Below are 1153433 nucleotides of genomic sequence, written 5' to 3'. Positions count from 1 at the left end.
GTTATTTTCTATTCTGCCCATCTAATAGGTGCTCAATAAATGTTTTTTTTAATTAATGAAGAATATTGTTGTCATAAAGGGGCATTATTATTAGAATGAAAGCCATATCTGAAAGAGAATAAATACCGGATTGTGGAGAAGAAAAGAATTTATTCACCATCTTGCAAGAAAGGGCGCTCTGCAGAAAAATGATGGCTGATGCCCCAAGCAACCAAAAGCAGCAGTATTTATTCCTTAAGCCCAGCACACAGCTCCCTCCCCTGTTTCTCTGCTGATTGGATACTCCAGAGGTTAGCCTATCCAGATAGTCTAACTAATTCAAATTTCCCACTGAAGGTTCCCACTTTTTATCATGTTTTACATTTCAGTGACTCTGGCCATTACTTATTTAAACTTGTTTCTACCTATTTGATACCAATTCTAGGCTTGCATCAGAAGCTTTCTCTTTCCCTACCTGCAAGACTGAGTTGTCCTGCAGCCCTTTCCTGTGCCATCTTGTGTGGAAGTTAAACTTAATTTTATTCTTACACTATGACCTTCTTTGGTAAGATTCCTTAGATCAGACGAACCAGATTTTGAATCCTAGCTCTGCCACTGTGTGACCTTGGTAGTTATAGAATCCTGCTGAACCTCTATCATTTGTTCTTTTTCATTAGAAAATGGAGGTAGTAATTCTTGCCTTATGGGGCTGTGAGGATTAGGACACAGAAATGCAAGGTGCTTTGTATAATCCCTACACAGAGGCAGTCTATAAATTGAAACTATTATTGCTATTTCTATACTTCAAAATTTGGCTTCGGGCAAGAATAAGTCCTGCAATAAGTCTCCTATTATTTTTTAATAAAAAAATTGATATTCTTATGGATCTTGTGAACCATAAGATACGACAATGTGGGCTTGGCTGTTGGCCAGAGAAAATATGTACCACATATAAATTCCTTTCAAAAGTGAATTATGAATCTAGCAATCTGGCCAACCTCCCCCACTGATTGCACTCCCACTCCCTTCCTAGAACAGAAACAGTGTTTTCACATTCTCCTTGAAAGTCTGGAAGAGCCAATCCGTAGGCCTAGTCGACCGCAACAGGGAAACAGTAACAGAGCACTAAAGAGCACCTGACCCATCTCAGTCCCCCGACTGGCTTTCTTCTCTGCACCGCCCTTCACAGACCCCTACAGAGGCCTCCAGGATTTTTAGAAGCCAAAGCACAACCCACCCCTATGATGCAAAAAGGATGCTGAGGTTTGAGACTTACCTCCCCTTCTAGCTCACACTTCAGATTTCTGTTTAACACCTGTGTGTCTCTTTCTCACCATCTAGTTCAAGGCTGTTATCTCTGCTCAGTGAAGACATGGGGTGAGGGGAATAACACACACTTCATGTTAACAGAGTGCCTAGGCTCTTCAATCTGTAGTCTTTAATCTCTGTTGCAAAGGTCTAGAATCCCAGTTCATTTATTTAAGGCCAGAGACAAGCTTCTTTGTATGTTCCTGAATCTTCTAGTTAACATCTCCTCCAATCAGAAACAACTTCTAGAAACTTCCTTTCCCAAAACTGTGTTGCGCTTACCCTTCCACAAACTGAAAGTGGTACGGGAGTAGTGCTAAGGTGAAGTACGTGAGAAAACTAGGCCCTAAACCAAATGAACCAAAGAATCCTTTCACAGAGAAACACTTGAGACCCCAATATAAGGCTTTGCATCTCTAGCCTCCTTTCAAAGGTTATTGTCTTGCCTATGATCTATATGGTGTCTTATATAAAATAAAGAAGCTTTTAAAACTCACTAACACCAAGGGTCTCTTACTTCAACCCAAATTGTCTTTGAAGTGGTTCACCCATAGAAAGTCAGGGCTACTACATAAGAACCAAACAGTTCTATCTTCTCTGGGTGAGCAGTGCTGGAGGAGGGGAATTCCCTCAGCAGCTCACATTTGCTGAGATGACCCTGGGTTAATTTGAGGGTTTTAGCTCTACGTAAGATCATTAATGATTTTTAGAGTGTTATGTATCTCCATTCAAACATCTAAATATCATCCCCTTAAACTGCATTTCAGGATTAAAGATATAAGCACCAAAGTGACTAATCACACTTGGCCATGAATATAATGAGCACAGAATTTATTCATTACATTCAACTAACCCTGATGGAGAATCTGACACATACCGCCTGAATGTGCTACAGTAAAAGCAAGAGACATTGGAGAACATGTGTTGAAGTCTATGCAAATGTAAGATATTATTCTTTTTATTTTTGTACCTCAGGGTATGAATTTACCTAGCTGCTATTCCTAACTGAAGTTTTTATGTTTAATAGGATTATATGTAGGATTATGGGTCATCAATTTTATGGAAACACCACAACGACCAGTAAGAATTTTTTTACAGTGACTTAATCAGGAAAATTGTTGAGGAATATACTGATTCCACCCACCTCCCTTCAGGAGGATTTTCCAAATCACAAAGTGACTTCATTCCATTTGGCATTAGCAACATTATAAGGTCATAAGAATGAGGACTTGCATCAGCATTTTACAAAGGAGACATCTAAATGTCAAGGAGTTTATGTGACTTACTGAAGGTCACATATGTAGATGATTCAGTAGAAAAGGCTAGATTCAAGCACAAGCCTTCTTGTCCCCCAAGCTCAATCTCTTTCCATCTCACCTCATAAAAACCAGGATGCTATTGGTGGCAAAGAGACATTAGTAGGTGATTCAGATAGATCATAATGCATAGAGTAACTAGTACACTTAGGTATCAACTAAAGACAACCTAAGAACAACTCTCATCTCTGAAATTCTATTATATCTGTCATGATATCAAATATTTTATATATATAATGCATAGGACACTGTATGGATATTAGGCAAAGTGCTTGAAATACAAGGAGATCAGTGTAGTATGAGAGGTGTCACTGAAAAGTAAAGTGATGTGGCTCATGATGAGTGCTATCATTTAAGATATAGTTCTAAATCTCTTTGCATATGGAAAGAACATAAGATTTAGAATTAGAAGACCTAGGGTTAATTTTCAGCTATACCATTCATTAGTGATGTCACCTTGAGTGAATCTTATGATGACTTTTTGGCATTCCAGTTGTTTTCATTTAGATAATGATCTGCCTTATAGATTATTATATTGAAAATTAAATGAGATAAGGTACATGAGAAAGCTGCATAAACTATGAAATACTATAAAAATGTTAAGCAGTAGTTGAGATAATAGGGGCTGTTAAAAAACATAAGAAAAGACCTGGAGCAAACATTAACAGTCTTCAACTATTTTAGGGTTTGTTATATTGAGGAGGTGGTAGATTTATTTTATCTCTGTTCACAGTTAAGAACAGGGGCCAATGTGTGGAATTGACTGTACAGAGGATTTCAGTTAAATCTAAGAAAGAACTTTCTAAAGTGTAATAAGTCCAGTACAGAAATTAACATTCCCACAATTTGTTGAAACCTTGTATAAGAAGTTTTCAAATAAGGGCTGTGTGTTTCAAGTAAGTCCTTCAAAAAGGACTTCTGCTTAGAAGCAAAGTTACTATATATTAGTTCTAAGATTATTCCTGAACCCAAGAAATGGATGAGTAATTTTTTGCAACTAGGCAGTTTCAGATTTATATGTAGCAATCTTTGTACTTTTTTCCTTCCTTTTTAGGGTTTTTACACAGAAATTATGTCCAATATAACAGAACTCAAGCCGAACCCAAAGGCTAGCCGGCCTTTGTGTCTTTGACTATCAGGTGATGAGCTTGCCCTTGTTTGGTACAAACACAAGAAAGTGTAGAGGAAACAAAGATCTCTGCCTCCATCACAAATTGTTCCTCCTACATGACAAGGGTAAAACCCTAATAAAATAAATGCCACCACCATCCACCTCATTGCTCATAACAAAAAAATCACAGAATTATAATTTCTCTCACATATTACATCCAATACATCAACAAATCTGGTTCTTCTAACATCAAACAACTTCTCAAGCCTCCATTATCAACACTTTAGTTCTAGCCACCACCACCTCCCCTCAAGATTGCTGAAGTAGCCTTCTTATTGGTCTTCCAACTCAGAGTCTTGATCTATATTGGGGATTGGAATCTTGCTCCCCACCAAAGGTATGTTCAGGTCCCAAACCCTGTTCCTGTGGGTTTGAACCCATTTGTAAAGAGGACCTTAAAGATATTATTAGTTAAGATGTGCCCAAACTGAATGAGGATGGGTCTTGATCCAACATGGCTGAAGTCCTTATAAGCAAAGAAAATGAGATATGGAAAGAAGCCATGGGGAGTAGCCAGAGGCTGGAAATTAGTGAGAAGATGCCACCATGTGCATTGCCATGTGATGGAAAAACCAAGGAACCCCAAAGATTGTCAGCCAGCCAGCCAGGGGATACCAACCTCCAGGAGAAAGCAAGCTTTCTAATCTCTGAAACCATGAGCCATAAATTCCTCTTGTTAAGCCAATATATTTTATGGTATTTGTTTTAGCAGCTGGGATACTAAAACAACACACCCTTGTATGTCCTCAATAAACAAGAGAATTCCTTTTACATTGAAAATTAGATCATATCACTTTCTGTTCTCAACCCTCCAATGACTTTCTATCACTCTTAGAATAAAATCTACATTCCATTCTAAGGCCTTTAAGGCTGTACCTTATCTGGCCCCTGGCAATGTCCCCAACTTCTTTTTCTATCAGTTTCTCTCCAGCTTACTCCATTACAGCACAATGGCCTCAAATGTACCAAACACTGTTTAGGTCTTAGGACTGCACTCATAATTTCTATGCTTGCTATACTCTACCCTAGACATCCATATGGCTTGCTTCCTCACCACTGGTCAAACAATCGACCTCCTCCACACTCTCTACCACCTTACCTTGCTTAATTTCTTTTCAGAGTGTTGCTGGACAAGACATGGGTAACCTGCCCAACACACTCAATGATTAATCATGAGGCACCAGGATTTCAAAAACAGAAAGAGCCTTTACTAGGATTGCACAAGGCGGGGAGAACAAGGGGTTAATACATCAGATCTGTCCTCACACACACACACACACACACACACACACACACACACACACCAGCCCTGAATTGGAGAGATCTGTGTGTGTGTGGTGGTGATGGGGGGTATGAAATTCAAATAAAGAGAAGTGGAAATAGTGATGTTGGGAGACATTGATTGATTGGTTCAGTTGGAAGTGTTTAAACCAGGGCACCGATGGGATAAGCATCAGGTTACAGTCAATTAACATAAGGTGATGAGTAAAGAGACTAAGCTAAAAAAACAGGCTATTAGAAACTGAAAAAGTCTGGCTGTGATAATACATATATATATGGTTATAGGTTACAGTAGAGTTGTAAATAGTTGAATGAATACACATAAGATAATAAATAAGGAGGCTAAGCTAAACTGTTGTAAATCACTTAACATGAGATAACAAACTAAGAGACTAAGCTAAACTAAACAGGCCATTTAGGGCTATTAAGAACTGACAAAGTCCTGCACCTCTGATAAAGTAAGGGCATATAAACAGGGCCAGTCTTGAATTAACTCCTGACTGTCCAATAACACAGTAAAGATTATGTGGGTAAAAAAACATAGTGTCAGGAGGGCCACTGTGGCTCAGCAGGCAGAGTTCTCACCTCTCAACTACATGCTGGAGACCCGGGTTCGATTCCCAATGCCTGTCTACACAAAAAATTAAATAAAAAGAACAAAAACCGAAGCGTCAGTATCAAAGAAACAAGTTGAGTAAGTTACAGTTGTTCATCTCTAGATACTTCAAAGGGCCAACATATATTGTCTGTCAGTTGTTTGTTAATTCTCAGTACTCATTTTCAATAGGACTTACCATCACATGAATTATAATATATTTATTTTCTTCTTTTTATTGCCTATTTACAATGCCTCTACTAAGATATAAGCTCTGCAAGGGACTTTATCACTGTATCTACAATGCTTATGAAGTTGTTAATCATGATAGACATTCAATAAACACTTGAATGAATAAATAAAAATACTATGTTTACTTTCAAATACTAGAATATGGGGATGACCCATTTAAGGAGATAGTAGTGACAGATTACTTTACAACACATACAGTATATGTCACCTAACCTAAAATTGAATGTTAGATATCACCACATCCTAAAAATCTGTCTCTATTACCTGTAAATCGTCAGTAAAATTTGTCTATCCACAGTAATTTGTGGTAGTGGTGCCTGGAGGGAAATAATGGTACCCCACGACAGGAGCCGAGACAGAAACCACTGCCGGAATCCAGCGTAGAGCCAGGAAGGCTGCTACAGTGTAGACTGCCCACGAGAATGAGAGTCTATCCTGAAATTCCCAGAAAATTTGGAGAAAAGACTGGGCTTCCCACAGAATGCGAGATGGAGGCTCATGTCATTCTTTTTTGAGAATTAGAAGAAAGCGTGACCCCGTAGAAATAAAGGATCCTCCAGGTGGGGCACATCTACATTGCCCTTTTCTCTGAAGATACACCCGCAGTAACTGCAGAGAAATGTCTCCCAGTGAAGGGGAAACTTAGGAAAAAGTTAGAAAATCAGCACTAAGGTATTGGTTCCCCATCTTCTGGGCGAATTCTAGGTAGCAGAATGCCATTTAGCTGTTTACATTTCCATAGCTGGTTGGTTTCCAGATGAATCCCAAAAGTCCCTGGCTGCCATCAATGGATTTACTGTTTCTGAACAGGGTTCGTTTATGAGCCTAAAGTCCCCAAGGAATGAGGTTCTCATTCCACCCGTATAGGATCATGTCAGTTCTACCTCTGAGTGATGACCCGACACTAAGAAAAGTAGGAAGAGCAAAAATGTATACCTATGAACACCAGAATTTGCCCAGACTCTTTTGAAAAATGTGGTCTAGTGTAGGGCCAGCACACTTCTTTAGACAAGGATCACGTAGTATCTGAGGCAAAACCCCTAAAGAAATCTTACACTCTGGCTTTGAGGGTCCAACCTTCTATCGTCAGCTCCCTTCTTTTGATGAGTGATTGTTTCGCATGAGTCACTGTCACATAATGACCACAGTAGAGTTCTTTTCCTGGTAAGCTGTGGTAAGTCAAACCTACTTCAGAGAATACAAAGTTACCGCTCTGGGGGGCTAAGGAAAGACATGGGTTTTGTGTGTTTTTAGTTGTTTGAAAAGTATAAAAGAAAGAAAACCTCAAACTACTGAACCAGATGTGGCCTTTTTTTTTGTTTTTCAGTGTTCTACTTGGGTTAGCATTTCAGAAAGGAACAATGGCAGATCCCATTTTCAATGAGTACATTCACAAATTTTGGATTTTTGACATTCCTTAAGTTCTTAATGAGGTAAAGGAAAATAACTCAAGGTTCCTATATAAGCGTTAACATCTGTTCTCTAGAATCAGTACTTAAAGCAACTATCTTATCTTTGGAAAATCCCAAGGGCATCCTACTACAGCCCAGACTTATCCCTCATGAAGGTGGCAATAGTATCACTAGCTGATGGCATTAGGTCATCTCAGGATTTCCAGCCCCATTCCCAATTCCCACTTCTTTGCTTAAGTACCACTCACCAGAGGATCCATTGACAAAAACTGGTCCAGCAAACTTCCTATGACCCTTGGATCTTACATACTTAATGGCTGGAGCCAAAGAGAAGGGAAAGGGGAAGGAGGATAAACCCATGAGGGCTGGGAATACAAGCCAGAAGAAAGTGGGGCTACTTCTTTGACTTTCTCCATGGAAACGGACCATTTGAAAGTGCTAAGTGCTAAGTGAAGATAAGGATTTGGGGAGCAGATGATACCCCCCCCAACCTGGAACTTTGGTTAATTTAATCAACAAATATTTATAAAGTACCTTCTAGATGACAGTTTTAGCTCTGGTTATACAGCAGTTTCCCTTGACCCTCCCCTGCCTAACTTCTGGTAATGTCAGGAACCAAATATATCTTTGTTTTCCAATGATATGAATCAACATATATTATTTCTTTTTCCAACTGTTTCCCTAAACTCACTTTGGATAATCTACTCAAAGCTGGATAAACACTAGTAATCACAAGGCAATACTAAGTAGATTCACTACTCTGAAAAACATACCCACATACCCAAAGCTGAGACACCTACCTTATAATCAAGTTTAATCACTCAACAAATATTTATTGAGCACCTAATATGTGCCAGGCACTGGGCTAGGTGCTGAGGAGGCAGTGATAAATAAGGAGGAAAAGGTCTTGCTTTTTGGAACTTTTCATTTTTTTAGATGGCCAAATAAATAAAATAATCACAACCGATGATAGCTACTAAAGAAAAAAATGAAGAGAAACAAAATAAAATGAGAAAGGGGAGTGAGGCTCTATCTACGATGATCAGAGGAGGTGACATGTAAATTAAGTCCTGAAAGATAAGAAGAAGCCAGCCACGCAAAAAACCTGGAGACTGTTCCAAGAAAAGGAAATGGAGCCCATGTGTGTGGAGACAACCTTCTCAGATGTACATCTCTACAGGGAAAATGAGAAATGCAAATATGACTGAGGAAGATGAGGGGTGAAGAAAGGTTATCTGTGTTGTTTGGGTTTGGCTTTTAATGAAAGGGAATACTTGAACATAAATATATACTGGTGGAAATCATTTCATGGATAGAAACAGTTTACAGATTCAGAAGAGTGAAGAAATTCCAAAAAGGGGCCCAGTATGGGAAAGACAGGGTGAGTCTACTGCACAAATGGAGAGGTCATCTTTTTCCTCCGTTGTTACCAGAATGGAAGAAAGAGATGATACAGAAATAAGTGGTGGGAAGTGAGATTATAGGGTGGGAGGAGGGGATGTGGTTAGTGTGAAAGGAAAAAAATATGATATAATTGCCTTCAAGACTGAAAAAACATTCTATGTAGGGAAGTGAAGAAAAGGTGCCAGGCAGTGTTCAATGCTCATTTGAGATCTGTGATCATTAATAAAAATGGTGGTTCTCAACCAGAGGTAATTTTGTTGGAGATATTTTAGGCCAGGGATGCTGCTGTTAAACATCCTACCATGCACAAGAAAACCCCCACAACAAAGAATTATCTAGCCCAAAATATCAACAGATCCAATATAATATCAAACGATGTCATATTTATGCATAGACCATCTCTGAAAGTCTACATAAGGAAAGAATGATCCTGTCTAGGGACAGAAACAGGTTCAGAAGACAGAGAAGGAAGAGGATTTATTTTCATCATATATCCTGTGTAACTTTTAAAATTTGAACTCGGTGCATGTATTAATTCAGATCATTCAAAAAACAGAAACAAATCAGTGATATATCAATAATTGGCTAGCTGATTATTAATATAAGATAAATAAAAAGAAAATGACAGTCATCATGTTTGTGTAATCTTTCTCCAGCAATGTCCAGCTACTTGAATGTCAACTTAAAAGAAATGAATTCTTAAAAGGTAAATACAATGGAGAAAATTGGTATTCTGGAATTGAGAGTCTTTCCAAGGTAGTAATTTTATGGAAAGATAATGGAATATAAACTGAACAGAGAGAAAGGTGAAAACAATGAAGGAGCTGACATATATGAGAAAATCAGTTTATTAATTAGCAGTCTCAATGTGGTAAAAAGAAAATTAAGAGAGAAAATGTAGGGGCAAATGCAAATTGGAATTATAGGAGAGGATGTGATGAAAATAAGATGTCACAAATCAGATTCCAAAGGAAAGATTGTATTTTCTAGTGATGATGAGTCTCAGGGGAAATCATCGTAGGGAGAAGTAAACGAAAAGAGTTAAAATGCAACAAACAATGCTAAGTTATTGATATTATACTAACAGATGCTTTACATATATATTAGTTCTTTTTTATACAAGAAAGGTCGAGAGACATATTCATAGATTGCATATTTAGTAAGAGATGGAACAAAGACTCAAATCCAGAATTTGTAAGTACAAAGTTTGTGCCCTTTGTACCATGCAAGGCTCTGCTTCTATAAAAGACAAATTGCCATCATATATATGGAAAATTGTGTGAGCTTAACACTAGTAATTGTATTTTGTATTGAAACTCTGGGTAATGGGAAATAGAGAGGCAAGAGGAGTCAGAGAGGGAAGGAGGGTATGGCAAAGATGAAAGATTTACTTTACAGTTCTTCCCATCCCAATAAATTCCTTTTAAAGTGGCCCTAAGTCACAATGTCTGAAGAAGCCATGGAAGAAACAAATAATATGGAAAACCCCAAATCTTAATGGTTTCCAGAAAGCACATTAATAATGTTTATCTGTATTCTACAATATAGTATTTATTACATGTACTTTTTTACTAAAAATGCATATAAATATTGTTTATATTACAGGGAAAACAATCAAAGACTTTTTAAGAGTATTAGAGTTGGCTGCCAAGAAACTTTAAAAATCTACCATCAAACACAACCATATTTTCCTAGAATGTTCTTCACAATTTCCAAATTCTCTCAATTTGTGTGACTCTTCTAGTAATACACACACACACATACACACACACACACACACGCACGCATACACACACATAGGACAAAAAGAATTAATTTTCCCTGGAATAATAAAGGGCAGCATATTACTATACCGACTTTTGGATATCGGATGCACATACGCACACACGCACCCCTGCAATTGCACTGGATATACCCATGCTGTTTAGGGAATGAACTGAGTTCCCAGAAGATCGCCTTTGCTTCTCTATTAACATCACCTGGTGGTTCAAGCAATACTTTTAGTCTCTTTATCTTCCAAGCCTCCTCCTTTTTTTCTATCCCTTACTCACTCATGTCACATTCACACATCTGAAAAACAGCCTTTCCTGAGGTAGTGAGTACATCCACTCCAAGAAGTGAGTTGAATGGTTTCCTTTTCAAAGTGCCAAAATGTTCATGGCAACTTTAGATGACTGTAGAATCACTCTGGTAGCTGCTCTTCCCTTCCTTGGCATCTTCACATAGCATCCCAGAGTTTTATATCCTCCTGTCATATTTCTCCTTCTTTCTGGATCATAGACTTTAGATGAGGTGAGGGACTGAAGACCTGCTGGACCCTGTGGTTTTAAGGTCCTCTTGGTTCATGTCTTCTCACTTGACTTCAAGTGGATTTAAAAAGACCTTCATTCAAGACAACATTTTCAGTGCCTGTAATAAGAAACCATAATGGAGAAAATCCCAAAGTGCTTTTCTTAGAGCTTATATAAGCCAAAAAATGTCTTAGATTCCTCGAAATTGACCAACGAGATCTCAGATACATTGACATATAAATGGTCAGCAGAGGTGAGATTGAACACCGCACCTAGGTAGCTGCTGCGGGCCCACATCTGGCTGGTAGTGCAGTAGTTCATCATCTTTTCCTCCATCAGCACCAAGTCCTGGCGATACTTAGAGTTTCTCATGTAGACCTTATGGCTCAGGGGCTTGTTGTTGCAGGACTGGCCCCTGAAATACACTTTGGAATACACAAAGTACAGCCCTGTGTCATTGATCATAAGGCCACCCTTCTTATACTTCACCCCAGAGACCAGGGCAATTCCATAGGTGTCTTCCCATTCCATAGGGATGGACCTGGAGTTGGGCTTGCCTGAAATCAAATAGAGAGGTGCTTTCAACCAGGGATGCTCACAAAGCCAAGAAACTAAGTTTCCAAAGCAAAACCAGGAGTCCTTCCTTACTCTTCATGACCCAAGGCTTGGCACGCCACAGATGCTCAAAGAAACGTCTATTGATCTAAACTGGAGCATTCAACAGCCTCCATCTAAATAATTCCAGGGATAGTAGCCCACCACTTTCTGTGGTGGCCCACGTGTTAATGGACTTTGCACTAGGAGTGCCTATGCCATATTGCCAGCAAATCATTTCACTCTCTAAGCTGTCACATATTGAAGTTTCACAAGGACCAGGATTGTTTGCCTTCTCACCTCCATTTCTACTGCTAGACAGAGCAGAGGGAAGCACTGATTAAAATAATTCATCATCCCCTCACCTTGCCAGTTCCCACCTCCAGGACCTAATCCCCTCAGGGTCTTTGAAATGATTGAAAAGAGTGAGCTCCCTGTGGGCAGGGCTCATGCTGTAATCAGCTCTGGCTCTCCAGAGTTTAGAACTGGGCCTTGCCCAGAGAGGGTGCTCCATATGTGTTAGAGAGGTTGACCTAATAGGAAGATGTCACTGCTCTTGGATTCCAAATATTGTTCCACAGTGCATGGGAATGAATTCTGCTTTCTGCCAAAGGCTTTCTCTCCCAAATCCCAGCTGCTTATGCTCTGTCATTCAGATACATACCTGTTAAATGAGCTACTTTCTTCAGCTCCCTCTTTTCAGCAGGTGGACTGGGGTGACCTGTATCATAGAAAAATGAAAGAGAGGTGTAAAAAATGGCATGTCAACTATTATTTGGTGTGTTTTTAAACAGAGTATTTAACTAAAGGAGATTTTAAAAGCATATATTGCAGCAGTCTAACATATATTAATCATGTAATTCCAGATAGGAGGACTTAACCAAGCCTGTATTTAGAAACAGAGAGACAAAAAATCAATCAAATTAAGACTGGCATAGGTAAAACTATGTATTATAATATTATAAAATGCAATTAATAGAAAGGTTATTTATAAAGAGCTGTCCTATGGGTACTGCCTTAAACTTCCCACGACCCTCTGAAGCAGGGAGTTTTGTCCCCACCTTATTGTTGGTGAAAAAAAAAAAGAGTTTAGAAGTTAGGTGACTGGTCCATAAAGACCCAGCTACTTAGTGTCAAAGACAGGGCTGATACTCAGGGCTCCTCATTCCACATCCACGTGTCTTTGCACCCTACATCTGCTGGCCCCAGGATACTGCAGGACAGAGGCTGCAGAAACCTGTTCATTCATTACTGGGCCACCAGATCTTCACCCAATGGCTTTTTTTTTTTCTTTCACGTGGGCAGGCACTGGGAATCAAACCCGGGTCTCCAGCATGGCCAGCAAGAACTCTTCCTGCTGAGCCACCATGGCCTGCCCTAAGACCACCCAAAGGCATTTTAAAATCTGTCCCAAATTGATTATCCTAAAGCACAGTTCTAATCATATAACTAAGGCCACAGACACTTTTAATGATTGTTGCCTGAAAATACAATTTTATACACGTTTCCCACCATCACCCGATCTCAGCCTGCCTGTCCAGCTTGTTGCTTCTATTCACTCACGCAAGCACTCCCATGCCACAAGAGTTCTCATTTGACCTGAACATATTCCAGCTTCTCTGCCTCTGGACTTTGTGCATATGGTTCCCTCTACCTGGAACTGCCTCCCAAGCAGATCTCTTTGCCAAATCCCTAACACTCCTTCAAGGACCATCTGAAATAGCACTTTTTTTCAGAAACCATCCCAGGTTTTTCTAATCAGATTTTTGCCTCCTTTGAAACCTGGAAGTACTCTAACTTCATCTCTCTTGGCAGCTCAGATTACTCTATTCTGTGGCAAATTTTTTTTGTCTTATTCCCACTCCCCCTCCCCCAAATAAATGGCAAGTTTCTTAATAGATTTTGAATCCACCCGTGTATTTAACCCAGTTTCTAACACAAGGCTTGTGGCCAGTGAATACTGGCCAAGTTGAATTGAAGTTAAAATACACAGTAGTTCCCAAATTAGGCAATATTTCTCTGACTTCAAATTCTCAACCAAGGTGTAGCTACCACTTAGTTAAAAAATTCAACTAACCAAGAAATTCAAGATTGATTCATAGAAAGGTGCTCATTCCTAGCCGGTTCATTGTGATTGACCTGTGAAACTCACAGATGATGTGAGAATGGCCCAATTAACTAAGAACATTTACTGAGCAATCATTACCTCTTTAGTGACACAAAATCACCCACCACAAATGAGGTGTTAATGAACAGGAAAGGCAAAACCAAGTTTCCTCTTCATTTCTATAGTGCAAATCATCTATGCAGCTGATCTGGCATTCAGTCATGTACTAACCCGAATTGGGTCAGAGGCCACACTTTGCCTATTTTTATATATCTCATAGTACAATGCTATTCTCATGGAAAGTACTCAACAAGAAATCTGCTGGATTTATATAAGAATAAATAATTTGGAAATAGATCCTAGGCTTTCCTGATAACTATTCTCTGCCCCAGGGTCTTTGCACATGCCATTTCCATTGTTGGAATGCTCACTCCGCCCCACCCCACACACGTACACACAATTCTTCACTTGACAAGCTCCCTATAGCTCAGGGGGCAGCATAAACAACATCACCTTAGAAGGAACTTTGCAGACCACTCTAACTTAGGTCACACCTACTTCAATTTGAAATTGTTATTTGTTTGTTTACTTGCTTTTGTTTAACTTGTTCACTATGCCAAAAGCTCCACAAGGGCAGGCCCCTGGTCTCTTGATATCGGGCATCATCCCAGCACCCAGCCTGGCACATAGGAGGCATGCCAAACACATTTGAGAATGAATAAATGATTTAATGAGTTAACTCTGGAAAAAAAAGGGAAATGCCAAAAAAAAGGGAAAAAGAAAGTTTAAATATCTATTATAGTACCTCCTACAAAAAAAAAATCACTATTATCAAGTCGAAATATAAATGCTTCTAGATCTTTTCTATAAACTTAAAAAAAATGCATATGTATTTATGGAGCTACTATTAAACTAAAATATTGTTTTATAACTTGCTTTTTTTTTTTCTAACAACACACATTGAACAATCCCCATGGTATTAAATGCTCTTCTAATACATGGTTTTTAGCTGCTATGTATTATACTCTCATCTGAATATACCTCAATGTATTTAACTAATTCCTTATTGTAAGACTTTTAAGTTTCTTTAGAATTGTTTATTATAAATAATCACATAAGGAAGCAATGAACATCTTTATTTGTAAATCTTTGGGCACATCTTTGATTATTTTCTGAAGATAAATTCTTAGTGATGGAATTTCAAAGCAAATTAACATTTTTAAACTTTTGAAATATATTTCCAAATTGCTCTTCAGGAAAATCATACATTCCCACTGTGTCAACTAATGTGTGAATAAGACCTTTCCTCTCACATTTCTGCTAATTTGTGTATTTTCAGGTTTTTTTTTTAATCTTTACCAATTTTGATGGGTGAAAACAGGTATCCCCTTGTTTTCATTTTCACTTCTATATCTTACTCACAAAGTTACTAACTTGATTTCCATGTGATAATTCACCAACTTCAGGTTCTTCTGGGTTGATCTAGAGAAGATCTAGTTTACCATGGCAGGTAGACCTGACTCATTTTTTTCATTTGACTTTTAATCACTGAAATGACTCCAGAGAGTGGGGTAGAAATTAGTTAGTAGTAAAGTAACTGTTTCACCAACCACATTCCATTGATTTTTAAAGTTATTTCTATTTAGAAGTCCTCCAAAGTCTTCATTTTTTCTAACAGATATTTCTACTCTGCTTGGGTACCTCTGTACTTTCTAACACTTAGGGCCTCTGACCCAGCACTGGGGACCAGAAGATCCTCATGTTGGCTCCTACAAGAGCTTACATTCTAGGGCAGCAAGATATCGGGGTCCCCTGCAGTAGGAAAATCCTGAGAAACCAGAACAGACTCCATTTAATGAATGGCTAGTACTGCCTTCTCTTTTCTTCCCAGTTTCTAAGGACGAGATTTGCCTATTGTCTTTGCAGAGGGATTCTACTTTTCATCTTTATTTCTCATTCCCTGGCTATCACAGAGAGACAGGAGTTTCCCTATTTCACAAGGCGTCTGTTCAATGGACTAGAAAGCTTGTAGGTGATCAGGCTTCCGGAGCCAGTTTCCTTCTAGTCCCAGTTCCGAAGAATGGTTTTGAGCATTGCACCTAATCTGTCCGGGATTTTGTTTCTCTTCTGAGAAATGTGATGGCTGGTTTGGATAAGCTCTATTCTCTTTTCCAACTCTAACCAAATTTAAAATTCAATGAATCTTAATTTAAGACAAATGGGTAATATCCAAAATCTATCTGTCCTCAGCTTCCAAAATTATGTCCTGACACCTCCGGTCCCTGTTCAGCATCTTCACCTCTATCCTGTCCAGGGTCTTATACAAAGGATTTTCCTTTATTAACAAAGGCAGCGCATGACTTTGAATAATGCCTATTCTTTGGCCAAACATTTTAGTGACTGCAAAAGAACCATCCTAATTGAGAAATTGATTGCCTACTTTTTAAAAGCTTACTTATATACTATTAAGTATTTTAAAAACAAAGCTTGGGGGGTGTAAGGGTAATTAAGTGGTAGAATTCTCGCCTGCCATGCGGGAGACCCAGGTTCGATTCCCAGTCCATGCACTTTCCAAAATACAAGCAAACAAATAAAAATTCAACAAATAATGCTGCAATAACTGGAGACTCACATGGAAAAATAATGAGATGTGACCCCACAATATAGGACACAAAAAATAAAACAAAGCTTGACTCTTGAATGATCTCTTTTACAGACAGGACAATTCCTAGAATCATTGCTCACTGCCTCCATGTCCATCTCTTTCCCTAAGATTTACAGCCACAACCTTATGCACCTGAACCAGAAATCCTGAGAACAAGAACAAGCCTGGAGCCAAATGCTAAGGGAACAAAGGGCCAAGGTTATGAGTGCCCATTTTAAGTCAAGTGGATACTATTTTGAGCTGTGTGTAGAGTTTAGCAACACTAATTTTGAACAATGAAATTCATTTGGCATTTTAAAGCAGCTTTCATAATGACCAGAGGTTTCGATTTAGCCAGAACCCCTGTCGTAGTATACATATACTCAAGAATGTCAACAAAATTCAAGGCTTTCCACCGACGTGGCTCAATGTTGAAGATTATCTCTGACAACTCAGTGTACATACATGAAAGGACTCACCTATTTGCTTCTCCAAAGATGATGTTATATACCTTTGGTTGGTAGACTGGAAAGAGGAAAAGAGAAAAGCATAATAAATGTAGAATCCTTTAAAAGGAGACAGGATTGTCAAATAAACCAAAGCCAAGAAAAAGAATCCAAATGCCTCAAAAATCTCTCCTAAAACCAGACTTTGGCCAAGCACTTGTGGCTGTCTGCACCTCAGTTCTGTGATTTGGAATATTTTTTAAGAATTTTCAAGATTTGGTTTGGCCATTTGCACAAATCCACTTTTAAGCAACACTCAAAGCTCTGTTTCTTTCTTGAATCACTAAGTGATCCAGCTGGCTGATTTGCCAATTAAGAAAGAAAGGAAGGACTATAATGCCAATCCTATTTTGGTGACGATACTTCACAAGAGAGAAAAAATTCCTTTCACTCTAATGTGTCTGCATTTCTCTACCTGCAGAAAGGAATGACTAGAACAACCCACTTCTAATATAGGAAAAGGGGTTGAAAAGCACTTTGCAAGACAGACTTGCTCCATGTAGACTGCACTAGCTCTCCCCGTCCCACCTCAGCAGAGCCGCCTTAGGCCCAGTGACTCCAGCACAAGGCAATCCACAGCCCAGCCTTACCTCTCGGAGTTCCGCCACCTCCTTCTGCAGGTGGAAGAGCTGAAACATCCCCAGACCCAATCCTACTAGGGCCGCAAACACCATGAAAAACATCACGAGGAGACATAGTCCTGTGTTGTGGTGCCTCTTCCTTGGAGGTGGCGGCGGTAGTGGAGGCAGCTGTGGAGGCGGCGGCAGCGGCGGCGGCGGCGGTGGCGGTGGCGGCGGCGGTGGCCTCCTGTGACCAGGCCTTGTGGGCACAGAGGATGGACAGGGGAGAACTGACCCTGGCGGGGTCCAGGGGGAGCTGGCACTGCTGTCCACCCAGTAGATTTGGGGATATGGATAATTTAAGGGCTGCTGCATAGCTGCCAGTGACCCAGGTCTGCCCCTAGGAAAAGGATTTCACTTTTTCTCAATCCCCTGGAGGCTATGGTGTCAGCAGTGGGTATTCCTGTTGCTGACTGCTCGAGAGAAGCAAAGCCAGAGCCCTCTTTATAGAGTTTCCACAGCCAAGGGAAACACCTCTCGCTCTCGTTCTCTTCTTTCGTTCTCTCTATATGCTTCTCAGAGAGACACCCACTCACATTGCCTCTGAACCTAAGAAGACTCAAGAGGCTCAAAGCGAACCCCTGAAAGTTTCCGCCCACAATTTTCTGATGAAAACCTTCAAAGCCCCAGTTGCTGTCGCTGGGAAACCTAAGATGCTGACACTTTAGGCTTCTCTTTTCAGGCGCTGCTAGAGAAGGTAAACATTGGGGGTCAGCCTGCAGGCATTACCCACTGCCTGACTTCAGGGAGAGGGGTCATGGGGCATGTTCAGGGGTATTGAGGGGTGAGACCCCTGAGTCGTGGCCAGAGGAATCACTTCCACATCTTCCCTTCTGCATAAGGAAGTCCTCCCCCAGCTGCCACCCCTTCCCCTAACCCAGGTTCTATTTACCCTGCTGTTTCAAAGCAACATAATTTTGACCTCAAAGGTTTGCAGGTTTAAAAGCCTGCTCCACCCACTCTCTAGAGAACAGGTCAGAAGTTGCAAACCAGTTTTTGGAACCTACAGATTTGTTTGTTGTTACCTCCTAATGTTTTTCTTTTAATTGGTTGTCCACTTTTCACATTGTGGATTCCTTAGATAGGGCATGGGTACTCCAGGTTGCCACACTCACCGGCCCCTACCATGCCTCACATACCACCCACCAGGGAAATGGCCTTCCCGATCCCTGCAGGAATTTCTGTTTGCAAACTCTGTTAGGTTTCCAGATAAAATACAGGACACCTGGTCAATTAAATTTCGGATAAATAATGTATCATTTTAAGTATAATTATGTTCCTGATATTGCATAGGACATTCTAGAAAGTTATTCATTGTTTATTTGAAATTCAAATGTAACAGAGTCCTATTTGCTACTGTTATTGTCATTTGTTTCATTGGTCGGTTAGTTGGTTTTAGCTAAAACTGACAACTTTATCTGAGCAAAGCTAACCATCAGGGACCTCACACTTGCATCTGATTTAAATAGTATTTGTATACCAATAACTTCCAAGAGCACAACTGCAGTCCCAGTCATTCTCCCAATCCATTGGAAGGCTCTGCTTTACAAATGTTGTTAGTTTTTATATTATGCTTTGGGATTTCTGTGACTATTGCTTGGTTGTCCCACCCGCACCAAGCCAACACCAAATATAATTTCCTTGCCACTTTCTGCCCTCCACTCCCCCCCATTCCAGTCCAACTTGTTTCTCCTGAGGCCACGTGGACAACATGAACTCCTCTCATTTCCTCTCCCCAACATTTAACTGCTCTCCCATGACTTTCGATTTGACCTGAGTCAAGTTTCTCACATAGGTGTCCCTATTTTTCCTTCAAATATTGCCCGCAGACTTGTATTATCTCTCATCTGACATATTGAAGTGGCAGTCTAACTGGTCCCCACCGCCACAACCTTTCACAAGCCCAGGTGGTCCTGCAAAATGCTGCAAGAGTGATGCTTCGAAACTCCAATTATCTTATTTCCCTGTAAAACCTGTTAAAAGGTTCGATTGCAGGAGTAATCCAAATCCCTGGAATTGACACACAAGACTCATAGTCAGACTTCAACCACTCTTACTGCCTCTTACTTCTGCCTGCATCCCAGTCTCAGTCATAAAACAATGCCATGATGAGACTGACTGGACTCACTTATGATGCTCTCACTCTCTTTTGGAGGCGGGCAGAGTCAGTGTGCTTTTAAGCTCACATGGTTTTGCTCATAGTCTTGAAAGACAATACGTCTAAAATTCATAAATAATAACCAATCACAGATTTTAATTTTTAGATTTCATCATGTGCACAAACAAAAAAAAAACCTTAAAATATCCTGGAATAACTATAGCAGGAGTTATATAAAACTGTATTTGAAAAACTAAAATAATTTCACTGAAAATGGCAAAGATACAAATGGAAAAATGTGGCACATCTTGTATGGGGAAGATAGAAAGATAGCACTGCATGACAGTTATGAATGTGGTTCAGAAATTAACATGCCTGGGTTCAAGCCCCAGCTCCACCATGCATTAGCTGTGTGAACTGGACATGTCAGTTTCCCTCCTCTGTGCCTGAGTTCCCTCACCTATAAAAGTGAGCATGATCATAATAGTACCCACCTCATAGGGTGCTGCAAGAATGAAATGAGTCAAAGCATTTTATATGCTTACAATAATCCCTGGCAACAAAGTAAGCATTCCTCAAACATTAGCTTTTGTTCTTGTCTTTGCAAATTTATCAAATTTCCCCCAAATTATTCATCTACAGACCTAATGTAATTGACCTTTCTAAAAGGTTCAATAAGGTGGGGATGGAGAGAGGAGCTGCAGGGAAAAGTGTCAAGTCAATGCTTGATATCCAATATCTCAAAATTTTACCTCTAGACTGATGGACCCCTCAGTCTCAGACTAGGATGCAATATTCCTTGCTCTCAAATTTCCAGTATTCTCCAGTAAGAATTATGCTATATGAAGATGCCCACTGACACCATAGTTATTCAATACTGTGCTGGAAGTTCTAGGTAGAGCAACGAGGCAACAAAAAGAAATAAAAGGCATCCAAATTGGAAAGGAAGAAGTAAAACTTTCACTGTTTGCAGATGACAGGACTTCAGTAGAAGTCCTAAAATGTCTATAGCAAATCTACTAGCGCTAATAAACAAGTTCAGCAAACTAGCAAGATAAGATAGAAGATCAACACGCAAAAATCATTAGTGTTTCTATACACTAGTAATGAGCAATCTGAGGAGGAAACCAAGGAAAAAATCCTGTTTACAATAGCAACCAAAGGAATCAAATATCTAGGAAGAAATTCAACCAAGAATGTAAGGGATAAAACTACAAAACACTGCTAACGATCAGCAATGTCATGAGCAAATTGTCAGTAACCTCCAAAATATATTTGTTTGCTTCTAATTTTAATAATTTAAAATCATGGCTTTTACTTAAAAAAAAAAAGCTGCTAAAAGAAGTCAAGGAAGATCTACGTAGATGGAAGGACATATGGTGTTCATGGATTTTAAGACCAAATATAGTTAAGATGTCAGTTCTACCCAAAATGATTTACAGAGTTAATGCAATACCAATCAAAACCCCAACAGCTTACTTCGCAGAAATAGAAAAACTAATAAGCAAATTTATTTGGAAGAACAAGATGTCCAAATAGCTAAAAACATCTTGAAAAGAAAAATAAAGTTGGAGATCTTTTACTTCTTGATTTTAAAGTATATTACAAAGCTACAGTGATCAAAACAGCATGGTACTCAGCTTAAATTCTACTTCCCAGCTGAATGTAATTTATTTCTCCCTCCTTGAAACATCCTGAGCCCTTCACGGGAGCCTGTCTTATGCTACAGCTCACGTTTTGCCTCTTTGGTTACGTTCATATTCATGTCTTATCTCCCCCATTGGATGGAAAGCTTCCTGAGGGTGGGGCCTGCATCCAACCAGCTTCATGTTCCCAGGCCCCCAGCACTATGCTTGGCAGAGCTGCACCAAAACACCACGAGTTCGGCAGCATCCAGTGCCCAGTCTGTGCCAGGCCCCATGCCAAGGACATTACAGGCATTGTTTCCTACTTGTATTTGCAATAAGCTGTTTTTCTCCCTAGTTTAAACATGAGGTAGCTGAGGCCCAGAGAGAGAAGGTCGTTTGACACTAGGCAAATGTAGCAGAAGCAGGATTTGAACCCAGGTCTGACTCCAAAAGACGCGCTTTAAGCCAGAGCTACTCAGTGTGCGATGCGAACAGTTCTGGGTGCCCTCTGATTGCTACCATTGGTGGTAAGATAAGTATAGAATTGGAAAATAAGTGTTTACAAACTTTGTAGCAATTGGGCAGAATAAATTTTATATCTGATGAATCTAATTTTTTATATTGGGCTTGAGTTTTATACATGTCTTTATTTCATTTTCCTAATTCATTCTTATTGTATTTTACAAAATGATCAGTTCATGATGGATTGAAAAATTTTTTAAATTTAAAAATCAGTGCTTCATCCCAGGTACTTTGAAGAGAACCACTTTACACCATGATTTAAAAAGTGGTGGGGTGGGCCAAGGTAGATCAGTGGCAGAGTTCCCTCTTGCCATGCCAGAGACCTGGGTTCATTTCCTGGTGCCTTGCCCATGTAAAAAAAAACAAACAAACAAACTGTGACTCAGCTAGAAGTACAAACCTAACATGGTGGAATTGTAACCCATGTCAAACTCTGAAATATGTTCTACAACTAATCGTGGTTCTGTGCTTTGAAATTTATTGCTTTTTTGTATATATGCTATTTTTTCACAAAAAAGAAAGAAAAAAATTCCATTGTGGTAATAAAAAAGTATTTAAGCTTTCTAACCTCCTATATTCTGAAGCAGCTAGAAAGAAAACTATGAAAGGATCAAATGGTAGCCCATGGCAAACCCTGGGATCTATCCTGTAACTATTTGTTCAAGGATGCTTTGAAAACTATTGCTTTTTTATTTCTTTGCTTTGTATAAATGTTATACTATACAATAAAAAAGTTTTAAAAAAATAAGAGCACACGCACACACAAAAAAAAACAACAACACGGTACTGGCATAAGGATATATACACCAACTAATGGAATTGAACCGAGAATTCAGAAATAGACCCTCTCATCTATCATCTACAGCTAATTGATTTTTTTTTTCCGCTAGTTGATTTTTGACAAGGCAGCCAAGGCACTCAACTGATGGTGCTTGGAGAACTGGATATCCATATCCAAAAGAATGAAAGAGACCTCCTATCTCACATCTTATACAAAAATTAACTCAAAATGGATCAAAGACGTAAACATTAGATCTAAGACCATAAAACTCTTAGAAGAAAGAGAAGGGAAATAGCTTCAATATTTTGTGGTAGGAGATGGTTTCCTAGACCTTATACCCAAAGTACAAGCAATGAGGGAAGAAATAGATAAATGGGATCTCCTTAAAACTGAATACTTTTGTGCCTCAAAAGACTTTGTCAAGAAAGTAAAAAGGAGCCTACTCAATGGGAGAAAATAGTCAGAAACCACATTTCTGATAAGGATTTAATAACCAGAATATATAAAGGAATACTACAACCTAACAGCAAAAAGACAAGCAACCCAATTTAAAGATGGGCAAAAGACATTGATAGGCACTTTTCCAAAGAGAAAATAGAAATGGCTAAAAAGTATATGAAAAGATTTTCAACTATACTGGCTATTAGGAAAATGCACATGAGATACTATTTCATACCTATTAGAATGACCATTATCAAAAAACAAACAAACAAAAAAACCCAGAAAACTACAAGTACTTGAGAGGATGTGGAGAAATAGGAACACTTATTCACCATTGGTGGGAATGTAGAATGGTGCAGCTGCTCTGGAAAACAGTTTGGCAGGAAATTAAGTAAAAAAGTTACCATATGACCCCCCAATCCCATTACTAGGTATATACTTGGAAGAACTGAAAGCAGGGGCACAAAAAGAAATTGACCCACTGATGTTTATAGAGGCATTATTTGTGATTGCCAATAGATAGAAACAGCCCAAATTTTCATAAAGTGATGAGTGGATAAACAAACTGTGGTATATACATAAGATGGAATATTATGCAGCTGTATGAGGGAATGATGTCATGATGCATGCAATAACATGGATGAAACTTGAGGACATTATGTTGAGTGAAATAAAAGGACAAATACTGTATAGTCTCACTAAGCTGAACTAACTATAATGAGCAAACTCTGAGACTTAAATTTGTGAGCATCAGTTATCAGGAGATAGAAAGAGGGTAGAGATTGGGCAATTGATGCTTAAGGAGTACAGAATGTTTAACAAGGTTAATTATAACTTTTCAGAAATGGATAGCACAATACTTGTGTGATGGTAAGTGAAATTAAAGCTGAGTGCAAGTACGGTTGAAAGAGGTATGTAAGACACTAGATAGAAAGATAAAGAATAAAAACTAGTACTGTATAACTTACGAATCCTAGAGTGAACAATGATGATGGTTAACTGTACAAATAAAAAAAAGTTCTTAGATAAATAAGAACAAATGTGCTTCACCATTACAAGGTGTGAATAATAAGATAGTGTCTTAGTTTCTTAAATACCGTCAGAATGCAGTATACAAGAATTGGAACAACTTTTATAAAGGGAGTTTAATAAGTTATAAGTTTACAGTTCTAAGCCTATAAAAATGTCCAAACTAAGGCATCCAGTAAAGGTACCTTAATTCAAGGAAGGCCAATGGGTCTGAAGCAGCTCTGTCAGCTGAGAAGTCACATGGCTGGTATTTGCTGGTGCCTGGCTCTTGGGCTCCATTGATTTCAGCTCCTGTTCCTGTGGGAGTCCCTCACTTTGCTTCTCCAGGGCTGGCTTTCATCTTTTAGCTTCCCTTGGCTCTTTCCAGGATCTGGCTTGCTCAACATCTCATGACAAAGTCTGCTGGGCTCCAAGCATCTCCAAACATCTGTGTCTCTGTTCTCCAAGTTCAGCATCTATGTCAGCTCTTCTCTGAAGTTTCTATTGGCTCTGTCAGTTCTGCCACTTCTGTTGTTTCTACAATGTATACTGCATTCTGGCAGCATTTGTCTTTAATTGTACAGGATCCAAGTAGCAGCTGTGAACCTTCACAATCTGGAGGAGAATTCCAAGGCTAGCTTCCAAGTAAACAGGAAAGCCAAACCTTCTGATTATCCCCAGAGGTAAGCAAAGGACCAGCACACTCCTAGCCAGAGCTATTCAACATCATTTACCCTACACACTTAATTACACCAAATACTTCCAGGCTGTTTGAGTGACTGAATCCATTGACACCACCACCAATTGCATGAGGACTACCTTATCCCATGTCTTCATCTCTACTTAATAATATCCACCTTTCTAATATTTGCCAAGTCTAAGGATGTAAAGTTGTACTTCATTGTCTATTATCTTCCTTTTTATGAATTCTTGTGAGATTGAACATCTTCTCATATACACTTTTGAATATTTCCTGTTGATACACCATGCTTATTTTTAAATTGGGCTTCCTGTCTCTTTCATGTTGATTTGTGGGATTTCCTTATATTTATGCCCCAGATGTTAAACACATGTTGCTTTTAGACATTGCAAATATCTTTTCCTATACAGTCAAAGATCTCATATTTAGGCTTTAATCCATCTGGACTTCACTATTTTTGTGACAGAAAATTGAGTTCACTTTTATTTTTCTCCACATATGAACCAGTTTCCCCAACACAATCCATCTTTTCCCTCACTAAATTTCAGTGGCATATTTATCAGGTATAAAGTTACCACGTATATTTGGGACTTTTTCTGGGCTTTTTTTCTGTTTCGTTGATCTATTTATCTATTCCGGTACCAGGGCTACAAGTTTTCATAGTTATGACTTTGTAGACTGTCTTAGAGTTGGTACAGCAACCTCCCCATGTTCTTTTTCAAAATTGACTTAGATATTTGGAAATATTTATCCTCCTATATAAATTTTAGAAAAAAATTTATCACGTTCCTAAAATGTTCTACCAGACTGCAGTAATTGCACTAATTTAGGGGAATTATCTTTACACTTTTTTTGCCCCATCCAAGAACATTTCATGTCTTCTTTATGACCTTTAATATTTTTCTACAAGATGATTTTATGCATTCTTTATTTTTTTGAATGCTGTATGGTGGGGATCAAATTTTGTCCTTTTTCCATGTGACTATCCTGTTATAGCAGTACCATTTGTCGAATTATTTTGGGGGGAGGAAGTGCATGGGCTGGGAATTAAAACTAGGTCTCCCACATGGCAGGCGATAATTCTACCACTGAACTAGCCTTGCACCTTTCTTTTTTCTAATATTTTTATTGAGGAATATCCACACATACAGTCCAAACATATTATACAATCAGTGGCTCTCAATATCATCACATAGTTGATATGTTTTACTACATTTGCATCAATCCAGTAAAAGAAATAAAAAGAAGAAAAAAGAGCTCATACATCCCATGCCCCTTAGCCTCCCTCTCATTGACCCACAGTATTCAATCTACCCAAATTTTACCCTTTATCTCCCCCTATTATTTATTTGTTTCCTTTTTTAAACTCATCTTTCCAAACCCTGGATAAAAGGTGCATCAGACACAAGATTTTCACAATCTCACAGTCACACTGTAAAAGCTATATAGTTATACAGTCTTCTTCAAGAATCAAAGGCATTGGAACACAGTTTAACAATTTCAGGTACTTCCCTCTAACCGCTCCAATATACCATAAACTAAAAGGGGATCTCTATATAATGGGTATGCCAGTTTGAAAGGATTATGTACCATAGAAAAATCATGTTTTAATCCTGATCCATTTTATGGAGGTAGCTGTTTATTTTAATCCCTATTCAGGACTGTAGGGAGGAAACTTGATTAGATTATCTCCACAGAGATGTGACATGCCCAATTGTGGGTATTAACCTTTGATTACAGGGAATTGTGACCCCACCTATTCCAGGTGGGTCTTGATTAGTTTACTGGAATCCTTTAAAAGAGGAAGTATTTTGGAGAGAGACAGAATGATGAGAGAGTCATGAGAACCAGGAGAGCCCATTCAGTCAGAGACCTTTGAAGATGAAAGAATATGCTCCCCAGAGAGCTTCACGAAACAAGACGCCTGGAGAGAAAGCTAACAGATGACACCATGTTCCCCAGGTGTCTTTCCAGTTGAGAGAACTTGAACTTCGTTGGCCTTTCTTGAGGGAAGGTAACCTCTTGTTGGTGCCTTAATTTGGACACTTCTATAGCCTTGCTTTAATTTGGACATTTTCAATCTTAGAACTGTAAACTAGAAACTTAATAAATTTTCCCCCTTTTAAAAGCCTTTCTGTTTCTGGTATCTCACATTTCGGCAGGTAATAAACTAGAACCCGCCCCCCCCCAAGTCAGGTCCCACATTGCCAGGGAAACTTACACCCCTCGGAGTCATGTCCCACATAGGGAAAAGGGCAGTGAGTTCACCTGCCAAGGTGGCTTAGAGAGAGAAAGAGGCCACATCTGAGCAACAAAAGAGGTTCTCTGCAGGTGACTCTTAGGCATGATTATAAATAGGCTTAGCTTCTCCTTTGCCAGAATAAGCTTCACAGGGGCAAGCCCAAGATGGAGGGCTCAGCCTATAATTGGTTGTCCCCACTGCTTGTGAGATTATCAGAAATTCCCAAGATGTGTAAGTTGAATATGTTCTCCTTTCCCCCCAGTCCACAGGACTTTACAGATACATTTTTATTCTCTGCCCACATTACTCTGGGATATATTGGGACATCACAAGATCTCATATCCTGTTCAAGATTCCACATAATTATGGTGTTCAAGTAAACTGACCATACAAGTTAAATTAGATAATGTGCTACCAAAAACATAAATTTTGCACCAAATAAATAAACACCTCTCCCTTTGGGCTTGCCCTGAGGTTGATGTTTGAAATTATGGGCCATCTCATCCTTTACCCAGTATTCTGAGTTACCTTTGTCCTATCCAGATCAGCTTCATTCATATCTCCGGAAGTCTGATCACTTTTGTTAAATGGGGTAATCCTGGCTTTCATAGCCTCAGTGCTCTAACTGTGAGTCTCAGGTGTCACATAAACTCACCCAAAGTTTCAGGGAACAACCAGGTTATATACAAACAGCTCAGTATCTCAGAATTTAGAAATATTACTTACAACTCCTAAATATATGTGATTGCTATAAGACTTACAGTCTAGGGACTTTACAATAGGTTACAACCTGATAACCCATGCTCTCAACTTCAATTCTCTGAGTTTGTATATTACAGTTAATCCATATGAATGAGGCATGATAATATTGGTCTTTTTGTTTCAGACATTTCATTCAACATACTGTCCTTAAGTTTCATTCACCTAGTTCCATGCCTCACAACTTCATTCTTTTTTACAGCCGCTCAGTAGTATGTTGTATGTATACACCATAGTTTCCCCTTCCATTCCTCAGTCATTGTACCCTTAGCTACATCCACCCAATATGGATTGTCAACACTGCTGCCATAAACAACAGTGTGCAAATGTCCATTCGTGTTCCCACTCTCAGTTCCTCTAGGTATATACCTAGCAGCAGGGTTGCAGGACCATATGGCAACCCTACCCCTAGCCTCCTGTAGAATCATCACACTGCCCTCTGGAGGAGCTGCTCCTCTCAGCTTCCCTACCAACAATGAATAGCTAAATCTCTTTCTCCACATTTTCTCTAGCACTTGTTTCTCTCTCTTCCTTTTTAAATGATTTTATTCACACATCATACAATCCAACCTAAGTAAATAGACACACCTTTGCCACCATAATCTATGTGAAAACATTTCCTTTTGTTCAGTTATGCATTATTTCTTAAATTAATAACTTGATACCCTGTAATTTTATGTGATTATAAATGGTATCTTATTTTCAGTTGTATTTTAGATACTAAAATCTCTAAGACGGCCCCAATAATCCCCAACTCTCGGTATTCACACTCTTGTATAATGCCCTTTCTTTCAGTGTGAGCTGAACTAATTAATTTGCATCTAGCTAATGGATATACCAGAAATGATGGGATATCACTGCTGAGATTTGATTACAAAGAGACTGTGGCCTCCCTCTTAGCCTCTCTCTTCCTCTAGGAGAAATAAGCATCAATGTTGTGAGTGTCCCTATGGAGAGTTCCACTTGGCAAGGAACTAACATCTCCAGCCAACTACTTATATGGACCTGGGACTTGCCAAAACCATGTGAGTGAACTTGGACGTGGATCCTTCCCCAATGGAGGCTCAAATTGACTGTCATCCCAACTGATACCTTGACAGAGATGCCAGGTCACCCAGCTAAGCCAAACCCATAATCCTGGCTCACAGGAACTGTGAGAAAATAAATATTTGTTATTTCTAGTCACCATATGGGGGTAATTTGTTATGCAACAATAGACATCTACTTCAGATGGTTTCAATGAATATTCTTGATTTAGTAAGGGAATCTTAAATTTTGCAAACTTACATGACTCTCTTTTTACTTCACATATTGTTCTAGTTTGCTAGCTGCCAGAATGTGATATACCAGAAACAGAATGGCTTTTATACAGGGGAATTTATTAAGTTGTAAGTTTACAGCTCTAAGGCCATGAAAATGTCCCAATTAGAGCAATTCTATAAAAATGTCCAAATTAAGGCACCGACAAGAGGTTACCTTCACTCAAGACAGGCCGATGAAGTGCAGGATTTCTCTCTCAACTGGAAAGGCACATGGTGAAAATGGTGACATCTGGCTTCCCCCCCTCTCCTCTTGCTTCATGAAGCTCCACCAGGGGCATTCTCTTCCATCTCCAAAGGTCACTAGATGGTGGACTTTGTAGTTCTCATGTCTCAGCTGCTGTCCTGATTCCAAATCTTTCTTCAAATTTCTTCCTCTTTTAAAGGATTCCAGTAAAGTAAACAAGACCCACCTAGAGTGGGTGGAGCCACATCTCCTGCTATTCAAAAGTTAATACCCACAATTGGGTGAATCACATCTCCATGGAGATAATCTAATCAAGTTTCCAACCTATAGTACTGAATAGGGATTACAAGAAATGGGTGTTCCCACAGATTGATTAGGATTAAAACAAGGCTTTTCTAGGGTACATAAATCCTTTCAAACTGGTACTGTACATATATGTCCATGATTATTTCATTTCATTTCATTCCTAGTTATACATGTTCCTTTTTGAGCCTTTGAATGGTTTTCATCTTGGTTTCTCTTTTATTTGATATTAAAATTGCTAACCCAAAATTATTTCATTCATTTTTGTATGATACATCTTTTCTTTTTTTTTTTATTTTCAAGGTTTCTATATTTAAGAACTTTTCTATAAACAACTGTGCCAGTCTGAAATGTTGTGTGCCCTGGAAAAGCCATGTCCTTTAATCCTCATTCAATATTGCTGGGTAGGATCTTTTTTATTGTTTCCATGGAGATGTGATCCACCCAATTGTGGGTGATAACTTTTGATCAGATGGTGTCCATGGAGAAGTGTCTCAGTCCGTTCAAGGTGAGGTTGCTTACTGGAGCCCTTTGAGAGGGAACCATTTTGGAAGAAGCTCTAGAGCCCACACAGCCAGAGACCTTTGGAGAAACAGAAAGAAAATTCCCCTGGGGAGCCCTATGAAATGAGGAGAGAAAGCTAGCAGATGTTGTCATGTGTTTTCCCAGCATAGAAAGGTGTCCAGAAGCCAAAGACCCCAGCAGACACCAGCCACGTGACTTCCCAGCTGACAGAGGAGTTCCAGATGGCATCAGCCTTTCTTGAGTGAAGGTAACCTCTTGTTGGTACCTTAATTTGGACATTTTCATAGACTTAGAACTAGAAACTTGCAAGTTAATAAATTCCCTTTTAAAAAGCCACTCCATTTCTGGCATGTTGCATTCCAGCAGCTTAAACAAACAAAAATAGCAACTTATTTATGAATTTTTAATTAATTTCTGAAAAGTTCTATCTTTTAATGGGGTAATTAAAGCAATTACATGAATTTAAATTACAGATATATTAGGACTTAACATACACCTTATTTTGTGCTGAAAAATCAAAATTTTTCCCTCCTCCTTTCCTTCCTTCCACAAGATAAATCAAATTTTCTTCTTCTGGTAAGAAACTTAAACTTCTTATTTTGTTTCTTCTGGTGATTACCCTAATTTATTAAGACCCATACTTATATTTACCTTTTCCTCTCAGTTCTTTAAATTGGTCTATATCCATTTATTCCCCTGAACAATATAAGTAGCTCGTATAGGCACTTCATTCCTATCAACACTTCCGTCATGTTGGTGTTGCCTAGAATTTTGATTCTGGACTGGGATCGATTCTTATGTTTCCTTTGCCCTCATCTTTAAATGATAGTTTAGCTAGATATACATTTCTAAATTTACATTCTTTTCTTTCTAACTTTTGCAAATATTTCTCTTTGTCTTCTTGGATCCAGAGCTGTTTTTAAGAAAGTCTATGGTCAGTCTGACTTCCAATTCCTTTCAGGCAATTTGCTCTCTCTCTCCAGAAGTTTTATAATATTCTCTTTGTGTGATTGAATTGCATTAAAATGAATGCAGGGTTTCCCCCTGCCCCTCAATCTAGCTAATGAGGTATGTTATAAACCCTTTCAGCCTAAGATCTTCTACTTTCTTAAATTCTTGGAAATTTTCAATATTCATTCACATATTTCTTCTTCTACAGATATTTATTTGCTTTCTTCTGAGACTCCAATTATAAGAATGATGACATTTCTGCTTCTTCTCTCCATACCTCTTCACTTTTCCTTAAATTTTCTGTCTTTTCCTCCTTTCTTGATCCTTTGCAGCTTTCAGGAATCTTCGAATTCAGTAATGTATTCTTTGGCTGTATTCTTTCTACTATTTAATGTGCCTATCAAGATGTTTATTCCAGCCATTATATTTTTTCAAACTCAATGTTTCCAATAGGTTCTTTAGAGTTCCTTGTTCTTTATTAATGTCATCCATATTCATCTTTATCTCTTCAAGGATATTTTTAATGTTTATTTGAAATTCTTATTTTCTCTAGTCTGTTCATTCTTCTATGCTTGGTATGGTTTGTTCAGTGTGATGTCTTTCTTTTAGAGCAGTTGCGTTTACAGATACCTCACCACTTTCCCTTGTGAGCTTATGCTCTCCTCAGAGTATTGGCCTTGGTGGATGATAACATATATTCATTTGGGGAGATGGGAAGAAAAAGGTGGAGCTGGCTAAAGTCTGGGACTCCAGGAGTGACTTCTGCCCTTCCCAGTAAATTTATAGAGTTAGAAGCAGGACACTCCTTAGGATGAAAGAGCCTCTGGCATTACAATCTGGGTTTAAACACTTCCCTGTTTGCCACCTACCTTGCCAAGTGAACCTTCTGATGTTCTGCCTGGCGTTGCTGTTTTCCAAGAGATTCTTCCTCGGTTGGAATCACCTATTTATACCTGTTGTTAATTCTTCCCACCTCGGCTTGTTTTCAGCACTGCCTTCATAGTTTCCCCCAAAGAACCCTGCTGGTGCTGAGCTGGCACTGCTGTTTATCTGCCTTAACAGTGCAACTGAGCAATGTGGGAAAGAAAAAAGTGCAGAACCAAAAAGGTCTGGTCCAATCTGTGACACCTGAGCTTCTTCCACTCTTAACTACAGTATACATATGCCCACACACACACACCAAGACCGAAACAACACTCTTTTCCCTCTCATAGCTTCAGAGATTTATTTCAGTTTCTCAGATCCATCAAGCTACCTCATCTCTGGGAGTTGATTCAGAGTGGGGATCAAAACCTCATGTTAGTATGCCACCTTATCAGCCCTGCTGCTTTCTTTACATCTGTTGTCTCTAGCATTACTGTGGGGACTAGTTCAATGAGTGCACTCTTGTGAAGCACTTAGAACAGTGTCTGGCATATAGTAAATGCTCAACAACTCTAATTATTATTTATCATCATTAGTAATATGCACAATAATTGTGCTAAATGAATAATATTCACTTCCTGGTTGAGTGATTGGACTCAGAGAAGTAAAGTAACCCTGGCAGGGCATGGAACCAGGATGCAGTCAAACCAAAGTCTGTCTGATTTCCAAAGCTTGTGCTCTTTCCATTACTCTTTTTTATATGGCCCTTCTCTACTCTTTTTTATTATTATTATTTTTTATTTTTTACATGGGCAGGCATGGGAATCGAACCCGGGTCCTCTGGCATGGCAGGCAACCCTTCTCTACTCTTATGTCACAAGATCTAGTTGGCTTAGGGAAATTTGCAAGGTTTTGGAGGTTGTTAGTCCCACTTTAGTAAGTAAATGGCCACAACTTGTTTTATGCATCACTTTGATCATATTAGTCTCCCATAGAAAAGGATTTTGTTTAGTCCTTTTCTAGTGTAAAAAGATGAGTTGGGAGATAAGCAGTCAGGTGCCTATTCCAGGCATACCTCTTGTTTCTCCAAATCACACCAGATTGAAGGAGGAATCAAGAGGCTATAGATGACAATAACAGGGACAAATATATCCTCCAGCTCTGATATCCTATGCAACAGTATTATTGGGATCTCTGGCCTACTCCCTTTTTCTCTCTGAGCCATGTATATCAGTCAGGGTCTGGTTAGGAAAACAGAAGCCAATGTAATTTTCTCAAGTCAGAAAAGGCTAAGCAAACAGGTCAAGAGGGACACTTTTAGAAAATTTTGAAGTGCAGGACTCATGCTACAGTCAATATCTTCAGCTGCCAGCAGCACTAAAGTCAATAATTGACAGGAGGACACCCAAAAGCTATGGGAGAAACCCCACTCTGCCTCTTCTGTCTCACACATGACTTTTGGGAGCTGCCATGAACAGTAACTTCTCCTTCTCTTCCACCTTCCATATCTCATGTAAATACTTCTCATTGGTAAAATCCAAATGGACTCACACTTCAATGGAGTCTAAGATTGTAACTTCTAGATTTTATGCTCCTGGGGTACAGAGAAGAGGGCAGAAGGACAAGAGTGCTACTGAGTGTTAACAAATATATGTGGCACACCTTGCCGCTCTCGTTCATCATCAATGGGTAAAAACTCAACAGGATATATGTTGGCCAAATTAATAAAGACAGGGGGATTCCAGGTCAGGAATAGGTCTCCTTGATGGGAATTAAGGTCCCTGTATGTCTCTCAGTGATGCTATGTGCTCCATCTCCTGACAACATTCTGCAGCCAGTATTGGTCCACTGCTGACGACCAAGAAACATGACAACATTGCTTTTCTGCCCACTGAGGTGGGTAGTGTCACGCCTCCAAATGCCACTGATGAAGATGTAAACAAATCATGGCATCTTCTGTTTAAAATACCACTTCAGTGGCTTCTCATTGCCTTCAGAATAAAATCCAATCTCTACCATGACTTCCAAAGCCCCTATGTTACCTGGTCTCATCCTAACTCTCTAATTTGTAGCATTCCACTCTTTCCTCATTCACCACACTATGGTCACACACAGTGACAGACCTGTCAGTCCATTGAATGCACAAAGCTCTTTTCCACTTCAGGGCCTTTGCATGATACGCTCTATTTGCCTGCAATGCTCTCCTACCCCACCCCCTGTCTTCCCCAGCCTCATCCCATTTTTATATGACCAGTTCTTAACAACCTTTGATCCTTCATAAATATCACTTCCTCAAAGAGGCATTTCCTGCTTACTCATCTAAATTAGATGATACCTACTAGTATTCCCTTTCATAACACCTTGGATTTTTTTTTTCCTCTTAGTGCTTACCACAATGTCTAAATGTATATTTATTTATATAATAGTTTTTATAAATATCTATCTTATGCACTTACTGTAAATTCCATAAGCACAGCAACTATGTATACCCAGTTCAGCACAGTGCCTGGCAAAGTAATATGAACTCAGTAGCTGTAGCTTAATGAAATAATTCTTAATAGTCTCCCCAAATCATGATTTTACAGCACCTTCAAGTTACAACTCATTTGGGCTCATTTTCTCTGTTTCTTATTGATTTTTGGTCCTTAAATCCTGAGACACTCAGAGACATTTAAGTAAAATTACATAGGCTTAGTCTCAAAGCATCCATTCCAGTTAAAAACCCGACTGGATCCCAAGGAAGCCTTTGATCTTTCTGGCCTTCAGTTAATCTCCATGTCACCCAAAACACATCCTAAGAAACCAGGAAAATGCTTTGTATTCCCTTCTTGTTCAAAAGGTTTAATACCTTTCCATGCTACATAGTTCTTCACTATTTCTCTCAGGAGGCTCATCAAGTTAAAATACTAGTGGCCAACCCTGATTTGATGAAATTTAGGCAATAGCTCTGCATCCTGTTTTTTTCCCCTCAGTCCTCTGCATGTAAGCATAATATACCGTGCACAGTTGAGAACACTGTTGGAAGTCCTGCATTGGTTACTGCTCTAGTTTGCTAGCTGCTGGAATGCAATATGCCAGAAACAGAATGGCTGTTAAATAGGAGAATTTAATCAGATGCTAGTTTACAGTTCCAAGGCTGAGAAAATGTCCCAATTAAAACAAGTCTATAGAAATGTCCAATCTAAGGCATCCAGGGAAAGGTACCTTGGTTCAAGAAGGCCGATGAAGTTCAGGGTTTCTCTCTCTCAAGTGAGAAGGCACATGGCGAACACAGTCAGAGTTTCTCTCTCATCTGGAAGGGCACATGGTGAACATGGCGTCATCTGCTAGCTTCTTCTCCTGGCTTCCTGTTTCATGAAGCTCCCCAGAGGCATTTTCCTTCTTCATCTCCAAAGGTTGCTGGCTGGTGGACTCTGCTTCTCCTGGCTATATTGTTCTGCTCTGCTCTCTGTGAATCTCTCTCATTCTCCAAAATGTTTCCTCTTTTATAGGACTTCAAAAACTAATCAAGACCCACCCAAATGGGTGGAGACATGTCATCACCTAATCCAGTTTAACAACCACTCTTGATTGGTTTACATCTCCAGGGAGATGATCTAATTACAGATTCAAACATACAGTATTGAATAGGGATTATTCTGCCTTTACAAAATGGGATTTTGATTAAAACATGGTTTTTCTAGGGGACATACCATCCTTTCAAACCAGCACATATCAAATCAGTGAGTGTGGTAGTTAGGTTCAGTTGTCAACTTGGCCAGGTGAACGTACCTAGTTCTGTTGCTGTGGACATGAGCCAACGGTACGTGAATCTCATCTGTTGCTCATTACATCTGCAGTTGGCTAAGAGGCGTGCCTGCTATAATGAATGATGTTTGATTTAATTGGCTGGTGCTTTTTTACTAAAAGCCAATCTGTCTCTGGTGTTGCATTCTGGCCGCCAGCAAACTAGAACAGTGAGTAACTGAATTTGTCAGAGAGAAATGACTAACCTGAATTCCAAATCTAGGATATTGCCTGGCATTAGAGGTGCTCAATATTTTTTGGTCAGATGAATACAGACGAAGAAATGGACACTCAAATAAATTGAGTGACTTTCCTAAGAGCACACCGCCTGTGGGTGTTGGAGCCAACATTCCAAACCAAAGAAGGAACAGTGTGAGAGTGATCATGAAAAGTTCAAGAACATCCTGTGAGCAGTGTCCCCAAGGGCATGGGACTGGGGGTTCACTGTCTGTGGGGCAATGAGGAGGTAGGATAGAGTGTGAGGTGCACTCCAAACAATATCTATAAAGACTGGAAATGCCTAGATTTTGTGGGCTTTTTTATGAGGCCCCTTTTGATGTTTGAAATGCTTCATTTCAAAAGTATGTGTCACAGTGAGTTTGTGGGGAAGCCAAATGCACCAAAAGCTGACTTAAATGTCAAAGCCGTTGCTTTTGTCACCCACTATTTCCTTTGAGTGTCTGGCAGATGTTGGTCAGTGGGGTGCAGCTGGATGCCTCGAGAGTTTTACATCCTCAGGGTCTCATGAGCAGCAGTTTTCGAGCCCCCGGCTGCCAAGTCTTCGATAGGCTGCAATGTGATTCACTGTCTGCCACAGACCTTAAGACAGAAAGAAAGAGATAGCTTCCATCCAGTAAGTGAAAAGATCCTGGGGTGGCTTGGAGTTACGTACACCAGGAAAAAAAAAATGTTCTTAATCTTAATCCATTTCTGTGGGGGTGAACCTATGTGGAAATAGGACCTTTGAAGATGTGAGCCCGTAGGTACATGTATGTACCATCTCTTAATGCAATACGGCTGAAGTCCTTACGAGCAAAGAAAATTGAACACAGAAAAGAAGCCACAGGGAGCAGCCAGGTGCAGGGAGTCAACAGAATCCAGAAGAGAAAGGAGAAGATGTCATCATGTGCATTGCCATGTGATTGAAAAGCCAAGACACCCCAAATACTGCTGGCCAGCAAGAACATAAAGACCCCTGGAGGAAGCAAGCTTTCTAGCCTGAAACTGTGAGCCACTAAATTCCTGTTATTAAGCCAGTGCATTGTATAGTGTTTGTTTTAACAGCTAGGAAACTAAAACAGAGCCTAGCTCTTGTTTTAGTTTATTATTTTATAAATGAGTCTCTCTCCCCAGAGCCGTATTTGCAAACCAGCTGTTGTACCATCTTAAGAACCTGAAGCCTTACAGAGCTCCATAATCTCCACACTGGAACAAATGGAGAGCTTCCTGCTCCATCCCTTAGTTTACAGACGTGGACACTGAGCCCCAGAGAGCTGTCACATAGCCAGTGCGTGGAAGAATATAGAAGAAAACCTGTCCTGTCTTTCAGTGCTACCCAGCCACACCTTAAATGACTGGAAATGAAAAACAAGTGTCTATTTCAGTTCAATTCCATCCACACATATCTTGAGAACCTAATATACACAAGGACACAACAATTGTCACAGTGTAATCCTTAAGGTAAGAAGCTCACAATTGGGTGGGTCATGTGCCTAGTGCTATTTTCACATATCCTCAAATTCACCAGCTTCATCTGTCCTTCCTAGTCAAAAAGCTAACCCATATTCTGTTGGGATAAGTGGGGCAGAAAGGGGGAAGGAAAGTAGCATTGATGTACCATCTCTTATATGCCAGGCACTGTACTAGTAACATTATATACATGAGCTTATTTGATTCTCAAGCAGTCTTTTTAAAATGAGTATTATTATCTCCATCTTATAGACATATAAAAAGATCTACAAAAGTTAAAGACTCATGAAGTAGCTGAGACTGGATCTGAAATCAGGTCTTTCTTTCTACCAGACCACATTGCCACTTCTTAGCTTTTTCTCCTTCTCAGTGGTATCTCTTCTCCCTGGAGATTCTCATCTGTCTTTAGAATGCCTTTGACAAATCAGTTGTCCCCCCCACCCTCCGCTCCACCATCCTTTCCAACACATATTGTCAAATTTCAACTTATTCTTCCAGGGAACATTGAGTTCAAAGTTAAATCTTTTCATCGTCCTTTTCAAAGCACACCCCCCCCCCCATCCCAGTTTTGATGAAGTTACACTCTCAGCCAGTAGCTGTGCTTATCCCCCTAATTTACTATATTCCTGGCGCTGAGCCTTGTCAGACACTGCTCCCTATCCCCCTGCTATGAGACAGGAAGCCCAGGCATTGTTGCCATCTCTATTTACAGAAGAGAAAAGTGGGCTCAGTGAGGCTGTGTCCTTTCATAGCAGGAAACCATGGACAAGCCCAAACCTAGACTCCAGAGTTCCTGCTGCCAGGCTTTTTTCCCACTGTACCATAGTAAGTGTTTGGTTCCCATACTGTGTTTTGTTTTTTTAATTTCCCAGGATCCCTTCATCATTCAAGTTCACTTCTTGGTTTCCACCCCTCACACACAGTTAATCCTATTCTATTTTGTTATAGCTCCCTGGTTGAGCCAAAGATGCCCAAACTATGCCTTGGAAATTCCTCTGCCTAAAAAGTCCCTACGTCTTTCTCATGAACGCTTCTTTTCAAAGTTAACTCAAGTAACCTCCCCTGCAAAGCCTTCTCCAAGCACAGCGACTCTCCCCTTCTTCTAGGTCAGTGTAGCCAGTTTATTATAGCATTTAACACATCATCAGAAACGTTTATCTCCTAAACTTCAGCATCTTAACTTCTGGGACAATTTTTTGCTCATTGTGGAATCTGTAATCTCTAACCTGGAGGCTGGCACTTAGAAAATGCTCAGTAAACTTTACTGAGCAGTGTTTGTCTATGTCAACCTTACAGGGTATAACTAGGACTGCATGATGGAAGGTTCAGCTCCACTGGACTCCAGAGGACAGAACCACATCTTTTTCACACAGGGATCAATGTCTTTCATCGTTGCATTCCCACCCTGTTAACAGTCAACACTCTGCAAACACAGAATGAGCTTCCCTGGGAGTTGTTTAAGCACCAACTAAATCAGCTTTGGCAGGGATGTAGGACAGGGGACTGGGGTAGCTGTCCCTAAGGTCTCTCTAGCCCCAGAGTCCGTGGTTCCACAGTGAGGGAGAATTTGGTAAAAGCATAAAAAAGACATACAGGAGAGTGGAGGACAGAGGACAGTGAAAGTGACCTAGATAAAAAATTTTTTAAAAAAGAGGAAAATAAAGAATACACTGAAGGGAGGCTGAAAACTGGAGAAAGAGAGGACTGGAGGGATTGCAAGGAGGAGAACAAAGTGAGAGAGTGGGGGCCCACTGACCATAGGGAAGTGCTCACCCACTGAAGACCCTCACACTCACTAGACCCTTCCTAGCTCATAGGTACAAAGAGAAAATTGAAGTTGAAATACTGAAAGCTGCTGCTACTGGGAGTCAGTCAGAAATAGACTTAATGCTCATCCCACCCAAACAGGAACTTAAATTTAAAGAAAACCAACTCTAAAACCAATTGTTAAAAAAAACAAGTTATCCTGGAATACACCTAAAGCCCTGACCACCCTACCCTGATGTGGCTTGTTTCTAATTCTTTAGTCTCATCCTCTTTATCCCTAACGAGACCTATCCTGGTTTTGACATGCTCTGAGACACCTAAATCCATGCCCAGGGCAGTAGCCAACAGCTGGGTAAATCAGCTTCTTTCCAGATTGCTAACTCAGGAATATCCTCAAACCTGCTGTGCACTTCATCCTCGCACTGTCTTACCTCTCTGCTATCAAAGTCAGTTGACTGAAAAGAGAAGAAGACCTCAATCCTGGGTCACTGGCACTCCCCTGGCTCTGATTCTTTAGGGGTAAGAATTTTAGCTGAGGGGCAAAGGTATTAGGATTGCTCTCACCTCCCCTCCTTGATTTATCCTAATCTCATGGTTCTGAGCTACTCCTACTCCTGCACAGAAGCCGCTTCTCTGGTGAGGATGTGCGTGTGTATGTGTGTGTGTGCACACGTGTGCATGTGTAACTTCCCATAAAGATGCCTGTACAATCTCCCTGTGCTCAGATTAAACAGCCCCACCTGTAGGGCAGAGGAGAAGACTGGAGAGGATGAAGGGAGAGAATAAACGTCCCAGTAAATGTCATCATGTTTCATCAGTTTCATTTCCCCAAGGAAGGCCTCTTGGGTCTGTTTAGATGCATCTCACCAGAGTGAGGCAGGGCCGCGGGGGGTGGGATACTGAGGAAGTGGTTAGAGGGGAGGCAGGATGCACTTCCTCTCACAGAAGACCTGGGTACAGGAGCTAAGCATCGTGGCCGCTCTCCTCAAAAATCTCTTCTTTCCCACATGCCCTTTCTCCAGGTCACAGACGTACAATTTTGCTCTGTGCTTTCCATTTTCTTTCACCTTGCCTCAACTACTTACAGATGGAGACCCCTGTATGCACAGTCTCAAGAGTCAGAGCAGGAAGTGATCTTAGCATTCAGTCATCTGCTTATTCCTTCATTAGTTCATCTACCTGTTCACTGCATGTCTACCATGGCTCCAGCACAGTGTAATCATCCAGTGAAACTTCCTGATCACTCATTTGGAAATCTGAGATGGAATGACTCTCCCAAACTGTACCCAGGGTCATAGCTGGCAGCATCTCATTTTCAGGAATGAAATCTCTCAGACAAAATGGGAAAAGATTAAATAGGTACAGGCATTGAGAATTTGTCATATTAACATGCAATGCTGGTGGCATAGGAGGAAAAAAGTGAGCAAAGGGGCACTATATAATCTGGAGGCTCCTGGAGAAAGAGAGCATATTGTTCAGAGGGCTCCTTATGCAGGGATGTCTCTCTCCTCCCCTGTTCACGTTCTTGGTGCTTCGGGCATTCACAGGGCATCAGCTCATGGTCGGTGAGCTTCTTCACATTAAGAAACTAAGTCTGGTACATATTGGAGCTGCAGATATTTACATCTAAGTGGCATCTCTTGTCTGGAAGGAAAGGTTGAATGTTATTGTCACTCCCATTCCTTTTCTTGAATCAAACGGAATACTTTTTTTTTTTAATTTAGCCCTTCCAATGCCGTAGCTTCTCCATCTGCAAACAGGATAAGGGGGCAGAGAATGCAACCAAAATTATTACAAATTTTGAGTGTCAGCTAAAAGTCAAACTTTTTAGAATGAGAAAGGACTGTACTAGAGAGAAAGCATCTAGTCCAAAACCCAACACTAAAGATGAGAAAACTGAGGCCCAGGAATAACGTGAATTACTAAGGCTCATCCAGGTTGAGAGAGACAGAGACAGAGCATAGCCTCAAGCCTCCCCACATCAATCATGGCCACGTATTCCCCACAGCAGGCCATAAACACTCTGATCACTCTGGAGACAGAGATCAAACCACGTAAAATTTTTATTCCATTCAGAAGAATCTATAATGTTCTTTTGTTCCAAGATAACTGATTTTAGAAGCATTATGGTCATACTCAACTGTGGAGCAGAAATTGTGCTTCTTGATTGTTTCCCTGGTCTGGAAAAAATGAAATGGTATTTGCCCTCTTGATGATTGTCCTCCACAGGAAAATACCCAATTTTTTAAAATATCACCTTTTATATGGAATGGAGATGATGAAGAGAGGGAAACCCAATTTTGGGAGCCTGGCTCTTAAAGCTTAGATGGAGAGAAATGGATGTTTCCATATGCACATTCTTGCACATAGGAAGAATGCAGAAATTCTTAATAAATGACTGTTCTTGCTCAATGAAATTTCCCTGTAACAATTGCCCCATTTTGGGTAACGACATTCTGATTTTCTTTAAGAAACCACTTGTCCTCCCTGCTCTGTCCATGTGTTGCAGTTGTACCTGACCCCACTGGACCCCACCCTGCTCCAGGGATGGGCAGGTACAGGACCCACACTTGGCCCATTGAAGCCACAAGTCTGAGTGACCACAGTGATTGTATTACGGATGGCCAGGCCCAAGCTGGACCCATACTGAACAGCTCTGGAATGATTTACTGGAGCTATTGAGGAGGAAGTTTTCTTGTCCTGCTAGGTTTATTAATAACATAAAAGGGAAGCCTGCAGCTGCTTGTCGAGTTATCCACATGGAAGTGTCTGAAGAGAGCAGAGCTAGGAGATGGGCAAAGTCATGTTTTTGGTGATATGTGAGTATCTGATTCTAGATGAGCCTTAATCTGGGAAATATAACCTTACATTTTATAAAGTATGGCAGTCATAATATTTTCTTTCTTTCTTTCTTTCTTTCTTTCTTTCTTTCTTTCTTTCTTTCTTTCTTTCTTTCTTTCTTTCTTTCTTTCTTTCTTTCTTTTTTCTTTCTCTCTCTCTCTCTCTCTATTTATTTCTTCTTTCTTTCTCTTTCTCTCTCTCTCTTTCTTTCTCTTTTTACACGTAAGCCTTTTTGAGATGGATTGCTGTCACTTGCAATCAAAAGAGACCTTAATATACCCACAACAAGGCTGCTGCATGGATGCTTAAGGAGAACAAGAATTCTGTGGAAGAACAATGACAATATTTTGGGCAACTGGTCTGTTCTGCCAGATCCTAAGACGAGGAAATATCCACCCCATGCAAGTGGTGGTTCTAGCCCTAGTTAGGGGCTCTAGCAACACCCTCAACAGGAGGAGAGAGGCCTTCTCAGACATCTTAGTCCCCCACCTACCTAACATTCCACTGAGTTTCACTGTGAGAATATAAAACTGCTTTTGACAAGGTTTCCCCTCCTGACTCCTACAATGTTTTCCAGGTCCCTAGAACACAATTTTGAATTTAGAGACACCCAAAGATACCTGAAATCAGGGTTCAACACCAGCCACATTTTCTATATTGCTAAAATTCAACTTTTCTCCATTTGCATTAGACGTCCTGATCTCAAAGTCCTCATTTCCATTTGACCGGTTTTTCCCCCATCCCCCCTCTCCCACCCCATATCCACCCAAACAAACTAGGTACAGCATTAGACCTTCTTGACTAACTGCGGCTTCTATATCTCAAGTAGATGCCTTAATTTCTTATGGCCTTAACTGGTTGATTTCCTGCTAACCATCAGCCTCTCCTCTCCATTTGGAGATAAAGTGAAGGGTGGCACAAATCAGACTCATGTGGAAAGAGCTCCTGCAAAGAGGTAGCCTAATCATTCATTACAACACTTAACTGAGTATCAGGTACTATGTACCATTGTGGGGGATATAATGGAATGCAAGAAAACCCTGTCCTCAAGAAATTTACATAGCAAACCATCAGTGGAGACCTTGTTTGTAGCTCTCAGAGTATGAAAGGACTATAAGAGCTATGGGCAATCAAAAGCCATCCTGACACATTCCTGAAGCTCATGCCGGACTGTGCTATTACCAACCAGACCCAATCTATTTGAGATACATTTTAGGAGTCTACTTGGTGATCCCCTTCCTAAGTGGCTGAGAATATGAACAATTCAGGTTGCCAGCCACCAGCACTGGACGAGGGAACAGTGTGAGTCTAGCATTCCTTAGTTCTACCACCGACTGTCGAGAACTTGTCTGATCAGCTCTATGTTTGCTGCCTACTTCAGGGAGGAGCAGGCCAGTTCTGGCACGCAGATTGTCCACTGTCAGAAAAGTAGCCCTGAGGCAGAGAAGTCCTCCTATATCAGTTACTACATTACAAGACCAGTGATAAATACTGAAGACTCAAAATTAGTATTAGGTTGAAGATGAGAGAAATTATATTGGACTGAACAGAGAGGAAAGGACACAACTGGGAGCTGAGAAAATATTTCATAGAAGAGTTCGAATTTTGGGTCCATTAATTTAAATAGATCATATTGGCAAGTAATCAATTTAAGAGAAATTTTAGATCTGTTATGTGAACTGCATCCAAACTGCTAAATTTTATCAGAACCCTCCAAGCGGTGCTGCCAAGCTGGTCAGCCTGCTCACTGTGCAGCAAGGTTAGCTGTCACTGCAACCCCAGAGCGCCTGCGGCACCATCAGCTCTCCACCCGCTAGGTAAGGTGCCCGTTGGTTGTCATTTCTCCACAGTTATCTTCCCGGAGCACATGATTCCCAGGCAGCTGCCTCTTGCCCAAGGCTACTTCTCAACTTTGGCTGGCTTCAAGCCTGGTCACTTTCTTTTGGAGCTGCTCTGACACAATTTGAAAGTCAGGGTTTCCAGAGTTGAGAAAGATCAGAGGCTGCTCTGCCCACAGCCCTCAGCGGTCTGAGCTCCAGAGCTCAAGTTTTCCAGAGAGCAGTGGAACAAGTGGGTGCTCCACTGAGAAACAGAAATTCAGCCGTCATCTTGTTCCATGGGGTGGCAACGCACAGAGCCCCGGTCCTGAGACTTCTAGAAAACCAAGCTGGCCTCCAAGCAAGCTTGCTGGGGTTCTCAGAACATTATACAAAGGAGGCTTAACTACAGGAAAATCAGGCAGAAGGCACCAGACAGAACCACAGCACACAGAAAGTCAGAGATGCCGGTCAAAGATAGGACTGTGGCAGAAGTAGCTTTTAGTGTTAGATGCTTGTCAATTGTAAATATGCATCCTGCCTAGTAGAACCGCCCATCGTTAAGTCCCAGGCTGCAGACACAGGGGACACATTTTTCATGTTCTTGTGTATGAGTGTGTGCATGATCATGCAAATAGAAGGAGTATATGGCATCCCACAGTCAGGTAAAGTTAGCTTGGGTTCCTTTGACTCACTGAGGGTATTAGACAATATTTCCCGCTCATTAATAACCTGCCCCCAAACTGAAGGCCATAAACAATGTCTTTTAACTTGGTTTTATAAATAACCACGTGCAGAGTTCTGTAGTATGACAACAGGGAAAAGAACTTTTCTTATTGGGAAAGGGAAAGAAGGAAACAGAGAGCAGGAGAATTCCTCTCCCACCTAGCTCCCTCACTGAAGATCCTCAGGATGGTCACAATGACGATATTCCTTCAATCAACAAAGATTTATAGAAACTTTAAGGAAATACCACAGTCCTCCATTTACTCCTATTCACCAGAGATTACTGAGAAGTAAATACAGACTTGCAAAACAGAGTTATAGCCAGATGGTCAGCCCAGTTACTGCAGAGGGGTTCTGGAGGCAAGGAAAGGGGTCTCCAACTTCACCCTGGCAGGATAGGAGGTGAGAGAGCACGTCTCAGAGGCCATGGCATTCAAGCTAAACCCCAAGCAATCGTAGGAGGCAGCTAAGCCCAGAGGAAGGGGACAGCATTCAAGGCAGACAGAAGGACATGATAAGAGAACAAAGCATGTTCCAGGGCCTGCCAAGCTGGGGCACATGCTGCTCTATTTATCTCCACTTAGCACCATCCAACATATTCCATATCTGTTGAATTATTTCTTTATTGCCTGTCCCTCCCAACTAGAAAATAAGCTCCGTGAGGACAAAGGACTTCCTTTGGTTTTCTGCTATATCCCCAGCACCTAGAACATTCCTGACACATAAAGGAAATCGATAAATAACTGCTGAATACATGAATATGAGAAAGACATAAACAAGAAGCCTGAGAGTATGGCAAGGAAGCCTCCGCAGACCAGGAGAGGCCTTGTGTGCTATGCTAACAAGTGTGCACGTTACCTTGGCGATCTAGAGCAGGGTTGACAAACAGGCAAATACTGTATCTAGGTGTTTGGCTTGACCCAAACCATGTTTTTAAAATTAGGTTATTTAATATAACCTAGATGTCTGGTTTCCTGTAAAAAAGAAAATCTGGGGATGCAGTAAGATAGGGTCTGCAGTCTCACAAGGGAAAGTCAGCTCATACAGAGTAGAAGGTGCCCCTTGAATGAGGCCTGGGTTTTCCACTTCATCAAGGCCCTCCCCTATCTCAGTTGTTTTGCATCAGGCTTTTCTTACTCACATCCCATTTGCCTGTTCCAGTTCCATGTAGGTACATGAGTTTGCAACCTCTATCTTAGGTTCAGAATGTCTTGGTTTGAAAACTCCACTGTGATAGAGAGACGTCCAAAGACACATGGCAGTGCCTCTTCATCTCTCCCTTCCCTTCTGGGTCCTGTTGATCTTCAGCTTCTTGCCACTACCTCTGACTTTCTTTCCGTCTATCTGAATTTCATTTGCTTATAAAAGACTTCAGCAATAGTATTGAGACCCATCCTGATTGAAGTGGGCTACAACTTCTTAACTGGAGTAACCTCATCAAAATTTCCACTTACAATGGGCTCACAACCACAAGAATGGATTAAGTTTAAGAAAATATTTTTCTGGGGTACCTACAGTTCCAAACCAAGACATTATTGTTTTTGATGTAATTGGTGAATTCTGTCTAGTGGGGAACATTTCAAATCAAGGTTACAGCAAAGAGAGTGGAGGCAGGGGCAGTACTGATGGAGAGAACAGGGCCAAGGAGCCTGTGTACAGAGAAGATAGTTCTCAGGATGATGTATGTGTCTCAAGGGAGACAACATACGGAGATAGAGCCAAGCCTGGGATGCCAGGCAATGGGCTACTTACTCTACTGGGTTGGTCTCTACTACAGTTTCTGGAAGCTGCTATCAAGTCACAATTGATTCATTCATTCAACATTCATTCAAAAATTTATTGATCTCTGACTATAAATGATCAGGCATTGTTTAGGTGCAGGGAACCTGATGAACAAAAGATCCTTGCTTTGTGGAGTTTTCATTCTAGTGGTAGGGAACATAAACCACACAAATAACTAAAGTATTTCATATGGCAAATGGTGATAAGTACTATGGAGAAAAATTAAGGAAAGAAGAATGATAAGGAGTATGGGATGGAAGAAAGAGGGTTATAATTATAAATAAGTAGGTCAGGGAAGTCTTCCTGAACTAGGTGGAATGTGAAAGAGATGTCCAGTGTGGAGAGAGACTACAAATTATATAGAGAGAGTGAAGAGGTGGGTGGTAAAGGATAGGTCAAGCCTACTTAAAATTAGGACTAAGAGTCACCTCCAAGAGAACCTCTTTTGTTGCTCAGATGTGGCCTCTCTCTCCAGCCAACACAACAAGCAAATTCACCACCCTCCCCCTGTCTACATGGGACATGACTACCAGGGGTGTGGACCTTCCTGGCAACGTGGGACAGAAATCCTAGAATGAGCTGAGACTCAGCATCAAGGGATTGAGAAAAACTCTAGAATGAGCTGAGACCCAGCATCAAGGGATTGAGAAAAACTCTAGAATGAGCTGAGACCCAGCATCAAGGGATTGAGAAAACCTTCTTGACCAAAAGGAGGAAGAGTGAAATGAGACAAAGTGTCAATGGCTGAGAGATTCCAAACAGAGTCGAGAGGTTATCCTGGAGGTTATTCTTATGCATTAAGTAGATATCACCTTGTTATCTAAGAGGAAACGGAGAGGCTGGAGGGAACTGCCTGAAAATGTATAGCTGTGTTCCAGTAGCCATGTTTCTTGGAGGTGATTGTATAATGATATAGCTTTCACAATGTGGCTGTGTGATTGTGAGAAAAAAAAAAAGAGGTGGGTGGTGGTTTGAAGCTGTATATACTGCAGAAAAACATGTTCTTAAATTTATTCCATTTTTGTGATTATAAACCCACTGCAAGTAGGGCCTTTTGATGAGCTTACTTCATTTAAGATGTGTTCCATCTCATTCAGGATGGGTCTTAATCCTATGACTCAGGTCCTTTATAAGAGAATAAAATTCGCACAAAGAGAGAGAAAGCCAAGGACACAAGAAGCTGAAAGCAACAAAATTCGAAACTGGGAAGTAAGGGAAAGACGAGATGCTCCCACGTGCCTTATCACGTAACAGAGGGGCAGGGACCCACATCTTGGGGAGAAAGCATCGCCTTGATAAGGCCTTCATTTGGATACCTTCTCAGCCTCAACACCATGAGTGAATAAATTCCCATTATTTAAGCCAAACCATGTCATGGAATTTGCTTTGAAGCAGCCTAGAAAACTAAAACAAGCTGGAATCTCATATTATTAATCCACTGATTATAAATCACACTGCTGGGTATATGTAATTGTTCCTCTCAACACTTCTGTAAGACAACTTTTACTATACATCATCCTTATTTTATTCAGTCACTTTTCTCTTCTATTTCTCTTTAAGCTACTTTATAAATACTTTTTGGAATAAGGCAAGACCATGTATCAGTCAGGGTAAGTTAGATTAAGCATAAACAATTCAAAAAGTCTCATTAGCTTAACACAAGGGATTAATTCCTGTTCACACAAAGTCCTTAGTGGGCAGGTAGGGTACACAGCTTGTCACTGACTTCACTCAGCCCTGGCCAGCTGAGATTCTACCATCTATGTTGCCAATCCCTGTAACAGGGAGACAGAATGATGGGAAATTGGCACAGCTCTTAAATACTTCTGCTGGAAGTAACACAAATCACATCTCATATTTCATTGGTCTTGTGTATGGTCATCCTAAAAGTTTAGAATAAAAGGAAATAGATATTGATGAATAATGTAATGTCTTCCTTGGGTGAGTAGATGGATATATGATAGATGATTAATTAAATAATTGGTTGACAGACAGACAGAAGAAAGGGAAACTGAGCCTTAGAAATGATAAATTGACCAAGTTGAGATAGTTTTTGAAAAGCAGGGTCAAGATCAGAATCCAGATCTATTTGAGTTCCGAATTAGACTTGGTGGCAGAGACCATAGAATCTATGGTGCTAAATAGAGTTCCTTGATATTGCTTAGATGTTAGCAATTGAATATAAATTTGTGGCCAATGTTAAGTTTATTTATGAACTTTTGTTTTCATGAAACACAGTTTGAAAATCTCTCCACTTTTTCCCCAGCAAATTCTAAAGACCATCACTATTCAACTACCATAAAACAGCTCAGTAAGCTCAGGAAACACTACTATATTCCAAAGGAACATAGTTTGAGAATCACTATGATAAAAGCCTCACCATTGTGACAGTTAGGTTCTGGTGTCACCTTGATCAGGTGATGGTGCCCAGTTTTCTGGTCAGGCAAGCACTGGCCTAATCATTACTGCAAGGATATTTTGTAGCTGGTTGATAAACTAGAAGGCTGGTTTATCAAATCATCAGTCATTTTATTGCCTCTATGGCTGATTACATCTACAATCAACTAAGTATGCATCTCCCACAAATGAGATAATCCACTCAGTTGGATTTGAACCAGTAAGTTGAAGACTTTTAAGAGAGAAGAGAGAATTTTCACTGCTTCTTCATCCTCTCCTGTGGAGTTCATCAAGATGCTTCATCAGAATTACCAACCTCGCAGTTTACCCTACGGATTTTGGATTCTTGCATACCAACGGCTGCATGAGACACTTTTATAAATCTTATAGAGAGAGATATCTTCTGTTGGTTCTGTTTCTCTAGAGAACCCTGACTAATCCATCTTGGTACCAGGAGTGGTTCTTGAAAAACAAAATCTTTTTTATTCTTTCAATTTTATTGTGATATATTCACACACCACACAAACCACCCAAAAAATACAATCAGTGGTTACAGTATTATCACATGGTTGTGCATACATCCTCATTATTAAATTTTTGTTTTGTTACATAGTTATATATTTATCATCATGATCATTTTTAGAACATTTGCATAACTCCAGAAAAAGAAAGAAAGTGTAAAAATTCAAACATACCATACTCCTTACCCCTCCCTCTCATTAACCACTGGTATTGCAATATACCCAATTTTTCTTGCCCTTTATCCCCTCATATTAATTATTTATTCTTTATCTTTATTTTACTCATCTGTCCATATCCTGAATAAAAGATGCATCAGATACAAGGTTTCCACAATCACCTGGTCACATTGTAAAAGCTATATAGTTATACAATTGTCTTCAAGAATCAGGGTTACTAGAATGCTGTTCAACAGTTTCAGGTACTTTCCACTAGCCATTCCAATACACCATAAACCAAAAAAAGATATCTATATAATGCATAAGAATAATCTCCTGGATAACCTCTCAACTCTGTTTAAAATCTCTCAGCCACTGAAACTTTACTTTGTCTTAAGTCTCTCTTTTCTCTTTTGGTCAGGAAAGCTTTCTTAATCCCATGGTGCCAGATCCTGGCTCATCCCTTGGAGTTATGTCCTGCATTGCCAGGGAGATTTACACTCCTAGAAATCATGTCACATGTAGTGCAGAGATCAGTGAGTGCACCTGCCAAGTTGGCTTAGAGAGAGAGGTCACATCAGAACAATAAAAGAGGTTCTGATGGTGACTCTTAGGTATAATTATAAGTAGGCTTAGCTTTTCCTTTGTAGGAATAAGGAGAAACAAAACCTTAAAAAGGGGGTTTTACAATTGGCTTTCTACTCTGATTAGACATGAAGACACTAATGAGTCTATTTCCAATAATCAAGATGGCATTGATAGACCGTGGCATGAGTTAGCAATTGAGATATGACAAATATCACCATTTGATTTTTCTAATTGTACACTTATATGAGGCAAGGCTCTAGATGAGAGTGTTTTTGACCCCTTAACAGACTTTTGTGGAGTTAGGAGGTATAATGATATTGACTGGTTGTTCTTAGATATGCTAGATACAGTTTTGAGTGATAAGGATGAGCTGAAGATTGCAACTAGAGGCCATATGAAAGATATAAACATTTCTATGTGTGCCCTGAAGGAAAATCTTATTTCCCATGGTTGCAAACTTGAGACCTCTAAAAACTTAGAGACCTAAAGATTTAATTCTCAACCTTATAAGGTGTCTGCTGTTAAAGTAAAGGCTTTTATTGGAAAAGAATGGGATCCTGAAACTTGGGATAGGGATATATGGGTTGATAATGATGGCAATGAGGACATGGAAACCCTGAATTCTTCTGAGTCTTGGCTAAATAGACCTGTAATGGTCTGTCCTGAGCAAATAGCCACCCCACCTCCAGCCTGCCCTGAAGTAACAGCTACTCAATCTGCAGCCTATCCTGAGGAAAGAGTTTCCCAATCCCTAGCCTGCCTTGAGGAAACAGCTTCCCATTTTCCAGTCTACTCCTGTGGAGTCTACCATCCAACCTTCAACTAAAGAAATTAACCCTTCAGTGCCTGCTAAACCTGTACTACCTCCCCTGAGAAACAGTCCTCACTCCTTTATCTGGAACAATTAATCTGTTCTCACCAGATGAAACTGCATTGGAATACCTTGAGTTAATTGGCTTGAAAGATACTTCTAATTCTTTTTATGACCCACCCCAAACATCCCTCCTTTCTTCAAGACCTACAACTAGTGTAAAGTCCCAACAGGCCTTGAAAGGAAGGTACAAAGTGTGACCCATTAGAAGGTATACTATATGCCAAAAGAACTCCATGAGTTTTCCAATTTATATAGAAAGAATTCTGAGGAATATGTGTGGGAATAGTTATTAAGGGTGTGGGAAAATGGTAGAAGGAATATAAATTTGGATTAAGCTGAATTTATTGATATGGGCCCACTAAGCAGAGATTCTATGCTACAGCTCAAGGAAATTAGAAAGAGCATTAACAATTTGTATGAGTAGTCGGCTAAAATATGGATCAAAAGATGACTGGCATTACCTGAGGTCAAAATGCCAGAACTGCCCTGGTATAATGTAGATGAGGGGATTCAAAGGTTTATAGAGATTGGAATCTTAGAGTGGAATTATCACAGAGAACCTGCTCACACACCCCAGGAATGTCCAGAGGACACACTTTTTACCAGGACTTCAAGAAATAAATTTGTGAGACTAGCTCCACTGTCCCAGAAGAGCTCTGTAGTCACTCTTCTCTGTAGGTCAGATAATACTGTGGGAACTGCTGTCACTGAGCTGGAATCCTTACACACAATAGGGATGATTGGATCCTGAGCTGGCAGAAGTCATGTGGCAACAGTTAATCACCATAGAAAAGGTGGGCATAGCCACCATAATGGATAGCAGACTCAAGGCAGCAGTCAAAATAATCTGACTTGCTGTGACTTATGGCATTGGCTAATAGATCATGGGGTACCTAAAAGTAAAATAGATGGGTAATCTACTAAATTCTTGTTTGAGCTGTATAAGTAGAAAAGTTCAAGGTCGAGCGAACAGAAGTCTAACTTGAATTACAAAAACAGAGAGCCACAGCCCCTTAATCAATTCCCAGACTTGAGACAGTTTACAGACCCAGAACCTCTTAATGAGGGGAAGGCCACATACCCTTGGAGAAGGTCCCTAATACACTGCCCAAAAGTTATACTGTTAATCTTCCTCCCAGCCTTTCCCAAGGAGACTTACAGCCTTGTTACCTTGTTACCTGGGGAAAAGGAAATGATCAGATATTTCAGGGATTATTAGACACTGGCTTAGAAGTGACATTAATTCTGGGAGACCCAAAATGTCACTCTGGACCACCAATCAGAGTACGGGCTTATGGAAGTCAGTTGATGGATGGAATTTTACCTCAGGACCATCTCACATTGGGTGCAAGGTCCCTGGACCCATTCTGTGGTTATTTCCCCAGTTCTGGAATGCATAATTGGACTCCACATACTCATCAATTGGCAGAGTCCCCAAATTGGTTCGCTGATTCATCAGTGAGGGCTATTATGGTAGGAAAGGCCAAGTGGAAGCCATTAGAACTGCCCCTACTTAGAAAAATGGTAAATCAGAAGCAATACTGGATTCCTGGTAGGGTTGCAGAGGTTAGTACCACTCTTAAGGGCTTGAAAGATACAAGGGTGGTGTATCCCACCACATCCCCATTCAACTTTCTTTTTTGACCTGTGTGGAAAACAGATGGGTCTTGGGGGATGTTGGTGGATTGTCGTAAACTTAAAAGTGGTGACTCCAATTGAAAGCTGTTGTTCCAGATGTGGTATCATTGCTTGAGCAAATCAACACATCCCCAAGTTGTATTGTATATAACACAATATCTGGTATGTAGCTATTGATCTGGCAAATGCTTTTTTCTCAATAGCTATTAGTAAGGACCATCAGAAACAGTTTGCTCTCAGCTTGGAAGGCCAGCAGTATACCCTCACTGTCCTCACTCAAGGGCATATCACTCTTTAGCCCCTATGTCATAATCTAGACTTCAGAGAACTTGATTGTTTCTCTGTCCCACAAGACTTCACACTGGGCCATTATACTGGTGATATTATGTTAATTGGACCTAATGAGCAAGAAGTAGCAACTACCCTAGACTTATTGGTAAGGCATGTCAGGGGATGGGAGATAAATTCAAATAAAATACAGAGTCTTCCAACTCAGTCAAATTTCTAGGTGTCCAGTGATGTGGGGCATGTGGAGATATCCCTTCTAAGGTGAAGGATAAGCTGTTGCATTTGGCCACTCTTATGACCAAAAAAGATGCACAATGCCTAGCTGGCATCTTTGGATTTTTGGGACAACATACTCCAGCCCAGTTACCAAGTGACCAGAAAAGTTGCTAGTTTTGAGTTGGGACCAGGACAAGAGAAGGCTCTGTGACAAGTCCAGGCTGCTGTGCAAGCTGCTCTGCCACTTGGGCCATATGATACAGCAGATCCGATTGTGCTGGAAGTGTCAGTGGCAAATAGTTATGCTGTCTGAAGCCTTTGGTAGGCCCCTATAAAAGAATCACAATGTAGACCCATAGGATTTTGGATTAAGGCCCTACCATCCACCGCAGATACTACTTTCCTTTCAAAAAACAGCTTTTGGCCTGCTACTGAACCTTAGTAGAGATAGAATACTTAACCATGGGCTATCACATTACCATGAGGCCTGAGTTGCTTATAATGAGCTGGATGTTGTCTGACCTACCAAGCCACAAAGTTTGGCATGCACAGCAGCACTTCATTATAAAATGGAAATGGTATATGAGTTAGGGTTCAAGCAGGTCCTGAAAGCACAAGTAAGTTTCATAAGGAAATAACCTAAATGCTCATAGCCCCTCTTCCTGCCACATTACCTTCTCTTTCCCACTCCAGAGCCATGGCCTCCTTGGAAGTCCTTTACAGTCAACTGACTAAGGAAGAGAAAACTCGGACCTAGTTTACAGATGGTTCTGCATGTTATGCTGTTACTATCTGGAAGTGGACAGCTGCAGCACTGCAGCCCCTTTCTGGGATATCCTTGAAGATGTTGAAGAACAGTGGTGAGGGGAAGTCCTCCCATTGGGTAGAACTTTGAGCAGTGCTCCCGGCTGTTCATTTTGTTTGGAAAGAGATCTGGCCAGAGGTGTGTTTGCATACTGACTCATGGGCTGTTGCTAATGGCTTGGCTGAATGGCCAAGGACTTGGAAAGAGCATGATTAGAAAATTGGTGACAAAGTGGTCTGGGGAAGAGGTAAGTGGATAGACTTTTCTGAGTGGGCAAAAAACATGATATTTGTGTCTCATGTGAATGATCACCAGAGGGTGATTTCAGCAGAGGAAGCTTTTAATAATCAAGTAGATAAGATAACTCATTCATGTTTACAAGTCATCCTCTTTCCCAAGCCACTCCTGTCATTGCCCAATGGGCTTATGAATAAAGTGGGCTTAGTGATAGGGATGGAAGTTATACATGGGTTCAGCAACATGGACTTCCACTTTACTGCTGAATGCCCAATTTGCCAGCAGCAGAGACCCACACTCAGTACCTGAGGTTATCAGCTTGCTACCTGGTGGCAGGTTGATGACACTGGACCACTTCTTTATGGAAGGGGCAGCAATTTATTCTAACTGGAATAGATACATACTCCGGATATGGGTTTGCTTTCCCTGCATGCAATGCTTCTGCCAGAACTATATCTGTGGACTTACAGGATGCCTTTCCACCGTCATGATATTGCACACAGCATTGCTTCTGATCAAGGAACCCACTTCCTTGTGGAGGAATGGGCACATGCTCATGTAATTCTCTTGTTTTACAATGTTTCCCATCATCCAGAGGCAGCTGGGTTGGCCTTTGGAATGGAAAAGCCTTTTGAAGACCCAATTACAGCACCAAGTAGGTGGTAATACCTTGCAGAGCTGGGGCAATGTTCTCCAGGAAACTGTGAATGCTGTGAATCAGCATCCATTCTATTGTTCTGTTTCTCCCATAGCTAGGATTCACATACCCAGGAATCAAGGGGTGGAAATGGGAGTGGCACCACTCACTATCACCCTTAGTGATTCACTAGAAACTTTTTTGCTTTCTGTCCCTGAAACCGTAAGCTCTGCTGGTCTACAGGTTTTATTTCCAAAAGGAGGAGTGCTCCTACCAGGAGACACAACAATGATTCCATTGAACTGGAAGTTAAAATTGCCACCTGGCCACTTTGGGCTTCTCATGCTTCTAAGTCAACAGGCAACAATTACTGTATTGTCTGAGGTGATTGATCCTGAATGTCAAGGAGATATAGGACTGCAACTACACAATGGAGGTAAAGAGTTTCCCTGGAATATAAGAGATCCCCTAGGGAGTGCTATCATGTCCTGTGATTATAGTCTATGGAATACTGCAACAACCCAATTCAGGTAGAATTACCACTGGCCCAGAAACTTCAGGAATGAAGCTTTGGGTCACCCCACCAGCAAAAGAACCATGGCCAGCTGAAGTGCTTGCTGAGGATAAAGGGAAAATGGAATGGGTAGTGGAAGAAGGTAGTGATATATGAACTATGACCACATGAGCAATTACAGAAACAAAGACTGTAATGGTACGACTACTTCCTCCTTGTTTTGAGTATGTTAGTATTTGTCTAGAAAGCAAATATCTTATTTTCTTCTTATCATATGACATAAGTTGTATTGTTCCTGTTATAGTATTTAAGTTATAGGATGTCAAGTTTAAGAGTGGACGCTTCCATAGGACCTGTATCCTATTCTGGAGAGATTTAGTGTGTTTCTGGTTGTACACAGGACAGCTGAGTATTGTTAGGCAAAACATATGCCTGTTATTGTGTTGTATTTAGAAATTAAGCTTGTTTCAGAGTGATGTGTATGGCTGCCAAGTTGACAAGGGGTGGACTGTGATGGTTAGGTTCTGGTGTTGACTTGGCCAGGTGATGGCGCCCAGTTGTCTGGTCAGGCAAGCACTGGCCTATCCATTACTGCAAGGATATTTCGTGGCTCACTGATAAACCAGAAGGCTAGTTTATTAAATCATCAGTCATTTGATTGCATCTGTGGCTGATTACATCTACGATCAATTAAGTGTGCATCTCCCACAAATGAGATAATCTATGCAGTTGGGTTTGATCCAATCCATTGAAGACTTTTAAGGGAGAAGAGAATTTTCACTACTTCTTTAGCCAGCAAGCCTCTCCTGTGGAGTTCATCAAGATCCTTCATTGGAGTTGCCAGCCTTGCAGCCTGCCCTATGGATTTTGGACTCTTGCATTTCCATAATTGCAAGAGATACTTTTATAAATCTTATATTTATAGATACCTCCTGTTGGTTCTGTTTCTCTAGAGAACCCTGACTAACACACTATATTCAGACTAACTTCATTGCAGAATACCCAAAACTTGAAGCTTTGAATGTGAAGACAATTAGTAATTTACAAGTAATGGAGACTGGAAGTGATAAATGTCTGAAAGAAACAAATGTTTTAACCTGAATATTTTAAAAATTGAACTTAGAACATGGCATTGAATATTTTTTTAATTGGGCTGATTCTGGAAATTGCTGAAAATGGTTATCAATTCTTGAAAAATTTCTAAAATTATTTTTGATAGTTTGTACATGGTTCCTGTAAAATATTTTATGTATTGTTGATTTGCAGAAACCCCTTTATAAAAAATACAGATCTGCAATCTCTCTCCCAAAAAGTTCTTGGAACTGGGAGTTTTTCATAACTCATATGGCAGCAAGACCTAAACTGAATTAATTTAGTGAGAATATATGACCTGAACTGCAATGAAGGTATTTAGAGTCTTTATTTTTCCCACTTGAAATGAATATTCATGTAGTTGTCAAAATATAAATTTGATCAAATATTACTTTGATAGCTGATCCTTATTGTTACACCATATACAAGACATATGTTATATTACCTAGTCTAAAATAAAAACATTTTTATATTCTGAAACATTTGGCCCCAAGAATTTTGAATCAGAAATTGCGACCTAGATTATCTTTCCTGCTAATAGAACTGAACAGGTAATTTGCCTAATGAACCAGTTTGAGAGGTATTATTCCACCCCTTTACGGATCTTTTTTTTATCTTCCCAGGATTAGATGGGACTTGGTCATTCTGCCTGCTCTCTGTCAACAGCATTCCTAATTTATCTACCTCTATCTATTTATCTACATCTATTGAAAAGAGATCCTTATAGTTATATGTCATGTTTTTGCAAGCCTTGCCTCCTGTTTTCCTCTCTCTCTTTTAGCCTTTCTCATAATAGTCATAACAGTCCTACTTGCTTGTTGCTCTTCTATGTTCATGCATAAAACCTCCCACTCCACAAATTCTGTTTGTATCTGAGATATACCCATTGTTTCAGTTCTTTAGATACTGCCTCCCTTTTTTCCTCATTTAACTAGTTTGTGATTTATTGCCAGAATTTTGAAAATAGCCATGTGAAATTAATTCTGCTGTGGTTTCTCTTCTGGCCTTCAGGTATATGTGATACAACACTGAGGGGAAGCTTTGCCATTTTTACCTCCCACCCACCCCTGCCCTAATAAACAAGAAAGCACTTAAAAGACATTATATTTAAACCTGTGTGGGGTAATAGAATCCTTTATGAATCTGATGAAAGCCAAGATCCCTAGAATAATAGGTACGAACTCAAAATTTTGCCTAGAATTTCTCGGTTCTTCGATATCCTCTGCCAAGCCCAGATTAAGAACTCCCAACCTAGACCTGTGATTCTCAAAGGCTGGGGGTCATGGATGGTCCCTCAGATCCTTGAGCAGGTAGGTTCAAACCCTGCTCCGTGCCCTCTGCCCATGCTGAGACACAAACCTTGCACTATCTTCAGAGAAACCTTTTGAATAATGAGAAATGGAGATCGGATGTGTCCACAGAGTCAAGTTACTCCAGTACAAAAATTCCCCCAGCTGGGTATTTCCTTGATCTGAAATCTTTTTCCTCTAGGGAAAAGTCATCATGGAAGAAGGAAATTGTCCTCAGAGAAATCCCTGTCAGGATTGATCTTGTCCTTTACGCAGACTTCTGAACTCGGTATCCCTTGTCATTTGTGTCTCTCATTTTGACCACATTAATTACTATTTAAAAACTAAGTTCTTTTCTTATATTTGTTTTTGGAATTTTTCTATGTCCTCCATGGAGAAAGGCAATGAAACGAGGAGCTGACTCTCTTCTCTTGACCCCAAGGGTAAAAACTACTTAAAGTTCCCATAGATTTTAGAAACAGAAGTTAATTAAGCTGATTAGCCCAGAATAGATCCCATAAGATTCCACAAGTTTCCCCTTCTAATGCCAAGGACGGCTCCCTAATGCCAGTAGCCATTCTCTCAAGAATAAGCCTGCAGTCACAGAGAGGACTAGAAAGTACTTTGGTGTCCTAACACCTACTAATTCCCATCAAAAGAGAAACTGCTAAAGGTGGTCAAGTAATGGCATCTTCGTATAGTAGAAAAAGCCAAGAAGTAATATATGTCTGATAACCTCCACCTGCAAAAGAAAGTGAAATTCATCTGATCAATGGACAACTGTGGCTATGAAGCTCATGGCACTTTGTGCCTCTAGACGTCACAGGTCTCTGGATATGCCCTCCCTGATGCCCACATCTAGCCCCTGCTCTTCCCCTGCAATGCCTGTTACCACTGCTTCTATTTCCTGGTAAACTCAGATTCATTCTTCAAGACACAGATAAAACATTAATTTCTTTGTGAAATCTGCCCTCCCTAGGCAGAATTATGCCATCCTTGTCCTACAGTTTGTGATCATATGACAAACAGTTAAATACTATATATTAATGGCTATTTGTTTGCATTTCTGTTTCTATTCCTCCTTACTGTATGATAAGATTCTGGAGGTTAGAGATTGTTTCATCCATGTAACATTACACTTAATTTGCATCTGCTCATGGGGAAGCTTCCTAACTGCCAAGTAAACCAAATGCAGAGGTCCTCATTAGGAATATGCTAGTTATAACTTTTAGCTGAACTTTCTATATCATTTGGCATTACTCTAGGACTTCACCTCTCAGGAACCTCACAGTTCTAGTGAGAAGGGGAAGATGTAGACATATAAGCAAATTGCTGCCATTATAACATTGTGAGTAAATGCCAGAATAGAGGGATGATGAGATGAAAATGGTAGAATACTTTTTTCTAAATGTGTATTTAGATGGTCTTTGTCTAAAAGTTATGATTTGCTTCTCCCCCCCCCCCCCCCCTTGCAAGGCACATATGCATGCACAAGCCCACGGGAACTTGTCCAAGTGGCAGGAGGGCCAAGCGGGCCTGACCTTCTCATCTTCTCTGTCCATACCTTGGTAGAAAACAGGATCAGGCTTGTCACAGACTAGCATCACTTAGATTGGGTCTGCTGGGAACCCTGCACGGGACTCTTTAAATTAGGAGAATGTCTTATTGGAAAGACTTTAAGGGCTGGGTTGAGCTATACAGGAAAAGTTTTGCAATGGGTAGGGCAATAAAAAATTTTTTCTCTTGGGCCCTTTTGAACTCATGGTAATAAATCAGTTGCTAATGGTTGGCAGTTACAGCATTCCACAGAAAAAGGGCCCTAGAGTCTGTAACACATATAGTGAAAGTCACCTGATTATAAATTTGAGGAAAATTAGCTCATGTAATTACTAATGCGGCTGTAATTCCTCACAAAGGAGCTATGAATGTATAAGAAATTGATGTTCCTCAGTGGAAATCTTGAGAATAATTATTTTCTTAAATTTCATTTAGTACCTTGTCTATTAGTCGTATTTCTCATCTTCCAAAAATATTGCCAAATGGGAATACAAACCCATGGTCACTTTTCAAAGATGGATTGATAAATTTTCAGAAATAAGTCTGTTAATCAGTTTTCAGAGTCACCATAGGAGTCACCAGGCTCAGACTCTCACCTCGGAACATACAAAGAGGCTTACTAAATTTTCACAATCAACATATGACACTGTAAGTTGATCTATACTATAGTAAGGAAAATAAGCACTCTAAAATTTCCACTTTCATTTATTTAATGTATCTGCAACTAAGCAAATAACAATGAGCCAGAGATAGTCTGGGATAGGCATATGGCCCTGTGGTAAATATTCCCATTACTTCTGAGCCATTTGATAAGCCCCGTTGCTCTAGGACACATCAAGACACACACACACACAAAGACTAGAGTTGCTGAAGCCCAGGTGGGGCTTGTGTGTACGTGTGGACAGCATTTGGGAGCTTTGTGGGGGGATCAGAGTAAAGCATCTTTGATCTGATGTATATCAGCATTTCATATCCCCCCAAATCAATATTTTTTTTCATGTGGGGATTTTGAGTCATATTTATACTTCCTCTTTTAAAGTTCCATTAATCCCAATAAATAAGAATCCCAATTTTCTCCTGTAGGCAGCAGACTTTTCTTTACCACTGAGATACTGTTTATTTCTCCTCTTTGATAACCGGTTCTTAGAATGTGACTGTGTCGATTTCTTGACCCCTTATGGTTAAGGGCTGTGGCAGTCCCTGCATAATCAGTGGTGTTCCTAAAAATTTATTTTATCTCATTGAACAAAATATCCCTTTTAAAGAAGGACTCATTTATTCTTATCTGGTGTCTACAGACGACACGTATTCTTGGCACATTTTTTTCTAAATTGAGCTTTTTCTCTTTAGAACGCACTTCAGGTTCTCAATTCCCCAGGCTAAATCCATTTTTTACAACAAGAAATTTGGTGCTTATGATCTGTTCAAAGATCACTATACTTTTTCCCAAAGTACTACTGGAAAATATAATTTTGGAGTTTTTCTGATAATTATTACTTTTTCAATAGCCAGAAAATAGTTAGGGCAGTATCCTGTTCCAAGTAGGTATCGAGAGTGTAAAATTAATGTGTTCCTGAATCTTAGATCTCACCAAGCTGTAACTACAAAATAATGATTCTGAAGAACAAGTCCCACTGGCCTAATTCCAGAAACATCTTTTTTTTTTTTTTTAATATTTTTATTGAGATGTAGTCACACACATACAGTCCATCCAAAGTATACAACCAATGGTTTACAATATCATCACATAGCTGTGTATTCATCACCATGATCATTTTTAGAATATCTGTATCTCTCCAGAAAAAAAAAATTGAAAGAAAAAAGAAAAAACTCATACATCCTTTACCCCTTCCCCTCCCTCTCGTGGACCACTAGTATTTCAATTTACCCAATATTTTTTACCCCTTATTCCACACTATTATTTGTTTATTTTTATCATTATTTTCTTACTCATCCGCCCATATCCTGGATAAAAGGTGTATCAGATACAAGGTTTCCACAGTCACAGGGTCACATTGTAAAAGCTATATAGTTCAACAATCATCTTCAAGAATCAAGGCTACTGGAATATAGTTCAACAGTTTCAGATACTTTCCTCTAGCCACTCCAATATGCCATAAACTAAAAAGATTTATCTATATAATGCATAAGAATAACTTCCAGGATAATCTCTGACCCTGAAGTATCGCAGCCACTGAAACTTTATTTTGTTTCATTTCTCTCTTCCCCCTTTTGGTCAAGAATACTTTCTCAATCCCATAATGCCAAGTCCCAGCTCATCCCAGGAATGCTGTCCCACACTGCCAAAGAGATTTACACCCCTGGGAGTCAGATTCCATGTAGGGAGGATGGCAGTGAATTCACTTGCCAAGTTGGCTTAGAGAGAGAGAGGCCACATCTGAGCAACAGAAAAGATTCTCTGGGTGTAATTCTTAGGCATAATCATAATTAGGCTTAGCTTCTTCTTTGCAGGAATAAGTTTCATAGGGGCAAAACCCAACATTGAGGGCTTGGCCTATTGAGTTGGTTGTACCCATTGCTTGCAGGAATATCAGGAATTCCCCAGGTAGGGAGGTTTAATATTTCCTCCGTTCTCCCCAGTCCCCCAAGGGGACTTTACAAATACTTTTTTATTCTCTGTCCAAATTACTCTAGGATGTATCGGGACATCACACCAACCTGTACAAACCAACAAGATCTCATGCCTTATTCTAGGCTCCATGTAATTATAGTGTTTGAATAAACTGACCATACAAGTCAAATTAGATAATGCACTTCCAAAAATATAAATTTTACACCGAATAAATATCTCTCCCTTTGGTCTCACATAGAAGTTGAAGTTTAAAATAGGGTTGATATCATCCTTTACCTTGTATTCTGATCTATTTTAGTCCTATCCAGCTTTATTCATATTTCTAGTAAAAGTCTGATCACTTTTTCAAATACTTGCTATAGGGATAATGCTGATTTTCATAGCTTCACTGCTCTAACTCTGTGTCTCAGGTGTCACATAAATACCCAAAGTTTCAAGGAATGACCAGGTTATTCACAAATAGCTCAATATCTCAGAATTTAGAAATAACAGTTACAATTCTGGAATAGATGTGACTGCTATAAGAGCTTATAATGTAGGACCCTTTATATTAGGCCCTGACCTCATAACCCATGCTCTCAACTTCAGCTGTCTGAGTTTGTTATATTATAGTTAATGCACGTTAGTACATGTACATGTAATGTACATGATGTTTACATGATGTTTGTCTTTTTGTTTTTGCCATATCATTCAACATACTGTAGCTAAGTTTCATTCACCAATTTGCATGCCTCACAACTTCATTCCTTCTTGCAGCCACTCAGTAGTCCATTGTATGTGTACTCCACAGTTCCCATTTCCATTCCTCAGTTATTGTACCCCTAGGCCGCCTCCATCCATTGCCAATCACTAACACTGCTGGCATAAACACCAGTGTGGAAATGTCCATTTGTGTCCCTACTCTCAGTTCCTCCAGGTATATACTGAGCAAAGGGGTTGCAGGATCATATGGCAACCTCACCCCATCCTCCTGTGGAACTACCACATTGCCCTCCAGAGGGACTGCACGTCTCAGCTTACCAAGAGTGAATAGGCACATCACTTTCTCCACATTTTCTCTAGCATTTGTTTCTCTGTTCATTTTTAAACAGTTTTATTCGCACATAATGCAATCCAGCCTAAGTAAATAGCCATGCCTTTGCCACCATAGTCTATATGAAGACATTTCCTTTGCTTCCACAAAGAATCTCATACCCCTCCCCCATGTCCTCCACTTGTTGACATGTTTTTGGCCTATTGCCTTTGTTACATTCAGTAGAAGCATATTACAATGTTACTGTTGACTATAATCCCAGGTTGCACTGACTGTACTTTTTCCTGTATCCCATCTCATTTTCAACCCCTTGCAATATTGAAATTTGTTCTCCCTCATGCAAAAATGTTTTTATATTTGTACATTTAATCACCTTCCTTGTCCATTCTAGGCATTCTTAAGTTTTCCCATCCCAGTCTTTAACCTCTATCTTTCCTTCTGGTGTCATACCCCCAGCCCTTCTTCTTCAACCATACTCACATTTAGCTTCATTCAGTGTGCTTATATTATTGTGCTACATTCAGGTACTATTGTGTTATCCACTTCTGAATTTCTACAATCAGTTCTGTTGCACATTCTGTATTTGTTTATCACCAAATCCCCAATCTCTACCTTCTTTCTGTCTCTCAATAACCTGTGTTCTTAACTTTAACTCTCAAAGTATACTCAATAATATTAGTTCATAGTGACACCAGAGAGTGTCTGTCCTTTCGTTTCTGGCTAATTTCACTCAGCATAATGTTCTCAGGGTTCATTCACGTTGTCACTTTATTCTGTCTTACAGTGCATTATCTTCCATCGTATGTACATGCCACAGCTTCTTTAGCCACTCATCTGTTGATGGACATTTGGGCTGTTTCCATCTCTTCACAACCATAAATAATGTTGTTATAAACATTGGTGTGTAAATATCCATTTGTGTCCTTCAATTCTTCTGAATATATACCTAGTAATGGGATTGTTGGATCATATGGCAGTTTTGTATTTAGCATCCTGAGGAACCACCAAACTGCCTTCCAGAGCAGTTGCACTATTTTACATTCCCACTAACAGTGGATAACTGTGCCTCTTTCTTCACATCCTCCCAGCACTTGTCATTTTCTGTTTGTTTGTTTTTTGATAATGACTATTGTTGTGGGTGTGAGATGATATAGTGGTTTTGCATTGATTTCCCTACTAGTCAGTGAAATTGAGCATCTTTTCATGTGCATTTTAGTCATTTGTGTTTCCTTTTCTGGAAAGTGTTGTTCATGACTTTTGCCCATTTTTCGATTGAGGTGTTTGTCTTTTTGTTGTTGAGCTGTAGAATCTCCTTATATGTTCTGGATATTAAACCCTTATCCAATATGTGGTTTCTAAATATTGTCTCCCATTGAGTATGCTGCCTTTTTACTTTCCCGACAAAGTTCCCTGATGTCCAAAAGTATTTAATTTTGAGAAGCTCCCATTTATCTATTTCTTTTTTCATTGCTCATGCTGTGGATGTAAGGTCTAGGAAACCACCTCCTACTACAAGATTCATAAGACATTTTCCTACATTTTCTTCTAAAAGTTTTATGGCTTTAACTCTAATGTTTATGTCTTTGATCCATTTTGAGTTAATTCTTGTATAGGGTGTGACATATGGATCCTCTTTCATTCTTTTTCATATGGATATCCAGTTCTCCTAACACCACTTATTGAGGAGGTTGCTCTGTTCCAGTTGGGTTGGCTTGACTGCCTTATCAGAAATCAATTGTCTATAATTGAGAGGATCTATTTCTAAACAAGTTGAGAGGATCTGTTTCTGAACACTCAATTCTATTCCCTTGGTCAGTATGTCCATCTTTATGCCAGTACAATGCTCTTTTGAGCATTCTAGCTTTGTAATATGCTTTAAAGTTAGGTAGCGTGAGACCTCCCACTTCATTTTTCTTTCTCAAAATAGTTTTAGCTATTCAGGGCACTCTGCCATTCCAAATAAACTTGATTATTGGTTTCTCTATTTCTGCAAAGTAAGTTGTTGGGATTTTACTTGATATTGCATTGAATCATAAATCAGTTTGATGTTGATCTTGTACCCTGACAGTTTGCTGTACTCATTTATTTACTCCAGAAGCTTTGCTGTAGAATTTTTGGGATTTTCAGCATATTGTATCATGTAATCTGCAACAGTGAGAGTTTTACTTCTTCCTTTCCAATTTTGATGCCTTATATTTCTTTTTCTTGTCTAATTGCTCTGGCTAGAACTTCCAGCACAATGTTGAATAACAAGGACAGTGAGCATCCTTGTCTTGTTTCTGATCTTAGAGGGAAAGCTTTCAGTCTTTCCTCATCGAGGATGATGTTAGCTGTCGGTTTTTCATATATTCCCTTTACCGTGTTGAGGAAGTTTCCTTCTATTCCTGCCTTTTAAAGTGTTTTCATCAAGAAAGGATGTTGAATTTTGTCAAATGCATTTTCTCCATCAATTGAGATGATCGTGGGTTTTTCCACTTTGACTTATTGATCTGGTGTATTACATTATTGATTTTCTTGTATTGAACCCACCTTGCATCCTGGAAAGCATCCCACTTGGTCGTAGTGTATAATTCTTTTAATGAGCTGCTGGATTATTTGAAAGTATTTTGTTGAGGATTTTTGTATTTATATTCATTAAAGAGATTGGTCTGTAATTTTCTTTTGTTGTAATATCTTTGTTTGGCTTTGGTATTAGGGTCATGTTGGCGTCATAGAATGAATTAGGTAGGTTTCTCTTCTCTTCAATTTTCTTTTTTAAGAATTTGAGCAGGATTGGCACTAAAACTTTCTCGAATGCTTGGTAGAATTCACATGTGAAACTATCTGGTCCTGGACTTTTCTTTTTGGGGAGCATCTTGATGATTGATTCAACCACTTGTCATTGGTTTGTTGAGGTTATCTTTTTTTTTTTTAATTGATGTTGGTTGTTCATGCCTTTCTAGGAAGTTATCCATTTCATTTACATTGTCTAGTTTACTCGCAAATAGTTGCTCATAGTATCCTCTCATTATCTACTGTATTTCTGTGGGGTCAGTGGTTATGACGACTCTTCCATTTCTGATTTATTTGTATTCTCCTCTTCTCTCCAATTCTCTTCTCTTATCTCTCTCTCTCTCTCTAGCTAAAGGTCTATCAATTTCATTGATTTTTTTCAAAGAAACATCTTCTGGTTTTGCTGATTTTTCTCTAATGTTTTCATATTCTCGACTTCATGTATTTCTGCTCTAATCTTCATTATTTCTTTTCTTTTGTTTGTTTGGGGGTTAGTTTCCTGTTCTTTCTCTAGTTCTTCCTGGTGAACAGTAAATTCCTTAATTTTTGCTCTTTCTTCTTTTTTAATATAGGCATTTAAGGCAATAAACTTCCCTCTCAGAACTGCCTTTGCTGCATCCCATAAATTTTTACATGTTGTGTTTTCATTTTCACTTGCCTCGAGATAGTTGCTGATTTCTCTTGCAATTTCTTCCTTAACCCACTGGTTGTTTAAGAGTTGTTTAGCCTCCATATATTTGTGAATTTTCTGGCCCTCTGCCTGTTATTGCTATCCAACTTCATTTCATTATGATCCAAGAAGAACTTTTTTTGTATAAATTCAATCTTTTTCAATTTATTGAGACTTGCTTTGTGACCCGAGCATATGGTCTACCCTTGAGAATGATCCATGAGCACTTAAGAAAAACGTGTATCATGCTCTTGTGGGTTGTAATATTCTGTAAATGTCTGTTAAGTCTGGTTCATTTATTGCATTATTCAAAATAAATCTGTTTCTTTATTGATCCACTAGATGTTCTGTCCACTGATGAAAGTGGGGAACTGAAGTCTCCAACTATTATAGTAGAGGTGTTTACTTCTCCTTTCAGTGTTGTCAGTATTTGCCTCGTGTTTTGGAACACTCTGGCTTGGTGCATAAATATTTATGATTGTTATGTCTCATTATTGAATTATTCCTTTAATTAATACACAGTGTCCTTCTTTGTCTCTTTTAATTGTTTTACATTTGATATCTAATTTCTCAGATATCTCAGTATAGCTTACTCCTGCTCTTTTCTAATTGTTGTTTGTGTGAAATATCTTTTTCCAAACCTTCACTTTCAACCTATTTTGGCCCTTGAGTCTAAAGTTAGTCTTCTGTAAATAGCATATACATGGGTCCTGTTTTTAAATCCATTCTGCCAGTCTATGTCTTTTGATTGGGAGTTTAATCCATTAATATTTAATGTTATTACTGTAAAGGCAGTACTTTCTTCTACCATTTTGTCTTTTGGATTTTATATGTCATATCTAATTTTTTCTTTTTGCCTTACTGATAGTCTTCATTTCTACATTTTCTCCAGATCTCCCTCCCTCTTGTCTTTTCCTATCTGTTTTTAGGGCTCCCTTTACTATTTCTTGTAGAGTTGGTCTCTTAGGCACAAGTTCTTCAATGACTGTTTGTCTGAAAGATGTTAATCTCTCCCTCATTTTTGTAGGACAGTTTTGCTGGGTATAATATAGAACTCTTGGTTGGCAGTTTTTCTTTTTTCAGAATCTTAAATATATCATAGCACTGCCTTCTTGCCTCCATGGTTTCTGCTGAGAAATCCACACGTAGTCTCAAGTTTCTCTTGTATGTGATGGATTGCTTTTCTCTTGTTTCTTTCAAAATTCTCTCTTTGTCTCTGACATTTGACAGTCTGATTAGTAAGTGTCTTGGAGGATGTCTATATGGATGTATTCTGTTTGGGATATGCTGCACTTCTAGGATCTGTAATTTTATGTCTTTCATAAGAGATGGGAAATTTTCAATGATTATTCTTCCATTAGGCTTTCTGCTCCTTTTCCCTTCCCTTCACATTCTGGGATACTCATAACATTTACATTCATACACTTCATATTGTCATTCAGTTCCCTGAGACCCTGATCACATTTTTCCATTCTCTTTCCTATATTTTCTTCTGTCTGTTGGATTACAGATGTCTTGTCCTCTAGTTCACTAATCCTTTCTTCTGCCTCTTCTAGTCTATTGTTGTAAATCTCCACATAAGAGAGATTTTTAAAAATCTCTTCTATTGTGCCTTTCATTCCCACAAGTTTTGCAATTTGCTTTTTCAAACTTTTAAGTTCTTCTTTTGTTTTCCCAGTGTTTTCTTTATATCCTCACTCAACTCGTTTTGATTTTTGATGAGATTTTCCATGTCTGTTTGCATATCTTGAATTAGTTGTTTAACTCCTGTGTCTTATTTGAAATGTTGGTTTGTTCCTTTGACTGGGCCATATCTTTAATTTTCCTAGGATGACTTGTTATTTTTTGATGGTGTCTAGGCATTTGCTTTCCTTAGTTTATTCTGGAGGTTGTTTTCACTCTTTTACCTAGGGTTTTCTTATTGGATGGCTTTGTTCTCTATCTGTTCTTTGGAATCCACTTCAACATATTCTATATCTCTAGCAGGTTCTGTTTAACTGATCAGAATTTTTCAGTTCTTGTTTTTCTGTTTCTGTTTCTTGCCCTGCCTATGTGGAGTTGTTGTTGTTGTTGTTGTTGTTGTTTTTGAGGAGGGTCTCCTCAGATATGATTTACCCAAGTCAGGATATACTGGACCAGACAGGCCCATGTCTCAGGAGGAGAGGGTAGTCATTATCAAGTTTCCCTGAGGATGAGACCCAGCAGGTTATCAAACTTTCCTTTAATGCCTCTAGATTCTGTACTCTTCCAATCTTGCCCAGCATGTAGCACTTGTCTGCCCACAGCTTCCCACCAACATAAAGTGATGCAGTACCTTTAATTTCAGCAGCCTCTGCCTGCCAGTAGTGTGGCTGAAACAGGGGCTGAGGTAGTAGGTGGACTTTGGTTGTTTCTGTTTTCTAGCCCCCCTGGGGCCTGAATTCCCTGAAGGAGGGTCTCCACCTGAGCTGGGCCTTACCCCTCTTTTCTTGGGGAAGATAGATCCTTTAGGGAATTTTCCCCATCCATCTGTCTATTTACTTTGTCTCTCAAACATGCCTTAATTCTGCCCTCGCCTGGGGCAGTGCTGGAGCTTGAGAGTGCTTCCAGTTCTATGTAATGAGCTGCTGAGAAGTTAAAACAAAACAAAAAAAAACTTTTCAGGGCCTAGCCCCCACTCCGAGTTTGCCAACCCAGAGCTGGAGTTGATACATGGCTCTATATGTCCCCAGGCTCTAGGTGCCCCCTTTTATTGAGGTCTGGCTCTTTTCCAGTATTTTGTGTCACTCAACTCAAAAAGCCTCTTTTTTTTGTTTGTTTATTTTGTTTGTTTTTTTCCATCAGCCCTGCCCCCTCTCTGCTGGGACAAAAACTCCTGGTTCCTTTAGTGCTTACTCCAGGTTTATCTGTACTCGGGTCCTGTTTTCAGTAGTCAAAATTTGTTAATTAATTCTGCAATTGGATCCTGGTTGAGCTAATGCCTTGCTACTAGTAAAGTCTGTTTCCTTTCCCCTCAAGGAACCAGGCTGCAGAACCCCTGGGGGAGGGGCACTGGCCTCTGCAACTTGGGAGACTTACAGTTTTGTGTGGGATCTCAGCCATTCCACATGTTCCAGACTAGTGTACGATGTATGTGCAGTCACTGATGACCCTTCCAGCAGTTGTTCTGTATAGTTCCTGGCTATTTACTAGCTCCTCTGGAGGACAAACTATATTCCATATTCTATTATGCTGCCATTTAGCCCCACCTCCAAAACATCTCTTTTTAAGTGTTCCTCAGATTTTGAATTCCTCAGTGGGTTGTACAGGCATGTTTTGGTAGGCGCCCCCAGATTCCACTAGGAGGCAGTACAACATGGTGGTTAAGAGCTTAGGCAAGGCTAGGTTTTGAATCCATGCTTTTCCACTTACTTTGTGTCTGTGTTTTTTACTCATCCTTAAACTGGGACAATAAAATCACTTATACATACAGGTTGTTAAGGACAATAAAAGCACTTATATATACAGGTTGTTAAATTAGATGATAACTGTAGAGTGCTTTAGCATAGTCTTGGCATATAACAAGTTCTGCTTCTATCAGATGGTAGGCTTTGGACTATAAGTAACAAAACCAACTGAGGATGAATTAACTACAAGTAGAATTTATTATTTCATTTAACAAAGAGTCTTAAATGGGGTAGCTCCAGGGTTGGCTGATTCAGTGATGTCATGAAACTTCTCTTTCTACTCTGCCATCCATGACAGCTTTTTCTCAAATGGGTCCCCATCATGTGTAAGAAATTTAGGTGTATCATCCAGAAAACAAATTACCCAGAGGAGAAAAAAAAGTCCATCTCTTACTATAACTTGCTTTTTCAAGAGCAATGAAACTTTTCTCAGTGACCCCTCTCAGCAAATGTCCATGTTCATGGGCATGTCCATGTCCATGCACATATCAATCACTGGCAAGGAGAGTAGGTTTACCATGACTGACTTAAATTAACCAAGATTTACCCCAGATCTAAGGATAAGATCATCTCCCCAGAGGATAGGTAACCCCTAAATTTGGGGGAAGAAGAAATACAATACACTAGAATCTGAATTCCACCTAGAAAATTTATAAGTTGAGAGACAGCTGACTAATAGTTTTGATTGTGTGAAATCCTTGCTACCATTTTGAGATTGGGCATTCTCAGAGTTTGTGGGCCAAGGATACTGGAGACAAAATATGAACCACACATAAGAGTGATGTAGCAGGGACTGTATTGGCTATTATATGATAGAATGCCTAGAGGAGCAATCAAGGTTCAACAGAAAGAAGGTAAAGGTATTGTTGGATTCTTAGGATCTAGGAAAGGAATAAGCGATGAGCCAGTCTAGTGTCTTATCACAGCAGATGAGAAGACCCCCAGTAAGGGAGTCTTCAAAAAAAAACCCTCAAGAATACCCATGGGGGGAAAAAGTCACTTTTAAATATCTACTAGACCTAGAGAATCTGAAGCCATCTTCTGACAGTACCAGACAAGAATTTTCCTGCTCTCTTTACCTCTTCTTTCCCTCACTTCAATCCTGAATACGTCTGAAACTTCTGTTAGTAAGAGGAGGGAGAAAAAGTAGAATTAAATTTCAATCCATTCAGGCTTCCAACCTGAATCAGGTCTGAGCTGGAGATAGGAGAGTAGTTCTAAATTGGAATGAAATGAGACGCTCTGAGGGTATTCTATGGGACTAGTACTCTAAATGCTAATTTAGAGTACTTCAAAACATTTGAAGATGTTTTGTAATTTACAGTGCCCAGAGTAATATAATAATGAGAGCTGCCTATTTTTTTAATCCAGCAACAAGGGAAAAACTAATCCCACTGAGTAGCTATACAAAACAAGTTGCTTTTATGATTATACTCTTTAGTCCTTCTTGCTTAATATACTACTTAAACATATTTACAGCTTTCATTAAAAATGGCAGCTCAGAATTTTTCTATAGGTCCAAACCTCTCTTCAGCTATCCTGAAAAGGCTGGCTCAGGCTCACCATTACTCCTAGAACTATCCTCTCATAAGGATTAAGACTGTAATTCTTTATGAGCTACACAGTAAGTGGCCTTTGACTGATAGTCCCAGATGCAGCAACTCCCAATTTTTCACTAAAATACCATTGATGTTTTATTCAAAAGTTTGCATGTGTATTAACTGAAAATGACAGATAACCTTGAGCCAAAATCCAGAATCCAGAAGTATTGGCACTACATAATATACCTTATAATGAATCCATGTTATGCCTTCAGACTCAGGAAAGTTTTATCTAATCAGAAGATAGGGCAGGCATCTTTATAACGCAGGTTACTTCATGATTTTACTTTCATTAGATAAAGCACCAACCAGAAAATAACTAGACGAAGCAGATGTTAATTGATGGTACTATGTTGCATGATTAATGTAGGTTAAGAGCAAGAGACAGAAAAATTCTACTATTAGTGTATAATGGAATCATACCTCATTGGTTCAGATTCCATTAACTTAGGCAGTGGGGTAAGGAAGGAGGAAATTACTAGGTATAAGATTGTTAGGAAAGTCTACAATCTGAGAGCTGAGCTAAGCTATATCTAAAAAAGGGGGTTTGATTTATCACAGGAATAGACAAAAACCTCAAAACAATATAAACACCCAAAATGGTGAAAATATTAGTTCTGAATATATACTAACTTTTAGAAGAATAAGTAAAATGGTGAAAGTATTAGTTCTGAATATATTCTACCTCTTAGAAGAATAAGTAGAGATATACCTAATACTCTCCAGAGAAAAGAGAAAGAAAAAGCACCATGAAGATACAGACACAAAATTTGCATTGGAAAATTACCTACTGCAAGACCCAGAACAGTATTTTAGGAAATCTCATGAAACAGATATTGACATCCATATAGAAATAATCGGCTGAGATAGAAAGACAGACAGGTGATAATAGGAAGATTTTAAAGAATTCGTAGCAGAGACAATGACATATGTTCATTGCATTGCCTCCTTTTCCTGGGCACATAGGAACACTACATTTCCGAACTTCCCTTGTAGTTGGGTTGGGACAATGGACTAATTTTAGTATTAGAATGTGAACCTAAATTATGTCATTTCATATTAGAGGAGGTAAAGAACATGTGTGCCTTCTCCATGACCTCTCTTCCCTTTTTGCATCAACCTTTGAGACTGTGTATTTCAGATGGCATAATCACCTAACTTGCATGAGATTTTACAAAAATGAAAAACATATTTTCATTGTGTTAATGTACTGAGATTTCAGCAGTTATTGAAACACAGAGTAACCTTAACTAACTAATACAGAACCAAAACCACAAGAGCAAATTCTAAAACCAAGTGGATTCTTTCAAGGAATGCATCAAGGATAGTTAAGAGCAGGCAATCTATTAATACAATAACTCATCACAGAAGATAGATGATGGGAAAACTGCTCACTTGATAAATGCTCAAAAAACCTTTGATAAAATACAGCATCTATTTCAAACTAAGTTAAAAAAAAAGCTTTCAGTAAAACAATTAAGAAAATATCTATCTTAAACTAGTAACAATTATGAACTAATAATGAGCTACTGTAATCTTTCCTATTATAGTCAAAAACAAGAAAAAGATCCCTACTTGCACCACTATTAGTTAACATTATTATGGAAGTTCTTGTAAATATAGAAAGAGAAGCAAGAGAACTTAAAACTAAAAGTATTTGAAAGGAGGAGATAAATTTACATCACATAATTTACCTGGAAAATCTAAAAGAATTAACTGAGAAAAAAATGAAAAGAATTTTGTAAGGTGGACTGTTACAACATATACTTAAATAATATCTCCGCCTTTTCTTGAAACTAGCAAAAACCCAATGGAAAATATATTGAGGAAAAATATATTGAATATATATATATATTCACAGTGGCAGCAACAAAAATCTGAGAAATAAATGTAACGCAAATTACATTATCTTTAAAAAGAGAATTATAAATCTTCAAAAAAGACTTGAATAAATGGAGACATACAGAATTCCTGGATAGAAAGACAATACTATAAAATCAACACTTCCCCACAAATAAATTCACGCATTTAATTAAACTATATACGAAAGTTTAAGAGGAAGTTCGTGGAATTTGACAAAGTAACTCAATGGAACAGGAAAACCTAAAATTGAAATATAAATATGGGAGTAATCAGCATAAGAAGTGGAAGAATATAGGGTAGAAATCCTAGGATTGAATCCTGGAACACGCCAACATTAAGAGGAAATGAAGAGATATGAGCAAGAATGTCCAAAAAGGAATAATCTTTTTTGTAGAAAGTAAACTGTGGTGTTCTGGAAGTCAAGTGATGAAAGGGTTGCTGCTGATGGATCAAAAGTAAGGTGAGAACTTACACTTGTTCATTGGTTTTAAAAACAAGAAATCACTGATGTCACTTACAAGGGAAGTGTTTCGATATAGTGTTAAGGTTAATAGCCTGACTGGAATAAGTTCAGGAAAGAATGGTGAGCAATTGAGGATAGGGGAGGTACTCAGGGTTCTCTAGGGAGGCAGAGACAATAGGGGATATCTGCAAATATTATGAGATATTTATAAAAATTGACTTGTGTAACTGTGGGGATGCACAAGCCCAAATTCCATAACGCAGGCTGCAAGCTTGGAACTCCATTGAAGGTTCTTGATGAAACCCCCAGAAGCTGGATTCAATCAGGAAAGCATAACTTTAATAAGTAAAGCATTAAAGCATGACCAAATTAGGTCACCCAGGACATCCAAAGCCATCAGGAGGAAAGAAATAGACTGAGGCTGGTAGGTGGGAACTTGTGAGATCTCTGATTATTCTATATTTTCTCAGTGAAATGAGAAACAAAATCATTGCTGAGAGTAAGAAGGTAGGCCTTCTGAGGAAGAAATCTGAAACACTTGAGGAAAGTGGGAGAGTCAATAAATAGATTAGGAAAATGTACCTACAGGGCCAATTGGGTGAGCAGTGTAAGAACACAGAAAATGATCTCTTGGGAAGGATGCAGGGAATTTCAATTAGAACAAGGAGGTGAAGGGAATTTGGGAGAAGTTAAAGATTTGGGAATTTTACAGATGATTGATTTCGAGTTCAGAGAACACAATGGAAGTGTTTTAGGAATTAACAACGGAAAGAATATGGGTCCATAAAGGAGGTACATATAGGGATCCATTTTCTTCTTGCAGTGATAAAATTATTAGGAATCAAAGCATATGAAATTCCCCTTAAAGATTTTGAGGAAGAAAGGTGTGGCAAGGTTTGATATTAGGGAATAGAAAGGGGTGGCAGGGTGTTTCAGGAGCCCTGCAAATTTCTGGGGTGGCCATTTGACTCTTGTGATGGAAGCGGTGAGGGGTAGTTTAAGCATACCAGCTCAAAGTCCCCTTTTATCCCTTGTCAGTGGTCGTGTAGACTGAAGCTAGAGATGATGTCTCCTTACACCAAGCAGTAATAGCTAACATTGAATGTGTACTATATGCAATAATTTTATGTGTATTTTATCCTCAGAACAAACTTTTGAAGTAGGTGCCATTATCCCTATTTACAGTTTAATGAGACTGATTTTGCCTAGTGTCAAACTTGGTAAGAGGCAAGTGGGGTATGAAATGAGGCAGTGTGACTCAAAACAACCAAATCTTAAATGAATGATACACCATCTCCCTGGGAACTGGCTATTTTAAACTATTAAAACTTGCTTTTTATCCCCTGTTCATTTGACTACAATCACAAATGCTTGTTTGCTTGAAAAAACTTAATTAACAAGTGGCATTTTTTAACAAAAGATAGCTGTTTGGGTTTTAATGTTCATGGATCTATTTATCTAAAAAAATTGGAACATAGATACGGCAATTAGTCTAGGATGTATGACCTCACAAATGTCAAATGATGGACTCAAATACTCTAAAGATTAATTTTAAAACTAGTATAAGTAGAGTATATTGTAGAGATTATGAATACATGTCCTAACAGGGTATTTTCTCTCTCTTTTTTAAGTCTTAATGTTATATAAATGAATGTTTGGGCTGGGATGAAATTTGGTGACTATCACATTATTCGAAACAGGCTTCTGGGCTCACTCTGGCAATCTATTAAGACTGAAACTGGAATGACTCAGAAAATTAGTATGGTCCTTGTGCAAGATGACAAGCAAAATCATGAAGGAGTACTTACAAAGATTCTAAAAAGAGAAAACAACCAAATGAACTTTGACTTGACTCAGGATCCAAGAAGTAAATATGTGGAATAGAATTGGAGAGATCTAAATATGAACTGTATTAGATATTACAGAATTTTTGTCAGTTTTCTTGGGTGTGATACTGGTAGTGTGGTCATATAGGTGAATGTCCTTACTGTTAGAAAACAAAATGTTAACTGGTGAATCTGGGAAAAGATGTGCTTTTCTGTGGATTTTTAGAAGTTAGGAAAATAGCTGTCTAGTGATGATCAAGACGCATATGAGGAGTTTTAATATTGTTCTATGAAATGTAGAGCTGAAAAGCAGCAATATTTGTAAAATGACATGTTATTTAACATACTATGATTTTAAAATATATTTGTTCAACTAGGTGAACAAATAAAAGTTTGTATCTATTTTATCTTCATGCCTACAAGTTTATATCTTCAAATTGGGGACATGTCTAAAACTGATAAAGTAGCAAGATTCACACAATAACTAGAGACAGAATTGAAAATGGTTGCCCCTGGAGAGTAAAAAATTATTGGTGGTAGTGGTGGTAGTGGTGAGTGCATGTGTGTGCATGTGTAAAGGAGTGAGGAATAGAGAATTGTTGTTTTATTTCTACAAGCCTTGAAAACTAACTCCTCATAATTTTTATATTTTAAAAATCTATCCATTTTATTTTGCATTCTTACCCTCAGTTTTCTCTTTCATCATGTTTTAGAGTTTTACTTTACATTAGAAGAAAAAATAAAGTTGACTATCAGGGAACACTTAGAGTCTACTATATATATGGGGAAGCGAGGGGAGAGAGAACTTTATTTCTTACCAGAAACAAATATATAATTGGTCCTTGTTTTAAATTTTGGATTTTTTCCTTTATGTACAGTTATAATTGAGAGAGGAAAAATGAGCCCAACATTATAAAATGTTAGGCTTTATTTAAATATAAAAGTTAAAAATTAATAATCTTAAAGATGCACGTAATAAGAGATAAGCTTGTAACATGAAAATCTTTTTAAAAAATCACATGAATCCTACTAAATAAAGTCAAACTTGTCATTTTAGTGTTTGAAAGGGTGAAGTTATGATTGTGTAAGGAATGAAATATTTATGTGAAAGTATGATCACAATTGGCTGAAATGCAATCAATTATTTAATGGGTTGCTGCTATATTAACTGTAAAAGTGGCAAAATCTTCAATCTAGGTTCAGGTTAGTGGTAAATTTGTTAAGTTCTCTTTCTAAGGACAGAAGAGCCAGTAATTAATAAAGACAAGTGTTCAGGTTTATTTGGAAATTCACAGTTTCTAATGGCACTACAGCCCCATAGTTACATAGTATAAGTCCTCTTTCCACAACACTGGATGCTGCACAGTGTAACTTCCCACTCTACCTATGCTCTCATCTGGACCCGTTTTCAATGGGCTTCTATGTAATCAGGCCCCCTTGCTCTGAATGGCTATGTGCAGAATGGAAAAAAAAGTAAAGTCATTTAAAACATACTGTTAACCTAACATGAAAATAGTAACTCAAACAAAGGCTTTAAATAAGTCACATTACAACAATAACCCAAGACAAGCTTAAAAAAACAAGTGCTCAATAAGTTATAACTTAAATCTTACAACACAAAAATGGTGAATTCTCTGCCTTTCAAAAAAGAAAACATATCCCACTACTTCCATTCACCTCCTAAAACTCGTTTCTTTCAAATACAGATGCTGCCAACTTTTTTTTAAAGGAAAAAAAAAGACAAAATGAAGACAGACACAATGACATCACAGATGTATACCTCTGCACATTTGTAGCCAATACAAAGCACACATCAAGGAATAATCCCTTTAGAATTAACCAATTAGACAAGGCTTGGCAAACTCACTAGCTGGTCCTGTGCATATGACATAGGCAGTGATTATATCATGAGACCTGGACTCATCTGCCAAATCTTCAGGTTTTATACTTGTAGTAATAGAAAACAATGATCTGAAAGTCTGGAGGATTACCGTTGATTGGGAATGTTTAAAATTTATGGCAGATAAAGAAAACCTTAACAAGTAGTTAAAAGGCAAACCTATCAAAAATTTGTTTGCAAATACGAGTCATTTGGAAGAAAAGATCTTTTCTCCCCCCTTCTTATCGAGTTAAACTAAGGACCTTTTTTCTCCCTTCTCATTGAATTAAACTAAGGAAAAAAAATCTGGTCAAATGAGTTTAAATGAAAAAATCATTAATAGCATCATCATCTACCTAAAAGAATATACTTCAAAATCCAGCACTGTTTTCTCCTGTGAGTTTGTTAAACAGAAATCCAGTTGGCAAATCTTTTGGGATCTTTATATTGTCTGACACACATTGCTGAGCTTCAGGAACACAGCATCTTAAAGTCTTGTAGTGTTTGCAGCTTCCAAAAAACTAGCAAGTTATAAAATAAATCAAATGACAGAAAAAATTCTCCCTCCTTTTCCAGTGGCATTATAAATAGACAAAAGGCACATAAATATGGGAAGGTGCAAGAAATAGGAACAAAGCTAAAGGAAAAAGTTTAGGCTTTCATTCCTATCCCACCCAAGGAACTGGGCTTCCAAATTACCTTTGTCCCAGTTATTAATCTGTGGAAAAAAAATTTATAAAATGTCTACCAATGTCCTTGTAGGAAGTGATCTGCCTTGTAAAGCTGCAGTTCATTAACCAAGATTGACACAATCCCATCTACTTTTTAAAAGGCAGAAATCATAATTTCTGAATACTTTTCCATTAGTATTTTCTCCCTCCCCCAACCCCTGCAAATACCACAAACTGTTCTTCAAAGAACAAAAAAGTCTCCAGTCTGAAAAGTTCAGTTAATTTTAGATATTTCCCGAGACCGCTGTAACACCAAATGTTCCCACGGTGATCTCTTTGTTTCCTTTGATTATGTCATGCAGGCTCGGCAATGATCCTGACTTAGTTTGTATAAGAGTTTTTATCAATTTTCCTTGGTCATGGATTTTAGATCGTCTTCGTTTTAAAGCCCTTTTCTCAGTTTTTGTCTTTTGAGACTGCCCATTGCACAGACTTGTGCAAGCTGAAATGCCACAAAAATATGACTCCTCTGACTGTGATGAAGTTTCTGAGCTTCCTTCAGATGGAGGACCCTTATAAGAAGAGTGATACACTTCTCCCATATTAGAAAAATCTCTCTGGTTCGTAAAGGGTTTCTTTCCTTTTATGTCTCCATTGGCTATAGGATGCAGTTGATCTGCTGGCTTTATGGTCTCAATTTTTTCAGTTTTGTACTTGCAGCGTTTCTTCTATATCGCACGTAAAAGAAAGGATAGGAATTAGAGCTCCAATAGTTACCTAATTAGACATCCTAAAAAGCTGAGCTGAACTAACAGAGGAAGTGCCACCTTCTGGTGAAAAGTATAATGGCATTATAAACAGCACTCTATACTGCCATGTTCTGTTTAGACACCATTACCATTCCATTTGTAAATAAATACCACTACTTAAGCAAAACTCTTTAAATTATTTATTTGCAACCTCAGAATATAGATATATAGAGAGGGTGATAGCTAACAAAGACTATCTACTAGATGCAAGGCTCAGAGTTCTGGTTCCTTGTCAAGTTACAAAGTAGTAAATGGCCAAGGTAGGACTGAATCCTAGGATGTTAGGCTCTAAAGTTCATGTACTCTCATCAAGAGAAATTAGTTCTAATCAAAGTGAGTGTAACATATCTGAAAGGCAAAATGGAAAGAGCGTGGAATTTGCAACCAAAAGGGCACAAGTACTATTCTGAGTTTTGCCACTTATTTGATGGGTCACTTAAAGATACAAGCTCTGAGTTTACAGTTTTCTCATCTGAATAACAGGGACAATACCATCTTTAGGCTGTTGGTGGAATTACAGGAATAATGCATGCACTGTGCCTGACATGCACTCAATAAATAATGTCTATCAACCAGGGATTAGGTTTTGCAGGTCATATACTTTATCCAATGCACATTCTTCATTTTATTTTACAACTCTTAAAAAATGTGAAAACCATGCTTAGCTGTAAGCATGTTAAGAAACAGGCCTAAAATTTGGCCTACAGGTCAGGTCATAATTTGCTGATCCCTGTAAACATTTATTTATACTATTATAATGACTGAAAATAAGCAGTAAGACTACTTAAAGGTTACATTAAACCTTTCAATCAAATATTTCTTCATCTACTACCACATATAAGCCAATATACCCTTGAAAAGAGATAAAATATTACCTTTTTTTCTGGAGAAAATTTGACAGGTTCTACGATGTACAAATCATTTGAGTCTACTACAAAAGAAATAAAGCAGAAATAAAATTAAAAGTGGATTATGCTATGACTAAACACTATAAAATATACAATATTAGTATAGAAATATAATATACACAATATAATATACAATGACATAATTAAAATAATACATCATCTCCCCATGATTATTTTCCTTATGGAACCAATGAATTTATATTTGATTACCTGTAATATTTATGCATTTTAAATTAGTAAGCCAAAATAAGCAGGTAGGAAATGGCACCATTCTTATTTTGGACTTGAGAGTTTACTATCAAATCTCTCTGCTTTCCTGTTAATTTTTAAGGATCCTTCTTTGGGCTCAGTACTACCCTGTTACCTGAGGCAAAAAATAACAATGCTAGCTAAGCTAAGACCAGACCCAAAGATCATATGAATATTTTCCTAAAAGAATAAACTTTACAACAGGTCACAAATGTGGGTGCAACAAGCAGGTGTCATCATGTACGGAAGCCAGTTATAGGAACATATACATAAAAATAGATCCAAGAATTTTTTTTTCTGTTTATTAATATGATCAAAACTATGAACTCTAAAGTGTAACTAGCTTAAGCACAGGCAAAAGATACGAGATCACCTTTATGTTAATAAATTTTAACATTTAGATGCAATGGAAGAATTCCTTGAACTTTATTAAAAGTGACAAAAAAACAAAAAGGTGGTTCCCAATAACCTGAATTAAAGACTAAAATTACAATGAAAATTCCAGATCTACACGACTCTACTGATTTAAGGAAGAAATAATTATAATCTTAAACTCTTATGAGAGCATTAAAAAAAGAGCAAGCATTGTCCATCTAATATTCTAAGTCTTACACATTAAAATGCAACAGTCTGAAAAATAAAAAACTACACATGAATCTCATTCTTGAATAACAGTTGCAAAATTCCTAAATAATTACCATAAAAATTATATAAAATTGAAAACAGGTATATACACAAAATATACATAATTAATTTGTGTTTACTAAAGATGGTATATTTAACATTAGAAAATCAATTACTATAATTCCTTTTGATAACATTAAAAATGATGCAGAAAAAAGCATTTTGAAAATAAAACATTCATGTGGGAGGGGATCTATTAGGATTAGAGGGTGAACTTCCCTAGATAAAGGGATCTACAAAACACATGTGGCAAGTATAATACTATTATTAATAAACACTGAAAGCTTTTCCTTTAAGATTAGGAACAAGAAAAAGGTTCTTGTCAGCCATTTCTATTCAATACTGCTGAAAATGTTCGACACTGCAGTTAGGCAAGCAAAAGAATTAAAAGCTACAAAGAGTGGAAAAGAAGTAGGAAAATTGCCTTTATTCTCAGATGTGCCTGTATTCACAAAAAATCCAAAGTAGCCTACAAATGAACTGTTTAAGTAAAACAAGGTTGTTCCATCTAAAGCCATCATACAAAACCCAATTGTAATTCTACATTATCAACAATAAACATACACATACAAGATACTACTTATAACAGTATCAAAAATATTCTAGGAATAAAACTAAATAAAATTTTAACTCTTTGGCGAAAACAGAGATATACTATGTTAGTCCCAAACTGATTTGTAGAATCAATATAATTTCAACAAGAAGCTTAACACTTTTGTTTTACCTAATACTTTTATTTTACAAGAAAGTTAGTACGTGATTCTAACTTTATACAGAAATGCAAAGAGTCAATAAAGGTCAACAAACTCTTGTAGAACAGCAACAGAGTTGGGTGGGCTTGTTTTACATATTGAGATTTACTGAAGGCTATAGTTATTAATGTAATGTGTTACTGACAAACAATACACATACACACACAAACAAACACACATAGAAAGAGATAAACATTTGATAATATGACAAGTGGCAATGTACAACAGTGGGGAAAGAATAACCTTTTCAATTTTTTCAATTTTTCAATTAACTAAGAAAACTGAATACCTATATAAAATTTTATACTGGAACCCCTACCTAACCCCAAATATGAAAAATCTATTCCAAGTGGATTAAAGGCCTAAAAATGAAAGGCAGAATAAACATTTAAAAGATAATATAAAAGAATACCTTTCAGGAACTTGAAACGGGAAATTCTTTTTAAACAAGAGAGCAAAAAGCACTAACCATAATGGTGGAATAAACTAATACAATTGATTACACTTAAATTAAGAGCTGTCTGATTTATTTAAGATTCCATGTAAACAGAATAAAAGTATAAAAAATTTTCACCATATTTAACCAATCAACAACTAGGCTTCAAATCTAAAAAGAATTAAAAACCAGTAAGAAAAACACAACCCTGTAGAAGAATGGGCAAAAAACTTAAAAAGACCCAAGATAGCTATATTGGTTTGAAAGTATTTTGTACCCCAGAAAAGCTATACTTTAATCCTGATCCCATTTTGTGGGAGCAGCCATTTCTTTTAATCCTGACTCAGGAGTGTAAATTGGAAATTTAATCTCCACAGAGATGTGGCACACACAACTGCTGGTATGACCTTTGATTAGACAGAAATGTAACCCCACCATTCCAGGTCAGTTTGATTAGTTTACTGGAATCCTTTAAAAGAGGAAACATTTTGGAGAGAATCAGAAACAACAGAAGCCAGAGCCAACAGAAACATCATAGCAGAGCTGACACAGATGTAGACACAAGAACAGGGACATGGATGTTTGGAGATGAGTGGAGCCCAACAGACATTGTCATGAGATGCTAAGCAGGCAAGAACCTGGAGGGAGCCAAGGGAAGCTAAGAGATGAAGGCCAGCCCTGGAGAAGTAAAGTGAGGAACCCCCACAGGAACTGAGGCTGAAAGCAACAGAGTCCAGGAGCAAGGGACCAACATTTGCTAGCCACATGACTACCCAGCTGACAGAACTGTTCCTAACGCATCAGCCTTTCTTAAGTGAAGGTAACCTCTTGTTGGTGCCTTAATTTGAACATTTTCACTTCCCTAGAATTGGAAACTTGCAACTTATTAAACTCCCCTTTATAAAGGCCATTCCACTCTAGTATATTGCATTCCAGCAGCTTGCAAACTAAAGGAATAGCCAAATGATACAACAGCTTTAAGTAAAGATGCTCCATGTCGTTTATAATTACGTAAATGCAAATTACAACTGCAATGAGATTAACAAAAATCTTTAAACTTAGAAATTTCAAGTGCTGAAAAGAACACAGAGTATCAGAAATAAACAGTGCTGTTGGGAGTATAAACTGACACAACAACTTGTAATTTGCAAATAAGCATAACCTATAACCCAGCAATTTTATATCTGGGTAACATTCCTAGAGAAATTCATGCAAATACAACAATGGTTATAGCAGCATTACTTGTAATAGTCCTAAACTGTAAAGAATGTTAAATACATGTAATTTAGTCAGTTACTGAAATATTATACAGTATTGAAACTGAACTATAGTAACAGACAAAAATGTAAACAATTCTTACAAATAGAATGCTGAATGAGAGAAGGCCAAGAAAGAATACATATGATTTCACTTATCAAAAGTTCAAATCCAGGCAAAAATCAAGCTGTATTGTTTAGGAATCAAACACTGATAGAAAGACCATTAAGAAAATAAAAAATATGATTATCCCTAAGTCAAGATAGTAGATACCTCTGGGATACAACTATTCACTTTAAAATTACTTCATAAATTACACATTTCAGCTTTGTATACTTTTGCATCTTTTATTTCACAATAAAAATGTGTTTCAAAAATCAAAACAATTTTGGTCTATTTGGGTGCTTAACAAAAGTGACAGGTACAAATCACAAACAACAACTTGTGTGTTCCTCATAAACTTGAGGAAAAAGGAGAAAACACTAAGAAAATAAAGCTTATAATGGATTAATTTAATTTAAAAACCGGATCATCTAAGCTCAGTTATTATACAACCTCAAATGTTTAATAGGTTAGACATTATATAATTTGCCTAATTCTATATTAATACATATCGAGTCTGTAAAACATAATAGACAATGTAAAAATAAATGGTCCCATCTCATAGAGCTTAGAAGCAAAAATAAGGCGAAAGTGCAGGATGGTTAAAATCAAAGCTATGATAAATGCCATAAGAAGAGATCACTCAAACAGCAGAAGAAATAAATGAATTCATAAACTAATAGCAGAATCAGGATTAAAGCCAATCTCCTGCCTAGTGCTTTCCAACTTATAAAGATGAGCCAAGATGACAGTTATTTAAAACAAGTTATCTATTACCAGATACAACAAGCTGTTTGGGGGATAAGAGTTATAGGTTGTTTTGGGTTTTCTCTTTGGTGTGGATGTGTCTATTTGCTTCTTTTCTCTTCAGAGCAATGAAAATTGTCTAAAATTGAGAATGACAATGATTGTACAACTAAATGAGGATTCTGTGAGACACTGTTTATTTTGGGTAGAATATAGACTTTGTGACTATATCTCAACAAAACCTGCAGATGCAAGATAAATAAACAGAAAGATTCAGTGCTAGAGAAAACGTAGAGAGTGAGGTATACCTATTCAACGTTAGGAGGGTAGCAGAATGGTACAGCCCTTCTGGATGGTAATGCAGCAGACCCACAGGAGGCTACATATAGGGTTAACAAATTATTAGGCAATTCCGTTAATAGGAATACACTTGCAAGAACTGAAAGCAGGGATTCAAATAGACATTTGTACACTGATGCTTATGGCAGCATTATTCACAATAGCCAATGGGTGGAGCAAAAGAGTATATCAGCTGAGAAGCAGAAGGGCAAACTACGGTGTATAAATATGAAGGAATATTGTGCTCTACAGAAAGGAATGAAGTTGCATGTAGGTACGCAATGAGGTCAATGAACCTTAAGAATATTATATTGAGCAAAATAAGCCAGAAACAAAAAGACAAGTATTGTGTGGTCTCTTTGAAAATACTTACAAGAAAACTGAACCAAGACTGTAAGATCTTACAGTAGGCAAATTTATTCCTGAGCTTTAAGTATTATTTCTAAAGTCTGAGATGCTGTATTCTGTGTGCATAATATGGTATTTCCCTGGATCACTGCGTACCTGTGTGACACCTAAGACTCAGAGAGTTCTACAGCTCTGAAAGTCAGCATTACTCCACACAGCAACTGTTAAGGAATTTGAAAAAGAGATCAGACTTTAAATACAGATAAGAAGTGAAGCTGATCTTGTTGGGACTAAAGTAAATCAGAATACAGGGTAAAGGATAATAACTATCTGTATTTCAGAATTTCACCTTCTGTGTGAGACCAAAGGAAGAGATGTTTATTTTGTTCAAAACTTAAATATCCTGTAGCACACAATCTAACAACCTGTCTGGCCAGTTCATTTACAAAACCTAAATACACAGAGCCCAGAATAAAGAATGAAATCCTGTAAGCTAAATGCAATACCCTGATACATTCCAGAGTATGCTGCACAGATAATTAAGAGTACTGGCAGAATCCCCTGAGGGACTGGAGAAATAACATGGAACTATTAAACTTCCCTACCTGGGAAATTCTTGATACTTTCTCAAGCATTAGGAATTCTCCAGTTAATAGGCCAAGCCCTCAAACTTGAGGTTTGCTTATTTTTGTAACAGGAAACTAAGCCTACCTATGACTACAACTAGGAGTCACCTCCAGACAACCTCTTTCGTTGATCAGATGTGGCCTCTCTCTCTAAGTCCAACTCTGCATTAAAACTCCCCCTACATGGGACATGACTTCCAAGCTCAGTCTCCCTGACAACGTGAGAAATGACTCCCAGTGATAAGCCTGGCCCTGGCATCACAGATCACAATACCTTCCTGACCAAGAGAGGGGAAAAGCAATGTTCAAAATACGGTATAAGTGACTAAGAGATTTCAGATAGAGTCAAAAGGCTATTCTGGAGGTTATTCTTATGCAAGCTTCAGCTACACATTGCAAATTGCCTCAACCAAGAGTATTCCTGAAAACGCTAAGGAATATACAAGGCCCATATGACATTCTATATAAGTTTCACTCATGAAGTTTACTTTTCAGAAACTTAACCACCACACTATTCCTATGGCAGATAAACCCTGAAACCAAGAGATACCAGTCTCTTCAAGAACATCAAGACTAGTTGCATTCCCCTTCTCCATAATGTTGAAACCTCTTTTCAATATGAAGAAGTTAGAATGGTCATTGTCCAAACATCCCCGAAGTTTGGGAGAAAGATCAAATGAGAGGGAGGAGTACTAATAGTGAAGATAGGATTTAATATGTTATCCTAACTCATGGATCACTGTACTGATATTTCTTGTTAGTTTCTAGTATATTAGAACAGCTAGAAGGAAATACCTGAAATTGTGGAACTATAACCCATACCATACTTTGGAATCTGCTCTATACCTACTTGTTAAACTGTACTTTGAAATTAATTACTTTTCTGTATATAGGCTATATTTCACAAAGAAAAAAAACCACACACACAAAAAAGTGAATCAGAGTATAAAGTTACCACTTTGGGAATTTCTGTGTCTAGTCTAGTGCCAGAACCTTTCTAGATGCAGTGAATTTCCATAAGAACTTTACAGGCAAATATTTTAATATCTGGATAAAGTGAGACCAATTTAATATAATAGAGGTACAGATGTCCCTACTGATATTTATCATCTCAAAAGAAGTCAGGGTTTACTACTAACAGGGTTACAGCAAAGAAAATTTGTAGTCTGAAAGCACTGTGTGTGGGTTGTATGGGAGAGAGAACATGGGAATTAGTTTCATAAAACCTGGTTTCAAATTCAGGTACAACTATTACCTATGGAACTTAATATTTCAAAGTATCCTTACTACTCATTTTCTTCTCTGTGAAATGGAGATAATACTTATATTGCATTGGTAAGGACTAAACACATTAAAACAAACAAAGGAGATGAATACATAATAGGAAAGTAATTTTTTTCCCTTTTAATCTGTTCTCCTATCCTCTGGGTTTCTTTCAAAACTGTTCACCTTAAGTTTAATTGTATAAAGTTTCCTAACTATCTGTATATTGTAATTCAGTTTTTGTAAGCAAGGTGAATAATTAAAATAAAAAAAGAAAAGCTAATCTATTTGGCTTTCAAGGGTTAAAGAAATAGTAAAATAACCCTGATTTCACTGCATTTAAAATGAGACTAGAAATGCTGTGAGGGAAAAACATCTCTAATACATTTCCGAACTGCATGAATACAGATCAAGTAAGGATGCATATATACCCACCAAACTGACTACAAGACCAGCAATACTAAATGTGGATGTGAAGCAATTAGGATTCTCAGCTGATAGGAGTGTAAATTCAGACAACCTTTCGGGAAACTATATGGCAATATTAACTAAACCCAACAGAAATGCATAGATGTGTTTACCAAAAGATATGTAATAGCCTCATACTGGAAATAATCCTAATGAGAATGAATAATGTATAGTATATCTATATAATGAACTACTATGCAGGAATGAGAATAAACAAACCACAACTACATTCAATGGCATGGTGAATCTCACAATCAATGGCTATTAAACAGAGGCTACCCTGGGAGAGGACAGAAAAGAACATGAAGTTTCTGGGGTATTGGATAATGCTCTGCTCCTTAATCTGTGTTTTGGATATATACCTGCATTCAGTTTGTGAAAATTCATTGAGCTTAGCATACAATAATTACACTTTTTTGTATGTCTGTAATACTTCAATTAAAACTTTTACTAATGAAAACACATCAACCAAAAGGAGAAAAAGAGAGAGAAAAAGGAAGGAGGTAGACCTTTACTAGCCCTAAATAGACACACATGTAAAGAGTTTAGTCTGTAAAGTTCTATGATAGCAAACCAGTGATGAAACTCAAGAATGATTACTTGAGTAAACTAACTGAAACATGCTGCTCAGTTACAAAAATCCTAAAGGGAGAAATACCAGTGATTACTATATACTCCTAATTAAAATATATATTTAATTTATCTATTTTAATATTGTTATGAAGATAAATTTCTAAGTCTCTTAATAAAAGCATTAATTATAAAGGTACCAAAATAGGAAAATAGTCGCTTAGCACATCCATTCACTTACATGTAAATATTTATTGAACATTATAAATGGAACTACAGACTCTGGGGCTACAAAAATAGAGAAAGGCCAATTTTCATTAAGAAAGTGCCTCACAGTCCTGAACTACAGACAAAAAGGGTCCTACCTGTATAGGAAGAGGAGGCAGATAAGCACAGGATGCTATGGGAGCACATTCAGGTTTTCCATATCTGTTGAGCTTTCTCAAACATCCCTTTCTAAAAAGAAATACTTCTAAACAGGAGCATGTTCAAGCAAAAGCTACTAATGTCTAATTAAATAAACTAAACCTCCCCCACCCCATTCTCTGGGCTTTCAGGAACAAAGATGGATATAAAGCGTGAAAATGATAAAGTGGCTTTGAAACAACAAAAACACAAATGTTACGTATAGTCATTGTTCTGTAAGAGATTTTCTGAACACTGCACTGATATTAAACTTACGCCAGAAGTAAGCCAGATCTGTGCTCACATATATTAGATAGCCACAAAATCTACCTTCTTTGCCAGTTAACTGAAGAGACTTGGACCTGATGAGTGGTAATGAAGTTCTTCTTTTCAAATTCATATCATCATAGGAAGAGAAACACCTAAGACATAAAAAAATATATTATGATTGGGCAATAATGAGTAAATTACATAAAATTTACTCTGTAGTTAAGGCTGGATGGCCCAGGCTATTAGAACTGTACAAACCACATAGGGCTCATCCCTAAATTAACACTCCAGTTATAGGTAATACATGTGAAAAAAAGGATTCTCTAAAAGGTACTATTAAAATACCTATTTTTCTTCCCTCTTTGAAATCTGTGTTTGGGCTTCTTTCTCAACCAAATGTATAGGGTTTTTATGTACTTACTAAATAGTCATCCAGGCTAGGACTATCTCACTATACCCAATGATGTTTTTAACCATTTTGGTTTCAAGATAATCATATGAGGTAAAGAATCACCCTCAATACACTTTTAATTGCTCAAAATTCCCCCCAAAATAAAAAGCTTAGTGAAAAAAGAAAATTGTGAGATACAATGCTGGTATTACCTTTTTGGGCTTGGATATTGATTACTTTTAGGAAGTTTTGAAATATAATCTCCATCAAATTGGGAGGAATTTCGACAACGCTGCATACAAAGCATCAGTGCCAAGACAATACAGAGAATCAAAGATATGACAAGATAGCTTTGTCGATCTGAAACCTGAGATGTGAAGAGGGTTAAATAATAACAACAATAATAAATCATACTATTCAATGGGCAAATCATTCTAAACTTATTTTCAATGTGCTTCAAAACCATAAATGCACAAACATACTCTTTGGAAATGTAGCATTAAAGTAATGTTTCTCTTTTTCTTCTTTTTTCTCCCAAGCTTTGTTTTGAAAAATTTCAAACCCATGGAAAAGTTTTGAAAATGGTATAACATATTCATGCCTTTCATCTAGATTTACCAATTAACATTCTGCCACATTTGCACTGCCTCCTCAGTAAAAAATAATTTTAATCCCGTCCTCACACAACCTTTCCCATTTTACAAAATTTTACCACCATTCACCCAGTTATTTAAGTCAAAAACCTAGAATCATCCTTAATCTCTCATTCCCCATGCAACCAATTCATGAGCAGTGACTGACTTCCTAACCTCTTAAATATATCCTGAATTAAACAGCATCACACTATTCTCCAATAATGAAATCCTAATCCAAGCCAACATCACCTCACCCAGGATACTGCAATTGTGCAACTATCTACTAGTTGGATTCCTTCTTCCTTCCATGCTTTCTCTTCCTCAACAAGTAAATTCTCTATAGGGTAGCTGGGGCCAGGGGAAGGTTTCTCAAAGTTTTAAATGTCAGTGAGATAATCCATGTAACCTCTTCATGCAATTATTTTCCAATGACTTACAATGATTATATTTCAAATTCTGTTTTACTTAAAAAGCCCTACCATGATCAAACCCCTGCCAATATCCCCGAACTCCTTTCCTAACCCTCACTTATCTCATTCATTCTGTTTCAGTTATACGAACTTTCTTTGTGCCCTCAAACATATCTCACTCCTTCTAATCTCTGGTCCTTTGTCCTAGCTCTGCCCTCATCTCATTCCAGCTTCTTGATGAGGTCCCACCACAGGCTCTAGGTGGCTGCTAACTCAGTTCTAATGCTACCTCTTCAGATAAGCCTTACAAGATCATCCTAGCTAAAGCAGCATCCCTTACCACCAGCCTCTTACACATACCCACATTTCGTTCTCTATCCCACTGTCGCAATTATCACATACACATTCACAGAAATACAAATTCTGTGAGGACAGAGATTATTCACTTAGGGCTATAGAGCCTCATATACTTTGGATCCTAAATAAATATTTGCCAAATCAATGAAATTTTTGCTTTTTAAAGCAAGTTAATGTCCTTCTGAAGCGAAAATGAAATATTTATTGCTACTATCAATGGCTTGTAAAAGGCCTACTAAAATGATTTTACATCTGTTTTTTTTTTTTTAAGATCTGAATTACAAATGCCATGTTTTACAAAAGATTATGATAATCAATATTATTACCCAAATATACAACTAGCACATTCTGGTGTTCTGAAAAAGTTCTCTACAAATGACAATTTTTGGGGGGTAAAGTTTTTAGTTACTATGCGCTTAACTGACCTGCCTTCACAACAACCTTCATATTTGCACTGTACTGTATACAAGACTAGCAGTAACAATTACCTCGCGCTTTAATTCTGCCACAGTTGTTGATAAGTTTGAAACAAGCTCTGTCATGTTGGTCAGTTGTGCCTGCAGCAACTGGATTGCTTCAGTTTGTCGGTGATCCTATGATAAATGAATAGCTGTTATTTCTTTTTGTGTTTCACCTGTATATTAGCATATTTTAAGTTCAAATAAAAGATCTGGGAAAAAAGTTTTCATGTAAAAATATTATATTAAATTAATATGGGCTTCACATGTATAAATCAGCTTATAACTAGCTATTTGCAAAACAGAATATCTTATGTGTGTTTTTAAAAGAAGGTACTTGGTACAAGGACATATTGAAACTTTTTAACTGGATATTTTAGATATAAAATGGGCTCAATAATAAGAAAGCCTATTTTATAGCTTATTAGAACGGAATGGAATGAAGCACACACTCACATACCTACAACTGGTCATCTAGTCAATGCTAGCATATCACTAGAAAAAGAATTTTATCAAAAACACCCATCTTTCCATTTTGTTCACAACTTTGAATTTTAGGAGCTTTTATAATAAAAAACACGTCTTTATTTAAGTATCATTTTACATGCATGATTTAGGGATTCTGAAGCATTTTCATGGTTAGAAACCTATACTACATTGAAGAGACTGAAAATTTCAATATATTAATGATTGGATGGGGAGCAGAAGAGAACAAGACAAACTCAAAGAAATCTAAACTCCAAACTTAGGACCCATTCAGAAATATTTATCAATTATTTATCATTCTAGACTCATGTCTATGAAATCTTAAAATAAGTTTTAAGTCTCATTTCTGTGGGGGTGGAATGGGGTAAAGTATAAAATGGTAATGTTTCACTTAACTTCTCTTATGAAGTGTGATCCACTGTGGTACTTTCTATCTTACCTCATGACTCACCACACTATCTCTTGAATTCAGACTCAATTTGAAAAACAACAGTTAATTCTTCTAATCAGGTTTTACTTCCAATAGTGTAATAATACACAAGGTTGTTGAAAAGTACTAAGACACAAGCATAAATGAAATATAAAAAAGCAAAGACAATGGTGAGGGGTGTAGAATTACAGTAATGAAATTTAGTAAAGACCTAAATAAATATAGTGTTGATGGATCAGAAAACTTGTCAATTCTTCTAATTGATCATAAATTCAACACGATCATATCTAAGCAGGCTTTTTTTTTCTTTGTAGAAAGTGACAAGCTGATTCTAAAATTCATAGGGAAATGCAAAAAAAAAAACACAAAATCTCAAACAGCCAAACAATTTTGGAAAAGAACAAAGTTTGATAACTTACACTTCCTGATTTCAACAGTGACTATAAAGCTGCAGTAATCATGACAGTGTGGTATTACCATAAAGACAAACAGATCAAAAGAACGAAAGTCCAGAAATAGATTCACAACTGATTCTTTAATAGAAGTAAAAAGGGCATTTAGGTGAAAAAGGATAGTTTTTTCAACAAATGCAAATGGATTACAATCCTAAATTTAAAACTAAAACTATAAAATTTCTAGAGGAAAACACAGGAAAAAAGCCTCTGTGATTTTGTCTTTTGTAAAGATTTTGTAGAGTACTATACATAAAAGAGAATATTGACATATGGACTTCAACAAAATTAAAAATATATGTTCTTAAGACATTGTTAAGAGAGTAAGAAAATAAATCACAGATTGAGGAAAAAATATTCATAGAGCAAATATCTGAGAAATGACTTGTATTCAGAATACATAAAGGACTCTCAAAACTGAGTAATAAATTTAAAAACAAAAAAAATTTTTAAAATGGATAAAAGGTGTGAATGGACACTTTACCAGAGAAGATAAACGGATGGGAAATAGGCCAGGAAAAGACAAACTCGACATCATTAGTCATGCATTTCTCAAATGCAAATTAAAACTCCAATTTGATACCATAACATACCTGTTAGAATGGCTAAAATTCAAAAACTGACTAGATCAAGGAGCAATCAGAACTCTCATATAGTGTTGGTGGGAATCTAAAATGGTACAGAATGGTATGGAACTTTGGAAAACAGATTGGCAGTCCCTTAAAAAGTTGAACATATATCTATATACGAACCAAGCTTTACACTCCCAAGTGCTTAATCATGAAAAATGAAAGCACATGTCTATGCAAAGACCTACACAAATATTCACAGTAGCTTTAGTTATAATAGTCCAAAACTGGAAACAAACCAACAGGTGAAAGTATCAACAAACTGTGATACTTAGAATATAACTCGGAATAAAAGCAAATGATACATGATACATTTACTGATACATGAAACACCATGCGGGAATCTCAAAATAATTAGGCTGAGTTTAAGAGCCAGACCAAAAAAAAGAAGAGGCGTAAAACTATTTAACTCCATTAATATAAAGCTGTAGAAAATGCAAATCAATGGATAGGAAAACATAGCAGTGGGTGCAAGGAAGCCTAGCTTTAGGGGAGACTATGTAGAAAGGAGGGATTACAAATGGGTGTGAGGAAATTTGGGGGGGTTATGGATGTATTAATTATCTTGACAATTTATTTTATGAGTGAATACATATGGTTTTAAGAGGTATAAAGATGGCAAAAAGTATCAAATTGTACACTCTAAATATGTGCTGTTTATGTAGTCAAGTTTTTGACTACTTTTAGTTTTTGACTACTTTTTACCTTAATAAAGAGAAAGTTATTACCAAAATATGAAGACCTTAGGTCAAAATGGACCACCGAATGTCAAACAGGACATAAGAAAAATCCACACCTATACACACTGTAGTAAAATTTAAGAATATGAGACAAAAAATTTTAAAACACCCAACCACATAATGATTACACAAGAAACTAAAAGCATAGGTCCATTTTATTTATAAATACAAATGGAAAACCTCTAAATAATAGATAATTGAAATCAGCAGTATATTAAAAGAATATATCACGAATGTACAGATTATTCAACATCAGCTAACGGGGTGAAAATGAGCCAATATTATCTGTCCTGACCAGTAAGGTCCTACAAAATTCAATGGAAATTTATACAAAAAGTAAAGAAGGCTTGAAGAAAACCAACCTGCTCTTCTGCTATTCTTGAAGTATTCTGAAGTTTGACTATTGTTTTATTGAAAGCCTTCTGCATTTCTTCCATTTGTTTTCTGTACCTGTGGATTAAGTATTGGTTTAAATTAGCTTTAATTTCTTATTTGTTCATTTAATAAAGGAAACACGCTTCTGATTTCAATATATGATAATCCAGTTTTCTCAAAATGACTCTTATGAGGAAGCCTGGCCAATAGAAGAACACTTGTAAAGATACAATAAAAAAGTCAAGACCCTCGAGGTATATAAGGTGTTTGCAACCTTGACACCAATTTATGCACCTTACTGCTATTTAAGATTCTGTGATTTCTGTGGTTCCTTTAAGGTGGGTATAAGGGTGGGAAAGAGGCAAGAGTAAGTAGGAGGTAGTTAAATGGGCATGCACACATCTTGCTAATAAATGATAGGCATGTATTAGGAGAAAAGCCCGTTAGGATATAAAGACTACCTTACTGGCATCTTGTTAGTAGCATTTCAATTTAAGAGGAGTAGGAAAAGTATTTCCTACTTTCCTACTCTTGGTATTTCAAGAACTCCAGATATTTGGTGACTAGTTAGTTGCAAAATGTTGTGGGAGAAGCCCTAAAGATACTGGACACTTAAGAAATTAAAAAAAAAAGGGGGGGGCGGGCAATGATGGTTCAGTGGCAGAGTTCTCACCTGCTGGGCCAGAGGCCTGGGTTCGGTTCCCAGTGCCTGCCCACGTAATCAAAAAAAATTATAAAAAAAAAAAAGAGGGATTAAAAACAATAGTACATAGGTTAAAAAGTGCAGAACTGTGCCTGAGGCTTAACAATGGCATGAACATCCCAGCATTGCCTCTGGCACTTATGAACACAAGAACATAAATTATTACAACTAAAACTAGGATTCTAGGACTTGTCTGAAAGTGCAAGAATACTGCCATATCATCCAGTTCAGTCCAAATCTAGTCTTCACCTGTCTATTCTTGCCTACTCTCTTATATAAAATATGGTCAATATTTATATACTATAATTTCCTCCATGAACCTCTCTGGGGATCAAACAGTAAAAGCAGCTAAAGTTAAGCAACAGAAGAAAGGAAAAAGTGACCACAGATATCTTAGACTTACCAGTCTAATAATAAAGGTGCTGCATCAACTGAGTAGTAAGGCTCAACTTCTAAAACTTTCTCCAGGTAAAATTATATTCACCATTACATCACGAGATAATTAAATCATCTTTTCGTATAGTCATTGATCATACTATGCTACTTAATTGCAAAGCAGGTTGTGCTAATTCATAATAAAACTCACCTTTGGCTAAGTTCCTCTAAATAGCGACCACTGAGAGACATGTTAACTTCTAAGGCCTTAATACGATTATTAAGTCTCATAAATACTGACTCCTTTTGGTTTGATCCATGTACAAGATTTCCATTAGCATATCCTAGATCTGTAGAATTTTGCAATTCAGCATAAAAATCTGTAGCTGTTCTTTGTAATCCACTTGATCCAGGAAGAGTCAATAGGGGATCTTCTGGAGACTGTTCTTCCTCTTTTACTTCAGGTAATGAGGAAGAATCCACAATAGGAGACAAAACCTGCTTTGGTGTGTCATCTATGATTATTTTGGCTTCCCCATCTTCATTCTCTGGCACAGTGGCTGTGATTATAGGTGGTACTATAGTTTCAGACAGTTTAGTGATCATTTGCATGGAATTTATGTCTTCTTTTACAATATTATCCATTACCTCATTGACTTTTTTAGTTTCATAAATCACAGGTGGTTTCTCTTCAGAACTCAAGCTCTCAGACTTTTCTGTTTCATTATCAACCTCAACAAAACTCTCTTGAAGAATCACCTGTGTTGGTGGTGTATGGCCTGCTTCATGTTTAATAGACTCTGATACTTCTATTTTAGGTAATGGATTGATTTCTGAAGTAACATCAAAGGGAAGAGTTTGAGGAGGGCTCGGTTCAAGTTCAAGTGCATCTACAGTGTGATTAACTAAATCACCTTGGTGCAAACCACTTAAGTCACCAAAAACAACAGTTTCAACCTCCCTTTCCATATTCTTACTATCTGATTCTCCACTGAGAGGTTGCAATATTGAAACATCTGCTGATTCTGCAGGACTTAGTAACGGTGGTGCTGACAAAAGACAGTCTTTTGCTTGACTCAAAGTAGTTCTGCTACGTTGCCTATAAAGAGCAACTGCAATGGAACACCATTTATATATGTATTCTGAAAAACTAGAAATACAACAAATTGTGGTCAGTTCACCGCAAAATATTTGCGTCTCTGTCTCAAACCAGGGTGATGATTCATCCTCCTGTTCACCACTGCCCAGAAGGGTCACTGTAGATGGACTTGTCTCCTCTTCTTCCTCTTGAACTAGTTGTACAATGGGACTCTCTTTTGTAGTATCTGATGTCAATGATTCCATGTCATGTGCATGTACTTCAGTGGTTACAAACCTAGAAATAAATATCATAATCACAAATCACTTTAATGAGAAAGCTAAAGTTAAAATTATGTTATAAGGAAAATAAATGTATCACATATAAGATAAAAGAAGAAACAATTTTGGGATGAATTTTTCCTCTTCAAAACACTGTAAATACAAATATTGTTCAGAAATGGGAGCAGAAAGACTATTTATTGAGTAACCAACCATATGTTTCAAACTATATATTTACCATATCAAATTTGCTTTTCTATAATTGCTGTTTTAAATATTCTTTGTATATGGCACAAAAGGAGCAATTTGAAAAGCTGAAGTTAACATAATACCAAAAAGAAATGGTTTCATACACAAATCTTCCTATTCTGAAAAATTACTGAGAATGCTAGGAAATGTCTTCAAATAAAGACCAACATTACATCAGCAAAGGGGAAGAAGGTTAAAAAAAAAAAAACATGTCTAAATGCTAGACTTTCATTTTGTTGGCAGTGAAATAGTACATGGACCAAAGCAAAACATCATAAGGCCATATGTCTCTAAATAGAACATATCATCTCTGATATAATTTCATACACAATCAGGTGTTATTTCCCTTATTATCTAAAAAAAAATAAATTATGTTAGTAAAAAGGAGCAATGCTGAAAGGGAGGGGGAAAAACTAAATTAATTTGGTAAAATTAATTAATATACAATCTATATATACTCTAATTAAAATGCACACACATACTTCTCAAACCTAGGAAAAGAAAAATAAATCAGCATTTCACAATAACTTTAATAGTGACACCCTAACGTGGCTTCTTTCATTTCTATCTATTTTCTTCAAAGAATGACTATATTATCATTATGAAGAATTTCAAGACAAACAGAAACATTAAGTAAAAACTATTTATGCAAAAATTTCACAAAAAACTAAACTCTAATATGGAAAACAGAAAACTGCTACATTAGCACAATATGACTATGTATTTCCATAAATAAGTATTCATATGTATGTACAAAATGAAGTTAGTTTCATTTAGTTTTGAAAAATAGGATAATTATTTTGAAGAAATCCAGTTAAAAAATCAGGAATAGCAGGCAGGCCATGGTGGCTCAGCAGGCAGAGTTCTCGCCTGCCATGCCGGAGACTCGGGTTCATTTCCCAGTGCCTGCCCAGGCAAAAATACATAAAAAATTAAAAATAAATAAATAAATAAAAATAAAAAATCAGGAATAGCAATCACAGTTCCGCATACTTAAATATTGGGGATAGAGATTTCTTAAGTCCTTTAAGGAATCACTAACATACAATGCTGTATTACCTCTCTAACCACCTACTAAATGTTTTCAGTTCCTTTCAGGATTAACATCAGAGAAGAATACAAGTTTGCCACTGTCCCCTTCAAAGCACAAAACCTCATGTCTGAATTCTATGGTACTTAGGAATTACAGATCTTATTACATACTACCTTGAACTAGGTATTGCATGTTCAAATATCTTCTCTTCAGAAGAGTTGACCTCAGTGAAAAGGACTTGCAAAATTTTACAATTTTATCTACTGAAATATAGATAACTATACCCAATTATGCTAATCATGAGCTTATCTAGTATAGATATAAGAAGGTACCAAAAAAAAATATCTACTTTTAATAATCTCTGGTAGAAAAGGGAAAAAAAAAATGAAGATATTTTGTTACCTATATAAATACATTCCTGCCTGAAGTACTCCACTGCAAACTAGGGAAAAACCTACATAATTCACTTTGAGAAATTCACTATGTGACAAATATGTAATTTAAGAACCAATGTTCTAAGTACTTCAGTTCCCTTTATAGCTTTGTAGGCATACCACAGATACCTAATCAATGTTTTTAAGTTTGAGCTTAATAATACATAATATCAAAACAACAAATGTTTGCTCTGGAATGACAAGGGGATACATTTACATAATCCAAATTTATATTCCTATTTATTTTTCCTTTAGATGAGTAAAATAACGTGTATTCCCAGCACATGTATACACAAATGGGAAGAAGCAACTCAATGATTCAAAGCTTTCTATGGACAGTAATTCATAAACAAATCTAAAACTATGCTTTTTTGCACGTGTATACTTAACTCTCCATTTTAATAGAACTCTATTTAACATCACAATATAACTTACTCAGGAGATGGAACAGGAGTTGAAACAGGAGTTAATTCAGGCATTTTAGGTGCAGCTGTCACAGTGGCATTCTCAGACATACTTTTATTTCCTATTTTAGGAAAGATACCCATGTTGAGTTCAATTTAAAAAGCTGTACCATGAAAATATTTCATTAGAACAAAGAACTTCAGTGTCTCAGGGGAGAAGAAATAAAATCAAATAGGGCAGCTAATGCAGACTTTATTTTATTATTCTTCTTATTAAATCAAAGTTCTTTCATAAAGAAATGAATATACAAGTTCACAACTATAAGTAATGTGCATTCTTTTTCAACTTCTCAGATAATTAAAGCAAGTCAGATAATTGAATTTTGTCTAATCTTACATGATTAATATGTCTTACAGACAAACGAAAGAGTATTAAAGAGATAAATGGGTCATTTGAAGTTTGTACTTAAAGTAAGTGTAACTAAACATTTTTTTTAAACAAAATGCAAGACTGTTTCTTCTTGCTAACAATATTCTTATTTGCTATCCCGTAAAGAAAAATAAAAAGCTATCAAAATCAGGTAGCTACTTGATACACAAAAGAAAACCAGATCAGATTTGAAGTATCACTAGGGCAACCAAATCTCAGTGAGGAGATGAGGGAGAAAAATCATTACTTTTATAGCAGGAAAGAGCCAGAAAACAAATTCATGAGTTTTATATAAGAGCCTTCTTCAAAAGAAAAGAACTTGTGAAATTCAAATAAATAAGCATATTTTGGATGCTTCTATATTTCTGAAATGATTACTCATATTGCTTGGTTTATTAATTGATTTGCCTAACTAGAATGACCCCTCCTTGGAGTATTAACTATTTAAAAGACCCATAAAATGATAAAGTACCTTCTGTCAAGTCTTCAGTTTTTGCTCCCAGAATATTAGCGGCAATATTCACCATATTTAGAATGGCATCTAAAGCAAAAGTCAATCAGAAAAAGAAAAACCAACACAGCTAATAAATTAATATCAAATAGTAAAAACCAAACAAAACACTTATAATGGTCTTTTCGTCTTTTTTTTTTTTTGAGAAATTACGTTTTTGGTCTCCTTAACTACCCAAATCCAACAAAAGCATACAAATAAATTTCAGCGCAAAAATGTAAAAGCATAAATCTGAATTTTTATATTCAGAAGATTTTTTAAATTTAAATATACTTTTTAAATAAAGCCTCCCCAAAACCTTTTACCAAAACACTGTTTTCAGCACAATTCAACATACAGCCTGTACTGGGACAAGGAAGAAATCAGATGACCAAAATAAATATTTTACAGAAAAAAGGATGTTTGTCTTTTAAAAGATTCTAAAGTTAAAAAAAAAAAAAAGCTTGAAGAAAGTTTTTCCTAACTGGGGGGTTATCATAGGCAAAAAGAAACAAAAAAGGAGATTACCCAAAAGAAACCAGAAAGATTGATACTTTTAATTATTAGCATATAATATCTATTAACAATATGGTTAAACCCAAGCCAATATTGTATAGAATAATTTCTTAGATAACTTTAAAAATCATTGGTCAGAATAGCAATATTTTGTGAATTATAAAGCAAAAAAAATTCTCTTGTGAATAACTGGGTGGAGTTGGTTATGGAGCATATTAATCAAACGTCAAAATCACAAAAATGCTAAGAGTTACAGACAGAGCAATCTGAATACTCGCTAGTCCTACCTCTCCTTCTCAAGGAGGATATTTGGATAATCAGTAAAAGTGGTACAAAAATCTCCAAAAGTACATGAGAACCTCAGACATAGCAGAACGCCATTAAAAGCAAGGGGGATTTCTTTCATTAATGTGATGTAATTTCAAGGGACATTAACTTCCATTTCAATTACTGAAATTCCACTAGAAGTTAATTCTTCAGTTATCAGGTATTTCTCCTACTAAAATGTTATGTTCTGGTGGGGATTACATACTAAGCCTCATTAGTTATTTACATCTTAATCTTCTTTTGTGAAAGAGAGCCACAGGGTCTTCGAATGGACCCATTCCTCTGAATGGAAACCAGATATATGAAAAGTAAAAAGGAACCTAAGGGAGGAAAAGGTAGCACATGAGGAAGGCTGGGAGCAGCAAGTTAAATACTGTCACATGGAGCTGGTACTGTAAATATTCTTTCAGGTAAGAGAAAGAAGTATAACTTTTTAGTCTGTTTTACAGCTTATAACTAGTAGACCATTAATACTTTCTGATCTTTATATAATTATGATTCTATAACCTAAAAAACACAGTAGTGACACCTTGTTTTCAATCATGAGTGTAACACACAAAAGTTTGCCATCTGTCATTTTTAAATGTAGTGAGAGAAATAGTCTTGGTCTTTAGACTAAAGAAATAATTCAGCAAGAGTCTGTGTAAAGAAATTAGTTTTAGATGCTGTATTTTAATACTAGCACCTACAATATGGAAGTTTTAAACTACACCCCTCCCTTTAAAAATACTATTTACCATTTTAGGGGGCCATTTAGTAACAAAAGGAAAACTTGGCAAGTTTCTACCTCCTCAGCCTACCTAACCTGTAAGAAATAATTTAGCTAGGTTTATAGAGCACTGACAAATAAAAAAGCCTGCTTTATTTTTCCTTTTAGAGAAAACACCATCTGAATGTTTATTCTGACTTTACTCAACTTCCAACCAAACACATGATGATCAATCACTATCATAACCTGTTCATTAAAAACCCTTCAGAATAGGCTGCAGTACTAACTTGCGAATACAATATCAAACTAGATAACTGCCCCTAATTTCTCCTGAATTAACCCAGTCCTACATCTTTGCATTGAGCAACTAGTCATCCTAGTTTGTTCCTTTACAACTGAAATTCTCCTAGATGTAGGGAACAATTTCTCCATGTTAATACTCAGTCTCCAGCACACCAATGACTCTTTTTCATAAAGAAAATATACTTCCATGATGTCCAGGAACTTATAAAGAATTTATAAGTATATTGCAAGAAAACAAAACCAAAAAAAATTATTTCCTCTGAAGCTTGCCCATCTCCATTTTTCTTTTTCCATCTAGGGCCTTTACGTACATACATACATACTTTTACATACATACATAGATTTTTTACATACATACTTACACAACATTACATACATACATAAATATTTATATACATATTTTAACTTAAAACAAAAACTGCATTTTGTCCTAAATATGTGGTTAGAAACCAAGCCTCTAGCAGATAGAGTGATTTTAACAAAATACAGATAATATCTAACAATAAAGGCAGAACTGCAAGAATATCATATTGTGCTCTAGAAAATTCACATGACAAAAAGCACAAGGAAAGGAGAGTGATATAAAAAAATTTTTATTGATATTAAAGATTTAAATTTTCTGATTTAAGAATGTAAACGAAAAAAATCAGGTAGAAGAGCTGCCAGAACTGGCATACACACTAAGTGAAGAATGCCATTCTTTTCCAGTACAAGTTTCTCCCTTTTTGACAGTTAAGTAAATTATGTAATAGCAAGAATGTCTAAATATGCATTATTCATGGTCTTTGACTATCAAATCCCATCAGAAGCCACATATATTAGTGATACACATTGCCTAAAATTACTAATTACTCAATACAAAAGGGAAAAGGAGTTTCTAAAGAAAAGATTAAAACCACAGAATTCTATTTTGAAGATATTATATAAATGTTAAAAATAAAGAAAAAATAAATTAGGTTCAAATAGGCAAATGAAAAGTTGACTTAGAAAGTGGTGAAGATGACAGTCAAACTTGAACATTGTAGTGCAAGAGACGAGCTCTTTCACCTGATTCCATTCTATTATTTACCCTTTGTTAAAGCTATACCAGTTGGATATAGCTGCTAGGTCAAGCTCAAAATAAAATCTTCAGAAAAGATAAAAAGGATACAGGTACAGAAGGCAGTTATGTTAGATTATATCTATAAACTTTATGATGGCAAAAGTCTCACTGGCCTCTCTTGCTTTAATAATTCAAGAGAGGAGATCCAAACAGCCTTCTGACTGCATGAGAATATGCTACTATTCTTTCCAATCTCCCTTTACATGTGAGGTTGGTATAACTGATGGAAGTTATCCCACTTAAAACAGAAGATTTTCAGACCAGGACATACAGTCCCCACGACCAGCACAACAGAAGTTTGTGTACTGGCCTCTTTTCTTGTCTGTAAGTGTGCAGGAAATTCGAAACTGCCATCTGGAGTAGGTTCCATCTCTTACATGTGTTATATCAAACGAAAGAAGCCCCCAGGCATGCCTAAATGTTGCTCTAAAAGCTGCCTTCCAGTCCTTACAAAAACTTTGCAGCATTAAATATGTTAACTTTTTAATTTTTGTACAGTTTCTAAGTGATTTTTGCTAGTAATGTTAAATTGAATTTATTTGTGGGGTGTGAGCACGTCCTCTATTTAAATAAATTGGTGGCTTTCCTTTTATTTTTTCAAAAGTGGAAACCCATTGTAGGCCTTTCGATTTAAGGGTTTCTGATTACATCATTCGTAAGACCAGCCCTGACCCTTCATATACAAAGATAAGTTTTCCTTATTTTATTATTACTGTTTCAGATGAAAATAAATCTTTTGTTTTGGTCTGGATCCAGTAACTACACTGGTACATAGACGCACTGAGAATATATAAACGACCCCCAAATATTTTTACATATCAAAGTTGATTACTTTTGAAATATTTGGATCTATAGTTTAGTGTTCTATATGTTTCCTGACATTACTTTGCATTAGTCAACAGCATAATGAATTCTTGGTGATGCAATGGTGAGTGTAAAAATGTAATGAGTAAAAACCTACCTGGAATAGCTCTTCTTTTTCTTCTTTCTCAGGAATCTGCTTTTTTATTATTATTATTACAATAAGGCATTACAGATTACCTGAAATCCCTTCCATTATAACTAGATTCTCCTTTCTCCCACATTTTATTGCTTAATCATTTGAATAAACAATTAGAAAAGAGTACTTTTAATTAAATGTGTGGCTTTAAAACTGAGCAAAAAGGAAAAAAAACATGAGAAGGTTTATGTAGGTCTGTAAGGTATGGCTGCAGAAATATATTGTAGTAGTTTTGACAATACTGTTAATACCTTGAAAATCATTCACCCAATAAAATATAAAACAAAACAAAAAAGATCTTTTTAAACTCAATTTTCCTGCTTAGATTCAGCAGGCACTTTTCCACCCACCTTGTCTTACTATACAAATTCTTTCAATACCTAGAACACTGGAAGGTAAGTGTACTTCCCTTCCAGATGTTCATAAAAAGAAAAATAAATAATGTGACATCAAGAAACATACCTTCAAGAAGATCCAAAAAGTAGGATCTAAACAAGATTCTAATCAAATAAAATAATACAAATAGGAGATATATCCTCCACTTAAATACAGCTATGTTTTTAAAGGTGTCTAGGAATTAATCCCTCAAGAAAATACAAACTGTAAATGCAGAACATCAATATGTATTCTCTTTGTCTAAAACTATGGCCAGGTATTACTTTCCTCTCCTTTTCAGTGCCACTAGAAACTGAAGATTTTTTGGTCTAGGACTGTTTTCTGACCCCAGAAAATAATGATATTTCCTCAGAGACAATTAAGTATTATTAAACTATAGAAGTGGCAGAATAGTAACTAGTAATATATAAAACTGTTAAACACAAATTTAAGGACAAAAATATTATTAATATACAGATAGATAAAATGGTATCATTTCTTTCCCAAAAAAACTACAACCCATTATAGTGAATGGGGCTCCTATTTTTATACCATGATAAGCTAGATGGCTAGGGATCCTATTTAAAAGTAGTAACTAGTATCTAAAAAGATGTCTAGCAATAAAGCAAAATAACATATGCTGATATGTAATGAAGTTAAATATTTCATAAAAGAATTCTCCATATGAAGGCGTTTTTGAAACTCTTCTTCCCATCCCTTAAATCATCCACTGAAATATACAGTCTCTGTGGAGAAGAGCAGAAGGAAAACAAAGATGGAAAGAAAGAGAGGCAACTCATAACTCTATATTCCATAGCCATAGTAGGAAAAATAAATGGCTAAGTACATGAACTTAGTCAAGGATCAAAAAAAAAAAGTACAAATTCACAGTTCACAGAGGGAATGGAATTCAAGAAATTCAACTTACTTAGAGCATCAAAGGAAACGCACAAATAACTAGCCTTCTATTTTACAAAACTTTTATTTATTTATTTTTGTATGCTGTATGGTGGGGTCACAAGTATCCAGTTACTGCAGCACCATTTGTTGAATTTTTGCTTGTTTTTCGATTGTCTGTTTTGCTTGTTTGTTTTTTGGGAAGTGCAGGGATTGGGACTTGAACCCCGGTCTCCCGTATGGTAGGTGAGAGGGGTAGGTAATTCTACCACTGAATTACCCTTGCACCCCCACAAATTTATTTTTATTAAGTTCAATGATTAATCTTCAAATAAAAAGAAAACCCCTAAAAGTCTTAAATTCTTCAAGGATAACCAAAAATAACACATTAAAATATACACATACTAAGAGTAAAAATAAAGTGTCAGTTTTGGTCTGGTCATGGTCTTTCCAGAAGTCTCCTTAACCAGCCTAGTACAAGTTTGGGCATACACTGGAACAACAACAAACTAAACCACTAGTATCCTAGACATTGTTTCTTTTATTTACAAAGATTTGATGATGATGATGATGACAACTGTTATTATTTTTTACTCACTATTATTATGGATGGAGTGACCTTTATTATTTTGGAACTTAAGAAGAAACTAACCATATCCATAGATTAACAAATCTTCATTCACTAAGATTTCATTGATACATACCATCTCTGAAACTAACATTCAAAATTTCTTTCCCATCCAGTAAGACTACCCACATGCTTCTGTATATATGATCCAGGACCTCTTTAATAATTTCTTTCCTGAGTCTATTCGTATTCCTTTCTTCACTGTTAAGACAGAATTTGTCTCAAAAAATGAGTGCTTAATGGGAGTAGAAAAACCACCTTTTTAATGCTTTGCATTTTTCCCTCTTCTCTTTCTTTTCATCTTCTCTTCCTATTTTTATTTGCATAGAAATAATTTTCAAAGGCCAGTATCTTTGATTTCAAATCCAAGTTCAATACTGCGAGTGAGAGAATCCTAAACTATGCCAACAAAATAAATAAAATAAAAAAGGTGAGAAACACTTCAATAGTAGATAGACTATCTAGTGCCAATTATAGGAAAACCCCAAAGTACTCACTTGTAGCAGAACCAAGAAGATTTTTTGAGGATTTATCCTCCCCAGTACTATAATCCAGTGGATAATCTATTTAAAGAGAGAAATGAAAGTAATTAATGCTGAGAGCTAGCTCCAACATCATATTTAAAAGGTCAAATTATGCCCTGTCAAGAGTCAACTGATACTTGTATTTTATAATATTAACTACACATCTAAAACGTTCACAGAAAGGAAATGAGATTCAGAAGCTACTTAACAGACAGGTGTAAATCAAGGAAAGGAATTCTGCTGCTTACCAAAATTTTTTTCTGCTGCTTACCAAAATTTTAACCATGTTTATGACCTTAGTCAAGCCTTCAATGTACATTAACAATTCTTAGTAAAAGTCTTCATCTCACTGTTGGGAAAACTAGGGTAGGAACAATTCAGATTGGCCAGAATTATAGTTCAAAATACCTTAAAATAAGAACTTGATAAAACAGAAAATAACATGTCATAAAACCTTTCCCAATTCCTTTAGTCTTACAGACTGTAACTGGGGTCCCCAGTTATAAGTAACTAATGGATAAACATAGAACAAAGCTCAATTTATGAAGGAGACAATCATAAAAGATTGTTTTAAGAAAAAAATTGGCACTACAGATAAAAAATAAGAACTAAATAAGGTCTAAAGGTAGCATTCATACTGGTTTTTTTTAAAATGACATGTACTTATCACTAGAAGAATGATTTCATAAAGTAAAAAGTTGATATAATAGTCACCTGTTTTAAAGTCACTTACCATAGTCCTCATCAAACAGTTCTTGACGTTCTGAATGATACTGGGAATCAGCAATCTCCTCATATTCTTCCACCATGCTAGTGCCAAATACCCTATTAACAATAATTCCATTTATACTTTTCCAAAACAAAGATGTGTTAGGGTTTAGCTTCTCTTTTACAATAAATGACAAAATACACCAACTTTGGTCATGCTCTGAGGAACATAACCTTTGGACTTCAAAATAATAACTGCTCCTATACTAAAGTCATCTACTGTTTCCATTAAAATATAAAATTAATCTATTTTAGGCACTTAATATAATGACGAAGTTTTTACAGCAGTTCAAAATATGTCCTTACATTATCATATTAGCAAAATAGCAAGTAAGGTAAACCAAACACATAACATGAAGGCTATTTTCTCTTGAGAGAAATTTTTAACATTTCTTTAAAATACGTTCAAGAGAATGGCTTGACATTTGTAAATTTCTATTTAAATATACTTTATATTTCTATGGTATTAACTTTATTATTAAATATAATTATTATTTCTTTTAACTACATTGGACTTCTGCATATTACATTTTTTAAAACCATTCAGTAAATACATTTTGTTCTGTATTACCTTATAAGGCTTAATGGACAAAAGTGTTCTGATCCAAAATGTGATACCAACTCCACCTAAAGAATACAAAGACATGAAATGCAAAGCCAACACAGTGCATCTAAGATTACTTGGCAATATATAGGTTTTTTATTATACCTTTTCTAAAAATAAAGTTCTCATTTCCCCAGAAAGCAGTACTTTTGTTAAAAATAGTTATGCTTTTTTTGCCATGCACTAATATGCCATGCCCTGCTAGTCAATATTGCAAAATAGAACATTGCTAACCTTTATGTATTTGATGAACATCTGAAGCAAGAGAAAGGAAAAGAAAAAGAAATCAGTCCAAAAGTCAGGAAAACATGCCATGAGCAACTTTAAACACTTGTAAACTATACTATGTAATTTAAGTACAGAAAGCAAAGTACCAGGATGGATAACATTGTAGTATTCCTCAGTCTTTGCAGAAATCAAAGTAATCATTTAAATTTTTACCTTCACAACTACAAAGTCCATCTCAATATCTGTATTGAAATAAATCAATCCATTTTTAAAACTAAGCTATTAAGTAGTTCATAGATTCGGTTTAGTTCTCTTAGAATAAGGAAAGCCCAGGCAAAAATATAAAATTTAGTACTATAAAATGTTTTTTGCTTTTAAGACTCAATTCTAGTAAAGAGGGCCTTTTATTACAAAATCAACTAGGACAAAAGCACACTATAGACTGCCCACCATGAATGAGACAAGGTAGGGAGTATTAATATCACATTTTTTTATGCCATCGGTAAAACATTCTTCCATTTTTAACAAAGTAAATGTTCCAAAGAATGATTTCAGCACAATTTGGCAACGTGAGTTGTTTTAATTGTAAAACTAAATACAACTGTATCACCTGGCACATAATTTTTAACATTTTTTCTTTCTCAGAGTAAAAACTGTAGTATAAAAAGGTCACTAAAAATTGTCTCAATACTCATTTGAAGGAAATGAAAATGTTACTTTATTTTTCTAACATTGTTGAATTATTAACTGAGAATATTACTATACCTTAAAAAAGAATTTAGCATTTTTATACTGAGACTAGGAATACTACAAGTTTATTCATTTATAGCAGCCAATTTAATACAAGCTTAAAAAAAGATAGAGAAGATCCTAGAAAACAATTAGGTAGCTACAGTTCTTACATTTGAAGAAGAAAAAGAATAGAGAAATCAGGAACTGCTGCCATTCCAAAAGGCCATATTAACAACAGTCTGGTACTTTAAGGTATGACTACTAATTTTAAGTGGAGGAAAAAAAAGAGTGAGGGGAAGAGTAGGAATTTCCCCTATTTTGTCTAAATCCAAAAAGCCAGAATTCTAACTGATTTGTTGGCGGAAGCAGAAGGAAATACTGAATACGAGTTTTTTAAAGTTAACTTTATTTGAAACTGGTATTTGGACATATATATTTCACGTGAACATATAAAACAAAGTTCAAAACCCCACTGATAAAAAGCCAAATAACTGGATATTAAAACTGAAATGGGGTGGTGCACTTATGGCTCAGTGGCAGAATTCTCGCCTGCTGTGCCGGAGACCCGGGTTTGATTCCCAGAGCCTGCCCATGTGGGAAAAAAAAAAAAACTGAAATGATCTAAGAATCAGATTCTAAAAAGTTAAGAAATCAGATCTGCTTTAAAGACTTCAGTTATTAACAATGACTTGGGTTTCAAAAATAGAGAGAAACATAATGGGATGATAATATTTCATGTAAAGACTCAAAAATTATTGAGTTATAATTCAGAATTTCATCAGAGCTACAAATATAAAACTGGTCTAGGCTTCCAGTTATACAAAAGGGAATGCATTAATATTTGTTTAATAAAACAATATAACTAAGAATTAAATAGTATACATAACACTAAATTTCCTCTTAATTGTTATGATTTGTGAACAGGTGAGGTGCAGTATTAAGTGTGAATGACAGGTAAGTGTTCTACATTTAGAACAGTCCTAATGTGTATAAATATTACCTTCACATATTTTGCATACATCTGTTCATCTAAAGGAAAACTCTGGACATTCCTCTCATCTCTACCATGGAAAGTACCCAGCTTAATCCATTTATTTGTGGGATATCTAGAAATATAAAATATATTGCCTTTTAAGAAATCGTAAGCCACATATTGAGAGGTTCCAAATTCAAAATATATACTATACATTTTTTCCCTCCAGGTCAAGACGATGATTTAATGTAGTTTAAATACGACAGGCCCTTGAATTAATAAATACATTTTCTTTTCCAACTAAACTGACAGGTTCCTTTTTATTGAGAGGAAAACCTTGAAAAATCATACCACTATCAAATAGTAGGAAGGAAAAAGATGAAAAAAAGAGGACCAGGACCACTTCTGGGGGTTTGGGGAGGGCATCCAAATGAACTGGAGGTTTTAAAACAAATATCCAAAGGACTGTTTTAGAAAAAGGGGGTGCAACTCAGCACACACTGACAAGTGTATGAGGGTATGAAGTGTAAACATATAGATGATGGAAAGTGAAAGAGGAGAAAAAAATTTTTTCTATCATATTTTAGTTTGACAGGTTTTGTAAAGCTGTCACCTTCAAAGAAAATCTAATATAAAAGCCAAAAACTATTATTTAGGGCAGCATTTAAAGAACTCAAAATGAGTTCTGTCTTAAACATTAAAAAAAAATACACCTGACTTATTGACACTGGATATGTCCATTTGACACATGGGAAAATTGCAGCATAAAGAAAAGGAAGTGATCTGAAAAGGCTGGTGGCAGAAAAAAGGATGAAATTCTCAAAGGGGTCTTAAGAATTAATTTTAAAAACTATATGCAATACTGAGTGGAGAAGGGTGAACCACAGAATAATAACAATAGAAGAACAGTTAAATAAATAATGGCTTCCTATATGGTATATATCAGGCACTCAAAGTATTTATGGAATGAATAAACACCTCCACTAAAGGAAAAATATTATGTACTCATTAAAAATGGTGTGTTTAAATGACTGTGCTGGGTTTGAATCTGTTATGTACCCCAGAAAAGCCCATGTTGTTTAAATCCAATCTTGTAGGGGCAGATCTATTTTGGGTGGGACTTTTTGAGTAGGTTGTTTCCATGGAGATGAGACCCTGCTCATTTAAGGTGGGTCTTAATCAGCTTGTTGGAGTCCTTTAAGAAAACACAGGCAGAGTAGAGAGAAGTCAAAAGAAAGAAAACACCTCAGAAAAGTCAGAAGACACACAGGAGATGAGAGAGCCATTATGAAACCAGCCCAGGAAAGAAGGGTCAGAAGATGTTGTCATGTGCCTTCCCAAGTGACAGAGAATCCTGGATACCAGCAGCCTTTCCTCTGAGAAGGTGGTGCGTTAATTTGGACACTGTCATGGTCTTAGAATTATAACTTGTAACTTAACAAATTTCCTTTGTAAAAGCCAACCCATTTCTGGTATATTGCATTCTGGCAGCTTTAGCAAACCGAAAGAATAACAATGGGACATTCTCAAAATGTAAGTAGTAAAACCTAAAATTTTTAATTTATTTAGAATTAGTAAATAATTAAACACACTATAAAGACTGGAAGGTATATATCCAAATGCTAACAATGACCTCTGGTTGATGGAACTGTGATTCTTTTTCAAGTTCTTTAAAATTTTATAACACCCCAACACACTCACCAAAAATACACTTTTTAAAATACACTTTACCAAATTATACCTCATGATATAAAATGAAGCACTTGTAACACATATGTTCTTAATGAATTTTAAATGAAATATGTGAAGCAATAGAATATAAGAATAAAAGAGCTTTGAAGTTAGGAAGCTCAGTCTATATTGTGACCCAGGTCTAAAATCAGATGACCTGGGTAAGCTACATAGCCTCTCCTTGTCCGTTTCTTCATCTTATAAGGGAATAATAGCAAATGGTTGTCATAGGCATTATTATCAGTTAATGAAAACCAACGGCTAAACAAGTGCCTATATACTACAGTAATATTACTATTACTATTAAAAAGTGATAAATTAATACAAGAAAATGGCTGATGCTAAAAAGAGTGATCTATTGCTTAATTTTTATTCTAGAGATTCAACATAGATCCTATAGAAACCAGGTTTAGAATTTACCTGTCACTGATAGAAACCAGAAAGTCTTTAGGAGTAGAAGAAAATAATTCATAATTTGCAATATCAAGTTGTTTTACTTGAATTGGTTCACAAAGTTCAATAACAAACCTTCAAAAGAACACAAGACATTATTTAGATAAACCACCCAAAATAACAATTCACATCAAACATGGCATTAATAATTTGCATAAACTAGACTTCTATTAAAAGTTACTCATTAAAATGGAAGGAAGGAAGATGAGTAGCCCGAGTTATCCAGAAGGGAATCCCTTTATGTATTTCCTAAGCATATAATTAATGGGGGAAAAAAGTAAAAATAAAACAAGATACTGATTCTGCCCAATCATAAGAATGACAAAGCTCATTCTTAGAGAATGAATGGCTTTGACAGAACAGCTAGTGATTGTATTAAATTGACTAGTTTAGAGGACATTCATTCTTTTATTCATTTTATTTAATTCTCACAACCAAACGGCAAAATATCTCCAGTTTAGAGAATCATTCAATCAACACTTATTACCTACCTCACATTCTTTCCTTCTTCATTTTAGTAACAGAACCCTTAAAGTTGTAGTTGAGCATATGGCCACCCACAAAGACTATATTTCCCAGTCTAAAAAAGTTTACTTAGTCTGGGTGGTGGGATATGAGCAAAAGTGCAGATTGCAACTTCTAGATCAAGTCCTTAAAAGGAACTGCCAACTCTCCATTTGCTTCTCCCACCTTACAGGCTGGAATGAAGAGGATGTGGTACAATACATTATCTCAGCAATGAAGGTAGGGACAATACCTTAGGGGATAGCAAAGAAATATCGCAAAGGTGTGTAGGTCCTTTGTTCTGTTTCCAGAGCAGCCTTTCACTCCAAACCACCTACCAAGTCTGGCTTTCATGTCAGAGAAAACTGAACTTTTATTATATTTAAGCTACTTAAAAGCAGCAGAATCAAAAGCCCTAATTAAGAGTCATTTAGCCAATAAGTAGTGAAGCTAATCTACACATGGTTCCAAAGTCTAAACACTTCCCATACCACTACAACACTCTGATGGCAGAAAGGGGGAGTTACAGAAAATCAGGACTTTGATTTTTATTTACAATGAAGAAAATAAATCTAAAAGAGAGCATTACCAGCATAAAAGGTCAATTCGCTAGGACTTTACAAGACAAACAATGAGCTGTAACGTAAACCATGGACGATAGTTAGTAGTACAACTATAATAATATTCTTTCATCAACTTAATAAATGTACTACACTAATGCATGGCATTAATGTGGGATGGGTATCAGGGAACTCGGTATTTTCTGCAAGATTATACTGTAATCTAGAACATCTCTAATAAAAATGTGAATGAAAAAAAAAGATAGCCTTGCCTTTAAGGAGAAAAAATAAATGGAGTCAATTCATCAGGAAGACGTACTAATTCTAACACTTGTATACACCTGATAAAGAGCCTCATAATCTATAAAACAGTCCACATTAAAGTTGATTTTAAAATGCTTTCTCATTATATCTTTATGCCTTTTCTCTCATGCTGTCTTAGAGAGAACATTATATGCAAATTAATAAGACTACATCTAGAAGTTGACAAATCCAATTTTAGTAAACTTTTCAATTTTTTATAGGTCAGGAATTTAAAAGATCAGTAAAGCATATAGATTTGAACACAGCATTAATTTGACTATTCAAAATATATGTACTAAACATGTAGGGAATTAAACTTTCTTCTCAAACATATTTTAGAAATCTAAAAATATGCTATAAAATAATCATGGCTCAAATAAGAAATCATAATGGATCAATATTTAAAACATAAAACATCATGAATCAAAACGTATAGGATACAAAGCAGAAAATTTATAACGTTACATAGAAAAGACTGAAAATTGAGTTAAGGCTCCAATTTAAGAACAAAACTTCTAAAAGTTCAATAAAGTAAACCTAAATAAAGTAGAAATATAATAAATAGGTAGAAATTCATGAAACAGAAAACAAAGATATAATAGAAGGAGTCAACAGAGCCAAAAATGATAAATTTCAGTGGAGATTATAGGAGGCATAAACAAAATAGTAAAAATATTTTTAAAAAACGACAGACAAAAAAGGTCTTTTAAAACAAATACTATAAACAACTTTATTCCAAAAACTTTGAAAGGGGATGAAAGCGAATTTCCTAGAAAAATACATGTTACCCAAAATTAACTTAAGAAACAGAATACTTAAATGAGTCTTAAAACTATTTCTTTTAAATGTAGTTTAAAAATCTTCCCATCTACTCACACAAGTGCAAAAACAGTACATATGCAATCTTATTTATAACAAATTTTGGCAAAAAATGTATAAGCAACCCAAATATCCATCAACAGAGAACTAGTTAAATCACAGTACAACTATAATCACGTGGAATCTTGAACAGGCAATGAGAGATCTTGTTGGTTCATACAGGTTAGTATGATGTCCCGATACATCCCAGAGTAATGTGGTCAGAGAATAAAAGAGTATTTGCAAAGTCCCCTTGATGGACTTCGGAGAAAGGAGGAAATATTGTACTTCCCAACTAGAGAATCCCTGATATTCCTGCAAGCCGTGGGGACAACCAATTCAATAGGCTGAGCCCTCAATCTTGGGGATGGCCCCAATTCCTACAAAGGAGAAGTTAAACCTACTTTAATTACTCCTAAGTGTCACCCCCAGAGAACATCTTTTGTTGTTCAGATGTGGCCTCTCTCTCTAATCCAACTTGGCAAGTGAATTCACTGTTATTCCCACTATGTAGGGCACAACTGCCAGGGTGTAAATTTCCCTGGCACTGTGGAACATAATTACCGGGGATAAGCCAGGACCTGATATCATGAGATTGAGAAAGCTTTCTTGACCAAAAGTAGGGAAAGAGAAATGAAACAAAATAAATTTGCAGTGGCTAATAGAGTTAAGAGGTTACCCAGAAAGTAATTTTTGTGCATTATATAGATATCTCTTTTTAGTTTATGGTGTATTGGAGTGGCTAGAGGGGAGTATCTGAAACTGTTGAACTCTATTCCAGTAGCCTTGATTCTTGAAGACAACTGTACAACTATATAGCTTTTACAATGTGACTATGCAATTGTGAAAACCTTGTGGCTGACGATCCCTTTATCTTGGCTATAGACAAATGAGAAACAAAATAAGGATAAAATATAAATAAATAATAGTGAGAGGATAAGGGATAAACAATTTTTTTTTTGATAGACTGCAATACTAGTGGTCAATGAGAGGGAGAGGTAAGAGGGTATGTATGGGATGTATGGGATTTAACAAATGAGTGTGACCGCTGGATCACTATATTAATATTCCTTCTAACCTTCAGTGTTTTGTAGCAGCTAGAAGGAAAAATCTGAAATAATGGAATGGTAACCCATAACAAACTCTGAAATCTGCCCTGTACCTAATGACTTTTTTTGGAAGTATACTTTGAAAATTGTTTTTTCTTTTTTTTTGTATATATATATTTCACACACACATAAAAAAATCACAGCACAACCATATAATAGAATTAAGCAGCTATCAGAAATAATGAAGTTATCTATGTATAAAATGGAAAGACGGACAAGCTATTTTAAGTTAAAAATAAATTCAAAATGAAGAATAGCATGTATAATAGGTCAACTTTTGTGAACAGCAGGAGATAAGATTCTCACATTAAATTCAATAACTTCTGACACTAACTGCAAATGCTATGGTCTCTTCAATCCCCAGCTACAATGCAATTCAATTCTGACTCCAACTACCCAGAATTAGGCTAGATCCGTATGTGAAAGACAATCCTCCACAGGACTGCCCCTGACACAGACACCAGTCCCAAGTTCAAGGCTTCCCAAGACCACACACAATTCTGACTAAATGGCTACAAATTCAGGGGTTCCTACAACCCCTCGGGTTCAAGAGCTAACTAGAATGACCCCAGAACTCATTAAAACTGACATGCTTAAGATTATAGTTTTATTACAGTGCAAGGACAGAAATCGGAAACCAAAAGAAGAGACGCACAGTGCAAGCTTTGCTATTCTCTCCATGTGGAATCAGAATTTATCACCCTTCTGGAACACTTATTTATATTATCCATCATTATCACCCTTCTGGAACACTTATTTATATTATCCATCATGGAAGCTCACCCAAGTTTCCAGTATCCAGAGTTTATACAGGGCTTCGTTATGTAGACATGACTAATGGAATTAATGCCCAGCAGGCTAAGGACATAGCTCAAAGCCCCAATTCCGCAAACCCTTCTAAAACTATAGGTGAAACTGGTCCTACCCTGAGTCACCTTGTTAGCATATGTATAACAAAAGACAGTCCTACCTATCAGGGAAATTTCAAAATATTTAGAGGTTACCTCCCAGGCACAGGGGACACAGCCTAGACAAGTTCTTATACTACAGATCTACATCTGTATTTGCCAAAGAAACAAAAAAGATATCTAAAACTTAATACTAGATAGGAAGATAATGGCAGGAATGGGAGGAAAATTTCTCACTTTAACCTCTCTCCTTTCTTTTAAATATATTTTTGGGTTTGAAGATTTTGAATATATTACTTATTTTTTAAAAGTAAACACCTGATTTAATTTAAATTAGTATTTTCCCACAGACTCACATGGTTTTATAGGTGAGCTGCAAACTTAGGACATTTATTTCTAATCTTACATAGATACTCACAAGAAAACAGAAAAAGGAGGCACATTCTGCAACTTACTATATAAGAATAGCATAAGCTAGATACAAAACAAAACCAAAAAGAAACAAAAAATGTACACAAAAAATAAAAGTTATGGGCCAACCTCATTACAGAGTCTAAAGAAAACCTGAACAAACCAAACAAAAATATCTCCACCAAGTCTGTGTTTATCCTAGGAATTCAAGAATGATTTATCTTTTGATACTCTATAAATGTAATACTTCACATTAATAAATTAAAATAAGGAAAAAGCAAATAATCAAGAGATGGGCACACACATAAACACAAACACAAAAGCACTTGATAAATTAAAAACAAAACAATACAAACCAGGAAAAGGAACAATATATTTAATGACGAAAGGTTAGAAGCACAGCTTTCCAAATGAGGAAAAAAATGAAACTGACAACTTATCACTGTTTCTATTTCACAATTTTCTCAAGAACGTAGCTTTCAAAGAAGTAAAAGAAAAAACAGTAAGTGAAAATTTTTAAAAAGAAATAATATGTAGGGAAGTTTAATTCTCTACATAGAAATCCCAAAAGAATCTACTTCCATATTATTAGAATTAACGAAAGAATGCAAATGTAAGATTCATATATAAAATCAACCACATCTCTCTATATGAGAAACACAAAATCTAATTTTTAAAAGATATAGTTTACACTAGTTACACAATTTTTAAAAAGCTGCCCAGGAATACATTTTTTTAATGAAGGATTTTTTTTTTTTAAATAATAGCTTTATTGAAAGATACTAAAGGCAACCTAAATGAATATCCTTATTGATGGATAAGCAAACAATATCTGGAAGTCATCTAAATATTCATATAATTCCAATCAAAATTCCAACATGATAGGTATTTTGGGAATTTAAAAGGATATAATGTCTGAAAATAAGAAAAAGCAAAGATAGAAGAATAGTCAAACCAGTTCTAAAAAAAAAAAAAAGTACGAAACTTGCTCTACCAGATATTAAGATTTATAAAGCTAAAGAAAGTGTGGTGTTACTGCAGATAATGATAAACTGACCAATGGACAGGAACAGAGAATATGGAAACAAATCCATGCATATGAGGAAACATGATAAAAGGTAGTCTGTAAATCAGTGTGGAAAGTGGGAAAATACGAACTATTGAGTAAACAACTATCTAAATAAATAAATAGTTGGGGAGAGGTTTCTTCTCTTACCACCTTAAAAAAAAAAAAAAAACCAATTCCAGAGGGATTAATGGGTTAATAACTTAAATGTGAAGTACAAAATTTTTAGATTTTAGAGAAAATGTAAGATAATATCTTATGGCCTCAGGGCAGGGAGAGATATTCTACATTAAAAAAGAAAAAGTTCCAACATTACAAGACAGACAAATTGAATTACATTAAAATTACAACAGTTTCTATTCATCAAAGACAAAGAAGTTGAGAGGACAATCCACAAACTGAATTTAAATTATTAAATGCCCCTGTCTTAACCAGAGTTGTACAAGATAAACTATCAAATTGTATCCAGTCTATAAGATAAACTGCTAAGTAATATGGTTTGAGTTCTACTAGATAATAAGAAAAAGACAAATATTTCAGTAGAAAACAAAGTAGAAGAATGGACAAGTAGTTCAGCAGAAAGGAAAACCTAAACAGCAAAGACATGAAAATACACTCAGTCTAATGAAATGCCCATACTCTCTCAGATATAAGTTCTACATACAGCAGCAGAAATATCTATCTTGTGAAGCAATAGCATTCCAGCACTAACAGCATCACATAATAGGTGCTTAATAAATATCAAATGAATGAATGAATAGATAGGGAGACAATATTCTAAAATATCAACTACCCTGAAATTCATTTTAAAGATTCAATATAATTTCAACAAAAAGGCAAGCATGATTTTTTATGGGACTTGACAGGATAATTCTACAATTAAATTTAAAAAAGAGAGACAAGAATAATCAGGACATTTCTGAAGTATATAACTTGTTTTGGCATACATTAAGACTTACGAAGCTTCAGTGAGACTTAGTGATCTCACTACACTTTAGGTCAACCTACTTTAACCAAGTGAAATAAGTTACAAGCATTCTGAGAATATTTAATTACGCTGAAAAATGTACACATCAATGAACAAAAATAAAACCTACAGTAAGCATATATACACAAATACATGCTGATGGCAGAAGCATGAAAACATAAATGACAGCTATGGCCACTTACACTGCAAACCAGAACAAAGCAAAATGATTCATTTCATATGATTTCATCCCAGCATGTCTTGCTTGAAATACTAAATTTTGGACCATGAAAACTCTGACTATACTGGCTTTTACAAAAATAAAAACATAAACTAAAAGGTAATATTTTGATTATAATCCCATAAATAATCAAATCCTCAAATTCAATTTACAGACCAAATGCCATAAACAAAAATTAAGTTTTAAAAAATTATTCCACAACACTCTTAAATAGCCTGATAGTATCATTTAAGTCAAACCTAAATGCATACATTTGCAAAAAGAGTGATGACCAGGAGTAGAAAAGAACAAATATTTTTTGACTTAAAGAATGTCTCTTACATAAAATTTTTCAAAAATGTATTTTAGTACATCAACATATGGCAATGGTTTACCTTACTGTTTCTAAATAGCTTCTTTTGAGCAACGAAATCAAGTAATTTAATAAAACTGCTGGCATATCACACATTATTCCCCATCCCCCCCAGAAGTCTGTTCCTTTTCCTATATTCTTAGTTAATGGCAAAAACACAGACCCAGTTGCTAAAGCCAAAATCCTAGATTTCCTAGATGCCTCCCTCTACTTCACATCTAATCACTAACCAATCACTTTACCTGCTATAAATATCTTTCAGATACTCCCTCTCCTCTATATTCTAATTGCTAATGCCTTAATTAAAGCCTTCATTTCTTATGTGAGCCCTGACAACAGGTTTCTGTTCAGTTTCACTGCTTCCTACTGTACTCCTTGGGGACAAGACTTCTTAAAATGTCAGTGAAATCATATCTTTCTTAAAACATATGTTTGGATGATTACATGGTATGTGAATACGTATCAGCTAAGAAAAATGCTTACCCTTATAGTCTAAAAGGTCAAAAATTTTAAAGGTGGCTATACATAGAAGCTGTTGTCCTACTTTATCAATAAACTAACTCTCCAGCTTCATTTTCTGCCACTATTCTAATTGTAATATTACTTCTGTTATGACTAAAAGAACTATGTGATTCTATTTATAGTTACTGGGGAGAATTATGTTCTTTTTAGTGCTGTCCTCTTATTCTTACAGTTCCTGAATATCTTCATTCCCCTCATTTACCATTTCTTATGAATCCTTCAAGATTCAGCTCAGGACTTATCTCTCATGGAGGTCCTCCCTCAGCCCCTCTTGTAGTTACATGCCATCTCTATTCCTGTAATAACTTCTCAACAGCACTTTATCAGATCTGTCAGTTTGTTTTTTATGATCTCCTTAAAAGAAAAGACATGTGGATCCCACAACCTAAGATAAGTATGAAAGCTATAGTATTGGCACCAACCATCATTAATGCTTATTAAATAACTATATAAATAAATCAATCTAACCTCAATATAAAAGTTCAACATAATATGTAAATATACAGAATATATTTAAAAATTTTATAATACTTACCAAATTTTAGTGCTGCAAGGGTTCAACATATAAAGATCCATGTTTTCTATAAGAATAGCAGATGTGCTCTATTTAAAAACGGGGGGAAAACAGGGAGGTAAATTAGTTAAGAAAAAATAAAATTTATTTTAACTATAAAGCATTCTAGGTTTCAGTATTTTTAGTTACTAAAATACACCTAAGACTCTCAATACTCATTTGGGAAAAAAAAAACAAAAAGTGGCTAAAATTCACCAGTTATGGCTAAAGCATTCAATTAGCCTTATAAAAAATTAAAAATTCAATTCTCTGTTAATATAAAGGAAAAATAATTTTCTATTAGTTATTTCTTTTTAAAAATTTCATACATTTTTAAAATTGAAAAAATATGGAGTAATATCTCAATAAAACTAATAAAGAATTCTGAAATAAAAATGTCTTTAAAAGCATAATCCCTCATTTATTAGTGAATTAGGAAAACAGCATATATTGAAATATAGCTCCCAGCAAACCACTGTCTATATTTAATGGTCATTAGTTTCCTATATGTGTTGAAGAATTTTAGACTTACGTACCTTGGCTTCCGGATTAGCTGCCAAAATTTTGGCACCACATTCTACTGAGGCATAATTATTCCGATTTTTTTGGACCTTCTTGGTGGCATGTTGACCCCCATTAGAAGACAGATGCATTGACTGACCTGCAGATAAAGCTTATTATAAACATTTTATATGGTGATTATCATGGAAAATACTCCAGCAACATAACGATCTCAAAAGCAATAGGCTGCCTTCTAGAGAACATGTTTTAACGCTTAAGAGAATATTTTTTAAATCCCTAAGAAATTCAAAATGTTTCACTTCAATATCTTTAACATACCCCAAATATTTAAACTACAAAATTCACACTACTTAATTTACGTTTAAGTGGTATAATTTACAAAATGAAGTTCGTCCACAAGAATGAAAGTTTTTTGGATATATACTTCATTAAGGATCAATGCTACCTTTCTATCTTTAACCCCAATATTAAGAATTCTGAACTCTTGAGATTATACAAAAATAAATGAAAAAAATATACTTTAGTCCAACTCTACAGATTTTAAGAGTAAGTGAGAGGTATGAAATCCAAGCCTAAAGCAACAGCTAAAAGAGTGGAGGTTATTCTGATTTATTAAAAGCATTATGACTCAGAACTTTCCATGCTTCAATTTTCTTTTTTTTAATTGAGATGAAAATCATTGATCTGCTGTCTTTATCTTATTTCATCCTCTATAATAATTTTCAAGAACACATTTTAATTCAGATTAAAACTAGGTATATAATGAAACATAATACCATACATAGATAACTATATGTATAACTATACAATTATATATAAAGTATATATATTTGTATAACTATACAATTATATATAGTGTGTATATATATATGTATAACTATACAATTATATATAAGTTACATATGGATGAGTAATGAACAGCAATTTAATGTTTCACCTTTAAAAATTTCATAAGTTTTATTTTATTGTACCAATTAAAAAAAGAAAAGTATATTTAAAACACTTCTTTAAATAAAAATTAAAAAACAAAATAATCAAAGAATCCAGTGCTTGCTCACTCTTTTCCTTTTCTACTTCCATAACTTTCTTCTTCCATTCATCAAATGTTGGAATATCTTCTGGATCTTTGGGACTTGTTACAGATGTTGGGTCAATTTCTCCTGGTTTTGAATAATCAGAACTCTGAAAGAAATGTCAAAATGAACAGATTTCAACTTTCAAACATAGATTAATAAATTACAAAAGTGAGTACAAATGCTTTTGTCAAATTAAAGCCTTAATTTTTGAACACATGATATATAACATTTTGGAGTGGAAAAATAAAAAGAGTTCATACCTTAACTTAAGTACTGTATTACAGGTGACATTACTCAGATGCTAGCAATATGAATGTGTTATAAAAGACTATATCCTTAGCCAACAATTACTCAAACTCAAAGTGTACAAATTAATAAATACCATAGTTGAACTGTAACCACTTTAAAACCTAAGTTAAAATAATGCACACATTAAAGGAAGTTTGATTGTAAACGTTGTATATCGTTTTCATAAACTCCTTAATGAGAAGTACCGTGTACAAAAAAATGTAGGTGGACTTAAACCTAAATGTGAAAATAAAAACTTTATAAGAAAATATATTTAAAAAAATCTTTATAACTAAGGGTAGAAAAGGATTTAACAAAATGCAATAAGTATAAATCATTAAAAAAAAACCCATCTTATATATTAGCTAGAATAGAATAAAGTAAATCAAATATATCAAAAGATCATAAGCAATATGAAACAATAGGCCACAAAGTTAGAGAAGTATCTATAATACATTCAACAAACAGAATTATTGTCAACTATAAACACCTCCTATAAATCAATAAGGGGGAGGGAACAAAGAACATGAACAACATATTCAGCAAAGAGAAAATAAAATGCTGTTAGTAATAATCAGGAAATGCAAATAAATCCACAGAGATACCATATAAATTATACCTGATGCAGGTATAAGTGTGGGTCTGTGGACAAGTGTGGCATGTTTGTTGAGCCATGGGAAATCGATCAGACTGATTAAGATAGTTTTAAATCTAGTTATATTAAGTGAAGATGCTTTATTTATTTTGACACAATAATCCCATCCCTACATATAAACGTCAGAGAAACTGCACGTGTCTAAGAAAACAGGTATAAAATGTTCACTGTAACACTTTTATAATAAAATATTAGCAACAACCTAAAATTCATTAATTGAAGAATGGATAAATTTTGGTAGTGTACAACATAAGAGAGCAATGCAAACAATGAATGGGTAAATCTCAAAAACAGCTGAGTAAATTAATAGCTAAGGCAGGAAAGATGCCATTTTATATTGTTTGAAAATATACCAGACATAGATCATTGTTTATAGTTATAAATATTTGGAAAAGTTTTAAAAGATGCTCGAAAAGGAAAAAAAACCCATCAAATTCAAGATTTTGGTTATGACAGATGAAACATAATAGGGGAAGAGTATACAATTCAACCTATAATTTTTTTCCCTACGTTAAATACACAAATATTCATTCTATTAGTCAATTATTTCTATATTCCTAAAACAACATATATTCATTAATAGTAACTTAAGAAGTATACAAAATCTATTTTGACAGCTAACTGATAAACAGTCCATGTCTCATTTAGTATACATTTTCTATTTGAAGGCATATATATCCATAACTTCTCGAAATATAATTTATTTTTTTCTTAAAAGGAAGTAGGACCATTTCCAAACCTCCCTTTTAAAATGTATTTATTTATTTTGATTTTGAAAAATAACTTAATACGAAACAGCAATAAATTCCAAAGCACACCACAACAATTAGTTGCAGAACAGATTTCAGAGTTTGGGATGGGTCACAATTCTACAACTTTAGTTTTTATTTCTAGCTGCTATAAGACACTTGAGATGAAAAGAAATATCAATATAATGTTCAGCGGTCATACTCTCATTTGTTAAATCCTATTTCTCTGTTATAAATGCCACCTTCTCCTTTGATCTTTCTCCCAATCTTTAGGGGTATATGGGCTATGCTCATTCTAATTTTCTCATGTTGGAAACGGCTGTTGATAATACGGGATAGGGTATGGAATTACCCTATTATGGAGAGGCTGGTCCCTCTGTGTTTCAGGACTATCTCTAGAGGTTGCAAGTTTCTGGAAAGTAATCATAAGGCATGGAATCTTTGTAAAATCTCAGATAGAGACCTCAGATAGGTGCTCTTTAGGGTTGGAAGGAATGGTTTTGTTTGAGGTTTGGCAAAAAATGATAAATAGCAATATCTAGCTGAAGCTTACATAAAAGCAGCCTCCACAGTAGCCTCTCAACTCTATTTGAATTCTCTCAGCCACTGATACCTTATTCTTTTCCTCTTTTTGGTCAGGAAGACATTGTCGATCTCATAGTGCCAGGGCCAGGTTCATCCCTAGGAGTTATATCCCACTTTGCCAGGGAGACTTTCAATCCTGGATATCATGTCCCATGTAAGGGGGACAGTAATTATTTTACTTGCAGAGTTAAGCTTAGAGAGAGAACACATCTGAGCAATAAAAGAGATCCTCTGGTAGTAACTCTTAGGTATAACTATAGGCTAAGATTCTCTGCTACATAAATAAGCTTCACAAGAGCAAGTCTCAAGATCAAGGGCTTGGCCTACTGACTTGAGAGTCCCTAACATTTGAGACAGTATCAGGGATTTCCCTAGTGGCAAAGTTTAACAATTCCATATTTTTCTTTCCATTTGTTCTAATTTGCTAGCCACCAGAATGCAATATACCAAAAACGAATGGGTTTTAAATAGAAAATTTAATAAGTTGCTAGTGTACAGTTCTAAGGTTGAGAAAAGGTCCCAATTAAACAAGTTTATAGAAATGTTCAATTACAGGCATCCAGAGAAAGATACCTTGATTTAAGAAGGCTAACGACATTCAGGGTTTCTCTCTCAAGTGGAAAGGTTTACAGAGAATATGGTCAGGGTCTCTCTCTCTTCTGGAAAGGGACATGGCGAGCACAGAGTCATCTGATAGCTTTTTCTCCTAGCTTCCTGTTTCATGAAGCTCCCTGGGAGGCATTTTTCTTCTTCATCTTCAAAGGTTGCTGGGTCACGGACGCTATGCTTCGTGGTGCTGCAGCATTCTCTGAATCTCTCATTCTCTAAAATGTTTCCTCTTTTATAGGACTCCAGTAAACCAATCAAGACCCACCCAAATGGGTGGTGACACATCTCCCCTAATCCAGCTTAATAACTATTCTTGATTAGGTTACATCTCCGGGGAGATGATCTAATTACATACAGTACTGAATAGGGATTATTCTGCCTCTACAAAATGGGATTTTGATTAAAACATGGCTTTTCTAGGGTACATACATCCTTTCAAACCAGCACACCATCACTCAAGGGAGTTTGCCAATACTTTTTACTTATCTGCTCAACATACTCTGGGATATACCTAGGCATTACATTAAACTATACAGAATTATAAGCCCTCATTTCCATTCTGGGCTCAATACGCTTGGGTTTTGTAATTGATCTATGCTGACAGGTTGAGTTAGATTAGATGTGATAGAAAATTTAGGTTTTAGACAAAATAAATCCCTCTTTCTTTGGTCTCATACGAGTAGGTGAAGTTCTAAAAAACAATGTCCTCCTTACCTCGAGTTCTGATTTACCTTAGTCCTGACCCAATCGGCTTCATTCTTTTCTTTAATTAAAACCTGATATCTTTTTCAATTTCCTTACCCCACCTCCCTTTAAGATTTTGTGGTCTCCACACAACTTACATTTAGGCATGTTATGTAGAACAGCAGCTTTGAAAGGTTATTAGTCAAGGTGTGCCCAAAGTAAATAAGAGTGGGCCTTAATCCGATATGGCTGAAGTCCTTATAAGAAAAGGAAACTGGACACAGGACGAGGAAGACACAAGGAGCAACCAAAACTGGAATTCAACAGAACTCACAAGAGAAAGGAGATGTCACCATGTATGTTGCTATGTAACAGAAAAGCTAAGGACCAACCATCACTTGACAGCCAGCCCAAGACACCAGTCTTCAGGAAGAAAGCATTGCCTTGCCTATGCTTTGAAGCTTTCCTTAGAACCTGTGAAATTGTTAGCCAATACACTTGTGTTGTTAAGCCAACCCACTGTATGGTATTTGTTTTAGCAGCTAGGAAACTAAAGCAAGATCCATATTAAAAAGAATAAATATGGGGTGATGCGATGTTGGCTCAACAGGCAGAATTCTTGCCTGTCATGCCACAGACCCAGGTTCAATTCTCAGAGTCTGCCCAGGTAAAAAACAAAGAATAAATATGGAGGAACTTCCAAGGGAAGCTGGAAGAGTAGAGGAGTTCATTCCTTCTCCAAGGTCAGCTACTGAGCAGTCAGAAACTACCTGAAACGACTGCTCTGGGGCTCTGAAAGCCAGATGAGCACTGTGCAACATCCATGGAAGAGCAGAACAAAGAGACTGAGAAACTGGTGAAAAACTGAGGATAACTTGCTCCACCATGGCTGCTGACACTCCCGCCCCGACTCTTGAGGCAAACAGCCTCAGGTCCAGGTCCCTAGCTGGCTGGTTCCTATGGATGGATAGGGAATGGAAGCCCACCTCCCCAAAAACTGGAATGGGAGGGGGGAGATTTATAGATTCTGGTCCACAAATTTAGACCACTGGATTCTATTGTTTTAGCCCACTCCAGACAAGGGCCACCATGCCACTGTTTGAATTCTACCTCTTATAGGGTCAGGCTGGCAGATGCCTAAAAACACTGCCTTCTTAGGGCTGCAGGGAATAGCTAGCCAAAGAATACCATCTGCTAGGCAGGCCAGGAAAGTGTAGTCTCAGAGAGCTGACAAAAAGGCTTTTCATTGTTATTTCCTTACCCCAGGACCCTTTGAAATTGGTCTGCGCCCCATCCATGGAGTCCTGGCAGGGAAACATTGACAAATCAAGTGTTGAAGAAAAGGCTTAAAATAAAGACAATCAACAATAAAATCCTACACAAGAGAAACTGACCTTCAGGGTAAACTCATCAAGATAATCAGATGCCCAGTTATCAAAAAAAATTACAGGTCACACTAAGAAACAGGAAGATAGAGTCCAGCAAAGAACAAATTAAAAAGTCAGAGGATACAGAATTTGAAACAACTCATCAAAGAACTTCAAACTAATCTCCTATATCAATTCAAAGAGGTGAAGGAAAACATGGATATCCAGCTAAAGGATAATAAGAAGACAATAAGTGAGCATAAAGAATATTTAAAAAGTTTAAAAGAAATATAACAGAAATTATGGGGATGAAAGGCACAATAATGGAGATTTTAAAATACCCTAGAAGTATACAACAGCAAATCTGAACAGCAGAAGAAATAATCTAGGACCTGAAAGACAGGACATTTGAAATTTCACAGACAGAACAAACAGCACAGAAAGAATGGAAGAAATTGAGCAGGGTAGTAGGGAATTGAATGACAGCATGAAGCATGCAAAGATACACATCATGGGAGTCCCAGAAGGAGAACAGAAGGGAAAAGGGGCAGAAAGAATATCTGAGGAAATAATGACTGAAAATTTTCAAACTCTCTTGGAAGATATCAATATACATGTCCAAGAAGCTCAATGTACTCCAAAGAGAACAAATTCTAAGAGGCCTACTCTGAGACACATACTAATCAGAATGTCAAATGCCAAAAAAAAGAGAGATTCCTGAAAGCAGTAAGAGGAAAGCAATTTGTCACATACAAGAGAACAACAATAGGATTCAGTGCCTATTTCTCAGCAGAAACCACGGAGGCGCAAAAGTAGTGGTATGATATATTTAAGGTACTGAAATAGAAAAACTACCAACCAAGAACTCTGTATGGCAAAACTATCCTTCAAAAATGAGGAAGATTTAAAATATTTACAGATAAACAGAAACTGAGAATTCGTCAACAGAAGGCCTGCCCTACAAGAAATATTAAAGGGGGTTTGGCAGGATGAAAGGAAAGGCAAAAGAAGCTTGAAGGAGAGTGTAAAAATGAAGATTACCAATAAGAGTAACTACAAGGTAAAAAGACAGACAAAAATAAGATATGTCATATATGATATATAAAATCCAAAGGATAATGTGGTTGAATTAAGTATTGCCTTTACAGTATTAACACTGAATGTTAATGGGTTAAACTCTCCAATCAAAACATACAAATTGGAAAATGGATATAAAACTATGATCCATCTATATGCTATCTACAAGTGATTTACCTTATACCCAAAGACGACAAATAGGGTAAAAGTGAAAGACTGGAAAAAGATATACCATGCAAACAGTAACCAAAAAGGAGCTGAGTTAACTATACTAACATATGACAAAATAGACTTCAAAACAAAACTGTTGTAAGGGACAAAGAACACTACATATTATTAAAAAGGGCAATGTGCCAGTAAGAAATAACAATCATAAATATTTATGCACATATTTAGGGTGCCCCAAAATACATGAAGGAAACACTGGCAGAGCTGAAGGGAGAAACAGATGTCTCCACAATAATGCTAGAGATTTCAGTACAGCATTCTCAACAATAGATAGAACATCTACACTGAGGATCCATTATGATTAGGAAACAGAGAACTTGAATGATATGATAAATGAACTAGACCTAACAGACACATACAGAACACTGCACCCCAAAACAGCAGGGTACACAATCTTCTCAAGTGCTTGCAGATCATTATATAGGATGGACCACATGTTAGGTCACAAAACAAGTCTCATCAAATTAAAAAAGACCAAAATTATACACAGCACTTTCTCTGACCATAATAGAATGAAACTGGAAATCTGTAAAAAGGCAGAAAACCGAAAAACTTAACAAATATATCTTAACAAACAACACAGTCTTAACAATCAGAGGGACAAAGAAGAAACTGCAAGAGAAATCAGTAAATATCTTGAGACAAATGAAAACAAGAACTCAACCAATCAAAACTTACAGAATGCAACAAAAGCAGTCCAGAGAGGGAAATTTATAGCCGTCAACGCCAAGATTAAAAAAAGAACTAATAAAATAGAAGACCTAAATGCACACATGGAGGAACTAGAAAAAGAACAGCAAACTAAACCCAATGCAAGTACAAAGAAAGAAATAAGAAAGATTGGAACAAAAATAAATGAAATTGAGAATTAAAAAACAATACAAAAAAAAAAACCAAAAACCCAACACAGAGAGTTAACAAAACCAAAAGTTGGTTCTTCGAGAAGATCAATAAAATTGCCAAACCCTGAGCTAGACTGGCAAAAAGAGAGAAGGTGCAAATAGACAAAATCAGAAATGAAAGGACATTACCCACTGTCAAACATGGCTAGAAGTTCTAGCTAGAGCAGTTAGGCCAAAAAAAAGAGAAAAGTAATAAAAGCTATCTATGCTGGTTTGAAAGGATGTACGGACCCTAGAAAAGTCATGTTTTAATCTAAATCCCATTTCGTAAAGGCAGAATAATCCCTATTCAATACTGTATGTTTGAAACTGCAATCAGATCATCTCCCTGGGGATGTGATTAAATCAAGAGAGGTTGTTAAACTAGATTAGGTGATGACATGTCTCTACCCATTTGGGTGGGTCTTGATAAGTTTCTGGAGTCCTATAAAAGAGGAAACATTTTGGAGAGAGCAGAGCAGAACGACATAGCCACAAGAAGCAGAGTCTACCAGCCAGTGACCTTTGGAGATGAAGAAGGAAAATGCCTCCCGGGGAGCTTCATGAAACAGGAAGTCAGGAGTAGAAGCTAGCAGATGATGCCATGTTCGCCACGTGCCTTTCCAGATGACAGAGAAACTCTGACTGTGTTCGCCATGTGCCCTTCCAGATAAAAGAGAAACCCTGAACTTTATCGGCCTTCCTGAACCAAGATATCTTTCCCTGGATGCCTTAGACTGAACATTTCTACAGACTTGTTTTAATTGGGACATTTTCTCAGCCTTAGAACCATAAACTAGCAACTCATTAAATTCCCCTTTTTAAAAGTCATTCCATTTCTGCCATATTGCATTCTGGCAGCTAGCAAACTAGAATAGCATCCAAATTGAAAAGTAAAACCTTTCCTATTGGCAGATGACATGATGCTATATATAGCAGCCCAAAAATATCTATAGCAAAGTGGCAGGATACAACATCAACACACAAAAATTATTAGTCTCTCTACACACTAATAATGAGCAATCTGAAGAGGAAATCAAGACAAAAATTCCATTTATAATAGCAGTAAAAGAACCAACTATCTAGGAAGGAATTTAACTAAGGATGTAAAACTACACAGAAAACTACAAAACACTGCAAAAGAAAATTTTTTAAAAGATTTTTAAAAGAAAATCAAAGATCTACATAAATGGAAAGACATTTCATTTCATATTTTGGAAGACTAAATATCAATATGCCAATTCTACCCAAGTTGATTTACAGATTCAAAGCAATCCTACTCAAAATTCCAACAGCCAATTTGCAGTAATGGAAAAGCCAATTACCAAATTTAATTGGAAGGGCCTTGAATAGCCAAAAACATCTTGAAAAGAAGAATGAGGTTGGAGGTCTCACATGTCCTCCATGTGATTTTGAAACACATAACAGAGCTACAGTGATCAAAACAGCATGGCACTGACATAAAGATAGATATATTGCCCAATGGAATTGAACTGAGAGTTCCATCTTCTGGTCAGCTGATTTTCAACAAGGCTACCAAATCCATTTGATTGGAATAGAATAGTCTCTTCAACAAATGGTGCTGGGAAAACTGGATATCAATATCCAAAAAAATGAAAGAGGACCCCTATCTCACACTTTATACAATAATTAACTCAAAATGGATGAAATAAAAGAGCCAGGACCATAGAATTTCTGGAAGAAAATGTACATATATATCTTCTAGATCTTGTACAAGTAGGCAATAGTTTCTTAGACTTTATATCCAAAGCACAAGCAACAAAAGAAAAAATAGATACACTGCTCCTCATCAAAACTGAAAACTTTTATGCACCAAAGGACTTTGTCAAGAAAGTGAAAAGGCACCCTAAACAATGGGAAAAAATATTTGGAAACCACATACCCAAAAAGGGTTCAATATCTAGAATATATAAAGAAATCCTACAACTCAACAATAAAAGGACAAACAACCCAATTAAAAAAAATGAGCAGAAGACTTGAACAGACATTTTTCTAAGGAGGAAAAACACAGGCTAAAAAAGCACATGATAAGATGGCCAACATCACTAGCTATTAGGGAAATGCAAATCAAAACCACAATAAGATATCATTTGACACCTACTAAAACGGCCACTACATATTAAAAAAAAAAAAAAAAGAAAGAAAAACTACAAGTGTTGAAGAGGATGTAGAGAAAAAAATAGGAACATTCATTCACTGCTGGTGGGAATGTGAAATGATGCCACTGCTGTGGAAGACAGTTTGGGAATTCCTCCAGAAGCTAAGTATAGAACTGCCATATGATCTGGCAATCCTGCAGTTAGCTATATACCCAGAAGAACTGAAAGCAGGAACATGAATAGACATTTGTGCACCAAAGTTCACAGCACCATTACTCACAAATGCCAAAAGATGGAAGAAACCCAAGTGTCCATCAACCGATGAATGGATACCCAAAATGTGGTATATACACACAATGGAATATTATGCAGCTGTTAGAAGAAATAAACTCCTGATGCCTAGGACAACATGGGTGAACCTGGAGGACATTATGTTGAATGAAATAATTAAGTCACAAAAGGATAAATACTGTCTGAGCGCACTAAAGTAAACTATTTATACTATGTAAACTCACAGACATGGAATCTAGAATATAGGTTACCAGGAGATAGAATGAGGCTAGAGAATGGGGAGGAGCTGCTTAATACGTGCAGAAATTTTATCTAGGCTAAATTTAAATGAGTGAAAATGGATAGAAGTGATGGTATCACAAGATTGTGACTATAATTAGCAGTTCTGAACTGTGTGTAAATGTGGTTGATAAGGAAAATTTAAAGTCATTCAGGCCACCAGAAGGAAAGCTAGGTTAAAACATGGGACTGTAAAAAATAAAATAAAATAAAATAAAAAAATAACCATGGGACTGTGTAACTCAGTAAATCTTGTGGTGGACAATGAATGAGATTAACGGTACAAATATAAAAAATGCCATCCAAGAACTAGAACAAATGTACAAAACTATTACAAGGAGTAAATAATAGACTGGTATATGGTAAAAAAAAAAAAAATGCACATATTACAAACTATGGACTATTGTTAACAGTAATATCTTTATATTCTTTCATTACAGTAACAAATGTACCACACCAATGCCAGGGATCAGTGATAATGGGGAATAAGGAGTATGGGATGTTTTAAATTCTCTTTTTTTTATTTCCCTGGAGTAATGAAAATGTTCGAAAATTAATTGTGGTGATAAATGTACAAGTGTGTGATGATAATGTGTGCCACTAATTGTATACTCTGGAGAGATTTTATGGTGTGTGAATATATCTAAAAAAAATGCATTTAAAAGAAAATGAAAACTACTGTATGATCTCAATAATACGAACTAATTAGAATAAGCAAACTCACAGAGTTAGAATCTAGAATATAGGTTACCAGGAGATAGAATGAGGGTAGAGAATGGGGAGCTGATGCTCAATTTGTACAGAATTTTTTATTAGGTTGATTGTAAATGTTTGGAATGATACGATGATAGATACGATGGTAGCAAATTATTACGAGTATAATTAACAGTGCTGAATTGTGTGTGAATGTGGTTGAAAAGATAAGTTTAGGGTCATGTAAGTCATTAGAAGGAAAGCTAAAGAATAAAACATGGATCAAACAGTGAACCCTGTTACAGACGATGACTTTGGTTAATAGTACAAATATAAGAATGCTCTTTCATGAACTATAACAAATGTATATCACTATTTGTTATAGTTTGCTAGCTTAGTTCAAGAAGGCCGATGATATTCAGGGTTTCTCTCCCATCTGGAAAGGCACATAGCGAACACAGTCAAAGTTTCTCTTTCGGCTGGAAGGGTATATGGCGAGCAAGGCATCATCTGCTACTTTTTCTCCTGGCTTCCTATTTCATGAAGCAAACCGGGAGGTGTTTTCCTTCTTCATCTCCAAAGGTTGCTGGCTTGTGGATTCTCTGCTTCGCGGTGCTACAGCATTCTCTGCTCTCTCCGAATCTCCTTCATTCTCCAAAATGTTTCCTCTTTTATAGGACTCCAGAAACTTATGAAGACCCACCCAAATGGGTGAAGATGTGTCGTCACCTAATCCAGCTTAACAACCACTCCTGATTAAATCACATCTCCAGGGAGATGATCTGATTACAGTTCCAAACATACAGTATTGAATAGGGATTATTCTACCTTTATGAAAAATGGGATTTTGATTAAAACATGGATTTTCTAGGGGACATATATCCTTTCAAACCAGCACACTATTATAAGCTATTAATAAAAAGGTGGTATATGGGAAAAAAAACTATCTAATGCAAACTACGGACTATAACTGTTCTTTCATTAACTGTAACAAGGGTATCATACCAATGCTAAGTGTCAACATTAGGTGGGTTATATGGGACAGGGGGTTTCATTTTGGAGTAATGAAAATGTTCTAAAACTGATTGTGGTGACGAATGCACAACTCTGTGATTACAGTGAAAGCCACTGATTGTATACTTTGGATGGACTGTACGGAGTGTGAATTTATTTCAATAAAATTGCTTAAAAAACAGAATGAAACATAAAAAAGAAACAAATGGGGATATGGTACTCATCACTTGGAACTACTATTTGAACCCATTTCTTTTGTTTTTGTTAAGTTCATTGAGTGGTTTCCATATCTTTTACTTATTTTTTTCCTGAAGGGAACCTCAGCTGCTATTATCAACACTTCAGGAAATTCTGTATCGGCCTCTACAGGAACGCAAAAAGAATTTAGAAGAAGAAAAGAAAGAAAAACTGCTATGTTGAGATAAGTGTTTATTGTAAGAACCACACTCTGAAATATAAGCTAATTCAGTTGTATTTTACATACAAGTAATGAAAGGTAAAATAATCCTTTAAATTAAGACTGCTTGAAAAGCCTAAATTTAATCACCTATTATTGAGTTAACTCATATTCTGAAGATTTTAAATTTAGTATTCATAACTTCCCCACAGCTCTCCAAGTAATTGCTTAAATAAGGACTAACTGGTATCTGGCATCAATAGTTGATGATGGCAGAAAAGCATTTAATTACAAAGGAGTTCTTACTTTAAACAACTCTATATACAGATATTAGAAACCACTTGTTCTCACAGAGCACAATTCATGTCAGTCCTCAAACATCATTAACTAATTAATCTCCCTGCTTTTATGGCAAATATGGTTAGCAAATTATCACAAAATTAGCTAATAACCAAAGGACATTGCATAAAAAGGTAGGAGATGGAGTATACATTATGTACATACCTCATTTTTTAAATTATCTGAAGCAGTCAATGCAGATTTCGTATCACCACCACCCTGTTTGCTTGCTGAAACTTTTGAATCAAATTCGGATTTTGTTATCTTTCCTTTGCCATGTGAAGATGACACATTCTCTATATGCTGGCCAACGAGGCTATTTGAAACCAAAAGAGATACTAAATAAACATATGTTTAGTTGGATAAATTTATAAAATCTAAATTGTTAGGTTATAATTATCATATATAAAGTAAACCAAGGAAGAAGCACAACAGAACCAGGTTTCTCTCAATCATCAAGGGGAATTAAGTATGCCTCAAACTACACTCCAACATGAGACTGTTGTTCCTAAAGAATCACATACAGGACAAACAGCACCCACACCCACCTTTCAGGTGGACTGACAAAAGAATGTTGTTCAACTGGAGCATTTACATCAAGGACTTCACCAACTTCACAATCAGTTTCAGACTGCTCAGTTTCACTTGGCTTAACTATGGGGATAGTACCAGGTTTTTCTATTTCACTAAAGAAAGAAACAAAAAAGACAATCTGGTGATTTAATTAATTTAATATAAAGTAAATTCAAATAGCCATTAGTGACTTCCAAAACATAATCTAAGCCAAAGAAAAAAGAATGCTTTATCAGTTGGGCAGAATGCTTTCAAGAATTCACTTATTTTAAATCATGTAAAGTCAACTGTGGACACATTATCTATTAGTGTTCTCAGCTTCTAAATAAGTAATTACCAAATTTTAAGACAAAATAATAGTTTATAATATTCACATCAAAAATAAGTTTATACTAAATGTACTTTCTGTAAAGTTTAATTTATGTCTGTTAGTATACATATACCAATTTTACTAGGTTAATATTGTGCCTATGGTATAAAAAATCATCCATTATCTAAAGATTTATAACAAAATTCTAAAGTGGTTATAGAATTTCATTAAAATATATATATATACCCTAACATTTTCCCATCTTACTTCCATTTCACTAAATAGTCATGTTTAAAATAATGGGAGAATAGGACATACCATTCAGATATATATTACCTCGCTTTATAGTCTTTCTGAAAGTATTTAATATTTAAAACTTTTAAATACATTTATTATTTCTAAACTTTCTTCTGTTCTCCTGCCCCTTTCAACCTACATTTTAGACAAGAATAAATGTTTAAAAAGTGCCTATAGCAAAAAAACAGTAGTAATAATAAGTGATATTAACCGAAACTTACATATTCTTACTATGTAACAGATAATATTTTCTGCAGTTTACATATTCACTCATTTGAAAAAGGAAATGCTTAATGTAGTATATTATAAGAAGGGCATTTTGTTTTATTCTTTCAAATGTGGCTGAATGGAGCTAAGAATAGATAACAGATTTTCTCAATTAAGGAAGCCTTAAGCTTAAACACTCTGAATGCTTATTAACAAGTTTGAAAAAGTTAGTTATTCAAACAAACACATAACTGAGTGGAATAAAACAGTGATACATAATGGAAACTAATAATGTGACATTTGAGTTTCTAATAATTATAGGGAAGATTATTTTAATAAGAATTGTTTCTTAAAGAGGTAGAACCTCACTTTACGGACACAATGTAGAGATTTCATGCTTAGAACTCATCAACTTCAATTAAGGTAGGCAGCTAAATAAATAGACTTGTTATATTATAATAAAACACAAAATACAGGCATTAAAACTTAGATATGCTACATAGCTTAAACTTCAAGCCTCTTTAACCTATCAAGAAATTTATATAGTTAATTGATGAGATTCTATTTTTTTTTTAAATGACTTACTCAAGCTTTGAGATTGGAGTGATCTCTGAGGTAGATGAGCTGGAAATGTTTTCAATGTTTTCACTGTCCACAACTACACTGGAAGAATCTTCATGTACCTCAACTGTAGGGAGTGTCTCAACCACAGGTGGGCTTAACTTTTTTGGCTCTGTTTTCTGTTAAAAAAAACAATTATATTAAATGTTGAGTTAAAAATCCTCTCTTTATCTGATCAGGATTTTATAGAATGTATTTCTCAAGAGTGACAACGTAAAGAATGTTCACTAAAGAAGTACATTTATACCTTTTCTTCCAACATTACCTCCCTAAGGAATTTGATTTACTTTACCTTAAAATACAGGCTCTACACATATTTCATGTCATTTCATAAACCAGGACAAAGAGCTTGTCTCTATTTCATTTGCTATGTCATATGAGGACTTACAAATACTTCCCTCTTACTATAATTAATGAATGCTTTTAGCAAGACAGAAATCCTATAGAGACATACAAAATAGTACAACACATAGTTCTTGTCTCTGAACAGCTCACTTTAGGAGATAATGTCTATCACAGAACAATATAAGACATATACAAATAACATCACAAAGCTGTAAACAATTTCCTCTGCTCGGGCATTGTATCCTGCCAAAACACCATCTGCAACCTACCTAGCACCTACTTATTCTTTTGAAAACTCTATCAACACTTCATCCCCCACAACCAAACCCATAAAATTAGCCATCTCTTCCTCCATGCTTCAACTGTTCCCTGTAGAGACTTCTGCTATAGCATCTAAAGCACCTCAATTATTTATGTCTCCTTCCCTTCATCAACTAAACTATGAATACCTTAAATAAGAACTATGTTTTACTGCTCTGTATTATGTTCCCAGTGTCTAGAATAGTATCTAACACATAGTACACATTTAAATGCTTACTAAATATCAAATGAAAGATTTTCATACTCCGTTTAAGGAAAAAGGAGATTATAGACTATTATGACTAGAATATCTAGGCTTCTGAAGTAAAGGAGGGTTTGGACCAGCATGGGAACAGAACAGAAAAAAAACAGGAGGCAAAGAGTCAGAATACAGATAATTTAAGGAATTATTTACATTAGAATGGAAAATTCACAAAATAAAGCAAATAGTAATATGCATTTTTATGGTGGAGGCCTTGAGAAAAGGACTATCACATAACTTAGGTCTGTTAATAGCACTATCTAGTAAACAAATAAGCGAGGCAAATTTTCCAGTAACCATATCAAAGGAAAAAAAAGACACCAGTGAAATTAATAAAATATTTTGTTTAGCACAATATATTCAAACTATTATTTCAACACATGAATATAAGAATTAATGAGATATTTCACGTTCTTTTTTTTTGTACTAATGCTCCAAAATCTGATACGTATTTTACAGTTAGAGCAAATCTCAATTTGGATTAGCCACCTAGTACCTAATGGCTAGTAAGGTTTTATAAGATACAATAAATGCCTCAAAGCATTTGAGCAATAGTTATCACATGGTAAAAAATAACTGAAAAAAATAACAGTTAGGACTTCTCAAGATAGTAATAACTGGGAGGGTTACAGAGATCATATAATCTGGTAACCTGCTTTTCTCTTGTTCTCAAACCTTTGAACAAAATCCAATAAAAACAACACTCACTGCAGTTTCTATTTTAACCCATTAAATTACAAAATAGCTCTGGCTGTGTTAAAAAAAACTCTCCCTCATTTTAGGCTAGACTTTGTTTTTGTTAATATTTGAGATATCTAATTTTTCCTTTCTCCAGAGGAAATGTCTCCAATAGTTTCAGATATGCCTCAGCATTTATTATCTTTCATACAATCTGGTGTACAAAATGGAAAATATTTAGGACTTAATAAGAGAAAGGGAAGATACATATTTCAACCTATTATTTATTAATTCATGTTCCACACAAAATGATAAATCATTAATTATCAAAAAACTCTATATTCTATACGTAAATACCTTCTTTTGTTGTAAGTGAAGCAGGTTAGAAAAATATTTTCCGAGCCAAAATGAAACAAAATCTTAACCTAATAAGTAATAAGGATTTACATCCAAATTTTATTACAACGATATCAGTCACATTTATTGTAAAATTTTTAATATTGCATTTTTCTCAAAACACACATTTCATGGCATTTCATAAACCAGGACAAAAAGCTTATTTCTATTTCATTTGCTCTTTCGTATGAGGACTTATAAATACTTCCCCCTTGCTATAATTAATGAATGCTTTTAGCAAGACAGAAATCCCATAGAGACATATAAAATAGTACAACACACAGTTCTTGTCCCTGAGCAGGAGATAATGTCTATCACAGAACAATGTAAGACATATACAAATAACATCACAAAGCTGTTAATAGGTGAATAGTGTTAAGGCTTGTTACTGTTATCAGGTGACTAGCCTTAAGGCTTGTTGCATGGGAGTTAAAAAAAAAAATGCAGAGTATGGTGACCAAACAGAGGTTTTCTATCTTGTAAAGTAGTTTGAATGGGTATATTATAAAAATCAAAGCAATATAGCTTACTTGTACATCCACAAGGTAGTCATCTTTTAATTTACGTTCTTCTGGAGGAATAGACACATCAGAACGCACTTTTTCCAACAATTCGGTAGGTCCCTCTCCTTCATCCTATATTACAATAAAGAAAAGAGACTGACAAAATTGTTTCGGCAAAAGCTTAAAACAATATGAAAGACCATCACTTTCTATACTTTACAACCAAAAAAAGTCTTCGAAGCATAACTTTTAGTTGCTTACATGTTTATGTCTATCTCCCTGCATCCTTCTACTTGCCCCTACACTTAAAATGTAAACTACATAAGTTCAAGAACCTCATTTGATTTAATAAGCACTATACTCCTACCATGCAGCACTATGTGTTAGGCACATAGTAAAATGTCAATAAATATATGATGAATGAATATACATACAGCACTTTGTCACAATTCTCTTGACACTGATTAATTTTCAAGTTAGCATTTCAGATACTCATCTCTTCAAATGTCTCTTGTAGAATATGTTTCATAAAAGCAAGATTTCTATTCACCTCTGTTTATTTAAGCCTATATAACAGATTTTAGGTATCTAAATATTTGCTGAAAGTTTTATCCCCATAATACTCTACTTAAATTCACTGCTACAACATTCAGTCTTCAAATTTCTCATCAAAGAGATTTATGTCTGAGTCTAATAGACTATAGTGAAAGCATAAAATGATAGTCTTTTTAAAGGGAGATGGAGCAACAATCGCTAAAATTTTAAATGCACCATCCCAGAAATATGGTCTATATGCCCTCCCCATTCCCCACCAAAACACCCAAGCAGATAAATCTAAGCAGATGTGTGTACACACACACACACACACACACACACAGAGAGAGAGAGAGAGAGAGAGAGAGACAGCTGTGAAACAATGCAAAATTTCATTAAAGAAATGGTTTGTAACTTATGATGTATACCCACAATGGAATAAAATACAGCCATTAACAATATAGTGGCATGGAAAAGTATCCATGAGATATCATTGGGGAAAGGAAGGAAATTTGTACAATATTTAAAACATTTTAATAGGAAAAAAATTACTTTTTTTTATATGTAATATAAGTATATACCCACAGAAAAATATCTGAAAGTTTACACAACAAACAGTAAACTACGGATCCTTTGGAGAAGGAATGAAATATACATAGGAATACTTTATAGTCAATATAAATTACTTCTGTCACTTAAATACATTGAATTGAGGGGGCATACAAATTTGGTCAATTTTTCATTTAAAATGATAAAATCATAAATGATTGAGACCACCAGGTTTTTTGGACTCCTTTATTCAACCCACCTGATTATATAAAATAAACTACACAGCAATTGATTGCAGACTCTCCCTTTAATCCTCATTTCAAATAGCTTTTCATCTATAAAGCCTGGATTTCCGTGGGAACCCCTTAACCATTTGGAGTATAAAAGAAGGAAGCCACTAACTAGCTTTCACTCTGAATAGGCACTAATTTTTTCTCTATTGTAGGACTCAAGACATTATGACAGTCTAAATATAAGCAACGAGAATAAATACACAAATACCTAGAGCTATCCAAATTTCAGTTACCTGAGTAACTCCTCAAATTATAACAAGGATACATATAAGTCTCCCACCAAAATTTATGACATAGTATTTCTGAAATTATTTTTCTTCAGAATGTTCTGCGACCATTTTTGAGAGATGACACACAAATTACAGTGCTAACTTTATTTAAGGTACCTTTTTCTGGAAATGTATGTCTTCATTTTCTAGGACACAACTGTGATCTTGAGAGTAATATGATGAAGCTGAAGAACTCTCTTTACAACATACACGCCAACTGGGAAGCCTGTAAAATACCCACCACCACCACCATGAAAAAAGGAAGAAGAAAGAAGGAAAAATATTGTTAAGTCAACATATTCCCTACCAGGACCCAGAATCTGAGGCAATTATACAGACACAGATGGTTCCTAACCTAAGGCCCTTAAGAACTTAATGTAATTATGAAGACAAATGTGCATAAGACAGAGTTGGTTTTTTTTTTTATTTAATGCCCAAAGAGAAACATAAACAGTGTTATCACCATTCCAAGCAAGGCATTATGAATTCCATGAAAATAAAATGGAAAAGATGTCACAGTAGCAGCTTTGGATAATTATCACAGATGAAACAGAGAAGTTGTTAAAAAGCAAACCTCCTCAGTAAGTACCAGGTGCCAGTGATACACAACATTATACCAAATATTGAACAAATAACTCTAAACCTACCTGAACTGTTTCAAAGCATATAAGTAAAGCTTCCAAATTATATTTATGCAGGGATATATAACCATAATACAAAAAGCTAACTGAAATAGCACATACTCAAATGAAAACTACAGAACAATAGTACTTATGAAATCAGATACAAAACTCCTAAAGAAAAACAATAAAAAAGAAAGACTCTAAGATCATCCCAAGGAATAATACACCACTGTAAGGTACAAGTAGAATTTAGCTATGATATTTTAAAATTTAAAATTCAATATAATAATATAATATTCAAAAACATTAAGGAAAAATAGCTTATAATTATCTCTATAGTCACTGAAAGGCACTGATTTCTCAAATCAATACTAAAATAGAAATAGATATTTAATATGGGAACATGCATACACATTTCTAAACATAACTAAAAGTACTCCTACATAGATGTGAAACAAGAATGCCCATTAATACTAGTATTAATACTATGAAAATAAAGGAGGTACAAAAGTGGGAAAAATGAAACAGTAAAATTATCATTAGTTGTAGATAATGAGATTATATAGGTAGAAAATTCCAAAAAATTCCCTTTTCAAAGAATTACTAGGTAGCAGGATGAAACATTAAGAGACAGAAATCAACAGACTCTATATTCAAAACATCACCACCGGTTATAAGGGATAATAGAAAAGTCCCCATTTACCACAGAAATTATAAAATACCAGGATATGAACATAGCAAAAATTGTTCTATAAAGTAAAACTATTTGAATTTGCCAATACTTGACTATTTTTTTTGAAGTAATTCAATTTCATATGATTTAAAGTAATATATAAGAAAACTACATTCTGAGAAGTTTTTTAACTTACTTTTTAATTAGGTAGGCTGACTCTAAACTTTAAATTAAAAAAAAAAAGCCAGAACAGCAAAGAAGATTCTGAAATGAGGGGACCAGACCTATGAAGTCACAATAATTACAACAATAGGGTATTGAGATGAAAGAAACAAAGGGAATCCCCAGGGTGTGTGTAAAGAGAAACCCCAGGATAATACCAGTACCCAAGGAAAAGAAAGTAACCAGGCCAGAAAGGAGGTGACCAGAAGCCCCCAAAGAGACTAAACAGGAGGATGAAACTGATAGAGCATTTGATGAATCTCTGAAAGCCTCAAGTAGAGAGTTACATAACTGGAAAGGATTTTGTATTAAAATAGGAAAATGAGCGAACTTAATAAACTAAATAAATTTCAGGAAAAAATGAAAAAAATAGGACAGAAAAGGAAAAGTAATTATATTTTACAACCTGGCTCAGCTATGAATAGCATTTTATAGAGTCATAATAATATAAAGACTGAATACTACTCTAATCCAAATTATAACAGAAGCATGCAGTTAAGAAAATGAATCTGATCATCTACTGTAGAAAGCCAGGATTAATACAGAAAACTGATATCACAGTAAATATTTCTGAGATAAATAGGTAAACAGTAAATTAATTAGCTATGAGATGAAAGCAGTTCCCTTAAGAGAAAAGAGGGAAAGGGGTAGGATAAAATGACTTTCTGCATAATAAATCTTTAGAACTAAGTGCTTTTTCAAAATATACATATTATTTTTGACAAAAAAAAATAAAAATAAGAAACAAAGAAGGAAACAAGCAAATATTTTATTGAATATGCTACCATGTAGGTAAGAGGGTTATTTGCTTGTATGTGCATAAATTTCTCTGGAAGAACTTAAATTTAGAAAGAAAAAGAAAAAAAAAGAACCTTGGTTGCCTCCAGGAAGGAAAATTAAGTGGCTAGATGATAAGGGGAACAGAAGGTTATTTCTCACTATACGTCTCTTGAATTTTGAACCATGGGCATATAATGTATTTCCAAAACTTGAAGGAAAATGTAAAACATAAGTAAAAATAATATTTAGTGAAGCTTTTTATTGAAAAACATTTATGTTACATATAAAAATTTACGTATACAACATGATCATAAACATATATATATTAGGACAACAAAAAATCTGGAAGGAAATATCTAAAGCAGCAGGTATGGGAATTTGGATGATTATGCCCCCTCCTTTTCTTTAATGCTTTCTATATTTTCTAAATTTCTACCTTAAGCATGTGCTAGTTTTATCATCAAGAAATGTATATGTATGTGTGTATGTACAAACTCTAATAGTCACATCAATGTAAAAAGATGGTCAACAGACATTAAACTCATGATCCCAATATTTTACTGTCATAATCAAACCCCATTACCCTAAATTCTGAATCTGGGGAATTGTATGTTTAAGGTTAATTACTTCTATTATTCCAGGTATTCAGAATATCTGGCCTGAACAAGATGATGTATATAAATTGATCTGCTCTGGCATTAATATTTAATACTTTCTTTACCTATCTACCCTGTTCCAATTACACCTTTATCAATGGTATCACTTAAATACCTCTAATGTATCAGTCTCTATTTAAGGACAGATATTAAAGTAGGCAGCCCAGTGAGTTTTTTAGTGGGCAGAAAAAATAGTCTCCACAGGAAATCCAAACGCTATAACAGATTTTTCCCTGAATGAACTTGCCATCTGAGCAAACAGAAGGTATGTGTTGGGGATTGAATCAAGATGCTCTGTAAAACATGTTCAAGTCTTAATCCATGTTCCTGTAGGTATGAACCCGTTGTAAACAGGACCTCAGAAGATGTTGTAACTAGTTAAGATAAGGACTCATTTGTGAACAGGATCTTTGAAGGTCCTTTTTAAATGAAGCCAAAGTGAAACAGGATAAGCCTTAATCCACATGACTAGAGATTTTATAAGACAAGGGACATTCAGACTATTGAGCAGAACAAGAAGCTAGAAAGAAAAACCATGTGACAGAGGCAGAGATGCAAGCCAAGGAACCCCGAGAATTGCAGCAAGCTGGCACCAAAACACTACAGTCTCCTGGGAAATGCACTGATTGTCAAGACCTTGATTTTGGTATTCTAGGCTCCAAAACTCTAAGACAATAAATAAATTCCCATCGTTTAAGTCAACCAATTGGTTGGTATTTCCCATAGCAGCATTGGCACTCTAAGACAGTATGTATGTACAAATTACCAGAGAATCAATCTGATAAGTGTCAGTCTAAGAAATATTAGAAGATGGAACTGTAATAGACGACCTTAACATTCCAAATAAGAAAAAGCCCAAAATAGATAAAAATTATCACCAATTAAAAAGAGCAAAGAAAAATTTAAAGCACCAAAGTAAAAGGAAATACTCCAAACTTATTCCACCTCTACTGATGAAGGATGACTCAATTTACCAGGGACCTTATTTTCAAAGTGAATCAGAACCAATGGATAACACTATATTAACTTGATGGTACTCTGCTGCATGACTAAACAGGTCTTACTTCATGCTATTTCAGCAACTCCCTAAAACTGTATTATGAAAACCACAGCCTTTTGAAATAAGTTCCTAGATCTGTAACAAACTCAATATAAAAACTCACATGAAGATTAAAGGTAATCTGTGAGTCCCTAACACACTTCCCTCACATCAAAATCACAAACAATCCTTATTTCACTGTTTGTAAATTGATTGTGTGAAGATATGTCTGTACATACACTTCAACTCCTCTCTACACTTTCATTCCTCTTCTATAACCATCACTACTACTCTCTCCAACTCCCTCTCTTCTCCAACATACACACACACAACTCAAAAAAGGATCTGGCAAATCCCTTTTAGTCAACCTCTCTTCACTAATGTGGCATGGATTCACTATTTATATAAAAAGGTTAACTTACAGAGTATCTATAATTAAATGTCTTGTAAAAAATCACATCTGAGTACCAATTTAGGAGGCCAAACTTAACACACTTTAGTGATGCAAGTGTATCATAAATGCTATTATTGTGCTTATTAAAAAGATCACTAATGAAAGTCTTGGTAATTACAAGTACTAAGCAGTTATAAAATACAACAAAGATTCTTCAATAAAAAAAACAGCCATTTGATGTCCTGAGCAAGAAAAAAATGTTTAAGGCATTAGACAGTTAATCTGTAAAAAAAATGAACCAAACTAGAATCTATATTGCTGAAAAATAGTCTTTAAAGATGTATTTGTGTTGAACAGATCTTAGAATTAAAATTTTTCTTTATACAAGGTAGAGTTAAAATGGAATTTTGGGGGTAACAATGTACTTATAACTTTATCAAGCCATAGTTATACAAATGTTCTGCCAATCAAATAATGATTTCTGTTTACATTCAGGAAAGGAATGCACATTTCTTTTACATTCTAGAATGTATACTCCTTTTATATTCTAGAAAGCCCAGAAAGCACATGGCAATTATTCACCAAATATCAAGTAAATTCTTCTTCCAAACTTATTAACAACCAGCTTTGACTTAAAAATATGTGTATGCATATGCTTATAAGTACTATACTTCAAAAGTAAAGTATTCATATGAAAAACAAAAACATTTTCTGGGTGGGCATTTCAGGGGTGAGGTGGCAGTGGCAGGGTTAAAACTATCACCACATCTAGCTTTGTGTTGTCTTTAACAGAGAACCAGAAAAAAAAAAAAGACACAGCTTCACTGACTTTCCAAGAAAAATGACAACAGTTTTATACAACTGATTAGTTTGTTTTCGTTTTTTCAATTTTGCAAACAGACAGGGAAATCCAGCTACAAGACATAAGTACTTTTTCTTAAAGTAGGAGGAAAAACCTGAAGCAACCATTACGTCCAATAACAAAATTTCATGAGGAGAAAATAAAAACAAAGATGACCAGGTCAAACATCAGTTAATATAAAACTGAAGTGATATAATTAAAAAAAAATTAATCTAAGAGGTGAAATTACCACATAACTTCCTCAAAGCCTTTATCATAATGATTTCAAAATCTCTGGCCTCCATCAAGTAATTATTAGGGTCTAATGTGAGATGGGAAGTAAAAAATAAAATAAAATTTAAGCCACAATAGCATTTCAAGAACAAGCCTAGTGTGAACACGGCTCTTTTTCACTGTTGCATCTTTCCTTCAAATGTTTACTAACCTCTATAAAAAATGCCCAAAATGCATACAAGGAAGTGAAGTACCACTGTATCGGTTACACTATAGTGTCAAATCATAATTACTACTATAGTTAATAGACAAGAAGTTTCAAGCTGTGTCCACTAGTGCAGCAGAATTTGGTATTCGAAATAACTGTTAATGGAGGAAAAAAGATAGAACTTTAGAAAAGGGATCTAGTAGGGAGGTCTTTTCACTCTATCATGAAGTCACAATACCAGAGGTATGGTAAGAACTTGCAAAAGTGAGTGATATTTCAAGATACAATCAACCATCTGACAATCTACTAATTGATTTAGGATTATGGTTAAAAGAATGAGTAATAGAGTCACAAAGTCTATATGATTTGGACAAGTACATTCAACAAGTATTTATTACTTCTCTGTGTCTGTTTCCTCATAATAAAATTACCTACTTCATGGAACTGTTTTGAGGATGCTATACAATAGCTTAAAGTGCTTAGAACTGTGGAGACCACACAGAAAACATTCAATATTAGTCAATCTAATGTCCATCAGAAAGAAAATACTTTTTAGATTCTAAGAGAAGGGATGAAAATAGGTGACGTTTTTACCTGAGGAAATTGTTCAGAAAGAATAACAAACTAATGGAGGCTGCTTCAAGTAAATTCTTTACTTTTGAGCTACCTCTAAGTGGTTCTTTCATCCTCTCACTCACTGCTGATCAGACAAAGTTATTATAAAACGGTTTCACACACAGACTTTTGTCCTTCTAATACTTCTACAACATTCAATAAATGGTTAAATAAAAAACCATATTTTGGAGATTTCTATTTGCACATGAGTTCTAGGTCAATTTACTTGATCATATCGTTAAATGTTGTGTTTGGGTTTTGACAGGAACAGAATTTTACTGAGGTATTTAAGTCAACTGGGTGGTTAGACCAGTATCTAGCTATGGAAATGCCATTATATAACTGCCTTCAAAAATGTGCTAAATGAGATTATAGAATGCCTTGGTTTTAAAATATTCCACCACCCCCCCGAAATTACTAAGCAAAGAGTTACATACAACATTATAAGCACGTTTTAATACAACAGCAAAAGCATGAAGCATGTATTACAACAATATTCTAAATTAAACCAAAGCTTATTCTTGAAAAATGTATCACGGTTATGTGAGATGTTAGCATTAGGTAAAGACTGATGAAGGAAACATGGGAACTCTTTGTACTATCTTAACAAATTGTAAATGTAAAGTTGAATTCCAAAATTAAATTTATTTTATAAATAAGCACAATCCCCTAAAAGAATTGAAACAGGTACACAAATATATATACAGGCATGATCACAGCAGCACTAGTCACCACAGCCAAAAGTAGAACCACCTGTGCTGGTATGAAAGTGTTATGCACCCCAGAAAAGCCATGTTCTTTTAATCCAATCTTGTGGAGGCAGGCCTGCTGCTGGGTGGGAACTTTTGATGAGGTTATGTCCATGGAGATGTGACTCCATCCATTCAAGAAGGGGAGGTCTAAATTCATTTACTGGAGCCCTTTAAAGGGAGACATTTTGGAGAAAGCCCAGATGCTTAAAGACAGAAAACACCCTGGGAAATGATAAGTTAAGAGAAACTCACACTTTGTCTCCAAGAAGCTAAGATAGGACCCACAGATGAGTAGAGAAACACCCTGGAGATGCTAAGAGAAGATCCACAGGACAAAGAAAGAAAGCAACTGGAATCAGAAACTGAAAGCAAGAAAAGGGAGCAAGGACCAGCAGACAATACCTATGTGCCTTCCCAACTGACAGAGGAGTTACAGATGGCAGTGGCCTTTCTTCAGAGCCCTACTGATGCTTTGATTTGAACATTTTCATGGTCTTACGCTGTTAACTTGTAAACTAATAAATTCCCTTTGTTAAAGCCAAACCATTTCTAGTATATTTCATTCCAGCAGCTTTAGGAAACTGAAACACAACCCAAATGTCCATCAACGGATGAGTGAACAAACAAATTTTGGTATGTGCATACAGTGAAGTATATTATTCAGCTATACGATGGAATGAAGTATTAATACTACATGGATGAATCTCAAAAAAAAAAAAAAAAAAAGCTAACTGAAAGAAGCCTGACAAACAGCCACATATTACATGATCCCATTTATATGAAATATTCAGAATATGTAAATCCACAGAGACAGAAAGCAGATTGGTGGTTGCCAGGGGCTAGAAGGGTGAGGGGATGGGAAGTTAACAGGTTAATGGGAAGAGAGTTTTCTTTTGGAGTGATGAAATGTTTGGGAACTAGATAAAGACGGTATTAAACAATATTTTGTTATATTAATCAAAGTACTCAATGCCAACAAATTGTTAACTTAAAATTGGTTATTTTATGTCATGTGAAATTTATCTCAATAAAAATCATATGTACAATCCATGAAGGAAAAACTGGATTTCATTAAAATTTTACATTTTTCATCTTCAAAATACACCAGGACAAGAATGAGAAAGCAAGCCACAGACTGGAAGGAAACATTTACAAAGCATGTATCTAACAGATTTGTTTCAGGAATAAAGAATTCTCAAAACTTAGTAAGAAACAATTCAATTGAAAAACTGAACAGGGGTGGTCGATGGTGGCAGAGTTCTCGCCTGCCATGCCAGAGACCCAGGTTTGATTCCTGGTGTCTGCCCATGCCAAAAAAAATAAAAAAACTGGACAAAATATTTTAACAGACATATCACCTAAAAAGACATACAGGTGGCAATGAGCACATGAAAAATGCTCAACATCATCAGTCACTAGGGAAACGCACTTTAAAACTATTATGATGTCATTATACATTTATCAGAAAGGCTAAAATTAAAAAGACTGACCATTCCAAGTGTTGGTGAGGATGTGGAAGAACTGTATGATGGTTAAGTTCATGTGTCAACATGGCCAGATTATGGTATCCAATTGTCTGGTTAAACAGGCACTAGCCTGATTGTTATTGTGAGGATATTTCATATACTCAAATCATCAGAAGTTCACTGCATCAAAAGCTGATTATGTCTATAATCAACTGAGGAAACTGCCCTCCACAATAAGAGGTCTCATCTAATCAACTGATGGCTTTGAAAGGAGAAGTGATTATTTTAGCAGTCAAGAGGGAATTTCCATCTCTACTTCAGCCAGCCAGTTTTTCCTGGGGAATTCATGTAAAACCTCCACTGGAGTTCTCAGCTTGAAGCCTGCCTTATGGAATCTGGACTTGGCCATTCCCACAGTCGCATGAAACAATTCTTATAAAAATCCTGTATTTTCGCTATATACACACATCATCTGTTTCCCTAGGGTACCTGACTAATACAGATTGGAACTCTAAAACACTGCTGTGTTTCTAAACATACTGTGTTTCTATTTCATTCCAAAATAATGAAACCACTTTGGGAAACAATTTGGCATTTCTTAAAAAGTAAAACATACACCTACCATATAATTCAACCATTCCAGTGCTAGACATTTATCCAAGAGAAAAGAAAATACAAAAATTCACATTAGCTTTGTATTTTGTATTTTAATAAACAAAAACTGGGGATAAAAACACATAAATGCTCATCAACAGGTAAAAGGACAATTTGTACATTCACACAATGGAATACCGCTCAGCAATAAAACCTACTGATATGCACAATAACAATTTTGCCTTCTGAACCTAGGCATTCATTCCTTTTGATAACATTTGTATACAGACATTCATTCCTTTGTACCTGTAATATTTTTAAAAAATCTAATAACCACTAAAACTATATGTAAAAATATTTTATGGAAATTCTAGGCAAATGACAGATATTTGTGATTAAAATAGATGAATATCACATAGTCTCTAGTAACATATGTTAAATACATTTCTTGTATTTGGAGAGTGCCTAAAAAAAAAAAATTTAAAGATAAAAAAAACACTTCAGGTATAGAAGGAATGAATGTCTGCATCCAAATATATGATAGTAAAGGCATGAATGTTCAAGAGCCATATACTAGGAACTTTAATCTTTTCTTAAACATGACTGATTTCATTTCAAAATTATATTTTTATATATTTTTCATGAAGGAAGGTTTTCAACACGGATGGATACTGGCTAAAGGTTTTCTTCCAGTGGCAACCTATGATCTATAATATTGCTAAGCATTTTGCTATTTTAAAGGGTGTGTTACAACTATGTATTTCAAAAAATAATAATAATAAGTTAAGACTTAAGTGTTAGTATATAAAGGGGATCAATCAGTTCCTACCAAAGGGAACAGGAGATAGACTCAAAAAAAATTTTTTAGAAGATCTAAAAATTCAGTCTTGAAGTGCCAAGGAGAATTTAATTAAGAAGTGAGAAAGCATCCTTTAATGTGAAAGTAACAAGGGAAAACACCATTTTTAAAGCCAATTTCTAAGAATGACAGCTTTTTACAACTATTTAATACAGAAATACTGAACTAGTAATCTTTTTTTTTTTTTTTTTTAGCATGGGCAGGCCCTGAGGATTAAAATTAAGCCCAGGTCTCGCACACGGCAGGTGAGAATTCTGCCACTGAGCCACCATCACACTGCCCTGAACTAATGATATTTTAACAATTATTTTAACAATAAGATTATTTTTATAATCTTATGAAAGAAATTCAACTGCAATAATAAATTTCTGAAGGATACATTAATATGCAATAAAGAATACAGTAATATGCAAATGAGCCAAGTCTAATAATTGGCCGGAGAGACAGAAGTCAAACTAAACAGGGGTCTACCAAACTTTCGAGTTAGATATATTTCCTCTGAGTTATACTGAAGTAACCAAACAAGAACTTAAGACTATCAGTAAGGCCAGATATAACTTTAGCTACATAAGGCCTGTTAGTAAATGTTAGGCATAATTTTCAAATCATTAAAAAATTGAGTAAAAATAGATTAGATTAATTAAATAATTAACAGATTACTAAGTAGACAAAACCTAAGGAAACATGAGAATTATATTATATATAAGAAACAAGCTCAGTCAAATATACTGAAGCAAATAGAAATTAAACATTCTTTTCAATTACACAAGCAGTATCTCTCAAATATCGACCATATACTAAAGTCTCAAAGGAGCCTCAAATTTCAGACTCAAAATTTAACAAACTATATTATCCAAATATATGAAACAAAATTTCAAACAGAAAGATAGCTAACAATATTCCAAAACTGGAAACAAGATATATATAACTAAATAACCCTTCAGTTAAATAGGAAATAATAAGTTCACACTATGAAGTATTAGATCTAAAGAGTAAGTAAGTATCAAAACTGGTGGAATATGGAAAGATAACAGCGGGAAAACTGTTTGCAAAATATTAGGAGAAAAAAACAAAAAAAAGAAAAAGAAAACATTAGGAGATAAAGACTGAAAAGGAAACAGCTAATCTTTCAACTTAAAAAAACAAAGACCATGGAAACTACTGAAAATCAAATGTTCTACACTTCAAAAAACTGTCAAAAAGGTGAAGAGGCAACCAACTCAATGGGAGAAAATATTTGGAAATCATATATCAGACAAAGGCTTGATTTCCTATATATACAAAGAAATCACACAACTCAAAAACAGAAAAATGAACAACCCAATTATAAAATGGGCTACAGATATGAATAGGTATTTTTCTGAAAAGCAAATACAGATGGCTCAAAAGCACATGAAGAGATGTTCATTTTCACTGGCTAAAAGGGAAACGCAAATCAAGACTACAATGAGATACCACCTCACACCTATGAGAATGGCTGCTATTAAACAAACGGGAAACTACAAATATTGGAGAGGATGTGGAGAAACCGGGACACTTATGCACTGCTGGTGGGAATGTATAATGATGCAGCCAATATGGAAGACTGTTTGGAGGTTCCTTAGGAAACTAAATATCGAGTTGCCCTATGACCCACCCAGCAATAGTACTACTTGGTATATACCCAGAAGAGCTGAAAGCAATGACACAAACAGACATCTGCACACCAATGTTCATAGAAACATTATTCATAATCACCAAATGATGGAAACAAACCAAATGCCCATCAATAGACGAGTGGATCAACAAAATGTGGTATATACATACCGGGAATTTTATGCAGCAGTAAGACAAAACGAGGTCCTGAAGCACATGACAGTCTTGAGGACATAATGCTAAGTGAAGTTAGCCAGATATTAAAGGATAGATATTGCATGAGTTCACTTTTATCATCAACATAAAGGTATAACCAGAGGCTTATAATACAGAAGACAGGGGACTTAGAGATACATAAAAGCTAGAGATGGGTGAACCGTTAGCTAATGAAGCTGAACTCCAATGTAAGGGAATAGATATGAGCGAAGGTGATTCTCTAGTGGGCCTAGAAGTAATATTATCATTTTGAAGATGAACGAGATTGAAAAGCATTGTATAGACCTATGTGTCCCACTGACTCACACTAGAGATGTGAATGAGTTCTTGCAAAAATTATTACAAAGATATGATTTTAGTATAGTGTTTAACTCCAGGGTATAGGGGGAAAACTGCTATTGCATGCTATGAGCTATGTTCAAAAGGAAACCATCAGCACTGCCACAGCAACAGCAGAGGTAAATAATGGGGTGAGGGACAAGAGTTAAGAGGAGGTTTAGATTTCTTATTTGGTGAGGGTGTGTTTATTGGTTTTCTGTTTCTTGGGAACAATGAAATTATCTAAAATTGAGAATGTTGATGGACTGTGGACTTTGGGCCTTCTACATGATGCCTGATGAATGCAAGTGGCTGAAGGATGCACTGACAGAGAAGTAGACTGGCGAATGATGGCACATACTCATCAATGAAAACTGTGCTGGCACAAAAAGGAACAATGTCACGAGGCATGCAACAACGTGAATGAACATGTGGGACATCTGGTGAGACAAATAAGGCAGAAACAAAAAAACAACAATGGTATGGTCACCTTCAGACAATGCTTATAAGAAAACAGGGGCCTAGACTGTAAGCTTTTAGAGCAGACACATTAAGTCCAGAATGGTGATTATTATTTCTGGATTTTGAGAGGCTGTTTCATATATATAACCTGATACTTACAGATAAGAATGAAGCCGAACAGGTTGGGGTTAAAGTAATTCAGAACATAGGGGTAAAGAAGAGAGCATCTATATTTTAGAACCACATATACTCTTTGAGACCAATGGAGGAAAGGTTTATTTGATCTGGAACTGTAATTTTCTATAGCGCATGATCTAATTCAACCTATCTGTATAGTTCATTTGAACAACTGAAACACAGGGAGCACAGAATAAGAAAGAGGTCCTTTAATCCTGTATAGATTATTGTAATGCCTGGAAACATCCTGAAGTATATTAAGTAGATAATCAGAAAGTACTGGTAGGTCTCTGGCGGCTTCTCCTTGCGCAGTCGGCCGTGCAACTACTAGGTGAACTGAAACAGTGCAGAACAGCTCCCGGGGCCACGGCAGGGAATGGACACACAGCGTACTCCAGTCTGGACTGGCTAGTCTGACTGCGAGACTCGGCTGCGGTGAGATCCCCAAGCGGTGTGCGATTTCCCGAGCAGCGGCCGCTGTGGCGGCCGGAGCTCCTCCCTCCCTCCTTCCTGGGCTGGCTGAGAGTCTCGGAGAGGCAAGTTTCCCAAGCTGAGGTGGCCGGCGCCCTTCTTTTGCGGGCGGCTTCCTGGTCCACCTACGAGTCTCGGATCAGAGGGCTACCCAAGCGGTGCTGGCCCTCCCCCGTGGGCGGCTTCCTGGTCCAATGGGGAATTCCTCAGGCCGCGGCGGCCGGGGACCCACGTCCCTCCCCCACGGGCGACTTCCTGGTCCGGTGGTGAATTCCCCGGGCCCGCTGTGGCCGGCAACCAGCCACAGGGTCCCATCAAGCCGCGGTGGCTGAGGCCCCCACCACGCGCGGCCCCCCAAACCAACTGAGAGAATTGGATCGGAAATCCCCAGGCCGCGGAGATCGGTGACCGGGGGGATCCCTTCCAAACACGTGAGACAAACGTGTGTCACGAGCGCCACCTACTGGGCAGGATAAGAAAAACAGAACCCAGAGATTTCACAGAAAAATCTTACAACCTTGTTGGGTCCGACACCCAGGGAAATCTGACTAAATGCCCAGACGCCAGCAGTAGAAGATAACGGTCCACACTCAGAAGATTTAGAATATGGCCCAGTGAAAGGAACAAGCCAATACTTCAAATGAGATACAAGAGCTGAGACAACTAATGCTGAATATACGAACAAAAATGGAAAACCTCTTCAAAAATGAAATCGATAAATTGAGGGAGGACATGAAGAAAACATGGGCTGAACATAAAGAAGAAATAGAAAAACTGAAAAAAACAAATCACAGAACTTATGGAAGTGAAGGATAAAGTAGAAAAGATGGAAAAAACAATGGATACCTACAATGATAGATTTAAAGAGACAGAAGATAGAATTAGTGATTTGGAGGATGGAACATCTGAATTCCAAAAAGAAACAGAAAATATCGGGAAAAGAATGGAAAAATTTGAACAGGGTATCAGGGAACTCAAGGACAATATGAACCTCACAAATATACATGTTGTGGGTGTCCCAGAAGGAGAAGAGAAGGGAAAAGGAGGAGAAAAACTAATGGAAGAAATTATCACTGAAAATTTCCCAACTCTTATGAAAGACCTAAAATTACAGATCCAAGAAGTGCAGCGCACCCCAAAGAGATTAGACCCAAATAGGCGTTCTCCAAGATACTTACTAGTTAGAATGTCAGAGGTCAAAGAGAAAGAGAGGATCTTGAAAGCAGCAAGAGAAAAACAATCCATCACATACAAGGGAAACCCAATAAGACTATGTGTAGATTTCTCAGAAGAAACCATGGAAGCTAGAAGACAGTGGGATGATATATTTAAATTACTAAAAGAGAAAAACTGCCAACCAAGACTCCTATATCCAGCAAAATTATTCTTCAAAAATGAGGGAGAAATTAAAACATTCTCAGACAAAAAGCCACTGAGAGAATTTGTGACCAAGAGACCAGCTCTGCAAGAAATACTAAAGGGAGCACTAGAGTCAGATACAAAAAGACAGAAGAGAGAGGTATGGAGAAGAGTGTAGAAAGAAGGAAAATCAGATATGATATATATAATACAAAAGGCAAAATGGCAGAGGAAAATATTATCCAAACAGTAATAACACTAAATGTTAATGGACTGAATTCCCCAATCAAAAGACATAGACTGGCAGAATGGATTAAAAAACAGGATCCTTCTATATGCTGTCTACAGGAAACACATCTTAGACCCAAAGATAAACATAGGTTGAAAGTGAAAGGTTGGGAAAAGATATTTCATGCAAATAACAACCAGAAAAGAGCAGGAGTAGCTATACTAATATCCAACAAATTAGACTTCAAATGTAAAACAGTTAAAAGAGACAAAGAAGGACACTATCTACTAATAAAAGGAACAATTAAACAAGAAGACATAACAATCATAAATATTTACGCACCGAACCAGAATGCCCCAAAATACGTGAGGAATACACTGCAAACACTGAAAAGGGAAATAAACTCATATACCATAATAGTTGGAGACTTCAATTCCCCACTCTCATCAATGGACAGAACATATAGACAGAGGATCAATAAAGAAATAGAGAATCTGAATTTTACTATAAATGAGCTAGACTTAACAGACATTTATAGGACATTACATCCCACAACAGCAGGATACACCTTTTTCTCAAGTGCTCATGGATCATTCTCAAAGATAGACCATATGCTGGGTCACAAAGCAAGTCTTAAAAAATTTAAAAAGATTGAAATCATACACAACACTTTCTCGGATCATAAAGGAATGAAGTTGGAAATCAATAATAGGCGGAGTGCCAGAAAATTCACAAATACGTGGAGGCTCAACAACACACTCCTAAACAACGAGTGGGTCAAAGAAGAAATTGCTAGAGAAATTAGCAAATACCTTGAGGCGAATGAAAATGAAAACACAACATATCAAAACTTATGGGACGCAGCAAAGGCAGTGCTAAGAGGGAAATTTATTGCCCTAAATGCCTATATCAGAAAAGAAGAAAAGGCAAAAATGCAGGAATTAACTGTCCACTTGGAAGAACTGGAGAAAGAACAGCAAACTAATCCCAAAGCAAGCAAAAGGAAAGAAATAACAAAGATTAGAGCAGAAATAAATGAAATTGAAAACATGAAAACAACAGAGAAAATCAATAAGGCCAGAAGTTGGTTCTATGAGAAAATCAATAAGATTGATGGGCCCTTAGCAAGACTGACAAAAAGAAGAAGAGAGAGGATGCAAATAAATAAGATCAGAAATGGAAGAGGAGACATAACTACTGACCTCACAGAAATAAAGGAGGTAATAACAGGATACTATGAACAACTTTACACTAATAAATACAACAATTTAGAGGAAATGGATGGGTTCCTGGAAAGACATGAACAACCAACTTTGACTCAAGAAGACATAGATGACCTCAACAAACCAATCACAAGTAAAGAAACTGAATTAGTCATTCAAAAGCTTCCTAAAAAGAAAAGTCCAGGACCAGACAGCTTCACATCTGAATTCTATCAAACATTCCAGAAAGAATTAGTACCAACTCTCCTCAAACTCTTCAAAAAAATCGAAGCGGAGGGAAAACTACCTAATTCATTCTATGAAGCCAACATCACCCTCATACCAAAACCAGGCAAAGATATTACAAAAAAAGAAAACTACAGGCCAATTCTCTAATGAATATAGATGCAAAAATCCTCAATAAAATTCTAGCAAATCGTATCCAACAACACATTAAAAGAATTATACATCATGACCAAGTAGGATTCATCCCAGGTATGCAAGGATGGTTCAACATAAGAAAATCAATTAATGTGATACACCATATCAACAAATCAAAGCAGAAAAATCACATGATCATCTCAATTGATGCAGAGAAGGCATTTGACAAGATTCAACATCCTTTCCTGTTGAAAACACTTCAAAGGATAGGAATACAAGGGAACTTCCTTAAAATGACAGAGGGAATATATGAAAAACCCACAGCTAATATCATCCTCAATGGGGAAAAATTGAAAACTTTCCCCCTAAGATCAGGAACAAGACAAGGATGTCCACTATCACCACTATTATTCAACATTGTGTTGGAGATTCTAGCTAGAGCAATTAGACAAGAAAAAGAAATACAAGGCATCAAAATAGGAAAGGAAGAAGTAAAACTATCACTGTTTGCAGACGATATGATACCATATGTCGAAAACCCGGAAAAATCCACAACAAAACTACTAGAGCTAATAAATGAGGACAGCAAAGTAGCAGGATACAAGATCAACATTCAAAAATCTGTAGCATTTCTATACACTAGCAATGAACAAGCGGAGGGGGAAATCAAGAAACAAATCCCATTTACAATTGCAACTAAAAGAATAAAATACCTAGGAATAAATTTAACTAAAGAGACAAAAAACCTATATAAAGAAAACTACAAAAAACTGCTAAAAGAAATCACAGAAGACCTAAATAGATGGAAGGGCATACCGTGTTCATGGATTGGAAGACTAAATATAGTTAAGATGTCAATCCTACCTAAATTGATTTACAGATTCAATGCAATACCAATCAAAATCCCAACAACTTATTTTTCAGAAATAGAAAAACCAATAAGCAAATTTATCTGGAAGGGCAGGGTGCCCCGAATTGCTAAAAACATCTTGAGGAAAAAAAACGAAGCTGGAGGTCTTGCACTGCCTGACTTTAAGGCATATTATGAAGCCACAGTGGTCAAAACAGCATGGTATTGGCATAAAGATAGATATATTGACCAATGGAATCGAATAGAGTGCTCAGATATAGACCCTCTCATCTATGGACATTTGATCTTTGATAAGGCAGTCAAGCCAACTCACCTGGGACAGAACAGTCTCTTCAATAAATGGTGCCTAGAGAACTGGATATCCATATGCAAAAGAATGAAAGAAGACCCATATCTCACACCCTACACAAAAGTTAACTCAAAATGGATCAAAGATCTAAACATTAGGTCTAAGACCATAAAACAGTTAGAGGAAAATGTAGGGAGATATCTTATGAATCTTACAATTGGAGGCAGTTTTATGGACCTTAAACCTCAAGGAAGAGCACTGGAGAAGGAAATAAATAAATGGGAACTCCTCAAAATTAAACACTTTTGTGCATCAAAGAACTTCATCAAGAAAGTAGAAAGACAGCCTACACAATAGGAGACAATATTTGGAAACGACATATCAGATAAAGGTCTAGTATCCAGAATTTATAAAGAGATTGTTCAACTCAACAACAAAAAGACAGCCAACCCAATTACAAAATGGGAAAAAGACTTGAATAGACACCTCTCAGAGGAGGAAATACAAATGGCCAAAAGGCACATAAAGAGATGCTCAATGTCCCTGGCCATTAGAGAAATGCAAATCAAAACCACAATGAGATATCATCTCACACCCACCAGAATGGCCATTATCAACAAAACAGAAAATGACAAGTGCTGGAGAGGATGCGGTGAAAGAGGCACACTTATCCACTGTTGGTGGCAATGTCAAATGATGCAACCACTGTGGAAGGCAGTTTGGCGGTTCCTCAAAAAGCTGAATATAGAATTGCCATACGACCCAGCAATACCGTTGCTGGGAATCTACTCAAAGGAATTAAGGGCAAAAACTCAAACGGACATTTGCACACAAATGTTTATAGCAGCGTTATTTACAATTGCAAAGAGATGGAAACAGCCAAAATGTCCATCAACAGACGAGTGGCTAAACAAACTGTGGTATATACATACGATGGAATATTATGCAGCTTTAAGACAGGATAAAATTATGAAGCATGTAATAACATGGATGGACCTAGAGAACATTATGCTGAGTGAGTCTAGCCAAAAACTAAAAGACAAATACTGTATGGTCCCAATGATGTGAATCGACACTCGAGAATAAACTTGGAATATGTCATTGGTAACAGAGTTCAGCAGGAGTTAGAAACAGGGTAAGAGAATGGGTAATTGGAGCTGATGGGATACAGACTGTGCAACAGGACTAGATACAAAAACTCAAAAATGGACAGCACAATAATACCTAATTGTAAAGTAATCATGTTAAAACACTGAATGAAGCTGCATCCGAGCTATAGGTTTTTGTTTTGTTTTGTTTTGTTTTGTTCTTACTATTATTACTTTTTTTTTTTTTCTCTATATTAACATTCTATATCTTTTTCGGTTGTGTTGCTAGTTCTTCTAAACCGATGCAAATGTACTAAGAAACGATGATCATACATCTATGTGATGATGTTAAGAATTACTGATTGCATATGTAGAATGGTATGATTTCTAAATGTTGGGTTAATTTCTTTTTTTCTGTTAATTAATAAAAATAAATAAATAAAAAATAAAAAAGTACTGGTAAAGTCCCCTGAGGGAGGGGAGAAAGACTATGGAACTATTAAACTTTACCATCAGGAAATCCCCTGATACTGTGTCAAACTTTAGGGATACCCAAATCAATACGCCATGCCCTCGATCATGAGGCTTACTCTTGTGAAGCTCATGTAAGTAGTGGAGAAGCCTAGACTACCTACAGGCATGCCTAAGAGTTACTTCTGGAGGACCTGTTGTTGCTCAGATGTGGCCTCAGTCTCTCTAAGCCCAACTCCGCAAGTGAAATCATTGCTCTCCCCCATACATGGGACATGACATCCAGGGGTGAAAGTCTCCCTAGCAACATGGGAGATGACTCCCAGGGATAAATCCAGACCTGACACCATGGGATCAACAATTTCATCCTGACCAAAAGTGGGGAAAGAAGTATAATTAATTAAGTAGCAGGGGCAGAGAGAATTCAAACAGAGTTGAGAGGCTGCTCTAGAGGTTGCTCTTACACAAGCTTCAGTTAGACCTTGTTACCTATCATAACCTACCAACCCCTAACCAGGACCATTCCAGTCAATCCTAAAGAACACCTAGGGCAATATATAAGATTCTACAAGGGTTCCAGGTGCTAGAGTAACTTTTCAGAAACCTACAAACTCCAGATGGGTCGCCAGTCCAAATAAGTCCTGAAACCCAGCCCAGCCTCTCCAGAACATCAGATAGTTCCATCTTCCTACTCCATATGAGAGACAAACCCTTCCAATATCAAAAATTAAGAATTGCATAGCCCAAACAACCCCAAAGAGAGGTACAGAAAGATCAAAGGGGATAGTGGAATTATACATAGAAGATAGGATTTAAATGAATATGAATGCTGAATCATTAAATTGTTATCTCTTTTAGTCTCCAGTATTCTAGAGCAGCTACAAGTAAAAATCTAAAATTGTGAAATTGTAACCCTTGTCAAAGTCTGAAATATGTTCTACAACTAATTGTGGTGCTGTGCTTTGAAATTCATAGCTTTTTTGTATATACGTTATTGTTTACAAAAAAAGAAGGAAAAAACTTTGTAATGATAAAAAATTAATTTAAGCCCTCTAGCCTCCTATATTCTAAAGCAGCTAGAAGGAAAAATATGAGAGGTTCTATGGTAGCCCGTGACAAACTCTGGGATCTGTCCTGTAACCACTTGTGGAAGAGTTCTTTGAAAACTATTGCTTTTTTATTTCTTTGCTTTGTATATATTTTATCCTATACAATAAAAGTTATTTTAAAAAACCTATTAGCTGTTTGGCCTTGGGTCAATTAAAAAAAAAAGCTGAACCCCTCTTCCTCAGGTGTCAAGATATTCCAAAAACAATTGAACCCAAAATTGAACACATTATCTTTGTCTCCCAAATCTGCTCCTCCATTATCTGATCTCACCTTTTAGAACTTCTATCTACCCAGTCCTCAAGTCAGAAGTCCGAAAAACATCTGTGACAACTCCCTTTTTTCCACCTCTCCCCATCATTTCCAATTTCTTTTACCTCAAAGTTCTCTAATCCACTACTCCAACTGTATTACCACTGCCTTAACTCAAGCCCTCATCTCTTACCTACTGCAATCTCCTAGATCTCCCTAATTTCTGTCTTGCTACTTCTGCAAATCAATCCATCATACCACCACCAAATTCCTAATACTAAATTATGAGACTGCCATTTCCCTGCTTAAGACCTTTCATGGACTTCATTAACTATATAACAAAAAATCAAGTGTCTGTGCATGATATAAAAGAATTTCTAAAATTCAGCTATTGCCTAGTCTTTGGCTTCATGTTTCCTGCCACTCAATGTTTCCCACCTCATGCTTCAGCAGAACAGAACTATCTGAAGTAGTCCCTTGAATACAAACGATGTTGTTTCATGCTTCCAAGATTTTGACTCATGCTGCTCCCTCTCCCAAGGATGCACTGCCCCTGCTTCTACACAGTGCTATCCAAAACCAGATGAAATCCTTGTCATTCTTTTTCCTAGGGAAAGTAACCATTAGGGACTAGGAGACTCCTGATTCTCGAAGGCTGGTATTTAACGACCCTCCTCTACAGCCTTGGGCATCTCAGCACTTAACACACTCTGAACTGAAATTCATCATTTATAGTTCTATTTCTCATACAACACTGAGCACCTCCAGGGCAGAGAAATTACCACTCCGTGCTGAGCAAAATGATCTACTGAGCTCTTACTTTGACTATGATTTGAAACAGCTTTTGATGAGAGCTTAGAAAAGGAAAAGCCCAGTAATAAGAAAATACTTCATGGTAAAAGAATTGAACTGGGCAATGAAGAATGGCTTCTTAAACATAAGTACAAATTTATCATCAAGCACAGAAACATAGTGCCAGCCATACAATTTGGGTAATATGGTTCAAGTAATGCCCTGCCTATGCTCCCTCCCCACCCCACCCCCAATAAAAAAAGGCATTCCAGGACGAAAACCTATATGAAAACATGGAGATGGGAAAACAGAACTTGTTTTTCAAGTGTCAGTTAGTGAAAATACTGTTTTTGAATGCTACTACCTGAAAATTTGGAGGGGTGGGTGGTGGTAGAGTCAATATGAAGTACTGAGAGGCCTGTAGGAAATGAGTAAATAACACAGAAGCCATGTTGGTCAAAAACTGGCAATAAAACAAGACCAAAAGATCCCTAGGCTTCCAGTGCCTTTGCTCAATAAGCACCCTATTTTCTTTCAGTCACAATGTATCAAAAGACAAACGTTCTTCTAAAGCAAGTTTCAGCTTTGGGCTTTTTTAAGTTGGTTCTCTTCTGTCTGTTCTATCTGCTGATAAATAAGAGGTCAGTCACACTGTGCTCCTTTCTCCTTGCAGTTTTTACTGTTTGACTTCAGCATTTCCCAGTCAAATCACAAAGAAACTGGAGAACTTGGATGAAGATAGCTTAAATGATCTAGTGCTTGTTTCTGATCAAACTTTTGAATTTCAGTAGTTCTCATCTTCAATCTTCATTTTGATGGTCCTGAATTCTCTTAATTTAAATATTCCACACATCAAATTCTATTGGAAAACTATTTCACTAAATTGGCCAATAATTTCACTGATACAGCAAGGGGAAGCATTTATCTAATGTGCTATTTTCCGTTTTTATATCTTAACCTACCATTAGAAATTCAGCCAGTACAATCTGTCCCCAAAGCTGCTGGAAATAATCATATAAGAAACTTATTTGATGGTAATATATTTTAAGAAATTGAGAAAGGTATATCTGGCCTATAAAACTCAAGTTACAGTATCCTGGTTACCTCATTTTCTATTCAAAACAACAAAGACTGTCTCCAAGTAAACTGCAACCATCTAACAGGCTAGCCATGCTACAATATGAAATTTAAGTACGGAATGGTGGTCAATAAAGTTGTAGAAGTACGTATGGGTCAAACTTCAGAAGGCTGCTTTCTTGGAGATTACAACAATTGAGAGAATAAATGCCATGGTCTAAAATTATGAATCTGTGAACGCTGAAAGAGTGAAAGAGTTTTTATTTGTTTGTTTGTTTTGTTTTGATGTTTCTGACTTGGACAACTAAAAGGAATGGCTGTGTTCAAAAAGAAATGGAAAAACTGTTCAAAATATTTGAAAGGTGGAGGAGCTCTTAGTTGGAGGTGAATGGAATATGGAAGTGGAGACATTATATAGGCATTTAAAAATGCAGACTTGAGTGCAGATAAGATTTGGGCTAGATTTATCCTTATTTTTGAAACAGAACATTTGACTGAACTTGCAGATACTTAGAAGTAAAGAAAGGTGCCAGGCAAAGTAAAGCTTTGAAAAGAATGAGGAAATTGATTTGGAAACCAAAGATGAAGAGCTTTAAGGAGGTCATTTGAATGGTCAGCATTATAAAATGTCTCAAATAAAGGCAGGAGAGCTTGAAAATAGAAAAGATCCTTGTTTTCAAAAAAAGGGAAGCAACTGATAATTTTGGGAATGAAAACAGAAGATGTTCCGAGAGTTGGTAGGCAGAGTTCTCACATGTTTGTTTGGCAGCCAAAAGAAATAAAAAGAATTGTTCACTAATGTTCAAACCCTCAGAGTTCATCTAATTCAGTAGGACTGGCTGGAATGCACAAAAGAATATACCAAACCTAATGAGACAGACTCTCCACATGTGAATTTTTTAAAAAGCTTCATGAATAAGTCTAATATCCATTCCTTACTATGCCAATCCAGGTGCCACTATTTTCAGATCTGCCTGTTGGCAGCATCAGACAGTGGTTAGGAACACAGGTTGAGAACTCAGCTTTCTTAAGGTTTTAATTTTGGCTCTAACAGTCACTAGCTATTAAGAACTTTAACTATTAAGAACAAAACTTCCTTTTGTTTCCCTTTTTTCATCTTTAAAATGGAGTATATCCCAAAAGAGCTGTAATAAGGATAGAATGAGTAAGAACTCAATAAATGCTCACTATTAATACTGCAAAGAAAGGGCACTAAAGCTCTCACTTAGTTTTATGCCCTTCACTAGTAACTGTATTTTGATAACCAGTTTGTATATTTCTGAGGGCAGAGCTCAAGTCTCATGGTTTCTCTTTATTTTTCACCATGCCAAATATAGTACTGGTACTCTGAGCAAGTTTATAGATTTCCATTTCTAAACTCAGACATTTTAGGCTATCCTACTTCTACTTAACAAACTATCAAAGTGCCCAGGGTGAATAAAATAATGAGAACTTACATAGTGCTTTTTATAAGTGAAGCATTGATCTAAGTACTATGTTCTCCCATTCGATTACCAATACTACATAACATTAGGTTAGTACTTATGAACCACATTAATGCTATAAAACATTTTCTAACATAAGAAATAATACTAATATGTAAAACATACAATAATTTTAACCATCAAGTCATTAAAAAATATATGCATTTCATAAACCAAAACAATTTTATCCCAAGAGATTAACATTGTTACACTGCAAGTACTCAGAAGCAACTTTCCTATTCCCATGCTTCATTTACAATTTTACTTTTCAAAACTACTTTAAAATATGGGCTTAAACAACAAAACAGATTAACAGTACTACTGGGACTTAAGAGCAACCATTTCTTTCCAGTTATGCATAAACTACTGAACAGATGTATTTCACACATATGTTTTCATCTGCAGATGGACCAAGAGAATAATAAAGCACTTAATTTCTTTAAAAATTTCTCTCTTCCCTTTCACTATAAGCGACAAAACGTTAGCTATATATATATAAAGAGAGAGAAACTCATTTTTCCATTCAGATTAAGAAAAGGGAAAAAATGATTACAAGTTCATGAACAACTGAAAATGAAATAACCAATGACCAAAGGTAGGTTACTAATAGTACTTTTTTTTTTTGGTATGCTGTATGGCAGGTTCACATTTCATTATTTTTCCACGTATCTTGTTATTGCAGCACCATTTGTTGAATTTTTGTTTGTTTAGCTTGTTTGTTTTTTGGAAAGTGCATGAACCGGAAATCGAACCCTCATGGCAGGTGAGAATTCTACCACTGAACTACCTCTGCACCCCAATAGTGCTGGGGCCTTTTTGTTTCTCCATTGCCCATTGCCTGTGAACCCTACTTCATAATTTGATTCCAAGATATTTTCAAATGTTTAACAACCTAAAGAGCTAACATGAAACACATCCATTTATTTCAAAAATAATTCAAAGGACAGAGATGTCATTATAGATAAAGAAAATATTTGCCATCATTTATTGGATACAAGAGTTCAAGTTTTACACAAAGATGTCACACCTTCCTTCACAGACCTTTTCTTATTTAAAGCAATCTGGCCTCATTTAACTTATCTGATGGGTTAATAACGACACAGCATCTCTTATAAGTACCAGCTGCTGTCTTTGGGATGTATATCCCAGAGCAAAGATAAACTTTTTTCCCCAAAGTCTTTTATATTAAGTTCCAAAGGAAAAAAAAAATTTAAGTCATCAAGTAATTTGGAGAAGAGGTGTTATTTCGTTATTTCTTCAGAAAAGAAATACATTAGGAATTTTAAGTTACAGAAACAGAAAACACAAAAAAGGAAGGAGAGGATTGGAATTTCAAGAATGTTTCTATCATTTAAAATAAAACTGCTTACGTATTTCTCTAGTTTCTTACTTTTCTGCTCACTTATGCATATTAATGGACAAGAAACCAAGAAAACTATCAGAGAAAAAGCATATTAAGGGTACAGAGCTATAATCATAAACCAGGAAATGTACCTCTTAAATTAATGAAAACTGGGCTGATAAACACAAAGAAAAAAAACGCTACCAAGGTCAAAAGGCCAACAAAACAGACCAACTTGATTTAGATATCAACTCTCTCCTAGTATGATCACCAATTAAGGGCCCTGCCTCCAAATTGTCCCTTTCAATTCACTCTATCCCCAGGTAATATAATTAAAAGATCAATATCTGACCTTACTCTCTGGATCTCAGTTTAAACTACTTCACTGGCTCCTCCTCTTCATCAGGTTAAAAACAGAGTTCATTCACACAACAAAGCCCCTTCACAGACTAGCTCTACTCTCTCTTTTCATCTCTCCCCCAACATACACTCTAAAACTCAGATAGTCCAACAACCGGAATATTTCCTCTGCCTAAAATACTATTCTCCTATCTTGAACTATTCATTCTGCAAACACACTTTAAGGAAAAGAACTGCCATTTTATGGAGAAGAAAGAACTGAGGCCTACAGAAATAACTTGCCCATGGACATATAGCTAGTGATAGAACCATAACTAGAATACAAATTCTTCCCCTGTTGTTCCTAAAGACCCCTATAAGTACCTCTCATATTTATCAAACATATGAGAACTGCTTAAAATCGAGCTCTTCCATTAGAGTCTAAATTTGAGCTTCTCCCAGATGATCCTTTTGGTGCAAGAAGAAATTAGTTGATTTTTTTAAAAAATCAAGATTTAGTAAGATTTATATAAATATTCATACTTGCTCTGATAGTCAGGTGATCACACATCAAAGCAGCAGGGACTTTATCCGCCAACCTGAAGAAAAAGTGGGAGTTCCACAAACAGTGGTGTTTACTTCCAGCACAACACAACTCACCATGGTTTCTGTGTGCCCAGTTAAGAAGATTTAGCAATTATATTATTTAGTCTTAACTAAACTGACTTTCACAACATGAAAATGTAGCTTTAAAAAATTCTTGCAAAGACCAAGGATAATAATAATGCAAGCACAAGTCAACAAGAAAATGATACCGCTGAGACTGTTAACTAGGACAGGCTATTCTTTATCCACATTATGATGTAAAATATTCCAACTGGACTGACATAGTTAATCATAGCTCTCAATAAAATATTACTATTTCAATAAAAGCAAAAAAGTACTGTTATCAGAAAGTATTTTCTCATCTTAAATAGCTGTATAATTATCATGTATAACAATTTATGATTAGTATACTAATATGCTAATATTATACTGACGCGAATATAATTTATAACATATAGGTACATATTGAAAGTTTATACTCATGGAGAGAGGGGCAAACTCAAAAAAATTTTGAATACGCACTGCTTGAGGGTATGGACCAACTTTTTTTTTTCACTATTTAAGGTGATGATGAATCATCTCAATTTGCCCTGAAGGGATGTGGTAGGCTGAATAACAACCCCTCAAAACTGTCCATCCTAATGCTTGGAACCTGTGAATAAGGTACCTTACAAATACAGATGCAATTCAACTAAGGATCTTGAGATGTGGAGAATATCCTGCATTATCAGGGTGGACCCAAATAAAAGGGAGGCAGAAGGATTATTATCATTAGTAGATGTGAGGACTGGAGCTTGAGGTTGGAGTGATGCAAGGAAGGGACAACAGAATACAGGCCTCTAGCAGCTTAAAAAATCAAAGAAATGGATTCTCCTTTCAAAAAGGTATCAGATCTAGCAAAAATTTGACTTTAGCCCCATTAGACTTATTTCAGACTTCTGACCGCAGACTGTAAGATAATAAATCTGTGTTGTGTTAAGCCACTAGATGCATGGTAATTTGTTACAGCTGCAGGAAACTAATACAAGGGGTCCCTGGGATGTGGGACTTTCAGTGCCAAAATCAGTCTTCCAACTTGAGATTTCAATGTTCATAACAATATCTGGTGAACACAAGATGGATGAGATTAATCTTTGTCGAATGATTTTATGATTAAAATACATAGGTAATATACCTTTACTGTTTTACAAAGATATCGTGTATTATCTCATTGTATCCTCCTAACGACCCTGTGTGAGGTATGAATGGATTAATATTCTCATCTTAAGGATGTAAGAACTAAGGATCAAAAAAGTTATATAACATGCCCAAGGACACAAATCTAGTACGTGACAGAACCATAATAGAACACAGGCGTTCTGACCTATAGTCGAAAGATCATGGAGGTCAGGAGCCTGTGCTATGAGTCAAGTTGCCTAGATTCAAATCCAGGCTCCAACATGTATTACTGGCTTAACCTCGGCCAAGTTATTTAACCTCTTTACTTCCCCCTCTGTAATACACAAAATGACAATAATAACACCTATCTAATAGTGTTATTGTGAAGATTAAATGCTCTAAACCGTGTAAACTACACATCATATACTGAGACAAATAGCTGACAAGAAATGTTAGGTATAATTAGTACTCCATGTTGCAACCAGAGTACATTTATACCTAGACTGCTCTGTATTAATTGATAATCAGATGAAATACGCAAAAGGGAAAAACAGCAAACAGAACGAGAATGTTTTTCTATGTAGCTAATAAGGTTAGAACTCTGGAAAGAAAAAAGCAGAAGTGAGACATAATCAAGAGCTATAAAATTACAACAGTATAAATAAGTTGATAACAAAACTTAGTAACATTGGTAAAATAAGTAGACAAACTTAGAAACTTGAGTATCATAGTATAAATCTACGAAATGGTATATCTTAAAATAGAAAAGGTTCACAAAATTTGGGGACAAATTTATGAATGACAAGGGGAAAAGGGGCTATTGAGAGGAGCTTGATCAACTTTTTCTTATAAACCTTTTGTCTAACTCACAATGTCTTTACGTCACCTTTTTGTTGAGGGGAAGGGAAATGTTGAAGGCCATCACAATGTAGTAAGAATGAGACCACCAGCTGAGTCAGTGCTTTTAATTTCAATGTTTCTATTTTCCAAGAGATGGGTCCCAAAAGACACAACGTCCTCTTTGCTAATCACCAGCACTCCAATGATCCCCTTCTCCAATTTTATGATACTTCCAAAAATCTTCAAGCCTAAATATCCCATTTTAATGCCTTTAAGGGCTCTGCTAAAGAGTAATTAAAATATCTCTAAATTGGCAATTCAAACAAATCTCAGAATACACTAACCCAACTGTTTCTTAAGCTAAAGGTGCTTAAACTTTTCACATTCTACCTAAACCCACAACAACCACTTTCCACTTTAAATGGCAACAAAGTTTATAGAACTCTGTGACTACTATTTTCAACACTAGGCTTACTGAGTTGTTCCTTACAGGGTCATGATCTCTCCACTACTACTAATGTATAGGGTTGAGAAAAACACACTGACCTTAGCTTAAGCAAAACATAGTCTGAAATTCCAAGAGAAGCATGACTAATTTAAATTCACAAATTATTTTTAGAACCACATTCTGATGTTGATTTTATCTCTACATTTCCACCCCCAAATTGAGGGAAAAAATTTCAGAGATACTGCTGCATTTTAAAACATGAATGTAAAATGTAACCTCTTCACCTTATTAGCCAGTCATTTAAAGTAGTGTTGATGAAGAGTAGCATGGTCAAAAGTAGGACAAAACCAAGAAGAAGAAAGAAAAGAAGATGAATCACCTACAAATAAGGCAACCCCCAGAAAGAAATGAATATGAACACAAAGTTTCAGCATTTCATTCACAAACTTAAATTTAAAATGGGGTTGAGTAGATTCCCTACAGGTATTTCTTGCTACCCAACATAAGATTAAAAGGTAGAAAGGCAAATGACATTTGGTCTTAAGAGTTTGAAATGGAAAACGTTAGACCAAATTTCTTGTTCTCTAAAACTTTGATCATCCTTCCTACCAAAATCCCTCAGTCAGGCCAATGTTTTCTTGCCCCCTACTTATTTTATGTGAGCAACAAATCTACAATTCCAGTCTCTCTGGTATCCATTAGACACCCATAAAGGTGGGTTGTTGGTTTGCAGAAATAAGCTAAATAGGAGACTTAGTTTATCTCATAAACTCCATAAAGTTTTAGGGACAGACCACTCTTCCTGCTTTCAACATACGGTTCGTACCCTCCCATTACTAAGGGACATTACTCAAGCCACACCACCAAAAATTACTTTAGCACACCTAAGACGCCCTCTCCTATAACACCAGTGGTTCCTTATTATCCACCTTCTCTGAAGAAAAAGTGCTTCATAAAGTCCCAAAAGTTTCCAAGAACAGCAGTCCAAACTGTACTACTCAAGGCCGAAGATTCTGTGAGTAAGGACCAGGAGAACTACTGCTCATATGTCACTCTTACCCTCAACTACGACTTACTTTTTAAAATCGCATGTCGGAGCCTATCACATCTGGCATACTTTATGCCTTTCCATATTATGAAAGTAAGTGCCTAGCAGTAAATCAGAACAACTTACCTATCATCTATCCAACAGTGCCCGAAACACTGTACCGTCTCCAAGGGTGACAGTAACTGAGTACAAAAGCGCTTGGTCGTTCCCTCTACCCAAGCACCTTTCTCTCCCACTTACGTTTCTGTATAAATTCCAAAATACACTATGAAAACGTCTGCAGAGTGCTGCCAGGCCAGTCTGCAGGAATGTCGCAGAGTAATCAGTATGTCACTTCGTGGGGGCCAAAGAGACCCGCACCCTAAATGCCAAGACGATTTGGGGGTGTGACCTGGCTTTTCCTTTTCTCCTTTTCCAAAACCTCAAGGGGTACTCCCGTGTATCGAGGCTACTCACCAGACCAAAGAGCACAGAGTGAGGCAGGACACCAGGGCCAAGGCCCGTCGGTACTTCTTCATCGTCTCCTCCTTCTTCCCTTTGCCAGAAGGCCGCACATCCTCCCGGCAGCCGCCACCGCCGAGGCCAAGATGGAGGAGCCGGTGCGGGAGCGCGAGGATGGGTCCGGGAGTCCTAAGGGCTGTGGCGACCGTGGAGAGGCTGCTCAGCGGCCCGAGTCTTGGCCGCCCTCTCCAAGGGGCCAAAAGAGGCGCAGACAGGGTCGCTTCACAGGACTCGGGGGACTGCCGCTGCTGCCGCTGAGGCCGCCGGCTCACCGGCGCCCGCCTCCTCCAGTCGCCACTGCCGCCCCATATCCCCTTCGCCCGCCCCGGCTCTGGCTCCGTGACGCCGGCGACCAACGGCCGCCGCGCATTCGCCTCTCAATAGCCAATCGCCGGCGGGACCAGGACACCTCACACAGCGCTGAGCTGGAAGGAGACGCGTCACCCACGTCCCGCGGCGCTCGCTCCCCACCAGCCTTCGCGCTGGGCACACCCCCTCCTACGTCTCAGGCAGAGCGACCGGAGGAAGGAGGTCGCCAAGCCGGAGGAGCCGGCGTTGCCGCCGCCCCGCCCACCTCAGGTCCCGCCCAATTATGGCTCACGTTCGGAAAGCTGAGCGGAACCACGTGACCCTCAGCCTCCTTCCTCACAGCGACCCCCGCGTCGCCCACAGTGATCCGAGGCCGCGCATGGCTCTTTGGGAGTCGTAGTTTGCCAGGCAAAACCGTCCTCTTCCTTTCCCTGCCCCGCCTACACTTTACCGTTGCCATGGAGAGGTCTGTAACTTCGCTTCTCACCGAGAGACTAACTTCGGAATTGTCACACTCAATTTTCCTCTTTGAAGCACAGTTCGTGCAATACCTAAAATGACGGAGAAGAAGGGAAAGCTGTACAAAGCAAATGTAAAAGGCGTTTTCCAGGTGTCGGTGGGCACAGCCATCGAGCTATCTAACCACGGTTGATAGGCGATGGGCGAGCAGGACTCTCTCTAACCTGATTTGTTAGAGTGGAAAGCCCTTCGCTTCTTCTCCGCCTCTCAGAGTTTCCCCACCAGCTTAGTTCCACCCCTGGGTTCCGCTCGATTGATTTTGGTTCTGTTGGTTTCGAGCTTTGGGGGCGCTGCCAGTGAGCCTGGAGGGAAAGTCTGTTAGACTCGGATGACCCTTCCCCAGAAATCAGCCAGACAAATGGGAAAACGGAAGCTCCAAATGTCTGTGCCGTGGAACATGGCAATAACAATGTTTAGTATGAAAAATATTTCAAACAAGTGCCATTAATTTTCCACGTGACCATAGGGGTAAAACTGGATAAGATGCCCATCTAAGGTCTAATTTTGAGCCATGTTATTGGTTACTTGTTTTCCCAGGAAACTGAATGATTGACCCCCTCCAAAATTCTTGTATATAAGTCAGCTGGAAGTTAAATAATTCTGCAAAGGATAATAGTTTTGGTTTTAGAGCTACTTTTTCTGGCAATAACAGTCCCAATTATCTGTTGATGCCACTTTTGGTTTAAAACAATTCTCCATAGCAGAAGGCTAGCTTGTAACTCTACCATCAAACCATTATTAAGAAGAAAGCAGGGAGGATAAAAGAATGGGAGTTAGTTAGCATTCTTTACCGTGTTGGGCACCCTTTTTCTTTCAGTCCAGATTGTTTAGGATAGGGAACAGCTGCCCAACTGTTGATCCTTGTAGATCACAACCAAGGAAACACTTTTAGAATACATGGTCATCTCAAGTCTGGTAAATTATCAATCAGATGCCTCTCATATCCTTCACATCTCAAACCCACAAGCCCACTCTCTTCTTTTCCACCAGTTCCTGTAGCTATACGCTAGTAGATGGAATTCTCTTCCTCTCTCTTGCTACCCCTCCTTACAGTTGGAACTTTATCATGTCCCTATGGGAGGGTGTACCATTCACCTAAATTTTTATTCAGTGATTAGGTTTTACTATTTCAATCAAATATTTATTGAGATTGCAATCCTTAAATAAAACACATTGTGATTTAATTTAAAATATTAGGTAATATTTTAACTTAAGAATCAAAAATAGTCCTTCCTTCAACTCTTAATCTGAAATTTTCAAAGGCCCATCAAACTTAACTGTATCCTCTTATAATAAATTGCATTGTTATTAAAACCTTTCAGTGCCTTCAGATTGTATTTAGAACAAAATTTTAAATTAGTTGGTATGTCACATAAAGCCCTAAAATATCTTCACTGCTTACCTCACCAGCCTTATCTGGCACCACTTTCTGAGTTTCTGGCTGCCACCACACGCCCTCTTTCTGTCCCCCAAAAAAGCCAAGTTCTTTCCTACCACTGAAACCTCAGGAATCATATAATCCCCTGCAATCAGTAACAACAAATTCACATTTAAATCCCCTCTTATCTCAGCTCCTACTCTTTTGACTTTTCTGTTTTTGCTAGCTTCATTTCCATGTCACTAACTTTAAATATGATTTCACATTAATAAATAATCTTCAGCCCTCTGAGCTTTGTTATTTTCCCTTGGATACTGCATAATTTCAATTCTTAGCTATGCTGTTGACTCCCTATGTCTGTATCTCAACCTCTTTTCAAGTGGTTGCTGGACATATCACTTAGATATCCTATTATCACTTCAAATTTTACCTGCATTACTGTTCTAGTTTGCTAGCTGCCAGAATGTAATATACCAGGAACAGAATGGCTTTCATAAATTTAGTAAATTGCTAGTTTACAGCCTTTTTGGTAGAGCCACATGACAGCCAGCAGATGCCACCATATTCACCATCTGCCCTTCCAGCTGAGAGAGAAACGTTGAACGTTGTTGGCCTTCTTGAACCAAGAAATGATCATGATGATGAATATACAACTATGTGATGATATTGTGAGTTACTGATTATATGTCAAGAATGGAATGATCATACGGTTATCTTCAATGTAATGAATATGATAGTCTGAGATCAAGATGGCTGAGGCAGACGCTCGAATCTTTCATCCCACAGCCCTTGATAAATGTAATTAAAGTGTCTGAATTGGATGGCAGAGAAAGGGGTGATACCCAGCCTGAAGCATTTGACAAGGTGCTAGTTGATGCTCCATGTTCAAATGACCGAAGTTGGTTGTTCTCTTCTGATTCTCAGAAGGCAGTTTGTAGGATAAGCCAAAGAAAGAAGTTGCCTGTTTTACAGCTAGAACTTTTAAGGTCTGCAATTAAAGCCTTACGTCCTGGAGGGTTGCTTGTTTACTCTACATGCACACTTTCCAAGGAAGAAAATCAGAGTGTCATCAGTGAAATTTTAAACTCTCACAGTAACATCATGCCTGTCGACATTAAGGGAATGGCAAGAACTTGTTCCCAAGACTTCACATTTGTGCCCACTGGTCAGGAATGGGAACTCTTAGTGGTTCCAGATAAGGGCAAAGCCTGGGGCCCAATGTATGTAGCCAAATTGAAAAAATCATGGACCACATAAAATGGATATCATGCATATTTGTAAATCATGTTAATGCATTGTTATATTTATTTTTATAGACTCTCTACATGTTACTGTTTAAATAATTATGCAATTACTTTCCCTGGGTCTGTTTGGAATCCTGTTTAGGCAATACTTCAGCATCTTATTATGTAGTCTTGAGAATTTTTCAGGTATGTATTTTTTCCTAGAAACATATCCATAACAATATGTGGTGTAGATGGTGTTTGTTCTGTACAATAAATCTACTGGCTTTGTTTGGTAAAAAAAAAAAAAAAAAAAAATTGCTAGTTTACAGTTCTAAAGCTGAGAAAATGTCCCAATTAAAACAAGTCTATAGAAATGTCCAATCAAAGGCATCCAGGGAAAGATGCCTTGGTTCAAGAAGGCTGATAAAGTTCAGGCTCTCTCTCTCTCTCAAGTGAGAAGGCACATGGTGAACACAGTCGGGGTTCCTCTCTCATCTGGAAGGGCACATGGCGAACACGGCATCATCTGCTAGCTTCTTCTCCTGGCTTCCTGTTCGTGAAGCTCCCTGGGAGGCATTTTCTTTCTTCATCTCCAAAGGTCGCTGGCTGGCGGACTCTGCTTCTCATGGCTTGGTTGTTCTGCTCTGCTCTCTCTGAATCGCTCTCATTCTCCAAAATGTTTCCTCTTTTATAAGACTTCAGAAACTAATCAAGACCCACCCAAATGGGTGGAGACACGCCTCCAGCTAATTCAGTTTAACAGCTGTTCTTGATTGAATCACATCTCCAGGGAGATGATCTAATTACAGTTTCAAACATTCAATACTAAATAGGAGTAGAAGAAACAGCTGCCTTTACAAAATGGGATTAGGATTAAAATATGGCTTTTCTAGGGGACATACATCCTTTCAAACCAGCACAATTACATAACATTTCTTTCCCATAAATTTGTTTCTTCATCTGACTTTCTATTTGTGTTCATTCTTCCTCTGTTCTAGGCCTTCAAGTAGTAAAAATAAGAAAAGCTCCATGAAGCTGACTTTTGAAAAACTAGTAGACTTCTTTCTGCATGGTTATTAAATATAGCAAGGGAGAAAAATAAGAAAAAATTGTGTTATAAATCAATAGGTAAATATAATAAAATGTTTAAGAATTATATAAATATAGTAGAGATAAATGCCACCATACTTAAAAATATAACCTATACAAGAAAATGCCATGGAAATTTTTTTTTTAATTTGAACATGTACATAATCTTTAAGACCCAGCCTAAGTCACCACATTCTACTACTTCTTTACCATAACACAGTTGTTCTCAACAAGGTACGCTTCCCCATCCCATCTGCACTTGGAACATTTGGCAATATCTGGAGACATTTTTGGTCATCATAACTGAGTGAGGAGTACAAATGACATCTAGTGGGTAATAAACATCCTACAATGCACAAGATCACCGCCCACAAAGAATTATTTGGCCCCATATGTCAAAAGTATCAGGGTTGAGAAACCCTGCAATAACAATGTCTCAATTCTTCAAAGTCTATAAAGCCCTAGCCACACAAATAGCAAGCTCATACGCCCTGCAGATCCTTGGATTATTCACGAAGTCATCAGGGACTAAGCTACATAATGTACATTAGCACTCCCATTTCTACATGATTGATTTCATAGAAACTCTGGACAGATTCTTTCCTGATAAATATCAGATACTCTGTTTGCTCATGATTAAAAAGAACATGCAGATCTCAGAGAAAGGGAGCCAACCATTTCTGGTCATCTCCCTTGAACTTTTCTTATATATAAATCATACATAAGAAGGTCCAGAGAAGAAATCTTTATGTAATTTAAATTTGTGATATTTGATGACCAAGCTTTGTCATGTTTGACATATTTTGAGTTACAGCAAAAATATCTGGTCACTTCAATATTATAAAATGCTGAGATACTGTCATGGTCAGGTTCATGTGTCAACTTGGCCAAGTGGTGGTACCTCTTTGTCTGGTTGGGCAAGTGCTGGCCTACCTGTTGCTATAAGGACATTTCATAGAATTAGATCATGAGCGTGTCAGTTTCATCCACAGCTGATTCTATTTGTAATCAGCCAAGGGGAGTGTCTTCTGCAATGAGTGATGCTTAATCTAATCACTTAATCTAATCCACCTTTTAAGGAGGATTCAAAAGAGAGAGGTTCTCTTCCTGCTTTAGCGGGTGAGCCTCTCCCTTCATGGTTGGAAGAATCACAAAGACAATGCTGGCTTGTTCGAGTTTTGTTTATACTATGAAAAACAAAAGGTAAGATGCCCCTTCAAAAAAGAATTATACTTGAAGATCTCAAATTTAACCTTCTATCACTACGTTAACGTATGTCAATTTTGAAGATACATGAATTTAGTAAGATAATAGAATCAACTGGAGGAGTGGTAAGATATGGGTGATGGAGTCAGAAATCAAAGGTCAGTTTCTAGAAAAATACGTGATCATTACATGAAAGGAAACTCAGGAATTGTAAGCTTTGTAGGGAAGAACATTAGCTTTGTTTGGGAGGCACAATATTGAGTTTGAGCTTGAGGTTCTATTGGAAGTATCTAGCAAGCATTTACAAATTCCAAATAGAGAAAGAAAAATAGCAACTAAAGACAACATGTTGGGTGTTCGAACTGCTATGACTTTCAGTACCTTCTGTATAATGCAGTCAGATGCCCTCGCTTTGAAGCAAAAATTTCCTATAAGTCTTAAATATTTGTTGAATACAGTTCTGCTTCCTTTGCCTGGAATTTAAAACCTCCCATAATCTAACCTAATTGATCATTCAAGTCTTATCCCCCACCATTTTCTTTCATGACTCAATATTCTCACCAAACCACACTACTTGCCATATCCTGAGATACATGTGACTTCATGATGCCATTTTTATTTAATATTCATGTGTTTATGTTTAAGCAATATTTAAATTTCTTATGCCAAGAGGTTGTATTAGTTAGGGTTCTCTAGGGAAACAGAACCAACAGGAGATATCTGAAATATGCGGTTTTATAAAGGTGCTTCACACTTGGGTATGCACAACTACAAATTCCATAGGGCAGGCTGCAAGCTGACAGCTTCAATGAAAGTCTTAATGAATCCCCCAGGAGAGGCTGTCTGGCTGAAGCAGAGAGAGAGAGACTCTGTCTTCTGACTTCTCATTTAAAGCCTTCAGCTGATTAAATTAAACATCACTAATTGCAGAAGACTCTACCTTTGGCCAGTTGTAGATGTAATCAACCATGGATGCAATCAACATGCTGATGATGTAATAAACCAACTTTCTGATTTATTGACCAGCCACAAAATGTTGCAGCAATGGTTAGGCCAGTACTTGCTTGACCAGGCAACTGGGTACCATCACCTGGCCAAGTTGACACATGAACCCAAACCATAACAGAGGTTATGTCTTGTGTGTCTTTTAATTCCCCACAATGTTTAACACAATGATTTTTTTATTATCCAGACACAAGGGATAAGTTCTTGAACTTTTTATTTGATTTGTCTAATCATACTGAATTACAATCTGCCCTATAATTTAAATCCCCAGAAAATGGCATGCCCCTAAGACGGGAGAGTTTATGCAACTGACTAGACTCCCTAACTAGTCATCTCTTCTACTACAAATTGCCCAATTAGCTTTTTAGCATAACACTGTTTGATTTGTGCATGTCTAGATTTTCCTGAGTTCCAGTCATCCCTGAGAACACATCCCGGAGAAATAATGTGTTCAACGAATATTTATTTAGTCTTTCTTGTATGAAAGGTGCTGAAGAAAATATGCCTCCGGGAAGCTTAACGTGCCCTATAAGTGATTCAAAACCTTTTCCCAACCTGCACCCCTTAGCAGTCTGGTGAAGCCTATGGGTCCCTCCTCAGAATGTTTTTAAAGGTATAAAATATACCTACTACAAAGGAAACCAATTATACAAAAATACAATCCTCAAAATATTACAAAGCAATTTGCAATGCAGTGATATATGTGGTTCTTTATTGATGTCTTAATAATTCCAAAATAGTGGTGAATATAAAAGATGTTTCAAGATAGCCACAATATATACAATGTGATATGAAAATATTTGTGATTTCTATTGATAACAGTATTATCAATACTGCAAGTATCACTATGGTTTGCTACCTACATTCATAATAAAAGTAAATACTAACTTTCAGTAAGATATTAAAGATAAAAAAGATGTCATTATTCTCCCATTCAAGGTCATGGTTCCTCTGAATTGTATACCTTGCATGAGGACAATGTTCTTTAAACTGTGGATTATGATTCATTAGGCAATCAAGAAATGAATTTGGAGGGAATACAGCTGTGCTTTTATAAAGGTAAAAGATAATTTAGAAAATACGAATTTTGTATTTTCTAAATTCGTCTCAGTAAGGGGAAGGATTTGGGGGAACACTCTCATTTTAGTATGCATGTGTATAAGTTTGTATATGTGTGTGTGTGTGTGTGTGTGTGTGTGTGTGTGTGTACTCACACACTTGTGCTTGTACTATTATGTGCATTAATGCATACTGGGTTGCAATGTAAAATATATATCTTAATGTGGGTTACAGTCAAAATAATGTGAAAGCCACTGCACTAGGGGAAATGAGATACAGAAGACAAATGGAATAAATTCCATGATTAATGTAAATAGTGAATGTTCAAAGATTTTGGAGGAAAAGGAAATTACTTTTCTTCTCTTTTAAGCAAATTATCAGGGAAGACTTACAGAAGGAGGTAGATTTGAGATGGGCATTGAAAGATGCATGGGATTTTCATAGATAGTGATGTAAGGAGAAGGTATTTCAGGCGAAGGGAGCAGTAAACCCTAGAACCTAGTTCAAAATAATTCTTAACAATCCTTATCATATGCTTCTCAGTTTTGTTTTGCCTTACAGTTACTCAATATTCTCTGGTTCAAATAAACAGTGGTTAAAAAAAAAGAAAAGAAAAAGAATAATAAAAAAAATAAACAGTGGTGGTGACCTCTAATCAAATCAAATAAACAGATATCTATTGAGCACTTTAAATAAAATACCTGACTTTAGGTCATGTGAATATTTTTTAGAGTAAGCATGAGAGATACTATTGTCTATGATACAAGACATTTAAGAACATTAAAATAATAATGTATGATATGAGCACAAGGTGATCAAAGTAAGCTCAAGATAATTTTTGAAAAGGCTTGGAACTTTGGGGGTAAATAGAATGTTTCATTGAACACACACAATTACCTTTAATTGAACCCAAAAAAATAGCAGAAAAAGGGATTTTTTTTTTTAATATGTAAGATGCAAGGATTGGGAAATCAAGTGAAGGAAAACATAGCAACAAAATTTGAAGCTGGAAAGCAGATAGGAAATTACTTCATAAGGTGACCATTTATGCTGGTTAGCCAAGGACAGTCCTGGTTTACTCCTATTCTGTACTATCCTGGGAAATTAATAATAGTGCCTATTTTTACTTTCAAATGCATTTTGGTTTGAACAATAAATATCATAGTTTTCCTTGACCCAAAAGAAATGAGCAATGGGTACTTGCAAACAATTGACCCAATGTGCAACAGAGAATCCCCCCAAAAATCTCAAGAAATGGCAGCATCAAGTATGGCAGATAAAAAAAAAGTACACATGTTAGGTGGTGATAGTTGAAGATGAGGGGGGTGGGGAGGAGATGCAAATTAAGAAACAATCAGATACTGTCCCCCCACTATAGCTACTCTATAGCTACAGTAAATACCCCTCCCTTTACAGAAAAGACTGTAGCTTTATTATCAGAGGAAGAAAAGCCTGGATTTGGCACCACCAAATGTAGTTTATGGCAGACCCAAAAAGCAAGAGTACTATTCAACAATTGTAGAAATTTGAATAAGGTCACTAGACGATGATATGAAATTATTATTTTTCTTTAGGCATGATAATGTCATTGTGGTTTTGTAGAAAAAATTCAGGAGATGTCTGCTTAAATATTTTTAAAATGACATGTCATAATAATTGCACCTTACTTTCAAATGGTTCAGAAAGAGAGAATAAATGTAACAAATGATTAATGATTGTGGCATCTAGATGAAGGGTACAAAGGTATCCATTGTACTCTTCTTTCAACTTCTCTGTGTGTTTGAAAATTTTACCATACAAGTTGGGGGAAGGAAAGGAATGAACATAAACTTATTGCTGAGATCCTGCCATCTTTCCACACTACCACCGAGGTTCTCATTCTCCAGGAAGAAGATTGGAAGATTTTTCTCTGGGAATCTGATCATTCCATGAGGAAAAACTTAAAAGACTCTGACATCTGAGTCTTCCTAACCAGTTCATCCTAAGAAAAGGTCACTGTCAAGTTCCAGCCATGTACTCAGAGCACTTGAACAGCTTTTTAGTACCCCACTATTAAAAATAAGAAATAAATAATTACCAGACAAAAGAAATAGTCCAACATGAAAATAAAGACTAAAATAAATGAGGTGGGGGGAGCAAGTAGGAGTAGGGAAAAAACAAAAACTAAAGAAAAACAAAAATACCATTGCTAGTATTGTCAGATATTGTCACCATAAAACAAGAGCAGAATACTCTACAAAAAGGAACCATCAAGAGCAACAACAACAAAAGAACTCTTGGAATGTATAAATATGAAAGCATAAACAAAAAACTCAATAGAACAATGAGATAAAGTTGAAGAAATTATCCAGAGTGTAGAACAAAAAGATAACTAACCCAGGAACCAATATACATGTAATAGGAATTCCAGAGAGAGAAGAGAGAAAATAGAGGTAGGTAAATAAACAACTTAAAAGACATTTTCCTAGAATTTAAAGATATTAGTTTTCAAATTGAAATTGCCCTAATCTAAGTGCTCAGTACAATGGATTAAGAAAAAAAAAAAGACACACACTAAGCATATCATTGTGAAATTTAAGAACATTGAAGACAAAAAGATCACAGAAGCTTTAGAGATGAGGGGGTGGGGATGGGATAAAACACACAGAAAGGATCAAGGTTCAGAATGATTTCAGACTTCTCACCATTTACATGGAAAGGTGAAAGATAATGGAGAATTTCAGAATACTGAGGAAGATTCTTCCAAGAGTTTTATGCCCAACCAAACTATCAGCCAGGTGTCAGGAAGAATAAAGACATTTTTAGACATGCAAGATCTCAAAATATTTACCTCCTCTGCATCCTTTCTCCCTTTCCAACCACAAGGGAGAAACACATAACATGATACAGGAAACAGTAAATCCAATATAGAGGAAGGAAACAAAGGAAATTTCCAGGGTGTTAGTGAAGGAAGAGCCCAGCATGGCAGCTAAGTACCAGTCAGAAGGCACCGGCAGAGATGTCTTCAAGACGTCTAAATTGATAAAATACTTACTGCGTCTGAGCATCTTGAGAGAAAATTTAGAAAATTGGGAAAGTTGAGTTCAATTTTGTAAAAAGCACTTAAGAAACTAAAAAGAAACGAAACAATTATTAACTGTGGAAAGCAGAGCTGTGCAGGAAAGATTCAACTGTGAATAACATTTCCACAATCTTAATAATATAAACATGGAATATTAATCTAAACAGATGTATGATATAATTGCCTTAAAAGGATGGAGGGGGCAGAAAGGATTATAAATCTCTGATGGGGGCTATTGAGGAGGGAAAATAAAAAAATAATAAAATCCTCAGCTTTCATAGCTTAAAATTTGAAAAAGAATAAAGAAACAAGAAATAACTATGCATGCTATTTAGGACATGTGGGTAAATATCAAAATAATTGGCTACAAGAGGTCAGAGTAATTACTTTCTGAACAGGGAGACAGAGGGGCAGGGTGATACGGAAACTGCTCTTTTTTGTAAATCTTTTTAGAACTATTTGAGTCTTTTGTGTGCATATAACCTTGATTTTTTAATTTTGAGATGTTATAGTTATATGTTGTTTGGGATTTGTGGCAAAAAATAAGTTCATATATTTAATTTTTAATTACTTTTTTCCTTTATCATTCATCTCTACCTCTATACTAAATGTATGGAGCTAAGGAAACTATCTACTATGATGTATAGATTTAGCAATTGTTCCATTTAGTCACTAGACATGAAAATCTGAAGCGAATGCAAAGAAAAGATAATATGCGACTTTTTGAAAAAGAGAGTTGGGGCAAGTGAACATTTTCCTAAGTATTAGTTTTCTGTCTTAGAACATGAAAATGTTACAAGAATTATAAAACTATCTATTTAAAGCTTAAAGTGTAATTATTTTCCTTGCTTGAAATTTCCTCCTTCCTTCTATTATTTATGTCTATTTTAAAACTCTCTCTCCAGTGGTTCTCGAAAGCAAAGCAATTACTTGGATAATTGAGGAAAACTAACTTCACCTCAGCTATTCAGTTATTATCCTGGTTTGAGGCCTGAAATGTGAAAATCATTATATGATCAGGTGATTTCTCCTTTTCATTCTGCACAGGGAGATAATGTGCTATTAAAGTGTGTCAGTCTGTAAATCTTTAGAAGATCTGTGTGAAATGATATTCAAGGTAAACCGGTATTGAAAAATCTCTGCAGTTCTCCTCCAGGATACGCCTTTCACTTTGTTACACCAAAATGACTCAATTTAATTGAACTCATTTGAAGAGTCTGTTCCATAGGAAAACATTGAACACTAATCACTTCACATTCCCAAATAAGTGATGAAGAGTAACAGTGTTGCTTGTTGGGAAGGTTAGTGACTGTTTAAAATAAAGCAATTTTGTAGACACTTTTTGTAGGTCTGCTCAAAAGCCACTTTCTCCATAAATTCTTTCCCTCTTGAAGAACACTCCTTTGCAATCCACTTTGTGAACTTCCATTGGATGGATGATCACATTCTGGCTTGCTCTATAGCTAGTACGCCCTTCCCTGGAAAAGACAGGAATATCTTACTTCTTCCCAGAATCTCCCCCAGCATTTAGAATTACCTCTGTCACAAAGGAGGCATTCAATCAAACTTGACTGTGAGAATGATGATGATGACTCTGGAAGCAGGATATTTAAATTTCTTGATTTTATACACGATGCTTTTGTGGGCATTCTTGCATCTAGAACTAAATCAAACAAACAAAAAACCTACAAGGAAGCAGTACAGTCCTCATTTTAAAGATTATGACACCTAAATTTAGCAAGTATTTTACCCAAATTCTCGTTAAGCAGTGAGCAATGGTAAGAAGTACGATTTAAGCCTAGTTCTCTCTGACTCCAGAAGCCCATGCTTTCTCCACCATGCAACAGACCCAGAACCAGAGATCCAGACCTAATGTATTACTTGTGAAATGATGCATCAAAGTCTCACATTTTAAAAACATTTGGCCTTTATTAGGGCTTTAAGTAGTTGTAGTCCCATTGTAAAAGTTACGATTAAAGAGAATACTCTAGGAAATTTGAAAGAAAAAATAAAGAGTGGAGATGGGAAGGGAAGGAATTTTTGATAACTATAAATACAGTTTTACTTTTGAATCCTTGATAAGTTTCAATCTAAAATAATTTTGGTTAATTTTAAACATTGCATGTTTTTATATTACCTTTCTTCAGCACCTACTTATAAGCTAAAAAACTGCATGTGCTCTAAATACCTACACAAAATTGCAATATACTGTATCTATGTTTCAGTCAGAGACTCATATTTACTGAAAATATCTTGATAAATGGCCATGATATTTTGGATTAATTTATTTTTTGCTCTATTTATCTGCATTGGTGCCAGTATAGATTCAGTTAATATATGAAAGGCACACGAAGTGTCAAATTAGCTATGCTCCTATTTTTCCTTCACTTGCACAATTTGTTCTTTGTGTTTTCACTCCCTCTTGGGTCAATTGCAATTTCTCCTAAGTCACAATTTCCCAAATTTTCCTTGTAACAGAATCCCCTGTAAAAGTATTGTTTCCTAAGCCTACCTTAGTACCACAGAATCAGAATCTCTACAAGGGTCCAGAATAAGCACTTTAATGAGTGACTTTTATTGTTATACAGGTTTGGGAACACTGTTCTAAAGCAGGCTTCCCTGGACACTTGAGCCATTGCGGGTTTTTTTTTTTTGTTTTTTTTTTTTTGAGCCATTATTTTTCAAGACTAAGTAAAACATCTGGTTATACTGTATTAAAAGTATAGACACAGAGAAACAGGGGGAACATTATTTCTAATCTATTTTAATCCATTGTCAAATTTGAACCACTACTCTGATTGACAACTCGCATCCCATTTTAGAGTGGAAAGGTGAAATATATCACGTATATCATTCTGCTGTGACTCTCCCCCAACATGTAAATTCTCTGAAGCAAGAGTTGCATTTTTTATTTCATATATGCTTTTCATGCTTTAAAACAGGTGCATAATATGTGTAAAATACATGTTGATTGAGTCAAATCAAATTGTGACTTATTGACAAAGCAGAAAGTTATTGTTACTTATGTTAGCACAACCTTTTTGTTATTATTGCTTGGAGAGCATTCTGCTTTATTTTTCCTCTACCAAGAGCTATTATTATTACCCATTGTTTCCATTTAGCAAAGATGAGAAGAAGGTACTAGAAAAGCTCTCCCCACCAATCCTCTCTTCTTATTTACTCCCTTCTCTCTCCGTATTCTTTTTCCATGCTTCCTCTTTTGAACCTACTTTGCCTTGCCACACCCAGGTAATGGCTTTTTACCTATATTTATAATATATAACCCAGAAACTAAACTTCAGAGAGGCAGGTTCATCTCAGCAGACCTTTCTAGTCTTGGGTAGAGCATTAATAAAATCATCAGAAGGTCCCAGGCCATAAAACGAACCATTTCAATGAGAAAGGTGGGACCTCTTCTTCTCTAACGGGAAAGTAATTTGCAGCGAATGCTTGGCATGACTGAACTAAGGAGCCTTTTCCTGCCACCTAAAGTAGGCCTGGACTTGAAAATCTGTGCCTTGTCTGGCCTTTTCAGCAATAATTGGGTGCAACTGATTTCATTGCAGTAGAATGAGAATAACTGGGGCAGATCCTACTTTCCAGTGATGGTCACAACAATATTTCCAGTTCCACGTGCTCTTCCAGAATCTTGTCACTCTTTCATCAAGAGGTGGAGTCTGTCTCCCCCCCTCCCCCTGAATGTGGGGCTGGGCTGATGGGAGTGGAGGGGAGGTAGGCTGGGGGCTAGCTTAGTGACTGCCTTGACAAATAGAATGTGGTGAAAGGGGTGGTGTGTTATTTCCAAAATTAAGTCATAAAAGGAGACATGGCTTCTGCCTAACTCTCTTTTCTTGGACACTCACCCTTAGAGTCCAGCCACTCTATTATAAGGAACCCAGTAACATGAAGAGGTCACATGGAGGTATTCTACCTGACAGGCTCAGCTTAGATTCCAGTTAACAGCCAGCATCGACCACCAGCTGTGTGAGTGAAGGAAACTTCAGATAAGTTCAGCCTCCAACTGTCAAGTGACCCCAAGCCTTTTAATCCTTCAGGTGTGGTCCCAGAAATTACAGAGCAAAGACAAACTGTCCTCATTTTGCCCTGTCCTTATACCTGATCCACAGAATCCATAAAGTTAATAAGTGATTATTTCAGGCAACTAAGTTTTGGGATAATTTGATTACACAGAAGATAACCAGAACAATGGCTAATTTGATTAATGGAACTCAGAGGCAACAGAACACAAAGGCCACCTAACTTTGAACAAATTATTAACCATGGATACTGCCCCCAAGTTTCTGTGAGAAAATAAAAATAATAATCTAAGCTTGAACTAAGAGAGAAATCGTATATCCTCATCAGAAGGTTTGTAAGCAAGACAGCAATAAAAAACGTTGATGCATGTTATTTGTTTTTTCAGAATTATTATTCTCACTTCTAAAAAGACTCTTGGTAGTGAACTTGGAAAATACAGACAAGTAATGAAAGAATCAACAATCCCATCTTTCAAAGTCAACAAAAGTTAATATTTTTCCATATTTTTTCCTTTTTCTAAGTATCTGTTCCTTTAAGCACCCTTGAGTTCGTATTATTGATACATTTTAATATACAGTCTTGAAACCACTGCTTAGCTTAGTTCCTTCCATCAGAAGGGACATGCATTTCTCCTTTCTACCCAGTTGAAGCAGCTCCTCCTCCAGGAAGCCTTCCCTGCCCACCCAACCCACAAAGATCTTTCTCAAACTTAGAGCACTAATTGCCAGCACCACTTATTTGATATGTAAACACATATGCATTTATTTTTTAACATCTGTAACATTATATAACCTTTTCCATGTTTATACATTATGTAGGTTAAAAGCTATTTCAGGACAGAAACCAAACTTTAAACCTTTTTATTCTCTGTAGCATCCAATATATGTCACAGCTACTAAATATTTGTTGAAAGAAAGGGAAAGATGAGAATGAAGGAAGGAACAAATGAAGAAATGAAAGAAAGTTATATCCACAATACTTTTCAATATTTATCTAAAAACTACATTAATTATTATCATAAATTTGACATGTATAAATATGAATATATAAAGATGAATATCTAATATTTTTCCTTAGAAAAACTATCCCAAAAATTTTCCTCAGAAAACTATCCCAAAGTCTATAATTTTTATAATTATGTTATCACAAACATGTCTTTATTACAGAAGTAAAATGTGGTATTCAAAAATTGCTTTTCGTGATTACATTTTATTACAAAGTACATCATTACTACATTCTAAAAGTGTGTATGTCATGGTTAGAAAATAAAGGTACTTGGGGTTTTGTTTTATGTGACAAAGACTTCAGTGTATGTACAAACTGCAGGATGAGATGAGGAAAGTCTGAAACTATTCTAATATGGTGACTTAAGAGCTTTTAGAAAAGGTTAGAGTGTAGAATGAAGATGAATATAAACTATTCAATTATTTGTTTTTATCAGGAGAATACAGAAGGAGACAAAAGCAACATCATTTATGAGGTTAAATGCAATTTAGTGAACCTTTTGGGTATAACATATAGAGATATAGAGATGTAGATGTAGACATAGATACAGGCATAAAGTGGGTTCTCCAAGTTGAAAAGATTTTTTTTTTTAAATATTGAATTGCCATTTGAGAAGTCTTAGTGAGAGTCTAGCATCTATAAGACTGACAGGTGTGGAACAAAAGCCATAGAGAGAGGGATAATTACCATCAGTGTGTGAGAGCACTAGTGAAAATGGAATTCTGTACCGTACACAATCAGTACTGTATGGTGACATCTTATTTTTATCACTTCCTAATTTTTCTCTTTGTATTCATCATCTTTTCCCCCTACCCTTTTAGCTTCACTACTGGCTGCCTTCAGGTTCTTCACCAAGAAACTCACACATAAACACAGAATCTGGTCAATTTTATCAATAGCATCATATCCTGTTTCAGCACAGTTATGTTTTTATAATGGAGATGACCTCTCGCCTGACATAAGGAAATGCTAAGTGGTAAGGGAGGGTTCCCAGGAAAAGTGCTGTAGGAGTTAGTGGAGAAAGGGAGGGATAGGACAATTTGAAGGGATAGATGGTCCTTGGACTGGGTCTGAAAGGATAGGCACATGACTGGCAGAGAGAGTATTTGAGCCTGTTTGTGTGCGTGTGCATGCATGATTGTGCTTTCCATGTAATGGGAAAGGCAGACAAGCCAGGGCATGGAAGTCTGTCCCATTTATTAAAGGAAAAGAAAGAAGTTCAGTTTACCTTGATGGAGTGCTATGCATGTGTTGGGTTTACAGCAGACAAGCTGGAAAGATAGTTTGGAGTAGTATTGGGAATTGAATCATGTACCCAAAAAACATGCTCATGTCTTAATCTGGCATAACCCCATTTGTTAATAGAACTTTTGAAGATTTTTATTATTAGTTAAGGTATGGGTTCATTTCTGAATAGGCTCTTTGAAGATCCTTTTTAGATGACATCAAATTGAATCAGATGGGACTTAATCTGTATTACTGGAGGTTTATACAGAGAAGAAATTCAGAGGCAGTCAGTCAGTGGGAGCCAGAAGTCAGACAAAGCCACAAGAGGAGACCAAGGAGACAGATGGCCACATGACAGAGGCAGAAACACAAGCCAAGGAACCCCAAGGATTGTGGGAAGCCAGCAGCAGAACGCTACAGACTCCTGGGAGAAGCATGGCCTTTCTCTCTCTTTGCAGAAGCCCAACTCTGCAAAGAAAATCATTACCCTCCCCCTACGTGGAACATGACATCCAGAGGTGAAAGTTTCCTTGACAACATGGAACGTGACTTCCAAGATTGAGCCTGGCCCTGGCCCTGTGGGATCGACAATGCCTTCTGGACCAAAAGGGGGAAAAGAAGTGTAATAAAAATAAGGTAGCAGTGGTGAGGAGATTTCAAATAGAGTCAAGAGGCTATTTTGGAGGCCACTCTTTTGCAAGCTTCAGTTAGATGTTGCTAATTGCCACGGTTTGCCAAACACCAACTGACATCATGCCTACTAACCCTGAAGAACACCTAGGACTCTAACTGAGACTATAAAAATTTCATACTCTAAGTTTACATTCTTGAAACCCTTTACCTGCATAGAGTTCTTAGGCCAGATAAACCCTGAAACCTAGAGGGGCCAGCCTCTCCAAGAATATAAACTAATTCTACCCCCCATCCTATATTATTGACACCCCTTTTCAACATGAAAAAATTAGAGAGGACGTAGCCCAAAGGTCCTTATAGAGCGGGAGAAGCATAAAAGGAGAAGGAAGAATTATAACAGAGAAGATAGGATTTAACAAATAAGTATGACTACTGAATCACTACACTGATATTTCTTTTAGCCTCCATTGTTCTGGAGCAGCTAGAAGTCAGAACTTCAAACTGTGGAATGGTAACCCATACCAAACTATGAAATCTGTTCTGTAGCTGCTTGTTAGGGTGTAATTTGAAAGTTAATGCTTTTTTTTTTCTTTTGTAGATATGTTATATTTCACAATTTAAAAAGTTAAAAAAAAAAAAAAAGCATGGCCTTGCCAACCTGTTGAATTTGGACATCTAGCCTTCAAAACCATAAGACAATATATGCCTGCTGTGTAAGCCAACCCATTGTGCCATATTTGCTTAGCAGCTCTGTCAAACTAAGAAGGCCAGAATGCATCTTAAAGCCCTCAGCTCAGCCCTTGTACTGCTCTCCTCTTGTTCACAAAGGGCACCTTAGACTGAGTTGTTTCTATTTCCTTCCAAGGATGAGCCAATATAGATTCTTGGCCTTAATCTTGCAAACAGTACTTAATGAAGCCCTTACCTCTCAAAGCCCAACAGATGTTGAACGTGCTGGCGGAGAGATAATTTGCCAGACAGAGGAATGGTTTACTTCCCAAGAAGGAATTAGCCATCACAGGACTAGGAAATCCAAAAGTACTTTCCTCTGAGGGACCGTCAGAATACTTAGTTATTATTTCTTGTATCTTAGCAATATCCTTATAACACTAAAAATCTGTCGAAGTGAAAGGAGAGAGAGAGGGAGAGTAGGACAGAGAGAGTCAGAGAAAGAGAATAAGGGATAGGGAGAGAAAAAAAAAGAGAAAAGATGGGAAGCTGAGGGAACTGGGAAGAGGGAGTGAATAAGAAATAAGACAAGTCCTCTAGCTTGGTGTTTAGTGTGGTGACCTTTAGGAAGCAATTTCTCTATCCTTCTATATGTTAAAAAAAAAATCTTTGTAGGATTGTTGTGATGGTTTGAAGTTATATATGCCCCAGAAAAGATCATGTTCAGAAAGGATCAGCTAATCCATTCCTGTGGGTATGGACCCATTGTAAGAAGGATCTTTGCTGAGAAGTTGAGATGTGACCCCTCACATTCAGGTTGGGTCTTAACACTCTTGCTGGAATCCTTTATAAGAGATTAAAAGACAGAAGACACAGACAAATAGCCCCAGAGAAGCTAAAAGAAACAAAGCTAAGAGAGAGAACACACAGAAAACAGAGAGGAAGCCACCGAAGTCAGAAGCTGAAAGCAATGAAACCCTGGGGAGAAGGGGAAGACCAGCAGATGTTACCAAGTGCTGGGCTATGCAACAGAGAAGCTGAGGACCCCTAGTAGCTGGTCTTCCAGGAGAAGGTATCATTCTGTTCATGCCTTCATTTGGATATTTTCATAGCCTTAGAACTGTAAAGTTGTGAGCTAATAAATCCCCATTGTTAAAAGCTGGTCCATTTCTGGTATATTGCAGTTAGTCAGCTTTAGCAAACTAATATAGTTGGCCTAAAGTGAGCCTACTTTTTCCTTTTTGTTGTTTTTCAGATAGCAACATATGGGTGGTTTGGGGTGGGCTTTTTTTTTTTTTTAAGAAATAAAGAAATATGTAAAAGATAGAAGCTAAATAGTAGTATGTGCAATGGGCTGATAAAAATAATGTATCATAGGAAGTCAGACCTGGTCTCATGTCTTCCTGTTGCAGTTGCTTAAGAAACTGAAAATGCATGGTCAGGAAGTGGCCCTTTTGCATCAGAAGTGACTGGGGAGAGCCAGGGCTAGAGAGAAATGGTTCTTCCTTAGCACACTTGCTTTGTTCTTAGAATGTTTGTTTGACCATCCAAACCATCTGGGAGTGCATTAAGGGACAGACACACGGTATACAATCATGCTGCTGACATCCACAGTCTTAAAAAATAAAACACAAGATAAGATCAGGCACTCCAGCTCTCACAAATGGTTATTTATCAAAAAAGAGACCATAAGAGATTACATGACGCACTCTAAAGATAGTGATGTCCCCAGGAGGGGAATATACAAAAGTTAAATTAGCTTATTTTTAGGGTGATATGTTTAGGGATGATTGATTTCTGTTGTTAAATAACTCATTTGATATTTCTATTTTAATTTTGGTAAAAATACCAGTGTATATTATATATATATAAATCCTATGTTTCCCTAAGAGAAACTTTGTGTTTTCCTAAAAGACATATAATGTGAAGTTGGCAAATAGTAAATTGCTTAGGGCAGGCTGTGCAGAAGGAGCCCTTATCTTCAGGTTCCACATGGCTGCATGACCCTCTGTTATCACCAGTGTGGCAGCTCTCCTTCCAAGACTTTGCACACATTTACATAGGTCATTGGGTGAGTAGTAAAAATTCCAGAGGGAGGTGGAGAGAGCCCACATCTGTACACTCTGTAACTCAAACCTGCTGTTTCACCTTTTACGCCTTTCTGCAACACAGCAAACTTGCTTACCTACAAAAAACAAACAGACACTCGTGTACACAGAGGCATGGGAAAGAACAGGTGGTTTTATATCAAGCCTCATGACTACTTAAATTACGGGTTGCTCTATTCTCTATTATTTCTGTGCAATTTGTCTAATTTTCTGCTCGTGAAATTTAAATTTGCAAAGAAAATATTTCTTCTCCCTGCCTGACCTCCCATTTCCATTGCCATCTAATATCTATGTATTGATCCTGCTCATTGACTCAAGTAAGGAGATAGCAAGGGTCAGTGGAAGGAACACAGGCCACTCATAGTGTCAGAAAAGCCCAGGACCAGAATCCCAGAACCCCAGCTCTCCGTTTGTGAGACCTTAGGTAAAGCTCTTAATTTCTCTAAGTCTCTAAAATGAGAATGGTGGGACTCCTTTGGAGATGAAATGAGAATCAAGTGAGATAATGGGAAAGTACCTAATGAAATGCTCAGCACAAAGTGGTCATTCAGTGAATGTTAGTTGAATGTGAATCTGAATTGGTAAGGTAAAAAGAGAACACAAATTTTGCAAAACACCCATTAGGATTATTTTTAGTCTTAGAAGCAGTTCTGCTAGTTGAGGAATACAGTAAAGTTCTCTTTTGTGAGTTTTTCTCAACAATGAAACTTTTTGATGTGTACACAATGCATTAGGCAGAAATAATCTTCCATGATTCTCTTCTTCTATGTAAACATATTTCCAACATATCTGTCTATAACAATAATGTCCCATGATTTATTTTACTTCTAAGCATTCAATCATTTTTTTGCAAATTCCTTTCATTAATGAGGAAAATATCCTTAAACTGTGTGAATAGGCTAAAGCCTCTAAAATATGCTACAGCATCTAGGTATCTACAGTCTTTCTCAGAGCTGGAGAAGTAGCAGATCCTCATTTTAAATCAACTGTGAAAGATGAACTAAGAGTCTCAGGCTTGTATTTGTTGACTAGGTGGGGCTGAGGTTTCCCGTTGCTGTGCTCACTCATTCTGACTCTGCAGGTGGGATCCACTCTGAGATCATCCTGAATAATCCAGCTGAAGACATGCCCATAGCAAGCAGAGTCTTGCTGGCCCAAATTAAATTTGTTCTGAGTGTTGGATATATCCAAGAATCCGAACCTGCAGTCACATACTATTCTTTCTTAAAAAAGAATCAAATCAGAGAGCAACAATGAATACAACTTACACCAATTCCCAGCTTTTCTCAAAAGAACTAGAATAATGTAATACTGAGATTGGTAAAAGTTCCGTATCTATCATCAGTTCTGACTCACGGAAACTATGAGTTAATGTTCTATTGCCTCTGTGCCTCATTTTCCCCTTCTGTAGAAGAAGTCATTACATGCATGTGATAGATTTTTATTATTGTTTCTGATCATCACCCTTTCCTTCTGGAAATAACATTTCGTTCTTTTTGAGAAACTGAACCCCCAGCTGGCACCTGGCCCTAAGTAGTCTGAATGGGAGCTGACCTCACCTTCCTAGCCAGTAATCAGCCCACATGTGGATATGAGACCCAGATTGGTACATTCTGAGTCTCTCCCTGTTTCACAAGGGAATTGGGGAGAAGTCTTCTTTTTCTTTCTGGTAGGGAAGGGATGGCGATTGAATACAGGACTACTTATAGCCTAGAGTAGGAGAGAAAGAAGCTAACAAGCAGAGAGAAGCAGAAATAAAGGAGAAAGGATCTTGTTGATATTCCAGGTTCCAATTTTCTCAAGTCTAGCTACATCCCTCTCCTTCCTGGGATTGGCTGTATGAGACAAAGCATTCCCCTTTTTGCCTAAGCTAGTTCAAGTTGGATTTCTGACCCTTGAAATCAAGAGCATTCTGAATACATGACCTACATATTCAAAAATAACTGGAGAATATAATTCCTCAGATGAAAGGAGTGACATAAATATTTTATATAATAACTATAATCAGTTTCTGGAAAATAATTAGAAGTGACAAGCAATGCTATTGTTGACTCTATAATAACTCATTGACAGGGTTCATAACTCATGTGAGTGATAACTGAATCTATTCATTAACAACTGACTTCCTCTCGGAAGTAAAAGTTTTAAAGCTGTTTCAAACAAAATTATTTTCTATTCATCAAAGCCAGCGATCATTTTCTTCTTTCTCTTATGTCTCAAATAAGTGAAATGTTTTTAATCAGAGCCTTTTCTCTCCCTAGGGAAATTTTACTGAATTTTATATGAATTCCAAGTCTCCATCAGTAAGAACTCATCTTTTTGTATCTTCAAACTTCAATTACCCCCTTCCCATCTGCTCACATGTATCTTTATATCTTCCCTGTTTAAATTTTAAAAAGTTCCCGTTGATACTATTCTTTTTGTGAGGTACAGATAACACAATTTCTTTCCTCTGAATCAAATAAACCTCTCAGAAGTGTGGGAGTCACAATAACCTAGGAGGCTAGATCTGAGTTTGAATCTAAGCTCTATTTGTTCCAGATTATCAGCAATGTAATGTAGTAAAACAACTTGCATATGTTACAGTTCAATCTTTTTCTCAATTTTCTCATCTGTAAAATGGGTTTAATTAATAGCACCTACTTAATAACCTTTATGTAAAGAGATAATGCATACCAAGTGTTTAGTGGAGTACTAGACACACAGCTAATCCTCTCCAATAAACATTAGCTATCCTAATCATCTGTAGTATTATAACTCTGTCTCCATTTCTTTACTGGCTGTTCTTTTTGGCTTAACATGTTCTCCATTTTTTCCTCTCTCAGTTTCCCCTGCTCACCAGTTCTAATTACTAAACCCAATTCTTCACAGTTGTTTAAAACCTTACTTCAGCATTTGAGATAGTGGGTCACTACCTCCTTTTGTGAGTCTCATTTCTCCCTTGGCTTTCCTAGTTCTCTTCCCAGCTCTCTAAGTCCTCTGCCTCTTGCCTGGCTCTCTTTCCTTCTGCCTCTGTAATGGAAGCTTTAGTGTAGTTGATTCATTGATTCTTTTCCTGAGTGGAGAGCAGGGCCACAGAGGAATTGGATCCACTATCCACATGTTCTGGTGTGTATTAGGCAAGGGGAGGTCTGGACCATAAGGTTCTCATCAAAGAAGACAAGTTTTGTTTTGTGCCCAAAGGTGCAGTGGAATATGGGGCAAAAAGGGGTTGTGGAAGAAGATCAAAGATAAGTCTCCATCACCCCAACATTACCAGACTGAGTCTTGGACCAAATCATAAGTAGTTGCTAAAAAGATTTAAACAAAATTTATTACACATTGACCTACAATTTGAGATGTGTCCAAATGTTAGCTTTTAAAAACCCTTTTTATTTATATTACCTTTACCACCAGCAATTAGCAATGTAATTGCTGCAGACTGGGTCTATGGCTTATTTCTTGAATAAAGGCCATGAACTGCTATCTCTCTTCCATTATAGAGTCCCCTGAAGCTGCCCATCCATTTCTGTTATTTTCCAGAGTTCCTTCTGTAATTTTATTTCTTCCCTAAGTCTTATTACAATCTTGATCATTCTCTCACTAAAGCACCATGAGACACTTCACATCTGAGAAAGTCAACGTATCTCCAAAGTAGGCAAGGAGCTCCATTATTCTGGGTGATCTGTTGGTTCACTCCATGGGGAATGAGCTCTGAGAGGTCTTGTCAAGTGATGAGAATAATTATACCACTTTGTTCAAACATCTCTTCTAATGTTTCTGAAGGAATCTTGATCCTAATACAATTAACTAACAGAACCAATAAAAATATCTGTTTGTACTTTAATCTTTATGGAGGTCAGTGCTGAAAAGGAGATCTGGGACCCAGTCGAGATGGGAAATTCAAATTCCCTGAAAATCAACAAGGGCATATTGAGTCAAACTATGTAGTCTGTTTCTTTTTTGTAGGAGGAATCTCCCCAAGGAAGAAGAAGGACAAGGAAGCAATTTCTTATTTGGCTTCCCAAAAAGGAAACTTAAAGAAGATACCACTTCTTTGGAGTATGTCCTCTACAAACGCGAATCATTGCTTGGGAGGTAAGGAGGACTCTAGGAGCCGGCAGATTCTAGCCTAGATTCTGCCACTATCAGGTGGCGTCCAGGGATGTGTCAGCAGCCTCTCCTCTTCAGGTTCTTCATTTCTAAAGTGAGAGACTGGACAAGAGAGAGGACTTGTAAAGCTCTAAGTTTGTTTTCCAGGTGCAGTATGACCAACAGAGAAATTGCTACAAACTTGTTCTGAACCCAGACCTGTTTTCCAACCAATCCCTGCCTGGCCAAGAAGCTTATCTCACACCATTTGTTTATTGTGCAGAAAAGGCTCGGGTATTCATCCGAGGCCCTGCCTCAGCAGAACATTAAACTCTGTTAATCCCTTTGTGGGAGTTCCTGAGAGTAAAATACAATTTATCTATGTCCATTTCTTCAGCGGGTGCTTGACGTGCTTATTCAGCTATCTCTCCTGTAAACTCAGCCCTGTCCAGTCATGTCTAATACAGCGATAGCCAAGTTACAAAGTACTTTCTTGCTGCTGCCCTTGAAGCATCTTTTTACTTCCAGCTTAACTGATCCTCTTTAAAGGGTACCCAGGGACAGGAAATATATACTGAGCTTATCAGGATTTCGTAAAACTGGCTGAAATAGCAATCACTGTCATTTATCCATTGATTCATCATGCACATTTATTAAGCACATACTAGCAGCTACTGCATACCAGGCCCTGTGCTAGACAGAGACTTACATTACAGAGATGGAAAGTGTCGTCCCATCTTCAAGCTGTGCATAGCCCAGTGGGAGGAGACGTGATGTATGGTGAAAATTACAGATTTATAGTCAGACAGACCTGTGTTTTAATCCTGATTCTGACACATATTAGCTGTAAATGTGAGTAAAGCTTCTCTAAGCTTTATTTTCCGCATCTGTAGAATGGAAATAACAGCTCAATTTCACAAATTGATGTGAGAAGACATGAAGTGTAGTACCTGGAACATAATAAGCACTCAATAGATGGCTTCTATGTTATCCTTATCAGCATTATCCTGGGAACAGCCAAGTGCATTAGCAGTTAGATTATCTCATGTGAAGTACGAGGATGGGGGTGCTCTTAAAAGAATATAGTCTGGGATAGTGATGAGCAAGAAGACTTACAGGAAGAGGGGAATTGACACCAAACTAAGCCCAGAATATAAGTAGCAGGAAATCAGGCATGGTAAGGGCAGTGCAGGAAGGCACAATAATTGCATGTACAAAAGCCAAGAGGCAGGAAAAGGTAGGCATTTTCAGGAAGTTGCAAGTAGCTCAATATTTCTGTATCTCGGGGTTATGTAGAGAGGGGAAGGGAGACCAAGTGAGGAAGGGATGGGCCATGCTGTCACCCTCACATTGCCACAATATTGTGTTCCCTGCACTGCTAATCTTTGCACTACTGCTCCCCCATCTAAATAACCAGCTGGTCCCATGGCCCTTAGGGACCATCTCACAAGGCTTTAGAGATATGGGCTGTTTCTTTCAGTTCTCCATTTCTTCCCATGCCAGTCACTGAGGTGTCATGAGGGAGGAATTGAGCTCTGATAAAATCTTGAGGCGTTTCCCTGAGAAGTGTGGCCTGCCCTCCAATCCCAGATCAGGCTCTTAGTTGATTCACCTTGCTTTAATGGGAAGGAGAAGGTCCCTATGTGCCAGAAGAGCTGGAAGAGGAAAGGAAGAAGCACCTAGACTTCCACTAGTGCAATTCAAAGGCAGAAGACATCAGTGGAATAATGGAATGAACTTTCATTAGGCTAGAGAGTCACTTTAATACTTCTACTCATGCAGAAACCTTTTCTATGCCAATTTCTCTTTTATTTCCTGATGGCTTTGACTTAGCTACATTTCAAAAAGGGAAGCTTTAAATTTGCTGCAATATCTTTTAGGCAGGTTCAGTCAAATCAAGACAACAGGTGCTAACTGAGCATCGTGTTTGGCCTTGTGCCTGGCACTGTGGAGAAAGACCAAAGCAGTATACTAAGACACAAAGAAGTTACCTAAAAGTCAAGTTCATGGTTACAGCTGGTAGACACAGCAGGAGAGTCAGCTTGGTAGAATTCCTGAGTCTAGGCTCTTTCCAACACATTGTGCTACCTCTCTTTGCATTAAGCACTGCCACCTTGGCTCAGGGACAGCTAGGGGATAAAGTACAAGCCATGGCCAATGATGATGTTATATATTTACACATCTTGTTAACCATAATAAGTCTTACACAAGAGAGGCCTGCATCTAATCTATAGGAGAAATATTGATTGGCCTTGCAAAGTAGGAGGAGGTGTGATATGACCAAGAGATTTTGGCAGCGACAAAGGGTTGGCTGCCATTCAACCCAGCTTTAGGCAAAGCAGAAGAAGCATAAACTGACCCTTGCATCCTCTCCCCTCAGAGTAATTTAAACGGTCTCCAAGGAGACCTTGGGCAGGAACTTCAGTTTGCTGTAGTAGAAGAACTAGAGACAATAGCCAGCCATTGAGTAGGCCTGTTGCCTTCACTAGATTTGATGATCAGGGTCTGGGATTATGCATCATGTCTTATTGGAACAGGGTCAAACAGTTTGAAAAGAGGAACTGGTAAAATTCAAAGGCAGAAGACATCAGTGGAATAGGAATGAACTTTCATTAGGCTAGAGATTCACTTTAAGACCCATTTGTCATTTGGCCCTGTTACCTTTAGACACAAAGATTTACTCTCAGGTGTTAGCAAGAAATATTTGTGTCATGATAAATATATATTTAAAACCAATCTATCTTGCCATCTATTTTACCAAGGGACATGGAAAAGCAGCTTTCAATCCAGCCACTTTTATTTGCCTGGAAGAGAAAAATAACTAGAGTTGCAGAGTATGGAAATTGGGAACAACCCACCACATACAAGATTGGCCCTAAAAAAAAAATTGCAGAAGTGGAGCGATTGCCCTTCAGATAAAGAATTCCTGTTGGGGGTGGGCCACAATGGCTCAGCAGGCAGTGTTCTCACCTGCCATGCTGGAGACCCGGGTTCGATTCCTGGTGCCTGTCCATGTTAAAAAAAAAAAGCCTGTTGGCTCACTATTTGGCTGTGGAATTAAGACACTTTCACTCCCTCTGTCTTGGTTTCAACATCTGTGTATGTTGATGATGATAGCTAGCTTCCCTGTATCTGCTTCACAGAGTTGTAGAGAAGGCAAATATGCAGCATTTCTAACATGTTTCAAGATTTTTGAAAGATGCCCTGTGTAAGTGCTGGGTATGTTTTATCATTACCATTATTACTGTATCACTTTATTGTTGCAGACAATCATGCTTGGAGAGGCTTCTTGGTCATTTTTATATTAGTTTATGGCCAAATGCCTCTTACTTCATTATATCTTTCTGTGTTTAAGGACATCAAGCCAACCTGACCATGATTTTCTGTCCATGTCACGCCCACTGCCTGCTCTTCCTCTCCCTCTTCATTTTTCTAAATCCTACCCTTTTCTGAAGGTCTAACTCAGGTTTCCCCTCCTGTGTGAAATGCCTCCCTCCTTTTCTGATTTCGCTCATTTCAGTCAACAAATATTTATTGAGTCCCTACAATACATTTAGGCAGTGCTCTGGGCACTGGGAATACAGCCCTGAAAAGGACACTGACCCTGCGTTCAAGAAGCTCATGGTCTAGTTCAAATAGCTTTCAAAGATTTGATGGTGAGCTAGTGAGGAATATATTTTATAGTGGAATCCATTACACACTAATATATTTGTGTGTGTATAACTGAAGCAAAAGTCTCACAATATACTACTAATTCTTTTTTTTATATACTAATTCTTACTATATGTGCTATGCCGTAATATCTTCTACTTCATTTTGAAATGGCACTGATTATGATCCACTGTTTTGATCTTACAACCATTTGATGAGTCTTGACTTAGTTGAAAAACACTGGTCCAGCTAGAGCAGAAAGGGCTACAAACATGTAAATAGGTCATAACAGTATAGCATTAGAATATAGTTCTTTTTGTTGTTCACCATTGTATCCGTGGGACTCCTGTTATCTACTCAGTGACAGGCTCCCTGAGGGTAGGGACCTTGCCTATAGCTCTTTGTACTCTTTCTCCATCCTTTAGTCCTGTGGTAAAAAAACCCTATGAGAACAGAAGCTTCTCCCCAGCTCACCAGAACAGGACTTCATAATGATCTGAACTTAAATGAACGTAAGGGATGTAGGTCTATAACTGCATTTTTAAAGTTGTGGTGATATTCATGCAACCCCCAAATTTCCCATTTTACCAATTGAATATGTACAGTGCATTGATATCAATTACATTTACAATATTATGCTATCAAAACCTTCAGCCATTACCAAAACTGTTTCAGCACCCTAAACAAAAACTCTGTTCCCATTAAGCAATAACTTCTTATTCCCATCATACCTGACCCTTCCTCCTGGTAACCTGTACTCCACCTTCTGTCTTGATGAATTTGCTTATTCTAGATATTTTATGTAAGTGAGATCATACAATATTTGTCCTGTTGTGTCCGGTTTATATAACTCATTGTGATGTCCTCAAGATTCATCCATCTTGTAGCATATATCATAAGTTCATTTATTTTTATGGCTAAATAATATTTTGTTGTATGTATATAGCACATTTTATTAATCCATTAATCTGTTTGATGAACTCCTGGGTTGCTTCTACCTTTTGGCTATTGTGAATAACTCTGTTATGAACACTGATATACAAATATCTGTTTGAGTCCCTGCTTTCAATTCTTTTGATTATATACCTAGAAGTGGAATTAGACCATTTGGTAATTCCATGTTTAAATTTCTGATGAATGGGAAAACTGCTTTTCATAGTGGCTGCACCATTTTACATTCTCACTAGTGATACTCAAGGGCTATTATATCTCCACATCCTGGACAACACTTGTTAATTTCTGTGTGTGCTTACTTTTTTAATAATAGCTTTCTTAGTGGGTGTAACGCAGTATCTCATTGTGATTTTTATTTACATGTCCCTAATGGCGAATGATATTGAGCATCTTCTCATGTGCCTACTGGTCATCTGTTTATCTTTGGAGAAATGCGTATTTAAGTCTTTTGCCCATTTTTTAATTGGGTGGTTTGTCTTTTTTTTTTTTTGAGTTATAGGATTTCTTTATATATTCTGTATATTAAATCCTTATCAGTTCTATCACTTGCTATTTTTTTTATATTTCATAGGTTATCTTTCTACTTTCTTGATAGTCTTTTTATGCACAAAAGTATTTTAATTTTTATGAAGTCTAATATATCCATTTTTTGTTGTTGTCCATGCTTTTGATGGCATATCTTAAAGAATTCATTGCTTAATACAAGGTCCTGAAGATTTTTACCTGTGTTTTCTTCTAAAAACGTTATGGTTTTAGCTCTTATATTTTCGGTCTTTAATCCATTTTGAATTAATTTTTACTTGTCTTATGATGTAGGTGGCTGATTTCATTCTTTTCCATGTGGATTTCATTCTTTTGCAGTTTTTCCAGTACCATTTGTAGAAGAGACTATTCTTTCCCCATTGAGTGAAGTTGGCACAGTTGTCAAAAGTAAATTGGTTATTGATGTGCAGGTTTATTTCTGAACTTTCAATTCTTTTCCACCCCTCTAGTTGTCTGTCCTTATGCTGATATCATACTGCTTTGATTACTGTAGCTTTGTAGTAACTTCCTAAATCAGGGATTTTGAGTCCTCCAACTTTGTTCTTCCTTTTCAAGACTGATTTGGAAATTTGAGACCTCTGGCCATTCCATATAATTTGATGACAGACTTTTCCATTTCTTCAAAAAGGGCTGCTATTATTTTGATCAGGATTCTGTTGACTCTGTTGACCACTTTGGGTAAAATTGACAAATGGACAATATAAGTCTTCCAACTCATGAATACAGGATGTCTTTCCATTTTTTAACTGCACTTTTAGACAAGGATTACCCATGGACTTCCATGGCTGGATTGCTTACAACTGTCCCAGTGTCATGACATTAGTACTCATTAGTAACTGTTAAAAGGAAAGCCAGTCAGGTTAAATCATGACTACCCTCAATGTTTGGCATCCTACTTAGCAAGCACTCAAAGCATAATCTCAACAACACTTACAACAGTTCCTTAAAAGAACTGACAAATATGTTCATTCTGTTAGACTGGGGAAAGAAGACTCATGCATGTTAGGTCGGGGGAACAGGAAGGGCACTGCAGCTGGAGCTGCGGAGGCTGAGTCGCCCCTCCTGACATGACTTCCGGAACCGCCCCTTTCGGACACTTGACTTCCGGAACTGATGAACCTCCCCTTCCGAACATCACCTGACCCGCTTGCTTAAAAACTGCCCACACCATCACCCAGGCGCTGACTCATCTCCCTCCATGTTGGATTTGGTGAGCTCAGCCCGGGAGCGCAGAAATAAACTCGCCCACTTTAAATTTCCTGTTTTGCCTTCTTTCTTTCTCACCCTTTGCCTCCTAAACCTTTCAATGCAAATTAGTACTTGCTAAGCCACTTAATCAAGTAATTGCCATACAGAAAGTTAGTGTCAGTGTAGCCCATGGGAAATTAGGGAATTGGGAACTGAATCTCTGAACTATTCCATGTTCATCTCTCTCAGGTGGGCTTCCCAGCCCAATCAAGTTGTCAACGGTTAAACTTTGTATCTGGGCATTTTGAAAATCATTAGTCATCTAATCTGTATACTTTTCATTTTCATTTGGATATAAGAATTACTTCCCCCTGCCTCTCTGTCTCTGTGGAAGCATCAGAACTAAACCTGCATGTACAGTGTACATACATCATCATGATAGTCATGAGGTGGCCTTGGAGACACCAAACTTCAGAGGGATGCTTGAACTTTTGGATGTACATAGTGACCACTGAGGAGTGGAGAGGGTGTCTGAACTACCTCTTCTTCCTGAAGATGGACAACACACTAATTCATTGGAACCCAAAAAGCCTGCAAGGACACATTTTAGTCCAGTCTGACTGAATCTCAATTTAGACTGGTGGAAAATAAAGCAGTATAACATCAGTGTGATAAAAGGCTCTATTCTATTCCTTCTCTCCTCAAAGCTAGTTTTACAGTTAATAGTTGTGGTCCACCACCACTAATTCTGTCCAAATATACACAGAATTCTATGAGACCCTTTCTGTATTGCACAGGCTGCAGCATGCAAGGTGATTCCCAAAAGACATGCTCCAGACACCTAAGCCTGAGCTAATTATCATCATGCTATCCTCTGGGAAAATTTATGTTTGGTTCTGGTTCCATGATTTGGGAATGCTTGCTTTGACTTTTCCTAAGTGCCAAAGAAGCTCTAGCACTTCATCACCTTACACTCTCCCTTTTTCCCTAGTCTTTGCTTATTTTTATTAAAGGTGCCCCACATCTGTCTGTCACATTTAGAGGAAACCTCCAGCAATTACCTGAAATATCTAAAAAAGGATCACTCAAAGTCCTTACCTAGGAGAGATGTAAAGGTGGTGGATGAGAATTACAGTTTGAGAAGCTGGTCCTCCAACTCTGCTCCATCTTTTAAAATCCTATTTTTCCTCCAAGATCCCAAAACTAAGTTGATTTTCCTCATCTCTGTATTCTCAATATTTTTTTAAATCTCTTATGAAAGTTACCAGATTTGTTCTACTACCAATAATAATTTAATATTTTATTGGTAATTAAGAAGCCAGGCATTAATATGTTGCTTTATACACAAAGCTTTGTGATACATGCTATTTTATTTGACTCTTTCCATACCTTGGACAAGTTCCTTAACCTCTGTGTGCTTCATTTTCTTCCTTTGTGAAAAAGGGAATGATATCATCCTTCTTAAATAGTGTCCCTTAAAAGAATTTGAAAATATGTCCATTGTCAGTCTGGGAAAAGAAGACTCATGCAAATTAAAATCTACTGAACGACTTAATCCAGTAATAGTTTTAGGGTCACTGTAAAGAGAAAAATACAGGAATAGTACAAGAGAAGCTCTAAAATGTCTACCTTTTGTGACAGTGTCATAAATAGAGACTTGCATCAACCATGAAAGGGAGAGAATTTAGAGGAGAAAATAAGTGGGGCTTTGTTCACGTTGTAACTGAAGGTCTGATAGGAGATCTATTGGCCTGGCCAGTCAGGAATTTGGGCTGGTGTTCAGAGGAATACATCGGTTCCATTATATGTGAGAGTCAGTGGCAAGTAGGTAATGTTGAAGAAAAGTGTTGGTAACACCATCAGGAAAGGGGGGTGCATGAGAAGTGGCCCAGGGTGCCACTTCGGAAAAGCCTATATATAAAGAGGGAGTATGTGGGAGGAACCAGCTGTGAGGAAGCTGGATTGAGAGAAAAACAAAAAGAAGGAAGAGATTTCAAGTCAGATGCTAGAAGTCAAATGAAATGAAAGGAGGCTTTGGATTGGCAGCCTAAGAGACCATTGACAACTTTGACGAGAGCAGTTTCAATGTTATAGTGGGTTGAGGAGTGAACATTGCATGAAATAATGGAGGCAATTAATGGAGTACATACACAGTAGGTTATCCTTTTGGGAAGTTTCGTGATGAAAGGAAATAGAGAAATTAGAGGTAGCTTTATAGATTTAGGAATAAATAGGATCAAGGATACAAAAGAAATATTAGCTGGCACTTGATGATTATACATTTTAATTACCAAACACTTACATAGTGCTGAAAATTCTTGTACTTTTCAAAAATTTATCGTTAAATCCTCATCACTACCCTATGAAATAAATATTATTAGCCACATTTTACATATGAGAAAACTGAGGTATAAAGTGGTTAAGTAAACTGACAAAGCAATCCCAGAGCATGGATTTAAACTGCAGACACTCTGACTCTAGAGTCTATGATCTCACGTACTTTAACTTTTTCCTCCAGAATGGTTTGGTAGTAGCTTGAACAGGAAGTACCAAGGTTTTTTTCTTTTTTTAATGGGGAAAGCATCAACTTATTTGGATGCTAAGAAAAGGGAGTCAGTACTTTAAAAGAATGAACAAGAATTTCTGGGTGTTGTAGAGAGCAAGAGAATATGAGTGTCAAGTATGGAAAAGAGTAGCTATAGCAATTAAGCTTGGACAAGAATTAGAAATAATCCTTCTCTTAGACAGAAAAAAGATGATAAAGATATGGTATGCCTGTTTGAAGCTGTTTGTGTAACCCAGAAAAGCCATGTTCTTTAATCCTGATTTAATGTTATTGGGTGGGATCTTTTAAATTAAGTTGTTTCCATGGAAATGTGACCCACCCAATTGTGGGTAAGATCTTTTGATTAAGTGCTTTCCATGGAGATGTGTCTCCATCCATTCAAGGTAGGGTTGCTTACTGGAGTCCTTTAAGAGGGAACCATTTTGGAAAAAGCTTGAGGGCTGACAGACAGAGACATTTGGAGATACAGAAGGAAAATGCCCCTGGGGAAGTCTTTGAAATGAGGAGCCAAGAGAGAAAGCTAGCAGACATTGCCATGTGCCTTCCCAGCTGACAGAGAAATGCCAGATGTTATCGGTCCTTTCTTGAATCAAGTTATCCTTCTCTGGATGCCTTAGTTTGGACATTTTTATGGCCTTAGAACTATAAACTTGTAACTTAATAAATTCCCTTTCTAAAGTCATTCAATTTCTGACATTCCAGCAGCAGTTAACAAACTAAAACACATGGAGTTAATGTTGAGGTGATAAGCAGAAAAGTTGAGTAAATTCCTATCAGATGGGCCCTTGTGGAATTTCTGCTAAGGGAGATTGGTGGAGTGGTTCAGGGATTGAGCAGAAGGAGCTGCAGCTTCCTGAAATGGAAGGGTAGCTATTACTAAATAACACCGAGGGCCCACAGCCCATCCCAGGGTGATTATCAGATGTCTACTGTATTCAAAGCCATATGATACCATCTTGTCCTTTGTGTGCCATGGCTTTTAATCAGATGAGAGTGACATAAAAGAAGCTGCTAGAGAATAAGATAAGGTCAAATACCAGTTGCATAGTTAATGTTTTTATGGAGCTCTGATAAGGGAGAAATCTGTGTACTTGGAAGTAGCTGGGAAAGGCTGTACTTCATTGTCATCTGAGTTGGGCCTTAAAGGTCAGGAGAATTTGGGGGATATTAGAGGAGGCACTATTTTGGGTGGTAGTGAAAGTGAGAGGAACAGAAGGACCGAAGGAAGAGAGGCAGGCATTAGGAAGAGCTCTTGGTAAAAGCTTAGGGGCTCAGAGTGAGTGGACCAGTGGTATTCAGACTCAAAGAACCCTAGCCAATGACCCACCCCTGCTTTGGGTCATCTTCAGCCTTACAATCAGCCTCCTTGGCTATTTCTCATTCCTGCTTTATTTTTCTTCATAACGGTTACTCTTCCTAATAGATCATATTTAAAATTGTTTCATTTCATTTTCATTTATTAGAAAGTAGACTCTGTGATGGAGGGATAACAGTCTGTCTGGTTCATTATTCTATCTCCAGGGCTAGATCAGGCCTCGTGCATAGAAGGTGCTCAGTAAAGATTTGCTGAATGAGTGAATGAATCAACAGTTTAGGGTTAACCTGGGGCCCTTCAGGATGCTAAGAAAAGGGAGCCAGTACTTTAAAAGAAAAAAAAAGTCATAAAAATTCCCAAGCTCACAGCCAAACTTTGAAGAAAAGCCTCAGAGGAGAGAGGAGCTCTCAAAAAGGGACTACTGGATGCCCAAGTAAAAAGAAAGCTCTGGAAAATTAAAGGCAGGAGTTCTGAGAGACTGGGGACTGGGTAAAATTTCTTACCCTTGAGGAGGTGGCTGGGGGTGGGATAGGTGTTTAAGAATAGGTGTTTTTTAGGCTAGTTGATCTAGAATGTTTCATAACTGGTGCTCTGATGGCATGGGTGCCATCTGAGCCCCATTCCAGGTTTGGATGTCTTGCCACTAAGAGAATTTAGACAGATGAGAGTGCCAGTAGAAGTAAGTAGAAAGTTTATTAAGGATAAAGAGAGAGTGTAAACGTTAAATAGGTTAATTTTCCCTGCCCAAGGAAGAGACATGCACTGAGAAGGAGTGGGTTAGCTTGCTTAATGGAAAGGTTTTGCTAGTGGCAGGTTTCCTTAGAAACTTTTGGCTACTAGGGACTTACATGGTTTGTATTAACCGAGTAATTGCAGGGCTAGCATTGTTCAAGAAGAGACAGCTATGAACACTTGTGGCCAGCATTTGTCATGTATCCAAAATTTGTCTTTGGTCGGAGTTTAACAATCTTTACAACTCCAGGCTTTATATTATTAACTAAGAGTTTGCTTCAGACCCATGATTTTACGAGCTTTTATGGTTTGGGGAAGTTTTGATGGTTTGGGAACTTTAGGGGAAATTTTTGTCCCATGAAGTTTGTAGCTAAAATTTGCATGTTTGCATTAATTTCTTTGGAGCTAGATAAGAAACCAGGGACTTGCAGTTGTCCTGTTCTATCCTGCTTCAATCTCAGGTAGCAGGACGGGGGTGCCTGGTGGGGCTTGATGACTTTGGGAAACCCCAGTGGCTAACAGGAACCCTTAGGTTTTATGAGTCTGTGCCCTCATCCCTAGCAAAGACCACTTTATTCCCGCATCCTCTCCTGAGTAGGAGACTTTCCTCAGCTCCTGGTGCAGGAAATAAGGGCCTTGGCAGTGGTGGTTGTTTTTAAGACTTTCCCAATGGAGAAAAAAAATTAATTCCCCTCCTATGCATTTGGGCTTCAGAAGAAGAAAGAAAGAGCACATTATTTCGAGGCCGAGAGTTCCTAGTGTGCGCATAGCATGGCCATCTGAGCTCATTCCATGTAAGTTTTTCTACAGTTCAGAAAGCTTGGACAGTAACCACGGCCACGGGTCCAGTGTCCACCCACCAGCTCCCAGTCCTGCAGACATTAGCAGGGTCCTGTAACCGAGTCAGCCTCTCTCTGAAGGGGTGATCCAATCTCCCTGTTCTGTAAAATGGGCTTGGGAGTCCTTACTTGTTCTCCAGATCCCTGCATCTGCAAAATGAAGGCGATCTGATCCCACCTATGGTGGGGGGAAACAAAACAAAACAAAAGCAGAGGCATTTTGCCTTCAATCAGTGACACTGCCGTTCTGAAAGTCTATCAGACACTTGTCAGGAGGGGTAAACTGGCAGTTTCCTGGGACCCTTGGTATGGGCCTGCAATCCCCAGGGGAGAGGCTGGCTGGCTTTCAGTCTTTCCCCAGAGAAGACCAGAAGTCAGTCCTTCCTTACTTAGAGTGCCCAGAAGGGAAGAATCACAGAAGGAAACCTGATTGCCTGCTGGAAAGGGTTGAGTGGGTGGGGAAAAGCCTGGTTATACCTGTCAATCTGGCTTCCTCAGCTGAAATGCCACTCAAGAAGTAAAACGCCCTTCCCTTGGGCAGGTTGTGCAGCTCAGTGCCCATTTCCACTTGAGGAGAAACACAGCCAATGTGTGAACCAGATTTCTTGTGGCCAGGACAGCTCAGCAAGAGCTGGGTCCCTTTTCTTTTTTAGTATTTTTATTGTCAAATTTTCACACACATTCATTCTATACATGGTGTGCAATCAATGGTTCACAATATAGTCACATAGTTGTGTATTCATCACCATAATCATTCCTTGCATCACTCCAGAAAAAGAAACAAAAAGAAAAAATTCATACATTCCATACCCTTACCCCACCCTTTCACTGACCACTAGTATTTCAATCTACCCAATTTTTACCCTTTATAACCCCCATCATTTATTTATTTTTTATCCATTTTTTTTTACTCATCTGTCCATACTCTAGATAAAAGGAGCATCAGACACAAGATTTTCACAATCACACAGTTACATTGTAAAAGTTATATCTTTATATAATCTTCTTCAAGAATCAAAGCTACTGGAACTCAGCTCAACAGTTTCAGGTCCTTCCCTCCAGCCACTCCAATACACCATAAACTATAAAAGGCTATCTATATAAGGCATAAGAATAACCTTCAGGATAACATCTTAACTCTATTTGAAATCTTGCAGCCACTGAAACTATTTTGCCTCATTTCTCTCTTCCCTCTTTTGGTCAAGAAGGCCTTTTTGATCCCATAATGCCAGATCCTGGCTCATCCTGGGAGTTCTGTCCCATGTTGCCAGGGAGATTTGCACCCCTAGGAGTCATTTCCCCTGCAGAGGGGAAGGAAGTGAGTTTACCTGCCAAGCTAGCTTAGAGAGAGAGGTCATATATGAGCAACAAACGAGGTTCTCTGGGGGTGACTCTTAGGCATAATTTTAAGTAGGCTTAGCTTCTCCTTTCCAGGAATAAGTTTCATAGGGGTGAACCCCAGCCTATTGATTTGGTTGTCCCCACTTGGTCCCTTCTTGAGCTCTGTCTTAGTCAGTGCTGGTATAACACGGGGCTGGGAGGGGGGTTGGACTTTGACACTTGTCTCAGGAGGCTCCCTGGAAAAGGACTCTTGTGTCAAACTTCAGTCCAGATGGCTGATGTGCTTTGTTTGGCTGAGGCAGTGTGGGGCAGTGAATTAACTCCAGGAGCAACTGAAAACTTGTGCTTCTGATCACATTTTCCTTCCAAATCTCCCTCTTTTCTTTCTCCCAAGCAGAGTACAGAAACTCCTAAAAGAAAAGAAAGAAAGAAAGGAAGAAAAGCAGGCCTGCATCACAGCACCTATTCTAAGAAACGTTGCCTGGTTTCCAACCCCAGCTCTACTGTGTAAGCTATTAGTCCTTAGACAAATTACTCAGCTTCTCTTTATCTCAATTGCCTTAAATCCATCTGTAATAGGAGAATGAAAATAATGATACCAACCCCAAGATTTATGAGGATTCAGTAGGTTAACACATGTGAAATGAATAGTGCTTGGTACAGGGTGTGTGCTCAATAAATGATAGCATTTAATAAAAACAACTGAAAACTTGCACCAGAGGACTGAGCCAGTTAGAAAGCATGAAGAATATTATGTTACTAAGGAAAGGTGAGCTCCCTCCCCTCTGCCACCCATGGACCAGCCCCTCCCCTTCCCTGGTTCTTGGGAAACTTGTGTTACTTTTGTAACTGCCTTTATGAAACCACTGAATTGTTCCCTAATGTAGATTTCTCACCTCCCCCGGCTGATACAACTACAGTGCCACTGGAGTTTGCCTTGGCTTTCTCTCTGCCCACCCCCACTATAATTTGAATTGGGGCCTCTTAGCAGTTGTGTAATTTGGGCCCAATTACATAACCTCTCTGTGCCCACATTCCTCGCAATCTTAAAATGCTAACATTTTCTGAGAGCTTACTATGTGCCAGGCACAGGTCTAACACATTTACTATTTATTTATTTTTTAACTCCTTATGAGACTATAAGGTAGGCACTATTCTTATCCCCAATTTACAGAGGAGGAAACTGAGGCACAGAGAGGGAGAAGGATATAGTAAATGCCACCTGGGATTATTGTGTGGATTAAATGAGATAACCCATGGTAAACTTTTGTTTGAGCATCTAAGGACGTTATGAACCTTTACTATGGAGCCCCAGACTTGAAGGCCCTCTCCCTACTGGTGAGACTTTTAAAGGATTTTCTAAGAAAGTGAACCATCACGCTTCCTTCTGGATCCTGTGAAAAGATCTGCAAACCCCATCCCCTGTCCTATCCCTCATTTAGGCCCTCTTTCAAGAGACCGGGCTCCCCTCCTGCAGACTTGGCATCTCCAGAGCTAGCACGGTTCTAAGGGCCCAGGGCAACCGTGGGTGGAGGAACGGGAGGGGGAGGCAGGCGAGGAGGAAGTCTGCATGAAAGCAAATGGTGTGCGTGCACTTGGTTAAGCTGGGAGGCCTGAATGAGACCTGACAGGGGCCCTGTGTGAGAGCTCAGACGGTTTCCAAGCTCACCAGAGCAAAAGAGGAGAGGAAGATTGGGGAGACAGATCACCCCCGCCCATGAGCTGCACCAGCACATTCCAGCGAGACTGACACTTGCTGGCGGCTTTTGTTTTTTCTACCAGAGCTGGAGGGTAGGTGTTAGAGACTGGGCCTCTGGTTTTCCTGACCTTGAGGATTTTAAGCTGTCTTTTCACAGATCAGGACTGAGAGCTTTCTGTAAATCTGGGCTGAATAGGAGTGCTAACTGGTATTTGATCGTTATCATTAAACCAGGTGGAAAGCTGATAATGAAACCTTCTGAACTTTCTAGCTATGCGCATTTTGAGGAACAAATGCCCTTCCTCAGGAATTTGCTTCTAACCCAAGCTGTCTCCCAACTCCTGGCAGTTACACTGGCTGTTGAACCTCCTGTTTGTCCCCACACCTTCCCTATCTTTGGATCAGACAATGCCACTCAATCCTTAGGATGTCATCTCGCCTAGATGGCTGCAGGATTCCGTCTCGCAGTTCCCACCCCTCACTGAGGCTAGATGAGGTGCCCGTCTCAGGTGCTCTGACAACTCCAGCTCTTATCAGGTTTCAGGATAACTTGTTTACTTGCCTGCCTCCTCCCTTAACGCAAAGCTTAAGCATCTGATTCATCTTTCTTTTCCCAGTGCAAGCACAGCACCAGGCGGGTAATAGGTAATCACCACATATTTACTGATTGGTACCTGTGCATGCCCACCCCGGCCTCACCATTCTGCTAAGTGCCGTGGGCCCTCCAGAGGCAGAGAACCTCAGTCCTGCAATCAAGGAGAATGATGAAAGGCAGGAAATGCTCTGCTTAGCCGTTCAGTTTGGTTAATGGTAAACGCTGGGGCGAAACATGTTTGATGCACTCCAGCTTAAACAGGGGTGAGTTGATTGAGCTGAACAGAAAAAGAGGTGCTTGTCCAGTGTGAACTCATCCAGGAGTGGACAGACGGATGAGAGGCATGGGCCTGGGCTGACGCAAAAGAACTCAGGCTTGCCCAGAAGCCCTCACTGGCCAGCTTGAGATACCTAGTTGCCCCCATGCTAACCATTCTTATGAGAAAAGAGGTTGCTCTGGAAGACCAGCCATAGAAAGGGCATTCATCATGCTGATGAGGGGGTTAGAGTGCTGCAGGCTGTTGAAGCAAAACTTTATAGGACTTGGTACCTTCTAGGGGTGCATTCTTCTGGCCTGGATCTGAGCCTTAGGGGTAGAGGTTGGATCCCTCTAGCAGACAAACCTCTGTACCCAGTTTTCAATGCTCATAATCATAGCCTTTCTCTTCTACTCCTGTCTCTATCTTCTCCAGATAGGTGCCCTTGGTCATAAGGGGAACTGGGCAAAAGAAAGTGTGTGGGTGTGGGGGGAGGTGTACATTTCTCCCCAACTAGCAGGTCAGTAGTGTCCTTTGTCTGTGGAGAAGGGCAATGGAGAGCCATTTAGGAAGACAGATTAGTCTGCCCCTGAGGGGTAGTATGTGGGCACCTGGTTCAGAAGGACTCTGTGACCTTAGTGCTGACCCTGCTGACCTACCCACAATCTGATCTGTTTTGTATTTGCCCTTCATTGCTTTTGTGCAAATATGGTCTTCTTAAGATGAGTATATGCTCCTTGAGAGCAGGGCACATATTCAGTTGGTTCCTTTGTATTCTAGTGGACTTGGAGGGGGAAAGGCAATACTTGTTGAAATGATTAAAAAAAATCAAGAAAGGCATTTAGTACAAAGCTCCAGGTCCTTTTATAGTCTTTCCAGTTCAAGAGCAGAGCCCTTAAATTTAGTCTCCTGGAGTCTATGCAAATCTCTGTGATAGGGAAACAAGATCCAACAAAAAATGAGTACAGCCTATTATGGAAGTTCATAAAACCTTTCTGAGGCTCCTAGGGAGCTCAGGTGTCCACTTGTCAAAGGCAGGCCCTCAAACTGCAAAGTTAAGGCCAGAGCCTCCTCCTCATTTTGGAGTGAAATCTGGCTTTCCCAGATGTCACACTTTACAGGGGAACATCCTGGGACCAGTTCTCTTCTTTCACAAACACTAAAATTAGCTTTGTTTTCCTCTAGCCCTTCTGAAATAGCAAAGTAGGTGAACTTTCTGGCATTCAAAAAGAAAATAGAATGGCCATCTTCAAATATTTGGAAACAAATTTTTTGGTACTGGAGAGGGGTGTGCTGGTTCTGTCTTACTATGGGGAATGGAACAAGTACCAAGGGCAGAAGCCACAGAGGGCTGATTTCAGGTCAACATGGAAACAACTTCCTACCCATCCCAGACAACCAAAATTGAGCCATCTGCTTTTTGAGATAGTGGGTTTCCTCTTTGGAAAGACATTTTGGAAATATTTAATTCCCTTTTCTGAATAGATAATACACATAATAGGATAAAAGTCTAAAGGGACAACTAATTATACTCTGACAAGTTAATATCCTTTCCACCTATTTTCCAGTCATTCAATTTTCTTCTGAAGATGTGGCCTGTATTGTCTGATATTTAGTCCAGGTTCAGACAGCTTTCTGAAAGGAATACTGTAAGGGGGCTTGGCTCTGGCATTGGACAAGATGATTTCTCTTGGATGACCCCCTTTTAAAATGGCAGGTCATGATGTGTATGGTTCTCTCACAAGAGGATGTTTCCATTCCCAAGAACTGGACTGAAGACTTGACTTGACAGTGGGAATATTGACCCAGCTCTAAGCAGCCCTGATGGCCAGAGCAGGATCATGGCCACAGCAGGATCCAACATGCTGCAAGAGAACTATCTGAGGGAAATAGAATGTATGTTCCCTGGCAAAGGTTGTAGGAGACTTCTTTGCCAAATGTGGTACACCTCTCTCCCCTCCCCCATTTGAAGTTTAAGACAAAAACAGAACTGCATAGTAGGGGGTAGTCACAGATTGGGGAACTAGGTACTGGGGGGAGGAGATGGAGTGGGGGATAGAGTAAAATGGAATGGTGACAATGCCAGTCAGGGACGGCTGAGGGTTCCTAACAGTGGTGACCCTGGGCCTTGTTTTCCCATGGAAAGCACCAGGTGCTTCCATTGGCCTTTATTTCTGGCCATCTCCTTTCTTCTCTAGATTTCCCAAATGCCTCTAAAGTCTGTATCAGAGATCCTAGAAAGCATAGTTTTGTCCCCTGACATACAAGACTACACATGACTGCATAAATGGAGTCTCGTTTCATGTACCTTGGAAAATTCAAAGGCATTTTTGACCTTGAAGATAAGCCCAAATCTCTGACAGATGAGTTCAGCTTGCAGCCTTTAAAGTCATCCAGACCTGGCAAATCCAAGTGGCATCTGTGGCATTTCAGAAGGTTGGTTATTTCCCCAGCATGAATGGAGGGAAGTGAAAAAAGGTTGTGCTCTCAGGCAGAAATCCGGACTGAACTTCAATAACAAGAGGGTTCAGAGGCCATCTTGCCTATCTCTGATTCAGCTTAAGGAAAATAAATAATAAAAGCCATTTCATTACCATTACTGTTACAATGGCCATTAGTCATATAAAATGCCAAGAAGTCAGTATTTATCAAATGTAAATTGAAATAAGTAGTATAAATTCTATGTATACTTTCATGTTGGCAATAATGACAAGGCATGCGGCAAGCAGAGTCAAAAAGTCACAGGGCATCTCACGGGACAGATTATTGCACAGTTCTATGCTTGGAGGTAGGTTTGGTATCAGTTTCCAGAACATCTCTTTGCATCTTAAGCACCTATTAACACTTGTTTAGGGGGCCTTGGCCGAGCTGAAACTGAGACTATAGACATCACCCAAGGCCACTTGAGGCAATGTTGCCAGCAGGGCAGCTCCATTTCTACTGATAATAATATCAAGGATAAAAGTAACATTAACAGGTGCCTACCACCAGAGATATTTGCTAGCAATTTGACATGCATGCTTCCATTTTCTCCTTACAACACTCATTAAGATAGGGACTCATAACAATCTTGTTCTTCAGAAATATTTTTCTTCCTCTTCCTCTCCTAACTAGCTCCTTGGGGGGATTTTCATGCCAAAGAAAGAAACAGAGGGTATTTCCCTTGGGTAACTTGGGACATTTGCTTTCCAGATTGCTGAGGACAGGTTCATAGGGAGTTCACAAATGCTAATCATCATTTGTTTATTTTTAAATCTGGTTCAAATACATGGTTTTCTCATTCACTTTGCCCACCCCCACCCTACTCTGGTTTAATTTCATAGCTCCGTGTCTAGAATAAAAAATGTAAAAGAGAAAGAGACTAATAAGATATATGACCCTAGTATCCCAGGGAGCTGAAGTCTGACCTCCTGGTTCTGCCACTGATCTGCTGTATGACATTGAGCTATCACTTTCAAAATCAGAGTGTAGAACGATGGGATTTCCAACCACAGGACGTTGTAAGGATAAGTATTTAGGATGCTTAGAAAAGTTAAAGGTGGCTGATTATTATTAATCCGATGCATGGATAAACTGGTAGACAGGCTCTGTATTATCCAGATTATAGAAACCTTGGATCTCTTACCGCTAAGAATAGTCATCAGCTTAACAGGACCTAAAACCGTGACTGCTCAGAATTTCCTGTTGAAAAGTCGGTGCTGTGATTGCTCACAGAAAATGGGGCAGGATCAGTTAACAGCCTCAGAGACTTTGGGTCTCCAGAGAATGCATTCCTGTCATTCTCTTAAGGGGTGCTTGGAAGGGAAAAATAATAAGGAAGCAAATCCCAGGCCCTTACATGTGAAGGTACAGGTGTGGGTTGAAAGGTGAGGGAATTGCGGATTTTCCTTTCTTTGGGGCTTCAGTTCTTTATCTTTGGTGATCCTTGTAGGATTGTGTTTTGGTTTGCTAAGGCTGCTGGAACGTAATATACTAGAAATCTTTTGGCTTTTGCAAAAGGGATTTATTAGGTTACATATCTACAGTCCTAAGGCCCTAAAAATGTCCAAACTAAGGCATCAATGAAGAAAGGTTGATGGCGTGTGGGGTTCCTTTATCACATGGGATGGTACATGGCAATATCTGCTGGCCCTTCTCTCCTGGCTTGGTTTCAGAATGAGTGTTTCAGCAAACGTGGGTCCTTCTGGCTTCTCCTCAGGTATTTTCTTTCTCTCTTAGCTTCTCTTAGCTCTGAGCTTTCTTCAAAATATCTCTCCTTTTTTAAAAGACCCCAGCAGGTGGATCAAGACCCATCTTGAATGGGTGGGGTCATAGCTCCATGAAAACAAACTAATCAAAATGGCCCACCTACAGTAGGTCTGCCTCCACAATATTGGATTAAAAGAACATGGCTTTTCTAGGGTACATGTCATTTTCAAACCAGCACAGTTACTTACAATTTTAAGCCCCTTCCAAAGATTCCAAGAATTGTCTTGAGTACCTACTTTGTGATACATGCTGGGGAGGTACATGGGAGAACTAGATGCATAATCCTTGGGAAAGAAAGAGGAGAAAATCTCAACAGAGTATGATAGGAAATGTGATTCAAGAGAATGTGGTAATATAAAAGCTTTTGAAAGGGGTCTCTAAGCCAAGCTGGTCAGGTTAAGGGACACTCTCTGAAGAGGAAATTTGTGGTTTAGCTTAGGAACAGATGGATGTTATCCAGGTGGATGAGTGGGGCAAGGGGATTTCAAGAAGAGGGAAGAGAAGGTATCCAGAGATGTAAGAGAACAAGGGACTTCAAAGAGATCTACTAACAGCTGGAGTTTAGGGTTTGAGAGGGAGGAGGGGCAGGGGACTAGTAAGCAGAGGTCAGCTCCAGAATGCCCCTAGACCATGCCAAAGAACTTTCAGTTCATCTGGGGAAAACAAGGAAATATTAAAGCATTTAAAGCAGGGGAATGGCTTGATTAGAACTGTGATTTAGAAAGTATTTTTTAAAAATAATAAGATTGGCTAACATTTATTGAGCACTTTTTATGTGCCTGGCCTGTTTTAAGCCCTTTTCTTAATATAATGCATTTCATTCTTACAGCAGTCTTGCCTGAAGCCCTGAGGTAGCGGTGTGGTATAGGACCAGGAGGCAAACCCAGGCAGGCTGCCATCAGCAACCCTGCTCTCAGTCACTGAACTGTAAACATATCTTACATTGTTATTTCTCAATAACAGATATTAATTCTCATTTCTTATCTTTTCCTTATTGGTTTTCAGTCAATTCATTCGTGGAAATTCTTATACAGAAATGATAGTCCTGACTTCGTGAAAAAAAAAGAAAAAAACAGATTTCAATTATCTTAATTAAGGTCAAAGGCATTCATAAATTGCAAATGCACTGAAAATTCCACGCTGAATATATGTATTTTTGCCTTTCTAATGGTTGCGTGGTCTTTCAGTAAAAGATGACTCCTCAAGGCATTTCTCTTGGTTTTAATCTTGAACTTTGGTTAGAATCCTCTGTCCCTAGAAAGGGGAAACCCTATCTTAGACTCTGTTTCTGGATTTCAGAATGAGTTGTTGCTCATCCTATAGAAGGAAGAAACACATTTTCTCTATTTCCCCTGGTAATGGCCAGATAACCGAGGACCACAACTTGGAAAAATCAAATCAGAGTTTAATGAGGAATAGTTTAAAAACAAAAGTACAAGCCAGGATTTCTTTCATCCTCAGAGGGCAAATGGGTTCAGATTGTGCATAGCTCCTGAAATCTAATATTGCGTTTATTCAACCAGTCAACTTCAAATTTACTGAGCACCTACTACAGCACATCTCCTCAGTGGCTCTTGCCACAGACATCCCTTGATTGGCATGGACTCCTGAGACTCTCCTTTCCCGCTCCTGTCCAGAGGGCTCTTGGCCTGGGCTGCCTGGACCAGCCAAATCACGGCCAATTCACCACTTCCTCTTACTTTTCCCCTTTGACTAACAAATGACAAGGCACATTCCAGCCTGGGTTGTTTTTCAAAGGCCTGTTTGGCATTAGACCCTGCCCATTTTTTAAAGGGGTAAGTGAAGAATTTCTATTTCAAACCATCTGGAAAGAATCACTACTACTTTAAGCATTGAAAACAAAAATACCTCTTAAAGAAACACCAGCCCTCTGGAGAATCTCTACAAAACCCAGTTATTTGGCTACCAGCCAACCCCTTCCCTCCCCAAACATACAAATTCTTCCTTAGGATGGTGTAATTTATAAAAGCCTAAAATGAAATGCTTGAGCATTAGTTGTCATGGAAATGAAGCCAAGGTGCGAGTAGCTCACTCAGCCTCTCACACTCCCTTTGCAACCAGGCACTGCTCTCAGGGAATGGCTGAGCTAGAGGGGGTAGCTTGATCAGAGAGTCCCAGAACAAGGAGCTTTGCCCCCTCAGTATTTTTCAGGTGAAGCCATGTTTCTCTCTCTTTAGTGGGGGAGGACTTGGGGAGCTATGAGGCAAGTAAATTATCTAGGGGCTGTTATCTCTTCTTCTCCTATCTTCTGTCATTCCTTTCTTTCTCTCCTTTTCTCCACCCACTCACCTTGTTTCCCACTTCAACCAGCTCTTCCCCAGTAGTGTCATACTGACCTCTTTTCGACGCTCCCAGTAGTAGACAAACCAGTTCTTCAATTGTCACCTTCACCTCCACAACCACCACTAACCCCAAGGGACAGATCAACCTTCTGAAGTGGAGAGACAGGATGTGCCTATTACAAAGAAAATGAGGGCAGCCTTCTCAAAGAAAGGTGCCAATCTCAGCTGCTCTTTCGAAATCCAGCACGTCATTCAGGCTTTCTGAGACATCATGGATACTATGCATGCGTAGCGGAGACGTTGAAGACCCTGATGGTCAGATTAAACAAGAACACCATCCGGTCCAAGTGGAGGGCAACTTAACCACATCGATCCAAGTGCCTTCTCCTGGATTTTTGGGCTTGGGACCACAAATGGCCAAAAGCTATAAGGCATAAAATTTGGAAGCTGCGCATAGTCAGGTTTCTCACATCCTGGAAATAGGCAGTCTGCGAAAGGAGAAGGAAAAAGGCAACACCCAGAGATGGCAAAGATGATGGAGAGAGAATCCTCATCTTATTAGGCCCTGGTCTAATGGCTTCTGGGGTTTGCTGCATCCCTGCCCTTCTTGAGGCTTGGTTGCTCTGAGAGACAGTCTGGGATCCTTCAAATGCACTTCCATCTTGTCTTAAACTAGTATGAATTTAGTGTCTGTTGTTCTCAACCAAAAGGATCCTGGTTGTTCCCTGGCATTTGGCAAGCACTTTGTAAATACTTGCTGACAGAGGAATGAGTGATTTTTTTCAGTGTCCAAATGCAGAGTATCATAAGGTTGAAAGATGTTGGAGAGGCCACTTGGTTTATTCCCAGTTCCAGGGGCATATGCACAGACATACCAGCCCAGGAGAAAGTGCTTTTGTTCTTAAAGCCCTCCTGGAAGGACAGTTTATAATTTTCTTTGGTTACTGAATAAAGTAGATGAGCGTGGATAGTCATGACACTGTGAATAACTCCTTCTTTTTGAAAGTTCTCCTGCTTTCCATTCCTAATCTTAATTTCCACTTTTTTCTTAACTTTTTGTTTTGAAATAATTCCAAAATTACAGGACAGTTGCATAAACAATACAAGCTCCATAAAGAGAATTCTAATATACCCCCTCATATACCCAAATACACCAATTTTAAAATTGTACCAGCTTAGCTGCATCATTCTATCTATCTATCTATCTATCTATCTATCTATCTATCTATCTATCTATCTATCTATCTATCTGTCTGTCTGTCTGTCTGTCTGTCTGTCTGTCTGTCTGTCTATCTATCTATCCTAATAATCTATTTTATGAACATTTGAGAGCAGGTTGCACACATCATATACCTCGAACACATAAAATTTCCATGAATACTTACTATGAACAAGGGTATTCACTTATGTGATCACCTTTAGTGCAGTTCAAGAAACTGAACACTGATATAAAGGTCATGTTCTGTATTCTAGTTTTTTTCTTATGTCCTAGAAATGTCCTTTTGAAACTTTTCCCCTTCATTAAATGCAATAATTGTCATAATTTTTAGCTTAATTTTCTTTCTTTTTTAATTGTGAAAACATATATACAACATAAATCTTCCCTTCCCAAACCCTCCCAAGCATACCATTCAGTGTGACTAATCACATTCATCACTGCAGCACTCTCACCAACATTCATTACTAGAACTTTCACTTTATCTCAAACAGAAATTCCGTGCACATTTCACATTGACTTCCCACTGCCCCTGTCCCTTAACCCTCGTAACCTGTATGCTACTTTCTGTTTCTATGAGTCTGCATAGATGTTTTACTTCGTGCTCACCACGGGGCTTAAATTTAACATCTTAAATCTGTAACAATCTCATCTGCTTTGTCATCAACTTAACTTCAATAGCAGACATAAACTTTGTCTCTATATCTATATATCTCTCCATTCCCCCACCCTTATGCAATTCTTGTCACAAATTATGTATATATACATTATGAGTCTAAAACCATTGATTTATCATTACATTAATGCATTTGCCTTTTAGATTCTAAAAGAAGTAAAAAATTGAGTTACAAACTAAAAATACCATAGTACTGGCATTGATATTTAACCATGTCATTATCCTCGCCAGAGATATTTATTTCTCCATGTGGCTACATTCAGTTGTCTACTGTTCTTTCCTTTCTATGTGTCAAACTCCCTTTAGCATTTTTTTGTAGGCCTGATCTAGTGGTGACAAAGTCCCTCAGTTATTTTTAAATCTAGGAATGTCTTAATCCCTCCTTCATTTTCAAAGGACGGTTTTGCCATATATGGAATTCTTAGTTGGCAAAATTTTGCTTTCAATACTACAAATATGTCATCTCAGTGCTTTCTTGCCTTATGATTTCTGATCAGAAAGCAGCACTTAATCTTATTGAGGTTCCCTTATATATAACAGGTTGCTTTTCTCTTGTGGCTTTCAGAATTTTCTCTTTATCTTTGGCATTTGACAGTTTGATTATAAAATTCTGTGGCATGAGTCTGTTTAGGTTTACCCTGTTCAGAGTTCACTAGCATCCTGGATGTGTATCTTCATGTCTTTTGTTAAATTTGGGAAGTTTTCAGCTACTATTTCTTTGAATATTCTCTCTTCCCCTTTCTCTCTTTCTTCTATGAAACTTCCACAATATGCATATTAGTATGCTTGATGGTGTCCCACAGATTCCTCAGGTTCTGTCTACTTTTTTTCATTCTTTTTTCTTTCTGCTCCTGAAATTGTATTATTTCAATTGTCTTATCATCAAATCCTCTAATTCTTTCTTCTGCCAGCTCCAATCAGCTGTTGAACCCCTCTAGGGTTCAATAGAAAATTCAACAGAAATTAAAAACTTCTGTTACTGTGGACTTCAGTTGTTTGGTTCCTTTTCATAGTTTCCATCTCTCTATTGATATTTTCTTTGTGCTCATCTATCAGTTTCCTGATTTCCCTTAGTTCTTTGTCCATATTTTTTCTTTACTCTTTGAGCATATTTAGAACGATTTTTAAAAAGTATTTTTCTGGTATGTCCCAGGCCTGGTCCTTCTCATTCAAGTTTCTAATGCTTAATCTCCTTTGCCTGGGTCACCACTTCCTGATTTTTTGTATGTTTTGTAACCTTTTGTTGAAACTTGAATATTTTGATATTTTAATGTGTTACGGCTAGAATTTAGACTCGGAGGAGTCTTGTTCCTTAAGCTTATAGTAATATGAAGGAGCTTTGCTTAAATGTCAGAAGCTAACAAAAGAAAAAAAAAAAAAAGGAGGGGGCGTTCCCCAGTTTTGCACATTGACCTGCAAAGACTCTCCAAGTGCTCTCCTTCAGAGCTTATCCATACCATGAATAGCTCTAAGCTAAAAGCATCAGGACCTCCCTGATCCTTCTTGTGTATGTTTATTTTAGGGAGTATGTGCATTTGGACCTGGGAATTCTCTCTAATTATTGGTTCCAAGTATCCCCGTTTCCCTAGGAAGCAGTTTCCTCACAGTCCCAGGCACTGAACTGCATGCCCTACAGCCAGAGATTCTTTGCCCCATGCAGCACATCTGGACTTCTGTCTGACAGCATTCTGTAAGAGAGCTCCATGAGCCACCTTCCACATGCAAAGAAAGTTCTAGGATGGTGAGCCCCTCTGATCACCACCAGGCAGATTGGGCCAGATAACATGCTACCAGTATGCACCCACGGGTTACTCTGCACCCTCTGGAACCAGAACCAGTGATACACACAGGGAGCAGGGGCTGGCTCTGCACTTAGCTGGTGAAGGGCTGGGGAAGAACCAACGAGGGCACCATGAGATCTTACTGCTTTTACCAGATGAGATTGGGCATGTTCAAGGCAGACTGGCCAAAAATCCTACCAGTTTTAAGTAGCCTTTTTCTAGATTCAGCACTCACCCTAATATTGTAGTCCTTTCACTGTTTTCCGGAGCTATGAGAAAGATGTGTCTGCTGGTCCTTGATGATTGTTCACAGCCTCTGTGGAGGGACAGAGCCCTGAAGCAGCTCACTCTGCCACGTTGATTGGGGCAGGGACTTAACATGCCCTCCAAAGCATTTTGCACTTATCATATGGTTTTGTGATGTTTTATTTCCAGGTCTGTCTCTTTCACTAGACTGTGAGCTCCCACAGGAAATATGTCTAAATCTTTGTAAGGCCGTCATTTACAATAGTGTCTTTTACATAATACAAGCTCAAATATTTAATGAATGAATGAATGACTGAGAGCAAATGTTGGATCCTGCTGAGATATCTTTTGTTAAAGATGAACTGCTTTTAAAACCATTTTTAATTTATTTGTCAGTTCCTTAAAAAATTACCCTAGTTGTCTCTTGTGTAATATTCTGCAAGTGAAGAGATCAAAACTTTAGATTAGCATGGGAAAAGGGAAATGTCTAACTATAGAAAGCATCCTAAATAAGGGTCCCCAAACACAATTTCAAATCCACAAGGTTTTATTTGCATTTAAAATTGCATGTTGCATTTAAAATTGATTAGTAATTTATCTGATTTAACCTTCACAGTAACCCTGTAAAGTAAGTGGTATATTCCCATCTCTATGTCATAAATGAGAAAACTGTACTTCAGAGAGACAAGTTTACACCATTCAGCTTGGAACTCAGCCAGCATGAGTATAATGCCTATACTTGTAACCTCTGTGGTTCACCACCCTTCAGAGGCTGCCCCATTATACAAGATCTGAAGCCAAGTGCTCTTTAAAAATTAAAAAAAATCAAAATTAAAATTACAAATTAAAAAGTTAACTCATGGTCAATTCTTCTAGGAAACCTGCCACCCCTACCCCTAGCCTAGGCTAGAAGCCCCTCCTACTACCCTTTGCATACTTCTGTCATTGCATCTCTAGCATTTTATTGTGATTTTCTGTTAGCCTACATCTACTGCTCAATTAGACTACAAAAGTCTCAGGGGAATGAAACTAGTATTCATCGATGTATCCACAGCACCAACATGATGCTTTCTGTTTAGTAAGTTTTCAGTGAATGCTTATTATTTGAAATAAACCAGTGGAGTAGAGCCCTGGGCTAACTAGTTGACCTTGGGGACCTCAAGACCGGCCCTCAGAAGTGCACTGCTTCTTATTTCCCTTCTGCTTTCTGGTTTCTCAGTATTAAACTGATGCCTCCTTTTGTTTAATGCAAATATTTCACTATTGAAAATCACTATTATGTAAAAGGCAACATATTTTCTCTCTTTTTTTGCATGGGCAGGCACCGGGAATCAAACCCGGTTCTCCAGCATGGCAGGTGAGCTCTCTATGTGCTGAGCCACCGTGGCCCACCCAAGACAGTATGCATTTTTAACTAGATTTCATCTTTTGCATATGCTCACCAGCTAAAAAGACCTTATTCAGATTTACATTCTTCATTTTGTTTTATGACTGCTACATGGATTTTTTGTTTTAATTTTATGTAGATATGTAAAATATGTTAACACAGAATGCAATTTCTGACTGTATACCCTTCCCTTATAGAACATTATGTGGTCCCACTGAGAGTACCATGGTTTCCCAGTTTTACCGTGTCCATACTCCCTTCCCTAGACAGATTCCAGCCCTTTGAACCTTGCCAATGGTAAGGTATCCAGACTTGCAGGTATCCAGACTTACAAGATGTTGAAATCCTACCCTTCCTACTTCCAAGTATCCTACTCACATCCCACTCACACCTCTCCACCTCTACTCCCCACTGGTGCATTCCTCCACTTTGTTTAGGAAGGAGAATGTAGGACATGCATGTAAAAGTTAAAAAATTTAGCAGCCTAGGTAAAGCTAACAGAACAGTGATTTTCATTAAAGGGACAAAAAGCTTTAGTTGGTGGCAAGTCAATGTGAGAGAATCAATGTGACACAGCTGCTAGGAAAACTAATGCCATTTTTTTTAAACTAGAGAAGCTGTATGCTTATAGAAAAAATAATGCAGACATTGCAATTTTAATTGTATTTCTGGAAGTAGGAGATCAAGAACAAGGGAGGTTGAAAAGTCCTACAGTCACACCTCGCCAAGTCACATCTGGAGCTGTAGACTCTGCCTCAGGTACCCCATTTTGGATGGAACTGGAGTGGGTCCAGATGAGGCAGGCTGGGCTATGTCATTCTGACTGGGCTATGTCATTCTGACCAAAGGACCTGGAATCTTAAGTTACAGAAAACGAAGGAGAACCTGGGCCATGCCATCAAATATTTCAAGGGCTATTATTTATGCAAAAGGGACTGGTCCAGTGTGGGCATCTCCATAAAAAGAACAAAAAAAAAAAAAAAAAGAAAAAGAAAAGAACAAAGGGCACTTGTTTCAATAAAAGGAAGAATTTTTTGAGCTACCCTAGGGAAGGACTGCATTTCTTAACTGAACAGCATTGTGTGAAACATTATTGCTTCTGTTTGATGATAGGGGAAAAGGATAAATAAGTGAAAGTGATTTGAGAAGTTTAAAATGCTGCATAAACATAAGGAATTTGTTACTATTTGCCAATCCTAGCATTTCAGTGGCAAAACTTCCAAGGACCAGTGATAACATTTATTCTTTGAGCTGGATCCTTGCCTGAATTATGTAATATTTAAGGACTGTGCTGTCAGAGTGTCAGGAAGACAAAGAGTAATGTTCACAGTTTATTAGGTTTCCAACTACAAAGCTAGATATCCCCTTGGCAACATAAAAAGGTTGTTTCATTTTGTTTTGGTTTTGAGTCAGTGAAACAGTTGGATGATTCAAAATTCAGAGAGTAAATGAGGGTACACTATGCAAAGCTCCCCTCCCCTGATAAATTCTGTCCCTCAGCCTCTCAATTCCACTCGTTAGAGCCAACTAATGTTGCCAACACCTCTTCCTAATTATATTATGTGCATCTTACTTTGTATGCCATTTTCTCAATGTGAGAGTCTAGGCAGTAAGGTTTCCTGGCTCTCTCTGGCATTTGACATCCCTACAGGGTGGTCACTGCCATACAGGATTGAGTTGAGTATATTTGCAAGAGATTTAGGAAGTTTTCCTTGCAACATCAAATATTGGCTGGTGCTTATTTTCACACTTTTGCAGGTGACTGCCCAGGCAGTTAGATATCTTGCCAAAGATTTTACAAAGAACAAGAGCTAACATCCTGTGTGGGTGAATGTGGGTATTTCTCCTCTGACCAACTTTCCTGACAGGGTCACACAATTGCATCTTTGTTCCTGTCCAAAGAGCTGGACGGTTGGGGTTATGGAGAATGTTATTGCTGTAATCACTGAACGGCTATTTATAGTAGAGAATAACTTGTGCTTGCTTGCATACTGGCCTGTGCTCAGCTCTTCATGTGTGTGTGTGTTTGTGTATTATTTCTCCAGTTTAAATAAGTTCTTCAAATATAGGGTCTTAACAGTTGAACCCTTTTGTATCCTCTTATCCTCAAATTCAGGAATCTTAGCTCAATCGTTTTCTCACATTACTTGACAAGCCTAGCCCACAAACAGACTTTTTTCATTCTAAGTATCTCTCAAACCTGTGTCTGGGTAGCTCTTGAAGGAGGATATGGTATCAGCATGAGGCATTAATTTTATGCCCATTAAATTTCACATTTTTCTAGAGAGACAAGAGTTACATGTGGGAAACAGGGACAGTATTTTAAAAAGTGTCAAATTGGAATGGGCTTGAGGGGGACATCATTGAAATAGGATTGATCATCCAGTTTTCCCTAGGGGGATATTTAAATTTTGTGTACTTCTACGATTTCCTAATTTAACCTTGATTCTTAAGGATTTAGTTTATAGAGAATATGATTTTCTAGGTTTTATTAATTTTTAAAATTTTTGTTATTAGAAACGAGGCCTGGGCTCTCCCCTCTTCTTGGGAATCTATGTTCTCCAAGGAATGCTCTCCTCACCCCTAAGACCTCACTATAGATAGGGCTTTCCTTAGAAGACCAGGTAGTTCTGCCAAACTTGTTTTACTTCTGCTACTTAGAGTTACATGGTTCTTGGACAGTCTCAGGATGATGGGTAGTTCCTACATTATTACACAATTGCCTCCTAAGGAACGAAAAGGACCTTTTTGATATTCACTTCCCCAAAACTGGGCACAGAGAATACATGATCATAAATACAATATTTGTAAGCCCTGAAGCCCAGAGTTTTCCTTTGTCTCCTTCACATGCATGACATATAGACTAGGACAGAACTGGAGGTGAAATAGCCTCAAAGCAAAATGTCTGAACTACAAAACATAATTACTTGTTATGGGTTTGACGGCGCAAAGATTAGCTGAACATTTGATACATGCAGGTCATCAAAGGGGGTGATGTGGGAAGGGCAAGACAAGGCACAGTTCTTGTCCTCAAGGGTTGCAACAATTAATCATTTTTGTCAGTTTCCAGTTATTGCATCACAGTATCCTCTGTCACCCAGCAGATTTAACTGACAGAGATAAGGACAGAAGGGTGACCTTCATTTTTCTTCTTCATTCTTAGTAGGCTGAATTCATGAGGGATGCATTGGGGCCTAAAAAAAAAGGGCTGAAATGTTTTAGAAACAGAAAGATGTTGTTGCCTATAATAACATAGATAAGAACATTTAACAAAATAGATACAATGCGTCATTGTAATCAATAAATCTTTTTAATCATGTAAATCAAACCATTTTGTCTTTTGGAGAAATGGGTGAGAAGGTAGTGACAAGAGGTAGAATACCAGCAATTCTTAGAAAGGTAAAACTGAGTCATCTTTTTAGAAATAGGAGGAAATTATGAGTAGAAGGCACCAGTGCCAGAGAAGGACTTGGCGAGGTAGTTTTCTCATTAGGAGTCTGAAAAGTGACAAGCTCCAGCCACTGACTGCCTCATTGTCTTGCTGACTAGCTCCTTTCTGGGGAAGGAAGAGAGTTGCAGTTGCGTCTGCTGCAGAGTTTTGTAGGTCTCTGAGAGAAGTCCGTGGAAGACAGATGTCCTGGGACCCAGAATGGGCAGTCTGTAGTGAACGCTCTCTAGAGGAGTGTAAGAAGGACAAGCTATGCTTAAATTCTATCCTTAAAGAAACTCAAAATAACTAAAGGCCATCAAAGACTTCTTCAATCTTATAAAAAGGACTCAAAATTCATGTAAGAATTCCTTTGAATACAGCCACTTTATCTCTAAAAACAACATTTATGTTTTAAAAATCTTGTCAAAGAGGCCAGAAAAAAAAGTACGTGGAAACAAAAAACTCAAGTATTAAGAGTTTGTAGTTCAATTAAAATGAAGATAAAACATGTCTGGAGTTGTAAGTTAATCAGAGGGAAAAAAGGATTCAATTCTCAGCAGACTTTTCTTGAAAAAACCACCACCACTGCCACCAAAATCTTACAAAAAGGCAGCAGTAGGGGGAAAGTACTTGCGTTTCAAAATGAACCTTCATTTTATGAAATAATTCATCTGAGGGCTCCTTAAAATCCTTACCATCCTGACCTCTTCTTAAAATCTAATTTTATTTACAAAAAGTTGGTTAATATTAAACTTTTCAGGAAGACACATTGTTTCAAGGAGAGTAAATCTGTGCATAAAATAACTTCTTTCCACTGGGAATCTTGGAATGACTAAGGGAATTGGAACCTGAATTCTCTGGCACAAGCTCCTCAGTCCAGCTGAATGAGAGATTTACAGACTCATACAAGCTCAGGATTCAGTTCAGTCTCATTGTGTAATGAAGAGGAAACAGAGGTCCAGTGCCACAGACATTGATGGACCTGGTAACAGAATACAGAGCTTGTGAATCTTCACCCTGTCCTCTTTGTACCATATCATGCCACTATGCCAGGTGGTAGGCCCAGGTCAGGTGGTTAGCATCTGTACCAATGTTCATTGGGTGTCATGGGACTCTTAGTATAATGCAAAGATATATGAGACCAGAAGGAATTCCCATTATTTGTACAGATAAACTATTTCCATTCACTTGGTTCTCATTAAGAATTATTGCTACTATATAAGGTTTAGGTGAATCCATAAAAATGCTAGAAATCACTATTGTGACCAATAGAGTGAGTCAGACAGTAATGTTTGTTGAGATGTCAGCTATGTGGTATTTACAGCATGTCCACAGAGAACACAGCACAGGTGGGTGGTGGCTTCGGTAATAAGCAATGCGTGCCGCAGTATGGACATGACTAAGCTGTGTCAACAAGTATGGCTGGGGCAGTGTCAGCAGTTTTTCTGGGCAGATCAAAAGTGAAGGCTACTTGTGCTGTCTGCTCTTGGTGGGGCAAAACACTGCTCCGGTTTTAGGGGTGGGAATATGGAAGCCCACAGAGTTTAAACAACTTGGCCAAGTCTGCACAGTGAGCTTAGATCTGAACCCAGGTCTCTGCTCTTTGGTAGTGCTTTTGTCATGACCTCTCAGAGAACATTCACAAAGCCAAGGCTCAGCTTGGAAAAATCCCAACTGGAGTTAGCAGGGATCTATCAAGCTTTAGCTCCCAGCTATTTCCACAACCACATCTATACAGTTTCACCTCCAAGATTGCTGTCCTAGGGTGGATTCTATAAGCAAGAAACAAGTCCATCCAAGAACATAATATGCTGATCCTGTGTATAACAAGTCTAGCTCCTATTGTAAATTGAGCTACACTTCTGGGGCTAACAAATTGGTTAAGGCATCTTGTTACATTGACTCTAGGACCAGAAAGTAAGCATTGATAATAATCGAAAATAAGCATATGGATGTGTGTGTGTGTGGTTCATCCTTTTTTGAGGTCAGGCCTTAAAAAGTACAGGTTCAAGGGAAAATTGGAGTGAATGTGTGGCTGGTATAGAGAACCATGAAACTAACTGCATGTATCTGTCACCCAGTGTTCTCTTGGCTTTAAAAGAATGAGATGGCAGCAGACCAGAGTGACAGGGGTGGTAGGGAGGTGGGTAGATTTCACTGAGTGGATGCTTTTAGTTCTAGAATTTTCTTTCTAATTTGGTAAATGAGAGCCCTGAACCAACCCATATTTTCAGATATCAGAAAGGATTCGTTTGGGTATTGTAGTCTTCCACTCCACTAAAATGATCTCTCCAAACCTTAGCTCTTACCTGAATCCCTAGTCCTCCCTTTTGGCACTCCCCACTCCCCAATATATCCTCTCCTCAAATTTCCTTTTTACATGTCTTCTCTGTTCACTTATGACTCTAGTTTACCTGCAATCTCCCAGGATAGAGCTTAGACTTTCCCATATGTACAAAAAGAAGAAAATGATCTTGGTTTTCCATATTGTGTTTATCAAATGAAAGAAAAACTTAGATGGCTTCAGGTTATATGGTAGCAAATGAGAAGATGGACAAAGTCTGTGCTGTGCTAAAGCCTTGAATTCTATCACTGTCAAGTGGCCCGCTCCCATCTTTAATCAGTCCAGTTTTGGCTGCTCTAAAGAATGAGACTTAGCTCAAGGTTGAAGCTGGCAACAGAGCCTCTATACTTTTTTCTATCAATAGCAAGTGAAGGTAAGAATAGCATTGGGTAGGTGCTGGGAGAAGGCAGGTATTTTAGGAAACCTGTGGGGTGGAAGGTTCAGGACCAATACGGCAATACCAGGGGCATGAAGATATAGTTTCCTTCCCATCTTTGTGCTACCATCAGGCTGGTCTGTGGAGGTACTTTTATCTAGTTTGTGCCATGTCTCTATGGAAATTTTTCAGCAAATGGATTATGGAATTCTCTAGAAGGAATGATGCAGAGCCATATAACCCTGGAGAAATCCTGAGCAGGAACATGGCATGGCTGAGGGCCTGGGAGGTCTGAAGAGGGGAGATATGGGACTCGGGTGAGGAGAGGGCTGGAAACCAGTCAAAACAGGTCAAAAAGCAATTTGAGAAAGAGAAAGGGATAGGAAATGGGGATTTGTTCAGAAAATTTAGAACTTATCTTAGGAATCCAGTTTTTCATTCCACTACCCTGGAATAGTATCTCTCAAACTACCAGTACTCCAAAACAAATCAAACCTGTTGGGATGTCATCAGGGGAAGATCTGGGTAGAGCTTGGGCTTTGGGGGGTTGGATGCTCATCATCCTGATTGGAAGAAGCAAGGAAACACATTAGTTAATTGGTTAGGGCTGGGCGGGAAGGAACAGGTCTTTATGCATATTAAAACCATTGCATCTAGTAGCTGTTAACCTTTTGCAGCTGTGTGAGATGAGAGGTCCTGAACACGACTTATCAAGCTGTTTTTACCTATGGTATTTTCATGGATTTCAAGAAAACCTTCATTTACAAACATCTTTTAGTCCACTGTCAGGACATATATGGTCTGAAAAGGGGAGGGATTAAGAAATGAATTCCTTAGTTTCCAGAGGAAAAAAAAGAAGCAACTCTTCCCAATCAATAATCTTCCCTTTAAGAGCAAAAACGAGAGGATATTTTGGCTATAACCTTGCAATTTTACAGAAAAATATCTTTACCACATCCTATTTCTCCTAATGTCCAAGATTGTGGAAGTGACTCTCAATCAATATATATGAGACCAAACTGTTTCCACATTTGTTTAAATTGCTTAGCTTCTAAAAACTGATAAGATCTATAAATGTTGATGAACTACTTAAGGCCCTACACTCGTTTCATTGTTTCTATTTCCATAAAAACATTCCACAACTATTTCGTTTTGTTCCAAAACACTTTAAGTTAAAGCTTTGGAATAATGGAAATGTTTTGGCAATGGATGGTGATGATGGTAGCACAACACTGTAAATGCAGTTAATAGTACTGTTTAAAAGAAGAATTAATTAAACGAACTAAAAAAATGGTCAGTGCAGACAGCTTATTTGATTCAATTACCATTGGAGCAGTCAGTGGTACTGGGAAAATAAGAGAAAACACCTTCAATTACCCATTTTGGGCAAGTAGGCAGATGATATTTGTGGGACTGAATAGTTTGAAATATCCATCTATCCATCCATCCATCTTTTCACTCCTTCCTCCTTCCATTACTTCTTTCCTTCCATTCAACAAATGTCATTGTCCTGCAATGGCCATAATTAAAGTCACGTTTTAAAGAAAAGCATTATTTCCGTGAGGACACTTCCACTTGCCTGTATATATAGTGAGACTTTAAAACTATGGTGACAGATTTTATGAGCTACAGACAGAATCAAACCATGAGTCTATAGTCACATAAGTCTCAAACAGATGTAGTATATTTTCCTTCCTGACACTGAAAAAAATAACCAATCTTAGGATACTTACGGTTGGTATTAACATTGATTTTAGGATTGGTTCAGCCCTTGGTCTTAGCTTTAAAGGGATAAGACCTATTCGTTTACAATAAAACCCACGAACGACTTTGGGATTTGGAAGTTTATTTAAATTACCAAACTAGCAAGATAAACAACACGGGGCAAAAAATTTCAAAAGTGTCTTTTATAGAAGAGTGAACTTCTCCTCAGAAAATCCTGATTTTAAATAGTTCAGTTAATCATGCAAAGTTCATAAAGAGTTATTAGAATTTTTTATTGTGGTCTTTAGATGTTTAGTAAGAGCTCTAAGATTATTATAGAGTCAGTGCAGGTAAATGCCATTAGTGCTAGAGGCTGTGCTGTCCAAATACCCATGTCCTGGGTATTTGCACCAGGCACCTGATACCTGGTTTCAATGCAACTGAGTCTACAGTTCAGCCTTGAAGAAATGGTCCTGAGGTCATAAAAGGAATGGGCATATCTATCACTGTGCAGCACAAGGTTATACAAAGGCCTATTTATTTCCTACATTATTGTTCTCTTTATGAGAAAAAATTTAAATATTGCCATTAGATCACACATAATTTCTTTGGTTGGTTATACATAAGGTTGACTGTGTGTCTCCTTCCTATAACCCTCTAGTGCAAGGCAAGTCCACCTACCTAAGTGTCTTATCCCGGGTGAGTACATGTTTTGAGTTTTTTAATAAAGTCAAAACTAGGTCCTTCTTTGCCATCTGATATTTAAATACAGAAAAAAACTTTGACTATTTGTTACCCTACTAATCAGAATTTTGACAGGAATTTATTTCCATTGCACTCAATCTTGATAAGAGAGCAGCAAATGACAACAAAAGAAACTGAAAACAGGGATTTAGTTATTTAAAATATCAGAGGATGTTTGGACTCAGGACAGATTATGTGTAATCTCCCATATCTTCCGAATTAGATATGTTATCTAAATGGAGAATTTGCATTTAGTTCTGCATGAGTTATCAAAGAGATCTCTATCCTATTCTGTACACTGTTGTGATGAAGGTGGAAAAGAAAATAAAACTTTCTACAGTAGCTTCAATAGTTGTTCAGGCAAAAGGCTAAAAAAGTTTTTTGTTGTTGTTTAACTGTAAATTAACCAGAAAAGGAAACCAGTCAAAGAGCCCACTCCCTTAGCATTCCTTATGCATTCTACATACTAGGTTTCTCAATCCACTGTCTTGCATTCCCAAACAAATATACTCAGAATTAAAGTAATATCTCAATTTATATTAGACTTACTTTTTTGCAATTTTATTCATATATATCCACATACCATTTAATCATCCAAAGTATACAATCAATGGTTCACAGTATCATCATATAGTTGTTCATTATCACTACAATAAATTTTTGAACATTTTCATTACTCCAAAAAAAAAGAATCAGAATAAAAATAAAAAAGAACATTCCAAACATCCCTTACCCCTTAACCCCCCATTATTTATTTATTTATTTATTTTTGTCTTTATTTTTGTACTCATCCGTCTATACACTGGATAAAGAGAGTGTCAGTCACAAAGTTTTCACAATCACATGGTCACACTGTAAAAGCTATGTAATTGTACCGTCATCTTCAAGAATCAAGACTGCTGGATCACAGTTCAACAGTTTCAGGCATTTCCCAATAGCTATTCTCATACACTAAAAATTAAAAGGGGATGTCTATATAATGCATGAATATAACCTCCAGAATGACTTCTCAACTCTATTTGAAATCTCTCAGCAAATGAATATTTTGTTTCATTTCTCTTCCCCCTTTTCTTCCCCAAGAAGGCTTTCTCAATCCCATGCTGCCAAGGAGATTTACACTCCTGGGAGTCATGTCCCACGTAGCAGGGAGGGCAGTGAGTTCACCTGCCAAGTTGGCTTAGAGAGGTCACATCTGAACAACAAAAGAGGGTTACTGGGGATGACCATTAGGCCTAATTTTAAGGAGGCTTAGCTTAACCTTTGCAGGAATAAGTTTCAAAGGGGTGAACCCTAGGATCGAGGGCTCAGCCTGTTGATTTGATTGTTTCCACTGCTTGGGAGAATATCTGTCTGACTTACTTTTCTTACTTTTCCTTTTTCTTTTTTTTTCTGGCACAGGCAGGCTTTGGGAATGTCTCACTTACTTTTGATTCATAAAACTCTCATAGGATAGTTTCAGATCATCTGGAATTATCACAGTTCTTGGTTGTACCTGAGGAAGAAAGTCTCATTTAGAGCATTGCCCAAAACTGTGTTCTGATTTAAGTAAATAATGTAACACCTTAGCAATTTCAGGTTGTGTTTAATACCACAGACAGTCATGCATCCTTTTTTTAAAACTTTTTATTTTCAAATAACCTCAAAGTTACAAAAAAAGTTGTAAGAATAATATAAAACATGCAAAAAAATACAAAAAATACAAAGAACTACAGTATGCCACTGTGGTAGTTAGATTCAGTGGTTAATTTGGCCAGATGAAAGGCCAAAGCACCTAGTTCTGTTGCTGCGGACATGAGTCAATGGTGCTTGAACCTCATCTGTTGCTGATTACATGTGCAGTCGGCTAGGAGGCGTGCCTACTGCAATGAATGATGTTTGACTTAATCGGCTGATGCTTAAATTAGAGAGGACAAGTAGCACAGCCCAAGCAGCCCGGCATACCTCATCGAAGCACTCGCAGCTCAGCCCAGGCCTTTGGAGATGCAGAAAGGAATCACCCTGGGGAAAGTTTTTGGAACCCAGAGGCCTGGAGAGAAGGCCAGCAGACATTACCCTGAGCCTTTCAACGTAAGAAGGAACCTCAGATGAAAGTTAGCTGCCTTTCCTCTGAAAAACTAATTAAATAAATCCCCTTTTATTAAAAGCCAATCCGTCTCCAGTGTGTTGCATTCTGGCAGCTAGCAAACTAGAACAACCACCTTACCCAGAAAACCAGATTTTACCAACTTTTAGCATTTTGTGACATTTATCTTTCCTCCTTTCCTTCCTCCTTACTTCCCCTCCTTCCCTCCCTCCCTTTCTTTCTTCCTATCTTCTATCTATCTATCTTTCTTTCTGCCTATCTGTCTATTATCTGATCATTTGAGAGTAGGTGGCATACATTATGCTCCTCTAACATTTAACACTTACAGGTACATTTCCTGAAAACAAGTACAGCTGTCAAGTTCAAGAAATTCAATCCTGATATAAAGCATCCAGTCCCTCTTCTAACTTTTTCAGTTGTCCCAATAATGTCCCCTTTTTTTTTCTGAGTTAGACTATTAAAAAAAAAATTTTAGCAAGATGTACATGTACACAGCCTAAAATTTCCCTCTTTAATAAAGATATGGAATTCACTACCATCCATTACCAAAACGTTTCCATTACTCCCAACAGAAATTCATATCACTTAAGTTTTAACTCCCCATTTCCTATCCTCAACACAGTCTCTTATAACCTGCATATTCTAGTTTCTGTGGACTTGCTTATTCTAATTTCTAATTATTTCATATTAGTGAGATCATAAGTAATTGTCATTTTACGTCTCTAGATATTAAACTTCTATTTGATATGTAATTTCCAATTATTTTCTCTTATTCTTTAGGATCCTTTTTATTTTCATAATGAATTCCTTTGATGCATAAAAATTTTTAATTTTGAAGTCCCCTTTATCTATTTTTTCTTGTATTGCATATACTCTTGGTATAACATTTAAGAAATCATTGCCTGAAACAGGGTCCTGAAGAAGCTCCCCTACATTTTCTTTTCGGAGTTTTATAGTCCTGGTTCTTATATTTAGGGCTTTGATCCATTTTGAATTAATTTTGGTATAAGATAGGGGTCCCCTTTCACTCTTTTGTATATGGACATTTGTACCACCACCATTTGTTTTAGAGATTTTTCTTCCCCAATAGGATTGACTTGGCACCCTTGTCAAAAAGCAATTGACACGGGCCTATTTCTGAACTTTCAATTCAATTCTATTGTCTATATATCTGTCCTTGTGCAGTACCATGCTGTTTTGACCACAGTAGCTTTGTAATAAGTTTTAAAATTAAGATGTATACTCTGACTTAGTTCTTTTTAAAAATGTTTTCGACTATTCAGGGCCCCCAATAAGTTTCATGACTGGCTTCTTCATTTCTGCAAAGAAGGGTGTGCGAATTTTATTGGGATTGCACTGAATCTGTAACTTGCTTTGGGTATTGTGCTGGTTTGAAAGGAAGTATGCCCCCTAAGAAAAGCCATGTTTTGATATAAATCCCATTTCATAAAGGTAAAATAATCCCTATTCAATACTGTATGTTTGAAACTGTAATCAGAGCATCTCCCTGGGTGATGTGACTTAGTCAAGAGTGTTTGTTAAACTGGATTAGGGGATGACATGTCTCCACCCATTTGGGTGGGTCTTGATTGGTTTATTGGAGTCCTATAAAAGGGGAATAAGAGATTCTGAGAATGCTGCAGCACCACGAAGCAGAGAGTCCACAAGCCAGCGACCCTTGGAGATGAAGAAGGAAAATGCCTCCTGGAGAGCTTCATGAAACAGGGAGCCAAGAGAGAAAGTAGCAGATGATGCCTTGCTTGCCATGTGCCCTTCCAGCCAAGAGAGAAACTGTGACTGTATTCACCATGTACCTTTCCAGATGAGAGAGAAACCCTGAACTTCATCGGCCTTCTTGAACCAAGGTATCTTTCCCTGGATGCCTTTGATTGGACATTTCTATAGACTTGTTTTAATTGGGACATTTTCTCGGCCTTAGAACTGTAAACTAGCAACTCATTAAATTCTCCTTTTTAAAAAGCCATTCCGTTTCTGGTATATTGCATTCTGGCAGCTAGCAAACTAGAACAGGTATAATTGACATCTTAACAATATTTAGTCTTCCAATCCTTGAGCATGGAATGTGCTTTCACTTATTTTGGTCTTCTTTTCTTTGTTTTAGCAATGTTTTGTAGTTTTTTGTTATATAAATCCTTTATATCTTTGGTTAAATTTATTCCTAGATATTTGATTCTTTTAGCTGCTATTGTAAATAGAATTTTTTGTCTTAATTTCTACTTCAGAATGTTCATTACTACTTGTGCTGGTTTGACAGGATTTGTGCATCCTAGAAAAGGCAGGCCTTAATCCTAATCCAATTTTATGGGAACAACCATTTCTCTTAAACCCTATTCAGTACTGTATATTGGGACTTGATTAGATCATATCCATAGAGATGTGACTTGCCCAATTGTGGGTACTAACTTTTGAATTGAGGGAGTTGTAGCTCCACTCATTCCATGTGGGTCTTGATTAGTGTACTGGAATCCTTTAATAGAGGAAGAATTTTGGAGAAAGTTTCAGAATGATGAGATTCTGAGAGAGCATGCCACGAAAGGGTGATGAGAATGATGACAGCCTGAGCTCATGCATCCATAAACCTTTGGAGATGAAGAAGGAATATGCCCCTGGGAGAGCTTCACGCAAAATGAAGTCTGGAGAGAAAACAAGGAGATGCTGCCATGTTCCCCACATGCCTTTCCAGTTGAGAGAGAAACCCTGAACTTCATTGGCCTTCTTGAATCAAGGTATCTCTTCTTCATGCCTTAGACTGGACATTTTTTAAGAACTTGCTGTAATTGGGACATTTTCTTGGCCTTAGAACTGTAAACTAGTGACATATTAAATTCTATCTTTGAAAAAAGCCATTCTGTTTCTGGTATATCGCATTCCGGCAGCTAGCAAACCAGAACACTAGTGTATATAAACACTACTGATTTTGGGGTGCTCATCTTGTACCACTTCATTTTGCTGAATTTGTTTATTAGCTCCAATAGCTTTGCTGTAGATTTTTTTCAGGACTTTCTATCTATAGGATCATGTCATCTACAAATATTATAAGTTTTATTTCTTCCTTTCCAATTTAGATACCTTTTACTTCTTTTTCTTGCCTACTTCTTTTCTTTCTAGCCTAACTGCTCTGGCTAGAACTTCCAGTACAATGTTGAATAACTGGTGACAGCAGGTGTTCTAGTTGGCTAGCTGCTGGAATGCAATATACCAGAAACAGAATGGCTTTTAAAAAGGGAAATTTAATAAGTTGCTAGTTTACAGTTCTAAGGCTGAGAAAATGTCCCAATTAAAGCAAGTCTATAGAAATATCCAATCAAAGGCATCCATCCAGGGAAAGATACCTTAGTTCAAGAAGGTTGATGAAGTTCAGGGTTTCTCTCCCAAGTGAGAAAGCACATAGCGAACATAGTCAGGGCTCCTCTCTCAGCTGGAAGGGCACATGGTGAACACGGCATCATCTGCTAACTTCTTCTCCTGGCTTCCTGTTTCATGAAACTCCCCAGGAGGCATTTTCCTTCTTTATTTCCAAAGATCACTGGCTGGTAGACTCTGCTTTTCGTGGCTATGTCATTCTGCTCTGCTCTCTCTGAATCTCCTTCATTCTCCAAAATGTTTTCTCTTTTATAGGACTCCAGAAACTTATCAGGACCCACCCAAATGGGTGGAGACATGTCATCACCTAATCCAGTTTAACAACCACTCTTGATCAAATCACATCTCCAGGGAGAAGATCTGATTACAGTTTCAAACATACAGTATTGAATGGGGATTATTCTGCCTATATGAAATGGGATATAGATTAAAACATGGCTTTTCTAGGGTACATACATCCTTTCAAACCAGCGCAGTGGGTATCCTTGTCTTGTTCCAGATCTTAGAGAGAAAGCTTTCAATCTTTCACCATTGAGTATGATGTTAGTGGTGCATTTTTCATATATGCCTTTTATCATGTTGAGGAAATTTCCCTCTATTCCTAGTTTTCTAAGTGTTTTTTTTTTAATCAAGAAGAGGTGCTGGATTTTGTCAAATACCTTTTCTGTATCAGTTGAGATAATCATGTTTTTTTTTTTCCTTTGTTCTGTTAATATGTTATATTATGTTAACTGGTTTTCTTATGCTGAACCATCTTTGCATACCTGGGATAAATCCCATTTGGTCATTGTTTTCTTTTCCTGGCTGCTAAAACCAATACCATGCAGTGGATAAGTTTAAAGAGTTGGAATTTATTGGTCCATGGTTTTGAAGCTAGGAAAAGTCCAAAATCAATGTGTCATCAAGGAGATGCTTTCTCCCAGAAGACTATGGTATTCTGGGGCTGACTGCTGATGATCCTTGGTCCTTGGCTTTTCTGTCACATAGTGTGCTGGTTTGAAAAGATTTATGTACTTGAGAAAAGCTATGTTTTTTTTAATTAATTTTTTTAAAAAATAACAACAAAAACATTCTTAACATATGATCATTCCATTCTACATATATAATCAGTAATTCACAATATCATCACATAGTTGCATATTCATCATGATCATTTCTTAGAACATTTGCATCAATTCAGAAAAAGAAATAAAAAGACAACAGAAAAAAATTCATTCATACCATACTCCTTACCCCTCCCTTTCATTGATTACTAGCATTTCAATCTACTAAATTTATTTTAACATTTGTTCCTCCTATTATTTATTTTTATCCATATTTTTTACTCATCTGTCCATAAGGTAGATAAAAGGAGCATCAGACACAAGGTTTTCACAATCACACAGTCACAGTATGAAAGCTATTATCATTATACAATCATCTTCAAAAACATGGCTACTGGAACACAGCTCTACATTTTCAGGCTGTTCCCTCCAGTATCTCCATTACATCTTGACTAACAGGGAGATATCTATTTAATGCATAATAACCTCCAGGATAACCTCTCGACTCTGGAATTTCTCAGCCATTGACACTTTATTTTGTCTCATTTCGCTCTTTCTCCTTTTGGTTACAAGGTTTTCTCAATCCCTTGATGCTGAGTCCCAGCTCATTCTAGGATTTCTGTCCCACGTTGCCAGGAAGGTCCACACCCCTGGAGTTATGTCCCACGTAGACAGAGGGAGGGTGGTGAGTTTGCTTGTTGTATTGGCTGGAGAGAGAGGCCACATCTAAGCAACAAAAGAGGTTCTTTTGGGGGTGACTCTTGGGCCTAATTTTAAGTAGGCTTGACCTATCTTTTGTGGGGTTAAGTTTCATATGAACAAACCCCGAGACTGGGGACTCAGCCTATTGCTTTGATTGTCCCCACTGCTTGTGAGAATATCAAGAATTCTCCACTTGGGGAATTTGAATTTTCCCTCTTTCTCACCATTCCCCCAAGGGGACTTTGCAAATACTTTTTTACTCACTGTTCAAATCATTCTGGGATTTATTGAGGCATCACTCTGGACAAACCTACAAAATCTCATGCCCTACTTGAGGTTCCATGTACTTATGGTGTTCAATTAAGCTGTCCACATAAGTTATATTAGGAAATGTACTAGTCAAAATATAAATATTGTACCAAATAAACATTTTTTGCTTTAGTCTCACATATAGTTAAAATTTTTAAATATTAAACACCATCTATTTTCAACGCCCTGCAGTAATGACATTCCTTTGTTCTTCCCATGCAAAAACATTTTAAAATTTGTACATTTAGTCACTATCATTATACACTCTAGGTAATCATAGATCATACCATTTCAGTCTTTATCATCTATTGAAAAGCTATGCTTTAATCTTGATCCAATCTTGTGGGAGCACCTGTTTCTCTTTATCCCTATTCAATAATGTAGGTTGGAAACTTGATTAGGTTACCTCCATGGAAATGCAATTCACCCAATTGTGGGCGAACTTTTGAATAGAGAGAGATGTGACTCCACCCATTCCAGGTTGGTCTTGATTAATTTACTGGAATCCTTTAAAAGAGGAATCATTTTGGAGAAAGCTTCAGAGTGAGGAGAGAACCTCAGAGACCACCAGGCAGCAACCTTTGGAGATAAAGAAAGAGAACACCCCCAGGAAACTTCATGAAGCAAGAGACCTGGAGAGGAAGCCAGCAGATGTCACCATATTCGCTATGTAACTTTCCAGGTGAGAGAGAAACCCTGAACTTCATTGGCCTTTCTTGAGTGATGGTAACCTTTTGTTGGTGCCTTAATCTGGACATTTTTGTAGTCTTTCTTTAATTTGGATATTCTCATGGCCTTAGAACTGTAAACTTGCAACTTATTAAATTTCCCTTTTTTAAAGGCCGTTCCATGTCTGGGATGTGGCATTCCAGCAGCTAACAAACTAGAACACACGGCAATGCAAATGGCAGTCTCTCCTGGCTTTTCCTTTCTCTTCCTCGTTCCACTGACTTTCAGCTTCTGGCTGGTCCCGCTGGCTTTCTCTCTCTGTGGCCTTCCCTTTAAGGCCTTCAGTAATATGATTAAGACGCATCCTGATTCTGTTGGGCCACACCTTAACTGAAGTAACCCCATCAAAAAGTTCTATTTACAAAGGTTCACACCCACAGGAATGGACTAAGTTGAAGGGCATGTTTTTCTGGGATACATGGCTCTGGGCTAGCACAATGGTAAATTTCTTTTAGTGTGCTATTGGATTCAGTTTACAGGTATTTTGTTGAGGATTTTTGCATTTATATTCATAAAGGCTATTGGCCTGTAATTTTCTTTTTTGTGGCATGTTTACCTGGCTTTGTTACTAGGATGTTGCTCACCTCATAGAATGAATTAGGTCCTGTGCCCTCTACTTCAGTTTTTTGGAAGAGTTTGAGCAGAAGTGGTGTTAATTCTTTGAATTTTTGTTAGAATTCACCTGTGAAGCCATCTGATCCTGGGCTTTTCTTTATTGGGCCAGACATCCTTCGGTGATATGAATGGAGTAGAGGGCATCAGCTTGCCCTCCAAGTCATAGCAAAGTCTTTATTCTTTCCAGTTATCAGATTTTGAAGTTAGATGCCTCGAGATTAGTAAACCTTCAAATTCTCTTTGCCTAGATCACCCCCTCTCCCCCACAGAAATTTTTTTTGTGTCCCCAGTTAACCATCACTTTCTCACAGAGACTACTGACTCCTGGACTATTGTTTGATAATCCTTTGCCCTAAGCTCCTATTCTCTGGGCTTCCCCTGTCAAACACTCATGACCTTTTATTATATTTATTGCTTAACATCTGGCTTCCCTATAGATTTTCAGCTTCACAAGGGCAGAGACCATGTCTCTATTTCTGTATTTCCAGGTCCTAACACAGTGCCTGTTTAGGAAATATTTATTGATTGAATTAGTGAACAAGTAAACTCACTTTGATGAAGATTTGATATTCTGTGTGCCCTTCATATAAGACTAAAATCAATTATACAGTTACACTATTCCTGGTTAAGAAGCACCAATTTCTTGAATTTATTCACATCTTTTACTAATATTAGATAGTGGCTTTCTTTTGGAGACCATGTGTTTACTCAGAAGCATTTTTTTTTTCAATATCCTTTCAAAATTTAGTGTAAAAATGAAAAGATAATCAGGTGTGCGGGAGACCTGGAATTCAACAAATAGTGCTACAATAGTGGGATAGCCACATGGAAAAAGAATGAATTGTGACCCCCACCACACAGCATACAAAATATATATATATATAATCAGGGAGATGTGGATGCAAAGCATTCAGCTGCGTCTCTTACTAGGCAAACTGTACTGTATGACTTATGATTTAAATTATGACTCAGTAAATTCAAATTACTATATGACAAGGACCTTTAGAGGTACTTAAAAATAGCAAAAAAAAAAGTGACTATGAAGTGTACACGAATGCCAAGCAGCTGGTGAATATAATCAGATTATTATCCTAATTCTTTAGCTGTGGGGAAGATGTGAAAGGGGAAGAAAGTGGAGGTCTGGTAACACGGAGCATCTGGGGGCAGTGGGGGCAGCAGAAGCTTTATTGTGAAGCTGAGAAGAGGTTTCTGAAGACATAAAAAGGTGGGGGAAATATGCCAGAAACTTTTTGTGTTCTCTAAATTGCATCTCAAGTTGGCTCTGTTTCAAGGAAAGATGGCGGAAACGTTCTACCTCCTCCTGAATAGCGTGACTTCCATTCTAAAGCCCCTTAATCCAGCTAGTACTATCGTTTCCCCCTACCTTACATGTGAGTGGAATATAGGGAATACCTCAGAAGAAGGTCACCGAAGATAGCACTTTGTCTCTGAAAAAAAGTATGTCACGTGATGAACTATTTGTCCTTGAAAATTCTGCAAGTGTTTTCCTTCCAAGAAGCTTTCCTTGATCTTTAACTACCCACCCTAACCCTCCTTCACGACTCATCAGGACTATTTCTGTTTCCGTTGATCACACTTTATTGTCAGTATTTGTTTATCAGTATTTGTTTATCTAGACTGTATTCTCTGTGGTGGGGGAGAGTCCTAGCACAGCCTGCTCCCTTTCTTCAGGATGCACAGATACATCCTGTGCTCAGGATCAGATGTGTCAGCCTGGCAAAATAAAACACAATCCCCTAGTAGATAGCACATTTCTTCCCCTACTGTCCCAAGCTGTGGTAGTTAGATTCAGTTGTCAACTTGGCCAGGTGAACGTACCTAGTTTTGTCGCTGTGAACATGAGCCAATGGTACGTGGCCCTCATCTGTTGCTAATTACATCTGCAGTCGGCTAGGAGGTGTGCCTGCTGCAATGAATGACTTCATTGGCTGGTGCTTAAATGAGAGAGCACAACATAGCACAGCCTAAGCAGCTCGGCATACCTCATCTCAACACTCAGCAGCCCAGGCCTTTGGAGATGCAGAAAGAAATCACCCAGGGAAAGTTGTTGGAACCCAGGAGCCTGGAGAGAAGGCCAGCAGAGACCATCCTGTGCCTTCCCACGTAAGAAAGAACCTCAGTGGAAAGTTAGCTGCCTTTCCTCTGAAGAACTAACAAAATAAATCCCCTTTTATTAAAAGCCAATCCATCTCTGGTGTATTGCATTCTGGCAGCTAGCAAACTAGAACACAAGCATATGTAAATATTCACTGGAGACAGTCTGATTAAGATGGGCATGTTTTATGGCATCAGGCTCAACTCTGATGTATATATGTTCCTGTCAGGGAGGGTACAGGTTCTTCCGCTATGGCATGCAAGAGAGAGGTGCTGCACATAGAACTTTTCCCTGTGTCAGCCACGTATTGAGGTCTGTTGGGTAAGGAAAATTAATGCCAACAAGTGAAGATGATTTTGTGCTATCTCTTCTCTATGTGAATAAAATGTTGTCGCATCCAGTGCTGTGTGATTTGTGCTTGGCAACCCAGCACCTTTATTCAGTGGATTGCTCTCCTTCTGACTGATGTTCTTGATTTATTTTCATTTTTATTTTTCAGTTGAGGCATTGCCCAAGTATCTGGCCCATGGTAGGCAATCAATAAACATTTGTTGAAATGAATGGAATTACGTAAACTTCTGGAACCAATTGATATATATATTAGAGGATGCCTAACTATGTTATGTCCAGCTTGACAACCCAACTTTTCAGGCACTTTGAAAGTGTTCATGAGAGACCAATGCAAATAATAGAAGGGCTACAAAATAAGTGTCTGAAGGGGAAGATAAGCTGTTTGAGGCACGTACATAAAAAAGACAGTTGAGGCAATAATCATGCAGAAAACCAAGGAAGCTATCTCTGGTGATTCACAACCATAATCATCCACAGATATTTCTTCCACACTTAATGGTTAAGGTCCCAGGTTAAGCAGGAATATGAGTAGTTATACATGCCAGATTCTACTGAGGAATTTTTTTTTTGAGATACATTCATTTTATGCTTTTATTTAAAAAATATGTTTCTAGTGCTGTCATGGTCAGGGACATGTGTCAACTTGGACAAGTTGTGGTACCTGTTTATCTGGTTGGGCAAGTGCTGGCTTGTCTGTTGCAATGAGAACATTTCATAGGATTAGATCATGATCATGTCAGCCACATCCACAGGTGATTCCATTTGTAATTAGCCAAAGGGGAGTGTCTTCTGCAATTAGTGATGCTTAATCTAATCACGGGAAGCCTTTTAAGGAGGATTCAGAGGAGACTGTTTCCATTCCTGCTTCAGCTGGTAAGCCTCTCCTGTGGAGTTCATCCAGACCCTCCATCAGAGTTGTCGGCTTCACAACCTGCCCTGCAGATTTTGGACTCTGCATTCCTGTGGTCATGTGAGACACTTTCATACATTTTATATTTGCAAGTGTTCCCTGTTGATTCTGTTTCTCTAGAGAACCCTAACTAATACAAGTGCTAACCTATTTTTATTGAGATGTAATTCACATACCATAAAATTCACTATTTTAAAAATGTAAAATACTGTGGTTCTTAGTATATTCATAAGGTTGTGCAATCATCACCTGAACATTTTTATCACCCTCGAAAGAAACTCCATGCCAATTAGCAGTCATTCCCCTTTCACCTCTCCCCCCAGTCCCTGGCAACCACTAATCTACTTTCTGTCTTTATGAATCTTCTGATTCAGAACATTTCACATAAATGGAATCAGTTCCATTTTGTATCTAGTTTCTTTCATGTAGCATAATGTTTTCAAGGTTTATCCACATTGTAGGATGTATTGTCAGTACTACATTCTTTTTTTAGTCACATAATATTCCATTGTATGGCTACCAAATTTTGTTTACCCATTCATAAAATGAAAGACATTTGGATTGTTTCCACTTTGGGGCTATTATGAATATTGCTACTATGAACATTCTTGTACAAGTTTTTGGATATGTTTTTGAATTCGCTTTGGGTATAAACTGAGGAGTGGAATTGCTGGGTCTTATGATGACTCTATGTTTAATTTTCTGAGGAATGTGAAACTGTTTTTCCACATAGTCAGACTGTTTTACATTCCCACCAGCAATGCATTGGGGTTCTAATTTCTCCATGTTCTCACCCTACACTTTTTATTGTCTATTTTTTTAATTACAGCCATCTTAGTAGGTGTAAAATAGTATCTCACTGCAGTTTTGATTGACATTTCTCTAATGACCAATGATGATGGAGCATCTTTTCATGTACTTATTAGACATTTGTACATCTTCTTTGGAGAAATGTTTATTAAATCTTTTGCCCATTTTAAAATTAGGTTCTTTGTCTTTTTATTGTTGAGTTGTAAGAGTTATATTCTGGTACCAGAATCATATGTCTGGTTACTCATCAGATATATGATTTGCGAGTATTTCTCCTATTCTGTGAGTTATATTTTGTAGCACAAGAGTTTTAGTTTTGATGAAGTCTGATTTACCTATTTTTTCCTTTATCTCTTGTGCTTTAGATGTCATATCTAAGAAACTTCCTAAACTAAGACAACAAAAATTTATGCTTATGTTTTCTTCTCTGCCAGCTTGAAAGTATTATGTACCCCCGAAGAGCCATGTTTTAATCCTAAATCAATCTTGTTGAGGCAGCCATTTCTTTTAATCCTGATTCAATACCTTTGGTTGGAAACATCTGGTTAGATTATCTCCATGGAGATGTGTTCTAGTTTGCTAGTTGCCGGAATGCAATATACTAGAAACAGAACAGCTTTTAAAAGGGGGAGTTTATTAAGTTGCAAGCCCACAGTTCTAAGTCTGTGAAAATGTCCCAATTAAAGCAAGGCTATAGAAATGTCCAATCTAAGGCATCCAGGTAAAGATACCTTGGTTCAAGGAGGCTGATGAGGTTCAGGTTTTCTCTCTCAGCTGGAAAGGCACATGGTGAACATAGTGGCATCTGCTAGCTTTCTCTCCTGGCTTCTTGTTTCTTGAAGCTCCCCTGGGGGTGTTTTCCTTCTTCATCCCCAAAGGTCTCTGGCTGGTGGACTCTGTGGTTCTTGTGACCTTGCTCTGTTGCTCTCCCATTGTTCTGAAGCTTTCTCCAAAATGCTTCCTTTTTAAAAGGATTCCAGTAAACTAATCAAGCCCACTTGAGAATGGATGGAGTCACAACTCCATGGAAGTCATCTAATCAAAAGTTACCACCCACAATCGGGTGGGTCACATCTCCATGGGAACAATAAAAAAGCTCCCACTCAGCAATACTGAATGAGGATTAAAGGACATGGCTTTTCTGGGGTCCACTACAGATTCAAACTGGCACACGATGTGACACGCCCAATTGTGGGTGTGACATTTTGATTAGAGAGAGATGTGACTCCACCCATTCCAGGTGCATCTTGATTAGTTTACTGGAATCCTTTAAGAGAGGAAACATTTTGGAGAGAGCCAGAAATGAGAAGCCCCAGAGCCAACAAAGAGAGCAGATGCAGATGACTGGGGAACAGAAACTTCAGAGAACAGAGACATGGTTGTTTGGATATGCTTGGAGTTCAACAGACATCACCATGAGATGCTGAGCAAGTCAGAATCTGGAGAAAGCCAAGGGAAGCCAAGAGATGAAAGCTATCCCCCAGAGAAGCAAAGTGAGGAACCCCCAAAGGGACAGAGGCTGACAGCAATAGAGCCCAGGAGCAAGGGAATAGCAGATGCCAGTCACATGACTTCCCAGCTGACAGAGGTGTTCCCGACCCACCAGCCTTCCTTGAACTGAGGTAGTTTTACCAGGATGCCTCATGTTGGACACTTTTATAGCCTTATAACTATAATCTTGTAACTTATTAAATTCCCCCTTTTAAAAGCTATTCCAGTTCTGGTATTTGGCATCTGGAAGCTTGCAAACTAACACATCTTCTACGAATTTTATGGTTTTAGTCCTTATGTTTAGATCTTTAACCCATTTTGAGTTAATTTTTGTGTGCAGTATGAAGGAGGGATCCAATTTCATTCTTTTTCATGCAGACATCCATTTGTCCCAATACCATTTGTTGAAGAGACTATTCTTTCCACATTGAATTGTCTTGGCTTCCTTGTCAAAAATCAATTGTCCATAAACGTAATGGTTCATTTCTGGTGTCTGAGGTCTATGCTATTGATCTATAAGTTGATCCTTGTGTCAGTACTGTACAGTATCTTTGCAAGAAGCTTTGAAATCAGGAAGGGTGAGCCCTCCAACTTTGTTCTTTTTCAAGATTGTTTTGGCTATTCTGAGTCTCTCATATTTCCATATGAATTTTAAGATCTGCTTGTCAATTGATGCACAATAGTCATCTGGGAGTTTGAGAAGGATTCTGCTGAATCGATGTATCAATTTGTGGAAAATTACCATCTTAAAAATATCATCTTCTGTATATTCCATAAACAAATGATCTTTTCCCATTTATTTGGGTCTCCTTTAATTTCTTTCAATGATGTTTTATAGGTTTTATTGTACAAATCTTTTTTTTAACTTTTTTATTGTATAGTATAACATATATACAAAGCAAGGAAATAAAAAAGGAATAGTTTTCAAAGCACTCTTTAACAAGTAGTTACAGGACAGATTCCAGAGTTTGTCATGGGCTACCATATGATCCTTTCATATTTTTCCTTCTCGCTGCTCTAGAATATAGGAGGCTAGAGGGCTTAAATATTTTTTTATCATCACAATTGACTTTCCTTCTTTTTTGGTGAAAAATAACATATATACAAAAAAGCTATAAATTTCAAAGTGCAGCATCACAATTGTTGTAGAACATATTTCAGACTTTGACATGTGTTACAATTCCACAATTTTAGGTTTCTACTTTTAGCTGTTCTAAAATACTGGAGACTAAAAGAGATATCAGTTTAATGATTCAGCATTCATATTCATTTATTAAGCCCTATCTTCTCTGTATAACTCCACCATTACCTTTGATCTTTCCATCTCTCTCTTTAGGGGTGTTTGGGCTATGGCAATTCTAAATTTTTCATATTGGAAGGGTCTGTCACTAATATGGGGTGGGAAGACGGAACTATCTGATGATCTGGAGAAGCTGGGCTAGGTTTCAGGACTTATCTGAACCAAGGACCCATTTGGAAGATGTAGGTTTCTGGAAAGTTACTCTAGTGCATGGAACACTTGTGGAATCTTATATATTGCCCTAGGAGTTCTTCAGGATTGGCTGGAATGGTCCTGGTTGGAGGTTGGTAGGTTATGATAGGTAGCAAGATCTAACTTATGCAAGAGCTTAAGTTAGCCTCTGGACCCTATTTGAACTCTCTCTGCCACTGATACTTTATTAGTTACACTTCTTTTTTCCCCTTTTGGTCAGGATAGAATTGTTGATCCCACAGTGTCAGGTCTGGATTCATCCCTGGGAGTCATCTCCCACATCACCAAGGAGACTATCACCCTGGATGCCATGTCTCATGTACGGGGGAGGGCAATGATTTCACTTGCAAAGTTGGGATTAAAAAGAGGCGACATCTGAGCAACAAAAGGGGTCCTCCAGAAGTAACTCTTAGGCATGCCTATAGGTATTCTAAGATTCTCTGCTACCTACATAAGCTTCACAAGAGTAAGTCTCAGGATCAAGAGCATGGCTTATTAATTTGGGTGTCCCTAAAGTTTGACACAGTATCAGGGAGTTCCTTGATGGTAAGGTTTAATACTGCCATATTCTTTCTCCCATCTCTCAGGGGACTTTGCCAATACTTTTTGATTATCTGCTTAATATACTCTAGGATGTATCCAGGCATTACAATAATCTATACAGGATTTAAGGACCTCTTTCTTATTCTGGGCTCCCTGTGTTTCAGTTGTTCAAATGAGCTATACAGATAAGTTGAATTAGATTATGCACTATAGAAAAAATCCGTCCTAGAGCAAATAAACCTTTCTTCAATTGATCTCAAAGAGTATGTGTGGTTCTAAAATATAGACACTGTCTTCCTTACTCCTATGTTCTGAATTACTTTAACCCCAACCTGTTCAACTTCGTTCGTGTCTCTAAGTATCATATACATACATTATATATATATAAATATAATTTTATAATTATAATATATATAATTATATAATATATATATAAAACAGCCTCTCAAAATCCAGAAATACTAATCACCACTCTAGATTTAATGTGTCTGCTCTAAAAGCTTACAATCTAGGCCCCTGTTTTCTTGAAAGCATTTTCTAAAGGTGATCATACCATTCTTGTTCTTTTGTTTCCGGCTTTTGTCTCACCCAATGTGATGTTCATTCACAGCATTGCATGCCTCAGAGCTTTGTTCCACTGCATGCAGCACAACCTTCGTTCATTAAGTATACACCATCATTTGCCAATCTACTTCTTTGTCAGTGGATCCTTCAGCCACCTGCATTCATCAGGCATCATATACAGGGCCCATAGTCCACAGTCCATCAACATTCTCAATTTTAGATAATTTCATTGTTCCCAAGAGAAAGGAAAACAATGAACACATCCTTGCCAAATAAGAAATCTAAACCTCTTTTTAATTAATTTAATTAATCAGAAATCTTAACTCTTGTCTTTCCCCCCATTATTTACCTCTGCTGTTTCTGTGGTAGTGCTAATGGTTTCCTTTTGAACATAGCTCATAGCATGTAATAGAATTTTCCCCCCAGTACCCTGGACTTAAACACTCTTTGTACAACAATATTTTGAAGTAATTCTTGTGAGAAATAGTTTATATTTCAGTGGGACATGTAGGTCTATACAACCCCTTTCAATCTTGTTCATCTTCAATATGGTAATATTACTTATAGACCCACTAGAGAACCACCTTCACTCCTATCTATTCCCTTACATTGGAGTTCAACCTCATTAGCTAATGGCCCACCCATCTCTAGCTTCTGCGTATCTCTACATCCCCTATATTCTGTAATATAAGCCTGTGATTATACCTTTATGCTGGTCATAAAAGTGGAATCATACAGTATCTATCCTTTTGTGTCTGGCACATTTCACTAAGCTTTATGTCCTCAAGGCTCATCCATTTTGTCATGTGCTTTAGGACATCATTTTGTCTTAGTACTGCATAATATTCCATTGTATGTATATACCACATTTTGTTGATCCACTCATCTACTGATGAGCATTTGGTTTGTTTCCATCATTTGCTGATTGTGAATAATGCTGCTATGAACATTGGTGTGCAAATGTCTGTGTCATTGCTTTCAGCTCTTCTAGGTATACACCAAGTAGTGCTATTGCTGGGTCATAAGGCAACTTGATATTTAGTTCCCTAAGAAACCTACAAACAGTCTTCCATTGTGTGTTTGCACCATTATACATTCCCACCAGCAGTGCATAAGTGTCCCGGTTTCTTCACATCCTCTCCAACATTTATAGTTTCCTGTTTGTTTAATAGCAGCCATTCTCATAGGTGTGAGGTGGTATCTCATTGTAGTCTTGATCTGCATTTCCCTTGTAGCCAATGAAAATGAACATCTCTTCATGTGCTTTTGAGCCATCTGTATTTACTTTTCAGAAAAATGCCTATTCATATCTGTAGCCCATTTTATAATTGGGTTGTTTGTTTTTCTGTTTTTGAGTTGTATGATTTCTTTGTATATACAAGAAATCAAACCTTTGTCTGATATGTGATTTCCAAATATTTTCTCCCATTGAGTTAGCTTTTTGACAGAGTGTTTTAAGGTATGGAACATTTGATTTTGAGGAATTCCCATTTATCTATTTTTTCTTTTGCTGCTTGTGCTTTGAGTATAAACTTTAGGAAGCTTCCTCCTATTATTAGGTCTTGATGAAGTTTCCCTACATTTTCTTCTAGAAGCTTTAAGTTCTTATATTTAGGTGTTTGATCCACACTGAGTCAATTTTTGTGTAGGGTGTAAGATAGTCTCCTTCCATTCTTTTGGCAATTAATACCCAGTTCTTCCATGCCCAATTATTGAAAAGACTATTTTGTCTCAGTTCAGAGAATATGGGGACCTTGTCAAAAACCAGTTGACTATAGATTTGGTGGTCTCTTTCTGCGCTCTCGATTCAATTCCATTGGTCAATGCTTCTATCTTTGTGCTGGTACAATGCTGTTTTAACCTTTGTGGGCTTTACAATAGGTTTTAAAGTCAGGGAGTGTTAATCCTCCCACTTCATTCTTCTTTTTTTTAGGATGCTTTTAGCTATTCAGGTCTCTTTCCCTTCCAGTGAATTTGGTTATTAGCTTTTCCAAGTCTTCAAAGCTGGTTGTTGGAATTTTGATTGGTACTGTGTTGAATCTGTAGATCAGTTTGGGAAGAATTGACATCTTAACCATATTTAGCCTTCCTATCCATGAGTAGGGAATGTCTTTCCACCTATTTAGATCTCCTTTGATTTCTTTTAGGAATGTTATGTAGTTTTCTGTGTACAAGTCCTTATGTCCCTAGTTAAGTTCATTCCTTAGTACTTGATTCTTTTAGTTGCCATTTTGAATGGAACTTTTTCATTAACTGACTCCTCAGCTAGGTCATTCCTTGTGTATAGCAATGTTACTGATTTATGCGCATTAATTTTATTTCCTGCCACCTTGCTGAATTTGTTTATTAGCTCAAGTAACTCTGCTGTATATTTCTAAGGATCTTCCATATCTAGTATCATATCATCTACAAATAATGAGAGTTTTACTTCTTCCTTTCCAAATTGGATGCCTTTTATTTCTTTGTCCTGCCTGATTTCTCTAGCTAGAACTTCTAGCACAATGTTGAATAACAGTGGTGACAATGGGCATCCATCCTGTTCCTGATCTTATGTAGAAAGCTTTCAGTCTCTATCCATTGAGTACGATGCTGGCTATCAGTTTTTCATATAGTCCCCTTATCATATTGACATAGTTACCTTTGAATCCCATCTTTTGGTATGTTTTTATCAGAAAAGGATGCTGAATTTCATCAAATGCTTTTTTAGCATCAATCGAGATGATTATGTGATTTTTCCCTTTCGATCTGTTAATGTACATTAATTGATTTTCTTGTGTTGAACCATCCTTGCATTTCTGGTATAAATCCCACTTGGTCATGATGTGTAATTCTTTTAATGTGTTGTTGGGTTCAATTTGCTAATATTTTATTGAGAATTTTTGCATCTATGTTCATTAGGGAGATTGGCCTGTAGTTTTCCTTTCTTATAGGGTTTTTACCTGGTTTTGATATTAAAATGACATGAGCTTCATAAAATGAGTTATGTAGAGTTCCTTTTTTCCTCATTTTTTGGAAAAAGTTTGAGCAGGATCAGTGTTAGCTCTTTTTATGAGATTTGATTAAATTCCCGGGTGAAGCCATCTGGCCCTGGGCTTTTCTTTGTAGGAAGATTTTTGATGACTGATTGACTCTCTTTATTTGTGATTGGTTTGTTGAGATCTTCTATTTCTTCCAGAGTCAGTGTAGCTTGTTTGCATGTCTGCAAGAATTTGTCCATTTCATCTAAGTTGTCTAGTTTGTTAGCGTGTAGTTGTTCATAGTATCTTCTTATGATTTGTTTTATTTCAGGGATTGTGGCAATGCACCCCTTCTCGTTTCTGATTTTGTTTATTTGCATCCTTTCTCTTTTTTTCTCTGTCAGTCTTTTGTTCTTCTTTGTTATTTCTCTCCTCCTATTTGCTTTGGGGTGAGTTTGCTGTTTTTTTTCAGGTTCCTTCGGGTATTCTGTTAAGTCCTCAATTTTTGCTCTTTCTTGTTTTTTAATATAGGCATTTAGGGCAATAAACTTCCCTCTCAGCATAGCCTTTGCCACATCCCATAAGTTCTGATAAGTTGTATTGTCATTTTCTTTCATCTCCAGATAGCTACTGATTTCTCTAGCAATTTCTTCTTTGACCCACTAGTTGTTTAAGAGTGTGGTATTTAACCTCCATATATTTGTGAATGTTCTCATTCTTTGGTGGTTATTAATATCCAGCTTCATCACATTGTGATCATAGAAAATGCTTTGAATAATTTCAGTGTTTTTAAATTTCTAAAGACCTATTTTGTGCCCCAGCATATGATCTATCCTGGAGAATGTTCCATTAGCACTAGAGAAGAATGTATATCCTTGTGCTTTGGGGTGCAATGAGCTATATATGTCTGTTAGGTCTAATTCACTTGTCAAGTTATTTAACTTCTCTATTTCCTTGTTGATCTTCCATCTGATTGGTCTATCTATAGAGGAGAGTTGTGTATTGAAGTCTCCTACTATTATTATTGAACCATCTATCACTCCCTTCAGTTTTGCCAATGTCTATCTCATGTACTTTGGAGTTCCTTGATTGGGAGCATAAACATTTATGATTGTTATATCTTCTTGATGAGTTGACCCTTTAATTAGTATATAGTGTCCTCTTATGATGTCTTTACATTTAAAGTCTATTTTGTCTGATATTAGTATAGCTACTCCTGATTTCTTTGGTTACAACTTGCATGGAAAATCTTTTTTCCATTCTTTCACTTTCAGTCTATTTGTATCCTTGTGTCTTAGATGAGTCTCTTGTAAGCAGCACATAGCTGGATTATGTGTCTTAATCCATTCTGCCATTCACTCCATTAACATTCAAAGTTATTACTGAAAAGGTGTTTCTTGAATACACCAGCTTATCTTTTTTATTTTATTTGTCAGATTTACATATTCTTTTCCCTCTTTCTCTTTGCATTCTTTAACTTACCCATGGTGGTACTCTTCAATTCTGTGCCCTCCTCCAGACCTTCCTCTTTTGTCTTTTTTTTTTTTCAGCCAGCAGAACTCTTTTTAGTATTTCTTGTAGGGCCAGTCTCTTGTTGACAAATTCTTTCGGAGTTCTTTGTCTGTGGAAACTTTAATCTCTCTCTCAGTTTTGAAGGACAATTTGGCCGGTACAGAATTCTTGGCTGGAAGTATTTCTCTTTCAGAATCTTGAATATATCATACCACTGCTTTCTCACCTCCAGGGTGCTAGTTGAGTAGCCTCAACTCAGTTTTATTTGGTTTCCCTTGTATGTAGTAGATTGCTTTTCTCTTGCCACTTTCAGGATTTTCTGCTTATCTTCAGCATTTGACAGACTGATTAGTATGTGTTTTGGGGAAGGCCTATTTGGATTTATTCTGTTGGAGATCTTTGGGATTCTTTGACTTGTGTATTTATGTCCTTTATGGGGGTTGGGAAGTTTTCTCCAATTATATCCTCAACTACTCTTCCTAGCCCTTTACTCCTCTCTTCTCCTTCTGGGACACCAATGATTCTTATATTTGCATGCTTTGTTTTGTCTATCATTTCCCCGAGATCCAATTCAAGTTTTTTCTTTCTCTTTTTTTTTTTTTTTTTTTTTTTTGCCATTTGCTGTTTTGAGTCTTCAAAGTCGGTTATGCTGTCCTCTACATCACTTATTCTTTCTTCTGTCTCTTCAGATCTGGTGTTGTGTGCCTCTAGTATGTTTTTTATTTGGTCAACAGAGTCTTTAATTTCTGTGATATCTGCTATTTTTCTATTTATTCTTTCAAATTCCTCTTTATGCTCTTCTACTGTCTTCTTGATCTCCTTTATATCATCTGCTATCCTACTTATTTTATTAAGTAGAGTTGTATGAACATCTTTGATTAATTGTTCCAATGTCTGTTTCTCCTCTGGTGTTTTAATTTGGTCATCAGGCAGGGCTATATCTGACTGCATTGTGATATGCTTAGTGATTTCTGCTGTCTTCGTGGCATGTAAATATCTTGATTGATTTATTTTGGGAGTTGGTTTCTTTCAGTAGTCTAAGGCCTTGTGTTTGTAGGATGGTTATACAGCAGGGAGCAGGGTATGGGGTGGTGTGCGTTGGTCTAAGTCTCAGGGCCCTTTGTGCACATGCGCAGAGCTGTGGCGTCAGATTGGCATTATACCTTTGCAGATTGGGGGCAGATGTGACCCAGTGGCTCAGGTCAGCACTTTCTCAGTGCTGGGCAGTGTGGCTGAGGGCCGTGCACATGCACAGTTCTAGGACTGCTGTAAATTGAGGTTCCCTGAGCTGAATGACATGATTGGGGGTCCATGCACATGCATGATTCTAGGAGTGCTGTAAACTGAAACACAGAGCTCAGGGTGAGGCACGGTGAGGCTGTGTGACACTGCGAGCAGGGGGGCAGGGATAGCCTGGGTATGGAGGTCAGTGCCCATAGTCATTTTGTGCTGGAAACAGCCTGCAGGGAACAGGGAGGGGGAGGCAGTGCTTGGGAGTGGTGCAGAAGAGATGGGTTGGGCTGCACTTGGGGTGGGGGGTGGGGTGGGCAGGTACATGCACTAGGGGCTGGTGGGGTAGTGGTGATGGAGTGCCAGGAATGGGAGTGGGTGACAGGGTTCAGGTGCATGGGGTGTGGGGTGAGTCACCAGTCTCAGGGCTACGCTGGTGAGAGTAGTGCACCCAAGGAATGCAGCCTGGCTTACTTCCTAGTCCCCAGCTTCCGTCCATGCACTCCTGCAGGCTCCACACCTCTGTGTCAGGGTCCAGTTTTCTGCCTCTCAGTTCCTCAGCCTCGGCAACCAGAGCTGTCCCATGTGCTGCAGAAGGCTCTCCCAGTTCAGCTGCACTCCTGAATCGCTGCCTCAGTCACCGTTCTGTCCCTTCTCTAACTTTTCCAGGGAGCAGAGCTAATCTTGAGCTACTCTATTTGGCAATCTTCCCAGAAGTCACCTGATGTACAAATCTTACACTTCTTTTGTTGAATTTATTTTATTTTTTTTGAAGCTATTGTAAATGAATTGTTTTATTAATTTCAGTTTTGGATTGTTCATTGCAAGTGTACAGAAGTAAATTAAATTTTGTATATTGATCTTGTATTCTGCAATCCTGCTGTCCTTGTTTATTAATTTTTAAATCGTTTTTTGTGGACTCTAGGATTTCCTATATATAAGATTATGCTATCTGTGAAAAGAGATAAATTTTACTTCTTCATTTCTAATCCAGATAGCTTTTATTTATTTTTCTTGCCTAACTGCCCCAGCTAGAATGTATCATATAATGTTGAACAGAAATGTTGAGAGTAGACATCCTTATCATTTTCCTGATCTTAAGGGGAATTCATCCAGTCTCTCACCATTAAGTATGAGGTTAGCTGTGTTTTTTTCATAAATTGCCCTTTATCAGTTTGAGGAAATTCCCTTCTTTTTCCAGGAGTCTTTCATATATTCCCCAGCATTTCTGTTCACCTTGCTGCTAAGAAAGGGGATGTCAGATCTGCAGTCCTTCCCCCTGGAAGGATATTGAGCTGTTACTGCATATAGTGAAGCAAAAGTATTTTTCTGTTGTTTTCTAACCTTATACAAGTTTTCCATAAGGCTCTGCATGCACTAGTACTGACAGAGTAGGGAAGGGGCTCTGGGAACTTGTGTTTTGGGAGGCTTTTCCTTTTGGAAGATGGTGGTGGTGGAGTTGTTATAGGGAGGGAGGGTGTCTACTGTTTGCTGTAGAGCCCAGCTGCAGCAAACATTAAAATTGCATTGTGTGGTTCCACTTCTGTCAGGGAAAAGGAAAGAAAAGAGGTCTTGAGAAAGAGGACAGCTGTTGAAATTCCAAGCAAGCCAGCTGGCCAAGGCCAGCTCAGGCCCAAAGTCAGCACATTCTAAATATGAATGCACATGATTCCAGGAATAAGATGACCAGAAGAAATCCAATCTAGATTCTTAGACTCTAGTCAATGCTTAAATTGAACACAGTGCTCCTAATTTTGTTGAAAATCGAAATTGATTGTAACATTCAGGTACACATTTGCCAGTGGCTTCAGTTAAATTTCCAATTCCCACACAAAAGCTCACAGAGCTACTGCTCTTTTCCATATCCAACTAGCTTGAGGCACTTTTGCCATGAACTCCTTGAAGGAGCCTTTTCTTAGGTCTCCTGGTTTTCTTTCATTCCTTGCCCTTCCTCTTATTGCACCTCTAATCTCACCCTCCTCCTCAAGTCAGAGGAGAATCTTAGGATCTCAGAGTTGAAGAGATCGTTCCCCAACCCCTACCCTAAACCTAACCATTTAACTAAATTAATCTTCAACCTGAGATCAATCCTTAACCCGACTAACAACCTTCATAATGCTAAACCTAATTCTGAAACTGACCCTAGTCCTAACTCTGACCCAGATGCAGCTTTCCTAGCAGACCTCTTTCTTCAGCAACTCTGACAGATGACAGAAGTTCATCCTTGTCCCCTCCACATTCCCCTTGATATCCTACATCAAGGAGATATCCAGGGAAGGTGCCATCTCCCGCTACCTAAAAACTACTATAGAACCTCTCCCTATCCTTTTTCCTGAGGTGCAGACTGAGTTAATGATGGACCAAAGATGAAGTGACTGGTTTGATGATTGTAATGGTGGAGAGAGTTATGTGTGTGTGTGTGTACGAATGTGTGTTATGTCGGGGAGATATAAACCCCTGGATCTCTATGAGGTTCATCCTAGGAGCCCAAAGCAAAGTGGCTCATCTCATCTCTCCCCTCTTGTCCACCTACCTTAGTTCACTTTTGCCCAGTTGATAATGGGAAAGTTTTAACAGATTGTGTCAGTTGATGGTACTCCCAGGGCCAACAGCTCTTAATGTGCAGCCTTCACCAAGGCCTTCCCCACAAGGGACCCCATCAATCTCTGTCCATGCCAGTCTCTGTCACCCCCTTGCCTACCATTTTTATTTCTCGACATGTGGAGCACAGCGCCTTGTTTCTGAGCAGCGCAGTATCACTCTGGCGCCTCCTGGCCTGAGGGGAAAGACAGACAGAGAGGTGAGTAAATGGTGGTATACCTGGGGCAGCAAAAAAATAGGAAAGGGGTGGAAGGGATAGAGAATAACAGTTATTCCTCCCGTCAAACAGATTTATGGGAGGATTAAGTCCCTCTCTGCTCTCAGCCTCATTCAGGGTGGATGCTCAGTCTGGGGCTGGATATAGCTGGTAGGTTCAGAAAGGTCTGGGACAGGCAGGAGTGAGCCGCAGAGTACGTGGTGGCCTCAGGGGTCCCTGGCTTCGGTGGTGAAGGTTATAAGGATGGCTGGCAGAGGAAGCTGGGAAGTGCTCAGCTTTCCTACCTGAGCACCATGAGCTGTGCCTGAGGGGCTGCATTGTCCCACATGGGGTACATTTGTTCCATTTCACATGAGGGCTCCCCCATACAGACTGAGGGCCTCTGATTGCCTAAGAAAGAATGAAGAAAAGACTCCTTTTCTGCAAACCTCCCTCCAGCCCTTCTCAGGCCTCTTTTATCATGTCTAATTCTGGCCTCATTTCAGCAATCTAGCATCCTTCTGCCAGCACTATGTGGTCCTTTTCCCCTGGGAGCTGCAAATTCCAGCAAAATTGGAGTTGGTTTAGAGGTCACAAGCCCCTTCCCTCCTCTGGGGAGCAGATGCTGCCCTGGCTTGGGCCAAGAAATGACCAGCACTCCACTGGGTGGAGAGCACCTTCTCTGCTCACTGTAACCACCACTTCTGACTTCACATCTGCAAAGGGTGAAAGAGAAGGCTTAGGGGTAATTCCATCTAGAAGGTGAGGGTTATTTTTTGTTTTGTTTTTCATCTCTGTTAAGAGGTTTGGTTAGGGAACCAATGAGAATTTGCAGCTAAAATTATGTTTGGGGATTCACTCTCACCCTTCCTTATTCACACTGATGTTGGTAATTGTGAGATAAGTTCCTAGAAAGTGTAAAATATGGCCAGGCATGGTGCCACAGTGACGAGCAGGTGAAGACTGTTCCACTGAAGACTTCTCCTTCCATTCGATCAACCTGTTGACCTATTGCTACGTGTCTGCACGCCTGTGCCCTGACTCATTCCTGGCGTGCTGGAGCCTTACTGTTTTGGGCAGTGTGGGGAAAGGAGGGCTTGGGGTATGCTCCCAAGGTGACCTTTGCAGGGAGACCTGCAAGTGGCTTCATCCCAAGAAAGACATACAGTGCTTGGGTGGGTCATTACTGGGCGTCTGAGGACTGAACACTATTGACAAAGATGGATTCTTTTGACAAATATTTAAAATGCATTACATTTTGATAGGGCGTTTACAAAAACAACACTTTATTACAATTGTTGTGGGTTATGTTACATCATGGGTGTGAATGACTGGATTGATTCATTCAAGAACAAAACTTGATTGTGGGGCTACCATGTGGAAGACTGATGGTGACACAAGCATGAGTAAGACAAAACTCTTGATTCTAAGGAAGACAGTGAAGAGTGTAAATTCATTGATTTGCTTTTTCAATTAGGAACTGGAGACTTTGGGGTGAAAAAGTCACAGCTTCTGTCCTCAAGCTCCTCATTATCCAGCAGACTGTGTACCAAGAGGTACCGTGATGCTGAAGGTGCTCTGACAGTAATATATTGAGGATACAGTGAAACTGAAAGGTGTTGTGAAGCTTACCCAGGTGGAGGGTGGGGCAGAGAGGGAAGAGTCTGAGAAGGGTTTACAGAGCAGGCAATGCTTGAGTAGGCATTTGTGGGGTAAATAAGAACACAGAAGAATAACCTAGCAAATCAGCTTCAGTTAACTGAGAAAAGTTTGAAATGGCTGAACTGTCCCAGCAGGGTAGGTGGGTGGGAGAGTGTAGGGAGAGGCTGGTATGGAAGTGTCCAAGTATGTTCAGCTTTCCACCACATCTTCCCTGATAGGCTGAGGACAGTCCAGGGCCCTGCCTCCTTCCCTCCCATCTCTCAGGCATGAGACTCAGATCCCTCTCTGAATCTGTGATTCAAGGTTGGATGCTGTCAATATCACAGAGGAGTCAATGATACCTATGGGCCTTCAGAAAAAAAAAAAAGAAAAAAAAAGAGAGAGTGACTACATCTGATGGGAGAAGTTGGGGAAGCCTTCCTGGAAGTGGTGTTCGCACTTGGTCTGGAAGGATGGGCAGGGCCCGGACAGGTGGAGGTGGGATGGGAAGCTCTTGGGGCTGGTTTGCTTTTAGGGGAGTGTGAAGCAGGTTCTTGTTTTCTTTCCCTTTTTCCAGACTTCTGCTTTCTGTATATGAATACTACCAGGACCTAATTAGAATCACAGGGTTCACTGCAAATGAAGCAGAGAATGTATTTGGGAGATCTTCAAGGTTCAAGGCAGAATCTTTTCAAGTTAACAGCAACTGTGACTCTAGAGTCCCAAAACCATGATGACCACAGTTGTCATCCCCGGGAACTGAAAGGTTTGAAAGATTTTATCTATTGCCCTGCCTAGCCTTGTTAACTCATCTTTTCAGACATGGGTTTTGTGTTACTCTCTCGGAAAATGTTTTTTCTGCCCCTCTTCCTTACCTGAGTTGGTTGCCTGCTTCTCTAATTCCTTCACAGCTTTGGTATGGCTGTCATTGCATTTTGTACTGCTATTCTTTTTTGTTGTTGTTGTTCAATTATTTTCTCCACCAGTCTGAGAGTGTCTAAGAGCAAGACTCACGTCTTATGCCTCTTTGAATTCTAAGAATCTATCGCAGAATCTGGCCACAGTAAACATTCACCAAATGCTGGCTGAAGAAATGAGCCATTGTATGTAGTTTAAATTATCCAGTTTAAATATGGACATAACCAACATACAAGTATGTCTATAAATACCTGGTACAAAAATACACGTGTGGGATGGGACACAGTGGCTCAGCAGGCAGAGTTCTCGCCTGCCATGCCAGAGACCCGGGTTCGATTCCCAGTGCCTGCCCATGCAAAAAAGAAAAAATATACACGTGTGTACAAAGATCGCTATTATAATGCTGTCTTCAGGGTAACATTACAGGACATCAGGACAGAGTGCAACAAATCACTGAGTCCAGAGACCTGCTCCAGACCAGGCTTTATCAGCCACGTGAGTGCTTTTAGTTAATCACATCAACCCTTTGAGCCTCCATATCCCTACCAATGGTGACCGACATGGCCGAAAAGAGAGGCTGTTATCCTGCCCACAATTCACATGTAGAGGTAAAAGCCAATCTTTGTTCAGTGGCTTCTGTCCTCTCTTCCAGAGATGCAGCAGAGACTGTACCACAGAATCACTTTCAGCTGAAGCCTGGCTCCAACAGCCATTCCATTCTGCTCAATTTGGAGAGGAGGGTGAGAGCATTGAGGGGTACTGTGATGGGTGAGTCCTGTCTGAAAGGTTTACAAAGAAGTTGATGCCAACAATTTGGAATTCCATGCTCTGTGGGTCTCGGCATCTTCCTGTCTCTCTTGCTTTCTTTCTCATCCCTGAAACCAAGGTCACTTTCTTCTGCAGCACTCCTTTCTCTCTCTCAGTTTCCTTAAGGCCAGCTCAGCAGCAGCAGTAGGAGAGTGAATCAGTGGTTCACGGCACAGGCCCCTCATTATATGATGTGCGGACTCAGTGCCACCAACGGGGGAGCCTCTGCAATGTTAACAAGGCTCTCGTTTCCAAAGCAGTTGTTCCCAGGATAGCAGGTGATATTTGGGACTGGTGAGTGAGAGCAACGAAAGATGCTTCTCTCTCTCCCTCTCCCCCTCTCTCTCTTTTACACACACACACCTGTCCACATAACAAAAACTGAAAACGGAAGCATCAGATGGTGATGTTAAAAATAGGTGCTAAGTCACATAGAGGCAGCGCGTCCTGGGTAAGCCACTCACGGCAGTGAGTTCGAACCTTATGCACATCCAGGCACAAGGACTCAAGTTCCCAGAGACCCAGGGCAAAGCACAAGCAGCTGAGGAGTGCCACATACAAAGGGGCCCCAAGGGGAAAAAATGAGAGACCACAGCAGAGTTGTTGGCAAGAGGGGTGCACACTCAATCCAGTCTCTGTTAGCTAGACCACCTAAATGCAAAAGGGGACCTTCAGGACTGACCCACCTTTCAGGATTTATCCCATCTGGGTCCCCAGGGCAGGATACCCTAATAGGGAAGAAACTGGAGGCAGAAAAACCTCACAAAACAGGGGAGGAGGTGCTGAAATGCTTTAAGACAGGATGGGTCCTAGAACTGAAAAATGTAAGGAAAAGGAGGCACTGGGTGAGGCAAAGAATTTAAACAAATCACAGGAGCAGGGGTGTATCAGTTTGAAAGTATTATGTACCCCAGAAAAGCCATGCTTTAATCCTGATTCAATTCGGTGGAGGCAGCTATTTCTTTTAATCCTGATTCAGTAATGTAGGTTGGAAACTTTTGATTAACTTATCTCCACAGAGATGTGACATGTCCAATTGCGGATGTGACCCTTTGATTAGATGGAGATGTGACTCCATCCATTCTCTCCATTCTAGGGGGTCTTGATTAGATGACTAGAGTCTTTAAAAGGGGAGACATCTTGGAGAAATGAAAGAAACCTCAGAGCTGACAAAGATAGAGCTGACAGAGAGAAAGCCGACACAGTGCAGGGCTGACACAGATGCCGACATTTGGAAAACAGAGACACAGATGTTTGGAGATGCTTGGAGCCCAGCAGATGTCACTGTGAAATGTTAAGCAAGCCAGAACCTGGAGGGAGCCAAGGGAAGCCAAGAGATGAAAGCCAGCCCCAGAGAAGCAAAGTGAGGAACCCCCACAAGAAAAGAGGCTGAAAGCAACGGAGCCCGGGAGTAAGTGACAAGCAGATGCCAGCACGTGACGTCCCAGCAGCTGACAGAGGTGCTTCTGACCCCTTGGCCTTTTTCAGTGAAAGTGACCTCTTATTGGTGCCTTAATTTGGACACTTTCATTTCCTTAGAACTGCAAACTTGTAACTTCCTAAATTCCCCCTTTTAAACGCTGTTCCAGTTCTGGTATTTCACATTCTGGCAGCTTGCAAACTAACACATGGGGAGAAAATTCTGCACAAAAATAGAGAACAGATAAAGATTTCTGGAGAAGGAACAAAAGAGACGGAGCTTTCTCCTGGAGGTGAAACAATTGCACAAAAGTGCAACTTAAAAATTGTACCACATATCCAGGGCAAGAGTCAGATGAAGAAGAGCTGAGAAAACCTGAACAGACTACTTTAAAGGTTCAGAATAAGTTGGACCAGGCATCAAAGAAAAGCCTTAACATAATTCCAATCAACAATGGACACCTAGACAAGAGGTCAAAACTGACCTTCAGAGTTAACACGCCAAAATAATCAGGTGCCCAGACATCATCAACAACAACAAAAAACAAGACATACCAAGAAACAGGGAGATACACCTTGGTCGAGGGAGCAAAGGGAAACTTCAGAGGAGACACAGAATTTGGAACAGCTAATGAGTCTTTGATTCAAAAAATCCCCTAAATCAATTCAAGGGGATGAAGGAAAATATGGATATAGAGCTAAAGGATATTAAGACAATGTGTGAGCATAAAGAAAAATATGAAAGTTTAAAAAGAAACATAACAGAAATTATGCAGATGAAAGACACAATAATAGAGATTAAAAATACCCTAGACCAATGGTTAACAGGAAGACATCAAAAGTACCACAGCACTACCCGGGTCAACTAACTGTGGGGGAGAGACAAGTGATAAGGGGTAGTTTTGATTTGCTATTTGGTGACGTTGTGTTTGTCGGTTTGTTGTAGCTATTGACCAGTGAAAACTGTCTAAAATTGAGAGTGCTGGTGATTGTACCACCAAGTGACGATACTGTAAGACATGGTGTGTTTATCACGGACATTATTTATGATGCCCAACAGATGGGAGGAGCTGAAAGGGACAATGACTGAGAAGCAGAACGGCAGACTGTGATACATTTACATGGTGGAATACGGTGTGGCTACAAAAAGGATGTTAAGAGACAAACTTTGGGGACAGTGTGTTGTGCAAAATGAGCCAGAAGCAAAAGAACAATTATGATAAGGTCTCTTTCAGAAAATACTTTTAAGAAAATTGGAGCCTAGATTGTGAGCCCTTACAGCAGCCATGCTTAGTCTGAAGTTGTGAGTGTATTTCTGAGACACTGAGCTATACGTGTATCAGCTGGGATTTCCCTGGAACTTCGAGTAGCTCTGCGACACCTAGGGCCCAGAAATGGAGTGCTACAGCCCTGAAAGTTAGTATAGCTATGTACAATAACAGTTAAAGTGACCCCAAAAGATATCAGGTCTCAATTAGAGATAAAAATGAAGCCAATCTGGCTGGGACTAAGGCAAATCAGGGTACAGGGTAAAAGATGACAGTGCACCTACTCTAGACCTTCACCCACCGCATGAGACCAAAGGCAGAGAGGTTTGCTAGGTCCAGAACCTAACTTTTCTGTTACACACAATCTGAATCAACCCGGCTGGAGAGCTCATTCAAACAACCCAAACTGCTGGAGTCCAGAATGCGAACAAGGCCTTGTAATTCTGTACAGCATATTGTAATACCCAGACACATCCCAGGGTATACTGAACAGACAATTAAAAAGTACCGATAGAGTCCCTTCAGGGGCTGTGGAGACAGGAATTAGAGAAGGCAGAGTGGCATTTCATAATTTATAATTCACACTCTTACTCCTACTAGTGGGCAAAGATGTTTTAGGGTCTCCAGCTACGGGTCTCCAGATCACCCCCCCCACATCTGCCTCCGCTGTGCTGTGGACCTCTGAGTAAGTCACCTCTTGGCTTCAATTATCCAACTATTATGACACACTTTCCTACTTTGCCACTACTCGAGGAGTTACAAGTCGATGCCTGTAAATGGTAGTGAAAGTTGTGCCTAAAAAAGAAGACTCAACATAGCAGAATTTAAATGGGGGAATATTTAGGTTTCATTTCTTTGTCTTCATTTAACGTTTTTCTTCTATGTTAGCTCTCCCTCTCCTTTTCTGTTTCCCTTTCTGTGTTTTTTGACCCCAACCTCTCTGTGCCTCCGTCCCCTGCTGTCTTGAGTTCTGTCTTCCTCTCCGTGTCTTTGTGGGGCTGAGCCTCTGTCTCTCTGTCTCTCTGTCCTTTAGGGAGTAGTGCCCCAGACACGCCTACACCCACACCTCCCCCAGGGCTGCCCCCTGGCAGGGGAGGATGCCACTTGGAATGTGGACGGTCAAAGTCCTGCCCTTTTGCCTGTGATGATGAAGAGGAAGGGAGCCAGGTGGCAGGACCTTTGCTCTCAAGGGCTCTAGCTGGCTGCAGGGCTGTTGGCAGCAGCCACCCGGCAGGGCTCTGGTTTAGAGGGTGAAGCAAGAGAGAGCGTCCACAGTGCAGCGCTCCTCGGAGACACAACTCGGTTTCTTTCCAGATTCTCGCCCGTGTGTGCGCACAGCATCTGTGTGCCTGCCTTCGTGCCCGCAGCAGGCTCTGGGCTAGAACCAGTTCTGAGGTCTGTGTGACGGCAAGGCACAAGACACCTGTCAGGTGTCACCAACAGAGCAAGGACCTGAGGTTCCCTACGTGCCTTTCCAATCTGTGAGGGCAACTTCTCTCACACGCCCAGGCGGAGGGTCAAAAACACGCGAGCTTTGCGCGGTGCTGAAGGTGCGGGTGAGGTGCCTGTGCCCTCCCCTCCCAGGAGCTTCTTCTCGCGGGCCTCCCTGAGATCCGCCTCCAGGAGCCCCGCGGTCGGCCGAGCAGCGGGAAGTCGCTGCTCTTGGCCGGCATCTAGCGGCCAGCGGGGAGCACTGCATCCATGCCCCGCTGAACCCCGCGGGCGGCCCCTCGCTTCCCGCGGCGGTCCTCACCGCAGCCCCCTCCCAGCCACCCGCCCGCCAGCTGTCACTAGCGTCCTGGTGCCCAGAGGGCCATGGCGCACGAGACCCATCACCAGCCTGGGACGAGGGAGTGCCTGGCCGCAGACGAGAGCCTGTCTAAATAGGCAATTCGGAGAGACTCGGTGCCGGGAAGGCCCCTTCCTGGTTCCGCAGCCGTTGCCAGGCGGATCCTGCCTGCACACATCCCCCTCAGGGCACACGGCCACACTCAGGTGGTAGCAGATGCTGCTTTCCTTCTAGAATCCCCCTCGCCCCATCCCTCCCCCAGCCTGGAGGTGACCTGTCCTTCTCTCCAGATCCGAGTACCTGTGAGTACTTTCTAGGAGACTCATTCGGCTGCTGCGTCCCCACCCCGGCGGCCCGCTCCTTCCTGCAGGCTGCAACCGCGACTCCCTCATCTCTGCGTCTGTACTACGGGAAATAGTAGAGTGGGTCCATGTGCCCCGTGTCACTCACTGCCTGCAACAGCCCTGGAGGGACCTGCGATTCGGTGGCTGAAGAAAGGGCTTCTATCCCTGAGGGTGGTCTCGCTTTGCCCCCTTGCAGAAGGGGGGGGGGTGCTGGCTGCGTTAGCACCACCAAGGCAGGGGAAACCTCTGTCGGGCACACGGGCACACGGCGTCACTGGGTGTCCCCAAACAGCCAGATGTGGTCGATTCTGTCAGGACCCTTCTGCGCATTCTGAGGTGGAGGGGGGATGAGGCATCTTAAAGTTTACGTCCCTTAGGCATGGTGGGTCATAGGTGGGGGACAAAAATGATTCATTTGGGGTTACTCCAGAAGCTCAGAAAGGTTTGGGCAGAGGCTGGAGAAGCAGACCCTGAAAGACTTGGGGGCAGATTCCTCAATAGCTAGTATTTTGCTTTTCCTTTTTATGATTCTAACCCTATGCCTTTATTCTTAGTTCTAGTGGACTGGGGCCCTGAGGCTCTTGAGACAGGGCAGCGGTGGGGGGGTGCTCATTCCTTTCCTTCTACAGGTGTTCACTGAACACTGACGAGGTGCCCGTAAGGCACAGTTCTGTTTTAAGGAAATGCCTTTGTATTCACATTCTATGTCATCCTACAACTGCTATTGTGTTATTTCCATTAAAAACAGAATTGGATACCTTAGATAATCCATCTGGAACTTGAAACAAAATTGGTACAGCCGTATTCTTCTTAGATGAAACCAGAAAAGTGGAAGAGGACTGAGGAGTTCTGAGTAAGCAAAAGAAGAGAGAGTTAGAGCCACTGACCCGTTTGAGGAGCCAGGTCAGTGGCTGTTTCAGAGAGAACAAAAAGTACACTCGTAGGGGTCCCCCTCCCCCGTGTTCCCATCAAGGAGTTCCTAAAAGATGGCTCTGCCCTACCCAATCCCTTTGGCATCTCTCCCTATTGATTGTCAGGGAGAGTGTATAAAGGACCAGAAAAGAGAGTTCATAAAAGCAGATATGTAATGGGTGAATGCACCCCAGATCGCCTTCTGAAAGGGCCTGCAAAGAAATGACCTCTCCTTATAAGTGCTTTCCTCTCAGGCCTGCCCTGCTTTCTCTGGGTACATGTCCCTGCATACTGAAACAATCCACCCATTTCGTCCATGGCATGTCTTTTTCTCCCTCCCTCCACCCGTTTCCTCTTGAAATAGTCTATCTTCTAGTCAGCTAGTGAGGGAATGACAACACTGGTTCTCTTCTCCGGGTGAATTGCCTATGGCCTGCCTTACTTGCTGTCACGAGGCACTTTATTGCAGGGTGAGGGACCACGGTACGAGGGCTTGGCGACCATAAAGCCCCTGCATGTGCAGCAATGGCCACGTCCAGCTCCCAAAAAATGGAAACTCGACCGCCAGCAGTTTTGCCAAAAACACTTCTCCTCTCCAGTGAGAAAAGATTTCATTGTCCGTTGCTCATTTCTAACAAAGGCTTGGGAACGGAGTTTGGTGTTTTATTTTCTCAACCACTTCCCTGGGCCCAGGAAGACGAGACAGAGGGAGATCTGACCTGCACTCCTTCACCGCCTTTGCCTTTGGTGTGGAAACAGGGTGCCAGGGACCTGCCACCCAAATGCTGACTAGGAGAGACCAGGAGGACAGTTTCGGACTGCTCCCACTAATAAGAACCTCAAACAAACAGGACCTCAGTGTGAGCCAGAGGTTGCTCTGGAGATTGGTGATGTGTGTGGCATCGGCATAGTCAGGCCAACCTGAGATAAGTGTTCTCAAAGGAGGTGGAGTTAAGAGCCAGCGAGTGTCAGTACCCGGCATTTACCAGCAGAGCTATGTCTTACCAACACCAGTCCTTGTAGGTGTGTGTTCTGCATGACGACTGGTTGCCCAAAGCTAAGTAATAGTCAAGGCACATTTAGAACTTTTTTTTCAAGGTCAGGGACTCAGAAAACGGTGCTGCTCAACATAAAAGAGCCTGGAACCCACAGCTTTGGCCAGATGAGAAGTTTCTAATCTATAAGAACTGCTGATACTTTAAAAAGCCATCTTTTCAAAGACTTTGTATTCCTATCTTGTCTTCCTGAAAGCTCAGGGCACCTCACAGGCACTGTCCAGTTTGTTTTCTTAGAATTTTTGTGAGGTTGGTAAGCTCCATTTCTCTTACCAAGGGTTGAGACAACTGTTCAAATTCTTGCCAGTGTGGAAATTAGTAGAGCTTCATTGCCCACCTTAGGTAACGTCTCATTCTGACTAACTCAAACTTGGCTGGCTGAAGAAAAAAATGACCCCCCTCCCTTCCCAGCTGGCTGTCTATGGACACTGACCCAGCTGGCACTCCATTACCTGGCTGTGAATATGAACAGGTGCTCAGGATGCCCAGTTGTGTTCTGGGCCTGCTTTCTCAGGCCATGCCCCCCTCCCTGCTTCCCTCACCTACGCCTTCACCGCAGGCTTATACAGAGAACCAGGGAGCTGGGGCAAGGTAGCTATGCACAGGGATGCTTTGTTCCTGGCTGGAGGGGCAGGTGTACTGGGCAAGGGGGTGGGAAAGGATGGTAAAATGTTACCCTGTTAGATGTTGTGCTGGTTTGAATCTGTCTTGTAATCCAGAAAAGCCATGTTCTTTAATCCCCATTCAATATCACTGGGTGGAATCTCTTTGATTGTTTCCATGGAGATATGACCCACTTAATTGTAGGTGGTATCTTTTGATTAGGTGGTTTTCATGGACATGTCTCCACCCATTGAAGGTGGGGTTGTTTACTAGAAACCTTGAAGAGGGAACCATTTTGGAAAAAGCTTTAGAGCCCACATAGACAGAGAAGTTTGAAGATGTAGAGGGAAAACGCCCTTGGGGAAGCCTTTTGAAATGAGGAGAGAAAGCTAGCAGACATCACCATGTGCCTTCCCAGCCGAGAGAGAAACTCTGAACTTCACTGGCATTCTTTGGAGTTAAGGTATCTTTCTTTGGACACCTTAGTTTGGACATTTCTATGGCCTCAAAAGTGTAACTTGCAACTTACTAGATTCCCTTTTTAAAAGCCATTCCATTTCTGATATATTGGATTCTGGCAGCTTCGGCAAACTAAAACAGATTCTGGTACTGGAGAAGTGGGGATGCTGCCATGGTTTGCAAACACCAAACATGTTGGAATGGCTTTTTAAATGGATAAGGGGAAGATTCTGGAAGAGTTGTGAGGAGCTTGATAGAGAAGGCCTAGAATGCTTTGACGAGACAAAGCATTCTAGAAATGTGGACTCCAAAGACACCTCTGATAAGGTCTTAGACACAAATAATACATGCATTATTGCAAACTGGAAGGATGTCTTAAAGGGGCAGAAAATTTAGCAAAATTGACTACTAGTTTTGGATGTAAGGCAGATTTTAAGAGCCATAAACTTGGATATTTAGCAGAAGAGATTTCCACACTAAATGTGGAAAGCATGGTCTGGTTTCTCCTTGCAGCTTACAGTGAAATGTAATAGGAAAGAGATTAGCTAAGAACCGAACTCTTGGGTACAAAGAAAGCAGAAATTGACAGTCTAGAAAATTCTGGCCTCCTAGAAAGGGAGACCCCTAAGAATAATGCTCCACATCAGGATTTAACCAAACATGCAACCAGTCAGCCATCCAGGCTTGGAGATGGGGTTATCCAGGAAAGATTTGTGGAAAGTCCTATTGTCTGATGGTTATGACCCCTGTCTACCATATAGGAAACCAACAAGAGTGTTGTAGGATTTGTATAACAGAGCCACTGCTAGCCTGGACTAAAAGCGACAGAAAAGGGACAAATTGAAGGAAAAATAACTTGAAAGGCAGAATCATGGAAGCTAAGGTATAAAGCCAAGAAACCTCAGGCCAGGAGGGCAGACTCACTCATGCACTTGGAGAGGGTGAGTTTGCCCCGGAGACAGAGGGCAGGAATTTCAGTGCTCTTTGGGGAATGGGAGAGCCTTGCTGCCACCACATTGTTCTGAGGGGGTTGAGTGTGGGCCCAGAGATGGCAGAGAGCCCGGGTGTTGCCCTGATGCTTGGAGAGGGTGGGGCAGAGAGAGAGGTGGTCTCCCAATGTCCTTCAAGGTTGCAATCATCACCCCAGCATTTGGAGAGAGCCGGGCTGCTGCATAGGCCCTTGGAAAGGGTAGGACTTCCACTTCCTAAAGCCCTGAGGACAAATGACTCTCAGACTTTGAGGTCTAATGGAGTTTACCCTGCAGGGTTTTGGAACTGTTTGGGTCTGGTGATCCCTGTGTTGCTTCCAATTTCTCCCTACAGAAATGGAAATTTGCATCCTATGACTGTTCCTCCTTTGTATCTTGGCAGCAGATAACCTATTCTGAGTTTAAAGGTCCACAACCAGAGGAGAATTTTACCTTAGGACAGACCACGCCTGTACTGACTTGGTTCAGATTTTGTACTATTTCTGATTTTGTATTTTATTTGTAATTTTACTGAAATCATTATGGCTTTGTGATATTATGATGGAATGTATGTATTTTGTATTTGGAAAGAAAAATGTCTTTTTGGAGTTCAAAGGGTAGAATATCCTGGCTTGAATCTATTCAAAAAGCCATGTTCTTTAATCCTCATTCAGTATTGCTGGGTGAGAGCTCTTTGATAGTTTCCATGGAGATGTGACCCATCCAGTTGTGGGTGGTAACTTTTGATTAGGTAGTTTCCATGGAGATGTGTCTCCAACCCATTCCAGGTGGGGTTGCTTACTAGAGTCCCTTAAGAGGGAACCATTTTGGAAAAAGCTTCAGAGCCCACACAGCCAGAGACCTTTGGAGATGCAGTAGGAAAACACTTCAGGGGAAGCCTTATGAAACAAGAAGTCACCATGTTCCTTACCAGCTGAGAGAAAACCTGAATTTCACCGCTCTTTCTTTGGAGTTAAGGTATTTTATCTGGATGCCTTAGTTTGGACACTTCTATGACCTTAGAACTGTAAACTTGCAACTTAATAAATTCCCATTTTAAAAGCCATTCCATTTCTGGTATATTGCATTCTGGCAGCTTTGGCAAACTAAAACAGATGTCAAAGACTGGCAATTTCACATAAAAATCCAGATTTCTGGTGGTGTTAGAAAAATCGACACTTCTGGCAATTGGACTTCTATGTCTTCGGGCAACATTGCCTGGGACTGAGTGCTGGCTGTCCTGTCTGTCAAGGAGGTGATCTCCCATTCACTGCAGTGCCCGTTCGGCCAGCTCTACTCATTTATGCCACCCACCTGTCTCTCACATTCTGTAAGTATCTGTCCCTCTCTCCCCCAACTAAAAGACGCTAAACTGTCCTTACTTATACTGCTCCTTGATGTGCTAACAACTCTTAATAAGAACTGCATCGCCTTGTGTTTTTATTTTATACACAAACTTCTGGGTTTTTTGAACATCTGACTGTCCACTTTATATTAAGGAGTTAGAGTTTAGAGTTTAGATACATTCAAAATTATTTAAAAGCGCACACACACGTACAGAACAGGACAACAAGCACTTGACAGGCACATGGAAAATACACAAAACAGTAACTGCTTACTGAACAGGTGGTTTTTAAAAAGATGCAGCAGACAAAGCAAAGGTATGTGTTTTTGAAGTGGAGACGCAGAGGGAGTGATGGAGCTTTCCTCAGGGAGTGTGACTTATCCAAGGGCAGGAGTACCTGACAGGGACTAATGGGAGGTAAGATTACTTTCAGAGAGCACAACCCATCTATCAAGCTACTCTGCATGCCACTAAGCCAAACCCTTTTCAGTCCGTGATATGCCTGTGAACTTGCCCCCTTCCTCCCTGGCCTACCCTTTCTCTAGCCTTCCCTGTTTTTTCCCAATTGCCCCCACATTATCTCACACCCATCCTTCTTTTCCTTTCCCCATCCAGAGCAGGAGTATGTTGCCACACCCAGAAACCATCTCATCAAAAATGGGTGGAGGGAGGGGAACAAGGACACAGTCTTTTCAAGTGGTAGCACTGAAACGCTCCGTACACACACATTTCTCCAATTTTGAAAAACAGAAATACATGTCCTATAGCAGTATGTTTGGGAGAGACTGATGAGATTGGAAGAGATGGTCTCAAGGTCAAATGCAGGGAGTTGCTATCTCTAAAGACTGGAATTCATGGCTAAAGACTTTCTATGGCTGAATTTTGAACATTTCAAACTAAGGCAGAAGAGAAAAGGCAAGGTGAGGAAAAGGAAGGATCCATGAGTAGAATTCTCCTATAGAGTTGAGCAGGGTGGTAGAAGGGCAGGTTATTTGGGATCTCATCTCCCCAAGCCAAGCCAGGTTCATAGTCAATGATCATTTTTGTCTGACAAAGCCAGGCCATTCTGTTTTTTTAGCACTTGACTTGGGTTTCTCAACTGATCAGATGATAATTAGCAGGGTGCTCCCCTGATAATAACCCCCCACCCCTTAAGAAATTATCCTCTGTGAGGACCAGCCTTTTTCACAGTGGTTGAGCTGTTACCTTTTGGGGAGGCTGAGCACTAATGGCTTGTTTATGAGGCTGGCCTCACTAAGCCAAGGAATCTTGCCAAATTTTGGAACAGAAACCTGGAGAGAAATGGAAAGAGATCATGTTGCAGAACTTGTCATATTTGACGGTTGCAAACATCATGAAGACCAAAGTAAGCTAAGAGCAGCCATGCTTTACATTCATATAGCACCCAACACTTTACAGAAAACGTTTATGTCATATTTGAACCTTAAACCCCCCTCATAAAGCATTCAAGGGAAAATACTATGGTCTCCATTTTACATAAAACAAAATCAAAGTTTAGAAAATGAGTGTTTTGCTGAGTCACACAGGTAGTAAGTGGATTCTGACCTTTGTATCCACTACATTTTCTGTCTCACTGTATCTTTTTCCTTTTTTATTACCTCAATCTCTTTATAAATCTTCTAATATTTCCATGAACTCGAAATATTAGAAACTACCTGTTTCAAGCCTCTGGCTATGTTTTCAGCCACAGGGTTCTCCACCCTCACCTGTTCTGGGTAGTAAAGTGAAAAGGGCCTAAGTTTGAGGCTATAGAGAACTGGGTATCAATCTCAGTTCATCCACATTCCAGCTGCTTGACCTCGAACAAATCACAACCTCTCTGAGCCTTCATCACGCTTTGAAACGGGGATGATATTGAAGGTCAGTACACTAGAAAGAAAGCTCCATGACAGCAGGAGTTTTGGTCTGTTTCGTTCACTGCTGTATCGTGAGCACTAATACAGTACTTATACTTGCAAATACTAAGTAAACATCTGTCTGTCGAATGAATGCATGGAGGCATGGAAGTCCCCAGCTGAGGGCCTGACCAATAGAAGCTCAATAAAAGTAGCCGTTAATTATCTTTCTTCTGCCAGCCCCGCCTCTGTCCCTGTTCCCTCTTGCCTTTCTCAGTCGTTCGATGACACAACTCCTTGGTATCGTGACTTGCTTTGTTAGGCTCGGAGCTAGCTTTCCGCTTTCGACAGGCTCCTGGGGAGTGCTCAGGGGGTCCCCCGAGCAGCCAGCAGGGGGCAGCAGCGCCCTCGCGGTAGCTTCCGGCGGAGGAAGAGCGCTCTTGCCTCGGCGATTGCGTGGACACGGAAGTGCTCGGCAGCTATCGCGACCCCGGCGCCCCGGATGGGGAAGGAGGCGGGCGGCCGCCTTCCCCAGGCAGCGCACCCCTAAGAAGTCGCGGGCAGGTGGGTTCCAAACCGGCGTAAGCATTTCCGGGCCCCCTTTCCTCCGCGATCCCCCGCAGGCCCAAGGCTGGGTGGCGGCGGGCGGGGGGAGGCCTGGGAGGGTGGATAGGGCGCCCCGGGGGACACCCTACCCTCGCCCTAGTTCTGTCCTCGACTCTGCGGATAGGGCGTTGCTCTTTTCGCGCCGCTTGTCCTCCAGCTGGGGCGGCGGTCGCGCGATGCTGGGGTTAGGGTCCCTGCTGCAGTGAGGGAGGCTCCCAGGGTATCTGGCTTGTGAAGCAAAACGTACCGTGGTCTCCATGGAATAAATAAAGGTCGGGCAATAAAAACTTTCTTCGCAGATATGCCGGATGACCCTGGTATTTCTGGTCCTCAGTTTTCCCGTTGTGAAATGGGGTGATGATCATCTTCGAGTTTTCGCGGTTATAAGTAGGATGTTATCTCTTTAAAGGATGTTGGCTCAGTTAATGGATTTAGAGCTTTTAGTGTCTTGTTTGGTTTTGACTTAATAAACTGTAAAGCTTTACCTTATTGTATTGTGCAATTTACTGTTGTCTTCAGATCGGGGCATTGTAATGTTTTTTAAAAATAACGAATGCCTTTGAGAACCCACTAAAAGCTATACATCCTATCCCTGGAAATAACCACACGTTGCAGATACAGGCAGACAGTTTTCAAGGATAGTTTTTGACCCTCTGAAGCTCATACCTATACCTCAGGAACATTTGAACAATTAAGCAGTTAAGACAGAGTTTAAACAGAGATATGTGAGGCACAGGTTTTATTATCAGGCTTTGGTTTGAATTCTGGCCCCCCTACTTACTACTTGTTACCTTGGACTAAAATTAATTAAGCAATTTTGAATCTCAGCTTTTCTTTTCTGTTAGTGGTGGGGCTAATACTAACCTCTAAGGTCGTGAAGATGAAAAGAATTTAAGACACCTAGCACATGAAAGGCGCTCAATGCGTGGTAGCTAACAGTAGTGCTGTCTATTATCATTCAAAGAATTATAACTTAAACATCTAAATGCATTTTCAGTGTCCATAATTATGACTACCACAGATATTTTGTTCAGAGTTCTAGTGGACTGAGTTGGTTCGAATTTAACTCAGTCTTGTCCTTGACCTGTAACAACTTTCATAGGTTCATAGTTTTTCTTTTTCTAGGAACTTGGCTGTATTGTCCTGCCTCAGAGAACAAACTCATCTATTGCGGGCCTAGCCTGGGTTGCTGCCTTTGAAAGCAAGGGAAGGTTGGTAGAATATCAGCCATAGCACAGCATGAAATTTCCAGAGAGGTCTTATTTCAAAACTTCATAAAGAAACAAACCACATGGATTTCTCCGAGGGAGATTGAACTGGCCTAAGTTTGAGCAGAAGGATAATGTGTGACCAACCAGTAACTAACATCAAGGAGGCCAGGTGGCAGAAGGTCTTGTATGAGCGACAACCCTTCCCTGATAACTACGTGGATCGGCGGTTTCTGGAAGAGCTGCGGAAAAACATCTATGCTCGGAAATACCAATATTGGGCTGTGGTGTTTGAGTCCAGTGTGGTGATACAGCAGCTGTGCAGTGTCTGTGTTTTTGTAGTTATCTGGTGGTATATGGATGAGGGTCTTCTGGCCCCCCACTGGCTTTTTGGGACTGGCCTGGCTTCTTCACTGATTGGCTATGTTTTGTTTGATCTCATTGATGGAGGTGAAGGGCGGAAGAAGAGTGGGCGGACCCGGTGGGCTGACCTGAAGAGTGCCCTAGTCTTCATTACTTTTACTTATGGTTTTTCACCAGTGCTAAAGACCCTGACAGAATCTGTCAGCACTGACACTATCTATGCCATGTCAGTCTTCATGCTGTTAGGCCACCTCATCTTCTTTGACTATGGTGCCAATGCTGCCATTGTATCTAGCACATTGTCCTTGAACATGGCTATCTTTGCCTCTGTCTGCCTGGCCTCACGGCTGCCCCGGTCCTTGCACGCCTTCATCATGGTGACGTTTGCCATCCAGATTTTTGCCCTGTGGCCCATGTTGCAGAAGAAACTGAAGGCACGTACTCCCCGCAGCTATGTGGGGGTCACACTTCTTTTTGCATTTTCAGCCTTGGGAGGCCTGTTGTCTATTAGTGGTGTGGGAGCCATACTCTTTGCCCTTCTGCTAGTTTCCATCTCATGTCTCTGCCCTTTCTACCTCATTCGCCTGCAGCTTTTTAAAGAAAACATTCATGGACCTTGGGATGAGGCTGAAATCAAAGAAGACTTGTCCAGGTTCCTCAGCTAAGGAACTTCCCGACTCCATAATTAAGGCAAGCTGATAGATTAGCCTCCCAACTAGAATAAGATCTGAAGGCAAAGTTCTATTCTGGAAGTAGCATGCTGATGCGGGTGGGAGAGCAGAGATCAAAGGAAAAAGTTAGCCAAAGTCTTGAGTGGTGAAGGTGCTTATCCTTGTTAATGACAGAGCTTTGTGGGGCCCTCTTGAATTATTGGCTCTTATTCACTGTAACAAATGAAGTGATGTGGTTTCTATTTATTAAAAAAATAACAACACATCAATTATGTTGTCTCATGATTTTTCTAAAAGCAGAAGATAGAAGGGGCATAAAAAGTAAAGAGATAGAATAAAAGTGTATATATATATATCACTTCTCTTTACCTTTTTTCAGCACCAATGCAAGTGCCATTATTTATTTAAAATTCAAGTCCTAAACCCTGGATACCATTTCCAGTTTATTTGCTCAAGATCATGTAGTTGATCACGTAAGTTTGACTTAGATCTTAGTTTTGTGTATATCTATAGATAAGTTTTAGCAAACATTTATTGGATATATAGATATACCAGCCATTAGGCTGAAGTGCTGATGTGGGGAAATACAAAGATGAACAAAATAGAGACACTATACTCAATTGCTTACAGTCTAGTGAGACTGAAGTATGTATATAATCCAGTACTAGGGAGAGTGGTATGTGTCATAATCAAAATGCTGTGAGAAAGGAGCTGGAATAATTTTAAATACTTGAGGTGGCATTTGAACTTAGTCTTGCAGGATAATTGGGTTTAGATAGGCAAAAGATGATGGTTTTAGGGCAAGGTGACAGGTACTTAGGGGCTGGGCTAGTAATAAGAGCAAGTGAAGCTAGCTGACTTTGTGACTAATAACACTGGAGAGAGCATGCCCTTTCTAATGACAACTGCTACTTTTGCTCCAGCTGATTGTTTCTGTTCAGAATTTGGTCCTAGCTTCAGATCTTTGGAATTCCAAATAAAATTCTAAATGAAATTCCAGTAGCTACAAATCTGTTTTTAATATGAAATCTGACTCAAACATTCCATCCCAAGTTTAAATAAAAGGTAGCCTTATGCAGGCCAAAACCCACATTTGCCTATCTGTTCTTAGCACAGGCACAGAGATGGGAAAAAGCATGCTAGGAGTACAGGATTATGACTAAGTTGGAATGGGAGGTTTGAGTAAAAATTATGAATACTCAAGAGTTTGTGCATTATACGTAGGTAATGGGGCACAATCCAGCTTGTCTAAGGATCTTGAACTCAGGTTTTTCATCTGCAAAGTCGGAATAATCTAACTCTAGGATTGATGATTAGAGGAGATAATATATACAAAGTGCTTTGAAGAATGGTTAGCTATTGTTATGTTGGTATGTAGGAAGACTTGAAGAGGGCAGAGACAAGGTATAAAATGGATCAGGTGCCTCCCAGAATATAGCTGTTCCCTCGTAATTTATTTGGGGCAGGTTCCTGTACTCCCTAGAAATTCATTTCAAATCAGAAATTTTATCAGGGCAGCAGTATGCCTAAGAAGTAATGTTTCAATTTCTGAACAGATTTTGTCTTGGACAAGGTTTTGAACTGGTATCTTCAGCTGCCATATCACTTTTTTTTTTCTTTCCCTGATTTGAATTTGGGCAGGTGAAATGTTATATTTCATGATACAAATGGCTGGTTTTCCCTAAGGTCGATTAGACTACTTTTGTATACTCAAGGACACAGACCAAGAGGGAAAGAAGGGTCTCAGAAACTGACGGGTGAAATCTACAGCATCCATCTACTGGCCTGTATTGGATTGGACTTTTCATGCCTTGCGAGTGGCCTGAACTGGCTTACATTTATTATAGTCTACTGGCTTAGATTTATTATAGGTCAGGTGCTGGTGTTTGAAGGTGTAAAGAGTTGTATAAATGTGTTTTTTGGATTTTAATATATTTTTCTTATTTGAATGGGTTTCTGATCATCAACTCTTTAGGGAACTCACATGGCAATCGCATTCATGGGCGTGAGCAGAAATTTCCCCAGACTTGAACCACTTTCAAGAATAAGTCCTGGGCGGGCCACGGTGGCTCAGCAGGTAAGAGTGCTTGCCTGCCATGCCCAAGGACCCAGGTTCAATTCCCGGTTCCTGCCCATGTAAAAAAAAAGAATAAGTCCTTAGTGGGATGCATGAGTATGTATGTGCTGTCATTTTTAGCTCTCACTGTATAGCGTTTGGAGTTACCCAAGGCCTGACTTGAATTTGTTGGAGAAGCTCATTGTGGAGTTAGTGGGGTATGGTGAGCTGTGGGGTGGATGTGAAGCTTAAGGGTGAGAAAGAGTCTCGATTTGAATAGAGAAATGATGGTGGCTGTGAAGAGACTATTGTAACCCAAGTGAACATATACCAAAGTGCACAAGGCATGATGCATTCTGGTATTAATGAGAAGCACAAGGTAGATGGGCTGTAGTGAAGGGATGAAGCTTGAGAGTGCTAAGTACTTTGAATTATACATATCTGGAAGATATTGGCTTAAGATTCTAGGCAAAATTTAGAAAAGTATTGAGATCTAAAAAGAATCTAGTGCTTTTGTACTTGAAATTCTTTGTACAGAATTGGTTGCCCCACAACCGGGTTTGTAGTAGAATTAAAAATGGATCACAGAAAGATAGGCATAGGAATCAAAGGGAAAGGACACTTCCTTATGAAAATGGATTAGAGAATAGAACATCAGAGCCTGGAAGGAAGGCTCAAAGGAGATAGAATCACTGTCTATAAAATCACTAAGGGTGAAAGCAAATGTTGACTTATTCATAAATAATGATTTCTTAGAAGACAGTCTGAAATTTGAAAATATAATTTTATATGCATATGACTCCAAGAAGTTGCACAGGCAAGAAATATAAATGGATTCCAAAAAGATTTTGGAAAAATTGCAAATAAAAAAGCCATAGATGACTTGTTAGAAAATCTTAAGAAATCCCTAATCCTTCAGTGTTGCTATGAGGAAGGATAATGAGGCCCACCCATGACATGTTTCTTTGGGTTGCTGCTGGCATAGGGATTCAGGCCTAGATAATGATTGGTATGACCTAGTGTGACAATTATTGGGAAAGTTACTGTCCTTTATCTTCAGTGGTTCCATCAGTCTCAAATTTAAACCGCAAAGGGTACAAGTAAAACAATTATTTATATTTCCAGAGAATATTATGTTTGTGTGGTGGGTTAAGAGGAAGGGAAAAGGTTACGGTAGCATTGGAATTAAAACCCTGACCTGTCAAATATTTGCTTGTGCAGAAACTTTCCTCTTATCACCCCCATCCCCTACCTCCAACTCTGCTTGTTATAGGTAGTCTGGAGGGTGGTGGTGGCCAGTGAGAGCAAGGAGAGAGGAACGGGGAGGTAGATTGGCCCATTCCTTAAAAATGGATTGTAGTTGGGATGGAAGGATTTGAGGGGAGGTGGCAGTGTAAGATGGCAGCTCTGCTTTATTTTGTGCCATTATGCAGTTGACAAATGATTGGCATGTAGCTAGAAGGCTTTGCAAGGATCTGAAAGTAGTTCAGACTTGAGTAGGTGAGAGGAGATAGAATCTTGTCCACAAGTGGAAGGATTGGCTTAGGGGCAGGGATAGGTGATCTTGGTAGCGTAGGAAGGTAGAATATATAGATGCAGATGCTGGTAAGTAGATAGCATGTGCACCATGTGTCAGGTTGGGTTGTGACCATATTGGTGTCAGTGTTATGCCTGTATGCTTTAGTCAGTACTGTAGACTTAGAGGAGTTCTTCAGTGTAAATTGTGGATTTAAGAGTTCATGCTGAGTATACTCAAGGATGCACATGGAACCATCATTTATGTCTTCTAAGCCAAATAAGGACAAAGCAAACAAAGAGGAACCAGCAGAGGGCATCAGTCACAAGATTATACATAATTCAAACCCACAGGATTTGGGGGAAACAGGCTGGAACACAGTGCCATCTTGTGGAAGTTATTGATATTTTTTATAATGTGAATTCAGTACGTCTTGAAATTCTTGCTGAATTGTGCTTTTGGAAATAACTACATTTTATTTGTAGTTATGAGATCTGAGTTCGCCATACATTTAGAAAGAAAATAGCAAACGGATATCTAAATAATAAATAATAGCTACATATTCAAGCATCCACTGTGTACCAGTCACTGTGTTAGGTGGTTTATATACATTATTTTATTTACTTCTCATAGCAATCCTGTAGAACAGGTATTATTTCCATTTTACAGTTGAGGAGACTGAGATTCAGTGGGGTCAGGAATTTTGTTATTGCTAAGATTGTATTGCCAGTTTTGCTTTCCTGACAGCCATCCAGAACTGTATAGTCCTGACTGTATCCATGACTAAGAGTTAATTAGAAGGCTGTTGCTTTTAATGCTTTGTCAAATCTCTCATCATTCCTTTTATCCCTTACTGATTTTCCCCAATATGCAACAATATTTCGTGTTCACCTAAGCTTACCTCTACTCAGTTTCTGTGATTCAAATTTTATGATATTTGACCTCAGGAATTTATTCATTCAAAAATTATTTATCGAGCACTTACTATATGAAAGACACTGCTCTGTGGGCTTTGGATATATCTGAATAAAACAGAAAAAGTTAATTGTTCTAGTACTAGTGGGGCTTACATTCTGGCAGGGTAAACACAATAAGTGAATTGACATGAATGTTAGGTAACAAATGCTATAGAAAAAAAGGAAAAGTAGCATGATATTAACTAAGCAGGGCAGGGCAGGTCTCATGGAAAAAGTAGCATTTATCCAACAACTTGAAGCAGTCAAGTCTTTTAAAATGGGAGAAATGAGAGTTGAAAGGAGGCCTGTGCTGGGGAAGAGCATTCTAGGCAGAGGGAATAGCTGCTACACAGGCAGAAAAAGATGCTTGTCACATTTGGGGAATAGAAAGGAGTAGCTGGAGGGTGTAATCCGGGAGAATAGAAGATGAAGTTAGATAATGTGGGCACTAGATCATGTAGGACATTGTACACTATTAAAAGAACTTTGGCCTTTACTCTTATTAATTTGGAAGCCATTGGGAGGGTCTTGGGTGAAAGAGGGACATAATCTAGCATACATTTTGAAAGTTCATTCTGGTCACTGTGGGGCAAGAATAGATGCAGGGAGAAGCATTTAGGAGGCTGGTACAGTAATCCAAGCAACCATTGAAGGTGGCTCAAAATGGGGTGATAGCAAAGGACAGGATGAAAAAGTCACATTCTGGGTATAATTTGAAGGTAGAGTCAGTAGAATCAGATGGAAGAGGGATTGTGTGTTGAGATATTTTGGAGGAAGATTAGGAGTCCACTTTGGTGCATGTTGAGTTTGAAATGTCTTTTAGACGTCCAAGCAGAAATGTTGAATAGGGAGTTAGAGATAGGAGCTGGAGATTGGCAGAGATGTTTTCAATGAAGATATACATTTTGGTCTTGGTGTATACATTGTAATTAAACCTATATTGGACTGGATGAGATAATCAAGAAGGTGGATGTAGTTGGAGAAGAGGACCAAGAACTCCAAATTAAAAGGTTGGGGAGAAGAAGAAGAATAAGCAAAGAGATTGGGAAAGCACAAGAGGAAAACCAGGAGAGTTTAGCATCCTGGAAACCAAGTACCGAATGTATCTCATCGTGGAGGGGGTAATTAACTGTGTCAAATTCTGATAAGTAAGACAAAGACTGGGAATTGACCAACGGACTTAGCATGAGGACATCATTGGGATCCTTGAACAACAGTTTTTTTGGTGGTGGTGAAGTGATGGGGGTAAAAACCTATTGGAGTGGGTTTAAGTGAAAATAAGAGAAGGCAGGAAGTTCTGACAACTTTTGACGTTTTGCTTCAGAGGCACCAGAAAATAGGACACAAAGTGAAACAGGAGGTGAGGACAAGAAAATAGTAAGATGGGAGAAATGAGATCATGTTTGTATGCTGATGGAAATGAAACTGTAGAGAGTAAAAATTTATGGTGAAAGGGAAGAATTGCTGGAGTAGTATTCTTTAGTAAGCAAGAGGACAAGTGCTTTAAACAGAGCAGGGATAGTTGATCTATGGTAACAAGTTGGAAGGCAGAGTGTATGGGTACAGATGCTGATAAGTAGATAGGTAGGGTGATGGGAAGTTTTGAGAGTTCTTTTCTGATTGCATCAATTTTCCCAGTGAAGTAGAAGCTGAATTAATAGACCGAGAATGAAGAAAGGGGAGGACATTGGGAGAGTGAATGGACTAGAGGTGCTTGGTGTAACTGTCCGGCAGTATCAAGGGCTCTCTTGAGTCTGGTGGTTATGAATTTTAAGTGAAACCAGAAGGCTTGGTTGTGTATGTGTGTGTATGTTTTCTAAACCATGCTTCACTACATGGGTGCAGACCAGAATAGGTGAAGAATTGGATTTACCCAGTGTTGTGGTTCTATCAAATTGAAAATGGGGAAAAGGAGAAAGGCAACTATGCATCGGGTATGATTATCATGATTAACCATGGAATCTGAGTTGGATAAGGAGAGTGAAAATCAAGGAAATGGGCTGTAAAAAGGTCAAAAGGTTGGAGGTTGGGGGTTAGAAAAATAGAAGGAGTAGGCTAGAAAGATAGAAGGTGGCGATAAGAGAGCGGCTAAAGATACACTTATAACTTTGGGAAAGTAGCTGAGGTAGGTGGAGGACAAGATCATTGGAGGAGTGAAATCCAACAAAATGAGAGGTTGGGTAAGAGGAGGAGTAGGAAGGATTACCTACAGGTATGTGGAAATCCTAAAAAATTAAGACAGGAGCAGTACTGGAGAGAGTGACAGAAACAGGGGCTAACATATTTGGGAAAGAAAGGCAAATGAAAGAGGGGTGGGTGGCAAATGAGAAGCCGTACGTGCTATCTGATGCCAGGAGGTTCAAAACTGGAGGGAGGAGGCAGGATGAATGGTCTAACAGCAAAAAGGAAGAACAAAGATGCCAACCATGCTTCAAGCTCAGTTGTATGAGGCTGTGGGAGACAAACTGCTACCTATCAAGAAGATTGAAGGGGAAGTAGTTCCTTTAGAAGAGAATCTGGTTTTATTAGAGCAATAAGGTGAAGAAAATATCCAGATTACAGTTTTAAGATACAGGGAATTTTGCTGATCATGGGCAATGAATTATAGAGGTAGAGTGGTTTCACAAGTTTTTAAGGGGGGCAGTGCAACAGTGGCTCAGTGGCAGAATTCTCGCCTGCCATGCTGGAGACCTGGGTTCGATTCCTGGTGCCTACCCATGTTAAAAAACAAAATAAAGTTGGTAAGGGGTGTGACAAGGGACCAAATGGGTATATACAGAATTTAGGGTGTTAGAGTGTGGGAGAGGAGGGCGACCTAGCAGTCTAGGGATTCTTGGTGATGCCTGACATCTCAAAGGGTTAATGATATAAGTCCCAGAGGGTTCAAGGTAGTGGAGGGAGAGAACTGTTGGTGAGTAGGGAGGAGTGGATTTCTGGAGTGCCCGCTTCACCTTGAAGGAGGAGTGGTCATAGTGTGCAGACCTCATATCATGAACATAATATTTTTTGCTAATGGGATTAATGTGCTAATTCTCTGGGTAATGGGCAGTTGACAAGAGCCTTCTTGGGATAATTCACAAAATTTCTGAGATCTGTGCAAACTTCCAACAGTAGGGTAGTGTTATTTGTATTATTCTACAAAGCAGAATATGAGTAAAATGACCAGAGCTTAAATGAGAGTCAGGATTTGACTGGATGCAGTTAAAACAGGACCAAGTTCCTGTGGAAGGTGAGGTCTGAGGAGGTGCACACTGCTGACCACTGGGAGGCTTCAGGAGAGCTTGCTAGCTAGACCATACAAATACTTTTTTTTTTCCTCTCAAATCACAGGTGCACTAATGTTGGTGTTTTTTAAAGACTTTTTATTTTGGTCTTTAAAAAAAAATTTTTTTTTAACTTGGGGAACAAAAGCAATCACCAACCAAACCAAAACAAGATTTTCCACCCAGGTACTTTACTGTGACTAATGAGGATTCCCCAGAGGTGAGGTAGTTAGGAAGCATCCGTTTTCCAACTGCCTGGCATTTTCTCAGCACCTCTCCATCCTGCTAGTGCCTCCTCCTCCCCATGTGTGGAGACTCAAGAGCCAGAGGAAGTAGCTTAGAAAGGCAAATGGCCTTTTATGCCACTTTGTTGGCCCCAATTGGTACCCACGTTCAAATGACTCCTAGGACCATCCAAGGTCTTTTTCTGCTCTAAACAGACCAGCTCTTCAATCTCTTGACTGTAAGGCTGTTAGAACAAATTGATTTTTATCAATTCCCCAAGCTCTAGGATGGCCCTATGGCCTTGTGCCAGGCCCAAGCAACATTTGGACTCTGGTTAGTGAGAACACTGTGGACCACCCAGTTTTTTGAATAAATTGCAAAACACACAGTTCTTTAGGCCCTAGGCAAGTTTTGTGTATGTAGCTGAAAGTAGTTTTGTCTTTGAAATAGAAAAAAAAAAAGGCAGGCAGAAGAAACTGTTTCCTTGGCTCTAACTTGCTCTCCATTGCCTTCTGAAATGTACCCATGAAGATGAAAACCAGAAGGAAAATGAGCCCTTAGGAGCCTGAGTAGCTAGGGTTTTTGGTAGTGTTAATGGAGCTTAAAATATATACTTTGTTAGCAATTGTTTTGAAATATGGGTACTCCTGCAGAACCCACTTCAGTGATTTCTTGTTTACTCTTTTGAGAATCCTTAAATCTCTTTGGCCTCCTTGGGATTGCTAAGGCTTTCTCTTCTCTATGCTTGCACTGGAACTGGCTCATGCTTGTGAAGTTCCTTGAAGATGTGAACTGAGTCTCAAAATCAGGACCTGATATAAATTATCTATTTAGTATTCTATGTATCTGATTAAAAACTGAGTATGGAAGTAGCAGTTCATACTTCTGAACTCATCCAATAGCCTGTCACGTAGTCTGATCTTAAAATATTGGCAGTATTGCAATTCAATAGTAACTTATAGCATGAAAGAAAACAAGTGTATATTATAGCAGGGAAGGCAGCATGTATGTCCGTTTTTTTTGGGAGGGGGGCTAGGAACCGTCTGGAGGTTATAGGTTTCTTGAAAGTAAACTTAGAGAGTGAAACCTTTGTAGACTTTCAGATAAAGTCCTAGGTGTTCTTTAGGGTTAGCAGTAATGATGGTTAGGTTTTAGCCAGCCGTGGCAATTAGCAATATTGAAGCTTGCGTAAGAGTAGACTCCAGAATAGCTTCTGGGCACTATTTGAATTCTTTTAGCCAGTGATACCTTATTTGGTTACATTTCTTTTCCCCCTTTTGGTCAGGAAGGCATTGTCGATCCCACGGTGCCAGGGCCAGGCTCATCCTGGGAGTCATGTCCCATTTTGCCAGAGAGACTTTTACCCGTGGATGTCATGTCTTATGTAGCAGGGAGGGTAATGATTTTCCTTGCAGAGTTGGGCTTAGAGAAAGGCCAGATCTGAGCAACAAAAGAGGTTTTCAGGAAGTAACTCCTAGGCATAATTATAGGGAGGCTTAGCTTCTCTGCTATAGAAATGAGTTTCATAAAAGCAAGCCTCAAGATCAAGGGCTTGGCCTATAAACTTGAGAGTTCCTAATGTTTGAGAGAGCATCAGGGGTTTCCCCAGTGGGAAAGTTTAACAGTTCCATATTTTTCCTCCAGTCCCTCAAGGGACTACCCAACACACTCTGGGATGTATCTGTTTATTACATTAAACAGTATAGAATTGCAAGCCCTCATTCCTATTCTGGACTCTGTGTTTGGGTTGTTTAAATGAGGTATGCAGACAGGTTGAGTTAGATTATGTGCTATAGAAAATTTAGGTTTTGGACAAAATTAAGCTCTCTTCCTTTGGTCTCAGAAGGTAAGTGAGGCTCTAAAATACCAACAATGTCATTGTTTACCCTGTATTCTGATTTACCTTAGTCCCAACCCAATTGGCTTTGTATCTCTAATTGAACCCTGATCTCTTTTTCGGTTTCTTTAACAGTTGTTGTATATAGCAATGCTGACTTTCAGAGCTGCAGAACTCCAGCTGTGATTCTCAGGTGTTACACAGATACCCAAAGTTCTAAGGAAATACCAGTTATACACATATAGTGCAGCATCTCAAAATCTAGAAATAACGCAACTCTGGACTAAATACAAGTATTTTCTAAAAGAGACCATACAATATTTTTCTTTTGTGTTTGGCCTATTTTGCACTGTATAATGTTCCCAAGGTTCATTCAACTTGTTACATACTTCATGACTTTGTTCCTTTCTGTAACCATACAATATTCTTTCATATGTATACACCACAGTTCATCTTTCTGTTTCTCAGTCAATGTGCCCTTTGGCCCCCTCCATTCATTGATGTATGTCCCTTTAAATAGTGCTTAGGTAGTGTAGTATTATAAGCTAAATGCGATACATTAAAAAATAGAATATAATATAAAGGGAGTTTTTTTTCTTTTTCAGCAGTCTTAATCAGGTATAAATGAGATTAATGTTTTTATTTTGTTGTTTTTTTTTTTTTGTTTCTTTTTGCATAGGCAGGCATTGTGAATGAAACCCTGGTCTCCAGCATGGCAGGCTAGAACTCTGCCTGCTGCATGAGCCACCATTGTACCACCTGAGATTAATTTTTTTTAAATGGATTCACTGTTGGGAAAGTTTACTTCAGGGAACCATTCTAAAGTACCCAATAGCAATTTCTGAGGATTTTTAAAAATCATACTTAATGCTGGGTTATAAAACACAGATGCATCAAGTACAACACTTTTTCAAATGGTAGCATAAAGAGGATTGAAGTACATCATGTTCCAAAACCCATTCAAATTATCCATGCCTATAAGTGAGTAGCAGGGTTTATCTCCTTATCTCTATTTGACTTTTAACTTCTAGGATGTCTGTTGAAACATCCCTCAGTATTTATGTGGTCCCCGAGGCTTTAAGACATTTAACAGTGAAAGCCCTTGAGGAAAGTATTAGAGGCTTTATTTTTTCTTACCTTTAGTTTTCTTTTCTCCATCTCTTAGAAGTTCTGGTGTTTTTTTTAGCTGAGATTGGGGAGCTCTAGCTCATCTCACTGCCGCCAGTAGAGGGCTGCTGAATATCTTGTGAATCCAAAGCCTTTTTTGTTAGGAGCCAAACAAAGTTAACACCACTTCACAGTTTCAATACCAAAATATCTTTTTCTCAACCAACAACATCTTGTATTACATTATCCATTAGTATTGAAAATTTTAGGTAGTTTCTGATTGGCTAAAAATGAGTTCTATTCTTCCTTTGTCAAAGTCATCATGCTCTGGAATGTTACATGTGTGGACCATGTGTTTAATCTGTTCTAGAACAGTTGCTTCAATAGAGAAGTTGCTTCAATATAGAAGTCAGTGACAATTTTCCTTGGAAGACAACCAAACTTTCCCATCATTGCACTGTATTGTAATTGGATGTTTAGCTGTTTCGTAAGCTACTTTTATCCTGTTACTTCTCTGGTATTTCCAGTGAGTAGGGCATGAGTTCAGGAAGTATTTGATGCATCACTGAAGGACTGAAAATATTTAAAAAACGTATTTGTTGAAGATATAATAAGTTTGCTTAATCTTGGCCCACGTTGAGTTGTGATCAATTCTGAACAACCCTGTTCCTTTCCAACTCAAATATTGAGGGTGGGAATGGGAGAATTGGGGAAGGATATATTATGGAACATAAAAACACTGTAAACAATAAATAAGAATTAACCTTAGTATAGTTTTTTACTTCAGACTGCTTCCTTTTCTTATCATTTTTTCCCTTTTTTTCTTGCCCATAAGATGTGAAGAAGGTAACACATTTCTTTGTTTAGGAGACTGAGTAAGGTTGCCAGTGAATAATTAAATCCTGTTATGACCTGGGTTTTCCTTTCTCATTCATTGTTCATCAAGTCAATTTAAGCTTTAAATATTTGAACTGTTTAACATGGTATAAAATGAATTCTTGTGTATGTAGTAGAAAAATACCACATACTTAAAAAAAAATGAATTGTAGAAAACCTTCCAACTGACAATTTCTGCTTTTGTTTGATGAGGTAGTGTGAAATATCTGGAAGCGTTGTGTCTGGTGGGATGAGAATGCTATCTGATAAGAATATTGATTAAAAAATCAAATAACTGGACTGGGGGTGAAGGAAAAGGCAAAAGACTGCATGTTGTTGCATTATTTTACATCAACTCAGTTGCCTCCAAGCATATGTAACCTTCTGTTGATATCCTGCTTTGAACACTTTGAACTTTTTGTTGTTACCAGCAATTCTAACCTGTAGTCAATGGGCTTGGGATACAAGTAAGAATTGATGTAACATGCCATATGAAACTTTTAACCTCAGCAAAAACTAGTTTCATGCTTTTAAGTGGAAAACTTGGTACTCAAAAATAATTTTTATGGTCCAGAGAAAAAGCTTTGTTAGTGAAGGGCTCTTCACTTTAGAATTGGGGTTCCTGCCATATTGTCCACATATCTCTTTTTGCCAGGGCTTGCCCACCCAGGTCAGATGTGAAGTAAATAGAATTCTAATTTCTGATTAACAATTTTTGACTCTTCTGTTGTGTGGTTTTCTATCTTAATAAGCTAAAGTAAGGCACACTCAAAAGTGATCTCATCTGATGGGATACTTCTAAATTCTAATTTGGGCCATGTAAATCTTCAAAAAAAAAAAAACAAAGGAATTCTGAATTAAATCTAAAACTTTTGGGCAGGCTTCAGATCACATACTTGGTAGGAGGTATCATATAACTTTAATAAACATATTATTTGGATAAATCTTTGGGATGCTTTTTTTTAAAAAAAATGATAATTAGAATTATCGCTTAATGATAGTGTTGGAATTAAAGATTAAGGTGTAAAACAAATTCTCTTCTTCCTCAAACACATATAGATTCCATTCTTCTAGTACTTTCCTGACATTATTAAGAACTTTCTTTTCAAGGTGGCAACATTTCCTTGCCTTGTACTTTTATTCTGAACAATATGTTTTCTTCCCTGAATTTGTCAAATAGAATTTGTGAGGTTTACATGTTTCAGACCTACTATTTCTTTCATGATCTTATCTATATATCATCCTCTACAAGAGTATTTAGAAAAATAATAAAAATAGGAAAAATATTTTTGTGCAATAATGATTACTAATACGATTTCTGGAGGCAGGTTGAAATTATTGTTTTTTTATCTTGTAGATGCCCAGAATTTTTCATTTTTTCATTCTTCTATTGTACAGAAATGTTAGTTGAAGATGGATTATTATTCTTCACCAAATAGCATAGTAAATCATGTTGCTTTAAGAACTTAAAGCCAATCTGTTACTATTTAAAATCCTTAAAAGATCAAATTATGTTTTTTTTTTTTTAAACCTTACCTGGTTTTAGTTGAAACAAACTCTTAATTTGGATCTGGTTCATTAGAAAAAGAAACAGGACACATTCTGTTTTTTATATAGAATAAACTTTGTTTTTATTATGGACATGGATCAAAAATAAGTTTTATGTACATATGACATATAGTGCAAACGGAAGCAGTTTTTTTAAATACCACGGGAAGACAGGTTGTTGGAAACAAAAGGAGATGAATGATGGGGGTTAGGATGGTCGTCCTGGAACTGCAGGAGGGGGTCGCCTAGTAAAAACAAAACAAAACAAAATAAAATAGCAAAAAGAAAAATACAGATGGAGAGGAAGAAAACAATGTTTAAATCATAAAACAAATCCAAATAATAGCATGCAAAAATATTCCACAAAAGTCATTTAAATCAGGCAAAAACAAGCAGACATGCAGGGAGATGAAAGAACACTGCATGGAAAAGTTAGCAGTTCTCAGGACTTTTCCCGCCTACCAGCAGTGTGCTAGGTATCAGCCCTTTGAGCCCACTCAAAAATCTTATTTTGTACCATGGAATGATAAATTGAAATCCATGCAGCCATATTCTGGAGAACTGGGGACAGTTCTAGACCCAAATATGTTTATAACTTGAGTATATGACTCCCAATCCTGATTTTGTGACAGTTATTTCCAAAGATTTCAACAAATGTGAAATTTTTATGAGGGGAGAGGAGATTGATATCAAAATATAGCAGGTGAAAATTTAAGCTGAGGGAGATTATAAGGTGTCAAGATATTAAACAAGCAATGTAATTACAATGCAGAAAATGCCAGGGGCTAATCTTAGAGAAAAGGATATGTAAGTAAGAATTTGCTTAGGTAAGAAGAGTCCTGCTGTATGATAGCCTGGAACCAGGCCTTGGGAAAGAAGGATTCTAGGTCTGGTCTATGGTGACCCTAGTAAGTTTGAAGGATCTCCTATTTCAGTGCTAAGTGCATATAAAATTCTGATTTATTCTGCACTGGGTCCATGTAAAAGAGATCTGGTTTTCCAAACTTGTCTTGCATCTGTCTCATCAGGCCATGGGTTGTAAAATAAGGGTTCAGAATGGTGCTTCATTTTGACATCAGCCTCTCTGGTGTACGCCAGAAAGATGTTTTGCTGACAGAAAAGATATAATAAACTATAGTGAAGTGAACAGTTCTGGAAGTAGGAAAACAGCAGGCAAATTGAAGCTTTCCTACTGTTTCAGCAGAAGTCTACACTTTGACTTTCTAACCAAATCAGAAATGAACTCAACATTACAGCAAGCCATAGAATTGTTAGGTTGTCCCAGTACCCTATTTTCTGTGGGATTTCATTTTGACTTTTTATCCAGGTGTTCAACAATATACTCATTTCCATCTTACTCTGGTAATACTTTAGTGAGTGGAGCAATAAAGTCTATAAAAACAAAAATAAAAACAAACTTCTATTTCATCTTTGTTGAAATGCTAAGCCAAACTTACTGGCTACTTCTGAGCAGTGGTAAAAATATGATCTTACCTTTCCCAAAGTCAAGACCAATTTTTCTTCAGTCTAATTTAAGGAGGCTTCCCATTCATTTTAAATGATGAAGAGTTTGTTATTGGTACATTACCTTTCAACTGCGGGGGGCCCGTAAGTCTTTAGCTTTAGAGATCCAGGTAATGGGTATCCCTGGTGTTTTCATGAAGAAAGTGTAATTAAATTCCTGTCAGGCTCAATGAGATTTATCACCTGCCCGGCAAACAGAAACTATTTTTGAGTTCTGAAGGGGCTTTAGAACACTTTAATGACCTCAGCAGGGTGGGGAGGTGAGCCATTAAACTGAACAGCAAGTCCACAGTGCTGAAGGGACATTCTGTTAGCATATGCCAAAGCACTTTCCTGTTTGAGCTAGTTTGGTGTTCTAGTCCAGAAACAGGCTCAGAAACTTTATGCCTCAGAATATATTTCACCAACAGCTAGAATGCTTCCTCAAATATCAGGGTGACATTTATTCTCTCAGTCAACTCTTTTCTTTTCATCTTCACTTATCCTGTAGCTGACTTTCTTCCCACTGCCTAAAAAGCACTGTTGATGAGATGGTGATACCATTTAGTGGCTCAGTAGTTCAGCTCCAGGTTAGTTATATTACGGATCTCAGCAGCTTGGGTTTTTGCTCTTTCTTTCCTAGAACCTTCTATATTACAGTGCTAAATTGCTTAGGCAAGTTCTGAAAATATTGGGGCTTTCCATTTGAAGAGTCACAAAGGTACCTCATATTGTCACTGCTGTCAAGGTGAAAGTTTCTTGGAATACTGAGTTGCTAGCAAATTTTAAAGCTCATCATACTGGTATTCACAATTATATTCATACTAGTGTTCATGATTAAAATTTCAGGTTATATCTTAAACTTTCTGAGAAATAACTTCAAAGCAGAATCATTTGGCCAAAACAAGAAGTTGAGGAGCCAAGAAGACTGTGCATGGAACATGGATATAACTCACATGTAAAAGACTCAGTTAATAAGAATAATGAATTACCCACATTCTCTTGGATCTACCTCAGTGCTGCAGTCTGGTCCTATTCCTCTGGCAAGAATCTTGGGGAAGGTCTTCCTTAATTCTTTCTTCTCCATTATAATCTCATACTATATTCTCTGTTTGCTTTCTTTGCCCACTATTTAGGTATCTTAATATCCTACAACTGTGGATGAGTCTGAAGACTTGGGAAAGTGAGGCAAATGTGGGCAATAATAATAGGAATACTTCTAAATTCTTCTCTAATGATCTTTAAGAATTTTAAATCAACCTGGATCCCTTCCTTTATAATACTCATGCAAGTAATATAATTAATTTAAAGGACCTCTTTTTTGGAGAGTGGGAAAGAAAAGGTAACATGGAAAATTATCTGAATTCGCCACAAGATTCATTATGATTCATTACATGTATGTCTATAAGCAGTTTTTATGCTTCCTGTTTGTATATAACTTTCCTTCCTGGGACTCTGATATTACTGTGACAAAGCATCAGAGCTCCAAGAGGATTGTCCTATGGTGGGAGCTCTTTTTGTTCTTACATTTGACTTTGTCACCCAACTTTTTGTAAGTGACAGTCTGTTCAGGGATAATCACACAATGCTTTTTCCCTCTGGCCTAAAACCACTGGGATGTGTTTCCTAAGGTGTACACCTCAGAGCACTGGTTCTCTGAGGTGCTCTGTGAATGAAGTTTTTATGGTCAAATCTGAGGAAGTTGCAGACAAATCTCTCTTCGAGATTCACAATGCAATCTCACTTTAAAACTTCTGTAAAATCTTCTAGTAAAGAAGCATTTAATTTTAGTTCATCATTTTCCAAATATATTTGACAAAGAAACCTTTGGTGTATATGTGTGTAAAACTTATAAAATCTCATGGAATAGACTTTAGGAAACTATGAATTAAGGTAACTTTAGCTGTCTATTGCACTTCTTCCAATTATTAGGCTGCCCTAGTGTTAAGAATACCAACAAGTCGTCTTAGAAGTAGCAATGTCAGGTGTGTATGGGAGGGCTGGGAAGTAGAGAATAAGGCCTATCCAACCCAAACACCAAATATATTTCTGAGTATAAAACTTAAAGGTTCCAACAGAAAAACAATAATCTTGAAAACATAAATTGAGTAGATGTTAACAATGATAACAAATAGAAAATATGCCACAGTCACAATAAGGTCCTTTGTTTTTGATAATTTTCAGTGGTAATTATTTTGAATATATTATTAATATACTTTAGAATCATGCCATAAAAAAAGTGCACAGCATGATTCTCATCCAGACTCTTCTACAGTAAGAAGCTTCTTTTGAAGGCATTGACAGTCCTGCTCAAGGACTATGTATAGATATGGGAAAGAAATTACAACGGGAAAGGGTGAATTACCAAACCAAGCTTACTCTTTTCACAATGAGCATATCCTGATCACAGAGAGAAAGTAAACCAATTACTGTCTCCTCCTGTCCTTTTCCTGTCTTCCACTTTTCCATGGCACAGTTGGGACTATGTACATTGATACATAGTCTATCAGCAAAACTCATAAAGAAGAGTCTACCTCTAATCTCTGGATACTCAGTTGGGACAAAGATATGTGTAACAACTAAACATTCTTCCATTCTCTGAATAATGGGGACATGAGTGGGGTAAATTCTCCCTCTTTCTATGCCCAATGAGTAAATAATGGAGGCCAACCATTGCATTAGGACTCCACTTACTTTCTATAAGAAATACCTGCTGTGGACCTAACATTTGGGCAAAACATCATTCCTCCTTCTATTTCCTAGGGTTTCAATTGCAAAATGTCATGGTGCCTCTTGGCAGGTGTCACAGCACTCTCCAGCTGCCTACAGTCTATCCTTCAGCCTAGTGCAATGATAACTTCAAATCAGGAAGAAAAATGTTCCCTTTCTTCCACTTTTGAGTTATTCAATTTACTTCCTTAGAAAATCTTATCCTTATCCAAATTGAAGATAGCAGTGCAAAATGCTCTCATTCTTCAGCTTGATAATTCTGGCCCAATTTGACCAAAAAGTTGTAAATATTTGCAAGTCTCAGGTCTTACTGAAATACATAGACATGACTCAAGAATATATACAAGAATGAGGAAGGGGGAATCCTTCAAATGTTATGATTTATTTCAGGTTCAGAAATACAGCTTCACATTTTCACAGTAGGTGCATGTGACCTTCAAGAATAATACAGGCTTTAAGAACTTGTTTTGAAGATTCCATTCACAGAGTCCATATATCAGCATTAAGAAATCCTAATAGAGCCAAGAACTCAGTGGAAAGTACTCTGGCTCATATTAAGTAAAGAATCAACAGAAAAGACAAGGTTTTGCTTCTATTTATATTCCTTCTTCATAAAAATATAAAGGAATTTGATTCAGAAAAGGGAGAAGGAACAAACAGAGAAGCAAGCAAAACAGAGGCTGTACATATGAAATAAAATAAATCAAGTGATGGAATTTCTGGTTGAGGGGAATAATTTTTATCAGAATGGCTGCAGACAATGCAAGAGATTAGAGTAATTTTCATCATAATTAAATTTTAAAAATTGCATAATGAGCAAAGTTTAAGGAATTCTAGGGTAAAAATTAAAAAGAAATTATGTCATGATCTGAGTCATGTGTAAAACCCCAGACCAAAGAGGTGAGTAGTCCCACCAGTATACCAGTACAAACAAGTCTTAAGACAAATAGCAGACTTTCCTTGAGTTTCTTCTTTCTTATCTCACACATACATACATACACTATTACATACATATAATTTCAAATAATTATACTCTTACATACATATATATACAAATAGCTATGCATATACTACATATGCTTTAAAATAATCTTTTAAGTTTTACAATACAGAGCACCACATAATTTTAACCACACCAACTAGACAGGATAATGAAGATTATCTAGAGACAGATAATGAGCTTTTTCGAAAGGGTTGAGTGATCTGGTTAACTCATAATTTTTTCCCTAAAATCATCTACCATAATTCACATTAAACTCTGAGTTTATAGCCAGAAAGACCTCCAGGTGAAATGATAAAAAATGTCAGGGCTTGACTCTCATATATTATCTTCTTTTGCTGAGCTCTATAGTTTAGAGATCTATTATTTAGCCTTTTTTTTTAACAGCACAAAACTTTAATGTGCAGCGAAAGTATATGCTAGAAAGGGAGTACATGCTGCACTTTGGAGTGTGGGCATTCTCCAAAGGAGAAGAAGCCTAGCCTTAATTCTTGATAAAGAGATTTCTGTCAATTTCAATTAATTATACCGTTTGTCAAATAAAAAAATTTTATCAGAAAAAGTAGTTGGCCTGTCTTTCCAAGGTACTCCAAGGTTCACCTTGCATTTTAAACAAATTTATTTGGAAAAGTCCACCAACTTTATTATATTGCAATATCCCTCTATGTCATTTTTTGACATTATTATGGAAAGAAAATGACTATGTAGACTAGCTTATCTTTTCAAGATTCAACTCAGCAATCCAAAAATCATTTAGATTTCGAATTTGAGATCTTAAAAGGAAGGTTTCCAGCTCTTATACTTATCAAACTATATTGGCAAAGATAATTCCTTCTTATACAGCAATCCTGTGGATTCAGATACAAATGCCTGTGGACGTTACTCTACCTTGTTCTATGGTAATTCTGAGTTTCGTGCCTCTTAGAAAGAATACAATCTGGAGTAAGAAAATTTTGTACACCTCATATATGTCATGAGAAATGAATCACTGTTAACACATAAGGCAGACCCCCCCAATGCTCTTGTATTAGCACAGTTAAAGACATATTCACACACACACACACACACACACACAAAGCACATGTATTCCAAGATATTTATACCCATACATATACGTACATACACAATGCACACACAATCCCTACACTCATGCTTGTGGAATTTTAACAAGTGCTTTTAAATCTACCTACTCAATGGTGCACAAAATACATGTCTTAAACAAAGCTTACTATGTATGTAGTATATACACAGAGACACATGCATCAAAAATATGTTTGTACACAGAATACACCAACATTTACCATATACTGGTATTAGGTCCCATTTCATATTTAAGAATTATGGCTACAGTCTATACTAAAAAGTGATAAAATTAATCTATATGACTACTTTTTAATTCTAAGTTCAGAAGGCTTAAATTGTGTCACAGAAACTGGTTTCATATAATGTTTGAGTTTGTATCTGAATAAGTAGAACATTTGCTAATAAATAGACCCTACTGCTCGTCTATGTTACAAAACACAGCTAAAAGCAATATTCAAAATAGTAACCTCGGTAGATAATTCTTGGAAATGCAACATACCTGTTTCAAATCAAAAGTGTTTCAAGAATCTGTCCACAATTGAGTAAATGGCTATTCCAGTTAGTCAATATGCATGCAAGATTTAGTGTGTGACAGTTAAACTTGATTTACCTATCAAATAAACATTTAGAGTTGTTTTTCCAAATCCAAAACACACTATGTTTTTATTTTATTATACTAGACATGATGGAACTACATCTACTGTGCTGACCACATCAGAGGAATCAGTTAAGAGGAAGCTACACAAAAGAATAGAAGTGTTATAGGAAACACTTAGAAAGCTCATTAGATACATTCCCATCTAAGGCCTGATGTGCAAGCTGCACTCAAACTATGAACATCCTAGAGCTTCAGGCTTCATTTGCATTATATCTTCTTTTAGCAGAATACAAACTCTTTGGGCAATGGTATTAATATTAATAATATGATGTAGTGCTGCAGCAAACTGAAAATATTCTCCAACACGACTGCAGAAATTCCAGGGGAGGCTGGGTTCTACTAGAATTATATAGGAGTATAAAAAGAACAAAAATGTACAGCCAACTGCAACTGTAACAACTGTGGGACTACAATCTGAGAGCAAAGGCCAAAGATGATAAATGCCATTGTTTATGACTGCATAAGATCAGTGGAAAGAAACTTGGGAAAAAAATCCCCAATTTTCTTTGACATGGTTTGTGCTGATCTTAGAACACACTAGTGGTTATCCACAATATTTTCCTTTAACAGAAGGAAATTTTTGAAATACAGCAAAATGCAAAACCACATTTAGCACAAAGCCAAGCCCTGAAGTTTATTAGCTGCCTGTTTTAGAGAATTCAGAGGAAGAAGCAAAGGGAATCCTAAAATGAGGGCATTTTATGAAAAATTCTTACTGCAACTTATTCTTTTCACTGTGGATGTTTACTGAAGATTTTTCCACTTAGTTGACACTATTTTAAAATTACAATACAGTATGTATCTAGCACGTCTGTTTCATTCACAAAGAGTTAATTTTTTTTCCAGTGAGAAAAAATAAGATGGGAGAGAACCCAGGGTGGTGATGGTCTTTATACAATTGCTTGTAACTTAAAAAGTTAAAAAATCCTCTTTTAATATATCTCATATTCTCTGGTTTTTTGAGTATTACAAGTAGGCTAGCTATAACCCTTTAGAATAAGTTTAATATAATGCCATCCAACTTGGCAAGTTCTCTTTTTAATAATGGTTAAAAGTTTTTACTTCATACTTTACGGGTGTCTGCTTTGGGCATAAACTACACAGGAAATTAAAGTTAAGTTAAAATACAAATCATGCTTGCTGCTTTCAAAGGCAGACATTTCAGTTCATGAAACCTGATTTACTTTTGTAGAATGTGTCATGGGACACCCCTACTCAACGAATACTTGGTCTGTTGTTGTCTGGGAACAGTTAGACAATTCCAGTGAGCTTTCTGGCTATTTCCTATGTGCTAATCATCTATCTGGTCCTAGGTAGTTCAAATCTCAGCTACAATTCTGAACTATTAACTCCTAGGCTAACCTACTTATAAATCTTAGAAACTGCCCATTTTCTTTAGATCTTAATGTCTCAAAACCTTTTTCTGAAGTGACTTTGATAGTGACCCTGAAGTTGTACAACTGAAAAAGTGTAAGCTCTGGTCCTTAAACCATGGCATCTCTTACTGACTTTTCTTTCCATTTCAGGTCCCATTCTTTAAAATGTGGCCAACCCATCATGAGGCTCGAGATTTTATTAAGAAAACTTAGAAGGGATAGAAAGTTACATTAAACCTGTTTTAAAGGTAGGATATATTTTTACATAAGGAAATTACAACTTAGCATGGGAAGAGAGAAAGTTTTTTGGTCTAATAAAAAACAAAACAAAACTGGAGTTTGTGTAAAAGTATAGTTAGCCATGGCAAAAATTAGATCAATGTGAAAATTAAATGTTTTCCATGTCAGCCTTCACTGTAACCTATGAGCAAATGAATATATAAATGAATAAAGAAATTATATTTTCCAGACACTTCTAGAGGTGTGATATTTTGCTTCTTCCTTGAACTCTGAAACTAATGAGCCAAATCCCATTGACTTACTACTGAAAAACAAGCTTTGATTCACTGTTGAATATGCTTCTAGCATGAAGCAAAACACTGGTGTGAGGAACAGCTCTCTAGAGTAAGAAATGCGTTGACTTTTCCTTTACAAACTACCTTGTGCTTCTGGAAAAGCTTTTTTCTTAAGGAATCCTAATTTAAAAAAATCATTCCAAGCAGTCTTATGAAATAAAGAGAAAGGCAAGAGGATCTAAATATGTAATTATGAAGTAGGCAGTAACATTAATAATAGACAACAGAATTTCTGTCAGCCTACATAGAATCTGGGAAAAGGAATATGTATGGCTTAGGTCTAAGCCCACAGTCTCTTAAGAATTATAGTTAATAGGCTACCTTGTAAGTAACTTGGAAAACTTGTCCAAAGCAATTTCAAATATCTGCAGGGGTAGGTAAATGGTCCCCAAAGTCCAGGACTGCTACACAAACCTACCTTGGTCAATATAACATATAAAGCCTCTAAGAGTCAGCAGTTTTAAGGAATCAAACCCTAAAGGTTTGACATACCATGAGCAATGAAGAATTAGCAATGAAGACATTAGTAAAACTGGTTACTTGCCTACTGATGTCCGCACAGGCGACTACTCATGATTTACTGCCACGATTATCAAATATGTTGCTTTTGCATAATTCATTAGTAACTAATTGCCACGCCAGACACTTTGTTTAGTCTAACAGGGAAGATTCTAGTGGACGGATTATAGTGGGACGAGTTGGTGATGGGGGTGGTCTCCGGCTAGAAAAAGAGAAAGAGAAAGGTAAAGAAACAAGTAGAATATGTAGTAGGAAGTTGTTCTAAGGACACTGAGAAAGAGCCAGCACACACATGCTCATGCACATACAGGCCAGCAGGAATTGCATGATCTGTAATGATTATAATGCTGTCAGTTTTCAATCATCTAGCATCTTTTAACGAAAATTAGGTATTTTTTTCATGTGCACATCTTTTTTAAAACAGAAGCTGCCCTTCCTAATATTAATAATAGTAAATCATTTGAAAGCCCTCTGAAAAGTACTGCACATTCCTCAGCCCTAAAGAAGATTATAATGATTACACAGTACAGAGTACTATGATATGCTGACTCTAGGAACTAATGAGGCATATTAGTCCTCAGAAGGATGGGTTTTGAACTTTTATTTCTGCTTTATATACTTTTTCTTTCTATTTTTGTTACTGTCAGAATATTAGCTATCACTTCTTAATGGATTTAGCAGTAGCTTTCTTCAATTTGTTCTATATTTTGCTTCTAATTTGCAAGGGACTAAATATCAGAAAATCAAGAATTATGGAATTCTTTACTGTGTGTTAAGTAGGGTTCAGATGAGTACCTGCATGAACTCTAGTCCCTAGTTTGGGCCTTAAAGGTTGTAACAATGGTAGTAGTGTTCTCACTTTCTAGTTGCTAATGGTATTTCTCATAGCTGAGGGTGCTGAATAAACAAACTATAGCAAATGAAATATTACTGTACTTCAGAATCTCAACATAACCAAGTAATATTTATTCCCTGATCCCCTATATTTATTTCCTAAATTTATTAATATGTTTATTTATGTGTGTATTTGACCTCATATGTAGTATCTAAGGAAGTAATTTTCATAGCCAACAAAATAACAAGTTCTACATATTGAAAGCTTTCTTTTTGATTGTCTCTCCAACTAATTTATTTCAGAAAGACTAATTCTGTACTTTACAGTCATCTCATGGAATTATTATCTGCGCTGCAAACACTAAATTAATCAAATCAAATATCCTTTCTCAAGTATAAAGAAGTAAAGTTAGAAAAGTTGAAGAAAAAACCAATGATGTATATTGTTAAAGATCATAGAGATGAAATTAGATGACCAAGAAAAAAAGCAAAGCAAAAGAGATAGTGTTGATTCAGGTAAAAATACTGACAACTTAGGTACAAACTCATAGTATTAGCCGAGATACTTTTGCCTCCTGCACCTGAAAAACTTGTAAGACGCTTTAGAGGAAAGGTTTCCATGAGAAGGTACATTCTAATTTAGTGCCCTGTACTAGCCTCATTATTAAGCAGGCACTCAAGTTTTTAAAAGTGTAAAGATTACTTGGTGTTTAACTTGAGTAGACAAATAAATCCTCTTCCCGCAGAAAGGCTATCACGACTGACAAATGTTTTGGCATTTCCTCACTGGGAAAAATCCTCCCATAATTTCCTTTTTACTGACTACTATGCAAAAACACCTACCTTGTTATTCATTTTCTTTTAAAATGGCCATATTTATCTAACTTGTTCTGAATCTTGACTCTGCATCATTTTTTCCTTTGATGCGAAGTTTCTAGAGGCCAAAGGTCATGTCCACCTAACTTGTTTCATACAGTGTTTAGTATGGGCTACATGCAGTCACATTCTCAACGCCCTTCGTTTGTTCTACCTGTTGGCACTACTATTTGTCCTTCAAGATACTCCTCGGTAAGTCTTCTCTATCCCACTTCCTTTCTCCTATCCTAGTACAGTTGCTTCTATAGCATCTCATAATTACTTAGTAATTATCACATCGAACTCTAATTAGTTTTTTGAATGTTTTTGTTCACTGATTAGAAATGGGTTATGTCTTACTTGTCTTCACACTCCAGCAATATCTAGCTCAATGCTTGTCATTCAGTCACAGAGTGTTCCACAAATGAATACATGAAAGTTACTCCTTGGAAGTAAGAATCAACTTATAAAGTGTGATTTTCACCGACCTTTCCAGGATACAAGAGTATTTTTTAGTAAATCACTCTGTAGCAAAAAAGCAGCTAAAACGGCAGTAGGATTAGACCCTTGCCAACTCTACCTATAAAGTATTTAGTATTTGACTGATCAACTTTTTAGTAGGTGTTTGGAATAAATGCTAATTAATAGACCCCCATACCATTAATGTATTCTTAGCAATTAAACAATTTAGGGTGAGGGTGGTGACCAGAATTTGAACTTGAAGGAGGTAATAACTCTACGAAGGTTCAATAATGGGATGGACTTAATTAGGGGATTTTATTTGAAAAAAAAATAAAAAAGTGGACCTTATGCTACAAATTCAGTTAGAGGTAGGATACAGCCTGGCATGGTGGATTAGACATTGTTTTATGCATATGTAATACTTGCAGCAAAGATTGTAAAATGGGAAAAAGGAATGCAAACTGAGTTTTCTTCTGACCCTCCTGGCCTTGTTTAAAGATCCTTCCTCAGTCGTTCCTGATAATCTCATGGTTTCCAACCTCCCCCCAACCTCTATCACTTCATGCTACTGATATATTTGACAGCACATTTAACCCTATTTGTATTATTTACTTACCAGATTATTGCCTGTGTCCTCCAACAGAACAGACACCACGTATTTTCTATTTATTTATTATGTATATCCAGTATTTAGTATAATGCGATTAGGTGGCAGTGAATAAATATTTGTTGAAAAAGGACAAATAGATGAATGACTAAAAAGTACCTAACAAAGATGTTTAGCCAGGTTAGGCCCCAGCCCAGGTCAAGAGCAGGTCCAATGAGGTCATGAATGCAATACTTTTGTGATATTTGTCAGAGACTTATATTTGATTGAGCCAGTGTGCTTACATAGAAGGAGACCTGGACCACAGTTGAGAGATGCAGATTCTACCTCTGTCAATTTGTATAATCATTAATCCACTCAGCTTCTGTAAGCCTCAGTTTTCTCATCTATGGCACAGGACACATTCAGACAAGATGATCTGTAACATATCTCCTAGTTACACATGGCATATATTGTTTATTTAGCATCTAATATGTGAACACTTTATATTGCATGCTTTTAAAGAATTCAGAATCTAGAGTGGGAGAAGAGTAGACTAAGACTAGTATGCAAGTGATTATATACTATAAAACACCTGTTTTAAGTGGAAAACTAGGTCAAAATTCCACAGCTCAGACTCTGCTTCATATAAAATTTGGAAATTTTATAGAATTTTGTAGAAAATGTAGGTCTATAATAAGAGCTGAAAGAAATTAACTGATGAGGACTAAAGGGAAGAGTTCAGTGGTAGGGTAGAGGATGGAAAGATTTAGATACTCTTATGGTATAGGGAGTGCTCATTAATCTCTTCCCCCATTCTTGGCCATGGTGAAGGGGCAACAGAATAACAGTTATAGGTAACTGCAGAAAGAAGGCAAGGCAGGAGGCCAGTAGAATATAAATTCCTTATATGTGCCAGGTCTTTTGTTCGTCTTGTTCACCACACTATCCCAGATGTAGTATAGTCTTTGGCTTATACTATCTATGTTTTTTCAAATAAATAATTCAGGAGAACCTGTTCATCATAACTTCTTTAAACTAGGGCCTTGCATTGAATAGGCATTGCATACCTGTATGGTGAACTAATGATTGAAGGAAATAAAGATAAAATTTCTATCATCTTCTCTCAAAATAATTAACATCTTTTAAGATATGTCCAGTATCAGGTTAAAACAACCCATATATGTAGTTACTTAGTAGTTAAAAATCCTAAAGTAATTTAGGCCACAAGAGCCCCCAACCTCCTGGAAGAAATGAGCATCACTTTATTTCTAAAATAATAAAAAAAAAGTAATATGAATATAAGAGTCTGCTACAAAGCAATTCAAGAGAAGAACTACGTTGTGCAGAGTGAGTTGTCTTAATAATCAACATGCAGGTATTTATCAACTTCAATACCAGCAAAAACTTAAACATTTAAGGTTTACTATTAAGGTTAATTTCATTGATCCAGTTCTTAACCATTGAAAGAGTTTCCAAAGAAATTCTCCTCACAAGACTTTGTCTTGGGCAATGCAAAGTTACTTGTTTGTACCAAATTTTCCTCAATTGCTTTGTTTAGTGATGGACTTCATTAAGTAACCCGTTATATTGAAATGGAGCATCTTGTATCACTTAGTGTTTATTGAAACATTGTGTTGTATGTGGGCAGTTCATGGTTAAGATAAAAGAGCCATGCTTCTGCATTCAAATCAAAGGGAAAGATGTAAGATTTAAAGTTGTAATGCAGGGATGAACCATTAGTAGCTGCAGGGATGAATAATATGGACAATGAAAAATTTTGTAAGAAAGTCAAATGCTCATGCAGGGTGGGTGGCATTGTGAGGGAGAAACTAGCTTCACTGATAAGGAAGAGAATGCATTATTTGTTTTATTGCCTCATCCTATTCTCTTCTAAGAATGAAAGAATTAAAATTTCATGTGTTCTTCTTTAGAAGACTGGATCTGAGTGTTCATGATGTGAGGCTAATCTTGACAGGGGTTGAGGGAGAGTCGAATAGAGAAAATTGATTTGGGGCATCCACCTATGGGAGGTGGAAACCACCTTTTCCTCTAGTTTTTTTTTCCAGGTAGCATACCACTGATAACTGAAATGGCTTGGTCTTCCTGTCCTTGCCTTCATTCCTCCTAGGATTGGAAGTGGAAATTATCTGACTGATAAATCTGTGAGCCAGAGTGGGTCTATGCAACTCATTCTCCTTTCCTTCCTATGCTTAATCCAAGATCTCATGACTTCTAGTCCAGGATGCTTTCTATTGGGCAGTTATAGTAGCATGTTCTAAAGTCATGGTTCTCAACTGAAGTGTGCATCAGAATTCCCTGGAGTATGTTAAAACAGTTTTCTGGACTCTTTATATATAGAGTTCCAAATGGCGTAGGAAATTTCTAACAAGTTCCCAGACAATGCTGATGCTGTTGGTCCTGGGACTATGCTTTGAGTACCACTGTACTGAGGCACAGTGATTTTGTCCTCACTTTCTTAGCACTGCAATTCATTTGGGAGATACAATAAGAGCAAAAACAGAAAGTGCTGAGAAAATCTTAAGAAGGAAGAAGAAACAGTCATAGAAATACTTTGCTACTTTTCATAGTTAGACAGGTATGGATCAAATCAGTTTTAGGTTTAGGTTGTAGAGCCTAAGCTATTGTATGTACTATGGTAATTTTCACTAGAAAAATAATTAATTACTTGCTTAAGGATGCTTACATTTGCTTATGAAAATGGCAATAAGCATAGAAAGGAGGCTTTTCTAAAACTTCATTTCAGATTCCCATATTTCAGGAGGGTAGGAATGAAGTCCCATCTAATTAATTAGGTGGACCCAACTTAAAAAGAAAAATTTTGTAAAAGATGCACAAAAACAGAAGACATAACTGCCTCAAAGTGTAGTTATTTGTATAAAAAGGATATGCAATAGGCTTTGTTTATATCATAAGCACTACTTATTAAATATAATTGAAGCTTTAAACATAACTATCTCAAAAATTCAATATGCACAAAATCATATCTAGGATCATGTGAAGAGTTATAGACCTCAGGTCTTTTTCTATTAGAGAAGTTGTAGGTTTACAGAAAAATCATGCATTAAATACAGGTTCTCTCTATCACCCTACTATTAATACCTTGCATTAGTGTGAAAACATATGCTACAATTCATAAAGAACATTTTTATAACTGTACCATTAACTATACTCCATCATTTACATTAGTGTTTACTGTTTGTGTTGTATAGTCTCATTTTTTTTTGTTTTTCTTAATTTCTATTCTAGTAATATATACACACATACACATATATATACAAAACCTAAAATTCTACTTTTTAACCACTTTCAAATATATAATTCAGTGCTGTTCCTATTGTTCACAATGTTGTTCTATCATCACCACCCTTGATCATCAAAACTTTTCCATCAACACCAATACAAATTCGGTACAATTTGAGCATTATTTCTTCATTCCCTACCCCCACCCCAGCCCTTAGTAACCCTTATTTTAGTTTCTGATTCTATGAATTTACTTTAATTTAATTATTTCATATCAGTTAAGTTCATATAATATTTGTCCTTTTGTGTCTCCCTTATTTCACTACACATGATGACTTCAAGGTTCATCTACATTGTTGAATGTATCAGAACTTAATTCCTTTCTATGGCTGAACAATATTCCATTGTAAGTATATACCACATTTTATTTATCCATTTATTGGATGATTGACACTTGAGTTGCTTTCATCCTTTGGCAACTGTGATAATGTTGCTTTGCACATCGGTGTGCAAATATCTATTCAACTCTCTGCTTTCAATTCTTTAGACACCTCAAGTTTTTAGGATCTAATATCAACTTGCCCAACTTCTTCATTTTATTGATGAAACAGGTCCAAAAGTAAAGGGGATTTGTCCACTGAATCATAAGAAGTAATGCACTTTTATTTTTCAGTCATATCTGACTCATTTCTTTGAAAACAAAATTGAAGGATACAAAATAAAGTATCACTTTCTGAATTTCTAAAATCATGGAGAATGCCTCTCAAGTGGGCTCTACAGAGCCCCAGTATCCAGAGCTGCTCCAGACAAAATGACTCTGGAGTCAATCGTCTCAGTTGGGATATGGCCCACAGTGAATCTTTCTCCTGGGAACTAGCTTCTCCATGACCCTCTTGAGTTATTAAACCTTGCACTATTTTTCAAAGCTTGAGGCATGCTCTTATAGCTTATCATTTGAACTACAATATAAACTTCCTGTGACGTGAGATTACTGCTTATAATTCTTACATCTCTTCACAGTACTGTGGAAGGCAGTGTCCCAACCAGTAGTTCAATAAATACAAATGAGTGAATTGACTAGAGGATAAACTAAAGACAGAAGATGCTTCTAGGTGAAATGGAAAGGCAACTAATTATATGATCCAAAAACTTCCTTTAATGAATGTCTGCCCTAAGAAACCAGAGATATAGTATTTTAATTTTTAGTACTGTTTTATAGTTTGCTGCCTATTTTAAGCATTATTTCAATAAATCAATTTTACATGTTAGAAGGTATGAGGCTAAGTTGAGGAAAATGTTATTATTAGCCATGATTTTGTTCACATGGAAGAAAATATTTTCTAATTTATTGTCAAAAATACTTTATGATGCTTACTAAATGGTGAAAGACTGAATGCTTTCCCTCAAAGACTAGGAACAAGACAAGGATATCCACTTTCACCAATGTTATGCAACACTGTATTAAAAGTTCAGTCAAAGCAATTAGGCAAGAAAAAGAAATAAAAGGCATCTAAATTGGAAAAGAAGTCAAATTGGAAAAGAAATCAAGAAAACTTCCATTTACAGTAGCAATTAAAAGAATAAAATGAATATGAAAACACAACATATCAAAACTTATGGGACGCAGCAAAGGCAGTGCTAAGAGGGAAATTTATTGCCATAAATGCCTATATCAAAAAAGAAGAAAGGGCAAAAATTCAGGAATTAACCGTCCACTTGGAAGAACTGGAGAAAGAACAGCAAACTAACCCCAAAGCAAGCAAAAGGAAAGAAATAATAAAGATTAGAGCAGAAATAAATGAAATTGAGAACATGAAAACAATTGAGAAAATCAATAAAATCAGAAGCTGGTTCTATGAGAAAATCAATAAGGTTGATGGGCTCTTAGCAAGACTGACAAAAAGAAGGAGAGAGAGGATGCAAATAAATAAGATCAGAAATGGAAGAGGAGACATAACCACTGACCTCACAGAAATAAAGGAGGTAACAACTTTATGAGCAACTTTATGCTAATACATACAACAATGTAGATGAAATGAACAACTTCCTAGAAAGGCATGAAAAACCAACTTTAACTCAATAAGAAATAGATGACCTCAACAAACCAATCACAAGTAAAGTAATTGAATCAGTCATTCAATTACTCCCCAAAAAGAAAAGTTGAGGACCAGATGGCTTCTCATGTGAATTCTACCAAACATTCCAGAAAGAATTAGTACTAATCCTGCTCAAACTCTTCAAAATAATTGAAGTGAAGGGAAAGCTACCTAATTCATTCTATGAAGCCAACATCACCCTCATACCAAAACCAGGCAAAGATATTACAAAAAAAAGAAAACTATAGACCAATCTCTCTAATGAATATAGATGCAAAACTCCTCAACAAAATTCTAGCAAATCGACTCCAGCTACACATTAAAAGAATCATACATCATGACCAAGTAGGATTCATCCCAGGTATGCAAGGATGGTTCAACATAAGAAAATCAATTAATGTAATACACCATATCAACAAATCAAAGCAGAAAAATCACATGATCATCTCAATTGATGCAGAGAAGGCATTTGACAAAATTCAACATCCTTTCCTGTTGAAAACACTTCAAAGGATGGGAATACAAGGGAACTTCCTTAAAATGATAAAGTGAATATATGAAAAACCCACAGCTAATATCATCCTCAATGGGGAAAAACTGAAAACGTTCCCCTTAAGATCAGGAACAAGACAAGAATGTCCACTATCACCGCTGTTATTCAACATTGTGTTGGAGGTTCTAGCCAGAGCAATTAGACAAGAAAAAGAAATACAAGGCATCAAAATTGGAAAGGAAGAAGTAAAACTCTCACTGTTTGCAGATGATATGATACTATATGTCGAAAACCCTGAAAAATCCACAGCAAAACTACTAGATCTAATAATTGAGTACAGCAAAGTGGCAGGTTACAAGATCAACACTCAAAAATCTGTAATATTTTTATACACTAGTAAGGAACAATCTGAGGGGGAAATCAAGAAACGAATCCCATTTACAATTGCAATTAAAGAATAAAATACTTAGGAATAAATTTAACTAAAGAGACAAAAGACCTATACAAATAAAACTATAAGAAACTGTTAAAAGAAATCACAGAAGACCTAAACAGATGGAAGGGCATACCGTGTTCATGGATTGGAAGACTAAATATAGTTGAGATGTCAATTCTACCTAAATTGATTTACAGATTCAATGCAATACCAATCAAAATCCCAACAACTTACTTTTTAGAAATAGAAAAACCAATAAGCAAATTTATCTGGAAGGGCAGGGTGCCCCGAATTGCTAAAAGTATCTTGAGGGAAAAAAAGAAGCTGGAGGTCTCATGCTGCCTGACTTTAAGGCATATTATGAAGCTACAGTGGTCAAAACAGCATGGTACTGGCATAAAGATAGATATATTGACCAATGGAATCGAATAGAATGTTCAGATATAGACCCTCACATATATGGACATTTGATCTTTGATAAGGCAGTTAAGCCAACTCACCTGGGACAGAACAGTCTCTTCAATAAATGGTGCCTAGAGAACTGGATATCCAAATGCAAAAGAATGAAAGAGGACCCGTATCTCATACCCTATACAAAAGGTAACTCAAAATGGATCAAAGATCTAAACATTAAGTCTAAGACCATAAAACAGTTAGAGGAAAATGTAGGGAAATATCTTATAAATCTTATAATTGGAGGCGGTTTTATAGACCTTACACCCAAAGCAAGAGCACTGAAGAAAGAAAGTTAAATGGGAACTCCTCAAAATTAAACACTTTTGTGCATCAAAGAACTTCATCAAGAAAGTAAAAAGACAGCCTACACAATGGGAGACAATATTTGGAAATGACATATCAGATAAAGGTCTAGTATCCAGAATTTATAAAGAGATTGTTCAACTCAACAACAAAAAGACAGCCAATCCAATTACAAAATGGGAAAAAGACTTGAACAGACACTTCTCAGAAGAGGAAATACAAATGGCCAAAAGGCACATGAAGAGATGCTCAACGTCCCTGGCCATTAGAGAAATGCAAATCAAAACCACAATGAGATATCATCTCACACCCACCAGAATGGCCATTATCAACAAAACAGAAAATGACAAGTGCTGGAGAGGATGTGGAGAAAGAGGCACATTTATTCACTGTTGGTGGGAATGTCAAATGGTGCAACTGCTGTGGAAGGCAGTTTGGCAGTTCCTCAAAAAGCTGAATATAGAACTGCCATATGATCCAGCAATACCACTGCTTGGTATCTACTCAGAGGACATAAGGGCAAAGACACAAACAGACACTTGCACACCAATGTTTATAGCAGCATTATTTACAATTGCAAAGAGATGGAAACAGCCAAAATGTCCATCAACAGACGAGTGGCTAAACAAACTGTGGTATATACATACGATGGAATATTATGCAGCTTTAAGACAGAATAAACTTATGAAGTATGTAACAACATGGATGGACCTTGAGAACATCATGCTGAGTGAGACTAGCCAAAAACTAAAGGACAAATGCTGTATGGTCTCACTGATATGAGCTGACATTCGTGAATAAACTTGGAATATTTCGTTGATAACAGAGACCATCAGGAGATAGAAATAGGGTAAGATATTGGGTAATTGGAGCTGAAGGGATACAGACTGTGCAACAGGACTAGATACAAAAACTCAGAAATTGACAGCACAATAAAAAAAAAAGAATAAAATATCTAGGAATGAATTTAACCAAGCATGTAAAGGGCTTGTACATAGAAAATGACAAAATATTGCTGAAAGAAATCAAAGAAGACCTAAATAAATGAAAAGACATTCTGTGTTCATGGATTGGAAGACTAAATATTGTTAAGATGTCAATTCTATCAGAAGCTATTTACAGACTCAATGCAGTCCCAATAACAATTCCAACATCTTTCTTTGTAGAAAAGGAAAAGTCAACCGTCAAATTAATATGGAAAGATAAAGCATCCTAAACAGCTAAAACCACCTTGAAAAAGAAGAATGAAGTTGGAGGACTCAAACTTTCTGATTTTAAAGGTTATGTCAAAACTATACTAATCAAACCAGTGTGCTGTTTTGTATCAGAAATAAACCTTCTCATTATGGCCAACTGATTTTTGATGATGGTGCCAACTCCACTCAACTGGGAAAGAATAATTTCTTCAACACATAGTGCAGGGAAAATGGAAATCCATATGCAAAAGAATTAAGGTGGACCTCTACCTCACATCATGTACAAAAATGGACACAAAATGTATCAATGACCTAAATATAAGAATCAAAACTGTAAAACTCCTAGAAGAAAACATAGGGAAGCATCTTCAGGACCTATGTTAAGCAGTGGTTTCTTAGACTTTATGCCAAAAGCATGAGCAACAAAAGAAAAAAATAGATAAATGGGACCTCATCAAAATTAAAACTTTTGTGCATCAAAGGACTTTATCAAGAAAGTAAAAGGATAATCTACAGAAATGGAGAAAAATATTTGGAAACCCCATATCTGATGAGGGTTTAATAGCCAGAGCATATAAGAAATCCTACAACTCAACATCAAAAAAAGACTGACAACCCAATTTAAAAATGGTCAAAAGGCTTGAACAGACATTTCTTCAAAGATACACAAATGACAATAAGCGTATGAAAAGATGCTCAATATAATTAGCCATTAGGGAAACACAAGTCAAAACCACAATGAAATACCATTTCATAACCACTAGAAAGCCTACTATTAAAAAAACAGAAAATAAAAAGTATTGGAGAAGATATGGAAGAAATAGGAATACTTGTTCATTGTTGGCAGGGATATAAAATGGTTCAGTTGCTATGGAAAACAATTTGGTGGTTCCTCAGAAAGCTCATTAAAGAATTACCGTATGACCCAGCTATCCCTCTTTCAGGTATATACGCCAAAGAACTGAAAACAGCAATTCAAACAGATATTTGCACACTGATATTCACAGAGGCCTTATTCACAATAGCCCCCAACTGAAAGCAACCCAAGTGTCTATTAACTGATGAACAAACAAATATGCTATATACACACAATAGAATATTATTCAGCTGTTAAGAGGAATGAAGTTCTGATACATGCAGCAGCATGGATATACCCTGTAGACATCATATTGAGTGAAACAAGCCATATGCATGTATGAACTCACTAATATGAAATAATTAGAAATTCCAAATTCACAAAGTAAGAAACTAGAAAAAGGTTATCAGGGGCTGGGGTAGGGTAGGGAAAAGGGAGTTAATGCTTAATTGGTACACAGTCTGTATTTGGGTTGATGGTAGTGATGGTACCAAGCACTGTGAGTGTAATTAATACCACTGAATTGTATATTTCAAAGTGGTTACATGTAAGTTATATATATATATATGTATATATATATATATATAAATATATATATTGCCAGAATAAAGGTTTTAAAAAACCATAGACCTGTACAAAACAATGAACCCTAATGTAAAATATGGACTACAGTTAATAGTATAATTGTAATATAGTATAATTATAACACTATTGTTTTGTCAATGATAACAAAAGTACCACACAAATGAATAGTGTTAAAAATAGGGAAAATTGTGTGTGGGGGTGGGGGGAGGATGGGAACTTGGTACTTCTACAACTTCTCTAATAAAACCACAATACGATATGACACTAGTCAGCATACTTTGGCCTTTTTCAGCTTTAGTAATAGAATAAACTGAAATTATCCAAGAATCATTTACAATAGATGTTTGAAAGGACATAGGACTTGGATTCCATTTAAAAGGTTTAAGGAATTCTCTAATGTGATTCTTATTACATATCAGAGCCAGTATTTCCTTCCTCAGTGAAAATGAACCCATGATTTTATAATGTATGTCACTTGGAAAGTATGAACCAATTTATGCAATTTGATGTGAGAATGTAAGGAGAAAAACAGTTTCTAATTTTAATTTGATGGTATAAACATAATATCCTGCATAAACTAGTCTCTGAGATAATTAGTAATATGATCTGCCTTGTCACACTTCTTTATATTATCTTAAATAACTCACTTGGATTTTACCCAAAGGGATGGTACAGATAATCTGAAAAAAGGTACAAACGATCATTTGCTCTGATTAACTCTATTTAGTTTGTGATTTGTAAAAAGGAATTTATAATAGCATACACCCTGGCAAGGTTTTCAATAGAACAGAACAAGAGAGAAAGTTTAAATTAGTTTTTAAAGTACCCTAAATATTGGACTAATTCCAAAATAAATGTTGATTAAGCATTGCAAGTCAACCAATTCTACGTTCTTTCATTTCCTCAATAAGCCCTGCCTACGTGCTAGGCGCTGCATCACAAATTAGGGTACAGAAATAAAGACAGTCACTGCTCAGAAAGGCTTTCAGAAGCTGGGAAAAGAGACAAGTAAACAGTGACAATAGCTGGATAAGTGCAATGACAGGAGTTTCAGGGATACCTTATCTAGCTTGGAATTGGAAGAAGATTGGGTGGTTGGAAGAAATGTCTGAAAGCAGGAAGGAGCTGGCATTCTAAGAACAGAAAATAGTCCATGCAAAGAAAAAAGGCTAGATAAAGTACTGTCAGTTTGAGAAATCAAGTGTTATTCTTCAGCATAAGTACCAAAATTACGTGGTTTGTCCCAAATCCTAATAAAATAAACAATGTAGAGGATTTTTAGTTATATTAAAATATAATTTCTGGGCGGGCAACGGTGGCCCAGTGGCAGAGTTCTCACATGCCAGAGACCTGGGTTCGATTCCCGCAGCCTGCCCATGCCAAAAAAATATGTAATTTCTGAAAAGATAACTTTTCAGATTAATGCTTTATATTTTGGCCTCTATACTCTATCATTAGTTGGGAATAATTAGATAAGTTAGGGAGAGGAAAGGTCTAAAAGAGATGTAAAGAAGCTGAAGGTAAGGGGAATACAGTGTTGAGGAAACTCTTACAGAGAGAAAGGATATGTGTTTTTTTAAAAAAAGATTTACAAGCACATGACTATTGAATGAAATTTAGGCAGTGTCCCTTTCAATGAGTTTTTTTCCCCCCTCTTTCCCTCCCCCTCCCTCCCTTCCTCCCTTCCTTCCTTTGGTTTGAGAAATCCTCAAAGTGACCTCCAAGAACTTATGTGCTATAGGAACTATTCTCATTGATGGTGGGTGGAGTAAAACTACTTCTGACCCTCCCCATCTTCCATCCTTTTCTTACTCCCTTTCCCCTCACCTCAGGCACCAAGGCAGACTCCCATCATTGGGGGAAGGAGATGCTGAGAACTAGACACTTGAGAGGCAAGCTTACATTCTAAAATTCACATTCCTTCGTCATCATCAAGTCAGGGAAAAGAAGAAAAGGAAGCAAGGATGAGAAAGAAAAAGGTGACACTTTGAATCAGTATATGTAACTAAAATCCAATCTGCTTTAGAAAAATAGAAAAGACCTTTTGTCCCTTTTGAGAAAGCAGGAAATTCAGTCCCAGTATATGACTTGGGGTCTTACCTCAGAGAGGTTATATATGTAATTTAAAATACTGATAGAAAAGTTAAATTTCCAATCCCTGTTTTTTTTTTAACCACAAAAGCACATAGGAATTTGAAGACATGGGGAAGATCTGTGTTGCATCAACATTTCATTTCTGCCTTATTGTGTGCGAACTGAATTAAAAGTCCAGTTTCAAATGCACTAGATATTTTTTTAGTCACTTATACTAGTCCTAGTGATTAAAATGGAGACAAAGAATTGCCACTTAATGAAAATCCCAGCGATTAAAGCAAGTTCCAGCTGGGGGAGCTCTAACATGCCTTAGAGCTCAAATTTTAAAAACAAAAAAATCTAAGCAAACAAAAAAACAGAGAGGCAGTGTGCTTTGCAAACTGCCATGTCAATGAGCAAATATGTGACTAAGTCCAATTAAATGCTTAGTGCAAAGCCAAGTGATGATACTCGTGGAGACAGACCGACCCACATTTCCTCCCTTCCCCAAGTCTTTCTGATGCAGTTAAATGAGACTGGATCTGTGGAGTTAGCTTAAGAGCTAAGAAAGAGCAAAAGAAGGCCAATTTCTGAGCAAGTCTAGATGTCTTTCTTTTCTTCTGAAAATGTCCTATTGTTTCTAAATAATTCTTTGACTCTGGCTCAAACAACGTATTTTAAAATGGAATTTTCACTGTTGGTTGAACGCGCCACAAAATCTAAAAGTTCAGTCATCTTTACTCAGTGGCTTGTTGAAACCCTTTTTGAAATGAGGGAAATGCTATGTTTTTAAAATTTGGTGCTAAAATGGCAAGGAATCACATGTCCCCTGGGCCATGTTAAGAGTCTGCAGAAAGAATTAGAGCTTTCTAACACACGCACGTCAACTGGGAGAAAAAAAAAATTTACTCAGGAAAGCAGGAGTATATGAATCTAACAGTTATCGGATTTTTAGAGTAAGCCTTTCCTTTTTGGAGACTGTTGTGGAGTTTGAATGGGCAACTGGGCATATAGGATGATCAGAATTACTTAACCTGAGGGGAATTTTCAACCAATCCCTTTTAAACTCTTGCCAATAAGAAGTCAAACTTTTTGTTTTACACCTTAATGGTATGCCCACATTTAAAATTTTTATACAAGCTCCTACAGAAACGTTAACTAGACCAATTCAGACCAAAAGTCACTAAATAAAGCTAGTCTAGACGGAAAAATCTATGAAAACCATATGTCTTTTAGGCATCTGTCTTACAAAACCTGCCATCATCCTGGAGAAATAGTCTACAAAATATGCTTTTAGGAAAGCACTGCTGTAATGACCGTAGGAGGCCGTGCTTAGGAAGACGGCTGGACTTGGAGAAAGTAAAGCCAAAATGTTTATAAATGAAAAGCTTTCAATTTCCACTTAGATCTAACTGTCCATAAACATTGCTGAAAGGATAGACAAAGGCAGATATATTTATATTTCTATTATTCTAAAGGGATCAAAAAAGTTTACAGCTTTGCTCCTTTACACTCCCAGAGAATGTTAGACCAAGGGATCTCAAAGCAACTCTGCTCTCACCCACAAAGAACTGTTTTGAGTGATATGTGTGGATGAGGCCAAAGAACCAGAACATTTTCTTCTGATTATTACCTCATCCTGCTGGCCTGCCAAACACAGCCAAAAGACAGGTGTCCGACATAAGTAACTAAAGGTTAGATTGTCCTATATAATTGGATTGTGGCCTAATTGAGAGAAAAGGGAAATCAGAAGGATGGAGGGGGGGGGGTTTACAAAGCAGGGGTGCACTGAGAATGTGGTAAAAAGGAATGTGTTAGTCCTTGCCTTTCCAATTTAACACTGCTCTGTAAACTGGAGCCAGGACTGCCTTCATTATTCTAGCTACACATTTTTACATCTAAAAATGCACTTTTATTTAATGTGATATAAAACCCATAAAAATTAGAAATCCCAATTTTGGTTATTAAAAACAACATTCTAATTGATAACTGTGAAATAATATTTAACTGATAAATGTGAACTGATAAGTCCACAGAGACTATGAATGTACTTATAAATTGCAAGGATTTTTTTATGACCCTTAAAAATATTTTACTGAAAAATTCTTGCTCCCCAGGAAAGGGGACTTTGGAACAATGCAGTAGTCCAGTAGTTATTGGCATGAACGCTACCCTGTGTTGTTCAATCACTTAGAAGACTATGAATGAGCAATGGACATTAAATAGTCATTCATCAAGGGTACTGAGTTGGAGAAAAGGAAATCTGTAAGATATAATTAATCCACACATCAAGAAAATGACCTTTAAAATGAGTTTTCAATATACTTTATAGGTTTCAAGTATTAAGTATTAAGGTAGTGATAGTGAAACTTAGAGTGTTTGAAATATTAAAACAAATCAAGCAATCATAGCAATATCCCTTATTACAGAGTCATAACCTGAACTATAAGGCATTTAAGTAAGTTAATCAAGATCTATTGATGAATTACAGGAATGCAGAGCATAGATTTTATTTTGGCTTTGGACCTAGGTGTATGGAAGGAAATAACTGCAGTGGTTTCTTTAGTTAATATATACATGAATGTTTCCTTAATTTTCCACCTCAAGAGGCAATAATTAGGGTAGAATTTGCCTTACGTGAAATTTTATTATTCTAGTTATTAAAATATTTTCCAACTCTACTGAGAAGCAAAAAGCAATTTTAGTTTAGAAATAAGTAGACATTTTCCTCAATGTTTAGAGCTTTTCCTTAATGAATGGTGGTCAAATGGTGTGAACGGTGGTACAGATGTATTTGGCAAAGGCCCCTGAACATGATACTAAGAGTACATTTTAGGGAAAATTTCATTCCATCTTAAAATTGGCTTTGAGAATAATCCCAAAACAAACTTTAAAAAATACACATGGTACAGAACACATCTTACACAAAAATGCATTCCCAAGTAGAATAATTTCAGGTTAGACTCTTTGGAATTCAAAATGCCTTTAAAAGTCTTTTTCATCTCTTATTCGAATTAGACAGCTCATTCTAGATGAATAAGAACAAACATTGATCTTCTGAGATAAGCAAAATTCCCCAAATGAGAGTTATATATTTAAGTAAACAGATCGAAAATAAATTTAGTTAATGTTGCCTCATGAAAATGTAAAACCAAATACAGGCAATATTTACATGATGGAGGCAACTGGTGTATTTCAATGTAAAATAAGATGATTTCCATTGATGATGACCCAAAACCTGAAGCCACCTGAGACCTCACACTGCTTCCCACCTCTTAGTTTTTAAAGTGAACAAAAATGCTTGGGGATTCTCCTGAAGTGGCACATCTACTTTGCGGTTCTCCAGGTTGTTAACTTAAATTCGCTCTAAGTTTGTTCATAATGTAACTTGCTATATTATCCCTTCTACCACAAAAACATGGAAGAAATAGAGCACATTTCTATATATCATATTAATATTATACAATCACTGGGTTACATAAGAGCAGGTAAGAAGAGTGTTTACACCTTATCCTATTTTTTTCAATGCTCAAAAAAACTCCCAGTGGAGGAGAGGGGAATATTGGCTTTTAAGAATATTTGGAATTTTCTGTTTCTGAGCAATTGACGTCAGGAAGGTTCTGCCTTGCCATTGATAATGAGAAATTGAGACTTTTCCTGCTTGCCCTTTTGAGTAAGCATCTTTTTTTTCTAATGCTCGGATGGGCTATGTTCTTTCTATGATTTCAAGTGAACTAATAATTTCAACTAGAAAAGAGGAATGGACGCTTCTTAGTGCTTATGAGAATAGTTGAAAAATAAATCGAGAAGTTAGAGCACTTGCTATTTGTGATTTTGCCTATTATTTGGCTGTAATGCCTGAAAAGCAGCCAGAAGGAAAAGGAAGTACCATTCCATAGTGAAGCTTACCTAATGCCTTGTGGCTGTGGACTTTGCATTATGCAAGAATTCTTTTATTTTTAGTTAGAGTTGCCAGGAGATCTAAGCTACAGTTAATTACTAGTGATGTGGCAACAATTCATAGAGAGATTCTCCCAAATCCAATGCCCTCCATAATGACTCCTCCCCATCCTGCTTTTAACATATTGACCAGAACCAAAAGTCTAACATGCTTTATGCAACAACTTTGGGTGAGCCAGATGGATTTTATTGGAAACTAAGGGTTTTTTTTTTTTTTTTTTTTTTCGCATGGGCAGGCACAGGAAATTGAACCCGGGTCTCCGGCATGGCAGGCGAGAACTCTGTCTGCTGAGCCACCACAACCCACCTGGAACTAAGGATTTCATTTGGCAACTACAGGGTATAAATATATATTGAGATTCAGACATTACCCCAGAAAATGTTTATATTATATTGGCATGAATAAGTTAAAATTTCAATGCTAGGCATTTTAAATGTCTACATTTAAGCAGCAATAAATCTGTGACAGTCAAAAGCCATCAAATCCTCAACTAAATCCTCAACTCCTTTCTCATATCACTGGAGGTGGGCATTTAAGAAATGCTTTGAGTGAAAGATGCAATATTTACAGTTTCATCTTTAATTTCTGGGTTATTGGCTAAAACAACTGTAGTAAGCATTATTTGAATGTCACATCTAATCTTTTATATAGCTGATGAGTCACAGGCAAGGGAGAAGGCTCCGGCAGCTCATGCTATGCCATGAATCTCTGAAGTTACTGAAAATCACACCACCTACCCTTAACTGTCTGAATGCAAAGCCTTCCCCTATAAAATCATTCTTTTTTTTGCAGTGGGGGAGAGAAAAGAAGACAGTGATAAAACAGAGATACTAGTCTCTGTGTGTCTCAACTGTGTTTCTGCTTACACTGGGTAGAATTTTTTCTTTGCATCAATTTGTATATGGTAACATTCTGCAGATTCCAACTAATGACAATTTGCTGCTGACTGGCCACAAGAAGAAGAATAATCATTTGTGCATTTTCACTGGCCAGTGGTTCCTTTGCCAGGCTCCTGTCTTGGCTGTCTTCCTCTATCAGGTGGAACCCAGCACAGGGGTGGGTACCCTCGACTCAGAGAGGCCTTCCCTTCAATGTTAAAGCTTAGCAATTTAGAGTCCCAAAGAGAACAATGACAGAACTATTTGCTACTATTAGTCATGGGACATGGAAGCAGTTGTGTTTGGTTAACTCAATGGCAGTTACCATTGGGCTCACAGTAGCATAGTGTTATATTTACTGCTGCCTGCTGTCTGCCTGCATTTATATTAAGCGTAGTTTACCTCATATAGATCCTAATTTTTATTTTCCTTCTTCTTTTACCTTTCTCCCTCTGACATTTGGAAAAGTAAGATAAGGGACACATTGAAAATAGAAAGGCAATCTGAAGTCTACCTTGACACATCTGCAAAGCTCCCAAATTCTGATCTTCAGAACACTTGAAGTTCTGTTCCTAGGTTTTGCTTAAACAGACTGCCAGTCATTCTGAACTGCGGCAGGATGGAGATGTTTGTGTAAAGTAAACTCACGTTTGCTAGACCCAAGAAGGAAACCACCAAACTAATTTTACTTTCACTTAAACCAGATTGAAACCAAGGCCTGAAGAATGAAAAACTTGGACATTAATCATTGATTCATCTCAGTGAAATATTATGTTACAACCAGAATCACAGTGGAATTTGAGACTTTTGATGGGATATTTAATTGAGGGGCTTAAATGGAATTCAACATTTTCTTTAGTGAATGGCATGTGGCAAAATTTCTATTTTCATAAAGTATATTAAACATCATGACAAGTCTTGTTAAACCTGCAACAAATTGTTACTTACATTCAGGATCTCAGTAACAAATTTTGTAACATGGTAGCCTCATGAGACTTTAAATATTAAGAATTAGAAAGAACACCTCAAAGTTGTTTCTCTTTTTGGCAACTGTACTTAAAAAAAATTGACTTTTTTTTTAAGTTTATTGAGGTGTAATTTACATGTTTAAAATTCACCCATCGTAAGTACACAATTAATTAAATTTGTTTTGTAATATAGTTATACAATCATTATCAAAGATCAGGGCTACAGGATTACAGTTCAACAACTTCAGGTATTTCCTTCTGGCTATTCTAAAATGTTAGACACTAAAACGAAATATCTATAGGAGTTAGTAGTCATAGTCATTTGTTAAATCCTAATTTCCCAGTTACACCTCCTTTCTCTCATTTGATCTTTTTCTCAGTCTTCAGGGCTATTTGATTGACTTTTAAATTCAGTTGCTAAAAATATAAACCATTCCTTGAAAGATCAAAATAACTAATTATAAATGTATTTATTTCTTAAATAGGGAGGATAGCTAAGGAAATAGAAAGTGCAAGGCTGAAATAAATCACAAGATGAATTCATCATTTATTCAAATGACACTCAGCTGCTAAAACAAATCAGATTTAGAGGGCCGCTGAAGGGAGAGTAAGCCAGGGTGCTACCAGTACATGACTGAGGAGGAATTAGACCAGTCACACAAGTTGCTTAATTGTCCTTGTACCCTTAGCCCATGACTTCAAGGCTCCGCAGCTTCATCCTTCATGGCGCCAAACCTTGATGTTAGGGATGCAATGACACACTCATAAGAATCATGTGTTTGTCCTTCCTCAAAAATTGGGGGACTGGCTGAAAAAATAAAAATAAAAAAACCCAACGAAATCTGATCCCTAAGTGAAAGGGACTCTGTATTTACTGTCAATTGTATCCCCACATAATTTGTGTAAAAGAGATAAAGCATTATGTCCATCAAGATTGAATATGTAAGAGAAAATTAAATTATAAGGAGAACCAAATGCCTTTTATTTATACATAAAATAACATAAGGGCATTAATTGTCTCTACACAGAGGGATTTATATAACTTTTGGGGTGGTTGATTTAGAAATAAATGACTAAGAATGTAGGATTGTGGTGACACTCAAAGTGTGCCAGGTAAAATCATGAAACCATATAAACCATTGAACAGATATAACTGGTAAACCCTGGGATAGTCCTGAGACATAAGTGGAGTTCTGTGCGGGGACATCAGCTTCACCACGGGGCTCTCCAGAGACTGTTTAAATGGAGCATTTCTTGGTTTCACTTGTGTGTTTCTGTCATACAGATGACCTGGAGTAAAGGCCAAATCCTTTCATATGTTTTTTTTTGTTATTTTTTATATGATAACATCGGATTTGGTGGACTAGGGTGGTTAAAAGAAAGTAACTCCATTTTCAACTTTTTGTTGTTGTTGTTAGTGGGCTGAGTGGAAGATTGAGCGATGAGGTAAATGAAGTTCACTTTTCCTTGGATATAGACCCTTTGTCCCACCCTTATCCCCTTTTGACCATTGCAAAATGGCTTAGCCCAAGGAAAGGAGAGAAGACAAATGAGTGAAATAATGCCAGAGTCAGCTGTTGCCAGGAAAAACACACTCTGATTCAGTTAATTTGTTCTGTTACTGTCAAAGGCTGTGATTCCGAATTAACTAATTTAAGAAACTGTAACCAAAAATAACTACATCATTCCTAATGTTAGTGTTTGGTGAAGATTAAGATCTTCAAGGAAGAGACTAGGGACCCAAAAGAGGCAGTGATGTCTGTTTAAGATCATCTTGCTAAACAGGCACACAGCTGGCAGGGATTTTCAAACAGTGTTTTAGCCCCTTCAGAGAAGTTGAGTGGGTTTGAGTGTGTTTGCGTGGGTGGGGGGCAGGGGCAATCCAAATAATCTGGCAATAGAAAAATTTCCACAAATCACAGATTTGTGTACACTCATCTTACTAATAACAGAAGCATCCATACTGGTAAGTCTCTTTGGGATAGAGATGCTCCCCTAGTTCCAGTGGAATAAATGAAAATAAGCATGTAGTTTGCAATATTTCCAGCTCTCTCAATGAAAGGCTGCATGCACAGAAACCAGAATGGCTTGAGCAGCTGAGAAAAGCTGGGGCAAAGATGACTCCACCTCCTCTCTCCTTCCTTTCCCTTTACATTGGAATGGCAAGAAATAACAGGTTTTAAAAGAGCAGAACGCACATAGTTTCTGTAAAAATTCCAAGTGCTTTGATTATCTTTGAATAGTGTTAAAAGTATACATGCTCTTTAAAGTCAACATCATAACTTGCTAGTGAAATTGGGAATTATCCAGAAGAAAACTGTGCATGGCTGCATGCATGCTAAATGGCAGAATCTTTGTCTCTAAAAGTTCAATTATGGACTTTGTGCTATTAAAGCCCAGCAGGAGCCAGCAGGACTCCGTTTGTGCTGTCTTGTCACATTATGAGTTTCTGGTTTCAGATAAAAGAGGAGAAAGGGCCCTTAAGAAAGCAAAGAACTTGGGGAAAAAAAATCAAACTTTCTTCTCGGAAAGCCAAGGGTAGTTTTCCTGGAGATGATGGATAATGGTATTTCAACTTTAAGTTTTTAATAGAGAAAATGGAGGGAAAAGAGAATACATAAATAAATAGATCAAGGTAAAGGTTCAAAAAGAGCCTCCCTCAACTAACTTTTTCTTTCTTTCTCTCTTTTTCCCTCTCTCCCTCCCTCCCTCTCTCCCCCCTCCCTCTCTCTCTCTCTCTCTTTCTCTCCCTTCCTCCCTCCCTCCCCGCCATCTCCTTTCTTTTCTCTCTCTCTGCTATTTCTTTTTGTTTCCTCTCTCTTTTTTTGAAATCTTAAACCCCATTTCTGGCTTGCATTTGGTAGGATTCCTACTCTGGCTTTTATTAAAAACAGACTTTATGTGGTCAGAATTCTCCATTTAAAACTGAACTTTAATAGGCGTAGGATCCCAACAGGGTCTTTTTCGCTCTTTCAGGTGCACCCCCCCAGCCCCCACCCCTGAGGGATTTCCCTCCCGAAGTGCTGAACTGGCACTTAAACTTGAAGGCTCAGCACAAAACCAACTTTCCTTTTTCACTCTGCACTCTCATTTCTGTTTTAAATTTGGGACTCTCTGCAAGGCGAGATCAAATTAACTCTGGATCTAACTGGAGAATATTCTAGAATTTTTGAATAACAAAACCATTGTCCTATAAGTATTTCAATGCAGGCACGTTAAACCTGGCAGTTCCCCTTTCCAGCTCTTTTTCTGGTGTGCAAGCTGTCCAGGGCAGGCGACCAATTCTTGCCTAGCTGCCTTCTGCGTGTGAGCTTGGAAATAACAAGGGCAACTCCACCCTGCTTAACAAATCAGTTTTAGCATTCATAAGATGATTTTTTCTGAAGGGCTTCTGGCAAGCCAGCTTATCTGAAACCAAGAGGCAAAGCAGCCAAACGAGCAGGCAAGACATGCACGTTCATTCCCGAGGACAGGCACCACCAGGTTGCTCTGGTTCCTTCTTATAGCTAAACAGACAAAAGAGTCCACTTCAATGTTCCTGGATAGGACTACTGCCCCCCACTCCCTACCCAGTACACACTCCCCCATTGTCTTCATACCTTCCTGGCACAATGACAGACAAATTCCCAGAGAACTGGAGAGTTTCTAAAGCAATACATTTGAGCTTGCTTGTAGTGAGGCTCAATTGAATTCATGTGTTTTTTTTTCCATGCAAGGGAAATTCTTGTGAATAGTGTGGTGCAGTCATTCTCAAAGAGAGGGGAGGATTCAGCCCTTCATCCCTAACCCAAGGGACATTTGACAATGTTTGGAGACATTTTTTTAGCATCTAGTGGTGGTGGTGGTGGTGATATGTGCCACTGACATCTAGTGGGTAGAGAGCAGGATGCTGCTAAACATCATACAATGCACAGGACAGACCCCACAACAAAGAATCAGCTGACACCAAATATCAGTAGTGCTGAGGTTGAAAAACCCTGGTGCAGTGGTTGGGCGCCTGCGTTCTGGAGTTAGAATGCTTGGAATTAAATCCTAGTCCCAGCATTGACTGGTTGAGCCGTCTTGGGCAAGTTGCTTAACCTCTGTGCCTCATCTGTAAAATCTGGATAATAATCAATCTCACTGGGTGGTTGTGAGCCTTACACAAAAATGCACATGTAAAACTCTTAGGATAGTGCCTAGCACATATTGAGAGCACAAGTGTTACTGTTATTACTATAATTACTAGAAATTTAGCTTAGTTCTAAACAAGTAGGCCAAACACATAGGATTTAGAGAAAAAACCCTACATATACATAGGATTAAGAGTACATTTATTCTCTTTGATCAGGACCAAAATGATGATAATTGTAACAACTGCAGTGCTTTACAGTTTATCAAGCTCTTTTAAATACCTCATCTCCTAAGATCTCGGCAATAACCTTGTTAGATTTCTCCCATTTCATAGATGAGGAATTCCTGGTTTAGTTAAGAGTTGCCTGAGGTCTGCAGCAATTCAGGCTTTCTGATTCCAAATCCCCTGCTATTATTGCTATGTCTCCCTTCCTTCTCTTTATATCATTTGTCAGCCAGAAGATCAAAATAGAATGTAAGCACTGTAATTAGAGGGTGAGGTGACTCAGCCTTCACGGGTGGGTGGGCACATAAAAAAACTGAGGTCACCTCTGTTTTACATATATAGTAGGTTTACTTCATGGAACATAGAATATTTTAATCCTCTGTAATAAATTTTGAAAAAAATGAACTTTCTGTATGGGTTAATTTTCTTTCTTTAATATTAGTCTGATTTTGAAAAAAATTAACTGCTTCCATTTAAAAAACCCATAAATTTTACACATTATATATATTTTGACTATAAATGTATGAAGCTGAGACAATAGCTCCAACTATAGTATGCCTCAAGCTGCATTTATTTGTTAGATATTTCGTATGACAACTAGGCCTGAAAATCTGCTTATAATTGTCAAAATGTATTATTCAAATGCACAGCATTCTATTATTTATATATACTTAGTGATTGTGCACTGCAATCATTGCCTCTATTAAAATGTATAAGCACAGCTTTTTAAAAACAATTGCAGATTAATTGGCCAGATTTTACTCAGCCTACATTAAAGTTAATAATTTTGGGTTTAAGGGTTATAGTTCAGAGGGCAGATGGATAGCATTCCTTGAGAAGACTGATTTTCTAGAATTCTTTTGATAATAAAGAAGGCAAGGCCTTAGCCCATGATACTCTCATGACTTACAGAGCACATGGCTTGCCACAACCCAGCCATTGCTCTTTTGTTTTGAAGTCCTCAAATTTTACAAACGACTGCTAAAATGTCCTTTGGACTAAATTTTCTTTGGTTCCATTTATTTTGTGCCAGTTGATAAATGGGAGGTTTTAACAACCACATATTGGTTTTTAAATGGTATAACAGGCTCAGCAATTCTCCCATGATCCTCCTCTAGGGTGAAAATTGCAACATGCACCATAAGTGCTTTGCAATTTTCATTTTCAAATAGATTTTGTCTGTCACACTATGAGAAGACAACCAAAGAGCCTCCCCACCGATTTTTGTTGTGCTCCTTACCTTGGAACACTGGGAGGGGCCCTTGTGGGCCGAGAGGGAACTTGCGGAGGGGCTCCAAATGAGTCGCTGCTATTAGGAAAAGGAGGTAACGGGCCTGGACGGAATGGGACTGGGGGCGCCCCAGAGTGGGGGCCTGGAGAGGGAATGGCTGGAGCTGGTCCTCGGCCAGATGTGGGCCTTGTGAGGGGAGCACTCAGTGTTGGCCTTCTTTGGGCTGTGGGGCTTGGAGGGGGTGACCTGAGGAAAAAAGAAAAACACCAGTCTGCCCACTCCTTTTTGTCTGAATGAATCTTAACAAAATATTTTTTAGTTTTTAGTGACTACCTTTTAAAAACAACTTTTTTTTTGACTGAGTAACTCAGATACGTGTAATAAAGTCAAAAGGTATAAAAGGGTAACCAGTGAAAAAGTAAGTTTCCCCTGCTGATCCCTTCACTCTATGGACAAACATCAATAGCAGTTAATTGACATGTTTTAACTATATCCTACATGTGTAAAAGTATATATTTTCTATCTATATAAAAATTCCTTTGTTATACATAAATAGTTGTACATTATACATTCTGCTTTATGATTTATTTTTAAGATTCACATTACCTTGACTGACTTTTAATTTTAGTACTTACAGAACTTTTAAATGGCTGTGTAGTATTCCATAAGAATATATTGTGCACAGAAACAAACAATCCAACTAAAAATGTAGCAAAGGATTTGAATAGAAATTTTATCACAGAAGATATGCAATTGGCCAACAAGTACATGAAAAGATTCTTAACATTATTACACATTAGGAAAATGCAAATACAAAAACACAATAAAGCACCATTTCCCATCAATCAAGATGGCTATAATTTTAAAAATGAAAAATAAGTGTAAGGAAGTAGAGAAATTGGAACCCTCATATTTTGCTGGTGGGAATGTAAAATAGTGCAGTTGCTGGAGAAAAGTCTGGTGGTTCCCCAAAATTCATATATAAAATTACCATAGGACCTAGCAGTTCCATTCCTAGGTACCTTCCCCAAAGAATGCTAAACAGGCATTCAAAAAAAAAAAAGCTGATGTGCACAGACATATTATTCACAATAACCAAAAGGTGAAACTAGCCCAAGTGTCCATCAACAGATGAATTTATAAACAAATGGTAGTTAATACAGACAATGGAATATTATTTAGCCATTAAAAGGAATGAAGTACTAATAGATGTTACACTGTAGGTGAAACTTACAACATTATGCTAAGTATGAAAGAAGCTAGACACAAAAGGCCACGAATAGTCTGAATCCATTTATATGAAATATCCAGAGTAAGTGAATCCTGAGAGACAGAAGGCAGAATGATGATTGTTAGGGGCTTGGAGGTAGAGGGAATGAGGAATAACTGCTTAATGATTATAAGGATTTCTTCTGGGGTGATTAAATGTTTTGGATGTTTTATCATTTTTTAAAAAAGAAGAGAAGAATGCATTGTGCTTGGTTTTGAAGGGAATGGGTACAATCTGACCCTCTCACTCCTGAACGATAAATATCTTGTTCCTTCTTTTTCTTTAGGTTAATACTAGTTTAGGAAAGCTCTCTCAGGAAATGATATTGGATAAGCTTAGCAGGCCTCAGGTGACATGGGGACCATTCTTACCTGCGAGAGTGCTGTAACCAAGAATCATCCACTGGAGGTGGAGCTGGGGTGGACACTGTGGCAGTGTTGATGTCACCAATGATCACAAGTGCTTCTTTAAGGGCTTGGTACATTCGAAGCATCTCATCCCTGCGCTGTGCTTGCTCAGCAGACTCCTCCATCAGAGTATTTTGATCCTCTGAAGAGTATAACTGAGCTAGGAGCTCTGAATTTATGAAATCTTTAACCTGTCAGATCACAACAGAAAAATAAAAATGGGAATGAATGAGTGACTAAATGATCTAATCATGTCAGGGATATTCAAAGCCTGTAGATAAAGTCTACAAACGTCCACTCTGGGAGAAGGGTTACCTTATGCATCTATATACTCTTATTTTCTTCATTATTTCCCTGTCCACAAAACTGGTGCCAGTAACAGTTTTCCCTCTGTCTTATAACATTGATTAAAGAGAGAGCCCAAATTCTGCCATCATCTAAACAGGGTCTGTTGGCTATGCAGGCATTTCCATTATTTTATTTAAGGCTGCTTGGCATATAGAAGTGGGGAGGTACCACAAAGTAAGCAGCAGTATTTTGAAGAGGAAACAATGATGTAAAGAAACCTATGTAATAACACGAGTTTTCCATGCTTTGGCATTCCTAGTCTTTTACTTAGTTTTTATTAAGTAAGTAATATTACTTACTTACTGGAATATTATTAAGACCCCAAGTTTCAGTGCTGTCTCACAAGTGGAATTAGCACCAACAGAGAATATTTATTAAACACAGAACCTTATATACTATGCAATTTGATTTACAAAGAAAAGTGGAAGAGACACATTGCTTTCTATGAATTTACAATAGAAGCTAGTTAACAGTGATAAGGGCTGGTATGAGGTTCCATAGTTAGCTAATATATAAGAACAAACTAAAGTATGAAAAATATGACAAGAATCTTAGTAGGGAGGGGGATTCCGTAGTAGGACGAGCATGCAGAGGACGTCTACATTGCACAACTCTGAGGGAGAGAGCATCAAACACTCAGTTGCATCAAATCTAAGACGCTATTGATTTTATGACCATTATTTTATGTGCTGTTAAGAAATAACACTGTCAATTAAACTGTGGCACAATATCAAGATGCCATTGAATATAATACACATTCTCATTTTAGAAATACTAAATGTGAAAAAAAAAAGTGTTAAAAATATGGTATGTTCCAGGGGCCTTCACGAGTTATGTAATTTAATTCTCACCATCTACCTATGAAAAATGTGTTGTTATTCCAGTTTTACAGATGTGAAATGGAAGCTCAGAGAGTTTAAATAAGTTGCCTAGGGTCACATGGCAATAAGCTGAACCCCAAATCTTCTGACTTAGCCTACTGCTCTTCCTATTAGCCTATTATTCCACTTCGATTGAGTGCTTAGAAAAGGCAATTTATGTTTAAGCATCATTATTTTAGAGTGGTATACAGTAGTAAGTAAGTCAATTAACTTGAGCCTTGAAAAATAATCTATTTGGATTTTTTATTTTCTCCTTTAAATGAGAGGTAACACTTATCCAGAGTCACTGCGCATCTATCAGAAAGGTCAAAGACAAATATATTTAATTTTTACAAATTCAACAGATAACAGAACACCGTAAGATGCTCAAAATTCCTAAATTGTAGTTAAATGTCTACCTCAGAGGTAACAAGACTCTAAGCTCATAGCTTCATCATCATCATCATCATCATTATTATTATTTTTGTATGCTGTATGGCAGGGTCACATTTCATTCTTTTTTCCATGTGAATATCCCATTATTGCAGCACCATTTGTTGAATTTTTTGTTTGTTTGTTTGGGAAGTGCATGGGCCGGGAATCAAATCCAGGTCTCCTGCATGGCAGGCGAGAATTCTACCACTTAACTACCCTCGCGCCCCCCATTATTTTTTTTTTTTTTTTTTTTAAAGGAAAGACAGAGAGAAGGAAGGAAGGATGGAAGGAAGGGAGGAAGAAAGGGAAACATCTTTAAACATTTTCTTGTTTTATTGTATTTTGTTTGTTTGTTACATGGGCTGGGGCCGGGAATCGAACCGAGGTCCTCCGGCATAGCAGGCAAGCACTTTGCCCGCTGAGCCACCGCGGCCCGCCCCCCCATTATTTTTTAAAAGTACCAAAACATGTAAACAATTCTACCAATTAAAAGTTTCAAATAAATCATAGCTTCATTGTAGTGAAATAAAGAGTTTCCAGCATGTATTTTATAAACCAAGAGTTTTTCAAATGTGGAAGTAATCTAATATATAAGATGTATTCAGGGAATTGTCTGGTGGAATAGAGAGTTTATGTGTGATAATTGTGGAAGGTAAATTTGGCTAGATAACTTGGGGCCAGATGTGAAATCTCTGAATGCCAAAGAAAAGTGTTTGAACTTTATCCACTTGGCAATGAGGAGCTTTGGAAGGCTTTTAAGCAAGTAAAACAATAAAAGAGAGTTTTTAGGAAAATTAATCTGGCTGGATTGAAAAAGAATTTGCAAGGGTGGAAGTGGAGATAGCCAGTTAGAAGGCTATTATAGGTAATTCATGAGATGGTAATTTAATTTGGTAAGGTGTCATGGAGTAGAAATGACATTATAAAGGAAATATCAACAGGACTTAGTGCTGTTTACATGTGAAGGCCATGGTAGAAGGAACAATTAAAGACTCCTCAAACATTAAAGTCTGGATAAGTGAGAGAATAAAAAATCAGAAGTCAAGAAAGTAAGTTTAGCTTGAGGAACATTTCATTTCCTTCCCTGAATACTTATTCACTTGTAAACATACTTGCAGGTATCCAAGAGTTATAGATATTAGCACAAATCTTCCACTGTTGGGTGTGTATGTGCCTGGATAGATGGTGCAACTTGAAACTCGAACACCAGACAATTTTCCTGGCAATGACTATCAACTAGGTTAAGCTATTTTGAAGCCTTACATCTTACTGGAGTATCACTTAGAATCTATTAAGCACAATTTAAAAGAAGATCCTTCCAAGAGTAGATTTAAAGCAGATCTGAATTAAGTAAGAAGCAACTGTCAAACAAACCATGAAATAAAATAATAAAGGCCTGTTTCAGCAGCTGATTAAAGATCTGCCTTGAATCAACTCTTACACATTAAAATGTTACATATAAAACTTTCCGACTTTCCAAAAGATTTGGCAGTGTTCTGAAATAACATGAGCATTATTAGCTTGAAAGAAATGGCAATTTAGTACAGTGGTTTAGAGCATGGGCTGTGGAATCAGACAGCTTTGGATTTGAGTCCTAGCTGTAACTCTTATCATTCTTGGGTGAGTAACCACTCTGATCATCGGATTCCTCATCTGTAAAATGGGGATAACAGTAGTAGCTACCTTAAGAATTGTTGCGAGGATTACCTAAAATATTATAAATTGCCTAGCTACATATAATAATTAAAAAAGCTTTTTTTTTTTTTTTAACTGTATGTAGGCTAAATTGGCATTAGGTAAATAGAGGCAAGAAGACAAATAGAAAGCTACTGCAATAATGGAGGCATCAAATGACATTAAAAAGCAGCATGAGTTAACATTTTTTTTCAAACTTGTATAATTTAATATGAATCTTTTGGTCTCAAGCTCCAATATGTAGTATCTGCTTCTCTTTTTGTTTCCTTCCATTTTTTTTAACTTTTTTATTGTACAATATAACACATATACACAGCAAAGAAAGAAAAAAAAGCAATAGTTTTCAAAGCACTCTTCAACAAGTAGTTACAGGACAGATCCCAGAGTTTGTCATGGGCTACCATAAGTTAACATTTTATATTGCATTTAAGTGGCATCTTAGAAAGGCCCTTCAACCTCTTACTGTTTAGCCTAGCCTTGTGAGGCTACAACTGGAGTTTGAAACAAAGGTAAGGGGAACTTCTGGGGGTTTCCAGACACTTCAGGGACTTTCTGAAAAGTTTGTATATTACAACGTTACAAATATTTAAGCAAGGGTACTGCAAAATTAGGGACCAAATGGATCCCTTTTAGACGATAGCATTTAAAACCTACCTCACAAAACATAATATTAATTATACTTGGATGTGATATTTGAAATAATATTTATGCTTTAATTATAACACCTATATCTATACATTTTTGAATGGTTCACAAACATTCTCACATAGAAAACTTCCTTCCAGCTCAAACTCTACAGGCTAGATAAACAGGCATCACTGCACCATGTCGTTCAGCTCAGCGTAAAGGAATGTGAGGTCATTAAAAACGTTCCACATGTTCTTCTCTCTTACTTTAACCCTTCTCTAGCAATCTGTAATGTTTGGCTTTTAAGCTTTCTTTGTCCATTTTTTTTTTAACATGGGCAGGCACCGGGAAACAAACCTGGGTCTCTGGGTATGGCAGGCGAGAACTCTGCCTCTGAGCCACCATTGCCCGCCCTCTTTGTCCATTTTAAAGCCTTCAGAATAGGAGAGACATTTCTAGGATTTTCATACAGTTTGCTTACCAAGAAGACCATTTAAAAAAAATCCTTTTGTTTCTAGATTGGAGGACTGCACTATGGAACAGAGTGTTCTCTCTCAATCACAAGAATATCTATTTATCTATCTATATATAAATTCAATGAAAAGTTTAATTTTGCTTAGTTTTGAAGTGGGGATTGGTTACAATTTTGTGACTCCTTGAGGTCTCACAGTTTTTTCAAATATGCCTAACCCTCTTTTCCTTTTTCCAGGTATATAGCTTGAAAGACCGATGAGGTTTTCCTTCTTTAAAATGTAACATCCTTTGACTCTTATAAACATAATATTGAGCAAAAAGTTAGAGCCAAAGGACCACATAGTACGATTCCAAAGTAAAAAAAAAACAGGCAAAACTAATGCGCATTCTGAGAAATCAGGAGAGTGTTACCCTTGGCTGGGGGTTGGTGGGAGGAATGTGACTGGGAGAGGGCAAGGGTGGATTTTGGGGTCCTGGTAATATGTTTCTTGAGTAGGAAACTGGTTATATGAATGTGTTCATTTTGTGAAAATTCATCAAATTATACACTTTCCTGCATGTGTTTTAAATGTCAATTAAGGATTTTTTGCTTTTAAATAACATCCTTAATGAATTTTTCTCACCTGAAAATCCAGGTATAAATTCCTGACCCATGGAAATAAGTCAATGCTGTGGTATTTAAGATGTCCTTTCCCCCTTCATATCCATTAAAGTTACAGTAAGTTTTGAAATTAGAGCACAAATTACTGATTTTCCACCAAAGTGCCAATGGCCAAGACAGTGAATGTGTTCCAACAGGGGCCCAGAGGCACAGGTATAGCTCACACCCCAAGTGTGAAATGCCTTTAAGTTTCCTATTTGGTCTTTAACAATTTTCATAAAACCTTTTATACTCTAATTTGTATTATCTGGGTTTGTTTTAATATGAGAAATAATGTTCTAAATTACGTACCAGTTAAGAACCAGTTAGTTTTCTTCTCCTCCCCCCACCCCATTAAATCTTCAAGCAAGATTAACCCTCTTGGAAGATGCCCCATCTATGTTCTGTAGGGGAAGGAGCCCCCTAATTTGAGAAGGCTGACATAGTTTTCATAACTTTGCCATATCCATTATTTGATGCTGTAAAGGAAAGAACATCAGGCTATAAGTGGGACTTGAATTTTAATCCCGAATCTGCCACCCTTCATTGTGTGATCTTGGACAAGTCACTTAACCTCTCAGAACCTTAATTTATCCATGTATAAGAAGAGAAATTGTAAAATCATGTAGCGATGTTGATAGGTTCAAACAGAATCATGTGCTGCTTTGCCACAGACAATTTTAGAATAAAGCTGGATCCACTTCTTTGATTCTCTCTCTGATGGAGAACTTCTGGTGGGGTGAGTGGTGTAGAAGAGGCCGTCAAGAGTGCTTGCCATGGGGTATTCTGAGTGTTAGTTTTAAAGTCCCGAACAAAACTCTGCCGCTTTGACTACAGCCCGACCAGAACGGCTGCCTGTCATAAACTTGCTATTTCTTGAGCCGTGGTTACCTGGTATGTTTAAGTAATGAAACAGCTGCTGCATTTCAATAGACAAAGGCTTACAGTATGTCTGAGGCAGGTATTTATTGCTAGGCTTTAAACTTCTTAAACAATTCCATATGGAGACTTGAGTGGCACAACAGTTAATGTAAACTTTCAAAGGAAACTGCCCACCAAATTCTGAACTTTATGAAAGTAGGCTGAACCGTATCCTTTTACAGAAGGCAGAGTAGCCATTCCAATTTCAAAGAGGAAAGGCCAGAGTATGGCTTTAGATAGACCAGAAATTGAGGACCCCGTTTTAGGTATTTATTGGTTCTGGAAGAACGACTAGCTTTTTCACCCAAGGCCATTCATACAGGGTTTAAGTGTGATGGAATTTACAATTAGGAGTCAAAGTAAGTATTAGTTTTCTAGTTGTGATTCTATCACTAATTTTCTCACTTGATAATCTCTTCACTTTAAATCAAAGTAAAAATCAACGCATATGCATGGCACGGTGCTGGGTGTTCACTAGGGTTCAATTTACTTGTCTTGAACAGGACACTTCTGGAATGAACAAAAGGAGCTCAAGCATTCTTTACAATAAGATGCCATGAGAATATGAATTTATTTAAAAAATGTATATAATCCTTTTTATATATTTTTTTTATAAAAAGCAGATAAAATAATATTAAAAAAACAGCGATTTCACAAATATAAAACTTGTTCTGGTAGATTCTAAAAGTTATATTTTAAACAAAGATAAACATAATTTTATAAGAATCCAGCATTACATGACAGTTTTGTGTTTTTTTTCACATTCCCATTAGTCTCAATTTCAAGATTTGACCTTGGAGAGCAGGTCTTAATTGAGGTCTCCTTCTCATGTCTTAGGTGAGGGCTCTCTCAAGACAACTAGCAGAGCGTTGCCTCCAAGGATAATATCCTGTAGGTGGGGGTTTAGCCATTTCATTAAAACAAACAAGCACACCAAGGAGGAGTATGGGAAATTATACCTACATTTCTTTGTGTATGTGTTTTTCTTGAGAAGGCAAATATAGGATATATTTTCAATAAGGTTTTTTTTTTCCTTTTTAACTGTTTAATTTGTGTCAAGGTATTTCTCACAGCTATATAGACAGGAAGTGCTATTTCCTGTGCTGATGATTTAATATAGTGCAGAGCAAAGCAGCGTTTGAACTGATGGCAGCACTAATGACTCTTGGTAAAACAGTGAAAAGATAAATGATACTTAATCAGGAAAATGTTTAAATAAGCAAGTGCCTGGACATAGTCAGCAAAACAACCTGAAATCATTTAAGTAAAGCTAAGAGAGTAATTTAAAAAATATATGGATTCTTTGTTTAATACTTCATATTTTCAAACTAGCTTATAGTCAGTCACATTTATTATATTCTTGATAATTCTGAGAGTCAGCTCAGTGCTTTTTTTTTTGTAGTTTTAGAAATGACTGACTTCAACTCAGAGGGGCTAAATGATTTGTTTCAGGTCACACAGCAGGCCATTGACAAAGCTTTAGCATATACTTCATAGTTTTCTCATTTCCAATTTATCGCTTAGCTGCTACTTATACTTCAAAGCATCCTGCTAACCTTGCTTGAGAATACATGGGAATGTGTATGAAAATATTATTATTTCAACAGGATTGTTCAAATGAGTGTTTACAGCTTTTTATAACTAAGGAATGCAGACATCATGAACAATGAATAGATTGTCATATTTAGAAATAAAATTTGAAAGGAATCTTAAACTAAAAACAAGGGCTATTTATTGTTTGTAAGTGGACAGCTGTATTAACTTCTTACAATTATGTTTTCCCCAGATCTTTCACATATACTATCTTATGGAACAAATTCCGAGGTCAGATACATTTACTATGATAAGCATTTTACAGATGGAGGAAACAGCTACACATAAGTCCAGCAGCTTGCCCTAGGTCAATAGAGCTGGTAGCAGAATTAGGTTTAGAACCAAAGTTTCTCCTGAATTCTAGTTTTCACTACTTTGCCATCTAATTTTGATTTGTTATAAGCAGTGCTCATAATACATCATGATTTAAATAAAAGATGTCCTTAGAAGAAAACCGTTGGTGTTTCATGTGTGAAGATTTAGAATAGCCTACTATAACACACCCCTTGGTAGCCTATCTTATCTAAAAGATAGTTTCTCATATAACTCATGGTATTATTTGTACTTTAAGAACTTAGCTACCAAAAGAACCAAACCAGACAAAAAAATCTTAAATGTCATATCCTGATTATAAATGACCTTGAAAAGGGAGAGATTCTGTACAATATAGGCCTACTGATAGTAGTCTAGCAGGATTCTTTGAAATTTGTGGTTATATCATCCTTTCCTCAGAAAAGCAAAGTTGACAGACATATGCAAGGGGATGGGGCAAGCAACCCTTTGCCAAGTTAAAGTAGCATTCTATCATTTTTAGAAGATGGAAATAACATGTTAATATATATATTATATATATACATATATACACACATAGGGCTTTTGCATTTAATCTCAAGGTCTAAGAGGTAAAGGATCTGGCTTTATTGCTGGCTTCTCAAATAATTTATATCATGACCTTGGCTATGGTATTTTTGCTCTGCTTTATTCAAGAAAATTCACACATTTATAGAGGAAGCACTACAATACTGTTGCTAAAACGTCTAAATTTTCTTTCTGAAGTTTTCTTTCACTGGTCAGGCACTTGTCACTTGTAATGGAGAATGTGAACCTGGGTAAGAGGCATTTCAACCATCCAGAAAATAACACAAAGAAACTGAAGAGAATATGGGCAATTAGCATAGCAGGATGGGTCAGAAGTTAAAATAGATAGTTAAAAATCACTTACATTATTGATCATAAGGTGCATTATCGTTTTTGGAATTAGATCTCGGATACATTTGTTGATAATAGACATGTAGGAGTCTACGAGGTTTCGAATGGTCTCCACTTGCCTTTCCAATTGTGGGTCCATGGAAAAGTTTTCTGCTTGGCCATTCTCATCATTTTCAGTCTAATACAAAAGCAACAAGACATAAATGACCTGACCTTAGGCCAAAAGAAAAAAAATACTAGACATCAGATGATCAACTTCTGCTTTTTTTTTTTTTTTAAGTTTATACAACTAAATGGTACAACTTTTATCTTTTCACAAAGACATCAGAACCATGAAGTTATTACTCTACTATTAGCCTGCCACATTCTGGGAAAAGCAAGTATTCCAATTCTGACTGAACGTTGAGATGAACAACTAGATAAATAGTGTACTTCATAACATACCTCTAGAGAATAATCTAATCTTAAACCGCTTCCAATCTGGCCGAAGAATTGAATCCAAACATATGACACAGATGTAGACCTCTGGGAGGAGTCTCCCAGGGATTCTATAGATTAGAAATACCCTTGGTGTTGTTCTGGAACTCTTGGGTCTGCTCTGGAATGGATCAGCATTTGGATCAGCCCAGATTTAAAACTAAATCTCTTAGGGCTGGCCCTCCGGGGCCCAAAAGAGAGATTTTGCGCATAATTCATTCTTCCATACACTTGCTGGAATTTGTTATGTAAATTCATGCTTCTGTCATCACTACTAAGGGCTGGCTCCATTGCAAAAAACTTACAGTTTTAACTTCCAACTTGTTATTCTTTGAATAAAACAGAACACATCTATACACAAAGAATTTATTTGTACAACATGAAAGAAGCATCTGTTTTCTATACTATGGGACTTGAGTTAATTAATTTTGGCTTATCCACCAGAGGCTGGACTGGAATGGCATCTTCATCATTAAGAGCTGACCTATTGGCTTGGCATTGAAATCAATTTAGAACAAATGGTCTCCATTTCAAGTCAGGTTGAACTATCTAAGCCCCAGAACATGATACAGATATTGTTAGTGGTCTGGCTACTTTCTAGTATTTGGAAAGATTTAATTACAAATGCAAAAAAGGGAAATAATTTATTACTTTCCATGTGGACATGCAGTACTTTTCTCTGGGAATGTACATTCTTTGATATGCCAGGCCTTCAATCATCCAATCAGTTCTAGGCAAAGCACTGGGCTAAATAGCTTCACTGGATCTATAAATGACAAGCCTTTCCCTTGAATTAAAATGTATGGTGAGAAGCATATTTTTAGGTCACAGAATTAACAATAACAAAGATAAAAATTGGTTCTAATAATTTATAGCCTTTTCTCTCCAAAATATCTTACACTTTTAAAAACATTAAAATAATATATGCTTACTCTAAAAAATAACAGTATTTTCTAATCCTGAGATTAAGACCCTATGTTTCTTAGGGTCTTAAGAAACCCTTAAGTTTAGAAACCTTAAGAAACCTTAAGGGTAACAGTAAAAGGACATTTCTGAGGAATTTTCCCGCTCCTACAGCAAGATAGAGAATTGGAAGATATAAAAAATGACTTTTTTTTCCCCCTACACCATTTCTTTGAAAATTATCTTTTTAGTCACAGAAATAATTAAATTAAATCTTAGGTAATTATTCATTTTTATTATTAGTCTGTGATATAGGCATAACAGGACCTGGGATAACTAGAAAAAAGCTAAGGCTACAAAGTGGTAAAATGATAGAAGAAAAGTCAGCTATGGCAATGAAAAATGCAACCATGTTCACAAACTTCGTTCTGGGTTATCAAAACCACTCTAAATTAGCAAGTGTGTTCCATACTGCACCAACATCGTCAAGAATCTGTGGTAACTGTAATGCCATTTTAAGGGCATTGTATATGAAGATGAAAACTTTAGGTTCAAATTCAGGCTCTATCATGTACTGGTTGGGTAGTCATGCTTCAGTTACCTAATGTGACTGAGACTCAGCTTCCCATCTTTAAAATGAGGATATACTTAGCTGGAAAACTTGTGGTAACTAAATGAGATAATTTATATGACGTGATCTAGCAGAGAGACACATGGATGCTCAATAAATATTTCTTTCCTTCCCTCCTGAATATTCATGGATAAGAGTTAAGACAGCTGCTTGACTCTCAATTTGCATTATGAAAATTTAAGACAGAAAATGTATATATATAAAACTTTTTCAATTCAGGTAATATAAAAGTGTCAAATGGGTGGGTGGGTGAGTGCGTGTGCTTATTTCTGATTTTTCTTGCTGGAACACTATGCTGGTTTGAAAGGATGTATGGACCCTAGAAAAGCCATGTTTTAATCAAAATCCCATTTCATAAAAGTAGAATGATCCCTATTCAATACTGCATGCTTGAAACTGTAATCAGATCATCTCCCTGGAGATATGATTTAATCAAGAGTGGTTGTTAAATTGAATTAGGTGACGACATGTCTCCACCCATTTGGGTGGGTCTTGATTTGTTTACTGGGGTCCTATAAAAGAGGAAACATTTTAGAGAATGGGAGATTCAGAGACAGCAGAGAAGAACAACATAGCCACGAGAAGCAGAGAACCCACAAGTCAGTGACCTTTGGAGATGAAGAAGGAAAACGCCTCCTGCGGAGTTTCATGAAATCGGAAGCCAGGAGAGAAAGCTAGCAGATGATGCCTTGCTCGCCATGTGCCCTTCTAGATGAGAGAGAAACTGATGTTCACCATGTGCCTTCTCACTTGAGAGAGAGACCCTGAATTTCATTGGCCTTCTTGAACCAAGGTGTCTTTCCCTGGATGCCTTTGATTGGACATTTCTATAGACTTGTTTTAATTGGGACATTTTCTCAGCCTTAGAACTGTGAACTAGCAACTTATTAAATTCCCCCTTTTAAAAGCCATTCCGTTTCTGGTAAGTTGATAAGTTAGGATCCATTACCACCTGATAATAAAAAGGATAAAATAATGATGAAGTTACAGATATGAAGGAGAACAGATGACCATGGCTTTATCAAGAGAAACATTCTTTTAAATAAAGAACATAAACTTCCATAATGAATACAATACAGTTGAGTTTGTCTGTTTGGTCTAAAATATACTTCAATTTGCTTATTATAATTGGCATTACAGAGATGATGGCATTTCAGCAGCAACATACTACCTCTCCCAGGAGTATTTATTGAGCACTTACAGTTTTCCAGGCACTAGGCTAAGCACTTTACATAGAAAATCTGCACTACACCTGTAGAAGATGGTTACTATTGTCAATCTATAGACCCTTAGAGCTGAATTTTGAACACATGTATTCAATACACATAAGACAAATTCAATTTTAAACCAATTTCTCTTATTTAAGTATAAAAACCAAAGAAATACTAGGAAACAGTGAAAAATCTAAAATATATCAAAAGTAGTTTCACAGGTAAAATAATAAATGTAAAAAGAGTTTCTAGAAAAGAGTGTCATTGAAGTATTGATATATTTAAAAAATAATATGAGCCAAAATAGAAAAGCAGAATAAATAATATTTATTAAATAAACTTCCAAGAATATGAAATACCAAGCAAATTATATCACCATCCCTATTTTCACAAGAAACACTGAATTTCCCCTTTTCACGTTATTCTTAACATTTAGTTTGGCTTTAGACTTTTGTATATCAAAATGTGCAAAAGACACTGACTTTCCACTTTTTGAAACCAAATACAATAAGCCAAGTGTCAGAGTGAATGGAGAACACTGAACGTTCTAATACTCGACATTTTTAGTCAAGAAAAAGTAGAGGTGCTTCCAAAATAACCAATAAAACAATTTGAAATTCTCTTTTGATTTTTGGAAATACTAGTAAACGTGTGGTCACATGCAAATCTTAACTATGTTCATACTGTGGATATGGTAGGAAGTCATGGAATTCAGAATGCAAATTGATTTGATTTTTTTTTCTGGTTTTAGAAAGAAACAAGCAGTAATTTCCTCTTTTAAAGGGTCTAAGATGAATGGGGAAAATGTACACAGATGAAATTTTTCTTTTAACTGAGTAACTGCAGAGAGCAGATGTTCCCTTTTCTTTATTCCCAGTTCTAACCAAACTCTCTATCGTGCTCTTTTTCTGTATGTATACTGTGTATGACTATGTATTTTTTCTTTGTTTAAATTACAGGATTGCAATAGGATTCTTTGCAGTCTAAGCACTGAAGTGGCAGCTGTTTATCATTATCCTCATCAAGGGAATGTAAAATAAAAATAGTAATTTGTCTCTGATCTTTGAGGCCAAAAAGAATGGTCTGCAAACATTTAACCTTTTATGTGCAGGTTCATTGATGCTGTTTACAAAATGTGAATAATATTGTAGAAATCAGCTTCCTTCTGAAAAAAAACATACAATGGACAGGCCTTCCTATAGCAATTTTTTTCCTAAATAACTTTTCATAAATGTAATGTGCTTTAAACAATCAAAAAATATCAGTCCAGCATTGTAAATGTGAAATTGTTTATAACAATTAATATTGAAACTATCTTTCTCATGAAACTATTTGCACAGTATTTAAGAATTAGGTTGTTTTACAAAATTTTAATTAAAAACTTTCTCTTTAGGCTTAATATTTTAATAGGTGAGGGTATGAATTAGCAAATCAGAAATAATTCCCACCATACCTTGAAACACATTCATTATGGAAACTCTGGGCATAACTCGGAGGTCTACTTTTCATGTGTTTTGTTTTTGACTCTTTCCTTTCCTTAAACTCTTATTTAATTATGCCATAGGCTTATTTCAGGACCACTGAAACCATATAAATTGTGCCATAGGCTCATCTGAGGACCACTGAAAGCATCCAAATAGGGCTGGTGATTTCAACTCCTTAAAAGAGGTATAACAGGAATTCAAAGTATTCTGGTTGTACTATGTACATAAAGATACTACAGAGTGTTTGTTGCATCTATTTTCACTAATGGAGAGCAGTGGATGATAATCTACAGATCTACACTAATGACTTCTCCAGAGAACACTGATCCCTTTCTAAGGCCAGTAATTTTTCTTTTCTATTATTGTTAAACAGTTCTGCACAATTTTAAAGAAAGAGTGAAAAATATTATTGGACTTTTTTTTAAATTTTCTGAGATATGTTCATAACACCACACAAACCATCCAAAGTATATAAACACTAGTTTACAGTGTCACCACACAGTTGTGCATTGATCCCCATGACCATTTTTAGAACATTTTCATTACTCCAGAACAGAAATGAAAATTAAAAAAGTAAAACCCAAATTCTCCCATACCCCTATTCCCCTCTATTACTGACCCATAGTATTGGCATAGCAAATTTGTTACTGTTGATGAAAAATATTAAGATATTACTGTTAACTATAGTCCATAGTTTGCAATGATTTTTTTTCTTATATGCCCCTCTATTATTATTTTTTATATTTGTGGTATTGAACTTTTTCTTAATGAATCAAGTCATCATTATGAAAATGCTGTTACCATGGCAATGCAGCTTCAAATTTTTTGAATTCAGATTATTAAGAATGTTTTCACTGAAAACCTTCCCTCACTCCCAATTATTCACTTCTTACTTGCTGAGGCTAGAAAGGCAGACAACCAAACCTGTAAAAGACTATGTGAGAAATGTGTCTCAGAAAGTCTATGAGGAAAGGATTCAGTAATTAACTACTAGGCTGCAGCCTGGCTGTTTGTGACAGGTATTTCATTAATTAATTCAATTTATATTTAGTATCCAAGGAGAACTGTGAGAGAGACACAAAGTAAAAAAAATTACAGGCTTTGCTTGTGAGCTTAGACTCTAACAGGGAGGACATAGCTATAATAAAATACAAAATTTGGGTAGGCCACAGTGGCTCAGCAGGCAGGAATGCTTGCCTGCAATGTCAGAGGACCTGGGTTCGATTCCTGGTGCCTGCCCATGTAAAAATAAATAAATAAATAAAATAAAATACAAAATGTGAGAAAAGTCAATGAGTAGGTCAAAGAATATGTTAAATGAAATGAGGGCAGGGTGTTTATCAAGGGGAAGGTGTATTTGTTTCCCAGCTGCTAGAACAAATACCATACAGTGAGCTGGCATAAACTACAGGAATTTATTGGTTCACAATTTTGAGGCTAGGAGAAGTCCAAAACTGAGGTGTCAGCAAGGTGATGCTTTCACCCTGAAGACTGGTGCTCTGATGCTGGCTGTCAGTGATCCTTGGTCCTTGGCTTTTCTGTCACAAGGCAATGTAAATGGCCATGCCTTCTTTCTCTTCTGCTTTCTGTTGACTTCCCAGCTTCTGACTGCTCCCCATGGTTTCTCTTTCTGGCCCTCTCTATGAGGCCTATAGTAATAGAATTAAGATCCATCCTAATTTAACTGTCCACAAGTTAACTAAAAAGAGCCTTATTAAAAGGTCCTATTTACAATGGGTTCATACCTACAGGAATGGTTTTAAGATCAAAATTATGGTTTTCTGGGGTATATAACTCCAAACCACCACAGTGGGTAACATTGGAGATAGGCCTTAAAAGTGGAGTGAGATTTCAAAGACAAAGACTGAGGCTGACAGAACATGCTCATTATTTTATTTCCACTATTTAGCACACTACCGTACATACAACAGGAGCCTAATAAATATTACGAAACAAATGAAAAAAAAATCCAACTGAGGCCATTTTCAGTTACTGGGTTTTTGTTTGGGTTCGGGTTTTTGTTTCAGACGGAACCTTAGAAATTGTGCTCCACATAACTGGGATGTTGCTATATGGTAAATGTGAAAAAATCTTGGATTCTTAGGACTGAGTTCCCCATGTAGAGCCTCTACTTCACCTGGACCAAATAAATAACTATCTGGATCTAGGATTGTTTTTCAATTGATAGAAAGATTTTGATGACTCTGTCTTGATGACATCTACTTATTTGGACCTGGATTGTAGTTAAATGCTGGGAGGCAAACAGGACATATACTTTGCTCCTCTAATTTGCAAGGAACTTCTGTATTACAGGAGAAAGCTCTGAGCCTCCTCTGATTCAGGTCAACTTGGACAAGTACTATGTTAACAGGCAGGACCAAATTTTGTCTGCTTAAATTATTTTCATTTTTATTCTTTCTTGCCTCTTCTCCTTTACCTGTTTTTTTTTTCTTTTAATTTATCCATTTGCTTTTAGCCTGTATTCGTTTCTAAATAGCATCAGAATAAACCATTAAGACTCAATGTTTGCAGAAATCTGTCTCTATCCTTGTGTCAACTACGCTGTTGTCTGTGTTGGCTTCATTCTCAGGCACGTTCTCGCTCTCTTTACTTTTAGGTAGGCTTGTTGCCTTCAGGCTTACTTCTTAATAAGTTTTCCTTCATTTCTAGATGAAAGGGAGGTTCTCTTTCCTAGTGATTCTCACAAACATGTAGATAGGCTTTGCTTTGGTCACACGTCATCCCTGTGACCAGGGAGTATTGGAGCACAGAGTGACTTGGCCCTACCAGACAGTCCTACTCTAACTGGGGCTGGCAGAAGAGAGTGGAGAGGGAGGGAAGGAGATACCTAAATTTTTATTTGATCTAGAAACAGAAGAAGGATAGTAATATTTTGTGACTAAATGAGAGGATGAAGATGGATTATCTTTTGACTTACCCAGCTCTCCCTTTTAAAGAATGCTGTGAAGTAAAGGTAAACCACTAAAGTAGGACCATTTTAACTCCCTATCACAGTTCTTTCTGATAACCTGTTTCTCTTCATTCTTGTCATACCAGTAGACTTCACTGGGCTGTGTTAACCCTAAATTACATAGATTTTAGAATCTATAGAGGGACTGTTTTTATGCCTACCCTCACTCGATCTATTCCCAACTTCTGGAGATTTTCTCTTTGGAAATACTCCAGGTCCTATTTTTATTGATTGATTCTAATTGCAGTTCTTTTTAGGAGAAGAATAGTTTATACCAAAGTCGAATTTTAAACATATATGGATATTTCTTCCAATAGTCAACATTTGAAAAGCAATATTGGTTCTTTGAAAATTACTAATATCTAAAACCAAGAATGGTGGTGAGAGTAATAGTTATTTATTTATTTATTTTGCATGGGCAGGCACCAGGAATCAAACCTGGGTCTCTAGCATAGCAGGTGAGAACTCTGCCACTGAGCCACCGTAGCCTGCCCAGTAGTAATTATTTTTAAAGAAACCATTTAAATTGTTCTGTCTAGACCATTTATTGTTGGGATTAAAGGTTATTATTTCATGATAACCAAACTCAGTATATAAAGACAGAGATTTTCCAAATATAAATATTCAACATTATAGAACAAATTCTCATGTGTTTAAAATATGTAGTATGTGAATTTCTCATATTATGAACTTATCAGTTACATAAAGCAAAACAGTTGTTTAGATAGATTCAACTTCACCTTCAATGGACAGAGTTTCCAACTTGTGGCCTGCCCTACGTAATTCAGACTTGCCAATCTGCATTGTCATGTGGACCGATTCCTATAATAAATCTCTTAATATTTACATTTATATGTAATGTATAATACATGTACAGGCATACCTCATTTTACTGCATTTCAATTTCTTTTTTTACTTAATTTTTAAATTTGTATTGCGTTTCACTTTATTGTCCTTTGTAGATACTACATTTTTACAAATTGAAGGTTTATGGCAACTCTGCTTTGAGCAAGTCTACTGGTGCCATTTTTCCAAAAGCCTGGGCACTCTTTGTGTCTGTCACATTTTAATTAAAGTATGTACATTACTTTAGACATAATGCTATTGTACACTTAATAGACTATAGTATAGTGTAAACGTAAGTTTTATATGCAGTGGGAAACCAAAAAATTAATGTGATTTGCTTTATTGTGATATTTACTTTATTGCAGTGATCTGGAACCAAACCTGTTAAGTCCCAATGGCTTTAACTAAATGATCCAGATACAAAAAAACAAAAGCATTTTTAGAAAATTTCTGTTAATCAGAGAGATGAAAGTAAAACAAAAGAAAAATTTGCCATGTTGAGCAGTTATGAATCTCTTGTTTCCAATATTCAAAGACAGAATATATCTGGAGATAGCACTGGGCTACATTTGACTGGGCTACCTAACAGACAGCACATACATGTCACAAGGATGGAAATTTACTCCAAATTTGCCAAAGATAGGGTTTTTTTTTTTTTCTGTCTTTGTAAATACTTACACCCAATTAAGAAACTGAAATATAAAGGAGCTTGTCACAATTTAGGAAAACATTCAGCCTTCAAAAGTTCATGAAGATGATGAAAGTAAAATATACAGAAGAAACTGAAGTTGCTCAAATTGAGAATAAGATTGATTGGAAAAATATCCATATGCTAAGAATAATAACGTTTGAGTATTGGGTTTATTCTTTTCGTGTTACTTTTCTCCATTCCTCTTTTGAAACCGAGTTGTGCCTGCTTGACAATGTGAAGGAAGTATAGAAAACAAAACTTTTTTTGCTTCACCTTAACATTGATGTTTGCTTTAGCTGTCATATTTTGTCTAATTCTCATAAAGCAGCAAAAACTAAGACAGGCAAAATTGTGTAAAGGTCAGCAGCATAGCTGCATTTATAGTAAAAATTAAACTATTGTATGGTAAATTTAATAAAAGATGTGATCATGGTTTGAAAATCTTTGTCATTTAAAAATTTATAGTATGTGAGATTGCACTGAAGGATGTGTTAATAAAATTTGTAGGATGACTTGTAGTATAAATTTTAAAACTTTCTTCCTCTTGAATGTTTTTTAAAGTAGTTTAGGAATAGAAATCAGACTAGACTACAACCCCTAATGGACATTGATGAGTTTATCATTAAAAATAATGATTTTCTGAGCAGATCAAAATGGTCCTTTACAGAGTAACAAGGAAACTTTAGATTAGAGATGTAAACATTGCTAAGAAAACATATTACTACATTTACTCACAATTTTCCCCAAATTTCTCTTTCTCCTAACCATGGCTTCAAAATTTGGGAAATGTTATGTTTAGTGAGTACTATGGTTTTCCCTCTGCCAATTGTTTATGTCTATTCTATACATATAAACATTTTCAAATAAAAATATATATAATGATTTCAGAATTAAAGAGGTTTAATTAAATGAAAACTATGATGGAATCATTTTTTAAAATTCCTTTATCACAAAATTTCATACTACACTGACAGTCAAATAAATTAAAAGTAATGTGACAACATTTTCATCTAATTGATACAATTTCGAGGCAATATTCTTCAATCATTTATAAAACATCTGGAATTATGCATATAATAGAAGAAAGGGGTTGATACTGATTTTTAAAAAGCTTATAACATTGGTTAAAGCATGGTTTTAGGCAGTATATAAAGATAGCCTCATGTAACATTAAGGTGGCATGTTTGATTAAAATTTAGAAATAATTAAAATAAATAAATGAAATAATTCTTGGTGGTAATTTTGACCATAGCAACAGAATTTTTGCCACATTTAATTATACCTTTTATATAATTTCATATTACTATGAAAATATATTGCACAATCTGTAGAAGAATTCCCAAAACAAAAGTGCTACAAAGAAAACACCTGACAAACACATTTGCAGCATCTGTCAAATACAAGTTAAAAAAAAAAAATCTACTGGCTTAGGCAATTTACTCCTAATGTACAACTAATTTCAGATTGAGCAACAATTTTAGAATAGTAGTTAAAAATGCGAACTATGGAATCAAATGACCTATATTTATATCTTGGCTCTGACACTAATTAACTCTGTGACATTAGTGAAGTGAAAGTTCAGAACTTAACCTCTCTAGGCTTAACTTTTATGCCTATTAGAGGGGGTAAAAATAGTACCTTATATATTTTTTAGGGCAGGGCAGTTGTAGAAACTACATGAGATAATGCACAAAATGCACTTAGCAGAATTCCTGTAATATAAATAAGTGCTCAATAAAAGTTAACCAACTTTTTTCCCTATCAAAACTAAAGTAGCAATTTTTTATTGAAACAGAAAAGCACTCCATGTCCAACTGCAAGGTTTCCTGAACAGAGCAATCTTGAAAAAGAAAAAAGTTGGAGGACCCAGAGTTCCCAGTAAATTTTGCAGTCAAAATTTACTGCAATGTGGCACTTGCATATGGATAGACTATACGTCCAGTGAAATGAAATTGAGAGTCCAGAAGCCAACTGACACATCTACATTCAATTGATTTTCAATAGAGTGCCAAGTCTAAGAAAAATCTCTTTAACATATGGTACTGGGACAACTGGATCTTCACTTGCAAAAGAACGAATTTGGCCCCTACCTCAAGCCACATTCAAAAACTATCTCAAAATGAATAAATTATCTAAGTATAACAGTTAAAACCATAAAATCGTTGAGAGGAAAACAGGGGAAAATCTTTATGATTTTAGATTTGGAAATGGAGTCTTATATATGAAACCAAAAGCACAAATAACAAAATAAAAAAAATAGATAAATTGGATTCCATCAAAATTAAAAAACTCTTGTGCATCAAAGGATATTATCAAGAAAGTGAAAAGACAACCTAGAGAATGGAAGAAAAGAGTTGCAAATCATATATCTGATCTGATGAAGGCTAACAATCTAGAATATGTATAAATTCCTACAATTCAACAACAAAAAGACAACCCAATTGAAAAATTTACAGAGGACTTGAATAGACATTTCTTCAAAGAAATGACCAATAAACATATGAAAAGAAGACCACTAGCCATTAGAGAAATGCAGAAAAGAACCATAATATGGTTTGATTCACACCATCTAGAATGACTATTATTAAAAAAAAATGGAAAATAAGTTTTGGCAAGGATGTGGAAAAATGGGAACTCTTGTACATTGCTGATTAGAATTTAAAATGGTGCAGCTGCTGTGAAAAGCAGTTTGGTGCTTCCTCAGAAAGTGAAATATAGAATTACCATACCACCCGGCAATTCCGGCAATTTACTTTGGAGTAAATTCCTAGGTATTTACTCCAAAGAATTGAAAACAGTGTTTCAGATACATATATGCCAATATTCATAACAGCATTACTCACAGTAGGCAAAGCATGGAAACAATTCAACTGTCAATCAACAGATGAATGAATAAACAAAATGTGAAGTATACATATAGTGAAAAATTTTTCAGCCATAAAAATAAATGCAGTATTGATATGTGCTAGCAAGATAGATGAGCCTTGAAAAGTTACGCTAAATGAAAGAAGCCAGACACAAAAGGACAGATAGTGTATGATTCTACTTATATGAAATATCTAGAACAAACAAATTCACAAAGACAGAAAGTGGATTAGAGGTTACCAGGGGTGGGGATGGGGAAGGGGAGAATGGGGAGTTAGTGCTTAATGGATTGAGCTGCTGTTTGGGGTGATGAAAAAGTTTTGGTAATAGATGGTAATGACAGTAGCACAACATGGTGAAAGTAATTAATATCACTGAATTTTACCAGAAACATGGTTAAAGAGGCAAATTATGTTATGTATATATGTAACTGTGCCAGTTTGTAACTATTATGAACCCCCAAAATGCCATGTTTTAAACCTGATCCAATCTTGTGGGGCCAGAACTACTGTTTAGGGTTGGAAACTTTATTGGGATTGTTTCCATGGAGATGAGACACACCCAGTTTGGGTGCGGCCTTTTAAAAAAAATGGAGATGTGACTCCATTCATTCAAGTTGGGTTGATTGGTTTGCTGGAGTACTTTAAAAGGGGAACATTTGAAGAAACCTCAGATGCAGATGCTCGGAGAACAGTTGTTTCAGAGCTGACAGAGACACAGATGTTTGGAGATGCTTGGAGTACCGACAGAGAGAGCAGATGCCTAGACATGGGCAGAGCCCAACAAATGTTATCATGTCCCTTCCCATGAGATGCTGAGCAAGCCAGAACCTGGAGAGAGCCAAGGGAAGCCAACAGATGAAACCGAGCCCCAGAGAAGCCAAGTGAGGAACCCCAACAGGAAACAGGCTGAGAGCAATGGAGCCCAGGAGCAAGGGGCCAGCAGATGCCAGCCATGTGACTACTAAGCTCACAGAGGTGTTCCAGAAGGCATCGGCCTTTCTTGAGTGAAGTTAACCTCTTGTTGGTGCCTTAATTTGGACATTTTCACAGCCGTAGAACTGTAAACTTGTAACTTAATAAATCCCCTTTATTAAAGCCATTCCATTTATATTGCATTCCAGTGGCTTTAGCAAACTAACACAGTTACCGTAACAAAAATTTAAAAAAAGAATAAAAAGTGAACCATCTTTACTGTTGAGATAAATGTATTACACTGATGTCTGAGTTTACACTGATGTCTAAGTTTACAAAATTCATAATTGTGAACTTAGATTTTAAAAAACCAGGCCTTTGTGAAGATTCTCTTTCTTGGGAGTGTTTTTCAAAACAGGAATTTTTGTGGGTTTGTTATACCGTACATATTATGTTCTTCACTACCTTCTTGAGTTTGAGAAAAACTGAGTCTTCAATTACTCTTTGAGCTGCAACATTCTATGACCATGAGAAAAAGAAGGCATATTTAAACTTAATATAAGTAGTCAGAGCTCTTCAGAAATGGCATGTGACTATTAAGCATCCGTTCACTAAAAGAATTCAAGCAAAGCCTGTCAGGCATGCTGGAAAAAGACAATAAAGCTGCTACAAGTGAGAGGGTGGGCTGGAAATGATGACTTCTGAGAATCCTTCAAAAGATTTTGTGATTTAATGGTGAACTGAAAACAAAGACCCTTTAACTTTTTTTTTAGCTCTGAAATGACCAGGCACTTAAGGAAGACCTACAGACTTGCTGATCAAAAGAGGAAAAAAAAAAAAACCTTTAGCTGTAATATTTCTAGAAAGACAAAACAATTAACAGTCAATAATTTTTAATGCCTTTACATACACCATCTTAGTTGATTCTTAAAACAATCTTATAGGACAAAAGCACAGAGAGGGAATAAAGAATGGGTATGGAGTTAGACCACTTGGTTCTGCTACTCACTACCTCTGGATTTTGGGCAGATTGATTAACCTCTGTGTGCTTCAATTTCGTATCAAATAGATAATAGTGGTACCTATCATTATTATTATTACTACCCTTCAAAGAGTTGTGAGGATTGTATAAATTATAGGCATATATTTCTTAATTGCACTTCACAGAAATTGCATTTTTTACAAACTGAAGGTTTGTGGCAACTCTGCATTGAACAAGTCTATTGGCACCATTTTTTCCAGCAGGATGTGCTCATTTTGTGTCTCTGTGTCACATTTTGGTAATTCTTAAATATTTTAAGCTTTTTCATTATTATCATATCTGTTATAGTGATCTATGATCTTTGATGTTACTATTGTAATGGTTTGGAGGTGTCACAAACCACACCCATATATGATTGTAAGCTTAATTGATAAACTTCGCATGTATTCTGATTGTTCCACTGACCTGCCGTTCCCTCTCCCCAGGCAGCCCCTATTCCCTGAGACTCAGCTAGATTGAAATAGGCCAATGAAAGGAAGAGTCACACATCTTTCACTTGAAATCAAAAGCTAGAAATTATTAATTTTAGTGAGGAAGGCATATCAATAACTGAGATAGGCCAAAAGCAAGGCCCCTTGTACAAACCGTTAGCCAAGCTGGGAAGGAAAAGGAAAAGTTCTTGAAGAAAATTAAAAGTACTACCCTAATGAACACATGAATGATAAGAAAGCCAATCGGCCTTATAGCTGGTATGGATTAAGTTTTAGTGGTCTAATTAGAAGATCAAACCAGCCAGAACATTCCCTTAAACCAAAGCATAATTCAGAGCAAGGTACTAACTAGCTTCACTTCTATGAAGGCTGAGAGAGATCAGAAAGCTGCAGAAGTGAAGTTTAATGTAGTAGAGGTTGATTCATGAGGTTTAGAGAAAGAAGCTGTCTCCATAGCACAAAAGTGTAAGATGAAGCAGCAAGCACTGATGTAGAAGCTACAGCAAGTTATCCAGAAGACCTAGCTAAGGTACTTGATGAAGGTGGCTACACTAAAGAACAGAATAGTAAATCTAATATAGATTTAACAGCCTTCTATTGGAAAAAAGATGCCATGTAGGGCTTTTATAGCTAAAGATGAGAAGTCAATGTCTGGCTTCAAAGTTCCAAGGGACAGGCTGACTCTCTCATTAGAGGTTAATGCAATTGGTGATTTTCAGTTGAAGACAATGTTCATTTACCATTCTGAAAATCCTAGGGTCCTTAAGATTATGCTAAATCTACTCTGCCTGTGCTCTATAAATGGAACAACAAAGCCTGGGTGGCAGCACATCTGTTCACAACATGGTTTAATGAATATTTTAAGCCCATTGTTGAGAACTACTGCTGAAAAAAAGAGATACATTTATTAAATATTACTGCTCATTGACAATACAACTGGTCACCCAAGAGCTCTGATGGAGACATACAATGGGATTAAAGTTGTTTTGATGCCCACTAACACAGCATCCATTTGGCAGCCCATGGAGCAAGGAGTCGTTTCAACTTTCAAATTTCATTATTTAAGAGATATATTTCATAAGGCTCTGACAGCCATACATAGTGATTCCTCTGATGGATGTAGGTGAAGTAAATTGAAAACCTTCTGGAAAGGATTCACCATTCTAGATACCATTAAGGACATTCATGATTCATTCATGGGAAGAAGTCAAAATAGCAACAGTAACAGGAGTTTGGAATAAGTTGACTTCAACTCTCGAGGATGACTTTGAGGGGTCCCAGACTGCCTTGGAGGAAGAAACTGTAGATGTGGTGGAAATAGCAAGAGAACTAGAATTAGAAGTGGAGCCTGAAGATGTGACTGAATTGCCGCAACCTCATAATAAAACTTGGATGAGGAGTTGCTTCTCATGGATAAACAAAGAAAGTGGTTTCTTGAGATGGAATCTACTTCTAGTAAGGATGTTGTGAACATTATTGAAATGACCACAAAGAATTTAGAATATTACATCAACTTAGTTGATAAATCAGTGGTAGGTATTGAGAGATTGACTCCAGTTTTGAAAAAAACTTATATTGTGAATAAAATGCTATCAAACAGCATTGCATGGAACAGAAAAATTAATTGATACAGCAAACTTAATTTTTCTTATTTTAAGAAATTACCACAGCTACTCGACCTTCAGCAACCACCACCTGGATCAGTCAACAGCTATCAACATTGAGGCAAGAACCCCCACTAACAAAAAGATTACAACTTGCTGAAGGCTCAGATGATAGCTAGCATTTTTTTTTAGAAATAAAGTATTTAAAAATTAAGGTGTGTACATTTTTTCTTTTTAATGCGATTTTTAATGAGATATATTCACATACTATACAATTCATCCAAAGAACACAATCAGTGAGTACATTTTTTAAAAAAATGCAATGCTATTGCACATTTAACAAACTATAGTATAGTATAAGCATAACTTTTACATGCACTGGGAAACCAAAAACTTTGTGTGGCTTGCTTTATTGTAGTAGTCTGGAAACAAATCCACAACACCTCTGAGGTATGCCTGTGCTCGTAGAGATATTCAGAAGAGTGCCTGAGTCATAATAAGCATTCAGTATATGTTAGTCATCATTATTCTTTTTCAGGAAGAAGAAATAAAAATACAAGGATGTGCCTACAACCATAAAAACTTTCTTTGTGCATATTTCATGCTCTTTATAATTAAAGAAATTACAGCTTTTTCTTACTTGTCCAACAGGTAATGACACAGCATTTCAGTATTTTAAAGAAGTAAACTGCAGTGCTATCCAATTGAAATATTATGTAAGGTTTATTTCTACTAGCAACATTAAAAAAAGTAAAATAAATAGGTGGAATTCATTTCAATAATGTTTTATTTAACCAAATATATAAAAAAGTATTATCATTTTGACATGTAATCAATATAAAAATTACTGAGATATTTTGGATTCTTTTTTTTTTAAGAACCTAGTCCTTGAAATTTGGTATGCATTCTACACTTAAAGTATGACTCAGTTTGGACTAACTACATTCCAAGTGCTCAGTAGCTACATGTGGCTAGTAGTTACCACATTTTAAAATGTAAACAGAATAATGATAGACAATACCACTACATTTTAAAAAGTTTTTTTAAAAAAGTTTTAAAGAAATACATGTACGTTGTTGAAAATTTATAACTACTAATAAGGAAAAAATAATCATCCTAAAACAATTTATTTAAAATGATTATTAGCAATCTCATTTTAAAATTCCAAGACCATTGCTGAGTTATATATCTGATAAAAATATTAACATTAGATTGATATTCTCAGAATGGCTTAACTATATTTCCTGGTTAAGTTATGTGACGCTCTTCCATTATATTCTCACAAGAAATTTTAAGAGAGCATAAAGAGATGCTATTAATTTAATTGGTCATGCAGTTAATTTTAACTTTTGTTGAAATACTATGAGGATGAAGATTAATTAGCATTTTTTGGATTTAAAGTGACAAAAAAAGAGAACTATATGCTTTATAGAAATCTATGAAAAGTGGTGAAGATATTAGCATCACACTGAACTCTCAATCATTCCAGGACTGATTTTTCTAACTTGATTTTTCAGACTTTTAGCTGAATTCTGATACTAGCTTACAGACAATTTTATTGCTCACAATTATCTTAATCACAAAGACAAAAATTTCTCTCTTCCAGCAAATCATATGGATTTGCTAATAATCAGTGTTTCATTGAAAAGTTTGTCAGAGAACTAAGCTTGAACTTACAAGTTAAACTGATACTGGGGAAAGCCTGTGAATTTTATTTCTCTAGGACTGTTTGAGCACATCTCAATGTGGATGTACTGATGACCAATGTTAACTGGAATATAACCAAAATAGGTTTTAAAATTCACTGTTTTTGTGACAAATGCTGTACTTTAAGGTGTAGTATTATTCACAACTCAGTACTTGTTTTCTATATTTCTCCATGCACTCATCTATAGGATGTGCCATTCACAGTGTTAGTTGGAAATAGGAGTAAGCTTTAGGTAAAACATAACCTTCTAAAATATTATTTCTCAAAATGGGGGTTTGTGGATGTATTACTGGAGATAAGAAATCATTCAATAACAATTAAAAATTGTTTTTTAATTTTAATTTCACTATAATTTTCATCTTTTTATCATTTCATATATTAATATTATAGTGGGTTTTTCTAAATATTAAGGGCTCTGTAATAAAAAAACATAACTACAGTAACTTTATCCTAAAAAAGTGTAACAAGAATTCCTTAACATGAATGACTACTTCAGAAAATCTTTTTATTTGGGAAATTTTCAATATATGTGAAAGTAAACACAAAGTATAAATTGAGCCCTGGGTACTCAATACTCAGTTTCAACAATTTATCACATGGCCAATCTTGTTCCATCTATACTTCTGCCAACTGTGTTGAGGCAAATCCCTTGACATTACACAATTTTATCTGTAAACATTTCAGTTTATATTCCTAAAAGATAAAGAATCTTAGAAAACATAACCACAAAACTAGTATCATACCTAAAATATTAATAACAATTTTTTAATACTATCAAATATTCAGTTTTTGCATTACACTTTCTACTTGTCTTACTTTTTCTTTTTTTTAAAGTTTATGTGTTTGAACTGGGATCCAAATAAGTCTAAACCCTGTGATTGATAAATCTGTCTCCTAGGTCTCTTTTAATCTGGAAGTTTCTTCTCTCTATCCCTTTTTTTTTCTTGCAATATTTTTGCTCCTATTCTTAAAAAACAGGGTCATTTGTCCTGTAGATTTTCGCTGTGGCCTGAATTAGGCAGATTGCACTTCAGGTATCATTTAATGTGTTCTCCATGTCCTGTATTCCTATAATTTGGTACTTACTTAGCTCTAGAGGATCAATGATTTTTTTTTAACTGATTATTTTTCAGTTAGGAAGAATCATATACATCAAAACTGGTATGCAGACTAGACAGTATGTTGTAGAGTCTTTATCTCTTGGTATAAACTAGTTAATTGAAGAATAGATAATTATTATAATTAAACCATGCTATGTATTAAATATTAAACATATGACCAAAAATGTACTAAATTTTCTGGGAGATTAAAGGAAGGAACAGAGCACAGTTGTACTCTTTAGAAGTTTACCTTCTATTTTATCATCCTAATGGTAGTATATATTAAGTGATAAATAGTAAGATGAGGCCTCTAAATGTAATGCGCTTTCCAAGAAAGAAGAGAGTTCTAGAGATTGTGGGAGCGATAAGGCTGTAGAGAGAAAGAGGATAAGATGTGACTTGATTGTACTGGGACATACAGATAGCAAGAGGGTATCTAGGCAAGGGGAATGTATGAGCAAGGGCATAGAGATAGATATGTGTTTGGGGAAATAATAGGGAAAACACGGTGAAAAGCATGTTGACTTGTATATAAGGCTGAATAGTGAAGCAAGTGGTCAGATGGTGGAGAGCTCAAGTTAAACTAAAGAGATGAGATGTGATGCAGTGGGCATGCAAGGTCAACAGAAGGGTGATGTTTTAGGAAGATTAGTTTGTCAGTCATTCACAGACTGAATTTATTTAAGCAGGGTGAGACTGGAAGTAGGAAGATCAATTATATGATAGTATGTATTTATGTATATATGGTAGTATATAGTATTACTATGATAGTAACTATGTGTAAGGTGACAAAAGTCTGGATCAAGTTGGTGGCAAAAAAAAAATAGAGTTAAGAGTAGATCTTGGAAGCATTCTAAAGAAAGAATAAACAAAATGCAGTGACAGATTGGCTATAAAACTGATTGTGAGATAAGAGAAACCAGCCTAGAAGACTGGGATATGAAGGTTTCACTAATTGAGGCAAGAAAAAAAGAAACAAAAACTGAGGCAGGGAAACTTATTTTCATGGAGAAAATGAGTATATTTTGAGCAAATTGGGTTTGAATGGATGCATATAACCTATCTATTGGCAACTGGAAACATAAAATGGTAGTCCAGGTGAGAAATCATGGCAGAAAATGCAGATTCAGAACATTCCATACAGAGGTGGAAGCAGAGCCATAAGAATAAAAAGCTAAAAACCATAAGAATAAAAAACTAAAAACAATGAGTATACAGAGAAGACTGGATCCATCTTTGCGTTTAGAAAATTGCCTGATAGTGTATGTGTTTAATAAATGCTTGAATAATGAAAGAATGAATAAAGATATGAAGTAAGGAAGGGAAAAAACGGTTTTGTGATATCCACAGTTAAGGAGGTGGAAGAAGTACCAGAAAAGATCAAGGAATGGAAAAGAGGTGGGACGGGGGATCAAAGATTATGCAACATCACAGGCTACTTTAGATTAAAAAAACATTCAAGAAAAATGCAGTTATCCACAGTGGCAGATATTGCTAAGAAGGACAAACAGAATAAGGATTGGTCAATGCTTTGTGTGAACGATGTGAGAATCCTTAACAGAGCCTTTTAGTGGTGGGAAGGGTTGTGGGAAGTTCCAAAGCTGGACTAGAAGAGCAAAGTAGGGGAGTGAAAGAAAGTATAAGCCACACTCTTGAGAGGAAATGGAATGGTTTTATCAAGATAGCAGGATCAAAATGTTTCTTTTAAGGTAGGGATGACAAGTGCATATTAAGTTTATAAAGGAGCTAGTAATTCAAAGTCTGAAGATACTGGAGAAGGCAATATAGGCATGAGATTTTAGATGCTATAAAAAGAAAATTAAATTCAATGTACTAGTAAAGTAGAAATATTCATGCTATAGTCCAGTTATAACAGGCTGTTCACTAATCCCAGATCAAACCACACACATCACAACCTTGTGCCTTTGGCCACACTGCCCCCTTAAATTTGAATGCCCTCCTGCCTAATAACTGACTGCTAAAATCTTCCCATTATTCAAGGCGTGTCCCATATGTCACCATCTGCATGATAACCTTCCCTAGTCAGATACATCAGACTCAGTCTCTCCTCCCTACACCAATAACTTATTAAATGTTTGTTATTAAGAATTTACATTATTTCCATATATTATTGTTAATTGCTTCCTAATGGGTCTTTTCTATGACATTTCAATGCATTGTGCACAGTGAGTACTCAATAATGTTAAATGAATGGGAATGGAATTTTTCTTCTAAAATTTAAGGGAAGGAAAAGAAAAGAATGGTGGAAGGCTGCTTGGCTGAGGTGATGATAAAGGTATTGTGAGATTTTTCTGTTTGGCATCAATATTCTCCTAAAGAGAGAGGTGACATGCTTGCTCAGAGGGAGAGTGAGGAACTAATGTAAAGAGAGATCAGATTTGGAACAGGTTAGCTGTAAAGGATTCACAAAATCTCCTATAACTTCCACAGCACAGCTTCTGAAAATGCAAAGACTGCAGTAACTCAATTCAATTCTAATTAACTACCTGGAGTTAGGCCAGATGCCACAGGCTAAGGCCACAATCCTTTACCAGACTGTCCTTCAGCACCAGTTCCAAGTTCAGGGGTCCAGCCCAACTGCACTTCTGACCAACTGGCTACAAATTTGGGGGTTCTAACTACCCTCTCTTGGGACCGATAATTTGCTTGAATGACTCATAGAACTCACTGAAAGCACTATAGTGATTATTATAGTTTTATTCTTTACTAAAATATACAAGTAGAAGCCAAAAGAAGAGACATATAGAACAAGGTCTTGGAGGGTCCCAAATGTAATTTTCCATGTCCTTTACACATAGAGTCATAACATGTCACCCTCTCAGTACAGAGATGAATTGTTTCAATCATGGAAGCTCTCCCGGGCTTTCAGCGTCCCAAATTTATATGGAATCTCATTATGTAAGAATGATTGATAGAATCAATGTGCAAGTAACTCTCAACTCAAGCTGAAGCCACCATCCCCTCCCAGAGGTCTGAGAGGTGGAGCTGATAGAGGCGGCCCAAAGCTTCAAACCTCTAATCACATGGCAGGTCTTTCTGGTGGGACCAGGCCACAGCCTAAGACTTTAAGTGTGGTTGGCCCCTCTCTGTCATCTCATTAGTATATGAACTATTAGTTAAGGTTTTGGGCCCACAATGAAGAACAAAAGCCACTTCTATCCCAGGAAATTCCAAAGATTCTGAGGTTGCTGCCCATTCCAGAATAAGGCTTGGAGATTCTTTCTGAGACCCAGTGAGATTCAGGAGAGACGGTGCAGTGAGGACACAGGATGTGCAGGAAATCCCATACTGGGCCAAATTTGTGGTCAACCATCTCAACAAACCCAACAGATTCGGGAGAACTTAGAGCAGCTTTCTGCTTTCATTGTTGAGACATAAGCATAACCCCAGTTTTCTTACTATCCATGTATGGCTCTCATTCATAAATTTGGCTAAAAGGTTTTTACATTCACGTACATTTCCTGCCAGCACTGCTTTTTGGGACTCATAAGCTTCATAAGTTTATAAACTATTGTGCGAAGTAAATTTCCTTTCACTTGTCCCAAACTTTCTTCACTCTGTTTTAAAGAGTGTCCTCCTTGATCGAAAAAGAAAAGGTAAACAATTATGAGGACAGATGGACTGAAGTAAGCGGACAGAAATAGAGCTAGGTGTTTTAAGGAATCACAGACTACCTTAAATCAGTAAGATAGTTTTAAAAGGCAAACAGGGCTGGAATGCATGCCTAAAATGAAGCCTAGTATGCCACAAAACAATGGCTCCATTGTTCTCAATACTGGCGTCTGTTTGAGGCATCACTGCTCAAATGAGAGTGGGGGCTTGACTGCTTAGTAGATATCAATAAAACTGATTAAAACCCTGGACGTGGACCAAAAGAAAATTTAAACAAATTTGGACTTTTAAGTCAGAGAAAAGAAAGTCATTCTGTACAAAGATATCTAAATTATATAAAAAAGGGAAAACATTTTTTCCACATTTGAATCTAAACACAAAGAGAAGGGGTCAAACTGCAACAGATAGCACTTTAATTTTCCCATAAGAAAGAACTTCTTATCTCCAACAATTACACAGGAGATTAAATGTTGATAGAAAACCATGCATTATATATATATTTTCAAAATGACTTGAGGCTCATCTTGCCTTTGTACCTGCCTCAATGGATTATATAAAGACAACTAAATGAGTTATTTACTCATAGGGATATGGTAAGATTGGATTAGGTGAATGTATGAAACAGATGAGGATATAAAGACTTTATAAAAGAAAGGGATTTGTGATTAAAATATTAATATGTGTAATTTTAAAAAGTAAAAGAAAACAAAAATTTAAAACATTAATTTTAGTGGGCTGAATAGTACATCAAAGTATCTGTTGCATTTTTTCCCTCCAAGGTCATAGTACGAAGTTGATTATAGGAACGTCTCGTGTTTTAATGGAAAATAGGGCAAAGGTTATGTGCAACAGGAATCCAGTCATTTGGAGCTTGCAGAACCCAGGTTAGGCTCATAAAACTGCTCATTGAAATGCTCTGTTCTGAAGCAAAAGCAAATAAATGAGCTCAGGGAAAAGAGCCACAGAAATCGTCTAGAAATATTTCTGTGAAAGACTGTGAAAATAGTCCTCCTTAGTCATAAGAAATGTGCAGTTGTTGCTTATACAAATAGCCCTCACTTAAAAGACATTAAATTCCTTCCCTGCAATGCTGGTTTTGACTTTCTGCCAAGAGCTACTTAATGTTTTTGTTTTTGTTTTAATTTTCTGAATAGACTATATGATGAGCAAAAAATAAAAAGGCATACATGCCAGAAGTTTTTAAACAGCATGTGAAGAACTGTTCAGTTATTTATACACACACACACCCCCACAGTCCCCCAATCTCAACCTCCAAATTTTGGGTTAAATTTAGCAAATCTACAGGTTCAACACTGGCCTAAAACCCCAATCCCAAATTATAGAAATGAAGACCAAAAAACCTTGAAAATTTACAGGGCAATTCTCTACATTTCATTATCTTACAGTACAGAAAACCTAGATTGAGGAATTTTGAATAGTAATTTTAATAATAATAATGGCTTGCTGGCAAAATAATGAACATCAAGAGTACTTCCAAGAAGTTAGTTAGCCCCAAAGCAATTCAGACAGACTGTGCTTACACAATGACTGGCTAGTTTATAAAGCCTCAAGCCAAAAACTACACTAACAGCCCCACGCAGTCCATCACTTATAGAGGGAATTGGATGACTTGATGCTAATTAAGTGGGGGTGGGGTATCCAGACACTCATATGATTTTTAATGTAAATTTAGTGATGCCCTAAGCCCTGTCTGAGTCACCGGAGGGGCGACCTGGTGGAATCTCTGTTCCATGTGATTAATCAGAGTGAGGCCAGTTCAACAGAAAACAGACTGCTCCAGAAAGAAGCACAAGTAGTGAGTCATGTGGTCTGAACACACACCCGACTTCTCTGTCTGTGGCTTTTCCTTGTACCATTTCCACAGTCTTATCAGAATCAGGCCGAGGGCCGTGGAATGAAGTAAATACGCGTATGGAAATTTTGTCATTTAATTATTTTAAATAAAAGGATTTACCAATGGCAATGCTCTGTTTTTACTTCTACAACATATTCTATCTTAAGAAAAGCTGGAGCTTGCTTGTGAGAAGCAATGTCCCCACCAGAGAGAATACTTCTAAAAGCAAAGCTGGATAGCAATGGGCTTCCAGCCAACATTTCCTCTCTTGTTTCAGGCAGGTTTTGTTGTTGCCTTTGTTGTTGCTGTTCATTCTGGTGGGAGAGGGAGCTGACAGTCTTTCCAGAGTTTGGCTAAAATAAAAATAAAGAGCTATTTTACAAAGCTAAACCAATCTCATATCCTGTGAGATAGCCTAGACATTTGATAAACACACGTTGGCAACAACAGCTCATCTCATTAGAGTTAGCTATAAAAAGGGTATTTCCTAATTCACCCAGCTCTAAACAAAATAATCTGTTATTCTTTTTTCCACTGGCCTTTAACACACCTTATTCAGTAGCAATTTATTTTCCTTAGTAGATTTTAAAACTGGCATTGTTATTTCACAGTGGTAGCTTACATTTTCACCTACACATGCAGTCACACATGCATTCATGCATTCTTGAACAGGTTAGCGAGATTTAAAGCATCTCATTTTTTATTCTTGAAGCCCCAAAGGGGAAGTTTGATTCATGTGCCAAGGAACACAGTCATTCATTATTATTTTTTTTCTTTCTCCTTGTATATTCTCCCAATAGGATTCAAAGCAGACTGGGATGTGGGGTATGTAGGCAGAGGAAGAGAGAGGAGTGGGAGAGAGAAAAGAATGGCATTTTAATAGCTTCTACCATACTGATTCAACACAGTAGGAACCTTGTGCTTCAGACTCAAACTATTTCCTTCACTCTAAGCCTTCACTTGGCCTGCTTCTACTGAAGCCATGCATTGTGGTCTCTAGATAGAACCGGGAGAGGACATAACTAATACATGATCTTTTTGAAAGAGATTTCTCTTCTTATTTATTTATTCAATTGTTTATTTATAATATGGATTCTTATTTTACTGTATGGTTTATAGCTCATTACTATAATTACTTATTTTGTTGCTCCAGTTATCCCAGATCTAGTCACTGGGAGCCTCCATCAAGTTGGCTTCTTTATTCCTTTGACATATCATCATCATTTTTTGAGTACTTCCTTATTTTCTGGCACCATGAGCTATTATTCCAGGATTATCTTGTACTTTCTCTGATCCAGTCATGGAATCAGCCATTTCTCCAAAGAGCTCTGGTTCCTTTTATTGGAGAATGGTATAAAATAATCCTCCTTTTGTTTTGTGAGTCAGAGTGAGTATAATACTCCTAGTAGTAAAAGGTCACCAGCATGTGAATAGGGGAGAAACAAAGCCCATGGACTTCTAGTATTTTGGTGGTAAACTTCTGGCAACCATAAACTTCAATATATTATATAACATCTTTCCCAGTATACTTTAAACTGGATGATCTGGGACTCATATAACTGAATGTTCAAGAACAACAAGAATTTTTTTTTAATCTGAGGTATCTATGGATGTTTTATTACAAATTAAATATCCACCCAAATTGTTAAATATGTTTACCAAAGTGTAACTTGGTTTCAGAAGAATAAACCTTATTCCTCAATATTTAATGTTTCTTTCCAGATAATTTTATAAGTTAAAAGTGAACAAAAGATGTTAAAACCTCTGACTGGAGGTACGATTAAATGAATAATAAGCCATTTAGTATCTGTGGGAATATAAAATTCACTGATTACATGGCTTTTAATTCTCAATTAGACACTGACATTGCTGCTGTTTTAGTTAACATTGGCTTAGATTACCTAAATGTTTACTCATTTGTCTGTAGTCCTCTGGATCATTTTCCTTCTTCCTAAAGTACATCTTTACAACATACTTTTCATGAGTACCTATTGGTAGCAAACTCTGTTTTTGTTTGCCCTCATTTTAAAATAATAATTCAAACTAGGTATACAACTCTAAATTGACAGGATTTCCCTCTGCCATTTGAAGATTCTTCTACTATTTCTGGTTTCCATTGTTGCTCTTAAGAAGTCTTGTTTTTTCTTGGTTGTTGATTGTCTTTTTTCTCCGGATGATTTTAAGATTGTCTTTTTGCCTTTAGTGTTCTGCACTTTCATTCCACTGTGTATCTGCATGTTATCTGTGGTGCTCTTCTATCTGAGAATTTATGATTTTAATCAGTTCTGGAAAAATCTTAGCTATTATCCCATTTTCTTCTACAATGATGATTAAACATATTTTGGATCTTATCATATCCTTCATGTCTCATATACATTTCCTACCTTTCTCTTTAATGCTGCATTCTGGATAATTCATTCAGTTATATACACAGTTGTATGTAGGGATTGGCTTACATAAGCTCATGAAAACTGATTGTTTACATCTTTCCCCAGACCTGTTTTCAGTGACATCACTGGTAGCTTGAAAACAGCCATGATGGGAAAATTTTCACCACGTAAATAAGCAAACAAATGAAGCAGGGCTTTTTAAACCCGGAGAGCTGGTTATTTAGAATTTATCAGCATGCTACTTTATATAACTTATTTTTCTTTATCTCTCTTCAACTATTTAATGTATTCATGAAGTTTTAATGTCAATGATTGCTTTTTTCATTTCTAGAAGTTCTATTTGGTTCTTCTTTTTTAAAGCCCAATCTTAAAACAACAACATTTTGTTTTGTCCTCAAGTTTGTGATTTGCTTTTTTATTTCTTTAAACATTTTTAGTGTAGTTCAAAATCTTTTCTACTGCGTGTTAGTTCTCTTGACTCACTCATGATGATTTTTTTCTTTGCATCCTTTCAGATGTTTCATTGCATATTTTTGTTTAGCTGGGTTTTATTTGTGTGACACCTATTAGGTCTGAGTTGAGGAGTGGTGATCCAGAGAGTATTTCTGTTTCTACAGCTCCCAGAAATACTACCAATGCATCCACTTCAAATTAATTCGGCAGCTTTGTTTCTACTCGACCATGCAGTGGTACAAATTTGAACCTTAAACCACATGACAGGAGACCTATAAAAATGAATTCCAAAGGAGACTTTTCTTTCCTTTTACCCAGAATGCAGGTCAGGGCAAATAACTTTCCTTGTCTCACTTTACTGGCAGGTAGATTTTCTTGATCTACCAGTTCACTGAAGACATAGGTCTTTGAGGGTCCTGGCTTACTAAAGGGGTCTTCTTTCCAATTTTCCAACATATTCTGGCTTAAGGTTTTTGTCCTGTCCCCATATAACTATGTAAAGCCAAAGCTCATGGTTACAGTAATGCAAATACCCAAGATCAGCTGTGGCTTTACCATTGGCTTACTTGTCCTTTCTTTATTTCTGCAATGCAGGAATCTCTCTTCTTTATAAGCTCAGACAGGAATTAAAAGAATTCTTATAATATTATTCTCAATATTTCTAGAAGTTTTCAAGTTCCATTTCTGGCAATATTTTAAAGTAGTTTTGTGTCTTATAAAGATCCTTTCCTAAGATTAGTTCAGTTTAGAAAAATAAAGATTTGAAAGCTCTGATCAATGCTTAGCCTTTTCTTTTTCTTGAGAATACTCTATGGTAAAAAGTTTTTCTATGCCACATGCGCATACATATCAACACACATAACACATCTATGCATTGAGTACCTACTATGTGTTGGCACTATTGTTTACTATTTCAGAATAGCTATTAACGTATACCAAACACTTTTTAAAACATGTCTAAGTGGAATCAGAGGTTGATATGGGAAGCAATTGACATTCTAACCACCATTTTTTGCCAAATTTTATTGGCCAAATTTTATTTGGGTTCCAAACTATAGACGTCAAGTTTCCTTTGAGGCCAGTAATAATAATAATACTGTGTACAATTTCACATAAAAATAGGCTTAATTATTTAAAAATTGCTTTTACTTATGTAATTTGCTCTGAGCTTTAGGCCTACTTTGTGACATAGGTTTAATTTTTATTTCCTTTTCAGAAATTAAGAGTCAAAAACTTGGATAATTTTTCTAAGGTTACACAATATAAGTTGAAGAACTAAAATTGAAATTCAAGTCCCAAGTTCCAAATTCAGTGATCAGTAAGTACAAATTAATTAGGGAAATCAGGACATTTTTCTATCTCTATGAAGAAGGGAATCCAATTGGAATAGAAGACTCTATGATTGGGTTGGGGGCCATAGGGATATTTTTCAGCTAGGGACCCCCTGCATATATTTTAACTTTTTCAACGTTGGATACAGAAGTGAATAAGAGCTCTGAAGAGAAACTCTCTATTTCCAAAATGCTTTTAATATATGCCATATAATTTTCTGTCTATAAGTTCTAATTTCATTATCAATATTATAGGGACAACACTGACATAAACCTTAGAACTATTAGGAGAAATGAGGACAGATTTTGATTATAAACCAGTAATTATCAAATCTACATAATCTACATAATGGAAGACTGCAGAAGGGAAGTGTGTATATGTGCTGGGTTTTCATGAACAGCAAGTTGTTCATTAGGTACAGAACGAAGAGAAGGGTCTTCCAGGCAGAAGGAACTATATATGCTAAAGTCCAGAAGTGAGAAAGAGTATAGGGCACCTATGGAACATGGAGTGTGGCTGCTCATGGTGGGGAGTAGGTGCGGGAGGTAGATGAGAAATGGCTTGAGTTGGGGATGGGAGACAAAATCTCAGAGGTAAATCTCAGAGGGCCTTCTCTACTATGCTAAGTGGGGAACCACAGAATGTTTCTAAGGAAGTGATATTATTACATCTCTACTGTGTTTATTGGAGAGGATTTTAAGGCTATTTGGTCTAAACTACTTTTTATTCTTTTAATATCCTCCAAAGGACTTGGGTCACCCAAAGTTCAGAGGGCAGTTAGTACATACGGTTTTCTAGAGTGGTGTGAGAGCAGGTATATCAGAAGTCAGAGGCCCAGGTGTTGATTGTTTAGGGCTATATCTTCTAAGGACATGCCAGAATCTCTAAGGGAAGGAACAGTAATTCTTTTCATTCCGCTATAACTACAAAAGTCAAATTACTTGATATTTCTACAATCAGGGGTATGTCCCATATAGCTTCAAAAGAAATACTCTTATGGTTAAAATATTACGTTAGCCTAAGGGTAGAGGGCTTAGCAAGTATGCTACAGTACTCAGTGGCTCAGTTTTAGTATAGTTTTAATTATTATGCTTTTTTTGTTGTTGAACTGAGTGCTATGCTATAAATGATTTAGGGAATTTTTAGCTTTGAGAAGTTCTGCAATGTAGATGACTGGTATAGAGTACTGGTATGTTGAAGACTTGCCCATCCCTTGCCTTTCTATTTCCAATTAATATTCATATGAAAAAAATCTTACATTAAAAATAATCAATTAAAAATGCCATGACTTTAGTGAAATGATTTTTCCATCTTGAATGCCTGACAATTTTAAGATACAACCTCTGCACCTTCATAGGCAAATCCTTGCAAGCCAATTAGCTAGAGCACGTCATGAATTCTTATACTCACAGTGAGATTTGTAGTGACAGCTTTAGGTTCAAAAGTGCATTCCTGTTATAAGTGTCCTACATGGGATCATCCAGTGGACCCAAGTCCAGTATCTCACACACAGCTGTACTCTGAGAAGTAATTTTAGATGTCAGGATAATGTATGGTGAAGCTGTGCAAAACCACAATCCACCAGTGGATCATGATGCCTTTTGGCAAACTGCTGTTCATTGTATTACTCTCCTTTGGCTGTATTATGATCTGGGAAGCTGAAGGATTGGAATTTGTCACTTCAGCCACTCATCCTCAGCTGCCAAGAGGTGGACACATTCCAGTCTCGGGCATTAAAGTGGGCAGAGTACAATATACCATCCTACTAAGAATGTGGTCACTACATCCAATAGAATAAGGACATCCTGTTTCAGCAACGCAGTGTGAAGAAAACTTCACAACTGTCAAACTGTTTAGACATTTTCCATTCGTTTTAGTTGGGCAGAAGTTTTCCTTTTACCTATGTATAAAGCAAAATGTTGTCTAGCACTAACTTAAACAGCTGAACTTATTTTCCTAAAAACCATAAAAACTCCTGAGCTGAGACCTGATGTATCAAGTTTCAGCTGAAGAATTTTTTTGAGCCGATGGTTTATTCTGAAAATGCTGACAGATGTTGAACAGCTTCAGCAAAGCAATTTTTAAGGGAGTCCTGGGCAACAGACCATGTAGCTGCTTTTAAAGTGCTAAATTCTTGTTGCTAAACAATTTTACTTTAATAAAAACAACCTAGCATTTATTGTATCAATTTTTAACAGATTTGAAGAAAGCCTTCAATTATTCTGTAACTGAATTTTTGGAATCTGTTAGCTTTCATTTTGCATTTTCTCTGGGACTTAAGAATTTCTTTTAGATTTATCTTTCTAAAGGTTCAGATAAGATCCAGACTTCTGGAATTATAACCTTTAAAGTATAAGTTAGATATTTAAACTTTAAAAATTGCTACAGGAAATCCCTGAAAGCTAGAGAATCTATATGGCAAACATTTGATATATTTGTGGCAGTGATTTTTCTTTGCTGGAATACTAAATATGAGTCCAGAGAATTATAAACAACATAGGCCTGGTCAGAAATAATATAATGTTTATAAATATTCTACAGGGGTTGTAGAATTTTCTAGGAGGGTAATAATTTAAGGGATGTTCAATGGATACAGATGAATTTCAGCCATAAGAAGGAAGAAGAGGTGAATAGAACTTCTGTCTCCATGAGACTTGGAATTTCAGATGGGCTCCATTTTGGGTAGTAACACCTAGCCTGCCTTCATTTTTCTGATGTTGTTTCAGTTGGGAACCAGTAGAATGATATTCCTCATCCTTGCTTTCTGAATTGTTCAGCAATGTTTTCTCTGCTGTTAACAGTCATTAGGTTCCATGTATATGCAGATAGATGAGCTCCCTGCTGATTAAAAAAGATTTTATGAATTGCGTCTTGTGTAAAAGAGTGAATCGCTTTTTACAAAATGAGCAGACTATGAGTAAGAACTGAAGTTTTTTACATCTCCTATCAGTTCTCTAACATACTTCAGTCTCTGATATTCTAAAAGATAATCTAGATACCTTATTGCATTGCTGTGCTCCTCAGAGAACTGTTTTTATGTTAATGTTTCTTCAAAGCTAAATATTTCCTTTCTTCTTTAGTTATACTGTGATAGTTGAGTAATCTTCAAAAAGTCTGAATGCTACATAAATAATCAAGTGGTTTAGAAAAAAAAAATCCAGATCTCTGGTTTCATCAGCATATTAAGCCATTAGTAGGAGGAATATTCCACCTACAGGAAAACACATATAAATGAGATAATATGGAAGAGTATAAAATGTGAGCGCTCACAATGTAATTACCATATCCAAAAGTTCTGAAGAAAAAATGAAACTCAAAATCAACTGCCACCAATCACCTAGAAGAAGGGAGACATTCTGTATAGCTTTTATTTATTGCCTTCTTGTTTGAAAAAATGATAGAGTGATTAGCTGAAAGGTAAACGTATAGTTTTTTTAATAAAAATTTCTGCCCACTAGATTTATCGAGTTTGGAAGATTTGAAAGAAGGATAGGTATTCTTTTTTCAAAAAGCTATTGTATGTACCACATGGACATGCATTGCACAATGTACATATTTATTGAATCAGTATGATGTTTCCTTTACCTCTCCTCCCTCTTCTTCTGGCTTCAGGATGAGGTGTGTGTGTGTGTGTGGGTGTATATATATATATATATATATACACCCACACACACACATATATATATGTATATATATACACACACATATGTATATATATGTATATGCAGATTCAGTGCTTTTATGTTGCTAATTCCCAGCAGTATAGCTATCATCTTCACATATTACTGTTTCATTTAAAAGACTTTTACAAAACTACTTAATTCAAAATTATCACTCCTGAAGGTAAAAATACTTTTTGGCTCAATTGAGCCTTACAACACACGGGTTCTTCAGAAGCTTAGTGAAGGCTGTCTTCCTTTATTCTCTCTAGTGAATTCAACTCAGTAGATGAAAATTTGGAAATTTTTTTAGCTCAATTTGAAAATGAATATTTGGCAACATATCACTAAGTGCATATTACCTTGATGTGAAATTTAAATCAGAATATTTTATAGTTAATTTCTTATTAAAATAAGCTAAAATTAATGATCACCAGATCCAAGACTATGTCAGAACATAATCAATAGACTAAATAAAAATGGGTTATTTATTTTTAGGCAAACTAGGAAGGGAGGATGAATACCACTGACTGTAACAGCTATTTCTGTACCTGTAGAGGCCCTAATTTGTATGCTAATAACAGTAGCAGCAGTCACTTATTGACAACATCTAAGGACCAGGAACAGACTAAGTGCTTTATTGGTTTTCAATCGCCATTCAATATTAATAATTGCTAATTCATAATATATCAATACTAAATTAATAAATAATAATAAATAATCAAAATAATCCTTGAAGGGTATCTATTATTATCCCTAGTTTGCATATGATGAAAAGAGAAACTCAAATGGATTTAATAATTTCACTAATAAGTGGAAGAGCCAGGATTCAAAACACTTATATCATTAGCAAATAACTGTACTTTAAATGGCTGATTAAACTTGTGGTGGAGAAATTGGCAGAATATTCAAGTGGGAAAGAATTCTATAGAAGCACAAGGGAAGACCTGATAATCCCTGGCATGTCTCTGGGAGAACCTCTGACATTGGGAGTGGTGGTACTGGTAGGTTACAGAAAGACTTCTGTTTGGGGGCATCATAGGTAATACAAATTACATTATTAATTTATTGACAGTGATACTGGGAAGATGGGTGGTTGGAAAGGGCTGGTGACATAACTGAAGAATTTGAATTTAGCATTTACCAGCTATCTGAAATGGTTAAGTTATTTAATCTCTCCAAGCCTTAGCCTCTTCTACCATAAAATGGAAATAAGAACTCCAACCATTAAGATTTGTTTTGAGAACTGCATGACATTTTTAAAGCCCCCATAAAATGCCTGGCACATATTTAGGCAATGAACAGATGTTAGCTCCTGCCTCATTCTGTACCTAAATAAGTTTAACTAAAATTTTCATGTGTTAAACAGATTAAGTTTTCTTCTACCTTTCCAAATTATTCATTTTTTCAAGTCTATTATTCTTTGTTTGCATTCATTATTGAGCACAAAATACTAAATAGATATGTGATAAATTGTGGTTGACTATTAGAAAGAACATAGGGACAGACATCAGAAGATATGGACCTGAGTTCTGGCTCTTCCATTTATCTATTGAAAGATATTGCACAGGTTAAATGATCAGCAGTCAGTCTAATTCCACTTTCTTTGCAGGTGGTCTATGCTTTTGGCTTCTTTTAAGATCTCTTTTTCTTTGGTGTTCTGTAGTTTCACTATGTTGTGCCTAGATGTCTATTTGAATATTATTATTTGTGCTGGTTTGAATCCGTGGTGGACCCTAGAAAAGGCATGTCCTTTAATCCTCATTCAATATTGCTGGGTAGGAGCATTTTGATTGTTCCCATGGAGATTTGACCCACCCAATTGTGGGTGATAACTTTTGATTAGAGGATTTCCATGGAGGTATATCTCTACTCATTGAAGGTGGAGTTGCTTACTGGAATCCTTTAAAAGAGGAAACGTTGGAGAGAGTCCCTTTTGGTAAAACCATTAGAAAGCCAGCAGACTCTGCCATGTTTGCCATGTGCCCTTCCAGCTGAGAGAGAAATGTTGAATGTCATCAGCCTTCTTGAACCAAGTTATCTTTCCCTGGATGCCTTAAATTGGACATTTCTACAGATTTGTTTTAATTGGGACATATTCTCAGCCTTAGAACTGTAAACTAGCAACTTATTAAACTCCCCTTTTTAAAAGCCATTTCATTTCTGGTATATTGCATTCCAGCAGCTAGCAAACTAAAAACATTATTATTTTAATCTGCTTTGGGATTTGCTATATCTCCTGAATGTGAGGATTGGTGTATTCAGTAATTAAAGAAATTCTCAGGTCCCCCTGCTCAAGCCACCTCAAATTATTACTATAATCATAATCTTTAGTTCAAGATACACTCTCATCATTGGTTCACGTATAGACCAATTTGATTTATTAAGAATTTTACTTAGTTATTTTTATAGTTTAGTAAGCATCTGTGAATTTATCACCAAATTTTTGAAAAACCTGCATGTACTTGTATCATACCTTTCACCAATCCATCCTCCTGCCTCCCCCCAGCCAAAGTAACCATCAGTGATACAATCATCCCTACTATTGTTTTATTGCAATTATGTCATCTTAATGAGTTAACTTTATATTTAATTTATGCATACTGTTGAATTACACTAGAGTTCACTTGTTTTGGATATTGTATAATACTCTAAAATGTGTGAATACACTACAATTTATTCATTTACCCTTCCATTGATAGCCATTTAGGTTATTTCCAGGTTTTCACTAATTTGAACAGTGTTGCTATAAAACATCTGCTTTACTTCTTTGAAAACTGCCTTTTTCTCCATTATTGCTATTCTCTCCTTCTAGAACTCTGTTTAGATAGATGTCAGATGTAGATCTATGATCTATTGAATCTATGATATCAATCTTTTTTTTTATAGGCTTTATTCTGGATTTACCCTAAGAGCGCTATGGAGTCACTGAAGAAATTTAAACATGAAATCATCTAGTAAATGTGTTACAGCAGGAGTGAGCCAGTATATTAGGATGAAAGACTTGGGAGGCAAGGAAGCAATTGTAACAGGAAATGGGGACAGATAGACTCACATTTTCAGCACACTACAGATTTTCCAGTTTACTAATTCTTTATTTAGCTAAGTCTAATTGGCTCCATTAAATCTTTTCATTGAATTTTTATTTGAATGATGGTATTTCATTTCTAGAAGTTATTTTGCCCCTAAATCTTCTTGGTTTTTCTTGCTCATATTCACAAGGTTCTGTGCCTAAGGATTCCAATACCTCATTTTTATAGGTCTGACTAATATCACTGTTGTTTCTCCTGGTGCTCACTAGTGGCTTCTTTTCTTGTGTCCTATCTTTGTTTCTTGTAAGCTGTTCATTTTCCTTGGAACTCTGCATGAAGGAATTATTTAAGACATGAGTTGAACTGGCATTTTTCCATCGAGTATTTATGCTTGTTTCTGCTACTTTCTCTAGGATACTACAAACCCAGCAGAATTAAATTCTGTTTTAGAAGTTCTTAATAACACACATGCAGTATGAGTTCAGACCTTAAGTTCAAATGAACACAGCCTTATGGTTATTCACTCTAAAGGCAGACAGATCTCCCTCATCATCCCTGTTCCATTTAGTGCCAAGGATAACACAAGATAACTTCCTTGCTCTATCCTTCTGGACATTGGGTTTATTTCTAGTTTACCTTTAGATTAAGTTTTTTTGTAGTACCACTCTTGTATGGTAGTCTTCTATTAGATTTCTTAAAATTTGGAGCATTCTAAGCTTTATTGTATGCTTCTCAGGCCTTTTACAGCCATCATGATAGAGTATCAAGATATCCAGAGTTTGGATGAATTTCTCAGAATGAAAGCCAGTTCTGGCACTTGCTCATCTCTTGAGTTTCCTGCTTCCACTTTACTTCTGGCCTCTGTGGATTCTTTCCTTTCATTCCGTTTTGGCAGTGCATTTACAAACACATTTTATATATTTTTTCAGCATTTTAACTGAAAACAATTGAGGGAGTCAGTTGGGTATCTTGTCTGTCATTGTGCTGAAAATGTGAGTCTATCTGTCCCCATTTCCTGTTGCAATTGCTTCCTTGCCTCCCAAGTCTTTCACCCTAATATACTGGCTCACTCCTGCTGTAACACATTTACTAGATGATTTCATGTTTAAATTTCTTCAGTGACTCCATAGCGCTTTTAGGGTAAATCCAAATTCCTGCTCATGGCTTACAAGATTTGTCCACTGTCTACCTTCCCCTACCCCTCAGTCTCCTCTGCACATTTTTATAGGTACTTAACACAGTCATAGTTGTCTACCATCAGTTTACCCAATGCATTCTCATTACTCTAAATTTTTACTTATACTCTTCTTCTGCCTGGGATCTATTGCCTTTTCCCCAATCTTCTTCCAACTTCTTACTAGTATACTTCAAAGCTATTTCAAAAGTCACTTTCTCTTTCAAGTATTTTCTGACCCACGTCCTTGCTTGTCAGGAAATATAGTCAGGTGGCCTACATATCTACTTTCCAACATAACTATTATAGAAATTATTACACCAGGATCTGATAAATCATTTTCTTATCATCTTGCCTACTAGCTTGGGAGTTCTCTGAAAACAGAAGTTATTTTATGCTTTGTACCCAGCCGTGAATACAATGCCAGACACATGGAAGGTTCTACCTAAATGTTTTCGGAATGAATAATTGAACCAAGTAGGCCCAACTATACTTAAAAGTTTGATAAAACTGGGGAAGACTATTTATTCAAATGATTAGTAGGGTGTGCATTTTAGGTTATCTGCTCTTTAAGATTATGCATAGTTATGTGATTTCACATCAATAAGGAAAATCGAGAACTAGATTTCAATGCACTCTAAAAAAGAAAAATAAATTTCAATGTATTCTGACCTATAGATTTTGAAATGCTGGATTTATTACCAACAATTCCAAATGCCTTTGAAGCAAAATCAATAGAGAGAAAAGAAGATAGTGGCTAGTTCACATAGAAAGACCTTAACTGAGAATTGGTTTGTAATTTGATATTATTTTCTCTTGCATAATCAATTTTCTATTTTGAAGACACCTCAAATAAAAAAGGAAGATACAGCCGAGAAAATGTTTTATGAGAAACAAACATTTTTAAATGTGCCAAAACTAAAGCTTTTTCTTTGATTCTTTTCTATGAAACAGAAAGATAACTAATTATTAGGGTCTCAACTAATTCTTTTGAATAGTCTGAAAAAGGAATTCTTATTCCCTCTGTGAATATAATTATGTTTTCTTTTCCAAACTATATTTTAAAAAGATGCCAGTTGAGGAAAAATTCTAGGAACATCTGCTTTGGACAAAAGACGTTAAAAACTTTAGTGATCAACAGACAATGAAATAAAACCTTTATAAGACTCTAAAGTGTAACATATCCTTCAAGCTTTTGGTGTTAGTGTGTTACTTGCATACGAAATATAAGAGTGGAACGTAATTTTTAAAATTCCAACTTCTTTAGAAAAACATATTTTGTGATATATTCACACGCATCTTTCTGTGGGCACATACACACACATACCCATGAAGGCAATGGAATATAGAATACTGATGGCTATTTTCCTCAAAATTTAAACCATAAACCAATAATATTTTGAAGTAATTCCTAGTCTATTTCCAGTTTGAGTTGAGTCTCGTCATAAAAATACTGTGAGAAAGGGAAACAAACTGCATAGATTCCATTTGGCAAATCAGAGGCCTGCAGATCTGACTGTGGTTCAGCCTCTGGCGCCATCAGTTGGGCTCAAAATCAAAAGCCGTGGAAGGAGGTAATTAGCAGGGACTCTAGACCACTCAGTTGGCAACAGCAGGCTTCTTAGAGCCACTGGGAAACTGGGTGGGAAGGGGTTCAGAAATATTCTTTAAAATAACATTTCTCTCTTAGAATGGATTATTACAATTATAGGGCTATTTTCATAGAGAAAAAGTTAACTTTTATTAAAATTCATATTGATGCATTTGCTAAGGTGTCAATAGTTAATTAAAAAGTTCAGCCATTACCAAGGGTAAATAATTATAGCTTTTTATTCACTAAGAAAACAAGAGTAGAAGATAACACTTTTTAATCAACTCATGAAGGTAAAAGGGTAACATGACCTGGAAAGAAGTGACCACCAACAATTTTGGCAAAAAAAAACCAACACAATTCACCCTCCTGTTAGCTCCAGCAGAAATTATACCAAGGAGAGGCATTTTGCCAAAGCAATGAAAATATAATTACATTGGTCACATTCAGAGGATAGAGTCTGTATGTTGCGTGGCCAGACTGTTGATTTCTTAAACTTGCACGTTAAACAGAAAGAAAGTGGCTACATTCAAGTGCTTGATTTGGCTGTGGATATTATCATTTACAGATGAAGGCAAAGCAGCCCCAGAGTGAACAGAAGATGAGAAGACTGTGTTCCAAATTGACCAGCTGAAGGAAAGTTTATGTTTAAAAAAAAACAATCACTTGGTCAGTGACTCATGGGGAAAGAATTCTTAAGCTTTCTTCAGGGAAACCCCAGTAAATAACATGTATCATAAAATGGAGATGGTGTTGTCTGTATTGTTGGGCTACTCAATCCACATAATAAGTCTTTTGGCAAAAAAGGAACATTCTGAAAACGATTCTCTCTGGGAAACCCCAAAACAGCAAGGACTACTGTGTTCTGTAATAAAATATTACAGAATATTTTGCATCTCAGACTTGCATGTGAAGTAAGAACTTGGAAGAAATGTGGAAAAAAATCTGTTTTTTGTTATTGGGGTTTTTTAGTCAGTTGCTTCCATGATTCACACTGCACTCCATTCCTCTGAAACACAAAGCCACATATCAGAAAAAGCAACAGTGGCTTGAGTTAATTCTTCCTGCTTTGTCCCTAGGAGAACCAACTCCTCTAAGTATGCTCCGCATGACACACAAGAGAAGTGAATGAAAATTTCAAGGCCTGCATCAACTTACTAGAATATGGTGCAAATCATACACTTTAAAAGAGATCTGGAGTTCTACTTTTTTGTTTTGTTTTGTTTTAATGTGGGGTTTAACTGACATAATCTATAACAGTTTCAGTTCCTCTCTTTTTACTTAGTTAAAGCTTTTGGAATTTTGTTGATTTTGGTCTCTAAGAACATCATGCAAGAAAAAAAGTTGAGCAAAATAAAATGTACTTTAAATGATTAAAGAAAGCCCTGTTTGTTGGGGATAGGAAAGGCCAAAGTTTCTCCATTCTCCAACTCCTTGCCAGGAATGCTTTGTTCAAGCCACAGGGTGTCTAATCAGCATGTCTTTAGATTATTTTATGTTAATTAAAATTATGGTTTGTTGCAGAGGTTAATGTATACATGTGCATGTGGCTTCAAAGGCTTCCTAAATTACTGGCTGAGCTCCCTTTCCCTGTGCAGACCTGATCTGTGATAAAACTGACCACATTAAACCAAGTTTATTGCTATGGAGCTTTTTTTTTTTTTTTTTTAACTCAATGGACAAAATACATTTTTCAGGTTTCTTAAAGAATTACTCATTTTGAAACACTCTCTCAGGATCCCAAAAGAGGGTAGAGAAAAAAAAGAAGAGGAAAAATGTGAAAGAATTAAAACAACTGGTTTATATCAGGGAAAAAAATTACAGATTACTGAGAGGCAAATGGATAAAGCACAGAATAAGACTGATAGATCAAGACTTCTACAGCATTTTTGCGTCTTTATTTTTAACACAGAAATGTTTCAATGCATTGATTTAGTGACAGGAAACGCTATAGAAAAACCAACGAAATTTGGTTAATCCAATTTATTCTTTACTTTGTGTTGCCCAGATTGTAAAGCTCACAGTGAGCACTCAATGTTTGCCAGTGGCTGTAATCAGGAAAATCTCCTAAGAGCCCTTGTCAGCACAAACCTTGATGATGCAGAGCAGCTGGGCAGAACCTGGGTAGGGGACAGATCTGGAGACAGTAGCATAGAAAATTCTAGGCCAGCAGTGTGACAGAGTAGCACTTCTGTAGAGGACAGGCTGTCAACCGCCAACATACAACGCAAGAGAATATGTTAACCTACATCTGAGTCTAATCATACATTAAATTCTTGGGATGAATCCAATCCAAAGGCTTTGGAAGGGGCACATTTTTTCATTTTCATCATCCTCTATTCCTTACAGCTTCCTTTGGTTCAGGCCCTCACCACCTCTCGTTGACTACTATAAGGATCTACTGACTGGTCTTCTGGCTTCCATTAAATTAACCTTCACACTGCTGCTAGACTAAACAATTTAACAAAGCACTCTAACTTTTCATAGCTTCTTGATTGCAGTAGGATGAAGTAAAATATCCTCAGTGACTGGATCCCCCGCCTGCTGTCTAGGCACATGCCCTACTACTCCTGTTCTCAACCAGTCAGGTACCACCCCATTATTAGGATGCTCTCCCTACCCATTCTCCAGGCTGCCAGGTATTCTTTCTTTATCAGCTATGAACTCAGAACATACTTTTTGTCATTCTCTATTGTATTTTCTTTTAAAGAGTATCCTCTTTAAGACAGAAATCAAGTATTTTTAGCATCTAGCAGGTGGTTCAATAAAGGCTTGTTGAATTGAACTGATGTGAGGGAGAGGAACAATAAATGACATCAAACTCCAACAAACAGGACAAGCAGCAATGATGTATAAAAGAATACTGGCTCACAAGCAGGTCCTTACCTATCAAAGCTGGGACTTGGGTGGGGGTGGGGGGTTCCCTGAGAAAATCTAGGCAGGTCCACTGACTTTCTAAAGTAGAAGAAGATTCAGGAAGCTGTTGCTCCAAAATATGGCTGAACACCAAGGGTTTATTTCCCCAAGTGTTTGTAACCATAGTATGGTGAAATCTATTTCAAACCACACCATTTTGATGTAGTAGATATTGTCAGACCAAGGCATCACTAGTTCCTGAACAAAGACTGGCAACCAGCAAGTAACTGATGGTTCACTGCTGAAAACAAGACAAGGATGAGTGGCAGATGAGGTTACTAAAGCAATATAAACTAATGTGAATGTTCTAGAAACAGATAAAACAGTGTGGGTAAAAGTTTTTAAGAAAACATGTTCAGTCTATTCCCTTCCTCCAAGGGCAGCAAAGCAAACTTTGAATACTGTCAGAAGTCAAGAGGGAAATTTAGAGATAGATTTTAACATAATCCCATGGGTGGAATTCTTTTACTTATTGAAAAGGAACAATGTAACATACTAAAACATGACCAAATATTTCACAACCAGAGGTCACCTCTGACTCTCCTTTAAAAAGCAATCAAACTTTATTTTCCATTTAGAATAAAACTATTAATAAACATCATGGACAAACTTGGCAAGGTACAAAGTATGGAAATCACCAATGAGAGAAAATGTGAATATACCTTTTAACAATCTGATATTATTTAGCAGAATAATTCTATAAAGCAAAAAGTAAAAAAAAAAACAACAATTAAACTATTTACCTGTACAGATATACCTTCTATTTCTTTCATGTGTCAAGTTCAAATCCACTAAGATATAGTAATAACTTCCTTGAACCAACAAATATACAGAAAAGAATGCATGGGCTATGAGCTCTCAGGGTACAACTGGTGGCTACTGGCTGCTGTGATCCCATGCTACAGTGAAATGTATTAGAGCTCTTCAGATCATCCTTCCAGCCTAGGGACTGCCAACAGTCATTTTTATTGAGAAAAGTGAATGACTCTCCACCATCAGTGTCAGAGCTGCGAAGACTACATTCACAAGATCCTGAGCTACTGGCAAATGATTTGCTATTGCTCACAGCTGACAGGGATTTGGTAGGGGTGTGATTAGAAGGCTGAATTTCTGGTTTCAGAACACCAGGATATGATTTTTACCATTATAATAATCTGCCTCACAGTAAAATCAAAGACTGTGGATTTTAAATTGTCCTCAATGGCGAAAGAAGAGAAGTTTTTGTAGCTTGCACATGGCTGCTGTTAGTACCTAGAGTAGTGAATTCCAAGGCTCCATCCCCAGATATTATAATTCAGAAGACTTGGGGATGGCCCAGGAGTTTGTATTTATAAATAGTAATTTGGATATCTCTGATGTAGGACAGATGAACCACTTTGAGAACCCTGAGTTACAGATTCATTATGGTCCTCTTGCCTATTCTGTAAGAGTTTCCCATTGAACACTGACACTGCCATGGGAGGATGGTGGTGGCATTTGATCAGATAAATTCAGGAATTGTGGTATTAAACAAAATGGCATGTATCTGTATTCCAATACTTCTCAAATTCTTTAAAATGCTTAATATTCTGTGTCTGCCCAGAAGGGTGATATAGAAGTAAATGTAACCCAAACTTTTAAATCATAAAATCTTCTCCTCTCCAAAGGCTGAGCATATTTTGGGAAATACTGCCATATAACTTTTATATAAGAAAATACAAAAGCACAGAATTACTGAGGATGGTAACCTGTAATGCCTAGATGGAAGTGATTCAGTAGGCAGGTATATCAGAATACTAGCAGTGCTCAGGAAAGGCTGGAGCATTCTGAATAAAAAGCCAGGCAGTAGCACTGTAATAGCCCAACTGATGTCTTATTGAGGCATGACCAAAATAGTAAAGTTCTTGGTAAATAGCAGGCTTGGGAAGGAGGTGGTATTTGGAGAATGATAATGATATTGGGAGTTAGAGCAAAATCATGGCACTTTGGCAAAGCTTAAAATATTATGCAAATATAGAAAACAATGATATTGAATATATAGCTAACACATACCTTTTAATAATTTACTTTGCTCTTGGCACTGGTCTACATTCTTCATATGTACTAACTTAGTTTTTGTGATGTAAGAATTATAATTAAGCCTCATTTACAAATGAGGAGAGTGGTTCAGAGTAACCTGCACAAAGTCACCCAGTTGCTAAGTGGCAGAACCGGGGTTTGAGCTCACACTGGCACTTTTATACTCCGCTCCTCTTTGTCCTTCTAATTAGAAGTGCCAATAACTTTTTTCTTCTTCATTAGAGAAGCTGTGGGTTTACAGAACAATTATGCTTAAAATACAGGGTTCCCATATACCACCTATTAATAACGCCTTGCATTGATGTGAAACATTTGTTACAATTGATGATTAACACATTTTTATAATTATAGGTTTTTAGCTAAAAAGACTATCTGAGAAGCAGGGATTAACAATGGGGGGGCAAATTATCGAATTGGCAAGGATTAAATAAGAAGGTAAAAGAAAAAGATGCAAAAGAATAAATTGTAGGCCACGGGTAAGTGAGACCTCAGGAATGGGAGTTGTTCTAGCTTTATGGAAGGTACTTTGTAAGAAGAATCAAAAACCCTATAATTATTGTTTCCTTTGATGCCCATTTCACTTCTGAAATCTACCCTAAGGAAAAAGAAATGTAGATGAGAAACTATGCACAAAGACATTTACCTTTAACTTTATTTATAATATTAGATTGAAATGGACTATGTATGTATATTAAAAAGTGCATGAACTCTGTTACTTGGACCTGAATTTAAATGAAATCCCAACTCCTTCACTTACTAGGTATGTGACTCTGGCCAAGTTTGCTAACTTCACTAAGTCCCACATTCTTTGTCTCCAAAATGGTGAGAATCATGTTTACTTTACAGCAGGGTTTCTCGACAGCTGTATTATTGACATTTGAGATGGGATAATTCTTTATTGTGGGGACAGTCCTGTGTCTTGTAGGATATTTAGCAGCATCCCTGACTTCTACCCACTGCCCTCACCACTACAGGTTGTGACAATCAAAAATGTCTCCATACTATGCCAAATTTCTCGAGATGAGAACCACTGCCTTACATGATTGCTGTGAGAATTAAGTGAGTTAATTTAAAGAGACTCAGTGGTGAAAGGAAGGAGAAAAATAATTTTTGAATAGGAAAGCCAGGTAAAGAAAAGTTTAAAAAAAGTATATGCTGATAGGCAAAGAAAAAGAAGCCAATAGAAGGAGAGAGAATGAAAATCCATGAGCATGGAATACCTGAAAAAGCAAAGTCCTAAATAAATGTTGAAGAAATAACCTTGTGAAAGAGGAGGACCATCCTCTGAACTGGGAGCACAAAGAGAAGGATGAAGAAACAAAATGATTTAGAGTGCTTTCCTTCTTATAATAACATTATTTTGAAAAAAAAGTAAGATAAAACTCTGAAATATGTTCTACAGTTAATTGTGGTGCTGTACTTTGAAATTTATAGCTTTTTTGTATATATGTTATTTTTCACAAAAAAATAAGGAAAAAAAGTTGATTGTGATGATAAAAAATATTTAAGTCCTTTAGCAAAAAAAGTAAAAATGAAAATAAAAAAAGGGAATTTGTTTTTTTCTCATGGTATCAAATGTGTTGAGAGAGGTAGAAGAAAAGCCCAAACTTACACATATGGGACAAAACTCTACTAATTTATTCCACTGGCATTTTATTGAGCCTAGCCCTGAAGAAAGAGGCTTGTAAAGGAAGAGTCTGACAGCTTAAAAATTTAAATGTACATTGGAGTATTGGTTACAATAATTTCAAATGAATTAATAATGCAGACTAGATTAATGCCTAGCGATTTTAGATGCAACTTCTCTGTCTTAGTGCCACTACTTTTTCCTTCTCCTTTCCTACTTTCCTCTTGATTTCCCTCCTTTACTGATTTCTCTCTTCAAAACCCTATGGCTAAGTTCACAGTTTCTGTCTCATTTTCTTCCTTCATTTATTATTAATTCATTGAATGATTCCATAAATATTTACTCAATACCTATAACGTGCCAAATTCTGAGGACATAGTAGGTTAACAAAACCACAGAGGGATCCTCTCTTCATGGAGTCTGAAGTACAGTTAAAACAACTGACAATAATCAAATAATAAATCAATAAATATACTAGATGGCAGAAAACAAAAAATATACTAATTTATAAAATTATTTTCTGCCAAATCTGTGCCTAGTATTCCCTGTCTGGTACTAAAGTTTTCAATACTGTTTTCTCACTATTTGGAAGCCTACCTATTTATTTGTTAAGCAGTTGTTGTAATACACTGTCTTTGCTAAAGAACTATTCCTAGACCACAATCACCATGTAATTTTATAGAATCTAAGCTAAAACTTGCAAGTCCTTCACTCTCTGATGTGATATTTGTATTCTTTAAATCCACAATATTATAGATTTTACACTTGTATACTCTACTATAATTATAATCCTCTCAGCATTTACATGAACTGGAAATGTAATATTGCTAATAGCCTTCTTAAGACTTGGCTTCTACACCTGACTTCAGCAGTTCTGTCATATCTGAAGAAAATCAAAGTATTAAACTCTATGTTTCTATGCCTGAACAACTCTACCTCTACATAGGCTATGCGAACTAGTCAAGAAAGCTTTCTGCTTGACAATCCATAAGTGGAGTTGTTGGAGCACATGGAAAGGGAAAAATGATGACATTTAGGTTGAAATATAAGAAAAATTTTTCTTGATAAGGACTCCGATTTTAACCTTTTCTTATTGAGTCTAGTTTTATGTTCTGTTTTAATACTCAAGTTTAGAAATGTTTTAATATTTTTCTGTTTTCATGGAATTCCAATTTTGAAACAGGCTTTTAGTGGAAACACATAAAAGTTACCCAAATTTACAAAAATTGGGTTTTCTTATTTAATGAAAGACATGTGTTCACATAAAAGTGTTGGTAAAAGCAATTCTTTGTAAACACTTCCAGCCCTTGACCCTGAACCCCTTGCCCAAGTATGCAAGCCCAAGTATGAAAACCTTTTCTGTTGTCATACTTCCTAAGGCAAACCAGCAAAACAAAGGGTAGGGAATATTTTTCATATGAAACAGATACTGCTGAAGCATGATGGGAATTGGGGACTGCATATAGCTAGAGGTTGCTGTCTGAACAGATTCCAGTTCTTCAACCAATCCTAAGTTAATTGGGCTCAGTTAATGAAGGTCATAGGTTCAAATCTCCACAAAACTCAGTTTTCGTACAGGAGGATTTTTTGTGTTTATTTCAATCTAAGCCAGGGCTTATCAACCTTTGCACTAGTGACATATTAGACTGAAGATTTCTTTGTTGTCTGTCCCATAAATTGAAGATTGTTGAGTAGCATCCCTGGCTTCTACTCAGCGAACTTTCCCAGTCTGACAATCAGAACCGTACCCAGATACTGCCAAATGTCCCTTTGGGGAGCAAAATTACCACAGGTTGAGAACTACTTATCTAAGTAGAAACAATATTTATTTTTTCAGTTTCTTACTTGAGGGAATAATTGCAGTGATAAAGTAATTTTAACAAGGTAATCCTTTTTAAGGTTCTGTTTTGGTCTTTGCATCAAATTAGCCTTTTGTGTCTAATCTCTTGAACTGTTACCAATTCTCCTCTTTGAAGCCACTGTGACATAAAATAAGAAAATTTGTGAGAACTCATGGCTAATCACCTCAAAGAGATGATATCCCAATCAGTACTTATCGTCAAGTAAAACTTGGTCAATATAATATTTTATGCTGAAGAATGAGTCTTGTCATTATGAAAAGTTAGTCTTTACTATGCTGTTTTGTTATATAATTAGACATCCTTAAATAACATTAGCCTTTTCTATTTCAGGGCTCACTCAATGAATTGGTATGTAACTGAACATATTTTCTAAATCCTTATTTGAATGCCATTCTGTTTTCTTTTTAGAACTTTGTTTACTAGACTATGCTTATTCCATTAACTAAGAGAAATCCAGGCCTAACTTCAGACTAAGATAATATGCATCAACTTGGGGAAACAAAATGAAAATGCTTTATAAAAGGAACACGATTTTAAATTAAAATATGTAAGTCCTTGTTGCTATTAATTTTTTTTTAATTGGGATCCTAAATAAGTGATATACTTAAATCCTGGCATATTGGGAGAGAGTGCAGAAACTAAAAAGAAGAGAGATAAGGAGAGAACTCTCTTACCTTTTATAAATATAATAGAAGAGGAGAAATCAGCAAAGGAGACTGAGAGAGAACAGTCATGTATATGTGTGTGCATACATATGTATGTTTCTATTTGTATGAACATACAGAAAAGTATAGGAAATGGGTTTGCAGAAGAGTTCAGGGATATTTTTTAGTTCTTTAGATGTTCATATGTTAATTTACTTGTTACTGCCCTCAGATGTTGCTTTTATAAATTTAGAAATTCGATAAGGACAGGAAAAGATTTTTCACAAAATGTTCATATGTGGGGCTGGGAAAGAGTCACATTTAAGTGGACTGAACAAGTCAAATAAATAAACATTATTTGAATAGTATGCACAGCAGAGTCATAGTAGGCAATAGTGCTAACAGGTACCAAGCTGGAACTTAAGGAAAAATAATTAGTCCAGGAAGACAGGGAGGTTGGGTACCATGGAATTTGAGCAATAAAACAAAGACAGTATTGAGAGCCATAGTCAGTGAGGGAATGTGAGTGTTCAGAGACTCATAACATACATGGTCCTTAAATAATATGTAATTCAGGAAGGGAAAAAGGCATATTTGCATAGGCAGGGTAAAGGGAACATAGTTAATAAACTCTGCGTAGTCTTTATATAACTAAATAGGATTAGAGAATTATGCCAAGTTTGTAGGGTCTTAGATGCAGTATTTCTACTATTTGCTTATATTACCATCTTCGTCTTTCTTACAGCGTTTAATCCACTTCCTTTATATCATATATTTTTTCTTGTGGATGTTCAGTTTTCATTGTTTTGTTTATTTCTCATCATATTTCATTTAAATATCTTCCTTTTTTATTTATTAAAAAATTTTTTTTGGTGTTAAATCTTTTTCTTGTAAATTTTACAGAAGATAGTTGTTTGTCAGAAAAATGACATAGAAACAAAAATAAAAATTTCTCATGCTATTAACATTTTGGTGTATATCTTCTGAGAATTTCTATGTACAAATATTTACATATAAATATAATCATATAATTTATTTATTATTTTTTTTTTTATTATTTTTTTTTTAAAGGAAAGACAGAGAGAAGGAAGGAAGGATAGAAGGAAGGAAAGAAGGAAGAAAGGGAAACATTTTTAAACATTTTCTTGTTTTATTGTATTCTGTTTCTCCGTTTTTGTTACATGGGCTGGGGCCGGGAATCGAACCGAGGTCCTCCGGCATAGCAGGCAAGCACTTTGCCCGCTGAGCCACCGCGGCCCGCCCATATAATTTATTTTTAAATGAAGATGGGATTATGCTCTACATGGTTTATATGTTTTTTCATTGATTTATCATGAAAATTTCCATTGCAAATTATATGCATCAATCAGCTTATTGTTTTTAATTTGTTACAGAGCAGTTCATTGAATGGATATACCATAGCCTATTTAACCAATCATCTATGAGGGATATTGATGCTCTTTTTATATATTGATGATTATGAACAATGTTTAAAAATAATCTTTGAACAAATAACTTTGCACAATTATTGAACTGCTAGATAAACATTAGGAATGGAATTGTTGGGCTAAAAGGTTAGCCTGTAATCAAGCATTTGATACACATCACCAAACTGGATTCTGGAAAGGCTGTGGGTACATAGGAACAATGGCTTCCTCATTACTGTCTGCCACAAATGTTCTTTCTCATTTTTTCCAATCTGGAAAGTCAAAAATGATGCTTGACTTTTAATTTACAATTCTTGGTTGCTAGTAAAATTAAATCTTAGCCCCTCCATTCTTCATCACTCTGTCTTAAATGAATATGCTATTGACATTTTTTAACCAGCTTTTTTTTCCTCCTAAAAGGTAGTTTTATATGTGTGTATTTTTTAATGAATTGCAATAGAAACAATTCTATTTTGAGGATATTTAGTCCTCTGTATGCCTCAATATGCTGTAAATATTTCACCAATTTTTCATTTGCCTTTTACCTGTTGACTATCTTTTGTCCCATACAAAAGGTTTAAATTCATATGTAGCCTAAGTTCTCATATTGTTCTTTTTTCTTTTCTAGCTACAATTTTACTTTAATCATTACTTTCTCCCTTCTTTGGATTTTTTGTTGCTTTCTTTTCAACCTTCTACATTTATTTACTTTCATTAAAATAATATAATTCCATTTAAAGTTACTAATTTTTTCTATTTATAGTTATGAACCAATTACTATTTAGGGTGTATTGTCTCATTTCTTAATACATGGGGTTTTATATCTAAAGTCCACTATGTATTTCTATTTTTCTGTAGCTTGCTAGATATTATAAATATTAAATATACATATATTCTTTTAAATCACTTTATTTCTTACACTAGTCACTTCCTTTTTAATCTTGCTTTTTTTGTCCAATTGATTTGCCAAAGACAGGGAGAATTTTAAACTCTCACAACTGTGATCATTCTATATGATTTCTCTGTACAGTGTTAAAACTGCATTAAAATCAATTTTAAAAAGAAATAAATGTCTACTTTTAGTTAAAAATGTTTTCTGTAGGGGTTTGAAATTCAAAACAGCTTATCACAGTAAAATAATGTTTGATGATAGCATATTTTCAAAATAGAGGTAAAAATAATTTCATTTGGGGGTGTGTTAAACCAATTCCATTAAAAAATATCATGGAACATACAAAAAGGAGATGTTTACAACACTGTGAAAGAAGATATGCCAAAACAGCTATAATATCTTAAATATTATTTCTCGTGAACTATAGAGAAGTCACTTTTTTTTAAATAAATAAGAATAAAAATATATAAACAAGCCCCAATTATCCTTCAGAGTCCCTGTACTACTCTGAGCAGTAAATCAATTCTTGATTCCTTGTAGTCTATTTGATAGGATCAATAAATTTGGGAACACAATATAGATTCTAATTCCCTGCATAAAGTTTTCTATCTCTGATTGAACTGTCCTTTCCTCCAACCGATTAGGATTAATGTTAGGGATTAAAAAACTAGGCATTAACAATACTCTTAAGACTGGTTTGCCAAAAATAGAACAAAAGTGTTATTGGTGTTGGGATGACTGAGACAGACAATTCATTTTTATATGCATATGGGACTAAAACCACTCTTTGAGGCCAGCAAATTTTCATCCTTTCTTTTAACTTTAGTGATATCCTTATTGGGTTATGTATAAATGTAGTGAACCAGATGGGCTCTCCTTGAATCCTAGGGAAATACATTTGCTAAAATCTCTCCAAAAAATCAGGGAAGGCATATATATTATTCAAAGAAAATAAGTAATCCTAACTGAGCTGACTGTACCTAAACTGCTTACAAAATTCTGACCTTCATCATGTATTTTACATATTAGAGAGGAAATGTGCATTATGACATTGTACCCTATGCTGCCTTCTTCTACCAAGATTATCATACACCATCAACAAGATATTTCCAAGACACAGTGAGGATAGATTTTCAGTACCTATTTTTACTCTCTTACACAGGATTAAGGAAAGTAATTTAAGAAATAAGGGTTTGATTTAAGAAGGCATAATAAATTAACATGGATTTAACATCTGTGCTCTTCAACGTAATGCATTTTGATACCATTTAATTTGGCGCATTCTATCTTTGCAAACGAGTGCTCGAATACAATCGATTCCCAAAATGAATTCTTAAGGCAATAATTTGTCTTCATCCCCGCCCAGTGAAGGCTGGCAAATGTCCACTAGCCTAGATACATATGGTGGGAAATCATTAGACAATATATTTTTATAAAGTTGTTACAAAAAGGTGTGTGACTCTAGCTCCCCCCCCCCCTTTTCTTTAAATCAATGCTATGGTAGATTGAATTATGTACCCCTATATAGACATGTTCTCACTCGTAATCCACATTCCTGTAGGAGTGAACCCATTGTAAACAGGATCTCTTGAAGATATTATTTTCAATTAAGGTGTGGTCCAACTGAATGAAGTTGGGTCTTAATCTGGTTTACAGGAGGTTTTATAGAGATAAAGAAATGGGAAGCCAGAGTCAGGGAAAGCCACAGGGGGGAGCCAGAAGCCAGAAGTCAGTGGGACCCAGGAAGAGAAAGGAAAGGACACACTGTGACAGGAAACAGAGACACAAATCAAGGAACCCCAAGTACTGCTGGCAAGCCAGCACTAGAACGTTAACAAACTTTGGGAAGAAAGCATCACATTGCTGACGCCTGATTTTGGACTACTAGCTTCAAAACCATAAGTCAATAAATTCTGAGTATTCAAGCCAAACCATTGTATGACATATATATTTTTTTGTCATAGCAGCCTAGAAAACTAATTCGTATAAAATTCTTGTATTCAACCTAATTAGAAATTAACAGATTTAGTGGTTTTATAATCCTGTTTTGGCAAGTTCCTGTCCTTTCTCTCCTTTCAAATGATCCTTCTCCCCAATCAATATAGTCAACCTTATACTTCTGTTGAAGGAAATAAAAGAATCCTTTAGCTTAAAATATCGACAAAAAGTAAAATAACAGTAACTTTCTCTTTCAAAAGTAATAAACGATTCATAAAGGAAGAGGTTAAATGTAGTTTTTTTTTACCATAACTTGAAATTTTTTGAAGATTCATTTCTGAACCTAGGATTATTTCTAGTTTTCATTTGTGTTTCTTCACCAGCATTACTAAGAAACTTGAGAGTTTTTATTATATTGATTCCCTATATTTAAAATTTTTCTCTATCTTTAATTTTCCTAGTTTAACATAAAAAAATTTAGTCAAACTTTAAAGTCTCTAATAAAGAAATAAAATAAAGAGCTACTGAATATGTTGAAGTCTCCAGGGTAAGACATGCTAATAGAGGACAATAAATTAAAGGACATAAAATGGCTTCTTTCTAGGACAAAACATGGAGATTACTTTTTACCTGAAGGCCTCAGTTCTGAAAATGACATTCTGATTCATACTTGTAACTAAAAAAATAAAACAAAAACCAACCCTTCCTATTAATGAATATATTCATTCATATTTCCAAAACTGACTCAGGTAGCCTCAGATTCCAGTCTTCCTAAAAAGATGCTGACCTGGAATCTTTGGTCCAGGGAAACCCATCTAGGGAGGAGATAGACTGTACGCTAGGCAATTTAGCATATCACTATGCCAACAGAAAAACATTTTCAAGGGGAAAAATAAGTAATGGGCCTGGAAGGAAAATTTTTCTTGAGCAACTATGATCTCACAAAAGGGAACTTCGCCTTTTTAAGGAGAAATGACAAAATACACACATGTGTTCATGGAGATATGTGAAGCTTGATATTTAGGTCCACCAAGCATGCATAACATAAATCTAAATTAGCATGTAGAGGTTTGTTTTCTTGGTGTTCATAGAGTTAGTTTCCAAGCTGTTAGTGTAATATAAAGATCGATGAAGCAGATCAATTTAGCTGTCACTGATAAAACGAATTTGTTGTTACCTACCCCACAGAAGAGGTATGTGTATGTATATGCATGCCTGTGTGTGCATTTCACTTAATATGTGAGGGAAGATGAATCCATTTCATTCTGCTCCTCTAAAGACACCTTAATTGAGCAGGGTTGTTTCTTTGGTATCTGGTTAATATCATAAATAATAAAATGCCATGCACTAAATAAACAATTGAACTTTGTAAGTCTATAATGAGCCACTTTTCATTGCTGGCTCACATATACGGCAGGCAAGAAGTCAGGTATGTTGCCTTAGGGACAACTCAGAACAAGCATTCCAGCATGAGAGGGAAAAAAGGACCTCATATTCTCCTTTTGAAGACTCCAGATCTATACTCTGGAGACAGTACAGCTTGTATTCCAGTGTTTTCCATTTATACTGAAATTCCAAGCTAAAGGAAAATAGCATACAGATGTGCTGTTTGTGATTTGAGGAGGCTCTTTTGTGCCAGACTCCATGGTTAGTATAATGATCATATTTTAAAAGTATTAGCATTATATTTTTGCACAAACTATCATTTATTCAGAGCACAGACATTTACAAATAAAACAAGTGTGATAAATAGCAGAACCTCCAAAATACCCAATCCTCAGTTAAAAAACAAAACAAGCGCTTCCTTCTTGGGCACCCTTCAACCATCACTGTAACTCTAGTACCTGAAGATCCTTCACGTCACTGAACCAAGTATTCACTCAGGGTTAGGGACTCCCCAAAATGACTGCAGGAACCTGAAATCCTAGTGCACCTTCTGCATCATCCTAGATGAACTCTTCCTGAGCAGCAGTTTAGAATTTTTGAGTTATATTGTTCACTGTATTATAAATATTTGAAATCAATAAACACAATTAAACTGCACATCTCATTGCCCAGAAAAACGTTACCAAACAAAACACAGCAAATGGATGACTCTTGCTAAGGAGATGTATTTTCTGTGGGGACTTTACAGATGCTTTTAAATCATCAGGGAATCACTAGTGAAAGAGACAGACCATAAATGCTTCTCATATGGTATAAGGGTTAGCACCCCCCAAAATGTCAGCAGCTGGTTCCCTGATCTTTAGCTTGCACAGACTCACTATTAGAGCATTAGCAATTAACACAGCATACTCAAAAAGCAAGATCAGCAGCACATGAAATTCCAGACAGAGATTCAATGTGATGCAAGTGACCAGGATTAGACATACTATTCAAGAATTAAAATATATTTTAATATAATACAAGAACTAAAATATGGGTTTTCATATTATGTCCAAATGTTTTTTCCAAAAGAGGTAATATTAGTTAGAAATATTATTATGTTTTACTTTATGGAAGAAAGCTTTGACCAATTTCATGAGTTACCAGCTGTTTTAAAAAGTATACTATAAATGGGTTGAGCTCACCCCTTTGTTCTTTCACAAATACCTACTTTGTGCTTTATTTATATTGTTTTAATTTTATTAAATATTATTACTTGGGTTATAAGCAGTTATATCAAGATATAAATTTATAAAGTGACACGTTTTCAATACCAATAATCTCTGCCAACTTATTCCATAATAGCACATTCCATCAAATTAAACTGCAAAAGATTTCCCACATTTGTTTTACATTCTTAATGTATGGCTTTGAATAGCAACTTTGATGAATTCCAGCTGGCTTAAATATGCAGGCCAACTCATATGTAACAATTATTTTCAATTCTTATTGTATTCAGTGAAGCCCTTTCTAAGTGGGCCACCTGGTAAGAAAATGCACTAATATTTCTTCAAATAAAAATTGAGAAAGCAAATCATTATGCTGAACTGAAGACTATCATCTCAAGCTAGATTATAATATACTACTAATATAAGTGATATGTAGTTCTAATCTTTTGGAAAAGTTTAATTACAATTTAAACAAACAAGCACCCCATGAACTATTAAATTGCTCATTGATCTATTACAACAACAACAGTAAAATAATTTCCAACATTTGTGTGTGTTGCCTAGTTTCACACATCTATCATACACATTTCAGTCTTCCTCTCTATTCCCCACACCCTTCTATTTCTATCCAGCTGGAATACATCAAAGATGCAGAAGCCAAGTCAAATGTTGACCCCACCCTCCTCTATCCATTTTAAGGCACCTTCAATGCCAGAGCACTGATCTAGTTCAGTTTTGCCAACAAAGTCAACCATCCACTATTTAAGACTCCAGTTTAAGGTTTTTATAACTGCACATTAACATGAGAGCTTTGATTTTTGGGCAAAACCTTCAGCTGTACTGAGTTTCATCAGAATGCTGTACCTTTTCCACAGAAAAGTCCTATTATTAAATATTCATAATCTTTGCTCTCAATGTTATCTCATATTTTCAACCTCTCTAAACTTCCCAGTAACTAAACCTGAAGCATACAATATGTTTCCCTTCTAAAAGGTCAAAACAGGAGAGCTATTATGATGGCCCAAATGCTTGTTTTCCTTGATATTTGTAAGCCTATATAATTCATGCACTGCAACGAACAACAATCACTTCTATGTGCACAGAAACACACTTGTCGAGGCCCATGCAGGAGGGGAGTGGGGGCTGAAAAGACAGACAAGCTGCAACAGAACAAAGAACTTACTTTGTTGTTCCCCTGTGCATGCAGCCACAAGGAAAAAAGAGAAATATGTTAAACAAATTTATTTTTAAATTAGGTTTTCCTTGCTAGAGCAAAATCAAAACAAATAATTTATCTAGTCACTGACTTCCCATACACAAACATACAGCTCCCAGACCTCATGGACAATTCAAAGAATCTACTATGTTAAATAAAGTCATACATTTATAACAGCAGAAAATTATGACAGAGATTCTCCCCCTTCTTTCTATTCAGAATACTTTGTGTATGGGAATCTGGCCAAAAAGAATTGGTTTGAATTGGTAATAAGTGAACAGTTAGCATGAAAGGCAAAGCATTTAGTATGTCTGCTTGCTCTTTCTTTCCCGTCAGCCCCTCCTCTAACATGCCAAGCAGTGGAAAATTTCATCAGCCAGTGCATTTTTAAACAAACACTGCATCCTTGGTTTCAAAGAAGGTGGAAAAAAAAAAAAGGAAAAAGGAGCTGAGGAAAGGAGTGGGTGGTTCTGGGAGACAGGGTAAGCAGACCAAGTTATGACCATTCCTTTATTTTGTAAATTATGAGTTTTGTCTTGGGTTGGCATGAAAAGCGAAGACTGTATAGTGGAGATGTTGCCAAAATAAACACTGGTCCACATTCAAAAAACTGTGTCTGGAAAGGTTAGTCACAAAAATGTAGTCATTTCTAAAAGTGACACTTTGGATAGAGAGACTGAGAACTGCAGAGAACTACGGCAGTCGGCAGGCAAATGGCTCTCCTGTTTCAAACTAGAGCTGCAAGAGTGTGATTTATATCAAACAATTTAACTCACATATGGCTTTAAAAAATAAAAGAGTGATTCATTACTCCCAGGGCAGCCCAAGTTCTCGCAAGGTCAGATCCTGTGGGGGAGACGTGATGGGATATGGGCAGGGAACAGAGCTGAACTCTTCTCACAAGGGGCCCAGAAGGAATTCCTCACTGAGACGCAGAGTTGAAGAGAGCTGTTACTAAAGTGTATGCATCTGTGGAGAAGATCGAGACTAGGGTGGAGTAACAGGTCAGACTGGAGATCAGGCGTTTAATTTTTAGTTTAGAATATGGAGAGGGAAAAAAACGCATATAGAAATTTTCTGGAGAGCGATGAGACAAAGATTCCAGGAGAGTGTTATCTTCTGGAAAACACTGTGACTTGGTGTCTATGGGGAAATGTCTAATCCAGGCACCATTACAGTGATCATATTTAGTAAAGAAAACATAAAATTTAAAGATGCTGATAAAATAGTACAGAGAAGTTTCCTGGCATGGTGAGTTGCCACATATATACAACCGTTATCAATATAAAACTGTTCATCACCAGCTTACCTGAGACATGAACATCAGTAAAAGAATGAACGAAGGAAGTGAAAATAGTCTATTCTAAAGAACATGTACCCTTTTCAATAGCGCAATATAGATCCCTACTAGGAATTTTATCAGGAGTAAAAAATTATTTCAGAGAATAATGGGACCCTGGTTCTTCCACAAAATGCAATATTGCTGAAAATACCTCAAACAGATGGAGTTTATTGCATTCCAAAGCAGTGGAGCTTTTGATCTATTAAATAAGTTTCAGGAGTTCAATAGAGCATTTTTGCACTTTAGGGAATGACTGGCTTTCGCACTTGATGGCAGATGGTTCTGTTTGTAGTGGTAACAATGATGTCACAAAGAGTAAGCAGCCTTAATCCTTAAATACAAGGAACACAAAACCGAAGGACATGGTGTGGATCTGCTATCTCTTGTTTATTTCATCATTTCCCAATTATCGATTCTGAGAGATTCATAACAGTCATGAATTGTGAAATTTAACTACTTTATAATTCTCTTCACTACTCTGTGTGGCAACAATTTATGTTTAGATCCTGGAAAGTACTTTCACTGAAGAAACACTAAGACTCTTCTGAAGTGGCCATATAGCTGTCCTAAATTATATGTGAAGCACTGCTGAATAAGCTAAGAACAAGGGATGCTTAGCAGGACTAAGCATCAGATGTCAAGTCTTGTGTTACTAGACTGCTGAATAAATGCATATGAGTAGTCATCACAACATAAATATTTATCCGTGGTCATTTCTCTTCTCTCTCTAGAATGAGACCCTTTGCTATATTTGCCACAGAGAAGAATTCATTTTGGGGGTTAATCCAAGTGGAATTCTGAAAGCATTAATTATGGCTGGGAGAGTCCTGACTTTAGAGGAAAAGCGAAGCTTCAGGGTGTTTCACTTTCTATTGTCATTTTTAATCTGTTAAGAAATACTGTGTTACAGGGGAGGATTGCCTATATAATATCTACTAAAAACCTCTTAAAAGTTCTGAGGTATTACTCTGAGACTCTGACTTACAAATATGTAAAACTGAACCTGCACCGAATTTATTTCCAGGGATATATGGATCTGAAGATTGCTTCTGTTTGATGGCGACCAGGCCAGCGTCTGAGGCAGGCTTGTGAATTCTCTCTTAGTCTGACAGCCTCTTTGGCCTCACTCCTGACTGACACAGCATCCAAGGCTGGTCTGTCCAGCCAGGCAGAATGGCCCCAAGGACTCCCTCTAAGCAATTCAGCTTCCTCAGCCAAAAGATGAGGAAATTCTCCCATCCACATTCCACAGTTCCACTGATAGTTTCCAAACAAAAGAGAGCTACTAAATCTGGAATTACAGCTTCATATAGCCATTAATTATTTTGAATAATAATAACAAAGGTTATGAGGCACCGAACACATTTACTGTGTTCCAGGCAGTGAGCTAGGTATGGTACATGAGTCTTCATTTGATCCTAAAAAAAAATCACTCTAGGAGGCTATTATTATTTTGAGTTTAGAGAAGATAAAACAACTAGCTCAAGTCACACAGCTAATAAATGGTAGAGTAGGGGCAGGATTCAAATGTGGTTGGATTTGAGTTGAAGTTTATCTCATTCTACTGCATACACTGTGTTTCAAAGACTGGAATACTTAAATGTTTATATATAATTCAAGTCATATTGTAAGCCAACAAAACTGTGCCAGAAAAATCAGTCCTTTGTTATATCACATTCTTTTGACATAGGAGCAAATTCACATGAATTTGTATTCACATTTATAGGAAAAATTTATGTTATGGTTGGTGAAAATAACTATTAATTTCACTAGAAACATCTTTACTTTGAAACTGTGTAAATCCTATATACTTATTTAACAACTTAAAATGTTAGAGGTTATAATTTTAAGTTAATGGCCAAAGGGAATAAAAATAAATAACATTCTGTTAAATCCAAATTCAGATTCAAATATATTTTAAAACATTGTAGCTGCTCAGAAACATCAGGTGATTTGGTAGAATGTTAAATTTGTGGCTCAGAGAGATATATGTAAATTCACTGAGTAAGTCAGTGGTATAGTAGAAAACTGAATGCAGGACTACTCATTTCTATCTTAGGATCACACACTATACTGTTAAGATAAGAATTCTGCATTTTGCCTGGGATCCAGAAAGACAAAAAGAATGAAGTTAGTTAGAAAATGCACCTGGGAAAATAGAAGAAAATAATGAAATATAATTGGTTGTTGGATATACAGATATCCATCATAGTTCCTATCACATTATAGAGGAAATAGTTATTTGTATCTCTCTTTTCCACTGGACTTGGGACTCCTGTGTCCTATGAAGTAGGAACTGCATGTTTATCTTTAAATCTCTGGAGTTCCCCATAACGGTGATGGATGAAGGGAAGAAGAGAAAGGGAAGGAGAGGGTGAAAGGGAAGGAAAGAAAGCACCAATTTTTTGAAGGATACCCCAAAAGAAATAATTTCAGAGACCAGAAAAACAGGGTAGCAAAACATTTTGATATGAGGAACAGAAAACCTCCCACAAAATTATTGTGGGGAGAAAAATGTTATTAAAATGTGGATAACTTAACAGAAAAAAAGATTTGTTCAAAATACCCTTTCATTTAAATTTGGGTGGTAGGTATTCATCCAAATGAAGTCAAATGTACAGAATTTAGGGTGGGCCACGGTGGTTCAGCAGGCAGAGTTCTCACCTGCCATGCCAGAGACCCGGGTTCAATTCCCAGTGCCTGCCCATGTAAATGAAAAAAAAAATTTTACATAATTTAAAAAATGATCTATGTAGAATTTTTTTCCAGTCAAAATAGAGACAAACAGAACTTTGGAAGTCTAGACTTATGTCCATGCATGATACATAAATGTCTCAATATTAAGGCAGTAATTGACTGATTTGCTGTTGATTCAATGGTTTATTGATACAAAAGCAAAATGATACACTATTCATAAATGCTAAAAATTTACTTAGAGACATCTGTTATTAGGTTAATCTGACTTCTTCACCAAAACTTGCTAAATTAGGATTATCTGTATCTAAACGTATCTGTACCCCAAACCAAAGTGACTGCATGCAAAAAATGGTATATTTCGATAAGCATTCTGATTTCAGTAATTAGTTGTCATTTAAACATCTGAAAGTCAAGCAATCATGTAATGTGACCTGTAGTGGTGCTTAAGAAATCTAAATACTGTTTATGATGAAAACAGAGAAAAGCATGGCATACTGCCAAGTTTAATTTCCTGTTCTTTTCTTTGGTATGTATTAAAAAAAACCCTTTTTCTTAATCTTTCAAGCAACTGTTCCAAATGCATATTTATAAACAAATAAAAATGATGTGAAAATAATCAAAACCAATTGTATAGGACACTTCCAGATTTGCTTAAAATTGAATATTCTGATAAAAAGTAAATATTTCTTTGAGGATCTCCTTTGTGTTCAGCTATGGGTACATGAAAATTCAGATTTATAAAAATAGTTCACGGGGAAAGGGGTAATCTTACTTAACCAAAACAATTTTTTTCTCTCATAAGAGATGCATTGCAAAATGTCTTTAAATAACAAACTTGTTTTGTGCATTTAAATAGGTCTAATTTACAAAATTGTAACTTACTAAACCATTTTCACAAACATTATATACATATATAGGAAACAGCATAAAGAATTTATAATCTCACTGGGCTATATATATACATCCACATTATTTAATCCCTCCCCTACTTGTTATTGAAAGTAGTTCTAAAATAACAATAAAAAAAACCATTGTTATCATAATTATTATTATAAATAAAAACAGAGTTTTTATTTGTACCCACGCTATTTGTTGTTTCCATGCATTCCCTCATTTAATCCTATCAACCACTCTTTATGGTAGGGACAATTATCTCTATTTTAGAAATGAGAATTTTGAAATCTAAAAGGCTCGTTAACCTGCTCAATACCACAAAGCTGTAAATGAGCACCTAGAATTTAAATCTGTGTAGTCTGACACTAAAGTTTGTGCTGAACCCACGTTCTACACTGTTTCTTTCTCATAATGCCAGTCATAACGACCATTTAAAATGTAGATCCTATCACGTTACTAACTGGCTCAAAACACCTCTAATGGTTTCTCATCTCACTCAGAATAAAATTCCAAATGCTCACTATTTCCCCCAAGGCCTACATAATCTGGCTTCTGACTACCCTCTTGGAAATATCTAGCACTTTTCTCCTCCCTCACTGTGCTTCAGACACTGACTTTCTTGCTTCCTCTAAGACAATGACTTGGCTTTGCACTTATTATTTCCTCTGGCCACCCTTCAGCCTTTACTACCATTTACTCCCTTCTTTCTATGAAGATGCTATTCAAATGTCAGCTTTTCAGAGGGGCCTTCCTTTTCTACCTTTACTACAGTGAGCCCCTCTTTCACTCTCACTATCTGTCCTTTTTTAAAAATAGAATTTCCTGCTAACTTTTATAATGCTACATGGTTTAATGGTTATTCGTTCACTTCTTTAATGTCTGTTTCATGAGGGCAAGACTTCATTATTCACCTCTGTGTGACCAGTGCCAAGAATAGTCTCTGGCAAAGGCACATGCTCAACAGGTTTTTGTGAAATGAATGAAAAATAGGTATATGTGTATTTTCAATGTATAATATTTGTGAAATTAAACATACTGCCATACATGGGGATAAGGAAGAGTAATAAGTAATGATTACAACTGACAACACAAATAAAACTGATACTCTGAGATTTTAAATGATTTTTCACATGGAGTCAATATGGTATATATTTGTGCAAATATATATGCATACAACAGGAAAATAATTGGACAACAATTATGAAAATCATAATCAGACACTTCTGTACCTGAGAATCACCAGCAAACGGTCTAGATTACCCCTTATTTGGAGGGCCCGGATTATGGGGAGTGGTTAACGATTTTAATGTCAACAAAGACAGGTCTAGGTTGGGAAGAGCTAAAATAACAGCAAGAACATTAAGGCACAAATACTCAATCCTTTACTCTTGGAATTCTGTTAAATTCCAATATAACCCCAGGGATATGGTCAGGGTTTTAAGATGCTTCAGTTTCCTCTTGAAAGGATTCCATTCCCATTTTGGATTTTAGAAGGACCTCAGTTTGTGCATGATTAATCAGTGCTATAAACTGATCTACAGCCAAGTAAGCATCACATGGGTCAAACTGGACTAAATCCCCCAGGCTCAGTCTCATTCTCAAGACTTGTATTAATGAGGAGAAAGCTGGGTAGTACAACTCCTCGGGAAAAAACAGTATGTAATTGAGATAACCACTCATCTGCAGAGTATGTTTTGCAGTGTTTATACAATGGTGTGCATGCATTTGCAGGGGATTACTTCCAGAGTTTAAATTCAGACTGGTCTGCATAATATTACATTTTCCAAAGAACACAAGGAAAGAATTGCTTATTAACTTGAATTAGAGAAGTGTCTCTAAGACACTTGAAGTATACTAATAAAAAAATAAGTGGAAGTAGCAATATAATATTTTTAGTTCTTTCATATTCATGCTGACATTAACCAGAGTTTTAATATAATACAGACAGAGCTATGGATATAGGGGATACAATCACCATGTTGAAATATAGATTTTAATAGAAATAAGAATGTTTTTAAGAATATGAAATACCTGCATTATGATTGATGACATATATGCTACAACTATATGAAGAATGTGATCGAATACTTGAACTAAAACCATAATAACTATGGAATAGCATCTAAAGAAAACAGAAATTTAAATAAAACAAAAAAGTTCTCTCTTGAACTGATATATTATGTTTTAAGGCAGAATAGGGTATTTTCTTTAATGGCACTGCTAACTTCTTAATATACTAGAAAAAAATGTAAACAAATATCAATTAAAACTGTGCCAAATTAAGTAAGTCAATAGAAATATAGTTTCTCCAGAATATAATATGTAGAGTTAATATTTTTTAAAACATGGTTAACAATTTTAAAATAAGAAATACATCCAACTTACTAAAGATTTATCAGGATAAACCCCAGCTCTTAGTAGAGATGCTTTCCAGCTGTCTACATCCTCCTGTGAGTCACATGCCAGCTCAAGAAAGCGGTAGTCTTTGTATACATTCCTGGAATTAAAAAAAAAACAATGCCTTTAATTTTTTTTTCTTTCTTGTTTTGGGTGCATGGTCTGGGAATCGAACCTGGGTCTCCCGCATGGAAGGCAGGCATTCTAACCACTGAACCACCCGTGCACCCCATGCCTTTGGCTTTGAATCAAATTCAAAATGAATTTTCTATCACTGCAATCAATGATGATATACCAATAGTCCAAATGGACTAGTTATCTGAGAGTCATTGAAATTAGCAAATTTCTATACAGGTTGACCATAAAATTTTAAAAAACATATAAAAAATTCAGGTCATCTTTATTGCTAAGTAATAAAAAGCAAAGGCAATCCAAACTCAACATGGCACACTAAATGCCAACTGACTGGGAGTTGTGCTGTAGGAAATAGATTTGCCATTGCCCAGTATTAGCCCAAATTTATGAAACTATTTCTTAAGTCTAAATAGCTCATAAAACTTTGAAATGAATGGCAATAATCTTACAAGCCTAAAATACTATAGTAGGTTTGAAACAGAAATGTTCATCAATATCATTAAACGTGAGGAAGGAAAGAATGATAGCCAGTCTTTAGTAGAGTGAAATGGCTATAAAGTAGATATACTTGATACACATCCCTGATCATCCTTCTGGTAGAGACAGACCAATTTAAGCAGACAGTAGCAGTATAGAAGATTAACAATCTTTCTTCTCTTCTTACCCTCTCCCAAAGCATTCTCAGTAAAGCCTAAGTGCTTCAATTTCTATCTACACCAATATGACTTACATCTCTATTTCCTGTCCAGACTTAGCCTGCAAATTCATACTGCCTATTGACTTCTCCACTTTATCTCCAAAGCACTTTAAAATGAACACCTGAATTGGTGATTTTCAACTTGTTTCTCTTCCCTTTCATGCAGCAATTGTGCAATCTATATAATTTGGGGATATTTTTGACACTTTCTACTCTCTCACACAGATCCTCCATATTACCACCTAAAAGCTTCCAAGACCTATACCTTTCCCTGTATGTGAAGTATCATATTATCACCATGTCTCTCTCTCCTGGACTATTACAGTAGCCTCCTCACTGATCTCCAAGCATCTGCTGAATCCCTTCAAATTTGTTTCCTGCACTGAATCCTCATAATCTTCTGAAAACATGAATCTGATCTTTTTTATTCCTGGAATAAAATACTTCGATGGCTTCCTATAGCTTTTAGGAAAAAGATCAAAAAGCCCTGCATGGTCTGGCTTACCATTACTGTGCTGGTTCAAAAGGATGTATGTACCCTAGAAAAGCCATGTTTTAACAAAAATCCCATTTCATAAAGGTAGAATAATCCCTATTCAATACTTTAGGTTTGAAACTATAATCAGATCATCTCCCTGGAAATGTGATTTAATCAAGAATGATTGTTAAACTGGATTAGGTGACAACATGTCTCTAACCATTTGGGTGGGTCTGGATTAGTTTCTGAAGTCCTATAAAAGAGGAAACATTTTGGATACTGGGAGACTCAGAGAGAGAAGAGCAGAACGACATAGCCACGAGAAGCGGAGTCCACCAGCCAGAGACCTTCAGAGATGAAGAAGAAATATGCCTTCCAGGGAGCTTCACGAAACAGGAAGCCAGGAGAAGAAGCTAGCAGATGACACCGTGCTCGCCATGTACCCTTCCAGATGAGAGAGAAACCCTGAATGTGTTCACCATGCGCCTTCTCACTTGAGAGAGACAGACCCTGAACTTCATCGGCCTTCTTGAACCAAGGTATCTTTCCCTGCATGCCTTAGATTGGACATTTCTATAGACTTGCTTTAACTGGGACATTTTCTTGGCCTTAAAATTGTAAACTAACAACTTATTAAATTCCCCTTTTTAAAAGCCACTCTGTTTCTGGTATACTGCATTCCAGCAGCTAGCAAACTAGAACAATTATGTTCTCCAGGCTTTTTTTGTTTTCCACACTCTGCTCTCCACTGTTCTTAGTGCTCCAACTGCATTGGCATTCTTTCAGTTTCTCAATAGTTTCAACCATGCTTACTCCCAAGGTCTTTGTGCATGCTGTTCTCTCCGCCCAGTGCACTCTTTCCTTCCCTCAGTGCACAGTTCACTCCTATTTTCTTGGAATCTCAACTCAGTCATCACTTCCTCAGGCATCACCTCCCAATCACTCCTACTAGGTCCTTTGTCATACACTTTTCACATTTCTATTTACCTTTCCTTCATAGTACTTATTTCAAAATTTTATGTTATTTCAGAATTATATGTGGGTTTCTTTTTTTTTTTTTCTTTCTTTTACTTTTTTCTTCTTGGCTTAAATGTCGCTCTCCCCAACTAGCCTATAAGCTCCATAACAGCAGGAAATGTATCGTTTTATGATCATTATTATATTCTCCTTAGGGAAGTTTACAGCTTAACTGTGCTCCACTTCCTATCACAGGAGAAGTGATATTAGGCTATTTTCTCAAAGGAGATATTAGAGTTGGTACTCAGGTAGGGGGTGTAAGTCAGAAAGCTGTTGCACTACTCTTTTGTTCTGGGCTGGGTAAGAGATTGGGGACCAAACAGGAGAGTTCCTGGACAAGGATCAGTATATTGCAGACCCTTAGGAGAGCCGTCCTTCAGTGATCACAAGATCCTTGAGTGTATCTGATCCTCTGGCCCTAAGGAAGTGTGATGGGCTGAGTTTTCTCCACCCTAAAGAAGAAAGTTCCCTCCTGATACCTCCCCAAGTAACTGGCAACTTGAAGACAGAGATGACTATGCCTTCCCAAGCTTATCAGGCCAGTCCAGTTAAAGTACTCTAGTAGCTGGACCTGTAGGTGAACAAAGGAATATAAAAGCACATCTAATGAGGCCTAACAGCCAGAAAGATAAAGAGTAAACAAAGCAATCAAAACAGTCTGTCAGTAAAGGAGAACTACTAAGGGAAGAAAGAAGACAAAAGAAGAGGTACAAGAAAAGCACTAAAAAAGATTTCCTTGAAAAAAAAACTTCCTGGAACTAAAAAACAAGATTTTGAATTAAAATATTGAATAGCTAGTTTGAAAGAAAGGATGATAACTGTTGAGACTAGAATTAGCAACTTTGAAGATCTAGTAGGAGAAGCACAAAAATATAAAAAGAAAGAAAGTATGAGAATATTGGAAGAAAGATCCAAAATACCTAACCTGTGAATAGTAGGAGTTGCAGAAAAAGGAAAAAAAGAGGAATGGGAGGAGAAAAATAAGTATATAACAGAAAAATAATAGTTTTAGAAAGACCCAAATCTGAACATTGAAAGTAAAGAATTTCAAGTGGAATTGATGAGAAAAGTTCCGCATTTAGGCATCTGCTAAGACAATTCCTGAGCTCCCAGATAAAGAGAGCATTTAAAAGTTCTGTAGAGAAACAGCAAATTGCTTACAAATGAAAAATTATTAGATTGACATTGGACTGAGTATCCAAAAGGTAGAAGTCTACAGATGAAAGGATTGATGGAATAACATCTATGGACTCTTAAGAGGGTGCAGACTCAGAGTCCTATTGCCAGCCAGAATATTACGACATATCCCATCTGAGGTAAATCCAATGGGAGGACTCAAAATAACGCTAAATGAACCTGCCCAGAGCATTAGAGAGGAGGAAAGTTTAAGGGGATGGGAAACAATAGTAAGCAACAAACCTTGCAATATACAGAGTCAAATCAAAACAGATGATAGATGATTTGGAATGTGTAACGTAAGGGCTAAATAAGGATTCTTAAAATAGAAGAGACATACTGCAACAGAAATTTTAATTGTCTAAAAGTTGGGGGTGGGGTGGAGAAAGGGAAATTAGACTAATCCCAAGGTCTCCTCTTGTGGATGTAAGGGTGGAGCGTGGGGAAGCAAAGGGATTCAGAGATCTTATGATGTTGAAAGAAGTGGTTGGGGGAAGAAGAAAGTATCTTTATGGGGGGAAATAGTTAATAATTTGCCTCATGCAGTAACAGCAGTAATCACATTAGGCATTGATGATGAATGTAAATACTAAATAAATGAAAAGCCAATAAAACTCTCAAATTAAAAAAGAAAAAGAGAACTGACAGCATCTTAATCATAAAAAAACAAGAAAAAGAAGAGAAGGAATGCAAAAGAAAATAAATAAAATTAAGAGGGCAAGAATAAAATCAAATACAGTAATTATTAGATAATTTCGAATGGAATGAATGCTCAGTTAAGTTAGTCAATTTAGGTTTTAAAAAGAACAGTTATACATTGCTTATAAAAATAAAAGAATAGGCAAGTGGTGAAATGTGGCCTAGTGACAGAATTCTCACTTGCCATGCCAGAGACCTGGGTTTGATTTCCTGAGTCTACCCATGCCAAAAAAACCCAACCAAACAAACAAAAAGAATAGGCAAAGAGATGCCAGGCAAGTGCAAAACAAAGAGAAATAAAACGGATGAAAGGCAATATTAATATCTGACAAAGTGGACTTTAAAAATACCAAACACGATAAACACTAAAGAGAATAACTAGAAACATTATAAATGTTGTCTTTATCATGTTATAATAACATAAAGTTCAATTTGTGAAGGATGGAAAGTACTCATAAACCTTTTTGCACCAAACAATACAGTAGATAAGCAAAGAAAATGCTACTAAAAATACAAGGTAAACTTGAAGAAAAATAATTATAGACAGAAATTTTAATGCAAGTCTTTTCAAACTGGACAGATATAGTGGACAAAAATATGTAAGCATGTACAGGAAATGAATAATATAATCAATGAGGTCAATTTAACATATAGAACTTTTAATCCTTTGAATAGAGGACAAATATTTTTTCATTATCATAAATGTTTAGAAAAATCAATCACACACATATCATATCAACCTTAAGTAACTTTAAAAAAGGAAGATTTTACAGATCACATTTATTACAATCAAAAAAGTAAGAAATGAACTTTTTAAAAGGAGAATTAAAAAGCTACTTAAGAAACACTCCCTGATAATCCTTATATCACAGAAGAAACCAAAATGATGAATTATTTAGAAAGCAATAAAAATATAAACACTTCATATCCAACCAGTGGAGAAAAAGCTGTATTCATAGGAAAACTTGGGGTCTTATATATGGTCATCACTTAAAAAAGGAAAAAGTAAATGGCTATCTAGAGAAATTATAAAAAGACAATATCTTTATATGACAAAATAAACAAAATGAATTAATTAATATAGATAAAAGTCAAAATTGATGAAATAGAAAATATAAATACAACATAAAGTGTAAGTAGATGAGCAAACATTTTCCCCTTACAAATAGATAAACCACTTACAATCCTGACAAAGGGGTAAACAGGAGAGAACAAAGTAGATCAAGAATGAGAAAGGATATATAATCACAAATACAGAGATTGAAAAGAATTAAAATTAAACATTATATGTAACCTTATTGCAACCCTTAGTATCACAAAATACTAAGACAAATAATAACCTTTAAAGGTACAAGTTATTAAAATTAATTCAGGAAGACTTAGGAAAAAAAAAAGGCCAGTGGCTTTTTTTTTCCTTTTTACCCCAGTGGCATTTATAAAACACTACCAGAATTAATAAAAAACTTTGCTACAGAGGCTAACATTGACTAAAAGACAAATATACAAATATACAAAAATTAATGGATTTTCTCAGTACTACTAATAAAATTGAGTACAGAAAATATTCCATTCACATTAAGTAGCAAAACCTATACAGTGCATAAGAATGAATTTTACAAAGTTAGAAAAGTATAAAAAATTAATTACTAGCAGGAAAAAAGATTTTTATAAGGTAAGACACATTTGGATTAGTTGATTTGAAAACACCAGGGTCTTACAGAGTGACTAACACTAATAGGTATTCAATAAATATTTATTGAATAATGAATAATGAATCTCACTGTACTCATAAAATATTGAATATCACCTTTAAAAAACTCTTCAGAATACTGCTAATTTTATAATTTAAAAGTAAATCTTCATGAATGCTTTAATAATTTTGCTAATGAAGGAGGTGAGCATTTTTGTGTATTTATAGAAATGATGTTCTTTGTCCTGATTTCATTGTTTTTTTCAGATATTATTGCAATATCCTCTCACCTCTTTTTATCTGCATTTGCCTGAAATTTCTTTCTCTTCTTTTACTTTTTTACTTCTATTCATTTGTTTAAAGAAAATACATTATAAACAACACAAGCAATATAGTTCAATTTTGTGTTTCATTCGCTCCTAAAGTCACCATTTGTGCAGATGAAAGTTTAATTAAGCTTTATTTCTTGCTATAGCTATATGCTTAGTCTTAGTTTTGTCATTGTGATTTATGCTTTTTAAAAAATGCTGTTTAATTTGTTTATATCTTTAGAAATGAACTGCCTTTTTGCTTCTATTTTTTAAGAGGTTTTCAATTTTATAGAAAATTGATTATATCTAAATTTTTCAAAAGTCTTAAAATCATACTTTTGTATATATGTATATATGACTTCTTGGGGAATTTAGCTGACTTTACTTGCTGTCAATTTTTCTAATGACATTTGCTAATCTACCTAGAGATTTGACCTTGATTATTATTTCTGAGGTATTGTTTTCACATCTTGCAAGAGTCATCTTTTTAAAACTAACTTCTATATTCAATTTTGTTACATTTAAGCAATTTTAAAAATAATCATCAGGCATTTCCCAGCTGAATTTACAATTTGTAAACTGTTACTTTGGTTCATTTTTGTAATTGGCCTTACAGTAGACAGTTGGCTTCCTGGATTTTTGTTTGGTGCAGTCTCCACATTTTTCAGCATCAGAGTATTGAGAATCAGTAGACTCTTCTTTTTTGCTTTCCTCTTGTTTTCTGATTCAGGGTAAAGCATGCATTGACAGATCTTTTTTTTTTTTTTTTTAAGTCCAGGTCAGTCCCAATAACTCATGCAAATGTTTGACTAACATTTCTTTCCAGTGCTTTTTCGTATTGTCATCTCTGTTGTATATGACTTTTGGGATACAGCAATGGATAGAGGAGGGTAAATGAGAAACTCTTAATTGTCCACTATCTTAAAAGAGAGACCATCTCATTTAATCTTCATAGCAACCCTGCAGACGTGGCTGTAGAGCTGTTTTACAGTTTACAGTTTACCTCAGTCACCTCAGTTCAGGGGTATTAAGCAACTTTCCTAAGATCACATAGATAATATTTGTTGAATGAATAAATGAAAAAATGAATGAACTTAGACTGGATCCTTAACTTTGTACAGGAAACCTAAAATATAAAATTTGAAGAGACAAACCATAAAAAGCAGAATGAGCAATTTTTTTAACTTTTTATTTTGAAATACTTTCAAACTTACAAGACAGATACAAAAATAGTACAAATCCCACACAGAGAGCTCCAACAAATTTCTATCCCTCAAATACCCATATCCACCAATTTTTAACATTTTGCCACATTTGCCATATCATTCTTTCTATCTTTCTCTGTCCATTTTCTGAACACTTGAGTGTAGATTGTACACATCATGCTCCTTTAACACTTAACACAGCTATGTACATTTCCTAAGAACAAGGATATTCACTTATGCAACTTTTCCTTAAGTGGTTATAAAGTTTAAGAAATTTAACATTGCTAGAAAGCTTACAGTCTATATTTCAAAGTTTTCATATGTCTCAGTATTGTTCATTTGAGCCTTTTCTCCTTCCTTGCTAAGTTCCATCCAGGATCATGTATTGCTCTTAACTGTCATTCTTTTTAATTGGCTTTTCTTTTTTTACTTTTTTGTGTTTTCTTTTTGTATTTTTCTTTTAATTGTAGGAACATATATACAATTTAAAGTTTCCCATCTCAACCATTCCAAAAATACCATTCAGTGGGATTAATCACATTCATAATGTTGTGGTACCCTCACCACCTTCCATTATTAAAACTTTCCCACCTTTTCTCACGCATCAATTTCCCCATTCCCCTGTCCCTGACGACCTGTATTCTAATTTCTGTCTCTATAAGCTTGCATGTTCTCTGAATTTTCTTTTTAGTAAATTCAGTAAATTTTCTTTCTTTAAACCCATATATATCATGGGATTTAAATTTAACATCCCAAATCTATAAAATTTCATTTGCCAACTTAACACCTATATTACATACAAACTATACTCCTATACCCCTTTTTTCTCCCACTTTTATGTAGTTCTTGTTACAAATTACATTTTTATACATTATGAGTCCAAAACTATTGATTATCATTACATTTTATGCATTTTTCTGTGAAATTCTATGGGAAGTTAAAAGTGGTGTTACAAACCAAAAGTACAATAGTATTAGCATTGATATTTACCAATTTTGTTAGTATCACTGGAGATCTTTATTTCTTCATGTGGCTTCAAACTATTGTCTATTGTCCTTTCCTTTCAACCTGGAGAATTCTCTTCAGCATTTCCTATAGGGCTGGTCTACTCCCAGAGTTTTCTTTATCTGAGAATGTCTTTATTACTTGCTCTCCCTCATTTTTGAAAGATAGTTTTGCTAGATAGAGAATTCTTGGTTGGCAATTTTTTGTTATCAGTACTTTAATTATGTCATACTACTGCCTTCTTGTTTCCTTGGTTTCTGCTGAGAAATTAACATTTTATCTTATTGGAAGTCCCTTGTACATGACATGTTGCTTCTCTCTTATAGCTTTCAGAATTCTTTTTCTTTGGCATTCAGTAGTTTGATTTTAATAGGCTGTGGTGTAGGTCTTTTGGGGTGTATCCTGCTTGGAGTTCATTGAGTATCTTGAATGTGGATATTCATGTCTTAGGTTAAATATGAGACTTTTTCAGCCACAATTTCTTTGAATATTCTCTCTGACTCTTTCTCTCTTTCTTATCCTTCTGGGACTCCAACATAGCATATATTAGTAGGCTTGATGGTATCTCACCAGTTCCTTAGGCTCTGTTCAGCTTTTCTTATTCTTTCTTCTTTCTGCTTGTCAGATGGAAGGATTTCAATATCTTCAAGTTCACAGATTCCTTTTTCTGCCAGCTCAAATCTGCTCTTGAACCCCTCTATGGAACTTTTATATTACTGCTGTCTTCAGCTCTGTTTGGTTCATTTTCACAATTTCCATCTCTCTCTTCTCTTTTTGTTCATCTATTGCTTTCCTGATTTCCTTTAGTGCTTTGGCCATATTTTCCTTTAGGTCTTTAATTAAAAGTATGACATATTTAAAGGAAATATATTTAGGGCCAGTTTTAAAAGTTTTTGTTTGGTATGTCCCAGGTCTGGTCCTCCTCACTGATGGGTTCTAATGCTTTAATCTTCTCCTTTGCCAGGGCTATCACTTCCTGTCTCTTTGCTTATTTTGTAACCTTTTGTTGAAATCTAGACTTTTTGATATTTTAATATTGCTGGAATTTAGACTTCAAGGCATCTGTTCCTTAAACTTGCATATACAGCTAGTGTTATGACAGCTTTCCTTGAATGCCAGAAGATATAAAAAAATGAAGGAAAAAAGAAAACATTTTTCCAGTCTTTGCAGATTAACCTGTGTAAATGCTTTCCTTCAGAGCTTATCCATAGAAAGAGTTCAGGGTATACCTCCAGGTCAAAGCAGATGGGCTTCCATGATTCTTTCTGTGTATGCCTCCTTCTTGAGCGTGCACACGTGGAATTCCCCATCCTCCCCCATTTAAATGGATGCAAATGTTCCCTTTTCCATAGGAAACAGTTTTCTCACATCTGTAGCCACTGCACTGTATGTCCTATAGCCAGCAATCCCTTGACCCTGGCAACATAACTTGACTGATCTCTCAAAGCATTCTGTAGGAGAGCTCTGTGAACTGCCTTCTACACACAGGGCAAGTTTTGGGATGATGAGTCCCTTACACTACCACAAGACAGACCATGCCAAACATATATGTGCCGGTATGTATCCAAGCATTACTCTACTGTCTCTGGAACCAGGACCACGGATCCACAGTGGGAGTAAGGGCTGTTTCTACCCTGTACAAAGTGCTGGTAAGGAGTGGGGGAGGGGCCAGCCTGGATACTAGGACATCCTATTTCTTTTAAGTAGCCTTTTTCTTGATTCAGTGCGCACCCTGTTACTTTAACTGTTTTCTGGAGCTTTGAAAAAGATGTTTCTGCTACTTCTTACTGGTTGTTCAAAGGCTCTGTGGGTGAATGGAGCCCTGAAGTGTCTCAATCCATCATCTTGATCACATGGAATGAGTATTTTAATTAAAAGTGTGATGTATTTAAAGGAAATACATTCCCCAAGTATGAAAATTTACTACTGGAGAATTTGAAAGGTCACATCTTTGCTACAGAGCAGAAAGAGTGATGGCTTATCTTGGTAAAATAAAAATTCATCAGTTTTTAATTATCTAATTAACTCTCTACCATAGTTTTTAGCTATCATGTAGTCTTCCCTTTCCACTACCCAGTACGTAGCACCCTTTAAGACGTAAAGGTAAGGTGAACGCAAAGCTGGAAAAATGCCACAGGAGCTTTTAGCCAGCTGGAAAGCATGAAAAGTAGAGAGGGTACAGATTTTCCACATTCTCTAAACAGATCTGAAGAATTTAGATTTGGCCCATTCTCACTGACCTTTCTCCAGAGTATTTTCTTTCAGGGGCTCTTCACTTGGAAAAATCTTGATTTTTTTTCCCCCTTAAAGGATAGCCAAATTCTTGAGAGGGAAAATAATTATCTGGTTGAAACATTAGAAGAGGGTCAAAGGCTTCTGGTGGCTTTGGCTGCTTCATTTTTACCCATTTCTGAAGTCTTCATCTTAGGCAGTGTCTAGACATCCAAGTAGAGTTGGATACAGGTCTAAAACACTGAACTGGGATGATTTACTGGAAGTCTTATAAATTTTGTGGATGCAGCTTCCAGGTTCTCACCACATGCTGAAGCTGTATAGATAACCCACGGCAATTTGTACTGACTGCATTTTTTTGTTTAGTCTATTTCAGCTGTAATCATGCTGATATGAGCTTCTGAATGATTTCACCATGAAATCAAGCTGAACTATGTATTTTACATTTTTAAGAAATAAAAGTCCCTTAAGAGCTAAAAAGAAGCATTAGAATTTTTATCCCATACATATAAGGCTTTTCACTGAAGAGAACAAGACCACATAATGAGGATGCATTTTAATCATATGTGTAACTTTCATTTACAGATCATAAGAATGCCTTTGAGAGCTAAAAAATATGAAGTTTAATCCCCTTACCTCATGACAGTTCTTTAAACTTTTGAGACCAAATCTTCTTGTCTTCAAGCCAAATTCTCCTGTCAATGTTTTTGCATATTTCTCATATAAAAAGGTTTCTAGATAACTCAGCATCCTTCTTGCCCTCCATGATTTTCCTCTATTATAAAAGGATTGTTCTGAAAATGAGATGCTCAGGAACTAAACACAAATCTACAGATGCAGAGTTACCAGGGTGAAAATTTAGTGGAATATTTACCTGCTTTCTGGACAGGAAATTTTTACTAATGTAAGTTAATTTTACGTTAGCTTCTTAGCCAGTCAGTTGAGTGGTAAGCAGCATATAGTAAAGACCTTTGATTCTTGAGGAGGCATACGTAGCCAAAATCCAATCTGTACCATTTATTATCTATATGACATTGGGTAAAGTGACCTCTCTGAGTCTCAGTTTACTCATCTATAAAATAGGGATGATGAAGCATCTATTTCAGGCTTACTATGAAGATAAATAAGATTATGATGTAAAGAGCTTGCTCAGCACAAGGAAGGCATATAAGGAAAATATGTAAAATACAAAAATTATTATAATGCATTAGTACCACTATCTTTAGGTCCTTTGCACTTGACTCCTATAAAATCAAGCTTTTTCTATACTGAAGGTATATATAAAAGTAAAATTTAGTACTATTACATTTCATCTAATTCCATTAACTGAAACTCACTGGGTATAAACAATGAGACTTTAGACTTAATTATAAACTCATCATATTTCTACTATCAAGTCATATTTTTCTATTTCCCCTCATGGATATTCCAAAAACTTTATGAACGTATAAGTATATTATATATAGTTCATTCTATTGAAAGAAATTTGGAGTTTTGTTCAATTTGTTCTTCAAGATTCAAAGCAAGTTCCTATTGGCTGCTGATTTCCTTTCTAAATAAGAATAATATCTATTTTATAATTCATTATAAATTTTATAGCATACCATTGGATGATAAGCTCATCTAGCAAGATTTTCATTTTGTTCTCCTTTTGAAAATTTGGACAATACTCCACTTCCAAGTTTTACCATCCACTGCTCCTAATATGTTCACACTAGTCATTATTCTTATTTCCTCACTTCCATGCACACCCAGCTTAGCATTATAACCACTATCTTGCAAACTTCAACTCCCTTTTCCATCTTCTCCTCCACCATTTTACTTGCCCGATAAAACACTAATCCAATTATTTCTTACTCAGCTCCAGCATCCAGTTTCTAAATAATGCAAGAGAAAGAACCTCACACTCAATTCAAATTTAAAACTACAAATATCAAATGGGCATCCCAGTTTTCCAGACATTCCTACTACAATACTGTAGTAAATACCCTTTCCCACAATACCAAATGATTATTTCATACTTTTTCTCTCCTCAAATCTCTAGTACACTCTTTGCTACACACACTTAGCTGAAAAGCTTTCTTCATAGTTCATAGTGAAAATATATTCAATCAGATGAGAACTATTTTTTTTTCCCAGAAAATCCATCTGCCTACTTGAATCTTCAAACAAAGAGTCTGCTGCTTCCCTTATGCAAGGGAGACCAAACCCTCAACTTGCATAATGGAGTCCCTTCTCTTAAATATCCTCATGAACTTCCTTCTTGCAATCCTTCCCTTTCTCTCCTACTTCGACAATTTCTTCCTTTCTTTTGCATGGATCATTCACATGTTATGCTAGCATCCATTAAAAGCCACTGTCTTCAAATATAAAAACAAAAACAAACAAACAAAACTTTCCCTTGGCCCTTTTCCTTCCCTAAGAACTGCCCCATTCCTATTTGCTTCCATAGCAAAACTCTTTGAAAAGGTTTTTTTTTCAATAATCTCCATTCTCTCTTCTCCCCACATCCCCTCAATGATCCCAGTGAGAATTGTGGTCCTGACACTCTGCTGAAATAGCTCTTATAAAGATTATGTCATGTATACCTTTCCAAAGCAAATGATTAATCTCTACATTCATGTAAATTGGGTTCTCTGCAGCATTTGACTTGGTTGGCCACACCCTACACCTTCAAACACTTTCTTCTCTAGACTTCTGTGATAGCACACTCTCCTGATTCTCACAATTCTACATCACTGACCATAGCTTCTTAATTTCCTTTGCTGCCTCATCTTCTTTTACTATATCTTTTAATTCTGGAAGATCCCAGGGCTCTGTCAATGGTCTACTTCTTTCTATTCACACTTTTTCCTTAGATGATCTTCCTTGTCCAGTGCTTGAAATACTATTTAAATATGAATGACTCTAGATGTCTCCCCTGAATTATAGACTCTGACATCCAAGCCCCCATTATTTCTCATCTGAATGATTATTACAGTTTCCTAGCATTTCTTTTATACCTTTTTACTTCATTCTTCACACAGACTTCATAGTGATCATATGTTATATCACCATCCTATTTAAAATCATCCAATGACTTTCTAAAGAAAGTAGATGAAAAGCTAAACTTCTTGCCATAACTGATCTACCTTTCTACCTTCATTTTCATCCACTCTTTTCTTGTTTATTCTGCTCCAGCCATATAAGCCTTTTTCAGTCTCCTGAACATGCCAAACTTGTTTTAGTTTCAGGATTTCACAGGTGCTGTTCCATTTGCTTGAATTGTTCTTCTACACCATCACTCATGTCTTTAATGTACTGTCACCCCCTTTGAGGGGTCTTTCTTAACCCCTGTAGCTAATGTATTGCTCTCTCCCACCAATTCTTATTATTTGTTATCCTATTTTATCTTCTTCATAGCACTTACATATATTTAAAATTGTGTATGTATATATGTATGTTAACTATCTGCTTCCTCTTCCAATTACAATATAAATTCTTTGATGAAGCTAAAACTGTTCACTGATGTATTCCTAACATTTGTGTTATATATTAGGCAGTCAAGAATATTTGTCAACTGACTGACTACTCTCTTTGGTCTTTACTTATTATCCAAAATTCCTCAAAGATTATTGAGAATGAACCAATCATTCAGATCTTACATAACCATAAATTATATGATCTCAATAATATAAATTTAATAAGGTAGGATTATGAATTATTTTTATATCTTACAGAGAATATCCCTGATATTACATATCTATAGTAAAAAAGAGTAGGGCAATGAAAGTAGAAATTAATAACAAAAGTTAAATAAATAGAAAAGAAACACCAAACCACTTAAAGCAAAACTCCTCTAAAACTTGTAATAAATAGCAACTCAGCACAGTGAATCCTAAGTTAAACCATGGACTATAGTTAATAGAACAATTAGAAAAATGGCTTTTAATAACTTATAAGAGATATAAACTGTAATAAATGTTCCACACCAAGGTGTTAATAACAGGGTAGTATATGGGAATCTAAATTTTACATGTTATTGTTCTATAAATCACAATTTTCTAATGAAGTGAAAAATAAGTAACATAAAAAATAGCAACTCAAAATTATAATTACGCATTCTTTACCACATGTCGTAGATTGAATTATATACCATATCAAAAAATACATTCTTAATCTATATTCCTTTTAGTGTGAACCTATTAATAAATAGGACCTTTTGAAGGTATTATTTTAGTTAAGACATGGTTTAACTGAATAAGTGTGGGTCCTAATCTGTATAAATGGAATCCTTTACAAGCAGAAGAAATGTAGACCCAGTGCATAATAGAGGCCTCAACAAGGAGCCGGAAGTCAGCAGAAACTGGAAGAGCAGACACAAGAGAGAGATCATAATATGATAGGAGGCAGAGATGCAAACAAAGGAACCCCAAGGTTTGTGGCAAGCCAGCACCAGAATGCCACAGAAAGCAGAACCTTGCTAATGCCTTGATTTTGGACTTCTGGACATCAAAAGCAGGAGACAATAAATGGTTATTGTTTATAGTCATCCATTGTGTGGTATTTGTCATAGCAGCCTGGCAAACTAAGACACTAAGTAAAGTAAACAAATGTTACACACTGGTTGAAACTCAGGACATGCGGCCAAAATTCTATTCTGTGGCAAAATCATAGACAAGAATGATTTATTATTAAACTTAGAAAAAAAGAAGTAAAAATACATTATCAGTGTTAAATTGGACAAGTTGGAAAATGAAAAAAAAACTAAGCAAAGCAGAATAAAGGATATAATAAATCCTTAAATTCTTTTTTTTTTTTTTTTTTTTTTTTAAGGAAAGACAGAGAGAAGGAAGGAAGGATAGAAGGAAGGAAGGAAGGAAGAAAGGGAAACATCTTTAAACATTTTCTTGTTTTATTGTATTTTGTTTTTCCGTTTTTTGTTACATGGGCTGGGGCCGGGAATCGAACCGAGGTCCTCCGGCATAGCAGGCAAGCACTTTGCCCGCTGAGCCACCGCGGCCCGCCCTAAATCCTTAAATTCTTAAATAAATCTTAAATTTAAGAGCCTATTCTTTGATCAATCAAAACAATGCAACAGAGCTCTATAATAGCTAATAAATAAAAGAACAGAAAACAATCAAAATTAGGAATTAAAAATGATTTAAAAAAGATCAATTGTCTTAAGAGACAAGGATACCTTTGTGCTAGTAAATTTGAAAGTATCAATGATAGATACAATTTCTAGAAAAATATAAAATCAAAATAAAAGATACCACTGATGAATATACACAAGGTAACTGAAAAACATTCTTTTCTTGAAAACAGTTCTGACTTCAGAGAGCTTTACAGGTCTTTCTTCAAAATTTTAAGGAAAAGCTTCCTTTAGGGAGGATCCCAGAAATCTTAATAGTTGAGTATTGGTTTAGTTTGCTAATGCTGCTGGAATGCAATATACCAGAACTGGAGAGGCTTTTACAAAGGGGATTTGTTAAGTTACAAGTTTACAATTCTAAGGCAATGAAAATGTCCAAATTAAGATATCAACAAGAGTATACCTTCACTCAAGAAAGGCTGATTCCCGCCTAGGGTTTCTCTGTCACATGGGAAAGTACATGGCAATGTTTGCTGGCCTTTTGCTCCCGGGTTTTGCTGCTTTCAGCTCTTGGTTCCAGTAGCCTCCTCTATGAGCTTCTGTCTATCTCCAAGCATCTCCAAACACCTGTATTGGTGTTGTCTCTGAACTGTCTATCTCTCTCTTGGTGAGCTCTTTTAAGGACCCCAGTAAACTAATTAAGGCCCACCTTGAATGGGCAGAGTCATAGCTCCATTTAATCAAAAGGACAAACCCACAATTGGGCATGTCATGTCTCCATGGATGTAATCTAATCAAAAGGCCATGGCCACAACTGAGGGTGTCACATTTCCATGGAAACAACTAATCAAAAGGTCCCACCCTACAGTATTGTACCAGGATTAAAAGAATATAGTTTTTCTGGGGTATATAACAGCGTCAACCCAGCACAATACTCATAAGTACCCATGAAATGAGAATCTGTGCTGAATTTCCAAAGCTTACTTGATTCTAGAATCTTTTTTTTTTCCTTGACTTCTCATAGGGTTAGTATTATATGGGCTAAACTTTGGGATATGTTATTATAAATCAATCTCCTCCATGAAGAGAGATGTAAAAATCCTGAGAAAAATATTAGCAAACTAAATTTCACAAAATGCTAACAGAGCCAGTCACCACCACCAAGGAGGGTTTTTCTTAGGCAAGTTTTCTGTGAAGAGTGGTATCAATAGACAACTTGCATTAAATACCAGGTATAAGTGACTATTCATAAATCCCAGACCTCTCCTCTAAGTTACAGTGGCCTTTTTGATATTTCTACTTCCAAAATCTTAATTCCCCAGATTTACTTTTCCTCCAAAGTCCCTTCACATTAATTAGTAAATGGACCTTTTTCTACCTAGGTGCTTGTACTAGATACCTAGGTACCTTCTTTGACACCTCTTTCTCTTCCACCTCATTTCCAAGCAGTCAATTCTGTCAATGCAGTTCCTAATAAATCTCCTTTCTTCCATCTCCACTGCCTCCTTTCTATTTCAGCATACCATCACCTTTCACCTGGATCACTATAAAACCCTCCTAACTTCTCCCACCTCCACTTGCCCAACCCCACTCTCCACTCTATGGCCACTCTAACTGCATTGCTCCCATTCAAATGCCACAATATTAGGATGAAGACCAACATTTGTATCATGGCTCGCAAAGCCTTAAATAAACCTGGCTCCTGACTCTTGCTCATAAGGCTCCAACTATTAGTTGCATAAATACACCATACTCTTTCCTATCTTGGCATATGCTGATCCTTCTGCCTGGAACAATCTTCCATTCTCCCTTCACCTGTTCAATTTCTACTCCTTCTTCTAGTTTTTTTTTTGCCATCCTGAACTCACATAGTGGATAAGTCATTTGATTATAAATTCTGACTGAAGTAGTAATTAACAGTTATAGTTAAGTAATTATTGTTTGCTATCAATTTTTTCTCACTATGCTGAAAAAGGCCATGAGAGTGGGGACAATGTTTCTTTGTTCATAGAACCTAAGCACGGAGCCTGTAATATAGAATGTGCTCAGGAAATATCTGAATGAATGAATGAAAGACTGAACAATTACTAAGGACTGCATTAGCTTATATTCTTCATTTACTTAAAATAACTTTCCTTTTCTTTCAGTATTGCACTCATAGATCAACGCAACAATTTTAAGTTGGAGGCTGGCTGTTATCTATTGGCTCAAAGTATCCTGATTCATGTCCAAAGGGATAAATTTCCTTGACTTAAGCTGCTCTGATGTTTGATCTATGTCATTTTGTTTTCTTGACATAGTGAAAAGCAATAAATAAACAAATAGATCATTAAAATACAATTAAAAGTTAAAAATTGTAAAAAAATATTTGAAATATAAGGACATTGCAAAACACATTTACTGTAAGTGCAGCTGGAGAGTCAGCTGAGTCACCACTGGTCCTGACCTTCCATGGCTGCCAATGGCCACGATGCCAGGTCCATCTCAGCATTAATCACAGTCACAATTAAAGAGCTGAAATTATGTGGTTTGGTTACAACTGTGGGGGTCTTATTTATGATAAAAAAGGTCATAAAGAAGGAAGATCACAATTTAAATGGTGGAAATTCTCGCAATATAAAATGGTTAATATCTAAATATTTTTTTCTCAGATTCAAATGCTAAAATAATCTGGTGTCACATAAATTAAGAAGGTATCTAAATAAAAACGGAAAAGTTAGTTAGTGGGAGTTCAATTTCTCAGGCTTCTTAGAGGAACTTGGGCTCTTGGTCTCTTTTCTCCTGCCTTCATTGTCTCTTTCCCTCAAGGGGAAGAAGACTGACTGCTTTGACTGGTGGGTTATAAAGGAGAAATTGACTGGTGGGTTATAAAGGAGAAATTGAGCAAAGTTGTGCCCACAGAACAGACATATTTCCCTCTTATTCCCAGATGCTCTAGTGTGCTCTGCCCTCCAGTTGCTCTGCAATGGTTGTGATTATTGAGGGGTGAAATATTAACAAGAACTTTGGCCAAAGATTTAAAGTTCACTTGTTTCATTCCTTAGCTTTCTGTTTCTGTGTACTATATCTTAAAACAAACCAGCTAACCAACAAAAAACAAAAAACAATGACAAATTTTAACTCAAGAAGAGAAGAAAAGCTCTTTACAACTCCAAATGTTGAGAGACAGCTTTGAAGGGAAGGTGATGGTTTGGTTTCAGATGGGTTAAAGAGGAAATGACAGAAGGGCTTCTGAGTTAAATGCCCAGTAGGCAGTTGGAGATGTGGAACTGGTGTCTCAGGGTGATAAATAGTAACCATATTACATGTGGCTACAACACTGGGTGCCATGTGAATTTGTTGATCTTATTTTAATACAACTTATTAGCTTTGTTAGTATTTTCCCATAGGAGGACATGCCAAACAGCCACAGGTTGCCACATTGCCAGGAAGGTCCACACCCCTGGGAGTCATATCCCAAGTTGGCAGGGGGAGGGTGGTGAGTTTGCTTGTTGTGTTAGCTGGAGAGAGAGGCCACATCTGAGCAACAAAAGAGGTACTCTTGGGGGCGACTCTTAGGCCTAATTTTAAGTAGCCCTGACCTATCCTTTGTGGGGTTAAGTTTCATATGAACAAACTCCAATACTGGGGGCTCAGCCTATAGCTTTGTTTGTCTACATTGCTTGTAAGAAGTTGAATTCTCCCCCTTTCTCACCATTCCCCGAAGAGGACTTCGTAAATACTCTTTTATTCACTGTTCAAATCACTCTGGGATTTATTGGGGCATCACTCTAGACAAGCCCACAAAATCTCATGTCCTACTCGAGGTTCCCTGTACTTATGGTGTTCAATTAAGCTGTCTACATTAGTTATATTAGGAAATGCACTAGTCAAAATATAAATTTTGTACCAAATAAACATTTCTGGCTTTAGTCTCACACATAAGGTAAAATTTTAAAATATTAGTTGCCATCTATTTTCAGCACCCTATAGTAATGACATTCCTTTGTTCTTCCTCATGCAAAAACATTTTTTAAATTTGTACATTTAGTGACTATCATTATACACTCTAGGCATTCCTATATTATACCATCTCAATCTTTATGATCTATCTTTCTTTCTGATTTCATTTGTGTCCCCAGCCCTCCTCCCTCTATCATTCTCACATTCAGCTTCATTCAGTGTTCTAACATAATTGTATTATAGTTAGGTAGTATTGTGCTGTCCATGAAAATAATTCTTAACCTAGATAAAGGAAATCTGTTCAAAGTCCTTAGTGGTTTTTAAAAATTGCTGTTTAAAAATCTATACTGCAAAGGAGATTTTGACCAGACAGCTATTTAAAGAACAATGATTTCATATTTTAAGACTAACTTTAAAATTGAAATGTCTTTGCCTTCCAGGAAAATTTAGAAGCTGTGAAGATTATTTCACTGCTCTTTCTTTCACATTTAACTGGATTTTATTTTAAAGGGGGAAAAAGCTATAAAAGATAAAATTGCATGCAACACAGTACAAAACCTATTGCAAAACAAGCACTTGCACATTTTTAACCACAAAGAAAATACAAAGGCAACCCCAAATCTCTTTTAAAAACTTAGCTGAGAAAGGAGACAACACAGCACTTTCTTACTGAAATTGACCTTTTCCCTTGCCAAACTTTGAAAACGGCCCTCTCTAAATTACAATAAAGTCAAGGTTGACTTGGTTTTCTATAGTAGTGAATACTCTTAGGGATTAATTTAGAAAGACCTCAGGAAGTAGCAATGGAGAACCAGTCATAAATTAAAAATATAACCTAACTGCTGCCTTGTACTCTGTATTTGTCAAGTCCTATCAGCCCACTGTTCCCAGTTCTGGGATGCCACTAAAGAGATGGGGAATATCCATCAGGGTAATGAGGATAGCTATGGGGTGACTAAAGAGGAGGAAGAGGAGATTAAAAGGCCAAGGGGAGATATCTTCAAGATGAAACCAGCAGGCAAAACACTATCAGCAACACTATGAAGCTCCTTAGTTTAGCCATTGCTATTGGTGGGTGACTGGGGTGGGGGAGGAAAATGTTAGAGTGCCACAAAGAGATACAAGGAAGAATTTTCTGGTAATTTAGATGAGCCTCAGCTTACCAGGTCTCCTTCAAGGGTTAGCTAAGCTATAAGGTGGCTGGAATCTGGGAAGGATAGCCCTGAGTAAAACAGGAGCAAATGGTGTCATGCAGCTAGATCTCTGAAGGCATGAAAACATTTCTGACCCAAAGGATGAAGTCTGAAGCCAGATGGCGCCCCGTAAACTGTCTAGGTGCCCTATGTTGAAGGACTCTACTTTTCCCCTCCCTCCAGAAACATGCAATTTTCCACTGGAGGTACAGTTACTAGACAAGAATGATGAATTGCATCTGCAAAGAAGGAATCTGATAATTTCCAAGTAGAGTTTGCCTGGCATCTCAGTGATCTTACAAGAAAAAAAAAAAGTTTCCTAATAGAAATAAAGTCAGAGTATCTTTTAAATATTTGGAGTAGGCAAACTGCAATCTCCCACATGGGATGTTATCCCCTCTCAACACTCTCTCACCAACCAGTTATGTTTCTGGTAATTTCATTCTTTTCAATCTTGAGTGCTTTTAGTTTCTAGAAGAACTAGTACGACTTGATGGAAAGAACATAGACTGTGGAATTAGACAGAGAAATTCAAACCTTGGCACTTGTTTGTCATGTGACTTTGGGTCAACTTACTCAAGTTCTTAAAGCCTTAATTTCCTCTTTGGTAAATGGGGATAGTACGATCAAAGAGAGCTGTCTTAACTATGTGAAATAATGTATGCAACACATTCAGCACAGCACCTGATAGTGAATTAAAATGCAAATGTTCCTGAAGAAAGTTAGCTCTCAAGGTTTGATTCTCAGATGATATAACTGACACTGTTCCAGATGAATCATTTACTTGAAATGTATTCCTTCCTGAGAAAGGAAGGCTAAAGAAAGAGGTAGACAGAATAAGCAGTGAGAATGAGCAAAGAACAAGAGCAAGGACACACTTCAGCTCCTCCACAGCTGTGCCCAGTGCTAAGTTAAAACACTGGAATAAACAGTCACAGAAACAAACATAGATTTTCATCTTGTTAATATATTTTAGATTGGTCTTGCCTACAGGTAGCATAAGACATTTCTCATCTTTCATTTCCAACATTATTGAACTTTGAACTTTCAGACAAAGAAATCAGATGATAAAAATATACATTAAATTTTTCAAAGTATCAGTTGAGAAACAAGTACAATATTACTAAACAAAGAAGCTAACCTTTAAAAGCAGAATTATAAATTATGGAGTTGGTTCTGCAAATCAGCTTGATTCATGTTATAAAGAAATCGTAAGATCACATTTGGCTATTATATTTGAAAAAACTAATAAAAATTTCTTATATTAAGTACAATAGGTATTTATAAAGTTATTCACAGTGCTGAACAACATATATCGATGCTTTAGGGGTAAAAAGGTGACCCAAGGGATGTGCCACTTTCTAGGTCAGTGTGCTTCAAGCTTGCTTACAAGGAGGAAAATGGGATGTCTTGGCCCCAGGGTTCACTCAGTCACTAGGATTTTTCTGGTGACTCTCCATTATGAGGATTAATTTGTGGACCATGGATAAAAGGAATAAATTTCAAGATAATGGTTCAGCTGAGCCATCTCTTAGACCATTTTGTAACAAACTCCAGGGTCCTCTCCCTGTGTCTCGCTTTTTTCAATCCATGCTGCTTTTCACTAGAAATATATTCTACCCCACACTATTGTCAACAATCCTCTAAAAATCTGGATGTGTTCCTTGCTACCTAGTTTCAAAACTTCCTCAGAAATGCTTCAAAATTTCACAGTATTTAGTTCTAATATCTCATTCTCTCTCCCCATCAACACACACACAGGAAATCTTATTACATTCAATTTTCATAACCTCAAGTTATAAAATCTACTCTTTCCATCAAAGCAAAACTTGCTGTTCCCTGAATACATTTTTCTATCTTTGGCCATGACTTCCTGTATTCCAGCCTTCATATGTGGAATGTCACTTCAATCCATTCTTTTACCTTATTCAGAAAAATATTTCAGGACAATTTAATGTTTGGCATGAATTACTCTTATGCTATGTATGTGTATGTTTTTAAAACTTGGATACTACTAATTTTCGTAACTTTGACTTTTAATGACTCTCTTTATAAACTTTTCATAAATGTTTTTCCTGTTCTCTCCTGATATTAGCTTGGAATCACTTATAAATGGCTTTTTATATGTTCAATAAAATAAAATATGTAAAGTGAATTTTAAAATGTAAAATGCCATATAAATATTAAATATCATTTTTTGATATATATCCTCACAGAACATGTAATTACCATTAAATAAATGTTGACTGATGTTTTAAGACTGAAAGAAAAATCTAGCAAGTACAAAACCCATAGATTTGATAAAGAAGCAATAACAAAATTTACTCACTCCCTTATTCACACAATGATTATTCCTGAATAACTACTATATGCCAAGCACTGTTCAAGGCACTGATGTTCAAGCCATGACCAAATGAGATTAAATTTTGGTCTTTACCGAACTTATGCTCTAATGGCAAAGATGGGAAAAGAAATAAGAAATGAGTAAAAATATCAAAGAGTATATGTTATGAGTAAAATAGAGCAGGAGGAGGGAACAGAATAATGTAAAGAATGGAGTCAGAAAATGAGGTGGTGACATTTGAGAAGGGAAATGAATGGAAGAATGGGAGTGGCATGTGAGAATTTCTGGGGAAAAGAATTCCTGGGAGAGGGAATAACAAATTCAAAAACCCAGAGACAGGAACAAGCTTGACATATTTAAGGAACAGTCAGGAGGCCGGCCTCACTGGAGCAGAGTAGAAAATGGAGAGAGTAGAAAATGAGTTCTGAGAAGCAGCCAGAAGCCAGATCATGGAGGGCCTTGTAGGCCACAACAATAAGTTTAGATTTTTTTTTTTTTTTTGAGAGTGATGGAAAGATATTGAAAGAATTTAAGCAAAGGTATTACATGATCTGATTTATTTCTTTTGAAACTTTCTAGTTGCTATGCTGAGAACATGTTAATCATAGAGTGGAAAGAGCAGAAATAGGGAGACCAATAAGGAGTCTACTACAGTAGTCCAAACAAGAGATAACTAGGTTGGGAAGGTGGAGGCAGTGAGGAGTGAGTGAATTCCTAATATGTAACCAAGGAAGAACCACCATAATTTTCTGAGGAACTGATTGTAGAAAGTAAGGGTAAGAGAGGAATCAAGGGTGATTCCTTAATTTCTGGCATAAGCAACTGGGAGATTGGAGGAGGAGTATGTCCAGGTGGGGAAATCAAGAGTTTGGTTTTAAACTGAAGTTGGTAGGAAAGAAGTTGGATACAGATTTGAAGCCAAGAAAAAAGATTAGGGTTGGATATGTCCATTTGGGATCTTCAGCATACCAAATGGAACAAGGTCATTCTCAATATTTTCAAATGAGGACACTGGTGACTAAAGCATTGAGGATCTCACTAAGATCAGGACTGATGACATTTGATAACAGTAATATAAAAAGACTAAAGTCAAGACTGATGACATTTGATAAAAACAATATAAACACACTAAAGTAACGTCATGAGTTTTCTTCTCATTTTGTCTTGATTTGGGAATTGTTTAGGTGCAAATACCTAGTTTATTGTGCATATGCAGAGACATAAAAGACCCTGTATCACATATGCAGGTCTACAATTCAAATCTATTCAATTAAATATTTGAAACTCGTGTATTTGAAGTGAATAAGCTTCTACTATAAACATCTGGGTATTAAAAGAAATTTAAAACAACCCCAATTATTTTTCATTTCAACATGAAATTATTATTCTTAAACTTTCCCATAAATGAATTGTACCCTCCAAAGGTGATGAAGCATCAGTCCTTTTTCAACATGTCCACTCATGCACTTTCCTACACTGCAAAGAGAAAAATGACAGGCAGTCTGGCATGGTTATGTTTATAAAACCAGATTGCTAGTGAAAATAAGCAAAGCAAATTTCAGCAACAGAAAACTGGCCTAACTCCCTGGGTTAAGCATGGGGAGTCTGATTTCATATCCCAGGAAAAGTCATAGTGATAACAGAAACTACCAAAGAAAGAACATTTTAACCTCCAAACCAAATTAAATCAGTCACTTGGTCCTGCTTGGGTTTTTCTCTCGTCAGCATGTGTAGGGGTTTACATGGAAATGCAGCCAAGCTAAAAGTAGTGAAGCCAATGTCGCAATGTGACACAAGCTGAGTTTGTATACTTATGTAACAAGTAACATGCTGATGCTCCCAATTTTTAAGTGAAGGCAAGATGAGGCAAGGGATGTTTATGAAGAAAAGGGCTAGTGAATCACAGACACTTGCCTTCTCCCCCATGGCATATCAAAAAGTAGTGAATGCTTCCCTGATGACAACTGTATTCGTTACCTATTGTGAAACATTAATGGCAAGACATATCCCTGGCAAAAGGGCTATAAATTATGAGTTGTGATAAAAACTTGGCATTTAGTAAACATTTTTTTAAATACTGGGCCTACTGACCCTTTTTAGGGGGTTCTCAAGATCAAAACTATTTTCACAATACTTACTTGCCCTTTTCACCTTATTCTCTTACAAGTTTACAGAGGAGTTTTTCAGAAGCTACATGATGTGATGATGTCATCACTCAGGTGCCTAATAAAAGTGAACTTACGTAGTCTTGTGTTTTCTAGAATTTTCAAAAGTAGTATATGTATTTTCTGAGATTAACTCAGTACTTCTAATGCGTAGTTACTAGCCATTTTTGGCTATTCTTGTTGTAATCTATGCAACCCTATTATGATCTAATACATTATTATTTTGAAATCCTAAAGTTTTCCTGTGCCTATGTAAAAATGCAAAAGCAAATATATTTTGTTATTTTGCTTTGTAATACTTTAACTAAAAATTATTTTAAGTAAAAAATTTTATCTAAAACAATATCTTAGAATTTAATTTTGATTCTAGAATAAAAATGTAATATATTTTTCTTATGGTTAAGGATAGATCATTGGCTCAAAAAAGGGAGATTGAAGATTAACTTTCTCAACCCATAGCTGCAACATTTACATCTAAAGATGTTGAAAAAGATATATAGAGAATATAGATATAGAGAATTCTCTGATTCATGGAAGGGAGGAATTTCCAAAGAAACAGGGCAAAACTATAAATAAGAAACAACAATATGATGAAAGCTATCTTTCCCTTGGCTTAACAGATGTTTACAATTTACTATATTATCTTAAGCCACTGAACATTTTTGATTAGTATTATAATGCCAGTTATGGCATCATCTTGAGACCAAACACTGGCCATTAAAGAAGAGAGAGAGAGAGATCAAATATTTTAAACATGACATGATGAGTTCTTTGAAAATTAAATATTGTTTGTTAGACTTTCAAATTAGAAATGAAAAGGCCACAGAAGCATAACATGGGTGATTTGTATTGCATTGGCTGGAGAAAGCATACACTGTAGCTGAAAGACTCATAAAGAAAACTTTATACAGTTGACATTACTGAATGCCTCCTGGATAAAAAAGTCAGTAAAAGAAATTACTGTCACTTTCTAATGATAGAGTAACTTGCCTAATTAAAGACCGAGTTGCAAGATGAACCCTGAGTTTAAAATCTCATCTTCAGAATTGTACTTTTACCTTAAAATGGATAAATCTAAAGACATGATTACACTTGGTGTTTTGATTATATTTGTCTAGTATCAGCACCAATTAATTCTCAATCTTCTTTTATGTGAATGGTTATTAATAAACATAAGCATTGCTGAAAGAGCCGAAGTATAGAATAACATATTTTTTAATTTTATGGTTTATCTTGCACATTTGCATTGATGCTGCAAAAACAGTGGATCAACTGCTGGCATCTTTGCACAAATCAAGACTGTCACAAAGCTACTATGAATAATCACTGTACTCTTCGCTGCCATGAGCTCAAAGTCAAGAGAAAAAACCAATTTCACTTAAGGATATCATGGATGAAGCAGTAAATTTATTAATTTTATTGAATCTAGATCCTTGAGTACATGCCTTTTGATATTCTATGTCACATAATGGGAAGTATACTCCTGAAGTTCTGCTGCATACCAAGCTGGCTGTCTTGTGAAAAGGCACTTGTGCAGTTGAATTGCGATTGAACTAACCTGAAATTACTTGAAAGACTGATCGATAAACACTCCAAAGTTACTAAACTTTGAATTTTAGGCAGTTCATTCTCAAAAATGAACGATGTGAGTATGCCATTTAAAGGAAAACAAATGACAGTAATTGTGGCTAATAATGAAATTTGGCTTTAGAATTTCAGAAGACTTCCATGTGTACAATGGACTTGACAGTTTCCCTTTTCTGATGAGACTAGCAGTGATATAATAAACATGATTTATATATATATATAAATATATATATCTATATATGTGTGTGTGCATGAATATATGGAAGATGTATATAAATCAGTGAGCCAATATTTCCCAAATGAAAAATGCATGACATTACAAATTCACTGATAAGTAAAAGATCCATTCAAAGTGCAAGAAAGATCGGACCAATGGATTTCAATATAACAGCATATGGAGAGTTCACTGATAAGATTTCAGATTCCACATTGCAATTAATCTTTAAGAAACCATCACTTGGTGAATTTTGATGAGGTATCAAACAATATACACAATTATTTGAAAAGGTTATAAAATACCCTTCCCTTTTCCATCTATATATCTGTATGAGGCGGGATTTCCTTCATATACTTCAGCCAGAGCAACATATTGTAACAAATTGGAAGCAGAAGCAGATATGAGAACCCAGCTGTTTTCTGTTAAGCCAGACATTAAAAGGATTTGCGAAATTGTAAAAACAATACCTCTCTTCTCACTAATTTTCTAAACTACAGTTTTTAATGTTTCATGAAAAGGATTTATTATAGTGTTTTTAAAATGAATTAATAAATCAACTAACATTTTTTCTCATTTAAAATTTCTAACAGAGTCTAAACAGTCGTGTGCTGCTAAATGTCTGTCTTTCCAGGGGAATAAAAGCCATGATTTGTGGCATTTGCCTATTTCTATGGTATAAATAATCCCACTACAACCAATTGCAAGCAACAATAGGATGTCAATAGGCTCACAAAACCCCTGATGTAATCCACACAATCCACATAAAGTTCTTTGGACTCCTCAACAATTTTTAAGAGTGGAAAGGATCCTGAGACCAAAAAGTTTGAGAAACTCTGGTATTGAGCTTATATGACAAGTTTATTTTTAAATTCATAGTGTAATCATCAAAATGCAGAAATATTTTAATTATTTTAGCATACTGATAGAACAACCAAGTTGCAAGCATTTATTTTCTAAAGCAAATCATCCTATAATATTAAAAAGAACAGAGACTAATGTCTAGTAGTACGATACATATCACTCATTCTTTTGCCTATACATTTCAGTGAGGTGGATTTAATACACACTCAGAGCAAATGAGATACTGTCTGAATTCAAAACTACTCTCTGCAATTGCATTTTTGAAACTGTTTCTTCATATGCACAGTATTTTCCTGACATTCTAAGAAAGGAACAGGCAGTTTCAAAATTAGAAAAGAAAAGAAAAAGACTCACTACAGTTAGGCACTGCAAATATTTTCTTTATGAAACCATGCATCTGCTTGGAGTTAGCTGCAGAGTGTGACTAACATTTTCTACCAAGGCATGTGCCATGTCAGTTTCCTCTACTGTGGCTGTGATTGTTAATTAAAATTAATTACACATGCCAGTAAATAGTTTCCCTCTGAATTCAGCAAATTGGAGCGGGATAATATAATTTATAGTCCAGGTATATTATTCAATCTTCACAATATTTTTTCTCAGCAGGTATAATCATGAAGGTCAATAGTTAAGTTGGAACAACAGTAAATTAACTGAAGAAAAATAAAAATACATTACACATGCAATTTTAAGTTCCCCAAATTCTTGATTTCTAAATAGATTTGACCGTGCAAAAAGCCAAACTTTTAATTAATATTCTTGAATGTATGATTTGATCTAGTTCAGTGAAGGTCACACAACTTTATACATCCACAGTATTTCTTTGGTTTAAAGGCTTTTCCTTCCAAATGCAAGAACTCCTAGCAAGGGATTACTTCTAAAGTCAGAATTGTATGTGATAAAATACAATGTATCAATGGGAAATACTGTGTCTGCCAAAAGTGTCACGAATACATTGTTTAGTTGTAAGTGGATTTAAATAGCAACAAATTTGAATAACAACCTTCTTGGGACTATTTCTGTTTATTCTACTACCTGATATAAGTTTTCCTTTCGACATGTACATTGTTTTACAATATTCTACAGGTGATCTCTAAAAACCCATTATTTTAATAGTCAGTAAAACATGCCCTTAGTTGTCTTCATTTTTTCCCCTTGGGAGGCTTCTAGGACTGCCAAAAGAAATTCAGGTATTTAGAAATTTCTAGACCCACCTAGGGAAATTTTCACACCCTGCTTAATCATTCCTTAAGAGCTTCCCAGGTTACTCATGAAATACCTGAATACCTGGCTATACCACTGCTGGCTTCAGCTTGGGAGTGCCATGTTATCACAAAATCACCAGTCACTACTTAAATCACTTCCTTAAGGCTGAAAGGAAGCTTAAGCACACAATTCATCTGGTTCTATCCTTATCATAAATAGCCAGCATGTAAATGCATTCCTCAAAATTAGTCTGAGACAAGCCAGTTAATATATTGAATCCAATTCTATAATTTAGAATGTCTAATTAGTATTCAAAAAGAAAAGCTAAAATTTTAACAAAGCTAGCAATACAATTGTACTTACAAGCAGTCACATGTTTAAAGATATGGATTATTTGTACCAGTCTTTTTAAAAATGGAATGCTAATCTGTCAGACTTTCTCTTGCAACTTCACCACCACAGTGTCTCAGAGACTGTATAGTTAAAATCGATCATATGTTGTTCTGCAGCATGTCTGCAACTAGCAATTGCTCCCCTATAGGTAATGAATAGCAGCTGGGGCCATTTTATGGTTCCCAAATGGAGGCACACTTCTATCCCAAGCTGCCTGAAGGGGGTGGGGGAGGAGGGAATTGCCCATCAGCAAATAGTTGTTCCGGGAAGTAGGTGGGGAGTGGGCAAAGTTTGTTCTGAAATCCTAGAAGAAAAGTAAACTTGCTGTGAAGAATATAATTTCTTTCTGTTCTTGAACTTTACATAGCCCTATTGAGCTCATTCATCAAGACAGACCTTGGATAGGAACCTCCTGAACACGAATGCCTCAAACACTTTGAGCAAATATCTCTGTTGGCACTACTAAAGGTTTGAGATACAACTCCAGTTTAAATCACTGGGAAGAAAGGAACTAAATCTAAGTTGCTGATTTTACCCTATCAATCCATTTGAAATCCCCAAACTTTTCTGAGGAAAACTATGCCTACTTTCCCTAGAAGAATGGATATGGACTACACATTGGTGTTTTAAGCAAGAAGAATTCTTACAAAGATTTTAAATGGTATTTGAAAAAGCTGAAATGCTCTTCTCCAGCAGAAAAGGCAGGACATTAAGTAAGACATCATCACACTTCTATTTGTTTTCAGAGTTAGAGTTTAATTTGAAAACCAATAAGAGAAGAATTTAAATTGATTGATTCAAGCCACAGATATTTCATATTCACGCAGTTAATTATGTTGCCTTTCATGAGAATTTATCTTAGCTGTGAAATCAATTATCACAGACGTAATTCACAAAAATATTACCAAATAATATTTGATTTCTTCATTGGTGTGGTGTGTGAACCAAATATATCAAATAGGCAGGCAATTTCAATTCTCCAACCCATATCTGTACAGGATCCCTTTTGAAAACTTCCCCACCTTCCTTCTCCTGCCCCTGCCTCTGCTGCACCTAAGATTTCCTAATGACACTATTTCACAACCAGAGATATTTAAAAAGGGAAAAGATGCAGTAGTGAGACTTGGGAATTTATTGTAATGTACGGGGATCAGAACCATCTGACAACAAATATCTTTGCAATGAGAGACTGGAGTAAAAGAAGAGAGCAGCACAAAAACAGAGTTCTTTGATTCAAATATTTGGACTTAATTTTCAGCATATAAAATGTCCTTTTATTTACTTGCTAAGCATGTATTACTATCCAACTCCTTCCTTGAAAGGGAAAGCATAGGGTTTATCTTTCTAGATTTAAAGGTGGAAATAAACATTACTGTCATATTGTGACCTCACAATTAATAGCTGCAGAAGTCCTCAAAGCTCTGAGCTCCGTGAACTTAATACTTCTAGCAGAAACAAGAAGTAATGGAAAACTTACAGATAGAAATTTAGCTCTTTCCTTCCTAACTTTCCAAAATTCTGTATAATACAGAAATCCTGAAATTTGCTAATGCTTATTGAGAGCTAAAGAAGAAATGAAGATGTAGAAAGTTTAATTTACATATCTACAAAGCACCTTTGAATAATAGTAGTTAGATTTGAGAGCAGATCTGAGACCGAATTTCTAATAAAATATCTACCAGAAATTTCTTTCCTTAAAGGATAATCTCATGGAATTCTGTTCAATGCAAGCAAAACCCCATTTACACAGCTTGTACATAAATGAAAAATCTCAGTTACTTCTTTCTAAATAAAAAGAGTTATTTTTGTCCTCGAACTATTTCCTCAAAGAGTTTTAATCTACATTTCTGTTATCATCCCACTCGGGTAAATCTGAAGCTCTAGGCTTTTAGAGCTTACCTACAGAATGCTTTCTTGACTATGAGCATTATTTATATCTTCTTCAGGGGAAAAGTTTCGTATCTGTCTGTTCTGTTCTTAAATTTATGCTATTGTGCTTTTACAATTGCTAGGTACTCTGTTTGGCCCTGGAAAATAAAGCAAGGAATAAGACAAGCATTGCTTTTCTCTTATGAAAAGTAGTCTAGCAGTTGATACAGATGTCAAATACATATGACAATAAAAAAGTATTTTTAAAACCTTTTTATTGTGGTTAAATATACATAATGTAAAAATCATTTTAACCATATTTGAGTACATAATTCTGTGGCATTAAGTAAATTGACAATGTTATGTAACTTTCACCACTTTCTATTTCCAAAATATTTTCATCATCCCAAATAGAAATTCATACCATTCATAATAACGTCCCATTACCCCCCCTTCCCAGCCTCTGACAGCCACCATTCTATTTTCTATCTCTATAATTTATTTATTCTACAAAGTTCATGTAAGAGAAAGCATAAAATATTTGTCCTTTTGTGTCTTCAAGTTTCATCCATATTGTCTTCAAGATCCATCCATATTGATTTATCTATATTGTAGCATGAATTATACCTTCAATTCTTTTTAATGCTGAATAATATTCCATTATATGTGTATATCACATTTTGTTTATCCATTTATCTGTTGATGGACACTTGGGTTACTTCTACTATTTGGCAGTTGTGAATAATGCTACTATGAACACTGGTGTACAAAATACCCGTTCAATTTCCTGTATTCTGGGAGTATATACCTATAAGTGGAATTGCTGAGTTGCATGGCAATTGTATGTTTAACATCTAAGGAACAGTCAAACTGTTTTCCATAACGGTTGCACCAGTTTAAACTCCCACTAACAGTTGCTGAGGATTTCTATTTCTCCCCATCCTCACCAACACTTAATTTACATTTTTTTAATAATAGCCATCCTACTGGGTGTTAAATGGTCCCTGATTATGGTTTGGGTTTGCATTTCCCTAATGGCTAACGATGTTGAGCTTTTTTTAAAGTGCTTATTGGTTATTTGAATATCTTTTTTTTGAAGAAATATCTATTCAAGTCCTTTGCCAATTTATTAATTGGTTTTTTTTTTTTTTTTTGCTGTTGAATTGTAGGATTTTAAAATATATTCTGGATATTAAAACCTTATCAGATATATACTTTATAACTATTTTCTCCCATTCTGTACATTGTCTTTACACTTTCTTGGTAATATCCTTTGATAAACAAGAGTTTTTAATTTTTGTGAGGTCAAATTTATCTATTTTTTCTTTTATTGCTCATGCTTCTGGTATAAAATTTAAGAATCCATTGCCTCCTATAAGATCTTGAAGACAGTTTCCTATGTTTTCTTCTAACAGCTCTATAGTTTTAGCTTTTATATTTAGTTGTTTCATTTTGAATTAATTTTTGTATATGGTGAGAACTGTGGGTCCAGATTCATTCTTTTTATATATATATTTTTTTTATTTATAAAACAACATAAAAACACATTCTTAACATACGAGACATCCCATACATGGTGTACAATCAATGTCTCATGATATCATCACATAGTTGTGTATTCATCACCATGATCATTCTTTAGAAAATCTGCATCACTCCAGAAAAAGAAATAAAAATAAAAAAGGACAAAACTCATATACACCATACCCCTAACACCTCCCTCTCATTGACCACTAGTCCAAATTCATTCTTTATATGTGGACCTCAGTTGTTCCAACACCATTTGTTGAAAAGACTATTCTTTCCCCATTGAAAGGACTTGGTGCCCTTATCCAAAGTCAACTGGCCATAGATGTGTGGATTTACACATGGATTGTCAATGCTATTCCATTGGTCTCTATGTCTACCCTTACTCCAGTATCACTCTGTTTTAATAAAACTCTGTAGTTTGTAGTAAGTTTTAAAATCAGGAAATGTGAATCTTTCAACTTTGTTCTATTTTGAGATTGTGATGACTATTCAGGGACCCCTGCAATTTCATAAGAATTTGAGGATTTTTTTTTCATTTCTGCAAAAAAAATTGAAAAAAACCTGCTGGAATTTTGATAGTGGTTGCATTGAATCTGAAGATCACTTTAAATAGTATTGCTATCTTAACAACATCAAGTCTTCTCATCCATGAACATGGGATGTCTTTCCATTTATTCAGTCTTCTTTACTTTCTTTCAGCAATGTTTTATAGTTTTCAATGCAAAAATCTTTCCCCTCCTTGGTTAAATTTATTTCTAGATATCTTATTCTTTTTGAAACTACTATGAATGGGATTGTTTTCTTAATTTCCTTTTCACAATGTTCACTACTGGTATATAGAAACACAACTGATTTTTGTGGGTTGATCTTGTACCCTGCAGCCTTGCTGATTTCATTTATTAGTGCTAGTAGCTTCCTTATTGATTCTTTGGGGTTTTCTATACATAGGATCATATCATCTGTGAATAGGATAGTTTTATTTCTTCCTTTCCAATTTGGATGCTTTTGTTAAATTTTCTCACCTAATCTCTCAGGCTAGATCCTCCAGTATAATGTTGAATAACAGAGGTGACAATGAGTTTCCTTGTCTTATTCCTGATTTTAGGGGAAAAGCTTTCAGTGTTTCACTAATGGGTATGATGTTTGCTGTTTTTCATAAATGTTCAAAATTCCCTTCTATTCCTTGTTTTATAACTGTTTTTATCAGGAAAGGATGTTACTTTTTGTCAAACACCTTTCCTATATCTATTGACGTGACCATGTGATTTATTTCCTTCATTCTATTAATGTGGTATATTACATTGATTGATTTTCATATGATTGCTACTCTTGCATTCTTGGAATAATGTCACTTGGTTATGGCATATAAAATTTGTAAAATTCTGCTGAATTTGGTTTTCCAGTATTTTGTTGAAGATTCTTACATCTGTATGCAAAATGAATACTAGTCTGTAATTTTCTTTTATTGCTCTTTTTCTGGCTTTGCTAACAAGATAATACCTCATAAAATGAATTAGGACATGTTACTTCCTCTTTTACTTTTTGAAAGAGTTTGTGGAAGATTAGTATTAGTTTCTTAAATGTTTTGTAGAATTCAGCAGTGAAGTCATCTGGTCCTGCACTTTTTGGAGGTTTTTGAATACTAATTTGATTTTTCCTTTGTTATTGATCTATTGAGATCTTCCTTTTTTTTTTTTTAATATGGAACATGTCATGAATTTGCATGTCATCCTTGTGCAGGGGCCATGCTAATCTTCTCTGTATAGTTCCAATTTTAGTATATGTGATGCTGAGCACTGCCATTTGTTCTTAAGTCAGCTGGCATAATTTTATGTTTCTACGACTTTGTCCATTTCATCTAGGTGTAATAATTTTTTTGCTGTAAAATTGTTCGAAGATTCTTTTATGATCCTTTGTGTATTTTGTAAGGTTATCAGTAATATCCCCACTTTCATTCCTGATTTTAGTTATTTGTGTCCTCTCTTTTTCCTTTGTGAATATGGCTAGTTTTTTGTAGATTTTATTGATATTTCAAAGAATCAACTTTTGTTTTCAATGGTCTTATTATTTTTCTATTCTCTTTTACTTATCTTTGTTTTAATCTTTACTCTTTCCTTCTTTCTGCTAATTTTGAGGTTAAATGGCTCTTCTTTTTCTAGTTCCTTTTGATGTGAAGTTAGGTTATTGATTTGTGATATTTCTTTTTTAATGTAGACATTTACCACTATGAATTTTCCTCTGAGCATTGCCTTTGCTGCATCCTTTAATTTTCAGTATGTGGTGTTTTCATTTTCATTCATTTCTAAGTATTTTCTAATTTCCCCTGTAATTCCTTCTTTGACCCATGTTTAAGAGCATGTTGTTTAATTTCCACATATTTGTGAATTTTCCAGTTTTCCTTCTGTTATTGACCTTTAGCTTCATTCCACTGTGGTCAGAGGAGATACTTTATGTGACTGCAATATATAAAAATTTATTAACACTTGATTTATGGCCTAAAATATGGTCTATCCTCAAGAATGATCCATGTGCACTTAAGAATATATGTTCTGCTGTTGTTAACTGGAGAGTTCTATGTCCATTAAGTCAATTATACTTTATAGTGTTGTTCAAGCCCTCTATTTCCTTATTGATATTCTGTCTAGATGGTCTATAAAATATTGAAAGTGGTATATTAAAGTCTCCAACTACTATTGTTTCTCCCTCCAATTCTGTTAAATTTTGCTTCATATGTTTTGGGGCTCTGTGTTAGGTGCATATATGTTATTTTTGTTGTATATTCTTGCTGGATTGAACCTTTTGTCAATATATAATGTCCTTCATTGACTGTAAATTTTTGAGTTAAAGGCTATTTTGTTTGACAATAATATAGCATCCAGCTCTCTCTCTCTCTGTCTTTTTTGCATGGGCAGACTCCAGGAATCAAACCCAGTCCCTGGCATGGCAGGCAAGAATTCTGCCACTAAACCACTATTGCACCACCCTATAGTTTTAGTTTTTGTTTTTTTAAACCCCAGTTCTCTTTTGACTGCTAATTGTATGGAATGTCTTTTTCTATTCAATCCCTTTATATCATTGTATCTAAAGTGATTATCTTGTAGCCTGCATAAAGCTGCCTCAGGTTTTTTTAAAAAAACAATCTGACAATTTCTGGTTTTTAATATATGAGTTTAATCCATTCACACTTAAGTAATTACTGATAAGGAAGGATTTACCTCTATTTGTTTTCTGTGGGTCTTACATGTTTTTTGTTCTTCAATTACTTCATTTCTATTTTATTTAAAAGATAGAATAATTTATATTTTATACAATATTTTATCTCCTTCTTTCTTTTCCTCTATTTTTTGTTATTTTCTTGGACGTTACTTTTGTGATTGCAATTAACATCCTAAACTAATAACAGCCTAGTTTGAATAATATCAACTTAGTTTCAGTAGTATATAAATACCTAACCCCCCTCATAATGTATGTCAGATTATGCCTTTATACATTGTGTGCTCATTAATATAGATTTTAATCATTACTTTACAGATTTGCCTTTTAAGTCATAGTAAGGAGGAAAAAAATATTATAAATCAAAAGTGCAACAATAGAGGATTTTCTCTTAACCTACATAGTTAGCTTTATGAATATTCTTTACGCGTTCTTATTGTTTCAAGTTACTATCTAGTAGCTTTTTATTTCAGCCTGAAGGACTACTTTTAGCATATTTTCTAGGGAAGGTATTCTGGTAATGAACACTTTCAACTTTTGTTTATCTGTAAATGTCTTAATTTTTCCTTCATTCTTGTAAGATAATTTTACCAGATAACAGAATTCTTGGCTGACTTTTTTCCCCTTAAGTAATTTAAATATGGCACCATGCCACCCTCTGGCCTCCATGGTTTCTGTTGAAAAATTGGCTGGTAAGTCTTATAAGAATCCTGTACATGATAAGTCAGTTCTCTCTTGCAGCTTTCAAAATTCTCTGTCTTTGGGTTTTGGCAATTTGACAATAATGTATATCGGTATGGATCTCTTTGAGTTATCCTGCTTGGAGTTCATTGAACTCCTTTCATCAGATTTGGGAAGTTTTAGGCCATTATTTCTTAAAACGACATTTTTGTCCCTTTCTCTCTGTCTCATTTTTCTGGGCCTCTTAAGATACATATGTGATCCCACAGGTTCCTTAGGCACTGTTCATTTTTACTTTGTTCTTTCTGCTTCTCACATTGGATAAACTTCAATTACTTTAAGTTTGTTGATCCTTTCCTCTGCCTGTTAAGTCTGCTGTTGAGTCCCTCTAGTGAGTTTTTCACTCAATTATTGTACTTTTCAGTTCTAGACACTCTGTTTTGCTCCTTTTTATAATGTGTCTCTTTATTTTGTTCAGAAAACCTTTTCCTAAACCTTTAGTTCTTTGTTCATGGTTTTCTTTAGCTCATTAAACATATTTAAGACTGTTAATTTAATGTCTTTTACTAATAGTTCCAAAGTATGAATTTCCTCAGGAATGGTTTCTATCATATTCTTTTTTTCCTGTGAATGGGCCATACTTTCCTGTTTCTTAGAGTGTTTTGTGATTTTTTATTTTTTATTTTTGACAAAGGGATATTCTGAATGCTATGTTGTTATAAACCCTGGAAATCTAATTCTCTGACTCCTTTGGTATTGCTTTTTTTTTTTCTTGTTTGAGGACTGGAGCTGTACATTTGTGACTTTTCAAACTACTTTTGCTCCCAAATGGGAAAGGAAAAAAAAAAAAAGAGAGAGATACTATCTTTTTAAGACTCCTTTGCTGCTTTTTCCTGCAAGGACTGAAACCATGGGCACCCTCTATGCCAGTTTCCAGCAATCAAAAGCATATATCAGTAATCAGACAACACATCCCCACATCATGACAGTTTTTGGAGAATGAGGTCCTTATTGCCATCCTTACATCAGCAAGCCAGATAGGAATGCTAGCTGCAGTCCCCACAGCTGTCTGCCATTTGGTTGGGGGGTGGGGGATGGGAGATGGTAGCTATTACAACAGAAGGTGAAATTCACTGATATTTGCTACAATTTACCAGTTTCTTCATTCACCTCTTCTCTAGGCACTGCAAATATTCACAGACACCAGAGATCCAAAATAGTTGATTCAGACAGTTCCTGCCAATTCAACAGCTGTTTTGGTAGAATGACTGATTCCTGGAGTGTCCTACTCCTACAGTCTTCCCTCATAGTTATATTTTAACTGATGAATTTATCATTGCGATAAAACTAGAAAGAAGTACAAGTTTGCTACAATGCCTTCACATAAACCATAACTTAATTTGACACACTATAAATGTTTCTCACAGCAACACCACTAACACCTGTTTAATACCAGTTTAATGTGTATTCTCCTTTGGAAAGAAGTCACCTGGTCTTATATCTACTGGAATTTTTTTGATACTGACAGTAAAATATGGGGAAAATTAAATCTTTATATCATAAATGACATTACAGAAACATTACAATGTACTAGGTAAGTCAATTGAGAGTGATAATAAATTCATTCAAATTGATTTTCTTTTCCTCCCACCAAGTACTCACAGTTAAATGATATTACAAACAGTCTATATGAAAAGAGAGCCCACTTTCATGCCACAGGAAAATGTATGATGGCAAACTGGCTGCTGACAGAGAAAAATACTCAGAATACTCAGAATATAAACAATTCTTACTTATTCAATGAGGCAAGAAGTGATGTCTTAAGCCTTATTTTGAAAATAGTGGGGTAAAGGAAGTAAAATAATTTGTCCAGGTGTCTTGTTTATGTTCCATACCCAAGCTTAATTGTATTATACTCCTCATATAATATTTCATTTCCTAGTCCAAAATAGTACACATTTTTATTCTACACGAATACGAATAAAGATGAGCCTCTACCATTCACATTTCTGGAAGACTAATTGCTTTTCTTTTAATATAATTTAACATTCAACTATTTCTAAGTGAGATACTACCTTTCAGACAGGGTATTGTATACCACCCTTTGCCCAGCAAATTTAATTAATAACTTTCCCAAACAACTTGAACTCCAAGGGCATCTTAATATAGCAACAGGCAGAAAGTATATGATTGGAAAACTCAGCTCCAATTTCTTTCCAGTTAACACATTAGAAAATATACTACTTAACAATGAGAATAAAGAACTATTCTTTTTCAGAAGGGCTAAAGAGCATACACTAGCTATATTGCAGTATTATTTGACCTTTATTGAGTGTTGACAATATGCTAGGGGCTAAGTGTAGTTGTGAAACATCCTAAAATCACTTTCTATAGGAAAAGGGAGGAGGAAGTGAGTAGGAACACTTGGTAATGTTGATAAACCATATCCCGAATTACAGCTACAAAGCAGTGCCAAAGAAAGAATGCCTTATTTTAAAAGAAAACAAAGCTCATCAACCCCAAGGAGTGCTCAGAAAACACCATGTGGCTGCCCAACAACCCCCCTGGACAGAAACAGATCTCTGCTGGCTACCAGAGCCAACATACCTTGGACCAAATGGGCCTTAGCATGACCTTAAAACTATAGTCCTGCGTGGGGAGAGCAGAGACCAACACAGTGAAGCCATTGTCTAGGCATGCTTCTACAAGAGAAAACATGGCATTTCTAATAAGATCAAATGGAATAAAAACCTGGGAGAACATTTTAATCTTTGGTTTAGGATATTTGTAAATAAAAAAGAAGTTTAAGAATCTTTTAATTTAGATTTTCAAAATGAATGCAATGAATGAGAGGATAAAGCACTAAGATGTACTAAATGTATAAGTCTTCTCTGATACTTATGATGCCCTCTTTCAGAGACACAGAGATGGGCTCAGGAATGCATATTGTTACCTGTAGTCTATATAGTCTAAATCATAGACTGAGATCATTCCCTGTGTGTGAAACTCATTCTCCTCATACGCTGAAGTCACTGCTACTGGTAACAAATCCTTCCCTTTATAAAAATAGCACTAAAACACTATTTAGAATAGCTCAAAATCTGGTTAACAGTCTCATAAAGATCCATATTAATTCAGCAAGGTACTGAAGACTTTTCAAAGGAGGATGATAGATGTATCAATTCCCATACACCAGATGATTGGGGACTATAGGATAACTGTTTTAAACTTTACAGTGGCAAGCTGAAATATCAACTGAATGAGCTCTTAGGAATAACGTTGTGATACAAATAGTAATGCTAAAGTAGTTTTTCAGGAACTGTGACAAGGGTCATGATTAGTTCCAAACAGGTCTTTGTAAATGAGTCAAAAACCATTCCACTGAAATGTATAATATCTGAAACTAAACAGAAATATCAACAGAAGAGATTAAAAATAATTCATTCCTGTTCTTTAGATACAATTCCTATTAAAATCATAGGTAGAATTCTTGTTACTAAGTTAATATTTAAACCATGGAATCAGAAACACTCCTGGATAAGGAGACGGCAGACCTGTTTTCCAGTTATGGCTCTCCCATTAACTTTTGTGACATGAGGAAGACATTTAACTGTTAAAGATGTACACTGTGAGGTAAAGACAGATAAGATTATCTCTAGGACTCAGAGAACCCTTAAGTCATATTTTATACCTAATGCCACCCTGATGTTTATACAGGGACTCTTATCCCCAAGCCAATGCATCTCACATGGGTACACTGAATAGACAAACGTTTTAAAACACTTTGTCATGCAAGACAGGGATGAAGAATATAAAATAGTGGAACATTTAGAAAATCCCCTATAAATTAAACAGATAAATTCATCTAAAGGCAAGGAAGCAGTATACATCTTTTCTTATATAATCTTCTCACAAAAGAAAGAGAAAATATGAGCCTTAACTCAGAATCAATGTAAGTGGTGAAAAGAATATCATTATCAGTAAAAATTACGCTATTCCAAGACACATACTTAATGAAAATACAGAAAGGTTGATGGCAAAAGAAAGTAAAAAAATATCTGAGCCAAATATTAACTGAAAGAGAGATAATGAAGCTACACCAAGATTTGACAAAATAAATTCTAAGGTAAAGCGTATTATTAGGAAAAAAGAAGAGTGCCACAACATGATGTGTCAGAGAGGACACCTCGCCAGGAAGATAGAGCAATTCTAACTCTCATGAATCTAATAACATGGTCTCAAAATGCATAAAGTAAAAATTGATGTGCTTACTAGAATACTCAACTCACAATGATAAATTGAGATTTTTAGCACCCCTCTGATAAAGTAAAATTTTTATGGCTTTTATCTGTCTCCCTCTCCACATTCCTGTCTAGAACATAATCTAAAATTTATAATCTGTTTTTCCTTTTTTATTTATAGAAGCATTTTAAGCACATAGAATAGTGCCTGGTACATAGTAAAAGCCTAATATATTCTTATTAAATGTTTGAATAAATCAAGATTAAGAAGACACAGCAACTTTAGATAATAGATTAAACACAATTGACAAACATGATACAATTGACTTCCAAACTGGTAAATGTATGTTCTTCTAAGGCACACATGAAATATTTATAAAATTTCACCATAAACTATGGTGAAATATGTCATATTCTCTGACCACAATACAATTAAGTTAGAAACAACAACAAAAAACAAAACTCCATGTACTATATATATTTATATAAATTATTAAACATAGTTCTACATAACTCACAGGTCAAAGGAGGAAATCATAACTGAATGATAATAAAGGTGGTATGTGTTAAAAATTATGTTAGCAGCTAAAGTTGATCTACAGGAAATCTGTAGACTTACGTGCATATACAAGGAAAAGCAATAGAAAGTGATGAGATAAGTTTCCAAACTAAGAAGTTAGAAAAAAGACCAACACAGTAAATATAAAGAAAATAGAAAGAAGAAAATAATGATGAGAACAGAAGTTATTGAAATCGAAAAAATAGATATACAATAGAGGATCAAAGAAGCCAAAAGCTGGTTCTTTGAAAACAGACAAACTCTGGCAAGAGTAGTCATGAGTCAAAGAAAAAGTCTCGATATTAAGAATAAAGGAGGTTGAAACTTGATACCAATGTATTTAAAAACAGACAAATGGACAATTTCTTAGAAAAATTATAATTTGCCCAAACCAACTTATGAAGAAATAGAAAACCTGGATACATCAATAATCACTAAAAAAGTTGAATCACTAGTTAAAAGTCTACTTATCAAAAATACCCACCTGGGTAAGATGATTTTACGTGTAAATTCTACCAAACATTTAACTAATGGTTATCTATCTCATAGAAATGTTTACAAAGAACATTAGAGCCTATTCCCACCTCAATTTATCAAGACAACACAATCTTGACATGAAAACTAGGCAGGGATAGCAAATAAAGGACATTTGTGGGCCAGTCTCACTTACAAACATACATGCAAATGCCTAAATAAAATATTACCAGGAATGTATAGTAAATAACAATATATCATGAACTAGCTGAATTTAATCCCAAGGGAAGCAAGGATGGTTTAACATTAGAAGATCTATTACTATCTTTCACCACATTAACAAATTAAAGAAGAAAAATTACATAATCTTCTTCATAGAGGCAGAAAAAGCATCTGATAAAATTCAATACCCATTCATGATTTTAAAACAAAACTAAAAACCTCAATAACTAGGAAGAAAAGGGATCTTCTTTATCTCATATCAGGTACCTACCAAAAGTACTTAAGTATAAAGTTTAAAAATTGTTTTTCTTAATATCAAGAACAAAACAAGGATGGCCACTTCTATTCAACATTGTACTTGAGGGCCTAGACAACACAAAAATAAGTTAAAGAGATCAAGAATTCAAAGGAAAAGACAATGGCAAACATGTCTGTGGTTGGGACATCTATGTACTCACAGAGGTCTCTGAGAAGTGGTTGAACAGTTCAATATCTTTGGAGAACTTTGGGATTCCAGAATACCAATATTTCTGGAAGTCCAGTTTTCTTAATTTGTTAACTTTTAGTCTTTTTAAAATCTACAGTTGTATTTCATCTAAAAAAATGTTCTACCATTGTCTTTTTTTTTTTTTTTTACTTTTGTACTAAGCGCTTTGATAACCTGTACTTTCTAAGTTGACCAAAGACTCAAATTTAGTTTGATTTCCAGTTTGACAGGCACACATTACATTCCAGCTCTGCATCCAGCAACAAGACTAGGCACATCTTTGGAGATTACCTTAGGACCTCCCATTTCTCTATTGCTCTGATAAAGCATGTAAACAACACTTAACCTAGTGCCAATGGCTCACTAATGCTCTCACCAAGAAGACTTTTTATCCTTTATTATTTTTAGTGCTTTTTTAAAATTTAAATTACTATTAAATAATACCACAATGTTTAAAAATCCATTTCAGTATTTAATTTTCTTTCCCCTTGATTCTTTTCTCTTGCTCTTGCAGTTTTCCTAAGTATTTTTGTCTAATGAGTCACTCTGAGCAACAGACTGGGAATGTAGGAAGAAGTCTTCTCTTGCTATTTTGATTTACTATGTTATTGACCCTGGGCCAGTTATTGAACCCAATCAAGTAAATTCATTGCTAAATAAAGATGGAAGTCTTAGATTAGAGAATTAGGTTAAAATTAGATCTTGCCACCTAATGATCGGTTTCTTAGTGACTGACTCATAGAAATTAATTAGCTTTTTCATATAATATTTCCATTGAAAAGAATCTCCTTCATTATTCTTGCCTAGTTGTAGCCCTTTAAAATTTCTATATGCTGTCTTCTGTTATCTCTCCAAATTTGTTTATTTAAGCTTACTTCTTTGTTTCCATCACCATGGACTGCATGTGATGATCAGCCCCAAATAAAGTTTTGATGTTTTAGATGAACAGCAATAAGAAAAGCAAAAGAAATAAGAGTAGAGGAAAAACGGACTTAGAAGTCCTGATTAAAGTTCAAAATTCCTACATAAACTTGTTCTGTTGGCTTAAGAAAGTTAAGCCATCTGAGCCTAAATTTTCTAATTTATAAAATAGCAACCACACTACTCTCTATTTTTAGCTCACATGGCTATTTTTACAAAAACCAAAGACAATGAAAGTAGGCAGTGCTTTGAAAAACTGTAAAGTACTATTTATTATTCACATTAACTGATAACTCCATACGCTTATGCAAGAATTTAGTCATAATATATATGAGGTCTTATTTAAGTGATATCCATCCATTATTGAATTGCAATTTAATAGTATTTTACAATAATAAATTTGTAAGTATGTAAATATAAATTCAGGGTAAGGAACACTTTAAAGTTATAAAACATAGTTTTAGAATAGAAGCAGCATGATTTTGGTGCCTGCTAGAAAAGCAGGGAATAAACTAATTCATATTTGATGATCCTTCCTATTATGTTACAATCTTTCTAAGCCATAAACCATGGAATGGGCTAAAAATACAAAATATATGAAAGGAAAATTGAAGTGTCAATAACTTCAAGGCAGGACCAAAGGAGATATCTGCAAATATGATCTCTGGATCATATAGAAATTCAAGGAAAAAAATCTGAAAACAGAAGCTGCTTCATTGTCTTACCTTTGCTCTGTGTTGAAGAGTGCAAAGATGTGCTTGCTAGACATAAAGCTCTTTTCCACATCCCGAACTTTCAGGTTGTCCAAGGGAAGCATATACTTCTTTTCTTTTTCCTATCAAATAGAGAGAGAGAGAAAAAAATGGCTTTAATAAAAGATTTTGAGGCATGCCAACAGCAATATAACACCTGAGTTGGCTAACACGTGATCACACAATTCTGATACCATCACACACTATTTTGATACCAGCTACCAAAGAATAACAATCTGAGATAGGAGATTCCAGTGATTCTCAACACATGGGCTGGAATAATGGGGGGAGGGAATGTGTAAAGGAAGGGCTCAGCGATGAAGAAAACACATGATCCACTATCCTTTTCCCCTCATGTGGGTCCTCTCAGATGTTTTAAAACGTTAGTTTGATATTAAGAATTCAGCCATCTGTTAATATTTAACAAAAATTCTCTGGTCCTAACTCAACGAAAAATGCCAGATGGATTTCATTTCATATGTATTTTTTTTTTTTTTTTGCAGTCTAAGCAGTTTTGATAGCCAGTGCTGCCAAAGTACTGGAAACACAAGTATGAAATACCCCCCATAACTATGATACAGCACAGAAAATACTCCCCTCATTTGGGTCTAGAAAAAATTATTGCATAAAATTGTTAAGCTCCTTGGGGGAAAAAGAGGCTATTCTATAAGTAGCCTGAGATTAACTAAAGGAAGATCTCTTTTAAAATGAACAATTCTTTAGGAAGAAACCGGACTTTGGAGAAGTGAGGGTCTGCAAATGGTACCGAACCGGTTTTGGTAAAACATATTGGATATCAAAGAATCATTAGAAACATTTACTTTTAGGAACTAATTGAGGGGCAATATTACCATATGTATAAATGCCTAACCACTAGGATAATAGAAGAGAACCAAATACCCAGCTTAAGAAAGCTAGGAAATAGCTTTTCCCAGAGGCATGTGAGCACAGTTCTTCTTAAATAGTAGTACTCTCTATGGTTCCAGGCTATCCTGTGCTATTAGATCCTGAGGGAAGAGCAGGACTAATTCCAGAGGTAAGGATGGAGACTTTGTCACAACTTTTAATAAACAATTATTAATGCCTCTTGGAAATACATGCACTACACAGATATGGTTAACATAAACCTCTTTGCTCCTACAGCACATAGATCACTTCCTTGGGAATTTGTGGCTAGGCTCAGTAGCATGGAGCAAAACTCTTCAAGGTTCACTAGCCAGCTTGTGGGTGGCATGTTGCATGTAGACCCCTGACAGAATTATTGCAGAGAATATCATCAGTTTTCCCACTTCTTATTTCTAAATTAAGCTGGGAAAAGTTGGGTAGAACATATTAGAATCACTAAAAGGTGGCACTCTGATCACAAAAATAGGATAGAGTGAAACAGTTGATAGAAGAAACTGAAGGTTGACAGAAGAAATTGAAGGAAGCTAGCTGGAGACTTCTGGAGAGGGGAGGGGAGGGAGGGGGGAAAGAAAGGCAAAGTAAAGAAAAGAAAAGAGAAACTAAATGGTAATGGAGAAATCTAAGAACAAATATGAAAAAGCAAAGAATTATAAGAAAGTACCATTATTTCTTGTACAAAACAGCCCTCACTATATTAGCAAACACAAAGATATTTCTAGATAGCAAAATACATAATTTAAGTAAACGAAGCATCATAGTTGAACTTAATTTGCAGTTGAGACTTGCTAAAAACAATTATGAAACTATTTTAGGATAGAATTCTAAAAGGCAAGATCCTAGTCTGAATGAAAACCTATTCAATACATAGTCAAATGAAAATGCTGGAGACCCAGGGAACATTTTTTTTATTGGACTTTTTTCAACACTCTAAATTTAAGCAGCTGTATTTTTTTATGCAACATTCTAGTCAACTTTTTGAAATGATGGATTTGCCTTTTAATGGGAAATCTGTATTTCATTGTAAAGATGGAACACAATGTCCTTGGCTTGTTTTCTATAGAAGTAGGCTCCCTATTGTATTTTGGTCTTTAGGATATAGTGAAGACCCAAAAATCCAGCAAGTTTATGTCAGATATTAAACTGAAGAAAGACACGCATATGTAGACAGAGACAAATGGAAAATGTTCTAAATGTCACTTATCCAAGGCTTTTGAGGACACATTGCTCTATTATTTCATAATAAAGAGTTTTAAGACTGACAAAGGAATAAGAAAGAGTACATTCAGATTAGTTTGTTTAAAGTTATAAGTCAAATAGAGAATTAAATGAGGCAGCAGTAACTCCAAGCAATGAAACAGAATATCATGGATATTTCTAAAGTTCTTGCTGATTTTGGGAAAGAATGACACTTTCCTTAAAGAACATTTTGAATCTGAAAGAACTAAAATAAGCAATAGGCATGAAAGAGGAGAAAGTACAGAATTATAATTTCCAAAATAACAGTGGTCATCACACTGTTTAATAAATTTTAATAAATTGCATAAATATGCTGCATAATCTTTGAGAGTTCCATTAAACCTTTTAATGATGCATTGTTAAATATGGTAGCCAGCAGCCTTGGCTGGCTACTGAGCACCTGGAACATAGTTAGTTAAATTGACATGTGCTCCAAGTGTAAAATATATAGGCAGATTTCAAAGACTTCAAATGAAGGTAAATATCTCATTAACAGGTCCTGTATTGATTACATGTTGAAATGGCATATTTTTTATAAACTGGGATAAATATATCATTTTATTAAATAATTTCATCCATTTATTTTATTTTTTTTTTTTAAAGAGAGAGGGAGGAAGGGAAGGAAAGACAGAGAAGGAAGGAAGGATGGAAGAAAGGGAGACATTTTTAAACATTTTCTTGTTTTTTTTATTATATTTTGTTTGTTTGTTTGTTTTTTACATGGGCTGGGGCCGGGAATCGAACCGGGGTCCTCCGGCACGGCAGGCAAGCACTCTTGCCCGCTGAGCCACCGCGGCCCGCCCTCATCCATTTATTTTTTAAATGTGTCTCCCCACACATATGCATATTTATATATACACACATAGATGCAAATATGTGATATGTATATCATACGGAATTTTGTTTACAACTTTTTTTTTGGGGGGGGGTATGGGCCGAGAATCAAACCCAGGTCTCCTGCATGGCGGGAGAGAATTCTAGTACTGAATTAACCATGCGATCCTCATCTGTCTATTTTTACTGTTTTGAATGTGGCTACCAGAAAATTTTAAATGATATATGTGATTAAATTATATTTCTATAGGACAGCACTGGTTACCATGTACTTATGTTTTCCTCCCTCCCATCCATCCAAACAGTTTTTCCCTTCTGTCTTCCCTATTTTTGCTATTGGGTATATTTTTCATTCTCCCAGTTTCCACTGTGAAACTTAACAATCATTTCCATGATATCACCTTCTTTCATGTCCTTTATTACATCAAAATTATATCACATTGTGTGTGAAGCATTTGCCACAGCTCCCCCTTGTTTGATATTCCCACCACATTACATTAGTCTAAGTCCCTGGCATTTCATAAGCATGACCCCTTTTCTAGTCTCCTTGCCTTCTAATCCCTATAGTATCTCCAGGTATGGTGATTTTCTAAAACTACTCTGTCAAATTCATTACAGCCCTCCACAACTTTTTATAATTTTTATTAATAAAACCAATCAACATACAATATGAACATTCTTTTTTTCATCACATAGTTGTATATTCATCATCATGATCATTTCTTAGAACATCTGCATCAATTCAGAAAAAGAAATAAAAAGAAAACAGAAAAAAAAAATCATACATACCACACCCCTTACCCCTCCCTTTCATTGATCACGAGCATTTCAACTTACTAAATTTATTTTAACATTTGTTCCCCCTATTATTTATTTATTTTTAATCCATATGTTTTACTCATCTGTCCATAAGGTAGATAAAAGAAGCATGAGACACAAGGTTTTCACAGTCACACAGTCACATCGTGAAAGCAGTATCATTATACAATCATCTTCAAGAAACTTGGCTACTGGAACACAGCTCTACATTTTCAGGCAGTTCCCTTCAGCCTCTCTGTTACGTCTTAACTAAAAAGGTGATATCTATTCAATGCATAAGAATAGCCTCCAGGATAACCTCTTGACTGTGTTTGGAATCTCTCAGCCATTGACACTTTATTTTGTCTCATTTTGCTCTTCCCCCTTTTGGTCAAGAAGGTTTTCTCAATCCCTTAGTGCTGAGTTCCAGCTCATTCTAGGATTTCTGTCCCATGTGGCCAGGAAGGTACACACCCCTGGGAGTCATGTCCCACGGAGAAAGGGGGAGGACAGTGGGTTTGCTTGTCGTGTTGTCTGAGAGAGGCCACATCTGAGCAACAGAAGAAGTTCTCCTGGGGGTGACTCTTAGACCTAATTTTAAGTAGGCTTGACCTATCCTTTGTGGGGTTAAGTTTCATATGAACAAACCCCAAGATTGGGGGTTCAGCCTATTGCTTTGGTTGTTCCCACTGCTTGTGAGAATATCAAGAATTCTCCACTTGGGGAAATTGAATTGTCTCCCTTTCTCACCATTCCCTCAAGGCAACTTTGCAAATACTTTTTTACTCACTGTTCAAATCACTCTGGGATTTATTGAGGCATCACTCTGGACAAACATACAAAATCTCATGCCCTACTTGAGGTTCCATGTACTTATGGTGTTCAGTTAAGCTGTTCACATAAGTTATATAAGGAAATGCACTATTCAAAATATAAATTTTGTACCAAATAAATATTTTTTGCTTTAGCCTCACACATATGTTAAAGTTTTAAAATATTAATTACATCTATTTTCAACACTCTGCATTATTGACATTCCTTTGTTCTTCCTCATGCAAAACATTTTTAAATTTGTACATTTAGTCACTATCATTATACACTCTAGGCATTCCTAGATTATACACCATCTCAGTCTTTATTGTTTCTCTTTCCTTCTGGTTTCATTTGTGTCCCCAGCCCTCCTCCCTCTATCATTCTCACATTCAGCTTCATTCAGTGTTCTAACATTATTGTATTACAGTTAGGCAGTATTGTGCTATCCATTTCTGAATTTTTACAATCAGTCCTGTTGCATAGTCTGTATCCCTTCAGCTCCAATTACCCAGTATCTACCCTATTTCTATCTCCTGATGACCTGTTTGTAACTGAAATTCTCCAAGTTCATTCATTAATGTTAGTTCATATCAGTGAGACCATACAGTATTAGTCCTTTTGTTTCTGGCTAATCTCACGCAACATAATGTCCTTAAGGTCCATCAATGTTGTTACATACTTCATAACTTTATTCTGTTTTACAGCTGCATAATATTCCATTATATGTATACACCACAGCTTGTTTAGTCACTCATCTGTTGATGGGCATTTGGGCTGTTTCCATTTCTTGGCAATTATAAATAATGCTGCTAAGAACACTGGTGTGCAAATGTCCGTTTATGTCTTTGTCGGGTGAAAATTTTGATTGGATTGTTTCATGGAGATGTGACACATCCAATTGTGGGTGTGACATTTTGATTAGATGGAGATGTGACTCTGCCCATTCAAGATGGGCCTTGATTTTAAAGGAGAGCTCAGAAATGGCATAGATACAGACATTTGGAGATGCCTGGAGTGTGTGAAAGGAGATGCTTGGAGTGCTGACAGCGCAGATGCCAAACGCAGACATCTAGAGATGTAAAGCCCAGCAAACATCAACATGTGCCTTCTCATGAAATGCTAAGTAAGTCTGAACTCAGAGTTATGTCCTAGAGTGGCTAAATGAAGGCCCAAAGACACTTAGAGAGAAAACCACTGGCATGAGAAGTTGGAAAGCAATGGAACTGGAAACAAGGACCAACAGATGCCAGCCACATGGCTTCCCAGGTGACAGACAACAGCCGTTCTTGAGTCAATGTATCTTTCTCTTGATGCCTTAGTGTAGACATTTTTATGGCCTGAGAACTGTAAAATTGTAACTTAATTCCCTTTTTAAAGACCATTCCATTTCTGGTATATTACATTCTAGCAGCATTTAAGAAACTAAAACAATATTACAGTGCTGCATGCATAGATGTTGCTAATTGAACATTTGATTGTTGATTATGCATTACAAATAAATTTCCAATATGATAGGTCTAACTATATAGTATTTTGTTAAAAATTTTCTAACCAGATGTTATATAAAAACTTTATGCCACAAATATTGATTTTAAATGAATTTACAATTTTTTTTTTGCTTAGAAGCATATAGTTTTTTAGGTGACAATTAACCAACTTAGAACAATATACCTAATTTGATTTATACAAATCTCCCTGGCCTAAACATATAAATATACTATGAAAATTCAATATATTTAAAAACAGTACAAAACAAAAAATAAGGATAGATTATGATCTTAAGAGGTAAGAACTGATGTAAAGGTTTTGAAAAGGGTAGAACAGAAAAGAAATTACATTAGAAGAGAACAAAGAAAAATATATGAAAAAGCCAGTAATGGCACCAAATTTATTTTTAAAATATGTAATACTTTCATAATTCTTTACTTCTTGCTCTAACATTTGAAAACATTCATGACTTTATTTCTCAAGCTAATAAACAATCAGATTAGAAACAGATTCCATGATATACTAACAGAATATCCCAAGTTGCTGAATATAACTGCGCTTCATAAGAGTAAAGATTCTTAGTTTCAACCACTATAATTTGTTAAATGTTTCTTCTTCTTCTGGGAAACTGACATTTGTATCCCTCCAAGTGCTGAACAACCCAACTGGCTATGAGTGGAACATTCCTATGACACAACTGCACCAACACTGTGAGTAGACCACACGGCCATACTGCTGAGCCAGCCAAGGAAGAAGCGGCTGAATGTTTATGCCACCAAGAAATGGTCTGTAGACAGATCTGAAAAGATTCCTTATCAATGGATTATAAGTGTTTTTTTGCAGAGAACAGAATACTCAATTAACATAATTTGCTTGCTGTTCAACGTATAATAAAGTTGATCAATATCTTTCCTGTGTTTGTTTTTTCTTTGATTAAAAAACGATTTCATTTTGTCATTCTCAGGGATGACACTGTATTGCCCATCAGAGTAAACATACTTTTATAATTTGAAAGTGAGAACATTAAGAATTCTCTCTTCAAAATTTAAGGAAATATTTAAAGAAATATTCACATGTGAGAATTTATGAGTACAAGACTGGTAATGGCAAACATACTAAAGAATAATTAAAAGTACTAATAGGGCGGGCCACAATGGCTCAGTGGCAGAGTTCTCACCTGCCATACCAGAGACCTGGGCTTGATTTCTGGTGCCTGCTCATGTGGAAAAAAAAAAGTACTTATAGCTAAGCATGAAAGATTGATCAGATGATATTTCTCTTCTTCTTCTCAAAGCCCCACAATAATGACAGTAAAGAAATAAAAATGATATTGATCCATAAGGACAAAGAAAATGGAAGAGAAAGATGGATAACAGATTTGAAAAATGTGTTGGAAGAAAGAAAGCAGACAGAAGAGCCTCGATTGACTTAGCAGAGAGGAAGTGGTTATTACCCAAATATCTGCAGAAGGAGGGAAAGGAGGACTAGCCACCCCATTTGGGTTCTGGTTTTGGAGGCACCTGGTGCTACATACCACCAGGTACAGTTGTGGTACCAAAGCAGGAGGATTGGATGGAGGTTTGTATACAGAACAACTAGCATCCTAGGGTTACTTCCTCTGCCCATTGGTAACCTGTTCCTACCCCCAGCATGAGACTGATGGCTTATTCTCTGGAGAAATTACTGCATCAAAGAAGTTTTAGATTCAGAGAGATCAGGCAGGGCGGATAGCAAATGTGGAACTGAAATCAAGAGAATTTAGTGGAAGTCTATATAGTGAAATGTTGTCCCTCAGCCCCCTTTTCTTCTTTGCTTCCAGAATGCCAGAAGCCAGATGTATTTCTCTGCCCCCACTAGGCAGGGCACTGGAGTGTTCTCTAGGGAGCGATACAGATTCAGAGAAAATGCCCCATATACATTTCAATGAAAACAGCAGCTTGCTGCCTGGCCACCTTACATGCATAGGTAGAGTTTCCGAGCAGCTGAATGAATTGTACAAAATCTCAAATAGAGTAGATGTCTCAAGGCTATTAACTGGAGTGGATTCTGAGGATGGGCTATCTCAACACCCATCCCAAGTTTCTTTTTATGTTGGAGTTCAGTTCAAACTCTCTTTCCCTTCTAAATCTTGCCTTGTAGCTAAAGCTCAAAATGAGATTTAGTTCCAGCTAATCAGATATATGAACACCAGATTTTGACTCAGAACTGGGTGACATGGGAGAGAGGCAGGTTATGTGGCCCTGTTTTGTTGGCCTGGATTATGATAGAGGTAGTGTAGCTCTGGATCCAGCTGATTGTGCAACTTCCAGATTGGTGGACGCAGCACTCTCCTGCAAGCCCAATTTTGAAATTCATTTTGGGGAGCCATTCCTGGAAACTCAGTCTAGTTCTATAGTTTTGCTCTCCCATTGATTCTTTGAGACATCTATACTCCTTAGTAAATATGTTTCTACTTAAACTAGGCAGAATAGATTCTACTGCTGGCAACCAGGGACTTTGAAAATAACAAAATGAATAACAAAAATTAACAAAAATGGATATCCAAAAAAAGAATAGCCAATAAAGCAGAAAAATAACATTTATCAACCAACAATAGCTCATAAAAAACCAACAACACATATATCTACGGCTTTGAGTTTCCAGGATTTTTCATTCAAGGAAAGAATCTTTAACAGGGAAAAAACATATACATAATAAATTTTAAATGGGATATTTATTGTTTGTGTGAGCAGAATAATATTTGAGCAGCTTTACAGGAAAAAAATGAATCAACAGATGTGAATAAAAAAAGAATTCCTAATGCCATGCATATTCATAGACTGTCACAAACTATAACAGTGTACTTCATGAGTTAAATTTTCTGTTAGTAAGGTAAGTACAAGGATTTGGTTAATATTTTATATATTTTTTTCAGTTACTAGGAAGGAAAAAATTTACTCAGCATGGCAAAACATGCTACAAACACTTTAAATTACCTATTTCAAATGCTCAATAATTACATTTTCCATATTTCTTTCTGTGTTACAAGGCATCAAAACATATTTATGAAAAAAAGAAACTTTCAGTTTGGCATAGTGATTGGTTTTCTTGAAGAGGTATAAAATATGATATGGATTCCTATTAGTAAAATGCAAACAAAAAATATTCCTCAACTCTGAATTTCTCCATAGCTGAACGTTAAACTACAAAGTGAATTTAAGAGACACCACAAACTTTGAAATAATGCTTACTTCATAACAGCCTTCCAGTGTACATTACTCATACAAAATTCTACACATATAGCATTCTAGGTATGCATTTATCAAATAAAACTGTTACTTTGACCAAATTATGTATACCACAAATTTGTGGGAGTTCAACTTAATAAAAGTACCATGTTTGAAAATGTAGCATAATTTTACTTATTTGAGGAAATGGAAGCCAGAAAGGCACGCATAAATAAAATACTCTGACAATTCCCAATCAGTAGATGAATGGTTTAAAATGTTCCCCATCATTTGTTACACACTGCAAACAAAAGTCAAAGCTGAATTTTCCCTTCTCCTTCCTATCATTTCGGCAAAGAAAAACTCAAATGAAGACAGCACTAAGTAGAAAAGCAAATTGCCTGAGCACTCATCCAAATTAGAGCTTTTCAGAATCCTTCACTTTGACCATTAAACTTTTCCCCTTGATGATAGGAACATAGTTTAATGATGTTCCTTCTGAGAGGGAAGTTATTTGAAAAGCAGATCTGGGTAGCCATGCCTTTCACTCTTTAGTGAGATCCCTTCTCCCTATGTTCCAGGAGTGCAGACTCCTAGATGGACAGGGGGAGGAGGGGCCGTTCCATTTGCATTTTGAGACCCAGCACTGGACTCAAGATGGCATTTGGCTGGATCATTCCAAGAACAGCTGGTAGTCTGAGCACGGCTACTGGCTGAAACACATCTTTGTGCAGAAATAGAGCTTTGGACAAGGGGCAAAGAACTGGAACAGTTCTCCTTCATCAACCCTAATCATGACTTGCAGCTTGCTCCTGGCTTTCTGTAGGAGGGGTGTAGAAAAAAAAGGAAGTTAAGATGGACTAGTGGTAAGCCCATTTATGGTAAGAAGTTTGATGATGAGAAAATCATCCTGTCTATGGCCAACACAAATGGTTCCCAGTTTTTTATCTGCATGGATTGAGTGGCTGCATGACAGGCCTATGGTTTTTGGCAAGGTGTGGAACAATGGAGTGCTTTGGGTTCAGCAAGAAAATCACCATTTCTAACTTTGGATAAGTCTAGTAAATTGATTAGCATTTTATCTTAACAACCAGACCATTCCTTTTGTAGCTCTGAAGAGTACCCCACCACCTACAGTCTGCTCACAGTATTCTATAGTCTTTTTGCTCTCACTGCAGTTCTTTGGATTTCACATTTTCCTCTCCCGCCAAGTCTAGCTAGATGCAGTTAAGTTTATGATTATGAAATAAAAACTAAACAACAAAAACATGAACTTCCTTATCTGAACCCCTTCCATTTGTGCAGCTTCTCTTTTCTGTTGGATCCAAACCAAGATGCCTTGGCTCCGCTCATGCTGCTGCTGCTTAGTTCTAAGTTTTTTGCTCTGATATATCACAAGAAAATTTCCTGTCTCACTCCATTTGTCCTGTATCACCAGTTAGATTTTAACAGCCAAGAGTGAGAACTATGTGCTTTCCTGTATAGATCCTTAACACTAGTAGGCATTTAATAAGTGCTGACTTATGATGATATCAAAGCTTACCTACCCTTTGTTTCATTTCCCTAGGCTTTGTTTCCCACATGATTACATTTAGATAAATAAATTAATATCTGCTAGAGAATAAATTGCTATTAATTATTTTTTCTATATAGTGTACTTTTAATTTAAATTAGTTTCTTCAATCCCTCCATCTAAAATTATTGAATAATTCAAGTGAGCAGGTACAGGTGAGATCCTCGGCTTGAATTGCCCTAAAATAAATCATTCCAATAGGTAGCTGCTTAATCCATGGCTGACCCTGAAAATTCTGACTGCTTATCCAATTAATACACTAATTATATACTTTCCTCCAATGACACCATGGTGCCCTAAGTAGATAAAGATTTCACTCCAATAGGATAAAAGTGGTGGCAGAATTGTGGGGTCATACAGCACAGGATAGTCCAGCATGTCAATCTCATAGGAACCTATACCTGGTAGCCCAAATATATTCCTGTTGACTAAGAAATTAGGCGTCATACAAGAACATCATTTTTCATACATTTTCATTGAAGTTTTCAGTGATATGGTTCTGTTTATATTTTGATTTGTAATTTTGTTTTGCTCTTTTGATATCAAATAAGAATAAAATATTTAAATATTTGCAGATATTTAAGTATAAAAAGCTTTCTGTCCATATTTAAGCAACACTGAGAATGCAAATAAATTGTCTACACTCAGAATCCATAAGGACTCTTCTTTTAAAGAGTGTTTGCATATTACCCAAGTTTGAGAAACACTGGTTTAGAGAAAGTATATTTGGAATTTTCTTAAAAGGTTTGATGTATTAAAAATAGGTAAAAAATAAATGACCTTGACTAAAAAGAATAGGGAGCACAGTTTAGAAATTGCTTCAATTTTTAATTGCCCTCAGCAAGACCACGATAAAAACCGCAGGTCTGGCCCTCAAAACCTGGGAGGTCCAGTCAATGTTTGAGCATACACTCATATGTCCTTGGGGGGTTTATTTTTCTGCACCGTGCTTTGGTTTCACCATATGTAAAGCAGGGATAATAATACCCAACCTCAATCCTTTAAATTGAAAAATGAAAACAAACAAACCTAACTTTATGGGAACAAAGAAGCATTAGCTGCAAAAGCATTTTCATTTCTTCAGAAAAAAGGTACTATTTAAAAGAGGTGCTCTTGACAATATCTCAACAACATGTGTCTAATTCATACTGACTTACAAATTAACCAATGTTTAATTTTTGCTGCAAATTAACTGTTTCCTTTAAGAGGCTGAGCTAGTAAAATGCTGAATTTCGTGGCATAAAATTAGAGTTGTGGAAAAATTAGGGATACTTGGGAAAATACAAAAAAAAGTTGATTCTTTAATAAGAGAAGAAAGAGTGAGTGAAACCAGAAGACAAAGGAAGAGGGCGAACTTGTAAGAAACAGGTAATGTCAATGGTAAGAAAATCTACATCACACCCAAAGATAATCAAGAAGGCCCCAGAGGATAAGGGTACTGCTACTAGAGGTAATGGGAATTTTCACCTTTAGACCTTATTAATGACACAGAAAAAGCTTAACACGGATAGAACCAGACCAAAGAAGACTCACAGCAGCCAAAAGGGAGATAAACAACATAAATACAAATACTACGTTTTACCCTACTCTAAATGGCAGAAGTCTTTTTGACTTCTCCCTCCCACTCCTCTTCTTCCTTCTCCTCCTCCTTCCTCTTTCCTCACTTGCCTTAAACTTCAATACTTACTGTACTACTTACAACTAAATTTAATCAATTTCTGATTTAATACTCAGATTAATTACGTTTTATTATGAAATCTTAATAACTATGTAAAAGGATAAATGACATACCCTTTCTTATTTTTAACTGCCTATGTTAATAAGTAATGGCATGCATTTAGAATAAAACTAGATTGGGCATAATTAAACTGCCTTTCTAGAAATGTCACCCCTTTCTTCTCTCCAAAAAATTCTGTTTTTTAAAGTGTAATAGATTCTCACCTTAGAACTGTAAACTAGCAACTTATTAAATTCCCCTTTTTAAAAGCCAAAAAAAAAAAAGTATAATAGAAATGTTGCCGAATACTATTTTTAATTTGTTCATTTAGGCAGCCTTCTTTGACATGGGAAGTGACATGTCTAATTTAAGAGATCATTCTGGCTATTTTGTGGAGCACAGATTAGAAAGAAGACATGAGTAGGAGTGAAAAATCTAATAGGAGACTAATGCAGTAGTTCAGGGAAGAGATAGCAGTTATTCCCCGCTAGGATGGTAGTGAAGGAGAGAAGCGGTTGGGTTTGAGACAGGTTTTGGTATAGATCAGAAGTCAGCAAACTATGGCCCCATTGGCTAAATTCAGTCTTGGCGTATGTTCATATGGCTCCAATAGCTAGAAATGTTTTCAAAATTTTTAAATGGTTATGAAAATATATATATATATATATATATACATACAACAAAAGCCATATGTTGTCTGCAAAGCCTAAAATATTAAATCTGTCCCTTTACAGAAAATGTTTGCCAAAGCTTGCAATAGAATGAATAGATCTTGGAAACTGAAACAAATGGATGAAGGAGATAGGAAAGAGAGGAATGGAGGAAAACACATATATATTTGTAATGAATTTTATGAGATATATTCACATACCATATAATCATTCAAAATATACAATCAATGGTTCACAGTATCATCCTATAGTTGTGAATTCATCACCAAAATCAATTTTTGAACATTTTCATTACTCAAAAAAAATAAAATAAAATAAAAAAGAACAACCAAACATCCCATGCTGCTTATCCCTCCTATTACTCATTTTTTGTCTTTGTTTTCATACTCATCTTCCATACAGTAGATGAAGGGAGTGCCAGTCACAAGGTTTTCATAATCATATGGTCACATGCTAAAAGCTATATAGTTATACAATCTTCTTCAAGAATCAAGGCTACTGGATTACAGGTCACTAGTTTCAGGTATTTCCTTCTAGTTATTCTAATATACTAAAAACTAAAAAGGGATGTGTATATAATGTATAAGAATAACTTCCAGAATGACCTCTCAATTCTACTTAAAGTCTCTCAGCCACTGAAACTTTACATTATTTCATTTCTTTTTTTTTTTTATTATTAATTAACGGAAAAAAAGAAACTAACCCAACATTTAGAAATCATACCATTCTACATATGCAATCAGTAATTCTTAACATCATCACATAGATGCATGATCATCGTTTCTTAGTACATTTGCATCGGTTTAGAAGAACTAGCAATACAACCGAAAAAGATATAGAATGTTAATATAGAGAAAAAAAATAAAAGTAATAATAGTAAGAACAAAACAAAACAAAACAAAACAAAACAAAACAAAACAAAACAAAAACCTATAGCTCGGATGCAGCTTCATTCAGTGTTTTAACATGATTACTTTACAATTAGGTATTATTGTGCTGTCCATTTTTGAGTTTTTGTATCTAGTCCTGTTGCACAGTCTGTATCCCATCAGCTCCAATTACCCATTATCTTACCCTGTTTCTAACTCCTGCTGAACTCTGTTACCAATGACATATTCCAAGTTTATTCTCGAATGTCGATTCACATCATTGGGACCATACAGTATTTGTCTTTTAGTTTTTGGCTAGACTCACTCAGCATAATGTTCTCTAGGTCCATCCATGTTATTACATGCTTCATAATTTTATCCTGTCTTAAAGCTGCATAATATTCCATTGTATGTATATACCACAGTTTGTTTAGCCACTTGTCTGTTGATGGACATTTTGGCTGTTTCCATCTCTTTGCAATTGTAAATAACGCTGCTATAAACATTGGTGTGCAAATGTCCGTTTGAGTTTTTGCCCTTAATTCCTTTGAGTAGATTTCCAGCAATGGTATTGCTGGGTCGTATGGCAATTCTATATTCAGCTTTTTGAGGAAACGCCAAACTGACTTCCACAGTGGTTGCACCATTTGACATTCCCACCAACAGTGGATAAGTGTGCCTCTTTCTCCACATCCTCTCCAGCACTTGTCATTTTCTGTTTTGTTGATAATGGTGGGTGTGAGATGATATCTCATTGTGGTTTTGATTTGCATTTCTCTAATGGTCAGGGACATTGAGCATCTCTTCATGTGCCTTCTGGCCATTTGTATTTCCTCTTCTGAGAAGTGTCTATTCAAGTCTTTTTCCCATTTTGTAATTGGGTTGGCTGTCTTTTTGTTGTTGAGTTGAACAATCTCATTATAAATTCTGGATACTAGACCTTTATCTGATAAGTCGTTTCCAAATATTGTTTCCCATTGTGTAGGCTGTCTTTCTACTTTCTTGATGAAGTTCTTTGATGCACAAAAGTGTTTAATTTTGAGGAGTTCCCATTTATTTATTTCCTTCTTCAGTGCTCTTCCTTTAGGTTTAAGGTCCATAAAACTGCCTCCAATTGTAAGATTCATAAGATATCTCCCTACATTTTCCTCTAACTGTTTTATGGTCTTAGACCTAATGTTTAGATCTTTGATCCATTTTGAGTTAACTTTTGTGTAGGGTGTGAGATATGGGTCTTCTTTCATTCTTTTGCATATGGATATCCAGTTCTCCAGGCGCCATTTATTGAAGAGACTGTTCTGTCCCAGGTGAGTTGGCTTGACTGCCTTATCAAAGATCAAATGTCCATAGATGAGAGGGTCTATATCTGAGCACTCTATTTGATTCCATTGGTCGATATATCTATCTTTATGCCAATACCATGCTGTTTTGACCACTGTGGCTTCATAATATGCCTTAAAGTCAGGCAGTGCAAGACCTCCAGCTTCATTTTTCTCCCTCAATATGTTTTTAGCAATTTGGGGCACCCTGCCCTTCCAGATAAATTTGCTTATTGGTTTTTCTATTTCTGAAAAGTAAGTTGTTGGGATTTTGATTGGTATTGCATTGAATCTGTAAATCAATTTAGGTAGGATTGACATCTTAACTATATTTAGTCTTCCAATCCATGAACACGGTATGCCCTTCCATCTATTTAGGTCTTCTGTGATTTCTTTTAGCAGTTTTTTGTAGTTTTCTTTATATAGGTTTTTTGTCTCTTTAGTTAAATTTATTCCTAGGTATTTTATTCTTTTAGTTGCAATTGTAAATGGGATTCGTTTCTTGATTTCCCCCTCCGCTTGTTCATTGCTAGTGTATAGAAATGCTACAGATTTTTGAGTGTTGATCTTGTAACCTGCTACTTTGCTGTACTCATTTATTAGCTCTAGTAGTTTTGTTGTGGATTTTTCCGGGTTTTCGACGTATAGTATCATATCATCTGCAAACAGTGATAGTTTTACTTCTTCCTTTCCAGTTTTGATGCCTTGTATTTCTTTTTCTTGTCTAACTGCTCTGGCTAGAACCTCCAACACAATGTTGAATAATAGTGGCGATAGTGGACATCCTTGTCTTGTTCCTGATCTTAGGGGGAATGTTTTCAATTTTTCCCCATTGAGGATGATATTAGCTGTGGGGTTTTCATATATTCCCTCTATCATTTTAAGGAAGTTCCCTTGTATTCCTATCCTTTGAAGTGTTTTCAACAGGAAAGGATGTTGAATCTTGTCAAATGCCTTCTCTGCATCAATTGAGATGATCATGTGATTTTTCTGCTTTGATTTGTTGATATGGTGTATTACATAAATTGATTTTCTTATGTTGAACCATCCTTGCATACCTGGGATGAATCCTACTTGGTCATGATGTATAATTCTTTTAATGTGTTGTTGGATACGATTTGCTAGAATTTTATTGAGGATTTTTGCATCTATATTCATTAGAGAGATTGGCCTATAGTTTTCTTTTTTTGTAATATCTTTGCCTGGTTTTGGTATGAGGGTGATGTTGGCTTCATAGAATGAATTAGGTAGTTTTCCCTCCGCTTCGATTTTTTTGAAGAGTTTGAGGAGAGTTGGTACTAATTCTTTCTGGAATGTTTGATAGAATTCAGATGTGAAGCCGTCTGGTCCTGGACTTTTCTTTTTAGGAAGCTTTTGAATGACTAATTCAATTTCTTTACTTGTGATTCGTTTGTTGAAGTCATCTATGTCTTCTTGAGTCAAAGTTGGTTGTTCATGTCTTTCCAGGAACCCGTCCATTTCAGGAAGCTTTTGAATGACTAATTCAATTTCTTTACTTGTGATTGGTTTGTTGAAGTCATCTATGTCTTCTTCAGTCAAAGTTGGTTGTTCATGTCTTTCCAGGAACCCGTCCATTTCCTCTAAATTGTTGTATTTATTAGTGTAAAGTTGTTCATAGTATTCTGTTATTACCTCTTTCATTTCTGTGAGGTCAGTAATTATGTCTCCTCTTCCATTTCTGATCTTATTTATTTGCATCCTCTCTCTTCTTCTTTTTGTCAATCTTGCTAAGGGCTCATCAATCTTATTGACTTTCTCATAGAACCAACTTCTGGCCTTATTGATTTTCTCTATTGTTTTCAATTTCATTTATTTCTGCTCTAATCTTTGTTATTTCTTTCCTTTTGCTTGCTTTGGGATTAGTTTGCTGTTCTTTCTCCAGTTCTTCCAAGTGGACAGTTAATTCCTGCATTTTTGCCTTTTCTTCTTTTCTGATATAGGCATTTAGGGCAATAAATTTCCCTCTTAGCACTGCCTTTGCTGCGTCCCATAAGTTTTGATATGTTGTGTTTTCATTTTCATTCACCTCGAGGTATTTGCTAATTTCTCTAGCAATTTCTTCTTTGACCCACTCGTTGTTTAGGAGTGTGTTGTTGAACCTCCACGTATTTGTGAATTTTCTGGCACTCCGCCTATTATTGATTTCCAACTTCATTCCTTTATGATCCGAGAAAGTGTTGTGTATGATTTCAATCTTTTTATATTTGTTAAGACTTGCTTTGTGGCCCAGCATATGGTCTATCTTTGAGAATTATCCATGAGCACTTGAGAAAAAGGTATATCCTGCTGTTGTGCAATGTAATGTCCTATAAATGTCTGTTAAGTCTAGTTCATTTATAGTAATATTCAGATTCTCTATTTCTTTATTGATCCTCTGTCTGTATGTTCTGTCCATTGATGAGAGTGGGGAATTGAAGTCTCCAACTATTATGGTATATGAGTCTATTTCCCTTTTCAGTGTTTGCAGTGTATTCCTCACGTATTTTGGAGCATACTGATTTGGTGCATAAATATTTATGATTGTTATGTCTTCTTGTTTAATTGTTCCTTTTATTAGTATATAGTGTCCTTCTTTGTCTCTTTTAACTGTTTTACATTTGAAGTCTAATTTGTTGGATATTAGTATAGCCACTCCTGCTCTTTTCTGGTTGTTATTTGCATGAAATATCTTTTCCCAACCTTTCACTTTCAACCTATGTTTATCTTTGGGTCTAAGATGTGTTTCCTGTAGACAGTATATAGAAGGATCCTGTTTTTTAATCCATTCTGCCAGTCTATGTCTTTTGATTGGGGAATTCAGTCCATTAACATTTAGTGTTATTACTGTTTGGATAATATTTTCCTCTACCATTTTGCCTTTTGTATTATATATATCATATCTGACTTTCCTTCTTTCTACACTCTTCTCCATACCTCTCTCTTCTGTCTTTTCGTATCTAACTCTAGTGCTCCCTTTAGTATTTCTTGCAGAGCTGGTCTCTTGATCACAAATTCTCTCAGTGACTTTTTGTCTGAGAATGTTTTAATTTCTCCCTCATTTTTGAAGGATAATTTTGCTGGATATAGGAGTCTTGGTTGATAGTTTTTCTCTTTTAGTAATTTAAATATATCATCCCACTGTCTTCTAGCTTCCATGGTTTCTGCTGAGAAATCTACACATAGTCTTATTGGGTTTCCCTTGTATGTGATGGATTGTTTTTCTCTTGCTGCTTTCAAGATCCTCTCTTTCTCTTTGACCTCTGACACTCTAACTAGTAAGTGTCTTGGAGAATGCCTATTTGGGTCTAATCTCTTTGGGGTTCGCTGCACTTCTTGGATCTGTAATTTTAGGTCTTTCATAAGAGTTGGGAAATTTTCAGTGATAATTTCTTCCATTAGTTTTTCTCCTCCTTTTCCCTTCTTTTCTCCTTCTGGGACACCCAAAACACATATATTTGTGCGGTTCATATTGTCCTTGAGTTCCCTGATACCCTGTTCAAATTTTTCCATTCTTTTCCGGATAGTTTCTGTTTCTTTTTGGAATTCAGATGTTCCATCCTCCAAATCACTAATTCTATCTTCTGTCTCTTTAAATCTATCATTGTAGGTATCCATTGTTTTTTCCATCTTTTCTACTTTATCCTTCACTTCCATAAGTTCTGTGATTTGTTTTTTCAGTTTTTCTATTTCTTCTTTATGTTCAGCCCATGTCCTCTTCATGTCCTCCCTCAATTTATCAATTTCATTTTTGAAGAGGTTTTCCATTTCTGTTCGTATATTCAGCATTAGTTGTCTCAGCTCTTGTATCTCATTTGAAGTATTGGTTTGTTCCTTTGACTGGGCCATATTCTCAATCTTCTGAGCATGGACCGTTATCTTCTGCTGCTGGCGTCTGGGCATTTAGTCAGATTTCCCTGGGTGTCGGACCCAACAAGTTGTAAGATTTTTCTGTGAAATCTCTGGGTTCTGTTTTTCTTATCCTGCCCAGTAGGTGGCGCTCGTGGCACACGTTTGTCTCATGTGTTTTTAAGGGATCTCCCTGGTCACCGATCTCCGTGGCCTGGGGATTTCCGATTCAACTCTCTCCGCTGCTTTGGGGGGCCGCGCATGGTGGGGGCGTCAGCCGCTGCGGCTTGAGGGGACCCTGTGGCTGGTCACCACCCGCAGCGGGCCCGGGGATTTTGCCACCGGACCAGGAAGTCGCCAGCGGGGGAGGGGCATCGGATACCGGCCGCCGCGGCCCGGGGAACTCCCCACCGGACCAGGAAGCCGCCCGCGGGGGAGGGCCACCGCGGCTTGGGCAGCCCTCTGATCCGAGACTCATAGCCGGACCAGGAAGCCGCCCGCAAAAGAGGGGTGCCAGCTGCCTCGGCTTGGGAAACTTGCCTCTCCGAGACTCCCAGCTGGCCCGGGAAGGAGGGAGGGAGGAGCTCCGGCCGCCACAGCTGCCGCTGCTCGGGAAATTGCGCGCCGCTCGGGGATCTCACAGCAGCTGAGTCTCGCAGTCAGACTAGCCAGTCCAGACTGGGGCACGCTGTGTGCCCATTCCCTGCCGTAGCCCCGGGAGCTGTTCTGCACTGTCTCAGTTCACCTAGCAGTTGCTTTGGAGGAGGAACTAAGATGCATGTACCTTACTAAGCCGCCATATTGGCCCCGCCTCCTGCATTATTTCATTTCTCTTCCCCTTTTTGGTCAAGAAACCTTTCTCATCCCCATGGTGCCAGAGTCAGGCCCATCCCTGGGAGTCATGTCCCACATTGTCAGGGAGATTTATATCCCTGGGAGTGATGTCCCAAGTAGGCAGGAGGGCAGTGGAATTTACCTGTTGAGTTGGCTTAGAGAAAGAGGCCACATCTGAGCTAAGGGTCTCTGGTGGTGACTCGTAGGTATAATTATAAGTAGGTTTAGCTTCTCCTTTGCAAGAATAAGTTTTGTAAGGGCAAGCCCCAAGATTGAGGGATTGACCTATTAAACGGGTAGTCCCCAGTGCTTGCAATAATATTACGAATTCCCCAGGTGGGGAAGTTTAATAATTCCACATTTTCCTCCAGTTCCTCTAGTGGACTTTACTAATACTTTTTTGTTTTCTGCATAGATTACTCTGGGATGTATCAGGGCATCACACTAACCTGTACAAACCAACAAGATCTTACTCCCTATTCAAAGCTCCATGTATTTATGGTATTCAAATAAACTGACCAAGTTAAATTAGATAGTGTGCTATAGAAAATATAAATTTGGCACCAAATAAACATCTCTTCCTTTAGTCTCACAAAGAAGTTGAAGTTTTTAAACACAGTCAATATCACCCTTTATCCTCTAGTCTGATTTACTTTGGTCTCGAACCAGATCAGCTTCATCCATATCTCTAATTTAAGTCTGATTACTTTTTCAGTTTTAAACAGTTGCTGTATGGGGTAATGCTGACTTTCATTGTTGCGGCACTCTAGCTCTCAGTCTCAGGTGTCACATAAATCCCCAAAGTTCCAGGGAACAACCAGGTTATACACAAAGAGCTCCACATCACAGAACTTAAAAATAAAAGTTACAAGTCACGAATAGATGTGACTGCTGTAAGACCTTACAATCTAGGAATGTATTTGCATATTATAGTTGGTGTCTATTAGTGAATCATTATGATATTTGTCTTTTCATTTCTGGCTTATTTCACTCAACATACTGTCCTTAAGGGTCATTCACCTAGTTGCATGTCCTACGACTTCATTCCTTTTTGAAGCCACTCAAAATACACCACAGTTTCTCCTTCATTGATGTACCTTTAGGCCACCTCTATTCATTGCAAATCATGAATACTGCCACCATAAACACCAGCATCCTTATGTCCTTTCCTGTTTTTAGTTCTTTCAAGCACATACTTAATAACAGGGTTGCAGGTCCATATGGCAACCCACACTGCCCTCCTAAGGGGCTGTACCATTCTATTTCCCTACCAACAGTGAATAAGTACATCTCTCTCTCCACATTTTCTCCAGCACTTGTAACTTTCTGTTTATTTTTTAAACAGCTTTATTCATACCTCAAACAATCCATCCTAAGTAAATAAACAACGGTTTCTGGTATAACCACATAATAATGCATTCACTACCACATTCTGTATGAGGATATTTCCATTTCTTCCACAAAGAAAGAAGAGGAATAAAAAAGAAAAAGAAAAAGAAATAAAATAAAAAGACCACCACCACACCAAGAATCCCATACACCTTCCTTACATGCCACTCTTGGTGACTTTTAGCTTTGATATATTGCCTTTCTTATATTTAATAGAAACATATTAAACATATTACAATACTACTGTTAACTATAGATCCTAGTTTGCATTGATAGTATGTTTTCCATATACCATTCCACTTTCAACAACTTGCAATGCTGACATTCATTTGTTCTCCCTCATGTAGAAACATTCTTATATTTGTACATTTAATCACCATCATTGTCCACTCTAGGTTTCACTAAGCTATACAGCTCCAGTCTTAGTTTTCTATCTTTCCTACTGATGTTATTCATGCCCCCAGCCTTCCTCTTTCAACCATACTCACACCCAGCTTTGTTCAGTGTATTTACAATATTGTGCTACCATCAGATAATATTGTGCTATCAATTTCTGGATCTTCACAATCAATCCTTTTAAACATTCTGCACTCCTTCAGCATCAAATGCCCAATCTCTACCATCTTTCAATCTCCTGATAACCTGTGTTCTCAACTTTAATTCTCAAAGTTTGCTCACTAACATTAGTTGATATTAATGAGACCATATAGCATTTATTTTTTTGTTTCTGGCTAATTTTATTCAACATAATGTCCTCAAGGTTCATCCACGTTGTTGCATGCATCATGGCTTTATTCTATGTTACAGCTTTGTAGTATTCCAGGGTACGTATATACATAGTTTGTTTATTCACACATTCATTGATGGACATTTGTGTTGTTTCCATCTCTTGGCAATCATGAATAAAATAATGCCACTATAAACATTGGTGTGCAAATGTCTTCATGTCCCTGCCTCTAATTCCTCCAAATAAATATACAGTAATAGGATTGCTGGTTCATATGGCAATTCTATACTTAGCTTCCTGAGGAACCACCAAACTGCCTTCCAGAGCAGTTGCACCAGTCTACATTCCCACCAACAGTGAATAAGTGTGCCTCTTTCTCCACATCCTCTCCAGAACTTGTAGTTTCCTGTTTTTGTTTTTGTTTTTGATAAGGGCCATTCTATTAGGTGTGAGATGATATCTTACCATTGTAGCTTTGTTGTATGCTTTAAAGTCAGGTAGTACAAGATCTCCCATTTCATTTTTCTTTCTCAAGATATTTTTAGCTATTCTGGACACTCTGCCCTTCCAAATCAATTTAGTTATTGGTTTTTGTATTTCTACAAAGTAAATTATTGGGATTATAATTGGCATTGCATTGACTCTATAAATCAATTTGGGTAGAATTGCCATCTTAACTATATTTTGTCTTCCAATCCTTGAACATGGTATGTTCTCCCATTTATTTAGGTCTTTTTAAAATTTCTTTTAACAATTTCTTATAGTTTTCTCTGTATTGGTCTTTTGTGGCCTTGGTTAAATTTATTCCGTAAATATTTGGTTCTTTTCATTGTTATTCTAAAAAGATTTTTTCCCCTAATTTCCTCTGCAGATTGTTAGCTACTAGTGCATAGAAACACTATTGATTTTTATCTATTGATCTTGTATCCTGCCACTTTGCTGTACTCATTTATTAGCTCTAGTAGCTTTGCTGGAGACTTTTTGACATAGTGTCATGTCACCTGCAAACAGTGAAAGTTTTACTTCATTATTTCTGATCTATGTCTTTTATTTCTTTTTGTTACTGAATTGCTCTAGCTAGAACTTCCAGCAAAATGTTGAATAACAATGATGTGGTAGTTAGAGTCAGTTGTCAACTTGGCCAGGTGAAGGCACCTAGTTCTGTTGCTGTGGACATGAGCCAATGGTATGTGAACCTCATCTATTGCTGATTACATCTGCAGTCAGCTAGGAGGCGTGCCTGCTGTAATGAATGAGGTTTGACTTAATTGGCTGGTGCTTAAATGAGAGAGCACAAGTAGCACAGCTGAAGCAGCTCAGCATACCTCATCTCAGTACTCGCAGCTCAGCCCAGGCCTTTGGAGATGCAGAAAGGAATCACCCTGGGGAAAGTTGTTGGAACCCAGAGGCCTGGAGAGAAGGCCAGCAGAGACCATCCTGTGCCTTCCCACGTAAGAAAGAACCTCAGTGGAAAGTTGGCTGCCTTTCCTCTAAAGAACTAAAATAAATCCCCTGTTATTAAAAGCCAATCTGTCTCTGGTGTGTTGCATTTCAGTAGCTAGAAAACTAGAACAAATAGTAACAGTGGGCATCCTTGTCTTGTCCTGATCTGAGAGGGAAAGGTTTCAATCATTCCCCATGGAGTATGATGTTAGCTCTGGGTTTTTCATATATTTTTTATCACGTTAAGGAAGTTTCCTTCTATTCCTATTCATTGAAATGCTTTCATCAAAAAAGGATGTTGAATTTTGTTAAATACCTTTTCTGCATCAGTTGAGATGATTGTGTGGTTTTTCTGCTTTGATTTATTGGATGTGGTGTATTACATTAATTGATTTTCTTATGTTGAACCAGACTTGCATACCCGGAATAAATATCACTTAGTCATGGTGTACAGTTCTTTTAATGTACTACTGGATTTGATTTGAGAGTATTTTGTTAAGGATTTTTGCATCCACATTATTTAAACAGAATGGACTGTCATGTTCTTTTCTTATAGTATCTTTGTCTGGATTTGGTATTAGGGTGATTAGGGGGATTAGGTTCATAGAATGATTTAGGTAACTTTCTCATCTCTTCAATTTTTTTAAATAGTTTGAGCAAGATTAGTACTAAATTTTTCTTGAATGTGTGGTAGAATTCATGTGTTTAGTCATCTAGTCCTGGACTTTTCTTTTGGGGGGACGTTTTTGATGACTGATTCAATTTCTTTACTTGTGATTGGTTTGTTGAGGTTGCTTATTTCTTCTTGAGTCAGTGTTGGTTGCTCACGCTTTTCTAGGAAGTTGTCTATTTCCTCTATATTTTCTAGTTTGTTAGCATATAGTTGCTCAAAGTATCCTCTTACTATCTTCTTTATTTCTGTGGTGTCAGTAGTTATGTTTACTCTCTCACTTCTGATTTTATTTATTTACATTATTCCCTCTTTTTTTTTCAGCCTAACTATTAATTCTATTGATTTTTTTCAGAGAACCAATTTCTGGTTTTGTTTATTCTCTGTCTTGTTTTTATGTTCTCAATTTCATTTATTACTGCTCTAATCTTTGTTATTTTTCTCTCCTGTTTGCTGGGGGTTAGTTTGCTGTCCTTTCTCCAGTTTAACATAAGCAGGAATTAATTCTTCATTTTTTTCCTCTCTCTCTCTTTTTTTAAAATATAGGCCTTTTGGACAATGAATTTCCCTCTCAGCACTGCCTTTGCTGCATCCCATATGTTTTGATATGTTGTGTTTTCATTTTCATTTGCCTCAAGATATTTACTGATTTCTCTTGTAATGTTTTCCTTGACCCACTGGTTGTTTAAGAGTTGTTGTTTAGCCTCTATATATTTGTGAATTTTCTGGTCTTCTGCATGTTATTGATTTCCAACTTTATTCCATTATGATCTAAGAAAGTGTTTTGTAAAATTTCAATCTTTTTCAATTTATTGAGACTTGTTTTGTGACCCAACATGTGGTCTATCCTAGAGAATGATTCATGAGCATTTGAGAAAGTTGTGTACCCTGCTGTTGTGGGTATAATGTTCTATAAGTGTCTGTTAAGTGTAGTTATTTATTGTACTATTCAAAATATGTTTCTTTATTGATCCTTTGTCTAGATGTTCTATTCATTGATGAAAGCAGGGTATTGAAGTCTTCAACTATTATTGTAGAAGTGTTTGCTTCTCTCTTCAGCGTTGTCAGTGTGTGCCTCATGTATTTTGGGGCAGTCTCACTTGGTGCATAAATATTTATGACATATATTCTTGATGAATTTTCTCTTTTATTAATACATAGTGTTCTTCTTTGTCTCTCTTAACTGTTTTACATTTGAAGTCTAATCTGCCTGATATTAGTATAGTTCACCTGTTCACTTTTGGTTGCTGTTTGTATGAAATATCTTTTTCCAAACTTTCAATCTATTTTTTTTCCTTTGGTCCAAAGACAGGAGTCTCTTGTAGACAGCATATAGATGGGTCCTATTTTTTAATCCATTCTTCCAGTCCATGTTCTTTACTTATAGAGTTTAATCCATTCACTTTTTTTTCCTTTGTATGCTGCATGGTGGGGGTCACATTTCATACTTTTTCCATTTGAGAATCCCCTTATTGCAGAACCATTTGCTGCATTTTTATCTCTGTTTGTTTGCTTGTTAGTTGGTTTGCTTGTTTTGGGAAGTGCATGGGCTAGGAATTGAACCCAGGTCTCCCACATGGCAGGTTGGAATTCTACCACTGAACTTCCCTGGCACCCCCCTCCATTAACTTGTAATGTTATTACTTAAAAGGCAGTACTTTCTTCTACCATTTTGCCTTTTAGATTTTATGTCATATCTTTTTTTCTTCTCTCTTTTTACTTTTATTGATAGTCTTCATTTGACATTCTTCTCCAAACCCTTCTCTCCTGTGTTTTCCTATCTGCCTGTGTGTTCCTTTTGGTATTTCTTGAAGAGTAGGTGTCTTGTTCCCAAACTGTCAGTGTCTGTTTATATAAAATTATTTTAAACTCTCCCTCATTTTTGAAGTACAGTTTTACTGTATACAGCATTCTTGTTTGGCAGTTTTTCTCTTTCAGTATCTTAAATATATCATACTACTGCTTTCTCAACTCCATAGTTTCTACTGAGAAATCCACATATCATCTCTTTGATCTTCTCTTGTGTGTGATGGATCGCTTTTCTCCTGCTGCTTTCAGAATTCTTTTTGTCTTTGACATTTAACAATCTGATTAGTTTGTGTCTTGGAGTAAGTCTGTTTGGATCTGTTCTGTTTGAGATACACTGAACTTCTTGGATCTGTAATTTTATGTCTTTTTAAGAGATGAGAAATTTTCATTGATTATTTCCTCCATATTCTTTCTGCCCCTTTCCCCTTTTCTTCTCCTTCTGGGGCACCCATAACACATATATTAATGCGCTTCATGATGTCATCCAATTTCCTGAGACCCTGCTCACAATTTCCATTCTTTTCCCTATCTGTTCTCTTGTATGTAGGATTTCAGATGTCCTGCACTCTAGCTCATTATTTCTTCTTTGTCTTCAAATCTGCTGTTGTAAGTCTCTATCATGGTTTTCATCTCTTCTATTATGCCCTTCTTTCCCATAAATTCTGCCACTTATTTTTTCAAGCTTTTGAGTTCTTCTTTATGGTTGCCCAATGTCTTCTTTATATCCTCACGATTTTTGTCATATCTTCCCTCAATTCATTGATTTGACTTTTGAATTGACTTAGCATGTTTGTTTGAACATCTTTAATTAATTGTTTCAATTCCTGTATCTTATTTGAAGTGTTAATTAGTTCCTTTGATTGGGCAATATCATCATTTTTCCTAGTATGACAATTTTTTGCTGGTGTCCAGGCATTGGATTTCCTTGATTAGTTTATTCCGTTAGGTTTTTTTTTGCTCTTTTATCTTTCTTGTTGATTGGCTGTGTTCTCTATCTGTTCTCTGGTATTTAGTTCAACTTATTCTAGATCTGAAGCATAGCTTCTATTTAACTGATCAGAATTTTTCAGCTATTATTTTTTCTGGTTCTTGTCCTGCCTATATGGACCCATTTTTTTTGAGGAGGGTCTCCCCAGATATGATCGGCCCCAATCAGATTTTCCCAGACTAGATAGGCCCCAGTCTCAGGAGGAGTGTGCAATCAGTATCAACTTTCCCTGAGGATGAGATCCAGCAGGTTGTCAGACTTTCCTGTGAAGCCTCTTGACTCTGTGTTTTTCCTGTTCTTCCCAGCAGGTGGCACTTGTCAGCCTGCAGCTCCCCACCAGCATGAAGTGGCAAGGTGCCTTTAATTCTTAGTAGACCCTGTCCCTTCCAGGAACATGCTTGAGACAGAGTTCAAGATAGATGACTGGTTTACACTTTTTCTTTTCCAGGCCTTTGGGTCTGAATTCTGTGAATGTGAGCCTCCACTTGAGCTGGGCCCCATGCTTCCGCCCCCCCACCCCACCCTTTTCTTGGGGTAGACAGGAACTTTAGATAATTTTTTCCTTCACTTGACTGGTTACTTTTTCTCTAAGATCTACCTTAATTCAGTCCTTGCCTGAGGCAGCGCTGTCAGTTGAAAATGTCTGAGGCTTTCTATAATGGGCTATTTAGAATTGTTAGAAAAAAAAAGAAATTCATTTTCAGGGCCAGTCCCCAGCCCCTAAGGTTCGCCAGTCAAGATCTGGAGTTGATACCTGGCTGTATTTGCTCCTTTTCTTGGGGGACAGCCCTTTTCTAGTATTCTGAGATTGACTGACTCCAAAATTCTGTTTTTATTTTTTTTTCTTCCATTAGCCCCTCCTTCTTTCCTCTGCTGGGAGAGACCTCAAGGTTCCTTTCCTGCTTACTCTGGGTTTATCTGTGCTTAGAGCTGGTATTCAGCAGATGAAATTTATTAATTAGAATGGCAATTGGAGCTTGTATGAGCTCCCTCCCTTGCTCCTAGAAGAGACTGCTTCTTTTTTCCCATAGGGAAGTGTCTCCAAGATAGGCTGTCCTGTCAGTGGGGGATGGGTGCCAGCTTCTGCCATTTGGGGACTCTATTTATAGTTCTGCACTGTGATCTTGACCTTTCTGCTAATTCCAGACTGGTACACAATGTATGTCCAGTCATGGATGTCCCCCAAGCAGTTATTCCAGACAGTTCCTGACTATTTACCAGCTGCTCTAAAGGACTAGCTAAATTCCACATCTTCCAAAACTCCCATTTTGCCCCACCTCCAACACCTATATTTTTCAATATCTCAATATCCAACACCTATATCTTTAACTTAAGCAACTGGGTGATGTATATGTCATATCCCTCAGCCAACCATACCCTCTTGGATGCCTCCACTTAATCTTATTCATGTCTTGGTTTTACTTATTTCTCTATTGAATTTATTTCCTTACATAAATAATTTTATATAAGTAAATTTTTTTTACTTTACTTACCAAGTTCATGTATTTTATGTCTACTTCCCCTTTTTTGACGATGAATTCTTTAAGTAACTCATGTTTTTCTCTTTATTTATAGCACCAAGCTTTGAAGCAAATACTCCATAACTGCTAAATTTTTAAATGAATTGAAAATACCTTATTTTCATTTTCATTACGGCTAGTAACTAACTTCTTAATGACAATTTATAATCATGTTTTTAATATTTAAGAGTTTATAAACTGTTTTTGCAACCTATCTGTTCTTCACTACAACCCTACACATCTGTTTTACAGTATGTCTCCTCAATTAACAATTCTCCTAACAAGAAATTATATTTTCTTGCTTTACTTCCATATAAAATTTTAGTAAGTATGAGCATTTTTGTTTTTTAACTTTTTTTATTAATTAAAAAAATTAACAAACAAAACATTAAGATATCATTCCATTCTACACATACAATCAGTAATTCTTAAGATCATCACATAGTTGCATATTCATCATTTCTTAGAACATTTGCATCGATTTAGAAAAAGAAATAAAAAGACAACAGAAAAAGAAATAAAATGATAACAGAGGGAAAAAAAAGATTATACATATCATACCCCTTACCCCTCGCTTTCATTTACCACTAGCATTTCAAACTAAATTTATTTTAACATTTGTTCCCCCTATTATTTATTTTTATTCCATATGTTCTACTCTTCTGTTGATATAGTAGCTAAAAGGAGCATCAGACACAAGGTTTTCACATTCACAGAGTCTCATTGTGAAAGCTATATCATTGTTAAATCATCATCAAGAAACATGGCTACTGGAACACAGCACTACATTTTCAGGCAGTTCCCTCCAGTCTCTCCATTACATCTTGAACAAAAGGGTGATAGCTACTTAATGCATAAGAATAACCTCCAGGATAACTTCTCAATTCTGTTTGGATCTCTCAGCCATTGACACTTAGTCTCATTTCACTCTTCCCCCTTTGGTCAAGAAGGTTCTCTCTATCCCTTGATGTTAATTCTCAGCTCATTCTAGGGTTTTTCTCAGTCCCTTGATGCTGAGACTCAGCTTATTCCAGGATCTCTGTCCCATGTTGCCAGGAAGGTCCACATCCCTGGGAGTCATGTCCCACACAGAAAGGGGGAGGGTGGTGAGACTGCTTGTCATGTTGGCTGGAGAGAGAGGCCACATCTGAGCAACAAAAGAGGCTCTCTTGGGGGTGACTCTTAGGCCTAAATTTTAAGTAGACTTGACCTATCCTTTGTGGGGTTAAGTTTCATATGAACAAACCCCAAGACTGGGGGCTCAGCCTATAGCTTTGGTTGTCCACACTGCTTGTGAGAATATCAAGAATTCAACTTGGGGAAGCTGAATTTCTCCCCACTCTCACCATTCCCCGAAGGGGGCTTGCAAATACTTTTCCAGTCACTGATCAAATAACTCTGGGATTCATCAGGGCATCACTCTGGACAAACCAACAAAATCTCATGCCCTACCTGAGATTCCAAGTACTTATGACATTCAATCAAACTATCTATATGAGTTATATTAGGAAGTGCTCTAGTCAAAATATAAATTTTGTAACAAATAAACATTTTTTGCTTTAGTCTCACACATAAGGTAACATTTTAAAGTATTAATTATCATCTATTTTCAGCACCCTGCAATAATGACATTCCTTTGTTCTTCCTCATGCAAAAACATTTTAAAATTTGTACATTGTACATTTCACTATTATTATACACTCTAGGCATTCCTAGATTATACCATCTCGATCTTTACCATCTATCTTCCTTTCTGATTTCATTTATGTCCCCAGCCCTTCTCCCTCTATCATTCTCACATGCAGCTTCATTCAGTGTTTTAACATAATTACATTACAGTTAGGTAGTATTGTGCTGTCCATTTCTGAGTTTTTATATTCAATCCTGTTGCACAATCTGTATCCCTTCAGCTCCAATTACCCAATATCTCACCCTATTTCTATCTCCTTATGGTCTCTGTTACCAAGGAAATATTCCAAGTTTATTCACTAATGTCAGTTCGTATCAGTGAGACCATACAGTATTTGTCCTTTTGTTTCTGGCTAATCACACTCAGCATAATGTCCTTAAGGTCCATGCATGTTGTTACATACGTCATAACTTTATTCTGTCTTACAGCTGCATAATATTCCATCTTATGTAAATGTCACAGTTTGTTCAGTCAACTGTCTGTTGATGGACATTTTGGCTGTTTCCATCTCTTGGTAATTGTTAATAATGCTGCTAGAAACATTGGTGTGTAAATGTCCATTTGTGTCCTTGGCCTCGTGTCCTTTGAGTAGAGACAGCATATAGATGGGTCCTGTTTTTTAATCCATTCTGCCAGACTATGTCTTTTGATTGGAGAGTTTAATCCATTAACATTCAGTGTTATTACTGCATGGGTAGTACCTTCTTCTACTATTTTGCCTTCTGGATTTTATATGCCACATCTAATTTTCCTTCTTTTTACCTTTACTCATAGTCTTCCTTTCTATACTCTTCTCCACACCTCTCTCTTCTGTGTTTGTATCTGTCTCCTGTGTTCCCTTTAGTATTTCTTGCAGAGCTGGTCTCTTGGTCACAAATTTTCTCAGTGATTTTTTGTCTGAAAATGTTTTAATTTCTCCCTCATTTTTGAAGGACAGTTTTGCTGGATATAGAATTCTTGGTTGGTAGTTTTTCTCTTTTAATAATTTAAATATATTATCCTGCTGTCTTCTCGCCTCCATGGTTTCTGCTGAGAGAGCTATGCATAGTCTTATTGGGCTTCCCTTGTATGTGATGGATTGCTTCTCTCTTGCTGCTTTCAAGATCCTCTCTTTCTCTTTGACCTCTGACATTCTGATTATTAAATGTCTTTGAGTATGTCTATTTGGATCTATTCTCTTTGGGGTACGCTGCACTTCTTGGATCTGTAATTTTAAGTCTTTCATAAGAGTTGGGAAATTTTCAGTGATAATTTCCTTCATTAGTTTTTCTACTCCTTTTCCCTCCTCTTCTCCTTCTGGGACACCCACAACACGTATATTTGTGCATTTCATATTGTCTTTTGGTTCCCTGAGTCCCTGCTCATATTTTCCCATTTTTTTTCCTATAGTTTTTGTTCCTTGTCGGATTTCAGATGTTTTGTCCTCCAGTTTTGAAATCCTATGTTCTGTCTCTTGAAATTTACCATTGTAGGTTTCCATTGTTTTCTTCATCTCTTCTAGTGTCTTTCATTCCCATAAGTTCTGTGATTTGTTTTTTCAGACTTTCAGTTTCTTCTTTTTGTTCTTTCCTTGCCTTCTTTATATCCTTCCTCAATTCATTTATTTGGTTTTTGATGAGGTTTTCCATGTCTGTTCGTACATTCTGAATTAATTGTTTCAGCTCCTGTATGTCATTTGAATTGTTGGTTTGTTCCTTTGACTGGGCCATATCTTCAATTTTCCTAGTGTGATTTGTTGTTTTTTGCTGGTGTCTAGGCACTTAATTACCTTAATTAGTTTATTCTGGAGATTGCTTTCACTTCTTTTATCTAGGGTTTTCTTGCTGGATGAATTTGTTGTCTATCTGTTCTTTGACATTCAGTTCAGCTTTGTCTGGACCTTTAGCTTAAGTTTTGTTTAACAGAGGAGAATTTTTCAGTTCTTGTTTTCTTGTTTCTTGCCCTGCTTGTGTGGTGCCTTTCCCCTCCACACACACTTAGGAGGGTCTACTTAGATATTATAGACCCCAGACAGATTTTCCCAGACCAAACTGGCCTCCTATCAGTAGGAAAGAGTCACCTGCGTCGATTTTCCCTGAGGGTGAGACCCAGCAGGTTGAAAGACTTTCCTGTGAAGTCTCTGGACTCTGTTTTTCTTATCCTGCCCTGTGTGTGGCGCTTGCCTGACTGCAGGTCCCACCAGCATAAGATGATGTGGTACCTTTAACTTTGGCAGACTCTCCCTGCTGGGGGGTTTGGTGGAGACAGAGGAGAGGTTGTAGGCTGGTTTTAATGGCTTCAAATTACCAAGTCCTGGTGTCTGAATTCCTTGATGGAGGGATTCCACCTGGGTGGGGCTTCACCCCTCACCTGGGTAAGGCACAGGCTCCAGACAAGCCCCCAAAAGAGCTCACTTCTGCCTATGCCTGGGGCAATTGCAGCCTGAAAAGGCCTGCCGCTGTATCCAGAGGCAGTCAAGCCTTTGTAGATACACAGCCACAAAAACTTCTGTTTCTTTCTTTTTTTTTTTTCTTCCCCTTTTTCTGTCAGCCCTGCCCCCTTGGCACTGGGGCAAAAATGAGCAACCTCCGCTTTGATCAGGTTCACCTAAGCTGGGAGCCTATTTTTAGTAGTCAGAATTTGTTAATTAGTTCCACAATTGGCATTTGATTGTGCCCAGTCCCTGCTGCTGGTAAAGTCTTTTCCTTTCCCCTCTGGGAAGTGGCCTGTGGGGGAGGGGCACTGGCCGCCGCAGCTTTGGGAGCTCACGGTTTGGGGGGGTGCTCGCAGCCGGTCCAGCTTGTCCAGACTGGGGTATGCTGTGTGTCTGGTCACTGACGTGGCCCCAGAAGCTGTTCTGTACTGTTTCTGGTTTTAGTAGTTGTTCTGGAGGACGAACTAAAACGTGCACATTGTTAAGCTGCCATATTGACCCGGCCCAAAACAGCATTTTTGTTTTATTTTATGTAACTTGAAAGGCATTCCATGAGTGGTTGATTGGAAAAAGGACAAACAGAAAAGACTTGGCAATCAGGAATTATAAAAAGTAAACAAAACAAGAGAAAGAAAACTTAAGTCTTAGAATGACAGGGTAGTTAAATTGGGCGAGAATGTGGTAAGAAAAATAAAGGAATCAAGGTAGAGTTTTATGGTTTTAGCTTAATGGCATTGCCCATTACTAAGATAAAGAAGATTATGGGACATATAGGTTGAGTTTTGTTTTGGAAAATTAGGTTTGGGATGATGACCCTTTGACATTCATTTATTAAGTCAGGTAGGCAGGCTGATATTCAAGTATGGAATTCAGGGTTGGAGACATAACTGTGATAGTAATATAAATATGGTATATAGATGTATTTAAAGCCAAAGGAGTAGATGAGTTTCCATTGTGGAACACACCTCTTCCAATTATTCTCCCTCAATTATCCTCCCTCAGTCTTCTTCTTAATCATGTGAGTTTTAAAATTCTGAAAGCTAATGAATTATTAGCTGTATAGATAAGGAAGACGTAACCTGACCATTACATACTAGAGTGGGGAAATGAGTTAACAAGCACACTTTTCCGAAAGCTGCCTTAGCAGGCACCTTTCTGCCTAAGTATGCTAGTGATTAAAATAAGTGGTACTAGTGCAGACGTACATACATTTATCATTATTTAATTGCCATTTGATTATGGGTTCTTATTGGCATTATAGGATTTAATTGCTTTAGAGCATGCATTTCCATTATTTTTTTGCATGTCTGACTCTCCTATGAGACAATGAATTGCTTGAGACCAGGAATATGTTCCTAGTTACAATACTCAGAACATAACAGATCTTCATAATTGTTTGCTGAAAGAATGGGAGTTAAACATAATGGTTATTTGACCTGAATTTATAGCACTTAAACCCTAGCAAATTTGTATACTCATTGATATTCTAGTTGTATTTCTTATCAGGTAAAATTTAAATAATAATGAAAGCATAACTCTTTGGATAATAAATAGCAAAATTCTTCACATAACCATACTGCAAAATAATACTAGCTTTTCATGGGGACTATATACAGATTAGAAATGTTATTCAGGAATGAACTACTGTTTACAGGATTCTTCAATACAGGTTGAGCTGCTTGGAAGAGGTGTGTTCCACAATGTGGCAAAAGGAGAGGTCTTTGGTGACAACTATTGGTGAAATTGTTTAATTTAATGTTTATTTATATTATAGACTCAATTTGCGGGATTTATTCCAAATCAATCATTAAGTAAATGTATGGTATTCACCAGAAAATGCGTGGAAATAAATCTAACAAGAAATGTGTAGTACCTGTATGAAGAAATTAATAAAAATTTATAAAAATTATGCTGAGGGCCTTAAACAAAGCCAAAATAGAGAAATAGATCTTGGATAGGAATCACAATACTGCAAAGTTGTAAATTTTCCCTGAAATATATAACCATAATAGAATCTCAGAAAAAAATTTCAATATAATTTTATGAGAAGTAAAATTGAAAAAATGGTTCTAAATTTCATTTGGAAGAATAAACAAGTGAAAGTAGCCATGAAAAATCTTTAAAATCAAAAAAAGAACCAGAAAGGGTGGTGTAATGGTGGCTCAGTGGCAGAGTTCTTGCCTGCCATCCCAGAGCCTGCCCATGACAGGAAAAAAAAAGAGAAAATATGCCCTACCAAACATTAAAATTTAAATTTAATATAAAAATTAATAAGGTAAATAGTCCAAGTTTTTTGTAAAAGTCCCCTGGTATATCAGAAAAGAGCCCAGGAAGAGTGAAACCTACATGGCAATTTTGTTTGCAATAAATGTGGCATTACAAATCAACTCTTGAATAAATGATTTTAGGAGAACTAAGATGCCTCTTAGTCTCCCACCCCCAAAAAAGAAATTTTAAATTGATCAAAACTCAGAGTCCTAAAGTACAGTGTAGATAACAATTCTAGAATATTGGTGTTGAAAAATCTTTTTGCATTTCACACAAAACCTGAAGGTACAAATGATTCATGTATATGAGACACTGCTTTATGGCAAAATAATGAACAAAACTGAAAAACAGACAATTTGATAAAAATACTTGCAATATATATGGATAAAAAATAATAATAATATTTAGAGAACTGTAAACACCTGTTTATTAAAACAAATGAATTTCCTAAAAGAAAAATGGTCAAGGATACTTTTAGTTCTCAGATGAAACATAATTGAACAATAAAATATAAGACACTAAACCTCTCTAATCAAAGAAACGTACATTAAAACTACATATGTCTATATATTTGCATAACAGCTTGATAATACCCCATATTGATCAGATGTGGGGAAATGGATATTTTTACACAATGTTGATTGGAATACTAATTGGCCCAGTCTCTTGTAGAAGAGGGGGATGTGAAAATATTTATCAAAATGTAAAATATGTCTATCCTTTGACCTAGTAATTCCATTTTCCTCTTTTAGCTATATAGACTAAACGAATACTTACACAAGTGTACATATATGAAATATTACTTGCAGAACAATTGTTAAAAAACTAAGAAAACACTTAGATTTCCACAAAAACTGGAGATTAGAAAAAAAATTGTTATCCATACTGTAGTCTAGGACTTTCAGTTTTGATCAATAATGATAGCTAACACAATTATTGAGTGCTTACTGTTATAAGCATTTTACCACATATTTATAATTTGATCCTTTCAATCATATTATGCAGTAGGTACTATTTTATCAGCTTAAAAATGAATAGTAAGACATCCTGGGATTAAATAATATACTCAAACCATAAAACTGGTGGCAGTAAGCCCAGCTCAAGATCTCATGCTCTTCATCTCAACATTTTGCTTCTTTTTATCTATGCATGGAACACCCCTCAGTCAGTAAAAGGCATGAGCTAGATTAATAAGCCTTGATGTGCAAAAATGTTCAGGATCCATTATTTGGTTAAAAAGAAATTCTACTTAAATATATACTCTATGATCCAATGTCTAAAAATTAAGTTCTTATATATTTATAGTTATATGTTTATTGAACTAAAAGTCTAAAGTCTACACAGGATTTGTTCTAGGGAGTGGGATAATGGCCAGGGGGATTACAGGAGGTATTCATATAAAACTCCATATTTGTCCTTTTTTTTTTAATTTTTGGTTATAATAAGCATGCATTAAAGATAGTTTATTTTAAAATGACAATGCCAATTTACCTTCTAAAAATTTATACCAAGAAGTGGATGCAATCATATATGGGCAATGATATTTATTTTAGCATTTAAAAATAACAGTTTAAAAGTGGAAAATATATAAATAACCATCAATAGAATACTGGTTAAATAAATTATGACATCCATACTCTATTTCACTGTAATTATGAAATAGAGTAGCATATCTCTATGCAGAGGAAAGAGAACCAAAATATTTCTGAATTAAAATAATGAGCATGTAGAATAGCATTACTGTATAATTCTATTAATATTCAATTATTTAAATTCATGGATGTATAGTCAGAGAGAGATATCTAAGGGAAGGGTTAATAATGGTTTTCTCTGGTTGGTGGGATGTTGAAATTTTAGTTTTTAACTTTCTATTCTTCTTGAATTGTTTCCATAAAAAGTGTTCTTAAAATAAAGTAATTTTCATTTTGGGTAATGTGGGGTTGATAAAGGTTTTTCTAAATCCCCCTTCAAATGTTATAACAAGTAAGAAATCTGGCTCTCCTATTTAAAAAATAAAAAACACATCTGTTTATTTTTCCTCTATTTAATCCTATCTCTTCTAGCCTCAAAATAGAATTTTTCCCATTCCAGCCTTATTATTCTAAGTTCCTATGAATGCTGGAATGAACAGTGTTCTTAGAATTGCCTGTCTACATGCTACCAACTTGTTAACACATTTTTATATGAAAATATTACAATATCTTAGAAAGGAGATGAGAAAGAAGTTATGGGCAAAAATATGACCATTTGATATGAGTTGCTAGTTAAAAATATAATGACCCAGGTCCCAGGACCTGCGCCGTCCTCCAGTTTGAGAGCAAGTCACATAACCACCCACATGACTGGGACAGATGTTAAAGGTCAAAGAAGGTAAAACCTCTCTTCCCTAATAACCAAATCTCACAAAAGTCTGTTGAAACTCTGAGGTAACCAAATCTTATGAGACTGTTAAACTTTATAAGCCATTTCCTGGACAAACCTCTCTCTCTTGGCTTTGGGCAGAATGTAGACTTTCATCTCCCAACCTGCCACCATTGGGAAAATATTCCTCCTGTCTGTAAGTCCCTAATTAAATTCATGGGTAATCTTCTGCCTGGCATGTTGTTTGGTTTCAGGGTTGTGCTGGGCTGGAACATTTGGCAAGCCAGCCAGGAGACCAGAGTCATCGGCCATAGAGAGCATAAGTATGGGGAGGGGGACTCTTCCAGGGTAATCTGGGGTGGCCTGCTTCCTTGGTCACCCACTTGCTTGACTGCACTGCAGTTGATTGGCAATTATGTGTGGTGGGGCCAGCTGTGGCAGACTGTCTAGAGGAAGACAGAGAAATTTGCAAGTTCAGGGGGCCATTGCAGGGGACTATTTCAGAAAGACAGAGAAATCAGCAGGTTTGGAAAATGCATTGAATGAGAGATTACACCTCATAGATAAGAGTTTAGAAATATTAGCATGCCAGTGTGCTTAAGACGGCATATCCTAACTTCCCCTGACTGGGATCCAAAGGCTTGGGGTCCCAGGGATTCTTTATCTGATAATGAAAATGAGAAAAAAGACAAAATTTAGCAGACAAAGGGCAGAGAGATGCCACCTTTGTATGCAGCATTTCCAAAGATTGCCTGCTTAACTACAAGAATTAATACTCAATTCTTTAGTATTTCCTCAAACATGGCTAGTCTTTCCCCTCACCTGGAAAGGAAAACAAAAGATTTTCATCTACTCTGTGAGGCTATTCACATAACCTGACCCTCTGTTGTGGGCTTGTAGCAAAGGATTTGGCTAAATGGAAAAATGTAATTTTATTTCATTATATTGATGATGTCATGTTAACCAGTAACTCTTCCAGAACTAAAAAAAAGCTTCAGGCTCATTGCTATTTCATCTTAATAGCCATGGATGGACAAGTGATCATGGTAGACTGCAATGCCTGTCAATTCTTGGGTATTGTATGGTTGGGAAAGGCAACGTTTATTCCTTTTATAGTAATTGATAAGGTACAATGTTTTCCTATGCTGCATACACTAAAACAGCTAATGGCTTTCTTGGGATTGTTGGGGTATTGGAAAACTTTCATTATTCATTCAGCACAAATGCTAAAATCTGTGTATGTTTTCTTTTTTTTTCCACATGGGCAGGCACCAGGAATCGAACCCAGGTCTCAGGCATGGCAGGCAAGAACTCTGCCACTGAGTCACCATTGCCCACCTGAAACCTGTGTATGTTTTGATTAGGAAAAGCTATCTCTGGGAATGGGATACCTCCCAGCAGTCTGCTTTTGAAAAAGCCAGATGACCCATAGTACTGGTTCAGACTTTATGGGGGTGGACACAGATATATCTTGTGAGTTAGATATGGCCAGTACCAATATTGGCTTTGGGTGGGACTTGGGGCAAAGGCAACAGACAAAACAAGTTAAAAGAGCTGAACTGCAGTACAGTCCCTTAGGAAAACAACTGCATGCTGCCTATAATGCCTTACTGCAAGTTGAAGGACTAACTCAGGAATGCCCTGTGAAATTAAGAACAGCCATCCCCATACAGGAGTAGATATGGGACACTGTCACTAAGCCTCACTCAGGCAATGCACATTTGAGCACATTAATGAAAAGGAAAGCTTATCTGATACAGTGCAGCATTTTCAACAACAGCCCCTTAAAAGCTAAAATGCATGATATCCTGAGACCCATTTGCTTTGTGGAAGAACAACACTTGCCTCTCTCTGCCGATCCTCCTGACGTAGCTGTCTCTGTGCCCACGTTAATGAATATGGCAGTATGCCTAAGTCTCCCTGGTTTATTGATGGATCAGCATATGGGTAGCCTGCCACCTGAATGGCAGTAGCCATGCAAACTAATGTGGACACAACATGGTGAGAAACAGGGAATGTGCAGAGTAGCAAATGAGTGGAATTAAGGGTTGGATGGATGGTCATTTTTCACAAACCAGGACATGCATTAACTATTTGTGCTGACAGTGGAGCAGTGTATGGGGCCTGACAGTGTGGATGGTGACATGGAATCAAGAGCAATGGATTGCTGTCTGCCATCTCTTATGGGGAAAAGAAATGTGGGAAGACATCTGGATAATTTATCACAAGTAAAAGGTAACTGTGTTTTATGTCTCTGCCTATTAACACTGATTTGTTACGTGGCAATATTGAAGCAGATGGTTTAGCAAAATTTCATACCCTAAAGTCCTAAAGCGAACATTGCCCAAGACTGCTGAATGGGTGCATAGAAAAACAGGACACAAGGGTACCAGACTCTGTGTAGACTGGCATAGCAATTTGAACTGCCTATCACCAGACAACAATTGAAAGAACCGTGGATGCCTGCCCCCTCCTGTTCACTGTGACACCCAAAGATGTTTTCTTATCAACTCGGTCACATTGACCACAAGCAAGTTCTGGTCATCAGATGGCAGATAAGGCCCCTTACCTTATCTGTAAGTGCAAAACATGTCTTTACAGCCATAGATGCTGTTAGAAGACTGTTGCTGGTCTTACCTGTAGGGAAAGCTACACAAAGAGCTACAATACATAGCTTAGAAAAGTTCATTGCATTCTTTGGGTTCCCACACATGTGCCCAGTGATAGGAAATGATAGGTAAATTCCCCTTTACTGGTAAATGAACCCAAGCCTGGGCTATGGAACGTGATATCTTATGGACATTTCATTTATCTTAGAACCACAAAGCAGCGGGGTTTATTGAAAAGGATAAATGGGCTTTTAAAAGAGCAATTAAAAGATGATAAACAACTTCTGCAGCATTGTACATGCAGGATGTATCTGGTCCTCACTAGCTTCAATTCATGGCCCTGAGCAGCTGCTACCACCCCGGTTGTACTGGTAACGGCGGAAACCATGTAGGCACTGCAAATTTAGGTAAAAGGATCAGAAACGCTGTAGCCACAATGAGGTAATAAAAATAACTTGTTCTTGCCTGTGCCACAAGCATTAGAAATTGGGAAGGATAAGGTTGACTAGCCATGGTCCTGGCCAATGCAGCCATGTTGGTTGGGAATCCTGGGTCCTTGGGTATTGGGGCCACCCAAAATTTAAGTATTAGACCACAGTTTATACACAAAATGCCAAAAGTTGTATATGTAACCAACCAGGGATGCCCCATACCTCAATGCACGGTATATATGACTCTGTGGATACTTAATATGCCCAGGCTAACTGCGGATTTGACTCCAAAAGCTCCCTACAATTGCAGAGGGAAAAGGTGTGGTATCTGTCTACTAATGGAAATTTAGCTTGCATTTTTTTTTTGCCTTTATCATCGTAGCAAATATGTTCTTGCAAAGCCTTCTGTGGGAACCTGTGTGCACAATAGATCTTGATGCTAAGTGTGCACTGAACTGCCACTGTTAGGTGCCCCTGGCCTGCCTTGGACTGTGACCCCTGTGAATTGGACGGCATAGAATACCCACTGTCCTGGCAGAATTCAGCACATCAGAAAATTTGGAAAAGAATATTCTCATTTAGGACTGAAATCAATTATCAGTAGAATTATTGAATTTCCTTTCTTAGCCATGGTGACCTCATTTTGTGGAGTGATTTTCTCTGTGTAGGAAACTCCTAATGTTCTATTGTCTCTTATACTGTTAATGAACTCAATGTCTGTCCTAGGGTATACATAGTCTGCAGTGTGGAGGTAGGATGTAAGGACCCAGGGCCTGGGCCCCACCCCCTAGTCCATTTTGAGAGAAAGTCACATAGCTGTCCATATGACCAGGACAGACGTTAAAGGTCAAAGAATGTACAACTCCTTCCCCTAATAACCAAATCTCAAAAAAAGTCTGCTGAAACTCCATTGAAACCAAATCTTGTTAAACTTTATAAGGTGTTCCCTGGACACCCCCCTCTCTCTTTCTCTCTTTTTTCTCTCTTGGTTTTGGGCAGAGTGCAGACTTTCATCTCCAACCAGCCACCATTGGGAAGATCTTCCTCCTGTCCATAAGGCCTTAATTAAATTCATGGGTAATCTTCTGTCTTGGATGTTCTTTGGTCTCAGGGTTGTGCTAGGCTGGAACATTGTTTAGGGTAGAAGCTAACAGAGCACTCAAGAAATCCAGAAGACCCTTTTGTTCATGCATACAACTACTGAAGAAGGGTTTTCAAAAACTGTAGACTATACGTTGAGGTGACTAGAAGGAGCTACATGTCATCAAAGAAAATAGTGTGGTGTGATGGAAGGAGAATACTGAAATTGGATGGCAGGAAACCAGTGAGTGACAAGTATTCTTTATATAACAAATAAGTGGCAGTATTCTTTAATCCTATCTATACTGGCCTCAAAATATCAAAATAAAATTCTTAATCCTTTCCTCCTGCTGGCCTTTATTATGCTGAGTTCTTAGGGATGCTAGAATGAAACAGAGTTGGTAGGGTACTAGGCAATACTGTAAACTCTGGGCACATTATGCAATCTCTCTGAACCTGTTTCTTGTATAAGAAATGGTCAGAAAAGATGCTTCATTTCCAAACTGAGATAAGCAGAGTTCTAGAGTTTTAGCACTTTAGGAGTCATCATGGAAGCTGGAGAGCCCAAAAGTAAGGAGGGTGGAGCCTATATCCTGGACTCTCACCCTTCTTTATAAAATATAATACCATTTTATTACTTCATGTAATGGAACTTGAGGATGATTTTGATTGAATAAAGTGTTCTAATGCTTAAAAACAATGTGAAAAACACAAACTAGCTAACGTCTGAGATTCCTTAGAGCACTGAGTTCTTTTTTTAAAATTCATCTATTTCTCAGAAAGTATGTGAGTAAGCAGTGAAAATGCAGTTTTCCTTGAAGAGAATTTCCAAGTCACTGAATGTCAATCATTGAGAGTTTCTACAGCTAACTTGTGGCAATTTGGGTTTTTTTTGCTTCCCTTGGGTCAACTGGCCATCTGCCTCATCTTCATCAAAACATTAATTTCAGCTTAATCTCCTTTCTTCCTCTCTGGTAGTAAAAGGACCTGGCTTATTTTGAAATAAAACAAATATGGTTCAGCTACACTTTTTTTTTATTGGCATGGGCAGGCTCCAGGAATTGAACCCAAGTCTCCAGCTTGGCAGGTAAGAATTCTGCCACTGAGCCACTGTAGCACTGCCCTCAGCTACTCTTTCATATGCAGGGTGGTTTCTATTTGATTATCATGGAACTCCAGAATACTAAAATGAATTCAGTAGTTTAGTTCTTTTCTGAAATTGACTCAAAATCTAGATTTTAGATAAAACTTACTAAAATGGAGCATTTACTATATGCAAGAGACAGTGTAAGGTGTGTCTGGTGACAGAAACGTGGTAAGACTCTGTTATCAAGGAAGTCTATACTGTCTGGTAACAGAGGAAATAAAGTCTATTAGGTTCAAAGGACAGAAAGACTCATCAGGCTGGAAAGAGGTCAGGAAAAGCACTAGAGTCTGAATGGTAGGGAAGGATTTTGACAGGTATAGTTATACTGAGAGGATTTTTTTCCAGTGAAGTGAATACTAGACTAATAAATTTGGATTTAATTAAATAATCAATGATGCAGTTGGGAAAACATGTATGCTTTATGAAGATTAATCAGGCATTAGACTATAATATGAATAGAAGGCATTGAGTAAATGCTGGGAAGGCAACTCATGTCCTGGAAGCTCCAATAACAAAATGGGATGATAGCAGTGGGGATATCAAGGAAGTGGTTGATGGAAGCTACACCAAGAAAACACTTTCAGGAACTTAGAGGATAGCCAGATGTAGATAACAGAGTAGATAGGAAACTATTCCAGTAGTTGAGGCAGAACACAATAGGAGCTTGGACTAACGTGGCTATAATATAAGAGGAGAATAGATGTTTTTTAAAACCATTTATAAGGTAAAATTGACAGGGATTTAGTGATAGATTGGCTATGGTGATGACATCTGATGAGACAAAGAATAATAGATGAAGAAAGTTGTGAGCTCAGTGGGGTCATGAATGCCATTTGGAATATTTGGATGTTGAGTCTTTGAGATATTCAAGAGAAGCTACTAAGAGAATAGGTAGAAGAGCACTTTCTATCTGAGATAGTTTGAGGGTGTGATGTTTTCATCAGATTTGTTAGATTTCAATGAATGCAAAGAAATGTGAGGATAAATGAGTGAAACATCAGAAGATATATGAAAATTTTTCACAACAGATGGTTGATACAAAAGATATAGTAGAAGTATTTACAAAGGGGCCCTGCAGGTGAAGAGTGTGTCTGGAGCCGTGGTATAATTCAAACGAGAATTTAATTATATTTTGCTGATAGTAAAACAGAAAAAGAAATCAATACTTAATATGAAAGAACAAGGAATATGAATACATCTTCTTCAAAACTTTGCATACTAGCGTTCAGTGAATGATTATGGATTATGTCTCTGCTGAGATCTTTGACCAGTGGAATTTTCTCTTCATCACATGTTTTAATGTTTGGATCTGTGTTAACATTCTATTTAGCTCAAGTGGTTGTTCGTTGGTTTTTTGGCGCCATTGTCAATAATAAAATTCAACAAAACAACCCCCTAAATATGGCTTTCTCTTTTTAAATATATCTGGTTCTCAGCCCAGACAAAGATACATTTTTTTCTTCTAATATGAGAAAAAACTGTGATTGGCCGCAATTAAAATTACTTTACTCAGTAGACCCCATGCCCTTTTGTTAACATATCTTTCTACTCAACCTTCCAAGACCTTGCTCTGTCCTGTTACCTATATTCACCATCCTTGGCACAAGCTTCTGTCCTTTCACCAACCTCCTCCTATATTCACATTCCTTTTCAGGGGAAGAAGTTAGGGGATTTATAATTTTAATAAGAATCCCAAGTGATTTTTGAGATTAGGCAAATTTGAGAAAAGCTGTGCAGAACCTCTTCAGGAACCATCTTAAACAGACAGGATAAAGATAGGCTGGGCCATGTTCTTTCTACCTGCTTCACCCAGAGTAGGTCTTCACTTTGTCTTTTTTTTTTTGGAAAAGTGTTTTATGTAAGTTTTCATTTGAAGCAAAGGTCCATCTCTCAAAACCTTTGAAAATTACTGCCTAAGATTTATTACCATTTCTCACTTTTTAGCCTCCCCACCCATTTTCATTTCAACACTAAAACCACCCTAGAATCCATCTTTCCACTGTTGATTATCAACAATTGAATAATATTCCTGAGAGCTTATCATGTGTTATGTTTTATTTTATAGGTGTTAGGAATGCAACATTGAACAAAACAGACAAAAATCTCTGCCCTCACCTTATCTTCTAGAGGGTAGTATAAGTAATTAATAAATAAACATGTGAAGTTTTAGACTATTAGAAAGTGATGAGTGTGATGGAGAAAAATAAAGCATGGAATGGGGAATAGGGAGTGCTAGAGTTCGTGTGCAATTTTAAATAGGGAAGCAGGGGAGGGCGTCATGAGATGAAAACCTTTGAGTAAAGACTTAAAGGAGGTAAAGGAAAAAGCACTGTGAATATTTTCAAAAGAAGCATTTCCAGACATTGGGAACACGCAGTAGATGCTTAATTAGTATTAGTAGAATATATATGGATAGATAAAAATGTAGGAATTTCTTTAATGCGGCAAAGAAAATTATCCCTTCCCTTCCCATAGTTAAATTGAGCACCATTTGCTTTAAGTAGAATCACTACTTAGACTGTGGTATTCAAACCATCAGTGACGTTCGTTACTGATATGATCTAAGGTGGTCTTTGCAAAAGAAGAAACTGAGAGCTAAAGAGGGCATTGGATTTGTCGGAAGTCATGGTGCTTAACTAGGGGTAGCCTAGAAGTATAGCCCAGGTCTTCTAACTTCTAGCCCCATGTTCTTTTGGTTGAGAAGATATTTAATACATAGACTAGCAATTTAATTGAATACATTTCTTATATAAACGTTTCCTTAGTGAATACATATTCATCCATCAAAATTTAGTTAAATCATTCTATTCTCTAGGATGTCTCTAATTTCATCTCCCAGCTCCTCTGTGCTCTACTGTTTCCTATGCACACCCTCATCAGGACACTTACAATGCTTTATTTTCTTATTGTTTCCTTGAGACGGGAATTGTGCCTTATTCTCCATGAGTCTAGTTCCCACAGTTATAACGAGTATAATAAATGTTTGTAAAGAGAGTAAATGATTTAGCATTTTTTATTTAGCATTTTTAATTGCACAAAATGTTTTAGAGTCTTTTCACCTGACTAGAAAAAATCAGAAGGTAAAGAGGTAAGAAATTGAGTATGACAATATATTAAAAAACACTGTTAAATATAGTCATTTGGTTCATTATAGGGTTTTTGCTTCATATTTCATTTAACTTTATACTTTTCTCAGAAATGAATGTTTCTATTTAAAGAATCATTATAAGAAAAGAAATAGGTTAGATATATGAAAGAACATTTTGCTAATTTTCTATATTAAGTAATATGGTCAATACTCTTAATAATAAATTCTTTTTCTTTTAATACCACTTGTGAGTTTTCATACCTCCTTGTCCCCCAATAAGAAGAAAATATGCAAAAAGGAAGAGAAGACCAGTGGGATGAGGGAGAGAAATGAATGAAAAATAACATAAAGTGATCCAATCAACTCTTGCATAACCCCAAATCTTCCCATACCATAGATTTTTCTGAATACGTCACAATACTTAGAATTTCCCAGAAATTCTGAAATAGAGCAATATACATATTTAAAAATGAAAATTTTATTTCTAAAATCTTTTATGACATTATTAACAAATACAAGAATCATCCGGTATTATCATTAATTTACAAAATCCTAAACCAGCTACATTGCAATATCTTCAAGTTTACTGCTTTAACATGATATCCCCCTAAACTTCAGATCCAAATTCCACCTGGTCATTCCATCCAGTCCCACTTAGACACACTGGTTTCCCTTCCTGTCTTATTTGGTAATCTGATCTCCGTTTCCCCTACCACTTAATCTTCTCTAAGAAGCACTGCTGTTTCTGACATCTGTCCCTTTCTCATGCGTCTCTGTGAACTCTGAGATAAAGACAAAGTTTTTAAGAAATGTAAAGCTCATCTGTCAACTTACTTCCCCTGCCACCTGTCACAGGCCTCACCGCTTCTCCCCTGAGTACTCTTAACTCTACATGGACTTGAAGCATTGCTCGTTGAGCTCTCTTTGGAGAAATTTTCCCACTTTCTTTATTTTTTCCTATTAACTCTTTGATTTCATAATGTACTTGACCACTCTTCATTTTGCATATAGTTCTTATGCCATAATTTCTACTGTATATCAAAAACCTGGACTTCAGAAAATTTCTATCTAGTATAAAACTCAAAGGTTCAATTTTAGGGTTTAACCTATAATCTGGGTGTTTGAAGAGATATCACAGCTGCTACAGCTGCCAAGATGAATTTGGAAGCAAACAATCCTATATTCAATGACCTCATCATATTTGTTCATGCCCTTAAAATATTTAGGCTGGATTAGTGCAATGATGCACTTTGGTTTTAGATGCCCTTGAAGACCACCTGTGAGATTTAGTTAGCCTACCTACTTTAGGATCCTGGTCAGATAAGCCATGTTTCACTTATTCCATTTTACTTGAAATCTAGAGAAAGTTATTTCTTGAAGAATTTTCCTGTGCATGTTTATTTTCCCATGTTCATCCATTCTGAGAGTAAAATTAAGACATACATATCCTATGTAAAATGTACCATTTCTTTCCCCCTCTTCTGGAGAAACATAAAAACCATCTGAACAGTTTCTCCTTGGCTAAGGAAAGAAGTTTTAAATTAAAGGAGCTACTAGCCAGTTTTCCCAGGCTACAGGAGGGCATGGAAAAGCACTTTCTTGAACTTTGTTGTCTTCACTTCCCCCCACATTTCCATCTCCCCTTACCTCAGTCAAATTTAGGCCTCTGAGTTTTAACAAGACTGGACTCTACAATGAAGCCTCCCTTAACTGCTCTCCCTCTTCCTTCTCCCACAGCCCACTAGGCCCATCACTCATTCACACAGAGATGCTCACACTTGCTTACATTTATTCACACTCTCTCTCAGTTCTGGAAAATGTTAGTCAATCTTGTCTCTTTTGACATTGCTCTTTATTATGCTTTGTTGTATACAAGTATATTTTCAATATTAGAAACTTGAAGGTTTTAATTTTTATATTTCCAGAATCTACTACTGTGTTATCATATTATATAAACCTATGGCAAGTTTTTTGAAATACTCAATTTTTAAAATTACATTACAAAATACATTCACATGATAACAGTTCAAAGAGTTTGGAAGTGTGTATAATGAAAATAAATTTCATACCCACCCTTCTCCACTTCCCAGAGACAATTTCTTTGAATTGTTTTTGTGTTTAACTCTGTGGTCCATGGCCTTAAATGTGCTTATACTTTTACTTTTTGATTTAATTACTTCAGAAATAGCTACTAAATATCCTTATTGAAGAGGATTTTAGATCACTTATAATATCTCTTACAGATCTCTCAATGGTTGATGGTCATACAAGTCCATAATTCCTTTTCTGAAGTCCTTGAGACCACATATATTACAGAAATCAGAATTTTTCAGAATTGACAAAGGTAATATTTTCTTGTTAAATATGACCAATATCATATACTACAAACTCCCTATATTAGTATTTTTGCAGAAAAATATGTGAAAGTAACATTAACTGGGATATGTAAAGATCATAAACAGCCTCACATTAATGCAAATGAGATTTTTCCAATTAAAAACTTGCCAAAATTTGTCTTCTTCAGCTTTTTATCATAAACCCACAAATTATATCAAATGCTCAGTCCTTCTTACCCTTATTCTGATTACTTTTAATTTTGCCACAATAACAAGATACACAGTTCACTCACTTTTACTATTTTTTCACATACTCAGTTCAAATTCAAACGATCTAATTACTTTGTGTCTATCAGTGTCACTACTTGATTCTGATTGGGTACACAACTTACTTTTTTTAAAGTAAGAGTCTGGCTCAATATGATATTGTCTGTTTCTTCCACTTGACTGCTCTCTAAGGTACTTCTCTGTACTGGAATACAACTGTGATTATTTTTATAGAATAAAAATGAAATTTATGAGCCAAAGGATTATTCTGGGCATGCAGGAATAATTTTCAATTAACAGATAAACAGATACTACAGTCTATAATCTGTATCAGCAGGAATAAAAATACTCTAGAAATTTTTCCTATCCCATGATTTAAAATATGTTGAACAATTTAAAATGCAATTTACTAGCTTATTTATTCACTAAATAAAACTAGCTTAATAATTCAGGAAAGACATAGCTGTTAGCCATTCTAGTTAAAAATATTATTAAAAATATAAAGATTGGGAGTATGATATTTTTTTCTAAATAGTCCCCATGGCCCTCATGACATTTCTTTCAAAGCTTTATCTATTTCTCTCAGTTGGTTATTTTTTCCCCAACAAGTTAACTATAGAATGAAGTTTGGTTGATAGGCTGTAGGGAAAAAAGCAAGAAGAATAAAACACTGTTTAGCAAATAGTATAGTTTCAAAAAATATTTGAACCGATTTTCCAGGAATAAAATTGGTCAGGAGAAAGAGGGGAAAGAAAGAATCAAAAGAAGAGAATAAACAAGTGATATAATAAGAGGCAGTGAGCAGAAGAAAATAAAGTGTGAAGCCAAAAGTGGACTGTGTAGCATATCTCTAATGAAAAAGAGACCCCCAGCCTACTGAATCTTCGCTTACTTCTATACCAAAAGAGCCATCAGGAACTTTTAATTATGTCACAGAGGGAAAAGAGACTTAACAGGATTGGTTGGCAGGCCCTAACTGCAACCAAATAGGCAGCTTCCCAGGAGCCATGCTAATTTTGGATCTCTGAAAGTAGCTCTTTAGTACTGCTGCTCCTGTAACAAACATGGCAGTAAGAAAAGAATAACAGGTGGGAGTTTCTAAACTCAGAAAAAAACCTCTCTACCCCTCCATGATTCAGGAAATACTGATGATCTTAACAGGGTGGGGCATTAGGAGGTTGGAGTCAAATCAGAACATCCTAAGAATCACTATAGGAAGAAATGCTTGTGAACTAACATTCTAATCAGAACATTATTTTTTTAGGAAAGATTCTATTTCCTCTGATATAAATAATGATAGATAGGTCACCTCAATAAGTAAAGTGAGGTTCTTGTGAAGCTTGGAAATGACCTAATGAAAAAAAATCAGAAATTGAGGCTTTCTAAAAGTAAAATGAAATTATATACATGAATGAATTTCAGTTCGATGGGGCCAGGGAGGATTGGATCCTAGGAATATGGCTAGTGGTCATAAGCTAAGGAATAAGACTTTCAAAGAGGGGTTGGTTCCATTGGACAGGTATAACTGTAGCTCAAGGACTTCAGGAAGCAGTGACATTTGATACTGTTTTAAGATTTCCTTTATCATGTTAAATTCTTTTTTAAAATTCTAGGTGAAAATTTTAACCACATATAGAGTAGCCTGGAGAATAAATGGTCTTGTATCTGCTCTGGAATCAGTAAGAAAAGCTCTTATGAGATGTCAGTAGAGAAGTTCAAAGCAAATCAAGTAAATTTGTGGAAAATGAAATTTTAATACCATCTCCAGAACCCACTGATGATGGCAAATATCTAGATAAGGATGATAAGGATCCAACTGCAGAGGGAAAATATCTATGTGGGATATTTGAAATATTCTGGATTTTAAATTTAAACATAAGCAAAGGTCCCAGAAACAGCAACAGGATAAGTTTTTGGCTTCACATGGAATCTGATAAGCTGAAGCCTTTTGTCTGGTCAGACTATTATGCATCATCACAAATGAGGAAGCCAGGTTTTGGGTTTTGCTTTTTTAACTGGTGGGGAATTTTTCAGAATAAGAGGATCAGTGCCCACCAGTAAGATGTACCAAACCATCACTGCAGTGGTAAAACATGCCTGACTTGATAAGGAAGTCAAAATACCTCAAATTTTATCTGTTTTCTCTAAGCACTTTTAAAGATAAAGTGCATAAGATACACATGAATCTTCAAAGAGGATACCTTTAAATGGAAAGTCATTCTGGAATATGATTTCCCAATGTATAAAGAGACTATATTTCTATGAGGCCTAGAATTCTACATTATATTTTGTAACTAAATAGCATATTTCTCAATGTTATTCAAATATCTTATGATTCTGTTTTCTTGAAAGAGGGTTAAAAATATATATATCTGTAGCTTCTGTATTCCTACTCACCTAGTCCCTTCCTTCTTTCAGAGTATAAATATAGATTATCAATTAAATTAGCAGGAATTTTAGAGAGAATGGCTCAAGGTTTTATAATTCTTCAGTATTTATATAAGCCAATGCTGTTCAAAAGTGGAATTAAGTCACAGTGTATAAAAATTTCCAGAGAGGTTCTATAGATAAGTTTCTATTGCAGTAGTATTTTAGCACCATCCTTCAAGCAAATAAAAGATTAACTTGTAGTTTCCGTTAGAGGATGAACAACTATTGGACCCAACTGACAGAAACATACAATTAAAGGGAGAAATTTAAAGTTTTACATTTCTTTAAATGTTGTCCTATTTTAGCTATTGCTCTATTCCATTTGTGTTTTGTCTTGTTTTTTTCAACTCATTCTTTAATCTTCCAAATTTCGCTCTGGCAAATTTAAGTGTCCCTGATTTCCAAATTTTGGATTGCTTCTTAATCTTAAATATGCATACCTAATAAGTGGAACATGAAGATGTACCTAAGTCTGTGTCATCCTCTTTGGGTTTATTTACATTCAGAAATCATGATTCTCCCACTAAGGGTGCTTTTTTTGAGGCACAGAGAGATCTGCGCATGTGAGTGCAGAAGCAAATGCACACACTACTTGTGACCAAGAACTTAAGTTTGCAACCCAAAGAGAGGTTACTAGATGTCAACATTTCCAGAGATCACTGTTACGTTACATGTTCTAAGAGCCAACAGGAAGCAAGGTGCTATTCAAAACTGAGGTTGAGATGGTTTCTGACCATGGTTTGGAAATAATTACTATTAAAAGAGCCTGTACATATTAGCCAGTTATATGCACATAGGATTATGCCAGTTAAATCCAATGCTAAAATGTTCTCCACAAATATATGAACATTTATTTTTCATTTCAAGTGCACTAAGTTGGTGTTTGTTGAAACCTACACAACTTACTAATACATGCATATTTTTAATTTTATGAAATCACTACCAGTTTCCTAATATAATTTACTACACTCTATTAGGTAAGGATCAACTACCTTATGTCTTAGAGCTCCTTTCTGAATTTTTGCTTATTTGATCTTTTCTCTAATCACAAGTTCTCCCCTGGAAGCTAGAAAAAGAAAAGAAGAAAATACTAACTTCAAATGCACTGATTTCTGGGAGTAGTATTCTCTCATTCTTACTAATGAAAAGAACAGCTAATTTTTAATAATAAATAAATACTAATTTATTCAGCATTCTCTCTACATCTATACTGTTAATTGTCGTGCACTTACTTTTTAATTTATATCACAGCTTGTTCCCTGCCATTTTTACATATGTCATGGTCAGGTTCATGTGTTGATTTGGCCAAGTGGTGGTACCTGTTTGACTTGTTGGGCAAGTACTGGCCTGTCTGTTGTGATGAGGACATTTCATAGAATTAAATCATGATCATGTCAGCTGCATCCACAGCTGATTCCATTTGTAATCAGCCAAGGGGAATGTCTTCTGCAATGAGTGATGCTTAATCTAATCACTGAAGCCATTTAAGGAGGATTCAGAAGAGACAGGCTCTCTTCCTGCTTCAGCTGGCAAGCCTCTCCTGTGGAGTTCATACAGACCCTCCATCAGAATCGTCAGCTTCACACCCTGCCCTGCGGATTTTGGATTCTGCGTTCCCACGGTCACGTGAGACACTTTTATAAATTTTATATTTGCGAGTGTTCCCTGTTGATTCTGTTTCTCTAGAGAACCCTAATACAACATATCAGCAGGATATTAACTTTGGTATTCAATGATTAAGGTACTATAAGACTATGAAATTCTTCTGACTCATCACAAATTCAATTATATCAGCAGTTTTAGTGGTAAATTATATTTTATTGCATCCCAATTCTTTGTGTGCGTGAATATGTGTGCACACATATATATGTTTATGTATGTTTAAATTTAACAAACATTGCTTTGTTAATCACAATATTTAAATAATTAGAACATTACATTACCTGGCTAGGATAACTTCTAAGTTTTACTTTGCTCTATATGGAATATAATAAATGGCTTATCATGAAATTTTGAGATAGATTGTACAGGTATTTAGACATTAATCTTAAATTCAAATGAAGATTAGAAAAATGATCTGAACCTGTTCTAAGTTAGAATATTCCCATAGTGCAAAGATGTAATAAGCATCTAGCAGGTTTTTTCTTTTTAATGGTTCCTTCAGCAGTTACACAGCATAAAAGAAAAACCCAGCTTCTGGAAAAACTTTCTAACTGAAGTAGATTAGATTGGCTTTAATTTTCTGTTTTAAAATTTAAAAATGTGCTTGCAAAATAATTTTAGCAGCATTTAACTTCTCAAGATTCTTTCCTTAATAATGATGAATTGTTCTATAAAATTTTTTAACTTCTTATTGAAATATCCAGAAATGCACAGCTTACAGAATTTTTACCAACTGAATTCTCCCATGTAACCAGAACCCAGATTAAGAAACAGAACATTACCATGATGTCCCCATAGTATCCTCTTCTAGCAGTAACTTTTAACCAATGATGTTGAAGTGTTTTCTACAAAGAGGCAGTTTCTGAAGCAGGTATAATAAAGCAAGACTAGATGGTGGCTTCTAGTTCTGTTGGCCTGAAACATAATTGGTTTGTGCATGAGGGGCTCCTTCTAAAAAGCAATCACTGTCCTGTTCTGATGATGGTGGAGTTATTGCTGCTGCTCTCTTGTTGTTCAGGTAAAGAGTTAGATGGAGAGGACAGTGTATGGGAAGAGAAGAAAGAACACTATTTGGTCGGCCACAAACACGCTTCTTGAGATTCAGATTCTTCCCCTCCAAAAAGGCGTTTAACCTTAGGCAACTTAGTTACCCTTCTTTTCCTTTATCTGTCAAAAAAGGATGTTGATGAAATGATCTCTGATTGGAGGTTTCTTCTAACGCTAAATATTATAATTCCAGCTTCAGTGTAAAAGTGAGGAAATAACACATGAGAAGGAGGTAAAAAGAGCACTCTATCTGCCCTCCCCTCCCCAATGCTGGTCAGACTAGGGAGCCTTTTTTCTTTACTCTGCCTGTTTCTGGAATCACATGTTCAGTATGGATTAGAATTATTTGATAATCACTTCTTAAATAAATTTGTGACATTTAATAAATAATATCTAAGGTCATAAGTTAAATGCAAATATATATGTGTATTCTTCTCAGTCTTTGAAAAGCAAAAACAATACAAAGCAAAAGATTTTGGCTTCTTAAAAATTTTATCTCACACCTCCTCCTGAGGTAACCTGTATACCATAGAAATAAGAATTTCACCTCATACATATACCTAAAAAATTGAAATATGTAGAGAATGTGATACTCATGAATCAGTAGATAATTTAGGACAGGTTTGTAGGAAGGCTTGCTTAAAGATAGGGAATAGGTTAATTTTTCTGAAAATCTATCATAGGAAATACCTACAGTGATTGCCCAAAAGTAAAACATAATCGTTAGTTTCTATTTATGAACTTCAAAACTTCTAACATTTGACTCATATGAATCACTGTCAGGAAGAAATCTTCCAGGAGCAGTGACTAGCCTCAATTTGCTGTAAAGCTGAGGTATGCTTGATATCTGGGACTGAGCAACCTTCTAACTTTTAGCAAGACTATGGAAACAGCAATGAAAACGAGAATTAGAAATTTCATAATTGATGTCCCTGCTGTCCTTTCTTTAGTAAGATTCAAATATCTTTCCTGCACTTTCCCTTCTCTGAGTCATCAGACTCTTTTTATGTGAAATTAGAACAAGACTGGTGACAGTTTGCAATTATATACAGGAGGTGAATAAAAACAAAGATATTGCCTGTTAGCCACAAGTTCCCTTCTTTACCACAATGCAATGGATAGATAACATGAGAGAACTTGAAAACTTGATCTTCATTATGTATAAGTATTACAACAAGCCCTTCAAGCCCCTCCTCCAATCTCATAAACACCATCCTGACAAGGCAGACAGAATCACAAAGCTACACATTCCATTTTCTTTTCAATTTCCACCTGTTTCTTGAAAAGTCGTACCTTCACATTTATTCTTTGACCTTATTTCAGTTTCTGAAGCAGAAAAACTGGACAGAAACTAAAGTTTTAGTAATCAATATATACTTTTGTATGTGTAGTCTTCATGGGTCCAGACGTTTTTTTTCCTTTTTTTCTTCAACTAAACCATAAACTTAAAAAATCATTTAAACTAGACACTGCATATCAAACTCAGAGCAGTAACTCTCCAGTTATATTCAGTCCACAAGAGATTATTAGCGACGTAATAAAACATCAGAAAAGCATATTCTAGCTGCTTGCTATTTTGAAAAGGGGAAAAATCCTTTCAGACAGTAATCAATTTCATTGTGGTGGAGATTTCTGCAAAATGCATTAAGAAGTTCACGCCTATGGCAATGGTCACTGCGCATATTTTGGAATGTCTCCCAGACTATAAGACTTTTTCCAGACATCCAGGAGGAACGTTAGTATGACAGAGATCCCATTCTGGGCCTTGAAAAAATTGTAGAAGGAAAACTTTTTAAACGTTCAGTTTCAGCTGGATTTTGTTTCTTAGACAGCTGAGTTGCCCAGGTTATGGAAAATAGTAGTAATTACGGAGTGACAATAATCAGAAATTGTTTCCCCTCTCATTTCTCCCCTTCCCCCAACCTTAATAAGTTATTGCAGTTACTGGTTAAGCAGCAATGCTACTTTGTTTCCTATATGTCTTTATAGGCAGGGTAGATTCTATCCTACCCCAGATGAAAAATCACAAAAAGGTATCATGATAATATTTTTAAACTTTTAGTTATTAACATAAGATATATCCCTACTCAATTGCCCTTATGCTGCAACAGGAATTTAAAATTTACTCAGGAATTATGCCTGGGGGTGGGGATGGGGGTGAGGCAGGATTCGAGATGGGAAGGGGGCTGACATCACTCACTGGATTTAAAAAGTACCTTTAACCATTTCCTTCTCTGTTGTGTTTAGCTCTAATCTCTTCCCTCACAAGTGGCTTTTGCACTAGCTAGGAATGAAATATGAGTATAGAAACTAACACAGCTTATATCCTAAAGAACATATGATGTATGTAAGAGTCTCACACTTTCCACAGACGTGTTTTCTACTTTCTTCTCTCTCACTCTCACTGATTTTTGAACGTTGTTTGCCTTCTCTAAATCTAAGTATCTGTGCAAGTGAAATAAATAAATGAGAGAAAAGATTTTCCTAGTCTTCTTGTTTCATGTTTTAACTTGGTTTCCTTTATGGATTTCCTGATTTTGTTCAAATATAACTTTATAATTTCTTTACTATTTTTGTATTGGCTTAATATTCCCTTTTTGTTCTTCAGTCTGCTTAAGTTCCATTTCTGTTTCCCAATCCATCCAGCTTCCATTGCTTCTTTGCATGCTTCACTCTTGGTTCTTTCTTCAAGGGCTGAACTTAGAAGCCTTTAGGCAGGTGAGTGTCTTTTTTTTTTTTTTTTAATTTTACCGATTTTCTCATTTTTTTGTTTAGAACCCAAAAAGGTATAGAAAATCATGCTCACTGGCTCAAAATGTATGTGTGTGTGTGTGTGTGCGTGTGTGTACACGTGCACATATATCATGTCAATAAAGAAAAGTGGTTTGGAAAAAATACTAATTTAGGAATCTGAAGGGCTGAGTTATAGTTCAAGTTTTGCCATTTATCAGCAAGATGACCCTGAGGAAATCACTGAACTTTTCAGAGCTTCAATTTTCTTATCCACAAAATGGGAATAATATCATCCTTGCTTAACTCACAACTTTGTTTGTTAAAAGGATCAAATGAGATTGTCTACACCAAAATACTTCTAAGTTAACATCCATAAATAGCTTAGGACAGTGTTTGGTATACAGTAGATACTATGTAAGTGTTACCTAAAATATAATTAATGCATTATTATTACATTTTATTATTAAAAATGCAAAGCATCAAACAAGGATTCATTGGCTAGTACATTTTTGATTGTTGTATACCATCTCATAAATTAGTAACTTTTAAAAAATAATTATAATTTCATAAATCTATTTAGCTTTCTAAACTGAGACATCAGTAACAATGTGATGAAACAATAGGTATATTTATTGTCCTGGTGATGAAAAAAATGGTCTGGAAAATACCAGCCTGAGAAGTTACTGGGCTATTTGAAATGCCTTGTATTGTTGTATAGGTTGGTGGTTGTCCGAGCTGAAAAGAATTTTCTAGAGCTATAGTTGTGGCTCAACCTGGGCAGGAATCCTCTCAGCTCCATCCCTGCTCCCGTGTGAATATCAACAATCATTCTGGCCCCCCTTAGGCCAGACAGGGACCAACCAGTCCAAGCATTCTAAGGCAGTTCCTGAGATTCACTGACAGCTTTCGGAAGAACAGAGAGTCTATTACATCAGAATCAGATGCAGCCCTAGCCAGAGTTCAGAAGTAATCAAAGGCCCCCTTTGGTGTCTTCTCTCATTCATCCTCTCTCCATTATTTCTTCCACTAGTTACTTCTGTTCTACCTGGGTCCACATAGTTAAACACATTTTCTTTTCCCCCTGAATCCCTAGTATTCATTGCTTCTGAACACTTATATACAATATCACAGGTTGTGGTAAGCAAAGTAAAATGTGTGAGTGCTTTGAAATCTATAGTGTAATCTGAAAATGTTACATTGATATCATTTCTAAAAGCTAAGTCTTCCAGTGTTAGGGGGCAGAGGGTTTGTGGTGCAACATCCTTTTCCTTGAATTATCATAAAACAAAAAAATGCAGACAAGCCAACAGATCATGATGCTAGATAACAGTATCAGGAAACAGTACCATCCTTAAACACAAACAGCAAACCCAAGAGTTTTGCCCTGTCTACTTTGTAGCTTCCACTACTCTTGGCTCCTCTCTTCTCAATCTTGGGGAAGAATTGTAATTTGTTAGGTGAACCACTCTTGATCATAATTCTCAAATAGGTCTGCATTGTAGTTGATAGGTGATATCTTCACTAAATAAATAGTAAGCTCTTTGGACAAGCAAGTTTTGTTTGTTTGTTTGTTTTTACTTTCTGCATAAAGCTACATGTATTGGGCTAATGTCACAGTATAATTTTAAATGAAAATAAATACAGGTTTTGTTTTGCTTTGTTTAGAAATAGTCTACTTAAAGAGGCACATACTTTCTTTTGAATCATCTAAAAAGCCTGAATCCAAAACAAGGTTAAAGTTCAATACTATGGTACTATGATATATCTTTGTAAATGATAGAAATATATGTTAAGGATAATGATTTTCTTTATTCTGGAGGCCTTATTTTGAACCCCAAATTTCCAAATAAACTCAGAACTATTTAAAATACTGGAGGAGAAGGACATATATAACAAAAACATCTAAGATGATCTTTACAATCTGAGCTTTCATTAACAAAACATACTCTTATTAAAAAAGGAAACACTTAAACATTTCCAAATTTTAAATTATAAGAAATAAGAGCAGTCTGAACCAAAAGAACAAGTCCAAATGCCTTTCTCCCATTTCTCTACTACATTAGCTTAAGGGCAAAGCCCATGTCCTGCTCACCTTTGTATCCTAAATAAATGAAAGAAATGGAAGCAATAAAAGTAAATATGTTCCATCAAAATTATCTAATTTGAGACGAGGAGATCCAAGGGCAGCATCAGTTAGGGTGGAGTCATCCAAAATGACCCCTTGACCAAAAGAACACAAGGAGATTGTACAGACACTATTGAACAGAAGTCATGTTGAGTGCCAACTGCATCAGTGTCATGCTATCAATATTGTAACATATACTGCATTCTTTAGTGTCATGTCAATATTTCCTGATACCCGTGGAAGTAGAACTGAAGTCACATTGGCAAAATATTCTTCCTTTCCTGGACAGAAAATGGAGGGCAGGCAATTATTCCCCTGCTGATTCCATGTCAAATTTGAAAGAAAATAACAAAAGCCAGGATATGTAACCTGGGTGAACAGGCCTGCCACTCATTAATAAATCCTCAGCATCCACCTTCCCAAGCATTGTGGAGTGGTGGAGAAAAAAGGTTCAAGCCCTACCAGGAGCAACTCACAGGCAAAGGGAAATGTGATAAGAGTTACAATAGTAACTCAGAGGAGATGTGATGAATTAGAATGGGGAGCTTCAGGAGGCTTTACAAAGGGCTTGACATTTGAGCCTGAACTTGCAGTTTGAATACAAATTTTCCAAGCAGAAAAATGGACTTAGAGAAAATACTTCAGGAAATCATTTCTCAAAGTGTGGAATTGTGGACCACAGACCCTGAGAAGTCAGCAAGACCTTTTCAGGGGGATCACAAGACCAAAACTATTTTTATAATATCACAAAATGTGCCTTTATCATTACATTGACATTTGCATTGATGGTGCAGAAATAATGGTGGGTAAAACTGCTGGCTCTGTAGCATGAATCCAGACAGTGGCATCAAACTCATCTGGTAGTCATATTCTTCAACACCAAACATTTATAGAGGTTATTAGTTTTATTAAATTTCAATTTTTAGGTATGCACTTTCTTAATATTCTGTGAGATGATATGGGGACAGGCACATAGAGCATTTCTGCTATATCCTGAAGTTCAATGATTTTTTGAGGAAAACATTTGTGCAGTTGAGTTATTTTTTTCCCCATGGAACAACAATTTTTATGTGAAAAAAATGAATGACAGACAAACTACAGTAATTCAAACACACGTTGTAAGCTTTAAAACTTTGCTTCAGTTGTAGGTCACTTCAAGGAAAACAACTGACAGTGTCTGCTGCCATCAATAAAATTAGTACTTTTAAGTGAAAATTAGAATTTTGGAAAATGTGTATCCACAACCCTACGCTTACAGTTTCACAATACTTAAAGACTTACTTAATACAATCAGAGGTAACATTAACTAATGTGATTTTTTTGATTAGTATAATGAAATGAGTAAACGTTCAGAAGACCTACATATAATTCAAAGAACCAATATTTTCCAAATTATTACTGCATGATATTACAAAATCATGTATGGGTAAAAGATACATGCAAAATGCAAAGGAGATAGACCAATGAATTTTAACGTCATAGATTATGGAAAGCTCATTGATGTGGTTTTTGATTCCAAATTGCAATTAACCTTTAAGAAAATACATTTGTTGAGTTTTGGTGTAGTACTAAAGAATATCTACAAAAGTATTTGAAAAGTTCCTGGTGCTTGCCCATGTTAAAAAAAAAAAAGTATTTGAAAAGCATTAAAATACTCGATCCCTTTCCAACTATATATCTGTTAGAGGCTGGATTTTCTTCATATCTTTCAACAAAAACAAGTTGCAACAGCTTGAATGCAAAAGTGGGTATGAGAATCCATCTGTCCTTTACAAAGTCAGACACTAAAGAGATTTGCAAAAATGCAAAACGATGTTACTCTTTTTTTTATTGGAAAATTCAGTTATTTTTCATGAAATAATATATTACTTCAGTCAACATATGATGGGGTAATTATAGTAATTAGTAATTATAGTAAATAGTAATTCATATTTTTCAAAGTTTTCATTTTAACTTCTAATATGGTATATATCAATTGCTATAATCTATCATCCACACAAAAAAAGTTATTTGGAATATTCAATATATTTTAAAATTTTAAAGGGATCCTGAGACCAAAAAGTTGGAGAACCACCACTCCACTTAGAGGAACTAGTTTATATAAAGGCAAAGTATGTGCAAAGAAAAATATGATGAGTTCCTGAAATGGAAATAGGCACAGACTGCTTTGAGGAGTTACTGGGATGATCATAGAAAGGTACACTGGGGTGGACTACCAGAGGAACTATATGCACATATAGAAAGCTTGAACTTTATCCTCTATTCTGATGGCTGCCAAACTTTTATAATCATAATCCATGAATAGAAATACATTTCAAATCATGCAACAGTAATCAAACATATTCATATTTATATAGATACACACAACTAAGCAGAGTTTCACAGTCCTTACAAAATGATGCACTCTGCTAATTTCATTTTTATTTCATTAAAAAGATTGACTGCAATTCATTAATTTGAATTCACTATTCCATTAATAGCTTGAAACTGCAATTTGTAAACACTGTTCTATGTAATGGAGGATCAAGGGGGCAGCAGGTATTTTGCTCAGGGAAGTGACATCATCACATTTGTGATTTTAGAATCAGAATGTGGTATAGAAGGTGGAATATTCAGGAGATTGTTGTAATTGTCCAGGGAAAGACCTGAGCCAGAGAAATGAGAGGGGGACCATACTTGAGAAAGAATTAGCAGGGTTTGAAGACAAGTTGGCTGTTCAGCTTGTACAAGGAGAAAGACACATTCAAGGTGACCAGGAAGAAGGCAATGAGAGAACTGTGCAGCTGCTGAGGTCATTAACTAAGATAGAAAATGCAGGAGGGTGATGGGTTTACAGGATATCAAGGTGGGATCAGAAACAAATTGAGTTTTGCTGAGTTTTGGATGCTCTGGGTTTCAGATGCCTGCAAAATACTCAAGCAGTCATGCCCAATAAGGGAAGAGAAATTCAACAGTATTGAAGTAGAAATAATTCAAGTATGGAAATACATGAATAATTGATTTTAGGTTTCCACACTGCCAGTTTAGGAACACTGTTTTAGTCCTCTCGGTTTTATATTAACATTACTAGGTATGTCCCCTTTGAGCACAAATAATAAATTATTCACATCAGTTTATGTAAAATAGCTAAAGCCCTACAAGACATGTTATCACTAAAAACAAAAAAAAATAAAAACACATATACCAGTTTTAAGTCTGAAAATAAATTTACAAAGGCCATTATACCATGATGTTTTCTCAACATGGCTCAATTATATAAAAGAAAGACAGCACATCTGGTCCTTGTCAAAATGTGCCATAGCACTGGGAGATGTTACATACTGCTAAGAAAATCTTTTTCAAGACAATAAAACCTCAGTATGCAGAAGGATAAAAATGTTTTATGAGCCAACTGTAAGAGAGTGCTGCACTTAGTTTTTTGTAGAGCTCTAAGGAGGTAGGATACTAATGTCCATATCATACGAGGGGAGAAATGTTGACTTCATAAGCATTAAAAATTTAGAGCACAAATCTCAATTCAATTAGTTTCTTTTAAACTCCTCATGTCAAGCTTATTATTACTAAATATTTGTTTAGCGGCAATAAAACCTTTTATACAAAGTATTTTACTTGAAAAATAGCAAAGGTCTTTATGATCACTAAAATCATGACACATAGTTCTAAACTCTTTATAGAGATGGAATCAAGAATCAATCTGGTTCAGTAACTGTAAATAGCATACACTGTGTTAATAACCAATTTAGCACTTGAACTTGTATCAGAATTTACCCATTACACCAAATAGCCTCATAACTGAAGACTTATACACATTTTCTTCTAATACCAACCTATCCAACTAGAACACTATTATTTAATAAAATACAGGTACTAAATATTTTAAATGAAATGTGGTAATTTTGCTTGTAATAAAAAAAGCAAACTTCACAGACTGTAAAGAAGAAATATAGATAAATAATGTGGTAAATTCTATGAAAAGTAACACAAGAATAAACTTCATAAGGAAATCTGGTTGTTTACCATAATAATTACAAATCTCAAAAATAGATTCATATAGTGTTAAACATATGCAAAACATCTGGGATCAAATCTCATATAAATAACTTGCTGCTGCTGCTGCTGCTAAAATGTTTTTTCCCTAATAACCTCTTTGGGCAGTTCAGCAACCAAAAACCGCTCCACGACCTGGACTTGTCAGTACAATGTTTATGCTTTGGTTTTTCCAACCAAAAGAGACTGAACACATCAATGAAATGCAACACCATGTCTCAGCGGATGTAGCACTTGAGGGCTCACAAGCAATCTAAACACAGGGTCTGGAGAAAGTGGCTTGTGGCTCATCCTTAGGGGAACAAAAGGTACCTCAATTATAAAATGGTAGTTAGCGGATCAGAGAGAGATTAAAGAGACCTTCCAGTTTTGTCCCGAACACAGTATTTAATCATAGACAAAGAATAAGCACAAGTTAAATTACAAGCCTAACTTCCTTTTTGTAATTTTTAATGATTGGTTCTCCCCAGTGGGGTCCAGATTATATGGCTATATGCCTATTCAGGTGTGTTCTTTTTTGTGCAGATAATTTCTAGAAATGGGGTGAGAAGGTGAATCACATTTTTATAATTTTATTAATACCTTCAAAAACAAGTAACAAGTTTTGGATTAAACTCCTTTAACTTTAGAGATCTCTGATTCTCAGTTTGCCTTTCTCTCAAACAATAAATTGAAGTTCAACACTAAAGTATATCAGGAAAACAAACAGTTAAAAGAACTTGCTAGATTAGCCTTTGATTAAGTGAAAAAGTTTATAATATAAATAGGAATTTCACATTCTTCTTTTTACAGTTTTGGTTTTTAAAGATATATTTCTTTGATATTTTGCAGAAATTCAGATTATCTCACTCAACATTTATTGATATGTGCCAGTCACTGTGCTAAGAAAAAGGGATGCAGTTTAAAAACTTGGTTTGTTCCTTTAAGAACTTCACACTTTAGCAGCAAAAGACAGATATGAAAAATAATAATTACAGTGAAATGTGAAATATGTCATATTAAAAGGAGATCTATGGTTTAGAAGCAAAATATTAGAAAAGGTGATTAACTCTTGGGGTAGGTTCTTGAGTGTTTGAGAACACAACAGCGATAAGAGGGTTTTAAAGGGTAAATGGGGCTTTGCTGTTCATGAGGTAAAGGACATGGCAGAAGAAGAGAATAAAAACTTGAACTCTAACGTTGGGTAAATATTTCTATGTTTACAGTGAGTTAGGAAAAGAATTATTCCATAGAAGACTCCAGAGGCATAATAAAAAAGCACACACCCTTGTGAGTTTAGAATCCTGTTTCTGCTAGTATGAGGCAGTGCAATGAGTAGATAACGGCAGAATCTGGTTCCTGACTACTGGAGTTTATAGTTCTCCTCCGCTATTTATTAGCTGTGTGACTTTAAGGAAGTTACTTAGCCTCTTTGTATTTCAGTTTCTTCATCTGTGAAGTGAAGGTAATAGTCCCTACCTCAAAATCATGTAATTGTCATGTGGAGTGGATGTAAGAATTAGTAACAGTGTAAAGGGTTCTGAATAATATTTAAACATTCAATAGGTTAGCAACTGCTATTCTTTTTTTGTTCTTTAATTTTTTTTATTCTGAAATATAACATATATGCACAAAAGCAATAAATTTCAAAGTACATTTTAACAAGTAGTTATAGAATAGATTTCAAAGTTTGGTATGGGTTACAGTTCCATTTTCAGGTTTTTCCTTCCAGGTACTCCAAGACACAGGAGACTAAAATGAAATACCAATATAATGCATTCAGTAGACCTACTCATTTGTTAAATCCTGACCTCTCTGTTATAACTCCTCCTTTTCCTCTGATCCTTTTTCCAATCTTTAGGAATATTTGGGTTATGCCTGTTCTAACTTTTCTTCATGTTTAAAGGGAGTGTTGACAATATGGGCTGGGGGATAGAACTGGTTGATGTTCTTGGAGAGACTGGCACCTCTAGTTTTCAGGACTTCTCTGGCCTAGGAATGATCTGAAGGTTTTAGTTTTCTGAAAAGTAAACTTAGTGCATGCAACTTTTGTAGGATTTCAGAGAGAGCCCTTGGTGTTCTTTAGGGTTAACAGGAATGATGTGGTTTGAGGATTGGCAAACCATGGCAATGAGCAATATCTGGCTAAAGCTTGCATAAACATAGCCTCTAGAACAGCCTCTCTACTCTATTTGAACTCTCTTAGCCACTGGTAACTTATTTTGTTAGATTTCTTTCCCCCTTTTTGGTCAGGAAGACATTGTCAACCCCATGGTGCCAGGGCCAGGCTCAGCCCTGGGAGCCATGCACCATGTTATCAGGGAGACTCATAACCCTGGACTTCATACCACATAAGGGGAAGGATAATGATTTTCCCTGCTGAGTTGGGCTTAGAGAGAGAGTGGCCATATCTGAGCAACAAAAGAGGTTCTCTGGAAGTAACTCTTAAGCATAATCATAGGTAGGCTTAGCTTCTCTGCTACAGAAATAAGTTTCATAAGAACAAGCATCAAGACCAAGGGCTAAAAATACCCCTGAAGAGAGGGATAGAAAGATCAAAGGTGATGGTGGAGTTATACAGAGAAGATAGGATTTAACAAATGAATGTGATGGCTGAATCATTAAATTGATATCCTGATGGCTGAATCATTAAATTGTTATCTCTTTTAGTCTCCAGTATCTTAGAGCAACTACAAGTAAAAACCTAAAATTGTGGAATTGTAACCCATGTCAAACTCTGAAATATGTTCTAAAACTAATTGTGGTGCTGTGTTTTGAAATTTACTGCTTTTTTGTACATACATTATTTATCACAAAAAAGAGAGAAAAAAAGTCAACTGTGATGATAAAAAAATATTTAGGCCTTCTAGCCTCCTATATTCTGGAGCAGCCACAGGGAAAAATCTGAGATGATCATATGGTAGCCCATGACAAACTCAGGGATCTGCCCTGTAACTACTTGTTGAAGAGTGCTTTGAAAACTCTTGCTTTTTTATTTCTTTGTTTTGTATATATATTATACTATACAATAAAAAAGTTTAAAAAAAAATGTCAAAGGCTTGACCTATTAACTTGGGAGTCCCTAGGGCAACTGTTATTCTTAAAGAATAGAAAAACAGAGACCCTTAGTCTTATGCCTGGCTCTGCTACCTGAAATGTCATTTAGCCTTTCTAGCCTCAAGCTTCTCACCTGTGAAATGGAAGTAATATCAGGATTGTAAAATCCACAGGATTGCAGAGAGAAATGGGCAACTAATGGATTTTTGAAGTTCATATAGACATAAGGTAAAGCAACAATATTTAGGGAAAGAAAATGAATTTGCCTGTTTAATCACATAGTGTACATATATTTTATACCATCTGAAAAAGTTCAGTGTGACCTAAAGCAAGATTATTTCCCTAAACATACAAATCAATGAACTGAGATACAAGGATGAAGAATCATGCCTGATATAAAGAAATGAGAGAAGTAAAGTGCAGCAGAATATCCAGAAGTATATAAAATTTAGAATAATTTGAGTTTTCTTCTTTGGAAAGAAGGAAAAGAAGAAAAGGATATAAAATGGTCTTCCTGAAATTTCTGACAGAAGATACTTGAGGTAAACTGTCCTTGAAGATGAAAGAGAATCCTAAAATAAGAAAGAGCAAAGAGCCAGGCAACCCCGCATGTATAAATCTACAGCCATTTATTAAGGACCCTGGACCAAACATTGTAGAAGAAACCACAAGAAAATAAGGCATGCTATTTGTTCTCAAGGAAATACAGTTTTATTGGGGAGATCACATCTATACATGGGGGAAAAAAGATAAACTTAGAGAGAAAAAGATGAATCGTGCCTGGAAATGGCAGTGGTTACTGGTGGGGAGGGAGAAGGATAAGGAGGGGTTCTGGAGGGGTGTGCAAGCGATCCTAACTATAACTATAATTATTTTTTAAGGATCCATACTATATCATAATGGTAAAATTTTATTAAAATGGGTACTATTTCTATTCTCCACTCAAATCTATATTTAAGATATTTCATAGTAAAACTATTTAAAAATAAGTACATAATAATAATGAATCTCACATGGCTGATACCAGGAATAAGTGGTATTAGAAACACTGAGGAAATGGCCACTTAGGACTGCTGGTGAGAGAAGACAAGAGAGATAAGAGAACGGAGGAGGTTATGAAGATGCGCAGGATTCTGATGCTAAGAAAGGAGGAAAAAGAAACCTGATCAAACCTAAGAGCAAATCCTAGATGAAATAGTGATATGAAGTTGTTAGGTCCCTCTGGGGAGGTCTTCTACTATCTCAGAGAAGAGGCAGAGAAAGGCAGGAGAGGAAAAGAACAGATTGTGCAGCACAGATGTTTCCTCTCTACATTGAGGGGACTTGGCCAAGGGAGGTAGCTCCTCTCTTAGAAAAGAAAACCTGGATGGTTAAGTTTTCACCTTTAGAAAATATACCCTGTGAAGGTAAGTTTTACATACAGAGATCCATGAATGGGCCTGTTGGCTGGATAACCTTCAGAAATAATATGCAATATTTTGTGAATGGGTGCAATATTCCAAGGAAAGGGTCCATAACTCTTTTAATATTCTGAAGGGTTGTGTATGATCCCCAGAAGTTTAGGAACCACTGCTATCAAAGGAATACACTTCTAGGTTGGGAAAGACTCAAAACTTTTATCAATAACTGACTGATTCCTTCAGCTGATTGACTATCACTCCACGGCAAGAAGTCTCTTGAGAAGCAGGAGACAGCAACCTTTAGATCAAAAGAAGCAGATGCTTACATCCTGGATCTCCCAGAAACCATTAAACCCTTGCTTTAACCCTGTATCAACTTCAAAAAAGGAAGGTGGTACTGTCCTTCTATATCATTCTCCAGAAAAAGAGAAGAAATTCTATTCCATTTTGCCTGTGGCTGGTACTACCTCCTCCTCAAGGGGATCAGAATAGCAACTGTATTTCATCATTACAAAGTTAAGAAAAAAGTTGACACAGGGTCAGCATTGGAGTCCATGGTCACAAACCCCTGTTCAACTCTCCAGTCATGTTGTCTTTCTGGTTTATATCTCCACATTTCTTGGAATTTGTAACCACCATTTAAATTAACTCTTAAGTACTCTGCACTTTGAGGTAAATTTGGTTGTGTGCAAAAACAACTTCAAAAGCGCAAGTCCTTACTCCTTTTTGGATCCTAAGCACTAAAAGATGTTCTGTCAGCTCCCACACTCTGGAATGTATTCCCAGAAAGTGAGTGAAAATGCCATTTTTGCTTATTCTTATTTTTATTATAATTACTGATTAATGGCTTTTGGTTTTCTTACTTCTCATGTTTGCCCCTTTTCTTGGCAAGTTAGTTTATCAAGCAGCGGAGCCAATTATAAAACAATGTAAAATTCAGCAACTGTTCAAATAATACTGCTTGGAATTAAAGCACAATTTTTTATTTGAGGATGGGCCAAATTCTTCAGAACAAAAAAACAAAATATGGCTTCTTAGACGTTTCTACAAGTTTATTATGATAGTGGAACTAATCAATAAATCTTTCCACATTATTTTAATTCCAGTTTCAAAACAAGCTACAAAATCACCTTAGTTAAAGTGATTAAGTTATTTAGTAGTCTTTCTGATCAGCTATGAGGCAGTGCTTGCAATTCATTTACAATAGAACCTCACAAAATGACTAAACAATTACAAAATTCTAGAAGAATGATTCCTAAGTGCACAAACACATTAAAAATCCTCTGTTCAGGCCCAGTTGCTATATAATTCTGAACACAGTGTGACCTTGCTTTCCTTAGAGACCCTTTGGAATTTGGCTCTTATTTCAGCCTTCTCTCTGCCAAGCATATAGAATGAATTAGGTGAAGCTCTGTTGCAAACACACTCTACCCACAATGGTTTCCAACAGAAAGCTGAATGTTTTAAACCCAAAGCTTAGCATAAATATAAAAATGGTTCTGCTTTCAAAATTGAGTTTTACTTTCTTTTCTTCATGTGTTTGCCCCCTTTTCTCTTCACTTCTGTTTTACTTATTTTACTTCCCAGTGAGAGAATAAACAGGAAATCTAAAGTAACATTCTAAATGCATACTTGTAGTCTTTTAATTTCAGGTATTCATGCATTAAAGCAGCTTTTCAATCCACGTAAGCTGTGGAGGCTGAGAACAGAGCATGTACAAGAAAGAACAAGGGTTTGGAGGGAGACCAAGTCTCAGCTCCACAATTCATTCACTTAAAAGAGGGACCTCAGGAAAGTTACTAAACTTGAATCTTGGATTCTTCATTGGTAAAACAGAGAAACAGCATCTACTTACAAAGGCCATGGCCCAGATTTGGTATTCAGTAAATAGTAGGGTACCTTTTCCCCTTTCCCATTTCAGTGCGTGTACTTCTCAGAAGTTTTTGCCTTTTCAAGTAGACAATATGAAGAGAGCAACATTTAACTGGAAGGAACGAAGCTCAAAAAGAGGGATTTTCGGCCTTTAGCACCTAAACCAGGGAGTGTTCTAGGGTAGCACCATGCTTTTCCAGTTGTGCCACTCAGTACTGTGCTGAGGGCAATAGCTTAGAAGACAGAATGAAGATTGCTAAATTCCTCATCTTCTAAACAAAATTAATTAAAAATTCTTACTTTAAATAACCAATTTCTAACTGTGGAAAAATTACAGATTCTGTTAAGACAGGATTTGTTTTATATTCTGGGTATATTTTAGAGAAACTGTGCAATTTAAATGATTTTAAATCTAATGATAATTGCCATATTTGTGTCATGACAATTTTCTTCATTTGTTTAATAGTTAAGGTTGTCTGATGCTAAATTTGGACCACTTATCTAAATCTCAAATCAGTATCCTGGGATACTTTAAAGGGAGGATTTTAAAAAAGTTCTATAGAGCTGTGTTTATATGCCCAGGTCACTCTACACGCAGCTCATTCTACATAAAGTTATATTTGAAGAGATCATTCTTGCAGTCTATTCTTTATATCTATAATATTTTCTATAAGTATCTGTGTTAGATTGCAGCGTCTCCCCTTAAAACATGATTCGATTCCCTTTTTGTCCTGTTCAGGGATGCTAGAAGCCAGCACAATGCTACCTAACAGGATTTGTTTTCCACTCATGGGACAAAATCTTCTAGGACGACATTATACACAAACATGTACATTTAGGTACACATAAAATAAATAAGTACAAGAAAACCTTAATACAAGCTAGTACATTTTTTATTTAATAATATAAGCTAGTAAATTTTCTGATTTATGGTTGATTCAACTCTAAATACATATGAAGCTCCTGCCTATACCTCTAGTAATTAAAGACCTAAAGTGTTAACACCCTTTCCAATTAAGAGATTCTTAAGTCATGAGAACGTTTCTTTTTGGTTGCTTGAAATACAAATTTTTTCCCTGAGCATATCATTTTTTTAAAATCTGAGCTTCAGAATGAGTCCAAGTAATGCGTGTTCATGTTTCTTTCTCATTAAATGACTGTGAGCTTCTTGAGCAAAGGATTGACAACTCTGCATTCCTACCACCTGGCATAGTGCCATTCAAGAACCTTCTGCACACTGGGAAATATATGTCTGTCTCTCTGGATTCAGCAATGAACAATAAAGATATGATTCCTGGCTTCCCTAGTCTTATGCTTATACATGCATACCTCATTTTATTGCACTTCACATTATTTTGCTTTGCAGATACTGAGTTTTTCACAAATTGAAGGATTGTGGCAAACCTGAGTCAAACAAGTGTATTGTGCCATTTTTCCAAGAGCATGTGCTCACTTCATGTCTCTAAGCCACATTTTGGTAATTCTTGTAATATTTCAAACATTTTCATTATTATTATATCTGCTGTGATGATCTGTATTAAGTGATCTCTAATGTTATTATTGCGATTTGTAGTGCTAAAAACCACACCTATATAAGACAGTGAACTTAATTGATAGATGCTTTCTGGGTTTTCATTGCTCCACTGACCTACCATTCCCTGGTCTTTCTTCTTCTCCTCAGGCCTTCCCTATTCCTAGGCACAAGATTGAAATTAGGCCAGTGAAAGGAAGAATCACATGTCTTTCACTTGAAATCAAAATCTATAAGTGATTAATACTAGCAAGGAAGACTGATCAAAGCTGAGATAGGCCAAAAGCTAGGCCTCTTGTGCCAAACAGCCAAGTTGGGAAGAAAAAGGAAAAGTTCTTGAAGGAAATTAAAAGTGCTAACCTAATGAACACATGAATGATAAGAAAGCCAAACAGTCATATTGCTGGTAGGAAGACAAATTTGAAGGTCTGGATTGAAGATAAAACCAGCCACAACATTCCCTTAAACCAAAGCCTAACCCAGAGCAAGGTCCTAACTATCCTCAATTCTATGAAAGTTGGGAGAGATGAGAAAGCTGCAGAAGCAAGGTTTAATTTAGCAGAGGTTGGTTCATAAGGTTTAAGGAAAGAAGCTTTCTCCATAACATAAAAGTACAAGATGATGCAGCAAGCACTGATAAAGATGCTGCAGTAAGTTATCCAGAAGATCTAGCTAAGGTAAATGATGAAGGTGGCTACACTAAACAACAGATTTTCGATGTGGATAAAATAGCTTTCTATTGGAGGAAGATGTCATCTAGGACTTTCATGGTTACAGAGGAGAAGTCAGTTCCTAGCTTCAAAGCTTTAAAGGACAGGCTGACTCTCGCATTAGAGTTTGCCCCAACCTGCAGCAACCAGGACCCTAATCATTCAGCAGCCACCAAGGCAAGAACCTCCACCAGCAAAAACTGTAACAAAGGTACTATACCAAACCTCAGTGACTTTCAGTTGAAGCCAATGTTCATTTATCATTCTGAAAATCCTACGGTCCTAGCAAATTATGCTAAATCTGCTCTGTCCATGCTCCGTAAATGGAAAAACAAAGCCTGGATGACAGCACATCTGTTTACAACATGGTTTACTGAATATTTTAAGCCCATTGTTGAGAACTACTGCTGAAAACAAAAACTACAATGAGAAAACTTTGGGAGTTAACTTTGAGAGAAAAGGCTATCAGGAGACAGAAAGAGGGTAGAGATTGGGCAATTAATTGATGCTTAAGGAGTTCAGAATGTTCAATAAGGCTTACTGTAAAGGTTCTGGAATGGATAGCACAACACTGTGTGATGGTAGCACAATACTGTAAGTATAATTAACAAAGCTGAGTGTGAGTATGGCTGAAAGAGGAAGATTAGTGTCATATATGTCACCAGAAGGAAAGCTAGAGGATAAAACTGGGACCATAAAACTTAACAAAACCTAGAGTTGGACAATGATGGTGGTTAATTGTACAAACATAAGAATGTTTTTACATGAATTAGAACAAATGTCACTATTAAAAGGTGTTAATAATGGGGTGGTACATGGGAAAAATACAATTAATACAAACTAAAGTCTATAGTTAACGGCAACATTATAATATTCTTTCATTAATTGTAACAGAGGTACTATACTAAACCTAAATGTCAATAATAGGGATTTATCAGGGAGGGGTATAGGCTTTTGAAAGAAATCAGAATGTCCTCACAGAGATTGTGGTGGTGAATGCATAACCATGTGATTATACCAGGAGCTACTGATGGTACACTTAGGATGGATTTGTAGGGTATACTACTAATTTTTTTTTTTAAAGAACAATCATGATTCATGGGAGGTGGTCAAAATATCAATGTTAACAGGACTATGCAAGAAATTCAGCCCAACACTCATGGATGACTTTGAAGGGTTCAAGACTTTGTGGAGGAAGGAACCGCATATGTGGTAGAAATACCAAGAGAACTAGAATTAGAAGTGGAACCTTAAGATGTGACTGACTTGTAATCTCAACATAAAGCTTGGATGGATGAAGAGTTGCTTCTTATGGATGAACAAAGAAAATGCTTTCTTGAGATGGAATCTGCTCCTGATGAAGATGTTGCGAACACTGCTGAAATGACAACGAAATATTTAGAATATTATATAAATGTAGTTGATAAAGCAGCATGACAGGGTTTGAGAGGATTGATTCCAACTTTGAAAGAAATTCTACTGTGGGTAAAATGCTATCAAACAGCACTGCATGATACAGAAAAAATAATTTGTGAAAAGAAAGGTCAGTTGCTGCAACAAACTCTATTGTTGTCTTATTTTAAGAAATGGCTATAGCTGCCCCAACCTGCAGTAACTCGCACCCTGCTCAATCAGCAGCCATCAACATCAAGGCAGGAAGACCCTCCACCAGCAAAAAACATTATGATTCTCTGAAAGCTCAGATAATGGTTAGAATCTTTTAGCAATAAAGTATATTTAAATAAGTTATGCAGATTGTGTTTTTAGATACAATACTATTTTACAATTAACAGACTATAGTATGGTGTAAACATAAATTTTACATGAGCTGGGAAAGTAAAAAATTCATGTGACTTGCTTTACTGTGATATTTGCTTTATTGCAGTGGTCTGGAACTGATCCTGCAGTTATCTCCATGGTATGCCTGTACTGAAATAAGGGCTACACGGGGAAAAGAAGAGGGTACTATGTGAGAGAACGCAAGGGAAATCTAATTTAGACTAGAAGGGTAGTCAGGGTAAGCTTCTCTTAAAAAGCCACATTTATGTTGAATCTTAAGACAGAAAGGAATTAAGGCAGAAGCAAGAGCATTGCAGGCAAATGTATGAGCATATATGAAGGCTCTAATGTGGAAAGCACTCACTTTAAGGGAATAGCGGAAAGTAGGTTGATGTCCCTAAAGTGGAGTCCCTTAATATGTGTGTTTGATGGGAAGGGAACAGAGAAGTACTCATGCAAGATGAGGATGAAGAGGTAGGAAGAGACAAGATTGCGCAGGTCAAATGAAAGCTTTTATATTGTATTCTAAGTATCACCATGCCACTGGCAGATATTAAGCAAGAGAGTGACAAGATCTGATTTATTCTTTAAAACATTATGCTGAAAGTTATATATGGGAAGGTCCAGAGAGAAAAGAGTAGATATGGGAGACTGTTTGAAGGCACTTCAGTAGTGTAGATAAGCAATGATGACTTAGACCAGGTAGGACTAAAGAGAAGGGGATGGATTTGAGATACATTTTGAGATAGAAGCAGCAGGACTTGGGGATGGATTGGAAAGTATGGAATGAGGAGAGGTTTTTGGCTTGAATAAAAACACCCAGAGAGATACGGTTTTCAAATGGGGAAGAGTAGAGCAGGAGCTGATTTGGGAGAGGTTGGTAAGGATATGTGGGCAACAATGAACGCAACAAGAAACATAATGATACAAAAGGATTTCAGATTCCTTAACTTACTTAACCTTCATAATTTGTGAGGTGAGCAGCATGGAAATTCTTATACTATGTTATAGTGAAAAAACAAACTAATAGGGATGAGGCAAGCAATCCAATATCAAAGTATTAACTACACGGTGTGCCAAGAACCCAGGTTCTGCTCTTATTGTTGTTTCATTATAAAAGTTGCTGTTCTTTTGAATACTAATCTAATAATTTCTACTACATCCCCCTGATTCTAAACAAGAATAGGTTTGAATGCAGTTTTTAAATAGTAAGCAATAATTTCAAGCAACTGATAATATTTTTCCATTCTAGTAATTGAAGATTTTATCGTCTACCAGATGAAGCACATCCATTACTGAAAATGTAACATTTCACTGCATTTGCATTTTGAAAGGCAGAATCACTGTATTTTCCCTAAAATGCCTGTGCCAGTTTGAAAGGCCTTATTTCTAATCCAATCTTGTGGGAGCAACCTCTTCTTTTAATACCTATTCCACAATGCAGGTCTGAATTTTTTTTATTAGATTATCTCCATGGAGATGTGACATGCCCAATTGTGGGTATTAACTTTGATTAGATGGAGATGTGACTCCCATTCCAGGTGGGTCTTAATTAGTTTACTGGAATCCTTTAAAAGAGGAAACATTTTGGAGAAAGGCCCCTTTTTAGAGATGAGAATCACAGAACCCACACAGCCAGAGACCTTTGAAAAATGTCCCCGGCGGAGCTTCATGAAACAAGAAGCCTGGAGAGAAGACTTGCAGAAGTTGCCATGTTTGCCATGTGCCTTTTCCATTTAAGCAAGAAACCCTGAACTTCATTGGCCCTTCTTGAGTGAAGGTAACCTCTTGTTGGTGTCTTAATTTGGACTTTTTTTTTTTTATAGACTTGCTTTCATTGGGACATTTTCATGGCCTTAGAACTGTAAACTAGCAATTTAATAAATTCTCCTTTTAAAAAACCATTCCATTTCTGGTATATTCCATTCTGGCAGCTAGCAAACTAGAACAATGCCATAATCTAAAAGAGTGATTAATCTACCAATTCTTAAATCTGACATCAAGATTGAATTTATATTAATAGTTTTTTTTAAAGTTTGGATAATACAGAATATTTTCAACATCACAAAACTATATAGCCATAAGATATTTAAAACCAATATATTTAACTTATCTAGAAATTATTTGCATTTCAAACCAAACTACCTAACTAAAATATCTTCCCACTGAAGTAGAATGTGGTAATAACTGGAAAGAGAATAATAGGCATGGTATAGAGATGGAACTATATGTCTTTATATATTTAAACAAATGACCTTCTCATTTCCTTTCCTTCTCTGGACCCATCACTTTCCCTAACAGTTGGCAACAAGAATGAGAAAATACCTTTCCCCATTCAGTTCCCCTTGATAAAGTGACTGAAAAAATAGATTGATTCCTTTCTTTTATTTATTTATTTTTTTGCGTGAACAGGCACTGGGAATCAAACCCAGGACTCCGGCATGGCAGGTGAGAACTCTGCCTGCTGAGCTACTGTGGCCTGCCCTGATTCCTTTTTTGATAGAAATTATTTCCAATAAGTGATATTAAAATAAGCCTTTAAGTTAAATAATTACCTGGAAAATTGGAATGATACTAGATAATAAGTACTTACTTTTGAAATGGAATGAAGTGCTAACACTATTCTCATATTGAACTTTTTAAAAAATATTTTTATTGGGTAAGTTGTAGATTTATAGAAAAATCATACATGAACTACAGAGTTCCTATAAACCACCCTATTATTAAGGCCTTGCATTAGTGTGATATTTGTTACAACTGATGAGAGCACATTTTAATAACTATATTATTAACTATAGTGAATGGTTCTCTGGGAGTTCAGTATGTTGTTAGGTCCAGTGGATTTTTAAAAATTTTTACTCGACTAAGATACTTGCAATCTAAAACTTCCCCTTTAACATTTAACCACAGTCAAATATTTATTTTAGTGCTGTTAATTCCCATTCTCAATGCTGTGCTATCAAAACCACCATCCATTACCAAAACTGTTCCATAATTAGAAATAAAAATGTTGTACAATTTAAGCATTAACTCCCCATTCCCTACTCCCACGATGGCCCTTAGTAACCTATATTCTACTTTCTGATTATTAATTTGCTAATTCTAATTTCATATCAGTGAGATCATACAATTTTTGTCTTGTTGTGTCTGTCTTATTTCACTCAGCATAATGGCTTCAAGGTTCATCCATGTTGTTGCAATATATCAAAAGTTTATTCCTCTTAATGGCTGAATAATATTCCATTGCATGAGTATATACCACATTTTGTTTATCCATTCTTTGGTTGATAGACACTTGAGTTGCTTCCACATTTTGTGAATTGTGAATAATACCATGATGAACATGGACGTGAAATATCTGTTCAAGTCTCTGCTTTCAATTCTTATGGGTACATACCTAGAAGTGAAATTGCAGGGTCATATGGTAACTATATTTATCTATCTCTCTGAGGAACTGGCAAATGGTCTTCCACAATGGCTGCACAATTTTACATTGCCACCAGCAATGAATGAGTGTTCCTATTTCTCTGTAATTTTCTGTTTAATAGTAGCCATTCCAGTGGGAGTGAAATGATATCACCTTATTGTTTTGCCTTACATTTCCCTAATGTTCATGATGTTGAGCATCTTTTCATGTGCATTTTGGCCATTTGTATATTTTCTTTGAAGATATGTCTATTCAAGTCTTTTGCCCATTTTTATTTGGGTTGTTTAACTTTCTCTTGTTGAGTTGTAGAATTATTTTATACATTCTGAATATTAAACTCTTATCAGATAGGTGGTTTCCAAAACTTTTCTCCTATTCTGTAGATTTTCTTTTTACTTGCATGGTAAAGTTCTTTCTTGCACAAAACTTTTTAATTTTATTGAGGTCCATTTATCTATTTTTTCTTTTGTTGTTTATACTTTAAGTGTCAAGTCTAAGAAACTATTGCCTCCTACAAGGGTCCTGAAGATGCTTCCCTATGCTCTTCTTCTAGGAGTTTTAGAATTTTGGTTCTTGTATTTGATCAATTTAGAGATGATTTTTTTATATGCTATGAGGTCAGGGCCCATTTTCATTCTTTTGCAAATGGATATTCAGCTTCCCCAGCACTAATTGTTGAAGAGAATATTCTTTACCAATCGAGTGGGGTTGCCACACTTGTCAAAAACCAGTTGGCCATAAATGTGAGGGTTGATTTCTGAACTCTTAATTTGATTCCATTGTTCTATATATCTGTCCTTGTGCTAGTCCTGTGCTATTTTGATTACCACTGGTTTTGAAATAATCATACAAGATCTGGAAGTGGGAGTCCTTCAACTCCATTCTTCTTTTCCAAGATGGCTTTGGCTGTTCCGGGCCCCTTATCCTTCCATATAAATGTAACGATTGGCTTCTCCGTTCCTGCAAAAAGACTGTTGGAATTTTGATTGAGATTGGACTGAATATGTAAATTGCTTTTGGTAGAACTGACATCTTAACAATATTAAGCCTTCCAATCCATGAACAGGGAAGGTCTTTCATTTATTTGCATCTTATTTGATTTCTTTGAGCAATGCTTATAGTTTCCTGTGAAGGATTCCTTCTACATCCTTGGTTAGATCTATTCTTAGATAGATGATTCTTTTAGTTGCTATTATAAACAGATTGTACCTAGATTTCCTAATCAGATTCTTCATCACTAGTGTATGAAACACTATTGATTTTTGGGTGTTGATCTTGTACCCTGTCACTTTGTTCAATTCATTTATTAGCTCTAGGAGCTCTGCTGTGGAGTTTTCAGGATTTTCTGTGTATAGAATCAATTAATCTGCAAACAGGTAAAGTTTTACTTCTTCCTTTCCAACTTAAATGACTTTTACTTCTTTTCTTGCCTAATTGCTCTGCCTAGAACTTCCAGTACAATTTTGAATAGCAGTGGTGATAGGGGGACTCCTTGTCTTGTTCCAGATTTTAAAGGGAAAACTTTCAGTTTTTCACTGTTAAGTATGATGTTAGCTTTAGGTTTTTCATATATGCTCTTTATCATATTGAAGAAATTTCCTTCTATCATAGCTTTCTAAGTATTTTTATCAAGAAGCAGTGCTAGATTTTTTCAAATGCCTTTTCTGCATCTATTGAGATTATCATGTATTTCCCCTCATCTTCTATAAACGAGGTATATTTTATTAATTGATTTTCTTATGTTGAAATGAATATCTGGGATAAATCCCTCTTGATCATAGCATATAATTCTTTAATGTGCTGTTGGATTCAGTTTGCTAGTATTATGGTGAGGATTTCTGCATTTATGTTCATAAGAAATATAGGTCTGTAATTTTCTTTTCTTGTAGTATCTTTAATCTGGCTTTGGTATGAGGATGATCTTGGCCTCACAGGTAAATGAGAGAGTATTCCCTCCTCTTCAAATTTTTGGTGGATTCTGAGCAGAAATGGAAGTTAAATCTTGGAATGTTTGGTAAAATTCTCTTGTGAAACCTTCTGGTCCTGGGCCTTTGTTTGTTGGGAAAATTTTGATGAATGATTCAATCTTTTACTAGCAATAGCTTTTTTTTTTTTTGAGGTCTTCTATTTCTTCTTGAGTCAGCGCAGGTAGTTTCTCTGCTTCTAGGAACTTGTCCATTTCAGCTATGTTATCTAATTTAGTGGCCTACAGTTGTTAAAAGTCCTTTTATAGTCTTTTTTATTTCAGTGGGGTCATTAGTAATGTCTCCCTTCTCATTTATGATTTTTATTATTCATATCCTCTCTTTTTTCTTTGTCAGTTTAGCTAAAGGTTGTGAATTTTAACTTTTCAAAGAAACAACTTTTGGTTTTGTTGTCTCTCAACTGTTTTCTTTTCCTCTTTTTTCATTTATTTCTGCTCTAATCTTTATTTCCCTCCTCCTGCTTGCTTTGGGCTTACTTTGTTCTTCTTTTTCTAGATCCTACAGTTTTGAGGTTAGGTCTCAGACCTATGATCTTTATTCCTTTTTAAAGTAAGCATTTAGAGCTGTAAGTTTTCCTCTTAGCACTGCCTTTGCTGCATCCCATAAGTTTTGCTGTTTGTGTTTTCATTTTCTTTTGCCTCAAAATATTTCCTAATTTTTTCTGTGATTTCTTCTTTGACCCATTGGTTGTTGAAGAGTATGTTATTTAATTTCCATATATTTGTAAATTTTCTATGTCTGTGTTATTGATTTCTAGCTTCATTCCATCATGGTCAGAGAAGATACATTGTATGATTTCAATATTTTTGAATTTATTAAGACTTGTTGTGTGACCTAACATGTGGTCTATCCTGGAGAATCACCCATGTGCTTGCAAGAAGAATGTGTATTTTGTTGTTGGGTGAAATGTTCTTTATAAGTCAGTTAGGTCTAGTTGGCTTACAGTATCATTCAAGTTTTCTACTTTCTTATTGACCTTCTTTCTAGATGTTGTATCCATTATTGAAAGTGGTACATTAAGGTCTTCTACTATTAATATGGAACCTTCAAATCTGTCAATATTTGCTTCAGATATTTTGGGGTTCTGCTGTTAGCTGTATATATATTTATAATTGTCATGTTTTCTTGTTGAATTAATATATAATTACCATCTCTGTCCCTTGTAACAGATGTTGATTTAAAGTCTATTTTATTTTATGTGGTACTAGTATAGCTATCCCAGATGTCTTTGGTTAGTACATGTGTGTTAAATTTTTTCCATCCTTTCACTTTCAAATTGCTTACAGTCTGTGAACTTAAAGTGAGTCTTTTGTATGCAGCATACACTTGGATCATGCTTTTATACTCATTCTGCCAATCTCTGCCTTTTAACTGGAGAGTTTAATCAATTTACATTTAAAGTCACTATTGGTAATGCAGGACTTTCTTCTAGCATTTTGTTATTAATCTTTACAAGTCTTATACCTTTTTTGACCCTCAATTCTTCCATTAATGCCTACTTTCATATATATTTAATTTTTTTTATATTGCACGCATTGAGTCCCTTCTCATTTCTTTCTGGATATATTTTCATATATTTTCTTGGTAGTTACCACAGAGTTAAAACTTAACACCCTAAATATATAACAATAATTTTTATTACCTACATAATTTCATTAGCATACTCAAACACTATTCTGATACCCCTCTAGCCCCCAACTTTTGTTTTGTAGTTTAAAAATATATCTTTGTACATTGTATGTCCAAAACTATAGATTTATAATTACTTTTTATGCATTTGCATTTTGGCCCTGTAAGAAATAAGAAGTGGAGTTGCCTACCAAAAAGTACAATACAAAAGTACTGACGTTCATAACTACCAAATGGTTTACCTTTACTAAAGATCTTAATTTCTTTATGTTACCTTGATCCACTGTCTAATACCCTTTCCTTTCAGTTTGAAGAACTCCCCTTAGCATTGCTTGTAGGACGGTCAAGTGATAATGAACTCCCTGAGCTTCTGCTTATCTGGGAATGTAGTAATGTCTCCCTTATTTTTGAAAGAAAGTCTCCAGATATAAAAGTCTTGGCTGGCAATTGCTTTTGCCAGGCAAGCTAAGTATTTCAATCCACTGGCTCCTTGCCACCATGGTTTCTGATGAGAAACTGGCACTTAATCTAATAGGGACTCTCTTTTACATAACACATTGCTTTTTTTTTTTTCTTGAAGCTTTCAGAACTCTTCGCATCCTTTGTGTTTGACAATTGTCCACCTGTGTCTGGGTATATTTCTCTTCAAGTGAATCCTGTTTAGTATTTCATGGTTTCTTAGATGTGTATATTCACATCTTTTGCCATGTTCAGGAAGTTTTCTGCCATTATTTCTTTGAATATTCCTTCTGCTTCTTTCTCTCTTCTCCATTTGATAATCCTGTAATGCATATACAGGCACACTTGATGGCATACTACAGGTCTTGTAGGTTAATTTCACTTTTTCTAATCCTTTTTTCTTTCTTCTCCTCAGCCAGACTCTTTTCAATTGTCTTGTCTTCAAGTTCACTGATACTTTCTTCTGCCAATCTGCTGTTGAAACCCTCCTTGGAATTTATCATTTTGATTATTGTGGTCTTCAATTCAAGTAGTACTATTTAGCTCTTTTTTAAGATTTCTATATTGAGAATTTATAGTGTTCATTCACTGTTTTCCTGATATCCTTTATTAGTTCATTTTCTGTATTTTTCTTCTTCTCCTTGACCATATTAAATACGATGTTTTTCAAGTCTTTGTGTGTCACACCCATAGTCTAGTCTTCTTCATTGATGATTTCTGGATATTTTTATCCTGTTTCTTTGGATGGATTATCATTTCCCATTTCTTTGTTTGTCTTGTACTCTTTTTTTACACACTGTACATTTTAATATTTTAAAATATTACCTCTGGGATCGTGTCCCTACTTTGTTTCTTGACTTTGTATCCAGCTACTAATACGACAGAGATTTTCTTGAGTGCCAGGAGCTAACAAAAACAAACAAAATAAAGTAAAAAAAAAACTTTCACTGTCTTGGCAAACTGGCTTTGCTTTGGCTGGTGTACTTCTTCAATGTTTAGTTCTCCTATCAAGAAGATCAGCCCAAGACAAATGCAAAATTTTCTCCTTTTCTTTTCTGGACCTGTTTCTTGTCTTGGCCTTGTGTTTGTTATTGGCCTTAGGAGTTTTCCTGTTTACTGGAATTTGAATGCCCCCTCTATCTCCTAGGAAATCAACTTCTCCTCCTAGTACTCTACCATAGGACTTAAAGCAAGTAAGCATTTGCCCCAAGCCACCAGGCTCAACTGTTTCTTACTCCACTTTCACTTTCACTTTAGCTATCTCGTGATACTTTTGCCTGGAGGAAAAATTCTGGGAGGGGAAAGCAGCAAGTAGGATAGGAGTTCTGAGGTTAGTTTTTCCCAGCTCAAACAAGGCCAGGGGCCTATACAGGGAGTGCTGGCCAACTCCTGGGAAGAGGCTGTGGGAGAAACTAGCAAGAGCACCAGGAACTTCTTCTATAGATCTTTGAATATGTATTTCTTGATTCAATGCTTGCCCAGTGAATGCAGCCCTTTGACTGTCCCTTTCACACAGGGTGGGTTGAAAACAATGGCTGCCCTCAGAGGCAGGCATCCAATAATCCCAAGTAGCTAATCAAAAGCAGTGATCAATGATCATACACACATATGGATTTTGAGGATTTAGGTCTTTATATCCTACCCTCGCACAAGCAAGCTACACCTTGGGCTGGGTTTAAATACTTCCCCACTGCCTACCATGATACTGGGGGATGGATGATTGTAGCTGTTGCCTAGAGAGTGCAATTCACCAGTATTTACCACAATTTACCAGGTTCTTCTTCCCACTCTTCCCTTGATGCAGCACAATGTTCTACTAGACGCTGGACTTTCAATATAATTGATTCAGGCAGTTCCTGCCTGAATAATAATTGTTCTGATGGAAGGACTGATTCCTGAAGCTTCCTTCTCTACTATCTTCCAACAATAATCCCCATATTGAAATTTTAGATAGAAACACACCAATTGTAGAAACACTGGGAAATGGAGTCCTTTAGTCCTTCCTAAAATAGGATAAAAGTATTGGGATTTAAAATTTCTCTACTTTTATTTTTTCTCCTTAAATAAAAACAAAAATCCAACCTCTAGACTATATGCCTAATAAGACTCATTTTAATTCCAATGGAAAGTCTGTGGACTACACAGGCAGAGTAAGGGAAGAACAAACAGGGCAGGAGGTCTTTATATACTCCACTTTGATGAATACTTCTAAACAAATTTCTTTGTAATTTAACTTTATTCTTATTCTTACACATAGGCAAGAGAAAAGCAAATCTATAGAGAAACCACTTCATTTGAAACTAGTTGAATTTATTTTTGGATTTGGTTATCTTATTTTTGAGGAAATATTTATTTCTTGACATTTAAAGGGACAAGTGGGTCTTATTACTTTTTTTCTTCTACCATTTAAGATACATATCATCATTGGACACCAACCTTTAAAAATTCTTATTTGGAGCACCTTGAACTTTATTTCTTATATCCCAATGAAGTCATGTCCTAAATTAATTTTATGTACACAAAGTCAATATTATTACCTCCATTTTTATGCTTTATCTAGTGAGCTAAACATCTCTGAGACAAATCCATTTTATCTCTTCAGGTCCCCTTGTTATTCTTAGGCCAGTAAAAAAAAATCCATAAATATTTTCATACTTCGTTTCTTCTTAGTCTGACTTCACTTTCCATATTAAAGACCTTCTCCACACTAGACAATTTAATGTTGCCTAATTCTAATAGTAAAAAGTTATAGTTCATGACAACCAATAACTACAGAAAATCAACAATTATTTTTGAAAACTCTTACATAGTATCTTCAAACAGAGTGCATAAAGTTGTGGTGATAGCCACAGAGACCGGCCATAAAGGAGATTTATTCATCAGGACCCAGCAAGTTAATTAAAAATAAAGACACCGAGAACACATACAATTATGATCAGCCTGACTTTGCCTATTCAGTTTTAGTCAGACATCATGACTTCTTTCAAAAAAACTCTCAGTTTATTTTTGAAAAGAAAATTCTATCCTCAGACAGGATATGGGGGAGGAGCTAAGGGGTGATGTTTTACACATGCACATCTGGACACAGTCCAATTATTTCCCTTAAACATTCCCCCAGTTGTTTTCATTTTGCTCCATGCCTTGGCATTCATAAATTTGTGAGATTAATTGTGTGTCAGCGGTCCGCAGGCCTGAAGCTGGGCACCACTTTAATAGCAATACAGTTACAAGACAACTCCAGAAAAATACATTCACATTTTTAAAGTAGAAAGTACAACCACATATTTCATTTCTGTTTAATATCATGGCACTGATATTGTACATAAAGAAGCAGTGTAATCTTTCAGAGTTGCCTTACTAACAAGATTTATATAAACTCTACTGTTTTAAAGCATAAGAAAAGACTCATCAAGACTTACAGTAGAGAGTTTGAGGCTGGGCATTGTGCTCCTTGCTTTCATCTGATCATTTCAAGCAGAGCGTCCACAGAATGTGTCTCTTGTACTTGGAAATATGCCAACAATTAAAGTCATCTTTGCCAAAAGAACAAACTTAACTTAGATATGGTGGAGAAGCATCTTTGTTTTATGGTATATTTAGAGGAGCCTCATGTGCTTCCAAACTAGTACATAAAAAGTGAAACTTTAAATCACTTGCCCTGATATTTGGACCGCACAACCTAGGTTATGAGCCCAGTGAAGGAAGGGATTTGTTCCCCCGAGCCTAGTACAATGGTCTGCACTTGGTAGATTCACAGTATATGCTAGTGGACATGAAAGAAATATTTAAAAATGTAGCAACCAATACTTTATTCTTTTTTGGGGGGGTGCACGGTCCAGGAATCGAATCTGGGTCTCCCGCACAAAAGGCAAGCATTCTACCACAACCTTATTCTTTTAAAATGTAAGTTTGCATTATATACATGTCTAGGAAACAAATCTAACAGATGTTGTGAATGTCTTATAAGTAAACATCACACGCCAAAGCAAGATAACAGGCAGAAAAAATTATCCAGCAGTTTTCTGGACCAAAATTCTAGGATTGGTAACATCACTAAGAGAAGGCAGCTTCTCCTCTTACCTTACTTAAAAAAATACAAATACATACAGACATTGGGAAAGTGTGTAGTTTCTTCTGAAAAATAATTAGGGCTCAAATGAATGTTATTCTACCTTGAGGAAGAAAGAAGAAGGACATATTTTTACATGCTCCTGTTTTTCATATGCTATATGGTGGGAAATTTTACCTAAATAAAACCATAATCCAGCAGGAAACTCTTAGTTATATAGATAGATAGATAGATGATAGATGATAGATAGATAGATAGATAGATAGATAGATAGATAGATAGATAGATAGATAAATTAAGATACATTGCAGTTATTACATCAGATCCACTTGTCTTTGGAATATTTATCAGAATCTTTTTATGGATATATATTTGAAGGTTATTGGAAAAAAATAACACAATCTCAGTTAGTCTCCATTTCCTCTTCTGTAAAATAAGGTGAATTCTATCAGCCTTTTCTACTTCACAGGATGGTCATGAGGATCAAATATATGAGACAAAGAATGTCCAATCAATTGGTAAACTACAGCACAAACAAATGCTGAGCTCATAAAATGTTACTAATCATCTTATAATCTACTCATGGTTCTACACTGAAAATTCAAAAACATAATAGTGCATTCTTTATATAAATTAGATTTTACTAATCTGAAGATTACTGGGAATTATGGTAATCAAGCCCACAGACTAGATTTCCACTCTAGAGATTTCTTCATGGCAAACTGTCATGTTTTCATGCTACAGTAAAGGAAGAGTGATCTGGTCATGAGGCAATGCTGCTTTGAAAACAATGCATATTTGATTCATGTCTCTACATAATATGATATTTATAACATATTTAAAGATACACTTAGGTTTTACCTAAGCAAATCAGTTTTCATTATCTGAGCACATATCTATTAATGGCAGATCTCTAGTTGTAGATTCAAATCTGTGCTACCTATACCAGGGGCAAATGCTAATTAACCTCTCAGAGCCTTAGTTTCCCTGGACATAAAAAAGGAATAGCACTTACTCTGACGAAGTTATTGTTTAGATTAAATGAGGTAAGATATGAAGAAGTACTTCTTATGTTGTGATAACCCAGTAGTTATTGGGAAGATGTAAAAAATTACTGAATTCAGATTCACAAAACTATGCTGGAAAAGTAAACCTAGAATTTTAAAAGGTCACAAATAATCCAGAAGCAAATGACTTAGCATAAAATCAAGACACATGCATCTTTATAAATATTGCCTCTACACATTAATTTTTCTTAGAAGATTCATATAAGTTATACAGAAACTGAAATTAACCATGGCAAAAAAAACTGCCATCCCTCTTCTCAATGACATATTGAATTCAACAACTATGATGTCATTGTGCCAGATATATGTATTTATTTATGGTCATGAGGATCAAATATATGAGACAAAGAATATAATTGGGACATTTTCATGGCCTTAGAACTGTAAACTTGTAACTTATTAAATATCCCTTTTTAAAGGCCATTCCAGTTCTAGTTATATCACATTCTGGCAGCTATCAAACTAGAAAAGTTATACTAATAGAATAATACTTCTAATTGTTTTAATAATGATGATAATCATAATCAAACTCATAAGATCCTTTAACTATTCAAAGAATATTCATATCTATTATTTAATTTTGGCTTCTTGAATATCACAGTAAGAATACTAGTATCATCTTGTTGGTAATATTCCTTATTAAAAAAAAAACTAATGGGAGTGATAAATTTTGACAACATGGAGATCTTAGAGAGACCACCAATGACCAAATTCCACCTCATCATATGTCAACCAAAAGCTGCAACTGAGAATCAAAAGTTCTGAATTCCAATCCAAAAAGGGAAATGATTTCTATTAAATACAAAATCTGAGGTGACATCCTGAAAGTAGGCTCCACAAATCAAATATTCAATCAAACCTCAAATCCAGCTACATACAATGTACATACACCGATAACCTCTATTACTGCTCTGAACTTACAATTTTACCTCCACCCGGCAGCTCAAAGTAACTCCTTATAGGCTAGAATGGTAGCTGTATTTTTATTCTATTTTATGGGCTAGGACATAAAAAGATGTCGTTATGCCCATCAAGCTGAAATTATGTCTTAGATTATGTCGTTTCATTTAATCTCATCAAGGTCCTTGAATCCCTGCAATCTGGCTTCTATCCTTGAAAATTAAATTATTAACTAATGGCCAAATCAAATTACCTGGTCTTATTCCTTCTGTTTTATATCTCTGTAACATTTAATGCTGTTGTAGACCAAGATAATCTTCCCCCTCTCTATTTTCCATCTTCATGGCATGCATTATCATACTTCTTCAACTTCTTCATCTCTGCTCAGTCCCACATCCTACTTGTAGGTTCTCTATGACTTACTGCTCAACTTCTCTCTCCTGTCATCTTTGCTTATACACACACAAACATATATAGTTGCTATTGTAGTCTTATACTTTCATACCCTAATACCTGCTCAATAAATATTTTAAATAATTAATAAACAACCTCTAAAGGAAATATCAGCTTAGACACTTTCTCAAGATTTAGGTTTCCTTTTTTGTCACCTGTGTTTTGGCCCTGGAAACAAATTGCTTTTATTTTCCCTTATTATACACATTGAGCATGCTAAGAAACCTGACAAGAAAAACCGTATGAAAGTGGTTATGATATTTACCATAGGGCAATGCTGAGGATGTGTGTATCCTTTAGGAAGACCCAATGAAGGCATTTATCTCTGTTTGCTTTGTCTCCTGAGTTTAGAAACCATGTAACTTTCAGCGTGTCCTTCTGGATGACTATAAGATCACTCAGAGCCAAAGTGTATAAGGATTTATAACATGTAACAATGTATCTTTTAAACATTATATCTTTTATTCTTATTATATAATCCCAAAATTTCATCTCTTTCTTATACTATATTTCTAAGCACACAAAAGGCAGGTAATGAAGTCTTTGATCCTTAACTTCTTTCTGAATATTTTCACACACTCAAATTCAGAAAGTATATGAAACTAAAAACTGGTCTTTTATTGTAAATATCCCATTTTCAGAATTATACCATTGCTCCCTCAAACTTAAACATACCACATATAACTTTTCATTTTCCTTTTCCCTAGAGCCCAACTGCTAAATCCCAACAGGTTTCCTTTGTAGTTTTCCTAAATATGTTCTTCCCTTTCTCTTCCTATTTTCACAGCCCTAGAGTAGGTTTTCATTGCTCTAATATCACTATCTCTAATAATAATATACCTAATTTTCTTCCCACAATCTCTACTCTAATACATCCAAACAAATAAATCTTATTATTTTGTGTTGACCACTTTCCAGATAAAAAACTTTGTGTTTTTCTATTGAGAAGTCAGTTAGTCTAGCATTCAAAACCTTCTATAAACTCTCCTCAGTCTACCTTTTTAACTCTGTATTAGTTATTTTTTGCTGCATAACAAATTGTTCCAAAACCAAGCATTCTAAAACAATAATCATTTATTATTTCACAGTTTCTGTGGGCCTTGACTGTAAGATTGGCTTAGCTGTGTGATTCTGACTCAGGGTCTCCCATGGATTGCAGTGAAGCTGCCAGCCAGAGCTGCAGCTCAACTGAGGGAGGATTTGCTTGGAAGCTTACTAACCTGGCTATTGGTAGGTCTCAGTTCCTTGCTGGCCATTGGCTGGAGACCTCAGTTTCTTACCCCAAAGCTTTTCCATAGGCTGCCTGAGTAAGCTGGCCTCTCAGAGAGGAGTGAACCAAGAGAGGAAGAAACTAAGATGGAAGCTGCAGTCTTATCTCCTCAGAAGTGACATACTTCACTTCTGATATATTTTCTTGGTTATTGTTTAGCTTCCTATTGCAACTATAACAAACTACCGCAAACTTGGTGTTGGGGACTAAATTATGTCTCATAAAAGATATGTTCATGTCTCAAAACCTGGTCCTGTGGGGGGTGAATCCATTTTTAAATAGGACTTTTGAATATGTTATTAGTTAAGATATGCCTAAACTAAATGAGTGTGGGCCTTAATTCAACATGGCTGAGGTGCTTATAAGCAAAGGAAATTGGACAGAGGGAAAGACACCATGGAAAATAGCCAGAAAATGGATGTCAACAGAACCCAGAAGAGAAAGGAGAAGACACCATCAAGTGAATTGCCATGTGACAGAAAAGCCAAGGACCAAGGACCACCAGCAACCAGTCCCAGAATGCCACAGTCTTTGGAGAGAATGTGTTGTCTTCTGATGCCTTGAGTTTGGACTTCTCCTAGCTTTAAAACCATGAACTAATAAATTCCCATTGTTAAGCCAATCCCATGTGGCATTTGTTTTAGCAACCAGAAAACCAAAACATTTGGCGACTTAAAGCAGCATAAATTCATCTTAAAGTATTGAAGGCCCTAAGTTTAAAATGGGTCTGTAGGGATGTGTTCCTTTGGAAGGTTCTAAGGAGAGAATCTGTTCCCTTGCCTTTTCCAGCTTCAAGAGGTTGCCTATATTCCTTGGTTCATGGCCCCTTTCTCAATCTTCAAAGCCTGCAGTATAACATCATCTCTCTTCTAGGACCTCTGCCTCTATACACAACTCTCTTATTCTAACTCCTACTGCCTCTCTCTTATAAGAGAGACCTTGGTCATTACACTGGGCCCACTCAAATAACCAAAGATAATCTCTTTACCTCAAGATCCTTAACGTAGTCACAAATTATATCTGCAAAGCCCCTTTTGTCATACAAGATAACACAGTCACAGGTTCCAGGGATTAGGATATGGACATCTTTGAGAGCATTATTAAGCCTATCAGGGTCATCAGACAAACCCTGCTACAATGTGGAAGGGGACTATGCAATGTTGTGTACAGAGAAGTGTGGGTGCTTTCTACTACAAATCCTATTTTGTACCCTTTCCCACACTTTGACCATTTTAGCTGGACCTAGCCAAGTTTTGCTTTTCAATAAAATACATCTCATATGTGAGAAAGGAAGTAAAACAAAAGGTCAGTAGTAGTGGTGGTGGATATACAAGTATTCACTGCAAGTTTTTTTCAATTTTGGAATATTTGAAAATTTTCATAATAAAATATTGGGGAAAAAGTACGCCTCAGCTCCTACCTTCTCCATGAAACCTTCTTCATCAATATCAGTTTCAACATTCTCCTTCTTCCTGTTGCTTATTATACTTATTATGTACACCACTCACCTGGCTTCTAATATATGGGTTTTGTAATGTCAATGAAATGAAATATATGAATACTTCCATATGATATTAGTGGATCTTTAGAAAATAACATCTAAAGTTTTTACTTTACTTTTCCCATGGCACAGTCTATATATTAAAATTTTATAAGTCACTGAGGTATATTATTTCTTTGTTATATCAGTTTACTTGTAATTATTTTTAAAAGTTAGAGGAAAATCAATGTATGCATGCAATGAGTAAAAGATCTTTATTTTTGCTGAATCGCAGTCAGCATAAGTGCCTTTTGGCTACCTTTCCAAAAGTGGGAACAAATTTGTGCTGATTTACTAGTAGTCTTCCACCCTGTATTCTTCAATTGTTACTGTGGGAAACATGACAGTAATGAGAGAGATGCCAGATCAAAGTCAGGAGAGAGTCTTTGGTACTGAAATAGATAGACTATTATTTATTTATTTTTATTTATATATATTGTTATAATTACCTGATACTGCTCTTATTAGAATTCTGCATGCCTTAATGAACCAAATCTATTCCAGATCCTAAAAATATATTGGATATGATAATTTTTAAAAATCAGCACGTATACAACTTAATGGTGATCCCACTATTCAAGCGTTTCTTTGTGAAAAATGTCAAAGCCACTTAGATAAATGGAACCTCTCTGAGTCATTTTATGATGTTTCAATCCAAAAATGTTTAATATTTACAATGAATACTTACTATGCATTTTTCAGCCTTAGAGAGAAAATCTGAAACATAGCTATATCCTTCATCCATTTATGAAAACAAACAAATAAAAGACAAAAGAAAAAAATATTGTTATCTATTTGCCTTCTATATACCATTTATAGGGTAGTTTATCAATCCTTCACATTAGACACCACTCTTACTGGACACTTTAGCACCCTTTTGCTGATATTAGGTAAATTAACAAGTAATATTAACAGCAAATAAAGGAAACATTAAGCATGACACAAATTTTAAGTAAAACATTAAGATATTTATTAAAAAATATCAGCCAAGGACGATAAATTACCAAGGTGTAATTTGTCAGTCCTCTTCAAGCAAACATTAAAAATCAAGAGTTCATGTGCAAGTCTCAGATGGTGCCAAGGAAAAAGTGTTTTTTGTTTCATATCTTCTCTTATCACTTATGGACACATTTATTTTGAAAAAGAACATATTCACTTGACAGTTGACCGTTAAGCAGGAAAAGTCTCAAAACTTTGAGTTTAAAACTTAAACTTATGCTTCATTAATTTATATTTCATTCCTGAGTTGAGGGACTCAAGTCCAGGAAAAAAGAAAAAAAATATTCTATACTCAATCATTAAATTTGTTTAAAATTCAACTACAATACTTATAAGAAATATTCCCTAATATTTAAAAGCCTAATAATCTCCTCTCATTTTCCTGAGGTTATATTTTATTTTAAAAATTGTATCATTTTAATTATTTCTAGCCAGTAAAATCAACAGAGCTAGTTTCTGATGATATAAGATGATGGTACAATAATCATCTTCTCACAGATTTCAAGGTTCAACTTTTAAGATACTAATTTCTTCTTATATATTATGCTTTGAGTTTCTGTTGTGCTCGCTTGGTTTTGGTCATATGGTCCAGAAGACTGAGGTATCTCCCGTTAAGGATGAAGATGCTTTTCTATTCATCTATTCATCTTGTAAATTGTAGGCATTGGAAAATTAATGAATATTAAACCTTTGAAAGGGAAACATAAAGGCTAAGAAATATCTAAACTGTTAACCCTAAACTTTATTAATTTTAATTGTAAGCAAATCTGCCTATAGTTTTATTCCCTTTTAAATTTACCCTGAAATCATTCCCTGGAATAAGACTTCTCCCTGGTTAGCTTCAGGATTTAAATCTCTCTTCTGAGACCAAGTACTATATTTTCAACTGCACACCTTTGCCTGGTGTGCTGGTTCTATGTACCTCAGAAAATCCATGTTTTAATCCTGATCCAATCTTGTGAGAGCAGCCATTTCTTTTAATACTGATTCAGTACTGTAGGTTTGAAACTTTTGATTAAGATTATATCCATGAAGATATAACAATCATGGGTACGATCTTTTGATTATATAGAGATAAAACTCTATAGATTATTAGAGTCTTAAAAGGGAAAACATTTTGGAGAAACATCAGAAACAACAGAACCTTCACAAATGACAGAAGCCTCAGAACCAAAAGGAACTTCACAGCAGAGCTGACACAGATGCCAACACTTGGACAACAGAGACAAGGATGTTTAGAGATGCTGGACTCCAGAAGATGTTGCCATGAGATGCTGAGCAAGCCAGAACCTGGGGAGACAGATATGGTACCAGAGAAGTGGGGTACTGCCATGGTTTGCAAATACCAAACATGTTGGAATGGCTTTTTAAATGGATAAGGGAAAGATTTCAGAAGAGTTGTGAGGAGTTTAATAGGAAAAGCCTGAATTGCTTTGAAGAGATTGCTAGTAGAAATGTGGACTCCAAAGTTACCTCTGATGAGGCTTTAAACAGAATTAATTAATGTGTCATTCCAAACTGGAAGGAAGGCATTCTTTGTAGATAGAAGGCAGAATTTGAGAGTGGTGAACTTGGATATTCACCAGAAAAAAATTTCCAAAACTAAATGTGGAAAATGCAGTCTACTCTGGCTGCTCCCTGAAGATTATAGTAAGATGTGCAAGGAAAGAGATAAGTTGAGAACTGGACTTTTATGTACAAAGAAAACAGAAATTGGTTTTTTGGGAAAATTCTGGGCTTCCAGAAAGTGAGACCCCAGTGTATAGGGCCTTATGTGAGGATTTATCCAAGTATGGAAGTAGTCAGCCATTAAAGGACAAGCGAGGTTTTGAGATGGAGCTATCCAGAAAGGATGTGTGGAAAGTTCTTTTGTCTGATGGATATGATGCAAACATATTGCACAGAATACCAACAAGAGTGTTGTGGGATCTGTATAAATGGAATTGCTGCCAGTCTGGACTGAAAGGCTCAGAAAAGGGACAAATGAAGGTAAAATATCTTTGGAGGCAGAACCATGGAAGCTAAGGCCAGGAAACCTTGGGCCAAGAGAGCAGACTGACCCTTACACGTGGAAAGGGTGAGTTTGCCCCAGAAGCAGAGGGTGGGCCTTCTGCTTCATTGTTCAAGAAATGTATGACTTCAGCCTCAGAGAGGGTGGAGCACATAAGCTGGGGACTGGGGGGAGCCTAGCTGCCATCCCACTATTCTGGAGAGGTTGAGCATGTGTTCCAGAGATGACAGAGAGTGAGTGTGGCCCCGATGTATGGAAAGGGTGGAGCTGAGAAAAAGATGGTCCCTCCAATGAGCTTCAGTGTTGCAACACACCCCAGCATTTGGAGAGAGAGCCAAGGCCACTGAACAGGCCCTTGGAAAGGACGGAATTACCATTTTTCTAAAGTCCCAAGGATGAACAACTCTTAAACTTTGAATCTAATGGAGTTTGCCCTGTAAATTTTTGTAACTGCTTATTCCTTCCAGTTTCTCCCTATGAAAATAGAAACATGCATCCTATGACTACCCCCTTTTTGTATAATGGCAGCAGATAACTTGTTCTGAATTTTAAATGTCCAGAGCCATAGGAGGATTTTTTACCTTAAATCAGATCATGCCTGTTACAGACTTGGATGAGATTTTGTACTGGTTTTAACTTTGTATTGTATTTTTATTGTGCTGAAATGCTTTAAGGCTTTTGTGATATTTCGGAGTGAATGTACTTTGTATATGGAAAAAACATGTCTTTTTGGGGGCCCAGAGGGTGGAATGTGTCGGTCTGGAAGTACTATGTACCATAAAAAAGCCGTGTTTTAATCCTGATCCAATCTTGTGGGAGTAGCCATTTCTTTTAATCCTGATTCAATACTGTAGGTTGGGAACTTTTGATTAGATTATCTCTATGAAGATGTGTCATGCCCAATTGTGGGTATGATCTTTTGTTTACATGGAGATATGACTCCACTCATTCCGGGTGTGTCTTGATTAGATTACTAGAGTCTTCAAAAGGGGAAACATTTTTGAGAGGGTCAGAAATGACAGAAAAGAGGGAAATAACAGAAGGCTCAGAGCCAAGAGAAACTTCACAGCAGACCTGACACAGATGCGGACATATGGAAAACAGAGACATGGATATTTGGAGATGCTTGGAGCCAAGCAGACATTGCATGAGATGTTAAGCAAGCCAGAACCTGGAGAGAGCCAAGGAAAGCCAAGAGATGAAAGCCATCCCTGGAGAAGTAATGTGAGGAACCCCCACAGGAACTGAGGCTCTTTTTGAGAAACCTCAGAAATGACAGAGCCTAGAAAAAGTATAGAGCCTAGACTAACCACAGAAGCTTCTGAGTCGATAGAAACTTCAGAGTAGAGCTGACACAGATCTGAACACATGGAGAACAGAAAGGTGGATGTCAAGAGAAGCTTGGAGCCCAGCAGATGTCGCCCTAAATGTTATGCAAGCCAGAACCTGGAGAGGCAGATGCCAGCCACACGACTACCAAGCAGACAATGGTGTTCCTAACCCATGGACCTTCCTTGAATTAAGGTAACCTCTTGTTGGTGTCTTAATTTGGGTGTTCTCATTGCCTTAGAACTGCAAACTCGTAACTTATTAACCCCCCCTTTTTAAAAGCTGTTTCAGTTCTGGTATATCATATTCTGGCAGCTAGCAAACTAACACATGTGGATGGCTCACATGTTTGTGAATCGCAATATACCCTGATACAAAATAATTTTCCCTACCATTCCAATAGCCTTCACTTTCTCCTGAATTCCCTGTTTGGTTTTTGATTCTGCCATTCTGCCTAATTGCTTAAACAAAGACATTAGAGTCATCCCTGAGTTTTTCTTTTCTCTCTCAAATCCCTCATCCAACTTTTCATCATAGCCGTGCATTATAAGTGCACTATTAAGTGCCTCTTGGATAGAGATAAGGAGTAAGAGTCCACCAGTCTTGAATCCTAGTTTCAGGTGTCTTTTTTGACCTTCCCAGGCCTCAGCTTTCCTCATCTGTAAAATGAGTACACGTACCTATCCTTTCTACCTCATGGTTATTGGTGGGGATTAAGTATGGGGGAGCAACTTAAAAGCATATAGTTGCCTAGAATAACATATAAGAAGTTATTCTCTTGGTAGACCAAACTCTGGGGTATATATTCGGAATACCTCATGACCTGGAAGCTGAGCCCTAAACTCCCCTTTATGCCTGCCTAGCAGGGCTTATGCTGCTTATTACAAGCTCTTTTGCCCATACCTCTAGCTCAGATATTCTTTCCCCATATGAGGCTTTTGACTAGGAAAGAGAGGTTCTCTAGGTTCTGAGAGAAGTGTGTGTAAGTTTGGGTAGAAGAGTCTATCCTGATAAAAACTGCCTCGCTATGGTCTCAAAATGTACAAAAATTCCCTTTCTATGTGCACTTGAGTAACTGGCATACGATGTACTGCCAGTATATAGTAAACATGCAATTTTCCAAATAACATTTCTGATCAGGTAGTCACAACAGGAATAGAAATGCGGTTTTATAAAGTGGGAAGAAAAAAACAATTTTAAATAACTCTTTGAATAGCGTTCAGCTTAGTACCGTGTGCTGAGGAAAGGGAGAAATTATATGTTTTTGCTTAGTTTCCTTTATGAGCACCACTAAGTTAATAGTTGTATATCTTTTTGGTGTTTGCACTATGTAATGCTTTTAATATCTATTGGTTCTGTTGCTTCTTTTTATATTAAATATCTTTCATTTTGTAAAAAAAAAAAAAAAAAAAAAAGTTTGTCAATTCTACCACCTTAACATCTTTCTTCCACCTCCTTCTGTCTGTCTTCACTATCAGTGTCTTAAGTCTGGCAGCCACCATTTTTCACACAAATAACAGTTGCTGGTTAAACGTTCTCCCTGTTCCCAATTTTCCCTCCTTTCAATCCATCCTCCACACCTCTGCCAGAATAATCTAAAATACAAGGCTGATTGCGTCATTTCCCTGTTCAATCCCCTTCAAGAGCTCTTCACTGCATATAATCTGGCTAACAGTCTTTTCATGTGCCTAACATAAATGATAAACAATCATTAAAAAGTATTAAATGATGAACACTGAATAAAAATGCCAAATTCTGAAAAACTTAAAGTCTATATTCTTCCCTCAGTAGCTCTTTGATACTGTTACTCCCTTTTACTCCCCCAAAATGTACTGCCCTGCATAATCAGGAAGTCACATTCTTTGATGGCCTTCTAAATTCTAGTCTTTCTTTACATTTCCAGTAGTCACATTTCCCATCATTCCTCTTAAGGCACTCTGCCTATTCCCTCAACAAATATTTACTCATGAAATAAATAATAAGCACCTATTATTCACCAGGTACCAACAGCTGTTCTCTAAACACATACAAAGTTCCCTGAAACCATCACACTTTTTTATTCATCCAGGCCTTATACTTGAGATTTCTTCTATCTGTACTACAGTTCCCCATTCCCCCTTCTCAGCTTCCCTCCACAAAGAAGAAAATAATGACTAAGAACTGTAATTTACAGGGTTTCTTTTTTGCATCACTCTATTTATTTATACCTACCATCTATATATACAAAAATCAATGCTACTCAAGATGATGACACAATAAATATTTATTGACTCAATTTGATAAGTACAGCTAGATATTATCATTCTAGATATTGACATTCTGTCTAATGTTGAAATCAGCATATTTTCAAAAGTATGTTTGCATCTCCTCATTTGCCACCAAGAAGAAGGCACTGAGGTCTTGCAGAGCAGATAAAGACTAGACAGCTTCTACACTCAACCATTTTAAATAGTGAGTGATTACAATTTCACATAAAATACACACCAAATCTAACTCCCTTCCTTCTAAATAAACATACCTCCAAAAAAGTAAATTTTGACTCAGCATACCTCATTTTCATATTCTAATCATATGCTTTTATCATCTGACATTAAATTCCACTTCTTAAATAAAATGTAATAAATTACTCAATGACAGGATTATAACAACTAGTAAGGAGCCATTCTATTCTTTATATATGTTCCCAGAAAGTCAAAATAGCTGAATTTGAATAAAGAAGAAAGTAAGTATGGAGAAGACAACTTAATATCAGTAGTTAATTCATACTAGTTACAAACTCTCCTCTGTTTGAAATTATGTACTTTTTCTCACAGCTTCTTTTGGACTCATTAGAGCAACTGGAGGTACGTCCTCAGAGGCAAAAAACTAATCAATCTCTATTTTTCAGAAGTTTTGCTGAAAAGGAACAGAAATATCAGACCAGGATATAGAAAGAAATTGTGAATTCAATGACAAGCAGAAGTTAAAACTCCAGGCTGGTGAACAACAACATCACTATTCCCAACAGTGTAGAAATATCACCTTGGTCAGCTTTAATTCTAATTATGCATTAATGCAATATAAAGGCAGAGTTTGTATGATCCTAGAAACAAAGAGATGTAATTTTTCTTCTTTATGTTACAAAAAGTGCAATGTACCAGGCTTCTCTAAATTTGAGCTACCTAAAAATTCAGGCTAGAGTAAATGGCCAGACTGAGGAGGTCAGACATCAAATGTTCCCTTGCTCTTTTAGGAAGAAAAAATAAGTTAACAAGCAATAACATTGTGATATGCCATTTATAAATTCTAAACAAAATGTCCCATAATCACTGTCTTTAGGAAACAATAAAAATGCTGAGGATGACAACAATTATCACTGTTTACTCTATTTCAGGTGCTATGCTATGAGCTTTATATATATTAACCCATTTAATCCGATTTTCATTCACATTTGATAGATATGAAACTGAAGCACAAAGAGATTAAGGCCCCAGTTTTCACAGCTAGTAAGTAGTGGTCTGGCTCCAGAATCTGCCCCATTCACCTTAACGTCCCAATTAGTTATTAAGAACTTGAGTCCCACACACCAGTGTTCAAATATCACCTTTACCATCTATTAGTTATGGGACATGGAACAATGTGCCTGTCATCTCAAGTCTACTTCCTCACATCCACCAAATGGAAATAATAACAATGGCACCTACACTTGAAAAGATTATTGTGAGGATTTTTAAAACAATGTATTTATGTCCACTGTATATAAGTTTAAAACATAAATAGAACAAAACCAAAAAAATCTCCTCCTGTGATACTCTCCTGACTAATCCCCTCTGAAAACATTTATGTAGATGCTAATTTTCTTTTCAATACCCATGATTTCCAGCTTTTTCCAAACGTTTTTCCTAAACATACTTAGAAAAAAAATGCAACTAAGTTTTTAAATAAAGCTGCAAGGGATTTCTTCACATGCTGCAATCCCAAACATTTTATTGTAAGTTTTACCCTCTTTTCTTTGATGCTATTAAAACGGAAAGTCACACATTCTTCAAAAGAAGAAAAAGAAGCAAAATTATGGATTTTTTTTTAAATACCACAACAAACCATTTCACAGTTACTGAAATTGTGTTCATTTCAAATAACAACTTCATTCAATATCACCCAGCCAGTAAATGGAACAATATGAACCTATGTCTTTAGCAGCAAACATACTCTTGACAGTGAGTCAGGTATACCCTTGAAATTTTTGCTTAAGCCACATAAAATCTTTCTAAGACTTCTTCCTATCCCCAAGTTAAGTGACTCAAATTAATTAGAATATTTATAAGGACAACTTGATCAAAGCTCAGTGGCAATAGTAGTCATATTTATAAATTTTACAAGCCAGAAAGTCAGGGGATCATCCAGTCATTTGAAAACTAAATGCCCTTAGACAAAAAGTTGTTTTTCTTAATACTTGACACCCAGACGAGATGAAAAAAAAAAAAAAAAAAACTTAGATGATTCTTTGTGATTTCATGCAAATAACACAATATTTTTCTTTTGAGAAGCAGCAGTCACAGAGCTATAGCTGGGAAAATAGTAACCAGGGACACCATGTGGCAAATAAAGGAGAGTTTGGACCATTCATGCTGTAGGGGTGTTTGACTTCCATTTACTCTAGTTGATAGAAGATTAGAAGTGATCCTTCTTCAAAATATCTGGAGTGAGAAAAATGCTGCCCACTATGGAATTTTACCTCAGACAGAGAAAGTGAAGAAAGGGAAGAATTCTGTCTCGTAATAGGAGTGCATAGGGTTGACATCTGAGAAAAATATACTATTATACCTGAAGCCTTATCAGTTAGGTAAAACTGAACTGTATGAATAATTGTTTAAAAGAAAAAATCTAACATATATAGCCAAAGCCTACTATTATTTTCACCATCACAAATACTTCCTACCAGTTAGTTAGAAGCATTTATGCCACTGGCCTCTGAAAATTCAAATACAGAAAAGCCATGGTTCCAAAATATTTGCTGGGTTTTATCTCTTGGAACAACACAGTGAACCCTTTCTTTATGGGTTCATCCACCTAAGATTATTGTAATTTGGCTCGCAGAACTTTTGACCTATACCTGATTTTTAAAGGTCTAAGTTTCTCATCAATGCTGGCTTCTACAAGCAATAAGGCTGTCTGTGTGGCTTATGAATCCAACCTCCCAGCCCTTTACATTGTCTCAAGTGAAGTTGAATGGGGATACCTTGAAAACTTAATGTCTGCATTGAGGCTACCCTTGCAGAGAACTGCTGTGCATTTAATACTTCAACTGAGGCAAAGAAGGCCAGAACAGGAAGAGACTGCTTTCAACTAAGTAATGTCTCTCGGGGTTCCCATATACTTCAATAGCTTTCTGGAGACAAGCCAGGGCATTTGGTTCCTCATGAGCAATTCCAATAACTCCAGCACCCTGTGGTAATCCAGACATATACTTGGAGGTTTTCCAGAGAGCTGTTCTCAATCAGCAATTGTCTTGATAACAGAAATGCATACTCAGCCCTGTTTAAAGTGTCTATCCTTCAATGACTATTAAACCTTTCATTAAAATATATGACGTTTCCCTCTATCCTCTGTCTTAGTTCATACAGGAAGAAATGCTGGACTTTAATGAGGAAATTGAAGGTGTGCTTCCTTATTTTTCTATTGCAATGCAGTTAATCTTGCAAGAGAAGACTGTAAAAATGACATGGAGACCAGAGTGAATGACTAATAATCAGAAAAGATATTCATTCACTCAACACGTATTCACCTCACACCCAATGCAAACTTTCGCAGTGTGAATTACGAGATAGGTATAAGAAAATGTTTGTTTTGCTCTGAAATGTAGCAAAACTGTGTTGATGCTTAGGAAAATAGCATAAGATCCATGAACTCTAAAGAACATAATCACTCCTGGAGATGGTGTGCTTATATTCTCCATTTGTAGTCTTCTGCTGTAGAGCCTAAACACTCAAAGCAACAGGAATTAATCTCCACTTTGCAGGTAATTACGTTAAAAAAATCTTACTGTGGTAATATGCGTAAGACAGTCTAAAAATGTAAAGTCTCTCTATTTCAACTTATTTGAGATATTGATAAGTAGACTTGAATTTTCAGGACACTGATTTTGATAAAATCTTTCAAGGTAAATTATGTGCCAGTCTGTCCTAAGTAAATTTGGTAAGTAAGGACCCCAATTCTGTAAAAGAATCATGAGGCTTTCTTTGTTAGTATATAATGAGCTGCTTTCAGTTTGAAATTCAGTAAGAACTCAATTTTTTTTGCCATTTATACAGATCCAAAAATGATTTTCTAGAGGACATACATCTTTCCTTTTCAGCCTCCTATCTCCTACTTTTTTCCACTTTAGGATTTAATAGCACAAAAAGCAGGGAGAGCTAACAGGAAATTCAAATCAGAATGTTTTACTTTTTAGCAGCTCTGATAAAAACATGTGAGATTAATATGAACAGTATGAAAGGACAGTGGGTGGGGAAATAAATTATAATTATTTATATTATTAATTCAACAACTGTTTATTAAGTATACTATGTCCTAGTCATATTTCCTGTGCTAAATAAGGGGAACACAAAAATGGGTTAAAATTTATATTGGATTCCTTGTCTTCGATAGGTTCAGGGCCAATGCTAACTTGATACATGTTACTAGAGATATCAAAGTTGGCAGCATATATTCCTGGAATTAAAAAACTTATATTTGTATATCTGTAGTATCCTAATGTAAAGTGACCTTTATGATAGCAGATGTATCCATATTACAGTATATGTGAACCCTATATCATGAGGAGCTTTAGCAATGATAATTAAAATATATATATATTAATTGGAAGAGGAAAGAGGACAAGAACCCACAGAAATTTGATTCTCAGACATTCTGCTGAAGGCTAATGACCTGTTTTCACTTAAGTGAGGGTCTCAGTCATAATTATCCCACCAATTAACTGTACCTTCTGCTGCATTTTATTAGCATTTGTCGCATTGAATACACAAGCATTGAACACTACTATGCACAATACTGAGGGTACAGGGGACAAAAAAAACAGAGAGCTCCCCTAAGGAGCTCACAGTCTAGAAAAGGAAGCATACTCAACAAACAATATAGTGTGATGCATGCTAAGTAAAACAGTAATAAGAACAGGATGTAATGGGAACCCAGAAAAGATAACCTTTCATTTGGCCAGGACAAAACACGAAAGACTTCCTTAAGAAATATCTTTATTAAGTCTCATATTCCAAACACCCAGCCCAGTGCCTGGCCATACAAGGCAATCAATAAAATACAACAAATCCGAACTTCTGGAATACAGTGAAGGCGGGGCTTAGAGGGAAACTTACAGCACTAAATGCTTATGATAAAAAAAATAAAAGCTCAAATCACAGACCTAACCTCACAGCTAAAGGAACTTAAAGAGCCATCAAAGCAAGCAGAGGAAGGAAGTAACAGATTACAACAGAGAAAAATGAAATACAGAGCACAATAAACTCAATGATCAAAACTTGGTTCTTCGAAAAGATCAATAAAATCCACAAACCATTAGCTAGGCTGACAAAAAAAAAGAGAAAAGATTAAAATAACTAAAATCAGGAATGAAAGTAAGACATTACTATTGACTCCACAGTAATAAAAAAGATCATTGGCGGGCCACGGTGGCTCAGCAGGCAGAGTTCTCACGTGCCATGCTGGAGACCCGGGTTTGATTCCCAGTACTTGCCCATGCACAAAAAAAAAAAAAAAGAAAAGGTCATAAGGATACTATGACCAAACTAATACACTTCATGAATAAGGAGGCAAAAATGTTCAAGAAAACATTAGCAAGCCAAATCTAACAGCATATTTTAAAAATTATACACTATGATCAAGAGGGATTTATCTCAAGTATGCAATAGTAATTCAACATTGAAAATAAATTAATGTAATATACCACATTAACTGAATGGGGGAAAAAAAAACACATGATCATCTAAATGGATACAGAAAAGGAATTTGACAAAATTCTACACAACTTCCTGATAAAATTACTCAGAAAACTAGGAATAGAAGGAAACATCCTTAACACAATTAAGGGTTCATATTTAAAAAGCTCACAGCTAACATCATACTCAGCTAACATCATACCTGAGAGAGAAACTAACTTACTCTCAGGGGTAAAAGACTGAAAAATTTTCCCCTAAGATCAGGAAAAAGACAAGGTTGCCTAATGTCACAACTATTATTCAACATTAAACTGGAAGTTCTAAACAGAGCAATAAGACTAGAAAAAGAAATAAAAGGCATCCAAATAAGACAGGAGGATGTAAAAACCTCCCTATTTGTGGATGACATGATCCTAAAATAGAGAATGCTGAAAAATCCACAACAAAGCTACTAGAACTAATAAATGAATTCAACAAAGTGGCAGGGTGCAAGATCAACACTTCCAAATCAGTGGTGTTTCTATTCACTGGTAATGAACAATCAGAAAAAGAAATCAAGAGAAAACTCCATTTACAATAGGAACTAAAAGAATCAAATATCTAGGTATAAAAAAAAAAAGAATCAGATATTTAGAAATAAATACAACCAAGGATGTAAAGGACATGTATACATAAAAACTATATAACATTACTAAAAGAAAGCAAAGAAGACCTAAATAAATGGAAGAACATTCTGTGTGTTATGGATTAAAACACTAAATATTAAGATGTCAATTCTACCCAAACTAATATATAGATTCAATGCAATACCAATCAAAATTCCAACTTCCTTCTTTGCAGAAATGGAAAAACCAATCTCAAATTAATACGAAAGCATACATGGTCCTAAATAGCCAAAGCCATCTTGAAAAAGATGAACAAAGATGGAGGACACACATTTCCTGATTTTAAAACTTATTACAAAGCTACAGTAACCAAAACAGTATGGTACTAGCACAAGATCAGACACAGAAACCAATAGAAACAAATTGAGAGAGCACACGCTTGACCAACTGACCTATGAAAATGGTGCCAAGTTCTCTCAGTTGGGGAAAGAAAGTCTCTTCAACTTAGGGTGCAGGGAAAAGTGGATACCATATGCAAAAGGATGTAGATGGACCTTTCACTCACACTATATACAAAAATGAACTCAAAATGGATCAAAAGCCTAAAAATAAAAACTATAATTATGAAACTCCTACAAGAAGGCCTTGGGAAATATCTTCAAGATCTTATGTTAGGCAGTAATTTCTTAGATTTTACTCCAAAAATAAGAGCAACAAAAGAAATATATATAAATGAGACAATCAAAATTAAAAACGGCTGTACATCAAAGGACTTTATCAAGAAAGTGAAAAAACAAACTATACAATGGGAGAAAATATTTGGAAACCACATATCTGATAAGGGTTTAATATCCAGACTTTATAAAGAACTCCTAACACTCAATAGCAAAAAGACAAACTACACAATTAAAAAATGAGCAAAAGACTTGAATAGACATTTTACCAAAGAAGACATACCAATGGCTAATAGGCACATGAAAACATGATCATTGTTAGGCATCAGGAAATGCCAATCAAAACCATGAGATACCATCGTACACCCAATAGAATGGCTACCATTAAAAAAGAACACACAGAAAATAGAAAATAAGTTTTGGAGACAATGTGGAACACTTGTGCCTTATTGTCAGGAATGTAAAATGGGGCAGCCACTATGGAAAACAGCTTGGGGAGTTTTCAAAGCTAAATACAGAATTACCATTTGACCTGGCAATCGCACTTCTAGGTATATACTCAAAAGAATTGAAAGCAGTGATTGGAACCTATGTTCACAGTGGTATTAGTCACAATTGACAAAAAAAGGTAGCAACCCAAGTGTCTATCCACAGACTAATGAATAAACAAAAGGTGGTAAATACATACAGTGCAATATTATTCAGCCATAAGAAGGAATGAAGTTCTGATATATGCAGCAACATGGATGAATTTTGAAGACATTACATTGAATGAACTCAGCCAGACTCAAAAGGACAAACACAGCATGATCTCACTTTTTTGAAATAAACAGAATATGCAATTCATGAAGTCAGAAACTAGAATATAAATTTTACCAGGGTATGTGTGTAGGAGGTAGGGAGGAGAGGGATGTTTATGTTCATTTGGTAAGGAGTTTCTATTTGGAGTGATGGAAATGTTTGGCAATGGATAATGGTGATGGAGGTTCATCTTTGTGAATGTGATTAACACCACTAAATTACATATATGAAAAGGGGTAAAAGGAAATTTTAGATTGTATATGTTACCACAAAAAATATAGAGCTATACAAAATAAAGAGTGACCACTATTATAAACAGTGGGCTAAAGTTAATAGCATAATTATAATAATATTACTTCATCAATTGCAAGAAAAGTACCACACCAATGCAAAATGTGAATATTAGGGAAAACTGTGTGTTTGAGATGGGGGTATATGGGTACTCTGTACTTTCTGCATAATTTTTCTATATACCTGCAGAAAAAAGGAATTCATAAAAGTTTGTGGAATAAATGTACTAAGCAATGTGAAAAGCTCAAAAAATAAATGAACTGAAAAGGGACACTGGGGTTCAATTTAAAAGATTTTAAATTTAAAGATTAAAGAGTTTGAACTGGGGGTGGTCCACAGTGGCTCAGCAGGCAGAATTCTCGCCTCCCATGCCAGAGACCCAAGTTCCATTCCCAGCACCTGCTCATGCAAAAAAATTTAAAAATAATAGAGTTTGAACTTGATCTTGCAAATAACAGGAAGTCACTAAAAGTTTTTGAGCAGTTTAGTAACACAAAAGCTGTATTTTTTTGCATATTAAACAGGTAAGAATATCTTTACTCCTTTAAAGACATGCTCTCATCTATTTTTTTCTAAAATATGTCATATTGATCTATATTTCATTTTTCACTTTTTTGACATTTTATTTGGAGACAATTTTGAATTTAATGAAGAGTTGGAAAATAGTACAGTGAGTCCCCATATACCAATAAATCAATATATTTTACATGTTAATTTGGTTAAACCAGTTAGGTCTTTAACAAATATATACATATAACCAGATTTACTAAGACTGTTTCTTTGATAGATTGAAAATGGACAACTACTGACTGGATCTTGAGCCTACATTGTAGACTTGGTTAAAATGACATGGTTGAGCTGAATGTGAATGTGATAGAGGAGGAAGGGCTGGGGGTATGTATGAAACTAGAAGGAAAGATAGAGGATAAAGACTGAAATGGTATAATTTAGGAATGTCTAGAGTGGAAATGATGGTGATTAAATGTACGAATAAAAAACGTTTTTTTGCGTGAGGGAGAACAAATGAATGTCAATATTGCAAGATGTTGAAAATAGATGATATATGGGATAAAGTACAATTAATGCAAACTAAGGTCTATAGTCAACAGTAACACTGTAATATGCTTCCACTGAATGTAACAAAGGCATATACCAAAACTAAATGTCAACAGCTGGGGGAAGGCATGGGAAAGGGGTATGGATTCTTTGTGGAAGAAAAGGAAATGTATTCAGATAGATTATGGTGGCGAAGGCATGTCTATACACTTACGTTGGACTGTATGATGTGAGAATAAACTATTTAAAAATGAACAGAGAGAAATAAGTACTAGAGAAAACGCAGAGAAAGAGTTGTACCTATTCACCGTCAGTAGGGAAAATGAGAGGTGCAGCCCCTTGGAGGGCAGTGTGGTTGTTCCACAGGAGGAGAGGGGTGGGGTTGCCATATGATCCTGGTTGCTCAGTATATACCTGGAGAAACTAGAGTGGGGACATGAATGGACATTTGTACACTGGTTTCTATGGCAGCAGTGCTTGGATGGAGATGGCCTAAGGGTACAATGACTGAGGAATGGAAAGGGGAACTATGGTGTATACATACAACAGACTATTGAGAGCCCACAAGAAGGAAAGAAGTGAGGCAAGTAACTAGGTGAATGAACCTTAAGGATTGTATGTTGAATGAACCATCAGAAACAAAAAGACAAATATTATGCCTCACTCACATGGATGAGCTATAATATAAAAACTCAGTGAACTGAAGTCGAGAGCATGGGTTATCATGTTGGGGCCTATTGTAATTGTAAAGGGTCCTAGATTATAAGCTCTTATAGCAGTCATGTATATTCGCGAGTTGTAAGTATTATTTCTAAATTCTGAGATACTGAGCTCTTTGTTTATAACCTGGTTGTTTTCAGAAACATCGGGTATTTATGTGACACGTGAGACTCAGAATTAGAACTCTGCAGCTATGAAAGTCAGCAGTACCCCATACAGGAACTGTCTAAAAAAGTTGAAAAGGGGACTAATTTTGAGTAGAGATGTGAATCAATCTGATCTACATAGGACTAAGGTAAATCAGAATACAGGGTAAAGGATGATATTGTCTATATTTTAAAACTTCAACTTCTGTGTGAGACCAAAGGGAGAGATGTTTATTTGGTTCAAAATTTATATTTCGGGTAGTGCATTTTTTAATTTAACTTGTATGGTCAGTTTAGTTGAACACCATAAGTACACGGAATTTTCAACAGGCGTGAGACTTCGTTGGTTTGTTCAAGGTTAGTATGATGCCCTGATATGTCCCAGAGCGATTTGGACAATGCATAAAGAAGTATTTACAAAGTCCCCTTGGGGGAATGGGGAGAAAGGGGGCAATATTCAACTTCCCCATTGGAGAATTTCTGATATTCTTGCAAGCAGAGGAGACACCCTCTATCTTAGGATTCGCCCCTATAAACTTATTCCTGCAAAGTTAGGCCAAGACTACTTAAAATTGGGCCTAAAAGTCACCCCCAGAGAACTCTTTGCTGCTCAGATGTGGCCTCTCTCTCTAAGCCAATATGGCAAGTGAACTCACTGCCCTCCCCCTCTCATGGGACATGACTCCCAGGGGTGTAAATCTCCCTAGCAATGTGGGACAGAGATCCTGGGATGAGCCAGGACCCAGCATCAAGGGATTGAGAAAGTCTTCTTGACCAAAAGCAGGAAGAGAGAAATTAGACAAAATAGTTTCAGTGGCTGAGAGATTTCACACACTCAAGAGGTTATCCTGGAGGTTATTCTTATGTATTATATAGATATCCCTTTTTAACTTATGGTGTATTGGAGTGGCTAGAGGAAAGAACCTGAAACTATTGAGCTGTATTCCAGTAGCCTTGATTCTTGAAGATGATTGTATAACGATATAGCTTTTACAATGTGACTGTATGATTTGTGTCTCATGCTCCTTTTATTTAGGGTATGGACAGATGAGTAAAAAATATGGATAAAAAATAATAAAGGGACAAAGATTAAAATAAATTGGGTAGATGGAAATACTAGTAGTTGAAGAGGGAGGGGTAAGGAGCATGGTGTGCATGAGTTTTTTTCTTTTTATTTCATTTTCTGGAGTAATGCAAGCGTTCCAAAAATTGATCATAGTGATGAATGCACAACTATGTGATGACATTGTGAGCCATTGATTGTTCACCATGTATGGATTGTTTGGATGTTAAGATTTATCAATAAAAATATTCTTTAAAAAATGAAATGGTTGCCTTACAAAAAGAGTTGCATGTACCATTAACATAAACATGAGGGATATGTGATCTGGGCTTTAAAACAAAAGCACAGCAGAACTATAATATGGTTCATCTACATCTCACTACCATCAATGCTACCAATCCTGTTGCCTTTAAGAGAGAATACCCTTGAAGACCAATCTCCCCATCACCTTTCTTACCCACATGGCCTCTGCTCTCCAGGAGAAGGGGGTGCTATGGTCTGGTATATTGGGCAACTATTTGGCACTCTCTTTTGGTTCTTTTTCACTTGTGGCTAGAGTGTGTTGTCAAGCAAAATCTCAAGTAGAGGCATTAGGATAGGAGAGGCTTCCTTCGGTTTGAAGCTATGTAGGCCTCACCAACGAAGAAATGGCTGCTCCAGATAGAGTCCAGCATTCCAGAGTTCTTTCTTTGCATTGGTGTTTGGGACCAAATCTCCAGCAAATAAGGAGGTGTTACTTTGCTTTCCTTTGCCATCATTCCTTTCTGAGAAACAGTGAGGGGAGTGGTTGCTGTGGTCTCAGAGAGAGTTTGAGTATTTCTGTGCTCTGGCCATAATAGTACCCACAACTTGAACTTAATACTGCCCATTACCTTAACTTTTAATTAATTAATTAATTAATTAATCTTAGTATATATTAAGCCTCCCTCCCCCCCAAAAAATTGTTAATTCGCTAATCTTTTCCTTTATTATTATAAAAGGAAGTAGGGTTGTTTCCAAATGTACTTTTTTTCTTTAATATTTGAAAAAGCTCAATAACTGGTGAATTCAATATAAAGCCTCAAGAACACCTGCTTGCATGAATAGACAGAATCCTACCAAATACCTAGAAAAGGACACGTTTTTGCATTAAAATAATATGTAAAATATTTGACAGATCTTCATTCTCAAAACATCTATATCAATTACTCAAGTCACCTTATGTGAAGCCCAGAAAAGAAATGAAAAGAGTAACACCCTCACATAATGATGCGTTAAGATAGATTGAAGTAAATTATTCTGAGAAATATGTTATTCTGTAAAAATATTATGATTTTTTTCAGTCCTGGAGAAGAACATTAACAGTTTTTTGTTTTGTTTTATTTTGGGGGGGGGGGGGGAGGCGGGGCAGGCAGTGCATGGTCTGGGAATCGAACCCGGGTCTCCTGCATGGAAGGGGAGCATTCTACCACTGAACCACCGGTACACCCAAGAGCTTTTAATTACAAAACTAGAGTAATTCTAAAATTTATTTTATATTATAATGTAACATTTACAAAGAGGTAATACATTCGTAAAGTTCAAAATTCAAAACTATGAAAAGGTATTCAAGGGCCATGCAAGATGGCTCAGTGGCAGAATTCTCACCTGCGACGCCGGAGACCCGGGTTCGAATTCTGAAGCCTGCCCATGATGCACACTCAAAAAAGTATTCAAGGAAAAAGTATCTTTCTCACTCCTGACTCGAATATTTTTAAAGCATGAGAAATACATAAGAACGCTATCTTTTTTGTCTGTTTTGCATGTTTATTGGTGTTTCTGCATAACTGTCACCATGATAACATGTCACATTAAGGTACCTAACATTAATCAGAAGGTCAGAATTTACTGCCAAATCTTTGGACAGGAGCCCTTATGTGTTTTCGCTTGACCAAAATTTATGAGTTTTGAACTACAAATAATGAATTGTCAAAGGAAAATCTCAAAGCTGATACGCAACAATAACACATATGCCATTATATTATACAAGGTTTGAAATACTTTCATTATAGTTAACTCTATATTAATAATTAAAAGCAGAGGTTAAGCAAGAAATTACGCATTGCTTTTTGATGAAACTAATACTACATATTGCTATATTTCCTACAATTAAAAAATACTTACTACTTTAGGTCCATGTTAGTATATATTTGTTGAAAGAATGCTTTGAAGTATGTGAATAGCAAGAAATTTAACAAAATGATAGAGGTAGGTTGAGCTAATTTTTCAATTTCTTTGCAAATATACTTCAACCAAAATATTGTTTTAGAAAATCATGCCTTTAGGAAATAAGGTAACCAATTATCCAACCAAATGGAAAAAATCACATTTTTAAAAGATAATCACAAAGAGAAAGCCATAGCCTATCATGGTGGAATGCCTCGAGTTTAAAAGCAACTCCTCAAGAGTTTCTTCTTTTGCTCAACTTAAGTCTCTGGTAGCAATTTATACTAATTAACACTATTTACTTTCCCCTGGAAGATGAAGTGTTTCTGAACATCCTTCTTGTGCTGAAATCTAATTTACTTAAAAGCAGTTAAGTCAGAGGTGCGAGGGTAGTTCAGTGGTAGAATTCCCACCTGCCATGTGGTAGATCTAGGTTCGATTCCTGGCCCATGCAATTCCCCAAAACAAACAAACAAGCAAACAAAGAAATGAAAAACCAAACAAAAAAAAATTCAACAAATGGTGCTGTAATAAGGGTATATTCGCATGGAAAAAGAATGAAATGTGACCCCCACCACAGAGCATACAAAGAAAAGAAAAAAGCACTTAAGTTCATTCTTAGCTTCTTTCCCAGTCAAAACATTTTTTCATAACCTCTCTGCCCACTTCCTCCCTTCCATTCTATTAGATTTCAATCCTGAAACATTTTAGTTGCTCATCTATGATGCTCTTTGTATTTTTTTCATTCCTCTTAATGCGGATGCTAAAATGGAAGCATGTCTTAACACTACTGATTTATCTTATCATCTCTATTATTTCATGCCAACAGTGAGACAAACTAATTTTTTTATGTGTTCTTAGTACAAGTCCTATCATGCTGAATTTAAGCTGCAAAATGGGCCATGATAACATTCAGGTCTTGATCTTCTTATGTCATTTATTTGTTCCTCCTGAACTTTATTCTGTTTTTCACTCATTAGTCATCTGAAAAGTAGATGCCACTTTGTATTTGGATCGCAGGTGGTTAACATTACTGCCTAATTTAGTGTCATCCAAAGACTAATGAAATTATTCTGAAGACTGTCATCAAAATTATTGATAGAAATGCTCACCTTCCTAATGGGAGACCCAGTTTGATTCCCAGACCATGCACTAAAAAAAAAAATTACTGATGAAAAAATAAATAATTCCCTCTCCAAACTAAAGTTAATAAATTTATATTGTTTAATAGTATGTTTCAGTCTATTATTAGGGTAATTTTATGATTTTAAAAAGTAATTGATATTTTATGGCACATTCTGGATAATAACTATTAATCTATTATGGTTATTATATCTAATATCTGATATTCTGCATATATTTTATGAAGACACTCAAGAAACTCAGCAATGGAAAGAGCACACACACTGCCAAAGTTCCTGCTGCAAAATAATAGTAAAGCCAGGAATAGAATAAAGTTTCCAGCATTCTTATCCTGATGATAGAATGATCAACTGATGATCATATCATCTATTTCTAAAATACATTTCATGAAAATCAACTTAACACTAAATCTCATTTACTTTGGAAAGTAAAGAAACCTGTTTATAGTATATTGCTAAATTCTAAGGGTGACTAATTCATGTGAAAAATGAATTTCATTTTGTATGGGGCAGACTATGTTCACAGTGGCAGTCTTGGGTAATAACTCAGTGCAAGATGAATGTTCTGTGGCAGAAACACAGTGACAAGTAATTTTGTAATATAAACTTATTTTCAAGTTAAAGCCCTTCTTCTGAAGAGACTACAGTGGAAAAAAAAGTATGAGCCAAAGAAGATATCTGAAAATCTGTGTGATTTAACAGGATTCACAAGTCACGCTTGTTCTTTCCCATAAATGCCCTTTCTCTTCATCCATCACCTTTTAGCGTAGCTTGGCATTGAATAGAAAATTAAGAGAGACCGAAATTAATAAATAGTCAATTGGCCTCAGGTTGCAAGATAATCTTCCAAAGGAAGTATATAAACATTTAAATGATTTCATTCATTTACCTCCCTCATTTGCACTGTATTGGTGAGTACATGATCAAACATACATACCAGCAAGTAAAACAATCCTTATGATTAAAGCTTGATCATGACATAAAGAAGAGAACTCAGGCGGGCCACGGTGGCTCAGCAGGCAAGAATGCTCGCCTGCCATGCCAGAGGACCTGGGTTCGATTCCCGGTGCCTGCCCATGTAAAAATAAATAAATAAATAAATAAATAAAAGAAGAGAACTGTTAGAACAAAGATCTAGCATGTTTTATCAATACCAAGATTATTCATATAAAGGATTATTATTAGTAACACCTAGGTTATCAAGTCACGATTCTTGCAACTACAGCTCACATAGTAGATTCTTAGGGAATCTTTTAATAGTAAGTACTTCTTTTGTGTGGTATGCTGTATGGCGGGGTCACAGTTCATTATTTTTCCATGTGAGGATCCATTATTGCAGTACCATTTGTCGAATATTTGTTTGCTTGTTTGTTTGAAGTTATGAAATAGAACCCAGGTCTCCTGCATGGCAGTTAAGAATCCTACCACTGAAATACCCTTGCACCCCAATGGTAAGTACATTTTAAGAAGTATCAATATTTTAATTTATTAATTATAATAAAAATTTGAGACAATTTTATATATTTTTTATTTGTCTCTGAAAAGAAACTTAACAGGAATTTACGCATACAGCTTATACATGGATTTTAAATTTTGACTTTTAAGATTATATCATTAATTAACTTCTATTGACCAGAAGCATTTTTTTTTTTAATCACCAGAAATCAAAAGTTTTCTGACTAGCTTTCAAGGCCTTCCATCATCTGATCCCATTGTGCTTATCCAACATTGTTGCCCCCTCTTCCTGTTGCATACCCTCTGTTCTCAAAAGACTGTCTTAGATGCTCCTTAGGCCTACCTCCTCTACTATCTGTGCCTTTTCTCATGTTCTTCCACTTAACAGGAATGTTCTACCTCTTCCATATGCCTCCACATAACCTATTCATTTTCAAGGTCAGCCTTTTCTAAGAAGCCTTTGCTGGGGCATCCCTGATTCCCATCTATATGGCCATTATTATATTACTGAGATCTTTCGCAGGTCCCTAGCACCAGCCGCAACTCTTCCTACTTTTCCCTTCACCCTATCCCAGTGCTCTTGCCCCAGGGCCTTTGTATTTGCTATTCTTTCCATCTGAAAGGATCTTTCCCCAGCAATCTGTAAATTTACTCCCTGCACTCCTATAGATATTTTCTCAGACATTATCTTTCCTAACTGTCTTATACTGCAATTCCAATCCCAGAATTCCCTATTCCCTTTCCCCACTTATTTTTTTTTTTCTATTGCACTAGATGTACATGTTAGGAGGGCAAGAATATTTGTCTGTTTTATTCACTTCTGTATCCCCAGTGCCTAGAATAGTGTCTGGCATATAGTAAGTATTTTAAATATCTGCTGGATAATACAAGTGGAATTTGCTGACTATCAGTTTTATCCTAAGTACTTAATAAGTATTCTCTTGTTTAAATTTCACTACATCCTGAGGAAGATTCTATATTATTCCAATTTTACAGATGGAGTAATGTTACACAGGGAGATCAAATAAATTACCTAAAGTTAAGCAACAAGTGGTAGTGCTAAGACTCAAGTTTTCTGACCAATATTTTTTGGCCTACAAAAGGCCAAAACTTTTTTGTACCTTGTATACCCCTTAACTTCCCCAAATGTTCCTATATCTATTCTATCCTTATCACAACTATTGGCCAATTACTTTAAAAGGTGAAGTTATGAATAGTACACAATATCTTTCTAAAAAAAATCATTTGAGGGAAGTAGCCTTAGATATTATCTCCTTATCCAAAACAAAAGGAAGGAAAAGTAAAGAAGAAGAAAACCTATACTCTAATACCTACCAACCAATTTTAGGGGAAGAAATAGCGACATCAGGGCTTGGCTCTAGAATCTTTCTAGACATGATTAGCTAAGAAAAACATTCAGAATTGCCCAGAACATGAGAGTAAGTCTATACTAATTCTATGTACTTAAAGCTAAAAATATTTCAAAAATATGAATTATAGGCACCCTAGAAGCCCAGGGTTAGTGAGCTTCAGAGTCTGATCCAGAGGACATGGAACCATTTCTCATATTTAATAGCTTGCTTCAGAAGTTTTAAGTAGAAACAATAATACTAATAGAGGCTAACTGCCATGCAGGCCATAAACACTGTTGTAGTCATAACAGCCATTCTGATTGACTGATGCCCATGCTGTACTGGCTGTTAAATATTTTGAAAATCATCCCTGAATTTAACATTTATTAAGTGCTTAATATACATCAGACACTACTATACCAAGAGATTTCATGGGTTAATCATGTAATTCTTACAAACACCCTAGGAGGGAGAAACTCTTATTATCCCATTTTTATAGATGAAAAAAGTCACAGGGAAGATGGTACTGTTCCCAATGTCATACAGAAAAGTATTAGAGTTGGGAACATACCTGGGCTGGCTAGCTCCATAGTCTGGAACCCTCAACCACCAGACTCTGCTGCCAAAGGGAAAACAAATGGTTATAAAAATGGATAATTTTCCAATAAATCTAAGCATTTGTATAAATGCATATTTAGCCAAAAGACCAAAATTATTATCTTTCTTTTTAATAATTATTTTTGGTTTTTAAATGTTTTCAAACAAATTCCTTGAAGGCATGAATTTTGTATTGTTTAGCTTTGATGGTAGGAATTTAATAAATGTTTATGAAGTGAATGAGGGAAAAAAAATTGAATGGAATGACTAGAAGTTTAATTTTACATCTCATCTGAAAGATAGCTCCTTTCAAGGATACTTGGCTATCAATGTAGGCTAAGACAGATTAGTCTCATTAGTTATTTAGTATATCCAGCGAAAAGTTTTCAAACTGTAAGGTAAAATAGCATATAAAAGCCCCACGCTAAATAAGAATATATAAAATAAACCTTAATTTCTCAGCATCCCTTTTCCACAATAAAGTACGGGAGAAATCAAGTCACGAAAAGAAGTTTTTAATCTACTTAAGTATACAATCGCTTAATTTAATAATCTTCTTTATCTCACAGGATTTCGAAGCCCAAGGTCTAACTGAATTCAGAAATACACGTCTATACTCATAAACATGGGTATGTAGGATTTGTTCATGTTTAGGTAAGGGAAAATCACAACATGAACATTATTTTTATGCTTCAAATGTTAGCATTTTATTACTGACAATACATTTTATCTTAATCAGGTTTATTCTTCTTTAAGTGCCAACCACATAGCACTCTATAAGGGTCATTAAATAGAAAAATTCAAGAAAAGAATTTCCAGAATATTTTGCTGAAAATAAAAACTTTCACACTAGTTTCAACTGAAGTAAATATTATAGTTGTAGTATAGCTCATTAACAGGAAGCAGCATTACTCGTCCATTCTAATTGAGATATCTAGAGTTATAAGATTCAACATGTTTTCTTCTCTTCTTAAAGGCTCCTATATTATGGGATCAAATTTTGTAAATTCCAAAATACATTTACAACACGGTTTTAAAATTTTAATCCTTTTGCTATTCACTTTAGTTTTAAATAGTTTATCTTCTTCCTGATAGTACAAAATGTGGTGTAGAAATGGAACCATATTTCTTTATGTAGTGAATTTCATGTGGTTTTCACATTTCTCCTGGCAGTGGTTTCTCAAGTAGACATTCATTTTAAAAATTCGTCATCCAGTGATTTTTAAGTAAAATGGCATTTTTAGAATTTTGTGGCACATTCTAAGCACATTCTCAAATGCACTACAAATGGCCCACGTATTATAGCATTCTACACTAGAATTTACTTTTTAAATCTTTTACAAAGGCAAATAAAGACATTAAAAATATAATCTAGGAAGGTGATATTTAGTGGATTTCATTCTTTCTTATTTAAGAAGGAATCCCCTTTCTTTGACTCCTCACTTTCAGGAAAATCTCTGAGATTTTCTATCTGAAAATCTCTGTGTTTATGACCTAATTCATTAGGAAACCAGGGTGAGAAAAACACAGAGTGGGCATGGAGCTTACCCTTTAGGGAGCTTATAATTAAGTTTGAAAGATGAGGCATACATACAACAACTAGTCAAACAATAGTTTAAGATGAATCTGTAGATCATAGGCAACGAATAGATAAATGAATGGAATGGGCTATAAAGTGTACATAGATTATCTGGAAACATTCAGTATGTGATATTCTCTGAGCCATGAGAAAGCTGATTTAAAGTTAAAGAGTGTGGTAAATATAAAGCTCAACAATTTTCTCACCTCTCTTTTGAAGACATTTAATGCTGTTTTTTAAAAACATGAAAAGCCACTGGTTCACAGAATTATTTAAAGTCACATGGAAGTATAAAGGCAATTTGATTTAGTTTGAGAGTGCTTTGTTTTAAGCAATGAATACATGGTATAAAATTCACCTGATTTCAAATTTAAGGAGAAGAAACAAAATCTCATTGAACAATCTCATAAATATTTTTACTGGTAGCAGAATTCCAGTATTATGTTCTGGCAAAGAAAGAAACAATAAAGAATGGAAACAGCAAGAGATAGAAGATAGAAACAAGAAGAAAAAGATGACCAGGAAGAATGGGACCTGAGGTGAAGAGAGAGTTACGGATAATCTCCCACTGAGCTATGGGGAGGAAAGACAGAGCAATAGAAAAAAGGAGAAAAAGAAATACAAATAATCAATAGTTCTTTTTTACTTAATGCCTTTTGATTATCTGATGGAGATAAAGCATAAGTAATTAATACATACTACTGCCTTTTGACAAAATAAATAGACTAATATTCTCAGCTCTTCCTCTTTTTAAATGTTCAGAAGCACCACAAAAGTCTCCAAAGGTAGAGATGGTGTACCAATTTGAAACTGTCATGTACCCTAGAAAAGCCATGCTCTTTAATTCTCATTCAGTATTGCTGGATGGGATCTTTTTTATTGTTTTCATGGAGATGTGATCCATCCAATTGTGGGTGGTAAATTTTGATTAGATGGTTTCCATGGAGATGTGTCTTTACCCATTCAAGGTAGGGTTGCTTACTGGAATCCTTTAAGAGGACACCATTTTGGAAAGAGCCAGTTGAACCCGCACAGCCAGAGATCTTTAGAGATGCAGAAGGAAAATGCCCCCTGGGGAAACCTTACAAAATGAGGAGAAAAATAAAGCAGATGTCGCCCAACATGCCTTTCCAGGTGACAGAGGTATTCTGGACCCTTGGCCTTTCTTGAATCAAGGTATCTTTTCCTGGATGCCTTAGTTTGGACATCCTCATGGCCTTAGAACTGTAAGCTTGCAACTTAATAAGTTCCCTTTTTAAAAAGTCACTCTATTTCTGGTATACTACATTCCAGCAGCTTTAACAAACTACAACAGATGGTGTCTGCTGCTGTGCCCTAACCACTTGCACCAAGGCACTGCAGTGGCAATCCTTGAAATTGTTGTCATATGAATTGTTGCAGAATGTTTTTCAAAATCCTATTTATTCTATGCAAATCATATAATTCAGGCCTTCCAACCACCTCTGAAGCAGACATCCTTATACCACTTGATTAACAAGAAAATGGCAGTGTTGAACTTGAACCAATCAATACTGTTGTTCCTTCTCTTATACCTAAATTGTATTCATGAAGAAAAGGTTTATTTCAAGAAATGTGAAATTCTGAAATCAAATGTAACTAATTAAATCTGTACAAATACTAAATCACCAAATATCTTCTGTTCTAGGTACTGAAAGAACTGGGCTTTAGTGTTTTAACAGTGAATGTTAATCAAAACTTCCATTTCACAGTTACACTACATATTGGTAAGCAAAAGGAACTTTATTATGAAAATTATCTTACACAGTGAAAACTGTTATTAACATGGCCCTTCAAAACAGTTTCTGTCAGCATATACATTCCACCAAAAAAATTCATGGAAACATCCTATATTGAATGTGAAGGAGACATGTATCCTGGAAATAGTAGCTTTTAAGTGTGGAATTTGCTATACTTGAACACCTGCATACAAGGCAATGCACTGAAGATGATACCGAGTAGGAATGCAACTGAAGTGGCATTAATCTAAATGAGCCTGAACATACAACAAACAATCTAAACAATACCAAATTAAACAATAATAAAATATAGCTAGAATTCATATTAACTCCAGCTGAACCCAATCCAACTAATATTAGCATCACTGGGTGACCAATATAAATTATTTTATTATCTGAAGACAAAGATTGGCTTAGAACTAAGATTAATTTGCAAAACAGGGCAAAATTTACTGGAAAATCAAATCCCACTAGATTTTTGCTCTTTGTTAAAGGTTAAAAAAAATGAGGGACTCAACTTTCCAAAAATGAACGAATTGAAATCCAATACTGAAAACTTCACCATGGTCTGGAAACATGAAAAGCAGGAAAGAAGTCCCCTACCCTTAAACTGACTTCACTAGTGGCAGAAGGCACAAGCTTCTGAAAAAATAAAAATCCTCTTATATCACTTATCTTGATTCTTATTTTCTCTTTTCAGAAACCTTGAAAATAAGAAATTAGTGAGCTTTTCAGCAATAACTTCATGAGGTCCTGAAAATGCCTGAACAGGGAATTTGAGTGCCAAGCACTCACTCCAGTAGTCCATATGCATGCTGTCCAGGTAGCACCCAAAATTACAATCAACATTTTCAATGGGGTCCAGATCCCTTAAAGAAAAAGTTTATTTAAAAATCTACTAGCTCCTCAGTGAAACAAGACATTATTTCAAAAACAATCTTAATCTATTCTGGCCAATGAAATCCAAGGTTAGTTCTTTCTTGACAAAGCTAAAATGGAATGGAAATGAAGAAAATTGTACATAGGAAAATACTTCGTCACAGGGTAGAAGGTTGGGAGCAAAGTGATTCTTCCCCAAACAAAATTGAACCAATACACGCAAACTTTTCATGCAGTTTTTAAATGAAGTCTAAGATAGCTCCATCTATAAAGAACTAAATCCCCTTAAAATGTTGCATTTGCAACATTCAAAGGTATTTCCTACCTAATATTCTCTTGTTATTCTTCATCTGTTGCTGTAAAGTTCTGACAGGCATAATTAAAAAATAACATGACTGAAATGTGCACACATTAAAACCAGTATCTAAGATTACGAAAAAAACATTGTATACATGCTAGCTTTAAAAATGTTACTTTAAAAAGAGAAGAGAATTGACTTTGATGTGGATAATTCTCATATAGTGCTCTGGTTTACTTAAAATATGCATATTCATACATACATACAAATACATTTTAAAAACAGATAAAAGCAAATAAACTCAGAGGAGAAAATCATTAGTGACATTTTAAAATGATTCTCCAAAACATTATCTTAAGGAGCCACCTACCACTATTGCACTATCATGTTTTAAAAATAGTCCTGTTGTCTTTCTTTTAGAATCAAGTGGTTGTTTGCTGGTCTGTTTTTTTCCTCCTATTTTCACCTGTTAATAAGTAAAATACTTGGAGAAAAATAGCATGCTTTATTCCTGAGCAGTATTTGCTATTGCTGATGCTTGGGTTCTGGAGTCACCCAGATTGGCTTTGAGTCCTAGGTCAACAACTGGATACAGCTTGGTGCCTACCTGGGTGGGTCATCACAAGAGCACCTAGCCTACATGAGGTCTAAACCTAGCCAGGCCCTGTTTCAAGCTCTTCTCAAGCATAAATCCACTTAATTTTCACGTGAAAACCCTATTTTACAGATGAGGAAACTAGAGCTCAAAATAGTCAATTTGCCAAGGTCGCATACTAATAAATTGTGAAATGAAGATTCAAACCTATACAATCTAGCACTGGGACCATCATATCACACTGCTTTCCTGAGCTTCAGCTGCTTAATAGAAGAAGTGTACTTTTCATAATTGTTGGATTAATCACATTTGAAGATATTTGTATGGGTCCTAGCATAGAACAATTGCTCAAATAGAAATATTAATGAAACAAAACAAAACTTTAAAAATGGAAAGCAGTGCACTTTCCTTTATTTAAAGCGTTTGCACTGTAATCTTGAAATTATATAATCTGATTCTATATGGCAAGTTAAAGCCACTTTGGGTTGATTAATAATCAAATAGGGTTTACAAAGATGCATGATTAATACTCATTTACAACATGGAAATAACCTTTCAAGATGAACTGATTTATATACTAATTGCTTCTTTTTGAAAATTCCAAAGGTGACATGAACAGAAATGCTTCATTAGGGCCTCATGTGTCCCTGAAAATTTGAATAAATTCCCTGGAGAAGGAATAGAGGCCAGTTATGTATGGTGTCTACAATATCATAACTAAAAAGATTTATATTGGATCAAATACTTTTAGAAATTCATGTGATTTGTCTTTCCCCTTTTGCATATACCAGAGGATTATAAATACCAGATGATTACAAAATAAAGATAATTAAAGACTTGTGGGCTTATAAAATGACTTCCTATATAATTGTAGGTATTTGGAGTAAAGCCAAAAGTGTCCCCTTCACATGGAGATTTCCTTGTAGCCAATATACTTCACTTCTACTCACAGATAAAGAAAGGATGCTTTATCTACCCCTGAAAAAAAAAGTGATTTCTAGGTAATTATGTGACACACATACCCATGCTCATTTCAGAGTAGCACTAAGGAAATAAAATATTGGTTATACCAAAAGTCAGCAGGAGTAAATATTCTAAAATTTGCAGTGACCAGAGGACACCATGTTTCTCTTGTACAAGTGAGCAAGAGCTCATTTTAAATTCAGTAGGAGTTCATAGCTCACAACATTCAAATGGTGCTCCTCAGCTTTTGAGGGCTGAAGCAGGTAGCGGACTGCACTCCTAATAGGTTCTCATTTAAAGACTGCCTGAAAAGGCCAGCAACAATTTTTCAACACTTTATGATGCCTTCCCTAAAGATTTCAAAAAATGCTTCAAATATTATTCAAGTCATAAATCGTATATTTACACTCATATGATTGGAATTCAATAAAGCCAGAGTTTTAAAGTTTTCCTGCCAGATGTATTATGTTATCGAAATAGCTTCCTTGTACACCAGTGGTTAGTAAAACTCAGAGACGCAACATTATTTTTCTCAGTTGATTTTAGGAAACAATGTTCATAAAATATATGCTGCTTTTGGTTAGAGGTTGATTTCTAAACAAACAGACTCAACAATGGAAATGATAAAGACAGGCAAAACAAAATGCCCATTAGTAAATGTATGCTTTAAAATCAACCCTCTCACAATCTTTGTCTTTTGCAAGGTTTATGAAGACTGTAAAATTATTTGTATTAAGTTTGTGACTTATAGTTCCTCTACTTTAACTTCTTTTTCAGTCATCAAAGGCAAATTTATTAATTCCTTGAAAATGTAGGTCCTCTCTTTACAGTTTCTCTGCCTAAAGAGGCACTTTACTGCAGTGATCTTGAAGGCAGCCTTGTGTTTAACAGTGAAGGGAAGGAAAGAAAGAGGATAGCTTCCTTACAACATTATCTCCTACTCCTTTTAGATCCTAACAAAATAGGAAATACAGGCAATTAGGGGATTACATTCCCTCTAATAAAAAAAAAGTGTGAATCCACACAACATAATGCCAAACTAAGTGGGGCTTTGGACTCTAATTTGCAAATGAACTCAGGTCATCTAAATTTTTTTCTCAGCTACAAACTGGAAAGGAGAAAACAACACGAAAGGAAAGGCCACAACTTGGTAGATCCTGCTTTTCACACAAGATTGGATGACCCATAGTTTAGCACACAGGATGCTTCCAGAGATTATAAGGCCAAAAATAAGCAAGGAAATACGGTTGGCCCAATGTTCATATCTATTTCAAAAACAGTAGTGCAATCTGATACATAGCTGTAGTACATGCATACAAATGTTAAAATTGCACTGTTTTCCACCAAAGATAAAAATAAGATAGCTTCAGTTCTTGAATCACTATTATGACAAAGAATTGGTCAGAAACCACATTATGTAGCTTTTACTCATTCTTTCCATTCTTTCAGTCCTGCTATGGGCTAATAAAACCAAATATGAAGATACTGTCCCTGCCTTCAATTAGTTTATACTCAATTTGGGAAAAATATCCTTATACATTAAATATTAGATAGTGCAAAACTACAAGAGGAAAGGAGATATTAATTGACAATTTAATAACAAGAAACATAAATGCTGTAAGAATTCAGTAGGAAGAAAAAAAACTCTGTGGGCTGACAGCATCCTTTACATACAAGCATTTGAGCTAGAATAAAGCTGAGTTTTGCCACTTATTGTAATCCCGTGGAGTAATACACTTAACCTCTCTGAGCCTCAATTTCATCATCAATAAAATGGGAATTATGATAAGATCTCCCCCATAGTGTTATTACAAGTAACTGACACATTTTATATGAAAGGATTTTGTAGTCTGTAAAGAAGCTGTATAATGACCATTGAATAGGCGGTGAAAGAAATCCTACCAAACCATCAGCATTCATTTGGTGGGGTAAAAGTTGGGGAACAGAAAGGGTTAGGAGGTTGGAGAAGAAGTAATTAACTTTTTCTATACCTTCTTCTCTATTGTTGGAACTTTTGTAATTCTTGTGTACTAATCTTGTAACAATTCTTTAAAACTACATAAATACTAAGTTTGTATATCTGAATCTCACAAAATGCTCAACTGTAAACACTAGTAGCCCTGTTCCTTTATACGTAGATAAAATTATTCCTAACAGAAACAAGTTTTAGTCCTGGTTTCAATTTGAGAATTTCTAAAGTCATAAAAATCTGCTGAGCCTGGGCATGATAACCAACTAAAGCTGTATTCCTTTTCCATGACATTAAAAAAAAAAGAGAGAACTTTGTAGTCACTCAAAACCATCCACTGATTCGAACAATCACTTTGGTCAATAACTTTTGAAATAAGTTTAATAATGCCATTTGCTCCAGGGCAAGGACTTTATTGTGTCTAATTTTGCTTTCTAGAGCCCATTACATTTCAGGTCTTTAACTGATACTTTTACAGACACAGAGAAATTCCTCAAGCCATTCCCAAATCAATGCCAAAGACCTTCATATAGGGATGACAGACTTTTTAGACTGAACACGATCAATGGTTAGCGTTTCTAACATTATAAGTAAGTGTGAGCTCTTTGAAGACAGGAATCAGATCATGTTTATCTTTATATGCCCAGTCGTTGGCATTACGACTAACACATGATTAGGTAAGAGAAAACATTTGTTCGAATACTTGGAAGAAAGAAAATTCTAAAATATTTCAGTCCACTGAAATTCAAAGGAGAAGGGCATATATGCTAAGAGGAACACAATTTTTTCAGTTGCTTCTGTAGAGAATCATTTAAAATGCTTCAAAAGCGGTAAAGATAAATGAAAATTTGAGTTCTTTGAATAAAGCATCATAAAATCTCTATTTGGACAGGTAGAACAAATGTACTGATGGATGAACTAAGCTGAAATCAGGAAGGAGTTTGATCAAAACCACCTTTCATTTGCCTTATTAAAAATTTCCAAGTCATGTCACTTCATATAAACAGAAGAGAGTAGAATAAAAGGCCTTCACAATTTGATGCAGAAACACGCCCATACCTAGACTGCTGTATTTCTAGTTGACTATTGCCTCACTGGCTCATGGCCTCCCTAAGATGATTTGGGATTAAATATATAGACACTTAAAAGTACTGAGGTGGTAGCCACATGTAATAAGACTAATAGATTGTATTTAGTCTCACTTCCATATTTCCATTATTATGCAAGCAGTGACAGAAAAATTTGAAAAGGGAATTGACTCATACTGGGCTTGCTCAAGTAGTATAGAATAGATCCTAACAACACAAGTCTGGAAGCAGGAGTACAGTGATAATAAGTAATTCCTTTGATTTTCATTGAAAATTAAATCTGTGAATGATATACCTATTATTAATCTCTTTGTTCCAGTCTAAGGTACTAGATAACTTATTTTTATCTTATTTAATCTTCCCAACAAGGTAACCAGGACTCATAATAACTTTTGAACCCTTTCATGGGACTTTAATTCAAAAGACGCCATTCCATGAAACACAAATGCTTTCGATGGTTCTCACTTCAGGCCTTTTGAAATAGTCAATCCAACATATATAAAAGAAGTATATTTTTCTGTTTCTAAAAAATATTGCAAAAGGCCAGTAGAAATAAACAGCTTTGTTGGCAATACCTTAAAGAATGCTAACTAATTTAGTTTGGTTACTCAAATAAAATTCGGAAGCTACCTAAGAATTTTCTCACATGTTGACCTTTCAAAGAGCGACTAATCAAGTTCTTGTTTTAGGCAACTCTAATCAGAATTTGTGGAGGGAACATCACAGAACTGTATATTCTGAATATTGAACAGAATATATTATTGAAAACAGCAATAACAGGAGAAGAAAAGTAGGGCTGATATAACCTTTGGTTAAGCAGCACTTGGCAAATTTCAACTGATTCAGTTAACCAGAGGTAAAACTACGTAGCAGCACAATACCACTGAAACAAAAGCATTAAAACAGAACCAGAAATTATCAGTAAAAACAGTGTTATACACAGCATGGATCTGCCAGAGACAATCTGTTAAGATACCAGAGTGGTTATTACATAGATGCTTGAAATCAAAACTCTAAAAGTTTCTTTAGGTCAAGCTATAGCAGAGCATTCAGAAAGCCAGCCAAAATAGCTGAGGGAAACTAGGAAGGCCACATGTGGAACTAATTACTCATGTAGAGGCCATGACAAAGAACATTTCTCCAGACTTTTCATGGGGGCTTCACTTTCAGGAAGTTGCTATAATTACTGTTCGAGTCTAGAGCAGCCTGCAAGCCGCTGACAGATCCAACAGACAAGGAGGAGGAGGGAAAGTAAAAAAAAATTGAACTTATCTGCCCTTTTTGACGAGTGAAATACCAGAAAATAAAGTGCCACAGGAAAGCTCAAAAAGGCTTCTAAATGAGCTCTGACTTCCAGTGTTCAACTTTCTGTTTACGTTTTTATCTACCCTCTATCTTGAAATTACTTTTCTAGCCTGGAACGGACAGCAAATTTGTACTTCTACACTAAACTTACTTTCAGTTGGCCACAGCAGAACTGTACATCTTGACTTTTTTTTTTTTTTTTTTTTTTTTTTTACAGCATTTCCATACTGGGGCCCACTTCCTGCCCAGTTGAGGAAAAAAATCTGGCCTGAAGATGAAATGACTGCTTAACATTACACTAAAACATCTGGTACCATTTTATGCACAGACCCATGTCTGAGAGCAGGCGATTCTAGCGGTCTCTCCAGCGGCACAGCGCATACCCAAACCTCCCCAGGGTGACATCATCCCATATATGGACTCTCCAGCCCAGCCCTCCCCCTTTTCCTGGTCCTAAATTCATTGCCAGTTCCCCAGTCTGCAGCAAATGTGCCACGTCAAGACTGGAAATCACAGCCCTTGAGTGTGTCTCAGTCAGTGCAGCAGAGTTCAGGGGGAAAAGCTGAAGGCAACCCCTGGTGCAGGAAGGGAGGCTTTTCCCAAAGACCGGGAGAGGATTTTAAGTAAATAGATGGAAGCTTCTGGAGATCCTGCTCCGTCGCCCCAGTGTTCAGACTACCTGTTCAGGACAATGCCGTTGTACAGTAGTCTGCACATTGGTTAGACTGGGCAAGGCAGAGCAACGCCATGGACTGCAGGGGACAAAATTTGCTGTTTCCAAGAAGAAGATAATTTGTTTGCTCCTGTTTTGAATCTCATATCCAGTATTTTTTTTCACAGGTTTTGCCCACTAGGGACCAAGAAGACTTAGGAGACCTGGCAGAGAAAGGACTACTAGAGGGAAGACCTGCAGGTAAGGCCTTCTTGAGTCCTCACCTGGTCTGTGACCAGGGGATCAGGGAACCTAGGTGGGGAGCCAATGATTTTATTAAGATGCATGAGAAACAAGTATATGTGTGATGGATAGTGACATATTAATTTTAAAAGAGCAGCAAATTGTGTGTATGTACCAATTTACTGTATGTTATTTGATTTCTGAAGATTTATAATGCAGTTATTTTAAGTTTAAAATAAAAGTTTCCCCACTTCAAAGTGAAATATTTAAAAACACACTCCAGACACTTAAGAATAAGTTAAGACTAGTTTTGAATTGTTGAAGTATTAATTCAGACTTAAAAATTTATTTGAATGAGGGCTGTATGAATAACTTTTAACATACTAAGATTGAATCCATTTACCCCAGAGTAAAGAATATTTGTTATTTTTAAAATGCTATACAGATAGTGCTTTTCTGAAAAATTACTTATATAAATAGTAGCAATAATAGGATCTAACAATAAAAGGACAGTCTGCCAAATTTTTGCCCACGAGACAATGCTGATGGGCTAGACCAGAGAAGAGAGCCAAACTATAACTTATTGAGTCAGCAATCAAATAAGTGAGGGAATACAGACCTCTATCTTCAGATATCACAAGATATATCTCTGTATTACAGTAAAAGAAAAACATCCAAGAATGGTTGATTATTGCTGGTCAGTTGAGCCCATTTACTTATATTGCATATTGCTTCTATTTCTCTGAGCATTTAAAATAATAAGTTACTTTGTCTAGAAGCCCACCGATAAAAAAGGTTTTTGTAAAGGAAGGCAGAAGTTTTCTTTGGTCAATTTCCAGCTGTCCTGGAGGTGAAGAAGGGTGGGAGAAGGGGAGGAAGGTGGGAGGGAAGGAACCCCTCAAATGGAATAAAATCCTAATAGAGTGAATAATAGAGAAAGTCTGAGTTGCAATATGATCCGTGAACGTTACTGGTGAGGCGCTTCAAGAATGTTCTGGAAATATGTTATTGCTTCACCCCAAATTCTCTCAATAACCTATTTATTTCTACCCTTAAAGAATTTTACATAAAATGAAAGCAATTTGTTCTATGATGGGTTTTTTGTAAAAAATGAATGTAATCTCTTTTGTCTTTCTTTCAACTAAAGTTACAGAAGTCACTGAACAAATTCTCTAAATTATACGTTTTGTGACAATTCAAAAATTGTCACAAGCTTTCTTTGGGAAACAATTTTATTATGAAAAGTTCCCCAAGTTCTCTTTTGTCAAAACAATTTATTTTAAAAATTGCCCTCCTAAACATCCCAAACCTGGTTGAAGGAATATATACATTTTCTCATCAATTCATCCTTTTTAGTTAAAATGTACAAGGCAAGGAGAAATTTATCTTTCTTCAACACTTATATGAGACAATAAAGTCATCTTTTTAAAATTGTGTTTTGACGACTTACATATTAATTATCTTAATAGAACAACTGAGATTTAAAAAATCTATATCATTTCTTTCATATAGAAATTTTTTTTAAAAAAACTATTAGATAACTTATAAGAGTTTATTATGTCACGCAATATATTTTTACTAGTAAATACAATTACCAAAGAGAAAAAATAGCTGTGTGGTACTTTGGCAATGCTTAAGATTTCTCAAATTTTCAGTTTTTCCTCTGTGGAAACAACTGAATTTCATAACTTGTTTTCATATAATTATATTTAATTTAAATTTATTTCTTCAGATTAAATGGCCTTTTTTGTTTCAAAGAACCTAACCACCCCTCCCTGTTCCTCACCTATTTCCTCTCTCAGGATTACTTTTAGTGTGGAGACAGAAGGGACACAAGGGTGTCCCTGGATAAGTACAGCAGGAGAAATATAAGAAATATTTTGTAGCGGAGTAGCCAAGGACTCCCTACACATGCTCAGTGGAACATGAGTCCTGTTATACCAACCCATTTTTGATGCAAACTGTTAAAAAATAAAAAAGAATGTTATTTTTTAATTAGATGAAGTAAATTAAAACTCAAAAATAAAAGCTTGCTTTATAAACTTCTGCTGAATGAAGGCAGATTGGTAGTTTGTATGCTGGTACATAAACCAGTATTTATACATATACATAATCAAAATCTTTATTTCCAGGGTAGTTATAAACATATTTAATTTTATTTTGATATTACTTTATAAGGAGCCATACAAATACCTTAGGGATCATGGAATCTATTCCAGAGGGAACTAATCAACTGTGAAGATCTGAATTCAACTAAAACCACCCCTGGATATGATGGCAAGTGTAAGTATTATTTTAAACATTGAACATCGTCCTAAAGAAAAAAGCTGTTTGTAGTACCTGTCCAAATCACACTGCATAGAAATTTAGAAATTAGTTTTAATTTTAGTGTGTGGATGATTAAGTTAGACTAAAGTGCTGGGTTAAAAGAACTTTTTCCATCATCTAAGAAAAAGGAAAATCCAACTTCAACACCAACATTTCTTAATTGGAAAAGGATTAATATAAAACAATTTACTCATGTTTTCAAACTTTTTTTTTTTAATAAATAGATCTCAAAATCAAAGAACGTTTGTTTACAGTGAGACAAATTTCACACCGATAACCTTCCTGCAATTAGTAAATAGGTTTAATGACCTTTCTGCTTAGCATTTGGGCCATCGGCCCAGATAATATGTTTATATTTTTAAAAGACTAAAATATATTATCTACCCCCCTACCTCTTCGCCTACAGACCACCCACATATTTCAGACTGTGAAAAAGAGTTTAGGCATAAAACTCCTAATGAAAGTTTTTTCCCTCCATTTTTGATTAAAGACTTAAGCTGTTATATGAAGTAAAAAGAAAGTACTACTTGGTAATGTAAAAAAAAAAAACCTCATTCATCCATAAGCATTCTTCCTCACTAAAGAGAAGTCAAAGTTTTCTTTCACTCTACAAGAGATCTGCTCTTTAAAAACAATTCACTTTCCTCGTCTCTAAAGAGAATAGCCCCATCATAATAATTTCCAAATACTAAGAGACCATCACTCAGAAATCCGGCTTGAAATAAGTAAAATGTCAGCCATTAACCTGAGAGGAGATAGGAAATTATTGAGTTAAGATTGCAACTTTCTTAATTCAAATCTCATGTTACACTGGTGTCCCGCAAATTATGAAGATGTAAATATTTACCCATTTTCCTAAGGTCTCTTATTAAGAATTTTTATTTGCTTTAATAAATAGAGATAATGAGGTAATTAAAGATGATAATTAAATCTTCACTTTAAATTTTCTGACTTCAATCATGACAGCCTGTTTCCTGGAGTTGCTTTGGTTTAATTTTCTTGTGGAAGACTTCGAAGCTAATTATTTTCTTGCATTTTTTTCTTGGACAAGAAATAAAAGACAAAAAAAGAAACAGTGTGTGATAGCCTATATTAAAAAATTACATGTTATGATATTAATATAAACAGCTCTTTCATATTTTATCTCGTATTTTAAATGCTAATAAATATTCACCCTGTGGTTTGGGAGACAGAAAGGAAAAAGGCCTTCAGACTTTTTTTAGCCGTTCATCTTTTTAACAAGTTTAGATACATGTTCAGCACAATTATGAAATGTGTATCTGCCACATACTTACTATAATCGTGTTTTAGAAACTTATCAGAAACAAAAATTGTCTAACAAGCCTTATGAGTAATACAATAACTTCTGAGCAAGATTTTCCCCCATGAAAAAGAGATAGTTTTTCAGGCTTAAAGTTTTTAGATATCTTGGTTTAATAAAACTGTTTCATATTATAGGAAAACATGAACTCACAAATATTTCTTTTTATTTTTTCAGGTTGCATGCATCATTCCCTTAATTGAGCAGAGTTAACTGGATCAAATTATTTATGGGAGAGAGAGGGAAAGCTATACAGAATTATAGCAATTTTAATTTCCAGCAATATACTCTTTGTGAGTGAGTCATTCTATAATATTTTTTTGTTGCCCTGAAAGCAATAACATAAAAAAATAGTATTTTGAAGTACTTGCTTTTTTACATACTATGACCTTGTAATTATTTAATAGCACCCAAGTTTATTGATTTTTTAAAATTCTCTCAAGGAAAAAAAAAGTTTCTCTAGTCTGAATTGATGGCCAGAATCAGTCAGACATTTTTCTTGAAATTAAGTAAACAGAAAATTGCCCTTATCAACTCTGTTAAAACAGTATCAAGTCTAATCACTGCAAAAAGTTCAGACTTGTAGAAAACTGCCAATCTTCTAGTCTTTAAAAATTATTCTGCTCGCTATAATTTTTCTATCTGCTATTTATCTCAGAATTTTAACTAGACAAAAAAGGCAGGTAACAAAATGTCTTCTTCAAAGTTTCTTGAAAAAATTCTTAAGTACATCCTTGAACCAAAAGGTTTTTAAAAAAAAAAAGTAAAGAAAAGAAAGGAAATTATATTTATTGAAATTTTGACTATCTGGATATTTTGTTTTTAAAAGGGCAGAGGAATTTGTAAATACCTCTACAGATATAAATTACTAATTTATATTAAAATAGCCAGTAGAATTATTCTTGACTCACCACAATTAAGTTTTACATCCTTACATTTAACATAATTAACTCTTTCTTACAAAAATTAAAAGGAAATTTTCTAAAGGGTCTGGTTTTAATTTTTGGCTATGAAATTCAGCTTTCTTTTCTGTGTTTAAGGTACTATTTTGTAACTATATTGCACTAAAAATGTTCAAAACACATTCTGCCGTCACTGTGAAAAACTACCTTTTAGCCTATACCCTTCTGATTCATGGCACAATCCTGAAGTTAATTTATAAGTGTATAATTTAAGCTCACAACTGCTTTTTATTTGGTTTTCACATCTAAGAAATTCTGCAGTAAAAGACAAATGAAAAATTTTAATAATTTATTGTTATTTAATAAAGTATTGGTAAAAAAATATATCCTCTTGTAAATCCCATTATAAAAGCATCAGATATCAAAATCAGCTGGTTGGGTTACCAAATATATTACACTCATTAATTATTTTGAAAATGGCTGCCATTTCCATGTAAATGACAAATTTCTTTTTCATAGGCAAGGTTATGGTGCTTATCTACTACAAGAAACATGTATAAACATACTCTTTATCTCTAACTTCAGTACTAAAATATGCAGAGTTTATAAGAAGAGGAAAAACATCTGGTTCAATTACTCTGAACTCTGACTGCATTTGGGCCAGTAATAATATGAATTGGATTTAAGAATAAACCTCGTGATTAATTGTTTTTATTTTTCCTTAAATTTCAATGTGAGTTTTCTGTTAATGCCAATTATCCATGTTAGCACATTTGGAACAAATGTATAAGAGTACTTTCTGAATAAAGTCAAAAGTCTAACTTGTTTTTAGTTCCATAATGTTTTAATGTTTAATTTTATTGTGTGTTTTTCTCCCTTCTCCCTTACCGTCCAAAATCACCAAATCTGGAAAACAGACTGATTGTATCTGCCCATGAGCAAAGGAAACCTGAAGGAACCAAGGGCCTGGCTGGACGGAGTTGTCATGTGTCTGCCTGTCTACACTTGCTGTGCAGAACATCCGCTCACCTGTACAGCAGGCACAGACAGGCAGTCACATGACAACCCAGCCTGAATGACAACCAGCCATTGAAAGAAAGCAGCCCTCACACCATAGCATCTACACCAAGAGCTACAACCAAAATGAGGGAGCATGGGGGCCTGGGGGTTTTAATCTGTTGGTTTAATACTTAACTCGTTTGTATTATTATTATTTTATCATTATTTTGATTCAAATATTGAAACCCACCAAAATTAAAGTGAGTGGTGCCTATGAAAAATAATAAAACCCATTTCTGAAAATGTTCCTGTGCTTTCTATAGTTCTCTTTTCCTAACTGTTGTCAGTAAATCACTACCCTTGATGTTTATTGTACACATCTTTGCAGCACCCCATACTCAGTATCAAAAATCAATATAACAAATAATACATTTCAGTCTAATGAATGACAAAGAATAAATGAGTCTAATAATTCTAATTCATGAACTAAGCTTGGCTTTCCACATCATGTATTTTTCTTAAAAAAAGAAAGAAAAAAGTGGAATGTTCCAAAGGATCATGCATATTGAGTTAATAAACTCAGCCAATCTGGGTAAAACATGTAAAAAGTATTTATTTCCAATATAATTTTCAAATTTATTAAAATAATTAGCTCTCTCCTTTTGATATGTGGAAGGTTGAAATTGAAACCTTGATATTTTGGTATCCTGATATACATTGATTTATTACCGTTTCATTGTTTAATTAAGCAGGGGCTTATACATTATACTGCAGATCTACATGTGGAATTGGTGGGCTTAATACTCCCACTTACTGTACACTTGCAAACTCTTGAGATTTTCAGGCAATCTTTACAAAAAGAGCAAGGAGAAGGATTAATGGATATGCAATTTATATTCGGTAATGTATTTTGGGTAAAATTAGCAATTTGTCAATTCTCATTTGATTCATTAAAATGTTTTAACCTTAATATTTAAAATTAACTTTCTTCATCCTTAAAAATTCTAGTCCAAGCCTTAAAAAATGTAGAAACAGACATCCAAAACTGTTATCATATTTAATAATTAAATATGTCAAGTATAAATTTTGGAGTGAAACAAACTATTTTCATTTAGATATTCCACTTCTAAAATGAAAGATTTGGTCTTAAGACTGAGTATCACCAGGTTAAAAATATTCTATGATATGACATTTTAAACAAATGACACTATCATTTCTTTTTAAAATAAAAAAATGGGTGACAGGGCAAACTCTGAAATAAAAATATTAATAAGGTTGTAATCTGGTCTTTGGAAATATGTCACCTGCTAAAACATACTTCTGCAAAACATTTTGTGAAATGCAGGTTATTTCCTTAAATACAAGTCCCATGATGAGCAAATAGAGTACTAAACAATACTTCACAAAATGTAAACTATAAACAGGAAGACAATATGAAAATGTCTTGCAGAATATTTACATAGTACAACCCAGATTAAAATGATTTATGTAACCTGTTACATATGCTGTCTACAGAGGCCCATATATGGAATAATTCTATTAGACCCTGCAACACAATCCCGAGATAGTATTTGATAGCTCTCAGGATGATATAATAGTCAAGTCAGAACATAAGGAGACTGCTCCATTCCACCAAACTCCAGAGGGAAAGGTACGAGGGCAGCAGAGTTATCCTCAAGTGAGGCACTCCAAGATAAAGTTTCAAATAATTTCCTCTTAAAACATGAGGTTAACATCTTGGTTTTTAATTTTTTACTTAGCTCTTAAAAATGCTTGAAAGGATTTTATCAATGTTTCATTTTTTAATGAATTAGATGAGGCACATTTTTAAATTTTACTCCTCTGAGGGTAACAGTATAAAATTTTGAGTAGGACAAATAATACATATGGAGAATGGAATTTATCTATAATAATTTTTAATAAATTTGAAGCAGTAATTGCTTTTATGAGTTACTGAATTTTTTTTCAAAATTATCAATTTTCAGGTAATGTCGGAATGTGGAAATGTTTATATGAAATAATTCAACATTAAAAACAAAACATAAGATAGTTTATATATATGAAGAACACACAACTATGATCGTGAAGTATTTTAAGTAATATAATTAAAGTTCAATATTTAATGGGACTTCTTTGTTGAAAATACCCAAGCTTCAGCTAGCTACAAAAAGATCACTATATCGATCCTGTGCTCTTCTCCAACACAGGCAGCATACTGACCTAGCAGTAGGCACAGTCTTGAAAGTATAAGTGAAAATGGAAAGAGGTGAAAATTTCTATAACTTCTTGGATTCAGAACTTTGGCTGTCCAGGGATACAGCTGTCATTTTGTTTCCTATTACCAAAGTTACATTTGTCATCTGTTATAGCTACACAATAAAACAACCCTAACAATAACCCTATAAAAGAAATATATAATCTCCTTAACAAGTTTCCTAAACACTCCAATCCACAAAAATGAGGTTTGTAATTTCTTAAAAGTCCAACAGTTGTCCTCATTTCAATGTAGATTTTGTATTTTCTTCAATAATGCAAGGTTAGTACATTTCCATTGGAAATGTTTCCATTTGCATTACCTTACTTTCCTATAAATATCCCATTATGGTTTAATCTTTATGTTGGACTATAGAAATAGAGTAAATATTGACTATGTGCTATTATTGTGTATAAGAATAGGAATCCCATCTTCAAAAGTATTTTAACTATGATTTGCAAATTTCTCATTGATACCAAGGAAAATAAGGCTCCTTTCTCCTTGACTCAGAGAATACTATTATTCTAAAATTCATATTATAGACATATTTCAAGAAAAGGCCATAACTTTTTTCCAAATCTGATTTTAAAGTATCAATATAAAATTATCTAGAACGAAAATCCTTTCAAAGTGACAGTTTCTATTTTATCCCACCTACCTTGTCCTTTTCTAAATCCCTCCCAAAAACTGTGTAAAATATCTTATAATGTGTGAAAATAACAGTTGTGGATTTCATTTTGTACTTTAATGATTTCTAATCCAGGAAGTTACATTTATATAATAAGAGGAGGAAAAAAATCCACTAACCATCAATTATAAGTTGATCTACTTCTAATGGCAATTTCACTCTTTAATTTAACAATTTAGTTTAGTTACTCGAGACACCAGAACCTGATGAATTCGTATGGTACACTTATTCATTTATTTGCTCAATCATACTTTCACCTAAACAATATTTACTTAAAACTTCCAATCAGTGCTGTGTCCACTAGTGGTAGAACAGAGAACAAGGCAATGCCTCCTGGACTCAAGAGGCTTACAGTTTAGCAGGAAATTATACCTTCAAGCAATATTTAGTAAGTGCAATGAGTTGCATGTTAATTTTCACCTTCTGAAAAATCTCTTAAATCCATTAAATTCTATCATCTTCCATCAACCCACCCCAGCCTAAGCTACCATCATCTCTTACTTATACCACAGAAATACTGACAACTCTCCAATCCAGTTTTGCAGTCCTTCAACCCATTCTCCACCAAGCAACCAACGGGATCTTTTAAATATTCAAATCTTATCATGTGACTTAAAAATTTCAAAGGCTTTCCATCATTCTTAAGTTAAAAATAAAAATCCTTTAGATGCCATTTTTCCTTTTGTTCTCTGCTTCAGACACACTGGCCTTAATTCAGTTCCTTAAATCCATCAGACTCAATCCCACCTCAAGGCGTTAACACAGACCTTCTCTTACCATTCAAGTTTAAGTCCTCTCACTCCGTGACCACCATTCCAGACACTATATAAAATACATTGCTGGGTTTAAGAATCAGTATCTGATAGATTTTTGTTTATTTATGTGCTTTTTCTACTAGAAAATATACTTCATGAGGGCAAGTACCATGAATTCCTTGCCGACCACTTTGTCCTTAGTGACCAGGATACCGCCTGCTACATAACAGGTGCATAGTAAATATTTGTGAAAATTTTTTCAGGCAATTAAGATAAGCACAGCATGGACACACAGCAGCTTGGTTAAATTATTCATTCTTTTTTGAGTCTCAATTTATATCTCTAAAATGAAGAATGTAAATAAAATACTGACTTAGGTCAGTGCCTTGGAGACCATAAAAGCTCAATAAATATTAACCAATATGATAATGATCATCATCATCAAGATCATCATTCAGACTGAAAGCCGACCTTCAAGAGTTTAAGCAGATATAGGGAAAATTATACTGGTTCCCACAATAACTGTCTAACCCAGGAAGTATTTTATTAAATGGAAGGCCATTTGGTTTGGTTGAGCGTTTTGACCAATTTGGGCATGAAAAAACGAGCCTGTAATGAAGCCTGAACCAGATGCTGCAGAGAACTGAACTACTTTGCATACTAGTGTGAAAAGTAACCTTGGTGTGAGGTAATACGGATTGCCAACAATGAAGGGAGTGATAGAAGAGGGAAGAGAAAGAGAACCCGGAGTTTGGTTCTGCCAGCACAGGGTTAAAGTGCCAGTGACTTGCCCAAATGAGGTGTTCACTGGCTAAAAACTACTATGCAAAGAAGTATACAATATTTATTCTATTTTAGGTTGTTTGAATTGCTTTATTTCATCCCCCAAATTCTTAGTAGAGAAACCCTACTACAAATATCCTTGTGCAGCTGTTCTGGTAGAACTCAAAGGAGCTAAAGTCATCCATCTCAGATCACAAGGGTATACATATGGATATCTAAGCCTACACGTCCAAGCTCTGTTTTCACCCCGACAAACAGCTACCCTGAGAGCACCCTATAGGCCTAGCGATACATACATTTGCAGAATGCTCTTTGGAGGATAAATCCAAGAGATCCATGTAGCCCCTGAAAATGCACTCAGGGTTATTTGCATAGAAATTTCCGGAGTCTAGGGTACATAGCACAATCTAGAAGAGTGGCTAGGCTTAGGAAAATCCACTTAGTGGTTTCACTAACTCTGTGAAAAATGGTCTAATTCTTCTTATGGTGCAGAAGCCTCACACTGGGAGTATTATTACAGGATAGCATATGGTCAAGCAGTTACATTGTCTACCATAACTGTAGTATATTATAAAGACTGTTTGAAGATAACATGTAGAAATGTATTGCCTGGAACATAGGTGGAAACCTTTCTATTAACTCACCTATCAGTAACATTGTGAATAACATTACTCTAATATAGAGCACTGGTTCAAAGAATTAAAAAAAAAAAAATCTTAAACCGCAGATGTTTGAGGGAGTTCACAAGCCTATCCATAATTCAAGGAGAGAGGAGCTAGGCCCATTCAGAATGGAGAAATAAGTAGGAAAACTTCTGGAGAGCTTATAACAGTCATACCTACACTGACTTAAAATTATTATACAGAGTTTTCATGCGATTGCCTGTGCCAGCTTAGATAGAAAACTGCACAGTTTAATATCATTTCTAACTCTTAGGTAAGGTATGGGAGACCCCATACTCTGGAGGGGAGATATCATGAAGATCTCACTGAAGTAATGGGATCTGAGTTCTCTTGTTGCCTGAACCTTACCATTTTCTGCTACCTGTTCCCCACCCCACCCCCACCTCCCTGATCCTATATATCCTATCTTACAACATAAAATGACAAAAATTAGAAAATTAGAATGCAGTTGAGTCACAGAATGGCATTACATGGGGAGGGGGTCTTATTTCCAATGGCAAGAATAAACATTTCACATGGTATCAAAGTTTCCAAAAGCACTTATTAATATATGATTTCATAGATTTCTGAAAAATTATTTTGAGTAGTTTGGTCAGCTATGGTGCCCATGTGATAAATGAAAAGACCAAGGCTTAGAGAAATAAAATGATTTGCTCAAGCACTGGTAGATAGTAACAACAAATTCATATCTTCAGCACCATACCCTTTCTACTGCACTAAGCATAAGGTCTTTTAGATCTTTTGTTCAATTAATGTAATCCATGGAAAGCAGCTTGAGCCAGCTTTGTGTTGTTCATCACAAATATATTTCATAAGTCATCTATATTTATTTCAAACTTCTAATAAGTTAAATAAAGCTTTGTATATGCTTTTAGGACATAATATGATATTTATTAAAAAGCCAACTTGATTGTAATGAAAACATACATAATTACATAGGAAATCAGAAGGATAGCAAAATACATAAAAATACAACAAACCCCCATAAATTTGAATATAAATTTATCACTGAATAAATGAATAAATTTACAACTTAATATTTGCTGCATCACATTTGCTTGCCTAAGAAAGACAAATTGTCATGTAACTGGATTACTAAAGTGGGTAGGTACTGATGTGAATATAGATGGATACCATAGGAACAAAAATACACACTCAACTCAACAATAAATTGGCTCCAAAAGTTGAATTAGAACACAGGTTTATTGTCTCAAAGGAAGATTATGAATTTTGATTCTCCAGACTGCCCAAAGAAACATGTTTAATCCAAATGGCATAGAAGAAGGAAGACTATGGCAGCTGGTCTCCCTTCGTCCATTCTTGTCAACTCTACTCTTTCCACACAAGGCTTTTAAACCCTTATTGTTTCCTCTGCCTGGAATGTTCTTCAACAAGATCTTCTAAACAGTTCAACCGTCCATTCTCTACCCATATGTTATTTCCTGCAAATCACCCACTTTAAAGGACCCTCCCTCATCAATTTCTAGCTCATAGCCCTGTTCTATTTTCTTTAGAGCACTTATAGTCTGAAATAACATAATTATTTATCTACTTGTTTATGCCTATTATTCAGTTTCTATAAGAGGAGCAATTTCATCCACTTTTCCTTTTTCTCGAACTGATCTACACTGAGAAAACTTTCCTAAAGTTTCTTTATCTAAATCACTCCAACCTTCTTTCTCTCCAACCACCCTCCAGATGTGTACTTTTAATAAAACATTCGTTGGCACTCAGTAATATTCTAATTGTGTGTATTTCTTTTCTTTCAGATGTAACCAAGCTCTTGTGAATAAGCTTCAGCAGCAGTGATTTTGTAAAAAAATTATCCTGAGTCTAAAGAGGAGAGGAGTATATGAGCTCACCAGGCTCTTGGGCTTCTTCCTTCTCAACAGGTAGCTATGTCTTTCAAATCAGCCTACTTCAATACCCAGAGAATCAGACAAGAGAATGCTCAAGTCATACTCCAAACTGCAGTTGTTGCCCCAGAGTCTTCAGACACCTGATGCTAAAATCCAGAGACAGGTGCTAAGATGGTGGAAACCGTCTTAATAAATCCTCTGTGGGATCAAACTGACTTGGACAAGTCGAGGCATCTCGGGGATCCTTACCAACTTTTGTGATTGAGGACATAGGCTCTGGAGCCAGAAAGCCTGGGTTCAAATTCCTGCTTTGTCACAAACCAGCTCTACGACCTTGGGCAGTAACTTATCCCCGCCAACACTAAATGCTCTAAATAAGAGAAAGTGAATCGTGTAGAAATGACTTTTCAAATTAGGATTTTTAGTTTCTTCTTCTGAAAAATGGGAATAATAATGGTACCTAGACTTAAGGTTGTGGTATTGATTAAATGTGTTAATTCTTATTATGATTCCTCAGTAAAATATTTTGCTGTCCTTAATATAACTGGGAAAGACCCATGTGACTGATATATATTTAAATGTATAAATGATCTTCTGAGTCCTTGGAAACAATATATCTAAGAGAAGACCTCTCAGAGCAACTGAATACCAAAGAATATAATGTACTTACTGATTCATTGTCTAAGGAAGCATCTCAGAGCTCCTGAAGTTAAGGTGTTTAAATACTAGAGCTTCCCACAGAATAATAGAGATATCTAAATGGCCTGTATAAGAAAGAAGCCATTGCAAATTCTCAGACTCTTAACAGTGATCAATTCCACTTCTGACTGAGGACAGTGAAATAGATGACACAAAAATTTAAATATAAGCTTTTAAATAGAAATTTCTTTTGACATCAATATAAAAAATTTGATTTCTTTCACTGCAGAGATTTAAGTGGCAATCAACCAATTATCCAATATTTACAGCATGTACAATCGACACACTATTCTACAAAAAGCACTTAGGAAATGGAAAGAACTATACAACATGAAATTTCCTCCTAGAACTGACAAAGGTAATTTATAATTCTTTCAAAAGATATAGAGCCAAGATAGGAAGGGCATTTAGCCCTGAAACACATATCCTTTATAGCCAAATAAAATTGAGACAATCTCACCTGTAAGTAGTTCTGTTATCATGGAAATATTCTTAGCTCCATTATTAGCATCAAAAACTTCTCAGGTCAGACCAGAGCTATTAAAATTCCAAAAATTTAATCTAATTCCCATCCATGCCCTCCCAAATTTAGTGATATCACTTTTATAGCATTTTCTTGGCTCTGTAAGCCTGATAGAACATATTTTTGCACTTTTATAGGTATCAGCTCTAAATGAACAGTAAGTCACAGGACCAAAATTATTAACATCTAACATGAACCAGAACACCATAATGATCGTAAGTCATACTTTAGATAGATATCAAATTCTCAAAGAACAAAATCTGTATAAACACTTTTCTGGGATTCACTTGAAGAACAGTGATTTGGACATTTTCAAAGGCCTGTCATTTGAGGCAAATGTCACAGCAACAATTCCAAAAAGTGTTATTGTTTTATTCATTGCTTTATTCATTATTATTAATTTCATTTTTAAAATGTTTTACTGCCTTAGGCCTTCTCAGCACATTATTTAATGAAAATTTCTTTACTGTACAAGTATCTTGACAATATTTTAAAGAAAGAAGGTTTCCAACTTTCTTTCCCTAACTCTATTTCTTCAGATAAACAAACATGATGACTACACAAAAGAAATAACAGGAAAGGAAAAGTGAGGGGAATATTGGTAAAACTAAATATCTATGAGGAAAAAATAGTGCTTCTTCAATAAACACCCCAGCTAAATCATACTGAAAGAGAACCACTGATGACTCAAGTTTGTATATCACATAAATAGCAATTAATTTAAAATTATAAACACTTTCATAAGAAAACTCCTGTTACATTCTGCAGCTTACCTCGTCATCCTTATACCAAGACAGGCTTTCAGCAGTAAGGACGAACCAGTATCCCTTAGAGCCTCCTTTCATGATGCCAATGTTGCTGATGGTTAGCCACCCCTTGCGAATCACCTACAAAAGAGCAGAAATTGGCAGACATTTCATTTAACAGAAGCCAATTAAAAGCACATGTCTTGGACTAAGCGAAGTTAAAACAAGATACAATTGCAATATGAACAGCATTGCTTCCTCAAAGCTCAACTTCTATTAAGTTATTCAAGATAATTTATCTTTCAAAAGTGCAGATGGTCAGAGGAGAGTCTCTGCTATCATAGATGAAATCAAAATCAGGGACTTACATGGTTGACAAAAGCAGAGTGACTAAAATAGACAGGAATGAAATGAGGCAGAAGAATAGGTTTGTGCCAGGCCTATTTATGGCACTGATGCTACAATTAAAACATATTTATTTAGCTGACTGGATGAACAATAGATTCTCCATGTCCACTGCCTCTTCTCCCCTAACAACCTACTGGTCCATCTGTTTGCCTGGTTTGCATCTCATAGGATTTCCACCAGAGACTGGTCACAAATGGTGAAAAGAAAAACAATCCAACCAACGAGTTCCTTGTTAACAGCTTTGAAAAGGGTTGGATGAGGGAGAAAGCTGAAACAATAAGCTAAAATTAAAAGTTTGGAGCTTTTAAATGGCCTTGATTTCTCCATGTAATTCTAGTTATTTGCCATGCCACAAAACATGTAGTCTCTTTATAAAATCTCTAAACATCTTCATTTTAAAACATTAGAGTTTATGGCACACAGGTGGTTCACTGGTAGAATGCTTGCCTTTTATATGGGAGAGCCAGGTCATGCACCAAATTAAAAAAAACAAAAAACACATTATAGGGTGGGCCATGGTGGCTCAGCAGGCAGAGTTCTCGCCTGCCATGCCAGAGACTTGGGTTCAATTCCCAGCGCCTGGCCATGTAAAAAAAAAAAAAAAAAATTCATTATGGCTTTGACAGAAATTTCTAAGTGGCATATAAATGAAATGTATTTTTTCTCACAGTTGTTAGGAAATAAATTGCTTTTCATATGGCATAGTTTACCATCTCTTTTACAGAGATAATTTTTTTATGATATAGAACTGGAAATATATGGAACTATGTATCTTAAATGACAAAAATCATTCTATATCTAAATCATATCTATCCTAGAGATCACAAAAATTTTAAAAAGTATTTATCGAATGAATAACGAATATCAAATCCTAAAGGAAGATGTGATGCTCTAATAATCAGATTTCATTTTTATATTGTCACCAAATCTTCAAATGAAGGAGGAAGGCCAATCTAGAGAAAATTGTACAACAAGCCAAGGTTACCATTATTGATCTTCCAAGCTTCTCTCCACACTCCTTGTTTTAGTTTGCTAAAGCTGCCAGAATGCAACACACCAGAGATAGATCAGCTTTTAACAAGGGGATTTATTTAGTTACAAATTTATAGTTCTTCAGAGAAAAGGCAGCTGGCTTTCCTCTGGCTTTCTCTGTCACATGGGAAGGCATACGGTGGACGTCTGCCAAGCTTCCCTCCCAGCTTCACTTCTGGGTTTAAATGGCTTTCCCCTGAGTGAGTCCTTTCTGCAACTCCAAGTGTCTGGGTCTGAGCTCTGACTGCTGAGGTCAGGTATACTGAATTGCTGAGCTCTCTTCTGACCTCTCTCTCTTTTAAGCTTCCAACTAATTAAATTAAACATCACTCACTGTGGAAGGCATTTGCCTTAGCTGACTGCAGATGTAATCAGTCATAGACAAATTTCACATGCTGACAATTTAAGTCCACAGCAACAGAACAATGGGGCATCATCATCTGGCCAAGTTGACACCTGAACCTAACTAACCCATTCCTCAAATCTTCATTCCCATATCTCCCAGATGCCTGTCTCCTTTTAATGCTATATGGCTTTTAGAGACACTGTATAGAATCCACTCAGGTACAGACTACAGCAGTTCAATTTGTTCACAATTACCCCTTCCTCTTATCCTTAACTTCAGAGTTTCTCAAAGTATGATTTTAGCAATTGTATCATTACCACTGGGGTGCTTTCTAAAATACAGATTTCTGCCGTACCTCCCAGTCTAAGCGAATCAGAATTTATACACACGAGCAAAGAGAGCTACACTTTAACACATTTCCAAGATCATTCTAACACTTACTAGAGATTGAAAATGTGTGTATATATATATATATAGAATCAAAACTTCATTTATTTAGAGCAAACGATGTTATTTAATTGTTAGTAAGAAGGAATTGACTAAATTTTTTCATATTACTATCATTAGCCATCCTATCAGGGCTTCTAAATAGCATATCAATCCTACAATTAAATGAAAATATACTGATTATTTCATTTTATTTGATATCTCTGAGTAGAAAGGAAGTCTTCCTGATACCCCAAAAAGTACAAAAAGTAGATCACTGTTTCACCCACTGGTCAAATAGGTTAGCTCCATTAAGGAGACCTGTGAAGTTAGTTCAACAAACGTATACTAAGATCTATCATATGTCTAAAGGGCCTATATGAAAAACCCACTGCTAACACAATATTCAATGGTGGAAAGCTGAAAGCTTTCCTTCCAAGATCTGGAACAAGACATGCATGCCACTGTCACCATTGTTATTGAACATTGTGCTAGAAGTTCTAGCTAGAGCAGTTAGGTAAGAAAACAAAATAAAGGCATTCAAACTGAAAAGGAAGAAATGAAACTTTTACTGTTTGCAGATGACATGATCCTAAATGTAGAAAGTCCCAACAAAGCTATTAGAGCTAAGAAAAGTGGTAGGATACAAGATCAACATGCAAAAATCAGTAGTTTTCCTATCACTAATACTGAGCAATCTGAGGAGGAAATCAGGAAAATTAAATTCCATTTACAATAGAAATCAAAATAATCAAACATCTAGGAATAAATTTAACCAAAGACATAAAGGTCCTATACACAGAAAAATACAAAACATGGCTAAAAGAAATTGAAGAAGACCTAAATAAATGAAAAGACATACCATATTCATGGATTGGAATATTAAATATAGTTAAGATCTCAATTCTACCCAAAAGGATTTACAGATTCAATGCAATACCAATCAAAATCCCAACAACTTATTACCAATAACAACTTGAAAAAGAAAAAGGAAGTTAGAGGTCCCACTCTACCTGACTTTAAAGCATATTACTCAGCTATAGTGGTCAAAAAAGTATGTTACTGTCATAAAAATAGATACCCTGACCAATGGAATAAATTGAGAGTTCAAAAATAGACGCTCTCATTTATGAACAATGATTTTTGACAAGGCGGCCAACTCTGCTCAACTGGGACATAATAGCCTCTTCAACAACTGATACTTGGAGAACTGCATATCCATATTCAAAAGAATGAAAGAGGAACCCTGTCTCACACCTTATGCAAAAATTAACTAAAAATGGATTAAAGACCTAAACATTAGAATTAAGACCATAAAACTCTCAGAAGAAAATATAGGGAAATATAGTAAAGATCTTGCAGTGGGAGTTGGTTTCCTAGGCCTTACAACCAAAGTGCAATCTATTTCTTTGAGAAAAGAAATAGATAAATGGGATCTCCTCAAAACTGAATACTTTTACATGTCAAAGGACTTTGTCAATAAAGTAAAAAGGCAGCCTACTCTACAGGCAACAATATTCAGAAACCACATATCTGATAATGGTTTAATATCCAGAATATATAAAGAGATCCTACCATTCAACAACAAAAATGACAAACAACCCAAAATAAAAATGGGCAAAAGCAGGATAGAAACGTTTCCAAAGAGAAAATACAAATGGCTCAAAAGCATTTGAAAAGATGCTCAACTCCACTAGTTATTAGGGAAATGCAAACCAAAACCACAATGATATATTACTTCATAACTACTAGAATAGTCATTATCAAAAAAAAATGTGAAAACTACAAGTGCTGGAGAGGATGTGGAGAAATAAGTACACTTATTCCCCATTGATGGGAATGTAGAATGGTGCAACTGCTCTGGAAGGCAGTCTGGCAGTTTCTCAGGAGGCTATGTAGAGAATTGTCAGATGATCCAGCAATCCCATTACTAGGTATACTTGGAAGAACTGAAAGCACAGATATGAACAGACATTTATACACCGATATTTATAGTGGCATTATTCACAATTGCTAATAAATGGAAACAGCCCAAAATGTTCATCAGCTGAGGAGTGGGTAAACAAATTGTGTTATGTACATATGAAGGAATATTATACAGCTGTAAGACAGAATAAAGTCATGATACATGCAACAATGTGGTTGAACCTTGAGAACCTTATGTTGAATGAAATAAGCCAAAAGCAAAGGACAAACACTATATGGTCTCACTAACATGAACTAACTATAATGAGCAAACTCTGAGAGTTAAATTCAAGAGCATAGGTTAACAGGAGATCGAAAGAGGGCAAAGATTGGGCAATCAATACTGAAGGAGTACAGAACATTCAATAAGGTTGATCGTAAAAGTTTGGAAATGGATAGCACAATATTGTGTGATGGTAGCACAATACTGTGTGATGGTAGCACAATACTGTAAGTGTAATCAACAAAGCTGAGTATATGTATGTATGTATGTATGTATGTATGTATGTATGGTTGAAAGGGGAAGGCCAGAGTCATGTATGTCACCAGAAGGAAAGCTAGAGAATAAAAACTGGGACTGTAAAACTGAACAAAACTTAGAGAGGACAATGACAGTGGCTGGTTGTATAAATGTAGGAAAGTTCTTACATGAATTAGAACATATGTATTTACTATTACAAGGTGTTAATAATAGGGTGTTATATGGGGAAAATACAATTAATGTAAACTAAACTAACAGTACCATTGTAATACTCTTTTATTAACTGTAACAAAAGCAATATATCAAAGCTAGATGTATAAGGGGTATGGGATTTTTTCTTCAGAAGAAATGAGAATGTTTTCATATTGACTATGGTGGTGAATGTCTAACTATTTGATTACAAAAAGAGTCATTGACTGCATACATAGTATGGATTGCATGGTGTGTAAATAAAACTGATTTTTAAAAAAAGAATCTATCATACGTCAAGAGAATAAAACACAATGTTTCACAATCTCTTCCGTCAAGAATTGTACAGTCTAATGGGAAAAGAAGACTGATAAACAGATGATTTCAATATAATATAGTATGGTAAGAGATATATGCTAAGCAAGAGGAGGGGCACTCAGCACAATTTAAGAAGTTGTAATAGACTTTCCTTGAGGAGATAGAGCCACTAGGTAAGGAAGTGTGAGGTAGGGATGAAGAATGTGATGCTGGAGAGGCAGATGGGCTAAAGTCAGAATGGATCCTGTGTAGTTGAACTTGTAGTGAACCCCCAAATTTTACTGGCCTCACTCTCCTGGCAGTACCAAAAATTAATTCCAAGTACACATCCATAATTGTGCTGGTTTAAAATTGTTATGTAGGGGCGGGCCGCGGTGGCTCAGCGGGCAAAGTGCTTGCCTGCTATGCCGGAGGACCTCGGTTCGATTCCCGGCCCCAGCCCATGCAACAAATACGGAGAAACAGAATACAGTAAAACAAGAAAATGTTTAAAGATGTTTCCCTTTCTTCCTTCCTTCCTTCCTTCTCTCTGTCTTTCCTTTAAAAAAAAAAAAAATTGTTATGTAGCCCAGAAAAGCCATGTTCTTTAAATTCAATCTTGTGGGTACAGACCTATTTTGGGATCTTTTTTTTTTTTTTTTTTTTTTAAAGGAAAGACAGAGAGAAGGAAGGAAGGAAGAAAGGGAAACATTTTCTTGTTTTATTGTATTCTGTTTCTCCGTATTTTGTTACATGGGCTGGGGCCGGGAATCGAACCGAGGTCCTCCGGCATAGCAGGCAAGCACTTTGCCCGCTGAGCCACCGCGGCCCGCCCCTATTTTGGGATCTTTTGATTAGGTTGCTTCCATGGAGATGCAACCCTACCCATTTAAGGTGGGTCTTAATCTGCTTGCTGGAGTCCTTTAAGAGAGCCACAAGAATTTAGAGAAGCTAAGAAAGAAAATGCCCCAGGAGAAGCAAGAAGAACCCACAAGAACTGAGGGAGCCATTTTGAAACCAACAGGAGAGAAGGGTCAGTAGACATTTTCATGCACCTTCGCATGTGACAGAAGAACCCTAGATGCCAGCTGCCTTTCCTCCAAGAAGGTATCCTCTTGTTGGTGCCTTCATTTGGACATTTTCATGGTCTTAGAATATAATTTGTAATTTAATCTCCTTTTTAAAAGTCAATGAATATCTGGAATATTGTATTCCAGTGCTTTAGCAAACTGAAACAGTAATAAATGTGTACTTACTTTTTAATAATATACACAACCATTGTATTAATAAATCGTGTACATTATATAGAAATATATATATTCAAATTTAAATATATGTCATGAGGATGAAATAAATATTTTTAAAAAATTTTGTGGGGGAAATGCATTTTATTTGCTACATTTATCACTATATTATTGACCTCTCTGAGATAGAGAACAAGGATGCTGGTATCAATACGTATATTAAATACTACTAAAGCTTAACTTTTTTTCCTATTTTTTCTAGATAAAAATACATATAAGTGCTGTTCTAAAACATCCTCCTGCATTCCAATTGATCTTTGCATACTCCTAGGGACAGACGAACTAGGTTACAAACTAATACAATAGTCCAAGTGAGAAGTGACCAGGGTGTGAACTAAAGCCATGGTATAGTAGAGTTGGATAGAAAAGAATCTTCTGGGGAAGCACCTAGGAGATAAAATCAACAGGAGAGGGGTATCAGTGAAGGGAAAGAGTTGAGAAATGTGTTGTATAATTGCCACTAGCCACATGTGGATATTAAGCCTTTGAAATGTGACTGGTATGAACTGAAATGTCATATGTGAAACAGACATAGTTGTAGATTTTTAAAAGTTAGTACAAAAAAGAGAGAATGAAAACTGTCATTAAAATGTTTTTAAATCACATGTTTAAATGGTTATATATATATATACTGAGTAAATTATTATTAAATTTAAATATGCTTTTTTCCTTTTATTTCTTTTTTTATTTTTTGACATGGGCAGGCTCCAGGAACTGAACCTGGGTCTCTGGCATGGCAGGCAAGAATTCTGCTACAGAGCCACCATTGCTCTACCCTTCTTTTATTTCTTTTTTAATGTGGCTACTAGAAAAATTTTAATTACATATGGGGGGCTTGTATTATTTTTCTTCTGGACAATAATGTTCTATAATGTTCTAGATACTCAAAAATCTCAAGAAACTCTTGGGACTACCAAGTCAGAAAGATTAGAGAAAGAAAATCAAGCTTTAGAAAGTGGGGAAGTTACTGATGATGAATTCAGCCAAGGCCGTCTTGAATTTGAGGTACCTGTTGGACATACACATGGAAGGTGATCTGACCTCTGAAGAAAGGGGAGAGGTTAGGTCTGGAGATATAGACTCACAAGGTGATTTAGTTTCCTAGCTGCTAAAATAAACACCACACAATAGATTAAACAACGGAAAACTACTGACTCATGATTTTGAAGCTAGAAATCCAAAATCAAGGTATCAGCAAGACAATGCTTTCTTTCTGAAGACTGTTATTCTGGGGCTGGTTGCCAGAGATCCTTGGTCCTTGGCTTTTCTATCACATGGCAATGCACATAGTGGCATCTTTCGAAACTACTGACTCATGATTTTGAAGCTAGAAATCCAAAATCAAGGTATCAGCAAGACAATGCTGGAAAAGAATTGGGCATATTTATTGGCTGAGGAGAAATAATTAATAGAGAATAAGAGAGATATAGGAAAGGCAATACAAGGACATAGAAGATGGAAGTGAATTAGATGAAGAGCACATCAAGGGGAGGGGCTGGCCTTAAACAAGAATGGAAATGCTTCATCTCATGAGCCTGGGAGAAGTTAGGGGAGTGAAAGCAGATGTAGATACTTTGTGAGTGAAAGGGTAGAACATTTATAAAGTTTATATTTGATCATGCTATTTTTCTCGATAAAAGAAGAGATTAAGTTATGTTCAGGTGAGTGAGGATGAGAAGTTGGAAAGAAGGCTTGAAGATAGCAATGACGCACTAGGATAATCAGTAATTAAATGACAGAATGAGTGTGCTCATTTGAAACTGTTATGCATCCCAGAAAAGCCATTTCTTTTGATTGATTCTTCTAATCCAATCTTGTGTGTACAGAGCTATTGTAGGCAGGGCCTTTTGATTACATTGTTTCAGTAGAAATGTGATCTACCCAATTCAAGGTGGGTCTCAATCCTTTTACTGGAGTCCTCTATGAAGAGAACAAAAGGCAAAAAACATAGAAAGAGCTCAGAGCAATACAGAGGGCAGAGAGATGAAATCGAGTGAAAGATACTTGGAGACAGAAACGCTCTGGGAGACGCTAAATCAGGATCCACAAAACTGAAAGAACCAGAACCTGAAAAGAGTGGAGAAAGAAGCTAAGAGATGAAATCCAGAGAAATTTCAGAGAAATTTCCTTTTCTGGAGGAAAGAAAGAGCCACTGAAATCATAGTTCAGGAGAGAGGGAACAGTAGAAATTGCCTTGTGCCTTCCCATGTGACAGAGAAACCCCAGATGCAGCAACCTTCCCTCCAAAAAGTTATCCTCTCGTTGACACCTTAATTTGGACATTTTCATGGCTTTAGAACTGTGAATATGTAACCTAATAAATATCCTTTGTAAAAGCCAATCAATTTCTAGTATATTGTATTCCAACAGCCTCAGCAAACTAAAACAGTGAGCATAACTAGAATTCATAAGAAATGACTGAAAGCTAAGAATGAAGGTCATAAATGAAGGGACACAATTAGCAGTTATGTTAGTTTCTCTGGAAGCACCCTGCAGACCGGTTGTAGAAAAGGATGAAACAAATGAGAACAGATGCAAGGTTCTGAATTTTAGGATCCAACTGACCTAAGTACATGGGCATAAAAATGTGGAAGGTTTGGGGCAGGTGAGTAATTCAAGAGATAATCCATTCAATCTAGGTTAGATGGAGAAGTGAGGTCAGGAGAAGACTAAAGAGAGATAGAAAATGATAAGAAAAAGGGAGAGCCCAATAAGATAAAAAGCCTAGATACTATGTAGGAGAGGGCAAGAATGGAATTTTGGAGTTGAAGATGATGTGAAGCAATAGATTGTCTGGCAATCTTACTGGCACCTTATTGGCAGTATTGGAATCATCTCTCAAAGACTCACTACTATTTCTAGAAACATTCAGTGTTATAGCTGATAAGGATATTTATTAAACATCATTTAGTCCAGCATATATATTCAATTGTACTATACAGAAATTGTTAGTTATTAATAATAGTTAAAATGAAATTTGCAATGGATCTTCATTAAAATAAATTCAAATTTATCCCTATGACATGACAGTTATTTGCATTCCAATATGTTTTCTCATTTGGCAAGAAAAAGAATAGGATTACAGCTACCATGTTGAGACTGAACATGGCCCTCAGCTCTCCATAGACACCCTGGAAGTATGTTCAGCACTGAATGTGGTAATAAAAAGCTTAAGAAATTCCAACAACCTACTTTACAGATACAGAAAAGCTAGCCATCAAATCTATGATTTGATGGGCATAGGACCCTCAATAGCCAAAACCATCATGAAGAACAAAGTTGGAGGATCACACTGCCCAATTTCACAAGCTACAGTAATCAAAACAGTATGGTACTGGCAGAAGTACAGTTATAAAGACAAATGGAATACAATAATAAAATAGTACAGATATAAAACCACATATCTATGGTCAATTGATTTTTGAGTATCAAGTCCACTCAATGGAGAAAGAATAGTCTCTTCAACAAATGGCACTGGAAAAACTGGATGTCCACATGCAAAAGAATGAAAGTGGATCTCTACATCACACTATATACAAAAATTAACTCAAAATGGATCAAAGACCTAAATATAGGAACTAAACTATAAGATTCTTTGAAGAAAACATAGGGTAACACCTTCAGGCCCTTGTATTAGGTAATGGATGCTTAGATTTTATACCATAAAAACAGATAAATTGGACTGCAACAAAATTAACAACTTTTCTCTATCAAAAGACATTGTCAAGAGAGTCAAAAGACAATCTACAGAATGTAGGAAAATATTTGGAAGCCATATATCTGACAACAACCCAATTAGAAAAATGAAGAAAGGGCTTGAATAGACATATCTCCAAAGAAAATATACAAAAGGCCAATAAGCACATGAAAAGATGCTTATTATCACTAGCCATTAAAGAACTGCAAATCAAAACCACAATGTATTACCACCTCATACTCAATAGAATGGGTATTATTTAAAAACAAAACAAAACAGAAAATAACAAGTGCTGGTAAGGATGCAGAGAAAATGGGAGCCTTAGTACCTTGTTTTTGGGAATGTAAAGTGGTACAGCCACTACAGAAAACAATTTGGCAGTTCCTCAGAAAGTTAAAGAAAAATATCATAAGACCTGGCAATTTAACTTCAAGGTATATATCCAAGAATTGAAAGCAGAGGCTCAGATAGATATTTGTACACTGGCATTACAGCAACTTTATTCACAATAGAACATGCAAATTCAAAGAGAAAGAAAGTAGAGTACAGTTTACCGGAGCCAGGGGTGGGGGAGCTGGGGAGAGAATGGGGACACAATACATAAGGGGTAGACAGGTTTCTGTCTACAGAGATGTGAAAGTCAGGTAATAGATGATAGTGAGGATACCACAACATTGTAAATCCTACTGAGTGGTATGCTTGGGAGGGACTGAGATGGGGAATTTTGCTATACATATATTTCAACAATTAAAAAAAAAGTTTAGAAACCCTCACCCAATACCAGTCCTTCCTTCTACAGTAGATGAAATGTATTCACCACAAATAGATTTTTTACCAATGACAATCAGTTCAAAACAAGAAATGAGAGAAAACAGTTCCTAGTGAACTTTTTCACTAAAAACTTGTGTGAGAGAGAAACTATGATATCAAGGTGGGATAGAGAAATGAGAAAGAAAAATACCAGACATTCAGGAACATGATCAGAAGACAGGAGGTAAAAATACTAACAATAAATTAACTTTCAAAAAACCTACAAAATTAAGTGAGAAAGAGAAGGCAAAGACCAAATAAATAAAATTCAAAAAGAATGTCAAGAGAAATGGGGTTGGGTTTAGAGTCCCCTAGGAGAGAACTAAATAATATAAAATGTTAATTGTACATTCAAATTTAAAATTACCAGAACAAATCCATCCACATTCAGTGTAATAACCATTTACAACCTCTTAGTGTTTGAATACCAAATTGTTTTGAGTATCCAAATAAGCAAGAACTAGCAAGGCCATAATTACTTGACTAGAAAGGACTTGGAGAGCTGAAAGGGCATGTTCTTATTTGTAACTATTTTTTTTTTTAATTTATTGCCATAAATATAATCCAAGTTTCTTTTGCCAAATACAGAAACTTTGAAAGCAACTGAGGAGACTGGAAGGAGTCTATTAGGGGAAACTCTGCTTTCTCACCCCAGAGATTTCTGCCTTTTTGTGAGAGGCTCCATTTACATAACACTCCAGGCTTCTTCTACTCCCTCACTCCCTCTAACTATTCTAGAAGAAAGAGCAGGAATAGCCCAGTCCCTTCTCTTGGTGGCCAGTCTACCTTCCAGACTACCTGTTCTAGTTAGTTTTCTTTCTGCTGTAAGAAAGCAGACCTTGTCAGGGCTGGCAAAGCCTATACGTTAGGGGTAAGTGCAGACACCCAACATCTGGCCAGCATAGTGGGTCATAAAATTAATACACAGACAAGGAATAAAACTGTGGGAAGAAAAAAGTACATGTGGAAAAGTTCTGATGTGGCCAAGGCTTTGGGCCTTCAACTTTATTTGCAAACAGGGCGTTTTGACCTTGGCCTTGCTTATGGTAGGCCATGCAAGATTTTTTCAGCTGTGCAGCTGGTTTTTAACTGCTGCAGCCTGAGTGGAGGTTGTAAACTGTAGAGCATTTGGTATTTTGACCTTCAAAGATTACAAAAGCTTTCCCACAGGCTTTATGCATAGTTGAGTGGCTACTTCTATAAAGGTAGAACTTCACATACTGGCAGGACTCATGACCTACCTTGGCAAATTCTGGGGCCCCAGACAAAAATGCAGGCCATGCCACTCACCTAGCTGGTTAGGAAGGATCTATCTTTGCAAACACAGGCATCCTCAGCACATAGATTGCTCATCTTTGAATATGACAGGCCAATTATTTTCTAAGTAGGTATGCCTAATGGAAAGATTCAGCTTATGGGAAAAGGGATTTTACACATATAGGCATGTTAGTCCTCAGGAAATGGAACTAAATTTAGTACTTTCAAACCATAATACTGTTGAGGTCCATATTACCACAGAGAACTCTTGAGGTTCTAGTTTTAGTTTATCACTGCCAGGCCTTGGTAGGAAGGATGAGATCAGCTATTTCTAGTGCCATATTATACAGGGCCATTGAAAGGAGGGAAATATGGAGAGCTAACTTTAACTCCTGTGGTTTATTTACACACTCAAGGATCAACTCCCAACACATGTTTTCAAACTGGCTCTGGATATATTATATACGGAGGAGAAAGTCTCCTCAGGAGGCCTAGGCTAAGGGGAAACACAAAGGAAAAAGGGAAGTAAAAATTATAAGGTTTTGTATATACTGCATGGGAATAGGAAATTAACTTAAATAAGACCCAGTGACTAGGGTTGCCACTACTGCAAATTCCTACACTTTGCAGGAAGACAGCAATGTTTCAAGTATCACTGGACTGTATTTATAGATAACTTTCCCCTTTGGTGGTAAATGCATAAAGAGGCAAAACTAACCTTTTAAGGAGAGATTTCTCCTGATAAGTTTGTGGGTTCACAAACAAGTAGAAAAATGCGCTGGGAACCTGTAAGGTTAAAACTAGGATATTTTACTCCTGCTACCGTTTTTATCTCAGAACTACTGAACGTCAGCTAAGGTCAGTGGCAACACTTACCAAAGGGTTCTGGGAACCTAAATGTTGCCAGAGATAATTGTTTTTAAGGCTAGTGAATCAATTTGTTTTTATTAAATGTGGTTTATATGGAACTAGTGCTGGGAAGATCTTTTGTGTCCCACTCTCTGTGTTATTTATGAGGTGAGAAACACCAGAGTCTATTTCAACTTCTGAAGCCTGGAAGGAATGACCCTTTCTTATGGAGATCCGCTCAGGCTGTAGCTGCTAATGGAACCCCAATTCCATCTGGGCAGGACAAACTCTCTAGTTGAGGCTAAGGAGTAAAAATTGGCAGAGGACTTTAATTTGATGTTAGAATTTAATTCTATAAGTAACTTAGACTTTGCAAACTCTTTTGGGAAAGTAATCTTTGGACTTTAATTTCTGGGAACTTCAAAGGAGGGAGTTCATATGCACGTTAAAGATATTTCTAATTTGTTGACATCTTATCACTGAAGTGTAATATATTAGAATCTGAATGAAGAAGTGCCCCTATGGTTTCCTTGTTCATTCCACTCCAGGAGGAGTAAAGTGACTTTTCAGATTGGAAGGATAAACAAGGAAAGTGTAGTCCAGGGCCTTTTCCACTCCTGCATTCCTCTTGGGACCTAGTCTGCCCAAAGAGGATACATGCTCTAATCAAAGAAGGACGGCATTTGCGCTTGCAGTCTTGAGGGATAAATTCAATTCAAGGACGTATTAACAAAGTCTTTCTCACTTACCACAGTCAATAAGTCAGCCAACAGCTGTTTACTGAATGTCTATGGTAGGTCAGGCACTGTACCAGGTGCCCTGCCTGTACTGATCACAAAAGAGGTGAACCATTACTATGTCCTGGTGTGTCTTATCCGTGGCCTGAGCTAATGTCAAAAATAGCCTGAGCTAATGTCAAAATAGAATCTCACATCTGATTAATCTTATGATTGAAATAAAGGAGCTGTGAAAACAAATAATGCAAAAGAAGTACAAAGGGATTCAACGAATAATCAAGTTAAGATGCCAAATAATAAAATACTTGATGAAAATTTTCTTCGTTTTGTTTTCAAGACTCTATAAAACCAATTTGTGACTACATGAATGAATTGGCTAAGTGGCATTTGTATGTTTGGATATTCCTTTCATGGCTGTAACCTCCAAGGGAATCAGAGTAGTTTCCTAAGTATCTGAAACAAAAAGAGTTAAGAATACAATTTGACTCCCTTTCTTGAATTTCAAGAATAACAATAGCTAACATTTACTAAACACTTAATCTGTGCTAGGCATCATGCTAAATATTTCACCTGTATTATTTCTTTTAATCCATATAATAACCTCATGAGGGACTTAATATTATTTTCGTCATTGTAGATGAAGAAACTGAGCAGACCCTGGTCCGTTTAACTATCAAATCATTGCTCTTAAACAACAGGCCTTCCTTAAAGGAGCTTAGGCACCAGTTGGTATCTTGCTCCATTTTGCACCGCACTCAAAGAGGGTACAGCCTCTTAGCTCTTGAATAAAATAAAATCTCTCAGGTCACCTGATTTCAGAGACTCAGACTTAAACCCATAACACATTCAAGGATGTTGACTACAGTATTATTTCTAATAACAAGCAATTAGAAACAACCTATTCGTCTATCACGAAACTGGTTAATAGTTTATGAAATAATCCTATGATGTTTAATTAAGCTGAGCAAAAACATCTAATGTGTGATGAGAGAAAAACATTTTGAAAGGGAATAACTAATAACTAATATGGGGCAAAATTTTAGAGTCAGACTGAGATTTGCTTCTGCTCTAGTATTTGCTAGCTGTGTGACCTTGGGTGAGTCTTTTAATCTCTCTTTATCTCAATTTCCTCATATGTAACATGTAGAGTTGTTGTGAAGATCATTGAGTTAATATATATAAGGAACTTAGGTTAATACCTTTGATTATTACCTATTATTGTTATGCATGGTATTACTTTAGGTATATATTTTAAAGTATGCATAGAAAAAAGCCTATTATACACCAACATGTTAACTATGATTGAATATTGATAGCAAGATGCAGTTATATTCATTTAATCCTTTAATTTTCCTGTATTTTTCAGATTGTCTATAATATTGATGTCATTAAAAATGCAAGTTGACATCACATTATGGCTTGTTTAAAACAGGCAAATCATTGAGATTTTCTTTAATGTGTAATATAGACAACATGTTGGAAACTGAAGCATATTAACAATCTGTAATGAAGTAACCCTAAAGCTGAACATAAAAAGAAATGGTCCTAAAATATTATATGAGAAATCACTGTGATGAAAGAAGCATGATAATTTAAAATAAGGAACTGATTTGAATGACTGAAAACATATTCACAGTGTGAATAAAGAATGATTGAAAATAAGGAACAAATATTTAATATTCATATCAAATTCCTCTTTTAATTGAAAGACAGCTATCAAAAAGATAATAACTTTCTGGTTGCTCTATAAAATCCAGCCTCTACCTAACAACACTGGCCTAAATTTAAACTGTAGCCACCTAAATAAAATTCTGTAAGTTAAAAGAACTTCAATTTTGTGTTTTGTTCTGGACTGCCCAAAACCATGAGAACTATTTTCATGGTGCGTTCTCCATCTTCTTCCATGCAATTTGTTCTTTAACAGCACCTAAAATCACTTTCCATCAAGTCTCACTTATAGCACATTTGCCCACATTTAAATAATAAGAGCCTCTGTGCCTTACTAGGCTACTGTACTATCTTGATTTTCAAAAGTATTCTTAAAGCAGCTCTTCCCTTCTCATTGTATCCAAAAATTTGTCCAACTGCCTTTTTATGCATTGGTTCTGCCACATGCATAGCTATTTCTAAATAATTCACTAAAGGAGTGAGCTGCTTATTCTCAGAGTTTACTCACCTAAACCCCTACAAGATCCAGGCCATTAACCATGATGAAAATCAGGACTCTTACTTTTTTCACTTTTTTCCTGTGTATCTTTTCCATGTGCAAAGCTTCCTTTGAAGTTAATGGGAGCCTTCCATGTGGAAGAGATTCCGAATGATACAAAACAGAACGAGAACTAAGTCTCACATTCAAGGACACAAATGTACATACAAAGGATGATAGTCCATAATTAGGAAGGCCTGGCCAAATTTGGATAGTTTACCAAAAATAATACAGAGAGCTTCTTCCCAAGAAAAAAAAAAGTAAATATTTATTAATTAATTTAATAGAAAATTAGTGATTACTTTACATGTGTCAGGCAGCCCCCTGGAAATACAAATGACAATACAAAGAAATAAAAAACAAAAAGCAACAACAATAAGATAACAGGCACAGTCCTCTACCTTCATGGAGTTAATACATAAATGGGGAATAGACATTAAAGAAAGAATCACCCAAAGAATTATGACTGTGGTTCAGTGCTGTCAAGGAATGGTGAAGTATGTTAAGAGATCTCTGATCTGTACTGGTTAAAAGAAAAGCTTATTTGAAGATTTTAGCACTTGAGCTAAAATCTGGAAAGTGTGGGATGGAGAGAGGCAAACACTGTGTGGCTGCTGCACAAAAAGCAAGAGTGAGTCTTATGTAAGACAAGCCTAGAGAGCAGGCAAACTGTGCTTGGTTGTATAATTTATGTGAAGAAATTTGGTCTTTATCCTGAGAGGAATGGGAAACCTTTGAAATGTTTAAACGACATAGGGCAACAACATAAGATTTGCATCATGGGAAGTTCCTTTCTAGCTCTGGTTTGGTGAAGAGATCAGAGTAGGGAGAAAGGATTCACAGAAATCAGTTAGTTGACTATTGCAGAAGCCTAAGCCTTAGATAATAACTTTGAAAAGAGTGATGGAAATGAACATATAGAGAAGTAGACATATTTCAAGGGATGTTTAAGAAGAAAGGCTGATTTGGCAATGATAAGCTGGATATAGAATACCAGAGAGAACAAGGTGTCAAGGATGACTCCCAAGTTTTGAGCTCGTAAAACTGAACACAAAAAAAATTGTGAAAGCATGATCACTGAAGGAAAGAAAAAAAATTCTGTTTAGGGAGGGAATAAATCATGAGTTCAGTTATGGACAAGTCAAGAAAGTGGACCTGATAAACAGTCCACTGGATATGGAGAAGTCTAAATCAGATACACAAATTTGTGATTTTTTTTATATCTGAGTGTGATTGAAGTCATAGGTGTGGGTAAAAAAAATACCTAGAATGAAAATTTGAGCGAGAAGAGGACCTAGGACTGAGCCTTGAGGAAAGTCAACATGTGTTGGTTGTATGGGTAGGATAGACCTAGAAAGGAGACAGAGGGAGGGGTAAAAGAGTGGGAGAGAAAAACTGGGACTACTGCATCCACAGAGATGGCAGAGATGTTTCAATAAGGCAATAAGACAAAGGGATTTGAAAGGTCAAATTCCGCTGTGAGGGAAAGATTAAAAGTAAAAAAGTACTCACTGCATCGGGTCACATGGAGGTTAACGAAATGATGATATTTGAAAGATTTAACAACTAGTATGGCATAAACTCTGACCAATCAGAAAGGGCACAGGAGCATGTGCTAGAGCAGTGTTCTGGAGACTCCCTCTGGTACCAGGTCTTTGCCTTTGGTTTCTGGATAAGGAAGAGGACTAGAGGAATTCTCAGACGGGGGGGGGGGGGGGGGGGGGGGGGGGCGGGGTTTCTGTGATGTTTCTGATGATAGGCAGACTTGGGGAGCAACCACTTATAACTGGTATGCAGGCACGCTATATTTTCACAACCAATATGGCCCTACTGGTACCTCCTAAATAAGGAACCTTCCCAAGTACTGTTTCTGTGCCTTGATGGAGGGGGAAAGCAGCCAGATTGGAACAGATGGGTGACAAACAGGGTTGAAGGGTTCCTATGGAACCCTGATTTCATATGATGAATCAATACCTCTCCAATATCTTCTGGATGGAGAAAAAAATTCTTGCAAAAAGGCAAAGGGAAAAAATCAAGAATTAACAAATGAAGAAAACATGTCTCAAAAGAATTAAATTTCAAAGAAGTTCCTAGAAATTCTGGTCCACAAAGAGAAGTAACAAAATTATAGTCATTCAATCACTTGGGTTAAAGTGTTATTTGCCAGTCCTTCATATAGAATTCACAATTATAAATACTAGTTTTCTAGGGGGAAATGAATTCACAGCTCCAATGTGAAATCAGTTTCAAATCTCTTCCAAAGTAAAGGAATCAGGGACATTTCTTCCTCATGTATTGGATAATTGATTGTTCTGTGGATTTGGGCAATGGATATATGGATTCTAACAGTGAATAGCTGTGAATGACTGGGGATTCCCACCTGCGCAAAACCATAGACATTTTTCTGGTCAACTTGGTTAAACCCATTTACTTCAGCCTGGGGTCCAGGGAGTGGCTTACCAATGCCCCAGTTGTCTTTAATTCTTTAGCCTACTGAGGAACAGAAAATACTTCACAATGTTTACATGTGTCTCAGACACCTTTTTAGTGTTTTAGCTCATTACTAAACAAGAAAATAAACTTTTCCCTCTCCCTGTACTCCATATACATTTCAGCTTTCAAAGAAAGACCAAGGTTGACACTTGTGGGGCCCTGAATTATAAAGACTAAATACAAAAGTCATCTATATATCCAGGAACATGTAGCCAATGAAGAATTGAAGTGGATGGATGGGGTTGAGGTAGGGTTTTCCAGAGTATAGTCCAAAGAACACTAAAATTTAGAGGGAGAGTCCATGAAAAAAAAATACTTATGGATAAATAAGTTTGAGAATTACTGAAATACCACATCCTCTTTTCTCAGATGAACAATGCACATTCTTACATGAAATATGCTGAGATGTGCTGGGGCAAACACACCTTTTAACTTTGTTTAATATATCGCTAATCCAAGCTTGACCATAAAATACAATTTTCACATGTAAAAGAGTTCCAAATTCTTCAAAAACAATGGGGTCATGGAACTAAGATAGGGAATAAAGGAAGGAGTATATTTGTTGGAGCTTTACATAGTTTTATCTTCCAACCCACCCTCTGTATTCTACCTGCCATACCATCGTGGACTAACTTTGGATTGGCACCAAATGTGAAATGTGAGAGAAGAATAGTTGTGTTTTTATTAGGTAATCAAGAAGTGACTCCCTAATAAAATCACATTCCAGCAGAGACCTGAAGGAATTTAAAATGCAAAACCAAGAAGATCAGATTTGGTACTGGGGGACAGGATGAGGTTGGGGAAAAGAAGATGGATTCCAAGAAGAAGGAATAGCAAGTCCAAAGGTCCTAAAGCAAGAAAAGAAGCTAGTTGTCCTCATCACTGTAAGTGAGACAGGGAGTGGGGAAATGGGATTAGAAAGGTAGAATAAGACCAGATAACCTAATCCTTAAGAGACCACTGATATACTTTAGATTTGATTTTCAGTGCTTTCCTCCCTTCTCAGGAAGAGAAATTATTAGCAGGCCTTGAACATGGAAATGATATGATCAGACATATTTTAAAGAGAGCTTTCAGGCTACTGATTGTAATAACACATTGAGGAGAACAAGAGGAGAAGCAGGGAGATCAGTTAGGAGGCTACTGTAATAACCCAGGTGAGAAATGATGGAGGCTTGAGTAGGGAGGTAGCGATGGAGAGAAAAGTGGTCAGATTCCAGATATAATAGGATTTGATACTGGATGGGAGGGGTGGTGTGAGAGAAAAAGAAGCAGGCGAGATCTCCTGCAGAACTGAATCACATGTGCTTCAAGGCCAGGAACATTATCTAATACCTCTTTCTATTCACAGTAGTAAACAAACAACCTATACCTTTATTGCTACTGTTACTGCTGATAAAAACCTAGAGGATAGAATGGCTGTACACTTCATAAGGATACTATGGTTAGATAAACACTGGGAGTGATCAATTTGTTTCTCTCATGAAGACTCTCTGTGTGAAGATTAAAATCATTTTGATAGGAATAACTTGTTTGTCATTTCTTAATTAAATAGATACAGTCTGTCAACAACATTTATAACATACTTCCAGCTATACAGATTCTTACTAAATGGCATAAAGGTTATGCAATATAATATAAAATTTTTGACTGACTTCAGGATGTGTGTGAAATGAAACTTCTGTCTCAGGTGAAATGAAACTTTTGCATGCTATATAATAAGTAACATGGTGCCATAGAGAGAGAAGGCTTCTGGGCAGTTCCATCCCATTGGGCAAGATCCTTAACTCAGTATCATTATCCATAAATGAGGATATTAGTGTCTACTCTTGGAGGATAAATGAGAAAGTGCAGTCAGCACACAGCTTGCCACATCACAGATGTCCAATAAATGGTACTTATCATCATTACTCAGTAGTAAGGCATTATTATCAATAAGTGTTAATACAGAGATCAAACAGTGCAAAAACATGGAAGAGAAAAGGATCCCTGTTAATTAGTAACAGAGAAATAGCTTGTTTCCTCTACCAAATTTCTATGTGAGACAGATGCTTAAATGTTAGAGTCTTAGAAATTCTGGTAATGAAAGAACATAGAGCACAGGAAATGGTCACCTAAATCTCAATTATCCACACTAAAAAGAGGAACAGTATCATAGAAGCCCCAGTTTCATCTTCACCTACTTCCTTTTGTCCCTGTGACTCAGCCACACTCACCATCTTCTGTTCCTCCCACACACAGACTCTTTCAGGCCTTTGCCTTGGCTTTACTTTCTGGCTGGAATATGCTTCCCGGTATTCATGGATCAGGTTACTTCTTGCCACATACAACTCAGATTAAACCATTCCCTCTTTAAAGAGGATATACAGTGTCCCTTGCTTTCCACTTCCTCTCATATCAACCAATTTTAATTCTCTGCACTGAAAATATAGATATATGTGATATTCTTTGATTTATTACTCTATTTGTCGTTCATTTACTCTCTTTTTCATCACTAGAACACAACATGAGAGTAAGAATTTATCAGTCTTGTTTGCCACTATATCTCCAGTGAAGTGCCTGGCATTGATTCAATGAACAGGAAATCAGATCAGCAGATAATGCCAAAATTGAATGTTTTTTTTTTTCTCTTCACATCAGATTATGTAAGAAGAAAGGATACCTGAAAGACATTTATGATTGAGAGTGAATTATCAAGAACTTAAAATGTTATTGAAAACACAATGGGGTTGATTCCACATACTGCAGGATATGCTGCACAATTTTTAAATAAGGTTTTAGACACTTATTTCTAATACCAGGAAGGTAAATTTTGTGTGAGGATCTCTGAGTATATAAATCCCTCATTTGTAAAACAAAACAAAAAAGAAAGAGGGGGATAATAATAGTATCTCCCCTTGTAGAATGATTGTAACGTTTAAATGAGATAATCCAGAGGACACTGCCTGGCACAGAGCAGACAGTTAAGAAATGTTAGCTATTATTATTTGGCCTACAATATAAAATTCAAAATAACTACAACAAAAAAATTTCAAAATAACAGTGGTCATTCTTGGAGTTTATTTTCTATAATTTCAACTTATTTTCAAAAACCATTTCAGTGAGAAATTTTTAACTAGGGAAACCCTATTCATCTTTAATCATTGTGCTGGTTTGAAAGGATATATGTACCCTAGAAAAGCCATGTTTTAATCCTAATCTCATTTTGTAAAGGCAACCATTTCTTCTAATCCCTATTCAGCATTGTATGTTTGAAACTGTAATTAGATCACCCTCCTGGAGATGTGATTTAATCAAGAGTGGCTGATAAACGGATTAAGTGGAGACATGTCTCCACCCATTTGGGTGGGTCTTGATTAGTTTACTGGAATCCTATAAAAGAGGAAACATTTTGGAGAATATGAGAGATTCAGAGCAAGCAGAGCAGAATGACACAGCCATGAGAAGTAGAGTCCACCAGCCAGTGACCTTTGGAGATGAAGAAGGAAAATGTCTTCCGGGGAGCTTCATGAAACAGAAGTCAGGAGAGGAAGCTAGCAGATGACGCCATGTTTGCCACATGCCCTTCCAGATGAGAGAGAAACCCTGACATGTTCACCATGTGCCTTTCCAGATGAGAGAGAAACTCTTACTGTGTTCGCCATGTGCCCTTCCACTTGAGAGAGAAACCCTAAATTCATTGGCCTTCTTGAATCAAGGTATCTTTCCCTGGATGCCTTTGATTGGACATTTCTATAGACTTGTTTAAACTGGGACATTTTCTCAGCCTTAGAACTGTAAACTAGCAACTTATTAAATTCCCCTTTTTAAAAGTCATTCCATTTCTAGGATATTGCATTCTGGCAGCTAGCGAACTAGAACAATCATCAAACTACACATTCAGTAAATAAATAGGGTATTCATTCTAAACCAAAGCACTACTTCAAAGAGCTAATATTATTATATTAGAGGACCCATGGGAACAATTGGTTGAGTTAAAGTTTTCTGGTACAATCATAAGATTTCAAAAGGATACTTTATTAATAAAAATAATAAAATGATCGTTAACTCTTAATGAACATTATGTACTGTGTACTTCACATGGATGATCTCATTTAATCTTCACAACAACCCTCACTACTAAACTTCTCAGTTTAAATGTCAAGAATTATTCAGCTAGCAAGTGGCAAAATGGGCCCCAAACCCATCACTGACCAGGCCTATGTTATTAACCATCTTCCTCTATTTTGAAGACAGATATCATTATAGATATTTTTCTTTTTGGACAAAAACTGATCTTTGACTTGCAGATTTTGGTTAATTTTCCATAAATTTCATCTATTAGAAAATAGAAAGACAGCAAAGTTTCAATGCCAGAGTCAGTGGGATGAAAGACTCACTCATATCTAAAAGTCAAAAACATATCTTCACAGAATGTAAAGAATCAAGAAATAGGAGTTGAATTCTAGTTCTGCCATATTAGTTGTGTGGCCTTGGGGAAAATACATCATCTTTTGGGTCTGTTTTTAAGAAGTAAACAAGTTAGGAGACCAAGCACTAGTAGTGGACTTTATGGTTCAAATCCTAGCTCTACCACATACTAGATGGGTCACTTTAGGCAAGTTACTTAACCTCTGTGGCCCAGTTACTTCACCCATGGCGCTGTTACTACTTACCTCCTAATACTGTTTTGAGGAATAAAGGAAAATAATAAATGTGTAGCATTTAGAACGTATAGGGGCATATATAGGAAATACTCAATATGTATTGACTGCTTTTATTATTATCCATTAAAATGGAGATAATATATGCTCTGCAAGGTTGTTTTTAAGAATAAAGCACCAACACACTGTCTGATATAAAATAGTTATTCAATAAATGTAGTTATTATTATGAATATGATTATTAAAAAATAAAATATACCAGAGAGTGGTAAGTAGAAGTATAAGTACATTTGGCAGTTACTGGATAATGTAACACTCTAAGGAAAAAAGGGGTCAATCTATGGTACTATTTAAACAAATAATAAAGGAAATCCATGGATCCAAGAGACCCCATGTGAATCTCTTCGTTTCTGAACATTTGTGTGTTCATTTTCTGAATTTAATACTTATACTACTGTCATTGATCTCACCCAGTTTATAGGCATGACAGGAAGGGGAGGGATGCTAAGCAAGTAAATATATAATACTTGCAATTGTGCTTGCTTTGCTCACATTTTCACAAAAATAATTTAGCATACTGGTTGAGAGCATGGAGTTCCTGGGTTTGGATCTCAGTTTTGCCATTGACTAGCTATATGAACCTGGGCAAGCTAATTTAGTCAAGCCTCATTTTTGTTTCATCTGAAAATTGAAGTTCATAACCTCAATATCAAATTGATATTGAGAAAAATGTATATAAAATACTCAGTAGAATGGCTGACATCTGGCAAATATTCAATACACTGTAGATACTATTGTCAAGTAGAGACAAATTGTACTTTATACTTATACCTTCACTAGCACACAGGCTATTCAATAAATCATTGGTACAATGGTTCTAAGCCAGGGACAATACCAACCCCAAGGAGTACGTGTAAGTGTGTGGTAGGAAAATTGTTTTAACGTAATATCTGAGAGTGCCACTGGTACCCAATGAGTAAAGGCCAAGGATGATAAAATCCCACAATTCTCTAAACCAACTGCTACATAAACTTCCTCACTGAAAATGGCAATAGTACCTGCTGCGTTGCAAATATAATTCATATTGGGTAGTTAGCTGAAATGATAATCAAGTGTAAATAAGTTTCATTATAAGATTAAATTTTACTATATTCAGAACCACACACATTTCCTGGTGATTTACTTAGATGGGAACTTAAATAGTCACCAAGGGCTAGCCTGAAATGACAAATGTTAGTAATCTAATACACAGTGTTTTTTCTTTGAATGATAAAAAGCAATGCTCAAAATCAATAAGCATCTTTAGCATATTATAGACTTTCCCTTCCAAATGTTAACATTATTCCTTTTAAGTCATTATTTTGTATATCATTTATATATTTGATCATTTATTTCAGATTTTAAATACATAACTTTCATTGATTCAACAATTACTTGTTAGACACCTATTATGAGCCAGGCTCTGTGTCAGCCATTAAGAAAACAGCAGTGAAAGTGGTAACTACTGTGTCTGATCTCACCCAGCTTACAGGCAAGGCAGGGTGGGGATAGACACCAAGCAAGCAAAAATATAAAAATTGTGTGAGAGGTCAGGGAAAGTGCTCCCAAGGAAGTGATATGTAAACTGAGATAAATGATGAGATGTTATTCAGGCAAAAAGAGAAAAGATGTTCCAGATACAGGAAAAAGTATACAAAAAGCCCCAGCAGTGAAAGACCTGGACCACTAAAGGAATTGACTGAAGATCAGTGTTGCTGGAGCACAGAGTTAAGGAGTGCCTGTGACAAGAGAAGGAGTTGGAAGCAGACTAGGAATGGATAATGGATTTTAGAGTTTGGATATTATCCTAAAGAGAAAAAAATACTGGTTGCAATATGGGAAGTGAAATGTTCAGATTTCTTTGTTTATCCCTAAATAAAACCAAAGAAAACTACACCAAATGTTCTGCTTGTTTGTAATTTCAGCAGAAAGTCTTAGAGGAGAGTGCTGAAATTTCTGGTTAAAGTCTTTTAATTATTTGCGGATTTTAATTATCAATATTCTTCCTGACCTCCTTAATCAGGGCTAACTGAAAATTGGCTGTAACTCAAGATACTTTGTGAGGAAACTCAATAGAGTGAGGTATGTAATAGATGAATTCCTGATTTCTATTGAAAACTAAAAAACACACAAGTAATAGGCATTCTGATTTCTGATGGGAAATGGAGAGGCCCTGGTAAATATCAGTCATCTAGAGCAGCTATTTTGCTTAATCCTGTAAACTAGTTGCAGATGTTGGCTCAAACAGCTAGGCTTTGCATCTGTAATTTTTAAACTATCTCATATTTCTAAAACCTGACTCCACATGCACCGGAAATCAGTGACATGAATTATGAATTTCAGGAAGAGAAGAAGCACGAGAATTGCCAGAAGTGATAGGAGATAATATTCGGAGCAGTGGCTGGGCTATGTGCACAGGATGAGTGAAGGATGACATGGTTCCTTCCTCTAGGATATGGATCCTGCAACCAGGCATTTGAAAATCAAACCCTGCAAGTGGATGTACCAAACAAAAGGAAGTCATTTATAGATAGTTGAGTTCTCAAAAACAAATCCTTCTTTTCCCTTTTCCCTCCTGCACTGTACAGCAGGTCAACAGGAAGACCAGAGTTGCTAGAAAAGGAAAAGATTTTGAAGAGAACAAAATTGAGAACAAATGTATGCTAAAAATTTCTTGCCTTTAACAAGAAAATCGTATCTAGCAGAGTACAGCAGAAAACAATAAAATGTCTTGCTAGTAAACTACTATTTTAGGTATGCTAGTGCTTTTTCATTAAAAAAATCAACAGAGACTTGAACCAAAACATTTAAAAGAAGCCAGAAGTGGTAGAATGCCACAGATAAAGAATTCATAGTGAAAAAAAAAAATCATAGGCATTAGAAAATAAATTATAATGATGATCACATTTAGCATTTATATTTTTCAAGTTCACTTTTATTTATATGCACTATTTCCAAGATGTGCTCCATTCAGGCAATATAAATGACAGCACATCAAGTAACCTGCCCACAGGGACCATCTCTCACAGGTTAAGTTGTAAATAATCTCAAAGGAACCAGGACAAGAACTTCGGCCAATTATTTGGTGAGGCAAGAGCACAGTGCAAGCTTCAAGGAACGAAGGTTCAATTATGAAACCAGGACATTCATTTCCTGCATAGGGAACATTCGTTCACACAGGTAATCAGCCTAAAAGAATTCCCCAAGGTAGGGAATGGGTTGGTTGCCATGTCAAAGAGATTTCATAGTAATTTGGGAGTAAGACATTTTATTACTTAATTTAGCGAAAAGCACCCCATACTTAGTTTGTTCAAGAGATCATCTCATAAATTTTATTCCTTTTCTGCACTTAGATAATTAGGAAATAGATACTGCTAAGTAATAAACCACCTTGCTGTTTCCAGGATTTGTTGGATAAATTAGAGGTCAATATTAACTCTTTGAAGCTACTAGGAATACTCCAATTAAATCACAGTCCTGTTGTATCATGCAAGCTACTCCTGAAAGAAAATTAATATGATTCCACAGAAGCTATGAGAGACTTGGTAAAAAGAGGAAGAGTGTCTTGCAGGGGCAGGGGACACAGGGCAAACGAAATTTTGTATTAAATATATAGCTACTATGTGGGAAGTGGGAGACACTAAGACTAGAAGATATATATGTTTCTGAGGGAAAAAAAAGTAGTTCACTCTGAAATGAGATTGTCCTATTACAAAACAAAATTTTTAAACTTATGATAAAATATGCCTGCAGTTTACACTAATGCTAGGATTGAAGCTCTGACATTTAGATACCATTACATTGAAACTCAAGATAAAGCAGTTAAGTCCAAAATGATGTCAAGAACGGTGCCTGTAAGGCTCATCACCAGCTCCTCTTTTCTTTTCTAGGACTATAAATTTCAGGACTTATTGAAATATCTCAAGAATGTAAATATGTCTCTGTGTTTTAAGGATTCTGGGTTAAACATTCTAACTTGGGAAAAGCTGTGTCATGTTCTTGCACTGAGTTTGATAAGATTCATGCTTTAGGGACAAAAACTCTAATTTGCCTTTTGGTCATGGCGAATTTGGGACATACTTATATTGGGTGGATCTGATTTCAGTATGAGAAACAATGAACAGAAATAACAAAAGAACTCTATTGGAAATATATACAAGAATTTCTCAGCTAAATAAATAATTAAATAAGTAACAAATTAAATAACAATCAAATGAATTCAATGATAAAGCAAAAGAATCACCCCCTGAACAAACAGGACTTACTCTAGAAAAATAAGGACAATTAATATCTATTAAAATAATAAATTACATACTTATTCCTCTTGTAAAACCATGATAACTATAATGAAATTCAATGCCCACATTTTATAATCTTAAAAACAGAGGAATACAATAATTCATTTTTTTATTATAATATATTTTAAGCCAACATCTAACATTGAACTAATGGTAATACACTTAAGGCATTACCATTAAAATGCAAACAAGCTTAGAATGCCCATTAGTATTTTAGTGTTACGAAAACAATAATATAAGAAAATAGAAATAGAATATAATTACATGAACAGTTAAGATAAAATTATACTTAAATGAAAAACCACTTGAGAATCCAATAAATTTTGTTGATGCAAAATAAATACTTAAAAATCACAAGTTTGCACATCTTAACAAAAAATTTGAAAATATAATTGGAAAAAATCCCATTTATAATTGCAACAAAATGTTATTTCCAGGAATTTTATAACTTAACAAGAATTTATCTACATTAAGAAAAAAAGCAGGAAATTATCATGAATGAAAAGAATCACCATTTGATTGGATGGGATAACAGGACATGGAAAAATGTGATTTCTTCCCATATAATTTACAGATTTTACAGATACCAAAATTCAAATAGAACTCTATACTATCACAAAAAATTTTAACCTATCAAAATGCATTTTTTAAATATAAAAATAATGAAAGGGAATGTCCTAACAGATAGTAAAATTTATTAGTTAGTTGCAATGAGTAAAATGTGTGACAATGTTTAAAAAATCAACAGATGGACAGAAAGGATAAATAACCCAAGTACAGACCTTAGGATAAGAGCTCACTGTTGACCCAGATTGAGGCCAGAATTCTACACCTTATCCATTTTATGCCCTGGGATGAATTATTTAACTTTTCCAAGCTTTAGTAACATTTTTTATTAAACAAAAGAAATAATGGCATATAGAGTTGTAAGAATTGCATAAGTTGATGTAACACACTTTGGGCAATTATGCTTTCAAAAATTATGAGCTGTTACAATTATTACACTATTACATGATCATTATTATACATTATTATATGATCGAAGAAGTATTACAAACAAATAGCAATGGTATGGATAATAAGAACAATTATATGAGGATATTAGTTACTTAGGAATAAGTTTTTTAAATAAATAATAATAGGCAATATAATAATGATAATAGCTATTTAGAGATTACACTGGGCATTTAGTTCTTTACTTACATAAGCTAATATGTTTAATCCTCATAGTAATCCTAAAGGGTAGATATAATGATCATATCATTTTTGCAAATGAGAAAACTACAGCACAGAGATGTTAAGCAACTAGCCCACAGCTAGCTAGTAGCAGAGTCATAAGTCAAAGTCTGACATTTTATGTTCAGAATCCATGATCTTAATCCCAATACTCCATGCTACTCCTCATATTAGTGCCTCACCTTCTACCATGCACTGTGATAAATTCCAAATGGATTACAGAGATAGATCTCAATGATGCCTTCATTAAAGTGCTACAATACTATGGGTGAATTTTTAATTGCTCTTGATGTCAGTACTGCCTTCATGAGCATAGACATAATGGAAGAAATCAGAGGAAAAAGAGCAATAGATACTACTACAAAACATTTTTTTTTAATTTCACTTAAAAAACCTTCTAACAGAAAACTTTGTCTGAATTAAAATTATAACCTTTGTATCATAATACACTACAAAAAAGTCAAGTGGTAGATCAACAAAAAACTGAACTGATATAAAACAGGAAGATTCCAGTGTAGGGAAAAAGTGATACTGAGTAAGAGAAATAATATAAACAAATTTTAGGATTTGGGGAAAAAATTCTGCCCAAAAACAAATAGAACAGATCAAGACTTCAGCAGAAGGAAAAGAGAAAAAGAATCTCTCTCCTAGAAGTCAATCACGCAAAAAGTGCAATATTAAAAACCGTACCACATATATAAGACAAGAAGCAGATAAAGAGCGGAGAAAATCTGATGAACCCTTATCTAGATTGTTAAAGAAAAAGAGAGAGAGAGAGAGAGAGAGAGAGAGAGAGAGAGAGAGAGAGAGAGAGAGAGAGAGAGAGAGAGAGAGAGAGAGAAAGTGCAAATAAATAAAATCAGAAATAAGAGGGGGCAGACCCCACAGAAATAAAAAGGATCATAAGAGTATACTATGAACAACTGTATGCTAACGAATTAGACAACCTAGATGAAATGGACAAATTCCTAGAAACACACAAACAACCTATACTGATGCTAAGAGAAATAAAAAATCTCAACAGACCAATTAAAAGTAAAGAGATTGAATAAGTCATCAAAAACTTCCCAACAAAGACAAGCCCAGGACCAGATGGCTTCACATACATGTGAATTCTAACAATAATTCCAAGAAGAATTAATGTCAATCTTATTCAAACTCTTCCAAAAAATTGAACAGGAGAGAACATTACCTAACTAATTCGATGAAGGCAACATTACCCTAATACCAAAGCTAGATAAAAATACTAAAAAAAAAAGAAAATTACAGATCAATTTCTCTTATGAATATAGATGCAAAAAAATAACCCTCTACAAAATACTTGCAAATCACATCCAACAGCACATAAAAAGATTTTATGCTGTGATCAAGTGGATTTAACCCAGATATGCAAAGATGGCTCAACATAAGAAATTCCATTAATGTACTACACCATGTGAAAAAAATGAAGGGGAAAAAAAAACATGATCATCTCAATTGAGGCAGAAAATGCAGTTGACAAAATCCAGCATCCTTTCTTGATAAAAGCACATTTAAAATTAGGAATAGAAGGAAACTTCTTCAACATATTAAAGGGCATATATGAAAAACCCACAGCTAACATCATTCTCAATGGTGAAAGACTGAAAGCTTTCCCTTTAAGATCTAGAACAAGACAAGGATATTCATTGTCACCACTGTTATTCAACATTGTATTGGAAGTTCTAACCAGTGCAGTTAGGCAAGAAAAAGAAATATAGCCATCCAAATTGGATAGGAAGAAGTAAAACTTGCATTATTTGCAGATGACATGATCCTGTATGAAGAAAGTCCAGAAAAATCAACACCAAGCTACCAGAGATAATAAATTAAATCAGCAAAGTGGTAGGGTTCAAGATCATCAGGTAAAAATCACTTTTTAATTTGAGTCGTTTGTTGTTTTATGGTTGAGTTGTAGGAATTCTTTATATATTTTGGATATTAAGCCCTAATTGGATATGTGGTTTCCAAATATTTTCTCCCACTATGTAGGTGGTCCTTTCACTTGTGTGATAAAATTTTTTTATATAGTGTTTCTATAGTAGTAAGGAGCAATCTGAGGGGGAAATCAATAAAAACATTCCATTTACAACAGCAAACAAAACAATCAAATATCTGGGAATAAATTCAACCAAGGATGCAAAGGACTTGTACACAGAAAACTACAAAATACCATTGAAAAAAATCAAAGAAGACCTTAGCTACTAAATGGAAGGACATCCCCTGTTCATGGACTGGAAGACTTAATACAGTTAAAATGTCAATTCTACCAGAAGAAATTTGCAGATTCTATGCAATCACAGTCAAAATTCCAACAATGTACTTTGCAGAAATGGAAAAGTCAATTATCAAATTTGTTTGGAAGAGTAAGAGTCCCTAAATAGCCAAAAAAAATTTTTCCCTGAAAAACAAAATGTTTGAGGACTCACATTTCCTAACTTAAAATCTTATTATAAAACTATAGCTGTCAAAACAACATGGTACTGGCACAAGGATAAATAGACAGATCAATGGAACATAATGAGAGTTCAAAAATAGACCCTCACATATATGGCCAAATCATTTTTGACATAGCTGCCAAATCCACTCAACAGGGAAAGTGAAATATAGAATTATCATATGATCCAGCAGTCCTTCTACTAATATATACCCAAAAGAATTGAAAGCAGGGGTCTGAGCAGGTATTTGCACACCAATGTTCACAGAAGCATTATTTACAACTGCCAAGAGATGGAAGCAACCCAATTGTCCATCAACTGAGGAACAGATAAATTGTGATATACAGTGGAATATTATTCAGCTATAAAAAGGAATGAAGTCTTGAAATATCCAACAACATGGTGAACCTTGAATACATTATGTTGAGTGAAATAAATCAGACACAAAAGGACAAATATTGTGTTCTCACTGATATGAAATAATTTGAATTAGCAAATTCATAGAGTCAGAATCTAGAATATTGGTTACCAGGAGCTGGGTTGGGGGGTAGAGAATTTTGAGTTAATGCTTAATTTGTACAGAATTTCTATTTAAGTTTATTGTAAAGTTTTGGATATGGATAATAGCGATGGTAGCACATCATTTGAGTGCAATTAACAATACTGAATTGTCTATGCGAATGAGGTTAAAAGAGGAAATTTTAGGTCATATATATGTTACTGGAACAAAAATTAAAAGATAAAACATAGGATCATGTAACACAACAAACCCTACTGTAAACGATGGACTACAGTTAATAGTACAAGTTTAATATTCTTTCATCAATTGTAGCAAAGGTACTATACTGATGCAAAGTGCCAGCAACAGGAGGTGCATGGGAACACTGTAATTTTTACATGAACTTATCTGTAAACTATACCTTCTTTTATTAAAAAAATTAAATAAAAATCCTAAAAATCAAGAAGAAAAACACATCATTTCCCCCCAAAATGGGCAAAGACATGATCAGACATTTCATAGGAGAAAGGATGCAAATATCTACTAAATATGTGGAAGGTTCTATCATAATGTGCAATAAGTTAAATGCAAATCAAAACAAGAATATATTATTCTTTTCATCAGATTTTCAAGAAATATATAAAATATAATATACAGTACTAGGAGTCCAGATATTCTCATAATCTTGGTTTATAACTGGTTCAACCATTTTGAACAAACTGGAAACAACACCAATGCCTGTCCTTAGTGGTAAGATTAAATTAAATATGGCAACTCATTATGTAGCACTTAAAAGAAGGTAGATCTGTCTGTGAACTTAGAAGGAAAGATACCCAAGACATTTCATTAAGTGGATAAAACAAGTTCAACTTTCTATAAATATATTTATTGAGTACCTACTAAGCACCATGTTCTAGATTTTAGAGATACATCAGTAAAAAAAAAGAGACAAAAATCCTTGTCTTTGTAAAGCTTATAATTCTAGTGTAAAGAAGGTACAATATATGACCATTTTTTTACTTTTTAGAAATTTACAAACTATGCCTAGGTCTGTGTATGTAAACAAACATTTGTATGTGTATGTATATATGTATATACACTACAAAATGATTATCAGTGGTTATCCCTGTGGAGGTGATGTAGGATTGAGTGGGGGTCAAGGGTATATTTATTTTACCTGTATTATTTTCCCCAGTAAGAATGTATTCATGTATTTCTTATGTAGTTCAAATGAAAATCATGTTACATTTATACTTTGTGCTAAATAAACTATATATTGCACATAAGGCGAGGACTGAAGCAAGAACTAAAGAAGGTTTGAGGAGTGAACTTTTCTTTTTTATAGTAACAGCTCTAGTTTCAATATTGATCCTGAACGACTATATAAGAAATCTCTAACCAAAGGACCAAACAATAAACTAACTGGTAAGAGACGGAACTGAGAGCAACCCTTACTACAGTGACGCTGATTAACTCTGAGTGAGACATCCAGGAGCTAAACACTGGCATTTTTCAGGGATGAAATAGGCAGCAGCAAGAGGTGAGATAAGCAGAGGGGTATGGGTATGGCTTGTGAGAGATCTCCCCAGAGAGAGAAAACCTGCAGTCTTTGGTGTAGGCTGCAACAGCAACATGTATGGACCTCCTCTGCCACCCAGACAGCTGTGTAGGAATTAAATGGAAGCTTCTTGTCTGGAGATGTAGAGTCCACAATATTTAAAGAAGTGCAAATTAAAACAATGGTAGTTATCTATCCAGAACCAAGGAATTGATATCATTCGAATGCTCATAATTGAAAACAGTCAGGAATAGGAAGACATTAAGAGTTAAGATATTATCTGTTAATACAAGAGAAAGTTCAGGTCTGAAATTGATAAAATAATAGCTTCTCCAGTGGGAAATATTAAAACTAAAATATGCTATAAAAATGCCAGAGAATTCAAATCATACAAGATTTCAGCTTACTTGAAATCAAACATATCAATGCTTTGTAGAAAGACAGAGAAGACAAGAGAGACAGGGAGGAAAGGAAAGAAGTAGGGGGTAGAGGGCATCTGTGGGGCAGCAGGGTGGACAGAGGCAGACGGAAAAAGCCCTTTGTTTACACAGTTCCTTTTCCCCTGGTGACAAGGTCCAGACTCTCCTGGCCCAAGGAAAGACCACAGCTGAAGTGGGAGTCAGATTCTCACTATTAAAGGGATTTTTCAAGGTAATTTTGAGAAGATAGGATTTTCTCCTCACTAACTGATGTTAAGCACTAAACCTTCAACTAAAATGCAACTCAACTGTAAAATACAGTAAGCACATCTGCGTTTTCTTTTGTAAAAAATCACAGAAGACATACTAAGACATGCTATACCAAATAGAACTCTACATTTTAAAAATGCAGAATAAATTAGCAGTCCACACATTTCACTAAGTGTGACTTTTATGGACTCGATTCTCTGTCTAGTTAATTAAAATAATGATTGTTGCATTTTATAAGCTAGTTATTGGCCCCATTGGAGATAGAATTAAGGGATAAAGGGAGACAAATTCTAACAGCTGTTATGGTTTTCCATTTTTAATCAGATTAATTTATCCAACTTCATTCTTTTCAGGTCAAACAGTTTTGGTATCAAATTTTTTAATGAAGTAATCAATAAAAATAATAGCCAATGAATTTACATGAAGTTACTACCCTAATTAAGACTATTAAACAAGATTCATGATGCAGTTTACATACTATAAGAGGCAGTAGTGGAACACTCTGATTAAGAGAACAAGGTCTAGAATCAAATTGCCCAATTTGAATTCTGGCATTGACATTTATAATCTGTGTGATGGGGCATATTACTTGATCTCTCCATGCCACATGGTTTCCTTATCTGTAAAGAAAGAAAGAAAAATGGGGGTACTTACTTCATAAGGTTGTTAGAAAGAGATCATGAGTTAGTGTGTGTAGAGCACCTAAAACTGTACCTGAAGCACTCAATCAATGTTAACTGTTATGTTTTCTATAGAACTGATAAGAGTGGACAACCATTCATTTCTATACCTTTTTTATTTTTCTTTTTTTCTTTTTTTTTTTTTGTAAATACAACTTGCCTACTATGTTGGCTTCAAAACTGTTAATTTACAAATCTTAAAATGGATTTATAGTTCACACCATGTTGGAATAGTCCATTTCTCTTTCTTAAAGGAGGGGGTGAGAATGGAGAGGAGACTAGGTAGAAATGAATGAGAAAAGAGGGAACTGGCATACTGCCATTAAAAAATATTGAATGCTTAATTTTTCCTTATGATATATTATATATAAGCTTCAAATTTTTGAGAATATAAATAGGTTCTCAGGAAGCAATCCTCAAAATAATGAAAGAATCAAAATAATCTGCTAACAATGCTACACAAAGGCTATCAGAGCATTGCTTTTTCTCAACAAAAGGAAGTATCATTATTTTCTCAAAATAGATTAAAGAAAATGCCTTTTAAAGTTCCGATGGTCTAATTCACAAATTCTTAGATTAATAAATAATTAACATGTATCAATACATTGTATAGCTAAATCCTAGGTAAAGTCTTGTTAAAACAAGTAATTAAAAAGAAGGAGGAGGAAGAGAAGGAGAAGGAAGGTAAGAAGGAGAAAAAGAAGAAAGAAGAAAAGAAAATCTGTAAGGGTCAAGCACAGTGGGGTGAATAGCATCCTTCCCAAACTCATGTCTACCAAGAACCTCAGAATGTGACCTTATTTGGAAATAGGGTCTTTGCAGATGCAATTAGTTAAGTTAAAACGAGGTCATACTGGATTAGGTAGGCCCTAAATCCAATGACTGGGGTCCTTATAAGAAGAGGAGAGGACATACAGATGCACAGAGAGGAAGCCATGTATGGTGGTTTGGAGCTCGTACCCCAGAAAAACAGGTTATTAAACTTAATCCATTGCTGTGAGAATGGATTGATTTTAAATGGGACACTTTGATGAGGTTACTTCAGTTAAGGTGGCCCAACCAATCAGGATGGATCTTAATCCTATTCCTAGAGTCCTTCATAAGGAGAATGAAATTCAAATGGAATGCCACAGAAGGAGCAGCTAGAAGCTAAATCAATAGACCCCAAGAGAAGGCAGAGGTCAGGAAAAACCACCATGTGCAATGCCATATGAACAAGAAGCCCAGGACCAAAGATCACTGGCAGTCAGCCCCAGAACACCAGTCTTGAGGAAGAAAGCATCATCTTGACGAAAGCATCATCTTGATCTTTTTCCTAGTGTCAAAACTGTGAGCTAATAAATTCCTATTGTTTAAGCCAACCCATTGCACCGTATTTGCTTGAACAACCAAGAAAATTAGAACAGTATGTAATGACGGAGCAGAGATTGGGGTGTGCTACCACAAACCAAGGAACTCCAGGAGCCACCAGAAGGAGTCTCCCTTAAAACCTTCAGATGGAGTATAGCCTTACTGACACCTAGATTAAGACTTCTAGCCTCCATGGAAAAAAATACATTTCTGTTGTTTTAAGCCACCAGGTTTGCAGTCTTTTGTTACAGCATTCCTAGGAAGTAATACATCAAGGAAAATAGAAGCTTCAGAATTTATAATTTACATTATAAATTGAAGGATTTAAATTTTACACTCAGTGGTAACAAGCAATGCTATGTTATCCTAACAGGAAAGAAAGTTTAAAAGAACAGAACTCATTTTACACATACGGTATATTCTAGAACAATTGTGATAAATAAACTTATTGGCAAGTTAAATTATATTCACACTGACTTGAATTGCATAATTTTAGAAACGTGTTCCCTGAAAAGCAATCTAATACATCCAATAAAAATTAACTTTAAATTCTTTTGCTAAGTGACATCCTCATATAATGCATACATACAAGCATTATACATTCTCAAAAGTATACCCTTATCATACCTTGTCACAAATTTTTTAGAATTCTTATTATTTCAGTTATTTTTAAAACACTATAGCAGCAGTTATATCACTGATAAGGTTTTCATTAAAATTGGCTACCTTGAGGATCAAGAGACAGATGGACCAAACATTTATTCAATTCTTCCTATAAATAATAACTCTTTTGTAAGCACCTTCCTAATTAAAAGAACGTCACAAAAAACTGCTGACTGGCTCTAAAAATATTTGCCATCCATTAAAAAATACATGTTAAAATACAAGAACCTTTAAAATGCTTTAATCTTCTTATAGTCTTAAGGAGCTTATTTGAACATCTGGGGATAGGGAGAGGGCATTTTTCTTGTTCTCTACTCAAAAAGATGTCCTCAGAAATTAGTCCATGAACCACACCTGTTGGAAAAATGGGTCCATTACCACTATGTACTGAATAAAGATGAACATGCTTTAAATGAGTAATCCCACAATAGGTTTACCAACATCATTTTTTTTATCGGAAAAGTATCATCTTCATTTAGATATATGACTTGTTATAAAATATTTCTTAAAATTTCACTTTTTATTCATTCATTCCAGGGGTATTTGTTGAATATCTTCTATGAGCCAGAGTTTGCAAGGTAAACATAAACAGTGGTTATACAGATTTCATTGCTGCTTTACAGAAGTTTTCCTGATTCCAAGGTGGAAAAAAGGGCCCAATTAGAAAATAAAAGCAATGTTACTATTTTCCTTGAACAGTAACAAAATAATAAAAATATTAAACAACAACAACAACAATAGCAAGCACTTCATGTGGCACTTACTATCAGCCAGGCCCTGTTCTAGTACCTAATTTATATTATCTTACTTGATCTTCACAACAAATTTATGAGGCAGTACTATTAGCAGTTTTTTGCAGAATAGAAACCTGAGAGACAGAAAGATTAAATAACTTGCTCATCAACACACAGAGGTTTCATAGCCCCAGTTCTATGACACTGCACTAAACTGTTTCTCAATCTAATATAGTCAATAGAATTATTTAATTATTTAAAAAGGAGGCCAAGAGAGGAAGAAAAAACCAGATGATGGATTGAAAAAAAATTCATTAAATTTAATTAATAAATGAACTATCTCAGGGCTTTAATAATGAGGTATTAATCATTTTATATTCCTTTAAGAAGACAACAAACACAAAAATCCAACCACGCAAATTAAATTATTCTAAAAACAAATAACACTCAACAAGTACCTGTAGCTGTCATCTGTGATGTACCACCTCCAATGCCTATTTTCTCTTCATCCAACAACATCTCTGACTTTCAGGCAGAAAGGCAGACCACCCCCATTACCAGTCCATGTGATACGGTAAGAAGCCACCCAAGTCCCATATGATCTTGGCCTAGGCCAATCAGTGCATCTCATTCCTTGGCAACATTGAATGGCCCAGGAATGAGCACATGTCCAATCAGTCTATACAATCAGAGTGAATCTTATAGTTTTTCTGAGAATTCTGAGAGACTCTTATCTATACTGGATTCAAACCAGAAAGGAAAACTCCCAAGAGTTGCAACCCTTTGGGGTCCAAGAATGACAATAATAGCAGAGAAGCAGAACCAATAGAATGGAAAGGAACCAATTCATTGTGACACTTTGAGCCATGGATTAAATAGAACTTAACTCTATGGCTGAATGTTCACTTACACAAACTAATAAGTTCCCTTTTTCCCAAGGTCATTTGAGTTGAGTTTCCTGAAATTTACATCTAAAAGAATCTTAACTGATATAGATATAGATACCAGGCAGTAGAAGTGAGGGTTAGGATTAAGACCCTGAAATGTGGAATTGGCTGCATAGAGTAAGGAATGGAGACAGCTGCAAGGAGTTCTCTATTTTAGGCTGGGAAGTTCACAATCTTTTTTACCCAGTAGTGATAAAGTTGATCAAATGCTCATGTGTTTTAATGTTGAACTCAATCCATGTACTTAACAGAGGCTGAAGAACCAGGGAACTTATAGGAAAATTTCAGGATGTTGGGATGAGTTGACAACCTTTTTAGACCTGAAGAGGATCCAAAAAAAGAGACAAAGTTCATTGCACTTAGCTTTTAGAAAGTAGGGTAAGATAAGAAAAGTCTTATCTGCTTGCAGCCTATATAACTCAAGAAAGTTGAAAATCCAGTTATTTGGAGACCTATGGGTTTAATCTAACTTTAGAGCAATGGAAGGCATAGTGATGGGGATAAATAACAAATGATAAATGTGGGACTAGCAGGTACTCTGACACCCAGGCTCCAGTAAGCACCTGCTCTACTTCCTACCTAAGGAGGAAGTCTTCCTATTTGTACAAATGCACTTGGATACAGTTTGGGGTCAAAGAGCATGTTAGCTGGGCCTTCTTGACTTAGACTTTAGTGGGTCAAAAGGATGTGGCATCAACCCTTCTGGGCTCAAAAAGTCCTGTCCCCTAATGGTAAAACACGGTAAACTACATCTCCACTTCTCTTCAGCTACTCAAACCTTCTGAAGAAAATGTTTCACAAACATCTATAACCATCATTTGTCAAGGACCTCCTCCATTGTCTGTTCCCTCTTATTACAATACTACCTCTTACTTTCAGATGGCAATCTCTCATCTTTTAAATATTAAAATACAAAATCCCATCAACTGACTTCAACCTCCAATCTTATCACTTCATTCACTTAATCCTGTTACACATTTTCTCTGACTTCAGTAAAACTTCCTGTGCGTTAGCGTGCCCATTTCCTTAAATTTTTCAGTCAGGATTATTTTCTCATCTTTTTGTTTTTTCTGGGTGCATGTTCAGGTTATACTTTCATATATCTCTTGCTGTTAGGTGAGGTCAAATGACTGAGATCTGGTCAATGGTGTGAATGGAAGTGAGGTGTGCCACTTCTAGGCTGAGTCTTGTAAACTTTCTTCCCTCAGGCTTCTTTGTCATTCTCATCTGCTGAAAGAATGAGGAGGATTCCAAAGTCCCTATGCGAAGCAAGGATGCCCTCATCCCTCACAATGATCTTTCATTGGATTGTAATACTAGTTGAATTAGACTTTTATTAAGTTAAGCTACTGAAGTTCTGGGGTTTTCTGTTACCTAGTTGACCTATCCTATTACATCAACTCAAGTCCATTCATATTAGATTTTATAAACCTATTTGCAATCTATCTCTCTTCAAAATTTTAATTCATCTGCCCACTTGACTTTACATCCTTCCTGCCTCCCTAGGGAAAAAACACCTACCTCAGGATATCAATTCAATTGTCAGCTTTCTTAGTTTTGCACTACTGTCCAGCTGTGCAGTAGAAAAGCAATACCCAAGACCAAGTCGACTGGCACCACTACTGGACCCTTAAGGGGTATCCAATACTGCATAGGTCTTCTACCAACCCAACTATCTGCAACTTGCCCAATGTTTCCTGAGGTCTCAGAAACATCTAATTCTACTGATCACTCCCTTTCCTTGAAACTTTTCCTCCCCTTGGCTTCCATTCTACTACTCCAAGTTTTATTACTTCTTTTCATTTCTTACTCCCTTTTTCAGTTTCTCATTCTGTTCCAGTTTTTTCTCTCCATCATCCTTTAAACCCAAAATTTCCTTCTATACTCTCATCCTTTGGAGGTGATATCCTGTACCCCCAAGGCTTCAGTTATCATGTATATTTTGACAAATCTAAAATTGTTATCTCCAGCTTAAACAACTCCTGAACTTCAGGCCCTTCTGATGCCTAAGTAGAAACAAACAAAATATCCACAACTGAAATCAACACCTTCTCATCTTTGAAACCTGTTCTTCCTTCTCCTGCATTGCCTTTGTCAATGAATCTCCTTAGCCATGAACCTGGAAAGATGACGTAACACTCTTCTTTACTTTGCACAACTACTCATTAACTACTTCCAATTCAATCTTCTTAATTTATTTTGAATCTGTATCTTCTCCTATATACCTCCTGCTACCAATATTTATATTTTGTAACATGAATTACTTCAAAAACGTCTTCACCTATTTCCATATTTCTGTTTCACTCCTCCAAACCATTCTACATGGATGACACACAGATCTTTCTAAATAAAAATTAGATGAGATCCCTTCCCTGTTGGAAATCCTTCAATGGCTCCCAATGTTGTTGGAATAAATAGTTCTACCTTCAAGAATTCAATGTTGTTGGGATAAATAGTTCTGTTATTTTGAATTTTAGACATTTTTGTCCAATTTTACACTAGTTATTTATATTCAGATCTCCCAAAGCAACTGTAGTGTGTTGAATAGCGTCCCCACGAAATTCATGTCCTCCCAGAATCTCAGAATGTGACCTTATTTGGAAATAGGGTCTTTACAGGTGAAATTAGTTAAGGACCTTGTGATAAAATCATCCTGGATTTAGGACAGGCCCCAAATTCAATGACTACTGTCCTTACAAGAAAAGGAGAGAACCCGTAGAAGAAGACAGCCATGTGAAGACGAAGGCAGAAAATGGAACTATGCTGCCACAGGCCAAGGGATATCTGGGGCCACAAGCAGGTAGAAGAGGCAACAAAGAATTCTTCAGAGCATGACCTCCAATGACACCTTGACTTCAGACTTCTAACATCCAGAACTCTGAGAGAATAAATTTCTGTTGTTTTAATCCATACAGTTTGAGTAACTTCGTTATAATAGCCTTAGGAAACTAATACAGTGACTCATAGTCAACAAATTCACCCTCTCTGGTTCTGGATCCAAATTTGACTCTCTCGTTAAGATCTTTTCTTCATGAAAAATACTATCGTGTTGCCTAAATCATAAATTTAGATAGCATCCCTGACAACTCCCTGCCTCTTTCCCAAAACCTAGTTCATCACAAATCTTGTGGATTCTTCCTACTTAATAACTTTTGAATACATATACTTTTCCTCAAATCCAGTACAAATACCCTAGCCCAGACCACCATAATGGGGTCTTGGTCCCCTGCAAAACCTTTTCTCCACATTACAGGCAAAATGATCTTTCTAACATGTTAATATGCTCATGCATAAAATCTTGAAATGATAGTCCATTGCTTTCAGAATGACAAAAATAGCTTTATTGGAGCTTAAGTTCTAATGAAGGAAGAAGTGATACCTCAATGAAACCCGAAGGATCAGTAGGAACTCATTTGGAAAAAGTGGGCCAACTTCAATCTGCTTGCTTAACCTCATTCCACAGGACTGTAAGCTCCCTGAGGTAGGGCCAGTGATTTATTCATCACTCTATTCTTAACACCCACCACAGTTTTTGACACATATAGGTCTTGAGTACGTTTGATGAGTAAATGGATGAAGTTTATATTTAAATTTCTGGACAGTCCAAATTTAGGCTCTTTAGCAGCATGCTCACATTTTTGTACCTTTGCTGGCATCAACTTATAGAATTATTAAATTTCTTGGCAGACAAAATGATTGGATTTTAGACTTTAAAAAAGATTTTTGTTTTTCTTCAATTCTTCTAAAATGTTTTGAGAACAGATGCTGCACAGCAATCTCTTATAATTTATGAGGATATCAGAATGAATAAACCACATGCTAGGATACCGTAGGATATTTCAGCCCCACCAACCATAAAAGCTGGCATCAGACAGCAGGCTGGATGCCAAGGCTTTCTGGCTTTGAGCCTTTAGATAAGCAAAAAAATATTTTTATACAAATCCAACTCAATATCACATATTCAGATTCATAAAGAAAATGGTTTCAAGTTATCATGGTTTATTTCTGCTAAGCAAGAAAAAAAGACATAAATGACCCCTTAAAATAAAACATTATTCTAGAAAATAAGATTTTCAGGTCTATAATCCCTTATCTGCAAGCTGCAAAGTTTTATGTGTTTTTGATAAATTTGGTGGCAAAATATGATCTGATCTGACAGGAGGCTATTTATATCTTTCATTTAATCTAGTTGATATGAATTTTCATTTGTTCCATTGCAGAAATATAATGTATTTGATTACAGTGTGCTGCCTCAGACCCCACTGGAGTATTGGGCAACATAATGATATATGCAATGATTATCTTTCTAAAATCCAGAAAACTCTGACCTTCAAGAAACATTTGGCCCCAAGGATTCTGTATAAGGGATCTGTGTTATATTATAATACTAACCCAATTCTATTATTTTGAGTTATAAAGCATCCATGTGTTGGTTTTGAAGTACTCAGCAAAAGTAAAGTCATAGAAACACAATTAGCATGATTTTAGCATTTGGAAGTAATATAATTGAAAGCTGGTTTGAGTTTCCTTTCAGATCTGATTAAAGTATGCATTTATGCTGTTATACTATTGCTTCTCCTCTATGCATAAATTTCTATGAGCTGGAGATGTATCTGACTATGACAAAACCTTTTAGGTAAATCCTTCACACTGCACCCAACCTCAAACTGTTCATTGGAGTCATCAGACTAATTTGCCATAAGTCCTAATTTTCCCTATGTTCCGTTTTCCTCATTTTATAATTTTCTTACACTTAATATTTTTTCTTCCCCAAATTTTGAGAAGCAGTTTCTACCCACTGGGAACAAGGTTTCTATTCTTTACAGGGAACACATCTGGTACAAGGCTACAAACTTCATTATGTATATTATTTCTTACTCTCACAATCACCCTGCGGAGATATTTATTCTTCCCATGATACAATTGAGCAAACTGAGGTTCAGTTTGTCCAAAGCCACACGGCTCTAAATGCAGAAAAGAATATGAATCCAGGAACGTCTAGCTCCAAAGTCTGCTTTTTCCAAAACATCACGGGACACCTAATTGCCCCATGCTCTATCTTATTCTCAACTCGTACATAGTTGGAAGGAAGATTTTAAGGCTGTTTCATCCATGGTAAAAATAAGAGCATGACTTTTTTTTTTTGTTAATACCTATGCTGGTCAATTGACAGTATCGTAGCACTTACAAAAAATGAAAATATGGTATTGGTCTTAAGAGATTCAACTCTAAAACTATATAAAATTTCAATCAATATAATTTCATTTTGTTTTATTTTTTTTTAAATAAATGAGTAATTGGAATTGGGTATGTTTATCAACAAACACATCAAAAGCAGATGCACAAGATTTACCCACCTTTTCAGAAGCACCATCTTATATTTATTGAAAACATTACCACGCATGGGGAAGAGAAAAGCTTACACCTTGTAACAACATAGCATAAAAGGACAGAGATGAAGATCATTAATGATTTTAATTATTTTAAGGCCCATTAAAATTAGGAAAATATCAGAGCACCCACAGTTGTTAAGGGTTTATTGTTACAGCATTTTAGAATTTACTAGTTCATACCTTTAAATCACAGCAATTTATTAGCAGTGAAGGGATGAACCCTCTTAAGAAGACTTTATTTCAATGACAGGGTGTTATGGACAAGACAGCCTAAGTTTAAAAATATTAGTATCAAGCGCTAGTTGAGTTAATCAGTTAAAGACAAACTGTGCCCCTGGAAAGCTAAATGAAATAGCAACAGTAAAGCTTACAGAACTTAGCTCGTACAATTTGCCTTGAAGGCGGAAGATTGGTTCCCTGAAATAGCAAAGAATTATATGCTTTAGTTCAGAAAAAAAGTTTTTAAAGAAAAGTCTGTTATTACCTCTTCTCCTTTCAAAACAATGGGAAAAGTCTAGAGCAGAGGTTTCAATATGTTTAATAATTGCACCTCTGAATTTCAAAATAAGTATAAAATCATCATTGTTTTGACTAGAAAAGAAATAACAATGCAAATATTCATTATCACATAAAACATGTAAGACACAGCAAACTGTAAGAATTAATGCAATCTCTGCAGAGCGCTATTAGTCAGACAGCTGGTCAGCCCAAAACACAAAAGCTCAAAAGATCAGATCTTCATAGGAATTAATATCTTCATTAACCAACAGGAATTTGATGGCAGAGATTAAACCCAACAACTGCCTTCTTTATGAGCTGTCCCTTCACTGCTACCAAGCTGTGCAAATGTGTGAACTAGTCAGCAGCACCAGGAAGCTCATGCAAATAATCATCATAGTTTAAACTTGAACTGACTCAAAGATTCAATGTTAAATCAAATTTGGAGGTAATGTAAACAGGCAAAATAGGACACAAGGAGCCAAAATTTGAAAAGCAGAGCAGTAGCAGAAAAATTATCAAAAATAAATCAATATGGTTAACTGCATAAAATAGAGGGAAAAAAGCAATTCAATCCAAAAACCACAAAAGCAAAAAGAAAACAAAACAAAAAAGCTGCATTTCAAGCAAAATGTGCACATGATTTATTTGTATTAAAAAAATAGTCAATCAAGCAATTTAGTTCGAACTCTTTCGGACATGCATGCACTGATTCTCTTATATAATTCCTACCTGATTTCCAATTGTGTTTTTCTTGTGAACCTGACTGCTCCTCTGTTGAGCACTGAGAAAAGCAAAGGAAAGCAGCACTGAAGAAACTCATAATACTTTTTCTGAAAAAGTAACAAACATTAAAACGCATGCAGGATTTTAAAAACATCAACAACTGAGAGAGTCAGTTTAATTTGAGAAGAAAAACCAACTCAGTTGAACGCCTAGTAGCAATTAACAATCAAAAACCAAAAATATAACACAACAGGAAGAAAAGCTGCATTTGTAATATGAATTAATGGAAGTATTTGTGAAGTCTCACAGGTACACAGAGTAGTTATGATAAAAATTAACTGTAATTTCATAATTTATAAATTAACAATAAAATAACTATAATAAATAACCAACTTAATGTTTATAAGCATATACCATTTCTAAGTGCTTTACAGATTTTACTAATTTTAATTCTCAAAACAATTTAATGAGGTAGTGTCTATTATTATTCTCATTTTCCAAAAGGGGAGATTGAATCATAGAAAAGCTAACTGACTTCCCAAAGTCATTCAGCTAATAAATGGTGGCACCATTTGTTTGACTCAGTATACCAAACTCTTTGTGATATCCAATTCCATTGCTTTAAATTCCACTATATTCTGACAAATCATAGTGTATCTCCAGCTGGTACCCTAAACTCATGTTGGCTTTGAAAAGTCAACATTTCCACTGGGTATCTGATGAGCACCTCAAATATAATGAGTCAAAACTCATTATATCTGCTTCACCCTAAGGTTTCCCCTTCTTAATTGGTGGCAATTCCATACTTCCAGATACCTTGACTCTTTCTCTAACACCCCAAATCTCATCATCAATAAATGCCATTGAGTCTACCTTCTTAAAATGTATTTAAAATTCAGTCATTTTTCACCCACTTCCATTGCTACCAACTTGATCTTCGCCACCTCCAACTTTCACCTCGATTATTGCAATTGCTTCCTTTCTGGTCTTTACTTACATACATGTCCCACTAGCATCTATTCTTAACACAGAAGCCAGAGAAATCCTTTCAAAAGGGGTATCACGTCACTCTTCAGCTCAAAACCCTCCAATTCTCTGCACCATCATTCCACTCAGACTAAAAGCCAAAGTCCTCACAATAGTCTGCAGGGCCCTATTTAACTGACCACCAAACCTCCACTTCTTTGATTCCTACTCTCCACCTCTCGCACTGGGGATGTCCAGCCACACTGGCCCCCTTGCTCTCTTTTGAACCCTCCAAGCACACTCCCATCTCAGGGCCTTTACGCTAGTTGCTCCCTCTGCCTCGAATACTATTTCTGCATCTGTTTCTGAATAATGGCTTTCTGCATCACCTTCTTCAAGTCTCTTCAGTGAGAACCCTAACCACCCTATTAAAATTGCATCCCTCCTTTCCTCTAGGACTCCCATCCCCTTTATACTGCTCTATTTTTCCCTTTGAACATACTATGCAGTTTATTTATTCATCATATTTATTGTCTGTCTCCCTCCACTAGAATGTAAGCTCTCTGTGAGCAGGGGTTTTATTTGTTTGGGTCATGGCTATATCTCCAGTACCTAAAAAGTTCCTATCACATAGTTGGCTCCAATAAATATCTGTGGAATGGAAAATCCAATGAGGTTGATGCCATTATAACGCCTATGTTACACATGAACACAGAGGAGTTAAGAACTAGATATGGCCCTGCTAATTTAATCCCAGAACCCACATGTTTAGATGCTACACTTTCTGTCTCTCAGAAGAATAAAGGCTTTCTTTTGGTTAATCCATGAATAAACACCTAAAATACAGCAAGAGTTTTATTTCTCTCTGTATTTGTAAGAGAGATTATATAAATACAATAAAATGCAACTCTTAGAAGATAAGCAACGTCTAATCCTCTAACTGTTCCTTAGGGGTTTATAGAATCTGTTTTAGAAATCAATTAAATAGTCTAAAATAGAGAAAAATAAATTTAAAACATCAGTCAACTGTTTAAAATAATAGGATGTAATGATTCAGCAGCCCATTAGAAATCAACACCACATACTTAGAAGAGTTGTTCTAAATAGCAATCTTTATAATCTCCCATGATATACTTAAGCCATGTTACTCAATCTCAAACACATGAAAAACTACACACCACATTCAACTAAGTTTGGGCAGGGGAAAAGGATGGAAAAAGGCCAAGTACCCTTGATTACTAAAGATCATAAGTATGTACCTATGTTCTTTTCAATTTCTAATCTACTAATTTCAACACCTTTCTTCTTTCCTTATGTGTTATTTCTCTAGTTTTAAGACAGATTCTTAATTCCCTTGATCACTATAAAATTCATTGTTTTTCAATCATCCATCTGTATAATCTAAATCTCCACTATTCAGGTTTTTGCAGGTCAGGTTACGACCAGGAATCCAATATACCCACTCTGTCATCTGGCCACCCACGATGCCCTACTGCACTGTCTCAAGTACTACTTTTTCTGGTGCTTTGAATCTTTCCCAGACTTTCTTTTTACATTAAATGTCACTTTCCAGGGCCCTAAATGCTTTCTTCTCTTCTAGGAATGATTAAGAAAATCACTATTATAAGGTGATCATGCCTTCTTCAAGGATTACAGTTATTTCTCCCAAGCACCGTATATATGTTTCATGTATGTTATTTGTTTTTTAAGGAGAAATGTCTTAAAATAAAGCACTAATTTGATAACTTTAAAACTACTGATAGTCCAACAGGTGTGTACTTTGGAATAGGAAAACTATTGGGGAACCTCAAATTCAGTGTAAGTCCTTTTAAAATTACATAAAGGAAAAGACACTGAACATAAAGTAAAAGTTACAGAGACTGTGATGACTCCTTATGGCACCTTACGTAAATTTGACCTAAATGGATCTCCATTTCTCAACCGCAAAGTATGTAAGTGTGTATGTCAGTATGTGAGAAGGAGAGAAGGAGAGAAAAAGAGAGAATATGTAAAGGATGGCCAATATAAAATATTAATATTAAAATAACCACTAAATTATCTTTACATACCATCTAAAAAATAATCTTTTACAGCAATTGGCCCTATAAGTCCAATGATGCAGTTATTAATGGTATGTTGAGGAACTAGAAGTTACTTCATAAATGATAATAAAAAATAAGCCGTCTAGCCACTGTGGACAATAGTTTGTTTGTTTCTCAGAAATTTAAATACAAAATTACCATATGACCCAGCAACCCCACTCCTAGGTATACACTCCAAAGAACTGAATGCATGGACTCTAACAGATATTTGCATACCAATGATCATAGTGGCATTATTCACAATTGCCAGATTATAGAAGCAACCCAAGTGCCCATCAACAGATAAATGGAGAAACACAATGTGGTAGATACATATAATGGAATATTATTCAGCCATAAAAAGATATGACATTCTGGTACATGCAACAACATGGACAGATCTTGAAGATATCATGTTGATGAAATAAGTCAGAAACAAAAGGACAATTATCATATGATCTCACTGATATTACATAATTAGAATAAGCAAATTCAGAGTCAGAAACTAGAATACAGTTTACCAGGAGCCACAGTGGGGGTAGAGAATGAGTAATTAATGCTTAATTGGTACAGAGTTTCTGTTCAGGGTGATGAAAAAATTTTGGTCATGGATGGTGGTGATGGTAGTACAATATTGTGAATGCAATTAATTACATTGAATTATATATTTGAATGTTATTAAAAGGGGAAATTTTAGGTTGCATATAAAGTACTAGAATAAAAATTAAAAATATATATATATGACTGCACAATACAAACCATGAACACTCATGTAAATTATGGGCTAGAGTTAATAGTATAATTACAGCAATATTGCTTCATCAATTATAATAGAAGTCCTACAAAGTATTAATAACAGAGAAAACTATGGGGGAGAGGGGTTTATGGGATCCCCGTAGTTTCTACATGATTTTTCTAACTTCTCTAACAAAATTTTTTTTAAATAACAAATTAAAAATATTGAAAACACAAGCTGCCTGGTTAGAAAACATCCTCTGTTATAAGTTTTTTTTATGTTATGATAATTGAATTAAAAGTATTTCAAAATAATTAAGAGCATGTTCATGGGAAAACATGTAAGGATTTTAAATTAACTTGAGCTTTTGAACATATTCTCGGACATAGGTATCATTGGAGATTGAATTATGCCCCTCACAAAAGACATGTCCAAGTCTTAATCCACGTCTCTGGGTGTGAACTCATTTGTCAATAGGACCTTTGAGGATCCCTGTTTAAATGAGGCCAAACTGAATCAGGGCACCCTTAATCAATATGACTGGAGTCCTTATAAGGCAAAGAAAATGTGGTTGTAGTTAAGTCAGAAGAAACCACCAGCTAGTAGAAGCCAGCAGTCAGAGAAAACCAAGAGGAAACCAAGGATGGAGATTTCCCTGTGAGGAGGTAGAAATGCATGCCAAGGAAACCCAAGAATTATGGCAAGCCTGCACCAGAACATTACAGATCCCAGCAGAAATCATGGCCTGTTATGACCTCGATTTGGGACTTCTAGCCTCCAAAACCACGAGACAATAAATTTCTATTCTTTTAAGTCCACCCATGTCAGATATTAAAAGCCATCTTAGTTTGTTAGGACTGCTATGACACATACTTAACTAGTTATCTCTGAAATTATAAAATGTACTTAAGTTATTTAATTTGAACCAAGTACAAAAATTTCAGCACAAACTATCTGCAAGGAACTCTGTGAAAGATATAAACATGAACAAGGTATAGTGCTTGTCATAGTCTATGATTTATTTAGTAAGATGATGAGTTATATATATCAAAAAAAATAGAAAGAACAGGCTCTTTAGGAATATGTGAAGCTATAATAGAAAGCAAAAACAAAAGTGCTTCTGTTTCAAATGAGGGATCTAATTATACCATATCTTCTTATTATATGTGTGTGTTGTGTATTTTTGTTGTTAATTGTAGAAGTCCCAATTATATACACATCGCTATGGAAGGCTTTGTCAGAATACTAAAACACATAAGATCTAATTCCTATTTCCAAACATAACTATTTAAAAAGTATATACCAAGAGATTTTAATTTTTTGTAAAAAAGAGCACATTAGGGGTGCTGCAACTGTGGCTCAGTGGCAGAATTCTCTCCTGCCATGCCAGAGAACTGGGTTTGATTCCCAGAGCCTGCCCAGGCCAAAAAATAAGAATGTTAGAAGACAATCAAGGAACAAAACTCATACTGTTATCCCTTAGCTCAAATTATTGTTTTGCAAATTCCCTTTTATTTTCATTGACATCCATACACAATAAGAGATTCAAATAAGAGTTTTCCAAGATATTATACAAACATTGATCAAATAAATCCTTCACAAAATAATTGCTCTGATAGTTCTGAGACAAGAAAGATCATTTCAGTGATCTGAGTTTTTTCCCAAAAAATCAGAAAGAAAGATAAAATTTTAATACAGTAAGACAAGTGAATAGACTAGGATTAGCAGCTTGAGGAAGTAGAAAGATAAGGCATATAGGGAAGATGTTTAAAGTCAAACTATAATGGCAAAATTACATAATATAGGCTCAGATTTAGAAATTACCTTAAAAGCCAGCCATTATAATAACTATATATATTGGGACCAATTATGGAGAATTTGGTCACTACATTGAAGAAAAAAAAAGTACTACAAGTTTCTGAGCCACAAAATGGCCTGATCAAAGCAGTGTGTTAGTAAAAATTACCTCCCTGAAATAGGCAGTCTTGACTCTGAACATGGGAAGACTGAAGGAAGTCAGCCCAGCTACCGTCCAACTATTAGAGACCTATCCAGCCTGCAAAGTCCAATCAAGTACCATTTCTTGATCAAACCTTAGAAACCTCCAGTTATTTCTCTTTTCTATAATCTCTCAACGTCTCGGCATGTGCCTATATTTGGTAAACAGGATTATGTTATAGTCACATATCAAACTCCCCTCCAAAACTGTCTGCTTCTTGATGGTGAAAGGTGTGTTGTATTAATCTTAATACCTCTACCTCTCTCACCACTGCATAACCTAGCATAGTGCTTTGGACAGTTTCTCAATATATTAATGTTGGAATTCTGTTTTAATCCATAGGGGTATTTATAACAAGACTATCAAAATTTATATAACAGGAAATTTAAATAATTTGAAGAAACATGTTGTAGGCTGAAGCAAGGATATGGTACATTTAGGGATTCAAAAGTAGCTAGGTTGGTTTTAGCATACACTTGGGGAATAAGGAAAAGAGGAATAGTAACAGCAGAAGAAGCTGAAGATACAGGAAGGAGACAGATTCTACAGGACATTAGAAACCATGCTAATGAATTTAAACTTCATTCTGAAAATAATAGAGAATCCCCAAAAAGGATGAGAAAGAAAATTGACAGGAGTAACCCAGCAAGAGGGAAGTAACTTTAGGAGTAGTGGTGGTGATGAAAGAAATAGACAACAATATTAAGGGGATAGAATCAAAATATGGTAAAGACATGGGGGGAAAAAAAGAGTAAAAAATTAAGCTTCCCCCTCCCCTGTAGGTTTATTATTTGAGCAACTAGGAGTTGCTATCACCAGAGAATAGGAACAATGGAAGAAGTGTAAATTAGGCAGATGATGAGTCTAATTTAGGGCATATTGGGTTTTGGCTCCTCTAAGATGTACAAGCAGAGCGTCTCAATAGGCAGTCTAATATGTTACAGTCCAGAAAAAGCTCTGGAATGGAGATCTAAATATAGAGTCATCAGATAAAGTTTTTAATTGAACCACTGATGCAGATGCAATCAGTCAGGAATGGTATAGAAAGTGAAAAAAGAAGAGGGTCTAGAGAAGAAATTGATAAAAAAAAAAAAATAGTTCTTACGACATGGTCAGAGGATTAAGAGTTCTAAAAGAAAACTGGGGAGTGAACAGAGTAGAAAGAGGAAGCCAGGAGAGAGTGAGGATGACTGAACAGCTCTCTCCAACAAAGAGTAGTTGATGGTGTCAAATGAAGGATTCATAATTGTCCACTGAATTAATTGTTTTGTTCTGGTCATAAACAGTTTCAATAAAGTGATTCAGTAGAGGCAAGACTGCAGTGGACCGGGTGGTGTGACAGTGGTTCAGTGGCAGAAATCTTGCCTGCCATGCCGGAGGCCTGCGTTCCATTCCCAGTGCCTGCCCATCCAAACAAACAAAGTGGACCAAATAGTGAAAAAAGAGAAGAAAGGAATATAGACTCTAGTCAACTGAAACAGGGGTCAAATCATCAAGGAAATGCACAGTCCCTAGAAGATGCAGATTCCTGGGCAAATTTCAGGGTATGTCTGTACCTCCACGGCTATGATTCTTTTGTATAGGAGATTTGGAATTAAAAGAAACTCCAGTAGTAACCATGATGGAGAAAACACTACCTAAATGGTTACACACAGAATAAGGAGTATGACTTTGGGAAGAGAATGGTCCACCCATTACATTTTAGTGACAGGACATTTAAAATATTAACTGTATACACCTGAGCCCCAGTGCTTAGTTAGCAGCAGCTAACAGAGTTATCTCCTTTTTTTCTTCTAGCAACTACCACTGTAAGTCACCACCCAGTCATCAATAAAGTATAAAGCCCCCAAACAAAGGATCCAGGACAATAAGCTGGATTCACCACACTCTAGAGTTGTGCTGTCCAGTACAGTAAATAGCTGATAGCCACATGTGGATAATTTTGTTTATATTTTAATTAATTAAAATTAAATCAAATTAAACATTTATTTCCTGTTTCACTAGCCACTTTTCAAGTGCTCATTAGCCTTATGTGACTAGTAGCTACCTACTGGACAGCATAGTGTATAAAATATTTCCATCAACATGTTTTATTGGACAGCATTGCTCAAGCTTAAAGAAACTCTTTTAAAATGTTCTTTTGTTTTACTTCAAAAAAGATTATGAGCACTTCCTGAGAATCCCAAGGTTATAACATATTATATGTTAGGCCTCTCAATCTAATCAGATCAAAGACAAAGAGAGAAGAAAAACTGTATATTATCTAAGAAAACCCATGGAACTTGGGAACCTATAAATGAAATATGACTCATCCCCTAAGATTTATTGAAAGAGTGAAGATAAAGTTAAAAAAAAAACAGATTTAAGTATGAAAGAGGAAAATAGAAGTTCATTTAATTTTAAGATGGTGGTTGGAACATTGGCATTTGTAACTTGCTTGAATAGGTGGTACTAATGATATCCTTTCAAGTTGTTTCTACCTGGTACAATCCCAAACAGCAACCAATTATTTTATTTTTAAATTTGCATATGAGTCAAAGGAAGATGTTTTACACTCTAATATCTAAGTTTTTATTTCCCAGGAGAGAAAATATTCTTCTAAAAGTATAGGAACTAGAAAATGCTATTATACTAGGTTATAATTAAATATTAGGGAAAAATAAAAGAAGAATGTAAAGAAAAAGACCAAGGATTGGTCTGGAACATGGTGCCAAGGTTCATATATATACTGTCTTTAGTATAATGGCAACAGAGGCATTCCAGAGGATCAGGAAAGAGCTATAATGAATGTTACCACCCATAGAATTTTCATGGTGCTCATATAACAAGAAATCTGAAATCTGCACACTGTATCATTTCAACTGTGAGAAAACAGGTGTTGAGACCTACTCAGCAGACTGAAAAACAAACCTTGGTCTGCTGCATGTGGCATAGAGATATTACTTTAACAGCCCATATTTGCAGCCCATCTCTCATTTAAACCACTGGACAATAAATCTTAGCAACGCAGAAGGCAAATTGTGGCCATGAAACAAATGGAGAAGACACAAGAATTTACAAGGTGACTTCCAAGGCATTCAGCTAACAAGCTAACCTTTCTATTCAAACAGCAGGATTGCTGAGAACGAATGGGAGTGAAGGAAAAATTGGGCCAGTTCACATTTTCTTAAATAAGAAAAACTAATCATATTGTGCTTAAAAATAGGATTTCGTGTTCCTTTCAATAGAGATCAACAAATTAAAACACTAAGTCATGAGGAAAATTGAAGTTTTCTTCTGAAATACTGAATTTTAGGTTCATAAACTATATTATAGTTTAAAAAAATCAAGGTTTTAAAAGCAGGAAATTCCAAAGCAAGCCTACAGCAGTGCTAACTTGGCCACATTACACATGGTACATAGTTTATAGCCCATGTTTAATATATAACTGGAGTTTTAAAAAAATTCTGAGATTATTCAATATGGAAGAGTAAATTCTATAGCAGAAAGAAGAATTTTGAAACACTACTCTGAAATGTAATATTCTATTATTCTAATTTTGGTAATTTGTTTTCCTTTGGGGAGGGAACAAAAAGCCCTATAAGTTGGACAAAATCACATGTATGAAATACTATGTACATCACTCTCCTATAAATCTGAGAGGCAGTTCCTTCTTTTTTGGCAACTTGCTAAACATTTCCTGAAAAAAAATGCTTACTTTTCTCAAATCCAGACCTTAATTTTCTATCTTTGGAACTTAAAAATACTTACATAATTGTCTTCAAATATGGCTTGACTTTTCTTTCTTGATGGAAACAGCATTCCTGCCAACTTTAAAATTTACAGCTACAACCATATTTTTTTAATTTTAAAAAGTACAAAAAAATACCACAACCTCTCAAAGTGATTTTGAAATGAACATTTCATCATCATAATTATCCCATGTCGCACTGAAATGTACTCCAAATTAGTATATAGATGGAAAAAACATTTACCTCTGAATCTCAGCCCCAAATCTTACATTTGGAGATAATGGTATTAGCAACTAAAAAAATATTTCAATGGCAAGCACATTTCAGTCATTATAAATCCCATCACAAAGTAAAATGGTATATCTAGTAATCAAAATCCTGTGTGTATGTGTGTGTGCACGCGCCCGTATGTGCGTATGTGAGGGGAGGAAAGAAGGGAGGGAGAGGAAAAGGAGAGAGAGAGAGAGAGAGAAAGGAAAGGGGAGGGGGAGGGGAGAGGGGGAGGGAAAACAAGGGAGAGGGGAAGGAGAAGGAGGAGGAGGAGGGGCAGGGAAGGAAGGAGAGAAGTGAAAAGGCACTTTCACTTTTACAGACTATACCAGTTTCCAAAGCATTTTTCACATAACTTCATTAACACGATCCTCCAACAATCCTTGTGGGAAAGTACACAAGACAAGGGTTATTATTCCATTTTATAGATCAGTAAACTGAGCTACATAAAGGCTAAGTGACTCGCCAAAATCCAAAGCTAATAGGTGGCAAAACCTGGAAAAATAACCCAGACTGCTCACTCCTAGACTAGTCCTTTAAAAGAAGGTTTGGGTGTGCAGTTTAAATTAGATAAGAAATATACAAAGTTGCTGGATTTGTACGATACTTCTACATTTATCCTCAACGTCATAGAGGTTCATAGTCTGTTTTACTGCTGGAAAAAAGGGGATGGTTACAAGCCTTTGAAAACCTAGAAATCAATTTAATAATGTAGTCCAACAACTTCTGAGGTAGAAAAAAATGAAACGTACTGGGGAAGAAATAGACTTTGGATCATCTATAAACAAAAGGGTAATCTAGGAAAAAAAATGTTTCAAGAAGAGTGTGGAGTTGAAATTTAAATGGTAGCACTAGTTACATAACATGTTCAAAACTTGAATCTTCCCAAATAGATAATGATTTTTTCTACATATCCCCCTTGAATCAGAATACAACAATAAGGCAGCATGGCAACAACCTTTTCATTTTTAGGTAATCATGTCAAGTTTACATTTACATGTGCTACCTTTTTATAAGACTTTAACTGATATTTGTAATCAATAAAAATTAACACTAAAGGCAATACCCCTGTTATGTCTAATAACTGAAGGATTTGTCTGTTTTTTAAACTCCTCAAAGATGCAAATGAAGTTAATGGAGGAATATGACCATTTAAATTTTTACATGTTTCTCCACACTTTTCAATTATTAAGCAAGCTCCTAAAAGGCAAAACATTTTTTTTCCTTTTTTTTGCCTCTCATAACAACTAAAGTAGAGGTTGGGCCAGGCCAAATGGAGTTCATTGGCTGTGAGGAAGCCAGACAGAAATTCTCAGATACACCTTCCAGGCTTAGGTACAAAGAGGCATATTAGAGTTTAGGTTTCTTCCCGTTGATAATTTAGCAGAAGAAACAGAGCAAGGGAAATGGTGAGTCATATGGGCTAGGAGAGGTGACAGGTCTGTGTGAAATGCCTATGTTGCAATTACCTGTGTAGAAATTGGAGTGGGCAGTGTAGCTAGAAAAGTAACTAGACAAAGTAATATATTTATCACTTTATTAAAATAAGTTTACATATATGTTGCAGACAGATAAAGATTAAGAAAAATAAACCTACCATACAACAACAATAGCCAATGGATGTAAAATATTTTTATACTATTGCTTAGTCTATCACAAGTATATCTAAATGTAGAATGAGTCAATTTTCTAACGGATAATTGTACCTATTTCTCCATGAAACACGCCTATAAATTCATCAGGCCACTGTTTAGTTTAGATCACATGGTCTACAAAACTGTCTCTTCTAAGTCAAGGTGTAAACTAAGTAAATTAGTTTTCTATTTTGTTGCACTTTTTTTTTGTCCCTGGCCTTGATTTCACAGTTCAAGTAAAAGTACATAGGTGCTACCATTTTATATTTTATATAGCTGTTATATTTAAAAGATTTAGTATTTAATAAAAATATTTTACATAAAATTTATATTTTATACAAAATAGGCTATATTTTATACACTTGAAGTTGGAGCCCACTTACATGCCATAAATACATTTTAGAGTCAAGATTCTGTAAAAGGAAACAAAAACTGGTTCTAAAAAAGGACAAGTGAAAGTTGTGAAGTCCAGGTCTTAAAAATATCACACAGTGAATAATTAACCCTGAATAACTAAGAATAATGTATACATGACAACGTCTGTAAAGATAGCAATATGACAAGTATATGTGAAGTATAAAGTTTATAGGAAAGAGAATGTTCACCCCCAAAAAGTACATCTAAGGCCACATAAGACAGTTAAAAGAAAAATAGGACTCTATATTCTGATTTAGGGATGTGGTAAAAGCTCACATCCTGTGAATTGCACTTGATATTTCAAATTTATGTGAGAAACTGTTCCCAAACAAATTTAAAATGTGCATCTGTTACTGCTTATCTATGGAAGTTCAAGTACAAATTGCAGATCATCACCCAAAACAGTGAGTAATTACAGCATCTAGGATTTCACATCCTCCATGATAAAAGAGTCAACTACTTTATGGAGAGGACAGTAAACACCCCTGCCTCTTGGCCATGAATCCCATTCATCATAAGTAGGTAGATTAAGAGTAGTCTTGACCCAGACTATACTCTTAAAGGTGGCAGGGTTAAAGTAGAAATTCACAAATTTTTTTTTTTTTTAAAGATCAAACAAGCAGAAGAAATGCACTTGACAATCAAGTGTTTCACATACTTTGCAAAGCCAATGAAGTCCTCATGGTTGGTGTTGATGTAGGAGACTTGGATGTCAATCAACAACAGTACCTATAAATTAAACAGAAGCACTTCAGTGAAGAGCCATCCATACATAAAATTATTTATCCTCATTTAATTTATAAAAGGATGCTTCAATTTGAATGAAAGTTGCATTATTTTTTCATTAGAAAGATTATTTTTACTCTAAATTCAGAAGTTAAAAATCGACATGAAAAGTAAGTCTGAGTACTACATGAAGACAACAGTACTATAGTATATAGGCACATACTACTGCCTAACAACATCAAATTTAGAATTATACTATTTCTCTAAAATGTAGGGATAATGTTCAAAAGAAGTGCAAGCATATATAAGATGTGTGGCAGAGAAGCCAGTGAGGAGCTACTCTGAACTTCTTGCTCCTATAGAAGTCATATATTAACCACAGATTAGCAATATCATTTCTTATATTTCCCCTCAATTCTCTTGTCTCTCTTTAAGCTCCCTCTAGGAAAGTAGGACAAGTATCATATTCACCCAGCCAAATAGGTGATATATAAATAAATAGAAAGCCTCCTTGAGATCAATAGGCTTCATCATCAAATCAGAGGGATCTTCTCTGCTCATTCTATCTACATTAGCACTTTTGTAACTCTCTTTCCATTCTCTTACCCTGCTTTATTTTTCTTTGAAATGCACTGCCTTATTTTCCTTCATAACACGTACCAGTAGCAGACATAGTAAGTTTTTACATATTAGATATTATAGGTCAATCAAAATCTGCAAAGGAATGAATTGAACTCATGTTCCAGGTAACACAAAAAATATTCTAATCATAAAATACTTACAAACTCTAAATAAAAAATTTGAAGCAACCTCTGCTAAAAACATTCTTCAATGGAGAGACAAGGAGACTGAGAGAGAGAACAAGAGAAGAATGGAGCAACCAGAAATAATGAGAAAAAAAAAGTTTTATTCCAGAGATGGTCAAAACTGAGTTCCCCTCTCTTTTGTTCTCCCAACTAAGTTAGCTTTCTTTCTAAGATGCTGAGACTTGCCGATGGGAAAAAATACTTAAGAATCTCTGCCTTAGTTTGCGGTTCCTCAAAAAGCTGAATATAGAATTGCCATACGACCCAGCAATACCATTGCTAGGTATCTACTCAGAGGACTTAAGGGCAAAGACACAAACGGACATTTGCACACCAATGTTTATAGCAGCATTATTTACAATTGCAAAGAGATGGAAACAGCCAAAATGTCCATCAACAGATGAGCGGCTAAACAAACTGTGGTATATACATACGATGGAATATTATGCAGCTTTAAGACAGAATAAACTTATGAAGCATGTAATAACATGGATGGACCTAGAGAACATTATGCTGAGTGAGACTAGCCAAAAACTAAAGGACAAATACTGTATGGTCCCACTGATGTGAACCGACATTCGAGAATAAACTTGGAATATGTCATTGGTAACAGAGACCATCAGGAGATAGAAATAGGGTAAGATAATGAGTAATTGGAGCTGAAGGGATACAGACTGTGCAACAAGACTGGATACAAAAACTCAGAAATGGACAGCACAATACTACCTAATTGTAATGTAATTATGTTAAAACACTGAATGAAGCTGCATCTGAGGTATAGTTTTTTTTTCTTTTTTTTTCTTTTTTTCTTTTTTTTTCTTTTTTTCTCTCTATTATCGTTTTATTTCTTTTTCTGTTGTCTTTCTATTTCTTTTTCTAAATCGATGCAAATGTACTAATAAACGATGAATATGCATCTATGTGATGATATTAAGAATTACTGATTGTATATGTAGAATGGAATGATTTCTAAATGTTGTGTTAGTTAATTTTTTTAATTAATAAAAAAATAAATTAAATTAAATTAAAAAAAAGAATCTCTGCCTTAATACCTTCAGAGCCCTTTGCTTTGACTTTGCAGCATAAAAAAGTCATCACAGTCATTAAAAGTTCATTCAACAAATATTTACTGCCTGTTTTCATTGAATATAATATTTAAGTGCATCAGAGTCCTCACGACAACAGCTTCATAAACATTGTCTGCAATATGCTACCCCCAGCAGGTACTGCCTCGGGAAAGCCTTCCTTGATGCTTACTCCCCATCCTCACATAAGCCATGTTGGATCATATTAGTACTCCCATATAGTCTATGTATCAAAATTATATTTTATATTGTCATACATTATGTCTCCCATTATTGTTTCCCTTCCTTGCAGAACTGTCTTATATATTGTGTCTCCCATTATTGTTTCTCTTTCCTGCAAAACTGTAAACTCCAAAAAAACAGGGATTATGTTTTTCTTGTTCACCATTTTACCCACAGAACCTAACATGATAAACATAGTAGGTGTCCAATAAATGTTAGTTACTGTAATTTTATAATTATCTATCAGCCTTGAAGAATGGTTTAATTTAAAGGCAGCAATTTATTCCCATATAATTAGTATGTGACTACTCACTATAGTTTCTCACTCAGTACCCAATGCTATGGGCTCAGAGGCTTTGCTTTTGTGATTAATCTCAAATGGTCAGTCATCTGACCAAATCTTGCTGAGTCACAAAGGGACCTGGCCAAAAAAGATCAAATGAATCACTACAAATCCACCCCCACTAATAAAAATAAAGTCAGGGCACAAGGGCTATTGTGCCAAGAATATTATATCTGTATGAGAAAGTTTCATATCATCAACACTGTTTTCTCTGTTTTTTTGTTTGTTTCATTTCTTAATAAATACTAAAGAGTCAGGAGGCCAGATTCTGTTGAATGTTATACTTCCAAATCCATTTGACTAGGAGTTAGTACCAATAAATTATAAAACTTAGTTAAACACAAATATAGTGTTGGCACCATAAGGAGCAAAATATCTACATAATTCTCAGCATTGCTGAACATTGTTGTGAATATCTTGAATCTTCACACACATTAATTTGGTCTGTTGTATAGCAAAAAAATAAAAGCTATGACTGTTCTCATTCATATTCCTGGAAACTGGGAGTTTGTGTTCATCCTAGGAAAAGAGCCAAGTTGCATGTGGGGGATGAAAAGGCAAATAGTACATTTTTTCTCAGTTTCTAACTTTCTCAGAGTTTCTCAATGTCTTTTTTCACCCACAGTTATTAAAAATAAAAAGCTACCCCTGGTAGCAGTAAACAACCACAAAGTCTTACACCTCAACACACAATTACATGATGGAAGGATCTAGAATAATATCTGACATACATGGAGTTCACAAAACTTTGATTACGAAAGAAACATGTTATTTTTCTATATTTCTAATTTTTAAGGTTTTCTCCCATAAAATATCCAGAATAGTTTGTAAAAAAAAAAAAAAAAAAAAGACAACTGCAAGAACATCTCAAAACAGTTCTGGTGCAGAAGCCTGAGGAACAAGTTACTCTCTGATCAGCTATTTCAAAAGTACCATGTGGCCCAAGACAGCACAGAGTTGAATAACTGCCAGACTAGGCCCATGAGATCACCACTTTGGAAGAAGACACCCCCACCTCAGCCCCGCCGCCCCAATCCCTGGTCTCCTATTTGGAGAATATATTAGTCACTGCATCAGAGTTGCAAATGGGAGACAATTTCCCTTGAAATCTGTAAAGATAATTCTTTCTCATATCTACTCTGTGTCATGGTTCTTTAGAAGCATGGGAATACAACAAAATAACTAATCTTAATTAAGAACTAAGGGCAATACTTGGATTATTTCATTTCATCCTCACAAAACATCTATGAGTTAACAACCATTATTATTCTACCTTAAGATGGAAATTGAAGTGTAGCGATGCTGAGTAAATTCTATGAGTTTGTACAGAAAGCAAATGACAGAGCTTGGATTCAAACCCACAGCTCACAACCTTAACCACAAGGCTAAGTTGAGTATGTCATTTTATTAAAATAAAAACTCTGAAACATGAATTTAACAATTGACTTATATATGATCACAAAGATGGTTAAAATACTATTTTTTTTCCTCAATATTGTTTTACATAGGAGCCTTGAGAAAAAGGAAGATATATTTTCATTTGAATTTTATAGAATGAAGACACTAGAATAAAATGGTTAATTTATTTACTTAAGGTCAGGAATTCAGCTGGTACTAGAACTAGCCTTCATGGTTCAGCAGCAGCTATGACATTAGGTGCAGAGGGGAATCTCTGGGCTTGGGGCTATCTATCTGACCCTAGGCTTGGTTTCACGGTTCATGAGTAAATATTGATTTGATTATCTCCAAATCATCCTCAAATTATCTTTCAAATGCTACTCTGAAAAATAAGTTACAAACCTATTTTCTCCACTTTTGTGCTATTGTTGCTACATAAGAGCGTGAAGTTTAGAAAACAAGTGAAAACTGTGAATAATGATTAATTAACTTAATTACTAACAATGATCCCATAGCTCAAGCAGAGAACAGGTTATTACGGAAATGGTCATAAATTTCCCCAACTGCTGTACCTCAGCCCTCTGTCTCTTCACCTTCTCCATCCACACTCTTTTCCCCTGTCTGTTGTATGTGTCTCTCGCCCTGTGCTTTGTCTGTATCCCTCTTTTATTCTGTCTTCTTCCTCATCCCCACTTCTTTCTCCCTCTCTTTCCAACTCACCTGATAATCACAAAATCTTGGAATATTAACTTATGGATGAGCTCAGAAACAATAGACCAACATCCCAAAGTTGTACATGAGAAAAGTCCAGAGAAGTGATTTGCCCAAGAACATGCTGTTATTCTGTGGGAGAACATATGACCTAAGTTGAGTGTTTTCTCCACAATGTCATACTTGCAGCTTTGTTATGGAATTTAAGAATATTTGAAAATTTTTATATTTTCTATTATAATCTCTTCTAAGTAACTCAGAAAAAAACTCATTTCAACGTAAGAAGCTTTTAATTATTTTCATTAGTCAACTGTTTAAATGAATTATGCTCACATGAAAAATAATGTTTCCAATTCAAAGAGTTAGGATTGAAGACAATTTCAGGCCACTCACTCCTACAAACCATATGAAATTTCAAAATAGCTAGAACTGTTTAAAAGACAGTTTAAACTTTTTTTTCAAACATAGGATCCCTGGGTAAGGTGTTGAAAAGTTGTGTCCAATTTCAGAAATACATGAAAACGCTGAACATTTTGCATAACATTTTAGGAGTTTATGAATATTTTAGTGCCTATCTGTGGGCCCATGAAAAATTAAGAACATTTGTCTTAAATAAAAAATGCAGTTTTCGGGGGAGGGAGGAGCTGTGTGCATACCAGGGGTGTATATGATGATCCATGGGGCATCAAGGTAAAAAACAACTTTTTATATTTTATCCTACTAAAGTCTTTATATATTTTTATATTTTATAGCATACACAAAATATTAGCATAGCAATGCACATATATCATTCATAAGTAAGTAAAAACTAAATACATGTATTTGTGTGCTTAGCAATTTTTTCCATTACAGGATATACCAACTGTTGGAGACCACCAGACAACCTTGAAGAATCTTTCCACATCTCACTAGGGTCACCCACCCACCAGGGTGGGCCTCTCCTCACCTGATCCTTTGTCTTCCCTTCTCGCTCGCGAATGTGGTTAGCAACAATCCTTTCTGTTTCCTCACAGAGTCTAGGGAAGTTTGCCAGCTGTCAGGAAAAACAAACAAACAAACAAAAAACATATGAGTGTGAATACTCAAAAAGTTATATAAAAAATAAGGGAGGAGAGATAAATTATGTTTTCTTAAAGAAGACACATTATAATTCTGGAAGCAAAACTGAAATATAATGAACTCCTAAAGAACAGAAAAGTCTCCACAAACTATAGTAGGAAGTGACCTTGTTACTTGAGAGGAAACACTTTGAAACCATCAGGGAAATTCCTTAAAAAGAAAACAGATACATATACAATCTAGCACTCTGCTCTACAGAATGGTGACAATAAAATTCTAAGATGGAAATGAGGATGAAAAAGAGGATAATGACTAACATTTATGGAGAACTTCCCATGTGCCAGACTGTGTGCCAACCACCTCATCTATCACCTTAAACAGTAGTCACAACAATCATAAGAGATCGGTCTTATTGTTAACTCAATTTTATAGAGGAGGAAAGTGAAGCACAGAGACATTAAGCAACTCGCCCAAGTCTAGACAGTTCATAAATGGTAGGGTCAGGATTTCAACCCAAGCCCTCAGATTCCAGAGTCTGTGGTCCTGTTCACTACTCTTTGAGGATTATATATTACATGAACTACAGTAGAATAACCTTAAATTTTCAAAAAATATTATCCCCTAACAGATGTGTTTATGTGCACAATTTTTGGTGAAACTGTGGAGATAATGTAAGTCAATCACTTACCCCATCTAAACGAAACAGACAATTCTCTAAAATGTAGTTTGCAATAGTGAACAAGTTAATTAGTCATTTTCAATATGATGCAGGAAAAAAATATGATGATGTTGAAGGAACCCCAACTGAGAAGGAAAAATTAGTCAAGAAAAGGTGTGGAAACAGTGGAAGGAAAGATGGAGCTTGCCAGGTCCAGGGAACATGTGAAGGAATTGTGGGAGGCAGATAATAAGTAATGAAAGAAGTAAAGGAAAGTTGATGCATAACATGAGGTGGATGGTCCTGAGGCAAAGTTAGAAAGGAGGGCAGGAGTCAGATCAGGCAGATCCTTGCTAGTCTGGTTAAAAATTTTGGCTACTAAAGGTCTGCCAAACCCCAACCAACATAATTCCTGTTAACCCTAAAGAACACCCAGGGCTCTATCTGACATCTTACAAAAATTGCATTCACTAAGTTTACTCTTTTAGAAACCTAAAACCTTCAAATGATTCCCAGGCCAAAGAAGTCCTGAAACTCAGAGGTGTCAGTCTTTCCAAGAACATCAACCAGCTCCATCCCCCTAATTCCACACTGTCAACACCCCTTTTCAACATGAAAAAGTTAGAATGGGCATAACACAAATATCCCTAAGGACCGGGAGAAGGATCGAAGGAGAAGGAGTTATAATAGAGAAGTTAGGATTTAACAAATGAGCAGGACTACTAAATTATTAGAATGATATTTATTTTTAGTGTCCAGTGTCTTGGAGCAGCCAGAAGGAAAAAACTAAAACTGTGAAACTGTAATCAATATCAAACTTTGAAATTCTAAAACTAATTGCTAAAATGTACTTTGAAATTTATTGCTTTTTTCTATGTATATTTCACAAAAAAAAGTGTTTTAAAAAACTAAGTGGAATTTTAATTTTCTATAGACTTCTCTATATATTCCTAATTGCTTAGACAGTAAGCACAATGCTTTTATAATGGCATCCATAAAAGCATTAAAACTCAGATGCCATGGTCACCTCAAAAATTACAACCCAGTATCTTTTCATGAGTCACCAAACCCTCACCTCTCGCTGGAACTCCTATCTGAATACTGAGATTCATACTTGCTTGGGGGCTTATTTCAGGAACTATTGTAGGACACAAACAGAACTTCCATTTTCAATTTCAGAAATATTTTCTAGGGGAAAGTTCTATTACCCCCAAAACAATCTGAGAACAAAGTGAGTTACTTTTGGCAAGGGTTATAAAAGGTTTCAAAATGTGGAGGGGATAGCTGATCAGTGGAAACCTGGGTGGTATATCTGGCCATAACCACTAGCCTGTCTCAGGCCACTAGAGCAACTGTGTCTTATTTGTACTAAAACATCTTCCTAAGCTATCAGGGAATTATTTTACAACAGCTACCACACTAACAAAATTACACTGCTGCAAAGATGTAACTGCACAAGCAGCAAGTGGAATACCTTTAACAACATATAGGAAAATGGATTACAGCAGAAGGCTATTTTTTAAAACACCAACTAATGGCAGTTTTCAGAAACTAAACACTTGATAGCTGAAGGACCCCAGGCCAGTACATAGACATCATTAAGTCAGGGAAAGATCAAAATGACAATACCAGCCCATGGAGTAGACACCTAAGATTACCTCCAGTATTCTGGCCTTGGTAAGAAGATGGACATTTTTTTTCTCTTTTTCAGTCTCTTGATCTTTCCAAGCCTACTAACCCTGGGCTCAATTTCACCAGGAAAGAGACATTAGAGTGATAATTTTGTACCTACAATTGAGATAACTGGAAGTAAATTAGTCTAAACGCTAAGTGGAACAAAAGAGAAAAAGAACACACAAGAACTGCCCTTATGGGGGCAAACGAGGAGAAATATCACAGGAGACATTAAACTGTGCAAGATCTACACACTTCTGAAAGGCAGTATGAAACTGATACAGTTTCTATCTGGTTGATATCAAAACGGTTGTGGGAATGCAAAAATTCAAAATGTCAGTTTTAACTGCTGAGTCTGAAATGTAAGGTTCTAATCTCAATTCTTCTTACAATATATACAGGAAGAAAGAGGAAAAAAATCCTACTGAAATTCAAAATAATTTCCGATTAGGTCTTCTGCCACTCATTTTATTAGCTCATTCAACAGGAGTCCCCCCATTCACTTTGCAGAGTTCTTTACTTAATTAAAAACAAAAACAAAAAGACACTCAACTTTGATTGTTCAGATCAATTCCTTAACTTCCTTCTACATCTCTTTATTTGATGTGCAATTAAACCTTCCTCATTCATTTGAATCATTATAATATTCAATTGTCTTTTCTCTAGATGCTGAATTAAAAGTTTAAAGTTGCAAGAATGAATGTGCTTGTTTTGTCAGTCATAAAAATTCTAATCAGATATGCCACAATAGTATCAGTCTAGAAAATATAATCTTTAGGTCTTTATTCACTATTGACTTTATTTAAATATTGTACAAATCAATTTATGTGAGATCAAGGATTAAAGCTTTGCTATTGGTAATATTTTTATGACTAAATTTATTTTGCATCAGTCATTCATTTAATAAACATTCATTGGATGTCTATTATAAATCAGCTACGTGTTCAGCTCATGTCAAAGCACCGGACATTAGAAACCTCAGTCTTGAGTGGTAGGAAACTACACAGATAAATTGCCATACAAGGCAGAAATGTTTTACAGACTACATAAATAAAGGAACAAACAAGGGAAAGCATGAAGAAATAAATAGGTACATCTGCTCTGAGAAGGCTGAAGAGAATTTGATTCTTAAGTAAGAACAGAAAAGTTTCCAGGAAGTAATGGACATCTATTAAATGACAAAGTACACATAAACAATTCATTGTTCAAATAACATTGAATAATCTTAAATAATAAAGAAGATTTGGTGGTGAAACTATACCATATGACTTAGGAATCAAATTTAATTCTAAGAAATTTTTAATTATACATATTCTGAGAGAAAGTAGTACCATGATTTAAATACAAAAACATGTTTGAATAATAGCCAATAATTTAAATGCTATTTAGGGTAATGTTTATTTTGGAGGGAACTAATATAAAAATTTAACCTTAAGCATGGATCACATTTTTCTCATGAGGAAAAAAAAAATCACTTGAAAGACATTTCTATTCAATAAAACAAATTACACACTTGTGAAATTTATTAACCATTGATTAATCAGATTATTAGATTATGCTACTAGGATCCTCTTGGAACAGGCATGAAACCAAGCAAGATTTCTACAACCTGAAGAGTAACTGGTTAACCTCAAGCAAAGATGCAGGTTAGTAGTAGGTAACCATCTGTTCAGTTTCATACCAGACATAACTAAAAAAAATTAACTCAAATTAGGAAACAAATGCTTTTATGCACATGACTTGAATTGATTAGCTTGGCTAGCCAAAGATATGGCTCTGTTTTTATCCAAATTCTACAGACCTTCAGATGTTGGCCACTCACTACAAATTGCATAGTAACAAGGATTTCACTGAAAAGTTTTGTTAGTGGATGGTGGTGATGGTAGCACAGCATTGCAAATGCACTTAACACCACTGAATTATATACTTAAAAGTGGTTAAAATAAGAAATTTTAAGTTCTATATACATTACCAGAATAAAAAGTAATTTTTTTAACCTATAGAACTGTACAAAACAGAGTGAATCCTAATGTAAATTACAGATTATAGCTATTGATACAATTATAATTATTATATTATATAATTATGCTAGTGATATAATTATATTATGTAAACATATTATATGGATATTAAATAATAATAATTATAATATATTGGTTCATAAATTATAACAAAGGTACTGCAATAAAGGTACTAACTAATACAAAATATTAATAATAGGGAAAACTATATATGGGGGCTGCATATGGAAGCTCTCCACTTTCTGCAGGATTTTTCTGTAAGCCTTCAATGCTCTCAATAAAATAATGATTTTTACTGTTCACAAAAGCATATGATACATTATTCCATTTTCTATTAAGTAAAACAAAAAAATCTAATAATCCTTTATTTGTGCATTGCTTAATTTTGGATTTATTCAAGAGATGAGAAAATATTCATCTGCACATAAAACATTTGCTATGGGGTAAAAAACAGGTCTTCACATTTACAAAGGTGACTGACTGAATATAAGCGGCAATTCTAGTATAAAGAAATCAAGAAATGGTGATTTTCTTCAAAATTACATGGGAGTGAATATGAAAAATTGTTTACTGGGTGTTCTATACCTTAGGAGTGGTATGTGGGATGTATAGGAAGATCTAAATGAAATATGCAGAAAGAGTAAGGGAACCGTATCCCAACCAGGTAGCTTTGGGTTAAATGACCAGAGAGAAAGATACACTGTTAGACCTCTTTCTCCAAGTAGGAGAAGCCCAAATCTTTAAACATCAAATACTTTCTACAAATGGTGGGAGAAGATGTAAGATATATGATGGAAGAATTTTCTAAACACAGAAATGTTGAGAACTCTAGAATTATTTATCAAATGTTAAGGAATAAGAATAAAAAGTCCAACCCTGGGTGAAATAAAACCGAAAGATAGCCATAAAAGAGGCATTCTCTTACTAAATACTTTAAAACATCCAAATAGGAGGTCAGGGTGGGGTTGACACTGTATCAGAACAACACTTGAATATAATAATTAGGTTTTCATCTCCTATCCCTTCCCAAATTTATCTCTGGTAGGCACGTTAATGAACATCAAAATGGAAAAAGAAAAATCAAAACAGAAGGCAAGAGGAAAAACAAGGGCCAGAGTAAATTATAAATTAAGAATTTATAAAGATCATAAATCCTTTGATCATTTTTGAGATCAAAAGGCAAGATTTCTATACCTTAAAAGCCATGTCCCTGGCCTTACTTCCCTTTAATAGTCAATAAAGGGTTCAAACTTTAATAACCAGTCTTATTTGAAACCTGAGTACCACAGCCTATTACCTGAGGAATCTATTATATGCAAAGCACAGGTGAAATGTAGGTCTTTTTGTACAGGGCAAAAAACCACAGCAGATCTATCCTGGACCTAAAAGAAAGCCCAATTTGAACAAGATGCTTCACAGTCATTCTCCTTCATCTTATAAACATTCATGAAAGGTAATCAAGTAATTATTTCAGCCAAACTGATCACCATTTACCCTTTTAAAGAGACATGATTCACTTATTCTTTCAATTATCCATGCAATAGTTATTGAAACCTTGGCTGTTAAGGGGTTGCAAATAGAATGATAAACTGAATAAACCAAGTTCCTACTCTTATGCAGCTTACATTTTCAGTGTCCATTTATTGCCCAACAAAAGACATACATAGCATAATTTTTATAGTTAGAAATGCAACAGAGGAAAAAAAGGCTTGGTAAGTACATGGAGAGTAACCTGTGTGTGTATTTGTGTGTGTCTATATATTTGTATGTATGTTGTTTAGAGGTATGGATGGGCAATTGTAGATTTTAAAAGTCAGAGAAAGAATCTTATTAAGCAACATTTGAGCAGAGTATTAAAGGAAGCATGGGTGTCATTGATGAAGATTTCTGGAGGCAAGAGTATTTCAAATATTGAAAAGAAGAACTGCAAAAGACCAGTCATTGCATCTCCTTGGCCTGTTAAAGAAACAAGGAAGCTTGTATAGCTAGAATGGACTAAGGAAAGGAGAGAGATGGAGTATATGAGATTAGAGATGAAAAGGATGATGGGGGCAAGATCACACAGGGACTTGAGGGCCATGGTAAGGACTTCGCGTTCACTTGTTTAGCTATGCGTATTCAGAGCCAGATAAATCACAAAATTCAGCATTTCTTCTAACAACACTTTTGAACAGAAAATCCTTCCCTGTATTTCTAATAGCCAACCTTAGTTATCCTTTTTTTTCTTTGCAAAACTTTTTTAAACAAGAAAAAAAAAAATTTTTACGATAAATTATGGCAATCCAAAAACATAGTTCCCCAAGAGCCCAATAAATGGCACAGTACATAAACTATTGTTAAAAAACAAGATTCTCCCCTCAGTGCTTCCTGAAAAGAACCTAAGGACCCTGTGATGATGCACTAGAGAAGAGAAGGTAAAGAAGAGCAGCTGAAAACTGATGCCCACTAGTGTCCCTGGAGTGAAGCCATATAGTTTGGGATGTCCCTGGAGTGAAGCCAGATAGTTCAAAAAGCCCTAAAGTTCCTGTCTTGTCCTCCAGTGCCCCAGAGACAACAGTGAGAAAATCCCTGAGAAGGAATGCATTCCCTCAGGTTAGAAGTCTAGCTTTGTGCTTTGTTATTTGAACACACATAAATCCCATATGTTTTCACAGATGTTTACTTATGTGGCTTAAGAAAAAAAATTAAAAATTTTACACATAAAACATTCAACATGAATAGCTGTAAATGAAACTCTGTTTTAAGTTTAAATATATATGTGTGTGTATGTGTGTGTATATGTATGGAAAAGAACCCATGAGAAAGGGGATTTGGTTTCAAGAGGAGAATAGAATAAGAGATCAGATTTGGTAATTAGGTTTCTGGTTATTATTCAGTAACTATTTCAGTACAATGGTGGGGTCGAAGCCAGATTTCAGAGGGCTGAGGAACTAATTGGATATGAGAAAGAAAAGAGAGCAAGCATGAACTACCTTTTTTCCCCCCCAGAAGTCTGATCATAAAGAGAAGGATAGAAATAGGACAGCAGAGATAGGATTTTGTAATTATTGTTATTAATTTTTTAAAGTTAGGAAAGACATAAAAATATGAATATACTGATTACAAAAAAAAAAACTATAGTGAGGGAGAAAGTAATGACTTAGGAAACAGAAGAACAAAAGAGTAAGTTCCTTAAGGTGGTGAGAATATAGGTAGGCAGGGAAGCACAGCCTCAGTCAGGGATACCACCTCAACACAGGCGGAGCTGAGGAAGAAAGATGGCCATGAATACACATAAGCCAAGACATTAGAAGACAGGAAATTGATGTTCCTATTTATGACCCCCCTCATTTGCTCCATGAAATCAGGATGAAAGCAATCAGTGAAGGAGATTGAAAATCACTATTGTAGAGAACACAGGAAGTCACTAATAAAATGCTGGAGGATTACTGGGTATCATTTAACACTACACTGAAGTGGCAGACTACAAATATACCCAGACAGATGGACATTATCTCTGTGCAATCTAGACAGATGGATATTATCTCCAATCCCTTCAGGAACCTTGGAGAAACGGAACTAAAGACCAATGGCATATTTTACCAGCTTTGGAGTCTCGAGAATTGGCAAAAATAATACAAGCAGAATTGAATTTGAATTACTAGATCAGAAAATTTAAGGTAGATGTGCTGGTATCAATTTATTACCTCTCAGCTCCAAATACATTTTTACCTCCTCTGTGAAAACAGTTCTGGGCCCTTTAAACATTTTTCCTTTGTCGGCTAGCACCATGTTACACTTTGTCAGGAGAGAGTACTGGAGAAACACTGCTGGAGGAAAAAATTTGCTTCCTGGCTCCAGTAGGCACACTGGGAAGTTTCCTACAGCACCTCTACAGTGAGACGGCTTCTCCAGCATCCAGCTCCTATGTGCCTATGTTCTCTAGAGTTTCTTGACTTCTTACTAGCCAATCCTTCGTTATCCTTATCCCTTATTATATTTAACACTAATTTTATATAAATTTTATATAAAGTGCATCCTGCTCAAATTACTCTATGGCTTCTCTCTTCCAGACTGATACAGTGGGCAAGTAAAAAAAAAAAAAAGAAATCAGAAGGCCAGTAAGTTGGAAGAAATAGTAATATTGAAGGTCTGAAAGTCTCCTTGAATTTAAAGAATGGTTGAAAGGGAGTAAAGGAGTGAGAGCACTGGATGGGTAGGAGCTTCTGGCAGGATATTAAGTATGGGGAAGAACCATCTTCTCCCTTCCTCATCTTCAGCACCCTTCACATTTTGTTTATAAAATAGGAACTTCCACCAATACTTCTGCCCTCTCAGCAAAGTACTAACAAATGGAGAAAAAAGTAAAAAGATCTATTCAATGGTAAGATGGAGAGCTCTTGACCTGCATCATCCACAGCTCTCTACTATGGAAGAAAGCCCTGCCATTTTCTCCATCTCAAAGCGAAAAAAAAAGACCTATTATTTGATAAGATGGTGGGAGCCCAACATGCATTCTGCATGGCTATCTTCTGGGTGGGCTGGATATGCTAACTCATGGCCTACATGTGGCTCTCTGATTCTTACTGGTTTACATATAACATGCAAGGCAAACCAGAATATTCTGTGCTGCTTACAGGAGCACAAGTGCTCCACCCATTCAACTCTCTCCAAGAGTAAGGGCTCTAAGGCTTCAGGCTGGAAAAGGAAATAACAGGAGGCTCCTACTTTAGCAGCAAGTCCCAGCCATGTTTCCAACTGAGACTTAGCAGCAGTAAAGTGGACACTAAGTTTCAGTCCTCCCCTGAGCTCTTAATTCACTAAGGACCTTAAAACCTAAGGAAGACAAAAGGGAATAATCAGCATTTCTCAAATCCTACAATTAGAATTTAAAATTTCTGAAGAATCTTTTGGCAGAACATGTGCCAATGATAACAAGGACCAGGAGAGGTCACAGCAGTGTGAAATTAATGTAGACTAAATGGAAAGCTACACAAGTCAAAGATCTCAGAGCACAATAGCTCTTGGGTATTGGACACAATTTCTATGTGGACTGAAGCATCTTCCAAGTTGAAGGTGAATTTGAGATGGAGAAGAAAACTGTAAGCCACGTTCTACAGATCAAGTTCTAAAGATCCTGATGAATTCAAGGGAATGACCAGGTAATTCGTAATAGCGAATATGAGAGAAAAGATAGAGTTGGGACCACTTGAGCCTTAAGAGAAGAGGTTTTACAGGAAGGTGAAGGAATAATGTTTGGAAGTCATAAAAGGAGAGGTAGACAAATGGCATGCCATTCAAGCCCTTAGACTCTTTGGGCTTGGGCCAATAAATATCCTTCACTTAAGAGAACTTCAGGGTAAACAATAACTTCAGGAAGAAAGCCAGGTTATATTTAAGGCAAAATATAAAGTGTTTTGAGAAGACAGTAAAAGTGAACAGCAGATTAAGAGAACATAATGGAAAGGGAGGTTCAAAGGGTGATAAGCAAAAATCAGAAGTCAAAAAGTGTGTGGGAACGAGCTGTCTCATCCCATGCCATCAAGACCGACTATTGGTTTTCCAGTAAGTTGATAAAATGGGGAAAAATTTTTAAAAAACATTCATACCATAAAGACTTTATATAAATTAAAACATAAATGTACACATATGTGCCTATCTTTTGATGTGAGGCCAAGGCCTGTTCTCTGCATATGGACCTGCTGATTGTAGTTATGTGTCTTCTGTCTTACATAAACCATATCCTCCATCTATGATTTCCAGTTTTGCTTTCTTTAAAGTAGAGGGAGAACCTAAAGAAACTTGTGACATAATCTGAGCACAGAACACATCCAGGTTGTCGTAATTCCCTCACACATATACATTCGTTTAGCATTGTCTTGCCCATACTTAGTTGATAGCAATGTTTTATAGCTAACTTTTATCAAGTCTTTTCAAATCATTAGCTGAATTTTCATAGAAATAAAACGTTATGCCTTCCTTTAAATTTGATCAGTTTATTTGCTCTTCCTTTAAGCTACATAATTAAAATTAGAAGTACAACTGGCATAAATAGGTTTGGGGACAAACACAATACTCTTGGCCCCTGAAAGATAAAAAGTTTAACCGTTGAGATCAAGAAGGCATGGGCACCATAAAGAAAAACCTTTTGAATGAAGACATCTGTGTGTTGAGGGAAGCAATCTGTATGAATAATAGGGAATGTATGATAATCCTGTAAATCAGTTAAGGGGAGGTCAATTGAGAAGACTTTGTACAGGTGACAAGATAGATTACATTTTCAGAAGTGGGCAAGGGGAGTAGGGATATGAAGTAAGTATTATTAACTGGCTTCAAGTTTCCAAATGGAAAGCTGGTATATACTTCTTTCTTTCCACAGGATTTTTCTCTATCCCTCAGTCCCCTTAACTCCTACGGCTTTTCTATTCTGGAGGGGACTAGGATTTTAAGGAACAAGTAGAACACTAAGAGGTAAAGAGGGGTCTGAACCTCCAAACTACTAGTACTATTTAACTTCCTTCCTTTTAACATTTAAATGCAGTAATTTCACCAGTTTGTCTCTTTCACTACTTACATCTTTTCTTTACCTTGGATTCTTTTCCTACCAGGTAAGTAGGGACCAATTTCTATCTCTCTTATTCTCTTTCTCTTTCTCCTCACTGGTTTTTCATTGAAGTTATTCATAATAACCATAGAGAAGGACTAGGGAAACAAAACTAAAAAAAGTAAGCATTATGTATGCTTTCAAGAAATTCTCAAATAATTGGTGTTAAATAGCATGCGGCTAGGCCAACCCTACCCTAAACACCATCACTAATTCACTTCTGTCATTTCCCAATACATGGTATGCTTTTCATGTCTCTAGGAATTTAACACACAATCTCCATATTCCTAAGTGACGGGTCCCCCAGATTGGGAAGTCTTTCTTCCACTACTCTGTGTCATAGATTCAATAGGTATTACAGGGTAGGGAATACTGAGTGTTGTTAAATTGGACATTTGTGGATTAACCACCATTTACTGAGCACTTTCTATGGTTAATCAGTGTTTTTAAGTACTCTGGATTTCGAGCATCATCTTGTTTAATTCTCACTGAGGTGGTATTATTATTATCATTTTCATTTCACAGATGCATTAACAAAACTGTAAGGATTAGATGTGATACCCAAAGTCACACATTAATAAATGACAGAGTCAGGATGTGAGTGTAGGTAAGTGGATATCAGAGAATGGGTTCTTAATCATTATGCTATATTCCCTCTTCCCAGAATACCCAGGATCAAGATGAATTAATTTATAATTTAGAAGAATTTTTTGACAGAATATCTACAAGATCAGTGATTTACTATCCATGCACATTAGGATAAATAAATTTAGGACATTCAACTAATTGTTCTAAAGTGATTTTCATCTATTAAAGAAAAAAGGGTAAAAATTAGCTGCTAAGATAAACTTTTTCTGTTATGAGCAATCTTATTCAGAAAGGAGTAAGAAGAAAAATATGCCCATCTGTCATAAAAGCAATTCCCACTTAATATTTTTCACAAACTTTCTTCCTGAGCCAACACCCAAGCTTCTATAACAAGCTGGGGTGTTAGGGAAAAAGAGCCACACAACATGATTGGAAAGCTGGTTAAATCAAATGGTTATTTGCTGGAAAGTTAAACAGTTCAAACTTACTTTTTTGGTACACTTCTTGACAGTGTTGATTAATTCTTGTATTACCAGATCTACACTCTTCAAGGAAGGTCCTTTCAGCTTTACAATTTGTTTTTTGACTATTGCTTCGAATGCCATGTCTGGAGTAAACAACCCTGTCCTGAATGTCAGAAAGAAAGAAGCATTTTAGATTTTTCAAGAATCCAGTAATCTTTCTTTACAACAGCTTTACTGCAATACAAGTCACATACTATACAACTAACCCATTTAAAATGTGCAGCTCAATGGTTTTTAGTATATTCACAGACATGTCAATAATCATTTAGAAAATGTTCAATTTTATATGCCATTTAAGTGTCCAATTTTAAAATTTACACAGTGATTTGATCTATAATATCTTTAATACCGCTATTTCATAATAAATTCCAATGTATGGAGAATTAACACTACCTAAAAACAGTTTCCAAAATGTTTTCATGGTATATAATCTTTACCCTAATTAATATTTAACTGCAGTCTACCTCACTGTTTCATAGCAAGGACAAGGAGTGCTACAATTGAAATGTTGCCCTAAATTGAAATTCTATTTCTAAAGTGTTCCAAAAGCAGTATTCTGTCACTCTTTTTGTACTAGCAAATAATCCTCACTTTTTGAACAGTGAAATAGTAGAGTTCCTGGACTATACAATCTATTCTTTCCAGAAGAGCTACATTATAGTGAGCTTGGTGGTTCAAAAACTAAGTTTCTGGGTTCCTGCAGGAAAAAGAAGGCAATAATAGAACCCATGAACTAATTTAAATATTTAGGATACCTAAATCAAATTGAATATATGCAAAGGTAACATGAAAATCAAAATAACAATTATCTTTTCCTTTTGGCTGGAATTAGTTCAAATACGTGTCATAGCAATGTATTTCTCATGCTGAGCAGAAGCTCAAAAAAGCCGTTATATTTATCTTTGATTCATAAAAACTGAAATTAATTACACAAATTTTTAAAAAGGTCAATAGAGAAAAGCTACAATAAGAGAGAGATCCTTGAACCTTGAGAGTTAGACATACCTCCTCCTCAGCCTGTGTCAACTCTCCTTATTTGATAATTTCTTTCAACACTCAATTCTGTAGCACCTTTTTGTGGAAACTTCCTTAAGACTTTCCTTACTCAGATTTTACAGTGCTCCTTCATATTTACTTAGCACTCTATACTCACATCTATTTCTAGCTGTTCTAATCATACATATTATAATTGTGATTTTTCAATCCTGAATAAGGAATAAAATCCAAACTGTTTAGTCTGGCGTTTAAAATTCTTTCCTATTAGACCTTAAACTTCCTTCAAAATGTGAGTTCCTCCTCCCCTTTCATACACCCTATGTTTCAGTCAAACTGGATCATTCATCTTTCCACAAACATATGCCTAGTAATATTTCATTTTTTCCTATGCAAAGAAATAAAAATATATATATTTCTCTTCCCCACAATTTCAGCCTGTCCAAATCCCACCCATGCTTAAGTTCACATCAAAAGCAACCACTTCTTAAAGTTCGCCTACTCTGATGCTGCTCTAGAGAAAGTCTTCCTTCTCTGAACCAAAACATTCTATTTTGCATTGCAGGAGTCTGGGTACATATCTTAGTTCTATCACTACACTGATAGGGGAAGCCATTATTACATTTATCTTTGTGTGTCCCTCAAGGACTATGAAGGTTGGTACTTGGTGATATAAGAAAAAGAAAGAAAAATAAAGCATCCATTCTATCAGGTTCTTAAGGGAGAAAAATGGCTTCTATTATTTAAAAATATGACAGAATTAAGTGGGAACAAAAGTTAACAAATTAAATATATTTAAGGGCCTAAATAATCACACCATTAACGTCTTGTATACCAGACATTGTGTACTTCTCATCAGCTTACAGGCAAATTAACTCCAGAAAAATAACAAGTGGTCCCTTTTGTTGGTATGCACACAATCGTATATCTAAAATTGATCTGAAGTAATGAGATTTTCCAAGTATATTCCACAAAACTACCTAGTAAGGAGTTTTTAACATCCTATATTAGGATAAAATATTTTATGAGCCCCCAAAATATGAAGTTGGTTCCACTGACTTTATCAAGTAGATCTGTTCAAATACTAGGCACACCTTCCCAAAGAGCAAGGCACATTATCTATACCAAATGTATTCTGAATTTGAGGAGAGAAGGAATGGAACTACTATGGAACTCAGAAAGCCTGTTGATGAAAGGAATTGTGGGAAGATGGGGGAATAGGAAGCTCTAGAGAATTCAGTCCTTCCACCAGAACAACTATTCAATGGGCAGGAACAGTTGAAAGAACTATTTTGAAACTCTGGAGACCAGTAGGACACAGCATTATGGGAAGAGCTGGAGGAAAGGGTTGGTAATTATGAGAAAGACAGTAACTATCTGTTTGCCAGACAGTTACAATTGCCCATCCCCAGCTCTCATGGCAGGTCGCCATGAGGTTCAGCCCCTGGTAAGCTCCCTGGTAGCTGAAAGAGATATAAAACTCCTCTTCCTCAAGTTTAGGTGAGGCAAACACAAAAAATCACTGATCAGGGCTTTTTTTTAAACGTTTTTTATTGTAAAATATATATACAAATCAAAGAGAGAAAAAACAATGATTTTCAAAGCACACTTCAACAAGTAGTTACAGAACAGATCCCAGAGTTTGTCTACTGGGATCCCTATTAGAATTACAGGTTCCAGGAAAGCAAACTTAATGTATGAAACTCTACCTTTGTCGAGTCTCCAGTTTGAGCCCTAGGTGTTCTTAAGAGTTAACAGGAGTGATGTTTGTTGGGGTTTAGCAAACCATGGAATTAGCACTATCTAACTGAAGTTTGTATAAGAGTAGGCTCGAGAATAGTCTCTTGACAGTATTTCATCTCTCTTGGACACTGAGGCCTTGTGTTATTACACTTTTATCCCCCTTTTGGTCCAGAAGGCAGTGCTGAGGACAGACTTATCACCAGAAGTCATACCCCATGCTATCAGGGAGATTTTCACCCGTGAATGTCATGTCCCTTGTAGAGGGAAGGGTAATGATTTTCCTTGAAGAATTGGGCTTAGAGGTCAAAAAGAGGTTTCCTGGAAGTAACTCTTAGGCCTCATTATGGTTAGTCTTAGCTTCTCCCCTATAGAAATATGTTTCATAAGGGCAAGTCTAAAACCCAAGGGCTTGGCCTATTTTCTTGGGTCCAAGTGGTTGACAGGGTACCTGGGGTTTCCCAGATGGGAAAGTTTAATAGTTCCATATATATAACCTCAAGGGATTCTACCAGTACTTTTTAAGTATCAGCCCATTATAGACTGAGATGTATCCTGATATTAGATTAAACTACACAGAATTATAAGGCCTCGTTCCCATTCTGGACTCTAAGAGTTTAGATTGTTTGAATGAGCTAGCCACATAGTTTGATTTAGATTATATGTTACAAAAAATTTAGGTACTAGACATAATGAACCTCTCTGCCTTTGGTCACGTACAGTAGGTAAAGGTCTAGAGTACAAACACTATTATCTTTTACCCTGCATTCTAACCTTAGACCCAACCAGACTGGCTTTGTTTTTAACTCTAATTGAGGCCTGATCTCTTTTTCAGTTAGTATGTTATTATATATAGCTATGCTAACATCAGGGGTGTAGTACTCCATTTCTGGGTATTAGGTGTCACAGAGTTATGCACAGTTCCAGGAAAATACCAACTGATAGACCTACAGAGCAGTGTCTCAGAATCTAGAAATACACTTAGAACTTCAGACTAAGTGTGGCTACTATAACAGCTTACAATCTAGGGTCCAATTTTCTTATAAGTATTTTCTGTAAGAGACCTTAGCATATTTGTTCTTTTGTTTCTGGCTTATTTTACACAACACATTGTCCCCAAGCTTTATTCAGTTCATTGTGTGCCTCTCAATGTCCTTCCTTTTGATAGCCATACCATATTCCATCATATAAATGTATCACAGTTAGCTATTCTGCTTCTCAATCATTGTATCCTTCGCCTCCCTCGATCTATTGGGCATTATGGATAATGTCCAAAATAAACAAACCATGTCTTATAGTATCTTCACTTGGTTGTACAATCAGCAGCACTTTCAATTTTAGGCAATTTTCATTGGTCCATAGCAACAAAGAACTGACAAACACAGTGTCACCAACTATCAAATCAAAACTACCCTTATCACTTGTCCCTCCACTCCAATTTGCTGTGATACTGTTGAGGTCTTCCTGTTAACTATTGGCTACAGCATGCATTTTTATTTTCCCCCCATATCCCTCTACTTTGACTCTTTTCCCACTACCAAACTTTTGAAAGAGCTCATGGGAGAATTTATTTATAATTGTAGATTTAATCAGTGGGATACATGGCACTATACATCCCTTCAATATAGTAATTTTACTTATAACCCCACTAATTAGTTATTATTTCTATCTGTTTCCTTGCATTTAGGTTTAGTCTCATTGGGTAGCCTTTCCCATCATTAGCTTTTGTGTACCTCTAGGTCTGCTATTTTGTAGAGTGTAACCTCAGGTATTGCCTTTACCAGAGTCATAATAGCAAAATCATTCTGTATCTGTATTTTTGCGTCTGACTTATTTCACTCAGCATTATGTCCTCAAGGTTCATCCACAATATCACATGCTTCAGGACCTCATTAGTTTTATTCTGCATAATATTCTATCATATGTACATACCACATTTTGTTTATCCCCTTGTCTGTTGATGGGCACTTGGATTGTTTCCATCTTTTGGCAATTGTGAATAATGCCTCTATGAACATCAGTGTGCAAATGTCTGTTCATGTCATTGCTTTCAGCTCTTCCGGGTATATACCAAGTATTGGTATTGCCCAATCATAAGGTAACTCAATATTTTCTTTTCTGAGGAATTACCAAATTATTTTCCATAGCAGATGCAACATTATACATTCCCACCAACAGGGAATAAGTGCTCCAATTTCTCCACATCCTCTCCAACATTTATAGTTTTCTGTTTGTTTAATAGCAGCCATTTTTGTAGGTGTAAGGTGATATCTCATTGTTGTCTTGATTTGCATCTCCCTTATAGTTAACGAAAATGAGCATTTCTTCATGTGCTTTTTAGCCACCTATATTTGCTCTTCAGAAAAGTGTCTATTCATCTCCTCTGCTCATTTTATAACTGGGTTGTTTGTTCTTTTGTGGTTGATCTGTATTAGCTATTTGTGCACACAGGATATCAAGCCTTTATCTAATATGTGGTTTCCAAATATTTTGTACCATTTTTACTCTTCACCTTTTTGAAAGAGTCCTTTGAGGCACAGAAGCTCTTGATCTTAAGGAGTTTCCTTTGTATATTTTTTCTTTTGCTGCTTATGCTTAGGTATAAAGTTTAAGTAGCTGCCTCCTATTACTAAGTCTTGAAGATGTTTCCCTGCATTTTCTTCTACAAGTTTTATGGCACTGACTCTTAAATTTAATCCATTTTGAATTAATTTTTGTATAAGGTTTAGTATAGGGGTCTTCTTTCACTCTTTAGGCTATTGATAAGCAATTCTCCCATGCCCATTTATTGAAAAGATTATTCTGTTCCAGGTCAGTGGATTTGGGAGTCTTATTGAAGATCAATTGTCCATAGATTTGGTGGTCTCTCTACCCGGTCTCCATTCGATTCCACTGGTCAATACGTCTATCTTTGTGCCAGTGCTATACTGTTGTGACCACTGTGGCTTTACAGTAAGCATTAAAGACAGGAAGGGATAGTCCTTCCACTTCACTCTTCTTTTGAAGGATATTTTTAGCTATTTGGGGCCACATTACCTTCCAAATAAATTTTGATAACAAGCTTTTTCAAGCCTTCCTAGTAGGTTGTTGGGATTTTTATTGGTATTGCATTGAAACTGTAGGTTAATTTACATAGAATCAAATTCTTAACAACATTCAACCTTCTTATCCATGAGCATGGAGTCTTTCCAACTATTTAGGTCATTTTAAATTTCTTTTAGCAATGTTTTATAGTTTTTAGTGTACAAGTCCTTGACATCCTGGTTTGGCTTATTCCTAGATACCTGATTCTTTCTGAATGGAACTTTTTCCTTAATAGTCTCCTCAGGTACATCATTGCTTGTGTGTAGAAACATTGCTAATTTCTGAACAATAATTTTTAATCCCGCCAACTTGCTGAAATTGTTTATTACTTCATGTAACTTTTTCATTCACTTCTCAGGGTTTTCTACGTATAGGATCATGTCATCTGCAAATAATAAAGTTTTAATGTATCATTGGATTCAATCTGCTAGTATTTTGTTGAGAATTTTTGCATCGATGTTTGTTAGGGAGACTGCTCTGTAGTTTTCCTTTTCATAGCATCTTTATCTAGTTTTACTATTAGAGTGATATTAGCTGCCTAAAATGTCAAGTAGTATTTTATTTTCCTCAATTTTTTGGAAGAGTGTGAGCAGCACTAGTGTTAGTTCTTTTTTGTAATGTTTGATAAAATTCCCCTGTGAAGTTGCCTTGCCCTGAGTTTTTCTTTGTGGGAAGATTTTTTTTTGTGTGTGTGTGTGTGGAAAGATTTTTGATGACTGATTGAATCTCTTTACTTATAATTGCTTTGTTGAGATTTCCTATTTTTTCTTGAGTCAGTACAGGTAATCTGTGTATTTATAGGAATTTGTCCATTTCATTTAATTTGTCTGGTTTGTTGCCATATAGTTGAGATTTTTCTTATGATTTTAAAATTTTCTTCAGGGTCCATGGTAACATCTTATTTCTGATTTTGTTTATTTGTGTCCTCTCTCTTTTTTTCTTTGTTAGTCTACTAACGGTCCATCAGTTTTACTGATTTTCTCAAAGAACCAGCTTTAGATTTTGTTGATTCTTTCTATTGTTTTATTGTTGTCCAGTTTGTTTCTTTCTGACTTAATTTTTGTTATTTTTCTTCTTTTATTTGCTTTGGGGTTAGTTTGCTGTTCTTTCTCTACATTCTCCAGGTGGGCAATTAAGTCCTCATTTTTGCTTATTCTTGTTTTTTTAATCTAGGCATTTAAGGCAATAAATTTCCCTCTCAGCACTGCCTTTGCCACATCTCATAAATTCTGATATGTTGTATTCTCATTATCATTTGTCTCTAGATATTTACTGATTTCTCTAGCAATTTCTTGTTTGACCCGCTGATTATTTAAGAGTGAGTTGTTTAATCTCCATATATTTGTGAAAGTTCTGGTTCTTTGATGATTATTAATTTCCAGGTGATCATTAATTTGGTGATTATTAATTGCTGTGGTCATAGAAAGTGCTTTGGATAACTTCAATCTTATTAAATTTATAAAGACTCATTTTGTGTCTTACCATCATATGCTCTATCCCGGAGAATGCTCCATGTGCACTAGAGAAGAATGTATATCCTGGTGTTTGGGGATATAATGATCTATAAATGTCTGCTAATTTGTTTATTACATTGTTTAGGTTCTCCATTTCCTTGTTGATCTCTGTCTGGTTGTTCTATCTCTAGCGAAGAGTGCTATATTGAAGTCCTCCACTATTATTGTTGAAACATCTATAGCTCCCTTTTGTTTTGCCAGTGTTTGCCTCATGCACTTTGGAGCTCCTTGATTGGAAGCATAAACATTTATGATTGTTATTGTCTCTTTTATTAATACTTAGTACCCTTTTTTGTCTCTTATGACATTTTTACATTTAAAGTCTATTTTGTCTGATATCAGTATAGCTACTTCTGGTTTCTTTTGGTTACAGCTTGCACAGAGCATCTTTTTCCCATCCTTGCACTTGCAGTCTATTTGTATCCTTTGGTCTAAGATGAGTCTCTTGTAAACAGCACATTGAGGGGTTATATTTTTTAATCCATTCTGCCAATCTGTATCTTTTGATTGGTGAGTTTAATCTGTTAATTTTTGAAGTTATTACCGTCAAAGCAGCTCTTGAATCTACCATTTTATCCTTCCGTTTTTATTTGTCAGATCTAAATATTCTTTTCCCTCTTTCCCTTTTTATCCTTTAAATTACTGTTACTGATACTCTTCAGTTTTGTGCCCTCCTCCAGACCTCCTTCTCCTGTCTTTTTCTTTTCAGCTGACAGGACTCCCTTTATATTTCTTGTAGAGCAGGTCTTTTATTGACTAGTTCTCTTAGTTTTTGTATGTCTTTGAAGATTCTAATCTCTTCCTCAATTTTGAAGGACAACCAGGCCAGATAAAAAATTCTTGGCTGGTACCTATTCTCATTCAGGATCTTAAATATATCATACCACTGCCTTATTGCTTCCATGGTGCCTGTTAAGTAGTCTGAACTCAGTCTTACATGTTTTCCCTTGGATATAATAGATCACTTTTCTCGTATTGCTTTCAGGACTTTCTGTTTCTCTTCAACAATTGACAGTTTGATTAGCATGTGTCTTGGAGTAGGCTTGTTTGGATTTATTCTATTTGGAATTCATTGAGCTTCCTTGATCTGCATATTTATGTCTTTTATAAGAGTTGGGAAGTTTACTCCAAGTATATCTTCAACTAACTTTCCCAACCCTTTACACTTCTCTTCTTCTGGCACACCAATGATTTTTATATTTTTGCGCCTCTTGTTGTCCCTCATTTCCCTAAGATCCAGTTCCATTTATTCCAACTTTTTTTTTGTCATTTGTTTTTCCGTGTGCTCTAGTTCAATTATTCTGTCTTCTGGCTCACTTATTCTTACTTCTGCTTCTTCAGTCTGCTCCCATGTATCTCTAGTATATTTCTAATTTGGTCTACTGTATCTTTCATCTCTGTGAGGGCTGCCATTTTTCTATTTAACCTTTCAAATTCTTTTTTATGCTCTTCTAGTGTCTTCCTGATATGCACTATTTCTTCATAAATATTCTTGACTAATTATTCTATATTCTGTGTCCCCTCCAGAGTTTTGATTTGGTCATTTGGCAGGGACATTTTTGTTTGGTTCCTCACATGCTTTGTGATTTTCTGTTGTGTTTGGGGCATTTGATTATCTTAGTAAGGTTGTTTTGCAAATGGGTTTTGTTCAGTTGTCTAAAGTTTTGTATTTACTTGGTTTTGCATTGAAAGTTTCCTTTTGTACTTGATTTGTCACTAATTCCCTGGTAAACCAAGGCCTGGATCTCATGTAGGGGTAAGCTCTACTGAAGATTTGTTAAAAGCTAAGCAGAAGGAATCAAAACTTCAATCCTTTATAAATTAATTATTGGGATTTTAAAACTTCAATTTTAAAGAGCAAATCACAAAATGGAAAATGGCTTTTCCATATCATATCTTCTTTTTTGTATTCATATGATTAAATAATATTTATGTATGTAAAATAGGCAGGAGTATATTAGTATTTCAGTAGCAGAATGCCTGCTTGCCACATGGAAGTCCCAGGCTCAATTTCCAGCCCATGCACCCACTCCCAAATAATAAAATAATAATAATAAATTAAAAATATGGAAAGGAAACCACCACACCTCAACAGTAGTAGGTCCCAAAGTCAGAAGAGGTACCTCAAGGTTTATTGGGAAGGAACTCAAATTGATGCCCAGAGAAGGGAGAGAAAAAATTTTCTAAAATAAAAAATAATAATATAAAAATATACAGAAATAATATTACTAATAAAAATATATAAAGAGAGAAAATACATATTTAGAAAAGCATTAAAAAATAGAAAAAAGGAAAACAATACCTAGGCAAATAGGCAGCTTGCCAGCCTGCACTTACCACTTTCACTAGCAGCTGGCATTCTTGAGGCACCTCCCCTCAGGCCTGCCCCTCCCTGACTGCAGTTGTCTGCTGGGAAGCCAGTGTGTGCAGTGGAACGCTACTCCTGACCTGCAGTGGAGTGACGGCTTGTCCTGGCATGGGACTGGGGAGTAGACAGAGGTGCCTAGGGGAAGTAGCCAACCTAAAGTGCCCAGCGCCTGGAGAAACTGCCACACACCATACCTGATGGGCTGGCTACTCACAGTGCCAAGCCATGCGACTGTTTCCAGTGCCCGGAAGCCCGGCTCATCATGGAAAATAACCAGGCCCACCTTTGAGCTCCCTATATATAAAATGCAAGTAGGCTTCCCCAGCCAGCAATTGGGTGGGGGGAGCAAAGGCAGGTCAGTTCCTGCTGATCCACACCTCCCCGCAGGTCATTGTCCCTCCCCCAGCAGGGATTACTGCTGATCCGACCCATCATGCTCTTCCCAACCCAATTCCCCTGCCTTTCTTCTTCCGCCACAGAATCACCAAAGACCCGCCACAATCACTCACCCCCACCCCCATCCTGCCAGGCCTGTGGTCCCAGTCATTCTCTCCCCATCCCTTATCTTGTCTCATGGAGCAGGGGTGAACTCAATTTACCCTACTCAGCCATCTTCCTGGAAGTCTGACCACAGCTTTTAATTAGCAACTTCAGATCCCCTTCTGTCATTACCATTATTCAACATTCTACTGGAAGTACTTGCTAGAGCAATTAGACAAGAAAAAGAAATGAAAGGTATCAAAATTAGAAAGAAATAAATAAAACTTTCCCTATGTGTGGATATGATCCTATATATAGGAAATCCTGAAAAATCCATAACAAAGGTCCTAGAGGTAAAAATTGGAGTTAGCAAAGTGATGGGATATAAAACCAATTCCAAAAAATCAGTAGTGTTTCTATACACAAACAATGAGCACTCAGAAGAAGAAATCAAGAAAAAAAATTCCAATTACAACAGAAACTGAAATAATCAAATATCTAGGAATAAATCTAACCAAGGGTATAACAGACTTGTACACAGAAATCTATAAAATATAATGGAAAGAAATCAAAGAAGATCTAAATAAATGGAAGGACATTTTGTGTTCAGGGATTGGAAGACTAAATATTGTTAAGATGTCAATCCAACCCAAAGTTATTTATAGATTCAATGCAGTCCCAATCAAAATTCCAATAACTTTATTTGCAGAAATGGAAAAACTAATCATCAGATTTATATGGAAGGGTAAGGGGCCTTGAACAGCCAAAGCCATCTCGAAAATGAAGATTGAAGTTGAAGAACTCCTATTTCCTGATCTTAAAACTTATTAGCAAGCCATAGTAATCAAAACAACATGATACTGGCATAATGGCAGACATATAATCAGTGGAATAGAACTGAGAATCCAGAAATCAACCCTCACATTTATGGCCAACTGATTTTAGACAAGAAGGCAAAGACCACCCAACTAGGAAAGAACAGTTTCTTCAACAAATGGTGCTGGGTAAACTGGATTTCTATTTGCAAAAAAGTGAATGAGAAGTCCTATGTCACACCTTAGATAAAAAAAATTCAAAATGGACCAAACACATAAATATAAGAGCCAGAACTATTAACATAGAGAGGAAAATATAGGGAAGCATCTTCAGTACCTTGTATTAGGCAACAGTTTCTTAGACTTTACATCCAAAGTAGAAGCAACAAAATAAATAAATGTGACTTCATCTAAATTAAAAACTTTCGTGCCTCAAAGAACTTTATCATAAAAGATTTTACTATATTTGATTCTTTCAGTGTCTGTTATAACTGGATAACCTACACAATGAGAGAAAATATTTGGAAAACTTTTATCCAATAAAAGTTTAATACAGAGAATATAAAGAAATCCTTCAACTTAATAACAAAAAAGCAAACCCAATTCAAAAATGAACAAAAAACTTGAATAGGCATCTTACCAGTGAAGATATACAAATGGCCAGAAAGTACATGAAAAGACGCTCAAAATCACTAGCCAAAAGGCTAGTTTTTGGTTTTGTGCAAATCAAAACCACAATGAGATACCATTCTGCACCCTTAAAATGGATGCTATTAACAAAAAATGGAAAATAAGAGTGTTGGAGAGAATGTGGAGAAATAGGAGCTCTCATTCATTGGTGGTGGCAATGTAAAATGTTGCAGCAACTTTGGAAGTCAGTTTGGCAGTTCCTCAGAAAGCTAAGTATACAGCTACCATATATCCTGGTGATCCATTACTAGGTATATATCCAAAAGAACTGAAAGCAAGGGCTTGAACACATATTTGCACACCAGTGTTCACAGTGGCATTATTTGTAATTGCCAAAAAATAGAAACAACCCAAATGTCCCCCCAAGTGTTGAAGTGTGATATATACATACAATGAAATATTATTCAGCTGTAAAAAGGAATGAAGTTCTGATACATGAAACAACATGGATGAACCTTAAAGACATCATGCTGTGTCAAATAAGCCGTATGCAAAAGGACAAATATTGTATGATCTCACTGATGTAAAGCAATTAGAATAAGCAAACTCGTAGAATCAGAATCTAGACTATAGATTAACAGGGGATGGGGTGGGTATAGAGAATGGGAAGTTATGACTTGAAATATACATGGTTCCTATTTGGAACGATGGAAATGTTTTGGTAATGGATGGTGGTGTTGGAGGCACAATATTGTGAATATAATTAACAGCCTTGAAATATATATCTGAATGTGGTTAAAAGGGGAAATATTATGTTGTATTATGGTAACAAATAAAACTTAAAAAAAAAATCTATGGAACTGCACTACACAATCAGTGAACCCTAAGTTAAACCATGGACTAGAGTTAATAGTACTATTACAAAACTGTGCTTTCATCAATTGTAACAAATGCTCCACACCTAGGAAAGTGTTTATAATAGGGTTGTATGTGAGAATCCTGTATTTAATGCATGATTATTCTGTTAACCCACAACTTCTCCAATTAAAAAGAAGAAGAACTCTTGTTGATAGTAAGATGAAAATATTGGATTTGGTTATATGTGGTTTCTCCTTTTTAGTTGGATAACACATATTTACCCATATAATTTGAGAACTGTAGAGCAGATTGCCTATACTTTAAATGATAGACAACTTTAACAACATAGTTCCTTTTGGAAAATCACCCATCCCATCCCTTCTCTCTTAAGCTTTGCCCTCTTTTGGTATGTAACCAACAAAATCTCAACTTGACCCAAACGCCAAAGCAGAGACACAATTGACAACAGAAAGAGTACACCTCCTTCATATAAAATAATCTATGAAGTACACGACCTAAACTTTATTGACATGAATTCTGGACAACTCAGTTTAACATATGTTCCATTAAATAATGTTTAGACTTCTGTACCTGAACTCAAGAAATATAGGTTTTAAATTCATTTTTTCTTATCATAGTTCTTTTAAAGAAACTAAATTAGATTACACTTGATACAAGGAAAAAAATTGGCACAAGTTCACCCAGCCCACTCTCCTAGCCTCTCGTCCCTCTACTTTCCTGTCTACATTCCTGACTCCCTCCTGGCTTTGAGAATACATGCTGTACTTTTCACCGCTATGCCTAAGCTCACATTACTCCCTTCATTTGAAAAGCCTTTCTTTTATTCTACAGCCTCAACAACCTCATTTCATCCTTCCATCCTCTCATACCCTTTTTCATCCCCACCTACTGCATATGCAAACATACACACACAAACACACATACACACCTTTGCCTGTTAAAATCATTTAGTCTCTAGAGACAAGATTCAAAAAGTAACCACCTCCATTAATCTTTTCCAATCCTGCTCCACAACTCCCAGCCAAAATTAACCCATCTCTTACTCTGTATAAGTAATTATTAGCTATGAGTATGTGGGGTCACCCTTAGTAAAATGTAAGGTTTTTGAAAGCAGCGTCTTCCTCATCTCTAAATTCCTTATTGTGCTAAATGTAGTGCTTGGAGAACAGTAAGTGTTTTTATTTTTTTTTAATTAAAAAAGACTGACAATACAGGAAATTATTATTAAGCACATTTTATTTATTAATTAATGTATTTATTAATTTTATAATAAATTTTATTATAAAAATTAAAACTAGAATTTCCTATTTATTACTCTCAGCTATGTTCCACTCTGTTCAGAAGATGAAAAGGCAATTTCACTGACCATTTATAAACCTTAATTTTCATTTGGTAGCTCGAAGTAGAGACAAGGAAAATATGAATCACTTGCCTGATACCATGTATGTTTTTGATTGCATAGCTTATTTCTCTTCTCAATTCTTTCTCATTGAACTCCATCTGCAGATGCAAAATGAGCCATGGTTATAACACTGAGTTCTTTTGGATAATATTATTAAACATTAAAGAAAAAGAATAACTTGACTTTGTTATGAATAAATGGATATTCAAGTCTCTCCTAACCTAAACCCAGATGGTCAAAACATCTGTTTATATAAAGTTTAAGGCAACACAGAACACAAGGGATTTCTGGGAGATTTAGTGCCATGGATTTTATTAGAGATAAGGAATATTACACGTAAAGGATGCTTTCTGGACATAAATCTGGACATTCATTTGAAATATATAGTTTTTCATTATATTACTGAATATACCAAATGTGACAGCACAGGCAAATGCATAAATGAAAGTGTCACCTGCTGTGTAAGAGCAATGCAACCGTCCTGAGGTTAGCAACGGTTGTCTTTTCTTCCTGGCCATTGTAACCACCTGAGTTCAAGACCTCTTTATAAAAGTAATTAATGATATTTTATTAAGTCAACACTGAATAGACTGCTGTATAAAAATTTCTCAGAAGCCCTATGTATCTTAAATTTATTTGGAAGTAAGATCAAAATGTCATAGAACTTAGATCTGGAAGGGATATCAAGAGAATATTCAGTTCACCCTGACTTTTAAGATTTGATCTTTCTGGCCTCATTGTCTATTCATTTTCCCCTCACATTTTATGCCATAAAACAATGAAGTGCTTCAGTTCTCCAACCATACCCTATGGTTTCACAGCTAAAAGCCTTTATCAGTCCTTTCTTTCTACCTTGAACACCCTCGTCTCCTACCATCTTTTTATCTTGTTTAAGTAAGTGCTCATTCTTCAAAACTCACCTCAGAAACCAGCGTCCCTTACACACTTAGGCTGGGACTCATGTCCGTAGGCTGTGTTTCAATAGCACTCTGCTATAGTTTACCACTTTACTTAGCACATCTTAACTTGCTGCCTCCCACAGCAAGACAAACACACCCACTTCTGTATGTGAGGCAAGTAGCACAGTCCCTAAAACTATTTAGTTATCAGGCATTTCAAACTTGTCATGTCCAAAATAGAATTCTTGATTTATATCCCCACACAAACACAGCATTCCCTCGGTTTCTCTCATCTGATGGGCACCTCTGTTCACTCAGTTGTGTAAGCTCAAAACTTGGAAGTCATTCTTGTTTCTAATCTTTCTTTCATCCCCCATATCAAGTCTTACTGATCTTGCCTCCCAAATCCCACATCCATCCATCTCACTCCTCTCTTAGCCAGAGCCATTTTTATTGTGAAGCTAAAGATGGTCAAGCTTCAGGATTTCTCTTCTTTGCACAAGCCCCCTCCAAGGCCCTATGTCTGACAGTGAGTTTAATTTTGACTTTTTTTTCTTAAAGGGGTCCCCAAAATTGTATAAGGTTCCCCTCAAAAAACTGGATCCTTCAGTTCTCTTTTCCCACAGTTTTGTCACTAAACTTGTATCCCTTAATCCACTCTTGTCCTTTTACAATCTAGCATGCATAGTTTTTATAAAATGTTAACCAAATCAGGCCACACCCCTGCTTAAAACTTTCCCATTGATGAGCCATCATGGGATTGAGAAAGTCTTCTAGACCAAAAGTGGGAAGACAGCAATAAAACAAAATAAAGTTTCAGTGGCTGAGAGATTTCAAACATAGTTGAGAGGTTATCCTGGAGGTTATTCTTATACATTATATAGATACCCCTTTTTAGTCTATAGTATATTGGAGTGGCTGGCAGGAAATACCTGAAATTGTTCAGCTGTGTTCCAGTAGCCTTGATTCTTGGAGACGATTCTATAATGTTATAGCTTTTACAATGTGACTGTGTGAATGAAATCTAGCATGCATAACCTTGTGTCTGATGCTCCTTTTATCCAGGGTATGGACAGATGAGTAAAACAATAAGGATAAAAATAAACAAACAATGGAGGGGGGATAAAGGGTAAAAAATTGGGTAGATTGAAATACTGGTGGTCAATGAAAAGGAGGGGTAAGCGGTATGAGATGCATGAGTTGTTTTCTTTTTTCTTTTTTATTTCTCTTTCTAGAGTGATGCAAATGTTCTAAAAATGATCATGGTGATAAATTCACAACTAGTGTCCTTGTACACCAAATATGGACTTTATGTGTATGAAGATTTCTCAAGAAAAATATTTAAAAACAACAATAACAAAAAACCTTCCCAAGACTTCCCATTGTTAGACAGAAATGCCTCACCACAACTGAGAAAACTCAGCATAAACTGGGCACTTCCTACCTCTCTGAATTTATTTCACATCCCTCTCCCATTTAATAAGTTTTGCTCTGCACCAGAGGCATCTGTTCTTCACATGCAGTATTCATTCATGCTTTAAGATCTCACCCCCAAGCTGTTTCTTCTGCCCTGAACAATGCTCTTCCCCCAAATATTTATATGGCTGATTCCTTCATGCCATTCTAGTTGCAGTTTAAATGTCCCCTACTCAGAGACCTTTCCTGTACATTCCATGGAAAGTAATTCATCCATACCCTCTTCCTCATATCCTGTTACCATGTAACACTTGGTATCTTATTTTATCTATGTGTTAATGTTCTTTCTTCCCTCTAGATAGGCAAGGATTCTCTGTCTCGAACACTGGCACCTAGAACTTTGGTACATATTAAGTGTTCAATAAATAATTTTAAAAAACTGGACAACAAACAAACATCATAGGATATTTCATAATTGTTGAAACGATTTGAAATGTAGTTAAATCCCACTAAATAAAACCAGAGTCACTGAAAAGAAAATATTTCTTTCCTGAATTTCATTACCTGAGTATGGGAGCCTTTATTCAAAGAACTATCTTGGTCACATACCACTCAAATAATATTTTATCTACTGTTATGCTGAACAGAATATGGAAATGAAATAAAATGAAAAGAAAAAAACAACATTCAGTACACACCTTTACTATCTCAAAAGGAAACCGTTCATGGAAAATACGATTAATTTTAGCACCACCTGAGAGTTCCAGCGTATCTACTTGATCTCCTGACCCTTCAATTCTCTTCTCAAAGTCCACAGCAAATTGCTGAACCATCCTACAATTTTGAAAGAGAAATAAATTCAAGTTAAATTTACAAGGCCTTGCATTTCTTACTGTAATTGCCTTTGATTATGCCTTAGAATTATTTTCCTGGTGTTATTTGCGGCACTTACCGACAGACTTAACATTGCAAGTTATTCAGCTCTCAAAATGCGACTGTATGAAAAACACATTATTTAGATTTATTTTAGACACTTACTTTGAATAAACAGTTTAAATATCTTTATCATTAAATGCACTCTGTCCATTTGTTTGCAATCATGAAATGGTAAATACAGACTACTCAAATTAAGAAGTAAAATTATACAATAGAACTTTATATAGTATACACAAATGAACCTTGGTTCCTATGAAATCACACATGCCTAGTGCTCCAACTGCTCCAGCCAAGCCCACTCACGCTTTCTGAGTTACTCTTCCTCTACCCAGCATCCCAGCCTCAGGCTCTCTTACTTGTTCAATATATTTGATCCCAGGGATGTACATAGTTTCAAATGTCCAAGACATTGGTTTCTCCAAACCTTCACCTCTAGCCCATATTTCTTATGTTGGCCCATATGCCCTACTGCCTACTGAACATATCTTTTCTTAGCTGTCTTTGATTCAACACATCCAAAACTGAAACTTCCAACTTTTATCATTCCCAGCTTGCCTATTCTCTTACATTCCCAAATTTGCCTTCCCAGTAGGTGGCACTACCAACCCAACGCAGGAAATAAGGAGTGCAGAGGCATCCAGAAGTCTTCCCTCTCCTTCACTAAAATCCATGAGCCATCAAGTGTTGGTCATTCTACTTCCTTTACATCTTTCAGACAACCTGTTCTCATCATCTCCACTGACACTGCATTGTTCGCAGCCCTCATCAACTCTTTCAGGGATTACTGAAACCACCTCTAAAGGGCCATCCTGCTTTCAGGCTTAACCTTGTCAAGGCCAGACCTTACCCTAACTGACCAATACAAGTAACCCCTATGCCCCTCCACAACTAACTCTAGCCTTGTTCTTCAATTGCTCCCCACCAATTGATAAAATCAAAACTCATTAACTCATCACCCAAGATTCTTCATGACCCAGTCCTGGCTGCCTCTCTAGCACTACCTCTAATCACTCATTCACACTCACTTTCCAAGCCAACCTTATGGAAGCTATTTGCAGTTACTCAAATGTATGATTTCCCGTGCTTTTACACTTGTTTTTCCTTCTGCTCAGAATATCATTCTCCCTGCCTTTTGCTTCTTTACCTGGCTAATTTCTATCAGTCCTTCAAGACTCAGCTCAAGCATTACTTCTTCCAGGAACTCTTCCAAACTTCATGACCCCATCCACTACTTTTCCTCATTGTCTTCCATATTAACGGCTCCTCCTCTGCTTCCTCAGCATATTTTCCAGAATGCCACTTAGTAGAGTATATTGCAATGGCTTATTCACTTCTCAATCTAAACATATGACTTCTTTAAGAGCAAGCAGCATGCATTTTATTTAACTTCCTATTTGCAATATGTGTCAGGTATAGAATAAATATTTGATCGAAGTATGAATTGTTAATCATAAAGCGGTCAGTAAAAAACAAAGAAATATTATAGGGGGAGAAAACTATTTGCATGATGATTACTAGGTTTAGAAACTCTAATTTTGACATACTAGAAATACCTTCAAATCCAAATATAAGGAAAAAAACAAACCATCTAAAATGTGCATTTTTTATTATTCTCTTTTATCAAAATCATGGATGCAATTATTCAGGCCAGAAAATCTGAAATATAATCGGGTTTAGTTATGTTCATACATATGCTAATGTTAATCTAATTTTTAAAAAAAAATGCCTGGGAAGATATATATGACATATACTAAATCATAGGAAAGTTTTAGAAAATTTATCTCTAGCCACTCCTTCTATCATACTCACACTCCAGCCACCTCCATTCACTGATCCTAGAACAACTGTGCCAAAGTCACACTGTTCTACTTTTCCCTTCTTCCACCTGAAAAACTCTTCCCATATGTCAGGATCTCAATTATCATTTTCTTTATACCCTTCCTCACATGCAATTGCTTCATTATCTGGGCTCCCTTAACATTTAATAACCACCAGAAAGAGCATTTTTCAGATTCTAATATAGTTTATATATCTGTTTTCCCTGTTCCACTGTGAGCTATTCTTGAGGATAAAAATCTTCTTTATTGTTGAATCATCAGTAAATAGTACAGAACCAAACACCAAGCACAGTACACAAGAGAAGTGGAAGGGGAGGAGAGAGAAGGGGAAGAGAGACAAGGAGGAAGGCAAGGAGAGGGGAACGGAAGAAAGTCAGAAAGGATAAGACAGTAAAAAAAAAAAAAAGGAGCCAAATCAGCTTCCTACAATGAAAGAACTAGGTATGGAAAATTCTGTTATCTAAGTCCTAGGATGACACAGAAGGAATCCCAATTTTTGCAAGGAGAATAGCTTAGTTGGATGTTAAGATGGCAACCTAAGGCTTAAAAAGAAATGACTTTCCTTTCTCTAGTAACACAAGGAATTTTTATAAGAACTTAACCAAGTTCAAGAATAAAAAAAAAAAAAGGATGAATCAGGAAAGAGGTGAATCCAAGAAAAAATTTTCCTCTACATGATCTTAGATGATACAAGTTTTACTTAAATATTTGAGCATTCAGAAGTCTCCTCACTGAGAAAGGAGTTACACTGTGCATTTCAAATGCCAAATTAAGGGTGTTTTGATGGCAAGACTCCAGAGGGATAAAGACAGCATCTTCTCTAAAAGTGGACCTCAGATGTCATGGAATGTAAACTGGTCAGGGGGTCTCTTGGCTAAGAAGGACACAGGACAAAAGGCAATATAGGACTAATGGGATAGATGAGGCTGGAAGGGACTAAGGAAGGAAATAAAGGTATAAGACATAATGATATACTAATTCCCTAAGAACTCTGTTATCCTACCCAAGCCCCTAAGAGATAAATCAAATAACGTGGATAAGAGGGGAAGATCATGAAGGAGTAAAAAGATTACTGTGGTTTTCACATTTGTATTTTTGAAGGACTGCATTAAAATCATTACCAAAAAGGAAAAAGAAAAAGTAATTTAAATGTTTCGACTGTTTTCATTAAGTACTTAGTTCTCATTCTACAGAAAAAAGCACACAGATGAGACCAGCCCTGACCAAGATAGTGGAGAAAAATGCTTCAAAGCTCCATCCCCCAAAGAAACTTTAAACAACCAACAAGAACTGGCAGAAACATATTTCTCAAACACCCAGAAAATAGCTAACGGACTGTGGTAACAAGGCAAGTTCCACATAAAAAAGGAAAAGACTGCTTAAAAGCATAGGATCCCATGGTGCACTGGTTGGCCCTTCCCTTACCCCTCACCAGTTTAGAGCAGAACTAGCTCATATTCCCAGTAAGGATCCCTGGTTTCAGACCTGGAGGAAGCAGAGAAACTCGTATGCACATACTGGGAGAATGTTTGTCTGGCTAGACCGATCTGTTTGGGTGGTGGCCTGAGGAATTCATCATCCCAGAACTTGTAGAAGGCGGTTCACAGAACTCTCCTATAGAACATTGTGGGAGAGCAGTTAAGTAGCTGCCTGGGGAGAGGGATTGCTGGCTACAAGACATATAGCACAGAGCCTGGGACCATGGGAAAACTGTTTCCTAGGGAAATGGAGACATTTAGCACTATGTAAACAAGGGAATTCTTAGGGCCACATATGCATGCCCAAGACAAGAGGCAAGTGCAGAAAGGATGAGAGAGGGCCTTATGCTTTGACCTGGAGCTATTCTCTATAACTTCAGGTATGGTTAAGCCCTGAAGGAGAACACCTATACAACTTGATCCAGAAAGACTGGGAAAGGCATTTTCTCTTCTTCCTTTTTGTTTTTATTTTTTTTGTTAGGTCCTAGCATTCAAGGAAAGCTATGTCATAATATCAGGTATAAGCACAGGAACAGATACCTCAGAGTCTAAATCCCAGCAATAATATATTAAAATATAAAAATGTCCAACAGAAGTATACATAACAAAGAAACGAGGAGTGACAGCCCAGACAATGAAGATTAAATCATGAGAAATCCTCAATGAGGAGAACCAGACCTGAGACATATCAGATAGACTTTTAAAAAATGATCCTAAGTATGCTCAAAGTGCTAAAGGAAAACATGGAAGAAAAACTAAAGGAAATCAGGAAAATGACAGAAAGAGAATATCAATAGAGAGATGGAAGTTATAAAAAAGAATGAAACATACCTGAAGACCACAGTAAGAGAAATTTAGAAATTCCCTGGAGGAGTTTGGCAGCAGATTGAAGCTGGAAGAAGAAACAATCGGTGTATTTGAAGGTAAGACAATCGAAATTATTCAGTCTGAGGTGAAGAAAGAAGAAAGAAAGGAAAGGAAACAAAGCCAGAGAACCTGTGGGAAACCATCAAGCATACTAATATATGCATTGTTGGAGTACCAAAAGGAGAAAAAGAGAAAGGAGCAGAGAGAATATTCAGAGAAATAATGGCTGAAAACTTCCTAAATTGAGTAAAAGACAAGACTATACACATCAAAGAAGCTCAATAAACTCTAAATAGGATAAACTCAAATAGACTCACATCATGGCATATTGTATAATCAAACTTTCTAAGGCCAACTACAAAGAGAGGGTTCTGAAAACCCCAAATGAGAAGCAACGTATCATGTGCAAGGGTGCCTCAATAAGACTGCCAGTTTCTTATCGGAAACCATGGAGGCAAGAAGGTAGTGGATGACATATTTAGAAGTGCTGAAAGCAAAAAACAAATGCCAACCAAGAATTCTATATCAAGCAAAACTGTCTTTCAAAAGTGTGAGAGAGGAAAGGGGTAAGATGATGGAATGTGGAGCTCCAGATCCAGTTTGTCCTCCAGAGACACTGATAAACAGCCGGGAACTGTCTGAAACAATTATTTAGGAACTCTGGAGACCAGAAGAATACTGTACACCATTCAGGGAAGAGTAGAAGGAAGAAACTGATTAACTGTGGTAAAGAACTGTAAAGAGAAATCTCCACACTGTGGAGGCTGGTGCCCATCTACCACTCGCACGGCAGGCTGTCTCAAGATCCAGGCCCTACCTGGAAATAATCTTCTCCCCCAAGGACAGGCTGGGGAATGGGAGGTTGAACACTGATCATGGTTTTTATCTGGCAAACTCAGATTGCTGGGTCCCAGCCCTGAGGGCAACTACAGTTTAAAATAACCCAGGACAAAACAAAGCAGTCAGCAGCCTGTTTCAACCACACCCCCAACAAGGCTGGAAGTAGGGGTGATTTAAAAACATACTGCCTTCTGGGGGCTGCAGGGAAGAGTTTGCTAAAGGGCAGCTCTTCCCCAAGAACACAGTAGGGGGCATGGCCCAGCACTATTCATGGCTTTTGATTAGTGAATTCAGACATTGGGTCCTAATTCTGACCTACAATTTCAACCCACTCCAGACAAAGGGGGCTAATAGCCTCTGTTTGGAATTGGTTGAGACTTAAAGACACAGTACCACCTTAGGACTGAGAGGAACAGTTTGCTGAAAAGCACCAACTGCTGGGCAGGCCAGAAAACATGGATTTAGGGAGTCTTCAAAGAGAAATTTGGCATTCTTCTGGCTATCCCTCCCAGGGGACTTTAGCACCTATCTATGCCCCCTTTGTGGGTCCTTGGCCCTGTTTTAACTGGGAAATAATGGCTTGGGTAAGTCTTCTCCACAGTGACCCTCCTCCCAGAATTTACCCTCCAGGCAAAAGCAGCTAGAGACACTGAAAGGAGTGTTAATAACCATAGAGGTAAATCATAAACAAACAAAATAGACCAATATTACCAGAGCAGGAATGCTGGAAAGAAAACTTTCTTCTAGGGTTGAAACAATCGCACAAATAGTATAATCTCAAAAATTATACTATATATCCAGGGCAACAATCCAATGAATAAAAGCTAAAAAACACTTGATCAGTTAAACACTAACTATTCTAAGGGCTAGAATAAGTTGGATCAAAGAAGAGTCTTAGCACAAAGGCAAACAGCATGAAAACCCTAGACAATATACAGAAATTGACTTCCAAAGTAAATTCATCAAGATAATCAGATATCTAGACATCAGCAAAAATCTGAAAGCCATACTAAGAAACAAGAAAATACGGCCTGTCAAAGAAAACAATTAAAATTTCAAGGGAAACACAGAATGTGGAACAAATAATCAAAAATGTTCAAACAAGACTCCTAAATCAAGTCAAAGATATGAAGGAAAATATGGATAAAGAGCAAAAGGCTATTAAGAATGTGTGAACACAAAGAGGAATTTGAATGTATAAAAAGAAATGTAAAAAGAAATTATGGTAATGAAAAGACAATAGAAGAGATTAAAAACACACTGTAAGTATAAAACAGCATATCATAACGGGCAGAAGAAACAATCAGCCACCTAGAAGACAGGACAGTTGAAATTTTACAGACAGAAGAACAGATAGAGAAGAAAGTAAGAAAAATTGAGCAGGGTCCCAGGGATTTGAATGAGAGCATGAAGTGCACAAACATATGTGAAATGGGTATCCCAGAAGAAAAAGAGAAGGGAAAAGGGACAGAAGGAATATTTGAGGCAATATTGGTTAAAAAATTCCCAACTCTTATCAAGGACATAAATAAACATACTCAAGAAGCACAACATACTCCTAACATAATAAGTGCTAATAGACATATTCTGAGACACATAGTTTAATCAGAATGTCAAATGGCAAAGATAAGAAGAGAATCCTGAAAGCAGCAGGAGAATAGCAATTCATCACATAAGGAAAACATAATAAGGCTAAGTGCCGATTTCTCATCAGAAACTAGGAAGGCGAAAGGGCAGTGGTATGATATATTTAAAATACTGAAAGAGAAAAGTGCAAGCTATAAATTCTTTATCCAGCAAAACATCCTTCAAAACTGACGGAGTTTTAAATTTTCACATATAAACAGAAACTGCCATACCAGATATACTAAAGGAAACTTTGCAGGCTGAAAGGAAAAAACAGGAGAGAGAGGTTTGAAGGAGAGCATAGAAATGAGCATTATCAGTAAGGGTATCTAACAGAGTAAAAAGAGAGAAAAAAATAAGATATGATACATAAAAATCAAAGGATAAAATGATTGAAGCAAGTATTGCCTACACAGTAATTTATTGAATGCTAATGGATTTTTAAATTCCTTAATAAAAATACACAGATTGAAAGAATGGATTTAAAAAAAAACTATGAGCCACCTATATATATATGCTGTTTACAACACACTCACCTTAAACCCAAGGACACAAATAGGTTGTAAGTGAAATTTGGAAATTTGGAAAAAGATATTCCACACGAACAATAGCCAAAAAGGGCTTGGGTGGACACACAAACATCAAACAAAATAGACTTTAAAAGCAAAACTGTTTTAGAGGCAAAGAAGTGCACTATATATTAATAAAAGTGGTAGTCCACCAAGAAGAAATAATAATCATAAATATTTATGCACCTAACCATAGTGCCCTGAAATACAAGCAAACAACCGGCAATGCAAAAGAGAAAAATAGACACTTCTTCAATGACAGTTGGAGACTTCAATGGACCACTCTCATCAACAGATACAACATCTAAACAGGACATCAGTAAGTAAACAGAGATCCTGAATGAAATGATAAATGAAACCTAACAGCATATATACAGAACATTGCACCCCAAAACAGCAACATATACATTCTTCTAAAGTACACATGGATCATTCTCCAGGATAAACATGTTGGGTAACAAAACAAGTCCCAGTAAATTTAAAATGATTGAAATAATACAAAGCATCTTCTCTAACCATAATGGAATAAAGCAGGAAATTAATAACAGGCAAAGAACTGAAAAAACCATAAATATATGGAAGTTAATACTTTCTTAAATAATCAGTGGGTCAAAGAATAAATTCTGAGAGAAATCAGTAAGCATATTGAGACAAATGAAAATGAGAACATAACATAACAACAACTATGGGATGCAGCAAAGGCAATACTGAGAGGAAATTTATACCCTAAATGCTTACATTTAAAAAAGAGAGAGCTAAAATAAAAGATCTAACTACACACCAGGAGGAACTAGAAAATGAACAGCAAACTAAACCCAAAGCAAGCAGAAGAAAAGAAATAACAAAGATTAAAGCAGAAATAATGAAATAGAGAATTAAAAGAAACAACCAAAATAGCAAAATGAAAAGTTGGTTTTTTTGAAAAGATCAATAAAATTGACAAACTCTTAGCAACTAAAAAAATCAAATATCCAGGAATAAATTTAACCAAGGAAGTAAACAACTTATACACAGAAAACCACAAAACATTGCTAAAAGAAATCAAAGAACACCTAAATAAAAGGAAAGATATTCCATGTTTATGAATTGGAAGACTCAATATCATTAAGATGCCAATTCTAACCAAATTGATTTGCAGATTCAACACAATCCCAATCAAAATTCCAACAGCATATTTGCAGAAATAGAAAAACTAATGATTAAATTTATTTTGAAGGTTAAGAGGCCCTGAATAGCCAAAAAATCTTGGAATAAAATGAAGTTGGAGGATGGAGTCACACTTCCTGACTTTAAAACATACTGCAAAGCTACAGCAGTCAAAACAGCATGTTACAGGCATAGAGATAGATACATTGACCAATGGAAATGAGAATTCAGAAATGTACCTTCACATCTATGGTCAATGGATTTTTGACAAGGCTGCCAAATCCACTCAACTGGGACAGAACAGTCTCTAAAACAAATGGTGAGAGAAGAACTGTATATCCACATCTGAAAGAATGAAAGAGGATCCCTATCTCACCTGTGACAGTTAGGTTCTGGGGTCAAATTGGTCAAGTGATGATGTCCAGTTATCTGGTCAGGCAAGCACTGAACTGGCCATTGCTGTAAGGCTATTTTATGGCTAGCTGATAAACTGGAAGGCTGGTGTATCAAATCATCAGCCAATTGATTGTATCTGTGGCTGATTACATCTGCAATCAACTAGGGCACATCTCCCACCAATGGGATAATCCAATCAGCTGAAGACTTTTAAGGGAGAAGAGAGAGTTTTTCATGGCTTCTTCAGCCAGTGAGACTCTTCTGTAGAGTTCATCTAGACCTTTCATCAGAGTTACCAGCTTCACAGCCTGTCCTAGTGATTTTGGACTCTTCCATTCCCATGGATGCATGAGACACCTTTATAAATCTCAGTTTTACAGATACCTCCTGTCAGTTCTGTTTCTCTAGAGAACCCTGACTAATAAAGTGTGGTATGAAAAGTGGGGTGGACATCTGAAATTTGACACACAAAAGAAAATATAGGGAAAAAATGGAAAAATATGAGCAGGTTCTCAGGGAACTGAAAAAGTACACAGATGAGACCAGCCCTGACCAAGATAGTGGAGAAAAATGCTTCAAAGTTCCATCCCCCAAAGAAACTTTAAACAACCAACAAGAACTGGCAGAAACATATTTCTCAAACACCCAGAAAATAGCTAACGGACTGTGGTAACAAGGCAAGTTCCACATAAAAAAGGAAAAGACTGCTTAAAAGCATAGGATCCCATGGTGCACTGGTTGGCCCTTCCCTTACCCCTCACCAGTTTAGAGCAGAACTAGCTCATATTCCCAGTAAGGATCCCTGGTTTCAGACCTGGAGGAAGCAGAGAAACTCGTATGCACATACTGGGAGAATGTTTGTCTGGCTAGACCGATCTGTTTGGGTGGTGGCCTGAGGAATTCATCATCCCAGAACTTGTAGAAGGCGGTTCACAGAACTCTCCTATAGAACATTGTGGGAGAGCAGTTAAGTAGCTGCCTGGGGAGAGGGATTGCTGGCTACAAGACATATAGCACAGAGCCTGGGACCATGGGAAAACTGTTTCCTAGGGAAATGGAGACATTTAGCACTATGTAAACAAGGGAATTCTTAGGGCCACATATGCATGCCCAAGACAAGAGGCAAGTGCAGAAAGGATGAGAGAGGGCCTTATGCTTTGACAGTTCCTCAGGAAGCCAAGTATAGAATTGCCATATCATCCAGCAATCCCATTACTAGGTATATATCCAGAGGGCCTGAAGGCAAGGATACAAACATACATTTGCACACCAATGTTTATAGCAGCATTATTTACCATGCTCAAGAGATGGAAACAGTTTAAATGTCCATCACGGATGAATGGTTAAAGAAGCTGTGGTATATAACACAGCTGTAAGATAGAATAAAATCATAAAGCATATAACAACGTGGATGAAACTTGAGGACATTATGCTGAGTAAAATTAGCCAGAAACAAAAGGACAAATACTGTATGGTCTCACTCATATGAACTAACATTACTAGGCAAACTTGGAGAATTGAAGTTAAGAACACAGGTTTTCAGGAGACAGATATAGGGTAGATATTGGGCAACTGGTGCTGAAGGAATACAGATTGTACAACAGGACCGATTGCAGAAATTCAGAAACAGATAGCACAATTCTACCTGATTGTAGAACAATAACATAAATACTGAATGAAAATGAATGTGAGTATGATAGGGGAAGAAGGGCTGGGTACATCTATAAAACCAGAAGGAAAGATAGAGGATAAAGACTGAGATGGTATAATTTAGGAATGCCTAGAGTAGACAATGACGGTGATTAAACACACACACACACAAAAGTTCCTGCATGAGAGAAAACAAATGAATATCAATATTGCCAGGTGTTGAAAATAGATGATATACTGGAAAAAGTACAATCAATGCAAGCTAAGACCTACAGTCAACAGTAACATTATATATGCTTTCACTGGATCTAACAAAGGCATTATGCCACAACTATATGTTAACAGGCGGGGGGCATGGGGAAGGCGTTTCTTCCTTTCTGTGGAAGAAAAGGAAAGATCTTCATATAGATTATGGTGGCAAAGGCATGGCTATGTACTTAGGTTGGATTGTATGATATGTGAATAAAACTGTTTAAAAAGGAACAGAGAGAAATAAGTGCTAGAGAAAATGCAGAAAAAGAGATGTACCTTTTCACTGTCGGTAGGGAAACTGAGAGGTGCAGCCCCTTGGAGGGCAGTGTGGTGGTTTCACAGGAGACTAGGGGTGGGGTTGCCATATGATCCTGAAACCCCATTGCTCGGTATATACCTGGAGGAACTGAGTGCAGGGACACAAATGGACATTTGCACACTGGTATTTATGTAACAGTGTTCACAGTCCACAATGGATGGAGGCAGCCTAAGGGTACAACAACTGAGGAATGTAAGAGGGAACTATGGTGTATACATAGAAGGGACTACTGAATGGCCACAAGAAGGAATGAAGTTGTGAGGTGTGCAACTAGGTGAATGAATCTTAAGGACTGTATATTGAATGAAATATCAGAAACAAAAAGACAAATAATGCCATGCCTCACTAATATAGACTAATTATAAGATAAAAAAAAAATCAGTGAACTGAAGTCAAGAGCATGGGTTATCGGGTTGGTGCCTACTGTAAAGGGTCCTAGATTGTAAGCTCTTACAGCAGTCACACACATTCAGGAGTTGTAACTGTTATTTCTAAATTCGGAGATAATGAGCTGTTTGTTTATAACCTGGCCATTCACAAAAACTTCAGGTGTTTATGTGACATCTGAGACTCAGAATTAGAGCTGTGAAGCTATGAGACAGCAGTACTCCATGTAGGAACTGTTTAAAAAGTTGAAACAGGGATCTGACTTACAGTAGAGATATGAATGAAGCCAATCTGGATAGGACTAGGGTAAATCAGAATAAAGGGTAAAGGATGATATTATCTGTGAGACCAAAGGGAGAGATGTTTCTTTGGTACAAAATTTATATTTGGGGTAGTGCATTTCCTAATTTAAATTCTACAGACAGTTTAGTTGAACACCAAAAGTATATGGAATCTTGAAAAAAGCATGAGACTTTTTTGGTTTTCTCAGATTAGTATGATGCCACGATATATCTCAGAGTAATATATCTTGGGTATATTACTTGGGTCACTGGGGAGAAAGGAGGAAATATTCAACTTCGCCATTTGGAGAATTTCTGATATTCTCACAAGAAGTGGAGACAACCAAATCAATAGGCCAAGACCTCAATCTCGGGGTTTGCCCCTATGAAACTTATTCCTGCAAAGGTGTAGGCTAAGCCTACTTAAAATTAGGCCTAGGAGTCACCCCCTTTTTTGCTCAGATGTGGTCTCTCTCTCTAAGCCAACATGGCAAGTGAACTCACTGCCTTTCTCCTCCTATGTGGAACATGACTCCCAGGGTTGTAAATTTCCCTGGCAATGTGGGACAGAAATCCCAGGATGAGCTGGGATCCAGCATTGTAGGATTGAGAAAGTTTTCTTGACCAAAAGGGGGAAGACAAAAATGAGACAAACTAAAGTTTCAGTGGTTGAAAGGTTTCAAGCAGCCAAGAGGTTATCGTGGAGGTTATTCTTACGCATTATATAGATAGCCCCTTTTTAGTTTATGGTGTATTGGAGTGGCTGGAGGGAAGTACCTGAAACTGTTGGGCTGTGTTCTAGTAGCTTGATTCTTAAAGATGACTGTATAAAAATGTAGCTTTTACAATGTGACTTATGATTGTGAAAACCTTGTGTCTGATGCTCCTTTTATCTAGGGTGTGGTCAGATGAGTAAAAAGTATGGATAAAAAATAAACAAATAATAGGGGAGACAGAGGTTAAAATAAATTTGGTAGTTGGAAATACTAGTGATCAATGAGAGGGAAGGGTAAGGGAGATGGTGTGTAAGAGTTTTTTTTTTCTTTTTATTTCTTTTTCTGGAGTGATGGAAGTGTTCTAACAAATGATCATGGTGATCAATATACAACTATGTGATGATATTGCAAGCCATTGATTGCATACCATGTATGGAATAGTCATGTGCTAAGATTTATCAATAAAAATATTTAAAAAGAAAAAGACAGCATCAAAGTGATGCTTTCTTCACAAAGTCTGGAATTCTGGAGGCTGACTGCCAGTGATCCTTAGCTTCTCTGTCACATGGCAAAGTATAACGCAGCCTCTTCTGGCCTCTACCTTCTCTTCTGAGTTCCACTGGCTTCAGCTTCTTCCTTCCTGTGGCTTTCTCACTCTGTCTCACTTGGAATTTCACTCCACTTCTAAAGGACTACAGTAATAGAATGAAGACTGATCCTGACTGAGGTGGGCCACAAGTTCTTAACCATATCTAAAGATTCTACTTACAATGGGTTCACACCCATATGAATGGATTAAATTTAAGAACATGTTTATCTGGGGTACCCACAGCTCCAAACTACCACAGAGGGTAAAGCCACTGGAAAATATAAATGCCAGTTCTATTTTATTCTTGTTCTTTAACTCCACTTTTTAATTCCTACATGATTTAAAAGCCAAATACATAAAATGTAATGATAAATCAGTGGTTTGGGACTCAAAAAACATGGAATTTGTAAGAAGAACTATTAAAGGTGGGGAGTCAGAAAGGTATAAAAACATAGTTTGGGTATACTATTGAAATTAAGTTGCTATCAAATAAAATGAGACTATCATAGATTTAGGATGTTATATTTAAGCACCATGGTAACTACAAAGAAAATATCAGATAATATGCAAACTCATAGAGATAGAAATTAGAGTACAGGTTGCCAAGGGTGGGGTGACAGGAGGAATGAGGTGTTAATGCATAATGGATGTAGGATTTCTGTGTGGAAGATGGGAAAGTTTTAGTAATAGAAAATGGTGAGGGTACAGCAATATTGTGAATGTGATTAATTCCATTGAGTGGTATGTTTGGGAGTGATTAAGATGGGGAAGCTTTTGTGTATGTCTGTTCTCACAATTAAAAAAAAAAAAAGAAAGAAAGAAAGACTAACTAAACAGAAAATGACAATTAAATGCAATACATGATCCTGGATGGGATCTAGCAAGGGATCAAGAAAGGCTCAAAGGGGCATGTTGTGGATTGCATCGTATCACCCACAAAAGGCATGTTCAGGTCCTAATCCCTGATCCTTCAAGGTTTCCTTGAAAATGTTACTTGTGGTGTGGCTTAACTGAGTCAGGTTGGACTTTAATCCGATTACTGGAGCTCTTTGTAAATAGAATGAAATTCAGACAGAGAAAGAGAACCATGGGGAGCAGCCAGAAGCTGAAAGTCAATGGAACCTGAAAGAAAAAATAGAAAATGTCTCCAGATTCACTGCCATGTGATGGAAAGGTCAAGGACTAAGGATATTCAGTGGCCAGCTCCAGAATATCACAGTGTTTGGGGAGAAAGCATCACCTTGCTAATACCTCTACTTTGGACTTATCCTAGCCTCAAAATCATGAGCCAATAAATTCTCATTGTTTAAGCCAACCTATCGTATAGTATTTGTTTTAGAATGTAAAACTTAGTTTAGGAAACTAAAACAGGACATTATTGAGACATATGAATACATTGCAATAGATACCGTAAGCCTTATATTAATATTAAATTTGTTGAACTTGATAACTTCACTTAAGGTAGTTACATAAGTGAATGTCCTTGTTCTTAGGAAATGTACATGGCATTATTAAGTATTCAAGGAGCATGATGTATACAGCCTACACTCAAGTGTTTAGAAAATGGATTGACAGGCAGACAGACTGGCAAATGTGGCAAAATGTCAGAATTGGTGGGTCTGGATACCTGGGGAGATAGGGGTATTTGGAGTTCTCTGTATGGGGTTTGGATTATTTTTATAACTGTCCTGCAGTTTGAAAGTAGTTCAAAATAAAAAGTAAAAACTTCTTAAAAGTTGGCCCCCCAAAAAAATGCTCATAGATAAATCACATAAAATAATTGAAACAAAAAGATAATAAGTGCAAGTGACATCAATAAAACAGTTGTTCAAAACAAATGACATTTTTTACAGACTCTTTGACCTCTTCTAAGGACAGAGGACAAAAAAAGCCTGCTGAGTTAACACAATTGGTTTTATTCACTTACTGAATCCAATTTCTAAAACACAATGAAATTGGCTACGGGAATGGGCAAGTGGTAAAATTTATAATATCAGAGTAAGAGCAACATTTGTTCTTAAAGAAAACATAATTTCAAGGGTCAGTGATTAACATACACAGAGCCTCATATACTTTACTTGGTTCTCCTACTATGCCTAGAAAATAACGAGAAAAATAGACTGAGGCAAAAGTAAACTGAAGAAATTAGTCTAAAATGTAGAACAAGGTGAGGAAGTGTGACTCACTGTAGCAAAGCTTTGGTCTTTCTGGTGGGATCTTCTGGTTTGAAGTTTTTGTAGCCTTCTACTTCATGTTCTATGGAGAGCAGTTGTCCCTGGAGTTTGTTCCTGAAGTTTGGTAGGGTATCTCGAATATGGTTGGTAAGTTGCTAAATAAAATAAAATCATATATACATGTAGTAGATTGAAGATGAACTCATGAGACAGAAATTGGTCTTCACTGTTTTCCTAATCTTTCAAAGCTTTAGAAATCATATATATGTTTGGGATTGACTGTGTAGGTAAATAGATGGTGGGAAGAAGCTCCAATTATCTCCTCCACTGCCCTGTAGGGATGCTCAAAATTCTTTGCATTAGGATCACCTACTTGGGCTACCTCTTTATGTCTGAGAATAGCCTGTACAAATGCAGCTAATGTTACTAATGACATTCCCTATAACACTTCAGCATGGATTGATTTATCAGATCACCTGCTTTTTAAAGAAAAATCTTAAGTTAGACCATAGGAGAAATAAAGGAAGTCTAAAATTTCAGATGCTGCCTAACATTCTCAGGACTAAACGTCTTGCCACACTGTGGAGCTCAGATAGTCAAGATTACCAGAGGTATCTGTCAGTTGTTCACTTTCTCTTCATTCTGAACTATAGGCACGGGCTTCCTCTACCACCATTTTTAAGCTGCAAGCTAAATGTGCCTTTCACATTTAAAATATAAAAAGCTTCATGGCAAAGCAAAGGAAAGCTGTCTCTGCTATTGGTATCTCTACTAACCCTCTACCTGGCATTTCCACTGAGATCATCTGTTAGTACATCAAGTTCAATATAATGAAAACTTCTCTTCAGTATAATGAAAAATTCCCAGAAAATTCCCAGGAATACATGATCAATAAAGAACAAAGATGGAATAAAAACCCAAATTGTTTAGCCCTGTAAGTTTTTTCTATTCTAATTCAGATGATGAGAAACCTGGAGCAATCTGACTGCCATATGACCTGGTAAATAATAAAAAATAATTGATTTTGACTAGTACTACAAATAAAAATAAGTTCTTACATGAACTACTTCAAATCTGTGATACTTCAAATCTGTGACACAAAGAGTTAATAATAGAGAGGTATATGGGAAAAACTACCTATTGCATGCTATGGTTTATATTTAACAGGAATATCTCACTAGTACCACAACAATACTAGGGATATAGTAATTGGGGGGGTATAAGAGTAAGGAGGAGTTTTGTATTTTCTCCTCAGTGTGGGTGTGTCTATCTATTAACTTTCTGTTTGGAGCAATGAAAATTGTCTAAAATTGAGAGTGAAGATGATTATACAACTAAGTGAAGAAAATGTGAGACACTTTATTTTGGATAGTATATATGCTACATTAATATATATCAACAAAATCTACAGATTCAAAATAAATAAATAAACAGAAAAAAATACTTGATGTCCACATTTAGCTTCTCAGATATCTCAGATAGCAAAGCAATACTGTGGACCACAGTTGGCTTTCTAGAACACATCTTTCCTTGGCTTCCATCACCCAGCTTCCCTTTTTCTCCTACAACTCCAAATGTTCCTTCTCTATCTCCTTTGACAGTTCATCCTTATCTACCAGATCTGTAAATGTTGAAACGCCTTAAGCCCTGGTTCCTAGGCCTTTTGTTTTCTCACTCTCCTAAGGTTATTTCCTTCCATCCATGGTTTCAATAAACATCCCAACACCTGTGGCAGCCAAGATGTTATCTCCAGACAGGACTTCATACCTTTGCTGCAGGTATATATATTTGACTACCTGCGACTTCTCCTCTTGAATGTGTCAATAACACCTTAACCTCAGTATGTCCAAATTGAGTGTCTAGTCTTCCCTTAAGTGATCCCCATCTTGGTGAGTTCATAATGATCTGAAAACTTGAGAGTTACCCTTAACTTCAACTCAACTCTCTATCACCTACTAGAATTAATCTATCACCAAGTTCTTAATTTTCCTAAACATTTCTAAAAACTGCTTTTTTCATGTCCACTGGCCCTGCCCAAAACAAAGCTACCAGTGTTTTGCACTTTGACTCCTTACTGATATTCTGATGTCTACTCTTGGTCTGCAATCAGCATAGTCTTTTTTAGGGAACATATATGATCATGCCATGTCCCTACTTTAATAACATCCCACTGTTCTCAGAATAAGAGCCAAAACCTTACAGCCATGGCCTATATCTCCAACATCATCTCCCACTATTTATCCTCCCATTCTCTGCCCTACTTTTAGGTCCTCAAAAATCTCATGTCCTTTTCCAGTTTTTGCTTCAGTATCAGAAGTCTTAGTGTACACTGAATAAACAATTAAATGAGATTAGTTTCAACACAGCACAAAGATTCTTGAGGCAATGAAGAGAGAGTGATTATCCAGGAAAGGAAAGATCTTCAGTACAATATTCACTCATCTATATAATTTGTCAGATCCAGAATCTAAATATCGATAAATTGGGGGTCATCTGTAATAGCCAAATAGTAAATCATGTCTTTATATTTTTCCAGTATCTACAATTTATTTCAAGTCTTATCTTTCTAATTATATTTGTGATTTTCCCCTAATTTTTTCAAAGTGTATTTTTGTTTTTCTTGGGCCAATACAGGGGTAAAAGCAGCAATCTAAAAAAGAGTTTGACCAGTGCTGAATATATTTGTAGAATAGTATAGTTATTACATGACTAATCATTGTTCTGTACTCTAAAATACATTCGTATTTTTTAAAATGACACAACCATATTACTGTTTCACACCTTCCCAATACTCATACGCCCTTAAAGTATAAACTTTATATTATCTCTGTTATGCTGATTAAAACAGAGGTATGCCATTGTTTTTAATTTTATCTAAAACTTAACTGTTTTGCCCAAATGGGTTGGGTGCAATGTTCCACACAGGCTACTATTGTGTTAGCCTCTACTGATAACTTTAAGACACAACAATCAAAACATTCAATGAAATGATCGATTTACTAAATTCACTGATAAAAGTTAAAGCATACCTCAAGGGGACTCATATGTATAAATCACTAATGCCTCTTTGTGGGGAAAGCTGTTCACTATATTGTGTCAATGTAATCAAAATTCAGGGAGGGATCCCTGAACTCAATGATGTTCATCTCCAATAGGGGAAGGAAAATATGTAAGCAAGTAGTACACTGAAGTTTTATGGAAGTGTTTACAGTGCATTTAGGGGGAGAAGGCAGAGGGTACTATTCTATTCGTTGTGGGAAAAGTAGTTAACTGGGAAAGTTGCTTAGATGAGTGAAGATCAATGATTCCTTTTTAGGACCTATTGTTTTGAAGATTTTAAATTAAGGAACAAATCAGTCCTATACAAAACCATAAAAAATTTTAATAGAAAATCTAGCCTAACCATTACAGAGTGATAGTTCAAACACAAATTCCAAGACATAAACTTTTAGGAGACATACAAGTTTAATTTCTTAAGAGGACTACACACTGTAAGTAAATGTGTGCAAAAATGTATGGCCCTGTGCAGTTTCTATAAATGTACATGTTTCTGGTTTGAGTACTTTTCTTTCAATAATAATAATAAGGTGGATTCTATTACTGAAAATGGTAATAGAATGGATCTAAGCATTTATTCTTTTTAATTCCTATCATATTTAAGCTGAATGTCATATTTTATAAAAAGAAAAAGTATTTCAAAATAAGAAATATAGATTAGAGTAACACTAAATATTTCATAATTGTTCTTATTGTTTGAAAGAACATTATACCTTGAATACCAAGGATGAACACCTTGAGTTGTACCTGATTAAGGACCTTCTGCAGATGTGGGGTCCCCATTCGATCAGCAATATGTCTGTAAGCCGGGTGGGAAAGAAAAAATTTCCTTTCTGCCAACATGGCAGCCTTAATGTCCTTCTTCCCATCTATGTCCTTCTGGCTTCTGTTTACCACCCCCACGTAACCTGAAACAAAACACACACTTATGGAGTTTGGGACACTTTTTGGTGCTTATTCCTGGGAGATTTTAAGGCTCTCAAGCAGGCTGAGTCTGAACAGAAGATTATTAATAGAGTATGTCTCTTAGCATTTTTGTCATATAGCAGGTAAATAAATAAATCATACTTAAAACAGCAAAGTATAAATTTATGCAGTCTGTCATGAATATGTATACCCTCTCTTCAAACCTCCTCCTTTCCCTGTTTTCTTAATCCTGTATTTTAAGGAATAGTTTTCTACTTGGATAATTTTAATACATCATTTGGGAACAGTGTTATCTTATGCCATTCCATTAAAAAGTACAACTAATTATAAATCCATTCCTTGCAACTGAAGAGGCATTGAAGCCAAACCTCCCATTGGCTTCCCAACTGTTTCTCTGCCATATCATCAAAGGAAGTCTTGTATCGACCACCAGTACATTACCCCTGCGAAGAGGCAGCAATTTGTTCTCTAGAACATCCCTGGCATCTGTTCCTTCATCCATAAGATCCAGTTTGGTGATGACTCCAATGGTTCTCAGACCTGCATCATAAACAAACCAACGTTAAACAATTTTCAGAATACTAGAAAACCTTAAAGACATAATATTTCAATACTAAATGTAAAGACACATATTCCTGGTCCTTTTCTTGTTTCTTAGTTTTCTACCCCAGTCTGGTGAATTTTGATGTGATGAGGAATTTCCAAATTAGCAACCATGAGATTACTTTCAATCCAGAGAAGGAAGAAAAGATAGCTATATTAATCAAAATACTTCTAAAAATATGAATTTATTTTTTATAATACATAAATGGGTATTTTACCATTTAATTGTCCTCCCAAGTATTCCACATATAATGGATGCTTTAAATTTTTATGTATTGCATTATTGAAAACAAAAGAACAGATAGGCTTTGCATGAGAACAAGAAAAAGAGAGAATGGAGAAGCCAAGAATTATGAAGAAAATTAGGTTTAAGATAGTATCTTCACCAAAAATAAACTTACAAGTCTCACAGCACTCACTGTTACTTAGCAAAGGAAATATGATTTAATACAAAGAAGAATGAATGAGGAATTAAAAGGCTTAGATTACAGTCCAATGCAAGTCACTTATTTATCTGGGTCTCAGTTTTACTCATCTGTAAAATAAAGAGTTGGAATTACTCATCTCCAATGTTCACTTCAATAATAGTGTAAGAACTTAATAATTTTATTTAGCAGGTCAGGTACACTGTATTTGTTGTTTGCTTCCTTCATTAGATGAAATGGGCAGTTCTTGCCTAGTGATTCATAATGTTAAATGTATTTCTTAACATCCAGTCAAATATGGTTACTCAAACACATGCATGTACTACCTACTACATGAAACTATTCTAAAGTAACAATGGCTAATATGTATTAAACAAGTTACAATTGTAAGTGCATTACATGTTATAAATCATTTAATCTTAAAAATAGTTCAGCTACTGTTTTTTTGAAGATAAAGAAACTAAGGCAGAAAGAGGTTAAATAACTTACCCAAGTAAGTAGTACAGACAGTCTGGCTCCAAAATCCATGCTTTTAACTAATATAATGTTTCTCACAGAAAATAATTTTAAAACTAATAGGGTCAAAGAGAATGAAGTGTATTGTGGAAAAATTAAGGAACTGGAAATCCAAAAGGATGACTGCCAACTACCTTGACAGATCAGAAAAAGAGGAAAACTGCATCCAAGAAAACCTGCTATATGAGAGACCTAGACACTGGATAATTTACATTTACAGCATCTCAGAAAGGCTCAGGATCAGATTTGCTATTGCCCTGCTGTAAAGCCGACTACTCAATAAGTCAAGCATGGAGCCTCCAGTCATCTGCTAATATTTCACTTTTAAATATGAATAAACAACCAAAAAGAGCTTCAAATATGAGGTGAAAATAAATGGCATGAAACAGAAATATGAGGAAAACAAGGATAATGCAAAATAGAAAAGAAAACTTTATTTTTATTAAGATCTTCAGAGACAAAGGAGAAGTCATTATATTCATGAAACAAGAACAGAATGCCATAAAAAGAAGTGAGAAGAAAAGAATTTTCAATAATTAAAGAACATGAGAACAGAAACAAAAATATGGAATGATTGAAAGACAAAGTTGTGAAACCCTTTCAGAAAGCAGCAGAAAAAGAAAAGGTAGAAAATGGGAGAGGAAAATTTTTTAAAGAACTAGATCACTGATTCACAGGATTCAATATCTGAATAACTGGAGTTCCAGAAAGAAAGAAAAGAGAAAACAGTTTAGGAGGAATGTGATGCTATTCAAGAAAATTTCTCTAAATGAAAGATATGCATTTATAGATTGAATGGACCCACAAAGTGCACAATAGTTTATGAAAACACCCACACAACATGGTACATCAGTATAAGTTTTCAAAATACTGGGAAGAAATAAGATTCTAAATGCACCAGAAAACAAAGAAAATGATCAAAAAAGGAATGGGAGGTATTATAACATCAGCCTTCCCAGCAGCAAAAACGGGAAACTAAAAGACAATAGAGCAATGTCTTCAAAATTCTATGAGAAAAATAATTCCTAACCTAGAATTCTAAACTGTCAATAAATGTGACAGTAGAAAAAGACATTTTCGGACTTGCAAAACCTCTAAATAGTTTACCTTCATTTTCTCTTTTTTTAGGACACTACTGGAGGATGTATTCCACCAAATAAATAACAAACCAACAAAGAACAAGACATGAGATCCAGAAAACAGAGTCAAATATAACCAAGGAAGGAATTTTCAAGATAGTATAGATCTCAATATAAGGCCAAGAGAGCAATCAATATCTACTGTAATGATAGAATGCAGCTTCCTGAAGAGAAATAAAAGATTGAAATAGAATACCTAATGCCTACTGTTTTGGTAGGTATTGAAAAATCTGTATTACTGTAGGAGAGTTTGGGAATTTAGTAATAGGTATACAGAAGACTATACAAACAAACAAAAAGAAGAGACAATTATCAATTTCAGAAGACAATAACATGCAAGAGGAAAACTAATCACAATCTGCCCTACTGCTTAGTTGTGAATATTTCAGAATCATAAGCAGTCAATTATCAAAATATGATTATATAATTATATTAGTAAAATAAGGCAAAGTAAGTGTATATATGTGCATGTAATTACATTTGGGTATAGGAGAGGGATCTAAGGAAGCTAAATATTTCTCCACACAGTAGGAAATCAAAAGAGAATTTCTAGCATTCCAATAGCCTTAATTCTTGAAGATGATTGTATAACTATATAGATTTTATAGTGTGACTGTGTGATTGTGAAAATTTTGTGACTGATAGTCCTTTTATTCAGGGTATGAACAGATGAGTAAGGGAATAAGGACAAAAAATAAAATAATAGGTGGATGAGGGGTAAAAAAAACGGGTAGATTGAAATAATAGCGGTCAATGAGAGGAAGGGGGTTTTCTTTTTTCTTCTACTTCTTTTTCTGGAATGGTGCAAATGTTCTAAAAATGATCAGTGATGAATACACAATTATGTGATGATATTGTGAGCCAATGTTTGTATACTTTGGATGGACTGTAAGGTGCATGAAGATATCTCAATAAAAATATTTTTTTAAAAGAGAATTTCTAAAAGTAAAAAATCAAGAAATAGTAGTAATAAGGAGGTGTCTTAGATATATGGAAGTAAATATCAAAAGAAATAGCTAAAAGACTTAAAAATGGTAGCTTCTGGAAATCAATAAAGAAGTCAGGAGGGGTGGGACAAGAGAATGATAGTTTTCATTATAAGCCTTTGGGATTGACTTAACTACATGCATTTACATTTTAATAAAAGTTTAATTTTAAAAGTACATTCCTTTAAGCCCTGTAGCCTGATATATTCTGAAGCAGCTAGAAGGAAAAATATGAGAGGATTGTATGGTAGTCCATGACAAACTCTGGGATCTGTCCTGTATCCACTTGTTGAAGAGTGCTTTGAAAACTATTGCTTTTTTATTTCTTTGCTTTGTATATATTCTATACTATACAATAAAAAAGTTTGCATATATATATATATATATATATATATATATATATTTCTTCTAGTCTCCAGTGTTCTGGAGCAACTAGAAGGAAATATCTGAGATAGCAATATGGTGGCCCATGACAAACTCTGGGATCTGTCTTGTAACTACTTGTTGAAGAGTGCTTTGAAAACTATTGCTTTTTTATTTCTTTGCTTTGTATATATTTTATACTATACAATAAAAACTGAATTGAATGGGAAAAAAAGTATATTCTTACTATTCCCTTATTTCTGAAAAGACAGATGAGTCTATGCTGGTAGTGAATCAGAAGTAGCAAGGGAAATAATTTTTTTCACATTTAGTTATAAAATAAGCACCTTAAATAATCAATGGACTCCGGCATTAAAAGACCTCAAAAAGCCATTGTCGGAAGAGATTTCAAAGGTTGCATTACAAAGCACTCCACTGTGAATCTAAAGGCCTGCATAAAAATAATAAAGAACAGGGGAGGTAGATTTTAGGCCAAAAGGCCATCTGCTCTCCTCCTACACACGTAGTAATAAGCTCTGTCTTTGAAACCCTGTTGTCTCAGGAATTGGTTATTGAGAATGTCGGGCAAAAGAACCAACAGCCTTTGTCCAGTAACAATTTGGTAACCTTCTAGCATGAATGTCCAAATCTCTGGAGCCTCAGCAGAGCAGGTAAGCAGAGTAACCAAGCCTTTTGCGGCCACTGGACTGAATTTAGTCTAGAGGCTTGGCAACCGGGTTTCTCTGTTCTGCTGACACTCCAAAGACTTTTGGCACCTTAAAAAGCTTCAAAGAGAGAAATGGTTTCCAGTTCCATGTCTGGACATCTGACTGGGTGAGTAGGTCATCAGGGTAAAAGTGGATTAGGGAGTAAATAGGCAGTTTGAGTCCCTTTGACCTAGGCCTGGGTCCTGCTTCCAGAATGATCCCCTTTGCTCTAACCTCTACACCTTCTAATGTTGGGTACCACACTATACAAGGTTTGAAGTCCTGACATAATCCAATAATTGACTGTGTCTGAATGGCTGAGTGGGTCATCAGGGTAAAAGTGGATCAGGGAGTAAACAGGAGGTTCAAGTATTCTTGAAATAGGCCAGGGTCACACTTCCAGAATGATTCCCTTTGCTCTGACCTCTACACTTGCAGATTTTGGGTACCATACCATACTGGGTTTGAAACCTTGACATAATCCAACAATTAACTGGTGTTTAATGAAATTAAATTTAAGTGTTAGCCAGTATGTTGCCTAGGTATTGTTAATTGTGAAATTGGTGTGATAAGTGTTTCATGTCGGTTTAATGGCTAATTGATGCGTTCAGTGTATGTTTTGTACAGGGTTTGAGGTACAGACCTAAATTTTTCTTTCAACTATACTCCTAAAACATGAGTAATCCAATAATTAATTGATATTTAAGGAAGTTAAGTAGGTCTGTTTAAATGCTAGCTGGTATGTTACCTGTGTATAGCAAGAGTTGATGTTCTTTAACTGTTAATCAGTGTGTTAAGCATTTAATGCCCGTTTTTTAGCTGGTGTGTTCAGTCTCGTTGTTAATTGGTGTGTTCCTGTATTTGTATTAGTCAATTGTTCCTAACTGGTTACTGATTATGGAAATTCTTTTAAAAAGGGAACCTTTGGGTGGTATTGAAAATTGAAAAGATTTTGATTATGAGTCTATAAAAAAGGTTTTATTTCTGTAGCATAAATCTGGCCTCAATATAGTTTAAAATGAAAATACTACCATTATAGTTAAAGATAAAGATATTACAATCAGAATTGTTCTCCAAAAAAAAGGTAGCAATGGGATGAGATAATATATTCAATCTTTCATTTGTCTCTCTCAAAAGTATTTCTGTTTTACTATTTTTTTGCATAACTAATTTTCTATTTTAGTTTTATGAATTTTCAATGTATATTCTTAAACCTCCAGATGGCAATAGCAAATTAAAAAGAAAATTCATAAAGAGCCCTATTTGAATGCTTAGAGATAATTAAGTGTCTGACATAAATATATACATTGGCACTTCTGAAGTAAAAGAGGGGGAAAAAAACCTCTCTGAACAGCAAGATTCAAAACCTTAGTCTTGTAATTACTGTTAACAAATCTGGACATTAGAAAGAAACCATCCCTGGAATTTCCTTAAGGCAGCAGAAAACTGCCAAAGGGCTACCTCTGAAAAAAGCAAAAACCTTTTCCAATGGACCTGGTCCCATCTTTTAGTAAAATAAATCTAATAATTGGAAATAGTTAAAAGAAGGGCATAGGAATTCTCCAAATTCCATGACCCTCACCTAAAACTTTCAAATCCAAATTCAAAAAGCTTGATACCTTTCTGTCTATGCCTGCTCTAAGGCCCAACCACCTATAGCAATTATGGGGAACAGTTAGGCACAGAAAGATATGGCGAAGTGTGGTTTAGATTTCTTTTTTTCTGGGCATGGAGATTAGAAACGGTAAGAATAAAAATGCTATAGAGAAAAAGAAGATGGCAGACTTTCAGGAAGATGGTGGAATAGAATAAGTCAAGTTCTCCCCTGCTACAAAGAATGGCTAGAGAAGGGGCAAAAAACAGATTGGGAGAGTGATTCCAGGGTGTAAGTGACCCTGGGAGGGTCCTATACACCCTGGTTGAAAAAGCAGAATTGAGACCCAGAGAACCAGAGATTGGCCAGCTACTTAATACAGCCTAGCATGTCCATTTCCAGCTGGAGGCCCAGAGCCATGAGAAGTGCATGGACAGGAAGACAGGGACAAGGAAACACCAACATAGAGTCCCTGACCCATACATATACCTACATCGCAACCCATTACTGGACTGTTGTGAACCTACCCATGAACTGCATCCTGCTCCATACCTGTCCCATAAATACAAAGCTTTAGACTACTGAAGAAAATCAACATCCAAAGTAACCCTATCAAGATATTTATATGCTGTGAAGATAACAGAAGATTGCTAACCACATGAAAATGCAGAATTTATGTCAGTCCAATGACTAAATTAAAACACTAGAGGAGACATAGAATTTGGAACAACTAATCAAAGACACTCATATAATTTTACTAAGGAAAATCAGTGAGATGGCTAATGATGTAAAGGAGATAAAACTAAGACACTAAGGAGGATAAAGAGGAATTTTAAAGAATAAATAGAGAAAAAATAGATATCACAGAGATTAAAGCTGTTGTAGACAAAATTTAAAATATGCTAGAGACACACAAGAGCAGATATGAAGAGGCAGAAGAATGAATAAGTGAACAAGAGGACAGGACAACTGATTTTGAACAACCAAAAGACCAAATGACAAAAAAGATGGAAAACTTTGAATTGGATCTCAGGGAAATGATGGACAAAACAAAGTGCACAAATGTAAGAATCACTGGTGTCCCAAAAGGAGAAGAGAAGAGTAAAGGGCTATGAAGATTAGTGCAGCATATACTGGGGGAAAACTTTTCAACCTTTACATAAATCTGCAAATCAAAGAAGGCCAACAAACTCCAAACAGAATAAATTCAAATAGGCCTACCCCAAGACACATACTAATCAGTCTGTCAAATGTTGAGAAGCAGAAAATCCTGAAAGCAGCAACAGTAAAACAATCTACTACATACAAGGGAAACAACATCAGACTGACTTTGGACTACTCAACTGGCACTATAGAGCCTAGAAGGCAGTGGTAAATATATTTAAGATCTGAAAGACAAAGACTTCCAGCCAAGAATTCTTCACCGAGTCAAACTGTCCTTCAAAATGGAGGGAGAGATTAAAATTTTCACAGACAAAGGCTGAGAGAATATGTTGACAAGAGACCAGCTCTACAAGAAATATTAAAGGGAGCACTGCAGGTTGAAAAAAAAAAATGATAGGAGAGGGAAGTCTGGAGGAGGGTACAGAATTGAAGAGTATCAGTGAGGGTAACCTAAATGGTAAAAAGAGAAAGAGGGGAAAGAATATATAGATCTGAGAAATAAAATCCAAGGGATAATATGATGGATTCAAAAACTGTCTTTACAGTAATAACTTTAAAAGCTAATGGACTGGGCAATGGTGGCTCAGTGGCAGAATTCTTGCCTGCCATGCTGGAGACCCAGGTTCAGTTCCTGGTGTCTGCCCATGTTAAAAAAAAAAGCTAATGGACTAAACCTACCAATTAAAAGGCACAGGTTGACAGAATGATTTAAGAACTATAATCTATCTATATGCTGCTTACAAGAGACTCATCTTAGACACAAGGATACAAATAGATTAGAAGTGAATAGACGGAAAAAGATGTTTCATGCAAGCTGTAACCAAAAGAAAGCAGGAGTAGCTATACTAATTATAGCAGACAGATTAGACTTTAAATATAAAGACATCATAAGAGACAAAGAAGAACACTATATATTAGTAAAAGGGACAATTCACCAAGAAGAAATAACAATCATAAATGTTTATGCTCCCAATTAAGGAGCTCCAAAGTTCATGAGGCTAACATTGGCAAAACTGAAGGGAACCACAGACATTTCAGCAATAATAGTAGGAGACTTCAATACACCACTCTCCTCTATAGACAGAACACCCAGCCAGAGGATTAATAAGGAAACAGAGAACTTATACAATTTGATAAATGACTTAGACCTAACAGACATATATAGGTCATTACACCCCAAAACACCAGGATATATATTCTTCTCTAGTGTTCATGGAACATTCTCCAGGATAGATCATATGTGGGGGCACAAAACATTTTATAAATTTTAAAACATTGAAATTATTCAAAGTACTTTCTCTGATTCAAATGGAATGTAGCTGGAAATCAATAACTACCAAAAAAGAACTTTCACAAATATATGGAGATTAAATAACACACTCTCAAACAGTGAGTGAGTCAAAGAAAAAATTGCAAGAGAAATCAGTAGCTATCTGGAGACGAATGAAAACAAGAATACAACATATAAGAATTCATTGGATGCAGGAAAGGCTGTGCTGAGAGGGAAATTTATTGACTTAAATACCTATATTTTAAAAGAAGAAAGAGCAAAACTTGAGGACTTAACTGCTCACCTGGAGGATCTTGAGAAAGAACAGCAAACTAATAGCAAAGCAAATAGAAGAGAAATAAAGATTAAAGCAAATACAGCACATAAATAAATTGAAAGAGAAAAATCATATGATCATCTCAATTGATGCTCAAAAAATATCCAACAAAATTCAACATCCTTTTCTGATAATAACACTTCAAAATGTAGGAATCAAAGGTAATTTCCTCAACATGGTAAAAGGCATATATGAAAAACCCATAGCCAGCATCATGCTCAATGGTGAGAATTCTGCATGCGTTTAAAAGGAAATATGTTAGGCTGTATATATGGTAACAAAATAAAAACAAAAATAAAAAATCCACATGGAACTACCTTACACCATGAACCCTAAGTAAGCCATAGGCTATAGTTAACAGTACAATTCCAAAAACATGCCATCATCTGTTCCATACCAATGCATGGTGTTTATAATAGGGTAGTATGTGGGAGTCCTGTATTTTATGCATGATTGTTCTTTAAATGTACAACTTCTATAATAAAGAAAAAAAGTACTTAGAGACCTATGGAAAATCCATTTTGAAAGTACAAAACTTCATTCTTGATACAACCTCACCTACACTCCTTATTAGCTCTATGACTGTTTCCTCATCAGTAGGGGTAACCTCATCCATAGATAACCATACATCATGGTTTATATTTGTTGTCCTAGGTTAATCATTAAATAACATTTCTTTCACTCTCAAAAGATATCCAGTTTGAAGAATAAATTATACATTCACCCCAACTTATCAGTAAAATGGGTAAGATAATAAATGTATGTCATAGGGCTGTTTTAAATTAAACAATAGAATTCACACAAAATACTTGGTTCATAAAACCATTCAATAAAACCATCAATAGTTTTTTTGTGATGACATAAAACCATCACAGTATGACAGCTGTGATGGCCTGACCAGCCTTGTTTCTCACCACTACCCCTTTACTACTCCCATCCTAAGCTACAGTCAAACTAAACAACTTGCAGTTCCTCATGAGACCAGGCTTCTTACCTGCTCACCTTCATAATACTATAACCTCTCAGCCCTAAATATCCTTCCCTTCTTTTCTTTGCTTAGCCAACTCCTACTTGTCCCTCAAATTTTCTTGCAGGCCTTACCTACAGGTCCTTAATCAGGCCCCCACAAGTCTAAGTTAGCCCTTTCTTTGTGCCCTTAAACCACCCAGTGAAAACTGAAATTGTAGCTCTTATACTACACTGAGAGTCTGCTTATTTGTCTATTTAATGAATTGGGCTATGATTTCTTCAAGGACAGAGAGTATGTTTTATCTATATATTCCAAACAATTGACATAGGTACCAAACGCAGAATAGGAACTCAATGAATTTTTATTTATAAAATGAATAAATGAATGAAATATATAAGCATATTTATTTTTTGTAGGATAACAAAATTCAAAAGAAGAAATATGACACCATTCCACTATGCTACTAGGTCCATTGTAAGCACAGTGATTTTCCTGTAAGAATACTTTCATTTCTTCGATATATATATGCAACTAAATCATAAGTAGTGTTTTGTTTCATCTAATTAAGAAATGGGACAAAACCAAACCACGAACCACATTAATAGTTGCCAGAAAAGTAATCTGGGACACTGTATATTCTGAAACAACAGCAGTCAAAAAAAATCAGTGAAGAATTCATATAAAAATGTATACAGCAAAATTGAAAACAGACTTAGGAAATTAGATGCCCTTCAGTTAATGCATTTTTTTGTTTCAGATTTTGGTGGGATTTCATCGGGGGAAGATTGAAGTAAATGTTGTTTTTTCTATTTGGCAAAGATTATGGAATATTTTATTTCTGAAAGCAATCAGTGATGAATGGGAATAGTTTCATCTTTTTTTCCTGTAATTTTTCCATGAACATTATTTTCTTTTTACTTCTAACAATTCTGAATAACACAGTGTTCATTTTTTAAACCATCAAGTAATATTATTGCAATTGATACTAGGTAAAATATTAAGTAAATAAATAGAAAATATAAAATTATTGACTCTATGGCATCAGAAACTCTATCTTGCCCACAAATATATGCTCAGAGCATAGCAAAGTATTCAAAACAATTAATATTTATGGAAGGTAGGGAGAGGAGGAAGAGAGGGAGAAAGAAGAAAATGAAGATAGAATGGAGGAAAAGAAAAAAAGAAATACTCTGAAGATTAAAAAATAAAAAAATCCTTAAGTATAACATGGTTCTTTCACTGAGAATCTGCATTACAGAACAGTCTAAGCCTGAAATAAAAAAAAAAAGAAAGAAAAAGAATCCACAAGTGCTTAAACACATTCTCTGCTGTGTCCACCTAATCCATTTTCCTCTTTTTCCCCAGCCCACAGCTAGAACACATATCCAAGTCTCCTTCACAATTGAGTTATAATCTCCCTTACAATCTTCCTGTGATTGAGTTCTAGCCAGTGGGATGTGAGTAGAAGTGATATGCGCCCCTTCTAGGCTGGGTCTATGATATATATGCTTCCTCTGGCTCTATCCACTTCCACTTGCTGGATGCTAACCATAACAAGTGCCAAATTCCCTAAGGGTGACAAGATGGAAGAATCCTGGGTCTCTGAATGACGTTATAGAGGGGAAACATCATACCAACCTTAACATCCACCCAGGACTGGCATTTCTTCTGTTTAAGGCATTACATGTTTGAGTCTTATTATATTTTAGTACAAAAATCTGTACAAAAACTGGTGCTTTGAAGTAGAGAGCTGCCATAACAAAAAAACTGACTTAGTATGCAGGTGGCAAGGAAACAAATATTGCAGGTTGGAAAGATGGAGATTGTAAACCTGCTGTGAATAATAACTTATAAGGCAAACTAAGTGCCTGATGAAAGGAAAAACTGTTGGAAAAAAGGCAAAATGTTAATTTTCCTTGATTATTCTTACTGGTCAAAGCAAGGCATTTTAAAAAGGGATACGTTCTCATAAGAAATTTATCATTTTGCAAGCAGAAATAAGAGATTAGGGAGTCAGGAAATTTTAGGCTTTTCACTGTTGAAAACTCAACACCACTCTTGTATCTCAAACAATAGCAAAAGAGACCAAAAGGCTTTGACAAAAATAAAAAAGGTCCGTTAAGAACTTTCGTTAAACAAAGGGGCTCAGTAAGTTCTGCTTCTAGCTATGAGAGAGTAACAGAATTTAAACATACCTTGCTGTTGTAAACTACCAAAAAAAAAAAAAAAGCTGGATAAAATATATAAAGCAACTCTTTTCAGACATTAAATAACAGGTTGCCAGGACTCTGATACCTGAGAGAAGAGAAACAAACAAGGTAAGCCATTCAATTACCCCATTTTCTGCCTAGAGACAATTTTTGGACTACAGCGCCAGGGGGAAAAATCCAAAGAAATCCCAGAAATCTTGCTTAGTTGAGATGACAGAGATTGGAGTTTAAGGAGGCCAAGATAGCTGGCAAGAAAGTGTACCAGATAAAAGAGAGCTATGAAAAGAAAGATCTCCACTAATGTGCCGTTGAGTCCTTCTTTGAATACATGCATGTGTGTGTAAGATAAAACTCCCCAACACTAGGAAAAATCAACTTCCTGGGCACTCTAAACCAAATGATGGCCAGAATTCATATAGAGATGGTAATGATTTAAGTTCCCACCAGTTAGTATAAAAAGACCTTGTTGAACACAGAGACATTTAATAGAGATTCCAGAAGGGTCAAACTCAATAAAGGCTACTGCACACCTACCCTTTAAAAAGTCCAAATCAAGTTAAAAACAACACAAATGGATCTGAAAGTAATATAACTACCTGCAACACACATAAAATGTCCCACACATTCTTAAAGGATACAATAAAATGCAGCATTCAACAAAGTAAAATTCAAAATATTCAGCATTCAAATAAAAATTACTAGACACAAGAAGAAGAAAAATATGGCCTATAATCAAGGAAAAACATTGTCAACAAAATCTCATATCGAAACAATGGAATTCACAAAAAGGACATTAAAACAATTTTTATAAATATGTTCAAAATACTCAAGAATATAAAGGAAAACATGAGCATAAAGAGGAGATAAAAAGGATGATATCTGAAGAAGTAAAGGCTGAAAATTTTTTCGAATTTGATGAAAATTATAAACCCACAGATCCAAGAAGTTCAAAGAAATCCAAGAAAACAAAGAAAACCATACCTAGGCCTACCATAGTTACATTTCTGAATACAGGTGATAAACAGAAAATCATAAAAGCAGTCAGAGGGGAAAAATGCAAGAGGTATAAAATAAAAAATGTATGCTTCTCATCAGAAACAATGAAAGCAAGAAGAAAGAAGAATGACATCTTTAAAGTGCTAAAAGAAAAGACTGTCACTTAGTGTTCTAGAAAATATTCTTTCAAAAATGAAGGCAAAGTGATGGCTTTTCAAATAAACAAATCTTCTGTTGCCAGAAGACCTGAACGACAAGAAATGTTAAGGAAAGTTTCTCAGGCTGAAGGAAATTATACTAGATGGAAACCCAGATCTACATAGAGAAATAATAAGCTCTGGAAATGGTAAATATACCATTATTTATATTTAAGTATAGAAAATTTCTCTTTTTTTAGTATTTTATTACATAATTGACTATTTAAAGCAAAAATAAGGGCCATGTATTATGAAGTTTATTACACATGTAGAATACAAATACATAGGACACATTTAACAAAAATATGTGCAAGACATGTAAGCTGAAAATTACAATACACTGTAGAGAGGATCTAAATCAATGGAGAAAAATACCTTGTTCATTGACTGGAATACTCAATATTGTTAAGTTAATTCTCTCCAAATTGGTCTTTAGCAGCATTGGCCAATAGACCTTACTGCAGTGATGAAAACATTCTATATCTGAGCTGTTCGATATAGAAGCCATTATCCACATGAGGCTATTAAGTACTTGAAATATGGTAAGACTGAGGTACTTATTCTTTAAAAGTCTGTTTAATTGTAATTAATTTAAATATAAATAGACTCATGCGGTTAGTGGCTAACATATTGGACAGCACAGGCTAAACATTTAATGTAATTCCAAACAAAATTCCAGGAAATTTTTGTGGAAACTGACATGCTAACTTAAAAATTTGTATGCAAATTGTTATATCTATAACAGCCAGGGTAATGGTGAAAAAAAGTGTGCATTATCTGATTTCAAGGCTTACCATAAAGCCACAGTAATAGGGTACTTGTACAAAGATAGACATACAGAGCAATGAAACAGAATAGAGTCCAGAATATAGAATATAGAATATAAGAGTCCAGAAATAAATTCATCTATATATAAATTTATACATTTACATTGCTAATATTATATTAATATTATTATGTATCATATATATTAATATATATTTATTCTATATTTTCCTTTATATATAATATTCTATATTATCCTTTATATTAAAGGAACGATTTTTTGGGTGATGGAAATATTCTATATCTTCCTTGTGGTAATGGTTACTTGGGTACATATATTTGTCAAAAACTATCAAATTTTACATGTAAAATAGGTACCTCCCTTTCCATGTCTACTGCCTCAGGTAGCTAGCCCCAAGCTAACCAAAATAATCTGAAAGAGTGAAGGCATGTGGGGAAAGTGTTGGTGGCAAGAGATCAAAGAAATAAAACAGATTTAAGACCTGTGAATAGGAAAGGCTTTGGATGTAGTTATTTGTACATTAATTAATTACAAGCAAGATAGTTGAGAAGTTTATTAAGTTTTTAAAGAAACACTGCTCCCAAAAAAAGCAAACAGCCTTGCCAAAAAAAAAAAAGCCTTTTGATTATTTGAGCCTTGAAACAACATTTTTGTCCTCAAGTTTTTACAAGGAAAAACATAGGTTGTAAAAACTGTGCATTTCTCACCAAGATCATAATACCCAATTTCCACTTCAGATGTGGTCACTGAAAAGAACGGACAAGGAAGAAGTGGAGACGGTAGATCTCAGAGAGAACAACAGACAACAGAATAGAGAGTTCCTCACAGAAAACACAATTAGGGTATAATCTTTTACTGCTGGAGTAAGAATCTTCACAATGTCTGCTCAATAGAAGTCCATCATTACTGCAGGCCTGGGACTATTATTTATTTCCCACACTTACCTTTCTCATACAGGAGACTTTATTGCACATCGTGATGGTCAGGTTCATGTGTCAACTTGACAAGATGATGGTATCCAGTTGTCTGGTCAAGCAAACACTGGCCTATCTGTTGCTGTGAGGACATTTCATGGACTTAACTCATGAGCACATTGGTTGCATCCATAGCTGATAACATCTGCAGTCAGCTAAGGGGAGTGTCTCCTACAATGAGTGATGCTTAATCTAATCACCTGAAGGTTTTTAAGGAGAATCTCTCTTTTTGCTTCAGCAGCAAGCCTCTCCTGGGAGTTCACTGAGGATCTTCATTGAAGCTGCCAGCTCATGGCCTGCCCTACAGATTTTGGATTCTTATGTCCCCATGGTTGTGTGAGACACTTTTATAAATATCATATTTACGGATATCTCCTGTTGGTTCTATTTCTCTAGAGAACCCTGACTAATACAGCTTGGTACTGGGAGTGGTTCTTGAGAAACCAGATCTTAAAAATGGGTTTTTATAGTTAGTTTTCTAATCTAATTAGATTCAAAGATGCTAATGACTCCATTTCCAATAACCAAGATGGCACTGATAGTCCATGGGGTGAGGTGGCAAGAGAGACATACAAATCACCATTTGACTCTGCTAATTGTATGCTTTTATGAAGCAAGGCTCTGGGTAAAAGTATTTTCGACACTTTAAAAGAATTTTTTTGGAGTTAAAAGATATAATGATGTTGGCTGGTTGTTCCTAGATATGCTGGATACAGTTATAAAAAAAGGATTGGCTGAAAGGTTTTAAATTTGCAGCTTAAGCACCATATGAAATATGCAAAACTTTCTATGAGAGTCCTGAAGGAAAATCTTAATTTCTGTAGCCACAGACTTGAGATCTCTGAAAATAAACCTCAGAGTCTCATTGTCAGAGTAGCAGATTTACAACATAAACTGAAATCTCAACCTTGCCGGATATCTGCTGTTAAAGTGATTGCATTGATTGGAAAGGAGTGGGATCCTGAAAAATGGGATGGTGACATATAGATTGATTATGACTGCTGTGGAGACATTGAAACCCTAGATTGTGCTGAGTCTTTTCTAGATAAATCTGTAATGGTCTGCTCTAAGGACATAGCTGCCCCACTTCCAGCCTGCCCTGAGGAAAGACCTTCCTGACCTCCAGTCTGCTCTGATAAGCTGGCCATGCAACCTCCACCTGAAGAGATTAACCCTTCAGTGACTGAGAGGCACATAATTACCTCCCATGGGGAAACAGCCCTTGCTCCTCTGTCTGGAACAATTAATCCTGTTTCACCAGATGAAACTGCAAAGGAATTCCCTGAGGTTATTGGCTTGAAAGACACTTCTAATTCTCTTCATGACTCACCCCCCACCACCCCTCTTTTCTTCAAGACCTATAACTAGACTAAAGTCCAAACAGGCCCTAAAAGGTGAGGTATAAAATATCACCCATGAGGAGGAATAGTATACTCTAAAATTAAAAAAAAAAAAGAGTTTTCCAATCTATATAGACAGGGGACTATGTGTGGGAATGGAAGTTAAGGGTGTGGGATAATGGTGGAAGGAATATAAAACTGGATCAGGCTGAATTTATTGATATAGGCCCACTAAGCAGAGATTCTCCATTCAATGTTATGGCATGAGAAAGGATGTTAACAGTTTGTTCAGGTAGTTGGCTGAAACATGGATCAAAAGGGGGCCAACATTACCTGAGGTTGAAATGCCACAGCTGTCCTGGTATAATGTAGATGAGGGGATCCATAGGCTTAGAGATATTGGAAAGTTATGGTAGATTTATCATGGAATGTCTGCTCACACACACCAGGAATGTCCAGAGGATATACCTTTTATCAGAACCTTGAGAAATAAATTCATGAGATTAGCTCCATTATCCCTGAAGAACTCTGTAGCGGCCCTTCTCTGTAGGTCAGATATTACTGTAGGAACTGCTGCCACTAAGCTGGAATCCTTAAACACAATGGTGATGATAGGATCCCGAGTTGGCAGAAACATGTGGTGACAGTTAATCGGCATAGACAAGGTGGGCGTGGCAACCATAATGGACAGTGGACTCAAAGAAACAGTCAAAATAATCCGACCCACAGAAACTTGTGATATTGCCTAGATGATCATGGCATACCTAGAAGTACAATTGATGGGCATTCTACTAAATTCTTCTTTGAGCTGTATAAACAGAAGAATTCTAGGTCAACTGAACAGAAGTTTAACTTGAATTACCAAAACAGAAAGTCACGGCCCCTTAATCAATTCCCAGACTTGAGATAGTTTACAGATGCAGAGTCCCTTGAATGAGGGGAAGGCCAGGTACCCTTGGGGAAGGACCTGTAATACTACCACAAATTTATGCTATTAATCTTCCTCCTAACCTTTCCCAAGGAGACCTATGGACTTTTGCCAGAGTAACTGTACACTGGGGAAAAGGAAATTATCATATATTTTGGGAATTGTTAGACACTGGTTCAAAAGTGACATTAATTCCAGGGAACCCAAAACATTACTCTGGCCTACCAAACTGGACGCTTATGGATGATCAATGGATTTTTAGCTCAGATCCATTTCACAGTGGGTCCAGAGGGTCCCTGGACCACATTCTGTATTTCCTTTCCCAGTTACAGAACGCATGATTGAAGTAGACATACCAGCAATTGGCAGAATCCCCACACTGGCTCTCTAACCTGCGTAGTGAGGGTTATTATGGTTGGAAAGACCAAGGGGAAGCCACTAGAACTTCCCCTACCTAGCAAAATACTGAATCAGAAGCAATACTGTATTCCTGGAGGGATTGCAGAGATTAGTGCCACTCTTAAGAACTGAGAGGATGCAGGGGTGGTGTACCAGTTCGAAAGGACGTATGTACCCTAAAAAAGCCATGGTTTAACCCTAATCCCACTTTATAAAGGCAGCCATTACTTCTAATCTCTATTCAGAACTGTATGTTGGAAACTTTAATTAGCTTATCTCCATGGAGATATGACTCAATCAGTGTTGGTATTAAACCTGATTAGGTGGAGACATGTCTCCACCAATTCCAGGTGGGTCTTGAATGGTTTTTACCAGAATCCTTTAAAAGAAGAAGCACTCTGGATAAAGCTAGAGAACAAGAGAGAAAACAATGAGATTCTAAAAGAGCAGAATGCCACAGAACCATGAAGAAGAGAGTCCAACAGCCAGCGACTTCTGGACATGAAGAAGGAAAACGTCTCCTGGAGAGCTGGAGAGGAAGCTAGCAGATGATGCCGTGTTTGCCATGTGCCCTTCCAGTCGAGAGAGAAACCCTGACCATGTTGGCCATGTGCCTTTCCACTTAAGAGCAAAACCCTGAACTTCATCGGCCCTTTTGAATCAAGGTATTTTTCCCTGGATGCCTTAGATTGGACATTTCTATAGACTTGGTTCAATTGGGATATTTCCACAGCCTAAAAACTGTTAACTAGAAACTTATTAAATTCCCCTCTTTAAAAGTTGTTCCATTTCTGGTATATTGCATTCGGGCAGCTAGCAAACTAGAATAGGTGGTGATTCCCAACACATCCCAATTCAACTTTCTTATTTGGCCTGCACAGAGTACACAAGATCTGCAAGACAGAATTTGGAGGATAACAGTGGATTATTGTAAACTCAACCAGGTGGTGACTCCAATTGCAGATGTTGTTCTGGATGTGGTATCATTCCTTGAACAAATCAACACATCCCCTGGTATCTGGTATGCAACTATTAACCTAGCAAATGCTTTTTTCTCAATAGCTGATGTAAGGACCACCAGAAACAGTTTGCTTTCAGCTGGCAAGGCCAACAATATACTTTCACTGTCCTAGCTCAGGGATATATCAATTCTCCAGCCCTATGTCATAACCTTGTCTGCAGAGACCTTAATCATTTATCCCTCCCACAAGATATCACACTGGTCCATTATACTGATGATATCATGTTGATTGAACCTAGTGTGTAAGAAGTAACAACTACTCTAGACTTACTGGTAAAGCATTTGCATGTCAGAGGATGGGAGATAAATTTAACAAAAATACAGGGGCCTTCCACCTCAGTGAAACTTCTAGGTGGGCATGTTGAGATACCCTTTCTAAGGTGAAGGATAAGATGTTGCATCTGGTCCCTCCTATGAGCAAAAAAGAGGCACAATTCATAGTTGATCTCTTTGGATTTTTGAGACAAGATATTCCTCATTCGGATGTGCAACTCCAGCCCATTACCAAGTGATCAGAAAAGCAGCTGGTTTTCAGTGGGGACCTGAACAAGAGGAGGCTCAGTGACAGGTTCAGGCTGGTATACAAGCTGCTCTGCCACTTGGACCATATGATCTAGCAGATCCAATGGTGCTGAAAGTGTCAGTGACAAATAGGTATGCTGTCTGGAGCCTTTGGCAGACCCCTGTAAGAAAACGATAATGCAGGCCCTTAGAATTCTGCAGTAAGGCTTTGACATCTGCAGATTACCACTCTCCTTTTGAGCTTTTGGCCTGCTACTGGGCCTCAGTAGACACTGAATGCTTAACTATGGACCACTAAGTTATTATGAGACCTGAGTTGCCTATCATGAGCCGGTTGCTGTCTGACGCACCAAGCCATAAAGTGGGGCATCTATAGTGGCACTCCATCATAAAATTTAAAGGGTATATGTGAGATAGGGCCAGAGTGGGTCTTGAAGGTACAAGTAAGTTACAAGAAGAAGTGGCCCAAATGCCCATGGCCCCCATTCCTCCCACATCACCTTCTCTTTCCCAGACCAGAGCTATGGCCTCTTAGGGAGTTCCTTACCGTCAGTTGACTGAGGAAGAGAAAATTTGGGCCTGGGTTACAGATGTTTCTTCGTGATATGCCAGTGCTACTCAAAAGTGGACAGCTGCAGCACTGCAGTCCCTCTCTGGGATGTCCCTGAAGGACATCGGTGAGGGTAAATCCTCCCAGTAGGGGGAACTTCAAGCAGTGCACCTGGTTGTTCATTTTGCTTAGAAGGAGAATTGGCAGGAGATGCTTTTGAATACTGACTCATGGGCTGTTGGTAATGGTTTGGCTGGATAGTCAGAGACTTGGAAGAAGCATAATAGGAAGACTAGTCACAAAGAGGTCTGGTGAAAAAGTATTTGGTTAGACCTTTCTGAGTGGGCAAAAATAATGAAGACATTTGTGTCCCATGTGAATGCGCACCACAGGGTGACTTCGGCAGAGGAAGGTTTTAATAATCAAGTGGATAAGATGACCCATCCTGTGGATACCAATCTTTCCTTTTTCCCTAGCAACTTCTGTCATTGCCCAATGGGTTCATGAACAAAGTGGGCATGGTGGGGATTGATCCACTCCTCAAGATCAATCTGGATACAGCCACTGCTGAGTGCCCATTCTGCCAGCAGCAGAGACTCACTCTAAGCCCCCAATATGGCACCATTCTCTGAGGTGATCAGCCTGCTACCTGGTGGCTGGTTGATTACATTGGACCACTTCCATCATAGAAGTGGGAGTGCTTTGTTCTAACTGGAATAGACGCATACTCTGGATATGGATTTGCCTTCTCTGCACACAATGCTTCTACAAAACCACCATCCATGAACTTATGGAATGCTTTATTATGATCATGATAAACAGCATTTGCTTCTGCCCAAAGAACTGACCTCACAGCAAATGAAATGTGGAAATGGGCACATACACATGGAATTCTCTAATCATACCATGTTCTCCATCATCCAGAGGCAGCTGGGTTAACAGAATAGTGGAATGGAAAACCCAGTTAAGGTGCCAACTAGGTGGCAGTACCATGCCTAGCAGGGGCAATGTTCTCTGAGAAGTTGTGTATACTCTGAACCAGCATCCATTGTATGGTGCTGTTTCTCCCTTAGCCAGGATTCATGGGTCCAGGAATAGAGAGGTGGAAATACTACCCCTAGTGATCCACTAGGAAAATTTTTGCTTCCTGTCACTGAAACCTTGAGCTCTGTTGTTCTACAGGTTTTTTGTTTCAGGAGAAGGGGTGCTTCTGCCACGAGAAACAACAATGATTCCATTGAACTGGAATCTAAGACTGCAACCTGGTCACTTTGGGCTACTCATGCCCATGGATCAACAGGCAAAGAAGGGAATTACTTTACTGGCTGAGGTGACTGACCTTGACTATCAAGGGGAAACAAGGCTGTAACTACACAATGGAGGTAAAGAAGAGCTTTCCTGGAATAGAGGGGATCCCCTAGGGAGTCTCTTAGAACTATCATGTTCTATGATTAAAGTCAGTGGAAAACGGCAACAACTGAATACAGGCAGGTCTATCAATGGCTCAGAGATTTCAGGAAAGAAAGTTTGGGCCACCTCATCATGCAAAGAACCACAGCCAGCTGTGGTGTTTGCTGAAGGTAAAGGGAACATGGAATGGGAAGTGGAAGCAGGTAGTGATAAATATGAACTATACACCATGTGATCAGTTACAGAAACAAGGACTGCAATAGTATGAATATTTCTTCCTTGCTTTGTAATTAGTAACTATGTATTTATACATAAAGCAAATATCTTTGTTTTCCTCTCTATTTTAGCCCCTTTATCATATGATATAAGTTGTATTGTTCATGTTATAGTAATTAAGTTGTAGGATATCAAGTTTAAGAGTGAATATTATCCAAGGAATTGCACCTCTTCTGGAGAGATTTAATGCATTTCCAATTGCAAGCAGGACAGTTGCATATTATTAGGAAAAAATGTGTCTGTTATTGTTTTCTATTTAGAAATTAAATATGGTTTAAGGGGATATGTATAACTGCGAAATTGACAAGGGGTGGACTGTGATGGTCAGGTTCATGTGTCAACTTGGCCAGGTTATGGTGACCAGTTGTCTGGTCAGCAAGCACTGCCTATCTGTTGCTGTGAGGACATTTCATGGACTTAAATCATGAGCACACTGGTTGTATCCATAGCTGACTATATCTGCAGTCAGCTAAGGGGAGTGATGCTTAATCTTACCCCCTGAAGGTTTTTAATGAGAATTCAGAAGAGAGATTCTCTCCTTCTGCTTCAGCCAGTCAGCCTTTCTGGGAGTTTGTTGAGGACTTTTCATTGGAGCTGTTAGCTCACAGCCTGCCCTACAGATTTTGGACTCTTGGTCCCCAAGGTTGCGTGAATTTTTATATATCTCATATATATAGATAAATCTCATTTATAGATATATCTCCTGTTGGTTCCGTTCCTCTGGAGAACCCTAATACACAGATACTAACTACTCAAGCTCCATACACAGCCCTCAGCAATCTGTTTGGAATACTAAACAACCACCTCAGATTGCTAATGACCAAAAAATGCTCTGTCCCAGAACATCATCCAATAACTCTGTAAGCAATGGCATGGAAACTCTTTTAATCAGAGCACCAGCTGGTTATCCTGTGAAATTAACTCCACCAGATCTCATTCAATGTTACCCTTGTTCCCGACCAAATTCAAGCTCCTCTGGTCATCTGTTTTCCCCTGAAGAGGAATTTCTCTCACAGCAAAATTTGGATCTGGTCTGCTGGGACCTATTAAATAGGGAACACGATTTGCATTTGCATTATTATATAGACCACTACCAGCTTCATTACCAGAAACTGTGATTAAAAACAAAACAAACTTGCATAGGTAACACAATTGCTTTGAATGGGTGGCTCAGGCTTTGTGCATTATAACGGATTATAATAGTGATCATCAATGCATAAATGTACAAGTGATAGTATTGGCATCCCCAAGAAAAGGCAAGAATGGAATATAAAGCAAGGTTAATTTTGCTGAATGAGATGTAAGTTAATGGTTATATGCTCCCTGAAAATGCTACAGCTGTTTTTGAGACTTTATAACAGAAATTCCTGTAGAAAAAATAACTTTGTAAGTCTGAAACCCACCAACCACAAACCCACTTTTTAACCAATGAAAGGAATTACTCTTATCTAAGACTTTCATAGAGTTTACCATTTGCCAGGCACTTTTCTATGTATTATACAAATAATTTATCTCATTTAATCTCATTTATTGTTATGAGATTAAATTTAACTCATTTAATCTCATAACAACCTTTGAGGTAGGTACTATTATTATTTTACTGATGAGGAAACTAAGGCACAGAAAAATTAAGTTAATTGCCCAGGATCACACAGCTAGTAAGTGGTGGAACCAGGATTCAAACCCAAGCAGTTTCACTCCAGAATTTGTGTTATTAACCACTAGACTGTACTGTTTTAAAATGTAATTTTTATATTTTAAGGTATTATTAATTTAATTTCTTATTAAGGCAAAGTTTCTTAAGAATGTTTCTCTGTCATTTTAGCACAGCAGCTTATATTTTCATCCCAACATGCTGCCTGCTTCCTTCTCATCCTGCCTTTCTGCCAATTCTTTCTACTGTACCATCTGGAACCATCTTTATTGTCACCAGATTACTCCAACACATTCATACTCTGGTCTAAATAAAAGCTCTCACCTCCTTGCCTTCACTTAAACCCAAGTTCTCTCCTTTATGCCTTTCAGGGGGAGACTGTATATTCTTCCAAGTCCTATAGAGCCGAAGGCTGGAAGAAATGGGGTGAAGGTAGGGAAATTTTTCTTACTCCACAGAGTGGTTCCGAATCAAAATCTTCCACCTTCACATAAAAATATTTCCTTTGAGCCTCAAATCATCTGGTTAGAGCACCATAAATGCCTACTTTGTTGATGTCATTTACCAAATGCTCAGGTACTCCCTTCATACTCCACAAATACACATATATACACACATTTATTGAATGTTTATTAGTATCATGGCATTCCTCTTTTCTCTTTTTTTTAAGGGCAGCATCAACATATAAGAGGCTGATTTATCCAAATTCTCTAGCTATTCATTTCCCTGACCTCTTCCACTCAATGATTTTTACCTGAACTCCATTTTAGCAATTTCCTCCTATGACCACATACTGGATATTTAAAACCTGGACTTACTCCTAAATCACAACTCTAAATCATAAACTATAAAATTCTACTCTCTAACCACAAACTTCTATTCTTCCAATTCTTTTACTCTCTTACTCTAAACATATCAATTCTCTTCAAATCTAATTCAGAATTCCCATTCCTGAATCATTCCATTTTTCCCCCAAACTTACACGTCCTTTTGACTTCACTTTCTTCACTTCTCCCAAGGAGCTCATAATCCATTTTTCCAATTATTATTTTGCCAGTGTCCTCAAATCTTTAGTCCACTTTGTTTTCCATCCAATCAATCCTGCAAAATCCTGATCCAAAAGCAATCCTAGTATTTGCTTCCTAATCCCCCAGCTCCTGAGTGTTTCTGGGAACTCAAACAATGGGCTCAGGCCTCAATGGAATCCTCCAGTGCTGCCTACTTTCTCATTCACTCTTTCCCTTCAATACAAATTAAAAAAAAAAAAAAAATACCTTTCTTCTCAAATGTCTTCTTTCCAATCCTTCCAAACTCCCACCCCCAGTTCTCTCTCAGCAGATAAACAGGCTTTCCGTTTACTGAGAAAAAAAATCTAGTCAACTGGCAATAAATTCTTCAGATATCTCTCCAGTTATCTACAAACTGACCTCTATCTGCATGTACACTTTCTTCCTTCACCCTTGTTCCATGGAAGAGGTATGTTTCATTTTACACAAAGTACAGAGCAAGCACTCAAATGTTGCAGAGAAGGGCGGGAGGAAGGGTGGGAGGTAGTCTTAAATCCAGCCAGGGAAAATGAAGGTTTTCCAGAAAGTTAGAAGAGTTTCTTTTTTAATGGCTATATTTTATTTATACTGTTCACAGAATAACTATACGGACATTATTTGGATAGATATTTGGGGGAGATCTTGTAGAATTTGTGTTTATAGAAACTTTTAAAAGAGGTACTATACTAATGGAGATAAGCTGGTCATATTAGATATCAGAAGTAAGATTTAATTGCATAAACAGCTATTATTCGAGTCTTAAATGTTTTTGAGTTTTAAAACAAGAAAGACATGAGGACACAATTGTTTTGTAACATTAAGAAGGTATTTTAATGAACACTTCTTTCTACCTTGAATAGCAATGCAACACTAATTCATATATTGACGTAAAGAAAACTTCTGAGAAAATAGAAATTCACATCACTAACTTTATTTAAATTCAGGGAAAGCATTGCTTTCTTACATATTTTTAGTCTTTCTCATGAATAATGTTTTTTCTACATTCAAGTTTTAACTCCACAAAAGCAACCTGAGGAAATTTTGAACTTGTTCAAGTAACGTATTTACAGTGACCCCCAGTGGCAAAAGGAACAAATGTGTCAATTTTAGTAATCCACATCTTTAGTGCCCTTTCACACTCACTGATAGAATCTGGCAATTAGTAACAAGTTCCATTTTAATAGCATGTTCACTTTTGTGAAAATACTCTTATAATTTTCTCTTTTGATTATCACAACACTAAAAAGGTATTATTACTATTCAAAAAAGGATCTAAATTATGGATTTGAAGCAAATATGAATAGATGTTATACACATATATATATTTATGTTCAGGTTCTAAAACTATCCTTTTCTAATAAATCTCATAATCAAAGTCATTTTATTTTTCCCAATTAAAGTAGCATATCAAAAAAGCTTCTTAATCCTATAAAAACAACATATTTTATTGTCATGTTTTCAGTTCAAAATAAGACTTCAATTTGTTTTTTTAATATTTCAAATGGAAATTTCCTCCACACTTGAGCACTCCCGTTCAATGTACAGATGAACCCTTTCTGATTTCTAATCTAAAATTTAACAAACTTACTTGAATTTGATAGAAAAAAGACAAAATTTCAAGCATTTACAGTACAAAACAGCAACATGAATTTGAAATGTGCATCTGTGATTTTTAGACTTCAGAGTATATTATTAATATATAATTATATGGCCCCTAGTAAAACTCTGATCACACTGGATAGTAAAGGCATGTGTATTTGTGATCCCTGCTTTCAAAACGCAGACATCTAACTTATTCTTTGTTCAAGCCCAGGAAATAGTAGTAGACATTCAATTTAAAAGAATAATGAATTGAATAAACTACTATAAAACAAAAACCTTTTTGGTTTTAGCTCTGTTCTTAGCATTTTCTCCATTTGAAAATAAAAGAATGAAAAACCCAACTGATTATATGGTTCTTTATTACTATTAGAAATAAGTTCACAAATAAATCTCCTAAGAATCTAAAACGTGACTTTTTTGAGTTACAGGTCTAAATTATTCCTTCTTAAAGAACAAGATATCTTCACACATGTGAATTGGTTCAATTACTAACAGGTAGGATTTGGACTTTCAATTAAATTATTTAACATCTATTAAGTTTTTTAACTTGGTCCAATATTTAAGCCAAGATCTGAAGGTAAAATGGAAATCCAACTAAGAGGAAAGAATAGCTGCAGAGACAGATATACTGCCTGGAAAACAAGTTTTCTCATGGATTGCGCTTGTATCTACATTTTATAAACATATTCATTATATTCTGAATGCTGATTTAATGTCTGGATATTTGCAGCATCTGTTTGACTGAACACCACCTCCCTGATCAGAATGGACAGTTGATGCCTGCTAAATGTGGCCAAAGGTCAGTGGATATTAGTTTACACCACCTTTGGACTTTAACTTCTTCCAGATTAAAGAAGGAGACGTGGTAAAAGGCAAATTTTTCAGGTGGGACACAACTATATAAAAGTCTGCCTTCAACTTAGTCATAAACTTGGGCCCAATTCACAAGTTTCACATCAAGAGGAAACGATTCTCTCTTTTCCAACCAGAGGTTCAACACTCCTCCTGGTTATTTTTTCTACTTTAGGAAGACCTCTGGTCATGCTGTATTCAGAAATGAAATTCATTTGGTATGAATAAATCACCATGAAAGGAATTTCCAGACATATTTACCTCCCTAGAGAGGCCTTTGAACTGCCCTTTATTTTAGAGGACAAGCTTGCTAGGTAATACCAAAATACTGCTGTGCCTGGAAGATAAAAGGCACAGTGACAGTCTTCATGGCTAATGTACTCATGATCAAGTAATAACTCAACACCACCACTGACACCTCTGCTTTTCATGTAGAAAAGTATGTGTCTCTTTATGATTAACTGCTCAGCTAGGGTATGGTAGTACCTATGAAACTATGTGTCACTTCTAGTCATAAACGGTAGTGTAAACATTGTCTTTATTATATGGCATTAGAACCTATCAGGATAGATGGTTACAAAGCCATCATAAATGAATTTAATATGATATAATCTATCTTTCCACCCCCAGTCTACTACTAGTCTCATCTGTATCCACATTCTCTACCTTTCCTGCTATTAGAATTTTGGGATGAACAATCCAGTCCTCTCTTATCTACAGCCAGGATTCCCACAAAGTGCCCTGCATAGCATCCCCATTCCGCAAATCAAGGACTTTTCTCTGCTATTTATCCTGCTTCTACTGCATTCACACCACCCCTGTCCTGCATCATTAATTTTCCCTCTCTTTTGGAGCATTCCTATCAGCACATAAACATGCTATAATATTTCCTATCTTTTAAAAATATTCTCTTGATCTGACACCCTTATAGCTAATGTCCCATTTTTTCTGCTTACCTCTACAGCAAAACTTAAAAGAGCTATTTACCTTCCCTGCTCTCACTTCCTTGGCTTAAAGTCTCTTGAATCTTCTCTGAGCAGCTGCTCCTTATCAAGATCGCCACTGACTTTCATGTGCTAAATCTAACAGTCAATTATCTGCCCTCCACTGCTTTAGTGGAAAACAAAAAAGTCTGTTATAGATATAAAGATGAGAGATGATGTCTTAGACCCAGTTCATGGTTGTTTTTCTTCTGTTTACTACCGAACCTTCCAGCAAGCAGGGCAAAGGACTCAGGAATTAAGGATCCAAGTGAATGTACAGAGCGACCCAGCCCCTCCCTTCACACAAAAGCACTTAGTTTGAAGTTAAAAACAGCCTGTGACCTCTCTCTTTCTCTAAGTCAACTCAGTTGGTGAACTCACTGCCCTCCCTCCTACATGGGACACGACTCCCAAAAGTGTAAATCTTCCTGCCAACATAGGACAGAACTCCCAGAATTCATTCACCAGGACCTGACATCGTGGGATTGGCAAAGTCTTCTTGACCAAAAGAGGGAAGAGAGAAATAAGAAAATAAAGTTTCCGTGGCTGAGAGATGTCAGAGTCGAGAGGTTATCGTGGAGGTTATTCTTATGCATTATATAGATATCCCTTTTTAGTTATAGTGTATAGGAGTAGCTGGAAGGAAGTACCTGAAACTGTTGAGCTGTGTTCCAGTACCCTTGATTCTTGAAGATAACAGTATAAAGATTCAACTTTTACAATGTGACTGTGTGATTTTAAAAACTTTGTGTCTGATGCTCCATTTATCCAGAGTATGGACAGATGAGTAAAAAAATATGGATAAAAAATAAATAATAGGGGGGATAAGAGGTAAAATAAATTGGGTAGATGGAAATACTAGTGGTCAATAAGAAGGAGGAATAAGGGGTATGGGATATATGTTATTTTTCTTTTATCTTTTTATTTCTTTTTATGAGATGATGCAAATGTTCTAAAAAATTATCATGGTGATGAAAACACAACTATGTGATGATATTGTGAGCCACTGATTATTCACCATGTATGGACTGTATGTGTGTGAAGATTTGTCAATAAAAATATTAAAAAATTAACAACAGCCTGTGAGAACTGGAGAAGTCACCGAGCCAAAGAGAGGCAAAAAAATTAGGTGTATTGTTTTTTTTTTTAGATTGGTTGCAGGCCACTTCATTACGACATAAGAGAATTCTCACTATTCTACTATTAGCAACAACTGTGTTCTATTTCTTGCTATGTTACTGAGCTTCCTTAAGATTTCTGAGCAGTAGGTCTGGCCTTGATCTACCATATCACTCTTCTGATCTCTCAGCAGCAGTTGATAAAGCTGATCACAATGTCTTTTTTTAATTTTAATGCAATTTTATTTATATTATATATTCACATGCCATGTAATCATCCAAAGCGTACAATCAATGGTTCACAGTATCATCAAACAGCTATGCATTTATCATCACAACCGACTTTTTTTCTCTTCTGTGAAAAATTACACGTATACAAAAGAGCAATAAATGTCAAAGCACCCTGCAAGAATTATCTGTAGAACAGATTTCAGAGCTTGCTTTGTGGGTTACAATTCCACAATTCTGGGTTTTTACTACTCGTTGCTCCAAGACACTGGAGACGAAACAAAATATCAATATAATGATTCAGCAGTCATATTCATTTGTTAAATCCTATCTTCTCTGTTATAACTCCTCCTTCTTCTTCTTTGATCTTTCTACCACTGTTTAGGGGTATTTGGTCTATGCCCATTCTAACTTTTTCATGTTGAAAAGGGCTGTCGATAATATGGGATATGGGATTAGCTGATATTCTAGAGAAGCTGTCCCCCGCCCCCCCCCCCCGTGCATTTCAGTATTTATATGGTCTAGGAACCCTTCTGGAAAGTAATTCTAGTGCATGGAACCTTTGTAGAATCTCATATAAAGCCCTAGGTGTTCTTTAGGGTTGGGAGGAATGGTTTTGTTGGGTTTTGGAAAACTATGAAAGGTAGCAATGCCTAACTGAAGCACATGTAAGAGGAGCCTCCAGAATAGCCTCTTGACTCTGTTTGAACTCTCTTAGCCATTCCTTATTATTACACTTCTTTTCCTTCTTTTGGTCAGGATGGCATTGTCAATCTCACAGTGCCAGGGCCAGGCTCATTTCTAGGAGTCATCTCCCATGCCACCAGGGAGACTTTCACCCCTGGATGTCATGTCCCAAGTAGTAGAGAGGGTAATGATTTCACTTGCAGAGTTGGGGTCAGAGAGAGAAAGCCTACATCTGAGCAATAAAAGAGGTCCTCTGGAGGTAACGCTTAGGCATACCTATAGGTTAGCTAAGATTCTCCACTACATAAATGAGCTTCACAAGAGCAAGCCTCAAGATCAAGGGCTTGGCCTATTGATTTGGGTGTCCCTAATGTCTGGCACAGTATCAGGGGTTTCCCCAGTGGTAAGGTTTAATAGTTCCATACTTTTTCTCCCATACCTCAAGGGACTTTGCCAAAACTTTCTGATTATCTGCTTAATATACTCTGAGATGTTATCTGAGCATTTCATTAAGTTATACAGGATTACAGACCCTCATTCTTATTCTGGGCTCCCTGTGTTTGGGTTGTTTAAATGATTTATCCAGACAGGTTGAGTTAGAGTATGTGCTACAGAAAATTTAGGTTCTGGACAAAATAAACCTTTCTTTGGTCTGATAGAGTAGGTGATGTTCTAAAATACAATGTCTTCCTTACCCCTGTATTCCGAATTACCTTAATCCTAACCTAATCAGCTTCCTTCTTATCTCTAAATACTAGGTGTTTTAGCTTGAAAGCTGTTGCAATGCGATATAGCAGAACTGGAACAGCTTTTAAAAGGGGGAATTTAATAAATACAAGTTTACAGTTCTAAGCCTATAAAATTCTCCAAACCAAGGCATAAATATTGAATACCCATCCAAGGAAGAGAGATGGGTCAGCTGGGTAGTCATATGGCTGGCATCTGCTGGTCTCTTGCTCCTGAGCTCTGTTGCCTTCAGCCTCTGTTCTTGTGGGGGCTCCTCACTTTGTTTGTCCAGGGCTGGCTTTCATTTCTTGGCTTCCCCTGGCTCTCTCCAGGTTCTGGTTTGCTTAATATCTCATGCTGACGTCTTCTGGGCTCCAAGCATCTCCAAACATCTGTATCTGTTCTCTAAGGATCAGTATCTGTGTCAGCACTGGTCTGAAGTTCTGTCAGCTCTGAGGCTTCTATCATTTCTGACTCATTCCAAACGTTTCCTCTTTTAAAGGATTCCAGTAAACTAATCAAGACCACCTGGAATGGATGGAGCCAGATCTCCATGTAATCAAAGATCAGACCCACAATTGAGTGTGGCACATCTCCATGGAGATAATCTAATCAGAAGTTTAAACCAAATGTTGAATAAGTATTCAAAGAAATGCTGCCTTCATAAGATTGAATGAAGATTAAAACATGGCTTTTCTGGGGTACATAATATTTTCAAAACAGCACATTTCATTCACAACATTGCATGCCTCACAATTTCATTCCTTTTTGATGCAGCCCAATATACGATCATATGTATACACCATCATTCACCATTCTACTTCTCAAGTCAGCATATCCTTTAGCCAACTCCATCCATTGGACATCATATATAATGTCCAAAGTCAACAGTTCATCAACACTCTCAATTTTAGACAATTTCATTGTTCTCAAGAGAAAAATAACCTCTCTCACCTGATAAAAATCCAAACTTCCCTTAACTCTTGTCCCTCTCCCCATTATTTACCCCTGGTATTGCCATGATACAGTTGATGTTTTCCTGTTAAATATAGCCTATAGCATGCAATAGCATTTTCCCCCTATACCCCCAAATTATACATTTTTGTACAAGATTCATACCTTTGAAGTAGTTCATGCAAGAATTTATTTATATTTGTAGCACTAATCAGTGGGACACAGGGACTGTGCCAGTTTGAATCTTTTGCGGACCCCAGAAAAGTCATGTTTTAATCCTAATCCATTTTGTGGAGGCAGTCATTTCTTTTAATCCTTAGTCAATTATCTCCACCAAGGTGTGGCTCCACCCATTCCAGGTGGGTCTCGATTAGTATACTGGACTCCTTTAAAGAGGAAACATTTTGGAGAGAGCCATGAGGACCGCAAGAGCCCATGCAGCCAGAGACCTTTGGAGATGAAGAAGGAAAACGTCCCCAGGGGAGTTTCATGCAACAAGAAGCCTGGAGAGAAAGCTATCAGATGTCGCCATGTTCACCATATGCCTTTAGAGTTGAGAGAGAAACCTTGACCGTTAATGGCCTTCTTTTTTTATTATTATTAATTAAAAAAATTAACTAACAACATTTAGAAATCATTCCATTCTACATATACAATCAGTAATTCTTAATATCACCACATAGATGCATATTCATCATTTCTTAGTACATTTGCATCGATTTAGAAAAAGAAATAGAAAGACAACAGAAAAAGAAATAAAATGATAATAGAGAGAAAAAAATAAAAATAACTATACTTCAGATGCAGCTTCATTCAGTGTTTTAACATAATTACATTACAGTTAGGTAGTATTGTGCTGTCCATTTCTGAGTTTTTGTATCCAGTCTTGTGGCACAGTCTGTATCCCTTCAGCTCCAATTACCCATTATCTTACCCTATTTCTATCTCCTGATGGTCTCTGTTACCAATGACATATTCCAAGTTTATTCTCTAATGTCGGTTCACATCAGTGGGACCATACAGTATTTGTCCTTTAGTTTTTGGCTAGTCTCACTCAGCATGATACAGTTGATGTTTTCCTGTTAAATATAGCCTATAGCATGCAATAGCATTTTCCCCCTATACCCCCAAATTATACATTTTTGTACAAGATTCATACCTTTGAAGTAGTTCATGCAAGAATTTATTTATATTTGTAGCACTAATCAGTGGGACACCTAATTTTTTTGCCTCTCTTTGGCTCGGTGACTTCTCCAGTTCTCACAGGCTGTTGTTAATTTTTTAATATTTTTATTGACAAATCTTCACACACATACAGTCCATACATGGTGAATAATCAGTGGCTCACAATATCATCACATAGTTGTGTTTTCATCACCATGATAATTTTTTAGAACATTTGCATCACCTCATAAAAAGAAATAAAAAGATAAAAGAAAAATGTTCTCTAGGTCCATCCATGTTATTACATGCTTCATAAGTTTATTCTGTCTTAAAACTGCATAATATTCCATCATATGTATATACCACAGTTTGTTTAGCCACTCGTCTGTTGATGGACATTTTGGCTGTTTCCATCTCTTTGCAATTGTAAATAATGCTGCTATAAACATTGGTGTGCAAATGTCCATTTGTGTCTTTGCCCTTAAGTCCTATGAGTAGATACCTAGCAATGGTATTGCTGGGTCGTATGGCAATTCTATATTCAGCTTTTTGAGGAACCGCCAAACTGCCTTCCACAGTGGTTGCACCATTTGACATTCCCACCAACAGTGGATAAGTGTGCCTCTTTCTCCACATCCTCTCCAGCACTTGTCATTTTCTGTTTTGTTGATAATGGCCATTCTGGTGGATGTGAGATGAAATCTCATTGTGGTTTTGATTTGCATTTCTCTAATGGCCAGGGACATTGAGCATCTCTTCATGTGCCTTTTGGCCATTTGTATTTCCTCTTCTGAGAGGTGTCTGTTCAAGTCTTTTTTCCCATTTTGTAATTGGGTTGGCTGTCTTTTTGTTGTTGAGTTGAACAATCTGTTTATAAATTCTGGATACTAGACCTTTATCTGATATGTCGTTTCCAAATATTGTCTCCCATTGTGTAGGTTGTCTTTCTACTTTCTTGATGAAGTTCTTTGATGCACAAAAGTGTTTAATTTTGAGGAGCTCCCATTTATTTATTTATTTCTTCAGTGCTCTTGCTTTAGGTTTAAGGTCCATAAAACCGCCTCCAATTGTAAGATTCATAAGATATCTCCCTACATTTTCCTCTAACTGTTTTATGGTCTTAGACCTAATGTTTAGATCTTTGATCCATTTTGAGTTAACTTTTGTATAGGGTGTGAGATACGGGTCCTCTTTCATTCTTTTGCATATGGATATCCAGTTCTCCAGGCACCATTTATTGAAGAGACTGTTCTGTCCCAGGTGAGTTGGCTTGACTGCCTTATCAAAGATCAAATGTCCATAGATGAGAGGGTCTATATCTGAGCACTCTATTCGATTCCATTGGTCGATATATCTATCTGTATGCCAGTACCATGCTGTTTTGACCACTGTGGCTTCATAATATGCCTTAAAGTCAGGCAGCGTGAGACCTCCAGCTTCTTTTTTTCCCTCAAGATACTTTTAGCAATTCGGGGCACCCTGCCCTTCCAGATAAATTTGCTTATTGGTTTTTCTATTTCTGAAGAATAAGTTGTTGGGATTTTGATTGGTATTGCATTGAATCTGTAGATGAGTTTAGGTAGGATTGACATCTTAATTATATTTAGTCTTCCAATCCATGAACACGGTATGCCCTTCCATCTATTTAGGTCTTCTGTGATTTCTTTTAACAGTTTTTTGTAGTTTTCTTTGTATAGGTCTTTTGTCTCTTTAGTTAAATTTATTCCTAAGTATTTTATTCTTTTAGTTGCAATTGTAAATGGAATTTGTTTCTTGATTTCCCCCTCAGCTTGTTCATTGCTAGTGTATAGAAACACTACAGATTTTTGAATGTTGATTAATGGCCTTCTTGAACCAAGGTATCTTTCCCTGGATGTCTTAGATTGGATATTTCTACCACCTTGCTTTAATTTGGACATTTACATAGCCTAGAACTGTAAACTTGCAACTTAATAAATTTCCCTTCTTAAAAAGCATTCTATTTCTGGTATTTTGCATTCTGGCAGCTATCAAACTAGAACAGGATCTATACAACCCCTTTCAATCATGTTCACCTTCAATATGACAATATACTTACGGATCCACTAATGAACCACCTTCACTACTATCTATTCTCTTACATTTAAGTTCAACCTTATTAGTTAACCCTTAACTAGGTCCCCTATATTTTGTATTATAAACCTCTGATGTTACCTTCACCATACTTATAAAAGCAGAATTATACAGTATCTATCCTTTTGTGTCTGGCATATTTCACTCAACATTATGTCCTCAAGCTTCATCCACCTTGTCATGTGGTTCAGGACATCATTTTGTCTTTCTGCTGGATAATATTCCATCATATGTATATACCGCATTTTGTTAATCCACTCATCTGTTGATGGGCACTTGGATTGTTTCCATCTATTGGCGATTGTCAATAATGATGCTACAAACATCAGTGTGTAAATGTCTGTGTCACTGCTTTCAGCTCTTCTGGGTACATAGCGAGTAGTGGTATTGCCAGGTCATAGGGCAATTCGATATTTAGTTTACTGAGGAACCACCAGACTGTCTTCCATAGCAACTGTACCATTATACATTCCCACCAACAGTGCAAAAGCATTTGATTTTGAGGAGTTCCCATTTATCTTTTCTTTTGTTGCTTGTGCTTTGGGTGTAAAGTTTAGGAAGGTACTTCCTATTATTAGGTCATGAACATGTTTCCCTAAATTTTCTTCTAAGAGCTTTATGGTACTGGTTCTTATGTTTAGATGTTTGATCCCATTTGAGTTAATTTTTGTATAGGGTATAAGGTAAGAGTCCTCTTTCATTCTTCTAGCTATTGATATCCAGTACTCCCATGCCCATTTATTGAAGACTATTTTGTCCAAGTTGAACTGGATTTGGTGGCCTTATTGAAGATCAGTTGACCACAGATTTGGCGGTCTATTTCTGCACTTTTAATTCCATTCCATTGGTCAATACTTCTATCTTTGTGCCAGTATCATCCTGTTTTGACCACTGTGGCTTTATAATGAACTTTGAAATCAGGAAGTGCTAATCCTCCTACTTTGTTATTCTTCTTTAGGATATTTTTAGCCATTCAGGGTCTCTTTCCCTTCCAGATGAATTTAGTAACTAGCTTTGTTGCAATTTTGACTGTTACTGGGTTGAATCTGTAGCTCAGTTTGGGTAGAATTGACATCATAAGTACATTTAACCTTCCTATCCATGGGCATGGAATGCCTTTCCACCTATTTAGATCTTCTGTGAGTTTTTTAGCAATGTTATGTAGTTTTCTGTGTATAGGTTCTTTACATCCATAGTTAAGTTCATTCCTAGATATTTGATTTTTTTTAGTTGCTATTTTGAATATAATTTTTTTCCTTAATTGGCTCCTCAGTTTGGTCACTGCCTGTTAATAGAAACTGATTACTGATTTTTCTGCATTTATTTTATATCCTGCCACCTTGTTGAATTTGTTTATTAACTCAAGTAACTTTGCTGTGGATTCCTCAGGATTTTCCCAGTACTTTTCATGTCATCTGCAAATAATGAAAGTTTTACTTCTTTCTTTCCAATTTGGAAGGTTTTATTTCTTTTTCCTGTCTGACTGGCCTCTCTAGAACTTCTAATAAAATGTTGAATAATAGTGGTGACAAAGGACATCTTTGAACATTCCCTATCTTAGGGGGAAGGCTTTCAGTCTCTCACCATTGAGTACAATGCTGACTGTGGGTTTTTCATATGTGCCTTTTATCATGTTGAGGAAGTTACCTTTGATTCCTACCTTTCTAAGTGTTTTTCTCAGAAAAATATGTTGAATTTTGTTGAACGCTTTTTCAGCATCAATCAAGATGATCCTGTGATTTTTCCTGTTCGATTTATTAATGTGCTGTATTACATTAATTGATTTTCTTATGTTGACCCACCCTTGCATTCCTACTAAAAACACAACTTGGTCATGGTGTATAATTCTCTTATTGTGTCATTGGATTAAATTTGCTAGTATTTTGTTGAGAATTTCTGCATCTTGTTCATTAGGAAGATTGGCCTATAGTTTTTCTTTCTTATAGCATCTTTACCTAGTTTTCATATTAAAGTGATATTAACTTCATAGAATGAGTTAGGTGGGTGTTCCTTTTTCCTCAAGATTTTGGAAAAGTTTCAGCAGGATTGGTGTTAGTTCTTTCTGGAATGTTTGATAAAATTCCCCTGAGAAGCCATGTGGCCCTGGGCTTTTCTTTGCAGAAAGGTTTTTGATGACTGATTCAATCTCTTTACTTGTGATTGGTTTGTAAAGATCTTCTATTTCTTCTTAAGTCAGTGTAGCTTGTTTGTATGTTTCCAGGAATTTGTCCATTTCATCTAAGTTGTCTGGTTTGTTGGTGTATAGTGGTTCATATTATCCTCTCATGATATTTTTTATTTTTTAAGGGGCCATGGTAATGACCCTCTCTCATTTCTGATTTTGTTTATTTGCATCCTCTCTCCTTTTTTCTTTGTCAGACTTGCTAGTGGTCCACTGATTTCATTGATTTTCTCCAAGAATGAATTTTTGGCTTTATTGATTCTTTCTACTGTTCTTTTGTTCCCCCATTCATTTAACTCTGCTTTAGTCATTATTTCCCTTCTTCTATTTGGTTTGGGGTTACTTTGCTGTTCTTTCTCAAGTTCCTCCAGGTGAGCAGTTAAATCCTCAATTTTTGCTCTTCTTTTTTAATGTAGGCATTTAAATCAATTAAGTTCCCCTTTCAGCACTGCCTTTGCCACATCCCACAAGTTCCGATATGTCATATTCTTATTTTAATAATCTCCAGATAGTTACTGGTTTCTCTAGCAGTTTCTTCTTTGACCCACTGATTATTGAAGAGTGTGTTGCTTAACCTCCAAATATTTGTGAATGTTCTTGTTCTTTGGTGGTTATTGATTTCCAGCTACATTCCCCTGTGATCAGAGAAAGAGCTTTGAATAATTTCAATGTTTTTTAATTCATAAAGACCTTTTTTGTGCCCCAGCATTTGATCTATCCTGGAGAATGTTCCATGAACACTAGAGAAGAATGCATATCTTGGTGTTTTGGGGTGTAATAACCTGTACATGTGTGTTAGGTCTAATTCATTTATCAAATTGCTTAAGTTCTCTATTTCTTTGTTGATCCTATATCTGGTTGTTCCTTCTAAAGAAGAGAGTGGTGTATTGAAGTCTCCTCTTTTATTGTTGAAAGACCTGTGGCTCCTATGAATTTTGCCAATGTTAGCCTCATGAACTTTGGAGCTCCTTGAATGGGAGTAAAACATTTATGATTCTTATTATTCTTGGTGAATTGTCCCTTTTATTAATAGTGTCCTTTGTCTCTTATGATGTCTCTACATTTAAAGTCTATTTTGTCAATATTAGTATACTACTCCTGCTTTCTTTTGGTTACAGCTTGCATGCAACATCTTTTTCCATCCTTTAACTTTCAATCTATTTATATCCTTGGGTCTAAGATGGTCTCTTATAAGCTGCATATAGCTGGACCATATTTCTTCATCCATTCTGCCAATATATCTTTCAATTGGTAACTTTAGTCTGTCAACATTCAAAGTTATTACTGTAAAGGCATTTCTTGAATCAACCATATTATCCTTTGGATTTTATTTTTCAGATCTATATATTCTTTTATCTCTTTCTCCTTTTCTCCTTTAAGTTACCCTTACTGGTGCTCTTCAATTTTGTGCCCTCCTCCAGGCCTCCCTCTCTGGTCTTTCTTTTTTTTTTTCCAGCCAACAGAACTCCCATTAGTATTTCCTGTGAGGGCCAGTCTCTTGCTTGACAAATTCCCTCAGCATGTGTTTGTCTATGAAATTTTTAAACTCTCCCTCACTTTTGAAGGACAGTTTAGCTGGGTACAGAATTCTTGGCTGGAAGTCTTTGACTTTCAGGATCTTAAATATATTATACCACTACCTTCTCACCTCCATAGTGCCTGTTGAGTAGTCCGAACTCAAACTCATACTGGTTTCCTTAATATGTAGTAGATTATTTTTCTCTTGCCACTTTCAGAATTTTCTGCTTCTCTTCAACATCTGACAGACTGATTAGTATGTGTCTTGAAGTGATCTATTTGGATTTATTCTATTTGGGGTTCATTGGACTTCTTTGATTTGTATATTTATGTCTTTTATAAGGGTTGTAAAGTTTTCCCCCATTATATCCTCAATTAATCTTCTTAGCCTCTTCTCCTCTTTCTGAGACACCAATGATTCTTATTTTTGTGCACTTTGTTTTGCCCATCATTTCCCTGAGATCCAATTCAAATTTTTCCTTTTTCTTTTGGCCATTTGCTCTTTTTTGTGCTCAAAATCAGTTGTCCTGTCCTCTATACACTTATTCTTTCTTCTGTATCTTTAAATCTGCCATTGTGTGTTTCTAGTATAGTTTTTATTTGGCCTCCAGCATCTTTAATCTCTGTTATATCTGCTATTTTCCTATTTATTCTTTCAAATTCTTCGCTATTTTTCTATTTATTCTTTGAAATTCTTCTTTATGCTCTTCTAGTGTCTTCTTGATCTCCCTTACATCATTAGCCAACCCACTGATTTTATTAAGTAGATTTATATGAACATCTTTGACTAGTTGTTCCAAAGTCTGTGTCTCCTCTAGTGTTTTATTTGGTCATTAGGCTGGGCTATATCTGTCTGTATGTTCATATGCTTTGCGATTTTCTCTTGCCTTCAAGGCATGTAAATATCTTGATAGGGTTACTTTGGAAGTTGATTTCCTTCAGTAGTCTAAAGTTTCGTATTTGTGGGATAAGTATGGAGCAGGACGCAGGACATGGCACAATACTGCAGTGACAGGTTGTGGCAGATATTTAGGCACAGGTTATGGTGCTATGCTGGCTCCTGGGAGCATGGGGTGTGGGGCATGGGGTTGTGGAAAGGCAGAGCATGGGCTGTAGGGGCAAGGTTCAACTCAGGCAGGCCACGGAATACAGGAGTAAGGTTGGTGTGTGGGACACAGGATGTAGTGGGAGATGGATTGGGGTGGGGGGCTGTGCCAATGCCAGGGGCTGGTGCATGGGAAGGATGCATGTGGGCACAAGAAATGCAGGGGTCATGGGTATCAGGGTATGGGATTTGGGGCACAGAGGTCAGGACACAGGGAGGGCAGGGTGCGGGTGCATCCTTGCATGAGGGGAAGGCATCCAGGGGACAGGGATGCAGATCTGTGCATGTGCAAGTCTTGGGGGTTGTGGGGCATGGGTCGTGGGGCAGGGGTACTCTGCGTATGACATGGTATGGGTGGGGCCCTGGTGTGGGTGTGCAAGTGCAGTGAAGGTGGGGCAGGGGTGCACATGTGTGCAGGGCGAGGGGGAATGGCACGGATGCACACATGAATATCTGATGGGTGTGGGAGCAGGGTGCTTGTGCTGAGGGATGGGGCATGCATGTACAGGGCAGGGGGTTTGGGGTGCAGGGGCCAAGGGATCAGGGTACAGATGCATGGGTTCCAGGCTGGGCAAGACGTGGGTGTGTATATGCGTGGGTCTGCGGGGACAGGGCCCTTGTGTGCGTGTGCACAGATCTCAGGGGAGTAGGGTAGGATTGCACTCCCACATGGGCTGGGTGAAGGTGTGGCCTGGATGTGGAGAGGGGTGGAGGGGTCACGGAGGAGGTGCTTGGAGCACTGGGGCGGGGGGCGGGGTTGGGTGCGTGGGGTATGGGGAATCACAGGTTGTGGGATGCAGGTGGTGCATGTTGGGGTAGCACATTCAAGGAACACTTCTTGGCTTATGACTTAGTCCCCGTCTCCCTGTCCATGCACTCCTGATGTCTCCAGGCTTCTGTTTAGAAAGGGGCATATTAGGCTGCTTGCACTAGCTGGATGGTCTTCAGTTCTTTGCATCTCAAATCCTCAGCTTTTGCAACCAGGGCCTCCTTTTGTGCTGTAGAAGACCCCCTCGGGTCACTTACACACTGGGATCATTGTCCCCCTCATTTTTCTGACACTTCTCTAGCTGTTCCTTGGAGCAGGGATGAATTTGACCTATCTTATTCTACCATCTTCCCTCATTTACCACAATGTCCTTCTTGAAACCTTTTCCCTTGGCTTCTGAAAGACCATATTCACTTGGTTTTCCACCACTTCACTGTTGCCTCTGCAAAAAAAAAGTGCTGTGGCTCCTTCCTTAGCCTCTTCTCTTCTCAATCTATATTTACCTGCTAGGTGATTTTAACTCAAGTAGGTTCAAAGATTTAGATACCACCTACAGGTGAATAACTCCCAGATTCCTAACTCCAGCTCCAAATGCTCCATAAACTCTAGTCTCTATACCTAACATTACCACTTAGGAGCCTAGTAAGTACCTCAAATTTTATATGTCCAAAATAGAACTCTTGACCCTTCCCCTAAACATTTTTCTCTCCTAATATTCTCATTACCATTTAACCTGTTCCTTTGTTTAAAACTCTTGGAGTCATCCTTGGCTCCTTTCTTTTTCTTACACCAAACCATCAGTAAGTTTTGACAGCTCTAATTTCAAAATATGTTCTGAATCTGATAGTTTCATCCCTCTGTATCATTACTCTCTTATTCCAAGCCACATCCTCTCTCTCCCGGCTCATCTCTTTGTTAGCATAACTTAACCCATCTCTTTGCTTCTACTCATACCCCTTTTAGTCTACTTATAGAAGCCAGGCTGATCTATGAAAACATAAATCAGGCAATACCCCTCGGCACTCAAAATACTCCAAAGTCTGTCCGTCGCACTTTGAAAAAATAGAAATCTTTTGTCACGACCTAGAAGGCCCTCTCATGATCTGGGTCCTGCCTACCTCTCTGTACCATTAACCTACTATTCTTCTCACTGAGCTCTAGCCTCAATGGCCTCCTTGTGATTCTTCAAACATGTCAGGCTAGTTCCACTACCAGTCTTTTGTGCCTGCTGTCCCTCTGCCTAGAAGGCTCTACTTCTGGACATTAGCTGGGTTTGTCCTTCATTTCATCAATTCTCTGTTCAAATGCTGCCTCTGTCTTTAGACCATCTATCTAAAATAGCATTCCTAGTCACTCTCTCTTTCCCTATCTTGTTTTATGTTTCTCCATAGCACGTATTGCTACTTTATATTATACTAACTGATTAATCATTTATCTGTTATCGTTCTGTTTCATTCCCCTATCAAAGCATTAGTCCCATGAAGCCAGGAATTTTGTTTTTGTGCCATGATGTATCCACAATGTTCAGAATGGTGCCTGGCACATAATCAGTACTCATTATCTATTTGTTGACTAAATGAACTAACAACTGGAATAATCTTTTTAAAGTGGTTAAAGCAATGTAGCTATGTTAAAAACTGATATGCAAAAATGAAACTCATATTAAACTGAAACAACTCTCAATGGGTGATTTTTGGAAATAATCAAGAAGCATTCAGTAAGAACATAAACATGAATTTTTCCAAACCAAGTAATTTCCTAGCATTTATAGTATTTGCTGTAAAAGTTTAATCCTTATATCTGACAAAGGATCTATTTCTTATACAGAATGGTACAGAGACAGTCTAATAAACCTCTTCCTTACAAAAGAAGAATTATAAGGCAAAATTTAATTCAAAATAAATCTTAACCACATTTCATCATGTTTAGTATTATAAAAACTTAACTCATACAGGTTTCATTACAATTTGGTTTTCTTTTTATTTCAATATGTATTCATGATTATTCCTGAACAAAGTGTTTAAAACACACTGGATCTGAGAGAGATAAATATTATAATGGAAAGAATTAGAGCTATCAGAATTAGAGACATATGGGCTTGTATCATGCTTTTAGTACTTACCAGCTAAGTGAACTTGCCAAGCAAGTTCCATAACCTCTCTAAATTCAGTTTCCTTGTATATAAAATGGGAATGATGCCACCTACCTGGCAGAAAACTTTTGATTATAACATATGACACAGTGTTTTCACACAACTCATTTCACTTGAAATTAATATATTCTGGGAGCCAAATCACATCCCTTAAAAGACAAAAATGTTCCTTTCATAGAACAGAAACTCTCTAATATCTTTCTCTGGGGACTGCTATGGTCTCACACACAAGAAAATGTGCAGTGTAAAACCAACAGCTTACTTTAAAAGACAGGTGGGCTCAAGAAAATAATTAGAAAGTATTTATTTTGAACTCCTACCTAGTCAAACATCCTACTAATTGGAACAGCACCAAGTGGTGATCACAAGCACTAGGCCTGACCCAATGAATGCCTTATAAACACCTGTTCACAACAAACTAACGAACTAACTTACAAAAGAAGTGATTTAATTGTTAATACATTTGAGTAGAAATTCTAAATAGCCAGAAGAAATGCCCCTCAAAATAATTAGCGTCATCTACAGGGGTAAGAGTTTGCTAGGAATCCTAGTCTTACTCTATATCTATGAACAGCAGCTAAAGGAATGCATTAAACACATTAAGCTAAACTGAGGACCATCCCCCTTTCAACCCACCCAAGACCCCATCCACCTTAAGTCTTCTTTCACCTACAGTTAATCTAGCAGTCTTCAGGGGAATCTAAAATTATTTTATTTTTATAGCACATTATTAACACATTCAAAATAATCATTTTGCAATTCTATTTTAAGTGTTATCAAGTCTTATTAATTCAGATTAATTCATAATAGTGTATGAATATGAGTTATAGTTTGGATTACAGAATGTTACTCATTGTTTTAAAGACACACTTATTACCACTATAGCATACATAATAAATAAAATAACAAAGCCTGGTGGAGTTTCCTTTTAATCTAATTGCAAGCATTTGATTAGCCTTTCAGAGTTTATAACATCATTCACATAAATTTTTCTTATTTAATTATCACAGTAACTTTTCGATGTAAAGTTTAGTAGAATCTCATTTCAGAGATGAAGTAATGAGGTTCAAGAAAAGTAATTACCTTGCCCAAGGGCACAGAACCAAGAAGTGACAGATCTAGTTTCAAATCTTGTGTTCCTTCATCTACAATATTTAATTAGGCAATTAATTGAAGAGTGGTTTGATAAAGCAGAAAGAGGATTAAATGGGAAAGGGGTAGAAAGGGTTCATAAACTCATTGTGTAGTTGCAAGCATGTTATTCAACCTCTGTGTACATCATCAGGATAAACCTACTTCAGAATAGAATAACTATTCAACCTCAGTATTCTGGTGAAACTAAAGTCAACGTATGTAAGAGCACTTAGAAAAATCAAGACCACTATACAGAGAAAATATATTCAAAACATTAAATATTTCTAATAGCTAAAAGTTAGACCTTTTAAGTAGCTTAACCACTTCCCTTGAAATTTCACTAAAATTTTTCACTTATCTGATGTGATGGTTAGGGTCATGTGTCAACTTGGCCAGATAATGGTGCCTAGTTTCTGGTTAGGCAAGCACTTGGCCTAACCTTTACTGCAAGGACATTTTGTGGCTGGTTAATAAACCAGAAGGCTGGTTTATCACATCATCAGTCAGTTGACTGCATCTGTGGCTGCTTACTTCTACAGATCAACTAAGGGAGTGTCTTTCGCAATGAGAGAATCCAATCAGTTGGATTTAATCTCATCAGTTGAAGACTTTTAAAGGAAAAGAGAACTTTCACTTCTTCAGCCAGCCAGCTTCTCCTGGAGAGTTCATCAACAACCTTCATCAGAATTGCCAGCTGGTGGCCTGCCCTACACAATTTGGACTCATGTATCCCCACAGTCACATGTGACATTTTTATAAAAGCTCATATTTACAGATATCTCCTGTTGGTTCTGTTTCTCTAGAGAATTGTGACTAAAACATTAATGGTAAAAACATTTTCTCCAAATGACATAACAGATAAGCTTAGCTTTATCTAGTCACAAATTTGTGACATTCTACATATACTGGGAGAATTATTTCATCATGAAACTTGTTTTAATATAAAACATATATAAATATACCCCAGTATTATAGTCATATTTAGTTTGAAGTAGCTTTTATTTTGAACATCATTATGCAAATAATTTATAATTAAGTTATCAATATGAGCTTCCTTCCCAAGTGTATATTCCAATATATCCAAGTCCTGCTTAGATGAAATGTCTCATATATGTCAAACAGGCTTAATTTAGTACAAAGTAGCTACTGCTTAAAATAGACCAGCTCTCATTAAACTATATAATTAGTTTATGCTTAATAAACTATGCTTAAATAAAGAATGGTCCTCTATTATCAAATAGGTTCTCCTCTTCAGTCAAGGGCAAAACTTCAGGAAAGAAGTACATGAAGTGGTAAGGTAAGAACAGACCACTTGCATTGTCAGCCAAATCAACCCAGATCAGCAGATTTAAGAGACATCACAGCCAGGTTGTTCTCACCATCCCTATTCAAATGTGAGTTATATAAAAATTACCTAATGATTATAGTTATAAAATATGAGAATGGGAGACATAAGTAGAAATGATGGAGTAAAAACCTCTGAAAAGCACTTCTCCATAAAAGTATAAGAACACAGGAAAAAAAAATGTCAAAAATCAACTTTTTTCATCTTCTGGAAATTAACCAAAGGTTTGCAACAATCCTAGGAGCATTTACACAAGAAAAACAGCTAAATCTCATGATAACAATGAGTTTTGCGATATTTTAATTTTCCCTATTGCCATCCACTTCTCCCTAGAAACCAAAAATCCTATAATCACAGTGAAAAGCAGCAGCCTAATAGCCACTGGAGGCGACATCATGGGTTTAGAGCTCCTAAAAGTACAGTTTTAAAATAATTGTAATTGTTCAACCTATCTGGCAGCTTCTTGAAAAACCCCTTCACAAGGATTACCTTTTTATTTGATCTGACTCAGTGTTCATTCAGTGCAAACAGCCTTTTTCCCAGGAAGCATTTGTCAAAAACAATTGGCAACAATTGTTTAACATCACAGATACCTCAAGTGACAATGACAAAAGCTTAAAAGGAAAAAGTGGAATGAGATGTCCATAATGGCCTTTGAAAAGCTTGAACACATTCCTGGGACTGTAGGCGGCCACATACATGCCTATGGCTGTATGCATGCTTGGGAAAACCTGAGAAGGTCCTACTTTAGCCTTTGGATAACCTTGAGGTTCTGCACAAGCAGAAAAAGAAGGCTAAGAAAGAATCATAAATTACATTCCTGAGCATTGAAGGCATGAATCAAAACACACTGAACCCCTTGGCAAAGGCTAGAAGACTTATTGGTTCCATACATTTAAGGAAATCTATGTCAATCACTAGGTGATACTAAGGAAACTAAGTAGAGACTTCAGTGACCACACACAACAAAAATTACAGACTTTACAGAATTAGTTCAGGAAAATTACTAAAAAACAAACAGGGTGGTACAATGGTGGCTCAGCAGCAGAATTCTCACCTGCGACGCTGAAGACCCAGGTTCGATTCCCGGAGCCCGTTCATGCCAAAAAACAAACAAACAAAAAAAAAAACCAGCAACAAAACAAACAGCAACAAAAACAAATCCTGGGGAGGAGAGAATTCTAATATTCAGAGTTGCCATATTATATTAAATATCTGTTTTTCAACCCCCCAAAAATGAGATATACAGAGAGAAAAAAGAAAGTATGGCCCAGACACAGGAAAATGAGCAGTCAATATAAACTGTCCCTGGGAAAATCCAGACAATGAGCTTGATAGACAAAAATTTTAATCACCTCTGTGTTCAAAGAACTAAAGGAAATTATAGCTAAAAAACTAAAGAAAAAAATGAGAATGTGGTTTCACAAAATAGAGAATATCAATGAAGAGAAATAAGTCATATATATATATAAAATGATATATTTAACTACATGTATATAAATATACAAACACACACATATACCAAATAGAAGCTCTGGAGACCAAAACTAAAATGGAGGTCAATTGAGAATCCCCTCAAAGGATTCATTTTTAAAAATGAATGAAAAAAAAAAAAGAACAAAGCCTTGGAGACCTGTGAAACACCATCAATCCTAACAACATACACATGATGAGAGTCTCAGAAAGAGAAGTGATGGTGGGGAAAAACAGAAAGAATATTTGAAGAAATGATGGCTGAAAATGTCCTAAATTTGATGGAAAAATACTCTATACACCCTAAAAGCTTGGCACACTCCAAGTATGATAAAAACAACATGATCTACATTTAGATATATCATAATCAAAATGTCAAAAGACAAAAAGAGAAGCTTCAAAGCAGAAAGAGGCAAGTGATTCATCATGGTCATGGGATCCTCAATAAAATTAACAGCTCACTTCGCATAAAAAAAAATCATCAAAAAAACTGTCAGCCAAGAATTATCCTTAACAATTAAGGAGAAGGGAGGGAGTCCAGAGGTTGGAGATAGTACACTGAGGAGCGGGCCTCCAGGTGGGGGGTAATGATCACCGGGTCTGGTGCGGGAAAAGCCAGCCCATAGTCACCGTGTCTGGCAGGCACAGCAGCGCTGCGGATGAGCTGACAGCTGATCCCCTACACCTGGTTGGCTTATTGCCCCCAAAACAACAGAAAAATCACAAAATACACGAAGATCCCAGCAGAAATGGCCCACCCAAATGACCAAATCAAAATTCCAGAGAGGACACAGAATATGCAACAACTACTTAAGGATATTTATAAAGAAATAAAGGATATCAGGAAGACACTAGAAGAGCATAAAGAAAAATCTGGGAGGTCAAATAGAAAAACGGCAGACCTCACAGAAATGAAAAGATACAGTAGACAAATAAAAAATATACTGGAGACATGTGATAGAAGATTTGAAGAAGCAAAAGGAAGAATAAGTGAGCTAGAAGATACAACAATAGAACTAGAGGGCACAAAAGAATAAACGGCAAGAAAGATGGAAAAAAATGCAACTGGGAAATGATGGATAACAATAGGCACACAAATATAAGAATTATTGGTGCCCCAGAAGGAGAAAATAAGAGAAAAGGGTTGGGAAAGTTAGTTGAAGATACAATCAGAGAAAACTTCCTAACCCTTATAAAAAATAGGAATATGCAAATCAAAGAGGCCCAGAGAACTCCAAATAGAATAAATCTGAACAAGCCCACTCCAAGACACATACTAATCAGACTGTCAGGAGAGAAACAGAAAGTCTTGAAGCAGCACGAGAAAAGCAATCTACTAGATATAAGGGAAAACACAAAAGACTGGCTTTGGACTACCTAACAGGCATCATGAAAGCAAGAAGGCAGTGCTATGATATTTTTAAGATCCTAAATGAGAAGATTTTCAATCAAGAATTCTTTATCCAGCCAAGTTATCCTTCAAAATTAAAGGAGAGATTAAAATCTTCAAAGACAAAGAAAGATTGAGAGAACTCGTCAAGAGACCAGCCCCACAAGAAATACTAAAGGGAGCCCTGTCACCTGATTAATAAAAGACAGGAAAGGGAGGTCTGGAGGAGGCACAGAATTGAAGAACATGAATAAAGGTAATTTAAAGGAAAAGAGAGAATGAAGGGAAATAATATACAGATCTGAAAATAAAAACTAAAGGACAAGATGGTAGAATCAAGAATTGCTTTTACAGTAATTAATTTGAATGTTAAGATACAGACCTAACAGAATGGATCAAAAAGCATAATCCATCTGTGCTGGTTTCAAAGTATTTATGTACCCTAGAAAAGCCATGTTTTAATCCTGATTCAGTTTTATAGGAGCAACTGTTTCTTTTCATTCCTATTCAATGAAGTAAGTTGGAATCTCTTGATTAGAGCATCTCCACAGGCGATGTGACCCACCCAACTGTGGATAATTAACCTTGGATTAAAGGGAGATGTGACTCCACCCATTCCAGGTGGGTCTTGAAAAGTTTACTGGAATCCTTTAAAAGAGGAAGCACTTTGGAAAAAGCAAGAGAGCAAGAGAACTACCAGAGAATGATGAGAGAACCATGAGAGCCCACACCGCCAGAGTCCTTTGGAGATGAAAAGGAATGCTCCCAGGGGAGCTTCATGAAGCAAGAGGCCTGGAAAGGAAGCTAGCAGACATTGCTATGTTCACCATGTGCCTTTCCAGTTGAGAGAGAAACCCTGAACTTCACTGGCCTTTCTTGAGTAAAGGTAACCCCTTGTTGATGCCTTAATTTGGATATTTCTATAGATTTGCTTTAATTTGGACATTCTCATGGCCTTAGAACTGTAAACTTGCAACTTAATAAATTCCCCTTTTGAAAAAGCTATTCCATTTCTGGTGTATTGCTTTATGGCAGCTAGCAAACTAGAACACCATCTATATGCTGTTTACAAGAGATGCATCTTAGACTCAAGGACACAGTTAAATTGAAAGTAAAAGGATGGAAAAAGATCTTCTATGCAAGCTGTAACCAAAAGTAAGCAGGAGTAGCTGTACTAATAGCCAACAAAATAAACTTTAAATTAAAGAAATCATAGGAGATGACAAAGAAGGGCATTACATGTTAATAAAATGGACAATTCACCAGGAAGGAATAGCAATCACAAATGTGTATGCTCCCTATAAGGAGTTCCAAAGTACATGAGGCACATATTGGAAAAACTGAAGGGAGCTATAGAAATAACAGTAATAGTGGGAGACTTCAATACAACACTCTCTCCTATAGATAGAACAACCACAAAGAGGATCAACAAGGAAATAGAGAACCTAAACAATAAAATAAATGAATTAGATCCAATAGACATGTATAGTTCATTATATCCCAAAACACCAGGATACACATTCTTCTCTAGCATGCATGAAATGTTTTCCAGGATAGATCATATACTGGGACATAGACTGAGTCTCTATAGATTTAAAAAGATTGAAATTATCCAAAGCACTTTCTCTGATTACAACAGAATGAAGTTGGAAATTAATAATCACCAAAGAACCAGAGGTTTCACAAATATATGGAGAATAAATAACACATTCTTGAATAATCAGTGGAAGAAATTGCTAGAGAAATCAGTAAATATATGGAGATGAATGATAATGAGAATACAACACATCAAAACTTAAAGAATGCAGCAAAGGCAGTGCTGAGAGGGAAATTTATTGTCCTAAATGCCTATATTTAAAAAAACAAGAACAAGGAAAATTGAGGATTTAACTGCTCACCTGAGAATTTAGAGAAAGAACAGCAAACTAACCTCAAAGCAAATAAAAGAGAAATAATAAAGACTAAAGCAGAAATAAGCAAACTGGAAAAAAATAAAACAATAGAAACAATCGACAAAACTAAAAGTTGGTTATTTGAGAACATTAATAAAATTGATGGTCCCCTAGCCAGACTAACAAAGAAGAAAAGAGAGAGGACACAAACAAAATCAGAAATGAGAGGGGGTTTGTTACCACAGATCATGAAGAAATTTTTAAAAATCACAGGAGAATATTATGAACAACTATATGCCAACAACTAGACAACTTAAGAAATGGACAAATTTCTAGAAACACACGAATTACCTATACTGAAACAAGAAGAAATAAAAGATCTCAACAAACCAATTATAACTAAAGAGAGCCAATCAGTCATCAAAAATCTTCCCACAAAAAAAGCCCAGGACCTGATGGCTTCACTGGAGAATTTTATCAAACATTCCAAAAAGAATGAATGCCAATCCTGCTCAAATTCTTTTGAAGAAAAAGGAACACTACCTAACTCATTTTAAGAAGCAAACATCACTCTAATACTAAAATTGGAAAAAGATGATATAAGAAAAGAAAAAAAGACAAACCAATCTCTTTAATGAACATAGATGTGAAAATTCTTAAGAAAATACTAGCAAACCATATCCAACGCCACATTTAAAGAATTATACATCATGATCAAGCAGGATTCATACCAGCAATGCAAGGGTGGTTCAACATAAGAAAATCAATCAATGTAATACAGCATATTAACAAATTGAAAGAGAAAAATCACATGATCATATTGATTGATGCTGTAAAAGCATAAAACAAAATCCAGCATTATTTCCTGATAAAAACACTTCAAAAGTTAGGCATCAAAGGAAACCTTCTCAATATCATAAAAGGCATATATGAAAAACCCATAGCCAGCATCATACTTAATGGTGAGAAACTGAAAGCATTTCCCTTAAGATTGGGGATGAGACAAGGATGCCCATTGTCACCACTATTATTCAACACTGTATTAGAAAGTATCAGCTGGAGCAATTAGGAAGGAGAAAGAAATAAAAGACATGCAAATAGAAAAAGAAGAAGTAACTTTCATTATTTGCAGATGACATGATCCTATACTTAGAAAACCATGAGAAATCTACAGCAAAATTACTTGAGCTAATAAACAAATTCAGCAAAGTGGCAGGATACAAGATTAATGTACCCAAATCAGTAATGTTTTTATACACAAGCAATGACCTATTTGAGGTGATAACTAAGCAAAAAATTCCATTCAGAATAGTGACCAGAAGAATTAGGTATCTAGGAATAGGCCTAACCAGGGATGTCAAGGACTTATACACATAAAATTAAAAATTGCTAAAAGAAATCAAAAATGACCTAAATAGATGGAAAGATATTCCATGCTCATTGATAGGAAGGTTGAATATCGTAAAGATGTCAATTCTACCCAAAACGATCTATCGATTCAATGCAATACCAATAAAAATCCTAACAACCTACTTTGAAAACTTGGAAAAACTGGTTATCAAATTTATATAGAAGGGAAAGACAGCTCAAATAGCTAAAGATATGCTAAAAAAGAAGAGTGAACTGTGAGGTCTATCACTTCCTGATTTTAAAGCTTACTATAAAGCCACAGTGGTCAAAACAGCATGGTACTGGCACAAAGACAGAAGGACTGACCAGTGGAACAGAATCAAGAGTGCAGAGACTGATCACCAAATTTATGGACATTTCATCTTTGATAAGACCCCAAATCCACTGATTTGGGACAGAACAATCTTTTCAATAAAAGGGCATGAGAGAATTGGATTTTAATAGCCAATGAAAGAGGACCCCTACCTTATACCCTATACAAAAATTAATTCAAAATTGTTCAAAGACCTAAATGTAAGAGCCAGTACCATGAAATTTCTTGAAAAAAGATGTAGGGAAACATCTTCAAGATCTAGTAATAAGAAGTAGCTTTTTAAACTTTACACCTAAAGCACAAGCTATGGAAGAAAAAAATAGAGAAATGTGAACTCCTTAAGATAAAAGAGTTTCTGTGCCTCAGAGGACTATTAAAAAGGTGAAGAGGTAGCCAACTCAATAGAAGAAAATATTTGGAAACCACATATCGGATAAAGGCTTGATATCTCGTGTATATAAAGAAATTATACAGCTCACCAACAAAAGAACAAGCAATCCAATTATAAAATGGGCAGAGGAAATGAATAGGCACATTTCTGAAGAGCAAATACAGATGGCTAAAAAGCACCTGAAGAGCTGTTCATCTTCATTGGCTATACGGGAAATGCAAATTAAAATGACAAGGAGGTATCACTTCATACTTATAAGAATGGCTGGTATTAAACAATCAGGAAACGATAAATGTTGGAGAGAATGTAGAGAAATTGGAAAACTTATTCACTGTTGGTGGGAATGTGAAATGGTTTAGTGGCTATGGAAGTCAGTTTGGCGATTCCTCAGAAAACTAAATATTGAGCTGCCCTATGACCTGGCAATACCAATATTCGGTATATACCCAGAAGAGTTGAGGACAGTGACATGAACAGACATTTGCACACCAATGTTCCATAGTAGCACTATTCACAATTGCCAAGAGATGGAAACAATCCATGTGCCCTTCAACAGATGAGTGGATAAATAAAATGTGGTATATACATATGATGGAATATAATGCAGCATTTAGACAAAATGATGTATTGAAACATATGACAATGTGGATGAACCTTGAAGACATATGCTGAATGAAATAAGTCAGACACAAAAGGACAGATACTATATGATTCCATTATTGTGACTCTGATAAAGCCACTAGTGTTTTGGAGCAGCTAAAAGGAAAAATCTGTAATGAGGGCATGGTAGCCCATGACAAAGTCTGGGAACTGTTCTGTAGCTGCTTGGTTGAAGTGTGCTTTGAAATTATTGCTTTTTTTCTTTCTCTTCTTTGTGTATATATATTTTACAACAACAACAAAAAAACAGTTAAAAAGAACTATAGGCAGCTCACCTGCCATGCCGGAGACCCAGGTTCGATTCCTGGTGCCTTCTCACATAAAAAAAAAAAAAAGCAAAAAACTATAAGCTGTTATAATAATATTAGATAAAATAAATTCTGAAATAAAAAATTTGAAAATATTTAGTAACAGCTCACTACTATAGCAAAGTTGATATTTGTAATAACTTTTTACTTCATATTTTAAGAATGCACACAGTTTTGATAGTTAATCAAATGGTATTTAAGATAGTGTTTAATATTCAGAATTCAAGAAACTCTGAATCTATATCTATAGATTTTTCTCCCCTTGCTTTAATTTTAAATTGGTTTATGAAACAAATTGTACAAACAGGCTTTACGATGATTACTCAGATTTTTTTTTAAATATGTCTATGGATAAGCTAAGATATTCATTTTAGGTGGTTAAAATTTCCATATGTTAATTGTAAAAATATTTGTATCATCATATTTTCCTGAAATCAGGAAAATATTTAGTAACATAAGTCATTACTATAACAATGCAGATATTTGTAAGAAATTTCTACTTGATATTTTGAGAACATTCAGTTTTGATAGCTGATCAAATGGTATCTAAGTTAGTGTTTAATACTTAATATTTAAGAACTTTGTTATCTGAATTTGTAGATTTTTACCTTGTTGCCTTAATTTTAAATTGGTTTATGAAACTTACTGCACAAACGCAGGCTTTACAATTATTATATGGATATTTATTTAAATATGCCTATAGTTAAGCTAATTAAGATAACCACTTTTGGTGGTTCTAAGTGATTGTTTGTTTTCTTAAATATAAAAAATTAATTTAAAAAAAAATTAAGGAGAAGGGCTGAGACAACTATGAAACCAAAAGGAAATACAGAGGATAGAGACTGAGACGCTGTAGCTTAGGAATGCTAGAGGGGACAATGATGGTGATTAAAAGTACAAATATAAAAACGCTTTTGCATGAGGAAAAACCAATGAATGTCAACATTGCAAGATGTTCAAAATGGATGGTATAAAGAAAAAAGTACAATCACTGCAAGCTAGGGTCTATAGTGAACAGTAACATTGTAATATGCTTCCACTGAATGTAATTAAGACATTATGCCAAAACTAAATGTCAACAGGTGGGGGGGGGGGGGACATGGGGAAGGGGTATGGATTCTTTGTGGAAGTAAAGGAAATGTCTTCATATAAATTATGGTGGCAAAGGCATGTTTATTTACTTAGGTTGGACTGAACGATATGAGAATAAAGCTGTTTAAAAATGAACTGAGAGAGGGCAGGCAATGGTGGCTTAGTGGCAGAATTCTTGCCTGCCATGCCAGAGACCCAGCTTTGATTCCCAGCATCTGCCCATGTTACAAAAAAAAAAAAAGAACAGAGAGAAACAAGTGCTAGAGAAAATGCAGAGAAAGAGATGTACCTATTCACTGTCAGTAGGGAAACTGAGAGCTGCAGTCCCTTGGAGGGCTGTGTGGTGGTTCCACAGGAGGCTAGGTATGGAGCTGCCATATGATCCTGAAACCCCGTTGCCCAGTATATACCTGGAGGAACTGAGTGTCGGGACACGAATGGATATTTGCACACTGGTGTTTATGGCAGCAGTGTTCAGCAGTGTTTGGGATTCACAATGGTTGGAGGTGGCCTAAGGGTACAACAACTGAGGAATGTAAGGGGGAACTATGGCATATATATACAAGGGACTACTGAATGGCCACAAGAAGGAATGAAGTTGTAAGGCATGCAACTAGGTGAATGAATTTTAAGGACTGTATGTTGAATAAAATATCAGAAACAAAAAGACAAATATTACCCTGCCTCACTCATATGGACTAATTATAATGTAAGTGAATTGAAGTCAAGAGCATGGGTTATCAGGTTGGTGCCTACTGTAAAGGGTGCTAGATTGTAAGCTCTTTCAGCAGTCACATATATTCACGAGCTTTAACTATTATTTCTCTATTCTGAGATACTGAGCTGTTTGTATATAACCTGTTCATTCCCAGAAACTTCAGGTGTTTATGTGACACCTGGGACTCAGAGTTAGTGCTCTGAAGCTCTGAAAGTCAGCAGTAACCCATATAGGAACTGTTTAAAAAGTTGAAAAAAGGATCAGACTTCGAGTAGAGATATGAATAAAGCTGATCTGGATAGGACTAAGGTAGATCAGAATACAGGGTAAAGGATGATATCTTCCATATTTTTAAAACTTCAACTTCCGTGTGAGACCAAAGGGAGAGAGATTTATTTGTTGCCCAATTTATATTTTGAATAGCACATTACCTAATTTAACTTGTATGGTCAATTTAGTTGAACATCATAAGTACATGTGATCTTGAATAGGGCATGAGATCTTGTTGGTTTGTCCAGGTTAGTGTGATGCCCCTATATATTCTAGATTTATTTGGGCAGTAAATAAAGAAGCATTTGCAAAATCCCCTTGGGGGCCTGGGAAGAAAGGAGAAAATATTCAACTTTCCATCTGGGGAATTCCTGATATTTTCACAAGCAGTGGGAACAGCCAAATCAAAAGGATGAGCCCTCAATCTTGGGGTTCACCCCTATGAAATTTATTCCTGCAAAGAATAGGCTAAGCCTAATTATAATTATGCCTAAGACTCATCTGCAGAGAACCTCCTTTTTTGCTCAGATGTGCCTCTCTCTCTAAGCTAACTTGGCAGGTGAACTCACTGCCCTCCCCGGCTATGTGGGACATGACTCCTAGGGATGTAAATCTCCCTGCCAGCATGGGACAGAACTCCCATAATGAGCCAGGACCCAGCATCATCATGGGATTGAGGAAGCCTTCATGACCAAAAGAAGAAAGAGAGAAATGAGGTGAAATAAAGTTTCAGAGGTGGAGAGATTTCAAACAGTATCAAGAGGTTATCCTGGAGGTTATTCTTACGCATTATATAGATATCCCTTTTTAGTTCATGGTGTATTGGAGTGGCTGGAGAGAAGTACCTGAAACTGTAGCCTTGATTCTTGAAGACAACCGTATAAAGATATAGCTTTTGCAATGTGACTGTGTGATTATGAAAACCTTGTATTTGATGCTGTTTTTATCTAGGGTATGGACAGATGAGTAAAAATATATATGTGTGTAAAAATAAATAAATAATAGGGAGGATAAGGAGTAAAATAAATTGGGTAGATTAAAATATTAGTGTTCAGTGATATAGGGGGTAAGGGGTATGGTATGTATGAGCTTTTTCTTTTTTCTTTTTATTTCTTTTTCTGGAGTGATATAAATGTTCTAAAAATGATTATGGTTATGAATATACAAATATGTGATCCTACTGTGAGCCATTGATTGTACACCATGTATGGATTCTATATGTGTGAAGATTTGTCAATAAAAGTATTTTTAAAAAATTAAGAAAAAAATTAAGGAGAAATTAAGACACCTCCAGTTTATAAAGTTTGAATGAATTCAGCACTGGAAGTCTTGCCCTATAAGAAATAATTTCTTAGGCTTAAATGAAATGACATTAAATAGGAACTCAAATCCATGTGAAAAAAATAAAGTACACAGTTAAAAAGAGGTAATTACAAGACAGTCTCAATGTATTTTTGTTTGTAATCCCCTTTTTCTCCTAGCTGATTGAAAATACACCTGCAAAAAAGCAACAATCATAAACCTATGTTGATAGGCATATAATGTATAAAGATATAATTTCTACGCCAATAATAGCACAAAGAAGTAGGAGAGGACAGAGCTACACAGGAACAAGGTATCTGTTACTACTGACATTAAATTGGCATTAATCTGAACTAGATTGTTATAATTAAGATGTTAACTGTAATCCCAGGGCAACCACTAAAGAAAATAACATAAAAAAAAATACAGTAAAGTAACTGCAAAGAAATTAAAAACTGTACACAAGACAGTATATATTTAACACAAAAAAGCAGCAATGGAGAAACAAAGAAACAAAAAGAACATAAGACAATAACTTAGAAGTTAAGATGAAGAGATCTTTGTAGAGCAGGAGAAATTTGCATGTATGAGATAGGAGGTGTTCCTTAGGCTAACTTTAAACCACTTAACTTATGCTCCAAAGTAACTGTAATTTAATGTTGGTAGTAATAGCAAATTATGAATAGCTTTAATCATGTTTAAAAGTCATATGTTCACATGCTTAAATTTGGATATCAGATTTAAGCTATTCTTGAAATGTACGAATGTCTCCTTAATATACTAATTACAAAGCAAAAAAAAAAAAAGAACATAAGACAAATAGAAAACCAATGGCAAAATGCAGACATAAATTCTAATCAGAAATTACATTAAAGATAAATTGGTGAAAAATCTGATCAAAAGGCAGATATTGGCAAAATGGATTAAAAGAAACACAAGTGAATCTCACCTACTCTTTGAGACCAAAGAAAGAAAGGTTTATTTTGTCCAGAACCTAAATTTTCTGTAGCACACACTCTAACTCAACCTGTCTAAATAGCTCATTTAAACAATCAAAACACAGGAAGCCAGAATCAAAATGAAGGTCTTTAATCCTGTATAGCTTAATGTAATCCCTGGATATACCCCAGAATATATTAAGCAGATAATTAGAATGTATTGGTAAGGTTTCTTGAGGGATAGGAGAAAAAATACGGAACTGTTAAACTTTATCACCAGGGAAACCCCTGATACTGTGTCAGATATTAGGGACACCCAAATAATTAAGCCAAGCCCTTGATCTTGAGGCTTGCTCATGTGGAGCTTAGGTATGTAGTGGGAAAGCTTAGCCTACCTATAAATATGCCCAAGAGTCACCTCTGGAGGATCTCTTTTGTTGCTCAGATGTGGCCTCACTCTCTCTAAGCCCAATTCTGCAAGTGAAATAATTGCACCCCCTCCACTTGGGACATGACATCCAGGGGTGTAAATCTCCCTGGTGGCATGGAAGATGACTCCCAGGGATGAGTCTGGCCCTGACACTATGGGATCAACAATGCCATCCTGACCAAAAGAGGGGAAAGAAGTATAACAAATAAGGTTATCAGTGGCTGAGAGAGTTTAAATAGAGTTGAGAGGCTATTCTGGAGACTGATCTTACACAAACTTCAAATAGACATTTCTACCTATCATAACTTGCCAAACTCCAAACAAAACCATTTCAACCAATCTTAAAGAATACCCAGGGCAACACATAAAATTCTACAAAGGTTATATGCAGTAGGGTAACTTTCCAGAAACCTACAACCTCCAAATAGGTCCCTGGACTGGATAAGTCCTGAATCCAAGAGAGGCCAGCCTTTCCAGAATATCAGTTAGTTCCATCTTCTCACCCTTTATTATTGACAGCCCTTCCAACATGAACAAGGTAGAATGGCAATAACCCAAATACCCCTAAAGAGTGGATTTATACAGAGAAGGTAGGGTTTAACAAATAAATATGATTGCTGAATTATTATATTGATATTTCTTTTAGTCTCCAGTATCTTAGAGCAGCTAGGAGTAAAAACCTAAAATTGTGGAATTATAACCCATACCAAACTCTGAAATCTGTTCTACAGCTAATGTTGTGCTGTGCTTTGAAATTTATTGCTTTTTTCTATATGTTATTTTTCACAAAAAATAAAAAAAAGTGATGATAAAAAATATGCATACTCCTTCTAGCCTCCTATACTTTGGAGAAGCTAGAAGGAAAAATCTGAGATGATGGTATGGTAGCCCATAACAAACTCTGGGATTTGTCCTATAACTACTTGTTGAAGAGTGCTTTGAAAACTATTGCTTCTTTCTTCCTTTGCTTTGTACATATGTTATACTATACAATTAAAAAGTTAAAAAATAAACACAAGCCAACTATATGCTGGCTACAGGAGATATATTTCTTATTCAAATACACAAATAAATTTAAAATAGAAGGTGGAAAAATATATACTAGATAAGCAGTAACCAAAAAGAAAGCTGGAATGGGTATACTAATATCAGATAAATAGAATTTAAAACAAAAATTGTTACGAGAGACAAAGGATAAGAACCATAAAAACAAGACCTAAAGTTCTGTTCATTTAAAAAGAAGCTATGCTAGAGGTCTAGAATAAGTTGTATTGAATGCCAGAGAACAGATACAGAAGAAGCCAATCAAAAAGAAAACCCTAGGTAAAAGAATGAAAATGAACTCCAGAATAAACTAATCAAGGAAATCAGATGCCTAGACACCAGCAAAAAAGTTACAAGTCATGTTAGGAAAAACAAAGATATGGACCTGGCAAAGGAACAAACTAACACTTCAATCAAGATACAGGAGTTAAACAACTAATTAAAGTAATTCAAACAAACATGCTAAATCAATTCAAAACTCAAATCAATGAATTGAAAGAAGATATGGCAGAAAAAGATGAATGATATAAAGAAGACATTGGTAACCAAAAAGAAGAACTTGAGAGCTTGAAAAAGTAATTGGCAGAACTTATGGGAATGAAAGGCACAGTGGAAGAGAAGAAAACCCCAGTGGAGACTTAGAACAGTAGACTTGAAGAGACAGAAAAAATGCTTAGTGAACTAGTTTACAGGACATCTGAAATCCTACATACAAAAGAACAGTTAAGGAAAAGAATGGAAAAATGTGAACAGGGTCTCAGGGAGTTGGATTACATCATGAAGTGCATTAATATACGTGTTAAGAGTGATCCAGAAGGAGAAGAGATGGGAAAAGAGACAAAAAGAATAATGGAGGAAATAACCACTTAAAATTTCCCATTTCTTATGAAAGACATAAATTTAAAGATCCAAGAAAACCAGCATAACCCTATACAAAATAGATCCAATTAGACCTACTCCAAGACACTTATTAATCAGATTGTCAAATGTCAAAGACAAAGAGAAAATTCTGAAAGCAGCAAGAGAAAAGTGGTCCATCACATACAAGGGAAGCTCAATAAGACTATGTGTGGATTTCTCAGCAGAAACTATGCAGGTAAGAAGCCAGAAAGAGAAAAACTGCCAACCAAGAATTTTATATGCAGTAAAATTGTCCATCAAAAATGATGGAGACTTCCGGAGAAGACGGCGGCTTAGTAAGACGCGCGGGTCTTAGTTCCTCCTCCAGAACAGCAACTAAAGAAACAGAAATGATACAAAACAGCTCCCAGAGCCACGACAGAGGCCAAAAAGACAGTGTACCCCATTCTGGAAGGGCTGAATGGGCAGAGAGAATCCGCTGCAGTGAGATCACCGAGGGGCGCGCGCTTCCCCGGGCCGGGGCGGCTGGCGACCAGGGTCCCTTCCACACACGTGGCTTCCCGGTCTGACTGGGAACGTTGGATAGCGGGGCCCTCCTGCCACACTTGAGTCTCGGGCCGGCTGGGCAATTTGGACCGGCACTCCCCCAACCCGCGGTGGCCGGCGCCCCCCCCTCCATGCACGGTTTCCCGGGCCGACTGCGAGATTCAGATTGGCATTCCACAAGCCGCTTCGGCTGGCGACCCGCCCCCACAGCAAGAGTTTTCCAAAGTTAAAGGAGCCACAGCAGCTTTTACTGGTGGGACCCACAGACAGACGAGTGCCACAAGCGCCACCTACTGGGCAGGATAAGAAAAACAGAGCCCAGAGATTTCACAGAAAAATCTTTCAACCAGCTGGGTCCCACACCCAGGGAAATCTGATTAAATGCCCAGACACCAGCAGAAAATAACGGATCACGCTCGGAAAATTGAAGATATGGCCCAATCAAAGGAACAAACCAATAGTTCAAATGAGATACAGGAGCTGAGACAACTAATGCTGAATATACGAACAGAAATGGAAAAACTCTTCAAAAACCAAATCAATAAATTGAGGGAGGACATGAAGAAGATATGGGCTGAACAAAAAGAAGAAATAGAAAATCTGAAAAAACAAATCACAGAACTTGTGGGAGTGAAGGACAAAGAAGAAAAAATGGAAAAAACAGTGGATACCTACAATGGTAGATCTAAAGAGACAGAAGCTACAATTAGTGAACTGGAGGATGGAACATCTGAATTCCAAAAAGAAACAGAAACTATAGGGAAAAGAATGGAAAAACTTTAGCAGGGGATCAGGGAACTGAATGACAATATGAAGCGCACAAATATACTTGTTGTGGGTGTCCCAGAAGGAGAAAAGAAGGGAAAAGGAGGAGAAAAACTAATGGAAGAAATTATCACTGAAAATTTCCCAACTCTTATGAAAGACCTAAAATTACAGATCCAAGAAGTGCAGCGCACCCCAAAGGAATAGACCCAAATAGGCGTTCTCCAAGACACTTACTAGTTAGAATGTCAGAGGTCAAAGAGAAGAGAGGATCTTGAAAGCAGCAAGAGAAAAACAATCCATCACACACAAGGGAAACCCAATAAGACTATGTGTAGATTTCTCAGCAGAAACCATGGAAGCTAAAAGACAGTGGGATGATATATTTAAATTACTAAAAGAGAAAAACTGCCAACCAAGATTTCTATATCCAGCAAAATTGTCCTTCAAAAATGAAGGAGAAATTAAAACATTCTCAGACAAAAAGTCACTGAGAGAATTTGTGACCAAGAGACCAGCTCTGCAAGAAATACTAAAGGGAGCACTAGAGTCAGATACAAAAAGACAGAGAGAGGAGGTATGGAGAAAAGTGTAGAAAGAAGGAAAATCAGATATGATATATATAATACAAAAGAAAAATGGTAGAGGAAAATATTATCCAAACAGTAATAACACTAAAAGTTGATGGACTGAATTCCCCAATCAAAAGACATAGACTGGCAGAATGGATTACGACCCAGCAATACCACTGCTAGGTATCTACTCAAAGGACTTAAGGGCAAAGACAAAACGGACATTTGCACACCAATGTTTATAGCAGCATTATTTACAATTGCAAAGAGATGGAAACAGCCAAAATGTCCATCAACAGACGAGTGGCTAAACAAACTGTGGTATATACCTACGATGGAATATTATGCAGCTTTAAGACAGAATAAACTTATGAAGCATGTAATAACATGGATGGACCTAGAGAACATTATACTGAGTGAGTCTAGCCAAAAACTAAAAGACAAATACTGTATGGTCCCACTGATGTGAACCGACATTCAAGAATCAACTTGGAATATATCATTGGTAACAGAAACCAGCAGGAGTTAGAAACAGGGTAAGATAATGGGTAATTGGAGCTGAAGGGATACAGACTGTGCAACAGGACTAGATACAAAAACTCAAAAATGGACAGCACAATAATACCTAATTGTAATGTAACTATGTTAAAACACTGAATGAAGCTGCATCTGAACTATAGTTTTTGTTGTTGTTGTTGTTTGTTTGTTTGTTTGTATCTTTTGTTTTTGTTTTTTCTTTTTCCTTTTTTATATATATTTTTTATTATTATTATTGTTGTAATTTTCTTCTCTATATTAACATTCTATATCTTTTTCTGCTGTTTTGCTAGTTCTTTTCCTAAATCGATGCAAATGTACTAAGAAAGGATGATCATACATCTATGTGATGATATTAAGAATTACTGAGTGCATATGTAGAATGGAATGATTTTTAAATGTTGTGTTAATTTCTTTTCTTTTTTTAAAAAAAAAAAAAAAAATAAAAAAAATGATGGAGCGTTTAAAACATTTGCAGACAAACAGAACTGAGAGAGTTTCTGAATAAGAGACATGCTCTACAAGAAATAATAAAGGGGGGCACTATAAAAAAATAGGTAAACACAAGAGAGAGGGATCTGGAGAAAAGTGTAAAAATGAAGACTATCAGTAAGGGAGAAAAAATAAGATATGACATATAAAATCCAAAAGACAAAATGGAAGAAGAAAATACTGCCTTTACAGTAATAACATTAAATATTAATGGATTAAACACCCCAATCAAAAGACACAGACTTGCAGAATGGATTTTTTCAAAAGGAACCATCTCTATGCTGTCTACAGAAGCATAGACCCAAGGACAAAAATATGTCGAAAATGAAAGGTCAGAAAGAGATATTTCATGCAAACAACAACCAGAAAGATCTGGGGTAGCTATACTAATCTTAGACAAGTTACACTTCAAATGTAAAACAATTTAAAGAGATAAACAAGGACACTATGTATTAATAAAAGGGAAAATTCATCAAGAAGACATAACAATCATAAATATTTATGTAACATGCCATAGTGCCTCAAAATACATGAGACATACACTGACAAAACTGTAGGGAGGAGGAAACATTTCTAAAATAACATCTGGAGGCTTCAATACACTTCTCTCATCAATGGATAGAACATCTTGATAGAATAACAATAAGGAAGCAAGACTTTGAATTGTAAATGAACTAGACTTAACAGGCATTTACAGAGCATTACACCCCACAACAGCAGGATAAACATTTTTCTCAAGTGCCCATGGATCATTCTCCAGGATAGACCATATGTTGGGTCACAAAGCAAGTCTCAATAAATTTTAAAAGATTGAAATTATACAAAACACTTTCTCAGATCATAATGAATGAAGCTGGAAATTAATAACAGATAGAAGGCCAGAAAATTCACAAAAATATGGAAGGTAACCCAAACACTCTTGAATAACCAGTGAGTTAAGGAAGAAATTACAAGAGAAATCAGTAAATAGCTCGAAGAAAATGAAAATGAAAACATAACATATCAAAACTTATGGGATGCAGCAAAGGTGAGGCTGAGAGGGAAACTCTAAAATCTGTATTAAAAAAGCAAGAAAGATAAAGACTCAAGGAAGTAACTGTTCACCTGATAGAACCAGAGAAAGAATAGTAACCTAACCCCAAAGCAAACAAAAGGAAAGAAATAAAAATTAGAGCATAAATAAATAAAATTGATATATGAAAACAATACAGTGACTCAACCAAACCAGAAGTTTGTTCTTTGATAAAATCAATGGACCCTTAGCTAGTCTCGCAAAGAAAAAAAAAAGAGAGAAGATGCAAATAAGTAAAATCAGAAATGGAGGAGGGGATATAACTACTGGCCCTGCAGAAATGAAGGAGATAATGAGAGGATACTTTGAGCAACTATATGCTAACAAACTAGACAACATCCTAGAAAAGCATGAACAATCAACATTGACTCAAGAAGAAATAGACAACCTCAACAAATCAATCACAAGTAAAGAGATTGAATCAGTCATCAAAAAGCTCCCCCAAAAAGAAAAGTTCAGGACCAGATGGAGTCACATGTGAATTCTACCCAGCATTCAAGAAAGAATTAGTATCCATCCTGCTCAAACTGTTCTAAAAAAATTGAAGAGGAAGGAAAGGTACCTAACTCACTCTTTGAAGCAAATGTCATCCTAATACCAAAGCCAGACAAAGATACTACAATAAAAGATTACAGACCAGATTCTTTAGTGAATACAGAGGCAAAAATCCCCAACAAAATACTTTCAAATCAAATCCAGCAGTACATTAAAAGAATTATATACTATGACCAAATGGGATTTACTTCAGGTATGCAAGGCTGGTTCAACACAAGAAAATCAACTAATACAATACACCACATCAATAAATCAAAGCAGAAAAAATACATAATCATCTCAACTAATGCAGAAAACACATCCGACAAAGCCCAATGTCCTTTCTTGATAAAAACACTGCAAATAATAGGAATAGAAGGGAAATTCCTCAACGTGATAAAGGGAATATGTGCAAAACCCACAGACAGCATCATACGCAATGGGGAAAGACTGAAAGCTTTCCGTCTACTCAGGAACAAGATAAGGATGCCCATTGTCACCATTGTTATGTAACATTTTGCTGGAAGTTCTAGCTATAGCAATTAGGCCACAGAATGAAATGACATGCATCCAAATTGGAAAGATATGAGTAAAACTTTCACTGCTTGAAGATGACATGATCCTATATGTAGAAAATTTAAAAAAAAAATCTACAGCAAAACTAATAGAACTAATAAGTGAGCACAGAAAAGTGGCAGGGTACAAGATCAACAACCAAAAATCATTAGTATTTCTATGCTGAGCAATCTAAGGAAGAAATCAAGGAAAAAATTCATTCACAATAACAACCAAAAGAATCAAATATTTAGGAATAAATTTAACCAAGGCCACAAATACTACAAAATGTTACTAAAAAAAATCAAGGAAGATCTAAATAAATGGAAGAACATACCATGTTCATGGATTGGAAGACTAAATACAGTTAAGATGCCAATTCTACAAAAATCAATTTATAGATTCAATGCAATAACAATTAAAACCCAATAACCTACTTTGCAGAAACAGAAAAACTAATAACCACATTTATTTGGAATGGCTGGGAGCTCTGAATAGCTAAAAATATCTTGAGAAAGAGGAATGAAGTGAGGAATGATAGTGAGACAGTCTCATACTATCTGACTTTAAAGCATACTGCAAACCTACAGTGGTAAAAACAGTAGAAAGACAGATATGCTGACCAATGGAATCAAACTGAGTCAAAAATAGACCCTCTCATCTATGGATAACTGATCTATGATAAGGCAGTCAATTCAAGTCAACTTGCAGAGAGCAGCCTCTTCAATAAATAGTGCTTAGACAACTGGATATCTATATCCAAAAGAATGAAAGAGGACCCCTATCTCACACCTTATATTCAAAATTAACTCAAAATAGATCAAAGACCTAAATATTAGTGCTAAGAATATAAAACTTTAAGAAAAAAGTAGAGGGAATTATCTTAAAGATCTTATGACAGGAGGTGATTTCCTAGACCTTTCACCCAAAGTGTGAGGAATGGAAGAAAAAATAGATAAATGGAATCTCCTAAAAACTGAATACTGCTGTACATCAAAGGACTTAGGAAAGGAAAAAGGCAGTCTACACAATGGGAGACAATATTTGGAAACTACATATCAGATAAGAATTTAATATCCAGAATATATAAAGAGATCCTACAACTCAGCCACAAAAAGACAAACAACCCTATTTAAAAATGGGCAAAAGACACTTTTCTGAAGAGGAAATATAAACGGCCTAAAAACATGAAAAAATGCTCAATTTCACTGGCTATTTAAAAAAGCGAATCAAATCCACGATGAGGTATCATCTCACACATACTTGAATGGTAATTATTCTAAAAAAAAATTAGAAGTGCTGAGGATGTGGAGAAAGAGGCACACAAGTCAGGGTCTAGGAGGAGCTAAAATATAGGAGAATTGGTTGATGATTTATATAGGAAGATTTCAAGATCCTTTCTCCCTCTTCCAAACCACACAGGTATTCCTCCTCAACCTCAGCCGAGTACTGACAATTTACTTTCAGAAGAGGATAAATGAGATGGACGTTGGACTCAAGAAGACCTTGAGGAATGTCATTATGAAAGCAGGGACATTAATTAAAAGTCTGCATACCGATAGTCCCTTGCCCCAACTCCCTTCTTCCTCTTGGCTCTGAGAACACTGAACATGAGGCTTGTGCCAGATCAGCTCAAGAGAAAATACTCACATAACCTGATAGCTGAGGATGTATTCTAACAAAACAGCTAAGTCCCAGCCCAATCACCCTATTAGAAAGCCCACCAGTCAATAAATCCCTTCCATGCACACACAGAGCTTCCATCACCTTTTCAGTGCTTCACTCTCATATATGAACGAGCAGCTAAAGAACACCAAATATCTGCAAAACACATCTAACATCAAGTACAAAAACAATCAGAAAAAAACAGACTCAGAGACACTGTAGATTTCAAAAGAAAAACCTCAAAAATTCTCATTAAAATCCTTAGAGAATATTTTACACCTTTGAAACCAAGAGCAGGATGCAAAAAAAAAAAAAATAGCATTCACAAAACAAAAAAATGCTCTTGGAATTTTTCAGTGATATCAGAAATGAAAATTAATTAAATGAAAATTATGCAAGTAATTAATTAACAGACGCATGATAAGATCCATCATTGCAATCTCTGACAATAAATTGTTATTACTGTGCTCAGAAGAAATAAAAAAATCAAAGCATCAACATAAAGAAGGCACTTTTCTGGATTCTCAAATGCAAATAACAGATAATGCCATGCTTTTAGAAAATATATTGATCTTAAATTATTATAAGCTAAATAATATCTCTCATGCATTAAAAGAGCTTCTTATTTTAAAGAAACAAAACAAACCAACCAAGACAGAAAGATTCTTCCTTGGGAGTATATTTAGGTAACTCTCTTAATAAACTAAAGAGATTCTGAATTCTTTTCTACCAGAAGTTTATTTTGTAGACTTTCTTTAAATAAGTAGTTTGTGAGGCTCAGAAATGTCTATTGTCCAAGATCCCAGTTAATTTTATATTTATTTTTATAGTTTTTTACTATATTTTGTAGCTATTTTCCTTTTGGCATCTTAAATACAAAATATTTAATAATATTAATAGTGGTTAATTATATCAATAATGAAATCAAGTCATGAGAATTTGTGTTCTCTTTAAATATACCCAAACTCTTGACATTTTAGATTAATTCTCTCTCATTTAAGAGTTACACACTCACCTTGAGGATCAACTTCTTTAGCTAGCTTCAATGCATCTGAGTTTGCAAGATCAGTGTTGGCCGGGGTAACAGCCAAAATCAGACAGTTCTCTCGTGTGATGAACTGCATAATCATTTCTCTGATCTGATATTCAATATCTGGTGGCTGATCTCCCACAGGAACTTTAGTAATCCCAGGTAGGTCAATAAGGGTTAAATTCAACACTGTGTGGAAAGAAAAAAAGAGTCTTACATATACCCTCAATGCTGGAAGATATTAACAATGCAAATCATACCACATGAGTGAAGATAAAACAAGCACAGCTTTGTATATTGCTCCACTGAATAACACCAACCCAAGTGTATAGAATGAAAAGCATAGAACACAAAACAGCTTTGCTAGTTTTCTCTATTTTTATGATATGAACGTGCTATCCTGAATGATTGTTCCGACATAATTTGAAAGGCACGTGTTTACTTGCCTAACAGTTTTTCTTAGTGAGCTGAACTATACATAGTGGGTGTGGTAGTTAGATTCAGTTGTCAACTTGGTAAGGTGAACGTGCCTAGTTATATTGCTGTGGACATGAGCTGATGGCTTGTGAACCTCATCTGTTGCTGATTACATCTGCATTCGGCTAGGAGGCGTGCCTGCTGCAATGAATGACGTTTAATTGACTGGTGCTTAAATAAGAGAGCTCAATGTAGCACAGCCCAAGCAGATCAGCATACCTCATGTCAGCACTCACAGCTCAGCCCAGCCCTTTGGAGATGCAGAAAGGAATCACCTGGGGAAAGATGTTGGACCCCAGAGGCCTGGAGAGAAGGCCAGCAGAGATCACCCTGTGTCTCCCATGTAAGAAAGAATCTCAATTGAAAGTTAGCTGCCTTTCCTCTGAAGAACTAATGAAATAAATCCCCTTTTATTAAAAGCCAATTCGTCTCTGGTGTTGCATTCTGGCAGCTAGCAAACTAGAACAGGGGGTTATAATTAAAACACAATAAATGTATATGGTGTCTACTATTCTTATACGTTGCCTTCAAAATGGTGTATACTCAGGGTAAAACTTTTCTTCCTCTTCAAAAGCATTAAATGTTATTTATAGAAGGTTAGCTGCACAGGCTACCGGAAAACTGGCTAGCCATTCGTGGTGCCAATTCATGGAGCACAATTTGGGAGAAGAGGAAACTACAACTGAGTAAGTGACAATGTGACTCCAACCCAACCTGGTTATCATTCTCTGCATCTATAACAGTGTTTAGCAGCAAATCCTACTTGGAAATCATAATTGACCTTACGCCATTCATCCTGAACAAAAGAACTGGGGAGAAGATTAGAGACTAAATCTGCTCCAATAAAGGTGTAGTCATTATAGAGCATATTTGGCATCACACACCATGAATTGATTAATTTATAAGTTTCTGCTGACAGTTTGAAAAAATATCCGTTGATTCCTGGGGAAATCCAATATGGAAAGATATAAGCATTAGTACCATGAATTGGTAAGATTTTTGCAAAGTCAGAAAATACTAAAAATGGATACTTGCACGCATTCTCCTTTGGAATTCTACAAGTTTTTAATAAACACAAAAAAATTTCTAAATGACTAACTCAATTCAGATATTTTTTAAGCCATTCCTTCCTTACTCCCTATAAATAAAACTATGAGCTCTTTGGAACACCATTTATGGCAGTATCCAGATGCTGTTCTAGAAACCCAATACTTTTGAGAGAATAAAATTCTATACAAATAATGTATGTTCACTAAAGTAATAAGAATTTTTGAGGAGAAGAATATGGAGTGTCTTATTTTACTTACCGTGTGGGGAATAGACTCGTAAATTAATAGGTATGGAGGAAATGCCTTTATTCATTCCCGTCACTCGATCTGTTTCTGCTTCAATCTCATGGCGAACTTCATCAAAATCTGTAAATTTTTTCCCTTTGCAGTGTAGAAATTCTGCATATTCTACAAAAGATAAATTAATACAACTTGAATTTGTATACTCTTGCCATAATTGTAAGGAAACAATGTTTTTTTAGTTAAAAATTAAAAGAATCCAATGTTGTTGGTTTAGCCATCAAACTGAAAGAACACAGAAGTTGCTAAGAATCACATTAACAGTTTAGAAATGTTAAGCATAAAACAAATGTTAAGGATGCTAAATTTGATAATTTTTAGATAAGTAATTAAGTACCATGAGTATTCCTTAAACCATCTTGCCTATTAAATAATTCAGAGGGAATTTTTTGCCTTCTATAGGATAAAACAAGCAAGAGAATCTGATTGTCAAAGAAATTAGATCCAGGGTACACATAAAGCCTACCCACTAATCCTATTAACATTTTCTTTTTCAATACCACCATTTCATTAAGATAGAATGCTAGGTTATGTAAATATAGCTCCTGGAGAGAAGAACATTCAGGAACAAAATTTGCTTAATTCTTTAAAAAGAAATATTCTGGAATATTTTAGCTTAAAAACATACTATTGGGCGGGCCACGGTGGCTCAGCAGGCAAAAATACTTGCCTGCCATGCCAGAGGACCCAAGTTCGATTCCCAGTGCCTGCCCATGAAAAAAAAAAAAAAACATACTATTAAAAATACAGTGTCAACTTGTGCAATTAAAAAGGCATATTCTCAAGAAAACAAAATAGAGATCATTGCATCAAAGGAAATATTTACTTGCAATCTGAAAAAAAGAATAAATATCTATACAGCGATGGAAAAACTGTAAAAGAGCTAAATGATTGACAGAAAACTAGTTTTCATATCAGTAATGTTGTTTCAACTATTGTACTGTCATTTTCTATGTCAACTTCCAAAGATATCACATATATGAAAAACAGCCCTACTACAAAGGGTATTATAATTTTTGCAAGAAAACAAATTTAACATATATTTTAGTTTTTTTAATATCTAGCTAAAGTGTTGCCCAAACAAAATTAGACTAATTATAAGTAGCTTAGCCCAGATGCCAGTTGAGACAATTATTGGCAGCCCCTCTACCAGTTCCCATCATAAACATTTAAGCTACACCCTAGTTTGAGTCCAATGGGAGTGACAACCAAATATACGATGTATTCAAGTAGCTTGGTATCAAATCAGGGAGCTAAAGACCATATCACAGAAAAAACAGTTAACACAGGGTATAAGTGCTTATCTGAATTTCATATGACAGGAGAGGAAGAAACAATACCTTTAAGCTGCAGTGCCCCCAAAAAGAAATGGAGTATGAATTGAGTACTGATGTGTGGGGAGAATTTCAAAGTGTGTAAGGAAAAGAAAAGGTCTGTCAGAAAATCAGAGAATCTCATCAGCTTCAACAAGTCCCTGGCAGATTACTACAGAGCTTCTGGTTGGACCCATCCATTGATGGGGAACCCAGGCTTCGATCACTTTGGGAAAAAGTATTAATAGAAAAATGTTTCTTCATATTAATACGAAATCTGCTTTCTTGTCATATTCTATTTAGGCCCCTGGAGCAACTAAGACAAAACCTTCCACATGAAAAGGCAGAGGGATAATCTGAGTGATAGAATTCATGTCCTTCCTGGAATTCTCCCGCCCCTGTTCCTTGACTGTTCATTGCTTCAGGCCTCCTGATGGGCAAACACAGACTTCCCAGCTCCATCCCAGCTACTAAAGACTGATAAAGTCATAATCTTCTGAAATGCGCCAATGAGTCTATGCTTTAATATGCCAAAGAACTGAAATGACCTAACTTTAAAATTTCTGTCTTTCCTGGCAATGTTCATGGATGTGAATATTTTCTGTTTTAGTGTCTCCATATAACAATATTCACCACGAAAAATAGAAAGGGAAGACTTCAAAAAACTCAGTCCTCTAAAAGTGGAAATATACATAATAATGCTTCAGTAGCCTATAGGAAATCTGGATTGAAGAGATTACTGCATCATTTGACATGCTCTTTGAAATGTTTAATCTTATAAGGTACTGCTCTTACTTGAATATAAATTTCCAGAAGATAAAGCCTTCATGTTCTGTTTATCCACTCAATGCCTAGTCTAATACCATGTGAATTGAAAGTTTAATATCACCAATTAATAATAACAAGAGGACAACACAATAAGAAAAATAAAGACAGGAAAAAGAAGTCAGATCCCAAAAAACAGAAATTAATAAGTAAAAATAAGACAAATAATTTAGAAGAAATGGAGCTGTATTTTCTCAGCTTACATATTATCTGGAAAACACATATTTGAGGACCCTTATGGCTACCATAATTATTACTTTCATAAAATTAATAAGCTTCTGGATCAGGGAACACATTTTCTAATATGTTATAATCAATGAATTAAAGTAACACAAATACCAGATGGACTTCTGTTGTTGCCACTAGATGGCACCAGCTTGCTTTCTCTGCTTAAAATTAATGCCTTTGCCAGAAGGTTGTAAACAATGTGATTCACAGATTAGATCTAAATTCATTCGTGGACCCCTGAAATGCTTTACCTTGCAATTGAGTATTATATTTGGTTAGGATCCTCAAACTTTTGTGTCTTTTTGAAGGATAGGTTGCACAGACAAATTTAGGAATGCCTGTTTTCATTTGTTCATTCAATTGAGCTCCTCTGCACTATTTAGAAATTGGGAGAGCAGAGGAAATGACAAATACATCTCTAGTCTAATGAAGCTTAAATCCTAAAAGGGGAAACTGTAAACAATGTATGTGCGTCTGTGTGTCTGTATGTGTGTGTGTGTGTGTCTGAATTCCAATTTATTCTGAAGGAAAAACCAACAGCATTTGCTGAAGGATTGAAGGTGGAAGGTGGGGTATGACTGAAAGAGAAGATTCAAGCATAACTTTAAGGAGTTTGAGCTCAGCAACCAGAAGAATGCTGAAATGGAGAAAGCTGAGAGGAAGAGATTTGTCTAGGGAGTGGGAGATAGGAATCAAGAGTTTGGTTTGGGACATATCAAGCTTGAGGAGTCTATTAAACACCCACCTATATAGAGAAAAGGAGCTGCTGCTAATGATTGTAAATTGAGCAGTCGTAGAAATACTATTCAGAGTTACAGTCCCCTGATAATTTACTCTGAAAATTTTCCAGAAGATGGCAGTCAAACACTGGAAGAAAAGGGAAGTTTTTTCTCATCAGCATAAAAATGCCTGTAGGGATGGAAACATGGTCTTTCATCCAAGGAAAAGTCTGAACTAGAGATATATATTTGGGATTCATTAATGTTAGGCAAATGAATGAGAGCAGTAAGAGAGAAGGTAGATAAGGAAGAGGCCAGAGTATTGGACAGTCATGCATCCCATATTTAGAGGTCAAGAGATGGAGACTGAGAAACGGTGGTCAACAATTTAGGAGAAAAACCAAGCAAGAGAACTGACCCAAAGCCAAGTGAAGAGAGTGTTTCATAAAAGAAGAAGACTTTTTAATGCAATTTTACTGAGATATATTCACATACCATATAATCATCCAAAGTACACAATCAGTGGTTCACAGTATCATCATATAGCTCCACATTCATCACCACAATCAATTTTACAACATTTTAATTACTCCAAAAATAAAAATAAAAAAGAACACCTCAAACATCCCAAACCCCTTACCCCCCCATTATTATTATTTTATGTCTTTATTTTCTTACTCATCTGCCCATACACTGGATAAAGGGAGTATAAGCCACAAGGTTGTCACAATCACACAGTCACATGGTAAAAGCTATAGTTATACAATCATCGCCAAGAATCAAAGGTACTGGTTTATAGTCCAACAGTTTCAGATATTTCCTTCAAGCTATTCTAATACACTAGAAACTAAAAAATAAACGTCAATATTATGCATAAGGATAACCTCTAGAATGACCTCCCAACTCTATTTGAAATCTCTCAGCCACTGAAACCTTATTTTGTTTCATTTCTCTTCCCCCTTTTGGTCAAAAAGGCTTTCTCAATCCCATGATGCCAGAGCCAGTCTCATCCCTAGGAGTTATGTCCCATGTTACCAGGGAGATTTCCCTGATGGCGTATGATGTTGAGCATCTTTTCATGTTCTTTCTGGTCATCTTTGGAGAGAGGTCTGTTCAAGTCTTTTGTCCATGTTTTAACTGAGCTGTTTGTCTTTTCGTTAAGTTGAAGAATTTCTTTCTATATACTAGATATTAATCCTTTACCAGATATGTGTTCTCTAAATATTTTCTCCCATTGTATAGGTTGTCATTTTACTTTCATGACAAAGTCCTTTGAGGAAGAAAAGCTTTTTTATTTTGATGAGGTTCCATTTATCTATTTTTCCTTTTGTTGATTGTGCTTTGCATGTAAAATATAAGAAACCATCGCCTAGCACAATGTCCTGAAGATGCTTCCTTACATCTTTTTCTAGGAGTTTAATAGTTCTAACCCTTATATTTAGGCCTTTGATCTTTGCATAGGATGTAAGGCAGGATCCTCCTTTTGTTTTTCTTTATGTTGTTGTTGCTCTGCAAATGGAGATCCAGCTTTTCAAGCACCATCTGTTGAAGAGACCATCCTTTCTCAACTGAGTGGTCTTTGCCATCTTGTCATGAATGTGAGGGTTGATTTCTGAACTCTCAATTCTATTCTACTGGTCTGTATGTCTGTCCTTGTGCCAGTACCATGCTGCTTTGATTAGTAGGGTCTTTGTAATGTGTTTTAAGATTGGGAAGTGTGTCTTCCAACTTCATTCTTCTTTTTCAAGATATCTTTAGCTAATTAGGACCCCTTACCCCTCCATATATATTTGATGATTGTCTTCCATTTCTGCAAAGAAGATATGCCAGTTTGAAGCTATTATATACCCCCAGAAAAGTCATGTCCTTTAATTCTCATTCAATATTGCTGGGTGGAATCTTTTTTATTGTTTCCATGGAATTATGACCCGCCCAATTGTAGGTGGTAATTTTTTATTAGATGGCTTCCATGGAGATGTACCTCCACCCATTCAGAGTGGGGTGGGTTACTAGGATCCTTTAAGAGGGAACAATTTTGGAAAAAGCTTTAGAACCAAGAAAACCACCACAGCCAACAGAATCAACAAAGCCCTGGAAAAGCCATTGAAGACTCCAGGAGAGAAAGCTAGAAGACATTGCCATGTGCCATTCCAGCTGAGAGAGAAACCCTGAATATCATTAGCCTTCTTAAACCAAGGTATCTTCCCATGAATGCCCTAATTTGGACATTTTTATAGTCTTGCCTGAATTTGGACATTTTTACTTCCTTAGAACTATAAACTTGCAACTTAATAAATCCCCCTTTTTAAGTCATTCCGTTTCAAGTATATTGTACTCTGGCAGCTTACAAACTAAAACAGAAGGTTTTTAGAATTTTGACTGGGATTCCATTGAACCTTATAAATTGCTTTGGGTAGTACTGACATCTTAACAATATTCAGTCTTCCAATCCATGAACACAAGAAATTCATTTCATACTTTATAAAATATTTCTGTATATATTCTCCACTGGCTAAATTTTATGTGGTTTATATGTTTAAACTATAGAAATATTATTTCTACACAGGAAAACATCACATACACACATACAGCCATATAAAATCATAATTGAGTGACCTAAGAATAACCATAGCTGTATGTATAGACTTGGATCTAATCTATGTTCATCACAGGAGTTCAGATCTGTCTAGCTAATCAGAAGAACTGATGGAGTAGGAATGACAGGATCCTTTTTTTTTTTAATGAGGACTCAAGGAGCCTTCTGTGAAAGAATCTATGCTACAGGATAGAAAAACTAGGCAAAACAATCTTACCTGAGTTGTCAGAAGGTGGCTACCTTTAATTCATCCACTCAGCCCCAGACATTTATAGGGCTGTGTCCCCTTGTTTCTAATGGCACAAGGATAATTGTCAGATATTATGTCCCACTTTATTAGAAAAATATGGCCACCATAGCTACATTCATAGCTACAGTATCATATTTGCAATGAGGTAGGTTCCACTAGTAACAAGATGAACCAGTCCTATAATGAAAGCCCTGACTCTTAGTGAGTAGACCATAAATAGACGGACAAGAGAGTTGGCATGTATGCTTTTGTACAATTGACCACATTCAAATTGCTATTAGGAAGGATCATCAATCAGTTTTTTATCATCACACAATCCCTAAATAAATATTAGCAATGTAGAGTTGAAAATAACAGTTTGATCACCCATACAATTACAGATGGAAATGTTAGAACTAACACAAAACTAATGTATCATTTACTATACTCATCTCTCAATAAAAGTGTTCACACAAGTTTGGATATATAGGAAATCCTAGTATTCAGGTCAAACTCTAAAGAATAGGCTCTTACTAGCTGATCAACATATGAACTCCTTAGCCCCCATTAAGAGATGGTAACTGCATGTTCTCAGGGATTTTTATATTAGAGTAAACTAATACGTCTGAATGTCTAACAATTTCATCTTACAGTTTTGAGATATATTCTTCTCATAGAAATGTCTAGTTTCTAGTATTAGTAGGAACTCTCATGACATAACTCAGTGTTTCTTTCATTCTAAATGCTTGGTCATTGTGCAAATGAAATGGTCTTTTTCTCTAGCAATTTCAGGATTCAGCCCAGGATTAATCTATTAATCTGCATAGACAGTATATTAAATTTCTTAGCCATACACTCATAAAAAGGATGAAGGCTATGTGTGTATAAGCACTGAAACTCTGATAATGCGTGCACAAAAATCTATTTTGTGTCAGTGTAGCCTGTCTTGCTGAACTCCGTGTATGCTTTCATTTCATAAATTAAGACTCCTAGTTTTAAAATGTTTCCTGTTACCTCAATGTTAAAAATAGCCTACATCTGAAGCAAAGAATGATGTGAAGAAAAAAAAGAGTATTAAAAAATCAGGGCTATCACTCCACTTTACTTTTATTTTCATGTAAAACATTTTAGCACTGTCATTTCTACTGTTAATGAAAAAAACTTATACTAGGTTAAATAAGTGACAAATTGTTTGGGGGAAGTATAAGATGGTTTATGCCTGGGCAACGTTCCAATCATCTGTGACAAGTACAGCATGACCATAAACATTTAAATTGTTTATTAAATGTTTAAATGTTCCTTCAATGAGGAAAATATGCATACGTTTCAGTTTATCAAGTTTACATAGAAAAGAATAATTATGAAGCATTAAAACATAGCCTCTTGTCAGTCTTTCTTCTAAGAACTGGGGTCCTCAAAATTTTGGTTCGTATTCTTATTTCTGACTCCTTGTGTTTATGAGCACAGAGCTCCAATGAAAATAGAGGACATAGGTCACAAACAAGGAACAGCCTGCAATGCATCTAGCTGAAATTTAAATATATTTATGAGTAAATATATTTAAAATTTTATATTTTCTCAAAGGCAGGGATCAAATTTTATTCACCTGTATTTCCCTAATACCTATAGTATTTAGAGTATAGAACAATTATAGTTTTCTTTTTCTTCTTTAAGCAGTCTACTTTACATAGCATTGAGAAATACCAATTTCAAAATACAGTGCTTCCATCAAGCCTTAAAAGACATTCCAAATTGAAGCAAGATTCTAGAATTGTGGCTTAAGTAAATAACAGGAAGGGATCAGATATGGATTAAACAGGACCCAGATATGAAGCAGCACTCTGCTGTGTCACTAAGGTAAACAGGGAAGGTCCTAGCAGTCTGAAAATATAAAAATAAAAAAGAAGCAATTCAAAGAAGCAAAGATCTACATCAGGGAGTCTTAAGAATAATGGTTGGGGTAGGAGTGAGGAGTACAAAGCTTTCACAATGGTCAAAAGTTAGTGTCAAGCTAGTATCAGAGATCCAATCACAGAGATGGGGTTTAATATATTAGGGCTGTGATAACCTCAAGGCAGAGGAAAAGATCAAAACAGAACTCCGGACTCAAATGAGCCACCCAGTACTAGGCAGAAAACCAAGACAAGAACTCAGTAGGGGAAGACGAAGGTACAAGTTTATTCACAAGGGACAAACTTTAAGTCAATTAAATAGAACTCAGGGTCAAGAGAGATGAATATCAATTGTACCTTGATATTTATTGTTTAACCATGGCCTTTATAGATTTCTTATATATGTATGGGCTAGGTGAGTTCTAAAGCCTGGGTGAGGCTGAATCTACATGTGAGGTTTAAGCGACCCCAATAACTTGAGCACTGGCAGGGTATGGGACCAAGCATTTTGCAGAAATCCCCAGAGATTAGAGACTAGCATGGAATATTCTGTAAGTACCCAATAACAATCAGAGAATTGGCAGCTGCAGGACCTACATAGCTTAATTTAGTTGATACTTTTTTCAAAGGAACTTGAAGAATACACAAAAACCAACTCAATTTCCTATTCCGAGTGTCTCTGTAAAATGCAATCAAGAGATAAACTCTATTCCATCTTTAGATACTAAAACCAATTAAGAAATGTCAAGCACTTGGCCAAAAAGTGTAAAGTTGGCAATTATTCTAAGTCTCAGCAACATGTGACATGGCTTGCCATATCTTCCTCAAAACATTCTGTTCTATGGACTCTTAATCTGTACTTTCCTGACTTTCTTATTTCCTCACTGGTGCTCTCTATCTGCTTTGCTCACTGTTCATTCTCTACTACAATTCTAAGTACAGATGCCTCTAGGCTTCCTTCTGGATTTTTTTTTTCTTCATTGTCTCTATCCTCTCTCTAGGCAATTTCATCTAATCTCATGGTCTTAAGAAATTTATATGGGTGTGACTGTACATATAAATACATATATGTGTGTATGTGGTGTGTATGTGTGCATATATACATATATCAAGCACTAATCTCCCTCTGAATGCAGATTTGTATATATTTAATTTTAATATCTAATGCTTAATTGGCATTTCCACTTGGATATCTAATAAATATCTCACAATTAGCATGCCCAAAACCAAACTTTTAATTCTCCACTGCCCTCCCCTCCCATCATACATACTGACTCCTCCCCCAGGCTTCCACATCTCAATTATTGATACTACCATTGAATCCAGGACTCAAACCAAAAACCTGAGCCATCTTTGAAGCTTTTCTTTTCCTCAGCTCTTTCCCAAACATCCTCTTCTCACTGCCTCCCCTGCAGTCCTCCAACTTCCATAGTTACTCAACTATCATAAAAGTATCCTAATTAATCCCCATGATTACACTTTAGAGCCACTGAATCCATTCCCCACCTAGCTAGAATGATCTTTTTAAAAACATAAATTACATCATGTCTTTCTCCTTGTATTGTTTTCCCAGGGCATTTAGAAAAATCCAAATTCCTCACCCTGGACTACAAAATCCTACCCAATCTGACCTCTGTGTACCTCTCTCATTCTTTCTCTAACCATTATTCCTATACCACTTGTTCAAATTACTTCAGCTGCAATGACCTTCTTTCTGCTCTTCAAACACACCAATCTATTCCTACCTCTAAGCCTCTCTACCTGATCTCTGTATTTGGGTCTCTTTTCTGTCATTTACTTTCCATCCAAAATATCTCTTTAGAGAGGCTCCTCTGACCAGGCAAACTAAAGTGGCAGCTCCTTGTCTCACTGTCATATCATCCAATTTATTTACTTCAGTATACATAATCACCATTCAAATTTTTCTTGTTTGTTTTTTATTACCTATCTTCACCCATCAGAATATAAGCTCCATGAGAATAGGAACATCACATGTCTTGTCCCTGCTGTATTCCCAATGTCTAAAATAGTGAATTGCATCAGGGGCACTCAGTATATAATTGCTGAATTAACAGGTAAATAAATGAATCAATCAGCAAATAGACATAGGAGGAAGCCTGAGGTTTATGAGTGGGAAGAAGAAAATGATGACCAATGTGGCTTTTGACTCAGTGAGTACGAGATAGCTTTAAAATATCCAAGTGGGATTCAAGCAGTCAGTTGAAAATATTGGTCAGGAATTTAGCTCAGGAATTAAAAAGTGAGAGTCAAGATGCACAGGTTCTTACTGAAGCCTTAGTGGGAAGAGATTGCCTAATGGAAAATATGAAGTGGCAGCAGAAAGGAGCTTTAGGTAGGTACAAACTTCAAAAGCCAGATAAGAGCGAATATTATCAGCAAAGGAGACAGAAAGAATGTCCAAGGAGGTAGAAGGAAAAATCAGGAGTATTTCGTATCATGGAAGCCAAAGTGAATGGAGTATAAGTTTCAAGGAGAAAGTGAATGATAAATGTCAAAAGCTGTTGAAAGGGCAAAATAAGTACAGACACATGGGCACTGGAACTGACAAAAATGATGTATTATATAGTTTCCTGAATCCTTAAGCAGTGTTCCATACTTAATTTAAAATCTTTTATTATTTCAATTTCTTTTGATATGGATTAATTTGCCTTCTTAAAAATTGTTTATCTGCTTTTTAATGCCTTTTATTTTCTTTTGGTCTCTTCCTTTGCTGTCAGGTTTACTGCTGTCACCTCTTGATGGTTTGGAAATAAATCTTTTTTTTAGGCATATTCCCATTCTAACTTGTAGCCTTAATGATTTAGTCTAAACTAAGGAATCCATTAACTCAGTATGTATGGCCTGACTCTAAATTAAGACTGGAAAATCCAGAGTAAAGTCAGGACCGTGCTTAAGTAAAATGCATGAGCTTTAAATCTTAGAATTTGTAATATCAATTTTCTCTACCCAAGGATCTTTTTGTTTCTTCCTGATAATCAGCTGAGTTTAGAAACTGAAAATATCAAAAGGGGGTTGAATAATTGAGATATTACAATGTTATTTAAGAATAACTGAATACACATAATCAGAAACAGCAAGCAATTCAATACATTTCTTGTTTTAATAAGACTCAAAAAATAAGGTGACCTTTCAAGTGAAAGTCTGTAAAGTAGTTGAAAGTGAAATGATTAGACTTTATCATGATAATTCAAGTTATTAAATTTCAATATAGAAAATACAACAGAAAGTCTAATATTTGCAAAATGAAAATATTATTTCCCCACAGAATCCTAAACACAAAGAATGAAGCTTGTTAATGGTATCTAAGATCATACCAGAACTGTAATAATACATAAACATTAACCAAAAAAAAGTCTTCTCAAGAAAGTAAGATATTATTATGCATATCTGGGAAAGATATTATTATGCATATCTGGGATACATTATAATATCTCAACTGCTAAACCAAAAGAAAAAAAAGGCTTTTGCTTTCTAGAAACAATGTACATTTATGTACATTTTCAACAACACCATTCCATTTAAATATTTTAAAGAGATTTTGGTATATTTGACAACTTCCTCAAATGTCTTCATGACAAATTCTTATGGGTCATCAGCTGAATTAGAGCCAATCTAATTTTTGTAAATACTACAAAGTATGGATTGGATTTTGTATAAATATTCATTTTTTCCAATACCATTTGCTGAAAAGACTATCTTTTCTCCCCCGAATTGTCTTTGTACCTTTGTTGAAAAAGTCCATATATGTGTAGGTCTATTGAACACTATTCTGTTCCATTGATCTATTTGCCTGTTTTTACGACAATGTCATGCTATCTTTATTATTGTAACTTTACACTAAGTCTTATAATCAGGTAGCGTTAATTCTCCAACTTGTTATTCTTTAAAGTTACTATGGCTATTCTGGGTCCTTTAATCTTCATATGAATTTCAGAATCAGTTTGTCAATTTCTGCAAAACAAATTAGATTTCGAAATTTTAGCTACAGTATTTTTCACAACCTTACCAAAAAAGATTACCTCCTCTGACCCAAGCTTGCACATATACACACAGCATGTTTAGCTATAAGCATGAGAATTTTCCCATGAATATCTGCCCTGCTAAATGTATTAAACTTTAAAAAAATTATCAATTCTCAAAACTAGAAAGTACATCTCCTCTAAACTATGTCTCAATAAGGCAATCACTTATGTGCTGCTGAGGACAGGCAAAAATAGATATTTATTTATATATATATATATAGCCTCAAGCACTATGTAACCAGTCAGTATATCTTGGTATTAAGAGTTCATATTAGTGCAACAAAATACCTAAGGAAATAAAAATAAAGGTTTTAATCCAGAGTATATTAAAATTCTTACACAGGATACTCACAATTGAATTACTATTCTAATCTTTAGATTAAAACACAAGGTAATTTCCTCTGAAAAGGTATCTTTGCTTCATAAATTGCAGAAAGTATTCTATGAATCTATTCTTTGAGCCAATCAAAATTTTAAAAAGAACAGTTAATTAATGGAATTGATAAATTACTGTATGAATTATCTGAAGGAAGATAAATAAATTTAAATATTTTAAGGTACCTCAAATGATTTTTGGTTTTAATCTCAAGAGATTCTGGTAAGAACAGCCAGCATTTAGCTAATCTAATGCATTGTAAAGTCAGTTTAAATGATACTTGTAAAGAAATGTACCTGTAAAGAAAAAATAAAGTTCTGGTCAGAAACTCAGTACTATATGTTTTCCAACTCCATTTGCATATAAATTAGCACTTAACTATAACAGTCACCTATTATCTCAATGGGAACTTAATAGAAAAATCTCTCAAGAGGACACTCACCTCTTTAAAAGGGCTCACACATGAAAGAAATCAATTACCCTTGCAAAAAAAAAATTAAAATTATGGGTGTTGGCAAAAGGTCAATCAGTAAGAAATACCTGAGAATAAAAATCATTTTGCTTGAAATACACATGCACTATTTTAAAGTCTTCAAATATCAGTATATCATATGGAATCCAATGAAAACTACTTAATTATCTCTACATGTATCATCATACTAAAAACTGATTTGAAAATATGTCTGTTACCTTATAAACCCTCTCAGTAGTTTCATAATGTTAGAAAAGCCCACCCAAAATATCTGCATCATCCTTCTCTCCATCAGCCCTATATGTAAAGGATCCCTAAAAGAAAGAAGTATCCTCTTATTAATGTTTTCTCAGAGTCAATCATGACTCAGTATTCTGTAGTCAAGAACGCTAGTGGTTAGAGAGGGACTTTGGAGTCAGATGTGGGTTTGAGGTTCTACCATTTCCTTATCACGTAATTTTGGAAGTCCTTCAACTTTCCCAATTTCTCATCAGTAAAATGGTGCCCCTTCCTTAGGTTGCTGTGACCATGGCCATGTCTACTTCATTCACCAAAGTTCTCCCAGTGGCTAGTACTACCAGGATAACCAGTATAATCAAAGAATAAATGAATGAAAACATTTAGCACATAGCAGTTCTTAATTTTAAAGATAACCAGATAAATTTGAAGTAAATATGTAACTATTAACTGGATAGCAAAGGGTTTAATCTCAAAAAAGTTAAATAAATTGCCCAAGGTCACACAGTAGAACCCAATAACACAGGATTTAAATTCAGACATTCTGACAGCACAAAACAATTTTTTAACTTCCCCACAATGATTACACCTTGCTACTTCAAATGCTTTCCTTCCAGGTGCTTCAATTTCCAGATTTTCACAATTTCTATGTTCTCAATAGTTTTTCCTTCTATGTGCCACCTTCTCTTCGTGAGCATTTCCCATAGTCCAGAAATCAAAATTCCTCTACTCTTTACACCACAGTTCTTCATGTTTCTGGGTTCGCAGTCTACTTTAAGGATCTGAAGAAAGCTATGAATCTTTCCCCAGGAAAAACAGCAAACCTATGTATACTCAGGATTTTGCATATAATTTCAGAGAACTCATAGATAACCCTGCTCTATGCTCTTCTCCTTAGGAATTTGTGTTTAAAGCACCTAGTATACTGCCTACTGCATAGCAAACACTCAACAAATAGTTTATATCATATTAGTAATCATTATCTGTGCCTATCAAAACATTACCTATCAAGGCCCCACTCACATATCTTTTCCACTAAGATGCAGTTTGATTACTCGACTGTGAGGAATGCTTTTCTTCTCTAAAATATTTTTAGAACTCTTTGAATGTACTACTCATGTCATTTTACAGGTGGAAAGATTTCCTATCAAAGCCAATGCTCTCATTTTACAGATAAGGAAACTAAATCCCAGGATGTTAAATGACATGTTCAAGAAGATAGCATATATTACATATTGTACATCATAGTAACAATTTGCTTATAAGTCTTATCTCCAATACTACAATGAAAGAGCTTAGATAGCAGGGACTGTATCTTTTACATCTTCATTTAATATTCCTTAAGGATACAGGAAGGGAGGGAAGGAGGAAGGGAGAATCCAAGTTAAAACCATGCTATTATCCACTATTTTCCAAAGACTCATGTGGTCGTGAATATCTCTATAGATATTTTAGAACATTCAGTTTTTCCTCATTCAGTATGAACCAACCCTCTGGAGCAAAATCTTTTATCTGAATTCATCTTTTTAAGAGTAGATATTTTAAGGATCTTTTCAGGAGCCATCTTCTCTCCTTCTGGCCTACTCAATTACATACAGTAACTTAGGATAAGATTCTCAGTATGTTATGGCTCTCTGGACTTCATTATAGTAAGAAGCTTAATACCCCAACAGTATTATAATTTTAGTCTCCTAAAATCTGTTCTGGCTTTTGTGATAAGGTTTTCCATTTCCTTGGGAAACAAGCCTTCAATTGCATAGTGTACTTCTTAGGTTACAGAATTGACTCTGTCCTCCATTCTGTAACATCATAAATTCTTCCTACTGGGAGTTGAGTATTCTTATTGGTACTTAATAAGCAGTAGTACCAAAATCCACTACTTATTAAGAAACTACTCCTATAGGGGATACAAAGTGTTAAAGCTATATTTCACATATTTCACAATCTTGAAAAACTTACCCAAGTTGGAAAGAAAAGACACATTTAGAAAATTAAGCAAAAAATTTGAATAAAATTTCAGGATAGAGCATAACATCATGAACAACTGTCAAAAGAATGACACACCTCCATGCTATTTGGGTATAGAAAAGAGAAAAATCTTTCATAGGCTATAACAGCCTATGAAAGATTTATAGAAAGAGCATAATCAAGGCTAGATTTAGGAGGATAAATAGAATTGGGAAAAAGGCAAAAAGAGAAAAGTGGGCATTTTAAACTACAAACAAATGATTAACAAAAGCACCAAGGTGGAAAACAAAGGGGACTGGGAGAAAAACAGCAGGCAAATAACAACAAATATCCAATTAAAAAATATTTCTGGAAGGAATGAATGAAAGTGTAAAACATTTATGGAGGAATGTGAGAGAAAGGATTCCCTTCTCTTTGTGGGTAAATGTTAAATTAGATAATACACACTGGCATTTAGCATAATGCCTTCAGTTTTCTCTGTCTACTTAACATCATCATCGCCGATATAGTATCCCAAGTTAGAAACCTAGGGCTATCCTTGCCCTTATTTTGACCAATCTACTTTCTTGACTCTATCTCCTCTAAATACATATGCCAAGGGAAGGGAACCCTCATCATCTCTTACCTTGACAGATCACTTCACAGTCACACCTCTTCATCACCACCACAGCAATCCACCCAACAAGTAACACTAACTGTGCCATCCGCCTGCTCATACACCTTTTATTACTCACTCCCTTTGTCCACGCATGCCTCACATATACCAACCCAATCTCACACTCACAAAAACATACTATATACTCTAATAACCTCATGTGTTTTCTAACCTCAAATCCTTTGCTCCGATTCATTTAAAAGGAATATCCTACCTCTTTTCTTCTCCCGAATGCATGCACATGCTTACACATGCACACAAACACACACACACATACTTAACCTGGCTACCTTCTATTCATTAAGATTCAGTTTATGCACTACAACAGAAAGTTTTCCTTTGATGCCGCTACCCTTGTCCCTCACATGTCAGATCATTCTCTCTCCACTAGGGTCCCATAATAGTTATAGATGTAGTTATAGTTATGGATATGGAAATGATTTTGATTACGAGGATGGATATGCCTAAGGATATGTATATAGATAACAGCTTTATCATTTTATTGATTACACTGCATTGAAAGAATCTGCTTTAAGTTTCTGACTCTCCTTCTGGTCTATGAGTTCCTAAGGGCCAGGATTATCTCATATTCATTTCTGAAATCTCAATAACTGCCACACAGTGTGAAACACAGAATGCATTCAAAATATATTGAAAGAATGAGCTCTATCATAAGTTGTTCTTTGTAGCCATGAAAGTCAGGATTTTATTTTTGAAAATTATATAAGTTTTGAAATGATCAGATGTACCCTATTTTATAAAAGAACATTTGTCAAATTTGCTAAAGTACAGCTGTGCATAACTTCCAAATCATTATGCAGTTCATCAGCCAATGCATTCATGCAGACAATACGATTATGGTGACTACTCTCTAGCTAAGAGATATCACAGCAACTCACCTATTCACAAGAGACTAAGAACTGAGAGCCCACCCAGCTTGAACTACAAGGTTGCGGGTTGCTATCACACAGTTGCACAACCCATCTAAATATTTCAATTTTATATTTTAACAATTTGAGTTGGGTGTTATTTAAAAAGGAATATCAATTGAAGCTGCTCTAAAAGAATTTCTCTACCTTCAAATTGTGTTGACATTTAATTAGTAAGCTAAATATTCCTAATTAAAACAGAATTGCTTAACATCAAATCACTATAACTTATTAATTCTCTGCTCAGAAATATTTCTGGTTATATCAGGAAAAATTGCATAATAAAATGTTGTCCCAGTTTCCCAGGTTCTAGTTATCCTACTTGAAATGCCACAAAATGAAAATATGTTTTCATTTAAAAATATCCATTTTCCAGTGGTGTTCTCCATTGAAGTTCTTCAGAATTTTCTGAACTCATCACCAAGGACTAAATCCCTCCCTGCAATAACGAGCTCACATGCTAATTGCAATGGAAGGTGATCAGACACAAAATATCAGTGCCCCAAAGGGATCTACATTTCAACCATGAGAGTACAAAATAGCAAAATGATTTAAGAGTAATAGGGTTGACAGTTACTTTGCTACCTTTAGAAACTCTCCTTTTTGCCATCAAGTAGTAATCCTCTATGCATTCAGAAATCATAGAAAAGTAAGAAGTATGTGAGGGGGGGGAAATGTCCTATTGCTACTCTAGAAAGTCCTCAATCTGTGTAGACCAGCATTGCTTTTCCCTCAGTGATTGGGATGAGATTAGATGACAAATTTATTACAACACTGAGGAGGAACCAGATAGTTGCTCAAAGGAATCAGTATCTAAAATGACCTCAATAGGCTGGAATCATCCATCAAATTTAACAAAAGAAATAAATGTAAAGTCCTGGTCTTAAATCAATAACACAAGTAGAAGATCCAAAAAAAAAATGTTTAAGATCAGAGGCGCAAAAAAAAAAAAAAAAGATTTGGCAGATATAGTGGTCTGTAAGTTCAATATAAACCAATCATGAAATAATGCTGCCCAAAAGCTAGTGATCTAGGACTGCATTAATTTCAGGTTAATGTACAGCTAGGTAAAGTTCACATGTATCACTGTCAGTTTTGGATGTCATGCTTCAATAGCTGTACTGACAAACTAGAGTATATGAAAAAGAGCAATGACTACCCATAGTGATGAAACTCAACTCTGCACTCCACCCCACTCTCCCTTAAAATTAAAACAAAAGCATAACAAGGACTTAATGCTTTTTACTCTGAAGATATTTCTTTTCAAGCTAAACCTTCTTCAGCATCACTCCTGGCTATTAACAATCTTCTAGCTAAAAATGTTTAAAACAAGGTAAGAACAGGTATGCAGAAAGGGATTGTAAATAAAAATAAAGAATTGAGCACAGAGAATACTGAATACTTCCCTAAGATCTCACCTATTTAAAGCTCAAATACCTGCTGTCATTAAAAAGTGCAAGATAATTTACCAAAACTTTTAAAACCATAAATAATCACCATAATTGAAGGTGTTCATATGGCATTTAATTAAAAAGAGGAAAAACGACTGCCAAATTTGTGATCTGTGGACAATAGCAGATATCTCATTTACCTAATATTTGAAAGAAAAACAGCTTCAGGAACTTGATATGAACCTGATAGCACGTTAGTCCTCTAGATAGCTGCCTTTAATGTAAACTAAATAAGTAGACCACCTTTTATGACAATTTTTTTATTTATTTAGGTGGAATCTGAATGTTTTAACGCCCTTTCATCAACTCCATAATGGACTATTATATAAATGCCTAGAATAGTAACCTATTCTTACCAAAAGCCATGGTATAACAACTACCTTTCTGAACTGAGAGAACAAAACAATGTAAAAAGGAGTGTTTTATTCATATGTTGGCAGTAGAATCAGTGCTTTTAACAATAAGAAATACAAATTACAGCTCCCTAAGAGAAAAGAATCATAAATCGAAAAGTAGACTTATTACTTGTTCCAGTCATAGAAAGCCCTTAGCTTTCTATAGGGACAAAGAAGTAATTGAATAAGTTGTTTGATGACTCATATTGCAAATAACTCTCTTAAATATAGCCAATGAATTTACTAAAGTCTATCCATTTAAATATAAATTCCATGTACTAATTTCATGTCATTATATTTTCATGCAATATGGACTTCCACTTACTAAAGTGGAAGTATTTGCACTTACTAAAGCTTAAATTGGGTAGGATTTCAAAATAACTCAAATTCAGCATTCAGTGGGGGTAGGGTAGAATCCATTCATTGATTTGAGAAGTACTTACACAAGTGCCTACCATTTATAAGAAGCTACACTTAGGTGATTGGGATCTATATGTAAAAAAGGCATGGCTTCTGCCCCAAGAACCCCACTGACTACTAGATAAAACAGGCAGGATGATTGGAGTAATTACAGAAGTCTGTACACCCACCAAAAGGGTATAGGAAAACAGGGAAGAAGACAAGTAATTGGGGGGAAGGGGAGGAGGCTATTGGGAAGGTTTAGAAAAGCCCCAACATTTGAGCTGAAGGGCGAACAGAAGTTTATTGAGAAGAGAGAACAATAGAAAGATCAGCCAGAGAGGTGCCATGTTCACTGTAGTTAAAACAGAGTTGACCAAAGAACACAGAAAAAAATGAGACTGGAAAGATAGAATCACATTCTGAAGGTTTGGGGGAGAAATATTGGTATCAAGGAACCTAAAGCAATCCTAAATAATCTATTTATGTTTTTGGCAAAATGGTTGCCCATCATCCTTGTCAAGACCTACATCAATTTAGCCTGCATTGCTGTAAGTCATCTATACTACTAGTTACCCATTAATTTTCAATCCACCTTGTATATCACTTTTGAATTCTTAAAATATATTCTTAAAACATGATATTTTCTTGCTCAGAATCTGCAATGGTTTTTGTTCTAGTTTGCTAGCTGCAGGAATGCAATATATCAGAAACGGAATGGCTTTTAAAAAGGGGAATTTAATAAGTTGCTAGTTTACAGTTCTAAGGCCAAGAAAATGTCCCAATTAAAACAAGTCTATAGAAATGTCCAATCAAAGGCATCCATGGAAAGATACCTTGGTTCAAGAAGGCCGATGAAGTTCAGGGTTTCTCTCTTAAGTGGAAGGGCACATAACGAACACAGCCAGAGTTTTCTCTCATCTGGAAAGGCACATGATGAGCACAGTAAGGGTTCCTCTCTAATCTGGAAGGGCACATGGAGAACACGGCATCATCTGCTAGCTTCTTCTCCTGGCTTCCTGTTTCATGAAGCTCCCCTGGAGGTGTTTTCCTCTTTCATCTCCAAAGGTCACTGGCTCGTGGACTCTCTGCTTCGTAGTGCTGTAGCATTCTCTGCTCTCTCTGAATCGCTTTCATTCTCCAAAATGTTCTCTCTTTTATAGAACTCCAGAAACTTATCAAGACCCACACAAATGGATGGAGACATGTCACCTAATCCAGTATAACAACCACCCTTGACTAAATCACCTCATCCAGGGAGATGATCTGATTACAGTTTCAAACATACAGTGTTGAATAAGGATTATTCTACCTTTATGAAATGGGATTTTGATTAAAACATGGCTTTTCTAGGGGGCATACATCGTTTTAAACCAGCACAGTTTTCTATCTTTCACTACAAAATTTCAAACTCCTCTAACAAGTTGCAATATTCTCTCTAATGTGGACCCCCCTTGCGCCAAGTCAGCCTCATCACCAAAATGGAAGAAAGATATGCTTATTGTTTACTGTGTAGTCCACGCTCAGTCCAAACTTTAATTCTGCTTCTCCATCTAGAATTTCACCCAGCTAGCCCTCTACTCATCAAAAGTATACATAAAATCAGGGCCCTTCTTGGTTATTTAGTTAAAGGTACTTAAAGCATTTTAACTTAAAATTATAGACCTGAACCAAGTATATATGTAACATGCTTATACCTTTAAACAATTACCCTTATGAGGTTCTTAGTCTTGGCAACACCTATCACTTAACTCCCACTCCAACAGAATAATTGAAGGCAAGGTCACCTATTTTAGATAGTTGTAATAATATTTACATCGAGGAGAATAACTCATGAACAAATGTAGCTTTTCCTACTATCCCTGCCATTAATCCTTAGAAGACACAATTGGAAGGGATTTCTCAATAGCCAAGAGCTCACAGAGCAAATAAGAGGAAGTAACACAAAACGTTCTTGATGAAATTCTTCTTACAACTGACTTTTCCACTGATAAACATGTCAATATTAGTAAAACCATATGCAGAGTCTAATGCAGGTGGATTTTAAGGTGGGGCTCAAAACTTCACAACTGTAAACCCAAGACCTTTTTCAATTCAAAGTTCCTACTAACTAATCTACCTCGAAACTTGGTAGTTTCTGGACTTCACATCCTTATAGTAGTTCAGAGTCATACACAAAATTTTAGCAAATCTGGTGTTTTTAACTTGGAAGAAAATGCCTTGTTCATTTGGTATCATTTCTTTGGTACCTTCTACAAGAGACATTACAAAAAAAAAATGGGTGGAAAGGGACATGAGAGAAACAGTTTGAGGCAAACTCTTTTCTGGGAGTTATAAGACTTTTATCACCTCCCAGCCAAAACCAAATGCCCAATAATGACCCTGGCAACATATTCATGACAGTAATATCTAATATGATCCTCAATGTTGATCAAACAGGTTAACTGAGTATCATCTCTGCTTCCAGCCACGATGAAATACCAGGGACTGGATTTGTCCTACCACCATAAACAACTAGAAAAGAAAACCATGAAACAACAGTGCTCAGGTATTAGACAACAGACAACAAAAGACAGTAATGTTGAGAGGAAGGAAGCAAACAGAGTAAGAGCTTTTATTGTTCTAGCTCACTGCTTGGATAAAATGGCCATGCCACAACACAGGAAAGAGGAACCTCCAAAATTCCAATGGTTTCACTAAGATTAGGAGACAAAGTCCAGGATTCAAGGAGGCCAAGGAAGCTAGAATTTTGTGGTGCAAAATAGTAAGGAGAAGGGAACTGCCCAGAGGGAAAGCTCCAGAGACCATCACAAGGGGCCCCTCAATGCTGATCAATGCATGCATTTGAGGATAATAATGGGGTTGGGGAAAGAGCTACTTGTTCTAGTTTGCTAGCTGCTGGAATGCAACACACCAGAGATGGATTGGCTTTTAATAAAAGGGGCTTTATTTTGTTAGTTCTTCAGAAGAAAGGCAGCTAACTTTCCACTGAGGTTCTTTCTTATGTGGAAGGCACAGGATGGTCTCTGCTGGTCTTCTCTTCAGGCCCCTGGGTTCCAACAACTTTCCCCGGGGTGACTTCTTTCTGCATCTCCAAAGGCCTGGGCTGAGCTGCGAGTGCTGAGATGAGGAATGCCAAGCTGCTTAGGCTGTGCTACGTTTCGGTTTCTCATTTAAGCATCAGCCAATTAAGTCAAATGCCCTTCATTGCAGCAGGCACACCTCCTAGTGGACTGCAGATGTAAATCAACAACAGATGAGGTTCACGTACTATTGGCTCATGTCCGTAGCAACAAAACTAGGTACGCTCACCTGGCCAAGTTGACAACTGAATCTAACTACCACACTACTGGAAAGAAATAAGAACAATGACCAGAGCTCACATGAGATTAGGAATAATTGAAGCTCACCTGGGGTTTCAAGTAGAGCCAATGATGGGATCAAATTAGCCCTACACTAATGGCTGCTCAGAAACCATCCTAGAAAATTTTAAAGGCAAACCTCAAACAGATCAAACAGATGCCATATAGTATAATTGCTATTGGAACAAAGTCCAAATGATTAAAACAAAATCCATCACCCAATAACATAAAATTCACAATGTCCACTATTCAATCAAGAATAACTAGGCATTCTTATACTCTGGAGCAGCTAGATGGAAAAATATGAGATGATAATATGGTAGCCCATGACAAACTCTGGGATCTGTCCTGTAACTACTCGTTGAAGAGTGCTTTGAAAACTTGCTTTTTTCTTTCTTTTCTTTGTATATATGTTATATTATACAATAAAAAAGTAAAAAAAGAATAACTAGACATACAAAGAAATGCAAAAATACAACCCATAACCAGGAGAAAATTCAATCAATAGAAACAGACACAGAAATCATAAGGAGGATGGAATTAGCACACAAAACATTTTTAAAAAGATAACTTAGATATATATCTTAGATCACCAACCAAATATCTATTAGTTCATCCTTTTTGTTTCATCTGTTAACTTCCTCCATTCCCCCATTATTGAATGAGCATAAAAGGTAGTTTTTTAAATTTCAAATAACCTCTCATCATTATTTATTAACCAAGATCTTTAAGAAATTAGTTTAAATATGAAAGTATGAATAGCAAAAATTCATTTTATGCAATTCTCCATTATGAAACATTTGAATTTGTCAATTTTCCAGATTTAAAATACTCTTTCCAATGATTAAATCTTCTATTTCTCATCCATCTATCTACCTGTCTATCTAGCTACAAATCTCCTATACAATGAATTATTACTTAAATTCTATGAACCAAAAATGTGCACATAATTGGAAGTTTTTCCAATTTTGCATCATCCCTTTTGGAAAGAAGATGCAACAAAGTAGCATACTTTTAAAGGATATTAGAATTTTAATATAAACCCATACCAAAACAATCTATTTCAATTATTGTGGAATGATACTTGAATTAATATTCAGTAAAAAATTTAAAATCCTATACTGTTTGCTAGTGGTTTAACTAAGTTTAAATTATGTTTTAAATCTTGGATTGGGAAACTATGGCCTGAGAGCCAAATTCAGTCTGTCATCTGTTACAGTACATCTTCTAAGCTAAAAATGGTTTTATTTTTTTTAAATGACTGGAAAAAAATCAAAAGAAAAATAATGTTTCATGGCATGTGAGGATTATGTGAAATTCAAATTTTAGAAACCATAAATCTAGTTTACAGGAACACAGACACACCCATTTCTTTACATATTGTCTATGGCTGCTTTCATGCTACAGCATAGTTCAGTAGTTCTACAGAGACCATATATCCTGCAAAGTCTAAAATATCAGACCCTTTTTGGAAAAAGTTTGCTGACTCTCATTTTTTTAACAACTTTCTTTCTTGAACTATAGTTTATTAAATATTTATTCTTTGAAAAATCAGTAATACATTTATGGAACAAATTATTGCTCCCAGATAGTCAGAATACTATTCAACCAAGATATATTAATCCTCAACCATTATGTATAAAAATGAGAATTTCCTATAAGTCCCACTAATCTCCCTGTTTATTCTCAGAAAGCCAGGCATTTACCCACCGTGGGGCTTTGGATTGCTGTTGCTTCTGCCTGGAATGCTCTTCTTCAAGATAGACATGTAAAAATTCATCCCTCACCTCCCTGAAGACCATGACATTCGAAAACTGCAAAATTGCAATCCATTGTTCCCAACACCCTTGCCCTGGTCTTGGTTATTCCATAGTATTTAACCCTATCTAAATTACTACATAATTTACTTATTCAGTTTGTTTTTTGTTTATCTTGCCCCATAAGGTCAGGCTTTCCAATTTTGTCTATTGTGTGCCTGGTGTACAGAATTTCTCATTTAATATTGGTGGGATACGTGAATGAACGAATTATATTTTCAATGAATGTATAATATTTACCTAATATTTCCCCATATACTGTGTTGCCATTTATTTTATTTCTTTGAGGAGATGTTTTAGTTTTGCATTTTCCTTATTTTCATATAAAAGTTTTATCCTAGCAACTAATAACTAGGACTTCTTAACACATAGTTCCTTAGAAAAGGCTTAACTAAATGTCAGTATGAAAGAAAGTAGTAACCTAGATTTCATATCTGAGGTACAGGCTTCAGCTAATTTCAAATCCAATAAAGCAAAATACTGTCACGTACCTTATTACATTAAAAAGAAAAAAAAAAAGACAAGCAAGCAGCATATGAAAATATCTTGGACCAAAGACATTAAAAATATTTCCCCAATATCTTATTCAACAAATGTCCAATTCATTCTACATTTGTTTATTAAATCCCTTACCTACCCATCTTCAATTCAAACAAACAAATGAATGAAAAATAAAAATATTTTGTACTATAAAAAAAGTGCAAAGAAATCACCCCCAAGAAAAAGAAAACTGGGTTCCCAGTCAACTAAGGTGACATCATAAGAGGCTCCAAGGAGCTGTTCCCCCAAAGAATCTTTAATAACTAGCAAAAACTAGAAGAACCATCTCCTAAAAGTTTTCAGAAAACAGTTAAAGTAATTGGGTAAGTGCTGAATCAGGAAAATAAAGCTTTAAAAATGGTAGGAAACAGTGGTTCAGTGGCAAAATTCTCGCCTGTCATGCTGGAGAACCAGGTTTGATTCCTGGTGCCTACCCACGTGAGAAGAAAAAAAGCAAACTTAAAAATGGTAGAGGGAAAAAAGAAGAAAATGATAGAAAGAGCTTTTGACAACCTTGCTGATCCCTATTCTACCCCCTCCCCAGTGTGGTAAGGAGCCAGCCTGAGTTCATACTCTGGATAATTGGCCCAGTTGTAGAGACAGCAAAGTTACCCCAATGTTTATGGTGTGCATATACAGGGGCCAATAGATGGCAGCCTGAAAGACTAAACCAGGAAACTCAACTCTGAAAGACTAAACCAGGAAACTCACGGTTCTAGAACTTGCCCTGCAGGCAGAAGCAGCTAGGGATAACTACAGCAGTGTAAGAAACAATTAAGTCAATGTGGCCTAGGGTATAAGGTTGCCTGCTTTAAAAATACAATACAACACTAGGAGGGGATAAAATTCTATTTCATATAAAGTAGAGGGAACATTCAAATTCTTGTTAATGGGGGCTTTCTAAGACCACAAGTGAGCACAAGCCCAGGACAAAACACAGGCTCAGAAAAGATGGAGAGGGAATCAGACTTCCAGGAAGATGGCAGATTAGGATAGGCTGAATTCATCTCCACTGTATGGAACAATTAGAGAAATGGCAGAAAAATTACCTGGACAACAGTTCCAGGTTATGAGTGACCAGAGAGGGCTTCTACATTATATAGGGAGGACCTGGATGAAAAAAGTGAAGAAATTATGATTGAGAGGATGAGGTGAGTTTACTCAGTTGTGACTGCACCTTGGGCAGACTGCAATGCACAGGCAGGAGTGGATACCACAGGAGCAATGGGCTCCCATACTCCTGCCTACCTCTGTATCAGCTTGGGAGGTCTTCTGTCTCAGCTCAATAGCCAGAAACTCTGATGAGCAACCCAGAAGCCAGCAGATTTGGTATACCTATACATAGAGACCTTACTGCCAGTGCACAGTGTCTACTCTCGACCCCTGAAGCAGGCCACTGTGTGCACTTAGTTTTGGTGGTGATTAAGAAGCCCTCCCTTTAGGAAGAAGGAGGGTGCATAAAGTGGAGCCAATCTGACAACTGGCCAGCAAAAGAGACTCCCTGTATCCTGCTACTTCTATCCTTTCTCCATGGAGGCCCAGAGCACATACAGTATACATAGGCAGAAAGGCAGGGACAAGGAACAAGACACATTGTGCTGCACTACCAGGCACTTCAAAGCTGGTGGTGGGCAGGGGTAGTTGAAATACCAGTCCTACAACCAAAGGTCTTTGCACATGGGAGCCTGGAGACCACCAGACACATGATACCAACAAGCAGATCCTCTGCCAAGGTGCACAGTGCCCACCCCTCAGCCCCAAGTTTGGTGGCTTTCAGTACACATGGAAAACTGTGCCCTTGAAAGGATTTGCAACTGGTTGGGTCCTGGCCCAGTTGGCTGACACAGTTAGGGAGAGACAGGCCAGAAGGTAAGAGATGGCCCAGAGTGCCATCTGCTGGGAAGACACAGAGAGTGCAGTCTGGCAAATTACCTTTCTGCCTAGCTTTTAAAAATCTTCAATTAGAGGCTCACCTCCTACATGAGGTCCTGGGCTTGGTTTGGTGGGGAATTGATAAACCAAGTGCAAAGGAGACTTCAATGCAAACTCAAGCAACTACAAAATCTTAGCAAGCGAAGGAAATCAACTTTCAAATAACCTTATCAAGATAATCAAATGCCACAAAGTTAACAGAAAATCAGAAAGCACATGAAGATGCAGGAAAATATGGCCCAGCCAAGTGACCAAATGAAAACACTAGAGGAGACACAGAATTTGGAATAACTAATCAAATATGCTCATATAAATCTCTTAAATAAGTTCAGTGGTGTGGCTAAAGACATAAGGGATATCAAGAAGAACATAAAGGAAAATTTCAAAGAATAAATAGAGAAAAGGTTCTTACAGAAAGAAAGATACTGTATATCAAATTAAAAATATACCAGAGACACACAACAGCAGATTTGAAGAGGCAGAAGAAAGAATAAGCAAATCAGAGGACAGGACAACTGAATTTGAACACACAAAAGAACAAATGCTGAAAAAGACAGAAAAATGTGAACTGGATCTCAGAGAAATGAGGAACAACACAAAGCATACAAATATAACAATCACTGGTGTTCCAGAAGGAAAAGAGAAGAGTAAAGGGCTAGGGAGATTATTTCAAGAGATAATTGGAGAAAACTTTCCAATCCTTATAAAAGACAAAAACATGCAAATCAAAGAACCGCCAATAGAATAAACATAAATAGACCCACTCCAAGACACATACTAATCAGACTGCTAAATGCTGAAGAGAAGCAGAAAGTCCTTAAGGGGCAAGAGAAAAATGATTCACCACATACAAGGGAAGCCACATAAGACTAAGTTTGGATGACTCAAAAGGCACTATGGAGGTAAGAGGCAGTGGTATGATATGTTTAAGATCCTGAAAGAGAAAAAATTCCAGCCAAGAATTCTTTGTCCAACAAAGTTGTCCTTCAAAAGTGAGGAAAAGATTAAAATTTTCACAAAAAAAAGCTGAGAGAATTTGTCAACAAGAGACCTGCCCTGGCAATAAATATTAAAGGAAGTTCTGTCAGCTGAAGAAAAAAGAGAGGAGGGAGGTCTTGAGGAGGGCACAGAATTCAAGAGTACCACTAAGGGTAACTTAAAGGACAAAAAGAGAGAGGGGGAAAAAACATAGATTGGAGAAATAAAAATCAAAGGATAAGATGGTAGATTGAAGAACCACCTTTATGGTTCCTCAGGAAGTTAAGTATATAATTACCAAATAATCCAGCAATCCCATTACTTGGAGGATCTGAAGGCAAGGACACAAATGGACATTTGCACACCAATATTTAAAGCAGCATTATTCACGATTGCCAAGAGATGGAAACAGCCCAAATGTCCATCAACAGAAGAATGGATAAACAAACTAGGGTATATACATACAATGGAATATTATGTACCTATTACACAGAATAAAGTAAAGAAGCATGTAATAACACGGATGAACCTTGAGGACACTACGCTGAGTAAAATTAGTCGGAAACAAAAGAACAAATACTCTATGGTCTTATTAATATGAACTAACATGATGAATGAACGTCAAGAGTTAAAGTTAAGAGCACAAGCTATCAGGAGAAAGAAAGAAGGCAGAGATTGGGCATTTGATGCTAAAGGAGTACAGGAATGTTCAACAGGACTGATTGTAAAGACCCAGAAATGGATAGCACAATACTATCTGATGTCAGCTCAATATTATAAGTACTGGGAATGAAACTGACTGAGTACGGCTGAGTGAGGAAGGCTGGAGGCACATATGACACCAAAAGGAAAGTTAGAGGATAAAGACTGTGATGGTATAACTTAGTGATGCCTAGAGCAAACAATGATAATGATTAAATGCCTCATGTAGCTTGGTGAAGACATGGCTATGTTATTATACCAGGAACCACTAATTTTTTAAGTTAGATCGTATGATGTGTGAATGTAACTGCTCAAAAATGAACAGAGAATACAAGTGCTGGAGAAAATGTAGAAGAGTAATACACCTATTCACTGTTGGTAGGGAAGCAGAGTGGTGCAGCCCCTTTGCAGGGTAGTGTGGTGGCTCCACAGGAGGCTAGGGATGGGGTTACCATATGATCCGGCAACCCCATACTTAGGTGTATTCTTGGAGGAACTGAGAGCAGGAACAAAAATGGAAACTTGCATATTGATGTTTATGGGAGTGACCTAAGGGTACATTGACTGAAGACTGGAAGGGAGAACTATGGTATATACATACAATGGACTGAGTGGCTGCAAGAGAAATGAAGTCCCGAGGTATGCAATGAGGTGAATCAAACTTGAGGACAGTATGCTGAGTGAAATAAACCAGAAACAAAAAGACAAATATTATAACGCCTCACTAATATGGACTAACTATAATGTGCAAACTCTGAGAATTGAATTTGAGAGCACAGGTTATCCAGTAAAGGCCTATTGTAAAGGTTCCTAGATTCTAAGCTCTTATAGCAGTCACATCTACTCTGGAGTTGTAAATGTTATTTCTAAATTCTGAGATCTTGTTGGTTTGTACAGGTTGATGTGATGCCCCGACACATTCCAGAGTAAGCTGGGCAGAAATTAAAAAGTTATTTACAAAGTCCTCTGAAGGACCAGGAAAAAGATGGAAATACTAAACGTCCCCATCTGGGGAATATCTAATATTCTTGCATCACTAGGAACTACCAGTTTGATGGGACAGGCTATCAGTCATGGGGCCCTTAATGAAACTTATTCCTGCAAAGAAGAAGCTAAACTTCCCTGTGTTTATGCCTAAGAGTCATCCCAGAGAGTCTCTTTTGCTGCTCAGATGTGTCTTTTTCTCTAAGGCAACTCCACAGATGAACTCACTGCTCTCCCCCTACATGGGACATGGTTCCCAGGGGTGTAAATCTGCCTGGCAATGTGGGACATGTCGCCCCAGGATGATCCTGGCCCTAGCACCATGTGAGTGACAAAGCCTTCTTTACCAAAAGGGAGAAGAGAAATGAAACAAAATAAAGTTTCAGTGGCTGAGATATTTCAAATAGAGTTGAGAAGTCATTCTGAAGGTTATTTTTATGCAGTATATAGATATCACTTTTCAATTTTTGGTGTATTGGAATAGCTACAGGGAAATACCTGAAACTGTTGAACTGTAATCCAAAAGGCTTAATTCTTGAAGATAATCGAATAACTATAGAACTTAAGGTATGAATGTGTATAGACAGAGTTATCCAGTGTATAGACAGAGAAGTAAGGGAAAAAAAGACAAAAAAATAAATATACAATAATGGGAGATGGGAAATGTGATGTTTTGGGTGTTCCTCATCTTAATTTTAGTTTTTATTTTTATTTCTAGTTTTTGGAGTAATGAAAATATTTAAAAAAAAAAAAAAAACTGTAATGATTAATGCACACCTTTATGATAATACTGTGAACCAGTGATAGTATACATTGAATGATTATATCTCAACAAAAAAATGAAAAAAAGTATAATTATCTTTTAAAAAAGAATTGCCTTTACAATAATAACTTTGGATGTTAACAGACCAAACTCACCAGTTAAAAGATACAGATTGGCAGAATGGATCAAGAAATATGATACAGCTATTTGCTATTTACAAGAGACTCATATTAGACCCAAGGATACAAATACATTGAAGTGAAAAGGCGGAAAAAAGATATTTCACACAAACTATAACCAAAAAAAAGGATGGGTAGCTATACTAACTTGACTGGGTGCATAAACATTTATGATTGTTATTTCTTCTTGGTGAATTGTCCCTTTTATTAATAAATAATGTCCTTCCTTGTCTCTTATGACACCTTTGCATTTAAAGTCTATTTTGTCTGATGTGTACTAATATCAATCAATGTACATGAGGCAAACACTGGCAAAACTGAAGGAAGCAATAAATGTTTCAACAATAACAGTGGGAGACCTCAATATACAATTCTCCCTTATATAACAACCAGACAGAGGATCAATAAGGAAATAGAGAACCTAAACAATGTAATAAATGAATTAGACCTAAAAGCCATACATAAATCATTACACCCGAAAACACCAGGATATACATTCTTCTCTAGAGCTAATGGAACGTTCTCCAGGATAGATCATATGTTGGGGACAAAAAACAGGTCTTAATAAATTTTAAAAGATTGAACATATCCAAAGCATTTTCTCTGACCACCACAGAATGAAGCTGGAAATCAATAACCACCAAAGAACCAGAACTTTCACAACTATATGGAGATTAAATAACACACTCTTAAACAATCAGTGGGTCAAAGAAGAAACTGCTAAGAAAAATTGGTAAATATGTGGAGATGAATGAAGATGAGAACACAACACAACAGAACTTATGGGATATGGCAAATGCAGTGCTGAGAGGGAAATTTATTGCCCTAAATGTCCATATTTGAAAAAAAAAAGAAAGAGGAAAAATAGAGGACTTAACTGTTCACCTGGAAGGACTAAAGATAGAACAGCAAATTAACCCCAAAGCAAACAGAAGAGAAATAACAAAGATTAAAGCAGAAATAAATTAATTGGGGAACAAAAATAAATAGAAAGAATCAATCAAACCAAAAGTTGGTTCTTTGAGAAAATCAATAAAATTAATGGACACTTAGCTAGGCTGACAAAGAAAAAGAGAGAGAGGATGCAAACAGATAAAATCATAAATAAGAGGCGAGTCATTACCAATTTTATAATTGGGTTGTTTTTTCTTTTGTTGTTGAGTTGTATGATTTCTTTATATGTAATGGATAACAAATCCTTATCAGATATATGATATATGATTTCCAAATATTTTCTCCCATTCAGTTGGCTGCCTCTTCACCTTTTTGGCAAAGTCTTTTGAGGCACAGAAGCATTTGATATTGAGGCATTTCCATTTATCTGCTGCTGTGAATGTAATGATATAGCTACTGTGAAAAACAGTTTGGCAGTTCCTCAGAAATCTAAATATTGAGTTGTCTTATGACCAAGCAACACTACAACTCAGTATATACCCAGAAGAGCTGAAAGCGTACATGAACAGACATTGGCACACCAATGTTCAACAGATGAGTGGATAAACAAAATGTGGTGTGTACCTGTGATGGAATATTATGTATCAGTAAGAAGAAATAAGGTCCTGATGCATGTGACAACATGCATGAAACATGAGGACATAGTGCTGGGTGAAATAAGGCAGACTCAAAAGAATAGATACCATATGGTTTCACTAATATGAACCCAATGGATAATATAAACTCAGAGTCTTAAAATGTAGAATATACAGGACCTAAAGATAGAAGCTAGAGAATGGGAAATAGTTACCTAATATGTACAGACTAGTCAATGAGGTTGAATATATGGGAATGGATAGAGGTGACGGAAATTCATTAGTAGACATCATGATCAGGTTTGTGTGTCAACTAGACCACGTGGTGGTGCCCGGTGGTCTGGCTGGGCAAGTGCTGGCCTGTTGCTATGAGGACATTTCATGGACTTAAATCATGATTATGTTGACTGCATCCACAGCTGATTGCATTTGTAATCAGCTATGGGGAGTGTCTTCTTCAATGAGTAACACTTAAACTAATCACAGAAGTCTCTGAAGGAGGATTCAGAAGAGATAGTCACTTCTCCTGCTTCAGCCAGTAAGCATCTCCTGTGGATTGTGTCCAGACCCTTCATTGGAGTCACCAGCTTCACAGCCTGCCCTACGGATTTTGGACTCTTCCATTCCTACAGCTGTCCAGCCAGCCTCTCCTGAGAGTTCACTGAGGACCTTCATTGGAGTTACCAGCTTGAGGCCTGCCCTATAGACCTTGGACTCTATATTCCTATGGTTACGTGAGACAATTTTATAAATTTTATATCTATGGATATCTCCTTATGATTCTGTTTCTCTAGAGGAACCTAGCTAATACAGTGGGTTTATAAGTACTAGTGCCATAGTAAAGGTAAATATGATTGAAAGGGGTTGTATAGAGTCATGCACCTTTCTGATTAGCACTACAAATATAAATAAGTTCTTCCATGAATTACTTCAAAGGTATGACACTTGTACAAAGAGTTAATAATAGAGGGGTAGAAGGGAAAACCTCCTTATTGCATGCTAAGGTCTATATTTAACAGGAATACATCACTAGTACCATAACAATACTAGGAATAAATAATGAGGGGGGCCAAGAGTTAAGGGACTTTGGGATTTTCTCTTTGGTATGGGTGTGCTCATCTGTTTTTTGTTTGTTTGTTTGTTTGTTTTTGTCTTTGGAGCAATGAAAATTGTCTAAAAATGAGAGTGATGATGATGATTGCACAATTGAGGATACTGTGAAACATTGCTTATTTTGGAAAGAGTAACTACTATATGAATATATCTCAACAAAATATGCAGAAATGGGGGTGACACCAATCACTATCACTCCTATTGATCCACTAGGAAAATTTGTGCTTTTTGTCTCTGACACCTTAAGCTCTGCTGGTCTACAGGTCTTAGTTCCAAAAGGAGGAGTGTCCTACCAGGAGACACAACAACGATTCCATTGAACTGAAAGTTAAGATTGACACATGGCCACTTTGTGCTTCTCATGCCACTGAATCAACAGGCATGAAAGGGGATTACTGTCTGAAGTGATTGATCCTGACTATTAAGGGGAAATAGGATGGCAACTACACAATGGAGATAAAGCAGGGTTTTCCTGGATAAATTGGTGACAAAAAGCCTGGGGAAGACGTATGTGGATAGGTCTTTCTGAGTGGGCAAAGAATACGAAGATATTTGTGTCCTTTGTGAATGCTCACCAGAGGGTGACTTCAGCAGAGGAAGGTTTTACTAATCAAATGGATAAGATGACCTGTCCTTGGGTATAAGTCATCCTCTTTCCTCAGCTACTCCTGCCATTGCCCAATGGGCTCACGACCAAAGTGGGCATGGTGGTAGGGATGGAGGTTATGCATGGCTCTGCAACATGGATTTTACTCACCAGAGCCAACCTGGCTATGGCCACTGCTGAGTGCCCAATCGGCCAGCAGCAGAGACCCACACTCAGTCCCCAATATGGCACCATTCTCCAAGGTGATCACTCTGCTACCTGGTGGCAGGTTGATTACATTGGACCACTTCCATCATGGAAGGGCCAGTGATTTGTTCTAACTGGAATAGACACATACTCCGGATATGGGTTTGCATTCTCTGCACACAATGCGTCTGCAAAAACTACCATATGTGAACTAGAGAATGCCTTATCCACTGCCATGGTATTTATTCCACACAGCATTCCTTCTGATCAGGGAACCCACTTCACACCAAATGAAGTGCAGGAATAGGCACATGGTCATGGAATTATCTGGTCTTACCACGTTCCCCATCATCCAGAGGCAGATGGGTTGATAGAACAGTGGAATGACCTTTTGAAGACCCAATTATGGTGCCAATTAGGTGGAAATATCTTGCAGAGCTGGAGCAATGTTCTCCAGGAGGTTATGTATGCAGTGAATCAGGGTCCACTCTATGGTACTATTTCTCCCACAGCCAGGATTCACGGGAATCAAAAGGTGGAAATGGGGGTGACACCAATCACTATCACTCCTATTGATCCACTAGGAAAATTTGTGCTTTTTGTCTCTGACACCTTAAGCTCTGCTGGTCTACAGGTCTTAGTTCCAAAAGGAGGAGTGTCCTACCAGGAGACACAACAATGATTCCATTGAACTGAAAGTTAAGATTGACACATGGGCACTTTGTGCTTCTCATGCCACTGAATCAACAGGCATGAAAGGGGATTACTGTTCTGTCTGAAGTGATTGATCCTGACTATTAAGGGGAAATAGGATGGCAACTACACAATGGAGATAAAGCAGGGTTTTCCTGGAATACAGATGATACTCTGGCACATCTCTTAGTACTACCATGCCCTCTGATTAAAGTCAATGGAAAACTGTAAGAACCCAATTCAGGCAGGACTACCAATGGCTCAGAAACTTTAGGAATGAAGGTCTGGGCCACCCCACCTGGCAAAGAACCAATGCCAGCAGAAGTGATTGCTGAAGGTAAGGTAACATGGAATAAGTAGTATAAGAAAGTAGTGATAAATATGAACTATGACCATCTGACTGCTTACAGAAATGAGGACTGTGATTGTATGAGTATTTCCTCCCTGTTTTGAGTCTGTTTGAATTTCTATATAAGCAAATATGTTGTTTTCTTCTTATCATATGACATAAGTTGCATTGTTCATGTTATAGTATTTAGATCATAGGATGTGAAGTTTTAGAGTGAATGCTACCTAAGGAATTGCACCCTATTCTGGAGAGATATAGTGTGTTTCTGTTTGTACACAGAACAGTTGAGTATTGTTGGGCAAAACATATGCCTGTTATTGTGTTCTCTTGGAAAATTAAGCATGTTTCAAGGTGATGTGTATAGCTTTAAGTTGACAAAGGGTAGACTGTAATGGTTCAGCTCTGCCATCAACTTAGCCAAGTGATAATGCCCAGTTGTCTGGTCAGGCAAGCAATGGCCTGGCCATTGCTGCAAGGATATTTCATAGCTGGTTGATAAACTGGAAGGCTGGTGTATTAAGTCATCATTTAGTTGACTGCATCTGTGGCTGATTACATCTGTGATGAACTAAGGTGTGTTTTCCACTATGAAATAATCCAATCAGATGGAGGCTTTTAAGGAAGAGGAGAGATTTCTTCACGGCGTCTTCAGCCAGCGAGCTTTTCTGTGGAATTCGTCCAGACCTTTTATTGGAGTCACCAGCTTCACAGCCTGCCCTACAGATTTTGGACTCTTCCATTCCCACGGTTACATGAGACACCTTTATAAATCTCATATCTACAGATATCTCCTGTTGGTTCTGTTCCTCTGAAGAACCCTGACTAACACAATTAGTAATAATGTAAAGACAAAAAAATAATAGGCGGGGATAAGGGGTACAGGATGTTTTGGGTGTTCTTTTTTATTTTTATTGCTTTTTTTTTGGAGTAATGAAAATCTTCTACAATTCATTCTGGTGATGAATGCACAACTATATAATATTATGAGCCACTGCCTGCATACTTTGGATTGATTATATGGTGCGTAAATATAGCTCAACAAAATTGCTTATTTTTAAAAATGGTCAAAAGACTTAAACATTTCTCCAAAGATAAACAAATGGCCAAAAAGCACATGAAAAGATGCTCACTATCATTAGCCATTAGAGAAATGTAAACCAAACCCACAATAAGATACAATTCCATACCCACTAAAATGGCCATTAGTTTTTTTAAAAAATGGGAAAATAACAAGTGTCACAGAGGCTGTGAAAAGATAGGAACACTCATTCATTATTGATAGGAATGTATAATGGTGCAGCCACTGTGGAAGATAATTCAGCAGTTCCTCAAAAAGTTACCTATAGAATTTCCATATGTCCCCACAATCTCTCTTCTGGGTATACACTCAAAAGAACTAAAAACAAGGACTCAAACAGAAATTTGCACACCAATGTTCACAGCAGCATTATTCACAGTTGCCAAAAGATGGAAGTAACCCACGTGTCTGTCAACAGATGAATGGATAAACAAAATGTGGTATAGGCATACAATAGAATAGTATTCATCCATAAAAATGAATGACACTGAGCAGGCCACAGTGGCTCAGCAGGCAGACTTCTCGCCTGCCATGCGGGAGACCGGGGTTTGATTCCTGGTGCCTGCCCATGCAAAAAAAAAAAAAGAATGACATTCTGATACATGGGACAACATGGATGAACCTTGAAGACAACATCTTGAGGGAAATGAGCTACATACAAAAAGACATACATATGTATGCTCTTACTGATATGAAATACCTAAAATATGCAAATTCATAGACTCAGAAACTGGAATACATGTTACCAGAGGTCAGGGTGAGGGTGCTGAAAGGGAAGTTAATGCTTAAACTGTAGAGTTTCTATCTGAGGTTATAGAAGAGTTTTGGTAACGGATGGTGGTAATGGTAGCACAACATCATGAATGCAATTAACAGCACTGAATCACATATGTGAATGTAGCTAACAGGTAATTTCAAGTTATATATATTTTACTGGAATAAATGTTTTTAAAACAATGGACTGAATAACACTAACAGTGAACTTTAATATAAACTTCAGAATATAGTTAATACTTAAAATAACTTCATAGTTAATAATATAATTATAATAATATTGTTTCATCAATTGTAAGAAAGGTACTACACTAAAGCAAAGTACTACTATTAGGGAAAACTGTGTATGTGAGGGTGGGTGTGTGAGAACTCTGCACTTTCTACATAATTTTCTGTGAAACTACAACTTCTCTAATTAAAAATTTTAATATATAATTCAAGGCGACTACAGAAATTAAAAGAAAATAGTGAAAAAGAGAAAAGAATCAAAATAAAAGCTGTAATAAATAATCTCTAATGATAAATTTCCCTACGCAAAATTCATGTGTGCATTTATTCATTCCTGCATGCTCTTCTTTAACCACAAGAAACTCAGTTTTAGAAAATAGATATTACAAATAACCACTATTGGTGATAATTAGAAAAATACAACACTAAAATATGGAAATAGGAAATTGTGTGTGGGTTGGTGAGGGTTTCCTCAAAAAAATCATTTTTCTTCCAAATTAGTATATGTGTATAACAAAGAACGTATCAGGTGTGGCTATTATGAACAAAGATAACAGTAAGCTTCATTCATTTTGTCTCTGCCCTTGAGGAGCAGACATACTAGTCAGATGGACCCAAATATATACCAATTACTGAAACACCAAGATGAACTCCATGACAGACATTTAGGTCAAAGGTAGCACAAAGAATGTCTGACTTCTCCTTCAGAGAATGTTTTCCAGACCCTATCTTCTTAATCATTCATTTCCATTCCTCTCACTCACTCTGCATCTTGCAGTATACACACCTTACTCAGTTACCTAATTTCCTCATATCACTTGAAGCTGTATGTACCCCAGAAAAATATGTTGCTTAAAGTTATCCATTCCTGTAGGTTTCCTTTTGATGAGGTTACTTAAGACCTGAATCACCTCATTCATGATGGGTCTAAATTCTATTACTGGAGTCCTTTCTAAGTGAAATGAATAAGGAGGGGGAGAAAAAGCAAAAAGCTGAAAGCCACAAGGTCTAAAAGAGTAGGGAGACAACAGCAGACACTGCCATGTGCCTTGCCAGGTGGCAGAGGGGCCAACAATCACCAGCAGCCAGTCTTGGGAAGAAAGCATCATTTTGATGATGCCTTTATTTGGATATTTTTCTGGACTTTAACCATAAGCAAATAAATTCCCATTGTTTAAGCTGAACCATTTCATAGTCTTTGCTTTGAGCAATGTAGAAAACTAAATACATCACTCCTGTGTTTTTTACCCTCTGCTACTACATTATACAGGAAGTATTCAAAATGTGGCTATTTTCACCTGTAGGACACTATTGTACAAGTCTTTTAGAATAAGGACTAGCCTTTTATATCTTTGTATACCCTTAGTAACCTAAATAAATTGCTTTAACATGAGTAGAAAATAGGTACTCAATAAACATTTGTTGAAAAAGTGCTTTACTCATTTACTTTTATGAATATCCAGGTTTAAAATCTCAACAGCACAAATACAAAATAATTAAAATGATTTACTTAATAGTCAAATGACAATTTAAACACCAATAAATAATTTAGAGAACTTTTCAAGATTATATCTTAAAGATTATATCCACATAAATCAAAGTAGAATGATATTTTATTTCAATATGTTTATTATGAATCCAATGTTAATATCTGCTCAATGAAAAGCTATATAGAGCTACAGAGTCTAACACAAACATTAGTAGATATGTACATAGCAAAATGAAAATGTTGAAATAATACAATGATAAAATGTTACATGTATATATATATACATAAAAAAAGAGTTTTGTGGGGAATGAGAGGAACATGGGTAGGCAGATATATATATATATATATTTTATCAAGGTTTTCACAATCACACAGTCACATTGTGAAAGCTTCATCGTTATACAATCATCATCAAGAAACATGGCTACTGGAACACAGCTCTACATTTTCAGAAAGTTCCCTCCAACCTCTCCATTACATCTTGAATAACAAGGTGATATCTACTTAATGCATAAGAATAATCTCCAGGATAACCTCTCAACTCTACTTTGTCTCATTTCACTCTCCCCGTTTTGGTCAAGAAGGTTTTCTCAATCCCTTGATGCTGACTCTCAGCTCATTCTAGGGTTTTTCTTAATAGGCTCTTCCTCTTGATCTTACATGTATGCTATATGGTATTCTACTGGACTCCAGAGTTTTGAAATTATTGATTCAGATGGTTCCTGGCTATTTAATAGTTGCTCTGGTGAAGGGACTGATTCCTGGAACTTTTTACACTGCCATCTTTCTACAATCTACCCCCTTCCCTCATTTTTGAAATATTGTTTTGCTGGATATAGAATTTTTGGTGGGCAGCTTTTTGCTTTCAGCACGTTAAATATATTGTCCCACTGCCTTTTTGCCACCATGGTTTGCATGTTAAATTGGCATTTAATCTTACTGAGGCTCTCTTCTCTCTCTCTTTTTTTTTTTCACTATCACACAGTCACATTGTGAAAGCTATATCATTATACAATCATCATCAAGAAACATGGCTACTGGAACACAGCTCTACATTTTCAGGCAGTTCCCTCCAGCTTCTCCATTACATCTTGGATAACAAGGTGATATCTACTTGATACTTAAGAATAATCTCCAGGATAACCTCTCCACTCTGTTTGGAATCTCTCAGCCATTGACACTTTGTCTTATTTCACTCTTCCCCCTTTTGGTCGAGAAGGTTTTCTCAATCCCTTGATGCCGGGTCTCAGCTCATTCTAGAGTTTTTCTCAATCCCTTGATGCTGAATCTCAGCTCATTCTGGGATTTCTGTTCCACGCTGGGTAGGCAGATATTTAAAGTGGAAATTGCAGTGGACTTGCCTTAAAGACCCTTCAGAGGACAAAGACTCTCAAATTACTTTCATCATGACTTATTGACATAAGTGCTTCATAATTCCTGTTTTTCATAATGCTTATAAAATATTGCATAACTACAATTTCTATATAATAGAACAATAAAAACTGAAGCTGAGAGAGACCTAATGAGAGATTTTAAAAAAAAGGTCTCTTTAGACTCATTGTAGACACAAGGATACAAATAGATTGAAAGTCAAAGGATAGAAAAAGATTTTCCACACAAGTTGTAATCAAAAGAAGGCTGGAGTAGCTATACTATATCGCACAAAATAGACTTTAAATGTAAAGACATCATAAGAGACAAAGAAGACTGCTACAAAAAAGGAACAGTGTCATGAAGCATGCAATGATGTGAACAAACATGTGGGACATCTGGTGGGACAAAATAAGTCAGAAACAAAAAAAAAACAACAATGGTATGGTCACTTTCAGAAAATACTTATAAGAAAACAGGGGCCTAGATTGTAAGCTTTTAGAACAGACACATTAAATCCAGATTCTTTGATTTCTGGCTTTTGAGAGGCTGTTTTACACATACAACCTGAAATTTAAAGATAAGAATGAAGCTGAATAGGTTGGGGTTAAAGTAATTCAGAACATAGGGGTAAGAAAGACAGTGTCTATATTTTAGAACCAAACATACTCTTTGAGACCAATGGAAGGAAGGTTTATTTGGTCTGGGACTGAAATTTTCTGTAGTGCATAATCTAATTCAACCAATCTGCATAGCTCATTTGAGCAACTGAAACACAGGAAGCACAGAATAAGAAAGAGGTCCTTTAATCCTGTATAGATTATTGTAAGGCCTGGAAACATCCTAGAATATATTAAGCAGATAATCAAAACGTATTGGCAAAGTTCCCTGAGGGAGAGGAGAATGACTATGGAACTATTAAACCTTACTATCAGGGAATCCCCTGAAACCGTGCCAAACTTTAGGGATACCCAAATCAATAGGCCATTCCCTTGTGCATGAGGCTTACTCTTGTGAAGCTTATGTAGGTAACAGAGAAGCTTAGACTACCTATAGGCATGCTTAAGAGTTACTTCTGGAGGACCTCTGTTGTTGCTCAGATGTGGCCTCAGTCTCTCTAAGCCCAACTCTGAAAGTTGAAATCATTGTTCTCCACCTACATGGGACATGACATCCAGGGGTGAAAGTCTCCCTGGAGACATGGGAAAGGATTCCAGAGGATGAATTCAGACCTGGCCCTGTAGGATCAACAATTCCATCCTGACCAATAGGGGGAAAAGAAGTATAATTAATGAAGTATCAGTGGCAGAGAAAGTTCAAATAGAGTTGAGAGGCTACTCTGGAAGTTGCTCTTACTGAAACTTCACTTAGAGCTTGCTACCTACCATAACTTGCCAAACCCCAATCAGGATCATCCCAGCGAATCCTAAAGAACACCTAGGGCAATACATAAGATTCCACAAGGGTTCCAGGTACTAGAGTAATGTTCCAGAAACCTATAACCTTCAGATGGGTCCCTGGTTCAGATAAGTCTGAAACCCAGCCTAGCCTCTCCAGAACATCAGATAGTTCCATCTCCCTACCCCACATTAGTGACAGACCCTTCCAATATCAAAAATTTAGAATCGTCATAGCCCAAACAACCCCAAAGCAAGGTATGGAAAGATCAAAGGTGATGGTGGAATTATATATAGAAGATATGACTTAACAAATGAATATGAATGCTGAATCATTAAATTGATATCTCTTTTAGTCTTTAGTATTTTAGAGCAGCTGGAAGTAAAAACCTAGAATTGCAAAATTGTAACTCATGTCAAAGTCTGAAATATGTTCTACAACTAATTGTGGTGTTGTGCTTTGATATTTATAGATTTTTTTGTATATATATGTTATTGTTCACAAAAAAAGAAGGAAAAAACAATTGATTGTGATGATAAAAAAGTATTTAAGCCCTCTAGCCTCCTATATTCTGGAGCAGCTAGAAGGATAAATACGAAAGGATTGTATGGTAGCCCATGACAAACTCTGGGATCTATCTCATAACCACTTCTGAAGAGTGATTTGAAAACTATTCCTTTTTTATTTCTTTGCTTTGTATATGTTATACTATACAATACAAAGAGGTATAATGGGCAAAACCCAAATACCCCTATGGAGTGTGGAAAGAATGGAGGTGATGATGGAGTTATACAGAGAAAGCTGGGCTTAGCAAATGAGTGTTGAGTCATTTTACCAATATTTATTTCAGCTTCCAGTAGTACCTGTGAGCAGCTAGGAATAAAAACGTGATATTGTGAAACTGTAACTCATACCAAACTGTGAAATCTGTTCTACAACTGTTGTGATGTACTTTGAAATGTATTGCTTTTAGGTATACATGCTATTTAAAGAGAAGGAGTATAACAGAGAAGATAGGATTTAACAAATGAGTATGATTGCTGAATCAATACATTGACATTTCTGTCAGTCTCCAGGGTCTTGGAGGCGCTAGATGGAAAACCTGAAATTGTGGAACTGTAACCCACACCAAACCATGAAATCTATTCCATAACTACTTTTTAAAACTTACATTGAAAGCTATTGGTTTTTTGTATTTATTTCACAATAAAAAAAAAGTGAAAGGAAAAAACAAACAGGCCTCTTTAAATATTTGCCAAGATACAAGGAACAGGAAAACAACTGAAGAAGCATGGTATGTGTCACGGTTAGGGACACGTGTCAACTTGGCCAAGTTGTGGTAGCTGTTTAGCTGATTGGGCAAGTACTGGCCTGTCTGTTGCAATGAGGACATTTCATAGGATTTGGTCATGAGTACGTCAGCTGCATCCACAGCTGATTCCATTTGTAATCAGCCAAAGGGGAGTGTCTTCTACAATTAGTGATGCTAAATCTAATCAGGGAAGCCTTTTAAGGAGGACTCAGAGGAGACAGCCCCCATTACTGCTTCAGCTGGTGAGCCTCCCCTGTGCAGTTCATCCAGACCCTCCATCGGAGTCATCGGCTTCACAGCTTGCCCTGTGGATTTTGGACTCCGCATTCCTGCGGTCACGTGAGACACTTTTATAAATTTTATATTTGCAAGTGTTCCCTGTTGATTCTGTTCTCTAGAGAACCCTAACTAATACAGTATGCAATACACAGACTGGTAATTTCTTTTTTGTGCGGTACACTGAGGGCATTTAAAATCTGGTCAATTAATGGATGAATGGATGCAAAATGAAGATAAAAATTGACTTAACAAACACACTTTGGAAAAATAATGAGAAGAAATTTTACCAGACTGGTACGAGACTGTTAAATTAATATAATTACTTGAAAAGTATCTAATGTGAAGTTAACTCTCTTTGCAAAATAAACACCTTCAGAAGTAAAAACTATCTTGAAGTCAGCAGAGTAGCTCAGCTATAGTGTGCGTTTATGCTGTTCATATAACAGAATATCCAGCTTCTAAAACATGGAGACCATATAACTCAACAGTAGATGAGCTAACACATTCTGCCTTGCCACTCAAGTGACCACTGAAACCAATATTTCACAAGGAAGAAGATACAGACTGAGGCAATCAGAAGGATAAAGCATGCCCCAAGAGAGGGAGAAGGTGGAGAAAAACCATTCCAGATTACTACCTGTCCAGCAAATACAAATACAGGAGCATATGTGACCTATGATTTCTGTTGATAGAAGCCTAAGAGAAAACAAAGAGATGGGAAGAAGTAGGTAAATATAGTTATTAGTTGACTATAGCCATAAGCATGATGTAAGACAAGCCTATTAATTTTCTTACTATGAAAAAGCACACCTCTTCCTCTCAGATTTAAACAGGTATTACCAACTTTACAACTTATCTTTTTTTACCCTCCTCAATATCAATTATTTCAAGACAAATTTTTTAAAATGGGAGATGGGAGGTGGATAGAAAGAAAGGGAAGTCCTAAAATTAAAGAACTCAATATCACCCTTCCAGCTGACCTCTTATGAAAGATATAATTCTGTGGTAGATATCACATGGACCAAAGGGATCAAAAGTCAGAGAACTATAATATTTTATTTGGAAACAAGAGGCAGCTACAAGCTTTAATACATTCTCCTAAAATATAATGGGGACAAATGGATCTAAATAACAAATTATCACAAACTCAAAAGTTGTTTTAACCTTGCAATCATGTGTGATAACTATTGAAATATTTTTTCTTCTTTTATACATCATTTTATTTGAGGAGTAAGATAACACATATAATTTAGTCATCCTTCCTAAATGGAAATGCATTATATGGTGTACAAGGGCAGTAGACTAACTGAGAACAAATAAATTCAGGTCAGGTTTGCTTAAAATAGCTTTTCAACTTTTCTCTAAATCTTGAGAGTTTGAAAAATTGCTCTTGACTTTATATTAGAAAGTACATAACTAAGTTACTTAAAATTCTAACTCTATTAATAAATGAATAGCCAATGATTAACCCAAGAAAAAAAGGTAATAAAAGAAAATAACAGTTTTTTACAGAAAATTACTGTAAAATAACAGTTTCAGAGTGTTGGAAGCTCTGAAAAAAAAAAAGAGGGAAAAAGGGAATGACTATAAGCAGTGGAATCCTAATAATAATTAAGGATAAAATAAAGACAAGTTGAATTTCCTGAGTTATGCAAATATTAAAAGAGTACTAACCTGGAGAACACAATCAAGTCTTATTAAAGTAGGTTAAACAAAAGTCCTAGATAACACAAACTATCTTTTTTTTCCCCTCAAAAGCAAGATTTATAAGAATCCTAAATTTTATGTCTCCATCTGTTAGGTACCTGGTACTTCTGAAAAAATATTTTTGATCTCTTTTACTGAGTATCTTTCTTTATTAAATTTCTTTATAACAACTCCAGACTAGGACTCAAAATACTGAATAGTAATAATCCTCTAATAAATTACAAGTTATATGCAATTTTTAAAATACTGATACAGCTTACATTGTGCAGTAGATGCACTGAAATGGTGGTAAATCAAATTTTTGCTGAGTTAATAATATATTTAACATGCATGAAAAGAGGAGGCCAGCAAGGAAATCTTTCACAAAAGAAAAAACATGCCTATAATTTGAATAATTACCCCTAACTAAGCCATTTTGTAATTTCTGATGGGAGAGCGGTGCACATGGTCTGGAATCGAACCTGGGTCTCTCGCATGAAAGGCAAGCATTCTACCACTGAACCACCCATGCACCATATAATTTCTAATTTTTAATATTTTTCTTTCTTACATTAATGTCCCTAAGTAAAGCACAGTAAGGCAATATTACAGCATTTAGAGAAATGTTTTAAAATTTTCCAGAAGGCAAAACCATTTGTCCTTAACCATGATCTATAGGTTCTACTTTTGATCTTTAATGCAGAGGATGACTTGGAGTCTGATATAAAATAAAACTGTTCTCCTTCCAGAGTATATTCAATTCCAAATGAATAATTTCTTAAAGCAGCAACACATTCAGTATCTTGATTGTACTCAGATTCATCAAATACTATACTCAAACACATTTGTTTTCTTTATTTGATATGTCATTTAGTCAGTAAACAGTAAGATTAGGTTAAGTAGGAGGAAACCACTGGTATACTGGTAAATGTTTAACAATTGGCTTCCCTAGTGGGGGGTGAGGGAGCGGGGAAGCCTTCATTTGTAGCATTTGCCAATTACCATAATGTTAATACTCCCACTGTGACAGATTTCAAGCTACCACCATGATGTCACTAACATGGAGATGGAAAGAGTGTGCACAATTGGTTCTAGTGAGCTGATTTGAGCTGGTTTCAGCACAGCACCAGAAGAAGCCCATACAGCACCTGAAAATTATCCCATTATCCCAACACTTCACAGCTTGCTTTGTCCAACTCTTGTCCTCCCAAGCCACACCTTCAGAAATGCCTCTCTCTCTGAACCCACATTAACATTTTTACCTTTCTTAAGAAAAGAGAAGTAATAATAGTGATTTTTCTCACCTTGATCACAATCTGCATGATTTCTTGGAATGCTCTTCTATTGATACTCAGCAAAATAAGACTTAAAGCCTGTACCTACTTTTTTGGCTTAGTTTAGTAACTAGAGTAGCAGCAGGTAGAGACAAGCAGCTAAATATTACTGAATGAACATAATGTTGGAGATTATATAACAATATATGAATTAACTAAACAATTTCCATATTTCCTGCTGACAACATTTATGTTCCTTTACATAAAATATACCCTATGTTTTAGTTTCCTCTGCTGCTCAAAGCAATACCATGAAATGGGTTGGGTTAAACAATGGGAATTCATTCATTCCTGGTTTTGAGACAGGGACAATTTCCAAATCAAGACATCATCAAGGCATTGTTTTCTTCCCAAAGTCAGGCTCCTCTCATAAGGCACATGGCAGTGTCTGCTGATCTCTCTCTTCTCTTGCAAGTTTCACTGATTTCAGTTCTTGCTTCTGCAGCATTCTCTCTGTGTTTCTGAATTTCATTCTCTCATAAAGGACTCCAGTAAAGTTTTAAAACCCATCCTGATTAAGGTGAGACATACCTCAACTGAAGTAACCTCATCAAAAGATCCTACTTACAATGGGCTCACACCCACAGGAATGGACTAGATTTAAGAACACTTTTTTATGAGATACATACAGCTTCAAATAACCACTAAAAATAAAGTGTTTCCTTCAAAGATCAAAGTAAGCGATAGAAATTTCCTATTTGAAAAATGCAGTATTAATGGATTATAAGGGTAACAATACCCACACCTATAAACAGCATGGTCTCGGACGAACTGTTTCATGTTACTGGGGCTCTTCTAAAGAAATCGAAATCATTATATCTACCTCAAAAAGCTTCTTGTAAGAATTACATGAAAATATCTGCAAAACATCCTGTACTGATACATGACCAATGCTCCAAAAATTGTAGCTATTCTTATTATACTTTTCTACATAATACATGTCCTGAGTCTAGCAAATCTTTTCTAAGAGTTTCTAGAGTTAAAGAGGAAAATCTCTTCACTGGAAGATTATTTTCATGGTTTTAAATATTCCCTATGACTCGCGACATCCCATACCTCTTGGACCTTGATGCAACCACAATCCCAACTCTAGCCTTGCCAGTTCTTACTACCCACAGCTGCTTTCTCTGAACCCCTGAGTCTAAGACATAACCTTCTGTAAAAAAGTAAGACTAGCAGCCCTCCTTAATTGGAAACAGAACTAAAACACACTACTGGATTTTTAAGAAATACAAAATCTAATAGAAGAAAGTCCAAAGCAGATCTTTCTTTTGACTTTATGGTGACTACTATGGCTTTGATGTAATAATTCAACAAAGATAGATAGATGTATATAGAGAGAAAGAAATATAAATAATACAAACAAACCAGTGGAATTACTTCAATAGTATAGTAAAAGAACAAGTTACTATAATCAAATATATCTTAGGAATTCAAAGATGCTTAAATATGAAATCTATTAATGTAAGGGTGAACAGATCAAGGAATTTGGGAAGTGATCTTCCCAATAAATGCCAAAATGACATTCAATAAAATTCTACACCTATTTTTTAAATCATTAATAAAATAGTTCCTTAGCAGGATAAACAAATAGTAAGTATTAACTGCATACTTTAACACAAGAGATATTTTCATCACAACTAGAAACAAGACGAGGATAGCTACTATTCTAGGTTCCAAGCCAATGTAATAAAACAGTAAAGAGAAATGAAAGGCATAACTAACAGAAATGAGAAGACAAAATTATTATCACCAGCAAATACCATGTGTCCTACTTTCTCATTCATCAAATGAGGAATCCCACAACCCTCTAACACTAAAAGTACACTAAAAGTACAGACTGACTTACAGCCTCCCCAATATTTCCCTAATCCTATTTGGTTTCCTCCACTCCTCACATGAGTAAAGCTAATACTATCTTACTCTTCAATCCCTCAATCACTCTTTCTCTTACATTCACTGGCACCTTCTTTTAGGCTCTGATTCTCCAATCATGCTCCCTTTCAAGGTCTCTGACCCACAATACCCATCCAAAATGGCCTCTTCTCTGTTTCAGCCATACTGGCTCTCTTTACCTCCATTTTCTGCTACTCTTCCATCACTCACTCCACCTCTAACCCACCTAGAACCTTTGTTATATTCTAAATACACAATCACCATCCGTTTTAAAACCTTCCCACTTGCCTCTGCCTGCACAGACATCAAAACGGTTTGATTGTTCAATTTCTTCAGGAATCTCAATTGTCACCTTTTCAGACAGCCCTTCTCTGACATCCTAATTTATAAATCCACCTCCAGTGGCACACATTATTCCCCTTACTCTGCCTAATTTTCTCTACAGAACTTCTCATCACCTAATATTCTACGTGCTCGGTTTCCTTATGTTGTGTTTATTGTTGCCCTCTCCCCAATAGAATGTAAGTTCCTTGATGGCAGGGATTTTTGCCTGGCACACAGTAAATAATAGTTTAGTTGAATAAACAATTGTTAAGTGAATCCATCAATCAAGCACAGCACATTAGATATATAGAGAGATATACACATACCCAAATATTTAGATATTAAAGAGCTCTTGAATTTTAACATGCACATACACATATGCATTAAGGAAGCATATTAGTGGACATGCTATACTGTAAAATTATATAAATGGGTTACAATAAGAAAAATAACATTTTTCTAATCAGAAAAATATAGATGCTAAAAAAATCTACATGCTCAAGAGATTTTCCCTTTAATGTAATCAAAGGAATTAAAAACGTAATGAAGGGAGCATTTTGGAGAGAAACATACATACTACCCAAAGCAGAATGTGATCACAAAAACATTTCTGCTGCTACAACCCATCACCCAGGAATGGAGGCCACAGGCACTATGGGATGTGCTCAACCTTGCGGTAAACCTCCACACTCATTACCTGCTTTGGAAGTAACAAGCTGCAGAACAAGAGGACGTCTTGTTACGATGCCCGACCCTCGAGGGAGAAAGTCCCTAAAAAATAAGAAATAATAGATTAATGCATTAAGGAATCCTGATTACCTATAAATTAGTAATTCAAATTCCACAGTAATTTTCACAATTCTCAATCTTTCATTTTTCAATGCATCATTCTTCTAAAGAAAGCTAGACCAATCTTATAAAAGAAGAATTTACTATATTAAAAAAAGTAAGAAGAAGGGGTCTCCTTATTTTGACTATTAATCCTATGCATGATCATAATGACCTCATTGGATTATATCACTCATTCACTTAGCTGGAATTAATAAAATTTTGCATTAAGTTTTCATTATAATCAATTCACTATTGATTTTCAGAGAATCAAAATTAATCTTTAAAAATCTGATACTGAAATTAGTACTTAAACCTTTTTTTTGATATTTAAGAATTCAGAATTCTGTCCTGCTTCAAGATTAATATTAGGCAGAAACTATGGGCATGACCTCACACTAAGTAAATGCTGTGGTGCCAGGACTTTGAAATATAATGGGAAGATAAAGATATGCACACAGAGAGGACTTCCGGGTTAAGATGGCGGCTTAACAATGTGCACATTTTAGTTTGTCCTCCAGAACAACTACTAAATAACCAGGAACAGTACAGAACAGCTCCCGGAGCCACGATAGTGAACAGATACACAGCATACCACAGTCTGGACCAGCTGAACCGGCTGCGAGCACCACCACCACCCCACCCCCTCCCCCCACCCCACCCCCACCCGGAACCGTGAGTTCCCAAAGCTGTGGCAGCCAGCGCCCCTCCCCCACAGGCCACTTCCCAGAGGGGAAAGGAAAAGACTTTACCAGCAGCAGGGACTAGGCACAATCAAACGCCAATTGTTGAACTAATTAACAAATTTTGACTACTAAAAATAGGCCCCCAGCTTAGGTGAACCTGATCAAAGCAGAGGTTGCTCATTTTTGCCCCAGCACCAAGGGGGCAGGACTGACAGAAAAAGGGGGAAAAAAGAAGGAAACAGAGGTTTTTGTGGCTGTGTATCTACAAAGACTTGACTGCCTCTGGATACAGCGGCAGGACTTTTCAAGCTGCAACTGCCCCAGGCATAGGCAGAAGTGAGCTCTTTTGGGGGCTTTTCTGTAGCCTGTGCCTTCCCCAGGTGAGGGGTGAAGCCCAACTCAGGTGGAATCCCTCCATCAAGGAATTCAGACCCCAGGGCTTGGTAATTTGAAGCCATTAAAACCAGCCTACAACCTCTCCTCTGTCTCCACCACAACCCCAGCAGGGAGAGTCTGCCAAAGTTAAAGGTACCACATCATCTTATGCGGTGATCTAACTGCAGGTCAGACAAGCGCCACATACTGGGCAGGATAAGAAAAACAGAGTCCAGAGACTTCACAGGAAAGTCTTTCAAACTGCTGGGTCTCACCCTCAGGGAAAACCGACGCTGGTGACTCTTTCCTCTTGATAGAGGCCAGTTTGGTCTGGGAAAATCTGGCTGGGGTCTATAATATCTATGTAGACCCTCCTAAGTGTGGGGATGGGGAAGGCACCACACAAACAGGGCAAGAAACAAGAAAACAAGAACTGAAAAATTCTCCTCTGTTAAACAAAACTTAAGCTAAAGGTCCAGATAAAGCTGAACAGAATGTCAAAGAACAGATAGACAACAAATTCATCCAGCAAGAAAACCCTAGATAAAAGAAGTGAAAGCAATCTCCAGAATAAACTAATTAAGGTAATTAAATGCCTAGACATCAGCAAAAAATAACAAATCACACCAGGAAAATTGAAGATATGGCCCAGTCAAAGGAACAAACCAACAATTCAAATGACATACAGGAGCTGAAACGATTCATTCAGAATGTACGAACAGACATGGAAAGCCTCATCAAATCAATGAATTGAGGGAGGATATAAAGAAGGCAAGGAAAGAACAAAAAGAAGAAACTGAAAGTCTGAAAAAACAAATCACAGAACTTATGGGAATGAAAGACACAGCAGAAGAGATGAAAAAAACAATGGAAACCTACAATGGTAGATTTCGAGAGACAGAACATAGGATTTCAAAACTGGAGGATGGAACATCTGAAATCCGACAAGAAACAGAAACTATAGGAAAAAAAATGGAAAAATATGAGCAGGGACTCAGGGAATTGAAAGACAATATGAAGTGCATGAATATACATGTTGTGGGTGTCCCAGAAGGAGAAGAGAAGGGAAAAGGAGGAGAAAAACTAATGGAAGAAATTATCACTGAAAATTTCCCAACTCTTATGAAAGACTTAAAATTACAGATCCAAGAAGTGCAGCATACCCCAAAGAGAATAGATCCAAATAGACATACTCCAAGACATTTAATAATCAGAATGTCAGAGGTCAAAGAGAAAGAGAGGATCTTGAAAACAGCAAGAGAAAAGCAATCCATCATATACAAGGGATGCCCAATAAGACTATGTGCAGATCTCTCAACAGAAACCATGGAGGCAAAAAGACAGTGGGATAATATATTTAAATTGTTAAAAGAGAAAAACTGCAAACCAAGAATTCTATATCCAGCAAAACTGTCCTTCAAAAATGAGGGAGAAATTAAAACATTTTCAGACAAAAAATCACTGAGAGAATTTGTGACCAAGAGACCAGCTCTGCAAGAAATACTAAAGGGAACACTAGAGACAGATACAAAGACAGAAGAGAGAGGTGTGGAGAAGAGTGTAGAAAGGAAGACTATGAGTAAAGGTAAAAAGAAGGAAAATTAGATATGACATATAAAATCCAGAAGGCAAAATAGTAGAAGGAAGTACTACCCATGCAGTAATAACCCTGACCCATCTATATGCTGTCTCTACTCAAAGGACACGAGGCCAAGAACACAAATGGACATTTACACACCAATGTTTATAGCAGCATTATTAACAATTACCAAGAGATGGAAATAGCCAAAATGTCCATCAACAGACAGTTGACTAAACAAACTGTGACATTTACATAAGATGGAATATTATGCAGCGGTAAGACAGAATAAAGTTATGAAGTATGTAACAACATGAATGGACCTTAAGGACATTATGCTGAGTGTGATTAGCCAGAAACAAAAGGACAAATACTGTATGGTCTCACTGATATGAACCGACATTAGTGAATAAACTTGGAATATTTCCTTGGTAACAGAGACCATCAGGAGATAGAAATAGGGTGAGATATTGGGTAATTGGAGCTGAAGGGATACAGATTGTGCAACAAGACTGAATATAAAAACTCAGAAATGGAGAGCACAGTACTACCTAACTGTAATGTAATTATGTTAAAACACTGAATGAAGCTGCATGGGAGAATGATAGAGGGAGGAGGGCTGGGGACATAAATGAAAGCAGAAAGAAAGATAGATGGTAAAGATCGAGATGGTATAATCTAGGAATGCCTAGAGTGTATAATAATAGTGAAATGTACAATGTACATATTTTAAAAATGTTTTTGCATGAGGAAGAACAAAGGAATGTCATTAGTGCAGGGTGCTGAAAATAGATGATAATTAATACTTTAAAAGGTCACCTTATGTGTGAGACTAAAACAAAAAATGTTTATTTGTTACAAAACTTATATTTTGACTAGAGCATTTCCTAATATAACTCATGTAGATAGTTTGATTGAATGTCATAAATACTTGCAATCTCAGGTAGGACATGTTATTTTGTTGGTTTGTCCAGATTGATGCCCCGATGAATCCCAGAGTGATTTGATCAGTGACTGGAAAAGTATTTGCAAGCCCCCTTCAGGGAATGGTGAGAGTGGGGAGAAATTCAACTTCCCCAAGTTGAATTCTTGATATTCTCACAAGCAGTGTGGACAACCAAAGCTATAGGCTGAGCCCCGAGTCTTGAGGTTTGTTCATATGAAACTTAACCCCACAAAGGATAGGTCAAGTCTACTTAAAATTTAGGCCTAAGAGTCACCCCCAAGAGAGCCTCTTTTGTTGCTCAGATGTGGCCTCTCTCTCCAACCAACATGACGAGCAGTCTCACCACCCTCCCCCTCTCTGCATGGGACATGATTCCCAGGGATGTGGACCTTCCTGGCAACGTGGGACAGAGATCCTGGAATGAGCTGAGACTCAGCATCAAGGGACTGAGAAAAACCCTAGAATGAGCTGAGAATTAACATCAAGGGATTGAGAGAACCTTCTTGACCAAAAGGGGGAAGAGTGAAATGAGACTAAGTGTCAATGGCTGAGAGATTCCAAACAGAGTCGAGAGGTTATCCTGGAGGTTATTCTTATGCATTAAGTAGATATCACCTTGTTGTTCAAGATGTAGTGGAGAGGCTGGAGGGAACTGCCTGAAAATGTAGAGCTGTGTTCCAGTAGCCCTGTTTCTTGATGATGATTGAACAATGATATAGCTTTCACAATGAGACTCTTTGAATGTGAAAACCTTGTGTCTGATGCTCCTTTTAGCTACTATATCAACAGAAGAGTAGAACATATGGAACAAAAATAAATAATAGGGGGAACAAATGTTAAAATAGATTTAGTTTGAAATGCTAGTGGCAAATGAAAGCGAGGGGTAAGGAGTATGGTATGTATAATATTTTTTTTTCTCTGTTATCGTTTTATTTCTTTTTCTGTTGTCTTTTTATTTCTTTTTCTAAATCGATACAAATGTTCTAAGAAATTATGAATATGCAACTATGTGATGATATTAAGAATTACTGATTGTATATGTAGAATGGAATGATATCAATGTTTTGTTTGTTAATTTTTTTAATTAATAAAAAAGTTAAAAAAAAGATATGCACACAGAAAAACATTAAAGAAGGGACAGATAAATTATAGTAGAGTTCAGAAAAGAGAGACTGATTTTATTCTCCTTATAATGTTGTCTTGAATATATCTCAATATATATAACTAAATATTATGCTTTTAATATTCTCCAGGAACTATATTAGACTATTTGCTAGTTTGGATGGTTTCAATAATCCTTTAAAATTTAATAAAAATGAGCAGAGCACCTATTCTGTGGCTGGAACTAAAATAGAAGAGGTGAATCTGAGATTCACAATGGGAAAACATCACAAAGGAAAAACAAAATGAATCAAAATTGTAGGGTAAAGAGCTGAAGGGAATCTGTTTAAGCTGTGAAGACCATGAATAAGATTTAAGAATGTATGGATCCCAAAGATATATATATATATTAAATGCTTGAATAATGCCATTTAACAAATCAATGAAATATTTTCTTCAAAAATCAAAGAAAACATAGCATTATTCACAATTTCCTATAAGTAGAAGCAACCCAGAATCCATTAGTGGAAGAACAAACAAAATGTGGTATATAATACATGGATTGATTAATGTACCCAGTTTGGACATGTTCTTGATCTTGCAGGTGTGAACTCCTTGTAAATAGGATCTCTTGAAGACATTACTTCAGTTAAGATGTGGTCTAGGGCAGGCCACAGTGGCTCAGCAGGCAAGAACGCTGTCTGGGATGCCAGAGGACCCGGATTCGATTCCCGGTGCTTGCCCATGTATATATATTAAAAAAAAAAAAAAAAAAAAAAAAAAAAGATGTGGTCTAATTGAATGAGGTTGGGCTCTAATCCAGATTACTGGAATCCTTTAAAATCAGGATGAAATTCAGACACAGAGGAAACCACAGGAAGAAGCCAGAAGTCAACGGAACCAGAGGAGAAAGGACAAAACATCACCATGTGCATTGCCATGTGACAGAAAAGTGAAGGGCCAAGGATTACTGGCAGCCAGCCCCAGAGTACCACAGTCTTTCAGGAGAAAGCATCACCTTGCTGACACTTTCATTTTTGACTTCTCCTAGCCTCAAAGCCATGAGTCAGTAAATTCCCATTTTTAAGCCAATCCACTGCATAGTATTTGTTTTAGCAGCCATGAAACCAAGAAAAATAAAATGGAATATTATTTTAATGTTGAAGGAAATAAGCCAGACACAAAAGGAGAAATGTTATATGATCTCATTTATATGAAGTAATTAGAATATATAATTTAATAGAGTTAGAAATTGAAATACAAGTAACCAGGGTGGGAATGGGGGATGAGAATTAATGTTTACTTGGTACAAAGTTTCTGTTTGGGACAATGGAAAAGTTTTGGTAATAGATGATGGAAACACAATTTTGTGAATGTAATTAACACCACTGAACTGTATATTTGAAACTGGATAAAATGGGAAATTTTATGTTGTATATATGTTACTAGAACAAACATTTTTAAAGCCCACAAAACTGTAGTCTTTAACATTTTCTGCAACAAATATGCATTAACAAATATGCAAGGTGCAATTTTAGATAGTGGAGCTATAACAGTAAGCAAAGCAGAAAAAAGCCCTGTCCTCTAGTGGAAGTCTCTGAGTACCTGTTCTCTCACGCTCGATGCCTTGGTTTGGATAGCACTCCTGTCATGGAACACCCTTCCCCACTTGTTCCTCTAGCCAACTCCTATTTAATCTTCAACACTCACCTCCACATAGTCTTCTCTAGAAAGACTATACTTTAACCTCTAAGTTCTGGTCACACATCTGTCATACTTGTCTTTTGAAATATCTACTCCCTCACCTGTGAGAACTTTGGAGGGTACTGTATTTCCCCAGTGCCTCCTTTAGTGTCCAGGTTTCAAACTTTTTAAACACTTTCTACATACCCTTTCAGGAAGATTTCTCCAAATGTCCACAACATGAAGGAGAAACATTCCCATATCTGATCCTCCAACTGGCAGACAGCTAAGTGGCATTTTATGTAGACAGAAAGAACTGGCAAGATGACTTTCAATTTATGAATAATTTGTTCAGGCCATTAAATTAATATTTTTATTATAAATATTTAAGATCCAAAAGTATTCACCAAACAAAATACAGAACACCAGGTAGGTCAATATTATTGACCCTGTCTACAGGAATGGAATAGAATTTGAAGGAAACAAATTTCAAGACTAATCCAAGAACCAATACAGTTTCAAAATAACGCCTAAAAAACGAAAAAGTCTCTTCTAAAATAAAGCGGGCGAAGAAGAGAGGGAAAAAAAGAGAGGGACAAAGGGAGAGAAAGACCACTGCCAAATACTGCCCATCCCCCTATCCCAAGAAGCACTGAGGTCATGGATTCCACACCCTGAACACAATGGCACTGTTAAAATGACTCTGCTTGCATGCCCTAATCCTAGAGTTTTCCTACTATTATAATTCCACTATAATTGCTGAAGGAAATAATTATGCCAAAATCCACAGATTTAACTGGAAATTTTCCATGCAATTTCCTTTTATTTCCTAAACCTTGGCACGTGGTAAGAATGTTGGCACTTAGAGATTTGTAGAGATCACATTTTGCTTCTATCAGTTACTTTATAATTTGAAATATCTGATGCCACCATTATTTTGTTTGAAAAATACTGGTACAAATCCAATTACAGGAAATAAAACGTTTTTATTTTTTCACTAACGTCTGAGAAATTTCAATATTTACCTCATATACACAAAACTCAAAAATCTCTAACCAGTATGTTTTAATTACATCTAAATTCAATAATTAATGGTTCCTTCTGAATCGTTCAGAATGCACAGGTTTCTGAGTTAGAGATCTGTAAACAGAATGAAGAAGCCAGTTCTCAGTTTACAAATACCATGTACTCTCACCACCAGGAAATGCTCTCAAAACTTAATACCTTAATATTTAATCCATTGTTTGCTTATTCACAATGTCAATTTGTTCAAAAAAAAAAACTTAAAGCAACAGATTAATGAATTCTGGCACAAAGTAGAGACATTTAGTTTTCACTCTATTCCAAGTCACATATTATACAAAGGTACTAGTAATCTGATTAGGTGCCACGCAAATGGATGACAAAAAGGAGTATTAAGGAGACTGCTGGTTGCTTACTCAATATCCACTTTCTCCTTTTTTATTAAGAGAATCCCAATTTTGTTGGGAATGTCAAATGTTCCCAAATTTAATAGATAGATAGATAAGATGGACAAACCTACATTTCCCAGCCTCCCTTGCAAATAGGATACCCACATGACTAAGTTCTAGGTTGTAGGATAGAATTAGAGGTTGTTGAGTGACATCAAAGAGAGTTCCTTTAAAAGAGTCTAATTTAGCTAAAGTGCACCTTTTGCCCTTTCCTGTTCTTTCTTCTCCTTGACAGTCACATATAACAGCTGGAGTTGCAGCAACCATCATGAATACCATAAGGCAATCATGAAAATAGAAGGTATGTTAAAGACGGCAGAACAAAAAAAAAGACAAAAAGTCCAGAAAAGTGATGACTTTATAAGTCATTGACCCAGACTCGATTTGCCTAAGAAAGAAACAAGAGATTATGCTATAAGCCATTGTTTCTCAAACTTTTTTATTAATAGCCCCTCTAAGAAGTCTTATTAGACATTGTTTCCCTAATTGCCTCCCCATTCAATTTTTATACCACAGATATATTATATATTAGTGTCTGTAGTGTATGTACATCTTTCCTTTATAAGTAAAAAGAGTAAATTATTTGCCTCTCCAAGAATGAATTTTAGCCCCCTTGAAGACAATATCATCCCTGCTGAGAATTCACGCTATAGATCAAGGAAGAATAGATCACAGAATGCTAAACATTCAACTGTGCCAGTCATCCTTCCTGTAGTGTTTCTAAAAGAGATGCATGTGAAAAGGACAAAAAGACATGTACCTCAATCCACAGTGTATTCTCTTCCAACCCTGGATACCTAGGCTGAACCATAGGGGACCTTCACTTGATAAGAGGTAAGCCCAAGACCTATGTAGCAAATTGAGTTATGTACCCTAAAAGAAAAAAGAAATGTTCTTAATCTGAATCCATTCTATGGATATGAACCCACTGTGAATAGGACCTTTTGAAGATTTTATTTCTAGTTAAGGTATAGCCAACTGAATCAGGATGGATCTTAACAGAGAGAGACCTTATAGAGAGAAAACCATAGGAAGAAGCCAGAAGCTGGAAGTCAACAGAACCTAAAAGAGAAAGGTCACTTCATGACAGGAAAGCCAAGGAATTCAAGAATTTCCAGGCAGCTGAAACATTACCAACTCTGGGAGGAAGCAATCCTTCTAGCCTCTAAAACTGTGAGTGAACCCATTGTGTGGCATTTGTCATAGCAGCCAGAAAACTAAGATAACCTAGTCCCTGAGAGGCTGAAAATCCCCCATTATCCCTTTTCCATGAGGCCCACATATGAATTGTAGCCCTTTATATTTGACATTGCACTAACTAGGAAAGATCTACCTGAAGTCCACACCAGCCAGTGAGAAGGTGCAAAGGCAAGAGAACACATCCCAGTGCTCAATTAGGGCTGGTCTAGCCAGCCCATCCATTCAACCCTTCTGTTAAAGTCTCAGATGGAGAAAGGTATCCCAATTACTGTCCTCAGTCCTGAATGTTCTATATCAGTGTCTTCCAGGAAGGACAGAGCATCAATGAACACAGAAGGAGTACCCCGAGTCAATACTGTGCTCTGTTGTTTTCTAAGATGTTGGAAGAAAAGTGAAGCATTTTATTGGTGGACAAAAAAGTATGGAAGACAACATTAAAGCTACACCTGTTTATTTTAAAAGAATGGGAATCTGATTTTCCAATTATCAAGGAGGGATTTAGATGGATCCTTAGAAGCAACTCCTCCTCAATTCTCTAGAAGCCTCATCCATTCATTATTCTCCCTTGCAAACCATTCACTCTCAGAACATCCAGTCCAAAGTAATGCTGCACTAATTTCAGGCATCTGTGTTGACCCCTCTGACATGGAAGCCCTTCTGCAAAGTCCCTTTCTTTGCCCAGCTCACCCTTAAATATAGAATCTTACTGCAGTCTCCTGTGGGAAGAATTTCCGGATATACTGGCATATTTATATGTTCCTTGGCTTTACTCCTAAAGTACCACAAGCCTAGTGACATTTTCTCCCTTATACAAGCTCTCTGAGGACAGGGACCATCTTACTCATCTCTGTAAAGCCAATGGTTGGCACAGTGCCTGGTGCAAAGAAGTTGCTCAAAGGTGATTTGGTGAACAAATAAAGTCAGAATTCTATGAATAAAAACTGTGAATTTATTGGAATTAAAAAATCAGGGATGATTTTTTAAAGTAAATATGTAAACAATTATAACAAAGATATAGGTATCATATATACAATATATTCTTTTATTTTCTTACCTGAAAATTATTTTTTCTTGTCTATTTAATTGATTTCTTTTGCATGAGCCTATAGCATTGACTACAGGACTTTAGAAGATTAAGGGAATAAAGAAGGAAAAAGTACTCAGTACCTAATAGATAATACATTTATACACATTATAAACATTGAGCTATTTCATATCTTAAAATTACCTCTGAAACTATATTCCAAATTCAAAAAAAATTCTTGCTGACTGAAGAAGGTACACTAATCAGTAAACTTAAGGATGACTTTCTCTATCTACCCTTCCCTGAGTACACCATTAAACTCTATTACCCAGTTGCATATATCAAGGATGATATGTAAACCAAATGTCCACCAACAATCAGTAAAATGATAACCTGTTACTACGGTGACAATTTGGTTTGCAGGCCACATTATCTGTTATGCTAACCTGAGTGATGGCTTCATTCATCACTTAGAGTTGGTAGCACCTCAGAGCATCATCAGCCAAAATGTCTGCCCTTTCTCCTAAGATCTAACAGAATACTTTAAAAACAAGCACACGCTTGTCACTGGCTCTGAACACCTGAACAGACCAAGAGTGAAAGATGACAGACTCAGAGGTTCTTCCTAAAGGTGCTCCTCTCCCATCACACCAGGAGGTGCCATGCCAGTTAAGCACCAGAGGCATCCACAAAGGAAACAAACCATGTTTACTGGAAAATTTGAAGATCTTGTTCAATAAGAACCCATACCCAAACCCTGATCTTCAGAAAGAAATGGCCCTTAAAATGGATATACATCCAACAGTATGGCTGGTTCAACATCCAACAGGTTTGGTTCAAGAACCATAGAGTGAAACTCAAGAAAGCAAAATACAAGCATAATCAGCAAAAACAACAAGAGGCTCAACAACAGCAATTACCTGAAGTAGTAGAAATCAGTCCTGCAAAGAGAAATATGCACACACCACAGTGACCCCCTAGAGGTGTTGTCCTGCCTCCTTAGTTTACACAAATAATTCAGTACCTTCATTCCAACTTAGCATATGTCCCAACTTTAGAATCCCCACAGACCACTCTGTTGGCCACAAAATAGTCCATTTTGCCTGCTGCCAAGACCCTAGTATATACTGTCTCCATCCCATTCTGGAATCCCAAATTCTACCCCCAAGCTTAGATTCTAATTTTTTGGGGTATGCTAGATGGCAGGGTCACATTTCATTATTTTTCCATGTGATTATCCCATTATTTCAGCACCATTTGTTGAAATTTGTGTTTGTTTGTTGTTTGTTTTGCTTATTTGTTTGTTGTCTGGAAGTGCATGGACCGGGAATTGAACCCAGGTCTCCCACATGGCAGGTGAGAATTCTACCACTGAACTACCCTTGCACCACCAAATTCTAATTCTTTTGTATCTTCATCTCTACAAGGAGCTTAAATGGCATTTTAAGTTCTCTTCATTGCAACTTTTCTGTAAATCTTAACATCCCCAAATAGAAAGTTCATCTTTGGGTTCTGCTCACAGGATACTCAAGCTAGGACATAGCCACTAAAATACAATTTTAAAAAAATCACATTCCACATGGTATTCAACCTGCTGGGACTTGAATTGTGTTCCCCATAAGAACTTTTCAAAGTCGTCTGTGAATAGGATCTGTGAATAGGATCTTCAAAGATACTATTAAGATGAGGCCAAATTAAATCTGGGTGGCCTTAACCCTATATGACTAGAGTCCTTATAAGCAAAGGAAATTTAGATATGAAAGTGGACACCACAGGAGGAGACCAAAGAAGACAGATCACCGTGTGACAGAGGGACACAAGCCTCCATCAGAAAACCAGACTTCTGGGAAGCACAGCCCTGCCAGTATCTTGATTTCACACTTCTAGTCTCCAGAACCGCAAGACAATAAATTCAATAAATTCCTGTTGTTTAAATCATAGCAATTCCAGCAAATTAAAACACACAAGAGCCAGGTTTAGAGAGAATATTTCAGTCACAACTGCATATATCAGAAAAAACAAATCCTGATAATCAATGGTGTATGTATGTATCTCTAAAAATTAGGGTGGCGGAGCAGCAAATAAATCCAAAGGAAGAAAAGATGATGGAAGAAAATAACAAAATTCAATGTGACTATTAATTAAAATAAGAATACACCTACCTACCTGGTTCAGCACCCCTGTCTGGTGTGCAGTACTCTGTGCCTGCTAAAGCTAGGGATTCCAGGCCACCTGTCTACCAGCCAGAGAGAAGTGTATCATCTGCTTGGAAAATCCTCAAATATCAACCCATCTATTAATTTCAGCAAATCCCCAAGTGATACTAGCTAAGGACAGAAATGATCTCTGCCCTGTCATCCCTTCTCTCCAAGTCCTAGAACTGACTTCTACACACACCAGCAAATTTTGTTAGGAAAATTGTAATAAATTTTATTGAACTATTCAGGAAATTTTAATAGTGGGGAGAGACTCTAAACCTTATTCACCTTCTCCCAACACTCACTGATAACCATCAATGTAGTCCAACTTTTGCTGCCAGTTTGTAGGGTCCAAATAAAAACATAAAACTAGTTAGAAGGCTTTGGGTGTGTTCTGGTTTGCTAGCTGCTGGAATGCAATATACCAGAAATGGGATGGTTTTTAACAAGGGGAATTTAATGAGTTGCAAGTTTACAGTTCTAAGGCCTAGAAAATGTCCCGATTAAAACAAGTCTAAAGAAATGTCCAATCAAAGGCATCTGGGGAAAGATACCTTGGTTCAAGAAGGCCGATGAAGTTCAGGGTCTCTCTCTCAAGTGAGACGGCACATGGTGAACACAGTCAGGGCTTCTCTCTCGGCTGGAAGGGCGCATGGCAAATACAGCATCATCTGCTAGCTTTCTCTCCTGGCTTCCTATTTCATGAAGCTCCCCGGGAGGCACTTTCCTTCTTCATCTCCAAAGGTTGCTGGCTCGTGGACTCTGCATCATGGTGCTGCAGCATTCTCTGCTCTCTCTGAATCTCATTCTCCAAAAATGTTTCCTCTTTTATAGGACTTCAGAAACTAATCAAGACCCACTCAGATGGGTGGAGACATATCATCCCCTAATCCAGTTTAACAACTGTTCTTAACTAAATCTCATCAACCAGGGAGATGATCCCATCACAGTCCCAAATACACAGCATTGAATAGAGACTATTCTACCTTTAAGAAATGGGATTTATATTAAAACATGACTTTTCTTAGGGGGCATACTTCCTTTCAAACCAGCACATTCCACCCTCTGGCCCCTAAAAAAGACATGTTTTTCCCATATACAAATATATTAACTTCATAATAATATCAGAAACCTTAAACCTTTCAGTAGCAATACAATGAAGTACAAAATTAGAGACAGTATAAAATCTCATCAAGTCAGTTACAGGCATGGTCTGTCCTAAGGCAAAATTCTCTCCATTTGCTCTGGACCTTTGAAAACTCATGACAAGTTATTTGCTGCCAACATACAAAGAGGGAACATTCACAGGATACATAGACACATTTCCATAGGGAGGAAGGAACACAGGGGTCACTGGACCCATACAGTTTCGAAAACCCGCAGGGCAAAGTCCATTAGATTTCAAAGTCTGAGAGTCATTTATCCTCAGGGCTTTAGAAAGTGGCAGTCCCACCCTTTCCAAATGCCTACGCCTGCCTCTCTCTGAATGCAACCTTGGGGGATACTGGGGAGACCACCTTTCTCTCGGCTCCACCCTCTCCAAGCATTGGAGCCGCACCCAGGCTCTCTGCCATCTCCGGGGCACACGCTCAGCCCCTCCATGTGGTGGCAGCCAGGCTCTCCCCCAACCCCAAGAAACGTGCTTCGCCCTCTCCAAAGCCTGAGGCGGCATGACTCTTCCACTGCAACGAGGTGGAAGGCCCATTCTCTGCCTTTGGGGCAAACTCACCCTCTCCACGGGCTTGGGTGGGTCCACTCTCCTGGCTCGAGGCTTCCTGACTTCAGACCTCAGCCTCCACGGTTTTGCCTCTGCAGTTATTTTTCCTCCAATGTGTCCCTTCTCTGAACCTCTCAGTCCAGACTGGCAGCGGCTCTGTTTATACAGGTCCCACAGCACTCTCATTGGCTTTCTATGCAGTAGCCTTGGATCATGCCCATCAGACATAAGGAGTTTCCACAAATCTTTCCTGGATAACTCCATGTCCGATCCTGACTTTCTCTGAAATGGCTGGCTGGTTCCACATTTGGTTAAATCCACACTCAGGGCACTATACTCTGGAGTCTCCCTTTCTGTAGGCCCAGAATTTTCCAGGACCTCAATTTCTAGTTTCTTTTTACTCAAGAGTTCAGTTCTCAGCTTATCTCTTTCCTTTCGCATTTCACTATAAGCTGTGAGGAGAAACCAGGCTGCACTTTCAACACTTAATTTGGAGATCTCTTCTGCTAAATATACAAGTTCATGGCTTTTACAATCTGCCTTCCAGCCAAAGCCACGAGTCAATTTTGCCAGATTATCTGCCATTTTAAAACAAGGCTCACTTTCCTTCCAGTCTCCAATAACACGTGCCTCATTTCTGTCTAGGGCCTCATCAGAGGTATCTTTAGAGTCCACATTTCTCCCAACAGTCTCTCCAAAGCATTCTAGGCCTTCTCTATCAAGCTTCTCACAACTCCTCCAGAATCTTCCCCTTATCCAATTAAAAAGCCGTTCCAACATGTTTGGTATTTGCAAACTGCAGCAGCAGCACCCCACTCTCTGGTACCAAAATCTGTTCTAGTTTGCTAGCTGCTGGAATGCAATATACCAGAAATGGGATGGTTTTTAACAAGGGGAATTTAATGAGTTGCAAGTTTACAGTTCTAAGGCCTAGAAAATGTCCCGATTAAAACAAGTCTAAAGAAATGTCCAATCAAAGGCATCTGGGGAAAGATACCTTGGTTCAAGAAGGCCGATGAAGTTCAGGGTCTCTCTCTCAAGTGAGACGGCACATGGTGAACACAGTCAGGGCTTCTCTCTCGGCTGGAAGGGCGCATGGCAAATACAGCATCATCTGCTAGCTTTCTCTCCTGGCTTCCTATTTCATGAAGCTCCCCGGGAGGCACTTTCCTTCTTCATCTCCAAAGGTTGCTGGCTCGTGGACTCTGCATCATGGTGCTGCAGCATTCTCTGCTCTCTCTGAATCTCATTCTCCAAAAATGTTTCCTCTTTTATAGGACTTCAGAAACTAATCAAGACCCACTCAGATGGGTGGAGACATATCATCCCCTAATCCAGTTTAACAACTGTTCTTAACTAAATCTCATCAACCAGGGAGATGATCCCATCACAGTCCCAAATACACAGCATTGAATAGAGACTATTCTACCTTTAAGAAATGGGATTTATATTAAAACATGACTTTTCTTAGGGGGCATACTTCCTTTCAAACCAGCACAGGGTGTAATCTGGGAGACAAAAAGGCTTAATTTTTTAATTAAGTTTCTGTTTGGAGTGATGAGAAAGTTCTGATAATGGATGGCAGTGACAGTCACACAGCATTGTCAATGTAATTGACACCATTGAACTGGTGACATGTACTTGAAAGTGTTTAAAATAGGAAATATTATGTTGTATATATGCTACTGCAATAATTTTTTAAATGTGTGGTCTCATAAGTCATCTTTATCTCCCAAGAAGGAATAACTATTTGTCTTGTCATCATTGATTAGTTTGCCCGTTGTTGAACTTCAGAAAAATTGATTCATAACTAATGACAGAAAAAAAAAAGCACACATGCTTTTGAAAATTTAAGAAATCCAAAGGAAAAAGACCATTAGATTGATGACAACAACCAGGACTGGCAAGACTTATTAATAAAACAATGACTATTAGTGTTTAAAATGGTATGTGAGATAGACGACTAGAACAGAGAGATATTTATGGAACAGTTCTGTGCAAATCTGAATTTCTCTATCTGAAAAACTCGAGTTTATTAGCTAAATAAGTAATATTTATTTCTGTGAAGTGCATTTAAATACTTCATTTTAAGGTTGTATGGCTTAGTGGCTAAGAGCACAGATTCTAGATCTAATCTGCCTGAGTTTGAATTCAAGATCACAACTATTGGCTAGGTTTTCTCTTCTATAAATTGGGGGCACAAGAGGAGGGAATAATACAATCCCTTATCTGCTGGTGACTAGATGGGATATGCAATTCAGTATTCTTCTGATTTCAGAGAGGCAGAGAGTCAAAAATGTTAACTCTATTACTATTACTATTATTATGCCTTTTTGGAGAAGTAGCATTAAGTTACCTTGAAATTCAATAATTATTTATCCAAATTTGTTTCTGGAGTTAACATATCTCCAAAGCAAAGTGGTGATTATCTTTCCTAGCCATAGGCATGTAGCTTCAGAATAAGCTACATCCTGTTTGTCACACCATATTGTTTTCAAGTAGTATATAAAGGAAAATGTATCAAAAAAAAAACACTTATAATTCTAACGTTTTCACATGCTTCCTGAAAGTCATCAGCTACCTAAAGATTTCATTCTCTAAGAGATCGACCTATTGTTCTATTGCCTTCCATGAGAAAACAGTTAATGAAAAACACAGAATGAAAGCTTAAAGCAACAAAAGAGTCAGCACACATTCCAACCAATTCAAATACAGAGTGAAATGAACCCCTGGCATCTAGAGTATTCTGCAGGCGTGTGGCAAGTGTTATTTGTAGCCACTTAAAAGCACCAGTGAAAAGAGCTCATATACTTAGGAAGGAAAAAATCTCCATTGCTATGAGGAGAGGCATTTATTAGCACTTAATGGCCCTCTTTCATTGCCTTTCCACTGACGCTTCTCTAATTGTTCCCATTATAATTTCAAGCAACAAACCCAATAATGGTAAAAGTCTATAGTTCAGTGTATGCACTGTGAAAGAGGCCTTTAATATAAAATATATAACAACATGGTTCTGGGAAGGCAATATCATAATACAGAGAGAAGAGGTGGTATGGAAAGAACACTGGACTGGGAGTCAAGAAACCAAGCTTAGGGTTCAGCTGTGACGATCATCAAGTCATTTAATCTACAAGAGGTACAGTGTCCGCATCTTTTAAATGTGAGGATTGAACTAATTTCTTCTAATACACCCACTAATCCTAACATTCTATCCAATCCTGATGCTAGAAATAAATCAAGATACACAGAATCTAATCCCACCACTGGCTTTCTAAGCAATCTCAAAGAACTCAAGACTTCTTTTTTCACTTCCATAACTGGAGATGTTAGTATTGTAAACATTCACTAATAGCCACATGCCAATAACTCAGAATTGTAAAAAAATTTTCAGTCACCACTCTCCATGATTTCTATTTTCAAGAAGTTAATGCACAATTTTCATATCTTGTCTCCTGAAACCATGGAATGTGACATATAATAGGCCAACATTTTTTAAATTATGGGTTGTTACCAGTAAGTGAGTTGTGATATGCATTTTGTAGATAATGACCAACAAACTTTTGTTTGTTCGTTTGTTTTGTTTTTTTGTGTTTTTTTTTTTTACATGGGCAGGCACCGGGAATCGAACCCGGGTCTTCAGCATGGCAAGTGAGATCTCTGCCTGCTGAGCCACCATGGCCTGCCCCAACATACTTTTTAATAATGAAAAGTAAAGAGATGGAATAGAAAAGAAAATATCTGAGTGTATTACGCATAAATATGCTAAGTATTTTGTAAAACTCTGTTTCAACTTTATATACATACACTGAATTACACATCCAGTTTGAATTTAAAGTCCACTACTATTGAATGGGTTTCCTCATCTATATTTAGGGGGTCACAAGGGGAGGGAATAATACACTGTTAGTTGTTACTATTTCACTTAAGGATATATATGTTTGTGGGGTTTTTTATATATTCAATATTGTATTTCAACACGAAAAACAGTTAGTGTTATTGTTTAACATAGAAGCAGAGAATTTTAGAGTTTTAAAGAATTTTAGCAAAAGGTTTGAAAATCCTAGATTATTGTATTTTTTAAGTCCCATTGAGTTTGCTGTTTTAAGTAGTAGATCAATGTAGGACTCATTGACAAGATTCAAGCCACAATTCAAAGAGGTGGATAATTAGCTATGCAATTCCCAGAAAGATGTGTATCTGGCTTACTGGAAAGTAGTGAGCAAAGGGAAGAAATGAGAGATAAGGTCAGAGAATGAAACGGAAGCCAGCTCACCTAGGCCATTGCAGACACTCTGGCTTTTTCTCTGTTGTGAAGTGGGGAGCTACCAAAGAATTTTGAGCAGAAAAGTGACACAATCTTTCATTTTAAAAGGATCATGTTGGCTACTAAGAATAAACTGTAGTGGTCAAAGAGAGATGCAGAAAAAACAGGAGGTTCGAAGATGTTTGCTTATTAGAGGCAAAAGATCATGGTGGCTTGGACTGGGATGATAGCAGTGGAGGTGGTCAGATTCTGGGTATCTATAAAACAGAAAAGATTACTGCATGCAGTTCCATTACAAAGGAAAAACAGTAGATTCAGGATCATGTTAGAGGCCATTAGCAATAGTAAAATAGATTCGGGATCATGTTAGAGCACATTAGCAATGAGATTCTGTGCAAAAATTTATTGACAATATTGTTCATCATCTCATAAGAAGACTAGTTAATGGTGAAACATGTTGAGCAGCTTTCAGGTACAGGAAGGTCTCTTGACCTTTAATGTGGTTCTAAGTTATTCAAAAAGAGACTGTCATAAGAAATGAATTAAAAGGGGTTTTTTTACAGAAAAGAATTGAATTACATTAAAAATATCTTACTAATAATTGACAATTTACTTTATTTCTTCAATATCTGAAAGCTACAATGTTGGAGCCATTGTGAAGAAAATGAGCAATCCATTAATTCTTACCATCTGGGAGCTCGAAGTCTACTATATCCATCCTTCATTCATCCATCAGATATCAAAATCACACTTCACCTAAATCCATACTGCATCACCTCCTAAAATTAAAAATTCTCTACTCCCAAAACATCAATTATATTTTCAGTCCTGAGACTGTACTTAAAGGCCTACCTATGGTCTTCACTTTCACAATCTACTTTACTTGTCTCCACATTGACTTTCCCGCCCAACCTCTTCACCATTTAGTAAAATTAGTTTTATGTACCACTCCCAAGTTAAATCTACTCAAATATCTCACTCACCTTTTAATAAATTATTTCCTAATAACTACTACATTATGTTAAAAGTCCTCCACCTGATTTCCCAGATCCTCCTTTAAATCTAGTCTGACACTAACTTTATTTTGAGAAATCCTCAATTCCAGCAAGAGAAGTCTCCCTAGGAACTCCTTCTATGCCTATCAAATTCTTCCATTCCCTCTTTCGCTACTGTAGCTCTCTGCAGAATTTAAATACCTCCTCTCTTTAGTTTGTCATTTTATACAGTCCTGAAAGCCAGCCTGTGATTTAAGCAAGACAGGCCTTATCTCTATTATCGCAAATTAGGAAGCCAAGAATTATTTTTAGACTTCCCATTCTCTGTTTATCCAAAAAAGAGAGGTGATATTTGACATGAATTTTGAATGATGAGTAAGCATTTTCCAAGTTATCAGATGAGGACAAAGACACTAGGTAAAGCCAAGAAGGTATGAAAAAGAGGCATGTATACATTAAAGTATACATCTGTGTATATATAATTGCATGCACATAAAGCTATGAACTGCTCCACAAGACCTAAGATGAAAGAAATATTGCAGTTTTGTTTTGTTTTTTTCAAATCAGTTGAGGCTCCAAGGCCATGTCACTAAGAAGTCTAATATAAGATATGTTTAAGCACTCTTTCCTTGCCCTTTCATTGTAATAGAACCTCAAAGGTGATACAATGAAGAAAAAAATGCAGGTAAGGCCTGCAGTCATTTGCTCCTACAAACACCATTGCTGATGCTTATTGTTTGGGACCTTGTGGTCCTGTTGTAAGCAACTTAGGTCCATTGGTAACACCATTGGTTGCCCTCCATGCCACCCTCCCCAACCCCTGCTAGGTTAGCTATGAGGACTCTTGCCATAATCATCAAAGCCATCTCAGTGCTAAGTCTTCACTACTACCCTTACAACTATACCCACTTCAGAACCTAAGGCATTGTTTAACCTAGAGTAGCAACTTCACTTACCCACAAAAACCGACCTGCCCCAATCTTCTTGGAAGAAACTGGCCAAGCTTCTAAGGACAACCAATATTTTTCAATAATAATGGGGCTTACTTGTTTCTCCAAACACTTTAGGCACTAAATGGCTCCAAAGCCTGGACCATGGGTTCTAGAACCATCAAAGAGCCTGTTTATTTTCTTGGTAATAAAGAGGATTCCATCTTTAAGAATTGCAGTAGATAGTTTCCCATCCCCAAAGAGATATTGTATGAATCTTTACAGGCTGCAGAACAAATAATAAAGTTGTACATTCCTACGTTCTATAATAAATTCTTCATACGCTTCCCTGTTACATATAAAAGTAACTTTAAGACTTCTAGCTCCAACTAGATCACAGGTGCATAGTATAATTACCATAGTAGGCATATATATATATTCTGAATATATTTTAGCCTGTTATTATATAAATCCATATTTTTGATAATCACAGACAACTGTCCCCTAAAATACAACTAGATGCAGCAGATGTAACAAAATCTTCTAAAATATATATAGGGGTTATCCTCTTATCTCAGCATTAAAAAGAACCACATAAGTTTTAAAAGCATAAATCAAATCTTGACAGGTTCTACCCTTGGTTAATAAAATAGCCCCCCATTCCTCTTCTATTACTCACCAGCTGGTTACAATGAATGCAGTGCCCATGAGCCCATGTCAAGCTAAGAATGAATTCCAACTTTGAGATTATTTTGTCTATAGAAGCGCATTTTAAACAGTTTTTAAGGAAAATGTTAAAGTGTTCAATATTTATACAGAATTTCCAGCTATTGTCTCCTTTAGATTTAAGGCTACTTAAGCCCCTTATTCCTAAAGTGACATGCATATAAGTTAAATTTTCATGTCCCAAGCTCATTTAACCTCCAACCAAAATGTCTTCTTCAATCAATTCCCACATTAACAATGTGTTGCAATTAAAAGCCAACAGACTACAAGTAAGAAAGACTTTGGTCCTGATACTAGCTGTAAGACCTAAAACAATTTATTGAACCTCTTTTATCTGCTCTGTCATTTATAAAATAGGGTTAGTACACTTGCCTCCCTCTAATATAGTTGCATCATGCATTAATAAATAAGATGATGCTTGGCAAAAAGCCTCCAAAACTTTTAACATGTGAGAAAAAATGTATTTTGGTATTATTGTCAACAACCATCTGGAAGCATAAGTTTAAATGGAAAAAGTTATATCCAGAAAAATGAAATTTGCCAAAATTTCATTTTTTCAAATTTACTAAGTACAAAGGAAACAACCACAATAAAGTCAAGTTACAATATTTGTCACTCTTCATTCTATGACATAAAACTACATACATAAGACACTTCTTACAAATCAGTGAATTTTCCATCTTATTTCTCTCAATAAGAACCTTTCCTCATGCACTCACCCCATCTTCACCCCTAATTCAACTCTTTAAAAGGGTTTTCTTAATATAATTGTTTGTAGTGGTAATTTCATGTGTCAACTTGGCTAGGTTATGGTTTCTAGTCATTTGGTCAGGCAAACACTGGCCTGATTGTGACTGTGAGGGTATTTCATAGATGGATTTAAATCATTAGTCAATGAATCTATAGCTGATTGCATCTACAATCAAGAAAAGAGACTGCCTTTAGCAATGAGAGAAGTATCCTTATCCAATCAGCTGGAAGCCTTAAATGGAGAGCTGAGGATTTTAACAGGCAGACAGAAGAACTTCCATCTCTACTTCAGACAGTTCCAACTCACAGCATGCCCTGCAGAATTCAGACTTGCCAATCCCCACAATCATGTGAACCAATTCCTTTAATAAAGCTCTTAATAATTAATGTAAAAATTTATTTATATATATTATGTGTAGATAGGTAGGTAGGTAGGTAGATAGATAGGTAGATGTGTCTATCTTCTGTTTCCCTAAAGAAAATTTTTACTCATGGCACAGAAGAATATAAGCAGTCTTTAATCAGTAAAGGTAGCTTAAAAGGCATATTAAAATTTCCAATCCCTGTCAGACATCTGACAACCTGTCACACCAAGCAGATAAATCAATCACCAAAGTACATTGCTTCTAAAATAATAACTTTGTCTCAAGCTTATCAAATGTTCACCAAGTAAGCTTTAGTGTGAAAGACAGTAGCAAACATTTACCAAGCCAACTGTTAATAAAATAATAATAGAGATTTAAGTCTTTGATCAATTAAATTTTTTTTCTCCTTTTTAACAAAGATTATCACTCCTGAACACATTTCTATAGAGTCAACAACACTCCAGGGTTACTACTTTGATTTTAAACTATTGTCCAGATTTTAAACTCTTGCTTATAAAGGACAAAAACATTTCCCAACTCAGGAATTTTGGATCTTAGAAGGCCCCAAGGCTTATCCTTCCTGAAATGTCAACAGAACTACTACAATTCAATCCTGAGTATTGTTACTTTCATTTTATAGAAATCTGATTTTAGTCATTGACAATTTTCAAAGGATAAGTAAAATATTCATTTCTTTTAACTAGTAAAAGAAATCTAACGATGCTTTCAGATTTGATTTTTAATAATTTCTACTACAGGTTATTATTTCAATTAAAGATGCTAAAAAAGAAGAACACTATGTTTTAGGAAAAAAAGATTAATGTTTTCTATTCCAAAGCTACTAAAGTTCATTTTCCCGAAAGAGTCAAAATAATATTCTTGGGAGATTTGTTTTATTCTTGAAAAACCAGGTTTATTAACCATTTTGTGCCTCCATAGGGCAATACAGACTTAAAATGATTTTTTAAGTCCTATAGAATGTAAATTTGAACTGGTAATATAAAGCTTCCCTCATATATATATCACCTGTAATCAGGTTTTCTATTATCTTCTACAGATCATAGCTCTATCTCTATCAATTTATATATGAAGCACTAACTCTCAAGCCTCCTACAAACAAGTAATAATAAAGTGAGACCCTTTGGGAAAGGCACCAGCTAACACTATAATTATCAAAACTGTAGAAATTATAAAAAGAAGGTAGCATATTCGTGTTAGCATTTTTAAGCACAGTGTACCATGTATTTAAACATTTCTTGATCATCAGAGTCTTTATCTGAAACATCAGTTACTGTATTATGCTAAAACATAATGATGCACTGAATTATATATTTGAATGTGATTAAAAGGGGAAATTTTAGAATAAAAAATTGCAAAAAAAGCCCATAAGACTTTACAAATAAGTAAACACTAATGTAAACTATGGACTATAATTAATAGCATAATTATAATAATACTGTTTTATCCATTACTACAGAGGTACTACACTAATGCAAAGTGTTAATAATAGGGAAAACTGTAGGAAGTGGGTATATGGGAACTTCGTATTTTCAGCATGATTTTTTTATAACCCTGCAATTTCTCTAATTAAAAAAAAACATAATGATGCCCTCAGTGAGTATTAAAGAGGACCTTTATAAGAGATTATAAATTATGACCCTGCATAAATTATAAATCTTTGTCATATTATTATAGTTTTCTTTGGAGGCTTTTTTGCAATGTGTCTGTCATCTCCTTTGTTGTCAACATATTGGGTGATAATTCTCTCTGTCATCAGTGCACTGACCTTAACAACTCCTCTCCTCTCCTCATTCTTAGTCTGCTGTTTCTATTGGGTACTGGGTATAGATGCCAGATATCCCAGACTGTCAGAGTTGTGTGGCAGTGAGTAGGCTCTGGGCAATGGCCTGAATTGCTCACCTGAGGGTAATCAAGAGGAGCTGGTTTACATCTATCTTGGTTACATCTATTACTTGGAAGGAAGCCTGTGTAATTCACCTCTTGTCTCTCAAGTCTGTCTTATTTCAGGGTAGTATGGAACCCCATGGATGTGAAAATGCTTTCTACTTGATGATTTTAAAAGTATTCAATCCTAGTGAGTTGTGATTACAATAATTTCATCTTTCCTATGCACTGAAATCTATACTTTTCAAAGTCTTTGATAATGTACATACATTATCAATTTTAATTCTCTCAACAGTAAATGAGATAAGTATAATGGCTGTTAGTATGGACCTGTTATAAGTGAGGAAACAAACAGAGAGAGATTAAAGAACCCCTTTGCTGTCACAGGAGTTCTTTAAGTGACAACGTTGGAGCTGGAACCTAATATTCTGACTTCCAGTCCTGAATTTTTTCCAAAAAAAGAACTGCCTCCCAAAGAAACTGCCTTACAAATATGCATCTCTCTCCAAGGATCTCCACCACTCAGAAATAGCATGTCATTAATAGTTTGGGAGGAATATGTCAAAACATTATATCTAGAAAGATATGAACAACCAACATTGATTTAAGAAGACATAGACTACCTCAACAAACCAACCACAAGTAAAGAAATTGAATCAGTCATTAAGAAGCTCCCCAAAAAGAAAAGTCCAGGACCAGATGGCTTCATATGTGAATTTTACCAAACATTCCAGAAAAATTAGTACCAATCCTACTCAAACTCTTGAAAAAAATTGAAGAGGAGGGAAAGCCACCTAACTCATTCTACAAAGCCAACATCACCCTCATATCAAACCAGACAAAGGTATTACAAAAAAAGAAAACTACAGACCAACCTCTTTTATAAACATAGATGCAAAACTCCTCAACAAAATTCTAGCAAATAGAATCCAGCAGCACATTAAAAGAATTATACACCATGACCAAGTAGGATTCATCCCAGGTATGCAAGGATGGTTCAACATAATAAAATAAATTAATATAATACACCACATCAACAAATCAAAGTAGAAAAACCACATGATCATCTCGATTGATGCAGAAAAGGCATTTGACAAAATTCAACATCCTTTCCTATCGAAAACACTTCAAAGGATAGGAATAGAAGGGAACTTCCTCAACATGATAAAGGGAATATATGAAAAATCCACAGATAACATCATCCTCAACGGGAAAAAACTGAAAACTTTTCCTCTAAGATCAGGAACAAGAAAAGGTGATGTCCACTATCACCACTGTTATTCAACATTGTGTTGAAAGTTCTAGCCAGAGCAATTAGACAAGAAAAAGAAATACAAGGCATCAAAATTGGAAAGGAAGAAGTAAAACTATCACTGTTTGCAGATGACATGATACTATACGTCGAAAACACCGAAAAATCCACAGCAAAACTACTAAAGCTAATAAATGAGTACAGCAAAGTGGTAGGTTACAAGATCAATACTCAAAAATCCGTAGTGTTTCTATACACTAGTAATGAACAATCTGAGGGGGAAATCAAGAAAAAAATTCCATTTACAATTGCAACCAAAAGAATAAAATATTTAGGAATAAATTTAACTAAAAAGACAAAAGACCTATACAAAGAAAACTACAAGAAATTGCTAAAAGAAATCACAGAAGACATAAATAAATGGAAGGCCAAATCTTGTTCATGGACTGGATGACTAAATACAGTTTAAGATGTCAATTCTACCTAAATTGATTTACAGACTCAATGCAATACCAATTAAAATCCCCAAAACTTACTTTTCAGAAATAGAAAAACCAATAACCAAATTTATCTGGAAGGGCAGGGTGCTCCAAATAGCTAAAAGTATGCTGAGGAAAAAAAACGAAGCTGGAGGTCTCACACCGCCTGACTTTAAGGCATATTATGAAGCCACAGTGGTCAAAACAGCATGGTATTGGCATAAAGATAGATATACTGAACAATGGAATCAAATAGAATGTTCAGATATAGACTCTCTCATCTATGGACAATTGATCTTTGATAAAGCAGTCAAACCAACTCACCTGGGACAGAACAGCCTCTTCAATAAATGGTGCCTAGAGAACTGGATATCCATATGCAAAAGAATGAAAGAGGATCCATATCTCACACCCTATACAAAAATTAACTCAAAATGAATCAAAGACCTAAACATTAGACCTAAGACCATAAAACTGTTAGAAGAAAATGTAGGGAAATATCTTATAAATCTTAAAATAGGAGGCGGTTTCCTAGACCTTACACCCAAAGCACGAACATTGGAGAAATAAAGATACGGGAACTCCTCAAAATTAAACACTTCTGTGCATCAAAGAACTTTGTCAAGAAAGTAAAAAGACACCCTACACAATGGGAGACAATATTTGGAAACGATATATCAGATAAAGGTCTAGTATCCAGAATATATAAAGAGATTGTTCAACTCAACAACAAAAGACAGACAACCCAATTACAAAATGGGCAAAAGATTTGAACAGACACTTCTCAGAAGAGAAATACAAATGGCCAAAAGGTACATGAAAAGATGTTCAACTTCCCTGGCTATTAGGGAAATTCAAATCAAAATCACAATGAGATATCATCTCACACCCACCAGAACAACCATTTTCAATAAAACAGAAAACAACAAGTGCTGGAGAGGATGTGGAGAAAGAGGCTTTTATCCACTGTTGGTGGGAACGTCAAATGGTACAACCACTCTGGAAGGCAATTTGGTGAGTCCTCAGGAAGCTAAGTATAGAATTGCCATATGACCTGGCAATACCATTGCTAGGTATCTACTCAGAGGACATGAGGGCAAGGACACAAACGAACATTTGCACACTAATGTTTATAATAACATTATGTACAATTGTGAAGAGATGGAAACGGTCAAAATGTCCATCAACAGATGAGTGACTAAACAAGCTGTGGTATATACATACGATGGAATATTTTGCAGCTGTAAGACGGACAGCTGTGGAGACAACCAAAGCAATAGGCTGAGCCCCCAATCTTGGGGTTTGTTCCTATGAAACTTAACCCCGCAAAGGATAGGTCAAACCTACTTAAAATTAGGCCTAAGAGTCACCCCCAAGAGAACCTCTTTTTGTTGCTCAGATGTAGCCTCTCTCTCAAGTCAACACAACAAGCAAACATCGCTCTCCCCTTCTCTATGTGGGACATGACTCCCAGGGGTGTGGACCTTACTGGCAACATGGGACAGAAATCCTAGAATGAGCTGGGACTCCGCATCAAGGGATTGAGAAAACTTTTTCTACCATAAGAGGGAAGAGCAAAATGAGACAAAATAAAGTGTCAATGGCTGAGAGATTTCAAATAGAGCCACGAGGTTATTTTGAAGGTTATTCTTATGCATTAAATAGATATCACCTTGTTAGTCAAGATGTAATGGAGAAGCTGGAGGGAATTGCCTGAAAATGTAGAGCTGTGTTCCAGCAGCCATGTTTCTTGATGATGATTGTATAATGATATAGCTTTCACAATATGACTGTGTGATTGTGAAAACCTTGTGTCTGATGCTCCTTTTATCTACCTTATCAATAGATGAGTAAAACATACGGAATAAAAATAAATAATAGGGGGAACAAATGTTAAAATAAATTTAGTAGATTGAAATGCTAGTGATCAATGAAAGGGAGGGGTAAGGGGTATGGTATGTATGCATTTTTTCCTGTTATCTTTTTATTTCTTTTTCTGAATTGATGCAAATGTTCTAAGAAATTATCATGATGATGAATATGCAACTATGTAATGATATTGTGAGTTACTGATTATATATGTAGAACAGAAAGATCATATGTTAAGAATGTTTGTGTTTGGGGTGGGCCATGGTGGCTCAGTAGGTAAGAATGCTTGCCTACCATGCCCGAGGACCCGGGTTCGATTCCTGGTGCCTGCCCATGTAAAAAAATAATAATAATAAAATAATGTTTGTGTTTGTTTGTTGTTATATTTTTTTAATTAACTTAAAAAAACACCTTTATCTTCTCTGGAAGACCAAAGGAAAAGATGTTTATTTGGTACATGATTTATATTTACTGTAGCATAGTGTCTAATTTGTATGGTCAGCTTATTCCAACAATATGATTGTATGGAACCTTGAATAGGGAATGAGGTTTTGTTGGTTTTTATAAGATAGTGTGATGATTCAATATATCCCAGAGTAACTGCACAGGAGATTAAAAAGCATTTGCAAATTCCCCTTGAGGGACTGGGGAAAAGGTGAGAATATCAAACTGCCACACTTGGGAAAGACTTGATGTTCTCACAAACTTTGGTGACTGCCAATTTTGGGGGCCAGGCCCTGGACCTTAGAACTGGCCCTTATGAAATGTATTCCTGCATGAAGGAAAGCTAAGCCTACTTATGATTGTCTCAATGAGCCACCACCAGAGAACCTCTTTTGTTGATCAAATATGGCCTGTCTAAGCCAAATCCCCAGGTTAAACCACTGCCCTCAATCCTTTTATTGTGATAGTAGCACAACATTGTGAACACAAATAAAAGACATATCAGACATGACTCCCGGTGGTGTAAACCTCTCTGGCAATGTGGGACATGACCATCAGAGATGAGCATTGCTCTGGCAATATGAGAGTGAGACAGGATTCTTGACCAAAAGAGGGAAGAGAAATGAAATTAAAGTTTCAGTGACAGATAGACTTCAAATAGAGTTGAGAGGAGTTTTTAGAGGTTATTCTTATGGAATATATAGATGTCCCTTTTTAGGTTTTGGTGTATTGGAGTAGCTAGAGGGAAATACCTGAAACTGTTGAACTGTTGAAATATCTGAAACTGTTGAACTGTACTCAAATAGCCTTGATACCTGAAGGTGATTGAATAACTATGAAGCTTTTATGTTCTGTCCATGTGATTATGAAAACCTTTTGACAGATGAGTAAGAAAAAAGACAAAAAATAAACAACAGGGGGTGATGGGGCACATGGAAGTTTTGGGTGTTCTTTTTACTTTTATTTTTATTTTCTTTAAAAAAATGTACAGAGCTCGTACTTGCAATGATGGAAATATTTTGGTAAGGGATGGTGGTGATGGTAGCACAACATTGTGAACATAAATAAAAGGATTGAAATATATATCTGAAATACGTATCTGAATTTATCCCATTAAAAGGGAAAATATTATATTGTATACGTGTTAATAGGATAAAAACTTAAAATCCATGAAAATGCACTATATAAACAGTGAACCATAAGTTAAACCATGGACTGTGGTTAATAGTACAATTACAAAACTACTTTCACCAATTGTAACAAATGTACCACACCAATGCAGGGTGTTAAAAACAGAGTGATAAATGGGGTTCCTTTATTTTATGCATGTTTTTTCTGTAAATCCACAATTCCTCCAATAAAATTTTTTAAAGTAAAAAACAAAATTTTATTCTCTACTTTTACAGGGATAAATCATTTTATAGTAGGAAAAATATTTGTTCAGATCATACATTAATCTACAGAGAGGAAAAAGTCAGAGTAAGAGGGAAATTAAGAGGCTCATCTTATACTCGTATTTGAGAAACAAAAAAAAGGGCTTAGAAACAGGCCCTTGGCTAACAATCTACAAATACACAGGGAGAGAGTTAAAGCACTATTTAGAATAAAGCCTGTGTGCTAGTATAGGCATATAGAATATTACTCAAGTCATTGATCTTTGAAAGAAAGGTCTCAGTACTATTATGCATCTTTGCTGAGAATCCCCTTCTCTCCTGCCTGTTCAGAGACCTCCTTCCATCCATTTACATTCTCTCACACTCTTTCCTACATTTTCAAGCTGCACCACCTCATATGATTCTTCTAAAAATGCTCTAGTTTTCCATCATTTGGGGAAAAACAAGCAAACACACACCACCACCTCTTTCCTTTTACCTTGTACCCCTCTTAACTGCTCTCATCCTTCATCCCTTTCTTCCACAGTCAACCTTAAAAGTACATTCTAAAACCATACTATCCTGACTTCTAATACTAGCTGCAATCATAGCAATTCAGGTCAATCCCCTACTTCACCCTTAAAACTGCTCTAACCAAGATGACCAATTACCTTATTTCTAAAAGCATGGAACTTCCAGAACATATCTCCTTCTTTTGGCAACACTTGATGTTGCTGACTCCTCTCTCTCCTGATGCTTTTTCAGCTAATCTCCCAAGCCTCTTTCCCTCTTACTTTTCCTCCAACCTCTCTCCTTCTCAGTCTCTAACTTTGTCCACTCTTTCTTGAATTTTTTTCAACCAACTTCTCACTCTACTTAGTGGTTGCATCTACTCCTTGCTAATAGTTCCCAAATTCATGTTATCTACAGACCCAACCTCTCTTCTGAGCCCCAGATTCCTCCTTGTTCTATTACTATTCTAGAAGCACCCCAAATTCATTAGGTTCCAAACTGAACATACTCTTGACCTCTTTAAATCTTAATGGGTAATGGTACCACCCACCACTCAGTCAACCAAGTAAAAATCTGGAAATCATCGTTTACTTTCTGCCCAGCTCTTATTAACTTATTTATTTATTGCCAATTCTCTCCTACTTTGCATCCTCTTCTTTTGCTATACACTGAACTCTTTGAAGGCCTCTATAGATTATATCTCCTATCTTGTTTCCTGGCCTTTGCATGTGCAGTTTCTTCTACCTGGAGTCCCCACCCAAATACCCCATACACTTGTCCTTTAAGACTCAACTTAGGTATCAGCCCCGATAAAAAGATTTTGCTTACCTTGCTGAAGCTGGGCTATGGTGCTCCCACTCTAAACTCCCATAATACATGTAGAAACCTTGATTATAGAGCCAACTACATGTTTATCTATTTGCAAACGGACTGTCAACTCCTATAAAGCAAGAATCATATCTAATTCACCACTGTGTATCCAAAGTCTAGTATAATTCTTGATACATTGTAGGACTACAATAATTATTTAATGGTTGAATAAACAAATGAACCCTGAGTAACTCCTATTTCCACATTTTCTATGCTTCTTGACATGTTACTACTCTCAAAATCCTACCCATTCTTTATCATATTATTCAAATATATTTCATTTATGAAATCTTCCTTGATTCCTATCACCCATTCTTCCATCTCCCACCTCTCTAATGGTGATTAACTATTATGCGAAGTAGATAAGGATATCTGAACACTTACTTTTCTATTATACTACTCTTCTATTTACAGGAGGCTTGAAGGGCAGGATAATTTAATTCATCTTTCAGTTGCCTCAAAACTACTCCATTTCTTTAGAGGAAGGCACATTCACATTTGAAAGAAATCAAAAGCAACAAGCTAGCAAAAAATTCCCCTTCCCTAAAACTCAGCAGCATCTCACAATAGAGCTTTCAAAAGGAGTTATAGATCCTGTGTGTAGTGCTGCTTACCAGCATCACATGGCAGCAGTGGGGAAAATACACCAGCACCAAATCTGAGACAATGAGCACAGATGAAGCCTCCTCTGTTCCTGCTGACACTACTACTGAGGCCTCTGCTCTCTCAGCTGGGCTAACAACAAACAGACAAGCAGCCTGAACCCAACCACACAAGCATCTAGACGTGCATACCAGAGTAGTGGTTCCCAAAATTCAGAAGGCAACTTCATATGAGCTTCAAATACAACTCATCCCTTTCTCCTAAAAAGTCAACTGCAAATCCTGTCAAATTAACTACAGTTAAAATGAAATTGGAATTGGAAATATCTAAACAGCCAAAAGAGAGGGAATTTATCACACAATGGAATACTAAGTAATTATTACAATGGTATGAAAGAATAGCTAATAACATGAAAAAATAAGAGATTCTAAACCATAAAGTGAAAAAGCAAGTTAACAAACCCAAATGTACATATTATCTAATTATATATAATACACATTTTAAGTCATATAACAATACAATATAAGATAAATCTATGCCAAAATATCAAAAGCAGTTGTTTAAGTGATTGGATTATAGATGGTCTGAATTTTCTTGTTTATTTTTTAACCTATGTTTTAAAATATTCTTCAATATGCATTCATTTCATTGATAAGAAGGAAAAACAAGATTTTAAAAATGATCATCTCTTGATCGAATTCTATAAATCTGTCTCTATAATACATACAATTGTTGATTCAAATACTAAAGATTTAAAAGAGATATTTTATCTATATCCTTTTTTTTTTGCATGGGCAGGCACCAGGAATTGAACCCAGGTTTCCAGCATGGCAGGCAAGAACCCTGCCTGCTGAACCACCATGACCCACCCTATGTATATCCTTTTAAGTCTTACAAAAGATGTTGCAAGATTTGTATGATCACTAAGTCAGCAAAGTGTCATCTTCAGATACTCAATAAAACATACTTGTGAAACTGGGGTCAAAATGAAAATGAAATGAAAAATGTTCTGATTTTAAATTAATTTCTTATTCAGAAAAAAGTTTAAGACAAGGTTGCAAGACTATATTCAAATTCTATCACTGGCTAATTAGAACAAAGATCACATTTTCATCTGTAAATGTAGAAAATGCCAGATTGTTAGCAGTAAGTCAGTGATTCTCTCTCTTCTCGTCATATGTAACACAATTCTAAGGTATGGCCCAAATAACACATATCCTCATAATCTGACCTACCCATATGTGGATTAGGATATCTCTCTCTTAAATCCTTAAATCCTGAAAGAATTATAGACAACAATAATAAGAACCTCAAAAGAAAAGGTTCTAAACAAATATAAATAGAATTATTAGTCAAAAGAAAATGATCTCCAACCCTAGAAACTGTATTTGTCCTTTTTGTCAGCCTTTATCCAAAAAAAAAAAAAGCTATTTGGTCAAAAGTAATTTAAAAGTTTAATTGTATATTTTAATTGGCCTAATTGGTTTCACAAATCAATAATTACAAAAACAGTATTAGAAAGCCAGACAAAAGTCAAACCAGGGAATGATGCATAAAGAAGTAGAACTCATTAGAGAGACATTTCAGAAAGTTCAATGACATCCTAGATTCTGTATCTTCATATTAATCAATGAGATGAGTTGGGAATCTTTATTTTTTATTCAATTAGCAGATATTCATCAAGCATTCAGTATGACATAGCATGTACAAATCTAGGTTTTCTACCAGAGAAGCAATTCTCCACTGCCTATACCTCACTTCAAACCAAAAGCCAGACAGGAGATAGACATGATTACTCACTGCTGTCAAACTACTGTTTCACTTTCTACAGTCTACCGGTTGACATCTATGGAGCTGGATATGAAGTTAAGAAAAAGGCCTTCAAGTAAAAGTGGATTAAGGAATAAAAAGCTTATTCTAATTAGAGAAAAGCCATACATAAATTTGAATAAAACACGTGTAAGCAGCAAAACATATCCTACCTGACAGAAGTTACATTTGTTTGTTTTATGATGTCCTGACTTGGCACTAAAAGACGTACTTTTTTTTAGTCTTTTTATATAGAATATAGAATGAATATTCTATATAAATATTCTATATTCATTGCTAATTTTTTTAACTGATCTATGAAATTTAGCAGTCTAGCAGCAACTGATCCCAAGAATATTTTAGAACCCAATAGGTACCTGATCTACAATTTGGAACCCTGGCCACTAGCATAGTCATATGCACAAAAAATGCCCAAAAAATATTGGTTGGAAGAAAGCACATAAACTTGTTTCATGTGGGAGATAGGGTAAAGGGACAACTTTAAGAGGGTCCAAAAGACCTAAGACTCTAAAAGGGTTCAAAACTGAAACGAGGGAAGAAGCAAAACATTAAGTTACAATTAGGGAAGGTGACGCTGAGATTAACATTTACCTACACTGCCTACAAATTTTTAATTCATCGTTAGCACTGCCTCAACTTCTAACACTAGATAGGGTATTTTTAAACTAATACATACTCCTTCATGAAAATGTGAATAATTTGGAGATGATTAAAGAGCATAACCATTTAACAAGACTGTTTTATCAGAAAAATTGCAGAGGTTTTATCCTATTTTTTATTAAGTTCGTAGAATACTAAGTATATTAAATGTAACTATATGTTTAAGATTATATCTTTTTGATAGCTTATAACTCAGTAATCATCAAAAGTTTTAGCTATTTCATGTACCTATATGTAAATAATACATTGGCTGACATTTCAATTTATATTAGATTGACCCACCCAAAATTTCTGGGGTCGTTTTGGTCAAAAAATGGCCAAATGCTAAGCAATTAAAAATAATCTGTGCAGCATTGATACTTTAATGGTGAGTGAATATCTGACACTATGCATTTGTCAAAATCCACAGAACTTTATAGGACAAAGAGTAAATCTTAAATGCATTCAAATATTTTAAAAAGTCATTTGAGGAGAATGGGGGAATTTCAGGATAGAATGCAAAATGTGACCAAACAATCTAGCTGTATTAAAAATACATAAAACAGGGAGGTGCAAGGGAAGCTCAGTGGCAGAATTCTTGCCTACCATGCAGGAGACCCGGATTCAATTCCCAGTCCATGCACTTCCCAAAAAACAAACAAGTAAAAAGCAAACAAGAATTCAACAAATGGTACTGCAATAACAGATACTCACATGGAAAAATAATGAAATGTTACCCTGCTATACAGCATACAAAAGGTAAAATAAAATTTAAAAAAATGTATAAAACAACATCACTGAAAAGGGTAGAGAGTACAGAAATGGTATTGACCTAAGTAAATGCAGAAACAGTGGAGTACGTAAGACTAAGGCAAAAGGAACTGTACTTTAGTTGATAAAGTTTTCCCATGGAGGTTCAAATTAACAATTGGGATACTGCTATATAGGTGTACTGCAATGTAATTTTAAGTAAATAAATGGTAGATTGTGGGAGCTCAGTTCTCACTCTTGAAGCGGGAAATTACAGATAAGCAAAAGGAAGAGGCTAGAATGTTCTATCTGGTAATGGATTAGAAAGGAGACAGCAGAATGAACTCATGTTTAACTTAACATAGATACAGATGGTTATGTCAGAAATATTTATAGATAAATGTATATACAGAGGTTAGCATATATACACACATGTATATCTATGTTCTGTAGATTGAGAGGGCCTAGAAAGGCCTATACCCCAGTAACAATGAGCATACCTAGCACCCAGACCTTGGTTTCTAATAACATTTTCCAATCAAAGAAACCAGGGCTCCTTGGAGAATTGGCTAGGTAGGGCAGAAAATATGTAAAATACGCCTAGAATATCCTGCAGTGTCAAAAAATAAGGAAGTACTCAAATACACATACAAGAATGGGGGGTATGTCAAAGGGGTTCAGGAGTCAACTGGAAAAGCTTCCAGGGAAATAATTTAAGCAACCAAATACATAAAGTAGTACTGAATTTTAACCCAAAGTATAACAAATATCCAAAGGTCCATACTGATATAAACAAATGATTGAAAAAATAGATAGATGGTTGGTGATAGAGATAGATGACATATAATGGTATACATAGAGAGAAATAGAAAGATAGAGAAAATACACAAATGTCCCAAGCAGAAAAATTCTAAATAATTTATGTAAATAATCTACTCTCAAGGAAGTGGAGCACAATTCCCCACTCCTTAAGTATGGGATTCACATAGTGATTTCCTTCTATACAGAACAGAAAGAGGGTAAAAAGCATAACCTGACAAACACTACCTCAGGTGATCACGGGCAATATGAACAGTAATAAGCCATGCTGATAGTATAGTATGTACCCAAGATATGATGTGTTGAAAATGAACTTTCCCTTGGTGATCTTTTAAGCCTAATCATGAGAAAAACATCAGACAAATCACAGTTAAGAGATGTTCTACAGTACCCCCAAAACTCTCAAGAACATCAAACATAAGGAAAGTCTAATAAACTGTAATAGCCAACAAGAGCCTTAGGAGACATGCCTAATAAATGTTATGTATTTTCCTGGGTGGAATCTTTACATAAGAACAAAGGAAATCTAAATAAACTATGGACTTTAATTAATTAAAATGTATCAGTATTGGTTCATTAGTTATAACAAGTGTACCATACTAATGTAAGATATTAATAATAGGAGAAAATGGATGTAGGGCTTATATGAACTCTCCAAACTATCTTTGCAATTTTTCCGTAAATCTAAAACAGCTCTAAAATTAACAGTTCATAAAATTTTTCATTAAAAAATAATTTTGGAAAAGTCGAGATCTTTGCTGCATATTATAGCTGCCCAATTGATACCTCTGGGCCCACCTCTACTACTATACATGGGTGTCAACCACCTCTTGCAGTTTTCTTACATGGGAAACTCACTCCTAGATGTGATGCTTTGCTTATTGCGGACTTTCACTTTAATGTTCTTCCTCTTTTGAGTAGGCTTTTGGTCATCCAAATACAATTTGGTTGTATAATTATTAAGTCATTGAAACGGGAAGATTTTCAGAAATACATTTTTTAGACTTTCAGAAATACATTTTTTTGTTTTTTTTTTTAAGCAGACAGAAAATTTATTGAGAACATGCGGGCACTCTCACAAAGACAAAGGTGAGAAAAGCGAGAGGCCCTTTTATTTTTTGGTGCATGGTGTGGGAATCAAACCCAGGTCTCCCACTGGGAGGCGAGTATTCTACCACTGAACAACACATTTTTAAGACCAGACTTTTTCAATAACCGTATGGAATAACTTTTTAAAATTATATTCACTAATATTTTACCTCCAATTCAGTAGGCATGACTGTTTACTTTTGCTGCTGCACTTGGCCTCTAATACTAAGAGATGAAAAATATTATCCTGGATAGATTTATGCATGTCCTCTACATACACACACACACACACACAGAGAGTTAAAATTTATCATGAACTATGTCACCTTTATCATTCTCAAACTCGTTTTTCAGGGGCAATACCCAAATAAACAGGATTAAGTTAATGACTTTTTCCCATTTGGAAACTGCTCACAAGCTAATTCGACTGATATCAAAAATTTCATATTGATTCTTTTTCATTCAGAGAGTCAGATAGCAGTTAGTAGTCATTCTTCCAACTTTGAAATATATTCTGTTAAAAGCACATTTTAAGACTAGTTTACTACAGGAAAGTTGCCAACTCCATTTTAAATAAGTTTTGCTATGTTTTATCCCCAGGAAAGCATCTGGTAGTTTTCTAGGAAAATGAACCAACTAGTAACGTTTTCTACTTGGCAAGAAATGCTACTTCTGTATAAATTCATGGATTAAGTATTTAAGTACAAGATAAGGCTGAAGAAAGATTTAAAAAGCTAAATCTCAAAATAAAATCAGAAAACAGATTCAAAATGCCATTATGAATATTACTTTCAGCACCCTTCTTAAAGAACAATATCAAACTAAGCTTTAAAGTTGTGCTTACAAAAGGGTTTTCCACCCAGGTTCAATTCTTCTCTTTTAATGTGAGCTGCAAAGCATCTGAGCATAAAATGTAAAGGAGAATATACTATCAAACAAACAGCTAATTTTATTTATTTATTTATTTATTTATTTATTTATTTATTTATTTATTTATTCCGCTTTTGAAGAGAGGTTTGATAAGGGATCCCCAAGTAAGCTTTAAGGGGCCTTTAATGTTCAACTACCTCTGGGTCCCTCTGGCCCCTCCCTAATTGGTAGAATATACCCTACCTGAGAACAGATATCTGGAGAACTACACCCAAGATCATCATTTGATTCACTGATCCTACTCTAAATAATCAGATATGATTTGGAGAATAAAGGCTGGCACATTGGTAGTTTTTCTCATCAATTTTTCCATATACCCTAGTTCTCAGCACTCAATATAACTAAAAATGTGCAAAATATGGCTGTAAGTATTTCTCAAAGGAACGAAAAAATTAAGTTTAAACTCGGATCAGTATGACTATAACACATCTAGACATCCACATGAGCACTGCGGCAATAATGAATATATTGAACAGTAATGCTAGAAATAGAAAGACTTAAAGCCCAATCTTTCACCTTCTACAATCATCCCTGATGACTGTTCAGTGGGTCTCTGCCACTCTGTTTCCAGTAAAGAATACCTTAAGAAGGCTCTTCCATCTTCCCTACTCAGTGGCCTCACTCTATTCCATTTTCTGAAAGGAATTTCAAATTGAGAAAACAAAAAAGCCCTTTCTCCTTTCCCTCTGGTTCTCTTGTTGTGTTTTCCCTTAACTTTTTCACAAACTTCACTTAATTCTCAGTTTTAGCCCCTTTGATGCTATCCTGCCAACTTCCTGCTACTCCTGCTTTCTGCTATTTTCCTTAGTTATATGTTCCTCCCTAGATATTTTATATACTTTCCTTAAACTTTGTACTCAAAAAGTTACCTATATAAATAAACTGGCTTTCCTAGATAAACGACTTTGCCCATACACTTTTTTCTTCTGTTGAGATCATTCACAAGTAAGTAACAAGAATTTCTTTTCTGTTATCCACTATCCTCATGAGTCACAGTCCCTTCTGGAGTATCTAGTTGTTCTCTAAATTTTGTGAAATCTACTTTTTAAAAATTATATCTAGTATTTCCTTGACTTGCTATTATAACTTCAAATATGGCCACTTTTTCCCTTCCACAGGCATATCACCAATATATTTGTTGGTCATTACGAGATACAGAATTGTAATTCTTACCACTGCTTCTTTCACCTTCAAAGAAGTGATACTCTTGGCAAGATAACAAGAATGCATGAGATAATCTGGTTTTATAATAATTCATATCTCAAATAAATTAATTAATTAAATAATTCATATCTGTACACACCTGTTCAAAATGCTTTCATATGTGTTATCATATTTTATCCTCACAATAATCTTAGAAGTTTGGAAAAACAGGTATTATCATCTCAAAACCAAAAACAGCTAAATTATTTACTCAAGGCTACATGGTCAAGCAAAAAGAAATTGGAACCTACTTCATGGTCATTTCCATTATACTGCCTTCTTCTTTCAGGAAAATTAGATGTCCACCCAACATTGGAATGGTAGAATTTCCCATCACTATGATTTCTTGCTCCTGTGCCAGTTTTATAATTTATATTAAGAACTCTGTTAAATGGTTTTAATGGCTACAGAGTTCATCTCTGGGGAAAATGGCATTAGTTCCCCCTTCTCCGAGAATGGATTTCATATAACCCTAGTTTTATTCCCAGATCCACCATCTTCTCACTTCATAGCCCTGAGACTTTTTGGTTTCAAAACTGTACTGCAAATACAACATTCAGTTTTCATATTTCACAAGCAATAATTTTCCTAATCATAAAGAAAAATTAAAATTCCTGCTACTTAACTTCCTCTAGATTCTAATACATGATGATAATAACCAGCTGATTTCTCACAAAAGAAAATAAAATAAGAAAAAGAAACTGAGTCAAGTTGTAAAGAAAGCTTCAAGTAGGAGATAATCAAGAACTTCTTGAACATATTAAGTACAAGATGAGCTACTAGAGGAAAACACCTGAAACTATTTAACTGTAATCCAATAGCCTTGAGTCTTGAAGATGACTGAATAACTATAGAGCTTTTAAGGTGTGATAGTGTGAAAACTTTGTGACTGACACTTCCTTTATCCAGTGTTTGGAAAGATGAGTAAGAAAAATAAATAATAGGGGGCGGGGGGCATGGGATGTTTGGGGTTTTCTTTTTCCTTTTCTTTTTCCTTTTATTCTTTTTTTTTTAAGTAATGAAAATGTTCAAAAATGGACTATGATGATGAATGCACAGCAATATGATGATATTGTGAACACTGACTGTACAATTTGGATGATTATATGGTATGTGAATATATAATACATCTCAATAAAATTGCATTTAATAAAAAAAGATGGGCTACAGAGGGTTTAATGGATTCACAATCCTTTTTAGACTTTCAAAGTCAATCAGACTTTCTCCAATAAGGACTGTTGTACATTTTCCCTAAAGTTCCATCATTCCCACCGAGAAAAAAGATAATGGAAAAAACTATTTAGCAGATAATACTTTAAATAATTTGTTAATTTAGCCATAATAAATTAACAATGAATGAAATAAAATCCCACATCTTTTCCATTACTGACAATATACATGCACACTTATATATATATAGGTTGCATATGTGTACTTATATATTATCAAAGAAATGTTAAAATACTGAGACTTTTTTTATTTTTGAACCCTGTGAAGGAATTGATAAAACAAAAATAAACAAAAAGATTTACCTTATTTTAGGTTCCATAAATCACTGGGAAAAGATCCATAAAGAATGGGATGGAATGATTTTGTTACTCTGGCAGTAACAAAGGCCAACCAAAGAACTTATAAAAATAGACTTAAGAAAAAAAAAAAAAAACAGGCATCCATGAAAACTACATATCCCTGCTTGTAAGTGGCAAAAGCAAACTATACAAAATTCTTTTTTTTCAAACATAGGGCAAAAAAATGTCGGGATTTAAAAAATCCTAACTATTTTCTTTTCCATACCAAACGTGGAATATATTATTCCTTTCAGTTTTATTTATTTAATTCTTAGGTTGCAAAGATTAGAACTTGTATTTTTGCCCTTTCTTTTTTCTAATTCAAATCATAGCAGAAAACAATAAGCTTTGATTCTAAGTCTCTGTCAAGAACACATCCTTCTCAAATTTTTTTAAGTATAAGTAAATAACAAAGGCAACGGTAATTTTCCAGACAAGCAGTGACTGATGGCAGGGATCCTTAAAAAAACAAAGCAAACAAGCAAAAACATGAAAACAAGAAAGGCATCAGTAAAATTAATTTTAACCATAGTAACACCAATCCCCTTGTTTCTTTTTTTTTAATCTGTGTACAGCTCTGCACAAGTAATTACACTTTGTTTGAAATGACTTTACCACAAGCAATCATTAAGCCTATTTCTCCCCAACACACACAAAGCACTTCCTTAGAAAGCCAGGCTGCAGCCACAAGTTGGCATTTAGAAATAGCCCCAGCTTCTCCCAGGAATACAAGGACCCACCAAGCAGGCCAAGATAGTTTCCATGCAGATCTTTCCAAACTTAAAATTAAAAAGTCACATGTGACTTCCTGGAAGATTTTTATGAAATAAAACTGAAAGGAATAATATATTCCGCATTTGGTATGGAAAAGAAAATAATTAGGATTTTTAAAATCCCGACAATTTTTTTGCCCTATGTTTGAAAAAAAAGAATTTTGTATAGCTTGCTTTTGCCACTTACAAGCAGGGATATGTCGACTTTAAGAACCTTGAAATCGGAAGTCCCCTTATTTCTTTTTTTTTTGTGTGTGTGCTGTATGGCTGGGATCACATTTCATTTTTTTTTTTCCATGTGAGTATCTCCTTATTGCAGCACCATTTGTTGAATTTTTTGTTTGTTTGGTTCTGTTTGTTTGTGCTTGTTTGTTTGTTTTGGGAAGTGCCTGGGCTGGGAATCAAACCTGGGTCTCCCGCATGGCAGGCAAGAATTCTACCACTGAACTACTGTTGCACCCCCTTTCCCTTGTTTCTTATAGCTACTTTGACCTCAATCTTTCTGCCTCTGACTCTTCTTAAAACACTTTTAAACACCTCATTATAAACATCTATTGTCATCCCCTCTATTACAAATTGCCACCTAATTTATAGACAGACACTAAAGTCATATATACTAACTGGATTTACTGTCTGTAAGTCTACAAAGTATTACTTATATCACAAATGAAAAATATTACCATTTATGGAGGAAGAGTAGCTTAACAATTTGACAGTTTTCCTAAAAGAGAGATTATCATTTCATACCTGAGCTATATGTCAACAGGAATCACGTTTCAATTCTTAATCTCACAGAGATACCCAAATCCATTTACTGCCCTAAAAGGTAATAAATTAAACAGCTTTTAAGTAGTTTTTAGGTCATTATATTCCAAAAGCTAATCTGATTATAGAAAAACTTTCCAAGTCCAAGTTGAGACCAGTCCAGCTACTGCTCCCCTGGAAGACTCCACTCTCAAGAGCCTTGTAAGATCTCTGATCAGGCTCACCTTCAATCTTTGCGAGTCCAGGTAAGGTGGCACTAGCCTATGGCCTGTCCACATCTCATCCCCTGCACAGCAAGAGCACTCTCACGAGTGACAGCAAGGTTATAGGCATCTCAGCCCAAAGTCCAAGATCCATCCTCCCCTTAACCCACAAACCGCAAACAGCTGCTGTTGGCTACCCATTGGGCCTTGGAAGGTACCAGAGGTGCAGTCTGTCTTTAGGAGAAAGGCAGAGGCCCACACCGGCCCTAGAAGCAACTTGAGGTCATTTAGTTAGGGAATTTTGGAGTCATAGTTACCTGGAACATGGAATACAAGGAGGATGAAAGTTCTAGAGTGGACAGATCCCTGGGGCCACTGGCATATCCTAAGCACATCCTTACATTTCTCCCTAAATTCTAGCCCCATGGGGACAAATGTAGCCAAAAACAAAAGATAGAGTGAGGTTATCCAAAGTATGAGGCCTAGGACAGGGGTCGGCTTTGCATAATTCTAACGGTGGTACCATTCCTAGTTAAATGAAATCTGAAAGATTCTTCACAGTCTCTTGACCCTAAATGATAAGGACCCAGGTCAAACCCAGCTGTGTGTTCTCTCCCTAGTAGTTTTCCAGAATAAAATCAGATTAAAATGAAATCAAAGTGTATTTGTTTTGTCTAGGAGATACTGAAGGCTATTAACTGATTCCATAAAACAATCTCTGGATTATTTGTAATACTGAGTGTCATAGCTGCTTTCTCACCACAGATTTTCTTCAACAACTCATCAATAGCCAGAAGCAAAGGTTTCCTACAGCTTAGCACCTCAGAGTATTGCCTTGACATACTTTACCTTAGCTATTACTCTAGTTTGAAAGGGAGAGGATGCTAAAAGAGTCAAATAAATGTACAGCTCAGCTCAATATTTTCCAAGCACCGACCTTATTCCAAACACCATGATAGGAGCTATGGATAGAAATATGGGTAAGATGCAACCCTATCCTCACAAACATAGTGAATTGATTGTAGCAATGCCCCCATTTGTCCACACAACCCCTGTATCCACACCTTTCATAGTGTCTTCTCTCGCTGATTCTGGACTAGGCCATATGACTTGCTTTGGACATTGAGACAGTAGCAAATGTGTCAGAAGCAGAAATTCAAAATATATTTTATGAATGATCACTCTGTAAACCCACAACTTCTCTAATAACAGGGAAAAAAGGTTCTTGTACATTGGAATTTTCCCTCTTGCTGTTATTGTGAACCTTATTGTCATTACACGAACAAGTCTGAGTAGTTTGTTGAAGGATGAGAGACCATAAGAGAACTGTCCCAGTCACTAATGAGCCAGCTCCAGCTGACCCAGTAGCCATCCATATGAGCAACTGCCAGTGAAATCAGCTGGGTCCAGCCCAAGCTTCTAATCTAACAGAATCATGAGCTAAATTAATGGTTGTTGTTTTAAGCCACTATGTTTTGGTGTGGTTTATTGAGGGCAAAAGTGCAAAGATTTAGAGGGAAAAGATAGTGTCTATATTTTAGAACCACATATACTCTTTGAGACTAAAGTAAGAAAGGTTTACTTGATTTGGAACTGAAATTATCTAACTCATAATCTAACTCAACCTATCCGTATAGCTCATATGAACTGAAACACAGGGAGCCCAGAATAAGAAAGAGGTCCTTTAATCCTGTATAGATTATTGTAATGCCTGAATACATCCTAGAGTATATTAAGCAGATAAAAAGTATTGGCAAAGTCCCCTTGAGAGATGAGAAAAAGAATATGAACTAATAAATCTATCCCTTCATAGGGATAGAATCCCTTGATATTGTGTCAAACTTGAGGGATACCCATATCAATAGACCATGTCCTCGATCCAGAGGCTTATTCTTGTGAAGCTTACATAAGTAGCAGAGAAGCTTGGACTACCTATAGCTATGCCTAAGAGTCACTTCTGGAGGACCTCTTTTGTTGCACAGGTGTGGCCTCCCTCTCTCTAAGCCCAACACTGCAAATGAAATCATTGCCCTTCCCACTACGTGGGACATGACATCCAGGGATGAAAGTCTCCTGGCAACGTGGGAGATGACTCCAAGGGATGAATCTGGCCCTGGCACTGTGGGATCATCAATTCCATCCTGACCAAAAGGGGGAAAAGAAGTATAGCTAATAAAGCATCAGTGGCAGAGAGAGTTCAAGTAGAGTCGAGAGGCTACTCTGGAGGTTGCTCTTATGCAAGCTTCAGTTAGGCCTTGCTACCTATCAGAACATGCCAAATCCCAACCAGACGATCATGGAATTGACCATTCCAGCCGATCCTAAAGAACATCTAGGGCAATATATAAGATTTCACAAGGGTTTCATGCACTAGAGTAACTTTCTAGAAACCTACAACCTCCAGATCGGTCCCTGGTCCTTATAAATCCTGAAACCTAGAGGGCCCAGCCTCTCCAGAACATCAGATAGTTCCATATCCTTATCCCATATTAGTGACAAACCCTTTCAATAAGAAAAAGTTAGAATGGCCACTGCCCAAATATCCCTAAAGAGAGGGATGAAAAGATCAAAGGTGAGGGTGGAATTATACAGTGAAGATAGGATTAATAAATGAATATGAATGCTGAATCATTAAATTGATATCTCTTTTAGTCCCCAGTATCTTAGAGCAGCTAGAAATAGAAACCTAAAATTATGGAATCGCAACCCATGTCAAACTCTGAAATACGTTCTACAACTAATTGTAGTGCTGTACTTTGAAATGTATTGCTTTTTTGTACATATGTTATTTTCACCAAAAAGAAGAAGGTAAAAAAGTCAATTGTGATGATAAAATATTTAAGCCTTTAGTCTCCTATATTCTGCAGCAGCTAGAAGGAAAAATATGAAAGGATTGTATGGTGACTCATGACAAACTCTGGGATCTGTCCTGTAACTAGCTGTTGAAGAGTGCTTTGAAAACTATTGCATTTTTATTTCTTTGCTTTGTATATATGTTATACTATACAACAAAAAAAATTTTTTAATTAATTGTAAGAAACTACACCACAGGGAAAAAAAAAGATTTATAGGGAAACTGGACGTATAAAAAATTGATTGCAATACAGTATGACAGATGTAATAATAGACCTAAGGACAAAATAAACAAATAAATTTACTGGGTCCAGTGTCAGGAAAAGTTTCACAAAAGAAACTACATATTCTTTATTCTGAGCCAAAGGACCACTACAAGAAGCAACACACTTAACTACCCTTTGCTTCTTCTTCCACTGTTGGTACAAATCCCAAAGGGAACACAAAAATCCTGTAAAATCTAGGGAATACCATTTCTACTGGGAAACTACCAGATATTCCTCCAACCAAAAGTTCTCTCTTTCTTCCAGAGCCCAAGAAGGTTAGCCAGGACTGACAGAGGAAAGACCTTGAAAATGGAACCAAGTTGAGCATTTTCCCCAACTTCATTCAGCAACCTGTGATCTCCCAGCTAAGAAACTTGTAATACTCTCACTACATAGGGTATGACAAGCGCACTGAGCAGACAGATATGCTGGGGGAAAGCAAATCTTTAACTCAAAAATCCCCAAAATTCAGACTAAGGACTATCTTGTGCTTCCGTACATATAGGACCATTGATTACTAATTAAGTTTATGTCTATCATGAAAAGTCTTTGGTTTGTTTAATATAAAAGTGCTCAAGTAATTTTAAGATAAAAAGGAATCAAAGTACACAACTTATAAAAGTAGTCATTCTTTTTTTAAAGAAAAAATAGAAACAATTAATATATAATAGTCTAACTGTAAGTAGGAATATTAGGAAGCTATTAAAATATTCTTTCAAAGAACATGCATGTAAGAATGATCATAATTATGTAGAAAACTACATTTACTGGAAATATGTGTGTTTATTTCTCTACTAGATTTGCATTAGGTGCTAGATAGATTTGAATTATTTTGCAGACAATTTCCTGATAAGTATTTTTTTCATTATGAATAAAATCTACTTTGCTCGAATCTACCCAAATCTCAGAGCATAATAAATATTTTATTGAGTGCAGTTGTTTTGTCCTGTGATTTTCTTAGTAATTGCATAACAATAAAGTTACATTCACATTATGATCTATTTATTTTTTCAATCAATTGCATACAAAACATTTGCTTAATTCATTGACATTACCAAATCAGTCACAAACAACATTCATAGAATAGATGGGATTAATTCTTAATGATGTGGCCTTTTCTGGATATAGTTAAGCTTCTTTAATTTCGTGATCATATTATTCAATTTACACTAAGTATAATGTAAAACATACTTAAGATACTCAGGCATTCCTTGTTTTATTGCACTTTATTGTGCAACACAGACATTGCATTTTTTTACAAATTGAAAGACTGTGGTAATTCTGTGTTGAACAAGACTGTCAGCTGCACCATTTTTCCAAAAGCATGTGCTCACTGTGTTTCTGTCACATTTTGAAAATTATTGCATTTATTTCAAACTTTTTCATATGTGTACATGCCAATAGACTCTTTGAGTGATAGGATTACTCATTAATCCTATTATGAATGTTTTCTTCCTTATATATTTCCATGTTTTTCAAATTAAAACATAAAGTCATTTATAAAATAATATTAATCTGACTAATTAAGGATTAGTCTATAAAACTGGCCTGTATACTTCAAAACAATATTAATTTCACAATAAAAAGGAACAGCTGAGAAATTGCGCCAGATTAAAGGAAATTAAGAAGATATGACAACTAAATACAGTGTGTGATCTTCCCTTGGATCCCTGGTCAGGGGAAATATGTTGTAAAGAGTATTATTGGGACAATTTGAAAATTTTGAATATAGACTGAATATCTATGTGGTTATTTAAGAAAATGCTCTTGTTCTTAAGAAACGTGCTAAACTGTTTAAGAAGGGGCAAAATACCTACCTCTAACTCTGAAATGATGCCAGAAAAACTATCAAATACATACATATGTTGGTGTGTGTATGTCTGTGCATACATACACAGAGAGAGAGGTGAACAGTTTTTTACTGTTTGTTCTGCCCACATATTTTGGATAGAACTGCTGGTTGATAAAACTCACAAGGGAAATACTTGGGAATCATTTTATTATTATACAAGTACTATATGCTCATTGGATTAAAAAAATCTTAAATATGGATAAAATTGGTTATAATTCCATTATCCAACAATAATCCATTTTAATATTTTATTTTAGACCTCTCCAGACATTATAAGCATGCATTTTTCATAAAAACATTATCCACTCTACATATTGTTGGGTCACTTATCTTGTCCTTACCTTGAAGACATTACGTTGAATGAAATAAGCCAGACACAAAAGGAAAAACATTGTATGATCTCACTGATAAGAAATAATTATAATAGGCAAACTCATAGACTTAGAATCTAGAATACAGGTTACCAGGAGATAGAATAGGAGTAGAGAAAGGGGAGCTGATGCTTAATCTGTGCAAAATTTCTGTTTAGGTTGATTATAAATGTTTGGAAATGGATAGTAGTGATAGTAGTACATTATTTTGAGTGTAATTAACAGCACTAAATTATGTTGGTGAATGTGGCTGACAGAGGAAGTTTTGAGTCATATGTCAGTTACTAGAAGAAAGTTAGAAGATAAAACATAGAACTTGTGATGGTTAGGTTCTGGTGCCCACTTGGCTAGCTGGTCTGGTCAGGTAAGCACTGGCCTATTGTTGCTGCAAGGATATTTCATGGCTGGCAGATAACCCCGAAGGCTGCTGACTGCAGCTGTGGCTCATTACATTCGCCATCAACTAAAGGCACTTCTCCTGCAAATGAGATAATCCAATAAGTAGAAGGCTTTTAAGGGGGAAGAGAGACTTTTTCAGCCAATAAGGCTCTCCTGTGCAGTTTGTCAAAACCCTTCACAGGAGCTGTCAACTTCACATCCTGTCCTACAGATCTTGGACTCATCCATTTCCACGGTTCCATGAGACACCTTTATAAATCTCATATTTACAGATAACTCCTATTGGTTCTGTTTCTCTAGAGAACCCTGACTAATACAGGACTTTATAACACAGTAAATCCTGTCGTAGACAATGGACTATGGTTAATAGTACAAACAGAAGAATTTTTCTTTCATGAAATATAAGGCATGTACGACTGTTACAAAGTGTTAAAAATAGTATATGGGAAAAAAAATACACCAAATATAAACTATGGACTATAGTTAACAGTAATACTTTAATGTTCTTTCCTCAATTCTAACAAAGTGTCAACAATGAGGAGTATATGGGAACATTGTTTTTTGTTGTTGTTGTTGTTGTTGTTGTTGGGTTTTTTTTTGGGGGGGTGCATGGTCCAGGAATTGAACCCACGTCTCCCGCATGGAAAGCAAGCATTCTACCACTGAACTACCCATGCACCCCATTGCAATTTTTATGACTTTCCTGTAAACCTACAACCACTCTAATTTAAAAAATTATCTTTTTTAAAAAACAATATGCTAAGTGAAAGAAACCAGAAAAAAAATTTATCACTTTCTACGTATTGCTATGTCACTTATCTTGTTCACTTGACAATATGTTATTCCTCGACAATAAATACACCTACCTCTTTACCATCAGGTTTACAGGCTATATATTATTGATATTTAGATTATTTCCCTTTTTTCTAGTATGCCCAATTTTATAAATAAATCAGTACCCACATAATTAATTATTTTCATGGACAGGTTTTCTTAAAGGAAGAATAATTTTTCCCTACAATCAATAGCTACTCACAGTAGGTGCTCCTGATCTAAATACTCACTTAAGGCATCTCTCTATAGACATTAGCTAATAATATTTAGTCAACTATACTGCATCTAGAGTGAACCATATAATAAATGGGGATCTTAATTTTCCTATTGATTAAAACTGATTATTTTCCTAGGATAAAAAGTAGAGCACATGAACTCTATAGACCATGCCCTCAATCATGAGGCTTACTCCTGTGAAGCTCATGTAGGTAGCAGAGAAGTTTAGACTACCAACCTATAGGAATGCCTAAGAGTTACTTCTGGAGGGCCTCTTTTGATGCTCAGATGTAGCCTCACTCAATCTAAGCCCAATACTGCAAGTGAAATCATTGCCCTCCTCCCTATATGGGACATGTCATCCAGGTGTGAGAGTCTCCCTGGCAACATGGAAGATGACTTCCAGAGATGAATCCAGACCTGGCACTGTGGATCAACTATTCCATCATGACCAAAAGGGGGAAAAGAAGTGTAACTAATAAAGTATCAGTGGCAGAGAGAGTTCAAATAGAGTTGAGAGGCTACTCTGGAAGTTGCTCTTATGCAAACCTCAGTTAGACCTTGCTACTTATCATAACTTGCCAAACCCCAAACAGGACCATCCCAGCCATTCTTAAAGAATACCTAGAGCAATATACAAGATTCCACAAGGGTTCCATGCACTAGAGTAACTTTCCAGAAACCTACAACTTCCAGATGGGTCCCTGTTCCAGATAAGTCCTGAAACTTAGCCCAGTCTTTCCAGAATATCAGATAGTTCCATCTCCCTACCCTATATTAGGGACAGACCCTTCCAATATGAAAAATTTAGAATTGCCATAGCCCAAACACCCCTAAAGAGAGGAATGGAAAGATGAAAGGTGATGGTGGGGTTACACAGAGAAAATAGGATTTAAAAAATGAATATGAATGTTGAATCATTAAATTGATATCTCTTTTAGTCTCCAGTATCTTAGAGCAACTAGAAGTAAAAACTTAAAATTGTGAAATTGTAACCCATGTCAAACTCTGAAATATATTCTACAACTAATTGTGGTGCTGTGCTTTGAAATTTACAGCTTTTTTGTATATTTGTTATTTTTCACAAAGAAAGAAGGAAAAAAAGTCGATTGTGATGATAAAAGAATATTTTAGCCCTCTAGTCTCCTATATTCTGGAGCAGCTAGAAGGAAAAATATGAGAGGATTGTATGGTGGCCCATGACAAACTCTGGGGTCTTTCCTGTAACTACTTGTTGAAGAGTGCTTTGAAAACTATTGCTTTTTTATTTCTTTGCTTTGTATAAATGTTATACTATGGAATGCAAAAAGTTAAAAAATAAATAAAATTTTAGAAAGTAGAGCACATGACCTGGCAAAGCATTTTCTTCCTTGATTTGTTGTTTGTACATAAGAAATCTAATAAAAGTATAAGTTTAGCTTACATATAATTATCTATTTAATAACTTGTGTTTATGGAGAAAAATAAAAACACATTAAATCACTTTCAATCTATTTATATCCCTGGGTTTAAGATGAGTTTCTTGTGAGCAGCATATAGATGGATTATATATCTAATGCCAATCTGTATCTTTTGATTGGTGAGTTTAATCCATCAACATTCAAAGTTATTACTGTAAAGATATTTCTTTAATCTATCATCTTATTCTTTGGTTTTTGTTTGTCAGATCTATACATTCTTTTCCCTGTCTTTCTCTTCATCCTTTAAGTTACCTTTATTGGTATGCTTCAGTTCTGTGCCCTCCTCCAGACCTCCGTCTCCTGTCTTTCTTTTTCCTTCAGTCAATGGAACTCCCTTTAGTATTTATTGTAGGGTAGGTTTCTTGCTGAGAAATTCCTAAATATATCATACCACTGCCTTCTCACCTCCATGGTACCTGTTGAGTAGTACGAACTCAGTCTTATGTGGTTTCCCTTGTATGTGATGATTTGCTTTAATTTTGCTGCTTTCAAGACTTTATCCTTCTCTTCAGCATCTGACAGTCTGATTAGCATGTGTCTTAAAGTAGGCCTATTTGGATTTATTCTATTTGGTGTTCATTGGGTTCTTTGATTTGCATATTTATGCCTTTTATAAGGGTTGGGAAGTTATCCCTGATTATCTCTTAAATTCATCTTCCTAGCCCTTTTCTCTTCTTCTTCTAGGACACTGATGATTCTTATATTTGTGTCTCATGTTGTTCATCATTTCTCTGAGATCCAATACAAATTTTTCCATATTTTTTGCCAATGACTCTTTTGTGCAGCTGAATTAAGTTGCTTATCCTCTAGTTGGCTTATTCTTTCTTCTGCCTCTTCAAATTCTTTCTTCTGCCTCCTCAAATCTTCTATTATATATCTTTGGCATATTTTTAATTTGGTCTACAATGTCTTTCATCTCTGTAAGGTCTGCCATTTTCTATTTATTTTTTCAAATTCTTCTTTATGCTCTTCTAGTGTCTTCTTTATATCCTCTATGTCATTAACCAACATACTGAATTTATTTAGGAGATTTGTTATGAGCAGATTTGATTAGTTATTCCAAATTCTGCATCTCCTCCTGTATTTTAATTTGGTCATTTTGCTGGGCCATATCTGCCTGCATCTTCATAAACTTTTGTGATTTTTCCATAGGCCTCAAGGCTTTTGATTATCCTGATTGGGTTATTTTGAAAGTTGACTTCCCTTCCTTGTCTAAGGTTTCGTATGTGCTCGAGTTCAAAAGTTGAAGGTCTACTTTTGCATTTGGTTTGTCAGTAATTCCCCACCAAACAAGGCCTGGACCTCATGCAGGGGGTGTAACTCTACTTGAGGATCTGTTAAAAGCTAGACAGATAGGCAGTTTGTCAGACTGCACTTTTTGCTTCTTCCCAAATGGTACTCTTGAGCCTTCTCTTCCCCTCAGACCCACCCCTCCCTGACTGTAGCAGCCAGTTGAGCTGTATGGTGACCCACACAATTCCAGCCAGGTCTGCTGCTCCCATGCATACTGAAAGCCATGAACCCTGGGTCTGAGAGATAAGCAGTATGCATCTCAGTAGAGGATCTGCTTGTGAGCCCAATGAGTCTGGTGACACCCAGGCTCCTGACTGGAATGACCTTGAACTGTGGGACTGGGTATTTCAACTGCCCCTGCCCACAGCCAGCTCAGAAATATCTGCCACCTCATGTGGCACACCTCACTCAATCTTGATAACAACAAAAGAATCATAATTCTGTAATACAGATCATAATATGCTTTTACAAATAATATCATATTGATATCAACTACTAAAATATATCTACAAAATCACTTCCAAATGAAAGAACATCTTGTCCAAATCAGACCTGTCTGTACAGGTATTCAGAAAGAGAACTCTCCTGAGTGGAAATGTCTAATACTTCCAGAGCAGATACTAACTTTCTACATTTTCTCTCATCTAAGGAAAGGGTCTAGGAGAGAAGCAAAGTGGTTCTATGAAATGGAGAACAACTAGGGGCTGGCCCATCCTTTTAGTGTCCTGATTACTAATATCTGGACTTCATTTTCCTTTGAAATTTTGATAGAAAAAGAATAAAGAGAAATAATTTATAGTTAATAAAAATTAATTCATTCCTATATAAGTTATTTGGACAATATTCATTAAGTACCTACTATGGACCTCAACATTGTGGAAGATCCAGTGAAGTGAAAGGCACAGTCTAGCCTCATAAGATAGTCAAGAAGACCAGATATAAATACATAAAGCTGAACAGTAGAAAAGTTAACAGCAAAAAGAAAACATAAGGGAGATGGGGTACTAAGAAAGAAGATTTATTATCTCAAGAAATACTAGACAGACATTTGGTGATTTACTGTAAAATCTATATAATTAACATTATTTGAAAGGTCATTTCAAAGTCAACTTTATGTTATAAAGTAGTCCACTTCTGAAATTCTGTTAAAATTATACGTATTCCTCAATGTAACAATCTCTGTAATTTTCCCTGATCTTTCCTCAATCCTCCACAAGGCTTTGTCTCCTTTCAAATTCTGCATGGAATTGTATCATATAATTGACTTCCCTGATGGGTCATTTATTAGCCATCAAGAGCAGACCATAGCTTGTACCCAAGCATTGTGCCTGGCCTTCAGTAGAAGCTTAGCAACTAATGGTTAAATGGACTGGAATAAGGAACTTACTATCTCTTGAGCCCACAAAATCTATCTTCCTGGAAAAAACATTTAATACATGGCCTTTGACTTATTAGGAGATTCCATTTCAAATGTTCTATCTGGCAGTTAAAAACAAACAATACAATAACCAAAAATTTAAACAAATGAAAAAAGAAATTAGGGTAGTAAATTACACAGTCACTGACACAGCAATAGGGCAGTGGTTGTCAAGAGATGGGTGGGATGGCAATATGGAAACTTATATGAATGTTTCACAATAATTGTGGAAACAGAGATGTTAAATATCCTATAATTCTCGGGAGAATCCTTTACATTGAACAACTATCCTGCATCACGCATGATTTTCAAATGATTTGCTATACATTCATGGAAGCGAAATTATCTTACCTGGAGCCTAACTCCATTTTATATATATATACACCAGGGATTTAGGCAACACATTGAATTTTCTGGGAATGAAACTACCATATAAATGGAGAGAAAATTTCACTTTGTTTTGTTTGGAACTTTATGAAGAGTTGTTCACCACTTTGGAAAATGAGCAACATCTCTTGTAGTATTTGAGTCACCAATATAACACATCTCTATCTATCTATTCTTGTGACTTTAGGCATTGAGTATAGAGTAATGAGCAAATACATGATTAAGTATCATGTCATTCCATTTCTCAACAATATATACTGGTTCTTCCCTAATCTTCCCTCCCCTCCTTAATTTTGAGGTCCTTAATCTTGCCTCCATTTCCACATACTCAACCCTCTAACCAAGCTATAACTGAAACACTAGAATTATTCCTGTGTCTGTGTGTTTATTTACACATTCCTTCCCCCAGATAAACACTTAATCCTGTCTCTCTCTGTCTTCCCAAATCCCATCATTCTCCAGGACCCACCTCAAGTGATGCTTCTTTCATAAACACTGCCTAGCTACTATTTTTCTTTGCATTGCCCACTACAAGTAGAGGCTGTTTTGGTACCTCATTGTATTCAGCTTAGCATTTTATTTTTATACTCTTATGCTGTTTTCTCATTGTTTCATATCTTATTTTTCCCCAAAAGAATATACTTTTGAGGGTAGGGATCATTCTATACCTCTTTTTAATAGATACTATATTTTTTTAGGGTAGGGATCATTCTATACCTCTTTTTAATAGATACTATATTTTTTGAAGTGATAAGCATATAGTAAGTATTCAATAAAAACCTATTTAATTGAAGACAAACTCTTCACTTTTCTTTTTTTGCATGGGAAGTCACCGGGAAATTCTTCATTTTTTATTTCAGGGACCAGGGTCAACCTTTGGAGAACACCATACAAGATTCCCTGGTCATCAGTTAGATCAAATGAAAATATAAACACTTTACTTTTAACTGGCTCCACTTAAAATTCATCTTCACTAATGTCTTCTTAATGAGGATATACTGAAAGTCCATAAAAATTATGTATATTAACAATACCACTTTACATCAGTTAATATATGTTATATACATATATAATAGATATTAAATCAGTTATATATAATTTACATATATAAAGGGCAATTCATGTCAAAGATGTAATATTTAATAATATTTTCAGAATTATGGAAAGCATAATGGCAAATGAACTAATTATTTATACAGGTCCTGAAGTAAGCCATCTGAACCATGATTCCAAGACTAGTTCTTCAGTGGGTAAGTGTCTCCTTAGGTACTACATCACTTCTAATAGCTCCCACCAGTGGTGCCTAACTGTGGCTTGGCAAACCAAATGACTACTGAAGAAAGCTGAGAGTCAAAATGAGCTGCTGTAGTTAAAATGATAGAACTTTGAATAACTAAAGACATCTTGAAAAATAAGGACAAAGTTGGAGGGCTCACATCTTCTAATTTCAAAACTTATTACAAAGTCACAGTAATTAAAACACTATAGCACAGGCAAAAGGACAGATATATAAACCAATGGAATAGAATTGAAAGTGCAGAGATAAACTGCACACCTATGGCCAACTTAATTCTTACAAGAATTAAATCCACTCAATTGGAAAAGAATAGTCATTTCAAGAAATGGGACTGGGAAAACTAGATGTCCATATGCAAAAGAATGAATGTGGGCCCTTACCTCACACCATATATAAAAATGAACTCAAAATGGATCATAAACCCAAATATAGGTGTTAAAACTATAAAACTCAGAAGAAAATATAGGAAAATATCTTCAGAACCTTACATTTGGCATTAGATTCTTACCTTTACACTAAAAACACAAGCAACAAAATTTAAAAAAATATAAATGGGATGTCAAAAAATTAAACTTTTGGGTATTAAAGGAAATTATTAGGAAAATAAAATGAAAACCAACATAAGGGGTAAAAAACATATATCTGGTAAGGATTTAATATCAAGAATATATAAAGAACTCCCACAATTCCTAACAGCAAAAAGAGAAACAACCAAATATAAAAATGGGCAAAAGACCTGAATAGACATTTCTCCAAAGAAGATACACAAATGGCTAAAAAGAACGTGAAAAGAGGCTCAACATCATTAGCAACTAGGGAAATGCAAATCAAAACTACATGATATGCCAACTCACACCCACTACAATAGTTATTATTTTAAAAACACAAAATAACAAATGCTGGCAGGGATGCAGAGAAATAGGAGCCTTAGTACATTAATTGGTGGGGATGTAAAATGGTGCAGCCTTTTCAGAAAACTGTTTGGAAGTTTCTCAAAACATTAAACATTAAAATTACCATATGTACCAGAATTCCCACTTCCAAGTATACACCCAAAAGAACTGGAAGCAGGAACTCATAGATTTATACTTGTATACCAATGTTCATAGCATCATTATTCACAATAGCCAAAAGAAATAACCCAAATGTCTGTCAGCAGATGAATGGGTGAACAAAATTCAGTATAAATATACAATGGACTCTTATTCAGCCTTAAAAAGGAATGAAGTTCTGATATGTGTTATTACATGAATGAAATCTGAAGACATTATCTTAGTGAAATAAGTCAGACACAAGGAAACAGATATTGTATAATTCCCCTTATATGAAATAGCTAGAATATGCAAATTCATAGAGACAAAAAGTAGACTACAGGTTACCAAGGCGAGAGGGGAGGTGGAATGGAAAATTAATGCATAATGAGTATAGGGTTTCTCTTTTGGATGTTGGGATAGTTCTGGTAATAGATAGCGGTAAGGATAGTGCAACATTGTGAATGTAATTAATCCCACCGAATGCTATGCTTGGGAGTTGTTGGGGTGGAAAGTTTATGTTGTATATATGTTTCCATAATAAAAAAAAATTAGTAACTAAGGAAACAGTGAAAAGTGCAATACAATATCTGTTTCCTTGTGTCTAATAATGAAGGAGAAAAGGCCCAAAAGGATATTATTGGGATGTAGACTATAAAGTTTATAACATTGTTAAAATTTTTGAACTTGATAACTGTACTTAAGGTGGCTACATGTCTTTATTCTTGGGAAATGTACATGGAAGTATTAAATGATAAAAGACATGAGGTATACGCTCTACTTTCTAACGGGTAGAAAATAAGAAAGATGATAGAGATAGATGATACACAGATAGGTAGGTAGACAGATAGACAGATACATAGATGATAGATAGATAGATGATGATAGATAATATAGATAGATAGATTCATAGATAGATTAAAGAAAGGGGGAGGGAAAGGAAGGAAAGAAGGGAGAGAGCAAGGAAGGAAGGGTGGAAGGGAGGAAAGGAAGGAAGGAAGGAAGGGTAGAGAGAAGAAAGAAGGAAAATAGCAAATGTGGCAAAATGTTTAAAGTCGGTGGGTTTGGGTATCTGAGCAGAGTATGCCAGAGTTCTCCATGTGGGTTTTGTATTATTTTTGCAACTGTCCTGTAAGTTTTAAATTATTTCAAAATAAAAAGTTTGAAGTTAACAAAAAAGATATTTAAGAGACATAGAAAAAAACGATAGAAAATGTTAAAATTATAAAAATTACTGGAGTTCAGTTAAAAGTTATCAATCCCCACTTTTAACTAATTATTGTAAAAAGCAAATTTCTGTCTTGAGGTAGCACAAGACATTTATTGAATACAAGCATTAGTTTTAATTTTTCAAACAATAAAAAAATAAGATAGGGAAGGTTAAATGTAGTTAAGATATCAATTCTACCCAAATTGATCTACAGATTCAATGCAGTACCAATCAAAATTCTAACAACTTACTTTGAAAACTTGGAAAAGCTGGTTACCAAATTAATCTGGAAAGGAAAGAGACCCAGGATAACTAAAAGCAACCTAAAAAAAGAAGAATGAAGTGGGAGGATTAACACTTCCTGATTTTAAAGCTTATTATAAAGCCACAGTGGTCAAAACAGCATGGTACTGGCACAAAGATAGAAATATTGATCAATGGAATCAAATCAATAATATGGAGATAGACCACCAAATCTATGGACAATTAATCACCAATATGGCCCCCAAATCCACTGAACTGAGACAAAATAGTTTTTTCAGTAAATAAACATGGGAAAACTAGATAGCAATAGCCAAAAAGAATATACCTTTAAGGTATAGGTATAGGTATAAGGTATAGGTATAGGTATAAAGTATAGGTATACCTATACCTATACCTTATACCCTATACAAAAAATAACTCAAAATGGATCAAACATCTATATATAAGAACCAGTACCATAAATCTCCTAGAAGAAAATGTAGGGAAACATCTTCAAGACCTAGTAATAGGAGCTTCCTAAACTTTACACTCAAAGCACAAGGAACAAAAGAAAAAATAGATAAATGGGAACTCCTTAAAATCAAATGCTTTTGAGCCTTAAAAAACTTTGTCATAAAAGGGGAAGAGGCAGCCAACTAAATGGGAGAAAATATTTGGAAATCACACACTGGGTAAAGGTTTGATACTCTGCATACATAAATAAATAATACAACTCAACAACAAACAACCCAACTATAAAACAGACTAAAGATATGAATAGGTATTTTTCTGAAGGGCAAATACAGATGGCTCAAAAGCACATGAAGAGATGCTCATTTTCATTAGCTATAAGGGAAATGCAGATCAAGACTACAATGAGATACCACCTCACACCTATAAGAATGGCTACTAATAAACAGAAAACTACAAATGTTTGAGAGGATGTGGCGATATTGGGACACATAGGCATTGCTGGTGAGAATGTATCATGGTACAGCCGCTATGGAAAACAGTTTGGCGGTTCCTTAGGAAACTAAATATCGAGTTGCCCTATGACCCGGCAATATCACAAATCAGTATATACCCAGAAGAGCTGAAAGCAGATTTTCACACTGATGTTCACAGCAGCGTTATTCACAATCACCAAAGGATGGAAATAATCCAAGTGCCCATCAACAGACGAGTGGGTTAACAAAGTATGGTGTGTGTATATATATATATATATGGAATATTATGCAGCGGTTAGATAAAATGACATCCTGAAGTACTTGAAAAGATGGATGAGCCTTGAGGACATAAGACTGAGTGAAACAAACCAGACACAAAATGATAGATCCCACTATTATGACTATGGTAAAGGTAAAATCAGAGGCTTATAATACAGAATATAGAGGACCTAGAGATACAAGGAAGCTAGAGATGAATGGTCAGCTAATCAGGTTGAACTTAAATGTAAGAGAGTAGATAGAACTGAAAGTGGTTCACTAGTGGGCCTATAAGTAATATTACCATACTGAAGGTGAACATGATTGAAAGGGGTTGTATAGACCCATGTGTCCCACTGATTAACACTACAAATATAAATAAGTTCTTGAGTGAACTACTTCAGAGGTATGACTCTTGTACAAAGAGTTTATAAGTTCTGGGTCTAGGGGGGAACTGCTATTGCATGCTATGGGCTATGTTTCACAGGAAAACATCAACAGTACCACAGTTACACTAGGGTTGTAAATAATGGGGGGAGGGATAAAGAGTTAAGGGGAGGTTTCGATTTTCTATTTGGTGAGCATGTGTTTATTGGTTATCTTTCTCTTGGGAACAATGAAATTATCTAAAATTGAGAGTGTTGATGGACTGTTGACTTTGGACATTATACATGATGTCTAATGAATGGAGGTGGCTGAAGGACTGAGAAGTAATGGTGAACAATGGTATATAATTATGATCAAATATTGTGCTGCTACAAAAAGGAATGAAATTGTAGGGCATGTAATATTGTGAATGAACCTGTGGGACATTTGGTGAGGCAAAATAAACCAGAAACAATAGAGCAATTATTATATGGTGTTATTTAGAAAATACTTATAAGAAGATGTGCCTAGATTGTAAGTTTTATGGCAGTCGCATTTAGTCTGGAGTGCTAATTTTTATTTCTGGAGTTCAAGAGGCTGTTCTACATGTGTATAATCTGGTATTTAGAGATAAGAACGAAGCTGATCAGGTCAGAATTAAGGTAATTCAGAATACAGGATTAAGGAAGACATTGTCTATATTTTAGAACCTCATCTACACTTTGAGACCAAAGGAAGAAAGGTTGATTTTGACCAGAACCTAAATTTTCTGTAGCACATAATCTAACTCATCTGTCTGGAAAGATCAATTAAACAATCCAAATGCAGGGAGCCCAGAATAAGAATGAGGGCCTTTGATTCTGTATATCTTAATGTAATGCCTGGATACATCCCAGAGTATAATAAGCAGATAATCAAAAAGTATCGGCAAATTCCCTTGAAGTATGGAAGAAAAAATATGAACCTATTAAACTTTACCACTGGGGAAACCCCCGATACGGTGTCAAACATTAGGGATACCCAAATAAATAGGCCAAACCCTAGATCTTGAGGCTTGCTCTTCGGAAGCTTATGAATGTAGTTGAAAAGCTTAGCCAACCTATTAGGTATGCCTAAGAGTTACTTCCAGAGGACCTCTTTTGTTGCTCTCTCTCTGACCCCAGCTCTGCAAGTGAAATTACTGCCATCTCCCCTACTTGGGACATGACATCCAGGGGTGAAAGTCCTGGCGGCATGGGCGATGACTCGCAGGCATGGGTGATGACTTGCCCTGACACTATGGGATCATCAGTGCAATCCTGACCAAAAGAGAGGAAAGAAGTGTAATAAATAAGGTATCAGTGGCTGAGAGAGTTCAAATAGAACTGAGAGGCCACTCTGGAGGTCACTCTTAGGCAAGCTTCAGTTAAACATTGCTGCCTACCATAAATTGCCAAACCCCAACCAAAACCATTCCTGTCGATCTTAAAGAATATCTAGGGTATTATATAAGATTCCACAAACATTACATGCTCTTGGGTAACTTTCCAGAACCCTACAACCTCCAGATGGATCCCTGGACCAGATAAGTCCTGAAATGCAGAGGCCAGCCTCTCCAGAACATCAACGAGTTCCATCCTTCTATTCCATATTAACTGCAGCCCCTCCCCATATGAATAGGTTAGAATGGGCATAGCCCAAATATGTCTAAAGAGTGGGAGAAACATCAAAATTGATAGTGGAGTTATACAGAGAAGGTAGGGTTTAGCAAACGAGTATGATTGCTGAATCATTATATTGATATTTTTTTTGGTCTCCTGTATCTATGAGCAGCTAGAAATTGAAACCTAAATTGTGGAATCATAGCCCATACCAAACTCTGAAATCTGTTCTACAACTAATTGTTGTGATGTGCTTTGAAATTTCTTTTCTGTATATATGCTATTTTTCACAAAAAAGAAAAAGTCTATCATGATGGTAAATGTACAGCTATATGATGATATTCTGAACGACTGATTGTACATGTTGGATGATTACATGGTATGTGAAGGTATAATATATACCAATAAAAAATAATTTAAAAAATAAATAAGACAGTGAAATTTTTTGCAGTAATAATCCAGCATCCTCCTCAGTGAGGACTAATGATAATCAGTCTTGACTTAAATCTGTTTGTATTTTAGTAAATTGAAAAGCAGGAAATGAAGAAGCAGGTCAAAAACAAGTTTCTGTGTGGATATGGGCACAAGAATAAATGGTTAGTGTACCCAGAGAAAAGGAATTCTACAGTAAACCAGCATGACTTTAAAACTACTTGTAAAGACAGATATTACATGCTTTCCTTATGAGACAATGCCTCTGAAGAGACAGACCTAAGCAAAAGTGAAAATCACACACTAGAGATCTTAGGAAACTTGGACTCTATTAAAATTTTACATTGCCAACCTGTGAGCAAACAGATGACAGTTGCTCAGGCATGTGGAGGGTAGCACCAGATGGGGAGGGCAAAGGAAATAACACCTGAGCTCTGCGCCACCGTGTTCTCACATTCCTTAACTCAGAGGAGACAGCAAGAGCTTGTGCCCAAAAGAATTCACGAAATTTATGATTTTCTCTAAATGACCAAACATGTGATGTTTGAATACATAGCTAAAAAGCAAGTGCAAGAACAATTTAGATCTGTAACCCCAGCTTAGGGGTTTCTTTATTCCTTCTCTGCAGTTGCTCCAACAATGAAAAAGAAAATCTAAAATTAAGTTTTTCAACAGAACCTATTCCTTAATAAAGCAAGCCACAGACTTGCCAAGAAGAACTGACTTAGAAGAGAACTAATTCTCCTTTCTTACTGTCTGAACAATTGTCTAAGTACTGACATCTATAACTCAATTACGCATGTCTGTGAAGATTCCATTAAATAGGTGGATTTGAGAATTTCAAATAGATCTGGCATGAAGCTATTTCTTGCTCAAAATTTTCCACTCACTCACGCAATGTGTAAATTGCAGCATCAAAGTTGAAAACAGGAAAAATCACTTGGCTTGGTACCAGGTACTTCAGGGCAGTTCAATTTCTGCCACAGGAACTGAGCAGACTACAGGAGAAGATGGATGCCTGGCATGCCACAAGCTTTGCTCAAGACGCCACTCAAAACCCTCACAAGAGAGGGTGGGTCCCAGGGCATGAACAAAAGAACTCCGAAATTAGTGAGTCCTAAGAGATCGTGTCTCTTAGGAAATCACACTAACACTCAATTAAGAAGAACCCTTTGAAGAAATGCTGCAACATCAACACCCTTAATAGCACAGGGTATGATACTGCGTAGGAAAACATGGACACCAACCATGAGTTGAAGAGTAATTCATAAGAGCTGGACTCAATGTTAAGAAGTTTGGGAAATAATTAACCAATTTATTTCATTTACATTCTGCAATTTATTATGCATAACAGTGACATATGATAAAATCTATTTTTAAAAAGTCTGACAGCTTTTTTGGTAAGGGTTCAATAAGAGCTTTTTCAACAAAAAAACCAAGTGATAAGAACACACTGCACCTTAGTTTAATTGGCAGTGATTTTCTTTTGCTTTCTTAGTGGTTTATAAAATAATGATTCATCTTAAAAGTGTGTCATCTTTGATAAAATATGATAGATGATGGCAAATAAAGATATATGCATTGTTTACCAAATGCCAGTAACTAGGGAGATGAGGAGTCCCTTTGGCATGCAAACAAGTAAATTCAGAGTCTAATAATAAATATGAAGTATATATTATTCCAAGAAGAGGTTAAGTTTTTTAAAAAGTAGATCCAAAAGAAAATGTGAAAAATGCATGAATGGCAATGCAATAAATATATGAAAAGAAGTTTGGATACATCTAAACTTAGTTTAGGATTAATTCTGAAAGGATAACTGTGCCGGTTTGAAAAGGTTTATATACCCTAGAAAAGCCATGTTTTAATCCTAATCAACCTTGTGGGAGCAATGGTTTCTTCTAATCCCTATTCGGTACCATATGTTAGAAAGCTTAATTAGCTTATCTCCATGGAGATGTGACTCAATCAGGTGTATTAAGCTTGATTAGGTGGAGTCATGTCTCCACCCATTCCAGGTAGGTCCTGACTACTTTACTGGAATCCTGCAAAAGAAGTATTTTGGAAAAAGCTAGAGAACAAGAGAGAAGGCGAGGAGATTCTGAAACAGCAGAGAACGATATAGCATGAGAAACAGACAGTCCTCCCATCAGTGACCTTTGGAGATGAAGAAGGAAAATGCCTCCCAGCGAGCTTCATAAAACAAGAAGCCAGAAGAGAAAGCTAGCAGACTTCGCTACATTGCCCTTCTAGCCAAGAGAGAAACCCTGAATGTCATTGGCCTTCTTGAACCAAGGTATCTTTCCCTGGATGCCTTAGATTTGACATTTCTATAGACTTTCTTTAATTGGCCTTAGAATTTTAGACTTGCAACTTCCTAAATTCTCCTTTTTAAAAGCCATTCCATTTCTGGTATATTGCATTCCAGCAGCTAGCAAACTAGAACAATAACCATCTGCCCTGGCACCTCTCCATGGACTGGATGAATCATGGATGTGACCTATTTAGCCTAGTAAAGATGTGACTTCTACATTACAGACATTTCAAATTCAAAGAATGAAGAGCCATGTTAAAATACAGGCTTTTTAGTGGACTAAAATAAGCATGGTAGGAACAGGGAAATGGTATTCCTCTACTTAGCCAGTAACCACTTCTACAGCAGACTAGCCAAATTATATTAAATTTCAAAAGCAATCACCATGCATCTGTATACAAAGTTTGCTTCAAATCTATTCACAACCTAATCATCTTATTTTTCCTTTGGGGAGTGCTGCCCTAAAGACCTGATTCTTATCCCTGTCCAAACCATTCCAGCCTCTTCATATGCTCTGTGGGGTTTCTGCTCACTTCAAAGGCTGCACACAATGTGTAGTTACACACATAGCTTATAAGTTTAAAACCATTTGGCCTTTATTAGAACCTTACATGCTCCTAAACTTTTAAAACAAAAGCCTCAAAGTAGCTCTTAAAATAAGACTCTACACATACAATTGAGTATGACTATTTTGAAGGACATGATCCTCGGGATCTATGTGTCATCTTAGCCAATGATGATACACACAACTCAGCAAAAAGTACTGAACATCTACTTTGTGGAAGTTATAATATGACTTAAGGACCTAAAGATGCAGATAATGTGATGCATAGAAGCTTATAATTTACTGGAGCTTATAAAATAATAACTAATATTTAGGAAGCCCATTAGTGTATTTTAAAAGTTCAAGTGAGGGCTTAAAAAATGAAAGAAGGTAAAATTAATTTAAGCTGGGAAATTAGGAAAACTTCATAGAAGAAGCAATACATAAACTTCACCTTACCAATCTTCTGATTATGATTTTTGAGAACTCTGTGGTAAAGGGTAATCATCACCTCTAAATCCAGTATAGATAGCACAATCCTCAACATATTGCAAACATTCAATAATGGTTAATGAACTGAATTAAAATGGAGAAATAGAAAAAGCAAAAGCATTCAAATAGAGGAAACAGTATGAGTAATGATACAAAGAGAGAAAGTACAAGGAATGTTCCAAAGAACAGTCCTCATGGTGTGCTAAATGAGAGGAAAGGAAGATTCTGCTGGAATGTAGTTGGTAACCAGATCACAGAGAACTTTAAATGTCATCCCATGAAGTTAGGATTTTATTATGTAGGAAAAGGGAATGATAATTATTAGAGTTGGCCTTTGAAACTTTTCCAAGAGTATTTAAAATGGTTTTGATATGTTTGAAGCTAGAAAAATTGAGGCCATTTAATTAGCTATTACAATAGATCAGGCAAAAGAAAATTCAGTTCTGAACTGAAACAGAAACTTAATGTTCAGCTGAAATAGAATCAACAAAACATAGGGGAGAGAGAGGAAATGAGTTGATGAGAATTTTAAAGTTTCAAGGTGCATTAGTTTGCTAAAGCTGCTGGAATGCAATATACCAGAAATGGAATGGCTTTTAAAAAGGGAACTTATTAAGCTACAAGTTTACAGTTCTAAGACCGTAGAAACGTCCAAACTAAGGCATCCAGAGAAACATACATTAACTCCAAAGAAAGGCAGATGTCTGTCACATAGGAAGGCAAGTGGCTGGCATCTGCTGGTTCTTGCTCCCAGTTTCATAGCTTCCAGCTTCTGATACCAGTGGTTTCCTCTCTAAGTGTCTGCAGGCCGTCACTCAGCTCCTCCAGGACACAACTCTGGATTCTAGCTTGCTTGGAATCTCATGAGAAGGCATATGGTGATGTCTTCTGGGCTCTGCCCACATCTAGGCATCTGCTCTCTCTGTCAGCACTCCAAGCATCTCCAAACATCCATGTTTCTACCAGCTCTGAAGCAATTGTTCTTGAAGTGTCTGCATTTGAGGTTTCTCCAAAATGTCTCCTCCAGTAAATTAATCAAGACCCACCTTGAATGGGTAGAGTCACATCTTCGTCTAATCAAAAGACCACACCCACAACTGGGTGTGGTCTTTTCACTTCTTTTTCACATCTCCATGGAAGCAATCCAATCAAAGATTCCCATCTAAACAATACCTCTGGCCCCACGAGATTGGATCAGAATTATAACATGGCTTTTCTGGGGTACATAATAGTTTCAAACCAGCACACATAGTTTGTTGATTTAGCGAACATTAAAGATCATCAAAACACATAGGATATTAGCTATTTGGGAAAGATGCTGAATCAAGTAGTAATAGTATGAGTATTTAAATTGAAATTTCAACAAGCATCTGAAAACTTAGGGCTGAATGTGAGAAAAGAGACCACGCTCAAGAAACCAGTTACCTCAAAATTTATATTTTGACCAGTGCATTTCCTAATATAACTTATGTGGACAGTTTAATTGAACATCATAAATACATGGAACCTTGAGTAGGGCATGAGATCTTGTAGGTTGATCCTGAATGATGTCCCGATAAATCCCAGAGTGATTTGAACAGTGAATAAAAAAGTATTTGCAAAGTCCCCTTGCTGGGAATGGAGAGAAAGGGGGGAAAATTCAACTTTCACATGTGGAGAATTCCTGACGTTCTCACAAGCAATGGGGACAACCAAAGCAATAGGCTGAGCCCCCAATCTTGGGGTCTGTTCATATGAAACTTATCCCCACAAAGCATAGGCTAAGCCTACTTAAAATTAGACCTAAGAGTCACCCCCAGAGAACCTCTTTTGTTGCTCAAATGTGGCCTCCCTCAGCCAACACAACAAGCAAACTCACTGCCCTCCCCCTCTCTACATGGGACATGACTCCCAGGGTTGTAAACCTTCCTGGCAACGTGGGACAAAAATCCTAGAATGAGCTGGGACTCGGCATCAAGGGATTGAGGAAACCTTTTTGACTAAAAGGGGGAAGAGTGAAATAAGACAAAATAAAGTGTCAATGGCTGAGAGATTTCAAACAAAGTCAAGAGGTTATCCTGGAGGTTATTCTTACACATTATATAGATACCACATTTTTAGTTAAGGTATAATGGAGAGGCTGGAGGAAGTGCCTGAAAATACAGAGCTGTGTTCCAGTAGCCATGTTTCTTGAAGATGATTGTATAATGATATAGCTTTTGCAGTGTGACTGTGTGATTGTGAAAGCCTTGTGTCTGATGCTCCTTTTATCTACCTCATGGGCAGATGAGTAAAACAGATAGATTAAAAATAAATCAATAATAGGGGGAACAAATGTTAAAATAAATATAGTAGATTGAAATGCTAGTGATCAATGAAAGGGTGGGTATGTAGTATGGTAGGTATGAATTTTTCTCTGTTTTCTTTTTATTTCTTTTTCTGAATTGACGCAAATGTTCTAAGAAACGATCATGATGATGAATATATAACTATGTGATGAAAAAAAAAAAGAAAGAAACCAGTTATCCACCCAGCTGAACCCTGATAGTGGATGAGATCACAGAGGGAGGAAATTACTATTTGCTGTTATGAAACACGAGAAATTGTTTTCAACTCAGTTGTAAAGGAAGTTGTATGAATATGAATGTTTCTTTCTCCTTTTTGATAACAGAACTAAGTGATCATATTTCACTTTTTTCCCTACTACCAGGATGCTTAAATGTGTTCAATTCCACCATTATGAAAATTTTTAAGTTAGGAAATTTTGTGTTCTCCATTTCCTAATCTTACCTCTTTTTCTGGATCCTGCCTTTTTATTCTATCTCACCTTATTGTTTAATTTATATGCCCAACCCCTCTGCAAATACTTACTGAAAAAAGATGAACATATATATTTTGTAGTAAGTCATCACAAATTTTCTATGAAAAAGCAGGGCATAAATAAATTTAAATTAAAAAATGGTTTTGGTTGTAGTGATGATAGTTTTCTTCTTCTGTGAACTACAGAAAGTTTCTCTCCAATTAGAAAACCTGTTAGATTTTAAATACGTCTGTATCTTAAAAGGCAAATTAACGAATGATTAATTTCATTATAAAACAATTCAGCTTCACAAAAACTTCTCACTCTAAAAATGAGGACCTGCCAAGCTACAGAATTTTTTTAAATTAGGAAGATTTAGAAACTTTTGGGGCAAGCAAACTTTGAACATTAAAGCATCTCTAAAATAATTATTCAAATCAATAAGAAAACATTATTTATGATGTTATATATCATTTTTTAAAGAGAGAAGGTACTGATTAAATCAAGCCACACAATGACAATTTTACAATAAATATTTTACCTCATATACGTAAACTGTGATCCCTTTGTGTTTCTCTCAGTCCAGTCTAATAGGAAAGCCCCTTTTCCAAGCTCAGGGTCTTCCACTTCACACACTATGCTTCCACAGGTCCTGTCTGTTTTAGAGACAACTGGGGTGTGCCCTCTACCCTGGCAAGCCTTCTCACAAGCTCCGTTAACTCCTCACAGGTTTTGTCCTCCTCACTGGCACAGCCCCTTAATGCTGAGGCAGCTAGAGACCTTAGTGGAAAATACGCATGGCATATTAGAATACACACATTTTCCTTTTACACTAACTGTGCTCCTCTGTTCACCCACCATCAGATCCAAACCGAGACACTTACAAGTCATTCTGAAGACTTGTCTTCTTTTGGAAAAACAGCCTTCAGTTATAGACCTTCATAATTTTTCTTAAATTGTATGCCAAGAAAATGCAGCATTTTAAACAATGCCAGTAACCTTGCAACCCCTGCAATGAAGGCAATATCTTTGGCATGCTGTGCTAGATGTAAACCTTTGCTTAAACCATTGAGGAATCTATGTGCCAGATATTTGAAAGCTACTTTTTTAGACTTTGTAAAAGGAACTGAGATAACATATATTATCTTTGCTACTCAGAAAGCCTCAGGAAATCAAAAGCCCTTGGCTTTTTCCCACTACACAACACTACCACTCCAATTCTCCTGCTTTCTTTGGCTTTTCCTTTCTTCTTGTAAAACAGGGCCTTTCTTCTCCTGCTTCTCTTTTTCCCTTCTTGCCTACATACTCTCTCTCTAGTGATTTAATCCAGTCTTCAGTTTTTTTCTAATTGAGATTAAATTCATATACCATCAAATCTACCCCTTTAATAATACACAATTCTTTGGCTTTTAATATATCTACAATGTTGTACAACTATCACCACTAATTTCAGAACATTTTCATCATTCCCCTCCTGCCAAGAAACCCCAGACACATTAACAGTTATTCTCCATTCTTCCCTCATCCAGTCCCTGGAGACCAACAATCCACTTTCTGTCTCTATAAAATTTGCCCTTTCTGGACATTTCATAAAAATGTAATCATACAATAGGTAGCCTTTTTAACTGCTATGTTGCATTTAGCATATTTTCAAAGTTCATCCATGTTGTAGCATGTGTCAGTATTCAATGTTTTTATGGCTGAGTAATAATCCATTTATAGATAAACCACATTTTGTTTACACATTCATCAATTGATGGACATTTGGGTTCTTTCCACTTTGGGACTATTACAAAGAACACAACTATGAAGACTCATGTAAAAGTTTTGATATATGAAACTGCTGAATTTATTCCATAGCCTTGAATCTTGAAGATGATTGTATAACTATATTGCTTTTACAATGTGACCATGTGATTGTGAAAACCTTGTGGCTGACACTCCCTTTATCCAGGGTATGAACAGATGAATAAAATCAGGACAAAAAATAAACAAATAATGGGGGGGATAAGGGATAAAAAAATTGGGGTAGATTTAAATACTAGTGGTCAGTGAGAGGGAGGGGTAAGGGGTATGGAATGTATGAGTTTTTTCTTTTTATTTCTTTTTCTGGAGTGATGCAAATGTTCTAAAAATAATCATGGCAATGAATACACAACTATGTGATGATATTGTGGGCCACTGACCGTACACTTTGGATGCACTTTTGGACTTTATGTGCATAAAGATATCTCAATAAAAATATTAGAAAAAAAAAAAGAGCTCACAGCCAATATAGAGAGCAGAAACCAGGACACAGACATTTGGAGATGCTAAGCTGAGAGATGAAATCCAGAATTTACCCCTGAGAAACTAAATAAGGGCCCACAGACCCTTAAGAGAGAGAGCTATTCGAAACCAGAAGCCAGGAGAAAAGGGCAGCAGATGCCACCATGTGCCTTCCCATGTGACAGAGAAGCCCTGGATGCCAGCTGTCTTTCCTCTGAGAAGATATCTCATGCTGGTGCCTTAATTTGGATATTTTCATGGCCTTAGAATTGTAACTTAATAACTACCTTTATAAAAGCAAAAAAAAAAAAAAGTTTTAGTGTAAACTTACATTTTTCATTCTCCTGGGTATATATACCTAGGAGTGGAATTGTTGAGTCATATGGTAACTCACTGATTAATTTTTTGAAGAACTGCCAAACTTTTCCACAATGGCTACACCATTTAACATTACCACCAGTAATGTATGAGGGTTCCAGTTTCCATACACTTTGTCAGCCCTTGTTATTGTAGGTCTTTTTCATTATAGCATCAGTGCATGAAGAAGCATTGCTTGATTTGCATTTCCCTAATGACTAACGATGTTGAGCATCTTTTTCATGTGACTATTGGCCACTTGTAGAGTTTCTTTGAGAAATGTCTATTGAAATTTTTTGACCACTTTTTAAACTGACATTTGTTTTTTATTGTTTAATGGTAAGATTTTTTATTTTTATATATTCTGGATACTAATCCATTATCAGATCTATGATTTGTAAATATTTTCTCCATCTTAACAGTAGCAAGTATTCCAATTCATGACTATGGGATACCTTTCTATTATTTATATCTCCTTTAACTTCTTTCAATGACATTTTGTAGTTTTATGTTTACTATCTTAAGGTTTTAAATATCATTGATATACTGACAACACCTAGTTAATATCTTCAGTTCAAATTCTCCTCTGTGCTCTAGAGTCTCAAATTCTGGTTGTCTCAAAGATCTTAAATGCCCAAATCCAAATATTTGATGCCCAACCTCCAACTTTTTCTTCAGTCTTTCTCATTTCAGAAAATGACAAAACTGTCCATCCAATTGCCAGTCAGAAATCCATATATCATTTTTTATTCCTCCCTTCATTGAACTCCTATATCTAATCCATTAACACATCATAATGACTCTACTCCCACAACATATATAGAATCTTTGTACTTCTCTCCATTTCCACTACCCCACCCTCATTCGAAATTATCATTATCTCCTACCTATACAACTCCAAAGGCCTTAGCCTATCATTATCTCCTGTTCTAGTTTGCTAGCTGCCAGAATGCAATATACCAGAAACGGAATGGCTTTTTCAAAGGGGAATTTAATAAGTTGCTAGTTTACAGTCTAAGGCCAAGATAATGTCCCAATTAAAGTAAGTCTATAGAAATGTCCAATCGAAGGCACCCAGGGAAAGATTCCTTGGTTCAAGAAGGCTGATGAAGTTCAGGGTTTCTCTCTCAAGTGACAAGGCACATGACGAGCTTAGTCAGGGCTTCTCTCTCACCTGGAAGGACACATGGCAAACACAGCATAATCCACTAGCTTTCTCTTCTGACTTCCTGTTTCATGAAGCTCTCCAGGAGGTGTTTTTCTTCTTCATCTCCAAAGGTCACTGGCTGGTAGAGTCTCTGTTTCTCATGGCTATGTCATTCTCTGCTCTCTCAGAAATCTTCCACATTCTCCAAAATGTTTCCTCTTTCATAGGACTTCAGAAACTAATCAAGACCCACCCAAATGGGTGGAGACACACCTCCAAATAATCCATCTTAACAACCACTCTTGATTAAATCACATCTCCGGGAAGATGATCTAATTACAGTTTCAAACATACAATACTGGATAGGGATTAGAAGAAATGGCTGCCTTTACAGAATGGGATTAGGATTAAAACATGACTTTTCTAAGATACAGACATCATTTCAAACCAGCACATATCCCAACCAGACAAAAGTAAAAACCCACCTCTCAGCTTCTATTCTTGCCTGTCTCCACTCCATAACCCTCACAGCATCTAAAGTAACTCTGTCTAATGAAAATAATGTAAGCCACATTATAATTTTAAATTGTCTATTAGCAACATTACAAAAAAAATCAAAGAAACATGTAAAATTGATTTTAATAGTATATTTTATTTAAACCAATATATCCAAAATATTATTTCTAACATATAATCAAGACTAAAAATTATTAATAAGATAATTTACATTCTCTTTTTCAAGCCCAGTCTTTAAATGTGGTGTGTTTATCTTACCCTTACAATACATCTCAATTTGGATACTAAATTTTCAACAGAAACACCTGATTTTTATTTAAATTTCATTAAATGTATAGTCAAAAAGTAAATTCACATATCCAAGCATACTTAAAGTTTTCCAATAACAGAATCAAGTATTTTTACTTAAATTTAAATTAGTTAAAAGTAAATAAAGTTGAGGGTGGGTAATGGTGAACCTGGAGACCCAGGTTCAATTCCCAGTGCCTACCCATGAAAAAAAAAAAGTAAATAAAGCTGAAAAATTCTCAATCACATTAGCCACAATAAACCAGATGTGGCTATGACTACCTAGAGTGATCTTCTAAAATGTAAATCAATTATGTCATACTCTTGAGAAAAATCTTCCCTTTGGATGCTTACCATTGCACTCAATAAAATCATAACTCATCTTGATACTAATAAAGCCTATCTAAATTCACCTCAAGTACCTTTCTTTGCACAATCCCCCTCCCCACCAGGCTCTAGTGACCTATTTTAAGTTCCTCCAATACAGAGAGCTCTCTGTCACCTCAAACCCTTAGCACATACTGTTCCTTCTGCATGGAATGCTTTTTCCTAGCGCTTCCCATGGCTGATACCTTGTCCTTTAGATGAAATGTCACATCATATAGGCTCCAATAAACCTAAATGTATGCCTTCCTCTGCATGCTCTATCCCTACATCCTGAAGGTTTCTGTCATGCTCCTATTCTAATTTATAATTATACATATTTTTATTTATTTATTGTTGGTCTCTCCACTAGACTTCAATCCCCACAATGACAGGGGATTATGCTTGCTTACTTATTAATATTTTCCTAATATATAGTGGGTGTTCAATAAAGAATGTCATATGCTTCAGATAAAACAGGTACCACAAAGGCTGAAACCTCTCCATTATATCTGCTCATTCATTCATTCAGTATTTATTCAGAAGTTGCTATGTGCTAGAAGTTAAGAGAGACAAATGAATAAAGCAGACTTTACCTTCCAGAAGCTGAAAATTCGGTGGAGGAAGCAGTTAAGAAAACTTAATACAATGTAATAATAACATTACAGAAATGTTCAAGGAATTATGGCTGCCCAGAAGAGGGGCAAGGAATCTGGAAGAGGTAGTGAAAACTTCCTAGATGAGAAGAGACTCAAGTCAAGATGTATAGGAGTTAGCCTGGTCAAGGAGGGATGAGGGAACATAATGATATTCTTACAAACGTGCCCATGTGAACAATGGCAAAGAAACATGAAACAACATAGTAAATGTGTGCAGGGCATACTATGTACCTGGGTTAAAGAATAACAGCAGATAACCTGGAAAGGCTGGACAATAGAACCCTGTAATCCACGCAAAGAAGCTTAGATTTTATACCATTAGCATAAGAAGTTGAAAAGTTTTCACCAAGACGGTAACATTGTTTAATTTGAATACCATATCAGTCATGCTATAGATGTGTAGAAGGTTAGACTGGAGGATTACAGATGGGGAAAGCACTAGGAGTCTATAGCTATCGTCTAAAAGGTGAATGATTCTGACTTGAAATTGGACAAGTTACTGTATGAAATAAGCATAAGTGATTAATTTCAGAAATATTTGGAATGTAAATTAAGCTGCTTAGGGATCATTGATGACCTTGGCAAGGGCAATTTCAGTGTACTGATGGGGTAGGAAGATACATTTCATTCCTTATTCACAGCTGCAGAAATAATGGGAATTGTGGAAGTGGTGATTAGTAGTTCCCATATCTGGCTGTTTATCGGAAGCACCAGAGGAGCTTTTGAAAAACACAAATTACTCTGGCTTAACTTCAAAATCACTGAGTCAGTATCCAAGAGTGAAGCCCAGGAATAACTATTTTGACAAGTTCCCCAGATATCCACATAGCTACTTTGAGAGATGCTGGAATGGACCAGTCTTTCAAGTATAACTATTTCTTATAATCCAAATTCATTTGGTTCCTGAGTTCAAACACTGAAAATTCAGATAGAGGGGACTGTGATGGGAAGGAAAGAACTAAGCTAACAGCTAAAGGGGCAAGGCTAAGTGAGAATTATAAGCAGATATATATGATTAAGAAAATAGAAAAATACAGATGTGAGAGAAGGGATTCCTCACACACTCAGGCAGATAAGCTTAGAACATTAGTTTATCAGGCTAAGAGCGTTAGTTTATCAAACACAGGAAGTTTTATCTCATAAATGTAAAAAATAAATCTCATAACAAAAGCCATGATCTTCACTCCCAGTACCAACTCATCTTAAGTCACGCAAAAAATTGAATTAGCAACAACTCAATAAAAATTAAGTACCAAACCAAGATACTCTGGGGAATACCAATAATGAATTTTGCAATCTGCTTGAGGGACAAAAACTAATGTAAATCAAATAGTCAGGAAACTAGAAGTGCTAAACAGTGTGGAACGAAACATAAATCATCAGATCAGAGAAAGGCACAATTAGTATAAACAAGGTGGTCAGATAGACAGTTCATGGATGACCTTGAGCTTGGTAGTACAGTGGGAAAGATTTCGTCAGTTACAAGTGGAACAGAATGTATTGCCTCCCACTTCATACTTACTTATTTCTATGAATTTTACCACTATGCTGACAGGGACTCACTCAAAGTTCAGAATCATTTTTGATCCCCCTTTCTCTCCTTTTCCTCACCCACCAACTACAACCATAAGCTCTATCTCTGAAATGCTCTTTCAATTTCTATCCTTAAATGGCACTAATTCAGGCCCCCAAAACCATTAAAGAATTAATTCCCCAGTGGTGCCCCAGATATTTCCCTTCTTTTATCTATACCACGATTAATGTGTAGCCAACTTCATCTTCCTAAAACCTGACTTCAGCACATGTAAAAACCTTTAACAGCTCTTCATTGCTTTCTGAATAAAGCACCAATTTCTTATCTTAGCAATCAAGTACCTTCTTCATTTGGCTCCAAATCATTCTGCAAACTCTGTCTTCCACCATTCCCCCTCTAGGCACTGAGGTCATATAGAAAATTTTCTGTTCTTTAAACACATTCTTATTTCTGTGCTTCTGGCCCCATCTTACCCTATCAAACTCTTATCTATGCCCATTATTTATTTTATTACAGAAGTTGTGGGTTACTGAAAAATCATGCAGAAAATACAGAGCTCCCATATGACCCCCTTTCATACAATTTTCCCTATTAGTAATGCTTTCCATTAATGTGGTACCTTTGTTACATTTGATGAAACAATTTTATTATAATTACAATATTAACTGTAGTCCATAATTTGAACTAGCAGTTCACTGCTATGTGTTTATTTTATTATAGGAACATATATGGTACCTTAAATTTCCCCCCTTTTTACCAAATTCAAATATATTTTATATTCATATTATAAATTTAAATCCTATCTCTTTCAAGAAATCTTTCCTGGACCCTCCAAACATATGTGCTCGTCTCCTTTGATTGTACCTCTAAATACTCTGTACTCTAAAGGCATTCAGATTCTATTTAAATTCACTTCCCCAATAATAATAATTCTAAACACATAACTATGTTACTATGTGCCAGGTATGGTTCTAAGTACCTTACTTGTATTAATTAATTTAATCTTCACAACCACACTTGAGGTAGGTACTACTCTTATCCTATTTTACAGATGAGGAAACTGAAGCGCAGAGTTTAAGAGAGTCCCTTAGATGATACAGCTAGGATGTGAACCCAGGCAGTCTGGCTCAACAGAATATAGGTTCTTAATCTCAACACTCTATGACTGTTTGATTACACTCTATGCAATCTACAGAGACTATGTTGAAGGCAAATATTTTTCAAATGCACTCCATCCCTAAACAGTGTCTTTCACAAAGTAGGCACTCAAATATTGGTTGATTATTTGGATCCCTATCAGTCATGGTATGGATTGAATCACATTCACAACAAAGACATTATTTAAGTTCTAACCCTTGGCCTTGTGGATGTGAACTCATTTGTAAATAGGATCTTTGAAGATATCATTAGCTAAAGTGAGGCCAAACAGAATGAATGTGGGCCTTAGTCCAACTGGTGCCCTTAAACACAGTGGAAATTTGGACACAGAAAGAGACAGATGGCCAGGTGACACAGGTAGAGATCAAGTTATGCCAGTAATCTACCACAAGACTACTACAGACTTCAGAGAAAGCTTGATCCTGCTGACACCTTGATTTTTTTATTTCTAGCTTCCAAAATGTGGGACAATAAATTTCTGTTGCTTAAGCCACCAGTTTGTGGTATTTGTTATAGCAGCCCTGGCAGACTGGAAGTTACAAAATATAATGCTCTACATAATCAGGAAAGGCCATACCATACACAAAAAAAAGGTAAGAAAAGTGAAAGGAAAATACATATTTGATAGGAGTGGAAAACAAAAATCAGATAGTTAGAAGGCTTTGAAAACCAAGTAGAGATTTTAAAGGAAAGGGGTAAGTTAACCGCCCCTTTAACTCTTCTGCCTTAAGAGGGCAGAAGCATTGAGGTTTTGTTATGAAAATTATTCTGAGAGCAGCAATATCCATTATGGAATAGATAAATGAGAAATAAAGGAAGTGAGAGAGCAGGATACTGCTCCAAGTGCAAGGGGAGGAGAGCCTACTCTAGAATGGTAGAAAATAGAATAAAGAGAAAAAGGTAGAACCAAAGGATGTTCTGAATAAAGAAATTATAACATATATTAGATTTAGGAAGAAGATAAAAAAGAAGGAGGGCTGAAAGATTTATTTAAGTATTTATACTAGTATATCACTGAAAGACATTAGCTTGTTAGGAAAGGCAAGTTTTAAAATCAGGCTGTTTTCAAAGAATAGTTATACTACTAACACATCCTTATCCTCAGCTGTTTCATGGAATTAATCATTCCATGAGAGATTCCAGTTTCTTTCCTTCTACATACTAACAATTATTTTTGAAGGCCTGTATATTTTGAAGACCCTGAAGAGTGTGGTAACTTTTATGTCTGCCATTTCTTATATACATAGAGAAAGCCTACAGAAAATAAACACTTTTTTTAATCAGATTTCTCTGACACCCAACAAGCCAAATCACAGACTCTAAATTGAAAAGAACCTTCAAAGTCTTTTTGCTCAATCTCCTTCCCATCTATACTATGCCAGTAGGTCGGTCATCAATCCCAGTCTCCATACTTAATAGTGGTGGAATATTGCATTCCTCACAAGTAACCCATGCCATTTTCAAACTGTTCTGTTCAACAGTCTCTATTACAAGTAAGGGTAAAATCTGTTGGCCTGAAATCTTCACCATTTCATTCTAATGCTATCTTTTGGAAATGCACAATATAATCCAATTAACAGCTCATTAAATATTCGGAGACAACATCATGACCATACCAGCTACTTTCCAATAAATGCTTCTCATGAGAATAGTTAGCCCCGTTACATGATAATAAGAGGAACTTTAAGGTCACCAAGCACCTTGAAGGAGTTGCTGTACACACAAAACTTCACACAGTTTCTGGCATACAGTAGACTCTCAATAAATGACCATATATAAATGGCACAGGTAAAGACCAAATCCATATAGTAATATAATTTTCAAACATATCCTTTCTCAATTTGTTTTATAATCAATCTGTAAAGAAACAAGCCTTCAAAAAATCAAATAAATTTTATATAAGCCCAGAAATAATGTGGCAGGTATGTAGGTGGTTAGGTTTGCTAAAGCTGCCAGAATGCAATATGCTAGGAATGGGTTGGCTTTTACAATGGGGATTTATTAGTTTATAAATTTTCCATTCTCAGGCCATAAAAATGTCCAAATTAAGACATCAACAGGACAATACCTTCTCCAGAGGAAGAAAGACCACCAGCATCTGGGACACCTTTGTGTTAGTAGCTTATTTCAGCTGAAATAACCTAACCAAAAGATCCCACCCACAAAAAGTCTGCACCCACAGGAATGGATTAACAGAACATGGCCTTCTCTGGGGTACATAACAGCTTCAAACTACCACACTAGGTAAATGAAACATTTAAATAGATAAGAAATTTAGGGTGGGGCAAAGACAATTTTTATTATATACCTTCTTGGTATGTCTTAATTTTTATCACATGTACATATTTTCCAACTTAAAAACAGGTAATTTAACAAAATAAAAATAATAAAACTACTTCCATTTTAATTCATCCTAGAGGAATAGGATTGTGCTTTCTGTAATAAAAAGGAATACCCTACTACTTAAATATAGAAACATCAAAGGACTAGAAGTAAGATTAGATTTAATCTACTTCAAAGGCTTTTAACAAATTTGAAGACAACCCATAGAAGAAATACATTTTATACTGCAGCCCAGTAAACATATACAAATAAATAATTGATATAAAATTTCACAAAACAGTACTTACCATTACTATCTAAAATGTATTGACACTTTTTTTTAAGACTGCCACAAACCACTAAATTGATAGCATGTCTAATAGGTCACAACCCATAATTTGAAAAACAAAACATTGATCTAATCACTCACCCCCACCTCCAACCAATTTATTTATGAGAAAGGTATGATTCAGCTTAGATAAGTGGTGGTACAGAGTCACATAGCTAACTCATTCATTTAGCTCCTGCTCTATGCCAGAATTGTCTTATGGACAATGATACATGAGACGTAAGTCCTGATTCAGGAGTTGGCAACAAGTTGGCCAGAAAGACAAGGCAATCACCTACTAATTCCTGCTCAGGGAAGTATGAACATAGACCACAAAAGGACTTCTAAATCAGACAGGGACAGCTGAGGAATTCCAGTGGGTTGAACGTAGAGACAGGACTAATACCAGCTCTTCATTTCTTTCTACCATGCTGCCTCAATTACCTAAAACATTCCTTCACCAGCATTCAGGGAGCACCTGCCAGAGATGTGAACCAAATCCACCCTAAACTAATTTACTCACAAATACTCCTAACTCTTTCAGCAGTAAGACTTCATCGGTATTTTTTTCTTCATATTTCTCCCTACAATAAGTAGACATTTAACTAAACAAAGTTTCCTCCTTCTCTTCCCTCTTCTCCTCAAGCAAGAGAGCCTGGTCCTTCTGCCACTTTCCTTCTTCACTGACTTGGGAAAAAAGTCCCTGAAGAAAATACAATATTCAAAGTGCATAAATTAAATCATATGTTTTCCCCTTTCCTCTCCCTTCCTCTCCCTTCTCTTCAGGGTTGGTTGATTTGGGCTTCTGGCTGCTCTCTCTATGGTATTCTCTCCATCTGTCTGAATTTCATTTTGTTTATGAAAGACTTCAGTAATAGGATTAAGACCCATCCTAATTCTGTGACCCACACTTTAACTGAAGTAAACTCAACCCAAGGTCCTACTTACAATGGGTTCACACCCACAGGAATGGATTAAGCTTAAAAACATGTTTTTCTCGGGTACATACAGCTAAAAACCACCACATTTACAATTTAATGTTACATTTCAAAAAATAAAAATAGGCTAAGAATGGTTTACTATGCATCACAGAATCAAATATCTTCTTTAAAACACAGACTATATTATACATGTAGAATAGAAAGATCAAAATAGGAATGTTTACGTTTGTTTGGTGTTTTTTTTGGTATTTAAAAAAATAAAGAAAGAACAAATAAAATATAGACTCCAAGAGAACATGTGAAAATAGATTCAGCAAAAATTCATTTTACTTCTGTTATCGCTGTTATTAATTCTAGTCTATGTTCTTTATCTCTAGTGTTCACCATAACCCTTAGCATGTCACTTAACTTTTTCCAACTTAATCTATCCTCATTTCTAAATTGAAGTTAATAAGATATAATTTTATTATTCTCTCAGAGATGTTGTAAGCATTAATGAAATAATACACGGAAAGTGCTTTGAAACACTTGGAAGGGGAAAATATACAAAATGAGTTGATGTTATACACATCTGTTTTAAAAAAATAATATACTGTGGTAATGTTAAATGTGGGCAATGGTTTCTTAAAATAAATCCCAAATGCACTCTAAACTAAGTAAGCCTGATCTAAAAGTTAGTGTTTGATGTAGAAGTGATCTTTCAACATTCAGAAATAAAAGAACTTCCAAATACACATTACCATTTATCTTCCCTCCTAAATTTACTTTTGCTTTTAAAATATTCAGCAAATATTCCATCAAAATAAAAGACTTGAACTTACAGCCATTATTTATTGCATGCCAGGTATTTTACATATATCATCTTATTTCTAAAAATCACACCCTGTTTTGCAGATGAGGATGAAGATGATGAAGTTAAATCCCTTACTGAGAGCCATGCTACTAGGAAAAAAGTCAGAGGTGGAACTCAAGTACATCTTCCTCTGCCAGCAAAGCCTACACTCCATGACATGACGATTCCTTTTCAAACACTGGCTTTTTGAGGATCTAAGAAAAAAAATGCCATAAAAAGATTAGTCACCCATTAAAATACTTATATAAATGGATTAGTCCTTTCAATTCCAGGCCACTGAATTGATAAACAATGAGGGTCTTAGAAGTCTCACCCATTTTTCATATGCATATACATGCTATTCACAGATATAGCATGACCTTGAAGCAGCTGGAAATTAAAATGAGCCATTATCACAAAGGAGCACTGAGACATATTTCAAACCCCTGAGAACAGAAGACTTCCAATAGGAAGGTTAGCGAAAAACAACATCTAAGTCTATGATGTATTATTCATATAACTCAGAGATAAAATATATCATCCTTTTCCTCAGTAGCTAAACTACCTTTTCTTACCAATTAACATTAAGGATTTAATAACGCTTGTCGATATTAACTTTTAAAATAGTTTCTATAATATCAGTGGACTCACTCTAAGAATAATTCAAACACAATAAAGCAAGAATATAAATAAGCAAATTGAAGTATAAGTATTTGATATGCAAATATATCTTTTACTGTATAAAAATATTCACCCATTTCTTTAAATAGTGACCTTTCTATTTATATTACTTATTTATACACAACTTTTCAGACACTTGCCGGAAATCGTCCCAAGCACAACAACTTTCTTTCTAATGTCCACCAGATACAGAAATATTAATATAGCTTGAAAACATCCAATACCTCATTTAGTCTTTTCTTGGTCCCATCTCTTCCTAAAATTCACAATTTACTCGAGTAGATTATCTAAGGTAAATTACCTAATCTAAGCCTGAGAGAATTTCTGTTCCCTGTCTACTTCTACTATTTTATACAGAAAAAACTAAATTTCCTTTTAGTGTCACTGCTAGTCTGCTATCAAGCAGGATAATGGAGGGGAATATAATGGAGGACCAGTGGAAAGGGATGGGAAAAAGGAGGAGGCAGGGAAAGTATGAGAGGGAGGCAGTCTAAAACAATAAGAGGAGGAAGAAACTATGATGAACTGACCCAGGGCTCCCAGTTCTGAACACCAAGTTCCAAACCCCTCTCTGAATGTTTCTGACCTTGGCCAAGTCCCTTGGTTTCTCTGTATCATAATGTAGCCCCTGGAAGGTAGCAAAATTTAAGCCAGGGAAAAGTTTCTTCCAGCAACCTATTAAAATGCCAGTCTTTGCTACTAATAAAGGAAAAACAAAAAGCTAAACTATCTATCATCAAAAAAAAAAAAAAAGCCGTCAATGTGTTCATAATAACCCTTCTAATTTATTGTAACAATTTTTTATTTCAAGAATATGCAAATAAATTAGTACCCATCTCCGCTCCCAACCTCTGACCCTTCAACCACCCACGACACCACTGTTTTCTAAACCAAACAACACACTCCATTCTCAGGTTTGTCTTTAGCACATTTTCCCCTGAAATGTTTGTCTTCAATTCATTTCACTATTTTCACTAAATGCCTTATTCTTACAAAAGAAAATAGAATTCTACATCCCTGATATTAGCACCTTAAAGATCCTTATAAAGCTATTGGACTGATCCATCAATTAGCTTCACTGCATCCAGCTATATTTTTAATCTCTCCAATCTCTTTTCCTTTCTTCTACTTTTCTCTCAAGCCCTCTCCAACATACTGTATCTCTTTGTAATAAAGTGACAGTCTAAAGTCAATGCCTCATTGCCAAGTCAGACATTAAGACAGCTCATCACTTCCCTGCTTTGCCATAGATACTTCAGTACAGGCAGCCTTAAGCTAAAGTGATACTAGCTGTCAAATGATACTGTAAACTCATATATATTGTCTACTTTCCACTTATGTCCCAGTTCAATTCCAGAATTGTGGTTTTTCAGGTTTCTTTTTTAAGAATAAATTGACACACTACGAATTGTTTTTGCCCTAATTAGTTTGCATTATACCCAACTGCCTTCATTTTACATATTCATTTAAAACTTGTGGTCGCATATCTTATTCTGTTAGCCCTCTTTTTACACATATTTCAGTTTTTAAGCTTTCATATGTCCTTGTATATTCTTACCCAGTACACTTGGAGTTCAATAAATCCATGCTCATTGACTTCATTTGCCCATATTTCTCAAGAGTACTGATGTAGGGTCATATCCAAGGCTAAATCCAGCTTAGCCCCTTACTAGTCATGTGACCTTAGCCAAATGATTTGTCTTTCTAACTCTGAGTTTGACATGGGGATGTGAAAACAGGTAAAGCACTGAAGATCTGGAAAGTATATTAACAGAGTCCATGCCTGGCACCCCATAAGGGCTGAACAAGTGTTGCCCCTTCTTACTTCCACTTAATAAGAATGTGTTTAGCATAAAATAATCCATTAGGACTTTTAAATTAATGCTGAGAGTCTTAGAAACTGTAGAGCAGACTTAGAGGTTAAAAAAAAAAAGCTCACCATATAAAAAATTAAATTGGATTATTCTATACAGTACATTAGCTCAGAGCTTTCAACGGGTCTGATGAGAGAGAAAAGATATCTTTTTCTTTTTAGCTGCTTGAAGCCCTCTCTTATAAATTAAATAAGTAATAATAAATAAAACTTCATAATTTAGCTCTGTTCATTCTCCCTAGCAAGAGATACTACCTTACTACCAACACCTAATGTACTAAATTTCCATTCCATTTGAAAGAGAATCCAATAGCCTACCCTCCAACATAGCTAACTATTAAGTTTCCATTCCTCCCAGGTTCTGGATGACTGACTGCCCAAATTTGTTCTTAAAGAAGTTAAACCATTTTTTGAAGTCTGTTAATCACAAGTAAATTTTACAACATAGATATCCTATTCAGTCCAGTTCACTTAGTTTTATAGTTTTTTGGACATTATTGATAAAAATGATTTATATTGATTGTGGTAATTAAATTCTTCCAACTGTGAATTCGTGACATCTTAAAATATATTATGTAATATTAATTCAGCAAAAATATCTTCAGAATTTCAGGTTCCATCAATTCACTGATGAGTGAAAAAAAAGTTCATGATTTTAATACTTTAAAGAGAATTTAGAAACCGTGAATCATTATTTTTCAACAATTTATCACATTTTCAGTGCTAGCACCCATTTATCTAATAGCTATAGTCTTGAAAAATATTCACTAATTCAGATGCTTTGACATTTTAACAAAATACCCCTCAATACAAAAATATTTTGAATTAAGAAGTTTTACTAATACTAATACTTCTGTGCCTGGCCTCATTTACAATGAGAGGACCCGCAACTCCTCAAATTTTAAACACTCATTCAAAATCAGTCAAAGGATTTAAGAATAGATTAATGACTATCTAAACTATATAAATGGCTTTTGGATTTTGTTAAATTATCTGGTCCTGTCCATTCAACAATAGCATCAAATGGCTCACTTTGAAGGTTCTTCCCCAACACAACCTTAATTTGATAATTAACATATCCATCTTTAGAAACCTCACATTAATACACATTATTTGAACACTGCCTACCATATTGAAATGAATTCTCCTCAACTTAATCACTTCAAAAATTTTTCCTATTAGTCCCCATTAATCAGAAAACTTATTCGATTTGTGCAAAGTTGAAAGTCTATTTACTAGCTAGGCTAGAACAAAATTATGTGTAATCCTCTGCCTATATAATTAGCATTGAAGAGCTAATGTTTCTAACAAGTATATCATTAAAAAACATTTGCACATTAGCAACTGGTACAGTTTTCATTTAACACCTCCATAAACAAGTTATATGCACTCTAAATACACATTTTGAACTTAAATAAACAACTCAATTACATTTAGAGCTCCATTCAAGAAAAATACTTTCTTTTAAGTAAAGTCGCTTCCACTTAAGGGGTCACCTTAAATTCTCTGTAAAATGAGGCAAACATAAATATGTATAAAATTATCAATAAAGCAGCTTCTTATTTATATATGTGGTTTTTTTAAGTGTGACCAAAAAAGTTAAAAGTATTAATCTAAGGAACTGGAGAATCTCCATATGGAGGGGCAATATGGTACAGTTGTTTAGAACATGGGCTATGGAGCCCAAACACCTAAGATTAAATCTTAGTTCCACTATGTTACTTTAAATGAAATTAGCCTTGAGCAAGCTATTCAAGCTCTCTAAATATCCTGGAAAATGGAACCCCTAAGAGTCCTTCTTCTTTGGGTTTTTATGAGGATTGAGGTTATCCATGTAAAAACACCAAGCATAGCACCTGACACATAGCAAGGACTCAATAACTCAATAAATGTTAGGTATGATTATCATCATCCTCATTGCAGTAAAAAAAAAAAAGGACATGAAAGTAGTTGAATAAATTCAGTTCTTAAACACACAAACCAGACCAATGTGCAGACCCCAAGTCAGCTTCTGAACCCCCACATTCAAATCAAGTCTCAGTTTCTATTCATTTATCCTTAAGCTGCCTCTGATTGGCAGAACATATCTCAGCCTGAACAACCAAAAGAACAATCTGGTTACTCACACTATATCACATTAATGTGTAAATTCATCACTTCAGCAAAAAAAAATCACAAACAAGAAACTCATTCATGACTCATTTTATTCATAACAATCTCAAACTTGTCACCCAAAAATCAGTTTTTACAGCTGCAACTAAATGAAGTAAACATATTGACATACAAATTCATGCAGTGGCCTCAAAAATCAGCATAAGCAAACTGTGTGAGAGGAGAAGATATGGTTACTCCACTAAATGTGGATTGTTAAGTATTAAGGAGAAAATGCATCATTATTTTCCACAGAACAAGCTTAACTCATGAGCAAACACTATTAATTTACACAAGCAATGACCCCTTGTTTAATGACAACATTCAATAGCTGACTTTAGGTCAGTCTTAAATTGAAAACAGCTACATGTAAAAGGAAAGTTGCAGCCGAACAGGAAAGGATCTTAATACTATTTTTAAATTCCTGGATAATAAGAAGAAGCTAAGATGTTACAGTGGAATATGAGTATTTTTTTTCCCCTAGGCTTAATCTTTTATCAAAATAAAGAGCCCTTTTCCCCTAAGGTTGGTTTATAATTAGTAATTAGATTCCTCAATAATTCAATAACTGAAACCTTTATTAAAGTCAAATGACCTTTCTAATTAAATTTTCTCCTATTATAAGCTCTGCTAGGCAGGTGTCATCTCTACACATAATAAAGTCTTTATATATTAAATGAGTTTTTTCTCTTTCATCCTTTTCTTTGATTTGACATTTTAACAGTAATTAATTATTGGTAAACTTTTAAACACAACAAATCACTAACACATTCTGGTAAATACTGTGATTTGTATAACATTTATAATGTCCCTATTTTCATTCTTTCATTTAAAATGCTCAAGCTAAACTATTTTACTGTTCTATATCTGTTTATTTATAATTATCATTTCAAAAGAATATGGCTAGTGAGGGAAAAGGTGAGCAATTTTATTATAGCATTAAGAAGGCTGTTATGCATTTAAAACTCAGAATTGAGATATGTGTATGAAATTGACATTAGGTTCAAAAGCTCTCATCACAAGGTACTATATAGGCTCATTCAAGTAAATATTTGAAAGACGCATAAAAACATGATAATTGCATTTCAAGTGCTTACATTTTTAATCTTTAAGTATTTATTTAAAAACCAAAGTAGTTAAATGACCAATAAGGCATCATGATGTAAATAAAGCTCTGGAGTTTGAAAACCCAAAAATATATTGTCATCAAACTCACTCCTATGGATGCCACTTTAAAACTAGTCAATTTCACTTGCAATAAAATAAATACAAAAGTAATACTCTTAGGTGTTGCGTGGATACATTGCGTTTGAAATCACTTATTCATCAGTCACTTCATCATAAATCTAAGATGACGTAGCGAAATGTTTTACCATCACTTTCCTCATTACTCTAAATAATGATAAAACCAAGTAGAAACAATCAAGGATTGTTATACTCAAGGATACCAGCTAAATGTCAACAAATTTTATATTTTTATTAGGTTTCTTTATTTTCAGTTCATACAGAAAAAAGGGGGGAGGGGTATTTTGCACCAAAAGGAGCATCCTCTGAGAGAAATGAATACGCGCTTTATGAATATTAACATTCCCAAAGCAGATGTGGGAATATCCAACTCTCTTTAAATTTTACACAGCAAAACCAACAAAAGAAAAAATTGGAACATGAATTGGACTCTTCTGAATCACAAGTCACTAGTCAAAACAAAAAGAGTAAAAGTACATTCCCTGGATGTTCGCGCCCCTCCTCCCCCCAGCCCACTCTTAGCTACTGTACGCGTCTGCCCGGTTTTCTCCCAGAAAACAGATTTCAGTTCCCATAATGCTTTCAAATGGGCTTTTCTCAGCAAATGTACTCCTCAAGCAAGACCGTTAAAGTAACTTAATCCATGATGAATTGCTCCTTGGAAAAAATGCTGGTTCCTAATTCGAAAATTAATTCTCTAGCTTTTTTCCTTATTTAAGATTCATGAAGAAAACCACAACTCTTATTTAGATTAGGAAGGTTCTCTTTGAGACTCTCGGGACAAATAGGAGCTTAGGAAACAGAAGATAATGCTGGGGGAGGGGTCACAGAGCGCGAGAGAGATGCCGGTCAATTCCGAGATGATGCAGGAATGACATGGCACCTGGACAACACAAGTCCACGTTCAGCCCCGGCAGAGGCTGTGCCTTGGTTTCTCTCACAATATGCCTTGGAGCCGGGATTAGATGCCCGCGCAAACACACCGCCGTTTATTCTTCGACTCCCTAAAGGCAATGGTAGGGAGCGTCGCTGGAGAAAGCTGCACCACAACAAACCATGTCTTTCTCCTCACACCCCGCCTCCCCGGCCAGGGGCAGGCGACGACCGTCTCGAACAGTAGACAGCTGAGAGGAGCCGAGAGCCCGGGAGGGAGGGAAAAGCATCTCCGCGAGGGACGGAGGGAAGGGGGGACAAAACCCCAGAGCCTCGCGGAGAACCTCGGGGAGAATGGCAGGAAAAAGAGGGGGGATGAGGAGCCGAGAAAACCAGAGAAGAGAGGAATCGGGAAGCGCTCGGGCACGCTACGCAGCCAGGCTGCCCCGGGCAGGCGCGCACCAAGCGGTGGAGGTGGGGGGCGGGGGGAGAGTCGTCCCCGCGGAGGACCCCTCCCCCGACTGACCGACCGGAGGAAGGGGAGGAAATGGCTTTGTATCGCAGGATGAAATTCAGACAGGAGGGCCACAGGCGGGGGGACGAAGGGGGAAGGATGGAAGATTCCCGGAGCCGAGAGGACCCCGCCCGCCCCACAGACACTGCCGCTCTGCACCCCACTCCCCATTTCGCTGCAGCCCTGATCCACCCTCAGACTCGCGTCCCCCCACCACGTTCCAACGGCCCAGAGTGGGATCGCCCCCGCCCCGTGCCCGCTGCGCTCACCTGCCGACGAAGTTCTCGAGCACCGAGCTCTTGCCGGCGCTCTGGCCGCCCACCACGGCGATCTGAGGCAGCTCCAGGAGGCAGCTCTGCCCCAGCGCCGAGAAGGCGTCCTGCAGACGGTTCACCAGCGGGATCAGCTCTTCCATCTCCCGGTTCCCCATCCTGCCCGAGCGGCCGGCCACCCGCCAGTCCTTGCTCGCTTCGGTTGACTGGGCCCCTAGCGGGGGCCGCGCTGCCTTCGCTACTGCAGCCGCGGGGCTGGACTCTGTCCGCCGGGTTGGATCTCAGACGTCGGATCCCGCCGCCCGCCAGCCCCTCAGCTCCTGACAGCTAACGGTCCACAGCGCGCTTGCGCGGGCGGGTGGGGGCGTGGCCTGGCTCCGCGGTGGCCCCGCCCGGTATCTGCTCTTGCCCCACGGCTCCCAGCTCTAGGTTCCCGCCCCGGCGCGCAAGTACTGCCTCCCAGCCGCGGCCAAATGCCAAGGCCTCTCTGCCTTCTGCAGCCGAGGGTCAAGGGTAAAGTCACATCACTTGGGCATGGTTGGCATGAAGTCATCATCAGCACTGTACCCTTCCAGCAGCTACCAAGGCCAAAGCACTACCACTGATAATAATACAGCACTGTTACCAGCAGCAGCAGTATCTCCACCACGACCATGGCTGCCAAATACACTTCCCAAGAGGAAATATCAGGTTCACATGCCTTGCCTCAGAACCTACGATGGATCCTCTCGCGGTGGCCGTCCTGAAGGAGTTTACTTTCTTCAACTGACATTCTTTTCAGGCCCTGCATAGTCCAACCCTCCCCACCTATTTAACTTTAATGACTTGTCCTTCTCTGTCCTGCAAAGGTGGCGTCCTTTGGGTTTCCCCCACCCTTAGTCCCACACAGTCTTGTATCTACCAAGCTTTTTCTGTCCTTTAAAACCCCTCATGCCATGTCTTCTCCCAATCTATCTTTTTCTATAGAATGTGTCAATAATCATGTATTCTGTGCCCATTTTGTTGAATTTATCAAATTGAAAAGCCACTGCTTGTTGAGTCTTGTCCTGTGCAATTGTTTCAATTTCCTTGGCTGCTCAAGCAAATGCCATGCAATGGTTTGGCTTAAGTAATGGGACATTACAGAAAATGTCCAAATCAAAGCATTATCAAGGCAATACTTTCTTCCCAAAGCCTGTGGCAATCTGGGGCTGACTGCTGGTGATCCTTGGTCCTTGCTCCTCTATCACATGACAATGCACATGGTAGCTTCTCCTGGCCTCCCCATTCTATTCCAGTTCTGTTGAATTTCAACTTCTTGCTTCCTGTGACTTTCTATCCTTATGTCTGAAATTCATTCCACAGTAATAGGATTAAGAACCATTCTGATTAAGGTAGTTTACCCATTACAATAGGTTTACATCCACAGGAATTGGTTAAGTTTGAGAACACATGTTTTGAGGGGTACGTACAGCTTCAAACCATCATAACAATGGAGACACAAAGATGTCAAACCCCTCTTAGTCTCCTTAGAGGGTTTCTCTTCCCTCAGCTCCTCAAATATTGATATTCCTCATGATTTATTCCGTGGGCATTTTCTTGTCTCATGCTTCATGCTCTGCTTAGGGTGTTTCCCATGGTTTTAACTCCATACAAAGGCTAGAGACTACAGAAATACAAAATGCTAGCACATTTCTCTCTCTTGTACTCCAGACTCTGCGTTCCAATAGCATCCATCACCTTATTACCTGAATGTCCCACAAGTACCTCAGACTCACTTTTTTCAAAAATGAATTCATCTTTTGTAATATCAGCATTTAATGTTATAAGTTTACCTCTAACCCTAAAAAGACTTGCATAACTATGTTCACAGTAACCAAAAAACTGAAAACAACCCAGATGCTCATCAACAGGCAAATGAATAAACTAATATGGTATGTGAACAAGTGAAATAATCTCAGCAATAAAATGGAGTGAACTACACTCTTTTCAACCCCAACGTGGGAATCTCAGAAACATTATGTAAAATGAAAGAAACAAAGTATATATAATGTATTTTCCATTTATATGAATTTCTAGAACAATTGATAGGGATTGCCAGGGGATAGGGATTGACTGCAAGAAGCATGAAAGAACTTTCTTGGCGCGATAGAAATATTCCATATCTTGATGGGGATATGGATATACATTTGTCAGAGATCACTGACCCAATCATTTAAAGTCTTCACATTTCACTACATAGATTATATCTCATTTTTTAAAAAAAAAGCAGGAGAAAAAGACAAAACTGAATGTATCATCTTCTCCACTAAAGTGGACCCCTTTTGGAATATCTGAGTAGCACAGCTTTTCTAAGAATCAACCCCTCTGTCCACCGCATGGTTGCAGTCAGGTTAGCTGGTTTGAAAGTGTTGTGTATCCCAGAAAAGCCATGCTCTTTAATCCTGATTCAGTGTTGTAGGATGGAAACCTTCTACTAGATTTTTTCAATGGAGATTGGCCCACCCAAATTATGGGTGTGGGCTTTTGATTAGATGAAGACTTGACTCAACCCATTCAATGTGTGTCTTAATTAGTTTACTGGAATAAAAGGGGAGACATTTTGGAGAAAACATAGCTGCTTCAGAGCCGACAGAGATACAGACATTTGGAAATGCTTGGAGTGCTCACAGAGAGTACAGATGCCTAGACATGGATGTTTACAGATGCAAAGCCCAGCAGACATTGCCACATACCTTCCCATGAGATATTAAGCAAGCCAGAACCCAGAGTTGTGTCTCAGAGGAACTAAGTGAAGGCCCACGGAAATTTAGAAAATAAATCACTAGCATGAGAATCTAGACGCAATGGAACCTGGAACAAGGACCAGCAGATGCCAGCCACATTCCTTCCCATGTGACAAACCTTTCTTGAGTCAAGGTATCTTTCTCTGGATGTTTTCATTTCAACATTTTTATGGCTTTAGAAGTGTACACTTAATAAATTCCCTTTTTTTAATGAAAGCAATTGTCCTGCCATTCTTTATTAATAAATTCCCTTCTTTAAAGCCATTCCATTTCTGGCGTATTGCATTTCAGCAGCATTTAACAAATTAAAACACTAGGGTAGCCATCAAGGTAGACTATAACTAACTGATGTGTACTCCAGGCTCAGCATCTTATCGAAGCTACACCAATCAGGGCCCTTTCCCAGAAATATGGAATTGAGAGAAATTGGTCCTTGTCTGAATGACTGAACTTTAGATGGGGTGTAAAACCAAGAGTTATTATTGCTAACTTTTTTTACCAATAGAAGGAAGATGGGAAAGGTGCTGGTCTTCAAAGAAAGAGAAAAATAAAGTTACAAAGAGAGGATCAGAGGGAAAAGGGAAATCCTGAGGTATTTGTGTCCTGGCTCTAGCTCATTTCTGATATCCAGCTACAATTCTGTCCTGAGTTCCATGAGTCCACACCCCCAAAGAAACTTACAATAAATTCCCCTCTTTGTTTAACCTAATTCAAATTGAATTTATTTTACTTGCAATTAAAATAATCCTAATAAATACATGCTACTGTGTTCTTATCTCAGTGATAGGCCTCCCAGTCCCAATCCACAATCCAGAAATTATTATAATTCCGTTTCTCTCCCTTATTCACTATATCCATTTGGCCTTCAAACCATGCCTCCTCCTGTCTCTTCCTCTCCACCCTTGATGCTAGTGCCTCAGTTATAACTATCATTTCTTGACTCAACACCCTCCTCTATACTTCCTGTATATATGTACACTGAAAACACTTCATTATTGTACTTGGCTCATTGCATTGTCACAATTTACATGTCTCTCTCGTTCACAAATGTGGTAAAGAGAATAATGGTCCCCCAAATATGTTGCATTCTAATCCCTGGACCCTGTAAATATGTTACATGGTAAAGGGGACTTTGCAAATATGATTAGGTTTAAGAACCTTGGGATGGGAAGAATAACCTGGATGATCTGGATGGGCCCACTTTAATCACATGGATCCTTGTAAGCAGAGAAGTTATTCCAGCTGTGTTAGAGAGCGATGTGATTATGGAAGAAAGGTCAGAGAGATGCAACTTTGTTGGCTTTAAAGATGGATAAATGTGGGGCACAAGCCAAGGAATGCAGGCAGACTCTAAAATGTAGAAAAAGCAAGAAAACAGATTCTCTTCTAGAACTTCCAGAAAGGAATATGGCTCTACCAACATCTTAATTTTAGCCCAGTGAGACCTGTGTCAGACTTATAACGTACAGAATAATAATTGATAATAATGTATATTGTTTTAAGCCATTATATTTGTGGTAATTTGTTACAATGGCAATTGAAAACTAATAAACATGATGACAAACTCCTTGAGATCAGAATCCATATTTGTGATTTTCAATGTCTAGCACAGTTTAACACCTAAGGAGACTACAGTCTACTGGGGAAAAAAACATAAACTAATTGTTACAGCACAGTGTTCCAGAGTTTGCATGAGGGACATGCGATGGATATGGAAGAGTAACAATTCTGTCTATAGAGGGCCAGGGAAAGCTTCAGAATAGAGGTGACATGAAGTGGGCCTTGAAGAGCCTGCCCAGCACTGTGCTTGTCTGCTTTGTGGAATATAAAAGATTCAGAAGCACTAGCCCTTGCCCTAAGTATTTTATGTTCTAACAGAACTGGTCATGCTACCAAACATCAAACAGAGAAATATATAACCATTATAGAAATTTGAAATTCATGTCCACTGCAGCAATATATATCGTTTCTATCCTCCAAAACTTAGTTCAGATTCAGTCCCAACCACCTACTTTAACAACCCATCCTGAACTGCTGTTGCTATTTGCTTCCCTTTAATTCCCCCATGTATTAGTTTGTTAAGTTGCCAGAATGCAAAATTATACCAGAAAAGGAACAGTTTTTACAAAGGGAATTTAATAAATTACAAGTTTATAGTTCTAAGGCTGAGGGACTGTCCAAATTAAGGTACCAACAAGAAGTTACCCTCACTCAAGAAAGGCTGATGCCAGCCAGAACACCTCTGTTACCTGGGAAGGCATGTGGCTGGCATCTGCTGGTCCCTTGCTTGTGGACTCCGTTGCTTTCAGCCTCTGTTCCTGTGGGGATTCCTCACTTTACTTTTCCCGGGATGGCTTTCATCTCCTAGCTTCCTTTGGTTCTTTTCAGGTTCAGGCTTGCTTACATCTCATGGGAAGGTACATGGTGATGTCTGTTGGACTCCAAACATCGCCAAACATACGTATCTTTGTTCTGAGCTCTCTCCAAAATGTTTCCTCTTTGAAAGAACTTCAGCAAACTATCAAGAATGGGTGGAGTCTCATGTCCTCTAATGAAAAGGCCACACCTACAACTGGGTATATCCCATCTCCAGAGAAGTATTCTAATCAAAGTTCACACCCACCACTGACCATGCCACATCTCTGTGGAGAGAGTCTAATCAAAAGGGTTTCCACCCTACAATATTGAATGAGGATTTAAAAAAAATGGCTGCCCCCACAAGACTGGACCAGGATTAAAACATGGCTTTTCTGGGGTACATAACACTTTCAAACCAGTACACCTCATGTCCAGAATTATAATGACATGAGAGCCAAAAGAAATCTAACACGCACGGACACACTCAACGTCCTTTTCTCACAGATGATTTTGCATGAAACAAATAGCAAAGGAAAACCTGGAGAAGAAAAGCGAAGGGGAAATTTTGACAGGAAGCAACCCACACCTTTAAGGATATGTATAAAAGCAGAAGAGGAGAGTGCAGGCATCCACCCCAGCTTCCTGACTGCATCACACAATCACCTCAGCTCTGTTTCAGCACCAAGTACTCAATACCAACTCCTGCTCTCTAATTGTCACATTTGTTTCCATGTCACCTTCTTAACAAGGTATTAGGCGCCTCATGTCTCTGTATCTAAGGAGTCAGAACTTTTTATAAACACATCAGAACCTTAGATCTAAATGACCATGGTCATTTTGAGAAGTGACAAATTTGTACAGCCATTCATACAATGAAATGATGAATGATGAAATGATATGGACTGTTCCTTTGAAATGGATGAATCTTAGCCAAAAATATCAGATTCAGTAATCCAGAGTCAAACCTCATTTCAGACAAAATAAGTATTATCCATCTTGATCACGTATGAGAATTAGCACCAAATAACTTTTGGCTAATTCCAAAAATTAAATCTAATCTCAGTGGAAAGTAATTTGTTACCTTTGAATGTATGTATGTATGTATGTATGTATATGACAGAGGGAGTTGCAATTTTGGAAGAATGGTCAGAGAGAGGCAATAAACACACACTTTTTAAAAATATATTACAGGATAAAAGTTAGCTCTAACAGAGGAGTTAGAAATTTTTTTAGTAGTGACAACTTCCCAGGAATAAATATTTAACCTCCCAAATAAGAGCACATATTTGAATACATGAATTAAGGAATATGTGTTTTTAAAAATTATTCACATTACAGAAGAGTCATATCTCATATAATTCCCACATTGCCCAGCTCAGGGCTCAATTAAGTTTTTATGAAGCAGGACAAAACTGTAACTTCAAGCATTCATCATGTCTTCCATTGGAAGTATCACTGGGCAAGTAATATTATTACTTTCTATACAATTTAGGACCTATGTGAGTCCTTCAGTTCTTTCTCCAGAGACTTTCTCTCAGATACATTTTAGATCTTACTGAAAATCAGCTTGACTATAGGCACCTTTTGAGTTCTATTAAGCCCTTTGAACATCTAGGACAGACACACAGATTTTCAAGACTGCAGCCATTTGGTTGACACCTATGTCACTTAGGGCTTCTCTTCTTTAACCTAAAGAGGTGGTGAGAAGGTAAAGCCTCCCAGTTTTATTGCCTATGTTCTCCATCAGCTGTCAACAAGTAGCAAAAAAAACTCTGAAAGAACCCCAAGGGTTTTCTATTCCTGTTACTTCTGTAAATTTGAGATTCAACAGATGTGTCATCAAAGCATAGCTAAATCAACACACGCTCAGGACAGAAAATATTGATAGACAGATTTAAGGTGTAAGGAAGAAGAGTTAAGAAGACTCTCCACATCAGTTAAGTCAGATTTAGCAGCCAGTTTGTACTTTCTTCTAGAAAATAAGTAAAGTTGCGTTCTGCTTTAAGCATCATCCATATATACTGAAGGAGAACAGTACTTATGTATGATTCCTGTTAAAAGGAAGGTCTCCTAGTGTTTTTAAAATGTCATTTGTTGTCACCTTGAGGGCTGAAGAAAAGATGAAACTATTAAACTTCTCCACCTGGGGAATTCCTGATAGTGTCTCAGGATTTAGGGACTCCCACTTTAATAAGCCGAGCCCTCAATCCTGAAACTTGCCCTTATGAACCTTATTTCTGCAATGGCTAAGTTAGGTCACCCCAGAGTGCCTCTTTTGTTGCTCAAATGTAGCCTCTCTCTCTCTAAACCAATTCTGCAAATGAACTCACTACCCTTCTGTTCTAGTTTGCTAGCTGCCAGAATGCAACACACCGGAGATAGATTGACTTTTAATACAAGGGGATTTATTTCATTAGTTCTTCAGAGGAAAGGCATCTAACTTTCATCTGAGGTTCTTGCTTACGTGGGAAGGCACAGGATGATCTCTGCTGGCCTTCTCTCCAGGTCTCTGGGTTCCAAAATCTTTCCCTGGGATGATTTCTTTCTGATCTCCAAAGGCCTGGGCAGAGTTGCGACTGCCGAGATGAGGTATGCTGAGCTGCTTGGGCTGTGCTACATTGAGCTCTCTCATTTATGCACCAGTCAATTAAGTCAAACATCATTCATTGCAGCAGGCACGCCTCCTAGCCGACTGTAGGTGTAAATCAGCTACAGATGAAGTTCATGTACCATTGGCTCATGACCACAGCAACAGAACTAGGTGCCTTCACCTGGCCAAGTTGACAACTGAATCTAACTACCACACCTTCCCAATACGTGGGACATTACTTCCAGGGCTGTAAGTCTCCCTGGCAAGATGGGACATGACTCCCAGGGATGAGCCTGGCTCTGGCATCTTGGGATTGAGAATGCCTTTCTGACCAAAAAGAGGAAAAGAAATTGAACAAAGTAAAGTTTCAGTAGCTAAGAGATTTCAAATAGAGTCAAGAGGTCATTCTGGAGATTACTTTTATGTAAGCTTTAGAGAGATATTTCAAACTACCAGAATATGCCATACCACAGAAAGCAATATTCTTAAAAACCCCAGGAGTGACCCGGGCTCTTTCTAAGTTTCTATAAACGTTTTTCTTAGTTAAGTTTATTTTCTCAGAAATTTAAAGCTACTGACTCATTATAATGATATTTCTTTTTAGTTTCTAATGTTTTTAAATAGCCAGAAGGAAATAGCTGAAGTTGTTGAACTATCATCCAGATCTTTGATACTGATTGTATAACTATATTGAAAAAAAAAATCAGTCTTTTTTTTGTTTCTATGAATCACTTCTGGATGTTTTGTTTTGTTCCACTGATATATATAAATGTCATTACAACACTTAGTTAACCCACCTGTATTGTAAGTCTTAAAATTGGGTATATTGCAGTACTAGTGGTCAATTATAGGGAATGACTAAATGTATGGGATGTTTAGAATTTTCTTTTTTCTTTTTAATTCTTTTTCTGGAGTAATGCAGATGTTCTAAAAAATGATTGTGGTGATGAATACACAACTATATGATGATACTGTGAATCATTTATTGTACTTTTTGGATGGATTGTTTGGTGTGTGAATTTATGTTATAAAATTACATTTAAAAAATGTCATACCTCTTCAAGTCTCTTCCTTTGCCATGGTGAGGGTGAGAGCACATGCAGATGGATATTCCATTAGAATGAGAAGCAACACAATAGAGGACCACTGAGCTAGAGAATCATCTAGACGCAGGGAGGACTTTGCTTGTTAAGAAAAAAATAAACTTTTGTTATGTTAAAAAATAAATAAATAAAAGTAAAATGTTATTTGCTAAATTAAGAAACTCTTGTGCATGCTCTTTCTCTCTATATGTATGTATATAGGTAAATATATATATATATATATACACACACACACACACAGGCCAGCTATTAAATGGTCATTTTAATTTATGTTTATGAAGAATTTTCAATAATAAATACAAATGCCATGAATAAAATAATTAAATGAAAAACACAAAATTTTATATACAGTATTATCTTATCCATGTAAAAACTGTGTCTAAAAATCCTGGAAAGAAAGATACCAAAAAGTATAATACTATTCTCTATCAGAAAATAGGAAAAAATGCAACTGTCCTTATCCTTTTATTTCCCAAACTTTCTACAGTGAATATGTATTACTCTTATAATAAAAAATTCAGGAAATGCCATTTAGTTTAACAAGAATTGGTTTACATACACACTAGCTTATCAGCTATAAAAGTGTAGTATAGCATAAGATTACATAACTTCATAAATAGAAATAGGAGAGTCCATAAGCAACATACCAACCCCCCCAAAAGCCTTTTCCCCTCACTAGCAGCTGATAACTAACTGGCTAATGATAACCTAGATTTTTTAATAGGTAACATTTCTTTCTTACTCAAAGAACAGAAGTGCCACAAGCCCAAGCCCTCATGGTCAGATGGCCTATCATTAACCAACTAGCAGTGTTTCCTCAATTTGTGTTGTCCATACAGGTTGATGGTACATGAGCTGAATTTTGTTTGCTTAAAGCATATGTTAAAACTTACAGCATCAGGGTGCATGGATGGTTCAGTGATAGAATGCTTGCCTTCCATGCAGGAGAATTACAATTAAGTTGCATTTCTTTACAACTCTCATATTCTCCGTGTACACTTGAAAGTGGTTTAAATAAAATCAAGGTAGCCAATAACACAAGTATGACTTCCAGGTTCTCAAGCAAAGTTGTGTAAAGGACCCCAGTCCTTTATGGTCATATCCCAAAAAACGCAGAGAAGTAGAGGCTTCTTATACACATGTTCCTCAGTGCCTATTCAAACAGAGCTCCTATCCCACCCCTGTTTCACTCTGCCTTGTCTTCTGCTGACCCTCCTCCTGCCTACCCGTCAGAACAACCTAACCACAGAAAAGTACTTTCAGATCTAAGAATTAGTCCTGTATCAGATTTGTCAATGAACAACTTATTGTGAAAAGTCCACATCCCAAGGCCTCATAGCTGAGCCTAGAAAAGGTATCAGAACTATAGATCCTTGATTTCACCATTCACTGATTATTCCATGCTTTAGTCACTCTGTTGATAAAATAGACATCATGCTTCCCTTTATGACCCTCAAAATCTCCTCATTCCAGAATAGCTTGAAGAAATGAGATTTTATTTTCTATTTTTTCCCCATCCCCACATAACTTTATTGTAGGAGTATAAATGTTGGCAGAAAAGTGCTGACAAAAGAGAAAGAGAAAATTCACATACAAGGAAACAGGCAGGTTCTGAACCCCATCTTCCTCTTGCACAATTTATTTATATTTTTATTGGTGAAAATTGCCAGAAAACACCTTCTTGCTGAAGAAATAAGTCCTGAAAAAAGAAAATTCCAACTGAGAAGATTGAATTCCAACTTCAGCAAGATAATGCCTCTGATTCCAGAGTATAACCTAATAATACCTTGATGCAGAATAAGGATTCATAAAAACACACACACATAATCACACAAACACAGACTGAGAGTCCCCTTTAGGCCACCGACATCTGCAAAATGACAGTTTTACCAAGGACTGTTTTCAGAGGCCATGACAGCATCAAAAAAGCAATTACATGTCCTGTGAATTAGTGTGCACATGTTTTCTGATGAGCTGTTTATCATCTCTTCTAATAAAAATTATTTTCTTTTTAAAAACAATTTTCAGTAATGGCTGATTAAAGAAGGGTCTGGCTGGAGTTGGTGTTGATTCACCACCCACTAACACAATTTCTCTCACAATCCACAGGGGCTATCCACTAAAGTTGGATGGGAAGTTTTCTCATTGTCAGGTCTTCCTTCCAATAGAGACAAGCTCTTCAAAGATTTTTCTGCTTTCTTATTCCAAAGGCTTCCAGATGTCTCAATCCAAACAGAATGAGAAAATCAGAGAATTCTCTTTTAGGGTAATTGACTAGAGAATTGACCGGTGGTTATGTTTAATCCCACAGTGTTGGCTGAGGGGTACTTTACTATCTGCTTCTCCTTTCTGTTTCAGAAACAAGCTCCATTTTAGACCTGAGAGAACTGGAACACATTACCTAATGCAGACAGAGCATTGGTTAATGGGTAAAACAGTCACAATCAAAAGGAAGAAGGGGAAAGAATTGTCTCACACCATCAGTAGTAATCTATACCTTACATATGGTGCCTTCATTATTTTCATAAGTTTCTGCAATCTTCTCTTCTGTCTCCTCCCAACCCCCTACTCCAGAAATGCCTCCACCATGTCCTCTACAACTTATGGTACACTGTCAGCAAAATCTCCTCTATCCTCAACTTTTATCCAAAGTGACTAACAGAAATCTGGTTCTCTCCTAAAGACCCTTCTTCAACTGTGTAATCTCAAATGGCGGCTATTGTCTCTTCCATGCCTTCTAAACTCCTAGGCCTAGAAGTGGGATAGAGATCTTCCTTGGTCCTCATGGCTGCTTCTAAATCATTCTGTCTCCTTTCTCTACATCACCCCTACTTTAAATCTATGCTATCAGCCAATTAGCCCCTCATCCCACTCCTTGGAGCAAAACTGACTTCATGTTCATTCCCTCTCTTATTTCAAAACTTTTAGTACACAACTCACCATCACTCTCTTTAACAATATGTTTATCATAATCATGGTGATTTCAATTCCATGTTGACAATACTTTTCAACACTGCCCTCTTTTTTCTTTGTTCTCCTCTTCTCCAGTGATTTTATCTTTTACACAACTTTGGTCACTCTCATCAGGGTCAGTCCTCTGACTTTGTCATTTATTACCAAAGTCTGCAAGCCCCCATAATCTCAAATTCAAACACCCCCCATTTAAACCTCCATATCCTCTCTTTCCTGATCACCTATATTGCCCTATCGCCAATAATCCTTCAATCCCACTAGGACACACAATCCATTAATCTCACCATCTGTTCACTGTTCCTCACCTCCTTCACACCTTCACTTCTCTCCTAACCCTGTTTAAAAGCCATGAGCTATCCTTATACACACTCTCTTGCATACACTCTTTACTCCCTGGCTTGTTTCTCAGTTTATCATACTTACTTAGCAAAACCCAACCCTGGGTAAATCCACCTACCCTGCACCTGTACCCATGCAACTGAACATAGACAAAGAAAACATATTACCATGCAGACTGGGCTGGTTTTTAAGTTAATAACCGTACACCTCAAATGGACTTGCTAATACTACTGTCTTTCCATAGTCCAGTTATTCTCCAACTCTCTTGGAGGACAATTTTTTACTTTCTTCTCTGTCCTCAGATCTCTAATATCTCTTCCCCATCATCATTCTCAGATGATTAATTGTATTCTATTTCACTGGGAAAATAGAAGCAATAAGATCAGTTCATCTACTCCAAATACCAAATTACCAGTTACTGTACTTATACACCCTGCCTTTTCTAATGTTTCTGTAGATGGATTATCCAAACACCGTCTAAGACCAATGACCTTCCCATGTGTCCTAGATGCTATTCAATCTTCTCTATTCATTCATGGCAATTTTCTCTTCTCTCCTGCAGTAAAATTTTTCTCCTTTTTATTGGGTCATTCACAGAGAGTACAAAAGTACTATCTACCCCCCAAGCATTTCCTCCACCATTTGTCTTCCCTATCTCAGTTAATGAAAACTCCATCCTCCCAGTTGCTCAAGCCAAAAAACATAGTCATTCTTGACTTTTCTCTTTCTCTCAAACTCATCCAATCCATCAAGAAATCCTACTGGCTCCATATTCAAAATATTTCTAGAATCTGATTATGTCTCACCATCTCTGCTGTTACCACCATCCAGTGCCTACATTATTATAATGGCTTCTTATTCTGGCCTCCCTACTTATCCTTTTACTAACTATTCCCAATGCCTCAAAGTGATCCATTTAAACATAAATTCCATCATGTCACTCTTCTATTCAGCACTACAATGGCCTCCCATTTTACTCAAACTAAAAGCCAAAGTCCTTACAAAGACCTACAATGTACTTCATGGCTGGTTCCTCCACCCTCATCCTCCTTCTATTCCCCTTCAACCCCTGTTGTTCCAACCACACTAATTTCCTTGTTGTTCCTTGAAAATGGCCAACACATTTCTTCATGAGGGCTTCTTCAGTTACTATTCCCTCTGATTGAAATACCCTTCCCGGGTGGTCATGAGGCTCATTTCCTCCTTAAGCCTTTGCTCATATGGAACTTTCTCAAGGATACTTTGATCACTCTAACTAAAACTGCATTCTTTCATACACTCTTTCTACTATTCTCCTTCACTGTTTTATTTTTTATTTTCTTCATAGCACTTATAATCTGCTAATGTCCTATAAAACTAACTTTTTAATTTAATATCTATTCCACACACACACATACACAAGCATGCAACCCTGAAAGTAAGCTCTATGACGAAAGGGATTTGTTGCTTTGTTACTGCTATATCCCCAGTGCCTAGCAAAGTGTCTGGTACAAGGTAGATACTTAAATAGTTGCTGAATTTTACACCTTATATAAGCATTCTATTATAGATCCTGAAATGTATAAAAGCTGAAACACAATAAAGATTTATTACTTGTTTATGTAACAGTATCAGACAAGTGAACAGTTTAAAGGAGTGGTCATCCTCATCAGTCAAGTAGAAGTTCTGCTATCTTCAACATACAGCTTCCAGTCACTCAAGAAGTTTTCACCATTCTAATCAACTAAAAAAGAAAATGGTCATGCAGGAGAACACATGGGAAGTTTTTGTGGGCCATTCCTAGAAATGGCACAACACTCCTGTTGGCACTTCACAGGGAGAACTTAGTCACATGGATGGACACACCCACTGCAAGGGAAGGTGGGAAATGTAGTTAGCTAAGTGCCCACAAAGTAACAATGCCAGATACAGGAAACAAACATAAAAAAACAGGATGCCCTGTATTTTATCTGGCAATCCTACCAGGAAGAAGAGAGAACATTTTGTTGAACAGATAATATTCAAATAAGAAGTCATGGTGGAATGAGATCTCATTATATATTTTTAGTATGTCCCGGTCCTTTTTTTTTTTATGTTCCCAGGTTTATTGAAAGTATGACAGCATAGCAGAAACATTCAGATACTTCCATGTGGTGTCTTGAAATTCACCCCAATTGTGGGCTGACTGACTTCCAGGTTGTAGAAGCTGCCTAAGTCCAAAAGCTTCTTCACCTCCTTAATGTCAGGATCCACTTTAGTGATCTCCTGATCTAGAGCTGAGACCTCAGGAGTAAAATTATCTTTCCTTTCTCCTCACCTGCAGCTTGATGGAGATACCTCTCATAAGGGAGCTCTGAATCTGCTTCATCATAAGAATGGCATAGCCTGCCATCTTGTTGCAGAGTTTCTTTCTGGGAAAAATGGTGATCTCCTCACACATGTGCTTGTTTATGTGGAAGTTGCTGTATGTGCATGTGTATTACTTCTCAAGGAAGATCTGAGCTGCCTTCTTTGCAGTTTTGGTGTGAATACAGCCCATGTGGGAGGTCACTGATAAAAGAAGGACTATGCTAGTCCTTTTGATGGCACCTCAGAATGCTCAAGTCTAGTTCTGACAACTAAAACTAGTGGTGATTACAGATTGCCCTTGTAGACTCACAGAAGAGTAACAAAATACACTTGTGAAAACACAGAGGCAGAAAACTACAGAGAAAGGGAAAGGAAGAAACCTCTAGTCTTCTAAAGATACTGACCACATCTGGAAAGACCTTGTAACTAATCAATAGAAAAACATTATCTGAACATCTAAAGCAGATTCATCCAATGACTGTTGATTGAATTTATTTATTTCTCTGAAAAAAATATTTGACCTTATATGTTGCTAAGAGGAGATAGACGATGGTGAAAAGGAGACAACAAATTTTAGGTACCATCTTATGACCTTCCACCTGAAGACCATCAATTCTCTTTAGCTGTCTTCTCTTCCTATCAAGATAATCATTTTAATATACCCTAACCTTCTGGGAAAAACAATTATTCTGACAATTTACATTCAGGCAGGTACTATCCAGCCCACAAGGGTTTTTTTCAGCTACTACTAACTAGATTATTAATTTGGGAAACACTGAGTGTGTTGGGCATGATGAGAATATCATTATTTTTGACAGTGGGACTGATATTTTTTTTTATTCTATGAAGATTTAGTCTTAGCTCTCAATTAAAAAAATGTCAGAAATTCCCAATTTCTCAAGGAAATGTTAAGTATGAGAGATTGGATGTTAAATTCTAGAAGTAGAGAAAAATTAATTTATTAGAAAAATCTTAATCAGCCTAATTGCAGGCATCACCCCTAACACCTGGGTTATTATTTGGTACTGTATTCTTTAGTTTCTTAACTGTTCTAAAACTTAAGAATTTCTAGGAGAGCTAACCTACTTAATGAAAAAGGTTTCTATTTTCATATCATTTTCCACATTTCTCTATTTTAATGTAAATCTATTTTTGTAGCTAACAAACCTAACTGTGATATGAAACTATTCTGGGGATGCTCAATTTTCTCTTTCTCTAATGGGACACACATTACCCTGTCTGATTGCCTTAAGAAGCTGGCATCAAAAAGATGTAATGGCCCCATTGAAAGAGAAAGCAAATCCAAGCCAGTGCTATTGAAATGGATGACTCATATGGGAATAACCTCACAACCTCATGACAATGAGTTCACCTGTGGGTTGCTTCTTGGAGGCTTCCAAAGTACCTGCCAAAACTGGTTAGGAGTTCACAATCATCCCCCCCTCACCCCCTGCCCCACCACCAGAGCTAATGGAAAATGAAGCACAAAGGGATGCCTTAACATAAAATATAAGTTGAAAGTATTGTCAGAGATCAGCAAAAAAGGCAGGATTGACCCTCCCACGTTTTGGATGCCCCACTTTAAAAGATATGCAAGACAACAAAGCAGGTGATTTGCTATTTGCCCCATTTGTTTGTCTAGGGAAGATTTTTAAATGATAACTTTAAAGCAAAGAAATAAATTCACCATTAATAGCATAGTTTTAATAAACACTGTCTCTGAAAAAGTCCTTTATCTATTTCCATATCCACACCATCACCCATTTGGAAATAATAGCCTCCTGCCTGTGACTCAAGAGAGCTGAACAAATTCATATGTGAGAATTTACCATCTAAATCACACTAGAGATACATTCAAGAACAAAAGAGCATAGTTTTAGAATATTTCAATTGAGTTATAATATAAAGGGAGGATCCACCTAGGCATATGCATATACCATCATGCATAGTCCTTGCTCTCAGAGGCAATCTTGTGTTTTAGGTAGGGATGTGACACAGTTCTTTGTTTGGTGGGAAGCCTTAACTGGGCCCTGAGTCTGGGGGTGTTGCAGGGATAGGGCATGTAGAGTTGGAACAAACATTCACTGTGGTCCTCAGGCTTCTGAGTAGCTCCTGTTCCCCTCTCTCCTCTGCAGGAAGCTGATAGAAGGAGCAAGCTGTGCTTTTCCACCACAGCCTTCAGCCAGTTCCAAGAACTCCTACTGGCTATAGACTCATCTCAGAGCCCAAGAAGCCATGGCATTGCTCCAGAGCTCTATTCTCTGGACTGTACCCTGTGGGCTCAGGGCCAATGCTTTCTGCATCCATAGCAGTGTTTCTGAATCATATCACACTGGTATCATTTTCAAGGATATTTATCCAAAGAAGCTTGGATGATGGATAATTTTCCCTTTCATTGCCACATTGTCCTAGACTATTAACATTCACGCAACAAGCACTTGGCTGCTAAACGCTGTTTTTAGGCTTTGCAATAACCTGACGCCTATGTGGGAGACTGTAACCATCCTTATTCCTCTTCTCTTTCTACTTCTAAAAGTGAAAGATAGAAGCATGCCTGGCATGTCCTAGGCTCTTAATAAACTAAACATCTTCCAAAGAACTGTAGAAATATTTCATCCTATTTTTCAAAAGAGCTATGTTTAAACCTGGAAGGAGGATAACAATCCCTACCAGGACAGTGGTTTGACACTTCAATGCCCAGCTTCCAACTCAAAACTCCATTCTTTAAATACCTTTCCTGATCGCCTCTATCCAGTTCTAATCATTCAGATCTGTATTGTTTCTCTACGGATACTTTTTCATTATCTGTATATTAATTTCACACAGAAGAATTTCTTCATATATTTCTATACATTTCATAGATGCATATATAGATATAGAAATACACACAGATCTTCATATTTTTCATTACTGGCTTTGCGAGGAGTATTGTCTCTGCCTTGATCTATCATCACGTTTTTTATAACCCACCCATCCTTGTTTTCCATGCTCCCCCCTAGCATCAAGTACAGGATATATACTTATCCAGATCTCAAGAAGGTGAACCATCTGTGAAGTAATGAATGCACCCTGAGGACTGTGACATTGTCACTTCCTCTTCCTTGAAAAGTACCAGCCATTCTACAACCTCATGCTCAACATTCACCCAGTCTTTCAGAGCTTTTCAAATACTTCAACCTACATTATTTCATTCCATTCTTATAACACTGTAAAGTATGTAGAATGATTTTCCCATTTCATTGATGGTCAAAACTGAATACCAGGCAGGTAACCGACTTGCCTACCTAGTAAGTTGTGCTAAATATTGTGTTTGTCCCTCCAGAATCCCTCTCCCTGTTCTCTCTCTGCTCTCTTCCCCAGGAGGCTGGCCTATATGACTATATCAACATCAACCTTGCTATCTGGCTTCCCACTTTATTTGGAAGGATCCAAGCCCATGGAAGGTTGCCAGACAGGAGGGTGGGAGGAGAGTAAAGTTGGATATTATTCCCCGGACTTCCTTCCTGTTGGTTCACTATACATAGACTACGACCCTCAAATGATGGCCACAGTTCCTCTCATGTGCCTATTCCACACTTGACTGCTCTCCAGAATCCAGTAGTACCACCCTCCCCTTGTTTCTTCAGCCTTGTAATGACCCCCAACACGTGCCTTCCCTGAGACCTGCACCATTCCTTATGGTTTCCCTGAATCTTGCCCACAGCTTTGTAAATAATCTTTCTATTAAGCACTCTTCAGGTGGCCAGTGTTGAGACCTGACTAATAAATAAATATAAATACATATATCTGTTCAAACCTTCTAACTCTTGCTCAATCCTTTGGGTTCAAATCTAAACACTTGCTAATTCTGATACCAAATCAGAGAAAAGGACATCTTCATATCTCATCAGGCAGCTGCTACTTCCTATTAGTAGAGTAAAAGCACTTTAATATAACCTGTTCATCTCTGCAGGTGAGATCTGGTGCATGAGAGTCTGTACCTGCAGATGGCTGTAGATTTCTCTCAGTAAACAAGTCGGCTCCAGTCATGGGGACATTACCAGAAGCAAGACAATGACTCATCAGAGAAGCTGCAGTCACTTGACCCCCTGTGACTCAGGCACACTTTGTTGTCAGCAGGGCACTGAGCTGAATAAAAGCGGAATAAACCAATGCTTTGCTTCACCCACGTTCCTGGCAATCAAAGAGTTAAAAAGCAGTAAGATTTGGGGTGATGGAAAAGTTTTGGTCACAGATGGTGGTGATGGTAGCACTGTATTGTGAATGCAATTAACAGCACTGAAATGCATACTCGGATGTGGTTAAAAGGGAAGATTTTAGGTTGTATACATGTTACTAGAATTTTTTTAAATCATACAGTACAAAACAGTGAACCCTTGTGTAAACTACGGGAAATAGTTAATAATATGAGTATAATAATATTATTTCTTCAGTTGTAAAAAAGGTACCACTCTAACTGAAAGTTTTAACAGGGAAACTTTTGTGCGAGGAGAGGATATAAGGGAACTCTATATTCTGCAAGATTTTTCTGTAAACCTACAAGTTCTTTAATAGAAAAAAAACAGTAAAAATATTATTCTATTTGGCCCTAGCCTCAAATATTCTCTTCTATAAGTCCTCCAGTCTCCCTCTGCCATCCCTCCTCTTTCTTTCCCATTTGCAAAAAAAGTATATTGTAAAAAATGAATGAGATGAAGGTGCACAAGGACTGCACTTTCAAGATAACAAGAAGGTGGCCACCTGCCAACACTGCACTTTGCTTTCATCATTTTGTGCTGCTTGGTATCCATGATTCCAATGCCCTGAATCTCCTGTCTTTCAACTTCAGCTTTAGTAAGGAACTCAATTTGAGAGGCAGGTTCCCTTAGCTGACTGGCTACCGATCCAATCTCTCCTACCTAGTTCATCTCTTAGTGGAAATTATTGTAAATTGAAGACTCATACCACTGGCCTATCCTTGCAAAATTTTTGGTATAATAGCTAGATAACATGTACTGAGCAATTATCAGGTGCCAGGCACTAAGTCCACATCTGGGATGTGTGTGCTTACATGTGTGTTTCAAATGAGGAGAGACTCAAAAAAGTTAAGTGACTTCACTGACATCACAGGTATTGATGAGGAAAGAATTTGAACCCAGGTCAATCTGTCTCTCAGTTCCATATTCCTAACCATTATCCTGTTCCTGTGAATATTTAATCATTCTATTTTCAAAACTCAATATTCCTAACAGAAATTTCCAAGAGAAGGCAAAATACACCGGTTTTTTTTTTAATTAAATTTAACACCCATTTATTGAGCCCTATTGTGTAACAGGTACTGTGCAAGATACCAAGGGCACAAAGGTGGAAAAGACAGTCTCTTCTTTCAAAGAGTTCACAATCTAATTAAAGAAACAGATCTTCTGATTTTCGTTTAAGGTCCTTAGCTTCCCAACAGCTTTGAGATCATACAAAAATGAATTTTTGCCTCTCTTTATGTCAATCTCATAACTAAAGGGTTTTTGTTGCCTACTCAAGAACTGCAACCAACACCAGAAAGGATGATCACCAATATGTGTGTTGATAAAGGAAGGAAGGAAGCAAGCAAGCAAGCAAGGAGAGAGACAGAAAGAATTGGAAAGAGAGAGAGAGAGAGAGAGAGAGAGAGAGAGAGAGAGAGAGAGAGAGAGAGAGAGAGAGAGAGAGAGAGAGAGAGAAAGGAGAAGGGAGGAAAGAAGTGAAGGAGGAAGGGAAGGAGGAAGGGAAAGCTTTTTTGCCTTGAAAAAAAGCAAAAAAAAAAAAAAAAAAAAAAAAAAGGAAATACACTCATCCTTCAGCTCAAGCAATTCCTTTTCTGTGAAGGCTTCATTATCTCCCCAAGCAGACATGGCATGGACAAGCTTTGTCTGAGCTCCCACTGTTTTTGGTTCATACCCACACCAAAGCAGTCATCCTAGAGTAATTAATGGTTTGTGTGAATTTCTCCACACTAATCTCCAAATAGTTTCAAAATAAGAACCACTTTCCTTCTAATCTAACTCCACAGACCCTAGCATGTTGTCTTTAATATCAATATGTATTCTCTAAGTGTTTATTATGTGAATGATTCCAAAACCCAAGCTTTTTTCACTGATTATTCCAGACTGCTTCCCTAAGTAGTCCAGCACTATCATAGGGATGGTTTTATACACACACAGATTTGAAGGGTATAGCTTGAATTTGGGGGCATGATGTGCCCTCAGAGAGCAGCAGGAGTGAAGGAGGGTTGTGAAAACTTGAACTGTTGTGAGGGCACAGTGAGCCTGGAAGAAGAAGAGAAAATGTCAACTTGAAACAAGGAAAACAAGGTCAACAAAGGCAAATTTTATCTACTCCCTAAATTTTGTTTTCAGAAGGCCCAGATTCAAGCAGATGTATTTGGAGCTTAGGTTTAATAATCATAACTATTCATCCTGGGTTGACCACCCTTACACTACTATGCAGAGCTAAGAAAATAAGCTAAGTATAGGGGCCCAGAATTCTAGAAATGGTTGGTACTATGAGTCTTGGAAATATAAAGAGTATTTCTGCTAATCTGTGGTTCTAAAATTCTGGTGAACATAGAGAATTATTTAGGCAGTTTTTTAAAATGCGATTTTCAGGGCCCCAGAGTAGAACTGTTAATTCAGTGGGACCCCAGAATTTGCATTTTTAACAAACAACCTAAGTGATAATAACATGGGTGATGTTCAAAGTCATCTCTGAACCTTTTTTAAGTATGCACCCCATGCATTCACTTTCTTATTTATAAATTACATCATGTATGTCCATACTTCCATATAAAGCATACTCAAATAGACATTCTTAAAAGATAAGATGAAGTTAAATCTGAATATAATTTCTAATACTGCTTAATATTTTCTAATATTGTCTTCCCAAATCCACTAACATTACGCATCCAACTTTGGAGATTGTCCATCAATAAATGAGTATCTCTTTTAATGCTCAAGGGGTTCATTTATGGAGATATTCCAGCTACAAAAATTAAAGAAACATCTGTTGAGGTCCCTCCCTGTACCAGGCATTTTGCAAGGTCATTTCACCCACATTATCTCATTTAATCCCTCTAATAATCCTGAAGATAGGAATTATTATCATCAATTGATACATGGGAAGGATTAAGGTCAATAAGATTGATATAACTTACCTAATGTCTCAAAGACAGTAATTGGTGAAAAAAGAATTTCAACCTGGACCTTCTAATGCTTTTCACTGTATTGTGTGCATCAGTTAAGATTGTGTTTGGCTGCAAGTAAGAGAAACCAATTACAATGTTTTAACTAAATAGTGGTTTATATTTTCTTATAACAAAAAGTCCCCTGTAAGTGGTGCTGCCTGGTAGAGAGGGACACAGAGAGACACAGAGAACCAGGGACACAGATTCCTTCTCTTTTCCTGCCCTACCATCTTTAGCATGTGGTTTGTGGTCACAGAATGGCTGTTTTACTTCTAGGCATTTCGGCCACTTTCTAGTAAAAGAGAGACAGAGACACAGAGTGAGAGAGAGAGAGTAAAAGAGAAAAGATGAAACCTAAAGAGATACTTACCAGATGACTCTGGTAAGCAAGCTTTCACAGGAGCCCCACCTCATGACTTGTACTCCCATCTCATTGGCCAGAGCTATGTCAACAGGTCAGCCATAGCTCCAAGGGACCTAGGAAACTGGCTTTTAAAGCTATGTATAATTGGGACAAAATTGAATTTCTCTTATTTAGAAAGAAGACAAAGGATTTGGAGGAAGTAATTAGGAGTATCAGCCATATTACTACTGCCTTAACCCCAGAACTACCAAGACATTATAGCTTCTATATAAAATAATACAATTTTAGTGTCCCAGGAAGACAATATTTTCAAGTCATATAGCCATATCCCCATCCAGTCCAAAAATCCAGTCTATTACATCATAACCAGTGGTTGACTATCCAGCATCTGCTGGAACCTTCCAGAAATGGGGAATATCATGACCTTACTTTATAATCCATTCTAATTGGTTTAATTGTTAGAACCTCTATTCTAGTAATAATCTCACTGTGTCAAATTTGTATTTTCACATTAGTTCCTTGGGTCTATGGGTTACTTCTTATTCATCTTTGTACAATTGACTGCCTTAAGAGGTGAAAAAAAAGATTCAAGGGAGGGCTGACCCTGATGATGGGGTGAGATGCTCCAGAAATCTGTCTCCTAACAGAAGCTTTGAACAATCAGAAAAATCTTTCCAAAGCTCTAGAAAACAGTTAAAGGACTTCAGTAACAAGGCAAGTGCCAGATCAAGAAAAAGGCTAATGCACCAGGATCTTGTAATGCCCTAGCTGGTCCCTCCCCAACCTCTCACTAGATCAGTATAGAGCTGGCCCACACTCCCAGTGCAGATCCCTGGTCCCAATTCTGAAGAGAGCAGAATATCCCTTGTGCAGATACTAGGATCATATATCTCTGGCCCAATCTGTCTTGTGGTGGCCAAAGGGCCACCCCATCCCAGAACTTGCCCTATGCATAGAAGACAGATAACTGAGTTCTCCTACTGAATGCTAGCAGTCAACTCATGCTCCCTGGGGCAAGGGATTTATGGCTGTAGGACATCTAGTGCAGTGCCCAGTTAATAAACAATTAATAAGCTGTTTCCTAAGGAAAGAGGAATATTGGTATTCTTGTCAACAGGGGGATTCTTAGGACCACACATGCATGCCCAAGCAAGACACAACAGAATGGTTTAGGGCAGTCCTTATGCTTTCACTTTGAGCTATTCTCCAATCTCATTTTACGGATAAACTCCGAAGGATAGCACTACCACAGGTCAATCTGCAAAGACTGGGAAAGTTGTTTTCCCTTTTGCCTTTTTCTTTTTTTTTCTTTTTTAAGTTGGCTCCTGGCAATCAAGAAAAGTTCTGTCATAACATTAGCTGAATACAAGCTTAAGGAACAGATGTCTCAGAATCTAAACCTCAGTAACCACACTTTAAAATTCAAAATGCCTAGGCTTCAAAAAAAAGTTTACAAAACATACAAAGAAACAAGAAGTGATGGCCAAGCAAAGAAGAAGATTAAAGTATTAGAAACCATCATTGAGGAGGACAAAACCTTGGACATAAAAGACAGAGGCTTTTTAAAAAATGGTTCTAAATATGCTCAAAGAGTTCTAACTTTTCCTCTAGAAAGCCTGGGCAAAAAGTCAAAGGCAATTACAAAACTGGTAGATGGATTCAGAGTGAATATCAAAAGAGAGAAGGAAATTATGAAAAGGAACCAAACAGAAGTGAAGAAAATAGTAGCAGATATTAAAAATTCCCTTGAGGGATTCAACTGCAGATTGGAGCTGGCAGAAGAAAGAATCAGTGTACTGGAAGATGAGACAATTGAAATAATCCAGTATGAGGAGTAGAAAGAGCAAAGAATGAAGAAAAGTAAACAGAGCCTGAGGAACCTGTGGCACACCATCAAGCATACCAATATATGCATTGTGAATATCTCAGAAGGAGAAGTGAGAAAGGGGCAGCAAGAACATTCAAATAAATAATAGCTGAAAACTTTCCACATTTAGCAAAAGACATGCATATACACATCCAAGATGCTCAATGAACTCCAAATAGGATAAACCCAAATAGATGTACACTAAAACATATTATAATCAAACTGTTGAACACCAGAGATAGAGCATGAATTCTGAAGGCTACAAGAGAGAAGCAACATGTCATGTACAAAGGAGCCTCAATAAGCTTATATGCTAATTTCTCATCAGGAACTATGGAAGCAAGAAGGCAGTGGAATAGCCTATTTAAAGTGCTGAAAGCAAAAACTGCCAACCAAAAATTTTTATCTGGCAAAATCTCCTTCAGAAATGAGGGAGAAATTAAGACATTACCAGATAAAAAGCTGAGGGGGTTGGTCACTACAAGACCATCCTTATAAGAAATGCTAAAGAGAGTTCTGCAGATTGAAAGGAAAGGACAATAGACAATAGATCAAAGCCACATGAAAAATAAATATCTCTGGTTAGAGTAATGACATAGGTAACTATAAATGCCAGTACTATTGTATTTTGGGTTTGCAACTCCATTTTTCACTTCCTACAGGATCTAAAAGGAAAATTAGAAAATGCAATGTGAAATCAGTGATTTTGAACCCACAATGTATTAACATGTAACTTATGACAAGCAGTATAAAAAGGCGAGGGGATGGAGGGATGTAAGAACATGGTTTATGTATACTACTAAGATTAAGTTGATTTTGAAACAGATGAGATTTTTACAGACTGAGGATGTAATTTAAGCCCCATGGTAACTACAAATAAAATATCATAGAATAGACAAACTCATAGAGACAGAAATTACAATACAAATTGCCAAGGACGGGGGTAGGCAGAAAATGAGGAATTAATGCAAAACGGGTGTAGGGTTTTGGTTCCTAGAAATGGGAAAGTTTCCATAATGGAAGGTGGTAAAGGCACCCCAATGTAGTGAATGTGCTCAATCTCATTGAATGGTTTGGGTTGGATTGGTTAAGATGGGAAAGCTTATGTTGTATATATATGTTCCTACAATTTCAAAACAAAAAGAGCAACTGACAAGACAATGAAAATTAAAGGCAATACATGATCCTGGGTTGGGATCTAACAAGAGAAGAGACCAGGTTCAAAGGAACATCATTAGGACATATGAAAAAATGGAACGCAGACTGTAAGCTTTATATAAATGTTAAATTTCTTGAGCTTGATAATTCCACTTAAGGTGAATATATAAGTGAATATCCTTGTTCTTAGCAAACGAGGAGCATGATGTACACAACTTATACTCAAATGTTCAGAAAATGGATGAACAGAGAGACAGAAAGACAGATTGATTGATAGACTGATGTGGAGATAAAATGATATGACAAATGCCACAAAATGTAAAATTGATGGACCTGGGTATCCAGGGGGTGGGGGTATGTTGGAGTTCTCTGTATGGGATTTGTATCACTTAATAATGGTCCTGTAAGCTTTGACGTATTTCAAAGTAAAAATTTGAAAACAAGATTCAAGAAATAAATGGAGAAATCGCTATCATACTGAGTTTAAACTCCTCTAACCATTAAAAAAAAAATCCTTTTAACTCTCTCAGGTCCATCCCATTCAACTATGCTGTCATGTTTGGCTAATAAGCAGTATGAGGAGTGAAATATTAGGGTCACATCCCAGGAGATGGTCAGGATTTATAAGAGGCCCTGCAGAGCTCTGGAAATAAGCACTGATGTAAGAAGAGGTAAATGTGCTTCAGAGAGGAGCAGCTTGTGCTGCTGACCCACATCACTGAGAAGAAATGGGGCTCCCTCAGGGAGCTCTCTGCCAATCTGATAGCTACCACTACCTTTGGTAAATTTTTGCTACCACAACTCAGAGAATCAAAGAAAGTGACATGTGTGTGCACACACGTGTGTATGAGTGTGTGTAAGTACAAATATGAGTGTGCTCATCTGCCAAAGAATCTCTCCTAATATTCTGGCCTTTCCCCCACTTTCTCTTCTCCAGGACAATAACCTTCCAACTCAGACTACAGTCATAACATACCCTGGTGTACTCACCTGTGCAAGTAGTTTTTACTCTAATGTGAAATATTTGAAAGGAAACAAATGATCTGAATGGAGACAGAAGTTCATAAGGTTGAGGAGAGTAGAACTTAATAGTTGAAAGGTGGGATCTGCAGTCAGGCAGAACAAGAGGTGATCTTGTAATGATTTAACTTTTCTAAGTTTCTGTTTCCTCACAACAAAGTGGGAAGAGCAGTATTGCAAAGTGGGAAGAGCAGTGTTGAGGTTGTCGTGATGATTAAACAAAATACAGTCTGTAAATCACTTTCCACACAGTTGAGTTTGTACTGTGTTTGGTTGATATCAGCTGACCATTGTCATCATCATTCTACTTGGGCCACCGGTTCTTCTGCCTTCCCAGGCCACAGGCCCCTTCTCTAGCCCTGACCGTGTCTTACTCTCCTATACCACATATTCTCAAGCCAGCCTATCTCCTTCAGTATTCTAGACCCATGAAAAAGGAAAACCCTTTTCTGTGTAGGTCCCGTCCCTGCACTTGCTTCACAGACTTACCAGAATTCCTCAGATGCCCTCACCAGAAATTCTCTCACCCTTTTTTCTCATTATCCCTGACCACCCAGTACAATTTGGGTACCTCCAAGTTAACTTTCTTTTTACTCCCTTCCCTTTATTCTTCCCTGCCTTTTTCAAATAACAATGACCCTTAATGAAAATAATTTTTATAAATGTAATAGCATATTAAAATATATAAATCCTTCTGACTTAGTAAATTTCATTTTATCTTTACAATTACCCTGTGAAGGACTAATTTCCATTTTAAAGAAGATCCAGAGAGCTAACAAAACTTGCCCATGAGCCAAAAGGTAGTAAGAGTAGAGCTGAAACTCAAATTCTGATGCTCTGAAACTCATGTTTTGTCCCTCTGACACCTGAACTAAGTGCATAGGTCACTACAGGCTAGGCTATCTGGGGAGGAGATATATTAGCTAACTCTCTTATTTTCCTAGATACAGGGGTGCTCAGTCATAGTGAGGGCTGCCTTTGATCTCTTTGTTTTCTCTGTAACGATATGAGCTGAAAACTTTAGTTCAAGCCAATGGTGCTCAAATAGCCTAGCTTCTGTTTCTTACTAAGACTACAAGAATTACTCCCCAGAGAATCTAAACCATCTCACTCCATCTAGTACTTATCACATGCCTGGAATGCATTCAACACCATAAAACATGCAGAGACCTCTGATCTAGTCCAATGGCCACAAAAGCTTCCAATCTAGCTAGAGAGATAAGACTAACGATACAAAACAAAATATAATTAATTGTTAAATTGGACAGTAAGGGCTGTAAATGCTGAAGTAATTCACAAAAAACGGCAAATTTGTGCAGGCTGAAACAAGAGAAGGCTTTATGAAGGAAAAGTTTGAACTGAAACGAGAGAATAAATTGTGAAAGAAATGAGAACTGAATGACTAATAATAGACATCCCCAGTGTATCTAGTGTGTCAGCCACTTACACACATGATCTCCCAGAATATTCAAAACAACTTTGGAAGGCAGGTACTTTTTTCCCTCATTTGATAAGGAAAGAAACTTAGGGTCAAGAAGGTTAAGTTATTTGCCAAACATCACAAAGCTTTTAAATGGTGGATTCGGGATCAAAATTAGGTTATTCTAATGCAAAAGTTGTTGCTTTTCTGATCCTTGTGCTGCTTAGTACTGACATGCAAATACGAAAACTAAAACAAACATTATTGGTCCATAAAGATGTTCTGCTGACAGAAAGGGATATAGTGAGAAGAGCATTACAACTAGAATCAGCAGACCTAAATTTAATGAAGTTTCAGTTTCTAACTTGTTTGGTAAACTGCTTAATACTTTCCAATTTCCTCATCCATAAAGGGGAGAAAATGCTAGAATCTATAACTTAAATTATAAGAATAAAAGGAATAAATGTGAGATATGACTAAAATATTGAGCACCCAATTTTAAGTACTATTAGTAAGCAATTAAATGCAAATAAAATGACTATATCATACCACATATTTCATTGGATTTATCTGAACTTCAACATCTTCAAGACCCAGTGGGTTGCTAAGGAAAGATAGAAAGGGCAGAGAAGCTTTGGGATGCTACTAAAAATATGAGAGGCCCTTAAGCTATCAGAACTGTCAGTATTTCTCCAAAGCCAAGCCTCCCAGGCCCCAAGATATTACCTATAGAAATTATTTCCTCAGAAGTGGAGGAGTTAAAGACAGAGACCTCCACCTAACAGGAAGCCAAAGGCTACACATATAAGAACACTGAGCTGGGTACACAATACAGGCTTCATAAATAGTGGTTAAATTGAACTAAATTCCCAAAGCTCCTAAAAGCCAGCCTCTGGCATAACCCAAGAAAATAATGGGGGTGGGGTAAGGAAGGAATATCATCCTGCCTGAAGACACAGACACATGTGTATGGGATAGGGGCAGAACTTTCTGTTCTGGTCCCTCCCCTTTGTTCCATAGCCCACCAAGTTGCAAAGGACCTCCTAGGAGCAAAGTGCTCAAGCTTCCATGTCATGACTGAATGTGCTAGGAAGGGTTCTTGAATCATCTCATCATCTGGCCAGCAGGAGCTATTTCAGGCAGAGGTGTCTTAGGAAGAAAAATGTCCTTTTTATGAATTTCATGGTTTTCTGGCTAATAGGTTACATTTACAGTCTAAAACTAGTACAACCAGAATGTCAAACTTAGGTTTCTGATTTGAGAAAAAAAGAAATTACCACCTTCTATTTATGTAACTAGAGTTAGTGCTTTTCTTCCCAACAGCTCAAAGTACTAAGTACTTACTCCTTTGTGAATTTTTATAAGTTCAGAAGTATATGTTAGGGGGAGGGAGCTTCAAGGGAGCTACAAGTCTTGCTTGAGCATGGGGACCAGAAGACTGGATCACTGAAGTTAATGTTATTTCATTCGGTATCCAGGGGTTGCAGAGGCCTGGGACCTTCCTACTGCAGTTGTTGGGAGAAGGCAAGGAAGGTGAACTATGACCTACTCTACAGACAATCACTCATGCATTCATTTATTTATTCATTCAATAATCATTTATAAAGGAAATTTTCGAGTGCCAGGCACGACATTAAGCACTTGGGGGGAGAAGGGAGTTCTAAAGGAAGATCTTTTTAAATAGAACAGAAAACTATGCTGAAAACATGGGACCTGTGGAAAGAGGAGGAGAAGCCAACCATGACCTAAAGAGCGGACCTGGAACATAGCAGTTAAAATATTCTCTTGGGCTACCTGGCATAGAAAACATGTGAGACTTGAATAAGATCATACAGATCATTGATCCAGAGACTGGCCTAAACCCCAGCCCTAAATGCCTTTCAGATGGCCTCATGAGCCTGGAGCAGTGAAAAGAACTCAGGCTTTGGAGAGAAACACAACTGAATTTAAATCCTGGGTTTATTATTTATTCTTTTTCAGAGAGATTTAGTTCTAGCCACAGTTTGCTCATCTGAAAAATAGGGATAGAAAATACCCATTGTAAAATGAGTTATATTAAGATTAAATTACATGCTGTGATTTCTGCTTCCAGCAAGAATGTAGTAATAGAGACCAAATATATTTTTGCACTTGAAAAAACAGGAGAAAATGCATTAAACAATGATTTTTCAAGAGTTTCAAGTACATCACACAATAAAAATCAATGATCTCTGAGAGAAAAAAAGAAAATGAGGAGCACCCCATGTTTACCCTAGCCTTCTGCTTTGAGAGAGTCGCCAGGCTGTGGTAATTAGGTTCAGGTGTCAGCTTGACCAGGTGAAGGTGCCTAGTTTTGTTGCTGTGGACATGAGCCAATGGCATTTGAAGCTCATCCGTTGCTGATACCATCTGCAGTCAGCTAGGAGGCATGCCTGCTGCAATGAATGATGTTTGATTTAATTGACTGGATGCTTAAATGAGAGAGCTCAACATACCACAGCCCAAGCAGCTCAGCATACCTCATCTCAGCACTTGCAGCTCAGCACAGGCTTGGAGATGCAGAAAGGAATCACCCCGGGGAAAGTTGTTGAAACCCAGAGGCCTGGAGAAAAGGCCAGCAGAGATTGCTCTGTACCTTCCCATGTAAGAAAGAACCTCAGTTTAACATTAGTTGCCTTTCCTCTGAAGAACTATATGTGTTTAACTAAATAAATCCCCTTTTATTAAAAGCCAGCCCATCCCTGGTGTGTTGCATTCTGGCAGCTTTGGCAGACTAAAACACAGGCCATGGAGCATGGAGCAGGAACCTACATGCTACTTCATAAACTTCCTGACCTGAAGAGATGGAGCTAAGAGTCCAGAGAGACTAAGGTGTCCAGGATTTCCAGAGTAGAGGGTATATACAAGTATTCAATAGGAGACTGAAAGGATTCGAGGTGATAATCTCAAGTGCTCACACACATTAAGAATAGTTATTGTTTCCAGATTAAAAAACCTCTTAACTCATGGGGCATTCAGTAGAGTACTCAAAAGGAATTTGCCTCAATCGTGGAACAAAATTACCCTTAGACTAAACACTGCTCTGTTCTAACTAACAAACTTAAAAGCAAGTCCTGAAAGGATCAAACTGTTTCAAAGAAATGTGTTGTCATCCTTATCTTTGTTTTGTGACTTAACTAAGTCGCAAAACAAAGCTCAATAAAATTTATAGGCATATCAATCTATCCAGCATCCAACAACGCAAAATTCACAAGGTGTAGCATCCAATCAAATATTAACAAGTATACAAAGAAGCAGGGAAAAAAAAGACCCAGTATGAAGAGAAAAATCAATCCACTGAAAAAAAGAAAGATGATAGAATTAATAGACAATAACATTAAAATAATTATCATAAATGTGCTTCATATGTTTAAGAGGTTAGAGGGAAAATTGGATATATAAAATATTGATGTAGATGATATTAAAAGACCCAAATCAAACTTCTAGAGACGAATACTAGAAAATCTGAGATGAAAAAAACACTGGATGGGATTAATGACAGATTAAACATTGTAGAAGAAAACATTAGTGAATGTGAAGACATAGCAATAGAAATTATCCAAAATGAAGCAGAGAGAAAAAGAGATTAAGAATAAAATGAATAGTATATCAGTGAGCTGCAGGAAATTTCAAGTAGTCTTAGAGCAATGTAATTGGAGTCCCCAAAGGAGAGAAGAGGGAAAGAAAGGACAGAAAAAATATTTCGAGAAACAATGGCCAAAATTTCTCCAAATTTGATGAAAATAACAAATCCATAATTGCAAGAAGTTCACAGAATCCCAAGTATAAAGAAAACTACACCAAGCCATATTATAATCAAGTTGCTCAAAAAACAGAGAGAAGAGGAAAATCTCAAAGTCAAAGAGGAAAATCTCAAAAAATACACATAAAGGAGCAAAGAGAAGGATGACAACATGCTTCTTGTAAAAAAAAAAAAAAATGCAAACCAGAAAACACTAGAGCAACATCTCTAAAGTATCAAACAAAAAAAGGCAGTTGATCTAGCATTTTATAGCCAATAACAATGTTTTCTATGTTTACAAAACAAGAGTGAAATAAATATTTTTTCAGACATGCAAAGGCTGAAAGAATTCATTATCAGCAAACCACTGCCAAAAAATGTTAAAGAAAAGTCCTCCAGGTAGAAGGAAAATGATACCAGTTGGAAATCTAGATCTACACAAAGAAATAAAGAACATTGGAAATGGTAACTTCATGGGCAAATATAAAGTACATCTTCTCATTGTTTAAATCTACTTAAAACAGTTAAAATTTCCTTAAAAGACTCTTTAAAGCAAAGCTAATAACAATATCATGTTATATAATAAGATGTACAGAAGTAAAATGTATGATGAAAATGGCACAACAGCTAAGAGGGAAATTGAAGTATACTGCTTTAGGTTCTTACATTATATATGAAGTTGTATAATATCACTTGAAAGTAGGTTTTAATAAGTAAAAGATATATACCAGAAGCCAAAAAGCAATAAATATAACAGCAAAACAAAGAGTTATATCAAATAATCCAACAAATAAGATAAAATGGGATTATTAAAAATACTCAAATAATCCAAAAGATGCAGTAAATGAGGATAAATGAAGTAAAGTTCAGATGGAACAATAAAAAATAAATAGCAAGATGGTACAATTAAGCCCAACAGTATTATTAGTCACTTGAAATATAAATAGTCTAAATTAAAAGGCATACACTGTCAGATTGGATAATAGAGCAAGACCCAAATATGTGTGCTTTCAAGAAACCCACTTTACATATAAAGAAACAGGTTCAAATAAAGGAATAGGAAAAGATGTAACCTTGGGGGGATTGAATCATGTACCCCAGAAAAGACATGTTAAAGTCTTGATCCACTTTCTGTGGATGTGGACCCATTTGTAAATAGGATCTTTGAAAATGTCATCAGTTAAGGTTTGTAAGTCATTTGTGAATAAGATTTTCAACATCCTTTTTTAGGTGAAGCCAAATTGAATCAGAGAGGGCCTTAATCCATATGACTGGAGGCCTTATAAGGAGAGGATATTTGGATGAAGTCAGTCAGAAGAAGCCAACAGAGGCCAGCAGTCAGCAGAAAGTAAAAGAACAGACACAAGGAGAGAGAGATCACCATGAGACAGGAGGCCAAGATGCAAGTCAAGGAACCTTAAGGATGGTGGCAAGCCAGCACCAGAATGCTCCAGACTTGAAGGAGAAAGCATGGTATTACCTTGATTTTGGACTTTCAGCCTCCCAAACTGTGAACCAATAAATTCCTGTTTAAGTCAGTCCATTGTGCATTATTTGTCATAGCAGCTCTGACCAACTATCAAACAAAACACAAAATCTAGAGTGGCTATATTTATACCAGGCAAAATATATTTCATTGTAAATAATACTACCAGGGATTAAGAGCATCATGTCAAAACCACAAAGTGGTCAATTCACCAAGAGGACATACAATCCTAATATGGTGAAATTCATGTGTAAACACAGCCAGGTGATGGTGCCTAGCTGTTTGGTCAAGCAAGCACTGGCCTAACTGTTACTGTGAGGACATTTCATGGACTTAAATCATCAGACAGCTAATTACATCTATGATCAACTGAGTGTCTTCTGCAATGAGATAATCCAATCAGTTGGATCTAATCCATCAGTTGAAGACTTCCAAGGGAGTCAGAAAAGAGAACTTTTGTCTTTACTTCAGCTAGCCAGCCCCTTCTAGAGAGTTTGTTGAAAACCTTCATCCGAGTTGCCAGCTCATAGCCTGCCCTACAGAATTTGGACTCCTGCATCCCCACAGTTGTGTGAGATACTTTTATAAAATCTCATATTTACAGATATCTCCTGTTGGTTCTGTTTCTCTAGAGAACGCAGACTAATACAAATGCTAAATGTTTATAAACCTAATAACAAGCTTCAAAATGCATGAAGCAAAACTTGATAAAATTGCAAGGAGTAATAAAATATCTACAATTACGTTTTGAAATTTCAACACCTTTCTTTCATGGATTGATAGAACAAATAGAGAGAAAATTGGTAAGGACATTTAAAAAAACAAATAATATGATTGTTCTAGTTTGCTAGCTGCAGGAATGCTAATATACCAGAAACAGAATGGCTTTTAAAAGGGGGGATTTAATAAGTTGCTAGTTTACAGTTGTAAGGCCAAGGAAATGTCCCAATTAAAGCAAGTCTATAGAAATGTCCAGTTGAAGGCATCCAGGGGGAGATACCTTGGTTCAAGAAGGCCAATGAAGTTCAGGGTTTCTCTCTCAAGTGGAAGGGCACATGGTAAACACAGTCAGAGTTTCTCTTTCATCTGGAAAGGCACATGGCAAACAGTCAGGGTTCCTCTCTCATCTGGAAGGGCACATGGCAAACACAGCATCATCTGCTAGCTTCTTCTCCTGGCTTCCTGTTTCATGAAGCTCCCCAGGAGGCATTTTCCTTCTTTATCTCCATAGATCGCTGGCTGGTAGACTCTGCTTCTCGTGGCTATGTCGTTCTGCTCTGCATTCTCTGAATCTCTCATTCTCCAAAATGTTTCCTCTTTTATAGGACTCCAGAAACTTATCAAGACCCACTCAAATGGGTGAAGACATGTCGTCACCTAATCCAGTTTAACCACTCTGGATTAAATCACATCTCCAGGGAGATGATCTGATTACAGTTTCAAACATACAGTATTGAATAGGGATTATTCTGCCTTTATGAAATGGTATTTAGATTAAAACATGGCTTTTCTAGGGGACATACATCCTTTCAAACCAGCACAATGATCAACCAATTTGACCCAATTGACATTTGTAGAATACTTCAAAAAGAAAACCACTGCATGTTATCCCTCCATGAACATTGATGGAAAAAAACTCAAGAAAATTTTAACAAATATAATCTAACAATAATTTAAAAAGATAATACATCATGACCTAGTAGTTTTTATCCCAGGAATGTAAGACTTGTTTTTAGAAATTCATTAAGGAAATTCACCATATTAATAGTTCAAAAAGAAAAAGAAATATCAACAGATGCAGAAAAAGAATTTGACAAAATCCAACATATATTCCTGATAAAAATTTTCAATAACTAAGTATAGAATAGGCAATTTCCTCAACTTGATAAAGGGCATATATGAAAAACTTACACCTAGCATAATATATAATGGTGAAAGCCTGAATGATTTCCCCAAAGCAGAAACAAGGCAAAGATGCCTATTCTCAACATTTCTATTCAACATTGCACTGGAGGTTCTAACCAGTCTATGAAGGTGAGAAAAAGGTATAAAAGGTATCAAGTTGTGAAGGAAGAAATAAAAATTTTATTCACAAACAACATGATTCCTTATGCAAAATTCCTATGGAATTTACACAAAAGCTACTAGAATAAATGGATTTAATAAAGTTTCAGGATACAATATCAATATGCAAAAATCTATTATATTTCTACATGCCAGCAACATAAAATCAAGAACTGAAATTTTAAATACTATTTAAAGCAACATTAAAAATATGATATACTTAGTGATAAATTTGACATAAACTGTATAAGATTTAGACTTTGAAAATTATAAGAACTTCCCTGAGAAAAATTAAAGACCTAAGTATATTATTCTCAAGGATCATAACATACAACAGTTTTAAGATGTCAGTTCTTCCCAAACTGATTTACAGATTCAATGCAATCCCAATCAAAATCCCAGTAGGCATCTTTTTGCTTTTGGTGAATTTTAACAAATCCCTTCTAAAATTCATATGGAAATAAAAGAGCCAGAATAGCCACAGAAACTTAGAAAAGAACAGATTTGAAAGAATGTTTGTACATTCTATGATCTCAAGACTTATTATAAAGCTATAGTAATCAAAACAGAGTGGTATTCTCAGAAGGATAGACAGATTAATAGCATAGAATATACAGCCCAGAAATAGACCCACACACATTTGAAAATTGATTGACAAAGGTGCAAGACAACTTAATGGAGAAGGGTAGTATTTTCAACAAATGGTGCTGGAAAAAAAGTGGATATCAATATACAAAAAAAAAAACATAAAACCCACTTTGATATATATATATATAATATAATACTTTATATTATATACAAAAATTAACTCATATGGACAGATGACTAAAAAATGGATACAAAATAGATAAATAATATGAGGGATAAGCGGTAAAATAAATTGAGTAGATAGAAAAACTAGTGGTTAATGAGAGGGAGGTGTATGGGATATGGGATGCATGAGTTATTTCTTTATCTTTTTATTTCTTTTTCTGGAGTGATGCAAATGTTCTAGAAATGACCGTGGTGATGAATATAAAACTATGTGATGATATTGTGAGCCATTGATTGAACAGAACGTAGGGACTGCTTGTAAAGGTTTGTCAACAAAAATATTTTTTTAAATTAACTCAAAATGGATCATAGACCTAAATTTTAAACTTAAAACTATAATATTTCTAGAAGAAAACAAAGGAGACAATCTTTGTGACTGACCTTGGGTTAGCCAAAGTTTCTTAGATATGTATTTAAAGCATGATCCTTGAAAGAACTCATTGATAAATTGGATTTCATCAAAATTAACAATGTCTGCTCTTCAAAAGGCACTGTTAAGATAGTGGCATAGACAAGTGTGGAATTTATTTTGTCCTCTAGGGCAGCTAGTAAATAGCCAGGAACTGTCTGGAACAATCGTTTGGGGGACTTCTGTGATCAGATGAACAGCATAAACCAGCCTGGAAAGGGTAGAAGGGCAGAGATCACAGACAGAACTGTCAGTAAATTCTTCCACACTGTGGAAGTGGGTATACCTCCCCCATCAGCACAGAAGCCTATATCAGAGTCTTTCCCCAGTGGGAAACAGAAGTTCCCTCTACTAGGAACATAGGAAAGAGAGCTCAACCAAGCACCAACTGAGGATTTGACTAACAAATTCAGACTGCTGAATACAAGCTCTGAGCACAAATAAATCTAAAGGGCAAACATGAGAAACCAGGTCTCTTCTAAGCAGCAAGGAGGCAGGGCTAATGAAGAAAAAAAAGGCTTTTGGAGCTGGCTGAGCTCAGAATACTCAAAAAGGACTGTGCCCCAAGAAAAGAGGCAGATAAAGCTGGGTACCAACTCTGGCTCTTGATTGGCAAACCGGGGGACCAGGGACCAGATCCGAAAAAAATTTTTTTCCCTCCTTTTTTGTTTTTAGCAGCCCATTAAAGAAAGCAGCAGCTATTCTGTTTTCAGCTCTGCCTGAGGCAAGGGTGGACCTATGGAATACCTGAGAGACAGAGTAACTGATCAGGTGATCAGGTGATCAGTAACTGATCAGGTGAGATAATTTCCTAAAGGTTACCTTCCCCCAAGAAAAGGGGGCATGGCCCAGCACAAGTGGCAGCTCTCATTCAGAGAATTAAGACACCAGGGGCTGGGATGTCAGCAGCTATTTCAACCTACCAAAAGCGAAGACCAGCCTGTCTCAAACATACAAAAGTCTCAACTTACAAAAAGCAACCTGTTTCAAACATGTTTCCAGCAGTGGGTAAAATAGGCTGCTTAAGAGACCTGTAACTGTTCCAGCCTCCAGGGAACAGGGAGCTGAAGAGCAGCTGCTCCACACCAACAAAAAAAGAGGGGCAAGACCCCAGACAGGTCACCCAATGTTATTTAGAGAGTTCAGAATCCATGAGCTGGAAAACGAAACAATTTAAACCCATATTCAGTCTCAGCCTCTGTCTCAATTATGCCTCTGAAAGAAACAGGGTCGTTGAGAATTAAAGGCACCACGCAACTTTATGCCAGTGGGGAGCAGTAGGCTGAAAAACATCATCTGGTGGTTAAGGTGGGAAAAGCATAGAACTAAGAGGCTTCACAAGAAAGACTGACACCCTGCTGGGTCTCATCCTCAAGGAAACTTGATACTGATTACATCCCCTTTGAGAGTCCTGGGCCAGCCTTGTTTGGGAAAATCTGACTAGGGTTGGTCTTATCTAGGGAGATCCTCCTCCCAGAGCCAGACCTTCAGGCAAAATTTGCTAGGGGTAACAAAAGGAACATTAAAAAATATAGAGAGGCAAAAAAAAAAAAAAACACAAAGCAAAGCAAAATAAGCAGCATATCAACAGTATCTGAAGAGGAAGAGGGAAAAGAGACCTTTCTTCTTGATGTGAAACAACTGCACACACAAACAACAAGGGCAATCTCAAAAACTTCCATATAGGTAGGGCAAGAAGTAGAAAAACAAGAGCTGTAAAATTCTGATCAGTTAAACAAAGCTATACCAGATGTCTAGAATAAGTTAAACTGAAAATCAAAGAACAGATAGAGAAAAAAGCCAACCAACAAGAAAACCCTAGGCAAAAGAAAGAAAGCAACCTCAAAATAAACTAATGAAGAAAATTAGATACCTAGACACCAGCAAAAAAATCATAAGTCATACTAGGAAAAATGAAGATATGGCCTAGTCAAAGGAACAAATACTTCAAATGAGATACAGGAATTGAAAGAACTAATTAAAGCTGTTGAAACAAATCTCCTAAATCAACTCAATGAGTTGAAGGAAAATGTGGCAAAAAAGTTGAATGATATAAAAAAAGATACTCATTGACCATACAGAAAAACTTGAAAGATTGTGGAAATGAATGGCAGAACTTATGAGAATGAAAGACACAATAGAAGAGATCAAAACACAATGGAGACATGCAACAGCAGATTTGAAGAGGCAGGTGAAAGGATTATTGAGCTAGAGGACAGAACATGTGAAATCCTACAGACAAAGGAACAGATAGGAGAAAGAATGGAAAAATACAAGTAGGATCTCAGGGAATTGAATGACAAAATGAAGTGCACAAATATACATGTTATGGTGTCCCAGAAGGAGAAGAGAAGGGGAAAGGGGCAGACAGAATAATAGAGGAAATAATCACTGAAAATTTCCCATCTCTTATTAAAGACATAAAATTACAGGCCCATGAAGCACAGTGAACTCCAAACAGAATAACGTCAAATAGACATAGAACAAGGCACTTACTAATTAGATTGTCAAATGTCAAAGACCTAGAGAGAATTCTGATAGCAGCAAGATAAAAGTGATCCATCACATACAATGGAAGCTCAATGAGACTGTGGATTTCTCAGCAGAAACCATGGAGGTGAGAAGGCAATGGTATGATATATTTAAGATACTGAAAGAGACAAACTGCCAAACAAGAATTCTGTATCCAGCAAAACTGTCCTTCAAAAATAAGGAGGAGGGCAGTGCAATAGTAGCTCAGTAGCAAGAATTTTTGCCTGCCAAGGTGGAGACCCAGGTTTGATCCTTGGAGCCTGCCCATGCCAAATATATATATATATTTGGGAGCTTCAAATATTTACATATAAATAGACACTGAGTGAGTTCATGAACATGAGACCTGCTCTACAAGAAACCTCTTGGTTTCAGTATTTATCTGACCTAGAAACCCTCTGGAAATTATAGGTTCTAGGAAAGCAAACTTGGTGCATGAAACTTATACAGAGTCTCAATTTGAGCCCTAGATGTTCTTAAGAGTTAACAGGAGTGATGTCAGTTGGGGGTTAGCAGACCATGGCAATTAGCACTATCTAACTGAAACTTGCATAAAAGTAGCTCCAGAATAGCCTCTGGATTCTACTGATCTCTCTTAATCACTGATGCTTTACTTATTACACTTCTTTGCCCTTTTTTTTTGGTCAGGGAGGTGTGGTTGATCCCATGGCACCAGGGCCAGATTCATCCCCAGGGATCACCACACCCCATGTTGTCAGGGGGATTTTTAACCCCTGAATGTCATGTCCCAGATAGGGGGAAGGGTAATGATTTTCCCTGCGGAATTGGGCTTAGAAAGAGAAAGGCCACATTTGAGCAGCAAAAGAGGTTTACTGGAAGCAACTCTTAGGCCCCACTACAGGTATAGTTTTAGCTGCTCCACTACAGAAATAAGTTTCAAAAGGGTAAGCTGCAAAATCAAGGGGTTGGCCTATTTTCTTGAGAGAGTCCAATAGTAGAGAGTGTACCCAGGGTTTCCCAGAAGGGAAAGTTTAATAGTACTATTTTTCCCTTGGAACCCTCAAGGTACTCTATCAATACTTTATAATTATCATCCCATCATAGTCTGAGGTGTGTCCTGGTATTACATTAAGCTACCCAGAATTACAAGGTCTCATTCCAAATCTGGACTCCAAGAGTTTGTGTTGTTTAAATGAGCTATCCAGACAGGTTGATTAAGACTGTGTGTTCCAGAAAAATTAGGTTCTACTCATAAAAACTCCTTCTGCCTTTGGTCTCATACCATAGGTGAAGGTCTAGAGTACATGCTCTACTATCTTTTACCATGTATCCTGATTTACCTAAGTCCCAGCCAGATTGGCTTCATTTTTACCTCTAATTAAGCATGATCTATTTTTCAGTTACATTAACTATTATTGTATATAGCTATGCTAACTTTCAGGGCTACAACACTCCATTTCTGAGTCTTCAGTATCATAAAGTTACTCAAAATTCCAGGGAAATACAAGCTGATACACATATATAGCTCACTTTCTCAGAATCTAGAAATACGCTTATGACTTCAGACTAAGTGTCGCTGCTATAAGAGCTTACAATTTAGGCTCCAGTTTTCTTAAAGTAATTTCTGAAAGAGACCTTAGAATATTTTATTCTTTTGTTTCTGGATTATTTTGCACAAAACTTCATCCCCAAGGTTTATTCAGTTCATTGTGTGCCTCTCAATGTCCTTCATTTTTGTAGCTGCACCATATTCCATCATATAAATGTATGACCATTAGCCATTCTGCTTCTTTGTCATTGTAATGTTCAGCTCCCTCCATCTATTAGGCAGCATGGATAATGTCCAAAACAAATACCATGTTTTACAGTATCCTCATTTCATTGTACAATCAATAGCATTCTCAATTTTAGATTATTTTCATTGGTCCATAGCAACAAAGAACCAACAAGCACAATGCCACTAAATATCAAGTCAAAATTACCCCTTATCACTTGACTTCCCCCCACCCCAATTAGTTGCCCTTGGTATTGCTGTAGTATTGTTTATGTGTTCCTCTTAACTATTGGCCATAGCATGCAATTTTAGTTTTCCCCTTATACCCTCTACTATTGACTCTGTCCAATGTTCTAGTTTGCTACCTGCTGGAATGCGATACACAAGAAATGGAATGGCTTTTTTAAAGGGGGAATTTAATAAGTTACAAGTTACAGTTCTAAGGCCATGAAAATGTCCCAATTAAAGCAAGTCTATAGAAATGGCCAATGTAAGGCATCCAGGGAAAGATATCTTGATTCAAGAAGGCAGGTGAAGTTCTGGGTTTCTCTCTCAAGTGAAAAGACACATGGTGAACATAGTCAGGGTTCCTCTCTCATCTGGAAAGGCACGTGGTGAACACGGTGTCATCTGCTACTTCCTCTCCAGGCCTCTTGCTTCATGAAGCTCCCTGCAGTATCCTCCTCCTTCATCTCCAAAGGTCATTGGCTGGTGGACTCTGTGGTTCTCTTGTCATTCTATTGTGGTTTTGTGGCTCTCTCCTCACTCTCAAAAAAAGGCACTCTCTCCAAAATGTCTCCCCATTTTTTTAGGGTTCCAGCAAACTAATCAAGACCCATGTAAAATGGGTGGAAACAATCTCCACCTAATCAAGTTTAATACCTACAATTGATTGAGTCACATCTCTGTAGAGATAACCCAATCAAGTTTCCAACCTATAATCCTAAATAGGGATTAGAAGAATCCCTATTGTGTGTTTCCCACAAAATAGATTAGGATTAAAACATGGCTTTTCTAGGGTGCATAAATCCTTTCAAACCAGCACAAATAAAAAATCTTTGAAATAGTTCATGCAAGAAGTTATTTATAATTTTAGATTTAATCAGTAGGATACATGGCACTATACATCCCCTTTTAATCAAATTCACATTCAATATGGCAATGTTACTTATAACCTCACTAACCAGTTACCATCACTCTACCCATCCCCTTGCATTTAAGTTCAACTTCATTGGATTGCCTTTACCCATCTCTAGCTTTTGTGTACCCTTAGGTCTGATATATTCTATATTCTCTGAGATTACCTTTACCAGAATCATAAAAGCAAAATCATACAGAATCTGTCCTTTTGTGTAGGACTTATTTCACTCAGCATTATGTCCTCAAGGTTCATTCATGTTGCCATATGCTTTGGGACCTCATGCTGTCTTACTGCTGCATAATACTCCATCATAAGTATACACCGCATATTATCTACTCGTTCATTGATGGACACTCGGATTGTTTCCATCTTTGGGCAATTGTGAATAGAGCCGCTATGAACATCAGTGTGCAAATGTCTGTTTGTGTCACTGCTTTCAGCTCTCCTGATTATATACTGAGGATTTGTATGCTAGATGATAGGGCAAATCAATATTTAGTTTCCTGAGGAATTGCCAAACTGTTTCCCACAGCATCTGGACCATTATGCATTCCCTCCAACAGTGAATAAGTATTCCAATTTCTCCACATCCTCTCCAACATTTGTAGTTTCCTGTTTGCTTAGTAACAGACATTCTTATAAGTATGAGGTGATATCTAATTGTCATCTTAATTTGCATTTCCCTTATTGCTAATGAAAATGAGCATCTCTTCATGTGCTTTTTAGTCATCTGTATTTGCTCCTCACAAAAGTGTCAATTCATCTCCTCTGTCCATTTTATAATTTAGCTTTTTGTTCTTTTGTTATTGAGTTATGTAATCAGGATATCAGGCCTTTATCTGACATGTGGTTTCCAAATATTTCCTCCCATTGTGTTGCCTGCCTCTTCATCTTTTTGACAAAGTCCTTTGAGGCACAGAAGCTCTTGATCTTAAGGAGTTTCTGTTTATCTACTTTTTCTTTTGCTGCTTGTGCTTCGGGTGTACATTTTAAGAAGCTACTCCTATTATTAGATCTTGAAGATGTTTCCCCTCATTTTCTTCTAGAAGTTTTATGGTACTGGCCCTTAAATTTAGGTCTTTATTCCATTTTGAATAAATTTTTGCATTAGATGTAAGGTAAGGGTCCTCTTTCATTCTTTTGACTACTGATATCCAATTCTCCCATGCCCATTTATAGAAAAGAATATTCTGCCCCAGTTCAGTGGATTTAAGGCCATATCAATTATTAATTGTCCATAGATTTGGTGGTCTATCTCCATACTCTCAATTTTATTCCATTGGCTGATACTTCTATCTATGTGCCAATACCATGCTGTTTTGGCCACTGTGGCTTTATAGTAAGCTTTCAAGTCCGGTAGTGATAGTCCTCCCATGTCGCCCTTCTTTTTTAGAATATCTTTAGCTATTTGGGGTCTCTTTCCCTTCCAAATAAATTTGATAATAAGCTTTTCCAAGTCTTCAGAGTTGGGATTTTTATTGGTATTGCACTGAATCTGCAGATCAATTTGGGTAGAATCAACATCTTAACAACCTTCAACCTTCCTATCCATGAGCATGGAATGTCTCTCCATCTATTTAGGTCATTTTATATTTCTTTTAACAATATTTTGTAGCTTTCTGTGTACAAGTCCTTGACATCCTAGTAAGGTTTATTCCTAGATACATGACTATTTTCATTGCTGTTTTGAATGGAATTTTTTTCCTTAATTGTCTTCCCACATAGGTCATTACTTGGGTATAGAAACATTATGATCTTTGTGCAGTAATCTTATATCCTGCCACTTTATTGAATTTGTTTATTAGCTCAAGTAGCTTCGTCATAGATTTCTCAGAGTTTTCTAAGGATAGGATCATGTCATTTGCAAATAATAAAAGGTTTTCTTCTTTCTTTCCTGTTTGGATGACTTTTATTGCTTTTTCCTGTTTAATTGCTCCAGCTAGGACTTCTAGTACACTGTTGAATAATAGTGCTGACAATGGACATCCTTGTCTTGTTCCCAGTCTTAGGGAGAATACTTTCAATATCTGACCATTAAGTGTGATGCTGGCTATGGCTTTTCCATATATGCCCTTTACGATATTGAGGAAGTTTCCTTCCATTCCTACCTTTTGAAGTGTTTTATCAGGAAACATGCTGAATATTGTTGAATGCTTTTTCAGCATCAATCAATATGAACTTGTGATTTTTTTTTCCTTTCAATTTGAAATGTACTGCATTATGTTGATTGGTGTTCTAGTTTGCTAGCTGCCAGAATGCAACACACCAGAGACGGATTGGCTTTTGATTGAATGGGATTTAATTTATTAGTTCTTCAGAGGAAAGGCAGCTAACTTTCAACTGAGGTTCTTTCTTACATGGGAAGGTATAGGATTATCTCTGCTGGCCTTCTCTCCAGGCCTCTGGGTTCCAGCAACTTTTCCTGAGGTGATTTCTTTCTGCATCTCCAAAGGCCTGGGCTGAGATGCGAGTGCCGAGATGAGGTATGCTGAGCTGCTTGGGCTGTGCTACGTTGAGTCTCTCATTTAAGCACCAGCCAATTAAATCAAACATCATTCATTGCAGCAGGCATGCCTCCTAGCCAACTGCAGATGTAATCAGCAACAGACGAGGTTCACATGCCATTGGCTCATGTCCACAGCAATAGAACTAAGCATCTTCACCTAGCCAAGTTGACACTGGAATCCAACTACCACAATTGGCTTTCTTCTATTGAACCGCCCTTGCATCCCTGGCATAAACCCCACTCGGTCTTGATTTATAAAGCCTTTATCATGTCATTGGATTTAATTTGTTAGTATTTTGTTGAGATTTTTTGCATCTATATTCATTAGGGAGGTTAATCTGTAGTTTGCTATCTTGGAGCATCTTTATCCAGTTTTGGTATTAGAGTGATGTTAACTTCATAAAATGAGTTAGGTAGTGTTCCTTTTTCCTCAATTTTTTGGGGAAAAAAATGCATTAGTTCTTTTGGATTAGTGTTAGTTCTTTTTGGAATGTTTGGTAAAATTCCCCTGTGAAACCATCTGGTCCTGGGCTTTACTTTGTGGGAATATTTTTGATGATTAATTAACTCTCTTTACTTGTAATTAGTTTGTTGAAATCCTCCTTTCTTCTTGAGTTAGTACAGGTAGTTTATGTATTTCTAGGAATTTGTCCATTTCATCTAAGTTGTCTAGTTCGTCGGCATATAGTTGTTCATAGTATTCATATGATTTTTAAAAATTTCTTCAGGATTTATGGTGAGGTAGTTAGATTCAGTTGTCAACTTGGCCAGGTGAAGGTGCCTAGATCTATTGCTGTGGACATGAGCCAATGGTACGTGAACCTCATCTGTTGCTTATTACATCTACAGTCAGCTAGAAGGCGTGCATGCTGCAATGAATGATGTTTGATTTAATTGGCTGGGGCTTAAATGAGAGACTCAACGTAGCACAGCCCAAGCAGCTCAGCATACCTCATCTTGGCACTCGCATCTCAGCCCAGGCCTTTGGAGATACAGAAAGAAATCACCTCAGGAAAAGTTGCTGGAACCCAGAGGCCAGGAGAGAAGGCCAGCAGAGATCACCCTGTGCTTTCCCATGTAAGAAAGAACCTCAGTTGAAAGTTAGCTGCCTTTCCTCTGAAGAACTAATGAAATAACTCCCCCTTTATTAAAAGCCAATCCATCTCTGGTGTGTTGCATTCTGGCAGCTAGCAAACTAGAACACATGGTAACAACCCCCATCTCATTTCTGATTTTATTTCTATCTTTTGTTGTTGTTTTTGTTCTATGCCATTCTAACCAGGGGGCTGTGTTAGTTAGATTCAGTTGTCAACTTGGCCAGGTGAGCGTACCTAGTTCTGTTGCTGCAGACACAAGCCAATGGTACGTGAATCTCATTTGTTGCTAATTACATCTGCAGTCGGCTAGGAGGCATGTCTGCTGCAATGAGTGATGCTTGACTTAATTGGCTGGTGCTTAAATGAGAGAACGCAATACAGCACAGCCTAGCAGCTCAGCATTCCTCATCTCAGCACTAGCAGCTCAGCCCAGGCCTTTGGAAATGCAGAAAGAAGTCACCCCGGGGAAAGTTGTTGGAACCCAGGGGCCTGGAGAGAAGGCCAGCAGAGACCATCCTGTGCCTTCTCATATAAGAAAGATCCTCAGTTGAAAGTTAGCTGCTTTTCCTCTGAAGAACTAATGAAATAAATCCCCTTTTATTAAAAGCAAATCCATCTCTGGTGTGTTGCATTCTGGCAGCTAGCAAACTAAAACAGATTGGTACCAGAGAGTGGGGTGCTGCTGCGGTTTGCAAATACCAGATATGTTGGAACAGTTTTTGGATGGCTAAAGGGAATATTTTGGAGGAACTGTGAAAAGAATGATGGAGAAGTCCTGGAGGGCTTGAAGAGACTGTTGGTGTAAATGGAACCACTGCCAATCTTGGCAAAGGAGGACACAAAAGGGGAAAATTGGAGTTTGCAGAGTAAGAACCATGGAAGCTTGGGTCTCAAGCCAAGAAACCTCGGCCGGAGAGTGGACCCACCCATATACATGGAGAGGGTGAGTTCACCCTGAAGGGCGAGGATGACTCTCCCCTCTCATTGCAGTGGAAGAGTTGTGCAGCCTCGGGCCTTGGAAAAGGCATAGCATGCTCCTTGGGGGACTGGGAGAGCCTGGCTGCCACCATGTGGAGGGGTTGAGCGTGTGCCCCAGAAATGGCAGAGAGCCCAGGGGTGGCCCTGATGCCTGGAGAGAGTGGAGCCCAGAGGTGGTCTCCTCAATGTTCCCCGAGGTTGATTTGGAAAGAGGCGGGCCACTGCATAGGCCCTTGGAAGGGGTGGGACTGCCACTTTCTAAATCCAAAGGATATATGACTTTCAGACTTTGAGATCCCACAGCGCTTGCCCTGCAGGTTTTACATCTGTGTTTCTTCCAATTTCTCCCTATGGAAATGACAATCTATATCCTGTGAATATCCTCCTTTGCATCTTGGCACCAGACAACTTGTTTTGAGATTCACAGGTCCACAGCAAGAACAGAATTATTTTTTGCATCTGTTTAAGGTGATGCTTGAAGTTGCCAGGTTGACAAGGGGTGGACATGTGTTAGTTAGATTCAGTTGTCAACTTGGCCAGGTGAGCATACCTAGTTCTGTTGCTGCGGACACAAGCCAATGGTACTTGAACCTCATCTGTTGCTAATTACATCTGCAGTTGGCTAGGAGGCGTGTCTGCTGCAATGAGTGACATTTGACTTAATTGGCTGGTGCTTAAATGAGAGAACGCAATGTAGCACAGCCTAGCAGCTCGGCATTCCTCATCTCAGCACTAGCAGCTCAGCCCAGGCCTTTGGAAATGCAGAAAGAAGTCACTCCGCGGAAAGTTGTTGGAACCCAGGGGCCTGGAGAGAAGAGCAGCAGAGACCATCCTGTGCCTTCCACATAAGAAAGAACCTCAGTGGAAAGTTAGCTGCCTTTCCTCTGAAGAACTAACAAAATAAATCCCCTTTTATTAAAAGCCAATCCGTCTCTGGTGTGTTGCATTCCGGCAGCTAGCAAACTAGAACAGGGGCCATCAATTTTATTGATTTTCTTGAAGAACCACCTTTTTGTTTTGTTAATTCTTTCTATTTTTTGTTGTTGTTCTCCAGTTCATTTATTTCTGCTTTAATCTTTGTTATTTCTCTTCTTTTATTTGCTTTGGGGTTAGTTTGCCATTCTTCCTCTCATTTTACCAGATGAGCAGTTAAATCCTTGATTTTTGCTCATTCTTGTCTTTTAGTATAGGGACTTAGGGCAATAAATTTCTCTCTCAGCACTGTCTTTGCCATATCTATAAATTCTGATATGTTATATTCTCATTATCATTCATCTCCAGATATTTACTGATTTTTCTAGCAATTTCTTCTTTGACACACTTATTATTTAAGATTGTGTTGTTTATTCTTCATATATTTGTTAAAGCTCTGGTTTTTGTTAGTTAATTTCTAGCCTCATTCCGTTGAGGCCAGAGAAAACACTTTGTGTAATTTCAATCTTATTAAATTTATAAAAACTTATTTTGTGCCCCAGAATATGATCTATCTTGGAGAACTTTTCCGTGCATTAGAGAAGAATGTAAACACTTGTGTTTTGAGTGTAATGATCTATATATGTCTGTTTTAGTTTGCTAGCTTCTGGAATGCAACACACCAGAGACGGATTGCCTTTTAATAAAAGGGGATTTATTTCATTAGTTCTTCAGAGGAAAGGCAGTTAACTTTCAACTGAGGCCCTTTTTTACATGGGAAGGCACAGGATGATCTCTGCTGGGCTTCTCTCCAGGACTCTGGGTTCCAACAACTTTCCCCAGGGTGATTTCTTTCTAAATCTCCAAAGGCCTGGGCTGAGCTGCTTGGGCTGTGCTACATTGAGCTCTCTCATTTAAGCACCAGCCAATTAAATCAAACACCATCTATTACAGCAGGCATGCCTCTTAGCTGACTGCAGACGTAATGAGCAACAGTTGAGGTTCATGTACCATTGGCTCATGTCCACAGCAACAGAACTAGGTACCTTCACCTGGCCAAGTTGTCAACTGAATCTAACGACCACATGCCCACCCCTTGTCAACGTGGCAACTACATGCATCACCTTAAACAATATTAAGGTGCAAAAAAATCTCTTCTGGCTATGGACCTGTGAATCTCAAAACAAGTTATCTGGTGCCAATATGTAAAGGAGGAACAGTCTCAGGATCCATAGGGAGAAATTGGAAGGAAAACCTGCAGGTCAAACACCATTGGATTTCAAAGTCTGAAAGTCATTTATCCTTTGGCTTTAGAAAGTGGCAGTCCCCCCTTTCCCAGGGCCTATGCAGTGGCCCGCCTCTTTCCAAATCAACCTGGGGGAATACTGAGGAGACCACCTTTTTCTTGGCTCCACTCTCTCCAGGCATTAGGGCAACACCTGGGCTCTTTGCCATTTCTGGGTACACACTCACCCCCTCCATGTGGTGGCAGCCAGGCTCTCCCCAGTCCCCAAGGAGCATGCTCTACCTTTTCCAAGGCCTGAGGCAGCACAACTCTTCCACTGCAACCAGATGGGAGACTCATCCTCTGCCCTCAGGGCAAACTCACCCTCTCCATGTATATGGGTGGGTCCACTCTCCTGGCCAAGGTTTCTTGGCTTCAGACCTGAGCGTCCATAGTTCTCACTCTGAAAACTCCAGTTTGTCCCTTTTATGTCGCCCTTTGTCCAGATTGGCAGTGGTTCCGTTTATACCAACAGTCTCTTCAAGCACTCCAGGACTTCTCCATCATTCTCTTCACAGTTCCTCCAAAATCTTCCCATTAGCCATCTAAAAAACCATTCCAACATATCTGATATTTGCAAACTGCAGTAGCACCCCACTCTTCAGTACCAAATCTGTTTTAGTTTGCTAGCTGCTGGAATGCAACACACCAGAGATGGAGTGGCTTTTAATAAAAGGGGATTTATTTCATTAGTTCTTCAGAGGAAAAGCAGCTAACTTTCAACTGAGGCTCTTTCTTATATGAGAAGGCACAGGATGGTCTCTGCTGGCCTTCTCTCCAGGCCTCTGGGTTCCAACAACTTTCCCCAGAGTGATTTCTTTCTGCATCTCCAAATGCCTGTGTTGAGCTGTGAGAGCTGAGATGAGGTATGCTGAGCTGCTTGGGCTGTGCTACGTTGAGTCTCTCATTTAAGCACCAGCCAATTAAATCAAACATCATTCATTGAAGCAGGCATGCCTCCTAGCCAACTGTAGATGTAATCAGCAACAGATGAGGTTCACGTGCCATTGGCTCATTCCACAGCAATAGAACTAGGTACCTTCACCTGGCCAAGTTGACAACTGAATCTAACTACCACAATGTCTATTAGGTCTAATTCATTTATCACATTGTTTAGGGTCTCTATTTTCTTTTTGATCCTCAGTCTGGTTCTTCTATCTATATTGGAGAGTGGTATATTGAAGTCCTCCACTACTACTGCTGAAATGTCTATAGCTCCCTTCAGTTTTGCCAATGTTTGCCTCATGTTCTTTGGAGCTCCTTGATTAGGAGCAAACATTTATGATTGTTATTTCCTCTTAATGAATTGTCCCTCTTATTAATACGTAGTGTCTATCTTTTATCTTATAGCATCTTTACATTTAAGGTTTATTTTACCTGATATTAGTATAGCTATTTTTGCTTTCTTTTGGTTACAGCTTGCATAGAACATCTTTTTCCATTCTTTCACTTTCAATCTATTTGTGTCCTTGGGTCTAAGATGAGTCTCTTGTAAACAGCATATAGATGGATTATATATTTTTAATCCAGTCTGCCAATCTGTATCTTTTAATTGGTGAGTTTAGTTCATTAACATTCAAAGTTTTTACTGTAAAAGTATTTCTTTAACCTACCATCTTATCCTTTGGTTTTTATTTGTCATATCTACATATTCTTTTCCTCCTCTCTCTTTTTATCCTTTAAATTACTATTATGGGTACTCTTCAATTCTGTGCCCTCCTCCAGACCCCCCTCTTCTATCTTTTTCAGGTGACAGGACTCCCTTTAGTGTTTCTTTTAGGGCTGGCCTCTTGTTTACTAGCTCTCTCAGTCTTGGAGGATTTTACTCTCCCTCAGTTTTGAAGGATATCATGCTGCATAAAGAATTCTTGGCTGGAAGACATGCTTGTTCAGGATCTTAAATATATCATACCACTGCCTTCTTGCTTGTATGGTGCCTGTAGTGTAGTTAGAACTCATTCTTCTTTGTTTTCCCTGGTAGGTAGTAGATCGCTTTTATCATGCTGATTTCAGGACTTTCTGCTTCTCTTCAACATTTGACCATTTGACTAGTATGTGTTTTAAAGTAGGCCTATTTGAATTAACTCTATTTGGAGTTCATTGTGTCACTTTGATTTGCATATTTATGTCTTTTATAAGGGTTGGGAAGTTTTCCCCAATTTTATCTTCAACTAACCTATTCAGCCCTTTACTCTTCTCTTCTCCTTTTGGGATACCAGTGATTCTTGTATTTGAGTGCCTCCTGTTGTCTAACATTTCCCTAAGATCCAGTTCTATTTTTTCCATGTTTCTTGTCATTTGTTCTTTTTTACACTGTAGTTCAATTGTTCTGTATTCTAGCTCACTTACTCTTTCTTCTGCATCTTCAAATCAGCTATCATGTGTCTCTAACATATTTCTAATTTGATCTACTGTATCTTTCATCTTTGTGGGATCTATCATTTTTCTATTTGATCTTTCAAATTCTTTTTTATGCTCCTCTAGTGTCTTTGTGGTATCTCTTATTTCTTATTAAATATCTTTGAATAATTTTTCCATATCTGTGTTGCCTTGCCTCTGGTGTTTTGATTTGATCATTTGACTGGTCCATTTCTGCTTAGATCGTCACATGCTTTCTGATTTTCTGTTGTGCTCAGGGCATTTCATTATCATAATAAGGTTATTTTGCAAGTTGGTTTCCTTTACTCATCTAAACTTTTGTATTTACTTGGTTTTGCCTTGAAGGTGCCCTTTTGCTCTTGGTTTTTCATTTATTTCCCACCAAACTAAAGCCTGAATTTCATTTAGAGGCTACAATTCCTTTTGTAGCTCTATTAAAAGCTAGGCAGGGATGCACAGGTAGTTCCTGGCTTGATTCCCATCCCATGTACCCCCCCCCAAATAAATAATAATAATAAAATAAAATGAATAAAAATATGAAAAAAGCACACAGGACACCTCAGCAGTAGTAGGCCCCAGAGTCAAAAGGAGAAACCCTAAGATATATTGGGAGTGAACTCAGACTGCTGCCTACAGAAGGGAGAGAAAATACAAAAAGAAATAAGTAAAAAATAATAAATAAAAAATGAAAGTGAATAAAATATAAATATATAAACAGTATATATAAATAAAATTTAAAATAATATAATAAATAGATAGAAAAATACATTTAGTAAATTAAAAATTCTAAGCACATAGGGAGTTTGGCAAACTTGCACTTACTGCTTTCTCACAGCAGGCGGTACTGCTAAGGCACCTCTTCCCCTCAGACCTGACTGCAATTGTGGGCTTGGAAGAGGGCATACATGGCGGGGTGGCAGGGGTTGGCTGATCCCAGCACGTGGGATGGGGAGCCAACTGCAAGCATGCAGGGAGGCAGCAGTCCTCAGTGCCTGGCACCCAGCAGAAGTGCACCTCCCCACATACTGCCATCCACCTCCAGTGGGAGTTTCAGCCAATCAGACCTACCTTGCTCTCCTCATCCTGATGTCCCAGCTTCTTCCCTCCCCAAGAAACACTGAACACTCTCTTTGCTCACTCACCTCCCCAGGACTGCTGTCCTGGTCATTCTCTCCCTGTCCCCTATCTTGTCCTACAGAGCAAGAGTGAATTCAATCCACCCCACTCTGCCATCTTCCCAGAAGTCAAGCCATGTTCTTTTAATCCAGTTTGTGGGGCAGACCTACTATGGGTGGGACCTTTTGCTAAGCTGCTTCCATGGAGATGTGACCCAACCCACTCACATGGGACCTTAATCATCTTTTAGGAGTCCTTTATGAGAGGATAAAAGACAGATGAAACTCAAAGAACCTAGGGAGACACAAAGAGAGAATGAAAATGCCCAAAGAAGAACCTACAGGAACTGAGAGAGTATTTTTGAAGTGAGAATCTAGGAGAAAATGACCATCAATGTCACTATGTGACTTCCTATGTGACAGTGGAATCCAAGAAGCCAACAACCTTTCCACAGAGAAGCTATCTCCCTCTTGATGCCTTTATTCAGGCATTTTCATGGCCTTAGAACTGTAAATTTGTAATCTAATAAATCCCCTCTGTAAAAGCCAATCCATTTATGATATTTTGCATTGTAGCAGCTTTAGCAAACTATAACAGAGAGGTATGGAGAAGAGTGTAGAAATTAAGATTATCAGTAAGAGTAACTAAAAAAGTAAAAAGGGAGGGAAAAGATAAGACAATACAAAATGGTTGAAGAAAGTACTGCCTTTAAAGTAACAACATCAAATGTTAATGGATTAAATTCCCCAAGCAAAAGAAATAGACTGGCAGAATGGATTTTAAAACAGAATGCATCTATATACTGTTTACAAGAAGCTCACTTTAGACCCAAGGACAAAAATAGGATGAAAGTGAAAGGCTGGAAAAAGCCTTTCATGCAACAATTATACACCATGATCAAGTGGGTTTTATTCCAGGTATGCAAAGCTGATCCAACACAAGAAAATCAATTCATGTAATATACCACCATCAATAAATCAAAGGTGAAAAAGCACATGATCACCTTGATTGATGTAGAAAAGGCTCTTGACAAAATTTGGCATCCTTTCTTGATGAAAACACTTCAAAGGATAGGAATAGAAGGAAACTTCTTCAACATGCTAAACGGTATATATGAAAAAGTCCCAGCTAAATCATACTCAATGGGAAAGATTGAAAGCTTTCCTTCTAAAATCAGGAAAATGACAAGGATGCCTACTGTCACCATTGTTATTGAACAATGTGCTGTAAGTTATAGTTAGAACAATTAGTCAAGAAAAAGAAATAAAAGGCATCCAAATTGGGAAGGAAGAAGTAAAACTTTCCCTGTTTGGAGATGACATGATCCTATATGTATAAAATCCTAAAAAGGCCTACAGCAAAGCTACTAGAGCTAATCAACAAGTACAAAAAGTGGCAAGATAAACGATCAACATGCAAAAATCAGTAGTGTTTCTACAAACTAGTAATAAGCAATCTGAAGAGGAAATCAAGAAAAAATTCTATTCACAATAGCAAACAAAAGAATAAAACACTGCTAAAAGAAATCAAGGAAAACCTAAATAAATGAAAGAACATATCATGTTCATGGATTGGAAGACTAAATATAGTTATGATGTCAATTCTACCCCAGTTGATTTATAGATTCAATACAATACCAATTAAAATCCCAACAACTTACTTTGTAAAAAGAGAAAAACCAATAACCAAGTTTATTTGGAAAGGCAGAGTGCCCCAAATAGGTAAAAACATCTTGAGAAAGGAAAATGAAGTGGGAGGTCTCACACTATCTGACTTTAAAGTATATTACAAAGCTACTGTGGTCAAAGCAGCATAGTACTGGGATAAAGATAGATACGTTGACCAACGGAATTGAACTGAGTATTCAAAAATAGCCCCTCTCATTAACACACAATTGATCTTTGATATGGCAGTCAAGCTGACTCAACTGGGACAGAATAGCCTCGTCCACAAATGGTGCTGTTAGAACAAGATATTCATATCTAAAAGAAGGAAAGAAGGTGGGCCACATTGGCTCAGCAGGCAGAATTCTTGCCTGCCATGCCAGAGACCTGGGTTTGATTCCCAGTGCCTACCCATGAAAAAAAAAAAAAGGGACACACCTTATACCAAAATTAACTCAGAATGGATCGGAGAACTAAACATTAGAGCTAAGACCATAAAACGTCTGGAAGAAAATAGGGAAATAACTTAATATCTAGTGATAGGAGGTAGGTTCCTAGACCTTACACCCAAAGTACAAGCAGTGAAAGAAGAAATAGATGAATGAAATCTCCTCAAAATTGAATACTTTCACGTGTCAAAGGAGTTTGTCAAGAAAATAAAAAGGTAGTCTACTCAATGAAGACAATATTTGGAAACCACATAGCTAATAAAAGTTTAATATCCAGAATACGTAATGAGATCCCACAACTCAACCACAAAAAGACCAACAGCACAATTTAAAAATGGGCAAAAGACATAGATAGACATGTTTCCAAAGAGGAAATACAAATGGCTCAAAAGCATATGAAAAGATGCTCAACTTCATTAGCTAATAAGGAAATGCAAATCAAAACCACAATGAGGGGCGGTGCAATGGTGGCTCAGGACAGAATTCTCGCCTTCCATGCCAGCGACCTCGGTTTGATTCTTGGTGCCTACCCATGCAAAAACAAACCAAAAACACCACAATGAGATACCACTTCACACCTACTAGAATGGCCATTATCAAAAAAACAGAAAACTACAAGTGTTGGAGAGGATCTGGAGAAATGGGTATACTTATTCACTGTTGGTGGAAATGGAGAATGGTGTATCTTTTCTGGTAGGCAGTTTGGGGTGGTTCCTCAGAAAGCTAAGTATAGAATTGCCATATGATCAGCAATTCCATTACTAAGTATACACTCGGAAGAACTGAAAGCATGAATACAAAGGGACATTTGCACATCAATATTTACAGTGGCATTATTCATGATTGTCAAGATATGAAAACAACCCAAAAATCCAAAAATGGAGGAACGGATATACAAATTGTGATATATACATACGATGGAATATTACACAGCTGTAAGATAGAATGACATCATGATGCATACAACAATATAGATGAATCTTGAGGACATTATGTTGAATGAAATAAGCTAAAAACTAAAGATAAATACTGTATGGCCTCCCTAATATGAACTAATTACTATGAGAAAACTCTGAGAATTAAAGTTGGGACACAGGTTATTAGGAAATAGAAATCAGGGTAGAGATAGGGCATTTGGTGCTGCAGAAATACAGAATATTTGACAGAATTATTTGTAAAGATTCAGAAATGGATAGCACAATACTATCTGATGGTAGCACAATATTGTATCATGAATAAAACTAAGTGTGAGTACGGTTGAAAGCGGAAAGCTAGGGGCATGTATGACACCAGACGGAAAAAAAGGATATAAAAACTGGGACTGTATGACTTAGCAAAACCTGGATCGGACAATGATGGTGATTAAATATGCAAATAAAATGAAAGCTTTTACATGAGAAAGGACAATGAATGTCACCATTACAAGGTGTTAAAAATACAGTGAATGCAAACTGGGGTCTATGGTTAACAGTAACATTGTAGTAATCTTTTATTAATTGTAACAAAGGCAATATACCAAAGCTAAATGCCAATAAGAGGGATATGAGGGAGGGGTATAGGAACCTTGTTGGTGGTCTTTCTTTGTAGAAGATATGGAAATGTTCTCATAGAGATTGTAGTGGTGAATGCATAGCTATGTAATTATACTGGCAGGCACTGATTGTACCCTTAAGATGGATTGCATGGTGTGTGAATAAATGCGTTTAAAAAATAAACAGAAAGATAAAAGTGCCAGAGAAGATGTGTTGAGAGAGATATACCTGTTAATTTTTGGTAGGAAGTAGAATGGTGTAGCCTCTCTGGAGGGCAGTATGATGGTTTCACAAGAGGCTAATTATAGGGTTGCAATATGATTCTGCAACTCTGCTATTAGGTATATTCCTGTAAGAACTGAAAGCAGTGACACAAATAGACATTTGCACACTGGCCTTTATGGCAGCATTATTCATGATTTGCAATAGATGGAGATGGGCTCAGGATACCTTGATGGATGAATGGGAGGGCAAACTGTCATGTATACATAGGTTGGAATATTGAGCCACTGCAGGAAGGAATAGTTGTGTGACATGCAGCTAGGTGAATGATCCTTGAGGAAATTATGTTGGGTGAAATAAGCCAGAAACGAAAGGACAAATACTGTATGGTCTCACCTAAGTAAACTAACTATAATGTGCAAACTCTGAGAATTAAATTCAAGAGGATAGGTTATCAGATGACAGAAAGTGGGCAGAGATTGGGCAATTGGTGATTAAGGAGTATGGAATATTCAATAAGGCTCACTGTAAATGTTCCTTGCTTGTAAGCTCTTACAGCAGTCACATCTATTCCTCAGTCTTGACTGTTATTTCTAAATTCTGAGGTGTTGTGCTCTTTGTTTATAACCTGGTTAGTTATTTGGAAATTTGATATCTGTATGACATTTGAAGCTCAGAGTTTGAGTTTTGCAGTTCTGAAGTCAGCATTACCACCCAGCAACTATTAAAGAAGCTGAACATATATCTTCAATTAGAGAGATAAATGAAATGGATCTGGTTAGGTCCAAGGTAAATCAGAATTTAAGGTAAAGGATGATATTATTTGTATTTTAAATTTTTGACTTCCGTCTGAGACCAAAGGAAAAGATATTTATTTTGTCCAAAATTTTAATTTTCTGTAGCACACTATCTAATTCAACCTGTCTGGTCAGTTTCTCTAAACAACATAATCACATGGAACCTAGAACAGGGAATGAGATCTTATTATTTTGTATGGGTTAAGGTAATACCCCCAATACATTTCAGAGTATTTAGGTTAGAAAATAAAATTCTTTGCAAAACCCCCTTGAGGGTCCAGGGAAAATTGTGAAGCTATTAATCTTCCCCATCTGAGGAATTCCTGATATTCTCTCAAGCATTAGGGACTCCCAATTTAATAAGCCAAGCCCTCAATCTTGAGGTTTGCCCTTATGAAACATCTCTGCAACGGTGAAACTAAGCCTACTTATAACTACACCTAAGAGTCACCCCCAGAGAGCCTCTTTTGTTGCTCAGATGTGGGCTCTTTCTTTAACCAAATTCTACTAATAAAATCACTTCCCTCTTTCCTACCTGGAACATGACTCCCAGAGGTGTAAGTCTCCCTGGCAACATGGGACATGATTTCCAGGGATAAGCCTGGTCCTGGCATTGTGGGATTGAGAATGCCTCCTCAACTAAAAGAGGAAAAAGAAGTGGAGTAAAATAAGGTTTCAATGGCTAAGATATTTCAAATGGAGGTAAGAGGTAATTCTGGGGGAGACTCTTATGCAACCTTCACCCAGATATTGCAAATTGCCACAGTATACCAATCCCAAATGAAAAGTATTCCTGAAAACCCTAAAGAATACCCTGGGCTCTATCTAAGACTCTATAAATGTTTTACCAGTAAGCTTATTTTTTTTTCAGAAAATTAAGGCCTCCAGATTGTTCCTATGCCAGATAAGCCCTGAAATGCAGAGGTACCAGTCTGTTCAAGAACATCAGCTAGTTTCATACCTCTACCCCATAAAACCAATACCCCTTTCCAGAACAAAGTTAAAATGGTCAATGCCCAGATATCCCTGAAGATTGAGAGAATGATTAAATGAGAGGAGGGAGGTATAACAGAGAAATTCGGATTTAACTAATGAATTATGATTATGACTACTGAATCATTATATAGATACTTTTTTTTAGTTTCTAGTATATTAGAATAGCTAGAAGTAATACTGGAGATTGTGGACCTGTAATTCAGTAGTCCTGATCTTTGAAAATGATAGTATAGTTATATAGAACAAAAAAAGTCCATTGCCCATGTTTGTACAGATCTACTTCTGGATGTTTTATTCTGTTCTGCTGATTTATATGTCTATCTCTGACAATACTACTATATGTCTATCTTTAACAATACTACACTGCCTTCACTCACTTCCCTTTATTATATGTCTTTATAATGGGTAGAATGCAATTCTAGGGGTCAATAAGGCAGGGGGTGGATGAGTGGTATGGGATATTTGGGGGTTTCCTTTTTTTCTTTTTCTTTTTCTGGAGTAACGCAACTAAGATTGATCATGGTAATGAATGCACAACCATGTGATGATACTGTGAACTATTGATTGCATGCATTATATAAGTATGAATACTATATTCATACATAATTATATCTCAATGTAATTACATTTGAAAAAAAGCACTGTTAAGAAAATGAAAAGACAAGCTACAGACCAAGAGAAAATATTTTCAAATTTCATATTTGAAAAAAAATGTTTCATATTTGGTAAAAGATTTGTATTTAAATATATATATAAAGGACTCTTAAACCTGGTAAGGAAACAAGAACCTAATTCTTAAAATAGACAAAAGATGTGAACAGATACATCACTAAAAAAGGTATGCATATGGAAAATCAACACATGAAAAGATGTTCAATATCATTAGTCATTACGAGTGTGCAACTATTAGAATGTCTAAAATTTAAGGAAAAAACGAACCATACTAACTGTTGGCAAGGTCATGGAGGAACTGGAGCTCTCATACACCACTGGTGGGAATATAAGATGATGCAACCACTTTGGAAAACAGCTTGACCATTTATTGAAAAGTTAAATATACCCCTATCATAGGACTCAGCTAAACCACTCTTAGGTATGTACCCAAGAGAAATGAAAGCATATGTCCACACAAAAATGTAACATGAATATTTGTCTCAGCTTTACAAGTAATTAACCAAACACTGTAAACAACTTAAATTTTCACAATAGGTGAATGGATTAACAACTTGTGATGTATCTATGCAGTGGAATACTTCTCAGCAATGAAACTGAATGAAGTACTGACAAACATCACAACATGATGAATTGCCAAATAATTTTGCTGAGTGAAAGTAGCCACAGTAAAATAGTACATATTGTATGATTCCATTAATATAAAATTCTAGAAAATGCACACTAGTCTATAGTGATAGAAAGCAGACCACTGTTGCCTGAAAACAGGGTTTGGGGTGAACAAAAGGGCATGAAGTTGCATACCAGTGTTCAACAAGGCATTGTTCCTGTTCTAGTTTGCTAGCTACCAGAATGCAAAATACCAGAAATGGAATGGCTTTTGAAAGGGGAATTTAATAAATTGCTAGCTTACAGTTCTAAGGCTGAGAAAATGTCCCAATTCAACAAGTCTATAGGAATGTCCAATCACAGGCATCCAGGAATGAATCAAGATACCTTGATTCAAGAAGGCTGATGAAATTCAGGGTTTCTCTCAAATGGAAAGGTACACGGCAAACACGGTCAGGACTTCTCTCTCATCTGGAAAGGCACGTAGGGGGCAAGGTGTCATCTGCTACCTTTCTCTCCTGGCTTCCTGTTTCATGAAGCTCCCTGGGAGGCATTTTCCTTCTTCATCTCCAAAGGTCGCTGGCTTGTGGGCTCTCAGCCTCTCGTGATTACGTCGTTCTTCTCTTCTCTTACTGAAGCTCTTATTCTCCAAAATATTTCCTCTTTTATAGGACTTCAGAAACTAATCAAGACCCACCCAAATTGGTGGAGACAAGCCTCCACGTAATCCAGCTTAACAACCACTCTTGATTAAATCACATTTCCGGGGAGATGATCTAATTACAGTTTCAAACATACAATACTAAATAGGGACTAGAAGAAGTGGCTGCCTTTACAAAATGGGATTAGGATTAACATGGCTTTTCTAGGGTGCATACATTATTTCAAACCAGCACAGTTCCCAATTGCCAAAAGATGGAAAATATCCAAGTGTCCATCAACTCATCAGTTGGATGGATAAACAAAATATGGTATATGCATACAATGGAATGTTATTCAGCTCAATGGAATATTATTCAGCTGTAAGAAGGAATGAAGTCCTAATGCATGCTACAACTTGGATGAACCTTGAGGACATTATGTTGAGTGAAATAAGTCAGACACAAAAGGACAAACCTTGTATGATCTCACTAATGTGAACTAATTATATATGTAAACCCACGGACATAGAATCTAGAATATAGGTTACCTGGTAATAGAAGGAGGCTAGAGAATGGGGAGTAGTTGCTTAAGATGTGCAGAATTTTTAACTAGGTTGAATTTAAATAAGTGGAAATGGATAGAGGTGCTGGTGGCACATTATTGTGAATATAATTAACAGTGCTGAATTGTGTGTGAATGTGGTTGATAGGGGAAGTTTATAGTCATATATGTCACCAGAAGGAAAATCAGAGGTTAAACAAGAGACTGTATAACTTAGTAAATTTTGTAGTGGATGATGACTGTGATTAAGAGTACAAATATAAAAAATGTCCTCCATGAACTAGATCAAATGTTTGAAATTATTTCAAGGAGTCAATAATAGAGTAGTATATGGGGAAAATGCACCTATTGCAAACTATAGACTATTGTTAACAATACTAGCTTAACATTCTTTCATCAACCATAAAAAATGTACCACACCAATGCTTTTTTCTTTTTTTTTTTTTCCTGGAGTACTAAAAATGTTCTAAAATTAATTGTGGAAATTAATGCAGAAGTATGTGATGATACTGAGCCATTGATTGTAAACTTTGCATAGACTGTCTGGTGTGTGAATATCTCAATAAAATAACGTTCAAAAATGAAACTTTTGGGAATGATGGATATTAATTTTCATATATTGATTTTGTGACAGTTTCATGGGTATATACATATCAAAACTTAGCAAAGTGCATACTTCAAACATGATCCATTTATTATGTCAGCTAAACCTCAATAAAGCTGCTTTAAAGAATTACATGATGTTTGTTACCTGTCACATAAATGTCCTCAATAGATGTTAGTTATTCTCCTTGATCAGGTATACTTTGTAACTGTACAACTAATAGTGTCTTAACTCCTGATTGAGGAAGCTGGCTCCTCACCAGATAGGTACAGAAACAATTTATGAAAGGCTAAACTGCCCAATCACCTTTGCTTTCCAATTTTCCTAAGGCTGACAGCTCTAGACCAGCAATGCCAGAGAGAACAAAGTGAGGGAGGCCAGCCTGGCATCACTCCTCTCCCCCCTCATCCTTCAGGGTCATCTTATTAAGCAGCTTAACCTAATTTGATGGCTTATCGAATGTGAGGCTCTTGAATTTTGTACTTTGCTGCCCCTAGCTCAGTACTGGGCATGTGGCTAGCAGATGGCAAATGCTGAAGGTAGGAAGGAGAAGAACAGTTTCCATCCCTATTCCTGCATGCCTGCATAGTTGCCTCCAGCTTCCCCAAGTAGTAGAGGTCCTGGCAGAGCCTCAAAAGAGGGGATTCTTAGAAGCCTGAATGTGTGTGATACAGGCATGGAGCTCAAGGCAGAAAGACATTCCTTTGTTTGTGGAGGAAAGGCAGAGAGTCCATGAGGGCAAAGTTGGTGCAGGACCACCCAAGAGGACTCCAGACAGAAGTTGATGAGTCCTTGAGAGACCTGGCCTGGACCCCAAGCCATGCTGCTTCAGAAAATGATTAAAGTATGGCTCAGAAAAGAAGAGAGACAGGAATCCTTCCCATTTCTTGGGGAAGATTCAACAAGGCTCCAGTGCAAGGAGAACGGAAACTGATGTGTTGCCATTTTGGTATCTTGAGCATTTTACAGTTCTGCAAGGGCTGAGACAGAACCAGTGTTCTCAGGGAGAGAGCAGGAGCCATTACGAAGGCAGCCCTCAATTTACAAGACTGAGGGAAACCAGAGCAGAAGGCTAAGAAGTCAAGTTAGATGCCCGGTACAGTTAGAAATGAAGGGGCTTGGGGGTGGAGACTCTGTTTTGGAGCTTAGAATTTGCTAGGCAAGTGTGAGCAAGAGGTTTAGGAAATGCATCATCAGTGTTAATGTGACCTCATTTGTCCAGCAGGTGGTCAGGACTGGAAAATTGGGGGTATAATATTAATTTGGGATGGAATAAGATCTCATCAGGAGAAGCAGACTGAACTAAACATCTATCAGAATCAAAAGGCTGTACGTTAGAAATATATAAAAGCTATCTTGTCACCTGTGGCTCTCCACTACCTTTAAACTCTGGCTTTTCAGAGTTTGGGCTTCTCTACTAACAAATTTCAGATACGTTGAAAGTTTTTCCTATCACCTGATGAAACTATCCTTCATTTTTCGCCAATATTAAAAGGCTCAGAAAAGCAAAGACTTTTATTTTGTTTTACTTATTCTTTACTTTTATTTTATTTGATGCAGTGTATCTGGCATAATAGAACAGTACCTGGCACATACTAGGCACTCAACAGATCTTTTTGTTTTGTTTTTGTTTTTTTTGCATGGGCAGGCACCAGGAATCGAACGTGGGTCTCCAGCTTGGCAGGCAAGAACTCTGCCTGCTGAGCCACCGTGGCCTGCCCCTGATCTTTTTTGAATAAAAAAATAAATGAATAAGAATTCATGAATTAAATCTATCTGCAGTGCTTTGGAGACTCGCCAAATCTATCTAACTGCAATGGTAACTTCATTTTGCCCAACAACATTCTTTGAATACATTTACCACATTTCTTTATTAGTTCCTTCAGGTAGTCTACTAGCATCCTCAGGAGACTGGAGAAGATCCAAATTTTGTTTAAAGAAGCCCAGAAATGGTTATTTCAGAATTGTAGATTAAATCTGAACTAACCAATACTACTCCTACAAGATGGTTCTCTGCACACCTCTTAAGGAGATCAACAAGCCCTATAGACCATCTTCTTCACTTGTTTTCCCACATCACCGAAAACAGGGTGGGGGACAGGAAGGGAGTTTTATGAATACATTGCCTAAATAAAATATATCACTATAATATTAATTAAGCATTCATTTCTGCATTTTTTATAAATAAACTACTTTGGTTTTGCCTCTCTTGGCCTGTAGATACCTATATAGAAAAAATCTGACAAATTCAAACCCTTAACTGTACAAAATATTGCAAATCATTAAAAATCTCATGAGGAAAAAACGTTTAAAAAACAACACACGTCAATGATCCCTGGCGGAGTTCGAAACTCAAATTGCCTCCCTTTTCTGGTTCTGGAAGAAAATACCCTGTAGCAGCTTCTCTAAGACTTGCTAGTTATTGGCATGCTTGAGAGCTTTTAAAAAAGCAGATTCCTAGCCTCTACCCCTGTGCTACACCATCACCCCCCAATACACACCCTGAGATTCTAATATAGTCAGTCTGGGATGTGGTCCAGAATCTGAATATCAAAAATGATCCCCAGGTGATATTGTTGAGCAACCAAAGTTAAGAACCACCTTCTACACTGTGCTGCTATATAAAAACTCCCACACTACTAAATGCAAAGACTCCTTTCTCCTTGTTCTAAAGGAGATGATTGTGTCCACAATGTACCAACCCTGAAGTAAATGTAGAAGCCACAAACTCAAATGCTTGCAGGGCCAGGTATGAAAGGGGCCAATAGGGAGAGGTGAGAACTGTAGCAAACACAATCTATCCACTAAGAGACAGATGTTTACCAGTTCCAGCCAAGTGTGAACATGGGTCTGGTCTTGTCAGAGCTTCCAAGTTTTCAAAAGAAGTCAGAAATTAAGACTTCATGATTTTATATAGAATTTCCTGTGACGTCTAACTGAAATGTATCTGTGGATAGTACGTGGCCCAGAGCCCATGCAATCTCTGATTCCGTGGAATGGCATGGGCAAAGCTCTTCCAACCCTCTAAGACAGGCTTGCATAAAAATATTTGAATCCATTATTCCAATCAGGTTTTATTTTTGCCAATCTTCCCCATATCTACTCATTCACTATCATGACACAAATGACTTACATATTGACACAAATGACTAACAATATACTTCTGAGTGAAACGTGCCAGCTCAGACCGACCCAGAAGTATATTATTAAATTTTTATTTCCTATATTGCCTACTTTTGGGGTTAGTGGGGGACGATATAGCTTGGTTTATTTCAGGTCATAATTCTTATGACTGTCTTAAGTATGCTAGCTTTAAGCTCCTTTGTGCCCTACTAGCATTATCCCATTGCCCTATTTGCGACCGCTATTTCTACAATCAGGAATATGGGGCAAAGGGATGGCTGACTCTATGTAGGACTCCAGGTATTAGAGATGTCCTTGTTTGGGGAGTATCGTGGTCTCTCTATTTGCATTAAAAAGAATAAAGGATGATAGTAAAAAGAGCAGAGTGAATAAAATAACGGCTGAAGAGAGAAATAGACAAAGTAGGAATCTGTTCTCATAAATGAGAGAAAAGAAAAACAGGAAATACAGTTCAAATGAAATAGCTCCTTGAAAAAGCTCCAGAATTTTGTCAAATCCCAGAGCTCAAATGTGTGATTTCTAGTGCCATCTGCTGGGAAGTGTAAGATCCAGCTCAGATCGGAGCTAGAAAAACAGAACAGTTTAAGTCCTGTCTTCAATCACTTTAAGGGGGCAGATTTTATTAAGGCTGGATCCTTTCCTGCCTGTTCTAAGGAGAATCTAAGGAAATACTTAGCAAAAACCTGACCATCTTCTGTGCTTCTCTTGCACTTTATATCCATGCGGTTCTCTGAACTTATCCATGAGTTCTAATTTCTCACTTTACTATTCTCTCCCATGTATCAGCGAGTTCTGAGAAAACAGGAGCTGTCTTGACTCTGTATCCTTACACAAGCATTCTTCCTGGCACAGAATAGCCTATAAAAAAAAATATCTATTGGCTATAAAGAAGAAAAACCCTAGTTAACAATCCTTATTTCTTATTGACTATTATACATGGACAAATTTGTAGGAATTAAATGGTAAGAGAAGTTACAAGTGGGAAACTGGATTGTATATGGTTTACTCTCCTAAAGTGTTTGAGCTTTATTAAACGGTCCTCGGGATACCCACATAGGTTCCAGTTATACTGGGGAGTAGGGCTGCTGCGCTCCATGGAGAAAATCACCATGGGGAATGGGGCAGCATATTCCAATTATCAAATGACAGCTGCTGCTTGAGTCTCAGAGCTAAGTTAGTAGTCACTGATGAGAATAGCAACTCCTTCGTCCTTACTTCATAACAGAGCCACCAACAACCTCTAACCCAGCGGTCCTCAGCTTTGGCTGCACAACAGACTCATGTGCAAAGCTCTTTAAAAATCTGATGCACAGGCTGCCACCCAGCCAAATTAAACAGAATCTCCAAGGGGTGGAACCCACAAAAGTAATTTTTAAAGCTTCCCAGTTATATTAGTTCCCTGTTGCTACTATAACCTTTTACCACAAACTTTGTGGCTTAAAACAAAATAAATTTATGATCTGAAATGGGTCTCACTATACTAAAACTCAAAGTGTCAGCAGAGTTGTGTTCTTTAGTGGAGGCTGTCAGGTATAATTGCATTTTCCAGCTTCTAGAGGCTTCCTGCATTCCTTGATTCTCGGCCCTCTTCCATCTTCAAAGCCAGCAATAGCTGGTTGGGTCTTTCTTACATTATATCACTCTCACACTGACTCTTCTGCCTCCCTCTTCCACATTTAAAAGAACTTTGTGATTATAGTAGGTCCACCTGGATAAACCAAGAAACTATCCCTGTGTGGTAGTTTGGTTCAGGTGTCAACTTGGCCAGGTGATGGGGCCTAGTTCTGTTGCTGTAGATTTGAATCATTAGGTTGTGAAACTCATCTATGGCTGGTTACATCTGTAGTCTCTAAGGGGAGTGCCTTCCACAATGAGTGATGTTTAATTTCATTCATAGGAAGCTTAAAAAAAAGAGAGCTCAATGCAACACAGCCCAAGCAGCTCAGCCCAGACCTTTGGAGATGCAGAAAGGAATCACCCCAGGGAAAGTTGTTGGAAGGCCAACAGAGATCACCCTGTGCCTTCCAGTGTAAGAGAGAACCTCAGATGAGGTTCTAGTTGATGAGCTCTAGTTTTGTATCATGACAAAGCTGCCAACAGGGCCACTTCTAAAGTCCATCTTCTTAAGGGTAGATCAGTAGCTCTCATCGTTAGTTGCACATTGGAGTCACCTGGTATGGTATGCAGAAAAATGACCCCCAAAGATGTCTGTGCTAAACCCTGGGACCTGTAAATACATTACAGAGCAAAAGGAAATAAAGGTAGCAGGGGAATTAAGGTCACTAATCAGATGACTTTAAAACAGGGTGTTCTAGTCTGCTAAAGCTGTCAGAATGCAACACATCAAAGATGGATTGGCTTTTAATAAAAGGGGATTTATTTTGTTAAAAAATGTAGTTTTTCAGAGGAAAGGCAGCTATACACATCACCTTGAAACACACTTAATTTCCAAATAGAACACAATAACAGATATGTTTTGCCTAACAATACTCAACTATCCTGCATACGACTGGAAATGCACTTTATTTCTCCAGAATAGGCTGTGAGTCCTTAGGTAACATTCACTCTTAAATTTCATATGCTATGACTTAAATTCTGTAACATGAACAATACAATTTATGTCATATGATAATAGGAAAACAAGACATCTGCTTATGTTAAATGCAAACATACTCATAACAAAGGAAATATTCATACAATCACTGTCCTCATTTCTATAACTGGTCACATGGTTGTAGTTCATATTTATCACTACCTTCTTCTACTACCCATTCCATGTTTCCTTTACCAAGCACTTCAGCTGGCCCTGGGTCTTTGCCAGGTGGGGTGACCCAGACCTTTATTCCTGAAGTTTCTGGGCCATTGGTAGTCCTGCCTGGATTGAGTTGCAGTTTCCATTGATTTTTATCACAGGGCATGGTAGTACTAAGAGATGCCCTAGGGGGGTCTCCTGTATTCCTGGAAAACTCTTTTTCACCTCCATATAACAAGCTGCAGTCCTATTTCCCCTTGATGGTCAGGTTCAGTCACCCCAGACAGTACAGTAATACCCTTTCTTGCCTGTTGATTCAGTGGCGTGAGAAGCACAAAGTGGCCAGGTGGCAATCTTAACTTCCAGTTCAATAGAATCATTACTGTCTCCTGTTAGGACACTCCTCCTTTTGGAACAAAGAACCTGTAAACTAGCAGAGCTTTTTTGCTTCAGAGACAGGAAGCAAAAATTTTCCTAGTGGATCACTAGGGGTGATAGTGAGTGGGCCCACTCCCATTTCCATCCCTTGATTCCTGGACCTGTCAATCCTGGCTATGGGAGAAACAGCACCATACAGTGGATGCTGATTCAGAGCATACACAGCCTCCTGGAGAACATTGCTCCAGCCCTGCAGCGTATTTCCACCTAGTCGGCATGTGCAGGTTTGAAAGAATGTATGTCTCCTAGAAAAGCTATGTTTTAATCTAAATACCATTTCAAAAAGGCAGAATAATTCCTATTCAATACTGTATGTTTGAAACTGTAATCAAATCATCTCCCTGGATGATGTGATTTAGTCAAGAGTGGTTGTTAAACTGGACTAAGTGACGACGTGTCACCCATTTGGGTGGGTATTGATTAGTTTCTGGAGTTCTATAAAAGAGGAAACATTTTGGAGAATGAGAGGGATTCAGAGAGAGCAGAGAATGCTGCAGTACCACAAAGCAGAGAGTCCACTAGCCAGCGCTTTGGAGATGAGGAAGGAAAAAAACTCCCAGGGAGCTTCATGAAACAGGAAGCCAGGAGAGACAGCTAGCAGATGACGCTGTGCTCGCCATGTGCCCTTCCAGCTGAGGGAGAAACTCTGACTGTGTTTGCCATGTGCCTTTCCAGATGAGAGAGAAACCCTGAATATCATCAGCCTTCTTGAACCAAGGTGTCTTTCCCTGGATGCCTTTGATTGGACATTTCTATAGACTTGTTTTAATTGGGACAATTTCTCAACCTTAGAACTGTAAACCAGCAACTTATTAAATTCCCCTTTTTAAAAGCCATTCTGATTCTGGTGTGTTGTATTCCAGCAGCTAGCAAACTAGAACACAGCACTATAACTGGGTCTTCAAAAGGCCATTCCACCATTCTAACAACCCAGCTGCCTCTGAATTCCATGAACATTTGCCCACTCCTGCACTTCATTTGCTGTGAAGTGGGTTCCTTGATCAGAAGCAATGCCGTGTGGAATAAATAGCATGATGGTGGATAAAGCATTCCGTAATACATGTATGGTAGTTTTTACGGAAGTATTGCATGCAGGGAAGGCAAACCCATATCTGGAGTATGGGTAAATTGCTGCCCCTTCCATGATGTAAGTGGTCCAGTGTAATAAACTTGCCACCAGGTATCAGGCTGATCACCTCGGAGAATGGTGCCATATCGGGGACTGAGTGTGGGTCTTTGCTGCTAGCAGATTGGGCACTCAGCAGTAGCTGAGCCTATGCATAATCCATATCCCTACCATCACGCCCACTTTGTTCAGGAGCCGAATGGGCAACGTCAGGAGTGGCTGAGGAAAGATCCACACGATGGGTCATCTTATCCACTTGATTATTAAGACCTTCCTCTATTGAAGTCACCCTCTGGTGCACATTTACATGGAACACAAATATCTTCACGTTCTTTGCCCACTCAGAAGGTCTATCCACATATCTCTTCCCCAGAACTCTTTGTCACCAATTTTCCAATCATACTCCTTCACAGTCCCTGAACATCCAGCCAAACCATTAGTGACAGCCCAGTACACAAATGCACCTCTGGCCAGTTCTCCTTCCCAACAAGAAAAAACATTACACTGCTCAAAATTCCACCCACTGGGAGGATTTCCCCTCACTGCTGTCCTTTAAGGGCATCCCAGAAAGGGGTTGTATTGCTGCAGCTGTCCACTTCCGGGTGGTTCCTGCATATTGTGCAGAACTATTTGTAAAGCAGGCCCGAAGTTTCTCTTCCTCAGTCAGCTCACTGTAAGGAACTCCCCAAAAGGTCATAGCTCTGGTCTGAGAAAAAGAAGGTAATGTGGCAGGAGTGGGCGCCATGGCATTTAGGCCACTTCCTCATGTAACTCACTTATGCCTTCAGGACCTGCTCGAGCCCTATCTCTTATATTCTGTTTTCAATTTATGATTGAGTGCTGCTGCGCACACCCAACTTTTTGATACAACACCCAGCTTACGATACGCAACTCAAGTCTCATGGTAATTTGGTGGCCTGTGTTAAGCATTCAGTCTTTACTAAGGCCCAGTAGCAGGCTAAATGCTATTTCTCAAAAGGAGAGTAGTCATCCGATAGTAAGACTTTGCTTTAAAATCCTAAGGGTCTGCATTATATTCTCCTATAGGGGCCTACCAAAGGCTCCAGACAGCATTTCTATTTGCCACTGACACTTCCAGCATCATTGGATCTATTGGATCATATGACCCAAATGACAAAGCAGCTTGCACAGCAACCTGGACATGTCACAGAGCCTCCTCTTGTTCTGGTCCCCACTCTAAACTAGCAGCTTTTCTGGTCACTTGGTAAATAGGCCAGAGTAGCATACCCAAATGAGGAATTTATTGTCTCCAAAATCCAAAGAGGCCAACTATGTGTTGTGCCTCTTTTTTGGTCATAGAAGGGGCCAGATGCAACAGCTTATCCTTCACCTTAGAAGGGATATCTTGACATGACTCCACACCACTGGACACCTAGAAATTTCACTGAAGTAGAAGGCCCTGTATTTTTGTCAGATTTATCTCCCATCCCCTGACACACAAATGCCTCACTAGTAAGTCCAGAGCAGTTGCCACTTCTTGCTCCCTCGGTCCAATCAACATGATATCATCAACATAATGGACCAGTGTGATATCTTGTTGGAGGGAAAAATGATCACGGTCCCTGTGGACAAGATTGTGACATAGGGTGAGAGTTGATATACCCCTTAAACAGGCCAGTGAAGGTATATTGCTGGCCTTACCAGCTGAATGCAAACTCTTTCTGGTGGTCCTTACTGACAGCTATTGAGAAAAAAGAATTTACCAGATCAATAGCTGCATACCAGGTACCAGACAATGTGGTTGACTTAAACAATGATACCACATCTGGAACAGCAGCTGCAACTGCAGTCAATACCTAGCTAAGTTTATGATAATCCACTGCCATCTTCCAAGACCCTTCTGTTTTCTGCACAGGTCAAATAGGAGAGTTGAATGAGGATGTGGTGGGAATCACCACCCCTGCATCCTCCAGGCCCTTAAGAGTGACACTAATCTCCACAATCCCTCCAGGAATATGATATTGCAGTTCTAGTGGCTTCCACTTGGTGTTTGCTACCATAGTAGCCCTCACTCCATGAGTCAGAGACCAATGTGGTGATTCTGCCAGTTGCTGAGTATACTGATTGCAATTATGCATTCTGGAACTTGGGAAATGACCACAGAATGGGTACAGGGACCCACTGGACCCACTAAGAGATGGGTCATGATCATTTGATCTCCATAAGCCCCTATTCTGACTGGTGGGTCAAAGTGATGTTTTGGGTCTCCTGGAATTAGTGTCACTTCTGAGCTAGTGTCTAATGATCCTGAAATACTTTATCATTTCCTTTACTCCAATGTACAGTCACCCTGGTAAAAGACAGATCTCCTTGGGGAAGGCTGGGAGGAAGGTTATCAATGTAAATTTGGGGCAGTATAATAGGGTCCTTTCCCAAGAATACCTGGCCCTCCCCTCATTCAAGGGGCTCTGGGTCTGTAAACTGTCTCAAGTCTGGAAATTGATTAAGGAGCTGTGACTCTGTTTTAGTAATTCAAGTTAGACTTCTGTTCACTTCACCTAAAATTCTTCTGCTTATACAACTCAAACAACAGTTTAGTTGACTATCCATCTATTTTATTTCTAGGTACCCCATGATCTACTAGCTAATGCCACAAGTCTCTGTGAGTCAGATTATTTTGACTGCTGCTTTGAGTCTGCTGTCCATAATGGTGGCCACGCTCACTTTGTCTATGGTGATTAACTGTCGCTACATGGCTTCTGCCAACTGGAGATCCTATCAGCCCCATTGTATTTAAGGATTTCAGCTCAATGACAGCAGTTCCAGCTCTGACCTAAAGAGAAGGGTGACGACAGAGCTCTTCAGGGATGACGGAGCTAGTCCCATAAATTTATTTCTCAAGTTTCTAGTGAAAGATGTGTCCTCTGGACATTCCTGGGGTGTGTGAGCAGGTCTTCCATGATAAATCCACTCTAATATCAAAATCTAAAGCTTCAGCTCCCCTCATCTACATTATACCACAGCAGTTCTGGCATTTTGACCTCAGGTAATGTCAGCCACCTTTTGATCCATGTTTCAGCCAACCATGCAAACCATTAATGCCCTTTCTAACCCCTTAAGCTACAACATTGAAGGCAGACTCTCTGCTTAGTGGGCCCATATTAATAAATTCAGCTTGATCCCATGTTATATTCCTTCCACCATTATCCCACACCCTTAATATCCATTCCTAAACATAGTCCCCTGATTTCTGTCTGTATAGATTGGAAAACTTATGCAGTTCTTTTGGAGTATAGTATACCTCCTCATAGGTCACATTTTGTAACTTACCTTTCAGGGTCTGTTGGGACTTTAGTCTAGTTATGGGTCTTGCAGAAAAGAGGGGTGGTGGGGGTGGGTCATGAAAAGAAATAGAAGTACTTTCAACCAATTACCTCAGGGCATTTCACTGCAGTTTCATCTGGTGAAATAGAATTAGTAACTCCAGAGGAGTGAGGGCTGTTTCCCCAGGGAAAGTGATTACAGTGTTAGCAGGTAGTGAAAGTTAATCTCGTTAGGTGGAGGTTCAATGACAGACTCCTCTGAGTAGACCGGAGGCCAGGAAGCTGCTTCTTCAAGGCAGGCTGGAGGTGTAGAAGCTCTTTCGTCAGGGCAGTCCATTACAGGTCTATCTAGCAAAGGCTCGGTAGATTCCAGGGATCCTGTCTCCCCATTGCCATCATTATCAGACCATACATCCCCACCACACATTTCAGGATCCCATTCTTTTCCAATCAGAACCCTTTACCAGCAGACACTACAAGGTTGAGATTTTAGTTTATGTTGTAAATCTGCTACTCACTATATGAGGCTCGGTGTCTGGTTTTCAACAACTACAAGAAATAAGATTTTCTTTCAAGGCAAACATGGAAACTTTTACATAGTTAATACAGTGCTGAAATTTCAAATTTGAGGCCTTCAGCTCATCCCTTTTCCTCGTGACTGTATCCAGCATATCTAACAACAGCCAGCCAACATCATTATACCTCTTAATTTCACAGAACTCCTAAAGGTGTTAAAAACACTTTTACCCAGAGCCTTGCCTCATATAAGTGTACAATTAGCAAAATGTTATGGTGATATTTTGCATATCTCTCTTCCCAACTTACTCCATGGACTGTCAGTGCCATCTTGATTACTGAAAACAGAGTCATTAGTGCCTCTGAGTCTAATCAGAGTAGAAAACCAATTGTAAAAACCCACTTTTAAGATTGTTTCTTAAGATCTATTGCTGGTACCAGCGTATTAGGATTCTCTAGAGAAACAGAATCAACGAGAGATATCTGTAAATATAAGGTTTATAAAGGTGTCTTATGCAATGGGGGAACCTGGCTGCTTCAAGGAAGCATCTGGACAAACTCTACAGGAGAGGCTTGCTGGCTGAAGATGCAGTGAAAGAGTCTCTCTTCTTTAAATTCTTCATCTGATTCTCATTTGTGGCAGGTGGCCTTTTTTGATTTACACCTTGCTTGCTTCACACATTTGTTATTTACTGGTTTGCTAGGCATTTGAGTTTATAACCCTCCCCTTCTCCAGAGTTCATATGCCTAAAGTTAGGCAAAATTCTCAAAAAGACTTACTTGCCTATCATTAATTTGAAAGTGAACAAGCTCCCTAGTGGAAGATGGCCTGCAGGCCAGTCCTGGCCTGAACAGACAAAACACTTGCCTCACAACTCCGAGTGTCTGAAGGGAGTTAGGCTAGGATCTAAGCAAACAGCCTACCGCTAACATGTGTTCTGATAAACACATTGGTCTCACTGGTACAAATTTCCTGTTAGAGATTGAATGGATCAGAAACGGGTAGCACAATACTGACTGTAGCACAATAATGTAAGTACACTGAATGAAGCTGAATGTGAGAAGGATAGAGGGAGGAGGGCTGGGGACACATATGAAACCAGAAGGAAAGATAGATGATAAAGACTGAGATGATATAATCTAGGAATGCCTACAGTGCACAATAATAGTGACTAAATGTACAAATTAAAAAATGTTTTTGCATGAGGAAGAACAAAGGAATGTCAATATTGCAGGGTACTGAAAATAGATGGTCATTCATATTTTAAAACTTCAACTTCTGTGTGAAACTAAAGCAAGAAATGTTTATTTGGTACAAAATTTTTATTTTGACTAGTGCATTTCCTAATATAACTTATGTGGACAGCTTAATTGAACACCATAAGTACATGGAAACTTGAGATTTTGTTCTCAAGAGCATGAGATTTTGAAGGTTTGTACAGAGCGATGCCCTGATAAATCCCAGAGTGATTTGAACAGTGAATAAAAAAGTATTTGCAAAGTCCCCTTGAGGGAATGGTGAGAAAGGGGGACAATTCAACTTCCCCAAGTGGAGAATTCCTGATATTCTCACAAGCAGTGTGGACAACCAAAGCAACAGGCTGAGCCCCCAATCTTGGGGTTTGTTCATAGGAAACTTAACCCTGCAAAGGATATGCTAAGCCTACTTAAAATTAGGCCTAAGAGTCACCCCCAGATAACCTCTTTTGTTGCTCAGATGTGGCCTCTCTCTCTCTCTCTCAGCCAATACGACAAGCAAACTCACTGCCCTCCCCCTCTCTATGTGGGACATGACTCCCAGGGGTGTGAACCTTCCTGGCAATGTGGGACAGAAATCTTAGAATGAGCTAGGTGGAACTCAGCATCAAGGGATTGAGTAAACCTTCTCGGCCAAAAGGGGGAAGAGCAAAATGAGACAAAATAAAGTGTCAATGGCTGGGAGATTCCAAACAGAGTCGAGAGGTTATCCTGGAGATTATTCTTACGCATTATATAGATACCACCTTTTTAGTTAAGGTATATGGAGAGGCTGGAGGGAACTGCCTGAAAATATAGAGCTCTGTTCCTGTAGCCATGTTTCTTGAACATGATTGTATAATGACAGTTTTTGCAATGTGACTATGTGATTGTGAAAACCTTGTATCTGATGCTCCTTTTACCCACCTTATCAACAAATGAGTAAAACATATGGCTTAAAAATAAATAATAGGGGGAACAAATGTTAAAATAAATTTAGTAGATTGAAATGCTAGTGATCAATGAAAGGGAGGGGTAAGGGGTATCGTATGTATGTATGTATGTATTTTTTTCTGTTTTCTTTTTATTTCTTTTTCTGAATTGATGCAAATGTTCTAAGAAATGATCACAATGATGAATATACAACTATGTGATGATTAGATATCAAGAATGGAATGATCATATGGTAAGAATGTTTGTTTGTATGTTGCTATGTTTAATAAATAAATTAAAATGATACTAACAAATGTTACTGATGGGGAGATATTAGAGCACCAGGCATTGCTGGTGAAAATGTGAAATGTGGAAAATAGTTTGGTCATTTCTCAAAAATTTAAACATGGAATTACCTTATGACCCAGCTATGCCACTCTCAGATGCATCTTCCAAACAACTGAAAACAAGGACTCAAACAGATAGCTGTAGACTGATGTTCACAGTAGCATTGTTCACAATTGCCAAAAGGTAGAAACAACTGAAATGTCCATCAACAGATGAATGGAAAAACAAATGTTGTATATACATACATTGGATTATTATTCAGCTATAAAAAGGAATGCAATTCTGATACAAACTGCACATTGATTAACTCTTGAAAACATTATGCTAAGTGAAATAAGCCAGGCACAAAGGTGAAAAATATTGTATGATTCCACTTACGTAAAGTATCTGTAATAAGCAAATTCACAGACAGAAAGTAGATTAGAGGTTATTAGGGTCTGGAGAGAGGGGAAATGAGGCATTATACCTTAATGGATATAGTTTCTGATTTAGGTGATGAAAACATTTTGGTGATGGAAGGTACTGAAGGAAGCACAAGATTGTAGAAGTAATTAATGGCATTTAATCGTACACTTAAAATGTTTAAAATGGTAAATTTTGTTATATCCATATTATCACAATTAAAAGTTTACAATTATTTAGATTGCTAGAAACCTAAAAAAAAATTTATATTTTGACTTGTGCATTTTTCCCAATTTAACTTACATGGACAGCTTAACTGACCACCATAAGTACATGAAACTTGTATAGGGCATGAGATTTTGTAGGTTTGTCCAGGTTAGTGTGATACCTGATAAATCCCAGTGATTTGAACAGGGAATAAAGAAGTATTTGCAAAGTCTGCTTGGGGGAATGGGGAGAAAGGGGGAAAATTCAACTTCCCCATTTGGAGAATTCCTGATATTCTCGCAAGCAATGGAGACAACCAAGCCAACAGGCCGAGCCCTCAATCTTGGGGTTTGTTCATACGAAACTTATTCTCATAAAGGATAGGCTAAACCTATTTAAAATTAGGCCTAAGGCAAGCAACGGTGGCTCAGTGACACAGTTCTTGCCTGCCATGCTGGAGATCCAGGTTCGATTCCTGGAGGCTGGCCACGTGAAAAAAAAAAAAAAAAATTAGGCCTAAGATTCATCCCCAGCCCAACCCCACTCCCCCCGAGAACCTCTTTTGTTGCTCATATGTGGCCTCTCTCTCTCAGCCAACACAACAAGCAAACTCACTGCCCTCACAGTCTCTACATGGGGCATGACTCCCAGGGGTGTAAACCTCCCTGGCAATGTGGTACAGAAATCCTAGAATGAGCTGGGACTCAGCATCAAAGGACTGAGAAAATCTTCTCGACTGAAAGGCGGAAGAGAGAAATGAGACAGAATAGTTTCAGTGGCTGAGAGATTTCAAACAGTCGAGAGGTTATCCTGGAGGTTATTTTACACATTATACAGATATCTCCTTTTCAGTTTATGGTATATCAGAGTGGCTAGAAGGAAGTGCCTGAAATTGTAGAGCTGTGTTCCAGTAGCCATGTTTCTTTTTTTCTTTTTACATGGGCAGGCACCGGGAATCAAACCCGGGTGCTCTGGCATGGCAGACGAGCATTCTTGCCTGCTGAGCCACTGTGGCCCGCCCCAGTAGCCATGTTTCTTGAAAATGATTGTATGATATAGCTTACACAACGTGACTGTGAAACTCTTGTGTCTGATGCTCCTTTTATCTGCAGTATGGGCAAATGAGTAAAAAAATACGGATAAAAAAATTATAGAGGAACAAAGGTTAACATAAATAGGGTAGATTGAAATACTAGTGGTCAATGAAACGTTGCGGTAAGGGGAATGGCATGTATGAGTTTTTTCTTTTGCTGGACATGCAAATATTCAAAAAAATTATCAAGGCGATGAATATACAACTATGTGGTGATACCGTGAGCCATTGACTGTAATCATGCCAAAAATGTTTGTATGTCAAGAATATTGCTATGTCTGTTTGTGGTTTATAAGTAAAAATATTTTTTAAAAAAATGGATTGAAAGCTGCCCAACTGTAATTTCTGCCAAAGATTTTTTCTTCAGCCTTTGGAGGTACACATAAACAACTACTTCACTCTTATTTCATATTCTTTTAAATTTTATGAGAACTAACATTGCCCCTGATTGCCTCTTACCCTCTCCAAAGACTTTTCTCCAGGGTAAACATACCTAATTCCTTGGCCCATCCCTCCTAAGAAATAGTTGTATTGCCTTCATCATCCTGGTCATCCGCTAGCGTGGCTGTACCATCAAACTATGCCACCCCAAACTCAGCACAGCCCTCAAGGGTGACCTAAGAATGATCTGATCACTGAAGGACTGAATCAGACCAGAGACTCTCTCACTCATTCCCCATGCATCTATAACCTATACTAACACTGCACTGAGCTTCTAGGTTAGAAAACAATAGCAGCTTCATCAAGCCCCCTGGGGCATAGAGGACAGAACAAAGGGACAGCTCTCTCCTTACCTGGCCCCAGGGGAAGAGCTTCTGCAGAAGGAAGAGCCCCAACCTATTTCTAATGGATAAGATAGGGTAGTCAGGGAAAACTGTTGGTGGGGGATGAGAAGGTTGCTAAAAATTGAGACCCATTTAGCAGCAGTTTCATTTTCAGGACCCTCAACTTGTCAGTGGACAATTTTGTAAGGACGATAACCTCACTTTGAAATGTACTCGACCTCAAGAGTTTCAAGTCCATCTTAAAGGGCCCACGGAAAAGGTGGTGGATTTTCCATGGCTCTTATTAAGTCAGCCTTGGTATAATCAGGAGAGATGAAATTCAAACCAATCTTGGAACTTCTTTAGGAAAAGAGCTAAGACTGATACTTCTGGCTCAAGAAAGATTTGGGTTCAGATGTAGTTTGGATCTAACGACCCTTTATCTCAGATAAAATGAGAAAATACATATAGACCATTTAGAACAACGTCTGGAACATGTTAACCTTTTATTACTAATCTGTGTTTTTTTTGGCCATTCTTAAACATCTTCTCTTTTACCACAGCTCTTTCTGCTGGGTCTGGTATGCAGCTGAATCGCTTAAAAAATGTCATAAGCAATGCCAGGTCTCTGATATACACAATCATGGAGGCAGGTACACACACTCTCCTTCCACTGAGGACAGCACAAACAAATGGCTAAGGCCACAAAGTTAGGTGGTCAAGGAAAACTTAATTAGTGGAGGGGGTTAGAAGATTTCTAAAAATTGGGACCCATTTAGCAGCAGTTCCATTTTCAGGAAGATAAGGTAGATGTTCTCTCAAATTGTTTTTTCCATCTATAGAGATCCTACTCTAATGATAGTCTTTTGGCACAGCCTGATCTGCTATCTCACTTGAGATCATTCTTAAAGAACCAATACAGGGATGAAGCAAAAGCAATCAAACGTAGCTGTGTCTTTAGTCCTGAGAAGTTTGGTGTACAGACCTATTAAGGTACACAGCATCTGCTAGGGCTCCAACAGGAATTCCACTCAAGGGCATACCAAAGGGAATAAAGAGGATCAACCCAGCTCGTACTGAAAAGGACAAATTGGGAAGGACCCTTTTAATTTCCCAGATCGTTGGGAAACCCCCTGCCCCTCAACCCCCCAAGATGGAGGTGCATGTTGCAGAGTACTAGATCAAGGAAAATTTGAGACATTAAAAGTATTGTGCATATTTCTTCAATCTCTGATAAGCAAGGAGCCCAAGGTCAGTCTGGCTGGACGTTGAGAGGGCTGCCCGGCCTCAGTGATCACACAATCTTCACAGTCTTGAGCATATCTGACAGGACATATGTGTCATCCCAACCCCTCCCAGGCTTCCTCAGGGTCCGCTCTAAGGCCTGAGCCATTTCCAGGAGCTCTGGCGTGGCAAGCTTCTGCTCGGAATGCAGCTGACAGAACAGGATCTCATTGACTTCACCTTCAATTCGTCGGACATACAGGAGGGGGAATACTGCCTTGAGCCCAGCCAACACTGAATCCTTCAGCCCCAAGTCTCGGCACACAAGGTTGAGGATAAAGACACCTGTGGGGGGTGAGGGGGAGGAGAGAGTCAGAATGGCTGCAGATCAAGGGATATGTCTGAGACAGAGGTTCAGCTATAAGGAAAGCACCAATTCCTGTCCTAGGTAGGTTGGTGGACTAAGAAATAAACTGACAGATGCAGTGAGTTTGCAGGAAATGTACAGTAAATTTACAAGGGCAGAAAGAGAAAAGCATGGGGAAATGTGGAAACATGAAAAAACTTCAGCCTTATTCCTTGCTCTTCTGTGCTGCTAACATAAATTTTATGTTATGTAACCATTTCTTATGTCTCAGTTTCCCAAAGGATTGCTTTAGGAAAGAATAAATTAATGCCTGAAGAAAGAATTGACCAACTCCACAAGATGATATGTTCTTGACATAAACATCATGGAGTATCAATGATGTCAACATTACCTTGATTTCTGACAATTAAGGTTGTCAAACAGCATCAACTCTGTACTCCACAGTATCTTACACCAAACCCAATCACCTAGAAGGCTATGAACATCGGAGTTAAGAGCTCCAGCTTTCAAGTGACAAAGGGTTAAGTTGGAGCCCCAGCTGCATAGCCTTGTGTTACCTTGGCAAGTCTCAACCTAAGTCTACCCACCAAAAGTGAGTCTGTAATGGAAACTAAGTAACACACTGCCTAGCAGAGTACAGGTGGGAAGCATTCAAGTGGTAGCTAGCATCACCATGCTAGCAGGAATGCGGATTGCTACAGCTGCATGGCAGCATCCGGAAAAACCAAACATATGCATAAACTCAATCAGAGCTGTTAGAATTCTAAGTATATACTCAACAAACTGGCAAACATGCTTCACCCAAAGGCATGTACTAGAATGATGATGGCAGCCCTATTATAATAGCACAAAATAGAAAACAACCTAAATACCAACTGCAGAATGGATAAATGATTTGCGGTACAGTCACACGATGAGACTGAACAGTGTAAAATTCAACACGACAGATGAATGCTGCAAATGCCATGTCGCATGAAAGAAGCAAGACACTCATAGTTCCATTTATACAAAGAACAAAAATAGGGAAAACTAAGCTATGCTGATAGAAGTTAGGATATCAGTTACCACTGTGGGGAGAAACACATGTACTAGGAGGGAATAAGAGGGGGACTCCTAGGGTGCTGGAAATATTCTGTTGGAAGAATTCATCAAGCTACACACTTACATGCATTTTTCATTATAAAAATAATTTTTTAAGAAGACCCTTCCCTCCTCCCCCTCCAACCTTTTGTTCTCCATACCTTCAAGAGTTAAGATGCTTTTGACATTCTGCAGGAAAGCTTGGTCCACAAACGCTGGGGGTGGACAGCTCATTCCCAGTGTTGGGTCCTTACTGTCTACATCGAACATTACGACATCATAGAGAGGCCGTCCTAGTAAAGAGAGACAAACATGCCTTTGCTGGCAAAAATAACGCCATTTACATCGCCTCACTACATCTCTCCTGCAACCCAGTGTGAGCACGGTGTGGCTGAGTCGGAAGAATGACACAGAGGATGTGGCCTGTCTATAAGGGCACCATCACAACTCAGGGAAGCCACTGCTGCCAGAATTTTGCTGCATGTACTCTCAAAGTAAAGACAGTGTCGTCACCTCACCTTCTTCCACATTTAAAAGCATCTTCCAAAGGGGCATGTAGTAATGGGATTCAGTGCAGCATGCTTATTACTTAGTTAAAAGTCCACCTATAACAGTGGTTTTCAACCCTGGTGGAACACTAGAAACACCATGGGAGCATCTAAATACTTAGAGAACCTGGGTCCCACTTCTGACTGAGTCAAAAACTCTATGGGGCAGGAGGGCGCATGTAGAGAGATGGGAAGCTACTGATATTTTTTTTTAGCTCCCTGGGTAAGTATAAGATCCTCAAATAAATATAGTCAGCACTGAGGAACACTGATCTATACAAAGTAGCTGCCTAGGCCTCCGAGGGCTGACCCAGTTAATGATAACTTTAACTTAAGAGAGATATGGAAACTCAGCACAGCTGCCTTCTAGAAGAAAATGTTTAGAAATTGAGTTAGTGTATCTTTTCTAGTTACCTCAATAGCTGGCTGGAGAATGAAGTGACTTTGCTCAATGGCTGAGAAAGAACAGATGACCTGGATCCACTCCTTCCTATATGTTAAATAACTTTAACAAAGGGGTAGACCTGGCATGCCATGGATTTGTTTTTAGCAAATTATAAGGCTGTACTATTGATATAAGTAGTAAGTATTTACCTAGGACTACTGTAGGACCAACACTGTCAGTAAATGCAGATCTGATTTGGGTTTCAATATGTTGGCTTATCAAAGTTCAGGGAAAATGATGGCTCACATTTGCATCAGCCCTCCAACAACCTGGAAGGTTTTAGTAGTTGCAAAAGATGGCCAGGACCATTCAAAACCATGATGGCAGCGGCCATCATGTACATCATGTACTGAGCACCTACCACGTGCCAGGGTTGGAGTGTCTTGGGCCTAGGCACCCAAACTGGCCCTAATCTCAGAGAGGAAACCTATGAAACTCTGCTATTGTTCCAAGTTCAGTTTGCAATTAAAATTAAGGTAGTACTTGTCCATCCCAGAAGCAAAATGCTCACTGTGAGCATCTTGGTTTGCTGCACTGTTAATGGAAGAGATTCTTATCCATTCTGTTTCTGTTACGGAATGAGCAGACCAGAGAAAGGTGGCCTGAGCCACCTCACTTGAGAATCACTCATCTACATGAATGCAATTTTGCTCTGTTTCTGGCTTCTGCTCCTGGCTGAAGAATTTTACAACAAACACCTCCCAACACACACCCCACCCTTTCTTCCCCTTCCCCTCACCCAGTGATAGACTAAGTTTCTTGGATGGTGAGGAAGTGGCAAACTGACAGTGTCAGAAGAGAAGCCCACTGGTCTGTTAGCACCATATGGGCAGGAATAGTCTGTTTCACTTACTGCTATACCCAACACCTAGTGCATGCTGAGCATACAGGTGGCACTCTATATTATTTATTGAGTAAATGTATCAACAAATGAATGAATAAATGAACAGGTGAAGGACTGGGATGATGCTGACAACACCATTTCAGAGATGAATTCTATAGGCCCCTGCAGGCCAGACAACCTTGGATCAATCTCTCAACACCCCTCCAAATTCTCCAACAGTACCTTCTCCTTGTCCTGCCAGGCTGGTGATATAGTCCAGGCCATCTGCAATATGGACCTTCATCCGGTCACTCTGGGAGAAGCCAAACCACTGGGTGGCCACTTCCAACATGGAGGGGTCAATCTCCACAGCATCGATGCAGGACTTTGGGAAATGATCATGGACAAAGAGGGGGAGGCTGCCCCCACCCAGGCCTACCACCAACAATGCCAGCGGGGTGTCTGTGATAAAAGAAGAAAGCATCACTTCGCCATCTGCTCAGCTCCAGAGAGGGCAAAAGAAGGAATCAGATTGTTAGCTCTGTCCAGTGGAAAAGATTTAGAGACCTAGCCTCCCTATCTCATCTCAGAAATTTAGGAGTCAATTTGATATCTGAAAATTCAACCCTGACTTTACAATGACCAGATACAAAAGAATGAACTCACCAGTGTGTTATTATCATGGTCCCTTACAGATCTCAAAGCATGCAGCTGACATCGTATCACGAGTCCCCACCATAAGGACAGTCAGACTCCTCTTAGAAATGGAGGGATAATAGCCAAGACATTTTGCTAATGATTGCAAGGCAATGTAGCTACAACACCTAAAGCCCAACTCCCGGCTCAAAGGCAATAACCACCCTCTCAGACATCCCAACCAAGCAAGGGCAACCCACTCAAATTCCATAAATCACAGGAGAACAAACATCCAAATCCCATAACTCACAGACAGATTGAAGGAAGGAAAGAAATAAGAAAGATTCACTAAAAGGAGACAGACCCTAAGAACCAAATCTAAGAACTGAGTGAGGTTCCAGGAACACCAACAAGACAGATCAAAAGTACAGGGTGTTTAAATAAGGCATACCCATTGACTTCAGGTGAGGACAGTCAAAAGCACAGACAGAAACATGAACAGTTTTGCTAATGTGATCAGATCCAAACCTGATACTAGTGACAAGGCCATGACTGCACTAACTATAATACACTTTTTTTTTAAAGAACAAATTCAAGATAGAATTGCATCTGATGCACAAATAATGCATTACTGAAAAGCCAGAAACTCCCCCCTAAAGTGCAAAGGCACTGGAGACGTGATTTTAAAACATACCATCTGGTTATATGGATGTATATATAGAGAGAAAGAGACAAAAACTCATCAAGCTAAACAACCTAAAATTTCTTTTCTGACATATCTCACTGAATACATTTTTATATCTCAATTTAAAAAAAAGAAACAAAACGAAGAAAAAAATTAAGACACTAACACATGTAGCCATTTCAAGGTTACAAGCTGAGTTTGAACCAAGAGTTACTTGGATGTTCATCAACTTGGAAGACAGCTTGGACATGAATACATGTCCATCTGTCAGTCTGTCGTCACTATTCCCAAAATGCAAAGCAGCTGACACCCACCGTTGACTTTTGTAATCTTACATCCTCCCTAAGGCAGAGACATCTCCCTCACCTAGGAGCAGCTCAGGGTTTCTCAGCAGGGCAAGGCCAGCAATCATGGCTTTGTGGTGTTCGCAGCACAGGTAACTCTTATCAATGGACTGCCAGGGGGCTGCAGCAGGGGCCTCAGGAGCCTCAGCAGACTGCTGCTTCTTTCTGTCCTTTTTCCGTTTCTTCTGGGCTAAAATAAGAGATACAGTTGAGTGAAGTCCTATGCTTGGTACACCAATCCTTGGAAAACAAGGGACACCAGTAGCAGTGTGCTGGAGCTGACCTGACTCAAGAAGGTCCACTGCTAAATATAAGGAATTCTGCAATCTGGCTGACATGCTGGTAGCCTGAAACCAGCTGTCATGGGAGTATTTATAACATGGAAATGGGCAAATGCTACAAATCAGAACTCTTTTTTGTTTTCCCAAAGGGACATCCGTTAAACATTTAACAGTACACCACTGGATGTCAGCAAGTAGGCAGGGGTTGTGGCAAAGGCATGGCCAAGAACCTGGGAAAACTCCACAAAGGGGTCCCTTTCATTTCTCAGCCTCTACTCTGAGAAATGAAAGGCCACAACCAGGAGGAAAGTTTACTCAAAATTACTTTAGTAATTTGTTAATTACCTCCCTCTGTACCAATTGCTGTACTAGGACTTAATTCTTTTAGCTCTTATAACAAAATTATTGGCAGAAGGAAAAACTAAGGATTTGAAGTTAATAGGCCCAGAATCAGTAGAAACTGCAGCCAAGATCTGAACCTAGTATTGCCTGTCTCTGAAGCCTATCATCTTTCTACAGATCTATGTAGATGTATGACACAGAAAAGAATGCATACCACCCTACTGAGCATGGAAATACAAGTGTTCAGGAAAAGGGAACAATCCTATTTAAAAGTTTCCTCTACTTTCCCTCTACCTGCTCCCTCAATTGCTCAAGGATAACATATTAAACATGTGGTTCTGTGTTTTCATAGGGACCAGCTACAATTCACACATCAGCATCAAGTACTGATGTGTAGCATGAGGGACCTTTCAGAGCTGTTAAGTCACTTTTTAACATGCTTTCTTTCATGCTCAACAATACTCCCATATGGGAGACCACTTCCACAGCGAGATAAAGAATGTGGCAATGGGGAAAAAACCTGAAATCCAAACTGAATGGCAAGATGTTTTTTGTTGTTCCATTTTTATTGTAAAGTATAACATATATACAAAGCAAAGAAAGAAAAACGCAGTAATTTTCAAAGCACACTTCAAAAAGTAGTTACAGAACAGATCCCAGAGTTTGTCATTGGTTACCATTCCATCATCTCAGATTTTGCCTTCTAGCTGTTCCAAAATCTAGGCTAGAAGGAATAATAACGTAGTGATTCAGGAGCCATACTAGTCTGTTAAATCCTATTTTCTCTGCTATATCTTGTGCTAGCCTGCAAGCTGCCAGAATGTGATATACCAGAAATGGAACGGCTTTTAAAAACAGGAATTTATTAAGTTGCAAGTTCACAGTTTTAGGCCATGAAAATGTCCGAATTAAAGCAAGGCTATAGAAACATCCAATCTAGGGCATCCAGGGAAAACTACCTTACTTCAAGAAGGCCGATGGTGTTCAGGGTTTCTCTCTCTGCTAGAAAGGCACATGGCCAGATCTGGCTAGCGTTCTCTTCAATGGCTTCCCCAGGTGTGTTAGTTAGATTCAGTTGTCAACTTGGCCAGGTGAGCATACCTAGTTTTGTTGCTGCGGACATAAGCCAATGGTACGTGAACCTCATCTGTTGCTAATTACATCTGCAGTCGGCTAGGAGGGGTGTCTGCTGCAATGAGTGACATTTGACTTAATTGGCTGGTGCTTAAATGAGAGAGCACAAGGTAGCACAGCCTGAAGCAGCTCGGCATTCCTCATCTCAGCACTTGCAGCTCAGCCCAGGCCTTTGGAGATGGAGAAAGAAATCATCCCGGGGAAAGTTGTTGGAAACCAGGGGCCTGGAGAGAAGACCAGAAGAGACCATCCTGTGCCTTTCACGTAAGAAAGAGCCTCAGTAGGAAGTTAGCTGCCTTTCCTCTGAAAAACTAACAAAATAAATCCCCTTTTATTAAAAGACAATCCATCTCTGGTGTGTTGCATTCCGGCAGCTAGCAAACTAGAATGCCGGGGCTCAGTCCGTTCTGTTGGCTCTGCTGGTTCTGGTGGCTCTAAAACTTTTTCCAAAATGGTTCCCTCTAAAAGGGCTCCAGTAAGCAACCCCACCTTGAATGGGTGGAGATACATCTCCATGGAAACAATCTAATCAAAAGTAATCACCTACAACTGGGTAGGTCACATTTCCATGGGAACAATAAAAAGACTGCATCCAGCAATACTGAATGAGGATTAAAGGACCTGGCTTTTCTGGGGTACACAGCATATACAAACCAGCACATACCTCCTTCTCCTTTAACCTTTCCCCGAATCTATAGGGATCTTTGGGCAATGCCTGTTCTGACTTGTTCTTGTTGAGAAGGGGTGTCCACACTAAATGATAGGGGGATGTAATTAGCTGATAATCCTGGAGAGGCTGGCCTTTGAGTTTTAGGATTTATCTGACTCAAGAACCCTCTGGGAATTATGTGTTTCAGGAAGGCAAAGGGGGCATGAAACTTTTATAGAGTCTCAGTTCAAGCCCTACTAGGTGTGTTTTTTTTTTTTTTTTTTTAGTTGCTTTTATAATCAGAAAAGGTAATAAAAAAATGTCCTATTTGGGCGTGTGAGGGGTTGGGGTAAAAGTGGAAAAAAAAGGCCCCATCTAAGACTGTAGTAGTGGGGATGGAGTAAAGATTTAAGACATTTCAGAAGAAGAAGCCACAGGGAGAGAGGAGTAGAAGGTGACGCCACCCAGGTCTCTGGTAGAAAGGGGTATCAGCAATACAGGGGGCTCAGAATAGAGAAGAAGGGAGGAAATGAGGCTGGAGTGCCACCTGAGACTGTTCAGGAGTGTGAACTTTTCCTGAAGGCAGAGGGAAGTCACTGAAAGGAAGGGAAATGACTTAATCGGACTTGCATTATAGAACGATCCTAGCTCCCTCAAATCCATTCTACAAGCTAAAGCAGATAGTGCCTGAATTTCCTTTGTATTACTTACTGGAACTTCTGCTCATTTCCTCTTAGTTGTGACAAAGAAAAAAAAAAAAAAAGCACCAGTGTTGAAAGATACACATCTACTTCCCTAAAAGCACCTGGAATATTTTAAACAAAGATTTGTTTAGATTGCATTGATCCCTAATTGTGTTCAGTTTTATCTCAACGACACAGCCTCTCCTGTAAATTTACTTTCTGCAGTTCGGGGAAATATGAATAACTGAGAAAGCAAACAAGAACTATAAACAACTCTAGTTAGAGAACTTTAATTTATTGCAAATATCTTTGATGCTCTCCTTGTGGGAGAAAAGGACCAATATGAAGTAAATAACATTATATTAGGCAATGATTACTACAAAATAAACATTCTTAGGGTCCAGACAGATTCACCCCATCACTTATCTCTACTCCTATTTCTCTTCATTTCCGGAGCCTCACAGAGAGGCTGCTGTCCTAATATTTATAAAGAGCAGGATTTTCACAAGATTCAAATCCATGATCTCATTTCACTCTGCCTAACTCTTCTATTAGGTAGGGATTATCAATCCCAATTTCAGATGAAAATTGAAGCTCAGAGGATTCAAGAGGCTGTTCCCAGCTCCCACATCTAATTGGCCCTTCAGTTTGAATTCAGAATTTCTATTTTTTTTTTGCACTTTAATCTTTTATGGAAAATTTTAAACACATACGAAAGTAGAAGGGATAGTATAATAAACACTTATTACTAGCTCCTAGCTTCAACACTATTGACATATGCTTGATTTTATTTCATCTATACCTTCCATTTCCTCCTCACTTGGATTATTTTAAAGCAAATCCTAGACATCCCTTTGTCCTTAAATGCTTCATTAAGCCCATCTAAGAAATAAAGAGTTTTTTCCTATAACCACAATATTATCACCTAAGAAAATGAACAGTAGTGGTGATTGCTAAGTATTGCCTAATATCCATTGGTGTTCAGATTTCCTTGACTGTCTCATAAACATCTTTTAATAGTTGTTTTGTTTGAACTGGAAGCCAAACAAGATTCACACATTACATTGGCTGATAGCCTCCTATATCTTCTTTAATTCTATAGTAATTTCTTCTTTTTTCCCTCCTTGCCATTTATTTGTTGAAGTAATCGGGTCACTTGTACAATTTCCCACATTTTGAACTGGTCTGCTTGCATCCCTTTAATGCATTCCTCTACTTCCTTAAAATTTTTTTTTGGGCCATTTGATAAGTAGTGCTGTGCATTTCTTATTGCATCTCATCAGAATGCAGAAAGGTCTAGTTACCTCTCTTTGTGTGAATTAAGATTGGACATTGGGTTCAAGTCTTGTTAGAATGACCCATCTATTATAAATTTTCCATTAGTCTTTCACAGAATGCTTTTAGCTGCTATTAATAATCATTGACTAGATCTAATCTTTCATTTGAGTTGCAAAAGGAATCCAGATTTTGTGATGCCATTATGTGTTCTGTTTAATCTGTGTCTTTTTTTTTACCCCCCCTTCATTGATCACTAGCATTTCAATCTAAGTTTATTTTAACATTTGTTTCCATTATTTATTTTTATTCCATATGTTTTACTCGTCTGTTAATAAAGTAGATAAAAGGAGCATCAGACATAAGGTTTTCACAATCACACAGTCACACTGTGAAAGGTGTATCATTATACAATCATCTTCGAGAAACATGGCTACTGGAACACAACTGCACATTCTCAGGCAGTTCCCTCCGGCCTCTCCATTACATCTTGACTAACAAGGTGATATCGATTTAATGCGTTAAGAATAACCTCCAGGATAGCCTCTCGACTCTGTTTAGAATCTCTCAGCCATTGACATTTTATTTTGTCTCATTTCACTCTTCCCCCTTTTGGTTGAGGTTTTCTCAATCCCTTGATGTTGAGTCTCAGCTCATTCTAGGATTTCTGTCCCACATTGCCAGGAAGGTCCACATCCCTGGGAGTCATGTCCCACATAGACAGGGGGAGAGTGGTGAGCTTGCTTGTTGTGTTGGCTGGAGAGAGAGACCACATATGAGCAACAAGAGGCTCTCTTGGGGATGACTCTTAGGCCTAATTTTAAGTAGGCTTGACCTATCCTTTGTGGGGTTAAGTTTCATAGGAACAAACCCCAAGATTGGGGGCTCAGCCTATTGCTTTGGTTGTCCCCACTGCTTGTGAAAGTATCAAGAATTCAACTTGGGGAAGCTGAATTTTTCCCCTTTCTCACCATTCCCCAAAGGGGACTTTGCAAATACTTTTTCATTCACTGTTCACATCACTCTGGGATTTACTGGGGCATAACTCCAGACAAACCCACAAAATCTCATGCCCTACTCAAGGTTCCATGTACTTATGGTGTTCAATTAAGCTGTCTACATAAATGACATTAGGAAATCCACTAGTCAACATATAAATTTTGTACCTAGGTGTTCTTATGGGTCAATAGGAGTGATGTTGATTAGGGTTTAACAAACCATGGCAATTAGCACTATCTGAGGCTTGTGTAAGAGCAGCCTCCAGAATAGTTTGACTACTTTTGACCTCTCACTTGGCCACTGATGCCTTATTATACTTCCTTTCCCCTTTGGTCAGGGTGACATGCCAGGGCCAGACTTATCTCTGAGTCATACCCCACATTGTCAGGCAAATTTTCACCCCTGAATGGCTTTTATGACATAGGGGGTACAGCAGAGATTTTCCATGCAGAGTTGGGCTTAGAGAGAGAAAGGCCAGATCTGAGAAACAAAGGCCCCCTTATGGGTAGTCTTACCTTCTTGCCTACATAAATAAGTTTCCTAAGGGCAAACCTCAAAATCCAGGGCTTAGTGTATTTTCCTGAGAGTCCCCAATGGTTGAAAGGGTATCCAGGGTTTCCCAGATGGGAGAGTTTAACAATCCCATTTATATTTTTCCCTTTGGATCCTTAAGGGACTCTACCAGTATTTTTTGTTTTTGTGGGGTTTTTTTGGCATGGGCAGGCTCTGGGAATCAAACCTGGGTCTCCAGCTCAGCAGGTGAAAATTCTTGCCACTGAGCCAACATTGTACCACCCTCTATCAATACTTTTTAATTATCAGTCCACCATATTCTGAGATGTATCCTGATATTATATCAAGCTATATAGAACTAAAAGGACTCAAGCTCATTCTGGACTCGAGGAGTTTGGGTTGTTTAAATGAGCTATCTAAATAGGCTGATTTAGATTCTATATTACAGGAAATTTAGGTTCTAGACATAATAAATCTCTCTGCCTGATTCCATACAGCAGCTGAAGGTCTAGAGTACATACAATATCACCTTTTACCCTGCATTCTAATTTACCTTGAAACTAGCCAGAGTGGCTTCGTTTTAGATTCAATTGAGGCCTGATCTCTTTGTCAGTTACTTTAACTGTTATTAATTATTTACAGCTATGCAAATTTGCAGGGCTGCAGCACTTCATTTCTGAATCCTAGGTGTCACAGAACTTCTCAAAGTTACATGGAAATACCAGCTGAAACACACAGCTCAATTTCTCAGAATCCAGAAATACCTTTATAACTTCAGACCAAGTGTGGCTGCTATACAGGCCCACAATCTAGGCTCCAATTTTCTTGTAAGTATTTTCTGAGAGAGACCTTAGCACATTCGCTCTTTTGTTTCTGGTTTATCTTGCACAGTACATTGGCCCTAAGGTTTATTCACTTCATTGTGTGCCTCTTGATGTCATCCTTTTAGTTACACCATATTTCATCATATAAATGTGCTTTTTGTATCCTTCAGCTCCCTCTGTCTACTGGGCATCATGGATAATGTCCATAAAAACGAAACCAGGGCTTACAGTATCTTTGCTTGGTTGTACAATCAGCAATGCTCTCAATTTTAGACAATTTTCTTGGTCCATAAGGACAAAGAACCAGCAAACACTACGTCATCAACTATCAAATCAAAATTACCCTTATTATTTGTCCCTCCCCATCCCCACCCTGAGTTACCTGCCCCTGGAGGTGCTGTGGTACTGTTGAAGTCTTCCTGTAAACTATTGGCCATAACATGAATTTTCAGTTTTCCCCCTATATCCCTCTACTATGACTCTGTCCACTAGTGAACCACTGAAACAGTTTATGCAAGAACTTACTTATACTTGTAAATTTAATCAGTGAGATATACGGCACTATATATCCCCTTCCAATCACATTCACCGTCCATATGGCAATGTGATATATGTACCCTAAAAAAGCCATGTTTTAATCCTAATCCCATTTTATAAAGGCAGCTGTTTCTTCTAATCCCTATTCACTACTGTATGTCTGAAATTGTAATTAGATCATCTCCCTGGAGATGCGATTTAATCAAGAGTGGTTAAACTGGATTAGGTGGAGGCGTGTCTCCACCCATTTGAGTGGGCCTTGATTAGTTTCTGAAGTCCTATAAAAGAGGAAACATTTTGGAGAATGAAAAAGATTCAGAGAAAGCAGAGCAGAACGACATAACCATGAGAAGCAGAGTCCACCAGCCAGCAACTTTAGGAAATAAAGAAGGAAAATGTCTCCCGGGGAGCTTTGTGAAACAGGAAGGAAGGAGAAGAAGCTAGCAGATGATGCCATGTTCACCATGTGCCCTTCCAGATGAGAGAGGAACCCTGACTGTGTTTGTCATGTGCCTTCTCAGTTGAGAGAGAAACTATGAACTTTATCAGCCTTCTTGAACCAAGGTATCTTTTCCCTGGATGCTTTTCATTGGACATTTCTACAGACTTTTGTAATTGGGACATTTTTCAGCCTTAGAGCTGTAAGCTAGCAACTTATTAAATTCTCCTTTTTAAAAGCCATTCTGTTTCTGGTATATTGCATTCCAGTAGCTAGCAAACTAGAAGATACTTATAAACCTGCTAGTTACTTCTATCCATTTCCTTGCATTTAGATTCAACCTCTTTGGGTACCCTTTTCTGTCTCTAGCTTTTGTGTACTTTTAGATCTGCCATATTTTACAGTATAACCTCTGAGATTACTTTTACCAGAGTCATAATAGTGAAATCATATAGTAATTTGTCTTTCTGTGTCTGATTTATTTCATCCAACATTATGTCCTCAAAGTTCATCCACGTTGTCATATATTTCAGGACATCCTTTTGTTTTACTACTGCCTAATATTCCACCATATACATACCACATTTTGTTTATCTACTAGGCTGTTGATGGGTACTTGGATTATTTCCACTTTCTGGCAATTGTGAATGGTGCTGCTATAAACATCAGTGTGCACATGTCTGTCTGTTCATGTCACTGCCCTCAGCTCTTCTGGGTATATACCAACTATTGGTATTGCCGGGTCAATAGGGCAAATCAGTAGTTTTCTGAGGAATCAAACTATTTTCCATGGTGGCTATACCATTATACATTTCCACCAACAGTGAACAAGTGTTTCAATTTCTCCACATCCTCAGCAACATTTGTAGTTTCTCGTTTGCTTAATGGCAGCCATCCTTATAGGTATGAGGTGATACCTTATGTCTTAATTTGAATTCCCCTTATAGTTAATGAAAATGCACATTTCTTCACATGCTTTTTAGTCATCAGCATTTGCTCTTCAGGAAAGTGTCTATTCGCATCCTCTACCCACTTTATAATTGGGTTGTTAGGCTCTTCTGTTGTTGAGATGAGCAATTTCTTTATGTACATAGGATATCAAGCCTTTATCCAATATGTGGTTTCCAAATATTTTGCCCCATTGATTTGGCTGCATCTTCATCTTTTTTGACAAAGTCCCCTGAGGCACAGAAGCTCTTGAACTTAAGGAGTTCTCATTTGTCTATTTTTTCTTTCACTGCTTGTACTTTAGGTGTAAAGTTTAAGAAGCTACTTCTATTACTAGATCTTGAAGATGTTTCCCTGCATTTTCTTCTAAAAGTTTTATAGTACCGGCTCTTTACATTTAGGTCTTTAATCTATTTTGAATTAATTCTTGTATAGGATATAAGTTTGGGGTCCTCTTTCATTTTCTTTGCTACTGATATTCAATTCTCTCATGCCCATTTATAGAAAAAAATATTCTGTCCCAGTTCAGTGATTTGGGGGCCATATCGATGATTAAATTGACCATAGATTTGGTGGTCTACCGCCACACTCTCGATTCAATTCCATTGGTTGATACTTCTAACTTTGTGCCAGTACTATGCTATTCTGACCACTGTGGTTTACAAAAAGCTTTAAAATCAGGAAGTGACAGTTCTACTCCACTCTTCTTTTTTTAGGATATCTTTTGCTATTAGGGGTCTCTTTACCTTCCAAATAAATTTGATAACCACCTTTTGGCAAGACATTCTTTAAGCAATTTTATTAAGGTTTTAGTGAGGTGAAAGTGAATCAACTCATTGTTGGAGTGACCAAACAGGGTGGGAACTCAATAAACCCAGGTGTGCTTGGATAGAGGAATCCCTTAAGGGAAAAAAAAAATCATCCCACTGAGAGTAGCATAATCCTCAGTCTGGGCAAATCCATGATCTCAAGAGTTTCTGAATTCTCTCTCTTCACCCTCCTCCCAGATGGCCTTCCCAGGAGAACTGCACAGTCAGGCAAAGGGAACTCCTGGGAACTAGGACACACAATTTTAGATGCCATCACTGAACTCTCATGTCTCAAGAGGGAGTACAGCCTTACAGACTGTAGACTTAGTTACTTTTTTCAAAGTAAAAAAGTCTGTTCAAATGTGGACATTATTTTATTTGTCAAGGCAGACAGAAAGAGAAGTCTAATCCTGGGTATCCACTGCATTCACAACCTGATCCCATGAACCAAGGGATCGTGTGACAGCCTTCAAATGTGCAAACCCTTATTCATGAGGACTTGATGTGTCCACCACTTAGAGGTCCTTTTCAGGGATATTCAGCTCTCCCAGCCAGCAACACTCCATCCAGAAACAGCATTTCAACAGGCAGCTATTTCCTTCAAATCCATTCTGTGTCTGGGTGATAAATGTCTTTTAATTAAAGCCCCTAGGGCTTATGAGTATACTGTTTGTAAGATGGTGGCCTTCCTTGTTAAGGCAACATTGGTCTGCGTGGGCTATAAATAAGGGTTTTGGCAACTTTAAAAAAAAAAAAGCGAGGCTTTACATGAGAATATGAGGGGAGGAGCTTTCACTTTTTACTCTATATATTTGATTTTTGAATTGATTACAAGGAGCAAGTATGGACTTTATAATATAAAAATTACACATAATAAAAGAAACAGGAAAACTAACTATGGATTTCCCCATAAATGTTTCTGAGCAGTATCTAGGAGACCACTTCTAAGGGATCCTAGAGAAGACAGTCCAGACCTAAACTGCCCCAAAACACGGCCACTAGCCACCTCTGGTCATTAAATTGAAATTTAATAGACTTCAGTAAAATAAAAATCTCAGTTCCTCAGCCACACCAGCTATATTTCAAATGCTTAGTAGCTACATGTGCCTGGTGGCTACCATATTGGAGAGTGCAGGTACTGAACATTTCCTTCATAGCAAAAAGCTTGCCTGGACAGCATTAGACTAGCTGACCTCTAAGGCACCCCATACACTAAAATCCCCTGAGACAAGTGATAGTGAGTTGCACTATACAGGAGGACAGGGCTCATCTGCACCCTCCAGATTTCTGACTCACCTCACAAAGGCCTGCTGAAATAATAAACCAGTATATGGTACAATGTGCAAATCTGATTATTGCATGTATTTGGTTAACCACCTACCTTGTGCTTTATACTTTAAGAGTCAGTCTTTTTGCTGAATCACTATATTGATATTTCTTTCAGTCTCCAGTATTGTAGAGCAGGGAGAAGTAAAAACCTAAAATTGTGGAATTGTAACCCATACCAAACTCTGAAATCTGTTCTACAACTAACTGTGATGAGTTTTGAAATTTATTGCTTTTTTGTATGTTATTTTTCACAAAAAAGGGGGAAAAAGTTGACCATGATAATAAATGCACAGCTACATGGGAAAAAAACTTAATGTAATCATAATTGCATTAAAGAACTTAAAAATTTTAAATCTTAACCAAAAAACAAAAAAGAGTCATCTGTGCTCAAGAACTGAACACATGCTTCTATTCTGTCCATCGCCACTCACACCCTAAAAGAACAAACCGCAGAGCATGGGTGTGCCTCTGCTCACAGGTACCTAGGTCAGTCCTACAGCTCAGCCAAGCTCCCGGGTCTTTCTGAGCATCCATGTCTTGCCCACCTGTGCCCCCCCCACCGTGCCCATGCGGCCTGACCTCTGTGGGATGCGTCCTTCAGCAGCCGGGCTTCTGACTGCACCACATTCCTGTTGCTGAGGAAGATCAGCCGCCGAAAGTAGCGCTTGTCATCCCCCTGCACGTCCTCAATGACGTAGTCACCGCTCAAGGGGCTGCGATCTTGGTGCTGGACGGTCCGGACCCCGATGTCTCCACCCACAGACAGAAAGGGCACCTGAAGGTACAGCCAGAGCCGTGATGTGCAAAGGAGATGGGGACCAGAACACAATCTCAATCGATTAGGACAGAGCAATTAAAATTCCTTCCCTCTGATGGATATCAGGGACCAAAGTCCAATAGCAGTGTTCTGGGCAGCAACAACTCGACAGATTTCCTATTCTATTAGAGCACGTTTCTGAAGCCTTTGAATAGATTGCACAAGGGTAAAATCACCTTTTGAAAATCAACTAAATACATAAAGATCTCTCAAACCACGAGTGTAATGAGGTTAGTTACTCCCCTCCACCGGCCCAAAACTTAAGAGTTTCTCTTTAGTGACCCCTAAAAGGATTTTCAATAGTCTAGGACAATGAAAGCCAGAGGGAACCCTCAGGAAGGAACTGTCATTGTAAGAAAAGGAATCTAGACAGGGATGAAAGTAACAAAATCCAGAGGGGAAAACAACCACTCCAAATTTGGGGAAATTTCTCTCTTCTCCCAGGTGATTCCCATCTTTTTTCCCCCAAGTTTTAAAACTTCAAGAGGAAAAAAATGCATCCCAACCCTGCAAACTTTTCCAGTTTCCCCTCCCCCAATCTTTACATCTCTTTCTTTTTAAAGACCTACAAGAATATTTAATAATCACTCCTTACTTTGCAGAGTCATAGGCACTGGTGAGAGAAAGTCACAAATAAACCTCCCACAGGTTTATCTGTGACTTCCTAAATTAAGTTTCCCTGGTGGAACCAACCCCAAATACTCCTCAGGAAGAACCAACCACATGTTATTCTGTAAGCACAAGTCAGTTTAGCGGGTAGAATCACTGGGTGGAATGCAGCGTCTTTTCTTGAGATCTGTTACCATAACACCAAGTTTCTGGCAAAAACCTTCAGTTCCCCTCCCAGTATAACACCTGACCAGTGATGCTAATGTCCTGAAAACGGTGCTGAGTTGTGTTTTAGTCCTGCACCATTCCCATTCTACCTTCAGATAATGATGGTTCTGAGGAGAAAATGGCCAAGGAAGTCCTACTCAAAAGTGATGAAGAAGGAACACAGGTGTTGGTGGTCCATGGTATGAAGGGGTCTGCAAAGGGTAGGTCATTTCCTTCATGCTGTCCTTGCAGAGTCTGAGCAGCCCCACAGACACAGAAGCTACCGTGTTTCTTCACGAGGATAACTGCTCCTCTTTCTCTGCTTGCCTGGGGCAAGGAAAGGTGCTCTTCTGCCCCTTAAGCTCTACGCTGCAGACACACCCTCCAGGAACTGTTTGGGGTCACAGACTAGTCCTTGTTCTTTCTCTGCCTGACTGAATGACAACAGGACTGTCCCAGACCTGTGAAAGCTGCAGCCAAAGCTGTATTACCTGCTGCTGGGCAGGCATCCCTGCCGGGGCCAGCTCCATGACCCTGGCTGACAGCTCGGCCTGGATGCTGTCCATGCCTTTGTACTGCTGACCTCGGTGAAGAGCCACTGTGACCAGCCTCCTGAAGCCCGCGCTGGCCGCCAGCTGCTTCCGGCCCTCCTCCATGCCAAAGAGCCACTCTGTCTCCCGGCCCTGGGGGACTGGAAAAGGGGACCTGGTGACGAGGAGTCCTAGGAAAGAGTGTTCAAGCCCACAGCCAACATGTCCCACACGGCAGAGAGCCAGCCCCTGCCCAGGACCAGCATCCCTTCCAGCTGTGACCCAGTACAAGGCTATCAATCCCCTAGGGAGCAATACCCAGAGCAAAGCAGCTAGCCACATCCGAGACTGGACCGCAGGGTGGGTAAGAAGTGTGAATGTATATAAAGGGAGGGAGGTGGGCACCTGGTGTAAGAAAAATAGTACTAATCCATGTTACATACCAGGCATTCTTCCAAGCAGTTTACAAATACAAACTCATCGAATCCTCACAATAACTCAAGGTGCAGGTATTATTATTATTCCCATTTACATATGAGGAAACTGAGGCACGGAAGTTACACTATTTGCCCAAGTTCACATTGTAATTCCCGTGGTAAAGCTGGGATTCAAACCCAGGTGGTCTGGCTTCAGAGTCTCCGCTCATATTCATTGCTCTATTTGTTCCTATAGATAGAAAATTACGATGGAATCTCTCTTGGGAAAATGGCTCAGTCACCAGGAAGCAAACTTCTAGCATGACCATAACAACTTACATCTGTCCAGGGTTTTGTCAAGTATTTCTTCATACTAACTCTTTCGATCATTAGGAAAATCTGCTCATTTATACCTTTTAATATCAATGGCTAACAACACTTATAAAAAGTACTTATTTCCTGCCAGGCACCATTATAAGAGCCTTTACGCTTCTCACAACAACTACACAAGATTTCAGAGATGAGGAAACCGAGGCATAGAAAGCAAAGTAACGTGTACAACATCGCGTCTCTAGGAAGTAACTGAGCCATGACCAGAGCCCAAATAGCCTGATTCCAGCGCTCTTTTTTTTTTTTAGATGTGCAGGCACCAGGAATCAAACCCGTGTCTCTGGCATGGCAGGCGAGAACTCTGCCTGCTGAGCCACCGTGGCCCATCCAGAGCTCACTTTTTTACCTACTACTCTGTACTGACCCTAAATTCAGGAGAGGAGCACAGCACTTTCCCAAGTCCTGCACCTCTGAGGTTACAGAGCTTGGACTAGAACCCATGCCCTTGGCCCACTAGTCCAGGATTTCTTCCACTACTCCATGTTACAAAGTAACAAACAGCTCTATGCTTAAAATTCCTCTATCATTTCTTTCTCCTCCCTACCAACCTCATTCTCAAACTTCATCAAGTTTTTGCAATGGAAGATGGGAAGGAGTAGGCCTCGGTCTAGACAGTAGTTGAAGAGCAGCTATTCCCTGTCATCATGCCTTGGCCTCGGCTACTCTCACCCTCTGGAAGTACCACCCCTTGCAAGACAAAGAGAGCCAAGACATACCCATCCACCAAAGCTAAAGCCCCAGCCCCTGGAAGCCAGCCCCTCCAGCCAAGAGAGGGAGCAATCCCAACTCACTGATGAAAATGGCAAAATGACTGTCCCTCGATGGTTTCACGGTGGGGCTGTCCACCACGTGGAGGGTGTAGCGTGGCTCCCCCGTGTCCCCATCGCACAAGTCCAGAGACACACTCCCCAGCCCAGCCTTGAGGCGCAGCTGGCTGCACAGCCAGGCATACTGCTGCCGCTCCCGCACCGCCTCAGCCAGTTGCTCAGCACTCTCCAGCCGCACAGGCTTGCCCTGCTCCTGAGCACACAGCTCAAAGATCTGAGGAGCAGAGCCAGGGACTGGCCTGAACTTGGTCATGATGAAGGCAAAGACAGGCAGGGAGAACCGAGGCTCTGTTTCCAACACCTGGTCCCGGCTGTTGGCCACCTGGTGCACCCTCACCATCCACCCCTCCCGAGAGAAGTGACCCACTGCTTTCTTCAGGACGTGAGCCTGAGCCAGAGAGATGCAGAGGTAGCGACCGCCCACCTGCAGGACACGGCCAACCTCAGCCAGCATCCTGTCCACCTGGTGCAGGGTCTTCTCCTCCTCATCTGTCAAGACAGCGTCCAGGGTGCCCTTGTCCAACACCACCTGGAACGAGGCATCGGGAAACTCCATGTGCGTCATGTCCATCTTCAAGAAACTCATCTGAGGCCGATGACTAGCACTACGTTCCTTCATTTGCTTAATGACGACATCACTGATGTCAATGTTCACTATATCCTGATAGCCCACATCGTACAGCTGCTCGCTCAACTCTGAGTTGCCACACCCAATCACCAGCACCTGGGGAAAAAAATCACGAGGTGATTAAGGCAACGTTACATGCTTAAGATACTTCAAGGAACCAAGTCTTGCCTTGACTCACGTACATTTTCAGAAGGTGGGAATGCTACTGTAAGGAGAGAACAATGACACAGAGATGATTTTAGGTTCCACCTCGAACATCACTGGTTAGAGGAACTCACTAGTAAAGTCACACCCAGCGACAACAATGCAGGGTATGAGACAACGGACTTTGTGTTGTAGAAACAAACTAATCATGGGCATTAATTTCTCTAACACAAGAATTTATTACTCAAGAACTAATAGGAAGTCACAGGCTCTAAATACTGTAGATACAGTTGAAATCTCCTGCTATTCGCTTTACTGTTGAAAGCGCAGGCCTGGCACAATACTACTTCCTCAATCCATTCATGCCTTCACTCCCACCAGACAATAAACTACATTTTGTGCGGATTTATTACCTTCACAGATTTCACCTACAATATTCAGGTATTTTCTGAAACCAGATTCAAAACACACATATGGTTGCCTCCCTCTCTATGGGGCAATCTTCCCTCAGCTATCTCCCATTTACCCTTCAAAATTCAGCTCAGTTGTCACCATCTCTGGAAAAGCAAGGCATAATGAGGGGTGCATATGCTTTGGAACCAGTTAGGCCTAAGCTCAAATCCCCTTGTGAGTACTTATTACATGAGTCATATCTGGCAAAAAAAAAAAAAAGCTCTCAGAGACTCAGTTTCCTCATCTGTAAAATGCACGTTCCACCACTCATCTCACAGCTTATTATGAGGATCCAATAACTGAAAACGTGCTTATCACTTTGACTGTACTTTTTTCTAATCTACTAATGGTCTCTACTTCTGAAATATGTGCACGGGTTATGTCGTAAGTCTTTTGTAGCCTAAGGGCTGACACAGTGCCCTTACTCAGATTGGGCTATTAAAGCACTCGCTCTTCCAGTGGGGTTATTAATTTAAAGATGAGCTGGGGGAAAGGGACGAGTTCTGTTATCTGAAAACCTGAAACCCTTTCGGAGAATATTTTAACCATAACGATACGCTGGGATCTGGAAAATACGGGCCAAATTAGGGCCCATTCGCTAGTCAGTTGTCTATCGAGTGCAGCACTACTGTTATCAGTTCCCACCCTCTGAATAGGGCTGCCAGGCCACGCTCCTTACCTTTTCTCTCGGCTTGATGTATTTGTGTAGCACCCCGCACAGTTCCAGGTAGCTTCCGTACCACTCGAAAGCTTTGTTTCCTCGCTGCTGGAAAAACTTCTCCCAATAGTCAGCGGAGCCAAACTCCTTGGAGCTTTTAGGTAAGAGATTCATATTCCCACTGCCCGGGCTGCGTCTTCAAGATTCTCCTATTTCCTCAAAAATAGCATCAAAAAGCTTATCCACACACAGGCTCCCGGACACTGCAGTGGAGATTCTCTCCACGAACAACCACGCACATTCCCCACGCAAAACCCAAAAGGACGAGCCTTACACGCCACAAGAACGCGCGCGAGACCCTAAATCTAAAGCGCATCCACGCTCCTCCGCGCGCGCAACCCCCGCCCCACGTGCTGAGCCCCTCACTTTTTCAAAGCTCGATTTTAGAACCCAGCAAGCATATCCGGGTTCGAGCGTTCGGGATTGGTCGGCCTCCCAGACCGTCTCAGCAAGTCATTGGGCAAGATTTTCGAGTCTGTCGCCTCATTGGTTGCGATGCATTCGCCTCGTCGCAGGTTCGGCGAGCTTTATGATGTAACAGGGCGGGACCGCCGGGTCGGAATCCGGGCGGAGGAGTCCAGATCACCGGGTTTCCAGACGCGCGTTCGGGCGTCAGGCCGGGGCCGTCTTCCCGGGTCTAGGGTTTTTCAGGTTTTGCGGAGACCGCTCAGGCTTCCAAGGCCCTAGTCCTTTTCGTCTCTGTCGGCCTCGTGGCTGGCTCTAGAATCCTGTTCATCGATCGTACAAGAATTGAATGTAGCCGGCCACGTCGCACTGGAGGAGGAAGGCGAGGAGAAAACTTGTCGAGCAGAAGCAAGTGGGACCGGGGATGGGTAGAGCCGGTCCGCTATAAAAGAGAACAGCGTGTCTTAACCGTATTCTCTTTTGCAGTCTGTCCCTCCCCCTCCCCCTCCCCCTCCCCCTCCCCCTCCCCCTCCCCCTCCCCCTCCCCCTCCCCCTCCCCCTCCCCCTCCCCCTCCCCCTCCCCCTCCCCAACACATTCAGTTTATTTTAGCCACTTTGTATAACTGAGGTTTAGTTTGACGGAAAATGGTGCTTGGCTGTAAGTTTTCTGCACCAAAATAACAGGTGTCTCCCCACCCCACTCCACTCTTCCCTTTCCCCTTAAAACATGGTATGCAAGACTTGGGAATTTCATTTTAATAATCTGCTTCCTTTGTTTTGTTCTGATGTTATCTCTAGGTTTTACTGTTTGTTATTTTATATATTTACAGAACATTCTGTTCTTTCAGATACTCATGCTAAGTAACAACTTCAGGTTTCTGCGAAGGCCCTAAAAGATGGAGATAATGTGCATCATTGGGCCAGTCAGAGCATAAGTAGCAGAAAGAATACACAGATTGAGGAGGGCGAATAGGCGTGGAATTGAACATCTGTAGTTTGGATTATTATAGATCTCACTAGCATTAATAGAAATAGACTTTTAAAAGTTAAATAGGTTAAAGTGGATTTTGATTTAAAAGAGTAGTTCTCAAACACCTCCAGAGTTTCTGATTTAGTAGGCCTGGGATAGGGGCTTATTAACATTTCTAACAAGTTCCAGGTGATGTTCTTGCTACAGGTCCAGGAATCACACTTTGGAAACCACTGCTTTAGAATACAGTTCAAGGATGAATGAAAATTATATGGCTACAACTCTACAACTTTAAAACGTTAACCTAAAAGCACTCTACGAATAAATTAAAATAAGATTTATTTTCATGCACCCCTTGCTTGAGTTCACATTGGTTCCTATCTATCCAACTGGAAAGAGCCTGTGAGGTGGCTTCAGCTACTGCATCATTCAATGTTTCCTAACAGCACTTGAGAGCTGCAGTTACTGCTTGAAGTGGAGAAAATCTCCACAGTACCGAGGAAACAGAAAAACACAGCCTCCCTCAATTATTGAATTAATTCAATTTGGCAAATAATTTGAATTACTTAATAAAGGACAGTCACTGTGCTAGAAGCTAGGGATACGATGGTAAACAAGGCAATCACATGGAAATCACGTTAAACAATTATAAAAAATAATTTTGCAATTGGGGTTGTGATAAGTACTGTGAAGTAAAAGTTTAAGATACCTATGAGACCTGTCCTGATGTAAGGAGTAACCCTACAAGGTTTCCTTGAGGAAGAGACAGAAGGATTCTATAATCTGCCTAGGTAAACACTACACACCTGAACTGGTTCCAAAAATATGAGTGTGACATAGGTAAGAACCAAGAAGCATGTTCACCCTCTGGAGGCCTCTACACAAACCTTTGGCTGCCTCGTTTTCCTCTCTCTCCATGGTTTTTTTCTATGAAGTGCATGATGGGAAAAGGCAATGGAAGCAATTTCTATCATAGCTGAAGCTGTCAGACCAAAAGAGTAGGTAATTTACCTGTCCCTATCTGTGTTTGTCTCCTCTCTGTGAAGCTAAGAAAGCAGTAACAACCATAGCACATTTAACTAAAACATGGTAAAGGTTTTCTAAAATTGTAGGAATGAGGAAAGCAGAAATATTTTAACGTTAGAATTTGGCTCTAGTCTTTTGTTGTTGTTAGAGAAGTTATGGGTTTACATGACAATCATTCATAAAATAAAAGATTCCCATGCACTACCCCAGCACCAACACTTACATTGGTGTGAAAAATTTGTTAAAATTGAGAACACTTTTTTGTAATTCTATTTTTTGTCAGTAGTTTCATTGCTACAATTAATGAAAGATTATTAAATAGTATTGTAACTCTATTGTCCATAGTTTACGTAGAAGTATTTTCCCCACATTCCTGACCTATTATTTTTTTCATGCATGTCTTTATTTTATTACTCATCTACTCATACACTGGATAAAGGGAGAGTCATCACAAGGTTTTTAGAATCACACGGTCGCATGATAAAAGCTATATAGTTATGCAATCATTATCAAAGTCAAGGTTACTGTATTACAGGTCAACAATTTCAGGTATTTCCTACTGGCTATTCTGATATACTAGAAACTAAAAAGAAATAGCTTTATAATGAGTCAGTAGTCATAATCATTTGTTGAATCCTAATTTCTCTGTTACTCCTTCTCCCTCTCAATTTGATCATTCTCTCAATCTTCAGCCATCTCAGCAATAACCATTTTAGCTTCCTCATGCTGGAAAGGGGTGTTGACCTTATGGGGTAGAGGAATGAAACCGGTTGATGTTCTTGGAGGCCCTAGTCTTTTTAAATATATCTGTAACATTTCTTTAAAGGTTTAACTATGAAATATAATTGATAGATATGTTATCATTAGTATAGTTAATTTAAGCCAAAAAGTGTTAAAATGCAGCATGTTTTATTAGGATGCCCAGAGTGTTTACTAGTATGATTTCAAATGCAAAATGAATTTGGATAAAAACCATTCGATATTGTATTGTTTTCCCTAAAAATGTAAATCCAGAACTCTATATATATAATCTGCAGTTAGTCTTCCTTAATTGAAGCATACTCATCAGTTTTTGGTAACAATATTCAATTAAGTGATTGTTGGTAAGACAATTCCAACATAAGGAATAGGTAAGTCAAATCATATCTAATAATCTGAGGGCAGAGGATGGAAGAGGGCATAAAACAGAGTGAAAGAGTGTATGTGGTTGGGGCAGAGGGTTGCAGTGGGAAGAGAGTAACAAGATACAGCTAGAAACTGATGTGAAGGTCAGGTTTTGAGGAGTCTTCTATGCCGGGCTGAACCATTTAGATTAAATCTCTCAGGCCGCAGGAAGCCAGTGGAAGGCGAGGGTCATAGCAGTTGAAAAGAACAGATGTGAGAGAAGTTCTCAAGGAAAAATTGAAATGCTTGATGATTGATTCAGTATAGGGGATATATATATATATATGGAATATAGTAGGTGAATTAAAATGACTTCCACATTGGCTGGGAAAAGTCTGTGGAAAGAAACAGGGAAGATGAAAAGGGGTTCCTTAATAGAATTGTTATTGAGGAGAATTTAGAGATCATCACCCTAGTAAAAAACAGAGCCAGAGTGAAAAGCCAGTCCTTCCACTCCTCTCCCCGTGCCTATCCCTCCGCCTGTTCTGTCAGTAGCATCCAATTAGGGCTTGCAGTTCAAATATGAAAATGCTTCTTGAGTGGGATTTAAAATTGATTAAAGGAAATCTCCCATTGGTGAGCAGGGAGTGGCTCATATAATGTTGGAAACTATTTCATATTGGAAGTCTTTGCAAATCTGTTTGTTTTCCACATATGAAAGTTAAGCAATGAATGGTTTCCTATGTCTCGGAAAAATTGCAGACAGACAGGCTTGACATTCTGGAGTAATTTTGGATCTTATTGTTAGCTGTTGTCATCACTTTCTTGAAGATTTTGTAATCCTGAGAGGTAATTCAGAAACTGATATTGGATCCCTAAGATTGTGATAATTATAATAGTATTTCTTTTAGTTTATGCAGCACTTGGCGTTTTGCTAAGATTTTTTTCTCATATATGACTTTGAATCCACTAGAAGTTCAAAACTGCAGTTAATTCTTGCATTGGCAGATTTCACCCCTTATACAAGGAGAAAAGGTCAGCCGTGTACATGATTGGTAAATTAATATCACAGGAGATGATTACACAGTAGTTTCTTTAATACACACGTTTGTATACATATATGAATATGTGTGTCCGTGTGAAGAGAGAGAGAGGTGAAACTCTGGTTGATTGAAAATAAAATTAAACATTGATCTATGACTGAGTGAATTCATTCTTGCCTTCCTCTGGGTATTATATTTGATTCCCAGGATTCTCTCGTTTCAGTAGTTTCCTAAGTTGTCATTGTGGGCATCTGTATGAGCACTGGCTCCCTGATATACATGGACTTATAGGCATTTATATCCATTTTTATGGGGAAAAAGCAAAGGGCATATCATAAATGGCAAATCATTTGCCTTTGGGTTCAGTAGGCAATAACATTTGAAAGCAGGGAGCCAGGGAAGATGAGAGAATGATGCCAAGGGCAATGGCCTATACCTGGCACAAATTAAGCTCCTGAATGAGGAGGCTCATAAGGCCTCCTTTTGGATCTAGTCTGTTTTTGGCAGTCTGGATGGATACTGGGAAAGATTACAAGGGTTGGTTATTGCAATATTTTCTCCATGCTTTTATTATAAACTTAAGGTCCTTTGCAGGAAAAGGGAAAAAAAGAATAAACCTTGTAGAACAAGTTGTTTTTCTCCTAAACTTGAGCACTTGGCACTCTCAGCTCTGAGCATCTCATATGTCCCATTTTATTGGATGATCTCTCTGTCTTCAACCCATAACAAGATATTTTTCCACCATCTAGTCAAGGAAATTTAAAAACAACATTTAATGAATAATATCTAAGGGCTTGTATTAGTCAGGGTTTCTAGAGAAACAGAACCAACAGATGAGATCTGTAAATATGAGATTTATAAAGGTGTCTCATGCAACCGTGAGAATGGAAGAGTCTGAAACCCATACGGCAAGCTGTGAAGCTGATGGCTCCAATGAAGGGTCTGGACGAACTCCACAGGGGAGGCTCGCTGGCTGAAGAAGCAGTGAAAGAATTTCTCTTCTCCCTTAAAGGCCTTCAACTGATTGGATTATCTCATTGTAGGAGACACGCCCAAGTTGATTGCAGATGTAAGCAGCCACAAATGCAATCAACTGACTGATGACTTAATACACCAGCCTACCAGTTTATTAACCAGCCATGAAACACCCTTGCAGCAATAGTCAGGCCAGTCCTTGCTTGACCGGACAACTAGGCATAACCATTTGGCCAAGCAGACACCAGAACCTAACCATCACAGGGCTCTATCAGCATTTTTTTTAACATCCAGATTCAGAGCCCTCAAAGAAAGCAAGCGAACAAAATTACCTTTAGTCCAACCAAGAAGTTATCTGTAATCTTGCTCTAGAGCTAAAACTGTTGTTTCTTGCCATGAGAGAGCAAGAAAGATCTTTTCCTAAGAAGAATCTCAAGTTATGGTGCCAAAATTTTCTTTGTCTTTAACCCAACTCATCTTTGAGCTGCATATCCTTATTCTTGGTGATCTGACACACAGTCAAAAAGTTTTTCTTGTTATGTAGAGATTTCATCCAAGCAGGTGCACCTTGTGTCTGAATAAACACCAGCGAAATGTCCTCTGTTGGGTGGTACAAGTATTTCTGGAGATAATTGGCAGGATAGAACTTGGCTAAATTTAAATCCCTATCACTTGATAGGGGACTATTTAGCATAGAGGTTAAGAACATGGAATTTGGAATCAGAAAGATCCACCACTTTCTTGGTATGTTAGATTTGCATAAATGTCTTGACTTTGGGTCCTTGCCTAATGATCTCCCTTGCATCCTCCCTTGCCCACCACAATCCATTTACCATGCACTAGCCACAGTGATCTGTGTAAATTTGTTCATCTCACCCTCTGGTGGCTTTCCCGATGCCTTCAGAATGAAATCTAGACTCGTAATGTCCTAAAATTCCTCCATAAATCAGACCCTGCCTCCCCCAACCTCATCATCTACCACTCCCCCACAGTTTGTCAAGCTTCAGCCAAGTTGACCTGTTCACTCTCCCTCAAAAAAAGCAAACTCTTTCCTGCCCAGGCCTCTGCTGTGGAACTGTCTTCCTCTTGCTTTTTGAATGGCTGGTTCCTTCTTATACTTCTAGTGTCAGCTTAATTGCTACCTCCTTAAAGAGATCTTCCCTGACAACTCTATCTGAAATAGGTCTCCTTGAGTCTCAGTCTCAGCCACTTGTTTATTCCTTTCAAAACTCACAATGCAATTTATAATTATATCATTTATGTCTGTCTCTCCTGCTAGAATGAAGACAGCAATCATGTTGGTATTTTAAATCTCACACCTAGCTTAGTAACGGGCACACAATAGAAACTCAAAGTTTATTTTTCTGAATGAACAAATGAAACTATGTAAAATGAGAACTATAATATCTGCCTTATGGGGCTGCTGTGAGAATTAGGTGCATTAATGCATATGGCACAGGGCCCGATATGTAGTAAGAACTCAACCATTATTTTTAGGGCATGACATTTTGATTGTACAAGACATTCAAAGTCCGATGCAACCCCAAGATTCTCAGAAATGATGTAAGGGCACTGGGAAAGACAAAGCCATGTGCATAAAAGTAAGTAAAACTCCTGTATTGTAGCCAAGAAATACAATCTTGCTTGAATGAAAGAATAGGCTTTTTCATGCCTGAGACATAGATCCAGTAGGAGTTGTTTCCTCTCTTGATTGTAATCTTCTCAGTAAACCCAGGGCCATCCACACTTGATGGAAGAGGATGGGATACTTTAAAGCAGGAATTCTAAGTCTGGAGACACTTTGGAGCCATGAACAGAACTCAAGGAGGTCTGTGAATCTGGATAGGAAAAATTACACCTTATTTTCACTAACCTCTAATAGAAATTAAGCATTTCCTTCAATTATAAATTTAGGCAAAACACACACACACATACACACACACACACACACAACTTCAGTTTAGGCAGTACCTGAGATGTTACTAATCAGAATCACTAAGATTTTCTTATCACATTAAAATTGTTGTCGATATTTTAAAATACCATTATCCTCGTAACTAATTCGAAATCATAGTAAATGCTAGGCCTTTCACTAGCTATTGTTAATGAGTTAATAAAGAAGTACATATCTGAATCACAAATTTTGCTTTTAAAGTTTTTGATAACATTATTTCAGTAAAATTGTCTTGTTTTGTAATCCTATTTTATTTTGATGCATTTAGAAACATTAGTCTAAGAAGTCCCTAGGCTTTACCAGATGGCCAAAGTGGTTCTTGGTACCTAATGTTTGTTATGTATGGTGCCTGTCATGATAAATTTATTTTCCTATACTCTTAGTTCTGCCTTAACCTGTAATTAGGTAAATAGGGCGCAAAGGCCATTTTGGTCCTTAGGGAAAACTTGACTATAGCTTTAACAAAATTTTTTAGGGAAAGACTTAATGTTTCCTTTAAATGTTCATTTTCTGAGGAAAGTTTGCAATGTATCTATTTAAGGTATTCTGATGACATCATCACATTCCTTCTAAATAACCACTCATATGCCACTTGTGACCATAACCCCTACAGCTGGGAGCTATGATAATGGAGACCTTGTGATTTATGATGTCATTTTAACTCTCTGAGGTGTAACTGTGACTCTAAGACTGACTTTTTGTGGATTATATTTTGGGGTTTGAGATAAGTGTCAGCAGAGGATGCAGAATTTCCTTTGCTAAAAAAAGAGATAAGGATTGAAAACAAAAACATTCACAAATTTAATAGAGAAACTGCAATGAAAAATATTTATATATCATGCAGTAAAGGTTTATGATTCATACAGCCTGCGGTGTGTTGGTGTGTGACTGTAAAGTGGAAGGAGACCCTTCTTTGCCTTCCCACCTATTCTGTGTTATATGGCAGAAGGGAATCTGACCCCAGCATTTCTGATTTAATGTTGTTGATGAAATGTGCCTTAGTTGTCTGAAGAAACCAGGACTCTCTTCTCACTCTTGCTCACATCCCATTCAGAAGTCTATTATTGTAAGAAATGTTGGGATCTGACTACCCAGTTGTATCTGGAAGGGCATTAGCAACTCTCTTCTAGAAACTTCTCATTCCTGTTGATCTGTGTGGTTACTGGCAAATGAATTATCTCTTTATACTACCTTAAAGTGCCTCTATATACTTCTGCTTTCAAAACTGATGGAGCAGTTGGAAGTAGACCATTGTTCTGTTAAGAACAAATGGAAAAGCCACATAAATACTGAAAACATCTCTTTCAAGTAATCAGAGAACTGCTGAAGCAGCAAGACTGGAGGGGCAGGATTCCTGTGAAGAAGGAACTACAAAAAAGTGAACTGTGATTCTCCAGCTTTTTTTCCCCCTTGGGTTGCTTGAAGATTCTCAATACATAGCAAGAGACTGAGCACTTAGGCTTTGCCTGAGCCAAGGTCCTTGTCCTTGAAGTCACTTTTTCTGCAATTTGTCCTTTTGCTGTCCCTTTCAATCTGGCTGGTAGTAATTCTCTCATACAAATCTTGCAAAAGCTGGTCAGCTGTGTGCTGTTCAAGTCGGTCCAAACCATCGGATGATAGAATTTTCAACACTTTTCCAGGATAACTTCCTGGATTTCCAATCCTGACTTCCACTGATGAAATGGCTGACTGTATCCATGTTCAGGCACACCCTCTCTAACAAAGGATTGTTCACATAAATCCTCAGGTGGAGCTCTGATCTCTGGGGACTCGCTTTCTGAGAGCTCACTTCTGGCCCTAATCTCAAAGCACACTATCTGAATAGGCTGAGAATTTTCTAAATCATTGACTTCCAGCTTCTGGCTGCTCCCTGTGACTTCTTCTGTCTGTGACCAATTTCCTTTGCTTTTAAGAACTTCAGTCATATTGGATTAAGGCCCCCTCTCATTTTGTTCGATAACACCTTAACTAACAACATCTTCAAAAGTCCTATTTACAAATGAGTTTAAACCTGTAGAACTGGCGGTAGGAACTAAACATATCTTTTGCGGGGGATTTAATTCAGTCCCCAACATCAGGGTTAATCTTCTATTGCATGTTTCAGACCTGGATCTGCCTAACAATAAAGCATGCACTGTAACAGCTAATATTGTAAATTCAGAGTCACAGAAGAGATGCTATGGAGTTAACTGATAAAATAATTACTTTTTAAAATAGGGGGAGGGCAGGCCACGGTGGCTCAGCAGGCAAGGACGCTTGCCTGCCATGCCAGAGGACCTGGGTTCGATTCCTGATGCCTGCCCATGTTAAAAAAAAACATAGGGGGAAATGGATGCTTATTAAACTCAAAACAGCTCAAAAGAGCCAGAAGTTAAACTGCTTTGTTATTAATAATTAAAAATAGACATGAAAAAATTATATAGACATGAGATCCACCATAGTATAGGAGAAACTTGGATATACAACATGGCAAGCCATGGATGATTCAGAAAGTTGGTTTACACAACTTACTATTATTAAAGATTTTAGTTTTTTACCCATTATGAATAAAGACAGAGAATGCCTCCAGGAAATACAAACTGTGAAATTAAAATGTAACTTCAGGTATAATGATGAGGTGGAATGACTGTATGGAATCCCAACATAAAAATTTATGTAAATACAATGATATTGATTGATGAGGTTTTAAGTAATCAAACTTTCATTTCTTCACTTTATTTTTGTAAGTCACAAATTTTCATTGCCCATATTCTTTTTTCATAAAAATGACAAAAGAAAATCAGTCGATAGACCAAACATTTTAGTAATAAATAATAATAAATAGCACAGAAGAAAAGAGAGAGCCAAATCTATAAAAATGTAATAGGAAAATTCTGTATTTATTATCTTGTCTTCAAGGCCATCAAAAGAGTTCGCAAATATTTTACTAAGTGCTTGTGATAATCTTAGACGATGATAAGGAGTCAGAAGTTATTTTTTCCCTTTTGCAGCCTGGGAAATGAAACCAGTGTTGAAAAATGAGTTACTCTGTGAAGGTCATAAAGCAAGTAAAGTGCTTCTAAGATTCTCACGCCCTTGAAATGCTAAAACACTTTCTCTTGCTTTCACTTCCCTTATTTTCTTTTTTCTCTTGTCTTTTCCTCCCATTTAAGAGCAAACTTTTAAAAATTAGAATCAATTCAACAAATATTTATTGCATTCCTGTTCTTGGAGAATAAAAAGGAGTTTAAGACATAGTCCTTGATTTAAAGGAGCCGCCAAATCACGAAGCAAGTCAGGATCTTCACAGCTGCTGAGCTATCCTTTTATTCAATTTTCTGAGGCTTATTTGCTAAGGCAGCTGTTCTAAACCATCTGCATTTTCTTTAAGCTCCCTACTCCAACACTGCTTCCTTCACACATGGCAAAAGACCTTGCTTGACTTTTACTCAACATTTTGAGGCTACCTGATAGGTGTATTTAACTTCTCTCCTTTCCATTTCAAAATCTGTATTTTAATCAACAACCACTTCCATCCTTCTTGCTTCCAGGAAAAGATCATCTCTCCATTCTGTCAGAGCTCACCATTTAACTCTTAAATCTTGATCTTCCCACCTCTACAGGGACATCACTCAATAATTATTCCTTTTTTGATATGGATTTTTTTTATTTCTCCCTCACCCCTGGCCCCTTTCTTCATATTTGTAAACATAGTTTGGCTATAAATGGTATCTTGACCTCACTAGCTCTTCAAACAGCAACTTAGTCTGCCTTCTCCCTCTACAATTAAATTTTTTGGAAGAGGAATATGTTATTTACAATTACACTAAAAATTGAGCTTTTACAATATGGCTTCCATTTCTATGTTACAGAAATACTTCTTGAAGATGAATGGCCCATTGCTAATGGACCATGAATCAACACATCTAGTGGCTCTTTGCAGCCTTCACCCCCTCCTGCCCTCACCATTTTTTTGAAGTTTTTGATGCTAATGACCACTCCTCCCTCATCATCTGTTACACTGCCCTGTCTTCTTTGTTCTTCCATCACTGTAAACACTTCTCATTGACTGCTCTTCATTCTTTCTAAATACAAACATTCCCCTAATTCCTACCCTTTTCTTTATATAACTCTTCCTTGGAGTCTTCTTCACAGTGATGATATTGAAGCTGAGGAGCAGGGTGAGGCTTCCAGAGAAAAGTGCATATATAGAAAAGGACAGATTTCAGCATTTTGTTGCTGTCTTACATTGGTTTCACTTAGTACGCAAGAGAGATGGGAGTACCAGGTCAGGGCTTTCTTAGCAATGGCTGCATTCTTCATTTAAGGCTATGGCTCCTGCCAGATAGGCCAGCTCCTTCAACTGTGGCTCTTGCCTTGCTCAGTTAACCTTCCCTGCTCTTGTCTCTTCATGCTTAGGAATAGCAATGGCTTCCTCCTATTGCTAGTCCCAAGGAGCAAAAGGGCCACATAAACTCTCTAACCATCTGTTTCTTCATTTGCTTGGAGAAAAAGATAAAGCTGAACTATTTCCATTTTTTTGAAACTAAGTAATGAAATCCATTTAGGGGTTGAAGCCAGCATTTAAAAAAAAAAAGTTAATAAATAGTGAATCTAGGTTAAGGGTTTAAAAGACTTGTTTGTACTTACTGTATATAAACTTGAGATTACTTCAAAATAAAAAATAAAACTACCCCCTTATATGCCCAAGATCCTCTGGACATATGAAACTAGTGGGTTAATAAAATACACCTGTGCACTTCCTATCCAAATCAATTGAGCTATGTGCTTATGAAGAGCCAATTTGTATTTATAATATTTATGCTTATGTTATTTTTATGGAATTTAATTAAATAAATTACTGAAAATGAGTACAAGTAAAAGCTACTGCTTCTATGAAAATTAAAGGTAAGTGACAAAAATCACTGCAGAATTAAATGTGGCTCCAGGTAGGAAAAATCTATTAAACTTTTGGGAGTAAATAGTGCAAAATCTAGATAGCTTTTGCACTCAAATTGCTTGAAAGTTGTCCAACTGCTTTTCTTTTTTAAAGGAGTCTTAAAGGTTTGTTTTATTAGAGAATTTGCAAGATTACAGAAAAAAAATGCAAAAAATAAAAGTGTCCACAAATACCTTCCCCTGCACAAACACTGCTTTCCCTGTTATTAATATTTTGTATTGGTGTGTACCTTTGTTACAATAGGTGAAACATAATATATCATTAACTATAGTCCATAGTTCGCATTATGGTTCACTCTTTGTGTTGTACAGTTCTTTCCTCATAGCATATATAACCTAAAATTAATTATTCAAGCCACATCCAAGCATACAACTCAGTGGTGTTAAATAAATTCACAATATTGTGCTACTGCTTCCACCATCCATGACCAACACTTTCCCATCACCCCAAATGGAAACTCTGCTGACAGGTTTTTTTAATGCAATTTTATTGAGATATATTCACATGCCATACAAACCACCAAAAGCATACAATCTCTGGCTTACAGTATCATCACATAACTGTGATGTGAATTCATCACCACAGTCAATTTTAGAACATTTTCATTACTCCAAAATTACTTTTATTACTTAAGTTTTGGAGTCTCCTACTCTACCATCTTCCCCAAATGTCTGAATTTCATTCTCTTATAAAGGAATCCAGGAATAAGATAAGTCCCATCATGACTGAACTGGAACATGCTTTAACTGAAGTAACCTCATCAACACTTCCTACTTACTATGGGATTACACACACACGAATGGATTAGATTTAAGAAAAATGTTTTTTTTTGAGGTACATGCAGCTTCAAATCACCACATTCCACTCTCTAACCTCCAAGAAGATGTGTTCTTGCCATATGTAAAGTACATTAATTCCATCACAATATCACAAAAGCCTTAAGTCATTTCAGAAGAAATGCTTAGTACAAAGTAATAAAAGTTTGTTATGGGTGTGGTATCCCTGTGAAACCACGAGATCAAATTAATCTACTTCCAATATACAAAGAAGGCATACTCATAGGATAAACATTTCCATTCCCACTGGGAGAAATTGGAAGGTAAACAGGAATAATTCATCCCAAACACTTCTGAAACTCTGCAATGCATACTCCACTAGATTTCAAATTCTGAGAGGAATTAATGGAACAATGTTTTGTCTTCCAGGACTGATGAAGCAACAGCCCTACATCTTTGATGTGCTCTCCCTAAACAGCAGGATGAAGGCTCCACCCTCTGAGAAAAATGGGGTGGTGGCCAGACTCATTTTAATTCTAGAGTCATGGTTCCAGCCTCTCAGAACACTGCAGTTCCAGCACATTTCTTGAAAAATGGGTTCAAAGGCTCACCATTTCTGAGTGCTGGGGCAAACTCACCCCTTCCATACATATTGGTGGGACCTCTGTCTTGGCTTGAGATGTTTTATGTCTAGACCTCAGCTTACATGGCTCTACCCTTGAAGTGATTTTTCCTTCAATCTCTCCTTTTCTGCCCCTTTTAATACAGGTTGGCAGCAGTTACATTTTTATAATCACACACAAAAAAATTTGTGGGTTTTTCATGTAGTACAGAGAAATCCAAACCATGAGACAGAAGGACTTTTCACAGATCCAGTCCTGACTTCTCAGAAATCGCTGACTGGTTCCATGTACATTTAAACCCTCATATGTAGCACTATTCTCTGGAGACTCACTTTCTGGTAGCTCATAATTTACCACACCATCAGTTTTTGATTCTATATGCCCAGGAATTCAGTTCTCAACTTAACCCATTCCTCTCACATTTTGCTATAAGCTTCAAGAAGAAGCTAGGCTGCACATTCCTAACCTAGCTTGGAAATTGCCTCAGATTCATCACTCCCAAGTTCTACCTTCCATCCAATATCAGAACTCAACTTTGCAAAGTCTTCTGCCACTCAGAAAAGGATCACCTTTCCTCCAGTTTCCAAAAACATGTTTATTTCCTTCTAAGGACTTAGTTAAGGTACCTTTAGCATCCGTATTTCTAGCAATAGTCTCTTTAAAACAATTTACAGCTTTTCTACAAAGCATCTTGTGCTGGTTTGAAATGATGTATGTACCCTAGAAAAGCCATGTTTTAATCCTAAACCCATTTTGTAAAGGTAGCTGTTTCTTCTAATCCCTATTCAGTATTGTGTGTTTGAAACTGTAATTAGATCATCTCCCTGGAGGTGTGATTTAATCAAGAGTGGTTGTTAAACTGGATTAGGTAGAGGCATGTCTCCACCCATTCTATGTGGGTCTTGATTAGTTTACCAGAGTCCCATAAAAGAGGAAATATTTTGGAGAATGAGAGATTCATAGAGAGCAGAGCAGAATGACATAGCCACGAGAAGCAGAGTCTACCAGTCAGTGACCTTTGGAGATGAAGAAGTAAAATGCCTCCCAGGGAGCTTCGTGAAACAGGAAGCCAGGAGAGGAAGCTAGCAAATGATGCCATGTTCGCCATGTGCCCTTCCAGATGAAAGAGGAACCCTGTGTTCACCATGTGCCTTTCCAGATGAGAGAGAAACTGACCGTGTTTGTCATGTGCTCTTCCACTTGAGAGAGAACCCTGAACTTCATTGGCCTTCTTGAACCAAAGTATTTGTTCCTGGATGCCTTTTATTGGACATTTCTATAGACTTGTTTTAATTGGGACATTTTCTCGGCCTTAGAACTGTAAACTAGCAACTCATTAAATTCTCCCTTTTAAAAACCATTCTGTTCCTGGTATATTGCATTCTGGCAGCTAGCAAACTAGAACACACCTCAAGCCCCTACCCATTACTCAATTCCAAAGTGGTTTCCAACTTTTTTGAATTTGCAACAGCAGCACCGCACTCTTCTGGTTCCAAGATCAGTTTTAATTTCCTAAGCTCCTTAGACAATGGACATTTATTCACTCTTGGTTGTTAGGCAAGGAAAATGCCCAAATCCAGGCATCATCAAGGCAACACTTTCTCCCCAAGACTGTAGCATTTTGGGGCTGGTGGCTGGCCACAATTAGTCCTTAGCTTGTCACATGGCAGGGTACATGGCAGTATATCCCATTCTCCTCTTTCACTTCCAGGTTTCATTGATTTCAGATTTTTTCTTCATATGGCTTTCTCTCTTTTTGTGAATTTTAATCTCTTGCAAAGGACTCTAGAATAGAGTGAGAACATATCTTGAGTGAGGTGGAACACCTTTGGACTGAAGTAACCTCATCAAAAGTTCCTACATACAATAGGTTAACATGGAAAGGAATGGAATCAATTTAAGAACATATATTTCTGCAGTACATACAGCTTCAAACCATTGCAGTGGCCAAAGAAGTACAGGTAAACATCGATGATTAGTCAAGGAACCTGTACCCACTGAGACCAGATGACTGATATTCTCCAGCATCACATCTCTGAACAGCTTTTTCTGGAATGTGCCCAGCAGAGACCCCCTTCCTAGGTGAAGTCTATAACTACATCTCTCAAGTTCACTAATTTCTGGCTATTCCAGGGGTATGAGAATTTCCAACCTCAACTTCCCTTTGGAACTTCAAATATTCAGTTCATTGCCTCTCTTCTATCTTCATCTCCTCTGATATCCAAGAATGTAAAAAGTCACCTTCTCTGTTATGTCCAAGGGTGTAAAAAGTCTCTTGATCCATTTTTGTCTCTACAATTCTCCAAAAATTTTCACAGGGCCATAAATTTTCCTCTATCTACTGCAGTTCTCCTCCAGTGGCTGCACTGTCAATAGCTCAGTTGACAGCTACTTTCTTCTGGGTTTTCACAAACAGATAAGCATGTGGACTGGCAAGATGTCCAAGAGTCATGGGCACCTTCCTGTGGGTCCCATGGGGACAAAGGTGGATTCTGACTGTAGAGGCAGCACCAGGGTCTAGGGACCTGAATCTGGAGAAGTCTCCAAGACGGTCTGAGTCATTATGGGTTGGGAAAGATGCCCACTAGAGGTTACACTCCTAACCCCCATCTAATTGAATCTCTGAGACTAGGCTGAGATTCCTCAATGCCAGTGAACTGGCTGGGTGAAGTGGACCTCTCAGCACAGTCAACAGGGAAGGGGTCTGGGAAGGAAGGATCTACAGAAGGAACAGGATTGGTGTTTGTGTGTGTCTGGGCTCCAAGCCCAGGCTCCTGTTTTTAACTTCTTGCTCTACTTTGAAGAAAATGAAACTGGAAATCATTAACAATGCAATTTACAGTAAAGACAATGGGATGCTCTGATAGATTGGTGTGTAAATGTATAATTATATATTTAAGTTAAAAAGTTTGAAGTACATAGTTGCCATTTTTTATGATGCACATTTTAACTTTCTTCCAGTCCTCTTGCTCAATGTATATGTGTGTGTTGTGTGCGTGTGATGCTCAAATGGAACCAGAGTGTATACACTGTTTAGTACCTTGCTTTTTTTTTTTAACCTTGTAACACCAAATCACAGAGATCTTCCAAGTCAGCACATGAGGATGTAGATTGTTCATCTTAATGTCTGTATACCATTCCATTGAATGGATGGACCATGACTTATTTCAGTAATTCTCTATTGCTGGACAGTTGGGGTTCCTTTTTCTGTTTTTTTTTTTTTTTTTTTTTTTGCAATCTTGCTATTTCCAAAATCCTTTAAAGTATATCCTATAGAACAGTTTATACAACTTGTATAAGTAAATCTATGGGATATATTTTGGAAGTGGAATTGTTCAATCAAAAGGAGCCTCATTAAAAATTTTCACATATATTATCACCCTGAAATTAGAAAAAAATGGTTTCTAATTTTTTAGACAGGTAGGATTACAATTTATAATCCTACCGACAGTATGTAAGAATGCTTGTTCCTTCCACCTCTACCCCCACTCTCCACACAGATACCCAACACTGCGTCACCAAACTTTTTGATCTTTGCCATTGAGCTGATACAAAGGATCATATTGTTAAATCAGGCTCACACAAGTCAGATACCTTACTCAGTATCAAGTATTACTAATAATTTCAAGTAAATTGGAAATTAAAAGACACAGCAAAGCAGGGAGAGGTCCATGACTCTTAGTGCATTTCCTTAGCGCCTTTATTCATCAGATGCACTCTTGCCCAGGATAATAGGTGAGGTTTCTAAGTAAGGTACGCAGTCACCTCACACAGAAGGGGCCAATTTAGCTATAAAACATCTCTCCTTCACACTCAGTTCCATAGCTTACATGACACTTACCCCTTGTCATGGTTAGGGACAGGTGTCAACTTGGCCAGGTTGTGGTACCTGTTCAGCTGATTGGGCAAGCGCTGGCCTGTCTGTTGCAATGAGGACATTTCATAGGATTAGGTCATGATCACGTCAGCTACATCCACAGCTGATTCCATTTGTAATCAGCCAAAGGGGAGTGTCTTCCGCAATTAGTGATGCTAAATCCAATCATGGGAAGCCTTTTAAGGAGGACTCAGAGGAGACAGGTTCCATTCCTGCTTTGGCTGGTGAGCCTCTCCTGTGGAGTTCGTCCAGGCCATCCATTGGAGTCATCGGCTTCGCAGCCTGCCCTGTGGATTTTGGACTCTGCGTTCCTACGGTCACGTGAGACACTTTCATAAATTTTATATTTGCAAGTGTTTCCTGTTGGTTCTGTTTCTCTAGAGAACCCTAACTAATACACCCCTAAATCCACATAGATTCCTGATGCATTTAATATAAAGGATTCTAGACCAGGAAAACTAAAGTAATTCATAGATATGTACTCTGCTGCTAGCAAACTTCACTGGTTTGTTTGCCAGAAGGTCTATTATTACCATATTTATATAAAGATTAGACAGCATCATCTGCTTATGTGCTTTCCTAGGAGTACTCTCCTATAAAGGGAAATAATTGTTGGCAGATCTGCTCTTTACCTCCTTACTTCCCAGTCACTGAGAGATGAAATGGGAATCAAGACTCTTAAGCAGTTCAGGGAACAACTTGATTTACATATCAAATCTCCCAAAAGACTCAGATATTCGCAGTACCAGATAACTCTGAAAGAGAGGAAAAAGTAGGCAAAAAATAAGGAGAATGGTAGAAAGTCTTTAAGAATCAGTCCGACGCTCTGTTTCCTTTCACAATCTCAGCAGAAGCCCAGAGACTTAGTCTCATATTCAGTAAAATATAGGGGCATTGGCTAAGAGGACACCAGGCCCACTTGAGGATGAGGGTTTTAGGTTGAAAACAGAAAAAAACAAAAAAATTAAAGGACCAACAGAGTAACTGTAGTTCATCAAAGAGAAACAAGGAAGAATAATAAAATAAAGAATTTAAGTTGGTGACACTGGAACCCAATTCTGACTCCAAGCCCAGAGCTACTTACACTGGGCTTGCTGATACATTTGATAATTATTAATATTTTGGGACTTTTTTATGTTGTCCTAAATATTGGGAATAGTCTAAGGTAATTGCATCCCCTTTCCCCTAAGCAATAAAAAAATGACTGGTAGAACTAAAGAATCGTGGTAAACAACAACAACTAAGAAACAGGGAATGGATTGCCGTATTCATAGAAACTTTGCAATGATATACTTCTGAGGCTCAATGATCATATTATATTGACTAAAGTTGCCAATGTAAATGAGCTGAGGCTGTAATTGGCTAAAGCTATGTTGAGGAACCAAAGCAGAGAAGCCCCTAGAGATAAAGACAAAGATATAAAATCAACGGTAGAAGAAAAAAGGAAAGAATTTTCGGGTATTCTATGAAATGGAATGTGAGCTGTTTTAGTCCAAGTCAACCTGGTTCCCAAGTGTAGGCTCACAGGTAGTTTAGTGAGCCTGATACCAGGCTTTCAAAGATATGAACTGACAACCCCATGGCCAACTGACAACATCCCAGCCCAATGAGTATCAGTATTTCTAAAAGCTCCCTGGGTGACTCACCTAGGACTGAGAGTCATCACCCTAGTCAATGCATCTTTCCATTAGTTGGTGCATTTTAAAAGCCAAAACAAATACCAACAAGAATAGCAGCTGGTAAGACAAGGTCTAATTTCTTCTTTCCTTTTTTTGATCCCAGAGCTTTCCTTCTCCTGTTTTCTTGTATCCTTTTGTACTTGGACATTCTTATTTTTATAATGTCTTTATTACAAAAAGTGCCAATAGCATTTCAGGCAGTTAAAACACTGCATCGACAAAAGACTCATAGGTATTAGTAAAAGGATGAACTTGAAGTAAACAAATGATAAGAAAAATAAGTGAAACAATCAGGCTGGGGCGTGTGTGGGCGGAATGGCTTAGCAAAACAAACAATTAAGAGAAAGCAGAAACAAAATTGGAGTTGTTTGGATTACTGTGCCCGGCTGTTGAGGTTTGGAAGCTTAAGTATGACAAGGAAGGAAGTGAACAGAACAGTGAAACAGCCATGCAGACATATTTTCCCACCTGAAACTTAAAACCCCAAGACTCCGGTGTCTGTCTGGACCTAGTTATTTTAGGTCAAACTTAGGGACACAGGGGAAGGAACACTGGATCCTACTCCCAAATCTGTCCAAACTAGCTGTGTGACCTCAAATAAGTCCACTCTCTGGACCTGAGACTCCTTACGTCTAAAAAGAGGAAACTGGACTAATGACCCTTAACATCTTTCTTCAGGCCTAACCGATTCTATGAACAGGGAGTCAAACAGACCTGTTTTCAGAAAAGCCCCTTGATGATCCGAATCGGGTCCTCGGGCTGCTAGTCCCTGCTCTTTCTCCTCATCTTCCTTTTCCCAGGGAACGGATCGCGCACCACTCATCGCCCAGTAAAAACCTCATCAATCCTATTCGCGAACATCCCCTGGGTGCCCTGCTCTGTGTGACTCCTCAGCCCGATGATTTCCCACACCTCTCCAGGGCACCCTCCACACATGACCAATCCTGGCGGGGCCTCCAGAAGCTGTTGTTCTTGCTCCTTCCTCAAAGCACTATACTTATTTCAGGAGATCCGGATCTAAACTCCGCTTCCGCCCGGGGCTCCCTCCGGAACAGAGGTGGACCGCATCGACTCCCTCGACGATCTCTGCGGCCTGGACCCCGCCCCCTCCGCCGGGCGCCAGGCCGCGGAGCGCCAATCGGCTCGATGAGCCGGGAGAACAGCTGCTGCAGAGCCGCCGACGCCGGGTCCCCGCCTACGGTGTCCCCCCTCTCTCCGCCTTCCCCTAGGGTTTAAAGACAAGTATCCTGTCCGCTCAGTGCTGTCCGCCCTGGAGAGCTGCCCGGATCACCCCAGGACCCGCAGGTACTGGCGTCTGCTGGGTCCGGACGGGAGGGGCTGATGTGAGGAGGAAGGAAATGGAAACGACGCCCCTGCCTCGTCGCCACCCAACGTCCGGGTGGGGCCAGGCGTCGAGCCTCGGAGGTCGGGGAGGGAGCTCAGGGTGGAAAAACACTGCGGCCGGGGTAGAGGTGGAGGTGTTTAGGGACCGGGAACCGAAATGCGGTGGGGTAGGAGGGCAGGGGCGGATATTGAGATGAGGGGGCGTTGAGAAAATGAATTGGAATAGAGGGATGCTCTAGGTAGATGGGAAGAGAGCAGTGCTGAGGACTGGAAGATCTGGGAGGAGTGGGAAGCAGGCAGGAATATGAGTGGATGTCGTGGGGCAGGAAGGGCCAGTGTTAGGAGTTGTCAGGGGCCAAGGCCTGGTGCGGTATGGAATGAACAGAGCTGCTTGCTGGAGGGTGTGAATTTATTTAATTATTTAAGGGCTCGGGAGAAAGAGTTGGAGCGGCCTTTATAATGACCCGGAGGCGGAGCGAATCATTACAGTTTGACAGGTTTTGTGATTAACAGCTCTAGGCAGTGTCCATTCAAGTCACTTTATTTCCATGAAACTGCAGCAAGCAAGACTGCTGATGAAAGATGAAGGAAGAGGAGGCAGAAAGGGAATGGAGGCTGGAAAAAAGAAAGCCTCTTCCCTGATTCATAAAATGCATAGGATTTTTGCATAAAGCAAAAAAGAAGCCAACATTTATTAAACAACAGGTTAGAAGTTTATTATGTGTGAAGCCATTGAATAGAGGATGTACTTTTAAAAAATTCCATCCATGAAATTTTAAACATATGGTGAAGATATAAGTATACAGTAATGTGACACTTTTAGTAAATTGTATAGTATTGTTCCACCCCCAGTGTTGAGATACAGCATGAAAGCTATCTTGTTTACAAACACCTGAATTCATATTATTTTTTGCAGGCGAAATCTTAGGCTGAATATGTACAAGCCTGATTTTTTAACATATCATCAGTTGCCTGGTGATTCGAGTGTAGCCAATTAATCTGTCCTGTCGCTGTGCTTGTGGCTTTTCTTTTTGTCATATGCTGTTTTCTTGCCTTGATGAGGCGAATCCTTCAATTTTGGAACTGAAATGGAGTTTGTTCATCATTAGCTTGTAACTTTATATTTTATGAATCAGGGATGTTATATAAGTTTGTCTGTTTGGGGATACTGTGACAGACCTTTTGTTGGGTTTGAAATATAAATAAAATACAGATATACATCAAGTTCTTCAGTTGTTTCATTTATTATCTCTTCCATGTGTTTGATAGCATGTCTACATGAATGAATTCTGAAATGAAAGTATGACAAATAAAATGGATCAGATATATATAATAGAAATATTGTGAAATAAAGAATTCTAGAGCTGTTATTCAGGTAGCAAGAGGTTGGTTTTGTTTCAAATGCTCAAGTTCAGAAGCATTTCTTAGTGTTATCAAAGAGAAGTACCTGTGTCAATTTGTTTTGACAGTAAGTTGATTTAAAACAGTACTTTTATTTAGTTTATAAAACTGGACACTAGGCTTGTTTATTCCATTTTAGTGTATAATAGTAGACAATAAACTAATGTGTAACTACCATTTAAAGGTCTTAGAGACCTTTCTTCTTGTAGAAGGAGAAAGAGGGCTACATGGTAGTTTCAGAGAAGGAGTAAATTTTAGCTATTCTCATTATTCATCCATCTTCTAGTCCAAGATATTGAAGTCTCATATTTGTATGGGACAGCTTTATCTCTCAAGCAAATTTGAATATGTTGGATATTCCAGCATTTTCCTGGGAAGTTACAATGCATATTAGCATGTAAAACGTTGTGAGCCGTTCTAGAGTTAAACTTAGTTCAACCCAGTGCTTGCCAATCTTATCCCCTTTAATGGAATGCCTTGTACTGTGTCTTAAATGGAATGTTACATTTTGTAGAATGTTTATTCCTGTATTAAGTGATTTTATCATGCAGAAGCCTAGAAATCATCATTTTATGGATGAGGAAACTGAAACATTGTTTAAACAACTCCTTTAAGCTGAGAGAACTAAGTAGTGTTATGCTGTTTTCTGATTCCCAGTTGAAATCTTAAAGTCATTATAAGGTCTTATTTTCAGGGGACCATCTCTTATTTCTCCTGTACTATCTGTACTTCCGTTCTATAAGAACCTTATATCTCTCATTTCCTCCATTTATTCTCTTAGGATGATTACACCCTTTTTCTCATGATTTTAGCTATTCCTTTTATGTTGAGGCAAAGCTAGGTGGCCAGAGGAGAGCCAAGTGAGAGGAGAGTAATTGAAGTCAGAAGAATGAAGGAAGGTCCCTCACACATTGTAGGCCATTTTAAGTGTTTTGGCTTATACCTGAATGTCTCAAATCAAATAAAATGTATTTTCTCTCTAAGGTGGTGAATTACTTATTCTGCTGGGAAGTAAAAGAATAGTCTGTGAGTAAAAAGTATGCCTCCCAAGTTCAAGCGCCATCTCAATGATGATGATGTCACTGGTTCTGTGAAAAGTGAGAGGGTAAGTTCAGAACCTTAAGCTTTGTAAAACAAAGATTCAAAATTTTTCATTCCTTTTGTAAATAATTTGTTTTAGAAAACTCTGAAATTTATGGCTATGTAGATTCTTCTTGTTTTCTTCATGGTAAACATATTTAAGAGTATATTTAGCTTAAATTGGTGAACCAACTGAATTCTGCTTCTGTGATCTATTAAAACTTTAGAGGCTTCTTTCCAACCTTTCAGAAGGAATTTTATACAAATACACAATCTCTTATTTAAAACACTGGAGTCAGTGTATTTGGAATTCAGAATTTTTCAGATTTTAGAAAGGTAGTTAAGTACATATTATGTAACAGCCCTTTGGGGAATAAGTACTCAATATTTACTGAAGGATGAATTAGTGTTCTTTTTTCCTTTTATTGAGCAGCCTGCAGTCCTTCCTCACTCCCTGTCTTTTTACTACTCATTCATTTACTCATACATTCACCAAATTTTTATTGACTACCTATTCTGTGCTAAGCATTTTGCTGAGTATTGGAGGGCTTGATCCACTTGACTTTGTTTTCCTTATTCCTTTTTGCACAATCTCAAAACCTCATACCATCCACGCTATCTAACATATGACTTAAAAGTATGTTTAAGTACAATGTAGTAAACATTTTTCTTCCCCTTGTTCTAACCCTTTCTAGGGTTTTTTTTTTTTCAAAGGGGAATAGAATCCACCAATGGACTAAATGTTAGTAAGATTTTTAAAATAAGCTTTATTTTTACTTAAAAATATAAAATTTATGGTTGTAGTCACTTTTACTTTGGAGACTATGATGCTTTATTTTATGTTACGGATTATTACCATAAATTTCTGTAAAAAAAAAAAAGCGTGTTAGACAACAGAACTGTACAAAATTGGCTATTTAATAAAGATCTGCTTTTGAATATTATCAGGTTATGAAGCTTGATAACTAGTTCTAATAATCTGTGAATTACTTTAAACAAATTTTAAATATTGTTCCTTTTGCCCATTATGTGTTTTTTTGTAACAGCTTTATTGAGATATAATTCATATATCCTACAATTCATCCATTTAAAGTACAGTTCAGTGGGTTTTAGTATGTTGACAGAGTTGTGCAATCATCACTACAATCCATTTTCAGACATTTTTATCATCCAAAAGGAAACCCTGTACCCTTTAACAGGTTTCCTCTATTCTCCCCCTTTCCTCAGCTCTAGGCAACCACAAATCTATAGATTTATCTATTCTGGACAGTTCATATAAATGGAATCACGCAACATGTGGTCTTTTATACCTAGTTTCTTTCACTTAGCATGTTTTCAAGGTTTATCCACGTTTGTATGTGTGCTAGTTTGAAAGGATTTATATACCCTAGAAAAGCCATGATTTAATCCTAAGCAATCTTGTGGGAGCAGCTGTTTCTCTTAATATAGTTAGTTATTCAGTGCTATAGGTTGAAAACTTGATTGGGTTATCTGCATGGAGATGTGACCCAATCATTGTGGTTATTAAACTTGATTAGATAGAGACATGTCTCCACCCATTCTGTGTGGGTCTTGATTAGTTTACTGGAATCTTATAAAAGAGGAAACATTTTGAAGAAAGTTGGAGGTTCAGAGAAAGCAGAGCAGAACTACATAGCTATAAGAAGCAGAGAGTCCACCAGCCAGCGACCTTTGGAGATGAAGAAGGAAAATGTCTCCTGTGGAGTTTCATGAAACAGGAAGCCAGGAGAGTAAGCTAGTAGATGTCGCTGTGTTTGCTATGTGCCCTTCCAGCCAAGAGTGAAACTGTGACCATGTTCGCCACGTGCCTTTCCAGATGAAAGAGAAACTCTGACTGTGTTCGCCATGTGCCTTTCCACTTGAGAGAGAAACCCTGAATTTCATCGGCCTTCTAGAACCAAGGTATCTTTCCCTGGATGCCTTGGATTGGACATTTCTGTAGAATTGTTGTAATTGGGACATTTTCTTGGCCTTAAAACTGTAAGCTAGCAACTTATTAAATTCCCCCTTTTAAAAGCCATTCTGTTTCTGATATATTGCATTCTGGCAGCTAGCAAACTAGGACAGATTTTGGTAACAGAAGTGAAGTGCTGCTGCAGTTTGCAAATACCAAACATGTTGGAACAGCTTTTTAAATGGATAAGTAGAAGATTCTGCAAGAGTTGTGGGGAGCTTGATAGAGAAGTCATAGAATGCTTTGAAGAGACTGTTGGTAGAAATGTGGACCCTAAAGATACCTCTGATGAGGCCTTACACAGAAACGAGGCACGTGTTATTTCAAACTGGAAGGAAGGTGATCATTGTTTTAAAAAAGCAGATAATCTGGCAAAATTGACTAGTGGCTTTGGCTAGAAGGCAGATTTTAAAAGCCATGAACTTGGGATATTTAACAAAAAAGATCTCCAAATTGAATGCAGAAACTGCAGCCTGGTTTCTCCTCACAGGTTATAGTGAAATGCGACAGGAGAAATATAAGCTGAGAACTAAACTCTTAGGCACAAAGAAATCAGAAATTGATGTTCTGGAAAATTCGGGGCCTCCAGAAAGGGAGACCCCAGAAAATGGTGCCCCACATGAGGATTTAACCAAATATGGAACCAGCCAGCCATTTCAGAAAAAGCCAGGATTAGACATGGAGTTATCCGGGAAGGATTTATGGAAACTCCTATGTCTGATGGGCATAATCCAAGACTACTGCATAAAAAGCCAATGAAAGTGTTGCAGGATCTTTATAAAGAGAACCACTGCCAGTCAGGACTGAGAGGGACAGAGAAGGGACACACTGGAGGAAAAATAACTTCAGAGGCAAAACCAAGGAGGCTGGGGCCTGAGTCAAGAAGCCTCGGGCCAGGAGAGCAGACCCATCCAAGCACATGGAGAAAGTGAGTTTGCCCTGAAGGCAGAGGATGGGCCTTCTACCTCATTGCAGTTATGCCGCCTCAAGCCTTGGAGAGGGTGAAGCACATTCCTTGGGGTTTGGGGAAAGCCTGGCTGCCACCACATGGAGGGGTTGAGTGTGTGCTCCAAAGATGGCAGAGAGCCCGGGTGCCTCCCCGCTGCTTGGAGGGGGTGTTGCTGAGAAAAAGTTGCTCTCCCCAGTGTCCCCCAACGTTCTATTCAGAGATAGGCAGTTCTCTGTGTAGGCCCTTGGAAAGGGTGGGACTGCCGCTTTCTAAAACCCTGAAGATAAATGACTCTCAGACTTTGAAATCTAATGGACTTTGCCCTGCGGGTTTTCCAAACTGTGTGGGTCCGATGACCCCTGTCTTCGTTTCTTCCTATGGAAATGCATATATGTATCCCATGACTGTTCCTCCTTTGTATATTGGCAGCAAATAACTTGTTGAGTTTTCACAGGTCTAGAGACAGAGGAGAATTTGCCTGAGAACGGACCATGCTTGAAACTAACTTTAATGAAACTTCGTACTAGTTTTAACCTTGTTTTGCATTTAATTGTTACTGAAATGCTTTAAAGTTTTCTGACATTGTGATGGAATAAATGTCTTTTGTTATGGATAAAACATGTCTTTTTTAGGGTCCAGAGGGTGGAATGTGCTGGTTTGAAAGGATTTATGTACCCTAGAAAAGCCATGATTTAATCCTAAACGATCTTGTAGGAGCAGCTGTTTCTCTTAATATAGCTATTCAGTGCTATAGGTTGGAAACTTGATTGGGTTTTCTGCATGGAGATGTGACTCAATCATTGTGGTTATTAAACTTGATTAGATAGAGACGTGTCTCCACCCATTCTATGTGGGTCTTGATTAGTTTACTGGAATACTGTAAAAGAGGAAACGTTTTGAAGCAAGTTGGAGGTTCAGAGAAAGCAGAGCAGAACTACCTAGCTATAAGAAGCAGAGTCCACCAGCCAGCGACCTTTGGAGATGAAGAAGGAAAATGCCTCCTGGGGAGCTTCATGAAACAGGAAGCCAGGAGAGTAAGCTAGCAGATGATGTTGTTTGCCATGTGCCCTTCCAGCCAAGAGTGAAACCCTGACCGTGTTCACCATGTGCCTTTCCAGATGAAAGAGAAACTCTGACTGTGTTCGCCATGTGCCTTTCCACTTGAGAGAGAAACCCTGAATTTCATCGGCCTTCTAGAACCAAGGTGTCTTTCCCTGGATGCCTTGGATTGGACATTTCTATAGACTTGTTATAATTGGGACATTTTCTCGGCCTTAGAACTGTAAGCTAGCAACTTATTAAATTCCCCCCTTTAAAAGCCATTCTGTTTCTGGTATATTGCATTCTGACAGCTAGCAAACTAGAACAGTATGTGTCAGTGCTTCATTCCTTTTTATTGCCAAATAATATTCCATTATATGGATATACAGTATTTTATTAATCCATTTATTGTTGATGGGCATTTGGGTTGTTTTTGCTTTCAGGCTATTATGACTGTTGCCGCTGTGAACATGAGGTGGAAGTTTTTATGTAGACATATGTTTCTATTTTTCTTGGTTATGTATCTAGGAGTGAAATAGCCAGGTCGTATGGTAATTCTGTTTTTAACCTTTAATGGAACTGCCAGGTTGTTTTCCAAAGTGGCTATACCATTTTACATTCCCATCAGCAATGCAAGCTCCACATCCTTGCCAAAACGTATAATCGTTTGTCTTTTTGATGATAGCCTTTTAGGGAATGTGAAATGGTATCACATTGTTTCCCATTTACTTTGACATTGTATCTCTAGCACCCATGTTTTGAATGAATTAGTGGAAAGACATTGGTTTTTCATGGTGTGTTTCTCAGTATGCAGCTATAATAACATGTTATCTTTAGTATCATCATCCTCTAACAACCAATAAACTGCATCATAGATGTAATGATTATTACTTATGAGTTAGAATATCACTCAAGAAATATTTGTTCAAGTAATCAGCTAGTGCATTTCCCTGATTATTATTGATTTAAATATCTTTTCTCAGGGTCATTGGACATTTTTTCTCCTATTGAAAATGGTCTAGTCTTGTCCTTTGACTATTTTTCTATAATATCTCTTTTTCTTACTGATTTGTCTGAGCACTTTATATAATACAGGTATCAGTCCTTTGTCTGACAGTATGTTGTAGATTTTCCCAATCTGTTTCTTCCCTTTTAATATTGTTTATGCTATCTTATGCTCTTCAAGCTTTAAATTTGTATGTAATCAAATCCTTCAATCTTTTTCTTAAAGACTTCAGGTTTGTGTGTTGCTTAAGAAGAGCTTTCTCATCCTAAGAGTTAAAAGCTTATTTCATTTATTTTATTCTTCGTAGTTTCAACTACTTCTAGCTCCTGGGTTTAGCTCCTGGGTTTATTGAAAAGGTTTAGGCTCTTTTTAAACTTTTCCTTATATTACGCTTTTATTTTTTAGTAGCTATAGTTATAACTTACCATTACATTATCAGTCTCCATCTAGATTTCAGCATACATTTTATTAAATTCATTGACAGAATCAATCTCTATCTTAATATGTTTGTTCTAATTTTATTTTATTTTTGGCTCATGGAATTCCTTGAGTAATTTTCTCAGAGTAAGTATACGGGCATATGCATTTCCTATTTTTGCTACAACAAAATACCACAGATTTAGTAGCTTAAAACAACACAACTTTATTATTTTACAGTTCTGATAGAAAGAAAAAATGGATTTTACTGGGTGAGATTGGATTAAGGATTGGCAGGCTATGTTCCTACAGGAAGCTCTAGAGGAAAATCTGTTTCTTTGTCTTTTCTGGCTTGTAGGAAATGTAACTGCATTCCTTGGTGCAGGCCCCTTCTTCCATCTTCAAAGCCAGCAGCATAACATCTTCAAATCGCTTTCTTGACCCTCCTGCCTCCCTGTTATAAGGACCTTTGTGATTATATAGGGTCCATCTGGGTAGTCCATAATTATTTTCCCGTCTTAAGGTCCTTAACCTAATCACATCTACAAAGTCCCTTTTGCCATGAAAGATTATATATTTTCTTATTTCAGGGATTAGGACATGAACATCTTTGGAGGGCATTATTCTGCCTATGACAGGTGGTGAACTGTTTTCTCCTATGTATCTGAAAAAACCTGTGTTTTGTTCTTTTTTTACCTAACCCTTTTGGGACTTTGTATATCCTTGTTTTGAGGAAAAGGTGAGACTCCTTCATTTTGGGGGAGATAGTTACATTGTATAGGGCAAAAACATAGTTATTTCCTTTTTATTTGATAGTTCAGATATGTGTAGAGAGCTGTTTGTGGATGCTGAGTAGCTAAGAGTTGAATTGTGCTGCTTACTAAGCCTTTACCTTTCAGCTCCAATATTACTAGTTTGTGCTGTTCTCTCTGATGCTGGGGTTGGACTTTGCCAACTACAATTTTCCTTTGCCATCAGGGTCCCTAGTCAGCTACAGGATTATAGAAAATTATAAACCTCTTTGGAAAATGTATAAATGTTCCACATCTTTGGCTTCCAGTGAAGCATATGAAAAACTCCAAAGCAGTCTAATTATTTTTCCTTTGTAATTATTCTTCCCTCTGTCTAGAAGCTTGAAGTTAGGAAATTTCAACAAAATAAGAGTTGTTTCATTACTCCTACCTAACAGTTGTGATCCCTCTGAATCAGAAATCTCAAATCTGTTTCTTTTTTTGTACAGAGGAATCTTTTGGAAGATGATTCGGATGAGGAAGAAGACTTTTTTCTGTAAGTTTTTCCCCCAAGCTTTATTGAGGTGTAATTGACATACAATAAGCTGCATATGCTTAAACTCTTCAATGTGAGCTTTGACTTATGTATGTACCCATGAAATCATCACCATAATCCAGATAATGAACATAATCATCACTCCAACAATTTCCTTGTGCTGCTTTGTAGTCCATCACTCTCCCAACCCCCAAGCAACCATTGATCTGTCTCTATAGATTAGTTTGTATTTTCTAGAATTTTATATAAAAGGAATCATACAGTATGTCCCCTTATTTACTGGCTGCATAACTCCATATAATTATCTTGAGATTCACCCATGTTGTTGCATGTATCACTAGTTTGTTCCTTTTTATTGCTGACTAGTATTCTGTTGTATGAATATACTGCAATTTGTTTATCTCTTCACTTTGTTGATATTTGGGTGTTTCTAGTTTGGGGCTATTATTAATAAAATAGCCCTAGTTATTTGTGTACAGATACTTGTATGTACATATGCTTTCATTTCTTTTGCGTAGATACTTAGCCGTGGAATGGGTAGTGTAAGTTTACAGCTTAAGAAACTGCCAAGCTGTTTGCCAAAATGGTTATATCAACTTACATTCTCATTTAGAAGAGTTCCAGTTGCACCACATCCTCATCAACACTAGTTATGATTAGTCTTTTTAATTTTAGCTGTTCTGTAGGTGAGTAGTGGTATCTTGTTGTGGTTTTAATGTGCACTTCCCTAATGACAAATGCTGCTGAATATCTTTTCATGTACTATATCTTCTTTGATGAAAGATATGGCTCTCCAGTTGGTAAAAAGTTTATCCTTTTTTTCCCCTTGAATTACCTTATCATCTGTGTTGAAAATCAATTAATGATATATGTGTGGGTCTATTTCTGGATTCTCTACTATTTTTCTCTTTGTCTATCTTATATCAATACCACACTGTTTAGATATTACAACTTTATAGTGAATCGCAAAATCATGTAGTGTATGTCCACGATCTTTGTTCTACCTTTTCAAAATTCTTTTGAATATTTCTGATCTGGTTCATTTTCATGTAAATTTTATAGTTATCTTCTCAGTTTCTACAAAAAAAAAGACTGCTGGAATGTTGAGTTGAGATTGCATCAAATCTATAGATCGTTTAGGGGAGAAGTATTAGCAATATTGAGATTTCTCACCAATGAACATATTCTATCTCTTTTTATTTAGGTCTTTAATTTCTCTCAGCAATATTTTTTTGGAATAAAAAAACTTTTTATTTTGAAATAATTTCAGCCTTACCAGAGAGTTGAAAAAATAACACAAACCCCACACAGAGAGCTCCAACATACCCCCACTCCCCAGATTTGAATATTTTTAATATTTTGTTACTTTTGCTGTACCATTTTATCTATATATTTTCTGAACATTTCAGAGCAGGTTGTACATATCATACTCCTTGAACATATAATGGTTCCATGTACATTTCCTATGAACAAGAATATTCACTTATGTAATAATTTAAATCAACTTTAAAATACAGTAATCAAGTTCAAGAAATTTAACATTGTTATAAAACTTACATTCTATATTCCGATTTTTTTTATACCCTAATATTGTCCCTTCAAGCCTTTTATCTTTCATTCTTAGATCCACCTAATATCCTATATTGCATGTAATTGTCATTATCTGTTTATTTTCTTTTCTTTTTTTTTTTGGTAGTTGTGGAAGCATATATACAACATAAATCTTTGCCATTCCAAAGCCTTCCAAGCAGTGAGATTAATCACACTCACAATGTTGCAGTACCCTTATCACCAAACAGAAACCTTAAACCCATTTTGCATTAACTCCATATTGCCCCTGCCCCCACCCTTGGTAACCTATATTCTATACTTTCTGTCTCTCTGAATTCTCATATTCTCTGATATTTCCTTTGTGGTTACCAAGGGGCTTAAATTTAACATCCTGAATCTATAACAGTCTTATTTGATTTGATTCCAACCTAAATTCAGTATTCACACACTGTGTTCTACACCCTTCTGTCCCCCCACCTCTATATGCATCATGTCACGGATTACATGTTTACACATTAGGTGTCCAGGACCACTGATTTATCATTGTGTTTTACGCATTTGTCTTTTAGATCCGGTAGGAAGTAAAAGGTGGAGCTACAAACCAAAAATACAATAGTACTATTGTTTATATTTTCCTATGGCATTATCTTTACTGGGAACCTTAAGTTCTTCATATACTTTCAGTCAATTGTGTCATGTCTTTTTTTTTTTTTTTTTATGCAATCAATAATTCTTAACATCATCACATAGATGCATGATCATCGTTTCTTAGTACATTTGCATCGGTTTAGAAGAACTAGCAACACAACAGAAAAAGATATAGAATGTTAATATAGAGAAAAAAAATAAAAGTAATTATAATAGAAAAAAAAAACCTATAGCTCAGATGCAGCTTCATTCAGTGTTTTAACATGATTACTTTACAATTAGGTATTATTGTGCTGTCCATTTTTGAGTTTTTGTATCTAGTCCTGTTGCACAGTCTGTATCCCTTCAGCTCCAATTACCCATTATCTTACCCTGTTTCTAACTCCTGCTGGACTGTTACCAATGACATATTCCAAGTTTATTCTCGAATGTCGGTTCACATCAGTGGGACTATACAGTATTTGTCCTTTAGTTTTTAGCTAGACTCACTCAGCATAATGTTCTCTAGGTCCATCCATGTTATTACATGCTTCATAAGTTTATCCTGTCTTAAAGCTGCATAATATTCCATTGTATGTATATACCACAGTTTGTTTAGCCACTCTTCTGTTGATGGACATTTTGGCTGTTTCCATCTCTTTGCAATTGTAAATAACGCTGCTATTAACATTGGTGTGCAAATGTCCGTTTGTGTCTTTGCCCTTAAGTCCTTTGAGTAGATACCCAGCAATGGTATTGCTGGGTCATATGGCAATTCTATATTCAGCTTTTTGAGGAACCGCCAAACTGCCTTCCACAGTGGTTGCACCATTTGACATTCCCACCAACAGTGGATAAGTGTGCCTCTTTCTCCGCATCCTCTCCAGCACTTGTCATTTTCTGTTTTGTTGATAATGGCCATTCTGGTGGGTGTGAGATGATATCTCATTGTGGTTTTGATTTGCATTTCTCTAATGGCCAGGGACATTGAGCATCTCTTCATGTGCCTTTTGGCCATTTGTATTTCCTCCTCTGAGAGGTGTCTGTTCAAGTCTTTTTCCCATTTTGTAATTGGGTTGGCTGTCTTTTTGTTGTTGAGATGAACAATCTCTTTATAAATTCTGGATATTAGACCTTTATCTGATATGTCATTTCCAAATATTGTCTCCCATTGTGTAGGCTGTCTTTCTACTTTCTTGATGAAGTTCTTTGATGCACAAAAGTGTTTAATTTTGAGGAGCTCCCATTTATTTATTTCCTTCTTCAGTGCTCTTGCTTTAGGTTTAAGGTCCATAAAACCGCCTCCAATTGTAAGTTTCATAAGATATCTCCCAACATTTTCCTCTAACTGTTTTATGGTCTTAGACCTAATGTTTAGATCTTTGATCCATTTTGAGTTAACTTTTGTGTAGGGTGTGAGATATGGGTCTTCTTTCATTCTTTTGCATATGGATATCCAGTTCTCTAGGCACCATTTCTTGAAGAGACTGTTCTGTCCCAGGTGAGTTGGCTTGACTGCCTTATCAAAGATCAAATGTCCATAGATGAGAGGGTCTATATCTGAGCACTCTATTCGATTCCATTGGTCGATATATCTATCTTTATGCCAATACCATGCTGTTTTGACCACTGTGGCTTCATAATATGCCTTAAAGTCAGGCAGCACAAGACCTCCAGCTTCGTTTTTTTTCCTCAAGATGTTTTTAGCAATTCGGGGCACCCTGCCCTTCCAGATAAATTTGCTTATTGGTTTTTCTATTTCTGAGAAATAAGTTGTTGGGATTTTGATTGGTATTGCATTGAATCTGTAAATCAATTTAGGTAGGATTGACATCTTAACTATATTTAGTCTTCCAATCCATGAACATGGTATGCCCTTCCATCTATTTAGGTCTTCTGTGATTTCTTTTAACAGTTTTTTGTAGTTTTCTTTATATAGGTTTTTTGTCTCTTTAGTTAAATTTATTCCTAAGTATTTTATTCTTTTAGTTGCAATTGTAAATGGGATTCGTTTCTTGATTTCCCCCTCAGCTTGTTCATTACTAGTGTATAGAAATGCTACAGATTTTTGAATGTTGATCTTGTAACCTGCTACTTTGCTGTATTCATTTATTAGCTCTAGTAGTTTTGTTGTGGATTTTTCCGGGTTTTCGATGTATAGTATCATATCATCTGCAAACAGTAATAGTTTTACTTCTTCCTTTCCAATTTTGATGCCTTGTATTTCTTTTTCTTGTCTAATTGCTCTGGCTAGAACCTCCAACACAATGTTGAATAATAGTGGTGATAGTGGACATCCTTGTCTTGTTCCTGATCTTAGGGGGAAAGTTTTCAATTTTTCCCCATTGAGGATGATATTAGCTGTGGGTTTTTCATATATTCCCTCTATCATTTTAAGGAAGTTCCCTTGTATTCCTATCTTTTGAAGTGTTTTCAACAGGAAAGGATGTTGAATCTTGTCAAATGCCTTCTCTGCATCAATTGAGATGATCATGTGATTTTTCTGCTTTGATTTGTTGATATGGTGTATTACATTAATTGATTTTCTTATGTTGAACCATCCTTGCATACCTGGGATGAATCCTACTTGGTCATGATGTATAATTCTTTTAATGTGTTTGTTGGATACGATTTGCTAGAATTTTATTGAGGATTTTTGCATCTATATTCATTAGAGAGATTGGTCTGTAGTTTTCTTTTTTTGTAATATCTTTGCCTGGTTTTGGTATGAGGGTGATGTTGGCTTCATAGAATGAATTAGGTAGTTTTCCCTCCACTTGGATTATTTTGAAGAGTTTGAGGAGAGTTGGTACTAATTCTTTCTGGAATGTTTGATAGAATTCAGATGTGAAGCCGTCTGGTCCTGGACTTTTCTTTTTAGGAAGCTTTTGAATGACTGATTCAATTTCTTTACTTGTGATTGGTTTGTTGAGACCATCTATGTCTTCTTGAGTCAAAGTTGGTTGTTCATGTCTTTCCAGGAACCTGTCCATTTCATCTAAATTGTTGTATTTATTAGCGTAAAGGTGTTCATAGTATCCTGTTATTACCTCCTTTATTTCTGTGAGGTCAGTAGTTATGTCTCCTCTTCCATTTCTGATCTTATTTATTTGCATCCTCTCTCTTCTTCTTTTTGTCAGTCTTGTGAAGGGCCCATCAATCTTATTGATTTTCTCATAGAACCAACTTCTGGCCTTATTGATTTTCTCTATTGTTTTCATGTTTTCAATTTCATTTATTTCTGCTCTAATCTTTGTTATTTCTTTCCTTTTGCTTGCTTTGGGATTAGTTTGCTGTTCTTTCTCCAGTTCTTCCAAGTAGACAGTTAATTCCTGCATTTTTGCCTTTTCTTCTTTTCTGATATAGGCATTTAGGGCAATAAATTTCCCTCTTAGCACTGCCTTTGCTGCATCCCATAAGTTTTGATATGTTGTGTTTTTGTTTTCATTCGCCTCGAGGTATTTACTAATTTCTCTTGCAATTTCTTCTTTGACCCACTTGTTGTTTAAGAGTGTGTTGTTGAGCCTCCACGTATTTGTGAATTTTCTGGCACTCCGTCTATTATTGATTTCCAACTTCATTCCTTTATGATCCGAGAAAGTGTTGTGTATGATTTCAATCTGTTTAAATTTGTTAAGACTTGCTTTGTGACCCAGCATATGCTCTATCTTTGAGAATGATCCATGAGCACTTGAGAAAAAGGTGTATCCTGCTGTTGTGGGATGTAATGTCCTATAAATGTCTGTTAAGTCTAGCTCATTTATAGTAATATTCAGATTCTCTATTTCTTTATTGATCCTCTGTCTAGATGTTCTGTCCATTGATGAGAGTGGTGAATTGAAGTCTCCAACTATTATGGTATATGTGTCTATTTCCCTTTTCAGTGTTTGCAGTGTATTCCTCACGTATTTTGGGGCATTCTGGTTCGGTGCGTAAATATTTATGATTGTTATGTCTTCTTGTTTAATTGTTCCTTTTATTAGTATATAGTGTCCTTCTTTGTCTCTTTTAACTGTTTTACATTTGAAGTCTAATTTGTTGGATATTAGTATAGCCACTCCTGCTCTTTTCTGGTTGTTATTTGCATGAAATATCTTTTCCCAACCTTTCACTTTCAACCTATATTTATCTTTGGGTCTAAGATGTTTTTCCTGTAGATAGCATATAGAAGAATCCTGTTTTTTAATCCATTCTGCCAGTCTTTGTCTTTTGATTGGGGAATTCAGTCCATTAACGTTTAGTGTTATTACTGTTTGGATAATATTTTCCTCTACCATTTTGCCTTTTGTATTATATATATCATATCTGACTTTCCTTCTTTCTACACTCTTCTCCATACCTCTCTCTTCTGTCTTTTCGTATCTAACTCTAGTGCTCCCTTTAGTATTTCTTGCAGAGCTGGTCTCTTGGTCACAAATTCTCTCAGTGACTTTTTGTCTGAGAATGTTTTAATTTCTCCCTCATTTTTTGAAGGACAATTTTGCTGGATATAGGAGTCTTGGTTGGCAGTTTTTCTCTTTTAGTAATTTAAATGTATCATCCCACTGTCTTCTAGCTTCCATGGTTTCTGCTGAGAAATCTACACATAGTCTTATTGGGTTTCCCTTGTATGTGATGGATTGTTTTTCTCTTGCTGCTTTCAAGATCCTCTCTTTCTCTTTGACCTCTGACATTCTAACTAGTAAGTGTCTTGGAGAACGCCTATTTGGGTCTAATCTCTTTGGGGTGTGCTGCAGTTCTTGGATCTGTAATTTTAGGTCTTTCATAAGAGTTGGGAAATTTCCAGTGATAATTTCTTCCATTAGTTTTTCTCCTCCTTTTCCCTTCTCTTCTCCTTGTGGGACACCCACAACACGTATATTTGTGCGGTTCATATTGTCCTTGAGTTCCCTGATACCCTGTTCAAATTTTTCCATTCTTTTCCCTATAGTTTCTGTTTCTTTTTGGAATTCAGATGTTCCATCCTCCAAATCACTAATTCTATCTTCTTTCTCTTTAAATCTATCATTGTAGGTATCCATTGTTGTTTCCATCTTTTCTACTTTATCCTTCACTTCCATAAGTTCTGTGATTTGTTTTTTCAGTTTTTCTATTTCTTTTTGTTCAGCCCATGTCTTCTTCATGTCCTCCCTCAATTTATTGATTTCGTTTTTGAAGAGGTTTTCCATTTCTGTTCGTATATTCAGCATTAGTTGTCTCAGCTCCTGTATCTCATTTGAACTATTGGTTTGTTCCTTTGACTGGGCCATATTTTCAGTTTTCTGAGCCTGATCCGTTATCTTCTGCTGGCGTCTGGGCATTTAGTCAGATTTCCCTGGGTGTTGGACCCCACAGGTTGAAAGATTTTTCTGTGAAATCTCTGTGTTCTGTTTTTCTTATCTTGCCCAGTAGGTGGCGCTCGTGGCACACGTTTGTCTGCGGGTCCCACCAGTAAAAGGTGCTGTGGGTCCTTTAACTTTGGAAAACTCTTGCCGTGGGGGAGGTTCGCCAGCCGAAGCGGCTTGAAAGAGTGCCAGCTGGCCCGGGGGTCCGAACGCGGGGAGGGTCGCCGGCCGCCACAGCCCGGGAGAGCACCTGTCCCAATTTCCTAGTCGGCCCGGGGTGACAAGCGTGGCGGGCGGGTGCCAGCCACCATGGGTCGGGAGAGTGCACCGTTCCCAGCTGGACCGGGGAGTCACGTGTTTGGAATGGACCCCCCCGGTCACCGTTCTCTGCGGCCTGGGGATTTCCGATCCAATTCTCTCAGTTGGTCCAGGGGGCTGCATGTGGTGGGGGCACCAGCTGCCGCGGCTTGAGGGGACCGCCTGCCCAATTCTGCCAGCTGGCCCGGGAAGGAGGAGGGGAGGGACTCCGGCCGCTTGCCGCCCCGGCCCGGGAAAGCCCGTGCCCCTCGGCGATCTCACCGGAGCTGGTTCTCCCAGCCAGTCAGCCGTTCCAGGATGGGGTACGCTGTCTTTTTGATCTCTGTTGTGGCTCCGGGAGCTGTTCTGTATCGTTTCTACTCCCCTAGTAGCTGTTCTGGAGGAGGAAAGGTGAGGATGGCAAGGCTGTCGAGGACAGTGGCGGAGAAGCCGGTGAAGGCAGAAGAGGGCACGGTGGTGATTGGAGAGCCGCTGGAGTAGGAGGAGAAAGGGAAGGATAAGATGGCGGATGGAGCGCCGCCTGAGCAGAAGGGGAAAGAGAAGCCCTAGTCCTCCTCTTTGATGGTCTCTGATTCTTTAATTATTTCTTTGCCTTGACCACTTCTTCCTGATTCTTTGTAATCTTATATGGAAACCTAGATATTTTGATATTTTTATTTATCACTGAAATTTAGACTGTGAGGCTTTTATCCTTTAGCTTTTATCTGGCAAGTGACAACTGTTTCCTTTGAATGCCTCGTGCTAACAACAAAAATAAAAAAATTTTTTTAAAGGAACACCTTTTCCAGTCTTTGCTAATTGACCTGTGATAGTGATCTCTTTCAGTGTTTATCTGTTCAGTGAGATTAAAGAATAGCTCCAGGCCAAAGCCTAGGGGCCTCCTTAATCCTTTACATGCCTGTGTCTTATTTGGGACACGTGGATGTGGCCCTAGGAATTCCTTTGTTCAAGCAGATAGGAATGTCTCCTCTTTCCTAGGAAACATTTTCCTCATGGCCCTGGGTACTGCACTGTATGTTCTATAGCTAGCAGTCCCTTACTCCAGGCAGATACTTGACTTCTCTTCTATGGAAGAGCTTGGTGAGATGCCTTCTTCACACAGGGAAAGTTCTGGGACAGTAAGTCCCTCAGGCCACCACCAGACAGATTGGGCCAGATGACATGCTACTGGTATGTGTATAAGGATTACTCTGCTCTCTCCAGAACTGGGACCAGAGATCCACATGGGAGCATAGGCTGGCTCCATGCCAAACCAGTGAGAGGTGGGCAAGAAGCCAACCAGGGCACATGAGCTCCTACTGCTCCTAGGTACTGTTCTTGATTTGGTGCTCACCTTGTTACTGAAGTTCTTTGTTTTCCAGAACTTTGAGAAAGATGTTTCTACCAGTTTTTACTTATTGTTCAAAGCTTCTATTGGGGGAGCTGAGCCCTGAAGCATCTTACTCCACCATCTTGATCCTCAGCAGTTTTTTGTAGTTTTCAATATCTAGCTCTTCTACATTATTTTTCTTAAACCTATGCTTAAGTATTTTATAGTTTCTGATACCAGTAAAACAGATTTTTTAAATTAAACTTTTGAAGACTAGATGATGTCAATCCTACCCAAAACAATTTGTAGATTCAATGCAATTCCAATAAAAATTCCAACAATCTTCCTTGCTGAAATGGAAAAGCCAATCATCAAATTTTTATGGACGGATGGGAGCCCCGAATAGCTGAATCCATCTTGAAAAGAAGAATGAAGTTGGAGAACTGTACTTCCTGATCTTAAAACTTCCTACAAAACCACAGTAATCAAAACAGCATGGTATATTAAAACCATGCTGGACAGAGATACAGACCAGTGGAACTGAATTAAGAGTTCAGAAATCAACCCTCACATTTGTGATCATTGATTTTTTAATGCAATTTTATTGAAATATAATCCACCATGTCATCATCCAAATACACAATCAGTGGTTCACATTATCATCATATAGTTGTGTATTCATCATCACCATTGATTTTTGAACATCTTCATTACTCCAAAAACAATGAAAATAAGAAAAATAAAAGTAAAAAAGAATACCTAAAACATCCCATGCCCCCATGGCCCATATTATTATTTTTCTTTTTTTTTTTTTTTTGTCTTTATTTTCTTACTTATCTCTCCATACACTGGATAAAGGTAGTGTCCGTTACAAGGTTTTCACAGTCACACAGTCACACCATGAAAACTATACATATATAGTGATACAGTCAACTTCAAAGAATCAAGGCTACTGGATTAAAGTTGAACTGTTTCAGGTGTTTCCTTCTAGTTTCTCCAATACACCAAAAACTGAAAAGGGATATCTATATAATGCATAAGAATGACCTCCAGAATGATCATGCATCTCTATTTGAAATATCTCCACCACTGAAACTTTTTTTGTTTCCTTTCACTTCCCCCTTTTGTCAAGAAGTCTTTCACAATCCCACAAGCCAGGGCAAGCCTCATACCCGGGAGTCAGGTCCCATGTTGCCAGGGAGATTTACACCCCTAGGAGTCATGTCCCATGTAGTGGGGAGGGAGGCGGCAGTGAGTTTACCCATGGAGTTGGCTTAGAAGATGACCAATTGATTTTTTATGGCAAAGACCACTCAATTGGGAAAGAACAGTCTCTTCAATAAATGGTGCTGAGAAAATGATCTCCATTTACCAGAAAAAGGTGGACTTCTACCTCATTCTATATACAAAAATCAGCTCAAAGTGGATCAAAGACCTAAACAGCCAGAACTATCAAGCTCTCTGCTGATTTCAAATGATATATGTACCCTAGAAAAGCCATGTTTTAATCCTAATCACATTTTGTAAAGGCAGCTGTTTCTTCTACTCCCTATTCAGTATTGTATGTTTGAAACTGTAATTTGATCATCTCCCCGGGGATGTGATTTAATCAACAATGGTTGTTGAGCTGGATTAGGTAGAAGTATGTCTCCACCCATTTGGGTGGGTCTTGATTAGTTGCTGAAGTCCTATAAAAGAGGAAACATTTTGGAGAATGGGAAATTCAGAGAGAGCAGAGCAGAATGACATAGCCACGAGAAGCAGAGTCCGCCAGCCAGCGACCTTTAGAAATGAAGAAGGAAAATGTCTCCCAGGGATCTTCCTGAAACAGGAAGTCAGGAGAAGAAGCTAGCAGATGATGCTGTGTTTGCCATGTGGCCTTCCAGATGAGAGAGAAACTCTGACCGTGTTCACCATGTGCCATTCCATGTGAGAGAGAAACCATGACTGTGTTCACCATGTGCCTTCTTACTTGAGAGAGAAACCCTGAACTTCATTAGCCTTCTTGAACCAAGGTATCTTTTCCCTGGATGCCTTTGATTGGACATTTCTGTTGGGACAGAAATGCCTTTTAATTGGGACATTTTCTTGGCCTTAGAACAGTAAATTAGCAACTTATTAAATTCCCCTTTTTAAATTAAAGCCATTGCATTTCTGGTATATTGCATTCCAGCAGCTAGCAAACTAGAACAAGATCCTAGAAGAAAATGTAGGGAAGCATCTTTAGGACATTGTGTTACATCATGGTTTCTTAGACTTTACACCCAAAGCACAAGCAATAAATTTGAAAATTGATAAATGGGACCTCATCAAAACTAAAAACGTTTGCACCTCAAAAGACTGTATTATGAAAGTAAAATGATAACCTATACAATGGGAGAAAATATTTGTAAACAACATATCTGATAAAGGATTATTATCCAGAATATATTAAGAAATCCTCCAACTCAACAACGAAAAGACAAACAACCCAGTTTAAAAATGGGCAAAGCACTTGAACAGACATCTCTCCCAAGAAGATATACAAATGGCCAGGAAGCACATGGAAAGATACTCAATATGATTAGCCATCAGGCAAATGCAACTCAAAACCACAATGAGATACCATTATACACCCATTAGAAATGACTGGTATTTTTTTTAAAAAGGGGAATGATAAGTACTGGAGAGAATACAGAGAAATAGGAACAACTCATTCATTGCTGGTGGCAATGTAAAATGGTACAGCCACTGTGGAAGACAGTTTGGTGGTTCCTCAGAAAGCTAAGTATAGAACTACCATATGACCCATCAATCCCATTACTCGATGTGTACCAGAAAGAATTGAAAGCAGTGACTCCAGCAGATATTCAACACCAATGTTCATAACAGCATTCTTCACAATTTCCAAAAGATGGAAACAACCAAGGTGTCCATCAACCAATCAATGGATAAACAAAATGTGGTATATACATACAATCAAATATTATTCAGCCAGAAAAATGAGTGAAGTCCTGATACATGCAGTGACATGGAAGAACCTTGAAGGTATCAGGTTAAGCAAAATAAGCCAGACTCAAGGATAAATATTGTATGATCTCACTGATTTGAAATAATTAGAATAAGCAAACTCATAGAGTCAGAATCTAGAATATAAGGTACCAGAGGACAGGGTGGGAATAGGGAATGGGAAATTAAGGCCTAACAGAGTTCCTGTTTAGAATGATGGAAATGTTTTGGTAATGGATGGTGGCGATGGTAGCATAAAATTGTGAACACAATTGACAGTGCTGAAATATATCTCTGAATGTAATTAAAAGGGGAAATGTTAGGTTGAATATATGGTAACAGCATAAAATTTTTTTTAAATCCATGGAACTACAGTACACAAACAGTAAACACTAAATTAAACCATGGACTTTAGTTAATAATACAATTATAAAAATGTGCCAACATCAATTGTAACAAATATTCCATGCCAGTTCAAAGTATTGGTGGTGGGATGGCATATGTATCTGTATCTTATGTGTGATTTTTTTGTTAACTCACAACTTCTGTAATAAAGAAAAAAAAATAGAAAGTTAATTTTCCTATAATTATTATTTGTGTATACAAATATGGTTGATTTTTATAAATTGACTTTATGCCCTCCAACCTTGCTAAACTCACCCATTAGTAATAGCTTTTTTTTTATATAGATTCCTTTGGATTTTCTACATAGATGCTTATGTTGTCTACAAATAAAGACAGTTTAACTTCCTCATGTCCAAGCTGTATGCCTCTTATTTCTTTTTCTTGCCTTATTGCACTGACTAGAATGTCCTGTACAGTAATGAATAGAACTGGCAAGAGAAAATATCTTTGCCTGATTCCTGATATTAGGGGAAAGAAAGCATTGAGTATTTCCCTATTAAGTTTGGTGTTCTTTCAACTTCTTACCTAGTTCTTAGATTGATCTTGGGTTCAGGATGCTAATTGTTCATGAATTTTGATGTGTAACTTGTTTTGGAATGGAATGCTTGTCCAAGGAAAACTTATTTTGAGCTTTAAAGATTTTAAGGAACAAATTTAAAGGAATAACACTCAAAAGTATTAAGGCAAAAATTATGTATTCGTATTTATAACCTACATTTTATATTAAATAAGTGACGATAGGCAGTCTGATTTTTCCCCATTATTATGTTTGTCCCCTAAATAAGTTGCCCGCTTTCTTTATTTCCTTTAGAAATTTCCTTATGTTTTTATTTTTAAGAATCTATTTTCTGCTTTGTGGTTCGCACCTAATACTGTTTCTTCAGAAGAATTGTAATTACTTAAATATCTAAAAGTTATCATGTCCAGAATATTAAAATATATTGGTCAAGGTATACTCTGTAATAGGAGAAATAATAAATTGAGAAATACTGCTGTTTTTGTGGACTCTTGCGTTTCACCTGTGCTGTACTGGCAAATTTAAGATGAGAACTCAAAAAACGTATCTAACATTTTTTAGTGTAGCAATGAATTTTTCTCATCATACATCCCTGCCGGTCAGCATTTCGTTATAGCCTAAATTCAAGGTGAATTGTACTTTTAGTTGATAGACCATAAAGCTATTTAAATTTCCTGGCAGTTTGGTTGTTGTTTTATTTCAGAGTTGATTGATTAGAACAACCTGTGCATAATTAATGAGTATGTATACACTTATTTCTCTGAAAATTATAGCATTCATAAGAACTAGGTTAATAGTCAACATAAGTACCAGTTAAGTCCAGATGTGATTATATATTATTCTATTCTAGCAATACCAGTAAAATAGACTTTCCTTCTGAGAAATGGCTAATCCATGTTTAGAATTCAACTTGATTGTATCTGTGAGTGTGTGTGTTTTCTGTTTTTGTTCAGTTGTTCAATGCCATCATTGCTAATATATTCCTGGTATTCTGTTTTCAGAAGGGGACCTTCTGGACCAAGATTTGGACCTAGAAATGATAAAATTAAGCAGTAAGTTCCTGAGATACTCATTTGTTTAAATGATTATTCTATTTCTAGTTGACCAGGTTTTGGTAGCCTATGGCTAGTACTCCAAATCTGGCAGCTGTCTATTTTTATAAGTTTTACTGGAACACAATAAAACTTGTTTATATGTTGTCCATGGCTGCTTTGAACTACAATGGCATAGTTGAGTAGTTGTAACAGAGACCTTATGGTCCACAAAACCTAAAATATTTAATTTTCCAGAAAAAATTTGCTGACCCCTGATGTCGACTATTGTAACTAGATTATAAAAGCCTGATTTTTTTTTTCACAAAGCCAATTCTGAATTATAACTAATAGGAAAGGTAATTCCTGTTTTTAAATTTTTTTTTCAAATTGATTACCTATGTCAAATCCATTTATTTAGCAAAATCTAAAGGTCTGTTTTGCTTTTAAATCTGCAGTTTGATTCCCATTTTCTGAACTGGAATAAAATATAATAGATTTAGTTCTTTGAAATATATTATCTTTTTTATGAACTTTGGGAATTTTTTCATTTTACTTATTCTAATCATATATTGATCTAAGTTTTATGGCTAACTAATTTTCAGTTTAAAATCTTAGCTATAAATATTATTCGTGGTAGATGATAAATCATAGGCTGTAGTGAATGCATTTAATGTTGTGAAGCATATGGGTACTGGCAGGAAATGCGAAGGAATGCACAGAGCAATGAGTGACACATTAGGTTGAGGAAAGGACCATAAATCAGTGACCAAACTGTAAAGACCAACTATGGAAGGCAAAGAATGAGTTAGGTTGAGAATCCAAAGAAGGATAATAGTTGCTGCCCTGATTCTGGAAATACAGTTAACACATGGATGGCAAGAATATCAAAATATGATATTAGTTATTGGTCAAATACTCAGACTTTACTAGTAGCTTGAGTCAGGTAGGTGTTGCTGAGGAAATATGTCCATACTTAACCTAATCCTAGCTAACGGATTTGGAGATTCAGAAGCAGGGTACCAATAAATTGATTGGAGTTATAGATAGTATATTAGTTTTCTATTGCATAATAAGTTACCACAAATTAAGTGACTTACAACAACACACATTTATTATCTCAAGATTTCCATGGGTCATGAGTTTGGACTTGACTTATGCCATTTAATTACTCTACCTTTCACTGTCTACATGAGTAATTACTGACTGAATCTAAAAGTGCTTGTATCTTTACCAGCCAAATCAGTCAGCCTTGCCTTGTCTACTTCACATTTATTAGATACTTCATTTTCTAGAGAAACTAATTATCTTTTAATAGCTCCATGAGCAGAGCTTCCAGAGCAACAAGGGACATGTTCATTAACTTCAAAGTTATAGCTTTGTATAGTTCATTTACAGTCCAGATGCAATTTATCAACCAGGGGTCATTTACTTGAAAACAGTATTGTCTAGAACAAAAATGGCATTCTACCTTTAGCAGTTCTCTGAGGTTATCTTTCCCAAAAAGGAGACAGAAGAATTTTGTTTATCCTTAGCAGTTTATCATAACTATGTGTTTGTTATTTATAGTTCTCCAAGAAGTGTATTTATTCACATCCTATACAGTGTAAGTTATTTTGAAAAACTGAAAAGCAGTATGCTTTATTATTTAAATGGGGGCTTGGGTCAGACAGCCCTCAGTTCTGCCACTCATTTTTTGGCATGGGCAGTCTCTGGGTATCAGACCCAGGTCTCTGTCATAGCAGGCAAGAATTCCACCACTGGGCCACTGTTGCACTGCTCTCTTTCACTTTTATTGAACCTCAGTTTCTTTTTGTATAATGGGGATGCTGTTAGATTATAATTTTTCATTTTTATTTATTCTGATGTTCATTTTGTCTTAGATTTGACCAGTAGGAGACATTTATGTTGGTTTCTGTGTCTTTTTTACATGTCCCCATCACCCTTTGAGCATTTCTTTACTTTCTGATATAGGATAGTTCAGACTCATCATGTAAATTTCCTGCCCAATTCTCCAAGGAGTCATTGTTCCTTTTAGTGGAGAATGGTAGTTAGAAATTAATATCTGGAAACTAGATATGCTCATTGACAAGTCCAGTTCCATTCCAGCACAGTAGGAGTCCTTCTTTCCTTTCCTTTTTTCATATTTGTGACTCCCTTTTTCAACAGTGAGAAACCTGGCCCCTATTACATATACTTAAGTTTATTTATTTGCTCATGATTATACAGAAAGATTCAGAATTGCTAACCCATGCTTCTGTGAAAAAGAAGCTAACTGGAGTTTTGAGTCCTTTTTGTTTTTAGTCTGAGGGCATACAATCAATTACTGTAATCAAAAGTTGAGTTCCTCCTCCCCACTCCCTTGAATGTACTTATGTTACTTATTTGAAATATGGTCTGGTTCATTTATTCCCCCATATTTATTGATTTTATTTTCTTTTTATGAATATATGAAATATTAGTATGTCCTAAATATCAGAACTTTGCCAAAAGATGTGCTCAAAAAAGTGCCATTCCCCCACTCATTCCTTTTGCTTTTAGTATCCTGTTCCCATCCATCCACTGAAGATAACCAGTCTCATTTGTCTGTGGCTTTTCCTTCCTGTTTCTCTTTGCATAAATAAATAGTGACTTTTTTTTTCTTATTTTCCACTCTTATATAAAGAGTCGAATATAGTGGGTTGTGTTAGTTTTTACTTTTTTTGTTTTTTTCATTTGCCAGTATCTCCTGGAAGTCATTTCATATTAGTTCATAGAGGTATTTTTCCCTGCTTAAAAAAAAAAAACTAGTAGCATATAAATAACATAAAAAATATTCCACTTAACCATTTGTAAATGTACAATTTGGTGCCATTAATTACATTGACAATGTTATGCAACTATCTCTACCATCTATTACTAGAATTTTTTCATTTTCTCCAAAAGATACTCTGCACCCATCCAGCAGTAACTTGCCACTTCTCCCAGCCCCGAGTAACTAATTTTTTGTCTCTGAGTTTATGTATTCTAGATATTTTATCTAAGTGGAATCATGCAATATTTATCCTTTTGTGTCTGCCTTATTTCACTTAGCATGATTTTAAGATTTATGCATGTTGTATCATGTATCAGAACTTAATTCATTTTTATGGCTGAATATTATTCCATTGTGTGTGTATATGGTGTTTAGTTTATCCATTCATCTGTTGATGAACTCTTGACTTGTTTCCACCTTTTGGCCATTGTAAATAATGCTGATGTGAATGCTGGCATTCAAGTATCTGTGAGTCTCTATTTTCACTTCTTTTGGTTAGATACGCAGAAATGGAATTGCTGGGTCATATGTGAATTCTATATTTTAACTTTTTGAGGAACTGTCATATTGCTTTCCACAGCAGCTACGTCAGTTTGCATTCCCACCATCAGTGCATGAGAGTTCCAGTTTCTCCACATCCTTGCTAACACTTACTATTTTCCCATCCTTTTGTTAACTTCTTATTTGGAAATGATTTCAAACTTAAAAGACAGTTGCAAACATCTCATTTTTTTTTAATAGCTACCTGGTACTGTGTAGAGGTATCATAGTTGATTCAATTACTCTTTTACATGTTTCCTAGTGGGAAAATCCTTAGCTATGGGATGCTTTTAGCAGAAAATAGCTACTTGTCTAGGATTGCTTATGGTAAACAGACCTGGAATTTATGAATTTCTGGAACACGGCTTCCTGAAAAATGGCCCATAAGCTATGTAACTATCTCAGTATAAAAAGGAGATGTTTCATAACCCAAACAGCTTCTTCTGTATAAGAGGTTATGTCTACACCTATTTCTTAGAGGCCTTAAATGTTAACTGGGCTGAAGCATACATATCCTGTTATAGCAAGAAAGAATCTGAGGACTTGTATTGGAAGATTCAAACTTGTGTGCCTTATTAGTTGTATCTTTAAAATTAATCTAAACCTTGGTACTGGATAAGATCTCTGATTCATGAGTCTGACTTGACAATCTGATCTTTTTTATCATCTCATGTATTTACCAATCTTAAGTAATACATTAGAACAATGCTGACCGATAGAAATTTCTGTGCTGATGGGAATATTTTATAAATTGCTTTACAGTTTACTGTACTATACAGTACAGTAGTCAATAGTAATCATATGTGGCTCTTAAGCACTTGAAATGTGGTTAGTGGCTACCAAATTGGAAAGTGCAGCTTTAGAATATTATAAATCCAGCACTCTGATGTGGTCTGTAGATTTTTTTAAGCTTAATTAAGTCTGTTAGCTGACACCCTCAATTTTGAAAGATATTGAATATTGGCATGATTGACTCTGACAAATGGGAAACAACCTATATTATAGCTCTCAAATCTCTTTACAGTTGTTCATGTCATGTATGATTCTCTTTGGAATGTTTTCTTTCCTTTTACATTAAATAAATAACATTGTAAGTACTTCTCTGGTTGTTTGTATACGTTATCTACTAGGAGTAGGAAATCTCTTAAATGTAGCCTAGGTCCAGCAGTTTAATTAATAGTTTCAAAAGTACTGCAAAACTAGGGAGCATGGGTAGTTCAGTGATAGAATGCTTGCCTTCCATGCCGGAGACCCAGGTTCGATTCCCGACCACACAACAACAATAAAAAAAAAGTGCACTTTTCTTGTCAAAAGTACCTTTTTAAAAGGTCACAAGATGGGGATGTTAACTATTAAAATAAATATTTTCTTTATGAAATATTAGATAAGTGAGTGTTGCAAAGCATCAATTTTTTTTCTTCTCTTAACGAAAGAGCATTGACATTTATTAAGTGTGTGCTAAGTGTTAGGCTTGGAAAACACTAACACATTTAATTATCACAAGTGATATAAAGATTATTGCCTTTATTTTCAAAGTGAGAAAATATGAGGCTTAAAGAGGTTTGCAAAGTCACATGGTAAGTGATAAAGCTGAATTACAAACTCAAGTCTGTTTAAATACAGAGCTCTGGGTGTCTCTGCTGCATCATACAGAGAAAGATTTCAGGAAGACAAGTGCTATCAGACTCTAAGAAGGATTTAAAACAATGTTGAAAATGTCTTTTCCACTCTGCATGTCTTTATGTTTTCCTTCACATGTTGTTTTCTCTTATATGGCTATGTGATCTAACTCTCCACTCTTCCTTCCCAAACCTATTCTTCCTTTGAGTTCTTAATAGTCTATCTAAGTAAATGGACATTATCCTCTACCAATCAGTTTCTCAAATTATAATCCTAGGAGTCCTCTATCCTTTTCTCCTCAACTACCCACTGGATCACTTAGATTTTGAAATATCCCCTCTTCTTCCATATATCTCCTTAGCTTACAGCTTTCCCATCATGTTAGCTCCTTTTCTCTGCCTAATTCACTCCTGATCCCTCAAAATTCTGCACTGGGGCCATTCCTAATCCAGCTGAATTCATCTCAACTATATAACCAACACCATGGTCTTCCATTGTAGCACTTGACAAATGGTGTTGTAATCATGGATAACAGTTTTCCTGACTTTCTAATCTTTCTAAAGGTGGAGCTCATAATCTCCACATTAGTGTCCTCAATGAATAGCATAACACCTGGAACACGAGAAGTCTTCAATAAATATATATTTTTTTAATTTGAAAATATTTGTGAAGCCAGATATGTTTCACATTGCCTGGGAAATATAAATATGAGTAGGACAGTCTGCTTTTAAGTCATTTTCAGTGTAACAGTGGGGACTGGGCCAATGTAAAATTCAAATTAAAAGTGGAGAATAAACAGCTATGCAAATGTAAAAGATCATGGGGAAGTATGCTCTTACTTGTTTTATAAAAAGTTATCCTTCCTGTTAAATAAGTAGATCATTTTCTTTTTCTTCTACAGAAGTTTTGTTCTGAGCATTTAGACATCTAGTACCATGAATCCACAATACTGAAATTTTCTTGTATCAAATAACGGTTATACAATAGCTGCATTAAGACAGTTTTACCGGGAGGGTACAAGATTGTGGCTTAGTGAGGTGTGAAATTTAGTTCATCCTCCAGAGCAACTAGTAAATCTCCACGAACAGCACAGAACAACTACTGGGGCCACATCAGTGACCGGACATACAGTGTACCCCAGTCTGAACAAGCTGGACCAGCTGCAAACCCACCCGGAACCCTGAGTCCCCCAAGCCATGGAGGCCAGCGCCCCTCCCCCAAAGGCTGCTTCCCAGAAGGGAAAGGAAAGAGACTTTACTAGTAGCAAGGGGCTAAGCTCAACCAAGCTCCAATTGAGGAATTAGTTGACACATTCTGAATACTGAAAATAGACCCCCAGCTCAGCTGAACCTTGAGTAAAAGCTGAGGTTGCTGGTTTTTGCCCCAGCAGCGGGAGCAGGGCTAATGGAAAAAAAAAAAAAAAAGATTTTTTTGGATCGGACAGCACAAGATACTTGAAAAGGTCTGGCCCTGAAGGAAAGGAAGGGGCACATAGGACCTGGAGCAACATACGAACTTAAGCTCTTGATTGGCAAGCCCGAGGAAGGGGGTCCTGCTCTTAAAAGGCTTTTTTTTTTCTTTTCTTCTTTGTGTCTGTGTTTCTATGTCTTGACTGCTGTTTGGATACAACTGTAAGCCTTCTCAGGTTCCAACTACCCCAGGCAAGGGCAGAATTAAGCTTGTCTGAGAGATAAAGAGTCTGGTCAGGTGAAAGGAAGTAATTCATGGAGGCTGTGCCTTCCACAGGAGAAGGGTGGGGCCCAGCTCAGGTAGAATCCCTCCCTCAGGGAATTCAGACCCCAGGGTCTGGAAAACTGAAGTGATTAAAGCCAGACTACAACCTCTCCTCTGTCCTCCACCATGTCCCCAGCAGGGAGAGTCTGCTGAAGTTAAAGGTAACCCACCACTTTATACTGGTGGGACCTGCAGGCAGACAAGCACACATACTGGGCAGGATAGGAAAAATACAGAGTCTAGAGGCTTCATGGGAAAGTCTTTTAACCTGCTGGTTTTCACCCTCAGGAAAAACTGATGCAGGTAACTCTTTCCTCCTGTCACTTTGGTCTGAGAAAATCTGACTGGGGTCTATAATACCTAAGTAGACCCTCCAAGGGGGAAAAAAAAGGCATGATACAGGCAGGGCAAGAAACAAGAAAACAAGAACTCAAAAATTCTGATCTGTTAAACAAAACCTAAGCTAGAGGGCTAGAATAAACTGAACTGAATGTCAGCGAACAGATAGACAGCAAAGCCATCCAGCAAGAAAATCCTAGGTAAGAGAGTGAAAACAATCCCCAGAATAAACTAATTAAGGAAATTAAATGTCTAGATGCCAGCAAAAAATAATGAATAATACTAGGAAAATTGAAGGTATGGTGCGGTCAAGGGAACAAACCAACAATTCAAATGAGATACAGGAGTTGAAACAGTTAATTCAGGATATTCAGACAGACATGGAAAACCTCATCAAAAATCAAATCAATGAATTGAGGGAGGATATAAAGAAGGCAAGGAATGAACAAAAAGAAGACATCAAAAGTCTGAAAAAAACAAATCATAGAACTTAAGGGAATGAAAGGCACGGTAGAAGAGATGAAAAAAAAAACAATGGAAACCTACAATGTTAGATTTCAAGAAGCAGAAGATAAGAGTAGTGAACTAGAGGATGGGATATCTGAAATACAACAACCAAAAGAAATTATACAGAAAAGAATTAGAAAAATATGAGCAGGGACTCAGGGAATTGAATGACATGAAGCACATGAATATACATGTGGGTGTTGCAGAAGGAGAAGAGAACAGAAAAGAAGGAGAAAAACTAATGGAAGAAATTATCACTGAAAATTTCCCAACTCTTTTGAAAGACTTAAATGACAAGAAATGCAGCATACCCCAAACAGAATAGATCTAAATAGACATACTCCAAGACACTTACTAATCAGAATGTCAGATGTCAAAGAGAAAGAGAGAATCTTGAAAGCAGCAAGAGAAAAGCAATCCATCATATGCAAGGGAAGCCTAATAAGGCTATGTGTAGATTTTTCAGCAGAAACTATGGAGGTGAGAAGACAGTGGTATGATATATTTAAGATACTAAAAGAGAAAAACTGCCAACCAAGAATTCTGTATTCAGCAAAATTGGCCTTCAAAAATGAGGGGAGGAATGGAAACATTTTCAGACAAAAACATTAGTGAATAAACTTGGAGAATTTCATTGGTGACAGAGACCATCAGGAGATAGAAATAGGATAAGATATTGGGTAACTGGAGCTGAAGGGATACAGATTGTGCAACAGGACCGATTGTAAAAACTCAGAAATGGATAGCACAATACTACCTAACTGTAGTACAATTATGTTAGAACACTGAATGAAGCTGAATGTGAGAATGATAGAGGGAGGAAGGCTGGGGGCACAAATGAAATCAGAAAGAAAGATTGGTGATAAAGACTGAGATGGTATGTGCTGGTTTGAAAGGATGTATGTCCCCTAGAAAAGCCATGTTTTAATCTAAATTCCATTTCATAAAGGGAGAATAATCCCTATTCAGTACTGTATGTTTGAAACTGTAATCAGATCATCTCTTTGGAGATGTGATTTAATCAAGAGTGGTTGTTAAACTGGATTAGGTGACATGTTTCCCCTCATTGGGGTGGGTCTTGATAAGTTCCTGGAGTCCTATAAAAGAGGAAACATTTTGGAAAATGAAAGCGATTCAGAGCGAGCAGAGAATGCTGTAGCATCACGAAGCAGAGTCCACCAACCAGCGACCTTTGGAGATAAAGAAGGAAAATGCCTCCCTGGGAACTTCACTGAAACAGGAAGCCAGGAGAGAAAGCTAGCAGATGACACCGTGCTCACCGTGTGCCCTTCCAGCCAAGAGAGAAACTGTGACTGTGTTTGTCATGTGCCTTCTCACTTGAGAGAGAAACCCTGAACTTCATCAGCCATCTTGAACCAAGGTATCTTTCCCTGGATACCTTTGATTGGACATTTCTATTGATTTGTTGTAATTGGGACATTTTCTTGGCCTTAGAACTGTGGACTAGCAACTTATTAAAATCCCCTTCTAAAAAGCCATTCCATTCCTGGTATATTGGATTCCAGCAGCTAGCAAACTAGAACATGGTATAATCTAGGAATGCCCAGAGTGTATAATGATAGTGAGTAAATGTACAAAGTTAAAAATGTTTTTGCATGAGGAAGAACAAAGGGAGGTCATTACTGCAGGGTGTTGAAAGTAGATGGTAATTAATATTTTAAAATTTTAACTTATGTGTGAGACTAAAGCAAAAAATGTTTGGTACAAAATTTATCTTTTGACTAGTGCAGTTCCTAATATAACTTATGTGGACAGCTTAATTGAACACCATAAGTACATGGAACCTGGAGTAGGGCATAAGATTTTGTATGTTTGCCCAGAGTGATGCCCCAATAAATCCCAGAGTGCTTTGAACAGTGAGTGAAAAAGTATTTGGAAAGTCCCCTTGGGGGAAAGGTGAGAAAGGGGGAAGATTCAGCTTCCCCAAGTGGAGAATTCTTCATATTTTCACAAGCAGTGGGGATAACCAAAGCAATAGGCTGAGCCCCCCAATCTTGGGGTTTGTTCATATGAAACTTAACCCCACAAAGGATAGGTCAAGCCTACTTAAAATTAGGCCTAAAAGTCACACCCCAAGAGAACCTCTTTTGTTGCTCAGATGTGGCCTCTCTGTCCAGCCAACACAACAAGCAAACTCACCGCCCTCCCCCTGTCTATGTGGGACATGACTCCCAGAGGTGTGGACCTTCCTGGCAACATGGGATAGAAATCCTAGAATGAGCTGAGACCTAGTATCAAGGGATTGAGAAAACCTTCTCAACCAAAAGGGGGAAGAGTGAACTGAGACAAAATAAAGTGCCAATGGCTGAGAGATTCCAAACAAAGTCAAGAGGCTATCCTGGAGGTTATTCTTACGCATTAAATAGATATCACCTTGTTAGTCAAGGCATAATGGAGAGGCTGGAGGGAACTGCCTGAAAATGTACAGCTGTGTTCCAGTAACCATGTTTCTTGAAGATGATTATATAATGATATAGCTTTCACAGTGTGACAGTGTGATTGTGAAAAACCTTGTGTCTGATGCTCCTTTTATCTACCTTATCAACAGACGAGTAAAACATATGGAATAAAAATAAATAATAGGGGGAACAAATGTTAAAATAAATTTAGTAGATTGAAATGCTAGTAATAATGAAAGGGAGGGATAAGGGGTATAGTATGTATGAATTTTTTTTCTGTTGTCTTTTTATTTCTTTTTCTAAATTGCTGCAAATGTTCTAAGAAATGATCATGATGATGAATATGCAACTATGTGGTGATATTGTGAATTACTGATTATGTATGTAGAATGGAATGATCATATGTTAAGAATGTTTTTGTTTGTTATATTCAAAAATAAATAAATAAAAATTTTTAAAAATAAAAAAAAATACTAAGGCAAAAAAAAAACATTTTCAGACAAAAAAATCACTGAGAGAATTTGTGACCAAGAGACTGGGTCTGCAAGAAATACTAAAGGGAGCACTAGAGACAAATAGGAAAAGACAGGAGAGAGAGGTGTGGAGAAGAGTGTAGAAATGAAGAATATCAGTAAAGGTAAAAAGAAGAAAAGTTAGATATAACATATAAAATCCAAAAGACAAAATGTAGAAGAAAGTACTGCCCTTACAGTAATAACACTAAATGTTAATGGATTAAAATCCCCAATGAAAAGACATAGACTGGCAGGATGGGTTAAAAAAAAAAAACAGGACCCATCTATATGCTGTCTACAGAAAATGCAATTTAGACCCAAGGATAAACATAGATTGAAAGTGAAAGGCTGCAAAAAGATATATCATGCAAACAACAATCAGAAAAGAGCAGGAGTAGCTATACTAATATCCAACAAATTAGACGTCAAATGTAAAACAGGTAAAAGAGATGAAGAAGGACACTATGTATTAATAAAAGGAACAATTCAACAAGAAGACATAACAGTCATAAATACTTATGCAGCGAGCCAGAGTACTCCAAAATACATGAGGCAAACACTGAAAAGAGAAATAGACACATCTACCATAAAAGTTGGAGACTTTAATTCCTTGCTTTCATCAATGGACAGAACATCTAGACAGAGGATCCATAAAGAAACAGAGAATTTGAATAGTACAATAAACAAACTAGACTTAATAGACATTTATAAAACATTACACCCCACAACGGCAGGATACACCTTTTTCTCAAGTGCTCATGGAACATTCTCAAGGATAGACCATATGCTGGGTCACAAAACAAGTCTCAGTAAATTTTTAAAGATTGAAATCATACAAAACACTTTCTCAGATCATAAAGGAGTGAAGGTGAAAATCAATAATAGGCAGAGGGCCAGATAATTCACAAATATAGAGAGGCTCAACAACACACTCTTAAACAACCAGTGGGTCGAGGAAGAAATTACAAGAGAAATCAGTAAATATCTTGAGACAAATGAAAATAAAAGCACAACATATCAAAATTTATGGGATGCAGCAAAGGCAGTGCTGAGAGGAAAATTTATTGCCCTAAATGCCTATATCAAAAAAGAAGAAAGCAAAAATCGAGGAATTAACTGTGTGTTCACTTGGAAGAACTAGAGAAAGAACAGAAAACTAACCCCAAAGCAAGCACAAGGAAAGAAATAACAAAGATTAGAGCAGAAATAAATGAAATTGAGAACATGAAAACAGTCGAGAAAATCAACAAAACCAGAAGTTGGTACTATGAGAAAATCAATAAGATTGATGGACCCTTAGCAAGGTTGACAAAAAGAAGAAGAGAGAGGATGCAAATAAATAAAATCAGAAATGGAAGAAGAGACATAACCACTGACCCCACAGGAATAAAGGAGGTAATGAGAGGATACTATGATCAACTTTATGCTAATAAATTAGACAACGTAGATGAAGTGGACAACTTCCTAGAAAGGCATGAACAACCAACATTGACTTTTAGAAGAAATAGATGACCTCAACAAACAATCACAAGTAAAGAAATTGAATTAATCATTAAGAAGCTCCCCAAAAAGAAAAATCCAGGACCACATGTGAATTCTACCAAGCATTCAAGAAAGAGTTAGTACCAATCCTGCTCAAACTCTTCCAAAAAATTGAAGAGGAGGGAAGGCTACCTAACTCATTCTATGAAGCCAACATAACCTTCATACCAAAGCCAGAAAAAGACACTACAAGAAAAGAAAACTGCAGACTAATCTCTCTAATAAATATAGATGCAGAAATGCTCAAGAAAATTCTTGTAAATCGAATCCAGCAGCACATTAAAAGAATTATACATCATGACCAAGTAGGATTCATCCCAGGTATGGAAGAATGTTTCAGCATAAGAAAATCAATTAATGTGATACACCATATCAACAAATCAAAGCAGAAAAACCATATAATCATCTCAGTTGATGCAGAAAGGGCATTTGACAAAATCAAACATCCTTTCTTGTTGAAAACACTTCAAAGGATAGGAATAGAAGGGAACTTCCTCAACATGATAAAGGAAATATATGAAAAACCCACAGCTAGCATCATCCTCACTGGGGAAAAACAGAAAACTTTCCCCCTAAGATCAGGAACAAGACAAGGATGTCCACTATCCCCATTGTTATTCAACATTGTGTTGAAAGTTCTAGCGAGAGTAATCAGGTGAGAAAAAGAAATACAAGGCATCAAAATTGGAAAGGAAGAAGGAAAGCTCTCACTTTTTTCAGATGGTATGATACTATATGTTGAAAACCCTGAAAAATCCACAGCAAAACTACTAGAGCTAATCAATGAGTACAGCAAAATGACAGATTACAAGAGCAGCACTAAAAGATCTGTATAGTTTCTATACACTAGTAATGAGCAATCTGAGGGGGAAATCAAGAAAAAAAAATCCATTTACAATGGCAACCAAAAGAAAATATTTAGGAATAAATTTAACTAAGGATACAAAAGACCTATACAAATAAAACTACAAGAAATTGCTAAAAGAAATCACAGAAGACCTAAATAAATGGAAGGGCATACCATGTTAATGAATTGGAAGACTAAATATAGTTTAGATGTCAAATCTACCTAAATTGATTTGTAGATTCACTGCAATACCAATTAAAATCCCAAAAACTTACTTTTCAGAAATAGAAAAACCAATAACCAAATTTATCTCAAAGGGCAGGGTGTGCCAAATAGCCAAAGATATCCTGAGAAAGAATGAAGTCACAGGTCTCACACTACCTGAGTTTAAGGTGTATTTTGAAGCTACAGTGGTCAAAACAGCATGGTACTCGCATAAAGATAGATATACTGACCAATGGAATCAAATAGAGTGTTCAGATATAGACCCTCTCATCTGTGGACAATTGATCTTTGATAATGCAGTCAAGCCAACTCACCTGGGACAGAATAGTCTTTTCAATAAATGGTGCCTGGTGAACTGGATAGCCACATGCAAAAAAATGAAAGAGAATCCACATCTCACACCATATACAAAAATTAACTCAAGATGGATCCAAGGCCTAAATATTAGATCTAAGACCATAAAACTTGTAAAAGAAAATGTAGGGAAATATCTTATAAAACTTCTAATAGGAGGTGGTTTCCTAGATTTTACACCCAAAGCACGAGCATTGAAGAAAGAAATAGATAAATGGGAACTCCTCAGAATTAAATACTTTTGTGCATCAAAGAACTTTGTCAAGAAAGTAAAAAGACAGCCTACAAAATGGGAGAAAATATTTGGAAATGATGTATCAGGTAAGAGTCTAGTATCCAGAAAATACAAAGAAGCTGTTCAACTCAACACCAAAGACAAACAATCCAATTACCACATAGGCAAAATACATGAACAGACACTTCTCAGAAGAGAAAATACAAATGGCTAAAAGGCATATGAAAAGAGGCTCAACTTCCCTGACTATTAGGGAAATGCCAATCAAAACCACAATGAGATATCATCTCACACTCACCAGAATGGCAATTATCAATAAAACAAAAAATAGCAAGTGTTGGAGAGGATGTGGAGAAAGAGGCACACTTATCCACTGTTGGTGGGAATGTAAAATGGTACGACTGCTGTGGAAGGCAGTTTGGTGGTTCCTCAGGAAGCTAAATATAGAATTGCCATATGATCCGGCAATACCATTCCTAAGTATCTACTCAGAGGGCATGAGGGCAAAGACACAAACAGGCCTTTGCACACCAATGTTTATAGTAGCATTATTTACAATTGCCAAGAGATGGGAACATCCCAAATGTGCATCACCAGACAAGTGGCTAAACAAGCTGTGGTATATACATACAATGGAATATTATGCAGCTGTAAGACAGAATAAAATCATGAAGCATGTAACAACATGGGTGGACCTTGAGGACATTATGCTGAGTGAAATTAGCCAGAAACAAAAGGTCAAATACTGTATGGTCTTACTGATATGAACTAATATTAATGAATGAACTTGGAGAATCTCAGTTAAGAACAGAGGCCGTCAGGAGATAGAAATAGGGTAGATTTTGAGTAATTGGAGCTGAAAGGATATAGACTGTGCAACAGGGCTGATTGTAAAAATTCAGAAATGGATGGCAAAATATTACCTAATTGTAGCACAATGATGTCGGTACACTGAATGAAGCTAAACGTGAGGATGATGGAGGGAGGAGGGCTGGGAGCACAAATGAAGCCAGAAGTAAAGACAGATGATAAAGACTGAGATGGTATACTCTAGAAATGCCTAGAGTGTACAATGATAGTGACTAAATGTACAAATTTAAAAATGTTTTTGTCGGGCGGGCCGCGGTGGCTCAGCGGGCAAGAGTGCTTGCCTGCCATGCCGGAGGACCCCGGTTCGATTCCCGGCCCCAGCCCATGTAAAAAACAAACAAACAAACAAAATATAATAAAATAAGAAAATGTTTAAAGATGTTTCCCTTCCTTCCTTCTATCCTTCCTTCTATCCTTCCTTCCTTCTAAAAAAAAAAAAAAAAAATGTTTTTGCATGAGGAAGAACAAAGGAATGTCAATATTGCAGGGTGTTGAAAATAGGTGGTCATTCATATTTAAAACTTTAACTTTTATGTGAGACTAAAGCAAAAAAAAATGTTTATTTGGTACAAAATTTATATTTTGACTAGTACATTTCCTAATATAACTTATATGGACATTTAATTGGACACCGTAAGTACATGGAACCTTGAATAGGGCATGAGATTTTGTAGGTTTGTCCAGAGTGATGCCCCAATAAATCCCAGAGTGATTTGAACAGAGAATAAAAATGTATTTGCAAAGTCCCCTTGGGGGAACAGCACGGAAGGGGGAAAATTCAACTTCCCCATTTGGAGAATTCTTGATATTCTGGCAAGCATTGGGGACAACCACATCAATAGGCTGAATCCTCAGTCTTGGGTTGTGTTCATATGAAACTTAACCCTGCAAAGGATAGACTAAGCTTACTTAAAATTAGGCCTAAGAGTCACCCCCAGAGAACCTCTTTTGTTGCTCAGTTGTGGCCTATCTCTCCCTCAGCCAATATGGCAAGCAAACTGACCACCCTCCCCTTCTCTAGTGCAACATGACTTTCCAGGGGTGTAAACCTCCCTGGCAACATGGTGCAGAAATCCGAGAATGAGCTGAGACTCAGTGTTAAGGGATTGAAAAAACCTTCTCAACTGAATGGTGGAAGAGAGAAATGAGACAAAATGAGGTGTCAGTGGCTGAGAGATTTCAAATAGAGTCGAGAGGTTATCCTGGAGGTTATTCTTACACATTTTATAGATATCCCCTTTTTAGTTTAAGTTGTATTAGAGAGGCTAGAGGGAAGTGCCTGAAACTGTAGAGCTGAGTTCCAGTAGCTATGTTTCTGAAGATGATTGTTTAATAATATAGCTTTTGCAGTGTGACTGTGATTGTGAAAACCTTGTGTCTGATGCTTCTTTTATCTATGATATTGATAGATGAATAAAACATGTGCTTAAAAATAAATAAATAATAGGGGGGACAAATGTTAAAATAAATTGAGTAGATTGAAATACTAGTGAACAATGAAAGGGAGTGGTAAGGGGTATAGAAAAAAAAGAAGGAACAAAAGTTAGTCTATTGATTGAGTAGATGCAAATACTAGTGGTCAATGAGAGGGAGGGGTAAGGGGGTAAGGTATGTATGAGTTTTTTCTTTTTTCTTTATATTTCTTTTTTTGGAGTGACACAGATGTTCTAAAAAATTATCTTGGTGATGAATATAGTACTATGTGATGATATTGTGAACCATTGATTGTACACCATGCACGAAACATTTGTATGTTAAGAATGTTCATGTTTGTATGTTGTTTTGGTTTGATAATAAAAAATAAATTTAAAAAATTAAAATAGAGTATTATACCAGTGGATGTAAAGGAGAATTTAACAAGAATTCATTAGTTAATCACTTGGTAGAAAAACAACATTGGAAAGTTTCCATTAGCAATAGGAATTTACTACATGTAGTTAACAGTACATACTTGCCGTGTTGGTGAGGTGATGACCCTAGAATACTGCCTAACCTTTTCATATTCGTGCAAAAAGAAAGGTTATGACATAAGAATATTATTGGAATTTTATGGGTTCTGCTTCAGTTAATATGTCTATATCTGTGGAGTCTTTTGCTTATAGGGATTCTAGAACATAGCTATTTTTTCAATTTTTTCTTTTTATTTCTAAATTGTATACAGTATAGATGTATTAATATCCATATTAGCTATGATCTGTGTATAGTAGCTACAGTACATCTCCTTTCTGCCCTGCTGTACTGCATTAGTTGAGGCTTTTATGATCCCTTGCATATGATTAAAAATAATGAAAAGGGAATACAGGATTGGTCCTTGATGAACAATAACTTAGTTTCTGAATTTATAGTTTAATGGAGGCCTTTACACTCACTCCTTCCCAAGTAGCTGGGTATGATATGCATTACTTTCAAATTGTTTATGTAGTCAACAAATATGTATTGAATGCTTGCTCTGCCCAAGGCACTGTTTTAAGTGCTGGGGTTACAAAAATGAACAAAATAGACAGGATCCCTGTATTCATGAACTTTACATTCCATTGGGGGAAGGCAGATAATAAGCATATAAATAAATAAATACTTTCATTTGATGTTAAATACTGTAAAGAAAATAAAATCGAGTAATGGGATAGAGATAGGCTGTTTCACAGCTTTAAAGCCTAATGCAGTGCTCATGGTTTGTTTGAACATGAGCTCCATGAGGGCTGGAATTATTGTTTCTTTTGTTTTACAGTACCCAGAACAGAACATAGTATGTGCTTATTAGTTTTTTTGTTGTTGTTGTTAAATGAATTGATTATTTAAGTATTTGTGTCATTTCTTCTCATCTGGGGTGAAAATCTTGAGCTCTTTTTTTAGGTGATTAGGAGTTGCGAAAAGACATCTTATGAATTTGGGTTCTCTGTCAGATCTGCTTAGGCAGAAGAGAATTCTGTATGTCCCAATTTGGTTGAGCTTCAGTCTTATATCTGTCAGTGGTATAATGTGTGTGTGTGTATGCTAGGCACAGAACTCTAGGAAGCTGGATGAGTTCTGAAATATGTGTGTGGGTATTAAGTGGTATACAAAAAGCTTTTTAACAATGGAGGGAGGTGACTTTCATTAGATGTGTTAATTTCTACTTGAATCTGAGAGTACTGCTTCTGAACCCACCACCCATGTCTAAATGGGGCTTACGTTTTTAAAAGCAAACTTTTTGACTGTATAGTGCAGTGATAGGAAGAGGGTATTATACTAGAATTAGATAGAACTCTTTTAAAATTACCTATGTCAATGTCTCTGCCCAAGATTCACTGAGTTAGTTTGGGAGATGCAGGTTGGCTAAAGGGCAACTATTTATATAAGTGCTAGTAACCCAGTGCATTTTAAACATTTTTTTTATTTACAAGAACCATGAGTTCACTTTATTTTCCTTTTAAATATTTCATTGTCATAATTTATTTTATAAAGTGATTTAAGGTAATTTTTTGTCTCATAGTTAAATCAACAGAGGAAAAGTAGACACGTAAACATTTCTATGTTTGTATATGTGGAGGTGACTCCTGAGTGAGAGTAGGTGGCTAAAAATAAATTACTGAACTTTTAAGCTTAGATTAAATCTTCATTGAATAGTCTGAAATTTCGTTAGAATAGGCCTCAATAGCCTAAAATAAAGGAGGAAATTGTGTTTTCATCTCAAAGAATGGTAAAAATTGTCTTTTTCCTGGTGGTCACTTTAAAACATTCCCAGGTGGAACTGGAAATCAAACCCGGGTCTCCAGCATGGCAGGTGAGAAGTCGGCCAGCTGAGCCACTGTTGCTCTACCTCTTCTCTTAAACTCTTTTTATGTGTAGAGGAAACCTGATGATCAGTGAAGAGGTATACCCATTATGTGCAGGTTTTACATTTACATTTTGGAAACTGAATATTTTTTATAAATTTCTACAATACCTGGGAAAACTCCTTTGTTAGCCTGGTTATGTAATATATAGCGAAAGTAGGTTATGACTGTCTATGTGATGTTTCAGCAGCCTATTGAAAAGAAAATGAAACTGATTTAGAGTCAAGCTGTTTGACTAAATTCTATAGTTACTGAGCATTTTTTTTTTTTTGGTATATTTTTATCGGCAAGACAAAACAACATACAAGCACGAACATTTTTAACTTATGAATATTGATACTTGGTGTATAATCAATGGCTCACATTAACAGTCAGAAGCAGAGCTAAAAATAAAATAAGTTAAATATTATGTTTATATCTTCTTGTCTTTAATTGCCTGTGTATAAACATAGTTGTATATTCATCACCATGATCATTTCTTAGAACATTTGCATCACTCCAGAAAAAAAAAGAAAAAGAAAAAAGAAAAAGTCTCATACATACCATTCCCCTTGCCCCTCCCTCTCATTAACCACTAGTGTTTCCGTCTACCCAATATATTTTAACCTTTGTTCCCCCTATTTTTTTTCTATTCCCCTTACCACTCCTTTTCATTGATCACTAGTATTTCAATCTACTCAATTTATTTTAACATTTATTCCCCTATTATTTATTTATTTTTTATCTATGTTTTTTACTCATCTGTCCATACCATAGATAAAAGCATCAGACACAAGATTTTCACAATCACAGGGTCACATTGCTAAAGCTATATCATACAATCATCTTCAAGAAACGGGGCTACTGAAACACACACAGCTGTACAGTTTCAGGCACTTGCCTCTAGCCTCTCAAATACACCTTAAACTAAAAAGGGGATATCTATATAATGTGTAAGAATAACCTCCAAGATAACCTCTTGACTCTGAAATCTCTCAGCCACAAAGCCTTAAACTTAAATTTTTTTTTGTATTTGAATTTGCTGTTGTGTGTAATGAAAGTCTCAAAAATTGTAAATATTCTTTAAAAAGGAATAAATATGTTTTACTTTTTTTTCAAACTAGTGTTCAGAATCAGGTGGATGAAGTTATTGATGTCATGCAAGAAAATATTACAAAGGTAATTGAAAGAGGGGAGAGACTAGATGAACTACAGGACAAATCAGGTACACATACTCTGTATATTTCTTGATAGTATTAATCTGTGTTTTCAGTAGTTTATTTCTTCTTCCACTGGCCTAGCCAAAGTTTAGGAATCTTGGCTTAGGAAATCAATATTTGGTTCTTAATTGTATGATTTTAACGGTTTAGTTTTAGCTCCCTTTACTTTGAATCATCTTATTGTTGTATTATTTCTTTAACTGTTCAGCTAAAGGATAGAGAATTTAAAAATTCATGGCTGAAGAGTTAGCATAGAAAATAATCTTTGGTTATTTTTTTCTTTTGCCCTTGTTATGGACAAATTTTTGTTGATGTGCCTTGTAGTTCTTATGATCTCAAGGAGCAAAGGTCTAATCACTTTTCCCAATACTTATTTCAGACTTACCTGCTATTTATATTCTGTGCTTTCTCTGGTAACTTAGTAACTGTCTCAGGTACAAGGATTGACAACTGACAAATATCAGTCTCTGTACCTGTAAAAGTTCTAGGTACATATTAGTCGCTTACACTGTTTGAATAGTGAATGGCTAAATACAGGGATAATTAATCTTTGTCAGACTTGTTACCCAAAACTTGTTACCTTGTTTAACTACTTTTAAAATTCATATTGCTTCAAAATCAATATACTTCTGGCATCTTCTAAGAATTTAACCTTTTCCACGTGTAAATTTTTTTCTAGAGATGTGCCAAGTATTTGAACTTTTAAAGAGTATTTCCTTACCAAATTCATAAATTTATTGAAAGGCCTTGAGGCAAAAAGATTTATTTTGATCTTCTAGTAAAAAGGATTATGAGAACTGATGTCCAGCTGTGTTTTATTTTTATAATATAGAGTGCCTCAGTTTTGTGAGTAGAGGAAAGGAAGGATGTTGTTTTCATGCTTAAAAGAGAATGAGTTTGCAGAGGTAGAATTTAATATTTTCTTGTCTTTGTGTGACTAGATAAAAGAATCCTGTTATGTCGTTTAATCCTTCTCTCCATCCTCTATGTGATATAGAAAGCTTATCGGATAATGCAACTGCTTTTAGCAACAGATCCAAACAGCTTCGAAGGCAAATGTGGTGGCGTGGATGCAAAGTAAGTAAATCAGAAGATGTTGGATAGATTGGTTACCATCCACAGTGGACTACAGAGAACTCTAGATTGTAAACTCTGTGAAAACAGGACTGCAGCTGATTTGCTTATTATTGTATCTCCTGAACCTGGAGTATAGTGGGAACAGAATAATTATTTGTTGCATTAACTATATTATTAATTACTGTTGGGTAGGAAATAACTAGAGGAATCAAACATTGCCTTAAAATGGTGTTTCCATAGATTTCTTCATGGAAAGTAGCTCACATTTTATTTATAACTTTATCTCTAGACTTACTATCTTATAACAAATATAAATTGTTTTATAATTTATTTATTAGTAAATATATAAATTGACTATTGGTAAATAAATAAACTTTTTGGAGGAATTTATAGTATTAAACAGAGATTCGTGTGTGTGTGTGCTGGATTTTTTAAAATACATGTAGCTTTCTTCATTACATTTACTGCATACATTTGAGGGTGTAAGAAATGTCCTCTTCTTAATTGCACAAAACTCTTCAGTGCAAAATACTTCAAATGTACATAAACCTTTTGAATACAGTTCTCCATTTTCATGACTATGAAGCAAATCAAAAGCCCTTTCAAATTTTCGAATGGAAGGGTCAGGGGAAAGCAAACTTTTAGGTGACTAAGAGCCAGAATTTAAGTGACTTGGCAAGGTCATTCCATCAGCAGGTTGCAGAGTTGTGTATGGGAATTTGGGACCCAGGCTTTTCTTGGCAGAAAAAGCTGTAGAATCTGGAAATGTTAGTGTTTTCAAGATAAAGAGGAAGGAAATCTAATTTCAGTTCAGATCATTTTATATTAGAAAGCAATTATAAAAACTAATTTTTCAAAACTCAATTAGGTGTGTGTATGGTCCGTTTGTATCTAGCTTCAACATTTGCCTGTTCCCATAAGTGCCATGTTCCACCACAACCCCAGCTTCAGCACACCTGCTGTTAGCAGCTAGTTCTTTTTCACATAGAGTCACAAATTGGAAATTAAGTTTTAATCCTTCTTCTTTTCCAGAGTTAGAGTGACACTGCATGTTTCTTCCTTTAAGTTTTCCCCCAAGAATGGCTTGAGGGATGATAAGAATGTCAGCAGCTAGATCCAATATAGAAACGTGCTTGCCGTTTTCTGTCTCAGTTTCACATTTAACAAGTATTAACCATTTTGGGAAGAAGATCTTTATCAGCTCTTTTGAAAAAGCACACGCAAATCATTAATCCTCTTTGGACCTCCACCCACTGGGCCACGGCGTGCCTCTCTGCTGGGTGTACTTGCCGTCGGGCATGGAGGCACTGCTGCAGGAGAGCCCGTCCCGTGGGGCCCCACCGCCCTTGGTCGTGGCTCGAGCCAGCGCAGTGATCCAGCTGCTTCTAAACAGAGCTATTTTTTTTTTTAAATGGAAGCTAGTGAAAAATATTTTCTGTTGCAAGGAAAAAAACAAAGCAGTTTAAATGTCAGAATCTGTTACGGTGATTGGGGTTAAGAAAAAAAATCCACTATCCTTCATTATTCTAGACAATGGTTTATTCAACTTAAGTTTTTAACAAGGAAAAATATAAGAATCACTATACACTAATATATTCCTGTAAAACATTTTATAGAAATGAATTTACCTGTTGAAACAAGTATCACTATCAATCATTAATGAAAATGTTTATTTCATGGTTTTATGGCAAATTTCATGTCATGTAAACAAATCCTTTCTTTTTCCTCCTGATTCTTTGTGTCATTTTTGGCTTTGTTGAAAATTTTAAACATGAATTCATTATTATTAGTCTCATTTTCAAGTTTAGCAATAACCTTCTAAACCAGACTTTTCCTGATACTAAAGATTTCTTTCAGGAAATTCTTGCATTTACTTATTTCTGACTGTGTACCTGTTGAATCCTCTTACTTTAGAATTAAAACTGAGGGGAAAATACAGGTTTCATTGGTCGCTAGTCTAGGATATTAATCCTAGAATTATCTATTCTATAGACTATTTTGGAAAAACAAAAGATGCATGAACCATTCCCCAGCCCATTCATATAGCAACAAAAAAGATGATGATAGTCTACGTTTTTACCTAGCCTTTTAAAACCCTATCTAAACATTTGTATTTTGTGCTTTTTAGAGTTCTTATCAGAACAATAGTACGCTTTAAGAGGAAGAAACTGAACTATATTTTTAAAGTCTTTGTATCACCCTAAGAACTTTTGGGAATCACTAATAGCATAAATCATTTATTGAAAAACATTTTTCTCTAACTTAAAAAAAAGATAATTTAGAATAGCAAGTATTTTCCTTATGCTATCTTTTTCCCCTACTGCTTATCTTTTTTCAGTCTTTTTGCACCTTCATTATGTTGCCACTCATCTGGGGTTGCCTACCATTTTATGGATTAACTTCCATAATTGTGATTTAGGAAGTATTTTTTAAAAAGGGATATAGAGACAGAAAACAGATCAGAGGTTTGCAGTACTAAGAATGGAGAAGCTGGGGTGGAGATTGATTACTGTGGGGCGTGAGCAAACTTTTTATGACATTTTAATTGTGATGGTGGTGGTTGGCAGGTGTATATTTGTCAAAACCCACTGAACTATTCCTTAAAAGAGTGAATTTTATTTTATATAAAGTATACCTAAATAAACCTGACTTTAAAAGTAAATAAATAAAATGTTCCAGTGTTTAGGGTAGGCTGAAGAGGAAGAATCCTTAGTACCTTTCAAATATTTAGTAAATTCTGAGGCTCTGAAAAGTTTAATTTTTTTTTCCTATACCATTTGGAAGAAGAGAGCTTTCCTGGAAATATTTGAAACCCAGGGAACAAAACTCTAATCATTGAGGTATTTTGAAATTGATATTGATATTTCCATTTAAAATTTCTAAATATTAATTAAGCCTAGCACACATTAACAGGACAAATTAATGGATTTGGGGTAATGTTGAAAAACTGTAAAATTCCAAATTACTTTAGAAATGTTTCAAGTTAAAAAAAGAGAATTAAAGTTACTTTAGTTTGTAATATAATATGGTCCCGTGTAACTACTGAAAATATAGATCCTATTTCCATTTGGTCAGAGTCTATTTCTATAATTTTTTGGTTATCATAATTAATCATTTTAATAGACACTGGTATTCAGATTGCAAAGCTTTATTTTAGAAACACTTAAAAGTTAGTTTTGATTGCTATTTGTGATACTCATCAGAATGTTTAGTCTGTTCATTATAACTAGGTCTCTTTTCCTGAGTGAACCATTTGTAATCAATTATCTGTGCAAATGGTTGATGAAAACTAGGCTTTAATTTGAATTCACCAAAAAATTCAAATCAGTTTTAATCTATGCATTTGAATGATGAGTGGGACAGTTTTATATAGAGAGAAATAACATGAGTTTAAATGCTAAGCAGCTGACCAAGGATTAATCTTAAAGTTTTTCCTCTTCTTTGTGAAACTGACACATAGAATGCTTTTAGGTGAGTTACTTATTAATTGAGGTTATTTATAAAAAATTTAAATGATATTCTTCAAAATGAAGCTAAAAATGCCAAGAAGAAAGGGTGAAAAAACAGAATTCTCTCATACTTTGAGAATAAGTGCTACAAAAAAATGCTGCCTTGTATCACATACATTTCATTTTCTCATATTAGAAATAAGCCTGAGAAATCAGGCAGAATGTCCAGCCCCATGAAAGACTTTGATTGTTAGTGTTTCTCAACACAGCCCTAAACGATAAAATCCAGTTAAGCAAGAACTGTCAAAGTTGGGGAACTCTGATTATTTTTTTAAAAGATGGAAAACAGCTAGCATGTTCATATGGAAAAAATTTGAAAATTTTTCAAGGAATATTCCTGTTTAATGTTGCTTTAATATAATGTGATAAATATCACAACATATAGTCTTAACTTTATTAACAAATCAAGCACTTATGTCTTTCTTATTCCTTTTTTTGTATATTGTAGATAAAAGCCATAATGGCGTTGGTTGCTGTTATCCTTTTGTTAGTGATTATCAGTAAGTATTAACTGGATTGTTTATTTTTGGGCAGTATCATTTGTTTTGGAGTTCTTTTTGATTCCCTTTTAAATTTATTTTCAGTCTGTAGTATAACTAATGTTGAAATAATGTAATAGCCTCTAACCTGAGTCAGGGACTTTTACCTTGGAATCATGAACCTTTGAAAATTCTCTTAAGTTGTGTGTAAAACTATGTGAAAATGCCTGTGCACATTTTTATGGGAAGAGTCTATATCTTTTATCAGATTATTAAAGGGACTCTCCCCCCATCCCGTTGCAAACCCCTCCTCTCTCTTAAAAAAAGTTATCATTTGCACAAGGTCAAATCTGACTGCTGTTATCCTCAGGATAACAATCTACAGTTTCTGTTTATTATTAACTTTCAGGTATGGCAACTTGCATCCATAACATTATGTTTGAAGAAAAAGTCAAAAAAATTTTCCATGTGATGAACTTGTTTTCCTGTTTTTTTGTTTTTGTTTTTGTTTTTGAACTTCATTTCAGTCAGTACAGCATAATTTCTGTCCTTCTTTTTTTTCTGTAATATTCTTTTATTTTAAGGTCAGATCCTTTTCTCCAAGTGCTCTTTACCTATATTTACAGGGATTTTATGAAGATTTAGGAAATGTTTCAAAATAGTCATTTGAAGAATTCTATGGTACTATCCTCTTTTTAAAAAGAAAAAAGTTTTATTATAAAAATATATATTTATGTTTTACAAAAATATATATTTATGGAGGAAAATTTAGAAAATATGGAATATCAGAGAAGAAAAAATTCAGCTGTAGTCTTACAGTACAAAGATAAATAGCTGCTATTAATATAACCATTTATATACTTCTAGTCTTTTCCTATGAATATCAAACATTTTTTTTCAAATGAAAAATAAATAACAAAAAAACCCACATTTTTTTCAAAACATAAAAAACAGGTTATATATACTTTCTAATAAGTATATTGTGGATATTTCCTATGTTAGTAAGTATTTTTACAATATTATTTTTAGCAGCTGCATGTTATGGTTATGCCATAATTTATTTGATCAGAATGTCAATGTTGGATATTTAGGTTTTGTGATATTTTTGCTTCTCCTTTCCTATTTAAATTGTCTAGTATTTCAGATAGAAATTCATTTCCTCATTACTCATTTCTAAAAGTGATACAGATATGTTAAAAAATATTACTTCTAACATAGCTTATGAATCTGATTTTAATATATTCCTTTTTTATTTTTTTCTCTTACAGTTCTTATAGTTGTGAAATACCATACTTAATTTGATGGCAGAGATCTTCATTAAACAAGATCTGGGACAATAATAATAATAAAAGATTGCTGCATAATTTAAATGAAACCTATGTATATAACTTTCAGAACTTCTTTTTCAAGAAACTAAGAGGCAAGTATCATTTCAAATTGGAGCATTGAGAATGTCCAATTGTCTTCTTCACTTTGAACAAAACCTGCTTTTAATAATTTATGTTTAAGGCAAAAATAACCAGCCTCTATTTTGCCGTATTCCAAGGATCTAATTTGGAACTAGATACTTGCCATTTAATTATTTATGTATATAGTTAAAAACTGATGATAATATTTCATACTATTATTGTAATGGCATAAGGGTTTAAATTACTGCGTCAGGCTGGGGGTGTCATGGTGGAGGTGAAAGAATCTATGTAGAGCACTGAATCCTTATGCTAAAAGAGATATGCAGCTATTCAGTCAACATTTGAAAGGATATCATTCTTATATTACAGTTACTCTGCAAGCAATCTCCATGTGTTTATAAGTTGTAACAAAAACTAAATGTTGTAAATGTTGCTGACTTCAGCTATAACTAAAAACATTCCAGTAATCCTGTTTTTGGCTGTACAAGGGAATGTGTAATTTTTGGCATTTGGATTATGGAAACGGTGAATATGATGAACACTGTGGAAAATATTGTATGCCACTATAAAACTGAAGATAATGAAATTAATAAATAATGTCATTGGAAAGGTTGAAAATGACCCATATATAGCTACAAATAATAATCCAGACTGTTTAACCTCCAATAAGGAGGGACCAGTGATAATGTGAGAAAATGAAATCCACAGGTAACTTAATTCCCTAACTTTATTTTGATTAATAGCTTTCCTCTTTAACTTCAGCTTGCCCTTTCACCAGAAGTGCTGAATGTAACAAAATCATCTGGTTAGAATGGGATACTTTTGTCTCGCCTTGATCATCCTCTGGGAGGTGCATATTGTGTCAAATCAGTCAAGCTAATGAGAAATCAAAAGTCAGGAGCCTAGATAAATCTAATAATGGCAATCAGTAAGTAAGTAACCAAATACTAGGTGGTCATGTTCATCTCAGCCTCTTTTTATAACCGTTAAGATGTGCCAACCGTCTTGTGTTGTTTAAGCAAGTCAGAGTGAAAATACATAGTTCACTACTGTATGTGGGAAGGAAGCTTTATAATAAAATTGAAAATTCTGCAGAAGCTTGTGTATGTGGACATCTTTAGAAAATATATAACTCCCTAAATTTGAAATAAGGTTAGTAGAAAATAGCAGTATTTAAATAGAAACAAAAAAAGATCCTGTATAGGTTTTATTTCTTTGGTCATTTGAATTCAAAATGTTTGAAATTAGAATCTTTTTTTTTTTTTAATTCTATAGGAGTAGTACTAAGAATCAAAAATGTTCTGTTTAGAATGGGAAGAAATTTAAAGGGAGAAAGCCAGTTAAAAAGATGCTCAAGACACCTGCAAATTATGAAGATCTAAATATAATCATTAAATTTTATGGTTTGTTGAGAGCATTAAAAATAGTCTCTTCACTCTTATAGATATCAATTAATATAAACAACTTCTGGGCTACTAATAAATTCTTTGACAAAATAGGAGTAAAACCCAGGAAAATGAGTATTTTTAGAATTTCAGTAGCTAAAGTTGAACAACAGCAGAGATGTTTTAAGTAATTAGAATCAATACTAATGTATGTATGTATGTCCTTTATTTGATATTGCAACTAGACTTATAAATGGTTAATTTTCTATTAATTGGCATGAAAATCAAGTTTCTCCCTGATATATATTAGTGAAGATTAAGAATATTTCGCAAAAACAGTTTCAGCCAGAATCCACATTTCTAGTTTCTTTGAATAAAGAAATAACTATAAAAAATGAAAGAAATTATAAAATTTCTTTATAATTTTAATCATAAAAATAAAGGAAATTTTTATATGACATTATTTATATGTAGTTCTTTTTGCATTTAAATATGCTACTGCTGAAAATACTGGTGGCAGGCATGTCACTCTGCTAAAGCTTTGTAGTAGCAGTGGTATCGTTCACAGTTTATCGTTTCATCTTTCCTGGTCTTAATGAATCCTGAGACCCTTAAAATGACTGGCATATTTATAAATTAATAGTGGTAACCATGGAGGCATTAGCCTTCATAAAAGCAAAAAACTGAAGAAAAACTACATTATTTAAATCGATGCCAGACCTACCTTGTTTCCCTCCCTTAATCATTCTTTTTCTCATTCAGTTCAGATCATCCTGCACTTGAAAACTGAAGTTTTATCACCATCAAAACTATCATTATTTAAAACAATGAAGATCAACAGAAAAATTGAAGTAGCTTTGCAAATACTAGTTGATATCCAGTGAAATCAGGTCATTCTATTATCATAATACTTGAAACATATACTTGTGATTTATGTTTAATTACAGAAGCCTTTTACCCTATAGTGATTTTATAATTACAATATTGATTCATTAGCCCCTCCTCCTGATTATAACTCAGTAATTCTTGTGGTCTTTTGGCTCCTCTATCACTGGAAATTGCCCTCAGCTTTTATAAGCTGAGAGATTTCTTGATTAAAGGAAAGTTCCATTTTGAAAATGAAACATCTAAAATGGAGGAAGGATAATTAGTACATATGCGTTATAGAAACCTTGTGCTAGCTTTCCTGTAGATTGCCAGTTATTATAGTCTTTTTGTGCTGTCCTGCTCCATTAGAAAATTACAACTTTGGCATTTTTGATAGCGAAAATAGGCATCTCAATACTCTATAGCCTCTGGGGACACTGAAAATGATTATATAGGTACAGACTGAGGAAGCAAGAATAAAAAGAAATTTAAATCTCTTATTACCAATATATTCTTAAACATGTTTGATGCCCTGTCATATTTGTTGCCCACTCTGCGTCTGCATCTACATATGCAAGAAGATGATCTTTCATGATGAGAACTAATGCCATTAGAAGATATCCTTAATTGTATTTTCAGAGAATTAACTCAAGGATAATGGACCGTTCTGTCCTATTAATCTGATTCTGAGCTTTCACATGGAAATGTGACTGAATTCTATTTTCTTTTCCTGTGAATGGGGAGTAAGAATGTGACTCAATCAAAAAAGCAGTTTGCATTTGTTTTAGAATGGAGTGTATTGCTCATATTTGTACAGGCAATTACTACAAAGTAATGAAAAGACACTGTGAGTCTTAAGGTGCTGAAAGGTGCCTAACTTCTAAATCCACTCTCATGGGGCTATTCCTTAGCCTGAAATAGGGCTTGGTGTTCTTTAAAAGTGTGATATTAGTCTTACTCTGACTTTTTCTGGAAATCAAGTAGAAAAAGAAATGAAGGACTGCAAACTTTTATCCTGACTCCTATTTTATCCTAAGATGCTTGGAACAAGTCCATAGGACTGGAAAGGGAATATGATGGGATAAATGTAAGCTTGCAAAAGCAAAGTTTTGTGTATCCTCAGCACCCAGCCCTGTGCTACCCATCCGGCAGATGTTAGATAAATGTGTGTTGAATGAACGTTTAAAGGATGAATGTGCCTAGGAAATCACAAAGACAGCACTGTGCTAGTGAGACAACACTCTCACTTGCATACAAGTGAGAGCTGATTTCCAAGGAGCTTATTTAAGAGGTGACATGATTGACATAAGTAGTGGAGTCTTTAGGCTTTACCAGTACATCGGAGTGCTCTTTTATAATTGGGTATAAAATATTTTTATTAGTTAAATTAATGAATCTAAGTTATCCATTAGATTCTTTACATTTAAAGAGCCCTTGAAATCAAATAATCTATTTAATATTTTAAGCCTACAAAGTAAATTGAGTAAATAGCAGAGATTTTGATTAGTAAAATGTCAGAAATCAAACCATAAGAAAATTCAAGCACTTTGTTTTATGCCCTGGTTAAACGTTATTACTTGAAATGCCAGATTCCTTTATTTAACCATTTTGATAAGTGCCTTTGATGTTTTAAGATGTATGGTAGGAGATTAGCAAATGTTGTAAATGACATGTGCCCTGTTAATCTAGCTTCTCTATTCTTCGTAACCATTTTACCAGTGTTTCAAAGTTTAGTCCTTTGTCTTCATATCAGATATGTATCTGTAGCCTCTCCATAGTAAACAGTAAAATAAACTATTTCATAGCAAACAAAAATTAAGCACTTTGGCTTATTCAGTATGTGTTACCTGTTCCCTTAATTTCAAAGCATAACTTATTTAAAATAACATCTGGCTAATAGTCCCCAATTTAATCCATCTCAGTTTCTCAATAAAGTACAAAGACACAGGGGTGGGGGTGAGGGGAAGAAAAGGTATTCTGTTGCCAAGAACTATGCCTGATACACAACCATTGATGGAATCTAGAAGGAATTTCTAACTATAAAATCACTGAGTCTCAGTTGTGGAAAATACAATTGGTGTAATACTCATGCTTTATCTCAGTGCGCCTACTTGGAAGAGAGGAAAGCAAATTTCTCTTTTCTTGGTATTTGTTCCTTGGCTCATGGACTCAAATTCATATTTCCAAGTCAGAAAACCTGGTATCTATCCGTCAACTATATGGTGCTGCTTTTAGAGGCAACCAGAATTGTGTTCATCCTCTCCAGCCTTCCTCCTCACACACACTAAACTTTGTCTTTTCAATACATAAAAAAGGTATGGAAGAAAGATGGTACTGTTGGCACGTTGTACCCTGAGATATATAGTCTCCACAAATAAAGTGCCATGGTGAAGAATGGAGAAGGGAAAGCACCCTGGTAAGTACATTCTGAGAATGATATTTAATATAAGTTGACCATTCAGTGTGTGAAAAAACTAGACAGAACGCTCAGATTCCACATAAACCAATGAAGTCACACTTAGTAAATGCCTATTAAACAGTAAAAACTGCTCTGGATCAGTGAACATCAACCTGTTTTTCCACTATGATCACATGGGGTCTATAAGAAACACTAGCATCAAGAGACATCCTCCTGGATCATTCCCAACAGTGTACAAATGCCATGACCAGCATGGCTCAGTTCAACAGGGAATTGAGAAAGAAACACAAGAGACAAAGAGACAGTAAAAGCTGGGACCAGGTGGGACTCTGAGCTCAGATGGAGATTCAAAGACCCTGAGAGGTTCCACACTGTTTATTTTATAAGGCTACAAGATAAGGAAGGCCAAAAAATTTAATCAAAGGAATGAGGAGGTAGGAAACACTCTTTGTTCCTTATCTTAGCCTGCGGTTTTTGCAGTGATGCAGGAACTGGGCCATCTGCTTCCTTGTGGCCAGATGAGTCATAAGTCACATATGCTTCCCAAGGCATCCTTCCATCCCAGGCTCAAGCAGCTTTGCAACACTTTAATCTCTCAGGACATCAGGTGCCTATTCCCACAGAGACCGCTTTGCTCTATCTCTGCAGTGAGCGTGTGACCTCTGTCTCATCTGCCCGACATCTCCCCCTTTTTTATTTTTTAAACACAGCTCAAAGGTATTTAATTGGAGGATTCGGGTTTGGTTTCTGAGGATTTGGATTCCAACTGAAATTATAAGAAACAAGATTAGTAGCAAAAAAGATTATAGCCATTAAATACCAAGTTGAGTACTTTAAAATATTTAGAGGAGTAAAACCTTGTAATTCACTTAAGATGTCCCATGCCACTGTAGCAGGATCAACAATTTCATCGTGACTTTTTTGAATGCTTAGAATTTCTTCATGTAATTGTTTTAAATTTAAACTGATATTATGGTGGCTCCAAACTCCCTGCAAATACTTTTGAACTTTGGGCCAATTCCATAATGACCGATTATATGGAACTGATGTCACGCTTATGTACTGATAATTAGCATGTCGTAGCAATTTTTGTCTGAATTTTAAGCTTTCTTCCTCATTGCCAATACCTATGACTGTGGCCTCTAATACATTAAGCTTGACTTCTAATTTAATATCTATTTTTTCTTGTTCTTGCAAGGCAACAGAAGTGTTTTGAGCTAGGTTATTAACAAAATGGGCATTTTGTATACTTTGAGAAAGAGCAACCACAGAAGTGGTTAGGGTGACTAATCATGTGACAAGAGTACCTGTTCCAAAAATAATTAATCCCAGTGCTTGACAAAGGCAAGCAAGCTGGTTATGTATTTCCTTTAATACCTGAAGACCTCTATCACTAAACCAAGGTCCGGAGATATTGGTGGGGATCATAATGAAAGAGGACTGGTGAAGTACAACAATTTGGGACCTAGATGTTTGATTTGATTTATACAATTGGTAAGATTGCAACTGGTACACTCAATAGAATAATGATCTTCAGTTTTGTAGATGTTAATATTTCCAATGAGTAGCACATAAGGGTGTTGAACACATGCTCAAAGTCCAGTACTTTCAGACTCCACATCTTCTAAGTCTGCAAGACTATGGCTAGTTCGGTTAATGAAAGATGTGGCCATAGCAAGTTTCCGGGTTTCTTTTTGATAATGTCCTTCATTGGTTGTGAGGATGGTTGTAATAAATCCTCCAGTGGTATTTTCCTATTTGTTACTGGTGTCACTGATATTATGGGACCAATCAAAAATACTTTTGTTACTAAAGGTTATCTTATATTTCCTAGTTTGTGGGTATATACACTGCCTCCAAAAGGGATAAATCCCTTGAATCCACCTGAGAATATGAGGATGGCATACTAGAAAAGGTGGCCTAAATTGGCTGGAATTAAGCTTAAGGCTGGTGTCATTAAATCCTTGAAATTTTAACATTTCATCTTTCCAAGAAGATTAATTGGATACAATTGTAGTTTTAAATTGAGGTCGTGATTCAAGACAGTAAGATTTGTTTGTATTGACAGAAATACAGATAGGTCTCAGGAGTAATATGAGCATCAGTACGTCCCCCAGCAAGGTGGGTATCATTAGTAAATATTGGTACTGATTCTCCTTACCAGGTACCTATGTGTGATATAGGAGGGTTAGGAAAATAAGTCCAATAAGTTTGGCCTGGTCCTAGGTGGCCACTTACCTGAGTAGTTACCAGGGCCATCATGCAAGAAGAAGACATCCTGGGTTTTTTCCCATGCCTTGTCTACGAGTGACTTCCTGAGCATCAGATGTTAATTTCTTCAACTGACCCCAAGTAGGGTATGCCACATCCCTCGTTGCTTTAGCCATCGGGTGTTGAGTCTTGGCAGAGCTCTGTTCTGCTGGAATGGAGATGGTTGGTTTCAGGGGTCCCACCTCAGCAGTCATGGTTATTTTGGGGACGATCCTCGATTTCTTGAATGGTGGGATAAGGTGCTCCTCTGGGTTCATATTGCCTCACAAATCTTTCAGGAATGCACACCGTCTTGGATGAATTCTCTGGAAAAACACAAGCATGACCTCTACCCCAGATTAGAATGGGATCAAGGCCCTTCCATTGTCTGGTAGCTAGATCCTTCCACAAGGCACATCCTTTAGGACTAGAAGATAAGTTCTGAAAATGCATTTCTACAGCAGTAGTACTTCTCATCACAGTTCAAAAAATTTAAATAAGGAATGATTTAGTAGATATATGGTGTAGGGGCATAGTCCATATTCCCCCTTTTTAGTTTTAAAATGTGTGTTTGGAGTGTAGAATGTGCTCGTTTAATGACTGCTTGACCTTGAGGGTTATAGGGAATACCTGTTTTAAGTTCAGTGTGTTGTTGAGCAGCAAGTGCTCGAAATTTTGCTGATACATAGCCAGGCCCATTATCAGTTTTAATTTCTTTAGACTTTCCCATGACAGCAAAAGTGGTAAGGCAATGGTCGATTATATGCTTTGCACTTTCTCCAGTGCCTAGACAGAAATGAAACCCGAGAAAGTATCAATAGAAACACGGACCCAATGCAGACATTCAAAAACCAGGATGTGAGTAACATCCATTTGCCACAGGTGATTAGCAGTTAAGCCTCTTCGATTGACGCCTGTATTAAGAACTGTGTGATGAATGTTACATTGACTACATTGCTTAACAATTTGTCTGGCTTGTTTTTCAGTAAGTTTAAATTGTTTTTTTTAATGCCTTGGCATTCTGATGATGGAGGCTATGATCTACAACAGCCTCTTCATAGTGGGTAGAAAATGTGCCAACCGCTACCAGTTGATTAGCCATTGCATTGCCAAAAGCTAAGGGACCAGGTAAGTTAGAATGGGCACATATGTGACCGATAAAGCAATGATGCTTACGGGCTCTAATTAGTGACCGAAGTTTAAAGAATGGATGAAATAATTCTTTATTACAAGTGTGCCCAATGACAGCACTTTCTATAACTTTCATCATACCAGCAACATAACTGCTGTTACTGTAGATATTTAGTTTTTCATTGGTAAAGTCATTAAGAGCTAAAATAATGGCCTGGATTTCTGCTTGTTGGGCCGACTGAAATGACGTTTGGATTATCTTTGATGTGGTGGGGTAATATCCCAACCTTCCTGCACCTTGTAAACAAGGTACAGGCCTTGGGCAAAGGAGTTTGAACTATGACTTGAGGTAAAAACAAATGCTGTTTACATGGCGAATTGAAAAATTTAGTTAGCTGGGTAGTGGGTATTGAGTTGACCAGTAAAATTGGCCAATGCTAACTGCTAAGAATTAGAAAATTGCCATAGCTAATTTTGTTGTTGAGCAGTAAAAGGAACTGTGGTATACTGAGGTTCAAAGCCCAGAAGTTGTAATAACCGTGTCCTACCCTTGCTAATTATCTGAGACACTAGGTCATGGTAAGGAGTAAGCACTTGGAGGGAGAATGTGACAAGAGTATCTATTTCAAGATTCCATTTCCCAGCTATAGCGCACCAGTAGGTATATGGGCTATGGCTAGTATGATAAGATGGGAGTTTTGGTCAGGATTAAAACGAGTAAATTGTGCTTTCTGTATGGCGGTTTTAACCTTGCAGAGGGCTAGGCATCCTTCCTCTGACAGCTGTTGGGGAGAAGTAGGTGAAGGGTCACCTTGTAAAGTTTTAAACAAAGGGACAGTGTCTACTGTGGTCAATTTTAGGCTCGGTCTGAGCCAATTAATGGCACCTAATAATTTTTGGAAATCATTTAAGGTTGTCAGTCTGTTCTAATTTCTAATTTTGGGGGATGGATTTTTCTGGTTTCTATAATTTGTCCAAGATATTAAAAAGGAGCGACTTTCTGGATTTTCTCGGGGGCTATTTGAAGTCTGTGAGCATTTAGAGAGATTTCTAGCTCACTGAAGACATTAACTTGTATTTATCAGCATGGCTGATTAAGATGTCATCCATATAATGAATGATATATGCATCAAGAAAATGTTGACGGACAGGTTGTATAGCTTTGGCCATGAATTCTTGACAGGGTGTTGGGCTACTCGCTATGCCTTGAGGTAAAAATTCCAGCAATACCTTTTCACAGGAGCCTTATGATTTAGGGAGGGAACACTAAATGCAAATCTTTTACAATCACTAGGATGTAAAGGAATAGTGAAAAAACAATCCTTTAAATCTATGATAAATAAATGATGATTTAAAGGGCTAGCTGTCGGAGATGGCAAATCTGGTTGCAAAGGACCCATAATTTCCATAGTTTTATTAATGGCTCTAAGGTCTTGTAATAGAAGCCATTTTCCTGATTACTTTTCTATAACAAAAATAGGTATATTCCATGGACTATTAGTAGGCTGAATATGTCCAGCATCTAGCTGCTCCTTGGCTAATTGTTCGGCTGCAGTTTTTCTCCTGTTAGGGGCCATTGGTTCACCCAGACAGGATCATCTGAAAGCCAGGTAATTGGAGATGCACACAACTGGGTGGGAGATTTGACCAACGCCCCCATTAAAAATCCTGGGACTGGTAACCTAGGCCTTCTCTGATCGGGTTGTATGGGCTCCTTCCGCCCTTGCTGGTGTTTCCCTAGTCCTTTGTTGGGTATAAAATTTTGTTGAAACGTTTGATGAGTGACAATACTGCTAGGGCTAAGTAAAATTATTCCCATTTGTTCCAAATATTCCTTCCCCACAAATTAACAGGGAGATTTGACAGAATATAAGGGGTGAAATAGCCTATGTTTCCTTCTTTATCTTCCCACTGAAGGGTTTGAGCACTTTGCAGAGGGGCTATAGCTCCCCCAATACGCTGAAGCTCTGAGCTTGCATTTTGGCAGTGTTGAGAGGTGATGACAGATACATCAGCCCCAGTATCAATAATACCCTTAAATGATTTCCCATCGATTAGTAGGTTTAACTCTGATCTACCCTTCTGAACAACTTGACTCCAATATGCCACATCAGATGACCCAAACCTTTTATTTCCTTGAGGCTCAGACGTTAACACTTTTCCAGCCTTAATTATTAGGAAAAATGAGAAGTTGTGCTACTTTGTTTACTGGCAAAATTTGAACAATAGTATGAGTAGTGAGGGCTATACCCTTTAGTTCCCCTGTATAATCTTCATCTATAACCCCAGGTAAATTTTGAAACCCTTTAAAAGACATGCTACTTCTCCCCAGTATTAGACCGACTGTCCCTCTGGAGAGAGGCCCATATACCCTTGTAGGGATGGCTTGCGGTCGTATTTCTGGAGTTAATAGATATCTAGATGTGGGACTGAGGTCCAATCCTGCACTCCCTGGGGTTGCTCATAAAAGGCTCTGAATGGATTGTTGGTTTGAGGTGTGGCTAGATTGAGAGCAGTAACCCCTTCTATTTGGTGTCCTAAAGACTGACCATGGATATCAGTTTGAGACTGACACTCAATGGCCCAGTGTTTACCACATTGGCATCGGGGACATGTGCCTGGCACTTTAGGGTCTGGAGGTTGCTGCGACATTTTTGGCGGGTTTTTGCCTACAGCTTTACAGTGCTTTGTACAGTGTCCTGCTTTACCACATTTGAAACAGTTTCCACCCCTTTTTTCTTGGCTTTGAAACCCCTTTCTGAGGGCAGCAGCCCTGAATATTGGCTGGCCCAATGTCTGCACAAATGCGAATTATTTTTTGAATATTGACCTTTTTTCTATAGGGTCGTAAAGCTTCCCTTATAGGCTTTATTAGCATTTTTAAAGGCCAATTGCTTTACCATTAATTTTTACCATTAATTGGTTCAGCATCCCCCACTATGCACCCAACTGTGGTAAACAGTCAAGCTACAAAGTCTTGAAAAGGCTCGTTGTCAGGGCCCTTCCTGACTGCCGTGATGTCGTAAGTCTTTTCTCCCTTATTGGGTAATTCACACCAAGCCCTCTGGGCAGCGACGGCAATCTGTTGATGAGCCTGTAAAGTGCAGCCAAGCTGTTTGTTGTACATGTTGAAACAGACCCATTCCTGTAAGCATTTCTGCTGTTATGGGAACTTGATGCTGTTGATTACGCCCAGCCTTTTCCACACAAAGTTCATGAAAACTAGTTTTCCACAGCAAATAATCCCCAGCATTAAGACAGGCTTTAGCTATGGCATCCAGTCATGTAGAGCCATAGGAGAAGATCCAACCGTCTCCAGCAGGACAAGCACAAAAGGGGAAGTGGCACCATACATGGTTGTAGCTGATTTTAAGTCTTTCAAAGTTTTTAAAGCGACTGGCTCATGATATCGCAAAAAATTGGTGGGATTGTTAAGGTCTGGTCTCTCCAGGACAGGAAAAATCTCAAAACCGGTGGTATTTCACCTGCAGTTTGAGCCTCAAGAATGGTTTCTTGTAGGGGAGAAAGTGACACAGAGGAAGGAGTTTCAGGCTCAAAGGTCACTTTCCTACTACCAGGAGTTTCACTAGCAGCAGCACTTACATGAATGTCTTACAAAGCTGAATTTAGATAGTTCTCTGTCTCCTCCTCAGGGTCAGAATTATACATTTCTGTTCATGCTTCCTCCTGTAATTTTACTCCATCACTCCCATCTAATACTTCATGCAGGGTCCGTTTCTCAGAACTAGGCAGGGTGGTAGGTTCTATGGGAGCAGAGCTCTTTGAGGATAATTTAAGACTGTCATACCCCCATACAGTTTCCTTTAGATTTTCTTCATAACTTGACTCTGCTATCTCAGTTTTCAAGAGCTGGCCTCTATGTGGGCCAGGATCAATACATTCCTGAATTAAGGACCACATAGAAAAGGTATAAATGGGTATTTTATCTGGACCTTCTGCTCTGTAGCGATCTCTTAGCCGTTTTCCCACTTTGACCCAGGTCTCCGGATTGACCATTCTTCCTTCCTCGGGAAACCAAGGACAAGTTTCTTGAACAAAATCTAAAAAGGTACTAAGCTAACTTCTCCTAACATCTCCTCCTCTAGCCTGAAGCATAGTCTTTAACATACATATAATTCCCATTTCTTTGAACCAGAATGTCCCATAATTATTACACCTGGCTATATTTTATGCACTCCCCCTTACCTTAGTTCCAAATCGTGTGCACACCACCGGAGCATCTCCTCGTCTTGGGTCCCTGTTCAGGCGCCACCTGCTGCAACCCGCACAGCTCAGTGTCGGGACTGAAGGTAGGCAACAGGGAGTTGAGAAGGAAGCACAAGAGACAAAGAGATAGTAAAAGCTGGGACCAGGTGGGATGCTGAGCTCGGATGGAGACTCTTAAGACCCCGAGAGGTTCTGCACTGTTTATTTTATAGGGCTACAAGATAAGGAAGGCCAAAAAATTTAATCAAAGAAATGGGGAGGGAGGAAACACTCTTTGATCCTTATCTTAGCCTGCAGTTTTTGCAGTAACACAGGAACTGGGCCATCTGCTTCCTTGTGGCCGGATAAGTCTTAAGTCACATATGCTCCCAAGGCCTCCTTTGTCCCAGACTCAAGCAGCTTTACAACACTTTAATCTTTCAGGACATCATGTGCCTATTCCCACAAGACTGCTGTGCTCTATCTCTGCAGCAAGCATGTGACCTCTGTCCTGTCCACTCCGGACATACAGACATGTTGTTTTTCTCACTTAAAAAAATAAAAACCATCTCTTCCCCACTTCCCCTGTCAGCTCCTACCCCATATCTTTGCTTCTCTTTACAGCATTAGTCCTTGAAATGTTTGCCTATCCTTTCTGGCTTTAGATCTTTTTTGCTTATTCTCAAACATTTCACTTAAGCTTTTTTCCTCCATACTCCACCAAACCTGCTCTAGTCAAAGTCACCAAATATATCTGCATTGTTAAATCCCAGGGTTAAATCTCAGCACTCATCTTCATACATCAGCTTTTGATGCAGTTATTGACAGTCCTCCTTAATATAGTCTTCTGGGCTTGGTTTTTTCATACCTCACTGATGTTCCTCCTCTGCAACGTTAACGTTAGAGTACAACAGGATTTAGCACCTGGACTACTGTCTACATTCATTCCCTTGCTAATCTTATCCAATCCGAGAACTCAGAATGCCATCCAGATGCTGACAGGTCCCAAGTTTATATCCCCCACTTGACTTCTTCCAAATTTGGGCTTGTATATGGTTGTGTATTTGACATTGTCATTATTATCCATTTCAAAATTTAATAGGTGTAAAAACAGAATTCCAGTCGTCTCCCCCAAAACCTGTTCCACATGCATTCTGTCTCATCCCAGTTGATGGCAACTGAATCCTTCCAATTGCTTAGGTCAGAAACCTTGGAGTCATTATGGAGTCCTTAAATTTTCTCTACCTACATCCAATTCATCAGGAAATCCTTCTGGTCTTACCTTTAAAATATATCTAGAATCTAACCAATTCTCCTCTCCTCCACAGTGACCACCTTGGCCCTTAACTTTCATCATCTCTCACCTGGATTACTACGGTAGTTTTCTAACCGGTCTCCCTGATTCTAACCACCCCTTTGCCCCTCAGAGACTTCTCAACAGAATAGTGAAGACAAAGCTCTCTGTTGGCTTCCCATCTTCCTCAGGGTAAACGCCAAAAACCTTACAGAGTCTCTCATGACACACCCCCCAAGTTGCCTGCTGACCTCTTGGTAATTCTTCCCTTTCCTCACCATGCACTGGCCACCGTGGTCTCCTGGCTGTTCCTCAAACACAGACATGCTCTGGCCTTAAAGGCATTGCAATTCCTAAACCCCCTGTCTGAAAAGTTCTCCCAGATGACCACATGGTTATGATTGTAATTATATATGTAGTGTAATTCACATACACCCTCCAAGTCTGGTCAAATGTCACCTTCTCAATGAATTCTCCCAAGTATGCCACCAACCTCTCTTATCACCTTTTATTTTTCCAGAGCACTTAACCCTTCTAATTATGTATTAAATTTTATTGTTGCTTACTTTTTTTTTTAATTTAGAGTGGTTCTTTTTTGTATTTTTTTGTTTATTAATTAAAAAGTTAAGAAACAAAATAAAACATCAACATACATAATCAGTAATTCACAATATTGTCACTTAGTTGCATATTCATCATTTCTTAGAACATTTGCATTAATTCAGAAAAAGAGATAAAAAGACAATAGAAAAAGAAATAAAACGAACACAGGAAAGAAAGAAAGAAAAAAAAGATTATACCTATCATACCCCTTACCCCTCGTTTTCATTGATCACTAGCATTTCAAACTAAAATTATTTTAGCATTTGTTCCCCCTATTATTTATTTTTATTCCATATGTTCTACTCCTTTGTTTGTTGCTTAATTTTGCAGCTGCTAAACCAAATACCATTCAATGGGTTGACTTAAACAACAGGAATTTACTTGTGCACAGTGTTGAAGCCAGAAGTCCAAAATTGAAGTGTCAGCAAGGTGATGCTTTCTCCCCACAGGCTGTGGCATGACAATGTTTTCTCCTTTCTCCTCCGGGTTCCATTGACTTTCAGCTTCTTGCTCTTCCCATGATTTTCTTTGTCTGAATTTCATCTGTTTAGAAAGGATTCTAATAATCTGGATTAATGACCAAACTAATTCAATTGGCAACACCTTAACCAAAAAGTACACCTTCAATGGGTTTGTACCTACAGGAACAGATTAAGATTAAGAACGTGTTTCTCTAGGGTGCATAATTCAATCCCCAACAACTCTCTCATCCCATTTCAAAATGAGAAGTATTTTGTTTCTTGTTCTCTGATCTATTCCAAGTCATTTGCTAAAACAGTGAGTGCTCAAATAATTGTTGAATGAAAAAAAGATACATTTAAATTTTACAACATGCATCCAAGCTAGTGACAAAATATTGAAGAGGAAACTAATAAATATACAAAGAAAAGAATAATTGTTGAATGGATGAGTCAATCATACTAAAGATATAAAGAAAGACCATAATTTTGAAAATGATGTATTAAAAGAATTAGAGTACTTCATCATCTGCAATAAGATGCAAGATATTGACTATAAAATTCAAAAAGCCATAAATAGAGAAAAGGGTGAGATAAAGGAACAATTAAATGAGCTGTAAAGACAATTAGATCAGCTAAAAGGTAGCACATTAAATAAGGATTGCCAGGAAACAAATGGCAATGCAAATTACTAAACCCTTCATTAAAACAGTGGGTTAGTGAGGGTTCTCCAGAGAAATAGAACCAACAGGAGGGATGTGTAATATCAGATTTATAGGGGTCTCGCACAACTGTGGGAATGGAAGAGTCCAAAATCCGTAGGGTAGGCTGTGAAGCTGGTGGCTGTGATAAAGGGTCTGGACGAACTCCACAGGAGAGGCTGGGTGGCTGCAGAAGCAATGAAAAAATCTCTCTTCCTTAAAAGCCTCCAGCGGATTGGATTATCTCATTGTGGGTGACACACCTTAGTTAATCACAGATGTAATCAGCCACAGATGGCTATCAACTGGCAATGATTTAATCAACCAACCACAAAATATTCTTACAACAACAGTCAGGCCATTGCTTGTCTCACCAGACAAGTGGGCATAATCATTTGGGAAGATGACACCAGAACCTAACAATCACAAACAGTAAGGAGTAAAATAGACAAATCAGTGATGTGGAAGAGAGACCCAAGAAGTTGCCACAGAATACAGATGGAGAAGACCAAAAATGTAAATGAAGACGATGGTAACAGGTCTAAGAACAGAAAAATGAAGGTTACTAAGAATTATACAATATTACCAGGGAAAACATCCAAGAAGTAGAACAGAAGCCGTCATCAATCAAAATATTAAAGTTTAAAACTTAACCTTTTAAAAAGCCCTATAGATCAAAGAGCTTTTCTCAAATATAATAAGAAAAGACATATATTAAGATACACTGTGGCAGAGTATATGAATAACCAGATAAGAGGGGAAAATCCTAATAAGCATTGAGGCAGGAAATTACCTTCAAGGAAGCAAAAATTAGACTTGCCTCAGTCTTTGTAATACTAAGTTTAGAACACTAGAGCAGCATCTACAGAGTTTTGGAGGAAGCATCCTTGACTCAAGAATTTTATACCCATGAAACAGTCCCTCACCCCTCACACAATATCTTAGAAATATGAGAGTTCAGAAAATATACCATCCTTGCCTTAGTGCAGGCAGCTAAGAGAGAAACCAAGAAATCAAAACATTTCACTCCTACTTAAAAGCCTTTGATAAATTCTCAGTGTACTGACTTCCGGAGAAGATGGCGGCTTAGTAAGACGCGCGGGTCTTAGTTCCTCCTCCAGAAAAGCAACTAAAGAAACAGAAACAATACGAAACAGCTCCCGGAGCCACGACAGAGACCAAAAAGACAGCGTACCCCATTCTGGAACAGCTGAACGGGCAGGGAGAATCCGCTGCTGTGAGATACCCGAGGGGCGCGCGTTTTCCCGGCCGGGGCGGCTGGCGACTGGGGTCCCCTCCACGCACGTGGCTCCCCGGTCTGACTGGGAACATTGGATAGCGGGGCCCTCTCGTCACGCTTGGCGTTTCGTGCCAGCTGGGCAATTAGGACCGGCACTCTCCCAAGCCGCGGCGGCCAGCGACCCCGGCCTCCACGCGCGTTTTCCCGGGCCGACTGCCGTGCAGACAGATGAGCGCCATGAGCGCCACCTACTGGGCAGGAAAAGAAAAACAGAGCCCAGAGATTTCACAGAAAAAGCTTTCAACCAGCTGGGTCCCACACCCAGGGAAATCTGATCAGATGCTCAGACACCAGCAGAAAATAATGGATGATGCTCGGAAAATTGAAGATATGGCCCAGTCAAAGGAACAAACCAATAGTTCAAATGAGATACAGGAGCTGAGACAACTAATGCTGAATATACGAACAGAAATGGAAAAACTCTTCAAAAACCAAATCAATAAATTGAGGGAGGACATGAAGAAGACATGGGCTGAACAAAAAGAAGAAATAGAAAATCTGAAAAAACAAATCACAGAACTTATGGGAGTGAAGGATAAAGAAGAAAAAATGGAAAAAACAATGGATACCTACAATGGTAGCTCTAAAGAGACAGAAGCTACAATTAGTGAACTGGAGGATGGAACATCTGAATTCCAAAAAGAAACAGAAACTATAGGGAAAAGAATGGAAAAACTTGAGCAGGGGATCAGGGAATTGAATGACAATATGAAGCGCACAAATATACGTGTTGTGGGTGTCCCAGAAGGAGAAGAGAAGGGAAAAGGAGGAGAAAAACTCATGGAAGAAATTATCACTGAAAATTTCCCAACTCTTATGAAAGACCTAAATTTACAGATCCAAGAAGTGCAGCGCACCCCAAAGAGAATAGACCCAAATAGGCGTTCTCCAAGACACTTACTAGTTAGAATGTCAGAGGTCAGAGAGAAAGAGAGGATCTTGAAAGCAGCAAGAGAAAAACAATCTGTCACATACAAGGGAAACCCAATAAGACTATGTGTAGATTTCTCAGCAGAAACCATGGAAGCAAGAAGACAGTGGGATGATATATTTAAATTACTAAAAGAGAAAAACTGCCAACCAAGACTCCTATATCCAGGAAAATTGTCCTTCAAAAATGAAGGAGAAATTAAAACATTTATAGACAAAAAGTCACTGAGAGAATTTGTGACCAAGAGACCAGCTCTGCAAGAAATACTAAAGGGAGCACTAGAGTCAGATACGAAAAGACAGAAGAGAGAGGTATGGAGTAAAGTGTAGAAAGAAGGAAAATCAGATATGATATATATAATACAAAAGCCAAAATGGTAGAGGAAAATATTATCCAAACAGTAATAATACTAAAAGTTAATGGACTGAATTTCCCAATCAAAAGACATAGAATGGCAGAATGGATTACGACCCAGCAATACCACTGCTAGGTATCTACTCAAGGGACTTAAGGGCAAAGACACAGACGGACATTTGCACACCAGTGTTTATAGCAGCATTATCTACAATTGCAAAGAGATGGAAACAGCCAAAATGTTCATCAACAGACGAGTGGCTAAACAAACTGTGGCGTATACCTACGATGGAATATTATGCAGCTTTAAGACAGACTAAACTTATGAAGCATGTAATAACATGGATGGACCTAGAGAACATTATGCTGAGTGAGTCTAGCCCAAAACTAAAGGACAAATACTGTAAGGTCCCACTGATGTGAACCGACATTCGAGAATCAGCTTGGAATATATCATTGGTAACAGAGACCAGCAGGAGTTAGAAACAGGGTAAGATAATGGGTAATTGGAGCTGAAGGGATACAGACTATGCAACAGGACTAGATACAAAAACTCAAAAATGGACAGCACAATAATACCTAAGTGTAATGTAACTAGGTTGAAACACTGAATGAAGCTGCACCTGAAATATGGTTTTTTGTTTGTTTGTTTGTGTGTTTGTATCTTTTGTTTTTGTTTTTTTCTTTTTCCTTTTTATATATATATATATATTATTAGTATTATTATTTTAATTCTCTTCTCTATATTAACATTCTATATCTTTTTCTCCTGATTTGCTAGTTCTTTTCCTAAATCGATGCAAATGTACTAAGAAATGATGATCATACATCTATGTGATGATACTAAGAATTACTGAGTGCATTTGTAGAATGGAATGATTTCTAAATGTTGTGTTAATTTTTTTTCTTTTTTTTGATTAATAAAAAAATTTAAAAAAAAAAATTCTCAGTGTACTTACAGTAAAAACTAAACTTCTTACCTTCCTTGGTCCCATCAGTTGTTGCCAAGGTGGCAAGAGTCATATGAATCAAAACTTAGATTAGTCAAAGTCCCCACAGGACATAGCACACATAATATTGTTCAAGGAGAGTTTAATATAAAGAGATGAACAAAGGTGTAGGAAGGGTGTAAAGAAACTACAAGGGATAGTGCAGCACTAATGCCTGAAGGAGTGAGAAAAAGGAGAGGTTACCAAAACCTAGAGAGAGAAAGTCCTGTGGAGACACCTATCTTGAATTTTGATAAAAGATGTAACCAGCCTAGTTAATCTTACAGGGAGAGAGAGCCAAGAGAATAAATACTCTGGCCTCATTCTTCGTTATCATTGTGATTGGCTCTCCATTTGTGAGAACCCACTAGAAGCCATGGTGCAAGGAAGCCCAGAGATCTAGTCCATATAAGTTACCCTTCTAAAAGCAGGGTGGAAAGTGCATTTGAGGCCCAGATCCCATTCCCTGCTTTTCCAGAGAATTGCCCTCAGTTAATGGGAGCCACTTCCCCTGGGAAGTTATGCCTCACCCCCATGGATACCTAGAAACCAACGATCTACTGTTACTGAGGTCCAAAAGGCTGGCCCCTTGCCTCAAGCTAGGACAAATCTATGGTGTTATATATGCTTCAGAGGACACACACCCACATGACTTTGGATCTGGCCAAAACTAGACCTTACCTGAAACCACACCCTTGCCTGTCCTCATCCTACTTCCCTTGGTCCCTTAGAGGTTTTTTTCCTGAAGAGCACTCCTTCAAAAAATCACATATGCCAGATTCTGCTTCTAAGAAACCTAACCTAAGATAGTTGTTACCAGAAGTGGTTATAGGAAGCAGATTCTAAGATGGGATTCTGGAACTGGATAACCCATGAATTAGAGGGCAATAAGGATCTCGTCAATATTCCACTATTGATGTTGATAGTCTCTGTCATGCGATAACAGTGCAATTGCTAAAATATTCACCTCTTATTAAATTGTGTGTTGGATGTTATGTGGAAGTTCTTGGGGTAATGAGGCACAAACAAATAGCCAGTCAACCAAGAAGGCATAATACAACAGCTTTGTTGGATCAAAGGGCCTATAATGTGAGAGGGGAGAAAGAAGGTACAGAAGGGCCTAGGTCTTAACCAACCTAGGCTCTGCAAGGGTTCATAGAAGGGAGAGTGAGGAAAAAGATATGAGTCCCAGGCCTTGCCTTTATTGTGACTCAAGGGTAGAGCTTTACTGTGGATGCTGGGGATTGGCAGCTTAAAACTACATGGCAGGAAAAGCAGAAGCAGGAAGGACCATTTGGAGAAGCTGAGGGTGGCTCTTTATCATCTAAGCCGTATGAAAGTATTGGCCTTGCTAGTTATGGTTACACCTGGGTAGGTCTAGCTGGGGTGGTCACTCAACAGGGGAACTTATGACTAAGCCAGGCAAGATATTGAGGCACCAAATGTAATTTATTTTATGTCATTACAGATGGGCAGGATATAGGTGGGATGCATAAATTCATGCAATATTTCTGGCATTTTATAGAAAGAGAGGATATAGTCTTTTTAAGAACTTTGGAATGGAATAGCAACTGCTGAACACCATCACGGCTTTGCAAAAGGGAAATGACAAGTGCAGAGTAATCAAACATGCTTGGGAGAACTAGAGAATCTCCTTGGAAGTATCTCATTCTGTGAGAGCTGAAGACCAAGCCCTAGACTTAACTATAAGAGCGACAGAATTCAGAGAAGGATAAATTGTCAGCCTAGGCAAGTCTCCTATGACAAAGTTGGGGTCTGGTAGGGAAGGAGAGGGACTTTGAGAACTGAGATGGGAATATCTTTGTAGATATTGCATCTACACTTGATGCACTTGAGAATCCTGAATCCCCAGATTTCCCAGAACTCTCTGAGCCTACAGAAGTGAACCTCATTGAAATAAAGTCCCCTCAGTCCCTTAACTTCCTTGAAAGCTATTCAGTAGCCTTGAATGAGTCAAGTAAGTACCTTATGAAACAATGCTTTCCCATCTTAAGATCTGCCCCTACCTCCTTGACTGTCCACCCAGCCCATACTATCTCTGGAGTCCAGGCTCAGAGAGAGCTTTCACTTTTTTTTCCAGCACCACACAAGTGGCATTTGACAGAGCTGAAGTTGAACTCCAAGGCTTCAATGTTGGATCTTATCATGGCATCACCTTGCACTAAGGTAGTTTCCTTTTATAAATAAATCTCTAAAGCTTTCAATGAATCACTTTCTCTGATTTCTATAGTCAACAGACATGCAAAACAAGTCATCAATATCTTCTTATAAAAAAGCATCGGAAACTCAGACAATTAATTCACAACCTAGCTGGGGGGTTTCTCATTGTATTAGTCAGGGTTCTCCAGAGAAACATATATATCTATAAATGTTTACTTATATAGGATACTTATATATCTATATGTATATTTAACTTTTTAATATTTCAATAATACACACACACACATTAAGAGGTCTACTCTAAGGAATTGGCTCACATGACCATGGGGGCTGGTAAGTTTGAACTGCATAGGGTGGGCTGCATAGGGTAGAAACTCCAATAAAGCTCAAATTCCCCAGGGGAAGCTGGCTAGCTGAAATTTCTGGCTACAGCCAGTGTTGAAGTTGAGGTAGAAACTCTTCTAACCTCTGAAACCTCATTTCTTACTTGCAAGACCTCAGCTGATTGGATGAGGAAATTACCCAAATCATTGAGGACAATCTCTTTCATTTATTTATATATATTTTTAATTGTGGATGCAGTCAAGATTGTAGATGCAAAGCCCATCTATAAAATACCTTCAAGGTAATCAGTAAGTCAGTGTTTGACCAAATAACTGGATGCCATAACTTAGACAAGTTGACACATGAAATTAACCATCAAATCCATCGTTCCTACTTTCCCATCAGGTCTGGCTACATAATTTGCAGGCCCCAAGCAAAATGAAAATGTGGGGTATCTTTTTTAAAAAGCAGGGAATAGTGCTGTTAAACTACTAATACATAAAGCTTTTTCCCTTAAAAATATTTTTTACATATGCAATCAGTGATTCTTAATATCATCACATAGATGTATGATCATCATTTCTTAGTACATTTTCATCGATTTAGAAAAAGAAATAGCAAGACAACAGAAAAAGAAATAAAATGATAATACAGAGAAAAATAGAAATAAAAATACAAAAAATAAAAAAATAAAAATAAAAATATATATATTTTTTTTAGCTAAAAAACATGCTAGGAGTAACTGTCATACTAAGTAAAGAGAAATTGAAGTTTTAAACTATTCAAATGAATTTTACCATTCATCTTTATATTATGAAATGCCAATTTTAAATGCAAATATAAGAGCATTTAACTTGTATGTGAACCCAGCAAGGTTACGCAATTTATAATTTGTAGCTTATAGATGCATCTGTATTTCATCCTTACCAGAACAGTGAAAATGCTGCACACCACTGTTTTCATTTTATTTTTTGGTACGTGTACATTTTACCAACACTCTACTTTGGCTTACTGATGACTAAGGGAAAGGACCTAGGGGGTGCTCTGTTTTTCCTTTTCCTTCTAGGTCATCGTTTTTCACACAAGTGGTAGGCTAACACGGGATGTAACAGGAGTAAGAAAAGATAATGATAGGGTTCCTAGGTCATTCTTGTTTCTTACAAACCTTTCTGTGTTTGAAGCAAGTTCTGATTCTAATGTAAAGCCTGACCTTATTTGGCTGTCAGCACCCCGACTTTCGCGATTGTAAACATGTTGACTACCCAACATGAGCACAGAACTCGGGTGCATGGGATGCTCCGTGAGACCTAAAAGCAAATACAAGAGTTGGGCGTGATGTGAAAATCAGATAGCAGTCAGGAAAGCTACTTGCAGATGAGAAGCAAGGCTCCGTGGCATGAGCATGCGCAAAACTCATCTGCTCACTGCGTATGCTCCATTGTCCCGTTGGCCTTATAAAACCTGAGTTCCGGGATAAACTGGTCAACAATTCCAAGGCTTTGACAGCAGAGCTTTCAACCAAGCGTGGTGCTTTTCTAAGAGAGTGGCCTTACTCTCTCGTAACCCCATGAAGCCGGCCGTACTCACTGTCATTTCTTCCTTGGAGCATTTTCAGGTTCTAACATCTGTCTTAAAAGTATGGGGTCCCACGTGGGGCTCAGTAGTATACGTTTACAAGCACCAAGGATAGTGGGGGAAATTACCTCCAGAGTTTGGCGGTTAATCCCAGTATCTTGCTAACTTTGTATTTTTTCGTACTTGTGTTCCATTGCTGATTTATTCTCTACTCATTGTCTTTTAGATCCTTTTTTTTTTTTAATACAAAACACTTGTATGGCCCAATTCCTTGCTGCATATGTTTCTCCTATCTCAGCCTTATGTTTTACTTCTAAATTAATTACTAGTCTTGGATTGGTAGGACCATGTTCGATTCAACTTTGTATCCTGGTCCAAACCTGACCAGCAGGTGCTTCACATTTATTGCATTAATTAATTATCTTATACAATCGTTATTTTTAAAAAATGTCTTGATGTGGTACTTCTGCTCTTCATTCAGTCGTGTATTGAATTATTTATTGGGTCAACAAATATTTTTTGAACAGCTCCTCTTTGCCAGCACTGTCCTCTCCTTTTCCAAGCTTCCTCTCTTCTCATTTCTCTTCTTGTCTTTCTCATCTTTGGCTCAAGAATGAGGAGAAGTGATGGTTATCACCAATGTCAAGGTGCAGTGAAATTACTACCTTATTTCTCCATCAGCCCTCTTAAATCTCATCCCCTCTATTACCAGCCATTTACCCTCTATAATTAGCAGATTGCTCCTAATGTTCCACCCACCTTGGTGCGACCTGCAATATCAATGAAATATATTTCTTTATTGAAGTCAGCCATTAGCTAAAAGCATTAATACAGCACTAGCCCTATTTGGGGTGATAGTAAAAATATTTAACAACAGATACAGTGGGGAGGAACGAAAGAGGGACACAGGGGGAGGGGACACTCAGTGGGCTCCGGGCAGCACCTATTTACCAAAGGGAAGGCAGATTTCAATAATTTAAAACCAATGCAGCTTACACCCACCAGCTAAATATCAGCCTGGCTGTAGGGCAAGGTTCTGTTGCCACCCATGATGCACTCTCTTTCTCTCCATGACCGGGGCCAAACCAATGATAATTTATCTACATTGACACTGTCTGAATGTTCATGCCTCTTATTGCAGGAGTCTGATCATCCAAAGTGTAAGGCCACACAACCTCTTTAACTCTGGTTCCCTTTAGCCATATAAACACACAGCAGCTTATTTTATTACTGACAGGTCTAAGGAATTGAAGAGGAGAACACAGGAAAAGTAAGAAGATGAGAATGGTGTGAAGAGAGAACATACCATCTGCGATCTCTCAGGAGGCTTGCGGTTTGCCTGGGTTCAGTTTTAAGCACACGAGTTCATGAAAAGCAGCTGTGGTGTTGCAGACAAAATGACGAGCCTGTGGAAGGGGAGACCTGTGCTCAAATGTCAGGCTAACTTGAGTTATACTGGACAATTCACTTATCTCTTCCGAGTCTTGTTTCCTCTCTGTAAAACCCAAAAGACACATTCACTTCACAAGATCCTTGCTAGAATTCACTGCATTAATGTTAACTAAAATGCACACAATTCACATTTGTTGAGTGCCTGGCATCCACTACATGTTTGCTGAATCCACTTCAAAATGCGTGTGAGTCTCAGTGAATCTAAATGTAATGTGAGGAAGTGTAAAGCTTTGCTGAATCAGTGAATAGTATTAGTCTTCTTTCTCTAAATCTGTCCTGAAAATAAACCCTACTAGTCAGATGGGTGATGTATTTTTGACAAAGCCTAGTAAGTTTCAGCTGACACCAGGAAATGCCCTGCATATAAAGGAATTCAGCCTTAGGGAATAATTGTATCAAAAGCAATGAATGTCTGAAAAGCACATCTTTTTACCCCCACCTGACCATTTCACTCTCCCTGTCACCTTCCTGTTCACAAGTTCTGACTTGATGCGAAGTTGGAATCAGAGTGCAGTTGATTTGACAGATTTCTAAGCGTGAAAAATATAATGGAATGCCCTGTCCTCATCTGCTTTTCACTTTCCTTTTTATCCTTCTTCTTCTTTCTCTCCCTTCCCTTCCTTCTTTCTATCACTTTCATAGTCATCATTATCATCACTGGTTTTTCTAAGGACTTAAGTAGTGCCAGGCACAGTGCTAAATAGTTTATGTGCATTATCTCACCTCTGGTTATTGTGTCACCCTCTGCTGTTAAAGGTATTGATTCAACAAACAAGCTTACTTTTTTTCTTCTGGAGTAAGAAAGTTAATCTTAAATAATTTAAATCAACATTAAACTCGGGGCAATTTTGCCTGGGGGACATTTGTCAATATCTGGAGATATTTTGGCTGACATACTGGGTGCGGGGGCCGTGTCATGTGGGGCGGCGGTACTCCTGGGAACTAGCGGGCATAGGACAGAGATGCTGCTAAACCATGCATAGGACAGTCTTCTCCAAGTAAGAATTAACTGGCCCCAGTGTTGACGGTTCATAAACCCTGAGATAAACTGATCTTGTATAATGTTTGGAAATAATGTTCCATTAAGAAAGAGGGACGAGGGCTGGGGACATAATAAAAAAAAAAAAAGAAAGAAAGAAAAGAAAAGAAAGACTGGGTTGCTATTAACTCTTTTCAATTAAAGTATACAATTTTTAAAAGCATCATTAATTTTCAAACCTTCCTATAATCATCACAACCATGTTTCAAAGCATTTAAACCTACCAGTCAAAGTACTTTTCATGTCATAAAGAGTAAAAAAATAGTTCTTTTAGTATTGTAAAAAATAGAATTTTCTCAATATAACAAAATGTTACTGGTGAGCAGTGCAACAGTGGCTCAGAGGCAGAATTCTCGCCTGCCCATACCAAAAAAAAAAAGTTACTGGCTAATGAAAAATGTCTTCTTTCATTAAAAAAAAAAAATGGGAAAACATATTTGTTTTAAAACTTTTCCCTTTAACCTTCAACCTTGCTAGCAAGCACTAAATTGAATCTGTTCACTATGCTTTAAGGAGAAACTTTTTTTTCTCACCTTGCTTTGCTGGAGTTGAAAGGCTTCTTCGGCACTGTAAAGGCGGATTTAAAAGAAAAGTTTTTAAAGCTTCTATTTCAAACAAATAAACATGAGCCACTTCCTCCTTCAAAAGCCAATCATTTTCTTTTTTCATTTCTGATACTTAACTTCATATTCTTCTACCTAATTTATTCAATGGGACATTTTCCTTATTCTGTATCTTTCCTTCAAGTAGCGTCAACTTTTCCCTGGCTTTAGTAAAAAAATATATGTTTTCCCAAAATGTTTATGCTCTTTTTCAAAAAGCTTATGCTGTCTTCTAAGACTCATCTTTGTAAGTATAGTCTGATTCCCATTTTTTAATGGCTTTCCCACTTGAGCTTTCTTCAGGTCTACAGCCAACTCTGGGCTTAGCCAATTTGGCTTAATATTATAAGTGCCTAAAGCTGCCTGGATAAATACTAGTGCCAGGAACAAAAGTCAAGCATTCTGAATCTCAATTGTTTTAAGTCCACATTCCTTTTATATAAGAACTCTTCTCCCTCTCCCTTTGCCTATTTCCAAACAAAAATCAGCTTTCAAGACAGGGCTCATTCTAGACCCACAAAGTCTTGTTTATCCTAGAAACTTGGCCAGCAGGTTTTGAATTCTGAACACTATGTACTATTTTAGGAAGGGGAGGACAGGAAAGAAAATAACTTCCAGAAATATGCAGCTAAAAACTCTTACCAATCTACTTTTAAGATTGGAATGATTTCTTTCTTCCTTATCTTATTATAAGACTGATTGGAGGCGATTGTTGCTTGCTGACTTTCAAAAGCAGCCCAGTTCTATTTCTGCAAACAGGAATCTCTTGCCCTTATCATCTGTCTGGTCATCAGAAACTCCTACCTTTGTCCATTCACAGTGGTTTATATTTTTTCTAAAATGAAATTCTGATGAGATACTTGCTGTACTATGTTGATTGAAAGCATGTCATCTCTAAAGAGACTGATGATTTCCTTTTTGGCATTCTGCTTGCAATTGTAGTTGATACTACCAAGTAAATATTGGATCCTTTTACTGGCAGTGGCTCTTTATTGTGAACTTGCTCCAGATGTGACTGAAATAATCATAAGTATGATTTAAAATCTTTCACACTCCACCAATGATTTCATTTGCTTAATGTAAATAAATATTTAGAGTGAGCTTTAGAGAAATATATTCACCCAGATACAAGTAAGGCTCTCTTCTCCCTTTAAACTCAAGCATCAAATGTCACCATTTCACTCTGATTTCCCCCATTCTTCCACGAAGACTTTGTCCCCTTAGTTTGAGTATTAAATGCCTCAACAAGACTTCCATTTTAACCAAGTCTGCCTTCACAACAGCTATAGTCAATATTTAATCACCTTGATATTAATTCTAGTTCACTAATAAGAAACCCCCTCATGAAATTGCACACTGACATTCCAAAGCCCAGATCCCCTCTTAGGAGTATTCTCTGAGAAATTTTCCTGTTTAGCTCAGAAAATAGAGAATACTCTATAACTTCCTGTCTTGTAATAGTCTCCTTTCTACCAAGAAAAAACTGTCCAAGGAGCCACATCTTAAAAGAACTTGCATGCTGGTTTGAAACTTTATATACCTCAGAAAAGCCACGCTTTTTTAATACAGTCTTGTGGGTGCAGATTTATTGTAGGTGGGACCTTTTGATTAGATTATTTCCATGGAGATATGATCCCGCCCATTCAAGGTGGTTTTTAATTAGTTTACTGGAGACCTTAAACGGCTCAGAGAGAGAGAGAGAGAGAGCTGAGAGCTGACACAGAGAAAAGAGAGATGAAACCAAGTGACAAATGCTTCAAGAAGCTAAGCTAGGAGAAGAAACCCAGAGTCTGCTCTAGAGAAGCTAGTGAGGACTCACAGATACATAAAGAGAAAGACACTGGAAACAACAGCTGAAAGAGCCATTTGAAACCACAAGCCAGGAGAGAAGGACAACAGACGTTGCCATGAGTCTTCCCATGTGATGGAGAAAAACCCTAGACGCCATCAGCCTTTCTTCAGAGTTAAGGTATCTTTTTCTGGAGGCCTTAATTCGGACATTTTCATGGCTTTAGTACTCTAAATTTGCAACTTAAAAAATCCCTTTGGAAAAGCCAATCCATTTTTGATATATTGCATTCTGGCAGCTTTAGCAAACTGAAACAGCATGCCAATTCTCCTTCAAGTCTCTTAATTTCTTTCCTATTTTCTCTTTGTTAGTGGTACAATCTAGACAATCGCTTTCAGTTTATCGTCCAACTCACCAATCTCCTCTTCTTCTATATCTGTTTGCTGTTAAAGATATACATTTGAGTTTTTGGCTTGAATGACCATATTTGTCATTTTTTGGAGTTATATTCATTCATTTTCCAAATCTATTTTCCAAAGCTACCTCTGTTTTTTGTTATATGATGTCTGATTTTCTCAAGATTTCAATGATTTATTTTGTCTTCAATTATTTTAAAAAATACTTGCTTTATGTTCTCTTTCATATTATTGTTGAGATTAAATCGTATTATAATTTCTTATTAAGAATCAGCAGTGCCTGCTGACCTTTGCTGACGTAGATAGTTTCTGGAGCAACCACAATACAAAGCTCCAGTGGCTCCGTCCCCATCATCGTCCACATCCCCTGCTGTGTGCAACGCACACCTGAAGCAGATGTGGTGGGTCTAATGGGTTTTGCCTTGCCTTATAAATTTTTATTGGTAGCTTATTTTCAATAGGGATATATATATTTTTTTCCTGTGGGAATCTTATAGAAGTTTCCCTCCAGACCATTTTTTTTTTTTTTCACAGAACAGATTCTAGAGTTTATCATGGACTACAGACCATCATCTCAGATTTTTTCTTCTAGTTGCCGCAGAACATTGGAGGGAAGAAGGACCATATACATTTTTTTTTTTTTTTTAAAGGAAAGACAGAGAGAAGGAAGGAAGGAAGGAAGAAAGGGAAACATTTTTAAACATTTTCTTGTTTTTTATTGTATTCTGTTTCTCCGTTTTTGTTACATGGGCTGGGGCCGGGAATCGAACCGAGGTCCTCCGGCATAGCAGGCAAGCACTTTGCCCGCTGAGCCACCGCGGCCCGCCCCCATATACATTTTTAATCCTCGCTTTTTTCCTGAAAAATAACATATATACAAAACTGCAATAAATTTCAAAGCACAGCACAACAAGTAGCTGTAGAACAGATTTCAGCGCTTGGTTATGGGTTGTGATTCCACAATTTTAGTTCTGATTTTTAAAAAAAATTTTTATTAATTAAAAAAAAAAAATTACAAGAAAGAAACACAAACATTCGTAACATATGCTCATTCCGTTCTACAAATATAATCAGTAATTCACATAGTTGCATATTCATCATCATGATCATTTCCCAGATCATTTGCATCAATTCAGAAAAAGAAATAAAAAGACAACAGAAAAATAAAACGAAAACAGAAAAAAAATTATACATACCATATCCCTTTCATTGATTACTAGCATTTCAAACTAAATTTGTTTTACATTTGTTCCCCCTATTATTCATTTTTATTCCATATGTTCTACTCGTCTGTTGACAAGGTAGATAAAAGGAGCATCAGACACAAGGCCCTCACAATCACACAGTCACGTTGTGAAAGCACACCACTATACAATCATCATCAAGAAACATGGCTACTGGAACACAGCTCTACATTTTCAGGCAGTTCCCTCCAGCCTCTCCATGACATCTTGGATAACAAGGTGATATCTACTTAATGCATACGAATAACCTCCAGGATAACCTCTTGACTCTGTTTAGAATCTCTCAGCCATTGACACTTTGTCTCATTTCTCTCTTCCCCCTTTTGGTTGAGAAGGTTTTCTCAATCCCTTGATGCTGGGTCTCGGCTCATTCTAGAATTTTTCTCAATCCCTTGATGCTGAGTCTCAGCTCATTCTAGGATTTCTGTCCCACGTTGCCAGGAAGGTACAAACCCCTGGGAGTCATGTCCCACATAGACAGGGGGAGGGTGGTGAGTTTACTTGTTGTGTTGGCTGGAGAGAGAGGCCACATCTGAACAACAAAAGAGGCTCTCTTGGGGGTGACTCTTAGGCCTAATCTTAAGTAGGCTTGACCTATCCCCCGCGGAGTCAAGCTTCATATGAACAAACCCCAAGACTCGGGGCTCAGCGTATAGCCTTGGCTGTCCACGCTGCTTATGGGAATATCAAGAATTCAACTTGGGGAGGTAGAATCTTCCCCCATTCTCACCATTCCCTGAAGGGGAATTTGCAAATACTTTTCCACTCATTGATCAAATCACTCTGGGATACATTGGGGCATCACTCTGGACAAACCAACAAAATCTCATGTCCTACCCAAAGTTCCATGTACTTATGGTGTTCAACCAACTATCTAATAAGTTATATTAGGAGATGCACTAGTCCAGACCAGTTTTACATTGATTCTGCTAAGTACTCTAAGAGTATGATGAGGGATCAAATTTTTTAGTGATTATTTTTCATCTTGGGGGTTTCTGGACCACACAGTTAGTATTCATTTAACCCTCAAATCTGTGTAAGGTGCAGAACAGTTTCAGTTTCTCAGGAAGCTTCTCAGAAGACAAACTCAAGCTTGCTTTTAATTTCCTTGTGTTGGTGAATTTTTTTTCTCTTTCCATTCTTTCAATGAACGCATACGCCTTCAGGGATTCCTGTTTATAGCAAGTTTCAGCTACAATAGGCCTCTTTACGTGTACTCAAGACTTCTTCTCCTGTGCCCACCTTGTTGTTGAAATTAAAGTCCTTAGGTTACTTAAATTGGTGTACCCCACTACCACCCCAGAAACATACTGGCAGCTTCAGTGTTTGTACAGGTTCATAACACTCTGCTTTTAGGTCTCTTTGTTCTCATACCATGGGATTTCCTTGTTTTTCTTGTAAATCAAGCCTTACATTGAATTTGCCTTTGTTCTATTTTATCCAGTATATCTAGTGCTTTTATGTCTCTCTTTCCCAAAAAAAATGCTACATTCATTGTTGACATTTGGGGAAAAATACTCTATACCACATGTAAAAATTAACTCAAAATGGATCATAGGTGACAGTCAGGAGAAACACCTAAAGAGATGTCAAGCCACTCCAGCACAGGTGTTGGGGTCACCAGCAAAAGCACAACTCACAAAGGCTCTGATGGAAAGATATTTTACTCATGGGAAGAGACAGAGCAAGGTTAGCTTCACTGCTGGGCACTGGTTCCCCATAGCCAGAGGGTCTCAATCTGTGGCCCGTGCAGGGAGATGTTCAATGCACAGCACCCCTTATGTTCGTGTGCCGCCACAGTGGGGGAACCCCATTCCCTTCTTACCAGGGACAGATATACCGCCAGGCTATGAGCTGGATGTTGTAAAACATGCCCAACAGAGTAAGACTGTCTCCAGTGAATATTTACATATGCTTGGGACAATAAGAGAAGGAATATACTGATAACTCTCTTATCTACTAGGGATTTGTAATTTATGCTGTCAGACTGACACACCTGGTCTGAAGTACAGGATGTATTCATGGATTCCAGGGAAAGGTGGCAGGCCAATCTGGGAATGTCCCCTACCACAGTTGGCCTAAATGTAAAACCCAAAGCTATACAACTTCTAGATGAAAAACAAAAGGAGAAAATCTCTTTGACATTGGGTTAGGCAAAGATTTCTTAGCTAAGATGCAAAAAAAAGCATAAACAACAAATAAACAGATAAATCAACTTCATCAAAATGAAATCTCCAGTTTTTCAAAAGACATCCTGAAGAGAATGAAAAGACAAGCTATAGACTGAATGAAAATGTTTACAAATCACATCTGCTAAAGGACTCATATCCAGAATACATAAAGAACCATCATGAGTCACTGATAAGAAAACAAACAATCCAATAAAAGAAATGGGCAAACAATGTGTAAGACACTTCACTAAAGAAGAGCTATAGATGGAAAATAACATTGTTAGTCTATGGGGAAAAGCAACTAAAATCACAACATACCCCCACACACCTATTAGAATGACTACAATTAGAAAAAAGAACTAACCATACAATGTGTTGGCCAGGGTGTGGAGTAACCAGAACTCTCATACATTGCTGGTGGGAATGTAAAATGGTGCAAAAAACAATTTGGCAGGTTCTTATAAAGTTAAACATGCACTTACCATATGACCCAACTAGATTATCTACCTAAAAGAAATGAGACTATATTACTGCACAAAGATCTATACACAAATGTGTACACCAACTTTATTAATAATAGTCCCAAATTGGAGAAATTCAACTTCCCCAAGTAGAATTCTTGATATTCTCACAAACAGTGTGGACAACCAAAGCTATAGGCTGAGCCCCCAGTCTTGGGATTTGTTCATATGAAACTTAACCCCACAAAGGATAGGTCAAGTCTACTTAAAATTTAGGCCTAAGAGTCACCCCCAAGAGAGCCTCTTTTGTTTCTCAGATGTGGCCTCTCTCTCCAGCCAACGCAATGAGCAGTCTCACCACCCTACCCCTCTCTACGTGGGACATGACACCCAGGGGTGTGGACCTTCCTGGCAGCGTGAGACAGAAATCCTAGAATGAGCTGGGACTCAGCATCAAGGGATTGAGAAAACCTCAACCAAAAGGGGGAAGAGTGAAATGAGACAAAGTGTCAGTGGCTGAGAGATTCCAAATAGAGTTGAGAGGTTATCCCGGAGGTTATTCTTATGCATCAAGTAGATATCACCTTGTTATTCAAGATGTAATGGAGAGGCTGGAGGGAGCTGCCTGAAAATGTAGAGCTGTGTTCCAGTAGCCCTGTTTCTTGAGGATGATTGAATAATGATACAGCTGTCACAATGTGACTGTGTATTGTGAAAACCTTGTGTCTGATGCTCCTTTTTATCTACCTTTTCAACAAAGGAGTAGAACATATGGAATAAAAATAAATAATAGGGGGAAGATGCTAAAATAAATTTAGTTTGAAATGCTAGTGATCAATGGAAGTGAGGGATAAGGGATATGGTGTGGTATAATCTTTTTTTTTTTCTTTCCTGTGTTCATTTTATTTCTTTTTCTATTGTCTTTTTATTTCTTTTTTGAATTAATGCAAATGTTCTAAGAAATGATGAATATGCAACTAAGTGATGATATTGTGAATTACTGATTATGTATGTTTTATTTTGTTTATTTTTTAATTAATAAATTAAAAAAAATAATAGCCCCAAATTGAACAAATGTCCACCAATTGGTAAAAGAATAAAAATATTATGGTGCATCCACACTGTGAAATACTACTAAGCAACAAAAAGGAATGAACTTATACATGCGACAACATGGATGAATCTCAAAATCATTATGGTAATTGAAGGAAGCTAGAAACAAGAAGGCTATATTCTGTATATTCTCAACTATGTGACAATCTTAAAAAGGCAAAACTGAAGGGACAGAAGTCAGATCAGTGGTTGGCAAGGGACTACAGAGAGAGGTTTGTCTACTCAGGGACATAAGGGAACTTTTTGGAGAAATAGAAATATTGGGTATTTTTATTGTGGTAGTAGATACATAACTGTATGTATTTGTCAACTCACACACCTTGTGAATTTTACTGCATGCAAATTATATTTCAATAAATTTGACCCTTAAAAATTAAATTCTCGGTGCACGGGTGGTTCGATTCCCCGACCATGCAACCTGCCAAAAACATTAAATTCTATTACAAAAAATTTAAAGATGAAAACAAGAAATATAATCACTATGAACATGTTGATAGATTTATGTTTAGTTTATATATATAATATGTATTTATAAATTTAGAGTCATATATATATGGTCATAATTTACTCATTTCATTTAGCAAAATATTGCAAATATCAACATTATTCTGTAATTTTATTTATGACTATTCTATTTCATGGCATATGCCACCGTTTTTTCAACCAATCTCCAATTGTGGAAAATGAGAGTTTCCTTCCTACCCCATGTTTCATAATTGTAAGAAACATTTCAATCAATATCTGTAAAGCTTAATCTTTGCACCCATTTATAAAAAATAATAATAATGATTTTTTCCTTTTAAGCACCAATGATAAAGATATGGCATTGTTATAAAATTACTAGTTAAAAAAGGGATTGGCGGGAGAAGATGGCCGCTTAGTAAGACGCGCGGGTCTTAGTTCCTCCTCCAGAAAAGCAACTAAAGAAACAGAAACAATACGAAACAGCTCCCGGAGTCACGACAGAGACCAAAAAGACAGCGTACCCCATTCTGGAACAGCTGAACGGGCAGGGAGAATCTGCTGCGGTGAGCTACCCGAGGGGCGCACGTTTTCCCGGCCGGGGCGGCTGGCGACTGGGGTCTCCTCCACGCACGTGGCTCACCGGCCTGACTGGGAACGTTGGATAGCGGGGCCCTCCCGTCACGTTTGGCGTTTCAGGCCAGCTGGGCAATTAGGACAGGCACTCTCCCAAGCCGCGGCGGCCAGCGACCCCCACCTCCACGCGCGGTTTCCCGGGCCAACTGCGGTGCAGACAGACGAGCGCCACGAGCGCCACCTACTGGGCAGGAAAAGAAAAACAGAGCCCAGAGATTTCACAGTAAAAGCTTTCAACCAGCTGCGTAACACACCCAGGGAAATCTGATCAAATGCCCAGACACCAGCAGAAAATAATGGATGACGCTCGGAAAACTGAAGATATGGCCCAGTCAAAGGAACAAACCAATAGTTCAAATGAGATACAGGAGCTGAAACAACTAATGCTGAATATACGAACAGAAATGGAAAAATTCTTCAAAAACCAAATCAATAAATTGAGGGAGGACATGAAGAAGACATGGGCTGAACAAAAAGAAGAAATAGAAAATCTGAAAAAACAAATCACAGAACTTATGGGAGTGAAGGACAAAGAAGAAAAAATGGAAAAAACAATGGATACCTACAATGGTAGATCTAAAGAGGCAGAAGCTACAATTAGTGAACTGGAGGATGGAACATCTGAATTCCAAAAAGAAACAGAAACTATAGGGAAAAGAATGGAAAAACTTGAGCAGGGGATCAGGGAACTGAATGACAATATGAAGCGCACAAATATACGTGTTGTGGGTGTCCCAGAAGGAGAAGAGAAGGGAAAAGGAGGAGAAAAACTCATGGAAGAAATTATCACTGAAAATTTCCCAACTCTTATGAAAGACCTAAATTTGCAGATCCAAGAAGTGCAGCGCACCCCAAAGAGAATAGACCCAAATAGGCGTTCTCCAAGACACTTACTAGTTAGAATGTCAGAGGTCAAAGAGAAAGAGAGGATCTTGAAAGCAGCAAGAGAAAAACAATCCATCACATACAAGGGAAACCCAATAAGACTATGTGTAGATTTCTCAGCAGAAACCATGGAAGCTAGAAGACAGTGGGATGATATATTTAAATTACTAAAAGAGAAAAACTGCCAACCAAGACTCCTATATCCAGCAAAATTGTCCTTCAAAAATGAAGGAGAAATTAAAACATTTATAGACAAAAAGTCACTGAGAGAATTTGTGACCAAGAGACCAGCTCTGCAAGAAATACTAAAGGGAGCACTAGAGTCAGATACGAAAAGACAGAAGAGAGAGGTATGGAGTAAAGTGTAGAAAGAAGGAAAATCAGATATGATATATATAATACAAAAGCCAAAATGGTAGAGGAAAATATTATCCAAACAGTAATAATACTAAAAGTTAATGAACTGAATTTCCCAATCAAAAGACATAGAATGGCAGAATGGATTACGACCCAGCAATACCACTGCTAAGTATCTACTCAAGGGACTTAAGGGCAAAGACACAGACGGACATTTGCACACCAGTGTTTATAGCAGCATTATCTACAATTGCAAAGAGATGGAAACAGCCAAAATGTTCATCAACAGATGAGTGGCTAAACAAACTGTGGCGTATACCTACGATGGAATATTATGCAGCTTTAAGACAGACTAAACTTATGAAGCATGTAATAACATGGATGGACCTAGAGAACATTATGCTGAGTGAGTCTAGCCCAAAACTAAAGGACAAATACTGTAAGGTCCCACTGATGTGAACCGACATTTGAGAATCAGCTTGGAATATATCATTGGTAACAGAGACCAGCAGGAGTTAGAAACAGGGTAAGATAATGGGTAATTGGAGCTGAAGGGATACAGACTGTGCAACAGGACTAGATACAAAAACTCAAAAATGGACAGCACAATAATACCTAAGTGTAATGTAACTATGTTGGAACACTGAATGAAGCTGCACCTGAAATATGGTTTTTTGTTTGTTTGTTTGTGTGTTTGTATCTTTTGTTTTTGTTTTTTTCTTTTTCCTTTATATATATATATATATATTATTAGTATTATTATTTTAATTCTCTTCTCTGTATTAACATTCTATATTTTTTTCTGCTGTTTTGCTAGTTCTTTTCCTAAATCGATGCAAATGTACTAAGAAATGATGATCATACATCTATGTGATGATACTAAGAACTACTGAGTGCATTTGTAGAATGGAATGATTTCTAAATGTTGTGTTAATTTCTTTTCTTTTTTTGATTAATAAAAAAATTTAAAAAAAAAGGGATTGGCAAATTGCAAAGAGATATAAGTTACTATATAGGTTACTAGGGGTCGGGGGCAGGGAAGAGGAGACAAAGCTGTTTGAGGTGATGAAAAAGGTTGGAGTAAAGGATATTGGTGATGGTAGCACAATATTGCAAATGTAATTAAAATTACATTTATTATTTCAAGTGTACTGAATTGTACACTTGAAAAGTGGTTAACAGGAAATTTTGAGTAATGTATATGTTACTACAATAAAAAGCTTTTTAAGAAGTGATCAGCTAAGTATATTTCCCCATTGCTATAAATGAGAGTTGTCCTCTTCTCACATATATTCTTCTGTGACAGGATTTAGAGAGACTGAGTAGTATAATGGCTACAACATGGGTGCTGGAATTAGGGGACCTGAGTTTGCACCCCAGCTTTGCCACTTTGTGACCAAGTGATCATCGTGTATACTGGTTTCCTCCTCCATAAATTGGAGATGAAAATAGTACTGTGGAACCCACAATATTGGTTGGTTAACTGGACTTCCATCCGTACCTAGTCCCCTTTCTCTTGCTCACCTCCACTATAGACAGGAAAAGCTAAATAATTGCTTTCCTCCTCTCCTTTGCAATAGGATGGCCAAGTGACACAGTTCTGGCCAAAGAAAGGTCTGCTGGGAAAGCTTTTACTTTTCTAATAAAAGCAAAGCGATCCCTGATCCCTGCTCCTCCCTTCTCCCTTGAAGCCTTGAACACATACGTGATGCCTGGAGCCGTTGTCTTGCAACCACGAGGTGACTTTCATGAAGATGCAAGGCCAGCATGAAGAGGTTAGTGAAGGATAAGATTGAAGAAGACTGGATCCTTGATGACACTGCTGGGCAGCCAGTTCCAGAACGCTGCTTCCAGACCACTTGTGAAATGAGAAAAACAACCTCCATCTATTTAAGCCAGGTTTTCTGTTACTTGTAGATGAAAGCATTACCTATTGATATGCCAGTTGTTGTGAAGGCAGATGAAGTGTACATGTGATAGTGCTTTGTAAAAATGGGAACTAGCATAGATTTCAGGCACTATTTGCTGGCCAATTAAGTATAAAAATTAGTAACGTACTGACTAGCTTTCTACTTGTGATTTTTTTTTTTCCTCCAGAGCTCTCATTCATTAAGAGTATATATTACATTTCCTATATTCTTTCAATATTTTTCAATTAGGTACTACTGATTGATTATTTTCAGAACTATTTATAATTAAATCAAAATATACTAGACATTGTAATTTAAAAAAAATACAAAAATTCAGTTTCCTTATTCCATGAAATGAGTGTTGTAAATAGTACCGTGCTTGTATCATTAAAAGTAGTACTAAAAGTTCTATCAGCAAAAGTGAATTTATGACTGCCAGGTGTGCTGGTTTGAAAGGAAGTATGCCCACTAGAAAAGTCATGTTTTAATCAAAATTCCATTTCATAAAGGTAGAATAATCCCTATTTAATACCGTATGCTTGAAACTAATCAGATCATCTCCCTGGATGATGTGATTTAGTCATGAGTGGTTGTTAAACTGGATTAGGTAATGGCATGTCTCCACCCATTTGGGTGGGTCTTGATTGGTTTATTGGAGTCCTATAAAAGAGGAAATATTTTGGAGAATGGGCGATTCAGAGAGAGCAAAGATGCTGTAGCACCACGAAGCAGAGTCCACCAGCCAGCGACCTTTGGAGATGAAGAAGGAAAACACCTCCCGAGGAGCCTCATGAAACCAGAAGCCAGGAGAGAAGAAGCTAGCAGATGATGCCGTGCTTGCCATGTGCCCTTCCACTTGAGAAAGAAACCCTGAACTTCATTGGCCTTCTTGAACCAAGGTATCTTTCCCTGGATACTTTAGATTGTACACTTCTATAGAGTTGTTTTAATTGGAACATTTTCTCGGCCTTAGAACTGTAAACTAGCATGTGATTAAATTCCCCTATTTAGAAGGCATTCTGTTTCTGGTATATTGCATTCCAGCAGCTAGCAAACTAGAACACCAGGTTCACAGCAATTGAGTCAGGCCTCTTTAGAATCCAATCCCAAACTACTGCTCCCAGGAGCATCACCTTCCTTAGAAATTGATTCCAATTCATTAGATAAGGAGTGTTAGAAACAAATTCTCATAATGGCTTGAGGATACAGATCCCCACATTTATCACAATTCATGACAGAGTGAAAAAGAGAAAAGATGAAGACTTTGAGCAAGTTACTAACCAATGAGTCTCAGTTTTCTCACTCTTTAAAATGGGGATGTGTACATACTCACCCTGAGGGATACCATAAGCAAAATAAACAGAAATTAGGCTTCCAACCTGGGCTTCCAACCCAGGAAACCCATCTATCTTTGTCTTCCCAGACACAGCAATTCAGAACCCCTGCGTTTAAATCACCACTCAGTGTGTGATTTTGTGCAGAGCCTCAATTTTCTCATCTGGAAAATATGATAATAATAGTACCTACTTTATAAGTCTCTTATGAAAGATTAGGGACGCAATCCTGGTAAAGTGCTTAGCCTGGCTCCTGGCACATGGATGTGTTCCATAAATGTCAGCTATTATTATCACTATATTTGCACCTCTTCCCCTTCGTTGGCTCTTTGCCTTTAGCATATAAATACAAGAGGTTTTTTTCCACTTTAAAATATAAATAGCCCTTAGATATTAGTTTTTATTTCTTTTTCCCCTCCAATTAATTTTTCTCTGTTCATAGTCTGTACTTTGGCAGCATATTTATACCCTGGGCCAATGCCTACAGATTCAGTAATCCCAGGAAAAGGCAAGCAAGTAGCATAGAAGGAGAGCGCGAGGTTAGGAATCAGAACGTCTCTGTCCAGATCCTGGCTCCACAACTTTCTAGATCTGTGACCTTGGGCACATTTCTTGTACTCTAAGAACCTCAGCTTCCTCACCCATAAAGGGCATGCAAGTATCTGCCTTGCAGGACTGCACTAAGGTTATAAAAACACAATGAAAGCCATACCAACTTGTTTTGTGTTTGTACCATATGTTTTTTCCATGTTTTAAAAATTTATTTTCAATTTATATATTTGCATTTATCTATATATTATTTCTTATTAACATTATAATTTTAGGTTTCATAAAAATATATGAAATATATATATATTTGTATGCCGTATGGCGGGGGTCACATTTCATTCTTTTTCCATGTGAATATCCCATTATAGCAGCACCATTTATTCCATTTTTGTTTTCTTTCTTTTGTTTGCTTGTTTGTTTGTTTTTTGGGATGTGCATGGCCAGGAATTGAACCCAAGTTTCCCACATGGCAGGAGAGAATTCTACCACTGAACTACCCTTACACCCCTGGTCTCATATATTTTTTTGATCCATTTCAACAATCTTTGTTTTTATAATTGGACTTTTCTGTTTATTTGCATTTAATGTTATTACTAATACATGTTGGGTTTCTATCTGTATGTCTCATCTATCAATTATTGTATTTTTTCTATTAGAAAAATAAACTATTTTTATTAAAAAAAGATAATGAAAAGTGCACAGCATAATGCATCCTGGTACATTGTAGATACTCTGTACATGGTAAGTATCAATTATTATCTAAAATGTAAAGTACATAATAACTTGCAGTCTAGTTGAGATGATAAGACTAACACATAGAAAATGATTCAAGAACAATTTGGGATCTATTTGCCTCCATCCTTAAGAACAGAGAGGGGTGTGTATGTGTTGAATTCTTTGAATGCAGGTCCACTGAAAAAAGACTGAGCTGAACTCTAAAGAATCAGTAGGGACTAGACAGAGGAGAGTGAGAATCTAGAAAGCAGCATGAGGACAATGGGCTTGTCTGGAGTCAAGGAAGTGTGCAGGGCATTTTATAATCTCTTCCCAAGCCTCTAAATACTTATTGGCAGTGATGGTGATGAGTACCTCAAGATGCCTTTCATTTGAATCATGATTTTGCATTCATTTTCTCATATGGATCCAATAACGATCCTCGGAAGTAGACAGTGAGGTAATTACTGACACCTCTTGTAGATAGGAAAAATGAGGTTCAAATAAGTTAAGTAAATTGCCTAAGGACCTCCAGCTTATCAAAGTGGGAGACTCTTTGACTCAAACCTAGGTCTTCTGCCCCAGGGTTAGGACTCTATGTTTTTTTAACAGTTGATATCCACTGTGGGTTTTTGAGTAGGCAAATGACAGGATAAAAGTAAGGACTAGGCTTGTTAGCTTAGCAGCACTGTATAGGATAGTTGGGAAGAAATAAAGAACAGAGCTGAAGAGAGCTCCTGGGAAGCCTTTAGAGGAGTGCATTACAGGTGACAATTGCTAGGAGACATTTTGAAGGCAGAAACATCAAGACTTGGCAACTGATTATACATGAGGGCAAAGGAAAGGGGTAGAGAGGTACTGGCTCTATGACAAAAAGGAAGACAGTGACTTTAATGAATATAGGGAACTTGGGAAGAGGAGCAGATTTGGAAAGAACTGAAACAGAGTTTTGGGGAATAGGAGATGATCTGAAAGGAAGATAGCAGATTATATATAGACCAAAAGTCTCATAGAAGGTAGTTCTTTCTTTAGTAACTTTTTTTTCCCCTGATAATTCATTGGGCAGAAGTTACTAGAATTGGATTTTTACAGGACAAGCTGTTCTCACTTAAAGCCAAATTGCCTACTTTGAGTGAACACGTGCATCTGCCTTCTTGGTGTCCTCACATCACTTAATTTTGCTGGTAGGACACAACAGTTCCATCTTTAAAAATAAAGTATACTGTAATGGTTTCTTCATTAAAACCCTTGGAGTCAGGCTTACTGAAATCTGTTACATGGATTTAACTGATCTGTAAAGGAGAGATTTTCTGTTCTCTGTAGAACAAAAGAATTCAGAGAGGAAATGAATAGTGAAAATGTTTCAGTAATGAAATCCCTCTCTTTAATAATACATGTCACACTGAGATATTATTTATTGGTAAGTTTACTTAACTTCAGTCAAATAATAAGGAAGAACTAATTGATCATTCAGAGAGCCAAGATCCTGGGGAAAAGTTGGGTCCACATCTCAGCCCTCATTTACCAATGTGTCCTTCTCCAAGACTTAGAAACTGAATTTCCCTCAGCAGTACCTTCAGGGAAAACATTAACAACCAAGAAGGGTGGTTAAAAGTATTATAGATAATAAATTAACGTGTATAATTGGGACTCAATAAATGGTATCTTGTTTTATAAAGAAATGATTCTTGACCCTTGTACCACCCAGCAATGTTTTGTTAAGTAAATTCTAAACAATGAGCCCTGACTATTTGCATTCTAGAAGTGGGGATGGAATGACAACCACACCAGGATGGGTGCTGACTAAGCACAGAGGAAAAGTGACGTAGGCTGTTTGTTCCTTCATGCTGTTTACGTAAGGCTGATTACATCACTATTCCTGAGGCTGCATCACCCATCAAGCTGCTCAGGAGTACTGACTTCAAAAGGTTGTTACTGTGCTTCCTTGGTGATGACCACAAATGTAAGCCTTACCCAGAGTATCAGGAAAACGTGAATGATAATTTATTTCCTAGTCATATTAATTGTAATGTTTATCATTTTATAGTATACAAGTAGAACAATATATCTTTCAACCATATCTTCTCTTGACATCTTTCAGCCGTGAACACTGCAGTCCTACAACGTGATCTCTTTCAGCATGGACCACACTTCTGCCCTTGAAACTCTGCCCCCAGAGGGGAGGATAGGCAAGGATCCCATGGAAATAGAGGAGAGTCCCCTTCACTCAAGGACTGTCTGTCCTTCGTCTGATATAGCTCAAGACCGATGCAGGATAGCGCGCCCTCATCACATTGAGGGAAGCAAGAGAAGGCATTGAACAGAAGGGTTTGTTGGCATTGTGAAGCCACGATCTCAAAAGCCCTCAGAGAAGACAGACAAGGCCACCTCTAGGGGACCACCTGGCACACGGCAGGGAGCCTGCAGAGAGAGTGCAGTGGCCTGGGGTGCCCGCAGCAGGGGCACAGAGGGTAAAGTGAACCTGTTCACCCCTCCCCAACCCACGCCTCTCTGGTGCTGTAGATCAGAGGCAGCACTCTGTTCCAAACGGAAAGAACAAGCACTAACATAAGGGTCCACACGTGCTCAAGCCACACAGGTTGATGGCAGAGTATTTGGGAACCCTGAACTGAGCCCTGAACCCATCCTGCGTCTGATTTGATGAGAGCTGCCACAAATGAGTCTGCCATTAGCATTTGGTTGACCCAGCCTCTGGCAGTTCCGGGAAAGAAATAGTATAGACCTGTAGCAGTGATCTGTTTGCCAGGCAGCCCTACTGGAACCCGACCTGGCTGTGGGGCCCTATATGGAGCGAGTTGCTTATACAATGTGTCAGAGGAACACAGGCTCAGGCACAACAGTAATGTTCAACAAATGACTCCTCTATTACTTAACACAGCACATAGGGCCTAAAAGAGCAGGGGAAGAGATCCTCCTGTGGTCAGTCCCCCAGGGAAGCCCCCTGCTCAGGTCGGGGTAGGTGGACGGTGGCTCTAGACACCCTTCTTCACCTCGAAGATGAGAGACTGAGCACTGTGGAGAGCTGAGTATTTACCCCAGGGGTAGGGGTCCTGCCACTGAGAGTTCTTCCCTGATAAGCAGCTGGAATTGCTTGTCCCTGGTTTGGGATTCAAGGTGTGGTCAGGCCCTTTCATTAGACCTAACTTCTTCCCATCTCCCCCTACTCACCCTACTGGACTGCACACTCAAGCAAGAGGGGAGAAGTGGGTGTGAGGGGGTAGGTGAGGGCCGCTAGGTATGCCCGTGACTTCCCCAGCACCCTGGGATGACCATACAGATACGAGTCCCAGATCCTCTCAAGCCATCTGGTTGACTGCCTGTTTATGGGGTGGGAGCTCCCCATAGGCCTGGTATGTTTTGGGAATGATGGCTCTGCTCAGCTGGCTTTGCTGGCCCAGCTAGTCCCAGGCACGAAAATTGGACTTTGTTAGAGGAAGGCACTCCAAGGTGCAGGGCCCAAGGACAGGGTCTAAGAGTGGTACCAACCAAAGGGTCACATTAGGTCAAGTGAAATCGGTATAAATGACTTCCAGCAGTTCTTAGAGAAATCAAAACTTTTCATCCCAATATCCCAGTCAAATTGCCTGATACACATACTCACCCTTTGTCAGTGGCTCCATTCCTGGGCTGACTCACTCTCCGGATTTAATCCCCATTATAAGGGATTAAGGAGGTACTTTTGCCCTTTTGCGGTCCTCCTGCTCCACTAGAGGTCAGGAAGTGTAGTCATGAGTTTTAAAGATCTTGTTTCAGAGCTCTAAGGGCTTTTATGCTCACTTCGTCATCTGATCTTCAGGAAACCTTTTTGGGGCATTTAGATCTGAAGAAACCGAGGCACTATTGGGTTAACCAGTGCCCCCAGTGACACAGGAGTGAGCAGACTATGTGAGATGTTTGGGTCTTATCCTCTTTCTGCTATAACATGATGACTCCTGATAGAGCAGAGATACAATAAATAAGAAAAAAGTAAGACTAGAAGAAGCTGAATAAATTTTTAAGATATTTAAGTTACAGAATATGCACCTAAAACAAGTTCAGGTTGATTATTAATCTTCCACTAGACCAAAAAGGAACAGAGAGACTATTATAACAACTTTTTTTTTTAATACTTCCTATAGAAAATAGTAGGATTTTCTGTAAATTTTTCGTGGATGTTAACTGAAAATAAAGTTTATGCAAATTGTCTGCCAGGAAAAAATTAATGTAAACTTAATACAGATCAGGGCTAAAAATAGTTCATTTTTTCATCATTTTGATTGGGGAGGCAGGGTGTAGGTAGTTGCAAGAGAAAGGATAAGGGATTGAAGGAAATGGGAGAAGAGATGTGGGGAGGGGGTCACTAGACCATTTTAACCCTGTAACTGCCATTCATTCATGGATTGGCAAATCACTTAATTTCCAGTTTCCACCTTTGTAAAATAGGGATAATGGCACTTATCTCTCAGGATGTTCATCTGTTTCAAAATTAAAATGAGTTGGTAAATGTAAAAGTATGTTTAGATAGAAGGGACTATTCAGAGAGATAAAGCAACATTTTATCTATTCATAAACTTTCTCTAAAGCCAAAAGTTTTTGCTCATATGTTTTTACACACTAAAACTGAGTCCCCAGCTTCCGGTTTAGACATAATCTTCAATGGATTTCTCTTTGCTCCATGGAACTCTCTGAGCCTCGTACTGCCATTCCACTGAATACCAACCATTCAGTTAACAATATTAATAATTGTCTTGGCTCTATACCATAGATGACAAATGGATGGTTCTTTTTTTTTTTTTTTTAACATGGGCAGGCACTGGGAATCAAACCCGGGTCCTCTGGCATCGCAGGCAAGCATTCCTACCTGCTGAGCGACTGTGGCCCACCCAAATGTTTGGTTCTTGATCAGTAATTTATAAATGTTTAGAACAAGAACCTAATTTTAAACATCCAAACATTTCAATAGCTGTTGAGCTCTCAATATGTGTTGCCTGAGAAAATATCCTTTCATTAAAGGACCCCTGGACAAAAAAGGCTCCAGTCTAACACCTACTGGGCCAGAACCATTGCTCAGCTCTCCCATTACCCTCAGGCACTCTAGGCATGCATCCCTTAGTGGAAAAGGAATATCTGAAGAAGCGTAAAGACTCTTCTTTGAGGGCTTTCCTGCAACAGCATTAAATTAAATTTAGAAATTGGTTGGAGTACAAAAGCTGTTTTTCAGGTCCTCATCTTGTTTACCAGCTATGCGACCTGTGGTAAACCTGTTAACAACCCTAACCCACAATTTCCTCATTTGTAAAGGAGGAATGTGATCTTTCCCCCATTTATTTCACAGGGTTTCTGTGAGAATTAAATAAGATATGTGGAAGAGTCCAGTAATCTGTTTGGCTCTTATTCAGATGGATGTCTTTAGCACTGTGATGAGGAATCTCCTGATGGGGTTAGAAATAATTGGGCATCACCCCACCCTGGCTTTTCTGGCCTGATCTATCAAGGTCCTCCTACATAGGCCAAGTGCTCTTTTAATTTTTTAGATCTTTGAATGAGTCTCACGTTTCGCCTCTTTGCTTCCTTTCATCTCCTTTTCAAATATCTCTGTGGAAATCCCACCCATACACAGCTGGAGGAAAATCAGTGCAACACACCAGGTGGTGAGGCTTCCTTCTGAGGGTCCAGGGCTTGACGGTGGGATCCGTAGGTCCCAAACCATCAACATTAGGGTGAGGATTAAAGCTCAGTTTGGCTTTAATGAGATGACAGCATGACTTTTGGAACTCTCTGGATTCTGCTGAGAGAGGGGTTGCCAAACCCATTCAACCTCATTGAAGCCTTCCTTTTGGGGCAGAGACTAAACATGCTTCCAGGCTAAACTTGACTGCCTCTGTTCGAGCTGCCCTTGGAAGGTTCTCTGTCTCTCTCTCAACAGGAAGCGGGAGTCCACCTGCTACCCCTGTAGACTGCACTGGACAAGCACTGGATGAAAGAGAGTGTGCAATGCTCTCTGACATAAGACTTACCCTTCCTTCCTGCTTTGGGTCAAAGGATGGCAGGAGGCAGCAATAAAGTAAATGCGTACATCTAATTCCAAAATTATTCCGCATGCCTTGTTCTTAGACACAAACTGAGGCAGACCTGTAACCAAGTCTAAGATAATCTGAGTGCCCCAGCAATTGTAAACATATCATTTTACTATGTTCTATTAAAAATGCAACTTCCTCAGTTGAACCTTCCCTGATCACAAGGGGAAATTCCCTCCTCTGGACTTCTGTGGCACTTAGCTTGTACCAGAATCCTTACTCAACATTTCCTGCTTGAAAGCTCCTTGAGGGTTGGGTCTGTGTTTTACATATTGATGTGTGCCCCAAAGCCCCTAGCACGCAGTGGGGGCTTTATAATGAATAAGTTGAATGAGTTACTGTTTTGGTTTGCTAAAGCTGATGAAATGCAATATATCAGAAATGGGTTGGCTTTTACAATGGGGATTTATTAACTTAAAATGTTCAGTTCTTAGGACATGAAAATGTTCAAATCAAGGCAGCAACAGGATGATTTCTTCTTCTTCATGTAAGTCTGCTGGTGACCTGAGACTGCGCGGTTACCTGGGAGGGCATATGACAGCATCTCTGCTGGTCCCTCTGTCCCAGACGTCGTTGCCTTCAGCTTCTCAGCTTCTCTGTGTGTTTCTCCTAGCTTTTGTCTCCCTTAGCATCTCCGTTCTGTTTGTTTCTTTTTCCTGTCTTTTATCCTTTTATAAAGGACTCCAGTAAGGGAATTAAGACCCAACTTGAATGAGGTGCGTCACGTCTCAAATAAAATAACCTAATCAGAAGGTCCCACCCACAATAGGTCTATACTGATAGAAGTGGATTAAAAGACCATGATCTTTTCTGGTGTGCATAACAGCCCCAAACCAGCACGTTGCTAAACCAGCTCCTCCTGACTCCTGAGGAATGGAGAGCAGGCCGGTCAGAAGCTAGCTCTAGGCTGCTAGTTCTAATCAGTCCCTTCCCTGGTCCTCATTTCAATGCTGTTAACTTACCATTTTACTCACCAAGGTTTGCAGTGGGTGAAATAAAAATCCTGGGTGAAATAAAGGTATACTTAAAAATAATTCCATTTGGGTCATCTGGTGTGTGTTTGTGGGAAAGTGGGTGGGCCTTGGAGACAAATTCTTTGTAGCCCCCAGCAAAGGCTACCTCTCAGTTGGGGCAGCCCTCTAAGCACACCTCAGGTGGGGCTCCAGAGTCCCCTTAGCAGCCTAGAAGATGGTGTCATTTGTAGTTTTGTTCTCATTTATTAGAGCCTTGTGCTTTTCTATTTGTGTTTGAATCATTCACCTATCTGTGTGTCCACTGAAAATTTACTGAGCACTAATATGTGCCAGACACTGGGGACAAAATGGCGAGCAAAACAATCATAACCCCACCCTCATGGAGTTCATGGAAGAATTGCAGAAGAAAACTAGGGGTCAAGCAATTTAAATCCACTGCTAAGAGGATGGAAATAAACAAAACTTTGAATAAATGTGTACAATGCTCCCTCAACAAGCCCCTCCCTTGAGCCCCTGCTGCCTCCAGCCTGCGCAGGAGGCCCCCAGGCCAGCACCTCCCACCTTCCACACCAGCTGCATGGTGCTGCAGCTGGCCTCATGCACACCCCCCGAGCGTCTTCCTGGCACATCAGGGCTGGAGACACGCTGGCTCTGGACTCCAGAAAGGAAATGGAGATGGAACATAGTCAAACTGAGAATCTGGAGTAGTCAGTGTTTCCTCAGAGGGAAAGGGGTCCCCAAGCCAGGAGGTGGGGACAGCAGGGGGTGGGGACACTGGTGCTGAGAGGATGGTGAAAGGCAGGAAGGTGAAAAGGGCAGGCTGAGGCAGGCCAGATGTTTACTGCTCTTCATGGGTCTGGGAGTTTCCAGATTCTTCCAGTGAACCTTTGTCTGCCCTGAGGAGTGTACTTCTATTTCATGAAAGGATGCATTTTCCTAAAATCAGCTGAGAAAGCTCAAAGGTGTGTATGAATTTTCCTTCACTGCAGGCCTTTATTTAATGGAGATAGAGGAAACCAGCTCATTTCCTGGGGTGTCGATTCATGGGAGAAGTGACTGGCATCTTTGATGTATTCTGGGCAACTCCTGGGCACTTTAGTGAGCTTGGCTTATGCATGAAGGTAGAAAACTTCTGGAATCAGGAGACCTCAATTTTCCTTCTGGCTCTGTCACTATTTGGTTGTGCAACCTTGGGCAAGTCCTCTCCTTCCCTGGCCCTTAGTTTTCTCATCTACAAGTGCCCTTGTGGCTCTCGGGTTCTATGTAGACTTCTCTGTGATTCTATTTCAGAGGGAGCTGATGAGAGGGCAGCAGGCAGAGCTCAAGCAGCTGAGTGCAGTGGGGTGGTGACAGCTGGTCAGCAAAGCAAGACAGAATGTGAGAGCTTAGTGTGATAGACACTGGGAAAAGAAATGACAGGAAGCCACACTGATTCAGGACCTCACAACAAACCCTACAACCTACATTTTCTTTCCCGATGCATGTACAATGGCATTTGCCATTGAACCGTGAAGATCATTCAGAGCGATAGAGGTGATTTTCGCTTGGTGTTCAAATGCTGGACTGGAACCATTGAAAATGCCAAGGGGTGTTAAGCTTGCACCCTCCACCAGCAGGCACCACACAGCTCAATGCTAACCCCCGAGGCCACTGCTCAGCCTGCAGCTTCGGAGAGAAGGAAAAAAGGAAAAAAAGGTGAAGAAAAAGAGTGGGGTTCATGGAAAGGCAAAGATTCATTAAAAGATAATGGGAGGGTGAGCCACGGTGGCTCAGCAGACAGAGGTCTCCCCTTCATGTGGGAGACCTGGGTTTGATTTCCAGACCATGCACCTAAAAAAAAAGATAATGAGATTATACAAGGGGGAAAAAATCAATTCAAGAAAAATTAGGAGACTTGACTTCTTGTCCAATGTTCTTCCTTTACAAACAGAGTAATCTTAGAGCGAGTCATGGATTTAAATAGAATGCAATAGATCTCTTGTCTCTTTACCAGAAACTCCTTTACCTCCTGGAGCTGGGTGGACAGAAATTAACTTAGTCCTTCTAAGAGAAAGAAAGTATTCCTAAGAATAAAGCCAAACAGATTTGAACCTAGTTCTACTACCTGATTCAGGAACTGCGACTAGTACCCTTTAGCCAGCTGTAAACAGATACCGATTCATAAGCATCTCAAGTTTTAGTCTAATTTTAGAACCTATCAAATAAGAAGAGTACCTTTAGAGCAAAATGTGTTTCCTCCAATCTTGAGGTGAGTCTGCCAGGGCACAGCTGAAATATTTACTTCGCAAATATTGAATTGGTTATTATGGTGAGGCCACCATACATACTAATTTACATGAACTTTCTACAGTTGTTGGTACAGTTGATGTTTTGTTTTTTCCCCTTTGGGTTTATTTTTCTGAAACAGGAATTCCTAACCTGGGGTTCAGAAAGCCCATGAATTTGGATAGGAAAAAAATTACATCTTTATTTTCATCAGCATCTAACTAAAATTTAAATTTAGCATTTCCTTTCATTATGGTTATGGCTAAAAGTCCACAGGTCTATAAGCAGTGCCTGGGACTCAGTCACCAGCAATCGAAATTAAAATATTTCATATTTCACTACAGGTTTTGCCAATATTATGAAATATTGTTTGCACTCAATACTACTTTGAGATCAGAGCCCCTTTGCCAGATCTTGTTTTTAATGTGCTAATAAAGAAGCAAACGTTTCAAAATTAAAAAAAATTTCGATGATTGTATTTCAATCTCATTTATTTCCTTTGCAATCCTACATATTCTATACATTTGAAACATCTTTTTGAGGAGCGTTCCACAGGCTTCACCACTGGGGTGCTTAGCACATGCAAGTATGCACACGCACACAGGCATGCACACCCACACACAAAGGGCAAGAACTGGTCTAAAGGCTGACATCGACATTGGTGCCTGAAATGCAAGATTGCAAGTTCTCCCAAACACACACCCACACTTGTTTTAAAGCTAAGAGAGAGGAAAGAATTCTGCATTAAATTGCTTCTCCAGGAACGCGGCGACCTGGAGTCAGGTGGGTGTGCTGTCCTAGTGTCCTGGCTGGCCCCTGTTAGGCTAGAGGGACAGCACTGCATCTGAGCCCTGTCTGTATCCCCAGTGTAGTCCTCTCTGTACTAGCACGGTGGCTGGTACAGAGCAGGTTCTACATAAAGTTTGCTGAGCGAAAGGAAATTCCAACTAGAAATAAATCCTCATTGAATTTGGCACAGGAGGAGTCACACTGGGTGAAGTGGGCATGTGTGAGTGTGTATGTGCAAAACAGGTGGGGATATTGGGACTATGATGGTGGCAAGGGATGTGTAAAGAGGGACATTAATTTTTTTAAATAAATTCAAAACAGACTTCTGGAATGTTTTTAGGAATCCTGTTGGCAGTGTGAAAACAACCCCCCTGAGTCTGGCCCTGCCCAGCCTCACGTGTCCACATCTTTCTCCCCCCACACAAAGCTGGCTCCCCCGGTGTCTATAAACCTCCCTGGAGCTCGGGCATGAGCTGCCAGGGCCACTAACCCAGACACCAGACAGCATAGCAGAGCTCTCTGAAGACGACTCACCAGCCTCCGCGCCGAGGGCTTCTGTGCACGCTGCTGCAGCTGCGGGCCCAAGATGCCAGCTCTTCAGCTGCTGCTTCTGGCCTGCCTCACATGTGGCGCAGGCACCAGTACGGCCCAGCTCCGGAAGGCCAATGACCAAAGTGGCCGATGCCGGTACACCTTCAGTGTGGCCAGCCCCGATGAGGCCAGCTGCCCTGAGCAGGGTCAGGCCATGTCAGCTCTCCAGGATCTGCAGAAAGACAGCAGCATCCAGCGCGCAGACTTGGAGTCCACCAAGGCCCGGCTCAGCCACCTAGAGAGCCTCCTCCACCGGCTGAATGTGAATCAGCCTGCTGGGTCCTGGGAGAGCGAGGCCAGGCTGCAGAGGGAGCTGGATACCCTGAGGAGGGAGCGGGACCAGCTGGAAACCCAAGCCAGGGAGCTGGAGACAGCCTATAGCAACCTTCTGCGTGACAAGTCTACTCTGGAGGAAGAGAAGAGGCAACTGGGACAAGAGAATGAGGACCTGGCCAGGAGGTTGGAAAGCAGCAGCGAGGAGGTAGCAAGGCTGCGAAGGGGCCGGTGTCCCCAGACCCAAGACGCCTCTCCGGATGTGTCAGCCTCCAGGGAAGGTAGGAGTGTGGAGATGACAAGGGACCCCCAAGTTTGGCAGATGATATGGTTTATGGTGACCTATTACAGGTTCCCCCAGGCCTGCCCTTACGCTCTCTCCTTTCTCCCTGAGACTGAATATCTACCACAGGGCACATGAATTAAGGATAACAAAGCAGTCTTATCAGTAGTCATCTTTCATATGCTGCTAGTAATGTAACTCCTATGGTTTTGTTCAGTTAGTGGCTCTGAGTTCTTGTGGTTGTCTTTGACAATGCTTTCATGCACCAAAGCAAAATGAAACAAATAAGAACTGGGTGAGGTTTGTAAGTATAGGTATGGGTATATTATTGGTATTAAATTTGAATCTTTGTTCAGAGATTGTTTTTCTTATCTTTTGGCATTAAAATGTATGTGCTTTATATAGGAAATGACAATGATAATAGATGATGGGGATTTTGTTTGTTTTGTTTTGTTCAAACTTACAGGACAGTTGGCAAAAATAATACAAGCCCCATACAGAGAACTCCAACATATTCTACCCCACCCCTGAAACCGAGATCCACCAGTTTTAACATTTTTCCACATTATCTATCTATCTATCTATCTATCTATCTATCTATCTATCTATCTATCTATCTACCTACCTACCTATCTATTTAATCTTCTGAAATTTGAGAGTGGGTTGCACACATCATACTTCCTTAAAAATAAAATACTTCCATGTATATTTACTATGAACAAGGATATTCACTTATATAATCAGCGCAATATCAAGTGCAGTTATCAAGTTCAAGACATTTAACATTGATATAAAGCTTATATTCTATATTTCACTTTTTCTTATGTCCCAATATTGTTCCTTTAAGCCTTTCCAATCCAATCTTGGCTCTCACCCAGTACCAAGTATTGCATTTAATTCTCATTATCTCTTTCTTTTTTTTTAATTGTGAAAACATATATACAATATAAATCTCCCCATTCCAACTGCCCCCAAGCATAACATTCAGTGCAATTAATCCTATTGCCAATGTTTCAGTACCCTCACCACCATCCATTACGAGAACGTCTGCTTCACCCCAGACAGAAACCTTGCACCTGTTTTGTATTAACTTTCCATTTCCCCTGGTCCCCACCCCTGGTAACCTGTACTCTACTTTCTGTCTCTATAACTTGACGTATCGTCTGATATTTTCTTTGTGGTTACCACAGGGCTTAAATTTAACATCCTAAATCTGTAGCAATATCGTTTGCTTTGAAACCAAATTACCTTTCATAGTATATATAGACTATGCTCCTGTACCTCTCCATTTCCCACCTTTATATAGTTCTTTTCACAGATTTACGTATTTATACAGTATGATTCCAAAATCATTGATTTATCATTGCACTTTATGCATTTGCCTTTTAGATCCTATTGAAAGGTAAAATGTGGAGTTGCAAATGAAAAAGTACAATAGTACTGGTACTTATATTTAATCATGTCATTATCTTTACCAGAAGTCTTTATTTCTTCATGTGGCTTCAGTCAATTGCCTGGTGTCCTTTCCTTTCAACCTACAGAACTTTCTTTAGAATTTCTTGTAGGCTGGTCTAGCAGTGGCAAAAATCCCTCAGCTTTTGTTTATTTGGGAATGTTTTAAGCTCTCATTTTTGAAAAACGGTTTTGTTGGACATAGAATTCTTAGTTGACAAATTTTTGCTTTCAGCACTTCCCACTGCCTTCTCACTCCATGGTTTTTGATGAGAAGCAATATTTACTCTTACCAAGGCTCCCCTGTACATGACACATTGCTTCTCTCTTGCAGCTTTCAGAATTCTCTATCTTTGGTATTGGAAAGTTTGATCTTAACGTGGTGTGGTAGGGGTGTATTTGGGTTTATCCTGTTTAGAGTTTATTGAGCATCTTGGATTTGTATATTCATGTATTTCACTGAACTTGAGAAGTTTTATTTCTTTGACTATTCTCTCTGCTCCTTTCTCTTTCCTCTCCTTTTGGGACTCCCACAGTGCATATATTGGTATCCTGATGGCATCCCACAGGTTCCTTAGGTTCTTTTCACCTTTTTCTTCTTTCTTTTTTCTGTCCCTCAGACTGGATGATTTTAATTGCCTTATCTTCAAGTTCTCTGATTGTTTCTTCTGTCATCTCCAATCTGCTGCTCAACCCCTCTAGGGAATTTTAATTTCTGTTACGACAGTCTTCAGCTTTGTTAGGTTCATCTTCATAATTTCCATCTCCTTGTGTTCATCTATCATTTTCTGATTTCCTCCAATTCTTTGACAATGGTTTCCTTTAGCTCTTTGAGCATATTTCTGACCATTTTTGAAAGCCCTTGTCTGGGGGGGGGGCGGGGAGTGCAAGCATAGTTCAGTGGTAGAATTCTCGCCTGTCACGCGGGAGACTCAGGTTCAATTCCTGGCTCAAGCACTTCCCAAAAAAACAAACAAGCAAATAAACAAACAGGTAAACAAACAAAAATTCAACAGATGGTACTGAAGTAATTGGATACTCACATGAAAAAAGAATGAAACGTGACCCCCACCATACCCATACAAAAAAAAAGGAAAAGTCCTTGTCTGGATGATAGCAGCTCTGCTCCTCCTTACTGATGGTTTCTAAGGCTTTAACTTCTCCTTTTTCTGGACCATTACTTCCCATTTCTTTGCATCTTTTATAATCTTCTATTGAAACCTGCACATTTTAATGTGTTATGACAGGAATTTAGACTCTGAGGTATCTGTTCTTTTAGCATGTATACAGCCAGTGTCATTGCAAAGCTTTCCTTGAATGCCAGGAGCTAACAATAATAATAAAATAATAAATAACAAGGAAGAAGAAGGAGTGGAAGTAGAAGTCAAAGAAGAAGAAGAAGAAAACAGCATTACCCAGTCTTTGCAGACTGACTTGTGGGAATGCTGTCCTTTGGATTTTATCTGTACGAAAAGTTTAGTGACTAGCTCCAGGCCAATGCATAGGGACCTCCATGGTCCTTTCAGCACGTGTGTCTTGTATTGAGCATGCACTTGCCCACTTAAGAAATTCCCCATTCAAGTGGGCAGGAAGGTCTCCTCTTCCCTAGAAACAGTTTCCTCACTGTCCCGGGCACGGCACTGCATGTCCTAAAGCCAGCAATCCCTTGCCCCACGCAGCCTCTTGACTGCTTTTCGACAGTGTTCTGTAGGGAGCTCCGTGAGCCGCCTTCTGCACACAGAGCAATTTTTGGACAGTGAGCTCTTAGGTCACCACCAGACATACTGGGCCAGACATACATGCTCCCAGTATGTGCACAAAGGTTAATATGTTCCCTCCAAAACCAGGACCTGGGATCTATACTGCAGCACAGGTCGGCTCTGTGCCAGGAGTGGGGGTTGAGAGCCAGCCAAGGCGACATGAGATCCTACCACTTTTAGTAGCCTTTTCCTTGAGTCGGTGCTCACCCTGTTACTTCAGTCCCTGTTTCCTGGAGCTTTGAAAAAGATGTTTCTGCCATTTTTTACTGGCTCTTCAAAGCTTTTATAAGAGAACAGATCTGTGAATCTTCTCACTCCACCTTCTTGATTGTGGCAGAGCCTTTTTGTTTGTTTTTAATGTCCTTCCTTGGCAAAGTAAAGAGATGGTGACCCTTTGTCACTTCCCTCAATATGTTGTTTAGGAAAGTTTCCAATTATTTGTGCAATTTGAGAATCTCTGTTTTAGTCACCAGACAATTTCCTAGGGTGGCTTTTTATTTTCTTTTTCAATTTTTTTTTATTGTGAAAAATAACAAATATAAAACAGCAATAAATTTCAAAGCATACCTCAATAATTAGTTGTAGAACAGATTTCAGAGTTTGGTATGGGTTACAATTCCACAATTTTAGGTTTTCCCTTCTAGCTGTTCCAAGACACTGGAGACTACAAGAAATGTCAATTTAATGATTCAGCAATCAAACTCATTTGTTAAACCCTGTCTACTCTGCTATAATTCCACGTTCTCCTTTGATCCTTGCCCACTCTCTAGGGCTATTTGGGCTGTGCCCATTCTCACTTTTTCATGTTGAAAAGGGCCGTCATAATAAGGGATGGGGGATAGAACTAGTTGATGTTCTGGAGAGGCTGACTCCTGTAAGTTTCAGGACTTATCTGGCCAAGGAACATACCTAGAGGTCATAGGTTTCTGGAATGTAATCATAGTAAATGGAACCTTTCTTGACTCTCAGATAAAACCCTAGGGGTTCTTTAGGGTTGGCAGGAATGATTTTGATTGGGGTTTGGCAAACCATGACAGGTGCAGTATCTAGCTGAAGCTAGCATAAGAGTAGTCTCCAGAATAGCCTCTCAACTCTATTTGAACTCTCTCAGCTACTGATACCCTATGTGTTATGATTCTTTCCCCTCTTGTGATCAGTATTTGCTAGTATAACTTCATGCCTTTGGACAGGTTTAACTCAGAGTTGACCTGCAACATCAACATAGACAAATTTCTGACAAAAAGGTCATCACTTGTTTCAATAGTGTTGTAGTGAAACCAGGCTGAACTCACATAGGATTTCATATATTAGGCAACCATGAAACTGGAGTCATTGATTATCAAAATTCATGTTAATAAAATAATACAGTGTATTTTAAAATGTAATGTACATTATAATGTAAGTTGTTACATTTCAGAAAAGGGAATGATGAAAGACAAAATATTATTTTAAATTCAAATTCCTGTACACAGAATGCAAATACATTGTTTGATTTTGTTCCTGAATTTTTTTTGTTCTATGTCTAAATGTAAGTCTGAAGGCTTTCATATTTTTAATTAAAAAAATAGTCAATGCTTAAAAAAGGTATTGTCGATCCCACAGTGCCAGGGCCAGCCTCATCCCTGGGAGTCATGTCCCATATTGCCATGGACACGTTCACCCCTGGATGTCATGCCCTGCATAGTGGGGAGGGTAATGATTTTCCTTGCAGAGTTGGGCTTAGAGAGAGAGAGAGAGAGAGAGAGAGGCCATAACTGAGCAACGAAAGAGGTCCTCTGGAAGTAACTCTTAGGTATAACCACATTAGGCTTAGCTTCTCCGCTACATAAATAAGTTTCACAAAAGCAAGCATCAGGACCACGGGCCTGTTCTATTGACTTGGTAGTTACAGCAGCTTTTTCTAACAGGAGTGCTCTTCTGTTATCCTGGTCCCTACTTGCCTGAAGATTAATCTGAGCATGTGGGTGAGGGGAGGAGAAGGAATTCTCCTCCCAGCAGTTGGGAAGACAGTATTTGTGCCATTTTTTTGTGAAAGTTGTGCTCCCAAATATTCACACTTTAGAATTTTCTAACCATGAGGAGACAAGCAGGAAAATCCGGATTGCGGGACAATTAGTCCAGACTCTTAAAAGATGTCGATCTCAAGAGAGAAAGAAAAACAAAAGGGGAGGACCTAGTCTAGATTAAAGGAGATGTGCTAACAGTAGGCTCTGCATGATCCTGGATTGACTCCTACGTCAGGGAAAAAACATGTACAAGGGACGTGTGTGGGAAGATAGAGGAAATTTGAATATGGACCATTTACTAGATTATATTGCTACATTAATGTTCAGTTTCTTGGGTAAGATCATGGAACTGGGGTTACGCAGGAGATTATCTAGGTTCCTAGGAAATACATGCTCACGTACTTAGAAGTCAAGGGCCACACTCTCTGCAATTTGCCTTTGAATTGTTCGGCAAGGACTATAAATACATAAAGACTACGAGAAAGAAAAGTTAAGTGAATGTGGTGAAATGCTAACAATCTAGGGGAACCATATATGGGGGTCTTGTACTATTCTTCAACTTTGGAATTTTTCAAAACGAAATGATAGGACAATATCTTTTTGAAAGCTTTCTCATTCCTCAAAAAGTTAAACATAGAATTACCGCATGACCCAGCAATTCCACTCCTAGTATATATTCAAAAGAATTGAAAGCATGGACTCAAACAGATAATTGCACACCGATGTTCCTACAGGCATTATTCATAATTGCCAAAAGATGGAAGTGATGCAGGTATCCAACATATGCGTGGATAAACAAAATGGGATACCTACATACAATTTAATATTAATTAGCCAGAAAAAGGAATGAAATTCTGTTACATGCTGCAACATGGATGAACCTTGAAAGTCTTATGTTGAATAAAATAAACCAGGTATAAAGGACAAATATTCTGTGATTCTACTTATTTGAATTGGCTAGATAAGCAAATTTATAGAGACAGGGCTTCCTGGAAGATGGCGGCTTAGTAAGACGCGCGGATCTTAGTTTCTTCTCCAGGACACCTACTAGGGGAGTAGAAATGATACAGAAAGCGCCCAAAGCCACAACAGAGATAAAAAAGACAGCATACCCCATCCTGGAACGGCTGGCTGGCTGAGAGAAGCAGCTCGGGTGAGATCGCCGAGGCGCGCGGGCCTTACCGGGCGGGGTGGCAAGCGGCCGGAGTTACTCCCTTCCCCCTTCCCGGGCCGGCTGGGAGAATTGGAGAGGCGGTCCCCTGAAACAAAGACGGCTGGCGCCCACACCACGCGCAGCCCCCGGACCAACTGAGAGAATTGGATCGGAAACCCCCAGGCCGCGGAGAACGGTGACGGGTGGGGGAGGCCCCTTCCAAACCCGTGACTCCCGGGGAACGTGTACTCTCTCGGGCGGGCCGCTGCCGCTGGCGCCCTCCCGCCACGCTTGTTGCCCAGGGCCGACTAGGAAATTCGGACGGGCTCTTTCCCTGGCTGCGGCGACCAGCAACCCTCCCTGCGTTCGGACCGAGGGCCGGCTCAAGCCGCTTTGGCTAGCGAACCCCCAGGACGGCGAGAGTTTTCCAAAGTTTAAGGTCCCACAGCACCTTTTACTGGTGGGACCCGCAGACAAACGTGTGCCACGAGCGCCACCTACTGGGCAGGATAAGAAAAACAGAACCCAGAGATTTCACAGAAAAATATTACAACCTTGCTGGGTCCAACACCAAGAGAAATCTGAATAAATGCCCAGACGCCAGCAGCAGAAGATAACTGTCCACGCTCAAAAGATTGAGAATATGGCTCAGTCAAAGGAACAAACCAATAGCTCAAATGAGACACAAGAGCTGAGACAACTAATGCTGAATATACGAACAGAAATGGAAAACCTCTTCAAAAATGAAATCGATAAATTGAGGGAGGACATGAAGAGGACATGGGCTGAACATAAAGAAGAAATAGAAAAACTGAAAAAACAAATCGCAGAACTTATGGAAGTGAAGGATAAAGTAGCAAACATAGAAAAAATAATGGATAGCTACAATGATAGATTTAAAGAGACAGAAGATAGAATTAGTGATTTGGAGGATGGAACATCTGAATTCCAAAAAGAAACAGAAACTATAGGGAAAAGAATGGAAAAATTTGAACAGGGTATCAGGGAACTCAAGGACAATATGAACCGCACAAATATACGTGTTGTGGGTGTCCCAGAAGGAGAAGAGAAGGGAAAAGGAGGAGAAAAACTAATGGAAGAAATTATCACTGAAAATTTCCCAACTCTTATGAAAGACCTAAAATTACAGATCCAAGAAGTGCAGCGCACCCCAAAGAGATTAGACCCAAATAGGCGTTCTCCAAGACACTTACTAGTTAGAATGTCAGAGGTCAAAGAGAAAGAGAAGATCTTGAAAGCAGCAAGAGAAAAACAATCCATTACATACAAGGGAAACCCAATAAGACTTTGTGTAGATTTCTCAGCAGAAACCATGGAAGCTAGAAGACAGTGGGATGATATATTTAAAATACTAAAAGAGAAAAACTGCCAACCAAGACTCCTATATCCAGCAAAATTATCCTTCAAAAATGAGGGAGAAATTAAAACATTCTCAGACAAAAAGTCACTGAAAGAATTTGTGACCAAGAGACCAGCTCTGCAAGAAATACTAAAGGGAGCACTAAAGTCAGATACAAAAAGACAGAAGAGAGAGATATGGAAAAGAGTGTAGAAAGAAGGAAAATCAGATATGATGTATATAATACAAAAGGCAAAATGTTAGAGGAAAATATTATCCAAACAGTAATAACACTGAATGTCAATGGACTGAATTCCCCAATCAAAAGACATAGATTGGCAGAATGGATTAAAAAACAGGATCCTTCTATATGCTGTCTACAGGAAACACATCTTAGACCCAAAGATAAACATAGGTTGAAAGTGAAAGGTTGGGAAAAGATATTTCATGCAAATAACAACCAGAAAAGAGCAGGAGTGGCTATACTAATATCCAACAAATTAGACTTCAAATGTAAAACAGTTAAAAGAGACAAAGAAGGACACTATATACTAATAAAAGGAACAATTAAACAAGAAGACATAACAATCATAAATATTTACGCACCGAATCAGAATGCCCCAAAATACGTGAGGAATATACTGCAAACACTGAAAAGGGAAATAGACTCATATACCATAATAGTTGGAGACTTCAACTCACCACTCTCATCAAGGGACAGAACATCTAGACAGAGGATCAACAAAGAAATAGAGAATCTGAATATTACTATAAATGAACTAGACTTAATAGACATTTATAGGACATTACATCCCACAACAGCAGGATACACCTTTTTCTCAAGTGCTCATGGATCATTCTCAAAGATAGACCATATGCTGGGTCACAAAGCAAGTCTTAACAAATTTAAAAAGATTGAAATCTTACACAACACTTTCTCGGACCATAAAGGAATGATGTTGGAAATCAATAATAGGCAGAGTGCCAGAAAATTCACAAATACGTGGAGGCTCAACAACACACTCCTAAACAACGACTGGGTCAAAGAAGAAATTGCAAGAGAAATTAGTAAATACCTCGAGGCGAATGAAAATGAAAACACAACATATCAAAACTTATGGGACGCAGCAAAGGCAGTGCTAAGAGGGAAATTTATTGCTCTAAATGCCTTTATCAGAAAAGAAGAAAAGGCAAAAATTCAGGAATTAACTATCCATTTGGAAGAACTGGAGAAAGAACAGCAAGCTAACCCCAAAGCAAGCAAAAGGAAAGAAATAACAAAGATTAGAGCACAAATAAATGAAATTGAAAACATGAAAACAATAGAGAAAATCAATAAGGCCAGAAGTTGGTTCTATGAGAAAATCAATAAGATTGATGGGCCCTTAGCAAGATTGACAAAAAGAAGAAGAGAGAGGATGCAAATAAATAAGATCAGAAATGGAAGAGGAGACATAACTACTGACCTCACAGAAATAAAGGAGGTAATAACAGGATACTATGAACAACTTTACGCTAATAAATACAACAATTTAGAGGAAATGGACGGGTTCCTGGAAAGACATGAACAACCAACTTTGACTCAAGAAGACATAGATGACCTCAACAAACCAATCACAAGTAAAGAAATTGAATTAGTCATTCAAAAGCTTCCTAAAAAGAAAAGTCCAGGACCAGATGGCTTCACATGTGAATTCTACCAAACGTTCCAGAAAAAATTAGTACCAATTCTCTTCAAACTCTTCAAAAAAATCGAAGTGGAGGGAAAACTACCTAATTCATTCTATGAAGCCAACATCACCCTCATACCAAAACCAGGCAAAGATATCACAAAAAAAGAAAACTACAGACCAATCTCTCTAATGAATACAGATGCAAAAATCCTCAATAAAATTCTAGCAAATCGTATCCAACAACACATTAAAAGAATTATACAACATGACCAAGTAGGATTCATCCCAGGTATGCAAGGATGGTTCAACATAAGAAAATCAATTAATGTAATACACCATATCAACAAATCAAAGCAGAAAAATCACATGATCATCTCAATTGATGCAGAGAAGGCATTCGACAAGATTCAACATCCTTTCCTGTTGAAAACACTTCAAAAGATAGGAATACAAGGGAACTTCCTTAAAATGATAGAGGGAATATATGAAAAACCCACAGCTAATATCATCCTCAATGGGGAAAAATTGAAAACTTTCCCCCTAAGATCAGGAACAAGACAAGGATGTCCACTATCACCACTATTATTCAACATTGTGTTGGAGGTTCTAGCCAGAGCAATTAGACAAGAAAAAGAAATACAAGGCATCAAAATTGGAAAGGAAGAAGTAAAACTATCACTGTTTGCAGACGATATGATACTATACGTCGAAAACCCGGAAAAATCCACAACAAAACTACTAGAGCTAATAAATGAGTACAGCAAAGTAGCAGGTTACAAGATCAACATTCAAAAATCTGTAGCATTTCTATACACTAGTAATGAACAAGCTGAGGGGGAAATCAAGAAACGAATCCCATTTACAATTGCAACTAAAAGAATAAAATACCTAGGAATAAATTTAACTAAAGAGACAAAAAACCTCTATAAAGAAAACTACAAAAAACTGCTAAAAGAAATCACAGAAGACCTAAATAGATGGAAGGGCATACCGTGTTCATGGATTGGAAGACTAAATATAGTTAAGATGTCAATCCTACCTAAATTGATTTACAGATTCAATGCAATACCAATCAAAATCCCAACAACTTATTTTTCAGAAATAGAAAAACCAATAAGCAAATTTATCTGGAAGGGCAGGGTGCCCCGAATTGCTAAAAACATCTTGAGGAAAAAAAACGAAGCTGGAGGTCTCGCGCTGCCGGACTTTAAGGCATATTATGAAGCCACAGTGGTCAAAACAGCATGGTATTGGCATAAAGATAGATATATCGACCAATGGAATCGAATAGAGTGCTCAGATATAGACCCTCTCATCTATGGACATTTGATCTTTGATAAGGCAGTCAAGCCAACTCACCTGGGACAGAGCAGTCTCTTCAATAAATGGTGCCTAGAGAACTGGATATCCATATGCAAAAGAATGAAAGAAGACCCATCTCTCACACCCTATACAAAAGTTAACTCAAAATGGATCAAAGATCTAAACATTAGGTCTAAGACCATAAAACAGTTAGAGGAAAATGTTGGGAGATATCTTATGGATCTTACAACTGGAGGCGGTTTTATGGACCTTAAACCTAAAGCAAGAGCACTGAAGAAGGAAATAAATAAATGGGAACTCCTCAAAATTAAACACTTTTGTGCATCAAAGAACTTCATCAAGAAAGTAGAAAGACAGCCTTCACAATGGGAGACAATATTTGGAAATGATATATCAGATAAAGGTCTAGTATCCAGAATTTATAAAGAGATTGTTCATCTCAACAACAAAAAGACAGCCAACCCAATTACAAAATGGGAAAAAGACTTGAACAGACACCTCTCAGAAGAGGAAATACGGATGGCCAAGAGGCACATGAAGAGATGCTCAATGTCCCTGGCCATTAGAGAAATGCAAATCAAAACCACAATGAGATATCATCTCACACCCACCAGAATGGCCATTATCAACAAAACAGAAAATGACAAGTGCTGGAGAGGATGCGGAGAAAGAGGCACACTTATCCACTGTTGGTGGGAATGTCAAAGGGTGCAACCACTGTGGAAGGCAGTTTGGCGGTTCCTCAAAAAGCTGAATATAGAATTGCCATACGACCCAGCAATACCATTGCTAGGTATCTACTCAAAGGACTTAAGGGCAAAGACACAAACGGACATTTGCACACCAATGTTTATAGCAGCGTTATTTACAATTGCAAAGAGATGGAAACAGCCAAAATCTCCATCAACAGAAGAGTGGCTAAACAAACTGTGGTATATACATACGATGGAATATTATGCAGCTTTAAGACAAGATAAACTTATGAACCATGTAATAACATGGATGGACCTAGAGAATATTATGCTGAGTGAATCCAGCCAAAAACTAAAGGACAAATACTGTATGGTCCCACTGATGTGAACGGACATTCGAGAATAAACTTGAAATATGTCATTGGTAACAGAGTTCAGCAGGAGTTAGAAACAGGGTAAGACAATGGGTAATTGAAGCTGAAGGGATACAGACTGTGCAACAGGACTAGATACAAAAACTCAAAAATGGACAGCACAATAATACCTAATTGTAAAGTAATCATGTTAAAACACTGAATGAAGCTGCATCTGAGCTATAGGTTTTTGTTTTGTTTTGTGTTGTTTTGTTTTGATTTTACTATTATTACTTTTATTTTTTTCTCTATATTAACATTCTATATCTTTTTCGGTTATGTTGCTAGTTCTTCTAAACCAATGCAAATGTACTAAGAAATGATGATCATGCATCTATGTGATGATGTTAAGAATTAATGATTGCATGTGTAGAATGGAATGATTTCTAAAGGTTGGGTTAATTTCTTTTTTTCCGTTAATTAAAAAAAAAAAAAAAAGAGAAGGGATAATTGGAGATGAAGGGATACAGACTGTACAACGGGACTGGATATAAAAACTCAGAAATGGACAGCACAATACTACCCAATTGTAATGCAATTATGTTAAAACACTGAATGAAGCTGCATGTGAGGTATAGGTTTTTTGTTTTTGTTTTTTTTGTTTTTTTTTCTTTCTATTATTGTTTTAATTCTTATTCTGTTGTCTTTTTATTTCTTTTTCTAAATCGATGCAAATGTACTAAGAAATGATGAATATGCAACTATGTGATGTTATTAAGAATTACTGATTGTACATGTAGATTGGAATGATTTCTAATTGTTTTGTTAATTCTTTTTTTAATTAATAAAAAAAAAAAATTTATAGAGACAAAAAGTAGATTATAGATTACTGGGGGCTGAGGGAAGAAGGGAAGTTTCTCTATGGGGTGATGGAAAAGTTCTGTGATGAGTGGTGGCACACAACATTAGGAATTGTATTAATACCAACGAACTGCATGCTTAAAAATGGTTAAAATGGAAAGTTTTATGTTATATATACACATATATACCTGTATATACATGTGCATGTCACCCCCCCTCCACACACACACACACACAAGCTTTCTACATGAAAGCAAGATCTACATAGGTTTGAATCTGGAAAACCTAAAAGCCAATGTCTGAGTGCAACTTTGGGCAAGTCTTTTAACCTTCTGCACCTTTAGTTTCTTATTTGTAAAATGGCAATGAAAATTCTTGCTGTGTGTAATTACTTTTATGATGTTCAAATAAATAACTTTATAAAGTGTACAGGAGTTTTTAAATCCTATGTTAGGGTTGGAAAAGATCCAGTTCTGAATTTTAGAATTAAGAAAAGTGAAGTCCAAATATGCTAAGGGACCCAAGGTCGCACAACCACTTAGTGGTAGAGCTTAGACTTGAACTTGAGTCTCTGAGGAAAGCTAAGAATGTGATGAGGCATTTGTTATTCCAGATGTTAGCTGAACGAAGTTACATTCTCAATGAAAACCCAATCCTGCGTGTAAGTGTGGGCTACGTGTATGTGTGAAAACAGAGGCGATGTTTTATCTTTTTTATTGTCTTATGGTCATTTAATATGTTGGGAATGTATTTGGACATGTTCTGTAATTTTCTATTTCTTTTTTTGCAACTTCACTTTTTTAAAAAAAAAGAATTTTTTTTTACTATGAAATATATTTATGAAAAAAAAAACAGCAGTATTTTTCAAAGTATATTTTAACAAGTAGTTACAGAACAGATTTCAAAGTTTGGTATGCGTTACCATTCTACATTTTCAGGTTTTTCCTTCTAGCTGCTCCAAAACACTGGAAGCCAAAAGAAATATCATTACAGCAATTCAGCAGTCATACGTGTTTGTTAAATCCTATCTTCCCTATCTTATAACTCCTCCTTCTCCTTTGATCCTAAAAAGTAAGGGTAAAATCCTATTATAATGAACCCCAAACTTGGAAGTTATTTCTCAGTAGTGGATTTTTTCGTGAGCAGGAAATTACATTAGTGCAAGAATGTGGAACTAGAAAGGGGCCTAGCAAGCATCTGTTCCACTGGCTTACTTTTCTAGCTGTGGAAACTGAGGCCTAGAGAGGATACGGACCTTGTCCACGGGCAGCTTGCCTGTTAGCAGCAGAACCAGGGTCAGGATTCAGGCCTGTCCACCTGGGGTTCACTGACTTTCCAGAATCCCCAGCTGTCCTCGAGGTTACAGACCCTAAAAGTAAAAGACAGAAAAGTACATGTAAACATCAGGGAAAGAAATACTTGGAATGAAAGTTGTCTTCAGGATTCTAGATTTGGGACAAAGTCATGTTTTGGGGGGCTGGAATTTGAGTGTGGGTGCTTTTTTATTTTTCTGCATGCTGTATGGTGGGGTCACATTTCATTCTTTTTCCATGTGTGTATCCCATTATTGCAGCAAACACCATTGGTTGAATTTTCTTTTATTTTTTTGGCATGGGCAGGCCCTGGGAACCGAACCCAGGGCTCCCACAGGGCAGGCAAGAGTTCCGCCACTGAGCCACCATCGCACCGCCCACCAATTGTTGATTTTTTGTTCAGTTGGTTTTTTTGTTTGTTTTTGGGGAAGTGCATGGGCTGGGAATGAGCGTGGGTACTTTTATATAGGGGTACCAGTACTGGGGTGTTGGCAATAAACGGGATGAGGGCTTAGTGAGGCCTTACTTTAGTGAACAAATGTAAGGCCTGAGAAGGTGGAGCTTTTCTTACCCCACCCGTAATTCAAATTATCACCACCACTTTCTTTACCTTGTAATTGTTACAGAGAAAAAGATCTCCTCAGAATCACAGAAATCACACACACACACACACACACACGGGTAATAGAAAATATATTTAATATCTACTAAATTATAGAGAATCATTAATAAATATAATTTGCTAAAATAATACAAAAGGTATTTATATAAATTTTATAGTAATAGTGATATAGTGAAATATTGTCTGTAAACCTTTCAAATAAGCTCAAAGTAGAAAAATACAGTTTACTGAAAGATAAATTGGGGTTTACAGTGAGAGGCCCCACTTTCCCCTTTATGTATCCTCTGCAACAGATGAGTCCCCCAGAGGGCAGAACCTGAGACAATGGCTTCTGTGTAGGTGGTTTATAGGGACGGGACCCAGGAGGAGAAGTGGGGCACAGGGGAGAGTGAGGCAGGAAGGAAGAAAAGCCCAAAAGAGCAGCATTTTCAAGTTGGTCACTACAGTGGGCAGCACAGGCTCAGCCCCACCAAGGCCTTCTGCAGAGCTGTTGAAAATGTGGGCATTTAGAACAGGGGAGCATTTATCCAAGGGTCCCCTATTCCGTGAGCCAAGGATTACCCTGTAGGATACATCGTACTTCCACAATAAGCAGGCTGGTCTTACAGCTTCCCAAACCGTGCTTCAGTGATGCTAGGCCCAGCAGCTGAGGCACGTGCCAGCAGGTGCCAGCTGCGTGAGGCAGGTTGCCATAGCAACGCCTGGAAAAAGGTGGGCGGACAGGATGTGAGGCAGGGAGCCAAGAGGGCCCGTTAGAAGTCGAGCCAGAACCCCTTCGTGCCCTCAAAGGGGTTATTGTGCACGTTAGAAGTAACAAGGGGAGAGGCTAGCACAAAGGACTTCTTTTACTTGAGCTTCACTATTGTTTTAACATGTCATTCAATGATCAAAATGTTAACTTTGATATACTATGTCGACAACACGCATTGCTTCTGGAGACAGTTCATATTGCAGCAGCACCTGGAACAATATCCTGTGAGCTAATCTTCACTTTACTACAGCCTTAGGAATGAGTGTATGTATTGTCAACACCCTCCTTTTTCTTCACTCTCTTTATTTATGTAATATTGACCTAACTTTCCAGACAATGACAGGAAATAACTACAAAAATCATTAGAACTCATTTGTCAGTGTATAAAAAACTTAATGAGTTAATAAGTTCATTTTCTATATTAAGCCCCGCAAAATGTCTATAAAGTAGAGGTAAGGGAGATAGGACAGAGCATGCAGAGAGTTTCCAGCCTTTTATTACAGACATGAATCTTTAAACCATACACGGACTGGATTTTAAAAGGGGGAAAAAAACCCACAAATAAAAATCTTAAAATTTTTAGTTGTCTGATACAATATAACCAATATTTTCATGATCTCTTTTTGGTTTTCCCCACATTCAGAATGAAAAGTGGGTGACACTGAGATATTCGAAAGAAATTTTTGAGATATCTTCATTGAGGACCCTTTTATTTAGTTTCTTATATAAACCTGAAAGCAACCTTATAAGTTTGTGCAGCTAATTATTATGAGGCTCAGAGAGGTTGAGTAACTTGCCCAAAGTCACACAGCTAATCAAAGACAGGGCTGAAATGGGAAGCTTCAACTTCTAGTCCAATCCAGGTCTTTTGCCACAACTGCTTCCCTGCCTTTGGACCTTCAGTCTTCGTGCCAGACAGCTCCACTCTGAGAGGCTGACCATTGCCAGATGCTCCTGGCTGTGAAGATGTCAGGCCTTCACCATCCAACCATCCCACGTGCCAACTGAGAACTGGCCTTTCAGACATTCTGGAGGTCATTCCCTGACCTTATGTTTTAATGTGGTTCTTGTTTACTCCAAAGAAAGGATACGAGGTGGAGTTCCTTCTAAGAGTGAGGAAGGAGAGTGAGAAAGCTGAAGGACTCCCTGCCCAAATCCCTGAGGGCCTCGGTGGAGCCAGCAGCTCAGCACCTACCAGGCCTCTGTGCTGGCCAGGCCGTTGGCGGAGGGAGAAAGGCGCTGGTGGGAGGACGGCGCTCACCAGAAGCTGGGTGTGCTGGGCTGTCCAGTGGACTCCAGGTTTAGCTCCGGGAGTGGGTCACTCTGCAAAGTGTTGAGTAATCTTTTGACGCTTTTATAAAGCCTCTAGTGGCAGTCCGGGCCCAGCTAGGAGATAGAAACCACCCAGTAGGTTAAGCAGGAGTTTAATAGAAAGGAGTATTAAATATGGTGAAAAAAATAACTGTAAGATATAAGCAAACCCTATATGGTACCCTGGGGCTAACAAGGAGTTCCCAGGGAAGGGTAAACTTGGAATGGGTTCAGACCCCCTCGGGAAGGTGAGGCCCAGCCCATCAGACAGCAGGGAAGTTCTCTGGTTTGGCCAGGCCAGGGCTGGTCCGGAGTTGCAACAAGTCCCCTTTCCGAGTGCGGGCGGGGAAGCCGGCGACCCGCACCCGGCAACGTGGGCGTGCGGTGGGCGTCCCGGAGAGCGCGCCCACGGGCTCACGGAGCCCGGCGTCCGAGCAGGTGGGAGGTATCCAGAGCACGGACGTAGAGAGCGCGATCTCGAGCGCTGGCACCCATGCGCACGCGCACGCACACTCACCTCCCCCCCCAAAAGCCGTCGACCGGGAAACTGTAGTGTCTCTCGGGCGCCCCCTCCTGGGACCGCTAAACATTGCACTCACGTTAAAGGAGAAACACCTGTGTATCACAGCTGCTACTGCATTTGGAGCTGAGAGCAATGAATTGGTAGCTGTCGCGGAAGGTTCTCAGCGGCCATGGCCTTGACTTACTAACTGTGGGACTCTGGGCAAGTTAATCTTTCAGCCTCAGTTTCCTCATTTGCGAAATGAGGATAATGTCCACGTTCAGGACTCATAGGAGAAAGAGAGAATGAACATCAAGCGCTTAGCACCGTGCGTGGTTCATAATAGGCACTTACTAAGGGTGGCAGTAAATTTTTATTCAGTGCACACTGCAGTCCTAGAATATTTTTTCTTCTGAAACTTTCTTTTTTTCCTATTAAAAACTTTTATTGATATATATTATATATTCACATACCATGTAATCATCCAAAATGTACAATCAATGGTTCACAATATCCTCATATAGCTGTGCATTTATCATCACAATTGACTTTTTTCTTTTTTGTGTGTGAAAAAACAGCATATATATATATATATTTAAAAAGCAATGCATTTTAAAGCACATCACAACAATTAGTTGTAGAACAGATTTCAGAGTTTGGTATGGGTTACAATTCCACAAGAATTCCTATTTTTGTGTGTAAACGAGTTGACTAAATTTTATCAGTGTGACTTTGTTATTAAGAGTTTGGCAATGTCTGGAAGGATTGAAAACAGTTGCATCTGGTTCTGAGAGATGAAGAACAGATTCTGGACTATGGTTGTCCAAGTGAAGGAGCTCACCAGAGAAGGCCCTCCCAGCAGATACTTAATTGCCCCAAGTTGAAACTTGTTTCTTTATTAGAGACGTTGTGGGTTTACAGAGCAATTATGCATAAAATATAGGATTTTCATATACTGCCCTATTATTAACACCTCCCACTGATCTGGAACATTTTGTTGCAATTGATGATAGCACATTTTTATATTTGTACTTTTAGTTGTAGATCATGGTTTAACTTACAGTTCATTGTGTAGTGTAGATCCATGGCTTTAAAAAAAGTGTTTATCAGATGTACAGTCTGACGTTTTCCCCTTTAATCATATTCTGTGCTGTTAATTATGTTCACAATGTTTGTTACTGTCACCACCATCCATTACCAAAACGTTTCCAGGGAGAAACCCTGTACATTTTAAGCCTTAACTTCCCATTCCCTACCTCTGCCCCATCCCCTGACAACCTATATTCTAGATTCTGACTTTGACAGCAACAGATACCATAAATAATTTATATGAAAATGCTTTGGGATGTGGCAAGTGCTATCAATGCCTGTTAATCCTCTCCTTCCGCAAAGAAGCTGTCTCTCGGTGTTGAGTTGCCAGCCACACGAAGTCACCTGTGAAAAATGCCTGTTTTCTCACTTTCATTATTTCCCCTGTAGCTAAAAAGAGGTATTTCTTAATTTTCTTCTTACTACCTTGCAGGTTTGTACTTCTACTTTTCTCAGTACACATCTTTTCTCAGTCGGTCATTACATTATATAACTACCCAGCTATATTCACAGAAAAAAATAATTTGTATCCGATGCAGAGAGGAAGGAGCTGGGTGCAGGGGAGGGGCGACTCACAGCGACTCTCGTGTGACAGCTGTGGAGCACCTGGCTGACGGGCAGGGAGACGGGGTAGGGACGGGGAAGTCCCCTAGCTTTTTGTCCACCACTGCGGTATTTCTCCCCAACTTCACCCCACCTGATACCAGCCCCAGCATTCTGAGAATACATTGAAACAATGAAAGAAGTTTAAATTATCTTGAGGAGTAGACTGCAGTGGTGCAAGGAGAGACGCAAATGAAAGAAAAACAGCTAAACTCAGAGAGAACGCTTAATGACATGATTTTGAGAAACTATCCTTGGCTGGAGTTTACCGGAATCTCTGAGCCTCTGCTCAGTATAGAAGGTTGGACAGGTCGGGCTTGCCAGGTTGCTCCTGACAGGCAGAGGTCGGGGGCCTATCGTGTTTTAGGCCTAAGAGAGAAGCAATGGCAGCGGGAGAGGCAAAGAGAGAGGATGAAGGGCAGGGTTTCAGGAGGCAGCATGGTTGCAAATGGCTCTGCTACCTCCATTGTACAGGAACTTTTGCCTTTTCCCTGGAGTATGGGAGAACAGAAAACCTCAGGCATCCTGTCCCTCTCCCATACAGCCCAACTCCTCAGCAGAGCTGGGTGGGTCACCAGCACTGGGAGAGGAGGGAAGCTGCTGGTGCTGACCCAGGGTTGGTCTGGAAACCTACATCCGACCCAGGGCTGGGCCTCTGCTCTAGGTACTCTCCTTGGGCAACGTCCACTCTTTCTAGAATGAAGAGCAGAGTTTCTTCACCTCCATAGTTCCTCTGTCAGGGAGGGTGCAGATGGAGGGAAACAAATAGACATTCCAGAACTCTCCAGGAGCCATTTGGATTCTCCAAGAGCCTGCTTCCTAAGGCATAGCCTGTGCTGAGACCATGTTACTACTCGGTGAAGAGGAGTTTGCCAGATTATGAAATCTTCAAGGGCATAGACCAATCATATTTTACTTACCTTTTATCTCCAGCACTTAACATGGGCCTTGTTGTACCTCTGAGGGCTCCAGAGAGGCTGACGGAATGGGTGGGTGCTGGATTCAAGGCTGGGGAGATTTAAGACTTACCGTGGCTGTGGGTGCTAGGAAATCACAGACACCCGTTAAGCAGCCATCACCCAGATCCCCACTACCCCCATCTCCTTCTCTGGGGAAGTTAGGAGCACACACTAAGTGGCCGGCAATCCTCCGGCCTTCAGCTAGCCCTGCCTCCTTTGCCATCCTGGACGATCCCGCAGCAGTGGAATACGTTAAGTCTGATGAAATAGCCCAGCCAGACCTTAAACCTGGAAACCAGGAATGAGCAGCCCAGATGCTAATCAAGGCAGGAATTCTCAGTGGTCCCCCAGGCTGGATAAATACCACGCTTGAACAGTGTAGACTGGTCTCTCTTCTCCATGGTGAGGTAAGGTGTGCAGAACTGCCATCCATCAACTCTGACCCAGGGCAGTTTTCAGCCACCCTGAGTCGTCTTCTCCTCCTCTTTTGGATGCTTTGTACTGTGTAAATAACAAGGAAGTTATTTGCCCTTCTGGACTCTTTATGCTGTGCAAATCATAAAGAGATCATTTGCTGAAAGTTTCTGTTGTGTCCTGAGCCTGTGTTCCCACAAAGCCCTGTCTTAGTAACTCGCCCCACAGTGGGGGCGCTCCCACTTGCCTCTGGAGGGGTGTATCTGAGATGTCCTCCAGCTGGCCTCACATTTTGGCCTCACGGGTCTGTGCTCACCTGACCTACTGAGGACAGCTCAGGGGCTGGGATGCCCTGCCCCTTGGAACAGTCACACTGCTAGGGAGGCCAGTTTAACAGCTACAGTGGTGCAAAGGCAGGGGATGGAGGGGATGCAGCTGGGATCAGGAGAGGGAACTTCAGGGGGTTCACCGGGCTCAACTGCTCCATTGGAACAAAAAGCCAGCCCCCAGCCACAAGGTTCGGCCCAAACCTGAGAGCCCTCTTAGCTGGGTGTTTTCTTCAAATCCTCTCAGGGAGAAAACTTTTCTCATACTGTAATTCATCAAAGCCAAACAGCAGCAAGCATAAGAGGGCGCCCAGTAACGGAGCTGTGAAAATGTGAAAGAACGTGCTACTTAAGATTGATGAAATGTGGCACATCCAGAAGGGTTAGAAATTGTCCATGGGAATCCTCTGTTCCTGGGGTGGAAATTTAGGAGAGATAAAGACAGAGGGTGTCTTCTGACTCCTCTTGGCCCTGTTGGAGCCCAGCCTCGCGCATTGCACTGACTTCCCTCCCCCTTGTCCTGGACACCCGAGAATCCTGAATCGTGAGCTGTCAGTCACTGAGGGGCAGAGAATGAAACATTCAGCAAGAGAAAAGGCCAAGTCTGCTCCTGATGACTATGGCTTCGGCCTTGTAGTCAGGGTCTGCTATTTGACCTAAATAAGCAAAAGTAGAAAAATTAACACGCCATGATGGCCTAATATCTGAACAATCTGCTGCACCCATGCCTCCCAGCCCGCCCCACTTCCCTTCTCCATGGCTCAAGACTGCCTCTAAATTCCTGTGGGAATTCTGCATACTCCCTCTCTTCCTTATTCAAAACTGGTCTCAAAAAGAGACTTAGAATGTTTTCAACCAATCAACAGAAATCTAATCTATTACTTCTTACAGGAACATTTGCATTATGACAAGGTGAATGAAAAAACAGCTTTAAGTCAATTAGGGAGTTAAGTGTTGAATTCCAAACCTTTCCAACATCCCTAAAACCCAGTCTCATCGATCCATAAATTAGCTCTTCTAGGGAGAATTATTTTAATTGTGTAAAAGCTTATTTGATTTTGAATACTCGACTCTGTGCTAGGCAGACTGCCATGCATTTTTGCACCAATTCAGAAAAAGAAATAAAAAGAAAACAGAAAACAATTTATATATACCTTACCCCTTACCCCTCCCTTTTATTGATTACTAGCATTTCAATCTACTAAATTTATTTTAACATTTGTTCCCCCTATTATTTATTTATTTTTAATCCATATGTTTTACTTGTCTGTCTATAAGGTAGATGAAAGGAGCATCAGACATAAGGTTTCCACAATCACATAGTCACAATGCAAAAGCTATATTATTATACAATCATCTTCAAGAAACATAACTGCTGGAACACAGCTCTCTCTCTCTCTCTCTCTCTCTATATATATATATATATATCTTTTTTTTTTTTTTTTTTTTAACATGGGCAGGCACCGGGAATCGAACCTGGGTCCTCTGGCATGGCAGGCAAGCATTCTTGCCTGCTGAGCCACTGTGGCCTGCCCCACAGCTCTATATTTTCAGGCAGTTTCCTCCAGCCGCTCCACTACACCTAAATAAAAAGGTGATATCTATTTAATGCGTAAGAATAACCTCCAGAATAACGTCTTGACTCTGTTTAGAATCTCTCAGCCATTGACACTTTGTCTCATCTCTCTCTTCCCCCTTTTGGTTGAGAAGGTTTTCTCAATCCCTTGATGCTGAGTTCCAGCTCATTCTAGAATTTCTGTCCCACGTTGCCAGGAAGGTCCACACCCCTTGGAGTCATGTCCCACATAGACAGGAGGAGGGTGGTGAGTTTGCTTGTCGTGTTGGCTGAGAGAGAGAGAGGCCACATCTGAGCAACAAAAGACGTTCTCTGGGGTGACTCTTAGGCCCAATTTTAAGTAGGCTTAGCCTATTCTTTGCAGGGTTAAGTTTCATATGAAAAAACCCCAAGATTGGGGGCTCAGCCTATTGCTTTGGTTGCCCCCACTGCTTGTGAGAACATCAAGAATTCTCCACTGGGGGAAGCTGAATTTTCCCCTTTTCTCACCATTTCCCCAAGGAGATTTTGCAAATACTTTTTATTTACTGTTCAAATCACTCTGGAATTTGTCACGGCATCGCTCTGGACAAACTTACAAAATCTCATGCCCTACTCAAGGTTCCATGTTCTATGGTGTTCAATTAAGCTGTCAGACAGCATGTCTTTGGAAACATATTTAAATGCCATCCTCACATAATTGATCCTTGTATCATTTCTCCTTATGGTACCACTTCATTTCTTTCAGTTTCTAATTGGAATTTGGAGAATTTGGACTTCCAGGAACTGAAGTCAGAATTAACTGAGGTTCCTGCTTCCCAAATCTTGAAGGAGAGTCCATCCAGTCATCCCAGGAGCAAAGAGGGAGATACAGGTATGAAGTGAGACTTACTCCCTTTTCTGCCTGTGGGAGCTTAGTCCATTTGAGGTTCCATGCTCACAGTCGGTCAATCTCCCCAGGGGGGCAAGAAAGGGCCTCCCATGGGTGCAGAGGTGAGGTGGGAGGATGCATGAAAAAATATGGGCTCATTGGTCAGGGCTGGATAAACTTTGCATTATAGAGATTATTCTTATCATGAGTTGATTTTTTTTCTCTCTTACTTTTTAAATCATGAAATAAATCAGACATAAAAGTCATAAAGTGTAATACAAAGAACACCCATGAGCCCACTGCCTAGCTTAAGTAGAATATTATAAATACAGTTGAAGCTGCCTTTGTCCTTACAACTGATACTGTTAAGTTTGACTCATAGCAATTATGGAGTTAACTTATATTGGATATTTACTTTATACTAAGCACTTAATGTGTATAATCAATATTGAGTACTTAACAACAGTTCTAATTCCCAGAATGCTTTTATTATCCTCCTTTTACAAATGAGTCAACAGGCTTAGAGAGCTAAGTAATTTCTTAGAAGTCACACAGCCAGCAGGTGGCAAAGCCCAGAGTTTAGCCCAGGCTGATTCTAGGGTCCTCACTTCCACTCTCTCTGTGATGCTTCCACTTCCACACTGCCACTCTCTGTATTTGGAAAAGTTAGGGATAAATGTACTTTTTCTCCTCAATTTACCAGGTTGTGGAGAACTGGTTTGGGTAGGAGAGCCTGTCACTCTGAGAACAGCTGAGGCAATCACTGGCAAGTACGGCGTGTGGATGAGAGACCCAAAGCCCACCTACCCCCACACTCAGGAGACCACATGGAGAGTCGACACAGTTGGCACCGATATCCGCCAGGTTTTCGAGTATGACCTCAGCAGCCAGTTTGTGCAAGGCTACCCTTCCAAGGTTCACGTGCTGCCCATGTCGCTGGAAAGCACAGGTGCGGTGGTTTACAAGGGGAGCCTTTATTTCCAGAGGTCCAGGTCAAGAGCCATGATCAGGTACGAGCTGAATACCGAGACGGTGAAGGCTGAGAAGGACATCCCCGGGGCCGGCTACCATGGACAGTTCCCGTATTCTTGGGGCGGTTACACAGACATTGATTTAGCTGTGGACGAGACGGGCCTCTGGGTCATCTACAGCACCAAGGAGGCCAAAGGCGCCATAGTCCTTTCCAAGCTGAACCCGGAGAATCTGGAGCTTGAGCAAACCTGGGAGACGAACATCCGTAAGCAGTCAGTCGCCAATGCCTTCGTCATCTGTGGCACCTTGTACACTGTCAGCAGCTACTCATCTGCTGATGCTACTGTCAACTTTGCTTATGACACAGGCACAGGCAGCAGCAAGGCCCTGACCATCCCGTTCAAGAACCGCTACAAGTACACCAGTATGGTTGACTACAACCCCCTGGAGAAGAAGCTCTTCGGCTGGGACAACTTCAACATGGTCACCTATGACATCAGGCTCTCCAAGATATAAAAGACTTCCAACATATACCAGGAGAGGCAGGGGGAGGTCACATCCAGATCTTGTGGAGTAGGCAGAAGGAAGACGGAGCCGTCCAAAGCCCATATTGCTTTTCTCTGCTTTCCAAGCTTTCATTCATTCACAAGGATGTGCATTGTCTCCATGTCTGACTGCAAGAATAGCAAGCTGGGGATTTAGACCATTTCATATGATAGTAGATAGTCATTCCTTCCATCAGCTTTTAAAGGGATATTTAACCAAAATCATTTTAAAAGTCTTCTGGTGACTTTGGGCAAAAGCTACAATGCCTGTTAGTTTCTTCATGAAAACCACAAGGAGAAGATGCATTTGGGAAAAACAGGTTGCCCTGTCTGGAGTCCAGGACTATCCCCTGCGCTTACCTACTGTATGGTTATCATAGGCACAATAAAAAGCAACACTTATGAAGGAAGAGAAATGGCTTTTATGGCCAGTACTGAACATGCTTAAGGTGTGTTTACTATAGTTGGCTTCTAATGCTTCTGGGAATCTGGCTGGATATCACACAACCCTTTGCCCTATGAAATAAAATCTTACAAAGCATTCCCCTTCTTGAATTTGGTGGGCTTCATTGCATATGAGAAGAATGCAGGTAATCCATTGGCTTAAGAGATGTGATTGCAGGAAGCTGTGTGTGTGTGTAATTGCTTGTGAGGTATCACCCAGGGTAACACTAGGCAAAACAGTGGAATCCACACCCTCCCACCCTTTCTGCTTGTGCTCTTGACCCTTTCTGAAAAACCCTTCCATCAACCTCCAACTCATCCTCTCTTCACTCTAGCTCTACTTAGTTCCTTATCTGATGTCAAAGGTCTGAATTTCACAAGCCATGTCATGGATATGGGTATGGTATGAAATTAATGGGTATAAATTTCTTGACTTTCACAACATCAGGTAAGGAAATCTTATAACATTACTCTTCTATACTGAACTTAATTTCTATTTATTCAACTTAATTTGAGTTGCCATTGTGCCTAATGTTAAAAAACTTTTTTTTTTTTTTGCTAATTCAGTGTGGACACAGTCCCATTGGTGTGCTTTTAGTCAATCCAGCTATTTTTCTTCTTCCCCATTCTCCTGGAGGTAGCATCTTTGTTTGTTTGGAAGAAGCAAGGGCTCAAGGGCTTGGGTGGCATTCTGGCACGATGAAGAAGGAGTCTAGTTGAAGTCCATGTTTCTGTGCTTAGCTGACATCTACATTTCTTGTCACTCTTGGTTTTTGCCATCAGTGCAGTTTCCGGCATCTGTGGCTGACATCCATGGCTTGATCTCCAGTGCCAAATTTGGTATCCTCTGAGTTCTTTTGGCCAGACCCATCAGGTGTGATTTCTCCTAGTCTGTTCTGGGTCCCACCAGCCACATGGGAACATTTTAGGAGTCTGCCTGCACCATAGAAAACTCAGGGTGCTCAGGCCCTCTCTTCCTAGCTCAGGCCCTTTGCTCTTCTGCTGCTGTCCCTGCTGGCGTAGGACCACTTCGCTTGGTGGTTTGCCACCTACATGGGCTGTACTTGGAAATGAGAACAAACGTCTTCTTTCACATCCCCCAACTCTCTGGGACAAAGGCCAGTCAGTGACTCTCTGCATCCAAGCTCTCTTCTTCTCTCTCAAGTTCCACTGTTTCCACAGATTTTATTCAGATTGCAGGAACAGCATTGTTTAGCCCTTCATCTGTTATTGTCTCAAGATTGTTTATGACCCTTTCTGAAAAACCCTTCCATCAACCTCCAACTCATCCTCTCTTCACTCTAGCTCTACTTAGTTCCTTATCTGATGTCAAAGGTCTGAATTTCACAAGCCATGTCATGGATATGGGTATGGTATGAAATTAATGGGTATAAATTTCTTGACTTTCACAACATCTCAGACTTTTAATTTCCAAGAGAATCAGCTCTTGAAAGCCAAAGCCTCAGCTTTTAAAGACTATTCCTCTATCATTAATCCTGAAGAGTATTTGTTGGGAAGCAAAAGCCAAGAATTTGACTTCTTTTTTCACCTGAGAGTTAATCCTCATTGAGCTATGCCTACCTTGAGTGAATAGGGAGAGGATGAGAAGCCAAATTTTGGCAGAGATCTCAAAATTTCTCTCCACCAAATGCCACCACTCTCCCCCACGTCTCTCTACGGCAGAAACCCAGAAGATTGAATGCATGAATTCATCCACCCTTTTAAGCACCTTTAGCTGCCAGGTGCTTGAATGAAAACTGGAGTGTGGGTAATGAGATGAGTAGTCACAGCACACACAGGTGAGGGGAATCTTGCCTACATAGCCCTACCTACTGCTCCTTTTCTTTTCTATTAGGTACTGCTTTGGATTGGAAGAAGATGGTGAAAGAAGAACAAAGGGATAAAGGAAACTGTCTTCATTTAGTTAGCAGGTCATTAGATTCCTATAAATCTGATTGCTCCGTCTCAGTTTCTTTTTGTTGTTGTTGTTGTTTCTCCTGTAGCCTCTTCTTTGCTCATTCTTCTGGTGATCTCATCTAGTATCACGGCTTTAAATGCAGTCTATATACTGAGGATCCCACATGTACATCTCTAGCCCTAACATTACTCCTGAATTCCAGATTCATATATTAAATTTCTCACTTGGAATCTCCACTTAGATGTCTGTTAGGCAAAAAAAAAAAAAAAAAAAAAAAAAAAAAAGTATCCCCACCACACTCCCATTAACCCACTAATCTGGTCTTCTTGAAGCTGATGAAAATTCTATCCTTCCAGTTGTTCCAGCCAAATTTTGGAGTCGTCCTTTATCCCTTCTCTCATAACCCATATCCAATCCATCTGCAAATCCTGTTGGCCCCATCTTTGAATACATTTATTTAGAACATGACCACATTTCTTACCCCCTCAACTGCCAACACTTTGGTCCAAAAGACCATCATCTTTTCCCTGGATTGTGATAGCCTCTGAACTGCTTTTGCTCTTACCCCCATACAGCCTGTTCTCCACACAGTGGCCAGAGGGATCCCCTGAAAATGCAAGCCAGACCACGCCCCTCTCCTGAAACCCTTTCATGGCTTCCTGTCTCGCTCAAAGTCAGAGACCCTGCATTACTCTCCCATTCCTCCTATCACTAACTTCATCTTCTACAAAAGTCCTGCCACTCACGCTGCTCCAGTCAAGCCTCATGGTCTCCTTTGAATACACCAGACAGGATTTCATCTTCAAACCTTTGCCCTGGTTGACTCCTCTGCCCAGATATCTACATAACTAACTCCATTACCATCTTCAAGTCTCTGTTCAAATGTCTCCTTCTTAATAAGGCCTACAAGACCCCCCTATTTAAAACTACAACCTACCTGCTGCCTCTTCTGGCACTTCTAACCTGCCTTAGCCTGTTTTTAATTTAAAATGATTTTTTCATCCTATTTATCACCTCCTGACACTCAGTATAATTCAGTTTTAAAATTGTGTTGATTTTTTTTTGTCAGTCTTGCCCCACTGGAATGTAAACTGCATGAGGGCAGGGACTGTTTGGTTCACTGATATATCCCTAAAATCATGCCTGGCACATGTAGAAGGTACTTAGCAATATTTGTTGAACAAGTGAATTAACACACAGAACATACTACAACTTGTTCAGAAACAAAACTGGAAATAAAACTATCACATACCCTTTCCTCTCTTCAATTCTATTTTTTCCCCTAGCTATGTGACCTTAGATAAGTCACTTAACCTCTGTTCCAGCAATGTCTAATAGAACTTTTAGCAATGATGGTCATTTTTTATATCTGTGCTGTACAAAATGGTAGCCTTCAGCACATGTAGCTACTGAGCCCTTGAAATGTGGTTGATGCAACTAAGAAACTGAGTTTTTAATGTTAATGAATCTACATTAAATGTGAATAACCACATGTGAGTAGTGTCTATACTATTGGATGGTACAGGTCTGTTCCCTCGTCTGACTGAGGATTAGGTGATGTGGTTTGTGTTGAGCACTGTGCTGGTGACAAAGGATGCTTGGTGCATGGTCCCCTGCCTTGTCCCACACGGTGTAGAAAACTACATGTAAGGAACCTACTACCTTCGACGCCACGGGTATAGCCCACTGACTGTGGGGAAGGGGCTGGAGCACATTTTTAAGGGCAGAACTGGAGAAAGAACACCCACAAGGGCTCTATAAAGAAGTGGACACAAAGATGGCAGGAGAGAGTATGTCCCATATAAATAAATTTCAGTTACTAGATTTCCATAATTCTTCAGAAGTTTCCTAGAGACCCTTAGAAGTATGGTGGCGTCTGCTGAGGGACCTGAGCAGGTGACCCAAATGATGGACTTCTCTCCAACCAGATCACTCCACTCTTGGCTGCTTTTCCTGGTTGGGATCCTCTGTTATAGAGTTTGAAAACCCCTTCAACCCCCAGAAGCAAACTTTGAAAGCATTCTCCATAAATGTAAAACCAACCGCCCCAGCACCAGCAAAGGGCATGGGGCTGCAGCTCAGTTAAACTAGTACAAATGGACTGTAAAAGTTTAGTGCCCCAGCCAGAGTTCTAAAAATCCAATTACCTCAGGGTTCTCTAGATCTCACATCTTTAGACATACAGTCACAGAGGCCCTGACTTTGTTCATTCAGGTTTTATAAATTAGTCATAGTTTTTTTTTTTTTAATTTATTAACTGACCATGGTAAGTATTCTAGGTAAGTTTTCAACAGCACAGCATAAAGTAAAGATCAAATATATCAGAGGAAAAAAAACACAAAAATTACACTAAGTGCATTAGTAAGGATGAACAGTTGCTCAACAGTGGTTCTAGGAGAAGAAAAAGAAGAAAGATCTTCTACCACAATCTTCAAACAATTCCTGAGGACTTCGCTGAAACTGGTTTCTGGAGTTTTACGTAAGAGGTCACTTCAAAAGGACTGAAGTTATTTATGCTTAGGAGCTTCTGGAGTCCTCAGCTGGTGAAGGAGGTGGGGCTGGAGGTACTGTGGGGTCATCCTTGTTAAGAGGAGGGACTTGGACCGAATAGGACTTAGAACAGGAATCTGAGACCTTCACTCTAGCCTCATCGCTTTTCTCGGTAAGCGTCTCGTCTCTAGGAAGAAAGGCACAGTGACTTAGTCAGATAAAGGATTAGAAAACAAAACAAAACCCAGGTCCCAGCACCTAAAGGGAACTGTTAACATTTAGGAAGACATCCTTCCCAAACTCATTGGAGCACCTTACAGAGTCACCTCCCTACAAAAATGGGATACACTGATTTGCACACTGAGTCAGCTCTTCTCAGAGTGAAGTGGGACCCACCCTCAGAGATGTCTCATGGGATGGGATTAAGAAGTCTTCCCATAAATTGACTTTTTCCATCCAATCATCTTTCTGTAAATTTCTCCCCAGCCAGGCTGTCTCAATGTTTCATTTGCATTTCAGGTCTTCTCAGAGCCAATTAGCCTTAGATGGACTACTCAACTCCCTTCTGCTCAACTTGCCCCCATCTCTACCCTGCTGAGTTCTCCTTCCCTTCTATTGAAATATGCAAGGGCTTTCCCATCTTACTGAGGGCTGGGCAATCCTGGCCTGCCAAGGAATAGGACTAACCTGTCAAGTGGTTAAAGATTCGCTAAGTACTTGCTACTTTCCAAGGGCCACTCTAGAAGCTGCAAGAGGATTTTCAGCCACACCTCACAATAAGCCTTTCAGCTATGGAAGCTGAGACAGAAGGCGATTTCCCCTGGGTATTGGTTGGTAAGAAACAGAACTGGAATCAGAACTCACATCTTCTGGCCATAAGCACACTGCTGCATCTCCCGATAACAGCAGATCCCTGATGTTGCTGAGGGGGTGTGGGGTGCTGGGACAGGGGTCGTTTGGGGGTTAGGAGAGGCCCTAGCCTTGTGCTTTTCTTCCTTCTTAGATGGATGTTAGAGCACAGTGACCACAGCCTTCTAGAGACAATGCCTCACTTTCACAGCTTAAACCACTGGGGTCAAATTAGCTATGTATCCCTATCAGCAAAGGTCTTCAGCTGCCCCATGTATATTAAGAAACCCTATATAATCTCTATCAACTTGCCCAATATTTTATGTCCCAATAAACTCTAAGGTGGAAAAGCACCGTGTACACTAGTTGGTGGAAATCAATCTTTCAAATGAGCAATTTTTTTGAACAATTTCAGATTTAATCCGGTCATCACTTAACCTCATAATATGCCTGACAAAGAGTTCAAACTAGTAATGTCAGCTCTGCCAATTTTTGTTGTTACATTATTTTTGTTGTTTTTGTTGCATTATTAGAATTATTTCGACCCAAGGCTTCTGAGCAGGAATTTTAGGCTACTTGCCCCTTCTGAGATTTACACTGGTTAAGACTAGGTAAGGTGACTGGTAAATCCGCTTAACTGACACGAGTAAACTGCAACATGATGGCATTTGGTGAAAGTGACTGAAGGCCCCCCCCACTCTTCCTCCAGCTTTGCCACCCCCGTCCTTCCATCAGGAAGGTCTCAGAACCCATATGTGACCTCTTGACACGAAAGGAAAACACTATATCTATCCAAACCCAATTTCGGTAAAGCTCAGTTTTAGTACAACTAAACTGAGCTCTAGAAAAATATCGGAGTCCTAATATTTTCTTTATACACTCTGCTGGGCTGTCCTGTGAACCCCATGCTGAGGAGCCCTGGAGTCTCTGGTGACGCTAGTGGTGAATGGTAGGAGTTTCCCACCGGGCAGAGGAGAGGCCATCACCACAGCGGCCACCCAGCATTGCCAGATTTAGCAAATAAAAATATACAGTACTCAGTTCAATTCAAGTTTCAGAAAAACAGATCGCTCTCAGTATATCTCAAAGACTGCACCCATGCAGAGAACCAACCTGTCAAGTGAGTCAAGATTCAGATTTAACTAAGTTTCTATACTAGAGAAGATATTTATCTGAAATTCAAATGTAGCTGGGCATATTCTGTTTCATCTGCTAACCCCACCATCAGGGGAAGGTCTTGACAGGTGAAGCCTTTTAGAACCCCAGCACGCAGCACAGGCAGCTATCTACTGCAGCCTTTCAAAGGCCCCTTTCCTTTGGGGCCAAGTGATCCACAAGCTGGTTGAGTTAACTTCTTTCCATAAGGTGAGGGCGTGCTTGCTGGCTCGTTTATTCGTCGTTTGCTAGCCCAGTGTTGGGCACCAGGGACATGGCAGCCAGTGAGACAAAAGCAGCCCCTTGCCTCCAGCGCACACAGTCTAGCCGGGAGTGAGGGTGAATGGTAGGGCATCCCCACGGTCCCCAAACTCATCAGATTCTCAAAGCGATTTCCGCCCCACCACTAAGAGCCACTGGTCTGCAGTGCATCCTGTGTCCCAGCACGGTCAGACCCAGATGAGTGTCACCACCCGTTGGAGGGGACCCTAAGAAAAGCCGTTTCTTTCTCTGTGAGACACCACTCGCCCGGGTGGAGGATGAATGCGCCCCCGTGAACCACGTGCCCCCGGCAGTGTCGGCCCTGGGAGGGCTCCGTGGCCCTGCACCAGCCCGGCCCGCGGCCAGAGGGGTACCTTGCGGTCATGCTGAGTCGGCGCCTGGTCACCTCAGAGGTCAGGTCTCCGTAGGGAAGGTTCATGCTGTCGCCTGCGGGGCTCTTCTGAGCCATGGCCTTGCTGCCGAGGGTTCCAGGAATGGCTCACTCTCGCGGGGCTCCCGCCGCCGCACCTGGGAATCTTTTAAGACGCAAGTGCCGCCGATTAACCTGCAGTGTTCCACCCGCGGCCAGCACGGCGTGCTTTGCAGAGGACTTTCGCTCACGGTCTCGGGGGCCCTGCCTACGGCCCACCCCCAGCCCCCACTGCCTCCCCCCCCCCCCCCCCCCCCGCCATGAAGCAGGTATTTATTCAAATACCAACTGTGGGGAACAGACCAGAAAGAGGACCGGCATTATTTCCCCAAGCCTGCAAATGAGGAAACTGAGGGCGGCTTTTCATGACCACCAGGTAACACCTGAGGAAATAGGAGCCCTGAGAGATGAGCTCACTTGCCCCAGGTTGCACAGCGGGTCCCTCAGGGTGTGTGTTGGACATCACTAGCACCTGCAGCGCTCTCTTTCCGGAGCGCTTACCTTCTAGAGAACAAGAAAGGGACACAGAAAGAGCTGGGGCTTGAGGCGAGGCTACTTGCTCAGACAAGTACAGAGCATAGACACAGGGAGTTTTGATTTTAAAAACAAAAATAATAGCTGCCAGCCACCATGGGATGTCCCTTCACGTCATCTAATCTGATAACCACAGTGACCCTGCAAGGTAAGTATTCAATGATGGGGAAACTGAGCAGCAGAGAAACTGGGTAGTTTCTCCAGGGGCTGCAGAGCTGGGATTTGAACTCAGGTTTGCCTAGCTTCAGAGATGACGCTCTTTCCACCACAGAGTCAAGCAGTCCTTGAGTTCTGCCTCCCTATCAAGCCTTCCACAAAGGAGTAGATTTGTCCTTGTTTCTAGATACTGGGTCCTGCTCTAGTGGTTGACACTGATGTTTTTACAGCATGAACTACAACAGCCTGAGCTCATCCACCTGACCTTCTGGCTGGAAAATTATATTCTTATGAGGATGCCCAGCTGACTTACCTTGATCCCAGATCAACTTGGTGTGTAATGCCTTTCCCACCTCAACTCATGATTTTGTAAAGAAATATCCTCGTATAGACTCGGCACCCAAAGAGTGGTACCACCTCTTTGGAAAAGGAAAAAGCCAAAAGCAAAAAAAAAAAAAAAAAACCACCACCAACTTCCACCCCTTCAATCTTTTATCCTTTTGCCACTAATCTCTCTCAGTAATTTGTGCTAATAGGAATGATTGCGCCCTTAGAAGTGGCGGCTGACACAAATTATCCCTGCAGAAGTAGCCTGACGAGAAATCCTCACCGACGTGGTGGGGAAATGAACCTCATGCACAGAGCTGGGGTAGGGCCTTTTGTCACCCTGGCAACAGGAGCAGTAATTCAGGTGCTGCTAAATAATGATATCTTGACCTAATATCTATTGATTACATTTTTAGAAATGGATTCATGTGCCCCCCCCCCGCGCTCCCCACTTCCTCAGCACCATTGAAATCATTGATCCTGCCCTTTCCTGATTATTCACAGCACTTCTGCTGCAGAGGCAGGTGCTTTGGTTTTGAAATTAAAAGAATCTTTGCATTTGGCAATTAAAGGATTGCCTGACTATCCTGTTTTTGTGCTATGTGATCTTGGGCCAGTAATTTAACCTCTGTGAAAGAAACCTGTTTTCTTCTCTGTAAAAGAGAAGTAATACGTTCTCCTAGGGCAGTTGTAAGGGTTGAGAAAATATTTGCAAAAACCTATCATTTTACCTTTTTTGCATGTTTAAATATATGAATTTTAGTCCAGGAATGAAAATGACTATATGTGTGTGTCCTCCTCATGTAACAGTATGGATGTAAACCTTGTTTTCCCAAACCCAGTTGTACATTTTTTGAAAGCAGGCACTCTATTTCTATTTTTCCTCTCCCTCTATCCCCAGGGCTCAGCCACTATGGAAGCCCAATTACTTAAATTGAATCGGAATCTTCAAAAGCATTATGTGCCTACCTGTTTCCCTTAGACATGTTCCTTTAGTCGTGATTCCCAAAGTCTTCAAATTCTGAAGAGCTTTCAAACTCTAAGTAAATTTCCAGTTTGTGTTTACAATTATTGGATGTAAACTTCAGAAGGGATGGAGTGACTACACTGAATCTCAAACTGGTCTGTTTTGTGTTTGCTACTGTTTGGGTTCAGTGGCTTTGGAGAGGAGAAGTGTGGATAATTCAGCAATCTGACTGTTAAGAGAGCCTGTGTCTCCTTCTATTGACCATAAGGAAAAGAAATCTGCTAACTGCAAGAGAGAGAACCGAGCATTGTTAACTCCACTCTTATTTGGGATTTTAATTTAATTTGCTTTTTCACATAATCAAAGGTCTTTGCAAAAAAAATGTTTGTTTTCAGTCAAGCTTTAGCAGGGTCCCTTCTTTGCAAAGAATCAGCACACTAATTTCAGTTGGGTGGCAATATGCTCTGCTAACAGGCACCATTTTTCCAGCCTCCTTTCCCATCAGTATGGACATTGAGTAAGTACTGAGATTGAGGCAGGAGTGTAAGCGGGGCTTGTGGCTCAGCTGGGAAACGGGTTCTTTCTCCTCCCTTGCTGCCTGGGAATGTGGATGTGATTACTTGGCACTCCAGCAACTATCCTGGACCTTTTTGATGGAAGCAACCTGCTGAGAAAGGCAAGGCACAAAAAGAAAAAATGGCTGAGCCTTTGAAGGTTTGTGGCACCCCCATATCAGTGCTAGACTGCTCGCCTCCAGACTTCTTTTAAGTGAGAGAAGAGATCTTTCCGCACTTAAGTCCCTGTTAGTTTCGGATTTCTGTTATATTCAGTCAAACCTAATACCACAGGTAAAGTTTTTATAGCATCGCACATGCATGGAGCAGTATTTTTAGGTTCAAGGAAATTGTTTTATAGTTCTCTTTAATTAGAGCTGATTCACTTTCTAGAGAGATGTATTTCTGATATCTTTTTTTTTAAAGAAAGGGCTTACACAAATTGGTTTCCACAGTGGGTTCAAATTGTCTTGTTTTTCTAAAAGTTAAATACATCTCTGTAGCATAGAAGTCAATGGGAAAACAGGATTCCGTCCTTAGTAGTTATCTTAAAATCACTATAAAAGACTTCAGTTAGGTGAGATAAGGCTGAGTTGTAATGTTTTTCTTGCAGCAGGTAGAAGGGCAGTAGGGGGGATATAGAGGAAAGAGATGTGATCCCACTACCACCCCATTAGTAATGTGGCACATGGATCTTGAACCATGTGGCCCTTAACTAAAAAACAAAAACAATATCATTGTTGATGATGCTGACAATTTAGATGTATCAAGCCCTCATTTGTTTCAAAGACTATACGAGTCACATTATACACATTAGCTCATTCATTTTGATAACAGCTACATAAAGCAGATATTATTATTACTGTTTTCAGATGGGAAAACATTCTGGCAGGTGCAATATCTCAAGCTTTTGAGAGGCTCAGGGGCAGTACTAATTATGAGGACAATGTCTCTTGCTAAGTGCTACCAATGCATTTGAGGAAGACAATGAAAGATTGGGGTAACTAATCAACAGTTGAAGGTGAAATGAGAAAGTCAGGGGCCTTCTTGGCAGTAATAAGGAGACTCTTAATTCTCTCAGCCAGAGGCAGTAAAGGCTGAGGACCTAATTATAAAAGTAGCATCTCAGAGAAGGTTGAATTCTGAGTCCCAGCAAGGTTGAGAAGATATGGGATCCTGAGACTTGGGAGGAAGACTTGCAGGTAAATACACTTGGACCCTCCTGTACCCTCTGGACTTTTAGAAATGGTCCAGTCCTCCCTGTTGGAAACATTCTGTTCTTGACTAAAGATGATGTAGACGACTCTATCTTTTCTCAGATTCTCCCTGCTGGCTACCTGAACAGTATTTAGGATCAAGTCACCACATAATCCAGTCGGTAAAGTGCTGAGCCTGCTAAGGGAGAAAAGGGAGTAGAGAAAGGCAGAGCTTCAGCACCTGGTTAACATGTAGAGTTGGAGCCAGTATATATAAGTATGGGACTGGATGCCGAGAACATTGGAACGAGTTAGGAGTGGGGTTGCAAAAGTATGACTGGATAAGGGGGTTTATTAACTGAGAGCACTTTTATAGCAGTGGGCATAAAAGGAGACTAAAATAATAGAGGTCAGTTGGCAGTGCTTAATGATCAGGAACAAGGTGGTTAAATTACCATAATTAGCAGCAAGATCAGAGTGGCAGCTGGGGAGGTGGATGATAGAGCACAGCATTCCCAGGAGAAGCCTGATAAATAATCAAGTATCACTTGGTCTACACAATCAAAATAAGTCAATGATAGATGATAAGGAGGCTAAGGACAGCCACCTCAATAAAAAATGACCATGCCTTCCTCAATTTCTGGACCCGGGACCCACTACTAAAAGAGAAGTTGGGTCCCCAGGAGAAGGGACCTTGCAACTCCATGACAAGTATATTTGGTAATAATTCCCCAGTCCTTCCCAAAGGGAACTTTGGCCGATTCACTCAAGTAACCATACACCGGCAAAAAGAGAATACTTGCACATTGCGAACACTGTTGGCCACAGAATTCATGGTGACATTGATACTTGAAGTGTAGAGTGGGGGCACATGAGGCCAGGAACAAATAGAGTCCTGGCCCTAGTCTAACTCACAGAGGGTCCATTGGGTCCATGGACCTGCCCAGTGGCCATTTCCATGCCCTTTGTATGTATAATTGCAGTGGACCTGCTTGAAAGTTGGCAGTACTTCCACATTGGGTCCCTGGACTGAAGTAAGAGCTTTTGGAATTGGAAATGTTAAGTGGAAATTGCTGTTGGTTAAGTGGTAATTCCTTGTTTAGCCTTTTGAGGAACTACTAAA

At 37.1% G+C, this 1153433-nt stretch overlaps 9 protein-coding genes, 6 long non-coding RNA genes, 1 other non-coding gene and 4 pseudogenes across 43 annotated transcripts; 8 read left to right on the top strand and 12 right to left on the bottom strand.

Moving 5' to 3' along the window:
- Nucleotides 1-9623: 9623 nt before the first annotated feature.
- FASLG (Fas ligand) lies at nucleotides 9624-18007 on the bottom strand. Its single transcript, XM_077155754.1, has 4 exons — nucleotides 17451-18007; nucleotides 16834-16879; nucleotides 12268-12324; nucleotides 9624-11566 (listed from the first exon to the last, which is right to left on the bottom strand). Exons 1-4 carry the CDS (start codon nucleotides 17793-17795, stop codon nucleotides 11172-11174), a joined length of 843 nt encoding a protein of 280 aa, XP_077011869.1. The 5' UTR covers nucleotides 17796-18007; the 3' UTR covers nucleotides 9624-11171.
- A 58518-nt stretch (nucleotides 18008-76525) lies between these two features.
- On the bottom strand, nucleotides 76526-169368 carry SUCO (SUN domain containing ossification factor). 8 transcript variants are annotated; one of them, XR_013174095.1, is made up of 25 exons: nucleotides 169184-169368; nucleotides 139227-139335; nucleotides 137492-137596; nucleotides 134945-135099; nucleotides 133521-133658; nucleotides 133138-133288; nucleotides 120699-120822; nucleotides 119655-119791; nucleotides 119101-119168; nucleotides 110732-110839; nucleotides 108608-108713; nucleotides 106882-106902; nucleotides 106615-106670; nucleotides 106009-106100; nucleotides 105249-105314; nucleotides 98877-98945; nucleotides 98006-98096; nucleotides 94707-95870; nucleotides 93405-93492; nucleotides 90336-90440; nucleotides 88658-88812; nucleotides 88061-88206; nucleotides 87745-87835; nucleotides 79506-79561; nucleotides 78493-78549 (listed from the first exon to the last, which is right to left on the bottom strand). XR_013174095.1 is itself a non-coding variant. In XM_077156989.1 (24 exons), exons 1-24 carry the CDS (start codon nucleotides 169243-169245, stop codon nucleotides 78106-78108), a joined length of 3762 nt encoding a protein of 1253 aa, XP_077013104.1. In that variant the 5' UTR covers nucleotides 169246-169368; the 3' UTR covers nucleotides 76526-78105. The 8 variants fall into 8 exon arrangements, 6 of the variants coding, with proteins under 6 accessions (XP_077013104.1, XP_077013105.1, XP_077013102.1 ...); XR_013174096.1 differs by having other exon boundaries at nucleotides 88115-88206; XM_077156989.1 differs by lacking the exon at nucleotides 87745-87835 and having other exon boundaries at nucleotides 76526-78549; nucleotides 88115-88206.
- Nucleotides 169369-169688: 320 nt separating this feature from the next.
- LOC143680632 (uncharacterized) lies at nucleotides 169689-194213 on the top strand. Of its 3 annotated transcripts, XR_013174098.1 has the most exons (5): nucleotides 169689-170003; nucleotides 176900-177019; nucleotides 180986-181100; nucleotides 193709-193837; nucleotides 194000-194213. It is a non-coding gene; the product is annotated as an uncharacterized LOC143680632 (long non-coding RNA). The 3 variants fall into 3 exon arrangements; XR_013174097.1 differs by having other exon boundaries at nucleotides 193709-194213; XR_013174099.1 differs by lacking the exons at nucleotides 193709-193837; nucleotides 194000-194213 and adding an exon at nucleotides 185945-186163.
- Nucleotides 172128-172946, top strand: LOC143678848 (tRNA (cytosine(34)-C(5))-methyltransferase, mitochondrial pseudogene; annotated as a pseudogene).
- Nucleotides 194214-224658: 30445 nt separating the features above from the next.
- C4H1orf105 (chromosome 4 C1orf105 homolog) lies at nucleotides 224659-285327 on the bottom strand. 2 transcript variants are annotated; one of them, XM_077156986.1, is made up of 7 exons: nucleotides 284826-285327; nucleotides 270338-270423; nucleotides 264548-264638; nucleotides 255541-255582; nucleotides 231390-231457; nucleotides 228013-228080; nucleotides 224659-225041 (listed from the first exon to the last, which is right to left on the bottom strand). In XM_077156986.1, the coding sequence occupies exons 1-7, from the start codon at nucleotides 284844-284846 to the stop codon at nucleotides 224857-224859; spliced, it is 561 nt and encodes a 186-aa protein (XP_077013101.1). In that variant the 5' UTR covers nucleotides 284847-285327; the 3' UTR covers nucleotides 224659-224856. The 2 variants fall into 2 exon arrangements, with proteins under 2 accessions (XP_077013101.1, XP_077013100.1); XM_077156985.1 differs by having other exon boundaries at nucleotides 255508-255582; nucleotides 284826-285317.
- Nucleotides 271420-274100, top strand: PIGC (phosphatidylinositol glycan anchor biosynthesis class C). 2 transcript variants are annotated; one of them, XM_077156984.1, is made up of 3 exons: nucleotides 271420-271551; nucleotides 272719-273598; nucleotides 273755-274100. In XM_077156984.1, exons 2-3 carry the CDS (start codon nucleotides 272936-272938, stop codon nucleotides 273827-273829), a joined length of 738 nt encoding a protein of 245 aa, XP_077013099.1. In that variant the 5' UTR covers nucleotides 271420-271551; nucleotides 272719-272935; the 3' UTR covers nucleotides 273830-274100. The 2 variants fall into 2 exon arrangements, with proteins under 2 accessions (XP_077013099.1, XP_077013098.1); XM_077156983.1 differs by having other exon boundaries at nucleotides 272719-274100.
- A 1973-nt stretch (nucleotides 285328-287300) lies between the features above and the next one.
- On the bottom strand, nucleotides 287301-896253 carry DNM3 (dynamin 3). Of its 14 annotated transcripts, XM_077156979.1 has the most exons (22): nucleotides 850703-853462; nucleotides 850461-850532; nucleotides 808664-808737; nucleotides 760295-760444; nucleotides 758496-758699; nucleotides 691677-691775; nucleotides 691056-691216; nucleotides 687264-687406; nucleotides 671886-672021; nucleotides 668903-668970; nucleotides 654932-655070; nucleotides 642807-642893; nucleotides 637228-637298; nucleotides 624742-624793; nucleotides 623899-623928; nucleotides 579857-579970; nucleotides 440065-440174; nucleotides 395504-395615; nucleotides 333028-333192; nucleotides 324177-324403; nucleotides 322545-322781; nucleotides 287301-296865 (listed from the first exon to the last, which is right to left on the bottom strand). In XM_077156979.1, exons 4-22 carry the CDS (start codon nucleotides 760347-760349, stop codon nucleotides 296796-296798), a joined length of 2280 nt encoding a protein of 759 aa, XP_077013094.1. In that variant the 5' UTR covers nucleotides 760350-760444; nucleotides 808664-808737; nucleotides 850461-850532; nucleotides 850703-853462; the 3' UTR covers nucleotides 287301-296795. The 14 variants fall into 14 exon arrangements, 12 of the variants coding, with proteins under 12 accessions (XP_077013094.1, XP_077013086.1, XP_077013089.1 ...); XM_077156971.1 differs by lacking the exons at nucleotides 850461-850532; nucleotides 850703-853462 and adding an exon at nucleotides 895899-896253; XM_077156974.1 differs by lacking the exons at nucleotides 850461-850532; nucleotides 850703-853462 and adding an exon at nucleotides 895899-896253 and having other exon boundaries at nucleotides 287301-287464.
- LOC143681805 (U6 spliceosomal RNA) lies at nucleotides 430237-430338 on the bottom strand. The gene has a single exon (XR_013174863.1). It is a non-coding gene; the product is annotated as a U6 spliceosomal RNA (small nuclear RNA).
- LOC143680629 (uncharacterized) lies at nucleotides 564725-571275 on the top strand. The gene is made up of 3 exons (XR_013174094.1): nucleotides 564725-565307; nucleotides 567468-567572; nucleotides 569116-571275. It is a non-coding gene; the product is annotated as an uncharacterized LOC143680629 (long non-coding RNA).
- On the top strand, nucleotides 819523-888503 carry LOC143678938 (divergent paired-related homeobox pseudogene; annotated as a pseudogene).
- Nucleotides 896254-910144: 13891 nt separating the features above from the next.
- LOC143678846 (small ribosomal subunit protein eS17 pseudogene) lies at nucleotides 910145-910793 on the bottom strand (annotated as a pseudogene).
- A 59646-nt stretch (nucleotides 910794-970439) lies between these two features.
- METTL13 (methyltransferase 13, eEF1A N-terminus and K55) lies at nucleotides 970440-996101 on the bottom strand. 3 transcript variants are annotated; one of them, XM_077156969.1, is made up of 9 exons: nucleotides 995605-996100; nucleotides 995200-995387; nucleotides 993260-994019; nucleotides 991624-991823; nucleotides 990079-990274; nucleotides 978760-978927; nucleotides 977316-977534; nucleotides 975418-975549; nucleotides 970442-974154 (listed from the first exon to the last, which is right to left on the bottom strand). In XM_077156969.1, the coding sequence occupies exons 2-9, from the start codon at nucleotides 995350-995352 to the stop codon at nucleotides 973880-973882; spliced, it is 2103 nt and encodes a 700-aa protein (XP_077013084.1). In that variant the 5' UTR covers nucleotides 995353-995387; nucleotides 995605-996100; the 3' UTR covers nucleotides 970442-973879. The 3 variants fall into 3 exon arrangements, with proteins under 3 accessions (XP_077013085.1, XP_077013084.1, XP_077013083.1); XM_077156968.1 differs by having other exon boundaries at nucleotides 970443-974154; nucleotides 995200-996100; XM_077156970.1 differs by lacking the exon at nucleotides 977316-977534 and having other exon boundaries at nucleotides 970440-974154; nucleotides 995200-996101.
- A 12042-nt stretch (nucleotides 996102-1008143) lies between these two features.
- LOC143680622 (uncharacterized) lies at nucleotides 1008144-1015679 on the bottom strand. Its single transcript, XR_013174090.1, has 3 exons — nucleotides 1015324-1015679; nucleotides 1013563-1013685; nucleotides 1008144-1010838 (listed from the first exon to the last, which is right to left on the bottom strand). It is a non-coding gene; the product is annotated as an uncharacterized LOC143680622 (long non-coding RNA).
- A 40-nt stretch (nucleotides 1015680-1015719) lies between these two features.
- On the top strand, nucleotides 1015720-1067054 carry VAMP4 (vesicle associated membrane protein 4). Of its 2 annotated transcripts, XM_077156967.1 has the most exons (9): nucleotides 1016023-1016034; nucleotides 1016514-1016658; nucleotides 1018339-1018459; nucleotides 1025063-1025109; nucleotides 1039150-1039200; nucleotides 1058640-1058740; nucleotides 1059733-1059812; nucleotides 1063770-1063821; nucleotides 1065069-1067054. In XM_077156967.1, exons 3-9 carry the CDS (start codon nucleotides 1018394-1018396, stop codon nucleotides 1065095-1065097), a joined length of 426 nt encoding a protein of 141 aa, XP_077013082.1. In that variant the 5' UTR covers nucleotides 1016023-1016034; nucleotides 1016514-1016658; nucleotides 1018339-1018393; the 3' UTR covers nucleotides 1065098-1067054. The 2 variants fall into 2 exon arrangements, with proteins under 2 accessions (XP_077013081.1, XP_077013082.1); XM_077156966.1 differs by lacking the exons at nucleotides 1016023-1016034; nucleotides 1016514-1016658 and adding an exon at nucleotides 1015720-1015914.
- LOC143678928 (D-aminoacyl-tRNA deacylase 2 pseudogene) lies at nucleotides 1060666-1061469 on the bottom strand (annotated as a pseudogene).
- A 3132-nt stretch (nucleotides 1067055-1070186) lies between the features above and the next one.
- Nucleotides 1070187-1077688, bottom strand: LOC143680621 (uncharacterized). The gene is made up of 3 exons (XR_013174089.1): nucleotides 1077468-1077688; nucleotides 1072119-1072456; nucleotides 1070187-1070646 (listed from the first exon to the last, which is right to left on the bottom strand). It is a non-coding gene; the product is annotated as an uncharacterized LOC143680621 (long non-coding RNA).
- A 10991-nt stretch (nucleotides 1077689-1088679) lies between these two features.
- Nucleotides 1088680-1099742, bottom strand: LOC143680623 (uncharacterized). The gene is made up of 3 exons (XR_013174091.1): nucleotides 1099451-1099742; nucleotides 1089484-1089583; nucleotides 1088680-1088783 (listed from the first exon to the last, which is right to left on the bottom strand). It is a non-coding gene; the product is annotated as an uncharacterized LOC143680623 (long non-coding RNA).
- A 3238-nt stretch (nucleotides 1099743-1102980) lies between these two features.
- On the top strand, nucleotides 1102981-1107984 carry LOC143678845 (uncharacterized). Its single transcript, XR_013173449.1, has 3 exons — nucleotides 1102981-1103613; nucleotides 1107074-1107274; nucleotides 1107413-1107984. It is a non-coding gene; the product is annotated as an uncharacterized LOC143678845 (long non-coding RNA).
- Nucleotides 1107985-1115837: 7853 nt separating this feature from the next.
- MYOC (myocilin) lies at nucleotides 1115838-1141574 on the top strand. Its single transcript, XM_077155753.1, has 3 exons — nucleotides 1115838-1116561; nucleotides 1139390-1139515; nucleotides 1140216-1141574. The coding sequence occupies exons 1-3, from the start codon at nucleotides 1116003-1116005 to the stop codon at nucleotides 1140998-1141000; spliced, it is 1470 nt and encodes a 489-aa protein (XP_077011868.1). The 5' UTR covers nucleotides 1115838-1116002; the 3' UTR covers nucleotides 1141001-1141574.
- A 4334-nt stretch (nucleotides 1141575-1145908) lies between these two features.
- MYOCOS (myocilin opposite strand) lies at nucleotides 1145909-1148615 on the bottom strand. Its single transcript, XM_077155752.1, has 2 exons — nucleotides 1148521-1148615; nucleotides 1145909-1146068 (listed from the first exon to the last, which is right to left on the bottom strand). The coding sequence occupies exons 1-2, from the start codon at nucleotides 1148613-1148615 to the stop codon at nucleotides 1145909-1145911; spliced, it is 255 nt and encodes an 84-aa protein (XP_077011867.1).
- Between the last annotated feature and the right edge of the window lie 4818 nt (nucleotides 1148616-1153433).

Source organism: Tamandua tetradactyla, chromosome 4 (genome assembly GCF_023851605.1).
Source record: "Tamandua tetradactyla isolate mTamTet1 chromosome 4, mTamTet1.pri, whole genome shotgun sequence".
Taxonomy (NCBI): Eukaryota; Metazoa; Chordata; class Mammalia; order Pilosa; family Myrmecophagidae; genus Tamandua; species Tamandua tetradactyla.
Note: the sequence above shows the minus strand (reverse complement) of the source record. Positions and strands in the feature narration are given on the sequence as shown.

Excerpts from the sequence above, each read along its gene's own strand:
- PIGC (XM_077156983.1), top strand. The coding sequence starts at position 272,936 with ATGTGTGACCAACCAGTAACTAACATCAAGGAGGCCAGGTGGCAGAAG.
- VAMP4 (XM_077156966.1), top strand. The coding sequence starts at position 1,018,394 with ATGCCTCCCAAGTTCAAGCGCCATCTCAATGATGATGATGTCACTGGT. Across the intron at positions 1,039,201-1,058,639 it reads AGAAATGATAAAATTAAGCA|TGTTCAGAATCAGGTGGATG; the intron begins GTAAGTTCCTGA and ends TTTTCAAACTAG. Across the intron at positions 1,058,741-1,059,732 it reads TGAACTACAGGACAAATCAG|AAAGCTTATCGGATAATGCA; the intron begins GTACACATACTC and ends TATGTGATATAG.
- FASLG (XM_077155754.1), bottom strand. The coding sequence starts at position 17,795 with ATGCAGCAGCCCTTAAATTATCCATATCCCCAAATCTACTGGGTGGAC. Across the intron at positions 16,880-17,450 it reads AGGTGGCGGAACTCCGAGAG|TCTACCAACCAAAGGTATAT; the intron begins GTAAGGCTGGGC and ends TCCTCTTTCCAG. Across the intron at positions 11,567-12,267 it reads GAAAGTAGCTCATTTAACAG|GCAAGCCCAACTCCAGGTCC; the intron begins GTATGTATCTGA and ends ATTTGATTTCAG.
- MYOCOS (XM_077155752.1), bottom strand. The coding sequence starts at position 1,148,615 with ATGGCTCAGAAGAGCCCCGCAGGCGACAGCATGAACCTTCCCTACGGA. Across the intron at positions 1,146,069-1,148,520 it reads CGACTCAGCATGACCGCAAG|AGACGAGACGCTTACCGAGA; the intron begins GTACCCCTCTGG and ends CTTTCTTCCTAG.
- MYOC (XM_077155753.1), top strand. The coding sequence starts at position 1,116,003 with ATGCCAGCTCTTCAGCTGCTGCTTCTGGCCTGCCTCACATGTGGCGCA. Across the intron at positions 1,116,562-1,139,389 it reads TGTGTCAGCCTCCAGGGAAG|TTTCTAATTGGAATTTGGAG; the intron begins GTAGGAGTGTGG and ends CATTTCTTTCAG. Across the intron at positions 1,139,516-1,140,215 it reads GAGCAAAGAGGGAGATACAG|GTTGTGGAGAACTGGTTTGG; the intron begins GTATGAAGTGAG and ends TCAATTTACCAG.
- SUCO (XM_077156987.1), bottom strand. The coding sequence starts at position 169,245 with ATGAAGAAGTACCGACGGGCCTTGGCCCTGGTGTCCTGCCTCACTCTG. Across the intron at positions 106,671-106,881 it reads TGTTCATCAAATACATAAAG|GTGGAGTTGGTATCACATTT; the intron begins GTTAGCAATGTT and ends TGTATTCTTTAG. Across the intron at positions 95,871-98,005 it reads ACTCCTGTTCCATCTCCTGA|GTTTGTAACCACTGAAGTAC; the intron begins GTAAGTTATATT and ends ATTTATTTCTAG.
- C4H1orf105 (XM_077156985.1), bottom strand. The coding sequence starts at position 284,846 with ATGGAGAAAAGAAAACTAAAG. Across the intron at positions 264,639-270,337 it reads GTGCTCAGCCTCCCCAAAAG|AACTCCTCAGTCCTCTTCCA; the intron begins GTAACAGCTCAA and ends TTGCTTACTCAG. Across the intron at positions 225,042-228,012 it reads CCCTGATGACATCCCAACAG|AGAGCGTTCACTACAGACTG; the intron begins GTTTGATTTGTT and ends ACACTCCTCTAG.
- DNM3 (XM_077156971.1), bottom strand. The coding sequence starts at position 896,059 with ATGGGGAACCGGGAGATGGAAGAGCTGATCCCGCTGGTGAACCGTCTG. Across the intron at positions 642,894-654,931 it reads TCAAGAAGTGTACCAAAAAA|CTGGCAAACTTCCCTAGACT; the intron begins GTAAGTTTGAAC and ends TTTTCCTGACAG. Across the intron at positions 324,404-333,027 it reads TGCACCTTATGATCAATAAT|GTTAAAGATTTCATAAATTC; the intron begins GTAAGTGATTTT and ends GTGATCTGACAG.
- METTL13 (XM_077156969.1), bottom strand. The coding sequence starts at position 995,352 with ATGAATCTCTTACCTAAAAGCTCCAAGGAGTTTGGCTCCGCTGACTAT. Across the intron at positions 991,824-993,259 it reads TCATTTTGCCATTTTCATCA|TCCCCCAGGGCCGGGAGACA; the intron begins GTGAGTTGGGAT and ends CCCCTTTTCCAG. Across the intron at positions 990,275-991,623 it reads GGATGCCTGCCCAGCAGCAG|GTGCCCTTTCTGTCTGTGGG; the intron begins GTAATACAGCTT and ends CTGTACCTTCAG.